Source organism: Leptinotarsa decemlineata, unplaced genomic scaffold (assembly GCF_025532065.1).
Source record: "Leptinotarsa decemlineata unplaced genomic scaffold, Ldec_3_MD MMD2_tig00026307_RagTag_RagTag, whole genome shotgun sequence".
Lineage (NCBI taxonomy): Eukaryota > Metazoa > Arthropoda > Insecta > Coleoptera > Chrysomelidae > Leptinotarsa > Leptinotarsa decemlineata.
This window is the reverse complement of record NW_027412681.1, coordinates 10,857,479-12,010,911: the sequence shown is the minus strand read 5'-3', so window position 1 is coordinate 12,010,911 and position 1,153,433 is coordinate 10,857,479. Positions and strand designations below refer to the sequence as shown.

Below are 1,153,433 nucleotides of genomic sequence, written 5' to 3'. Positions count from 1 at the left end.
CTCAGGTATCTTCAATTCCGAACAAGAAATACCTATAACAATTTTATATCATCTGGTACATAAATCGGTGGATGGAGTCAAATGAAAAATGTCCCCGACTGAAAGAAAAACTGAAATAATAATCACAATTATCTGGAGAGTAATGTTAACGAATGAAAAGTACGAGAAGAAACAATTTGAGAATCAGTATGTCAGTCAGGCGTTGTAATGTGATGGACAGTGAAGTGTTAACAAATTTTCTAGAGGGATACAAACCACTGGCGAGATTATCGAAGATTTTCAAATTCTAAAAAAAAATCTGTTTAAAATATGTTTAACGAGGTCTTACTTTTAAACGTGTGATTCCTAACACGGGTTGGAAGATAGCAAGTGGAAATCGATCGTCGAACCGCCTAGCTACCAACCGACCAAATTCCACAAAGCTTTGGCCGGAAGCAACATAGGGTCCAAATGTACACAGTTTTATTTATATTTTTAGTCTATTACCATTTTACACAACAATACTGATTACATCGTTCGAAAGAACGATAGTGGGAAAAAGTTTTTCATTTTTTGCAAAATTGTAATTATGTAGTGTACTGTATTACTTATCTTCTATGAAAATATATCCAGATCTTTGAAGAAATAGTTTAAATTTTATTCAAAACTAGAATCGTTGTCTAAATAAATAATATTTTCAGTATCATGGCTATAATACTCTGTAACAACCATTGGAATATGGCTCATTTACATATTATCATGGAGCAATTCCTGATAATTTTCTAAAAACGTTTGTTCGGAACAAGAAACATGTCCATAAAACAAAGTTCACAGAAGGTAAAATTGGAAAAATTTTCAGTTGGCGTATCCTGAAAAATTTATATCTACTAAGAGCGATGACAAATTTATTGCTTGTCGTTCTCTTCAGCTTGGTTAGAGGAATGATACTCTGAAATGCATTCAATTTTTAATTATGGAATATCATCAACTTTAGGTTGATGATGGCCACTACCTTGCACTGACGAGAGACCAAATAGCCCGAAACCGGTTTGCAAGTGTCCCGTTCCTATAATTGAAAATTGATTCCAGCAACAGCACGACAACTGTTCAAAGTACCTAGTTGAAGTTTGCAGTGTTAGAAAAATGAATGTTGACCTATATAGGCCGTAATTTTAGCTGATCCAACTATTGCTATCTCGGAAACGGAGACCTACAAGTTCAGTCAAATTAGACAAGAGTTTTCTATTTTGGGGAACTAGAATATATTTTTGGGAAAGAAAATTTTTGGCTTTCTACTACTCCATCTTGATACAAAAAACAAGGATGAGGGAATCGAAGGGGTTATATTTTTAGGAGTGATTAATTTTTGAAAAAGAAAGAAATAGAATATATTTGTTTCAGATCAAGAATATCAGTGATTATTTTTGAAATATTCGCCAATGATATAAATTAGGCAAAGAAACTTTCGAAATTGTTCCATGTTTACCATAATTTGATGTAAATGATTTTGTAATACGACGTTTGCAATACGACTTTATTGTTTTAAATAGGGACCGGTATTGTAATAATAGCTGGATTTGTTACCACAAGGACTACAAAAATCGATTGAAAAAACCAAAAGTGCAGAAAAAAAGTCACAGTTTTCAAGATGAAAATATTGGGAGTAGCTAGAAAAAACGACCTGTGACATGTAGAAGTGGAACCTCTAGCTTTGATTAAATTCAAAACAAGCACTGTTTCAGACGTCTTTGAGTTGTTGAAACGAACGTCGAGAAAAGTGTTTTAGTTCTTGTGTTTGGGAACAGTGTTTGTTTTGGACCTTTATAAATGTGTCAAATTTGATATGGTGAATTAATTTCTGAATGTAACGCAAATTTCATAGATTGGTTATTGATCACAATGTATTATATCATTAATTGATAGACACTTGAGATAGGATTTACATATCGAGCAGGAGAAAAATAAATTGATAGGTCTACTAACAAAATTATAGTACTTACTTAATGAAATTCTAGGATATGAAAAACTTAAAAAAACTGTACTATGCACTTATGCAATCTCAGGTTTCTTACAAAATTTTAGGTTGGGAAGGTGTAACAGGAAATATCATACATAATTTGAGTATCATACAAAAATCGATTCTGAGAATAATTTTGAAGTACATAAGAAATCCCAGTGACAAGCTATTTTGAGACACTAATGTTTTTGATACAAGACAAATATTTTGTCAATGAATTCTAACGTATATCCGTAAAAATAAAATCCAGTCAACACCCATCGACCACCGTTATGAAACTCGAATAAAAAATAAAAACATGAAAGTTCCAACCTGCGAAAAATAGCCGGTCAACGCTCAGCAGAATATCTTGCACCAAGAGTAAACAATGTACAGCCAGAAAACCTCAAATTTATCAAATGTTATACCTCTTTTAAATACCATGTAAAACAATGGATGAACACTACAGATACAAACATATTTAATGAGCTTGAAAACCTAAAGTTTCTACAATGAACAGTTACACTCCAAATCACCGAAATTCGACATATACCTAACTATGACAACCCACATACCAAAATAAGACACCAAAACCCTACCTTGACAATAATAACAAAAAAAAACAAGAAAAAACACAAAAAAAAATGAAAATAGTTCAATAGTACCTGTGGAAATATTTCAATATTCAATTATTGTTCTAATATAAATGATAATTATATGTATTACTGTTGTATCCTATACTATATAAATAATATCATCTATATCACACACAAGCTTTAAAGCTTCAGTTATGTCACAGGTCTACTTTCAAAGTTGGATAGCCTTTTTTTCTTTCTGTATTTTTCCATTTTTGGAAATAAAAAGTATTATCATTATTATTATTTTTTTCACCGTTGTGTGCGCTGGTCAGGCCCTATCCCCAGAAGCCCCGATACATTCGGGAGGGCGCGCCAGCATTATCAACCACACACCGTGGGGTAAGTGATCATTGGATCGGAGAATCACGTGCCCTAAGCTATCGCATTGAGCCCAGAATGACAGCCTTCTGCATCTGTGCGGCTAACATTTCTGCCCTAGTGCGGCAAGCCGGTATGATTATAAGATTCGAGAGTAGAGAGAGCATCATTCCACCAAGGACTGCAATAATCAGAACAACCATCTTGACAGAGTGATCTGGATAGAGCCTGCGGAGTTCAAAGGAAAATCTCGATATTTTATTCGTTTTTCCTCCTCTTTTCTGACGTTATTTGTCTCGCCAGGAACTGCAAACTCCACGACAAATATCGTTTTGCTCTGGTGTTCGAGAAGGACTACATCAGGCTTATTAGCTTGTATGAGCCTGAGGGTAGGGAACGATTAGTTCCAATAAATTCGGCACTTTTCGTTCCCCACAACGGATTCAATATCCCCCAGAGCGTAGGGGGATATTGATAATGATATTATCATTATTATTATTATTATTATTAACATTATCAGTTGAAACTCTAAAAGGCTGAACACGTGAACCCAAACCAGAAATATCACCGCCGGAATATTGAATTGAGGCACTTCTAAACCGGGACAGTTTCTTTTCGAGCACGCCTCTGAGGTGACGAATGTTCAGAAAAACCAGCAACACTGCACATGTACCGAACGTCCTGTCAATTCTCTCCAGGGCAATTACACAATGCTACCTGTCCCGTTCTGCCAATATATAAACATTGATAAATGGAATACTCAATCACCATCCTGGACGGTTAAGACTGAAAATATCATCCAAAAGGAAAGATATTTGATTTTAAAAACAATAATGAGACCACGTAATTTGATGTTGGTATAACTTTGATATTTTATTATTCTATTATTTTATTTTATTATTTTAAATGTTCATTTCGACAAAAAACAATAAGACAAGTGAAAATTGTTATGTTTTTTCTGAAATAACTAGGTTTAATCCGGTCTAGAAGAAAGAGATATTGAAATTCAATGTTAGTCAAAAAACTTTTTTTTTATTCTCTTTGTTTCAGTTACAACTGAACATCAAACTAAATATAATTATATACCGCGTAAAACAGAGAGTAAACAAATAATAGTCAATATAGATACTGAACATTCTCTCCCGCATTAATTGATTCTCGAATGAAAGAAATTACTTCAAATCTGATTATCCTCGGGAGAATTTTTTTTGAATCCATCAAGTATACAGAGTGTAGCTACAGTTCGCTTGAATGTTGTTCCAAAAGCTGTAACAACATCAACTAGTGTGATTTTTCCATCCTTCCCAGGGTGACGATTTATAATTCTTCCTTTCAGGCAAATGTTCCGCGGACTATTGGGGTCTTAAAATAGGATAATATCCCCTATTTTGACGTTTCTTCTCTGCTGATGCCATTTACCCCGTTTTGCTAGAGATGGTAGATATTCTTTAGCCCACCTTTGCCAGAATGAATCTGTGAACTTTTGTGCTGCCTTCCATTTGTTCAATAAACACAAATCCCTTTCATCGGTTTCAGCACAAAGTAACGCTGAATAATAAGTTCCAATCAAGAAATGATTTGGAGTTAGAGCCTCCATATCATCTGGATCATTGGGTATATGTGTAAGTGGTCTCGAGTTCAAAATATCTTCGACTTCTGTAAATACTGTCTTTGAAACATATTCCTGGGGATATCTTGTTGTAAGAACTTCCGACGACACATTTTCCTTGATGGATTTTATCAAAGTCTCCCATGATCCACCCATAAAAAGAGCTAATGGCGGGTTGAAAAACCACTTCACATTTTTCAGGGTACAAAATTCTTTTTTATTTTATTTTGGTCAAAAGATTCCAAACCTTTTTGGAGTTATCTGTCACTTCCTTTAAAATTGCCTCCATTGTCACTATAAATCTTGCGGAAAATCTCGTCTACTACCAAATTGTCTTAAAACATGAATGAAACCATCCGTGCTCAGGTCGTGTGCAATCTCTAAGTGAATTGCTCGTGTCACCATACAAGTGAATATCACACCATATCGCTTCTCGCGACTACTCTTGACCGAAACTAAAAGAGGTCGAAAATAATCAACTCCGGTTTTCATAAAAGGTCTCACTGTTCGTTCTACATGTTGGAAGGTATCCTATAATCGGAGGTTTCGGCAAGGATTTTATGTTCTTATAGGCCAGGCGTACTATATTTTTTTGAGGAAAAAATTCCTTACAAGGCAAACTCAACGGAAATGGGTTGGAAAGAGTCAGTAATATTGGGGCAAAAATTCAACAGCTGAATGTTTGCAGGGGCGGAGGGGTAGGGGTGAAAAGGGGTGAAAAACGGTTTTTCGCGGTTTGCGTCCGAAATAATTATTTTAGAGGAAAAAGTCAAATAGAAAAGTTGTAAATAATAAAAAAATCTTCAACTTTTGTGATAATACTTACTTTTTTCACATTACCTCAAAATTTTCGAGTAAAACGCGAAAAACCACTTTTTTCGTTTTTTATTTTTCATTTCACGAAAAAAAAGCGTATCACTATGAAAATTTGAGCAATTGTACTATTTTTAATCACATATGAGTCACAGATTTTTTTTTGCGATAAGTTAATTAGTTTCTGAGAAATTCGCGTTTTTCGAAAAAAAAAGCATTTTTTTCAAGTTAGTCAAAAAGGTTTTTTTTTGACCTAGACAACTTTTATACCACTCATTTTTTTCGTAATTACATCAGCTTTCAGATGAAAGAATAAAAATATACTATTTTAAGCAAAAAAAATCGTTTAAAATGCAAAAAACTGAAAAACTGTGCTTTTTTTCTTGATTTGTTTCATATTATGTAATTAAACGGTTTTTAAACTAAAATACAGTTGAAAAATTTTTATTATAGAATATTTAGGATGCTTTGAATTAATTATCAAGGTTTTATAGTGGCAAATTGAACAAATAAAGCTTCAAATAAAATGTTTATTCAACAAAGATGCAGGTAACCATACATTATACATAAGATAATGAGATAAAAAATTGTCTTAATTTAATTAATTCTCGCTCTTTTACTTTGCGGCCCTGATTGTTGATCTTGTTATTGTTCTTCTCCTTCTTCTTCTTCTTCTTCTTCTCCTTCGTCTTGTACATTTTTATCGAATTCTTCTTGAAGATCAAGTTGCTCAGCAAAAACATCATCCGTGTCGTCAATTAGGGTACTTTGCATCCCGATATTAGAACACTCAACATTAGGGAGTGTACATACATTAATAAGCACAATTTTTCAGTTTATATATATATATATATATATATATATATATATATATATATATATATATGATATAATACATAATTATTATATATAATATTATTATACATTCAATTCTATTAAATAAAAGATAATAAATTTTATGTAATATATCATAGTAAACTTTTACTTAAATAAGTTATTTTTTCACAAAACAAATTAACAGATTAACACTTGTTATTTTACGATGAAACACTCTATAAAACGCTCTGACTGAAAAGACGCTCACGTACTGATTTTAACGGTGTTCCGTTCGAAGCACAGCTGTTGCTCCAAAATTTGTAATTCAAACAATAAATACCCCCTCCCCTCTATGATGCTTTGATCTCTGAACATGAACTACAAAATTCAAATTAACATTTGTAGGTAAAGAAGAGCGAATTAATACCAACGACAGTTTAATCGTGTACATTAGGGAGTGTACATACATTAACAAGCACAATTTTTCAGTTTTTTGCATTTTAAACGATTTTCACACCGAACAGTGACTTTTTCGGGATGCATTGGACGCTCTTGGATCTCATGTCGATTGGTATAGTCCCGAATTCGACAAATTCGTTTGTTCACGTACCCATTCATCCAGAAATGGGCCTCGTCGCTGAAGATGTTTTTTCGACGAAAATTGGTGTCAGTTGCTAACTGCTCCAGAGCCCATTCAGCGAACACATTTTGTCTATGGTAGTTTATCTTCAGATCGTGGGCCACTTGAATTCTGTACGGGTGCTGGTCCAAGTCACCACGCAAAATTAGCCAAATGGTAGTCTGCAAAACACCGAGTTCTAATGAGCGACGCGAAATCGACTGCCTCAGATTCTCCTGCTCACTCTCATAGATAGTGGACTCAAATTCATCCACCACATTACGAATAGTCTTTTCGGTAGGATGATTATGGCGACCAACGGTACGTTGCCTGAACAGAACACTCATTTTGATAAAAAAAATATCATTTGCACGTGTTGTTGAATATTGTATCCGTCCATGGAGATTTCGCAAAACAGACTGAATAAATGGCAACTCATTTGACAGATTTAGATTCAACAAAATGTCCGTTATCAATTGTCAAATTTCGGAAATCCCTGTTGGAAGACCTATACTTCCTGGGGCATTAATTGAAGGTGTAACCTGCTGGAGAAATTATAGTCTTTCATCTCTCCGAATAATATTCAGACAATATTCACCCAGTTCGTCAAAATCTTGAGTACTTCTTCCATTATGTTTTTTGTTTCGACTTACATCAAATTCACTCCTGTAGCCCCCTCTGCATTATATCCTAGACAGATATCTAAAGGTGTTGAAGAAATCTGATCGGAACCATTCTTTCTGTTGACTTCTACTGAACACTCCGTATATTTTTATTATTTCCTGCAAGGTGGAATTGAGTTCAGCGTGTAGAGTTTTCTCTGGAACTGAAAAGTGGATTTTCCTAAAAATTTGAGGTAAATGACTTCGAAATTGGGGATTTTGATCAGAAACAGTTAATATTTTGTGTTGGTTTCTCTGGAAGAAAGGATGGAAACATTAAAAACTATCCTTTCGGTTCCTTATTAATTCTGATGTATCATTATTCATTATTAGTTGTTGCAGATTGTTCCTGATTAGGGATTTCCCAATTCTAGCAATGTTTTTGAAACATATCTTCTGTTAATCAAATCTTGTTTTGAATTCAAATATCAAAATTTATGATCAAACTTCATATTGAATACGCTATGGTTGTCATTTTGAGTACCGCATTGAGATCCAAGTGAATCAAATGAGGCCGAACTTGAAAACAAAAATTCCTTCTGAAAGCAGAGATAATTGGACAGGACTCGCAAAAGCGCTTAACGTCAAACCCGCATTAAAAGTACGCGTCACCACTATAAAATGATCGTGGTTTGTCAAATCCACGATGAACGTTCTCAACCAGATTCCGAGAATTCCTCCTCTTCGTTAATACCTCTACTTATTAGTCGATTTGATTCACTTTGATTTAATTAGTTTCCAGTTCCTTGAATGTACCGACATGGTGATGTCAAACAAATTACTTTCTGAGTGATGGTGAGTTTTCAAGCCACAACAATAAGGGAAATACTAAGAAAAATGGTAATATAGATATAAATGTAATAATTTTATCATCTTCATCACAAATTTCAATTTCTAGCCTGTTGTGATGTTTAGTGAAACTTTACACAATATTAACAATAGATAATAGTTAAAAAAAAACTAAAAAAACACGCCGTAATCGCAACACAAACTGAAATATAAAAAATAATTCGAAACTAATTTAAGATTGTGTTCAACATTGATAATAATTCCTATGGCTTGATGTAACTAATGACTTTTAATAAATCTAAAATCAGAATAAATCTATTCACAAAAAAATTAATTTTGTTGTAACAAAGCGTGGGGTCATAGGACTTATTATTGAATTAGTTTTGAATTATTTTTTAGTTTGTGTTACTATTAAAGCGTGTTTTTTTGTTTTTCAAACTATTATTTACTTTCTACTTTTTAGTTTGGCGTTTTATTTCAATCCCATTGGTTTTAACAAATATTTACGCATGCAGAGTCAGTGTGCTTGTCCACTTGCTCTCACACAGATACTATGTGAGGAAATTATTTATTCCTGATGGCGATCCTGATCAGGATGAGACAAACTCATTAAATTATTGTCTTGACACCAATTCTCGATAAGTGTACAAACTTTAAAATATATCTGTCCGTTTTAAGTTAGTCAAAACAAAGTCCAAAGGAGTCGGTTACAAACAAACAGAGTTGTAACAATTTGTGGTCTCTTGGCTATAAAAGCTTACTTGTTTGGTATTTAGGAAATCTAGCAGTACTATAACAATTAACAACTAATCAACTATTGAATTCAAATAAAATTTCAATCAAACCTGTAAAAACTTTCTGTAGAAACGGCTTTGAAGAAAAACTGACGATTGTTGCATCTCACTTCCGATTGGGGCTAGTTGTAACGGGCTGGGGGAAAATTATAATATTAGGAATTGCAAACCATTTATATATTTCATAAAGATACATTTGGCATAAAAAACTTCAGACATGCTCAAACAGATTTTAACTTTTAAGTTTCATTTTTGATCTAACAGAAAAATATTAAAAAATAAAAAAATAACAAACTTAGACTTTGAGTTTTATTCTAAGTCTAATAAAAAATAAAAAAAATCTTTCTTGAACATTAGGCTCAAAGCAATTTATAATAACAATATCTCATTTTCTTGAGTAATCAGCCTTTTGATTGAAATCAGTCTCCATCGGAATTACAATTGAGACACACAAATGAGATCCTATTTACTGTTGCACATTTTACATGTGCCTATATCTTGCACATTATGCATTGTATTCACTCCTCGCACTCAAATACAAAATTTTAGCCTCCAATAATCTAGCGGTACGGAGAAACAGTGGTGGAAAGGTAACTTTATTTTATGAACGATCCTTTTCCCCACGCGGCTGGCGCCCCAGTTTAAATAATTGAAAATCCTTCCTTATTGCACATCTACAACATAAAAGAAAAATAAATACAAAATTCCATTCAGCCTTCGAAAATAAAGCAGTACGATAAAACAGTGACGAAAATGTTATTTTCATATCCGCCCGCTAGGGGGGCTCCCTAGTTCACATATTCAAAAATCCTTCCTTATTGCACATATACAATATGAAACGAACCAACATACAAAATTTCAGCTTCAGAAAATATAGCAGCAATGAAAAACAGAGATGAAAAGGTATTTTTCACAAGTAAACGAACCCCTTTCAAGTTAAAGGGAGGCTTCAGGTGGAATATTTAAAAATCATTCCTTATTGCACATCTACAACATAAAATGAACATACATACGAAACTTCAACCTCCGAAAATATAGCAGTATGGAAAAACAGTGATGAAAAGGTCATTTTCATGGGTGAACGCGTCCCTTTCACACCCAAGGAGGGCTCCCCAGTTGGAATATCGAAAATCCTTCCTTATTGCACATCTTCAACATAAAAGAAACTTAAAAAAACAGTGATGAAAAGGTTATTTTCATAGGTAAACGCGCCCCTTTTACCGCCAAGGGGGGCTCACCAGTTAGAATATTAAAAAATCCTTCCTTATTGCACATATATAAAACATAAAAGAAATCTAAATATTAAATTTCAACCTTCGAAAATATAGCAGTACGGAAAAACAGTGGTGAAAAGGTGATTTTCGTAGGAAAACGCGCCCCTTTTACACCCAAGGAGGGCTCCCCAGTTGCAATATTTAAAAATCCTTTCTTATTGCACATCTTCAACATAAAAGGAACCTACAAACAAAACTTCAGCCTTCGAAAATATAGAAATACGGAAAAACAGTTATGAAAAGGTAATACTTTTCATAGGTAAACGCGCCCCGTCTACCCCCAAGAGAACGCGTCAGTTTGAATATTCAAAAATTCTTGCAACATGAAAAGAACCTAAATACAAATTTTCAGCCCCCGAAAATATAGCAGCATGGAAAAACAGTGATGAAAAGGTAATTTTCATAGGTAAACGCGTCCCTTTCACTCCCAAGAGGGGCGCTCCAGTTGGAATATTAAAAACTCCTCTGTTGTTGCACATCTACAACATAAAGGGAACCTACATACAAAATTTCAGCCTCCGAAAATACAGTATGGAAAAACAGTGATGAAAAGGTCACTTTCATGGGTGAACGCGTCCCTTTCACACCCAAGGAGGGCTCCCCAGTTGGAATATCGAAAATCCTTCCTTATTGCACATCTTCAACATAAAAGAAACTTAAAAAAACAGTGATGAAAAGGTTATTTTCATAGGTAAACGCGCCCCTTTTACCGCCAAAGGGGGTTCGCCAGTTAGAATATTAAAAAATTCTTCCTTATTGCACATATATAAAACATAAAATAAATCTAAATATTAAATTTCAACCTTCGACAATATAGCAGTACGGAAAAACTGTGGGAAAAGGTAATTTTCGTAGGTAAACGCGCCCCTTTTACACCCAAGGAGGGCTCCTCAGTTGCAATATTTAAAAATCCTTCCTTATTGCACATCTTCAACATAAAAGGAAGCTACAAACAAAACTTCAGCCTTCGAAAATATAGCAATACGGAAAAACAGTTATGAAAAGGTAATAATTTTCATAGGCAAACGCGCCCCTTCTACCCCCAAGAGAACGCGTCAGTTTGAATGTTCAAAAATTCTTCATTATTGCACATCTGCAACATGAAAGGAACCTAAATACAAATTTTCAGCTTCCGAAAATATAGCAGCATGGAAAAACTGTGATGAAAAGGTAATTTTCATAGGTAAACGCGTCCCTTTCACCCCCAAGAGGGGCGCTCCAGTTGGAATATTAAAAACTCCTCTCTTGTTGCACATCTACAACATAAAAGGAACCTACATACAAAATTTCAGCCTCCGAAAATATAGCAGCACGGAAAAACAGTGATGAAAAGGTCATATTCATAGGTAAACGCACCCCTTTTACCCCCAAGGGGGACGCCCCAGTTGTAATATTCAAAAATCCTTTATTGTTGCATATCTACAACATAAAAGGAATATACAAACAAAATTTCAGCCTTCGAAAATATAGCAGTACAGAAAAACAATGGTGAAAAGGTAATTTTCCTAGGTAAACGCGTCCCTTTTAAGCCCAAGGGAGGCGCCCCAGTTGTAATATTCAAAACAATATCTAGAACATGAAAGGAACCTACATACATAATTTCAGCCCCCGAAAATATAGAAGTACGGAGAAACGGTGATGAAAAGGCAATTTTCATATGTAAACGCTCCCCTTTCACCCCCAGGGGGAATGTCCTAGTTGAAATTGAAAATCTTTTTTAGTGCGCATCTCAGACCGGAGAAGCATCCATATACCAAATGTTAGCTTCCTAGGAGTTACCAGTACGGAGAAACAGAGATAAATGAGTGAGTGTTATGCTTTCTGCCTTCTATCTATGCGACTTTCGCATAGATAGAAGGCAGGTCGACGCAACAGTGTCTTGTAAGGACTATGTTAATGTTCTCGTTTCATTCATTTGCCTATGTAGTGAAGGTCTGAAAACGATTTGTTTGTTGAAGTTTGGCTTTGCAACAAAACGCCTTTATAAACCTCGTTTGTCATTCATATGCGTGGTTTGAGTCCTCTGTCAATCAATTGATAAACTTTTCGTCAGAGGAAATAGCCATGCGTACCCAGAATTAACCTCTAAGAACAGTGCAATAATGATAACATCAACGACAGGTCGAAACAGCTCTGTATGTTATTGCTTCACGAGTGCTCGAATTTGTGCTCTGAACTTTTTTTTTACCCCCAGACGCAGCTTCGACGAAGAATTAGGGTTAGAAAACTGGCCATAGGGCAAATATCGAGGAACCAATTTTCAGATATTCGAGATTAATGAAAATAAAATATGTGTCATAACTACCAGAATAGATTTGGAACTGTGGATTTTGTACGATAGAGCACAACATAAAAATGTATAGATATGTAGAAAAACATAAGTATTTCCAATATGATGCAGGTTCTGTGTCCCCAAAAGACCAGATTTTGTTTTTTTTTTTGTTGACTAGTGTTTTTGTTTCCGAAAGAATATACCAAAATATTCGTTTCCGTTTTCATTGAATCTGGTTCATCTTGCTCATGTTAGGGCTGGAAAGAATTTTAATGAAAACATTCTTCATTTTGTACGTCAGAATTCAAAATAAATCGATCACATGTCTTTCAAACCCTTATCTGAAATTGGATTTCCATTAAAAATGCTCCCAATTACAATATCCATTAAAACACACCAGACCGACTCATTAACGACAAATCGAAATAATTAATATGAGCTAATTGGTCTTATAATTCGTTTATTCGCCGCTAATCTTTCTCTCAAATCGACTAATAAGTCTCCAGATAAGGTCGTTCACGATAAATCGAATGCCGTGACTGGATATTGCCAATATAATTTGTCAATTATTTGTTCTAATACATTATTAAAGGTCTTTGTTCTCTTCACCTACCAAGAAGCGTTATTCGGGAAACTCAACATATAACAGTGAAATAGAATTTTATATTTTAGTATCTATCAATAAATAGTACGGTGAAATTTCTTTAAATTTTGAGAAAAAGTTTTTTTGTGAAATCACATATTGATTACTCCTTCATTTTTTAGAAGTAATAATAAAATAATAATAATAGGTAAATTTCTAAAGGGAGTCCCATGTAGGATAAATTTCACACTTCGGCAAAAAGTCATAATCAGGATCCAGACTGGACAAATCTCCAACCTTTCTTCGATATTCCAGACTATCAAGGTTACAAGTGATGTTCGCGTCTCCAATCAGGCGGATGACTTTTTCTGGAAAAAATCTAGCAGCTTCAGGGTATCCTGAGGGGCGAAGCTCCATTTATGAGAACAATACTCCAAAGAAGATCTGATCTGAGCTATATAAAGCATCAAATTTTGCTGAGGTGTGTAGAGTTTTCTGGTTCGGAACACTGTTCCAAGCTTTTGAGAAGCAGCCTTTGCAATTCCAGCGACATGATTGTGCCAAAACATACTGGTGTCCATTTCAACCCCAACAAACTTATCGAAGTTGAAAGCGGAATATCTGTCCTGCCATAATTATATCCAGTTCAGAGACATTCATATTTTTGGAGAAAACCGATGTTTGGATTTTTGTGGTATTGAATTGAACCTGGTTACTTTCACGCCAATTCGAAATCACTCATTAAGATATGAAACATCTTGCTGCCGGTGAAGATGTGCATCCGCAGCCGATGTCCTGAAATCCAAATGGAATGACGAGAAAAGTGTGCTGTCGTCAGCGAAGTAATACATTGAACTCTTGTTTTTTTAATAAGCGTTGATATACAATAAAAAGAGGGTTGAAGACAATATGGATCCCTTGGGAATACCAGCGTAGATAGTAGAAGTATTCGAGAGATATACATCGACGGCCACTTGCAGGGAACGTTCTTTCAAGAAGCTGGAGTGCCATGATCAAAAATGATCCGACAAGCCATAGCGTCGAAGTTCAGCCACTAAACCCTCATACCACACACGGTCAAAGGCCTCAGAAATATCAAGCGCAACAGCCCCCGAGTCTCTTTGTTTTTTTATTGTGTTATTTCGAATATGGGTGACATTGCCTGTTGATCTTTGTTTCCGAAAGCCATATAGATGATCACTCAAGATGTTGAAGGCTTCCAAATATTGAAGGATATGGTGGTCTATAGTTATTTGAAAGATTTCTCTTCAATTTTTGTGAATAGACTGACCTTGAGCAATCTTCCAACAAGAAGAAAAAATACCTACTGCAAAATAATGGTGCGAGTTCATTTGCTCACTTTTCAGGTACGATGACAGGTACTTCATCAGGACCAGATTCCTTGTTGACATTGAAGCTGCCTTACTAAACGTTGTCGAAAAGTAATTTTTGGCATTGTCGATTCTAGTGTGGTAATAGTGGGTGAAACCTTTCCCTGAAAATCGACTGTGGGACGCAAATTATTCAGTTAGTAGATTTTTTTCTATGGCAGTTGTGGCAATTGAACCATCCGATTACGTTAGTGGTGGAATTGTGGATTTTGTAATACCCACTTGGATCTTACCAATGCTAATTACCTGGCACCTACTTCATATAAGTAGGTGCCAGGTAATTGGCATTCCGCTGTTCGATCTTTTTCTCACATCGTGGTAGTTTTATGATACATCCACACTTTTTAATACATTCACACTTCCGACAGAACATAAAAAAATTTCATATGAAAGTTGTGACTGTATTAGCGAAACATAGAAAGAAAGCTCCTTAACTTTTTGAGAAGGTATTTCATGTGTATGTCCCATATCCTATTTCTATCTATCTATCTATACAAACCAACTTGGAATGGGCCTAGATTTGGTAATCCGCAGACATAAAATGACGATGTAGAATAAAAGCAAAATGTAGTATCTGATTACCTCATTAATGTTTGGTTAGTAGAATCGGGAACTCTGGCGTGAAGTGAGTCTGTTGAAGACACTTTCACCTCACCAGAAAAAAGGTTGTCTCTGGACGCGTGTTTCACTAAACCAGAAAGCATCATCAGTATGTGAATCAAACTCTTCAGACATTACCTGATGATCAGGAAACAACTCTTGCGTCATTTCCTGATGATGCTGATAACAAGATACCAATCGTTGACATTTTTGTAATAAGTTTTTTGTACTTTTAGTTATTTGTATCCCGAAAACGAATGATTTTTTGATAAACATTTTGAAGGAAAAAATTTCCAAAAGATCCACCACATATACTTAGTTTTTGTAATGTCTCAGCAACTTCACTTAGCGCTCTAGAAGCTTAGTAATATGCATCGATATAGAAAATTGTAAATATCTTGAAAAGGATCACCTCCAGCTTTGTTGGGAGAGTTTACATTTCATTCTTGGAAAAGGTGTGAGTTTTTTTATGAAAAGTACCAAAAGTTTACTGTCAAAAAAGTTAGGGCAATTTGAAATAATTAATGACAGCGTACGCAGCGTCCTCTAGATGTTGCATGAAAATTAATAAGAAATTATAATTTTCCACGTGAAGAAACCTCGAGTATAAAATTTCGTGCAAATAACTTGACTTTTGCAAAAGTTATTTTTGAAAAACGAACAAAAAAATTCAATTTCAACACCTTGTATCTCCGAAACGAGACATTCCTGGACATAAGCTGATAAAAACTTTTTTTTTTAAATTGTCTCAGATATATATTTCTGAATATTTTAACGTACTTATGGTACACTCTGTATATTGAGTGAATATGAAAACTGGCTCATCCATTTTCTAGTTTCTCAGTTTCTTAATGAGACACGTTTTGGTTAATATTTTCGAATATTGATGATATTTTCAACTCAAATACGTTAAATTCAGTACCTAAATAAAGTGTAACTCATTTTCCTAATTTCCTTGTGACCAAAAGCTCTTGAAATGAGATCTTGTAGGAAAAATGATTCTGCTGAATGTTGTACCTCATTCAGGATTTTTGAATTTTTTATTTGAAAAAAAATTCGTATTCGATACCCTGGTATATAATTTATATATGTGGGTTGTTGTTATAATGCAGTCCGATTTTTTCTTTATTTTCAATTTTTATCGACAGTTAAATTCGCACACACTTATTTTTAAGAAGTCGTCGATCCAGATGAATCTATAACGATGATTCGGATGTCTCGTTGCTTAGGAAAATATATCGTTAAGTAACGGTGTTGATCGAACGAACGATGTATTGATTATTTTCCCCGTATAGCATTTTCGTTCATAATTCATGGGAGCTCTTCAATGGAATGGAATAGAATGAATTTTCGAATACCGATAATTCGACTCTACTCAAAATACGAGTATTCGGAGATTTTCACACTATAGCGAACGGAAAATAGAATAGATATAATTCCTCTGACTGTTTATGTTATATAAAGTTATCTTGGGATTTTCTGCACAGCATATTCTTTGAATTCATAGAATTCATAGAAAAATCCTCTCCGAACGTCATTAAGCTGATATCACTACCCTCCTTTAAAATTAGCAGATCATCAGAATTTCATTGCACTGGAGCCTCTTCAAAATGATAATTCTAGTGATATTTTCACATTTGAAATATTATATTAATTGTAGCTCTTGTAGTCAAAAAAATTATTTTGTAGTAGAAGACGTTAGTAATGTAATATTGTCAGAAGACTTCAACAGAACTAAAAAGAGAGGTGAGACAAAAAAAATATCTACATATGCGACATAACTAAAATACATATGAAATACATATTTTTTACATATATTCTTTTCTTCTAAAGTGAGAAAGGAAGACAATACCGTCAAGGTTTGCAAGAACTTTTGACAAAATGGTCGACTGAGAAAGTCTCCTTCGATAGTACATAAAAGAATAAATAAAGTTTGAAAAACACGCTTTCAAAGAACATCGAACTGAAAAGTTGAAATTCAATTTATTGTGAAGAAAGCGACGGGCGCTTGATATAAAAAAAATGGCACAAGCGATGTTTTTTAAAAGCGTGTTATTCAGTTTTTTTAAAACTATATTTATTTATCATTTTTTAGTTTCGTATGCTATAAAAGCATGTTTTTTAGTCTTTTTGAACTATATTTATTTAATCTAAAATTTTGGATCAATCAGCCGTATATTGTTTGGAAAAATGACCATTAATATAAAGTGAGTTCGAATTATATTAAGAAGGTTACGTACAGCGACATCTGCCCGCGAATAGATCAAGCAATAATGTTGATAATTCTGGAGTTACAAACAAACAAACATACACTCATACAGGTGAAGCTAATAAAAGCGTGATAGTGATAAAAAGAAGTAACTTCCACAGTCATGAATTCTGTCTGCACTAATTGTATCCAAATTATTTTTTGAAAGAATCACACCTCGTTAGTCCTTAGCTCGGCCAAGTTTCTCAACTTCTGAGAGTTGTCTTTCGTATGGGGGCGACAGCTGATTAACGGAAAAACAGATTTTTTTGAATGTATTTTTTTAGAGTGAGTTTTTTCTCCGACTCACCTGGTACATCATATAACATTCACACCATTTTCAACGTCCAGAAAACGAGTTATTTCAGTCCCTAGTTCTCTTCAGGCACTAGATTCGAGCGGTTCATTTGACCTAATGCGTCGTGAACTTTTTATGTACCATTAATATATAATTATCCTCGGTAAATTTTAATTGAGATATGTGTTGAAGTTTCTAATGAGTTCGTGTGGTTTTGTCCCGTACGGTAATTTCGTAGATAGGAGGACGAAACGCACGACGAAAGGTCAAGTTTATGCTGACATGAAACCAATCGATTCTGATCGAATTTCGCAGACAACTTTTGGCAATTTGATGCTTTCTTTACGAATAAATCAGAAATCACTCTGGGGCGGGCTTCAATACGAAATTAGCTTCAGTTTTCAAAGTGTCAAACGATTGAAACTCCATCAAATTCCATAAATCATTTGAATAAATCAATTCAATAAATTCAACTGGGATGAGGGTGATAGAGGCTATCTTTTTTTTCTATAGAATATGTTGAAGTAAGTTTTTCTCAATTCAGTACTTATTTTTTTTCAAATTCGTATCAGTAACTTCGTTTCAGAATGAACTCAGTTTTAATGTTTGATTCAGCAACCGAAGATGACTTCCATCCTCCTGCTCTTTTAACTGCCACCCCGCATTTACTAACATTGTGACTACAGAACGATGAAAACATTGCCCTGTCTATAATTTCCAGTAATAATTCCAAGAGGTTGAACAAAGTAAAAGCATTCAATAGTTTGCTTCATTGAATATTTCACTGCCAGACGAGAACTGAGTTTTATTGAACAATTTGCTGGTTACAACGTTTACAGTAGATATTGTCGACTCCATTCTTTCCAAAAAGTTACTTAAACAAGCCATTTAACAGGTTTATCTTACTTCAAGTAACGGTAGAAGCATCATATGACATTGATATACTTTCGTGAACCAACTAATAATATCGCTCGCTTGAAAGAAATGATTTGGACGTGACACACAGAACGAGTAACAATTCAACCAAATTCATTAGAAACAATAAAGACAAAACTTCGGCGTTGAAAATATAGGGAGTATATAGGTTGACTTGTGATTCTTGTCCAAAATTTTATATTGTCTAAACGGGCAGAGTAATTTTTTTGAATGTGAAAACCTTTCACATTTGTAAACCATCTTTTGGTAGAGGGGCATGGGTTCAACCACAACTACGACATGTTACATTTGAAAGAGAAACGTTTGAAACTCAGTCTTTTGGAATGCTTGGAATCGATAGTCTCAAGAATTCTTAATGACCAAATATAGTTGAGAATTTACTTCTAGTTAATTTGACATTTCTTTCTTGATGTTTGAATTTTAAATTAGTTCATACCTAAAATCAGGAAATATTATTAATCATTAGATACAAGTTGATGTGATTCAAAATGTTATATTACATCAAATGCTGATTAGGTACAATTCACGTAGTATGATTATGCCTGAAGAAGTTATTATATAATGTGTAAGATATTCATTATAGATACACTCTGTATGTACATCGAGCGGTGGTATATTGTTTTTACGGGAATGTTTTTTTTGTATATATTTTTTATATTGACATTCCAGTCAGGGGAAATGGAATATGAAAAGTGAAACATCTTGTTTGATTATTCCAGAACAAATATTTATATTAATATTAGTTGTGAATATTCTGAGTTCCATCAAATTATTGAGTTCAGTATATTACAGTGGCGACGAGGAAATTAGTGGTGAATTCTGTCGGTGGTATGGCAGATAAAATAATGCAGTATACCGGTCACATTCAGGAGTTTTTACCTTCAGTGTCGGACTGGTCGATTTATAAAAAACGTTTGCAAAACTATTTTACGGCAAATTCGATCATTGAAGAGGATCGTAAACGTGCCATACTTTTGAGTCTTTTAAATGAAGAGGCTTATAAGTTATTGTATGATATGTGCATTCCTATGGAGCCCGAAAAAAAGTCCTATGCGGAAATATTAAAAATGATGGATGGACATTTTCAGTCAGTAGCATCGGTGTTTTCTTTTCGAGAAAAATTTTTCGAGTCAAGGAAAATTACAAACGAAACCCCAAGAGAATGGGCAGCCCGTTTGCGAAGTTTAGTGTCCAAATGTGAGTTCGGAGGTGCTGTGGAAATTGAAAACGCGTTAGTGAACCGTTTTGTAATAGGTTACGAAAACGGACATGTGAAAGATAGGTTGTTTGAAGAAAAAGCTACGGTGTCATTTTCATCGGTAGTGGAAATTGCTTGTTCAAAAAGTGCTAGTAAGCCATCTTGCTTTAGTGCTGTAAAGAAGGAACCGGAAATTTATTTCAAGGCAACGAAAAATTCCGCGCATGCTCGCCCTTCCACGTCTAAGTCAGCTGGGCCACAAACAGGTGAGGTCAACAGTTCCAGCGGAGGAAGAAAAAAAGTTCAAGCAGCAGGAGGGAGTAAACTTTCCAAATGTACTGTTTGCGGTCGTCGAAATCATGTATCAGATAAGTGTTTTTTTAGAGATTGCTATTGCCATTATTGCAATAAAAAGGGCCATCTAGCCCCATTGTGTCCAAATAAAAAATCTTTGAACAAATCATCGGCCGGGAATAATTTTTTAGAATCAGAAGAATTTTCTTTATTTAATGTCGATGGTAAAACTGATCCAGTACTGGTTGATTTATTCATAGATAATAAAAAATTTACTTTTAATTTAGATACAGGTGCTAGTTATAGCGTAATATCTGAAACATTTTATCAACAAAATTTCATCGGCAAATCCATTCAAAATACAGAAAAAGTATTTAGTCTGTATAATGGTCAGAAAATATTTCCTTTAGGTTTCATAACATGTGATATTACATATAAGGAAAAATTTGCCACTTTGAATTTTTTCATAATAAAAAATGGGGGTCCACCTTTACTGGGGCGCGATTTCTTTAATCTGTTTGATCTATCAGTTTATAATTTAGAAGGAGTAGACCTCCCCAAAGATTTAAATTTTTTATTGAATAAATATAATAATTTATTTTCACCGGGACTGGGTAATTTTAATAAAGGCAGAATTTCAATCAGATTGAAATCGGAATCTACACCTCCTAAATTTTTCAGAGCACGACCATTGCCATTTGCAATGCGAGAAAAAGTGGAGAAAGAACTAGAACGCTTATTGAGCTTGGGTGTTATACAACCGATTGATTTTTCGGAATGGGGAACACCCATTGTTCCTGTTTTGAAAAAAGACGGTTCTGTGCGTCTCTGTGGAGACTTTAAAGTCACTGTCAATCCGTTTATTGAGGTCGATTCTTACCCGTTACCCAAAATAGACGATTTATTTGTTCAGTTACAAGGTGGTGTGCATTTCACTAAACTTGATCTCTCTAATGCATACCAACAAGTTAGTTTGGATGAAAAATCCAGGGAACTCATGACAATTTCTACTCATAAAGGATTGTTCCGGTACAACCGTGCTCCTTTTGGAATAGCGAGTCTTCCGGCAAAATTCCAGAAAATTCTAGAAACACTTCTGCAAGGTCTTAGTGGTGTAGTTTGTTTTTTGGACGATATTTTAGTTACTGGAAAAGACAGACATGAACATTTATTTCATTTAGAATTAGTATTATCCAGACTCCAAGAAGCAGGATTAAAACTTGCTTTAGGCAAATGTCAGTTTTTTAAACCAAAAATTACCTATTTGGGCTATGATATTGATCAAGAAGGTTTACATACATCTGAAACAAAAATTTTTGCTATTCAGAATGCGCTAGGCCTACCGACCTAACCACATTAAGATCTTTCTTAGGTTTGATAAACTATTATGGCAAGTTTGTCAGAAGTTTGTCAACATTGTTGCATCCATTATATAATCTCTTAAAAGAAAGAACAAAATGGGAGTGGTCGGAGGACTGTGAATCTGCATTCATAAAAGTAAAAAATATTTTGTCTTCGGCACCAGTTTTGGTACATTATCAACAGGAACTACCCTTGCGCCTTATTACGGATGCAAGTGACTATGGAGTGGGAGCATTGATAACACATGTAATGTCTGATGGTGTTGAAAAAGTCATCGCGTATGCTTCAAGAACATTATTAGAAAGGGAAAAAAAATATTGTACCTTAGAAAAAGAAGCATTAGCGATAATTTTTGGATTATGTAAATTCCATAATTTCCTATGGGGAAGATTTTTTACCTTAGTTATAGACAACAAGCCATTGTCATATATTTTACATCCAAATAAAAGTATACCCCAGTTTGCAGCCAATAGACTGCGCAGGTGGGCACTTTTATTATCGGCTTATCAATATAATATAGAAGTAGTTCAGTCCGAGGAAAACAAGGCGGATGTTTTATCAAGACTTCCTCAAAGCATAGAAGAATCCTCTGTTGAGGAGGTAGAGTTAAATTACGTGACATATTTTTTGGGGAATGAACATTTTCAAATTGACTTTAAGATAGTTTCAGAAGCCACGGCCAAGGATGAAATTTTATCTTTAGTTATTAAAAAAATCAGAGAAGGTGGGATTTGGCAAAATTCAGATGAACGTTTGCGAAGTTATTACAAAATTCGAAACGACTTAAGCATTGAATCAAATTGTTTGTTGTGGAATAATCGTGTAATCATTCCAGCAAGTTTACAGGCAGATGTTTTAAGAAGTCTTCATTTATCCCATATGGGCATCATTAAAATGAAGAGCCTCGCTCGTTCATATTTTTGGTGGCCTGGCCTGGATCACAAAATTGAAGAAATTTGTAAATCTTGCGAAAGTTGCTTAATAAATAAAAAAGCTCCCGATAAAGCAAAATTACACCATTGGCCATTTCCTAACAAACCTTGGGACCTTTTCTTGGTAAACAATTCTTAATCATTTTAGATGCTTTTAGTAAATGGATCGAAGTTTTTCCTATGACTTCGATTACTTCGAAATTGACAATTGAAATATTAAGATCTTGTTTTGCCCGTTTTGGACTTCCTAACCAAATAGTAACTGATAATGGTACTACTTTTTGTTCGGTAGAATTTAAAAATTTTCTGTCGAAAAATCAAATTACGCATACCACGAGTCCTCCTTTTCATCCTTCCTCTAACGGAGCGGCGGAAAATGCCGTCAAAACAGTGAAAAATGCACTGAGAAATGCTTTCGGCAAAAATAGGAATATTTGCATTAACTTGGCATGGAACAATTTTTTATTCGATTATCGAACAACTCCGCATTGCACTACCCAAGAGAGTCCGGCGAAAATGTTATTAGGTCGTGATTTGCGAACTCGTTTTGATATCTTGTTACCGAAAGATCAAACAGAGATAAGAAATCGAGTGTCAGTGGCACAATATAATCAAAAAATGTATCATAATGGTAAGAGATTTTTGGTGTTCGAACCCGGGGAAGAAGTGACAGTGCGGGATTACCGAAAACAAAACTCGAGAGAGTGGATAAAAGCGGAAATTGTAAAGAAAATTGGCAAAACAATATATGTAGTACGAGTGCCAGATTTAGGTAATGTACAGTGGAGACGTCATTTAAACCAAATAAAAAAATTTCATTTTCGTTCGTCTTCAATAACAGAAAATATTAAAAATGAGGAACATAGTTCAAATGACGGACAACCAACTGTTTCTTTAAATAGTGACAATTTAGTTAGCAGTAGACCAAGACGATTAATTAAACCTCCAGATAGATTAACTTATCAATAAATTTTTTTTTTAATAATGAAATACAACTTTTTATTTTTTTTTAAGGGAGGAGATGTAAGATATTCATTATAGATACACTCTGTATGTACATCGAGCGGTGGTATATTGTTTTTACGGGAATGTTTTTTTTGTATATATTTTTTATATTGACATTCCAGTCAGGGGAAATGGAATATGAAAAGTGAAACATCTTGTTTGATTATTCCAGAACAAATATTTATATTAATATTAGTTGTGAATATTCTGAGTTCCATCAAATTATTGAGTTCAGTATATTACATAATGAAACATATGTTGCGGCTTTGTAAACTGTTCAATGAAAATTCATTTTTATCAGTATATGATAAATACCTATTAAAACATCTGTAATAGAATTGTGAACAGACGAAATACAGTAATCATAAAATGTGTTCAAAAATATAAATAGACCAATTGACGAAAAAATTAGGTATTTTGAAGGCGACCAACAAAAAACCTCATCGTTTTTGCGCCAAAGATTCATAGCATAAGGAACATTCTAAAAATCAGCAAATTTAGCAAGTCAATCGATTTTTTGGTCTTTCACGTATATCTGAAAAAATTAGATCAGATTTTCCAACATAATAATGAGCTTCGTCATGCTTCGTAAGCTTTCGTTAGCCTCCATTTAATTTTCTCTGCAACTCTTCCGTTTTCTATAATCCCGCACTTCACACAAATTTCACTCCTCACCAGTTATATACGGAACCAGCGATCCCATATGAGACTTTGAGTACTAGCAGAGGATAGACTGAACTTTCGTATTGACATGTCGAAAGATTTGTGGTAAAACTTGAGGTTCAGGCCCCAAACAAATCCATTGGATTTATGTGTTGATTGTCAGACCAATGATCACTTGTGGTGCAATTGCCTGGTGGCCGAAGGCTTTACAGAAAACTGCTCAAGCGAAGCTCTCTGGCTCACAGAGACAAACTAACAGAAACAGGTTTGTCTGCCAATCAGTTGTGCCATCAGTACCACACCGTCAGCGACCATGTAGATCCTTCCTAATCTACCTCCTCTCCACATTTTTCTGGGGAGAGAGGCCAGATGGACTGCATATAGACCTGTGCACATTACCAATTGCATAAATCAATTTAATGAAGAGTGCAACAGATTGTTGGTTGACACTGGAAGTCACAGCATTCTGGAAATTACTTCTGACTGTATGCCTCCAACTGTCAACTATGAGTCTTATAAATTACTGTTCCTGAGTAGAGAGAACCGGATCCTCCGGAAGAAGGATCAGATAGTTGTTGGTTCACAGACAGATCAAAAACACCTTCAGGTTCTGATGCAAATGTTTTCAGTCGCAGACCCAGGACAGAGATATCAACCTGCCTAGGAACCTATGCGACTGTATTTCAAGCAGATATTTATGCTATTGAATTATGTGCGGAGATATTGGAAGAATCCAACCTCATACACAAGTCAATGAAAATATTCTCGGACAGTCAAGCGGCTTTGGAAGCTCTTGGCTCCCACCGAGTAACGTCTAAATTGGTAGCAAAATGCCAAAAACGACTCACCCCGATAGGAAGACTTAACAGATTGTCTGTGGTCTGAATTCCTGGCCATGCTGGCCTGGAAGGCATTGAGGCTGCTGACTCCCTTGCAAAGGAGGGTGTGCAAGCAGCTTCATCGGACCAGAACCTGTCATTGGCATCGCTTTAGGCTTTGCCAAACAAAGATTGAACACCTGAATGGCAAGAAGATTTAGGGACTTCTGGCAGAATCTCACAGGATTGGCCCACTCCAAGGTGTTTATTCACTCTTCGAAGCTTGAAACCAAACAGTTGTTGGACTATAGTAGGGATGAACTACAATGTCTAACAGGCCTTCTCACAGTTCACTGTCATTTGAATCATCATATGCAGAGACTCGGGCTATCGGAAGACAGTGTGTGTCGCCTGTATTTGGAAAATGATGAAAAAGCAGAGCATATACTTTGTGCCTGCCCGCTGGGGACCGAGTCAGATTTTCAGAGTTTGACAGAATCGTACTTCCATCTGACTTGGAAGACCACTCACCATACAAACTAATCGGCTTCGTTAAGAAGCTAGGTTCATTTGGTCGAGTGTGAATATGTGTGAGCCACAATGAAACCTTGCAGGTTACGGCGGAGGGTCGAATAGACCCACTCACTCTGGACCTAACCTGACCTAGACTGAACTAAAATAACTGTATTCTCATTTGGGAGCCAACCTGTGAAAATTCAATGAAATATTAAAAGAAACAACGGGAATAAGTTGTCACGATCTTTCATATGACAGTTAATTTTCCAGGATTATTATTTTTAGATTGAATAGTTCAAAAACCAACAAGAGACCAATTCGAATAAATGCCGAAGTCGTCAAATCCCTGGAAACTTCATTCAGAAAATCCAGATATCCAATCAGATAATTGAAAATGTTATACATAATAAAATTATGCTGATTCCTGCTGCTGTCACCTTCTTTCTATCAAGATATAGAAATAAGGCGATAATTGCTTTCGGCTAGCTTTTTCAGGGCGGCAAGGGCGTAGGTCGTTACAAGGTGAAGGTTCTCAGAAATCCAATTTTTGACTGAGAATAAGCTTGATTTACCTTGATGTTACTTTGGACGCCATCTACAGTTTTTAAAGTGGTTTCAAACTCATTCTCAGACCCGTCTCTGTAGAAAGACTTTCTTGGGTGTCTGAAATCCCCAAAATGCAAATGATACAAATCAATTTGTTTTATTAGTTCAATTTGTTTGTTGGGATCACTTCATATGAAATAAAGTTTGCTACAATTTATTATGAAATACCAAAATTGAACACAGATGGGAACACTGTCCCTTTTTACATTTCAATACTTGAATAAAAATTACCGTATAGTTTCTTACCTAAGGATGAATGCATTCAAACCTGTTTTGTTTTAAGAATAATTTCCATAAAGACTAGTTTAACTCCTTTTATGATAAGGCCCAGTGATAAGAATGTGGTGGTAGCTCCCAGAGATCTCTAACGTGGACTTCAGGTCCGATGAAACTTATAGGTTTCCTTCCATTGTCATATGATTAAAAAAAACACAAAACTCCTCAAAAAAAAAAACTTTCTTGCTTTGTCTTCCACTTTTTTTATGCATACTAATCTTCCTGTATACCAAACCTGTATACCAATTTTTCTATGTATACTAATTTTTCTAATTATACTAATTTTTCTAATTATACTATTTTTTCTGGCAGAACTAAAAGAGACAGAAAGAGAAATGAAATTACCTCTTAAATGTGTCTAAAAAAAAAATATATATTTTTATATTTCTCTTGAAGCTAGTTGAGATTATTACTTAAATGAAAATAATGATATTAGATATTTACCTCTTGACTTATTAATATGGAATTCACTATCTTATAAGGTTTTCAGAATCTTTTAATTGTTAACCTCACATGAGTTCTCAGCGGCGCCAGGACAGAAAATGGCCAAGCACTTCCGTCCTCTCCAATTCCAAAATTCTAATTTCAATAAAAAACATTTCCTATTTTCTAAAGGTTACCAACAATTTGGAACATAAATCCCAAACGAAAATTCGCGCTTGCGCTATGACCCATATATTCCACTAAATGATCATCTGAGAATCCATGTTAATAAAACACAAACTAGACAAGTGTCTCTCAATTCTACCGCCTGATTTACTAAAAATGAAGAAGAAGAGAACAAAGCAGTGTCACTGTCATCGTTCTTTTCACATAACCAAAACAGGACTGGATTTATTTACAAATTAAATCAATAATAAAAGATACTTTTCGGTTGAACGCCACATCAGAGATCTCGGTGAGCTGTGAAAATAAAAGTATTATACATCGAGAAATCACAAATAACAATAACACAAATTTATATGGTTTACAAGTGATAATTGAATGGAAAAAGGTACACTTTATTCTTCTTTGATGAAGAAAGTAACGATTACACAATTGTAAACGTTACACTGCTTGATACTTTCCTGTCTAATACTAGGAAAAATATTGGACTACATCTGGCAGATACTTCTGCAAACTTCCTCACAGAAGAATATCTGTAGATATTATTAGACTGTTTCAGAAGTTTCGCCTATTTTAATGTCATGTGTTTCGATAAATATTAATTCTATCGTATCGTGGTATATAATGATAAATAGAGAATTTTGTAGTCTATACATTGATGCCGTTGATTTTTTTTAAATTTTAATTTTTTGTCCCTTTTCAGCTCATTACTATATGATGTCGTTAAACGATTTTTGGCCGAATCTTCTCTACGAATTCAAATTGAAACAAACGGCTGTCGAAATAGACAGAAAAATTAATCAGGCATTTAGCAACGGTGTTATTGAATGCACTGTTCGACGATGGTTTGCGAAATTTTGTTCCGGAGATTTCAGCCTCGAAGTCCAACGAAATGGTCGATCTACAGTAATCCAGGACCCTGGTGGAGACTGACCTATCACAAACTGTGCGTGGGATAGCGGAATAACAGGGTGGGTTTTTGATGGTTTAAAAGGTATTGGAAAGATCAAAAAGCTCAAAAAGTTGGTGTACCATGATTTGAACGATCGACAGAAATTGTTACGTCACGAGGTTTATTTTTCTTTGCTTTCCCGGAACCTGAACGATCCTTTTTGGATCGGATGGAAAGTAGATCCTCTGCGACAACAGGAGACGTTCAAAATAGTAGCTGGACACCAATAAGTCACCCAGGCAATTCTCAAAGGCGAAAACCTACCGAAAAATACCGTGGGGACTTTATAGTGGTGAGCGGCTGGTGTGAATCACTGTAACTTTTTGCAACCAGGCCAAAACATCACAGTCAGGAAATTGAAAAAATGCGCCAGCAGCAGCCGGCATTAGTCAAAAAAAGAGGTATGATTCTGCTCCAACACAACGTGCGACCGCATGTTTCACAAATCATCATTCGAAAATTAAACGAGTTCTGCCTCACCCACCATACTTTCCAGACCTCTCGCCAATCGACTATCATCTACTTCGATGCCTTTCACCAATCAGCACCAGGCCAAAACGACCATCTTCGACCTCATCGAATCCCGAGTACACAATTTTTATGCTGAAGTAGACTCATAAAAACGTACACAAACGGGACAACCAATATTATGAACGTCTTTTTGAACTTCACCTGTATTAAATTTATTCTCACTTTTATTTGTTTTATTTTGTTTTGTTTAGTTCTAACTCCTGTCTTAACTGAAAGTAATTTTCATAAAATTTGTATCATACAAGTTTTCATACAAAAATGAATCTCATGAAATACATTGAAAGGCCAAGAGTAGAGTGAACAAGTCAGTTGAGATTATTGTGGACAGATTTTGATATACTACATGGATCAATATGTCCCGAGACTAACCCAGAGATGGCGCTCTTAGTAAACCAGTAACCACGTCTTTCTAGAGTACTAACCTTTGCTTGAAACGTGTCGAAATTTTAAGTCGATCGGACCAGAAACAGCTGAGTTATCGAGGTTCGAGTAAAGTCGTTTTGTAGTTTGTTTAAAAAATGGAAAAAACCGAGTTTCGTGTTCTGATAAAACATTGTTTTTTAATGGGTAAAAACACCGTGCAAGCGAAAGAATGGATTGAAAAATGTTACCCGGACTCTTGTCCATCAAAAGCAACGATTTGTCGGTGGTTTGCCGAGTTTAAACGTGGTCGTACCGACACAAATGACGCAGAACGCTCGGGTAGACCTGTGGAAGCTGTTACACCGGAAAATGTGAGTGAAGTGACAAAAATTGTAATGAAAGATCGTAAAGTGAGATTGCTGAGATGACACAGATATCATATGGAAGTGTGTTTACTATCCTTCATGAAAAATTGAGCATGAAAAAGGTTTTTTCTAAGTGGGTGCCGCGATTGCTTTCGATGGAACAAAAACAGCAACGAGTCGATGATTCAGAAAGCTGTTTATCGCTATTTACTCGCAACAAAAAAGATTTCTTGCGTCGTTACGTGACCATGGACGAAACATGGATACATCACTACACTCCAGAGTCAAAGCGGCAGTCATCTGAGTGGCGCACAGCTGGCGAAAGCCGTCCGAAACGTCCGAAAACGCAGCAGTCAGCTGGCAAAGTGATGGCGTCAGTTTTTTGGGATGCGCATGGCGTGATTTTCATTGACTACCTCGAAAAAGGTAAATCGATCAACAGTGATTATTATATTGACTTACTGGTACGTTTGAAGGAGGAAATCGCAAAAAAACGACCGCACATGCAGAGAAAAAAAATCCTTTTTCACCAAGACAATGCACCTTGCCACAGGTCGATGAAAACAATGGCAAAATTAAACGAATTGGGCTTTGATCTGCTTCCCCACCCCCCATACTCACCAGATTTAGCCCCCAGTGACTACTGTTTCTTTGCTGATCTTAAAAAAATGCTCCAGGGAAAAAGATTTGGCTCAAATGAGGAGGTCATCGCTGAAACTGAAACTTATTTTGAAGCGAAAGATACATTTTTTTATAAACATGGTATTGAAAAAAAGCGTTGGAACCATTGTATCACCCTAAAAGGAGATTAGGTTGATGAATAAAAAAAAATTTTGTAAAAAAAATGTTGTTTTCATTGTTAGTCTCGGGACTTATTGATCCATGTGTTAGAGTACCTCACAGAATGCAAAATATTATTACATGGTGCATTTAATTTAAACCAGCATACTTAGGCTCTTTCAGGAAATAACCCAGTTTTTACTGAAACGCGAGAGATTGTACAAACAAGGCATGCAAACACTTGTCTTTAGGTATTTGTTATGCAACACAATCGCCTCATTCACCTCTGATCTGCAAACTATGTGGGAGTGTCCAACAACTAATACTTATAGTCCAATCATAGACGGTAAGATACGGCGATACTTTATACTTTTACCAAACAGCACCGATATGTGAAAAATTTTTGATTTTAGATCTACTTACCCTCTGATTCGGGGGTTGATATTACCCCGTGGTGGATGCCTCTCCTCCTCGGGGGTGAATAGTTGTTCTTCGAAAATGATTCCGGAAATTGGTAAATTAATTATTTCTAAGCAACTATTGTTCTTTGAAGGTTGATACTTTCCGACTTATTTGCGAAGAAATGAAAATTTTTTAAACCAATAAACCAACATTTACCAACAGTTTTTCGCGAATAACACAGAAAGTAGGTATTTCATTGAAAAAATTATTCTCAGCAAAAATGTAGTTTGGAATTAACGAGAAGAATGTTGAGTTCATGTTGCCTGGAGAACCAACACTAACAGAGATTGTTAAAGGTTGGTTGTCATTCTTGATATACCTAAAATGAAACTTTCGACATAAGGAAACCAGTGAATTTTTAAGAAAAACTCACAGGAACTGTTTTGAAGTGCTTGATAAAACATTTATATTTTCTTTTTTAAGAGGTCACTGATATAAAAACTGAAAGAGTCAATCCTATATTTTTCGGCGACAAAAAATGTGAAAAACTAGAAATAAATTATTATCACTTAATTCATGTAATTGTAATGTGCTCTAGGAAGTTAACAGATTTGAATCGATTATTTTTGACAAGAAAATTGAGCTACAGTGAGCATTTTTGTAGTTTTGTGAAAAATTCCCTTTCAGCAAAATAACTCAAAATAATTAGAGCATTGATAAACACACTATAAGCTATACTTTGCGTATCTTCGAAACTTTTTGAGTCATTTTGAAGAAAAGGCAATTTTATGCAAAATTACAAAAATGCTCTTTTCAATTCAAGCCCGATTTTTCTCAAAACTGAGTATATGACGAAAGTATGAAGTAACCCGATTGGTCTCAATATTAAAGCCTTTTTTTGAATGAAAGTAAAGATTTATTAGGTATTTGAAATTTTGGTGTCTGACGAAAAAAAACCTTCAACAAATTACATTTTTACTAGAAATTATTCAATACTCCTGACCGCTCTGGATTGAATGATTATGTACAGTCTATCTCGTCTTGTGTTCGCATATTTTTTGCTGGAAAAATCCTCACTTATTTGTTTTGTAGTGAATGTTCAAGAGGTAGCAAAAACGTATATGACTTTCTGGAACTTCAACTAGTGTTTCCTACTATGACTGATAACCAGTCCGTGCAAATCTTATTGTTAAATCATCTGAAAATAGAACTTTTAACGGGATGATCAACTGTTTTGCCAAACATGCGCCAGACTAACTGACTATTATAAGACAACAAGTATATCTGAGGCACCAGTCAATCTAATGATAACACCGATGATCTTCAAACATGACTCAACCTTTGACGGAAGCACCAAACTCCTACGAAGGTTCGAAATAACAGTAATTGTTCACTGTAGTTCTGGCTTTGAATCTGGTATTATTACGCATTGGTCAAAGACGAAACAGACTGGTTTAAATTTGACGATAGTCACTAAATATTCTAGCGATATCTTGAATTTATTGGAGGCTCTGAAGACAACCTACATTTCATTCTTCGAAAGTGAGAACATTGACAGATCAAGATCTTCAGGATGATGTGCAGATGCAGCTGAAAAAGCAAATGCGCCACTGGAATTAATCAAGTCGCCCCGTAGTGCCAATTATTTTTGTTGTTTCATTATTTCATAGTTTGTATTACTTTTTCTTTGTTATTTATGTAAATCTATTATAAATTCTGAACATAATGAATGATGAATTGAGAATGGAGATTGAAGAATGAAGAATGATGAATAATGAAAGAAGAATGTATGATGATCGACCAATGGCGTATGAGGAATTATAATGAATAATCAATAATGAATAATAGATAATGAATAATAAATGGTAAATAATGAACAATAATGAATGATGGATAATGAGTGATAAATAGTAAATAATAAATGACAAATAACAACCAATGAATTATGAATGTAACTGAATAATTTCAATCACAAAATCTTATCCCAAAATTTTTATATCTTTGGAAAATCTTATTGAATAACCTGCTACTAGCTTCAGCAAATCAATGTGTAGAACTTTCTTCTGAGCAATGTATAACTTTAATTGAAAGGGGTATATTTTTGGTATATTTTTTATTTGTATAACTGTTTTGAATCGATTTTGTATCTGCTTCATTTGTAGTTATTCGTGAAAACACCATAATCGATTTTGAGTATTGAGATTTCTGCTACTTGATTTCTTCATTATTTAGGGTTGATCACCAAGTGAAACAATATCATTTTCTTATTCATATCTCTTTCGAAGGCAACAGATAGTAAAAACTGATGAAAATCATTTTCAATAACTCACCTTGGAATCTGGAGTTCCCTAGGAATCCATATGTGGACCTTCATTGTTCACAATGTATTGCTCGACTAGCTATATGCAGATGATAGGTACACAATTGTATTCTAGTTTTTCACTAGTTGCAGTAAAGGATGCATATTCTCTTATAAATAGTGACTTGAAATCATTCGCACAAGCTGCGAATAATCATTCTCCCAAGAATAATCCAAGCAAGTTGAATATTGTTATATTCACATCGAGAAATGACAATAGAATTGTTAATAACATGGTCAATGAGATTAAGGATAAGGGGATAGGGATTTCAAACACTCAGGCAAAGTTGATATGGGTCTGTAATTACCGACATCAAAGTTGTCCCCTTTTTTATAAATTGGCGGAACTTTAGATAATTTCCATAGATCTGGGATGGTACTAGTTTTGATGCAGATATTTATTAATATTGTCAATGGTAGAGCGAAAATATGTTTATATCACAAAATACTGATGAATAAAATACTTTCTTTCCCTTTAATCCTCGAAGCAGTTTTGATATGCACTTTTTGGTATGCCCTTAAGCTGTCTCAGCGATTCGCTTTTGTAATATCTTCAATCGTCGCAAAAAGCCGTCCTTTCATGGGTCTTTTCAATCTAGGGAACAGGAAAAAGTCGCAGGAGGCCAAATCTGATGAACACGGTTGCTGATGCTTGATAACGGGGTTGTTTGAGTCCAAAAAATTACGAACATGCGATGACCAGTGAGCAGGGGCATTATCGTGATTCAAAAGCGATGAATTATTTTTACACAATACTTAACATTTTCTCCGCATTACTTCTCGCAAACTTCAAGATAATATTCCATATCAGCCAAAATATTATGAGGTAAAAACGCCTTATGTACTCGGTCGCGGTAATCGAAGAAAACAGCGAGATTTTCTACATTTGCTCGAACTTGGCATGCTTTTTTGGCTTTCATTGGAAAGAGACCAGAAGAGCCTGAGCAATGCTCATGCGACAGTTTTTTTGGTCAAAATTTAGCAAATTCGAAACAACCTTTGCTGTCACACGCTTCATGCCCGAAATTTTCGAAAAAATTGCATGACATGAGCCGACCGATATGTTGACATTCTCAGCAACTTCTCTAATCAGACCAGGAATAAAGCGTTCAAAAATGATAAAAAGTGAAAAAAAAAATTAGTAGAATGGAACCCATCACGAAAGGAGAGGAATATGACAAAAATGACACACAAAATAAATTACGGGCGATTCTGAGGTGGGAAAGAGGGAGGGGGTGAGTTTTTAAGGGTAAAAAATAGTTTATCTCGATTTCCGACAAAACTACAAGTCCTATGGAAAGCAAAGTTGTAGGTAATAAAACGATCTACAAACATTATTCACAATTTTTTCACATAACCCCAAATTGTATGTAAAGAATTCAAATAACCATGTTTTTATTTTTTATTTTTATCTTTTTGAAAAATAATGTTTCCACAAAATTTTGTGAAAACCTACCTTTTTATGTCTCGAATACACTGTACTTTATTCGATTCAAAATATTCATTTCTTCACCTTATTTTAAAATATCACGTTTTTTCGAAAAGTCGGTGTGCTTTTTGTTCGTAGAGATTTCAACGAACAACTTTTTGAAAAAAGCTGACGCGAGAATTTTCGATTGAAAATTAGGGTGCTTTTTTGAAATTGAGTCAAATGAGGTGAAAAAATAAATATTTCAAATCAAATAAATTACAGTGTATTTGGGACATGAAAAGGTAAGTTTTCACCAAATTTCGTGAATTTTTTTTTGAAAAAGATAAAAATACCAAACTTAAAACTTGCTTATTTGAATTTTTCACATAAATTTTGATGTTATGTGAAAAAATTGGAGATACAAAAGTTGTAGATCTTTTCATTACCTACAACTTGGCTATTCAACTTTTTCCCATAGGAAAAAGAGATAAACCATTTTTTACCCTCAAAAACTCATCCCCTCCCACTTCCCTAACTCAGATCGCCCGTAATTTATTTCCTTCCATTTTTATCATATTCCCCTCCTTTCTTAAAGAGTTTCATCCTACTGTTATTTTTTTCGGTTTCATAAATTATCGACCCTGGTTAAATAGTGATTCGACGATTCTAGATAACAATTTTCTTCACTTTCTCAATATCAGATTCAATAGACTCCAACTTCATCCTTTTAAAAATCTCAAACATCCATGCGGTCATATAGATACCAAATCACAAAGGTATGTACCGGCATACCCTCTCATTTCAAAATACTTAGCACAAATCAATTCAAATTAGAAGTGTGAAAATGCTTCATTGGAAATCGTGAAAATGGTTCAAAGTTAAGTGGAACAACAGAGATTCATCTCTGTTGTGGAGTAAGTGGAGTAATATTTTTTCAGTTTTTTTTTTTATGTTTGTAATGTTAATTATCGAAAATGAAATAAAAACGATTATTTCGGACCTATTCTAATTCCTTTTGACGTTTTTTTCTCAAACTGATTCAGCATAGGGCAGCATCCCAAATCATCGAGAAGAACGATGTAACTAGACCTGTAATGTTGATTCTTTCGTTATTCATATCTGCGGCAACAAATAAGTCTGAATACTCGATAGGAATCCTCATCTTCCCCCTTCCTTCCACAGACCATCTACCATAATACCGATGATGAACACCGACTGCTCAGTATTTACAGCGGAATCATAAAATAAGTACTCGCAAATTTCCGGATTCCTCAATTATTCTTATTTCTCTTAGACGGTGTTAATATATTCTTCCTGTGTTGGTTAGCGACAAGACAAATTTATCGATACACCGAGCTGAACTGAATGTAAAAGAACTCTGCACTCGCTGTAACGGAAGAATGTGCAGAAATAAATGGAAGTACCCAGGTGGTACGACGTCGGAAAGAACGACATACTGCTTTTCTTCTGGGATCTGGGATTCATTTACTCGCAGAATCGTACACCCGCTGACTCACGCTGACTTTCTTTATTCTGGGAACTGTCTATATTATTGATTGCCAGATAATCCGAGTTCAAATTTCAAATGGGTGAATAGAGACTATTTTTACATTAGAAAAATAATAACATCTAACAAGGGTCATCACGCCATTTCTCGAAGCACTTTTTCAATGAAGAATTTGAAACGTCTCAAGTCTATAATGAAGCAGAATACTGAAGTAGCTTACGAATAATATTTGCATTATAATCAAAAAAAATTTGTAACAAAAACAACATTTTCGTCAAAATCGCTCTCTTCCTGGCGAACTGTAGTGCCTTCGATAGATAATATTTATCTTGAAAAATTCAAATCATCATCAATTGTTTGATTTTTTCTCTCAGTAAATATTTTATCGATGAATGATCATTATTTAGACACATATATTTTTTCAATAGAATTCATTAAAATTTGTAGAAAGTGTAAGAAAATTGCGTCATCCATTATGTTTGGGTATTTAAATCGTGGCTTTATTACGAATAGCATAGTTATGATACTCCTGCATCATTATTTTTTTAAGCCCGGTATCGCCTGGTGAGATAACATCGCAACGGCTTAGGCAGAGTGAAGTTGCTTCCGGGTTAATATTTCGTTGCTGTGCCGCTGTTTCCGGTTTTAAGGATGAGAATATAAGGAAACTGCAGGATTGCGCTCCTAGGATCATACTACTCTGGGGGTGAAATAGCTCCCCAATCGGATCTCCGGGTGGTGGCTGATTCAAGGGCATAATCTTGCAGAAGTTATTCGAAAACCACTATTTCTGATAGTCAGCAGGGTCATCCTAACATCAGGCCACAGGGAAATAGCATGCTATGTGCATTTGCTAAGAGGCCCACTAGCAACTTCAAAATCGATATCTGCAACATCAGAGCACTCAACTCAAATATAAACTCAGTGCTCCAACATCTGCAATCAAATAGTCCTCATATTCTTGCACTCACAGAAACCAAAGTAAGTGCTTCAACAAACCCCGTCAATTTTCTACATCCCGACTATGATTTACACACCCGATTCAGGCATAACTTTGGAATATCCCTTTTTATCAGAAGCGATCTCTTCTGTCAACTAGAGGTAATGCTGGAACCCCGAAACTTTGATGTAATGTGGTTCTAAATAATATCACAGAATATCACCAAATTCATATGCTGCGTTTACCTACCTCCTACAATGTAGGGCACTATTCTCTTCTATTGCAAACATCATTGAATTTCTGCAAATTAATCATCCCAGAGCCAAAATTTCCATATTCGGTGACTTCAAAGTCCACAATATCGAATGACTCAAATTTTCAAATATCAACGACGAACGAGGTCGCGAAGCTGAGGCTTTTGCAATAAACATTGGACTTACTTATATTATAAATGAGCCCACCAGGATTCCTGGCCGTGATGGAGAATATGCGGATGAATGTTGAGGAACAATCTAAGCCCCGCAAAGTTTGGCATCTCAGATCAGCTGAATGGGAAGATCTTCAAGACCATTTCCAAAATTTCCTCTGGCTAGATATTTGTTTCAGCTCTAAAGATCCATTAACTTGTGCTTCTGAAGTTACAGAAGTTATTCTATCATCCATGAATGCATATATTCCTTTTCCAATGAAACGACCTTCTAACGGCAAACCTTGGTTCAACAAAAGTTACGAGCAAGCTGTCGCCTCCAAAAATCTCGCCTATCGGCAGTGTCTGAAAAATTCCAGTTCCGGAAACTGGTTTGTTAATGCTCGCAACAGCTTAAAATTGAGGATAAATGAAAGCAAAGAATTTCACAATCAGAGAATTAGGGACAAACTGCTTGCCAATCACAAAACTTTATAAAATCGACAATTCCACCACTAACACAAGCGGATGGTTTAATTGCACCAACAGCCATATAAAAAGTAAATATACTAGCTGAACGATTTGTGTCCCATTCCACAGTCGATTTTATGGGAACAGCATCTATTGAAGGGAATTTTGAAACAGCTCAATATCAACAAGGCGTCTGGCCCTGATGAAGTGCCAGTCATCGTACTTAAAAAGTGCGCAAATGAACTCGCACCAGTATTTTGCACACTTTCCAACCTGTCTTTTAAGAAAGGGGTTTTTTCTTCCTGTTGGAAGATTGCTCGCGCTCAGCCTATTTTCAAAAAGGGCAAGAAAAATCTTCCAAATAACTATAGACCAGTCGCTTTGCTATCAGTGATATCAAAATTCATGGAGAAAGTCGTAAACCACCATATCCTCAAATATTTGGAAGGCTTCAACATCTTGAGTGATCATCGATATGGCTTTTGGAACCAAAGATCAACAGGCGACCTTCTATCGTATGTCACCCATATTTGGAATAACGCAATCGAGAAACATGAAGAATAAAGAGCTTGATATTTCTGAGGCTTTTGATCGTGTGTGGCATGAGTGTTTACTAGTCATGACTGCAAGCCATCCATATATATCTCTCGAATACTTCCACCATCAACGCTGGTGTTCCCCAGGGATCCATATCTTCCCCAACCCTCTTTTTATTGTATGTCAACGACTCATTGGAAAAAAACAAGAATTCAATTTGGTGCTTTGCTGCCACTTGTCTAGTCATTCCATTTGAATTCCAGGACATCGCCTGCGGAAGCGCATCTTCACCGGCAGCAGGAAGTTGCATATCTTAATGAGGATCTAGAAGCATTTCCGAATTGAAGTGAAAGTAATCAGGTTCAATTTAATGCCACAAAACCCAGGCATCGGTTTTCTCCAAGAAGATAAATGTATCCGAACAGGATACAATAATGTCAGGTCAGACAATTTCGCTTTCTGCTTCGACAAGTTTGTTGGGGGTTGAAATGGACGCCAATATGTCTTGGCACAATCATGTCGCTGGAAATGCAAACGCTGCATCTCAAAGGCTTGGAACACTGTACTAAACCAGAAAACTGTACGCACCCCAGCAACGTTTGATGCTTTATAAAACTCGGATCAGACCTTCTTTGGAGTATTGTTCTCATGTATGGAGCTCTGCCCCCAAACATACCCTGAAGTTGCTGGATTCCATCCAGAAAAGAACCATCCGCGACCTTTCCCGGGAAGTGTTCAAGTGACTTGGCACATTTGATTACACCAAGAACGGTACATATCAGAAATACGCGACGGACAGTTGCTGCTTATCAACTCAGTACACCTCGAACTACACTGTTTAAGAACTCTTTCATTTAGAAAACGGCGTTTATGTGGAATAAACTTCCAAATGAATTTCATCTCCAGCGATTCAAATCCAATGTGAATCACTACTTTCGTAAGGTCCGAACATAAATTCTTGGATTCTCGTGTGTAATTTTTTTCAGTTGGTCCTCAAACTCTTTCATTTAGAAAACGGCGTTTATGTGGAATAAACTTCCAAATGAATTTCATCTCCAGCGATTCAAATCCAATGTGAATCACTACTTTCGTAAGGTCCGAACATAAATTCTTGGATTCTCGTGTGTAACTTTTTTCAGTTGGTCCTCAAACTGAGTGGAGTATTATCGGTATAGAAGAGTACGAGTAAAGTATATCTCATCAGTTCCAGGAAATTCCTCAACCAAGATCATGAATATTCACCCAAGACTCTGAATCAAGTATCTATGAAGTTCGGTAAGTAGTTCTTTTTCATTTCTTAGTCGAAATTTAACCCCTCACCACTTATCAAACGGTCAGATATCTTTTGGATCTTTCTGTTGCAATTTTGCATTTTAATTATTAACTTATTGATTTCATCATTTCTTTGAATCGATGTTCTGAGGGCTTCAGTTCACAATTTTAGTTGAAAATGTATACTCTTCAATTCACATTCTTCTTCTTGAAGTCAATCTGGAGAATTGAAGGGATATTTATTGTTACCGAGTTGGAGTTGAGGTTTCCGTAGGGAAGCGAGGGGGACGTTTTTACATGAGTAAGAAGTTACGCGCCTTTTTTAGCGGGATTTTGAACTCTTTGGTGGACATGATTGGACTCAGTTGTTTTCTTATAATGTCGTGAATCACAGAAAAATGATCAGTGACCCACCACGCGCCAAATTACTAGGTTGTATGCATGTGTCTCGATTTCAAATAAGTAAAAAATCTTTCACGAAATTTTACATTCCCGATGTCTATATTTTTTATCCTCTCAAAATTTTCAACCTTGAAGGTTCATAATATATCCACCTTTAATTTGCAATATTGTTTTTTTTCTACTATCGATATCCATTAATAGTGACTTCAATTTATTTCGTGCCAGGGGGCAGGTAGCTACAATTTTTTCGGGTAAGTTGTTACATGTCGATTTTCAATTATCGGAAATCATCGGCTTTATGTTGATGATAGACACTACCTTGCACTGACGAGTGGCCAAACAGCCCGAAACCGGTCTGCAAGTGTTCCAATAATTGAAAATCTATTGCGGCAGTTCCATCGCCCACAGCATATGCAATAATAACTTCAGTGAAGAATCCTGCACTGACACTTGTCGGATATAATTCAACGCCCTTCGTGGTATCAGCCAGGGGTGTAGTTGTTTTCTAATAGGTGTCAGTCCATTAACCTACAGTGTAGGGAGTTGAGACTGGCCTGAACGAATTGTTTTTTCAGATGATTTGATTTATAGCCAGTCTTGAAGTATGCCCACTGACTATATACGAAAAAATAATAAAAATGATTCAACATTGATAATTTTGTTCATTTCTCTAACGTAACATCGTGTCCCGAAGATATAACAACTAGCCCCAAATTGGGGGTAAGTTGTTACAATTGAAAAAATTACATAAATTTCAAAAACTTTTCAATCATATTTTATTAATAGGTGAATAGACGTACTTACTATAAAATCAATCATATGTATAAATTAAATGATAGCTATTATCATATTGACAATTATCTAACAATTGTAAGGACATGCCCCCCGCTCCCCTACAGTACGTATAAGCATCAATGGAACAATCTTCTCATCTTTACCAGTAATGTCTGCAAAAAGAATTATAAAATAATTGAATTCCTAACACCTCCCAGTTGTAAAAAAAAAGATCAACTAAGTTGAAATTTGACCCAAAACTAATTTTCAAATATTAAGAATTTAATTGTCTTTTTATGACAGTAGTTCTTTTTGGAAGAGTATCCTGATATAAAGATTCAAGTAGAATTGATTACTTCTTTGTTTGGCTATCTTTTTGGATCCAGATAGCTCAATTCTAATCAGATGAGATTTGTTAGATCTAGTTAATTTTCTTCATTGTATTGTATAAGAGCTCAATGAATTGATTTTTTGTTTTAATATCTAGTCCCCTTTTTTATGTGAATTCCTTGCTCGTGAAAGACGATCTTCTCCAAAACCTAGTCCGCTACCTACTGCTGAAGTTAGTGACCTCCAACATCGTATCACCTGTGAACCTACAGCTGCGGGAACCCCCAGTAGATCACCTGCCTAAGAGCACTGCTAGCAGCAGGAAAGCTGTTCCAAAGGAGTCCACTTCACTTATTAAGAGGGAGCGTGAGTCGAATTGGTCAGAATGAATCAATGCGGTCACAATAGTAGACCTTTCGTAAAGTCACAACTGTTGCGGAACGGCTAACATACTCATTTTTATTTTCTTAATTTTGCCTCACCCTGTACCCTCAAAACGACTTCATTATGATTGCGCCCTCTGTGGTGTGTTGGAGCGATGAAAAGGGACGAACAGTGTTGTTGTATTGTTTTTCTATGTGGTTGATTGTCCGCCATTCTCGACTGCCCATTTCAACTGTGAATTATTCTTTTTTTTTTGCTGATAATATTTATGTTTATCACACCGCATAATATCGTGCTTCTTGATACACGGATTAGCTTCGATTCCAAGAACTGGTACCAATCTCAGGACTCTGATGAGACAGCCGCAATCCACTCAAAGTAAGTCATCTTTGAGGGATTTATTTTAACAGTTCTTAAGTATCTTAACGGTATACAGTCCCTACTGTTCCTATTACCGTTCCGTTACAACAACTCTTACTTGATATGAGTGAAAATCATTTCAAACCATCTATTATATATTATTCGTTTTCAGTTCTGTTATTAATTATTAATTTTTTTAAATTTCATTTGGAATAAAGTGTTATTTGATGTCTTTCTATTTTCTTTTGGCATGTTTTTTTTCAGGCAGGTTCGGAGTTCCAGGCTTGTTTTGGAAATGTCTCAGTGAGTTCTTGGATGTCACACTTTGCTTTAAGTATTCATTATTATTCAATTCACTAAGGCAAGTGTCCCTCATCCACACTCAGAGCAGAGTTAATCTGAATCTTTTAGGCAATTCATCAATAGTAACACCACGAGACCAAGAATTTCATCGATAAATTTTCATTTCTCAACGAAAACTTTGTTCTTCAGCAATACCATGAGAACAAGTAGCATGATGATACTGATCTTGAGATTTCTGAATATCATGTATCATTTGCTGATATTCAAGAAGGACTTTAAATTGAAGAATTGTTATCTTGTTTTTGAAAGGTTATGTGAGTTAGTGGAGTATAGCAATTTTTATTTCGGTCTCTTGTATCTGGCCATTGTATTGAAGAGTTTTATTTGATCCCCATATTCATTTGAGTTGTCTCGTTGGAGCTAGGGTGTGGTTACTGTCACAATCATAGTATCGAATTGAAGCTTTGAATTTCTGTACAAGCAATCATGCGAAGTTTCGATATTGAGTAACAAATGAACTGAATATTTTTTTTTCAGATCAGTTTGGTTAAGACTGCCGACAAACGATAAATACCACAATTTCAAGAAAAAATTTATCCAAAACTACTTAATTCCAATGAAGGTTTGAAATGTTTATCAAGCAGTACCCTCAATTCAGGCAGACAGTGACGTCATCACCCCAGTCAAGTTGTGTTTCGGTTCGCCAGACAAGACAGACAGACCACCCAGTGAACCAGAATGCACCAAAGTGTCGTGGTGTCCTCAAACTGTCAGCCAGCTTGCCAGGTAATCAGAGCGCACGCTTCTGCATCTCAGAACATCGTGGCGGGAGATTTGAATTTTCTGTGGACATAAATAATTCAGGCAGACCGACAACCAGGATCAGGCGTATCCCTCAACGAAACAGACCACCCAGTCACGTGGCGCGCTTACGTCAGCCCATCTTTTCGCTCAAATCGAATGATGTGCTAAACTTGATCTTTAGTCTCGACACCACCGTTAGATATTGAAAGTAATTGTGAAGTGCTGATAGTGATGGCTTTGATCATTGCTTTTTGTCATCAAAACATTCGAGTTGTAATTATGATCCCTGTTCAGTTGTTAAAACATGAATTCAGTTCTTACATCATAACATTTTTCTGGGGTAATTTCAATACAAACAACTCTTTCTGTGTGAAAGCTATTTTTCGAGTTTTTTGGTCGTGGTTTGCTGGTCTTTATGCCTGGCGTTCCGTCCACTACTGCGGTAGACATTATCAAAGGCAATATAGCAACGGTCGCAATGCCCGAGTTGGTGCTTAAGTTGCTGTCCCCATTGTTTCTAACGCAGAAACTACAATCCTGGTATTTGACTCTGGTTTTATATTATTATTGGTGGGCGTAGCTTGGTTTCCCTCAATTGGATTTACCTGACCTTGTTTGTGAACCATTAAGGATAGGTAGCCAGATTTTATCAATGCTCATTGCCTCTTTTTTGGATTGAAATTATACCTGAGTTTTTGAATTGTTATGGCCTCTCTTGGATATTAATTTTCAGTTTTATCGTGTATTACTATATTTTTAGAATGAGATAGGTTAGGTTAGGTCCAAAGTGAGTGAGTCTATTCGACCCTCTACCGAAACCCACAAGGGTTTATTGAAGGTCACACCTATTCGCACTCGACCAAATAAACCCAGCTTGGAGTGTGGCAACCCTGGGAGATTCTGCCAGAAATTCATAAACTTTCTTGCCATTCAGGTGTTCAATCTTTGTTTGGCAAAGACTAAAGCAATGCCAATGACAGGTTCTGGTCCGATGAAGCTGCTTGCAGCACCCTCCTTTGCAAGGGAGTCAGCAGCCACATTGCATTCCAGGCCAGTATGGCCAGGAATCCAGACCAGAGACAATCTGTTGAGTCTTTTTATCGAGGAGAGTCGTTTTTGGCAATTCACGCTTAAATTTACCAATTTAGACGTTGCTCGATAGGAGCATAGAGCTTCCAACGTCGCTTAACTGTCCGAGAATATTTTTATTGACTTGTGTATGAGGTTGAATTCTTTCAGTATCTCCTCATATAATTCAATAGCGTAAATTTCCGCTTGAAATATAGTCGTATAGGTTCCTAGGCAGGTTGATATATCTCCCCTGGGTCTGCGAATGGAAACACCTGCACGTTATCGAATGCTGAAAAAGTATTTATTTTATAAAAGCGCGCGGTCAGAATAATTGTTAATTTAGGATGGCGAAACTCATGCAGAAACTCATTTAAAGAGCTGGAAATACTCACAGTTGCTGGTATGTATATAATATATGAGATGTGTCCCTACGTTTATAAAAATAGAGAAAAATGTGTAGATCATGTCCTTTCCGAAATACATCCAATCAGTACTCGTCAATAATCACCCTGTACAATGCATGGACAAATCGAAGTTCTCATAACAGACTCCGTCACTGCATTGAATAGAAGTGAGTTTTATCAGTTCATCTGCATACGTTTCTTTCCATTCTAATCGATAATGAAGTATCAATATCTCAGATACGCGTCACTACGCCTGAAAAGGTTATCCTAAATTTGATCTAATGAAGCGAACAATTTGAATGGGGAAAGCTGGATGATACCAAATAAAGTGTATAAAATGTTTGATAATATTTGCCGGGTCTTGTGATTTGAATGGGCATTGAATGGCAGTGGCGGTATGTCTTCAAACAGAATTGGTGAAGGTTACACTGTACAGTAATGATAATAATAATATATTCATTTAATTATGGTGACTGTTACATGGCATCCAGGTTAATCTGACAGTTAGATTGAAAACAAAAAGAACGTTTTGAAAACCAATAAAATAAAATGTTAATAACATAATTTCACAGCGATTCTGTTTCAATAACTGTGATCTAAAATACCATAGACCGGGAGCCCTTGACAGAAATTTTGACCCCATTTTTCACCATCTGCCATTTTTCAGGGGACATATTTGCAGCCACAAACAACATTTTTATGCGTTGAACAAATTTTCTGCCCATGTTACACATGCTTAAACATTAACTTAACATGCAAAAAAAAAGCTTCTTTGACTTGACCAACATTTTACCGTCTGTCATTCATGCAACCGGGAGTTGCATCAATGCCATGGTTATGCAATCAGGAAAAAAATAATTGGCGGACGGTTACATGATGTTCTGGCTAAAGCATGAATTTAGTATTTAACAAAAAAAATAGTTAACTAAAATCAATTTTTCGCCGTCTGCCAAGCACAGCGCAGACTGACAGTAGCATGAATTGAACGAATTTTCACCAGGCAAACGGTTTGCCGGTATATCAATAATTTATAGGTATTAGTTAATTAACAATTTTTTATAGTCTCTCTGAACCATTTTTTACCGTCTGCCCCTTGAATATAATGAAGTTCAACAATCAATATGTCATGCGACAACTATTGGCAGACAAATTGGCAATGTTTAAAGTGTAGGCAGACGAAAATACACTTGCAAAAAAATTATTAACTTTTACCGACATTTTTACCGTCTGCCTTTGTATTCTTATAATATATATAATTATCAAGTAGACTAATTGTCAATTGGCAGACGAATTGACCGTGTTTATACAACTGAAAAATATTTTTCAATTTGCAAAGAAAAAGTAATAACCTTGACCAATGTTTTACCGTCTGTTATTGTTTTCTTGCAATTTATAATTATTGAATAGACAAACTGTTAATTGGCAGACAAATAGACCGTGTGCAGACGAGAGTGATAGAAAATTTCTGATGAAACAAGTGTCAATGTTACTTCATATGAGATTTTTATCAATTTCAGTGGAGAACACCTTTAACACGACACAACTTCTATTACCATTTTTTTCAACAGTTGTTTTGATGAAGTGGAAATGAATAATGATAAATGTACAAGATTTAAAAATACATGGATTTTTCGTGAGACAAATGTAACTCTAGCTGCATATCTGACCAATTTTATGGAGAATTTTCAAGTTTTTTTGCTCTAAGTCGTTGATTTCTCTGTACCAGCCAAAGTTAGTTTTTTAGATGGCTTTATTGAACCATTATTATAGAATAAATTGCATCGGAACCAAAAGAATTCACAAGCCAAGCGGTGTGCCCATTTTTCCTGCGTCTATAATTGAATCCAGCAAGCAAGATAGTACAAAAATATGTTAAATATGACGGCTTGGAACATTCTCCAGCTATAAGATCAGTTACGGTGACATTTTCTCTAATTGTTTTTCGATTTAATTGTCTAACTTCATTTCTCAAAATCTAGCGGCTCCCAATACAACATTATTTGCTGATATACCATTCATATTGATCCGTACATTTGGTTTAGTTGGTTATTTCTATCTTATTTTTGAAATGCTTCAATAACTATTCCAGAATCTTGCTTGCGCAGACAATACCTCTGTTGACGTTTACATCATTGTATGATTCTACCAGAAAATTCTTGTACACATCTATTGCTAAATCGACGTAGCCAAACTACTTACAAGGAAACAATGGCAGACGGTGAAATGTCGGTAAAAGTTTATATTTTTTCTTGCTAATTAAAAAATAATTTTCAGTTGTATAAGCACGGTCTATTCGTCTGCCATTCATTTTTCACTATATTTTTTATACTGAAGTTTATATCTTACCTAGTTTTGTACGGTAAAAAATGGTTCAGAGACAGTGTAAAAAAAATGTTAATTGACTAATGCCTATAAATTATGAATACACCGGCTAACCGTCTGCTTTGTGAAAATTCATTCGTTTCATGCGACTGTCAGTCTACGCTGTGCTTGGCAGATGGTACAAAATTGATTTTAGTCAACCTTTTTTTTTGTTAAATAAAAAATTCATGCTTTAGCCAGAACACCATGTAATCTTCTGCCAATCATTTTTTATGGGTTGCGTAACCCGGCCTCCTGGTTGCATGAATGGCAGACAGTGTAATACCGGTCAAAGATGCTTTTTTTTGCAAACTAGAGTCAATGTTTAAGCATGTGTCACATGGGCAAAAAATTCGTTTAGCGCATAGTACTGTTGCTTGTGGCTATAAATATGTCCCCTGAAAAAAGCAGACGGGTAAAAATTGGAGTCAAAATTTCTGTCACGGGTTCCCGGTCTACCAAGGAATATCAAGTGCAATATCCATACAAATATTTCACCTATCCAATCCATTTCAATACTAATTGAAGTTATCAGGTTGTTTCAAAAGATTTGTTCGTTTTGATGTCATGGTTTTTTGTGACTACATAACACATATCTTAATGAATATTTATTCTACTGTGTCTTGATATATACTGATCTATAGATGGTTTTGTTCTCTATACATTGATGTTGTTCATTTGCTTCCAAATTTAAATTTTTTGCCACTTTTCAGCTCATTACTATCTCGAAAAGTGGGTGTACCACGATTAGAACGGAATTGTCACGTGTTGAGGTCTGCATCAAATGCGAAAATCCACCAAAAAAGACCACTGTTACTATGATTAGTGTGATTCACTGTCATGGTGTACCCCAAGGTACCGTCATCGGTCCACTACTATTTGTTCTTTACATCAATGATATTTTTCCTTAGATATGAAAGGAGAAGTGGTCAGTTTCGCCGATAATACTGCTGTAATTTTTCATGCTGAAAAATTGGGACAAACTCAAGGAAATTATAGAAAAAACATGAAAGCAATTAAGAACTGGTTTGACCACATCAGTTTTGAGAAAACTTTCTTCACCCCCTTCTCATACTACAAGAACTCTAAACCACAATATATCACCTTTAAGATCGATGAACACTTCGAAGTAAAAGAAACTGAATCGATTAAATATCTAGGTATTACAATAGACAATCATCTCAGATGGAATACACACACAATGAAACTATGTAATACACTGAGAAATATTTTGTATCGATACAAGTTTCAGCGAAAATTTTTCGATAATAAGCATCTTAAAATGATTTATTATGCGCTAGTTGAATCCAGAATCACATATGGTATAATTGGCTGAGGTAGGGCACTGAAAGAGCTTATTAAGAATCTAGAAGTGCATTCGTGAAAATTATGCTGAAAAAACTAAATCGATACTCTTCTGAAACCTTATATTCCGAATCCAAGGTATTTGATATAAGACAACATTTCATCAAAGCAACTTGCTTTGCATTGGAACATAAATCATACATTTTCAAACTAGAATACAGAATCCAGAAGTCGGAGAAGTGCTACAGTTGAAGAAGGGTCAGAGAAACATCTTCTACTTGGTGACCAAAAAGCATTTTCGAGACAAACCGTCCTATGAAGATGTCTGAAGAAGTCTTACTAGACTGAAGGAGACCAGATGCTCGACCAGAATCTCGTGGAGTTGGCGATCCCGAAATTAGCCTCTGGGTTCGACAGGCTGGACTGGAGGATTGTGAGAAGCATGTTGGAAACGATCTTCAGATCCAGCGGCATCCAGATTTTGGTGTGTAGTAACCATCTTCCACGACCGAGCATAAAGACTGTGGGGTGTTACTTCCATCGAACTTCACAGTGCAAATATGGAGAGTTCTGCAGGTATCGACACACGCCAAGGATGACATTTCGGGGCGAAACATCTAATTGTGAAGATAAATTAAGCGTTAGTTACTTAGTGTTGTATATGAATTAGTTGTGATAGTGAAATATTGTTAAAAATAAATTTGATTAAGACAGTTAATTCTTTAATTCGTTACATTACCTACGATACGAGATGGAAGACAGATCATTTTAGAACACTCATCCTTGTGTTTCCACTGAAGTGACGTGATCTCTGCGGCTTTTATATGAGCTTTTTGCTGAACGGGTTCCAACTCGGTGACAGAGTTATGGTCACCTCGTTCAGAGTCGAAAACAATACCGAGTTCATCAGCTTCTCGGGCATCTGCCCTGAGGAGAAAAGCTCCAATTCCTGCTCTCTCATGGTCACGGATCATGCAGAGAAGGGGATCCGAACTCTTGACGACAGGCTATATCCAGTACCATTCTGTCATGTAGACACTCCTCCCTGTTGTCGGGGGAAGTACAACCGTGGAACGGACGATTTGGGTTGCAAACTTCTATAGAGATGCAAAATTTTTTGGGTTTTCACATTGAGTTGATACCGCTCCTCCCGTATCCACTTTACTACTTTAAATGAGTATAGTAAGGCAAGTATATTTGTTGCAACAACTTTGTTTTTCCCCAAAGTTTGTGCTGATTCTTGCCGCGGAGAGAGTTCCTCACTGCTGTTACATCTTGTGAGTGGCGCTGTTCCACCCTCCGGCATCCAAATGATGTAGGATGCTTCCATCTACGAGCTGCACATCCTCTCCGTAGTCCCCGAATTGTCCTCTTTTGAGATGGACCGTTGTCTATCCAGAATTTCATACCGTGTACTTTTCCACCACCCTCAAGGACTGATAGAGATCCTTCTCTCCAAAGGTATGAAGTTGAAGATTATCCATATAAAACAAATGGGTGACCTTGTGCCTCCGGTTTCCGGGGATGGCACAGTTATACCCTCGAGTATTTCTGAGCGCAACGGATAATGGCAATAGTGAGATGCATAAGAGAAGGGGATTGAGGGAATCGCCCTGAAATACACCCCTTCTGAAAGTGACCCACCTTGTTTGGACTCTGGCTTGCCAGATGTTATTGTGAAGCGAGTTCGCCAGAGTGGCATCAGTTGTTCAATGCATCTAACTATTTTGTCATGTACCCAAAGCATGATGAGCTCATGCGATATTGCCTTACGGTAATCGAACCAGGGCTCACTACTTTCGTAGCAATGCATAAGGCTATCTCTTAGCTCATGTGTTAACTCAAAGCGTCCGTTTTCATTGCCAGGGTTTTCATTGGTAGGCAAATCATCATTATGGGCTCCACCATCTTGCCTATAACCCCGCCGAGCAGGTCGATTGTGGAGGCCCCTTCCTCGATAACTAGGAACCAAGTATTGGGTTCACCGGGTGGTTAGCCATGTGGACCCACGGCTTGCACCGGAGCGGAGGAAGAATAGTGTTCTCCTTTCCGGGTGCACATGGGCTGCCAGTCTGGTTTTGCACCAGTTGCTCGAGTAAGTGGTGGCGCAACTTACCAAAGACTAAGGGTGTTAGTGGCCATCCCTGCTTATTGAAAATAAAAATATATTATTAATGAAAATGCGGTTTTTTCTATTGGTTGGGAAAGGGATCAAAACTGGTCGTAGATAAACAATTTAGTTTTTATGCCAACGTTTCGGACTTTATTTAATCTATCATCAGGGTTCAAAAATTAGTTATCCATGTCAAAAAACATTTCAAATATACACATACACACACATATACACACATACACCACACACACATTAAAAATGTTTCTGTGGTGTATGTGTTTTCATTTGGTTAGTCCTCATTTTCGTTTGTACCTATGTTGTCTGACACATATTTTTTGAATGTTTTTTTTGATTTTTTTGACATGGATAACTAATGTTTGAGCCCTGCTGATGGATTTATTAAGGTCCCAAAACGTTGGCATAAAACTAAATTGTTTATCTACGAACAATTTTGATGATACCTTTCCCAACCAATAGAAAAAAACCGCATTTGAAAATATTTTGAATCACCAAACCAGGCAAAATTATTATCATTATCATCATTATTTTATCATTATTATAACTTTCTGCAACTGGGCCAAACCATCTCAGCAGAGTCGTATGGTGAGGACAAAATTACGAAATGTATCAAAAATCATTAATTTTTTTTAACATGGCTTCCTTCTAAAGATGACCCTAGATCCGCGGCTAAAATATTTGAAGGTTGAGTGAAAATATTTTCTTTCACTAGACGAGTCCTTCAAATTTTGGCCCAGATCCTTCGCCATATTTTGAATTATTGTCCATCTGTAATTATTTGTTGAGAAACCTTTTTGACAGTAATTTTCAGAAATATAGGCGAGTTGAAAAATAACTAATAGCGAGGAAACGAAATGAAATCGATTGAATTCTGTATATCCTACTCAATTATAATCATTCCCAGCCGTACCGCTATCGGATTAGATAACCTTGCGTCATCGTCTCCTTCCACTTATATATCAACCGATGTGACGCACACCAGCGTCAATGATCACTCTCGAACCAGCGAAACGACTTCCTCGTCCTCGTTTTTGGTCGATATCGGTAATTACAAAATAATCTAGATAGCATTGGACGGTGTTCTCAGATCATCTACTGTAAATGTGAAGCAACAAATAATATGAATGTGGCGGACACGCCTAGACACGATTCTATCGTGAAAGGATAACCGTCTTCTTCGGGAGGATCTCCTTGCAACACGATTTAACAATGGGTGGTGCTTAACAATGCCGTTATAAGTCCGCTCTCACTCCCCTAATCATGTTTGCGGTATCAAAATGGCAGCAGAAGTTTACTACGTAGCAGACAAATCCTTTGAGAAGTCAAAATGTTTTCAGATATATGCAGAATTTGACATTGACATTATAAATTTTAACAATCAATATCTAACAATCGTTTTATTCTGGTAGGTGATTTCAATTTTAACTTATTAGTCAACTTATTCTATACAAAAAACATCAAGACTATTTTCACAACCTATGGTATAAATCAAATATTAACTAAGCCTACTAGAAAGACACTAGATACACAATCATTAATAATGACTAATGACTAATAATGAATTTCAAATGTTCATTTAACCCCAAAAATTACTGACCACTCAATTATTTCTGTCAATTTCCTCTTTAGTCAATCTAACAAAGAAAGCTCAATAAGAAAATACAGAAATCTTTGTGATAATAATTTGAGTGTAATTAAGAATGAGCTTATTTCTTGTAATTGGTCTTCAAACTCTATAGATGTTAATTCACTTTATGAAGAATTTCTCGAAAAATATTCAAATATTGTTAATAGTATTTCACCCATACAAATAACTAAGTTCAAAAACATTATTCCTTGGTTTGACAATGAAGTTTCTATCACGGTGGGGGATGAAAATTTAAAAATAACCAGATGAGTAAATTTTAAAAAATTGAGAAACGATGTGGTTAACTCATTGAAAATAAAGAAAGTTCAGTATTATCATAACAAAATAGACAGATACAAGAATAATTCTCATTTGATGTGGGAAACCTTAAAAACCCTTGTTGATAGTAATGATCATACATTTCCTAACCTAATCTAATTTGAAGATGAAGGGGTAGTAAGTACTAGAAAAGGTGAACCTGACATGGCCGGAACTTTCAACCTATACTTTGTAAACAGCACCCAACGAATAGTCCAAGGTATTGAGAATTCTGAACCATGGTTCAATTTGGATAATAATTCATATTTGCCCTTCAGCACCTTCAGATTGATTACCTTAAGAGATTTGAATGATATAATTAGGTCATTAGATAATAAGTGTAGTATCCATGAAATCTTGAATTCTAAAATGTTAAAGCAAGTATTTGAAACAGCTGGTCATGCAATCCTCAATTCAATCAATACATCGCTCTAGAATGGTCAATTGCCCGAATTATTAAAAATAAGTACATACCATTATACCCATTCCTAAAGTTACAAACACTATAAAAGCAAGTGAATTTAGACCTATTAATACCTTACTGCTAATAGAGAAGGTTTTAGAAATAGCAGTATATAATCAATTATTAGAGTTTATTGACAAAAATCAAATCATGTTTATCAATCAATCTGGTTTTCGAAAAAAAATTCTTGTGAAACAGCACTACAGTTATCATTAACTAAATTTACTAATGAAACAGATAGAGGTAAATATGTTGTAGCTGTCTTTTTAGATTTCAAAAGGGCCTTTGAAACGATTGATAGAAGTATTTTGCTTCAGAAGCTGAGAAGATATGGGATTGAGGGGATGGTTTTTGAATGGATAAGTAATTATTTATCAAATAGGAAACAGAAAATACGTGTGAACGATCATTTCTCATCATATATAACAAATCACACAGGAGTACCACAAGGTAGTGTGCTTGGTCCCCTATTATTCATTTAGTATCTGAATAATATACAATTATTTACAGACTGTGAGTTCATCAACTTATTTGCAGATGATACCTTATTGGCCTGTACTGGAGTATATTTAGAAGAAACTGTTGGCAGAATTAATAAAGTTCTAGAGAATGTAGAAAAATATCTGAAAACCAATAAAATGAAACTTAACGTTAAAAAAACAAAAGCAATGATAATTACTACTGAATTCAAATATAATCAAATAAATACAAACAACATAAATATAAAAATTGAAGATGAACGTATAGAAATAGTAACACCAGTTAAGTATTTGAGATTTCAACTTGATAATTGCTTGTCGATGACCACTTCAAATATATTGAAAAAAAGATTGAAAAAAAATTATATTTTTTCTCAACAATCGCCAATAACTTATTAACAGATACAAAAATCATGGTATATAAATCAAAAGTCCGACCACATTTTGACTACTGTGCATCTATTTTATTCTCTTTCAATTTGAACAAAGTGCAACAAATACAAAAACCACAAAATCGAGGAATGAGAATAATTTTAAAATGTAAAAGGTATACACCAATTTCTACCATGCTATCTGCTCTACAATGGCTCTCAGTATCCAAAAGATTATTCTATTGTTTCATGGTTTTCATTTATGAAATATTAAATAAAATGACCCCACCATACTATCATTAATAACTTTCAATAAGGACATTCATCACCATTCCACTAGGCACAACTGTCACATTCATATAAATAAAACAAATTCAAGAAATAGTATGAGCAGTTTATTTTTTGAAGGTTTTGTCCAATTCAATGATTTACCTCACTGAATTAAATCTACTCGATCATTAAAGATTTTCAAGAGCGAACTGTTAAAATATATTCCTGATGGAAATTGAAAAATTCGTTTTTGTTCAGTTCAAATTATGTATGTATATAATTATTTATATAAATTTTGTTGATTATATTATATTTTGAGTTAGCTAACCTGTATATTAGGGAATACTAATTCAATAAATAAATTTAAAAAAAATTATAAATCCACTAGGTAGGTACTTTATTGGGATTGAAGAAAATCATTGTTGTACCATTTGCACTCAAAGGAGTAGATACTCATTCTCTGAGTATGGATTCAGAGGATTTCAGTGGAAACAACCTCGAAAAACTATTCACTATCGCAAACTTACCTCAACTAAGATGCTTCAAAATAATTCTAGAGTAATATCCAAGATATTCCAGTGATTCCCTTTACTTTGAAACTATTTGAACAAAAAAACTGAAAGTACTTACCCACTTACAAAAAAATAGGTATTTCGTCTCGTACTGTGAAAATAAACATAGTTTAAAAAAATAATAAACACGATGTTAAAAAAACATCGAACTAAAAAGTGAAAAAAAATTTTTTTTAAATAAGCTTAAAACAATAACGAACGAAAAATACTAATATTATTGTGGATATTTTCCGATTCCGGGGAGGGAGCCTGAATATCAGCAACCAAGCCCAAGGCAGCAGGCGCGCAAAGGAGGGTTACAAATAAGGCAGCAGGCGCGCGTGTTGATAAAAAAAATACTTTTTTCAAATAAAGAAATACATGTAAAATGAGTTCGAATTATATCAAGGATTTTCTGATTGATTCGGTCGTTACTTGATGAAGATCCATAGTAATTTTGAAAAAAATATAATCATAACATGTTTCGCTAGCACAGTAGCTTTCTCAAGTGTATAGAGAATTGCAACATCGCTTTGTAACGCGTATGCTCAAAACCTTTGATATGCTCGAAACATTTGCGATGGTGACGTCATGATATATTGTTAGTGGCGTACGCAACAGTGGCTATGTTACAGTGATATTTCATCAATTTTTGCAATAAGGTAATCAGTCACAGCTGACTTTCTCAACTTAAAAAAATTTAGGAAATTAAAAATGATGAATTCAAACTCTTCTGAACCATTAAGTTATCATGAAAAAGTATCTAGCCCACACTATTAATTTTTGAATATTCAATATCTGTGGAATTAGCATCTAGAATCAGGTATTTCAAATGTTCGTTCATAATCTTGAGCAACTCATTTGTGTAATCCAAAAGGTACAGGCATTGATCTGCAGGTTTTTATGCCAAACGTTTCGTCTACTACTGCGGTGGACATTATCGGAGGCGACCGTTAGTACATCGCCTTTGATAATGTGTACCGATGAAACGTCACGCATAAACACCTGCAGACCACGGCCAGAAAACTCGGAAAATAGCTTTCACACAGTTCTCTCCGGCCGTGAAAATTTACATTCTCTGATCATATCAGATTTAGTTTTTTCAGCCATCTGTGTTATAAAAACACATCTACAGAAGTTCTGATATCGAGGAGTCTATTCAGTTTCCACATCATTAATCACGTTCTTTTACCGTCATCAGCAATAATGTACATCATCAAACAACAGTTTCCAATTTAATTTCAGAAAATAAGACTGACGGCACCAGGTTACGAGTCCAACAGTGTTTTATAGAATGAACAATTGTTACACATTTCTAAAATAAACCATTGTTGGAACTGAATGGCTCTCTTCTGACTAGAATCCAGCAGCTTCAGGGTATGTTTGGGGGCAGAGCTCCATACATGAGAAAAATATTCCAAAGAGGTCTGATCTGAGCTTAATAAAGCTGAGGTGTGTACAGTTTTCTGGTTCAGAACAGTGTTCCAAGCTTTTGAGAAGAAGCCTTTGCAATTCCAGCGACACGATTGTGCCAAGACATATTGGTGTCCATTTTGACTCCCAACAAACTTATTGAAGCAGAAAGCGGAATTGTCTGACCCAACATTATTATATCTGATTCGTAGACATTTATCTTCATGGAGAAAACAGATGCCTGGGTTTTTGTGGCATTTAATTGAACCTGGTTACTCTCACCCTAATTCGAAATTACTTCTAGATCCTCATTAAGATATTCAACCTCCTGCTCCCAGTGAAGATATGCTTTCACAGCCGAAGTCCTGGGATCCAAATGTAATGACGAGATAAGTGTGCTGTCATCAGCAAAGCAATATATTGGATTCTGTTTTTTTTCCAATACGTCGTTGATATACAATAAAAAGAGGGTTGGAGACAATATGGATCCCTGGGGAACACCAGTGTTCATGGTGAAAGTATTCGAGAGATATCCATGGACAGCCACTTGCAGGGAACATTCTTGCACGCAGCTGAAGAGCCATACACAAAAATGATCCGACAAGCCATAGCATCGAAGTTTGGCCAGCAAACCCTCATGCCACACACGGTCGAAGGCCTCAGAAAAATCAAGCGCAATAGCTCCTGACTCTCCACGTTTTTCAATTGCGTTATTCCAAATATGGGTCATACGATAGAAGGTCGCTTGTGATCTTTGTTTCCGAAAGCCATATTGATGGTCGCTCAAGATGTTGAAGCCTTCCAAATATTTGAGGATATGGTGGTTTACAGAGTCATATGTGAAGAGAACAAAATCCAGCCTAGTAGGCCGTGGTCGAATGCAATCTGAAGTACCAAAAGCAAATATTGTCAGAGATATGTGTATTGGCTACGAGAACGAAAGTTACATCTCGAAGTCAATAGACATACCACTGATGATGTCCGTTGCAGTAACAGACAAAATGTTTGCACTTCAGGCGATGTCACAATTCAAAAATCGTTATTTCTCCAAGAAATATCTGATTTTCCTGTCACACACAGACCATATTTTATGCACTTCTTCTGAATGGCTATTCACTCGAAATGCGTTCTTATGAATTTCATTGAACACCCAATTCATCATAAAAAGTATAATGTTAGGAATGACTATAATTAACTCTGGAATGAGAAATATTCAAGAATGCAATTAATTGTCATTATTTCAGTACCATCTATGAGCACTGTAAAATGAAAAGATTATTCTGAACATCAGTTTCGTCAAGTTCAAATGAAAAGTTAATTTCATCGAATTATTGCTTCAAAGTGAAGTAAATCGAGCTGAATTACTTGGTTCAGACACTTAACTTAAAATGGCGATTCGAAAGCAAGAAAACTATTTCTTGATTCATTCAGGATATTAAATTTATCTCGAAATTCATTTATGTATAAATCTCATAAGCTAGGAAGTAAATTGTTCATAATATTTTTTAACAACAAATGTGGCTGTGTGTTAATGCTTATTGATAATGTTCATATTAATTAGTAAATCATATAAGTCTAAGGTATTTTTCGGGATGGTTGAACTTTTGGCGTACTGCGTCCATTTTCTGTTCCTTTTGTTGTGTACCGCAATTGTAGGCAAAACTCAATATATTAGGCGAGTTATTCATATCTATTTGAAGAATTAATGTAGAGATATCTCCCGATGTTCAGTAGATGAGGAGAATCACTATTTTGAAAACTTTTCGCAGAAAATAAATCATAGAACCGACCGATACAATCTATTGAAACGTATTCAAAAAACACTCCAATGTGAGATTTTCACTCACACAACCGCGACACGTGTTTTGTTGTAAAGCAAAACACGTGTAGCGATAACAGATACAAAATAAAGAAGATTTTTGCTGTTTTCCTTTTTCTTGATGTATATTGAATCATTTTTTTAGTTTTTAAGGGTAGAGTACATTTCCGCTTCAAGAATCTATAACATTGTCAACTACTTTTTTAATGGACAAAATATTAAACATCTGCACAATTTTATTAATAATTCGTTTATGAAAAATATATACAGCTGTATAGAAGAATTTTTAGATTTTTTCAGATTGGAAAATTTTTGGTGAAATGTGATATTCATCATTATATTTTTTTCTGTATCCTTCTTTATCCGTCCTTATCTGTCCGTACTCGTCCTTATCACCGATTTTCATTGAACACGTTGACACACTGATCAAAAAATAGATCTGCATATGCTGAATATGTACCACGTTAGGAAGAGTAACCCCACAAAGAACATGAAACGTTGTTCATAATTGATGTTTGTTTGAAGGTGATTGACAATGTTTCATGATGAATTTCATTAGTTCGGACTTCCATTGTCTAGTATTATATAAAATGATTTGAAACCCCTAAAAAAACAATGAAAAAAGATTAATTAAAAAAAAATGCTAAAAATAACAATTATATTAAGTGAAAAACCCTGTAATGAAATGACAGTGGAATAAAATACAAGTAAAAATAGAACAACTGAACAAAAATAAAAAAAAATCTAATTGAAAATGAAGAGATTCCAAGCCAAGTTACTTCACGACGTTTCAATTGTTAGTATCCACAATTATCCCAGTCATCACCCGAAGACGATTGTGAATACTAACAATCGAAACGTCGCGAAGTAACTTGGCTTGGAGTCTCTAAATTTTTTATTTTATTTTCTTATTTGTTTAATTGTTCTATTTTTACTTGTATTTTATTTCACTGTAATTCCATTTCGGGGTTTTTTTGCTTAATATAATTGTTATTTTTAGCTATTCTTTTTTAATTTTTATTTTTCATTGGTCCTTTCAGGGAATTAAAATAATTATATATAATACTAGGCAATGAAAGTACGACCTAATGAAGTTCATAATTGATGACAGAAAAGGCGAATGTGTGATATTTATTATATTTGAAAAAATGAAATGCGAATTTTGCTGATTTCATGAATTATTAACGTTTTTTTTTCTTCGCTTCCTTTCAATAGGTTTTCTCTCCAACCAATCTCAACAAGTCCACCCCTATCCCATCCTAATCTTACCTTATTCTACTACTTCTGTTAACTGAATTGAATAGTCCAAAAACATTATAATTCTTCGTTGGTGAACTTTTCAAGGACTTCAACAGCAAAGAGTGTCACATGTCATTCGATATATATTTCGCAAAATAACTGATCAAACTTCTTGAAGCAAACAACTCTGCTTGGTATCGGAAAAATTTCGTGCCGCCACAACTCTATATTACTTGTGATTAGTCGCTTCGATTAAAGTTATGAATAGACAATACGAGCATTCACTCGAGAAGCGAATAAGCATTAATAAGAAGGAGAAGAGCGTGTTCCTAGCAGCGGCGGTATAGCAGGGAGTGCAGAAGGTGGTATATATCCCACCAAGCTCACACCTCAAAGAACGAAGGCATGAAAATCACGAGCATAATATTCTCGTAGTATATTTATATTGAGTCGATTCTTGATTCACGAACACTAGTGTAATATTTCTTTATGTATGTAAAAACTACTATTCAAAGAAATCTGATTATTCTAGTAGCAATATTATTATCAGAATCAATGTTTCAAATATTAGATAATGCTATGATCAGAAATATATCTTTGCACCTGTTTGGGACCCGCCTGACTTGTCCATATTCTCCAAGTCTCCGAAAAACAGCCTAGTTTTTCACCTAATTTTTGTCATGGTAACCATTTCAACGATTTTGTTCTCTGTAGTAGTTCTTTCAGGTTATTTGTTGGTTTTGTCTTAGTCTTCTGAATGTAATTTATGTAATTTGAGTTGTCCATAAGTTGCTCACCTTTTGTGATCCAGTGCTGATTCGAAATTCACGAGTGTCTACAATACTGTAGATTATAGATTTTCATTGCACCCAGTATTTCTCAAACATGTATCCTTGTTCTCTGTTAATCCTGGCAAGACGAATATGTTCCAAAAAGAGGGTGGAAACGGATGAAATTCGAGATTTCTTCTTCGAACTCCGCAGACTCTATCCAGACAATTTTGTCAAGTTGTTGGTCTGATTATTGGTGAAATGATGCCGTCTCTACTCTCGAATTTCGAAATAATTTTGGCTTGCCATACTAGGCAGAAGGCTGTCATTCCTGGCCCACTGCGCTAGCCCAGGGCCAGGGCCAATGGTCACTTACCCCACGGTGTGTGGGAAATGGTATTCGGCACCGAAAGGTTCAGACTGCCATCTGTTCTTCCACCTAACCCGATACAGACTACTAAATGTCAAGTCAGAACAAACACAAAAAAGCATTGATTGCTTTTGAATGCACTTACGTTACGAGAAACATACACACTAAATTAATGAATCTCAGATCATGGTTAATAGAACTTAAAAATAAATACAAAGCTCACTATCTATCGAGAAATCTGATTTCGAAACGTCGATAACGAGAGTTCTTCCAACTCTACTGGTATTTTATTCACACATATATCAATGTGATGAGAGCCACATAGTAAACTTTTGATTATTTTATTCAACAACTGTCTATTTTGATGAATCTGTTGGAGATTACAGTATATTTTTGGTGAACTTGTGCTGATATAATAAAAAATCTCATATGTTGGTCAATCCGCAAACCCAGATTCTTAATTTTATTAGAAAATCTTAAAGAACTCCTTCCAATTTGAATTTTTGCATTATTTCTATCAAAAAAGATTCTAACAATTTTATTTGAATTCAGTATCAGCCAATGATTCATAAAAAATTGCTCAAAGATCATACAGATTAGAATTTAAAGCACTAATGGCTTGACAGTACTATCCAGATCTGAATGACAAATATTATTGTGTATCATTACCATAATAGTTCTGCATGCCTGATAGGAATGACTGAAGAGACTGAAGAGTAAGGGCTCCGATACTGACCCTTGTGGTTCTCCTTCATCTATTTTTAAATATTTAGAAACTTTTTCACCGCATAGTACTACCTGAGTTTATCTATGCTACGTAGCTGAGTCATGATGAAACGTTTACGTTTGTCAGCCTTTGAAAGTAGTCATGTCGAATCCCCTATGAGAATTAGGAACGTCATCTATTGCACTGACAGAATATTCAAATGCTGCCCATCAATAATATATATTCTCAAAGGCCATTTCGAATTTCTCTTAAAAATAAATGAAGCTAGTGAAAATGCAGAGCTGTGAAATGATCCCTTATACAACAATACGTAAAACATGAAATTTTAATTAAACTTCAAAAGATAGTGAAGCTTTTTAAAAAGCTAATATGGAATCATCTATTATATTATTACTCCGTATTGTACAAAAAAAAAATATTCGAATACGATTAATATGAATAACTGAATTCTACTCTAGCTTTTCTGCTCGATGAGTGAATAATAGAACCACGTTTTTCTATGAAAAATATAAAGAGATCGAAAAAGCCTTATTGGAATTTGATCCCCCTTCAAAGTTCATGGAAAGCTTACTTGCTGAGCATCAGTTTTTTTTTGAACTGACCCAAAAATATTTTTTCAATAAAGGCAAGTCATTAGAAAACTCCAAATGTGTTAGGAGTTCTACTATTTCCTTCTCACTAAATTTAAAAAGTAATACTTTTAGTTGGGATTAGTTTTTTGTGAACAGAAAAAGTGAGAAAAAGAAGAAAAAATAACTAGAATAAGAACTCTCCATAACGATTTGTAGATCATACAAAAGTTTCTTCCAAATAAAACGGGAAACTGTTTCTTTTACATGAACATTGATTATAGAAAAGAAAAAATCCTGTCGAAATAACTACTTTTATATGAAGAAAGAAAAATAAGAAAATATTTTTTCTCATTCAGTTTGTACTCCAAACATTCGTGAAGGAAATGAAATAGGTATCATTTATAGAAACACTACACAACGTAATATATAAGAGAGTATCGATATGAAATTACACGTTCATATGAAACACTTTCATGCTCAGTAGTATATTTCGTATTTTCGGATAAAGATACTTGTCTTATCAGCTCATCAGCGCAGCTTTGGATAACATTGAAAAAAAAAAGTATACATGTATTCATAAAATTACAACTTTATCTCACCGGAAGAAACAACTCTACTTTTGTCACGATGAAAGTAAGTGTACACACTCATACTATGGTTAATAAAATCTCAACCGTCAAAATTGCATTTGAATTTAAGAAAAAGGGTTATTTTCAAGATGAATTTTTTTTCGTGAAAAAAAACTCTTTGAACTTCTACTTGTCCAACAAATAATATGGGCAACTTCCGAAGAAAATCTACAAATGGATTCAGATGATAACTGAAAAAAGCTCTTTCAAAACAACTACTTTTACATAAACATTGAATTATGCAGTGCATTTCTTTAACGTCCCCCCTTTTTATGATAATGATAATGAAATTAATGCATGAATACTTTATTTTGAAGTTTGACAGATGAAACTTTCAGATGGCGACTGGGCGTCATCTAGGAAAAAAAAGGAAAGGGGGGTCTTGTGACATATCATTTCGAAGCTACTGAAGAATACTTCACAATCCTAGAATATGAAGTCAATATTTTCACCTACTACAATATGGCGGAACATTTAATCACTTCCAGAAGATTAACATATTAATATCAATATTTCTAGAAATATTATTTTTTATATGTCATATGGCAATTCCAACAACCCGATGAGGTTTGTTAAGTTACTTTTTGTTTATAAAAACGACAAAAAATGTCAGTACGATAATGAACATCATTGTTCAGTTAGTATATTCTCATTTAGTTTTCGGTTTCACTAGTAGAAAGGTACCACGTCAGCAATCTCTAAAATGGTCAATTCTCGTCCATTGGAAAAAAAAATGAAGCAATTTTTATTTACGGTGCGACGCGTAACGTTCACGAGACCGAAAGGATTTTCAATGAAAGTTTTCCGAATCGTCCTATCTGTAGAAAATATTTGAGGGAACTCATATCCAAATTCACAACTACCGGTAGTGTACATAACAAAAAGCCCCCAGATCATTCGTCCATTCCGGAAGAACAGCAAGTGCAATGTCAGATGGTAGTAAATTCTGAACACTACTTATTTCGTCGCGAATGTTTGTGAGGTGTCTCCTTCTACTGTGTAGAGACTTTTGAAGAGGAATAGGTATCATCCACATAAAATTAAAATGGTACACCAATTATTTGAAGATGACCCTGATCGAAGAACAGAATTTTGCGAAATCATGACGGAAACCATTGCAAGGCATCCTACCTATCTTCACAATATTTGTTCAAGTGACGAATGTACATTTTTTTAAACGGCATTGTCCACAGACAAAATTGCCGTTATTGGAGTGACACCGACCCTGGATATATTTTCCCTTCCGGGAAACACATACCCAATATCCAGAAAAAATTACCATTTGAACAGGAATATTGGAAAACCATAGTGTAGGGCATCTATTTATTGATCAAAATTCAACAGGGAAGCTGTATTTGATTATGCTGGAAACTACTGTTGACCCTCTCATCACTGAGATCGTCGAATCGAATCCTAATGAATTCGATAAGGATATTGTATCCCAATAAGACAGAGCACCACCACATCACTCCAGACAAATAAGAAACTATTTGGATACTACTTTTCGTGGTCGTTGGATTGGCAGTCGAGGTCCTACAGAATGGCCAGCTCGCTCGCCAGATTTGACACCTTTGGACTTTTTTATAGGGCTATTTGAAGCAAAAGGTTTACGAAACTGAACCTGCTTCAATATTGAATATACGGCAAAGAATAATAAATATTTGTAGAGATATTAACGTTACTGTGTTCGAAATTGTTCGGCGTGAAATATCAAATAGGCTGTTCATATGTCAAGAAGTTCAAGGCAACCATTTCGAGAATCTTCTGAATTGACCTCAAGCTTATTACCTCATATTATGTAGTTAATTGTCAATGTACTCAGGCAATTATTGAAAGTTTCACCATTTTGTAGTAGTTGAAGATATTGACATTATATTCTAGAGTAGTGAAGCATTTGTCAGGAGCTTCAAAAAGATGTGTCACAAGACCCCCTTTCCATTCAATTTTTTTTCCAGATGGCGCCTAGTCGCCATCTTAAAAGTTTCATCTGTCAATTCCGCTTCAAAATAAAGTATTCAAACATTAATTTTTTGAGTTGATCCGTTTCACTGTATGAAAATCACTTTTAATAATTTATATACCCCTACAATGTATGAAAAATTTTTGATGCAAAATGTCACTAATATTTCCAGCAGTGTACTTTCTGTGTAATTTAATGTTTACATGAAAGTAGTTGTTTCAAAAGGATTTTTCAATTTCGTACAATTTCATGTTTAAGTAAAACCAGTTATTTCGAATGGATTTCATTCCAGTTCGCATCTGAAAATAAATTCTATGTTTGATCTTCATGAAAAGTTTTTATAGTAGTTATTTCTGCTTCTTCTCTCTTTTTTGGAAGTTTCTCCATCTGATTGGTAATGAAGTATAAAGCAAAACACTTTTCGGTTGTTTCATTAGTAGTCTCATTCGAAGTGTTTTCCAAATTTGATGTAAAAAATTCTACACCGCCACTGAATCTAAGGGCAACTGAGAGTACGGAAGTGGTCTTACGTTGCCGTTCCAGGTGACCCGTGACATCTTGCGTGCACTTCGGACTCCTCGAGACTGCGATTGGAAGCCATCAATCGCTATTCACTAACTGTAACATTCTCGTTCGGAATTTTATCTATGAGTTTATTCTTCGTATGTTTTTTATCGGATCGTGTGAAATAATTCAACTTCAAGAACTAGTTATCTGAAGACAGTTGAGATACTACAAATTAGGTGATTTGAATCCAAAACTCAGTTGAAGTTGTGTTTTATCTCTTCTTCTCATATCGTCCAAAATTGACCAAAGTTTCTCAACTTAAATACCTTTACTGAAATTAGATTTCATTTACTATCAAATTCAAATCATCATCACCTTGGTTACGGTTCTATTTTCAGTGTCTGCTGCACAAAAAATTACAGATTTCAATGCCAGGATTGGAGGTAAAATGAATCTCGTAATTTTTTCGAAGAAAAATAGTACCTATTTTAACACGCTATTGATAGCTTCACCTGTATGTATGTATGTTTGTTTGTTTGCTTGTAACTCTCAAGGTCGGGATCTGTACTTGACAGAATTATCGACATTATTTCTTGATCTATTCGGGGGCAGATGGCGCTGTACGTAACCTCTTTGATATATCGACAGAATTGATTGATCTATTCGCGGGCAGATGGCGCTGTACGTAACCTTCTTGATATATCGACATTATTGCTTGATCTATTCGCGAGCAGATGGCGCTGTAAGTAACCTCCTTGATATAATCCGAACTCACTTTACATGTATTTCTTCATTTGAAAGAAGTATTTTTTTTATTAACACGCGCGCCTGATGCCTTAATTGTTACACTCCTTTGCGCGCCTACTGCCTTGGGCTTGGCAGCTGATTTTCAGGCTTCCTCTCCGAAATCGGAAAACATCAATGGTAATTTTTCTAAACAATATACGGCTGATTTATCCCAAAGTTTAGATAAAATAATTATATATAAATATTACTGAAGTTTTTTTCCCAACACCAAATCGTAATTTTTAACACTTCGACACGTGTTTCGATCACCAAGTGATCATCTTCAAAGAGGAAGATTAAAACTGAGAACTAGTGCGAGCTAATCCTATTTATGCTATAAAGGTAACTCATACAGGTAAACCATCCAGGCGTACCAACCATACAGGTATACCAACCTAAATTAATTTTACAATTTTGCCTTATCTATTATTTTACAATATATGTTTATATAAAACAATTTTCAGTTATATAAAATTTAATTTCACAATATTGCCTATCCAAATTTATTTTTGCAATGTGTCCTTATGTAGTAATCAGTAAACCCAACAACATTATTTTATTTTAACAAGCTATATACTATGCTTTTTGGTATAGGTCCGTCATCGTTATTCATACGACGGACGGAAAGTACATACATATATATATATATATATATATATATATATATATATATATATATATATATATATATAATAGATAAAATATTCATTTCACAAAATACAAATTTTTACATTCTATTACGAAACTCATCCACAGTTCAGAAATTTGATTTAAAATGAAAAAGGCCGTGGGACTTAATGGGTTAATAAGAAATCATGTGCATTAGCACAACATTCTATAGAAACAGAACATAAACCAAATTACACAAATATTAAAGTTTTACATACAGAAAAAAATATTTCCAAAGGCATTTTTCTTGAAATGGTTGAAATTAATAAGTCTTTTGATTGTATGAATAAGAAAACTGACATTGATAATCTCAGCAGCATATACAGTAACTTATGGAACTACATCAGAAACATAATAATAACAAAAATTACATCAATCAATAACTCTTTCTTTAGAGTCAAAAATTATAAAATCATCACACCCATTAAGAAATGACATTTATGTGAAGGTATGACATTTGTCAAACCCACAAAAAATCCTATAAATGTTCAACTTTTTTGTCAATTTATATGTTCAATTAATTGTTTTTCACTCATTTTCACTGTAAGTATCAATTGTAATGTTATTCAATGGCGAAAAAATTCATAACTCATTAAATTAAACGCCCTGAAGAAGCTTCCCAAAAGAAGCGAAAGTAGAGCAGAGTTTGATTTATATAATTAATTATTTATAATGATGTATATATATATATATATATATATATATATATATATATATATATATATATATATATATATATATAATAGATAAAATATTCATTTCACAAAATACAAATTTTTACATTCTATTACGATATATACAAATTCAGAAAAAGTTTTAGAAAATATTTCAGAATAAGATAAAAGCCTATAGAAATTAAATATGTATATTTACGATGGGTGCTTTTGTTACATGACTTTCAATACTCTATTTTGATTTCTCTTCGAGCAAAAGTTAATAATACACTGATTCACCATATTCGGTTCCATTAATGATTTTCAGACATTGCCATTATTTTTTCTTTGTTGTTTTTGCAAATTGTAGTTTTTTAATTTCGATTACCAATATGCTCAGACTAATACTACTACAACTCCTACTATGAAAAATCAATGACTTACAGTTTATTGAAATAGAGACGATAAAGGTATAAGAACAGAAGAATACGAATCGAAGTTATTTTTGAACAAATTGTACTTTTTATACTAATTCAGGCAACAATCAGGATTTGAAAAATACATAATTCCAAAAAAAACCAGTGACGTATACATTATCGATTATCTTCAACAGCGAACAGATCAACAAATCCATTAAGGAAGCAAATAATGAAATATAACCAAAGCTAATTTCATAAAATTATTTCGATTGTCGGATATACAATCGAGATGTACAAGAATCAAGCTGCTTTAGGTTCTTCAAGAAATATGCTAGCATGAGCTATTCGGGAAAGCTCTTCGAAAACATAAAAAACTATATTTCAAAATTCAACATAATTCACTAAGGAGAATAACTTGGGATAAATGGAAAAAATTGGGCAAATATAGACTAGAATGTGCCAGATAGGCAGGCATACTATGGTTGATATTATGCAATAACTTTTCAGGGTAAACTTTTCAGTTTGACCTCCATTACAATTTCCCCAGATCCTCTATTGACTGACGGTTCTGATAGCAGAAACTGCTCTATACGGCGTTTCTGACTTAGCTGTTCAGTTCGCTTTTGATAGCATGATCTATATCACCTGATGAATTGTTATATGAGTGCCATTTTTCGTGATACCTATTTATATTTTCACCCTGTATTCTTTTTTGGTGAAATAGTTGATAGGATTCCAGGTGATTCCACTAATGTTAAAATTGTTATTTGTCTCCCAGCTTGCAACAGAAAAATGTTTGAAGTTTCGGCTTGTAGAGTTTGATATTTCTAAGGTTTTCGACTATGTCTGGTATGAGGGGTTACTGATAAATTTTCGTTGTTATGGACTGGTAGATAGAATCATTAATTACTAGATTTTCAGCAATATATCCACGAATCAGACCGTAGTTGGTTGGTTGGTTAGAATGAGTGGTTCGTTCTACTCATTCAATCAACCGCTATTTGAACATTGGTTGGAACCCAACCGTGGTACCATCGTATGGTCCGACCCGTGCTAAAAGTAGCACGTTGAAAGGTAAGACCTAGTTTATCATCAGTTCGAACAAGTTTGGATTTCTACGGTTTATCGTTCGAACGTTGAAGATAACTGGTTGGTGAAAAAGCATATTTCCAACACATTTGTACACACAGGAATACTTAGGCTTCAATTATTACACTTGCATTTGGAAATAAAAACGTTTCAAATTTTAATACGTCTGAAACTGGATAGTGACAACTGGATTACCTTCAAACTGCTGCATACAAAACTACTATTTTTTCTGTTATCATTTTGAAGCCCACCTTCGCCATTTTCTCTACATATACCAAGAATCAGTGCGACATGATCTGGCATGTGGTCTGAATGTCACTTCCACATTTTTTTCTCTGAAGAAACCAGCAATTATCTGTGTTCTTTCACCAAAATATGTTAGAGTTACCCATTTCGTGATTTCTAATTGATTGATCTGCGGGTATGTTAATGTATAAGTGAATTTTTGTTTTCAGACTAACTTTTGGATTGTGTTTGCGTTGAAACCATTATTATTGCATATCTGTATAATTATTTCAATCATCCTAGCTAAATTGTTGGCAGACAAAGGTAGTGAGAATGCTTTATAAATATTTATATTTGAATTAGTTTTTTATTTAGGATTGTTACCTTCTATAGATCTATAAAATAATTAGAATATTAAATTTAAAAATAAATAGAAATGTAGAAAGGGCAAAATATTACTGCATTTGATGAATTAGCTTTTAAAAAAAAAAATTTGTCAGTAACTTGAATTTATGAATGTTGATGTTTTAAAGACTATCTATTTTCTTTATCCAACCTATTTAATTCAAAACATTATAATTTGTAGTAATAATTCGTCTTTTGATGTAAATCAGTTTCATTTTATTGTCATTGACACTGACAATATCAAATTGACCATAAGTTTGGCAATGAAGATGGATTAAGTCTTCGAAATGTCACAAGATGAGTACACAAATAGAAATTTGAACAACTGAATTTCGAGTTGGACCGCGCTCAAAGTTTTGCATTGTTTGACGTTTCGGCTTCGACTTTGAAGCTATTTTCAAGAAGAGGAAAAGTGTAACTGTACTGAGAGACACACTTTAGGGTTTTGATGTTGCCCAAGCTTCGACACTGACCCATGTTTCATCTAAATAAAAAATAGGCTTACCCAGTATTCTGGCTTCCTGCATTTCTTTTCAATGGTTTCTTCTCCATTCTGTTCGGGACCAGCAAAGTGACCAGTGCGAAAATAGAGCTGAACACAGCAAGCATAGAGCTAGTGACAAGACTTGGGGGCAAGAGAGATTGCAACCTCGTCCTCGAGTCATGTAGGTACAGTTCCAAGTGATTCTTGAAAATGGCTCTCAAAGCAGGAGTCGAAACAACTCGGACAACAGTAAATCAAATTACTGACCGCGGAAACCTATCTGAACACATTTAGATATATATTAGATATACTGCTGCAGTTTCTCTCATTTCTGGATAGACTACATGCAGTTGAGCCGTGTTGAAATTATTCGAGTCCAGGGCACTATACTATTTGGGTCGGATCTTTCCTTTACCGATGAAAGGTAATGCCTCGAAACCGGCATGTAGGTGATCTACTCGAATTATTCCAGCATGGTCCTGCTGCTGGATGCACGAGAAACATCTGCGAGACTAACCCCTAAGAGATATCTTGTATAAATTCAATATCCAGTGTGATATTTGCCGGGAAAGTAGTTGTTTTCCGTCAGGCATTTAGAAGTAGAAATATTTAGTTGCTTGAGAGATACGCTCTAGTATAGCTAAACACGTTTTTGTAAAACTTAGGTCTTTTTTGAATACGTTATGAATTTTTACTAAGTCCGATTCAATCTTCCTCGTGTCGAGGTGTTAAAAATAACGTTTTGGTATTCGGATATAGAACTCCAGTAATATTCACTATTACATCAAAGGTTCTGAAGAGTGCATCACAAGAATGAGAATTAATTAACAATTATAATAATAATAATAATATTTTATTTTCCACTCGACAATATACATTGTATGGCATTCGTCAGATAAACAGAAATCATTTTACCTAATAGAAAACATTGAGAAATGGATGAATATAAATTATTTTCATCTGTCAGTTCCGGACAAAAAGTAATCCACAGAATAAATACACTTCTTTACAAGCATATCTTTCAATCTATTTTTAAAAACATTCAAGGTAGGGGATTCGGTAATATAATTCGGTAACTTATTGAAGAGCTGTGGCCCTACAATATTAGGAGAATTACATCCTAATGTATATTTATTATATGGTATATATATATATATATATATATATATATATATATATATATATATATATATATATATATATATTATTCTTCTGACGCGTATTTACTTGGTGTTTGTTTTTAACAAGTTCAAAAGAGCATTTATTTGAATAAACATAAACGCAAAGTTCAAAGATAAACAAACTTGGTAGAGTTAATAACCTGAATTTTCTGAACAAATCCACACATGAACAGGTACTAGATACTTTTGCAATTGTTCTAATGATTCTTTTTTGTACCAAAAAAACTTTGAAAGCATATGCGGACCAGCCCCAGAAAATTATTCCATATCGTAGGCGGTTCTCTATTTGTGTATAATAAACAGAAATAAGGTGTTGCTCCTCTAGGACAGTACGTAGGTTCTTAGGCATATACACCAGTGTATTCAACTTATTAGAAACATATATGCAGTAATTTCTGAAATTCAGGGTTTCATCAAGATAAATTCCTAGGAATTCAACTGTCTCATCTTGCTTAATACAGCTGCCCTGAATACAAATGTTGAGTTGGGAGCATTTTTTTTGATAGTTGTGAAATCTGATGAATTTTGTTTAAGTGCTATTCAGAAATAATAAGTTCTCACTGAACCATCTGCTAGCATTATTCAGAATACTATTACATTTGAATTCAAGAGCATCATCTAATTTTTCAGATATCAAGAATGAAGTATCGTCGGCATAAATGGACATCGCGTCTGCAGAGATACACCCAATTTCATCCAGATATAATATAAAGAGTACAGGTCCCAATATGGACCCTTGCGGTACCCCATGTTCGACTTCTACTTGATTAGAATTAATATGACGCTCTACTGAATGGTCACGATAGAAAATACTGACATACTGCTTTCTGTTTTTAAAGTAAGTTTCTATCCAATTTGAAGGTCCTTCGCATATACCGTATTTGGGTAACTTAGCTAATAAGGATGAATGTTTAATAACGCAGTCGAATGCCCTGCTCAGATCGCAAAACACTCCAACCGGGCACTCGCCTGCCTCAATATATTTTACAATATCGTGATAAAATGAATTTATGACCGTGATTGTTAATTTATGGTTTATAAATCCATGTTAATTCTGATCCAGAATATTATTTACTTTCAAGAAAGCACTCAATCTATTCAAAAAGGCATATTCAAAGATTTTTGACAGGGACATAGGATCTGTAATTGGTCGGTAATTAGACATTTCATTACTGTCTTTGTTTTTATAGAGAGGTGTAACTTCACCAACCTTCAAACTGTCAGGGAATGTTCCTGAGAAAAATGAGAGATTGACCAAGAAGGTAATTGGTTTTATGATATATTCTAAAATTATTTTTAGGAGAAAACTGGGAACTCCATCGGAGCCTGAGGATTGTTTATTTTTCAGCTTACTTATAAGTAAATCAAATAATTCCTCTTCAGTATACGGACACAACAGAAACTTAGGGATGGTAATATTTTTCACGTCTACGTCTTTATTTGTTTGCTTAGTAAGATGTGGTAAACCATTTAAAATTTCTTGAGGAATAGTTTTGGAATAATTATTAAACTTATCAGCAATCACGTATGGATCCGTTACACAATCGTTATCAACTTTGATTTCTAAATTTTGTCTAACTTTATTTTTATTTGTGAGTTCAGAGACCACGTTCCAAGTAGTTTTACATACATTTTCATTATTATTTATTTTATTTTGATAATAGTTCTTCTTTGTTTGTTCAATCAATACTTTATGTCTTTTGTTAACTTCATGACATACCAATTTCAGTTCAGGATTAATAGAACTCAGATAATGCATGTTTTTGAGCCGTGAGCTAGAGTTTTTCACTTCTTGGTTAACCCATTTTTTTGTACTTTTACTAATGTGATGTTTTATTAGAGGACAATTAGAATTGAAGTGATAGATAAAAGATTGGTAAAATAAGTCAAAAGTTATATTCAGATCACTTTGAATATATAGTTCCAGTTCTCATTGCTCAGACTATTTTTGAAATTGTTTGTTTTCTTCATGCCGATGACATGCCGATCTCGTTAGATAATTCATTGAGTGCTACTTTCACATTACTAGGAATTTGGTCACCTTCATTTATAACTTCATTAAATTTCAATTCATCTCAATCTCCAACGCAATCCAAATTCACAACACTGATGCCAACCAAATAAGGTTATAATAAACATAACATTGATTGCGGAAATACGTTTATTGTCTTCAAATAAATTAAAGATTGCGTGATTCGATCTCAATTTTTATTGTGTTTGTTTACTCTATCGATAATTTATTGGTACAGCGGCTGACGTTCGCTTATATAACGTCATGAACGTAGCTGAGATAGGCACAGGGTGTTCCAGTTCCCATAATGCTAAGCTTCCTAGCAGGAAAAAGTAGAACGGCTTTGTTGTAGGTGTGTCATTTATTCAGTTTGTAAATGAATAAATGTATGTGTACTTTGTTGAATGTATAATAACGTGTAAGAATGAAGAAGAAGAACTTTATTTCCAGATAGACAAACCTAATATAAACATAATTAATGTACTTTATCTAAATATGATACATAGAAACCAAACTAATTAGTCTATTATAACCAAATAATAGAAAATCACGAAAAAAAAACTAAATCGCACATATTCTATATAGGATACACGTTTACATATTTACTTATATATTCATTCAAAACAAAGTCTTAGTTATTATTATATTTTAAATATAAATTAGCTTCAATTCAGTTTTTCGTTATGAATGTTACCAAGTCCCTTTTGAATAGACGAAGAGAAGAAGAGTTTTTATGTTAATTGGTAGTTTGTTGAAACTGTCCAGAACTTTGAAAAATAACGATTTCATACTGCTACGTGAATTTGTCCTTGGGATGTGAAAATTGGTGTTCGATCTAGTATCATGATGATGTCATTCTATTGCTGAGTAATATTATTCACATTCCATGATTTTGTAATTTTTGAAATTGATTCAATTTGTTCTGATTCAAGAGATATAAGCTAGTTCCGCAAATATCGTAATGAGATTTGATTATGCAATTATAGCACGTTATTTTGACATACATTGATAATACAGATGCCACTATAGAAAAAAATACAGTTTCTTTGATATTTTGCTTATTATATAGTCAGCATTATCTTTCAATGGAATTGTATTACCTACAATGAACCCTAGATAATTAATTTTACTCACTATTTCTACATCAGTTTCGTTAATTTAAATTTTGACTGTGTTTCTCCCAATTTTATTTTGTTTATACTTTGTTATAATGATCATCGCCTTAGTTTTAGTGATATTGAGTTTCAGTTTATTTATTCCAAAGTACAACTCAATATTTTCCAATGAATTATTCATCTTTTCAATAGCGACTTGCAAGGTTTTATCGTAGGTATATATTAATGTATCATCTGCAAATAAGTTAATCACATGATCACCATCTACGTAATTTATATCGTTTATGTGAATCGGAAATAGTAAAGGTCCAAATACAGTACCTCGTGGAACTCCAAAATCATTCAGTAACTCTTGTGAGTAGCACCTATTAATTTTTGTTATTTGACTCCGCGAACTGAGGTAACTTTTCATCCACTTCAAAACTACATCACCAATACCATAATGATTGAGCTTCTGAATTAATATATCTTTGTCTATTGTTTCGAATGCCCTCTTTAAATCCAAAAATGTACAAACAACGCAATTATCTTTATCAATTTTTTCTTTTCAATTTGTTGTTGTGAACTATAGGCGGCCTCACACGAATGTTCAGATAGAAGTATTGTCTCATACTTAGAGTATGAGACATCCATGTAACTCTTGGTTATACAAGGTATGTTCAGAAAATATCAGAAACCTTCGTATTTTGAACAGAAAAAAGTATTCATTCTTATGCATTGATGTTGTTGCCTTTGATATTATGCACTTTTGTTTGTGTTTCTTCCAATCCTCGACATACTTCTCAAACTGAACCTTTGGGATGGTCTTCAGGTCATTCAGCAATGGACTATATATGCCATCGATACTTGTGAAAGGACTGCCCTTCACCGTTATCTTTTTTTTTGGTGATTGAAAATTGTGACACAGAGCCAAGCCTGGTGAATATGGAGGCTGTGGGGCATCGTAACAGTATTATTTTTCTTCAATAATTCCCGAATGAGTAATGAAGGGGGACCGCAGGTGCATTATCGTGATGCAGAAGCCACGAATTCGTGCGTTTTTTCAGGACGCTTCAAGCAAATAACGTTGAACTTGTAGGAAGTACTTTTGACTAATTGATCTTATTGCAAACATTCATGATGTACTATCCCCTTAACTCGAAGAGCACATTGAACCAAACCTTATCGTTTGACTGCAATGGTCGAGCCTTTTCTGGTCTTGGCGAGACAATACATCCACTATTTGAAAAAGAGGTTTCGGCTTTCTTCTTCTACATATTTATACAAAAATTATTGAAAAACTTCAAAGTGAGGACGGAAATGGATGGTTTCAAAGCTCTTTGCAAAGATGTGTTGATCACGAAAAAACCATCGTGAAACAAATACTTCCAGATAAATATTAAATGAAACGAAAGGAAGAGCAGTTTCGAACTATTTTCATAGAATCATTGGATTATAATAAAATACATTTTTTTTCCCTTCGGATTTTAAACACACTCTATGAGAAATCTCGCCAAGTTCTTCGTCAAACTGACTATTCGAATGGTGTATATCCCACCGTCAAACATTAAAACCAATTTGCTCCAGTTTGTTTCACGATAAAACATCAAGAGTTAGTTATTGATTGTTGGATTATTCCTGTTCTCCATTTCAGTCAGACTCACAGTGAAAAACCGTTCCAATTTTATCAATTACCAGTAGAGCTCTGATCTGAGTATTTCGTGTTTTTCCAAATAATCTATATATCTGGTGATTACTTCATGCAGTTTCATCGTAGCTTCTTGTTCTTATAAGACCATTACCTACGAAATGTATGCAATTCCTGTAGCTTTTCCATCGATCTGGTCGATTTTCGAATTGATTTTCTTCAAACTTCTGACGCCGTTCACATACATTGAAAATTCATTCATACCAGATCATAATAAACAATTTTATTTGTCAATTTTTATATTTTTCAAAATGAAGTTAGAAGATTCAGAAAATGAAATCCCTCAAACTTCTGTTCGATTCAAATAAGCCTGCCTTTCTCTTCATAAGGTTTTCTGCTCTACAAAAAAAAACAAAGTTAGACGATCTCCAAGACAATTTTTCATCATGCTGTCTATCTTAAGAAGAAGAATACCATCAACAGTAATTATTATATAGCGTCATTGGAGCGTTTGAAGGCAGAAATTGCAAAGAAACGACTACATATGGCAAAAATGGGTCACACTGTACATATAATCATTACTTTGGCTTAGATTATGTAGAAAAAATAACTATAAATGAATGAAAGTTAATTTTATCACATAGTTGTGATATTTTGTCATTAAAATATACAAAAACAGTTTAATATTCGTCAAATGTGTAACAATTTTTTTCAATAAGTGCCTTTTTCAGTCTTGATTTAAAAATGTTAAGATTTGGTGATATCTTAATTGATTCTCCTAATTTATTAAACATTTTTGGTCCAAGATGAAGAAAAATTTTCTGATAAAGAGTTGTTCTATGAATATTGGGCATCAGTTTGTCTCTAGAACGAGTTGGATAATTATGTTGCTGGGAAGGTGTATTATGCTTGTTTCTATAAACGTATATACACAATTCATAAATAAAGTGATCAGCAACAGTTAGTATCTTGAGATTTTTAAAAGCATCTCTACATGATTCTCTCCAACGAATACCGGTAATGACTCTCATTGCATTTTTTTGCAAAATAAATATTTTTTCAGCAGCAGATTCGGTACCCCAATTCAAAATTCCATATCGCAAGTGGCAGTTAATGGTCGCATAGTATAAGCTCAGTAAAATCTCTTTACTTCAAAAATTAGCCATGAATCTCAGAGCATAGCAGTTTTTTCTCAATTTAATACAGAGGGTCTCAATATGAGAAATCCATGCGAGTTTGTAGTCCAAGGTGACGCCTAACATTTTTGTAGAAGTACAAGATTCAATTGGCAGATCCCCATGTTCATGGATAACAAAACTGACACGTTGCCCTCTATTTTCTAGATAGGATTTCAATAAATCTAGGGCAACTCCTCTTACACCATATCTTTCCAATTTCCCTAAAAGCAGGTCATGATTAACGCAATCGAAAGCTCTGGAGAAGTCTATGAACAATCCGCAAATATGGAATTTACCATCAAGTGCATTAACCACGTGCTCATTGAACTCATAAAGTGCTGTTTCTGTACTTTTGTTCTTTGTGAAACCGTGTTGGTTTTCTGAAAAAAAGTTATTAGTTGTGAAGAAAGAGAATAATTGATTTTTTAAAATTAGTTAAAAAATCTTGGAAATTCTTAAGAGTAAGCTAATTCCCCTGTAGTTTTTATAGAGGTTTCTATTCCCATTTTATAAATTGGTGTTACTTTTGCTAGTTTTAGACTATCCGGAAAAATTCCATTTTCAGTAGACAAGTTTATGATATACGTTATTGGGCTGCAAAGTTCATAAGAACATTTTTTCAATAAATTGTTTGATATCTCATCGTGACCACTTGCGTTTGAATGCTTTAAGCTCTTTATCAATTCCATAGTTTCGGGTTCCGTTAGTGGACGCAAAAACATTGATTTTTCGCATATTGAGATATTGCTATTCATGTAATCGAAGTCTACATTTTGCGGCTGTATGAAATTTGAGAACTCATTATTGAAGTTGTTAGCCATGTGTATGTTTGATACTTCAATACCATATTGTTGAATTTTAAATTTATTTACCACGTTTTCTTTTTTTTTATAGTATGTACTGTATGCCACATTGATTTGACTTTGTTGCTGGAAATAGACATTTTGTTATTTACGCACTGCTTATAACTGGTTTTTAGTTTTTCCCTAAACGTTAGGGTCACTCTCTTATATATCTCCGTATAATTATTATCAAATTATCTAGACAAGTAATTGATTAAAAAGTTACTCTGGTTGGTTCTTTGATAGTATATATCATGTTGAAACATGCCAGCTGATCACTGAAGAGATTGAGTTATCTGCTTTCAACTCCAGAATTTATGTCATAATCCCCGCCTAGTATTATGTTTTCATATTTGTCACTTAATAATGTCAGTAACCCGTATGAACAATTGAGAAAACATTTAAAGCTACCCGATGGAGGTCTATAAATACATTCAAAAACCTTTGTTTTCCAGATAACGGAATGCCGCATCAATCAATTTCTAACCTGCTTTCATCATTCTTGTAAATTGCTACACCACCATTTTCAGTAAAAACTCAGTTTTATAACATCAAGTTGCATATTGAACAATAGGTCACATTTGAGTTCATAGTCCGTTATTTAATCAACCTGTTGTAGAATTTTGTTGCCAAAACATTTGATATTTTGATGACATACAGTTAAATTTCTTTGATTCTTAGCTATTTCACCATCAGGATTGTCGAATTGATATATGTTTCGATCAAAAAAATCATCATTTATGGAACATTTATTGGAGCTACTTCTGATAGACGTGGGTGTAAAAAATTTTCATCTGGGTTTTCTATAAAAATTGTGTTTTTCAGATATTCTTGTAATTCATTGGCTAGAGAGTTATTCTGGTGTGAAAAGTAATTTACATCTACCGTGGTAGAAGGCATCTTTCCTCTTTCAGTTGTGTTGGTTATGTTGTTTAATCCCATCACATATTCCCAAATAGCTTTGATTATGTACCATTTACCTTTGGCTAATATTTTGTATCCATTCTGGTGGATACCAGAATGGATACTAAATGTTATTGCAATCTAGAATACACGTGTGAGGTAAGTTCATGTTTTGTAATCCTTTTTTCAACTGCAGATTTCTATGGTATATCGAATCTATATTTTCTCTTTTGTCATATCTGTACGGCTAAGTGATGATTACAGGATTTGTGTGCTGCACCTTTGGAACAAATTTCTTTAAAATATCGGTACTCGTTCTATCTGTCCACAAGACAACTACATCCTTATTTGATAAGTTCTCTGCGTGTTTTATTGCAGTCTCTATCAGAGTATCTGTAGTAATATTGGGTTTAAGTATTGCTTGTATTGAGTAATTACGTCTATTATGTGTTGTCATGAATTTGGCAATATCTTTTCCATTGTGTCCAGCTATAATAATGATTTCATTTGGTTCCATTTGGTTATGCATTTGTACTGAGAAGTCGAGACCATTCTTTGCATTTTTCATTGGAAACCGCGTTGGAATTGGTGAATTATCTAGGCCTACGCCACTGTTTCTGAGAATTAATAGTTTGTATACTGACGTTTTTTCTCTGTGGTATCTTACCTTTCGGCTTTTTTTGGAAGTTTTTCAATTGCATGTATTGTTCAGTTCCATTTCCACCTCAATGGCTTCCTGGGTGGAATTTTCAAATTCAATTTTTAATTTTTCGAAATGTTTACTTCTCAGCACTGCATCATCTGTTAAATCCTGAATTGTTGTCTCGAGTAAGCTAATTTCTTCCTTATGTTCCATATTTTTTCCTTCTCACAACAGATAACATGATTGTTATCTCTTTCTTCTTTCTTCTCTATTGAGACACGTTTTATGAAAAATTCCTAGACAATGTATATACATGTTGAATACGTTGAAGGTTTTTTGCAACATATAAAAGTACCACTATTATTGTTTTGCATGTTGCTCAGCCGAGCACCCGAACAGCAAGTTCTCCTTGATATAATTAGAACTCACTTGTATTGTAAATGTAAATACAACTGTATACAACAAAGCTATAATTCAATGGTTTGAAAGTAAACTACTGAATATCAATTTGGCCAAAACATTTTATATTACCTCTACATCTTATGCTAGCCATTTACCAAGTTCCAAATCACTAATTATAAAATATGATAATATAAATTTCAATATTTCTTTAGTGAATAAAATAAAGTATCTTGGTATATAAATATATGCCCATTTGAAATGGGATGCACATATTGACTATTTGGTGAAAAAATTATGTAGTGTTACATATAGATTGAAATCGTGACATCCTACCTATAGATATAGCCCAAATACTCATGCTATACTATACCTTGTTTGAAACTCATCTACAAAAATCCTAGAACAAATCCAAAAATTAACTCTGGAAATAATCACGAATAAAAAAAAGAACTTACCCCACAGAAGCGCTATATAAGGAAATATTGACTTTAGACATGAGGCAACTTTACTTCTTCAAAACTGTTAAAAGGCAACATAAAAATAAACATGTACTTAGAAAAATGGAACACCATTATGAAACTCGTCACAAAATGAATTCAAGCTGTGTATTAAAAACACAGAAAAATACTTCACAAAAGTGTTATAGTTACTTAACTCCACGGCTGTATAATCTTATTCCAGCACATATCAAAACTATCGTTAGTTAATATGTTCAAAAATAAGCTGGAAGCTTGGATCTCAGGTTTGCCTAGAGCACAGATACACCAATATATTGATGTGAAAAACACATATTACTATAATGTATAAATGTCTGTAAAAGATGTATGTGATTAGAGTTGTCTAATCTCCATGATTTGTTTGTTTGTTTCATTATTAAAAAATAGGGTGTTTGTTTGATTGATGTGTAAGTGATGTTCGATGTAATGTGCCTATTGCGATCGTTTCATTATATAACCTAAATGTTTTCATTTATATTAACTATATATAATTTTAATGTGAAATCTGTATACCTACAATTTTTCTAGTGCTTTTTTTGTTCATAACGAATGAAATTTTATCTTTATATTTCATTCATTATAATCTATTGTATATTAAAATGGTATAACCCACCCACAGGTTTATCTTTCTTTGGGAACCATATTTATTTGTCGTCAACTAAGATTATTGTGTATTTCTAATTGAATAGCAAATAAATACTATTATTATTATTTAAAAAAATGTATTCGATTTATTATGTAACGAGAATATATATCATAAATATATTTTTGGCTGAAGATATTCTCACGGATGATAATATAGCTGAAATCCTCTGCTGCACAATTTTGTCATGTTGGTCGATTGTAATTACACGTTTTAATTATCTCCAATTGCTCACGACAGTCGTGGCTTTTCCTAACAAAGCTATTGTCTTGGTACGTGACCCACTCAATCTAATTATGGTATCGAAATTAAAAGTGAACAAATTCGTATCGTAACAGTTTCGACTTTCAGAACTTTGATCTATCGCTCCAGTTACTCGTTTGTTTTTATTTGCGCCTTCAATTAATCAACGCCGCCTTATTATACCAATTGCACGAAATCGGATTTGATCGTGATCTTCCATGTATTGAGACATCAAGTCTTTAGGTTTTGGTAGTAATTTAATGGAATTGTACTCTATCAACTTACCAAGACAGGGACGGTTCAAAAATTTCAAATTGAAGTTCAAAAGGTGAAGGTAATCCAAAATCTTCACGGATGATGCCGATTGATTGAGTAGATTCTTTTCTGTAAGTAACTGCATGGACAAAGTATTTCTCTGAACAAAGCTATCATATTTTTAATCAACTCTTTGTGAAAATAAATATTCACTTCAGAATATGAAGATAATCCATGAATTTGTGATATACTGTTTGGAACCTTTTGTGTAGAGGAAGATAAAACTTTTTATCTTCCTCTTGAAGATGATCACTTGGTGATCGAAACACGTGTCGAGGTGTAAAAATAACGATTTGGTGTTGGAAAAAACTCCAGTAATATTCATAATCCATGGATATTGAAGATGAACGAGGGTTTCAAAAGCGGTCAGTTATGAAGGCAAGCTTCCACATCGACTGCCGTACGATATTCGTCTTCTGTTTTTCTCTGCAGCTTTCACTACTATGCAACTAGTTGTTTTTGTCTTTGGTTTTCATGAAAACAGCACAGCAGATTTATTGAACAAGTGTTACGTTGAGAATATCAGACATATACCTAGTTCGATCTATACCTAATGCGTCACTAGATCCAAGAAATGTTAAGCCAGTGAATATAAACTAAATTGAAAGAAGTATACTTTTAGGAGGAATTGATGTTTGAGAAAGGTTTTAGCTTTCTACTTTTCATCTTCATACAAGAAATCTGGGAAACTTCCAGTGAAAGGAAAAAGGCAACTAATTTCAAAATGCACTCTCCACAAAGATGTTTAGATCTTGCAAAGAAGTAACTTTGAGACACAAACTGAAAGAAAAGGCCCTCTTGAAACAACAAATTTCATATGAACATTGAATTACAAAAAAAACACTTTTTCCTTTTCATCAATAATGCAAATTTCTCATTCCAAAACATCGATGTCCGCTATTATAGATGAGATGACAATATTTCACGTAAGTATTAGGAATCACACGTTGAAAGATATCGTTGATCCTTAGCTCCCACAAGTTTCGACTTCTGAGGGTTGTCGTTTGTAGGGGTGCGACAGCTGGTTAACGGAAAAACAGATTTCAAACAGATTTTTTCTAAAGTAAAATTTACCTCTTTCATATACTATATTGTGTAGCAATCCTGTGAATGATATCTGATTTGTATAATTCTATGTTCATATACAAGTAGTTGTTTTTGAAGTTTTAAAATAATTCAATGTTTATATGACAAGAATTGAAAATTGAAAATTAGAGGATTTTAAGCCAAGTTACTTCATGACGTTTCGATTCAAGGCGGTTTTTTCTTCCACTTTTCATCTAAAAATTACTCATTTGCATGATTTACACACTTTGTAGAAAGTTCATTTCGAAATTGACTGCTTTCTCCCTTTTTTTGAAAATATTCCACAGTTTTTGTATAAAGATTGGGAAGTAGAAAGCCAAAACCTTTCTTTTCCAAAAATTAAAATAAACTCTTCTTCAATCAATTAATATTTATTTCCATTTATTTGTATTGGAATTGTCAATTGGTAAATAAAGTAGTAGATACATTAAAGTCAAATAAAAATTTACATAAAAAATAGGTTAAAATAAAATACACTAACACTAGAATTTATCTAAAGAAAGGTTGGTTGGGTAACAGGATTAATTTTTTCTTGAAAAAAACAACTGTTTTCTTGCCGACGTTTCGAATGTAATTAATTTCTTCTTCAATGCTCAAGAAGTAGTTTCTTAATGTTGATAATAATATTTCAAAAACCATCAGACATATTAGATACATTTAAAAAAAATTAAAAACATTGCAACAGACAAACTTCCGAGACAACACCAACACAAAACGACATGAAACAAACATTTGTTGTCTGTAGCAATTTTTTTTTTAGTTTTTTAATATGTAGCTAATATATATATGATAATTTTTAAAATAGTAATATTATCAACACGAAGAAATTACTTTGCAAGTCCTGAAGAAGAATTTAAATAATCCCGAAATGTCAGCAAGAGAACAATTTTTTTTTAAGAAAAAATTGATCTTTCTGTTTTATAAATACTTCGAAAACATTTCTGTGAGGAATGCAGTTTTATAATTTGTTTCTCCGAAAGGTTTCCGCAACTATTATAAAATACGAAATTGCTAGTTGGGTTGTATGTTCCTGAAGAATGGTATGATTCAGTAGAGAACTGCGATAAAAATTTTATTGTCGAGAGAGTTTCTCAAAGTATGATATTCGACTTTAAATCTTACCTACAGCCACACAGAAGTCAGCAGTTGTTAACAAGACGCCATTTACACTTTCCAAATGCAGGGTATTGTTGTACGGTGCTAAAAATCTTCAACACGTGTCTGTTGGATGCAACCATTCCACTGAATATTTGATGCCATATGTTTTATTGGAGGGTAAAGGTACTATTCCCGATTTAGAGAAAGTACCCCGAGCATATCATGAGAAGTTACCTCTGACATCATCATGCCATCAGTTAGAAAGTACGTCCCACCTATGCACTTACCATTTTATGATAGCATCAAACGAGGGGAAGATCAGAAAAGCGATTCCGAGTAGCAAGTAACTTCACACTCAAGTTTTGTTTCACTTCAAATGTATAGGAGATCATGTTAATATGTTTAATAAAGTTTCATTTGGAAATTAATGTAGTTTTTTTGTTTCTTGTCCTATTTTTCTACCATTTTGGTAGCAAAAAAGTGCTATGTGAGCAATTCCGACGAATTTATTAAAAAACTATAATGAATTTTGAGTTGAAAACAAATACAATGGATCACAAGTTCATTCATACTCTCATAAGAGTCTTCATTATTCATTAAAAATCATACTAACACCTCCTCGACGTTTTTCTCACTTTTCTCGAAATTATCTAATGTGAACATAGCAGATTCTTGCACCAAGCCCTTCAATTACAGTAAAGGAATTATTATAGGTCATCTCCTGGTCACTTTAGTTCTGTTGGTATGTGTAGTTATGATGTCTGGAAAGAGTAGTTTTGAATTTTTATATTCTATATCTGAGATAAATAATTCACCGAATTGAAAAAATGTAACGATCGTGATTGTGTATTACACATGTTCTCAATTTACTTCAGAATTGCGGGATGTCCTAGGTCCTTGAACGCGTCATCCAGCTGTCTGATTTCGGGGTCGTCCAGTTCTTGTTCCGGTATTCGTCCAGTTGGTCTCCTCTTAGCTCCTGCCGTTGGCTCGATTTGTCCGTTTCTCCTCAGTCGTCGGTTTCAGGGGTGGCCATCTTGAACGACTCAGTTGGCGTTTTCTTTTCGGTCTGGTCTAGCTCATCTGTGGAATTTTTCTTCGCCTCTGAAAAAATCATATTAGTGTCCCCACCCCTGGTGATTTTTCTCTTCCCACCCGTAATATAATTTAAGGTACTCGATATGGTGCTTCAAAGATGGGTCGACTGTTTCCGATGTCGATGGTGTGTTTCACTAGATTGGTAGCTTTCAAGTTTTTTCCCTCCATCTCAAAAATATCCTGGTATGTCTCTAGGAACGAGTGGAATCTTTCTTTTTCTTCAGTACGTAAATGTTGCAAATTATACGTAGGCACTCGCCCTTTTTCTGGTCGATCCACATTTTCCACAACTTTTGCATCTTCTAGCGCCAGAATGGGGGTATTCTTGCGAATAACCTGGGACATGGGAGTAGCTAATACTTCTAAAAAAAATCAATTGAGAACTGACGTTTTCATGTCAATTAGTGCTGTTTAATAAATATGGATTATTCTTTGATTCTCCCTAAAAATTGTCAGTACTGATGAAATGAATGTATCCGTTTCTTTTGGACACCTCGTCCTAATATGGTTCATTATAACATCAGTTAAAGTCTCAAACGACCTGCAGGAACCCAACGTATTCATATTTTTCTCCATAGCGATGCTCGCAATGTACATTCTCCGTTTTCACATGAAAATATTACCTATTCCGCGCATTTCTCGACCCGAAGGTCAACATTCTCGACTCCGTATCATGATAAAACCCTGAAACATATTTTGAAAGACTGAAGCCACTACGTGCCGGCAATCTATAATTTCATAGTGATTAGTCGACCTATTTTTATTTAATAGATGCAGCGTGTATCTACCACATCTAGTGCATGATACGTGCCAGATATTAATCATTGAAGGAAGGCTCGAAGTGGATTTCTTAAGGAGATCGTGATTTCCGAAATTCCTTTCGTTTGCGTGGCGAAGGTTGACTTCAATTCCGCATTTCATTTAATTACCAACGATAATTATGTTTGGCTTGATTACGGTTCTATTGAGAAAAATGGTGATTGAATGCCACAGTGTAATCAATATTCATAATTTTAAAGTTATACCTTCAACAACGTGAGATGTTATACAGAATGAAGTTCCTAACCGATGAACGTTTTACCCTCTGGTGATTGTAATGGTCTAATGATGACAATTTGGAAGTATCGATAGAAGGCTTACACAACCGTACTTTGATGTTCCGGACCCTAAGCCCCTGAAATAGGCTCCACACCGGAATGTGAATTTTAAAAATTCAGCCCAATAGTTCTGGGCAAAAAACCACGTTCAAAATTTTAATTTGTTCATCTGCATTTTTTTTTGTTTTTGGGAGCTGCCTGGTGATTTTCTGATAATGTCACATTTGAAGTATCCTCGTTAGAATCAAGAGGCGTCAAATTTGGAAACCATAGAGGCTATTCAATGATGTATTTTCTCCCATTCAGTGTCGTGGAGAATATATTCTACAGTATGATGTTTCAGTGGGTCCAATTTCATAATAAACTTATCCACAGCACCGGGAAGGGAAAAGAATGGTCTCTATTGTTACCAAATTTGTCGTACGTGGGTATGTCAAAACAATAGAATCTCTCTAGAACAACCAGAGCATTCAGCAGGTTTGCGTAAAAAAATTGTTCTCATGTGTATTCAAATCACTTCACAAATGCTTCAGAATGTGTGAGGAGCAATATTCTTATTATTGCTTGGACGCGGTTGACATCAATTTTAACATTCAATTCACTAACTAGTAAGTGTATAGCTACACAAATTCAAATTTTTCAATGTACTGGTTTTGATACTATCAGGTAAAATATTACATTTTGAAGACCATTGCCAAAACAACTTGAGAAGCTCCATAAAACCTTTCTTTGTTGTCCTACACTGAAATAATTTGGGATGAAATAATTTAGGATGATTCTTACCTTTCCTCAGAATACAAGTGGCAGCGGTGAAACACCTTCTGATTCTTCGTTAAGATCTAACATTTTTGTAGTTGGTTAAATGCGCATTAGCAGCTGATCTCCAGGCATCTGAATGAAAAGAAATATGCTGTCGTCAGCAAATGATATATTGGCCTTTTGAAATTTCTATATGATGTACAAAAGAAAAATGAATAGATACAATATAAATCTCTGGAGAATCTTATTCAGAAACAAGGTTATCGGTGAAGGTGTCCAAAAGGAAAGAATCAATGGTTACTTGCATGCAACGAATTTTAAAAAAGCTGGAAAGTCATGACCTGAAACGATCTGACAAGCCACAGTTCTTCGAAGTTCAATCAGTGAATTGTCATGTCGGACATAGAAAATAAGGGGTAACAAAATGAACTATGTATTTTTGAATGGATGACGTATGAAGGTCGCCTGTTGCATTTTTTTGGAGAAACCATATTTATGTTGGCTTGACCTATTAAATATATTAGTGTGAAGTTACCCACAACTTTTCATCCACAGTTTATGACGAAGGACAATCGAACAGGGTTTAGAATGAGATTTGCGAACAGTGTTGCCAGATTGCAAATTTTAAGCATTTCACCTGTATTTCGATGTTATCATTTTGAAAACACGATATATTATTGAAACATGTCGAATAAATAAGTCAGCATTCTACATAAACTCTTTATGTCGGCCAACTGTCCCTATACAAGCATTAATACCGAAAAAAATGTAAAATAAGAGTATAATATTATATAGCAATATAGCAAGAATTCATTTGTACAGAAACAGGTAGCGTATGGAAACTGGAAAATAGGGTTCTCGCGAAAAAAAAAGTTACGTATATTCGGAACTGAATTACTGATAAAAGTCAAATTTCTCACTTATCAAAAATAGTTCATCGATGCAAAAAAAAATAGTTGATGAGTAAGAAATTTGACTTTTATGAGTAATTCTGTTCCGAATATACGAAACTTTTTTTTTCGCACCGAAGGAACGTATGGTACGCAAATTTGTTTGAGCACTTCGATAGATATACTTCCGAAGAATATATTCTGAAACTTTTATCAACAAACTATTTTTGATAAGTGAGAAATTTGATTTTTATGAGTAATTCAGTTCCGAATATACGGAACTACTTTTTTGCACCGAAGGAACGTATGGTACGCAAATTTGTTTGAGCACGTCGTTAGATATACTTTCGAATAATATATTCTGAAATTTTCATCAACAAACAATTTTTGATAAGTGAGAAATTTGACTTTATTGAGTAATTCAGTTCCGAATATACGGAACTAGTTTTTTTCGCACCGAAAGAACGTATGGTACGCAAATCTGTTTCAGCACATCGATAGATATACTTTCGAAGAATATATTCTGAAATTTTCATCGACAAACTATTTTTGATGAGTGAGAAATTTGACTTTTTTCAGTAATTCAGTTCCGAATATACAGAACTCTTTTTTTCGCACCGAAGGAACGGATGGTACACAAATCTGTTTGAATACGTCGATAGATATACTTTCGAAGAATATATTCTGAAATTTTCATCAACAAACTATTTTTGATAAGTGAGTAATTTACTTTTTTGAATAATTCAGTTTCGAATGTACGGAACTAGTTTTTTCGCACCGAAGGAACGTATGGTACGCAAATCTGTTTCAGCACGTCGATAGATATACTTTCGAAGAATATATTCTGAAATTTTCATCGACAAACTATTCTTGATAAGTGAGAAATTTGACTTTTTTCAGTAATTCAGTTCCGAATATACGGAACTCTTTTTTTCGCACCGAAGGAACGGATGGTACACAAATCTGTTTGAATACGTCGATAGATATACTTTCGAAGAATATATTCTGAAATTTTCGTAAACAAACTATTTTTGATAAGTGAGAAATTTGATATTTCGTGGATGAGTCTTTCCTGGGTATTCGGTATTGTTCAACGCAGGATATTTCAAATGACATACTTTTTACAAGTCATAAAATTTTTACCGAGAACCCAATTTTCCAGTTCCCATACGCTACCTGTTTCTGTACAAATGAATTCTTGCTGAATAATATTATACTATTATTTTACATTTTTTTTTGGTATTAATGCTTGTATAGGGACAGTTGGCTGATATAAAGAGTTTATGTAGAATGCTGACTTATTTATTCGACATGTTTCAATAATATATCGTGTTTTCAAAATGATAACATCGAAATACAGGTGAAATGCTTAATATTTGCAATCTGGCAACACTGTTCGCAAATCTCATTCTATACCCTGTTCGATTGTCCATCGTCATAAACTGTGGATGAAAAGTTGTGGATAACTTCACACTAATTTGAAACATTCAAAATAGAAGGATGGGTTTCACCATTTTATAATAAATGTTGAACTTTTTTATGGACAAAACACAAGCACTACAGGTAAATTCTCAAGGCGCTCTAAGAGCGATGCCTATGTGATAGTTCATTCCAAATGAACGCAGTTTTCCAAATGAAAGAGTTTTTGAACAGTGAAGTTCGAGGTGTACTGAGTTGAACCTTATAAAAATAAGAGGCCACAGCCCCTTGCGTATTTCTGATATGTACCGCTCCTGGTGGAATCAAATGTGTTAAGTCACTTGAACACTTCCTGTGAAAATATCTATTGAAGAAAGACAAATCTCCAACTTTTCTTCATGTTCCAGACTATCAAGGTTGCAAGTGATGTTCACGTCTCCAATCAGGCTGGATGGTAACCAGCAGCGTCGGGGTAAGCTTAGGGGCGGAGCTCCATTTATGAGAACAACACTCCAAAGAAGGTCTGATCTGAGCTATATAAAGCATCAAATTTTGCTGAGGTGTGTACGGTTTTCTGGTTCGGAACAGAGTTCCAAGGTTTTTTAGAAGCAGCCTTTGCAATTTCAATGACATGATTGTGCCAAGACATATTGGTGTACATCTTAACCCACAACAAACTTATCGAAGCAGAAAGCGGAATTGTCTGTCCTGACATTATTATATCTGGTTCAGAGACATTTATTTTTTTGAAGAAAACCGATGTCTGGGTTTTGTGACATTGAATTGAACCTGGTTACTTTCACATCAATTCGAAATCACTTCCAGATATACAACCTCCTGCTGCCGGTGAAGATGTGCATCCGCAGCCGATGTCCCGGAATCTGAATGGAATGACGTGACACGTTTTTTGTCGTCAGCAAAGCAATATATTGGATTCTTGGCTTTTTCCAATAAGCCGTTGATATACAATAAAAAAAGGGTTGGAGACAACATGGATCCTTGAGAAATACCAGCGTTGATGGCAAAGTATTTGAGAGATATCCATCGACGGACACTTTCAGGAAGCTGGAGAGTCATAACTCAGAAAGTATCCGACAAGCCATAGCAACGAAGTTTGGCCAACAAACCCCCATGCCACACAGGGTCAAAGGCCTTAGATATATCAAGCGCAACAGTTCTTCATTCTCCATGATCCCCGATTGCGTTTTTCCAAATATGGGTGACATTCGATAGCAGGTCACCTGTTGATCTTTTTTTTCCGAAAGCCATATTGATGATCGCTCAAGATGTTGAAGCCTTCCAAATATATAAGGATGTGGTGGTTTGCCGACTTTCGAATAACAGAAATGAATCATATATCATATATTTTTGAAATATGTTGATAGGTATTTCAACACTACCAAAAGCTTTGTCGATGTTGAGATATTTCATGATTTGTTCAATTCTAAATTCACCTACATAGAGTAATTTTCGTCATTTTTGGTTCCAGTCATTCACTGAAAATCAACTGTGAAATGCTTATATTGCAATTAAAGTATTTGCTCAGTAATAATAGATTGCAGAATTGGTTAAAAGATGGCATAGGGCATGCATGCCTTCAGAAGCGCCTTTCTTGACAATACTCAGTTACTGATTACTTTTCAATAAATTCATTATAATCCCTCAGGAAAATTCTCATCAATTCATTGGTATAAACTGGCTAGAGAAAAGGAGAACCAGTGTCCTTCTAGAATCTGGATTCCCAACTCATAATACGACTCAAATAAGTCAAAACCAGCAAAAGTCATGGTATACTAAATACCGAATTTGGAACTTTGAGTGTGATGACAAATCACTACATTGAGTTGAAAATTGTTAACATTCAGGAGATGAAAAACACTGATGAGAAAGTAGAAAGCTGGAAAGCAATTTTCCCAAAAAATTAATCTCTTCTAGAAATATTCCTTTGTCAACCCAAGTGGCAAAAGCAGAATCGTCGGTGACACAAAGTTGCAATGTTATGAAAGAAAGGAATGCTTCGTTTTGTAAAACAATGCCGATGAGGTGATAAGACAAGTGTCTTGTCCCGAAACTGCGGAATATGATTGAATTCCATGTGAGTTTAATATTATATTGATGTTTTTACATATATCACATTGTATAGCGTTGTTTTGAATAATATCAGTTACAGTTCCGTTTTGAGAGTACTAATTGAATGAAAAAAAAATATTTTCTTATGATTCAATATTCAATAGTTTTTATCCATTTTGTATCTGAAAGAAACTTCTTTACATGATCTACATAAAAATGCCCACGATATTTTCATATACACTAGTTCAGTCTCTGGGTGAAACAGTTTTATAAAGAAACACTAGAGAGCTGCCAGCTTGTTTCCCAAGAAAGTTGAATTAGCTTCTCTGGTAGTTTTCAGAATCACGATCGATGTGTAGTGCTCCAGTTGCGGAATCTGTACACATCCAGTATATCCGTTTGATTTATGTGACCACCAGAGTCAGTCGGATGATAATAAGCGAGAGTAGAGCGCGCCCGATATCCAAAACGAATTTTTATTTCTTAGCGACTACACACTACACGGTGATCAAACGAATTCAAGAAACAAATACGGTTGAAGAATGAAACTCTGCTCTATCATTAAGATAGAGGTTCAAGAAATGTAGACATGCAAATAGTTTATTACACAAAAAAAAAGATTTTTGCTTTTGCTTATACAGGGTGTCCCTGGACTTCCTCTTTTCCTCTCGGGAATGTATAGATGGGGTCAAAATATCACCAGTACTTCATATAACTTTTTTTCCTAAAATCCTTCGTTACCGAGTAACGGGCCCTCGAAGTTACAAAATGAAAAATGTTTTTCTTTGATAACTTTCCAAGTGAATATTCAAAATCATCCAAATTTTGGTAATTGACTAAAGAAATGAATTCCGTCGATGAGCTTTCATGCAGGAGTCAGTTGTTTTGCTACAAAGTCAGGAACGGACTACCCCCGATGGTCCACATCCCAAAACTTTGAAATGACAGATATTTTTCAATATTTTTCAACATTATTAATTAATTAACCAAGTGACCTTAATTAAAATATTAATTAAGGTTACTTGGACAATTTTATGAATAAAAGTACTCGTGTGGAAAGTCGATCGGAGCAACGAGTCTTGATAAAAATGTAGTTTCACTCGACGACATCAAACCCGCTCGTCCACCATTATTTGAAATGAATAATTATCAAAGCAGAAATAATAATGATAACGTTAATTCAACAACATTTATCCTGAGATGTCTACCATTATTCGAAAATATTAGTTTTTAAGGAAAATGGAAATGATAGGTAAAATGTTCATAACGAATTTTTATAATGCAAACACGTTTAACTAACGAAACTCAAGAACCTCAAGAGCAAACAGAAATGAAAAATCCGCTACAGAAACTGCTTGATATGACCACCTTCTCTCTCTATACATTTTCTTAGTCTGCGAAGACACCCTCTCTGTACTTGAAATAGCATTCCAGGTTCGTTTCGTATGGCTTCATAATGTAATGTTATTCTATTCAACAATGCATCTCTTGTGTGAATAGGTGTAGCGTAAACAAGGCTTTTTAGATGCCCCCACAGAAAGAAATCCAATGGATTTAAATCCGGAGACCGCGATGGCCATGAATATGGCCCACCTCTACCAATCCATCTATTGTGGAAAATATGGTTCAGATGGTCACGCACAATCAAACTAAAATGAGGAGGAGCGCCATCATGCATAAACCACATATCTCTTCGGGTTTGCAATGGAACATGTTCCAAAAGTCCATTCAAATCGTTCTGAATGAACTCCAAATAACGTTCTCCATTCAATCGGTCCTGTAGAACGAATGGTCCTATAAGATGGTTTCCTATGATACCAGCCCAAACATTCACGTTGAATTTCCGTTGGTGTTTGGTTTGCAATATCCCATGGGGATTTTCTTCGGCCCATATATGGAGATTATGAGAGTTGATAACTCCATCTCTACTGAAACCTGCTTCATCAGTGAATAAAACTCGATTAATAAAAGTCATATCCTCTCTTTGCCTATCCATGAACCAATTGGCATATTCCAGTCGTGCTGGAAAATCTTGAGGTGTCATGGCATGTACCTTCTGGATGTGAAATGGGTGGAGCAGTTGTTCCCTAATTATTCTATGAATAGTGGACTTGGATGTATGGAACTGTTCTGATAGATTTCTGATGCTCATTGAAGGATCATCAGCGACGGCTTCCAAAATATTTTCCTCCAATACAACGGTACGTACAGTCCTAGGAGCGCCCTCACCACCTCGTTTTGGCAAAACTGTACCTACAATAATATCGAAATGAAACAACGTGCTCGAATTAATTATCAATTATTACATACCTGTCTCCCTCAAGCTGCGATCGACACGCTCGAATGTTTCTCTTGACGGTACCGTTCGATTGGGAAAATGCTCGGAATACAGACGACGAGCTTCTGCAGCATTACAAAATGCTCGTCCATAAAATACATGCATATCTGCATATTCATTGAATGTAAACTGTTCGGCCATATCAAAAAAATTCAAAATATCCTATAGAATATTGACAATACAATGATAGTCATATGACAACGCACCACTCAACAAAACAAAATCGTATTCCAGTTTCTCATTTTTTATCAAAACTTTCTAAAAGGTTTTTTTGTCAACATCCGTGAAAGAAATGGAACATAATTATTCCCTGGATATTTTTCACCTGATCATGTGCAGCCGTTTTTGTAGTTTATTCGTTTGCTTTTTATTAGTATAGTAAATATTTTTTCCGATGTGCGTTTTTTCAGCTAAATTTAGATTCGTGTTAAAGAATTTCTCCCATAAAATTATAATTATCAGTGAAACTCCTCAACAGTTTAGCTGTGAAGAAGAATTTGAAACATTCGAATGTTGAGTTTCATGAGATTCAGATAACTGATCAACACGAAACGTGATTATTCCACACCTATTATGTACATACAAAATATGGAATGAATTCGATATTTCATAGTAGAGTAGCTTGTTAGTTTAAAAACACTACGAATCTACAGAACTTGATATTTCTTTTGAAAAAATATCTGCTATCACAATTGTGACTTAAACTTCCATATAGGTACTGTACTTTTTGTTTACGACTTCATTTTAGCATACTTTGTATTATTCCTGTTATAAATGTTGTTGAATTAACGTTATCATTATTATTTCTGCTTTGATAATTATTCATTTCAAATAATGGTGTACGAGCGGGTTTGATGTCGTCGAGTAGAACTACATTTTTATCAAGACTCGTTGCTCCGATCGACTTTCCACACGAGTACTTTTATTCATAAAATTGTCCAAGTAACCTTATTTTGTTGAAAAATATCTGTCATTTCAAAGTTTTGGGGTGTGGACCATCGGGTGTAGTCCGTTCCTGACTTTGTAGCAAAACAACTGACTCCTGCATGAAAGCTCATCGACGGAATTCATTTGTTTAGTCAATTACCAAAATTTGGATGATTTTGAATATTCACTTGAAAAGTTATCAAAGAAAAACATTTTTCATTTTGTAACTTCGAGGGCCCGTAACTTGGTTACGAAGACTTTTAGGAAAAAAAGTTATATGAAGTACTGGTGATATTTTGACCCCATCTATACATTCCCGAGAGGAAAAGAGGAAGTCCAGGGACACCCTGTATATTGGTTTAAAAATGGTGGAAGTCCTACTGCTCATGTAAAATTGAAACTTTCATTAAATCCTAGTATTTCGAATTCGAAATACTAGGATATAAAAATGCTTGGTAAATAATAGCTCACTTCTCACCTTAGGTATATTATATACTATTTTATTGCACTTCTATAACATGAAACGAACCCACATACAAAATTTCAGCCTCCAAAAATATAGCAGTACGGAGAAATAGTGTTCAAAAGTAATTTTCATATGTGAACGAGCCCCTTGTATGTTCAGGGGGAGCTCCTTGTTGGAATTTTCCAAAATCCTTCCTTATTGCACATCTACAACGTAAAGCGAACCTACATCGGTCGGTCGGTAGCCAAGCGGTTCGGCATGGGTGATTTGTTCACTCACTCGAATTGACTGCCGTGTTGGTCGGTGGTTCAAGCCCTAGTCTGAACGATCGATCTTCACTTGCTATCGTCCAACCCGTGTTAGGAATCACACGTTAAAAGGTAAGACCTCGTTAATCCTTAGCTCGCACAAGTTTCGACTTCTGAGGGTTGTCGTTCGTAGGGGTGTGACAGCTGGTTAACGGAAAACCAGATTTTAAACAGATTTCAAACAGATTTTTAAACATACAAACGTATTCCAAAAACACTTTATTGTGAGATTTTCACTAAATTGTTTTACAAAAACGCAACACGTGTTTCGCCATACAATGGCTTCATCTGGCGTGTCTTTCAACTAATTCTACACATTCAATACTAAATATATATAACTAACGTTATCGCATCTTGAATATGGGTAGACCAGATCCATGGCTTGCTTTTATAAGGTTATAAGGTAGATATTGTAAGCTCCATTCTTTCCAAAAAACGACAAAAAAATAAAGTGTTTTTGGAATACGTTAGTTATGGATTTTCATCAAGTATCGGCCGATTCCATCATATATCTAAACATACAAAATTTCAGCCTCCAAAAATATAGCAGTACGGAGAAACAGTGTTCAAAAGGTAATTTTCATATGTGAACGAGCCCCTCCAGGGGGAGCCCCTTTTTGGAATATTCCAAAATCCTTTCTTATTGCACATCTACAACGTAAAGCGAACCTACATACAAAATTTCAGCCTCCAAAAATATAGCGGTACGCAGGGACGCGCCGTCCATATGGGCAAGGTCGTGCGGCGCACGACGGCGCCAAGGCGTTAAAGGCGCCCTTTGAGTTGGCAAAATTGAATAAATATTCAATCCAAAACTAAGGATTTTTTGAAACTTTACAAAAAATCAACATAAAAAATGTTTCTACCAATACCGATGGTGAAATTTTATTACTCACCAATGCTGACCGGTGGTGAAATTTGAAATTAATGCTATTTAAACTACCTACTTACTTGTCTTCTCTAGAAGTGTAGGCGCCGCGCATTCCCGGCAAGAGTTTTCTTGTTTAAACTTGTAAAACGTTATCGGAAAGGCGAAGTGGGGAAGAAAGGCTTCAGTGAGATGCTGGTAGATGCCAAAGAATTGGCAACTGCCTTGGACGTAGATGCGAAATTCAAAAGTGCAGAAACCTTACGGCCACGAAGAATAAAAAAACAATTTTCCTATGAAAGTGAAGATCAGCCAATTGAAAACCAAGAATTAAAATTCAAAGTCAACTGTTTTTTTGGAATGCTCGATATTACTCTTTCATCTGTAAATGAGAGATTTGAGCTGTTATACTCCCATGCCGATGTTTTCAAATTTTTGTGGAATACTGAGGATTTTGGCAAGTTTTCTGATGAAGATCAATTTAATTTTTGTAAAAAACTTGGAGAAGCGTTAACTGATAAAAATCGAAACGAGAGAGATATAGACGGAACGGAACTTTTAACCGAATTACAATTTCTACAAATTTGCGACGGAAAGGTAACATCTGTAGTAGAAACACTTAATTACATTGCAAAAAATATCACTCATTCCCAAACATTACTATTGCGTTACGTATATTATTAACTATACCGATTTCTGTAGCTTCAGCCGAGAGATCATTTTCTAAACTTAAACTAATTAAGAATTACTTAAGATCTAGAATGGGTCAGGAGCGGCTAGAAAATCTTGCTATTATTTCTATAGAATCTGAGTTGTTAAAGGAGCTGAATATTGAAAATCTAATTAATGAATTTGCCTAAGGTAAAGCAAGAAAAGTTCAATTTCTATAAAAATTTCCGTTGGTTTTCATCATAATAAGTGTATTTGTTTAAAAAATAATCGCAATCTAAATATGTTTTATTTGATCTTCAGTTTTTTAATAATTTTAAGTAATGTTTTATAACTTTAACATAGTTTTTATTCTGTTCTGTTTTGTTGTGCAATATAGCCAATATAGTGTGTAATATATTATTTTTTATAAGTGTACTGTGACTTATTGTTTTCTTCAAAAAAATCTAGGTAGATGTAGAAAAAAATTCATAGTTTTCCACGCTGAAATGGAAAGGAGTGATTGATTATAATATTTCTACCCTGGTAATTTTGATAAAGGCGCTTATCAATATTTCGCACGACGGCGCCGAAGTTACTTGGCGCGTCCCTGGCGGTACGGTGAAACAGTGAAAATGCACATTTTCGACGATGATTGATATCGATATGCGGTTTTCACCATTAAGTTTGTCATACAATTGGATCCTCAGACACAGTCATCACTTTTCATCTGTCTAGTTTCAAAACAGGAGTTTCCTTTTAAAAATATCTAATTTGGCCCACTCTGTCCATACAAATATTTTTGTGCAACATTGAAATATTGACGAAATATCGATTTTCAAACCACAAATATTTGCTATGATTTTTTTCCCTATTACTGATTCTTCTTTTTTGCTTCACTTCATTCCAATTCACTATATGTAGTACCTATCCCAATTTATATTGAATTCACAGTAATTAAATAAGATAAAGCTAGAGTATTGTTAACGATCTGATATTTGGGAGTTACACGTGAATAAATGAAATGAATTAATAAATTATGTGATTCCCTAAAACGACGATTTAAATCTAATGCAACAACTCCCAACTCGTAATGCACATTTTTAAGCAGCACAAGCCGTCTTTGGATTTTCAAGATGAACTTAATCAAGATGAAACTCAACACTGTGGCGCAAAAACTCTGAAAAAACTTCAAGCTTGAATAGGATTTTTATTACTAACATCGATCAGTCATGAAAGTGAAGCAAAAGAGTTGACGAATAATCTTAGAACTGAAAGGCCATAATTGAACCCGGCGGAATTCTCCGATAACATTTTTTTTTGTGAAAATCTAATTTACTCGTACTCCCACGACCCCCAGCAACGCTGCATTCAACCGATTAATCTTAATATCCAAGTGGAAACCATTAAGCACATGCAATTAATAATTTCATTGAATTACTAAATTAATGATTTCATGCTATTAATCTCGAATAGCTTTGAAATTCGTACGCTCTCGATAAATCGAATCCACTCATGAAATATGAACACTTTCATTAGCAGAAAATAGAAAAGACACGCCACCAAGCACGATTTCGAGATTAGATTCTGAGAAGAATATACAGGACGAGGAATGAATAGGGTTTCACGTCAACTTCACAACAGATAGGGGAAGGTACGGTAAATCCGGGTATATAACGTTTGATGGCTTTTGGAAACTTTGATTATGGGCGCATCTATATACAGGGTGTTCCTTAAACACATGCTAATATTTAAGGAGGTAATTCTTAGACCCATTTTAAGAAAAAAACTTCTTATGGACTTATGTCCTAAACGCCTTAACTTTTGAGATACAGGGTGGCAAAGTTTTCAAAAATAATCAGTTTTTTAATAATAACTGAGATAATTTTGTAGACATCTTTGGCATATTTGGTACATATGTTCCATGCCTCAAGGCGCATTTTCTGATGTACACAAATTTGTATTTTTTCAAACAGTGGCATCCCTACGGGTTTCGCATTGAATATTTTTGGGGAAAAAGTACTACGCCAATGCTTTCTTTTCAAAATAAAATCATTTTTGAAATCCTCATTTATTTTTGAGAAAATTTGATATCCTAGTATTTCTTTGTCCGACGCATGATTTTCACTCAAAAAAATAAAAATCGACAGAAAGCAAATTAAGAAATTAGATCAATTCTAAAATGAATGAGAATCTGAAAATTGCTTCATAACGCATTAACAATTCCCTAATAATATTTGAAAACATAATCTGCAAAAAAATAAATTTTTCACAAAAACGAGTTTTATTTTATTTTGTGATAGTAAGTCTAAACGAATAGCACAAATTTGTTAATTAGTAATAATACCAAAACTGATTATAAAAATTGTTGGAAGTGGCCACCTGCACTTAGTATGCATGCTTCCACCCTTCTACGCATGGAATTACGCACCCGTTCAAATATTCCCGGCGTATTTCGTATAGTTTCACACGAGGCAACTATTCGCTCTCTTAAATCTTCTAAAGTATTAACGGGAGTTTTATACACAAGAGTTTTAAGGTGACCCCATAAAAAAAATCTAAACTGTTGAGATCGGGGGATCTTGCTGGCCATTGCTGAGGTTCTCCGCGACCTATCCAACGATTAGGATAAACTATATTTAAATGGTTTCGGACAATTACACTGAAATGAGCAGGGGCGCCATCGTGCATCGTGCAGGAATCGAATATGGTACATTCGATTCCTTAACGCAAGTGGCACATCTTCCAATAAACCAGGTAAGTTTCTTCGAGAAAGTGTAAATAAAAACGACCATCAAGGCGTCCTGGTAGAAAATATGGGCCTATTGGATGATCACCTATAATTCCTGCCCATACATTAACCGAAAATTGGTGTTGGAAATGGGTTTCGGTTATTGCATGGGGATTTTCTTCAGCCCACACATGATTGTTATGGAAATTTTGAATGGCATTCCGAGAAAAATTTGCTTCGTCTGTGAACAAAATTTGTGTCTCAAACTGCGGATTTAGTGCAATACTTTGTAGATACCACTGACTGAAGTTCACACGCTGTGGAAAATCTCTGGGGAGTAATGCCTGCACTCTTGAAATATGGTATGGGTATAACAAAAAATCAACCAAAATACACCAAACAATTTGATGACAAATATCCAGAGTTCTAGCGATCTTCCTCGTACTCGTCTCAGGATGTTCCTCAATTTCTTGCAGCACCGCTTCCTCAATTTCAGGAGTTCTTACTACACGAGGTCTACCTTCTGGAGTCCCTTTCTTGAAACTACCAGTTTCCCCAAGTCGACGATGAATATTTGAAAAGGTTCGGCTATCTGGTAAGGCACGATTAGGATATCTTTCCTGATAAATGCGCCTGGTTTCTGTTGCATTACCATCGGCAAGGCCATATACGTAATGCATTTGCGCCATTTCCGCATTCGTATAATTTACCATATTTACTGATATTCAGAAAAACAGCGGACTACCAAAATAACTTCAATAACACTTCAAAATCAATCAAAACGCGCTGTGACAGTTTTTAACACCAACACCTTACTTTAAACCAACATCAATATTAGCTACTGACGTTTGTACATACAGAGAATTCGTTTTTTATTGCTATGGTGGGTACGCTGTTTTTTCTGCTTTCAATCTTTAAAAGAAATCACATATCGACAAACTCCATTTTTCCAAGAGGTGCAGTAAATAAATTCTGCTACACGTCATTTATTCCAGGATAACTAAATTTATGTTTTCAAAAATCATTAAGCGGTACTGCGTTATGACGTAATTTTAATTGAGAACAGTGCATCTGACAACAAACAAATACCTTTTAGATCCTCAATTATTTTTCAACACATCTGATCTCTTAGTTTGCTTTCAGTCGATGCACGATACCGCATCAGATTTTTAAGGAATTTATCCTTAAGTAAAGCGATTTTTAATTATTTGAGCGAAAACCATGCGTCGGACAAAGAAAACCCATCAAATCAAATGTGCTCAAAAATGTATGGAGATTTTAAAAATAATTTTTAATTCAAGATAAAGCAGTGGCGTAGTATTTTTTTCGCCAAAAATATACATTTCAAAACTCGCCACTGGCAGAGAAAATTAAGAAAATTGTACATCAGAAAATGCGCCTTGAGGCATGGAACATATGTACCAAATATGTCAAAGATGTCTACAAAATTATCTCAGTTATTATTAAAAAACTGATTATTTTTGAAAACTTTGCCACCCTGTATCTCAAAAGTTAAGGCGTTTAGGACATACGTCCATAGGACGTTTTTTCCTTAAAATGGGTCTAAGAATTACCTCCTTAAATATTAGCATGTATTTAAGGAACACCCTGTATAAAATTATAATGTCTTAAGTGTTGAAGTTTTTCTTTCAATAATTTCTGAGCCGGTTCCACCACAGCAGGAAATGTTTTTATAGCACAAAAGCGAAATCTGAGGTGCACTTCTGAGGCACTTTTTAATGAGTACGGCGTTTTAACTTTAACATCAGTTTATATTTTTGAACTATGTATGTATGTGTTCAAAAATAAATCAAAATTTACAACACATCTAAACTTCACCAACATGATACTAGAACCAAGAACCATTTTCACTTGCCATTAGCTAGATTCAAAGTAACATCATGTGGACCAGAATACATAGGTCCAAAGATATATAATCACCTTCCAGATTATTTAAAAGCCTTGAATAGTTTTTCTCTGTTCAAAAAATCATTAAAAAAATATTTATTAGAAAAATGTTTTCATGCTTCACAGGAAGTCTTTGATACTGCGTAGTCATCTTAGTTTTAGAGCATGAGCCTGTCTTCCTCTTTTCTTTTCTTTTTTTTTATTTGTATTGTATTGACACTTCCTACACAATTTTATTGTCCTACTGGAAATGAAGAATTATTATTATTATTATTATTCACTGCTGATGATAATTCTCTTCTCACATCCCATAATATCGAGGCCATAAGCTTTCCATTCGATTGTTGTGCTTTCGGGTGCTTTGGACGAGGTTCAACAGTTACTCTCCACTCAGATGACGATCTTTTTGATTCCGGAGTGAAGTGATGAATCCATGTTTCATCCATTGTCACATATCAACGCAAAAATTCCGGTTTGTTATGTTTAAACATGGCCAAACACTGCTGAAAACCATCATATTTTTTGTCAACAGTGAGCTCGCGGAAACCCACTTTGAACAGAGCTTTCTCGTAGTCAAATGCTCATGCAATGTGAAGCCAACACGTTCTTTTGATATCTGTACAATGTCAGCTAACTCACGCAACTTCACTTTTCGATCATTCAAAACGATTGTGTGAATTTTTTCTAGTGTTACAATCTAATTTGGACGTTCACTGCATTCTGCATCGTCGGTGTCTCTACGACCACCTTTGAAGTCAGCAAACTAAAGTTTAATTGTTGTTTTTGATGCAGCGGAGTCCTTATAACACTTTTCAAGTCATTGCTTGGCTTGAACGGTATTGTTTTCATCAAATAGCAGTATAAATTTGAAACACGAAATTATTTTTGATCCATTGTTTCGAAAATAACGAAAGTAGTGTCACTCTTAGCAAAATAACTCACACACTCATGAGTAGAATACCTATAATGCAATTTCAACAGCTTCCTTTTGAAGGTTAGTACTATCTGCAATAAGACTAGCGCCATCTATGAGTTAGGATAGAAACTTTTCAGCCTATGTATATCCATCAAAACTTAGAAATAATCCAATTTTTGTTGTCATATTAGCCAAGAAAGAAGTTCAAGAGGTGTATTTGACAGATGCCATTGTGTAGAAACAGCGGAAACAGATAGAAACTTGAACAAGAATCATTTCCAATTATGTTTATTTTTATGAAATGATGCCGCTATATGGACATTTGATTTTTAGCCAATCAATACAACTGAATTGTTTAAATAAGTTGATCAGTTAGTGTGAAATGAGGTAATTATTCTTAGAAATACCTACAACATAATAACCGGCACAAAAATTAACACGAGAATGCAGATACCAGCTATAACATATACAATAAAAATATGAGCAAACAGATGTGCTGATTGGCAACATCAATAATTCCATAATTTGACAAGCTTGGGAATGTCGCTAATAGCTGATACGTCCGTGTTGGTAGTACCTACCTACATGCTTTATTTTTAATTCTTGTTCCTCTAACCATAACCACCTCAATCAAGACGCTTCGTTTGAAACTCAACTTTGTTCATCCAACCGGAGAAGAAAAGTGTAAAGATTTGTTTATCTATGAATTGCTCGGGAAATAAGTGGGAGAACGAATTGGTAATGAACTTGGATGAGCTACAAGCACGCCGAGACCGTGAATATTTAAGTGCAGAAAATTGTTTCGAAATCGTACCCGATAGTTATTGGCGCCATTAGGTGAAAAAAGGACGATGATTCAATAACTGTGGGAGAGTATTTGAAAGATTATATGTAAGGTCAGTTGACACAACAGGTTCAGAGGAATAGGTACTCGTAGGGTGGGCCAATGAAAACAAAACCTATTTAACCATTGAATTTTGTTTCGTGAAAAAACTATATCAATGATGTTTTCTCTTTCCAATGCTTCATACTATTTTTAAATTTGATGTAGTGCGTATCAAGAAATCATGTTATAAGTTAATCGGTAAGTCAACATTGAGAAAAATTATAAAACCAGAACCAAAAAAACGAAGCATTCCTGATCCAACACCAGGCAGTAGAAGCGATGACATCTCTTACGAAAACTTCATCTATAAAATTATAACAGAAGAATATCTACGAATATTAACGATAAACAGGATCTCAAGTGCAGTAATATCAAAGCCAAGATTCGATATCGACCACCGAACGAGATTCGTTCTTTATCTTTCACTGAAAAGTAACTTCGATTTTCTTTGATACTTGTGATCGATTCCATAGAGAGCGTCTTCGTTAGGAAATATATCAACACCTTTTCTTAATCAGCACTTTATTCGTGGTTCAATCTAGCACCACTGATAAGATTTATGGAAGGTTGATACTTCGTTTTTGGTTCAACAAGTTTTCAAGCTGGTATCTTTTTGCTTCCATGCAGAAGCATAGTTTGTGTTCAGTCATTTTGAACGTGAATCATTTAGAGATTTGAATTTTCTGGAGTGAAAACTATTTAAAATTGATCTGAAATATTTTGAACTCTTTCTCGTTTCCGGTTATAGTTGAAATTGACAACTTTCTCTGAAATGGAACACCCTGTATCATTATAGTCATTTGGAACGCCATGTAGCGGCGGGTGTTAGAATATCCCTGCCGAGTAAGATGTCACCTATGGAGGTAAGGGTTCTTCTAAATGACTCCACATCTTGAGAAGTGTGTATATGTGCCAAAAAAATGTATGACAACTCTCAGCACTTTAACGAAACCTCTAAGATATCGGACACTCTCCCACCGAGATAATCCTTTCAGGGTAATACGGGGCTGTGCCTAGATGGAGTTTTTTTCCCTAGCTACTCGGATCCTCCATGAACCATGAAGTCACCAAGGAATCCGACCCTGAGTCTACAGAGGAGATAGAGGTCTCAACTAAACTTCCTATAACATTAGAATAAGACCAAGAGCTTCTCAGTAGTCAAACTTTTGATCCTGTTAACAAGATAGGCGAACTTATCGCCTCCTCTGGATCTGTCTTTCATCAAATTATTGAGCAACAGAAACATAACTTGAGAGAGAAAACAAATTTCCCCAGAGCAAGTCAACAAACTTATGCTCAAATGATTCATCCAATCTCGAGAAAAAAATAAGATACTCAGCTTCGTTACTTGATCGAGTTTGAATAGATGTGATCCACAAGCATCTGTGGTGGGTTACAGTGGGAAAGATCAAAAGTATAATTTTTTGCTAATTACAAAATATTTATCAACCAAATAATTCTCTCAAACTTAATGTTAAGATCATCATTAATTGGATCTCCGTGCCAAAAACTTTTCACATATTTGCATCAAATTTTGGTAAAGGAAACAATTTTGCTGTAATACTTCACACTTGACAGAGAAATGAAAAATTCAAAACCGACCAAAGACAAAGTATTATTGATACAAAACAAGATAGTTGTTTCGACCCACCACGAATGTACCGCTAGACTCAACAGTACTTTAAGGACAAGCCTGACTAATACTGTAATTGAAACTGGTATGAAAGACAGAGAATGAATCTCATTCGACAGTAGATTTCAAAGCTTGATTCTATAACAGACCGCTTCGAAAAGCCTCTTTTATCACCAATATTCGTAAATTGATTTATTTGTCGATATCATAGATGGCGTCTACGTAAGGAAATGCCAGCGCCTCTAGTTAGTTTATCTATGTTCATAGAAATTTTTACAATTTGTAAAATCTAAGTTACAATTAAAATGATCGAAAATTAAAAATGAGTTCAAGAATAAATACTGCCATGGAAATGTGGCTACACCTAGTTGAAATTATCGATATACATTTTTAGAACATATTAACAATGGGCACACAATTAAATTTACTTCTAGATTGACAAGTGATAAAGAACCACTTATCAGGAATGTTGTAAAGAAATCATTACATGAATGGAATAACTACAGGGTAGGAATTGGCAACTGCCTTTCAGAAAACCACTACCTCATTGGCTAATACCATAATGAATTTAGCATTATTTCTCACATATATTTGTACAAAATTCCTCACAGAAAAATTTCGTGTAGATTCTTCTTATTGCCAGTAGCATGACCACATAGAAACTAATGAAGTGCATTCTGCCTACTTTTCCTCAAACAGTCATTGAGGAAACAGGTCTGTGATCACAGGACAATGAGAACCAACTGCAAAAAATTTCTCTGAGGAAACTAGCATTAATGTATGCCGGATATAATCCAATTTCCATCTACATGCATCTGCAAAATCTACAATTCAGAATGCAAATATACGTTTTCAAAAATTAAGAATAAAACTTCCTTTGTTTTTATACCACTTTTATTTGTAACAAATGTTACTTCAGTTTCGTCCTATAGGGACATATTTGTTTGAAAATATCATAGGACAAAAATTAGATACAAATACAAGTGGTATAAAAACAAAGGAAGTTTTATTTTTCACTTTTCATGATGATCTCCTACCACCTTGTTACACATCTATCAATTTATTGGAAGTATATGTTTGTCTCCTCATAGAAGGACTGTTTTAATTTCTGTTTGGTATAATATGTAACTTAAAGGACTTTTCATAATGAACTGGGTAGAAATACACTAATAAGTCTTGGCCTATGAGTTCACAAGGCCTAAACTACAAGACTTTTTCTTACTCATAAAGGATAGGAATTATCTTAATGTCAATATAGTAATGCAAGCAAAAACTCTCTAGTTGCGAAATTAAATGAAAAATAAGTATTTCTAAACAACAGTAAAATAGCCCCATTTATATTTGACAACTAATCATTGAGTTATAACTTATAATCCAATGTGTTCCTGAAATGTATGCTGTGGTGGAGCCTCTGAATTACCTACTGACCCCAACTTAAGACTTATAGCTAGTTTTGAGTACTTTCTTTTTCATGTCTAACACTGTTCATCATAAATATAGTTTCCCATTCATGTAACCATAAAAATAACATGTTTCTGATGCACTGGCACTTTTTTTCAGTAACCAATTCCTTATTGTGTTTGAACCCTCTCAAATATTTTCAATCTATAAACAGCAGAATATTGGTGTCTGCTGAATTTGAAATTTTCCTTCACTGAAATATTAGTGAAACATTGACACGTCATAATATTCATATGAATGGAACTGATCGATACTTGATGAAAATCCATATCATATACTTACTAATACAGATTACTGTATTACCTCATCAGTACTGCTTGAGAAAACTATCGTATAAGAAAATATGTGTAAACCTTTTACAATGAAAATTATAGCAAACTGTAATACTGAGTTATAATTTGCACTATTCAAAACAGATAGTCTTATTTTTTTTTCAACATGCTCAAGTTGATAATAGTGATAGTATTATGTTATACTTTAGCGAGGGACAACATAAAAACTGAATACACTATTACAGTAGTTACCATGCAATATAAGAAAATTATCCTGTTAAAAATGATATTGAAGTGGAAAATATAAAAATACAGTCGAGCTCAGAGCCATAACAATAATAATATAATTGGAAGTAGACAGTGGACATGAGAAACTGATAGATAAGATGGAATAAGTGGAACAAACTATATAGAGTGCTAAAGTATACCTAGAATTCAAATCTATTGAGAAATGTCCTGTTCTTCAAGTCACATCATAGAATATATGGCAAATATGTATATCAGACAATAGTAGTTGATGACAAAGCACAAAAACAAGTTATTCGTCATTCAACATCTGACAACATTTTTGCATTGGTGTCATCATTGGTGCTAAGCTGAACCACGAATGCATCGTTGGACTCACACGAACCATGCAATCGATAAAAGACTCAATTCATGAATATAATAAATGAGGCATTGGAAAGTCAAGCTTCAATATTGACCACCGATTGAGATTCCTCCTCTGTCTCTCCCTGCATTGTCATCGCCTCTGAAACACTGCAATACAGATGAGTCCTATATAACAAACTGAAGCAGTTTTGTGTCATGGGTACATTATTTAGAACTTTAGTTTCATCTAGTTGTTTCGCAATGAAAGCTATAGATACAGAAAGTTTTGTCTCATTCGGTGGTCAATGTCGAAGCTTGGTTTCACAATGAACTCCCTCTGGGACTTACAGTTCATATGCATAGACTGAGCCTTCTGTCAATCCCACAAGCAAAATAACTGTATGAACCAATTGTATATTGCCTATGCTACTCAATCAATATGTAATGGACTCATTTTAATATCTACAATTGAACCATTTGATGCATTCACTTATTTTGATTTTAATAACTTCGAACCCTTAGGTTTCAATTTGGCATCTATAATTCGCTTCTTCCGATTCTCTTCTTCCGCTTGTAACTTGGCATGTCGTTCTACAGCAAAATCTATTTCTCCAGAAAGTGATATTATTTGGTCCCGCAATTCACGTTGGTGCTCCATCCTCTTTTTTTGCCTCACACCATAGGGTGTTATTCGTCCATCCTTAAATGAATAATCAGGTCTATTCACCAACTCATTATGGCTTTGTGGATTCATCGGAAGTCCTCGCTCTTTTCTCCATTTCTGAATGAGAGGTAATACAGTGGTAGTTTTTATACACCTCACCTGCATGAAAGAAATACCTATAATAATGATATGTTCATTTATTACTTGCAAGACAGCAGTCTCAGAACAACTTACTGGTGTTCAACATGGTACATAGCCTTTGCGAAATCATTATAGTTGATAAATAGTATCCAGTATAATTTCCAATAAAACTTCAATTCCTATCAGGTTACTTTAAATTAATCGAAAATAACACTTCGGAAATATGAGGTTATATCACAGCATATGCCAGTATACTTTATACTTTGGTTATGTTCTATTTTTCTCATAGACGGTACAACTTATGGTATGGACTCAACTGTAGTAGGAGGCCGAATGACGACTGCATCGTTAGAAAAGGATGGAATACTCCATATTACTTTGCCCTCGCAGTCTCTCTATTAATCTATATACAAAGGTATACAGCTGTGGGTATACTCCTTAAGTTATCGATTGGAAAAGAGACGGGTCCGCCGGTCCATTTCGTGATCCATATGTTGAAAAGTCTATGACTTCTTTCGCTCTGCGCCACAGGAAGTAGAGGCACAGAACAAGTAGAAGTCAGAATACATATTCTATGTTGGGTAACACCCTCAGAGTAATCAGCCAAAAGGGAAGGAGAGCTGGACTCCAAGCCTGAATAACACGAAGATGACCTTCCGCCACCCTCAGAGTAATTTGATACTCTGAGGTAACATCTCTGATATAGCTTTTACGACAAAAAATATTCAACAAAAAGAACTAGTTAGGGACTGAAACAGTGAAATTAATTTCTGTAATAGTTGTAAATCACGAAATAACTTAATTTCGAAGACGGACAGGCCGTTTCCATAATAAATTAAACTGAGGAAAGTATCTACCAGAAAGCACCAGGGATATATTATGTTTTTGATAGATCTCAAAATCGTGTATTTCAATTTGGAGTTTTGAGAATATTATAAAATTGTATTTGTGATTTCAAACAATTTTCACGACTGAGTTAATTTTGTTGATGAAATCTAAATATGAGATCTATTCGCCTGAATAGGAGTAGTATAGTAAAAGTACTATAGCTTCGACATCGCTTCACCATAAAAATTTCAACTTATTGGTGAATGAGATATATTGAAATTTAATAAAGCAACAATTTACAGCAGAAAAAATTATATTGTATACGCAAACGTCGTTTTCATCCGAAAATTGGGGATGAAATGATAAGTAATGCAAATAATTACATAAATCATCTCATTTACATGAACCCACCATGAAATTCTTTCAAGTAACGATTAGACACGTTGAAAGGATAGCTCAATTCTTCATGTGTTCTTATTTCCACAGCAAATCATAGATATATATTATTGAACAAATTGAGTTTGAATGTAATCAAAATGTCTTTTACGGCAATTGGATGTTTGAGGATGCGTCGCAATTATGCTCCAGAAACTAGTTCATCTAGTTCCAATGGAGAGAAGAAGGCAACTTTAAAAATCATAATCGTAAATACCGAAAACTTGAATCACACATTATTGATTATGGGAATGTATTTCATCGTTATTCAGATAAAGAATTCAAAAGTCATTTCAGGTACATGATTTTTTATCACATATTACACTGTAAATTTCAAAATATCTAATTGCAAAGTTAGATTATACCCTGAATTTGTGCTACACTCAAATTTATTTCATTATGCTCTGTTTCTGTTCTGTTTAAAATCTGTTTTTTCGTCAATCAGCTGTCGTCCACTTCGGTTGTGAGCTTGCCGTGAGCGAAAATAATGACGTCATGAATGACGTTTTCGAAGGGACCACAATGACTGCGGTCATTATGTGGAACGGTTATAGTAGCATTTTGATCCTTGTGAGCCCTTAGTGGAACGCACAAACAGTAAATCGACAATTGTGAGACCCGACGTCAATATTCTTGCATATAAATGCAGAATATACTTACTATGTTTATTCCCGAAAATAGTTCTGTGTAAAATGATATTGAAATAATTTATTGCCTTATACAGTGACCGCCATATTTTTTAATCATTCTCAAAAATAATATTCTTCATAAAAGTTTCGTTTATGGATAGTTTTTTTTATAAACATCAAAGTAATTTTCTTCATTTTTATAGTATACGAGGAAGTCGAAAAACATAAATTACATTCAAGAATGGAGTACGGTTTTATTTGAAGATGTCAAAAGTTTTAACGAAAACATATTATTTGCAGATACAAATCTCACTCTGATTTGCATCTGGAGCTACATACATTGGGAAAAAAATTGGATGGTGTAGATATTGTTATCAACTGGATTTTCTACAACAATTCGTTGAAATTATTAGTTTTTTAAAAATCTCTTTAAATAGCTCTATTGAATATATTATGAAATTTGTTATTTTCTTGGTACAAAGTGAAGACAACATAAACAAAATATCTTTCACGAAATTTCACTGTAGTCAAATCGACCAATATTTTTTTCAGGCAAATCGAGAATCAAAACCATTTCCATATAATGCATGCATGCTTTCTCTAGGTATTCGATCAGAAACAGGTATTCATATAAACTAATATTCAAATCTATAAACAGTTTCGGATATTCATTTGGAATTGTTAAGCCTATAGAGAAATATTGGAAAAATGCATTATTGTTTTTTTAATACGCAAAAATTGAACTGATTATTGCTATTAAGTGACAAATGCTCCTAATAGTCTTGGTATAATTTCAAGAAAAATATATGTATGAATTTGAAAACCTAGAAAGTTTATTTCTTATCTAAAAAAATTTTTAAGAGAAATGTTTTGAAGAATATGTTTATGTCTAACGGTTCCCCTTGTGAACGAAGGATTTTACCCTCAGAATATTTGACGGGAAGTTTGTATGGTGTATTGTCTAATAAGTGACAACTTCTTGATGATTTACTCAGCAAACACACTTGTTACATTTACGTAAATATGACATAAAATTAACGGAACATGTTTATGTAATACATTTATGTAAATACTTCATTACATTTCTGAAATACTTTCACCCTATATTTATATAAATAATTTATGTGAATATGTCATAGCTGATACGTAAAAACTCAATATTGTATATTAGGTTTCACTTAACTCCTAGTAAAGTTGTTACTTCAATATTACATTCGCTGTTTTTTTTCAGGTTGTAACATCCAGACGCACTTGACTGTTTGACAGATGAGAATCTCTCTGAGTTTTCGAGTTATGTGTTGGTATATGTGGAGTTCTGTGGGAGAGGCTAGAGTTTTTAAGACATTCTCATCACGTGATACGTTGAGATTTGTGTTTTTGTTGATGAGTATTTTTTACAAAGAAAAAACTCTGGAGGCAGAATTTGATCTGGAAGTTTTGGTTTTCGAAGAATGCTTTTTCCAGTTAATGATTCCGAATTTTTTTGCGAGCGAGTGTTATATTTGTTTATATTTACTCACTGAAATTATATAAAATATATGTAAAATAATGACATTAATGTTACATAAAAATCAGGTTGTAATTGTGGCGGACTTTTCGCCAGTTATATAACACATATTATCAGTTATGTAACATTCATGTCAATTTTACATTATTGTGTTTGCTGGGTACATTCTTCTTAAAAGGAAGAAATTGATGAAAAATTAAATCATAATGGAAATCACAGATATGTTCATGATTTGGTGGCACATTTTTGAAACTAGATCAGTGAAAAAGAAAATATACAATACACGAGTACTTGTTATGCACTGTTTGGAACCTTTGATGTAGTGATGAATAAATATTACTGGAGACCTATCCAAACCAAACCAGAAAAATCAGTAGTCGCCCATTATGTTTTGCAACAAAACTATTTAATTGAGATTAGTTACACAAGTTAACAACAACAGGCATTTTGATGCCTATGAGACCGTAGAAATAAGTCAACATATCAATATGAATAACGATGGTGGACCAATACTTAATAGTTTACTATGTAGCTTGTTGAAATAATATTTTCAGTTATCAGATTTATCCGACTTGTAGATAAGGCAACATTGTTGAATTATTTGTAAGACAATTAAGACGCAGGTATCTAGTAGAGGTATCTATGGTATAAATAAGGACAACATTGTATGTAGATTTAGTTTATTCTTCCTCTTGAAGACGATCAGTTGGTGATTGAAACACGTGTCGAGATGTTAAAAATAACGATTTGGTATTGGGTTACAACTCCAGTAATATTCAATACACGAGTAATGAATGAGGCCATCATCCCCTTACCAACAGTAGAACAAAAGATGATTTTGGATACTGAAAATCAAAACGTCGTGAAGTAGCTTGACTCCTTCTATTCTTTTCAGTTTTTTCGATTCCCATCATATTTTCTCCTGATTTTCAATATGTGGTCAATTTAAAAAAAATCATTGTATCACAATAATTAGATATTTAATTTCCTTTCAAATTAGCTTACCTACTTACATTATACATTTGAATTTCATATCTGTTGGCCATTTTTTCTGATTCGTTCGAATATTTCAGTCCTGGTATTTTCAATATTTCATCCTCCTCCTTCTCATAATTTTCGAATCTAAAAAATCCCTAATATAAATATTTTCTCCTGAAAATAGTTGTATTTAATCTACACATGAAAAATAACATTTTTATACATCAAAAGTGGGTTTCAATCCTCGGACTCTCGTTGGGATTGTCTACACTGCTTGGCGTGCCCTTAAGCTAACCCGTTGAAGTTTTCCGGTGATTCGTCGAAGCAATGCACGTCTTAATACGGTATTTTTGCGAATGTACCCGGAGTCTGGAGTTCCCACGCTGCCCAGGTTAGAACACGTGCATGGCAGCCTTCTATAATCGAGAATGTGAAAAATGATGGTTATTGCTGAATGACTACGCTACACATATCATAGCAGGAAAGTTGCTCAGAACGGTGAGATGATCATTAACATATCGGATCTTAGATGTGCATGACGATAGTTTTATTTTCTAATCATAATCAAGATCGAAAAGATAAGTTTACCGTGGGTGTTTTTTACATAATGCAGGTAGGAAGCGACGTATCGCCTCCTCATAGGCAGGATATCTGAAGGGTCTGTTTCACACCAAACTCTTGAGCCTAAAAGGTGATTCACCCAAACCAGAGGCAAAAAAAAATGCATGATTGAATCTTATCTATCGTCATGTATAGCTAAAAAACAGAACGTAGGAATCTTGCACCTTGAACATCTGAAAACCTCATTGCAGACCAATCAAATTCCTTCAATACGTCAATATAGTTGCCGTAGAGATTTCCAGATGATGGTTCAAAGGTTCAACTCATCCAGAGCTGCACATTCCGGTCTGAATGGCTACATATTAGGTTTGTTCTGGTTCTGACATCCGAAACTGTTTGGAAACTGCGCAAGACATGATGCGTACAAAGAATCTCAAACAGTCCGAAATATTCTCGGACACTTGGTTAAACCAGAACTCATTTTGAGGAGACTACTGTGCCACCTATCGTATATATGAAGAGATGAAGACGAGAAAATACTGTTGATCATGTCCATTTTGTTATGTAGCGTATCCTTTTCCCTGTAGTCAGTTCAAACGTTACCTAACCTCAATTATCAATCATTCAAGCCAAATGAAAAACATCCTCGAAAATTGCCCAAACAACTTTCGACATAAATGCCCATAAGCAACGGGAACAGTTTTCAACAGTTCAATTTCGAGAGCAAGTACGATTCGGGACGGTTCAAGACAGTTTAGGATCATTTCGCAGTCGAAACCAGTACAGAGGATTCATCAATCCGAACTTATCCTTTTTGAACCAGAACGCTCTATATCAATTTCTCATGTTCCTGATAACCTAGAACCTGAATATAGTAGAACCAGAACAAACCTATTATTTGAGAAGTTCAGAAGAGTGTTTCCTGGCTGATGGGTGAGGGTGGCTACCTGAAATGTGTCTCATTCCAAGCTACACATTTGGGTTGCTCAGACTGGCAACTGATCAATCTTCACTAAAATGAGAAAAAATTTACCATGGTACAAGCAATTCAGGCACTAGTAGGTAGGTAGGTCTAAAGTGAGTGGGTCTATTCGACCCTCCACCGCCCCCATAAGGGTTTATTGTGGCTCACACCTATTCACACTCGGCCAAATAAACCCAGCTTCTTAACGAAGCCGATTAGTTTGTATGGTGAGTGGTCTTTCAGGTCAGATGGTGAGAGTACGGATCTGCCGAACTCAAAGAACCTGATTCGGTCCCCAGCGGGGCAGGCACAAAGTATATGATCTGCAGTTTCATCATTTTCCAGACAGAGGCATCACACACTGTCTTCCGACAGTCCAAGTCTCTGCATGTGATGATTCAAATGACAGTGACCTGTAAGAAGGCCTGTTAGACATCGTAGTTCATCCCTACTGTAGTCCAACAAATGTTTGGAATCAAGCTTCGAAGGGTGAATACACGCCTTGGAGTGAGCAAATCCTGGAAGATTCTGCCAGAAGTCCATAACTCTTCTTGTCATCCAGGTGTTAAGTGTTCGTTTGGCAAAGCACAAAGCGATGCCAATGACAGGTTCTGGTCCAATGAAGCAGCTTGCAGCACCCTCCTTTGCAAGATAGTCAGCAGCTTTATTGCCTGGCCATACTGGCTGGAATCCAGCCAAAGACAATCTGTTTAGTCTTCCTATCGAGGAGAATCTTTTTTGTCAGTTTGCTACCAATATAAACGTTGCTCGGTGGAAGCCAAGAGCTTTCAACGCCGCTTGACTGTCCGAGAATATTTTTATTGACTTGTGAGTGAGGTTGGATTTATCCAATCTCTCCGCACACAATTCAATAGCGTAAATTTCCGCTTGAAATACAGTCGCATAAGTTCCAAGGCAGATAGATAACTCTGTCTTGGGTATGCGACTGAAAACACCTGCACCGGAACCGGAAGGTGTTTTTGATCCATCTGTGAACCAACAACTATCTGCTCTTAATATTTCCTTCTCCCGCAGGATCCAGTCCTCTCTACTCAGGCACTAGCAACAGAGCACATACACTGCTTGCACCGTCGCGGACCCGATCAGGTTTTCAGCATTTGGCAGAGGCCAATTCTTACCAGCTAGATCATAAACCAAATGAAGTTATCGGCTTCGTCAAGAAACTGCATACCTATATTTCATCGAATTCGATTACCTATGTGTGAGCCACAATAAACCTCGCGGGTTGCATTTGAGGATCGAAACGACTCACTTTAAAACTATTTCAGAATATTTGTGACTTTGAGCATGACAAATTCAAAAGTCATATTCTTTTTCAGCGGTATCACAAACTATAACTGAATAATTTTTTTCTGTAGTATACGTTGAAGAAACGTTTGATTTTTGTGTTGAAAATGATGGATGGCATCAAAAAGACGTTCCAAAATAAGTTTCTTGTGAAAACGTTAAAATAACCTAATTTGTATTTACGCCCCAGTAAGGACATGCGAATATGATGGGAATATTGAGTTTAGTGAACAGCATCAAGTTATCATTTGAAAGCCAAAACCTTTCTTTCTCAAAAACTAATCTCTCAAATAACTTACGTCACCACTCCGCACATTTATATATTTACATTTTCTTATGGGAAGTTCCGATGGACTTAATCTGAAAAATCAACTCCACTGCGCCATAACCTATCATCTACGTATTTCGAAGAACACTAAACAACCTAGACCACAGACCACAGACCTTTACCTGACAGATAAATGCGAAAAATTCTTCTTTTCCGGAGAATGAGGGAGGTACCTATACCTATATCATTAACTTTAATCAAGAAATATTTGTTGTATTTTTATGATTATTATTATTTGTATAAAATTTCTTGAATAGAAATAATACCTACGTAGATATTTTATCAGCTCACAGGAGATGGTGTCATAAAATGTGTAAAATGATCTCATGAAACAGTGTTTTTTAGAATGATTTCGTGTTGACGATTAACGTATCCATTCAAATAAAAAATACATTAATCACAAAAATCACGGTTGACGGCCCGACGCGTTACTTTTGTCGAAATCATCTTCGTTCAATTCATGAATCATTTTCATTTTGTAACGGTAGAATTTGTGTCGATGAAGAATTCTGAAAACGGTTATTACTCACAAGTTAGTTGAAGACTACTTATTTTCCATCAAAACAACGTGACTGGAAACTGCAACATTAATTGATGTTTTCGTTATTGACTATTTCAAAACGGTCACGTTGTCAGTCAATAACGTTACCAGTTTCCACAAATTCCTACAATTCTAATATACAGGGTGTAACATAAGTACGTTAAAATATTCAAGTGACGTATATTTCTGTGTCCGGAAATGTTTCGTTTCAGAGATACAGGGTATTGAAATTAATTTTTTTCTTCGTTTTTTAAAAATAACTTCTTAATTCAAAAAACAAGTTATTTGCGCGAAATTTGTTACCCAGGGCTTTTTCGACGTGGGAAATCATAATTGCCCTAACTTTTTTGACAGTAAACTTTTAGTACTTTTCATGAAGAAAACCTAATTCCCACACCTTTTCCAAGTAAAAAAGATAAAAGTTTTCAACAACGATGGAGGTTTTCGAGATATTTACAATTTTCTATATCGATGCATATTACTTAGCTCCTAGGACGCCAAGTGAAGTTGTTGAGAACATCACAAAAACCAAGTAGGGGAAAGTCGTGTAAGTTGACGAAGTGGATAAGATGACGAACGGCTAGTAATTTATTCAAACGTAACAATATAGGTTTTCTGTATGGTGCCGCCATCTCGCCAGCATTAGGGGAATTAAGTTAGGAACGCAACCCTGCAACGCTGCGGAACACTTTGCTGGAGATGGCACTGAACAGTTAAATTTGAAGAACTTGTTCGAACTGTTGCAGTTCTTATCGAAAACCTGTTCTTTTTAACTGTTCATGTTCACCTATTCTTAAATGACGTCTCATCTTGCGTCATGGTCACTTTTTAGCGTTCGGTTCCGAGTGGTTCCGAATTTCCGTACGTTCCCTCCATTCGTCTTGTTGTTCTAGAGTTTTATTTCAGTAACAGGCTGAATTTTGATGTAAAATAAATGAAAAATTAAGCCCTATTTGGATTTTTTTTCAATCATAGAGAAACAACTGCAACTAGCAACATGTGAAATTTGCAAGCAGGTTATTTCCGTCAAATCTTCCGTGACTAATTTAAAGCGTCATATGCTTAGAAAACACCCCACGGTGAAAATTCTACCCACTAGATAAACAGTGAAAACTCACGTCGAGGAGAATTCACAGAGACAGGAACCTACGATTTTGCAACAGGTAGGTATTTAACTAATTCGTTTTGCATGTTCAAAATTTTATGGAAAACATTTATGACTTGTCAGTGCTCAGTGCAGTCGAGAGCACAGGTCACAGAGCGGTCCCGTCATCCAGTTCCAGCACCAACCTGCGCAAGCGTCTTTGGAATAGCCACTCACCGTCTGAACAAGTTCAGTTTAATGAAAAGAACAGGATTACTGAACAGTTGACTGATACCTGTTCCGAAAAACCAGTTCGGTTCTTTTGGGCCCATCTCTACAGTTTGCAGCTACAGTTGAAATGAGTGTACCTCGCATATCTGCTCTAACATAACCATTTTGTTAAATAAGCAACCAATTGTTGAAGATATGTTGACATTTGATTGTGCTCAATTAGTAGTAATGAATGTATTTCATAGCATGTCACTACAATTATTATCGATATCATGTTTGTCGTGGAAATATGCTCTCCGGCTTCAAACATAACCTCAACGGGTAAGATGGTGGTAAGATGACGAACTTCGTCATCTTACCCGCACTCACCCACAAGGTCGTCATCTTACCCATGCACAAAGTTTCGCACGGTTCATTTAATTTTACAGAATGCCAAAAAAATATACAAAGAGGTGTGAAAGGCGGTTCTGGAGCGAAGTGAGTTTGATTGCAGCGTTGGAGGCAGGTGATGAATCTTGCAATAGTGCTGCGTCACGCTACGATATCCCCGAGGCAACTTTAAGACGCTATATAAAGAAACATCGAGAAGGAGCAGCACTTCCAGAACATGGTGTCTCTTGCCAACTATATAACAGATATCGACAGAAGAGCTTTCGGGCTTACAAAAGCTCAGCTCGGGAGACTAGCATTTGACTATGCAGAGCAGAACAACATTTCACATCGGTTTAATAAATCATAAAAAATGGCAGGCAAAGACTGGATAAAGTTTTTTCAGATGAAACCAATCAGAACTCCCGAGCCTACATCGATAGGACGTCTTATGTGTTTCAACAAAATTGCTGTTGAGAAATTTTTTCACATTCTTCGAGAAGTTCGAGATAAATACAATTTTGAGGCGAGTCGTATCTACAACGCAGACGAAAGTGGTTTATCTTCTGTGCCTACCAAACTTCCGAAGATTCAAGTCCTACCGGGGCTCGACGTGTTGCAAGAATAGTGACTGCAGAGCGAGGCAAGAATACAACTGTAGTATGCGCCGCAAACGCACTTGGACATTATGTCCATCCTTTTTTTTATTTTCGGAAGAATACGAATGAAAGACGAGTTGCTGTTTGGAGCACCACCAGGGTCCAGAGGAAGTGCTCACAAAAACGGTTGGATGTGTACGGATATATTTCTGAAATACCTGAAACACTTCAAAACTCATACAAACCCCACACCTGAACATCCAGTGCTTCTGTTGGTTGACAATCATTCTTTCCACATTTCATTGCAATGTATCAACTATTGTCGAGAAAACGGAATAGTAATGATACGATTTCCGCCGCACACTACACACCGATTACAGCCTTCAGATGAGTCTTTTTTTGGGCCTTTGAAAACATATTTTTCTCGAGATTGCGATTCCTTTGTTGTCAGTAACCATGGTCAAACAATCACTGGTAAAAATATTTGTAGAATTTTTAATAACTCATATCTGAAGGCTGCAACGGTTGGAAATGCGGTTAATGGTTACAGAAAGTGCGGGATTGAACCATTCGATCCCTTCATTTTTAGCGATGAAGAATATGCCGCAGCTAAAACAACAGAGAAGGAGAATTATCTACAAGAAAATAATTTGAGATCTGTTTCAGATGAAAACGAAAAACGGCAAATCCGACAAGCAGCTAGTGAATCACTAGATGATTCAGATGAAAATGATTTGGAGAGATCTGTTTCAGATAAAAAAAAACTATAAGATTTGACAATTAGATATGGAATCATTAAATGATTCAGCGAATGAAGAGCTGCCTCTTGCACATTTCGTAAACACAGTTGTTAATTATTCTTCTTTTCCTTCACTACAGCAAAAAGTAGTCTTGAACACTTACAAAACGCCAAATGAAAATGAACCTTTCTGCACAACCGCAACATTGGCCATATCCAAAGTTAAGAAGTCAATTTTTCAAAAAAATTCTTGTTCAAGCCGAATCCAAACCGAAACCATAACTTCATCCGAAATGTTTGACGCTACCACGAGTCCAAGTGGAATCCAGAACCACGCCTCATCTGGAAACTTAACTGAAAGTTTCGTCACAGAAACCGATAAAGAGAAGGGAAAAAAAGTTGTGTCACTCTTGGACATACGGCCTTTCCCAAAATATGAACGACCAGATAACAGAAAAGGTAGAAAAATAACTGCCAGTATTATCACTAGCACGCCTATGAGAAGAGAGTTGGAGGAGAAATTAGAAAATGAAAGGCAGAAGGAAGATGCAAAACGAGTGAAAAAACAAAAAAATGTTAAAAATCAGAAACAAGAAACAAAAAAAAACATAAAATCCAAGTATAAAAACCAAAATGAAAACGAAAAAATTATATTATATCCTGCTTGCGATGAACGCTTCGGAAATCCACCTACAGAAGACTGGATTCAGTGTTCGCAATGCTTGAGATGGGGGCATGAATCTTGTATCGATTATTTCGGTGTACAAGCATTTATGTGCGACTTATGCTAATATACTTCAACTTACCCGCATATGTGCGTCATCTTAGTCCACCTTCAGGTAAGATGACGAATTTCTCAAGTACATAATTTTTTATTTTTGTAAACAAAACATTTATGTTTTTTTGATACGATTACATATGTTCTTGTATGTTACATGTTTATTATCGCATATAAATAAACAATTTTGAAAATAATTCAAATGTCAAGCTGAAATTATTTTTTTCTGTTAACGTCGTCAACTTATCCGACCCTCCCCTATGTGGTGGATCTCGCCATAATAAGCAACTTTTTTCTATAAAATGTTAATCGAAAAATCATTCGATTTCGAGATACAAATTGCTGAAATTGTTTTTAGTTTTTGCAATTTCAGTTATTTGTATCTCGAAAGGAAAAAGTTGTTTATTTTGACGAGATTCACCACACACTTAGTTTTTGTAATGTTCTCAGCAACTTCACTTAGCGCCCTAGGAGCTAAGCAATATGCATCGATATAGAAAATTGTTTATATCTCGAAAACCATCACCTCCAGCGTTGTTGAGGAATTGTACCTGTTATACTTGGAATAGGTGTGGGAATTAGGTCTTTTCATGGAAAGTACCGAAAGTCTACTATAAAAAAAGTTACGGCAATTCGAAATAAATAATGAGCACACGCAGCAGCGCCCTCTAGATATTAGATGAAAATAATTACGAAATTATGGTTTCCCACCTCAAAAAATCTCAGTTACCAAATTTCGTGTAAGTAACTTATTTTTGCACAAGTTTTTGGTTTAAAAAATGAAAAAAAAATTAAATTTCAACGTCCTGTATCTCCGAAAGGAAGCATTTCCAGACAAAAGATTATATTGACTTTTTTTTTTCTAAAAATTGTCTCAGAAATATGCCACTTGTATATTTTAACGCACCTGTATATTTATATCTTACTCTTCTGCTCGGATGATTGTCGTTGAAAACATGAGCACTATTTTAATCCGTTCTTGTAGTAAAATACTCTTATTATAATGCCGACAGCTGACAACCACTATTTTAGAATAATTTTGACATGAATATCAACAATTTCTGCGGTAACTAGGTGATGAAATTTTGATATTATACCATGTACTTGAACAAGACAATCGTCCTTCTGACGAATCTCAGTTGAAAGGATACGGGAAAAAATTTACAACCTGGTGAAAATGAAAATGAAGATGACTATGACTTGAACAAGAAAATTTCTACCGTGAGAACATTGAATAAAATAGGACTTGCCGATTATTTACATATGCCCTCTATTTCATAATTCAAAAACCTCTTCACTTGCAGGTTCAATTTATCATATTCCTGTAATACAGCAGTCAGTCTCTGCGGAAGATTTTTTATACAAACATACATTGTTGTGACACCGCATCGCATGTTCCTAGAATAATAATTGATATATATCCATAAATTATAGCGTTTTGATGAATGAACCAATTATTAATTTTGACAAATAATTATGTAAAATAGTCTCGTACTTTTTACATCCGAACGTGTAATAATTCCAAACGATGTAAAGGTAAAACAACTTCACTTCTTTGTTTTGTTGCATTCATTTTTCTTCTGATACACATCAGTGCTCGAGGAATTTTACGGTTTCAATCTCCTTCATTCGAATCAGTGGTGGGACACATGAAAGTTGCAGGTTTCTGGAAATCCACGATAAACTAAGGACCGTCGATTATTCATAGCATTTATTTTAGTGAGAAACTAGATATTTATTTCTCGAAAAACTATTGTCAATCAGTATAATTTTGATAAGGAAAATTTAATATTTATTTAGGAAAACCAGTGTTTTGCTAAAGAAAGTTAGTAACTAATGCTGGGTTAGTTATTGTTACTACAACATTGGCTGGGTTAGTTGTCTTTCCATCGGGTATGTGCCACATGTACCTACAAAGTCGTAGGTTCACATGAGTGACAAGGTTAAGGTGTTTCCAACTGCAGATAGAGCTTATGACTAGCTGAAATCAATTTTGTTTGTTTGGGCTTAGGTGATAACCATTGGAAGAACGATATATTTTCCGGCTAGGAAAATGAGGGTCTCTGGAAGAGAGATCAACTGGCAAGCGCGGGTAAAGTACTTCGGCCTTCTAATAGACCGTAGGTTCACCTAGAACCCATACAATATATCCGTTAAAACAAGGATCGAGGGCCGCGTAGCTAGTCTGTACCCTCTGATCAGCAGAAGATCTAAAATGAACCCAAAAAATCAAAATTAACATCTACAACACGATGTTCAAGCCTGTCATCATGTATGCTTCAGGCGTCTGGGGATAAGCGGCGAAATCTAATATCTCCATTCTGGAGGTATTGCAAAACAAGCTAATAAGGATGATTGTGAATGCTCTTTGGTTCGTGCGGAATGAAGCCATCCGCAGAGATTTGCAGCTGCCTTTCATTCGGCAGTCCATTCAGTCGAGGAATCAGCGAGTTTTTGATTGCGCAGAAACTCACTATAATCCGTTCGTTGGGGAGGCTATAGATTTTGCTGTAGACGGTCCCTTCCGATTTAGAAAGCCCCGACACTCTGTCGAATGAGGCCCCCATGTCCTCCGTTGATAGATGAACAATTTTTTCATCCATCTCACCCAAGCCAGGTAGGGGTACGACATGAAGGGTGGCACTGATATCTGAGGACATTCATGTCGCCATCCCACCATCAGTTATGGCCCATTTGTCCCTCTGACAAACACCAGTTGAAACGGTAAGGGAGTCAGGCTCCAACCTGACCAAAACCAAGATGACTTTCCACTGTTTGTTCGGGATGCACCGTCTGAAATGGCCTTTCGGAATTGACGGGGAACTAGTACTATGTAACTGGTCTATCGATGGTGGTCCCGACCAAATTTAAATAATTTCTTCTATTCATATGTAGCAAGTTACTTGCGACGAATCTTCCAAATGGAAGGCGTTGAACAGGTGCCTGATGGTTTCACTTCAGCTTTGTGCGAATTAATTACCGAGTTTTATCTATGTCTAGTAGATAATTGTTAATTATGCTTAGATTATCATAATCATATAATTTTTTGTTCATATCATTATATTTTGTTAATTAGGATCATTTCGTGAAAAATCCTTTTGGACATATTTTTTTTATGAATGTAAAACTTTTGCTTGATCAAATTAAATTGTATGTCTTGTTTCAATAGAATATTGGATAATATTCTCAATTTAAAATAGTTACACGTTGTATACGATCATTAAATGAGCATTTATGAAATAGACATTTTTTCAATGATAATGTCACTCTTGTTATATTAAGCTTTGAACATGACATTACTAATATCAGATATCTGAAGATTATAACACTTTTACTGTCAATGCTCCAATTTTGTAAAAAAAATTATTCAATAATTTTCAATTTTCAATTGTGAAACTCAGATTACTTTTAAATATTGTTCAATTCCTTGAAGTTATTTTCTATTGTATTTGATTTCAGCGTTCCTGACGAAGTCTCTATTCAGAGGCGAAAGCTTGGCGATTTGTAAAATAGAGTAAGTTTATTTTTTGAACGTGTCTGACTGAAAGTCAGTGCAATTAGTTGTTTCATGGCAGTTCCCTCGAAGAGAGGGTTCCGCCTCTGGTTTGGTAAGGACAGTTATATGTTATTATGATTGGTTTCATCTCAAGAAAGCTCCCTACTGCGAGGTCTTTTCGCTACTTGACAAGAGTTGATCGGTCTCGAACCTTTTGACCTTTCAATTTCACTTTTTAATTTTTAACTTGTTTTGTTTGATTACGCTCAGTGGTATAGGTCAGGTTTATATTGACAAGAAAACGGATGAACGATGTGGTATGGGGATAGCATTGAAAAAATTAAAAATTGTCAGCTGAATCTTGTTTTTTTTTGTTTATAAAATGCTTCTCAATATTCCATAACGTTCGAATAATGGTATTCATGTTATTTCTGATTGTTATGAAATTGAAATGGATACCCATCGACGAAGGCGTAGAAGGGACCCAAATGGTGTTGGGTAGAATCCTAAAAAGTTTAAATTCGAAACAAAATTTCGCATGTTCTTGTACACTAAACTTAGTAACGCTAGTTGCACACCAATTTTGGACGGCCGATTTTATACCGGTCGTCCAAATTCCAATAGTGAACCACATGTGGGTACGGGACCTGGCACACACGCCGACCGGTGATCGGCGACGATCACCGGTAAGCATGTGTGCAAGGTGCCGTTGCCACAAGTTGATTCACTATTGGAATTTGGACGACCGGTATAAAATCGGCCGTCCACAATCGGTGTGTGTGCAATCAGCCTAATGTGTCGTGCCAACTCCAAAATTCACGTCCAACATTTGTTGAAAAATAAAATAAAATTAATGTTCAACTGATTTGGATCAAACTTTGGTTGAATATTTCATAGTTTATAGATTATGAATACAGCAATGAATAGAGCAATTTACTTACAAATCAAAGGGGCAAATATATGGAAAGTTATTGTTGTTAAAAAATTTAGAAAAACCTGTAAATTTGGGTCTACGCGATCATTTTCGCGGGAAACAGCTATACAAAATGTATTGAAATGTTCAGTTGATCGCTTTTAAAAAAATATTTAATTTCAATTGTAGAAGATTATAATTTGTTTTAATTGTCAAGTGTTTTTGTAACTCCATATCCCAATGAATATTCATATACTGAACGATAGAGAATTTTGTACACTATACTAGTACATTGATGCTGTTTATTTTTTTCCAAATTTTGATTTTTTGCCTCTTTTCATCTCATAATCTTTTTTTTTCTCGAATTCAATTTTGAACCAAAGCGCTGCCAAAACAGCCCGAAAAATCAAACAGGCATTTGGCAATGACGTTCATGTTTTTTTTTCGTTAACCAGCTATCGCACCCTTACGAACGATAACCCTCAGAAATCGAAACTTGTGCGAACTAAGGACTAACGAGGTCTTACCTTTTAACATGTGATTCCTAACAAGGGATGAACGATTGTAAGTGAAAATCGAGCGTTCAGCCTGAGGCTTGAACCATCGATTCACACATCGACCGATTGACTGAGTGAATAAAGCACCCACCTCGAACCGCCGGGCTACCGACCGACCGCACTGTTCGACGTTGGTTTGTGAATTTTCGTTCCGAAAATTTTAGTATCGAAGATTAGCCGCAAAGATGAGCCTCAACGTAATAATAGACCCAAAAGATCCAGGACGAGGATTTGAGGACTCGGAAGAACTGGGCGTCAGCTCCCATGGGGATCGAATCGTTACGTGTGATGAAAACTGGATCCTCTACGACAACAGCAGGCGTTCAGGAAATCAAACGAATTGAGCATCGAAGTTTTACCTCACCCACTATACTACCCAGACCTCTCGCCATACTTTCAAGCACTTCGATAACTTTTTCACCGGTAGAACATTTGCCAATCAGGACCAGGTAAAAACGGCATTCGTCGACTTCAACGAGTTCAGAGCACACAATTTTTATGCTGACTTTATCCAACTTTATTTATGTTTGCTTTTCCGTATAGGTGTCCACATCCAAAGAAGTGGATATTTCTGAATTCTTTTTAAATTGCCATTGGATCAGGTGGGATATCATATAGAAGAGGATGAAGTTCTGAGTTCATGAGTATGGATATGGTACAATAATAAATTAAACCAAGCGACAGAAAAACAATGGCACTTCCAGTATTTATAAAATATTTTAGCGCCATCACAATTCCTAATATTTGACACTGTCCCATCCGTTTCTTTTTTTTTTCTCATTAAAATATTATTGATTTTCGTTTAGATTGGTTTGACTTTTATGATTCTGAGAAACAGATAATATGTACCATTGTCAATTTTTTCTATAGCCGGTCCAACAATTCTCATTTTTTCTATCCTTTTGTCATATTCATCTCACTTCAATACAATAACGGAATGATTTGAAATGTAAATGAAATCAATCATCTTACGGTCGTACATTTCCTTTCATTCATTCAACATGAATTCATCTTTGGAGTATATGTGCAGAATATAATTATAATTGAAATCAAATCAGTCAGTTGAGTGCGACAAGGAGAAAACATATGTTAGAAAAGAGTTTTTAAAGACTTCTTTACTACGATTATCTAGTTGAATTGAAATGGAAACGTTTTCAAGAAAGAAAGGTTTTGACTTTCTACTTAAACTATAATTTTTCGCCATTTCAGCTTGCCTAAAAAACCTTCCCAAAATTCGTCATCAACTCTTGGACTAATATGTCATCTGCTCTTAGGGATAACTCACAATAACCATTTTTATCCTTTACTTTTTACGAGACATGATGACTTATTTACGAAGAGATTTTGAGCAATACAGCATCAATCCTTATCCAATTAAGAACCTTAAATACATTGTGCATTTAATAAAGATCAATATGGCCCTATGCAGCATGTCACTTGAATGAATATTTTTGAAGATATTACAGATTAAAAATGCAGGTACATAACGGTTGCGGCTGTACCGGTCGAAGGCCGGTATACCGGTATGGAGAAACAGTGATAAAAAATAGTTTTGTTTTATGGACACGCCTTCCCCCCCCCTCCCGGCTGGCGCTCCTGTTGAAATATTTGAAAATATTTTCTTATTGCACATCTACAACATAAAACGAAACTTCATATAAATTTTCAGTCTCTGAAAATATACCAGTAAAGAGAAACAGTGATGAAAAAATGATTTTGTTTTATGGACGCTCCTTTTGTCCCCGCGGCCGGCTCTCCAGTTGGAATATTCAAAAATCCTTTCTTATTGCACGCATCTACAATATAAAACGAACCAACATACAACATTTTAGTCTCTGTCTCTGTGTCGAAGTTTCAGTCTCGGAGAAACAGTGATAAAAAAGTAATTTTCATATGTAAGTATAGTAAAAAATGTAAAATTCAGATATTCTTTCAAAATATAGAGCGGATTGATACATGAAGGTTGATTTTTGTTTACAGCAGAGTCAATACAATATCTAGAAATTAAGCTTCAGAAAAAACTTTTCAGACCTAACTAGTACCTGCGTTGTATATTGATTTCACATAAAAAATTCAAAATACTGCCACTAGTGACTTTCTGTGGTTAAACTGAAAATGGACAACTTTTCCGACGCCACTGGTAAATGAAACCAAAAATAGCGATCGTCTGTAAAATACCAGTGGATGGTGTTATGTTTTGAGTAATCAAGCTGAATCCTCACGAATGTAAGTGTCCGAGTCTCCGTTGCTAACTTATTGAAGTAGTGTATACGCGGCGTACGTAGAATCGTTGACAACGTTGCCGCTAATAAGTTTAAATCCTAGATATGTATTCCTAATAATACTGATACTCGAAGCACCGATTCAAGAGACAATAATCTATCAGTTCTAAACAAACTAAGCTATTTGTATATGTCAAAATGTACATGTGAAAGGTACTCTGTAAGTATATTTTTCGATTCAACATTCAAGCGATGATACTAAAATATGCTCAATATATATTCAGGCCGTTTTTTTAGCGGCAACCACTGTTGCTGATTCAGAAACGGCAAGACCTTCAAGGTCGATGAAATTGGACAAGAGTTTCGTATTTTGGGAAATTAAAATAATCTCTTCTCAGATTGAAAATATCAGTGGTTGTTTTTGAAATATTCGCCAAAAACTTCGTTTGTTGAATTTAGTTTTATGACTCTACCACCTTCGTTTCAAATGACAAAGAAGCAGTAAAACATTCACTGTTTTGAATTTGTAATGATCTGATATAAACCAATTTGCAATGCAACGTTTCGTTCATTAAATTTCATCATCAACTTTATTTTTTAAATATTGACCTCTGGTTTATTCATCAATTTCTGTAGCCACTGTAATAACAAATTCAGTTATATAATACAATACATGTCCGTATTTAAAATATAAGGTTGATGATAAAACATATTGAACGAAATGTCGCATCGCAGATTGGTTTATATCAGATTATAACAAATATGAAACCGTATTGAAAGTTTCTGTGATTTTTTTATGCCGGCACAACCAAAAAACGAAATTCAACAATTTTAGTTTTTGCCGAATATTTCAAAAACAATCAGTGATTTTTGATCTGAGAAAATATTAATCCAGTTTCCCAAAAAAGAAAACTTTTGTCCAATTTAATCGACCTTATAGATCTTACTGTTTCCAAATTACGGCCTGTATAAATTACTGAGAGAGGATTTAGTTATATTCGTTGTATAAACGTGAGAAATCGCGAAGATTTTTTTTCTTTTTCGAACTTACTTATGTGTCTAGGCCTATGTTTTCCTATATTCTTGTCATATGTATGCAGTGATATAATCCTGTTAATGAAAGTTAAACGCTTGCCACAAGACAGAACTTTAAAATTCGCATCCTGACTTTCATTCAAACACATTCAGTAATCATTTGTTTTTCTCTTCTTCGAGTGTCTGGAGTTGATTTTTCTTGAAATTTTTTCTTTATCTTTTCCCCTTCTGTCTTTCCTTTTGTCATTTGGCAACGGCGTACCGTTCAGAAGTGTATATTTACCATTTTTATGTTTTAGGTTATCTTCTCGAAAATAGTATTCCACAAGTTGTTAGTTATGAGAAATTTAAGTTCATTGGTAAAAATTTAAAAAGAGGTGAGTCAAAATTATTCAATTGCATTTCAAAATTTTCCAGAATATATTAAAAACATAAACTTTAAAGAAACCGTTGTAAGAAGTAAACAATTCATTAGTACACAAAGGCGCGGTTAGCCGGCAAAGTGATCTCACTGAATCTGCCTGTTACGGGGGTGTTACGTGAAATACTTGGTTCAGGTATTCCGCGAGTAAGTTGAAGAGTTTGAAGTTTCGAAACAGGTGATTACCCACATGTAAATGCTATTACCAAACGTAAACCAATTGACAATGTTCTCAATTTCATACTTATTAATTTAAATCTATCATTGAAAACCAGTTATGTCAATTCTACGACTGAAGGTAGACCAGATGGTCTTCCTTCGGTATTGGATACCAATAATGTGGTCACTACGACAACGCTTCAAGTTGAAAAAACATTGCTCCATTTTCTAATAATTCGCGAATAATTCCTAAATTGAGCCTTTTTATAAGTGTTATTGAAGACTGGCATTTGTTGAAAGTTTTGAACGTTTTGAACTCTTCAATATATATACCCTATTTCTTGAATTGTACCAATGAGGGTAGTCACGAAAATTCTTACCGCGAGAGGGAACTGAGGTCAGTTATCGTGGTTATTCGATATATATATATACGTATGGAATCAATGAATTGTTTGATTCTCTGTTTGATTCTTTGGGATTTTTTAAAAATCTTCAAATTTAATTCCACTCGTTTCATGTCAATGCAATTTTCTAATTTTTGTAGTTTTCGAATTATAATTTTTAGGTGATCAAGTAGGTAATCTCTAAACCAATTGAGGAAAAAAGCTTTCATACCTTGTTTATTGGAATCGTTGAGATGAGCATAAATGGATATGTGAATACCTACTTCAGATATTCTGAATCCTTTGAAAAGAAAATTTTCCAATTGTTGAATAACATTTCCTTTCTATAACAATTATGGAAAAACCACAATGAAGTATTCTGTTCAACGTCTTGTGAGAAAGGTTTTATAAGTGTTAAGAAAATTTTTAGTTTTTATTTCCGTTTTATCTCCTGTTGACAAAATTTCACTTTTTATAGGACTAGTTGAGATGAAAAAATTTCGAATATTTCTAACCCTTGGAAAGTGTCAAGAATTTTCCTACTTTTGACTGAAAAGGAATATAAATCTGAAATCGATATCTCATTTTTTCGAAAGATATGGTAAGTCAAACTTTTGCACTTAGCAGTTGGACGAACAGATGGACAGACAGACAAAAACTTTGGTGAATTACGATTTGTTTTTTTTTTTCGATTCTTAACAATTTCTCAAAAGCAACCATTGGTCTGTCTCTTCAAATAAGAAAGTTGAAATCCTACTATGAGAACCGCAGTATACTATTTCTCTAGGTCGTGGTACAAAAGCACAACCAATATCTATCAAAATCGAATCCATACTATTGAAGTTTCCAATTCAATAAATGGTATGTGTTATATTGCAAAATCATTTCGTTGGAGGCAATTTTCGAAATAATATTAATTTAGTGTCACATATCTGCACACGCATCTCTGCGTAAAAATCCTGACTAGTTTCTCATAAAAACTGATACAGAAACGGATATAATGTATGTTTTAGACAGAACTTCAGATGAAAACTTCACAGAATAAATAATTAACTGACTACGTAATCGGCTATACCGCTAAGACTTAAAAGATAATTGTATTATGAACGTCTAAGATGTCTATGGAACGTCTTTGGATTGTTGTTCAATTTGACAGGAACAATGACGCATTCTGCCGAAATAATAAAGTCATTTATGACACAGACAGTAAATTCCAAACAGTAATATTATGTAGTTCTAATAGAGAAGATGGCAATGCCTCCATATAAACAGGTCTCGTGAATGAATATAGAGTGGTGAATTTCTGCCAAAATATTCTAATTCATCCTTCCAGGACAGTGTTCATCATGGACTGTATAGACGTAGAAAGGTATTTATGAATAGTAGTACCACAAGACCTCAAAACTCAATCGATAAATTTTGAAAACGATGTTACCTAGCAGTACCATGAGAGCAAACAGCATGATAAAACCACCAGTCCGTAGAACGAGCGATTTTATCTATTTTTGGTTGTTTGATTGGTATTGCACAAAAATACCAAAGTTTGAGGTAAAAAAACATTTATCTGAGATATAATAGCCGATCTAATTAACGCGGCTAGAAGCATTACCAATACGTCGCGTATTCTTTTCGATTTCATTGAAATCCCGAATGATATTTTCTTTTGAATTTGAAATGTCTTATTATACAAACAAGTTTCGATCTTGAGATTTCTGGATATTATATATAAATTGTAGGTATTCAAAGAAGACTTTTGATTGAATGATTATTGTATTATTTTCGTAAGGTTGTGTGAATCAGTGAAGTGTGACAATTCATTTTTCATTTCGTTCTCTTGTATCTGTTCATTTTATTGGCGAGCTTAATTTGATTCACATATCCATTTGAGTCTTTTCAGTAGAGTTAGGATCTATTTACTGTCATAATCATAGTATCGGGTTTAAATATTTATTCACAATTATATTTGAATAATTGACTTCATTGGTTCAATTTGATTAGGACAGTGACAGTGATTAAAATTGTGAAAATGATACGCAATTAGGCCCCGAGAGTAGTATGATTCAAGAATAACTACACCTAGATATTAATTTCATGACTGTCATTTTCATCGTTATTGGGAAATAGTACATTATCCACCTAGGGAGAAAAGTACGGTATTCTCGCCCGCGAAATTTTGTCACCCGAGCCGAAGGCGAATGCCGTACTTTTCACCCGTATACGATCTTTTTCGCACTGCGGGATAAAAAGTTCGATTCTTTCGTTGATTTAACGTTTTTTTTATGCACAGATTGAAAATTTAACTGTCGTAACGTATTTCAAGTTGTCATAGACAGATAAACAATTCGTCGCTAGATTACCGAGAGTAAAATAAGTTTTGAGCATGCGCGTTAATGTTATCTAAGGGGAGAGAACGAGGCACGTTTGCCCCGCATAAAGGAGATGAAAATCGAACTTTTCATCCCGCAGTGAAAAAAAAACGTTTTACCGCTGTAAAACTTTGTTTTGGTGGCCTAGGCTTCAATTGATCATTTCCTTCAAATCGATGATACAGTAGAAATTCACTTTAAACCTAACCTCACTTAAACCCTTATAATACATCTTATCTTCAGTGTATTTTTTCCCACGGACTTTTACATGTAACCTCAAAATAATTTTTTATATTTTTTGCTTAATTAATTATTGTAGTCTTGTTAGAGGGACGAACATAAAATATTCCAAATATCTAGAGTGGAAAATCAACGTTAATTAGGTCTTCATTATTTAATTTTCTGGCCAGACTAACTTCGTACCGTCTTCGAAGCAATAATTGGTATTAACTAAGTTACGTTAACTTATTTCATTAGTTCCGACTTCAATTGTTTAATATGATATAAATTGATATGAAATCTGTGAAAGAATCTGTAAAAAATAAAAAGATTAGCTGAAGAATAACAATTTTATTAAGGAAAAAGCCGAAATTACAATGAAATAACATACAAGCAACAACCAAAAAAATTAAAAAAAAATTAACTAATAACACGAGCTGAAAATTAAAAAAAATGATAACAAGAAATGAAAATAAAATATTATGAAAATTAAAAATTAAAAGATTCCAAACCAAGTTACTTCACAACGTTTCGATTGTTAGTATCCACAATCGTCTTCGGATGATAACTGGACTTTTTCTCCGAGATCTGACTATTTATAGGTCATTCGAGTGCTTTCACCTATCCCCTCTTTCCTCTCTCCGCTTCATTGGTTTTAGCGGGAGCTGACCGTTCGACGGGAGTTGGTCGTGTTTCGATTTAGAGGTTTCCATATGTTACGTATCTCTACGCTAGCTTGGCTAAACGCGTTGTTGGACAACATATTATGCGTTATCTTTGAATTTTCTCCTAAACCAGTGTTCCTCCTTGTGGATTATTTCAGCTTGAGCCCACTTGATGTTATGTTGATGAGTCCAAACTTGCTCTGCTATTCCGGATTTGCTGGTTTCTTGATTAGTTTGATTAGTTAGCAGTTGATTGGGTGTCAAAAAAAGTAGAAGATATATCTTACAGATACATACTACGTGAAGATTTTGAATAATCATTATCTACCTAGTCATCAGTAGATTTTAACTTTCAGACAGTAGTGCAGTAGCTCGAAAGTCGAACTAAGAGATCTACTGCAAAAAAGTATATTTGGCAGCACTGAGCATCTGTAGTGGATTGATTTGCAATATTCTGCACATTATTCAATGTGTAAATAACATTATTTTACGACTTTCTTTCAGATATTAAATTTGTTTTTCAAGATACCAAACTCTTTAAATTTGTTTATTTTATTTTAAGAAACCTTTATATATCAAGCAGTCCTGAATAATCATTTTTGATAATATTTCACAGTGCTCTCAGTGCTCAAAGAGCTACTTCGTAGCGAATTTTTAGACAATCAATACAAAAATTATGTAATGTTACTCTAGTAACATATGCTATGTATATGCTCGAATTTTGTATTTATATCTCTTCAGTCTTGTTGTCAGTCTATTTGCAATCCCTTTTTGCCTTATCTTTGATATGGGACTCACAAAATTACATAAATCATTAACATCAATAAAAAAGACCATTGACCCATTGTTGTTGTATTCAATGGGTCAATGAATATAAAGGTTTACAACTTACAAAAACATTCTTAACTAGCCAAACCGTCTATAACGATCTTAATATATTCAAAACCTCATTATATTTTTTTGTACTTTCAGATTGCACCCAGAAATGGACGAAGATGAAGATCCCGATGCTAAAAGAACTAAAAAATATAAAATAATCCTACTGGGACTTGCTGTTCATGCCCTTTTACTTTTCGCAGTATTCGATGTATACTTTGCCAGCCCTCTGGACCGCGGTATGACCCCGATAAGAAGCACTTCTTCCCCTCCAGCGAAAAGACTGGTTCTGATCGTCGCAGATGGTCTTCGTGCAGAAGCGATTTTCGGGGAAGACATGCGATACAGAGCGCCTTACCTGAACAGTATATTGAAGGACAAGGGGTCCTGGGGAGTAGTCCACACCAGAGTACCAACCGAATCCCGACCTGGTCACGTTGCTATGCTGGCCGGGATCTACGAAGACCCCAGCGCCATTTTGAAGGGGTGGAAGTCTAATCCAGTCTACTTCGATTCTGTGATCAACCAAAGTACCAACACCTGGGCTTGGGGAAGTCCAGATATTCTTAATATATTCAACAAGGATAAGTCTCAAAGAATACACCTCCATTCATACGATTCAGATATGGAAGATTTCGGCAAAAGCGATACGGGTGCTCTGGATACTTGGGTGTTTCAAAGAGTAAACCACTTCCTCAAAAATGAAGTTAAGAGGTGTGTTTTGAATTGTACCACATACTTCAGCAGAGGAAATTTATTCTTCCTTCATTTGCTTGGGATCGACACAGCTGGACATGGATACAAACCACACTCTATGGAATACAAAAACAATATAAAGCTTGTGGATGAAAATATAGAAAAACTAGTAGCTCTAGTGGAATCCGTTTTTATAGACAAAGCAACTGCTTATGTTTTCACCTCGGACCATGGAATGACTGACTGGGGTTCCCACGGGGCAGGTTCACCCCACGAAACCGAGGCCCCAATCATTGCTTGGGGAGCTGGTCTCAGAGAAAACAATGAACGACAAGATATCAATCAAACAGACATTGCTCCTTTATTAGCGTCTTTGATAGGCATCAATATCCCAACCAACTCGCTTGGTTTTCTTCCTACTGGTTATTTATATGTCGGTATACGAGATATGTCTGAAATGGTCCTGTCAAATACTTTACAGTTATTCGAAATCTTCAAGGTCAAATCAATGAAGATTAAAACGAGTGCCTTGGTGTTCAAACCTTTCAAAGATATATCAGAAAGAAATTTGACAAGAAAAATGACTGCTTTGAAAAATTTGTTCAAAACCGAAGAATTCTTTGACCTAATAGACGAATGTAAAGAATTTCAAAGTTTTTTGGTTGAAGGAGTGAACTACTATCACAGCTATTACCACTATCCCGTGTTGATTAGTGTCAGTTTAGGCTTTATGGTATGGATAGCGTTTCTAACTACAACTGTTCTAACTTTTGGAAAAAAACACATCTACCGTAAACAGAACAATACCTTATCTGGAGTATTGGTGGTGTTGGTTATTTATTTATGTTACATCAGCAAGTTTTCTTTGACGTACTATTTGTATTTCACTTTTCCCTTTATAATGTATTCCTTATCGTTCAAAAATTTTGAATTCTCTGACATTTCTTCAAAGATTTCAATATCAAACTTGATCAATATCATAGTTTACGTTGCTGGCATTGAACTGCTAGTATACGGTTTTTTCGACAGGTTTGCATTCACTGTCATCATGATTATTTTGGCCATTTGGGTTTTAATTCCAGTAAGTTTGAGAGTGAAGCCGTCTAAGCTTGAAAAAATGATGTGGGTGATATGCTGCACTGTGCTTGCTTTTTTTCCAACACTTCCTGTGATGAAAACGACCTTCAATGTGCCAATGTATATTCTTGGATACTTAGGGTGGGTTGCTATTTTCACTAGAATGTACCTCAAGGAGTTCAAGGTGTACCAGAGAATGGAAGGTCTTACAGTTGACTATAAAGTATTACTAATTCAATTTGTGTCCCTTCAAGCAGCAGCTTTCTACATTATTCTGCTAGAGTATGACTGGATTTCCCCAGATTCCTTCCTGAAATATTTGTCGTGGATTTTACTCATATTGCCAATAATTATTATACCATTGAGTAGTAAATTTATCATCCTCAGACTAATAGCCACCTTCTTTGGATTCGCACCGTTCTATTTGCTAGTTTCTCCAAATTATGAAGTTTTGTTCTCCGTGTTCTATGTGGCTTTACTATGTATTTGGTTGATAATAGAAACAAAGCCCTTGCACTATGGGGATTCTTATAATCTCATTTACTATTCTAAGTTTGAGGACTATAAAGGCAAGAACAAAATTACCTCAGACATGTTCAGAAGAGCATTTTTCTTCACAGTTTTCATCTTCTTAGGTTTCTTTGGAACAGGAAACATCGCAAGTTTGAACTCTTTTGATCCGATGTGGGTCAGAGCCTTTTTGACGGTGTTCAGTCCCTTCACAATGATGGGCTTGATTCTGTTGAAGTTCATGGTGCCATTTATTTTTTCGTGTAGTATTTTCAGAGCTATAAACTCGGTTGGTAAGGAGAATGTTTTGAATGTCTTTTGTATTATCCTAATTTTTTCTGATCTCATGGTGGTGCAGTTTTTGTATTTGATTACTAACGAAGGTTCTTGGTTGGATATTGGAACCAGTTTGTCTCATTTCATCATAATGGAGGGGTTCGTTACAATTTTGTTGTTATTGTATGGAGTAGCTCATTGGCTGACAAGTATCAGTTACAAAATTTGAAAAATAAGGAAGAAAAACTGATCAATTGGTTCATAATACATACTTGCTACGTAGTTCCTTTTCTAACAATCCAGTTTTCTGGTATAGTTCTTAAAATGTTGACCGTTTATATTTTATGTTATAGAATTATTGCATGAGAACATTTAGTTGAAATGGTTGATTTATATGTTTGTTGTTAGGTATTACTTTATTTATTCAATTATTTTCATTTGCTTATTAGTTCATTTGTAAATATTAGAAATAATATCTTGGTATATTGATACTAGTTGTATTAAAATAAACTTTTAAATCGAAAGGGTTATTTCTTTTAGAAGAGATACGTTTTTGGACACAAAAACTTCCTATATGAAGATGGATAAGTACCAGCCAAAACGCTTTTTTCACAAAAAAAATCATTCCTAAATTCATTTCTCAATCGTTTTTGACATTTGCTGATTCTTTGAATATTCTATACCTAATAATGAACTTGGTTCACAAGCAGGATCAGGAGGATCATACAAGATCATATTATTGCTGAATTGGATTCAAATGGAAAAAATTAATATTTCAAAAAATATTGCATACATCCATATTTATCCTCAAATTCAAATAAAACCCTACAAATTATTATTCACAATGATATGTTCACTTGTTTCTCCTAAAAATTATATATTTGAATTGTACATCACATCAAAACGCTTTCTGGAAGGTTAGTTTCACAAATCTGCAAATTGCTTGCGGCAAAGTCATTATTTGCCGTATAGCCCAAGCGACTTAAACAAAAAAGGACTGATTTCCACTATAATTATTGGGTACCATAGAAAATGATACGAATAATGTCTTCAAATAGTTTTCATTTCAAACATTGGAAACATTGTTGAATATTTGAAAACATGTTTGGATTTAACAGAAAACACGTTTTTTAAATATTGCTTCGGCACCTTTGTAGATGACCTTACCAAAATTTCAGGGTTTGTAGAATTTTTTAGGACGATTATTTTGCAGATCGGATCTTGGCCAGATATAAACAATTGAAAATAAAAAATGGCAGAAATTTGAAATATTTCTCAGTTCGCCAAAATCACCCTACCAAAAAATGTGTACATGAAAGCATGGAATTTTTTTGCGAGATGATGCGAATGTTCGTAGAAAATGGGCCAAATGTATCGTGAAAATTAAGTTCTGAACCCTTCCCCGGGGGTGATTGGTACCATCAGTGGCTGGTACTAGTCGAACTGATGAAACCACCGCATAGCGAAACGTTCGTTATAAGTTACATATTTAGTATCTAACTTTTATTTCATCTGAACCGATATCCATTGACACAGTTCAGGCACTTCTACTCATGGAATATTTTATTCTATTTAGTGAATGAAAAATATTGGAAAACTATGAAATAGACACTTTTTATATATTTTGCTCAACTGAAATTGGTTATTTTGATTTAATTGGGCCTCTTTACTTATGAAATATATGTTTCTACCTACTTCAGTAAATAGAAAATATTAGAAAATTATATGGAATAAACTCCTAACTATAATTTTCTATACAGTGCATTTCCTTTAAAACGAGCCACCCTGAATAACTTTTGGTACAATGATTTGCATAGTATACAGGGGGATACATTTTGACATGTTCACATTTGATGTTACTTCCCCTATCGCACCCCCGGGGCATGTCACCAATTTTGTTCAAATGGATCATGCTATATTGTTTCGCATTATCAGGTGCTTCATGATGAGCAGATTTCAACAAAGTATAAAACATATGGTCTGAAGCTTATGGTTCGGGAGCTACAAATTATTTGAGTTGAAAACGAGCCACTGTGAATAACTTTTGGAGCAATGATTTTCAGGAAAATAAAAAAAAACACCTCAACAATAGTATTCACATTTGATCTAACTTTCCCTATTGCACCCCCAGAGCATGTCACCATCTTTTTCAATGGATCAATTGTTTTGCATAATCAGATGTTCCATAATGAACGAATTTCAACAAAGTAGGAGACATTATGGTCTGAAGCTCATAGTTTTTAAGATAAAAATTATTCGAGTTGAAAATGAGCCACCCTGAATGAATTTCTGTTACCTAGGTTTTATAGGCGTTTTTGTGAAGTATACTTTAAAAAAGTCTTATTTTGCCTGGTTGAGTTTGAATTCGATATTCTCTTCATTTTGCATTCGTCTCATTCTACAATAACGATTACCTACCAGTAATCCGGTCAATCTAGACATTGGAAGGTATATAAATTTACAACAAGCTGCAAACCCGTGTAATTGTTCAAAACATAGTTAAAAATAAGATTTTAAAATTTCGAATGATTGCGATGTCTGGAAAAAAATTTATTCGAGGTCAAAGGTCAAAAATCTCGACAAAAATTGGTTTTTCGCGATTTTCAGGAAAACGGTAAGTTTTATCATGAAATAACTTCAGATAAAAATTGCAGATAATGAAATTCTCTACAAAAAATATATCAATACTCTTTTTTCTTAGAGCCACCGTTTCTGAGATACGACGAGTCAAAAATTTGTACTCGTCATTATATGCACACGTTTCCACGCCACCTATGAGGTAGTGTACTACCTCATAGTAGTGTACGTTTTTTTAACGTGGTTTCCCCAGTAGGCCTATTCCACATGTCTGTTGTGATTATGTCAAATTGAAAACTTGCATGATAAAATATGTTAGGAAGGGTTGGAAATCATAAAAGCGATTGAAATTAAAAAGAAAGTAAAAATGAATTCATCTGAGTCTTTACCTTCAAATACTTCTTCTTGTTGTTCTTCTTCTTGGTCTTCTTCTTCTTGATCTTCTTCTTCTTCTTGATGTTCATCCTAGGTGTAGGTGAACTGCGTCAAGAGTGATGTATCGCATGTTTCCCCGTTGGTATCAAATGAATCTTCCACTATTGGTGATTCAGCATTAGAACATGACTGGCCGTGACAATGTGTACATGCCAGAGAACACAACAGTCCAACTTTTTTACAACCACATTTAGCGCTGCATCCCTTTTTACAGTTGCAAAAAATTGTGTTCAGCAGTTTTTCCGGCGCAGGTGGGAGTAAAGTCTAAATAGGTTCTAATGCATTATCGACCAACTTCCAACCCCAGTCTTTTGGGTCTAGCTGATAACCAAGCCACACTTGAACTTAGTAATATATCCGGAAAAGATGTTGATGAGCAGCAACTGAGGTTGGAGGAAGACAAGCTAATTGCACCTGTTTCTTATTTTTAGTGTTTTTTATGAAACATGCATATCGATACTTATCTAAGCAGATGTTTTTTTTCGGAGCTTTGTACATAGAAAGAAGAAACTGAATCCCGTTGGTGATAATTTCTTGCGTGTAAAAATAGTACATGATTATGACTGTTTGCAAAAGTAGATAAACTTTTTGACGAATATATTTCGGTTTGACTCTGAGCTTTTCCTAGCTTTAGAAAGAAAATAGTTTTTTCAGGTGGAGTTCGAGCAGTAAGAAGTACAAGTAAATCTACATCTTCACCAACAACAATAGTTGTATGTGTCAAATTAAATTGCCCAATAGCTGTTTCAATAATCAGTACGTCGGCATCGTTATTAGCCTGTTTAACCAATATATTTTCGCCAATAAACGTATCCTTCAACATTGAAATGCATCGAGATTTGTTGTGAGTATTTGCAAGAAATTTCTGTTGACTGGTAGGAACTGTCATAAGTTCATCAAATAGACTATCGGAAGATGAAGATGTTGCCAAAGTTCAACGACGTTGTTCTGCAGCTTCAATATTTCGCGTGCAATCATCATAGCCATCAAATACGAACGTAATTTTGGCACCAAAATGTCTACGTATATACTGAACGTATTTATCTAAAATAATGCTGAATGTTTCTTCACTATCGCACACAACACGATGTAGTAAGTATCCACCGTCAATGATGTATGTCGTATTAGTATTGTTAATTTCAATATTGACCTGTTGGAAACAACACTTCTGTGTTTTACGCATCCCGAGGTCATCAAACAACGATGAAGGGTAGGGAGCCAATTCATATTGAAAATATTTCTCAATTTCATCTTGAAATGCTGCAGTAATACTCATGCGCTGGAACAATAATACAGGGTCAACAGGTACTTTTTCTTCGTGAATTTTTATAGTACTACTCATCGCTAAAAGAGGAACAACTTTGTCCGCGCGTTTAAATTCATCATTGAATGTTAGTCCTGTTATTTTCGCCATAGAGGAAAGTCCAACTTCTCGAGCTTTATAACGGTTTATTTTATCAGCATCAACGACACCACTTGCATTAGATATAATTTTACCTCTGAAAAAGGGTCATGTATTGAGAACCACTCTAAAAGTTTTCGGATGTCCTCAGCATCTTTTTTTTACTCTTGAGTCAGTCGCATCAACATGCTGCTCGATCGTATCCTTCCTAACATTAGCGATATCTTCTAATTTTTCACACACTGTATTCATTGCATGCATACTATAAACCCATTTACTTATAACACTCTCTTTCGTACTTCTCCCTCGAGCAATACCTCCATCGGTCTTCATAGTCTGACAGTAAAAAACCTTCACTAAATTTTTCGTACACTTCGGGATCTATCAAATTTTGTAATTGTTGCATATCCTGCAAGTAAAGGTGTGCAGACTTAGCATAAAGAAAATGTCAAGATTTACACTTATGTATACCAATAAAAAAATATTTTTACTTAAATTACAACTTCAGAGATGTATATACGTAGCATACTTATGCATATAATGACGATTACAACTTTCAAAACTTTTTGACTCGTCGTATCTCAGAAACGGTGGCTCTAAGAAAAAAGTACTGATACATTTTTTGTAGAGAATTTGATGATCTACAATTTTTATCTGAGGTTTTTTTATGATAATCGCGTAATTCCTGAAAATCGCGAAAAACCAATTTTTTTCCAGATTTTTGACCTTTGACCTCGAATAAATTTTTTTCCCAGGCATCGCAATCATTTGGAATTTTAAAATCTTATTTTTAACTATGTTTAGAACAATTACACGCATTTGCAGCTTGTTGTAAATTTATGTCCCTTCACTCTTATTTTTTAGTCTAATTTGACCGGACTACAGGTGAAGTTACAATTGGTGTTTCTGTTTTTATGAATTCTTGAGAAGCAATGGTTTATACTCTTCGAAGACGGGTGAGTTTGAACTACCAGAATGGAAATAGTGATAGAGCTGCTGCCTATATGTTCAGTGATAATCATCCAGAAATGAAAGTGCGTCACAAATACGTTTCGGAATTATCCAGCAAATTCAAGGAAACTGGATCTGTTACCAATAAAAAGCATAACTGTTCAGGAGTTGTCAAAGATGAACCTGCTATTTGTTTATGGCAGTTTTAGGGCACGTTGGACTAATGGAAAACTGTTACTAAGTTATCACGGTCGTAAAAATCATTTTAGGATCCTTCATAAGTACAAATTTCATCCATATAAGATTAGGCTAGTTCATGAATTGAACGAAGATGATTTCGGTGGACGTATCGAATTTTGTGAAAGTCTCACTCCACGGATTAACTTGCATCAGAAATTCTTGTTTGAATGGAGAGGTGAATCGGCAAAATTGTCAGTATTGGAGTGATACGAACCCTCATTTATATCGTCAAGTTCATACCCAACGACCACAAAAACTGAATGTTTGGGAAGGAATTTTAGGTGACCATATCATAGGACCTTTTTTTATCGACGATAATTTGACTAGTGATAAATATTTGGATATGTTGGAGAATCGAATAATACGGTGCATCAATAGGGCAATTGAGAATGATATAAATTAATTCGAAAACAAAATAGTTTTTCAGCAGGATGGTGCACCTCCTCATTTTGCAGCTCCAGTATGACAATTTTTGGATGATCATTGTCCTGGTCGCTGAATTGGCAGAAGAGGTCTTACAGAATGGCCACCAAGGTATCCGGATCTCACTCCTGTATATTTCTTTCTATGGGTTGAAGTCTGAAGTGTATCATTTGGAATCAACAACAATAGAAGATTTGAGAGAGAATATCATGAGGCATTGCAGGTAAATAACTCCCGAGATTCTCAACCATGTGAGGGCGGCAATGGAAACTCGTTTGTACCATTGTATTGGAGTTGGTGGAAAAGTGTATGAACATCTACTATAGAATTTTTTTTTCTCATTGTCCAGTCATTAGATTTTGATTCAATGATTATTTAAAAATCTTTTTTTTTGATTTATTGCCTCCATTCGTCTCTAGAACGAATAATTGTTTACCTGTTTTTTAGTTTTCCTGCAAATCATTGTTTCAAAAGTTATCCCCCGCTAAACTTCTGAACAAAACATAGTATCAAAGCCGGACAAAATTTACGTCGAAAGGTTTAATTTCCGGTACTTTTTTAAACAAAAAATGACAATAGTGTTGCACCACTCGTCGCCAGGAAGGCGCTTTCATTTGTTTTCCAAATTGAAAGTGGTGGGTCTTGACATAACTCGTTTGATAGGTATTTCAATTATCTATCCAACATTTATTAATTTTTGTAAATCGTATCAGTCTTTCCTGAAAAATTAGCAGTTATATTCTAGTTTCACAGTGTTTTGTCACCATACTGGAGTAATTTCGTTACTAGCACCTCTTATTCCAATCATGAGCTCTGAAGTAGAGTGCGGTTGTGTAACATAAACTTTAGATTTCATCAATCCTCACAAATATCTGAGAGTTTCATATCAGGTAATGTAGCTGGTCGCTCTTGTGGACCACATTCACTTGTTCACCTGCTGAAACCTAATATTATTCGAAAACTCAGTCAAGTTTGTCAATTTGCCAAACCGGTAGGCAGGTAAACGTTTTGAAAGAGCTCACTGGATCGCTTGATATGACGCCTCTAGACGTTTTTGAAGGATACGTAACATCTGAAGTGTACGATAGACAATTGCAATTCATTTCAGAAGTCGTACATAGAATAAGAGGTGCTTGCAACGATAATACACCTGGAACATTTCATATTGTGGGAAAAATTGTGAAGAGACCACTTATTTGTCATTTATTGAATGATAAATATTTTGAATATCCATTGGAATGGCTTTAATAGATTTTCACTTGATTCGTCGGACAAACCTGGAATATGAGATATAACAATAGTTGTCAGTTGCATTGGGTTCAATATGTCAATGTCTACGAAATGTTTCTGATGTGCGTTTTTATCCTAGAACAATTTCAAAAATTGTTATTTTCTGTAAACTGTCCTAGCCCCATACAAGCACTCAAATATAATTTTTTTACCAATATATAGTGTGTTGATAAGATTTATAGTTGAGTTGATTTTAAGGAACATTCATATAAAAAATTTTATAAATTTTTTGATGATCACATCAAGACAACAAAGTACGTTATGTACTTCTCTTTCCGACCTGCATTTTTTCGTGGGTGTTCAAAGAATTCATCATCATCTATATTATGGTCTCAGATACAGGAATCGCTCCTTCTAACATAACTTTCATTATATCATCAAGAAAACCTTCTTTTTTTCAAAATAATGAACTACATGGAATAAAACAAAATTCTTCACCAACAGTGCCGTTTCCGCGTTCATAAAATTAGCAAAAACCGATGCTCTCAGATGCCTTTCATTCCAATCCAAGATTCCACACATTTAAATACTCACTAGCACTACAAGCGTTAATAAAGTGTTAGTCGTGAACAAAATTTTTCAGCTTCTGAACGAACATCGAACAAATTAGAATAAGCCGTATGCTCGTGTGGGAAGAAGATGAAGAAAGAAGCAAGAAAGAAGGAGAATTACCTACATCACGATTCCGTCGCATAAAAAAATGGTACAACTGTTTGAGGTGTGAATATGGTTAAATGTTCAGGCATTGAAGAGGTTGCCAAAGAAACCCGTGTTCGGTCCACAGTGAAAATAACAGAGAAAATTCTTGGACGAAGCACTCAAAAAATAATAAGCAAACAGCAGACTGCAAATCTATTAATCTAGAAGTTCGGGTTGAAACTCTTCTGGTGTTTTCAGTTGTTTGACGTTTCGGCTTCGAGTTTGGAGACATTTTCAAGAAGCTATTACTACACTGAGGTTCAAATCTGCCTACTTCTCAGGGTTTTGTGACTTAACGACTACTCTCCAAGTTTGGTTGCTGGTCTTCGTAAGGGTCTCAATATGCCTACTCCTAAGCATCACTGTGGGGCCATAGTCTGGTATTTTCGTCCCAGGACGAGTGGGGGGGCGTACCGGTAGTGGGGGCAAGGGTGGAGTTGATAGTGGTAACGTAGAAGTGATCTTTACTGATGTTTTTATTGATGTATTGTATTATTAGGGCACTGAGGGACTGCATACCACATATACACTTCCAAAAAGTATTTCAAAGTCTGTCATCGTATCTTGAAATTGTACTTAAAGCTAAGAAATTATTCTGAAAAAAAAAAACAAAAAATGATGGGTGTGTAATACGATCAGGAAACTTCTATCTCGTTATTGAAAGTTTCGAAGAGCGGTCGGAGGTATCAGTGCTAGCAAATACAGTAAACCAGTGCAGTTGAAGTGAAGTAATAGTCAATTACGCTAACGTTTTCAAGTTGTATTTTTGAATCATGGAATAAAACTTTTAATTTATAATTGTACCACTTATTGAAAAATCTACAAACCGAATTATCCTTTATGCAATATACTGCCATTATAATAGAAAGCCTCTTTCACCATCAAAATGAGAAGATATTCATTGAGAAACGGTTGATCTCTTTATAGGAGATATTGATGTAAAGTATACAGGTTTCTCATAATTCAGCATAAATATTGAATGAGCAAATGCAGAACTTATTGCAACTGATCGATGTATGGTATGTATATGGTCTGTTTTTGTGATACTGATAAATAAAGCATTGTTTTTTGTGAAAAGTACTTTGAATGTACTTAATGGGGTGAACTGCAATGTTTGCCCTTTCTACACGTGTATAGAGATCTCAATCATGATTTTTATATATTTTTTAGATTGAGGAAGATGAAAATGCCCATAAACTCTAATTTCCTTCATAATCATGATCATGTTGTTCAAAAATTTTCTTTCAGACACAACCTTCTATAAACGTTTCAAAATATTGTGCATTTTGAATATTTCTATTTGAAACCGATCTTCACAGAATCTGCTGTATCTCAGTAGCTACATTATTAGTCAGAATTCGTTCAATGAACATGTTTCTGTTTAGATCTGTCTGTTTAAAATCTGTTTTTCCGTTATTTAGCTGTCACCCCAATATGAACGACAACTCTCAGAAGTTGAGAAACTTGTGCGAACTGAGGACTAACGAGGTCTTACTTTTCAACGTGTGATTCCTAACAATGAACATGTTGATTTTATATATTGTTTTCCTCAAATTTCTTCCAAGTATGTGACCATTGTACCATGTGACCCATTGTACTTCTTTCACAGGAGTTGTCCTCCTAGGTCATTGTCCACCCTGTCCTTTTCAAGAAGATGAACAGGTCATTAGGAGACATCTCTGTTACATTGACAGGTGTAGGCCAAGACTCGCCGAACACACACTCTCTTTGGCAATTATCACGGTGGCCTCCGCGAAGGTTTTGGAAGGTGAAGCGATATTACTGACGTTGCGCAGCTCATTCAACCTTCTTGGGGTTCCCTTCGTGAGGGCGCTTTCCTACAGGGACAGCCAGTTCCTTGCCTTTATTCAAGGCGGAGTTCTTGGCGCCCACCGCAGGAATGCCCTTGCTGTTGGAGGTGATCTCCTATGTCCAGCCTCATTCCAAGCGGTTGATTGGGGTGGACATTTCTGTTCATCCCCAGCCACCACCTTAGATTGAGGTGAGCACTTCTGTCCAGCCTCGGGATTGGTTTTTGTTGTTTTTGTTTTTGTGTTGTTTCATTCATGTGTGTTCCCACGAGTAGCAAGGAAAGAGTTGGTCACCTCTGGCAGAGCCCTGCACTACCAAAGGTAGGCTGATTACAATGAGGTTTCGCCCAGTTCCCCAAGGGGGTCGTTCGTGACCGCATATCACCCTGCGGCCATTCAGCTGTCGGCACGATTCCTTACACCTTAGCTTGGGTAGGCTGGTCCACGGTGGCATGTTTTGCAAAGGCTTTTGGGGGTTTCAGTTTCCCTCACCCTACTTATTTCTGCCACTGACCAGGAGTCCGACGACCCCGTCCGTAAGGCCACATTGGCTTCCCAGGCAGGACCTCCAGTCCTCTTGCCGTTCCCCTGGGGACGCGCCCGATAGGTAGCCCAACCCACGAGAATTACATCAGATATCATTCATTGTGTAGGAATCCTGGGAAGGATTCCTACACAATATACAACATGAATGGTGACATTTCACTTACATGGAACACTGTCATCCTCACTGGTAGTCATCGATGTTTCGCCATAAGACACTTGCCTTAGCGCTTCCTAGTACCAATTTGTATAATATTATAATATTGTGTGGTATTTTCTTATAATCGTGAGGGGAAATGTCATCGCCATTTCTCGAATTACAACTTTTAATTGAAATTTCAACTATGAACTCAATATTTCGACTTTGATCTCGAAATTTCGAGATTGAAGTCAAAATTTTCAATTTGAACTAGTTATTATGGATTTGAAATCGAAATTTCGAGATTGAAGTCCAAATTTTGAGTTTGAAGTCGTAAATTCAGAATTAAAATCGAGTTAAAAGTAGTAATTTCGAGTTTGAAGTCGAAATTACGAAACTGAAGTCAAAATTTCGTGTTTTAAAGTTGTAATTTCTCTTCTGCGCTTCCGTGAGAAGGAAGGTGGTTCTTTTTATTTTCTATTTGAATTGGTAAACAATCCCAGATTCGGGAAATTTATAAATTTTTGGCAACACTGCTAGAAGGGAGTAAGCATGCATCGCACCTCGCACGCCTGGCAGGTGTTGCTCTTGTCAGATTTGGCGATAATTTGAAATACTAACTCGGAAATGTGCACTCAGTGCTGTTTCTTGAATTAATTTCGCATTCTAAGGTACACGATTCTCGATACAATGCTCTTTCGAATCCGATTTATTCAGGTGAACCGTTAGCGAATGTGACTGTAGCTCTTCGATTAATTTTGTTAATTCCTGTTGTGAACATTCTAACATTTTCGATGATATCGCATTCACATTCGAGGAAAGAATTTCATTTCAAATTCTGACAAAAAAAAATAGTACCTATTATAGGTTTCGTTCGTCAAAATGCCACCCATTAAAAAAGTATTTTAGCGACATCTAGTAGTTGTCACCACTAAATTTATCTCATATTTAGAAATGGTAGAGCAACACTGGTATTTGAATACTTTTTGTGAAGTTGCCAATCCTGACTTGTCATTTCTTACCTACAAAACTGACGTTAGATGAGGTCTGCAAACTTTTGTTGCTGTAGTCGTAATTATTTATACTACATGTTCACTAAATATATTTGCTACAATAATACATTATTATAGCAAAGCTATATTGAAGAAATTTGAGATATTTCAACATACTTTTTTTTCATAAATTATTTATCAGAACAATGTGCTTAGATATCGTTTTCGGGGTTACTTTGAACGCGTTTAATATAAATGAAGCACCCTCAGAATATGTTGGAGATATAAAACTAGATGAATTTTATTTGGTTCAGTTTAAAGTGAAAGCTCTAGACCATCACTATATATGAAAAGTTATTTTCATTGATGATTTAGAAAACCAAAATGTTGAAATTGCATTTTTAGGAATGTCGCTTAAAGTGAATTATAAATTTTTGTGGCCTCAAGTACCCGATGAGGAAGTTATACCCATCTCTAACTTATTAACAGCTCTGCCAGTCCCCCAGATAGACAGAATAGGGGCCTTTTTGTTATGTGCAAATCATCTTCGCCCATATCTGAAAAGTTTGCAATAGATAGTTTAGATTCATTGTTTTCTAGGTACCTCCGTTTTTTTAAAAAGTACAATTATTGCCAAAAATTAGTTTAGTTACGTTTATATTAGGTATATTTTGAAGGAATACTGCTATTTTTCATGTTACAATGAGTGCATTATACTGTTTGTGAATAATAAAATACTTTAATTTATGTAAATTGTGTGTTTCTAGTTTGTGTGTTTCTAGTTTTGATATGTTCAAAGAAACCTTATATGAGAGGTTACATTGAAATCATATGGTTTCATTATAGGCGTTCAAAGAAACCCCGACTGTGGGGTTACTTTGAACACCCATAAATTGAACACCCATAAAATGTTATTGATAATTTTGAAATCTCATTTTTCATTCGCTGCCTTACGAGAGATATATAGATTTAAAACAAAAAACCGTTCAAAGTAACCCCGTTTTACGGTACCTATTTCCGGAGTTCCGAGAATACCTAAATTACTGTAGAACACTTTCACTATTTCTGGTTTCGAAAACTATAAAAAAGCTACAAATCAACGTATAGGTTGAAAAAAACCTGAAATACTTTTTCTATCGATTACATCCGTTGTTGTTAGGTGCGTTGAAGGGCACAACAGGGCTAAAGGTGATCGTATTGCCGACTCTTTAGCCAAGAAAGCGGCTGGACTAAGAATTTTAGGACCCAGTGACACTTACAACAATTGCGGAACTAGCCAAATGTTACACCCATGCTCAATCTCTAAACAGATGGGATGGAATCAAAGAATGCAATCTTACCAGGATTACCCTGGGCGACCCTGAGAAGCTGGTGACGAAGAAATATCTGGCATAACCAGGAAAAACCTAACGCTCAACAGTAGGATTTTTGACTGGCCACTGTCAACTAAGGCCCATATTATGGGGTTAGTGGACACACCTCTACGCAGGATGTAGTGTGAACAGAAAGATTAAACTGTCAGACATCTCTTATGCGAGTGTCCGGAGTTATCGTCAATAAGAGTGTGTGTTCGGCGAGTCTTGGCCTACACCTGCCTATGAAAAGGAGATGTCGCCTAGTGACCTGTCCACCTTCCTGGAAAGGACAGGATGACCTAGGAGGACAACTCCTCGGGAGGATGTACAATGGGTCACATGTGGCCTAAGTGCTGTGGACCCACACTCACCCTCCCTACTCTACCGATACAGATACAGATACAGAACATCCGTTTCCGCGAGACTTGTGAAAGCGAATGATTAACGAGGTCTCACTTTTGAAGGAGCGACGTTTACCACAAATTAGTTCACCCAATTGACGTACTCTCTCAGAGCATATCTCACAAATCCCCTCAGTCATTTCTCAGAACAGGTGTCAACTCTATATTCAGAATAGATATAGTTGATTCATGGGTGAAACAGCTGACCAGTAGGCTTGTGACTAGGTAATTACCGAATATATTTTTTGTTTTTCAGTACAGACTTCAAAATTACATTATTGATTAATTTATTCTGAAAGAGAACTATGATATTGTCAATTGCATAAGTAACCTTAAAGTTCCAACCGAAGAATATTTCGATAAACTTTTATGGTACCTACATGTTACAAGTTTATGTTAACTTTTTGCATAGCATTGTTTTACTGGATTCAATGCGTTTTCAATTCGAATAAATAACTTCGGAAGATTAAAAAAATTCAATCTTTAAAATATTTATTTTTTCTAAAAATTGTGTTTATTTCTGATAAGTAAATTTTAATCGCTTAACTGTGGGTGATAATAAATGTTTATTATAGTTGACAAATAAAATACCAGTGGTTTCATCAAAGTACAATTGTGATGATATGCACATGATGTTTTGACACACATGTTGTGGTCAAAATGGAAACTTCAGATAAAAGTCCAATAACCAATCTATTTGTCTGTGATTCGAAATTTTCGGCACCAATTTTCTTCAGTGTGTCGTCGATCTACCAGTGAAGCGTTCGGTTACAACATTTTTTCAGTGAGTATGGATAATTCCATAAAAAAAACTGCAAATCAACTGCATAAACAGTTTACTTAGATACCTACTCGTACTGTCTATGCTAGATCTGGTTTAATTTTCAATAAACAACAATGATATTTCAGGAACGATTAGAAAATTTGAGAAAAAAGAATAATGAAAGTTCTGTAGGAATGAAGATTCAAAGAAAATGAATTCATTTACCCATGTTTTTTGTCTGAAAACTGTATCGAGGAGAGATAAATACGTATAAGAAATGAAGAAAAGAGAATTGAAACTTTCTGTGTTTTTTACCACTTTTATTGTATACATTAATGTAGTAACGTTAGTTAAAAATAAAAGTGGTAAAAACATAGAAAGTTCTGTGGGTGATCTACTCTATTGATTTCAGCGTTGTCCTGCTGACAGATAAACGAGAAACATCTGCGAGACTTACCTCTGAGAGATATCTTGCTTAAATGTCTATCGTATATATTTCAATTGTGGTATTAGCCGGGGAAGTAGTTGTTTCCGGCAGGCATTCACCAGGACCTACGGTGTAGGTAGTTAGGGGAGATGAATATTTCGTGATTTTATTTGGAAATATTTATTTTCTTAAATTCACCTATTTACCATATGAGCTGACGGTATATCTGTTTAAAATCAGTTTTTCCGGTAACCAGTTGTCGCACTCCTACGAACGACAACCCTCAGAAGTCGAAACTTGTGCGAGCTAGGGATTAACGAGTTCTTACCTTTTTTACGTGTGATTCCTAACACGAGTTGGACGATAGCAAATGAAAATCGATCGTTCAGCCTAGGGCTTGAACCACCGACCAACATGGTGGTCAGTTCCAGTGGGTGAACAAAGCACCCACGTCGAATCGACCGGCTATCGACCGACCGTGGACATATTTTCAATATTTCATATGTCAAAAATACAGACGCAAAATAGCTTACGTTTTATATGGTTTTCCTAAAACTTATGAATCCTTATGTTTCATTAATTATTTTATCGTAACTTTTTATGAGATCTTGAAACAACTTGTGTTTTTATAAATGTAATGTTTGTATCACACTCCAAACAAAATGAATTTTTTTCTTTTGTAACTAAAGCTTTGTATGGAATAGTCATATACAAAGACTAATGGATTGAAGGAATTAGTTTCGCCATCTCTTATTCAGTAGCAGTAGCTTAAACTACGAATAATGCAGAATACTGTGAGACTATTTCATATTCTAAACTGAATAGTTTTCAGAATCGAAGTTGTTTTTCAAAATCTTATTGTATGTCTGTCTGTTCGTCTATTTATGTGACTGAACAATATTTGAGCTATTCATAAAAATTGTATTGGATTGCTTCTATAAACATATCCATAATATAACAACATCAGATATAAAGATATAGTCTATATATATGACTAATATCATTACTATTCACTACTGATGAAAAAATCCGTGTAGGTTTATGAATAATGCCCATGCCATACAAAGAAACTGCCGACGTTTGATAACTATTTAGTTTTTATGCCATTCGAATTGAACACGGGAGATTGCTCGACTAATTAATTCAATAATCATGTAACGCTCATGAATAGTTCGATAACATTTTTAAATTTTGTTTCTCATACTGTTTTAGTACTACTTCGTTGGGTAATAAGTTATTTTAAAATGCCTTCCCTTTACTTCTGTGACTATTTTGATATCTGTAAACTAACAGGAAAGTATCTTTTTCTCATATTTCTTACTTTTTGTCACGAGATGTCTGGAGCTTAACGTTCTTTTCTTTCGAAAGTGGCCCGAATTTGGTTGTTTTTTATATCAAGAAATTAATTTTTTCAACTTTAAAAAAATTCTTAAAAATTAAGATCTTTGTTCAAAGAAAATCTTGATACTGATTTGTATAGAAATGATTCGGCTTGTCATAGGTCATAGTGCCTTATGGTTAACATAAATCTAACACTTGTCTGAACTTTTGATATACTCCAAATAATTTCAGATTATTTATCGACCTTCAACCTTCTTATATATCAATATTCATTTGTTTATTCATTCAATACATACAGCAGACCCGAAAGTCCATTACAGATGTATATGTTACGGGCAACGTGATTAACTGGGCATTATTAATAAGGACCGGCCATTATCAATAATTCCCGACGGCCCGTGGAACATGTAATAAGTCAGTGTTTGAGAAAGCTTGAATTTATCACTTGGACCGGGCAGTATGAATAATTCTCTACTTGCAGCCGGGCACTGAAATGGACTGGTACACGGCAAACCTAGTCATTTCCAATTTCGAAGTAGGTGTAAAATCAGTCTTGCAATCATAATTTGACGGTTTAACGGAGATTGTAAGTGATGATAACTTTGGGGCAATGTTAAAAAATGGTGATTCCGGTGAAGGTCAAAACGTTATTATGGACAGAGCGGATGATGCCGTAAACGAAGACAGCGATAACATAGATGAAAACTCAGCCGGTGTTACTGTCTCTATTTCTGTTAAGATTGAACCTGAACCCCGTTCCAAACTGGAAAAACAATCTGACGATATTCAACCAGAAAATCAGCAACCTACTGTGGACATAATAAATGAAAACCCTCGACCAGACGATCAACAGCCTTCTGAACTGGATCAACATTCTGCCGATAGTCTACCAGAAAATCAGCAACCCACTGTGAATGTGGACATAATAAATGAAAACCCGCGAGCAGCCGATCCTTCAGCCAATATGAGCAATGGAAAGGAAAATTCTGATAATAAAAACGCTGCATCTTTACTCAACGCAAAATCAAATGAAATTAGGAAGGCTCGTAAAGCTGCTTGAGAATCACCTGATAAGCAAGCCGAAAAAATGCAAAATTTTCTATTGCAGAAATAGGCCAAAGCCTTCGCGTAAGGATACCGGATTTAGACCGAGCCAAGACGGATACTCGTAATATACTATTAATATATCTGTCGAAAAAGAAAAACTTTACAAACTTGGAACTAAACACGGTATTTTGAACCGACTGTACTCCAGAAATGAGTTTACTGTGTGTAAAGAAAAGTTCATTTTGATCGACGATGTTCCAAAAGTTGGTATTACTCTTCGAGAATGTGCTCGAAAAGACTCTCATTTTGATGGACAAAGGCTTCCAGCATTGTAACTGTAGTGGTCACTGTAATTCAAAACGTTGTAAATGCAAGAAATCAAATATTCTTTGCAATTCCAAATGTCACAAACGCTCATCTTGCAAGAATGAATAATTCTAAACTCAATAACTTTCTTGCGCGGTCCTTAATTATTAGATATTTCTGTTGATTTTTCTCAGTTTACTAATTTTTGAACTATTGTTCTTAAGTTATATTTTTAGCAAAATAAAAGTAGGGAACTATTGATGTTATTACATTTTCAACTATTTATTTTTTAACTACTATGCTCAATAGTTTATTTTCTGTTAACTTTTCATGAACATTTTGTAACTTTTTTTTCATTTTATTAACAAATTACAGTTCACCTTTTTTATTACTTTGCCCATGCTGTTTTAATTACATTGCCCAACTGAGTCGGGCATTATGAATACAGACCGGCCATTATTAATAGTGCACACATACACATACAATTAGAATTATGATCAATTATACATATAGTAAAATCAATTTTGAATGAAACAGAGAATCTGTTTTTTGAATTGTTGGAACGTTAGAAAAAATATATCTACACTGGAAACATTATTAACACTTCTATAGCAGTTATGGGAAAATGAAAATCATGCAGTGTATTTGAAACGGGGATATGAAATGTGTCACAGATTCTACATGAAATACGAAGTACACTGAATAGCATTTGAGACAATAGAGGCGAGCAATGTATTTGTCCATGTATTATTTTATATGCAAAACACTTATCTCGGCTCTACCTGAATTTTTTCGGAGATATCATCATAACCTCTCTCGGAATAAGCACCATGTTTTTTGAAATATGCATATTTCAAAAAGTGTTTTGAAAATTTTCTGAACTAGATATATGTTTCATATGGGACGGATTCCAAACGACACTGCAGTACTCTAATTTACTCCTGATAAGTGTTAAGTGGTTTTCAAAAAATGAAAGGTCTTAAATTCCGTTGCGTATCAAGAAACCAAAACTTCTCATTGAATATTACTGGGGTTTTTCCGACACCAAACCGTTATTTTAACATCTCGACACGTGTTTCGATCACCAAGTGATCATCTTCAAGAGGAAGATCAAACTGACTTCAGTTAGTTTGAATTAACTTCAGTTTGATTTTCCTCTTGAAGATGGTAACTTGGTAATCGAAACACGTGTCGAGGTGTTAAAATAACGGTTTGGTGTTGGGATAAAACTCCGGAACCAAAGATTCTGAACAGTGCGTCTCATTGAAGTTGGACTTCCATTGTCTAATACAATATGAATTAATTTGATAACCCTGACAAAAATCAAAAAGATTAACCAAAAATAACAATTTCATCAAACAAATTACAAATAAATTACATACAACAACAACCAAACAAATAAAAATTGAAATATTAATTAAAGCTGAAATATTTTTAAAAAATTAAGAATATTATTACCAAAAAAAAAGAAAAATAAAAATTAAAAGATTTCAAACCAAGTTATGTCACAACGTTTCGATTGTTAATATCCACAATCGTCTTCGGGTGATAACTGGACTTATTCCTCCGAGATCTGACTATTTATAGGTCATTCGAGTGCTTTCACGTATCCCCTCTTCCTTCTTTGGTTTTGGCAGGAGATGAACGTTTGGCGGGAGTTGGTCGTTTTTCGCTTGATTAGAGATTTCCATATGTTACGTATCTCTACGCTAACTTGACTAAATGCGTTGTTGGACAACATATACGCGGCCCCTTTGAATTTTCTCCTAAACCAGTGTTCCTCTTTGTGGATGATTTCAACTTGAGCCCACTTGATGTGTTGATGAGTCCAAACATGCTCTGCTGCTGGTTTCTCCTCGCTGTGTGTGTTTCTTGTGCTCAGCAATGCGAACTTTCAAAGGCCTCTTAGTTTCACCGATGTATAATTTTCCGCACTCGCAGGGTATCCGGTAAATGCAATTATTGTACTTCCTCTGATATAGGGAAGTACAAGTACTGGTTGTGGCGGCTTCTCTTTCTTGTGGAGTTTTTGCTGTCTTCTAACTAAGGCCTGTTCTACCATCACTTTGGAGTAACCATTCCGTTGAAGGTCATTTTTGATGATGCCTAGTTCCTCTTCGAGACCTTCCTTTGTATTTCAGAGCCCAAAAGCACGGTCCAGTAGAGTCTTGATGATTCCTCTCTTAGTCGATTGATAGTGGTTGGATTTCTGGTTCAGATACTGTCCTGTGTGAGTAGGCTTTCGATATACAGATGTTCCCCATTTAGTGTCGGCCCTCTTCACCAATACGTATAAGAAAGGCAATTCGTTGTGGATTTCCTTCTCCGGATTATAGGAAAGGATAAGACGGATTGGGTCCAAGTGTAACATCAGGACTTGCTTCAGATCTGGGAATACTATTCGTAGCAGCCTCACGAAAACCAGGCCACCAAACGCAGACTGCGATTCCAAGAATTGCATTTACCGGAAACCCTGCGAGTGCGGAGAATCATACATCGGTGAAACTAAGAGGCCTCTGAAAGTTCGCATTGCTGAGCACAAGAAACACACACAGCGAGGAGAAACCAGCAAATCCGGAATAGCAGAGCATGTTTGGACTCATCAACACAACATCAAGTGGGCTCAAGCTGAAATTATCCACGAATAAGAATACTGGTTTAGGAGAAAATTCATAGAAGCCACGTATATGTTGTCCAACAACGCATTAAGTCAAGCTAGCGTAGAGATACGTAACATATGGAAACCTCTAATCAAGCGAAAACGACCAACTCCCGCCAAACGTTCATCTCCTGCCAAAACCAAAGAGAGAATAGGGGATAGGTGAAAGCACTCGGTTGTTGTTGTTCTATGTAATTTATTTGTAATTTCAGTTTTTTGTTTCATAAAATTGTTATTTTCGGTTAATCTTTTTGATTTTTTTCAGGGTTATCAAATCAATTTATATTATATTAGACAATGGAAGTCCGAACTGATGAAATACACTTAGTACATAGTTGAATTTTACCGGTGGGATTTTACGTATGAATGTAATTATTTTACATTTATTTGTGTTTAAGTACAATTTATTACGAATACACCAAGTCAAAGAATTTAAGTCCTCCTGCAATGTGAAACAGTCTACCTCATCTTGGATTTCACGATATATTTCCATGTCATCTGCAGATAGTAATTGATGAGAAGTGATGTCATGGGCTATGCCACTTATAAATAGTATGAATAATAACGTTCCAAGATTAGACCCTTGTGGGACACTCGAATTCGCTCCAAAGCAAGAGGATTTTATATCATCACATTTAACATAACTACGTCGCGTCGGTCGGATAAATATAATTTCAGGAGCAACTGAGTATTAGATGATATGCCAAAATTGGACAGTTTCTTTAGCAGCTATTAATGTGATAGGTACTCTGTCAAACACCTTGCTGAAGTCCGTGTAGATGACGTCAACTTGACGCTCATTATCAAGTACTTCAGAGACAAATTGAGTTAAAACACAAATATTAGTTGCAGTACTTCTGGAGCCTTGATGAAGCCATGTTGAAAAATTGACAGTGAAGAACGGGCATGGTTATAAATCATATCTGATGATATAATTTCCAGAAATTTGGAAAAAACTGATATTAATGTAATTGGCCTGTAATTTCCAACATTTGTTACCTTTCCAGACTTGAATACAGGGCAAACTTTTGATAATTTCCATATTTTAGGGAAATGGCGATTTTTCACAATGGAGTTATATTGATTCAACTGTTTTTTGCTGGAATTGATTTTATATCTACAATTTGCTTAGAATTGTTTTATCCTTAATGAAAGATCCGTTTGCAACAATTGTTTCGTTCTTATCTCTAGAAATCATCATATTTATAATGAATACCACTGAAGTCAAAATAACAACAATAATAATAAAAATATAACTCTTACAGAAAATGGTGACACCAGGTGCATAACTAATAGCTGTTGCTTTTTATAGAAATGAAAATAGGCATAATCGGAGCAGGACCTGCCGGTCTTGAAGCATTAAGACTGAGCCTGAAAGATGGGCATACTTGCGAAGCATTCGAGAAAACTGAAAATATCGGAGGGATCTGGAACTATACTGACAAAACAGGCAAGGACGAGTATGGATTGCAAATCCAGTCTTCCATGTATCAAGGCTTGAAGTAATTGATTTTAGTTTCAATATTAATACACCATGATTCAATGCCCACATATGCAGTGCTAACAGGAATTTCAATTATATCAACTAAACTGTTCTTCAATAGTTTTTGAAATATTATGTACATTTTTCAATGATTTTTTTTGAATCAGAAAACTACAGAAAATTAATATTTTTGTAAAGACATGAATTGACAGAACATTTTTGAAAAAAATATTACGCCATTAAATTTGATTCTAATATACTGCGTGTTTATTAAACATGTGGCAAAAATTCAAGAGACTATTCCTTGGACTAATCTGAGGATATTTTGTCCTTTGATGATTTTTGATAGGGCGCTTTGTTTCGATGATACGGAGCGTAAAAGAATTTCGACAATAACAATTTATTGCCAAAAATTACATGTAATGTTTCTTAATCTTCAAGAACTGTAGGAAATGAATATCCCCCGCTCGATGCAAGAATCCAATCTTCTCATCGACTCCCTAACCCTCTCAAAAACACCAGGATCATTTCTGATTGCGTGTTACCCAGCAAATTGAATGTCAAAGGACAACATATCCTTAGAATAGTCCAAGGAATAGTCCCTTAATTTTTTGCCGCATGTTTAATCACCATCCTGTATAAAAGTGGAGAGATTTTGCGAGAATGAATAATTGTTATATCATTATAGAAACAAAGTCGCAAATTCCTATTAGTTACACAATTTTACACTTATCAACGCCTCTGGCCCGATTTTCATAAATTTCAATTGAATTTTCCTACTCGAAATACCTATCAGAATAACTATCAAAACATCTGAAATATGAGAAAAAAAATTGATTTGACAAACTGACGACGTTCGTTTTACAAATAACACTTCATTGTGAAATCCTTACTGAATAGTTAACAAAATGAAAACAGGTATTTCGCGCCTGGGGAAGTTATTATATAGTGAAACACCTGTTGCGGTTTTGTGAACTTTTCAGTGAAAATTTCACAAAGTGTTGGGTTTGTTATGGATTTTCATGACTGGAATGTATAGCCTCTGGACACCAGGGACATCTCAGAATACCTAATCCGGTATCCATGCAAGTGTTCAATGAATGTGAACAACTTTTTTCCCCATACTCGTGAGAATTTAATTATTGATCAGGTATTTTCGAGCGACTTCTCCGACTGTGAATGATATAGTAGTAGAAGACAACCTATTACACAGTAAGAATCGTGTTTTATGAGCTAATTAGCTATGGATGAGATCTTAGTTATACTTACTTTTAAATGGTTTCAAAAATTGATTGTAGCATTCAAACTTCCTTACAGTGTTTTCAAACACTTGCAAGTTATAGATATATTTGTGTCCAGGATCCTTGGTAATGTCTTTGAAGAATTGTTTTGATATGAGTGGAATGCTCTTCTTAGTAAATGTTTTATTGTCAATAAGAAACCTAAAATCCATGAATTAAACAATAACATAGAATAGGGGCGAAAAATGCGTGAAAAAGTTAGTGATGCCCTTTCAAGTAGGCCGACAAAAGCTCATCTTAACCAAACCCACTTTCAAAAACACAAGTCGAAGGGAAGTGATAGTCTCAACATTAGGGACACCACCATATACTGAAAAGCCTATGAGGCAGCTCTAGAAACTTGTTCGAACCGTATGGCAACCTAGTACTTGAACAGACCAGTTTAAAAAAAAATTAAACCAGTTTTTCATTAAATATTGACGAAATATCGGTTTCATGGTATATTTGAGGTAACTTTCACGATCAACCAAATTGAAAAAAAAATTTTTACTTTACTGTATGACAAAAATATCATTCGAACTGGAGTAGATATATGAACAACTGGTAAATGATATGATAAATTAATGAAAGAGCTGATGTATTTGAGGACTTCACCTTATCAAAGTGAAATATTCTGATTCCATCCTAAAAATACACCACTTGATTTTCAGTAAAAGTAATGGATACTTGAAAATTATATTTTCAGGACAAATTTGCCGAAGGAACTTATGCAGTATGAAGATTTTCCATACAAAAAGCCGAAGCATTCTTACATATCTTATCCAGAGGTTATGCAATATATGAATGATTTTGCAACAACATTCAACTTACTACCTCATATCAAGGTAATTCCAACCTTGACAATAACTACATAAATTTCACATTTTAATTTCTAGAAGCGTTTCGCTTCTCCTACCGTTAGCGAAAAGCGTCTAGAAATTAAAATGTTTGTGAAAATTGTGTAATTATTTTCATGGATGTTCTCTCTCTCTCTATGATGATGGCTTTTGCTACCGTTGAGGTGCATTAAGCCATTTCATGGATGTTACTAATTTTCATCAAGTAACAGATCAGTCCATTCATGATTTCAAGGTAATTGAAAGCTTGAGTAGTAAATATTTAAAAAAAAAATACAACCAAATGAAATAAAAATGGAAATGATTATTTCAAATTTTGAAATGGATACAGCAAGCTACCTTTGAAAGATTTGCATATGCCATAGTGAATATTCTTGTAGACCTATAAAAGAAAACGAATATATAGTGATTCATTGAGGAAGGGCTCAGGCAGCGTTGTTTTTCGTGAAAGCTTGCAAAGTAGCTCCTTCCCCCCATTATATTAAGGATAACATCGTCATATTTTCTCGAATTCACAAAAGACAATGATAAATTTCACACCTTGAATCACTCCCCCTCTTAGTAAACACGTATGAAAATCCATTCGATAGTTTTTGAGTTCATCAGGTTTATTATTTTGAGATTCATACCAAAGAAAGTAAAAATTTCGAATTGGCTTTCCTGGAAACAAGGATTCACTAAGAACGTTCCTTTTTTTCCAAGGTCATAGCGAGTTCGGATATTCACCGTTCGGTATCAATAGGGTTTTGTCATAAAATAATATTCTGTGATCTTCTCAATGTTTTTCAGTTTCTCAATTATGTCGAAAGAGTGAGCTATCTTCCGAATGGAAAATGGAGCTTGGAAATAAAGGAACTCAAAACTCAAGAGAAAGAGCAAAGAGAATTCGATGCTGTATTCGTGTGCATTGGAAATGTTTCTTCGCTTTCCATTCCCCACATTCCTGGAAAAGATAATTTCAATGGATCTATTATACATAGTCACGATTATAGAAAACCTGATTCTTATAAAAACAAGAGAGCTTTGGTTATCGGTTCTGGATCATCTGGAAAAGACGTTACGAAATTCGTGGCTAACGTAGCAGAAAAAGTTTGTTATAATTCCAGAAGCTGGGAGATATTTTTTCACTGACAATAATAATTCTTTGACAAATTGATCAAGCTTCGTTTCACAGTCATTTCACTTCTACTCAACTTGATATGAACTGGGTCACTAGTCACTAGATTTAGCGACTTTCAAACATCAAAAAAAGAGTTTCAACAAATTTCAGTCACACATTTATTCAAATATTCATTCTGCAGAACAAAGATAGTTAATTCTTCGAGAACGCAAGATTTCTCATGATGCATAATGAGTTCTCTTGAAAAACAATTTTTTCTTTTTATAATAAATCATTCCACAAAAAAGACTTCATGAAGCTTCTTACCCAAATATCAACGATATATTTCAAAAATATTATCATATTTAAAAAATGTTTATAGGTGATATTATCTCACAGAAGTCCATTGGATTCGTCATTCAAATTACCTCCTGGTGTGGTAACAAAACCAGTAGTAATGGAATTCAAGGAAACTAGTGTTCTTTTTGCTGACGGTTCCGAAGAAGATATTGATGCAGTGGTATTTTGTACAGGTATCTACCTACTCTTATGATTTTTTACAGAAAATATCATATCATATTCACTTCGCGTTCAGCTTCATAGATATTTTCCTTTTGTTTCTTCAGATATAAACTTCCATAAATGTTTTTGCTAGGTTCACGAATGAATATTGGCAAAAGAGGTGGTTATGGTACTGTTGGTAAACCAGTAATTCTTATCATTCTGCCGTCATGTCCGGTTTCAGCCCTCATGTTTTTCAATATGGTCAATATCTGGCCAGCGTCAATGCTACCTTCTCCTCCCTTTTAATATTTTCTTGATGTTGGTTCTAGACTCTCAAACTTCTAGTCCGCCTATCTTGCTGCTAAGCATGATCTAGATGAATCTTCACTAAGAACTTTCCTTGGTCAGAACATGCTGCGTTCATTCCTTCATTATGTTATTGCATATGTTCTGTATTTCTGTAACTGAATCTTCGGCATAGCCCAGTACTCTATGCTCATTATGGTCCAGAAGACGTAGTAACATATAAGTTACAAAGTTTCATAATAGTCGGAACGTTTGATATCACCAGTTCCATTCAAGCACGATCTACGAGCCCAGAGTGTGTTCTTTCTAACCGTGACCAAGTCATGAGAGCCTATGTTCTAATATATGTTGTTGTGGTGGAAACAAACCGTGTTCTGTGGAAAACCCTTGCTACCCGTAACATATATACTAATCTTCCTCTGAGCATGAAGTATATCCATCAGCAGCTTATCGCGTCGATTTCTCCAAGGACTTGAATCGAATGTGCTTCAATATTCACTGAATCAACTTTCGTATTCTTATAATATTATTTCACCTATTCCGTTATCTGACATGGAGTTATTTCATACAGATGAAGAGATCTGAACCCAATGATGTATCTGTCAACTAGTTATTTCAATGTTTCCGATAACAACGATATGGCATTGTCCTTGATAAAAAACTCACCTTGAACGTCCCCTTAGAAAATATTTTCTGATTGTTTCGGCCGTTACTTGATGAAGATCCATAGTAATTTCAAAAACTATACCTCCAATTTGATCTCCACAAACTTCATTTGAAAAACATATCACAACAAGCTCTCTGGCTTACAGAGACAGGCTTGTCTGGCCATCAGTGGTGCCATCAGTACTACACCATCAGCGGCCATGAAGATCCTTCTAGATCTACCTCCTCTCCTCATTTTTCTGGAGAAAGAGGCTAGATGGACTGCATATAGACTTGCGCAAATTGCCAATTGCACAAACCAATTCAATGCAGAGTGCAACAGACTGTTGGTTGATACTGGAAGTCACAGCATTCTGGAAATGACCTCTGACTTTATGCCTCCAGTCAACTACGAACTGCTTTATGAAGTACTGTTCTCGAGTAGAGAGGACTGCTGATTCTGAAACTCCTTCCAGTTCTGGTGCAGGTGTTTTCAGTCGCAGACCCAGGACAGAGATATCAACCTGCCTAGGAATCTATGCGACTGTATTTCAAGCGGAAATGTACTCTATTGAATTGTGCGCGGAGAGATTGGAAGAATCCAACCTCATACACGAGTCAATGAAAATATTCTCGGACAATCAAGCGACGTTGAAAGCTAAATTAATCTAAATTAGTAGCAAATTGCCAATAACGACTCTCCTCGATAGGAAGACTTAACAGATTGTCTCTGGTCTGGAATCGTGGCCATACTGGCCTGGAAGGCAATGAGACAGCTGATTCTCTTGCAAAGTTTGATACCAAATAGTTGTTGGACAACAGTAGGGATGAACTATCATGTCTAACAGGCCTTCTTACAGGTCACTGTCATTTGAGTTATCATATGCGGAGACTCGGACTGTCGGAAGACAATGCATGTCGCCTCTGTTTGGAAAATCATAAAACAGCAGAGTACATACTGGGGACCAAATCAGGTTTTTAGAGTTCGGTAGAGCCGATCACCATCTGATCTGAACGACCATTCACCATACAAACTAATCGGCTTCGTTAAGAAGCTGGGTTTATTTATCTGATCAGGTACATCTTTTTGGTTTGGTTTTCACTACTCCATCTTCATGATAAATAATTAGGAAAATCACAAGCTTTTTTCCAAAAACAAACTAATCTCTCCTAAAAATATACCCCTCCAAATTGAATTTTTTTTCAATACTTAGTTAATTTATGTACAGGCAAAATTTTTTCTGACATTTCTGATCAAATTATTGACTTTCTCAATATTGTTTTGTAATTCAGTTATATTTTTTAGGTTATCTAATTGATTTTCCATGTTTATCTCCGTCGTGTGGAATAGAAGTAGATAATAAATGGGTGAAGTATTTATACAAAGACATTATAAATGTAGAACATCCAACTATGGCAATAACTGGAATGTTATTTCCTATTTTCAGATTTCCTCTTTATGGAATTCAGGTAATTTTATTTAACTGAATTCAATAAGAAAAATGTTTATGATACTTTTATTGTTTATCTCCGTTCAGAAGTAACAACCCTGAATTATTTTTTTTTCTACTTTTGTATCGTGAAGTCAACTGAAAGATAGAAAAAGGAAAAAAAAATTTTGGAAAGTTTAGCACTTGAAAACAAACTTAGAATGATTTGAAACTCAATTACTTTCAAGCCGCACTAATTTGCATTAACGATTTTGATGTACTAACAATTGGTAAAATACGGGATATGTAAGTGTAAAGTAAACCCGTGTTAAAGTCCTGCTGACGTCAGATTTCTTCATTTTTTCAAACCACCTAGTTTTCAAACTATTTGAAAGTATTTTTGAGTTATTTCTCAGGTTGCTTTTCCAAAAAAAATAATGATATTATATTTGAAATATTCTGAGATATTCTGCTGCAGTTGTTTATTTTGTTCGTTGCCTCTTTTTTTTCGGCTTAGGGCTTCATTCACCAGTTAACAGTGTCAAAACTATTACTACTTCATTGTAGTTGAAACACCTCCAGGCTCAAACGAAAGTGTCGTATATGCATCAATGAAACCAGTCGAGTATAAAAAGGTTCATGATTTGACATGTCTTTCACTGATGAGGACCATGCTCCGAAATTGGTCTTGAATAACGTCAAAAATATAATTTGAAGTTCCTAAACACTAATAAAGTATCGATACATTTTTTGTAGATAATTTCATGATCCACAATTTTTGTCTGAAGTATTTTAATGATAAAAATTACCGTTTTGCTGAAAATCGCGAAAAACTAATTTTTTTACCTTTGACCTTGAATAAAATTTTTCCATACAGGGGAGAAATGGAGAACTTTTTGAATTCTATTTTTGGAGGTATTTTATATAATCTTACTGATTTTCAGCTTGGTGAGAATTTAGGTAGCTTCGAATGTCTACATTGACCGGACTATATGTGCTGCACTTTGTTTTCATGTTATATTTTATTTATTCGTTTATAAACCAATTAAAATTCACTTCATTTCTTTCATTCTCCAACATCAGAGTGAAATTATAACTCATTACGAAACATAAGTAATCCTCTCGCAGACAAACTAAATAGTACATTTTGTAACTGGACATCATTTGCAAGAGGTCTTGCTGGACGAAGCCTCTGCAGAAATTTTCTTTGAGAGGAAACTTTCACAAATATCTATGGGATATAATCCAGTGTCCGTTGTGGTATTATTTAGGAAAGAAGTCACTTTTTGACAGATTACTGGATACGATCGTTGAGAAAAGTGAATGTTAAGAATTTCAGTTCAAAATATTTTTCAATGTCTCGTACGTGTTGATAATAATCACTTGAAGTTCTTTGGTATTGTGTGATTATCGAAACGAACTCTATCATTATGTGGAGTTTCTGGAAGTTTGTTTTTCTGTGAATTCATTTATCACTTACCCTGTGAATTCACATACTGAAGAAATTTATGTCTGACATGACTGAATTAATAATACATTAAATACAGTGTGTCCGCAAAGTATGGAATAAATTCGATATATTCAAAATCAAAGGTCGTTTCACAAAAACCTGAAATACGTCGATTTTTAATTTTAATATTCTATATTTAACAACAAAATTTCATCATACAGGGTGATCCATATTAATGTGATGACGTCATCGGTAATTTTTTAAATGCAACACCCTGTATTTGGTATCAGTTTTAGATAATCAGTAACAAGCTGATTCCGAAAAGTTATGGTACTTGAGTCTAACGGACAGAATTTGAAAGATGTGCGCTTAGAAAATAAATTTTATTGATATCTAATAAAAGTAGAAATTAATTAATTATTTTTTACTTTTTTCTAATTATTAATTTAACAATGGGACAGTAATCCAGTAATAAATACATGACTATTTTGAATGTTCGAACTGTAGTCCTTGCTGTAGTTGACAGTAACTGTGCTAACAAGTATTTCTTATTAATTTCAAAAAACTAGGCGGCTAGTTTTTGTTGTTATTGTGAAATGTCATTATTTCGATTGACGTTCAGTAACTGTTAAATAGGAGAGTAGTTGTTGTATTAATTCATGAATTTTCTGTAGTATTGCTTCGAATTAATTTAAAGAAGTAATGAATTTAAGTGTAAAGCAAAGAATTGAAATAATTATGATGATTGGCTATGGAGACAGACCGCGAACTCAGATGGAAGTGTGTAACTTATTCAATGAAAAATATCCAGAAAGACGCATAACGCAGTCAGCAGTAAGTAAGGTTGAAAAGAAATTTCGAGAAACTGGTACAGTTGAAAATGCACGCAAATCAGGTCGTCCTTCTGTAAAGGATGATACAAAACTAGATGTTCTACTTGCTTTTGAAATAGATGTGCACACTTCTGTTCGTATGGTTAGTCGTGATTTCGATGTCAGTAAAACAACTGTACACAAAGTATTAAAATTGGAAAAATGGCATCCCTTTAAATTGAATTTAATTTAAATTAAACGAGAATGATCCATATAGAAGAATATAATTTTGTGAAGCCATGATGGATAACTGTCATCGAGACCGTCTCCTCGTAAAAAATATATTTTTTTCTGATGAAGCCACTTTTATATTAAATGGTGGGGTCAACCGTCAGAATTGTAGGTACTGGGCCAAAAAAAAACCCACTGGATGCGTGAGCATCATACACAATACCCGCAAAAGGTATATGTATGGGCTGGCATAATAAGAAACAAGATTATCGCACTTTTTCGACGGTACTTTAGACGGGCCAACATACCTTCAGTTTTTAAGGGGATATCTTGTATCTACTTTAATTAATTTATTTCCCAGTAGAATTCATCCTGGTAGTTTTGATGAAAGTTTATGGTTTCAACAGGATGGTGCGCCTTCACATTATGCGGCAGATGTTCGAAGGTATCTCGACCAAATGTTTACGAACCGATGGATTGGTAGAAGTGGACATATTGAATGGCCAGCGAGGTCGCCAGACTTGAATCCGTTGAATTACTTTATGTGTGGTAATCTGAAGAATGTTGTTTATAAAACAAACCCAGCAAATATTCAAAAGTTGAAAGAGATAATTCGAACAGAAATAAACAATACTTCTCAAGAAACCATGAACAAGGTTCAACAAGAATTTATTCAACGTTCAGGTTATTATCATATACAGCAAGGACTACAGTTCGAACATTTGAAATAAAGTTATGTATTTATTACTGGATTACTTTCCCATTGTTATATTAATCATTAGAAAAAAATACAAAATAATCAATTAATTTATACTTTTATTAGATATCAATAAAATTCATTTTCTAAGCGCACATCTTTCAAATTCTGTCCGTTAGACCCCAAGTATCATACCTTTTCGGAATCAGCTCGTTATGGATTATCTAAAACTGACACCAAATATAGGGTGTTGCATTTAAAAAATTATCGATGACGTCATTACATTAATATGGATCTCCTTGTATGATGAAATTCTGTTGTGAAATATAGAATATTAAAATTAAAAATCGAAGTGTTTCAGGTTTTTGTAAAACGACCCTTGATTTTGGAAATATCGAATATATTCCATACCTTGCGGACAGACTGTATGTTATGAAACATTTCAGGTAAGATTTTTCCTATCGTATTTGAAAGAAAATTTTTCAACAACTAAAGAAGACATGATGAAAGACATCACGAACCATGTAAAGACGATTGACAAACCCAACCTTCGTGCTCACGAAATGACTCTGGATCGAATCGATAAGTACTTTGATGACCTTGCCGAGAGCGGAAAAATCCAGAAACTCAAACCAGTATTCATCAAGCTTTTCAAACACATATGGAAGGACAGGCAGGATCAAAGAAACCTTTCTTATGATCTAGTCAATGATGAGGAATTTGTCGAAAGGAGCAACTAATATAAATTATAATTGAATAAAGATAAATCTCGATGTAATAATTTTCATTCCAAAACATACTCAACTTCCTCACTGTTCATAATTCCATATGAACAGTTTTTCATATCCTGTTAGGGTGTCATAATCAGGCAATTGATACTAAAGGTAGAAACTTGAAATATCACAAGATTTGCTTCATAATCACTCCATTTTTAAGAAAGTTTGCATTTTGTTTTGAGAAGATTTGTTTTGACTCGATGTCAATTTTATTTCTTTCTCATTCCAGGCGAGATTTTTCCTGGCACACTTGAAAAAAAAACCACAATAACCAAAAAGAAAATGATGGAAGATATTATCAACCAGATGAAAACGGTTGATAAACCTAATCGTCAAGCCCCGCAATGATACTGGGTCGGCTGACTGAGTATTTTGATGACTTGGCAGAAAGCGTCAGCATTGATGAAATCAAACCAGTTTCATCCAACTGTACAAGCATATACATACGAAAATCGCAGAAAACCGAAGAGATTTTTCTTACAAATTAATCAACTCGGGGCACCAGCCCCACTTGGAATATTTCGAATATTTTCGGAGACTGAGCTCTTTTGTATGTTAATTCGCTTCGCATTGTAGATGTGCAATTTTCTCATCCTGAAAAGCACTTTTGAAGGACCCCGCTTAATAAAAAATTAAAAGGCAAATGGCGAGAGCTAATGAAGCTCAGGATTGATATAGCTGCTGGTTTGAAAACTCATTGTTTTTGTTGAATTAATGGTTTTAATTTAACCAAGTGGTGGAACATCAACAATTCAACACGACAGCATTAATTCTCAATTTCTCATACAGAATTTATAGGGAAATATGTAATGATGTCAATGTTTTTGACGAAAATTGACCGAACTTGTGTCACCACCTGGAAAAGGGAGAAATGAGCTTTCAATTGTTTTCAAAAAAAAAGAAAAGGTAAAATCAATCAAATCTCTAGAAAAAAAGGTGAAAAAACTAAATATTGCTCGTACTGAATACCTGCATAATGTTTAAGATCACCAGGATGAACCAGGCAATCATTTTGGACTCCCGTCGGAATGATAAAAAAAATGTTCAGTTTCTTGTACTATAAAACAATATAAAAACTCGAAAAATAAATCCATTGCCCCGAGGGTGTTGTCACAAGATAGAAAATATTAGGAGGAGTACAATAATAATAATAATAATAATAATAATAATAATAATAATAATAATAAGTATCAGCACAAACTTCGACAGATCTGGTCATCGGAGCTGTCGGGGAAGAACAAAGTTGCTGCAACAAATATGCTTGCCGTTCCAATCTTACTCTACTCGTTTGGAGTAGTGAAGTGGACTCGGGAGGAGCTGTATCAACTCTACGTAAGGACCCGAAAAATGATGCATCTCTATAGGAGTTTGCATCCCAAATCGTCCGTTCCACGGTTGTACTTCCCCCGACAACAGGGAGGTCGTGGACTTTTGAGTTTGGAGTGTCTACATGACAGAATGGTACTGGATACAGCCTGTAAAGTCGTCAGGAGTTCGGATCCCCTTCTCTGCATGGTCCATGACCATGAGAGAGCAGGAATTGGAGCATTTCTCCTTAGGGCAGCTGCTCGAGCAGCTGATGAACTCGATATAGTTTTCGACTCTGAACGAGGTGACTACAACTCTGTCACCGAGTTGGAACCCGTTCAGCAAAAAGCTCAGATAAAAGCCACAGAGATCACCTTACTTCTGCAGAGGCACAGGGATAAGCCAATGCATGGGGTCTTCTTCAATAATATTGAAGACCTTGGCTTATCAAAGCGCCTGACGTTCGCTTTTCGCATGTCGAGTGGGCTGAAGTCGGAAACTGAGGGGTTCATCATGGCTTGCCAGGATGGTGTCTATAGAGGTTCCTGACACAAGGTGCAGGGCCTGCCGCGAGGCGCCCGAGACCCTAATGCACTTGCTATCAGCATGTCCAGCATATGCGGTCTCGGCCTATATCCATCGACATAACGCGGCCCTAAGAGTGCTATATTACCATCTACGGCACTCTTACGGTATTGACGAGACACCGGTGTTGCCCTACGCTCCGGGGGATATTGAATCCGTTGTGGGGAACGAGAAGTGCCGAATTTATTGGAACTATTCGTTCCCCACCCTCAGGCTCATACAAGCTAATAAGCCTGATGTAGTCCTTCTCGACCACCAGACCAAAACGATATTTGTCGTGGAGTTTTCAGCTTCTGGCGAGACGAATATCGTCAGAAAAGAGGAGGAAAAACGGATAAAATATCGAGATTTTCTCTTCGAACTCCGCAGACTCTATCCAGATCACTCTGTCAAGACGGTCGTTTTGATTGTTGGAGTCCTTGGTGGAATGATGTCTTCTCTACTCTCGAATCTCAAAATCATACCGGCTTGCCGCACTAAGGCAGAAATTTTAGCCGCACAGATACAAAAGGCTGTCATTCTTGGCTCACTGCATTTGCTCAGGGCACATGATTCTCGTACCCAATGATCACTTACCCCACGGTGTGGGGAGTGGTCATTGGTTGATTATGCTGGCGCGCCCTCCCGAATGTATCGGGGCTTCGGGGGATAGGGCCTGACCAGCGCACACTACGTTGAAAAGAAAAAAAAATAATAATAATAGCCTTTATCACCCAACAACTAAAAACCATTTACAGGGTTAACTAAGTATGTTAAAAAAAGTAATATAGATGCTTATAACTGATAAGTTACAATTTTAGAAAATGAAAAACCAAAATATAATAAAATAAAATAAAATAAAAAAACAATACCAGAAAATAAAAAATTCCTCATGAAAAACTGAGATGCAGTTCCAACAATATCTATATTATAGGGAAACGAAATTTATATCACACAGATTTGAAATTAATTGAAATTATTGCAAATGCTGAAGATAGGTGACTTGAGGTACAAATTGGTTCTGGCCAGTCGGCTGTAAAAAGTTTTTGCACTTCTAGTTCTAAAATGAGACACACAGAAATTCATAAGAGATAACACCTCCATAGCGGTCACATTGTTGTGCAGTATTTTATATAGAAAAATTATTCCAGCAGGTTTTCTGCGTAATTCAAGACTTTCAATATTAAATGTTATGGTGAGAGATTCATATGGAATACTTCTATCAGGATAAATGCCATATGATTTGAAGTAAATAAAGTTTAGAAAACGGCGTTGAACGTTTTCAATTATTGTATTATAGCAATTGTAGAATGGCGACCATAGAGCCATATTTTAATTTCGACTTTACTCAGGGTACATAAAGAGTAATTAAAGCAGATATGTTTGTAAAACTCTCAATGCTTCAATTACTTTCGATCTAATGTGGTTGGAAAAAGACAAAGTTTGATCAAAATATACCAAGATCTTTAATTGAGTTACTACGTGACTGTGAAATTGTTTCTACTCGATAATTGTACTCGATGACTGACATTTTCCACACCACTTTACATTTGGATGCAATAACAGATAGTTTTTCAACTTCACACCAAGTCTGTATATTTTCTAACTGTCGTTGCAATGTATTACAATCTTCGATAGTTTCGACAGGTGAATATACTTTCAAATCATCTGCAAAAAATAACTCATTACAGTCGACATAATTACTAAGATCATAAATAAATAATAAGAATAGGAGTGGTCCGAGATTTGACCCCTGAGGTAACCCAGATGAAGGATTGTAATAAAAAAATCATTGGCGTTGAAGTAAGTAGGATTTAATGAAAAGTACTGCTGAATTATAGAAACCAAATTGGTGGAGTTTTTGTAAAAGGACCAAGTGATCAAGTCGATCAAATTCTTTAGCAAGACAGAAATAATGATCAAAATTCTCATTGTATCAATGTGTATCCCCGCCCTATAATGATGGTTGGAAAAAGTTATTCATTTCCTCTTATCATAGAAACTCAAAAAATGAGGGTGCTGTTACAAGAACCGGATAAGTAGGTCAAAGTTTTTCTATGCCTTCGAAAAACATGAATTAGCGATTTGGAATAGTGTGTTAATGACTTTTGAAAAAATTCAAGTGCTGCTTGCAAATATTGTAAACGTTATAAATAAATCAACTGACAAAAAGTTGATGTTTGGCTTTTTGCAATTATGTCAAAAACTATTTGACATTTCCCAGATTCATGAAGGGATTCAAAGAGTGGAAAGTTTTCCAAAAATAAAGTTAACCTTCCAGAAAATACGTCCTGAAACGGGTACTCTGGCATGCGCGAAACACGCCAATTTTGGGCCTTCAATGAAAAAATATTATTTAACTCATTAACTATCAAAATCAGGAAGAAAAAAAATCAGGCAGCTATTAGATAATTGAGTGAACAATAATCCGTGGGCCAAAACTTTTTATCGTGATTTCACAGTTGATTATGCATTAATTAGTTAACATTTTTTTCTACTCAAACAGAAACATTGCAAGTGCGATAATCGTTAAATAACAAATCTCAGATTTTTTTGGAGCTGTTTTTGAAAAGTTTCAGAAGAAATAAAATTGGTTTGTATTCAAATTTTCATAGGTAGAGATCAAAAGTAATTAACTTAATTACCATCATAATGCAAGGTAAAGATTCATGTTATATATTCCAGCTACGATACAACATTCATGTAGATGCATACATAAACATTAACATAGCTTGCAGAAAGTTTTAGTCATCTCCTGATGATGCTAACTTGGTTTATGAAACGCGCTTCGAGGTACAGAATTTTTGTTCTGGTGTGAAAAAAATGTTTCCAATAGATTCATTTCACATCAGAGGTTACAGAGCCGTTTTATCTACAGTGGAATGGCAATATCTTTCACTGTAGAGTCTAGCGGTCCTACTATCCTGGTTTGATCTGTATTTCACTGATGAAGAGTAATATTGCGATAGTGGTCTGTAGGTGATAACTTGACTGCTTCCTACAAGGTCCGTAGGTACTGTTCAGATGTTTGTCGAATAAAATTCAATGTTAGTCGTGGTATTAACCAGGGAAGTAGTCATGACCGGTAGGCATTTGTCTAATCCTACTGTGTGAAAGAAATGCTGAGATTCGTGAATATTTTTTTTCGTTAGCTTATATCGGTCGGTAGCCGGGCGGTTCGACGTGGGTGCTTTGTTCACTTAGTTAATTTTCACTTGCTATCGTCAAATCCGTGTTAGGAATCTCACGTTGAAAGGTAAGAACTTGTTAGTTCCTAGCTCGCACAAGTTTCGACTTCTGAGAGTTATCGTTCATTGGGTGCGATAGCTGGTTAACGGAAAAAACAAATCAGTCATCGCAGACTGATTTGATGTCTATTACTCATTATACTCAATTTGTTTTTATTATTGGTAGATTTATTTCAATGCGTGAAATTTCATAAAGTGACAAACAAATATTTGTGTTTTCTATGTATTAGGAATTTACCATTTATGAGGTCATCTGAGGTTAACTTCAAGTGGTGGTCTGATTTAGTATCGCAAGAGATTGATTTTGGTATGTTACGTGGGTCGCTGAAAATGTTCGTGTAAGAAAATGCAATTCATGGTGGAATAATTTTGAAATTTGGTTCATTAATGTATTAAAGGGGCAATCACACAAAATATCCTTGATATGTTTTTGTAAAAATCATTCGAAATTCTGCACAATTCATTTTCAGTTGTACTGTGTTGAGTGTTACTTTTCTAGAAAATAGAAATATAGTTCATGAAATAATAATGATACGACTGATATGAATATCTAACTTGTCAAAATATTCTTGATTGTTTATTGAAATCATTCATTTGTCGTTTCACGATTATCAAGTTCTACTTCGTAAAAAAGGAGAGTTTCTTCCATGAATGTAATGTGATTTCATTCGTTAAGTGTGGATTTGATACCGTTATTTTCCATCATATATATAAAAACAATTATCATTGGGCCTTGATCATCATTTGGGGATTTATCAGAAATTGAGTGTTTCGGATAGAGAATACAAGCGATCAGGTTCATTATTTCACTGAAATATATGCTATTTTGCAATGCGCAGTGACATCAATACTGATCTAGGAATGTAGTGAGGAACTGAGAAAGCTGACAAACAGAAATATATTGACTGGGTGCTAGAACTCTCAGATATAATGGGCAACTCCATATAAAGGCTCTGAATCAGGTACCAGACTGGAAATTGGTACACAGGAAACAAAGAGTACTGGGAGAATACAACTGGAGGCACACATAGGGAACGTCCAAAAAGGGAACCGAAGAACTACAACAACAAAGCAGGGATCAGCTCAGAACAATTGCAGGGCTCCTTACTGGATAGAGACCATTGAGAGGTTAGGTTAGGTTAGGTCCAACCCGCAAGGTTTTATTGTGGCTCACACCTATTTACACTTGACCAAATAAACCCAGCTTCTTAACGAAGCCGATTAGTTTGTATGGTGAGTGGTATTTCAGGTTAGATGGTAATAGTGAGTACGGCCCTACCGTACTCTAAAAAACTAATTCTTTCCCCAGCTGGCAGGCACACAGTATGTGATCTGCTGTTTCATCATTTCCCAAACAGAGGCGACACACACTGTCTTCCGATAGGCCGAGTCTCTGCATATGATGATTCAAATGACAGTGACCTGTAAGAAGGCCTGTTAGATATCATAGTTCATCCCTACTGTAGTCCAACAACTGTTTGGTATCAAGCTTCGAAGGGTGAATAAACGCTTCAGAGTAAGCCAATCCTGGAAGATTCTGCCAAAGTCCATAAATCTTCTTGCCATCCAGGTGTTCAAATTTTGTCTGGCAAAGCCTTAAACGATGCCAATGACAGGTTCCGGTCCAATGAAGCTGCTTGCAGCACCCTCCTTTGTAAGGGAGATGAAAAGAAAATGCAAAGTGCATGGCACCGGCCTCTTCTGAACATTATAACTGATAAACTTATGAAATCAACAAGTGTATACGATAAAGCCCGCCTGAAAGCAGTAACGATCAAGGAATCGGGTGCTTGGCTGAATGCTTTACCTGTTGCATCTCTTGGAACATTATTAGACGATGAATCTTTCAGAATAGCAGTTGGACTTAGGATGGGTCCATCTATTTCTGTTCCTCATACTTGTGTCTGCCGTAGTATAGTTGAAGAGAAAGATACACATGGTTTGAGTTGTAGGAGGAGTGCAGGGCGTACATCTCGACATCACCGAGTGAACGACATATTGAAAAGAGCTATGTTGTCAGCTGATGTTCCTGCAATTCTGGAACCCTTAGGTACCAGTCGAGATGATGGTAAACGACCAGATGGTATGTCTCTCGTACCATGGAAATATGGTAAACTTGTGGTCTGTACCTATCGACTGTACCTATTGCCAAACACGCACCAAACTAACTGACTGTTATAAGGAAACAAGTATAGCTGTCTAATAATAACACTGAAAAATACTTTCAATAACCTTAGAATTAGGCTTGACATTTCCCATACATGTAACTGTCAACGGGAAATGAAGATTTATGATTATTATTATTATTAACCTGAAAAATTAACCTCACTACGCCTCGCCTACAACTTACCTATTATGTAGCGAACGTGACCAGTGACGTACGAGACCTGGGGGTAGGCAGATTGGGATATCAGTGTAGTAACTTCTTGAAAATGACCTTTCAAGAGAAAATCCCCCCTAATGGTCCCTTTTCATTTCAAATGTAATTTTCATCTCTCGTTAGTTGTATCTGTGATCAAATTCGAAACGCAGACGTTTTTCGAGAACGCTCATTTGAATGAGGGGAAATTCGAAAATTTCTATTTATCTTGAATCAAATGAACATTTTCGACCACCCAGGTATTTGTATGAATATGGAATCTATTGCTGTTAAAGTACGACACTTGGATTTACAAAATAATTCCATTTTGAAAGATTGAGGTAATAAACAAATTTCTGAGATAAAACGCATTAACTGAGCACGTTACACTGTCACTGTAACTCATTGAATAGAAGTATGCATAACAATGTTCTTTAAGCTATTCTGTCAATATTTATTCAAAAATTCTTAATACTTTCATTCAAACCGAAAAAACCCTTAGCAACACAATTCCAAATTTTATCCAGTGTTTTTTTTTATTTTATTCTACATAATGAGAATTGCTATAATAGGAGCCGGGCCAGCAGGTCTGGATGCTTTGAGAGTCTGTTTGGCCAGTGGACATTCATGTGAGGTATTCGAGAAAGCTGGTAAAATCGGAGGCACATGGAACTATACGAAAAGAACAGGCAAAGATGAATTCGGATTGCCAATCCATTCCTCTATGTACGAAGGATTAAGGTGAGAGGTTTCATATTATTTTCATTAAAAACAAACTCTGAATGAACGAAGGTAAACGAAATATTCGTTGAATTATACTTCCGATAATGAAATTCAGTACCATAAAAAAATAAGTTTCAACCCAATAAACCATTTTATACACGAAATTCTACTTCAAAACATTCATTATGGTATTGAACCAAACATCATTCACAGGAATGCTGTATAAGAAAGAAATACTATTTTACTTACATCAAATAAAAACTAAATAGGAAATAGTATATTGTACAAGTTAGAAATATGTCATTTTCTCACGCATTGTACACTGAACTTTTTCTACGGTTGCGTTGTTTTCAAGTATTGAAAATTAAAATACATATATAATAATACTTGTATATCCCTAACCCATTTTTATATTTTATTTAAAATAGTAATTAACAGTTATATTTGGACAATTTTGTAAAGTAATTCCTGGTAGGTCGTAATGTTTCGGTAATTGAAATATTAGCTGCCGTCGAAGTTGAAGTTGATGGGGAAACGTACTGAGATTCCACATCATTATTGTGTTCAGGTTCTAATGGCGCTGGAGGCTGAATGGATTCTACTATACTTTTTGAAATTTTCATTTTGTTAGCTATGGAGTTGTCGATATAAGATTCAGCAACATTGCTGGATTTCCAACCCCCATGGCGCTTTAAAGTTAAAAGATCTGCCTCTGCATTAACTAAAATAGTCGCAGATGACCTTCGGAAATAGTGGCCAGTATATAATTCAGAGTTCGGTAATTGTAAAAATTTCGCTATTACTTTCACCATGGTGCTAAATTTATTCATCCCCACAGGCTGTTTCGTACATTTGATATTTTTATAATTTAAAAAAAACGTGTTTCACTTGCGCATGGTCGAAGCTTCACATATTTCTTTATAAATTTGGTAGAATTCCCCTGTGACTGTGAAATTTCTAGGAACCTTGGTTTTAGTATCGGATAATTCCATTAAAAGGGCCGAATTAAGATCTTCCATGTCATCAATTTTTAATATTCGAAGTTCATCACAACGGCATGCCCCTGTAAGCAATAGCTGAAGCAACAATTTGAAAATGTTCAATTCATACCTTTATAAGCAAATACTTTTCATCAGGTGCATCTTTAAAAAATTGTTCCATTTTTTCAGAATGTTTTTGACTGTTTTGGAGCATATTTTCCAGATATACGTTTTACAAATGGACGTAGTTTTACGTATTTTGATATATCAACACAGTTTTTAATAATTGAGGTACTCCTCAGCATCGAGTACTGAAACCATAATGTTGATGATTTCAATCTTCTTGACAACCCTTCAAAATAAACTAACAAGGTATTTTCCGAACAAGAATTTACCTTGCTTTCATTTTCCAGTCCATAAAGTTTCTATAAGCGATTTCATGTATTTCTATATTGCTTTCTGAACAATTCCTGGAGGTGTATTTTCCAACTCTAAATCTTCGTATTCCATTATATTCAATATATAATAAATCTGAACTGTTTATACTATAACAATCAACAATAAAACTATTTTCGTTGGGTAAGTTGACAGCAATAATTATGTAGTGCTTCGGTTTTGTTGTTATGGAAACGCCGACAATGGGCTACTTGAATATTCCACGCGAATCGTCGGCGTAACGTTATCAACATGGAGAACGTATCATATCAATCTGCCACGTAACAATTCATGACTTGGGTTATCGTGATAACAGTGAGAACTTATTTGTCACTGTAATGGCGGACACGTTTTGAACGTACGAAAGCGATGAGAGAAGTGGCAAATTGTATGGCATTCGTAGAAAAAAAGTGTTTTTGAATAATGTTTTTATAAAAGTAGTAGTTTCGAAAGTATTTTATCTTTCGTGTAGTTCAATAAATATATGAAAGTAGTTGTTTGGAGAGGGCTTTTTCTTCCAGTTCATGCCTGACAGTAACTTCTATGTATAATCTACAAATCTTTGTGGAGAGTTTATTCTGAAGTCGATTGCTTCCCTCCTTCCTTTGGAAGTTTCCCACATTCTTTGTATAAATATGCTGAAGTTGAGAGCCAAAACTTGTCTTACCCAAAAATTTATCTCCCCTAAAGAAGTACTCTTTTCCATTTGAAGTATCTTACGTAATGATTATCCCTATCCCCTTTTTCATACCTTTTATTATTGCTGATTCATTATAAAAGTGTTGAGTAGGTACACTTGTGGCTCTTCTATAGACCGGTTGCATAGTTTCCACATAGGCTGAAAAGTCCCAGGCCTAAGAAAAAAAAAACCGTTTTTATTTGTTCAAAATGGGCTTCATCCGTTAACGTAATGTACATCAAGAGTCGCTCTAACATTTCAATACCACTTTTGTACAACGATTTATATTTTGCCTCAAAATAAGCCTCAACCGCGGCAATGGAAGTAATCACGGGTCTGACCCCTCTGGATCTGTTCGTTAAGGAGGTTGCGTTAATGGCCATGTTACGATTGCACACGGCTGGTGTAAACCTAGAAGTAGGAATGGGTCAATTGAGGCTGGGCCTGTGGCGGGAAGCGCTTACTGCGCAACCTCTGCTGCAGGCAACAAGTGATGCAATTGAACCCAGGTTTGTGTTTAATAAACCCTACAAAATACAAATTAAGCAGAACACAGAGTCAGATGCTACAAATGCAATACGGATTTATACAGATGGCTCAAAAACCAAAGAAGGTTCAGGATGTGGAGTGTACTCCAGATCACTAAGCCTAAGGATCAAATGGGGAATGGGAAGAAATACCAGCGTGGTACAAACAGAACTGGCTGGTATCACAATCGCCACAAAAGAAATAACCAAGAAAAGAATTTCGGGCAAAAACATAACAATCTGCACTGATAGCAGACAAGCACTATTAGCCTTGAACAGACACCGTGTTACTTCAGGGCTAGCACTAGAGTGCCACCAAGATTTAGCCAAAGCCTCGGTAGATAATAACATTATCCTGAGGTGGATTAAAGGGCACGAAAGGAGTAAAGGTAATCGCATTGCCGACTCTTTAGCCAAGGAAGCGGCTGGACTAAGAATTTTAGGACCAAGTGGCACCCACGGCCTGATGACTTCGACAATTGCGGAACTAGTCAAATGTTACACCCATGCTCAATCTTTAAAGAGATGGGATGAAATCAAAGGATGTAATCTTGCCAGGATCACCTTGGGCGACCCTGGGAAGCTGGCGCCGAAGAAATATCTGGCGATGACCAGGAAAAATCTACGCCTTACAGTAGGATTTCTGACTGGCCACTGTCAGCTAAGGAAACACCTACATAATATGGGGCTAGTGGACACACCTCTATGCAGGATGTGTGAACAGGAAGATGAGACTGTCAGGCATGTCCTGTGTGAGTGCCCGGAGTTATCATCAATAAGAGAGTGTGTGTTCGGCGAGTCTTGGCCTACACCTGCCGATATAAAGGAGATGTCTCCCAGCGACCTGTCCACCTTCCTGGAAAGGACAGGATGGACGACGACCTAGGAGGACAACTCCTTGGGAGGATGTACAATGGGTCACATGTGGCCTAAGTGCGTGGGCTTACACTCACCCTCCCTACTCTACAGATACAGAAGCCTCAATTTTAGCGATAATATCTTCATTAGAGCGAAATTCCTTAGCGATGAGCATTTTTTCGAGGTCTACGAACAGACATTAGTCGCTGGGAGCCAAATCTGGTAAATATCTGTAGCGATTCGAAGCCCATTTCATGTAATCTCACCATCGTTTTCATTGATTTGTGACACTGTGCCATTGTCTTGATAAAGCAGCACTTTGTTTTTCTTCAAAAAGAATCGTTTCAAATGCTTCAATAACGCTATATGATATTCTCTGTTGATGGTATTTTCCTTCTCAGGATGGTTGATGAATATTACACCAAGCACATCCCAAATAGCGAGGTCATAACCTTTCCAGACGATTGTTGGTCTTTCGGGCGAGGTTCATTAGCTGTTCTCCACTCAGATGACGATCGTTTTGATTCGGTTTGGATCCATGTTTCATCCATTGTCACATATCGACGTGAAATTTCGATTTTTTATGTTTAAACATGGCTAAACACTGCTTAGAATCATCAAGACGTTCTTGTGTTTAGTCAACAGTAAGCTCGTGCGACACCCACTTTGAACAGAGCTTTCTCATAGTAAAATGCTCACGCAATATAAAACCAACACGTTCTTCTACTATCTCTACAATGTCAGCTGATTCAGACAATTTTACTTTTCGATGATTCAAAACGATTTTGTGTTTTCTGGCGTTACTGCCTCATTTGGACGTCCACTGCGTTCTGCATCATCGGTGGCTCTACGACAACGTTTGAAGTCAGCAAACCAACGTTTCATTGTTGTTTCTAATGAGGCGGAGCCCTTATTAGACTAGCGCCATCCATGTATTAGGCCCAAGACTTTTCAGCCCATGTAGCATTCTGTAACCGATCTTGAATGCTATACTCGACAGGAGAAAGGGTTTAACGTTCATTTTTGCTATTTTTGTATCAACGTCTGATCCACCCATGTCTTCAAAGTCCACCGAAAATGCTGCAGCATGAGTTCATTGCATTCCCGTTCTCCAATCTTTTTCATGACACCCTCGTGCCTGGTGCCTCATATTGGCATAGAACATAGCAATGTGAGGCTGCCTCTGTTCCTTTGTAGCTCTACAAGCAATCTACATTCATTACAAGATGCTACTATTTTTGACAATGAGAAAGTAGTGGACTTTGTAGTCTCTATACAAGAGAGTCGATCTGTTTAGAGATTTCCAAATAATAATCAGAATGTGTCTTTTTCATGGATCTTTGACCAAAAGAAAGCAATGATCAAAGTATTTTTCGCTATTGAACCTAACTAGATTTGCCGTTAGTGAACAAAGTAAACAGAATTCTGTTACATGGTTGGAACACATTAAGAAGAGGGATCACATGAAAACGATAAAAAGTGGCATAACATTCCTATGGCTGTGCAAGGGTAAAACATTGCATTTTTTTAACGATAGAAGAACACCAAACCGTTATTTTACCACCTCGGCACGTGTTTCGATCACCAAGTGATCATCTTCAAGAGGAAGATTAAACTTAAACTTAGTTTTAGTTTAACACCTCGGCACATGTTTCGATCACTTGGTGATCGCCATGCCAAGATAATTTCGTTTCTCAATATTCGTTTCTCAATATTTGTTGATGTGGTACTCCCTTTCCGAAAGTGGGAATGATTGAACTCAATTTGAAAACGAGAATTATAGCACAAAACCTTAAAATGTCGATACTTTTCCATTTTTCAACAAAAACTTTGTTATTTAGCAATACCAAATAGACAACCTATTATCTGAGAAAGATTTAAGGTTAATTGGTATTCATAAATATCAATTCCTGAAATATTCTCAGCTGAATGCATCACTATAATATGAGAACAAAATATCAATTCTCAAATTGAATCAATTTTATTACCTTAATAACAAGAAATTTTGACAAGAACCTCTGTTAAAAAATACAGTCAATAAAGACACAATGTTCTAATATATGAACAGAGTACGTGGATGAATAACTTCCTATTTCTCAACATATGAATTTCATTGTTAAAATTTGTTCCTTGACATGAGACTGCAGAGCTGGCACCTAAGCCACCCGACTCACTTCACGCGGTTGGATGCATATACGTCACATAGTTTTTTGCTATATACCTGACACAAAAAGTTTCTATGACACTTCAATGCTGTATTTCTTCTGATCGAATGAATTGGTTAACGAAATCAAGGGAGCAGTAGATAAGTTATTTTCAGGGAGGCACCATCGATAAGAATGCAGTAGTTTTTAGGTCAAAAGTTGTCCTTCCTATAAACTAACTTCCCTTGTGTTGAGAATGTTGCTAAAAGTATTTCAATGGTTACTTTGCCTAACTATACTTACTATACTTATATGTTTCGATAAGCGGGGCGGTTTCGTTTTCGTGACACAGAATACTTTAATTGGCGTGACCTATCAAAAAAGTTATTGAGGAAATTTACTATTATTGAAACAAACAAGTAATATCAATGTTGTTTTCGTAACAGTATTTGGGAATCTCATGATTTTTTGAGGTTGAATGACACAATGATTCAAAATAATTATCTTGTTATTTATTTATTAATTTTAATGAACTTCACAGATAATTTGTCTATAACTTGATGAAATACAGAATAATGCCTTCAGAATGTCTCTTTGAAATTGAAGGGTTATAGTTGGCATACTTGTTGGAAAATGAATCCAGATTCTTGACTACCATCAATTAGGTTATGTCGCATCTTGCGAAAATGTCTCTAAAAGGTTATCTTCTCTCTGGACACCTCTCGTGATACAAATTGCTTCTTCTACATTTATCCTGATTTGTATAAAACAGACAATCATATCCCATTTTTATGCACTTCATTGCGAATGTGTTTGAAAATTGAACAAAAACCACAAATTGAAAAGCGACTTTTCTGCTTAAATAAAAATTTTACAGCTACCAGTAAAAATTTGCATTCTGTTTCATCGCCGCATCGTCCAAAGCTTACTTAATCAAAATGTTCGTTTCAAAGTATGCGTTCAAAGTTCTGCATTTCAAAGATGACAGGGTGTCTCATCAAAAAAATGTTCTTTCATTAATAAATATTGATATCTCATTCGAAAAAATAAGTTATTAACATCATTGAATTCATCGTAAAAAATTGTTTTGGAATTATTTTCATAGAAATAGGAATTTTTTGACAGAAAAAAAGTAGTAACGACTACATCCATCAATTTACTACTCATTTACACCAGGGGCTGCCCTCAAGGTGGGGTACTATCTCCCCATCTGTGGTCGCTCCTGGTGGATAGTCTGCTTGATGTCCTCGACAGAAGAAGAAGAGTTGATCTGCAAGCTTCTGCAGATGATCTTGTCATCCTGACAAGGTCCACGTCGGGAAGGGTAGCTTGTAATATCCTCCAAAGCGCGTTGGACGGTGTTCACAGTTGGTGCCTGAGGGAGCAGATGTCTGTCAACCCCAGCAAAACTGTATTAATCTCCTTCATCAAGAGAAGAAGATTGGACGATCTAACGCCACTTTCCCACAATGGTGTGGTCATTCCATTTGGAACGGAGGTGAAATATTTTGGCATTGTCCTTGATAAGAGACTCACCTGGAACGCTCATTTGAAAAAAGTTTTACACAAAGCCAGGCTGTCTCTATGGACATGTCGAAGGATTTGTGGTGAAACTTGGGGTTTAGGTCCCAAACAAATCCATTGGATTTATGTGATGATTGTCAGACAAATGATCACTAATGGTGCAATTGCTTAGTGGCCGAAGGCTTCAAAGAAAACGGCCCAAGCGAAGCTCTCTGGCTTACAGAGACTGGCTTGCCTGGCTATCAGTGATGCCATCAGTACCATACCATCAGCGGCCATGTAGATCCTTCTAGATATACCTCCTCTCCACATTTTTCTGGAGGCCAGATGGACTACATACAAACTTGTGCACATTGCCAATTGCACAAATGAATTCAATGCTGAGTGCAACTGACTGTTGGTTGACATTGGAAGTCACAGAATTCTGGAAATGACCTCTGACTTCATGCCTCCAACTGTCAACTACGAACTGCCTTATAAAGTACTATTTCTGAGTAGAGAGCACTGGAACCTCCGGGAGAAGAAAATATTGAGAGCAGATAGTTGTTGGTTCACAGATGGATCAAAAACACCTTCCGGTTCTAGTGCAGGTGTTTCCAGTTGCAAATCCAGGACAGAGTTATCTACCTGCCGAGGAACTTATGCGATTGTATTTCAAGGGGAAATTTACGCAAGTCAAAAAATATTCTCGGACAGTCAAGCGACGTCGGAAGCTCTTGGCTCCTACCGAGCAACGTCTAAATTGGTAGCAAACTGCCAAAAACAACTCTCCTCGATAGGAAGACTTAACAGATTGTCTCTGATCTGGATTCCTGGCCATACTGGCCTGGAAGGCAATGAAACTGCTGACTCTCTTGCAAAGGAGAGTGCTGCAAGCGGCTTCTTTGGACCAGAACCTGTCATTGGCATCGCTTTGGGCTTTGTCAAACAAAGATTGAACACCTGGATGGCAAGAAGATTTATGGACTTCTGGCAGAATCTTCCAGGATTGGCTCACTCCAAGGCGTTTATTCACCCTGCTAAGCTTGATTCCAAACAGTTGTTGCACTACAGTTGGGATGAAATATGATGTCTAACAGGCCTTCTTACAGGTCACTGTCATTTGAATCATCACATGTAGAGACTTGGACTGTCGGAAGACAGTGTGTGTCGCCTCTGACTGGAAAATGATGGAACAGCAGAGCATATACTTTGTGCCTGCCCCGCTGGGGACCGAATCAGGTTCTTTGAGTTCGGCAGATACATTCTCTCACCAACTGACCTGAAAGACCACTCACCATACAAACTAATCGGCTTCGTTAAGAAGCTGGGTTTATTTGGCCGAGTGTAAGTAGGTGTGAACTACAATAAACCCTTATGGGTTGCGGTGGAGGATCGAATAGACCAACTCACTTTAGACCTATCTACCTATTATTGGAAACTTTAGGTTAACATCCTCAATTTCAACTATCGATTTCATCAGATATTTCAATAAAACACGTGTTTATCCCGAGAACAGATTTTTGCTGTAACCAAATAAAATATTTTTGCAGGACAAATTTACCCAAAGAACTGATGGAATTCGCAGGTTTCCCATACAAAGAACCTGATCACTCCTTTATATCACATGAAGATGTATTTAAGTATATATCGGACTACGCTGAAGCCTTCAATTTACTGCCATTCATCAAGGTAAGTTGAAAACTAGGTAAATATGAGATGTCGGAGGTACACAAGTACATTTACGTCTGACTCTCATTTAATGCACTATTTCCTCAGTTTTTACACGAAAAATTTTGAATCAGTTTGTGAAAGCTTCATTCATATAGAAATAAATGGAAATTTGGATATTTTATATATTAGTATGAAAATTGAAAGGGGTATATGTTTTAAAAATATAATTTTTTGTGAAAAATGGTTTGGTTTTCTATTTATTCATCCTTATACAGACATTTTGGGAAACTCCCATTTTTTTCATAAAGATGGGGAGGTTGAAAGCCAAATCTCCCCTTTCACAATATGAAAATGTTATCATATGGTAGCATAAATAAAAAATCAAGAGAATTCTTAGAAGACATTGTTCAAGAACATGATGGTGAACTTTTTTTTTCGAATTCATTTTTTGTATTTATTCAAATCGCTCATCCATACAGTTTATTGAGGTGTCCAGAATGGCGATATGAAATGTTACCCGAGATTTCTCTTCAGCATCTGCCTTGTCTTTTCTTTCCAATCGCTTCAGCTGTTTCAATGAGGCTGAAATACTAAGATTATTTACAATTTTATCATCTACCAACATCTTCATTTCGATAATTTCCAAAAAGTTTTGCAGATCTATTTAGGAGCAGAGAATAGATCAAATCCCCTTTTCACAAGTTAGGTACATTTTATACCACATCAAAGAAATGCAACAAACGAGAAGGTTTCGATTTATTTGGCAAATCCTTCAGCTTCGACTCATCAATGTGGTATTTTAACAATATCCATGCTGTTGTATCAACACTTGTTTCAACATAGAGAGCAATATAGTAATTATTTTGAGAAAGAAAGTTTTTGGCTTTCTACTACTCCATCTGATACAAAAAAAGGAATGAGAGAATCTTTCAAAGAAAGGAAGGAAGTAATCAATTTGAAACTCTATACATGAATGTGTAGATCATGCAAAGAAGTAACTTTCAGACACAAACTGAAAGAAAGTCCTCCTGAAACAGCTACTTTCATATAAACATTGAATTACACGAAAGAAAATAATTCTTTCGAAACAAATACTTCTATATGAACACTGAATTATACAGAAGATACTTTTCTCTACTCAGTTTGTATTTCAAACATTTATTGTGGAATAAGAATCAGATATCATTCACATGAGTTCTACTTTGAATGAATGGTAATAAATTGTACTCACATGGAACACTGTCACCCTTACTGGTATACACCGATGATTCGCCTTAAGACACTTGCCCTAAGGCTCTTCAGTACCAAATTGGATAACATTATAGAAAATACGTGACATTCAAAATCGTAATTCATGAATGAAGTGTGTGTATTTTGAAATGACGATTGTGATGAGGCACATCTCTGTATCTGTATCTGTAGAGTAGGGAGGGTGAGTATAGGCCCACAGCACTTAGGCCACATGTGACCCATTGTATATCCTCCCGAGGAGTTGTCCTCCTAGGTCATCGTCCATCTTGTCCTTTCCAGGAAGGTGGACAGGTCACTGGCAGACATCTTTATATCAGCAGGTATAGGTCAGGAGTCACCGAACACACTCTCTTATTGACGATAACTCCGAACACTCGCATAGGATATGGCTGATAGTTTCATCTTCATCTTCCATAAGCCCTATTTTATGGAGGTGTTTTCTTAGTTGACAGTGGCCAGTTAGATATCCTACTGTTAAGCGTAGATTTTTCCTGGTCATCGCCAAATAGTTCTTCGGCGCAAGTTCCCCAGGGTCGCCCAAGGTGATCCTGACAAGATTGCATCCTTTGATTCTATTCCATTTCTTTAGGAATTGAGCATGGGTATGACGTTTGGCTAGTTCCGCAATTGTCGAAGTCATCAGGCCGTAGGTACCACTGGATCCTAAAATTCTTAGTCCAGCCGCTTCCTTGGCTTAGGAGTCGGCAATGCGATTACCTTTACTCCTGTCGTGCCCTTTAACCCACCTCAGGTTGATGTTATTATCTACCGAAGTTTTAGCTAAATCTTGGTGGCACTCTAGTACTAGCCCTAAGGTAACACGTTGTCTGCTCAAGGCTACTAAGGCTTTTCTGCTATCAGCGCAAATTGTTGTTTTTGCCAGAAATTAATTTCCTGGTTATTTCTTTTGTGGCAACTGAGACACCAGCCTGTTCTGTTTGAACCACGCTGGTATTTTTCCCATTCCCACACTCCACATTCTGATCCTTCTTTGGTTTTTGAGCTGTCTGTATATACGGAGATTGCATTTGTGTTCTGTTCGATTTGTATTTTGTAGGGTTTATCAAATACAAACCTGGGTTCAATTGTATCACTGGTTGCCTGCAGCAGAGGTTGCGCAGTAAGCGCTTATCGCCATAAGCTTATCCTCAATTGACCCATCCCAACTTCAAAATTTACAACTGCAGTGCGCAATTGTAACATGGCCATTAATGCAACCTCCTTAAGGTACAGGTCCAGAGGGGTCAGACCAGTAATTAATTCCATTGCCGCGAATGGTGTTGTTCTCATGGCTCCTGTGATGTTTGAACAAGCCAATAGCTGTATTTGATATAATTTTTGGACGGCCGTTGCTTGTAGAGCTTTCGGTCTCCATGCAATGGCTCCATGCAATGGCCCCGGTTGGTCACCCCGGTGAAAGACCCCATGCGCTTTCCATTTTCCTCCGACATTGCTCATAAGCCGCATATGCTCTTTTTACTCTACTCAGTAGGTGAGAGTTCCATGTTAGCTTCCTATCAAGGATAGTACCAAAGTATTTCACCTCTTTAGAGAAGTTCAGTTCGCTTTTGAAGATTTCGAGAGGTTTCAAGCCCAATAAACTTCTTTTCCTGGTGAAAAGGAACATCTCAGTCTTCTTGGGATTGATCGACAGTGAGTGTTCTTTACACCATGTTTCTATTAATTTGAGCCTATCCTGCGCTCTATCTCACAGTGTGTTCACAGATTTGCCGGTCTGCAAGATAACCATGTCATCTGCATATGCAATTGTGTAGAATCCATTATTGTTGAGGTGGTTAATTAGGGTATCCAGAACTATATATTATGGAATCGGCCGATACTTGATGAAAATCCATAACTAACGTATTCCAAAAACACTTTATTGTGAGATTTTCACTAAATTGTTTTACAAAAACGCAACACGTGTTTCGCCATACAATGGCTTCATCTGGCGTGTCTTTCAACACGCCAGATGAAGCCATTGTATGGCGAAACACGTGTTGCGTTTTTGTAAAACAATTTAGTGAAAATCTCACAATAAAGTGTTTTTGGAATACGTTATCCAGAACTATGTTCCAGAGAAGTGGTGATAAGACCCCTCCCTGTGGACATCCCCTCATGACCAGTCCTCTCACTGTGATGTCTTATTGCTATACTAGAGAGCATCTTGAGTATCCATTTTCCTGCTACCAGAGGTACAATCCTGGAGTGTAGTTGCTGTTCAATTGTTGGAAAGGTTGTTTTATCAAACGCTCCCTCGATATCTATGAATATACCCAGGGTAGATTCTTTGTTGTCCAATGATCTTTCGATTCTGCCAACCACATGGTGAATGGCCGAATCAGTAGACTTTCCCGGCGTATGATTTGGTCGAAGTGGGCTGTGAACTAGTACTTCATCTCTTATGTACCGCTCACATAGCCTCTCCATAGTTTTTAAAAAGAACGATGTGAGACTTCCTAGTTTGGGTATAAATACTACTCGTACTTCTCTTCACTTCTGGGAATATTCCCCAGAGCTAGAGAGGCTCTGAATATTCCAACCAGGTGCGGCATAAGAATATCCAATCCACATTGTGATGAGGCACAAGGCAGAGGTTTAAATCGGGCGAGATAATTCGCTTGATGCAGAAAATGAAAAAAAATGTTGCGCGTACACAGACCTACTAAGTTCAAATTCGCAGAAATCATGATTACATTTCAAAAAATTCACATTTTTCACCAAGTCGCTTCTAATCTTTCACATAACTGTAGTCACTCCTACCTCCAATCTTCTGATACCAATCTTTCATGTTTTTGATTACTTTCAGCTGAAATTGAGTTCCTATTTCCACAACTTCCTGAACGTTTTAAAGGTTTGATATCGATACTTTATGGAAAGAATATTTTCAAAATGCCTGGCAAAAATATGACCAATATGACCATAAAAATCTGAGTCAGAGCTTCACAGCAGTTTATTCATCAAGATTTCCTTTTTTTTTCAGTTTTATCATAACGTAGAACGAATTGTCCCTCTTCCTTATGAAAAATGGAACATAAAAATAAGAAACCTAAAAAGTCAAGAAGAACTATATAGAGAATTTGACGCAGTAGTAGTATGTGTAGGAACCTTTTCAGTTCCTTCCATCCCAAAATTGAAAGGTCTCGATACATTCCAGGGCTCAGTAATTCATAGTCACATCTACAGAAATACTGATCCGTTTATACACAAGAAGGTTTTGATCATTGGTTCCGGACCATCCGGAGTAGATATTGGCAAGCGTATAGCCGCAGTAGCTGATAAAGTAGACTCACCAATTCAATTTTTGCCTGAAGTTTGTTGATTTCTGTTTGTTTTCAGGCAATTTTATCTCACAGAAGTAAGCAGGAATCAGTACTGAAAAAGCTTTCTGAGAATTTGAAAATCAAACCAGAAATTGAGGAATTTCGAAATAATAGTGTGATATTCAAGGACGGTTCAGAAGAAGAATTAGATGCTGTTGTATTATGTACAGGTGAATAAATACTATCAACATTTCATTACTGAAACACTAAAAATTTTGGTAAATATAGTAAGGAAGCATTTACGCATTGAAACGCTTATTGGTTTCATTCAAGAAAACAAAACACTAATAATGTAATAGAATGTGTGCAAAAACAGTCCGATTTACTAGCTCTACGTAATCAAGTGACTGGCTGAGTAATTGATTTCTTTTGTAGAAGTCCGATTTCTGTTACAAAAGGTCAGAGATTCTCCATTATGGTATAGTGGAATGATTAGGAGGACATGATTGATGTACAAGACAGAATTGTACTTGCCAAATTTCAACAATGCCTCTTGATCAAACGTTTCGATTCCAGATAACCCATCCTCAAGCTGTCAATTTTTTACTTTGTATAACCTCACAGGAAGGTCGTTCACAATTCGAACTGACAATTTTTCTTTTCAATTTTCGTAATGTCGAACACTAGATATATTGAATTATTTTTCAATTATCAGTTTTGTGAAATTCAGCTCACAACAACAAAAGCTTACTTATTTGAGTCCAAAAAAAGATGTGTAGATCATGCAAAGAAGTAACTTTCAGGCATAAACTGGAAGAAAAAGCCCTTCCGAAACAGCTATTTTCAAATAAACATTGAATCACATGAAAGAAAAAATATGTTTGGTACAACTACTTTATTATAAAAAAAAGACTTCTCCTATTCAGAACTTCAAATATTCATTATGAAACTGAAACAGATATCATTCACAGGATTGCTACAGAATATAGTAAATAATGAAAGAGGTGAAATTTCACTTACATGGAATGAAAGTGGAATGTAATGCCCTCAATGGAGGGCATTGATGTTCCGGAATGAGACATGTGTCTTATTGCCTCTTCCCCACCAATCTGTTTCTTCATTGGAAAGAACAAAGTAGTCGTTCGATTGATGACCTATTTATTTTGTGGAAATTTATAATGAAATATAGAATAAACAAAATAACTTTCATCTAATTTTTACTAATTTATTATTTGTTACGACCGGTTTCGATTTATTAGACCGATACACCGATTCATATTGAATATACAGGGTGTGACTAAATAAGTGTAAAACATTCAAAGAGGTGATTCGTCATCGAAAGAAAGATAAGATCTTTCATATAAAGAAATTTCATTGGAGCATCCCTTGTTAAGATACAGCCCCTTAAAGGGGGTACATAAAATTTGTATAACAATTTTTTTCACAAGCACTGAAAAAGTTACAATATTGAAATTAACCTGACGTTTTGTACTACCAAAAAGACACTTAGTCAGAAATTTATTTGGTTTACCCCATGGTTGTAAAGGGTGGAGAACGTAACCCCTAAAATTTATTTCCAATGTAACTTTTTGTCTTATTATTTGTTTACCATTTAAAAATTTATAGCCTGTTTCATTCTAAACAAAAAATGTCTCTTGGGTTTTTTACCCAAAATAATTGCAGTAATTGAGAAACCTACAACCCCTGCCCAAACATCAGTAGCGTAGCTACTGAAGGGCTACGCGGGGCAGTGCCCCGGGGCCCTCAAATTCAGGTGGCTCTCGACCTTACCAGAAAATCTCAATCAAACTCAACTTTCGAAAATTTCTCCCATTTTCAAAATAAATATGACAGGTGGCAACACGACTTTAATCATGGCAACTCAGTTACTTGATACATTAATAGCTCAATTAAATACACGATTCACTGGAATGAGTGCTGTCTGTCAAACATTCTATTTTCTAACACAAACATTTTTATTACATGTTGATGAAGCAACTTTATTACAAAAGTGTGACTAATTCCAAAGAAAATATTCAGATATAATAGGCCCTAGCTTTTCACTTCAATTTGTTAATATTCACCACCTACTTGTACCTCAATTAACTCAACTGTTCACCAATTATGTAAGGAAATAATAAGTAAATATGGAGTGCTAGAATGCGGAAGTATCTAACGGAAGTATTTACAGCAATGTTATTATTCTTTACAATTCCTGTTACTTCTGCAGCAGCTGAAACGTCATTCAGCAAACTCAAAATAATAAAAAATTATTTAAGAAATAGTATGGGCCAAACTCGACTCCGACATTCATCGCTAATAGCAATTGAGAACAAAACCGTATCAAGTCTGGATTTAACCGAAGTAATTGATACTTTTGCGAAAACTGAAGCTAGGAGAAGATTGTAATTATAATAGCTATTTAGTCAGGTGATAGGTCCGATCTTTATATAATAATAATAATAAACCCTTGAATCTTTTCTATTCCGTTTTATTGTCCGATACCTACTCCAGTTATTGAAATAATTGTAATTTATGTTGTGAGTGTTCAATATTTTTATTACCTGCCCTGCAACGCATGAAAAAGAGGTGATGATGAAGTAGCTTAGCATGTTTAATGATTTTACTTCATAAAACTTTACCAGTTTTGATAGCAGTGGGGCCCCATTTTTCAATTTTCCCCAGGGCTCTATGCTACCTAGCTATGTCACTGCCAAACATGCATCTTTTGAGGGTATTGCATGTGTTTTGCTCTCATCCAGTAAGGATTTTCCGTTGTCCAGTAGCGGCAGTTTTGCCGATTAGTATGATCGTTAAGAGACAAAGTACACTCATCAGAAAACATAACGTCTTCTAATTGGATGATATTGTTATCCAACATGTCCATCATTTGCTCAAAAAGATGAGTTCTTTTATCAAAATCGTCTTCTATGAGCTCCTGAGAAGGTATCATCTTATAGGGATGTCTTTTATTTTCTTTTAATATGTTTACTATCGATGTATGGCTAAAATTGAATGTAGCGGATGCTACATTCAATTTAGATTCACAAGGTTGACATCTAATTTGAGTTCATCACTGATTGCATTGGCAGCTGCTTTTTTATCTTCCCCACATGACTAAACTTGCGAAACTGCTTCTCTATTTCACTTATTGTTCCTTGAGATATGGGCGGTAAATTAGGAAATTTCTCATGAAATAGGTGAGCTACTTCCTGTTGTGTTCGGGTGTTATATCCGTAACCAATCATTAGTAAAACTGTTATTTTAGGTATGCATTTCCGTTAATCTAACCATTTGTCAGACTTGAAGTTAAGGAACTTCAACCTTCAATTGAAATACTGACAAGTAATGTTGTAACATACAAAAGCAGTTGACAAGGCATTTCAAACTAACGTGACCACGGAAATTTTTTTCAGATTTTTAAAGGATACCATCTAAAAAGAACATTGCTATGAAGAAAAGAGAATTGAAACTTATGATTTCCTACTACGTAGCAACGGCTACATCCATCAATTCATTAACCTTGCTATGGTTTTTGCTTACTTTCTTATTATCAGTAGGAACTTCAACAAGTTTTGAGTTTATTGCAATAAGTTTTGAGCGTATTTTATCGAATTTTGGTAACCACATGATTTTAATTTATTTTATCTTAATTGTTGCAATTGAGTTGAAGCTATAGCATTTTTGAATAGAGAATGAAGAGACCTTTCAAAAGATATATCACAAGCCTAAATTTCCAATTTCAAAATTTGGGTGTTGTACCAGTAATACTTTTTGAGACTTTTTTTATATAGAATTGTTTTTAAATCTTCTTTTCAAATTTCCAGACTGTCTATCCAGTTTTCCTAAAAATACTTAATAAAATTGATACATCAATCACTCTTTATTACGATAGCTTCCATAACCCGACTTTTTTGTTTCAGGTTATCTTTATACTTACCCTTTCCTTTCGCCAGAATGTGGAATAGAAGTAGAGGAAAACTGGGTGAAATATTTATACAAACATATAATAAATATTGAACATCCCACAATGGCATTCCTTGGAATACCCTTTCGGATATTTCCATTTGCCATATTTGGATTACAGGTAAGGTAGTGCTCGTCTGGTATATTTGTTGAAAATATAAATGAAGGTGAAATCTGTCTATTCTCTCTTTACTATTGAGATTGCTTAGTCCCTTCAACAATATCAGGAGATTGAGAAGGAATATTTATGTGTGCTTCAAGCAATATTATTTGAGAAATGAAATTTTTTGAAAATAACACTGACAAAAAGAAACTTGCATGAGATATTTAAACCCTTATGACATGGTATTCTGTCACATATAAAGACATTTTCTCATAAATTTTGACAAAACAAAGATCTCCTTTCCAAGGATCTCCTTCAAGTCAATTTTGAGTTTGTCTTATTTGTGGGCATTGTTATATTTCAACAAAAATTCATTGCTGAAGGCTTAAATTTAGTAGGTACCCTAGATAAAATTTCTTCGAAGAATCCAATTCTGATGTCGGTTTAGTTTGGGAAAACCGAGGAATTTTTGTTTGAGAGACATCCCTCTCATTCATTCTCATTCAGAAAACAAGAAGCCTTCAGCACTCACGTCACACTATGAGACTTCCAGTTTTCGGGATAGTAAACTACAAAGTTAGTAATTGTTTTTCCTCTTTCTGCAGAAGTGTACCTTCTGCATATTTATCATTTCCTCTCCTCCAGAAAGTATCAAAGTATTCAGTCATAGTGTAAAATTTCACGAGATATCCAAATTTACCACTTAGCAGTCGATAACACTATTCATTATTGTGTTGGAACTGACGAAACGTCGGAAGAAGGAAATTTTGACTCTTTTTGAATATTTGCAAAGGTACAGACTGAGGGAATTTCCAGATGAAACCCTAAAGGTCATATGTTATTTATCTAAATACGAAGTACAACTTTTTTTCCAAGGTGAGGCTTTCGACCCCATTTGTCCCCTTTCCCAGAATCTTTCAGCCTCATCGTCACATCGGATACATATATTCCTCTTCTGATCAGCACACCCTTCCAAAATAGGATAATTTTGAGAATGATCAACAATTCTTTATATTTTTGCTCCTTCATTACATAAAATTTATGAAGACTTTCGGTGCGGTGAGAAAAACTTTTTCGTTCTTTGTAGCTTTGGCATTAATACGGCCACATCAGCCTCCCTGTTGCCATATTAACGTCAGTGAAAGTAGAGACCTTTGCAGGCTTCCGTAGAAGGAAATGCGCGACGGGGGCTAATGTTGGTCATAGGATAGGCGTCAACAAGCTATTATCGTATCTAAAAATGAGAAATGAAAATAAATCATTTGAGTTTACCAATATTTTTTCCATTATTTGAACTCTTATATTTGGAAAACTTCAATTATCATCAGGTTATGGCTTTCTGAGAACTTGAGCAAATCGTAAGCCGTCAGAATTTGGTTGTCAAAGGGTCGCTCTTCTACCCTTTCTCTTCAATGTTCCACCATCTCTATCACTTTGAGACTTTCCATTACTTGTAGCTTAGTAAGTTTGTACAAATTTCACACCAAACTCCTTTTCATGTTTGCTGAGGTTGAGAAAAACCTTTACTTTAATTTTAGCTTGAATAGCCATCTATTACATTTTCTATTTCATTGACATTGGAAAAAGTATTTTTCACGTGAGCCACAGTCTGAAATTTTCATCTATACATAGAAACAGTAGGTTGCTTTAGAGACCGACAGCTCAGTTATAGTTCATGCTGAAGTCTATAGTAACACAATCACTTTGCCAAGCAAAACATTTTCTTTTATTGTTTAGGAATAATCTCTCTGGCTACAAGATATATAATCGTAGGAAATTGTGCCAGACAATCGAAATAGCGCCAGAAAAAATTGTTGACTATTTTTTTAAATTTTCGAAGATGCAGACTGAGATTCCCATATTGTAATTTTAAGCAAACCAGAACGACTACAAATTTAGACTAGCATTTCAGTTCAATTTGTCGATTTGCATGGCCTCAATTAATCATCTTCCTGAAAGTAGTCATTCTTATCATTAAAAGGTACTGAGTTGTCTTATGGCTGAAGATTGGATTGTCGTCGTCAGATAATGTTCTGCAAGTTTTCCACGTTCGTATGCTTTTCACAGACTCCTAACATCTGTTATTGACATCATATCACACATCACGAAAGACTCAAATATCTGGATCTCAATTTGAAATTTTGATCGATTTGGTAGATGCATTATTCATGTGTACCAGCATTTCTTGCAAACGCACACAATTCAGATCAAAGGAAGCATAAAGTTGAACGTCTTATCTCAAGAATCTCATTATTATTCTTGTAAGATTGGTAAAGTTAAGGCAAGTTGCATTAAACCATAAGCTCAGAAACACCATTTCCAATGCTGATACAAACCTTTGTATCCAGCAGAACTTTCCTTGACTGCAGTTATATTGTGCAGTAATATCGTGTGGTAGCTTCCAACACGTTGGAATATCGAGAAAAATCGAAAGTGGTACGGTTTTGAGCTTTGAATATAAAAAGGTTTCGCTCACATTAAAAATATGGATGCTTCATGTACCTATAGACAAGTTCAGATAAATCAGATGAAAGCATTTGATATCTTTCAGTCTTTGAGTGGTGTGGCAAAGTTTCCTTTTCCAGTTTCCATTTTGCAATGGCAATTCAACTTTCAACTTGCAGCTTCTTTCTGAATAGCAGGATTCGATGATGAACATCAGGAAACACCATTACTACTCTGACTTGAACACTTCAGATAATGTTTACTTTTTTTTAGTTGGTTTATCATCCATTTCAGTTTATTATATCTGTTTTGGTGCACTAGCTGAAAAATATGTATCTCTATCTCAAAAATGAAACTTACGCCTGGACTTGATTGTCAGACAGAAAGTTTGCAGATTTGGGCTACTGTGAAACCATATTTTTGAATACGTTACGTTGATGACACGTTCATTGTATGGCATCAAAGTGTAAAGCAACTAAAGGATTTCCTTGCATCTGTATCTGTAGAGTAGGGAGGGGGAGTGTAAGCCCACAGTACTTAGGCCACATGTGACCCATTGTACATGCTCCCATGGAGTTGTCCTCCTAGGTCAGAGAGATTGTTGTGTCAGCGGATAATGGCAGAGGGCCGAAAACCACAAACACATCACTCATGTAACTACTAATATATAAAAATGCTGGATATTAATAGATTCATGTTAATTAAACTGGTGAATTGGACAATTTTTCGTGTATATTTTGGTTATGAAATGCAGTTGGACATCTGAAATCTATTATGTTCCTCTACGTCGTACATATCAATCATTTCTTCATGTACCTGTGTATCTTTATATGTTAAGAAATGATAATTTTATGGATCGCAACCAATTCATTTATGAAACATTTCAGGTGAAATTTTTTCTTGCCCTATTAGAAGGAAAAAGCAATACAACCAGGGATGAAATGATGAAAGACGTACTGAAAAATGTGGAGAGTGTTCGAAAACCTACGAATCGTTATGCTCATGAGTTGACTCTGGACCAAGTTGTTGAATATCTCGATGACTTAACAGAAACAGCGGGAATCGAAAAAGTCAGACCAGTCCTCAACAAACTTTTCAAGCACATACAAACAGAAAGAGTTGGTCAAATAGATAGTTCATATAAATTAGTTGACGATGAAAACTTTGTAGAAATTTACTAATAAATTTTTTAATATTATGTCTCACATCTAGTTTTATTAGATAGTTTTTCTAGTACACATTCATAAATCAGGTTTCAATTATGTACTTGCAAACTAACCTGACTTTGCACAGATAGTATAACATACTCGTATAGGCCTACATTTTTTTCTGTTGTAGTATCAAATCAGCTTGTTCATGAGAGAAAAATTGATGAAGAAATAATAACTTTCACCCAAAAAAAAATTCACAGTTGTTTTGATAGAAAAAACAAAATGCTAGGTGAACAAATAGAACATTCATTTTATTTTTCTTGTAGATCTGGTATTTATGAAAATACGTCCCCTCATACTCTCAATATACCTACCTGTATAAAAAAGCCATATTCAATATTTTGTAAAAACATTTTGACAGTGTGTGGGAGCTATAAAGCCTAATGTATAACAAGGAACCTACTCAGATTTCTATAAAGTATGAAAATAAATGAAATAATGTATGAGACTAAATAAATAGAAGATTACGAACAACTACATCACAATGCGCATGCGTTCTTTCAGTGATCTGTTGAGTTATTAAGTTAAATTAAATCCTTCATCGTGTTATTAACATCAATGGACGAATTGCTAGTAAGTGTTTAACACATAAAGCTACACAAATTTATCTTCTATAAATTACTTCACAAAGCATTTTATCAACGAATTGCTGTCCATTTTTATATTGTGCTATATTCATTCACAAATATTACCTACTCAAACGCCACAGAGCACTAACATAACCAAAAATAAATTCACTGCCAGGAAAAAAGTTCGACATGTAACGTGTAGCGTTGGCGCTGTTGCCAAGTTAGGTAAATTTACGATAATTTATGAAATCAAATTGACTGTTTCAATTGGCAAGACAAAGTTAATTTGTTATGTTGCATTTGTTAGGTTTGAATCAAGATATAAATGGGCAGTTCAAAAAATAAGGTGAATTTTCAAATTTCGCGGACTACGTACATTCAATTAACGATTTTTTTATGTTGTACACTCGTCTCGTTTTTGCGTCAAGTTTTCTTGTGATATACTGTTTGGAACCTTTGGTGTAGTAATGAATATTACTGGAGTTTTTTCCCAACACCAAATCGTTATTTTTACACCTCGACACGTGTTTCGATCACCAAGTGATCATCTTCAAGAGGAAGATAAAACTCATCTTATCTTATCTTATCTTATCTTATCTTCCTCTTGAAGATGATCACTTGGTGATCGAAACACGTGTGGGAAAAAACTCCAGTAATATTCAAGTTTTCTGTAAATTCTGGAATTGAGTGAAAAATCACCTGAAATGTTGACAGTGGCATATGGTAATTGTACTCTGAGTCAGAAAAATGTTACATGTACAGGCTTTTCACAGAAGATCGAGAAGATATGAATAACGATTTAGATTAGATTGTCGGGGAGCTGGCCCCTGGCCTGATTCACTGCGATCTTTTCAGATCTATTGTGATGCTCATTGTCTAGCTTGATCTCTTTGATGAGACTCCATAGCCTTGACACTGACTCCTTCATATAGCTGGTCAGCCGCTGGTTTCTCTTTCCCGCGTCTTGTGTGTCTCAGCCTTGGTATCGCATCGCATTTACAGATCACCTGCAGTGCGGTTTCTTCCTCATCTTGACAGAAACTGCATTGAGTTTCATCTGTCAGACCCATGTTGCACATGTTTCCTGAGTCAGCTATGCCCCGTTAGTAGACCCACCACTACGCTTACAACCTTACGGTTGTGGTTGAGCAGGTCTTCCGTGTATTTGGGCGACGGTTTCCCTATGAACTTTTTCGCCTGCCTCATTCCCGGGAGCTTATTACACCAATCTATTGATTCGGCTTGCATAAATGAGTTTATGGGTATCTTTATACATGCTTTTGCTACCCCGCAGAAGGGTTCTTGACCGATCAACTTTGGATGCGCCTTCACGGGCTAGAACCTCGTCCTCCTCATTGCCCTTGTGACCCTCATGGCCGGGTACCCAAGCTAGAGTGAACCTATTTTGGGTACTTAGCTCTTTGAGTCTCTCAGACAGCTTCCCACCAGTCTTTAGAATACTTCTCTGTTTAAAATTTGTTTTTCCGTCAACCAGCTGTCGCACCCCACCCCTACGAACGACAACCCTCAGAAGTCGAAACTTGTGCGAGCTAAGGATTAACGAGGTCTTACCTTTTACACGGGTTGGACGATAGCAAGTGAAGATCGATCGTTCAGACTAGGGCTTGAACCACCGACCAGTCAATCCGAGTGAGTGAAAAAAGCACACACGCCGAACCGCTTGGCTAACGACCGACCGACTCTGTATCTGTAGAGTAGGGAGGGTGAGTGTAAGCCCACAGCACTTAGGCCACATGTGACCCATTGTACATGCTGCTGTGGAGTTGTCCTCCTAGGTCATCGTTTATCCTGTCCCCTCCAGGAAGGTGAACAGGTCAAGACTCGCCGAACACACACTCTCTTATTGACGATAACTCCGGGCACTCGCACAGGACATGCCTGACAGTCTCATCTTCCTGTTCACACATCCTGCATAGAGGTGTGTCCACTAGCCTCATATTATGGAGGTGTTTCCTTAGTTGACAGTGGACAGTCAGAAATCCTACTATTAGACGTAGATTTTTCCTGGTCATAACCAGATATTTTTTCGGCGCCAGCTTCCCAGGGTGGCCCAAAGTGATTCTGGCAAGATTACATCCTTTGATTCCATTCCATCTCTTTAAGGATTGACCATGAGTGTAACATTTGACTAGTTCTGCAATTGTCGAAGTCATCAGGCCGTAGGTGCCACCAAAATTCTTAGTCCAGCCGCTTCCTTGGCTAAAGAGTCGGCAATGCGATTACCTTTAGTCCTGTCATGCTCTTTAACCCACTTCAGGATAATGTTTTCATCTACCGAGGCTTTGGCTAAATCTTGGTGACACTTTAGTACTAGCCCTGAGGTTATACGTTGTCTGTTCAAGGCTGATAGGGCTTGTCTGCTGTCAGTGCAGATTGTTATGTTTTTGCCAGAAATTCCTTTCTTGGTTATTTCTTTTGTGGCGATTGAGATACCAGCCAGTTCTGTTTGGACCACGCTGGTATTTCTTCCCATTCCCCACTTAATTCTTAGGCTTAGTGATCTGGAGTACACTCCACAACCTGAGTCTTCTTTAGTTTTTGAGACGGCTGTATAAATCTGTATTGCATTTGTATCATTCTACTCTATGTTCTGCTTAATTTGTATTTTGTAGGGTTTATTAAACACAAACCTGGGTTCAATTGCATCGCTTGTTGCCTGCAGCAGAGGTTGCGCAGTAATCGCTTCCTGCCATAGGCCCAGCCTCAATTGACCCATTCCTACTTCAAACTTTACACCAGCCGTGCGCAATCGTACCATGGACATTGACGCAACCTCCTTAACGTACAGATCCAGAGGGGTCAGACCCGTGATAAATTCCATTGCCGCGGTTGGTGTTGTTCTCATGGCTCCTGTGATGTTTAAACAAGCCAGTCGCTTTTGGATGACCGTTGCTTGTAGAACTTTCGGTCCCCATGCAATGGCTCCATACGTTAACATAGGTCTTATTATTGCAGTGTAGATTCAGGTGATCCATGCGCGTCCCACTATCCTCCGGCATTGCTCATAAGCCTCATATGCTCTTTTTGCTCTACTCTGTAGATGAGAGTTCCATGTTAGCTTCCTGTACGAGGATAGTACTCCCTGTGGACATCCCCTCATGACCAATTTTTTCAATGTGATGTCTTCTACATCAATACTTATTGCTCTACTAGATAGCATCTTGGTTATCCATCCTCCCACTACCAGGGGTACATTCCTGGAGTGTAGTTGCTGGGTGATTGTTGGAAAGGTTGTTTTATCAAACTCTTCCTCGATATCTATGAATATACCCAGGGTGGATTCTTTGTTGTCCAATGATCTGTCGATTCTGCCAACCACATGATGAAGGGCCGAATCAGCAGGCCTTCCTGGAGTATATGCATGCTGATTTGGATTAAGTGGGTTGTGAACTAGTACTTCATCTCTTATGTGCCGCTCACATAGCCTCTCCATGATTTTTGAGAAAAACGATGTGAGACTAATTGGTTGGAATGCTTTTGGTAGGGTGTAGTCCATCCTACCTGGTTTGGGATAAATACTACTCTTACTTCTTTTCACTTACTGGGAATATGCCTCAGAGCTAGAGAGGCTCTGAATATTCCAACCAGGTGCGGCATTAGAGTGTCCAGTCCTCACTTAAGTAGGGCTGGTCTCATACCATCAGGTCCTAGTGACTTGAAGGGGGAAAAGTCCGATATAGCCCATCTTATTTTGTCCTCATCAATTACTGCACTAGCAGATTGCCAGTCGTATTGTGAGAGTGTTGTTGGTACATCCGTCCAGTTCGTCGTTCCAGGAAAGACAGAACCTGGGAAGTGAGTTTCCATAAGAATCTCAGCACTCTCCTGAAGGTTGGCGGCTTTGTCGCCATTTTCCTTCGTCAGGATGCCGATACTCTTATGGTGGTCATTTGAGAGTGCCTTCTTGAGAATACTTAAAATGAGCTTAGCGCCTTAATTGCCGCCTGGCTGTCGGAGAAAATGGCAATGGTTTTATTTGTAACCTTCTGCCTGTTTGTATAGTATAATGCAACTGTATAGGAGAAATAGTGTTCGATGGCCGCTACTTCTTCCTGGAACACAGTTGCATTATGTCCGAGGCTGAGTGCGATTCTCATCTTTACTCTGCCTCCGTATATACCCGCTCCCACTCCTTATTGGATCTTTGAGCCATCTGTATACCAAGTTTCCTCCTCTTTTACCGGTGGGCCGTTTTGCCAGTCCTCTCTACTTGGTATGATGATTTTGAAATCTTTTTGAAGGTTTTACTGCGAAACTGTGTTATCCACGGGCATTCGTGGTATTGGATCTGCCTTCAGTTCATTGTACAGTTTCTAGTATTCTGCACCTTGTGACTGGCTGATTGGGGTTTGCCCCCGCATTAGCATGTGTGTCACCAGTCGAGCTTCTCTTTGTGTGTAGATGTGCGATGGTGGACCCCGTCCCAGTAGGACCCCAAGTGCTGCAGTTGGGGTCGTTGTCATGGCTCCCGCGACACTTAGGAAGGATGATGCTCGCCCCAGCACATCAACAACCGAGGAAAATAATGAGAAAGGGAAGAAAATTGTTATGGGCAATCGTCGAATCACTATTTGAGAAGTGGCTGAGGATGTCGACATATCGGTTGGCTCATGCCATGCATTTTCTTCGTAAATTTTGGACATGAACCGTGTGGCAGTGAAGTTCGTTTCAAAATTGCATCGTCGCATGAGCATCGCTCAGGAATTGTCCAATTACGTCAACGACGAACCAGATTTGTTTAAAAGGGTAATAACTGTTGACGTATCATCGGTATATGGTTATGACATGGAGTTTATGAAGGCTTCATTGTTGGTTTTGAATTCACAACCTGGTGGAAGTTTTATCAGATGCACTCCTTCCAGAACCATAACTTTCGTACTGGAACAATGTGTAGATATCTTCGTGGCCTGTGGAAATATTCCTATGTAATGGGCTTCTGACATTTCCAGAATCAGTGTTGCATTCATCGAAACTGGAACGTGTTCACATTTTGCTTCTTCATCTGTTATTTCCAACATCTGGGTAACACAGTCAGGGGATCTGCCAGTATCTTGGAGGAAATTTTCTTCGCAAAGGTAATCCAGGCCAATTCGTTCACAAGGTGAATTTAGGTATTGGTAGAGGTAGGGACTGACTGTTAGGTAAGGAGTTGGTGGAATGATTATTGTCGAATTTTGTGTAGGAATGGGAAATAAGTGGAAGTAGGTGAATGTATCAGGGAATATTAAGGGAACATGAAGAATGAATACGATTTTATGATCCGTGTAGTAGGCATCTATTTTGGTGACGTCGTAGTATTTATGAATGTCGTCTTCCTGGTTATAGAGTAACTGGTTTTCTGAGTGGTAGGTGAGCAGTGTCCTTACGATCCAACTCAAATCTTCGCTTTTGAGGACGCTGTTATGGACTGTATTGATCCTTGCCAGGGATACTGCCATTTCTAAGTCATTCAGTGTTTGTAAAATAACTTGAAGTATCAGGTTGATTTGATCCAATACGTTTCTGGTTTCCAGATAGTGATTGAAGTCAAAAACGAGTCTATTGAGATCGGTTTCAATTCTCTTGACTTCTATTGAGATGGTATCTTGATTATGTGTTAATAGAGAGATGGTTTCATTGTAGCTTTCCATTATTCTTGTGTTTAAACTGATGTGTTGGTTCACATGACTTATTATATTCCTTTGGTTGTTTTCTAGGGAAGCAATAGCATTCTCATATTTCCTTGCATCTTCTTGGTCCAAGTTTCCAGAAATTGCTTTGATCACACTTCCTAAGCCATCTATGAGTCCTCTTTTGGGTCTACTGAGAGGATAAAGAGTCTGTAGCTTTTCCTTGGCAGTTTTCAGTTGGTACTTCAGTCCTTGATCGAAATTTTGCAAGTTGAAGAAATAAGGGTCACTTAGTCCGTTACGAATTGCTGTGGAGACGGCATCATATTGGGATTCTATAGCGAATATCTCTTCGTGGATGGGTTGAAGATCATAGTAGTGGATGAAGTCGTGGGTACTAGTCTTGATCTTTGCTTGTCCCATCTTGAGGGGAAGTAGTCCTGGATTTGTCTTGAGGTTCTGGATTTCGATCTCCTGTCCTCTCGTCAGATGAAGACTGTAAAGGGACGAAGAATTTAGTAATCTTATTAGGCAAATGTCTTATATTTTTCTTATGGACGTTTGCATTTTCTGTCTCGACAGTTACTGTTTGGTCTTTTTGGATGGATTTTGGGAGGAAGGGTGGTAGCAGTTTGTTTCTTTTCACTGTTTTTCTTGTGTACACCTTGGTGCAGGGTTTGTAGGTAATAGGAGTTTCTCTTTTCTTGTTTCTCTTCTCTATGATATTTGTTTTCTGTTTCTGTAAATCTTCGTTGATTTTCCTATATATTTCCTTCGTTTTTTCCCTGTGTTGTTGGACGTAGTTGTTAATCAAGGCTCGTCTTATGTCGATATCGAATGGGTCTTGACTATTGAGATGTCCGTTCAGAATATCCATAGGTTTCTGTCTTGTTGCTGAATGGATAGAGTTGTTGTATCCTAAGATGGCATAGAGCATCTGTTCTTTGATGTCTCTTTTCTTATGCGTATCTCTCAATATTCTCAAGTGCTCGATCAATGTGGAATGGAATCTTTCGACTATCCCGTTTGACTGAGGGTTTTCTGGAGTGGTATAGTGAATGTTGACTTTATGTGTGTCAACAAATTCTTGGATCAGTCCATTTTTGAATTCCGTTCCATTATCAGTGACGATCATATGTGGTATTCCATGATGGTTGATGAATACTAAGAGAGCATTGAGAGTGTTGATAGCATTACATCCCTCTATTGGATATGCCTGGCCATATTTTGAAAATGCATCCACAATCGTCAGGAATTTTTGTCCAGCAGCTTGAAAGGTATCCATGTGTATTATTTCAAGAGGCTTCGTTGGGGTAGGTGTCAGCATGAACTTTGGCTTCTCTGGTCTTCGATCATACTTGTTGATTTGACAAGTTTCGCATAAGTTGATAGCTTCTTCGATATCCTTTTTTATATTGGGCCAATAATACAATCTTTTGATCCGAGTTTCCGTTTCGGTGATTCCTCTATGGTTTGTTTTTCCTTCATGATGCTGCTTGATTATTTCTTTTTGTCTAGCTGAGCAACTGACATCTTCCAAAAGGCGGTTGCATTTTATGAGATCGAAAGAGGAATTCTTGAATGTCTCTCTCAAGATTCTGCACATGCTAGGGTAGAGTTCTTCATCTTCGAACATCAAAGCGTATTTCTTTCCCGGGCTGATATATTCTTTGAAAAAGTTAAAAACATTTTCGTCCATATTGTCGTTTCCCAATTGAGCATGGTATCTTCTTTTATTCGGGAATATTTCTTCTATCACCGTTCTTGCTGGGTTATAGCTTACTCGTTTGAAGATGACTTGGTTATTGAAGACATTGAGAGGTTTCTCTGATATTGGTATTTCTAATATTGGACTTTCTCTGGCTGTATGGTTGGTGATGCCACTAGTATCTTCGTCTGGGGTAATTTCCGGGTTCAGGTTCACGCATTCCTTGTCTCCTTCGGTTGGGGCTTCATTCTGAATTTCTTGTTCTTGCGGTATGGGGTCCTTATCTTCAGGAAAATGTTGATGAATGCAATCTTTAAACAGATCGTTGATGATGTCATCTGCAGACTCAGGAACTTCTGATGGAGGATGGTTGAATAGAGATGCCTTGTCGTCGTCGTAGTTTGCTTCATGGAGCTCCTTTGTATGTATCTCTATTCTGGAGAGCGCATCGGCGTTGGTATTGCTTGTGCCTTTTTTGTAGACCACTTCGTAGTCATACTCTTCTAGCTTCAGGCGCCATCGGACCAGTTTTGAGTTTGGATCCTTCAAGGAGAAGAGCCACTGGAGAGGACGGTGATCTGACAGAATTTTGAATTTTCTGCCGAAAAGATACGGTCGGAAATATTTGGTGGCCCAAACTATTGCTAGCATTTCCTTTTCGATGGTAGAGTACTTCATTTCAGTTTCGTTCAGGGTCCTGGATGCATAAGCTATTGGCTTGTCTTTTCCTATGGGTCCTTGGGACAGAACGGCTCCTATGGCGAAATTGCTGGCATCTGTGGTCAGATTAAAGGGCTTTGTGAAGTCCGGATACTGTAGTAGTGGTTCATTGGTAAGCAGGTTTTTACAAGTTTGAACACATTTTAGGAATTCTGGCGTATGCTCTATATGGGCATCTTTCTTGAGACAGGAGGTTAACGGTTTGGTAGTCTTGGCGAAGTCCTTGATGAACTTCCTGTAGTACCCTAGGAGTCCTAGGAATCCTCTGATTTCTTTGACAGTTCGAGGTACAGGATAATCCATGATTGCTTTGACTTTTGCTGGGTTTGGTTTTATCCCATTTGGAGTGACGATGTGTCCTAGAAAGCCGACTTCTTTTTTCAGGAATTCGCACTTGTCTACTTGTATTTTGAAACCAGTTTCTCGTAGACGTTGGAAAACTTTTGTGAGGTTGACCATATGCTCCTGCAGAGATGTAGAGAAGATGATTATGTCATCCATATAAACCAAGCAGATAGTCCCTTGTAGACCCTTTAGGACATTGTCCATAACCCTTTGAAAGGTCGCTGGAGCATTTTTCAGTCCAAACGGCATACGCAGGTACTCATAGTGTCCGTTTTCGACGTTGAATGCGGTCTTAGGGATGTCCTCCTCTGCCATCTCTATTTGGTGAAATCCGCTTGCCAAATCCAGGGTAGTGAAATATTGACACCTTCCCAGTTTGTCGAGGATGTCAGAAATGTTCGGAATAGGGTAGCGGTCGTCGATTGTCTTCTCGTTGACTTTGCGGAAATCCACAACGATACGCCATTTTGCTTTTCCAGAGGCGTCCAGTTTTTTTGGAACGACCCAAATTGGTGAGGACCAGGGAGATTGGCTAGGTCTGATGATTCCTTGGTCCAATAACGAAGTTATTTGCTTCTTGACTTCTTCCTTGTGTACATACGGATATCGGTATGATTTTGTGTAGACTGGGATTTCGTCTCTGGTTTTTATATGGTGTTTGACCTGATTGGTGAATGTGAGTGAGGAATCTGGATGGTGAAAAATATCAGCATATCTTCTGCATAATTTTCTGATATGCATCTCCTCTTCTGGATTCAGGTGGTCTGTTCTGATTAGATCATCCATGTTGTTGATTGGGTCTCTGTTTCCTGATGGGATTATGTCAGCAGAATAGATATGATGCTCTTGAAGATTTATTGGGCTGCTGCGTACTGGTTCGGCTAGAACGATTTGGAGTTTATCTGGACTGAAGTTGACAATTTCCGTCCAGGCTAGATAATCACGGGCATCAGTGAGAGCTTCACGGATGTAAGCGCCTTGCAGTTTCTGTCTTGGTATCATGATAGTTCCATTCTTCTCCTTCACCGGTAGTCGTACTTGGGTCACGCTGTCTGGCTCCAATTGAATAGAGTAGAACTGGGTCTTATTGGTTTCGTAGTACTGGATTGGGAGAGAGGAGTATTCGGTTAAAAGGGAGGATTCAGGAAAATTCAGTTCAGCTTTGAGAAATTTCAGGTTGTCGAGTCCAATGAGGCCATCAAAAGTTTTGTGGAATTTGAAGAGGTAGAATTTCAGAATGCCGTTTGAGTTAAACTCAGGAAATATGGGGATTTCTGCACTGTAATCTTGAGAATAGTTTTGGAAAATGGAAGTGACGACGAAGGGATCTTTTTTGATGCAATCCTTGTAATATTGGAAAGCTAATTCAGGATTGAGAAAGGATTTTGTTGATCCGGTGTCAATGAGGAGTTTGAGGGGAGGATTTGCAATGGTTATATAAGGAAGTTCTCTCTTATCGTCGAATGTATGCAGTTCCACTATGTTTCTTGGTTTTGTCCTGGATCCAATGGAAAATTTACATCTGGTTCCTGTTGGTCTTCTTGAACCTGGAATTCTTCAGTCGGTTCTTGATTGGGATAAGAGCAGGTTTCTTCAATGTAATAGGGGTTTGCTTCGTATGCAAAGTCTTCGTCATGTTGCTCAATGTTGAACATGGGAGCTGGATTGAAATTTGGTCTTGCCTGAGGTTGGGTTCTCATGCTCCTCGTTGGTGCTCCATAAGTATTTCTGGTACTGATGCTCATTGGTGTTGGTTCTTGTCCGTTCTGCCTATTTGGTTGGTTCTGTCCAAAACGTGGTGGTTGGACTGAAGGCCACATCTGTCTCTGTTGAGTATTTGGTTGCCAATGTGGTCTGAAGGTCGGTTGTTGAAATGGTGGTTGGAGTCCCATGTCCTGATGAGGTTGTTGTTGTCCGGGTCGTTGAAAGTGTTGCATGGGTTGGTACATCCGCTGTGGTATTGATTGCTGGGCATATTGGTGATTTGCAGTTTTTTGCTGGGTCTGGACAGGTTTCTTGGGGACTTGTGAGGGTCCAAACGTCCTTTGTAGATAACGGATATTGTTTTCTTCTTGGATGTACTGCATTGCTGTTGCCAAGTCTATTGGTTTCATTGCTCTTATGGTGGATCCCATGGGCTCTCGTAGTCCGGCTAGGAATGTTGTTAGAGCTTGTTGTTGGAAAAAGCTTTTCTTGCTGATCTTTATTGTTTCATCGGCGGTGTGTAATTCGATATAGTTTGATATTGTGTTTAAAAGCCCCATGACTTTTTCGTAGAAACGTTGTGGTGTTTCGTTCTGGTCTTGTCGCAGGTTTACCAAATCTCTTGTTAAGGAATTTTCATTCCGTTGGTCGGCGAAGTTTTGTATTAGAGTTCCTTTGATGCTGTTCCAATCACTACATCCATAAACTGAGATGACGTCTTTGGCTCTGCCTCGTAGCTTGTTGAGTAGTCCTTGTATCAATATATGGTTCTGAAAACAGCCGGGGTCTTCAGTATTCCAATATTCGTTCAGAATCATTGTTGATACGTTGATGAACTGGTATAATTCATTTGGGCTTCCATCGTATTCGGGTACAATCCAAAAATTCTTCAGGTCAAATTGTTTTGCCATGTTGATGGGATTTAAAGGTTGGTCAATTGTTTGAGGAATAATGGATGGGCGAGAATTGGTACTTGAAGGTGAATTTGGTAAAACTAAGGTAGGGGGACGTAAAATAGTATTTGCAATTGATGAAGTTGAGTTCATTTATGCTTACAGGATGACGATGATGGCTCGTTGCATATTCTGTCACCAAAAACTTATTTCTATGTAGATATTCCTTGACGGACGATAGTGAAGAGGTATTCTTGTCTACGGCCGGAATTCTTCCTGGAGTACTTGCTTCTCGGTGGAACTTGGTTCGGGAGAATAGTGGATAAACGTGTGAGAACGACGAGGATCTTCTAAGGACTCTTCCACTATCCTAGCGACTGCGCCAATTATATTTCTCGTTCACACAAAAGGGTTTTTAAAAACTTTTTATTTGAACAGAGTAACAACTAATAACTATGAAATATAAGTACTGGCTATTACAAATCAATTGAACCTATTTATACATAAATTATTGCCGACTTTGCAGATATCAGCAAAATAATTGATGTCGTCTTCGGGTCATCGAACAATATCCTGCTGATGTAAGAGGTTATCGAACTGTAACTCGCTGCACAAGTGTTTTCCAACTCAGTTGAACTTCGCCTTTTGTTATATCAGCAACTGGCTCTGTAATTTATTCAAATATTTGTATGTAACTACAGCTGGGAAACAATAAAGACTATTATTATTATTATTATCAAATCTGAGTGAGACTACTTCAAAGGGGACAAAATAGAAATTGATGAATAAATGAATAATACTATTTGAAATAAATGAAAATTCACCTTATTTTTTAACAGAGTAGTATAGAGATATAATTTCTGTTTTTTTTTTATCACACAATCATATTATTTCAATAAACACATGATATTTCCTCGGTTCGCGATATGATAAGATAATTTTTCCACTTTGCAATCTCAGTTCGTTTTTACATTTCATCCAGGGATGAGAATAGCAATTATAGGAGCTGGTGCAGCTGGTCTCACAGCTCTAAGACATAGTTTAGACCATGGACATTCCTGTGACGTATTCGAAAAGACTGGAAGTATTGGAGGTACTTGGAACTACACTGATAAAACAGGCAAAGATGAATTTGGATTACCAATTCACTCATCTATGTATGAAGGCTTGAGGTAGGTACAAAATAAACAATTCAAGTTCTTCTAAAAAGTACTTTATTTCTATATTATCAACGATATGTTGTAGCATTTCGATCAAGTAATGGAGTGGAACTATAAATTATGTAATACATCACCTACTTTTTCATTTGCAAAAGTTCGAAAACCAACAAAAACGGATTGACGAAAATTATGAAAAATTCATTAGAAGTTCTCAAAAAGTAATTTGCAAGGATTCTGGTTATATGTACAGTCAACGCACAAAAAACAATAGTGGTGAAAAACTTTCTTTTAGCCAGTCAGTTGTCATATCATATGTCAGAATTATAATAAAAATAATATCCTCAAATTCCATAATTGATTAATCAAATATAGATATCGGTAGAAAATATACTTAATGCAGCCTCTAGACAGACTAACATATGGCCCGGATAATATACCTTGCCAACTTGTCAAAAAATATATCAATATTATGAAGTATTCTCTAATCATTGTCTTCAACGCCATGTTGAATACGCCACGTGATACTTTCCACTCTAGAGGAGTGGAAACCACTCCACTCTAGAGGAGTGGAAAGTATCACGAAAGTATCAGAATTCAGGAAAGAAAAAGGAAATCTCTAACTCTAACCGATTGCACTCATCTTTGTATTCTCCAAACTTTTTGAGATTTATGTAACGAATTCGATATCAGAATTTCTACATGGCTTAATGGAAATGAGAGAAGCTGTATCGAATCTCAGCATCTTTACTCAATTCATATCCAACTATTTGGATGATAGATGTCAAGTTGATGCAATCTATACAAATTTTAGTAAGGCATTCGATAGAGTTTTTCATCAACAATTAACAAAAATACAAAATCTAAGATCGTATTTGAATAATCATAGTCTATATGTCGAGTATGAAGGTATTTTTCGCACAGTCGGGGATTCCCCAAAGATCTAATTTGAGGCTGCTGTTATTTTAACCTTTCATAGATGATACATGCGATTTGATACAATCAACCAAGCTGATTTTTGCCGATGATTTGAAGCTTTTCAGAGAAATACGTGATTTATCCGATTGTATGTTGCTCCAGAAGGAATAGAACTCACTTCAAAAGTGGTGTAATGGAAAAAAACTCTTTCTTGATGTTGAAAAATGTAAAATTATGACTGATGCTCAAATATCAAATCCGTACCAGTTCTGAATCAATTTAGAAATAAGTTGTATAGATTACTTCCTAATTGAGTATCAAAATGTTCACTGATACTTCCAATTTATCTAGAAATAGTTACCTTCTCTATTATTGTATACTTCTTCTAATGGGCCTTAGCCTATTTGATGTATTATTGAAATGAAGTGTCACATACCTACCATTGACTCTAAGTAATCCTACAGAAAATTATATGCTCTCAAGTACAAATTGTGAGTCAGAGTTTTTGAATATATCGCGTTAAGATAGATGTGACCAGGAATTTTATTATTCTAGTCAAGATATTATGAATGACTCGATAGAAAATCACCGGAGTCAAATTCGCGTATGTTTTCAAAACTATATGAAGCAATCAATGATGAAACTCACAGTATGAATATTTGAAAAACCTCAGATACAATTTTATATATCTGTTTGGTGAAAAGTTGATGTTGAGTGACTAGAAGTACAAAATCACGTCAATACCATATATTTTCTTTATATGTAATAACCAACACAAGACTAAAGGGGCTTGATTGGTAGGTAATAATGATTTGACGAAATTTCCATAAGAAAAATTGATTTCAATATGCGTATGACGTATCCGATGGAGGAAAACATTCGTAAATATATTATAGACAAAGATGTGATCTGCCATTTCTGAATGGCTAGTTTCTTTTAACTGGTTGGTCAAAACATATTCATTTTATGTTTCACGTTCACAGTTCAGTAATATTAAAGTTGTTTCATCAAAGTATAAAGGGAGACTAAATGTATTCCAATAGTACTGAACGCGTAGTTCAATCTACGACTCACACTTCGAAGCAGAAGCATGGTCCTGCTCACATTGTTGGAATAAGATACTACTTCTATGTTTTTTAAGATGTTGGATTCCATTCATCATTAATATAAGCGCTCTTCCACACGAAGAGCTTCACTTTCCTCGCTCCCGAGAGATAGGAAGGCTCTTAGCGTCAAAACGCAACGAGTCCAATGGAGCTTTCATACGAAGAGCGGAAACCGCCACGTGAGAGCTCTCCTGCACCTAGATCCGAGGAACCACGTCTTCTCCTTAAAATGCAAAAGGATGAGTGGAGGCTTCCAAACGAGGAGTGAAAACGGCTCTCCCTAGTTGACACTTCACACTATTTATAATGGGAGATTACGATGTGGAGCTGTTAATCAGTACCGTCTGCAATCAACCCGGTCTTTGGGATGAAAGTCTCGACATTTATGAGGACCAAAATAAAGTCGTAAAAAGTTGGATGGGATTTTGCAAGGTACTCAACGTATATTTCGCAACTTTATCCATCCCATTCTTGATCGTTGACGTTTCTGTCGTCAAGGTTTGTGTTGACTGTGAGAACGTATATGGCGACAGCTCGTGACTGCCCACAAGGAGCCAGGAACTAAAAAGGCTCCCGGTATGGATCGCCGGTAGGTAGGACTGATAAACGCTTCCGTATCTCAATTAAACGTCTCTCATTGAAATTAATCATTTTTAATGAACCGAAGACAAACGTACAGACTGCTTTAGAAATCTGATATCAACAAAATATTTGTTACTTCTGTTTTCGCTTTCAATATTGATGTTTTCCCAACTGACTACGTAGCTCTTTGTTGCTCTAGCTCGTAAGCCTTTCAACTGGGCGTCTTCCTCTGTCTAGCGCCACCACTGTCAAGAGAACCCCAACTCCTTCGAACTCACCACCCCCTCCAATCGTACCGCCGACGCTTAACGTCGATCACACGAAGGAACGAACCAGCAGGGGCAGAAGACCCAACTCAATTCAAGTCAAATTATAATTCCTGTATATACAAAATTAAATTAACTTTTTCTAATTATTACTACTATATGATAAATATTACATTTCCTAAACCAAAGAGGAAACAAACACAAAAATAATAACGAAAATTCAGATCTTTTTACATTAAGTCCAAAAAACATAAATTATTAATTTTTCATTATTCATCAATTATTGGATTCAGTTTGTTAATTACAATGTATCCCAGAAAACCTATACATTTGACGTCCACAACGCCGTACAGTGTGCCTTGGACATGTTCTGTCCAGATTGGGAAGGCGAGCTGGTAGCTTGCCTCTCATCCGTCACATTCATCCCTCACCACACTCTCTACTCATTCGTTTGCAACTAGTATCCATTCATGTTTCTTTCCATTCGTGTCCCTCATTTGCATTAGGTACTTCCTTTTCTCGTTCCAGCCGTTCTTTCCAATTTCGCCACCCAACTTTATCTCCGTCCATACATATCTCACTCACATGCTCTGCCATTTCAGGCACCCCCCATCCACATGGACAGGGTACCTCCGGACCCAAGTTGAACCTGGCCAGGTAACCCGGAAAATTACCGTGCCCCGTGAACTGGACTGCCTTCCTCGACAGGTTCAATGATTCAGACCCGACTGCTCTACAGAATCTGGAAAGCAGTCGCCCAGTCATACCGTTTTCCCATTCTCTCTGGCATTCTTCCGTGATACTTTCCTTAATCCTCTTCCACTCTTCTCCCTTACTACTCATTCGCCTAACTTCCCATAAATATTTCATTGCCTTCATTCATCCCTTTATTGGCCTCAAGGCGCGCTTTTTCATTACCAGGATTCCCATCATAGTGCCCCTTCCGCCAGACGACTTCGGTCCATGCTCCCCTATATTCCTTTCCTCAATCTATCGCTGAATCAGAGCTACTTTTTTATTCTCCACTCGTACTGTCTTCATCAGTTCCACCGCTATAGCAGAGTCACTGCTATGCTCCAGATTCCAATCGCTCGTTCTATAGCGACCAGTTCTGCTTCATTCACACTTCTCTCACACCGGCGTCCACGTACACTTCAGTCATTCCCTCATACGGCATTTCTTTCTCCAGCAACAACCCTTGCATCCAGGGGAGTATCTTGTCTCCTCTTTCACTCTGTCACCAATCGTCCTTTCACCGTACCGTTCATTTTCCATAGTATCTAGCACTGACTTCAATATGAAGTGGGGCTATACCTGACATCTCGCTTAGTGCAGCCGTCGGCGCCGTCCTATATTCCACACATGAGACGATCAAAAAGGGCCTCTGTGCTGCGCTCAGCTGTCTCCTGACTCTACTGTCGTGGACTATACTCCGCCACACTTGCACCCCGTCCACCTTCTCAGTTTTCCTGCTAATAATCCTAGTTTTCTCCTAACATCCTTGTCTATGAACAGTAATCCAGAGTCCACCGCAATTCCCAGGTATCTCACATTCGTTTTTGCATCAATCTATCTCACTGTGAACAGCTGAAATATTCATCCGTATGAAAAGATTGATGCAGAAAATAGGTTTAAACAACGTAGTTCAATCAAATTCTTCAACTCTGTAGCCCCTTGCTTATTCTAACCATTTATAAATTGATGGTAATTCATAAATCAGTTTCAGTCCAACATGGATTGGGTTCTTAGACTGAATAATATTTCCTATGGTTTTCACCTCTTCAACCGGTAATCTGATAATACATAGAAAGAAATATTCCTTTACCAGTTCAATTTTCCGTTTTGGAAAAGGACATTCACGCCGGAAATAACCTGACATTTTACGAGTTTTCTGAAAAAAAAAACTGTTTTTTGCAGCACAAATCTACCCAAGGAGCTGATGCAATTTGAAGACTTTCCTCACAAAAAACCTGAACATTCTTATATATCACAACCCGAAGTGCTGAACTATATTAATGAGTATGCTGAGGCTTTCAATTTACTGCAATTCATTAAGGTAAGTGATTTTTTCATTCAAAACAAAAATTGTGGATTTATATTCTACTCGCCCTCTATTTCAAAGTTGATCCTTTAACGGAGGTTGATTTTATCCTGCGGGTGGAGGACACCCCTTCTCCAGGGGAGGTTATTGGATTGAAAAGTACGGGAATGGATAGATCGACTAATTCGAAACAACTCCTGTTTTTTTAATGCCAATATTTTTCGATTTATTCTCAAGTGAAAGTGTAAATTTTTCAACCAATAAACCCTCGGGTTACAGACGGCTTTCAAGAAATAACTCAAGATGATATAACATAAAAAAAAAGGGAGAAACTTTCAATACTGTTTGATATTCGTTGTAGCCAATTTACAATGCGACGTTTCGTTCATTAGATGTCGTCATCAACTTTAATTTTTTGAATGCGGACCTCTAGTTTTATTTTTTTCGATTTATGTAGCCACAAATTGAATCAATGAAAAAACTAGAGGTCAGTGTTCAAAAATCTAAAATTTATGATAAAATCTAATGAACGAAACGTTATATTGCAATTTGGTTAATATCATGATAAAACAAATAAATATGGAACACCTTTTTTTCATATGGGGACGTAGAGCCAATAAAATTAAAATAGACTATTCTAGTATTTGTTTCAAAAACAACTACTGATATTCTTCACCTGAAAAGAGATATTATTCTGATTCTCCGAAGTTGGAAACTTTTTCCAATTCAACCGACCTTGTAGGTCTTACCGTTTTCGCGAGAGCAATAGACGAATCATTTAAAATAAACAGAGTACACAGTAATAACCTGAAAATTTCTATAGCTTGAATTCACCAATCAAATCAAATAGATTTACTCACTGTAATAATTATATTCTATCAACTAGGTTCATGATACAATATTATAAATGACTAAACATTTCTCTTTTTTTTTAGTTTTATCATCACGTGGAGAAGGTTATACCTTCTAACGATAAAAGGTGGAATCTTGAACTAACCGATCTCAAAACTCGGGAAAACATAAAAAATGAATACGATGCTGTTTTTGTGTGTGTTGGTAACTATTCTGTACCTTCTGTTCCCCAACTGGAAGGAATAACTAGCTTTCAAGGATCTGTTATCCATAGTCACGATTACAGGAATCCGAAATCATACAAGAACAAAACAGTTTTGATCATTGGATCTGGACCATCAGGAATAGATATTGCCAAACTTGTATCTTCTGTGGCAGATAAGGTAATATTTTTTTTTAATGTGGCCATATAACACATGTATGAGGTGACCATTTATAAAGTGACCTCCCTACATTTTTTTATTATGATCGATTTGAACTCGGTATTACTGATCTTCCACTAGATAATTTGAATCTAATCATATTTTTCCAAATGTTTTCCTCATTCTTTCGTTATTGGTGAAAACAAACATCATAACCTAGGGTGAAATTCAAAGTTCAAAAGGCCTTTGTCAATGCTGCTCTTTATGATACTGTTTAGAACTTTCGTACGTGGTCTCATAATTTCCCTAGACTTTATTCTAAATTAATCTCATGAAAAATTTTTGAGGTGCAAGTCTTTAGAATCGTATAGTTGATTATTTTTATTGAATCCTATAAAGGGCACTTCTTGCACCACTCCTTCACCATATCAACAGTGTAATTTTTGTCATATGTATATCATGAGATACTAATTGTATCAACTGCTACATTACCACTTGCATTATTTGAAATTTTCCATCAGTCACGTAATATTCCGTCAAAAAGTATTGAAAATTCCCAGTAGACCATTATTCTTTGACAACTGTTCTACACTTGAGGACATATTCTGCCATTTCGTTTCAACTACACGTTTCAACCGAGAAATAATATCAAATTCTTGATATTTTTCAATTTTTTTCGTCTCATTTGTTGTCTATAAATACGATTCTTCAAAAATAAGTCTGAAATTTCACATTTTTCTCTTTTGCAGAATGGCCGATATCATAACCTTCAAAATATTTAGAGTATGTTGAAATTTGGACTATTCAAATTTTGACTGAGCCTCGTTTTTTAGTTGAAAGTAAGGCTTTCTTCCAGATGTGGTGGACACCCTAAAATGTCTCCTAAAATGGTCACCCTTGGCAGAATCATGTCGCTGGACTTGCGAAGGCTGCTTCTCAAAAGCTTGGAACAGTTCCGAACCAGAAAACTGTCACACCTCAGCAACTTTTGATGCTTTATAAAGTTCAGACCTTCTCTGGAGTATTTTTCTCATGTATGGATCTCCGCCCCTAAGCACACTCTGACGCTGCTGGATTCCATCCAGAAAAGAGTCATACATCTGATTGGAGACGCGAACATCACTTGCAACCTTGATAGTCTGGAACATTGAAGAAAGATTGAAGATTTGTCTCTCTTCTATAGATAATTTCACGGGAAGTGTTCAAGTGGCACATTTGATTCAACCAAGAGCGGTACATATCAGAAATACGCGATGGACTGTGTCTGTTCATCGTTATATGTTCCAACTTAATACATTTCGAACTTCACTGTTCAAGAACTCTTCCATTTGGAGAACTGCATTTACGTGGAATAAACTTCCTGAGAACGATTACCAAATGTATTTAATCTCCAGCGATTCAAATCCAATGTGAATCACTACTTTCACACAGGCACCGCTATGAGAGCGGTGCCGGTGTGCGGTGTAGTGCTTGTGTTTTGTATCTAAAAACAAATCGAGAAGCCACCTCAGTCACATTTTTAATTCTGAGTTTGATCAAAGATAAAAATGATAAATGATCTTTCTCATTCCTAGATCTCGGTGCATTTCAGGAAGATGTTTGCGTTGTCTCTTTCCTACTGAGGACAAGGAGTATAGTTTTGGTATTTTCTGTAACAAAACTTGTAGTGTAGTGGAATCGTCAAAAAAATTCTTTACTTCCTACTTGTCCTCAATTTTCTGATAAACAATTTTTGGTGCTTCGTACTCAGGTGATTCTATAAAACCTGTAATAACCTTTTGATATTGTTCAAGTGACAGAGATTGTTGCACCTTGGTGTTTCTCAATCTGTTTATGAAGATTTGTAATCCGATTTGTTCAGGTAATTCTTTGAGGACTTGGGGATGAACAAGGTGGATGAGATAAGGCGAAAACGTCAGCTGTGGAATCGACAGAAGGCTGAATCCACGAATATCGAATATGAACGTGGCTTCTGTTTAGGACCAGCCGATGGAACTGATAGCTCATAAAAACTGATATAGATATATATCTCATGAAAACTGCTCATCATAGATTGAAAGCTTCCGAACTGAATTTTCTGTGGTCTCACCTGGACAGTACATTTCATCTCCTGATTGAAATATCCCAACCAAAGTTGAAAACGTCCCAACATTATACTTTTTTTCACTGCTGTCAGCAAATGTTCCTAGCTGAAGAAATAATTGAGTTTGTTCGTTTTTGAAAATATGTTTATTTATCATGAAAACCATAGATTATAAACATTTATAAAACTTTTCAGACAATATTATCTCATAGAAGTGAGTTGCATCCGTCTTGGAAGATATCCAAAGAAATTGCTATAAAACCTGAAGTACGACAGTTTAAGCCAAGAAGTGTAATATTTCATGATGGATCAGAGGAAGAAATCGATGATGTTATATTTTGTACAGGTAATACGATGTGATAAGGAAAGTTGTTTCAATTATTGTATAGGAACACACTAAGAATAAAAAAAGTTAATAATTTGAAGTTTCTAAGCAAGTCTACCAATCCCAAGAAAGTAGTGGACTGAAGTAAGACTTTCATCAGCCTATATGTTGAGAAAACGATGACCCTTTTAGCTTGTTCTCTGTATTCGCTTGTATCGTAAAGTTCGAAAGTTCAGAATTTGTGATTTTTTCAGAACAAGCAGAAACAATTTCAAACATGTTTCGAATAGAGTTCTCAATTCAGTTTGTGTTATTCACAAACTGAAGCAAAAAGTATCCAGTAGATGAAGTTGTGACATAATAAGCGACCAGAAGAAGTAGCTGAAGAATAATTTCTCTCACAAAGATAAGCTTGTTTATCTGATGTTTTCAGAAGATCAATAAATAGGTCCGTTCCTAAGTTATTTTAAACCTTAGGGGTTTTGATCAAATTCCAAATTTTTTTATAGGTTCAAGAAGTGCTTCAACGAGTTTCTTTGTTAGCAATATTCGACAAATATAATTAGAGTAGTGACTAATTTGTTTAGTAATCTTTAGTTAAATTATTTTTCAAAAAAAAGTAGTACAAATTAGGAAATTATGAAACTACAACGAAAATCATTTGGCGTTCCGGGGCAACTTATTGACTCCAGTAACGCATTTACTTTTTCAGCTGCAGGAAAACCCTGAAAAACCTGCAGCACCACATCTAAATTGAAAATAAAATTGAAACAGGTCATTCATCAACATATTAAGCACCTAATAAAAAACTTTGAACAGAAAATCTGAAAACTATTCGATGTTCCATTTTCAAATAACATCTAGTTCTCCGTTTGATTTTTTTGTCATATTATTGGGTTATCCATGAATTGATTTCTGCTGTTGTCCAGTTTCTCACATTCGAATTCAATATAAAAAGCTGTCGCCGTACCTGTGTTGCATTACCTTCAATTGATGTCTCTGTTAACAGCCCTATATTGTTCAGGAGTTTTCTAAATGAATAATCTGCTTGAAATCTGTTTGAGCTGAGCGTTAATGAGGTCTTACCTTTCATCATGGTATAATTACTTATAATCACTTATAACGTTATTAGTAATTTCCCAAATGCCCTTTGATACCTCTCTCTAGGTACCACACCTACCAATGCAACTTTTAGTATTTGGAGAGATGACATCAAATACCTAGGTTAGTTTATAACTTGCTCAGAAGATGACATAGTGTGTCGAAACTGCTATTAGCGTGTTAGTGTTTTGTGAATTGTGAAGTATTATTTTCACCCTACTCATTCCATTTTTATTGGTTCTTATACTTTTCATGATGGTTTGTTTTTTTATAATTTTGCGATTTTACGATTCTACCATTTGTATGATGTTATGACCTTGCCTGGCAGAACGTTTTCCGTATACGAAGCCAGGCCCAAAAAAGACCCTTTCAAAATGTCTCCCTTCATACATTGTTCGGTATCATTTCGAAATTCACTCTACGTCAATCACCATGAGAAACAACTCTATGAATGAACAAAAGAAGAAGAGTACTTGTTAAAGTCAATTTGTATACATAACAGTAACAGGAACAGAAATGATCAAAATGAATAATATGGAATTTGTATAGGTGTCAGCATTCCGATTATGATATACTGTACTAAATCATCTGAAGTAACAATTCGTTCCGGCCAGTGTTCACTTACCTACACAGTAGGTTCAGGTTCTGACAGTTATCAGAAAACAACTACTCCCCTGGCAATACTACGAAGAGAGTTGGATTATATCCGACAGGTGCAGAGCTCTTCACGAAAGAAATTCCTGCATATGCTTCTGACGATACAACTGCCTGAATCGATTTTCAATTATTGAAACAGCCACCTTTGCAGACAGGTTTCGGGCTATTTGGCATCTCGTCAGTGCAAGGTAGTGTCCTACATGGATGATTTCTCATAAATAAAAATACCTTGCGCTGACGAGGGGCCAAATATCCAGAAATCGGTCTGCAAGTCTGCCCGTTCCAATAATAGAAAATCAATTCCGGCAGTTGTATCGCCAAAAGCATATACAGAAATTACTTCTGTGAAGAATCCTGCACTGACACCTGCCGGGTATAATCCAACGCCCTTCGTGATATTGGCCAGGGGAGTAGTTGTTTTCTGATAGGTGTCATTCCATAAGCCTACTGTGTAAGCAAGTGAAAACTGGCCTGATTGAATTGTTCCTTCAGATGATTTGATTTGGAGCCGGACTTAAGTATACCCAATTACTACAGGTGAAGAATACTACTGTAGACTGCTCAGAAGTATCACAGATCTAAAAAAATAGAAAATAGAAATTTTAAATAATCGGTATGTTACAATCTACGATTTGAAACTGGCAAAAAGTGGTTTCTTCGTTCTTGAGATCCACTGTTTGGAACCTTTAGTGAAGTAATGAATATTACTGGAGTTTAATCCCAACACCCAACCATTATTTTTAACACCTCGACACGTGTTTCAGTCACCTAGTCACCTAGTGTTGGGATTAAACTCCAATAATATTCGAGTTTCTTTGTGTTCAGATTATTTCGCAAACAGTGGAAAAATGGGATGTTACAATTATGAGCACGATAAAAGGTGCATGAGTGAGTAGTGCCGTTATTATTCTGAGGCGATCCCTCAATTATTTCGTTCTCGAGTGTATTCTTCCAGTACTCTTTATGTCTTCATTAACCCATACCCTTAATTATATTTGGTCTCGACAAACAAATTTTGGTGCCCTCTGGTTCAGAGTCGATCATTTAAAAAGCCAGTGTGAAGCGTTTTCGAAATTATTTTTGTAACTAGGTTGGCGCAACTGACCTCTATTCTCACACGGTATCGTACAAAGACTTTGTCTTGAATTTTGCATTGCAAATGGATTTTTGTGTGCCGAAGCTCTGTAAATGTTTCATAAAACTAACGGTGAATTTGCTTCATCAAAAACACGTGCGTATGTGTGGTGCATTCGGAAGCGGTCAGGATGTGGTAAAAGATTTGCCTCGCTCTAGAAGGCCATCGACAGCCTCAACTCAACTCATTATTGCCCAAGTAGAGGAAATGGTAACTGAATATCGTCGTTTAAGTTTGATAGAGATAGACGGTGATATTTCTACGTCTCTTGAATCAGTTCGTACTGTTGTAAATCATGCACAAAAGAAAATAACGCCGGCCGCCACTGGTAGCCCTAAACCAATCGTGACGTAGCTAAGAGCGCGCGAATGTACGATGTTCCGTGCCGTTCTAGAAGCAGCGAGAACAATGTTACCGATTTCTATGGAACTTTGGAGTAATTTCTACTGCATTCGATTACGATATATAAACCTAGCCTCGAGCATATCGACACAGTCAAGTGGAAGTTACAGTGCGGTACGCGAAGTGATCTAGTAAGACCATAGGCATTCAAATAATAAGTGAAATGAAGTTAGGTTTGATTATTCAGTGTAGTCAATTATAATTCAACACACGTAGCAGTACCATTTTGAATGATTTTTTAGATTAGATGAAAAGTGTTGCAGCTCGACTGGTGTCAAAAACTCAATCGCGTAAAGGTCGCTGGCATGTTAGAACGAGTCGATTCGGACCTCACATGTATAACATTGAAACTGGTATTGAGACATGGTTTCACGAATTTGTTATGCAAATCAGTCAACAAGCTTCGGAATGACGCCTTCTAACTGAGCCGAAACCGAGAAAAGCTCGTCAATGTCGATCAAAAGTGGAGGTGATGTTGACATTTTTTGTTATAAGCGCGATGTTGGTTACTCGAGTTCTTGCCCAAAGCTGAGGCAGTAAATAAATAATATTATCTGAACGTAATACGGTGTCTGAAAGAACAAATCGGTCGAATAAGACAGGAATTGTGTTGGGAAAACTAATGAATTTAGCAGCATGCTAATGCACCATCTGACACGGTTATCATTTTGATTGGTTATGAACTCAACAAACCCTGTCGAACAGTCACCGTATTCACCTGATATGGCTCCGGCCGCTTTTTCTCCAAGACTCAAGTTACCACTTTTTCAGTTGATAGAAATGAAAGAGAATTCGCAGCTAGTAGATACTGAAGTCGATTAAAAAAAATACGTTCAAAAATGTTTTGATGATTGTGTTATTCATTGGCGTGTGTATTATTCCAAAAGAGATCTACTTTGGATCAAAAATTCATATTTCGCGTTTCATTGACCAATTCCCGGTATTTTTTTGACATGAAACCACTGATGAAAATAAGAATCCTCAACGAAACGTCGGTATCAAAATTGTTGACACAGCATAATATTTATTCATCCGACTGCTTTCGGAAATATCATTTCAACAATTCTGGACGTGAAAATTCTTCAGTCCTTTTTTTTACAGGTTATAAATACTCTTATCCTTTCCTGTCACCAGAATGTGGAATTGAAGTCGAGAACAATTGGGTGAAATACTTATACAAACATGTTATAAATATCGAACATCCCACGATGGCATTCATTGGTGTACCTTTCCGAATATTTCCTTTTCCAATATTTGGAATACAGGTGAGATCATTATTTCATGCGATACAAATATTTAGAGTTCTCCAACAGACCTCCTTTAAAAAAAAACGTTGAATAAAAAAGTTGCAGGATGTAAAAAAATCTACAATTTTTGTATAAACCATTTTCCAAATCAACAATCATTCACATCACCAAATCAACAAAAAAAAATTGGAAAACTTTTTTCAACGATATTATGTAGATATTCATCTTTTTCACTTCTAAATAAACTGTATTTCCTTCAATCGATAATTCAATATGATATTTTATTTTTTGAGAAAGAAAGTTTTTGGCCTTCTAATTCTCCATCTTAATTCAAAAAATACTATTATACGAATACTATTATATGAACGCTGAATCATGCACTTTTTTGTCATGGAAAGTGACATTTTTAATTTTTGTCAAGAGTATTAAGAGATTGAAGGGGTTATATTTTTTCTAAGATGATGTTTACAAAGTAGCGTGTTGAAAATATTTTCCAAACTAGTATTAAAAGTATTTTCAACACCATTTTTTTCGATCGAATAGCAATAAACAAAACATAATTATCCAAATTTCATGGAAGTTTCATTATGAACAATAGATATAGATGCAATCAAATTCTGTTACAAATGTATCAATGCATCAATTACATTATTAATATTATTTATAAACATTATTTTGAATGATGCAACTAATTTTCCCTTATTTTCAGTATTTTAATATCAATATAAGTCACAAAAATGATTTGAAGCTTTATAACTCACATTTAATTATATGGGAGCACTTTCGACAGCTGGTCGTGCTGTCATCATATAGGCTCTACTCAAACAGTTTGGTGGAATTCGAGTTTGTATTCGAAACCAAATCAAGATTTTTGTTACTGTTTCTGAAAGCGAAACTAGTCATAAACGAGTACGTTTGTGTAAATCCGCATTAAAATACTCATATGCAGAAAAAAAAAATTTTTATGAATCAACAGAGACACCTACTTCCTCCATATGGTGAAAAGAACTGATACTACTATACTGATACACTTCAGAAAGAAACGGATAATTGAAAAACGTGATTTAATATCATTTTTAATTAAACTATTCCAATTTTTTGTTATTTACGTTTTCCAGATGACGTCTTTAAAAATGTAGAAGGTTATGTTACTTATTCAAACGAAGTAATTGCAAATAACATTCAATTTGAATGAAAATATAAAAATTGATTTCAGTGATATTCATAAAATTTCAACTATACGCTATTTACATTTGACCAAATAAACATTTTCTATTAAAAAAACATTATAACCATGAAAACACAAATGTTATTCCTCAAAAAATTGAATTGAACATTTCATTAACATTCATCAGGGTACCTAATCAAAATCACACTCAATCATCCATCAGTTCCTGTCTCCACCGCTTACTTTTTTGTTTAAGAAATCGATCGCAATAAACATAATATTCATTCAAAACCATCCAAACAAGTATGAAGACTATAACTTTTTGCCTGTTCAGACGATATGAGGTAACAGGTAACAGGCAAAAACATGTTTCAGATTAAATATTGCTAAAACATCCTATTTAGGAATTGCACCGCTGTTGAGGTTTGCTATATTCTCTGTTGACTGAGGTTCCTTTCATCATCTTGGTTACATCTTCCTCCATTTTTTCCTATTCGTCGCCATTCCTCCTAAATTTCCAACTCAGGTCCTTTCCAGGTCTCCTTTCACCTCTTTTGGCCCGCAGGATCTAGGTCTAGCCTTGCTTGATGAAACTACGGATTTGTAGTTTCATCGTGCTGGTTGAAATACGAAAATTTATCAATAAACTTTCGAGGTATTGTGGTATCACTTTCGATAATCATTTTCAAATGGATATTTGCATAATTTATTTTAGGTTAGGTTTTTTCTCTCCTACTTGGATGGCAACATATCAATAACGAAAGAGGAAATGATGGAAGAAGTAATGGAATATATGAAGAGGAAGCAGCAACTTGGAATACCCCTCCATCAGACCCATCTCCTAGGTCTTTTTCAGGGCGAATATATGGAAGATATAGCGGACACTGCCAAAATAAAGAGAGTTCCTCCAGTTTATGTCAAGATGTATAAGCACGTACATTCCAGTGGACGACGAAAGGGTGATATTTATAAGATCATCAGTGATGATGACTTTATACAAATAACTGTATAATTTTTGAAATACATTCAGGACCGGTTTCATTGTTTTTTTTTACTTCTAATAGGAGAGGAGCGACATACTTAAAAATCGTGATCTATAATTATAAATGATAAGTCATTGTTACTTTTGAAAATGTTGTCAAACAGAACGCTCAGATAAGGAACATATCGAATACATTTTCAATGAAAGGAGTTTCCGTTATTGTCGCAGGTTACATAACATAATCTTTCTATAAGATAAAGCTCCAAAGAAAAAATCGAATGAAAAGAAATCCTGTTAACGGGTAGGCCATTCTAACCAACTACTGCTGCTCCTACCAATCCACATGTCTGGGTATCTCTGATCCAACCAATATCTTACAGCCTAAAACTGTAGGGGCACATCATATTGTGGGAAATTAACCAGATTGTTGAATTCTTCTTGATTGTTGTTCATAATTTTTTGAATCTTTTGACTTTCCTGTTAGATTTTCCTCCAGATATATGGTACCAACAATAAGATTCTCCAATATTCCTGACGAAACTTCATTTACTCAGGATTTTGAGTATTACCTTCTCGAAAAAAATGTCAGAAGGCTATCTATTTATATGCATCCCCTCTGAATAACCACCAGTATGCTTGTCAAACTTGAACATCGACGAATTTAGCCTAGAAGGAACCGTTGATACCGATACCGTTGTAGGAATATTCTACAAAGAAGTTTCATGGGAATATCTCAAAACAACAGTGGAAGAAGATTTCAAACAGTCATTGACTGATCAGACAGTCGTTCACTCACAATAAATGTATAAAAAACCATATTTTTTTCATTTACCTCGTACAGTGAAAACTTACCTGAATGTTTCGAAATGAGTTCTACACCAAGTACAAATAGTATGATTTCAGTTAAAAATCTACTGATAGTGTCAAGTATATTGGTATATATGTCGACTGTAATTCGAAATATGAACTCATTTCATCGCTTGACCAGAAAATTCTGTTTCCTGTTATAACGATTCACATATCTAAGGGATTTATTCGATATCAAACACCTCTGAAAATGTTTACCTTTCTTTAGTCGAAAGCCACCTCGATTATGGGATTATTGCTTGTGATCAATTATTGATTGCGATTATTGCTTGCTTGATGTGCGGAATTACCCGCACATCAAAATATTTGTTCCCTTCATTAGTCAAAAGCCACCTCAATTATGGCATTATTGCTAGAGTCATCCACATTCGTTGGAAGGAGATATTTCGAATAATTGCAAAAAAAAAGTGTGTAACACTGGTAGATTGAGTAACTTTCATGTATGAGTAACTTTTCATTAATTTCGATGTTACGCAGTAAAAAACACTTTGTGATTAGGTGAAAATGAATCATTTTTTTATAGATTTTTCACACAAACGGTTAGACGTGCAAACTCTCTTTAACTTTTCTGTTTTGTTCTCATTGATTTGAAAAGTGACAGTTTAGGTGCTTCATTGTCAAATAGAAACGAATTGTCACAGCAAATGAAATGGACATCAAATAAATCTAGTTTGACAAAATATGTATCTGTATGAGTACCTAGTAAAATGGGAATTCCATAATTATCACTAGTGCAACGTCTTAATGGTATACAATTTATTTCATATCCTTCTTCCATGAAAATGTAATCGCATTGAGGTCATCTGGCCTAGTTCTAAGAAAAAAAAACATCAACTTGAGTTAGAATTGTCTAGAGAATTCAGAAAATATCATTTGGCAACACTGCCACTTCTTCAATCTACACCACCTTTGATTTCATCGTGTAGACGCGTGTAATTCCTAGTTGCCTACGTTTCAAAAAGGCATTCCTAATATTTGATTTCTTATACTTGTATTTACTCCGTCCTGCCTTACGCAGTAACTTGGACCATACTCTGTATGAAAACAGATCCATTATTTCAAAATGTCTGGATCATTCAGTTGTACTTATTTCAAAATGCATGTTTCGTTTATACACGCCTGATATTGTTGGTTGCATATCCTATAGCAAATATTCAATACAAATATACCATTCGCCACAGTTTTCCGGTACGGGATTCCCATGCTATTGTTCTAAAGTAGTATTGTCATGAATATTTCTGGACATTGCATCATCTGATTGGCTTTGGAAACTCATGCTTACTCATTTCTAACAAAAGGAAATAATCAATTGTGGAGCAATTCGGAATGAATTTAAAACTGTGCAATTTGTGATATCACTGCATATAATGAAACAAAGTCGCTTTTCGCTATCTATGCCTATGTTTGTTTAGATCGTTAAGTACGAAACGAATTCCAATGCGGGTTTTTTATTAGATGGAGTGATTCAAGATGAAGGTTTATATGTATATACAAGTTGTTGCCCGCGGCTTCGCCCGCATATAATTTGGTTTGCCACCATTTTAAACAAATAATTACAATATTTTTTATTAACCCAAATCTTCAGGATTCCAACTTCAAAACTGGCTAAATTTAATACAATATTTGAACCCCTATTTTTCCCCCTTGGGGGTGGAAATTCCTAATTCCCTCTCTTGATTCTTATTTACGCTATACAAAGAACCCACCTGCATATTTCAAGATTCTAGGTTCAGTAGCTTCGGCTGTACGTTAATATATGAGCGGCCAACAGATAGTAATTTTTATTTTTACTTTGAAAATATAGTAACTAAAAAAATATGCCAACTGCACCAAGTATTGAATAGCTTCGAGAATCCAATTTTGTTAGCTATAAAGAAATTTGTAAACTAACACAACCGTCAACGACGTCTGGTCTATCAATCCGGTAGTGAAAAAGGAAATATTAGACTTGCTTAGGTAGGTATGGTTTGTTTGTCACAGAATTACTTCCAATTCAATGAAATTTTTTTTCATCCTGCAAAGGGAAACCCCAGATATGTGGATGATATTCTGGTATGTTTCACAAGAACGAACAGACAGTTGACTAAGTTTTTGAATTTTTCTATCACATTCACTATGGAGATGGAGAAGGACGACTCTATTATATATTTTTCGAACTTGACAATAACGAAAGTTAACAACAAACATGATTTTTCAATTTATTGTACCTAAACCAGCACATAAGAATATTATCATTCATAATTCGTCCACCCACTCGTATCAGCACAAAGTAGCAGCATTCAACAGTATGATCCACAGACTGATGAATGTGCCCTTGTTAGAGGAGAATTTCAATAAAGAACTGAACATAATGAAACAAATAGCCTGGTCTATGCTTTGGGGGAAAGTGACGGAAACTGCCTCCTTGCATCTAGGATTTACAAAGAGAAGTTTTCCGAAAAAACACAACCGGATAGAAGGGCCTTGCAGGCTCTATAAACACGATTTGAATGGACTGGTAATGTCAATCACTAGAAGTTCGAACGTGTCTGCCCTGTAATAAATGAAGAGAATGCATTTCAAATTGTTCTTCACCTTGTTGAAAATCCCCGTGTGAGTACCCATGCCTGAGCAAGGAATTAGGATTTTCTCGAACCAGCGTGTCTCGAATGTGATACAAGTAAGCAAATTTCATCTTTATCACATGCAATTGATGCAATAGTTGAGAGAAAGAGATTTTGAAAAACATGTATAATTTTGCCGAGGGGGGTTAGAATACATCAATCAGGAAAATGATTTTTTCAATTTCGTGTTATTTTCTGATGAAGTGACTTCACATAAAAATGTAACTGTGAATCAAAATCAAATCAAATCACTCTATTCATCCTGTAGAACTCACAAAGTTATAGGATAGGTCAAATAGCATTTGTACATATACATAAAATAATACTTAGAGTAAAATTAAAACAAACATATTTGAAAGATTGTCATATGCATACAAAAAATATCGACTTCATTCAACTCCAGCTTCATTAAATAAATGTGATTGATAAATAAAATTACGGAAGATTGAGGAATTCATCTATATTATGAAAATTATGTTCTAATGAAAACCTTTTAAGGATGGTTTTGAAAACCTGAATTCTATCGGTAGTTTTCAATGAGTCGGGCAGTTTGTTATAAAGTTTTAGCCCCAAGTAAGAAGGTGAGTTAGCGGTTATATTATATTTGACAGTATTTATGTAAAAATCATTGCACTTTCTTGTATTTACATTATGGTGAGATGAAATGCAACCATATTTCGACCTATTGGTGTGAATGAATACACACATTTCAAAAATGAAAATATCAGGAAGTTCTCTGATTACCGCCTGCTAAAATCCGTATAATTTTTTTTTTTGGACATTAAATACATTTGGAGCCAATGAAGAGCTTCCCCAAAGACAAATGTCATATCTGATTCAAGATTCTATATGTGCATAGCAATAATTTACTAACTGTTCAGTGGTTAATATTGGCTTAAGATTTCAGACAATTATCTAGCGTGAGTCCCAAAAATGTACATTCATTGGATAACGAAAGTGTGTTTTCATTCTCATTAATTTTAATTTCTAGATTTGAACAAATTTTTTGCCTGTGATGAAACCGTACTGATAAGTTTTTCGAGAATTGAAATGAAGTGAGTTGGCGGCACACCATGAAAACAAAAGATTTGACACCGTTGTACAATTTTCTTTCAAAATTGTGTCGTGTTTGTCCGAAATTAGAAGTGATGTTTCATCTGCATACATAACGCACGTATTCTCAGCAACCGCGGTTCTAACATCATTACAATATAATATAAATAATAGCGGTCCCAACACTGATCCTTGAGGTACTCCAATGGTCAAAATGTATTTTGATGACTATTTTCAGATGTATGATTCACCGAAACAAATTGACTCCTGTTTCTGGTGAAAGACTCTATCCAGTCAAGGGCATTTCCTCTTGTTCCATATGAATATAGGTTATTTAATAATATCATGTGGTCGACGCAGTCAAATGCCCTACTGAGATCACAAAATATTCCAGCAGGGAATTCACCAGCCTCGATGTACTTCAAGATTTTTGAATAAAAAGCTGTCACAGCGGTAATAGTGGACATATTGGATCGAAAACCATGTTGAATAGAAGAGATAATGTTATGCCTCTCAATGAAATGTAGTAAACGATGTAGGTATGCATATTGGAATATTTTTGAGAAACTAGATGGAACAGTGATGGGCCTATAGTTCTCTAAAAGATATGGATCCAATTTTTTGTGGACAGGTACAACTTTTCCGATCTTCAATTTTTCGGGAAACACTCCTGTACTAACTGATAGATTAACTAAGTGAGTCAAAGGATAAATAATGTATTACAAACTTTTTCTGATCAAGATCATTGGGATTTCATCGGGTCCAGAAGAACTTTTATTCTTAAGTTTATTCGTTAGGAGAGATAACAGCTCATAACAGCTCAAGAAATATAGAGTTATAAACATTAGTAAGATGATTGATGTGATTATTGGATGGGTTATTATTTTTAATTTCCCCAATTATCTTCTTAGGGGTAGTGATGGAAAAATCATTAAAAAAGCAGGATATTCTCTAAGGATCATTCACAACCTCACTTTCATGTATTGAGGAAATATTTTAGGCATCTAGTTGCCTATGAGAGCATAGAAATAATTAAACACAATGATATTATGAATAACGATGACGGACCTATACCAAAGAGCATACTATATAGCTTGTTAAAATCAAATAAAATAATGTTGTTGGGTTTACTGATTACTACAAAATGACACATTGCAAAAATAAATTTGGATAGGCAATATTGTGAAATTAATTTTTATATAGCTGAAAATTGTTTTATATAAACATGTATTGTGAAATAATAGATAAGGCAAAATTGTAAAATTAATTTAGGTTGATATACCTGTATGGTTGGTACGCCTGGATGGTTTACCTGTATGGGTTACCTTTGTAGAATAAATAGGATTAGCTCGCACTAGTTCTTAGTTTCAATCTTTCTCTTTGAAGATGATCACTTGGTGATCGAAACACGTGTCGAGGTGTTGAAAATAACGATTTGGTGTTGGGAAAAAACTCCAGTAATATTCATTACTACACCAAAGGTTCCCAACAGTGCATCATAAGTAAATTCTGGATAAGTATTTTTAGAGTAAAGGTATTTTTCAAATGTTTGCTAGATGTTCTCACTTCATTAGAGACCCAGTTACTTTTTGGATTGTAAACGCGACATTTCTTCAACGGCAAAAACTGATTAAAATAAAAGATATATAAATGGTAGAACTTGTCGAAGGATTCATTGATAGAGAGTTTCTCAAAAACAATATGCAAGGTTTCATCTTGGAGAGCTGACAGAAAATCTGTTTGTTTATTTGAATTGTACGATCTTTTAAAACATCTTTTTTGAGATTGAGCTGGTTTTTCAATCAGATTAGTTTCAAGGAGTATAATTCTATGATTTGAGACATAATTATCCAAAACACATATAATGGGTTCTGGAATATTAGTGAAAATGAGGTCAATGATACTGAAGGAGTTATCACTTAATCGGGTAGGCCACTCCACCTTCGAACTGACTCCAAAACTAGATAACAAATTCATAAAAGTCCTTAAAAAGATGAGAGTTACGTGAGTGATCAGAAGAATCCAGGTTGATATCCCCGGCAAGAACTATATCAACATTTGGTTTATAAAATTTCTCCAATATATTTATGCAATTCTCTGAGAATGTTTTATATAAACCATCGGGTGACCTATAACAGGAGAACACTAGTAAAAGTCTATTATTTATAGGGTTTCTCCAGGAGACACATATTATTTCAATATCCTTTTCAACACAAAACTGATTTGAATTTATATTATCGCAGATTAAGTCGTGTCTGTAGTATACAGCAACACCCCCTTTTTCAAATTTCTGCCTACAGAAAAAACTACCTAAATTGAATCCGCTAATCTTTTTTGATAAAATTGACTCAGCATTAGCATGAGTTTCGTTAAAGCATAAAAATTTAAAATTACTATTGTTCAGTATATCAGATTCTAACACATTTATAGTTTCATTGTTCAGGCATCTAACATTCAGTGAAAAAATGCCAGGAGAATATATCACTTTGGTGGACAGTTCACTGGATTCTGTTTCCGAAAAAACTTACTTATGCAAGACCCTTCTGGCCAAAGCTTAGGTGTCATTGCTCTTCGAAAATTCCTGTCGTGAATAGTTACTTTGAAGGAGCCGTAAGCCTCTGGATATTTGGCGTTGATTTTTTCTATTTTCACCTCGGGGAATGACGGTTCCAAAAATTTATGGAGATCGGTAGCACTGGTAGCTTTATTTATTCGGGAAACATGCAGATTTACGAATTTGGGAACGCCCTTAACTTCACTATCCTGATTGTTTCCAACTATGCATTTTCTCCGTGGACGTCTGCGGGAGACTTACTGCCAATTCTCTGAGGTGGCTATGTCATTCATGCCAACGGTCTCGTTAGTTCGGATTGGTTCAGTTATTTTCTCTGGGATAGAATCCTCATTTGATTTGCTAGTTGAGGGTTGTCCCAAAGATATAATTTCATTACATTTATTTTGGGTTTCAATCCTCAAGAGCTCAGCTGATACATTATTTACGTTTATTTGGGAATTCCCACTGTTTCCAACCTTATCTGGTGTGCCGATCTTCGGTGCTGTTTCTTTATTCGGTTTGTTTAGTATCGTTTTTTTCTGGTCCAAATTATCTTTTTTATTCGTCAATCTTTTTTGAGGAGATAGTAGCACCTCCGAATTCGTCGGATTGTTTTTTTGAAAGATTCCAATTGATTTGTTAAAATTTCGATCTTATCATACATCCCGCGAATCAATGAGTCTCTCTGTTTCATAATGTATGAGAATATCACATTTTCAGTTTGTTTATTGATATTACTCACGATATCCATGGCTTCAAAAAATTCGTTGTCACTCTCAACGTCATCTTTGTTACTGCAACAAATAACATAAGTTTCATCCTCTGAAACTTTCACTTTCGCACTATGTCTTGCGGAACTTGAGTGGAAAACACTGTCACACTTTATGCATTTCAGTCCAGTTAATGTTTTCGATTTACATTGCTTACAAAGGAAAGCATCTGAAACGTGACCATTCTCTATCGCCATCTTGCTACAGCTATCGGCATAACATGCGTTATTATGCAACGGAAAATCTCCATTTTGTTTGTTGTCTGAACCATCAAAAGCTGTGGTTACTAAATGTTTGGGGTGAAATTCTCGGAAAAGAGTTATTGGTCCGTATTTTTTGGATGGGGATTATGTAATTAAATATTAATTTTGGGTTGGTCTGTGATAGTCGGGAAGAATGTAATATATTTTGTTCTGTCGATATTTAAGCTAAGTAGATTGAAATCCAACCATATTTTGATTTTTTGCAAATTTGTTTCTGTTTTTGTGTGGACTTCTTCCTAACTTCCCAAAGCTGTATCATCAGCATAGCAGATCAATTGACTTTCCAGATTACGTATTCTGGAGATACTATTCAAATATATCAAAAACAATACTCGCCCGAGTACAGTTCCTTGGGGAACTCCTATCTTGACTGTAGACTCAGAACTCAATTATTTTTCAATTTCAGTTCTTTGTGTTCTATTTGACAGATAATCTTTGAAGAGGTCTGGAGTCAATGCACGAACATCATAGTCTTGCATTTCATCAATTAATCGACTATGAGAAACCGTGTCGAGGGTCTAGAAATATTGCTAAGCATTTATCTGATTTATCCAATGCCCCAACGACTGATTTGAGTCAATACGGCATCCTCAGTACTGCAGTTTTTAATAAAACCGAATTGATTTTGAGTGAGAACTTGTTTCTTTTCGAAAAATGCTACTAAGCGGTTCTTTACAGCTTATTGATAACAGATGTGGGCCTGTAGTTGAAGAGTTTACTTCGGTCTCCTGCTCTGAATATAGGGGTGATAATTGACTCTTTCCACTGTGTTGAGATTTTGGCAGTTGAAAGACAGGTATTCAGTATCTGGGTCAAAGGTGATAGTATACAAATATGACAAAGTTTTATTAGTTTGCTGTCAATATCATCAGGTCCTGCAGTACAGTTATTTTTCAAATTTGAGAGTAGAGTTATTTTGAACTAACACGCCATTTTCATTTGAAAAGTATGTACATGAAATTTGTGGGGTGGTTTTATTTCCTGTTATATTCTTAATTATATTCCCCAATTTTTTTTATAATTGACACTGGCATCATTCAGTTTATTTTTATAAAAGTCGTTTTCAGTTTTCCTTATCAATGCATTAAGTTTATTCCTATATTTTCAAAACTGAAATTTGACGTTTCTTCAATAAACAGAAAAAATGTTTTCTGGGTAGTGTCCTTTTAATTTTTTTCATTTGAAAGTACCAAAAATAATAAGTTTTCATGTACAATTTGTCAGACTTTGATATCTTGTTACGTCTGCCCTGTATGTACTACATTTTTTTAGGAACATTTGCGAGAACTTTGAAATTCCTCAATCATCTTTGACTGGCAACCTTGATAGAGATTTATCTGTACTATCTATACTAATATTAGAATGTGAAAGTTTGTGAGGAAAGATAAATGTATGTATGTTTGTGGCTCTTTTACGCCTGAACGACTAAACGGATTCAGATGAAACTTCATGTAAATACTGCTTACACATCAGCATAACATAAAGGCTACAATTTACAAAGATTTTTTACAAGTCCGCGATAGCATTCATCTACCTCTTATGTGGTAGCCACTATATGCAAAGTACTGAGCTATAAAAACAATTAAATTGGATGATTTTTTTTCATGGCACATTCCAGAATATCTGTCAAATTTGAATTGAAGGGGTTATATTTTTAGGAGTGATTAATTTTTTTTTTATCAGATGGAGTAGTAGAAAGCCAAAAACTTTCTTTCCCAAAAAAATATGTCGAATTCTTATAAAATTTAATAGAATTCTCGTTTTAAGTTTTCGAAATAGATAAACTCTGTCTTTCATACTGAGTAATTTGCACGAATCATTCAAAAGTTATCACGATAAGATAAACTTGACCCAACGGAGCCATTATGTGTCGCGTCTTCCGTAAGACATCGTGAAACGATGCGCGTTGGTAAAGGGGCGATTTGAGCAATGAAGCGCCATCGCCAAGAACGCGACCAGAACACGAGCAGACGCGTAAGGGTAGACATCGTTGACGGTTTTGTTAGTTTTGAGAAATTTTTTTCTAGGTAACATAATTCAATTCTTGAAGCTATTCATTATTCAGTTCAGTCGGCATATTTTTTCATTTACTGTATTTTTAAGGAAAAATATAAATTAATAGCAGTTGTCCGCTGTTATATTTACGTACACCCGAAGCTACTGAACCCAGAATCTTGAAATATGCAGGTAGGTTCTTTGTATAGCGTAAATAAGAATTAAAAAAGGGAATCAGGAATTTCCACCCCAAGGGGGAACAATAGAGCTTCAAAGACTGTATTGAATTTCGTCAGTTTTGAAGTTGGAAACCTGAAGTTTTGGGTTAATAAAAAATACTGTAACTATTTGTTTGAAATGGTCTGTCAATGTGACAAACCAAATTCTACGCGGTCGAAGTCGCGGACAACAACCATAGTTGATTATATCAGCGTTTTACACAACGCTTTCAAAAAAAAATGTGTAATAGTCAATCATGCTATTTCCGGATTATTAAGAAAACAGGCAATGTATCATTGTTAATGAGTGTTTCATGTGAAATTCCCAAAGATATGTTATCCAAAATAATAACCTATTGACATTCCAACACCACATTCAACACTGATTAGATTTTGCTGGGTCAATTAATTCAAAATAATTTAAATTGAAGGATATAGCCGTAATTCTTCGTGGTAGGAGAACATCATGAAAAATGAGAATTAAAACTTACTAAGTTTTTTTACCACTTTGTTGTATTCGTTTGAAAATGTCCTTGTAGAACGAATCGCAGTAACGTTTGTTAGAAATACAAGTGATATAAAATTATAGAAAGTTTTAGTTCTAATTTTTCATCGAAATGATCTGCTATATGGTATTTCGCATCATTTCTAATCCTGAAAATTTCAAATGGAACTCATCTCACCCTTAACTTCAACAGTGACCTGCATATACTGGACTCACGCTTTATCCTTTCTTGGGGTTGGAAAGTTATCTTTTATAATTTGAATAGCAAGAGTTTTCAGTGAAAAACTTGAAGTGAAACCTCTGACAGGGCTTTCATAAACTTTTATAATGATAACGTTTTCAAATAACACGAAGACAACTATATCAAAATAAATACCATAAAATTGTGATATGAAATCAGTGGATAGTGAATCTACACTTGAACCCACCAGGCATTGATTTCAATCTTTCAGAACATTCGTGATGGAAACATCTCTCAACAGCGTCCATGAATCAGCAAACTTATCCGATAAACCATATCGATGAACTTCATACAGATCTTTAATTGAATGTAATTTCACATCTACATATTTGCTATGATGACGAACTTCATATTTTTCTATTAAACGTACCGCATTCTATTTATCTAGATGGATATTTCCGAAGAGCTGTAATAACCATTTCGCTTCTTTTACTTCTTCACAAGCAGCTATATATACTCAATTTCAGTCGTAGATGAGGCTACCACTGATTGACAATGACTCACTCCTCACTAGAACAATCAGCATCAGTACATAGATCGTTTTAAATCTTATGTGTCTGATCCAAACGATATTGCCAGATACTCAGTTCCTGAATACTCGTTTGACAAAATTGCTTCCAACAGGGACTTCCGATTTTTGACAATTGGTAACGGACATCTTGTTGAAGCTACATCTGCCAAATTAGTTGTCATTTATTCAGTCTGTTTTACCAAATCATCATGCTAATAATCGTCCTACCAAGAGGACTATTCACAATGTTGTTGATGAATTTGAGTCCACTGGTTCAGTAAACGAATCGATCAACATCCGTACGTCCGCAAAACGCAAGATCTGCCAAAAACGCAACGTTTTCGGAGATTTTGAATTAATCGAGGTAGGTCCGCTTCTGTTCAATATATACACAGCTGTATTGACTGTTTCTGCCCACAGCTCCTCTGGAAGATCCTTAGCATGTAGCATGGTTCTGGCAGATTCCACTATTGTGCGATTTCCACGTTCTGCGCCTCCATTTTGCTCTTGTGTATATGGCATAGCAATCCTATGATAAATACCAGCTTTGCCCAACAATTCTTTCACGTCATGGTTATTAAATTCCAGTCCACCATCAGTAAAAAGTTCCTGTACAGTTCTTGGCCCATAGTTCTGGATTCTGCTAGAAAAATTTCTATCTTGAACTTCACTTCGGACTTTTCCTTCAAAAAATAGACTGCTCTGTATTTGGAATCATAATAACGGGCACCTCCAAGAGACTTTACGGGCATTGGACCACATATATCAGCATGTATCACTTGACCTACTTTCTGCGGTCTTTCACTACGTTTTTTGAAGCTCAGTCTATGTTGTTTACCAAACATACAAGCTTCACAGAATTCACTGTCGACTTCTACATGAATTCCACGTTTATTTTGAAACTTCTGAACATATTTCTAGTTTTGGTGGCCCAGACGGTCATGCCACAATTGGAGTTGATCATTAACAGATATGTTAGCTTGTGCCTCAACTTCAGGTAAAACAACACGCATATTCATATAGTAAAGACAATTTTGTCTTTCTGCAAATGCCACTTTGGCATTATTTTTAAATATGGTGCAACCATATTTGTTGAAAGATGAAGTCATCCCCTTATCGAGCGCAGAAGAAATAGAAAACAAATTTCTTCCCACCTCTGGTACAAACCAAACGTCTGTTAGGTAATTTTGAGACCACTCTACATTAACACACATTTCAACATCGATATCCCCCTTTCCTATAGCCTTACCGTTACCAACTAATTGAGGGACAGATTGAGGGACTGAAAAGTGTTCAAACGAAGAAAACTATTCCTTATGCATTGTCATGTGCTGAGTTGCTCCAGAATAAGGTGCCGCCAGATGAAAAAAAAAAACAAATAGCGTAAATATTTTTAATGAAAATAACGGAATTACATTCAAGTTTTCACGCAAATTAACTAAAACTAAGACCTAATATTTCAATTTAAATCTTAGTTGCCATGGAAATGATATTACAGTTTGACACTTGTGAAAGATTTAAGTGTACTATTGTCAACAATATTCACCTTATAGTTCTTCAAATTATTTTGTGTCATGGCTGCAAGATTGAGCGTAAGAGAGAAAATTGAAATTGTACGCCTTTCGGGAGATGACGTTAGAAGTGCTAGAGAGGTTTGTAGAGTATTTAATGAGAGACATCCAGATCGTCGTATTAGCTGCGGTACGGTAAATAAAATAAATAAAATATTCAATGAAACTGGTGCAGTATCAAAAATGATGTTGAAAAGTAATCCTGTACAAAGACGAAACAGAAATGACAGGAATGATCAAATCATTTTAAATTATTTCGGAAATAATCCTAATGCCAGTATAAGGAATGCCAGTATAAGGAATGCCACTTTAGATTAGAATATTCCACGAGAAACTATTCGGAGATGTCTCAAGGCGAAGAATATTAAACCTTTCAAATTTCCTAAAAAATATTTTATATACCGACGAAGCCACTTTCACTACAAATGGAGTAGTGTCAGCACAGAATTGTCGCTATTGGGCAGCGGATAATCCTAACTGGGTAATAAACTGTAAAAGCCAGTATTCCCAAAAAATCAACGTCTGGTGTGGGATATTGAACGAACGAATTATTGGTCCTTTCTTTTTTGAGGAAATCATTAATGCGCAGAGGTTTCTACAATTTTTAAACACAAAGTTTTGGGATGCTATTCACGAGCTGCCAATCAATGAACGATCAAATTCAATTGTCCAGTTAGATGGGTGTGCAGTTCATTATGCCAGAGCTGTGAGGCAATGGCTTAACGAACATTTTCCAAACCGATGGATAGGCCGTGGTAGTCTGTTTAAAGAGTGGCCACCCAGATCTCCAGACCTCACAGTTTTGGACTTTTTTCTCTGGGGACTTCTCACACAAAAGGTCTACAAAAACCGCTCAAGAGATAGAAATGAACTTTGTGCAAGAATTCGACAGGTATGTGCAGATATTAGCCCTCAAGAACTGAGGAACGTAATCAGAAACATTCGTAAGCGCTACGACACATGTATCGAAATACGTGGTGGATTAGTAGAGGCTACTAGAATATGAGTTAGAATTAATTGTTGCACTGAATCGAAATATTTCAATAATTAGTTATTAGTTACGTTTATTGAAATTTTTTGCTTCATTGTTAGTTGCATTGTGTTAATGTAATTCCGTTATTTTCATTAAACATATTTACACTATTTATTTTTTTTTTCATCTGGTGGCACTTTATTGTTGAAATCATAAAAAAATGATATATTGTGACTGCTAGCTGTGTGAGTTTTCGAATTTTTGAGTTGTCATAACTTTGTTAATAATGAATATTTTTTTCATGATATTTTGGTCACACCTATTTAGAGGCACTCTGAATCCAGTGGCGTAGTGATTTTTTCAATAAAAAAATCGCTAATAAAAAATCCCGATTTTCGACTAAGAATAAATATCGTAGTATGCCCTGAAACTTTAATAAACATTTCAAATTTTGTCCCAAGGTAGACCTTTTAGTACTTGACATTTAAAAAAATATATTAAAATCGATTTACAACTTCAAATATTAGGGGGTGTTTCCATTAAAAATGGGTCACACTGTATATATATATATATATATATATATATATATATATATATATATATATATATATATATATATATATATATATGAATGACGCAACTAATTTTTCTTTACTTTCAGTATTTTAATATTGAATGTGAGTAACAAAAAGGAGTTGAAGCTTTATCTAGGCACTACTCAAGTGAGCAGTGCCTAGGCCTAGATGATGACAGTACGACCAGCTGTCGAAAGCGCTCGCAGATAATTGAACAGAAGTCATATTCGTGTTTATTGCAATCAAGCTGCTGGAAAATAATTCCATGAAAATCAAAATACAAATTGATCACTCCCATATTGATTTCGGTAGACAGCTGTTTTAGCCTAATGGGCATCATCAGTACCGGGCAGGCGATCCTCGATTGAAGACAAAATTTGATTCTGTCATCTTCATTTTCTTCAGGTTGGAAATTTTTCCCTTACCCTTTCAACTGCCTTTCATCACGAGGACGAGTGGTTCATAACTAAAGGTGTTTGGTGACGACATAAAGATCAGTGACCTCTATGCCACTCTGGCCTTGTGTAACCCTTCCATGATGAACAAACTGTTCATTTTAACAGACGTCGTGGGGCCTTCACTCAACCGAGCTACGGGGCCTTCTGTATCGGGAGGGGTCGTCTATAGTGTAATCTACAGCTTCCTTAATTATCATGAGTTTCCGCTGACTCGAAAACTCTCTGATTCCTCGACTGGATGGACTGCCGTATAGTTAACAGCTTCAAATGTCTGCGGATGGCTTCATTCCGCACGATCCATGGAGCATTCACCAGCATCCTAAGAAGTTTGTTTTGCAATCTTTCCAAAATGGAAAGATTTGACGGAGCGGTTTGTCCCAGGCGCCTGAAGCATACATGATGACAGGCTTGAACATCGTATTGTATAGAAGAATCTTATTTTTAAGATTGAGCTTTGAGTTTCTGTTAATCAGAGGATAGAGTTTTGCTATTATCGACTGCACTTTGCTCTTGATATGATCAATGTGATTTGCCCAGGTGAGTTGGCGATCTACCCACAGACCTAGGTACTTAACTCGCGTTTGCCATTCGATCTCCCTGCCTGAAATCGTGACTTACAATTAACTTTATCGTGATCACAAATGTTGTGAGGTATAATATCATTCTCCATCTCACTTCCCTCTTGGACTATGACATAGTACAACAGACGGAGCTGTAACCCTAGTAGGAACATCCATCAACTGGCAAAGATTCATTGTATTCAGTATTGAGTAAAACTTTCCTACACAACTATTTTCATTATCCCATAAATTTAAATTAAAATCCCCCATGCATACAATTTCATCTACCGTTGGTCCTGCAGCCAAGCTTGCCTCAAATTCATTTAAAAATGCATTTGTATTCTGTTCATGAGGTTTATAAATTACACCAACAGCCTTTTCTTCAACAATAGTTCTCATCCAACGCCCACTGTCAATTACCTCAAAACGTAGTTTGTTACTAATATACCTGTAAATCCCTTTCCGTACAATCTCTATCCACTCTATGTTAATTACTCCTTTAATGTTCTAATCTGAAGAATTGTCCAAGACTATTTGTTTCACATATTGTAAAGACGTCAAAAGTGATCTTGCATTACAAAAACCTATATTTGGAAAGTACAACTTATTTGTTCCCAACTTTTCATGTTTGTTTGCAATAAAAATATTTCATGTTGAAATATATGAAACATGCAATAACTAAGCCAGGTAGTATGATGTTTATATCGACGGAATAATAACCAAACCCCAAAGATTTCATCAGTGCTCATCATAACTTTAATATTTATTAACGTTGAATGACAAGAATCACTATCCAAAATTATATTTTCATCATTATTTACCGGTGAGCACATCAAGTGAATCCTTACTAGATTTAGTAACTTTCCATACATCAAATTATATCTAGTTTGACTGACCCAAAAAATCTAATCAGTGTTAAATGAAGTGCTGTGAGGTCAAAAGGTTTTTGATTTGGATTACATATCAGTAGGAATTTTGCCATCAACATACTTCGACAATGATTTATTGTCTGTTTTAGAAATAGTTACGGAAACGCATCTTTTGATGAGGGTCAAAGAACTGAAAAAGTGAAATAAATAAGATTAATATTTTCATGTCACTTAATACGAACATTTCGTGTGGAATGTAGAGAAGAAGTTGTTGCTTTTGATATTCACGAATAATTATTATCAGATGTAAATCATTTAAAAAAATTGTCACCTGAAACGCATTTGCTGTTCAGCTTTGGTGAGAAAATATCATTGTTGAGGCACCTTTTTTGTGAAAAATTATTATATTCACTGTTATTTCGTGTTATGAAAATTTTTTATTTATTCCAATGAAAAATTTGTTAGTTACAATTAAATTTTCACACTTCAATATATGAATATTAACGAAATGAATAAAAATAACCATGCATGCAGTGAAAAAAGGAAAGAAATAAATTAATTTTTTTCACAATATGATACCTTTCTTTAAAGAGCTGTGTTTTCGGGTTTTGCTCCGTGTTCTGTGTTTTTTATCTCCATAAGGATTATTTTCACAACGTTTCAAGATCACACAGAAAACCCAAGATACACCGGTTATAACAACCACAATACCATATTTTGAGGAAACAACGGAAACAAAAGCAGCAGAAGTCTCCGCCAACGCAACATAACAATATCATTCGTACCAGAACGGACAATGAGGTTCATGCTCCGTAATCCAAAGGATGAGATACCACAGGAGTCCCAAGGAGTTTACGAAGTACCATGTCAACAGTCCAAGACCTACATCGGCCACACCAACAGGCGAATCAACATACGCAAAGATGAACAGAAACTAGCAGTGAAGGGAGATGTCACCACGTTCTCTCCCAACACGTATTGTCGACAGGACACAACTTCAATTTCGAGAACACAAAAATACTAGCAAACAATGAAAACTTCTACTTTCGAACAATCATAGAGGCTATTGAAATTTAAAAACGACCTAGTAGTATGAACAAGAGGGATGATGCGCAAAGAATACCAACAACATGGAGATCTGTTTTATCTCTTCACAAAATAAAAAATACCGTTCAATCCCAGAAGCAAACCTCAGCACATGACAATACGGGTAGAATAACAGAGGTAGGAGGGGCAGCTCAGGTAATAGGGCCAAAACAGGTAGTCGAGCAAACACAGGTAGTGGCAGCAACCCAGGAAAATGGGAGCATTCATCCCTTTAAATCAAGACACAAAGGTCGAGTGAATTAGTCTAGTTATTTTTTCTTAACAGTGGAAATAATAATTATTTTCTTATTAAAAATAATAAATCAACATAATTATTTTATACAAAAATGAATAATCAATGAACGAATGCAATGTTAATGAAAGATAACAATAAACATGATTTTTCAATCTATCCTGAACCACCGTATACAGATATCATCATTCATAATTCGTCCACCCGTATCAGCACAAAGTGCAGCATTCAACAGTCTGATCCACAGACTGATGAATGTTCCCTTTTCAGATGCAAATGTCGATAAAGAAATGAACATAATTAAACATATAAAACATATACTGTTGGGGAATTTGAATTATACTTTTCAATTTTGAGATGATATCGAAATGTATTTTACATAGTCTATGTTAGTCATCATTGTGCTTGTTTCGTCCTGTTTGTCAATTGAAACTTAATGACAGTGTTTTTGACTTATCCTATCTATTGTTAACAATAGTTGAAAGGATTAATAAATATATTATTTATTTATTTATTTATAATAAGTAGCCGTCAACAATGATTACGATAGCAGTCTAATAAATTCTCTATCATCAAAAAAAGATATATAGTTTAAAAAACTAAAAAACACGCTATTAGTTTTTTAAACTATATTTATTTTTCATTTTTTAGTTTCGTGTGCTATACAAGCGTGTTTTTTAAAACTATATTTATTTTATCTAAACTTTGGGAACAATCAGCCGCATATTGTTTAGAAAAATGACCATTGATATTTTCCTATTCCGGAGCGGTAGCCCAAAAATCAGCTACCAAGCCCAAGGCAGCAGGCGCGCAAAGGAGGGTTACAAATGAGGCAGCGCGCGTGTTAATAAAAATAAAACTTTTTTCAAATGAAGAAATACATGTAAAGTGAGTTAGAATTATATCAGGGAGGTTACGTTCAGCGCCATCTGCCCGCGAATAGATCAAGCAATAATGTCGATTATTCTGTCAAATACAGATCCCGAGCTTAAGAGTTACAAACATACATACATACAGGTGAAGCTAATAACAAAGCTTGTTAAGAAAATTTATACAGTCAAGCTTTGAAGGAAGTTCACCCAATTAGAAAGAGATGAGGATGAAAGTTAAAGAACCTTTACCTACTCAGGCCAACCCACTAAGAATATTTCAAATTTTCTGCACGACAAAGGTGTAAATATTGCTTTCAAAACCAACAACTCAGGCATGCACATTAAAAATAACAAAGATACAAGTTCAGTTTCAGAAAAATCGGGAGTGTATGAATTATTATGTGGGTCATGTCCAATGTTTTGTATAGGTCAAACTGTAAGAATGTTCAAATTCTGCATAAATGGACACATAAATAGTTTTATAGAATGAAAAAATGAACTCCACATATGCCACTCATTTAACCACAGAGTAACATGAGTTCAACCATGAATACAGGCCCTTCCATTTCCAAAAAAAAGATTTGATACTTAACCTGTTGGAGAGTATGGGAATAAACAAATTCAAAAACACTCAATATCTTATGAACGATCTGTTTATTTCCAGGTGAAAAAAGTTGAGTATGATTACGGTACTTTCGAAAATTTAATTTATTCTTATAGTTGTGATGCACAGTTTGGAACCTTCGGTGTAGTAATGAATATAAATGGAGTTTTGTTCTCAACACCAAATCGTTATTTTAACACCTCGACACATGTTTCGATCGCCAAATGATCATCTTCAGGAGGAATATCAAACTGTTTGATCTTTCTCTATATTACAAGGAAAGGAAAACAACAAAAGCTAACAACCTTCAATAAAGACAGTCGAAACTATTGGTTAGCTTTCACCAAGAAAAGCTGAACGACTCTTCAGCTTGAACGAAAATGGTTGGACATCTCTTACTAGATTTTCAACTAGCAATGCACTCGAGACAGTAGCACCTTTGTAAAATGGCAGATCATGCAATTAGAGTTACCGCTCTGTTGTGCAAAAAGTTTCTTTGAAAAACAACGCTAATGGCTTGCGATGTCGAGGAACTGCCCTCCAAAAACTTGGATTTCGTTAGAAATCCCAGCACTCCGAAGCTCAAATAGATAAGGGTTATTTACAAAACGTACAGGCACGGATTCTTGAAGTGGTGAACTTTGTTGGTTGACTACTTTCCATCAGGGTAGCCTACCGTAAAAGGTTCCCTTCCTCTTTGGATCCGCGTTGATTAGGAGGCTGGATGATCTTGCCATCCAAATAATAAATATTGGTACCTACAATATTTTTGAAGTTCTCTTTAACAATTTAACAAAAATAAACGAACTGAAAGCAAATATACTTCAAGATAAATCGAGTTCAGCGTTGTCGACATTTCCCAAAGTTGTGATAACCGATTGGAAAAACCCATGTAGTTCAACTTTGTAATCACATTGATAGAAATGGATGATTTTCTAAAGTTCATCTCAAGTGGTACTTATAAAGTTCATGTTACGACTAATGATAAACAAACACCGACAAAATATCTTTTTTTTAATGTTCTAGTGCAGGGGTTCCCAACCTTTTTGCACCTGTGTACCACTTGACTTTTTGACTTCTTTTTTAATCAAATTCCTGAGAAAACTTCATATTTATTGGTTAGATATTTGTTTATTTATAAACTGAAGGAGGAATAAAAAGATTAAAATGGTATTGATTTAAAGTTTTATTTATTACCCATGGATCTAAAAAAAGTCAGCAAAAAATTATTCATCATACAAAACATACTTTTATAGTCTTTAGTGCGAAACTTGTTCTTTGCCTGTGATTAAAATATCAACATTAGGAGTAATGGAACTTATGTTCACTCTTAAGTTCTCTTCAACGCTTATTCCGCTTCTATATTTATTTTTTATGTACTCCACTCTCACACAAGTAACTCGTAACAAATGGCATCAAAAATAGCAGAGCTTGCCGGAAGAGCAAAGAGTACTGGGTTTTACATCCGATCCAGAAATTAGTTAAAGATTTCTCTTTGAAATAACCTGTCATGGAACTATCTTCTGTAAGGCCGATAAAACTATTTTTTAGTTCCAATTAATTTGGTGAGGTTCCCGAAAAAGGATTTTTGATCCAGCCCACTTTTGAATAATCTTCAGAGAAATACTTCTTAAAGCTTTTTTGAAGGCCTTTCAAGTGAACAATGATATCTGTCACCACATCTGGCATTGGAGATATTTCATTTTCTTTAAAAAGTGATGATAGAGTGGGGAATGCAGATAAATTCTCCTGCTATATTTGGGAACAAAACAGGACCAACTTTCTCTTGAAGGAGTTTATTTTGTCACTGGCTGTGGAGGCTGTTGTGTTTGGTCCCTGAAGTCCCAAGTTCAGTTTGTTGAGTTTGTCAAAAATGTCGGCTAGGTAAGCTAATCTTGACAACCATTCTTCATTAGCAAAACATTTTTTCATAGCATGATTTTATTCTCTCAAAAACATGAAAACTTCTGATCTCAGTTTGAAGAGACGGTTCACACATCAAGGAGAATAATCATGTGTTCAGAGCCCTAGCCTTTATGAAGTTAATAACTTTCACATCATCTGATAGAACGGAGTTAAGATTTTCCGGCATACCTTTAGCTAATGCTTCTCGATGGGTGACACAATGCGTACTTTTGCATTCAGGAGCAACTCCATTCTTTTTTGCTGCTAGCCCTGTCAATTTTCCTGACATAGCTTTTGCCCCATCTGTACACAAGCCAATACACTTGGACCAGGGAATGCCTACTTTGAGCACATATTCATCAATTACCCTAAAAATGAGTTCCGCTGTGGTATTTGATCCAAGTGGTTTGCAGAAAAAAACTCTTCTATCACCTCTTCATTATAATGAAATCGCACGAAAACAAGTAGCTGCACCATGTTGGAAATATCAGTGTTTTCGTCTACTTGAAGTGCAAAATAAGTGCATTCTTGGAGTTTTAAAGCCAGTTGTTCTTCAATATTCTTCTTCAATTCGTCTTTTTAATGTGTTATTTGACAGTGGTATTTTTTTAATTTCTTTGGCTGCCTTTTCTCCTAATATGGCTTGAACCATATTCACAGCGGCCGGCAGTAAAAGCGTCTCTCTTATTTTGTGAGGCTTTCCATCTTTTGCAATTCTTGAACTAGCAAGGTATGACGCCTTTATCAAGTTAGTATCAGTATTGACAAACTTCGTCAAACATTGGGTTTCTTTCTTTAAAAAATTAGATTTTCTTTTAAAAAATCCAGTGGGCTTACTGATCAAATGAGGGTGCTTAGCATTTTGGTGTCGCATCAGTAAAGAAGGCTTCATGGATTGGTTCGTAAGTGTTTCAAGACATACAACACATTGAGGAATAGGAATGTCACTAGTTTCAGTCCCTGGCTTCACTATAAAAACGTACTGTAAGTAGCTTTCATCGTATTTACGATTGGCCGGTAATTAGGTTTTTAAGCACAATCCTTTGAAGTAGAAGAGGACGTCAGAAATCGTTTCATAGTTCGGTTTTTTATATGAAATCAGATTCAATAATTACAACACCCTGTAATGCCAAGTGGAAGTAAAAGACAATCCTTTTAAAGACCCACGGGTAAAAAATGAAACACCCTTTGTAAAGTATTGTTTTATTACCTAAGAATTATAAATTCCAATGTGATAGAAAAACAAAGATGTCGGGTCGTTCACTAGGTTATGAGTCATGTTTGCTATTAACAGCATGTTTCTCACATCACTCACGCGTACCACTGGTGGTATGCGTACCACCGGTTGGGAACCCCTGTTCTAGTGCTTTTTTTTAAATGGGGTAACAATTTGTTTTACGATTTCTTTCTTTTCCACCTCTGATCAAAATTTTTCTTCTTTGTATTTTGAAAAAGATAGCAGCAATTTTTCTATTACCAAGAGTGGTCTGTGGAAATCAGATTTTGTAAAGGAAATATATAGAGGTCAGTTATGTTAATAATAATTAGTGTCTTAATGTCTCGTACATTATCGTAAAAATCGAAAGCGATACATAAATGTGTTCCTACAATCTAGAAATTAAAATTAATATTAGAAATCACTCATGATTGATGACGTCATTATTGTTGTATCATTGTTAATCATTCAGCAAAATAAAACTACCAAATATATCGATGAAAAAAATATGAACATTTTTCTGATTTTTGTTTGCAGACTATTGGCTATGAGTACTTACTAGTAGAAAAATATATACAAATAATTATTACAATATGAGTAATAAGTTGAGTTTGTTCGGCTGATCAGTTTGCCTGTAAAAAATACCAAGTCTGCCAACTGAAAAAAAATCTGTTTACTACCTATAGGGTTAAAATGTCGTGCCTCACTCCATGGGAATTTACTTAACACAACCTAATATGACTTAACTAACTAACTAACTAACTAACTAACTAACTAACTAACTAACTTCAAAAATATTTTTGTGATACTATATTAAGTGCTTTCTAATAGAAATACCAATATAAATAAAAAAATCCCAAAAATTTTGTTTCCAAAATGAAAAAGGACATTTTACACAAATAAATAAACATAAAACCAAACATATCTTGGGAAATCTATGAATAAGATGTGCACTTGAGATTGATTGATAGTTTATGTTTTGCCATATTAGGTACGGAAATGCATTTAAAGAATCGTATCTGATAAATTTCTCTATATCACGAACAATAGCTGTTGACATTTTGGGAAAAACGTCTGATAATACCACTCACGTATCATGTGATAAAATTTTCCCCCACTCTTCTGTGTTCATTTCCATTTTGTTTCTACTTCAACTGAGAAATGTATATAATAGTAATCATATTTTTACAAAAAAAAAATAATATTAAAAAAAATTAGGCTATTATTCAACCCACATCTGATAATGACTTCAACTAATTGGCCTAAACCACAAGTACCACGACACGCATATTATTCGTGAACAAAACCTCAAACGGAGAATAAACATAACATGTGCCAATAGTCTATGAAATATTTTTACCCGTTATGCCCCTTGAGAACGCTGCTAACGAACCATTAAAATAGGGATTTGCAACAAATAACATCCAAAGAAGCGGCCGACGGTTTTTCTCAAATTGCGTTACATATAGTATTAATATGCATTGGACTGGGGGTATTAATATAAAGTTCCCAATGATATATTCTGTACGATGCAAAAATAATTGAAACATCGTGAAAACTAATCTTGTTTCAATATTTTATTTTGAGAAGGACAATTTATATTGGAAATAATTTTTTATTTAGAATTGTTACTTCCTAATAATAAATACAAATGTAGATAGGGCAAAAAATTACTGCATTTGATAAATAATTTTTTCGAAAACTAGATTTAATAAAATTTTGCAAATGAAAATAAATATGTATCATCTGGTGACGCTTTGAAGATTATTCATTTTCTTTATCCAACCTATTTAAATCAAAACATTTCTGATAATATCCAAAAAAGTAAATATGTTTCTGGTGTGACTTCAATTCAGTTGAATATCTCACAATTCATTGGATTATTTTTACGATATTTAAGAAATACCAGTTAACTCAACTGACTTCGAGGACTGATTCAGTATGAATCTGTAACACCTCAGAAGTTCGATTTAATACTCGCTTTCTCATATATGACAAAAGGTTTCAATGAATTAAATATGTCGTAGGGAAATCGGTTTTTTAGGTGTGCCAAATAAAAAATCACCGGTGAAACTACTAAACTTCAAGAACGTTTCTCCTTTTTACGGTCAATTGTAATAGAATCATTAGCAATACTGTTAACAATGATACATCATAGTCTTGGTATAGATCAAAAAACGGATATTTTTATCTCTTATTACCTCTCTCTTCATGAACCTATTGTATCTCGACTTTTTTCAATGAGTTAAAAATTAATTTGTATTCTTCGACAAAGTTTCATACCTCTCTTTCATGGAACCATTTTCTACAATTCTTTCTCTCTTCGCAAATCCTTCACCACATGGGTTGCCCTACTTTTTGGGCGCGTCCCCAGCTGGCGGATAGGGGAACGGCCAGGGGACTGTAAGCCCTGTCCGAAAAGCCAATGCGGTCTTACGGACGGAGTTGCTGCTAATATTTAGGAGATGTCTCCTAGTGACCTGTTCACCTCCTTGGAAAGGACAGGATGGACGATGACCTGGACGATGACCTAGAAGGACAACTCCTCGGGAGGATGTACAATGGGTCACATGTGGCCTAAGTGCTGTGAGTCTATACTCACCCTAACTACTCTACAGATACCAGGCCAGATCCTTCACCAAACTTTTTCGTCCCCTTATCCAATATTGGCAAACCACATAGACGTAGTGAAAGAGCTTGGAACAAAACTTTTTGTATTTGGGAAAGAAAGTTTTTGGCTATCTACTACTCCATCTTGATACAAAAAATGTGGGAGTCTTTCAAAGAAAGAAAGGAAGTAATCAATTTCAAAATAACTACATCTACACACGGATGTTTATATCATGCAAAGAAGTAACCTTCAGACACAAACTTCGAAAGTGTCTGATGATTCCTCTTCCATATTCTCCGTTTCCCTCATTTAAATCAATAATGAATTTATTAACATCATTGATATGGAAGTGAGCAATTTCCATATAGTCTTTTTCAACAAATATTACTTTTTAATCCTTTTCTGCCAGTCTTCTTCGGTAATATTAGATACTTCCTCTTTAACTAGCTCTATCACCTTCTTGTCAAATTTAGGAAAATTATTTTTACACCTGATGCTCTGTTTGAATTTTCCCCAAAGCAACTCGATGGAATTGAAAACACACAAATAGGGGGAAGTCTCAATATGGTGTGTCCATACTTTTCAGCAATACTCTCAAGGGCATATACTTTTTCAAATGTTTTTGTCTGTAAAACTTCAAGTAGTTGCTTTTTGGTATAGTTATCTTCAAAATACAAATTGTTATCCATAAAAATATTTTGTATTTCATCTTTCCTCGAATTTTTATTCGGTACTTTGATGAGCTGTCGCGAATGATAGAAAGCGTTGTCAAGTACTATTACACTATTCGCATCCAAATTTGGGATCAATGTGTTTTCAAACCATTCCTCAAAAATATTAGCTTTCATGTTCTGATGATAGTCAACATTGCAGTCCTCAAGATTTTTTCCACATAATTTAAAAGAATTCGGAACCCATCCTTTACTTCTTCCGAAATACACAATGATTAGTTGCGATCCTTTGTTTTCAGGTATGTTAGGCGTACACATTCCCGAACCATCAGTCAACCATTTCGTAACTGTGTCGTGAGTCGTATTTTTTTAATGATTTTATTAGATGAACATCTAAAGGTTTTGGTGATCCCGCTTCAAATCGCATCTTATGTTCATAAGGTTTGTTTTTGACTATTTTACGTACAGTCGAGAAAGCAATTTCGGTCAAATCTGATGTTGCTTTTAATAGTTTTTTTTTCCCTCGAAACCAAACTTGATATGTAGATTCTTATATACATTGAAACATACTCTCTGTGTTTCAATATTCAAACGCATCCAAATCTTATTGACTGGTATCTCTTTTTCACATTGTTCACCAGCTCTTTTGGAATCACTACACAGGAAAAAGTCTGCGGTTGTTATCACACTCGTTGTTACTACTAGTACTTGTCCAAGAACGCCACATTTTGAACAGATAACAAACATTTTAAGTAATCATAACTTCATCGAATTTCAACTCTCAAATCTCGATCATTTCCTGAACTGAACATTGATAACACGACGGCTAGCATTCTACTCGTCACCGTAACGTGACTTTGAAGTTAATTTTATGACTCTCCAGCCAATCATAAAACTCAGTTAGTGAAAATCATCCAATACGAACCGCTAATTCTTCAGTCCACGTGGATTAGTTGGCAGCGGCTTTATTTATCTGTATTGTTTTTTTTTTGGTCTTTGAGAGCGCCAAAACTTTAAGTATGCACAATACCGGTTAGTTCGACTACCGGTTTTTATACAAATATGAACTGACATTGATATCTCTAACTACTTCTCTAGAAAACATACGTGCCTTGTACCGTTTACGGAAACCTACTTCATCCAATAACTCAAAAGATAAGGTCACGACATAACTGGATACATAACTCGATTGACGTGCTATTGATAGTGAAACAGCAGAAGTTTGAGTTTGACAGATGAAGAAGACACCAAGAATTTCCTCGAATTGTTTCAGATATGGAGGAAAGTTGCAATGAATAGAAGCGATTGAAAGGTTACGATGTTCACATTTTCCAACATGACAACCATGTGAATGGCGATAACTACTCGAATGTTTTTGTTGAAGATATGTGATAGATGACTATATTTGAACAAACAATATTGACAATCATTCATAGTCAGATAACAAACATTTATGTGAAAATACTCAACTTTCGGTTCAAACTGTGGTGAAATCGCAAATACATAAAAATATTTCGATTTCAGATTATTCATTGTTTTCCAATTTCTAAAACCTATGTTTGTCGGTCGTTATCAGGAATTAGATTGCGAATATTATGTCTGGAATCATATAAATCGTTATTTATTATGTCGAAACCGAAACATTCATGAAAACATTCTTTAAGTACTGGCTACTAAACCCCTAGGATGGTCCTCACTTGGAATCCTATCGTAGGTCCGTATTGTTTAGTATATTTCAGGTGTTAGGCAAGTCGAACCACAACGAATTACTATACTATATGATTTACTACTGAGTCCAATATTTTTTATAATACTTATGAACGAGATAATCAAGAAATTTACGGCGAGGAGTGAAAAATTAATGTAGGATACAGAAACCTGCAAAGAGTAGAAATATATGAAAGAGTATTTACAGACGATATAGTGATAGTGAAGGAAAATTACAAAATAATATGGAATGAAGTATTAATGGATTACGAAATGACGAAGAAAAAAAACAAAACACAGGTAATGACAAAAGGCGAAAGTGGAAAAGAGATGCGAATAAGGAACAAGAATGGAACAAGTAACATCGTACAAATATATTGGAGTTATATTAGATGAGAAAGATACATATATTAACAACAGGATCGAGAAAACATTGAAACTTTATTACGCCATGAATAAAACATTCATTAACAGAAAAGAGATAACACGTAAAACAAAACTGAAATTATTCAAATCCAAATCCAAGTATTGTGGAATTGGCCGCGGTGGTAGTGCGTCCGACTCACGATCGGAAGGTCGTGTGTTCGATTCCCGCCTCGACCAGATATTTTTCTCGAGAGAATTTATCTGGTTGAAGCTGGAATGATTCTGCAAACGTGTTAGGAATCACACGTTAAAAGGTAAGACCTCGTTAGTCTTTAGCTCGCACAAGTTTCTCAACTTCTGAGAGTTGCCGTTCGTATGGGGGCGGCAGCTGATTAACGGAAAAACAGATTTTAAACAGATTTTTTAAACAGATATACCGGCCAGTGTTAACACAGTACTGTGAATCATGGATACTCACAGAACAGCAAAAGAGTAGAATCCAAGCTCTTGAAATGAAATACTTTAGACGACTGAAAGTAATTACGAAGATCGATAGAATAAGAAATGTTGACGCACGAAAAGAATAAGGATGATATTGAAACCTTTGGTGTGAAAGTTGAATAACTTTTTTCGAGATCAATTGCCCTAACACCAAACTGATATTTTTGCACTCGACGCGCGTTTCGTCAACAAAGTTAGCATCCTCAGGAGAAGAAAATTGAATCTCCTGAGGATGCTAACTTTGTTGGCGAAACGCGCGTCAAGTGCAAAAATATCAGTTTGGTGTTAGTGCAATTGATCATAAAAAGGTAATTCATAAGAAAAGAACTCGAAGTACAGCCAATACAAGAATTTGTAGAAGAAAGACAACTGAACTGGTGGGGACATTTGTATCGAATGAAAGAGACAAAACTAACCAGAAATCTTTGGGAACTATGAGAATGATCAGAATAGTACTTACTTAAGTATTCCGGAGAGGTGCATATGATATGCTCTAGGTTCAGGTACCTTCAGATTCCAAACGGAAAAACAACAAATAACCCAACTAATACGGCGCAGAGAGTTGAAGTATAACCATCAGGCACCTGTGCAACGTCTTCGATTTGGAAGATTCGCCGCAAGTTATTTCCCACTATGAAAAGCAGAAAGTTCATAATTATCCAGTTTGATCTTCCTCTTGAAGATGATCTTAGTGGTCGAAACACATGTCGATGTTTAAAATAACGGTTTGGTATTGGGAAAAAACTTCAGTAATATTCATTACTATACCAAAGGTTCCAAATAGTGCATCACAATTATCTGTATCTGTATCTGTAGTGTAGGGAGTGTAAGTACACATCACTTAGGCCGCATGCGACCCATTGTACATCCTCCCGAGGAGTTGTCCTCCTAGGTCATCGGTCCATCCTTTCCAGGAAGGTGGACAGGTCAGTGGGAGACATCTTTATATCGGCAGGTGTAGGCCAAGACTCACCGAACACACTCTCTTATTGATAACTCCGGGCACTCGCATAGGGCATGCCTGACAGTTTCATCTATCGCCAGATATTTCTTCGGCGCCAGCTTCCCAAGTTCGCCCAAGGTGATACACCTTAGATTTCATATTCCCTAAAAAAAACATCTACGTTTCAGCAAAACGAGAATTCTCTTCGTTGTGACATGCTGTTTCGAAAGTAGTCGAAACCGGCCTGAACAAATTGTTCTTTTAGATGATTTTAATAATCATTTTTTTGTGTTCAAACTACGTCGAATAGTCGTGTGGAATATGTCTAATGTTTCACATAGTTTTTATTAATATTAACGTGTCTCGGCATTTGATGGCCACTGACACGGGATCTGAGATACATTTACATAATAATGAAAAAAAAATCAGATTAAATGAAACAGTCAACAGTCCTTGAGGAACTGTATCACGACACTGAGCTGGTTGGGTGATGACGTCATCGGTAATTTTTTATAAATACAACACCCTGTATTTGGTATCAGTTTTAGATAATCCGTAACAAGCTGATTCCGAAAAGGTATGATACTTGGGGTCTAACGGACAGAATTTGAAAGGTGTGCGCTTAGAAAATAAATTTTATTGATATCTAATAAAAGTAGAAATCAACTTATTACTTTATATTTTCTTCTAATGATTGATTTTACGAAGTTAAAGTAATCCAGTAATAAATGCATGACTTTATTTTAAATGTTCGAACTGTAGTCCTTGCTGTATTTGACAGTAACCTAAACGTTGAATAAATTCTTGTCGAACCTTGTTTATGGTTTCTTGAAAAATATTGTTTATTTCTGTACGAATTCTCTCTTTTGATTTTTGAATATTTGCTGGTTTCGTTTTATAAACAACATTTTTCAGATGGCCCCACATAAAGTAATCCAACGGATTTAAGTCTGGCGACCTTGCTGGCCATTCAATATGTACACGTCTACAAATCCATCGGCTCGTAAACATTTGGTCGAGATACCTTCGAACATCTGCATCAAAACTTCCAGGATTAATTCTACTGGGGAATAAATTAATTAAAGTAGGTACAAAATATCCCCTTAAAAACTGAAGGTATGTTGGCCCGTCCTAAATTACCGTCGAAAAAGTAGGTTCCGATGAACCTGTTTCTTACAATACCAGCCCATACATTTACCTTTTGCGAGTATTGTGTATGATGCTCACGCATCCAGTATGGGTTTTCTTTGGCCCAGTACCTTCAATTCTGACGGTTGATCCCACCATTTAATGTAAAAGTGGCTTCATCAGAAAAAATTATATTTTTTATGAGGAGACGGTCTCGGTGACAGTTATTCATCATGGCTTCACAAAATTCTATTCTTCTATCTGGATCATCCTCGTTTAATTCCTGTAGAAGTTCCATTTTAAAGGGATGCCATTTTTCCAATTTTAATACTTTGTGTACAGTTGTTTTACTGACATCGAAATCACGACTAACCTTATGAACAGAAGTGTGCACATCTTCAAAAGCAAGTAGAGCATCTAGTTTTGTACCATTATTTACAGAAGGACGAGCTGATTTGCGTGCATTTCCAACTGTACCAGTTTCTCAAAATTTCTTTTCAATCTTACTTACCGCTGATTGCGTTATGCATCTTTCTGGATATTTTTCATTAAATAAGTTACACACTTCTACCTGAGTTCGCGATCTGTCTCCATAGCCAATCATTATAAGTATTTCAATTCTTTGCTTTACTCTTAAATTCATTACTACTTCAAATTGATTCGAAGCAATACTACAGAAAATTCACGAATTAATTCAACAACTACTGGTCTTTTCGACAGTTACTGAACGTCAATCGAAATAATGACATTCAACAATAATCAGAAAAAAATATAAAATAATTGATTTCTACTTTTATTAGATACCAATAAAATTTAATTTCTAAGCGCACATCTTTCAAATTCTGTCCGTTAGACCCCAAGTATCATCCCTTTTCGGAATCAGCTGGTTACGGATTATGTAAAACTGACACCAAATACAGGGTGTTGTATTTATGAAAAATTACCGATGACGTCATCACATTAATATGGATCTTCCTGCATGATGAAATTTTATTGTAAAATGTAGAATAATAAAATTAAAAATTGACGTGTTTCAGGTTTTTGTAAAATGACCTTTGGTTATCGAACTATCGAATTTATTCCATACTTTGCGGACAAACTGTATATACTTTGTTTTAGCATTTACTTTTATACATTTCTATATTCCATTATTTTCAATATTTATGTCATATATACTCTGTAATACTAGCATTTTCTGTAACTGGGTACTCCTGTTGGAAATAAATCGCTTTTTTTATTTTTTTTTTTTAGTTCTTTAAGGAATTTCGAATAATGTTACATAATATAAGACAATGGAAGTCCGAACTAATGAAATTCATCATGAAATATTGTCAATCACCTTCGAACAAACAAAGAAAAATGTTTCTTATTGAAGTATTCTGTTTTTATGGTATTATAATTAATGTGGAAATAGTATCTGGGTACTTTCCAGATATTGAAAAATAACGATTTGGTTAAAAACTTTGAATAACCCGATTCCAAAATTTTTAAACCATAATTAATTTATATTCGTAAGAACTCATCTCCAGAACGAGTTACGTTAAGAATTAAAACACAGAATATGAACTTGCCATTAAGGAATACCCTGTATGTATGTGGACTATTACTCATTTCAACTGAAAATCTTTTTATCGATACTTCCGAACATATTATTACCTCACAGAAACAGAAACAGGATTTTTTGCAATAGAAAGCCATCTGGGTGAATGCCAGTAGTGTGTAGAAATCCCGAGTAGTACAGTTCCAGCAGTCGTCCGGTGAACGTACTCGACAAAATTAGATTTGATCCTTAGGCATTGGTTCGCTAATAATTGTTCCTCATTATGTATATTCATCTACAAGACCTAGAGGAAAGAGATTGCATCAGAAATATAAGTGAGTAATTGAAGAATCGTTGCAGTATTAGACTCCCTTAAACATTTTCGCATGTCATATGGTCCTTCGAGCCGGATGAGTCATTATCAACACATTCCACTAATATTTTCAAATTTCTTCGTAATAAAATTCTTCAAGATTATTATCTCAGGATGCTTGACCGCTTGACCGCAACTGTGCCATCGTTCCATATTTAGAATCGTGGGTGCAGCTCAACGTGCAATTGTGCTTCATGCACTGCTAACACATCTGATATTAATTGGTGGCGGATTTGCCTGACTTAAAATAATTTTCAGTTCGAAGGCGCGAATTCTGGGCATTTCACTGAAAAATAAATTACTGTCTACTCTGCTCGATAGGAATAGTTATTGTTTTCATAATTGAGCCATACAGACTGAAATCTATTATAATAAAATCAAGCAACAAAATTTTTACATAATAATTTTACCAAATTGATGAAGAGGGTGTCTAACCTGGATCTTCATCGGTGGATATTTTTAAAAGTATCATTAGAAAAATTATGAAAATTTGATAGAGTGGGATCACTTACAGTAGCAGTATGAAATGATTCAAATAGTTAAAAGTACGGGAGACCGGGATTGGAAGTCACATTTTTTGTTTTTTGAATTTTTAGTGCCCTTTTTCATAAATTATCAATGATATTTTTATATCAATAGATAGTGTTTTAATACTCTTTTGAAAAGAAATATCATTTTTTCTCCAACATCATTCATAGAGGAAATATAAAAATTCTTAATGGAAAAAAAAGTGTGACTTTCAACCCCGGGCCGGGGTTGGTTGTTACAGTACCTGGGGTAGGTAGTCACATAGGTAATTGAGAGGTATAAAAAACATTCAAATGAATATTTTCATTGAAAGAGGAATAATATACGTAATTATTCACATTCAAGAAGAGAAAAAAGTGTCTCATTCGTATGAAAAAACATATTTGCTCCAACTTCCATCTGGTAACTTCAATACCAATGCTTGTGAACAATGCTTGTGAATAATGCTTGTGAACTAAAAATACCCATTCTAGCGAAATTATATCTAGTCAGTCAAAAATTCGGTGAATATTCAAATTCATAATTATGGCAAGTGTGATCTAGCAAATGTGACGCTGTTTTTCGAATATTCTTGGGAGACAAACCGAAATAAATACTTGGAGCCATATAGGTAATTATGTATTTTTCTAATTCTTTCTTCTATTTGTCGGTGAAGATTTACATATACCTTTGATTGAAACAATGTTTGGTTACAGTATTGATAACATCGTGTTGCTTATCTCTTCGACAGTGTATTTTTCACAAAACTGTGTTAGACTATGACAATAATTAATCCCAAAATCACTTCTCTTGCAGCACACAGCATCACTGCGTGAAATACTAGTCGATTAGACTTTCTCATAGGATGCGATGACATTTCTATGATTTTTTTATAAAACAATCAAAATTGTATGTAGCAGAAGCTACGGAAACGGATAGTGATATCACGAACCACAGATGTCTCATGGAAAATACATAAAATAATTAGGATCTTCGACGGAAAATTAAAGTATACCCATGAGACTCGATACAAATACACAAACATTTACTTTTGCCCTCCGAAAAAAACAAATGTACGTAACTCCGTCACACAGTATGAGCGTGAACTAAAGTGACGTTAAAACGGAGGAATTGCTGTCGCGATCCTTCGATTTTCTTCGATAAACTCGTTCAGTTTTCCAATATGGCCGCTGTGACAACCAACCTGTGAGACAAACATACCCGATCTCTCCTACTTTTAGTTATGCAAGTAGTTGGTTCAAACTTTGTCATCATAATGTAACTTCCTATATTTTGTTTATTGCTTCCTGCTTCAACAGTAATTGTACATTTATTTTCAATTTCAACCCTGAATAGTTTCCAAAATTTGTCCCAAAATGTGATAACTCTGCTTTGGTTGTTACCAATTAGCCAGATGATTTGGTTAAATTCAGGAAATCATAATACAGGGTCTTTCACGACGAGCGTTCGTTAAGAATATATGGAGAACGATTCAAAATAAAAACTTTTTTTGTGGTAGTGGGTTTTACAAAGTGGCCTTCTCAACTAAAATATTTTCAACTTCCGGTCTCTTTCCGTTATACTGGAAGTTGAGGGCAACTTCCTTATTTCAAATGGAACACCCTGTATTTTATTAAATTTTTGAATTTCTCAGCACACTTCAGGACCACTTTGTATAATAATGCCTATACCTTTTGTTAGTTTTCGAGATATTAATTTTTTTTTGAAAAATTTGACAGTTACAGCACCACTCCGAAAAAATCATAGACAGTAACAGTTGAAAATGTGACATTTCACAGAATCACACCTTAAGCATCAAGTCATGAACAAGTCCATCGAATTTTCGAAAATAATTTACAGGGTGGTCAAAATTTCCACCTAAAACATAACAACGAGAAAACTGATGAAACACGATTTTTTCAAATGGAAACCAAACACTATTCTATCATTTTTGGATACAGCGAAAAAAAAGATATCAAATTCATGAAGAATATCCTATACCTAAAATACACCACTGGCAATATATATCCGATTTTGGGAAATATTTGAAATGTAAATCATTCAATGCAATACCAATCCAAGAAAGCTTTGAAAACAAATGAACTAATATTAACTATGTCGTTGGTAAAAGGTAACTCAACGTGAAAATGGGTGGATTGAAATGAAATACTATCAGAGAGATGAATTATATCTTTGTTTATTGATGTCGGATACAGTAATTTTATTTTATTTATATTTTTTAAGGTTACATTTTACTTCAATTTTATAATTTGAGTTAATTTCTTCAAATTCAGATAATATTGTGGTTCATTTCAACACATTGCCGTTTTGTTCTAAACAAAAATATATTCTTTTTTGCATACCACTTTGTAGTTTTCTGTATGAAGTCAGGAATCAAATTATTGAAAGCTCTCAGAACCATTCGTTTCATGTTTTCTTTATCACTCACAGGATCCGCATAAACACTTTCTTTGATATATCCTCAGATGAAGAAGTCCAGTGGCGTCAGGTCTGGAGAGCGAGGAGGAAATTTAAATGGCCCATTGTAGCAAAGCCACTGATCTTCGAATATCCCATTCAACAACCCAGCAACGGTATCAGTACTATGTGAAGGGGCTCCATCCATCTGATACCATAACTTGAAACGGTATTGTTCAGAAACATGTCTTATATATTCACCAACTACATTCCTAATTATATGCGAATATCTATCGCTATTCAAATTATCTTCATAAAGATATAAACGTAAAATTCGGTCTTCCTTTATAGCGTAAAAACATTAAAACTCCATGAATCCTGGAAGTTGCGCTGGCGAACGAGCTTTGTATCTTATATCTGTATACTCTTTATCCATCGTACAAATTCAAAATCAGAAACTCTCCATTCTCTCATGATTCTGGAATGTCCCTTCCTTATTCAAAGGATAAACATTGAACATTCTAACCCGATTTCCTGTATGTTCTCCCTACAATTTACAAAGTCGCAAAGTCATGCTATTTTTGTCATTTGTAACTCAAGAACGGCTAGACCGATTATCATATATGATGGAAATTAATAACCCATTCGAGAAACACTTTATTGTGAGACTTTTTCTATACCTTACGCTCCGTACGCTCACAATTGTACGGGCATTATTCATATGTGCTAAAAGGGTCAAAATAACATTCGACTCGGTTGAAAACCAGCCACTATGATTGTACGTGTTCCAGTTACAACGCCTAAGCCGCATTTGGCGTGATTTTTTCTTTCAGTTGGTGCCAGCATAGTTTTTACGTGGGTGTTGCAGACATTTCCAGCAGAAGAATGTTTCCTGGCAGTAAGTATATCAATTACATCAACTACATATGATGTTTTGAATGACTATTTCAATGAACTGAAAGATGAAAGCATGTTTCAATGTGTTGCTATCAGTATCTGGGTCAATTTGTTTTTTTAGGGTTAGATTTTTCGACATATTTGTATGCCATCACAATTGTGTACTCCAGGAGTGTACTTCTACAAGTGTATCGATTTCAATTAAAACTTTCAAGTATATTTGAAAAGAACACTGAATCGCATTACGTTCATTTTTCTTTTTTTAGATAAAATTCGAAAAATCGACATTTCCAAATTAGAAAATGATCCCGAAAAATCTATAATTTATTGGATGAGATAGGATCTGATCTAGAAATCGATTCAGATGGAGATGAAGAGTGGGAAGCAACTGAACATGAACAAACTTAACGAGCAGAAGGAATGGATGTGGAACAGGAGGAACAATCTTTGGATGAGGATCAAGAATACGATTATGGCAAAAATCTCAATTCCTCTCAAAATCTTTTCCAGATGATGAAATAGAAGAAGATTACACTGTTAACATTTTATCGTCCATGGGGTATTTGGAAAAATATTTGCCAGAAGAATTTTATGAAATTGGGGCTTTCAGCACCGCTCTTTACTATTTACAACACAATAGAGAACTGAAGCCAATAGTCACCCCCGAAGAAATAAAAATATTCCTTGGAATGCATGCATTGATGGGTTGCATCAAATTTTTAAGGTTGCACATGTACTGGAGTACTAAGTTCAAATTTTCAATGATTGCTAATGCTATGACAAGGAAAATGTTCTATTTGCTAAGGATTCATTTCCATGTTGTCGATTCATTGGGTTTCACAGAGGAACAAAGGAAGAAAAATAAATTATGGAAAGTACAGCCAATGGTCGATTTTGTCAGAAATCGGTGTCGGAAAATAACAAGTTGGGACAAAAATTGTTTCTCAATCGATGAGTAAATGATTCCATTCACAGGAAGATGCAGTGTACGATTTTATGTGAAAAATAAACCTAGACCTGTTGGTCTAAAGAATTTTGTTATGACCACTTCCGACGGGATAGTATTGGATTTTGAAATTTACCGAGGGAAAACCACACCTTTTCCGAACAAGACATTGGGGTTGGGGCCTGCTGTTGTTTTGCGATTGGTAGAAATATTACCAAAAGGTAGTTCTGTGTTTTTTGATCGCTATTTCACTACCATTCCACTACTGGAAGCGTTGTCAGATGATTAGATGGAGCAGGTACACTCAACTCAAACCGATTCAAAGGACACAAATTTACACCAGACAAATGTGAAGAAGTATCACGAAGTGATAAAAAAATAAATATCTGTAACAAAATGAAAGACAATAAGACTGTTCTAATGGCTTCAACTGCTTTTGACGTCGGAACAGAGCTTCAGGTGCAGAGATGGGATGGAAAGTTGAAAAAACATGTCAATGTTTCCTGTCCTACGGTAGTATGCGACTACAATAAAAAAATGGGAGAAGTTGATTTGTGTGATCAAATGATAGAATGTTATCGCACATTTTTCAAAACAAGCAAATGGACACTAAAAACCATATTGCATTTATTTGATCTTTCTATAGTCAATAGCTGCATGGAATACAGGGCAGATTGCGAAAGCAAGCGAAAAAATGCAAAGGAAGTAATGGACCTCCTCACTTTCAGATTGAATATTGCTGAATATTTGTTGTGTGGGACAAGAAAGCGATCAGCGGTGAAAAATATTGATGAGAATTTCCAGGAACAAACTGCATCGGCAAATAAACCTGCTCCTATGCCAACAAATGACAAACGGTTCGACAGTTTCGACCACTGGCCTATCAATAACTCTCTGAAAGCACCTTGGACATGCAGACTAGAGAGTTGTGATAGCCGCTCAAGGATGCGATGTCAAAAGTGCAATGTATACCTCTGCCTTAACAATAAGCAGAATTGTTTTTTGATTTTTCATAACAAATGCAAATAAATACTTATTTTTCCATTGTTCATTTTTTTTTCAGTCAGAGTTGAATTTGTATTTCACTCCCAGGAAATACAATTGTGACGGTCCTGAAATTTACATGAATAGATCCTGAAAAATTCTGAAAAAAAATCAGAAGGTTTTTGATGTCACTTTGAGCCACACCTGCTAGATACGGTTCAAATTATTTCTTTTCACATACTCTCGGAAGTGTAAGGGCTATGCCATTTTATAAAAACACGTGTTTTGCTTTACAATAGCTTCTTCAGGCGTTATAGACACGCCGACTTACTTCATGAATACGATATTGAAAATGTTTTGGTTGGTTTCCGGAGTTTGCCGTGGTCTAGTTTGATTACCTTCTCCAAACGTTTCAACTGCAACTGCGGCAGTCACATTCAGTGGCGTGGTTGAAGTACTCTTCTTGACGTATCAACTGAAACAGTTACGTCAACTGTTCTTCGATGTTCCAGACTACCAAGGTTTCAAGTGATGTTCGCGTCTCGAATCAGGCGGATGGAATCCAGCAGCTTCAGGATATGCTTAGGTGTGGAGATTCATAAATGGGAGCAATACTCCAAAAAAAGTCTGATCTGATCTTTATAAAGCGTGAAAAAGAGCTGTGGTGTGTACAGTTTTCTGTATTGTACTCAAAAGTTTGTGAGTTATTGTGCTAAGAGTGACACTACTATTTTTATTTTCAAAACAATGGATTAACAGCAATTTCGTGTTTTAATTTTACACTGCTTTTCATGGGAAAAAATACCTTTCAAGCAGAGGAATGATTCTGAAAGTGTTATAAAGACTCCGCTCCATCAAAAACAACAATGAAGAACGCAGTGGACGTCCAAATGAGGCGGTAACACCAGAAAACATGAAAAAAATCCACAAAATTGTTTTGAATGATCAAAAAGTGAAGTTGCGTGAGTAAGCTGAAATCATAAAGGTATCAAAAAAACCTGTTCGCTTTATATTGCATAAGAATTTGACTATGAGAAAGCTCTGTTCAAAGTGGGTGCCGCGAGAACTCACTGTTGACTACAAACTAGAACGTCTTGATGATTCTGAGCAGTATTTGGCCATGTTTAAACATAACAAGCCGGAATTTTTGCGTCGATATGCGACAATGGATGAAGCGTGAATCAATCACTTTACTCCGGAATCAAAACTATCGTCATATGGGTGGAGAGCAACTGGTCCAAAGCGCACGAAAGCACAACAATCGGCTGGAAAGTTTATGGCCTCGGTGTTTTGGGATGTGCGTGGTGTAATATTCAACGACTATCTTAAAAAAGGAAATCATCAGTGAATATTATATAGCGTTATTGGAGCGTTTGAAGGCCGAAATTGCGGAATAACGACCCCATTTGAAGAAAAAGAAAGTGGTGCTTCATCGAGAAAATGAAGAGTGTCGCAAATTGAAGAAAACGATGGCAAAATTGCATAAAATTGGCTTCGAATTGCTCATGCATATACAATATTCGCCAGATTTGGCTTCCAGCGACTACTTGCTGTTCGCAGACCGCAAAAAATGTTCACCGGTAAGAAATTTCACTCGAATGAAGTGGTTATTGCTGAAACTGAGGTCTTTTCTGAGGCAATAAATAAATCATTCTACAAAAGTGATATTAAAATGTTAGAGCGGCGCTGGAATTATTATGTGGCTCTTGATTAATGAAAACAATTTTGAACGAAAAATATGCGGTTTTTTTCTAAGGCTCAGGACTTTTCAGCCCAGGTGTTAGAATAATAATAATAATAATGTTTATTCATATTCAAATCACAAAAAGAAATAACTAAAGTAATACATACAGTTGAATAAACATTGTAGAAACCACAGAAGCATCAGATGTTGCTTGTATGTGGTGAAAGGGAGATCCAGAGAAAAAAAAATGAATATATGATAAATATCAAAGTATGAGAATGAATTATATATAAAGGGTATTTGCATATGAAAATGAAATTAAAAATGCAGTAGATAATATAAAATCACAAATATAAGTATAAATATAAAAAGTTGTCAGTTTTGACATATAATATTATTTGAATATAAAATCATACAAACATAAAACTAAATTGACAGTTAAGTATAAAATCACAATTGTAAAATACGCATACTAGTAATAATATATAAAAACGTGTTGAAATCGATATGGATGTTGTTGAAAATGGATGTGATATATATTTACAAAACGATAGCGCCCATATATACACATATATACATACATATATGAGCACATATGAATTACAGAATTGTAAGTGGACTAATATAGCAAAGTATAGTATAGTACGTATGATTTTTTTCCATCTACTCAAATAGACGTAGAAGTTCAAGTCTCTGACTTTGAAAAATATGCTCTTTCAGTTAATTTTTGAAGCGATTGATATTTGAGATAGATTTTATATTTTCAGGAATTCGGTTATAGAGTTTAGGCGCAAAGTAAGTAAATTATCTTTGTGTAACGACCCTGACCATTAGGGGTGTAGTATACTGATCTCTTTGGCGGGTGTGATACTGATGTGAAGGAAGCGATGCCGTATGTCTTTTTGTATGATATTTAGTGCTAGAGCATAAAAAATACAACTGTCGTATGTCTAACAGACGAGTTTCGATGTATAATTCATCAGAGCGATACCTACCATTTTTAGAGAATATTAATTTAAGAAAACGCCTTTGCATAATTTCAATTTGAGAAATATGACTATTCAATGCTCCTCCCCAAACTACTATTCCATAGCGGATATGACTTTCCACAAGAGAGTAGCATAAAGTTTTGAGATATTTTAGAGGTAGGAGTTCTTTGAGATTCCTAAATTTGAATAGAATGGTCCTCAATTTATTGACGCTATATTTAATATGGTGGTCCCATTTCAAATTGGTGTCTAGGATTATTCCTAGGTATTTTATTTTCTTTTCAGGAAAGATGTAGAAAGGAGTATCAGTTTTTATTGTTAATTGGTCTAACGGTAGTGCTCCAGCTGCATCACAACAGAATGGTAGGTAATGCGTTTTGTCAATATTCACCGTCAGTAGTTTCATATCCAGCCAATATTGTATATGGGAGAATTCTGATTCAACTATTATTTTCAAGGAATTCCAGTTATCTGCTTTGTGAAAGATAGCGTTGTCATCTGCGAATCCGACTATGTTTCCGTTGCCTGATGCGAAAATTCCGTTAATATATATATTAAATAGTATTGGTCCCAGCACGGAACCTTGAGGTACTCCACAGTCGATCACCTTATCACTGCTCAATATATCATCGATTCTTACTGCTTGGCTCCTTCCTGTTGAATGACTTTCAAATAATTTCAATGAGTTACCCCGTATTCCGATATCTTCTAAAGACTGAAGTATGGCTTCATCAAGCGTTTTCATGAGCGTTGAAGCGTTTTTTTTTCACTCGTACACTGTTTAGTGTAGACCTCACAATGAAGTGTCACTTCAATAACTCCTGTTAGTATTGTACAGTTCACAAAACTGCAAACAACAGCAATACCTGATTTACTAATAATAGCATTTTCGAGCGTTTTCCTACTAACTCCTATTGATTGTTGCAGTACTTTGTTTATTGCACACAAAATCGTATTATTTTTCGGAATTTCGGAAATCACGATATCTTTAAGGAATCCACTTCGAGCCTTCCTAAAATGATTAATATCTGGCACGTATCATGCACTAGATGTGGTAGATACACGCTGCATCTATTAAATAAAAATAGGTCGACTAATCACTATGAAATTATAGATTGCCGGCACGTAGTGGCTTCAGTCTTTCAAAATATGTTTCAGGGTTTTATCATGATACGGAGTCGAGAATGTTGATTGACCTTCGGGTCGAAAAATGCGCCGAATAGGTAATATTTTCATGTGAAAATGGAGAATGTACATTGCGAGCATCGCTATGGAGAAAAATATGAATACGTTGGGTTTCTGCAGGTCGTTTAAAACTTAAACTAATATAATAATGAACTATATTAGGACGAGGTGTCCAAAAGAAACGGATACATTCATTTCATCATTACTGACAATGTTTAGAGAATTAAAGAATAATCCATATTTATGAAACAGCACTAATTGACACGAAAACGTCAGTTCTCAACTGACTTTTTTCAATTAAGTGAATTATTTATCTCAGCTATTTTTTTAAGGACAAAACACAAGCACTACAGAAAAAACTTTAGGGCGGTCTCAGAGCGGTGCCTGTGCCGATGTAGCGATTCACATTGGATTTGAATCGCTGGAGATTAAATCCATTTGGAAAAACGTTCTCAGGAAGTTTATTCCACAGTTCCACGCAGTTCTCCAGTTGAAAGAGTTCTTAAACAGGGAAGTTTGAGGTGTACTGAGTTGAACCTCAAAACGATGAGCAGCCACTCTCCGCCGCGTTTCCGATATGTACCGCTCTTGGTGGAATCGAATGTGCTCAGACACTTGAACATTTCCCTGTCTGGTAAAAAACACAGAGCAGAACTCGTTTTCTTCTAATTATAACACACCCCAGATTTTTAATTTATGTATTCCGATACTCTCGCTACCTCAATTGAAAATTCGGTTTTGAATTATTATTCACCATTCACCATATGATTTGAAGTGCGCTGTTAAGGAAAACAACTGAAGATTTTTGTATGGATAGACTCTATTATAGTTTGAAAGAGTTTCATATTGATAACTTTAAATTTTTTGTTAGTATATATGCCTGTCGAAACAGGCTTTTTTAACGAGTATATACATCCATTGACATGTTTTATGAAGTCATTTATAAACTTCAACTCAATATGATACTTCATATATTCAATAGTTTTTATGGTAGGAATATGTATATTATTGTAAACTATCCCCTGAAAAAAATAACGCCGGCCGAAGCTGGTCTTCGTCAATCGACTTCATCGACGTCAATGACTTGGCCAAGGTCGCGTTCAACTCGATCGATCTAGGGGTCTCGTACCTTCGAAAGACTTTCTTGTCGGCTTCCAAGGACTTTCATTACGATATATAAACATTACCAACAGGCAGATCAGGGAAGTCTATTTGAAAGTGCGGTACGAAGTGATCTAATGAGGTAATAGACATTCAAATATCAATTGAATAGAACTGGCTGAACTTGATGAAAATCCATATCAAAACTCATTAATACAGTTCAGTTCATTATATGGGTTTATTGTATGAGAAATACTTGTCGCGGTATTTGCAAAATCGTTCATAATGAAAATCATTCGAAAAACTGTGTAAATGAGACTTAAATATTAGTCTGAAGTTTCAGTTAATGTGTTTTTGTTGTATTGTCAGTGTAGCAGCGAAATAAAGTTGAGTTTAATTGTACAGTGATTATTGTCAAACCCACAGGGACTATGCAATATTATATTCACTATTTTTCTTCTTAGCTTTGTCAATGGGTTCAACTTTTCAGAAAATAAAGCATATTTATCATTATCATTATTTTTTTCACCGAAGAGGTTATATCGGTTGTGTCTTGTTCCCAGCGTCACTAACCAATGACTACTTCTGACACCGTGAAATAAGCAATGGTCCGTGAATGACAGTTCTGCATTTTTCCAATCAAAATTTTCGCCTTATCCCGGCAAGCTTGTATAATCTCGACAGAGTGGTCTAGATAGCATATGCGGAGTTTCAAGACGAAATTACGGTATTTCATTTAGTTTTTCTCATCTTTTTGTGACATTTTTACAGTGACGGGATATTAATTATCAAATACGGTATGCTGCAGTTGATACAATTGAATATAATTCATGAATGTTGCAACAGCACTGAATGAATCACTTGTTACCGGAGTATATTAAACTATTCAGTTGCGAATAACCTAATTATGGACTGATTTCATGTTATTCATTGTGTGGAACGGAAACATTATATTATCTTACAACCCATCTTCTGCTATTTTCATTATAGGTGTAAGTGCTCATGCAGCCTTCTGGGAAAAACTATTACTCGTATAGTGCAACTATTTCACGACGAATGTTATATATGAATTTCATTAGTTCAGACTTCCATTGTCTGATATTATATTAAATGATTTGAAAAATGAATAGCTGAAATTAACAATTATATTAAGCAAAAAAACCTGAAATGAAATAATAGTGAAATAAAATTCAAGTAAAAATGAAACAATTGAACAAAAAATAAAAGTTAAGAGAATCCAAGCCAAGTTACCTCACAATGTTTCGATTGTTAGTATCCACAATCGTCTTCGGGTGATGACTGGACTAATTTCTGCGAGGTATGACTATTTATGGGTAATTCGAGTACTTTCACTTATCTCCGTTTTCCGTTTCACCAGTTTAGTGGGAGATGACCGTTTGGCCAGAGTTGACCATTTTTCTCTTGATTATGGGTTTCCATATGTTGCGTATCTCTACGCTAGCTTGGCTGAGTACATTGTTGGACAACATGTATGCGGCTTCTTTGAATTTCCTCCTAAACCAATGTTCCTCTCTGTGTAAGATGTCAGCTTGGGACCACTCGATGTTATGATGATGGGTCCAAACATGCTCTGCTATTCCTGATTTGCTGGTTTCCTGTCGCTGTGTGTGTTTCTTGTGCTCGACAATGCGAACATTCGATGGCCTCTCAGTTTCACCGATATAGGATTTTCTGCACTCACAGGGTATCCGGTAAATGCAATTCTTGGAATCGCAGTCTGCGTTTGGTGGCCTGGTTTTCGTGAGGCTGCTACGGATAGTGTTTCCGGATCTGAAGCAGGTTCTGATGTTGTACTTGGTTCCAATTCTTTTTATCCTTTCCAATAATCCTCTGATGTAGGTAAGTACAAGCTCTGGTTGTGACGGCTTCTCTTCCTTGCGAGGCTTCTGCTGTGTTTCAGCCAAAGTCTGTTTCACCAACGCTTTGGAGTAGCCATTCCGTTGAAGATCATTTTTGATGATGTGTAGTTCCTTTTCGAGACCTCCTTTCGTATTACATAACCCGAAAGCAGGTTCTAATAGAGTCTTGATGATTCCTCTTTTAGTCGATTGATGGTGGTTGGATTCGTGGTTTAGATACTATCCCATATGCGTGGGTTTTCGGTGACTGATGTTTCCCACTTAGTGTTACCAATACGTCTAAGAATGACAATTCGTTGTGGACTTCCGTCTCCATTGTGGAAGTGATGAAAGGTCTTACGCTGTTGATGTGTTACAGGAAAGCGTCTAGTTCAGTATTTTCATGGTTACATATCGAGTAGGTGTCGTCAACGTATCTCAACCAGACACGAGGTTTCTTGCGGGGTTTTTCAATGGCCATAGTTCTAGATTACTCCATATATATGTTGGCTATGACTGGTGAAAGAGGCGATCCCATTGGCAGTCCCTCATCTTGTGTAAATAATTCGTCCTTCAGTAGGAAATAACAGTTTCGAACACAGCATCCTTGTAATTCCATAATTACTTCTATAAGTAAATTCGTTCTATCTTCCAGGTCCCCATCATCGGATAGCTTTCTCTGTATGATTTGGAGTGCTTCTTCGACCAGAACGTTGGTGTAAAGGCTTTCCACATCGAATTCTTTCCACGTCGACTGATCTTTCTGGAATCTTGGCTTGGAATTTCTTTTTACTTTTCATTTTTTGTTCAATCGTTCTATTTTCACTTGTATTTTATTTCACTATTATTTCATTTCAGGTTTTTTTGCTTAATGTAATTGTTATTTTCAACTATTCATTTTTATTTCGTCTTTTTCATTAGTTCTTTCTGGGATTTCAAATCATTTTATATAATATCAGACAATGGAGGTCCGAACTAATGAAATTCAGCATGAAACATTGTCAGTTACCTTCAAATATTTCAAAATATTTCAAATTTTGAAAGTGGAAACTAAACATATTCGATCATTGAAAACATCTCAGGAAACAGGAAATTGTATCATTACTATGAAAATTGTAGTTATTGAAATTGAAGATTTCTTAGAAATTCGTGATTCGAAAAAATTCAAAGTTCTATCATTTGGGAAAGAGAAATGATGGATTTCTACTCCTCCATCTTTATCCAGAAAAATATGAGAATCTCACAAAGAGAAGAAGGAAGCAATTATTATTATTTCAAAATAAAATATTCACAAAGATGTGTGCACCATAACTCTCAAAAACGAACTGAAAGAAAAAACCCTTTCGAAACAACTACATTGAACATTGAATTACACGGAAGAAAAAATACATTCGAAACAACTGCTTTTATAAAATCATCTAGAGGAACAATTCGTTCTTACTTTTATATGAACAAGAAACGCTCTTTCCTATTCAGTTTGTACTCAAAATATTCGTTATGTAATTGAAGCAGATATTATTCACTGGATTGCTACACAATATAATATATGAAAGAGATAAAATTTCACTTACATGTAACACTGTTTTCCTCAATGGCATACATCCGATGTTTCGGAATAAGACACTATCCTTAGTGCCTCTTCAGCTCCAATCTGAAAAACATTACGAGATGAGGCACACAATTCATTCATAAAATTTCGTCTTTATGTCACGAATGGGTTTATTCTACTCATGTCATCGATAACAGTACGTAATGACATTCATTAGTGCATTTGATTCAATCCCAGCCACAGGATATTGTTCAAATTGAAAGGAGGTGGTGTTTCCGGTTTTGAAGCAAGTTCTGTTGTACTTGGACTCAATTCTTCTTATCGTTTCCGACAATCCTCTAAATTGGGAAAGGGCAAGCACTGGTTATGACGGCTTCTTTTCCTTGCGAGGCTTTTTCTGACTTTCAGCCAAAGTCTGTTCCACCATCATTTTAGCCAGGCGGTTCGACGTGGGTGCTTTGTTTACTTTCTCAATCGACCGATGTGTGAGTCGATGGTTCAAGCCGCAGGCTGAACGATCAATTTTCACTTTCAGAACTCATATTTTTTTATGAGAAATGAAGGCAAAATGCATAATAAGAGTGTTACTCACAAGTTGAATAAACCTCTACATGATTTTCATTCAAACACAATAACATTTAAATAGAAAAATAAATATTTTTAAAATGCATTACTTTTTGAGAACGTTTCTGGGTTTCTACTTCTCCATCATCAAACAAAAAAGCGTATTTCAATGGTATTCAAAATATTGCTGGTGAAGAAGTAAAAACGAATGTCTTGTCCCGACACTTCAAATCACGCCAAAATTTTTTTTCAAGTGAGTGAAATTTTACATCAATATGTTTTTCATATATTACGTTCTGTGAATGAAATATTTTTCAATTCCGTTACGAATGTTTGGAGAAGTAGGTTAGGTTGGGTCAAAAGTGAATAGGTCTAGTCTACCCTCCACCGCAACCCGCAAGGGTTTATTGTTGTTCACGTCTATTCAAACTCGACCAAATAAACCCAACTTACGAAGCCGACTAGTTTATATGGTGAGTGACCTTTCAGGTCAAATGGTGAGAGTGTGGTTTCACCAAACTCTGAAAACCTGATTCGGTCCGCAGCGGGGCAGGCACAAAGTATATATTGTACTGTTCCATCACTTTCCAAACAGAAACGACACACACTGTCTTACGACAGTCCAAGTCTCTGCATATGATTATTCAGACGGCAGTGACCTGTGAGATGGCCTGTTCATCCTACTGTAGTCCAACAACTGCTTGATTCCAAGCTTCAAAGGGCGAATGAACGCCTTGGAGTGAGCTAATCCTGGTACATTTTGCCAGAAATTTTTTAGCCATCCAGGTGTTCAATGTTTGTTTGGAAAAACCTAAGGCGTGCAAATGACAGGTTCTGGTCTGGTGAAGCTGCTTGCAGCACCCTCCTTTGCAAAAGAGTCAGTGGCCTCATTATCTTTCGGACCAGGAATCGAGACCAGAGACAATTTGTTAAGTTTTATTATTGAAGAGAGTCGTCTTGACAGTTAGCCACCAATGTAGACGTTGTTCAGTAGGAGCCAAGAGCTTCCAACGTCGCTTGCCAGTCCGAGAAAGTTTTTAATGACTTGTGTGTGAGGTCCGCTTGAAATAGAGTAGCAAAGGTACCTAGACAGGTTGATATCTCTGTCCTGGATCTGCAACTGAAAACACCAGCACCAGAGCCTGAAGGTGTCTTTGATCCATCTGTAAACCAACAACTATCTGCCCTTAATATTTCCTTCTCCCGGAGGATCCAAACCTCTCTGCTCGGGAAAAGTACTGTATAAGGCAGTTCTTAGTTGAAGTTGGAGGCATAATGTCAGAGGTCATTCCCAGAATGCTGTGACATCGTGTCAACCAGCAGTCTAGTGTACTCTGCATTAGATTGATTTGTGCAATTGGCTATGCACAAGTCTATATGCAGTCCATCTAGCATATAAACTTATCGGTTTCTTGATGAATTCGACAAGTTTATAAGGTGAGATCAGATTATTCTACCAAACTTTGAAAACCTGATTCGGTCCGCAGCAAGGCAGACACAAAGTGTATGTTTTGGTGTTTCATCATTTTCCAAACAGAGGCGACTTACTGTCTTCCGACAGTCCAACTCTCTGCATATGATGATTCAGATGACAGTGACCGGTGAGAAGGCTTGTTGAAAATCGTAGTTCATTTCTATCATAGTCCAACTACTGTTCGGTTTCAAGCTTCAAATGGTTAATGAACGCCTTGGAGTGAGCCAATCCTGGAAAATTTTGCCAAAAGTATTTGAATCTTCTTGCCATCCAGGTGTTCAATGTTTGTCTAGCAAAACCTAAAGCGGTGCCAATGGCAGATTCTGGTCCGATGAAGCTGCTTGCAGCACCCTCCTTCACAAGGGAGTCACCAGCCTCATTACTTTCCAGACCAGTGTGGCCAGAAATCTGGACAAGAGACAATTTGTTGAGTTTTCCTATTGAGGAGAGTCGTTTCTGGCAATTTGCTACCAATTTAAACGTTGTTCAGAAGGAGACATGAGCTTCCGACGCCGCTTGCCTGTCCAAGAAAGTTTTTATTGACTTGTGTGTCAGGTTGTATTCAACCAATCTCTCCGCACACAATTCAAGAGCATTGATTTCCGCTTGAAATACAGTTCCATAGATCCCTAGGCAGGTTGATGTCTCTGTCCTAGGTCTGCAACTGAAAACACCTGCACCAGAGCGTGAAGGTGTTTTTGATCCATCTGTGAACCATCAACTATCTGCTCTCAATAATTCCGTCTCCCGGAGAATCCAGTCCTCTCTATTCAGGAATAGTACTGCATAAGGCAGTTCGTAGTTGACAGTAGGAGGCATAATGTCAGAGATCATTCCCAGAATGCTGTGACATCCAGTGTCAACCAGCAGTCTAGTGTACTTTGCATTAGATAGATTTGTACAATTGGCGATGTGCATAAGCCTATATGCAGTCCATCTAGCCTATGGTGAGTGATCTTTCAGGTCAGATGACTCTATCAAACTCTAAAAACCTGATTCATTCCGCAATGGGACAGGCACAAAGTATATGTTCTACTGTTTCATTATTTTCCAAACAGAGGCGACATGCTGTCTTCCGACAGTCCGAGTCTCTGCATATGATGATTCAGAAGACAGTGACATGTGAGAAGGCCTGTTAGACATCGTAGTCCAACTGTAATTCAGAAAATATTCGGTATCAAGCTTCAAAGGTTGAATGAACACCTTGGAGTGAGCCAATCCTGGAAGATTTTGCCAGGTCTTCAAATCTTCTTGCCATCCAGGTGTTCAATGTTTGTTTGGCAAAACCTAAAACGATGCCAATGACAGGGTCTGGTCTGATGAAGCTGCTTGCATCATCCTCTTTTGCAACGGAGTCAGCAGCCTTATTGCCTTCCAGACCAGTGTCACTAGGAATCTAGACCAAGGAAATGTGTTAAGTTTTCCTATTGAGGACAGTCGTGTTGACAATTTGCTACCAATTTAGACGTTGTTCGGTAGGAGCCAAGAGCTTCCAACGCCGCTTGACTGTCCGAGAAAGTTTTTATTGACTTGTGTGTGAGGTGGGATTCTACTAATCGATCCGAACACAGTTCATTCAATATCATAGATTTTCGCTTGGAATACAGTGGCATAGGTCCCTAGGCAGGTAGATATGTATGTTCAGGGTCTGCAACTGAAAACACCAGTACCAGAGCCTGAAGGTGTTTTTGATCCATCTGTGGACCAACAACTATCTGCTCTCAATAATTCCTTCTCCCGGGGGATCCAGTCCTAGCTATTTGGGAAAGTACTGTATAAGGCAGTTCGTATTTGACAGTTGAAGGCATAATGTCAGAGGTCATTCCCACGTCTACATACAGTCCATCTAGCCTAACTGAATTGGAAAAAGTGATTTCTGTGTAATTCATTGCTTACGTTTGAAAGTAGTTGTTTCTTCCAGTATTTGAAAGAAACGTCTAAAGTCAATTTATTTCTTCATTTCTTCGAAAGTTCATCACGTTGTTTGTTTCTTGATGGAGGCGCAATAACATTCCTTTCCATTTGATTAATTTGATTTCCGGAAAGTGGAAATCAAAATATGTCATTCGAAAAATAGTGCGATACTTCCCAGTTTTTTTTTTCATTTTTTATAGACCACCTTATAACTACTTTTTCTGTATTTCAAACTTCAAAGAGTGAACTGTCGATTAGACGGTATTGCAAAAAAACATTATCGGACTTTATATTGTCGGTTATCTCCTAATGAATAAAAAAAAACAAAGAGTTTATCGCGGCTAGAAGTGACAGTATAGCACGTTATATGGTGGAAATCCCGACACAGATCAGCTGGAAAATACATGTACTTCTCTATGAGTTGATCGCAGCGCACTCCTGTCACATGATGGCGTTAGTGCGGGGAAAACCAAAGCAGAATTTCGCAATTCGCCAATTAGAGCTGGATATAAATATAGGATGCACTTTCTGCCCGACATAAGAAAATACAAAAGCAAATTGATAACATTCGCGGTAAACACATCGGAATTGTCGGATACGAGTTTCATCTCTTCCATCTAATAGTGCAAGTCAAGTTCAAAGCCTCTTTAGAAGGAGAGTGAATAAAGTTCGCAAGGACTTCCTCGTTTGTTTTTTACAACTTTCATTTTTTGCGTGGAAATGCGTGTCGCTGTGATTGGAGCCGGGGCTGCCGGTTTGGCTTCTGCCAGACATTGCAAAAGCAAAGGGTTTTCCTGTGATGTTTTTGAATTACGTCCTGAGCTCGGAGGTACTTGGGTGTATACGGATGATGTTGGAACTGACGAATATGGATTTCCTGTATATTCGGCTATGTACAAGGGGTTGAGGTAGGTTTTCAAATGAGAAATTTGAAAAGTTTCCAGACATAACTCTGAGACAATACACCGATTTTTTGTCAAAATTTCATATTTATTTAGGGTATCAGGAATCATTTACATTTTTTCAAAGTTTGTCCACATTCAATACACATTTTGTTGAATTTTCTAGAAACTTCATGAAAATGTTCCTTGATTTCTTCCAAAATGTTTGGAAATTCTATTGGTGTCGAAATTTTCTCGCTTTTCTTTCCCAAATGCTCCTCTCTAAGGCTCTTATGAACTGCATTCAGAAGATAATTCAGTTTTAAAAAACCCCAATTAAAATTTAGTGCAACTTCAGGAAATTTGAATTGAATTTAATTTTTTTTTTAATTTTGGGGGAAAATAATAACTTTTGAGGAAAATTATTTGATTTCCTCCCAAATTTGTGTTTTAATCCTCCAGTGTAGGAGTAACGTTAAAAATACAATTTTTTTTGTGAATGTCCCATTCAACGTATTATAAAAGTTCCTTTTGAATCCCTTAAGGTTTTTTTTTCCATTCAACACATTATAAAAGATTCTTTTGAATCTTTTAAAGTTTTTTTTCAGTGAAATTATATTCAGGATTTGTGGATTTTTTTTGTAAAATCATTGTGAATATTTGATGGATATTGAAAAACTTGAATCAAAAAAATTTTATAGAAGACTGCAACAAAATTTGAGAAAATTAAGAGAATATTTCAACAAAATTTAGATAAGAAAATATTTTGGCTAAACTTGAAAAATTAGTTGACAATATTTCAATAAATCATATGAATTTTGACCCCTGAAAAACTTTGGAAAAATATAATTGACATTTTCCTGTGCAGAAAATGTGGCGACGTTTGAACATTTTATTTTTATATTTCGTCAAAATCCTATTTAAATTTTGTTGTGATTTGATTGAAATATTGTAGAAATCTTTCAGTGAGGTTTCATTTAAAATTTGTTCAGGGTGAGCCATTGAAAATAAATCGAAATTCTCATAATGGGCGTTGTGCACATAAAGATAAATCTTGCAAACACGTCCATCTCCTCGACATGGTGTGATCCAGTCTTTGAATCTCAGGGGTAAAGTGGTATCTCGTTTGAAAGGTCATCGATTTGAAATTTCAATATTGTCCACCTACTTCCTCAAATACAATGAATGTTATAATTCAATATAAAAAAGTTGTTTTCCTGTGGAATTCTGAAATTTTTTCTAAGCACAGCCGTAAATAAAATGTTTAACAAACATTCGACGCTTCCGTCTAATTGAGACAAGTCACTTTATAATGCAAGGAACATTGTGAAAACAAAGGATTTCGATGTGAAACATCTATAGCCGCACGTTAAACCAATTGTTGGCATGGCGACGCATGGCGTGGCGATGGGTCGCCATGCGCAAGCGACTGTGCGATTATCTACCTACTCTTTCGGTGTTACGCTATCTTCCTCGCCACACTGAGCTCAGATGCCTATAGTGTATGCAATTGTTTTTTCTCAGTATATATAACCTTTGATTTACTGAATGAATAATTTTTAAAAATGATTAAAAATGAAATATGTCTGACAGAGATAATTTAGAAAGTGAGAGTGAGCAGCCTCCTGCAAAGAAAGCAAAATCACATTACGACACACTATCAAGTCATCAGTAAGTTGATTATATTTTTATATTTTATAATATATGATGGAATTGGCCGATACTTGATGAAATTCCATAAGTATCATATTCAAAAAACACTTTATCATGAGGTTTTCACTAAACAATTTTACAAAAACGCAACACGTGTTTCGCCATACAATGGCTTCTTCGGGCGTGTGTTTATTAACTATATTCTACATATTCAATTCTTAATATACCTAATTTTACAATTTGAAGTTTCAAATACCTGATTTATACCTAAGTTTGTAATGAATTAAATTACCTGAGCTTATGTCCCAATTTGCACATTTGAAAAATTATTTAGTAATGGGGAGTTATTCAATTCTAATTGATCATTCAGTGAATCACCTGAATTCCTGAATCTATTGATTTCTCAATATTCTGAAAGATTGAGTTTCAAACTCTTCTCTTCTAAATGCAACACGTTATTCATGATGGCACTCATGTCCTTCTGCTAAAAGGTGGTTTGCAAATGTGGAATTGGTCTTTCTATTAACAAAACTACTTCTATGATCTTTAATTCTTTGGGGAAATGCTCTCCCTGTTTGGCCAATATAAAGTTTTGTGCAAGTCACAAGTCAGCTTATATACTCCTTATACGGGCAATATTATTGGTTGCCAGTTTTTTTAAGAAAGAATACTTAAACGTAGCTTACAGAACGAATAAGAGTCTGAGTAAATTTATTAAAAAGACAAAACTTCGGTGTCGGATAAATCAGGAGTATATAAGTTGACTTGTAACTTTTGACAAAACTGTGGTTGGCCAAACAGGGAGAACATTTTCCCAAAGAATTGAAGAGAATAGAAGTAGTTCTGTTAATAGAAAGACGAATTCCACATTTGCAAACCACCTTTTAGCAGAAGGATATGAGTTCAATCATGAATACGACATGTGCCATTCACAAGAGAAGAGTCTGAAACTCAATCTTCTAGAATGTTCAGAAATCAATAGATTCAGGAATTCGGGTAATGGGGAATGTTCCTCCTGACGAAAATCAAGTAGTTTCCATAAATGAGCTCTTGAACAACGCATTTTAAACTTATAATTTCAACCTTTTCCTTTAAAAAATTATTTAAATACTTTAAAAAGAGGAATGAAATAATGCATTCAACATTTAAAGGGATTCGTTTCTATTTTACTATTTGGCAACATCGGTTATAGCTAATGAAGGACAATGAATATGTTACCTGTATGAGACAAACAAAGATGACATATTTCAGAGGCGTGCTGTACTGTTTACTTATGTTCCGAGTTCCGAGACATTCTGTGACATATGACATTTTGTGCACCTTACCTATCTTCCTCTATATAAATAAATAACAAAACAACTGTTGTTTATGTGGGTTGTGGAGGTGGTATTGAACTATAATTTATATTTTGCCTCAATTGTTGATTTATAAAGATATTTTTCCTTTTTTAAAGTAGAATATCTGGGTACATATAAATTATTTCAACTTGATAAGGGCGCTGTTGCCATTATGTGAATCAGAAACAAATCCCTTCAAAAATTAAAACCCAACATTTGAAACATCAATTTGAATACTTTTCGAAGTGAATTTGAAAAACTCATGAATTAAACTCAACTTTATTTTGTTCAAACTTGCATTTGCTGTAATATCCCAAATTGAAGAACATTCCCCATTTAGTGAATGATCAATTAGAATGGAATAACTCCCCATTAATAATTCTTTACAAACTTAGGTAAAAATCTGGTACTTCAAGTTGTAAAAATGGGTATATTTAGCATTAAATATGTAGAATATTATAAGTAAAGACACGCCCAAAGAAGGCGTTGTATGGCGAAACACGTTTTGCGTTTTTGTGAAACTGTGTAGTGAAAATCTCACAATTAAGTGTTTTTTGAATACGTTTATATTTTATAATTAAACTGTGCATTTATCTCAACATTAAACCCGCGTATATTTGGTATGTCTCAAGGGTCAGTGAATGTAAAATCTATTCTCTTGTTGGATTAAAATTAATACCATTTTCATAGCATATATTATTTTTAAATTCATTATCGATTAATTTTAATTTGATTCTTACGAAAATGTATGCACTTGAACACTTGCTTGAAGAATGAATTGTATAAATACTGACAAAATTGTATTTAAAAATTAGCTTATAGCGAGTAGCGCACGAATTGTTTTTCCTATTTGTAATTAACAGGAACATCAAAAAATTAATCAATCAACTGATTTTCAAATGATGGTAGAATTTATATTGAAACATTTATAATATATTGTAATATATTGCAATATTCTTGATTTTACTAGTATACTCATATCAAAGCCACACTGAAATTTCTCATGTGTATTTCAATTACATACATTTTATAAATATTTCACTACCCAACAGTCATTACAGGGGTCACAAACTATTATAATTGATGTTTCACATCTGTGACAAATTTCAGTTACTTAAACTTGGAAGTATATGAACAAAGTTAGTTCAAACAAATAAGGGTTAGGCTATGTACTAGGAGAGAAAGTTAAGGTTTTATAGAATTTTTCACGATGACTTTTGTGACAGCGAAAGATATGATATTTTAAAAAATGGAGTTTGTGAAGATCGAATGGTTAAGGTGTAGTTTATGGAAATTACTACGGATCTTCATCATGTGTATATTTCTAATTATTTCTCACAAACTCGTTCAAAATTTTCATCGAAAGTAGAAAATTCTAATGATATTTCGAATTTTTCACAACATTGTTTGGGAAAATGGCAAAATTCTGACGAAATTTTATATAATTTCGACAGGATATCCAAGTTTCATGAAACAGTCAAGCAGCACTTCGGACTCCCCCTCACCCCAGTTGAATCTTCAAACGATTAAAATGAAAGTGATGAAGGTGATATATTGTTTTAGTTTCGCAAGTTTGTTTTCAAATTGATACCTTTTTCATTACTGATATTGGGAGTGATTTCAAGGAACAAGAAATATTTAAATAAATAGTGATATTCAGGACTGTGTCATTATTTTTATTTTGCTTAGCATGAACATATTAATGTTGTTCTATCTCCTAGAATTGTGTTGTGTTTTGAGTTGACAAGTTCAAAAAATACGTTTGATTGTAAATAAGCTTATAATTTATTTGCCAGGATTTCTTTTACCATAATGATTTTAGCCAATATAAATAAACGAAAACACTCTGTTTTATACATTTCCGGAAAAATTTTGTGATATAAATGATTGCAAAAAATAAATTTGTTTATTTTGACATATAAATAACATAGTAGTACTTTCTCCTTCATACGATAACAAATTTCCAAAAGAGTTAACTAGATAACATATTATTTGAAGTGAAAAACTTTTTGGCTTAAAAAGGAATAAACTGTTTACAAAAATATGTAGTTCATATATAGAAGTTACTTTAGATACAAACGGAAGAAAAAAATAGCTTTTGTTAGAATATACAGAACATACTCCTGCTAGGAGGACTTATCAATAATAATAACTCATTTATTTGAAGGTGATTGACAATGTTTCATGATGAATTTCACTAGTTCGGACTTCCATTGTCTAATATATAAAATGATTTGAAATCCCTGAAACAATTAAAAAAGAAGAATTGAAAATTATTAGCTGAAAATAACAATTATATTAAGCAAAAATAACCTGAAATGAAATGATAGTGAGATAAAATGCAAGTCAAAATCGAACAATTGAAGAAAAATAAAGAAATAAAAATGTAAATAAAAATAATAAAAAAGTTAAGAGATTCCAAGCCACGTTAGTTCACGACGTTTCGATTGTTAGTATCTACAATCGTCTTCGGATGATGACTGGACTGATTCCTACGAGAGACGACTATTTATGGGTCGTTCGAGTACTTTCACTTATCCCCACTTTCCATTTTTTCCGCTTCACTGTTTCAGTGGGAGCTGACCGTTTGGCGGGAGTTGGCCATTTTTCGCTTGATGATGGGTTTCCATATGTTGCGTATCTCTACGCTAGCTTGGCTGAATACGTTGTTGGACAGCATGTATACGGCTTCCTTGAATTTTCTCCTAAACCAATGTTCCTCTCTGTGTATGATCTTGGGACCACTCGATATTGTGTTGATGTTTTGTTTGTTCAATTGTTCGATTTCGACTTGTATTTTATCTCACTATCATCTCATTTCAGGTTATTTTTGCTTAATATAATTGTTATTTTCAGCTATTCATTTTTAATTCTTCTTTTTTAATTTTTTCAGGGATTTCAAATCATTTTAGGTATATATTAGATTAGACAATGGAAGTCCGAACTAGTGAAATTCAATAATAACTCAATTGGAAGCAAAGATCACTTCATTCGTCTAATTTTTTCCATAGAATCGAATTGTATTATCAAATTTATTCTATGTTGTTGGTAAGTCAGAGAAAAAAAGTTACTATTTTCGCAATAAAATTGTTAATAACTTTATAATTAATTCACAGTACTTGGGTCTGGTTACTCAAAAAATGATAACTAGGGAGTTTCATAATATGAAAAAACACCACACAGTGTTTACAATTCATGTTTCCGATTCTTTGATTAGCATTCAGTTTCTCCCAAAACCGTATGTGTCTGTTCAGCGATAAGAATAAGTTTGCTCCTAAGAGTGATGAGATATTCCTATGGATATTTTAATTCGTTTTCGAGTCAACAACTCATTATCACTGGCGATATGAGCCATTTCCAAAAAAGTATTTTTAACAGAATATATTTTCATGTTTTATCGGATTCTCTTCTGTTCATCTCTGAAAAATCGTTTTCATGTAGGTTGGTTGAATCAACTTTTCAAATATTGTAAAAAAACTTCCGGAATGTAACTTGTCATCTGATGAAAACACATCAATCAAGTATTGTTATTTTGGGTTTTTTAAGAACAAAACACAAGGCGCTCTTAGAGCGGTGCCTGTGTGAAAGTAGTGATTCACATTGGATTTGAATCTCTGGGGATTGAATCCATTTGGAAAAACGTTCTCAGAAAGTTTATTTCTCATAAACGCATTTCTCGGAGTTGAAGAGTTCTCAAACGGTTATCAAACGAGTGAGAGAGTTCTCAAACGGAGAAGTTTGGGGTGTACTAAGTTGAACCTCAACACGATGAGCAGCCACAGTCCGTCGCGTATTTTTGATATGTACCGCTCTTTGTGGAATCAAATATGCCAAGTCACTTGAACACTTCCCGTGAAAGTATCTATAGAAGAGAGACAAATCTCCAACCTTTCCTCGATGTTCCAGACTATCAAGGTTGCAAGTGATGTTCGAGTCTCCAATCAGTTGGATGGCTCTTTCCTGGATGGAATCCAGCAGCTTCAGGGTATGTTTGGGGGCAGAGCTACATACATGAGAAAAATACTCCAAAGAAGGTCTGATCTGAGCTTTATAAAGAATCAAAAGTTGCTGAGGTGTGTAGAGTTTTCTGGTTCGGAACAGTGTTCCAAGCTTTTGAGAAGCAGTCTTTGCAATTCCAGCGACACAATTCTGTCCATTTTAACCCCCAACAAACTTATCGAAGCAAAACGCGAAATTGTCTGACCTGACAATATTGTATCCGGTTCGGAGACATTTATCTTTTTGCAGAAAACCGATGCCTGGATTTGAGTGGCATTGAATTGAACCTGGTTACTGTCACCCCAATTCGAAATTACTTCTAGATCCTCATTAAGATTTGCGATCTCCCGCTGCCAATGTAGATGTGCATCCGCAACCGATGTCCTGGAATCCAAATGTAATGACGAGACAAGTGTGCTATCTTCAACAAAGCAATATATTGGATTCTTAGTTTTTCCCAATAAAAAGAGGGGTTGGAGACAAAATGGATTCCTGAGAACACCAGCGTTGATGAGGGAACTATTCGAGAGATATCCATTGATGGTCACTTGCAGGGAATGTCCTTTCAGGAAGCTGAAAGCCATAATATCAAAGGCATTAGAAATATCAAGCGTAACAGCTCTTGACTCTCCATGTTTCTAGATTGCGTTATGCCAAATATGGGTGACATACGATAAAAGGTCGCCTGTTAATCTTTGTTTCCGAAAGTCATATTGATGATTGCTTAAGATGTTGAAGCCTTGCAAATATTTGAGTATGGTAGTTTACAGCTTTCTTCATGATTTTCGATATCACTGATAGCAAAGCGACTGTTTTGTAGTTATTTGGAAGATTATTCTTGTCCTTTTCAGGAATAGGCTTCTTGTTGGACAAAAAGGAGAGAGCCCTTTCTTGTAAGATTAGAAAGTCTGCAAAATACTGGTGCGAGTCCATTTGCTCACTTTTTAAGTACGATGACGGGCACTTTATCAGAACCAGACGCCTTGTTGATATTGAGCTGTTTCAAAATTCGCCTGACTAGACACTGTCGAAAAGTAATTTCCAGCATTTTGGATTCTAGTATGGAAATGGTGGTGCCTATCCCAGAAAATCGTCTGTGGAGTGGGACCCAAATTGTTCAGCTAGTAGATCTGCTTTTTCTATGGCTGTTGTTGCAATTAAACCATCCGCTTGTGTTAGTGGTGGAATTGTGGATTTTGTAAAGTTCCGATTTACAGCTTCATCTACCAACCAGAAGGATCTAGACCCGTTGCGATTGGCAAGTAATTCATCCCTAATTCTCGGATTGTGAAGTTCGTTGCTTTCATTTATCCTAAGTTTGCAGCGTTGCGAGCATTAACAAACCTAGTTCGGTTTCCGACACTGAGATTTTTGCGCCACTACCATTAGACGAGATTTCTGAAGGCGACAGCTTGCTTGCAATTTTTGTTGAACCAAGATTTGCCGAGAAAGTCGTTTTATTGAGAAAGGAATATATGCATCCGTGGATGATAGAATAACTTCCGTGACATCAGAAGCACAAGTTGATGGATCTTTACAGCTGAAACAAACATCTAGCCAGAAGAAATTTCGGAAATGGTCTTGAAGATCCTCCCATTCAGCAGATCTATAATGCCAAACTTTGCGCGGCTTAGATTGTTCCCGAAAATTTATCGGTAATTCACTCAACACTGAAATGAGTTTGTGGTCAGAAGATAACAATGGAGACCTTACCGTGACTGTGTAAATTTCTGGATTGGTTATTAGGTATTCAGTAATTCAATAATTCAATAACACACTTGTACATAAAATATTTCAAATAATATATATAAGAATTATCTCACGGTATGTATGGGTTACATCTAGGTATGAAAAATACCTGTATTATGCTTTCCCATCTATTCAGCAGGATTATAAATCATGTAGGTACATCTTAAATACATAAAATGGATATGCTTAATAAATACAATGAGTGAAATCGGAGGGCAGTAACAATTCTAAGGATTTAATGAGTTGTTGGCCGGAGAGCTAGGAAGAGCTGTATTTCAAATTTAAAATATATTGATAGGTGAATGATAATAATGGTGAACAGTATTCATTTTACTAACGGGTTGGGTTTTTTTGTATATAACTTTTCAAGGCAGTTTTGAATTTTCTTATACCATTTATAGTTTTCAGGGAGAAGGTTGAAAACTTTTGGGCCATAATAAAAGAGACTTCTTTGGGAATGGGTTTTCCTGAAAAGTGGAGTTTGCAATGTTGTGATCATACTTGACCTTTTTATATAATTTTCATTTTTTTTGAATTTACCGATATTTAATTAGATCCAGATAATGCTTCTGTAAATATATAGAGAATTTATATTCATTATTGGTGTATTGTTGTAGAGTAACATGGTTGAAAATGGTTTTTCTTTTTTGAAAATAATTTTTAGTAAAGAATTTTGAGCAATTTTTAGAGAGTCGAGAATATTATTAAAAGCGCTGCCCCATGCTGTAATGCAGTAACTTAGGAAAGATTCAGCTAAACTGTAATATAGAGTTATTAGCCTATTTTTGGATACGATGTCCCTCAGATTGTAAAATTTATTCATTAGCAATCGCATTCTTTTGATCAAGTGATTAACATGTTCGTCCCACCTCATGTGTTGGTTGAGAAAAACTCCTAAGTATTTAATCGATGACGTCTTTGTTATTTCGAGTCATTGGCACTGTAGACTTGAGCAATCTGGTTTATGAATTTTAATTGTTTCTTTGTTGGGTTGATCGTTACATCTAAGGGAAAAGGTAATAAATTTTGTTTTTTGTATATTAATACTCAATTTGTTATTATTTAACCATAATCCAATTTTCCTCAAATCTTGCTCAGCTGTGCAAATAGTGTCATTCCAGGTTATTAGGTATATATCCAGAAAACTAGCATATTCTTCATCATGGTCAGGAATCCTGGTTGGCTCATTTATAATTTGAGTAAGTCCGCTGCTTATTGCAAAAGCCTCAGCTTCGCCACCTTGTTCTCACATTTTTGTATGATTATCCGATAGACAAAGTACATAAAATTCAAAAATTTCGGTGTGTAATACCAAAACTCAACACTCAACAATTTAGAGATGAGATCACCAATAGAACGTAGTTTACCGGATACTCTGTGTCTCCAAAAATCTGTTAAAAATCTGTTTTTTCGTATACCTAGGTCAAAACATACAACATTTGAAAAATAGACTCAAGCGACATGTGAATGATTGTTCAGAGGTAAACAAAGGAAATCAAATAAAACAGCCTCGAGTACCCACCATACAGAGACAAGAGTTTAATATAAGAGAGATTGGGAGTCTGTGAATTGTCTTGTGGATCATGTTCGATTTTTCACATAGGTCAAACTGGGAGTACATTGGAAGTGGGCATTAAAGAAGACAGAAACGGTTTTCAGAATGGAAAAGTTAGTTCAACGTATGCTTCTTACCTCCTTACAGAGGGACATGAGTTCAATAATGAGTTGAAAACTTTTCATTTTCAATAAAAGTTTTGAAACTTGACGTTTAAAACCTAATAAACGATCAAGTTAAGTTAAATATCTCTCCGTTACTCCACATGTTCTCAACAAAGTCATGGTTTGTCGCCCTGGAATAATTGAATGTAATATTTATCTATTTATTGCCTTGTTTTCCACATGATTCCCACTATTAAATGAGTATTATCCCCCTTTTTAACCAGAATTTACCTGCTTCCACTAGTAAATATATTGATTGTATTGGCATAGATTGGAATTTATTATCGGATCGGAACGTATATCAAAGTAATGTTTCAAGAATATAAAATGTTTCAATATAAAAGTATTTCATAAAATATTGCTTGAGACAGTTTTTGTATAGCGAAACATGTGTCGCGGTTTTGTGAACCTTTTACAGTAAAAATAAAAATTTAGTTTATTAGTGAGTTTTAATATGGATTTTCATCAATGTATCGGCCAGTTTCATTCAGTTAATTGAACTTTCCCGGACTGAACACAACTTCATTCAAACCTCAAACAAAATTATCAGGCTATCATTGTATTTTGAATGACTAACATTATCGAGATATATAAAAAAAATAGAAATGAGTGCATCAATAGTTCACAAACAAGCCATAATTTGGTAATTTTAGATTAGACCAACCGTATGTAAAAATGATAGTATCAATCATTATTTTTGAATCCTACTATCTTTTGTTTTCAAATAATGGCACCCATTTCACAATCCCATTGATAGTATATTTTTGTTTGCACAGAAAAAACCAACGGAATTCAAACCAATGTATGATCATTCTAATTTATTGAGGAGATATTTAGTCTAGAATGTTGGATAAACAAATAAAAATCCTGAAAAACAATTATTTAAATTGAAATGTTCACTGAGAAGAGATTACGGACAAGAAAACTTTGAACTATTGCACCATCACACCGTTACGTTGCATACAGTGAGCAGCATATGTAACGGATAATAAATTGATGGATGTAGCCGTTACTACGTGGTAGGAAATCATAATGAAAAGAGAAATGAAAATTTCTATGTTTTTTACCACTTTTATTTGTAACTCACGTTATTGCAGTTTCGTCCTATACGGACATTTTCAAACTTATACAATAAACTAACAATGATTCATTACATTCGCTATTATATACCACCCCTGCAGGTACTAATAAGAATAGAAGTACTTGACTTGATTGAGAACCTGAATTTACAGTTCACAATGCGGATATACCAATTTAAAAACCGGAGAGTGAATTAAATCGATTTGATTATTTAACAGGTTGCACCCGCAATGTTTATGCTTGTGAATTTCCAAGGATTCTAAATAATTGAGTTTGCAATCCTTCCTTGTATAAGTTTGAAAATGTCCGTATAGGACGAAACTGCAGTAACGTTAGTTACAAATAAAAGTGATAATAAACATAAAAATTTTCATTTCTCTTTTCGTCGTAACGGATAAATTCATTTTCTACGTTATTAGCCATTTTCAAGAAAAACCCTGAAACAAGTGGAATTATGTATTCGAAGAAACACTCTGTGACATAAAAAATCCTCCCTCCTTCACCCCGTCAACGTGAAAGCAACCCCCTCAATTTTTTTAAATTCAAAAGGGGGTCAAGTGATATCTCATTTTGAAGGGTATTCAATTTTCTGTACAGCCATATCTTTATTTTTGATTTCATGCATGCGTTATAATGAAACAATAAAATTCAATGTGTTGAAGTATCACGTAGGTATTCCATTGAATCCGTGAGCTGTACAATATGCCATTCACCTTCAATTTTTTTGTATGTTTTTACCAACCGTTGTTTCTCAGCCGTGACAGTTGAGTAAAAGATTGTATGTTTTCTGTGAACTTGCTGAAGAGAAACAGGTTTGCAGTTGTTGTTCAGTATTACTTTCAGACAATAGGCTAAAAGTTCTAGCAATGTCTCATTTGACTGAACGTCAAAGAGTAGAAGTGTTAATACTACTAGGATGTGGGGACAAAACTAGAACCCAGAAGAATTTAAGTGAAATATTCAATAATAAATATCCTGATCATCATATTTCTCAATCTACCGGTAGTAGAATAGAAACGAAATTTCCGAGAATTTGGGACTATCAAAGATATTTCAAAACCAGTCAGTAGTGTATTGATTGACGATGAGAAGAAATTGGATATTTAGTAGACATCGGTGAGAATCCATATAAACCTACCCGACAACTTGCAGAACTGAGTTTTGCGAAATAATGGAAGCCAGGAAGCGGGATCCTTTGAAAAATATATTGTTTTTCGGCGAGTCAACTTTTTTAAATGGAACCGTCAACAGACAGAACTGTCGATATTGGGTCCGAGAAAATCCCATTGGATGATAGAGGCCCACACTCAATATCCCAGAAAAGTAAATGTTTGAGCAGGGGTTATAAATAATCGCATAATTAGACCATATTTTCTCAACGAAACATTAACCGGTGACCGTTACTTGGAGTTTTTGACTAATTTTTTAGCTCTAACACTGAAAAGACTTTTCCATATAATGGAGGGTATCTGGTATCAGCAAGATGGTGCTCCACACCACATTTTGCAGCTGACGTTCGTGCATATCTGAATGAAGTTTTTCCCAACAAATGGATTGGTAGACGAGGTGTCATTGAGTGGCCAGCCCGTTCTCCCAACATGACACCGCTTGAATACTTTTTGTGGGGTTTTCTAAAATCCAAATTATACGTCAATAGGCCAAACAATATTCAAATTTTGCTGATCAGAATTAGAGAAGAAATAGAACGTATCACTCCCGAAACCATTCAAGATGTTGTTGGTAACTTTCAGCAACTCCTTTATCATTATCAAGAAACAAATGACTGGCAGTTTGAACATTTGATCTGAAGACTTCCATTAGTTATACATTGATTGCTACCGCTTCAATAAATGATTTACATAACACAATTTATTCAATTGTTTTTTTTTGACGTATGCACGAAATTAAAAAAATGAAGATATGGCTGTACATAAAATTGAATACCCTTCAAAATGAGTTATCACTTGGTCCCCTTTTGCATTTAAAAAAATTGGGGGGGAGGCTGTCACGTTGGGGAGGGGGGATTTTTTATGTCACAAAGTGTCTTTTCGAATACATAATTTGACGTGTTTCAGGGTTTTTCTTGAAAATGGCTAATAACGTAGAAAATTAATTTATCCGTTACATATGGTGCTTACTGTATAAGTATGAATCTACCTTCCTTGTCTTCGTTCAAATAGTTATTTTTATTACTGACACTGTCATATCATTCCTTGACATGAACTATGAGAGCAATATACCGTATGATAATTTGAAAATTAGCAATCAAGATCAAGTCTACATTAATAAAAAATATGTAGTACTTATTAGTTCTACGGATATCTTGAATAATTGAAAAATAGCGATAAATGATGAAATCTTGTTTCGCATAATATGATATAATTCAATAAAAATAATAGTACGCATGGACTAAAAACAATTACAGGGTGAGTTAACAAGATTTCTTGGGTCCATTGCTATCAGTGAAAACAATTTTTCGAATTGCCCAATTTTTTTTCGCAGTCATATTTATAAATACTATCTTTTGAAATTATTTTCTCGCATACTGGGTGATTCAGCCGAGTATGGCCAACCAAAGTTATATTTTTTTAAATAGAAAACCCAGCATATGAATACGTCATTAGATTCCATATTTGTTTAAGCCCTCTAAGGAATTTTTGTTTTCAAATTTCCATTGCGGCATTACCAAGTTATTCCAGAAAAACCTATTTTGCAGACAATAATTTTTTAATTCACCACCCGCATGTCTACAGCAATTAGGTGGCCTTTTTCAGGAAAATTTAATCACTATGAAAATTTCTGGAATCTCAACTTTTGGAAACAATATATAGGATGCTTGCGGTAAAAACGGTCAAGTTTCATTTATTTTCAAACAGACTAATTCAACTTTTTCAAATGAAACTTTTTCATTCGTATGACATGTTTATGTGAGGTATGCCATACAAAAAAACTGATATTCTACAAATTATACCCAGTTTTAATTATTGTTGTAACCACAAAAAAATCCATTTATTTACTTTCACTTTTTCAAAATGAACAATAATACCTAAATTTTTTTTAATAAAAGAATACAGAAGATGTTGAAAATGGCGACCATTTTCTGCAACACATAATGTCAGTCGTTTTTCAAACGAATTCTCTACACGTTTCAGCTAGCTTCGTCAGAAAATAACACCAAATCAAAAAAATAATTTTCCTTATTGATCTTTTGTAAGTCCCATCGGCAAAATTTAACACGTTTTTCAAAATATCTCTCTCTTAACTCTTGCATCAATTGCATGTGATGAGAATACAATTTTCTTGCTTGTATCATTCGAGACACGCTGGTTAAAGCAAATCCTAATTCCCTGCTCAAGTCTCGGGTACTCACATGGGGATTCTCAACAAAGTGAAAAGCAATTTGAAATGTATTCTCTTCATTTGTTACAGGGCAGACACGTACGAACTTCTCGTGATTGATATAAGCAGTTCTTTTAAATCTTGTTTTTAGAGCCTGAAATGCCCTTCCATCTGGTTGTCTTCTTTCGGGATACTCCTCTTTGTAAATCCTAGATGCAAGGAGGCAGTTTCCGTCACTTGTTTCCAAATCATAGACCATTTGCACCATATCTTCCAATACATAATTCACAATGAAAATGATTCAACCTACACGCGAAATAAACTCCAACATATGGAGTTATTGACAAATTCCGAAATTCATTTTTTGATGTGTCATGGCTAACAGACTTTTCAAAGAAAAAAGCAGTATAAGTATTCTTTAGGTTTTTTACGCATTTCTTACCGTTGAAACCGCCAATAACTATCACCAAATGGTATGAAAAATGCTAATGTACTGGCGATTAGTTTGAATATTCGAAAAACAAATTTGAGCAAGTGAACGTAAAAAAATATATTTTTTGTGGTTACAACAATTGCTAAAACTTGCTATAATTCGTAAAATATTATTTTTTCTTATAGTATACCTCTTATAAAAAATGAAGTGAAATGTTGAAATATTTCATACAAATGAAAAAATACAAGGTGTTCCATTTGAAAAAGGTGAAAATGAATAAAACTCGTCCTGTTTTACCGAGAACCTTTTATATAGTTTCCGAAAGTTAAGATTCCAGAACTTATCCTAGATAGGTTGACTAACTTTTCTTAAAAAAAATCCACTTAATTGCTGTAGACATGTGGGTGGTGAATTAAAAAAATATTGTCTGTAAAATAGTTTTTTCTGGAATAACTTGTCAATGCCGCAATGCAAATTCGAAAACAATAATTCCTTAGAGAGATTAAAAAAAAATGGAATCGAATAACGTATTCACATACTGGGTATTCCATTTAAAAAATATAACTTTGGTTGACCACGCTCGGCTGAATCACCCAGTATGCGACAAAATAATTTTGAAAGATAGTCTTCATCGATATGACTGCATCTTCCGATATAGGGTGCATCCAATATTCAGAGAAATCACACGTTAAAAGGTAAGACCTCCTTAGTCCTTAGCTCGCACAAGTTTCGACTTCTGAGGGTTGTCGTTCGTAGGGTGCGATAGCTGGTTAACGGGAAAACAGATTTAGACAGATTTTTTAAACAACTAGATTTGCCAAGCTGTACTAGAAGAGGACAAACGTAGAGTCCTCCTAGTTCAACAGAATTCGCACCCATAAATATAACTAAAGTTCGGGTTGAATCAATTCAATACAAATTTCCATTGCAAATCGTTGGTCACATAGTAATTATCTAATTGGAATCGAATATGTAATCACCTCAAACAAAAAATCATGAAATTTAGTTCGTAGTAACACTATGTTATGATTCCGAGCAATGGGCAGATTATTTGCAATGAATATATTGAGCCATCGACATGAGACAGTCACTTGGAGCATGTCATAAAAGTCAAGTCAATTATCGAGTACTAGAACAGGAAAACTAGATATTGTTAGGATGCATTGTTGAATATATTGCCACCAGACATGAGTAAATTAACGATTTTGATTTCTTTCTAGGACTAACCTCCCAAAAGAAGTTATGGGATTTATGGACTTTCCAGTGCCAAAAGAAAAAAGGTCATATCTTCCCCGGCAAGAAATTTTGGACTTTCTGAATCAATATGCTGATGAATTCGGCTTGAGACCACTAATGAAGGTGAGAGGATAGATGAACTTTGTAGCATATCAAATGAAATATGAAATATTCAAATCGGAAACCGTAGTCGTCTTTTCAATCGATTTTACTTTCAATAAAGGTATAGTTCAAGTAAACCATACAGTGCAACCTACCTTACAAAAGCCCCCCTTTAATAATATAGTTAGGGAGCTACCTAATTTCTTTATTCAATAATAATTTCTGAAAATAAAAAATATATAATGATATATGGTCCAGTATGGTGCAGCCAAGTGTGAGGATGGGCAACGTAGTTATCAAAAGATAGAAATACAAATGCAAAGAGCCACCACAAACGTGCGGTTGGCTCCTTCTGGTGGCTCTGTGCATTTGTATTTCTATCTTTTAATAACCAAGTGTTGCCCATCCTTACACCTGGCAGTACCATATACACGTGTTTCGGCCAAAAGCCCAAAACACGTGTATATGGTTTGCCACTTTCTTGAGTGCTATGTCCGATTATTAACTTCTGTTTCTATATGAAGACACCCAATAACTTTCATATTTTCATATAATTTTTATATATATATATATATATATATATATATATATATATATATATATATATATATATATATATATATATATAATCGAACGCTTTAAAAACACTTCACTAACTTTATTCAAAAGCTTCTGATAATCCCTCTTCCGTATTATCTGTTTCACTATCACTGTCGTCATTTAAATCAATAATGAATTCATTTCCACCATTAATATGGAAGTGAAAACACAAAAATAGGGGGAAAGTCTCAGTATCGTGTGTGTCCATACTTTTCAGCAATACTCTCAAGGGCATACACTTTTTCAAATGTTTTTGTCTGTAAAACTTCAAGTGGTTGGTTTTTGATAAAGTATTCTTCAAAATTCAAATTTCATCTTTCCTTGAATTTTTATTCGGTACTCTGATGAGCTGTCGCGAATGATAGAAAGCGTTGTCACGAACTATTACCCTATTCGCATCCAAATTTGGGATCAATGTGTTTTCAAACGATTCCTCAAAAATATTAGCTTCCATGTTCTTATTATAGTCAACATTACAGTACTCAAGTTTTTTTCTACATAATTTCAAAGAATTCAGAACACATCCTTTACTTTCTCCGCAATGCACAATGATTAGTCGCGATCCTTTGTTTGCAGGCATGTTAGGCGTACACATTCTCGAATCATCAGTTCACCCTTTCGTAACTGTGTCGAGAGTATCATACTAAGATTTGACCAAATAGAAAATTCACCGTTGTTCTTGTCTATATTTAGTTATTTGTTCTAAATATTTGTTACACAATTCGACTATTCTTCTGTTTTCCATAACTTCTTGACGTTTGTTTATTATTTTAAATCTAAATCCTAGTTTCTTTATCCAATTCTGAAGAGTTTTCTCATAGCAGCTCACGTTATGCCTGTTGCTATTCAATTTCTTCCTTATGATTTCCGTTGCAGGAATCTCCTTGCAGTCATATATTGTTTTTTCAATGATTTTATTAGATGAACATCTGAAGGTTTCGGTAATCCTGTATCACATTGCGTCTTGCGTTCATGAGGTTCATTTTTCACTATTTTACGTACAGTTGAGAAAGAAATTTCGGTCAAATCTGATGTTGCTTGTAATAGTTTGTTTCCCTTGAAACTAAACTTGAGATGTAGATTCTTATACACATTGAAACATACTCTCTATGTTTCAATATTCAAATGCATCCGAATCTTGTTCACTGGTATCTCATTTTCGCATTGTTCACCATTGCTATTGGAATCACTACACTGGAAAAAATCTGTGTTGTTATCACACCCGTTATTACTATTAGTACTTGTCCAAGAACGCCATATTTTAAATAGATAACAAAACTTGTAAGTAATTATAACTGCACACTCGAATTTCAACACTCAAATCGCGATCAGTTACTGAACTGAACACGACGGCGATAACCATCCCCACATTCCCCGATTTCTATTCGACACCGTAACATAACTTCAAATTTAATTTTATGACTCTTCAGACAATCATAAAACTCGGTTAGTAAAAATTATCCAATACGAACCGCCAATTTTTCAGTCCACGTGGACTAGTTCGCTGACGGTTCATTGCTATGTATTGGTTTTTTGGCCTTTGAGAGTGCCGCCAACTTTAGGAGTGCACAATATCGTTTACTTCGAATATACATAGCCCTTATCTACCATATCTACTTCATTTAGTGGTAGGTGCTTGACATACAGGTATAGGAGAAACAGTGGACCTAGAACCGAGTCGTGGTAACACCAAACTCAACCTTCTTTAGAAGGTTGACATTTGGGACTCATTGTTCTATTATCTGACATATTCAAGACCTACAGTACGTGGACTGTTCAAAAAATAAGGTGAGTGTGTGAATTTCTCGGGCTACTCCCATTGGATTAGCGATTTCTTAATGTTGGTACACTCAGCTGTTTATCATATTCATTCTGTTGGTGAGAGCCATAAAAGTTTAAACTGTTCCGCGTGTTTGGCGATTTTCTAGTATCGACAAAAAATGGATTAAAGAATGTGAACCAAATTTTGTGTGAAAATGGAATTGAGTGCTTAAAAACATTTGAAATGTTGACAGTAACATACGGTGATTGTACTCTGAGTCGGAAAAATGTTTAAAAGTGGTACAAGCTTTTCACAGAAGGTCGAGAAGATGTGAATGATGATGCAACCGATGCAAATGTTGAGAAAGTGAAGAAAATTGTTATGGAGAATCGTAGAATCACTATTAGTAAAGTGTGAGCGTTGGAGCGTGTGACAGCAAAGTTGTAGTCCGGGAGGTAGTGTCACTTTTATAAGTCATTTTATGCACAATGCAATTCACTCATTAAAGTTGTTTCCATATACCTGAATACTAAACCGACCGTCAGACTCTCCAATAGCGGTGGTAAAGTCGAAGGAAGCTGCGGAAGATGACCTGTAATTAAAAAAAAAAGATTTTATGCACTCCATAATTTTCACAGTTCATTATTCTCAAGGTATATTCAACTAAAAAAGTCGTCAGATCTTGATCTGCGGGTGGATTGTTCGTCAGTCACGCGTAGTAACGTAATCCTGAATTTCGAAAAAAAAAGTAATAGTATGCAGAATGAAATTTTTTAGTTGACAGTTTGTAGCATAAAAACTTCAAAAATAATCGTCAGACGTTATGGAAATAGTGCGAAAGCCGTCAGTCGAACAATCGAAGTGGATCTCAGCTCTTGGAAAGAATCAAGCGCGCGGCATCTTTTGCGGTCCAACTGACGAACTTTCCACCACGTTCATGTCTTCTGACGATTATATTTATTTTTTATACTCAAAAAACTATATCTGACGACTTTTTTAGTTGAATATACCTTGAGAATAATGAACTGTGAAAATAATGCAGTGCATAAAATCACTTTTTTTTAAATTACTGGTTATCTTCCACAGCTTCCTCCGACTCTACCCACTAAGGTCGCGCGATCTGACGCTCGGTTTGGTATTTCGTAACATAAAAAATACTTCATCGATTGAATTGCATTGAGCATAAAATGACTTATAAAAAAGTGACACTACCTCCCGGACTATATCTTGTTCGTAATTTTTTTGCCAAAAACAACACTGTGATCAAGCCTCAGCCCCGTATTCACTAGATTTAGCCTCCTGCGACTCTTTCATGTTCCCAAGATTGAAGAGACTCATGAAAAGACGGTGTTTTGCGACAATTGAGGAAATGAAAACCGAATCGATGATAAAGTTCAAGGACATTTCATTCCAAGAACATTTATTGAACATGGAAGCATATATGAGCTAGAAATTTAAGTAACACTATGTCGATGGCTTTAGATAAATCATAAAACAAAAAGAGCTTATTATTTCATTTATTTTTGATTTTCACAATCGGACTTCGAATTGGGAGACCTTCGACATTTAGAGAATCGATTTGAAAATTTCAAATCGATATTTCGATTGTTTCACGAGACAATCAGAGAACAGCCTGAATCGAAAAAAATATATTTTTTAAGTGAAATCAGAGCGAGTATAGCGTCTATTGAGAAAAATACGGATCATCCTGTGGATAAATCTTTTAATGTGAGTCGCAATGTCAAAAGACATTATAATTATTTCCAGTGCATTGGCAGAGAGGCTCTTTATTCACTATCGAAGTGTTGGAGATATACAAAATGAGTTAATTGGATGTCAATGATCAACTTTATTTTTGGGACAATGTTATGTTTTGCCTCGACTTGGCTTCCGTCCAAGCAGACGAATTCCACTTGATGATTAAGTTGAACACTTGTTTGTTGGTTTTCCGTGGTTATTTTACTCCTCATCATTTTGGTTTTGTTCGAATATTTGAGAATGTTCCTGTTTCTGAGAAATGTGTGTGTCAGTAGTACATAAGATTTGTACTATTTCCGATATTTATTCTTCATGGATATTGAAACACGGGGTTTTGATTGTTCTTAAGGTTATCACTATCAATTCTGTTAAAATCTGTTTTTTCGTTAACCAGCAGTTGCCCCTCCATGGACTACAAATCTCGAAAGTCGAAACTTGTTCGAGCTGAGGACTAACGAGGTCTTACTTTCTAGCGTGTGATTCCTAACACGGCTTGGACGATAGAAAGTGAAAATCGATCGTTCGGTCTTGCGGTTGGAATCACCGGTTCGCACAGCGGTCGATTGTCTGAGTGGAGCTGACCTACCCACGTCAACCCACCAGGCTACCGTCCATCCAATTACTATCCTAGTTTTGACGATAATATTCAGTATAGATTTTTTCATTCAGTTAAATATATCCATGAAAATAATTATAAAATATTTACAATAAATTCTATTCAGGACGCGTTTCGCTACATGTTAACTTCATCAGTGACTAGTTATTGATGAAGCGTCTCAAATAAAATTAATTGTAAACATTCTATATACATTATCATGGATAGTGCTATTAGTTTCCTCCAAATAGCGGGTCGGAGTATTAATAATTCAGTCAAGCAGACTATTTTGCGACTAACAACTCTTTTTCCTTTCTTGATTTCTAAGATGTCGACGTGGTCTTGCAAGAAAACATATATGATTAATAAGAAACATTCATTCAAGAGATGAAGTGATATAGACATCAGTTACATATATAAAAATGAAATATAAGCATGAAATCTTCAAGCATTAAGATAATAATGATAAAAGAACACCACATTTCAAAAAAAAAGTTATCTTTATATAAGACAGTGGAATTAGCTGGCAAGATCCTATATGTACATGGATTATTATATATCCCCATAAAGACACTATCTAGACGCGTAACATCAAAGTTTCCAATTATGCAAAACAATGATAAATAAATAGAATCGATTTTTGCATATATCCATTGTTTGATCAATACAGTATAGATAATAATCACTTTGAATGAAAAGTAGCAATCAGAGAATTTAGCTTTCAAATACTGACAATCAACTTCGACTTAACACCCTTTATGGAGTGGTAAAGAATAGAACGAATCTATCAATTACCAGCAAAAAAATTTTTCCATTTGACACAATCGAAACGACCCATCGAATGTCAACACAACTCGTATTTTCTGCGATAACTCCACGTACTTGGATGTAAGAAAAAATAATAGTATTGGCAACACAATTTTCGAAGTATGTATTGGTGACTATTACACCATATTGCGGTAAGTCAGATATAACACAGTTGATCTGAAATACAACAATGTTCCTCACAAAGCTTTCCCTCCCTATATCAAAGGTGAAACTGACAAAATTGGCCGAATTCTCAAAAAACAGGACATGAAAACGATAAACAATCAAATTTTCACATTCCTCCGTTCCCCCAGGGTCCAAATTGTCAATGAATCCCATGCTCCGATTTCGATAGAACATATGTAGGCCAGACCAAAAGACGTTTGACGAGTAGGATATACGAACACCATCTTGATCGTCGTGAAGTAACTTGGCTTGATATCTTTTAATTTTTATTTCCGTTCAATTGTTCAATTTTTTGCCTAATTTTTATTTTACTGTAATTCAACTGAAAATTCAACTTTGGTTGAAGTTTCGTCGTATAAGGACATTTTCAAACTACTACAATATTGCAATAGTTTGAAAAAGGCATTATAGGACAAAACTGCAGTAATAACATCAGTTACGAAAAAAAGTGGTAAAAAACATAGAAAGTTTTGTTTCTCATTTTTCATGATGATCCCCTTCCAAGAAGTAACGGCTACATCCAATAATTTATTGATTTTATTTCCAGTTCTGTTATTTTCAGCATTTCATTCATCTTTATTCTGATTTTTTGTCTTCGGATATCAAATCTGTTAATACCTTTTTAGACAAAGGAGGTTCGAACCTGTAACATTTTAAAAATATAACTTGAAAATATCGTCTTCAAGATGGAAAAAATGTATTCAAGTTGGGAAGTTTGTAAATCGACACGTTATATTTATTTAATATTCGTGGTGATGCGTTTGAGAAAGAGAGAAGAAACATTTTCAATTTTTAGACAAACAACAGTGCACACCACGGCTGATGACAAGTGATCGCGCAGGTATAGACTCGCCCAACGAAATTACTATTGGATTACGATAAGCCCCTTGCCGGCCAGTGTCGTACCTATTATTGGTTTCAATAAGGGTAGCAAATGGAACATGCCTTCTTCGTAATTTCTTTTCATATTTTATTTAGTATTATAAGTAGTAGTACAGTTCATTGTGACTTATCTCAGTGACTTATCTCAGTCACTATCTGACTACAAATTTTCTTCATATTCACTGCTGCTTGTGCTCGTGCTGCTATCGTCATTTGAATTTATTATCACTGAATTCATGTATGTTTGAACGTCTGTGAATGTTTCATTTTGCCAATATTTCCGCTCTATATATCAACTACAACGCTTTTGCCGTTCCTCGAGAGTGATTTGATCGAACTCGTGCTTCGCCAGTTTTCTCATATCTTCCAGAAGTTACATTCTTTTGGAACACGTTGTTTTTAACAGTAGCCCAAATGAGTTCAATGGGGTTCAAATCCGGATGGTAGGGTGTAAGTCGCAAAATGTTATGTCCGTGTTCAAGCAGAGCATGTTAGGAAAGAACATGCTCTGCTTTTTTCGTGCAGCCACTTCACCATGTTAGCCTTCCTAGAATTTTTTTTGAGAGCTAGATTATTTTGAATATCGGTCATGACTACCGAATTCACAAGTAAATTTGGAATCAACCTTTCTCATAACGATGTACCATCCATCATCTTCAGAATCCATTTCTGAATGATAATCCTCTGATGCTGTACCCATGTCATCTCCTGCAAGGACAATAATGAGTCTTGGTCCCTCTTGGCTACGAAAATAATTGACTTTTGGTAGATACTTGATTCTCAATGATCTAATGTCCATTTTCTCTGTTGAAATGTTTATTATATTTTCAGTCCTTCTCCATTTAAAACCTATTTTCTTTAAAATTCTACGAAGAGATGTTTCGGAAGCCACAATTTCCGTTAAATTTGTTCCGTAATACGACACCCTTCCATCTTATGGAAGTCAATAATCTGTGTAATATTGGAATATCAGTTATTGGTGTTCTTTTACTAGGTGGCTTCTTTCTTGGGGTGGAAAATTGTACTTCTCCGTTATTTGCAGAAATTAATTGCTGCCCTTCTCTAACCACTCTTTCAATAGTTGTTATTGAAATACCTAATACAAAATAAAGACTTGTGTGAAAATATTTTTTGAATTTATTTAATGTTACCTGTAGCGAGAGATGTTTTATTTCTCACATTTGATAACGTATCCGACTCACATTGAACATTTTAAAAATTATTTAACGTGCCTGACTCTTGATGACTGGTTTTTTGTTAGGCGATAACATTTTTTAAGAAACAACACAAATCGATCAGACAATGCCAAACGCCAACAGCTGCAATAGCTATAGTGGAGATTACATGAAAATGAGGGGTGTGCTCGCCATCACGTTTGGCGCTTGCTGTACATATAATTGTCCCATAAATTCGAATTTACCTGATTAGGTATGACAAGAACAATAAAACAATACCAGCGAGAGTATTCAATTTCCAGAATGGAAATTAAGTCAATCACTTTTATAACTCATTAAAGTGTGATCTCAATAACCTTGTGATAAATTATTTCGAGAGCTACGCGTAGATTCTTTAGTTCATTGATGGAATATATGGAAGTAAACAAAGCATATCTGCAATAACCTCTGTCAAGAATTCGCAGCTTCAATGCAACTGATGCACTCAATGTGTCCATGAGATATCTATACGTGGGCAGATGTTAAAACAACCTTGGGAAAATATTACTGATTCTTCACGATTTGAATGAATTCCACCAGTGGCTCGGTGTTTACATTAACAAACTATACCGTATTCAGATTCAGAATATGATAATTTCAACTATCGTTTTTCAACGGGTCAATTGAAGTCAATGAAATAATAATCAAAGACAGGTTGATGCAGTTATTTGGTGGAAATGTTGGTTACTCATCCTTTTGATAGGAACACAGGAATACTTTATTTGATTACATCAAGTATCATTCTCATATATAATTCTCATATATAAAAAGATATGTACAATAACAGGAAATAGAAAGAGTATAGTTCAAGTTAACGGTATAGTGCAACCTTACTTCCAACAGCTCCCCTTTGATAATATAGTTAGGAAGCTAACTAATTTCGTATATATATATATATATATATATATATATATATATATATATATATATATATATATAATAAAAATATTTATAATAAAATACATGAGGAATATTTCGTTTATATAGATGAGTAGGAAAGTAGGGAATCAAATAACAGGGTGATGATTGAAAATACTTGTGAATACTACTTACTCATATATATATATATATATATATATATATATATATATATATATATATATATATATATATATATATATATATATGAAATCTAGAAAGGTTAATGCAGTCAAGCTGCATTAACCTTTCTCTTTGATCATTTTCATATTGATTTCAATTCAAAAGCCACCGGTAGACAGCTGTTTCAGCGTATTGGGCATCATCAGTACCGGGCAGGCGGTCCTCGATTGAAGACAAAATGAGAAAAACCAAGTAAGTACTTGATAAAAATAGCTGCGTGAACTCAGGCGGTCCTCAATTGAAGACAAAATGAGAAAAACCAAGAAAGTACTCGATAAAAATAGCATCCGAATCTTATTCACTAGTATCTCTTTTTCGCATTGTTTACCATCGCTATTGAAATCACTACACTGGAAAAAGTCTGCGTTGTTATCACAGTCGTTGTTACTATTAGTAACTGTCCAAGGTAACAAAAATTTTAAGCAATTATAACTGCACTAATATCGAATTTCAACACTCGCGATCGCGATCAGTTCCTGAACTGAACACGACGGCGATAACCATCTCCACATTCCCCGATTTTTATTCGTCACCGTAACATGACTGCAAATTTTATTTCATAACTCTTCTGCCAATAATAAAACTCGGTTAGTAAAAATTATCCAATACGAACCGCCAAGTCTGCAGTCCACGTGGACTAGTTCGCTGCCGGTTCATTTCTATGTACTAGTTTTTTGGCCTTTGAGAGTGCCGCCAACTTTAAGAGTGCACAATATCGTTTACTTCGACTATACCTAGGTATTTCTCATTCAAACCAAGATTTTTCACTTGCCGATGAAGTAAGTTTGTTGGGATTGTGATTCGATCATTTTTTATTGAAGTACAGCAAGTTTGAAGTGGGTTGGTTGCAGAGCATTTCTAGTGTTGTAAATAATGATATAATCACTCGAATCTTGGGGGTTTGTATTGGATAATTTTTACTAACCGGGTTTTATGATTGGTTGAAGAGTCATAAAATTAAATTTGAAGTCATGCTATGGTGACGAATAGAAATCGGGGAATACGGCGATGGTTATCGCCGTCGTGTCATCGATGTTCAGTTCAGGAACTGATCGCGATTTGAGTGTTGAAATTCGAGATTGGTGTAGTTATATTTACTTAAAATGTTTGTTATCTGTTTAAAATTTGACGTCCTTGGACAAGTACTAATAGCAATAACGAGTGTGATAACAACGCAGACTTATTCCAGTGTAGTGATTCCAATAGCCATGGTGAACAATGCGAAAAAGAGATACCAGTGAATACGAATCAGATGCATTTGAATATTGAAACACAGAGAGTATGTTTCAATGTAGGTATATTAGAATCTACATCTCAAGTTTGGTTTCGAGGGAAACAAACTATTATAAGCAACATCAAATTTGACCAAAACTCCTTTCATAACTGTAGGTACGTAAAGTAGTCAAAAACAAACCTTATGAACGCAAGACGCGATGTGATACAGAATTACCAAAACCTTTAGATGTTGGTATGACACTCACGACACAATTACGAAAGGGTGGGCTGATGGTTTGAGAATGTATATTACAGATATAGATGATTATCTCAATCTGTTTTACTGGTATAGGTAGGTAATTGGGCAAGTTTTTCGAATTTGTCGATTTTATTCACTTGACTATCGATAAAATTAATGATTGACATCATTTTGCAATTTTCCATAAACCGTCTTATACGGACATGATACATAATAATTCTTTGATACCAGAAGCGGTGTAAGCCGTGGATGGTGCGGGCCACCACACGAACGCCTCGCGTTCCAAAGCCAAAAATAAAATTATAAAAACTAGGAAAAATTCAAAACTATAAGTATGCCTGTTTTTTTTATAATTAATACATTACGAAATTCACAACCTAAAGATATTCCACTCTTCGGCGCACCAAAGCATATGAATGAAAAATTCGTGAATATATTTCGTTCCCTTTTAAACTATTTTATATTACAAAATTAATTAACTGAAAAATTCTCATCGTTGTTGTTTCTGATCATTCATTTTTATTCACGTTTTTATTCACACGTTAAAAGGTAAGACCTCATTAGTCCTTAGCTCGCACAAGTTTCTCAACTTCTGAGAGTTGTCGTTCGTATGCGGGCTGATTAACGAAAAAACAGATTTTATTCAGTCTCGTAGCATTACTTGGCGTTAAGCTGCTATGGTGGGAAATCTCCAAGCGGAGACCTCGGGACTTCCTCTTACTAGAAAGCCAATCAAAGTATCGCATGGAGATGCAGTCTCGCTTCAAGTTCCTATATTATAGTTTCCAAAAGTATTTGATGTGAGAATAAATAATAGTGCTAGATAGTTTTAAAACGAAACCACTGATTGAAACGAAAATTCGATATTGTTAAGAGTATGTACAATAACATTTTTACTTTGAGTTAATGCTGCAACCAGAACAGTCTGCAAATGACCAACTCCTCGGCAACTTACAGCAGACGTGACGTGTTTGGGCTTATTTTAGAGATCTCAATGTCAGTGACTTCGTCTGGGGTTTTACTACGGCAACCTAAACAATATGTTTCTTTATTATTTTTGAGTCGGGATTTTTTATTTTCAATTTGTTGTTTAATATTCCAAAACGGTATGAGAGTAAACATTTTGGTGGGTTTTTCTTAATGAGTAGACAATTTTTTTTTAATTTTATAAACCCTTGCGCTGCCACTGCTTGACATATAGCTGAATACTTCCAAATTCTCAATTCAGTTAGATGAGTCCACTTTACCAACCAACGAAGCATTGTTGTTGTCATACGTGAGGTTTATTAAAAATTAAAAAATATATCAAGAACTAATATTTGCCAGAAATTTAGAGACGATACAAAAGGATAAATCATAGATTTATCCTACCTTTATTTTTTCTCTCATTCTCTTATTTGTGAAAACATTCCCACCAGAGTATCCATCGTATACGAAATATTTTGAATTTCATTAGTTCGGACTTCCATTGTCTGAAATTAGATAAAATGATTTGAAATCCCTGAAAAAATCTGTGAAAAAAACGTATATGACTACTAAGAAACATTCATACAAGAGATGAAGTGATATAGACATCAGTTACATATATAAAAATGAAATATAAGCATGAAATCTTCAAGCATTAAGATATTAATGATAAAAGAACACCACATTTCAAAAAAAGTTATCTTTATATAAGACAGTGGAATTAGCTGGCAAGATCCTATATCTACATGGATTATTATATATCCCCATAAAGACACTATCTAGACGCGTAACATCAAAGTTTCCAATTATGCAAAACAATGATAAATAAATAGAATCGATTTTTGCATATATCCATTGTTTGATCAATACAGTATAGATAATTAATCACTTTGAATGAAAAGTAGCAATCAGAGAATTTAGCTTTCAAATACTGACAATCAACTTCGACTTAACACCCTTTATGGAGTGGTAAAGAATAGAACGAATCTATCAATTCAAGTTCCTATATTATATTTTCCAAAAGTATTTGATGTGAGAATAAATAATAGTGCTAGATAGTTTTAAAACGAAAGCACTGATTGAAACGAAAATTCGATATTGTTAAGAGTATGTACAATAACATTTTTACTTTGAGTTAATGCTGCAACCAGAACAGTCTGAAAATGACCAACTCCTCGGCAACTTACGGCAGACGTGACGTGTTTGGGCTTATTTTAGAGATCTCAATGTCAGTGACTTCGTCTGGGGTTTTACTACGGCAACCTAAACAATATGTTTCTTTATTATTTTTGAGTCGGGATTTTTTATTTTCAATTTGTTGTTTAATATTCCAAAACGGTATGAGAGTAAACATTTTGGTGGGTTTTTCTTAATGAGTAGACAATTTTTTTAAATTTTATAAACCCTTGCGCTGCCACTGCTTGACATATAGCTGAATACTTCCAAATTCTAAATTCAGTTAGATGAGTCCACTTTACCAACCAAAGAAGCATTGTTGTTGTCATACGTGAGGTTTATTAAAAATTAAAAAATATATCAAGAACTAATATTTGCCAGAAATTTAGAGACGATACAAAAGGATAAATCATAGATTTATCCTACCTTTATTTTTTCTCTCATTCTCTTATTTGTGAAAACATTCCCACCAGAGTATCCATCGTATACGAAATATTTTGAATTTCATTAGTTCGGACTTCCATTGTCTGAAATTAGATAAAATGATTTGAAATCCCTGAAAAAATCTGTGAAAAAAACGTATATGACTACTAAGAAACATTCATACAAGAGATGAAGTGATATAGACATCAGTTACATATATAAAAATGAAATATAAGCATGAAATCTTCAAGCATTAAGATATTAATGATAAAAGAACACCACATTTTAAAAAAAGTTATCTTTATATAAGACAGTGGAATTAGCTGGCAAGATCCTATATCTACATGGATTATTATATATCCCCATAAAGACACTATCTAGACGCGTAACATCAAAGTTTCCAATTATGCAAAACAATGATAAATAAATAGAATCGATTTTTGCATATATCCATTGTTTGATCAATACAGTATAGATAATAATCACTTTAAATGAAAAGTAGCAATCAGAGAATTTAGCTTTCAAATACTGACAATCAACTTCGACTTGACACCCTTTATGGAGTGGTAAAGAATAGAACGAATCTATCAATTCAAGTTCCTATATTATATTTTCCAAAAGTATTTGATGTGAGAATAAATAATAGTGCTAGATAGTTTTAAAACGAAAGCACTGATTGAAACGAAAATTCGATATTGTTAAGAGTATGTACAATAACATTTTTACTTTGAGTTAATGCTGCAACCAGAACAGTCTGCAAATGACCAACTCCTCGGCAACTTACAGCAGACGTGACGTGTTTGGGCTTATTTTAGAGGTCTCAATGTCAGTGACTTCGTCTGGGGTTTTACTACGGCAACCTAAACAATATGTTTCTTTATTATTTTTGAGTCGGGATTTTTTATTTTCAATTTGTTGTTTAATATTCCAAAACGGTATGAGAGTAAACATTTTGGTGGGTTTTTCTTAATGAGTAGACAATTTTTTTAAATTTTATAAACCCTTGCGCTGCCACTGCTAGACATATAGCTGAATACTTCCAAATTCTCAATTCAGTTAGATGAGTCCACTTTACCAACCATCGAAGCATTGTTGTTGTCATACGTGAGGTTTATTAAAAATTTAAAAATATATCAAGAACTAATATTTGCCAGAAATTTAGAGACGATACAAAAGGATAAATCATAGATTTATCCTACCTTTATTTTTTCTCTCATTCTCTCATTTGTGAAAACATTCCCACCAGAGTATCCATCGTATACGAAATATTTTGAATTTCATTAGTTCGGACTTCCATTGTCTGAAATTAAATAAAATGATTTGAAATCCCTGAAAAAATCTGTGAAAAATTAAAAAGATTAGCTGAAAAATAACAATTATATTAAGCAAAAAAACTGAAATTACAATAATATTAAATGTGAGCAACAACCAAAAAATCAAAAAAGTGAACTATTAACAAGAAATGATCAAATTGAATAGTTTCATAACTTCTCATATAAACGGAAACTACATAACAAAAACGCAGTTGTCCAGGTTATTACCGTGCATGATTCACCAGACTCATGTTGCCAAGCAATTCACTCAATGAACTTGTTCTATTTCTAGTTCAACTCCATGGTCACGGACATCAGTCCGCTAGAAAATGATCGTTGGCAAGTGACCTACGTCAACAAACCAACCAAGGAAATAATTGTTGATAAGTATGACGCTGTCATGATTTGTAATGGCCACTACAATGATCCTGTTATACCAAAAATAGAAGGGCAAGACAAGTTCACCGGAAAAATAGAGCACAGTTGCACTTACAGATGTCCAGAACCATACGAGGGAAAGAGAGTTTTGGTCGTTGGTGCTGGACCATCTGGGTTGGATGTAACACTTCACATGGCGAGAGTGGCTGAAACTGTGAGTAAATTATTCTATCTTGAGAACACCAAATTTTATCGATTGATGTGAATTTTGAAAATGTAAATTATTCAAAATCGTAATTAATGAATGAAGTGTGTGTATTTTCTATAATGTTATCCAATTTGGTACTGAAGAGCCTTAGGGCAAGTGTCTTAAGGCGAAACATCGGTGTATACCAGTGAGGGTGACAGTGTTCTATGTGAGTACAATTTATTACCATTCATTCAAAGTAGAACTCATGTGAATGATATTCTTATGAGATTCTTATTCCACAACAAATGTTTCAAATACAAGCAGAGTAGAGAAAAGTATCTTCTGTATAATTCAGTGTTCATATAGAAGTATTTGTTTCGAAAGAATTATTTTCTTTCGTGTAATTTAATGTTTATATGAAAGTAGCTGTTTCAGGAGGACTTTCTTTCAGTTTGTGTCTGAAAGTTACTTCTTTGAATGATCTACACATTCATGTATAGAGTTTCAAGTTGATTACTTCCTTCCTTTCTTTGGAAGATTCTCTCATCCCTTTTTTTGTACCAGATGGAGTAGTAGAAAGCCAAAAACTTTCTTTCCCAAAAAAAAAAAAAAAAAAAAAAAAAACAAAAAGTAAATTATCTGTTTTCCAATGTCTCTGTGCTTGATTATTACTATCAAGTTCATCTGTGACTACTGCATCATGTAACAAATTTTCAACCAATAAGTAATTAAATATTCGAAATGTTGCCGGCAGAACATTTTGAAAACATGTTTGTTTATACTTGCGTGAAATTATGAGCAGGGCACGATTCTGAAGTCAAAACGCGGCGATCACTTTTCATTCGAAAATGTGGTCCTTCAAAGATCAACAGAAGGTCATATTCTACCTTCTTTTTTGCACCACAAAATGATTGTAACTGACATGATTTTATTCGTCCCTCTTTTCAGCACAAATTCATGATGAAAAATATATATTTTGTCAGAACTGTTTTCTGACACTTTAGGAATTAGACGTCGAAAGGTAAAACCTCATTAGTCCTTAGCTCACACAAATTTCGACTTTTGAGAGTTGTCGTTCGTAGGGGGCGACAACTAGTTAAGGGAAAATCAGATTTTAACAGTTTATTGTGGAACTGACGACTGCTTCGTTAAAATATTACAAATTCGAAAGGAATATAAATTAATTCAATTGTTTTTCGATACCATATTCTAACAAGAAGGAGGAATTTAGGAAATAAGTCAACTGTCGCTCATACTCCAATTTATGGGCCAAGTGAGTACTCATGATTAGAAAATGTATATTTTCTCCTCCGATCGAATTAAGAGATATGTATCAATCATAGAAGTGACATTTTTAATGGCTAGGCATTAAAAATAACTTTTTCTGTTGCATAAGCACCGGACCAAAAAATTATTTATTGACCAAACAAATAACAAAACAAAATTACAGTAAGTTTATTTTCGTGAAAAATATAAGTGAAGGAATATACTTCCAAAGAGAACGACAAAATTCAGAAGTTAATTATAATTTCAACTCGTAACATCAATAATCAAATCAAAACACATAACATAGCACAGAACAAGACCAACCCAACACAGAACATAATAAAAATGTAAGTATATAAAGTTCTATGATGATTATGGTTGCTGCAGTTTCGTAAGAATGTATCATCTTTCCCTCCTACCGATTTCCTCGAGTCTTTGAAATCCTCTAGATACTCGTTAGGACAACAAGAGGATTGTTCTGAATTCTTGGGGTTCTTGTTGAATACTCTTCGTGGGCAAAACAATAGCAGAATCAATACTCCTGACCGCTCTGGATTGAATGATTCCATACAGTTATCTCGTCTTGTGTTTGTAAATCTTTTGCTGGAAAAATCCTTACTTGTTTACTTTGTAGTAAATGTTCAAGAGATAACGAAAACGTATGTGAATTTCTGGAACTTTATCCAGCAAGTCCTAATATGACTAATAACCCGTCCGTGCAAAGCTGATTGATAAATCATCTGAAAATGGAATTTTTAACAGGTGATGATTGACTGTATTGCCAAACATGCGCCAAAATTACTGACTGTTGTCAGGAAATAAGTATAGCTGAGGCACCTGTCAATCTAATAATAACATTGATGCTCTTCAAACAAGACAACCTCTGGCGGAAGCACCAAACTCTTTCGAAGGTTCGAAATAGATGAACACTTCGATCTAGCAGACCACTATTATCTATAATATTCATGCAGTCATTGTTCACTGTGGTTCTGGCGTTGAATTTGGTCATTATTACGCCTTGGTCAAAGACGAAACGGACTGGTTTAAGTTTGAGAATAATCCTGTCACGAAGTGTTCTGGCAATGTATTGAATTTATTGGAGCCTCTGGAGACACTACATTTTTGTTTTATGAGAGAGGATATCGGCAGATCAAGATCTTCAGATGATATGGTGCTGCAGGTTTCCGGGTTTTCCTGCAGCTGAAAAAACAAATGCGCCACTGGAATCAATGAAGTCGCCCCGGAGCGCCAATTAATTTTTATTGTTGTTTTATAATTTCACAAATAAAGACTAATTTCATTATGGTTGCTGTGGATATTTATATATAATAATGTACTAAGAATTTCCCAACATTACTCCAATGGCTTGAAAATCCGTTTTGCCTTTTGTAATCATGTGTACTTATCTTCAATTTCATTTCGTTTGAATATTACTGGAGTTTTTTCCCAACACCAAATCGTTATTTTTAACACCTCAACATGTGTTTCAATTACCAAGTGATCATCTTCAAAGAGGAAGATTAAAAGATTAAAATATTCATTACTACACCAAAGGTTCCAAACAGTGCATCATAAGTTCATTTCGTTTTCTTAAAAAACTACAAAGAATCGGAGAAAAAATTATATATTTCACACAGCAGGAAAACAGTTTCACTGCTCTGGGTACTAGCCGCGGCACCAGATCTGATACTCTGTCTAGTTGAATAAATAACTGTTTTAGACGATTCAATATGGATGATACATGATATGACGTTGAAAATCGATTGAATTAATGTGAACCTCATTCGAATATTTAAGCTATGTAGTCTCACCAACGTAAATGTTCAACCTTAAATATGTCACTTGCACATTAAATTATTAGAAAACAGCTTCGAAATCTTCTGCCGGCAACATTACGACAATTTCATAGGATGTAAAAAATTGCAAAATTCAATGAAGTCACACATTATACTTTTTGTTATATTATCTAGCAGTGAAATGGAAATATTAAAAATGTATATATTTCATACCTATTAACAGAACGAGGTTAACTTTTATTCATTTCAAAAACAATACATTGTTGCTTACTTCATACAATTTCTTGTTATTGGCACCTTCCAAAGCTATCTTTGGCAAATGTTCTAAATGTATTGCTATCTATATATATTAGCATTGAATGAACAATTTATTGTTAGATTCTCATTGAACCCTCTGTACAGTCGGAACAAGGGAAGATGTCACATGCATAATCGATAAAATATGAGATGAAACACTTTTATGAACTTGCAATCCAACACTGGACAGCGCGGTTTCGACCCGACAAGGTATCATCAGCGCTAGGCTGAAGTTTAAGAAAAAGAACCATCCTAGAAACAAAGACGATCACATCCTCCCCTATGTAGACGCATCTATCGGATTGACAAAACTCAATCAGAACTCAATCATGGATTCATTTTTTTTAACCATCTATGGGTTTGACAAACATGAGAAGAATTGGTAAGACACTAATTGATCGTGATTTCGGAAAATATTTTCAAAAGAATTGTTATTCCAAAAATCTGGTCGAAAAGACTTCGGCTACATGAAAACAAAAGCTCCGCAAGGAAGAGAAGCTGTCAAAACCCATGCTAGACATTTTTTACATCTCATAGCACTAACGAAGACGATACGAAGAATTGGGTCTGAGTACATCAGAATCTGCTTCAGATTCATAGCAGCCTCACAAGAACCAAGTCACCAAATACGGAAAAAACTCAAAGAATCGCATCGTGAGTGTGACGAATTCTCTAAGGATCAAATCAAGAGTCCGTATGATATACACACGAAGAACACCAAACGAGGAGAAACCAGCAGGGAATAGTAGAACATATTTGGACACACCAACATAACATCAAGTCCTCCGAAAATCAAATCATACACAGGAAAGAACATTGGTTGTAAATGAATTTGAAGAAACTGCGTACCTGTTGAACAACGACACATTCATCCAAGTTGGTTTGGAGATCCGCAACGAATGGAAATTATTATTATCTTTCACAACCAATTCATCCAAATTTTTCGGTTTTGGTATTCTTAAGACTTCTGTATCTGTATCTGTAGAGAAGGGAGGGTGAGTGTAAGCCCACATCTCTTACGCCACATTTGACCCATTATACATCCTCCCGAGGAGTTTTCCTCCTAGGTCATTGTCCATCCTGTCTTTCCAAGAAGGTGGACAGGTCAATGGGAGACATCTCATTTATATCGGTAGCTGTAGGCCAAGACTCGCCGAACACACACTCTCTTATTGACGATAACTCCGAGCACTCGCATAGGACATGCCTGACAGTCTCATCTTCCTGTTCATAAATCGTACATAAAGATGTCTCCACTAGCCCCATATTATGGAGGTGTTTCCTTAATTAATAGTGGCCGATCAGAAATCCTACTGTTAAGCGTAGATTTTTCCTGGTCATAGCCAGATATTTCTTCGGCACCAGCTTCTCAGGTCGCCACTCTAGTACTAGCCCTGAGGTAACACGGTGTCTATTCAAGGCTAATGGGGCTTGTCTGTTGTCAATGCAGATTGTTATGTTTTTGCCTGAAATTCCTTTCCTGGTTATTTCTTTTGTAGCGATTGAGATACCAGCCAGTCCTCTTTGGACCACGCTGATATTTTTCCCATTCCCCACTTAATCCTTAGGTTTAGTGATCTGGAGTACCCTCCACATCCTGAGCCTTCTTTGGATTTTGAGCCATCTGATTCTCAATACTTTTATCATTTCGTGTTTTTTTTAGATTTCACATCCCATAATACTTTTTTAGACGAAATGGAAGTTGCAACAAGAACCAATGAACATTCCCAACAACAATTGAACAAATGTCGAGATTACACATCCGAATGACTGAGAAAATCAATTATCTTCTTTTAGGTTGCCTTCAGTCATCATTCAGAAGAAGCTAGGAATAGCCCATTTCCAAAAAACGTCCAACAAAAACCAGACATTAAGCGCATCATAAGCAGTGATGAAGTTGAATTCGTTGACGACACTTGTTGTGGTTTCGACGTCATAATATTTTGTACGGGATACAACTACAGCTTTCCATTTCTCAATGAATCTTGTGGGATAAGAATAGATGACAATTACATACAACCACTGTATAAACACATGATCAATATTTGCAAACCAACAATGTGTTTCATTGGTGTTCCGTTCAACGTATGCACTTTCATGATGTTTGACCTACAGGTAAGTTCCTCACCAGTTACATTATTTGAACCGTGATTGAAAAGGTGTTGAGACAGATACAATAAATTCAAGCATTCTACTTAATGAAGAATGGTTGCAACTTGTTTTATTCGCGTAAAATTGGTTGTAGGTATTTCAGGGGTTTCATGACACGGAACATTGCTATTTGTCATTTAACATTAAGAAGAAGACATGTAATTACTGTACTGTACTTCAAAATTATATGAAAAATTACTGCCGCTTAAATTTTAATCATTTGACTTGGTTCCAATTTAGCTTGACTTAATCTATATGGCGATAGTTTTTTTTTCTAATCGTTCCGCTTTCAAAAATGGATTTATATAAAAAAAATTCATAAAGTTGTTCAAACATTCGATTTAATGAGAAATGACCATTTTGTTTTGCAGATTTAAATTCCTCAGGCAATATATTCCATTACATTTAAAAATGAAATTTGAAACTTCTAGTTTATATTTAGGAACCATATCGCATAAGGATTTCATTTGGAGCGTATGTATTTTTTCTGATGGTAACTCTGTATACTTGTCGGCTGTCATGTATAGATGATGTTATTTGTCGTTTGGGAATCGATACATTGTATTTATTCTCTCGTTCAAATCAATAAAGATTTTTTGCAGGCATGGATTTTTTCTAAATGGGGTACCTACTCCGTGTATTTGTCATTAGTGCCAGTTGTCATATGGAGTTGAAGTTTATACTGTCCATTTGTGAAATTCATTTGCGGTATTCATTTTCTATCAGAGGAGACAACGGGGTGATCAGTCATCGATTTACACTATTGACAAATTACTAGAATAGCCAACTCATAAAAGTACATACGCTTCAAATTTTGATTATTAATCAAATTTTCAAAGCGAAATTAGTATAGAAAAAACTATAAGAATACGTCACATTCTATCAGAACCAAATGAAATAACTGAAATTTGCGAGACAGTAATTTTTCATGTGAATTCAGAGTTAAAACTGTATTTTCCTATCGAATGACTTCAAATTTTATCGCGTTAACATTATGGAAAGATTGTTTGCCATCCAAGTGTTCAGTCTTTGTTTGGCAAAGCCTAAAGTGATCCCAATTACAGGTTCTGGTTCGATGAAGCTGCTTGCAGCACCCTCCTTTGCAAGGAGGTCAGCAGCCTCATTGCCTTCCAGGCCAATATGGCCAGAAATCCAGACCAGAGACAATCCGTTAAGTCTTCCTATCGAAGAGAGTCGTTTTTGTCAATCTGCTACCAATTTAGACGTTGCTCGGTAGGAGCCAAGAGCTTCCAACGCCGCTTGACTGTCCGAGAATATTGTATTATAGTTACAACACAAAAATGTAGAATGTTTATATGAAACTATTTGTTTCGAGAGGGCTTTTCCTTCCAGTACGTACCTATGTATCTGAAAGTAACTTGTTTGCATAATCTAGGTTAGGTTAGGTTAGGTCCAAAGTGAGTGGGTCTATTCGACCCTCCACCGCAAATCGCAAGGGTTTATTGTGGCTCACACCTATTCACACTCGGCCAAATAAACCCAGCTTCTTAACGGAGCCGATTAGTTAGTATGGTGAGTGGTATTTCAGGTCAGACGGTAAGAGTACGGCTCTACCTAACTCTAAAGACCTGATTCGGTCCCCAGCGGAGCAGGCACAAAGTATATGCTCTTTTAATGAGGTGGTCGGATAATCACGTTGCAAGATTCCCACCTTGATACCCAGGACGACCTTTCTATATAAGGGTTTTTGCACGTCAGCTACACCTGACGATGCCTTAGATTCAGCCGTGCAGGACTTTTTCGCCTCTGGTTTTCAAGTGAATCATCACTTGAGCTCAAACGTTTGCTAACCTGCTCATGGGGAGTTTGTTCTCCCACCTGAGACAGATCCTGCATACGCCGCTCAAGAATTTGGTGCAAGGAGGTTTTATAAGGTACCCCGCTCTTGAGGAGACGACTCGGTCGTTTCCTGGCTGCACCACCAAAGCTTTTTTTTTGAGGTTCCGTTGTTGGATCAGGAGTTAGGGAGTTGAGAAGCTCTCGCTCCTGAACTAAATTTACAGGGAGATCAGTTGGAGTCGTAAAGTCGACATCCATCTCCTCTGTAGACTAGCTCCTGAACTAAATTTACAGGGAGGCCCGTTGGAGTCGTGTACTCGACGAGTCGTAGACTCGCTCCTGAACTAAATTTATAGGGAGGTCAGTTGAAGTCGTAAACTCGACATCCATCTCCTCTGTAGAGGAAATGGGGCAGCGGAGCTACGTGGAAGCAGGCATCCGATGACCGGTTTGCTCAACCCCCACATGCACAGTGGTTCAGGCAGTGAAAGATGAACATGAAATGAAATCCATAACTTCTCTTTTCTCCAACACTCCCTTCTGAAAATAAACCCCTTTCAATTTATTATACGAGGTTCTTATGGTAGAGATTGAATCAAATAAGCGTATGGATGTCATTACGTACTGTCACTGTGACATGATTATATTCAACTCATCCGTGACAAAAAGTCGTGATATTATGAAAGAATTGAGGGCATCATCTTGTGATATTATTCAGATTGGTGCTGAAGAGGCAATAAGATAGGTCCGCCATTGAGGATGACGGTGTTCCATGTAAGTGAAATATGGCTTTCATTCACCATATCGTGTAGCGTTCATATGAATGATATCTGAACCAATTCCATAACGAATGTTTGGAGTACAAACTGAATAAGAAAAAGTGGTTTTCCACATTTTTTTATAGAGATGGAGAAGTAGGAAGCATTAACCTTCCTTTTCCATAAACTAATCTCTCCTGAAAACATACATCTTTTAATAACTAGAACCAACCGTAATTGTACTCAGAATGCCTAACAAGTTCACCACATTACAAGAACAACCACCATCAAGAACCACCTTAATAGAGAAACCCAGCTCTTAAAGCGTACAATCAAATTTGAAGCAATAGAATATTATCATTTATTATCCAACAATTTCAGGCCCACTATTTCTCCAAGGTCCTCGATGGCTCGCTACGTTTGCCCTCCACGGAAGAGATGGAAATTGAAACGAAAAAAGATATGGATGCACGATGGGCCAAAGGCTATACAAAAAGACAGGCTCATATGATGGGGGACATCCAAGAAGCGTATTATGAAGAACTCTCAGAAGGGGCAGAAACATTTACTATTGCACCTGTTTATGTCAAACTGAGAAATCTAAGCGTGGAAAACTTGTATAAAAACCTACTCAACTTCAGGGAAGATGAGTACCAAATTCTTGATGATGACAATTATATTAAAGTGGCATAAGATTTAATGACCAGTATTCTCCGGTTATACTTCACCAAGTGTGCAGTTGCTAGAATGTTATTCAGGAAACTTTGATTCCATATTATATTTCCATAATGACAGTATTGATAGACGACTTTTGGGTGTTTTTAAGTGAGTATATTTGCGATGTCTAGTAACACAACAGAAAAAAAGACTATATACTCACGTACGATTTTCGCATTCTTTCAACCACATGCTTGTCTAGACAAGAACCAGAGATAAAAAGACTGGCCTTGAATGAAATATGTTTGATAGAAAACAAGAACAGATTTATTGTTTTTATTCTGATATCTATTTTATTATTGTTTTATATTTTTTGAACAATTTATAACTGAATATGCGCATTCTTTAGATTATTTATTATATGTTAAGACTCGCATGTATTATTACTATTAGTTATTGTACCTATTGTACAAAATATATAGGAGTGTTTCTTTCATGCAATAAAGTTACCAAAGTTCAATACTATGTTTTCCTACTACCTACTAGAGTAACAGTACAAATTTTTGGAGTTACGTCGCATGCCAACGGCGATCTTCGACTTCTCAATAAGCTAAAAATAAAGTTTTTTGTAAATCCATCTGAAATGGAAATTTTGACGTACCAAAAATTTTTCCAAACATATTTGATACATATAAACCTAGCTACCTTTACAATTGACGATAATCGAATTCAAGAGTTACTATGAACCTAAGATTTGGCCGACGGTGAATTATTGAGTATGGTCGTTTTTGTGGTTTCCGCTAGTTTTCAAAATTTTGCGTATTAAAGTATTGAAGTAAAAACTCGGCTAAACCATTTTACTCTACAGAACTTAAATCTCTAATTAAATTTCAGTGTTGAAATCTGTGGTTTACTCGCCTACAAAGTATGTCAACAAATTAGGTCAGAATAGAAATCTTCCAGATAATTTTTTGATGTGATCCCTTTTTCAATGTTCAGATGATATTTAAAAAAGTTACTACTCAGATGCCCTTTTGAAATGTCTAAACAAACTACCAGCCATTATTGAGGTTAAAAATGATGATTACAACACAAGGGGGCAGCAAAATCATGACATGAAAATTCACGGCGCATGCCAAAACTACCTGCCACGATTCGATCATGCATGCTGTTATTTATTACCAAAAAGTGGGGATACTAGGACTACTGGTTCTTTCAGCATTTTACTTGTGGTCCTGCGAAAATTCATTCGCTTTCTCTGTTCGATAAAAATATTTAGAGCAAAAGACAGCGAATGACCTCTGGTGGAAATGATTCAATCTGGATTGAAGTTAGCGAAAACAAAACTCACCTATTGACATCATATACAGATTGGTCAATAGTGAGACAGGAATTGAGTTTCATTTTTCAATCGTACCTTTTGTTCCTATATTTTGATTTCCCTTTCATTAATTTGAAAGGCACAGTTTTCTTTTACGTCTATTACTGTAGAGCGTGACTTTGACACAATTTCAAGAGATTTTTCATTCCTTTCCTTGTTATCAGAACAATTATTTTTTAATAAAATTATGTAGACCATTAGACATTTCAGCAGCACCTAGTTTACAACAATTTCTAAAACAAAAGCCCATCCCCCCACGCACCAGTATGTAGATATATCTTATTCCAATTTTCAAAGAAAGGATCTATCAGTTGTCAATATTCAAGTATTGGATGCTTTCTGAAGGTCTTATTTATTGTTGATTAAGAAGTGAAAATTTAAAATAATTTTTCTGTTATTATTTTTAATTTATCATAACCGAAGTTGACTATATCATTATTGATAAATAATTATGGTAGTATTCGTAAGATAACCATAGTGGCCCTACCGTTTGGGGGTAGTTAGTTATTCGAATTCAATACCAAATCGAATTCAAATTATAGGTTAGGTTATTCAAATTATAGGCTTTCTTCAAAATATAGGGTAAGATACCTGGCAACACTGCAAGTAGCCCGAAAGAAAAGAAGAAGACGCAGTTAGAAAGTATTTTGAACATAACCACCATTTAGCTCATGCTGTTTGAGAATTTTAAAGTAGATATTCATTAAAGAAAGTTGTGAGTGTTGATCGAAATGGAGTATACAGTGGGAAGTTTGGCTGATCTTATATCAGGAACGAATACACCTGATAAGCCAAAAGTGGTCAAGAAGCAATTTATAAAGAATGAAAAAGTTGATAGTACTAATGGAATCGATAAGAAACCTAAATTGAAAGATGCTGTTAAGAAAAAAAAATCTGAAACAGGTAATTCAGTCGAGTATGAGCTTGTCAAAAAGACCAAAAAATTGAAAAAACGGAAAGCTGATGATTTGCCCGACTCCACAGATGATGTTAAAATTATTAAAAAAAAGAAACGTCGCGTTGATTCAGCTGACAGTGAGAATGAGAGAAGTAGTGAAAATTACCAAAATCTGGAGCAATGTGATTTACCAGACTCCACTGGTGTTAAGAAAACTAAAAAGAAGAAAAGCAAACTCAACAAAAACTCAGATATAGCTGACAGTGACGATATGAAAAGTAGTGAAAACTTGCAAAATGCAAAAAGACGTGTTGAGAAAGCAATTGAGAAAAAGAAAAAAGTTTATAGTGAGGAAGACACTGCTAGAACCATATTTGTAGGCAATGTGCCTATTAAAACAGGCAAGAAGGTATTGAAGGAGCATTTCCGGAAATATGGGCCGATTGAAAGTCTTAGGTTCAGAGGAATTCCTGTGGCCGATCCAAAAACTGCAAAGAAAGTTGCCGCCATCAAAAAAGAATTCCACCCTGACAGAAATTCTATCTTATGCTACATCAGGTAGGTAGGTCTAAAGTAAGTGGGTCTATTAGAACCTCCAATGCAACAGCTAATTTAATTCACTGCATGGTAAATATTTGTGGGACAGGACCAAGTAAATTTTTTCTTTTTTTTTATACCCCAAGTAGGAAAGTTGCTATCGTTCACCCACATATTGTTAAATTCTCTTTTATTGATTTCAAGAAAAGATAATAAAATCTTCTGGTAGATACTAAAATCATAAAATAAGTAAGTAATTCAATAATAATAATGACACTTTCTGTAGGTTTGCCAATCAAGAAGATGCTATCAAAGCTGAAGCTGAAAACGGTGCTTTACTTCAAGGGCATCATCTGAGAGTGCACTCTTGCAATTCCGAGCAAAAACCAGATGAAACAAAGGCAATATTTGTTGGAAATTTACCTTTCAGTAAGTGAATATCTTTTAACCGTATTTTCCTTCTAAGTACTATATTCTGCACACTCAAACAAACTATTTCTAGAAGCACTCATCAGTTGAAAAATAATAATTTTCTACTTCTCCGTCATAACATAAAAAATTTTAGAGAGAAGAAAAGAGAAAATAAATAGATACATCAGCAGCCCGTGGGTTGGGCTACTTTTCGGGCGCGTCCCCAGGTGGCGGATAGGGAAATGACCAGGGGACTGGAGGCCATGTCTGGGAAGCCAATGTGGCCTTACGGACGGGTCGCCGGACTCCTGGTCAGTGGCAGAAATAAGTAGGGTGAGGAGAACTAAAACTCCCCCAAAGGCTTTGCAAAACATGTCACCATGGACCAGCCTACCCAAGTTAAGGTGCAAGGAATTATACCGACAGCTGAATGGCTACAGGCTGATATGCGGTCACGAACGATCCCCTTTGGGAACTGGGTGAAACCTCATTGTAATTAGCCTACCTCTGGTAGTGCAGGGCTCTGTCAGAGGTGACCAACTCTTCCCTTGCTACTCGTGGGAACACACATGAATGAAACAAAACAACAAAAACCAATCCCGAGGCTGAACAGAAGTGCTCACCTCAATCTAAGGTGGTGGCTGGGGATGAACAGAACTGTCCACCCCAATCTACCGCTTGGAATGAGGCTGGACATAGCAGATCTTCTCCAACAGCAATGGCACTTCTTGCTGCGGGCACCAAGAGCTCCGCCTTGAATAAAGGCAAGGAACCGGCTGCCCTTGCAGGAAAGCTCCCTCACTTATGCACCTCCACGGAGGGAACCCCAAGAAGGTTGAAGAAGCTGCCCAATGACAGTAATATCGCTGCACCTTCCAAAACCTTCGCGGAGGCCACCGCGAGACACCTCAAGTTTGCCAAAAAGAGTGTGTGTTTGGCGAGTCTTGGCCTACACCTGGCCTTCAATAAAGAGATGTCTCCTAGTGGCTTGTTCATCTTCCCGAAAAGGACAGGATGGACGATGACCTAGGAGGACAACTCCTCGGGAGGATGTACGATGGGTAACATGTGGTCTAAGTGCTGTGAGTCTACACTCACCCTCCCTACTCTACAGATACCAGATACAGAGATACATCAGCAGAAGCCCTTTACAAATATGTGTGAGACGACTCTGATGAAGTGACTACTCTAAGGAAAACGTTCACCAGTAACCAAATGAAAAAAAATTCATTTTAAAAAAGTACCTTATTCATTATGGAAAAAATTCAGATATCATTCACAATATCGTGTATGAAAGAAGTAATATTTCACTTACATGGAGATATAGATGGAGAAGTAGAAAGCCAAAATCTTTCTTTCACAACAACATTCTACTTTATTATACACTCTTTAAGACTAATCAAGCTGAGTTTTCAATGATGTAATTAAAAAAATCGAATTGGTAAATTAACGACCAAATAACTATATACTTATACTACATCAGTAATGAACAAATTAGAAAAATCGGGAAAGCATGAGAAATCTTATTTACTAATCACATATTCTTCAATATACCAGTGATGGCTTTTCTATTCGTTATATATTAGACTTCAAGTGTGATCTTAGTAACATTGAACTTGATAAGGGTCACATAGAGAGCCGTAACAACACTAAGTTCCTAGGGGTGTTCATTGATAATAATTTGAAATTTGAAGAGCATGCAATGAACTTAAATAAAAAATTAGCCTCTGGTTGTTTTGCTGTAAAAATGGTATTGCAGGAACTGAGATAAGGTTCCCCTTTTTGGGGATTATGCAATAATGATGTCATGCAAAGCATCTTGGTTACACAAAAAAGAGTAATTAAATACATCTCTAAAGCAGAGGCATGTGATCCATGCAAAGGACTTTTTGTCTTGCATAAGCTACTATTATTGCCATATTCATTGCAGAAACAGTTTGTCTGATTAAAAAACATCTGAATGAATTCAATACGGCTAAACACTATTCTACATGCAAGCAAAACAGTATTAACTTACCCAGACCGCTCTCTACTTTAGTGAAGATTTTAAAACAGATTTAAAAACTTCTTGCTGTGTAGTCGTCTGTATTATAATTTGGAAGAATTTTATGCGAATACCTTTTAATTAAATTATTTTTTTATTGGTAAGGATTTCAAACTCAATTCTCCTCTATACAAATGTGCCAGAACCCTTAGTTTTACTTGTTTTCTTGTTTAATATATGTTGACTAATTGTAGCTTTTAGTATCTTGTGTTTTTATTTATACGAGTACTTTGTTTACAAGAATTACATGTTCTTTATGACAATAAAGTATTGGTTGATTGATTGATAGGTGATAGCTTCGTCTCCAGATTGGAGTAGCGGTTAATAGCCACTTTATCCTAGTCCTCTATACATCATGCACAGAATATTCTTTCAGATACAGACTGGAAGAAAAACGCTATTAGAAACAAAGACACAACTACTTTCAAATATATGAACACAATCATAGGGACACCAGTTTTTCTCATTTAGCTTGTACTCTAAACATTCATAATGAAATTGGAACATATATTGTACACAGGAACACTAGATAACATAATATATGAAAGAGAATTGATATAAAATTTAATTTACAAGGGAAACTTACACTCTTCCGGTGTTCTCTGAACTTTCAGGTGAAAATTCTATTCTTCAACTCCACATCAGTATCTCTTTTATAACTTTGAAAGACAATTAACTAAAAACTTAAATATAACATTGCATTTCGTTTCGGATTGGCTTTTTCTTCCAGTTTGTATCTGAAAGGATATACAGTGGATGATATACACATTTTGGTATGGAGTTCTTAGGCATGTGATTGATTTTCTTTCACTTTCTTTAGCCACTATCTACATAACGTGGAGAATTGGAAAACTAAAAAGTTTTTATTCAAAAATTAACCTTTCTCAAAACTGTATTCCCGTTTTGAATTGAATGAATTTTCTGTGACTGGGACCAAATGAATGTAACATGAGCTGTTTAACGTTTATTGTTGATATTTCAGGAATATTCATTTCGGTGGCAGCTTCTGCCAGATATTAAAATTCGTTTTTCACCATTTTTATTAATTACAGTTGGAAACAAAAAAGAGAGATATCAATTTCTAAGTCGTATTTAGGTTCGCCATTACAACGATTCACATACAATTGAAAATAGTTCTACATATATACTTATTGATAGTGCACTCCCCCATATCTTTTCAATTCGCAACTTTGTGACTGCTAATAGTAACAATGTAATTAAAATACAAACAAGTTTTTGTAAAAAACACTACCAGTATTGCTTCGTGATGATTAATTTTATTGAAGGATTGGTATTCAATTATAATCAATATCTCGGTGGTCATTACTTGAACTTACTTTATTCTCAATATTGCCTCCAATATAACTAGTCAGAAATAATATTGTGACTTTAATGCAGAAGATTCATGGATATTTGAAAACTTTTATTTGTAAGGAAGGTAGTCTTAAAAAAATATTTTTCATCAATTCAATCTGTTTCAGATGCCGAAGAGGAGGAGTTGTGGAAATTATTTGAGACATGCGGTCCTATATCTCATGTTCGAATAGTCAGAGATTCCAGGACAGGAATGGGCAAAGGATTTGCTTATATCAATTTCAAAGATTCCGACTCAGTTCAGTTAGCATTGGAAATGGAAAATGTTATGCTAAAAAACAGAGAACTCAGAATAGCACTTTCGAATCTTGATACCGCCAAGAAAAATAGAAAAAGGAACAAAAGTAAATCGGTAAGTAAACACATTGGACTCTCATAAATCTTTCTCTGTCTTTAGGTGAAAACCGTTTGACAATATGTTTGGTAGTTTTTGAGTTTATCGTGTTTAGGCAAACAGACAATACTAGACAGAGAACTTTGTTGAACATTATGTTTCTCATAAATTAGCATAATAGTATATTAATGATGTACTTAAAAATAGGTCTGCACGAATGTCTCATAGGCCCTTTTTTGAAGCACGAAAATAGAATTTAATTATGTTTGGGAACTTACCCCCCACAAACAAACTCCATAATGCAGGTGTGATTCACTAAGGGCGAAGTAGGCATTCCTCGCTGAATGATATCCAACCGAGTTGGATGTAGATCTTATGACAAAGCAGCCTAACGATAGCTTATTATTTGGCTGATATGCAATCCAAAGTTCAATTCGGTGTCAACGTTAAATAAGAACTTATTCTCATATTTATATTCAATGATTTGCTCATCAAGAAATATTTGATCTAAATGGCATTTGAAATAAATTGAATTTGTTTTTTACATACTAAAAGACAATAGGTTTGCATTACACCATTGCTTCACTTTTCCCAAGTCATTTTCAATATTTGTTCGTAATGCATCAAGATTAATTATAGTTATCGAATATAATATCAATTTATTCTCAAAATTTCTTGAACGATCCAGAATATTTCAGAGTGACTATGGACACATTATTCTGAGCTGACCAGTTTCAACCCCCATGTCTATATTACCAAACTTTTTGTCTGCTACTGCGGCAGTTATTTTCAATGTGTAACCACTATGACGGGTTTGAACTCTGAATTTAAAGCGGAAGATACTTTCTGATAGGAATATTTATTTCCTAAACGAACCCCCATTGTAGAAATGCTAGGCTTATATAGAGGGAAACAAAAAATACCTTGATCTTTATATTTATCAGTTTTGATAGGGAAAACTATAGCCAAAACTCAAAATTAGAGCAGCTGCTGTCACCATTTGAAATTTAGAAATGGAGAATGATACTTACTAGAGAACTATCTTAGATGTTGCCTGCAGAAGTAATCGCCCTCCAAATGTTTGGCTTAGCTTCTCCTATCAAAAAGGCACTGTTTTAGAATAGAAAACTTTTTCACTTAAGTCCTTCCAGGTGCTTTGTCGGGATATGCCATTGATACCTCTTATATGAACTTTTCCTAGGGAGTGTCCTTATTTATGTGAGATATGAATATACTCTATGTTTCCCTTTTTCCCCTGTTTCTCCTACCAGTATAATTACCGGCAATAATACGCCGTATTCAAAGTTAATAAGTATAATAAAAAAATATAAGGAATGCAAAAGTTACAAATATGATGAAAACAACAAAATAAACAAAAAAAAAACAAAAAAACAAACCATCAAAAGGAACACATTAACCTAGTCAGACCATAAGAGAATGTTCAACCGGCATACAATTGAATATTCATAAACATGCCCTTTATTCGGCAACTCTATATGAGACAAGCTATTTTAATAAATGTTCACCCACAGTATTTCAATAAAAGTATATGGTTAGCCACCAGACGAAAGAACACTAAAACTTTCTTACCAATAGCTCTCTTTCTTCGTTTAACTGAAGATAGAGGCTAATCCTTTTATGTTTTACTGAATTTAACACAAAACACCTAACCAGAACTTCATTCGGTTGAACTGGCAACCAAAAAGGAAAGAAAACCCGGGTTGTTCCCCAATCTCCCAAAAGTAACTCGAATATCACACTATTCGAATAACTCGCGATTGACCTCTCGATTGCCCCTTTCTTTCTAATACTTTATTAGTTTTCCGACTTTATCTCCCCACAAAAAAAAAATCTCAAGTAATTTTTCTCAATTCGACCTTTCGACGACTCAAAACCACCGACGGACACCTCTCGACTTCCCAAAATTAAAACCCTCTAATTATTTGCACTCAAATCGACCTTTCGACGACCCAAAACCACCGGCGGACACCTCTCGACTTCCCAAAATACCCACTCTACCGCGTTCCATTTCCCGCGACGCATTTTTCCGTAAGTCAGCGGATATTTCCCTTTTTAAAATTAAATGGCAAGTTACGGCCCATACATCCAATCAGAAAATTCAATTCTATCACTTAGGTCTTTCGGTTGCTTCGTGATTCGTTAAGTATTTCAGCCATCTCTAATTTGTGTTTTGCATCCCGTTCTCAGCTTATCACTGACTTTTCAGAAGACCCAACTGTGTTTCATAAACAAAGTGTCTTCAGCTATCAATAATAATGAGTTTTTTTGTCTGGCCCTTACAAAGTAACTATGAATAAACAAACCCACTATATCTTGTGGTTAAGAAATATGCCTTTAGCACGTTCAAATTATAAATACATCCATTCAGTAAGATATCGTTTTTTTTTGTAAATCTTCCAACATTTCACGATTCCCCATGAACTTCAATTTTTCCTATAGGGCGTCTTCTCATAAGGCGAACTGTTACAAATGGTATATGCATTGACCGTGAGGACGAAGGTAGTCAAAGTTTTATCAGTGACTATCTGGGGAGCTCCTTGTTCAATCATGTTTTACACTTGTAGGGGTGGTGGTGGGGTGTCCATGTGAATGATCACTCCTGATTGGTCTACACTTGTACTAGGTTGTTCTGACAGGTATGCTGATGTGGAATGTCAATCAGAGGTGTGTTCTAATTCATTTCTGGCATTGAGTACTGGATATACCTTATTTTTTCAATTTTTTTTAACATCTATACTTTCTTGTTGCATGACAGGTCTAAATACTCAGATTGATCTTTCTTTCACTACATTCAAAATCTAATTTTTGAGATATCTACTCAGACATAACTTCTTCTGGATATTCTTGAATCAGACAATCTCCCGTTTTTTTACGTATCAATATCAAATCATATATTGTTGGTTTGTTTTTGCTTAAAACTGACAAAGTATCTAACCTATATTTACAAGCCACTATTTACAAATGTCATTTTGTTTATTTCCCTAGATCCTACATGTTAGGGAAGATAACATAACATTTTTAGTACTTTTTGATAATGAAAGCAATAATGTTGTCATAACTCGTCATCAAGAAGATGCTTTCAACTTTATCTTCCTAATTGGAAAGTCTTGTGATACCTTATTTCATAAATCTTTCAATTCTCTCAAATCTGGTTTAATCTTTTGAATTGAAATAGCCATTCAATGATGGAATCAGTTCACAAATTGATTTCTTATGTTATAGAATGTTTTTGAGGTAGTTTCATTGCAGTAATCTCTCATTATATCTATGAGTTCTGAAAAGGACTGCGGATACATAATTCACATTTTTGCTTACAAAAAATCTGAGGTGTCATTCAGGTGATCCAATGGACCACTTTTGCCTATCCATCTGATTGTCATCCACCCACTTTTGAACTAGCCTGTTATAAGTAGGCTACAATATAATACCATTTGAAAACCAATTTGGATTTGCCTGAACTATTTCATCAAATATAGACCTGATACTATTCTGCAGCATACACAGGTCTAATTGTTTTTTTTTTGTCATATTGTTATATTTTATTTTCGCTAGTGTCGGCTAGTCGTGTGTATTTGTATGTGTAAATAAAACTGTTTTTAGTGGGAATAAAAAAAGTGTATAAACATCAAACTTATATCAATGTGTAGAGGAAAGTGTAAACTCCACATTTAGAATGCAGTCATTAACCTACAATGATTGGATAAGAAGAAAATTTTGATCTATGTGTGCAAATAAACTGAAATCGGATTGTTGAAAAAGTGGAGATATCCTTAAAAACCATTTTATGATAACAGATAAGTTGGGGAACAAAGAAGAAAAAAATAGTGTGGAAAAAAACAAAACAAAAAAAACGAAATTGCACATAGATAAAAAACTTTGGCTTCTGGCAATAATTTGAATACAGTGGTGTACAATATCGTTTTTACTAAGGTTAAAGATGCGAAGAAATTGTCAAACCTGTAAAGAGGAAATGCATGAGAAGGACAAACTGGTAACCTGTGACAGCTGTCATACAACAATGCACGCCAATGAAAACTGTACAAAACTAGGTCCTTCAGAGTACCGAGCCGTTATACTGCAAAATAGATCTCTGAATTTTTTTTGCTATGAATGTAGAGGTACATTTAAAAAAATACCTCTGCTTCTCAGACAAATAGAAGATTTCAGAAATGAAGTTAATATTATGAAGCAAGAAATAACTGAACTGAAAAACAAAAATGTGTCAATGGAAGCGGAATTATTGAAATTAAAGAACGGAGATGAAAAAATGGAAATGGAAGAATTTATCAATGAGATGGAAGAAAGAAGAAAAAGAGCGAATAATGTAATGATCATCAATGTAAATGAGTCGAATGCTGAAAACAATCCATAGGCTTGAGGATGAAAAAAACACTGTTAAACAACTACTACAGAATATAGATAGTAATATAGAGAATTTTAGAGTTATGAGGGTTGGAAAATATGATGGAAGAAAAAGCCGTCCTATCAAAGTTATATTGGATTCAAATGAATCGGTAATAAATATACTGAAAAATAGTAGAAAATTAACAGAAAAGGTACCTTCAGTGAAAATATTTAGCGACCAAACGCCTAGGCAGAGAAATTACTATAAAGAATTAAAATCAAAACTTGAATCAGTAATGAGTGCTGGTGATACTTCGAAATGCATAAGATATATAAGAGGAATGCCAAAAATTGTAAATAAATATTATGACAAAAAAGATTCAAAAAACTAAACTACTCATATATTAGTCATCATAACAAACTTGAATATAATTCAGATATAGTTTACTTAAATATTGAAAGTTAATTAGCTCATAAACTTCAACTCTTAGCTGAGATATCCTACTACAATCCATCATTTATATTGCTCAGTGAATCAAGAACTACAGTAGAAATGAATAATCATGAACTAGATATAAAAAATTACTCCTTAATCAGATGCGACTCAGATTCTAGACATACAGGGGGTGTTACTATCTTTGTAAGAAAAGAAATTCAATATACAGTATATAAAACATTTGTCCATAACCGTAATTACTGGTGTAAATTTATCACAACCACATATGCTGGTACAAAATGGGTAATTGGTTGTTTGTATCATTTTCCAAACGAAAGTCATGCAACTTTTTTGGAGCATTTGGAAAATATATGTGAAGAAATATTCTGTAACAACTGTCGTACAATCTTGGTTGGAGACTTTAATTTGAATTTCTTTTCAGGTGACTTTTATACAAACAAAATCAAGGATATATTTAATACATACGGCATAACTCAAGAGGTAAAAACGTTCACCAGAGTGACGAATACAAGTAAAACACTAATTGATTATGTACTAACGAATTTCGAAAATAGTCAAGTGAATGTACTAGACGAACCAAAAATTACTGATCATGCTGTAATATCAATCAAATGTTTCTATTCTGAAAAAATTAATTTTAGCAACAAATGTATGAAAACTGTAAGACGATTAACTGATAAAAATCTCGATGATATCAATTTAAACTTGATTAACTGCACTTTTCTGCTAAATAGTATCAATATAGATGATATTTTCATTAATATAAAAAAACACTTCAACCAAGTTGTAAATGAGATAGCTCCCTTAAAAACAATTACTCATTATGAAAATGAATTACCCTAGTACGACAACGAAGTCAGAAAACTAAGTAGAGATAGAGACATGGCATATAAATGTTTTAAACTGAATTCAAGTGATGTGAATTGGGAAAATTTTAAGCTTAAACGAAATGCTGTTGTAAATATCATTAAAAAAAAAGAAAGATCACTTTTACTTCAACCAAATTGATAGAAATGTACATAATCCACGTTTAATGTGGAAAACGTTGAAAAACTTAATAAATCCGAAAAAAACCACAATTACTATTTTAATGGTGTATACTTTGAACGGAATGGACGAAATATATTGATAAAAGACAGTAATGACATAGCAGATTGTTTTAATAAATACTTTCTAAGTAGTATCAACGATATTATCCAAAGTATTGAAGAGTGTGAGTTAGTTTGCTATATTGAAAATTATGAAGATAGCTTTAGTGCCTTCGAACTAATAGACCTAAGACAGCTGAAAATAGTAATATCGGAAATTGATGCTAATAAAGGTTCACCTATTGATGAAATGTATAGTAAAATTATAAAAAACAGTTTTCAGGTAATTGGTCATGTATGGTGTTATTTTATAAATACATCATTAGAAAAAGGTATGGTTCCTACAGAATTGAAGATTAGTACTGTTACTCCAACTGAAAAAGTGACTAATACAAATAAATGTAGTGAATTCCGCCCTATCAACACTTTACCTTGTGCTGAAAAACTGTTAGAGCTAGTAGTTTATAAACAACTGTTGCAATATTGTAATGAAAAGAGTATACTTTTTATGAATCAATCTGGTTTTAGATCCAATCATTCATGTGAGTCAGCCATTCAGTTAACTGTTAATGAATGGAAAAGTAGTATGAGTAAAAATATGTTCACTGTGGTTGTGTTTTTGGATTTGAGGCGAGTATTTGAAACCATTAACCATAATATACTCCTAAAAAAACTGAAACTCTACGGCATAAGGGGAAAAGTACTTGAATGGATTAACAACTATTTAACAGGTAGATAACAACAAACAAAAGTTGGTAATTCATTGTCAGCTCCATTGGAAGTGCAACATGGAGTTCCACAAGGAAGCATTTTGGGTCCGCTATTGTTTCTTCTATATATAAATAACATAAAGCATTACAATGAATGTGACTATATACACTTGTTCGCAGATGACACGTTAATATCAGTAACTGATAGAGATTTGAATAATGCCGTACAAAAGATGAATAATTCTTTAAATAGAATAACAGAATACCTCAAAATGAATAAATTGAAACTGAATGTAGACAAAACAAAGGGGATGATAATTGCCACACCATTTAAATACAGACAATTTGATATAAATGAAATTCACATCAAAATAGAAAATAATACAATTGAATTAGTTCAAGAGTTTAAATATTTAGGGTTTATGCTTGACAACCACTTAACGTTGAATGATCATTTCAATTATATTCAGAAAAAAATACTCAAAAAACTATATTTTTTTTCGAGGGTATCTCAGCATTTGAGTATGAGCTCAAGAATTACCGTATATAATACAATTATCAAACCTCACTTCGAATATTGCCCGACCTTATTGTATGGTTTTGACCTCAATAAAATGAGATCACTACAAAAACTTCAAAATCGTGCAATGAGAATCACTTTGAGATGTAACAGATATACACCAATATCATTGATGTTGGGAACATTACAATGGCTGTCAATAGAAAATAGACTTATTTATTTAACTATGAGTTATATCTTCAAAATGTTGCATAATCTTCTTCCATCATATTTTCACAAATATATAACTATAAATACGCAAGTTCACCAGCATGATACGAGAAGTAAACATAACTTACATGTGACTAGGCAAACAAAAGCTTACAATATTAAAACTTTGGTGTTCAAGGGATTCATTGCTTACAACAGTTTGCCAGATGATATAAAGAAATCAGAAACTCTGCAACAGTTTAAAATAAAAATGATAAACCATTTACAGCAAAAGTAAAATCGTTGTATATCTATCAGGATTAATAATTTTTAGTTTCAATACGAGTATTAATATATGTATCTTCTTACGGGATATGAGTGTATAGTGGGTAGTGGGATAGCATAACTTATTGGTTTCATATGTATGTTTGTATATGATTATTGTGGTATTTGGCTGTACGTGAATGGTATCAATATATGTATTTTCTTTCGGGCTATAAGTGTATATTGGGATAGCATTCTTATTGGTTCATATGTAGAATTGTATATGATTATTATGGTATTTGGCTATACTTGAATGGTTTTCTTTTAGCAAAACAATGGAAAATATAACTCGAAATGTAAATACATAGTGTGTACGTTTAAATTTAAAACAAAACAAATATATTAATACTATCGAAGGAGCTGCTAATTACTATATATAAGATTATACTTTGTGAATGTAGATTATGATTACCTATTTCAAATAAAGATTATTATTATTTATGTTGTGCCCTTCTCGAAAAATATGTGGGATCACGTCATACATTTTAAAAATTTATTGGGATGAACTGGTGTGACTAGAATGAAATTTTTATTGAAATTATTGCCTTTATCATTTGTTAGAAAATTCTTACAAAGAATATAAAACTGTTTACTCAGGGATGACTAGTTCGAACAAGCATTGATTCAAATGAGATTGGCTTGTTTGTGAAACTGTATTTCAAAGGGTGAACACTTTCACCATCTGTGTCACATAACTATTCTGGGTTCGTTGTCCATGGTCTGCAGACGTTTCGTCTACTACTATTTAATTAAATGACCTGATGTGCAATTTAGAGCAGGTAGTCAGGTTTTACTTATTTCAATTCCCTTTTCCGTTCCATTGAAATTGTATGTGTTTATGAATTTTTATTGCTTCCCGATACACTCTTGGTGTAAAAATCTGCAGACTGTGTCCATCTAACTCACAAATAACTAAGACACGGTAAAGTAATTCTTTATTGAATTAGTACTTTGATTTACGTCATTTTTTAGGTAACCAAACCAGGGACACTAGCCAAAAAACCTTTCAACAAAAACAAACAATTTATCAAAAAAGAAAATCAATACAAAGAAATATCTGGAGGAGATGACAAATCCAATCAACAAAGTATAGAAAAGTCCGGATTCCAGGGTAAATTCTCCGATAAGAAGAAGGTAGTTTTTCATTTGAAATATTCAAAATTAGAAATTAATAATTGATTGATTTTTCAGAAATACAAAGTTAACAAGGGAGCTCTGGAAAAGAAAAAGAAGATGAAGAAAATAGCACCTCATGCAAAATGATTGTGTTTACAAAGTAATTCATGTTGGAATTTTACTATTCACCTATCAACATTGTAAATATTTGAAATTTGTTAAATTACATGAATACATTTTATAAATCTGAAAAACCAGTGAATAAAATGTAGACATCAAATTTCATAGGGAAAAAGTTATTTGGCTTTTTACTTTTCTACCATTAAACAAATTCTTTATCTGTACTGTCATGTCATGATAAGAGCATATTTTTCTCTTCCGGTGACAAAGTTGTTTTGTTATGAAATAAATGACTGTGAAAATATATCAGAAACAGATCAATGACGCTAGAATAAAAAAGTCCAATAATGTTGCACGTGACAGTTGGAAAATAGTCAATGAAAATAGTAATAGAGATAATAAGAAACCATTTCCTGACATACATAACCAGAATGGAGAACCTATTAGAGATGAACTGGACAAATGTAATTATATTAACAATTATTTTACTAACCTCGCAAAAATTAGCTTAAGTTCCAATAAAAACAAAAAAATGAACATTACCCCTGTTAACTTTTTTCTGACGCCTGTAACGCCAGGTGAATTGAGAACAATTTTAATGAAAACTACCTCAAAGACAGCTTCAGGAATTGATGACATTAATGGAAGAGTTTTGAGATCAGCTGTGGATTTAATCTATGAACCGCTGGCATATCTCATAAACGAGTCATTTTCTAGTGGTATCTTTCCAAACCTGAAACAATCAAAATGTATACCAATATTTAAAAATAAAGGTTCCGAACATGATGCTGCAAACTATTGGGCTATTTGTGTCCAAAGTCAAATTTCCAAAGCGTTTGAAGCTGCCTACTCTGTCCGGCTGATCTCCTACCTTGAACATTACAAAATCATCTCCAATAACCAAAACGGATTCAGGAAAGCTAAATCAACTTCAACGGCTATTGAACAAGCTCTGGATTTTATCTATGAACAGCTTAATAACAAGAAGAATGTGCTAGGTATATTCTATGATTTAACTCGTGCATTTGATATGGTTAACCACAGCTTACTTTTTCGTAAATTATACTACATAGGAATTTGTGGTATACCACATGATTGGATAGTATCATATTTGACAAATCGATCTCAAGTGACAGTAATAAATAATAGCAAATCTGACTGTAAGAGTGCTGAGTTAGGAGTGCCCCAGGGGTCTATATTGGGACCAACTCTTTTTATAATATTTTCAAATGACATCTACGATACCTGTACCACACCAAATAGAATGATACTTTATGCTGATGACACAAATATACTCTTAGCCCATAAAACCTTGGGAAGTCTGGTAAACTTGGGTAATTATGCATGTGATGAATTCAGTAAATACTGTAGCGACAATGACCTTGTCTGCAATATAAAGAAAACTATGTTTATCAATTTTTTACCTAAGAACGGTACTTCGAATCCAGATCTATTGAACAACATCAATATGTGTGGTGAAACTCTGGAATACTGCCAGGTGGCTAGATTTTTAGGAATACTCCTGGATCAAAGGCTAACATGGGAGGAACATATCGACAGTTTATGTGTAAAGGTTGGCAGTGCAAACTATGCAATTCGAAATCTGCGAGACACTGTCTCTACAGAGGTTATAAAACTCATGTATCATGGACTGGTACAATCAAGAATACAGTATGGATTGATCTTCTGGGGTAACTCTGCATATACTGACCGCATTTTTAAGGTTCAGAAAAGAGTCATTCGCTGAATGGACAAGTCTCATCCACTGGACTCTTGTAAACCACTGTTTAAAAAATTCAACATCCTACCATTGCCGTGCTTATACATATTACAGCTAGTGTTATTTATCTATGATAATAAACACCTATATCCAAAAAACTCTGATATACATAATTACGCTACTCGGGGTGAACATACTTTATACCACCCCTACTCTCGCTTGAGTGTGAGTCAAAATTCCCCAAAATACTTGGGTATTAAATGTTTAAATAAAATAACAACTTTTATAGGGATCAATAAAAGTAGAACTGTAATGAGGAATGAACTATATGATTTCTTGATGGATAACTGCTTCTACAGTATGGATGAATTTCTTGCTTTTAGTGCTTAGATAAATGACTTAGTTTATTTTATACATGTAGTTTTCTCTTTTAAGTTTGTTCAAGATCGAACATTTTTGTTTTGCTTTTAACGTTTTACTTTTGACTAGTCCAATAAGTTTTCTCACGTATTTAGTCTTGTAATTATGTATGTGTGAAAATTTTAGTGATGAATAAAACTATTTCTATTTGTCTTGTACTGTTAACCAAAACGGTATAGGACAATTGTCTTCTCTCCCGAAGCTTCAAGCAACCTATTGAGGATTGTTATTGTTTCATGTAAGCAAAATTTTATATCAGTACTCTTCAAATATCACATTGTGTAGCTTTCCTATATATGATACTGTTTCAATTTCATAACGAATATTTCTAATACAATATTGAGAGAAAGTGATTTTCGTGTAATTCAATGTTCATATGAAAGTAGTTGTCTTTATCTACCTATGTACAAAAAGTGCCACTTAGTCTACTCTTTTGAGTTTATGAAAATTTACTTCAACTGGCTGTAGAAAACTTAAATTATTGACAAAAGTAATTACAATAAAATTTTTGACAATAGAAACAAAATGAAAGAATAATTAAACATAAACAAAATGAAATTGATTTTATATTGAATACACAAAAATGGCTAAAACATAAGATCGTTTCATAACAAATTAACACAATAATCTGTTTAAAAATGCACATGACTCAATGATACATTATAAAATATCACAAATACAACTTTGGGAAAGAAGTATCCAGCAAAAATCTGTGAACGAAGGAATTGTCAAAGCAAAACTAAAATTGAATAAGTACATGGGCTAAAGAAAAATTTTTACCGGAAATAATAAAATAAAATTTACCTACTACAATGACTAGTAAAGATTTCTAAGATTTTGAAAAAGCCTGAACATTTTTGTTTTCTTATATGAAAAATGTTTCACAGAAATGAATTATTATGAGTATTATAAAGATAGTTTCCAACTACAATATTATTTTGCCACTGATTTTTCCTTTGGTGTCATCGGAATCAACAGCCATGGTCGTTAGCATCATAGTTTCATCATTATTTGTTTTGGCATCTTTTCAAACAGGTTTCCTGCAAATGATATTTGCGTCTCCTAATGAAATATATATCTTATTGATAGGGTGGTTTATTGCTTTCAACAAAAATTTTATTCATCTTTTGAAGAAAAATTACAATGAAATGTTTTCACAATTCAACACAAAAAGTTATCAAGGAACAAAGATTATTTTTTTGAGTCTGTGTATGTTTCGGGTGAGTTATATTAATTTCATAAAAATTTATATGAAACAGGTGAAATCCTTAATCATTATCGGTATCTCAATGAAAACGTTTAGTGATTCAGGACTTTATAATTTCATATGATTTTATTCAGTTTTTCTTGTACAGCCTGTGGAAAAGAGGTTGCTCTAGACTTTGCACATTCTATACAGTATGTACCATCGAAATAGAGACTACAAATAGCATCTTTGCAAACAGGTTTCCTGCAAATGATACAATGTGAACCGAGTATTATGATTTTGCCTTGTTTTGGAGTAGTGAATGGATCTTCTATGACATATGCATCTTCTAATAAAATATAGTTTTTGACTTGAGGTGGGTTGCTTCCGAAATATTCATATCTTTCTCTGAAAATACAAGCAGAGCACTGGAAATAGTTAATTTCTTCCTTTGCTTTTTTGGCTTGTGATTCATCAGTTGATACTTTTGCTTCTTCAGTAGGTACGTTAATATTTATTTTGGTTTCATTAACATGCTCAGTCTCGTCCACAACTTCCATCATAGCTGGTACCTAAAACAGTAAAATGATTAACTTCAAACATTTTAAAAAATTCCTATAGCAAAAATGACTTGAATAATATACAGCGCTTACTATAAAGTTACTAGAGATCTTAAAGAAAATGCCATTCTTCTTAAAATTTGACACTATTTCAGGCCTCGTATTCGTCCTACTTTTGTAATTTCTAGTAGTAGTCCTATTTTTTCACGAAAAACTGAGTCACCAAAAAAAAAGTTGACACCTAACAAAACATTCGTCCTAAAAACAATGCATACTTATACATATCATTATTATGTACCTGTATTAATTTGCAAGGCATTGATCATCGCTAATTTTATATATATATATATATATATATATATATATATATATATATATATATATATATATATATATATATATATATATATATGGTAAAATGGATTAACAGGGTCTCTCAGTCAAAAAATCAAACTCTGCTTTACTTTGCCAAGCTTTCGCTTCAGATGGGAAGCTTCTTCAGGGCCTATAATTTAATGATTTTTGAATATTTTTTTTTTGAATAACATTACAAATCATACTTACAGTAAAAATGAGTGAAAAACAATAAATTGAAGATATAAATTGACGTAAAAGTTAACATGTATACGATTTTTTTTTGTGGGTTTGACAAATGTCATACCTTCACATAAATGTCATTTTTCAATGGGTATGATGATTTGATAATTTTTTACTGTAATGAAAGAGTTATTGATTGATACATCTTTCATTATTATTATGTTTTTGATGTAGTTCTAGTAAATTACTATATATACTGCTGAGATTATCAATGTCAGTTTTCTTATTCATACAATCAGAAGACTTATTAATTTCCACCATTTCAAGAAAAAGGCGTTTGGAAATATTTTTTTCTGTGTGTAAAACTTTGATATTAGAGTAATTTGGTTTATGACCTGTTTCTATAGAGTGTTGTGCTAATGCACATGATTTTTTATTGAGCTTTATATCACTTTTATGTGAAGTTACTCTATCATTAAGAATTCTAGATGTTGTTCCAATATAATTCAAGTTACAATTATTACAAGGAATGTTATAAATCACATTTGACTTTTTTGTTGTATCAGTTTTATCTTTCAATTTAGTATTCAAATTCTTTATAGTTTTAATATATTTTTGGCATATTTTGATATTTTGTTCATTATGAAAAAGTTTTATGATATTTGAAGATAAATTTCCAAGGTTAGGTATAGATTTATAAGAAATATTGATAGGTGAACTATCATTACATACATTTCTGTTAATTACATCAGAATTTGTATTACTGCCAGTATTGAAAATTATTTTATTAAGAAGTTTTCTGGGATAAGAATTATCGATCAATATGTCTCTAAGAAGTCTGAGATTTTTTTGCTTGAGGGAAGGGTGTACTAATTTTTCTATTCTTTTTTTCAAACAGAGTATTAAATTAATTTTAACTGATTTTTTGTGAAAGGAATAGTAATTGATATATCTTCCTGAATTAGTAGGTTTGACATACCAATCTGTAATCAAGGAATTATCAGTTTTACGAATAACTCTTGTATCTAGAAAAGGAAGGGTCTGATTATTTTCTATTTCGATAGTGAATTGTAACTTCTTATCATATCTATTGACAACATCAAGAATTTCATTAGATTTGTCATAAGGTATTGCACCAATGACATCGTCAACATATTTCTTTAAAAAAGGAATTTTAAAACTCAATTTGGGAAGTATGTTTTCAAAAAGATCGTCCATTACGTATTGAGCTATAATAGGAGAAATAGTAGCTCCCATTGGTGTACCAAGAATTTGTTTATAGTATTTACCTTCGAAAGAGAAATAACTTGAGTTGAAGATGAAACCAATTATTTCAATTAATTTTTTTTGGTTTATTGAACATTTTTTATTTATATCATTCCATCTTTTGATAATACTTTTCTCTACTAGATTCATAGGTATATTGCTAAAAAGTGAAATCACATCAAGGCTGATCAGAATATAACCAGGAGGTAGTGATTTTTCATTTATGAAATTGGAAAAATCGAAAGAATCCTTAATATAGAATTCATTTTCATAATTATAAGCATCAGTTAGAATTTTAGTGACCATTTGAGCAATTTTGCTATTTGGAGCATCAATGGAGGAAATAATGGGTCTCAGTTTCGAATCAGGTTTATGTATTTTGTTGCGCGACGTTTTAACCGGATGTAGTATCATGAAAAACGGTCGCTTAAACCGGAGTCGCAGTAAACGGTATATTTTCTCAATAACTAAATATGAAACTAAACTTGAGTAATCATTACCGTCGCTGTAAACAGATAGTCGTTATAAGCGGAGTCGTTATATATGAATTCTACTGTATTTTAAAAAAATCGGAACTTTTTCTTCATGGAAGTGAAAATAAAACTAGATTTGAATTAAATTTAACAAATTCATCAGGTCATTAATGAAAATACAAAAAATATATTTCTATAATCAATTGCTGGCAAACATTATGTATAAGTTTGTTTTGCTTTCATATAAAACTAGAAAATAAATATTTCCAAATAAAATTTCGAAATATTTATCTCTCCCAACTACCTACCTGCCGAAAAACAACTACTTCCCCGGGTAATAACACGCTAGATATTGAATTATGCAAGACATCTCACAGAGGTTAGTCTTACAGATATTTCTCGTTCACCCAGCATATTGACCATATTGAACATATTCGAGTAGATCACCTACATACCAATTTCTAGGTATTATCTCTCATCAGCGAGACTGGCCTCTGTGACGTATCTTGTATAAATGTCTGCCGGATATAATTCAATTTCCATCGTGGTATTAGCCGGGGAAGTAGTTGTTTTCCGGCAGGCAGTTACCAGAACCTGCGTCGAAGGTAGTTGTGAGAGATGAATATTTCGGGACTTCATTTTGAAATAATTATTTTTTAGTACCCATGCATCTCTCCTCCAATGGCATTTGGCATTGTGTCAGTGAATTTAAGTACACACTAGTAGTGACAGAATTATTAATGATTAATGGTTAAATTCTGAAAAAAATATCTTTAATGGTTGAATTATCGTGTTGATTATCACAGCTCAATGTTAAACAAGCAAATGCAAAAATGAGAGGAACATGGACGAATAAAAGTATGGCTTTATTATTTACCTCCAACTTTTCTAACAAAACCCACTAAGCAAACCCAACAATAAATAAATCATCAGCTCTTTTGCATATTAATTTTTTCTTTAGGAGCTTCCAAAGGCCACCAATGAGGCTTCTGAACAGATGCTATACCATTTCCCACTGTGATATTTCCAAACTCCAGTGCAGAGCTAACCCTGAGCAGTGCCAATCCCAGGTTTCCTTCAACCCCTCTCAGTTTTCCAATGTTCTTAGTTTGGTGAATTATAATACTATCCACTGGTAACTTAGTTGGTACACTTTTAAAATACAGGGGCATCAATCGTTTACGCACAACTCCTGTATGGTGTGTCCTAGCAGTAAGTTCTTGCCCGATATAACAACCTTTGTGAAAACTAATGCCGTGAAGGTAGTCACAATTGCATTCAAGTGGAAAGCAATTATCTGAAGGTAGATCATTTATTCCTTCTCCTATTCCCAAGGAGTACCTAAGAAGTTTGTAGTTTTCGTGAGAATGAGGTGACTCAACCGCTCCTACTAATTCGGTTATTTGCTGCTTCACATCAGTTCCTTCTTTTGATATTATGCGAGATCCTAACTCAATCACCCTAGGATCTTTATATATTGATAAATTTTTATATATTGTGGTGCTAGTTGATGTCTCAGGCATGGTACCTTTCAACGTATCGCAGGGCACCACGATTCCATCCAATTTGGTATGACTAGCATTTTCATCATGTTCAGTTCTTATGCTGTTATTACTAAAGAGAACGTGTACGTGAAGTTCATCTTTCATACTAACAATGTCTATTTTTCTACGCACCCTATACATTTTCAAATGTTTCGCAAGTTGGTCTAGGGCTCCATTATCACACTCTACCAAGAATGTATCAATTTCCTTAGTTCTATAGATTATGGTGTCTTGAATAACGCGTCCTTTGGTGTTGAGAAACATCGTGTACATAGAACCCCCAAGACTTTGGCTGAGATGGTTTATATCATTGGTTATTAGACCTTGGAGGAATTCCTTGACTTCATTTCCTGCGACTCGAAGCAGCGACCTGTGTTTCAGAGGCTCGAGGATGTTTCTTGTTGTTTTGATATTGGAGTACAACCTTATATTCAAAATTTTTGACAAACCTAACATTTTGTGGCTTCGAAGGAAAATATAAAATACCGGTTTCCTCAAGATTACTCACATTATACGTTCAATTCCTTTCTTTTCTTTGAATTAGTCTAGTACTATTGAATCGGAAACCATTATGTCATTTTTGTATGTTGCCTGTTTTGATTTTGAGTTCAAAATTTTGACAGTTTTGACTGTGAGTTGATCTGACAATTTGGAATGTTCAGAGACACAAAACTCACAGAACCAAAACTCAGAGATAGTTCAGAATTCAATTTGTAGCGAAGAGGGTCACATCAAACGGTAAATGTGTGATATATTATGTTGAACACATGTTTATTTTTGGGATTACTATCTTTTGAGTTATTTAAATATCAATTCTGGAGATATTATATTCTGGACTAAATTTTACTTTATGGGATACTCACGGATTTTCGCAATTTTTTCTGGGATGATACTACATGATGGTAGGAATTCAGAATTCAAAGTTTGTATGACGTCAAATTTTACCCTTTTTTAGAGCAATAAACGATTGCAATTTACATATTTTCTTATTTAACACAACTTTTTCCATATCATCGCACCTTTTTCTATTCCTTTTTAATCACTTATTGGCAAGTTTTCTGAAGTTGTAATGAAATTCCATTATTTGTCAGGTGCACACAAATCACTTTTTATAAATTGCATTAAGTTTCACTATTCAAAAATACGTTCCTTTTAGAATTAGGAGGTCAGGTTAGATGTTGAGGGAAAATAGTTTTTACAAAAGTAAATATTCGAAAATACGTTCTTTTTAGAGTTTGGAGGTCAGGTTAGATGTTGAAGATACATAGTTTTTTAAAATTCTGAAGTAAGGTTAGACTGAGTTAGGTTAGGTTAAGTTAGCATGTGACAAATTATGGAATTTCAATCTAATTTCAAGAAACTTGGCTATAAGTGAAAGAAAAGGGATAGAAAAAAGTGCGATGATATGAAACAAGATGTGTTGAATAAAAAATATGTGAATTGCAATCGTTTATTGCTTAAAAAAATGGTAAAATATGACATCACACAAACTTTGGCAGGCTTTATCTCGAAAACTAATTGAGTCCGACAGAAAATAAAAAGTGTTCTCAATTCCTACCATCACCTAGTATCATCACAGAAAAAATCGCGAAAATCCGTGAGTATCCCATAAAGTAAAATTTTCCCATATTTTGTTTCGATTATTATAGTTGAATATCTATTGAATAGATAAAATAAAATTCTTTCGCAAATATTGAACACCGGAAACCAAAATGATTTACGAATCGACAGTTGTGAAAGGACTTTGTTTCATAGGACGTCGTATCTGAAAGTTGGAAGTGGAACTTTTCTATAAGTTCCTCATATAGATTCACAAATCAGCACAGGAAATGCATGTTATTATTGAATTTCAATAAAGAAAATCAAAATAAAAGCTGTTAACCAATGCACATTAAATATATTCAATTAATTTCTTGTTATTTTGAAATGTTCAGATTTCCACTGAAATTTTTTGAAAAAACTAGGGTCTCTGGGTCAAATCTAACCAAAGAACCCAGCTTTTTACTATACTAGAAGCTCTCAAACAACTCCAGTGTGGACCATTACCGATAGGTTCGTGTAATATTTCTTGTGGAATTATGTAAAATAAATTACATTTGCTAACGGGAGGTGCAAGAAACCACAACAATTTGTGAAAAAAAAAATGACAAGATCTTGGTTTTTGTTTTACCTTCTGACTTAGATTTAATATTTCCGATAGATGTCGAATTCAGACAATGAACTAACTATAACTCAACAACATAAATCTTTACTGTTTACTGCTTTTAGTTGGATTACTCGTTGGTAGATGTCAGGATGAATATCAATCTAACCGAAAATTGAATTGCTCTTTGGTTGTATACATTTTATTGAAATTCATATATGACCTGTGTGAATATATTAAACCAATATGGGTATTTCAATGGAAACGTTCATTTTTTCATCTTTCCTACAATTTCATTATCTTAATCATTGTTTGGTTTAATGAATCAAAACATGAAATCTTTGGTATTTCCTTGAAACTGCCTTGAAAATGATTTTAAATTGTTATGATGTTCTCAACTTTGGTAAGATCTTGATGGACTTTTTTTCTTGAATTTTCAAATGTGGAAAGAAAAATATGTGTACCTAAAGCCCGTTGCTGACATACCTAAAGTTGCAATAGTTTGAGGCTTTTTGTGTGGAAAACGTTGGAAGCATGCTTGAAAATAAAAATCGAAGGTTCCTATAGTGATTATTTTTCATTACCTATGAGAAATCGTTCTTATGTTTCGCTTCCATTGGCCAATCTGTACATAAATACACTTTGTCCCCCATAGCCCACTCTTTTAGAATGTAATTCCGAAAATTTTAGGAACGTTGGCGTATTTACGAAATACCCTCAAATTGACCAAACTTGAATTTATTAATCTCGTAGGCATGTTGTTTCACGAAGATAATACAAATTAAAATAATTTCTAAATGCTTAACAAAAAAGACTTAACAAAAACTAGGTAATAAAAAAACGGTTGAAATCATGTACCTATTATATAGGTTAGGTCCAAAGTTAGTGGGTCTATTATCTTTCATAGGTATAAGGGAAAGTAATGATTAAAGCGGCTACTTTCTCGATGAAACTCATACAACATTTCTTTGTTAAAATGCATGGTTATAATTTTTTATTTAGTATGAAAAGTTTTTCGGTTTCTTCAAAATTATTTCGTACGAAGGTTTTTTTTGGATGCTGAATCCGATTTCGAAAATGATATTTATCTATATTGACCACTATTATAATATTCATGCAGTCATTGTTCACTGTGGTCCTGCCGTTGCATTTGGTCATTATTATGCCTTAGTCAAAGACGAAACGGACTGGTTTAAGTTTGCGATAGTCGTGTCACGAAGTGTTATGGCGACGTATTAAATTCATTGAAGCCTCTGGAGACACCCTACATTTTGTTTCATGAAAGAGAGGACATTGGCAAAGCAAGATCTTCAAATGATGTGGTGCTGCAGGTTTTTCCGGGTTTTCCTGCAGCTGAAAAAGCAAATGCGCCACTGGAATCAATGAAGTCGCCCCGGAGCGCCAATTAATTTTTATTGTTATTTTTATATTATACTTCTAATTAAATAAAATTTTTATATTTACCCTTAATATAGTTTTTGTGAAAAATTTACCTTATTACCACCGTAAAATAGCAGACATACGAGAAGAATAAGCTTTACTTTAATCAATTTAAAAAAAATCTGCATATAAAACCAATGTTTCATGAAAAGCAGGACGTACACCTACATAAAATTTTAATACTGGAAATTTTTAAAAATTATTTTTTCTGCACCCAAATAAAGGATATAATAATATTTTCATTTTTCAAGATTTCTTCCATTTTTGATAATTTTAGAAAAACAGTACGTTGAAAAAATTTGTAAGTAAGATTTTTCATTTTTCAAATTCCTTTTGTTTTGTATTTTCCAATTATTTCTTAATCTCTAATCTAATTTCACTTGAAGCTTGTGACATTTGAAACATAACTGGAAAAAAAATTATAAGGAATATGGTATATGTTCGTTTTTCTAGCCCGCGGTTTTTGAAATAGTCACTCAAAACACCAGGAGAAGGGACAAAGTGTCTTAATAATTATGTTCTCACATATAGTCAGTGGGCATACTTGAAGACTGGCTATAAATCAAATCATCTAAAGAACAATTCGTGAAAAGTTTTCTTTCCACATACGAGGAACGGGGCAAATTTCGGATATGCGGTTGGTTACCTCGTTCACAGGCAGATGGGGCGATGAAAAACCTGTTTCTTGTCGTCTGCTTCAGCTTAGATTAAAGAATGATACTATGAAGGAATTCGATTTTAAATGATCGGAAATCATCGACTTTAGGGTGATGATAGACACTACCTTGCATATCGCCAACAGCATACGCAGGAATAGCTTCAGTGAAGAATCCTGCACAGACACCTGTCGGATATAATCCAACGCCCTTCGTAGTATTAGCCAGGGGAGTAGTTGTTTTCTGATAGGTGTCAGTCCATTAACCTACAGTGTAGGAAGTTAAGACTGGCCTGAAGGAATTGTTCTTTAGATGATTTGAAAATTATGTTGCCAAATTTTGAACAATTCACCCAGCTTCTATCCCAAATATTTGTTAATTCGCGCAAACAATGTACAAAAACTACAAACATTGAAACAATTGTGAAAGGCAATGAAAAAAATGGTGGCATTTCTTATCTTTGTCGGTAGCCAAATGAATTTAACAATATTGCATTAATTTCTAGTTCAATTTTATAATATTGTTAACAGACTCAAGTGTCATTCGGTTTCGAATTCTCGAACAGTGAAAGAAATTTTTTCAATCACTCATTTTCTTCAAAATATTGAGATTTGAAAATAGTCTACGATTTGACCTTGAATTATGAATATTTAGGAAAACATGACAAAAAAATATTACCCTTTCAATTTGACAATTTTTTCAATTATTAATAACAATACAATCGTCCTCAGTTAGGAAGTATTATGAGTAATAATTAGAAAAAATTAAATTACAAATATTTTTCTGTTAAAAAAGAAACTGTTTAGAATCTGTTTTTCCATTAATCAGCTGTCGCCCCCATACGAACAACAACTCTCAGAAGTGGAGAAACTTGTGCGAGCTAAGGACTGACGAGGTCTTACCTTCTGACGTGTGATTTCTAACACGGTTGCAGAATCATCCCCGGTTCAACCAGATAAATTCTCTCGAGAAAAATATCTGGTCGAAACGGGAATCGAACCCACGTCCTTCCGATTGTGAGTCGGGCGCACTACCACTGATAATAACCATTACCTAAACAATCCCAGCCTAAGCAATGGCAGCGGATACTTTTATTTTGACAACTGACATCCCCCTTGTGTGAAAAATTGAAAGTATTAAATCTGTGAAAATCTGTTTTTTTTTCAACCAGCTGTTACCCCTATGAACAAAAACTCTCCGAAGTCTAAATTTGTGCGAGCTAACAATTACCGAGGTTTTGCCTTTCAACTTGCGGTTCCTATCACTGAGAGAAGTAGATAGATATCCATTTATTCAGCAGAAATTGCCAGTTTATAACATGGAGACATGTGTTCATAACCAGTATGTAGCTTGCTGGAAAAATAAAATTTCGAGGGAATTGAACATCGGAAAAATAGAAATTGCAATTGAATAAAGATCACAACGGGTCATAGTGAAAATAATATAACATTTTACAAGTTTTTGTTGCCGGAAGTGAGTTCCTGAAAGACGGTTTTTCAACTTTTGACTCCGAAAGTAGACCGGAATTTTGAATACGTCCAACATTTTTTTTTTTTAAAATTCAGCGCCATCCGAAAATAGGAAATTTTATCCAAACCAGGAATTGGAGGAAAAATCGATAAATTATGTTTTCGCCAAAGCAATCATCGGTATAACTTGTCAAATAAAAAAACTTGTAGTCCGCTCTAATGTCCTCAGGATATCACTCCTAAAAGTTTCAATACAATTACCTGCATGAATCCGTGAATGAGGATAATGACAATAGGTACATATATAGTTTCAAATGAATAACGAAAAGTACTCATTTGTATTTCACTCACAATTAATTTGAAACAATTTTGAAACAAACAATCTCATTAATTAAAAAATCCACATTTCACCACATCCATTTATCCCCCCGAAATCCTTGACCTTTCTTCGATTTTTTATGCTGTTCTATCTCCATACCAGCCCCAGTGAGAGGGTTACGCTGCATATTCGAGCTAGATATAGGGGTATGTTTTTCATTGGAATTATTTTTATTGCAACCCGATTCTCTAGGAGTCTCCGGCTCCTTGGGAGTCTCCAGCTCCTTGAGGGTCTCCGGCTCTTTGCCGCCTAATTCATCGACTGGTTTTTCTGGATCGTCACTTTTCTCAAGATTCTCCAAGTCCAGTTTTTCCGATCTCGTGTCTCCGCGATCCAACTCCTCCGATGTAGTGCATCGGCCGTACTCGAAGCACTCGTTTTCTCGAGGCTGGGTTCTTCTTCTAATTTTGAGCGGACAGGAACCGTTCACTGAGAACATTTGAGTGCCATCGGTGACTTCTTCGTTCAAGCAGAATATATCGCTGGCGTTGCGCATTTTGGTGGTTCAAAATGAAGTGTTGAATCAAATGTCACTCTGGCAGATTGAAAAATATTGGTTCGTCAAGTTTTGTTATTTTTGAGACATCATAGTGACGTCCAGGAAACTAGGAGAATCTCAGATCACTACAATTGCATTAGAAACGTGTTTTGAGCGCTTCTCGCACTTTTTGTTTACTTCGTTTATACTACAGGGTGCTTTGTAATACCATGTTGATGTTGAATAGGTGACAGAATTAATTTGATTTTGTTTATCATCAATACATTTTCAGAGTCGAAAAGTACATACCTAGGACATAATTGGAACATTGAACTGAAGTTCAACTGATCTCACGGCCCGAAGTTGATTACATTCGAACGTTACTTATTCGGGCTGGATAGCCGTGGTCCAATGCAAAGATTTACTCCGAACGTTTCGTCTTTAACTATACGACGGTCATTTTCAGTGTGGGAACGGTAGCAGTGCGTTGCAACCAACTTGTTGGTGGACTTGTTGATGAGACCCTGTGTAGTGTGCCACCGATATTTATAGAAAGTTTTTAATACACCGAACTGTTACTTGGTTGAAATCAATAACACTATTAATAATAATAAATGAATTTATTTACAGAAGAAATAACATGTTACAATACAGAAAAAAAAAATACAAATTTGTCAATAGAATACAAGAGCGGAGAGAGTTTAATTTTCCTCTTGCACCTTACAGTATTTAAAAAAATGGAAAAGATGAAAAACGAAAAAAACAAAGGACATAAATTGTAATTCTGAGACTTTCCCAACTAAATCACTATTATTGGATCACAATAAGCCCCTTGCCGGCCAGTGTCGTACCTATATTAGGGTAGCAAATGAAACATGACTTCTTTGTAATTTCTTTTCATATTTTATTTAGTATTATAGGTAGTAGTACAGTTCATTGAAATGTTATATGATGATACACTCTTGATGACTTGTTTTTTGTTAGGCGATGACAAATTTTCAGAAACAACACAAATCATTCAAACAATGCCAAACGCTAACAGCATTGGAGTACAAGTAATGATACGCCTCCGTACAGAGCATTTGTATGTCTTTCAAGAGCTGTAGTGGGGGTTACACTGAGAATGAGTTTGTGCGCCTGGGAGCGGGCTCGCCATCACGTTTGGCGCTTGCTGTAGAAATTTTTTAGCTATTGCCTATAAGATATTTGCGTATTATTGCTTGTTCAGAGGATGTTCTTCCAGGCGGTACCTGAAACTGGAACTGCTGTCTTGTTCAGAACGCGACGCGTCTACCTGAAAAAAGAAATTGATATAAAAAACCGAGCTGTAAATGTATTTATTTTTTAATATTTATAAAAGATATAGTTTTCTTTCTTTCCACGACCGCCACTCATCTCGTATCAACACAAACCACAAGATTCGACTAGAGACACTTTCAACATTTTCGCAATGAACAGAACGGTACAACTATGATGAAAAACCTATTCATAAAACACTATAGTTTGAGATTTTCACTAAACAATTGTACAAATGACTTGTTCGAGCCTGTCTTCAGTAACTAAATTCTATATATTCATTGATTTATATTCAAATTTTACAATTTAAAGCACCTAAATTCCAAGTATCTGAGTTTTACCTAGCTAATTAATGTTTTATGTGTATCTGAGTTTGTAATTAATGAAATGACCTGAGCTTATGTCCCGAATTGTCTCAAAATGACACCAAATTATATCTAGTGTAGTTTCAATTCTCTGGGGGGTGGCACTTGTCCCTGTGCTCCCTAGATCCGCCACTGCATAATCACCAGTTTACCTAAGAATGCTACTATGTTGTGAAACATGTGCTTGAGATGAATGTATATATTGTGAAAATTTGTATTCATCATAATGAATAGTATCAATAGAGAGAGAGAGAGAGAGAGAGAGAGAGAGAGAGAGATTGTCGGGTTTGATCAGGCATTGACGGAGAGCTGAATACCATCGACCAAAGAAGGCTCAGGAAGCGGAGTTTACTCCAGGTCAAAGGGCATGACAGGAGCAAAGGTAATCGCATTGCCGACTCTTTAGCCAAGGACGCGGCTGGGCTAAGAATTTTAGGACCCACTGACTTCGACAATTGCGGAACTAGCCAAACGTCACACCCATGCTCAATCTCTAAAGAGATGGGATGGAATCAAAGGATGCAGTCTTGCCAGAATCATCCTGGACGATCCTAGGAAGCTGGCGCCGAAGACATATCTGGCGGTGACCAGTAAAACCCTATGCTTAACAGTAGGATTTCTGACTGGCCACTGTTAACTAAGGAAACACCTCCATATTATGGGGCTAGTGGTACACCTCTACGCAGGATGTGTAAGCAGGAAGATGAAACTGTCAGGCATGCAGAGATGGGTTCTGAAAATTATGTATGGCGAAAAGCTGACATTTTTTTCTGACGCACTCTATAATGAATCTCAATGTAGAGATGTGAGACAAATATTTGTTAACAAAATTTTACTTTAGGTCAAAGCTAATAAAATTCAACTCACCCCTCATGAACATTCTCACAATACCAGAAGAGCTGATGCAATTTTCTTTCCCAGAAAAGAAAAATGTATAGGTCAACGAAGTGCAAATTACCTTGTGTCAAGAATATATAGTTTGTTACCAAATGAGCTAGAGAATATATCTTTTGATAAGTTATTCAAAAAGAAAATAAAAAAGTGGATTGTCAGTAATGGACCAATACTCAATACAATTTTCAAGCAAAAACTATAAAGAGAAAAAAAACTGAATTACACATATTACAACTGATTACAAGTATCTGTGTCTATGTATATGTCGTGTTATCCAGTATTGAACGACGTTACCCCGAAAATGTAAAATTAACCGGATTGTGACTTAAATACAGGGATATTCAAATTCGTTTCTGTACATGGGGATCTCGTAAACGATAAGAGATAGAGTGTCGGTTAAATTATGGCAGAGCTGCGTATTTTAGAGACCTATTCAGATTTTCTCCATTGCTCTGAGCGTTTTCTACAATGAACTTCGAATACGACGTAATCCATCTTGAGTTTATTCAGGTTGGGGCCTGGCTCCCTTCCACTTTTAACTGGTGTTTGTCAGAAAGACAAACGGGTCATGACTGGTGTTTGATGGTGGCATGAAAGTCCTCAGACATCCATACCGCCCTTCGCGTTATACCCCTACCTGGCTGGGGTGAGATGGATGAAGATCTTATTCATCTGTTAACGGAGGACATAGGGACCTCATTCGACAGAGTGTCGGGGCCTTCTATATCGGGAGGGGTCGTCTACAGCGTAATTTATAGCTTCCCTGACTAAAGGATTTTCGTGAGTTTCAGCGTAATCTAAAACTCGCCGGTTCCTCGACTGGATGGATTGCTGAATGGAAGGCAGCTTCAAATCTCTGCGGATGGCTTCATTCCGCACGAACCACGGAGCATTCACAATCATCCGTAGAATTTTATTTTGTAGAGTCTCCAAGATGGCTCCAAGTCGGAGCCGCTTGTCCCCAAACGCATGAAGCATACATGATGACAGACTTGAACATCATGTTATAGATCATGATTTTATTCTTTAGGCTCAACTCAGATTTTCTATTTATCAAAGGGTACAGGCTTGCCACCCGACCCTGGATCTTTGCCTTCACGCTTAACAGGTGCGGGTTCCAGGTGAGCCTACGGTCTATAAGAAGACCTAGGTACTTGACCCGCGCTTGCCAATCAATCTCCCTTCCAGAGATTCCTACTTTTATGGCCGGAGAAGCTATCGTTCTTCCCATGGTTATTGCCTGAGTTTTTTCCGGGTTCACTCGGATCTTCCACTCGAGGTACCAGCGCTCGAGGTCGCCCAATGCACGTTGCATATAGACGATCCCGAGCTCCCGACCCATGGAAGATGAGAGGAGAGCCGTGTCATCGGCGTAGAGAGATACCTTCACATGCTCAGACCTCGGAAGGTCGCTGGTGTAAAGGGAATAGAGCGTGGGAGAGAGCACGCCCCCTGTGGCACTCCAGCGAGGATCTCTCTGTTGCCAGACAGAGAGCCCTCTACTCTAACCTGAAATGTTCTGTCTTTCAGGAAAGACCCAATCCACCGGATCAGGCCCCGAGGCAGGTCGAACGCGATTAATTTGTGAAGAAGGCCTTCATGCCAAACGCGGTCGAAGGCCTTCGAAATGTCTAGTAGGACTAGATGAACTTTTTTGTTCCTATTTAGTTCCGCGATGGTATTTTCGACCAGTCTCAGAGCCTGCAACTCAGTGGAATGTTCTCTCCTGAAGCCGAATTGCTCATCAGGCAGAACATTTTGGTCCTCAACTTCTTCGTTGAGCCTTTGAAGTACGACTCTTTCAGCCAGCTTAGCCGCCGACGAGAGCAGACTAATCGGGAGATAATTCTGCGGGAAAAGCCGGTTCTGCCCCTGTTTTGGGAGCGTGACGACGACCGCATGTTTCCACGTTCTGGGGAAGTATCTTAGAGCCAGAGAGCTGTTGATGATGTTCAGTAGGCTCTCGACGCAGTTTTCCGGGAGCTTCTTCAATAACTTGTTTGTTATTGAGTCAACCCCCGGGGCTTTCTTGGCTTTTGCAGCCTTGATGTAGCCCTTTGAACTTCGAATAAGAAAACCTTTTATGATTATCTGAAACATATCTACAACAAAAATATATTATATGTGTTTTGATGAGCAGAAAAAAAATGGTAGCAATAATAACATCCGAAACGAACACTATAATTATAATGAAAATTGAAATGAAGTAAGTAATTTATATACACAAAAAAATTAATTGTGCAATAAATGTTCCAATTGGAGTCCTTCCATTTCGAGACAAATAATGGAACAATAAGATGGTCTGCAAGATCACCAGATCTTACTATTTTGGACTATTTTCTATGGGGGACATTGAAAAATAGGATTTACGCTGGCAGAGAGATAGAAAACGTGAAAGACTCGAGATTGAGGATTTATAATGATTTCGCAACAATACAGCAAATAAGTGTATTAAGGGCTATAAATAATATGAAAAACCGAGTTTAAAAATGCCCCGAAATGGAAGGACTCCAATTCAAACATTTATTGCGCCAATAATTTTTTTGGGTACCTATATAAATTACTTCATTTCAATTTTCATTACAATTATAGTGTTCGTTTCGGTTGTTATTATTGCTATCATTTCTTTTTCTACTCATTAAAACACATATGATGTAATTTTGATGTAGATATGTTTCAAATAATCATAAAAGGTTTTTTTATCCGAAGTTCATTGTAGAAAACGCTCAGAGCATTGTAAAAAATATGAATAGGTACCTAAAAATGAAAAAAAAAAACTCTCGGAAAACTCTACGATACATAGGGAGACGTGAAAGTTGCTATTATGTTTTAATTCAACTCAGTCAACCAATTTCCAGGGCCGTAATTTAAAAGGGAATAATTCACACAATCATAATCGAATACTACCGAAACATCCCGAAATATAAAATTGAATTTGATTCCTCAATATGAAGTGAACGTCTATGATCCAAAAACTACAACAAAAAATACAGGTCCATATTCAAAAATTCAAAGATGGGGGTGGCCCAAGTCAGATGACACCCTGTATAAAAGATTCATGGATATATTCTGAGAGCCCACATCCCACATCAAGTGCCAATAGCAAAATGTGGACAGATTTTCAATATGTCTGCGAATGAACAAGATATAGGTGAAAAAATAATTTGGGATTTTTTGGTTTTTCCTGTATATCTCCAGAACCAAAAGAACTATATTCGATTTCTTTAATTTCTTTACATAATTAAATAGGTCTTTGAAATACACAACTTTGCCACAATTTAACCGACACTCTATCTCTTATCGTTTACGAGATCCCCAAGTACATAACCGAATTTGAATAGCCCTGTATAACTGATTTGGGAAAAAACTTTAGAATTAGAATGTGATTAATAGTATTGTAGTTGTTTTGATAAAAAGATACTTAGATGTTGGATATTACATTTTTTATCGATTATGTCAATTGTACTCTTATATTAAATTTATTTTGTTACTGCCTTCATATACACATATACAACAAGTAGCTGTGCAGCTACTTCTGTGTTTTTTCCGTGTTTATTCACCATCCTAATATTTAATGTGTTACTGTGTTTTATTATATATTTATATGTTGTTTACTGTGAATGAACCTTATCATTATTATTATGTCTTATGCGAGTGTCTGGAGTTATCGTCAATAAAATAGTGTGTGTTCGGCGAGTCTTGGCCTACTCCTGCCGGTATAAAAATGAAGAAGATGTCTCCCAGTGACCTGTCCACCTTCCTGGAAAGGACGGGATGGACGATGACAACTCCTCGGTGGGGGCAACTCCTCCATGGGTTACATGTGGCTTAAGTGCTGTGGGCCTACACTCACCCTCCCTACTCTACAGTACCATCGACGAAGAGCTTTCCTATCAAAATTGTTCCGATATTTATAAATCATTATAGCTTCATTGTTTTGACGCGTGTACTAGTGACTGGTGGTGTGGAGCACGTCTGTTTTTTCAAATTCTATCGTGGCCTTCTTGTAGCGCTTGCTCAGCGACTGCGAATGTTTCAAACTGTCCAAAACGGCAAGATCCTCAAGCGGGTTTTTACACTCCTTAGAGTGGTACTGACGTACCTACAACGACTCGCATGATCAGTGAACCCAGTATACATAGGTATGGATTGGAAAAAAAGGTTTTCATGACCTTGGTGTTTCTCGAAAATTCTTCCTATTCTGTTAGTAACCTTGTGCATATTAGTCAAGTAAGCTGAGCCAAGAATGGATGCCTGGGTGCGTGCTAGCTTATTGGATTTCTTTGGCCTAGATGGTCTAATAATATCTTGTATTTTGTTTCTTTCAGCTTCAAAGTGCACTGGTTCACTGGCTCGTTGAGTGAGATACTTGAGAACAGCTGTCTTCTGACCGTGATGATGACTAGACCTGAATATCTACGCTCCAGGTCTAATCATCATAAATAGCAATAACAATCTACATATCGTATCATTATCGAGTCTGCCAACAAGGAGGTCGCAACGCAATGCTGCCAACCACCGCTGAAGATGCCCATCGAGTTACGGACAAACGTTCGTAGTTAACCTCTCCATTGGATTACGGCTAACGAGCCCGGATATTATTTTTTCAGTAATATGAAAGAAAACTATTAAAAATTATTTTGAAAAAGTGGTTCCTTGAAGTTTAGTGAAAAAAAATTCAGAAAACAATTTGCTAAAATTATTACATTCAACAGGAATCAGATTTGTAAAAGTGAATAGTATATGCAATGCATTTGTTTATAACAATTTTTCAAACAATATGAGTTGAAAATTCAAAAAATATAGTTGTGTGTGAGATATCGTCGAAATGTTTTATTCGTTTGAGAGACCTGTTGACGCCATTATGAGCAAAAAAAAAACATCGTTCAAATTTTTGCTACGGATTCTCTGGGCGGAGTGTACCGGAAACGTCCAATTTTCCATGACTCTAGCGTCTAAATCAGGCTGAATTTGACCGATGGCATGGGTTATGTTGGCCATGAGGACCGCTGTGGTTTGTAGCTTATTCGCATACACCTGAGATGCGACTCAAGAAAACCCCACAAGAAAAAGTCTAACGGGGTCAAATCGCACCATCTCGGTGGCCAGTTCACATCACCTCCACGTGAGATATGTTTGAGATGTGAGATGTGTGAGATCTGTTGAAACCACATGTCGTTGGTGTCCAGATCATCCAATTCAGACTACAGCAAGTTGGTAATCATTGACCTATAGTGCTCGCCGTTGACAGTGATGGCCTGGCCAACATCGTTCTCGAAGAAATATGGACCGATGACGCCGCCAGCCCAAAATTCACACCAGTGACTTTTTTGGGATGTATTGGACGCTCTTGGATCTCATGTGGATTGGTATCGTTCCAAATTCGACAATTTTGTTTGTTCACACGGTAAATATTCGTTTTGAGGGCTCCCGGTGATTTAGAAAACATTTTTGAGTGTACTCAAGTATTTTGATGCGTAGATTACGAATCCGTAAGAATAAAGCGGCGCTCTCCCTTATTCACAAAGTTACGGCCCTTCAAAGTTCAGAAAAGGGCAACTCTTCAGCCTTCTCACAAAATACTGTGTTGAACAAGACATAGAAATTTGTGGTATTTCTCGCAACTTGAGTATAGGAAAAACTATAATACTGTGTTACTATCGTTCTCCATCGGAAGATTTGAAAGTTTTTTAAACACCATTCAAAACGTTTTAGATGAAATTTTCAAATCAGATGTGAATATATCTTTATGTGGTGATTTCAACGCAGATTGTTCTGATAGGTTCAGTCCAGCATCTAACAAAATCTGAGATGTTTCAGAATGTTATAATCTGAAATATACAGTATCGTGGCCTACACGAGTTACCACTACTAGTGCCATTACAACTGATCAAATATTCACTAACTTATATGAGGAAACAACATGTTGTGTCATATTGTGTCATTACAATTGATCGAATATTCACTAACTTATATAAGGAAACATGTTGTGTTATATTGGTAATGATATATCCGATCACATTCTAGTATTTTGCGATATGGAGTTGAGCGAAATGTCAAAATCAACAAAAACAGAATAGAGAAGGCGTTTTACGAATGATAGTATAAATCAATTCAAAATAAACATCGGCAATGAAAATTGGGTTGAAATTTTGAATAAAACTGATATTAATCTTGCGTTTCAGGCATTTTGTCAACATTCTCGTATTATTTTGAAACAAATTTTCCAAAATTACCTATTCATTCAAAAAATCAGAATAAAAAAGAAATAGATCACACATGAAATAAAACAATCTAGTCAAAATTCAAAAGACCTTCTCAACCTACATTAATTTTGTCCTGAACTGAAAAACATCTATAAAGTCAGAAAGAAGAGTCACGATAATTTGATAACTAAAACAAAAAAGGAATATTTTCAAAATAAAATAAAGAATTCAGACAATCCTTCGAGATCTGCATGGCAACTAGTGTCAGAGCTATCTAATAAATCGAAGGATATTAAATCAGACATAACTATAAACGATAATAACACCATTGTTGACGATTCGAAAGACGTCGCTTAACCGTTCAATAAATTCTATACAGATGCGCCTGAAAAGGTATTGAGCAATATAGTCTCCTGTGACAAGGACTTCAATCATTTTCTGCGTAACGTTACGACTCTTCCAAATTTTTTTTTTCTCATGCCATATCAGGACCTAGAACTATTTCAATTGCTTAAATCACAATTGAAAAATAAATTTTTTTCGGGATCGAAACACCTATACACACCTGTGTATAAAAAGACCTGTCTTCAGAGCCTTGAAAATTACAGACCAGTCACAGTACCTTCAATTTTTTCCAAAGTATTCGAGTATTGTTTTTTAGATAGATTGTCATTTTGTCATGAATATAATATGATTTCGAGAAACCAACATGGATATTTGAACAAAAAATCTACGAAAACTGCGGTGTTTTTTTATTATCAAAAAATAATAGAATATATTGAGGCAGAAGAATGCCCTGTTGGTATCTATTGTGTATCAATCACGACATACTACTGGAAAAGCTGTATAAGTATGGTATAAGAGGTTTGTTTGAAGGTAATTGACAATGTTTCATGATGAATTTCACTAGTTCGGACTTCCATTGTCTAATATATAAAATGAATTGAAATCCCAGAGACACCTAAAAGAGAAGAATTGAAAAATGAATAGCTGAAAAAAACTGGGTAAAAACCTGAAATGAAATAACAGTGAAATAAAATACAAGTAAAAATAGAACAATTGAACAAAAATTAAATAAAAACAACGAAATGAAAAAAGAAAATAAAAATACAAAGTTAAGAGATTCCAAGCCACGTTAGTTCACGACGTTTCGATTGTTGGTATCTACAATCATCTTCGGGTGATGACTGGACTGATTGCTCCGAGAGATGACTATTTATGGATCGTTCGAGTACTTACACTCATCCCCGCTTTCGATTTTTCGCTTCACTGGTTTGGTGGGAGATGACCGTTTGGCGGGAGTTGGCCTATTTTCGCTTGATGATGGGATTCCATACATTGCGTATCTGTACGCTAGCTTGGCTGAATACGTTGTTGACAACATGTATGCGGCTTCCTTGAATTTTCTCCTAAACCAATGTTCCTCTCTGTGTATGATCTCAGCTTGGGACCACTTGATGTTGTGTTGATGGGTCCAAACATGGTCTGCTATTCCTGATTTGCTGGTTTCCCCTCGCTGTGTGTGTTTCTTGTGCTCGGCAATGCGAACATTCAATGGCCTCCTAGTTTCACCAATATATGATTTTCCTCACTCACAGGGTATCCGGTAAATGCAATTATTGGAATCGCAGTCCGCGTTTGGTGGCCTGGTTTTCGTGAGGCTGCTACGGATAGTGTTACCGGATCTGAAGCAGGTTCTAATGTTGTACTTGGAACCACTTCTTCTTATCCTCTCCGATAATCCTCTGATGTAGCGAAGTGCAAGCACGAGTTGTGAGGCAGCCTGCACTGGTTGTTTCGCTTGATGATGGAAACCCACCATCAAGCGAAAAATGGCCAACTCCCGCCAAACGGTCATCTCCCACTAAACCAGTGAAGCGAAAAATGGAAAGCGGGGATAAGTGAAAGTACTCGAAAGATACATAAATAGTCATCTCTCGGAGGAATCAGTTCAGTCATCACCCGAAGACGATTGTAGATACCAACAATCGAAACGTCGTGAACTAACGTGGCGTGGCTTGGAATCTCTTAACTTTGTATTTTTATTTTCTTTTTTCATTTCTTTATTTTCATTTAATTTTGGTTCAATTGTTCTATTTTTACTTGTATTTTATTTCACTGTTATTTCATATCAGGTGTTTACTCAATATAATTTTTATTTTCAGCTATTCATTTTTCAATTCTTCTCTTTTAGGTGTCTCAAATGTGAAAAACTGCATGACAAAACAATCATTCAAATATAATTTAAAATCGTTTTTGACAGAACAGTGTCTTTATAAACTGGATGAATATTTGTCGTGGCAATCTGCAGTGAAATCAGTTTTGAGTATTAGTATTATTGTATTTTAAATGTAAACAACTGACTTTTTCCATATGGTTTGTAACTGTCGTAAGGAAATAAATGACTATTGTTATTATTATTATTACAAGATAAACTATTCAAGAACACAGACATTTATTCACTAGGTCACCTTTACACCATATTTCTCCTTAATTGACATTTTTCAATTCAACAATCAACATTTTTCTTATAAAAAACTTAATTAAAAAACGAATGCTTCTTCCGGTGACATTCTTCTATTTCTAGGTTAGTTACTAGTGACATTTCAGAAAAAAGCGGTTGGTATTTGCCGCCGCCTACTATTTCAAATAGTCATCTTATCTTAATACACCACCAAAAACCAATTAACGATCTTAAGAATGATGGCAAAAACATTTGATACTTCAGGAATATTGACAGCATCAGTCGTACCAACTATGCCATTAACCTCAAAAACGTAAATAATAATAATAATAATTAATATACTAGGTGACCTAGTGAATAGATACTTGTGTTTTTAAATAGTTTATCTTGTAAAAAGGAAGGCTGAAAAGTTGATCTTTTCTAAACTTTGAAGGGCCGTAACTTTGTAAATAAGGGAAAGCGCCGCTTTATTCTTTCGGATTCGTAATCTACGCATCAAAATACCTAAGTACACACAAACATTTTTTCAAAATCGCCGGGTGCCCTCAAAACGAATATTTACCCTAATTTACATGTTTCTAGACGAAAACAGATATCTCAAATAGTTTTTGAGATTCTTGCTAAAAACGAACCAAAATAAATTGTGTTGTTTTCAATTTTTACCGGTCCTTCTTCAAACGTTTGATAACGTTTTCAATACAAATTCAAGGACGTCATGATAGATAAAACCTTGTAGGTGAGGTTTCGAATTTGTCTTAAAAGTGTCTATTGTAGTCCGGAGGATAGTTTCATACCAGTTAGTTTTTTACTCAATTGAGTCACAAGTGAATCCGCTCATGAAGAATATGGGAATTTCAAAGCATTTGAAAGGAATTGCTGATTTGAAACACTCCAAACGCATGTATAAGAATCTCATTACCTTACACATTTCCAAATTGGGAAAACTCCTTTTCTTCATCAAGAATTTCCTCAACATGTGGCAACAACAGGGCTGTTGAGTTTCCACCCCTAATGCAAACACTCAACCAGTCCAGCTCGCCAGCCTAGCAATGCCTGGCGTTATTGTCCAAACAACGAACTCATCAATCAAATATACTACCAACCCACACTCCCAAATAATTTACAACCCCTTATAATACCGAATGACAAAGAGGGTTAGTCTCGTTAAAAAGCAGAAACAAGTATTATACGGAGGTGGAAATAATTCCTATGTGAAAGTATTTTTCTAAATTGACTGGGAAAGTAATAAAAATATGGGTAGATCTTCTCAGAAGAGAGATATTCACTTAACTGAGGTATCAAAATCAAACGTGAATTTTGATTCATTTACATGTTGTAGACTTTCATATATCTTTATCGTTCTAAATAATAAATCTCAAACAATGGGTAGCGAAAAAAGGATTTTAGAAAGAAACAGTGTGCCTATAGTTAATCTTAGACTTCAATTTTGACCATTAAAAGTTTGAAATATTAAAGAAATTTTGGTGTTCTTTTTTCGCTACCCCCAGTATATTCATTTGACCTACATTACACACTTCAAATGTTTGGAGAACGTAAAATAATAAATAATTTATTCCAGCTTTCCAAGTTATATATTTTATATTCGGCGACGTTTCTTATTTTTTGGTCTCCATAATTTAATGATGGGCTATACGTATCAACATATCCAATCCACAGTAGGATAATACAACCAGTCGGTCTTACCACGTGATCTGCCCGAGTTGCCGGGGACATTCAGCCGCTCTTAGGATGAGATTCTCATTCAACGCGTTCAGTGCTGTAGTATCGAAGGATTCGACGGTCCACGGGCATCGGATTAGTTATAATAAAAGGTCGGTAATTGATATTGTGTTTAGTTTCGGACGATAACCGGTCGATTCGACGTGGGTGCTTTGTTCACTCACTCAAGTCGATCGTCGTGTTGGTCGCTGGTTCAAGCCTCAGGCTGAACGATCGATTTTCCGTGTTAGGAATCACACGTTAAAATGTAAGACCTCAATGAATTGATGGATGTAGCCGTTACTACGTGGTAGGAGATCACAATGAAAAGAGAATGAACATTTCTTTGTTTTTATTTTATTTTTATTTTATAGTTTATTGTATAAGTTTGAGAATGTCCATATAGGACGAAACTGCAGTAACGTTAGTTACAAATAAAAGTGGTAAAAACATAGAAATGTTCATTTCTCTTTTCGGTAAGACCTCGTTAGTCCTTAGCTCGCACAAGTTTCGACTTCTGAGGGTTGTCGTTCGTAGGGGTGTGACAGCTGGTTAACGGAAAAACAGATTTTCAAACAGTTTATTCACTGTTGTTATTATTGTTTTTAGTTTCCGTACTTGGTTATCGTTGTTTGTTTTATTATTAAGTGATAAGAGAATGGGAGATGTAAAAAAGACATTATTAAAGAAGTCAGGAAATGTTTGCTGCTTCAATGATTGCAAAAATAAGGGTTACAATTGTAGTGAGAAATTTCTCGAAAATCCCGAAAGATCCCGAAAGGTGAGTAAGTACTTAATAAGTTGTTCAATCTGTATGATTTTTATTTCAGGATAAAAATATGGCTGGAAGCTTGCTGCAGACCTGATTTGTTTAACAATATAGAAACACTTACGAAAGCATTTATCGTATATGTGGCAGTCATTTTGAAAATGATGTGATAATATATTGCCATAGGAAAAAACTACGACAGAATGCTGTACCAACGATATTTACCTGGACATCAAAGTCAAGTACTGATAAAGGAATGATAATTTCGTCTATAGTGATTATGTTATTAAACAATATTAAACAATAACTTTTGCTGATTTGCCATTTTCAATTTCAGGAACCACACCATTATTAGATTTGGCCATCCCTTCTACTTCGATATCATCCCCAAAATCTTGTTTTTTGTTATTTCACATCAGTACTTATTTGCAACACATTATATTATATGTATCAACATTATAGAAAAAAATTATTCAAGACAGCTAGAAAGAAAATGAAATAAATAGAAAATACACATTTAAAACTATGGTGAACATTTATATAAATGGTCAACGGCCGGATTTTTTGCTCGAGCTCGCCGGACGGCGATAACAACACATGTGTGGACCGCATGTTTCAAGGGTTGGGCTCTTGAAGAGCTGGTGAAATCGCCGTATGGAATAAGTAACTTACTACTAAATCTTTTTTTATTAAAATTTAAGGATATTTCTTTAAATTACGTTTCTATATGGGTGCACGTCTATGGTAAAAGGACGAAATCGGCTACGCACTTCATTTCGAGGTCTTGTTCCGGGAACTTTGTGAATTTATGAATGAAACTAGTGGGAGTTGACTTACTGGTTGATTATTGCCCGATGTATAAATGAGTTAATGCTTGCCCATTATCCAAAAAGAAAAAATTTTTCGCATCTGTTTTTTTTAAAGGCTATTGGATTGAATGGTTTACAAGTCTTTCGGAATATCAGCGTATAGGACTGGACAAAGGTAGATACATTAATTCTTATTTTTTTGTGTATTGATTTTAGGGATAGCAGTGAACCATATAATATTGATATTTTCTATCGAACAAATGCGTATAGAGTTTGAATCTGCTAGATATGCTCCGCAATTTTTTTCTTACATAATCGGAGAGATAGTTCCATTTAAGATAATTGTCTATTATTATCCCTAAATATTTTATGTGAGTGACTGAAGTTATTTGAATATGCCCATTTTTGAATAATAGCGTTTTGTAGGTGGAGAGTGTGTTACTGTAGCAGGAACATGACATTAAGAAAGTTTTAGTGAAGTTATTTATTAGGAGTGTGTGTTCAAAATAGTTCATTACATTGACAAAATCCTCTTCAGCTTTAAATTTCAGATCTTGCCACGTTGTGCCCCCGTAGATGACGGCAGTATCTCAGCAAAGCTTGTGATACTACCTTGACACGGAATCTTGAGAAGATCGTTGATATATATAATGAATAGACTCGGTCCCAATACCGTAACTTGGGGAACACCGCATTCAATTATCTTTCCTGAACTCACTGTTTCATCAATAACTACGCACTGTGTTCTATTGGTGAGGTAGCTTCTCATCAGTTCTAATGGAATCCCCCGAATACCCAAGTTTTCCAATGTGATTAGAAGTTTTTCGTGGCTCACCGTATCAAACGCTTTTGCCAGGTCAACGAAGATGCAAAGACAGGGTTTTTTACAATCCAATGAATTACAAATCTGATTTGTAAGACTTGTCATTGCATCATCAGTCGACCTGGATTCTTTGAATCCGAACTGTCCGTCAGACAGGATATTATATTGTTTAAAATAGTTGTTAAGTCGGGCTTTTATTAATTTTTCAAACATTTTGGCTGCACTGTTAATTATTGATATCGGTCTGAAGTTGTTTACATTTGTTTTACCGCCAGATTTGTAGACTGGTTTGATCAATGCATTAATTAGGCAGTTCGGGAATATGCTATAATTGAATGCTCTGCTTATTATATGTGAAAGTGGTTTTGATACTAGGTCTGCATACTCTTTAAGAATTTCAGCTTCCTATTATTATTACCGTAGTTCGCGCTAGTCAGACCCTATCCCCCGAATCCCCGATACATTCTGGAGGGCGCGCCAGCATTATCAACCAATGACCACTTCCCACACCGTGGGGTAAATGATCATTGGGTCCGAGAATACTGTGCCCTGAGTGAGCCAAGAATGACAGTCTTTTGCATCTGTCCGGCTAAAATGTCTGCCTTAGTGCGGCAAGCCGGTATTATTTTAAGATTCGAGAGTAGAGAGGGTATCATTACACCAAGAACTCCAATAATCAGAACAACCATCTTGACAAAGTGGTCTGGATAGAGTCTGCGGAGTTCGAAGAGAAAACTTCGATATTTTATCCGTTTTTCCTTCTCTTTTCGGACGATATTCGTCTCGCCTGGAGCTGAAAACTCCACGACAAATATCGTCTCACTCTGGTCGCAAGAAGGACTACATCAGGCTTATTAACTTGTATGAGCTTGAGGGTGGGGAACGAGTAGTTCCAATAAATTCGGCACTTCTTGTTCCCCACAACGGATTCAATATCCACCGGAGCGTGTTGCAACACCGGTGTCTCGTCAATACCGTAAGAGTACCATAGATGGTAATATAGCGTTATATCGATGGATATTTGGCTGAGACTGCATATGCTAGACATGCTGATAGCAAGTGAATCAGGGTCTCGGGAGCCTCGCGGCAAGCCCTGCACCATGTGTCAGGAACCTCTATACCGATCACGCGACTGAGGTACACTAAGGTGTTGAAGACACCATCCTGGCAAGCCATGATGAACCCCTCAGTTTCCGACTTCAGCCCACTCGACCTGAGAAAAGCGAAGGTCAGGTGCTTTGATAAGCCAAGGTCTCCAATGTTATTGAAGAAGACCCCATGCATTGGCTTATTCTTGTGTTTCCGCAGAAGTGAGGTGATCTCTGCGGCTTTTATATGAGCCTATTGCTGAACGGATTCCAACTCGGTGACAGAGTTGTGATCATCCCGTTCAGAAATCTAAATCGTATACATCAGGTGCTTGGGCAGCTGGGCAGGCTTGGGCAGGCTATATCTACTACTATTCTGTCATGTAGATACTCCAAACTCAAAAGTCCACGGCCCTTCTGTTGTCGAGGAAAGTACAATCGTGGAACGGACGACTTGGGGTGCAAACTCCTATAGTGATACCTCTTTTTTCGGGTCTCTACGTCGAGTTGATACAGCTCTTCCTGAGTCCACTTCACTACTCCAAACGTGTAGAGTAGGATTGGAACGGCAAGCATATTTGTTACAACAACTTTGTTCTTCCCCGACAGTTCCGACAGTGCCGATACTTGTCGCGGAGAGAGTTCTTCACTGCTATTACTTCTTGTGAGTGGCGTTGTTCCACCCCGAGGTGGATCATTGCACATTTGTCTATCCCGAATTTCATACCGATAGCATGCATGTACTGTTCCACCACCCTCAAGGACTGATGAAGATCCTTCTCTTCAGAGGCATAAAGTTTAAGATCGTCCGTATGAAACAAATGGGTGAATTTGTGCCTTATTATCATTATTATTGATTTAGATTTTTATTTTCCTGTAATCTCGTACTATCGGGTCTTTGACTTAGGATCACAATCGATGGTCGTTTGGTTTTCGGCAGATCTTTGACACAGTCAAGTGGAAGTTACAGTGCGGTTCGCGAAGCGATTTAGTAAGGCGATAAACATTCTTATAATAGTTGAAGTTTTAGTTGAAGTGTTTATTGTATTTAAAATGAAATGAAGTTGAGTTTGGTTATTCGGTGTAGTCAATTATTGATCAACCCACGAGAAAAAACGTAACAATACTAATATTTTTACCTTTGAGTTGCTGTTTATTTCGCAGATTTTTTTCAGTTAGAAATGTACTGAATTGAACTTTCAATTGGCTTTCTTCAGTATTTCCGAGAAAGTAAAAATCTTTAGTATCTCTGTAGTAAATCGAGATGGACAAGAGTGTTTTGAGTTTTTGGCATAAAGTAGTACAAGAAGGGGCTTCGCTCTTTTTGAGTAATCGGAAATTACCACATTGTTTCTTTTCTCAGAGTTTTTCAACTTCTCTACTTCTTCCCTTAATTCTTGATTTTCTTTTTCTAAACTCACACCTCAACTTTTCAATTCTTCCAAATTCAGTTGTGGTCTGACCTCACTTGCTTCTATAATTTCGTCTAATAGTCGTTGTAAGGTAACATTTGATTCAGTAATTTTATGTTTAATTATTCATCTGGAATCATCTTTATTTGTTATCTTGATAAAAGCCCAACTATAGACTTTTTGCCTCAGTTTATTTGAAGGAAATTATGGATTTTTGTTGGGATTTGTTCAAACTAAATAATTTTTTCAGTGTTTACATACCATTTCAATCGGGATATTTTGAAAAGTGATCCATTTCAACAAAGTTGCACTAAACCAGATCACACAAACTACTAAAAATGATACTTTCTTTCATTTTGTCCGGCATTTTTTTCAAAAGTTAGGAAGAGAGAGACTTTTTACGTAAAATGTTGATCTCGCATTTGTCTTTGTGATCAGGAATAGTTCAATTCTATTCGATTTTTATTTCATAAAAAATGGGGCTCTTTACATCTTATTAATTCATTATACCTATCCCGGTGATAAATTATGATTTGATAGATATAAAAAACTCATTTGTCTGAACATTGTCACCCAAGTACCTACCATTTACTTGTAGATTTGAGGACATTAAAATTAATATGAAATAGTAATGTATCACCATTAATGATCACCGCCGGAAGACAAAAGAGTGAATAATACAAGTATCACTTCCGGCCGTACATATGATCCGTCACGTGCCATATCCATTACCAATAGGTCACGTGTCAAATGGACGTTATTGAAAACTGCGTGTTTTTGATAGTGTTTCGAACAAATGAACATTTATTTTCTCCTGTTAGAATAGATTCTCTCAACATTCATGAATCACTCACCTGGTTTTGCGCATGGTAACCTTTTGTCTAATGATTTTTATAAAAACACGTAAATATTTCGGGAACAGAATGTCACATATTTAATCATATTTCCCAGTATAAGTCAGTGAAGTTACGTTACGTATATTACTTTAGGGGATAGAAAACTATCATACGTTGCCACTAATTTCAGCAGGAGATTTCAATGTTAATTTCGTGTCCGAAGATGGACAACTCTTAGTAAGGCGATAGATAAGTGGAACCACCTATTGGTTTGACACCCAAGTCAACTTGCCAAGTTTTTATGTCTGGTTGGTGGTTCAACCAATCAACCAAAAACTGCGGCAGCAGAAATTTGGGAAGCTATCCGGGAATGCCATCGGAAAACGAATCCACATCTTTCTCGAAATGATATGAAATCTAAAAAAGTTAATGCAGTTCAAGCTGCTGGAAAATAATTCCATAAACCAAGTCAACTTGCCAAGTTTTGTCAGTGTTGGTTGTTTGACCAATCAACCAAGGACTGCGGTAGCAGAAATTTGGGAAGCTATCCTGGAAAGCCATCGGAAAACGAATCCACATAATTCTAGAAATGACATGAAATCGAAAAAAGTTAATGCAGTTCAAGCTGCTGGAAAATAATTCCATAAAAATCAAAAGATAAATAGATAAGTACTATTCTGATCACTCCCACATTGATTTCAATTTAAGAGCCACCGGTAGACAGCTGTTTCAGCCTATTGGGCATCGTGAGTACCGGGCAGGCGGCCCTTGATTGAAGACAAAATGTGAATAACCATGAAAAGTACTCAATAGAAATAACTACATGAACTCAAGCGAGACATTAGTGGAACCACTTATTATTGTGACACCCAAGTCAACTTGCCAAGTTTTGTCAGTGTTGGTTGTTCGACCAATCAACCAAGAACTGCGGTAGCAGAAATTTGGGAAGCTATCCTGGAAAGCCATCGGAAAACGAATCCACATGTTTCTAGAAATGACATGAAATCGAAAAAAGTTAATGCAGTAAAGCTGTTGGAAAATAATTCCATGAAAATAAAAAAATAAATAGATAAGTACTATTCTGATCACTCCCACATTGATTTCAATTTGAAATCCACTGGTAGACAGCTGTTTCAGCCTATTGGGCATCGACAGAAACCGTGATATCACGTATATTTCAATTTAGGAGCCACCGGTAGAGCCATATATTTATAAATATGGATGGATCTACAGAAGTTTTACTTCAGTCGTGTGGTCTAAAGCTTGTTTTTTTTCAATTCAATATGATACCCAAATTAATACCAACTTTCATAAAAAATTAGATACATTCTCAGAATTTTACTGTATATGGATCGATTCACAAACTTTTCATTCTTTGATTAAAATTATCGTATTGAATTTATTTTCAATGGAAATGATCAGATGGAAAAAATGTATCCAAAACGTAATAGTTATAATAGTATTCATACCATACTATTTATTTCAATTATTAAAAGTGAATTTTCCAATTTTTATAGCTGGAATTGCACGGATAACCTTTTTTGATACTTCTTTAAAACGACCCTTGACATATTTAAGGTTGTTTCGGAAGTTTTGTCCGTTTTAATGTGATATTTTTTGTAGCTCCATATCTTAATGAATATTTATTCTACTGGGTTATAGTATATAGGTACTGATCGATAGAGAATTTTGTACTCTATACATTGATGCTGTTCGTTTTTTTCTAAACTTTATTTTTTTGCCTCTTTTCAACTTATTACTATGAAGTCGTTAAGCGATTTTCGGCCAATTTTCCTCTACGAATTCAAATTGAACCAAAGTGCTACCGAAATCCTATTCCTGATGAAAGTCACACTAATTCACAGATACGTTTTTGATTTGTTGCCAAATACTTTCGAAATTCTGAAAGAATAGACAACAATGACAGGAAAGACTAAAAAAAGAAGTGAAAATCCATAAATTTCATCCTTATAGATCCTTCAAGAGCTCTTTGAATGTATTTCTGATACTAGAATACATTTTCATAAAAATATAGCTCACTTAGTTAATTCGTTGCATCCCTAATATTCAAGCATTGTTAAAAAACGAAATAGTTGCTAATGAAGTGATGATAAGCGTATATATGTTTCGAGATGAAATTATGTTTTTCTGCAAACACCCTAATTGTTCCTCCTGTTTCTAGATGCCAAAGGTAATTTAGATTCACAAGTGGATCTCTCACATTTTCTGCTGGATGGTGATTCACCTAAATATTTAGTACAAGAAAGATTTCTGCTTTGGTAAAACGGAAGCAATTGAATGGCCTCCGATGTCACCGGATTTAACTTCCATAGACTTCTTTACTCGAGAGCATTTCAAATCCGTTATTTATGAAACTCCTGCAGTTTACATTATACGATAATTGTTCAGGGCACAACAAATAACATTTCGAACAGTTTGTAAAATAGCGAGTAAATAGACCAATTGCATTTCATTTTTGCAATGTCACAAATTGATAATGATAATTTTCTTCTAATAAAAATCCCTTAACCACTGTTCTCAGTGCAGGCACATTATAATTTTTTAAATAATTTTAAAAAGTAATTTTCGAAAATCACTTGTCAAAAATAATAAAAAAGGATATTATTGGAAATATGCGAAAAATGTTTTCAAAATATTGTGCCACTTGATCCCCTCCACTTTTTTAGACATGTACCCCTCACAAGAGATTGAACAGCAATGACTCTCATTTGAAAAGCCCGCGCGAAGGAATTGCTAAAATAATTTTTGTAGCTAGGTTGGCCAAACTGTTCTCTAAAATCACGCGGATTTTGAGCACCATCCGTCATTTAGTTTGCCTACAGTAGGTATTTGTTAATTAACCTCAAACGTGTTTTGCGATTTTTACTATACATAGAATTATCAGAATCTGTCTTAAATTTTGCATTGCAAATGGAATTTCGTGTGACGAAGTGCTGAAAATGTTACTGTGAATCGACTTTATTGAAAATACGTAGGTAGAAGTGGAACCGTGTATTTAATAGCGGTTGAGATGTGGTGGAAGATTTGCTTCGCTCTGTCGGCAATCAACATTTTCAACTGAACTTTACAGTTTTTTTCATTAGTGCAGAGTTGTGCACTCAGAATTATTGCCAGAAGATGAGACAGTAAATAAAAAATATTATTTAAGCGTTATGTGGTGCTTGAGAAACACAATCGTCGAAATAAACCAAATACTACATGGGCTAAAAGTCTGGGGCCGACTGGCGCTAGTCTCATTGCATAAACCGCTTTTTCAGTTCAAAAGAAAGCTGTTGGAAGAATGACACCTTTGTTATTTTCGAAACAATGGATTAAAAATAATTTCGTGTTTAACGAAAGTCATTTTTTGTGGAGGAAAAATCAGTTTTTTATCGACCTTTTTTGGGTATTTGTTACCTTCCACAATCTGAAAAATATAAAAATTATAACGGAGAACCTAGAAGGGCAAACTTTTTAGTTTACCCCGATCAGTTACTGCGTAAAAATCATAGTATTTTTCACAAAGAAAAATCTTCTATTCATCAGTAACTTCTATCAACAAGAATTTGGCATGACTATGGGTTCCTCTTTATCTCCCATCTTAAGTAACATATATGGAGTATTTTGAAGAATCATATGTTGAAACTTATCAGAATGGTCCCAAAGTTTGGTGGAGATACGTTGATGATATTTTTGCTGTTTGGAATAGAAACCATGATGGCCTGAATGCTTTTTTGAATTATATCAATGAGCGGGAGCCGACAATAAAGTTCACAATAGAGATTGCACAAGATGGTCGACTCCCTTTCCTTGATGTAATGTTGGAGAAGTCATCAGATCAATTTGATACAAATGTTCATCTTCATTATACATCGAATCATCATGCGAGTGTTAAAAAAGGGGTAATAAATTGCCTTTACAAAATAGTTGAAACGATATGCAATTCAACTGAAAATCTCAATAGAGAAATATCATTAATTGGATCTGTTTTGAAAGATAACGCTTATCCAGATTCGTTCATTAATTCAACGATGAATGCAATTGAAAATAAAGAGTCAATTAAAAACCAAACGAACATACAAACAGCTTCACAAATTCAACAATATCCAACTCAACATCCACCGACACCTTTCACAACTAACATTATACCTTACATTCCAAGACTATCTGAAAAAATAAGACGAATCGGAAATAGGTATGATGTTAGAACTACTTTCAAATACACTGAGATCTATACTCACACATACAAAACCCAACAACACTGAAGAAAAAACAAAAAATTGTATTTATGAAATACCTTGTTCTTGTGGTAAAAGTTACATTGGTGAAACCTCGAGACTATTGAAAGTGCGTCAGAATGAACAACGAGAATACATAAAAAATAGACAATTGACAGGATCAAAATTGTCAGAACACATTTTAAAATCAGATGGTGAACATCGAGTGGAATGGAATAGGACAAGAATGATTACCAATGAACCTCATTCTAAGAGACGTAAGCTGAAAGAATCAGGGTATATTCTCATGTCTGGAGAGAATTGTATTTCGAATAGCTTCTTAGAAATAGACCGTACTTGGCTACCCATCTTGAAAAAAAATTGGATAGTGGCGAAATGGCAACAGACTGATATCGGAGAGTACCTTGTATTACATCGAATGTTTCAGTTGTCAATCAACAACATTTTCATATTTCAAAACTCCTTTGACATCTGTCGAAGAAGTAAATAAATAAACAATCAAAAAGGAATAACTGCGAATATATAGAATTTTTTTTGTCCATTTCTGAAGACGGAGGCAGATTTTGGCCTCCGAAACATAAAAGATAAGTATTGCATTATTCCTTAACAATTTTTTTGATAGACAAAATTGTTGAATACGACAAGTTATTGATAAATAGAAGATTTTTCTTTGTGAAAAATACTTTGATTTTTACGCAGTAACTTATCGGGGTAAACTAAAAAGTTTGCTCTTCTACACTTGTATTAATTTCTCCATTATAATTTTTGGTAAATTTTCGTTTTGAGGGCACCCAGCGATTTTGAAAAAATGTTTGAGTGTACTTACGTATTTTGTTGCGTAGATTACGAATCCGAAAGAAAAAAGCGGCGCTCTCCCTTATTTAAAAAGTTACGGCCCTTCAAAGTTCAGAAAAGGACAACTTTTCAGCCTTCTTTTTCACAAAATAAACTATTCAAAAACACAAGCGTTTATTCACTAGGTCACCTTTACACCTTAATCCTCCTTCTTTACAGTTCAATAATCAACATTTTTCCAATAAAAATGTTAAAATGTTAAATGTTTCGTTTTTAAGGTTAATGGCATGGTTGGTACGACTGATGCAGTCATTATTCCTGAAGTAATTCAAATGTTTTTTAACTTCATTCTTTAGATCGTGAATTGGTTTTTGGTGGTGTATTACGAATTTGAAATAGTAGGCGGCGGCAAATACCAACCGTTTTTTCTGAAATGTCACTAGTAACTAACCTAGAAATAGAAGAATGTCACCAGGAGAAGCATTCGTTTTTAAATTAAGTTTTTTATAAGAAAGATGTTGATTATTGAAGTGAAAAGTGTCAAAGAATGATGAATAAGGTGTAAAGGTGACCTAGTGAATAAATGCTTGAGTTTTTAAACAGTTTTTTTTGTGAAAAAGAAGGCTGAAAAGTTTCCCTTTTCTGAACTTTGTAAATAAGGGAGAGCACCGCTTTTTTCTTTTGGATTCGTAATCTACGCATCAAACTACGTAAGTACACTAAAAATTTTTTTTAAAACCGCCGGGTGCCCTCAAAACGAAAATTTATTTTTTTTAAATAAGCTTAAAACAATAACGAACAAAAAATACTAGTATTATTGTGAAAAAAGCGACGAGTGCTTGATTTACAAAAAATATGGTACAAAGCGCCCACGCTTTTTTCACAATAATACTAGTATTTTTCGTTCGTTATTGTTTTAAGTTTATTTTCAGCTTTTTAGTTTCGTATGCTATAAAAGCGTGTTTTTTAGTCTTTTTAAACTACATTTATTTTATCTAAACTTTGGGATCAATCAGCCGTATATTGTTTAGAAAAATGACCATCGATATTTTCCGATTCCGGAGAGGGAGCTTGAAAATCATCTACCAAGCCCAAGGAAAGCAGCAGGCGCGCAAAGGAGGGTTACAAATAAGGCAACAGGCGCGTGTGTTAATAAAAAATACTTTTTTCAAATGAAGAAATACATGTAAAGTGAGTTCGAAATATATCAAGGAGGTTACGTACAGCGCCATCTGCACGTGAATAGATAATAATAATAATGTTTATTAAAAAAAAATTATAAAAAGATGAAAGATGAACATATAACAAGCACAGAAATAAACGTGAGAAGTCACTGAAGCTCATAGAGCTTGTGCGTGACATTTATTGAGTTTACAAATCTATACAAAATTCAATTTGAAATTATAGAAAAATACAATTTAAAATTTAATTTTTTTTCTGAATGATTGCGGTTATGATGAACTGAATGAGTACAGTTAAAGTAGTTTCTGAATAAATATTGGAATATAACTGCCTGAGTGCTGAAATTATCAAAATCGGTTTAGTGATGTTTGTTTTTATCGGGAAATATGTCAGAATTAGGGAAAATTAAAAACTCGGTTGGATAGTGTCAATTTCGGGAAGTTTTTATGAAAATGTTAAATTCAGTTCCTTTTTTTTTTATAATTCATACAAATAAATATTTGGTCTGATGTATGTTACTCGTAGGTTAGCGTAGCAGTGTTTTAAGTCTACGAGATCGTTGAAAACTTTTCTATCTGTACACTTCAACCACTTTTTCACATGGAGTTTGTAGGATGTATACGATTTAATCTTTTTTATATCAAGATCAAGCAATAATGTCGAAAATTCTGTCAAAGACAGATCCCGAGCATTCAAACGAGAATAAATATGGAATGAAAAGGAGAGCTACAAACAAAAAAACATACATAGGTACATGCAGGTGAAGCTAATAAAAGCGTGTTAATTATTAATTGAAAAAAAATAATTAAAAAAAAAGATATTGACGATGGAAAACTTTCATATCGACACCCCATGTATAAAAATATTAGAATGAGTGAGATCAAAGTTTGTTATTATTCACACCCCAGAGAAATATTTATTCACTTGACATCTGTTGTGTACTGGAATGAAAATTTTTGGTACCACAGATATCTTGGTGCAACATTGAAGATAAATCAGATCCATTAGATTCACTTATCACTACCAAACTAACTGTAGAGAGAGATCTGTAACGGTTAGAATTCATGGTTAACAATTTCTCAAATTGAAAATTTACATACTGATGTGCGTGTATGATTAGTACGAACAGGCACATTTACTCAAATGATTAACATACTCAGCTGAAGGTAATTATTGACACAAATTAAACAATAACTGAATATGCAGCTTCATCATGACTATACCTAGACTTATTTTGGAGTATTTGTATTGATATAAATGGAAAACGTATCTGTGAAACACGATTAAAACTAAAACCAGGAAGTAACAGCCCTATATTATTCGAAAGCACTCATAACTATTGATTGGAAAATAAAAAATTAGAAAGTGTTGGTTTCACAAAGGACTAATTATTATAGATAACTGCTAATTCAAAATTTAAAAAACTAAAATCGAGACCGAAATTTAACATCCATAATAGTTCCAAAACATGCGCGCCGACAAGTGTGTTGCAGTTCTAGTGTTTGGGAATAGTACTTGTTTTGGAATCATTCAACGCCAGAGGTTCCATTTCTACCTTTCATTCATAGTAGTGATAAGGACCATGGCATTACAATGAAATAAAATACAAGCAACAACCAAAAAATAAAAAAATTGAACTATCAACACGAGATGAAAATTAAAAAATTATTAACAGGAAATGAATATTGAAAATTAAAAGATTCCAAACCAAGTTACTTCACGACGTTTCGATTGTTAGTATCCACAATCGTCTTCGGGTAACTGGACTTAATCTTCAGAGATCTCACTATTTATAGGTCATTCGAGTGCTTTCACCTATCCCCTCTTCCCCCTCTCCGCTTCATCGGTTTTAGCGGAAGCTGATCGTTTGGCGGAAGTTGGTAGTGTTCCGCTTGATTAGAGGTTTCCATATGTTGCGTATCTCTACGGTAGCTTGACTAAATGCGTTGTTAGACAACATAAATGCGGCTTCTTTGAATTTTCTCCTCTACCAGTGTTCCTCCTTGTGCATGAATTCAGCTTGAGACCACTTGATGTTATGTTGCTATTCCTGATTTGCTGGTTTCTCCTCACTGTGTACATTGCTCGGCAATGCGAACTTTCAATAGCCTCTTAGATTCACCGATGTATGATTCTCCGCACTCGCAGGATATCCGGTAAATGCAATTCTTGGAATCGCAGTCTGCATTTGGTGGCCTGGTTTTCGTGAGGCTGCTACGGATAGTGTTCCCAGATCTGAATCAGGTTCTGATGTTATACTTGGACACAATCCTTTTCATTCTTTCCGACAATCCTCTACTGGTATGTACTTTCAGTTTTTTGCTTAATATAATTGTTATTTTTCAACTAACCTTTTTAATTTTTTTCACAGATTCTTTCAAGGATTTCAAATCAATTTATATCATATTAGACAATGGAAGTCCGAACTAATGAAGTGCACCATGAAACATTGTCAACCACCTTCAAACAAAGGACCATAGTATTCCGCAGAGAAGGGTTTTAAGGCCATTACACAACACAACAAAGTTTTTGTTTCGGGGTTGAAATTAGATGATTTTAATGTATTTCCACGTGTTAAAACCGAAAGTGACCATAAAAATAATATATTAGCTCTTGTTTTCAAGATATAGTATCATTATATTATATATATTATGTATATTGAGTTTTCAACAAATGAAATATTTCATCACCAACAGTTGGTACACATGTTTGTTTACATAACACCCCTCTCATCAGCTGTTCTTAAGTAGTAAACATAACCTATGTGAGTTTGTCAATTGTACGCACGTGGTTGCTATTGAAATTATCGTGTGAAGTTGATTTTTAAATTAATTTAAGTGCTGATGCTGAAATGCTCAACGACAGCGATCTTACAATGAATCGGATGGACTTAATTGAAATTTGGTGGTACAAACTTCTTTTATTTGTCAAAACACTAAGAATAATGTTTTTTTATTAATTTTGTACTTAAAATATTCTAAAAGAAACATAACAATATTGTTTTATGTACTTTCACTTTTCACTCTTTAAGATTAAGTACTGTGTATCTCAAAAACCAGAGCTAATAAAAATTTTTCATTGTTATTTTCGTTTTTATCACCCCAAAATTAGTAGAAATTGACTAATTTAGTGTAGGAAACATTCAAAAAATATTTTTTTGTTGTGTTGTGTTATTATTGTATCAAGCGTTGATTACATTTTACAGTTTTCTGTCCAATTCGATTGTTCACCAAAGATACTCTAAGTTATGTTCTTCCATCTGATTTCAATCGAGGTCAATTTTTTCTTTGTTCAAATCCAAATTATTGTTGTGACAATGAAATATTATTGTGACAATGAAAAATTGAACGAGTAGAAACTAATATTATTTTCCTATTTCAAGTTCACATTACTTATAAAAAATGAGATATTACTTGTAACCGACTGACAACTTTCGAAACATATTTGCGACATTGAGTTCAAGGTATGTTACAAAATAATTCATTCCTGAATGTATATATGTATGGATTATCCTTACGAACCCCAGCTAAGTTTATCAACTGCTCGGGAAGGTGTATTAAAGAGAGAGACGATGTTCTCCAGATGTCATTTTTATAAACATGCCGAGAGAGGTAGAACCTTCACATAGTTTTTTGCAATAGTGCAAAGTTTTAACTTGATATAGGGTCTTTCATTAAGCGCTTTCTATCTTTACATTCGAGTAGAACAAAGTATGTGTGGACTTCAATGAAATTTTTCATTCGTTAGAAAGAACTGTTGATGCCATTATGTGTGGAATATAACATCGTTCAAATGTCCCCCACAGCTCCTCTGGGTAGAGCGCATCCGAAATATCCAATTTTCCATGACTGTGGCACATAAATCAGGCTGAGTTTGACCGATGACATTGGTTATGTTGGGTTTGAGGACTGCTGTATTTTGTGGCTCATTCACATACACCTACGACTTAAGAAAACCACACAAGAAAAAGTCTAAAGGGGTCAAATCGTACCATCTCGGTGGCCAGTTTACATCACTTCGACTTTGCCTTCAAATCGCTCGTGCAGAATATCTAATGTTGCATGAGCTGTGTGGCACGTAACTTCTTTCTGTTGAAACCATATGCCGTTGGTGTCCAGATCATCTAATTCAGGACAAAAAAAGTTGGTTATCATCGACCTGTAGTGCTATCCGCTGACAGTGATTGCTTGGCCAACGTCGTTCTTAAAGAAATATGTACCAGTGATGCCGCCAGTCCAATATTCACACCAAACAATGACTTTTTCGAAATGCATCAGACACTCTTGAATCTCATGTCGATTCTGTTTGTTCACGACCCATTCATCCAGAAATGGGCCTCATCGTGCTGAAGATGATGTTTCGATATAAATTAGGGTCAGTTGCCAACTGCTCCAGAGCCCATTCAGCGAACACACGTCATTGTCTATGGTACTTTACCTTCAGTTCCTGGATCAGTTAAATTCCCTACGAATGCAGGTACAAGTCATGACGCAAAATTTGCCAAGTTGTGGTCTGTGAAAGGCCGAATTCTTGTGAGCGACGCGAAATCGACTGCGATTATCCTGCACGCTCTCACAGACAGCGGCGATGTTTTCGGCAGAATTTCCATTTCGTCGCTGTACAGGTGTTGGCCGATCGTTTTCTGAACCAGTGGATTCATCCACCACATTGCGAATAGTCCTCTCGGTAGGACAATTATGGCCACCGTGAAATGAGCGGAGCGCACGGTATGTTGCCCGAACAGAACACCCATTTTGATGAAACAAATTTATTATATGCACGTGTTGTTGACTGCTATATCCGTTCATGGTGCTTTGGCAAAACATGAAAACTAATTTGACAGATGTAGCGTTAACAAGATGACCGTTTCAATAGTCAAAGTTCGGAAGTCCCTGTTGGAAGACCCTATATATTAGACGGCCATTTTAAATATTGTCGTTGATGTTACCATTCTAGAGTAGGTGACTAGAAGGAGTTGCCAATTTGGAAACACTTTCAAATCCAACATTGGCAATAATACAAACATTGCCAAAATTTTTGGACCCCCTTATGTTTGTCTAAATGAAACACTATTATCATGAGTCAGGAAGTGTATTACAAAGTACATTCAATTTGGTTATGTAACCAATGCAAATTGGCTGAATTTAATTTAAACAGAATAATTTAATGAAATGAATAAAAACACTTTTGTCTAATTACCACTGGTAGATTTTATTTATAAGACCGATTTCGGGTTTGACCCCATTATCTAATTACCACTGGTAGATTTTATTTATAGGACAGGTTTCGAGTTTGACCCCATTATTAAGTAGGTATTGTACTTGATAATGGGGTCAAACCCGAAACCGCTCGTATAAATAAAATCTACCAGTGGTAATTAGACAAAATACTTTTTATTCATTTCATTAAAGTGATCATGAATTACCATAAAATAAACAAGTCATCAATCACACATATTAACCGAACAAGAAAAAAAAAATGGAAAATAGTGCATAATAAAATGACTTTCAGAATCTGGTCGTAGTAAGGTGTTAACTCGCATGTGCATGGAAACAATAAGGGCATTAATGGTATCCATAGGGATGTTGTTTCATTCTTCTTGGGCTGCGGGTGTGAGTTCTGGGAGGGTGCTAGGAGGATTAATTCTGTTTGAGATTGCTCGTTTAACGAAATACCACATGTGTTCAATGGGGTTCATGTCTGGTGAATTTGTTGGATATTGCTGGTAATCCTTGAATATTCTCAATCTCTGGTGCATTTTGTACTCTTCTCGTGCGATGGGTCCTCTCCAATTTCATTACGGAGAGGATAAATAATGGGTTCAATAATGTTTTGAACATATCTATCCCCTGTCATAGTATCTGGAATGGAAATAAGCTGCGTAGGACGATCATGCATTATGCCTCCCCAAAACATTACGGATCCTCCTTGGTATGGAATGACTTCTCTAGCAAAAGATAGTCTTTTTTGTTTGTCGACTATCACTAACTTAACCAAATCTGGTTTCGTCCGAAAAAAGGACATTCCGCCACTGAGCTATAAGCCAGTCTCTGTGTTCCTGTGCCCACTGTAGACGAACGGCTATGTGTCTAGGAAGTAGCCTGGGTACTCAATGACCTCCTGGATTGCAAATTGGCTCTAACAAGTCTCTACCGTATTGTGGTACTGGAAATTAATCGACCAAACGGTCTTATTCGTCGATTCCGTCGTAATATCGTGCTAGTTACCCTAGGACGCCCAGTTCCACGTCTCCAGTCAACGCTGTTAGTTTCCTGGTACAAATGCACTATTCTGATAACATGCAAAGCCACTATTCTTGCTCTATGGAACACTGAAATTCTATTGCCAGACATAGTTGCAAAGAAGAACTCAACAATCACTTAAACACGCTAAATCGAAATGAAGCACTTTTTAAACATCGGTGACTAAAATTAGAGGAAATTGTTTTTGTAAACATGTTTGCGTGCCTAGCACAGGTCAAAGAAATATAGATGAAATGTACAAAAAACCAGCCATGATAAATATTTTGTTTAACAATTCACGAGGGGGGTCCAAGAATTTTGACGATGTGTCTATTATACGCCTGGGTATTTTCAATATATTGCTCCAGATTATTGAGAAGTTATGATACAAGGCAGAAATACAAAACCGTGGTGATGCAATTGATGCTATTTTATTGTGTTTTTCATTGATTTTCACCTCTTTGTTCAACGGTATATTAGTTATGTTCACTATTCAGAAAAAAATTCAGAGCAATAAGTCGTTGAGATGTCATATTCGTAACGTATATTAAGAGTCATTGATGTTGTCTGTATGAATTTACTAAAAAAAAAGAAAATAGAACATTTCTCTGAAAGAGCAATGAAATTAGACTTCTCCATAATAACTTATCAATTAAACACTTTATTGTGAGGTTTTCACGAACAGTTTTACAAAAACGAAACATGTGTTTCGCCATATAACCTGTTGCGTTTTTGTAAAACTATTTAGTGCAAATCTCACAATAAAGTGTTTTTTTAATATGTTATTATGGACAAGTCAAATTCCATTGCTCTTTTAGAGACATTTTTCTATTCTTTGGGCGTATCCTTACTTGAGACACGCCCGAAGAAGCCATTGTATGGCGAAACACATGTTGCATTTTTGTAAAACTGTTTGGTGAAAATCTCACAATAATTTTTTTTTTAATAAGTATAAGTATTTTTATTAAGTATCGGGCAATTCCATCATATTTCTCCACAATATTATCAAGATGGAGTTCTAGTAAAAGCAAGTTTCGACGTACTTTTGTTAGGGAGGTTTTTTTCAAATGACAATTTATCCTATTGAGAGATCAATCGGGTCATTTTATATTATTCACAATTCACAGTGATAAAATGCAAAATTAATCGTGCTGACCAATTCTTCCACAAATGTTATAGAATTAGAAAAATTATAGAAAATGTTTGTGGTGAAAATTGACTCAAAGATGGAAGCGTCTCTGAAGAAGCTAGCCATGCGGGCTAACGAAAAGTCAGGAAGAAATCCATAAAACGACTACTTTCAAGCCCGTCAGAAGATACTGATATAGTAAACCATGCCCACGAAAGCCTAGCAACTTCCATAATTATATTATATCTTGAAAATGTGCTAGGTGGTGAAACTGAAATACCATGAACCTTCTCGTCGAACAAACAACTTTATCTGATGGATTTATTAAGTATTCTTCATAATGTTTTGAACATATCGTCTTTATCACAAGCAAACACACCGTGAAGATAAAAATGCTTGTGCAAACAATCTAGTGAACCTTGAATGTTGGTAATTCAAATAAAGGATTCTAAACTAATTATAAACCTTATTCAAAAGATGTTCTTTGTGTTATATATCACATCACATCATAATAAAATCTATTCCCGTGATGTATTTCTAAATAATATGACAATATTTCTCTTGGTCTAGCTTGAAATGATTTTTGAATCAGCATATCATCTCATATTTTTTATGTTTATGATAAGTCTTTCCTGAATAGATCGTGTCTGATGGTCGATGTGAAATATTAGGTCGTTTCAAAGTTTTGTCTGATGCTATGATTCTACTTTAAACTGTAATATCTCAATGAATATACTTTAATAGAAATTAGTGCCATTTGAACCAGTGCACTTTTGCCAACATAGCACAAGTCGAATAATGTCAGTAAACTGTAATAATTCCTGGTTTGACTCATCGTTTTCATATTATCCAAATAGCCAATATTTGAGACCAAAGTATCTGAATTCAACGGAATGGCGGAATATGACATTTCGCTGCATCTGTGCTTGAGTTTGTAACCAGAAACTTTCCAAATCGGTGCATAGGGAAAAGGGGAACAGCCAAAAGACACGCCAGACCACATGATCTTAGCCCGACTTCCTTCCATGAGGTTTTTCAGAATCTATAGTCCTGGTAATATCTGTGTCCTTAAAAACTGAATCAGGCAAGAAATGCAGGCCTAACACCTGCTGTTCTACAAAATGCAGATCATATCGTGATTGAATAGATCGTTGTCTGATGGTTGATGTAAAATATTAGGTTGTTTCACAGTTTGGTCTTTTTTTATGAGTCTATTTTAAACTAATATATTAAAGAAGAAAGTAATACAATACAATACAATATAATACAATTCGGCAGTGATAGTGATATGGATATTATATAGTTATTGTGATTCTTATATAATGATTATTGAATAAAGACATTATTTATCTCCTTAACTATATTATTAAAGGGGAGCTGTTGGAAAGTAGTTTGCACTATATCGTTTATTTGAACTATACCTCTAGTTGTAAAGATTTTTCAAAACTTATCAAATCTTAATCTTGCTGTGTTTGTACATATTTGAAGTGTGTGCTTCGTAATTTGAAGTCTTTTTAAACTAATAGGCGAATTCACACTATTAATACAAAACAGCGAAATGACTTACATGTGCCATTTTCAAAGACTATTCTTTTATATAGGTCACTCCTTGTGACTGGGCAAAGATTGTACAATAAACTTCCGGCCGTGATTAAATCATGTGTAATACTGAAATCATTGAAACAATGTCTTAGGAAGCATCTGTTGGAAGATGGATTTTACTCCCTGGAAGAGTTTTAGTTTGAATTCCTAATAATTAATCTACTTTTTTCCTTTTTTTGACAAATTCTTTACAAGTTTCTGCATGTCATGAAGAAAATAAAGAGTCATTATTATTACTATTATTTCATTTTCTCCGAAGCCCCGATACATTCGGGAGGGAGCGCCAGCATTATCAACCAATGACTACTTCCCACACCGTGGGGTAAGTGATCATTGGGTCTGAGAATCATGTGCCCTGAGCAAGCGCAGTGAGCCAAGAATGACAGCGTTCTGCATCTGTGCGGCTGAGATTTCTGCCTTAGTGCGGCAAGCCGGTATGCTTTTAAGATTCGAGAGTAGAGAGGACATCATTCCACTAAGAACTCCAATAATCAGGACAACCATCTTGACTGAGTGATCTGGATAGAGTCTGCGGAGTTCGAAGAGAAAATCTAGATATTTTATCCGTTTCTCTTCCTCTTTTCTGACGATATTCGTCTCGCCAGGAGCTGAAAACTCCACGACAAATATCGTTTTGCTCTGGTGGTCGAGAAGGACCACAACAGGCTTATTAGCTTGCATGAGCCTGAGGGTGGGGAACGAATAGTTCCAATAAATTCGGCAGTTCTCGTTCCCCACAACGGATTCAATATCCCCCGGAGCGTAGGGCAACACCGGTGTCTCGTCAATACCGTAAGAGTGCCGTAGATGGTAATATAGCACTCTTAGGGCCGCGTTATGTCGATGGATATAGGCCAAGACCGCATATGCTGGACATGCTGATAGCAAGTGCATTAAAGTCTCGGGCGCCTCGCAGCAGGCCCTGCACCTTGTGTCATGAACCTTTATACCCATCACGCGACTAAGGTAGACTGAGGTGTTGAAGACACCATCCTGGCAAGCCATGATGAACCCCTCAGTTTCCGACTTCAGCCTACTCGACCTGAGGAAAGCGAAAGTCAGGCGCTTTGATAAGCCAATTATTATTATTATTCCAAGGAAAACGTTTCAAAACGCATTCGTAAACCAGAGAAGTCTAGTGTTGCTCAACATCCATTAGAGAATGGTCACAGAATAAATGAGACATTCTTGAAATTGTTGAGACTAGTTCATTTCAACAGAATTTCAGACACTTTTTGGATGAAAATGTAGATTGCAATCTACGGTAGTGAGATATACCAGGTTCATTAGATGAATTTTCATTTTGCTCAAAAAATATTCAACTATTCATCAATGTCTTGTGCCTGCGTCTTTTCCAATTCTGAAAGCAGTTCTGATATGCTCTTTTTGGTATGTCCTTGAGCTCTCTCAGCGATTCGGTTTTTATCTCCTCAATCGTCGCAAAAAGCCGTCCTTCCATGGGTCTCTTCAAACTTGCGAACAATATAAAGTCGCAGGGACCCAAATCTGGTGAACACGGTGGCTGAGGCCTGATTACGGTGTTGTTCACGGCCAAAAAATCACGACCAAACAATGACCAGTGAGCAGGTGCATTACCGTGATGAAGAAACCATGAATTGTTTTTTCACAATACCAGACGATTTATTCGTATTACTTCTCGCAAGTGGCGGATAACTTGATGATAATACTCCTCGTTTCTTACTTCATCTGGCAAGAACCCCTGATGCACTACGCCATGGTAATCGAAGAAAACAGTTAGCATAACCTTGACATTTGATCGGATTTGGCGTGATTTTTTTTGGTCTTAACTCTCCTGGGCTCTTCCATGGGGAGGATTGGACTTTGGCTTCGATGTTTTAACCATAAACCCATGATTTATTACCAGTTATGACCCTTTTGAACAAATCTGATCACGGTTGACAGCATTCAACAGTTCCTGAGTGATGCTCATACAACGGGTTTTTGATCAAAATTCAGCAATTTCGGAACAAAATTCGTTGCCACACGCTTCAGGCTTGATTTTTCCGAAAAAATAGCATGATATGAACTAACCGATATGCCGAGATAGTGATTCGCCGATTCTACATAACATTTGCATTGATTGTTGATTGTTGTTATTGATTTCCTAGATTCTATACTTCTGAAAAAATTTCAGTATGAACATTCAACATGTTTTCTCTTCCTCTTCTTTTTCACCTTTCCCTTCTTTTTTAGTTTTTTTTTCATTTTTCTCAAGTTTAGTTTACTTTTCTTCAAGGCTACAATTGAGATCAACAGTACCCTTTTGGTACATGTTGTTTCTAGCGTCATTTGTAGTTGTTTTATTAGTTTTCTAGATTGAATAATTATTGTATTTATATGCAATAAGGAATTACAAATAAATATTATTAATATTACTATATTTTTCTATAGCAGAAAGTCGCCAAACACGCAAAACACTTCTGACTTTCATACCTCTCATCAACGAACTTAACATGCCTAATAGCTGAAACTGTGAACATATGTTCGAGACAAGGGTATCAACATAAAAAAGTTGAAAAATCGCTAATCGAATGTACTTAGCTCACAAAATTTGAACATTTGCCTCATTTTGTTGAACTGACCTCGTTATAAAAGGTTTTAACTTATTTGGCAAAGAAACGTTTCGGCTTTCCACTTCTCCATCTTTTCAAAATGAACTGTTTGCAAAGTTGTAGTTTTTCACATTTTGTATGAAGATGCAGAAGAAGAAAGCCAAAACTTTTGTTTCCCAGGAAACAGGTTTTGACCCTTTCCTAAAAATATACCTCTTTCGAGTTGTTACTTAGTTGTGAGAATAAACTTGATTAGCCAAAGTATTTTCATGAGATTATACGAAGAATGATAATTTTAAAAATGTTTGGAACTTCGGCATCCTGCAGTTTAAAAGTTATTAGAACACTCAGGAAATATATTATAATATTATTATGTTATCAAGAAACACCATGTATAGTCACAGCTCCCAAAATTAATAGTATTTTTTCTCCTTCGAGGTCAACAAATATACAGGTAGCACAAAACTTTTTCGAAAAAGAATTTCTAGTTTCAACTAGTCTCTCAAATGTTTTGGAGGATTTCTAATATTTCTTATCCAATATTTATTGATTAGTAAAGAAATACATAGGAATCAGATGTCTGTTAGGTATTTGAAAAGGTATCAAAGCCTCCATTTTAGAATCTTCATTTTTAGAAGACAAATTTCCGGATTAATTAAAAATTGCAGTGATTATTTCACTCAAGAAATTCAAATATAGAATGGGACAAATGTTAATTGGAAGTGCTTGTTCAAGACATAAATGAAATTTTCACATATAGTCAGTGGGCATACTTAAAGACTGGCTATAAATCAAATTAGTCCATTAACCTACTGTGTAGGGAGTTGAGACTGGCCTGAACGAATTGTTCTTAGATATAATTTGATAAATAAAATATTTATTAACAGAAATGTGTTACTTGTACTCATTTCTACCTTCCAGATCTTCCAATACACTTCCAATTTCTCGAAATTATGAAAAAAACCTCTCAAGGGGTGGGTAGATTAAGATTCAAACACTGTGATGAGTGATTGTAGGGAGTTGTATAATTTCCAACGATAAAAAAAATAGGACAACAGAATAAATCGAGCTCTAGCTCTCTAAGTTAACGTTATTCAAACAAATAGCCAGGGATAACCGATATCATTATATCAAGTAAGAAGTCCCCTTGAGGTATCGATACCGAAAGTTTACAAAAGTAAGTATATAATAGGAGGACAAGGTATATGTGGTAGAAGAAAAACTTGATTTAGTTTTAGCCAAGTACAGTATGGATAACGATACAGCTCACTTGTGATGGTTATTGTGTTTTCCACCCTGGGTACAGCTTCGTAGGAGAATGTTGCCTTGTCAAGAGTGATAGCGTAGAAGGTAGGCCTAGGCGTTCGAACGAAGCATCCAAAATACTCGCCGCGTAATCACTTCGACTGAAAGTCCAAATTGGGGAGAGATTGGGCTCCTAGGTAAACTTATTTTCCAACAAATGATCCAGGCTTGGGTGATGAATACTACCCCGGGCTATCTTCAACTAGATATTCGACCCTTATCTTCAATGGTAAGTAAAACCAAGCAGAATTGAACCGTTACGTAAAGGCAAAGTGACGTAAAGGTTGGTAGTTGATAAGCCCACTTAATGTAAAATAGCAAGTAGAAAAAAAGGCCCTAAAAAGAACATATACATGAAAAGTTTGACCGGGTTCATCCAAATTTGAATGTTATACATGCCAAGGCTAATAAAACCTACCTGATGGTGGCCTTGAGTAGTAATTATTCAATGTGAATTTAGCAAACTCGTGTAATTCGGGAAAAAAATCTTCTAGAAATGTCAGAGGACCTTCCTTTGATTAACTTTTCCGCAATAATTACAAGAATTTCAAAGAAAAATACGCAAACAAGCGACACATTTCTTTCCAATCCTTCTAGAACACCGAAAAAACGATCATTCTCTTCAACTCTCTTTTTTTTCATATTTAACAAAAAAAACCGCTTGTTTTCAATTTTTTCATTAGTGTCGTTCTTTATATTTTAGGTTGGGAATCCTGATATTTATAATAAAGTGATCTGATAGTTCTAATAAACCTTTAGATGACAAGCAGAAGTGAGGTTATGTTATTTTGTTATGAATTCAAAATGTTAAGAACAATTAGTATTGAAAGAAAAAGGTTATAAAATTCGTAATTAATAGATCTTTCTGTTTTAGGCATGGAAATATCAGCTTATCCCTGCTCTAAATATACATATTTTATAAAAAGACAATTATTTATTTACATAAACATTAAGCAATTTATGAATAAACTGAAATAATCAGTGGAAGTTGCCACACTATACAACTTGTGCGTGATAAAATAAGACAATATTCAAATCCATTGATAAGAGTATAAAATTTGAACTCAAACACATAAAAATCCAAATTCAAATTGAAAATTGAAATTATTTAAACTTTCACTCAAAGAGTTGACAATGGCTATTATATCTAGATACATGAAGACTGAATTCATTTAACAGTTTCTTGAATCTAAAAGGACAATTGTTATTATATCTGGTAGTTTTTCGGCCAAAAAGATACAGCTTTTTTGACATACTGTTTTACTAATTAAATGTGTATTTATCTAATCAGAAAATACACAAATGAATGAAAAAGAACTCAATTTCAACATCATATTAACCCCTTTTTTTATTTAACAAAAATTTCGTACTCATTCAATACCATTAAGTATTTTAATTTTTGATCATCACAATAAAATTGAAATCGCAAAGAAACCATTAACCTGCATATTTTGGCCTACGAAATTAAACCAATCAATGCAGCATTCCTCTGTACATTGAAAGTGTAAGTGAAAAAAGTAAACATTTCCACTCACGAAACTCAATTTGTTCCCTAAACAAAAAATATAAATAGACAAATATTTATGTTGAATAACACAAATACAAATAAATTAAACAAATCATAGTTTGTGGCACATATTTGACTTTTTCCAACGTTTATTACCGAAGTTTGCCGTGCAAATTTACCGAACGATTAAAACAGAGTAAATTCCTTTCATAGTACGAGTTCTTGAACAAATTCAAACAAAAACTACAAGTGTATATGTATCAATAAGATTGGTTAACATCTAACACAAATAAGGGGGACTACAAAGTCCAACTTTGTACAGAGGTAGGTGAGTCTTTGTGTGCTTGACTTATTGATTTTTACACCGAGTCGCCAATTATCCTCCAATTGTTTGTTGTTTCGTTGATGTCTTATTTTGAAAAGACGACGAATTCGTTACAGATACAGTGTCGATTTTAACGAATTTTTCTTTGGTTTAAAATTAAAAATCATTTGAAGATATTGACAGATTGTACTTCTTTTAAAATTCTTGTTTACTACTTGTATTATCATCTCAATTTGCCATTATCATCATGAATCACTTCAATTTGGTCACTTGATATACAAACAAATGTATTATCATTTTAATTCACCAATAGCATAACAAATCACTTGAAGATATGTGTGATAACCAACAAGAAATAAACCTTTTAAAATTCCTTGCATGCTACCTAAAAAGACAGAAGTCTTAACTTCCGGTAAAAATTTTTATTTGGCTCCTTAATATAAGAAATTGATTATAATTTTAATTCGCCATCACCATTATGAACTATTTAAAGGTATTTGTAATAATTGACAAAATATAATTCTATTGAAATTCCTTACTTGTTACTTAAAAAAATGGAAGTGTTAACTTCCCCTTTAATACTTGTGATGCACTGTTTGGAACCTTTGGTCTAGTAATGACTGTAAATGGAGTTTTTTCCCAACACAAAACCGTTATTTTAACACCTCGACACTTGTTTCGATGACCAAGTGATCATCTTCAAGAGGAAGATCAAACTCTTGAAGATCATCACTTGGTGATTGAAACACGTGTCAAGGTTTCAAAATAACGGTTTGGTGTTGGGAAAAAACTCCAGCAATATTCATTAACCCTGCAATATAGAAACAAATGTATAATCAACATTACCACTTCACGATATGTACAATAATTGCCAAAAAATAAATCCATTTAAATTTATTTTATGCTACCTGAAAAGGCTGAAGTATTAACTTTTTTCGGCCTCTTAATATAAAAACAAATGTATTATTATTTCAATGTGTCTAATATTTGGGAAAATAAATGAAATAATACGTAGGGCTTCGCAGACTCCTAGATACGTTTGCAGTTCGTCCTTGCATTTCATCTCATTTCTAGTAAATTCATTGATCGTACTATGTAATATGTAAAACGATCAAGAACAATATTCTCATCACGTCCACATTAAAACCTCGTTACTCGGCAGAGTAAACAATTTGGTTTCTTAGAAACTTCTTAACTCAGTTCTCATGGACTCGGTATTCGATAAATCAATATTGGAACTACGATAATGAATAAAATTTCGGTTCGTAAAATCCTCCAGTTTGTAGAGTGACGTAATGTAATGCATTTTGTCGTAACCTTTGATCGAGAGTGTGCCAAGATAAATAGTAGGTCGAAGGAAACATATACCTTATCCCTTATCCCTTTTCTACTAACATCCAGAATGTTCAAAGTAATCATGAGTAATCATGAAAAGAAGTTTTTCTTTAATGTATTTCCAATTTCCATATATTTCCTTCATTGCGTTACTATACTATAACAATTTTCAATTGAAGGTGATTCATTAGCAGCGTCGCACTTGAAGTGACCAACGGATAATCCTCTTACCATCTGCAGAGGCGTACCAAAGTAATATTTTTATTTATTTAAACATATAGGTGATTACGTGAAAATTGTTATAGTAGGTGGCGTAACCTGGTGTCAATGGTAAAACTGATTACAATAAATTGATGGATGTAGCCGTTACTACGTGGTAGGAGATCATAATGAATTATTGTATTAGTTTGAGAATGTCCATATAGGACGAAACTGCAGTAACGTTAGTTACAATTAAAAGTGGTAAAAAACATAGAAATTTTCATTTCTCTTTTCAAAACTGATTACATTTTCTTATTATGTCTAATACAGTACTTCAAAAAAACAGAAAAATTTACAAAATAATTATTATAATCCTTTTATATTGAAAGCGAACTACAAAGCAAAGAAATAATTACCTATGTATGCTTATGAAGTTTCCGAATCCATTGACTCGTCCGAAGAGGAATCCCCAGTCACACTTGAATATATTATTATTTGGTCGAAAACAGTGTCTACCATCCCGTCCAATCTCCACATTTTCTCTTCTTCCTTGATCACATGGGCTACAGCATTCGCTCAATCTTCTTTCCATATCCGTTCCATTGCGAGTTCTAATAAATGTTGGACATCAGAAATTGTATATGTCACGTTTTCACGAGCTACGTAACCCTTAATTTGAGCCCAGATTAATTCTATCGGGTTTAACTTGCAATGGTAAGAAGGAAACCTCAAAATGGTGATGCCTTCAGCACGAGCTATTGTATCCACCACATGCTGGCGATATCTGTCACGATGCTGTTTAATGACACTCATAAGCTCGGCCTTAACCATGTCCTCGGAAAATGGAATTCCTTTTTGTCCTAACCAACTCTGCATGTCTGCTTTTCTGGTGGTCATAGTTGGCAGCTGTATTACCGAATTTGGCTCGACTCGTGAAAGAAGGGATTCAAACCATCCCTCAAAACGTTGGGCGTTCATGTCTTCGTGATAATCCTCCGTTTTTTTTGGATGAAAAAATTAGTGCACTATCGTCTAAAAAGCCACTCTCGCTACCTATATGGGCGACAATTAGTCGTTGCTCTTTACCCGTTGGTCCGCGTAACCCTGTTGATAAATCGTCCACAAATGCTTGACGATAACTAGTAAGTAGTTAGTAGTATCATGCTAGATCTTAGATACTGTGTGACCAGCATTCACCCACGTTTCGTCCAGGTAATAAACCTTTTTGTGAGCCGAACGCATTTCTCTAATAGTGCGAAGATATCTCCGTCGCCATGAGACTATATCTTATCTTTCTATTAAGACAGATTTACGGGATCGTTTGGCATATATAAATTATTTTGAATCTTCTTTTATTATTTTCCTTAACTTCTCTTTGCTCATTTTTGGAATGAGATCATTATCCATTACCTTTGTCCTAATAGATTCGAGGGTTGGCGCTTTATTCTCAAAAAAGAAAGAATGAATGGTATAGCGTACAAAATTTTTCTGGTACTCGTCCAATTTAATTTTTTTTCTACCACGACGATGTACTTTTGGAGCTTGCACAATCCCAGTCACCTTTTTCTCACGTACAATGCGTTCAATTGTCGACACGGATATTCCCGTTAAAAATGAACACTGGGCTACAGCTTCCACTGAATTTTCGTACACTCTACAGACAATCTGTTTTTCTTCTAACGACATAAACTTCCGCTTTATTTGTACATTCCTTGGACCTGCTACGGCATCCATCTCAATACTATAAAAATAATAAAATTCAATCATATTATTCAGCTATTTGTCAGTTGTTTACTTACCCCAAAGACTATTTTAAAGATGTATATTGAAAAACACCTTATTGTGAGATTTTCACTAGACCAGAATAACAAATCCGCAACACGTGTTTCGCTGCACAGTAGCTCAAGCGTGTTTACAAGCAATCTGGATTCTACATACATTGTAATTTATATATAGGTACTTTGTGAAATATTACTATCTATCTAGAAACTAATAATATTCTAGGAACTAATTAATGACAGTTATACCTGAATTTAACGAACATTTATACCTGAGTTTAATGACTAGGTCTACTAATTATCTCACAATAAAGTGTGAATGTGATGAAAATCTATGGCAATGTATTTTGAAAAACAAGTATCGGGAAAATGGGCGCGCCATTTTCCACGCGGCTGTCGCCCCAGTTGGAATATTTAAAAATCCTTTCTTATTGCACATCTACAACATAAAACGAATCTACATATAAAATTTCAGCCTCCGAAAATATAGCGGTACGGAGAAACGGTGATGAAAAGGCAACTTTATTTTATGAACGCGCCTTTTCCCCCGCGGCTGGCTCTCCCGTTGGAATATTTAAAAATCCTGTCTTAGTGCGTATCTAAGACCCAAGAAGCACCTATACAGGGTGTTTCAAATTCGATCCTCACCATTGGGATCTCGGAAACTATGAGATATACGAAGATGGTTAAATTAGGGCAAAGTTGCGCATTCATCTGAATAATAATATGATAAGAAATAATTTTTTTCAATATCTCAAATTTTTCGAAAAACTTATGATACATCTTTGAAAAGGTGGTTCATTTCGAAACAGTAAGAATCCAATGTAGCAACCATAAGAAAAAAAAAAGTTGATGATGGTCGCCGGAAGACGAAACGTCAGGTAGTAAATCTGAAAACACCATTATTTAGCAGGGAAAAGTGGTAATGTGGAAGTGCAATTTATTTCAGAATCCTTCGAAAGTTGAAGCCAGAAAAAAATAAAAACCATTTTCCGAAATTTCTGTTTTTCCGCATATCTCCGGATATACTCGGAATCTCAGAACTTTCCCAATGTGATATTATTATTCAGGTAAATGCGCAACTTTGCCCTAATTTAACCATTTTCGTAACTCTCATAGTTTCCGAGATCTCAATGGTGAGGATCGAATTTGAAACACCCTGTATACCAAATGTTAGCTTTCTAGGACTCATTAGTACGCAAACAGATACTTATGAGTGTTTAATGAGTTTTGCATTATACGAGTATGTATAGATGAAGCAAAGTAATAATTTCTCTCCATCAAATTAGTCAAAAAATAAATTGATGGAAAAAAAAACTGTTCGATTGAAGTTTTTTCACAAAAAAACTGTGTTCTGATAACGGACAAAGACCGCTTTCCTAAACGTTACTCATTGCAAAATGTGGGGGTGTTTCATGTCAAATAATCTCATTTATAAATTGAAATAAAAATGATATATTTCCGGGTACCCCTTGAAAATTTTCGGTAACGCAAAAATTTCATTTATTCGATACATTTATATCACACTGTACATTCCAGATTATCTACATTTATATTCTATAGAGCAGATAAACATATGGATTACCTGGGATTCTCCCCAAATCGCAAAATCCCTGTGGCGAATCCAAAAACTCATTCATTCGCATTCATCTGATGTTGAGTGAAAAGTTTCAAATCCCTCATATCCTGCATATTGCCAGATAAATAAATTAAGCAGTACCCCGCGGTACCGCTTTTTCAAGGGCTGATCTTCATGGCAAACTGGATTAACGTACGTAACAGATTTGGTTCTTTCATTCGAAAAGAAATGCTTGGATTCTGCTGTAGAGCCACAAAAAATATACAATTCGACTTCAGAGTTAGGAAAACGTATAGTTAAAATATTTTTCGATATTATAGAAATTTCTAGAAGGAATCAGGATACACTATTGCCCTCAATAAAAAGGATATTGAACAAAATTTTAAATAAAACAATGAATCCGTTGAAGTAATCAAAATATGGACTTTTCCTTGTCATTATATTTACATGGCATTGACTTCTGTTTTGAATTGGATCAGTATAAATATAAACACTAATCACTGTGATTCGTTAATCAACAAGATTGACAGACAATTTTTCAAATGGTATTTCTGACCAATTTTTGGAAAAATCGTTTGGAAAAAACAAACCCCTTCTTTTTTACTGAACTATTTTTTCGCCAATTACTTTGAGTGAAATTACAAATCGAATGACTGAGCCTTGTGGGACACCAAATTTGGGTATAAAGGGGGAGGATATGGCGTCGATGACTTCTAGGTTGTGATTTCTAGTTCGTAGGTTGTATTTTTGTTGACTCAGGTAGCCCGCCTCTCTTGTTGATGTGTTGCTTTTGGCCGAAGTGTTATTGCCTGTTAATGACGTATCTATTCCCGCCGTATACCTGTTAGCGGGTTGTTATTGGTTATCATAATAATACTTGACCTATTGATGAGTGACCTGTCGTCTCTAAGAGTCGTAACATTAAATTGCGCTGTTGCCACTTTAGCATCTTTGAATATATACGTCATTAACAGATAATAACACTTCAGCAAATAGCAACAAATCAACAAGAGATGCGGACTACCTGAGTCAACAAAAATACAACATACGAACTAGAAATCACCAGTCATCAAGATGAATAAACCTCTGAAGAAGCCAGCCACTCGTGCTGGCGAAACGTTACCGACATCCATCTTGGTTTCGGACAGGTTGGATCCTGGCTCCCTTAACTTTTGACTGATGTACTTATGATGCATTGTTTGAAACCTTTGGTGTAGTAATGAATATTACTGGAGTTTTTTCCCAACACCAAATCGTTATTTTTAACACCTCGACACGTGTTTCGACCAAGTGATCATCTTCAAAGAGGAAGATTAAAACTTTTAACGATTTGGTGTTGGGAAAAAACTCCAGTAATATTCATTTTTGACTGATGGTTGTCAGCGGGACAAATGGGTCATGACTGATGTTGGGATGGCGACATAAATGTCCTGAAAACAGACCTTCTATATCGGGAGGGGTCGTCTACAGTATAATTCATAGCTTCCCTGACTAATGGAAATTCATGAGTTTCCGCGCAATCAAAAACTCGCTGATTCCTCGACTGAATGGACTGCCGAATAGAAGGTAGCTGCAAATCTCTGCGGATGGCTTCATTCCGCACGAACCAAGGAGCATTCACAATCATCCTCATTAACTTATTTTGCAATCTCTCCAGAATGGAGATATCATACGTAGCCGCTTATCCCCAGACGCCTGAAGCATACATGATGACAGGCTTCAACATCGTATTGTAGATGGTAATTTTGTTTTTGGGGCTCATTTTGGATTTCCTGTTGATCAGAAAGTACAGACTAACTATCCGACCCTCGATTTTTGTTTTAACGCACATGATGTGCGGGTTCCAAGTGAGCCAACGGTCTATTAGAAGACCGAGGTACTTTATCCGCGCTTGCCAGTAGATCTCCCTCCCAGAGATTCTCACTTTTCTGGCCGGAGAAGATTTCAATATTCCCATGGCCTGAGTCTTGTCCGGGTTCACTCGGATCTTCCAATCGAGGTACCAGCTACCAATCGAGGCACTCCGGCGAGGATCTCTCTGTTGTCAGACAGAGAGCCCTCTACTCTAACCTGAAATGTTCTCTTTCAGGAAGGACCCAATCCACCGCCTCGGACTAGGCCCCGAGGCAGGTCAAACGCCATTAATTTGTGCAGAAGACCTTCGTGCCATACACGGTCGAAGGCATTCGAGATGTCTAACAGTACAATGTGCACTTTTTTATTATTGTTCAACTCATGGATGGCGAAACATTAGGATGCAGTTTCAAACTACAACGGCCTTCAAACTCGAATGAAGCCGCAAAAGCCTTAACCAATTTATGCAGACTTTTCCATGGAATATAGCCAGCTCGTGAACCGACTTCATAATTTAATGTGAAAGGAGTAAAGCAAAAATACAGGGAATAAGTGAGGTATGCACCTAAAGTCAAAAATAGACCTAGAGTTGCTCTTCGAAAAAGCACATAGTGACGTGTATTAGGGATTATCTGAGTAGGATTTGAATATTGGGAAGTATTCATTATTTTCAAAAGAGTAAAATATAATTCCAATTAAACAACTCCGTCTGTATACCCGATTCATCAAAAACATTTTCCAATTCTTCTTTACAGTCTCTCCACGATAAGATCAAATACCCTATAAAGACCTACCAGCAGACTTAACTAGAGCTCGCGAGCTAAGAGAGTGCAGTTTGTCTTCATAACATTCGGCAAATAGAAATCTAGATTTTAATGTTACTTATGACCATCGGTAAGCGGCTTACAGATGATATATCCCAAGTTCTAAGATACTGTTTCCGCCGTAATGGCTCCTCCACTTCTTAGTTGTTGTTTGACTTTCCTATTAGGCACGAGCGCGGCATTCAGACACACCAGCAGCGACTATTCTTCGTCGGATCGATATCCTAATTACTGACTCTCGAATTATTGCTCGGCCTTTTAATAAGTAATTACCTACAGATGTATAATGGTGTTCGAGATAGTGTGTGTGTGTGTGTATGGGAGGATTGGCATTGGAGTTATCCTTTTGCCACAGAGTGTTGGATATATGTAGTCAGTCATATAATTATTTTACTTTTTATCACAAACCTAATCAATGCATCACAGATCAACTTGTTTTCCCTTTTTCCCTTGCTAAAAGGCTTGTAATGTTTACCGGGAGTTGGATATTGAGAGATGTAAGTGTGGACAGTAGGTTTTGTGTTTCTTGAACATGGTTTTTACATGCAAAAAATAAATGGTTCAAATCCGCTACAGAGTTATCGTCACATGTACATAACCTAGTGTTGTGTGCGCCTATTCTAAATAAATGTGCTGGAAAACTTCCGTGATTGAGTTTGAGCCGTGTTATTGTGACGGCATAAAACCTTGGTACTGTATATAATTCAATATGTGGAATTGACATGGGAAGAATGGGGTGAATCAGAGTATAATGATTATTAGATTTGATAGTATAGTTATGCCAATTATCTCGCCATTTGTCCTTATGATTTTTTTTAACTTAGCTATTAGGTCTAGAGAGGTATATATATTTTCTTTTTCACTTAATTGGGTAGCTTCTTTAGCTGCGCGATCGACCAACTCATTGCCCAGTATTCCCGCATGACCTTTCACCCAAATGAATCTAACTCTACCTGAAGAAGAAATGATAGTATGTATGTGTCTTCTGATGTTGCAAAGCAATACATTGTCATATTTTTTCATGATTGGATGACTGATAGAATCTAGTGCCGATTTGGAATCTGACAAGATAATTGATTCGCTCACCCTGTTGCTCGTTATCCATAGTAATGCCCTCTCTATCGCGTAAATCTCAGCTGTATAAATAGATGCATCATTAGATATTCGGACTTTGTGAGCCATTTTGGTGGATGAAACGTAAAAAGCACATCCAGTACCTAGCTCAGTCTTGGAGCCATCAGTATATATAATTTCTACATTAGGCTTATAGCCACTCAGCAAGGTTTTGATGAGGTTATTATTTACACTAGGAGTTTCCGAATATTGGGGAATTAAGACAATGGGCTTGAGCACTATTTCTTGTAAGTTAAGATGATACATAGGAAACTTATCGGTTGTTGGCAAGGCTCCGATTGACTTCATGTCTATAAAGGCCTCTGCAAGAGGTGGACTATTTTTTATTCTCCAGTAGTAATTTGTTAAATTCTCTACAGATAGACTACAGATCTTGTCTGTGAACCCATCTGATGAGAATCTCATTTTTTTCACTAACATCTTGCATGCCAAGAATTGTCTTCTTATATATAGAGGTGGCTCTTGTGCCTCCGCCAGAATTGCAGAGTGTTCGAGATAGTTGAATTATATAATTGCTTCGATATGAGTCAATTTACGACCACTGGGTCATATTCGGAAAATATTGGTCATATGAGAGTCTATAAATATATCAAAACAGATCTGAGAAATAATATTCGTAATGAGATTATCAAAGAAATGATTTATATATTGTGATTACATGGTCGTCACCTTTGATGTCATATACAGGGTGACAAATTGAAAACTTACAATGGCTATATCCGAGCAACCAACAACTGAAACAGTTTCCATAATAGGAAGGGGGAGACAAATTGTTTTCATCTACCCCCTCACCCTCAACCACCCCAACTTCATAGTCTTTATTGGCAACCCTCTACTTGTGATAGCTTATCTTAAAACTCTTAAGAAATGCTCTTCAGTGATACCCTACAAAGCTACAAAGTTTTTGGTTTGTTGAATAAAACACTATTTATTTACATTAAAATTTCATTTTCCGTTTCTATTTAAGAACTGTACAAAATTATTTCCATTCTTTTCAACACAACAATAGAGTCAATTTTCAAACTGTTGACGTTGATTGACAAATGTTTCTCTGGAAATAGCTCGGCATTCTTGGATTATTCTTTCTTTTAGTTGCTCCATTGAGTCAGGTTGCGTCTTAAAAATAACAGATTTTAGGTGGCTCCAGAGGAACACATTAAGAGGAGACAGGTCCGGGAATCTGGGAGGCCTTTCAGAAGGACCCCTTTTTCCAATCCGTTGATTAGCATAACTATTATCTAACCATTGTCTAACTGGAACTACATGATGAAGAGGTGTTCCATCCCGTTGAAAATGTAATTGATTTTCTTCTGAAGATAAATTGCCGTGTATGTCTCTCTGATTCTCTTATTCATGAACTATCGGAGGTTCGATAGCTCTTTCAAGCATGTGAGTATACATTTCGCAATTTAAATTTTCTTCTATAAAAAATGGACCAATAATTGTATCTCCCAACATACCAGCTCTAACATCAACTTTTTCGGGGTATGCCCTTCTCTAAATAGTCGAGGGTTCTCGTCACTCAAGTCACGACAGTTTTGTTTATTTGCTTGCCCATTCAAAGAGTGCACTCGTCACTTAAGCAAATATTTTTGATCAGCCTATATTCTGTGATAATTTTATAGCTGTCATAATTTCACAAAATTCAATTCTTCTATCGGGGCCAAGTTCTTGAAGGATTTGCATTTTATATAATAATAATAATTTTTATTCATATGTGTTATATGGTAAGTAGGACAATCTCACCAGTATCAGATTACCAAGAAAACGACTTCCAAGACTTTGAATCAGCAGAACCTAATACTTTTGTTATTTCGAATCGTCTCCTGCTGACACCGCTGTCTTTACACTATAAATGGACCCTTCGAGGTCAATTAAGCGTCCAGTATTAATTTAGAATCTGTTCCATATTCATTGTAGTTTTTGTACCTATTTGTCTTTGTAACGACATTTTTTATGATTTGTTCAAGTAAAGTCTTTATTTGAAAATAAAGTGTTTTTAAAAATATTCATATTCAAAAGAGTGAATATAACATACATATGGATGAAATTTATGTAATTCAAGTACTTTACTTACAGATTTACGGAATAATCTCGTTGCTGTAGCTGCCTGACGAGCAAACTGTCCGAGTACCTACTTCAATTTGCGTTGCTTTGTCCAGTAATCTTGGTCGATCCCATTTTTACTTGTGACAGAATCAGTTTCTTGAAATCTTGCTACTACTTGGCGAATGTACACGGGAATTTCATTTCTTTCCGGGTTCCTCCTGTTAAATACTTTAATTGTAATATATAAGTAGAATTTGAAACCTCTGACATGAAATGAATCTATCAAAAATACTTTTTTTTCAGCAGAACAAAAATGCTGTCTCTCGACGCGTTTGGCTAACCAAGTTAGCATCATCAGAAAATGACTAAAGGTACTTCTTACAACTATTTTAATGTGAAAGCTGGTTTCCGCCGGTTTTCCGGTGATGTGTTTGTTGTATACAATGAGTTTTGAATAGAAGGGGTTATATTTTTAGGAGTGATTAATTTTTTGGGAAAGGAAGTTTTTGGCTTTCTACTACTCCATCTGATACAAAAAAAGGGATGAGAGAATCTTCCAAAGAAAGGAAGGAAGTAATCAATTTGAAACTCTATACATGAATGTGTAGATCATGCAAAGAAGTAACTTTCAGTCACAAACTGAAAGAAAGTCCTCCTGAAACAGCTACTTTCATATAAACATTGAATTACAAGAAAGAAAATAATTCTTTCGAAACAAATACTTCTATATGAACACTGAATTATACAGAAGATACTTTTCTCTACTCAGTTTGTATTTCAAACATTTGTTGTGGAATAAGAATCAGATATCATTCACATGAGTTCTACTTTAAATGAATGGTAATAAATTGTACTCACATAGAACTGGTATACACCGATGTTTCGCCTTAAGACACTTGCCCAGATGGAGTAGTAGAAAGCCAAAAACTTTCTTTCCCAAAAAATTAATCACTCCTAAAAATATAACCCCTTCAATTCAAATGAGATTTCTCTTGGCTGGGATTAAATCTAATAGGTGAATGAATGTCATTACGATGTCATCGATGACATAAGCAGATCAAGCTTATTCCGTGACATTCAAAATCGTAATTCATGAATGAAGTGTGTGTATTTTCTATAATGTTATCCAATTTGGTACTGAAGAGCCTTAGGGCAAGTGTCTTAAGGCGAAACATCGGTGTATACCAGTGAGGGTGACAGTGTTCTATGTGAGTACAATTTATTACCATTCATTCAAAGTAGAACTCATGTGAATGATATTCTTATGAGATTCTTATTCCACAACAAATGTTTCAAATACAAGCAGAGTAGAGAAAAGTATCTTCTGTATAATTCAGTGTTCATATAGAAGTATTTGTTTCGAAAGAATTATTTTCTTTCGTGTAATTCAATGTTTATATGAAAGTAGCTGTTTCAGGAGGACTTTCTTTCAGTTTGTGACTGAAAGTTACTTCTTTGCATGATCTACACATTCATGTATAGAGTTTCAAATTGATTACTTCCTTCCTTTCTTTGGAAGATTCTCTCATCCCTTTTTTTGTATCAGATGGAGTAGTAGAAAATGTCCTTATAGGACGAAACTTCAGTAACAAATGAAAGTGTTAAAAAGAATAGAAATTTTCAATTCTCATTTCTTCATTATGATTTCCTACCACTTAGTAACGGCTACATTGATAGAAATGAAGAATTAGCAATACATTCATTTAAAAAAGCTATATAATAACCAAGAGAACATTTCTATTTTTCGGTCCAAAATTTTACAATGCAATACCGGTACATGTTAAAAAGAATTTCAAAACTGAAATAAAGAACTATATCCTGAAAAACTTTCTATAAAATACAATGATAGTAAATACATCCACCATTGCTGGTATCCCATTGATTAAAATTAATGTACGCACATAAAATACACATGTGTTTGAAGCTATGCTTCACACTAGAGTCAGTTACCTCCCTTATTTTTTCTTGTAAATTTTTGCCCGCCAAAATTTTTAGCGTAGTTTGCGTACAGTACTGATAGTTTTTCGAGCCCTGGATACAACACACACTCGCCAAGAGCATATGCAGGAATAAATTCAGTGAAGAATCCTGCACCAACACCTGTCGCATATAATTCAACGCTCTTCGTGGTATTAGCCAGGGGAGTAGTTGTTTTCTGATAGGTGTCAGTCCATTAACCTGCAATGTTGTGAGACTGGCCTGAACGAATTGTTCTTTCAGATGATTGGGTTTTGCTCACTGTTTTCTTCGATTACCGTGGCGTAGTGCATCAGGAGTTTTTGTCACATGGTCGTACGGTCAATAAGGAGTAATATCAAGTTATGCCCCGCTTGCGAGAAGAGATATGAAGGAAATGTCCGATATTGTGGAGAAACAATTCATGGCTTTTGCATTACGATAATGCACCAATACACTCTTCATTGCTTGTGCGTACTTTTTTGGCCAATTGTTCAATTCTGATCCTAGCAAGCTGCGATTTATTCATTAGCAGTGAATTTGTTTTCTCTGCAAATACACTTTTTGAAGCTTCAGTAGACGATAAAAACCGAATACGAATTCTACCAAAAAAACATGTTTGAGAATGTATCTGCTGTTAGGTATTTAAATTTGTACACCCCATTTCGCCAATAGTTATTCAAGTCTCAAAATAATTGTTTTGCAATAAGTGTTACATGTTCAAAACACAAATTTTAAGCCAAAACTGAAGGTTATATTTTCTCAGATACAATGTGGCGTCACCATAACCAAAATATTAATGTTTCGCCGTTGTTTTGATTTATTCATACATGCGTTTTGTATGTAATGAGCCTTTTACTGACGTACGAAAAATCACTCACTAGCAGCGCTAGTAGTTCGGTAGGGACAAACACTGCCTAATCCTCATATATAAACATATGGTAAAGTACAATTAAAAAAGAATGTTTTTAACAGAAGAAGATGTTCCTGGAGCTAAACTAAAATTTGCAACTGTAAAGGATAACAATGTTGTAACAATAAAACGTTGGATTGCATGCCGTAATTTAAAAGTAACTGGAAAAAAAGTGAATTATTAAACACGTTAGTATACAGACTCTAGTAAAAGAGTAGCGGTAAATTCAAACTGTAATAAAAGAAATTCAAAATAATTATGAATTTCAGATTTACTTCGGAGTGAAATATAAATAAAATATAGATGTTAATGAAATAAATTTAATTAAATATAATAAATGAATATAATTTAACCTTCCATTACTCGCGCCTAATTATTGTACTTAGTAACTCGCGCACGGTCCAGCAGACCGGCTAGTAAATTATGATATTTCTGAGTGTAATTGATAAGTTGAGAAAAATTCAATAACTATCATATGATTTTGGGGCAGAATAAAAGATACTTCAAAGACTTTTTTACAAAAGGAATATATTAAGCACAAAAACAGAAGTGAAAAGTTTCACTGTACTTGAAAGAAAAAATCAACCTGAATTTTCATAACATACATTACACATTGGTCTAATATGTTCTAAACACAAATATTTTGAACAGTTATGACAGAGGTATTTGGTTTTTCTGTTTTTCTTCCAATTACAGTCAGCACAGTGGCCCACGGTTCCCGGGGTTCTTACTTGAGCTTCGGCTGCAGATGGTAAATCACACTTCTCGTAATCTGCTTCTTATGGTCTTTGGCAAATTGGCAGAAACTGCTCTTTCTTTTTGATAGTCGTAGAGGAGGGCCATAGAAAGATTTAGAAGAAATTCCTTTCTGAGTGTTTTTGAATCGGGATGGTTTTCATTATAAACAACGAACGCATTTATACCAGTTACATATAGCATGCTGTAAAAGGGGACCATTGGCCATCTTCTGGTGCCACGAGCAAAATCGTATTGAGCACACAATTTATCCACCATGTCTACCCCTCCTTTGGTGTGATTATAACTCATAATAATTTCTGGCTTATTCGTACGGCAATCAATGTCATCTCCAAAATGCATTGTTGAAATAAGTAAGCACATTTTTATTTTCTTTGGAACGAATGAAACCAGTGTTGTATTATGAGAGAAGCCAAACATTGATGAACCGCTAGGTCGGCCAGTCTTTTGTACAAATTCTAACGGAACTTGACTTTTTTTTTTTCGTATTGTCCCTACGAGGGTTAGTTTATTTGCTTTCAGACCTTCTGCAAGTTCCATACTGGTGAACCAGTTAGCTGTTGTAACGTTTCTGTTGGTACCATTGATATGTTGAGAAAGCCTTTCCACTACTGATTTAGCAGTGATATCTGTTCCAAAGGGGCCCTCTGGCTGCTTACCCACATAAACTTCCATATGGCTGGTATAGTACATAAAAGAATCAGAAAGTGCAAACATTTTTATGCCATACTTATTTGGCTTGCTTGGTATATATTGTCTGAAGTTACATTTACCTCCAAACGCTTCAAGCTTTTCGTCTATGGTTACGTGCTCAGAAGTGTTTTACATGTGAATAGTTTATGTTTGTCCCTAATACTAGTGCTGCCTCTCGTGACACGTTCGCTGTACTATTCTCAGGAAAAAGGCTCATTGAATCCCCTACAAGTATTATCCTAATATTTAGTTTCCTGAAACAGGTTTTATTCGAAGTGTAGCATCTTAAGTAAGTAGTTCACTACATTAAGTATAACTCTTTTGGGGCTCAAATGTGCAAAATAAAGATGTAAACGAATTTCAGAAGAAAGTGCTGATTTTTTTCAGTTTTTTTCCAGATGTTGCTGGGCACGGATGAAGAGAAATTGTGCATTTTGGGTTCCAAATACTAACAGATTATTCATAAAAAATATCAAAAATTTATAAATATCGAAACTTTTCAAGTAATTCCCCCTTTCTTGAATAGACTGCAAGTAGGTGTGACTTTTTGCGTGAATTCACAAATAATTAACCCTCCCAGTAACACAACCAGAGAGCATTCAGCAGGATAATTGTTTGAGTAGGGGGTAAATCAAGCAATAAAATCCAGTATCTGCCATGGTTAATTGAGGTTTTTCAACATCTCAAGTCTTCTGCCATAAAAATGTTGAAACAATTGAATTTAATCCGTTCGTTATCACTCTCATTGTACATCACCTTCCATTGTTCAGTACAAAGCACGGACGTCACGGAAAATACAAGAACAAAACAAAGCCTGATCCTCATATTTCAACAAAATCTGAGATAAAACACCGTCAGTTTTCCAAGAGCAAACAGGCCGTGATTCATTTCATTGTTCACAAGATATATTTGTCGAAAAGTCGAGATTCTACTTCATATCGAGGTGCTGTTCAAATGATAAAAAGATAATTTTCATACGTAATTTATTGTTCTTGAATAAACACCGTTTACTTGCCGCTGCTGTTTCTTACTTTCCTGTTGTGTTGGAATATAATTCAGTCATTTAAATTAATGATATTTATTTTTCGAATCGAAACGCTTTTCTCCGGTTTGCAGACTCTGCAGAAGGACTTTTCAGAGTATAAGAACCGCCAACAGAGTTAAAAAAATACTTGAATGCTATATTTGGTACATATCAGTGAATGAGACAAATATTTTGACCTCTTAGGAAAATATTCCAAACAATGACCACGTTATTAGCTAATACCGAGACGAATAAAGTGCACCGACCATAACTTGTAATCCCTAGAATTCAGAGAAATTAAAAATCACAACACCGATTAAATGCAAATCCGTAGTAAATAATTCAGTAAATTTCCCATTTCATAATAAAATATTACTTCTGTAAAATCATGTTACAATCATTTTATTGTAACATATTTTTTCTTGTTGCGTTCCATAATATTCATCGAAACCTACCTTCCACCAACCCCCGTTCTTCAATAACATAGTTAGGGAGCAATTTCGTTATTCAATAATCATAAATGATTGTCGTCATTTAAATCAATAATGATTTTATTTCTAGCATTAATATGGAAGTTTCCAAACTCCATATATTATTTTTCAACTAAAATAACTTTTTTAATCTTCGGTAATATTAGATACTCCTTCTTTAACTAGCTCTAATAACTCCTTATCACATTTTGGAAAATTATTTTTACGCCTGATGCCTTGTTTCAATTTTTCCCAAAATCAACTTGATGGGATTGAAAACACAAAAATAGGGGGGAAGTCTCAGTATGGTGTGTCCATACTTTTCAGAAATACTCTCAAGTGAGTACACTTTTTCAAATGTTTTTGTCTGTAAAGCTTCAAGTAGTTGGTTTTTGGTGGTAAAGTTATCTTCAAAATACAAATTATTATCCATTAAAAAACTTTGTATTTCATCTTGTCTCCAATTTTTATTCGGTACTTTGATGAGTTGTCGCGAATGATAGGAAGCGTCGTTAAAAACTGTTACACTATTCGCATCCAAATTCGAAATCAATGTGTTTTCAAACCATTCCTCAAAAATATTAGCTTCCATGTTCTTACGATTGCAGTCCTCAAGATTTTTTCGGAACCTTTGTTTGCAGGAATGTTAGGCGTACATATTCTCGAACCATCAGTCCACCCTTTCGTAACTGTATCGTGAGTGTCATACCAAGTTTCGTCCAAATAGAAAATTTGCCGTTATTCTTGTCTATATTTAGTTATTTGTTCTGAGTATTTGTTGCCCAATTCCACTATTCTTCTGCTTTCCATAACTTCTTGACGTTTGTTTATTATTTTGAATCTAAATCCCAGTTTCTTTATCCAATTCTGAAGAGTTTTGTCACAGCAGCTCACGTTATGGCCGGAAGTATTCAATTTCTTCCTTATGATTTCAGTCGTATATTGTTTTTTTTAATGATTTTATTAGATGAACATCTAAAGGTTTTGGTAATCACGCATCAAATCGTGTCTTGCGTTCATAAGGTTTGTTTTTGACTATTTTACGTACAGTTGAGAAAGAAATTTCGGTCAAATCTGATATTGATTGTAATAGTTTTTTTCCTTCGAAACCAAACTTGATATGTAGATTCTTATATACATTGAGGCATACTCTCTGTGTTTCAATATTCAAATGCATCCGAATCTTATTCACTGGCATCTCTTTTTAGCATTGTTCACCAGCGCTACACAGGAAAGAGTGTGCGTTGTTATCACACTCGTTATTACTATTAGTATTTGTCCAAGGACGCCACATTTTAAACAAATAACAAAAATTTTAAGTAATTATAACTTCACCAATATCGAATTTCAACATTTCAATATCGCGATCAGTTCCTGCACTGAACATTGATGACACAACGGCGGTACTCATCGCTACATTCTGTTGGTCACCATAACATGACTTCAAATTTAATTTTATGACTCTTCAGCTAATCATAAAACTCGGTTAGTAAAAATTATCCAATACGAACCGCCAATTCTTCAGTCCACGTGGACTAATTCGTTGCGGCATAATTCCTTTGTATTGGTTTCTTTGACCTTTGACTTCGACGACACCTTTAAGATTACTATATCGGTTACTTCGACTATACCTATGTAAACCTGATTTATAATTACGTGGAAGATATAAAAATCTGAGTATATAATGTAATTAACTTGTAGTATTGCCAATTATTACGAAAAAGCTACCGTGACAGCGAAACATATCGTTTGTTTGAAGGTGATTGACAATGTTTCGTGATGAATTTCACTAGTTCGGACTTCCATTGTCTACTATATAAAATGATTTTTTTTACATGTTTCAGGGATTTCAAATCATTTTATATAGTAGACAATGGAAGTCTGAACTAGTGAGAAACATATCGTGATATATTTTTTGAAAATAAAGTTTGTGAAGATTAAGTCGTAAGGTGTAGTTTATGAAATTACTATGAATTTTCATCAAGTAACGGCGAATCAATCAGAAATTTCCAGAGAGCGTTGATAGCACACTAAGCTTTTGAGAACTTATGTATTCAATCTCATAGTTATCTGGATTATTGTTTAGTTCTTCCTGCCAAAGACTCTGTCATATATTATACTAATTTGACATTCCGTGTCGTCATTCATGACCGAAGTACTCATTTTTGATTGAAAACACCACAAACCCCTCGAATCCTCCTTTGTGTTCCGCTGTATTATGTCCCGATGATTTTTCGAGTGCAATGAAGCATTCGAGCATTTTATTGAGTGAATGGTATGATTACAAAACAGTTGTATGCCTGTCTGAACTTTAGCCACGGGGCATTGCCACTCATCCGTACAACCACCAGAGTATGTTTTCAACCACCTATTCATGGGCGAGCTTTGGACGTTTACGTGGTGGAGGTGCATATTCTAGGGGTGGTGTATTGACGATGGAAGTAAGACGGGAGATGAACGATTTGAATGAATTGGAAATGGTTTGAAAGTTTTGAATACGGAATTGAGTTTGTTGCAGATATTTAGTAAAGATGCTGAATTGTGTGAGAAAATACTTCAAAATGTTGTGTTGAGTACTGAGTTTTTGTAGAATTATCAACCCTTATATTGAAATTATGAACAATTGTGTAAATGTCATATAGTGCGAGTCTCTAACATGGAACAAATTCACTAAATCAAAGGTGTTGTTTCTTTCGGAAATATGCTCGGACACATCGATTAGTATTTTGAATTGCCTTTATTTTAATGCAAAAAAAGTATACAGTGTGTCTCAAATATGAGATATGACGTCATCAATTTTTTTTTAAATGACAACCCTGTTTTTTTAATGACTTTTATTAAAGGGTTCAACAAGTTGCACAAGTCTGCCAAATTTCAATTTTTTTACTCCTTGTTCTTTGAAAGATATTTAACAAACATTATCTAATTCATAAAATGATTTCAATTCAATAGTCTTTCTTTAACGAATGTTCAAAATGTTTTCCATTTACTAACTGACAATACCTTAAACGTAACTGAAACTTGTTTTGAACATTACTTCGCCGGAAATTAGCCTACACTCCTGTCTTATTCGTTCTTTTGAATCCTCAATATTAGCCGGTTTGGTCTTAAAAAAATTTGCTCTACAAGTAACCCCATAAGAAAAGGTCCAAAGGTGTTAAATCCGGAGACCTAGGTGGCCATTCATAGGGTCCTCTTCTGCCAATCCATCTGCCTGGAAATACATCATTCAGGTACTCAAGGACAGGTTTTGCAAAATGAGGAGGCGCTCCGTCCTGTTGAAACCAGATGTTTCTATTCGGGACGTCAACTTCTATAGGAAAAGGGAACAAAATAGCTAAATTCGGAACTAGGTTCTCCTGCAAGAATTCTAAATTTCTTGCTCCAGTAAGATTTTCTTGGAAGAAAATCGGTCCTATAACTCGATCACCAACAATCCCTGCCCAAACATTGACTTTTTCTGGATGTTGAGTGTGACCTTCGCTCATCTTGTGTGTTTGTGCCCTGTCTGTCCAATAACGACAATTTTGACGATTCAACATAAACGTTGATTCGTCAGAAAATAGAACGTTTTCTTTTTGTACAACATTCCTGTCTAATAGATCCATCATTTGTTCGCAAAACTGGAGTCTTCTATCTGAATCATCTCCGGTGAGTTTCTGGAGGATTGTTATTTTATATGGATGACATTTTTCAGCTTTAAGAACTCTTGCCACTGAAGACTGGCTAATTTCGAGTTCCCTAGCTATCTGCCCAGTGTGGACATGGGGATTTTCGTCGACAGAGAGAAGAACATTTATTTTGACCTCTTCTCTTAGCGCACTCCGACGATAATTATTTGTTTTTCTTAAATGCTCATTTTCCCGGAACTGTTTTTCGATCTTGCTTACGGTACTTCGCGATATGGGTGGTAATTCAGGATACTTCTCTCTGAATAAATGGGTAACTTCATTTTGTGTTCTTGTCCTATCTCCGTAGCCAATCATCATTAGAATTTCAATCTTATGTGTTTCATTTGAGTACGGCATTTTACTAATGGCGAACAACAAACTGTGACACGGCTAACATTTTTTGTGCACAAATATGATTGGAATGCGATACTATCTCCTTACTTTTTTTTGATAACTTTTTTATGGCAATGTCACTGTCAGGTATCCCTGTCATTCTAAGCATTTATTGAGGGAAGATTATTGAATTGAATTCATTTTTTGAATTAGATACTGTTTGTTAAATATCTTTTAAAGGACAAGGAGTAAAAAATTGAAATTTGGCAGGCTTTGTTGAACCCTTTAATGAAAGTCATTAAAAAAAGAGGGTTGAGACACACTGTATAATTTTTTTGTATGAAAATAAGGGCACTTTGAAATACTAATCGACATGTCCGAGCATATTTCCGAAAGAAACAACACTTTTGATTTAGTGAATTTGTTCCGTGTTAGAGACTCGCACTTTATATTCAAATATCAAGAAAACGTATTCAGGAAAACTTTATCATAACTCAATTTTGTATCATCATTATAAACCAAAAGTAAAACTTCAGTTACGGACAACGTTAAAAAAAGGCACGATGTTAATAGCAATAGTAAGTAGTATTGTCTCTCTACTTTTTGATTTTTTATTTTCAGTTATAAAATTTTCAACAAAAAATTTGATATCGGTCCATGATCTGCGACTGAGTATGTCATCATGCTCCTCTTTGATTTTCGTACACTTATCCGTTCCTGGTACGATTCCATTTTTAATATCTACCTTGAATTTGTTCAATAATACTTCTTTTTTCGAATCACTCCACGGAACTCTACCTAAAGCTGCTTCTCTCTTCGAACTTTCAGCTTTAACATTTTTAGGTTTTTGTTTATTTTTTCCATATAATGGTTTAGATGTTAATTCTTCTTCCACTTCGTTCATAGTAATGCGACCTGAATCCTCAATACCACCACTTGGAACTTCCTCATCGCATCTATCATCACCTTCGTCGTTATCTTTTTGATCAGGAGGATCTTCTTCTATAGGTGGTAAATCTAGGAGAATAACAGATTTTGTTATGTCATTGATATACAGGGTAGGCCAATCTCGATCGATTGCATACTATAAGTATATATATACAGAACGAAAGTAATATATTTTGTAACAAATGCAGCTTTCTATAAGTACTGTTCAGAAAAATACCACATTTAATAATGATGTTTTTGAAGTTGAAAAATGGAAAATTGATATAGATGTAAAAAACAGCGAGAGTCAACTATAAGATATGCTGAAAGAATGTAAATGATATTTATTTTTTCACTACTAACCTGAGAAATTGCTATTATTTACTCCATTCCCCTAACAAGAATTGATATTTCTCACCCTTGGTAAATAATGATAATTAAAAATACACCTAGGTAAATAATGAGAACAATTCTATAATTTTAAAGATATTCACAGGAACTTTTGTTAACTCAATTATCAACTAGAAGTAGGAAATTGAACAATGGAAATATGCTTGGAAATTATTTGAAATTATAATTAATTGTACAATTGTGACAAATCATGTGTATTCCAGCATTTCCTGTATTAATGGAACTGACATTTGGACCAGGTAAATTCACTTCTGTGTTACAAACAATCATCGTATTTTGAACGCATTCATTACCTTTTTCCACTAAATTATCTTCAACATGGACGTTTTCTGAGACAGCATCTTGACTTGCAGAAGAAGTTATATTTGAAGCTTCGTTGGGTAAATTACATTTTTGCACTAATTCGGCAATTCTCTTCTTATCAGCTATTGATTCCTCAATATATCCTTCAGCCACTGCAGCCGACTTCCACCCACCGTTTCAGGCTCAGTAAGTCTCCTCCGTTTTCTGCGAGAAGTGTTGCCGAGCTACGTCTTAGAGAATGACCAGTATAACACTAAGAATTTTCTAATTTGAGATAATTTCCCACGACATATAGTACTTTACTAATAATATTGTGCCCAATATTTTGTTTAATATGTTTACCTTCACGGTATAAAATAAATGGTTTTGTAATGTCAGTTGGCCTATTAGCTAAGTATTTTTTGATAACATTAACTCATTGTAGCTCAACAACAACAAACTTCCTTGATGTTCTGTTCTTTGAATTAAGAATATTTATTATGATAATATCATCGCAAACATCTAAATCGTCTAGGAGCATATTGCATAATTCATCTGTTCTGCAGGCACCGGCAACAACAATTACCATAACAGCCTAAATATCATTCTATTAAAAAATTAAACACAATCTAATAATAAAAAAGTATACCTTTTTTGATAAATATTCGTCATCAGGAGCTTCAACTATAAATTTGTCAATTTTTTCCTCTGTAAATACTTTTGATTTCTTAGATTCATAATTACTGTTGTTTCGTTTTAAAAATGCTACAAGCTTGAAAAACTTTGAAATGTCAATATTTTCTTTTATTGCAAGTGTCGATTTTAGCATGGAATAATTTGCCCGCAATGTCGATACCTTCTTGCCTTCAGATTTCTTTTTGAAATACGCTAATAAAACATTTTCTGTTACTTTAGCAACTTTCCTTTCTTCACACCATGTTTTCAGTTGGTTATATGCATTCATGTACAGTCTCTTTGATTTTTCTGGCAATAAATCACTACTTGTACTAGCTGCCACCACTCTTACTTCCGGCGGGGTACACATCATCTCTAAATCATCGTCACTTGAATTTTCACCCATTTTTCAATTAATTATATTGACGTTTCAATTATATAGATCTTTTAACTTCTTCAAAATGACATCTGAATTTGAATTAAAACCGCATTTGGCAAACTGACAGCAATAATAATCATTGTATAGTGTTTGGTCGACATGGAAACGCCGGCAAACGTTTTCATGGCCTAAGTAGATGTTGCGCGCTTATCATCGACATCGCGTATTCAACGTGGAAACTGTACCTTTTCAATTTGACATGCAACAATTCATAGCTGCCTAGGGTTATCATATAACCAAGGAAATTTTTTTCTCACTATAATGCAGAATTGAGAAATTCTAAGTTCTGAACATACCGAAGCGATGAGAGAAGTGGAACATTGAAATATATCAAAAATGCAATGAGATATTTCCTAGATTCATATTAAAATTTGACACATGCCAAATTTTCACATAAATAAAGCCAGTCTGATTAGAAACACGCTCCACTCTACTTGATATTCCGATATATTCAACAAATTGTTAGAAAATTACTAATGCCAAAATTAAAATTGTTAATATATCAATATTAGTAGTGAAAAAAATTCTATATATATCTCGGCTGAGAAAGCTATTATTTCCCTCGCACATTATATCCCTCAGCGCTACGAGCCTCAGTATATAAAAATGCTCGGTGAATAATAGCTCACTTCTCACCTTGGTATATAATATACTATTTCGTTCTCTAGATAATAATAATAATAATAATAATCTATTCACGTAGGAAAGAAGAATACTGAACAATGTAGTGAGAAGACACAGATGAATAAATGAGTACTCACGATAAGTGTTTTTCACACTTGTTTCGAGAAAGTACAATGCAATAAAACTTATAAATAATAAACATACTGACTGACAATTGCGGAAATATGAAAAAATCCAATGAGTATCAGACTTGTCTAAATCTAAAAATAAGTATTTACGAATCATTCGCACACACGCATATAAATGTGTAATAGATTAATACAATGGTTGATGCGTGTTAGTGGTATGATATTGTTTGTAAGACATTTAAATGACACAAATGTTATAAGCGGTGTGTTGGAAATTATGATAAATAAATAAGGTAAAATGGACAATCCTGATGTACTTATATTATAATATGAGGTTCTTTCGGAAAGTAATAACAATTTTGTTTTTTCACAAATTTTTACATTGATAAAAACTTTATTTCAACTATTTTTTTTGTCAACAAAATCAGAAATCATTTGTCTTGGCTGTCTGAATATAAATTGCCTCAATGACTTTTTGAAGTGGTGAAATATATTAATGAATTGATTCAAACCGAGAATTTTACGCGGTTGTGGTATTAGTGATCTTGGTAAGGAAAATTGCAAGTCTAGAGCAAGTATTTTGAATTTTCTGTACTCAATCTCTATGAGGTTAGTAAATAATTTGTAGGCATCAGAGAAATGTGTAGAAATGTGACTGTTTTCGCCAATTCCATTTTAATGTTTTCATTCAGTTGGTATGTCACGTGATACAAATAAAAACATATTTTTATGATTTGATTTTACACGATCAATAAATGATTATGAAGGGTTTTACTTTTATTATTTATGATCTATAGTCTATTTTGTTCACACTACATAAATATACTGTCTGGATCCAAATTTATATAGTTTTTCGCTGTGCATTGATTTTCGATGACATTACTTACCTTATAGGTCCATAGAGAACATAATTGGTTCAAGGACACTACCGTGAGGGCGGTTAGGTTAGGTTAGGCCCAAAGTGAGTGGACCGCAACTCGCAAGGGTTTATTGTGGCTCTTACTTATTCACACTCGACCAAATGAACTCAGCTTCTTAACGAAGCCGATTAGTTTGTACGGTGAGTGGTCTTTCAGGTCAGATGGTAATGATACGGCTCCGCCGAACTCTTAAAACCTGATTCGGTCCCCAGCGGTCCCCAAAGTATATACTCTCCTGTTTCATCGTTAGTGAAGTAGTCGGATAGTCAAGGTGCAAGATTCCCACCTTGATACCCGCGACAACCTTCCCATATGAGGGTTTTTGCACGTCAGCTACATCTGACGATGTCTTAGATTCAACCGTGCAGGGCTTTTTCGCCTCTGGTTTTGGTGAATCATAACTTGAGTGCAAACGTTTCCTGACCTGCTCATGCGGGGTTTGTTACTCCACCTGAGACAGATTCTGCGTATGTCGCTCAAGAATTTAGTGCAAGGCGGTTTTATAAGGTACCCCGCTCTTGGAGAGACGACTCAGTCGTTTCCTGGCTGCACTACCAAACCTTTTTTTTAGGTTCAGTTATTGAATCAAGAGTTAGGAAGTTGAGAAGGTCTCGCTCCTGAACTAAATTTACAGGGATGTCAGTTGGAGTCGTAAACTCGACATCCATCTCCTCTGTAGACTCGGTCCTGAACAAAATTTACATGCAAGTCAGTTGGAGTTGTAAACTCGACATCCATCGCCTCTGTAGACTCGCTCCTGAAATAAATTTGCACGGTGGTCAGTTGGAGGCGTAAGCTCGACATCCATCTCCTCTATAGCGCTGAGTATATGATTTTGTGGCAGAAATACAAGGAGCAATTAATGAAGAAAGAGTAGAAACAGAATCAATGAATGAAGAAGAAGTGAAGGAAGACACAGTAGAGGAAAAACAATTAGATATAAACGAGCCAAAAAAAATCCATGAAAGACAAGTTAGCCCTCGAAGACAGCAAACCGCTGAGACACAGGTTACCCCTGAGAAACAGATTACCCCTGCAAACTTGATGCCTGTTACAACTGCTTAAAAAGTTATTATCAAAAAAAAAGTACAAAATGTGGAAAAGCTGCCGTTGTAACTAGCACTCCATACAAAGAGGAATCAGAGGCAGCATAGAAAAAAGAAATTCACCTTCAAATTCGGACGTCAAAAAAAATTAATGATTCGAAACCAAGTCAGCAGGAAAAATTGAATATACCCAAAAGAAAAAGAAACAGTCAGTTGCTAAAGAAACAGCAAACGAACGCAAGTTGCTATTCAGGATTCAGATGACCAGTAGGTAGCAAACTTTAAAGAAGATGCCAAATGGGCTCATGTTGAATGTTCTAATTGTGAAAGAAATCCGTATTTTTGTTACTTTTGCATTTCTAAATGATTTGTTGTATGTTCTTTCTAGGTGAGAATTTTTTTTCGTTCATAAGGGACGAAACTTTTCATTAGATATACTTTTTGCATTTTCATAAATGAATGTTTATCAAAAAAAAAACAAAATAATTTCACTTATTTCCATATTTTATATATTGAATTAGGTACCCCATATTGCGAACATATGTACTCCCTATTAGGATATCATATGCCCCTAATATGGGGTAGTGCACTTTTTTTAAATTCTGCATATTTTTATCTGATTTTTTTAAAAATACGTTTCTTCTTATTAAATTCTTGATAGTATCCAACGAAACATGGAATATTGAAATAATGCTTAAAACTACCGCCGTTTTTTTATTATGGTATTTTGAAAAAAACTACCCCATATTAGGAGACTTTCCTCTACTGATACTTCTGAATAAAAAAAATGTATTCATTAAACCACCCCACTATCCCTGAAAGTATCCCCCATATAGACAACTTCAACGTTTCAAGATTTTACGCCACTACCATTACACGAATGAAAATGAACCATGGTAAGTTGCCTGCACATCTTGCAAAAATAGGCATTGATGTGATGTGCTCATGCAACAATTTTTCTTTAGCGTATATAAATCACATCCTCTTCACATTTACCAACTTTGAACTGTGCCGGACGGATTTCTTAAATAATTTGCTTTCCTCGAATGTTCCGTTTCCAACCAATATAACAGTCCTTTTAGCTACACTCAAACTCTGGTTTGATGCCGGGGGGGGGGGGGCGGTTGAAATGAAAATATAACCCCATTATTTATAGGACTTTGAAGTTAAAAAGCTTTCAAAATTGGTGTATTTTATTAAGCCAAAACCAATACCGATGTGAATTTCTATTCCTTTAGACATTAACTAATCCGAACTGAAATCTGTCAATAAATGATCTTGTCACCACATCGAGTATTTAGTTAAATATGTATACATGAACTGTAACTATTGAGCAAACATAAACATTTACTTGTAAAAATAACAATATTTGTGCTACTTCGTCGAGGAAGAGAGCAGCGCGATGTTGACAGGTGGGTTGTAGGTCTAACAAATTTAATCTTAAATTCAAATTTGAACAGATCAAACGGTGTACGCGCGACGGGCCAATATTTAGTTATTTGCCCGAGCACACAACTTGTTGACTGCGTAAATACCGAAGCCATTGTTTCCTTTTTTATTTTCATACGAACCTCACCAGGAGCGAATTAATTCGACACTCTCGATTGATGAGACGAACTTTGCGATACGTTTGCGTGTGGTAAATATGGGGGCGAACCTGAAAAGGACGACGTTAGACGGTGATTTTTTCTGAAAATTCGTATAAGACTCGATGTGTGCTTTCGTTTCGCTGCATTACGCCGATGACACGGCTCTCCTCTCATCTTCCATGGGTCGGGAGCTCGGGATCGTCTATATGCAACGTGCATTGGGCGACCTCGAGCGCTGGTACCTCGAGTGGAAGATCCGAGTGAATCCGGATAAAACTCAGGCAATAACCATGGGAAGAACGATAGCTTCTCCGGCCATGAAAGTGAGAATCTCTGGAAGGGAGATTGATTGGCAAACGCGGGTCAAGTACCTAGGTCTTATTATAGACCGTAGGCTCACCTGGAACCCGCACCTGTTAAGCGTGAAGGCAAAGATCCAGGGTCGGGTGGCAAGCCTGTACCCTTTGATCAATAGAAGATCTAAGCTGAGCCTAAAGAACAAAATCACGATCTATAACATGATGTTCAAGTCTGTCATCATGTATGCTTCAGGCGTTTGGGGACAAGCGGCTCCGACAAATATCTCCATCTTGGAGACTTTACAAAATAAAATTTTACGGATGATTGTGAATGCTCCGTGGTTCGTGCGGAATGAAGCCATCCGCAGAGATTTGAAGCTGCCTTCCATTCAGCAGTCCATTCAGTCGAGGAATCGGCGAGTTTTAGATTATGCTGAAACTCACGAAAATCCTTTAGTCAGGGAAGCTATAGATTACGCTGTAGACGACCCCTCCCGATATAGAAGGCCCCGACACTCTGTCGTATGAGGCCCCTATGTCCTCCGTTAACAGATGAATAATATCTTCATCTATCTCACCCCAGCCAGGTAGGGGTATAACGCGAAGGGCGGTATGGATGTCTAAGGACTTTCATGCCACCATCAAACATCAGTTGTGACCCATTTGTCTCTCTGACAAACTTCAGTTAAAAGGGGAAGGAGGCCAGGCTTCAACCTGAATAAAGTCAAGATGGTTAACGTCGTTTCGCTGCATACTGACCATGATTATAGACTCTACGAGACCTGAAATGTGTACGATTTCAAGCTTAGAATTGAAATTTCAAACTCGTGATTTCGTTTTGAAATTCAACTCGATATTCTAATTTCACTTTAACAAGTGCAACTTTCAACTATGAATTTTTATTTTGAACCCAGAATTCCGATTTCAAAGTCAAAATATCGATTATAGACTCGAAATTGAGATTGTAACTTTTTTATTTCTAATTTTCATCCTAGAATCCCTAATATAAACTCAAAATTCCGATTTTGAACTCAGAATTTTGAATTTGACCCAAAATCCTAATTTTGACTACAGAATTCCAATATTTACTTAGAATCCTGATAATGAACCCAGAATCCTATTTTAAAACTAAGAAGTTTGATTTCAAACTAGACATACCGATTTCAAACTCTGAATTCCGATTTTGAATCCGAAATTTTGATTTCAACTCAAAAGTTTAGTTTCGATCTTCAGAATTCCAAGTGAAATTTGGAATTCCAATTTCAAACTTAAAATTCTAATTTCAAATTCATACAGTGTCATTCCCAAAGTATGCACCATATGGGAAACAAAAAGTTATTCATGATAAAAGTTTGTGTATTCCCTAAAACTAAACATGCACTAATAAAATACAGTAAAACACACGTATTATACGAGGAGCCTTCAAATATTTGATTTTGAGACAAGAGTAAACTACTCTCATTTTGAAAAATCTCAGAAAATGTTATTTGGAAAATTTGTTCAGCATTGAAAACTACATCTAGATTTGAAGTCATGGCCGTCTCAGTGAATTTTTATTTTTTTACCCATTTTTTTAAATGGGGAGGGACTACGAAAAAAAATTTGCTAAAACGATAAATAGACATCATCCTGTATACGACAGTTCATTTTAGAAGCCTGTAATATTACGAATTACACAATATGGTGTTAACCACGGTCAATTTATTTGAAGAGTGAAATGATTTTCAAAGTTTACAATTTTTTAGAATTTCGAATTCAACTCAAAATTTTAACTTCAATTGAATCATATTGACTTCAATATCTTTATTCCTATTCTGAACCCGAGTTTCTTATTCAACATTCAGAATTACTATTGAAGAGTCGAAGTTTCGATTTCTATCACAGGGTTTCTACTCTGAACTAAAATTTTATCTTCGATTATGGAGTTCAGCTTTAAATTCAGAAATCCGACCTTAAATTAGAAAAATCTCAATTCAAACTCGAAATTTTGATTCTAAACTCAGGATTCGGACTTGGAATTCCAAATTAACCGACGAAATACCGGTTTCAACATCATATTTTTAATTTCAACATGGAATTTCGATATTGAACACGATATTCCGATATTGAAATAAAAATGTCTATTTTGAACTAGAGATTTCGATTGAAACCCAGAATCAATCTCAAAATTCCGATTGTTACTACAGGGTGTCTTTTCATACTAAAAACTCCAAATTTGAACACGGAATTCTAATTTGAAACTCAGGAAGGCCACATATTTCTATCATTTATTTTTTGAAAATTTTGACTTTGAAACCCGAAATTAAAGTTGAAATTTCGAGTTTAAACTTGTAATTTCGAGTTTTAAGTCGAAAATTTCGAGATTGAAGTCAAAATTTTGTTTTTAATGTCGTCTATGGAATCGACAGAGAACAATCTTCAAATATTAAGGATAAACGAGGCTGGCCAAGGAGCTTCGAAATCAACTGCCGAAAGACAGTACAAATGTCTTCCACTGCAGCTTTCTCTGCAATGTAGCTAGCTGTAAACTAGAGCCAAAACACAACAATTCATATTTTAGTCGAAATTTTGAGATTGAAGTCAATATTTTGAGATCAAAGTCGAAATTTTTAGTTTTCAAATCAGAATTTCCTAGAAAAAAATAATAAAAATATGTAGCCCTTTTGCACTTTTATTTTCAATCAAGACATTTCTCATTTAAACCTTGCATTTCTATTTTGAACTCATAATTTTGGCTATGAGTTACCTTTTTGAAATCAGAATTTCAATTCATATAGAACAAAATTCCAATTTCGATTGCAGAATTGAAGTTTCAACTTGGAAATGCGAAATAGATTCGGAATCCTAATTTGAAGATTTCATTCAGACTCGGAATACAAACTTCAAGATCGAAATTTCGATTTTAAACACTTCTATGAAGAAGCCGGCATCTTTCACTGTTGTTTTTTTTATATACGTATGGTATAGTTCAAGCGAACGATATAGTGCAACCTACCTTCCAACAGCTCTCCTATACTAATATAATTAGGGAGCTAACTAATTTCGTTATTCAATAATCTATTTTCATTATTCTCCGGTAGCTTGACTGTGTTAACCTTTTTCGATTTCATATAATTTCTAGAAACATGTGGATTCGTTTTCCGATGTCTTTCCAGATTAGCTTCCCAAATTTCTGCTACCGCAGTTGTCGGTTGATTGGTTAAACCACCAACACTGACATAAAACTTTCGTTGTGCGGTGAGTGGGAAAGTAGAGATTCAAATAACACGGTGATAATTGAAAATACTTCTGAATACTTCTTACTCATATATATTGTTATAAAAAAAGTAAATAACAACAATGGATGGAGATATTCACAGCATCTCAGAGAAATTCAGATAAAGAAGTACAGCGAGGTCACACTGTACATGTATTGAAATCCACAGACTTCACATGAAACAAGTACGAAAGAGTGGGAAATTCAAATTTCAAATTTTTTTTATCAAATTTCATTAATTTTCAAAAAACAGACAAGCGATAGAGGTTGTAAATTAATATCAGGTGAAAAAAAGTGATAGTTGTTAAATAAAATTGTTAGAGACATAATAAACTTATTGTAAATATTTAGAAATGATGAAAAATTTGAATATTATCGTTGTTAACCATTTCTTCAGATACGGACATCAAGTGATGCTTTTGAAGAATTTTTATATTCAGACATAAGTGAGGTTAACCATTTCTGTACATAATTGTTAAGTGAAGATGTATTTAAATTTAGGAATAAACAGCAAAATCGTAGAAAAGATAGTTTTTGTGATATTGAAGTTGAAAATTTGAAGTTATGAAAATCGAGATTTTGTAACTAAGGACAGTGAGAGATTTTCAACTTTTTTTATCAACAAGAGGATTCTTCTCAAGGCAACGAAGGGGAACGCCACGCAAAATTTTTGTCTCCAGAAATCAAATAAGATTTTAACAGAAAAGTTAGAAAATTATATATTATTGTATTGAATAATAATAATTAAATGCAAGTCTAGTAAAAACCAACCTGATAAGCCAGATTCAGCCCAAATCCAGTGATTGAAACATTCACAGCAGATTGAAGAGGAATCTAAAGGTTAGGAAACTCACACTATACAAAACGTTGGAGGAAACCAGGTATTTACCTGGTTTCCTCCACCTTTAAGAGCCACTGGTAGACAGCTGAAACAGCTGTCTACCGGTGGCTCTTAAATTGAAATCAATATGGGAATGATCAAAAAGTACTTATCTATTTATTTTTTGATTTTCATGGAATTATTTTCCAGCATATTGACTGCATTAACCTTTCTAGATTTCATATCATTTCTAGAAACATGTGGATTAGTTTTCCGATGGCATTTCAGGTTAGCTTCCCAAATTTCTGCTTGGCAAGTTGGCAAGTTGACTTGCCAAGTTTTTATGTCAGTGTTGGTGGTTTGACCAAGTGAGAAAACTAAAACCGAATCGCAGCTCAAGGACATACCAAAAATTGCATATCAGAACTGCTCCGAGGATTGGAAAAAACGCAAGAAAAAGTGTATTATATCTGAGGGGTACTACTTTGAAGGGGCCAAAATAGAATTTGATGAATACATAAATGTTTTTGACAGAAATGGAAATTCACCTTATTTTTGAACAGAACAGCGTATACCACCTTGCAATATTCAAATTTCAAAAATTATGAATATACTCAAATTCAATAAACCAAAATAAAGATTCATCCATTATATTCCAAGTATCTGAATTGAACAATACCGAATAAAATGTCACACGATCACAAACCAGATTATAAATAACTGAATGTAAATCTGCAACCTCAAATATATCTAGATTACAAATACCCGACATGATACCAACTCAATAATAGAAATACACAAAGGAAAGACACAACATATTAGCGAAATTGGACAGGAAGTAACTTTGTATGGAAGAAGGTATACTGAAATGAATTGTTGGCAAACCATTCTTAATGTCCTTTGTGCAGTAGAAATCTAGCGAATTGGTGTAAGCCCCATGTCAAATCGTTAAGAAGGTAGTTCGAATTGATGAATAATCGTCGAATGAATTGTGTGTGGATTCTGTTGCTCGTTTTTATAGAGGGCTATGTGTATTTCGAAGGGGGGTGCTTTAACTTCGAGAAGACAATTATTATAAATCATTTGAATAACATATATGCCCCTTTTCACTCAGCGTTTCTAGAAAATATACGGACCTTTTTTTAAGTTGATATCATTACTGACACCACTGAAACGGTAAGACTTTTGAGGTTAGTTAACTTTTTACATATTTGGACCCCCTTTAGAAAGGGGGGGAAAATTGAAGAAAATGTTATTCAAGAAACACTTCATGTGAGATTTTCACTAAATATTGTTTAGTGAAAATCTGGCAATAAAGTGTTTCTAGAATTCGTTATGGGTTTTCATCAAGTATTGGCCGATTCCACCACATATCTGAAGGGAAAATTAAAAATATTGCAAATTCCGAAAATATTCCATTGAGATAGTTATGAAATAACAAAGTGGATATTGAATTAAAAGATTCCTCAAAGACGCTAGTCTCGTAGATGTTTCACGTTCATCCGGGAGCATGACCATGCTGTAATTATTCAAGTAGATCACGTGCAGACCGCGGTTTCGAGGTATTACCTTTTGTCAGTAATTTCATTTTGAAGTGTTATTGAGAGATGAAACTTTCAAGATGGCGACTGGGCACCAACTGGGAAAAAAATTAATTGCAAAGGGGGGTCTTGTGATACATCTTTTTGAAGCTCCTGACAAATGATTTATAACCCTAGAATATAATGTCAATATATTCAACTACTACAAAATGGCGAAACTTTTAATAATTGCCCGGATACATTGACATTTCACTACATGATATGAGGTAATAAGCTTGAGGTCAGTTCAGATGATGCTCGAAATGCCGTGAACTTCTTGACATATGATCCTATCCTATATCCTATATTTCACGCCGAACATTTTCGAACACAGTAACGTCAATATCTCTACAAATATTTATTATTCTCTGCCGTGTATCCAATATTGAAGCAGGTTCAGTTTCGTACACCTTTTGCTTCAAATTGACCCACAAAAAAAGTCCAAAGATGTCAAATCTGGCGAGCGGGCTGGCCGTTATATAGGACCTCGACGGCCAATCCGACGACCGGGAAAAGTAGTATCCAAATAGTTTCTTACTTGTCTGGAGTAATGTGGTGGTGCTCCATCTTGTTAGAATATAATATTCATATCGAATTCATGAGGATTCGCTTCGAATCCTCATGAATTCGATATGAGTTCCTCTGTTAAATTTTCATCAATAAATAGAGATCCTACAATATGGTTTTCCAATATTCTTATCCAAGCAGTAATTTTTTCTGAATAATGGGTATGTGTTTCCCGGAAAACGTGAGGGTTGATGTCACTCCAATAATGACAAGATGGCGCCCAGCCGCCATCTTGAAAGTTTAATTTGTCAATTCCACTTCAAAATAAAGTATTCGTGCATTAATTTCATTATCCCAAATTTTAATTTTGTGAGTTGACCCGTTCAAAAAATTAAAGGGGAGGGGATATTAAAGAAATGCAGTGTATATGAAACCTGCATCTGAGAGAAATATTGTTAACTGGTAACAAATCCATCTCGTGAACAAAGCCCCAAACGGGAAACAAATATCCCATATACCAAAACTCTGACAGAAATCAAAAGTGAAAACTATCGAGGAGAGATACATACGTATGAGAAAATAAATATTTCGAAATAAATTTCAAAATATTAATCTCTTTCAACTACCTACAAAATAGGTAGTTGGAGAGGATCTTTCCTGTACTAACAAGAGGTAATACCTCAAAACCGCGGTCTGCTTGATCTACTTGAATAATTACAGCATGGTCCTTCTACTGGATGATCGAAAACCATCTGCGAAACTAGCGTCTGTGAGGAATCTTGCATAAATATGTGTCGAATATCCAGCGTGGTATTAGCCGGGGAAGTAGTTGTTTTTCGACAGACATTTACCACACCTTACTGTGTAGGTAGTTGGGAGAGATCAATATTTCGAAATTCATTTCGAAATATTTATTTCCGTTCACAGATGTATCTCTCCTCGATAGTTTTCACTTTTGACTTTTGTCTGTGTGGTTATGGTCTGGTATGAACCAGTTTCGTATGCGATTTTCCATCATCAATTTTTTTCCATATTAACATCTGGTTTTTCTGGCTTTTTCATCAATTTTAGTAGCTACACTATCGTTAAAAATTGAGCATGAATCACTATACGCACTATACGCAGTTTTTTGTTCGGAAATGTATCAGAGTCATCAGGACATACAATTTCACGTCAGATATGTCTCAATTTTGTTTTTTTTTCGGAAATGTATCAGAGTCATCAGGACATACAATTTCACGTCAGAGATGACCAATTCTCTTCGTATCTAATACTTGAACTCAACTCAAACATATCTTGAAAGTTTTCAGGTAGATGTGAATATCCTAACTTTTTTCTTAGTGTTTGTAAATGTTGTTTTATTAACCAATTGTCACCTTAAATTCAGCCATTCCAGAGCACGTGCATTCTTCACGTTTCTTTTTTAAAAATTAATAATTATAATGATGATGAATCGACGTTATTTATTCCAGGATAGAAATGTAACAAAGAAAATGGGATAAGAGGTTTTGGCTTTTTACTTCCCCCACTTCATACAAAAAATTATGGAATCTCACAGAGAAAAAAAGAACGCAATCAAATTAAAAAAATGTATCTCTGTACAAAGATGTATAGATCATGCTAAAAAATGACTTTTAGACACAAACTGAAATAAAAAGCCCTCTAGAAACAGCATTAAGAATAATTGCATGAATTATAATATCATGTATTTGCCATCTTTATATATGTATTATTGTTTATTGGAAATTTATAAAAATAACCAATTCTATGAAACACCCTCCCACAACCATAGGAGGTGTGGGAGATGTGGCCACTCATTGAAAATACTGCGTTTGACAAAAAACTGAACTCAGGGTCGATGGTAGGATAGACGTTTATGGAAAATGCAAGGCAGGATTTTTCCGAAAATTCCACATCTAACATTTTTTCAACTGTTCTATCGATTTAAAATATTTTCAGCATTGCGGCGTTGCCATTTACATCAAAAAGTCATAGCAACTTTATTTTTTTCAATATAACACCCCGTATATTGAAACATTTTTTGAATCCCTCTTTCATTATAATAATTTTTGGTGATAATGTCCTATACCTACCTCTATCGATTTTCGAGATAAAAAATAATTTGTGCTAAATATGGTGCAAAACAGCCCTAATTGAACTTGAGTACATTAGTAACCTCAATTCATAAAAAAGTTAATATTTTGATGATAGGTTGTACAAACTCGAAATATTTAATTGACACCGAGAAATCGACTCCATATCATACAGGGCGTGCTGAAATTACTATTATTTCTATTATGCATAAAAGTGATCAAAAGTTTCTCGTGTATATTACTCGATAAATTGAAAGATAATGAAAAATGCTTCAATATGATATATCATGTCCCTATACCTATATCATAAAGTTTTCTTAATAGAGTCACTACTTCTGGAAATATTATTTTTTTAAGAATTTGGTTTAAGGTAGCAGTGGAATTATCAATTATAACAGTATGGTTACTTTTATAAGTAACTAGTACTATGTTGCTGATGTTCCAATGTTTTGACAGAATCAGAATCAACGAATTCAGGCGTGCGCAGCGTTATAGAACAGTGCTTTAAAAAAGTATTCTTCAGCGCCATCTAGTGGCGAGTTACAGAAAAATTGATAGTCTAAAAACCTTCTTTATGAAAAATTACTCATACATGTCAAGTTTCATGACGATCGGTTGAGCAATGTAGAAGTTTATCACTTACCAACCAACCAACCAACCAACCAACAAACATCCATTTTTATATATACATAGTTTCATCACGATCGGTTGAGCAATGTGGAAGTTTATCACTTACCAACCAACCAACCAACCAACCAACAAACATCCATTTTTATATATACATAGTTTCATCACGATCGGTTGAGCAATGTAGAAGTTTATCACTTACCAACCAACCAACCAACCAACAAACATCCATTTTTATATATTAGATTTACAAATAGTCATCGACGGTGTTTCAGAATATCTTCCAAAATGAATGCAAATATCGATTGTTCAAACGGAGTTCTTATGAAATTATTTATTACACATAATCAAAGTGATCAAATCATTGTCAGAACTTGTAGAAAACTTAACCAACTGTAAGCTGAGTTAACACCAATGAACGAGAAGAAGTTTGTGTAAGGTTACAAAATAATTTCTTTAACTATGGCTCAAAGTTTCCAAGGAACAACTGTATCAAAAAACATTCATTTCTAGGTAAAAAGTGAGATTTTTCTGGGCTATAAACATGTGGAAGTACAGAAAATAACATCATTAGGATATATGATCAAAAATAATAAAATTGTAGACAAAATATAACATTTTCACAATAAATGATGGAAATGTTGTTTATTACATTCTACACATCTCAAAATATTTTTTTGTACGCGACTTGTGGTTGCTTTTTGAATTTCATGAGGATCCAGATCTTCAATACACCGCACTAGTTGCTGAGCAGTTCTTCTTTGGTAGGCACTGGAGTACTGTACACCCTTTCTTTCAGAACACCCAATGAAAAAAATCAAGTGGCGTGAGATCGGGCGATTTCGGTGGCCAATCCCATGGCCCTAAAAACATAAATCAACAATCGTCAACCATTTCGTAAAGTTTCCCGGAAACTTCCTGGGTGGAATGAGCTGACGCTCTGTTCAGTTGAAACCACGAATTCCTATATTCCTCTAAAGACATATTTTCGAGTAAATCAGTAACAGTCGTCGTTAATATTTGGAGATATCTCTCTACATTTAGCGAGTCTTCATTAATGAAAAAGCTTATTTTATTGTTCTTCAAAATACAAAAAACATTCAGGTAAAGTTTTTCTTGGAAACCCATTTCTTTTGTCACATGACGATTATGATCATCCCAAATATGTTTATTCCTTCTATTAAAAATGCCATGCCTCGTGAATTTTGATTCGTCGCTCCAAATTATTTTTGACAAAAATTCCTGATCTTTCTGTATATGTTTTAAAATGGATTCGCAAAAATGCACTCTACGTTCAAAATCTTCGGCTTTGATAGCTTGATCTTTGGTGAATTTATACGGATGCATTTCGTGATTTTTCAAAATTCGTTGTACTGAAGCATGTGATACACCTAAAGCTTTTACTGCACTGCAAATGAAAGCTTCTGGATATGCATAAAAATATGCCAAAACATTAACAGTATTGTCCTCATTCAAAGTAACAGGTTTTGGTAATGTTGAAGGGGCTTTTAATTTTGAGCCATAGTTAAGGAAATAATTTTGTAATCTCACAAACTTCCTCTCGTTCATTGGTGTTAATTCGGGATATCTACATTTGGTTGAATCTTCTGCAAGTTCTGGCAATAATTTTATCACACTGGCCGTGTGTAATAAATCATTTCATAAGAACTTTGTTTGAATAATCTATATTTGCATTCATTTTAAAAACCGTCGACGACTATTTGTAAATTACTTATAAAAGTAATCAAACTGTTATAAGCTTGATAATTCCACTGCTACCTAGAACCAAATTCTTAAAAAAATAATGTTTCCAGAAGAAGTGACTTCATTAAGAAAACTTTAAGATTTAGTTATAGGTACATGATATATCATCTTGAAGCATTTTCCATCATATTTCGATTTATCGAGTAATATACAGGGGGTTTAATTTGAAAAAATGAACTTTTGACCACTTTTATGCATAATGGTAATAATAGTAATTTTAGCATGCCCTGTATGGTATGGAGTCAATTTCTTGGTGTCAATTGAATATTTTGAGTTTGTCCAAACTATCGTCATAATATTAAATTTTCATGAATTGAGAGTACTGTTGTACTTAAGTTCAATTAGTTCAATGTTTTGGACCGTATTTACCAGAATTTATATTTTATCTTACAAACAACAAGAAAATATTATAATAGATGAGCGATTCCAAAAATGTGTTCTATTTGAAAAAATGAAGTTGCTAGAACGTTTTGATGGAAGTGGCAACGCCGCAATGCTGAAAATACGAGTATTTTAGATCGAATTTTGGAATTGGCCGCGGAGGTAGTGCGCCCGACTCACGATCGAAAGACCGTGGGTTTCCCGCCTCGTCCAGATATTTTTCTCGAGAGAATTTATCTGGTTGAAGCTGGAATGATTCTGCAACCGTGTTAGGAATCACACGTTGAAAGGTAAGACCTCGCTAGTCCTTAGCTCGCACAAGTTTCTCAACTTCTGAGAGTTGTCGTTCGTATGGGGGCGAACTGATTAACGGAAAAACATATTTTAAACAAATTTAAACAGATATAACAGGTAAGGAAAGGTAAGATGTGAAATTTTCAGAAAAATTCTGAGTTGCATTTTCCGGAAACGTCTAACCTACCACCGACGGTGAGTCACGCTGTATAATGAAAAGCCGTTAAATATAAGAAGTTTCAATTTGAATCAATTCAAAATCAGAATGAAATAATGTTTCAAATCTAGTATTTACAAAATAACTTTTGGTATTATTATTATAACATATACGAAGAGAATGTTGGTTATTAACATATTTTCTATATTGACGATTCAATTTTTGTTGTAGTTTTACATTACATTACAGATACCTGCGTGACTTCCAAGTGTCTGATTAAATTCAAAAGGGGAAGAACAGCAAATCGACGTTCTGGCAGCTGTTGTGAATAATCCGCAACAAACAACGAAAACGGTAGCGTATCTACGACCACTGTGAAAAAATATCTCAAAAAACACAGATTCCACTCATATAAATTGAAAATTCTGCATCAATTAACAGAAGACGACCCGAATAGAAGACTGCAGTTTTGTGAGGTCATGTCTGACCGTATAACCCAAAATCCTGGTTATTTGTTTAAGTGATGAAAGTACGTTTTTTCTATATGAAACAGTAAATAGACAGAATGTGCGTTATTGGTCAGACATAGATCCACACGTTTTTTGAGAGGGTCATAGTCAAACTGCAGGGAAAATCAACGTATGAGCTGGTATTTTGAGTAACCATATAGGTCCAATACTCATGCCAGAAAATGTAACTGGGCATCTGCATTTGAATGTGCTTCAAAATCAGATCCATCGCAGTATTCAAGAAGTAGTTGGGACAAACCCAAATGAATTCACCATGGATGTTACCTTTCAACAAGATAGTGCATAACTACAGACCTGTCTGAGAATGGCTTAACGAGAATTTTCCGGGACGGTGATAGGCCCACGTGGTCCCATTGAATAGCCAGCTAGATCACCTGATATGACACCTATGAAGTTTTTCTGTGGAAGTACATAAAATGTAAGGTATTCGTCAGGCAGCCATAGTCACTCCAGCAACTTATGGACCGAATAAGAGTTATGTTACAGTATTACCTCGAAAACATTTAATAACGTTCGGCATGAATTCCAAAACCGAATTTTTTTCTGTTAAGAAGTGAACGGCGAACATTTCAAGCACTTGTTGAAATAGTTGAAATTGTTACTCGAAATTTTTTTGCAATTGAAAGTTATTTATTTTATTTGTATCATATTTGAAGCAAATTCCAAACGCTTGTTAGTTTGAAACGGCTTGGCCGATTTTCACCAACACAGCGGAGTTGGATATAGATTCGGAAGGCCTTCCCCAACTAGCAATTTCGTATTTTATAATAGTTGCGGAAACGTTTCGGAGAAACAAATTATAAAACTACATTTCTCCCATAAATGTTTTCAATGCATTTATAAAACTCCTATAGATAGGAAATTGGCACCGTTTTATAAAACATTATAGTTATTATCAATATTTTGTAAGGCCTTTTACAAACACTACAAAACAGTATTATAAACATTTTGGCGTTACTATAAAATTTGTCTAACACTCTTAAAAAGTAGTTTTGTAAAGACTTCCCTTACTGCACTTTTGCAACATATTTAAGCGATACCTATAAAATAATCAGAAGACAGTTTCATTAGAGATTTTTAGTAGTTTTAAGTAGGCGTTATAAAATATAATACAGTCGAAAACGATAACAATAAAATAAAAAACCGTTAAAAATGTTTTCTTGAAGACGCAAGAAGTAATTTTGTATTGGACACTAGGAAAATATAATTGATATGTCACCAACTGAAAACTAAGGAATAGAAAGGTTGAAGCCATTTTAAAATTTCACTTTTGCACTCATAAAACTGTTAAAGACATTGTTGTGTTTCGAATATTGATATTTTTACTGCAAATGGAATTTTATTGACAAATATGTAGCCTATTATTAGCAAAATTTAAGCGCGCCACTCATTTATAAATATTTTCGGTAAACTTATTAATTATACAAAAATTGACTCTCACGAGGTCTCACTCTGTCGAGGTATTAATTTTCTAGTCGCAAACTCAACTGACTTTATTCTAAATAATATAATGTTATAATATTTATGTATTTTTCAGCTGTAAATATCACTATATGTGAGGTATTTCATATTTTCAACTCATCTAATTTCAGTATCCCGGATCGCTATCATTTAAAATGGCGTGTCGTTCTATAAAATAAATTGGTATCAGTAGCGAGCATTTCAACGTATTTTAGCTACTATGTTACCCTATAAAACTGTGAAGAAACACTTAGTTCTGGGAGTGACCGTATTGCGGCAGAGTCGGACTACTTTTGAAGATGTTGGTTTCTACAAAAGTGCTTGTATGAATGAAGGATTTCTCACATACAGTTTGGATAAATATTATCTGTCGAGATGTTTTGGCTAAAAAGTTTTCTTTCATCGATTATAAAGGCTGAACGACGAGTTTTAATCATTATAATAACCTTTTCCTGTTTTTCGCAAAAGAATTTTTCAAAGCTGTGATTAGGAATCGATGTCAGCTGGTTGTTCTTAAAAGCTGCATTTTATTCTTGGTGGCAGCAAATATATATTAACAAAAGCAATTCAATTTTAACAGTTATATTAGTGTTTTTGAATTGTTGTGAATATACCATACTATGAAGTAGTTGGAAAATTATCATTGAAGTGACAATATAGTAATGAAAATAAAATAGTGTCTGAAAGCATTCTAATAAAATAATTTCATTAAAGCTACAGGAAACAGTTATAAAATAAGCTTGAAATAGTTTTATAACTATCATAAAAATCTCGCATGAAAGTGTTATAAAACTGCTACATAACAATTTACTTTTATAGGAAAATAAGTTTTATAAGTTAGTTTTAAAAACGTTTCTGTGATAATTTCCTGACTATATTATAATGGTTTTTTAATTTTATTTCATAAACGTTTCTATGACAAATTAATAAAACATTTTTATTGCCTACAACTGTATTGTGTTCACCGATCATCTAATACAATCAATTAGCATTTTGGAAGCAATTATAAAATATTGATAAAATAAAACTGTTGCAACACCATGGAATTATAAAACAACTTCGCTGGTTGGGTAGGTCACGTGACCATAATAATTTTTATGCCAAAACATAGTAAAAAGTTGTACCATTTCACCTGAATTTTACCCGACCTCTGTATATTAAAAGCATTCCACTTGCGCTCACAAAATGGCAAATAATATATCACCCCAGTCATCCGGTAAGGAAATATATAAAAACCTACTCCATTATTTACCAAACATTGACTTTTGCTCCCTCTTCATTCGACTACGCCAACATTTACTGAAATAATTTATTTAGCAGGAAAATGTATAACTGTCGGTAAATATTTCCACACCAAACTCGAGCATACTTTTGTTTTGTATACTCTCCAAATAGCGGCTCGTACAATTTTCCTTCTTCACGTACCACATCCAAAGATTTCGGTGTACATTGTACATATTTAATCTAATGAGGTAGGATGGTCTGCTGGAGTATTTGCTTTATTATTTGACACTCTTTCATGGTAGTTTTACAGGTAAAGTTTGAATGAGATGAAGTCGGACCGTAGTCGGTTTATTTAGTTCATACAATCAACCACTTATATGAACGTTGTTTGGATTTCAACTGTGAGATTTACAATTTTCACTGCGTATCTTCCTAACCGCGCTAGAAATCGCACGTTGAAAGATGAGACCTTGTAAATCTTCAGCTCACTTAAGTTTCGACTTCTGAAATTTTTGGTTCATGAAAGGCGACAGCTGGTTATTGGAAAACACATTTCAAGAAATTATTTGAAAGAATTTTGTTCATTGAATTGTTAATCTCAAATTTTTTTCAGGTCCAGAATTATGTGAAGATGAGCACACCATGAAAGTGAAAGGGGATGTGATTGTAGATACTCCACTTTTCAGAAAGACCAAGTTCATAGTTCTTGAATACGAACCAAAATACACTACTTAACTGATTAGTTCAAATAAAAGAAAATGAATAACCCGAATACAAGACGATGAAAAAGTCTGGTATTTACAAAATTAACTATGATGGTTGCAATACAAAGTATGTTGGTCAAACTAGGCAAACTGTAAGAGCTAGCTAACACAAAAGCGTAGAGGTTAGCCTACGGCTATCTTTTACCCCTCCTGCTTTATGATAGAATTAACATTTTCGAGTGATAAAATATTGGCGTATTATTCAATTTTCTTCATGCAGATATAGTTTAGAAGAAAGAATGTGATAAATACATCTCAAACTGCAGAAGAGCTAAGGAAAACACTACATTACTCCATCTGTTCAGCAAACTTGATTTCAAATGATGTTGAACTGAACTTCATATGAAGATGAATTCAGGAAAGAAATTATTTTGTTCAAGTATCATATTTAGATGTAGGTAACATTATTTGGAATATTGAAATTATTGAACCTAGTATTGATATTACGGATATCAGAACGACGTACTTTAAGCTTAACTAATTACATAGGTATTTTGTTTTTAATGATATAATGCAACCTACCTTTCAACAGCTACCCTTCAATAATATAGTTAGGGAGCTAACTGATTTCGTTATTCAATAATCATTATCACAATACTTATATATCATATGTATAATATATATATATATATATATATATATATATACACATATATATATATATATATATATATATATATATACATATATATACATACATATATATATATATATATATATATATATATATATATATATATATATATATATAAATATTTCGTTTGAATAGATGAGTGGGAAAGTAGGGATTAAAATAACAGGGTGATAATTGAAAATACTTTTGAATACCTTCTACTTACTCACATAAATATATACAATCGATCGCTTCAAAAACACTTTACTAACTTTCTTCGAAAGCTTCTGATAGTTCCTCTTCCATATTCTCTGTTTCACTATCAATGTCGTTATTCAAATCAATAACGAATTTATTTCCACCAATAATATGGAAGTATCCAATCTCCATATAGTCTTTTTTTCAACTAAAAGTACTTTATTTGATTCAGTCTTCTTCGGTAATATTAGATATCTCTTCTTTAATTAACTCTATTACCTTCCTATCAAATTTTGGAAAATTATTTTTACGCCTGATGCTTCATTTCAATTCTTCCCAAATCAACTCGATGGAATTGAAAACACAAAAATAGTGGGGAAGTCTCAGTATGGTGTGTCCATACTTTTCAGCAATACTCTCAAGGGCATACACTTTTTCAAATGTTTTTGTCTGTAAAACTTCAAGTAGTTGCTTTTTGGTATAGTTATCTTCAAAATACAAATTGTTATCCATTAAAAAACTTTGTATTTCATCTTTCCTCGAATTTTTATTCGGTACTTTGATGAGCTGTCGCGAATGATAGGAAGCGTTGTCAAGAACTATTACACTATTCGTATCCAAATTTGGGATCAATGTGTTTTCAAACCATTCCTCGAAAATATTAGCTTCCATGTTCTTATGACAGTCAACATTGCAGTCCTCAAGATTTTTTCCACATAATTTCAAAGAATTCGGAACCCATCCTTTACTTCCTCCGCAATGCACAATGATTAGTCGCCATCCTTTGTTTGCAGGCATTTTAGTCGTAAACATTCTCGAACCATTAGTTCACCCTTTTGTAACTGTCATACCAAAATTCGTCCAAATAGGAAATTTGCCGTTGTTCTTGTCTATATTTAGTTATTTGTTCTAACTATTTGTTATGCAATTCCACTATTTTTCTGACTGACATTTGTTTATTATTTTAAATCTAAATCCTAGTTTCTTTATTCAATTCTGAATAGTTTTGTCACAGCAGCTCACGTTACGGCTGAAAGTATTCAATTTATTCCTTATGATTTCAGTTTTGTAACATTCGTATATTGTTTTTTCAGTGATTTTATTAGATGAACAACTAACGGTTTTGGTAATCCTGTATCACATCGCGTCTTACGTTCATAAGGTTTGTTATTGACTATTTTACGTACAGTTGAGAAAAGAATTTCGGTCAAATCTGATGTTGCTTGTAATAGTGTGTTTCCCTCGAAACCAAACTTGATAAGTAGATTCTTATATACATTGAAACGTACTCTTTGTTTCAATATTCAAATACATCCGAATCTTATTCACTGGTATCTCTTTTTCGCATTGTTCACCATCGCTATTGCAATCACTACACTGGAAAAAGTATGCGTTGTTATCACACTCGTTATTACTATTAGTACTTGTCCAAAACGCCACATTTTGAACAGATATAAAAAATTTCAAGTATTTATAACTGTACCAATATCGAATTTCAACACTCAAATCGCGATTAGTTCCTGAACTGAACACGACAGCGATAACCATCCCCGCTTTCTATTCGTCACCATAACATGACTTAAAATTTAATTTTCTCTTTCGCCAATCATAAAAGTCGGTTAGGGACCTTTGAGAGTGCCGCCAACTTTAAGTGTGCACAATACCGTTTACTTCGACTATACCTACATTGTGAGAAAACGTGACACACACAAAAAAAACAACTCTCAATATTTTTTTTGCTAACTTGTGATTATCCATATTCAAAATTTACCTGATGTCCAAGAACTCAGACTATAATTGTTTTTCAAATTCTCATTAATTAATTTTTCTCGATATCTAAAGAACCAAATCAGATATTTTCAATTTGTTTCACTAATACAGTGTTTCAGTATACAATATTTCATAAGAATAACAAGTAAAAACTGGCCACCCTGTAAACAATTTCAATGGCCTGAGGGAATTATAAAAATTCCAAAATTCCGCATGATCTTGAATTGCCAAAAAATCCCATACGAATAAATATCCCGTCGTAGAAATGAAAACAGTGTTTACACAACAATCATTCAACAGTAAATCAGCGTTAGCCAAAGCAAGCCGGACTTAACAATGGTCCATTTGCCATGGCTGTTATTGCTGTTAGCAACAATGCGACCCCTGTCGCTGTTACAAACACCGAACATCCCAAATCACAAATAAATTGGCATCGGAAACGCTGTTAGAATTGCCAAAGTCAACATTCGTGAATGGAAAAACCGGACAAAGTTAAAAAGGCAGGGAAGGCCAGGTGTCAAAGATACAAAGCAGCGTGAAATCTCACCCCACGCCCCCCGAATTTCGCTGATGTATCATTATATAAATCGTCTGGCTCATGACGCGAATGAGATGTATGTGGATTGAATGCCCACTTTAGGGCTTCCTAATGTGTGATGAAGTCGAAGTGGAAAAGAATGTAAACTCTCCGAAAACTATGTAGAAGTGTTTGAAGAATATTGGGAATAAAGAAAACAGCACTTAAACGACAAAAAACAAAAAGGTGAACCTTCAAACGAACTTTTGTCTAACGTTGGGCAGTGGCGTAACTATACCGCACGAGGCCCGTGGCAAAGTTACTGGATGGGCCCCCTCCCCCCAATATAAGGAAGCAGAACCAACAATTAGCATATTTTTTTATTTTATAATACTTATTTATACACTTTCACTTGTAATTGTACAATAATAAATCACTACCTTAAGTAGGTACACATAAACTTTACAATTATACTTAGGTACTTGATTTTCTAATAATTCACTTTAAATTAAAATTACCTAATTTAAAGTACAGTCAGTATCTAATTGATATGGGCACACAGAGTCGTCAAAATTATTTGAAAAACAAAAGAGCAATTTGATATACGCAGTCCGAATCAACATATTTTTGTTAAGCACACGAGGTTTTCAAAATATAAAATGTTAATAATTATTAAAATTCCTTCCTTCGGACTTCCTGTTCAGCAAAAGTGGTAATGACATCATCAAAGTTCAAATTTCGGGCCATAGAATTTTCGAGGGATAGAATAGCCAAGTTGCTTGAGTCTTGTCCCATAGAATTTCTTAAATAAGTTTTAATCAATTTCAGTTTTGGAAATGATCGCTTGGCACTGGCCGTAGTCGCAGGAATGGTGACAAATAATAGAAATGCAGTGAACACTTCAGGAAAGCTTGAAGATATAAAATGATTTTTTATTAATAATAAGTCAGCCAGTTCTCTTATAGAAGATGATGATGTTTCTATTCCGTGTCTAAAAGCGAATCGAAAACTGAGAATTTCCTTGGAAAACGAGATGGATAATCTTCTTTATATAGATGCACAAATGCTGAAGCATTTTCCAATAAATCAGTATCGTTAAAATTTTTCAAAGTGGCAGGTTGCAAGACACTGAAATTGGAAACAATTTCATTCATTCCAAGGAAACGCGATTTCAGTTGTTTAATGATTATGTCTAATTCACGATAAAATATATTCACTTTAAACAAGCTTCCAGGATCTTGGAGACGTTCATCCTCACAAATTTCATCAAAATGACGTTTCACTTTTTTCTGTCGAGTTTCAGGAAATTCAGGGTTTATAGACCATTTCACTGCAATACTATTTGCTTCCGTTTTTAAATCTTCAAATTCATGTGGATACTTTCCAAGTTGTTCTAGACAGACTAGCAAACGCTTTGAAGCATTTGGAAGATCGATGACTTTAGACTGAAGTGCTTTAGAAGCCGCGTCTATAGTTTGTAAGACTTTGCAATGGAAAACCAACAACATAATAACATTGTAGTTTTCTATCTTCTTCTTCAGCAAGACAGCTTCATTTCTCTCATCTGTTTTGGAATTTAATAAAATATTTGTAAGCGCTTTTTGAACATCAACAAACTGAACTTGTAAAGCAAACATGACATTAAAGCGTCCTGCCCATCAAGTTGAATTCATTGTTTCTATTGTTACTGAATTTGATGATACCCCGGTCTCTCTTTTGTCAGATATAAAACTAGATAATATATTCCATCGTTCAATACTATGGCCAAAAAAATAAAAAAATTGTTGCACAGTTTCCAACAATGTTTGTATTTCTATGACCTCTTTTACTGCATCATTTACCACCAAATTTAAATTATGAGCAGCACAATGGACATACCCCGCATTTGGTTCTATATCTCTTATGAGTTTTTGAACTACGCCATAAGTGCCCGCCTTACAGCAGGAATTCCCCGAACACCCGCAGTAATACCAACACGCGTGGCAAGTATTTTATTATCTATACGATACGTTCTAAAACTGGGTTACAACTTTTTTTTACAAAAGCCTTGAATTTTTAATACATTTTTTTACTTGTATATGTTGATTAGGTAACAAAAATAAATCAAAGACAAAACTTTTTTTTACTAAACATATATTATAAATAATAGATGTTGGGAGTTGGGATTCTCCTCTGACCGGGGGCTCCTTCCGGCTGGGGGACCGTGGCATTTTGCCGACTTGCCACACTGCAGTTACCCACTGACGTTGGGGTAACTTTTCTTCATCTAGAAAAATTAATTCAATATACATTAAACTTTGTGATGAACTAGAAGTTGGGAAATTGATATTGCAACTGAAATCAAAGCTCCTAGGCTTGGCAATATTGATATATAGGCGGGATATATAGAACTATAGACCCATATCGCTTTTCTCAAATATTCAAAAATTCAGTGAAAAAAACATAAAAGGCCTGTAATTTTATTTCTGATAGGTAACATGGGTTTATGGACGGGAGGTCAACGAATGATCCCATTATAAAATTATTACGCCATAGATATGACTGAGTCTGCTATTCATTGATATTGTCAAGGCATTTGACATAGTAAGCCATTCAAACCTTTTATCAACACTCGGAAATATTGAATATAGGGAGAATACCACATCAACGAATGGAGAGTTACTCAAATAACAGGAGGCAAGAGGTCGCGAAAGGTAATGTAATTAGAACAATTTTGTTTATTTCATGTAACAATTAGCTGTTCAACTCACCATCTTTTTCTTCGAAGAAAATTACAAATTCAATTGTTTACTTTCATATTTCATTCTTATCAACTAGGAATACATTTATTCACATTTATTCTCCTAAGACAAAATTATCAGTTTGAGGAAAATTCACACATAAGCTCTGCCTTCCTGTACACTATTTAATGGTTATCTATTATACTGTTTACAAAAATAAATATGTGTGATATGGCCTTTGCTTTTTTTTCGAAAGAAATATTATTATCATTATTGTTAGATGTTCTAATACCACTTGTGATGAAAAATGATGGTTAACTTCATTGTCGAAAATAGCTACATTTCTGAGGCAACACAATATTTCAGATGTTTCGAATTTTGAATTACATTCAGTACAGATTCAAATCATATCAATTTGAATTGGTAGCAAAGATGATATGACAAACATATGATAGAAGTGACGTATTCAAAAACACACTTCAATAAGAGATTTCCACTTGAAAGTTTACAAAACCGTGATAATATGTTTGCATATATTTGATACTATATATAATAAACGAAGACTGGAATTGCTAAAAGATCTGAGTGGCATGTTTTTCGTTTTAGGCTAACCAATCTAAGTTATCTTGCCAATATCCTGTTTTTTTTTTCAATTCCTGCGGTCAACGGACTAAGGTCATTCTTGCCCCCCAAATATGATCTGCAGTCCTCGTGGTTCTGGTTAACTTTTAGTGTAAAAGCTTCATGAAGCAAGAGCCGAATCGATTCCTCTACGAAACCCTTCATCACTTGGGAGAATCGATTACAGCTTGAGAAATGGTTCTGATACAGATTATGTGAAACATGTTCTTCCTTACGAATTAGTAGACAGTTGTCCTGAATATCTTGAGAAGAAAACTGAATTAGATAATTTAGGAAACATTAGCTACATGAATAGCATTTTATAAGTGTTGTTCATGACGCAGAATTACAAGAACGAGGTTTAAATGATGAACGAGAACAAAAATGTTTCCTACTTATTCACCAAACACAAACACCTGTTCATGTTCACGCAGCTGCAGTTTCGTAAGAATGTATAATCTTTCCCACCAACCTATATCCTGGAGTATTTGAAGTCCACTAGATACTCGTTAGAACAAAAACAAGAGGATTGCTAGGAATTCTTGGGGTTCTTGTTGAATACTCTTCGTGAGCAAAAAATAGCAGAATCAATACTCCTGACAGCTCTGGATTGAATGATTCCGTACAGTCTATCTCGTCTTGTGTTTGTAGATCTTTTACTGGAAAAATCCTCACTTGTTTACTTTGTAGTAAATGTTCAAGAGGTAGCTAAAAACATATGTGGTTTTCTGGAACTTCAACAACCGTTTCCTAATATGATTGATAACCAGTCCGTGCTAAGCTTATTGTTGAATCATCTGAAAATGGAACTTTTAACGGTTGATGATCAACTGTATTGCCAAATATGCTCCAAACTAACTGACTTATTATAAGAAAACAAGTATTGCTGAGGCACCAGTCAATCTAATAATAACACTGATGATCTTCAAACATGACTCAACCTCTGAGGGAAGCACCAAACTCTTACTAAATAGATGAACACTTCAATCTAGCAGACCGCTATTATAATATTCATGCAGTCATTGTTCACTGTGGTTCTGGCGTTGAATCTGGTCATTGGTCAAAGACGAAACGGCCTGGTTTAACTTTGACGATTGTCGTGTTACTAAGTGTTCTGGCGGTGTCTTGCAGATCAAGATATTCAGATGATGTGGTGCTGCAGGTTCTTCCGGGTTTTCCTGCAGCTGAAAAAGCAAAAGCGCCACTGGAATCAATGGAGTCGCCCCGGAGCGCCAATTGATTTTTGTTCTTTCATAATTTCATGATTGGAATTACTTTCTTTTCTATTTCTGAGAAGGTTGTAGAATCTTCTGTAAATTCCTGAAATATTACATTTTTGGCACTTGGCACCATTGGCAATTCCAGTCTTGAAATATCCAGGATGGCACAGTAACATAAAATTTTGACAAACCATTCGTTGAGTGCATGACAACGTGAAAATTTCAAAATAGATTGTTCATGGTTCGCACAGGCACCGCTCTAAGAGCGCCTCAAGGATTTTCCTGTAGTGCTTGTCCTTAAAAAAAGGTGTACCTATCAACTAATCAAAAGCATGTCAAAAATATTGTTTGCGAATTATTTGTTTGAATACTAATTGCAAAATAAATATTGAAAACTCACAAATGAAAAAATTGAATTCTACAAACTTTATACATGATTAGTGAAAAGTGTTTTCTAAATTTTTCCGATTAACGGTCTCGGTTTTGTTTGAAAATATTATTTTTTTAATATACTCAAAACTTTCTAAAAAACTTTCAGGTGTCATGGATTCATGGATTTTTATCAAGTATCCACCATATATATGAAACTTACCCAATTACAGTAGTTCACATTCTCAAGATTTCATCACGATAAAAGCAAGTGAATAATCTGATTTTGAATTTTATACAGGGCCGTACTGGGAAACAATATAAATAGAGCGCCCAGTACGGAAATAGAAGTTAATGCGTTGGATACAACAGGAACAAGAACCAGAGCACTAGCTCGGGTATTGCGACCGTAACCACATCGCTTTTGAAAATGTCTACCGCAGCAGTAGATGAAACGTCAGACATAAAAACCTGCAGATCAAAGCCGGAAAACCCGTGAAATAGCCTTCATACAAAAAGAAGGATATTGCATTCACTTTGGATCCAACAACAACAAAAGATTCGAAATAGGTAATACAACTAACAATTTATTTGTTTGAGTTAAAACAACGATAAAAATAAAAATTGATTGGCGCTCCGGGGCGACTTCAGTGATTCCAGTGGCGCATCAGTTTGGTGTTAGGGTAATTGATCTCTAGAAAAAGATTCAATGGTTACGTTTAAGTTTCCTGCTTATTTGTTCAGTTCCGATTCTAAGTTATAGAGGGAGCTGAAAATCGTTGCCAGCTGACAGCATTGCCGTCAACTACAAGTGCGACCTCTACAGGTGGGAACAACGAACTACAAAAGCATCTTCAACCAATACCATTGCCGTGAAGCGTCTATAGAGTAAGTGGTTTGTGAGCTGTATTTATGTAAAGTTTTATCTAAATCCGTTCAGTTGTTCAGGCATGAAGGAGCCACAAACATACATACATACATCCATCCTCACAAACTTTCACATTTATTTACAATTTACAATTAATTTTTTCTACTCCCTCCAACGTGTTTGACAGCAGGTAGGTTTGACATCATGGCTCATTTAGAATACACCTGTATTCTGAATTGATGGCGGCCACTTTCGTTAGAAATTAAAAGAAAAGATGAGTTATGTAACATTTACACTGATAAATATAATCTCATGAATACATTCTGTTGTTCAAAAAGCAAAATCATTTCTTTGTAAAATCGAAATAAAAATCATATTTTCAGTTTGTTATATCCGTGAATCAACAACCTCTTATTTCAATCATAATCAGACATCACATCGGTAATCGCCAGAGTAACTCAGTGGTAACGTATATGTGTATACTTCATATACTTTTCCTATAACCAAAGTTCAAATCCCCCTGCTGTAAGGTTTTTATGTAAATGATATAATTATATATTCGTATTATTTATCGGAGAATAATGATAGAATGTACTCATAAAAATAGTGTTGGAAATATTTGTATTCCCACTGTTTCAAATTTTCAACACAACGGAATAAGACAGTCTTCCTCCCACATTGACAGCGGAATATCATTAAATAATTGTTATAATGTACTATAAATGTACTTAATCATAACAATGTACTTAATAAAATAATTTTTAGGAAATATTGTTTTATCAATTTTCAAATCATTTAATTGAATTCTGACTGATTGAGTGAGTTTATTATTCAAAGCCATAATCTGAAACAAATATACTGTACTATTCCTTTCTACGGTCGGTCGTAGAAAAAGTATAGTACGCACCTCGAGGATGAGGCCAATTACGTCCACTCGCGAATTATGGTTCTCGGCTAACGCCTCGTGCTTACAATTTTTTGCTTGTAGGCTTCTTATCCTACTTGGTAGGTAATATACTATTTCAGATATATTGCCAGAAATGTCCTCTCTGAAAATAAAATGAAATTGTCCAACAACATTTCTGAAAATGTGTTTTAAGTTTAAATTTGACTGGCTACTTGTCGATGGATCACTCTGTATAACACAACTTGAGGCATTCCAACGAACCTCATAATTTTTGTAACAAACAGCTCCATAAAACGATTCCATAAAGCCCCCCACAAAAATTACGAAAACGATATAGGTTGGTCGCTTTTCTCAAAATTGAAGAATCAACTCGTTTTCCAGTTAGTGGGGAGGCGTTAATGATTTAAGTTGGTTGACGTTCGTCCTCTAATTGAGACTTCGCGTTCAAGTTATAATTAAGTAAATGTTTCAGTTTGCCTTTCTCATCACTCTACAGGATATACGCTCACCAACGAACAAAGTGTTGAAACGAAGAATATTTTTTCCACTGAGTCCACCAATGACTACTTATAACCTGTACTTTAACCGTAAATTGCATTTCAAATGTTTTTTGAAAAATATAGTTTCTTCTGTTTGTTTTTATAAAATAATTAATTGTCATGGGTTAAATCCCGAGTGCACCGAGTTTAATCAATTTATGTAAATCTACAGTTTCCAGAATTTTGCTTGAGAGTATGAAAATTTACCAACATTTTGGTAATTTTTGAATATTTGAAGGTGCACCAAGTCTTATCGATTGAAATGTCTGTAAATCTACAGATTCCGAAATTTTGCTAAGTAAATGACTTGAGGACTGTTTGGCAGTTCACATTGTTTACATGTTATTTATTGATGAGTTTCTACGGTTTCAATACTCGTATACAACAAAAATATTTTTTTTCACAACGAATAAACTGTAGACACTTCATACTTCACAGTAAAAAAATTTTACATCGTAATTGTAAATTTCAACCTCAAATTAATGTTTATAAAGTATCAAATACTGAAAAATTTGAATTTCAACAGTTCGGACTTCCATTGTCTACTATATAAAATGATTTGAAATCCCTGAAACAAGTAAAAAAGAATAATTAAAAAAGAATAGCTGAAAATAACAATTATATTAAGCAACAATAAACCAGAAATGAAATGATAGTGAAATAACCTACAAGTAAAAATATAATAATTGAATAAATAAAAATTAAAGGAATGAAAAAAGAAAATAATAAAAAAGTGTAGAGATTCCAAGTCACGTTAGTTCACGACGTTTCGATTGTTGGTATCTACAATCATCTTCAGGTGATGACTGGACTGATTCCTCCGAGAGATGACTATTTATAGGTCGTTGAAATACTTTCACTTTCTCTGCTTTCCATTTTCCGCTTCACTGATTCCGTGAGAGATGACCGTTTTGGCGGGAGTTGGTCATTTTTCGTTTGATGATGGGTTTCCATATATTTCGTATTTCTACGCTGGCCTGGCTGAATACGTTGTTGGACAACATGTATGCGGCTTCCTTAAATTTTCTCCTAAACCAATGTTCCTCTCTGTGCAAGATCTCAGCTTGGGACCACTCGATGTTGTGTTGTAAGGGTCCAAACATGGTCTGCTATTCCTGATTTGGTGGTTTCTCCTCGCTGTGTGTGCTTCTTGTGCTCGGCAATGCGAACATTCAATGTCCTCTTAGTTTCACCAATATAGGATTTTCCGCACTCACAGGGTATCCGGTAAATGCAATTCTTGGAATCGCAATCCGCGTTTGGGGGCCTGGTTTTCGTGAGGCTGCTACGGATAGTGTTACCGGATCTGAAACAGGTTCTGATGTTGTACTTGGAACCAATTCTTCTTATCCTCTCCGATAATCCTCTGATGTAGGGAAATGCAAGCACTGGTTGTGACGGTTTTTTTCCTTGTGAGGCTCCTGCTGTCTTTTAGCCAAAGTCTTTTCTACCATCGCTTTGGAGTATTCATTCCGCTGAAGATCATTTTTGATGATGTCTAGTTCCTTCTCGAGACCTTCCTTTGTATTACAGAGCCCAAAAGCACGGTCTAATAGAGTCTTGATGATTCCTCTTTTTGTCGATTGATGGTGGTTGGATTCGTGGTTCAGATACTGTCCCGTATGAGTGGGTTTTCGGTATACAGATGTTTCCCACTTAGTGTCGGTCCTCTTCACCAAAACGTCTAAGAATGGCAATTCGTTGTGAATTTCCTTCTCCATTGTGAAAGTGATGGAAGGTCTCACGCTGTTGATGTGTTTCAGGAAGGCGTCTAGTTCAGTATTCCCATGGTTCCATATTATGAAGGTGACGTCAACATATCTCAACCAGACTCGAGGTTTCTTGTGGGCTTCTTGAATGGCCAGAGTTTCAAACCACTCCATATATATGTTGGCTATGACTGGTGAAAGTGGCGATCCCATTGGCAGTCCCTCATCTTGTGTAAAGAATTCGTCCTTCAGTTGGAAATAACAGTTTCGTACACAGCATCCTAGTAATTCCATAATTACTTCTATAGGTAGATTCGTTCTCTCTTTCAGGTTCCCGTCTTCGGATAGCTTTCTCTGTATGATTTGGAGTACTTCTTCGACCGGAACGTTGGTGTAAAGGCTTTCCACGTCGAAACTAATTAGTTTATTTTCCTGTGTAACCTCAATTGACCCTAGTAGTTCGACAAAATGCCTTGAATTCTTCACAAAAGACGATGTTTTTCCTTGTAATGGTTGTATTAAGGGAAGTAAAAATCTAGACAAGTTGTCCAACAACGTATTCAGCCAGGCCAGATGATGGAAACCCATCATCAAACGAAAAATGACCAACTCCCGCCAAAACGGTCATCTCTCACGGAATCAGTGAAGCGGAAAATGGAAAGCAGAGAAAGTGAAAGTATTTCAACGACCTATAAATAGTCATCTCTCGGAGGAATCAGTCCAGTCATCACCCGAAGACGATTGTAGATACCAACAATCGAAACGTCGTGAACTAACGTGACTTGGAATCTCTACACTTTTTTATTATTTTCTTTTTTCATTCCTTTAATTTTTATTCATTCAATTATTATATTTTTACTTGTAGGTTATTTCACTATCATTTCATTTCAGGTTTATTGTTGCTTAATATAATTGTTACTTTCAGCTATTCTTTTTTAATTATTCTTTTTTACTTGTTTCAGGGATTTCAAATCATTTTATATAGTAGACAATGGAAGTCCGAACTAGTGAAATTCATCACGAAACATTGTCAATCACCTTCAAACAAATGAAAAGTTTGAATTGCCAAAAAATCCCAGTTGGAAAATGGCATATAAAATATATTTTTACGGGAAAATCAATAAGTGCTGATGAATTTTAAGAAAATTACCCCAAATGGTATTATAATAATCGTATTATTCACTATTAGCGAATAATAGTAATTCTTCATTAAAAGGTAAGGTTTTTTTGGAAGTGGTTGACAATTTTCCTTGATGGATTTCATTAGTTTGGACTTCCATTGTCTAATGATTCTACTATGATTTGAAATATATGAAGAAACAAATAAAATTTAAGTGAATAGCTATTATATCAATTATAGTAAGCAATAAAACCTGAAATGTAAATACGAATAAAATGATTAAGATACAAAATGAAAATGACTACAGAGTAGAAAGAAATTAAAAATTAACAAAAATTAAAATAGGTAAAAAATCAAAAATAAACTGAAAAGGTTTTTAAACCAAGTTACTTCACGACGTTTCATTTGTTAGTATACACAATCGTCTTGGGGTGATGACTGGACTATTTCTCCGTGAGATGACTCGAGCGCTTTCACTTATCCCCTCGTCCCACTCTCCGCTTCACCGGTTTAGCAGGAGTTGACCATTTTCCGCTTGAGAACAGGTTTCCATATGTTGCGTATATCTACGCTAGCTTGGCTGAATGCGTTGTTGGACAAGATATATGCAGCTTCTTTGAACTTCCCCTTAAACCAATGTTTCTCCTATGAATGATCTGAGCTTGGGAACGCTCGATCTTATGTTGATGAGTCGCTGTGTGTTTTTCTTGTGCTCGGCAACGTGGACTCTCACACTCGAATAATAGTTAGGTAAGGTTAGGTCCAAAGTGAGTGGGTCTATTCGACCCTCCACCGCAACCCGCGAGGGTTTATTGTTGCTCACACCCATTTACACTAGACCAAATAAAACCAGCTTCTAAACGAAGCCGATTAGTTTGTATGGTGAGTAGTCTTTCAGGTCGGATGATAAGAGTACGGCTCTGCCGAACTCTAAATACCTGATTCGGCCTCAGCGGGGCAGACACAAAGTATATGCTCTGCTGTTTCATCATTTTCCAAACATAGACGACACACACAGTCTTCCGACAGTCTGATTCTCTGCGTATGATGGCTCAAACGACAGTGACCCGTAAGAAGGCCTGTTATACATCGAGGTTCATCCCCCCTTCTTGCCATCCACGTGTTCAATGTTTGTTTGGCAAAGCCTGAAGCCATGCCAATGACAGGTTCTAGTCTGATGAAGCTGCTTGCAGCACCCTCCTTTTCAAGGGAGTTAGCAGCCTCATTGCCTTCCAGCCAGTATGGCCAGAAATCCAGACCAGAGACAATCTGCTATCTTTCAATCGAGGAGAGTCGTTTTTGGCAATTTGCTACCAATCTCTCCGCACACAATTCAATACAGTTGCAAATTAGAATCTAATTAGACAATGGAAGTCCGAACTAATGAGAAAGTTAGGTTGTTAAAGCAATAACATCATCGTTCAATTTTAAGACTTATCGTATGCAAAAATTAATGAAGGATGCGCATTTTTTTGTCATCCCAACTGTAAAGATTCCTCCTTCTGAAAGGTGGCATCCATAATTACATTGAAACGATTATAAAACGTATGTATTTTGGTTTCAGTGCCAAGTTAGACCTCGAATCCAAATCAATTTCAAATTATCACAATATTAACATCATCAGGTCAAGGGTATGAAACCGCGGAGACAATAACTAGTTTACAATTAAAGTTGAAATAGGTCCCCATCCCCGATCAATATCGGCTTTATGTCGATTACAGCAGAAACTAGTATCACGGCTCATGATTGGCGTGTTGGAATTATAATATGTAAATATTCATTAGACACGATTCAAGGTACACTAATTCTGCGTGTTTGCTGGCGCTGGCCAACAGTCAGATTGTGAGAGAGGGAGACAGACTGCGAGGTACTTAATTACGTAATACATTACCATCAGCTCATACACACAGACGTACGGTGTTTGACAAAGCACAATACATGACAATAATCTCTGACAAATTGCGGCAACCCAATTCGGATTTGCCAGGGTTGTCGCTGTGAAACTACAGTGACAAGCGGCACTGCGGATTGGATTTGGACATGGTTTTGAGATATGTTGAATGTAGCTGTGGAACGCATTGCTGACATCATTCTAAAACAAATGACAAGTGATGGGAATATACAAATGAATTTTGTTAATGGACCATTCGAATGCATTTTCAAATTTTCTACTTTTAGGTTTCGTGTTTTATGTTGGGATTCCATGTCAGAAATAACAATCGCTAAATTAAAGTTTTATGTTTTAAGGTGGAATCAATTATAAAATTGAAAATTACTGGAGGTTTTTCCCAACATCAAATCGTTATTTTTAACACCTCGACACGTATTTCGATCACCAAGAGATCATTTTCAAGAGGAAGATTAAACTGGAAACTTTTCTAAGCTCACGCTATTTATGCTATACAGGTATACCATACAGGTATACCACACCTAAATTAATTCTACAATTTGCCTTATCTATTATTTCTGTTTAATGTTTATAAATGTTATAGCTATATATAAAACAATTTTCAGCTATATAAAGAATTAATGTAAATTTTACTGTATAGCATGAATAGCGTTAGTTCAAGGAAGTCTCCAGTTTATTCTTCCTCTCGAAGATAATCACTTGGTGATCGAAACACGTGTCGAGGTGTTAAAAATAACGATTCCCTCTCTCCGCTTAATTGGTTTTAGCGGGAGATGACCGTTTTGAGGGAGTTAGTAGTTTTTAGCTCGATCAGAGGTTTCCACATGTTACGTATCTCTACGCTAGCTTGACTAAATGCGTTGTTGAACAACATATACGCGGCTTCTTTGAATTTTCTCCTAAACCAGTGTTCTTCCTTGTGGATGATTTCAGCTTCAGCCCACTTGATGTTATGTTGATGAGCTTCTTTGAATTTTCTCCTAAACCAGTGTTCTTCCTTGTGGATGATTTCAGCTTGAGCCCACTTGATGTTATGTTGATGATTTGCTGGTTTCTCCTCGCTGTGTGTGTTTCTCGTGCTTGGCAATGCGAACTTTCAATGCCCTCTTAGTTTCACCGATGTATGATTCTCCGCACTCGCAGGGTATCCGGTAAATGCAAATCTTGGAATCGCAGTCCACGTTTGGTGGCCTGGATTTTGTGAGGCTGTTAAGGATAGTGTTCTAAAGCAGGTCCTGATATTAAACTTGGACCCAATCCTTCTTACCCTTTCCGATAATCCTCTGATGTAGGGAAGTACAAGTACTGGTTGTGCCTAGTTGCTTTTCAAGACCTTCCTTCGTATTACAGAGCCCGAAAGCACGATCTAGTAGAGTCTTGATTATTCCTCTCTTAGTCGATTGATGGTGGTTGGATTTCTGGTTCAGAAACTGTCCTGTGTGAGTGGGTTTTCGATATACAGATGTTTCCCATTTAGTGTCGGTCCTCTTCACCAATACGTCTAAGAAAGGCAATTCGTTGTGGTATATTGGTTATTATTTCTCTACTGAAACACTGCACCTACAAAGAAAAAAACATACTGAAGATGAGGAATACACTTTTAGGACTAAAAGATCAATGCCAAAGCGGATTATAAGTTTATCGGGTTATCGAGATTGGGTAATCAGCCAGTTACTGTTACAATTAATACAATAAAAGATTAGAAAAGTATGATCATAAATGAACTAGGTACTCAGTGTGAAAAACAAATGTTTGCATTCCATCATAACAAATTATGAATTCTATAAAAATAACATAAAATATTAGTCTTGCATATACCTATTAGCAAAAAAACATTTGCAACTGCCATCAGAAACTATAGATATCTTGCCTACAATAAATGAACTTTCAGCGAAAAGATGCATATCACAGAGCTATCAGTTCGAAAGGCTTACAAACAAATGATTGGTGATGAAAACTTCTTGGAGTTTGTCAAAATTAAATGACCTAAGCACGATAAAAAAAAATCTTAAACCAAACAACTAATGAAAGGACGCTTAAACATTTTTCTAAATCTATACTTATATAAATGCGAAAGTCACTGACTTAACACTCACCCATTCATGTATTTAGGTGCTTGGGTTCATTGGTATTTGGGTGCTTTTCAGGTCTCAGATGATCACTGAGGAAGGATTTTGAAATATTCCGACTGGGGCGCCCCGTGAGGGTAAAAGGGGCGCGTTTATATATGAAAATTATCTTGTCATCATTCATCAATATTTATTTTTTCATCTTATTTCGACTTGATATAAAAAAATCACCCTGATTTTCAATCGAAAATTCTCGCGTCAAAAATTCGGTGTGCTTTTTGTTCGTTGAAATCTCAACTTTCTGATGGTGTAAAAAAACATTACTATAGTAAATGTTCTCAGGAAATACAAAAAATAAAAAAAAACTCAAATTCGATTTTTTTAAATGCATTGTGTACAGTTTCATACAAAAATATAATTGCTGCAATTTTATTCAGTTAAAAAGTTTATTTGTTAAATTCTAATTGCATTCACTTCATTCATAAAATATAAATATACTTCATTCTGATTACGTTATTATTCCTAATATTTTTTAAAACGTTAATCTAGTTATTTATAAATACCTTATCTTGAATTTTAAACAATTATCCATTAGTTTTTGTCTCTCTGACGGCATTTCTTCATCGTTAGATTCGACAAACCTTTCCAATTTTAATTGGTCTTCGACATCTTCAAGACCATCACCTTCTTTGTCTCCACTATTATCTCCAGTCTGCATTGGTTCTTCATCCACAATTTCATCTGAATCATTAACTTCCTCGTAGGTTTTTTCTTCCATATTCGAGCAATTTCCAGAATCATGACAATTTGAGCAAAAATTTGTGCATTTTAAACCATGTTTTCGACAGCCACATTTTAAACTGTTACATCCAGTTTCACAGCTGCAGCAAAGGGTTTTGAGCAATACTTTCGGAATTAAGTCTTTTTCTGTAAATTTGGGCATATAGCCACGTTGATGTTGCTTCCAGCCTGTAACAATGTTGTTTTGCTGCTCCTTCTGTGGGTTGAACGTTCGCCTAAATGAGAGATGATTCAATTTTGGCCAATTGATATTTTTGAAATCCTTATTGATACAGTGTTACTTTTTCATTTTCACATTTATACATAGATTTGATTAATTGTAATCCATTTTTTTTATATTTCCTTTACTTGCATCTCCTAGCTCCTTCCCCACTTTTCTATGAAATACCTTTCAATGTGCTAAAATTTTCCGTAGGTCACTCAGGTATTTGAATTATTTTAAAACAGCAATAAATAGGCATCTATAGATATTATTCAAAGAAGATTCTACAACCTTCTCAAAATATTGTAGATGTCTTATTAAATACTAACTTTAATAACTTATTTTTTTGTTAATTATAGTAGTATATTATATTTCGATTTGCAATTTTTTCGTTCATCAATGTAACATGGAATCTAATGTTTTTTGGGTAATTAAAGTGTAAATTTTAATAAATAGCTCAAAATTGAACATGATGATAAAAAAAAATTCGAATTCGAGTTTTTTTCGATTTTTTGCATTTTCAGAGAACATTTACTATAGTAATGTATATTTTTTCAGACCCCCAGAAAGTGGAGATTTCAACGAACAAAAAGTGCACCGACTTCTAGAAAAAAGCTGATATTTCGACTCGAGAATTTTCGATTGAAAATTAGGGTGCTTTTTTGATATTAAGTCAAAATAAGATGAAAATATAAATATTTTAAATCAAATAAATCACTGTATTTGGGACATAAAATGGTAAGTTTTCACCAAATTTCGTTAAAAAAATTTTTTTGAAACATAAATATCAAAAATTTGGTTATTTGAATTTCTCACATAAATTTTGAGATTATGTGGAAAAATTGTATTCAAAAAGTATCTTTTTATTACCTACAACTTTGCCATTTACCTTTTTTTCATAGGACTTGAAGTTTTGCCGAAAATCGAGATAACCCATTTTTTACTCTCAAAAACTCACCCCCTTCCATTTCTCAAACTCAGATCGCCGTAATTTACTCTTTCTTCCATTTTTATCATATCTTCCTCGTTTTCTAATGGATTTCATCCTACTATTATTATTTTTAATTTTTTACCACTTTTGGAGGCTCAAGCCCTGGTCTATAAGGTCTTATCTGGTCTAATGGTCGACATTAGAGTTGCAGTAGTGAGACAAGAGGTTCATTTTCACGTAGAAAAGTGTCCCTCTGAAAACCAAGTTGACAAGTTCCACGATTGTTTATAGTTTCAATACCAAATGACTCATTCAAAGGGTGGCACAATTTAACCGGAACGTATTGTATATTGCCTCTATTTTTTTAATACTTACCTGTCTCATCAGAGTGACATTTTTGAGGTGTTGCATCTGCACTTGAAAATATTTACAAATATTCCGAAACCCTGCATCGAATAAAAATTTTATTTTGTAAATTCCCAGCTCATTATTATCCCATCGTTCTTCTCAACTGAAAACCAAGTCAGGAAACATGTCTTTACAAATGCGGCATAATGGCTTTGGGTCACTTCTACATGCCGTTTATATTTTCTGACAATAATGTCGTTTATTCTTTCTAGATTCGCCGTAAAAATTGTAAAGTCAATATCTAAACATAACACCTACAACCTACATGCTCTCTTCTACAAAAAGAACACGAGAAGCAAATAGAGGACAATTTTGAAAATTATGTGCTCACAGGAAGTGTCTTTTGTTATCTTTTCAATATTTTTCAGTATTGTGACATGGGGAGAATGTCGAATGTATACACAAATAAATTTTACGGATATTACCTGCAGTTAACGAAATATCAATAGGAATATACAAGGGATGTATGATAGTGAGATATTATCGAAAGTAATACTACAAGACCTAAAAATGTTATCGAGAAATTTCAATTTTTTGAGAAAACAGTAACGAACGTTACCGAGACTTCGAGATTCAACTTTAGTCCTCGCAGTCAACACATATACCAATAATGGTGTTTGCAGCAGTAGTGAACGAAACGTTTGGTGTAGTTCCAACACCTCCCCATTATTAATATAGTTAGGGAGCTAACTAATTTCGTTATTCAATAATAATTTCTGATTATATAAGAATCACAATAACTATATAATATATTTATATATATATATATATATATATATATATATATATATATATATATATATATATATATATATATATATATATATATATTGTTATAATATATTTATAGCCATGATGATATATTTTATTGTAATTTTATAGAGTAATTGTAATCTCTTAGCTTTATTCTTTTTCTTAGCTCCAGCTCAGTCGGTTTGCAGATCATATAACTCTCTGGCCCAAGGTAGAGTTCTTGGAAAGGTTTTTAGAATAATTGTATCTTTATTTTTTTTTAAGAGAATTTAATAAACAAATTGAAATGTAAAAAAACTGAATACTGGTAAAGATACAACCTTATGTTCTACCCTAATCTGCGACGAAATACCTTATGCTAATGAATAATCAGTCAAAAATATACAAATATAATTTAGAATTTCTCTGTAACTATTCTGTGGTCTTAATTCCACTTTACCGGAAAGTTACACACGTAAATTTTGTGTTTATTTGATATTTCGTGATAAATATAGTTACAAAGAATTCTTTTGCCAAATATGACTGAATTTGCATCTGATCAATAATTTATCAATATTATGTCCTCTGGAATGAAATTATATCATTTATAATCAAATGTTAATGCAAATAATAGTCTACTGCGCACAGGAAAGTTCCTATTGAAGAAGTGGCGAAATATGTGATTGTGAACTTAGAATTTGTTCAGAATTGTTTTCTCAGTGAAGTTGGTTATTCGTTGGATTTGAAACAAGGTTTCTAAATACCTTTACTGGACCTGCTTCAACAATATGGGTCCTTGGATGCTGAATTTAGGATCTCCAGAAATACTAATTCTCAGGTAAGTTTCCACTATGTTGTTGTGAAATTAGTATTTGTATCTCAAATATACTGCTTGCAACAGGTTTGTTTTAATTTTTCTATTTAATTTCAGATTTTATTGGCTCTTACAAATTTTGCGTGTCGTACCTCTTGAAATCTTTTTTCAACTCCTTTTATTGATTCACCATAGCAACCTAACACTCACTTCTTTACCATGACAATGAATTTGAAATTTGCCAAATTCCCCACTTTGATTAATTTACACTTCTTATATTAATGAATTATACTAATATTTATACAATCATAATAATAATTACCAATTTTGATAACCTTACTTTATATTAGGTTTTTAGTTTTTATAATTTCAATTTTAAAATTGTTACTTCTTGAATTGTTGACACCTACTTTTCATTACACTCTTCTCATTGGTCATTTATAAGTTGCAACATATTCATGTACTGAGTGTTTTATTTACTGGTTAGATAGGCAACTTTAAAATCATTTTTGACAATCTTTGTTTTATAAATTTCTAATTTTAATTTTGTTTATTTCTAATCTATTCCAGCAGAATGTAACTGATGATTAATGGTTTCATGAATATTGAGCTGTTTGGAACTATTTTGAAACAAACTCTTACTGAAATGGTTCATAATTGAAGTCTTATGCACTATACCATTGCTAAGAAAATAAAAATAAGATATTACAAACCAAGGTGAAGTATCTAGCCTATATTGTTCATAAATATTCAGAATGAAATTTCTGATTTACTCAAACTTTCAACATCAAACTTCTCATAACAATATATATTGCGCGGTGCAGTGCGGTGCAGCCATGTGTAAAGATGGGCAACACTTGGTTGTCTAAGCAGGAAACAACACATATGCACGGAGTCAACAACAGGAGCCAACCGCACATTTGTGGTTCTAGTTAGAAGACCTAGAATTCCCAGGCTACATTGTGTTGTGTCCACGTAGGCAGCTATAGCTGCCTACGTGGACACAACACTCCAAAAGTGGGGCAAACCGCGGACACGTGTTTTTGGCTATTGGCCTCATCAGCGCGGTGCAGCCAAGTGTAAAGATGGGCAACACTTGTTTGCCGAAAGCAGGAAACAACAACACATACACACGGAGTCAACAACAGAAGCCAACCGCACATTTGTGGTTCCAGTTAGAAGACCTAGAATTCCCAGGCTACATCTAACATGACCACGTTTCATGTTTCATTTTTGATTTTTATATCATACCCACTCGATAAAATCTCTCTTTGTATTTATATCCTGGACCCGGATGTCACGCAGGTAGCTATAGCTGTCTACGTGGTCATGTTAGATGTACCCTGGGAATTCTAGGTCTTCTAACTGGCTGCACCGCGCTGATGAGGCTAAAAGCCAGAAACATGTGTCTGCGGTTATATATATATATATATATATATATATATATATATATATATATATATATATAAATGTATGTATGTATGTATGTATGTACTTTTTCAATTCTTTATTTGAAATTTTTTTTTATAACACATTGGATATTTGACTGGTTTCCTTGCTTAAAATTATTGATAACTTTTCAAAATGTAAATAATGTTGAAGTGATGTTGTTCTTCTTATTTGATGGTGATATATGGTATATATATATATATATATATATATATATATATATATATATATATATATATATATATATATATCTATCTCAGCAATTCAAGCAATTCTTTTTCTCCGGTTATTACGACTAAACAAATTGACATGGCCTTGTATATATAACCTCTTTATATGTCTTCTGTAGTACAGAGCTCAATAATTGTTGTATTTCACTCGAAGTCTTGTTAGACATAATTTTTTTTGCTTATTACTATCAAAATTTTTTGAGCGTGTATATAATTCTTTCCGTATGTTTTATTTCTGAAAATTAGGTACTTTACTGATAGTCTTGTCAAAAAATTATTTTTTACCTTGCCTTATGAAGCCATACAAATTGATTCGAATCAGTATATACAGGGTGTTCATTAAACATGCGGCAAAAATTTGAGGGACTATTCCTTGGACTATTCTAAGGATACTTTATGCTTTGATGATTTTCGATAGGGCGTTTTGTTCCGAAGATACGGAGCGAAAAGGTTTTTCGACAATAACAATTCATTACCGAAAATTACATATAATGTTTCTTAATCTACAAGAACTGTCCGCTTGGATGCAAGAATCCAATCTTCTCCTCGTCAACTCCCGAACTCTTTCAAAAACACCAGGATCGTTTCTTCTATCATGGCCAACACATGCTCTTCTACCGTTCTTACTGTTATTGGACTTCCTGGTCCTCCATTTCGTATCAATGCTCCTGTTTCACGAAGTCGTTGATGTATACTTTGGAAGGTTTTTCTTTTAGGCACATTACGATTAGGAAATCGTTCACTGTACAACCGCTCAGCTTCCAATGAATTGCCATCAGCCATCAGTCCATAAATGAAATGCATGTCAGCCATCTCCGCGTAACTATAGCCATTCATGATAGATGACTTCATTAACAAGACTTTAAATATTAAACACAGACAGACAAAGTCAATCAGTTTCAACCTATTGGACACATTCAAATGATCACTTACGAAATATACCTACTATTCAAATTGAATGTCTGCAGCCGTTTGTAGTAATTAGAATGTTGTTGATAGGTACCAACGGAAATGTAAGATTTTTTATTACTTGGTGGGTGCAGTGTAGTACGCTTTACTTTTATTTAGGCTACGTCAATAATTTTATAATTACCAAAATTGTTATTGTCGAAATTTTTTTTCGTCCCGTATATTCGAAACAAAGCGCCCTATCAAAAATCATCAAAGGACAAAATATCCTTAGAATAGTACTTTAATTTTTTGCCGCATGTTCAATAAACATTCTGTATAAATACCTATACAAAAATCGACTTGTCTGTTGTTGAAAAGTGTAATTTTCTGGCACCAAATGTAATTTAGTTATCTAAGGTTCACTACATTTTTGTAAAAAATCATCTTCAAGGCAGTAAAAATTAGTATGAAACAATAAATTAAAAAAGTAAAAACATGTGTATGAAACTTTTTGTTTGACAAAAGTGTAACTTTCACATAAATATAATTTTTCAATATTACAAACCTCAATAACTGTTGACACTCGAACTATTTCCGGTTAGATTGAAAAATGGCATACTTATATCGATTTTGTGAGAAAAAGATACTCTGCTTATCCTGCTACCACTCTTTTCATTGAATTTAGCATAATGATGACCTCGTTTGGAATGTTTCCATTACTTTTGAAACGAAAACAATTTTTTAAATTGAAGTTAAATTTCGAAGTGGAACCATTTGATATTCTGAAGTGATAAATAATTCACCAATTTCTAACTTTCCTCGAACCTCTATACATCAAGTTCCCTGTTTCTGATTTTCACGTTCTCCGTACCATTTTTAGGAAACTACCATATTTACATTTTACATAATTAATTTTGTTTCAAGCTACGAGACGTTTTATAAGTTTCCATTTTAAAGTTGTTCTCATCCGTGCCAAAGGGTTGAGATGACGCTGAATAAACAAGAAGACGAATCTCGAGCGCTTCCTTAATTAATAAACTTCTACTAATGAAAGAAATAATTAATTTCTGCCTACCACTGTACTCCAGCCATTTTCCAGGGAATCTTCTTCCAACTTTTCCCCCTTCGCTGCTGCGAATATTTCAAAGGGTTTATGTAGATGTGATAGGTGGCTTCTAGAAACAAAATGTGTTAGGACAGCCAATCGATATGCTGCTAAAAATCTGGAAAACCGAAAATGTTATTCTGATATAGTCGTATTTACTGGTCTTGAGTGATACCATTATATTAAAAAAATAATTGGAAAAATGTAATGAAATATCTAGGTCCATATCGAAGTAATTTTTCGTGTTTGTTGGCCATGGTCTGCAGGTTTTTATGGCTAACGTTTCGTCGGTTCGACTGCGGTAGACATCAAAGAAGATCAGGCAACGAACGAACTGCTGTAGTTGTCCTCACAGCAAATACTGCATTTTAGGAATTTATCTCCAATTTTATTCTATCTATGGCAGATTAATGTGCACTTTAACATAGGTAGCCAGATTTCATTTGTGTTAGTTTCTTCTTTCTTCCTATCGAAATTGTCTCTGTGTTCATGAAATTTTATAGCTTTCCTTTAAATACCTGTAGAGTAATTCCGAGTAATTTTGAAGTTGAAAAACAGATAAAACATATTTGATGATGACAATGATAATAATAAACGACTTCATTCATTGCTACAAATGAAAAAGTGGTGTATCACTTTGCAGTGTTCAAATCATTCATAACACTAGAAATTATGTGATATTTTCTATCAATGAAGATTCATGGAAATTCTGAAAAGTTTTATCAGTTGATAAACGGAAAGAATTAACTTCACTAATTTCAAATATGTTTTTTCATTAAGGCAATGATCTGTTTGTGAAATGAAAAACATTCCATAAAACAACTTCTTCGCAGTATTGTGTTCCCAAGATGAAATGTCTGTAATACGTTCTTTCAATATTCTGGACATTTGACCAACATACGCTTTTTACAATGAAAATGAGGAAATGAATACCTAATCGTCGTCAAATGCAATCTGCGAGAAGGAAGGTTATATCTCTAAATATCAGCGATAACTGACTGGCGAGCTTCGTGTTCACTCGTATTTATAATTAAAGAGGATGGTGGGGTCGATGGTGGGGATTGTGGGCGATGACGGTTGCGTCTATGGTAATGCTCACTCCTGATGAGTCTGCACTTTTTCTGGGTCGTTCTGATTGGTCCTCTCCATCACTTGGTTGTTCTTATTGGTCCACGTTGTTAATAGGTATTCTGCTGGTAGGATGTCGATCAGATTCTACCACGTTCTGTTGATCTGTAAACCTTCTCTGTTTGTTTTGGAATTGTCTGGACACTTATAGATCTCAATGGCCTCCCTATGAATTCGTGTATGGTAATGCGTTGAACTAGAGAGGACACTAGTTTCTTCGTATTGTATTACGTAGTCTGTTTCTACTAGTACATGTTCTGCAATTACCGTCTCATCTAGTTGCATTAGGTTGTGTTCTGTTTATCTGGTGTTTATGCTGCTTTTGGTAGTTCCAATGTGAATTGAGCTATAGCAACAGGGAATTTTGTTGTCATTGTCTTCAGTTGTGTAGTTGAATAGTTGGCCTCAAAGTTGTGACATTTGAACAGTTCTACATGAAAGTCTGTGACTTTGTTAAAATGATGCAATTAGACCGTGCCTTCTGTGCACCTGGATCACGATCGAAGTAGAAATATTTCTTCTTCTGAAATGTAAAGCACGTTAGATTTCATGCGCTGTAAATCCATTGGCATGAAATCTTGCATATTGGCCTTATTTGGCAACTGGGTTCATAATAAGGCCAGTATTAATTTAGTCAATCAAGTTGAGGAATTTAAACGAAAATTATTCAGTGATATATAATAATTAGTAAAAACAATAGGAATATTGAAAATCCATCAATTTATTTGATAATATTTTATTATGTAACAGACTTTCAACATCTTTATTTTTTTCACATAGTCCTACGCACTCTTCGTAGACATAGGTGCCGCACATATGACATCTCATGTCTGCAATTCTTTCTTCATTACACATAAAGCAGAACCAGGATTTCTTTGTTTTGCTCTCTATTCCATTTTTTTCTTTGCTTGTTTTTGTCTACAAGATCCTTTTTGATTGTTACTTTCCTTTTCTTGTCTTCATAACACTTTTTTATTTTCACTCTCTTTCGGAGTTCTATTTATTTTTTCTTCTTTTGCTACGTCATTTTCTGCCGAAGACTCTACATTTAAATTTTGTTCTTTGTTGCTTTGTAAATCACTGTCTTGTTTTTCATCTTCCGTCATCACCGTCGGTCAAAGTTTCCGGATCACAAAATTCCTCGTCAATTTCATCGCTTGACGAATCACTCGTGTATGCTCCAGATGAGTCGCTGTCACTCTCTAATAACTCAGACTTTTTTACTTTACTGATACCACTAGGACCAGCAACTGGCTCAGTTACCACTGGCTATTTTTACCAACATCGACTTCAACCAACCTGGTGTTAAAATGTCCCCAAACCTAGCCCTTGTAACGGCTTGTTCATTCGGATGATTTACCCAAAAATTTAAAACCTGTTCGTCCCAAAACGATTCGAAGCTTCTGAAGACAGATGTGTCTAGCGGCTGCTTGGTAAGCAAAACGAAGTGATTTCACATTGTTCTGCAGCTCCAACAATATGAATGTCTGAGTGAGAGGAAGCTTCACCAAAGATTAATAAAATTGGCCCCGGACTTTTAAATTCAGAAAAGTGCTCAAACCATTTTATGAAAGCACCTGTTGTCATACTGCCCCTTTTTGTCAATAAAATCTTGGACCTTATACCTTTAAAGACGATAATCGGAGGAATACATTGTCCTAAATCATGAGCTACTAGGTTTACCCGCTTCGCTCTTTTCTGAGCCATCACAGTTTATTGATGACGAAGTGTCAACTGGCACTCTTTTTCGTCCATATTATATATCTGGCTCGGCTTGTCTTGAACATTTTTTTCAATCAAAGTAGTTCTGAGTTTCTTAAAGTAATCATCTTCCACTTCATGATCAATTTTTTGGGCTACATCGCACAATCGTCCTATCCTTCTGAGTAATTTTCTTTCTCACCCATCAGATAAAATCGGATGATGTCCAAGCTTCTTTTTAATGCTTCCACTTTTCCAAATGGTTGCGTTAGGTACGTCTGGGATTATTGTACACATTCGCGGCTCCATGTGGAGGCATACCATTCCTTCCAGCATTCATGGCATCTACTAGTTGTTCTTTTGTCCAATGGGCTCGTTTTTTATTGGGCATGGAGCTGAAAATAATACTCACTTATTTTATAGAAGGGGCAGTTTCCTAATAAGGCTATTCAAGTGGAAATATGCTGGAAATATGTAACATTAACCAATATATTACCTGTGGGTTGGGCTACCTATCGGGCGCGTCCCCAGATGAAGGATAGGGGAACGGCCAGGGGACTGGGGGCCCTGTCCGGGAAGCCAATATGTGGCCTTTCGGACGATATCGCCGGCCTCCTGGTCAGTGGCAGAAATGAGTAGGGTGAGGGGAACTAAAGCTCTCCAAAAGCCTCTGCGAAACATGCCACCGTGGACCAGTCTACCCAAGCTAAGGTGTGAGGAATCGTGCCGACAGCTTAATGGCCGCAGGGTGATATGCGGTTACGAACGATCCCCTTGGAGAAGCGGGCGAAACCTCGTTGTAAACAGCCTTCCTCTGGTAATGCGGGGCTCTGCCAGTGGCAGACTACTCGTGGGAACACACATATATGAAACAAACCGAACAGACAGAATAAAAACCAATCCCGAGGCTGGACAGAAGTGCTCACCTTATTCTATGGCGGTGGCTGGGGATGAACAGAAATGTCCACCCCAATCTACCCGCAGATCACCTCGTGATGTAATACAAAGGCGGCGCATTTGTGGCGCCGAGGCCAAAAGGATAAAGAGAGCGAAAGAGGCAGGAGTGGCAGCAACTATAAGTGCACCCTTCTCCTCCCCCACTCCACCTCCAACAGCAAGGGTACTCCATGCGGCGGGCGCCAAGATCTCCGCCTTGAATAAAGGCAAAGAACCGGCTGCCCCTGCAGGAAAGTTCCCTCACTTGAGCACCTCCACCATGGGAACCCCAGGAAGGTTGAAGAAGCCGCGCAACGACAGTAATGTCGCTGCACCTTCCAAATCCTTCGCGGAGGCCGCCGTGGGATACCTCAAGATTGCCAAAGAGGGTGTGTGTTCGGCGAGTCTTGGCCTACACCTGCCGATATAAAGGAGATGTTTCCTAGTGACCTACCCACCTTCCTGGAAAGGGCAGAATGGACGATGACCAGGAGGACAACTCCTCGGGAGGACGTACAATGGGTCGCATGTGGCCTGAGTGATGTGTGCTTACACTCACCCTCCCTACTACATACATACATACAACTAATATATTAGGAATTGGTCTTATTATGAGACTGGTCTTATTTGGCGTCGGTACCTTATAATAGAAGAGTATTGGTCGAGAAATTAAATAAAATATAAAAAATGGGAAATAATTTTTTTTGTCTTTTACCACTTTTTTTTCTAACTATCGTTACTGCAGTTTCGTCCTAGATGAACATTTTCAATCTAACACTGTAACGATAGTTACAAATAAAAGGACACAGAGAGTTTCATTTCTCATTTTTTATGATGACCTCCTACCACGTAGTAACGGCTACATCAATCAATTTATTAAATAAAGTACTTTCTGATCATATCTCTTCGGCATATATCCTCTGCGAACATCTTACGTCTCGCATTTTTGCTTTCCATACGCCTATACACATATAATATACCTGTAATAATGAATACATTGTTTGCTCTAGTCGATGTCAATGTTTGTCCTGTCTGACATATTGCGAATGGCGAAAGGTAATTTCCTGTTCGCTTTTGCTCTTCTATTTCGATATTGCGTTCGCCCCCATCCATTATTATATTAGATTTTATGGCATGTCGAAGAAAATGTATAGGCCAGGATGACAAAAAATCTTATTCTATTTTCGCTTCAGATTTCACTCGGATATGGAGGAGGTATTTGAAATAAATCCTTGTTATACGGATATGAACAAAGCTTGGGAATCATTTCACAAAAAATAAGAAAGTAATTCACTCGTAGATACGAAATGAAAAATTTCAAATCTGAATATTTTTTTTCTCACTTTTTGAATAAGTTAACGAATAATCATTTCCTTAAAAATCATAACTGGCATTTATCAACCAACAAAAAAATTATTAATAATTCGATTGTTTATTGAATTGATTGTTTCAAATCAATCGAAATGATAGAAATTGCAATTTTTCACAAATTTTTTTTTTGCATTTTCATTATACTTAATTTGTTAAGAAACAAACTAATATAACTTCAATACTACTAGAGGTACGATAATGGACATTAACTTAACTTTTCTCACATTTTTGTGCATACAGTGAAATCGAAAGTTCATCCCAAAAGATAGTCCCTAATAAAAAACATATCAATTGTATGAATGTTTTCATGAACTGTTCGTGTCGAACGCAAAATTTTGTATCCGTCAAAATTTTTCCAAAAAGTGCTGATGAGGAGAAGAATACAAATGTTTTCTATCGAAATATTGAAGTTCACCAGTAATTTGATAACTTTCGTTGCAAAACAGTAGATCTGACAATACTGAACACGGCGCTTCTCTCATTCGATATCTTCTTCATCTGAAGTGGATAATTTCGCAATAATCCGCATTCTAATTGCATTCGGACTCGCGAAATTGTAAATATCACTGTGGTGGACATTGCTGACTTTGCATCTATCATGACATAGAAATTATTCATGCTCGTAGAATCACAAATGTCATAACTTCAATTGTCTTTGCACTCACCATAACCATCTCATAACCTATTGAACAGAATATCGTCAAATTTTTTGATCTTTCATTCGTTTCATTATCATTACCGTCCCGTCCCCTTCTATTTTGTCCCGTCCCGTCCAGTTCCGTCCTTTCCTGTCCCCCCTTCCCCCATTCCCCCCTTTTCCTCCCTTCCCTCATTCCCCCTTTCCTCCCCTTCCCTCCCCCCTTCCCTCCCCTTCCCTTCCCTTCCCTTCCCTTCCCAATATGTTATTTACGTTCGTTCCTTTCCCTTCCGTTCCATCCTAATCCATTTTAGACTATTTAATTGTTATTCTTTCTTCTTCATTTCTTTCTTGGCAAGGTGAGTTGCTGCTGCAACTGTTGCTTGTGCTGCGACCGCTCCTGCTGACGATCACCTTCTTCACCAGACCGGGTGTTGTTTGATCGTTCCCTGACGTTGACTTTCTCTAGCGCCTCAGAAAAAGACCAAGGCAGAAATGTTGTATATTAACGTTGGTTGTTTTAGGGTTGTGGATGCCAGCAGGTTTAGCATTGGAAGTCATTTTTCTAAGGAAAGTAACCGAATGATTCGCCCGGAGCGCCTGGATAGTTGAAGTCGGTTCTGCGTGTACTAATTGTTGATTATTAAGAGCACATAGCGCCAAACTTTTCAACGCATATGAAATACACACTGCACACACACTTTACCGGCCTATATTTAATTCAGGAATTGACTTTTTGTTTTTCCTTTAACTTTTTGTCTTAAATATTCATTTCACTTTCCACACTGTTTACAAATTTTTGAAAATATAAGGTAACTCTCACAAATTTGTCATGAAACATTCAACAAAAATGACTGATTTTGAAAATGCGCTGATACTTTTTAATAAATTATTTAAAATGTAGCTCCGAAAATCAGATGAGAACGAAGTTAATAGTCGCAGTAATTGAGCAGTCTAGCAAGAACAAATGAAGGTCATTATATTCGCAGGAACTACTTAACAAGCTTCAAAGCTTTCAATTTCGAAAAAACTTTAGGGTAGTCAATTAATTTTGAATATGTTTATGCTTATTCGTCCCAACACTATTCTACAGATCATTTGTCGCGTAGTAACAGTATCTCACTTCATATATCTCAATTTCCTGTTTCCTGTACATACACCGTCTCACTCTGGCTCACCTTGTACACCGACTTACATTGGAAACCAGTATGGACTAAGTAAACACGCATGAACATGCATAGCTTTATGGTCCCATGATTTTATCAGGCCACTCTCTGATTGGTTGTTTACACAAGAGGGAGGTCCATCGGCAAACCCTAGTTCTGTTCCGGGGGGGGTCTGCGATATGATAGCGGTGTTGCCGGGTGGCGCGGTTTTTACCGTTTCATGGGAAATTTGTGAACAGCTTCATATAATTGATGTACTTTGATATATTAGAACTTCATGAGTAGAATGGAGAGATTAGAGACAGTACATAAAATGTTTTTCATTTTCAAATATTGAATGTCAAGAAAAGTTTTAATTTTGTTGGATTTGGCGAAAACATGATGAAAATCGATATTAGAAGAGATTGATTAGGAAAAAAGCTTTCTGGCTTTCTACTGCGTTATTCTACAAAAAATTTGAAAAACTTCCAAAAAAGGAAGGAAGATTAGGTAAAAACTGTTTAGAAAGACATGTAGATTATGAATGAAAGTTTTTATTAGTTTCTTTCAGTCCGTATCTATCATTTTCTTTCTTTCTGTTTTGAAGTTATTGATTTCTAGATCCTAAATAGATTACATGTTATGTTCGCTTTCAAATGCAACGTTGAGACAAAACGTCCAGAAATAGTTGTTCATTGAAAAAATGATACAGTGAACATTATAAGCCCTAAATCTCATGCAATTGTAGGGTTTTTCTTACAACTTTTAGTTTAGAAACATTTTATTTCGTTATTGATTCTTATTTTTGTATTTGTATTTTTATTTTTACTTATCATTTTCGTATCTCATCGCATGTCATTGAAATGCTCTCTTCTCTCGAAATGAAAGTTTATTGCCGAACAACAGATGAATATTTAGAACGACATACACCACTTGGGATGTTTCGAGTAGGTTCTCATTGTTAACACTTTTATGAATCAAGACAAGGGCCCAAGTAGTTGACCCTTCTCGACTATATTTATGACCCCGACCATTGTCAGTGAGAAAGTTACTTCGAACATATTTTTTAGCCGATGCATTCACTTAGTCGATTCAGGGTTTTCGGCCGGGAACTAATCCTTATTCTGGGCAGGGCTGTCCCTGTTCATATTTCACTGCCTGAACCACTGTGCATGCTGTTTTTGTCGAGTGCATTGGCTTGGGATGTGGGGGTTGAGCAGACCGGCCATCGGATGCCTGCTTCCACGTAGCCGCACTGGATACGGGGATGACAGAATCACTTGTGGTTCTGTTATTCCCTAACTGAATGGCATCCCAACGATGGCTTGATCCTAAGGTGTGTGTATCCATGCCAAGAGGATGAATGACACTGAGCCCATCAGCTGTTTCTACGCAACCTTCGAGATATCAGGCGCCCTCTCGTCGTAGCATCGCCTTCTCACGGTAATGCGGGGCTCTGCCGTGATTGATCTTCTTTCCCTAGCTACTCGGGGGACTTTTATGGACAGAGTGAACTTAAAAATTCTTTCTGGCGCTGAGTCTATAGAGGAGATGTATGTCGAGTTCGGCAGAGTCGTACTCTTACCATCTGACCTGAAAGACCACTCACCATACAAATTAATCGGATTCGTTAAGCAGCTGGGTTTATTTGGTCGAGTGTGAATAGGTGGGAGCCAAAATAAAACCTGCGGGTTGCGGTGGGGGGTTGAATAAACCCACTCACTTTGGACCTAACCTAACCTAACCTGATCTTTATTCTGATTTTTCTCGCCACGAGGTTACACTGTTTTTTTTTGTCGTTTTGTTGGTATTATTAGTAAATTTCATTATTTGTGAACGCTGTGTTCGCCTGATCAATGATTCACCTATCACCAGTCCCGACACAATGTTGTTTAATATGTAATGATAGACATTAACAGTCGCATACAATACCATAAAATGGAATTGGATGAAAGCTGTATAGACACTGCAAAAGTACTGTAGGTGCCTACATAGCTTCTTATAGTAAATCACGTTCAATTATTTATATTATAAAGAGTTATGCTGCTCTAAAGATATGTAGGGGATACAAGTTTTTTCAGATACGGACTGAAAGAAACTGACATAAACGTTCATGCATGATTCACATATCTTTCTAAACATTTTGTACCTATTCTTCCTTCCTTTTTTGAAAGTTTTCCACATTTTTTGTAGAATAGGGTTTTCGTGGAAAAAGTTAGAATAGTTAATTTGGATATTCAATAAAAAGATCAATTTCTTGCGTAATATGAACATATATTATGAAGAAAATCGACCAGTCATTTATAATTGGATGAAACATAAAAACAAAGGCTGATTATTGTTAATGGTGATATTGAAAATGGGTTTGTTCCATACGTTTGTTTGATGTTTAAATATCAAACAAAAATTGGTGATTATCACAGTCAGATGAAATATTGAAAATATAAAGAATGGCTTCAGAAGAATCATATTCCGGAAGAGTGTTTTCGTGAAAGGCAATGCACCCTACAATAATAAAGAAAGCGGAAAGTCCCATCTTTTGAAGTAACAAGGTAATAAAAAAAGTGCTGGGAAAACATAATACTCCGATGCAATGTTGGAAGTGGACTTATACTTATATAGTCTTATTATACCGAATAAACCAATTTTTAAGATATACTCAGCGATAAAATACTCAGCGAAAATTACATTTGGAGACTGTCACCTCATCTCCTGGATTTAATTCTAATAAAACTTCTTTGAGCCTTTCTGAAGAAACATGCTGCTCAATAAATGTCGGTTTTATCCTTGAAATAGTACAGCTATATGCAAACGAATTCCTGTGGAATTTCTATGGTCGTGAATGGTAGGTAATAGCGTTACTGACACATAACAACTATCAGTTGTTGTTATCATTTTTAGGTAGTGAAAACTTTGAAATTATACTGAAAATCTTCAAGATTCCGATCAAACGCTAAATTGAATCGATCTATACATATCTAAACTAAAATATCCCTCTGTACTTAAAAATAGGAATCAAACCACGAATCCTTTCAACCCTGTATATTTATGATGCGTTTATGTAAACACGACCAAATTGATGGGGTTGTATCTATGGACCGTGACATCGAACATTGATTATGCTGGTTTTGAATCAAGGGTTACTGGCCAGAGACTTGCAGCTCTAATATATGGCAACGCTGTAAGAGTGCAGCATCCGTTTGTTCTTTAGTAGGGGAATAATATGCCGTCTAAATTATTCTGTAATTTCATTTGGGTTTATCCTGGTTCATGAATTATTTTGATATGGATGCATATTTGATTGTCTTTTGTTATACCTACATCGTATTTGAATTTTAAAGTTTGTAAAAAATGATACAGAAGATGCCAGAAATTGCAATTGATGAACTAGAAAACTTGAATAAACCTACATTGATTTTATATTGGTAAATGTGTCTCAATTTTATATTTTATTAAACCACTTATTTTTATTGCTTTGAGACGTTTTTATGTATGATCTGTATATAATCTGTAATCCGTTTATAAGTTGAGTCTCTTATTTGTATAATCGAAAATTCGCGTGGACAAACTGTTCCTAATACCTGACTTGTTTTGTATTATGTGAGAAATTGTAATAAGAACCTATTACAAATAATTAACCACCAATACTATCAATTATATTGAGTCCTTTTACATGCTTTCATGCACTTAGTTACATCAATAACTAATATTAATTTATCTTATAAATATATTTTTTTTAAAACTTTTTGGCTTTCTACTACTCCATCTTGATACAAAATATACAAGGATGAGGAAATCTTCCAAGGACTTTTATTCCACAACGAATGTTTGAAATACAAACTGAGTAGAGAAAAGTATCTTCTGTATAATTCAGTGTTCATATAGAAGTATTTTCTTTCGTGTAATTCAATGTTTATATGAAAGTAGCTGTTTCAGGAGGACTTTCTTTCAGTTCAAGTCTGAAAGTTACTTCTTTGCATGATCTATACACATCCATGTATAAAGTTACTTATTTTAAAATTGATTACTTCCTTCCTTTTCTTGAAGATTCCCTCATCTTTTTTTTGTATCAAGATGGAGTAGTAGAAAGCCAAAAACTTTCTTTCCCAAAAATTAATCACTCCTAAAAATATAACCCCTTCAATTCATATTTTTCTAACTAATACCTACTGACTTGTTCTATATTACGTTAGACATATCTAAAGAACTAATAAACTATTATTATTATTATTTTTATTATTATTATTCAAGTTTTCACAATGTAGAATTTATTGATTTTAATGATATTCTGAATAAAATCTAAAATAAGCATTTTTTATTGTACAATTATCATCTCCAAACATATCGTTCAGTCAAAATGTTTCATAGTACTTTTAGGTATGCGCTAGAGATACCAATAGAGTAATAGAGGTATACGTAATTCTTGACGGATTCATGTGTTTTTGTCATTCATATACTTACAGATTAAGTCGTAGATCGAGAACGATGGGGCTTGCAGATATATTGATATATTTTGCCATTTATAAATTAAGTAATCAATAATCAAATATGTATTCATACTTCAAATCTTTCTCTATTATATTAACCGAAAAAAGTAACATAAGTATAGGTAATTATTTCACCATTGATTTTTAAATTCGGGATGTTACAATTTACTCCGCGTGTTCACAGTTAGATGTAACATCTATTGGGGTAAATATAGGGATGACAATTAAAACGAGAACATAATATCTTTCAACCGTATATTTTTCATTTGTCAGTAACAAAAATATTTTTTTTCAATATAAAAGGTATAATTTTTATCAAGTTTTACTGAAACTTCAACTTCTTAACTAATCACTACCTAATGTTGACAAATGTTAATGTTATTTTGTTACATAAATCAACTTGGCAGTTTGAAATCATACATTATATACCTACCTTCCACTATCTGATCAACCGTCTTTTTCATTTTCATTAAGTTCAGTCTTCATATGAGTTACAGTTACAAAAAAAAAATAGTTGTCTCCTATTACATCCCACAATTTATACATTCAACCCAATAGCCTTTATTTAAATTACTATAGGTTCAAAAGTTCACTATATATACAAACTAGACAATAAAACTTTTCAGATTCAGATTCAGAATTTCGTGGATTCACCTTTTTCTTTCCCTTTCCCCTTTCCTTTCACTTTTACTTCAACATTATCTTTTTGTTTGAACATGCAATGTTTCTTGGTGCATTTAATTAGTTCGGACTCCCATTGTCTAGTATGATATACATTGATTCAAAAACCCTAAAGAATCTGCGAGTGCGGAGAATCATATACATCGGTGAAACTAAGAGGCCATTGAAAGTTCGCAGTGACGAGCACAAGAAACACACAGCGAGGAGAAACTAGCAAATCAGGAATAGTAGAGCACGTTTGGACTCATCAAAATAACATCAAGTGGGCTCAAGCTGAAATCCACAAGGAGGAACAGTGGTATAGGTGAAAATTCAAAGAAGCCACATATACGTTGTCCAACATACTTGTTGACGCATTTAGCGTAAAAATACGCAACATATATGGAAACCTCTAATCAAGCAGAACACGACCAACTCCCGCCAAACGGCCAGTTTCCGCTAAAATCGATGAAGCGGAGAGAGGGAAGAGCACTCGAGTGCGACCTATAGATAGTCAGATCATAGTCCAGTTATCACCCGAAGATGATTGTGGATACTAACAATCGAAACGTCATGAATTAACCTGGTTTGGAATCTTTCAACTTGTAATTTTCATTTCTTCTTAATAATTTTTTCGTATTAATATTTCATTTTTTTTGGGTTGTTAATTGTATTTCATTTCTTTGTAATTTCAGTTTTTTTACTTAATATAATTGTTATTTTTTTTAGCTAACCTTTTTATTTTTTTACAGATTCTTTCGAAGATTTCAAATCAATTCATATCATACTGAACAATGGAAGTCCGAACTAATGAAATTATCTTTTTCCTATATTTTCTTCATTCGTAAGGCTTCCTTTTCAGGAGTATCGATTAAAACAGTAGACTTCCTTTCGCGTTTGCTAACTTTATTTGTTTTCCGCGGTGGCGCTTTTGGTGAAGGTCTAATTTTTAATGGCCAAAAAGTTTTTTGTACTCCTGATTTTGTATATACACATGAACAACTCTGAGATCGCTCATTTGCTGTTTCGATATGACGTATACCTAATTTATGTGGTGCTAATATCTATTTCAAGAGCAGAATGTAATATTTTTGGATTTTCTAGACATATGACGGTGCAAAGTCACTATCTTGGAAAATATCAACATTCAAAGACCTTATTCCTACCAAAAGCCTTAAACCTATTCATAGTATTTGCAGGATTTAAGGCGAGCGACGCTGACTACTTTACTACAATTGGGATATCATATAGGTTGTTATCGTTTTTCTTGGATTATTATGCATCCATGATGTTTGTGCTTGCTCTGTGTGCGTAGTTTATAAACGAACCGTAGACTCCTGCATCCAAGGGTTGCGCAAATCATGAGAGCAGTGAGGAGGAAACGATAACACTATAGCATTATTTCCTTTGGATTTTTCGACACATTTTTGCTTATTTCATTATACGTAATCGGAATATGAGGATACTAAGTCGATCCAACTTGGAAAAATTTATCTATCTTGAAAATAATTTAAGTGACATTCTGAAATTTATAAAATTCCTACTGAGTGTGAAACATCAGTGGAGTTCTCAACAAACAGGCAAACTAATAAACTGGAGTTTGTCTGAAGGTGATTGACAATGTTTCATGATGAATTTCGCTAGTTCGGATTTCCATTGTCTAATATATAAAATGATTTGAAATCCCTGAAACAACCAAAAAAGAAGAATTAAAAATAAATAGCTGTAAATAACAATTATATTAAGCAAAAAAACCTGAAATGAAATAATAGTGAAATCAATTTTTTTTTCAAATTTATTTATTCCATGTTAATATACAATTTGTTGTATGACATACATAATTAATAAATTTCAATTATCTTGAATGAGTAACTTTCACCTAGACATTGAAATGCCTGTATTGTGATCTGTTACTCACCAAGATAAGAGCTCCGTAAGTACATTTTATAAAATAATAAAAACATATGATAATATTATAATAATCCATGGTAATACGATCAGTGAGAAAGAGAAAAAAATAAAAGAAACATTTTTTTTAACTCTGAGGAAACAAAAACAAAAAAAATACAATATACAAATGGTATAGGAACTGCTATTCAATGTGTAAAATTCTTTTTTTATTCCTTTTTTTTTTCTTTAGTATATATGTCAAATTTTTGAGGGTTTTCGATTATGAATTGTTTGAGCTTTTGTTTGAATTTATTAATTCCTAAATGTTATCCTCAATAGTTTTGTGTCGGTTAAAGAAATGATTTGGACATTAGCTGAAGCAGTTTTTTTGATATAAACGATCAGCCTGTCATTTTGATTTATTTTAGACTCATTATAATAAATAGCAAAATTCTGTAAATTAAATTTACTCACCTCTTCTACTTTCCATGTTTCTGATAGAACAATTACGTCCAATTTATCCAAATCTTCTTGTAAATAAAGAAGTAGCCCATCAAAATTTTTTCTTATACTCCGAATGTTAAAATGAACAATTCCTATATCACCAACTCGTCTGATTTTATCTCCACAAAAGTAATCATGTAAGTCATCATAAACATTTGTTTTTGTTTCCTCATCGTTATCCAATCTATTAAGTACTTCCAGCATATGTAAGTAAATAAGCTAATATATGTACAAATTTTAACATACACCCAAACTCCAATATTTCAATGTAAATCTAAGAAAACATTATATATAATCATATAAACAGAGACGTAAACATGAATATGGAATAATATATCATCATTATATCAGTTTATTGAAATCTTCAGTCTTGACAATAATTATTTTAACCCCAGTATTAGCATAAATATTTCCTGAATCTGTCCATACATTATTTATACCATATTTTTCGATAGCTCTGGCTAAAAGTTTCACTCTTAAACTCGTCAGGTCCTCTCTTATTACTATTCCAGTTCCCTTAAGCATTTTTTTATTGCTGTAAACTTTCTTTTTGGTTTAATGATTATTTGCTTTAATGAAAACACCTCTAGTTTTATGCTCTTCTTTCCTTCACACTCTGTAACATATCTCTATATCTTGGTCCACTAAATTGATGCCCATTTTGGAATTGATCAAGCGTATAACTTCTTCCTTGGTTCTTTCATTCGACTTTTCTCTAAAGTTGAATATTCTTAAGTTACATCGTCTTGTATTCTGGTCTATGTAATCAAATCTTTTTTCTATGGAAGATTGATCGGATGTTATTTTCGCTACTGTATCTTCAAGTTGTTTCGTTCTCAGATTATATTCGGTTTTCATGTTAGAGAGTTCACACTGTACACCAGTAATTGTTTCTTCGAGTAGTGAAATAAAATACAAGTTGAATAAAACAATTGAACGAAAATTAAAAAAAGAAATACAAACTGAAAATGAAGATAAAAATTAAAAGTTAAGAGATTTCAAGGCAAGTTAGTCGACTAACTTTTATTTTTATCTTTATTTTCAGTTTGTATTTCTTTTTCTTTAATTTTTGTTCAATTGTTTTATTTTACTTGTATTTTATTTCACTATTATTTCATTTCAGTTTTTTTTTGCTTAATATATTTGTTATTTACAGCTATTTATTTTTTATTCTTCTTTTTTAGTTTTTTCTGGGATTTCAAATCATTTTATATATTAGACAATGGAAGTCCGAACTAGCGAAATTAATAAACTGGAGATTCTTTTTTTCGGTCCATGTATGAAATGAAACCGATAAGGCTTTCTCGAAGACGTACTGTCGAATTAAAAATCTGTAAACGTGATCTTGCAAGCTTAGAAAGTGACAATTTTTTTTGTTTCTCGCTTATTCTCAAATAACATCGAATAAAATAAATTAAAACGAAATTGACGAATTTCGGTAAATTTCGAATACTTTTTGGGAAAGAAAGTTTTTGGCTTTCTTCTACTCCATCTTGATACAAAAAACAAGGATGAGGGAATCTTCCAAGGAAAGGAAGAAAGTAATCAATTTTAAAATAAGTAACTCTATACATGGATGTGTAGATCATGCAAAGAAGTAACTTTCAGACACAAACAGAAAGAAAGTTCTCCTGAAACAGCTACTTTCATATAAACATTGAATTACACGAAAGAAAAAATTTTTTTATATGAAAGTAGGTGTTTCAGGGGGACTTTTTTTCAGTTTGTGTCTGAAAGTTACTTCTTTGCATGATCTACTTATTTTAAAATTGATTACTTCCTTCCTTTCCTTGGAAGATTCCCTCATCCTTGTTTTTTTGTATCAAGATGGAGTAGTAGAAAGCCAAAAACTTTCTTTCTCAAAAATTAATCACTCCTAAAAATATAACCCCTTCAATTAATTTCGAATATCTTCTGAATTTCCTGAATTTGGAATTTTTTAAATTTTGAATAAAATTTTGAACAATTTTTTCCTAATTCAACCGGCTCTGGATTTCTTTGGTAACCTCATATACAATCTGACCTTGCGCCAAGAATAGTTCTGTTCTTCAAATATTTATAGTCGAAGGTTCTTTTGGAGAGATTAATGAACTTTGCAAAGAAAAATATAGATACTGTATGATACTTGAGACTTGAATGCAAATATGTGTATGTAAACTGTCAAAATTTGCAAACAATATAAAAAAATTGAATATAGCAGATGGGAGTTACCCCAAGATTTTGGTGATGTATTTATTATTTCATGTTTTCAACCAGAAAACTGTACACAACTCAGCAACTTTTGATGCTTTATAAAGCTCAGATTAGACCCTCTTTGAGATATTGTTCTCATGTACGGAGATCCGCCCCTGAGCATATCTTGAAGCTGCTGGAGTTCATACAGAAAAGAGCCATCCGCCTGATTGGAGAAGCGAACATCACTTGCAACCTTGACAGTCCCAACTTCGAACCGTACCGACCGGATTTCTTAAATGATTTGCTTTCCTCGAATGTTCCGTTTCCGATTATTTCGAAATTTCTTTGGCAAAATAAACTCCGGATGCCAGGGGGGTTGATTAAAAAAAACTAGATAGTCTGGAACATCGAAGAGACGGTGGTTGGGGATTTGTCTCTCTCCTAAAGATACTTTCACGGGAAGTGTCCATGTGACTTGGTACATTTGTTTCCACCAAGAGCGGTAAGTACATAGGTACCTATCGGAAATATGCGACGGACTGGCTGCTCATCGTTTTGAGGTTCAACTCAGTAGGTACACCTCGAATTTCGCTATTCAATAACTCTTTCATTTAGAGCACTGTATTTATGTGGAATAAACTTCCTGAGGACGTTTTTCCAAATGGATTTAATATCCAGCGATTCAAATCCAATGTGAATCGCTACTTTCGCACAGGTACCGCTCTTAGAGCGCCTTAATGATTTTCCTATAGTGCTTGTGTTCAGTATTTCCTTTGCTGATTACAATTTTTTCTCCCACTTCCGTGGGAGATCTATTTCTAGGCAGATTCATAATGAAAAATTATGTAGAATTCAGATGGATGGTAGGTAGTTCAAGATCGATCTCAACAGTTTGCGGGATTTAAAAAATACTACTACTAACACTAATGAGAAAATCTTTGTAACCCCATTTCAAAGTATTCAAATGATATTTCAACAAAAAGTTAGTCACATCTCTATGGAAAAAGTTGATTTACATGATACCTCACTTATTTCAGGAATTGTTGATGTGGTTGCTAACAGGAAACCACCATGACATATACGATGGATCAGCTTGAATATTTTTCCTTGTCATATTTTCGACTGTGTTATTGCACATTTAGAGGGTGAGCCCTGGTTTTTCATGATTCATATAAAGATATCTACTTGGAGCGAATATTTCTTTTTGAATGAACTTCCCATAGAAATTCATTCATTGAAAATTCTCTATGAGCCTAAACAAACTATGAAAGATTATTTTTTACTCATGCTTCCCAATCGATAAGTTGTAGTTTTGCTCTTTTGAGAGTGTGTAAACGTGCAGCATAATACAGAATACGAAAATGTAGTTTTCTGTTACGTATGGTGGAACTTTCTACTCGTGGACCTTCAAGACACCACATATTTATTCAATAACAAATAAATAGGTTTCACAAACCACAACGGAAACGATTTGATCTTCACAAACTTTCATTTCAAAAATATCACAAGTTTCGCTATCACTATAGATGTTTCGTAGTGAATGACATCGATCAAATCGTGTAGTTTGTGAAATTGCTATTGATCTTATCAAGTAACGGCCAAGTCAACCACAAAATTGAATAGGTGATTGTATGAAGACCGTTACAACATCGCCTTTGAAAATGTCTACCGCAGCAGTAGACGAAACGTCAGGCAGACCACGGCCGGAAAACCCGGAAAATAGCCTTCATACAGTTATCTCCGGCCCTGAAAGATCACATTCTTTGAATAGGTTATTTTTTGTTAAACAAAAAACTTGTCCTGTAGCAAGAATCTTTGGAAGTAATACCTGTATCAATTGGAAAAAAATAATTTTATTGTCAGTTATTTCATAGTTATTCGACACAAAACACATTTTTATGTAATATTATTATTATGTATATTATTATCAATAGTTTGTTGAAGGCAGGCATAAGTTTTTTTTTGAAATGTTCAAAGTACATGCGTTTATAGTTTATATAGTTTTTATAGTTTACATAGTTTATATTTGTGTATCGTTTCTGTTAGTTTCGCATTCCTCAGTTTTACTGAATTGTTTTGCTAGGCATAGTCGTAATATCATGAAATATATTTTTCTGTATCACAATGTTATTCATTGTTGCAATATTTCATAAAACTCACTCAAGTCTCATGTATAATTATTTGAACTTAGAATTTTGTAACACTAATATTTTATACTGCGATACATCTGGTAGATGATTTAAACTTCAGTTTTGAGATTGGAAGTTTTGTTAGTTTTTCGAAACTACTTCATTTTACAGCGTTGGGAATATGAAATATCCAGTTTTGTTTCATTCTTGTGCATGTTTTTCGAATCCTTTCCGCAAGAAGGGAACCAATCTAACATTATACTAGTTCAACAACAAATGCTCCTCTAAATAAACGAACAGACGAGATGAATATTCCTAAAAATCAATACTCGAAAATAACTACAATGACCATAATCAACTACGATTCTAAAACTGAAGTGACTGATGGAAAATGAAATATGTATCTGCTATTAGAAAATCACTTTACTATATTTGGACAAAAATTAAGTATATACGCAGCTTTTCCTTTTCATAATTCACATTTCAAAACTCCTTTCACATATGACGAAGAAATTCACAAATAAAAATAATCAGCAAAGACTTAAATTTTGTCCATTTCTGAAGACAGAGGCAGATTTTGGTCTCCGAAACGTGGAAGGTTTTTGTGCAGACTTTGTCATGGCACAACTACAAAATATATGCATTAAGAAGTTGTCATTTTCATTGCCTTTTTTCAAAAGATATGTTGAGGATATTGATACTTCCATTCCAAAAAATAAACAAACTGAAATATCAGACACTTTTCATAGTTTTCATTCAAAACTAAAATTTACTGTAGAAATGGAAAAAACAATTCGTTAGCATTTTTAGATACCAGAATAATCAAAGATGCAAACCGAATTTTAAAGGTAGACTGGTATCATAAACCAACATTTTCTGAGAGATTTTTTAATTATTTTCGAAACATACTTTTCAAAGTAAAATCAACATTATAAGGAATTTGAAATCAAGAGCAATTGCCATTTCCAATTCTGTTTTCCATAACAAAAATCTTCAATTAATTGTGAATTACCTAGTAAAAAATAATTTTCCTAGAGCCCTCATTAGAAAAATAATTAAAAATAGTTATTTATGTATCAAGGGAATTAGGAGGGCCTTAATTACCGATGGCAAAGTTTACGTCCCGAGGGCCTCTGGCCCGAGGGACAGCAATTGCCTGAGGTTATTAAGGCTCATTAATTCCCGTGGTACATAGATAATTTTATTTCTGACCGATTTCAATAAAATTTTGTTCATTTTTGAAACGGAAAAATGTACCAATTCATTACCTTCCCGGTATATTTGAATCAGGTACCGTTGATTATAGTAGAGTTTTCTTGTTGCTAGGTTGTTGCTATGTTACTTGTTTATAAACAGAACTTTGTTATCAAGCTATGTGTTTGCGGTGAAAACGTGTTTTCTACCCCAAATATAATGGAGGATATTTTGAAAAAAGCTGAACAAGCAAGAGAATCATTAATTCCATCGAAAAGTGAAGCCGTATACCAAAAAGAATACAAGATATATCTGGACTGGCTGACACGGAAAAATGTTATGCCAAAAGATGTCACTGAAACTGTATTTCTGGCATATTTTCAAGAACTGGTAAGGAATTTTCTATGTTTTTCGGTAGATTTGGTAGTAATTGTGTTTATTCGTTTCAGTCAGAAACGTATAGTCCGAATTCTTTATGGACTAAATGGTCAATGCTAAAATCGATGGTGACTATACATGAGAAACGAGATATCACCAAGTTCAATGAACTACAGGCTTTTTTGAAACGGAAGAGTAAGAGTTATAAGCCGAAAGAGTCTGCTGTTTTATCTCCTAAAGATGTTATCAGATTCCTAAAGGACGCTCCTAATGATATTCATTTATTGCATAAGGTAATTTTTTTCTTATTTTCCTTTTTGTGTGTATTTATTTCCTTTTTTTTGTTATAGGTTGTTTTGAATATGGGTTATTTTGGAGGATGCAGAAGTCAGGAATTTTTGAATATGAAGATATCGAATATAGAGGACCGGGATTCCGTTATGGTAGTGAACGTACCGGAAAGTAAAACTGGTGTATCGAAGAAATTCACAGTTGTGGATGAAAAAGAGTTCTCCGCTTTGCCTTTATTAAGACTTTATATGTCTTTGCGTCCTAAAGGTATTGAACGATTTTTTTTGAGCTTCCGACAAAATAAATGTACATCTCAGCCAATTGGAAAAAACATGTTTGGGAAAATCCCCAGCAAAATCGCAATGTATTTAGGATTGCCAAACTCATCTTCCTATACGGGACATTGCCTTCGTCGCACTTCTGCTACTGCTCTAGCCAATGCAGGAGCAACTATGACTAACTTAAAAAGACACGGAGATTGGAAAAGTTCCACGGTGGCGGAGGGGTATTTGGAGGATAGCATCGAATTGAGAAATAAAACGGCGCGTATGTTGTCTACTTTGTCATCAGAAGAGGCAGGTACCTCGACTGTAGTGAACAGAAGCTCCAGCCATACAAAAGAAGAAATTGTTTCCAGTGGCGGAAGTAATTTTCAGGGAACATTTCAAAATTGTACATTTATTATTTGTAATGACGTGAATAAATAAAATATGGTTCAGTTTTCATTTCTATTTATTTTTACTTGTGAAAGGTAGAGGGAATTATAAAATCTATAATGTCCCAAGGGAGTTATGACCCTCTTTATTGATAGCATAACTATGACGATATAAGCTTATAATATCCCGGTCAGAAATAAAAGAAGTTTCTCCTCCCAAAATACAGGGGTGAAACCCAAATATCACAAAATTCCATTTGTCGAAAATTTATTTGTTAAACTTGGAATGCTACTCAGTACCGAAAAAATAAAAGTGGCTTTTTCAAATGAAAATAGAGTTGGAAAGCATTTTTTCTCGAAACAGAAAACTAAAACACCACAAGAAATACAATCTTGTTTGTAAATTGAAGTATGGAAGCTGTCACAAATGCTATGTTGGTCAAACCGGATGGTATCTTAAAACACGAGTTTCAGTTTCATTGATTAAAAAACAGACACCACCATCAGAATCACAGATAAAGCCATTCGTTTGTTTCATGTCGTTTTGTGTTGGTGTTGTCTCGAAAATTTGTTGTTGCAATGTGTTTTTTTTTATTTTTATTTTTCAAATAGGTATCTAATATGTCTGATGATTTTTAAAATAGTATTATCATCAACACGAAAAAATTACTTTTCGGTGAGTAATTTAAATAAGAACTCATTATTTCTTGTGAAATTGAAACGATAATGATCGTATAAGTTTTGTTACAGAGCCCTGAAGGAGAATTTAATTAAATTCGAAACGTCGACAAGAATTCAATTGTTTTTTAAAGAAAAAATTGATCCTGTTACCCAACCAACCCCTTTTTCAGAAAAATTATTGGATCACTACACTAGTTAACCAAAAAACTTTAATACATCACAATACATTATTGTTACGTCCGAAGATGCGATTGTATAGCAAAACACGTGTCGAGGTTTTGTGAACTTCCAAATGGAAATCTCACACTGAAGTGTATTTTTTGAATAAGTTATTATGGATTCATCAAGTATTGGTCAAGTCTATCATTTTTTTAAGATATTTATTTTCTGCTGGATTTTGTTTAATTGCTATACAAATAGTCTGTATCAAGAAATTCGTTTTATTTGCAGTCAATGACATATTTACCTGCATAGGTGCTTTTCATTTGAGATACCTCAATAGATATTTGCCAGCAAGAACTTTGTTTCTCCGTGCTTTGGTCCATTCCGAATTTAACGTTTACTCCTAGACAAGTATTCCCATCATGTAAATTTGGATTCGAGAAAAGAAACCACGCGGCACTTCGTTCAAGACGAAATTTTCCGATTCGAATTAAAATTTCATTTATCTTCCGTCGTATCGCAATAATAACCTTTCATGAGGGCTTTGTCACCATCTACTAGTCGGTGGAGTAATGAACGAGGGCTGCCAGGGCGTACGAACAACTCCGAGAACTGGATCTTTTAAACAAATATAGAGGGTAAGTTCCCTCACGAATGTGCTAATGCCGGTGGTCATGAAAACTAAAGAGACACTATTTATTACTTTTTGTTGGTACTTCCTGGATGCAGTTTGAAGAAAGGAAAATTGCTGATTCAAGAAATGAAGAAACTTTTATAAATGAAACAAAATTATGACAAGAAAAACAATTCTTTTGGTCTCATTTATGGAGTGGTCGTGAAACGAAACCTAACGGAAAATTTAAACGAAAGAAAAAAGTTTAAAAAAGCTGTCCCCGATTACAGCGATTGGTGAAAGTAACTGCAATAATTTTTTTGGAAGTTTCAGCACCAACCTCTTCATTCAAACGAAATTTCTTACCAGTGACCATATTTTTGAGGCGAACAGCCGCTAGTCGCTGGGAGCCAAATCTGGCGAATATGGGAGCATTTTGAAGCCTATTTCATGCAATTTTGCCATCGTTTTCATTGATTTGTCACACTGCATAGTTTTGATGAAGCAGCACTTCCTTTGTCTTCAAATGGGGTCGTTGTTCCGCAATTTCGGCCTTCAGGCGCTCCAATAATGGTATATAATATTCACTGTTGATGGTATTTCCCTTCTCAAGATCGTCGATGAATATTACACCACGCAAATCCCAAAATACCGGGACCAACACCTTTCCAGCCGATTGTTGTGCTTTCGGGCACTTCGGACGAAGTTCACCAGTTGCTCTCCACTCAGATGACGATCGTTTTGATTCCAGAGTGGAGTGACGGATTCATGTTTCATTCATTGTTACATATCGAGGCGAAAAACTCGGTTTGTTACATTGGAATATGGCCAAACACTGATCAGAATCATCAAGACGTTCTTGGTCAACAGTGAGCTGACCCGCCACCACTTTGAACAGATATTTCTTACAAATGCTCATGCAATACAAAGCCAACACGTTCTTATGATATCTTTACAATGTCAGCAAACTCACGCAACTTCTCTTCTCGATCATTCAAAACGATTATGTGGATTTTTTATGTTTCCTGGTGTTACTGCCTCATTCGGACGTCCATTGATTACTGCATCATCGGTGTCTCTACGACAACGTTTAAAGTCAGAAAACCAACGTTTCATTGTTGTTTCTGATGGAGCGAGGTCCTCATAACACTTTTCAAACCATTGCTTCGTTTGAACGGTATTTTTTCCATCAAGAAATAGTGTAAAATCAAAACACGAAATTGTTTTATATCTATTGTTTTGAAAATAATGAAAGTAGTGTCACTTTTAGCACAATAGCTCGCAAACCTATGACTAAAATCTAGAATATCATCAAATTTCAATATCTTTCTCTCAAAGATTAGCCCCATCTATGTGTTAGGCCCGAAAATTTTCAGCCTATATAGTAGTCTCCGACCAATATAACCTTCGCCAATCAGAACCAGGCAAAAACGTCCTTCGCCGACTTCATCGAATCCCGAGCACGGGATTATTCGACTTGTGTTACGTTGCCAAAAGTGCACTGATTCAAATGGTGCATATTTTGATTGAGTTGAATAAGTATTCAATGAGATATTACAATCCAAAGTAGTCAATCCAAAGTAGACTCATAAAAACAAAACTATCGAAACAATCTAATATCAACGTATTTCTTTTCGTTCTGCACTTGAACGAGTATATTATTATTTTTGAAGAGACACCTGGTATGTTTCTCTGCTCTAGAAATTTATAATTCCATATTGTAGATACCCTTGACCTGCAACGTTTACATTGTTTTCACCTTAAGAGAAACAGCATACCGCGCAGACAACAAAAGGGTACCTATCACCTACTTGGCTCATCCGAACCGTCTGCCTCTAGACGTACTAATGACCAAACCAAACAGACATGCACGAGAAAAGAGTCTTATTTGCGAATAATGTTTAATTCAGTCCACATCTGACAAATATTGAAATAATCACATCACAAATCCGTTTTTAAATGCAACCGTTATTAAAAATTCGCCTCAAGCCCGCCGGCATGTTGATCGAGTAAAGTTTATATTATGAATTTTACTGCTCTTTCATAACTGCGGGCCGGGATTTTTTAAAAACTCTGTACACATTGCTTAATACATTGTTGACTTTTAGTTTTGAGCCGATATAACCGAAATTAAATATAAAGTAAATTTGCACAGTTTAATTTTCGCGATTCTGTAGACTTCGCCGAAATTAGTAAATCTAATTAGTGGAATACGTAACGATGATGATGGTCGTATGTGCTGGAAAACCCACTTCGGGGAATAATATTTCTTCGTAACCAGATGGGATGATATTTTCTGAAGTATGTGCTACTCGGAAGTTGAATGTCGTAATAATGAGGTTTACACACGATATACAATATCACTAAGCCGAAAATAGAGCCCAAAAACGAAGCATTAGTGACTCAACCGTCTATTATCAATGATAAACGAGGTTTCCTAACTATATTCATCCTCTATTCATCACTGCAAGGAAACTAAACGAGACCAGAGCCTAAAAACAGAGCATTTTTTATCCAATACCCGACAACGTTATTTCGACCTGCCATAGTTATCATTAGTGGTGATAGGGTAAACCAGGTATCGTTATAGGACAAGTGTAAATAGTAAACGACCTCTCCTTACGAAGAACGCCATGTATAAGATCGATAGAAGATTCAATCCTCAAATATCTAATATAAACCAAGCTCTCCAAGGTGATTAGTTGTTTCGACATTGACTGCTGAACGAGATTTTCCTCTGCCTTCCACTGCAGCTTTCACTGCAAGGCAACTAGTTGTATCCAGAGCCCTAAGACAAACCATTCGTGATTGAATGAATATACTAACAGAGTACATTAGTGATAGGCTGGTGATCCACAGAGAGATATTTCGGTCCTCCAAAGATCTCATCAGTGGTGCTAAGCTTACCCATGAATGCATTGCTGCGACCTCAATAGAAGACAAATCTCTTTCGACGGAAAACGTCGAAGCCCGGCCTTTAACTTCGGGGGCCTTGTTCATTTTTGATACTAGTTTTTTTTTCGCACCTAATTACCTCTATTATTCGTATTGTAGATGATCTTGAAGTTAATGCCTCGGGGGAGATGTTCAGCTCGTAACAATACGTCTATTAGATGCATATGTATACATAACTTAAGGTGGAATAACGGCACTCACAATAGTTAATGATATTAAAAAACCTCCTGCGTGACAAGTATTAGCACAAACTCCGAAAATGTTACAAATATGCTCGCAGTTCCATTATCACTCCACTCTTTCGGAGTAGTGAAATATACTGGGAAGAAGCTCTATCAACTTGACGCGGAAAATAAAAAAAGTCCTTCTATTGTTATACATTCTCCGACAACTGAAAGGGCAACCCTTACTTTTATCTTCCTCAGGTTAACTGACCGACACTGGAAACAGTTGTATTCTACAAAATACAACATTCTCAGACTTGATGATGACTTACTCTAAAGTTCAATAGGAATGGTCATCGGCTAATGACTGCACTCCCTTTGAATTACTGAGATGAAAAACCAATAGCAATATCTCATTTAGGATTGAAGGGCCACCAATAACTCCTTCCCTGACTCTGTGAAGGGCTTTGATCTTGATACCAATGAACTGTCCAACTCAATAATCCCGGATGGAGTTCGAAAAACCTTTGTGGATTCGAACAACTTTGCTGCTTCAAGTCCAGTCCATGATGCAAAAATATACCAAGAACCCACCGTCACCTAGTCAAAGTTTAAAGCTCATGGCTGGAAGTGAAATAGAAAATTCGGGAGATTGATTTTTCGGGAGCGTACCGGATTGTTATTACTCTCAAAATCCGACGGTCCGACAAACCTGGTGATCAAAACTGACGGGAAAGAACAAAGTTGCTGCTACATCTCGTCGCTCCAAACTTAGTATACTTCTTTCAACAACAGTACTGGTTCTGAATTCAGCCTATGAAGTTGTTAGCAGTCAAAGTGCATGGCCTTAGCCAGCAGTGATAATGTATTGAATGGTCGATACTTTTGAGGACGATTCAGATTTAGAATTTGGTCTACGTTTATCCCTTTACGTTCAAGGCCAATACTCCCTGAGGACAGCGCATTGCTATCCTTACTAAAATTGTTTCCTACATGGTGGTGATGGATACCAATCTACTTCTAATCATGCAGTTTGTGTTGTCGGTAGCGGTTTGAAGGACTAACAGAAAATAATAATTGCTCTTAATCATATTATATTTCTTCGGTGATCCATTTTTTCCTGTAAAGTCATTTCTGTTGAAATTACTACCCTCTACCATACTGGCCTCGATAATTGGTTCATTAATTGACGACACGTCCTTGATGTATAAGGTCTTTCAACAGGGACTTCCGAACTGACAATTAATAACGGCCAGCTTTTTGAAGCTACACCTGTCAAGTAAGTTGTCATTTATTCAGTCTGCTTTGTAAAATCACCATGGATGGATATAACATTCAACAACACGTCAAATAATAAAATTGTTTTTCATCAAAATGGGTGTTCTGTTCAGGCATCGTATAAAGAACTTCACTCATTTTACAGTCACCATAATCGTCTTACCCAGAGGACTATTCGCAGGACGGTGGATAAATCCACTGGTTCAGGTACCGATCGACTAACACACCCGTACGTCGATGAAATGCAAGATTTGCCGAAAACATTGCCTCTGTCTGTGAGACTGTGCAGGAGAATCCGAGGCAGTCGATTTCGCGTGACTTGGGCCTGTACCCGTGCAAAATTAAACTGACCCAGGATCTGACAGTAAACGACTATAGGCAATGACTGTTTGCTGAATGTGTGTTCGCTGAATGGGCACTGGAGCAGTTGGCAACTGACACTTATTTTCATCGAAAAATCATCTTTAGCCAAGGGGGTCATTTCTGGGTAAATGAGTACGTGAACAAACAAAATTGTCGAATTTGGGACGACATCAATCCACATGAGATCCAAGAGTGTCCAATGCATCTTGAAAAAGTCACTGTTTGGTGTGGTGATTGTACTGGCGGCGTCATCGCTCCATATTTCTGTGAGACAGGCGTTGACCAACGATTATGATCATACAGGATTGCTTACTTTTGAGATTTTGTTAGACACGTCACGTGATCTCGTGACGTAACAGTGGTGACTCTGGATTGATTCGGTACTGCACTTTTAAATTAAAATAAACAAATTTCATGTAAATCCCTTATTAGAATGTTATTTTTATATAGGATTAAATACTTAGTATGAATGGATTAATACCTACTAAGTAAAAACTTTTCTTTTGTGGATGATAGGGCGAGCTATTTTGCCCTCTTCAAAAGTAAGAGGTTTCATCAGTTTTTTATTATTTTCATGAAATCTTAATATATTATAATACTACATTAGAGCAAAAAGGAACTACTTTATCCACCAAATATATTTGATATAATTTTTTTTGCATGAATGTAGAAAAATGAATTTGAAGACTATTACTTTATTTAACTTTCGATTTTTTTTCTATTAACAGAATTGTTTAATTTTTTTCTTTTAAGTGACCTATTTTCGTCGGCTTTTAAGTTATTATATTTCATTCTGATAATCGTTCTCAGTTTGCAAAATTCAATAATAATATTTGCAATTCTTTTTAAAAGAGTTTTTACAACTCCTGGCCCTTTTCTAAATCCAATTAAATGATATTTTTCCAAAAGTTTGTTCCACTTTTTAATTTTTTATAACCAATTATCTGTCGGTTTAATAAGAACTCCCAATAAAAGTTGCTGGACCCAAGAAGGTATATTATAATTATGATCTTCTGCTTTTATTTTAGTATAATCGCCCAAACCAGGTAGATCATTTTTATGCTTTTTAGCAAAGTATCCGGCAATATATTCTAAAGAGTCCTCTGTTATTACTGGAATATTTGTATTTGAAGTTGAAAGAATGTAGAATGAAAGAAGTAGAAATATCAGAACTACTAGATGAAAATGAGCTACTGCAATTTGATCCTATTGTCTGCTCTAAAATCGTGTCTGCGTTAATTCAATTTCATTTGTGCCACGGCATCTAGTTTGAGAAAATTCATTTTTGAGAGTGAATTTATCCCCTCTTCTGCAGCAACGAATCCATTTTTTTGCAAAGTTGTGGAAACCATATCCTTAGCAATAGGAAACGAGTGAAATATTACATCAGTAACACCACTTTTCTTTAAAGTCAACTGATTGCTTTTGCAAGTTGACAATGCCAAATACGACCAGGCAAGGTTATTACAAGTTTATTTAATGGTTAGACAATTATCGCTATTATTTACAAAAATGTGAATATTTCCAATGTTTACCCAATTTAATTAAAAATGTTAAAAAAAACAAAAAAAGTTCCACAATGGCAAAAACCAAACCTCAAAACTGAAAAAAATAACAGAGATTTATATGGCGTCTACTCGTTACACCAGTTTGAAAAATGTCCAAAATCATAAAAAAATACGAATCTCTCAATAACAAACTCAATGTTTCTGAAACATAATTGGTATAGTTAAATAAAAATTAAATCAAAATAAACAAAAACAAAAACAATGTAATACTGTCCGAAAATAATCCTCAAAAAATGTTAAAATAACACACAGTCTTATGTCAGCTACTAAAAGTGTCACCAGTGTTACGTCATTTCTGCTCGGCGCTTGTTTAACGTGGCGATATATGTAATATGTCCATAATCGTTGGGCGTTGACCACGTCATCAGCTAGCACTATAGGCCTATGATTACCAAGAGCGATTTGAGAGCATGGTCATTTCACGTGGAGGTGATGTGAACTGGCCATTGAGATCGTGCGATTTGGCCTTATTAGACTTTTTCTTGTGGAGTTCTTAAGTCGCAGGTGTATGTGAATAAGCCACGAACCACAGCGGTCCTCAAAGCCAACATAACCCATGACATCTGTCAAATTCAGCCTGATTTACGCGCCAGAGTCATGGGAAACTGGACGTTTCGGATGCACTCCATGGCGGACATTTGAACGATGTCAAAATCCACACATATTGGCATCAATAGGTCTTTCAAAAAAATTTAAAAAATTCGATTATATCTCACACACTCATTTTGTTTTATTCAAACCTAGAGATAGGAAGCACCAAATGTAAGACTTTGTATCTATTAACACGTTTTTTATGTGTTCAGTTCAAATAACATTGGTCTGAAAGTTTAAAATTCGAAGCTATTTCTTCGCACTATATGTTCGTTATACCTCTTCGAATTCTGAAGAGTCATCCTTGAAGCAACCTAATTGAGAACTGAATATAGTATCGAAATCCTTATCGAAGGACAATTTAACCACGTCGAAACAACTGTATAAAATAATCAATCCTTCTTAAAACTCAACACCCTATACCTGACGTTCACCTTCGAAAATCGAACAAAGAAATCGATATATTGTGACATGATTTTCAAATTTTTATTACACAATGTCAGTGAAACGAGAGCAAAGAATATTCCGCTAATGCATAGCGTTCGTTTTAAAATTCTCTCTCTACCGTCCCACCCGTCTTTCTCTATCTTTCTCTCTCGCGCGGTATGGCAGAAAAAGGTGAACGACGAGGACGGAAAATGGGATCGCGGGGGAAATTCGAAATCCTCCTCGCGAGTGAAATGTGTTTGCTTTTCTGTCCTATGTACACATCCTTTGTCCGGACTCACCGATATCGTATTTACTAGACATCTGCTCTCTCTTTACTCTCTGGTGTATGTCGGCAATGGACCAGGAATGATGGACTGTGATGGGGAAATGTTGGATGGGAGGATTTTTTTTGTGATCCGGCGTTTTGAACATTCATTTACGAAACACAAAATATCTTTAATTATTTGAGAAAAGACGAGGATATTATTTTCTGTCGACTAGTATGAACAAGCAGATCATGAATGTCAAAATCATCAGCGACAGATCTGTGCCACAAAGTGACGGATCAGAACCATTAAAACGACAAGTAAAACAATATTTGTAATCATTTTCGCATTTTTACCCACAACCATACGATAAGTTTATTGAATTATTTATTGCAAATTTCTCAAATATTTTTGGAAAGGTCCTTCAGATTATGGAGAATATCGAACAGATCCATGACCAATCAAATCCATATTCAGGGTGACAATTTGAGAACGTACCACGCTCTATATTTTGGCTCCAACAGAATAAATTTCAATTGAATTACATCAACTCTCTCGCGGGATCTAAAATCTTGAATTGAAAGGGGTTTTGACTGATGGCTCATTTCAAATGTCATTTGGCTACCTTTTCAAACAAACCATATACTTGACCTTTCTTGTTAGCAGTTCGCGAAAAATCGAGTGAAAACTATAAATACTTTGTGATATTATTTTAATGAACAGAAATGAAAGAACGTGAAGTCTTTTTTTCCTGATTGATTCGGCCGTTACTTCACGAAGATCCATAGCAATTTCAAAAACTACACCTCATGATTTGATCTTTACAAACTTTATTTAAAAAATATATCACATGTTTCGCTAGCACAGAAGCTTTGTTAAGTGATATTTGAATACTTCAAGTTGTTCTTACATTAATATTTATATACTACAGGTAACCATAATTGAGACAACCTCCAAAAACCTCCAAAACCTCTACCTAAGGTACCTGTTGAATTATGATCATATCAATAATAATTTTTTTCCCGGTTTTCAGGAAAACAAGTTCAATAATGGTGATCTATTCAAATCTAGTTGGTCATTTATTAGAATGTTTGAATTTTCAAGTTTATTAATGTCCGTTGCTTCCAAATGATTCAGTTTCAAACCTTCATTTTCTATGTGCTCTTCGTTAAATGTATGATTATCTTCTAGAAGATGATTCGAATATGTTGAATTTGTTTTCTTATTTACAAAGCTCGTATGATGTTCCTGGATTCGATTCTTAAATGTTCTACCAGTTTGACCAATATATACCTTAGGACACATTTTAATTGATATACTCCTGATTTCTCGAATTTGGATGTTATGTCTTTATTATTTTTAACTAACTTTCCCAAGTATTACTTGTTGATAGTGTGGGGCTCCACCACAGTACTTTCTTCCAGTTAGACAGTGACTAAATGATAGATTTTCTGGCAGATGGATTAGTCGAAGAGGAGCAATAGAATGATCACCCGACTTATCTTCTCTAAATTTCTTCCTATGGGGACATTTAAAGTCGATTATATACAAAATACAGCCTCGAGATTCGGAAGATTTGAAAAGAAGAATGATAGCTGCTAACGAATAATATTGGTTTCATAATATTTTTTTTCGGGAAGTGTGAACATGAAGCCACTTTTTCCGTTAGTTGTCCAAAATACGCTATAGCTCTATAATTTTGATTATCTACCTTATCAATAGGAAAAACGTCTCGAATCGCTTTTGCGTAGACTTTCTTGGTAAGTATTTTGTTTATTAATTCGGCTGTAAACCCATTGTTAACCACAATTTGCTTGATTATATTGAGTTCTTAATAATTAAAATTATCTATCGAAAGAGTAACATTGACTAATCTGTGAATCATGCTATTATAAGCTAATTATAAGGATGGATAGAATCGTAATGTATACTAATATCCGTATAGGGCGGTTTGTGATAAATTGAAAAATCATGTTTGTTGTTCCTTCTACTAACTGTTAAGTCCAAGAAATTGATTGAGTTGTCTGCTTCTATTTCAATAGTGAATTTAATGTTTTCATGAATTTTGTTAATATCCCTATGAAAAGTATTCAATTGCCTCTTAGGACCTGTAAAATATACCAAAACGTCACCCACATATCTATGCCAATACAAGAAATTCTTATTCAAAGGATGTTTCAAGATGAACTTCTCTAGATCATCCATGAAAATTTCTGCAAGTAAGGGGCTTAATGGATTTCCCATAATTAAACCTTTTGAGGAGGAATAAATATTGTTGTTAAATTGAAAATAATTTTGTTTGAGATATAACGACACAAGGTCAATTATTTCTCGTTTGATGACTGGGTTCACTCTATTTTTATCTAATAATTCTATTACTGAAGTAATAGTATCATCAGGTGGTATGCTGGGAAATAGATTCTGCACATCAAAGGATAATAATTTTGCGTTGTCTGGTAGAGGTATGTTCTCTTTTTTATTGATTAAGTCATATGAATTCCGTAGACTGAATTTTGGTTGGAAGTTACAATGGTTCAAGATGATATTGATAAGCCTTTCTGATAATAATTTCACTGATGGTGCAGTGACACTGGAAACCACAATAATAAAGAAGCATGATATTCTATTGAAAATTATTATAAGAAACGATGTAATTTACCTGAAGTAGTACCTGTACAGCAGTCACGATTGACAAGTTTTTTAAAGAGTTGTTCGAAGATGAAGAAATGAACGCTAATCATTAATTTTATCTTTCTATAATTTTGCCACATTCCGCAAGTTGAATACAATCCACATAGCGTAAAAAAGCCAAGGTGATGATTATGATATGTTTGGTAAAGCATTTTTTATTTATCATTGCCGAGACCATTTCTGCTTGTCAAAATTACGTTATTGTAGAATCACTTTTGCCAGTCAGAGGTTGTGCGTTTACTACATGGATTAAACCAATAGTATTTACACTTCAACAAAGAAATGCAATTATTCTTATTTATGGATAATGTAGAAGCTGGACAAGAAGAATGGTAACAATGTTCGACAAAAATTACTCAGTTCGATGGAACTGGTTCCGTTGCTTTCAAACAAAGGAAAGAAGCAACCAATTTCAGAAAAGTAATTTTATAAGTACAAAAATTTGTAGATCACGCAAAAAATGAACCTCAATCACAAACTGGAAGAAAAAGCTTTCTCGAAACAGTTACTATCATATAAACATTGAATTACACGAAAGAAAAATATTTTCAAACAAATACTTTTATATGAATACTGAATTTTACAAAAAACACTTCTTTCTATTCAGTTTGTATTCCAAACATTCGTTATGGAATTGAATCAGATATCTTTCACAGGATTTCCAGACAATATAATAAATAAAAGAGGTGAAATTTCACTTACATGGAACACTGTCATCAGATATTTCGCAGTATGACATTTGCCTTATGAGCTTTTCAGTACCAAATCTGGATAACATTATAAGAAAAATACACAATTCATTCGTATAAAGTGAAAATTCTTGATTAGATTTATGACAACGATTTCGACCGATGAAATGAGTTTTGTATAACTGATGGGTATACTTTTTTCTCAATGGACCTGTGAACAACAAAACTGTTCTGGGTTCTGGTGAGCTCTGCTCAAATATGTTTGAAGAAATAATAGACCCCTCAATAACAACTAGGTTATAGAATTAAATTATTGCGGCTGGTAACATGGTTTTGCAAGATGAACTTATTGATAGTGTGAAGCTCCACCACACTATTTTCTTCCAGTTAGACAGTGACTGAATAATAGATTTTCTGATCCGACTCTAGATTTCTTCCTATGGGAACATTTAAAGTCGATTATATACAAAACTCAGCCTCAAGATTTGGAAAATTTGAAAAGAAGAATGATGGCTGCTAACGAATAATATTGGTTTCATAATTTTTTTTGGGAAGTGTGAAGGTATATTGTTATTGATGCTGAAACCCAGTGAATAATTTTAAAGGTATTTAATAATTACGTTAAAGGTTGGGCGTTGACCAACGTACGACATTCGAGTATTTTGGATCATCAGCAAGAAAAGTTGAACTAAAGAAAAGAGAATTGAAACTTTCTGTTTTTTACCAATTTTATTCGTAACTAACATTACTGCAGTAACGTTATACATACTTATACATTAAACTAACAACGATTGATTACATTAGCCCTTATATAACACCACTATAGGTAATAATAGACGTACTTAGCTTGTTACTAGCTTATTACCTACAGTGTTATATAAGGGCTAATGTAATCAATCAATGTTAGTTTAATATATAAGTTTGAAAATGTCCTTATAGGATGAAACTGCAGTAACATTAGTTACAAATGAAAGTGGTAAGAAACAAAAACAGTTTCAATTCTCTTTTCTTCATTATGATTTCGTACCACACATCAATTTAAAGTTAAACTGCAAAATATTTCATTATTCACTTCAATCGGTTGTAATCATGTTTCTAATGCAGCTTATAACCTCAGAAATGTCATTCCGAAGAGCTGTCAAGTGGTAGTGGCTATATGGCCATAGGTTCGGCGCAACCAAAAATTCTGCCCAAGGCAAGCGATCACGTTTGCCGTTTCTTTCCCTTTATCAAGGACACTTCATTAAGTATTTCATCAGTTCGGACTCCCATTGTCTAATATAATATAAATTGATTTGAAATCCCTGAAAAAAATTTAATAAATTAAAAAAGATTAAACGAAAATAACAATTTTATTAAACACAAAACTGTGATTACAAAGAAATAACATACAAGCAACAACCAAGAAAATAAAAAATTGAAATATTAATGAAACCTGAAAATTAAAAAAAAAACCGAAGATGGGGACCTGAAAGATACAACAAACTTACCGATACAAGTAATCATGGAATTACTAGGATACTGTGTACGAAACTGCTACTTCCAACTGAAGGACGAATTCTTTACGCAAGATGAGGAACTGCCAATGGGATCGCCACTTTCACCGGTTATTGCCAATATATATATATATATATATATATATATATATATATATATATATATATATATGGAGGGGTTTGAAATTCTGGCCATTGAAGAAGCCCCGAGTCTGGTTGAGATACGTAGACGGCACCTTCATAATATGGAATCATGGGAATGCAGAACTAGATACTTTCCTGCAGCACATCAACAACGTAAGTCCTTTACTTTCATCACTTTCACAGTGGGAATGGAAGTCCACAACGAATTGCCATTTTCAAACGTATTGATGAAGAGGACCGACACTAAATGGGAAACATCTGTATATCGAAAACCCACTCACACAGGACAGTATCTGAACCAGAAATTCAACCACCATCAATCGACTAAGAGAATCATCAAGACCCTGCGAGTGCGGAGAATCATACATCGGTGAAACTAAGAGGCAATTGAAAGTTCGCATTGCTGAGCACAAGAAACACACACAGCGAGGAGAAACCAGCAAATCCGGAACTCATCAACACAACATCAAGTGGGATCAAGTTGAAATCATCTACAAAGAGGAACACTGGTTTAGGAGAAAATCCAAAGAAGCCGCGTATATGTTGTCCAACAACGCAATTAATTAAGCTAGCATAGAGATACGTAACGTGTTGAAACCTCTAATCAAGAGAAAAACGACTAACTCCCGCCAAACGGTCATCTCCCGCTAATACCAATGGAACGGAGAGAGGAAAGAGGGGATAGGTGAAAGCACTCGAATGACCTATAAATAGTCAGATCTCGGAGGAATAAGTCCAGTTATCACCCGAAGACGATTGTGGATACTAACAATCGAAACGTCGCGACATAACTTGTTTTGGAATCTTTAAAATTTTGATTTTTCATTTTTGATTTTTCATTTTTGTTAATAATATATTTTTTTTAATTTTCAGCTTTTATTAATATTTCTCTTTTTAATTTTGTACTATTAGTGGGCAATTTAACGTGTTTACTTTGTTGGTGAGAGGCATAAAAATTAAAAGTGTTTTGCGATGATTTTCTGCTATCAAAAAAAGTGGATCAAAGAATTGGCATCAACTTTTATGTAAACTATAGAATGAAGTGCTTAAAAACACTAAAACAGTTGACGGTGGCATACGGTGATTGTACTCTGAGTCAGAAGGATGTTTACACGTGGTTTAAGCTTTTAACCAAAGGTCAAAAAGATTTGAATGATGACACTCTTCCTGGACGCCCCATCACATCAATAACCCATAAAAATGTTGAGAAACTGAAGAAAATTGTTATGAAAGAATCCTCGAATTATTAGAGAAGTTGCTGAAAATGTCAGCATATCGTTTGGCTTAAGCCATCCAATTTTTTCGTAAATTTTCGTTCCGAAATTGCTAAATTTTGACCGAAAAAACAATTGCATGAGCATCGCTCACGAATTGTTGAATGACGTTCAAAACGTCGTAACTGGTGACGAATCGTGGATATATGGTTATGACATCAAAACCAAAGTCCAATAGTCCCAATGGAAGAGCCCAGGAGAAGTAAGACCAAAAAGGTACACCAAGTTGGATTAAATGTCAAGTTTTTGCTCAATGTTAAGCGCCGCTCGCGAGAAGCAATACGAAGAAAACATATACAGTGCCTTCATTTTAAAACTTCCCACCCCTAGTACTTAGCAGGGAGAGTTGCCGTAGGCAAAAAACACGTTGATTTAGATATCGAGGGGGAAGTTTAAAATCGGTGCCAGTGGTATTTTAGATTTAACCCCCTTACCCCTAGCTACCCCCACTAAATAATTTTGAACGGCACCCTCTATCTTGTAACACATCATCTTAAAGATCTTAAAAATCCTCACTCAACCCCGTTTAGAAAACTGAAATTGATTGATCCGTTCTCGTAAAATAGGGCAAAAAGAAAATCAATTATAATAAAAAATAAAATAATAGCTATTGAAATTAAATAAATGTACCTCACTTCATTAGGTGTTCAAAAATGTTCACCATTGGTAGTTTAGCTGAAAGTGAGATAAGGGCACACAGTTGCTTCTTGGCGTCAGTTACAATTAAATGGTGAAAACATTTATCAGAATTAGTTATTCCTGATTTTAAACTGTTTGTCAAGTGGTGTCAGTTGCACTGATAGTAAAACAAATCGTAATTCTGTACACTTTACAAGAAAGAATTGAAATTAGTTTTATTTATGGTGCTGAAGATAGGTGTGCTCGTAGGACAGTCCGGGTTTTTAATGAAAGGCATGCAGGCCAAAATGTGACTCTAGCTAGACTTTGTTCAAAAATTTTAAGAGAACGGTTCTGTGTGTAACGAAGCAGTAAAGCAGCCGAGAGTTCTTACGGAAGCCGCACAGATTGAGATTTTAGGCCAATTCGCCGTTGAGCCTACTACTTCAATTTCGAAAGTCGCTAAGTTAGTAAATATTTCAGTCGGTTCTATACATAAAGTTTCAAAACTGAACAAGTTATTTCCTTACAATATGAGTATTCTTCAACAACTCAGTGAGGATGACCATGATAGGAGAATTGAATTTTGTGAAATAGTGACTGCGAGAATTCAAAATGACACGAATTCAATAAAAAATATTTGCTTCAGTGATGAATCAACTTTTTTCTTAATGGCTTTGTAAATAAGCATAACTGTAGATACTGGGATAATGAAAATCCACATTTGTTTCGAGAGGATCATACGCAATATACACAAAAAATAGACGTCTGGGCTGGAATTCTGGTAAACGAAATAATTGGCCCTATTTTTATTGAAGAAAATTTAACTGGTCAGTTGAATTTAAACTTATTGAAAAATGTAATCGATCCACTCATAACACAGTCCTTAGAACGCCAAGTTGATGAAGAAGACAACCCGCTCTTGGATAAATAAAATTTACGGTTTCAACAGAACGGCGCACCGCCACACTACGCATTGCATGTCTGACAGTGGCTCGATCAACGGTATCCTGACAAATGGATTGGCAGAAGAGGCGCTCTGGAATGGCCGGCGAGATCTCCGGATTTAACGCCATTGGATTTCTTTCTCTGGGTTTATTTGAAGACAATGGTATCCAAAACTCCCCCGCAGGACATTCAGGATCCAAGACACAGGATTACTGACACATGCAGACAAATTAATAACGAAACATTTACAAAAGTCCGACGGAATTCAAGAATAGATTGTACTTTTGCTTTTAACCACCAATGGTGAATATTTTGAACACCTAATGAAGTAAGGTACATTTATTTAATTGCGATAGCTATTATTTTATTTTTTATTATAATTGAATTTCTTTTTGCCCTATTTTACGAGAACGGATCAACCAATTTCAGTTTAATAAACGGGGTTGAGTGAGGATTTTGAAGATCTTTGAAATGATGTGTTACAAAATAGAGGGTGCCATTTAAAATATTAAGTGGGGATAGCTAGGGGTAAGAGAGTTAAACCTAAAATACGACTGGCACCGGTTTTAAACTTCCCCCTCGATATCTAAATTGACGTGTTTTTTGCCTACTGCAAATTCTCTCTGCTAAACGAAGAAGGCACTGTATACATACACACACACATACATACACACGCACTTATAGTCATATACATATTTATGTGATAGAATCGGCCGATACTTGATGAAAATCCATAACGTATTCATGAAACACTTTATTGTAAGATTCTCACTAAATAGTATATATAGTATAGACACGCCTGAAGAAGCAATTGTATAGCGAAGCACGTGTTGCGTTTTTGTAAAACTGTTTAGTGAAAATCTCACAATGAAGTCGTGCCATAGTTGAACCCCAGAAATAACAGATAACAGAAATAGAGAATGCGTTTCAATAAGAGAAATCAGCTTCGAAAAATTCATCCAAGTTATAGAGGGGATGAAACCTTGACATAAGTCCTGATTTTTCTATGATTCTCTATTTCCTTGATTCGTGATGGAAGGTAGTTGTATATTCTCAAGCCGTTATATGAAAGAGTCCTTTAAAAGACTACTTTTGGGTATACGCAGCGTAAAAGTCAAATGGTGGAAAGATCAAGTATATTGTAAGATGATGATGACCTTTCATATAAATCACGGTGCATATGTACCGAGCAAGATGTTTTCGAAATGAGGATCTGGTGAGGATCTAGTGAATTCTAAAATATTCTTTACACGAATCTCGGTTCTCAGTCCTTCAGAGGACCCTTATAGCCCTTTTTTGCACAATCTAGATCATCTTCATTTAACTTGCATGCATGCAAAAAGCAACTGGAAAACCTATATGTGATTCAATTGATGCATGGTCAGCAGATTTTACAGCTGCAAAACCTACTTCTTTATCCACGATCCTAATGGCAGAGTATCCAAAGATAATTTTTAGATATTTTTTTAACATTTTCAATGAATTTCAAGCAATCACAATATGAAGACCTGAGAATTGTATGCAAGGAGACTTGATAATATTAGTTGAATCAAGCATTACCGTCTACAATTCACATCTAAAGATTAACAAATTAATTTGTGGATATTGGGTACGAGAAAATCATTGTCAAACCAGGTTTTCATTATCTCAAGATCATGTTGTATGTCAGTGCGTAAAGAAGCGCAATCAATATTGTGCTAGAATATAGTGGTATAATTTGTTAAAGACGTGATCTTCTCAGAAATATTCGAATTGGAAATATAGTTGACATATAATGAATATAAAATAGGGCCCCTGGGACATGGCGCACCTCGTAGTTCCGATCCCTGAATATTGGTCAGTCATTACCAACGTGTAGCGATTATCCACGTAGAACATAAACTACCGCAAACTAAGTGTGCCCAGCAGAGTTTATTTATTCACAAAAATAGAACGCATTTATGATTCAACAACAGACAGCGTTGTTTAGACCCGTCTTAGGTCTTACCAGTGGTGCTAGGCTGCACCACAAATGCATGAGATCGATCCCATGGATAGCCTCTTCGTAAGGGAAGATGCCATCGCTCTTACTTAGGCATCTACTTAAGGTAGATGAGTCCAGAAATGCGTTTGTGGTTCAGCCTAGCACCACTGGTGAGACCAATGGCGGGTCGAAACAGCGCTGTCTCTTATTGAATCTTGAATGCGTTGGGATTGGGCTCCAGTTTACAACTAGTTGCCTCGCGGTGAAAGCTGCAGTGAACGAATCTTGGGCTTGGGTTTGCAACTGACCGTCTTGAGGAGCCTCATTTATCTTTGATATTCGAGAAGACCTCTTCGTGAAGGATGACATCGCTCTCATTCGAAATTAAGACTTGAACTTGAAATTTCGATTTCAGTCTCGAAATTTCGACTTTGATCTGGAAATTTCGACTTCAATCTCAAAATTTCAAATCATCTAAAGACCATTTCGTTCAGGACATTCTCAACTCCCTACACTGTAGGTTAATAGACTGACACCTATCAGAAAACAACTACTCCCCTGGATTATATCTGACAGTTGTCATTGCAGGATTCATCACTGAATTTAATGCTGCATGTTCTGTCTGCGATACAACTGCCGCAGTAGATTTTCAATTATTGGAACACGCTTGCAAACCGGTTTCGGGCGATTTGGCCACTCGTCAGTGCAAGGTAATGTCTATCATTAACATAAAGTCGATGATTTCCGATAATTGAAAATCGAATTCCTTCAGAGTATCATTCCTCGAACTAGGCTGAAGCTGACAACAAACAACAGGTTTCTCATCGCCCCATCTGCCTGTGAACGAGGTAACCAACCGCATATCCGAAATGTGACCAATTCCTCGTATAAGGAAAGAAAACTATTCACATATAGTCAGTGAATATAAATCAGTGGCTATAAATCAGTGGCTATAAATCAAATCATCCAAAGAACGATTCGTTCAGGCCAGTCTCAACTCTCTGCTCTGCGTAGGTTGGACTGACACCCATCAGAAAACAACTACTCCCCTAGCTAATACGAAGAAGGGCGTTGAATTATATCCGACAGGTCTGGTGTCAGTGCAGGATTCTTCACTAATTTCGACCTAAAACTCAAAGTTTCGAAATTTAAATCGGAATTTTCAAGAAACAAATAATAATGACATGTGGCGGATCTGTGCTTCCGTGAAAAAACCCCTCAAGTCGGTAGATTTTGTCTAATTGGAATATTGAGACCTGAGTTTATATTACAATGTGAGTTCAGAAATATTAGTTCAGTAATCATCAGAATGTCATCTACAAAAACCTTTATCAATCAATTTCATTTCCGAAAGGACAAAATAACAAATAATCCATTTAATCCTGCATATCGACGGTTGCAAACAATAATACCGAGATTCAAAATATACCCAAAACATATTCCTGTCCTCTTTAGTCGAAACTTAAGCATGAATGACGTTTGTAGTGTACTACGTGTCTTCCAAATGGTATAGTTACTTTGATAGAGTGGCCACCCTGACAGTTGCTACAATGCACGCCACTCTTAATCTAGTACACTCTGTCATCGCCACGGACTCTCGATACACTGTCGAATAACAAGAATAATTGCGGTCCAGGAAAATCCCGTAAACGAAAATTCATGAAAGTGACAGTCGAAAAAATGCCCATAATGCGATTGTGATGGGTGTCTATTGCAAGTTAACCCACGTCTTCGGCTCGCTGAAATATATAGTTGTGGTATACGGGGTAGATCTTTTTTTTTTGTTTTGTACTCGTACCTACGTACAATATTTTATTCAATTCTATTGTAAAATAATATTTCATACAATCAATCAATTGTCGATTTATACTAATTTTCAACACGTTCATTCCCTAAAAAAATTATTTTTTTGTTTATTTCATTGTGAAAAAGTGTCTGTTCAATATGTTCAAAAATTGCACTCTCATAATCACCCTCATATGGAAAATTTTTCTCTTGAAAGCGGCAGAATTTTTTTTCAAGAGGCCATTTTTAACAATGAATGAAAATTTAGTCAAGAGTTCACAACAGTTATACATAACAGAGTAATTATCCCTTGAAAAGTTTTATTGAGAACATCGATTGATTAAGATATTTCATTCACCTAAAATTTACCCTTTTTTCAATCTTTGGCAATAGTTTTCTATAAAAATAAAACATGTGTTACAACTACTGCTCGTATTGTGACTTCTGAAGATGTGATTGCCTAACAAAACACGTATCGCAGAGGCATAAACCCTGAAGAGGCATAAACCAATAGCAGGGCCCCTGCATACCATCCAACCAACTCATATTATGTACAAAAAGCAATCAATAAACATTATTAAATCAATCAGTGGTTGGCAGGGCCGTAGCGAAAAGAAATACCAGGGGAGGGGAGAAAATCCAAATATTCCCAATCCCACCAGCAAAATTTACCAACTTTCGGAAAAATGAAATCCAAGGGATTTACTAGTATAATATAATAATTTTCTTACTTAGCTATCTAAAGATTGGCTGAATGCTTATGCCCGTTAGGGTATGCACAAACAAAAATAAATTTTGGTACTTATGAAAATAATAATGGGAATTATTCTACTTTGGACCAAGGTCTTTGTTCTTCCACCATATCCATCATGTATAGGAATATTCAATACAAATGAAAAGAAACACAACAAATATTGTGCTTATTTTTTTCTAATATTACTATCTTCACGGCCCGAAATTTCCCAACTTTTCCAAGTCGAAAAAACAGCAAAAAGTGGGAATTTTATAAAATTGTCACTTCAAAATTTGTGGATTGTTCAGGACTGTTCTCTTACTTGGTAGAAACTGAACTTTTTTGATGTTTTCAAACAACTCAGAATTCTGGTTCTTTCCCTTTTCTTATCACCTCTCCCTTTCTTTTCTCTCATTTTTATTTTTTTATTTTTTTAAAAATTTGTTTACTATTCTTTTTTTCTATCTTAACGGCCCAAAATTTCGCAACTTTCTCCCAACTTCTTCCCAAGTCGAAAAAGCAGGGGGGGAGGCTCCCCCACATCCCCTCCCATGGCGACGGCCCTGAGTGGTGGGTTTTTAAGTCCCACCGAAGAGATTTTTGCATTTATCAACAACTCAATGTTCAAATTATTGAAAATTGAATAAAATTACATAAAATATAAATATTTCTGAATGTTTCTTTCAGGTTGCTCTTTATAATGAAATGCGATGTTGAAATATTTCTGTTATGAGTCATAGAAAAATTATAGTATTCTACTCTCGCAATCAGCTCACTTCGATAAACTTTATCCCCACGAATAATGTCCTTATTATTGACCTTTGACTTTGAAGCCAATTTTCAAGAAGTAGAAAAGTGTGCCTGTACTGGGAGATACATTTGAGGGTTTTGATGTTCTGGTCTGGAACAGACTATTCCTTTGACTATTCTAAGGATATTTTGTCCTTTGATGATTTTTGATAAGACGCTTTGCATCGAAGATACGGAGCGAAAAAGAATTTCGACAATAAACATTTATTACCAAAAATTATAAGTAATGTTTCTTAATCTACAAGAACTGTTGAAAATCACTACCCCCGCTCGGATGCAAAAATCCAATCTTCTCCTCATCGACTCCCGAAATCTTTCAAAACAACCAGAAAAATTTCTATGGCGTTACAACCAGCAATTATCCGACTTCTCAAATCTTCCACATCTTTCACTGGAGTAGTATAAACTAATGACTTTAGGTGGCCCCATGAAAAATAATCCAAGTGCTTTAAATCCGGTGATCAAGCAGGTCATAAGTGAGGTCCATTTCGACCAATCCAGCAATCTCCGTAGGTCACTGTTGAAAACCAATGTTGCTTATGCACACTCGTGCATATAATATAATGATTATCAAATGGCTGTAAATAGTGAAAACTTTCATGTACACAGTACGTGTTTTAGAAATGAATTTTCTACTGATTTTTTAGTCAATCTACTTTTTCTCTGACAAAAAATCATTGGTAATTCATAAAAATAACTTGGGAACACTAGCCGTGTTAGTATGGCTCGACTTCATGCTTCACAAACAGAAGATAAAAAGTCAAAACATGTTTTAATTCTGTGGCTATACAAAATTTTCCGAGTCGGCTAGTATAATATACAGGGTGTCCCTGGACTTCCTCTTTTCCTCTCGGGAATTTATAGATGGGGTCAAAATATCACCAGTACTTCATATAACTTTTTTTCCTAAAAGTCTTCGTAACCAAGTTACGGGCCCTCGAAGTTACAAAATGAAAAATGTTTTTCTTTGATAACTTTTCAAGTAAATATTCAAAATCATCCAAATTTTGGTAATTGACTGAACAAATGAATTCCTTCGATGAGCTTTCATGCAGGAGTCAGTTGTTTTGCTACAAAGTCAGGAACGGACTACCCCCGATGGTCCACACCCCAAAACTTTGAAATGACAGATATTTTTCAATATTTTTCAACAAATTAAGGTTACTTGGACAATTTTATGAATAAAAGTACTCGTGTGGAAAGTCGATCGGAGCAACGAGTCTTGATGAAAATGTAGTTCTACTCGACGACATCAAACCCGCTCGTCCACCATTATTTGAAATGAATAATTATCAAAGCAGAAATAATAATGATAACGTTAATTCAACAACATTTATAACAGGAATAATACAAAGTATGCTAAAATGAAGTCGTAAACAAAAAGTACAGTACCTATATGGAAGTTTAAGTCACAATTGTGATAGCAGATATTTTTTCAAAAGAAATATCAAGTTCTGTAGATTCGTGGTGTTTTTAAACTAACAAGCTACTCTACTATGAAATATTGAATTCATTCCATATTTTGTATGTACATAATACGTGTGGAATTATCACGTTTCGTGTTGATCAGTTATCTGAATCTCATGAAACTCAACATTCGAATGTTTCAAATTCTTCTTCACAGCCAAACTGTTGAGGAGTTTCACTGATAATTATAATTTTATGGGAGAAATTCTTTAACACGAATCTAAATTTAGCTGAAAAAACGCACATCGGAAAAAATATTTACTATACTAATAAAAAGCAAACGAATGAACTACAAAAACGGCTGCACATGATCAGGTGAAAAATATCCAGGGAATAATTATGTTCCATTTCTTTCACAGATGTTGACAAAAAAACCTTTTAGAAAGTTTTGATAAAAAATGAGAAACTGGAATGCGATTTTGTTTTGTTGAGTGGTGCGTTGTCATATGACTATCATTGTATTGTCAATATTCTATAGGATATTTTGAATTTTTTTGATATGGCCGAACTGTTTACATTAAATGAATATGCAGATATGCATGTATTTTATGGACGAGCATTTTGTAATGCTGCAGAAGCTCGTCGTCTGTATTCCGAGCATTTTCCCAATCGAACGGTACCGTCAAGAGAAACATTCGAGCGTGTCGATCGCAGCTTGAGGAAGACAGGTATGTAATAATTGATAATTAATTTGAGCACGTTGTTTTAATTCGATATTATTGTAGGTACAGTTTTGCCAAAACGAGGTGGTGAGGGCGCTCCTAGGACTGTACGTACCGTTGTATTGGAGGAAAATATTTTGGAAGCCGTCACTGATGATCCTTCAATGAGCATCAGAAATCTATCAGAACAGTTCCATACATCCAAGTCCACTATTCATAGAAAAATTAGGGAACAACTGCTCCACCCATTTCACATCCAGAAGGTACATGCCATGACACCTCAAGATTTTCCAGCACGACTGGAATATGCCAATTGGTTCATGGATAGGCAAAGAGTGGATATGACTTTTATTAATCGAGTTTTATTCACTGATGAAGCAGGTTTCAGTAGAGATGGGGTTATCAACTCTCATAATCTCCATATATGGGCCGAAGAAAATCCCCATGGGATATTGCAAACCAAACACCAACGGAAATTCAACGTGAATGTTTGGGCTGGTATCATAGGAAACCATCTTATAGGACCATTCGTTCTACAGGACCGATTGAATGGAGAACGTTATTTGGAGTTCATTCAGAACGATTTGAATGGACTTTTGGAACATGTTCCATTGCAAACCCGAAGAGATATGTGGTTTATGCATGATGGCGCTCCGCCTCATTTTAGTTTAATTGTGCGTGACCATCTGAACCATATTTTCCACAATAGATGGATTGGTAGAGGTGAGCCATATTCATGGCCATCGTGGTCTCCGGATTTAAATCCATTGGATTTCTTTCTGTGGGGGCATCTAAAAAGCCTTGTTTACGCTACACCTATTCACACAAGAGATGCATTGTCGAATAGAATAACATTACATTGTGAAGCCATACGAAACGACCCTGGAATGCTATTTCAAGTACAGAGAGGGTGTCTTCGCAGACTAAGAAAATGTATAGAGAGAGAAGGTGGTCATATCGAGCAGTTTCTGTAGCGGATTTTTCATTTCTGTTTGCTCTTGAGGCTCTTGAGTTTCGTTAGTTAAACGTGTTTGCATTATAAAAATTCGTTATGAACATTTTACCTATCATTTCCATTTTCCTTAAAAACTAATATTTTCGAATAATGGTAGACATCTCAGGATAAATGTTGTTGAATTAACGTTATCATTATTATTTCTGCTTTGATAATTATTCATTTCAAATAATGGTGGACGAGCGGGTTTGATGTCGTCGAGTGAAACTACATTTTTATCAAGACTCGTTGCTCCGATCGACTTTCCACACGAGTACTTTTATTCATAAAATTGTCCAAGTAACCTTAATTTGTTGAAAAATATTGAAAAATATCTGTCATTTCAAAGTTTTGGGGTGTGGACCATCGGGGGTAGTCCGTTCCTGACTTTGTAGCAAAACAACTGACTCCTGCATGAAAGCTCATCGAAGGAATTCATTTGTTTAGTCAATTACCAAAATTTGGATGATTTTGAATATTCACTTGAAAAGTTATCAAAGAAAAACATTTTTCATTTTGTAACTTCGAGGGCCCGTAACTTGGTTACGAAGACTTTTAGGAAAAAAAGTTATATGAAGTACTGGTGATATTTTGACCCCATCTATACATTCCCGAGAGGAAAAGAGGAAGTCCAGGGACACCCTGTATATGCTTCGTTGACTAGCCTGATATTTTGCAACTCCCAGTACATCAATGATCTAATTCGAAATGAAAAATGAATATCGAGCGTAATGTTTGTTGGCAGAACTCTCATGGCTCTTTTTATTGCCCTGTCTTAAGAAGGGGTGAATTTTTTCACTTTCACTTCACGATATTGTAATATTCAAAGTTTTCGTCGAAGGAAGTCTGTATTTGTTTCGATATTAATAAAGTTCTCGAGAGAAGTGATAATACGCGTAGCCCATCTTTATTTGAAAAGTTTTATTAAATTCTAAAAAATGAATGATTAAATTCAAATTAGATTAGTGAATGTGAAATAAACTACGAGTTGTGCTGATTTAATACAGTTGAATCATAGTGTAGCGCTAGTTTATCTCCTAATGGAATAACAGAAAGCTGAATTTTTTGTTCGGCGTTCATTTGGAGTTATTCAAAAGAAACTTTTTCAATGTGTTCGGAATGTCATTCACTTTAAAAGTAGACATTCAAATCACAATATTAATTTTTTTCAAATAATTCTTTATCGCAAGATTTTCTGAAAAACTGATGTTTTGTTTTCTCTAAAATTAGTGCTCAATAAAACGGTATTTAGTTCATAACAATTGAAATGTTTTGGGAATTGTCAAAGCTACGTCAGTCACATACCGTTCACTTCATAGGTCTATTTTTTCCTTTGAATTATTTCGGTGGTGATCATTGCCACAGTAATGAATCAACTTCTACCTTGACTTTTGATTCACTTCTTGGATAAAGTTGAATTCTGAGTACCGAATGATTCATCTTTATGAAGATGACTGAAGATAAATAATATCATCTGATTGAACTCTAAATCAATTTGAAACCTGAAATATACCCTTACAAATTTTTTGGAGAAAAATAACATTCTCTCGGGTAGTCAACACGAGTTTAGAAAGGGGTTATCAATCCAAACTGCAACACTGAGGTCACCTAGTGTATACATAGCAGTCTTGATAATGGTGAATATGTGGTATATTTTTTTATTTAACGCGGGCTTTTGATACGCTGAACCCAAACAAACTCGAAAGACAACTGGAACAGTTAGGATTGCGGGGCCCTATTGAGGACTGGATAATTTTCTATGTAACGGAAAGGCAATTATTTGTGAAAATTGGAAATGATCTCTCTAGCTAATATAATGTAGGTATTGGAACCCCTCAGGGGAGCATCTTAAGACCACTCTTATTTCTGTTGTACATAAATGACCTACCTGACTTCATTGAAGGGAGAAAGGTGTTTATGTACGCAGACAACACGACAGACAATAATACCAATTCTATGAATGGTGTACGAGAAACCATCTTGTGGTGAACCTACAAAAAACTATGTTTATTCATTTCAGTAGTGCACGTAGTAATGAATCAAACCTGGTCAATTTGAATATAAATAAAAATCAACATGAAATATCAAGCTCAATATACATCTCGATAATAACATTACGTGGATCGAATGAATAGATGTAATGAACCCGAATAAAGCTGCGTTGCCTCCCTAACACTAAAAAAATCTTTTCATGAATCATTTCTCCTGAAAGTATATCACTCCATAGTCTATATACTCGACCTTATTCAACATAATCAGTTGGGGCCTTACAACTGAGTGGACTAGAGTCTTCGTTCTCCAAGAACGCATAATAAAAATTATATATAATAAGAAACATTTTGACATGCTAATATTTAAGGAGGTAATTCTTAGACCCATTTTAAGGAAAAAACGTCCTGAACGCCTTAACTTTTGAGATACAGGGTGCAAAGTTTTCAAAAATAATCAGTTTTTTAATAATAACTGAGATAATGTTGTAGACATCTTTGGCATATTTGGTACATATGTTTCATGCCTCAAGGCGCATTTTCTGATGTACATAAATTTGTATTTTTTCAAACAGTGGCATCCCTACGGGTTTCGCATTGAATATTTTTGGGGAAAAAGTACTACGCCAATGCTTTCTTTTGAAAATAAAATCATTTTTGAAATCCTCATTTATTTTTGAGAAAATTTGATCTCTTGGTATTTCTTTGTCCGACGCATGATTTTCACTAAAAAAAATAAAAATCGACAGAAAACAAATTAAGAAATTAGATCAATTTTAAAATGAATGAGAATCTGAAAATTGCTTCATAACACATTACCAATTCCCTAATAAACATAATCTGCAAAAAAATAAATTTTTCACAAAAACGAGTTTTATTTTATTTTGTGACAGTAAGTCTAAACGAATAGCACAAATTTGTTAATTAGTAATAATACCAAAACTGATTATAAAAATTGTTGGAAGTGGCCAACTGCACTTAGTATGCATGCTTCCGCCCTTCTACGCATGGAATTACGCACCCGTTCAAATATTTCCGGCATATTTCATATAGTTTCACACGAGGCAACTATTCGCTCTCTTAAATCTTCTAAAGTATTAACGGGAGTTTTATACACAAGAGTTTTAAGGTGACCCCATAAAAAAATCTAAACTGTCGAGATCGGGGGATCTTGCTGGCCATTGCTGAGGTCCTCCGCGACCTATCCAACGATTAGGATAAACTGTATTTGAATGGTTTCGGACAATTACACTGAAATGAGCAGGGGCGCCATCGTGCATGTACCATATTCGATTCCTTAACGCAAGTGGCACATCTTCCAATAACCCAGGTAAGTCTTCTTCGAGAAAGTGTAAATAAGAACGACCATCATGGCGTCCTGGTAGAAAAAATGGGCCTATTAGATGATCACCTATAATTCCTGCCCATACATTAACCGAAAATTGGTGTTGGAAATGGGTTTCGGTTATTGCATGGGGATTTTCTTCAGCCCATACATGATTGTTATGGAAATTTTGAATGGCATTCCGAGAAAAATTTGCTTCGTCTGTGAACAAAATGTGTTTCTCAAACTGCGGATTTAGTGCAATACTTTGTAGATACCACTGACTGAAGTTCACACGCTGTGGAAAATCTCTGGGGAGTAATGCCTGCACTCTTGAAATATGGTATGGGTATAACAAAAAATCAACCAAAATACGCCAAACAATTCGATGACAAATATCCAGAGTTCTAGCGATCTTCCTCGTACTCGTCTCAGGATGTTCCTCAATTTCTTGCAGCACCGCTTCCTCAATTTCAAGAGTTCTTACTACACAAGGTCTACCTTCCGGAGTCCCTTTCTTGAAACTACCAGTTTCCCCAAGTTGACGATGAATATTTGAAAAGGTTCGGCTATCTGGTAAGGCACGATTAGGATATCTTTCCTGATAAATGCGCCTGACTTCTGTTGCATTACCATCGGCAAGGCCATATACAATGCATTTGCGCCTTTTCCGCATTCGTATAGTTTACCATATTTACTGATATTCAGAAAAACAGCAGACTACCAAAATAACTTCAATAACACTTCAAAATCAATCAAAACGCGCTGTGACAGTTTTTAACACCCACACCTTACTTTAAACCAACATCAATATTAGCTACTGACGTTTGTACATACAGAGAATTCGTTTTTTATTGCTATGGTGGGTACGCTGTTTTTTATGCTTTTAATCTTTAAAAAAATCACATATCGACAAACTCCATATTTCCAAGAGGCGCAGTAAATAAATTCTGCTACACGTCATTTATTCTAGGATAACTAAATTTATGTTTTCAAAAATTATTAAGCGGTGCTGCGTTATGACGTAATTTTAATTGAGAACAGTGCATCTGACAATAAACAATTACCTTTTAGATCCTCAATTATTTTGCAACAAATCTGATCTCTTAGTTTGCTTTCAGTCGATGCACGCTACCGCATCAGATTTTTAAGGAATTTATCCTTAAGTAAAGCGATTTTTAATTTTTTGAGCGAAAACCATGCGTCGGACAAAGAAAACCCAACAAATCAAATGTGCTCAAAAATGTATGGAGATTTCAAAAATAATTTTTAATTCAAGATAAAGCAGTGGCGTAGTATTTTTTTGGCCAAAAATATACATTTCAAAACTCGTACGTACGTCACTGGCAGAGAAAATTAAGAAAATTGTACATCAGGAAATGCGCCTTGAGGCATGGAACATATGTACCAAATATACCAAAGATGTCTACAAAATTATCTCAGTTATTATTAAAAAACTGATTATTTTTGAAAACTTTGCCAACCTGTATCTCAAAAGTTAAGGTGTTTAGGACATACGTCCATAGGACGTTTTTTTCTCAAAATGGGTCTAAGAATTACCTCCTTAAATATTAGCATGTGTTCACGGAACACCCTGTATATACATAGTAATAAAAATTGCTATGCTAAATATGGTAAAAATAGGTATGAAACAAGAAACAAACATAACCTTAGCATCAAAAAATTCAACCACACATATTTTACAAAATCATCATAACATAATGAACTCACATTATACAATTATAATATATCAAATAATGTAGAAGAATTATCGTACTCTCTCTTCAAAAAAAACAAATAAAAAATGCTGACAATGAATGCTTTCTACAAACCTTGAAGAATTTGTGAACTATTTCAAAAGTACCTATTTTATTACTTGTATATAAGTATGTACAGTATGAATATTGTACTTTCAAAATAATCTATTGAATTTCTATTTTTTTTAAATTGTTTGTGCTACTAAGTGTAATATGACTTGCCATATCCAAGCACAGCTTGGCTACAAATAGTTAATAAAGAATCTGAATCTGAAACCAATGATAACTTGAGAATGCATATCAAAAATGAAAAAGACAAGAGTTTGGTATCAGATAGATCAAAACAGTATTTATTTTCTTGTGGTTTATTTCCAATGTTTTGTATAACATAAACTGGAATAACATCTAAAGCAGGCATAGCAGAACATAGAATCAGTTTCCAGGTGTTGAATTATGAATTTCCTGAAGGAAGATTTTAAACTTGGTCGAAATGAATGAGTACAAAAATTCCCAATATCTAATGAACAATCAAACTGAGTTGAAAAGCTCCCCAATAATGTTCTTACTAGATAGCCATACTTTGTCATCCAAGAATTATCAATATGTTCAGGTATACTTAAAACTAAATTAGAAATAAATATCCGATCGGACCATATTTTATAGTAGTGATACACGTGACGCGGTTTTGTAAACCTTTTATAGTGAAAATTCAATAATGTCTAATGAATAAGTTTGATCTCGTTGAAGCTCTCCCATTTGCAAGTCGACAAGCGTCACAGCGTGACGTGGCTTTAGAAAACAGATTCTTTGAAAATATTAAGAACTAAGCAATATTTGGAGCAAATTTATCATAACGTAGGTATTCAAAAAACACACTTCAATGTGAGATTTTCAATTGAAAGTTACGAAACTACGACACGTGTTTCGCTATATGATAGCATGTGTTTTTTGAATAGATTCTTTGAAAGTTGCACCACACTCGATTATTTCCTCAACTCAACTCAAATATAAACTCAATGCACCAACATCTTCAATCAAATAGTCCTCATATTCTTGCACACACAGAAACCTAAGTCAGTGCTTCAACAAACCCCGTCAATTTTCTATATCCCGGCTATGATTTCCACTCTCGATTCAGACGTAACTTTGGAATATCTTTTTTCATCTGGAGCGATCTCTCTTGTCAACTAGTGGAAATGCAGGAACCCTGAAATTGATATTATGTGGTTCAAAATAATATCACAGAAGATCACCAACTTCATATGCTGCGTTTATTGATCACCTAGCGATTCGCAATTTAGGGAACTATTCTCTTCACTTACAAACACCATTGAGTTTCATGAAAATCAATCAGTGCCCAAATTTTCATATTCAGTGACTATAATGTCCACAATATCTTATGGCTCAAAATTTCAAATAATAATGAATGTCGCAAAGCTGAGGCTTTTGCAATAAGCAGCGGGCTTACTCAGGTTTTAAATGAGCCAACACGGATACCTGACCGTGATGGAGAATATGCTAGTCTTCTGGATCTATACCCAACAACCAATCCAGAAATGTACACAGTCACCATAAGATCTCCATTGGGTCTTCTGACCACAAACTTATTTTAGTGTTGAGTGAATTAACGATAAATGTTGGTGAACAATCTAAGCCGAACAAAGTTTAGCATTACAGGTCAGCTGAATGGGAGAATCTTCAAGACCATTTTCGAAATTTCCTCTGGCTAGATGTTTGTTTCAGCTCTAAAAATCCATCAACTAGTGCTTTTGAAGTCACGGAAGTTATCCTATCATCCATGGATGCATATATTCCGCTCGCTCGCAACAGCTACAAACTTAGGATGTACGAAAGCAAATAACTTCACAATCAGAGAATTAGGGATAAACTGATTGCCAATTCCAACGGGTCTATATCCTTCTGGTCGGTAGCTAAAGCTGTCAGTCTGAACTTTACAAAATCCACAATTCCACCACTAACACAAGCGGAGGGTTCAATTGTAACAACAAGCTAAACAATTTGCGTCTCACTTCACAGTCGATCTTCTGGGGAAGGCACCTACCACTATTCCCACACCAGAATTCACAAGGTCGGAAATTACTTCTCGACAGAGAGCGTCTATTCAGGCGAATTTTGAAACAGCTCAGTATCAAAAAGGCGTTTGGGCCTGATTAAGTGCCCGTTTTCGTACTCGTAAAGTGCGCAAATGATCTCGCACCAGTATTTTACAGACTTTCAAACCTCTCTTATAAGGAAGGGGTTTTTCCTTCTTCTTGGAAGATTGCTTGGGTTCGGCCTATTCCCAAAAAAGGCGAAAAAAATACAAATAATTGTAAACCAGTTTCTCTGCTATCAGTTATATCAAAAATCATGGAGAAAATCATAAAACACCATATCCAATACTTGGAAGGCTTCATCATCTTGAGCGATCATCAATATGGCTTTCCGAAAAAGGCGATCTTTCATCGTATGTCACCCATATTTGGAATAACGCAATCGAAAAAAATGGAGAATTAAGAGCTGTTGCACTTGATATTCCTTAGGCCTTTGACCATGTGTGGCATGAGGTTTGCTGGCCAAACTTCGATGCTATAACTTGTCGGATCATTTTTGTATATGGCTCTTAAGCTTCCTGAAAGAACATTCCCTGCAAGTGGCCGTCGATGGATATCTCTCGGATACTTTCTCCATCAACGTTGGTGATCCCCAGGGATCCATATTGTCTTCAACTCTCTATTTATTGTATATCAACGACTTATTTGACAAAAAAACAACAACCCAATATATTGCTTTGCTGATGACAGCGCACTTGTCTCGTCATTCCATTTGGATTCCAAGGCATCGGCTATGGAGGCACATCTTCACTGGCAGCAGGAGGTTGCATTTATTAATGAGGATCTAGAAGTGATTTCGAATTGGGGTGAAAGTAATCGGGTTCAATTCAATGCCACAAAAACCCAAGCATCGGTTTTCTCCAAGAAGATGAATGTCTCCGAACCGGATATAAGGTCAGTAATTCCGCTTTCTGCTTTGATAAATTTGTTGGGGATTAGAATGGACACCAATATATCTTGGCACTATCATGTCGCTGAAATTGCAAAAGCCCGTTCCCAAAAGCTTGGAACACTGTCCCGAACCAGAAAACTGTACACACCTCAGCAACTTTTGATGCTTTATAATACTCATATCAGACCTTCTTCGGAGTATTGTTCTCATGTATGGAGCGCCGCCCCTAAGCATAACCTGAAGGGTTGGAGAGTTGTCTCTCTTCTATAGATACTTTCACGGGAAGTGTCAAGTGACTTCCACCAAGAGCGGTACATATCAGAAATACGCAACGGACTGTGGCTGCTCATCGATTTGAGGTTCAACTCAGTAGATCTTGAACTTCACTGTTTGAGAAATGTTTCATCTGGAGAACTGCGTTTTTGTGGGATAAACTTCCTTAGAATGTTTTTCAAAATGGATTTGATCTCCAGCGATTCAAATCCGATGTGAATCGCTACTTTCCCACAGGTATCACTCGGAGAGCGCCTTAAGGATTTTCCTGTAGTGCTTGTGTTTTGTCATCAAAAAACTTCATGCCATTTACGTCTTAACATTTCAGGAGAAACAGTCAATTACTATTTTTCATTAAATGGTGTCCACAAATTTAATTTTTCGAAATCAGTTACAGTATTGATGCAGACCAGAGGAAAAACATTATTCCTCTGTTTCTTCCATCTTTGTCTTGATGGTATACAGTTTTAGTGGGTAAGAGGGTTATTAGTGATTATTGTGTCTCTTTGTATTCCTTTGTATTCCCTTGTATTCTAAGAATCTGAGTAACAGAGTGTTCACTAAGAGAATTTTTGGTTCATACATAAAGCTTTTTCCTAAAATATTGTAAACATGTTGTCGTCACCTCATAAGCGACAAACCTTTCGATGTTAAACCTCGTGCTAGCCAAGGATTAACGGCCTAGGTGGATAGTTTTCAATGTCCACTCAGTCTCATATTCTTCTGCCCACTTTCAGGATTTCATTTCATGGCCCCTTTCAACACTGTTTTACGTCCCAAATCTTTTAACGGATGTTTAATTGATTCAGTTTAAAATATAATAGTATTCTTTCGGTCGTTTAAAACTCGGTTATTGATTTTAAAATGTAGCCCAACCACCTGTAAAACGTAAACAAATATTATTTTTAACCTGCGGACCTTTGTTTGCAGGCGAATGCTATACTAGTTTTACGTTAATCTGACTGTCAAACATTGGCATGGACAATATTTACGGAGGGAACTCACAGATACTCGGAATCTTTGCTGCAATCGTTTAACTAAGTAATAAATAAAATGATATTTATATGGTGAAATTATTTAAAATTATGAATTGATTATTCACTCAACGAAACCAGGAACAGGATTTGCACAGAAACATTATCGAGTGAACAGACAAGGTTGTGAATACCCAATTTTCAACATAATAGAGTCAGAGTCAGAAATGCTTCATTGTCATAAAAGTTTTGGTTCTGTTGACAAAGCAGACTTAAGAACTTAAACAACCTGAAACAGTAGAATGAAGATCAAGAACTAACACTGTGTGTAGCAGGTTAACCCTCTGATTGAAAGGGGAAGATTATTGAAATATTTTTAGCTGTTATAAAGAATCAAGTTTTTAATTTGTGCTGTTGACGGGATAGAAAGAGGAATATTGAATGTGAGACTAGTAGCATAACTTTGAGTTGAATTTCAGATATCTCTGTGCCTTTTGTGTTTATGGAATGAAGAGGCAATAGATTCTTAAGATGTGATAAGTTAAAAAAGGGATTTACAGGGATTTTGGACTCGTGCTCTGGTCATGAATTTCACTGTTTTTTTAATTGTGAATACTTGACTCATTAAGTTTTGACAGCTGCTCCCCCAGAAACAAATTCGGTACCGCCAATGGGATTCGCAAAGTGCAAAGTATGCTTTTCCGGTTGATTGATAGTCCAAATAGAGATAGACCTCATCGCATAACAATTTCAGGATAATATTTTTGCATAGTATACTAATATGGCTTCTGAATTTCAATTTGTTGTATATGTTGAGACCTGAAAATGTGTTCTATAGTTTTTGATCGATGATATGTTCTTCAAGAAATATATGATCCAGATTACTTTTTGAAATTAATGAACACAGTTTGTTGGAGATTTTCTTCGCTATTCTTTCTCTAGGTCAGTAAGGTATCACGGACCACATGACACCGAAGTACATCTTTAACACAAACTTCACGGCCAAAATCATAAACCGTGAAGAGTGGAAGACCATTAGTCATCCCGAAAACATGTTTGGAAAAAACACCTGGTATACAGATGGATTGAAGATCAAACATGGAGCTGCAATATACCGAGCGGATAGAAATTTAAACTACAGTTATCCGCTAGATCTATACACATCCGTCTTTCAGGTGGAAGTGTACGCTATCTTGCAGTGTGCAAGGCTTATTAAACTGAATCCTCAAAGAAATGAGCGGATCAATATTTTTACACATAGCAAGCGCACTAGGGGCTCTGACAAACCCGAAGGTGACATCATCAGTAGCTATCATTTTATAGGGATGCATTTTATTTTCTTTTAATATGTTTACTATCAATGTATGGCTAACATTCAATTTAGTGGATGCTTGTCTACTTGATGTATGTGGGTTTTCCTCAAACTCAAGCATCACATCAAATTTGAGTTAATCACTCATTGCATTGGCAGCTGATTTTTATCTGCCCCACTTGACTAAGCTCGCGAAACTGCTTTTCTACTTTCCTTATTGTTCCTTGAGATATGGGCGGTGAATTAGTAAATTTCTCACGAAATAGGCGAGCTACTTCCTGTTGTGTTCAGGTATTATCTCCGTAACCGTAACATTTGTAAAACTGTTATTTTATGCATTTCCGTTAATCCAACCATTTGTCAGACTTGAAGTTAACGAACTTTAAACTAATATCAAAATAATGATAACTAATGTTGTAACATACAAAGTTGGCAAGGCGTTTTAGACTAACGTTGCCAAGGAAATTATTTACAGTTTTTTAAAATATACCATCTTAAAAGAACTTTGCTATGGTTTTTGCTTAGTTTTTTATTATTAATACCTCAACATGAAATACGCAATAAGTTTTGAGTGTATTTTATTGAATTTCGGTAACCTTTCAAACGATATATCACAAACCTATACTTCTCATTTAAAAAATTGGAGGTTATACCTTTTATTCGACAGGGGTTGAAGGTAGGGGTAGCATTTTTCCGTTGAAATATGGCAAATTATAATTTGAATTTGACGTGTTTCGGGATTTTATTAAAATATGTACCGTTTCCGTAATAATGAATTTATTCCATTTGGCTTTTACACACTGTAAACAACTAATGAAAGGTTTATTCTTTATTATTATTAAGTTTTTTCCATTTGTATTCGTCACCTTAATTCATACTTTTATTGACGATTTGAATATTTCAACTTCTGCAACTTCTGTTACAATGTATGCGGATGACCCATCAATAATAGTACCTAATGAGGAGTTTCAATGCTGGAAAGCAATTGTTATAAAGTATTCAAAAATCTAAATGAATATCCTCTATCTAAATGTGAATGGATCTGCATCAATCAGATTTTACCATCAGCAAAGCATATGTGACGTAATCAGGTCTAGAGTAAACGATATACCTCTGAGTAGAATCGGCAAAATAACATTTTTAGCTAATCAATCCTATTTCGTACCAACTATATAGAACAAGTTCTGAATGTTGATCAATTGTTGACATTTTACTTTGCTCAGGTTGATTCCAGACTATGGTACGAAAGTCGTTGATATACAATAAAAAGAGGGTTGGGGCAATATGGATTCTTGGAGAACACCAGCGTTGATGCTAAAAGTATTCAAGTGATATACATCGACGGCCACTTGCAGGAAACGCTTTTTCAGGAAGCTGGAAAGTCACACACAAAAATGATCCGACAAGCCATAGCATCGAAGTTTGGACACACACGGCCGACAGCTTTAGAAATATCAAAAGCAACATTCTTGACTCTCCATGTTTCTCGATTGCGTTATTCCAAATATGGGTGACATACTATAGAAGGTCGCCTGTTGATCTTTGTTTCCGAAAGCCATACTGACGATCGCTCAAGATGTTGAAGCCTTCCAAATGTTTATGGAAAAGGTAGTTAACGACTTTCTCAATGATTTTTGATATAACTGATAGCAAAGCGACTGGTTTATAGTCATTTGGAAGGTTTTTCTTGCCCTTTTTGGGAATAGGCTGAACGCGAGAAATCTTCCAACAAGAAGGAAAAACCCAGTAAATTGATGGATGTAGCCATTACTTCGTGGTAGGAAATCATAATGAAAAAAAGAGAATTGAAACTTTCTATGTTTTTACCAGTTTTATTTGTAACTAACGTTACTGCAGTTTCGTCCTATAAGGACATTTTCAAACTTATACATTAAACTAACAATGATTTATTACGTTAGCCCTTATATACCACCCCTATAGGTAATAATACCTGAATTTACAATCTGCAATGGCATACATTAACATCAGGGCCAGGACAAAAACACCAGCAGCGGAGAAGGCGATAATGAAGGCACGAGTGATCTGGCTAAAAGAAGAGTGCAGGACACTGTTCTCAAAAAGGAGTATTCTGCAATATTATTTGAAGGTATTACACTCTGAACATACTCATAAGCTACACTGGTTAGGCCTACAATTAGTGATTTCATATACCGTAAGTACCAAACCCAGCTCAAAAAACTTAGGGCACTAATACAGAAACAACATATCATACACAGCGAATCAGTCGAACCAGATATCCCGTTCAGCGAAAGAATCATTAACTTGACCAAAGTAGAGTTTAATAAAGAGGAAATTTCAAAAATGTCCAAAAAGCTGAAATATACACAAACAATAATTAATAAAAACATTTTGGATACGTTGTTAACAGATACAGCTATTGCAATGGAATAGACAGATAATAGAGATATAGGGGCATACAAGATCAATGAAGTAATTCAAAACCTTCTATTCTCATCATCAAACGGTAGAGAAACAGGCATAATAAAAACTATACAACAAAAAATAAGAAAAAATGATCTTGGTTTCACGAAAGCTAATAAATCGAATGCCATCGTAATCCTTGAACGTGAAATATATGTTCAGAAAATTTAATCAGTCATTCAAAATGAAAACCTTACTGTCATCCAGAAAGACCCAGCAAAAAATAGTCAAAATGAACTGACAAATTTCCTTTCAGATACTTATATCATTTTCACGGAATCAGAGAAATGGTGAATCACCAACATGAACCCCTCTTGCACTAAATTATATGGCCTGATAAAAACTCATAAAGAGGATAACCACATAAGACCGGTATATAGTTTCGTATATAAATAGTCCGGTAAGAGAACTAGGAATACGTCTTAACAATTTTTTCAAAAATATTACCAATTTCGTCCCACCTCACAGCATTGAAAATTCACTGAGTTTAGTAGAAAACATAAGGAACCAAACCACGCCACATAATTCAATTGTAGTTTCATTCGATGCGAAGAGTATGTTCTCCAACATTCCGTACAAAGAGTGTAAGCCCCTCATTTTAGACATATTAGATCAAGCCGAAGTAGACCATATCACTTCCTTTGAAGTTTTAACATCTTTCGATGTGTGCCTAAATCAGAGCTACATACAGTTCAACAACAAATTTTATAAACAGGATTCAGGTTTATTAATGGGCTCACCCCTTAGTCCACTTTTAGCAGATATATTTATGAACAGCTTGGAGACCACTATAGTAAATTCCGACCTGTGCGGAAAACATACTTATTTTTGGTGCAGATATGTAAACAATATTCTCGTCTGTTCCAGAGGTACTACACGACAGCTGAACCAATTTATGACATTAATGAATAATTTCAATAGCAACATTCAGTTCACACTCGAAACAGAGATAGAGAAACAGATAAATTTCTTAGACCTGACCATTACACACAATCAGAATAAATTTGAGTTCAATATTTTCAGAAAACCTAGGTATACAGCAATTCTTTCCAGCCAGACAGTCATAAATTAGCAGCCTACAATTCGATTGTTGCACAGAGCATTCTCACTGCCTTTGTCTGCTAACAATCTAGCTAGAGAAATTGATATAATTACACAGATAGGTTAGAATAATGGTTTCAACGCAGCTACTATCCAGAAGTTAGTCAGAAAGCAAAGCCGTAAATTCACTTACAGATTAATATATCCTCAGGTCAAACAACCAGAAATCAAGAAATGAGAAACTCTAACATATTTTGGAAAAAGATGGAAAGAGATAATTGCGGGTTTCTTCAAAAAAAACAATGTGGAAGTAGCATTCAGACCACATGCCAGGTTATCTGATTTCCTTTTCAATGCCAAAGATAAGGTGGACAAGTTGGAGAAATCTGGAGTTTATAAGTTCAAGTGTTCGGAGTGTAAAAGTGTTTATGTGGGACAATGTGGTCGAAATTTCCAAAAACGATATGCTGAACATAAAAGGTCCTTCAGACTAGGAAAAAATGATTCGGCGTTTTCAAACCATTCTTTGGCATACATCCGCATTGTAAATTGTAAATTCAGGTACTCAATCAAGCCAATACCTGTATTATTACCTATAGGGGTGGTATATAGGGGCTAATATAATAAATTATTGTTAGTTTAATGTATACGTTTGAAAATGTCCTTATAGGACGAAACTGCAATAACGTTAGTAACAAATGAAAGTGGTAAAAAACTTAGAAAGTTTCAAGGAAAAATCTAAAAAATTTTTCATGCAAGTGTTAGGCACACAAATTTTGCTCACAAATACATGGAACAGAGTTTTAAAAAATTGAAGCACAGAATAAACGCATTTATTCCGGATTTCTCAACACACCCATAATGGAAGATAAGGATATATTCGAGTTCCTGGAAAATTTCACAAGGTAAGTAATAACTGAGACACGTCCCATCGTGACCATAAACAAGTCGAGATGTTTACACAAGATGGCGGTGTTCCTGTTATCTATATGCAACGATAAGGCCAGGTATGCGGTTTGCTCAATAAATTACAGCATCTCTGGCTCTCTCGCCTGGCGTGGTGTTTGCTTCACACACATTGCATGTGCTTGCCGGGGATGAGGCGGGTTGATTGGGGCATCTTCGTTACCCATAAAGGGGTTGGAGAGTGTATTAATTTATTATCTGAAGAATGAAATCATGAAACAAAATATGGGAGCCGCAAAACACTTTTATTTATTTCTGTCCAGTAAATTAACTTAAACTTTACTTTTTCGCGCCCGGTAACTTGAACATTACGGTATTTGATACTGCAATGTGTTGACCGGCAACACTTTTTATTTTTGAAAGAAAAGACGTTTCGAATTTCGACTTTTGACCAGTTCTCACTGAAATATGATGATTAGAAATTCCACTAGGTCTGTACAAAATGTACAAGCTGTGTACACTATTTTTTCCATATTCATGAGAATTAATATAATAGTAATAGCTTTATACCATTATTTGAAAAGTAGCTACCATATTGTAGGTTATAGCCAACTATAAAAATATGTAATCTCTAATATTTAAAAACATTAAAAAAACATCTACGACTATACATACTCGTACACTCAATATTCAATCAACCCTAGAATACATGGACAATTGAAGAGATAAGGTCAATGCAAAAATTTTGCAGTCTCTGTTCATTCGATTAGTGATTTTTTACGTTTTCACACTCGTCTCGAAGTTTTTTTTAAATTGAATAGAAAGGGAGGTCTTGTGACATCATTTTTAAGCTCCTGCCGAATACTTTACAATCCTAGAATATAAAGTCAATATCTTCACCTACTACAAAATGGCGGAACGTTTAATAATTTCCAGAAGACATACACATTAATATTGATATTTCTAGAAATATTTCTTTTTATCTGCCATATGGCAATTCCAACAACCCGATAAAATTTGTTGTTGAGTTATTTTTTGTTTATAGAAACGACAAAAAATGTCAATGAACATCATTGTTCAGTTAGAATACATATTCTCATTTAGTTTTCGGTTTTATTAGTAGCAAGGTACCACGTCAATTATCTCTAAAATGGTGGTCCATTGGAAGAAAAATTTGAAGCGATTTCTATTTACGGTGCGACGCGTAACTTTCACGAGACCGAAAGGATTTTTAATGAACGTTTTCCAAATCGTAGAAAATCTGTAGAAAATATTTGAGGGAACTTGTACCGGTAGTGTACATTACAAAAAGCCCCCAGGTCCTTATTCCGTCGCGAATGTTTGTGAGGTGTCTTCTTCTATTGTGTGGAGACTTTTAAAGAGAAATAGGTATCCTTCATACAAAATTAAAATGGTACACCAATTAACTGAAGATGCCCCTGATCGAAGAACAGAATTCTGCGAATTCATGACGGAAACCATTGCAAAGCATCCTACCTATCTCCACAATATTTGTTTCAGTGACGAATGTATATTTTTTTGTTTGTTCACAGACAAAATTTCCGTTATTGGTGTTACACTAACCCTCACGTTTTCAGGAAAACACATACCCAATATTCAGAAAAAATTAACTTTTGGGCAGGAATATTGGGAAACCATATTGTATGATCTCTATTTATTGATCAAAATTTAACAGGGGAACTGTATTTGAATATGCTGGAAACTACTGTTGATCCTCTGATCACTGAAATCGTCGAAGCGAATCCTAATGAATTTGATATGGATATTGTATTGCAACAAGATGGAGCACCACCACATTACTCCAGACAAGTACGAAACTATTTGGCTACTACTTTTCCCGGTCGTTGAATTGGCCGTCAGAATGGCCAGACCGCGCGCCAGATGTGACACCATTGGACTTTTTTTATGGGGCTTTTCGAAGCAAATGGTGTACAAAACTGAATCTGCTTCAATACTGGATATACGGCAGAGAATAATATATATTTGTAGAGATATTGACGTTACTGTGTTTGAAAATGTTCGGCGTGAAATATCGGATAAGTTTTGTCCATATGTCAAGAAGTTCAAAGCAACCATTTCGAGCATCTTCTGAACTGACCTCATGTCAATGTATTCAGGCAATCATTAAAAAATTCTGCTATTTTGTAGTAGTTGAAAATATTGTCATTATATTCTAGGGTTGTGAAGCATTTGTCAGGAGCTTCAAAAAGATGTGTCACAAGACCCCCCTTTCCATTAAATTTTTTTCTCATCTGTCAATTCCACTTCAAAACAAAGTATTCGTGCATTAATTTCATTAACCCTAATTTCAATTTCTTGAGTTGACCCATTAAAAAAATAAAGGGGGGCATTAAAGAAAAGTACTATATATGAGTTAGTTGCAAGTATAGAGAGTATAATCAATTATAAAGAACTTTGTTGTAATAAGGAAAAGGAACCAACGGGGACAACAGGAATTGGTTTTCCTTTTATGCCTTCTAGGTGCACCACGAAATCAGAAGAATAAATAAATATACCATTGTCTAAATTTTATCTATTGGAAATTCATCGATATATAAATGTTTTCACTTGAATTTTGAAATTTTTGTGATTTTTTATTTCTATAAGGTTGGGTGGGATAAGGTTGAACAATTTTGAACCGAAATACATAAATGATTTTTTGAAAGAGTGAACTTGAAGGTTACTGTTGAGAGTCGATCTGGTCATCCTTGTTTTTTTCACAGTGAATTTTTTATGCTCACTATACATTGGTAGTAATGATTGATAAATAAAAAGTGTTTTTATATTGAGTAGGTTGGTATCTTCATAGAGTAATAGTGTGGAGAATATAGTTTTTTAGTATGTTCTTAATCAAGATGTTTTGTGTTATCTGTAAAGAGTGTAATCTGGTAATGAAAGCACCACCCCATGCGACTATGCAGCATCTGATGATTGATTCAGCGAGACTATTGTACAAAATAATCAGGTTTTTTTTGATAGAGTATCTTTCAGGATATAAAATTTGTGACTTAATGCTCCTATCTTTTTGTCACAGTTGTTCACAGTTTCAGCTGTTTATCATGTTTAGTTTGTTGGTAAGAGGCATAAAAGTTAGAAGTGGTTTGTGTGTTCGGCGATTTTCTGCAATCGAAAAAGTATTTGTATCAAATTTTATGTAAAAAATGAAATTGAGTGCTCAAAAACACTTGAAATGTTGACAGTGGCATATGGTGATTGTACTCTGAGTCATAAAAAAGTTTATAAATTGTACAAGCTTAGAGATGTTGCTGAGGATATCGACATATCGTTTGGCTCAAATCACGCAATAATTTTGAAAATTTTGGGCATGAATCGTGTGACAGCGAAGCTCAGGAAGTGTTGAATGACGTCAACGGCAATCTAGATTTGTTAAAGAGGGTCATAATTGGTGACGAATCATGTGTACATCATTATGGAATCAAATGCAAAATCCAATAGTCCTAATACGAGAACCCGTGAGGGCCAAGACCAAAAACAGCACGCCAAGTTCTATATATGTCAAGGTTTCGCTTACTGTTTCCTTCGATTGCCGTAGCGTAGTGCATGACGTATTATCTTGATATTGTAGAAGAACAATTCATGGCTTTTGCATCACGAAAATGCAACTGCACACTCGCCATTGCGTGTTCGTAATTTTTTGGCCAAAAACAACATCGTAATCATGTTCAAGCCATCGCATTCTCCAGATTTGACCCCTGCGACTTTTTCCTGTTCTCAAGATTGAAGAGACCAATGAAAGGATGGTGTTTTACAACGATTGAGGAGATAAAAACTGAATCGCTAAGAGAGCTCAAGGACATACCAGAAAGTGCATATTAGGCCTGCTACGAGGATTGGAGAAAAGTCTGGCACACGTATGTTATATCGAAGCAGGAATACTTCGACGGGAACAATGTTGATTATAATTTTTTGGGAAAAATGAAAATTCACTTTATTTTGAAGAGATAGCGTCAAAAATAGACTCCAAATTACATTTCTCCAACTATGTAGCTTGACTGAAATCGATAACTTTTATTTTATCTTAGCCTGAATCTATTAACACAGTATTAACACTTCAACTTGTGGAATAAACTTTTTTACGGACTTTAGTAAATGAAAAATATTGGAAAACTATGGAATAGACTTTCTGTTATACATTTATTGGCATATATGTCGAGTACCACTCTGTACTCGACATATATACTCGACCGTGATTATAAAAAACTATTGTTTTTATGGAACAGCCCGACTTTGAGCCAATATGTGATTTCTGGCACAGTTTCAAAATAAAATCCTTCAGAATAAGATATATTTTCTGATTAACCATACTATATATTTATAAAATTATTACAATGTGTTGAAACAACGATAAAAATAAAATAAATACAACAATAAAAATTAATTGGCGCTCCGGGGCGACACACACTGTCTCCCGACAGTCCGAATCTCTGCATATGATGATTCAAATGACCGTGACCTCTAGGAAGACCTGTTAGACATCGTAGTCAATCCCTACTGTAGTCCAACAACTATTTGGTATCAAACTTCGATGGTGAATAAATGCCTTGGAGTGAGTCAATTCTAAAAGATTATGCCTGAAGCCTATAAATTTTCTTGCCATCCATTCATTCCTTGTTTGGCAAAGTTTAAAGCGATACCAATGACAGGTTCTGGTCTGATGAAGCTGCTTGCAGCACCCTCTTTTGCAGTCAGCAGCGTCATTGCCTTCCAGGCCAGTATGGCCAGGAATCCAGACCAGAGACAATCTGTTAAGTCTTTCCATCGAGGAGAGTCGTTTTTGACAATTTGATACCAATTTAGACGTTGCTTGGTAGGAGCCAAGAGCTTCCAACGCTGCTTGACTGTCCGGGAATATTTTTATTGACTTGTGTATGAGGTTGGATTTTTCCAATCTCTCCGCACACACTTCAATAGCATAAATTTCCACTTGAAATACAGTCGCATAGCTTCCTAGTCAGGTTGATATCTTTGTCCTGGGTCTGCGACTGAAAACACCTGAACCAGAACCGGTAGATGTTTTTGATCCATCTGTGAACCAACAACTATCTGCTCTCAATAAAAAAGAAAAAAAAATTGGAAAGATGGAAAGGAAAATATCACGAGCAACATATGTAGGATTAAATGAAAGTGAGGGTTGGAGAAGAACTTATCACAACACAACAAAAAAATATTTTTTGAATGTTTCCTACACTAAATTAGTCAATTTCTACTAATTTTGGGGTGATAAAAACGAAAATAACAATGAAAAATTTTTATTAGCTCTGGTTTTTGAGATACACAGTACTTAATCTTAAAGAGTAGTTATACTATACGTGAAAAGTGAAAGTACATAAAACAATATTGTTATGCTTCTTTTAGAATATTTTAAGTACAAAATTAATAAAAAAAAAACATTATTCTTAGTGTTTTGACAAATAAAAGAAGTTTGTACCACCAAATTTCAATTAAGTCCATCCGATTCATTGTAAGATCGCTGTCGTTCAGCTTGTCTTTTATAAAACACTTCTGGAGCATCCCTACACACAGACCAGCAGTAGTCTGCAAGCATTGCTTCATTCCAACGGCCCTGATATCTCTGTTCCATTAAGGCAATGTCTTGATGGAATCTTTCTCCATGTTCGTCACTCACAGCTCCACAGTTTTGAGGGAAGAAATTAAGATGAGAGTGAAGAAAATGAATTTTTAAGGACATGTTGCATCCAAGTTGGTGGTAAGCTTGAAGAAGCTCTTTAACCAATGCTGTGAAGTTATCATCTCTTTTGTTACCTAAAAACCCATGTACAACCCCCTTAAAGGCTTCCCAGGCTCTTTTTTCATTTCCTGTTAAAATCATGTCAAAAGCAGGATCATTTACGATTTCACGGATTTGAGGCCCAATAAAGATCCCTTCCTTGACTTCAGCATGAGATTTTCTATCCCGACTGTCCCACAGACACAAAAAACAACAGTACTTGGTGAACCCTAATTGCATTCCTAGGAGTATAGCAATGACTTTCAGGTCACCACAGATGTGCCACTTGTGTTGTTCATATTTGATTGATTGGAGAAGTGTTTTCTTATTTATATACGTTTCCTTCATGTGAACTGCATGACCTAAAGGAATAGAGGGTAGCTGATTTCCATTATGCAGAAGTACAGCTTTTAAGCTTAGTTTTGAAGAGTCTATAAACAGTCTCCATTCAGATGGAGTGTGATACAAATTCAAGCAATCCATCAAACCATTAGCATCAGAACAAACTACGAGGTTTTCTTTTTTCTCAAAAAAAGGAAGCAAATCTTTTTGACGCTGTCTGTACTGAGATATTTTCACATCATGTTTTAGAAGATTCCACTGTTGTAGTCTTGACCCTAACAGCTCAGCCTTTTCCTTAGACAAGCGAAGATCTCTTATAAGGTCACTCAACTCTGCTTGACTAATTCTGTGCGGATCACTAGACCTATCGCTTACCTCAAAATCAGGGTCATAGGATGTAGAAGGATGGGTTGCTCCTTCTAAACAGTCTTCATCACCTTCCTCTAAAATTTCATAGTTTTGGGGTGGAGAAGGGACTGGCAAATTGTCTGAGTGTGGTACAGGCCGAAGAGCAGATGGGAGATTAGGGTATTTAACCGTTCCTCTTTTCTTCATAGATAAACCTTGCTTAATGGGAGGAGTTAAGCAGAAATAACAGTCGTCTGTATGAGTGGTAGGCTCACGCCAAACCATAGGTACTGCAAAAGCCATTGCCCGGTTTTTATTTTTCAGCCACTCTCGCAATATGACGGAACAAGAATTACAACATATATGAGGAGCCCATGATTTATCTTGGTCCCCAACTTTCACACCAAAATAATGTTCATAGGCTGTCTTAACGATAGGTGTCATTTTACGTTTCTGAGCCTTAAATGTTATTTCACCACATATATAGCAAAAGCTATCGACAGAATTCACACACTTTCGAGGTATTTCAGATCAGCACTTAAATTAATTTAAAAATCAACTTCACACGATAATTTCAATAGCAACCACGTGCGTACAATTGACAAACTCACATAGGTTATGTTTACTACTTAAGAACAGCTGATGAGAGGGGTGTTTTGTAAACAAACATGTGTACCAACTGTTGGTGATGAAATATTTCATTTGTTGAAAACTCAATATACATATATAAATATATATAATATAATGATACTATATCTTGAAAACAAGAGCTAATATGTAATTTTTATGGTCACTTTCGGTTTTAACACGTGGAAATACATTAAAATCATCTAATTTCAACCCCGAAACAAAAACTTTGTTGTGTTGTGAATGGTTCTGAAGACTCATATAAGATGGATAGAGGATGCTTATATATTGGAGAATAACAACATAGCCAAAATAAGTGAGTAGAGAATCAATTGAAAAAATAAGACTACAAATATATGGTTGAAACGGTACAAAAGAATGTATAAAGAATAAATATTTTGAATTGGATAGATAAGGAAATATATAGAAAGGACAAGAGGTAGTTCATTAAAGAAGACAAAGAAAGACAAAGGAAGTACCTAAAAGGTAGTTTACAACTGCTTTATGCCCAAGGTCACTGATGCCATCTGAATAAATGTAGCGAGGTCGATAGCTGGGTAGCTTTAAATATCGAAAATGAACTGTATAATAGGCTAAAAATATATATGCAATATGCATAATTATAATAATGATTACTGAAACATATTACACTTTATTTACATCGACTAGGGTGTTGCAGCACACCACTTCCCACTGCTTCACGGAATCATTGTTTCGCTTCGTCACGAAACACGAGCAACAATAACATCGAGCAATAACGTGTAATAAAGACTTCTAAGCAGCCGGGTGACGAATACCTCAATAGGGACAGACGTATGCACACGCGCCCCCTCGAGCGGCTATTTCCACCCCCGCCACAGCACACCACGTCAATCAACTCGGCTTAATTTAATGTATTGACCGGTCGTTTAATAATTCAGAGGCTGTTTGCCAGGTCTTCTTCCACCTCCGCATGGAAATTACTTTACGCAATTTGTTAATTGTGTGGGAAATAAAAAATCGAGCTCATTTCTTCCGCCCGATTTGTCTTGTTTGTGTGTGGTGCTCGAGATAATTAAAAATTGTATACATTCACCTGAAATATCCGGAAAAAGATTTTTTTTTTGTCAGGCGCTTATAACCAGGAAGCGTGCTGTGGAGACCGACTCATAGCGTGAATATTAAAAATATTTCATCAGAGGTGCTATCCTTTTTGAAAAAAATATTCAAGCTACACTTTATTGTGAGATTTTCACTGATCAGTTCACAAAACCGCAACACGTGTTTCGCTATACAATAGCTTCCTCAGGCATGTTCATACTGACTGAATTCCTAATCAGTGTTTTGTATAATGTAACAATTTGAATCATTTGACCTTTTACCTACCCAATGTTTGATAACTCCACCACAGTTTACATAAACTGATTGAAAGTTTAAATAGTATGAAAAATACTCCTCCAGCTTGGATATTCGATATTCCACCCCCTGCAACACAGAACTCCTCATATTCCGGGCGATTTCTCCAACTTTAATCACATCTGTACCGATGCTTATAAAACAGAAGATGGCATGGGAGCACCTGTCATCAGTAAACATGACAGTAAATGTTACAAACTACCTTGCATCACCAGCATCTACACTTGAGAGGTTTATTCCTTCGCACATGCAATTATACAGTGCTTTTCTTTAATGTCCCCCCCCCCTCCTTTTGAACGGGTCAACTCAAAAAATTGAAATTTGGGTAAATGAAATTAATGTATGAATACTCTATTCTGAAGTGAAATTGACAGAAGAAACTTTCAAGATGGCGACTGAGCGCCATCTGGAAAAAAAATTGAATGGAAAGGGGGGCCTTGTGACATATATTTTTGAAGCTCCTGACAAATGCTTCACAACGTCAATATCTTCAACTACTACAAAATGGCGGAATACATTGACATTTAACTACATAATATGACGTAATAAGCTTGAGGTCAGTTCAGAAGATGCTCGAAATGGTTGCCTTGCACTTCTTGACAGCCTATCCGATATTTCACGCCGAACATTTTCGAACACAATAACGTCAATATCTCTACAAGTATTCATTATTATCTGCCTTATATCCAGTATTGAAGCAGGTTTAGTTTCGTTAACCTTTTGCTTCAAAAAGCCCCATAAAAAAAGTCCAAAGATGTCAAATCTGGCGAGCGGGCTGGCCACTCTGTAGAACCTCGACGGCCAATTCAACGACCGAGAAAAGTAATATGCAAATAGTTTCTTACTTGTCTGGAGTAATGTGGCGGTGCCCCATCTTTTTGGAATACAATATCAATATCGAATTCATTAGGATTCACTTCGACGATTTCAGTGATGAGAGGGTCAACAGCAGTTTCCAGTATATTCAAATACAGTTCCCCTGTTAAATTTTGATAAATAAATATAGGTCTTACAATATGGTTTCCCAATATTCATGCCCATTCGTTAATTTTTGTGGATATTGGGTATGTGTTTCCCGGAAAACGTGAGGGTTGGTGTCACTCCAATATTAATAATAATAATAATAAGGTTTATTCACAGTAAACAACATATAATTACATAAGAAAGTTCTTTTAAAAAATACAGTAACTCATTAAATTAGGGTAAGTGGTGAATAAACACGGAAAAAAACACAGAAGTAGCTGCAAAAGCTACTTGTTGTATATGTGTATATGAAGGCAGTAACAAAATAAGTTTAATATAAGAGTACAATGGACATAATCGATAAAAAAATGTAATATCTAACACCTAAGTATCTTTGTATCAAAACAACTACGATACTATTAATCACATTTTAATTCTAAGGTTTTTTTCTCAAATCAGTTATATATTTAAGTCACAATCCAGTTAATTTTACATTTTCGGGGTAACGTCGTTTAATACTGGATAACACGACATATAGACAGATACTTGTAATCAGTTATAATAGGTGTAATTCAGTTTTTTTTTTTCTCTATAGTTTTTGCTTGAAAATTGTATTGATTATGGATCTATTACTGACAATCCACTTTTTATTTTCTTTTTTAATAGCTTATCAACATATATATTCTTTAGCTCATTTGGTAACAAACTATATATTCTTGGAGCAAGGTAATTTGCACTTCGTTGACCTATACATTTTCCACTTGTGGGAAAGAAAATTGCATCAGCTCTTCTGGTATTGTAAGAATGTTCATGAGGGGTGAGTTCAATTTTATTAGGTTTGACATGAAGTAAAATTTTATTAACAAATATTTGTCTCACATCTCTACATTGAGATTCATTATAGAGTGCGTCAGAAGAAAATGTCAGCTTTTTGCCAAACATAATTTTCAGAACCCATCTCTGCAAAACCTGTACTTGGTTCAAGAAGCAATCATTGATCACGCCCCCGCCCAAAATCCCATAGGATGGTAAGGACTCTATCAAGGAATCTATCTATCTCTATCAATAACGCTATCAATTCGCAGAATTCTGTTCTTCAGTTAATTGGTGTACCATTTTAATTTTCTATGGATGACACAGTAGAAGGAGACACCTAACAAACATTAGTAGTTGTTTACAGCTGATTCTCGGCCTCCCCCCACCACTATGACGTATTAATTGCTTTTTTTATTGGTTGTTGTTTGGTGAAGTTTTTTTGTTGTGCAGTGAAGTCAAGGCGTTGTGACCTTGAAGTGTCTGGTGCATGGATCGTTCAGATTTTTTTTTCATATGAGATTTTGTGTGTTTATGTGTGTGTGTGTCTGTGTGTGTGTAGGAGAATGCACGGTACAGGGTTTCATCATGTGCTTGTTTGTCTATGTACAAACATACGTCTGCATACTTCGAAGATCCTCCAAGTAATAAATGCTCCATCGGTGTTAGGGCACCAAGTTAGTAGTGGAGTGACGTCACAGCAATAACCGTTCAACGGCTAGAGAGCGACATGTTCACTCCACGACGTGTGGCAGAGTAATGCGTATTCATCGGTCTGCCCTCACCTCTCCCGAAGCGATGAAGGTTCGCTCTAGCCCCGCTATCGATGGTGACACAACGGCAGCCGAGGACCGTTTGCCTAGCGTCTACCCTCTCCGAGACCGCAACGACCACTGCTTGCTCGTACCGGCAACTGTTATCGCATCAAGTTGGGAGATGGGCTTGGCTGTGACGTCAGGCATCTCTAGTGGATAGCAACTAGCAATGTGAATCTTTCACGGTTTCATGGTGGGGGTGACTCACACTGTTTAATATAAAAGAAATGCCTGGCACACTATGAAATCAGTAGACGAATATATCTGCAGCAGTTAGCAATTGGTAGAGTGTTATTCAGTTCGTAATAGAAGGAAGACGGTGAGTGTATTTGTCTGTTGGAAATTGTTTATATTTTCATATATATTTTCATCATGTCCGTTTCAAAAGTAGACTTGAATAAAATTAATAATTTGATTGTACAGGAGGTTGAAATACTAGAGCAAAAGGCCTTATCATCATTGCCAATTGATGAAGTGTACATAATTAAAAATATGTCAACTTATTCTACACGATTTGGTAAATCAATTTTATTAACTTTGCAAGATGTGAGCAATGATAAATTATTTAAAACATGGCTACCAAAACGTATTTCGTTGCAATTCAGTGATGACGATATATCTTGTATCAACTCATCAGGTGGTAAATATACGATGATGTATTTAGGACAGAGCCAACAAAGTTTTGCTGGCATGAAAACGCGATCTCTAGTCAAATTCAATATGATTGAATAATAGTAATAATTTATAGTGAATTTCTTTAGGTCATAGCTTACAAAGTTTTTTTTGGTGTGAAAACGATAACTCTAGTCAAATTCAATATGATTGAATAATAATAGTAATTATAATGAATTTCTTATTGTTTTATTAATATTCATATATTAGATGATAATTATATGGAAATATAAACATTACTAACTTAGTTGAATACACTCACTTTGTAACTACAAGTAAAATGGGAATGTGAGTATTATATCACTGAAAAATTGGAGGTTGCTTATTGTTTTTTTTTGTTCGATTTCAGTTCCACCATTTAAAGATGTGGATGCAGTACGCAAGTCAAGATTGGGTCGATATTGTAGATCTCAAATCATCGGTTCAACATTTGTCGTCTAAATTGAAGGTGTTGGGTGATGGAGCCGAACATGCAAGCGTTTATGATATGAGTGTATGCTATGATGAAAAACAAATCGAATTATGCCTTCGTGATGCTGAGAACTATTGGAGTGGTGCAGAAGTTTGCAACAAATTTTTGGATAATGAATTGGAATTGTGGCAACTTTGTGAGGTTATGATTGAACTGAACCTAAGAAGATTCCTGTATAGCCTCCAACCATACTTGCCAGAATGGATTATTCATCACTTTGAATTGAATGATGAAAATCGAGAGGAAATTGAAGATGGTCGCGAAAATGATGATTATGAGGAAGAAGTTATTTTAGATAGTCTGTATGTTCCTGTGAATCATAAATAATGTCAAATAAAAAACTTTGTATTATTTTCATGTTTTATTTATTTAAATCTGATGAAATACAATAGAAAATGATTACAAAACAATAAATATGATATAAAATACAATACATGATATAAGTCAGTTACAAATAAAAAAAAAAGATCAGAAAACAGTACATGATAGAGTGAAAAAAAAGTGTCAATATCTGCTATGAACTGAACCATCCAATGCATTGTATGTTAAAACTGTATCATGCAAAATTAATGCATATACTTTAGTGTTGTCTGGAAACTTGGTCTTCCTCGTCTCAAACTCAATCTTTATATCAATAGTTGATGATTTTGTTGCATTCGGTTGATGGGAGCAATCGATGACGAATAGTGGATTCTCTCTAAATTGTCCAATGTCCATCAGAGGTTCACTCATATCTTTATCATAATAACTTCGCTGGAAACTCTCAAAAGCATAATAAGCAGGAGCATCAAGTTTTTTATCGAAATTCAAATTCCAACGCTCATATGGATAAACTTCAGAATTCAAGTATACTCGAATACTATTGATATCAGCAGTTGTGAATTTTGTAATATCTTGTGTTCTATCTTCAGATGTGGTAGTACTTTGGAATGCGATGATGACAAAACGAGGAGTTTCCAATGCGTTAGTTGTTTTGATGGCCCATATGTCTGAAGAAGTCCCACGTAATGATGGTAGTTCATAGAGGTCCCACATACGATACGCCAACTTGATTTTGGCATTCAGACCGCTTTTGTTTATTCTACTCAAAAGTTTGAGCTTGTGTTTATCATCTGGTACAATATGCCTTATTTTCCATTCGATTTTATTTATTTCCAAATCAGCATCAACCTCACCTATATATGAGTTTTTGAATGATCGAGCGATAATCAAAATCAATTCCTGTTTGGCATTCAAGATACTTTTGTTGTAATCTTCAGCAAAACCCATCAAATATTTCAGTGGTAGTTTTCCACTAAAAACATGACTGTTTGTATCCAAGATATCTTGCTTCAATTGTGAAAGTCCCCAACCAGATGTCAATAATGTGTTAGCATGAGATTGTCCAAACGATATCATGGTTTTCATTGTAGATGTTATCCCAGGTTTTCTAACAACAGCCACTTGTTCACCTCCCATTTCATAACGAATTTCGTCAAAGAGAAATGCAATTGCATTATTCGAGAGATAGCATGTTTTCGCTACATCTTTGGGGGTGAATTTACCTTCTATGTAAATGAAGCTCTCGGCAATATCTAGTATAACATCTTGATTATTGATTGCAATTCTGATTTCATCCGAATTCCTGAATAGCGGTGATCCATAGGGCTTATATGTGTGCTCATGTAAACTTATGAGAGAATGATCGAGCACTGGTTCATTGAATATATTCAACTTTTCATTGTTTGTTTCGAGCACCATTGTTATTTTCTCACTTTCAATCCAATCGATTTCAAAAATTTAAGATCACTCACAGACAGAGCGTTATGTGCTAACTGTTTAGCATACACTTGTGGAATGAGCTTCTTTTTATGCACACCTTTCTTTTTGATAGTGCAACTCGTTTGGGATTGTTCAATGCGATTTTGTCTATTATAAATGAAACCCATAACAACAGTTATTCGATTTTCTTCAATTCCAAAATAATGAAAATCTCTTCTTCACTTCCAAAATCGATAAGGTTATTTTTTTCATCCAAAATACGCACTGTAATGTTGTGAATCAATTGACGACCTTCTGGACTGACAGGCATATATATAATACTGTGTGGTTCTTTAGTGAGATTGTAGCCAGGTTCAACATCAATATCGAATGAGAAAAGAATGTGGGATTCTTCACCATTTATATATGAACCAGATATTATATTGCAATCTAAGCGGATAAGTCTCACAGTTGTAATGTTTATTGGTAATGATGATTCATGTATCTGATTTGGTGGAAATATTTCATGAGCGAACCCCATCATTTCTGCTATTGAATTTGGATGTGTCAGATCAATTTCATATTTGGATCGCATTTCACATTTGAATGTATTATTATTGGCGTGTAGATAGAAAATATCATCTGCAACGACATCATTTGGTTTTTTATCATGAAACAATCTGAACATGATATGTTTCTGTATGACGGCATTGATCTCTTCTATTTCATAAGCACCACATGGAATTTCAATTGTCAACTTTTGGGGTATCGATGAGTTGTCATTACTGATTCTAAAACTAACTAAGTTATTAGCTTCAGTTATATTATTGATTGTATTGCACCCATAGAATCCCAAAAGTCCTAATCCATAACGACTGTTCCTATCCAATTCAATTGGTGGAAAAAAATCCGCACTCAAGACACTTGTCCCGACAGCTTGTAGCTCGAACTTTCGTGACATGACTGATGAATATTTTGAAACACATTTCAATTTATTATTGTACACAGCAACAGCACATTTGAGACAATTTACACTTTTTGGAAGGTGTTGTATTGTAATAAGTATCATTTTTATTGATACCAATATTCACATCCTCTATATTACAAATACAACACATAGATTTCCGAGGTATAGGACCGTCATTAACATCCGATTCTGAATTTTGATCGTGGTGGTGGTGCTCATAACAATATCTATGTTTCATTATATCGATGTCATCTTGCAGATGCTTAGGCAACTTTTCCCAAACATATGCAATCTCATGTGCAACACATGCAAGTATCACTTCCTTAGGCATATTTGCAAGCATCACTTTATCCATTTTTTTCAAGGTACCATATTTTGAAAACATTCTAAGTGAAAACCCCATTCCCTTGATAGCCTCCCGATCCAGTTTTGGTGTTGAATCCATTTTTATTTGGAAAATTATTTAGAGAGAAACTGCAAGCACAAGTGACCACAGAGAACTGTATTAAATTTCTGTTGTCGATCATAGTTATATTTGATTTTTACATTCGAACATTTTCGAAAGAATCGAGTCAATTCCAATGGTGGGGGTAGATCTCCAAAACTATCGAAATATGTGACTTCTTTCCCACATTTTTTATATGCCACCCAATGTGTTCCTGGTCCACTTATTCCATCTAAATTAACAATAGCTGTCTCGTTTTGTTTTGGACCTGAAGATGGTAATCTATCACGCATAAAAACACCACGAAAATGTGGAATTTTCATTTTTTGTGCATAATAACTGAGATCGAGATCAGTAAGAGGCCTCTGAGGTAGGGGTTCAATTAGTTTTTTGTTTTGTTTGTGGCTTTGTATGGTTTTAAATATAGTCCTAAACCTTTACGGTATGGTTTGAGATATATTCCACTTCCGCGTTTGCCTAATGCTACAGCCTCCATGGTTTTATTGTGACGATTGGCTTCCATTAAAGCCGCTCTGCTGGCTTTTGCCGAATTCACGGCCTTGGTAATACCAGCAGCGGCTCCCGCCAAACTTCCTAGTGCGGATAGTCCAGCAAAAATTGGTATCAATGGTAAAAGTCCACCGATCTTGGGAACAGGAATTATGCGTGGTGTGCGGATTTTCTTCTTTCCACCGGCAGCTTTAAGGTATTTACGTGCCGCCTGCAATGCCACAGTGATAGCTTTTTTGCTATTATTCGTCACAAATTGATTCCCACCAGCTTTCTTCAATACATTTCGCACTTTATGGACTATCCCAGCACCAAATGCAACTTTTTTAATTTTATTTTTCTTCGTTTGTTTCCTCTTACATTTTTTCTTATTGGTACTACAACCCATGCCCATATGTCTTTTCGCTTTCATAATGTTGGTGACAAGTAATGCAGCTGCTCTTTCCCCAATACTCGCGTCCTTCGATTTAACCCTATCCCAAGCGCTGTATTCAAGTTCTTTGTCGGCTAAATGTCTTGCTGCAAGATCGGATGGATGCTTAGAATATTGAATATCGTGTTTTTTTGCATTCAATATCTAATTTATTGATTCCAGGGTCGTTACGAGCTAAACGTTGTTTCAATTTTGTACCCGGTCCACAGTATTGATAACCTCCGGGTAGATGTAATTCGAAAGGAAGTTTGTTTATTAAATCATTAACAAAACCACAACCTCTTTTAATTTTACGATCACTTTCAATACGTCCGTATCGTTTGATGGTACACATTGAAATGAATAAGCTAATAACATTTATATAGTCTCCAACCACGGCACGATGCGCATTGTAAAACAGAAAGAAAAGTTTGCTGTAGATAATCTAGATGAGAAATTTGGTTGTGGATTGAATGGACAAAGGGTATTCAGACATGGTCCACTACTTCCATCATCAGTTCGAGGACTCATTATAGGACCTTCAAATTGTGGAAAGACGAATGCAATGATATCACTATTAACACATCCACAAGGACTGAGATTTAGAAATGTGTATCTCTATTCGAAATCACTCAATCAACCTAAATATCAGTACTTGCGAAGTGTTTTGGAACCTATAAAAGGATTAGGTTTTTATACATTCAGCAATAATGCAGAAATAGTGGAACCCTCCGACGCTAAGCCTAATTCTGTTTTCATTTTCGATGATGTGATATGTGAAAAGCAAGATATTATTAGATCATATTTCTGTATGGGACGTCATAAGGATGTTGATTGTTTTTATCTAGCACAGACATATTCACGGGTACCCAAACAGTTAGTGCGTGACAATACCAATTTCATTATAATGTTCAAACAAGATGAGACGAATTTACATCACATTTATTCAGATCATGTTTCACCCGATGTAACATTCAAACAATTCCAATTGATGTGTGTTAAATGCTGGGAGGACCAATATGGATTTCTAGTCATTGATAAGGATAGAAAAATAGATGAAGGTAGATATCGCAAAGGATTCGATAGTTTTATATACCCATGATCTTGTTTTTGGAACTTATTCGATCACTGAATATTGTAGTGGTCACTTCACCAACGAATTAAGCTTTGATTCAAAAAAAAGGGCATTATGAATACAAAAAAAGATCCTGAAAATAAAAACAATGAAATAAATTTGAAACGTCAACTAGTAGAGACAACAGAAGCTGTCAGGCAGAAATTCAACTCTATCAAGAATGATAATATTGAAAATCGTACGACACTTGAAAGATTGTATGAGCCCATAATGAAACCATTGAATGTTTTATCATCAAACGCTACTTCTAAATCACCAGTGTTATCACCAAATCATGGAACTGTTCAATCTACTTCAAATTATCCCATGAGTACTCCAATAGGAAGAAAACAATCTTTTGGTAGTGTATCATCTGTGAATAGTGACACGAGCACACTTCAAGACGATATGAGAACAACTCTATTCGAAACACCATCATCGTCCCACATCGATTCCTCGGATCCTGACATCTCACCTGTTATGAATGAAAGTGGTGAAGATGTTTTGATGAAACATTTGAATAATATAAAATCTAGAAATCCAGCATATGATGGAACATTTGGCGTACGTATGGATCCAATTACACAAAAGCTGAAAATGGGAAGTCTAGTGGTGAATTTCAAAGATGGAAACATTTCATTTTGGGATGCTAATAAAGTGAAAAAATATGAATGCGCAGGTAGTCCAGAATTGTATGATATGATTTTTTTGAAAAATCCACAAGATGTTGATAATGAAGAAACTCGTCAAGTATATTCCAAAATATTGAAAATAACGAATGCTCCATATAAACAATATCATCTGAAGAATGGTTTTAAAAATACAAATTCTAAAAAATTTCGTGAAGTTATCAAACCTCTATTAGACTCACGACAATATCCAATAAGAAGTAGAAGTAAAATTGGTGGAGCACTCAAACGAGTGAAAATGGAGAAAATATATAATTCTAAACCTGTGAATTATGTGTACTGGAATTCACCGAAAGAGTTAGTTGCTCGCCTACGACTATTGGTAGCTTCAAAGTCAGCCGGACATACCGGACATGATAATGAAATAATTTCAATAATTGAAGAATTACGTGAAGAAGGTATAATATATTAACATATTCACATGTAATGATCACTGTCACATCATCATTCAATGCAGTAACATTATCACCTTTTCTCTTTAATCATATTGAAATAGAATGACTAATGAAATAAGTGATGTCAAACGACAAGTTGTTAATGAATTACATAAACCTGCAAGACGTAATTTTCGTAGAAGAATAACCACCATCAAAGGTTTTGCAGATCTATGGCAAATAGATTTAGCTGAACTGCAACCTTATGCAAAAAGTAATGAAGGATACCGATATATACTTGTAGTGATAGATTGTTACTCCAAATATCTGTGGACTGTAGCAGTTAAAGATAAAACAGGTAGTACAGTAACTAATGCAATGAAACATGTACTGAAAGAAGCCAAATACTCCCCCAAACACATACAAAGCGATCAAGGGAAAGAATTTTTCAATAAAAGCTTCTCATCTCTCATGCGAGAATATAATATCAATCATTATTCAACATTTAGCACAAAGAAGGCAGCTATAGCAGAAAGAGTGATTCGTACAATAAAGGCATGGCTCTACAAGGAATTTTCGATGAGAGGTCACCACAAATGGCTTGATATTCTTCCAATTATAACTAGTAGATATAATAATAAAGTTCATCGTACAATAGGTATGGCACCCATCAATGTTGATTCAACAACAAAATTAAAATTCAAGGGTATCAATGGAATTGGAGGAAGACAAAGTAAACCCAAATTCCAATTAAATGATATTGTACGTATAAGTAAATACAAACATATTTTTGAAAAGTCTTACACTGCGAATTTTACCACGGAGCTATTCAAGATTGTTAAAATTAATAAAACCATCCCAACGACTTATAATCTTGAAGATATGAATGAACAGCCGATTAGAGGATGTTTTTACGAAGAAGAGTTATTACGAACCGAGAATCCTGACGTATATCTGATTGAGAAGGTGTTGAAGAGAAGAAAAAATAAAGTATATGTAAAGTGGTTAGGCCTTCCTAGCGAACAAAATTCTTGGATTGATGAATCAAATATGGTTTAAATGTATATAATAGTGACTTTTATGAATAAAGTAATATTAAAGTTCATTATTGTTTTCATTTCAATTATAAGTATGTGAACTGAAAAATATTGCAGCGGTAAACATTGCCCCAGCCATTCGCAATGTTCTGTGTATACCAAACCAAATTAATTGTATACTCCATTCCCGCTTATATTTTTCAACTCACGATATTGAAAACACATTATCATTCCCAAAACTAATCGCCGTCACTTTGAAATGCAGTATCCAACTCTTTTTGCCAATTATCTCTCACTGATAATGCTGTCTCATAAAGCTTAGTCGACTCCTCAAGCTCAGCCTGAGCTTGCATTCTCGAACGTTGATGGAATTGCTTATCTTTACCAATTTTTGAACGGAGTTCATCAGCATCTTTAGACATTCTAGCCAATTCAACCTTCGCTAATGCAATCTTGGCATCTAATGCTTCAAGAGTTTCATTATTAGCATTAATAGCTCGCTCACTCTTTTCAAGTTCAGCAATAGTCATCTGTGCCTTTACAAGACGGCATTTTGCTTTCCTTTTCATTTCCCCAAACCGATGGAGGGGACTGAAAGAAGATAGCGGTTCAGCTTTCAAATCACTCTTCATTTCTTTAGGAGTACCTTTTGGCTTCCTCTTCGATCTGTCACTTTTCGTTGCGGGTTTTTTCTGTCGCACAACACTTTTGGATTCTTTCTTTTCTTTAAAGTCAGTGACAATCGATGAAGATGCCTTAGTAACCTTCCTCTTGATTGTTCTAGATTTCTTATCAACACCAAGAGGAAGGGTAGATGAAGAGTGTTTGAGTGATGATAATTGCGAAACGATCGGATTTTCAATAATAATTTGCTCATTTGGTTCTGGCACATCTGCAAAGTTAACGAAGTCGTTAATATCAAAATCATTTATCGAATCTTGACTCGATAAATGTAATACTGGAATATTTTCAAAATCAGTCTGATCGATATCAACAAGTGGTGAACCATCTTCAGCAATCAATAGCGGCATAGAGCTCATGATTATTAAGGTCTGAGGAATGATATGTGATAGCAATAGAATGTGGATAGGAAAGGTGATGATGTTACTGAGACCTCACCATTTATAGAAGAAAATAAACTAGCGCATGCGCTCTTTCATCAACTGGCACATGCGCTCTCTCACTAAACTATTCACGCATGTAACAATCTTTGTCATTTAAGAGGAAAACTTTGTGTTGCATGCATGTATTTTTAAATGTTAGAAAATAATACAAATAAATTCAAAATATATATATATATATATTAATAATAGAGGACAATAACGATAATAAAAAATGAAAAATGTTAATATGTCTCTGTGGATGTGGAACGTTCTTTGACTCTATTCCTCAATAGTTGTTGCTCGTGCGTCAAACACCAACATTGAAAAAAATGGATTCTCCTATTGGGGTAGAGTTGACCAACCTTCTCACACAGATCCCAAGTACTTCTACATGCATTGCATACATGATTCCAACAATTCATGGAATATGTATCACAACGCAAACAACGTTGCAGTGGAGTTGGAACGGCAGCACAGGTACCACAAATATTTCTACAGATACCTATATTGTTAAATATTATAGGTTCGGAACACTTCAGACACTGTAACTGTTGTTGACGATAATCCGATTTTGTTCGCTTCGGTGGATGAGAAGGAGGCGATAGTTGAATCCGCAACACGCAATCACTACACATACCAGTACATGGATTGATTGAATCCTTAGGTCTACTTATTTGACAAAAGTAGCACACAATAGCCCCTGCAATCATCATTGGGTAGACACACACTTTTGGTTTTTCATTCCACTCTTTTGGAAACGGCATTTTACTAATTCGATTAGAAATATTAAGAGATGACTAACAGAAACTCTGAATGCTCTCTCCTATACCTACGATCTCTATTTATACAAATCAACATCATGTGGAAGTATAGTGGGATAACTTCTCCTACTATTCCACTCTAAACGAGTCAAGTGGGAGTCGCATCACCTCCTATATAAGTTGACTTGCAAACCTAGAGTTCATTCATTCACTCTCTACAACTGTGAGCAAACAACAACAAGATGAATTCTGCAAAAATAAATGCTGCATTAAATAGAATAGCTGCTGTTGATGAAAACAATTGGATAGACGAATCAGATGATGAGGATGTCAATGTTCCGCTAGAGGAAGTAATAGTTGAAGCAGAAGATGTTGGAGTCGATGAAGATGAGATAGACGAAGTTGAAAACGAGGCCAACCAAAGCGACGAAGATGATGACGTGATGGAGTTTGAGAGGGTCATGGATGAAGAAGGAGATGATGAAGGGATAGAAGCTGACACAACTGAAGGTGATGGTGCTATGAGGATCGGTATGCGAACACTCAATGTCAGTGAGACACTGGAAGATCCCTTGGATTTGTATTGTGCATTGGATGCATACGTATTGATCAGCACAATAGATGGAGAGAACAAAAAACTATGTTGGTGCTGCTTTCGGTTTTATTCGCATAGAAACAATAATGGAGGGTGGTATGCCCATGTCAACACCCACAACACTGTCTCAATTATGGAAATGGGACAGAATTGGTGTGAAGCTTGCGAGAGGCCACTAACAAACTTCACCCGAGTATCTACATGTATTATATGTAATAATGTCCAACCTGTGGCACAATAACCGTGGACCTACTGGTCAAAAAAAACAACAGCCCTTTTCAGGGCTACATTATTCACACAAACAGTAGTTAGTTGTATTAGTATTCATAGATTATGTGACAAATGAATACTTTGACTAATAAAAGTCTAAGTTGGAAATTTGTTAGTCTTTGAATATCTATACATTATATGACAAATAAATTACTATTTGTTAGTCTTTGAATATCTATACATTATATGACAAATAAATTACTACTTTGACTGAAAAGTCGAAATTTGGAATTTGATAGTCATTGAATATCTATGCATATGATGAGTACTACTTTAAATGAAAGTTGAAGTTGGCATTTGTCAATCATTCATATGCATATAATGATGAATACTTTCACATACATATATTTCGTTTGAGATTATAATGTTAACATAATGTTAACAATGGTATGAATCTGTTTCTGTTTGAAAGTATAATGGTAGCTCTGAAAAGAGCTATTTTTTTTATTGTTTCAGTCTTTAATTGTAGCCCTGAAAAGGGCTGTTATTTTTTTATTAATCCATGCAATGATATGGACTAACGCTCCTCATCATCAGAAACAATAATTATGGTATCGTCATCTGAATCAGATGATATACTAATGATATCATCCTCATAGTAGTCATCTGAATCAGATGATATACTCATGATGTCGTCGTCGTCATAATCAGCTGAATCAGATGATATACTAATCACATCATCCGCATTATTATCGTCAACAGCATCTATGTCGTCCTGAATACCTTGTTCCACTCGTTCTGCGAAATCATCAGGAAGATCATAGATTCGCTGCAGAAATTGAGCGAAGGTTGTACTCAAATGATCAGACGTTGAATCTATTTCATGTACTTGGATGGGTCCTGTACTCGACATTGTGGAAGAATGATATAGAACTGGGATTGTTGCTATATTTATATTGGAAGAAATGAAATGGAGGGGGTGAAATGTAGAACAGTGTTTGAGATTCGAAAACATCAAGAATGAAACTCTGAGCGATTATTAGGAGAAATTCTAGTGATTATTATGGAAAAAAAAACTAATAAGAGGGAGAGGAAGGGAGGAAGACACTGCCCCAGCCTCGCAGTGCCTCGTGTACACCAACCAAAAAGTGTGTACTCCGTGGAAGGAAAGGAAAGGAAATGATGGACGAGTAGATGATTATATGTCATCATCGGAATTGAGGACATCATCATCGATTAGGATTGGGGATGGCGGAGGACTATCCTCGATGAGGATAGGGGATGGTGGAGGACGTCTAACGTCAAGCTCGTCATCAGCATCATCACCAGAGTCGTCGTCGTCATCATCATCGTCGTCGCTACTCATTGGGACAATGTCATCATAAGCAGGGTCCCACCATCCGTCAGGATCTGGATATTCCGAGTCATCCAAGTGTCCTTCGTCACTGCCAGTTACATGTTGAACTTGCATCCTGATGTCGTGATCCCGGTATTCGTATGGCGGACTGTGGGGTTCCGTGGTGGAAGAGACTACCTGTACCTGGCTGTTATCCCAGTAATTGAAGTTGTACCCCTGATCCGGGCAGCTATAGGGTTCGGAGGTTGAATCGGGTTCCATCTCGATGCTAGCTGATCAACTGAATGTTTCATCAGATGATTTCTACTTTTATACTTTCGAGAGGGAGTGGGAGAGGAGTGGAACATTGAGTAGGGGTAAATTGTAGTGTGACATAAGACATATTCAATGAGTAGGGGTAAATTGCAAAGTGACATAAAACATATTCAATGAAAGAGATACTTGAATGGATAAAATACAAATGAAATATACTTGTCGATTTCACTATGAAACATGTCTATTTTTTATTTTTTAAATTTTCTTCACATGAAATTATTTACAAGTGATTAGAGGACACAAAAATTGATGTGAGGTATTTGTCTAGAAGAACTTGGAATTGAAATAAAAAAAATAATAATAATAAGAGGAAGTGAAGAAAAATGCTCCAACCATCGCATTGTTCAATGTGTACCAAACCAAAAAACAGTGTACACCCTTTATTTCACTTCCTTTTCCTTTATTCAATATAAACTTAACAAATATAAACTTAAAACTACCATAATTAAATACTCCTAACTAACCTAAAACTAATCTTACATTTACACTTCATCTACAAAAAGAGTGTCCATAACTGTCACTATTTTTTTGTACAGCTTTATCGAAGAGGTCTCTGCTTTACACCTTTCCTGCAGAGATGCATAATTCCGATCTATTTCGGCCATTTCCTTTTGGATTTCCCTCCGTCGGTTATCCATTTCAGCCATTTGTCGCTTCATGGTAACCAACGCGGCCTCGCTAGATCGGGCAGCTCGTTCTGCTTTCTTGCATCTCTGCAGAAAAACACTCATCTTTTCACTAACCTCTCCGATAGGCTGTGGCACCAACACCTCAGGATCCGCCGGTGTCGCTGGCAGCGGTGGTAGTCGCGTCACCAACGGCGACAATATCACCAACTCCGGAGAAGGACTCCTCGGAATTTCCACTGCTGCTGGTGCTGCTGCTGGTGTGGAGGCCCTCTTACGAGAGGTCGAAAAACTACCTGCATAAGGATTAGTCCTATTGCAAGTAGCTCGGTACTTTGAAATAGGACCAACCTTTGCTGCAGGTCGTTGGCAAACCTTCTTCACAGCCCTGACTTCCTCCTCCTCCTCGAATAAGTCAGGGCTAGAAGATCTGCACCTAACTCGCGAACGCGAAGTGGTTGGCTGGTCAACCGTCACCGCTCTCGAAGATGCTGCCTCCTCCTGGTCAGCGGACACCGGCAGAATAGACGCCACAGCATTATTCACCTCCTGTGTATTGGTTGCCATTCTGAAAAAGAAGAAATAATACAAAGTTAGTTGATATAAAAAATAACATTCCTAATTTACTTACTCAAATATCAAGTTGGTCGTTGGAACGTACTGCCTTGTTGTGGAGTGGACTGCTCTCGATGAGATGACTTCTCGAACTGAATGTTGTGGAGTGCTCTCCGGAGGGTATCGACTTCGATGCGTGAGCGGTGGGAAAATGGTGGGAGCGCACATGCGCGATGAGGGTAGGGGTGTACATGCGCAAATGTTGGGAGTCGGGGGGCGGGGCTTAGGGGAGGGGAGGGGCGGGGCTTCGGAAAGGGGGCGGGGCTTCGGAAAGGGGCGGGGTATCCGAAAAGTTGGTGGCGACGGGGGGGGGGGGGCGTGGCCCTAACGGGCCCCGCCCACTGCCTGGGCTCCGCCCAGGTGGGTGGGGCCTCCGGCCCCAGGTAGGCGGGACATCTGGAGAGACATCTACGCCCTCTTCGCACGCGCGTTCGTAACATAATATGCAACCGAACACCTAACCTAACGTATTAACGTATTAACGTAACCTAACCTAGTACGCTAACCTACCGCTATGCAACCGAACACCTAACCTATCGTATGTATTAACGTAACCTAACCTAGTACGCTAACCTACCGCTATGCAACCGAACACCTAACCTAACCTAACCTAACCTAACCTAACCTAACCTAACCTACAGTAACTATTAACCTAACCTAACGAGGGAATACTAACCTAACACCTAACCTAACGTAAGTATGCAGCTAACCTAACGTAGCTATTAACCTAACCTAACGAGGGAATACATTCACCATGTTGGTTCCATTAATACATCATCAGTTGGTTTTGGTTTTGGTTGTATTATTCTATGATTTGGATTAATGTTCAGTCCTGGATATCCCAGTCCACCTGATGATGATGGCCTGACTTTATAGTTTCTCTCCAAAACTTCTTTATGGTTTTTCTCCAATACTTCAACTCTCTGTTCCAGTACATCATACTTTTTCATTGTAGTCCCTGTTATGTTTGACATAGCATCAAATTTTTTATTTGTAGACGCTGTTATGTCAGACATTTTTATGTCTACATCACTTGTAAGTTTGTCAAATTTACGAGTGAAAGTTATCCGAGCCTCTGCAATTTTATCGTCAAATGCTTGCCGGGCGTCCCGAGCAATATTGCCTATTGTGGATTGTATTGCAGCTTGTAGGGCTAGAAGTATAACTTCCTTTGCTCCATTAATTTCCCCCTCAAGATATGATACAGTTACACAATCACTCTTGTCAATTGGTTCACTTGTATTTTTCAATATTTTCCTTTGCATGTCATAATGACCATCTTTTGTTAATTTAAAACCATTCCCAGGAGGACCTCGAATGACATTACCACCCCATTTTCTTTTTCTACCAAACTTATCGATTGTTTTAGACATTGTGCACTCTACGATGATTCTCTTCAAACTGATATTTCTGTCATTTACATTATACTATATATTGCAGTAATTGATTAGGGAAATAGAAATAATACAAATAAAATTTTAATCATTTTATATTCATTACAGTAATACATATACATACATACATAATACATTAATATCACATTACTTCTATCATATATTATTAATTATAAATGGCTACATAGATATCAATATTGAATTTTCCGGTTTTGAAGATATTGAATGATATTTCAATCATTGATCTCGGCAGATAATAAATTAATCAATTGATCCAATGGAGTCTCCTGAGATTGTGATTGTTGAATAATATTACTTATCCAACGAATGTTCTCATTTGGATCGTTTTCATAAAATTCAATATCATTATGACCCCAAGGAAGAGTGTGGGTAGTATTCGGAATGATAAATCGTTTATCATCGTGATATGATAATGCAACTTTATTTTTTAATTCAGTATACATATCATGTAACACGCTTCTAAATGAATTCATCTTTCTGAATATTATACCACCTTGTTCGACGATTTTTTGATAATCTTCGCATGTCAATTCATTCTTTATTACAGATCGTTTAACCCCTTTGGCTTTCTTAAATTCACCATCAACAGATTTCACATAATATGCTTTAGCACCTGTACCATAAAAACTCATGATTGGATCATTTGGAAATTCATCTTTGAAGTTACCCAAGACTGAACTTGTTACTGGAATATTGAATTGGTTAACTATACTGTAATTGGATGTATCAAATCTACTTATGTTAGTTTTTATGAATTCATAAAAATTTTCTGTGTTTACTTTAAGAATGAGCGAGTCGGTATCTGTGTAAAGTAAAGAGACATTTTCATCAAAGTGTTGTTTGATGCATCCATAGAAAAAGTCATACATGACTGTTTTAGATAATTCTAATATGGAAAATCCCAAATATAATGGTTTATCGTAATGAACCTTCACTCTACCCAATTGAATGGCAACGAAATTATCAGTGAAAATTGAACAATTTTTGAAATTTGGTTTGGCTATGAGAGTGCTGGCACCTATATTTTTCTTTATATTTTCCCAATGTGTAACGAGTCTAACATCAATTCGATTATCTACATTCTCCATTGTCTTTCCATACACCGCATTATTCATTAGTTTATAGAAATCTTTAACAGATTTGTTGTTAGACCTATTACGCATTTCAGTATTAAGATCTATATAGGGTTTCATCCAGCATGATTGTTTGAATTTCAATACTCTATGTGTATTCATTACAATCAATCCATTTTTGACAGCTTGCTGTAGATTCCTATAATGAACAATATATTTTCTTTTATCATTCAAATTTGGAATTAATTTGGGAATTTTCGATTGTGTACGAGGTGGTATTATTTTTTCGACTAAAAATGGAAGGTCAGAATGTTTATCATGCAACTCTTGTGGATAATGAATGTCCACTTCAAATACATACCCATACGGACTATCAGTACTCACATCCATCACATCGAGATTAAGAATTTCATTTGGTGTCAACCATGTAAATTCACTTGTTGGTAGAGGTTGTGACATACTGTGACCGTATAGATTTGTTGCATCTAAATATGTAATGAATGTGGAAGGTTCGTTGGGATTATAATTGGGTAAAAATCTATTATTTGCTATATGTTTCCTCTCGCTACATTGACTAATTCCACCTCGTATACCTTTTTGAAAAAAGTGAATCATATCAATGTCAGTTAGTAATTCCAATTCAACATTAGTGAACTTCAACATGGCATCCCATGATAATCCAGGTGCAGTGTAATATTGTGCCGGATCTAAGTTATATACCTCTAAACTTGTGGTGCGGAAGTTTTCAAAAATATCACATAGTAGCAATACATCCGACTTCAAATACAAATCAGAGTATTCCCCCAAATTCTGACACTCGAATAAATTCCAAACTTTTCTAGCCCTATCATAATCAGTTTCCGATATATGTTCACAATTGAGTGTGTCATAAAACTGATTTTTTGTCGGAAGTAATGGATAATTCAATTTGTCAATGTCATCAACAAAACTATATGGAAATACACCTTTCTGTCTCATCAAATTGAATTTCTCAATTTGTGGGAAATGTTTGTGCATCTCCAAACATTGATCGGAGGTCAAGTTTGCACCCAACTTCTCCAACGAATTAGTCATAAATTTATAACTATCGATAAATCTCATTTTGAGATAATTCTTCCTAACCACACCATCTTTATCGGTATAGCTGTGTGTAAAGAGATGCTTCGTGAAAGATATATATTTCTCTTTAGTTTGCGGGATAACATCAACTTTCTCTTTATTCCTATACAATTCTTTTATGAATAAATGACAATCATAACCACTTAAATTATGAAAAATGATAGGTATGAAGTTTGGTATTTTGAAATTTAAATTACATTTCGAGTGAGCGGCATGTGATCTTTTCTTTCCTGTGACATGACAATGATCTCTTACTTTGACGTCACCATCAGTAAATGCTTTATTACATATACCACAAGTTCTGGCTGCAACAAACTGTTCTTCTTCTTCGACAGTTTGTGTATCCATTGGTTTAGGGTTTCTGAGATGATTTTCATGTATCTCTTTCAAATCATCTTCAATGCTACTCACAAATTTCTGAGCTGCATCTACACCCCTATATGTAACAAATTTTGTCAAATCATCATTATATGAACACTTTATCAAATAAGCAAATGAATATGGGGCATGTTTGAATGTTTTAATCGTGTATGAACTTCCAGGATTTGGCTCATTCACATGAATCGGTTTAAGCACTGATTCAAAATCAGCATACACTACAAATGGCACCCTCATTTGCCTCTCAAAGTTTTCAAACATTAGTTTATTTTCCGCAACCATTCTACCATATTTATTGATCTTTAAATTAGTAGTTGGTGTTGTGGTACTAATGTGATTACAATCATACATATTATGACGTAAAAGCAATCTCTCATCAGAAAAATATATCAAACATCCGTCACAAAAATATTTTTTCTGTCTATGAGCTGATAGTTGATTAGAAACTAATCTTGAAAGATCTTTGATCCAACAATAGTGACCATTACCGGAGTCATCAGTTATAAACAACAAATTGACATGTCTCCGGAGTCTTCTCTGTGAGTATCGCAATGGACCAATCACTTCATACTTCATTTTACCCTTCTCAAATGTACTCTCTAAACCGTAAACATTAATTGAAATATCATTCCTATCTTCGAATATTTCGATACTCTTATTATTAACTTTAACCGGAAAATCCATACCTGTGACATCTAAAACAGTGGAAAAATGTGGATATGACGTAAGTTCGGACACTCGACTATCTGCAGGATATAATGCTGATGTTATAGCCCAAGCAAAACAATATTGATCTTCATTACGAACATTCACAACAGCTTTCTTCCATTGAATACATTGAGGCAGCTTCACATATGAACGTCCTTCCAGTGGACTGTATTTATTAATGTTGACCTCGAGAAACAATATTTTTTCACAAGTCCAACCTGAATTATAAAAAAAAAAATATTACTATTCAATCTTATTGAAATTTTTAAAAAATAAATACCTGAGTCACGATCCTGGAACTCAGTCGTTTGAGCCACAATTACATCACGGAATCCATCAAAAACAGCATTCAAATCTGAAGATTGGTCCACTATTTTATTTTGGGAATTAAATGACTTCGTGTCCCTCGAATCATCAGTCTGAAGAATATAATTCCCAAAAACTTCCATATTCACCTTGATGCTTTTATGGATCCTGATGGCTGATTCCAGTAATTCAATGACCTTCTGCCTAATCTTATTGAAAAATGACATGTAGTCACTGGTTACAATCGAACTCTCCACCCTGTATGTAGCAATGCGGCAATTGAATGCATTCGTTATAATTTGAACACCGTCAGACAATTGAACACATGCATTATTTTTATGACTCATGGTTCTTCGGTGAGAATTCACTTGGCTCATAGGAATTGTCACATTACAACAATTGCACGTATACATAGGTGTTGCATTATCCACTCTCACCCGTTTCACTGCAGGCCCTCCTTGGCAACTCTGGAGCTGATGCCGACGAAGATTATCACTACGAGTGAAAGATTTACCACAGTCACAGGAATACATTTTATATAATAGTTCTCACTAACTCACTTGATGTAAACTGACATAGCCAACACTCGTACGCTTCTTAAATACACTCTGATAGGACCCGTCAAGACGTCATAGCCAACCCCACTTCTCAACTACATGCGCCAAGATTACCTCCCAACTGAATGCGATAACAGATGTCGATATACGAGCAAGCAGTGGTCGTTGCGGTCTCGGAGAGGATAGACGCTAGGCAAACGGTCCTCGGCTGCCGTTGTGTCACCATCGATAGCGGGGCTAGAGCGAACCTTCATCGCTTCGGGAGAGGTGAGGGCAGACCGATGAATACGCATTACTCTGCCACACGTCGTGGAGTGAACATGTCGCTCTCTAGCCGTTGAACGGTTATTGCTGTGACGTCACTCCACTACTAACTTGGTGCCCTAACACCGATGGAGCATTTATTACTTGGAGGATCTTCGAAGTATGCAGACGTATGTTTGTACATAGACAAACAAGCACATGATGAAACCCTGTACCGTGCATTCTCCTACACACACACAGACACACACACACATAAACACACAAAATCTCATATGAAAAAAAAATCTGAACGATCCATGCACCAGACACTTCAAGGTCACAACGCCTTGACTTCACTGCACAACAAAAAAACTTCACCAAACAACAACCAATAAAAAAAGCAATTAATACGTCATAGTGGTGGGGGGAGGCCGAGAATCAGCTGTAAACAACTACTAACATTCGCAACGGAATAAGTAGACTGTTCAGGATTTACTATCCCACCAATTATTTCCCCTTGCTGTTCTTCCTGAATGGACGGATGACCTGGGGGCTTTTTGTTATGTATACTACCGGTAGTTGTGAATGTGGATACAAGTTCCCTCAAATATTTTCTACAGATAGGACGATTCGGAAAACGTTCATTGAAAATCTTTTCGTTTCAATTTTTTCTTCCAATGGACGAGAATTGACCACTTTAGAGATTGTTAACGTGGTACCTTTCTACTAGTAAAACCGAAAACTAAATGAGAATATTCTAAGTGAACAATGATGTTCATTGTCGTACTGACATTTTTTGTTGTTTTTATAAACAAAAATAACTTAACAAACGTCACCGGGTTGTTGGAATTGCCATATGGCAAATAAAAAGGACTATTTCTAGAAATATCGATATTAATGTGTTTGTCTTCAGGAAATTATTAAATATTCCGCCCTATTGTAGTAGGTGAAGATAGTGACTTCATTCTAGAGCTGTGAAGTATTCATCAGGAGCTTCAAAATGACGAGACCACCTTTTCCATTTAATTTTTTTCTCAGATGCCGCCCAGTCGCCATCTTAAAAGTTTCATCTGTCAATTTCACTTCAGAATAAAGTATTCATGCATTAATTTCATTATCGCAAATTTCAATTTTTTGAGTTGACACGATTAAAAAATAAAAGGGGGTGGGACTTTAAAGAAATGCACTGTACATTATAGGTATAGATAGATAGATAGATTTATTGAAATTTTCGAATTGAACATATAAAAACTTGAGTCAGTAAAATATAAATATATTACTGTGAAATATAACAAAAGGGTATCACAGGTTTGTCTATATAAACATTGAAATACAGGGCGTTCCAACGAAAACGTAACCTCCCCTGTAAGTCAGAATTGGACATGTAACCGAAAATTTCGAAGAACACGTTGATCTTTATTTCTAGGGGGACTTATTTTGATATGAAAATCAAAAATCTTTATAACCAATCATACGTCAGGCATAGAGGAGAAGAGTGATCAACGATACAAATTGCGGGGAGTAGACTGTATATTTGAAGAAGGATTTGTTTTAACGACCATTATGCGGGAAATAGTTTCATGGAACCCTAAAAAGAAAGAGTTATTTCGTTTTCTGGATCATAATGGATATAATGATCCAGAACTGCTTCAAATTAGCATGGATCGGATTAGGAAAATCACAAAGATATTTATTGGACAATGTTCATCCAGAGATAGCATGTAGTGAATAGGTCTGTATAATAGAGAGCTAGAGACAATGCAACAAAGAGACAAGAAAAGCTCATTATTTTGTTCGAATGTGAGACACTGGATAACAGAAGAAAAACAATGTGTGAGCCATCCATGATATACCTTGAAAAAAATGACAAACTACAGGGAACAAGATTATTAGTATTCAGAAGAAGTGTTCGTTTTGAATTTATTTTGAATATTTCTTAGGACCCGTTGTCTGATCTGATAAATCTAATCATATGTAAAAATGTCCACCTCGTGCAAATATGCACGTCTCATTTGAACAATGCCAGGAGTATTGCTTATAGTTTTACAAAAAACTTTGATGCGATATCTCAACTTCTGGTATGGATTGGTTGTGTGTTGCTGTGATCCTTAGTTTTAAAACGACCTCACAAAAATGATAGAAGTTCGAAAGTCTAGTTAAAGTGCGTTGGTGCATAAACCACAGTCAATTTCTAAGGCCAGTTCAAAATGATCTACCAAAATATACCCATTTTAAATATTAATTACTAAATGCTTTGAAGCGTTCATTGTAGACCCTTAGTTATAAGCCGTGACATCAAAAAAGAGCCCTTGCAGACTAGCTGTTTAAAACAGTGAATATACCAACTTGAGAACCTGTTTTCAAATTGTCATCTGTCAATATTGTTTCATATTTGTAATTTCACCTGATAAGTCTTCAATAACTAATATGAGATAGTGGTTGTGGGTGATTTAAAAATCACAAGTTCAATTTTGAATGGTATTTACCTAAAAATTCAATGAATCAAATACAAGTTTCCAGTAGCTAAATATTTTTATTGATGGTAATTCACTGACCCATTATTTGATGATTATCAATAACACTATCCTTGATACTAATTATACAATTTTCACAATGGGGCTTCAATAAAAAGCTAATTGCTTTTATTTTCTTCAATAGTATTGTTGTAAATCATGCCCTAAAGAAAATAACGCCGGCTGCCACTGGTTGCCAAAAACCAATCGTGACGTAGCTAAGAGCGCGCGAATGTACGATGTTTGCTGCCGTTCTAGATGTAACGAGAATAATGCTACCGATTTCGATAGAATTCCGGCGAAATTTCTACTGCATTCGATTACGGTATATAAATGCTAGCCACGAGCATATCGACAGTCAAGTGGAAGTAACAGTGCAGTACGCGAAGTGATCTAGTAAGGCGATAGACATTCGAATAATAGTTGAAGTTTCAGTTGAAATGTTTGTTGTATTTGAAGTGAAATAAAGTCAAGTTTTATTATTCAGGGTAGTCAATTATTGGTCAACCCACGGGGAAAAACGTAACAGTGTTGACATTAATATTATTGTGTAAGCCGCCTAAGGCATCTGCAATCATGAAGGAAGTTACTTGGACAAGGAATAAATCAAGGGGAAAATGATCACGAAGTTCATCTCCGTATTTTAAATTTTACATATGAGAATGTTGTTGAATAAAGAATTTTATTACACTCAAAACAGTAGAAGCTGCCATTTTTATTCTATTCCCGAAATAGGTTTTTAGTCAATCAGATGCCGCCGCCAAATGAAAGAAACCCTTCAAAAGTCTAATCTTGTGCTAGCTGAAAATTCACAGAATGAAAAAAGTGGGTTTCACTACGATTTTTGCGAAATGTTCAAATATCACCACTTCTGTGTTGAAATACGAGAATACGTCGCTATCAGAAGTACCTACATGAATGCGAATTACGTCGTCTTGATCTCCCATGCGAAATTGAGAATTACAATACAGGATAACAAAGTCACTGAGGCAACAAATTATACCTATTCGACTGAATAGAGTTCTGTGAAACAGTTGAAACTCGAGGTGTTTGCCAGGGATCCCCGGTGACTAGACTGAATTAATTACACTGTTTCGGATGGCCAATGGGGAACGTCTCCACGTACCTTCTCTAACATCCTGACATACGTCCCTGATAGTATGTATTCATCCATGTCATGTAATCTGCTCAGAAATTCAATTTGTCTCACTCACTTCTTTTATGAACCATACTGTGTAGCAATCCTGTAAATATCTGAACCAATTCCGTAACTAATGTTTGGAGTACAAACTGAATAGAAAAAAGTGGTTTTTGTAGAATGTACATATAAAAATAGTTTTTTCGAAAGTATTTTTTCTTTCGTGAATGTTTTGATGAAAGTAATTGTTTGCGGAGGTCATTTCCTAATTGTGTCTGAAAGTTATTTCTTTTCATGATCTACACATCTTTGTTGAAAGTTTTCATTGAAATCTATTGCTTTCTTCTTCATTAATTTTTTGAAATAAAATACACACGACATCAAAAGTATCGGACCTCCATTAATAATCTACTTGCTGTATGTTTATTGCGTTTTTGTTGATAGGTAAAAAAGTTGAATTTCTGGTAAACAAATAGGACACAAATATTGACGGATAAAAAATTGCTGATGTATCACATTTTGCCACATTTTTGAATATTGGACAGTTTTACTGAATATTAGGCACTGTAAATTGATACTTCTGTCGGGCATGTAATTTTTTATGTTGAAAAGACAGGAATCGTTGCTTTGGATGATGCTGTCACCATACGAAATGATAGCCCTATCAGGCTAGCAAAGCGAATCCAGCAAAATTGCAAAAAAAGTAAATCAATTTGCTGCTAATTAGTTGCCAAAACAACGATTTTGTTGCTCGTGCTGATCCTTGGAAATCGCAAATAATGCTATCAAGGTAGCAAGGTAACTCAATAAATTATATACTTTCCCTTTGATCTTTACAGAATATTTAGTTGCCAAACCTCATTCTTGCTACCTTGAAACTGCTTTTCTTTGGAATGAAAAGTATTTCAAATTTATTGCTCATCAGGAGGGTACTCAAATACACCTTGAGTATCAGCAACAAAATAAGTGAAACCGATCGGCCGATTTTAAATTTTTTTTTCTCTTACCTCGATCTTGCTATCTTGGCACTGGTTTTCCTGAGAATGAAAAGCGTTTCCCATTTGTTGCTCATTAGGAGGGTACTCAAATACACTCCGTGAATCAGCAACAAAATATTTGGCCTTGATCGGCCGATTTTTAATATTTTTTAAATTCTCCCTGTTCTTTCCATCTTGAAACCGGTATTTTCTGGAATACGGAGTATTATGAATTTGCTGTTCACTAGAAGGGGACTCAAATACACCTCGGGTATCAGCAACAAAATAGTTGAAACCGATCGGCATATTTTTAATCATTTTTTTTCCATTTTCCTCATTCTTTCTACCTTGAAACTGCTTTTCTTTAGAATGAAAAGTGTTTCAAATTTGTTGCTTATCAGGAGTATACTCAAATACACCTTGAGTATCAGCAAGAGAATAGTTGAAACCGATCGGCCGATTTTTCATTCTTTTTTCATTTTCCTTGTTCTTGCTATCTTGAAACTGGTTTTCCTTAGAATAAAAAGTGTTTCAAATTTGTTGCTCACCAGGAGTATACTCAAATACACCTTGAGTATCAGCAACAAAGTAGTTGAAACCAATCTGCCGAATTTCATTTATTTTTTTCATTTTCCTCGTTTTTACTATGTTGAAACTGGTTTTCCTTAGAATCAAAAGTGTTTCAAATTTGTTGCTCGCCAGGAGTATACTCAAATACACCTTGAGTATCAGCAACAAAATAGGTGAAACCGATCGGTCGATTTTTATTTTTTTTTTTAATTTTCCTCGTTCTCACCATTTTGAAACTGATTTTTCTTGGAATCAAAAGTGTTCCAAATTTGTTACTCACCAGGAGTATACTCAAATACAGCTTGAGTATCACCAACAAAATAGTTGAAACCGATCGGCCGATTTTAATTTTTTTTTTAATTTTCCTCGTTCTTGCTATCTTGAAACTGGTTGAACTGGATAGTGAAACTGGTGAAACTGGATAGTAAGAACGAGAAAAATAAAAATAAAATAAAAAATCGGCCGATCGGTTTCAACTATTTTGTTGCTGATACTCAAGGTGTATTTGAGTATACTCCTGATGAGCAAAAAATTTCAAACACTTTTTATATTCTAAGAAAAACCAGTTTCAAGATCGCAAGAATGAGGAAAATGAAAAAAAAATTAAAATCGGCCGATCGGTTTCAACTATTTTGTTGCTGATAATCAAGATGTATTTGAAACACTTTTTGTTCTAAGAAAAACCAGTTTCAATATAGCAGGAACGTGGAAAATGGAAAAAAAAATTAAAATCGGCCAATTCAAAATTTTTAAAAATCTGCAGATCGGTTTCAACTACTTTGTTGCTGATACTCAAGATGTATTTGAATAAACTCCTAGTGAGAAACAAATTTAAAACACTTTTCATTTCAAAGAAAAGCAGTTTCAAGGTAGGAAGAGTGAGGAAAATGAAAAAAAAAAAAAAAATCGGCCGATCGGTTTCAACTATTTTGTTGCTAATACTCAAGGTATATTTGTGTACCCTCCTGACGAGCAACAAATTTGGAACACTTTTCATTCCAAAGAAAAGCAGTTTCAAGGTAGCAAGGATGAGGAAAATGAAAAAAAATTAAAAATCGGTCGATCGGTTTCAACTATTTTGTTGCTGTTACTCAAGGTGTATCCAAGTTTACTTTTGGTGAGCAACAAATTCAGAACATCTTTAATTCCAGGAAAAAACAATTTCAAGATAGCAAGATCATAAAAAATAAAAAAAAATATTTGAAAATTTTTCGCTGTATCCAAGGTTTAGCAACTAAATATTCTGTAAAGATCAAAGGGAAAGTATATAGTTTATTGAGTTACCTTGCTACCTTGATATCACAATAGCATTATTTGCGATTTCTAGGGATCGGCACAAGCAACAAAATCATTGTGTTGGCAACTAATCAGTAACTAATTAGCTACAAATTGATGTATTTTTCTGCAATTTTGCTGGATTCGCCTTGCTAGTCTGATAGGGTTTGAAATGATGAACATTCCAAGATCAATTCTAGTTCTATTATGCGAATAGTTCATAGATATCAGCAATTTGGAACAGTGAAAAGAAGACCAAGTAGTAGTCAATTTGAATTCTGTGGTATGAGGAAGAATTAAAATATGCATGAAATGCTTGAAGCAACTGATGTATCAGTTGATAAGTATTAATATCATATCCGTCTAAAAAGCTTTCCAATCAATACTTTATACGTAACCATTATTTCAAACTTTGAAACGAGTATAGTGAGCTATCCTTGAAAAATAGACATATGCCATTGCGGATTGAAGAATAACAATATGTAGTGATTGATCTGTTCTGGTTCATGTGAAAGGAACCCGCCGGCGTTTCTGATGAATGTTCGCAGCATCACCGCCTTGAATTATCATGGATTACATCGTTTTCACACAAAAAATTAGTGAATTTCACACAAGAACCTTTCCCTTGAATCACTTTGTCGATTCGTGAAAACTGTGTGAGAATCCGTTTGGTAGTTCTCGATTTTATCGAGTTCCGATAGACAAACAGACACCGTGGGTGACTTTCATACCTATTGCTATATTCATCAATAGATAGAGACTACGTATCTAACAGCACCCTTTACACAAACAACACTCAGCAGGATTTTATCCCACTTCCAGATTCATTAATAACTGTTGACGAATAAGGTTTTCAATTAGTAGATTGATGGAAATATTAATTCAGGTAAAAATAATTCTAACGGTAATAAGTATTAATCAACAAATGTTTCTCAAATCAATTTTCCATTTTCTTTATCTGCACAATTCCGACTGGACTATAATCGGCAAAGTTTCCTATTATCATAGATTTCTGTGTCGAAGAGACCATGTCTGCACTTTCAGAATCTGAACTCGACGGTGCATTCGGTTCTTTTGAAACCCCACTTTAAAGCTTCCAGAATTCAATTTAACTTAGTTACAGAATTCTATGGATTCCAAAGAGAATATATCGTTCACATTTTCCACTGATTTCCATTATAAGTTTTTCTTTTCAACACAATGTACCAGACAGCGTGTTATCAGCTTCAGAAAACTGTGACACTTTTATCGTTTTGACAAACTAACAAAGATCCCCGGTAGGAATCGGATCTTTATTCTTCAAAAATACGCAATTCGAATTATGGAAAGTATTGATATGAGAACCAATTTTCGTCAATACTTTATTTGGTGTATTAACAGTTTACAGTATATATACAGGGTGTAAGATGAGTACGTTAAAATATTCAAGTGACGTATTCCTGAGACAATTTTGAAAAAAAGTCTATTTGAACTTGTATCCGAAAATGCTTCGTTTCGGAGATACGGGGTGTTTATACTGCGTATAGAGTTTGATGAAAATAACTAAAATTGCAAAAAACTCATGACAAAAACCTACCATGTTTTGAAAAATTTCAACAATCTGTATTTCGAAAACGAATCATTCTTCGTTAAACATTTTATGGGAAAAAGTTGTTTATTTTGACGAAATCCACCACATACTTAGTTTTTGTAATGTTCTCAGCAACTTCACTTTAATAATATGTAATATGCATCGATATAGAAAATTGTAAATATCTCGAAAACGATTACCTCCAGCGTTGTTGGGGAAGTGTACCTTTTTTACTTGGAAAAGGTGTGGGAATTAGGTTTTCTCATGAAAATTTTCAAAAGTTTACTGTCAAAAAAGTTAGGGCAATTTGAAATAAATGACAGCGTACGCAGCGCCCTCTAGATGTTACATGAAAATTAATACGAAATTATGATTTTCCACGTCAATAAAACCCCGGGTACCGAATTTTGTGCAAATAACTTATTTTTTGCGAAAGTTATTTTCAAAAAGCGAACAAAAAAGTTCAATTTCAACACCCCGTATCTCCGAAACGAAGCATTTTCGGACACAAGTTCATACAGACTTTTTTTCCTAAAATTGTCTCAGGAATACGTCACTTGAATATTTTAACGTACTTATGTTATACCCTGTATACTGGAAGCTTGCACTTATATGTATAAGAATAAAAATAAGTTTGCAATAGGTAACAATCATTGCTATAACACCCGTCATAGAAATCTCTTGCAGCCTGATTTTCATCGCACATCTCTGTATCAAAGAAATGTTTATTGTATTGGTTGTAAGCTCTATAATATTCTTGATGATCATATAAACTCATCCCCCAATGTTCATATTTTCAAATCGAAACTGAAAAAGTTCCTACTTCGTAAGTGTTGTTATTCTATAGACGATTTCTTTTTATGATAACAATTTTTCATTTTTAAACTATATAATTGATGTTTTTATATATACATGTATACGAAAATTTGTATTGTTGACATGTCCTTGTTCAATGTAACGATGTAACTGAAATATTGACGTTTTCAATCATTTATGTAACCTTTGTGCATTCAAATGATGAAATAAAGGAAACTTATTATTATTATTATCGTAGTGTGTGCTGATCAGGCCCTATCCCCCGAAGCCCCGATACATTCGCGCCAGCATTATCAACCAATAACAACTTCCCACACCGTGGGGTAAGTGATCATTGGGTCCGAGAATCATGTGGCCTGAGCAAGCGCAGTGAGCCAAGAATGACAGCCTTCTGCATCTGTGCGGCTAAGATTTCTGTCTTAGTGCGGCAAGCCGGTATGATTTTAAGATTCGAGAGTAGAGAGGATATGATTCTACCAAGGACTCCAATGATCAGAACAACCATCTTGAAAGAGTGATCTGGATAGAGTCTGCGGAGTTGGAAGAGAAAAATCTCGATGTTTCATCCATTTTTCCTACTCTTTTCTAACGATATTTGTCTCGCCAGGAGCTGAAAACTCCACGACAAATATCGTTTTGCTCTGGTGGTCGAGAAGGACCACATCAGGCTTATTAGCTTGTACGAGCCTCAGGGTGGGAAACGAATAGTTCCAATAAATTCGGCACTTCTCGTTCCCCACAACGGATTTAATATCCCCCGAGCGTAGTGCAACACCGGTGTCTCGTCGATACCGTAAGAGTGCCGTAGATGGTAATTCAGCAGTCTTAGGGCCGCGTTATGTCGATGGATATAGGCCGAGACCGCATATGCTGGACATTCTGATAGCAAATGCATTATGGTCTCGAGCGCCTCGCGGCAGGCCCTGCACCTTGTGTCAGGAACCTCTATACCCATCACGCGGCTGCGTTAGACTAAGGTACTGAAGACATCATCCTGGCAAGGCATGATGAACCCCTCAGTTTCCGACTCAAGCCCACTCGACCTGAGAAAAGCGAATGTCAGGCGCTCTGATAAGCCAAGGTCTCCAATGTTATTGAAGAAGACACCATGCATTGGCTTATCCTTGTGTTTCCGCAGAAGTAAGGTGATCTCTGCGGCTTTTATCTGAGCTTTTTGCTGAACAGGTTCCAACTCGGTGACAGAGTTGTGGTCACCTCGTTCAGTGTTGAAAACTATACCGAGTTCATCAGCTGCTCGGGAAGCTGCCCTAAAGAGAAATACTCCAATTCCTGCTCTTTCATGGTCACGGACCATGCAGAGAAGGGGATCCAAACTCCTGACGACTTTACAGGCTGTATCCAGCACCATTCTGTCATGTAGACACTCCAAACTCAAAAGTCCACGGCCTCCCTGTTGTCGGGGGAAGTACAACCGTGGAACGGACGATTTGGGATGCAAACTCCTATAGAGATGCATCATTTTTCGGGTCTTTACGTCGAATTGATACAGCTCCTCCCGAGTCCTTTTCACTACTCCAAACGAATAGAGTAATATTGGAACGGCAAGCATATTTGTTGCAGCAACTTTGTACTTCCCCGACAGTTCCGATGACCAGATCTGTCGAAGTTTGTGCTGATATTTGCCGTGGAGAGTTTTTCACTGCTGTTTCCTCTTGTGAGTGGCGTTGTTCCACCCCGAGGTTAGTATACTCTCTCCGGCATCCAGATGGAGTAATATAATTCCATCTACGAGCTGCACATCCTCTCCGTAGTCCCCGCATCGTCCATTTTTGAAATGGACCATTGCACATTTGTCTATCCCGAATTTCATACCGATAGCATGCGTGTACTCTTCCACCACCCTCAAGGACTGATGGAGATCCTTCTCTCCAGAGGCATAAAGTTTAAGATCATCCATATAAAACAGATGGGTGACCTTGTGCCTCCGGTTTCCGGGGGTGCCACAGTACCCTCGAGTGTTTCTGAGCGCAACGGATAATGGCAATAGTGAGATGCAGAATAGAAGGGGACTGAGGGAATCACCCTGAAATACACCCCTTCTGAAAGTGACCCATCCTGTTTGGACTCTTGCTTGACCAGATGTTATGGTGAAGCGAGTTCGCCAAAGTGGTATCAGTTGTTCAATGCATCTCACTATGTTGTCGAGTACCGCAAAGCATCTGACCAAATGCAAGATGAGCTCATGCGAAATTGTATCAAATGCCTTACGGTAATCGATCCAGGCCATAGAGAGGTTACGCTTATATTGTATCGAGTCCTGCGTTATACATCTATCGATGAGCAGGTTCTCTTTACATCCAGCGACTCCTCTCTTCGACCCTCTCTGCTCATATATCCGTTCGAACACTCGGTCAACTGCGGTGAGTATTCGTGTGTATAAGATGCTTGTAAACAACTTATAACACGAATTCAAGCATGTTATCGGTCTGTAATTCTTAGGAATCGACAAATCTCCGCTTTTGGGGATGAGAACGGTCCGCCCCTCGACAAACCAATCCGGAATCGGCTGCTCTCCGTCCAGCCATAAGTTGAAAACTCTGGGCCAGATGGCGGTGGGTACTTGGTAGTTTTTTCCACCAATAAATGTTCAGCCCATCTGGGCCTGGAGCAGCAAAGTTCTTGGAACCAACAAGGGCTCTTCGAACGTCATCCGGGGTTATCGGGTTGCGCAGTTCATTGAGCTCAGGCTGTCGAAGCTCTCTGTTGAAAGCTTCAAACTGCGCTAGGGCTGGAGTGTCTAAGTTGAGTGGCTGCGGGTGTTCATAGATATCCTTCCAGAAGGATTCCACCTGATCAGCAGTCGGCGGATTATCCACAACACGTGGAGGCTCTTGGAATAAGCGAGAAGGTTTCTCGCGGAACCTAAGATTTTCCGCGATACTTCTCGCTCGCCTCACTAGTGACTTCTTAGCAGCCACTAGCATTCGTATCCTATCAAGGCAATGTTGTTTGGTGGTCAACAGCACGCCTTGGCTTAGAGTGTGATGGATACGTCGTAAATTGGCGGCTATTCGCCGCACTGCGGGCGTGAAAGGCCTGTTGGCCGCCCTGTAGTCTATCACACATTGGATACGAGACGCGTGTTGTCTCGCCGACGTGATCTTAGCCTCCATCTTCTGTACACGCCGTTCAATCTTCCGAACCGCAAGACCGGGATTCCGACCTTCCGATTCGGAAAGCGATTGGACGACACTATACACGGCGGTGTTGATTTGCCAGATGTCAGCCTCTTCTGTTAGAACACTATGAACCTCCGCATCCAAACAAGCCAGTTCTCGTGACTTCAGGTGCCTAATTCTGTGGAGCGCCCTGCGTGTTCTGATTGTCGTCTCCATTGGTGGTATGGTGCGAGTCTCCTCTCCAGCCGTGCCAACGGGTGGTAGAACTGTCACTTCTTCCACTTCGTTAGCAGGCTGGAAAGGAGCTAAATAGCCCTGGCGCCGAAGATAAGATACGTAATCCCTAAGGTTTTGGGCGGAAAAGGCGGCATGCTCCTGATGTGTTTCACACCATAGAGCATGCAATCTGGCCGTGTACCCTCTTCGCGCAGGCTCACTACTCTCGTAGTAATGCATAAGGCAATCTCTTAGCTCATGCGTCCACTCAAAACGTCCGTTTTCATTGCCAGGGTTGTCATCAGTAGGCAAATCATCGTTGTGGGCCCCACCACCTTGCCTCTGACCCCTCCGAGCGGGTCGATTGTGGGGGCACCTTCCTTAATTATTGGGAACCAAGTGTTGGGTCCACCGGGTAGTTAGCCCTGTGAACCCACAGCCGGCACCGGAGGGAAGTTAGCTCAGAAACCGTATGGACAGTTCTTGAAAGAAACCTTTTACACACATATCACATACAGCGGATTCAAACTCTACTGCCTTGGATTTTTCACCTAAGATTAATTTTTTGCAGGTGGTTGATTCATACGACGGCACAAAATAATATTTTTTTACCAAATATTTTATTTACGGACGAAGCAAATTTTTGATGCTATTATGAACTTTCACAATGACCATTTCATGCCGTCGTAAATAATCCCCACGTTAATAGAGAAAGTTATTTTTAGCAACAATTTTCGCTGAACGTTCGGATAGGAGTGACTGGTGTCTACCTAATTGGCTCATTTTTTCTACCAGCCGGTAATTGTAAGTCGCAACATGTGGTTCATGCATGACGGGGCTCCAGCTCATCTCAGTGGTTTTGCTCGTCAGCATCTCGACATCATCTACCCTAATCGGTGGATTGGGGACCACAGAAGGGCAGCCTCTGGTAACCCTGAACCTAATGGCCTCGCCTTTAAGGGTCTTAGTTGAAGTTCTGTTTACCAGCTCGACATAGATCCAGCCAGTTATGGTCGATTGTACACCTTTCCTAGCCAGAGATGATCCTTTAGATTTTGGTAGTGCATTGTCAAATGCTCCTTGAATATCCAGAAATACAGCAACCGCAATCTCCTTGTTGTCGAAGGATAAGGAGATTTTCTCTACAAGGTTGTTCAATGCTAAAACTGTCGATTTGCCGGTTTGATAAGCATACTGGTGGTTATTCAGGGAGGATGCAAATAATGTCACCTTCCTGATATGTCCGTCCTTTCAACAGGAAGGATGTAAGGTTAATTTGTCGTACCGATTTAGGGTGTGGGTCTTTCCAACCTACTTTAGGTATATATAACAAATTTGCTGGGTGGTATTTAGTTCCACGCCAGACTAGCTCTATACAATTTTATGACAATAGGTAAAAGTATTTTGAAGGAGAGCTGGAAATATATCGTCCTCTCCAGGAGATTTGAAGTACTACTTCAGGTAAATTATTTTCTTTCTAATGATAATTTTCAACGAAATATCGTGCTTTTTTATTATTTTGTTGGGTATTATAAGTAACAACAAGAGGTTCATCTAGTTTAATTGAAAACTAGCTTACAAAATGTCCCCTTGAAAAAAGTTTTACATATTTTCGCATATTTTAAAGTTGTACGTTTTCAAATTGACACACTGTATAATATAAAATCCAACTGATCGCTGTCTATACCGAAATGGAAGATATTTGAGAAAAACTCCTATGAGGGAGTCTCTATTAACTACTTGATATTTAGAATTCTTGTCTGTTCGTCTGTGCGCGATAATCTCAAAAACGGCCAACCGATTTGGTTTTCACTATTAGGTATATTGTTTGAAAAAATCTGTTTTTCCGGTAACCAGCTGTAGTAAGCTCCACTTATCATTTAGTGTTTGAGTTATTTCAGTTGGTTCATAAATAAAAACGTTCTCTATTTACAGAATCACGTAATATAGTTCTCTCGGTCCTTATGAAATTGTATCGACTCGACGATGCGTCTTCGGTGCGGCTCGCAGGATAAGCTCCTGCTGGAGTCTGAGAGACACGCGCCGGTGTTTTCCAAATCCACGTGCCTCGAAATAGAGCCCTTTTGTGCGGACGTGATTCCGCCGTTGTTAAATCAAATCCCTTTGTAATGTTCTTAATTGAAATCGTATTCTCTCACATTCGCAAGGACGAGGGCTTTTTAAGCTCGACGATCGCTTGTTTTCGGTTAGACAGGATATGCAAGAGCGGATACATTTTTCAGAAAAGTTGTATTAGAAAATTCTAGAATTTGATCCATTTCATGGTCACGAAAGCGGCAAAGTTTCATGTATCATGGTCATCTGATTACGAAATAATAACATATTTATGATCTCAGCTGAATGGAAAATGAACTATAAGTACGAGAGATTTTCCAACCAGTTTTTCAATATCGTTTTTCTACAATTTGGGTTAGTCAATGGATTTGTTATACAATATATACGGTAAGTGGATTTTTATTTATACATGCGTCATTTATTTGTGTGTCCGATATAAGTCGACAAAGTAATGGAAAGGAAGCGACGTGGCTACTGCTACGTGGCTATGTGGCTACTACCCAAAATAATTCAAACTATTAACAAATAAAAAATTCCATGATGAAACTTTTCACGAAATTAGAACTTTGCTGTATATCAGTAACTGCTAGGGTATGTAATAATACATTGGGTCATTAAGACATATATTGAGGTCATGTTACTGAATTTTTACAGACAAAATCGGTTTATAAGCAATTTACTGAATTGATTTCGATGGGGCCCTGCTGCTAGACGAATGTGATGCATCTGCGAGCATTTTTTCAGTGAAGAAACTTACGTAAATGTCTGTTGAATATAAATTAGTGTACATCATGGAATTAGTTGAAGAAGTAGCTATTTTTCAGTCAGTAATCGTACAGGCACTGCTCTAAGAACGTCTTAAGAATTTTCCTGTAGTGCTTGTGTTTTGTCCTTGAAAAAAAGTGTAGGAACAATAAAATTTTATTTCGAATTATTTATTCATTTTACTGGTCGACACAGTAGACTGATATTGATTCCTGATCTAGAAACGACGTCTAGAAAACGATCACACATTTTTTTTCTAAACTCATCGAGTGCCTTTCATCCATTATCATGTGATACTCTTCGCTAATAATTCACATCGCACATCCGAAGCCCCAAACAAACGAATCCCGAATTTCCTCGATTTTCACGGTCCACGCAACCCAATAAACGAATCCTCAAGCGAATATACAGCTCATTAAAATAAATTAAATATGGGCACGTTTCTACTAATCTCAATGGCCAACAAAAACTTTTCAATTATCGGATCTCCCTATTCCCGAGCCCGTCGGAGTCGGCGAGGTAACTCTCCCATAAAAATCAAAACATTGGCGCAACGCTCGGCTTCAGGAAGAGCACGGGAGTTGTCCTCGGGGAGGCCTTCGAGTGCATGGAGTTTTATTCGAACGAAGGGGGATGCTAAATTGAAAACGGAGAATGGAGCGGTTCAGACGTGGAGGATGACAACAAAGTTTATCTCCTTCTTAGGTGGTGATTTTCCAAGGAACAGCTATTTATGATATCAGTGTTAAAAGTAAGGTTTTATTTTGTGAGTGAAAAAGTTTTCATGATAAAATAGATAACTTTAATGTTCCTATAAAAACACATTTTAACATCTCTTGTCAGTCAACTATTTTCATGTTATCACATTTGCTGTGAAATGGCCGTGTCAGGTGACGCCGAATCACCTGGTTACCAACAAATAGTATTGTTTTCAGCTCACGCGTTTTATTTAAAGTCACATTCGAAGTTCTTGCTGGTGTTTGATGTCTTGCATAATAAAGAACAACAGTGAGGAATTGTATGTTCCTGACGATATTGAAGAGGCTGCAAAAAGAGCTTCGATTCATTCATTCAGCTTCGAAATTCATTCATGTGTCAAGCAGAGTAGACATATATTCGAGAGCTCCTATTCCAAATTTCAAATATTAGATTGTGAAGAGAGAATTCAGACTCAAAAAAAAGTGCAAGTTATGTTATAAGTTTTATTTCCTACCTGTGACAAAAAGTTCTACCCACTGAAAAAAAACTCATTAACACGCGAGTAAGGTGAAGAATTAAAAGCAGCTGTGAACACTGCAATGAGAAAACTATGGACAGACGAAATATTCATAAAAAGCATCACTGATACAGTGGCAAATTGTGTTTTGCTGAACGTAAACAAAAATTTGCTGGAATACGAACGGAGATTATTAAAGGTAGAAAATTGTATGGAAAACCAAAACAAACAACACGAATCCGTAATAGCAAAAATGGAATCATCATTCACCAACTTACAGGGTGAATACGATAAACTTGCCAGAGAAGTTGATCAATATGATTAACAATCAAGAAAGAAGAACATTCGTGTCTTCGACATAAGAGAAGAAGCTCACGAAAACACTAAACAAAAAGTGAGTGATACAATTAATCAAGCAATGGAAATAAATCTAACTGATGAGGATATTTAAACATGCTATAGAATTGGAAAAATGAGTGATGGAAAAAACAGAATATAATAGGGAAGGCATTGAAACTATAAATAATCTAGATAAAGTAAACATACTGAATGATTTCTTTACTAACATAGGCAAAGAAATGGCAGAAAACATAAATAAGGATGATCAACTGAAACCCAATGAATTAATAGAAAAACAATATATTTCATCTTCAATTTATCTGAGACCTGTCACAGAAAATGAAATCATTGAACACATATCTAACTTAAAAAATAAAACTTCAGCTGGTCCTGACGGCCTGACCGTGAATACAATCAAATTAATACATATGCACATCATTTCACCACTGACATACATCTATAATATATCCTTTTAAAAAGGGGTGATATCAAAGCAATGGAAGGAAAGTAATATAACACCTGTCTTCAAATCTGAAAATAGAAAAGATCCTAGTAAGTATCGACCAATTTCAGTTATAAATAATTTAGCAAAAATTTTTCAAAAATGTTTGAAATCTAGACTTATGGAGTTTTTTGAGACAAATCAAATAATATCAAACAGGCAATTTGGTTTCAGAAATAATCTAAGCACACAATATGCCATAATTGATCTTACAAAAGGGATTGTTGACTGCTTAGATAAGCCAGAGAGATGTTTATGTATATTTCTCGACTTAGCAAAAGCTTTTGATAGAGTAGCTCACGAAATATTAATAGAAAGACTAAATGAGGCAGGCATTCGCGGTCCAGCATTGAACATTTTAGAAAACTATTTAAATCACAGATATCAGAGAGTAAAAATTCATATTTGCAGCACACCACTTGAAATAACAACAGGTGCACCTCAAGGAACAGTTCTAGGCCCAATTCTTTTCCTTGTTTATATCAACTCGATAGCAAAAATTAAAGATTTCTAAAGACATCTTGTTTCATACGCTGATGATAGGGCAATTTTGTTTACTGATAATAACTGGGATAATCTATTCAATAAAGCTGAAAAGGATCTTATAAAAATTACACAATGGGTAAATTATAGCAAGTTGTCTCTGAATACGTCTGAAAGTAAATTAATAACATTTTCTACAAATGTCGGCATTCAACCAAACAGAAATTATATTATGCTTCATAAGAAAACATGCACTCAACCAAATTGCAACTGTCCATCTATTCAAAAATCCAGAGAAATAAAATATCTTGGCGTAATTGTCGATCAACACCTTAAATGGAACGCGCACACTAAATATGTAAACAATAAAGGTAGGCAAATAATTCGAAAATTTTACGTACTTAGGTACATTTTAGACAATCGTAACCTAAAACTTATATGTACATCTTTAATTGAACCATTATTCAGATACTGTATAGTAATATAGGGAGGATCATATAATAATGCATTACAAAATTTGAAAACTACTCAGAACTGTATACTAAAAATAGGTTTCAGAAAAACAAACGTTTCTCCACTAATAAGCTTTACGATGACCTAGACATCTTTGACATTGACAAACTACATATGCACCAATGCTTGCTATATATGCATGAAAATACAAAACCAACTATAAATCCCAATAAAACGATTCCAAGCCGATTCATTACGAAACTATCAATTGATATACCATTATTTAGAAAAAGTCACTCCCAAAATAGCCTTTTTTACATAGGTCCGAAACTATATAACAAACTGCCACTTCAAATTAAAAAAATATATAAACTCAGTTCTTTTAAACACCAAATAAAACAAATGATTAATGAAAATAAAATATACCTATAAATGAAAAAAAAATAAAAAAAAATGCATGAATAAAAAAAATAAAAACACAAAAATATATGAATAAATGAAATATAAATGAAGGGAAAAAAATGAAAAAGCGCTCCTCAAGTTTACTCATTTCTACTCAATTTTTTTATACAATGTTTTAGAAAAACAAAAAAAACACTATCCTCTATGCACAATCAATTTGCACCTCTCCCAACATTGAAATATTAAAAATAATATATTTTTCCTCCTACAGAAATATGCACTACAAGAATTTATGCTTAAGTAATTTCTGTACAGGATTATATTATATTATTATATTATCTGTAACAACAATACCAATTGTAAAAATGACAATTATGGAATGAATGAATAAAGTTTTGATTTGATTTGATTTGATTTGATTGAATTGTTACCAAAAAAATCGGCGCAGCAATACGATATCGCATATTCTAATATTCTTAGCTGGTGTAGACTTGAAAACATCGAAGGAAATTTCAGCGAAACCCTCTTCTTAGCCTATCCAGAAGAGAAATAAAAAATTTGAACCCCTTAACTTGGTGGAACAGGTTTTCAATGATAAAGTCGAGTGCGTTCGTTAAAAATGGTGTTAATACAAGCAAATATTTCAAGGTAATAGCATTCTCAAAGTGGAAAAATTAAAGTTATAGGCCCAAAAAATCAAAAACTCCTACGTTTGAAAAAGTCCAGAGGTTCATAAATGAGGCGCCAGATGAAAAATATTTCATGATAAAAGTTGCTACTGTTTTCGGAATATATGGAGCCTGCCGGCGTGAAGAGCTGTGCCATTTATTAATAGTAGACTTTAAATCAATGGATGAATAATTGATTGTTCAAATTCCAAATACAAAAACTAAAATAAGTAGGTCGTTTCTTTGCATTGTTGGATGAAACATTGACTATTTCAATAAATACATTACATTACGCCCTTCTGTTATCAATCATCAACGTTTTTTTTTTCTGAAATACTCAAATTATAAATGCAGTGCCAACGCAGTTGGGGAAATGCCCTCTACCATTGTTGAGTTTCTGAACCTCCCGGAACCAAAGGAATATACAGGTCAGAATCAGGAGTAAATATAATGGATATTAAAAGAAGCATGGAAGTCTACAACAGTAGCTGAGGGTTACATCGATCAATCTATTTTTTATAAAAAGGCTGTTGCTGAAAGAATAATCCCAACAGCTAGCTTCAGCGTTACAGCATCGTCCTTTTCACTTAAAGAATTAAATGTTAATGCCTATGAAATTGTCAACTCAGCTAGTTCAAATATTATTATATTTGGTAATAAGGTATTATTATCAGCAGTTGTTCTAATTGTACTTTTAGTATTTAGTGTTCATAAATAATAATAATAATGTAATTAATGTATACAATACCTTTGTAAAACATTTACAAAGGTATTGTACAAACATTCATAATAAAACTTCCTTGAAAATTGAATAATTATGTTTCGTTTATTGCTAAACAAACGTAAACAAAAATATGTTTAACACGCTACTTAGTGAACTACATCTTTAAATACTCTTGACAACCATTAAAAATGTCACTTTCAATGACAGTTGTAAAAAAAGAACAACCGTTAAGGACTAGATTACAGGAACGTACTGGGCCATTCTTATTTTTAGCAGAAAGATTGTTTCAGATAGGTGAACTCAATTTATAATCACCTGCTGAAAGTTGTTTTATGCCAGATTGAATATATCATTCTATTCCTTGAAAAACACAAAGAAATACAAGAATTCATTGAAAAACGTACACAAATACAGCTCGCTTTCATTTCAGCCTCACATGTTGATAAGTCTCTCAAAATGCTTCGCTTCCTAAAAAAATGCACCTCAGATTTCACTGACATCAAATGTTTAAAAATTATGTACTGCTCTCTAGTAAAATCTCACCTTGAATAGGTATCTCTATATGGAACCCATCATATACAAGTCAGATCCATATATTAGAACAAGTTCAGAGAAAATTCCTAAGATTGCTCGCGTTTGAATCCAGAATTACTCCTGAGAACTACATACATAACTATCCTCAACTACATTTTCTCATAAACCTTGAAACACTCCGTATCAGAAGGGATACTAAAGACCTTGAAATCATTATTAATGGAATTGTTCATTGTTCCTCATTGCTATACAAGATCGGACTTTCAGCCTCTCCTATATTTACTAGAAATACAACATTTTTTCAACCACACTGTAGAACAAATCAGTGCATTCATTGCTTTCTACCAGAAACTTTAAGAGCGGCAAATAAAACGGACCTCGATTTCTTTACTTCTGCATCAGAGTCTCAGTTTCAGAGGCAAACGTATACGGTCGGTAGCCGCTAGGTTCGACGTGGGTGCTTTGTTCACTCACTCAAATCGACCGCCGTGTTGGTCATTGGTTCAAGCCCCAAGCTGAACGATCGATTTTCACTTACTATCGTACAACCTGTGTTAGGAATCACACGTTGAAAGGTAAGACCTCGTTAATCCTTAGCTCGCACAAGTTTAGACTTCTGAGGGTTGTCGTTCGTAGGGGTGCGACAGCTGGTTAACGAAAAAACAGATTTTAAACAGATTTGAACAGCTTTTTCAAATGAAATCTCGAAATATTGATCTCTCCCAACGTGCCTATACTATATGTTCTGGTAAATACCTGCCATGAACAACTACTTTCCCGACTGATACCACGCCGGACATTGAATTGTATCCGACAGACATTCATGTAAGATATCTCTCAGAGGATAATCTTACAGATGCTTCTTGTTCATCCAACAGCAGAACCATGCTGAAATCAATCAAGTAAATCACCTACAAATCACCCATCATAAATGTATCTCAGATATAATTCAATGTCCAGCGTAGTATTAGCCGGAAAAGTAATTATTTTTCGGCGAGAACCTACGGTTTAGGTAGGAGGAGATGAATGTTTCGAGATTCTAATTCGAAATATTTAATTTCCTATAAGCTGGGCAGTAGTATTTCTCATATTAATAGGGGAGCCCAAGCGGGGATTTCGGGATTTACTGAAGCGCGGCAGATAAATATACAGGGCGATACTTTGTACCCGGTTAAGTAGCTCCACCAAATATGAGCCCCATATATAAGGCCGCCTGTGAGGGATAAAGGATCAGATTAGTAAAAAAAATTGATCATCAGAAATTCTCGAGCGCGTCAGATTAAGGTAGGGTGAGTTAAATACCTGCTAAAAAGTGTATATTCCAGTAATCTGACAATTTGAGAGTGACGTAAAGAAAGGGGAGGGCAGCAAAGTTGTAAAAAATAACGTCATTTCGACTTTCTCGAGCGTAGCTAATTTTGAAATAATTTTGAAGGAAATAATTCAAGGATAACGAAAAATATATAATCTGACGATTTCTGCAAGCCGAAATAACAAAAAATTCGTCGATAAAGCTTAATGCGTGCAGCTGTGTGATACCTATATTTCCCTCTCCGAGTTTCTATTCCTCTATTCTCTATTCACTTTTTCTCTATCTATTACTCTCTCACTCCGTCCCCACTCTGAATTCTGTTGCCATGACGCCATCACAGCTGATCACAGAGACTCGTTTGTGATGAAGATGAAGATGAAGATGATGATTAATTAATCAAATAATTGATGGATGTAGCCGTTACTACGTGGTAGGAAATCATAATGAAGAAAAGAGAAATTAAATTTTCTATGTTTTTTACCACTTTTATTTGTAACTAACGTTACTGCAGTTTTTTCGAACTTATACAATTTTCGAACTTAATACAATAAATATAGGAAATAAGTTTACAAAGTAAGAAAATGTCCTTATAAGGACGAAACTCAGTAACGTTAGTAACAAAATAATGGTAAAAAACATATAAAGTTCCATTTCTCTTTTCTTCATTAATCAATCAATTGATTATAAAAAATCAAATTTTTTTGAGCATATTTATTCAATTATTTCTTATAAATACAAGTATTCTATTTAAAAAACCTACAGTTATTTATTTGCAAGCTATTTTCTGAGCTTTTCAATTGATTGAGTTCAATTAATAAAAAAAACTGAAAAATTTTTTTGGTCACGATTAGGCGAATTCCTCTATATAATCGTCAGATTATGAGACAGCACGTCTACAATATGAAGATGAACAATAATATATCTTATCTGACGCGCTTGAGTATTTCAAAATGACGATTTTTTTTGCACTTTAATAATGGCCACGAGTTTGCGTCAGATCGAAATCGTCAGATTATTGAATGAGAGCTTTTTTTGTTACACTTAACACTCCCTAGAAAATCTGACGCGCTCGATTAATTTTTTTTCTTTTCACTTTTAACCCTTAAATACAAGCCACCCACATCATGCAAACGATCAGATTAACATACCAACATTATTAAAAATACGTAGGACATTGATGCTATCAATAATCTGACGCGCTCAGTATAAATCCATAAATATATATTTAAAAATCTATAGCCGAATTCCCCATCGATAAAAGTTTATATTATATAAATTTTTTTTCTTTTTATCATCTAAGCTGTGCAACCAATATTGTCTCTATGACGCTCAAGTAAATCCCCATTTTCATCGTGGGCTCCCCTGCTACATAACACGTGAATCTAAAATATAATGTAATCAGATTTAATATTTATGTTGACTCGGTTCAAAATATTCACAACTATGGCGACACCATAGAATTTAGGACCTCGTTCGTAAGATTATTCATGGTTGTGTAAAAATATATCAATAGCTAGAGATTAAATCCAGTTGAAAATGGGTATCTGGGAACTTTTATTTCAATAAATCCAATGAATGGAAGTTTTTAGATGAAAAAATCTTAAAAAGGAAGTTGAGATTGCATGAGCTGAATCGTAAAATTATAAGCAGAATTCGAAAGCGAAGTTGATTTATCCCTGTTTTATGAACATATCAATAAAAGTATGTTAGCGAGAGAGAAATCTAAAAATTTTTTTATGAAACTTTGGTGATCTCTTTTTTAATTAGTAGGAAGCATTACACTTCCGTATGTTTACACTTGTTTATGAATATTCAAGTCATCATTTGACATAAGACACCCTGAGAATTTATCGAGAGCAAATCATTTATAAAAAAAAAGAGACCCTGATACAGAAAGGAGAGTACTTTTTAACCATAACACTTCAGTGTAGGTCTGTAGGATCATTTCCTTGTATTTGGGTGACATCAGGTAATATATTTTGTGTTGGATTTTCTCCAGGTTCACTGATTTTGACGTTTGTATTTTTTTGTATTAGGTGTTGAATGTTTGGCCAAAAATTCCATCATCATCTCTTATTATTTATTTATTTGTTTCATACACTAGTCTACAGGATGAACCCAATTACAGAATAGGGAAAACAGTAGCATTTACAAATATTAACACATTCATTTCAGTTAGCAAAGAAATGTCTTTTGAATCGTATAATCGGGCAGTTGAATATATCTAGGATATGACTAACAAATAGGTATCGCGCATTGTACAAATTGGACATTTTTTCATTATGATTTGTACGCGGAATGTTGAGGGACACATTGTAGATAACCGTCTGGTGAAAGAAGGAATTGAACATATGTACCAATGTGAGAGCAGACGTGATATTGTAATCCTTGAATAAAAAAGAAATGAATAATATTTACGCCTCACCTCGAGACTGCAAAAATTGTGAATTTCAAGCAATTCCGTAGGAAACGTGCCTTCAAGTTTAAAAGACATGATTAGGAAGCGCCTCTGTAGGGTTTTTAGCTATTTATATGAACCTGAAGCAGGGACTCCACACAACAGATGAAAATTCCAGGCAAGATCAAACTAAAATAAAGTTTAATCAATTTAATTTTTCGGAAACTTTTCGTAATTCCAACTAAGAATCATATTTCGATTAGCAGCTGTCACAAGTTACTAAATTCATACATTTATTAGCAAGCTGAGGAATAATCAAAAGTTAATTGAAAGAGATAGGGAGTGAGTGTGTAACACCTAGACTCAGTGAGTAATGATTAGGACGTGTCCAGAATTTGATTGTTGATGAACGTACATTTTATGTCAAATTGGATTGTTAGTAAGACATTACATTTGGATATTGTTGAGAGATCCGATTATTCTTCCGACACCATGTAGCAACACGATTTAAATTAGGGCAGACGTTCGCAATCATTAGAACATGTTATATTGTGATGTGAGTTTCAAGACATCTGCGTATAAAAGAAAATTGACATCAATGTCAGCTCCGATATCATTAATGAACATATTGAACAGTAGGGGTCCTAAGTTTGATCCTTGTGGTACACCAGATGTAGCTACATATTGGCCAGACTTGAGGCCAATGAGCTGGACGTACTGCTTACGGTTGTAAAAATACGATTTGAAGAGAGTAAGTCAAAAGCTTGTTAAGCAGGATACTAGGGTCAAGTCTGTCGAATGCCCAGAAAGTATTATTTTTTCAGAACTGTATCATGCCACATCAATTCTTCTCATTGCTTTTTTTATCAGATGTGATGTTGATGAAGCTAATATAGGAATTATAGGGTCTTCCATAGGTGTCCCTGAAATTTGCCTATAAAAAATTGAGTCATAAGTGAAATAACCAGATTTCCGAACCTATTACTCAACTTTCCATGTAAAGATATGAGAATCCTTGTCGCAGTATTTTGTATTTCCTCAATAACCTGTCCTACAGGAAAATTACAATTATTTATTTGGTTGTACTTTAACACAGAAACAAATCTTGATTCGTTACCCTTCTCACCCTTTTTTCTCATCCAAAAGATTTCCAGTTACAAGCCCACAGTAACCGAGCGTTTAATATTGAATAAGTCTTTTCATCCCTTTGGAATATGGGGAAAGCCGCTCGCCCTGGGGGTGCAATCAAACTTAAGCTGACAATTGTGTGTTCATTACACTGCCCGGGGCGTAAATCTGGCCAATACAAATTATATCCATCGGATGATCACCCCGTTTATGAGTTTGCCGCCCCTCGGTTGCATGCCACCCCCGTGAATGCAGTCGTCTACCACCAGCGTTTAGCAGAATTCCGCCGAGTGTAGGGCTTATCCTGTTCGAGTCCTGACAGTTGCTGCAGGATTTGAATAATTATTGTTTTGTATCGGGTGTTTTATTGAATTTGTCGGTATTTTTATTATGGGGGATGTCGTCGTTTATGATGAATGTTGATAAGGGCGTTTGTTTTCGGTTCGTATGCTACTTCAGCTACAAATTTGAATGTTTCGATTTGGAAGGTATTGGTTGTTACTGCAAATTTATTATTTTTTTCACATATAGTCAGCGGGCATACTTGAAGATTGGCTATAAATCCAATCCTCTGAAATTTAAAGAACAATTTGTTCAGGCCAGTCTCAACTCCCTACCCTAACTATCAGAAAACAACTACTTCCCTGGCTGAAGAATACTGCACTGACACCTGCCTGATATAATCCAACGCCCTTCGTGGTATCAGCCAGGGGAGTAGTTGCTTTCTAATAGGTGTCAGTCCATTAACCTACAGTGGAAGTAGATTAAATTCTTCTTCAGGGCTCGAAAAGTAGTTTTTTCGTGTTGATAATATTACTATTTGAAAACCATCAGACATAATAGATACATATTGTTAAAAAAATAAATAAAAAACATTGCGAAACAACCAAAAATTCCGAGACAACAACAACACAATACGACATGAAACAAACGTTTGTTCCATGTTTGGTGTTGTCTCGGAAACGACATGAATGAAACGTTTATTTCATGTTCGGTGTTGTCTATGAAATTTTGTTTGTTTTGTAATGTTTTTTATTTATTTTTTAAAATGTATCTAATATGTCTAATGGTTTTTGAAAGAAGAAGAATTGAATTAAATTCGAAACGTTGACAAGAAAACAATCGTTTTTATAAAGGAAAACTTGATCCTGTTATCCAACCACCCTTTTAGTCAGTTGTTCGTATTTAAAGTAAAACTAAAAGATATATTTATCAGGAAAATGTGCAGTTTATGCAATTTATGCGAGTATTTGTCTTTCAAAGATTTATAGAGGCATAATCTGTTTTGTGAATTGTTGTGTAATGTTTGACACTTTTTTATTACTTTTCAAATGTGTCCAAAAATAATTAAACCTTATTTTAGAAATAATAAATTTGGGATTTCGGTTGCCGAATTATTTACCCAACGGTATTGTTACGTTTTCCCTGTGGGATTGACAATAATTGACTACACTGTAGAGTTCAACTCAACTTTTTCACTGCTACACTGATAATACAACACAAACACTTTAACTGAAACTTCAGACTAATACTTAAATGTTTATGCCTGTATTAGAATCCTCCGTACTCTAATATCTTCAATAGACTTGTCATAGTATGCCTGTTGGTAGTATTTTCGTTGAAATCAGGAAGTATACTGGAAGCCGAAGTAAGTTTCTGTTCAGATCTCGAGCGACGCGACATATAGTTGCTTCGAGAATATAAGAAGTTGGTTTGAGCGTGGCCTTGACAATGTTTCATGACGCATTTCAGCGGCGTTCGCACTTAATTGTCTAATATGATATTCAAACATTATTTGAAATTTTTGAAAGTTTAAAATTTAAAAGGGACCTGTCGAAAAAACAGTCACCAGTCATAACCCGAAGAAGACTGTAGAGTGCTAATTCCAATAGATACGTAGTGAGTAACATGGGTTTAAATCGATTCATTTTCATTTTCCGTCTTGTTAATTGTTCAATTTTCAGTTTTTGCTTCTATTTCATTTCATTTTATTTTCAGTTTTTTGCCTAATATAATTGTTATTTTTTCAGCTGATCTTTTTAATTTTATTGATTTTCAAGGACTCAAATCATTATTAACCATGTTAGTTTTGATGAAAGTTCAAACTAATGAAAATGAGAATTTTGGGTGACGTGTAAGGTGCTTTTTTTTGATACTCCGTCTGATCAACAAACAAATATGCTTCGCCGTTGTTGCTATCCTGAATGTTAATCAAATACCACCTTTTGAAGACAGATATGTCACAGTTTTTTATTTTCAAAAGATGAAGAGAATGAGAAAGAGATGGTTCTTCTTCTATTTTGGTGGTGTGTCTGAACCTCATAGAATTCAAAGCGATCGAAGTAAGTTTTCGGATCTGCCTAACATGCATCTCAGTTTTTTGTCTGTTGGTTTTGATACGATATGGCGATCCTACCGTCCCGCCATATCTTAGTTTCGACTTCTAGGGGTTGTCGTTCGTGGTTAACTGGAAACGGAACTGGCTGACGGAAAAACAGATTCAACAGATTTTTTTCCAACAGGCCAATAGATATAAGATCATCCAATTTCAAAATGAATGCGCCGATATTAAAATATTGATTGAATATACATTCAAAATAATGGTACCTCAGAGTGCTCGTTCATCATGCTACGGGAGAGTAGGTTGGGGAGGGGCATATGAAAACACCTTGAAAACAGAAACGAATAATAAAATTAGTTCACCAAAAAAATATTCGCATTTCTTCTGGAATTTTATTTAAACAATTTCGATATCTCAATATAAGAAATATTTTTTATAAAACTGCGCTTACTCAAATTGTCAAAAATAACCTTATGGAAAAAGAAACTATGCACACTAACCAGAGGCGGTTCAAAATATATGCGAATATTGTACCTACTACCCAAAATCCAAATAATAGGAGGGGAGCCCACGATGCAAAATGGGGATTAACTCGAGCGTCATAGAGACATATTAGGTTGCAAAGCTTAGATGATAAGAAGAAAAAAATGTTACATAATATATACCTTTTCATCGGTGGGGCAAGCGGCTATAGGTTTTCAAATATGTAAAAAAATACTGGTGCATGGGCATACTCGAGCGCGTCAGATATTGATAGCATCAATGTCTTACGTATTTTTAATAATGTTCGTATGTTAATCTGATCGTTTGCATAATGCGGGTGGTTGAACGTAAGGGTTCAAAGTGAAAAAAAAAATTAATCGAGCGCGTCAGATTTTCTGAGTGGGTGTTGAGTGCAATAAAAAAAAGCTCTCATTCAATAATCTGACGATTTCGATCTGACGCAAACTCGCTGCCATCATTATAATGTGGAAAAAAATTCGCCATTTTGAAATACTCAAGCGCATCAGATTGAGATATATATTGTTCATCTTTATATTCTAGACGTGCTGTCTCATAAGCTGACGATTATCTAGAGGGATTCGCCTAATCTGACAAAAAAATATTTTTTTCAGTTTTTTCAATCATTGAACTTAATCAATTGAAAAGCTTAGGAAATAGCATGCAAATGAATAAGTGTATGTTTTTTAAATAGAATACTCGTATTTATAAGACAATAATTGAAAAAATATGCTCAAAAAAATTTATTTTTTTGTAATCAATTGATTAATCAATCATCATCTTCATCTTCATCACGAACGAGTCTCTGTGATCAGATGTGATGGCGTCATTGCAACAGAATTCAAAGTGGGGACGGAGTGAGAGAGTAATAGACAGAAAAAAAGAGAAAAAGGAATGGAAACGCGGAGAGGGAAATATAGGTATCACACAGCTGCACGCATTAAACTTCATCGACGAATTTTTGTTATTTCCAGTTACGGAAATCGTCAGATTATATATTTTTCGTTATCCTTGAATTATTTCCTTCAGAATAAAAAAAATTAGCTACGCTCGAGAATGTCGAAGTGACGTTATTTTTTTACAACTTTGCTGCCTTTTCCTTTCTTTACGTCAGTCTCAAATTGTCAGATTACTGGAATATACACTTTTTAGCATGTAATCAACTCACCCTACCTTAATCTGACGCGCTCAAAAATATATTGATCTACCGCGCTTTAGTTAATCCTGAAATCCAAGCTTGGGCTCCGCTATCATAACTATAGGTACCTAAACGTAACTTCTTATATGTGGGTCTAAAACTATATAATAATATTCCGGAGTCAGATATAAATCTATTGGAAATATATTTTCAACTTATTTACTTTAGAATTGTTTAGGGAAATAGAAAGAAAATAGAAAAACTAGAAAAAAAAGACTAGAATAGGAAGAAAAGAGGTGAACACAACAATTGTATTTGCAATCAAGCTTAATGTTTCATGTGTATCTATATGTTATTTGGTTGTGATCTAAAATATAATGTAATCACTTGAATATTTTTGTTGTATATTTATTCAATATTTTTTTTGCAGGGACAAAACATAAGCACTACAGGAAAATTCTTAAGATGCTCTCACAGCGTGTGTGTAAAAGTATATTGAATCGCTAGAGATTAAATCCATTTGGAAAAACGTTCTCAGGAAGTTTATTCCACATAAATCCAAATGAACGCAGTTCTTCAGATGAAAAAGTTCTTAAATAGTGAAGTTCGAGGTGTACTGAGTTGAACCTCGAAACGATAAGCAGCCACATTCCGTCGCGTATTTCTGATACGTACCGGTCTTGGTGGAATCATATCAATCAAAAGTATGTATAGAAGAGAGACAAATCTCCAACTTTTCTCCAGTCAGGCGGGTGGCTCTTTTCTGGATTCTGGATGGAATCCAGCAACTTCAAGGTATGTTTGGGAGCAGAGCTCCATATACAGGGTGTTCATTTGAAAACTTCCCACCACGGATTTATCGAAAACTACTGATTGAAAGAAAAAACGCCGAGACACGTCAGAAGATACATCAAAGGGGACAACTTTTTAACCAATAACTACTTCACCCCCTTTCACCCTCTGCACCCCAGGATCATTTCCTTGAAAATTTTAAATGACAAGGGGTATCGAGTGATAGCTTGTTTGAAAAGTCTTCCGAAGTCCTTCATTTTGACGTTTATTTTTTTCAAATCGGTCGATTCGTTTTCCAGAAAATTAGAAAAATCTGCATTAATTTTTATTTGTTCCGATAGAAAACAAAAACACACGAAAATATCACTTTTCATTTCAATTACATTTAAGGTTTGCCAAATCCACAATTCGTTTATAATTCAAAACGAAAACTACCAACATAAACAGCAGTTCGAATGATTAGACGTGGCAATAACCAAATACCAATCCCAATTTTTTCCGTGTTTTTTTCATCAACACAGATATCCTAGGCGAACTGTTTTTATTGTTTACATGTGTAGTTATTCTCAGTTGCTAGGTGAAAGAAGGAATTGAATTTCCTGTCAGTTACCTCTGTCACAGTTTTCAGATCGTGAAAAGTAAATCATTGAATCAGAATCTATTTCGAAAATGGTTTACACACTAGCCGAAAGAGTGGAAATTATTCTGATTTATGGTGCCCAAAATCAATGTGCTCGGCAAACTGCCGTCACGTTTAATGCCAGACATCCAGATAAGTTAACTTCGCATAGGTATGTTTTGGACCTAGTTACTAAATTTACTCAAACTGGATCGGTTGCAAATAAAAAACGTGATAATAGAAGAGTTTTGGATGAAGCCGCTCAAATTGAAGTTTTAGGTCATTTTGGAATAAATCCTAATACTTCGTTACGCAAAATTGCTGCTGCGACTCATATTTCATTAGGCTCTGTACACACAGTTACTAAACTTCATAAATTTCATCCATTCAAAATGAAAATATTGCAAGAGTTAACCGAAGATGATTTTGATAGGCGAGTGGAGTTTTGTGAAATAATGACTGCAGCGATTAATGATAATACCATTCGTGTGAAGAATGTCTGCTTCACTGATGAATGCACATTTTATCTAAATGGATTTGTTAATAAGCATAACTGTAGGTATTGGAGCAATGAAAATCCGCATGCTTTTGTGGAAGGGCACACCCAGTACCCTCAAAAAATTAATGTATGGGCAGGCATTTTAGGAAACAAAGTGCTTGGGCCATTGTTCATTGATAGAAATTTAAATGGAGACATTTATTTGGATATGTTGGAAACTACTATCAATCCGCTTATCACTGAAACCATTGAAAACCAAATCGAAGAGGATGGAAACCCTACACTTGATGAGGCTCAGATATATTTCCAGCAAGACGGTGCTCCTCCTCACTATGTTCTTCCGGTTCGACAATGGCTAGACAACGAGTTTCCCGATAAATGGATAGGGCGAAGAGGGCCTATAGAATGGCCTGCTAGGTCCCCGGATTTGACGCCATTAGACTTTTTTCTATGGGGCCATTTGAAGTCCATTGTGTTCACTCCCCAACCTGCAAATTTGAATGAACTTCGTCAACGCATTATCGACAGCTGCCATGATATCCAACAACATGTATTTGAAAATGTCCGTCAGGAATTTGAACATCGCCTATATCATTGTTTGGCCACCAACGGGCAACATTTTGAACAATTATTGAAATAAAATGTAATATTTTTGTATGTATTGTTTCGAAAATTCCCAAATTAAGATCAATAATATTTTTCTAATTTTCTGGAAAACGATTCGACCGATTTGAAAAAAATAAACGTCATAATGAAGGATTTCGGAAGACTTTTCAAACAAGCTATCACTCGATACCCCTTGTCATTTAAAATTTTCAAGGAAATTATCCTGGGGTGCAGAGGGTGAAAGGGGGTGAAGTAGTTATTGGTTAAAAAGTTGTCCCCTTTGATGTATCTTCTGACGTGTCTCGGCGTTTTTTCTTTCAATCAGTAGTTTTCGATAAATCCGTGGTGGGAAGTTTTCAAATGAACACCCTGTATGAGAACAATACTCCAGAGATGGTCAAATCTTAGCTTTATAAAGCATCAAAAGTTGCTAAGGTGTGTACAATTCTTTGGTTTGGAACAGCGTTCCAAGCTTTTGAGGAGCAGCCTTTGCAATTCCAGCGACATGATTGTGCCAAGACATATTGGAGTCCATTTTAACCCCCAACAAACTTATCAAAGCAGAAAACGGAATTGTCTGACCTGATATTGTTATCTCCGGTTCGGAGACATTCATCTTCTTGGAGAAAACCGATGCCTGGGTTTTTGTGGCTTTGAATTGAACCTGGTTAGTTTCACCCCAAATTGAAATCAGTTCTAGATCCTCATTAAGATATGCAACCTCCTGCTGCCGGTGAAGATGTGCCTCCGTAGCCGATGTCCTGGAATCCAAATGGAATGACGAGACAAATTCAGCAAAGCAATATATTGTATCTTTGGATTTTTCCAATGAGTCATTTATATACGATACAAAGGTGGTTGGAGACAATATGGATGCCTGGGAACACCAGCGTTGAGAGATATCCATCGACGTCCACTTGCAGGGAACTTCTTTCAGGAAGCTGAAGAGCCATACACAGAAATGATCCGACAAGCCATAACCATGTATGAGTAATGTCTATATTTTTCGAAAATAAATATCTATCTATCTATCTATAAGGAAAATACATAATTAGTAATATGAGACATGCTACGTGGTACATTATGTAGAGAAGTTCATTCTTTTCTATTCCAGGAACTGAAAAAAAAATGATTTTTTGTCATCAGAAAATCCTTTACAGTTCAGAGTTCCCAACTTAGTGACATACTTATCCTTCCATAGGCGGTAAAGATTTTCGTTTATTTTTCAAAAAATCCAATATTCTGGACTATTGAGATCATTTCAAATTATTTGTATGTTTTTAATATCATTTCGGCAGAATCCCTCAATTTCGCTTGTTTCTTTTACTACAGTAACAGTTCTTGCACAACAAGTAATTTTTCAAATTTATTATGAAACCATAATTTTTCGGAAAAATAAAAATGCATTAATAATTTCTAGCAAACACAGATAACATCGAATATTATATGACATTACCGTTAAGTTGATTTCCGCCCACAATTTAACTAGAGTCAGCTTGTTTATCACGATTTTCTTGACAACCTCCCCATATGGCGCTCATGAAAAATACACGAAAACGCATTGAAAGCGGTAATGACTCTCGTATTCAGGGTCGGTTCGAAGTAGAACATTTGGGAGGTCTTACATGAGCACCTGTTATGACTAACCATAATGTGTGTAAAAGATATCTGAAATTAATTCCAGCCATAAAACTTTTTTATATAATCTATGGAAAGTAAAGGGTGAAATGTATGTTCTTGTAAGATCGTAAGATCTAGAACTTTCCAGTATAGTGTGAACCCCGTGTTTTCTCATCAGATATCTCCGGACAAATTGACCACATATCTACATTTATGGTGCCACTCCAGCTTCCATATTATATTTTTGCTTGTATTTGAATCCTAAATTCTCTAATATCTTGTATAGACTTGTCATACTAAAATCTGCTATTTATTTTCGTTCAACTTCAGGAAATATACTCTGTCCGAAGTAACTTGTTGTTCAGATCTCGATTCCACATTTAGTTGCTTCTGATGAATATAAGAATTTTGGTTTGAATGTGGTTGACAATGTTTCATGGTGCATTTCATTAGTTCGCACTTATATTGTCTAATATGATATAAAATTATTTGAAATCCCTGAAAGAATAAAATTTAAAAGATTACCTGAAAAAACAAAAATCAGTCACCAGTCATAACCCGAAGAAGACTGTGGATGCTAACAATCGAAACGTCGTGAAGTAACTTGGGTTTAAATCATTCAATTTTCATTTTCATTTCTTGTTAATTGTTCAATTTTCAGTTTTTGCTTCTATTTCATTTCATTTTATTTTCAGTTTTTTTGCCTAATATAATTGTTATTTTTTCAGCTGATCTTTTTAATTTTATTGATTCTTTCAAGGACTTCAAATCATTTTATATCATATTAGACCATGGAAGTTCAAACTAATGAAATGAGAATTTTGGGTGACGTCAATTTTGACTTTTTTTTGAACTCCGTCTGATCAACAAACAAATATGCTTCGCCGTTGTTGCTATCCTGAATGTTAATCAAATACCACCTTTTGAAGACAGATATGTCACAGTTTTTTATTTTCAAAAGATGAAGAGAATGAGAAAGAGATGGTTCTTCTTCTATTTTGGTGGTGTGTCTGAACCTCATAGAATTCAAAGCGATCGAAGTAAGTTTTCGGATCTGCCTAACATGCATCTCAGTTTTTTGTCTGTTGGTTTTGATACGATATGGCGATCCTACCGTCCCGCCATATCTTAGTTTCGACTTCTAGGGGTTGTCGTTCGTGGTTAACTGGAAACGGAACTGGCTGACGGAAAAACAGATTCAACAGATTTTTTTCCAACAGGCCAATAGATATAAGATCATCCAATTTCAAAATGAATGCGCCGATATTAAAATATTGATTGAATATACATTCAAAATAATGGTACCTCAGAGTGCTCGTTCATCATGCTACGGGAGAGTAGGTTGGGGAGGGGCATATGAAAACACCTTGAAAACAGAAACGAATAATAAAATTAGTTCACCAAAAAAATATTCGCATTTCTTCTGGAATTTTATTTAAACAATTTCGATATCTCAATATAAGAAATATTTTTTATAAAACTGCGCTTACTCAAATTGTCAAAAATAACCTTATGGAAAAAGAAACTATGCACACTAACCAGAGGCGGTTCAAAATATATGCGAATATTGTACCTACTACCCAAAATCCAAATAATAGGAGGGGAGCCCACGATGCAAAATGGGGATTAACTCGAGCGTCATAGAGACATATTAGGTTGCAAAGCTTAGATGATAAGAAGAAAAAAATGTTACATAATATATACCTTTTCATCGGTGGGGCAAGCGGCTATAGGTTTTCAAATATGTAAAAAAATACTGGTGCATGGGCATACTCGAGCGCGTCAGATATTGATAGCATCAATGTCTTACGTATTTTTAATAATGTTCGTATGTTAATCTGATCGTTTGCATAATGCGGGTGGTTGAACGTAAGGGTTCAAAGTGAAAAAAAAAATTAATCGAGCGCGTCAGATTTTCTGAGTGGGTGTTGAGTGCAATAAAAAAAAGCTCTCATTCAATAATCTGACGATTTCGATCTGACGCAAACTCGCTGCCATCATTATAATGTGGAAAAAAATTCGCCATTTTGAAATACTCAAGCGCATCAGATTGAGATATATATTGTTCATCTTTATATTCTAGACGTGCTGTCTCATAAGCTGACGATTATCTAGAGGGATTCGCCTAATCTGACAAAAAAATATTTTTTTCAGTTTTTTCAATCATTGAACTTAATCAATTGAAAAGCTTAGGAAATAGCATGCAAATGAATAAGTGTATGTTTTTTAAATAGAATACTCGTATTTATAAGACAATAATTGAAAAAATATGCTCAAAAAAATTTATTTTTTTGTAATCAATTGATTAATCAATCATCATCTTCATCTTCATCACGAACGAGTCTCTGTGATCAGATGTGATGGCGTCATTGCAACAGAATTCAAAGTGGGGACGGAGTGAGAGAGTAATAGACAGAAAAAAAGAGAAAAAGGAATGGAAACGCGGAGAGGGAAATATAGGTATCACACAGCTGCACGCATTAAACTTCATCGACGAATTTTTGTTATTTCCAGTTACGGAAATCGTCAGATTATATATTTTTCGTTATCCTTGAATTATTTCCTTCAGAATAAAAAAAATTAGCTACGCTCGAGAATGTCGAAGTGACGTTATTTTTTTACAACTTTGCTGCCTTTTCCTTTCTTTACGTCAGTCTCAAATTGTCAGATTACTGGAATATACACTTTTTAGCATGTAATCAACTCACCCTACCTTAATCTGACGCGCTCAAAAATATATTGATCTACCGCGCTTTAGTTAATCCTGAAATCCAAGCTTGGGCTCCGCTATCATAACTATAGGTACCTAAACGTAACTTCTTATATGTGGGTCTAAAACTATATAATAATATTCCGGAGTCAGATATAAATCTATTGGAAATATATTTTCAACTTATTTACTTTAGAATTGTTTAGGGAAATAGAAAGAAAATAGAAAAACTAGAAAAAAAAGACTAGAATAGGAAGAAAAGAGGTGAACACAACAATTGTATTTGCAATCAAGCTTAATGTTTCATGTGTATCTATATGTTATTTGGTTGTGATCTAAAATATAATGTAATCACTTGAATATTTTTGTTGTATATTTATTCAATATTTTTTTTGCAGGGACAAAACATAAGCACTACAGGAAAATTCTTAAGATGCTCTCACAGCGTGTGTGTAAAAGTATATTGAATCGCTAGAGATTAAATCCATTTGGAAAAACGTTCTCAGGAAGTTTATTCCACATAAATCCAAATGAACGCAGTTCTTCAGATGAAAAAGTTCTTAAATAGTGAAGTTCGAGGTGTACTGAGTTGAACCTCGAAACGATAAGCAGCCACATTCCGTCGCGTATTTCTGATACGTACCGGTCTTGGTGGAATCATATCAATCAAAAGTATGTATAGAAGAGAGACAAATCTCCAACTTTTCTCCAGTCAGGCGGGTGGCTCTTTTCTGGATTCTGGATGGAATCCAGCAACTTCAAGGTATGTTTGGGAGCAGAGCTCCATATACAGGGTGTTCATTTGAAAACTTCCCACCACGGATTTATCGAAAACTACTGATTGAAAGAAAAAACGCCGAGACACGTCAGAAGATACATCAAAGGGGACAACTTTTTAACCAATAACTACTTCACCCCCTTTCACCCTCTGCACCCCAGGATCATTTCCTTGAAAATTTTAAATGACAAGGGGTATCGAGTGATAGCTTGTTTGAAAAGTCTTCCGAAGTCCTTCATTTTGACGTTTATTTTTTTCAAATCGGTCGATTCGTTTTCCAGAAAATTAGAAAAATCTGCATTAATTTTTATTTGTTCCGATAGAAAACAAAAACACACGAAAATATCACTTTTCATTTCAATTACATTTAAGGTTTGCCAAATCCACAATTCGTTTATAATTCAAAACGAAAACTACCAACATAAACAGCAGTTCGAATGATTAGACGTGGCAATAACCAAATACCAATCCCAATTTTTTCCGTGTTTTTTTCATCAACACAGATATCCTAGGCGAACTGTTTTTATTGTTTACATGTGTAGTTATTCTCAGTTGCTAGGTGAAAGAAGGAATTGAATTTCCTGTCAGTTACCTCTGTCACAGTTTTCAGATCGTGAAAAGTAAATCATTGAATCAGAATCTATTTCGAAAATGGTTTACACACTAGCCGAAAGAGTGGAAATTATTCTGATTTATGGTGCCCAAAATCAATGTGCTCGGCAAACTGCCGTCACGTTTAATGCCAGACATCCAGATAAGTTAACTTCGCATAGGTATGTTTTGGACCTAGTTACTAAATTTACTCAAACTGGATCGGTTGCAAATAAAAAACGTGATAATAGAAGAGTTTTGGATGAAGCCGCTCAAATTGAAGTTTTAGGTCATTTTGGAATAAATCCTAATACTTCGTTACGCAAAATTGCTGCTGCGACTCATATTTCATTAGGCTCTGTACACACAGTTACTAAACTTCATAAATTTCATCCATTCAAAATGAAAATATTGCAAGAGTTAACCGAAGATGATTTTGATAGGCGAGTGGAGTTTTGTGAAATAATGACTGCAGCGATTAATGATAATACCATTCGTGTGAAGAATGTCTGCTTCACTGATGAATGCACATTTTATCTAAATGGATTTGTTAATAAGCATAACTGTAGGTATTGGAGCAATGAAAATCCGCATGCTTTTGTGGAAGGGCACACCCAGTACCCTCAAAAAATTAATGTATGGGCAGGCATTTTAGGAAACAAAGTGCTTGGGCCATTGTTCATTGATAGAAATTTAAATGGAGACATTTATTTGGATATGTTGGAAACTACTATCAATCCGCTTATCACTGAAACCATTGAAAACCAAATCGAAGAGGATGGAAACCCTACACTTGATGAGGCTCAGATATATTTCCAGCAAGACGGTGCTCCTCCTCACTATGTTCTTCCGGTTCGACAATGGCTAGACAACGAGTTTCCCGATAAATGGATAGGGCGAAGAGGGCCTATAGAATGGCCTGCTAGGTCCCCGGATTTGACGCCATTAGACTTTTTTCTATGGGGCCATTTGAAGTCCATTGTGTTCACTCCCCAACCTGCAAATTTGAATGAACTTCGTCAACGCATTATCGACAGCTGCCATGATATCCAACAACATGTATTTGAAAATGTCCGTCAGGAATTTGAACATCGCCTATATCATTGTTTGGCCACCAACGGGCAACATTTTGAACAATTATTGAAATAAAATGTAATATTTTTGTATGTATTGTTTCGAAAATTCCCAAATTAAGATCAATAATATTTTTCTAATTTTCTGGAAAACGATTCGACCGATTTGAAAAAAATAAACGTCATAATGAAGGATTTCGGAAGACTTTTCAAACAAGCTATCACTCGATACCCCTTGTCATTTAAAATTTTCAAGGAAATTATCCTGGGGTGCAGAGGGTGAAAGGGGGTGAAGTAGTTATTGGTTAAAAAGTTGTCCCCTTTGATGTATCTTCTGACGTGTCTCGGCGTTTTTTCTTTCAATCAGTAGTTTTCGATAAATCCGTGGTGGGAAGTTTTCAAATGAACACCCTGTATGAGAACAATACTCCAGAGATGGTCAAATCTTAGCTTTATAAAGCATCAAAAGTTGCTAAGGTGTGTACAATTCTTTGGTTTGGAACAGCGTTCCAAGCTTTTGAGGAGCAGCCTTTGCAATTCCAGCGACATGATTGTGCCAAGACATATTGGAGTCCATTTTAACCCCCAACAAACTTATCAAAGCAGAAAACGGAATTGTCTGACCTGATATTGTTATCTCCGGTTCGGAGACATTCATCTTCTTGGAGAAAACCGATGCCTGGGTTTTTGTGGCTTTGAATTGAACCTGGTTAGTTTCACCCCAAATTGAAATCAGTTCTAGATCCTCATTAAGATATGCAACCTCCTGCTGCCGGTGAAGATGTGCCTCCGTAGCCGATGTCCTGGAATCCAAATGGAATGACGAGACAAATTCAGCAAAGCAATATATTGTATCTTTGGATTTTTCCAATGAGTCATTTATATACGATACAAAGGTGGTTGGAGACAATATGGATGCCTGGGAACACCAGCGTTGAGAGATATCCATCGACGTCCACTTGCAGGGAACTTCTTTCAGGAAGCTGAAGAGCCATACACAGAAATGATCCGACAAGCCATAACCATGTATGAGTAATGTCTATATTTTTCGAAAATAAATATCTATCTATCTATCTATAAGGAAAATACATAATTAGTAATATGAGACATGCTACGTGGTACATTATGTAGAGAAGTTCATTCTTTTCTATTCCAGGAACTGAAAAAAAAATGATTTTTTGTCATCAGAAAATCCTTTACAGTTCAGAGTTCCCAACTTAGTGACATACTTATCCTTCCATAGGCGGTAAAGATTTTCGTTTATTTTTCAAAAAATCCAATATTCTGGACTATTGAGATCATTTCAAATTATTTGTATGTTTTTAATATCATTTCGGCAGAATCCCTCAATTTCGCTTGTTTCTTTTACTACAGTAACAGTTCTTGCACAACAAGTAATTTTTCAAATTTATTATGAAACCATAATTTTTCGGAAAAATAAAAATGCATTAATAATTTCTAGCAAACACAGATAACATCGAATATTATATGACATTACCGTTAAGTTGATTTCCGCCCACAATTTAACTAGAGTCAGCTTGTTTATCACGATTTTCTTGACAACCTCCCCATATGGCGCTCATGAAAAATACACGAAAACGCATTGAAAGCGGTAATGACTCTCGTATTCAGGGTCGGTTCGAAGTAGAACATTTGGGAGGTCTTACATGAGCACCTGTTATGACTAACCATAATGTGTGTAAAAGATATCTGAAATTAATTCCAGCCATAAAACTTTTTTATATAATCTATGGAAAGTAAAGGGTGAAATGTATGTTCTTGTAAGATCGTAAGATCTAGAACTTTCCAGTATAGTGTGAACCCCGTGTTTTCTCATCAGATATCTCCGGACAAATTGACCACATATCTACATTTATGGTGCCACTCCAGCTTCCATATTATATTTTTGCTTGTATTTGAATCCTAAATTCTCTAATATCTTGTATAGACTTGTCATACTAAAATCTGCTATTTATTTTCGTTCAACTTCAGGAAATATACTCTGTCCGAAGTAACTTGTTGTTCAGATCTCGATTCCACATTTAGTTGCTTCTGATGAATATAAGAATTTTGGTTTGAATGTGGTTGACAATGTTTCATGGTGCATTTCATTAGTTCGCACTTATATTGTCTAATATGATATAAAATTATTTGAAATCCCTGAAAGAATAAAATTTAAAAGATTACCTGAAAAAACAAAAATCAGTCACCAGTCATAACCCGAAGAAGACTGTGGATGCTAACAATCGAAACGTCGTGAAGTAACTTGGGTTTAAATCATTCAATTTTCATTTTCATTTCTTGTTAATTGTTCAATTTTCAGTTTTTGCTTCTATTTCATTTCATTTTATTTTCAGTTTTTTTGCCTAATATAATTGTTATTTTTTCAGCTGATCTTTTTAATTTTATTGATTCTTTCAAGGACTTCAAATCATTTTATATCATATTAGACCATGGAAGTTCAAACTAATGAAATGAGAATTTTGGGTGACGTCAATTTTGACTTTTTTTTGAACTCCGTCTGATCAACAAACAAATATGCTTCGCCGTTGTTGCTATCCTGAATGTTAATCAAATACCACCTTTTGAAGACAGATATGTCACAGTTTTTTATTTTCAAAAGATGAAGAGAATGAGAAAGAGATGGTTCTTCTTCTATTTTGGTGGTGTGTCTGAACCTCATAGAATTCAAAGCGATCGAAGTAAGTTTTCGGATCTGCCTAACATGCATCTCAGTTTTTTGTCTGTTGGTTTTGATACGATATGGCGATCCTACCGTCCCGCCATATCTTAGTTTCGACTTCTAGGGGTTGTCGTTCGTGGTTAACTGGAAACGGAACTGGCTGACGGAAAAACAGATTCAACAGATTTTTTTCCAACAGGCCAATAGATATAAGATCATCCAATTTCAAAATGAATGCGCCGATATTAAAATATTGATTGAATATACATTCAAAATAATGGTACCTCAGAGTGCTCGTTCATCATGCTACGGGAGAGTAGGTTGGGGAGGGGCATATGAAAACACCTTGAAAACAGAAACGAATAATAAAATTAGTTCACCAAAAAAATATTCGCATTTCTTCTGGAATTTTATTTAAACAATTTCGATATCTCAATATAAGAAATATTTTTTATAAAACTGCGCTTACTCAAATTGTCAAAAATAACCTTATGGAAAAAGAAACTATGCACACTAACCAGAGGCGGTTCAAAATATATGCGAATATTGTACCTACTACCCAAAATCCAAATAATAGGAGGGGAGCCCACGATGCAAAATGGGGATTAACTCGAGCGTCATAGAGACATATTAGGTTGCAAAGCTTAGATGATAAGAAGAAAAAAATGTTACATAATATATACCTTTTCATCGGTGGGGCAAGCGGCTATAGGTTTTCAAATATGTAAAAAAATACTGGTGCATGGGCATACTCGAGCGCGTCAGATATTGATAGCATCAATGTCTTACGTATTTTTAATAATGTTCGTATGTTAATCTGATCGTTTGCATAATGCGGGTGGTTGAACGTAAGGGTTCAAAGTGAAAAAAAAAATTAATCGAGCGCGTCAGATTTTCTGAGTGGGTGTTGAGTGCAATAAAAAAAAGCTCTCATTCAATAATCTGACGATTTCGATCTGACGCAAACTCGCTGCCATCATTATAATGTGGAAAAAAATTCGCCATTTTGAAATACTCAAGCGCATCAGATTGAGATATATATTGTTCATCTTTATATTCTAGACGTGCTGTCTCATAAGCTGACGATTATCTAGAGGGATTCGCCTAATCTGACAAAAAAATATTTTTTTCAGTTTTTTCAATCATTGAACTTAATCAATTGAAAAGCTTAGGAAATAGCATGCAAATGAATAAGTGTATGTTTTTTAAATAGAATACTCGTATTTATAAGACAATAATTGAAAAAATATGCTCAAAAAAATTTATTTTTTTGTAATCAATTGATTAATCAATCATCATCTTCATCTTCATCACGAACGAGTCTCTGTGATCAGATGTGATGGCGTCATTGCAACAGAATTCAAAGTGGGGACGGAGTGAGAGAGTAATAGACAGAAAAAAAGAGAAAAAGGAATGGAAACGCGGAGAGGGAAATATAGGTATCACACAGCTGCACGCATTAAACTTCATCGACGAATTTTTGTTATTTCCAGTTACGGAAATCGTCAGATTATATATTTTTCGTTATCCTTGAATTATTTCCTTCAGAATAAAAAAAATTAGCTACGCTCGAGAATGTCGAAGTGACGTTATTTTTTTACAACTTTGCTGCCTTTTCCTTTCTTTACGTCAGTCTCAAATTGTCAGATTACTGGAATATACACTTTTTAGCATGTAATCAACTCACCCTACCTTAATCTGACGCGCTCAAAAATATATTGATCTACCGCGCTTTAGTTAATCCTGAAATCCAAGCTTGGGCTCCGCTATCATAACTATAGGTACCTAAACGTAACTTCTTATATGTGGGTCTAAAACTATATAATAATATTCCGGAGTCAGATATAAATCTATTGGAAATATATTTTCAACTTATTTACTTTAGAATTGTTTAGGGAAATAGAAAGAAAATAGAAAAACTAGAAAAAAAAGACTAGAATAGGAAGAAAAGAGGTGAACACAACAATTGTATTTGCAATCAAGCTTAATGTTTCATGTGTATCTATATGTTATTTGGTTGTGATCTAAAATATAATGTAATCACTTGAATATTTTTGTTGTATATTTATTCAATATTTTTTTTGCAGGGACAAAACATAAGCACTACAGGAAAATTCTTAAGATGCTCTCACAGCGTGTGTGTAAAAGTATATTGAATCGCTAGAGATTAAATCCATTTGGAAAAACGTTCTCAGGAAGTTTATTCCACATAAATCCAAATGAACGCAGTTCTTCAGATGAAAAAGTTCTTAAATAGTGAAGTTCGAGGTGTACTGAGTTGAACCTCGAAACGATAAGCAGCCACATTCCGTCGCGTATTTCTGATACGTACCGGTCTTGGTGGAATCATATCAATCAAAAGTATGTATAGAAGAGAGACAAATCTCCAACTTTTCTCCAGTCAGGCGGGTGGCTCTTTTCTGGATTCTGGATGGAATCCAGCAACTTCAAGGTATGTTTGGGAGCAGAGCTCCATATACAGGGTGTTCATTTGAAAACTTCCCACCACGGATTTATCGAAAACTACTGATTGAAAGAAAAAACGCCGAGACACGTCAGAAGATACATCAAAGGGGACAACTTTTTAACCAATAACTACTTCACCCCCTTTCACCCTCTGCACCCCAGGATCATTTCCTTGAAAATTTTAAATGACAAGGGGTATCGAGTGATAGCTTGTTTGAAAAGTCTTCCGAAGTCCTTCATTTTGACGTTTATTTTTTTCAAATCGGTCGATTCGTTTTCCAGAAAATTAGAAAAATCTGCATTAATTTTTATTTGTTCCGATAGAAAACAAAAACACACGAAAATATCACTTTTCATTTCAATTACATTTAAGGTTTGCCAAATCCACAATTCGTTTATAATTCAAAACGAAAACTACCAACATAAACAGCAGTTCGAATGATTAGACGTGGCAATAACCAAATACCAATCCCAATTTTTTCCGTGTTTTTTTCATCAACACAGATATCCTAGGCGAACTGTTTTTATTGTTTACATGTGTAGTTATTCTCAGTTGCTAGGTGAAAGAAGGAATTGAATTTCCTGTCAGTTACCTCTGTCACAGTTTTCAGATCGTGAAAAGTAAATCATTGAATCAGAATCTATTTCGAAAATGGTTTACACACTAGCCGAAAGAGTGGAAATTATTCTGATTTATGGTGCCCAAAATCAATGTGCTCGGCAAACTGCCGTCACGTTTAATGCCAGACATCCAGATAAGTTAACTTCGCATAGGTATGTTTTGGACCTAGTTACTAAATTTACTCAAACTGGATCGGTTGCAAATAAAAAACGTGATAATAGAAGAGTTTTGGATGAAGCCGCTCAAATTGAAGTTTTAGGTCATTTTGGAATAAATCCTAATACTTCGTTACGCAAAATTGCTGCTGCGACTCATATTTCATTAGGCTCTGTACACACAGTTACTAAACTTCATAAATTTCATCCATTCAAAATGAAAATATTGCAAGAGTTAACCGAAGATGATTTTGATAGGCGAGTGGAGTTTTGTGAAATAATGACTGCAGCGATTAATGATAATACCATTCGTGTGAAGAATGTCTGCTTCACTGATGAATGCACATTTTATCTAAATGGATTTGTTAATAAGCATAACTGTAGGTATTGGAGCAATGAAAATCCGCATGCTTTTGTGGAAGGGCACACCCAGTACCCTCAAAAAATTAATGTATGGGCAGGCATTTTAGGAAACAAAGTGCTTGGGCCATTGTTCATTGATAGAAATTTAAATGGAGACATTTATTTGGATATGTTGGAAACTACTATCAATCCGCTTATCACTGAAACCATTGAAAACCAAATCGAAGAGGATGGAAACCCTACACTTGATGAGGCTCAGATATATTTCCAGCAAGACGGTGCTCCTCCTCACTATGTTCTTCCGGTTCGACAATGGCTAGACAACGAGTTTCCCGATAAATGGATAGGGCGAAGAGGGCCTATAGAATGGCCTGCTAGGTCCCCGGATTTGACGCCATTAGACTTTTTTCTATGGGGCCATTTGAAGTCCATTGTGTTCACTCCCCAACCTGCAAATTTGAATGAACTTCGTCAACGCATTATCGACAGCTGCCATGATATCCAACAACATGTATTTGAAAATGTCCGTCAGGAATTTGAACATCGCCTATATCATTGTTTGGCCACCAACGGGCAACATTTTGAACAATTATTGAAATAAAATGTAATATTTTTGTATGTATTGTTTCGAAAATTCCCAAATTAAGATCAATAATATTTTTCTAATTTTCTGGAAAACGATTCGACCGATTTGAAAAAAATAAACGTCATAATGAAGGATTTCGGAAGACTTTTCAAACAAGCTATCACTCGATACCCCTTGTCATTTAAAATTTTCAAGGAAATTATCCTGGGGTGCAGAGGGTGAAAGGGGGTGAAGTAGTTATTGGTTAAAAAGTTGTCCCCTTTGATGTATCTTCTGACGTGTCTCGGCGTTTTTTCTTTCAATCAGTAGTTTTCGATAAATCCGTGGTGGGAAGTTTTCAAATGAACACCCTGTATGAGAACAATACTCCAGAGATGGTCAAATCTTAGCTTTATAAAGCATCAAAAGTTGCTAAGGTGTGTACAATTCTTTGGTTTGGAACAGCGTTCCAAGCTTTTGAGGAGCAGCCTTTGCAATTCCAGCGACATGATTGTGCCAAGACATATTGGAGTCCATTTTAACCCCCAACAAACTTATCAAAGCAGAAAACGGAATTGTCTGACCTGATATTGTTATCTCCGGTTCGGAGACATTCATCTTCTTGGAGAAAACCGATGCCTGGGTTTTTGTGGCTTTGAATTGAACCTGGTTAGTTTCACCCCAAATTGAAATCAGTTCTAGATCCTCATTAAGATATGCAACCTCCTGCTGCCGGTGAAGATGTGCCTCCGTAGCCGATGTCCTGGAATCCAAATGGAATGACGAGACAAATTCAGCAAAGCAATATATTGTATCTTTGGATTTTTCCAATGAGTCATTTATATACGATACAAAGGTGGTTGGAGACAATATGGATGCCTGGGAACACCAGCGTTGAGAGATATCCATCGACGTCCACTTGCAGGGAACTTCTTTCAGGAAGCTGAAGAGCCATACACAGAAATGATCCGACAAGCCATAACCATGTATGAGTAATGTCTATATTTTTCGAAAATAAATATCTATCTATCTATCTATAAGGAAAATACATAATTAGTAATATGAGACATGCTACGTGGTACATTATGTAGAGAAGTTCATTCTTTTCTATTCCAGGAACTGAAAAAAAAATGATTTTTTGTCATCAGAAAATCCTTTACAGTTCAGAGTTCCCAACTTAGTGACATACTTATCCTTCCATAGGCGGTAAAGATTTTCGTTTATTTTTCAAAAAATCCAATATTCTGGACTATTGAGATCATTTCAAATTATTTGTATGTTTTTAATATCATTTCGGCAGAATCCCTCAATTTCGCTTGTTTCTTTTACTACAGTAACAGTTCTTGCACAACAAGTAATTTTTCAAATTTATTATGAAACCATAATTTTTCGGAAAAATAAAAATGCATTAATAATTTCTAGCAAACACAGATAACATCGAATATTATATGACATTACCGTTAAGTTGATTTCCGCCCACAATTTAACTAGAGTCAGCTTGTTTATCACGATTTTCTTGACAACCTCCCCATATGGCGCTCATGAAAAATACACGAAAACGCATTGAAAGCGGTAATGACTCTCGTATTCAGGGTCGGTTCGAAGTAGAACATTTGGGAGGTCTTACATGAGCACCTGTTATGACTAACCATAATGTGTGTAAAAGATATCTGAAATTAATTCCAGCCATAAAACTTTTTTATATAATCTATGGAAAGTAAAGGGTGAAATGTATGTTCTTGTAAGATCGTAAGATCTAGAACTTTCCAGTATAGTGTGAACCCCGTGTTTTCTCATCAGATATCTCCGGACAAATTGACCACATATCTACATTTATGGTGCCACTCCAGCTTCCATATTATATTTTTGCTTGTATTTGAATCCTAAATTCTCTAATATCTTGTATAGACTTGTCATACTAAAATCTGCTATTTATTTTCGTTCAACTTCAGGAAATATACTCTGTCCGAAGTAACTTGTTGTTCAGATCTCGATTCCACATTTAGTTGCTTCTGATGAATATAAGAATTTTGGTTTGAATGTGGTTGACAATGTTTCATGGTGCATTTCATTAGTTCGCACTTATATTGTCTAATATGATATAAAATTATTTGAAATCCCTGAAAGAATAAAATTTAAAAGATTACCTGAAAAAACAAAAATCAGTCACCAGTCATAACCCGAAGAAGACTGTGGATGCTAACAATCGAAACGTCGTGAAGTAACTTGGGTTTAAATCATTCAATTTTCATTTTCATTTCTTGTTAATTGTTCAATTTTCAGTTTTTGCTTCTATTTCATTTCATTTTATTTTCAGTTTTTTTGCCTAATATAATTGTTATTTTTTCAGCTGATCTTTTTAATTTTATTGATTCTTTCAAGGACTTCAAATCATTTTATATCATATTAGACCATGGAAGTTCAAACTAATGAAATGAGAATTTTGGGTGACGTCAATTTTGACTTTTTTTTGAACTCCGTCTGATCAACAAACAAATATGCTTCGCCGTTGTTGCTATCCTGAATGTTAATCAAATACCACCTTTTGAAGACAGATATGTCACAGTTTTTTATTTTCAAAAGATGAAGAGAATGAGAAAGAGATGGTTCTTCTTCTATTTTGGTGGTGTGTCTGAACCTCATAGAATTCAAAGCGATCGAAGTAAGTTTTCGGATCTGCCTAACATGCATCTCAGTTTTTTGTCTGTTGGTTTTGATACGATATGGCGATCCTACCGTCCCGCCATATCTTAGTTTCGACTTCTAGGGGTTGTCGTTCGTGGTTAACTGGAAACGGAACTGGCTGACGGAAAAACAGATTCAACAGATTTTTTTCCAACAGGCCAATAGATATAAGATCATCCAATTTCAAAATGAATGCGCCGATATTAAAATATTGATTGAATATACATTCAAAATAATGGTACCTCAGAGTGCTCGTTCATCATGCTACGGGAGAGTAGGTTGGGGAGGGGCATATGAAAACACCTTGAAAACAGAAACGAATAATAAAATTAGTTCACCAAAAAAATATTCGCATTTCTTCTGGAATTTTATTTAAACAATTTCGATATCTCAATATAAGAAATATTTTTTATAAAACTGCGCTTACTCAAATTGTCAAAAATAACCTTATGGAAAAAGAAACTATGCACACTAACCAGAGGCGGTTCAAAATATATGCGAATATTGTACCTACTACCCAAAATCCAAATAATAGGAGGGGAGCCCACGATGCAAAATGGGGATTAACTCGAGCGTCATAGAGACATATTAGGTTGCAAAGCTTAGATGATAAGAAGAAAAAAATGTTACATAATATATACCTTTTCATCGGTGGGGCAAGCGGCTATAGGTTTTCAAATATGTAAAAAAATACTGGTGCATGGGCATACTCGAGCGCGTCAGATATTGATAGCATCAATGTCTTACGTATTTTTAATAATGTTCGTATGTTAATCTGATCGTTTGCATAATGCGGGTGGTTGAACGTAAGGGTTCAAAGTGAAAAAAAAAATTAATCGAGCGCGTCAGATTTTCTGAGTGGGTGTTGAGTGCAATAAAAAAAAGCTCTCATTCAATAATCTGACGATTTCGATCTGACGCAAACTCGCTGCCATCATTATAATGTGGAAAAAAATTCGCCATTTTGAAATACTCAAGCGCATCAGATTGAGATATATATTGTTCATCTTTATATTCTAGACGTGCTGTCTCATAAGCTGACGATTATCTAGAGGGATTCGCCTAATCTGACAAAAAAATATTTTTTTCAGTTTTTTCAATCATTGAACTTAATCAATTGAAAAGCTTAGGAAATAGCATGCAAATGAATAAGTGTATGTTTTTTAAATAGAATACTCGTATTTATAAGACAATAATTGAAAAAATATGCTCAAAAAAATTTATTTTTTTGTAATCAATTGATTAATCAATCATCATCTTCATCTTCATCACGAACGAGTCTCTGTGATCAGATGTGATGGCGTCATTGCAACAGAATTCAAAGTGGGGACGGAGTGAGAGAGTAATAGACAGAAAAAAAGAGAAAAAGGAATGGAAACGCGGAGAGGGAAATATAGGTATCACACAGCTGCACGCATTAAACTTCATCGACGAATTTTTGTTATTTCCAGTTACGGAAATCGTCAGATTATATATTTTTCGTTATCCTTGAATTATTTCCTTCAGAATAAAAAAAATTAGCTACGCTCGAGAATGTCGAAGTGACGTTATTTTTTTACAACTTTGCTGCCTTTTCCTTTCTTTACGTCAGTCTCAAATTGTCAGATTACTGGAATATACACTTTTTAGCATGTAATCAACTCACCCTACCTTAATCTGACGCGCTCAAAAATATATTGATCTACCGCGCTTTAGTTAATCCTGAAATCCAAGCTTGGGCTCCGCTATCATAACTATAGGTACCTAAACGTAACTTCTTATATGTGGGTCTAAAACTATATAATAATATTCCGGAGTCAGATATAAATCTATTGGAAATATATTTTCAACTTATTTACTTTAGAATTGTTTAGGGAAATAGAAAGAAAATAGAAAAACTAGAAAAAAAAGACTAGAATAGGAAGAAAAGAGGTGAACACAACAATTGTATTTGCAATCAAGCTTAATGTTTCATGTGTATCTATATGTTATTTGGTTGTGATCTAAAATATAATGTAATCACTTGAATATTTTTGTTGTATATTTATTCAATATTTTTTTTGCAGGGACAAAACATAAGCACTACAGGAAAATTCTTAAGATGCTCTCACAGCGTGTGTGTAAAAGTATATTGAATCGCTAGAGATTAAATCCATTTGGAAAAACGTTCTCAGGAAGTTTATTCCACATAAATCCAAATGAACGCAGTTCTTCAGATGAAAAAGTTCTTAAATAGTGAAGTTCGAGGTGTACTGAGTTGAACCTCGAAACGATAAGCAGCCACATTCCGTCGCGTATTTCTGATACGTACCGGTCTTGGTGGAATCATATCAATCAAAAGTATGTATAGAAGAGAGACAAATCTCCAACTTTTCTCCAGTCAGGCGGGTGGCTCTTTTCTGGATTCTGGATGGAATCCAGCAACTTCAAGGTATGTTTGGGAGCAGAGCTCCATATACAGGGTGTTCATTTGAAAACTTCCCACCACGGATTTATCGAAAACTACTGATTGAAAGAAAAAACGCCGAGACACGTCAGAAGATACATCAAAGGGGACAACTTTTTAACCAATAACTACTTCACCCCCTTTCACCCTCTGCACCCCAGGATCATTTCCTTGAAAATTTTAAATGACAAGGGGTATCGAGTGATAGCTTGTTTGAAAAGTCTTCCGAAGTCCTTCATTTTGACGTTTATTTTTTTCAAATCGGTCGATTCGTTTTCCAGAAAATTAGAAAAATCTGCATTAATTTTTATTTGTTCCGATAGAAAACAAAAACACACGAAAATATCACTTTTCATTTCAATTACATTTAAGGTTTGCCAAATCCACAATTCGTTTATAATTCAAAACGAAAACTACCAACATAAACAGCAGTTCGAATGATTAGACGTGGCAATAACCAAATACCAATCCCAATTTTTTCCGTGTTTTTTTCATCAACACAGATATCCTAGGCGAACTGTTTTTATTGTTTACATGTGTAGTTATTCTCAGTTGCTAGGTGAAAGAAGGAATTGAATTTCCTGTCAGTTACCTCTGTCACAGTTTTCAGATCGTGAAAAGTAAATCATTGAATCAGAATCTATTTCGAAAATGGTTTACACACTAGCCGAAAGAGTGGAAATTATTCTGATTTATGGTGCCCAAAATCAATGTGCTCGGCAAACTGCCGTCACGTTTAATGCCAGACATCCAGATAAGTTAACTTCGCATAGGTATGTTTTGGACCTAGTTACTAAATTTACTCAAACTGGATCGGTTGCAAATAAAAAACGTGATAATAGAAGAGTTTTGGATGAAGCCGCTCAAATTGAAGTTTTAGGTCATTTTGGAATAAATCCTAATACTTCGTTACGCAAAATTGCTGCTGCGACTCATATTTCATTAGGCTCTGTACACACAGTTACTAAACTTCATAAATTTCATCCATTCAAAATGAAAATATTGCAAGAGTTAACCGAAGATGATTTTGATAGGCGAGTGGAGTTTTGTGAAATAATGACTGCAGCGATTAATGATAATACCATTCGTGTGAAGAATGTCTGCTTCACTGATGAATGCACATTTTATCTAAATGGATTTGTTAATAAGCATAACTGTAGGTATTGGAGCAATGAAAATCCGCATGCTTTTGTGGAAGGGCACACCCAGTACCCTCAAAAAATTAATGTATGGGCAGGCATTTTAGGAAACAAAGTGCTTGGGCCATTGTTCATTGATAGAAATTTAAATGGAGACATTTATTTGGATATGTTGGAAACTACTATCAATCCGCTTATCACTGAAACCATTGAAAACCAAATCGAAGAGGATGGAAACCCTACACTTGATGAGGCTCAGATATATTTCCAGCAAGACGGTGCTCCTCCTCACTATGTTCTTCCGGTTCGACAATGGCTAGACAACGAGTTTCCCGATAAATGGATAGGGCGAAGAGGGCCTATAGAATGGCCTGCTAGGTCCCCGGATTTGACGCCATTAGACTTTTTTCTATGGGGCCATTTGAAGTCCATTGTGTTCACTCCCCAACCTGCAAATTTGAATGAACTTCGTCAACGCATTATCGACAGCTGCCATGATATCCAACAACATGTATTTGAAAATGTCCGTCAGGAATTTGAACATCGCCTATATCATTGTTTGGCCACCAACGGGCAACATTTTGAACAATTATTGAAATAAAATGTAATATTTTTGTATGTATTGTTTCGAAAATTCCCAAATTAAGATCAATAATATTTTTCTAATTTTCTGGAAAACGATTCGACCGATTTGAAAAAAATAAACGTCATAATGAAGGATTTCGGAAGACTTTTCAAACAAGCTATCACTCGATACCCCTTGTCATTTAAAATTTTCAAGGAAATTATCCTGGGGTGCAGAGGGTGAAAGGGGGTGAAGTAGTTATTGGTTAAAAAGTTGTCCCCTTTGATGTATCTTCTGACGTGTCTCGGCGTTTTTTCTTTCAATCAGTAGTTTTCGATAAATCCGTGGTGGGAAGTTTTCAAATGAACACCCTGTATGAGAACAATACTCCAGAGATGGTCAAATCTTAGCTTTATAAAGCATCAAAAGTTGCTAAGGTGTGTACAATTCTTTGGTTTGGAACAGCGTTCCAAGCTTTTGAGGAGCAGCCTTTGCAATTCCAGCGACATGATTGTGCCAAGACATATTGGAGTCCATTTTAACCCCCAACAAACTTATCAAAGCAGAAAACGGAATTGTCTGACCTGATATTGTTATCTCCGGTTCGGAGACATTCATCTTCTTGGAGAAAACCGATGCCTGGGTTTTTGTGGCTTTGAATTGAACCTGGTTAGTTTCACCCCAAATTGAAATCAGTTCTAGATCCTCATTAAGATATGCAACCTCCTGCTGCCGGTGAAGATGTGCCTCCGTAGCCGATGTCCTGGAATCCAAATGGAATGACGAGACAAATTCAGCAAAGCAATATATTGTATCTTTGGATTTTTCCAATGAGTCATTTATATACGATACAAAGGTGGTTGGAGACAATATGGATGCCTGGGAACACCAGCGTTGAGAGATATCCATCGACGTCCACTTGCAGGGAACTTCTTTCAGGAAGCTGAAGAGCCATACACAGAAATGATCCGACAAGCCATAACCATGTATGAGTAATGTCTATATTTTTCGAAAATAAATATCTATCTATCTATCTATAAGGAAAATACATAATTAGTAATATGAGACATGCTACGTGGTACATTATGTAGAGAAGTTCATTCTTTTCTATTCCAGGAACTGAAAAAAAAATGATTTTTTGTCATCAGAAAATCCTTTACAGTTCAGAGTTCCCAACTTAGTGACATACTTATCCTTCCATAGGCGGTAAAGATTTTCGTTTATTTTTCAAAAAATCCAATATTCTGGACTATTGAGATCATTTCAAATTATTTGTATGTTTTTAATATCATTTCGGCAGAATCCCTCAATTTCGCTTGTTTCTTTTACTACAGTAACAGTTCTTGCACAACAAGTAATTTTTCAAATTTATTATGAAACCATAATTTTTCGGAAAAATAAAAATGCATTAATAATTTCTAGCAAACACAGATAACATCGAATATTATATGACATTACCGTTAAGTTGATTTCCGCCCACAATTTAACTAGAGTCAGCTTGTTTATCACGATTTTCTTGACAACCTCCCCATATGGCGCTCATGAAAAATACACGAAAACGCATTGAAAGCGGTAATGACTCTCGTATTCAGGGTCGGTTCGAAGTAGAACATTTGGGAGGTCTTACATGAGCACCTGTTATGACTAACCATAATGTGTGTAAAAGATATCTGAAATTAATTCCAGCCATAAAACTTTTTTATATAATCTATGGAAAGTAAAGGGTGAAATGTATGTTCTTGTAAGATCGTAAGATCTAGAACTTTCCAGTATAGTGTGAACCCCGTGTTTTCTCATCAGATATCTCCGGACAAATTGACCACATATCTACATTTATGGTGCCACTCCAGCTTCCATATTATATTTTTGCTTGTATTTGAATCCTAAATTCTCTAATATCTTGTATAGACTTGTCATACTAAAATCTGCTATTTATTTTCGTTCAACTTCAGGAAATATACTCTGTCCGAAGTAACTTGTTGTTCAGATCTCGATTCCACATTTAGTTGCTTCTGATGAATATAAGAATTTTGGTTTGAATGTGGTTGACAATGTTTCATGGTGCATTTCATTAGTTCGCACTTATATTGTCTAATATGATATAAAATTATTTGAAATCCCTGAAAGAATAAAATTTAAAAGATTACCTGAAAAAACAAAAATCAGTCACCAGTCATAACCCGAAGAAGACTGTGGATGCTAACAATCGAAACGTCGTGAAGTAACTTGGGTTTAAATCATTCAATTTTCATTTTCATTTCTTGTTAATTGTTCAATTTTCAGTTTTTGCTTCTATTTCATTTCATTTTATTTTCAGTTTTTTTGCCTAATATAATTGTTATTTTTTCAGCTGATCTTTTTAATTTTATTGATTCTTTCAAGGACTTCAAATCATTTTATATCATATTAGACCATGGAAGTTCAAACTAATGAAATGAGAATTTTGGGTGACGTCAATTTTGACTTTTTTTTGAACTCCGTCTGATCAACAAACAAATATGCTTCGCCGTTGTTGCTATCCTGAATGTTAATCAAATACCACCTTTTGAAGACAGATATGTCACAGTTTTTTATTTTCAAAAGATGAAGAGAATGAGAAAGAGATGGTTCTTCTTCTATTTTGGTGGTGTGTCTGAACCTCATAGAATTCAAAGCGATCGAAGTAAGTTTTCGGATCTGCCTAACATGCATCTCAGTTTTTTGTCTGTTGGTTTTGATACGATATGGCGATCCTACCGTCCCGCCATATCTTAGTTTCGACTTCTAGGGGTTGTCGTTCGTGGTTAACTGGAAACGGAACTGGCTGACGGAAAAACAGATTCAACAGATTTTTTTCCAACAGGCCAATAGATATAAGATCATCCAATTTCAAAATGAATGCGCCGATATTAAAATATTGATTGAATATACATTCAAAATAATGGTACCTCAGAGTGCTCGTTCATCATGCTACGGGAGAGTAGGTTGGGGAGGGGCATATGAAAACACCTTGAAAACAGAAACGAATAATAAAATTAGTTCACCAAAAAAATATTCGCATTTCTTCTGGAATTTTATTTAAACAATTTCGATATCTCAATATAAGAAATATTTTTTATAAAACTGCGCTTACTCAAATTGTCAAAAATAACCTTATGGAAAAAGAAACTATGCACACTAACCAGAGGCGGTTCAAAATATATGCGAATATTGTACCTACTACCCAAAATCCAAATAATAGGAGGGGAGCCCACGATGCAAAATGGGGATTAACTCGAGCGTCATAGAGACATATTAGGTTGCAAAGCTTAGATGATAAGAAGAAAAAAATGTTACATAATATATACCTTTTCATCGGTGGGGCAAGCGGCTATAGGTTTTCAAATATGTAAAAAAATACTGGTGCATGGGCATACTCGAGCGCGTCAGATATTGATAGCATCAATGTCTTACGTATTTTTAATAATGTTCGTATGTTAATCTGATCGTTTGCATAATGCGGGTGGTTGAACGTAAGGGTTCAAAGTGAAAAAAAAAATTAATCGAGCGCGTCAGATTTTCTGAGTGGGTGTTGAGTGCAATAAAAAAAAGCTCTCATTCAATAATCTGACGATTTCGATCTGACGCAAACTCGCTGCCATCATTATAATGTGGAAAAAAATTCGCCATTTTGAAATACTCAAGCGCATCAGATTGAGATATATATTGTTCATCTTTATATTCTAGACGTGCTGTCTCATAAGCTGACGATTATCTAGAGGGATTCGCCTAATCTGACAAAAAAATATTTTTTTCAGTTTTTTCAATCATTGAACTTAATCAATTGAAAAGCTTAGGAAATAGCATGCAAATGAATAAGTGTATGTTTTTTAAATAGAATACTCGTATTTATAAGACAATAATTGAAAAAATATGCTCAAAAAAATTTATTTTTTTGTAATCAATTGATTAATCAATCATCATCTTCATCTTCATCACGAACGAGTCTCTGTGATCAGATGTGATGGCGTCATTGCAACAGAATTCAAAGTGGGGACGGAGTGAGAGAGTAATAGACAGAAAAAAAGAGAAAAAGGAATGGAAACGCGGAGAGGGAAATATAGGTATCACACAGCTGCACGCATTAAACTTCATCGACGAATTTTTGTTATTTCCAGTTACGGAAATCGTCAGATTATATATTTTTCGTTATCCTTGAATTATTTCCTTCAGAATAAAAAAAATTAGCTACGCTCGAGAATGTCGAAGTGACGTTATTTTTTTACAACTTTGCTGCCTTTTCCTTTCTTTACGTCAGTCTCAAATTGTCAGATTACTGGAATATACACTTTTTAGCATGTAATCAACTCACCCTACCTTAATCTGACGCGCTCAAAAATATATTGATCTACCGCGCTTTAGTTAATCCTGAAATCCAAGCTTGGGCTCCGCTATCATAACTATAGGTACCTAAACGTAACTTCTTATATGTGGGTCTAAAACTATATAATAATATTCCGGAGTCAGATATAAATCTATTGGAAATATATTTTCAACTTATTTACTTTAGAATTGTTTAGGGAAATAGAAAGAAAATAGAAAAACTAGAAAAAAAAGACTAGAATAGGAAGAAAAGAGGTGAACACAACAATTGTATTTGCAATCAAGCTTAATGTTTCATGTGTATCTATATGTTATTTGGTTGTGATCTAAAATATAATGTAATCACTTGAATATTTTTGTTGTATATTTATTCAATATTTTTTTTGCAGGGACAAAACATAAGCACTACAGGAAAATTCTTAAGATGCTCTCACAGCGTGTGTGTAAAAGTATATTGAATCGCTAGAGATTAAATCCATTTGGAAAAACGTTCTCAGGAAGTTTATTCCACATAAATCCAAATGAACGCAGTTCTTCAGATGAAAAAGTTCTTAAATAGTGAAGTTCGAGGTGTACTGAGTTGAACCTCGAAACGATAAGCAGCCACATTCCGTCGCGTATTTCTGATACGTACCGGTCTTGGTGGAATCATATCAATCAAAAGTATGTATAGAAGAGAGACAAATCTCCAACTTTTCTCCAGTCAGGCGGGTGGCTCTTTTCTGGATTCTGGATGGAATCCAGCAACTTCAAGGTATGTTTGGGAGCAGAGCTCCATATACAGGGTGTTCATTTGAAAACTTCCCACCACGGATTTATCGAAAACTACTGATTGAAAGAAAAAACGCCGAGACACGTCAGAAGATACATCAAAGGGGACAACTTTTTAACCAATAACTACTTCACCCCCTTTCACCCTCTGCACCCCAGGATCATTTCCTTGAAAATTTTAAATGACAAGGGGTATCGAGTGATAGCTTGTTTGAAAAGTCTTCCGAAGTCCTTCATTTTGACGTTTATTTTTTTCAAATCGGTCGATTCGTTTTCCAGAAAATTAGAAAAATCTGCATTAATTTTTATTTGTTCCGATAGAAAACAAAAACACACGAAAATATCACTTTTCATTTCAATTACATTTAAGGTTTGCCAAATCCACAATTCGTTTATAATTCAAAACGAAAACTACCAACATAAACAGCAGTTCGAATGATTAGACGTGGCAATAACCAAATACCAATCCCAATTTTTTCCGTGTTTTTTTCATCAACACAGATATCCTAGGCGAACTGTTTTTATTGTTTACATGTGTAGTTATTCTCAGTTGCTAGGTGAAAGAAGGAATTGAATTTCCTGTCAGTTACCTCTGTCACAGTTTTCAGATCGTGAAAAGTAAATCATTGAATCAGAATCTATTTCGAAAATGGTTTACACACTAGCCGAAAGAGTGGAAATTATTCTGATTTATGGTGCCCAAAATCAATGTGCTCGGCAAACTGCCGTCACGTTTAATGCCAGACATCCAGATAAGTTAACTTCGCATAGGTATGTTTTGGACCTAGTTACTAAATTTACTCAAACTGGATCGGTTGCAAATAAAAAACGTGATAATAGAAGAGTTTTGGATGAAGCCGCTCAAATTGAAGTTTTAGGTCATTTTGGAATAAATCCTAATACTTCGTTACGCAAAATTGCTGCTGCGACTCATATTTCATTAGGCTCTGTACACACAGTTACTAAACTTCATAAATTTCATCCATTCAAAATGAAAATATTGCAAGAGTTAACCGAAGATGATTTTGATAGGCGAGTGGAGTTTTGTGAAATAATGACTGCAGCGATTAATGATAATACCATTCGTGTGAAGAATGTCTGCTTCACTGATGAATGCACATTTTATCTAAATGGATTTGTTAATAAGCATAACTGTAGGTATTGGAGCAATGAAAATCCGCATGCTTTTGTGGAAGGGCACACCCAGTACCCTCAAAAAATTAATGTATGGGCAGGCATTTTAGGAAACAAAGTGCTTGGGCCATTGTTCATTGATAGAAATTTAAATGGAGACATTTATTTGGATATGTTGGAAACTACTATCAATCCGCTTATCACTGAAACCATTGAAAACCAAATCGAAGAGGATGGAAACCCTACACTTGATGAGGCTCAGATATATTTCCAGCAAGACGGTGCTCCTCCTCACTATGTTCTTCCGGTTCGACAATGGCTAGACAACGAGTTTCCCGATAAATGGATAGGGCGAAGAGGGCCTATAGAATGGCCTGCTAGGTCCCCGGATTTGACGCCATTAGACTTTTTTCTATGGGGCCATTTGAAGTCCATTGTGTTCACTCCCCAACCTGCAAATTTGAATGAACTTCGTCAACGCATTATCGACAGCTGCCATGATATCCAACAACATGTATTTGAAAATGTCCGTCAGGAATTTGAACATCGCCTATATCATTGTTTGGCCACCAACGGGCAACATTTTGAACAATTATTGAAATAAAATGTAATATTTTTGTATGTATTGTTTCGAAAATTCCCAAATTAAGATCAATAATATTTTTCTAATTTTCTGGAAAACGATTCGACCGATTTGAAAAAAATAAACGTCATAATGAAGGATTTCGGAAGACTTTTCAAACAAGCTATCACTCGATACCCCTTGTCATTTAAAATTTTCAAGGAAATTATCCTGGGGTGCAGAGGGTGAAAGGGGGTGAAGTAGTTATTGGTTAAAAAGTTGTCCCCTTTGATGTATCTTCTGACGTGTCTCGGCGTTTTTTCTTTCAATCAGTAGTTTTCGATAAATCCGTGGTGGGAAGTTTTCAAATGAACACCCTGTATGAGAACAATACTCCAGAGATGGTCAAATCTTAGCTTTATAAAGCATCAAAAGTTGCTAAGGTGTGTACAATTCTTTGGTTTGGAACAGCGTTCCAAGCTTTTGAGGAGCAGCCTTTGCAATTCCAGCGACATGATTGTGCCAAGACATATTGGAGTCCATTTTAACCCCCAACAAACTTATCAAAGCAGAAAACGGAATTGTCTGACCTGATATTGTTATCTCCGGTTCGGAGACATTCATCTTCTTGGAGAAAACCGATGCCTGGGTTTTTGTGGCTTTGAATTGAACCTGGTTAGTTTCACCCCAAATTGAAATCAGTTCTAGATCCTCATTAAGATATGCAACCTCCTGCTGCCGGTGAAGATGTGCCTCCGTAGCCGATGTCCTGGAATCCAAATGGAATGACGAGACAAATTCAGCAAAGCAATATATTGTATCTTTGGATTTTTCCAATGAGTCATTTATATACGATACAAAGGTGGTTGGAGACAATATGGATGCCTGGGAACACCAGCGTTGAGAGATATCCATCGACGTCCACTTGCAGGGAACTTCTTTCAGGAAGCTGAAGAGCCATACACAGAAATGATCCGACAAGCCATAACCATGTATGAGTAATGTCTATATTTTTCGAAAATAAATATCTATCTATCTATCTATAAGGAAAATACATAATTAGTAATATGAGACATGCTACGTGGTACATTATGTAGAGAAGTTCATTCTTTTCTATTCCAGGAACTGAAAAAAAAATGATTTTTTGTCATCAGAAAATCCTTTACAGTTCAGAGTTCCCAACTTAGTGACATACTTATCCTTCCATAGGCGGTAAAGATTTTCGTTTATTTTTCAAAAAATCCAATATTCTGGACTATTGATGTTTTTAATATCATTTCGGCAGAATTCAAACTACAGTAGTTCTTGCACAACAAGTATGTTTTTAATATCATTTCGGATAACAGATATGACATTACCGTTAAGTTGATTTCAATTTAACTAGAGTCAGCTTGTTTATGATTTTCTTTCCCCATACTACACGAAAACAGTAATGACTCTCGTAACGAAGTAGAACATTTGGGAGGTCTTGAGCACTAACCATAATGTGTGTAAAAGATATCTAATTTTTCAAATTATTAGGGTGAAATGTTCTTGTAAGATCGTAAGATCTAGAATTTAGTGTCGGATAACAAATTGACCACAAACATTTATGCCACTCCATTATATTAATTTTTGCTATTTGAATCCAAATTCTCACTTGTATAGACTTGTCATACTAAAATAATTTTCGTTCAATCAGGAAAATATCCGAAGTAACTTGTTGTTATGATTCCACATTTAGTTGCTTCGTTGACAATGTTTCATTGATTTCATTAGTTCGCCCATCCCTGAAAGAATAAAATTTAAAAATTACCTAACTAGAGTAACCCGAAGAAGACTTGATGCTAACAATCGAAATCGTGAAGTAACTTGGGATTTTCTTGAGTTTTTGCTTCTATTTCATTTCATTTTATTTTCAGTTTTTTTGCCTAATATAATTGTTATTTTTTCAGCTGATCATATTCTTTCAAGGACTTCAAATCATTTTATATCATATTAGCATGGAAGTTCAAACTAATGAAATGAATTTTGGGTGACGTCAATGACTTTTTTTTGAACTCCGTCTGAATAATCCTGAATGTTAATCAAATACCATTGATAAAGCAAAAGATGAAGAGAATAATGACCTCATAGAATTCAAAGCGATCGAAGTAAGTTTTCGGATCTTCATGGGTCGATACGATATGGCGATCCTACCGTCCCGCCATATCTTAGTTTCGACTTCTAGGGGTTGTCGTTCGTGGTTAACTGGAAACGGAACTGGCTGACGGAAAAACAGATTCAACAGATTTTTTTGCCAATAGATATAAGATCATCCAATTTCAAAATGAATGCGCCGATATTAAAATATTGATTGAATATACATTCAAAATAATGGTACCTCAGAGTGCTCGTTCATCATGCTACGGGAGAGTAGGTTGGGGAGGGGCATATGAAAACACCTTGAAAACAGAAACGAATAATAAAATTAGTTCACCAAAAAAATATTCGCATTTCTTCTGGAATTTTATTTAAACAATTTCGATATCTCAATATAAGAAATATTTTTTATAAAACTCGCTTACTCAAATGTCAAAAATAACCTTATGGAAAAAGAAACTATGCACACTAACCAGAGGCGGTTCAAAATATATGCGAATATTGTACCTACTACCCAAAATCCAAATAATAGGAGGGGAGCCCACGATGCAAAATGGGGATTAACTGCGTCATAGAGTAGGTTGCAAAGCTTAGATGATAAGAAGGTTACATAATATATACCTTTTCATCGGTGGGGCAAGCGGCTATAGGATAAAAAAAATACTGGTGCATGGGCATACTCGAGCGCGTCAGATATTGATAGCATCAATGTCTTACATGTTCGTATGTTAATCTGATCGTTTGCATAATGCGGGTGGTTGAACGTAAGGGTTCAAAGTGAAAAAAAAAATTAATCGAGCGCGTCAGATTTTCTGAGTGGGTGTTGAGTGCAATAAAAAAAAGCTCTCATTCAATAATCTGACGATTTCGATCTGACGCAAACTCGCTGCCATCATTATAATGTGGAAAAAAATTCGCCATTTTGAAATACTCAAGCGCATCAGATTGAGATATATATTGTTCATCTTTATATTCTAGACGTGCTGTCTCATAAGCTGACGATTATCTAGAGGGATTCGCCTAATCTGACAAAAAAATATTTTTTTCAGTTTTTTCAATCATTGAACTTAATCAATTGAAAAGCTTAGGAAATAGCATGCAAATGAATAAGTGTATGTTTTTTAAATAGAATACTCGTATTTATAAGACAATAATTGAAAAAATATGCTCAAAAAAATTTATTTTTTTGTAATCAATTGATTAATCAATCATCATCTTCATCTTCATCACGAACGAGTCTCTGTGATCAGATGTGATGGCGTCATTGCAACAGAATTCAAAGTGGGGACGGAGTGAGAGAGTAATAGACAGAAAAAAAGAGAAAAAGGAATGGAAACGCGGAGAGGGAAATATAGGTATCACACAGCTGCACGCATTAAACTTCATCGACGAATTTTTGTTATTTCCAGTTACGGAAATCGTCAGATTATATATTTTTCGTTATCCTTGAATTATTTCCTTCAGAATAAAAAAAATTAGCTACGCTCGAGAATGTCGAAGTGACGTTATTTTTTTACAACTTTGCTGCCTTTTCCTTTCTTTACGTCAGTCTCAAATTGTCAGATTACTGGAATATACACTTTTTAGCATGTAATCAACTCACCCTACCTTAATCTGACGCGCTCAAAAATATATTGATCTACCGCGCTTTAGTTAATCCTGAAATCCAAGCTTGGGCTCCGCTATCATAACTATAGGTACCTAAACGTAACTTCTTATATGTGGGTCTAAAACTATATAATAATATTCCGGAGTCAGATATAAATCTATTGGAAATATATTTTCAACTTATTTACTTTAGAATTGTTTAGGGAAATAGAAAGAAAATAGAAAAACTAGAAAAAAAAGACTAGAATAGGAAGAAAAGAGGTGAACACAACAATTGTATTTGCAATCAAGCTTAATGTTTCATGTGTATCTATATGTTATTTGGTTGTGATCTAAAATATAATGTAATCACTTGAATATTTTTGTTGTATATTTATTCAATATTTTTTTTGCAGGGACAAAACATAAGCACTACAGGAAAATTCTTAAGATGCTCTCACAGCGTGTGTGTAAAAGTATATTGAATCGCTAGAGATTAAATCCATTTGGAAAAACGTTCTCAGGAAGTTTATTCCACATAAATCCAAATGAACGCAGTTCTTCAGATGAAAAAGTTCTTAAATAGTGAAGTTCGAGGTGTACTGAGTTGAACCTCGAAACGATAAGCAGCCACATTCCGTCGCGTATTTCTGATACGTACCGGTCTTGGTGGAATCATATCAATCAAAAGTATGTATAGAAGAGAGACAAATCTCCAACTTTTCTCCAGTCAGGCGGGTGGCTCTTTTCTGGATTCTGGATGGAATCCAGCAACTTCAAGGTATGTTTGGGAGCAGAGCTCCATATACAGGGTGTTCATTTGAAAACTTCCCACCACGGATTTATCGAAAACTACTGATTGAAAGAAAAAACGCCGAGACACGTCAGAAGATACATCAAAGGGGACAACTTTTTAACCAATAACTACTTCACCCCCTTTCACCCTCTGCACCCCAGGATCATTTCCTTGAAAATTTTAAATGACAAGGGGTATCGAGTGATAGCTTGTTTGAAAAGTCTTCCGAAGTCCTTCATTTTGACGTTTATTTTTTTCAAATCGGTCGATTCGTTTTCCAGAAAATTAGAAAAATCTGCATTAATTTTTATTTGTTCCGATAGAAAACAAAAACACACGAAAATATCACTTTTCATTTCAATTACATTTAAGGTTTGCCAAATCCACAATTCGTTTATAATTCAAAACGAAAACTACCAACATAAACAGCAGTTCGAATGATTAGACGTGGCAATAACCAAATACCAATCCCAATTTTTTCCGTGTTTTTTTCATCAACACAGATATCCTAGGCGAACTGTTTTTATTGTTTACATGTGTAGTTATTCTCAGTTGCTAGGTGAAAGAAGGAATTGAATTTCCTGTCAGTTACCTCTGTCACAGTTTTCAGATCGTGAAAAGTAAATCATTGAATCAGAATCTATTTCGAAAATGGTTTACACACTAGCCGAAAGAGTGGAAATTATTCTGATTTATGGTGCCCAAAATCAATGTGCTCGGCAAACTGCCGTCACGTTTAATGCCAGACATCCAGATAAGTTAACTTCGCATAGGTATGTTTTGGACCTAGTTACTAAATTTACTCAAACTGGATCGGTTGCAAATAAAAAACGTGATAATAGAAGAGTTTTGGATGAAGCCGCTCAAATTGAAGTTTTAGGTCATTTTGGAATAAATCCTAATACTTCGTTACGCAAAATTGCTGCTGCGACTCATATTTCATTAGGCTCTGTACACACAGTTACTAAACTTCATAAATTTCATCCATTCAAAATGAAAATATTGCAAGAGTTAACCGAAGATGATTTTGATAGGCGAGTGGAGTTTTGTGAAATAATGACTGCAGCGATTAATGATAATACCATTCGTGTGAAGAATGTCTGCTTCACTGATGAATGCACATTTTATCTAAATGGATTTGTTAATAAGCATAACTGTAGGTATTGGAGCAATGAAAATCCGCATGCTTTTGTGGAAGGGCACACCCAGTACCCTCAAAAAATTAATGTATGGGCAGGCATTTTAGGAAACAAAGTGCTTGGGCCATTGTTCATTGATAGAAATTTAAATGGAGACATTTATTTGGATATGTTGGAAACTACTATCAATCCGCTTATCACTGAAACCATTGAAAACCAAATCGAAGAGGATGGAAACCCTACACTTGATGAGGCTCAGATATATTTCCAGCAAGACGGTGCTCCTCCTCACTATGTTCTTCCGGTTCGACAATGGCTAGACAACGAGTTTCCCGATAAATGGATAGGGCGAAGAGGGCCTATAGAATGGCCTGCTAGGTCCCCGGATTTGACGCCATTAGACTTTTTTCTATGGGGCCATTTGAAGTCCATTGTGTTCACTCCCCAACCTGCAAATTTGAATGAACTTCGTCAACGCATTATCGACAGCTGCCATGATATCCAACAACATGTATTTGAAAATGTCCGTCAGGAATTTGAACATCGCCTATATCATTGTTTGGCCACCAACGGGCAACATTTTGAACAATTATTGAAATAAAATGTAATATTTTTGTATGTATTGTTTCGAAAATTCCCAAATTAAGATCAATAATATTTTTCTAATTTTCTGGAAAACGATTCGACCGATTTGAAAAAAATAAACGTCATAATGAAGGATTTCGGAAGACTTTTCAAACAAGCTATCACTCGATACCCCTTGTCATTTAAAATTTTCAAGGAAATTATCCTGGGGTGCAGAGGGTGAAAGGGGGTGAAGTAGTTATTGGTTAAAAAGTTGTCCCCTTTGATGTATCTTCTGACGTGTCTCGGCGTTTTTTTCTTTCAATCAGTAGTTTTCGATAAATCCGTGGTGGGAAGTTTTCAAATGAACACCCTGTATGAGAACAATACTCCAGAGATGGTCAAATCTTAGCTTTATAAAGCATCAAAAGTTGCTAAGGTGTGTACAATTCTTTGGTTTGGAACAGCGTTCCAAGCTTTTGAGGAGCAGCCTTTGCAATTCCAGCGACATGATTGTGCCAAGACATATTGGAGTCCATTTTAACCCCCAACAAACTTATCAAAGCAGAAAACGGAATTGTCTGACCTGATATTGTTATCTCCGGTTCGGAGACATTCATCTTCTTGGAGAAAACCGATGCCTGGGTTTTTGTGGCTTTGAATTGAACCTGGTTAGTTTCACCCCAAATTGAAATCAGTTCTAGATCCTCATTAAGATATGCAACCTCCTGCTGCCGGTGAAGATGTGCCTCCGTAGCCGATGTCCTGGAATCCAAATGGAATGACGAGACAAATTCAGCAAAGCAATATATTGTATCTTTGGATTTTTCCAATGAGTCATTTATATACGATACAAAGGTGGTTGGAGACAATATGGATGCCTGGGAACACCAGCGTTGAGAGATATCCATCGACGTCCACTTGCAGGGAACTTCTTTCAGGAAGCTGAAGAGCCATACACAGAAATGATCCGACAAGCCATAACCATGTATGAGTAATGTCTATATTTTTCGAAAATAAATATCTATCTATCTATCTATAAGGAAAATACATAATTAGTAATATGAGACATGCTACGTGGTACATTATGTAGAGAAGTTCATTCTTTTCTATTCCAGGAACTGAAAAAAAAATGATTTTTTGTCATCAGAAAATCCTTTACAGTTCAGAGTTCCCAACTTAGTGACATACTTATCCTTCCATAGGCGGTAAAGATTTTCGTTTATTTTTCAAAAAATCCAATATTCTGGACTATTGAGATCATTTCAAATTATTTGTATGTTTTTAATATCATTTCGGCAGAATCCCTCAATTTCGCTTGTTTCTTTTACTACAGTAACAGTTCTTGCACAACAAGTAATTTTTCAAATTTATTATGAAACCATAATTTTTCGGAAAAATAAAAATGCATTAATAATTTCTAGCAAACACAGATAACATCGAATATTATATGACATTACCGTTAAGTTGATTTCCGCCCACAATTTAACTAGAGTCAGCTTGTTTATCACGATTTTCTTGACAACCTCCCCATATGGCGCTCATGAAAAATACACGAAAACGCATTGAAAGCGGTAATGACTCTCGTATTCAGGGTCGGTTCGAAGTAGAACATTTGGGAGGTCTTACATGAGCACCTGTTATGACTAACCATAATGTGTGTAAAAGATATCTGAAATTAATTCCAGCCATAAAACTTTTTTATATAATCTATGGAAAGTAAAGGGTGAAATGTATGTTCTTGTAAGATCGTAAGATCTAGAACTTTCCAGTATAGTGTGAACCCCGTGTTTTCTCATCAGATATCTCCGGACAAATTGACCACATATCTACATTTATGGTGCCACTCCAGCTTCCATATTATATTTTTGCTTGTATTTGAATCCTAAATTCTCTAATATCTTGTATAGACTTGTCATACTAAAATCTGCTATTTATTTTCGTTCAACTTCAGGAAATATACTCTGTCCGAAGTAACTTGTTGTTCAGATCTCGATTCCACATTTAGTTGCTTCTGATGAATATAAGAATTTTGGTTTGAATGTGGTTGACAATGTTTCATGGTGCATTTCATTAGTTCGCACTTATATTGTCTAATATGATATAAAATTATTTGAAATCCCTGAAAGAATAAAATTTAAAAGATTACCTGAAAAAACAAAAATCAGTCACCAGTCATAACCCGAAGAAGACTGTGGATGCTAACAATCGAAACGTCGTGAAGTAACTTGGGTTTAAATCATTCAATTTTCATTTTCATTTCTTGTTAATTGTTCAATTTTCAGTTTTTGCTTCTATTTCATTTCATTTTATTTTCAGTTTTTTTGCCTAATATAATTGTTATTTTTTCAGCTGATCTTTTTAATTTTATTGATTCTTTCAAGGACTTCAAATCATTTTATATCATATTAGACCATGGAAGTTCAAACTAATGAAATGAGAATTTTGGGTGACGTCAATTTTGACTTTTTTTTGAACTCCGTCTTGAGTTTAACCACATTTTTCAATTCAATTCCAGTAGCTTGAATTACCTACTGGAGGATTTGCCCAAAAAGTCCACCTTTGTTTTTCATTCAGGAAAGTAGTCGAACATATTCAAATAACACTTAAGCGATGCTTTAGCATATTGAACAAACACACAAAATTCGTACTTCTACACTGAACCCATACAATCTTCACTTTCAGTATTGACACCTACTCATTTAGAAATCCTACGCAAAATGAATCAAATCATCTAAAGGAACAATTCGTCCTCAAGTATGCCACTGACTATATGTGATAAGCAAAATGAATCCAATTTAGTAAATGAAGAATCTTAACTCTTTTCTATTTTCTCCGCTTCTATTCTTAGCAACTTTTCAAATAATTTTGAGGTCCTGTAGTTTGTACCTTCTATTTTGAATATCGGTACTCGTATTTCCAGTCTTGTTGTTAAAAGATACAGTTTCATCGGTTTAACATTAAAAAATAAAAAACAGTATGCACAACATTTATCTATGAACAAATGAGATTTCAGAAGTTTCAAACTTTGAAAATGGAGACTCTGTTTAGTGATGACGACAAAAGACGATAAAAACATTTCTCTATTAGTGGCTTTTAATTTGTTTTTTCATTATTGTATTGAATGACGTTATTATTGCTTCAGTACCTTACTTTACTTGAGCTTCCGCTGCTGTCGATTTTAATTTATGTGTGTATTACTTCCATTACCTGTTGAATTCGTTCTCAATTTTTTGTGGTGGTTCTGCTTCCCCTATATTGCTAGCATTTTTCGGTACTTCAGAGTACGAATTCAATAGAGCCATGATATTTTCTCCATTTGATAGTATTTTAAAATCTGCTGCTCTAATTTCAATTGCAGATGTATTGTTTTCTTCACGTAATGATTTAAATATCTTAAACAATAATTTTTTATCCTAATGGCTATATGTAACTTTTATTCTTTATTACTCATTGTAACTTAATATATTTGTCACGTCTCTTTCGTCATTCTAATTTTGTAACTAATTATTTGTATGATGTCCATCCAAGCTGTTCTAGGATTCTGTTCCTCTCATTTTTGATTATTTTCACTCCCTTACTTCTATTTTATCTTTGAATTTCTCAAGTACTGGTTAATTCAACGTGAATGTATGGTGTATATATTATTTCTTTTGTTCAATATATGTTACTTTTAATTGTAATGGGTATATTTTCAAGAGAAAATACTTTGAGAGAAAGGTTTGAGAAAGAAAGGTTATGGCTTTCTACTTCTCAATCTTCGTACAAAAAAAGTGGGGATCTTCCGAAGAAAGGAAGAAAGCAATTGATTTCAAACTTTCAGGCACAAACTGAAAGAAGAAGTTTTTTTGAAACAACTACTTGCATACAAATATTGAATTACAAGAAATCTGTCTGTCTGTTCAAAAATCTGTTTTTCCGTTAATCAGCTGTCGCCCCCCATACGAACGACAACTCTCAGAAGTTGAGAAACTTGTGCGAGCTAAGGACTAACGAGGTCTTACCTTTTAACGTGTGATTCCTAACACGGTTGCAGAATCATCCCAGCTTCAACCAGATAAATTCTCTCGAAAAAAATATCTAGTCGAGGCAGGAATCGAACCCACGGTCTTCCGATCGTGAGTCGGGCGCACTACCACCGCGGCCAAAGAAAATATACTTTCGAAATAACTACTCTTATATAAACATTGAATATTATAAAAACACCTTTTTTTATTGAATTTGTATTCCAAACATTCGTTATGAAACTGAATCAGATATCATTCACAGGATTTCTACACAATATATTATATGAATGAGGTGAAGTTTCACTTACATGGAACACTGCCATCCTCACAGGTGGACATTCAATGTTTCGGAATAAGACACTTGCCTTATTACCTCTTTGGCACGAATCTTGATGACATTGCAAGATGAAGCACTCAATTTATTCATGAAATCAGGACTTTATGTCTGTCGCGTCTTCGAATACTTAAAAAATAATAAAAATGAAAACAAGAGTGGACTGTAAGAATTGTGGCATAAAGCGAACTCACCGAATTCCCAGCACAAATCCCTGCTTCTGAAAGGGCCCTTTCTTGGAGTGTTCTTTCTTCAGCTTCACTGGATTGTACAACAAAACGGGAAGTTAAAATGAGTTACCAAACAGTCGAAGATGACACAGAGTCTAGAGCACACACGGTGAAATAAGTAATTAGCAAAAATAATAGCGATTCACGTAGCGTACTTAGCATGAGATCGTAGGTAGGTCTCTATTCATATGGTTTAGATAGATAAGCATACTTCAATTGAGTTTTGAGCATGCGCCCTTAGAAGTCGCTCCATGCCAACAATAATAATAGTAATAAAAACAGAAAATTACAAATAAAGACGCAACAATGTCACAAATGAGTTGAATTCACTCATGTCATCGATGGCAGTACGTAATGACATTCATTCGCCTATTTGATTCAATCCCAGCCATAGGAATTTTATTTAAAGTAAATAGGGCATATTTTTAGGTGATAATTTTTGGGAATGAAAGGTTTTAGCTCCCTACTTCTACATCTTCATACAAAAAATGTGGGAATTTTCCAAAGAAAGTGTAATTCATTGTTCAATTAAAAGTAGTTGTTTCTAAAGTATTTTTTTCATTCGTGTATTTCAATGCTTATAAGGAACTAGTTGTTTCGAGAGAATTTTTTCTTTCATTTCGTGTCTAAAAGTTACCTCTTTGCATGATGTACACATCTTTGTGAAGAGTTTATTTTGAAATCAATTGCTTTCTTTCTTCCTTTAGAAGATTACCACATCAGTTAGTTGTTTCGTTAATGTAATCTTCATTCAGAGAAAGAAAGAAACAAATTCAAAAAAATTAATGAAAACTCTTCACAAAGATTTTAACGTCAAGCACGAGAATTCTTTCATATAGGAATTGCTTTAATGAAATTAATGAAAACACTGTTGTCGAATTTCCACTGGTTACTTTATTTTTACGACCGGTTTCAAGTTGTATCCCATTATCAAGTATAAAAACTAACTAATACATTTGAAATCTAAAAACGTGGTTATATAGGGAGTTTGTAAGTAAGCTGGATGGGGAGGTAATTGAATGAACAGTGGTGTCAACTATAAAAAATTATCGCTAACACTATAGTTGGCACCCCTGTTCATTTGATTACCTCCCCATCCAGCTTACCTACAAACTCCCTATATAACCACGTTTTTAGATTTAAAAGTTTTTATACATGAAAATGGGATAAAACACGAAACCGATCGTAAAAATTAAATAACTACTGGAAATTAAACGAAAGTGTTTTCAATAATTTCATTAAAGTAATCATGAATTTTCACAAAATTAACAAGTCATCAATTACACAAAATATAGGAATTGAACAAAAATCTATCCAAAGACTACTTTTCAAAATGAACATGGAATTACACAGAAATCACTTTTTTCCTTTCTCAATAATACTATGTCTTCTCATTCAAATCGAGCAAAAAAAAACAAAAAAAGGAAACTTCATGATTATTTTCAATGTAAAAGGGGGAATTGGGATACCGACCCTGTATCAATTCCACCCTCTATCAAAAAGCTTAGGAAACACGATATTTTTATCAAATTATATGATTAATTATTCAGTGATTTTCACGTAATACTCAGGGGTTAAATACTCCAAATGATGTAAGTCATGCAACAGCTCGAATACACTCTGTCATGCGAAATTCATTACGGCGTAACCCTTTGAAAAGGTGTTCGAAAAACTAGGCATTATGTACTATCAGGAACTGTCTTGTAACATTTTTCTGACATGGTAACAGTAATGAATTGAGTAACCAATAATGAGAGGGTCCGTCGAATCGAGACGGAACAAATTTTAAATGATTTTTCATGACACAAATATGCAGGTTCCTTGTGGCGGTCTTTCGAAATTATTTTCAAATATAGATCTCCTGAAAAATGTAATGTGGCATATTGATTTTTTTTTCAAATAGAAAAATGTGTTTTCCATTCCATTTTTGAATTCTATAATAAATTTTAAGAGGACTTGAAGATTATATATATACCCGAAAGAAGGCGATTCCAATTTTTTGTAATCTGTCATGGAAAAACCTTATTTCACAGGTAATGAGTCTCCTCTTGATATTTTTTTCTATTCAACTCGATATAACATGATTTCATATAAGGTACCATATACCTAATTTTGAACGTTCTGGAGTTATTGATGCATTTTATGAAAATGCTACATATAATTGGAAAATAAATAACATCGAAATGTATAGGATTCATCACTTCCTAACCAAGCATAAAAGAGGTTTTGGACTATTGATTTCGATACAACAACTTACTCAATTTTCTACAGAATGTTAATAATCATCGTCTCTTTTTTATAATTTCGGACAAAAATAACTTTGTTATTTCGAGTAGAACACCCTGTACACCCTAAACAATATAAAATTCAATTGTCTTTATTTCAGTTTTATTCAACTCGATGTGTAATATCATTTTTGACTCAATTGTTTTTTAATTTTGTTCTAATACGCATTCGATAACTTATCTTCATACACCATATATTATTCCGTTAGGTAGAATTTGTTATTAATTATTAGGGTTTCAACATTGTTCACCAAAAAGTTGAAATATTTATATTTGATAGGCGCTAATCTGTCATTGATTTGTTGTGTATTTAAAAACGATATGTTTAAAATATGTTTTTTCGTTAACCAGCTCTCGTATCCCTATGAACAGCAACCCTCAGAAGTCGAAACCTGTGAGAGCAAAGGACTAACGAGGTCTTACCTTTTAACGTGTGATTCCTGACACGGGTTGGACGATAGCAAGTGAATATCGATCGTTCAACCTGCGGCTTGAAGCACCGACTCACACCTCGGTCGATTGAGAGAGTAAACAAAGCACTCACGACGAACCGCCCGGCTACCGACTGCATGAATCCATTCGATGTATTTCATTTTCGACTTTAGTAATATGGTAAACGATATAAATGTATACTCTATCCATCCAAGCAAGGAAATGCTCCAAAACATTAAGATGCGTAGTGCACTTGATCTCCCAGACAAGACAGAGTCGCAGTGAAGAACGACCAGAATTATTTTTTTTAATAATATTCTAGGTATAGAGAAAATATTAAAAGTTTAGCTGATGAAGAAAACAAAAACAATTTTGTGTGTATTTAACATTGAGTGAACTACAAAAAAATTGGGTAATTTTTAACTTTGAAATACCGTATATGTACACACCACATATGTTGAAACGTAACTGAGAACTCCGACAATGTATAATGTTTTCCTCCAGCCGATTGCAGTTAAATCTGATTGGCTAGCGTGAGGAGGTTTATTTATTTTACCCAACAGATGCAAATGTGCATGGTGATCATGCTTTGATCAAGCATCTATCGTTGTTTGGGTTACTTTGTTTACTGAATGGACAGAGTTTACACACAAGTAGCCACAAAAGTGCATTTTAAAAAGTATATCCAATTCAAGGACTCTTTAATTAAAAATGGGGCTACTTCACTGCGACATCCCTGTACAACTTATCGCTGCTAGCATTTTTGGATAGAGCTCCTGGCTCAGCCGACTTCAAGTTTTAATATTTCGGAGCGCTCTCTCTCTGCAAACAGACCGTCGATATTAGAATATTTCAATCTCGTCAGATTTCATCCCCTGCTCGCCATGTCTTGGTTTCCGCATCCACCGTCGACTTCCAATTTCGACTGCATCCTCGTACAGTATTGTAATATCGTAAGTTTTATCTATTCATTACTCTTTCAAATCCGTCGCTATAGGCAATATATTTTCGGTATGGTAAAAAGTGATGCCGGTTGACTACGAAGTGTTGTGGAATTGATCAAAAATCATCCGGTCCTGATTATATTTTGCAGCACTTTTTTCAATCGTCATCGTACTTTAAAATACGCAAATAAACTCGCACCAGTATTTTGCAGACTTCTCAACCTGTCTTACAAAAAAGGGGTTTTTCCTTCTTGTTCGTTCGCGTTCACCCTATTCTATTCCCAAAAAAGGCAAGAAAAATCTTTCAAATAACTATAGACCATTCGCTCTGCTATCATGGAGAAAGTCGTGAACCATTACATCCATGAATATTTGGAAGGTTTCAACATCTTGAGCGATCATCAATATGGCTTTCGGAAACAAAGATCAACAGGCGAACTTATATCGTATGTCACCTATATTTGAAATAACACAATCGAGAAACATGGAGAATCAACAGCTGTTGCGTTTGATATTTTAGGGCCTTTGACTGTGTGTGGCACGAGGGTTTGCTGACCAAACTTTGATGCTATGGTGTGTCAGATTATTTCTGACTATGGCTCCTCAGCTTCCTGAAAGAACGTTCCCTGCAAGTGCCGTCGATGGATATCTTTCGAATACTTTCACCATCAACGCTGGTGTTCCCCAGGGATCTTTATTGACTCCAACCTCCTTTTTATTGTATATCAATGATTTATTAGACAATATCAAGAATCCGATATATTGCTTTGCTGACGACATCACACTTTTCTCGTCATTCCATTTGAATTCCAGGACATCCGCTCCGGATGAACATCTTCACCGGCAGCAGGAGGTCGCATATCTCAATGAGGATCTAGAACTGATTTTGAATCGGGGTGAAAGTAACCAGGTTCAATCCAATGTCACAAAAACCCAGGCATCGGTTTTCTCCAAGAAGATAAATGGATATAATAATGTCAGGTCAGACAATTCCGATTTCTGCTTTGATGAGTTTGTTTGGGGTTAAAATGGACACTAATATGTCTTGGCACAATCATGTTGCTGGAATCGCAAAGGTTGCCTCTCAAAAGCTTGGAACACTGTTCTGAACCAGAAAACTATACACATCTCAGCAACTTTTGATGCTTTATAAAGCTCAGATCAGACCTCCTTTGGAGTATTGTTCTCATGTATGGAGCTTTGTCCCCAAACATACCCTGAAGTTCCTGAATTCTATCCAGAAAAGAGCCATCCGCCTGATTGGAGACGGAAACATCACGTGCAACCTTGATAGCCTGAAACATCGAAGAAACAAGGATTTCTTCATGTTCTCTAAAGGGAACAGAAACCGGAAGTAATGAATTTTTATGATCTCTTTGATATATTCATAAATAGCTTCCCAGGGAGTTTTCTCGTAAACTGAGTATATCAATTACGCCATTCTATTCATACACATGCTTATACAGGGTGTCAATATCATTCTTTCAATAAACAATATGAAGAGTCGAGAAAGCAGATCAATTTTATTATCAAGGGGGACATTTTCAAAGATTATTCGTAGAGTTCGTGGTTCAAACCCCTAAGAGGGGTAGATTTTACCCTTAGAATTTTAAATGGGAAGGGGGTTCAACTGGCACATCATTCTGATTGGCGTTCAATTCTGCTTCCAATGGTACCCTGACTTATTATTTTTTTCATTAGCATTTTCTGAAAAAAAAACGTTCTAAACTGACAGAAGTAGTTATTACGCCTAGAGGCACGGTTTGACCAGAACTGGTAAGAATATTAGGTGGTACCGTTCCAACTCTTTATTAGGGATAACATTAGACATCAGCTTCAATTAATTTTCATCAAAAAGTAGTCTAATAGTTAAACGTAGATGGTAGTAAAGTTGTGTTTAGTAAATGCTGAATTTTTAATTCTCATCGCAGAAAGTGTACAGACAGCCGTCCTTTTTTGCTAATGCTTCCGGAAAAAATGTCTGTTTTCAGGCAAAAAATTGGTTCGCAAAGTTGAAAGATGTGGTAGTATTATGCATACAGTTGTACCTGTTGGACTGTTTTGTAATTACTTTTATAAGTGTATAAAAGTGTAAAAAAATTGGTTACATTCTTCAAGACAGAACTGAAATGATTGTAATTTATGGAGAAGTTGGAAAGTGCGCACGAACGGTGGCATGTCTGTTTAAATGTCACTGGTATGTGACCTACATTACCTAAGAAAATAGGTGTTTAAGGAGGGATTTGTCTTCCATTTTGTGTCTGAAAGTTACTTCCTTGCATGATCTACACATCTTTGTATAGAGTTAATGTTTGAAATTAATTGCTTCCTTCTTTTTTTGAAAAAAGTCTGACATTTTTGGTATCAAGCTAGAGAAGTAGAAGGCCAAAAAGTGTCTTCCTTAAAAAAACGATATATTCCTTGTAATTCACATCTACTTTCAAGCATAAATATGGTGTTATTGGGTCCAAAAATCATTAGCCCAGTTTTTTACGATAGTACTTCAACAAGTGATCGTTATCTGAAATTTCTTACAACCATATTGAAATTTTTTTTATAATCTCTAATGACTGCCAAATAGTGCTTTTCTTTGAATAATAGTTTCATTGCTACTAAAGAAGCAGTTCGTTGGCTTCCCCGTTCTCCGGACATCACATTTATGGATTTTTACATTTGGAAATTTTGAAGAACGAGGTGTATAAAAATAGCTACGAAAGTATCGACTAAGTGTTCCCAGATATGTATTGTGCAAGGAGATGATACATTCGAAAATTTAATTCATAGTTTTCAATAATTTAAACAATAAATATTGCAACCGATATGCATTATTTTGTTTCAGTTGTAAATTTCATGGCAAACTAGACAAAAAGTAAAAAAGGAGCATGAATCGTTAGCATCAAGTTAATTATCAAAAAAACACTACTAGTAAGTGATCTGATTTAATCGAACTTGTATCATCAATAACAAAGAAGTTGACAATAATTCTGACTTGAGTTTGATCACATTTTATATACCAAACATTGATGAAGGAAATCGATAACATAGGTCTGCAAAAGAAACTTAAAAAAAATTGTTTTGATTTCGTTAACTGATCTTCATGTAGTTTTTTGCGCTGATTTCAAAAATGACATTTGTTTTTATCTATCACGAAAGGTTTGCCTACAAAATGCAGATGGAATAATTGAAAAAGTACAAAAAAACGAGGAATTGTGGATTTATTTTTATTATTTTAACATGAAGTAAAAGCAAAAAAAACAATGTTACATAGCTGAACTGAGCAAAATAGTGATACACAAGTGTTTGCAAAGTGATTATAAGTCTTTGTGAAAACGTTTACTTTTTCCGTCAAAGCTTCTTTTGGTACTTTTTCGGCTGTGTTCTAGTGAATTTTACCTTTTAAACATCCAACAGTACTCTGCCAACATGTTAACATTTCACCGACCTTGGTATCTGCATTCCATTTCTTGATGGAACCGTTCTCGTTGTTCCTCGCTTACAGCCCCTAGATTTTCGGGAAAGTAGTCCAGATGTTTGTGAAGGAAATGGACTTTGACACTCATGTTGCAGCCCAACATTTTGTAGTTTAGTATCAATTCAGCAACCAAAGTTTTGTAGTTTGGGTCTTTTTTATTTCCAAGAAAGCCTGTTATAACAATTTTAGATGAATTCCAGGCATTTTTTTCTTTTATTTCCATTTTAGTGAAAAAGCTTTCATCTTTTGAAAGTTTTCTTATGTCAGGCCCAACGAAGACTCCTTCTTTTAGTTCAGCATCGGATAGACCAGGAAACTTTTCAGAAAGATACTTGAAACAATCTCCTTTGTCTGTTTCATTAGCCACAATTTGATATGGAGTGGTGGAAGTAAGATTTTTTAGGATCCACTAAACTTTGTTTCTCAACATTTTAAGGAATAAGACCCTTTCTTATTGGCCACACCTGCCACGGCTATCTCATTCACATAGGAAACATGGAAACTTAGTGTAACCACTTTGTAACCACTATACAGGCAATATAATACAGAAACATCGAACCCATACCGAACCTAACAACCCATTTAATAAAAAAAATTCAGGTGAAATTTGTGACTTATCTATAGGTGATAAAAATTTTTTACTATTTTTTTTCGTAATCTGCACAAAAAATACTGTTAAAATCACTAGTTAAATATCCCACAATTTTTTCGTCGCAGACCTGTGTAATAAAAAATGGCACACAGAGTGTGCCATTTTTTAAACAATGTTAATGAAATCATTCATAAGAATTTGTCTGAACGGTCGTTCAATATGACCAAACTACTGCAAACATTTGACACCTTAGGTGCAGTTTAATGATCACAATCCAAAAAAGTGCATGGGATCTGCCAACATTTGGAGCGTTGCGGAATCCCACACCAGCTAGGGAATTCACAATACTCAAAAAATCAAAAGATGCAGAATCTGCAAGAAAACTTTCTATGTGGATGACGACAAAAATAATAAAGTGGAGTGGAGTGGAGTGGAGTGGAGAATGAATTCAGTGTAGTGTGCAGCACCCAAAAAAGAAGCAGATCGAATATCTTGAAGACGCATTTGTTAAAAGAAAAATGCAAAAACCGGTCGATTTTTATTTCACGGGAGATATTTTTCTGTCACATTCTCCACTGTCATAACTACTTCTCACCCGTGGTGACCATCACCATTCGAATGTGAATAGGAAGTGACACATCATTCGTAACATCACTTTGTAACTTTTCATTTCGGCGTCCCCCTTTGGGAAAAAACAACTGTTTCGTATTTTAAATCATGATACATTCATTTATTTATTTTATTCATTTATTTATTTATTCAACGGCAAAGCCAATTTACAAAAACATATTCAACAAAGTGTGAGGAACTACAAAGTATTTTTGAATGCTCATGTCTGATGTCTACATTACAATTTACAATTTTACAAAACATTTGGCGAAGTGTAAAATACAAAATAGTAATGAATCCTTATGTCTAGTGACTACATTACTAAAGTTGAAACAATTCTAGTACTTACAAGAAAAAGGATGTAACAAATCTGGTACTTACAAAGGTAAGGTAAAGAAAAGCTTCTAAAACGCTGTAGCCTTTTCAATTGACTTTCAAAGACCTGAAGTGATATATTAAACAGATCAATGTTATCATGATATTGATTTTCCAGCTTCAGAATACGAGGAATCCGATTGTTCAAAGCATAATTGGTATGAAAAAAATGTATATGGAAAATGTTTGATATGGAAAGTTATCTTTTTGTTTGATATGGAAAGTTATTAGTTGAAGTAGTTCTGGGCAGTTTATTAATTTGAAGAGGAAACTCAAGTTCATAGACCTCTCCTATTTTCCAATAATTTTATATTTTATATTGGTTGAGAGTTGACTGTACTCATATTCATTTTGTTGGATACCAAAGTGATAACAATTCCTTAAGAATTTCTTTTGAACATTCTCAATCAAATCGATATTTACATTAAGGTATGGGTCCCATATAACCGAGCAATATTCAAGAATGGATCTTACGAAAGCACAATATAAAATCTTTTTTGTTTTAATTGAAAAATCAGTAGAAATTCTCAAGACAAAACCCAGCATTTTGAGACTTTTTGGCACAATTTTTGATACTTGAAGATTAAAATTAATTTCGCTATCAAATTTAACTCCCACATCGCGAATAAATGTTTCTCTTTTAAGAGCTATATTACTCAATGTATATTCAAAGATTATTGGACTTCTAATTTTAGCGAACGTAATGATTTGACACTTATCAATGTTTACCTCTAACAAATTATTTCTACACCACATGGAAAAGGCTTAGAGCTCTTTTTGAACTAATTGAGCATCTTCTCGGCAAGTAATTGCTTGATAAAGTTTGAGATCAGCAAACATAAGAAATTCTGAATATTTGAAAACAAACTCTATGTCCGATACAAAATAGTTGAACACCAGTGGCCCATATGGGATGCCTGCGGTACGCCTGATGGAACCTGAATGGGCGTAGATGTATCTCCGTATTTTACAGCTAGAGTTCTACCAGTTGAGAAGCTATCGTTTACTCGCAAAACATTCCCGCCTATACCAGGCGCTTGAATTTCAGATATAAGTAGGACGTGGTTGACTCTATCAAAGGCTTTGATAGAAAGAAAAAATACATCTAGGTAATGAGTACCTTTAACATAAAAAATGGAGGTACAAGGTACAAAACTGGAGGTACCTCATCCTATCGCTTATCAATAGGTAAAATAGCCGTTCTCTTCTCCCAACAATAAATATGATCTCTAATCCGCCGAGTATCCTTCAAACAAAAAACGGAATAAGCGGTTTATTATATTGGCGGTATGGCGTTCAATAACTGAACAAAAGAATGTGCTTCTCTTTCAGAACGCTCGACTCACCCTCGCGATATTCACTTGTTATTCGCGTCAGAGCACGCTATGTTTTTATCAATGGCAGATGATCAAGTGTTTTTGTGCCAACATCTTATATCGAGAATATGGATAAGGGTCAAAATGAGGTTTATACGAGGTGTACTCGATCTCTGAATTGAATTCTACAAGAATGAAATTATGTTTCGGTCCAAACTTCAGAAAAATGAAATGTTGATTAGAATTTTTTGGAAAATGGTAGATACTGCAATTTTTTTTTCTTTCAATCGTGATAATTCGGTATATCTGTCTAGAAGGAACTAAGATTCACGACTCATATCATCCTCCATCCTTCTTGATACTGCCTCGTTACTCAGTCACTCATAGCTGAGATATAATAATAATAATGATATTCGTTTTTATTGACTGAAATACAAATTACATAAATATACAGAAAATATAGAGAAATGTCGGTCAAAAGGCAGCGTTCAAGTCTAGCCGGCAGTTCTTCGCCATAATATGTGCCTCAGTAGTGGACGAAACATTCCTTCCATACAACTACGATCTGCTAACCCGGATTTTGTTGCCTCTAATCGTGACTCCGGTCGTGAAAGTCTTTGTTCTAGTCAGTTCCTGCAAATTATTCAATGTTTCGTTTCGGTTCGTCAAATTACACTTTATCGTGAGATTTTCACTGAACAGTTTACGAAACCACGTTTTATTGTACTTATTGTTTGTTCTTGCATAATCCAGATACATTTTTGAAAAGTCAAATAACAGGTTCTGAAGGAAACATTTTGGATTTCTGAGAGGTTCATAATTCACAATAGCTCAGTTTTTTCCCAACATCAAACCGTTATTTTAACACCTTGACACGTGTTTCGATCACCAAGTGACCATCTTCAAGAGGAAAATCAAACTAAACATACTTACAAAGTTATCCTTATTTATACCATAGATACCTCTTTTAGGTACCTCCGTCCTATGTGTCTTAAATTGATTTCACAATATGGCCTTATCTACTAGTCTGAAATTAATTTTACAATGTGTCCTTATTTTAACAAGCTATATAGTATACTATTAGGTATTGGTGCACCGTCGTTATTCATAATACATATACACTACTACATAATATACACTCTCATGGGCATCTAGATGGCTGTTGTTGTTAACTTTTCTAACTAATCTTAATGAACTGAAGTCTATGCAAAATATGATGGGCGACCGCTAATTTTTTAGGTCTTCCATATTTTGAGTGTTCTAAGTGTTTCTTATATCTTATTTTAATAGATCTTTTTGTCTGTTTGTCTGTTAGGTTAATAATGAACAAAATCTTGACATTTAAAAACGACGAAAATCAAGATAAATACAGGGTGTTCCTTAAACACATGCTAATATTTAAGGAGGTAATTCTTAGACCCATTTTAAGGAAAAATTGTCCTATGGACGTATGTCCTAAACGCCTTAACTTTTGAGATACAGGGTGGCAAAGTTTTCAAAAATAATCAGTTTTTTAATAATAACTGAGATAATTTTGTAGACATCTTTGGCATATTTGGTACATATGTTCCATGCCTCAAGGCGCATTTTCTGATGTACAATTTTCTTAATTTTCTCTGCCAGTGGCGTACGTACGTTTTTTGAAATGTATATTTTTGGCGAAAAAAATACTACGCCACTGCTTTATCTTGAATTAAAAATCATTTTTGAAATCTCCATACATTTTTGAGCACATTTGATTTGCTGGGTTTTCTTTGTCCGACGCATGGTTTTCGCTCAAAAAATTAAAAATCGCTTTACTTAAGGATAAATTCCTTAAAAATCTGATGCGGTATCGTGCATCGACTGAAAGCAAACTAAGAGATTAGATTTGTTGCAAAATAATTGAGGATCTAAAAGGTATTTGTTTGTTGTCAGATGCACTGTTCTCAATTAAAATTACGTCATAACGCAGCACCGCTTAATAATTTTTGAAAACATAAATTTAGTTATCCTGGAATAAATGACGTGGAGCAGAATTTATTTACTGCACCTCTTGGAAATATGGAGTTTGTCGATGTGTGATTTCTTTTAAAGATTAAAAGCAGAAAAAACAGCGTACCCACCATAGCAATAAAAAACGAATTCTCTGTATGTACAAACGTCAGTAGCTAATATTGATGTTGGTTTAAAGTAAGGTGTTGGTGTTAAAAACTGTCACAGCCCGTTTTGATTGATTTTGAAGTGTTATTGAAGTTATTTTGGTAGTCCGCTGTTTTTCTGAATATCAGTAAATATGGTAAATTATACGAATGCGGAAATGGCGCAAATGCATTACGTATATGGCCTTGCCGATGGTAATGCAACAGAAGCCAGGCGCATTTATCAGGAAAGATATCCTAATCGTGCCTTACCAGATAGCCGAACCTTTTCAAATATTCATCGTCGACATGGGGAAACTGGTAGTTTCAAGAAAGGGACTCCGGAAGGTAGACCTCGTGTAGTAAGAACTCCTAAAATTGAGGAAGCGGTGCTGCAAGAAATTGAGGAACATCCTGAGACGAGTACGAGGAAGATCGCTAGAACTCTGGATATTTGTCATCAAATTGTTTGGCGTATTTTGGTTGATTTTATGTTATACCCATACCATATTTCAAGAGTGCAGGCATTACTCCCCAGAGATTTTCCACAGCGTGTGAACTTCAGTCAGTGGTATCTACAAAGTATTGCACTAAATCCGCAGTTTGAGACACAAATTTTGTTCACAGACGAAGCAAATTTTTCTCGGAATGCCATTCAAAATTTCCATAACAATCATGTGTGAGCTGAAGAAAATCCCCATGCAATAACCGAAACCCATTTCCAACACCAATTTTCGGTTAATGTATGGGCAGGAATTATAGGTGATCATCTAATAGGCCCATTTTTTCTACCAGGACGCCTTGATGGTCGTTCTTATTTACACTTTCTCGAAGAAGACTCACCTGGGTTATTGGAAGATGTGCCACTTGCGTTAAGGAATCATGGTACATGCACGATGGCGCCCCTGCTCATTTCAGTGTAATTTATTTTTTTGCAGATTATGTTTTCAAATATTATTAGGGAATTGGTAATGCGTTATGAAGCAATTTTCAGATTCTCATTCATTTTAGAATTGATCTAATTTCTTAATTTGCTTTCTGTCGATTTTTATTTTTTTGAGTGAAAATCATGCGTCGGACAAAGAAATACCAGGAGATCAAATTTTCTCAAAAATAAATGAGGATTTTAAAAATGATTTTATTTTGAAAAGAAAGCATTGGCGTAGTACTTTTTCCCCAAAAATATCCAATGCGAAACCCGTAGGGATGCCACTGTTTGAAAAAATACAAATTTGTGTACATCAGAAAATGCGCCTTGAGGCATGGAACATATGTACCAAATATGCCAAAGATGTCTACAAAATTATCTCAGTAATTATTAAAAAACTGATTATTTTTGAAAACTTTGCCACCCTGTATCTCCAAAGTTAAGGCGTTTAGGACATACGTCCATAGGAAGTTTTTTTCTTAAAATGGGTCTAAGAATTACCTCCTTGAATATTAACATGTGTTTAAGGAACACCCTGTATATCTCAGTTCCAAAACACCAATACACGAAGAACTCTGGAAAGATTTTCAAGGAACTAGGTATGAAGGTGGTTTTTAAAACAAGTCATACACTACAGAGCCTTTCAGAAAATCCAAAAGACAAAGTCGAGAATTCGAATACAAAATATTACGACAGACAAATGATCTATTAAAATAAGATATAACGAACACTTAGCACACTTAAAATATGAAAAACCTGAAAAATCAGCAGTCGCCCATCATAATTTTCATCAAAACCATTCCATAGACTCAAGTTCATTAAGATTAGTTAGACAAGTTGACAAAAACAGGCATCTAAATGCCTATGAGAGTGTAGAAATAAATAAAGATAATATTATGAATAACGATGGTGGACCAATACCGAGTAGTATACTATATAGCTTGTTTGAAATCTGTTTTTGAAATCTGTTTTTCCGTTAATCAGCTATCGCCCCCATACGAACGACAACTCTCAGAAGTTGAGAAACTTGTGCGAGCTAAGGAATAACGAGGTCTTATCTTTTAACGTGTGATTCCTTACACGGTTGCAGAATCATCCCAACTTCAACCAGATAACTTCTCTCGAGAAAAATATCTGGTCGAGGCAGGAATCGAACCCGCGGTCAATTCCAGATTTACCTGTTTATTACATGAGAACACATTGTAAAATAATTCAAGACCACAATATTGTGAAAGTAATTCAAGACACTTAAGACACAAGAGGTAGGTATCTATGGTTTAAATTAGGATAACGTTGTGAGTATGTTTAGTTTGATCTTCCTCTTGAAGATGATCACTTGGTGATCCAAACACGTGTCGAGGTGTTAAAATAACGGTTTGGTGTTGGGTTGAAACTCCAGTAATATTCACAATAGCTCATGTTAGGATCAGTTTTCATCTAACCTTATGACTTGAATTGTATTCGACTTCTCAAAATATCCGAAGTTAAATAGTAAAGACATGATTCATCCGAACAAACACCATAATCTGTGACCGTATTTATGTGAATACACAAGAATCAATTTATTTTTAGTCCTAGGTCAAGGCTAACCTGTGATTTTTTAAATTACATTTCAAATCAAGGAAGAAGATCTAAACTCTTTGTTGCTATTGGAAGCAGACCTATTTTCACAAAAAAATGTGAACTGTTCTGAGACAGCGTGATATATTTTATATGGCAATCATCACAAAAAAAGCTGTCATCGTCAAGATTTATGTCACACTATTGAATACGACGATGGTATCAATGTCCTTGTGTTTTTCTAAAATTTTGAATCGTTTTCTGATAATGGCCTCTCTCGTTCTCATTTGACCACTCTGTGTAATAAATTATTGTAACAAGACACATGTTTACAGTTGTGTATTTCAAATCTCAGTTACTTGATTGTTCACCCAATATATGTCGAGACACGGAATGAAGTTCCCCAGAATAATTTCAGGTGATCATTCTTGGATTCATGGATCCAATCAAAACTCCGGCAATTTTGACGTAATTCAATCATCATCGAGAGAGATCCCGATCGAAGTGAAAAATCGCATCATTCACGATTCTGACAAAAATAACCATCTACCAGTGCAAATTCGATTTCAGTTTGCAATACATATCTCCAGTGGCGGATCTTTGCAAGATTTAGAACTTTGAATTGAAAGGGGTATATTTTTAGGAGAGATTGATTTTTGGTAAAGAGATGTTTTGGATTTCCGCTTCTCCGCTTTATACAAAAAAATGTGGGAATCTTCCATAGAAAGGAAAGAAGCATTCAATTTCAAAAAATTAATGTCATGCAAAGATGCGTAGATTATGCAAAGAAGTAACTATCAGACACAATCTGAAAGAAACGCCCTCTCAACACCTACTTCTATATAAACATTGAACTACACGAAAGAAGAATACTTTCGAAACAAATACTTTTATATAGATACTGAATTATACAAAAAACACTTTCCTCTATTCATTTTGTATTCCGAACATTCGTTATGGAATTGAATCAGATATCATTCACAGGATTCCTACACAATATAGTAAATGAAAGAGGTAAAATTTCACTTATATGAAACATTATCATCCTTACTGGTGGACATCCGATGTTTAGGCTTGAGACACTTGCCTTATCGCTTCTTCAGCAGCAAATCTGGATAACATTATGAGATGAAGCATAACGAATGTTAGGAATACGAACAGAACAGGGAAAAATGTTTTTTGTATAGTTCACTGTTCATAAAAAATTATTTTTCTTTTATGTTTAAATGAAAGTAGCTGTTTGTCTGAAAGTTACTTCTTTGTAAATCCTCGTATAGAGTTAATTTTTTTCAACTGATTGCTTCCTTCCTGTCTTTGGATGATTCCACATTTCTTTTGTATGAAGATGGAGAAGTACTAAGCTGAAACCTTCATTTGGAACTTGTATCAAAGAAGTATTGCTGGTGGCTAATCAAGCAATTTAATTAGTTTCAAGCGACTCTGATACTTGATACAATTTCTCACAATCCAGCCGAATCCATAATATGCTGCGTTTACAGTACGATTAATGTAAAAAAATATTCCCAGTCTTTTATTTCGTCAGTACGCTGCAGTCGTCGATTGAATATTTATATAAAAAATTGTTATTTTTTTTAATAATGTTATTGCTTTATATTTGGATATATTTACTGTCAGCCTAATTTTAATACATTACTCATGAAATTTGATTTGCAGATTCACGAAACCATTTAAAAAGTGACGGAAGTATATGATTTAAAATCATCGGCAAATATGAGTCTCTTAGATTTGAGAGATATACACAGACCATATAATAATAACGATAATAATAAATGGTCTTTATTTTTATCTTGGTGGAGTATACATGTATATTAAGAATAATAGTAGGCCCAAATTAGATCCTTGTGGTATACTGCTAGTTGCTATATATAGGCACTTCTGATTAGTAACCACTTTTTATATTCTACAATGTTTATGTTGGATAAGATATAATTCAAGATTATTGAAAAAATATATCTTCGAAAGTATTGTGTACACCACATCCACATAAAACATATCGCCTAATTAGACGCACAAAAATTGAAAAAATATCGATACGATATTGTATGTTTCGTCGAACAAGAATTAGTAAATAAATGTTGATAGATTGAAAAAATATGTTTTGTTTACATGTGAATGGGTGTACACTATATTTTTCCGAATAATTTGGCTGCTACGTTCAAGAAAGATATTGGTCTATAATTATTATCAGTACTTTTTTTTGTATTTGCTTTGTGTATAGGACACACCTTGGGCATTTTACAAATATCGGAGAATTTGGCAGATATTGAATTGAATAAAGTTTTCAAATGATGAACTTGAACCCCTATTCATTTTTGAATAGAAATGAAAAGTGATAAAGGATGATAATCTATTACTTAGGTAGCACTTTTTTGTATTGTTTTGGAAGCTCTAAGCAACCGTTTTCAAAATCTTCTAGGATTTATAATATATTTTCCAGAGAAAAATGCTGTAGTCTGTTTTGCGTGAAGTTAAGCTTTTCTTTTTTGATCAAAACTTTTACAGGCTGTATTGATGTAAGGGAGCTGGAATAAAATTTTATAGAAATTCTGTTAATCTTAGAACACCTAACGAAGAAATTGGAAAATAAAATGATCGCAGGTTCGGCTGAAAACTGTTGAAAAAAAATTCACTCTAAAATAAAAAAAATACTAATAAGATATATTTGAATACCCCTCAATGCAGCGAATCTAATTTTTCTATTTTGACGTCATGGTTTTGACTACCCTATATAGTCATGTTGTTAGTGCGAGTGAATTATTTTTCGAATAAAATAATATTCTAATCAGTTATTTGACCATTGATTTTCAACTCACAGTGAAAACAACTGATTTTATTCGATTTAGGTAATCGTGTTAGAAAGTCGTGTTTTCCAGAACAGTTCAGTCAAAAAATAGTTATTCATTATAATTCCGAGTTCTCTCTGACTCCACCGGAGTTAGTAGAAGCAGCGAAAGTAGCGTCAAAAAAATTATTGCCAGCCAAATCGCGGAAAATTTATGAAACCGCATATTCAAGATTCATGGAATGGAAGATGAAAAAGACATGCAGTTCTTTTTCGGAGACGGTATTATTGGCTTATTTTTCGGAACTGGCACAACAATAAAAACAATGTGGTCGAATTATTTAGTAATTAAAAGTATGTTACAATCCAAAAATAATGTAGACATTTCAAAATATTTCAAACTAATTACATTTCTGAAATAAAATGGGAAAAGTTACACGCCCAAGAAAGCTGCGATATTTACGAGTACACATATTAGTAACTTTTTAAATAATGCTCCCGATGAAGTTAATTTAATGGCCAAGGTTGTTGTATTTGGAAGTGCAGAAGCTTGTCGAATTTGTGAAATCACCCAGGTAACATTAGATGATATTGAAGATTCGGGAACGTTATTAATTGAGAAACTCAAGCAAACAAAGAATGATGTAAACAGGAGATTTGTAGTTACTGAAGAATATTTTGAATTTTACCGAATGTGGGCAGCAGCAGCAAAGGATCGCCGCCTCTTTTATGCATATCGCAATGGAAAATGTATCAATCAGGTTGTGGGTAGCAATCAGTTTTATAAGGTAACTGAAGCAGTGGCTAATTTTCTTCAACTTGAAAATGCCAATTCATATACAGGTCATTAATTTCGAAGATCGTCTGCTACACTTTTAGTTGAATCTGGGGGAGACTTGATGACACTAAAGAAACATGGTGGTTGGAAGTCATCAACGGTCGCTGAAGGGTATGTTGATGAATCGGTAGCACACAGGACTGAAATAGCTAATAAAATGTTTAGAACGTTTGGTAGTGCTGAAATAACACCCGCACCCGATTTGCGACCAGGTACATCAACGGCGGTTGTGTCCATGGCAGAAAAAAATATAATTTCAACACAAGAAAATTCGACCGAATAGTTCAAGGAACATATCATTTATGCAATGCACATTTAATAATTCCCAAATATTAATAACTCCTGAAAATATAACCCCTTCAATTCTAATAATTGTACTTTTGATATAAAGGAAATGTAACTTTTGTACAAGAACATATTCTAAAATTGAATTTCTACCTTTACTTATGGGTATATGATTAACGGAAAAACAGATTTTTTTAAAACAGATATCATATTCGTGAAAAAATTACTCACTTTTTTCCGGGGAAAAAAGTAATTTCATAAAAAGTGACATTTTGTTCCCTGTCATCAGTGATAAAATGTCAAAATTTTTTCCCGTCACAGAAAAAAATGTTGTATTCCTCTCAATGTTCAAACAAAACGAAATCTTTTTTGTGCTTTCATTCACCGTTTCATTGAAACATAAGTAATAAATTAAATGTTTGGATGAAAAAATCCTGTTCACCTGTAAATAAAGCTTTTTCAGACAGCTACTGAAGTTCGTTGATATTCAATTGTAATTTTCTCGCCTCGAATTGAGAAACGTAATCATTCCGGTTCGTTAGATTCTGAAAAATTAAAAACTTTTTACATTCCATTAGCAATTTCAACAGACTAAATACTCTGTTACTTTTTAAATCACGCCAATCAGCCAAAACGACTAATTTTTTCAGGATGATTCTGTTTTAATTGTCTCCCAACTTAAATTATATTTTATTGGACTTTTCATTTTGTGATTTGTGGGCAGATTAATTGATTCATTCAAAAGGGGCATAAAATACACTGAATATACATAAACCGAAGTTTTGTTGAGGAACTTTTGATTATCGTTTAGGGAAAAAAGTATTGGATCAAAATCACAGATCTGACACAAAATTATTGAAATTGTTTTAAAAAGTTGAATACAATACATTTGATATGAATGAAGGTGAAAATAATGCCTCGAAGGCGAGAAGTAATCGCGAGTATATGTGTTTCTATCGAGCTCCGGCTGAAGCTGTTTAATTGGAATTCCAAAAAAAAAAATTAGAAATGTTGGTGACATGAATATTGCTTTTCTTCCGTAACAACTATAGCTTTCTAGGGTGAACGGAAATCTTCTTAAACAACCCATCCCTACATATGCTTCACCCACACATCGTATTGTGTCTTTAGAATGTGTTATCCGATAACGTAGTTTTTTTACAATTTATGTGAAATAATCATAAATGAGGTGAATTTTTATGATTATATTGACATCACTTCACTGATTATCTCCAATATTTTAAATGAATTTATTATTTGGTTTTCTACATTATTAACGCATTTACATTGAAATAATAATTTATAAAATTGGTATTATAATAATTGTAAGATATTTGTAAGATATTCATTATAGATACACTCTGTATGTACATCGAGCGGTGGTATATTGTTTTTACGGGAATGTTAAACTACTTTTTTTTGTATATATTTTTTATATTGACATTCCAGTCAGTGGGAAATAGAATTTGAAAAGTGAAACATCTTGTTTGATTATTCCAGAACAGATATTTATATTAATACTAGTGGTGAATATTCTGAGTTCCATCAAATTATTGAGTTCAGTATATTACAGTGGCGACGAGGAAATTAGTGGTGAATTCTGTCGGTGGTATGGCAGATAAAATAATGCAGTATACCGGTCACATTCAGGAGTTTTTACCTTCAGTGTCGGACTGGTCGATTTATAAAAAACGTTTGCAAAACTATTTTACGGCAAATTCGATCATTGAAGAGGATCGTAAACGTGCCATACTTTTGAGTCTTTTAAATGAAGAGGCTTATAAGTTATTGTATGATATGTGCATTCCTATGGAGCCCGAAAAAAAGTCCTATGCGGAAATATTAAAAATGATGGATGGACATTTTCAGTCAGTAGCATCGGTGTTTTCTTTTCGAGAAAAATTTTTCGAGTCAAGGAAAATTACAAACGAAACCCCAAGAGAATGGGCAGCCCGTTTGCGAAGTTTAGTGTCCAAATGTGAGTTCGGAGGTGCTGTGGAAATTGAAAACGCGTTAGTGAACCGTTTTGTAATAGGTTACGAAAACGGACATGTGAAAGATAGGTTGTTTGAAGAAAAAGCTACGGTGTCATTTTCATCGGTAGTGGAAATTGCTTGTTCAAAAAGTGCTAGTAAGCCATCTTGCTTTAGTGCTGTAAAGAAGGAACCGGAAATTTATTTCAAGGCAACGAAAAATTCCGCGCATGCTTGCCCTTCCACGTCTAAGTCAGCTGGGCCACAAACAGGTGAGGTCAACAGTTCCAGCGGAGGAAGAAAAAAAGTTCAAGCAGCAGGAGGGAGTAAACTTTCCAAATGTACTGTTTGCGGCCGTCGAAATCATGTATCAGATAAGTGTTTTTTTAGAGATTGCCATTGCCATTATTGCAATAAAAAGGGCCATCTAGCCCCATTGTGTCCAAATAAAAAGTCTTTAAACAAATCATCGGCCGGGAATAATTTTTTAGAATCAGAAAAATTTTCTTTATTTAATGTCGATGGTAAAACTGATCCAGTACTGGTTGATTTATTCATAGATAATAAAAAATTTACTTTTAATTTAGATACAGGTGCTAGTTATAGCGTAATATCTGAAACATTTTATCAACAAAATTTCATCGGCAAATCCATTCAAAATACAGAAAAAGTATTTAGTCTGTATAATGGTCAAAAAATATTTCCTTTAGGTTTCATAACATGTAATATTACATATAAGGAAAAATTTGCCACTTTGAATTTTTTCATAATAAAAAATGGGGGTCCACCTTTACTGGGGCGCGATTTCTTTAATCTGTTTAATCTATCAGTTTATAATTTAGAAGGAGTAGACCTCCCCAAAGATTTAAATTTTTTATTGAATAAATATAATAATTTATTTTCACCGGGACTGGGTAATTTTAAAAAAGGCAGAATTTCAATCAGATTGAAATCGGAATCTACACCTCCTAAATTTTTCAGAGCACGACCATTGCCATTTGCAATGCGAGAAAAAGTGGAGAAAGAACTAGAACGCTTATTGAGCTTGGGTGTTATACAACCGATTGATTTTTCGGAATGGGGAACACCCATTGTTCCTGTTTTGAAAAAAGGCGGTTCTGTGCGTCTCTGTGGAGACTTTAAAGTCACTGTTAATCCGTTTATTGAGGTCGATTCTTACCCGTTACCCAAAATAGACGATTTATTTGTTCAGTTACAAGGTGGTGTGCATTTCACTAAACTTGATCTCTCTAATGCATACCAACAAGTTAGTTTGGATGAAAAATCCAGGGAACTCATGACAATTTCTACTCATAAAGGATTGTTCCGGTACAACCGTGCTCCTTTTGGAATAGCGAGTCTTCCGGCAAAATTCCAGAAAATTCTAGAAACACTTCTGCAAGGTCTTAGTGGTGTAGTTTGTTTTTTGGACGATATTTTAGTTACTGGAAAAGACAGACATGAACATTTATTTCATTTAGAATTAGTATTATCCAGACTCCAAGAAGCAGGATTAAAACTTGCTTTAGGCAAATGTCAGTTTTTTAAACCAAAAATTACCTATTTGGGCTATGATATTGATCAAGAAGGTTTACATACATCTGAAACAAAAATTTTTGCTATTCAGAATGCGCCTAGGCCTACCGACCTAACCACATTAAGATCTTTCTTAGGTTTGATAAACTATTATGGCAAGTTTGTCAGAAGTTTGTCAACATTGTTGCATCCATTATATAATCTCTTAAAAGAAAGAACAAAATGGGAGTGGTCGGAGGACTGTGAATCTGCATTCATAAAAGTAAAAAATATTTTGTCTTCGGCACCAGTTTTGGTACATTATCAACAGGAACTACCCTTGCGCCTTATTACGGATGCAAGTGACTATGGGGTGGGAGCATTGATAACACATGTAATGTCTGATGGTGTTGAAAAAGTCATCGCGTATGCTTCAAGAACATTATTAGAAAGGAAAAAAAAATATTGTACCTTAGAAAAAGAAGCATTAGCGATAATTTTTGGATTATGTAAATTCCATAATTTCCTATGGGGAAGATTTTTTACCTTAGTTATAGACAACAAGCCATTGTCATATATTTTACATCCAAATAAAAGTATACCCCAGTTTGCAGCCAATAGACTGCGCAGGTGGGCACTTTTATTATCGGCTTATCAATATAATATAGAAGTAGTTCAGTCCGAGGAAAACAAGGCGGATGTTTTATCAAGACTTCCTCAAAGCATAGAAGAATCCTCTGTTGAGGAGGTAGAGTTAAATTACGTGACATATTTTTTGGGGAATGAACATTTTCAAATTGACTTTAAGATAGTTTCAGAAGCCACGGCCAAGGATGAAATTTTATCTTTAGTTATTAAAAAAATCAGAGAAGGTGGGATTTGGCAAAATTCAGATGAACGTTTGCGAAGTTATTACAAAATTCGAAACGACTTAAGCATTGAATCAAATTGTTTGTTGTGGAATAATCGTGTAATCATTCCAGCAAGTTTACAGGCAGATGTTTTAAGAAGTCTTCATTTATCCCATATGGGCATCATTAAAATGAAGAGCCTCGCTCGTTCATATTTTTGGTGGCCTGGCCTGGATCACAAAATTGAAGAAATTTGTAAATCTTGCGAAAGTTGCTTAATAAATAAAAAATCTCCCGATAAAGCAAAATTACACCATTGGCCATTTCCTAACAAACCTTGGTCTAGGATCCATCTAGATTTTATGGGACCTTTTCTTGGTAAACAATTCTTAATCATTTTAGATGCTTTTAGTAAATGGATCGAAGTTTTTCCTATGACTTCGATTACTTCGAAATTGACAATTGAAATATTAAGATCTTGTTTTGCCCGTTTTGGACTTCCTAACCAAATAGTAACTGATAATGGTACTACTTTTTGTTCGGTAGAATTTAAAAATTTTCTGTCGAAAAATCAAATTACGCATACCACGAGTCCTCCTTTTCATCCTTCTTCTAACGGAGCGGCGGAAAATGCCGTCAAAACAGTGAAAAATGCACTGAGAAATGCTTTCGGCAAAAATAGGAATATTTGCATTAACTTGGCATTGAACAATTTTTCATTCGATTATCGAACAACTCCGCATTGCACTACCCAAGAGAGTCCGGCGAAAATGTTATTAGGTCGTGATTTGCGAACTCGTTTTGATATCTTGTTACCGAAAGATCAAACAGAGATAAGAAATCGAGTGTCAGTGGCACAATATAATCAAAAAATGTATCATAATGGTAAGAGATTTTTGGTGTTCGAACCCGGGGAAGAAGTAGTGACAGTGCGGGATTACCGAAAACAAAACTCGAGAGAGTGGATAAAAGCGGAAATTGTAAAGAAAATTGGCAAAACAATATATGTAGTACGAGTGCCAGATTTAGGTAATGTACAGTGGAGACGTCATTTAAACCAAATAAAAAAATTTCATTTTCGTTCGTCTTCAATAACAGAAAATATTAAAAATGAGGAACATAGTTCAAATGACGGACAACCAACTGTTTCTTTAAATAGTGACAATTTAGTTAGCAGTAGACCAAGACGATTAATTAAACCTCCAGATAGATTAACTTATCAATAAATTTTTTTTAATAATAATGAAATACAACTTTTTATTTTTTTTTTTAAGGGAGGAGATGTAAGATATTTGTAAGATATTCATTATAGATACACTCTGTATGTACATCGAGCGGTGGTATATTGTTTTTACGGGAATGTTAAACTACTTTTTTTTGTATATATTTTTTATATTGACATTCCAGTCAGTGGGAAATAGAATTTGAAAAGTGAAACATCTTGTTTGATTATTCCAGAACAGATATTTATATTAATACTAGTGGTGAATATTCTGAGTTCCATCAAATTATTGAGTTCAGTATATTACAATAATAATAATAGATTTTATTGCTCCAGACTACAAAAAAGAATTATGAAATAGAATACAAACTTATATGGTAATCCGGCAAAAGGCAGAGTTCGGTCTTGACGGTAAGGTGAGTTATCGAAAAGACGCGCTCTTCCACTCAACCTGGAAACAAATAATTTTTCAAAGGCTTTCCCAGATCATACAGGGAAACTGAAAATTTTATATAAGATACAGAATATATATTTAGTAAAGATTATAATTACCACAAAGAAAAATACAATATATCAGACCGCACAAACTGATCTATAATCTCAAAAACTACACCTCACGATTTGATCCCCACAAAAGTTCGTAGAGATCAAATCGTGAGATGTAGTTTTTGAAATTAATATGGATCTTCATCAAGTAACGGCCGAATCAATCAGATAATCTATGATCAATTTGTCAGATGCAATAAAAGTGGTGATTGATTTTTTAAATACAAATGGAGAAAGATTTCTCATTTCTATAGGTATACAATTATATACCTTGACCATATTGTAGAAAAAAAGCCACGTATCTGAGACAGCCAAGACAACAAGTTGGACAAAATTGATCTGGCATTAATATAGCAAAATTTTGTTGACATTCTGTATTATATTTAGTTAACCATAATATATATAAGTACAAAAAAGAAAAGTTACAAGTAGATCAAACTTAATAACTAGAAAATGTATGTATTTCAAAGTCAAGGATGACAACAATAAATAAATCAGCCTACTTACTTATCAATTCTTTTTCTGACTGCGTGTAATTCTGCTTTCACCACTGGTAGTTTTGTTCGGACAAAAAGTAATCTTCCTCTGTTTTAGATTTCCTTCATCTTTCCCGTTTGAAGTTGCGTCACTAGGTACAGAATAATTGCTAGTTTCTTCTTCTTTTTTCCCCTGCCTCCTGCACAACCAGTGGGCAGTGTAAGATACACTTCCGATGATAAGTTCGTGATTTCTGATGGTGGCTTCAAGATTCTGTTCCCTTGCTCTTTTCAGATGAAATTTCAAAACAGACTGCTGTTCTCTATCTTCAGGACATGAATCATTTGCGAAATCAAGAATGAAATAATTCATGGACACAACACTCAAAAAAAAAACATTCTTGATTTGTATCATACACACTCGATAAAATCTCTATCTGTATTTATATCCTGGACCCGGATGTCACGCAGGTAGCTATAGCTGCCTACGTGGTCATGTTAGATGTAGCCTAGGAATTCTAGGTCTTCTAACTGGAACCACAAATGTGCGGTTGGCTTCTGTTGTTGACTCCGTGCGTATGTGTTGTTTCCTGCTTTCGGCAAACAAGTGTTGCCCATCTTTACACTTGGCTGCACCGCGCTGATGAGGCCAATAGCCAGAAACACGTGTCCGCGGTTTGCCCCTATTTTTTGAGTGTTGTGTCCATGAATTATTTCATTCTTGATTTGTATCATACACACTCGATAAAATCTCTATATATATATATATATATATATATATATATATATATATATATATATATATATATATATATATATATATATATATATATATATAGGGTGTCCCTGGACTTCCTCTTTTCCTCTCGGGAATGTATAGATGGGGTCAAAATATCACCAGTACTTCATATAACTTTTTTTCCTAAAATCCTTCGTTACCAAGTAACGGGCCCTCGAAGTTACAAAATGAAAAATGTTTTTCTTTGATAACTTTTCAAGTGAATATTCAAAATCATCCAAATTTTGGTAATTGACTAAACAAATGAATTCCTTCGACGAGCTTTCATGCAGGAGTCAGTTGTTTTGCTACAAAGTCAGGAACGGACTACCCCCGATGGTCCACACCCCAAAACTTTGAAATGACAGATATTTTTCAATATTTTTCAACAAATTAAGGTTACTTGGACAATTTTATGAATAAAAGTACTCGTGTGGAAAGTCGATCGGAGCAACGAGTCTTGATAAAAATGTAGTTTCACTCGACGACATCAAACCCGCTCGTCCACCATTATTTGAAATGAATAATTATCAAAGCAGAAATAATAATGATAACGTTAATTCAACAACATTTATCCTGAGATGTCTACCATTATTCGAAAATATTAGTTTTTAAGGAAAATGGAAATGATAGGTAAAATGTTCATAACGAATTTTTATAATGCAAACACGTTTAACTAACGAAACTCAAGAGCCTCAAGAGCAAACAGAAATGAAAAATCCGCTACAGAAACTGCTCGATATGACCACCTTCTCTCTCTATACATTTTCTTAGTCTGCGAAGACACCCTCTCTGTACTTGAAATAGCATTCCAGGGTCGTTTCGTATGGCTTCACAATGTAATGTTATTCTATTCAACAATGCATCTCTTGTGTGAATAGGTGTAGCGTAAACAAGGCTTTTTAGTTGCCCCCACAGAAAGAAATCCAATGGATTTAAATCCGGAGACCGCGATGGCCATGAATATGGCCCACCTCTACCAATCCATCTATTGTTGAAAATATAGTTCAGATGGTCACGCACAATCAAACTAAAATGAGGAGGAGCGCCATCATGCATAAACCACATATCTCTTCGGGTTTGCAATGGAACATGTTCCAAAAGTCCATTCAAATCGTTCTGAATGAACTCCAACTAACGTTCTCCATTCAATCGGTCCTGTAGAACGAATGGTCCTATAAGATGGTTTCCTATGATACCAGCCCAAACATTCACGTTGAATTTCCGTTGGTGTTTGGTTTGCAATATCCCATGGGGATTTTCTTCGGCCCATATATGGAGATTATGAGAGTTGATAACTCCATCTCTACTGAAACCTGCTTCATCAGTGAATAAAACTCGATTAATAAAAGTCATATCCTCTCTTTGCCTATCCATGAACCAATTGGCATATTCCAGTCGTGCTGGAAAATCTTGAGGTGTCATGGCATATACCTTCTGGATGTGAAATGGGTGGAGCAGTTGTTCCCTAATTATTCTATGAAAAGTGGACTTGGATGTATGGAACTGTTCTGATAGATTTCTGATGCTCATTGAAGGATCATCAGCGACGGCTTCCAAAATATTTTCCTCCAATACAACGGTACGTACAGTCCTAGGAGCGCCCTCACCACCTCGTTTTGGCAAAACTGTACCTACAATAATATCGAAATGAAACAACGTGCTCAAATTAATTATCAATTATTACATACCTGTCTCCCTCAAGCTGCGATCGACACGCTCGAATGTTTCTCTTGACGGTACCGTTCGATTGGGAAAATGCTCGGAATACAGACGACGAGCTTCTGCAGCATTACAAAATGCTCGTCCATAAAATACATGCATATCTGCATATTCATTGAATGTAAACTGTTCGGCCATATCAAAAAAATTCAAAATATCCTATAGAATATTGACAATACAATGATAGTAATATGACAACGCACCACTCAACAAAACAAAATCGCATTCCAGTTTCTCATTTTTTATCAAAACTTTCTAAAAGGTTTTTTTGTCAACACCTGTGAAAGAAATGGAACATAATTATTCCCTGGTTATTTTTCACCTGATCATGTGCAGCCGTTTTTGTAGTTCATTCGTTTGCTTTTTATTAGTATAGTAAATATTTTTTCCGATGTGCGTTTTTTCAGCTAAATTTAGATTCGTGTTAAAGAATTTCTCCCATAAAATTATAATTATCAGTGAAACTCCTCAACAGTTTAGCTGTGAAGAAGAATTTGAAACATTCGAATGTTGACTTTCATGAGATTCAGATAACTGATCAACACGAAACGTGATTATTCCACACGTATTATGTACATACAAAATATGGAATGAATTCGATATTTCATAGTAGAGTAGCTTGTTAGTTTAAAAACACCACGAATCTACAGAACTTGATATTTCTTTTGAAAAAATATCTGCTATCACAATTGTGACTTAAACTTCCATATAGGTACCGTACTTTTTGTTTACGACTTCATTTTAGCATACTTTGTATTATTCCTGTTATGAATGTTGTTGAATTAACGTTATCATTATTATTTCTGCTTTGATAATTATTCATTTCAAATAATGGTGGACAAGCGGGTTTGATGTCGTCGAGTAGAACTACATTTTTATCAAGACTCGTTGCTCCGATCGACTTTCCACACGAGTACTTTTATTCATAAAATTGTCCAAGTAACCTTATTTTGTTGAAAAATATTGAAAAATATCTGTCATTTCAAAGTTTTGGGGTGTGGACCATCGGGGGTAGTCCGTTCCTGACTTTGTAGCAAAACAACTGACTCCTGCATGAAAGCTCATCGACGGAATTCATTTGTTTAGTCAATTACCAAAATTTGGATGATTTTGAATATTCACTTGAAAAGTTATCAAAGAAAAACATTTTTCTTTTTGTAACTTCGAGGGCCCGTAACTTGGTTACGAAGACTTTTAGGAAAAAAAGTTATATGAAGTACTGGTGATATTTTGACCCCATCTATACATTCCCGAAAGGAAAAGAGGAAGTCCAGGGACACCCTGTATACAGGCTAATTCACGGTGGATGGCACATTAGACGTTTCTGGTGAACGAGACAACGGATCAGTTTGAAAATTCAATGGAGGGCATATTCGAACATTCTCTAGCCAACTAAAATATTTTCGACAATGCAGTGTTGCCGCTTCTATTAGAAAGCAGTAGCAACTTTGATTTTTCAAATGGAACACTCTGTATATAATATTATTTTTGGAATCTCCAACAATTGCCCGACAACTTTTCTCGATATTTCCCTATACCTATCTGTTACCGTTTTCGAAATAAAAATTAATTTCAATTTTTTTCTTCGAAAATCATGACTTCTAAAAATGCCGATATCTTTTAGTTAAGAAGTACTATGATATCGAAATTTGGTTTGAAGTTAGGTGATACTTGGACACTTCCCACACGTCAGCCTAATCTCCGTTACTTCAATACAGGGTGGTAAAAAAATACAGTTTTTTCGTTTGCTTGAAAAGTTGCTGAAATTTGATTATTTCAAATGGAACACCCTGTATATTATTGAAAATTCGGAAAGCTGCTGAAATTTGCTTTCTTTCTATGTATATCATACCTATACCTAACTAGTCAAGTTTCGGACTTATGAACATTTATTTGTGAAAATGTCCCTTCAGAATGGTTTTTCCATTCGGTATTTGGTAAGCAGGCCATGATTACTATTTGACAGTAGCGATGTGACATTCTCCTAATAATATCGACATTTTCGTCACTTCAGAAGTTGCAAATACCTTCAAAACGATGGAACAAAACTATTCAAACGAAGTTCTTATGAATTTGTTTATTATTTTTGGACAGTGTGACAAAATTATCAGCAGAACATGTAGAAAGTTCAATGAAATGTATCCGAATCTACCGCCAATGAACCTCAAGAAATTTATACGAATTCAGAACAATTTCAATATGTTTGGATAAACTTTAAAAAAGCACCAAGAAACTTGAAATTGGAAATATTGATATGAATAATTATAAAAAAGTAAAACAATCATGTGGAATATTTCAAAATATGTTCGAATCGCTGGCCGTTCACTTCCAAGCACTTTAAAATGCGGGTGTTGACTGCTTTCGTGGTGGCAGATCTGATTTCATTGGGATCCAAATCTTCAAATGTTTGGACAATCCTTTCTAACAATTCATCTTTCGAACGCACGGGTATTTTGTAAACTTTTTCTTTAAACATTCCCCACAAATAAAAATCTAATGGATTAAGATCGGATGGATAAGATGGATCCAGTTCTGCGCTCACTTCTCTTGTGCAATGTGCAGGAGCTCCGTCTAGTTGGTACCAACAGTTTCGATAATCTTCGAGTGGCAGATGATCCACGAAACTGTCTACAGTATTCTCCAAAATATTCAGGTAGCTTCTGGATGTTAATGACTCCTCGTATATCACGTACCTCAATTTGTTGTCCATCAACATGCAGAAGACATTAAAACTGAATTTTTCTTGAAATCCGGCTTCTTTTGTGACGTGAGGATTTTCACTGGACCAATAATGACGATTTTTTCTATTGAAAATCCCTTCTCTCGAAAATTTCGATTCATCAGTCCAAATAATTTTATTTTAAAAAAGTGGATCTTCTTGAATGCGTGTCAACAACATTTCACAAAATTCTACTCTCTGTTGAGGATCTTGAGGCTTCATTGCTTGAATTTTGGTGAATTTATAATCATGCATTTTATGTCTTCGCAAGATTCTTTGAACCGATGAATATTTTATACCCAAATCTTCTTCAGCACTTCTTATCGATGACTCGGGAAATGCGTGAAAATATGCTAAGACATTAATCTGGTTGTCTTCGAAAGTTACGGGTCGAGGCAAGTTTCTTGGTGCTTTTAAAGTTGATCCAAATGCATTGAAATTGTTCTGAATTCGTATAAATTTCTTGAGGTTCATTGGCGGTAGATTCGGATACATTTCATCAAACTTTCTACATGTTCTGCTGATAATTTTGTCACACTGTCCAAAAATAATAAACAAATTCATAAGAACTTCGTTTGAATAGTTTTGTTCCATCGTTTTGAAGGTATTTGCAACTTCTGAAGTGACGAAAATGTCGATATTATTAGGAGAATGTCACAACGCTACTGTCAAATAGTAATCATGGCCTGCTTACCAAATACCGAATGGAAAAACCATTCTGAAGGGACATTTTCACAAATAAATGTTCATAAGTCCGAAACTTGACTAGTTAGGTATAGGTATGATATACATAGAAAGAAAGCAAATTTTAGCAGCTTTCCGAATTTTCAATAATATACAGGGTGTTCCATTTGAAATAATCAAATTTCAGCAACTTTTCAAGCAAACGAAAAAACTGTATTTTTTTACCACCCTGTATTGAAGTAACGGAGATTAGGCTGACGTGTGGGAAGTGTCCAAGTATCACCTAACTCCAAACCAAATTTCGATATCATAGTACTTCTTAACTAAAAGATATCGGCATTTTTAGAAGTCATGATTTTCGAAGAAAAAAATTGAAATTAATTTTTATTTCGAAAACGATAACAGATAGGTATAGGGAAATATCAAGAAAAGTTGTCGGGCAATTGTTGGAGATTCCAAAAATAATATTATATACAGAGTGTTCCATTTGAAAAATCAAAGTTGCTACTGCTTTCTAATAGAAGCGGAAACACCGCATTGTCGAAAATATTTTAGTTGGCTAGAGAATGTCCGAATATGCCCTCCATTAAATTTTCAAAGTGATCCGTTGTCTGGTTCACCAGAAACGTCTAATGTGCCATCCACCGTGAATCAGCCTGTATATATATATACAAATCAAAAATGTAACGAATAGTGGACTTGACATTCCAAAAAGGGGTGCAAACCGCGGTCACGTGTTTCTGGCTATTGGCCTCATCAGCGCGGTGCAGCCAAGTGTAAAGATGGGCAACACTTGTTTGCCGAAAGCAGGAAACAACAACACATACGCACGGAGTCAACAACAGAAGCCAACCGCGCATTTGTGGTTCCAGTTAGAAGACCTAGAATTCCCAGGCTACATCTAACATGACCACGTAGGCAGCTATAGCTACCTGCGTGACATCCGGGTCCAGTGTATAAATACAGAGAGAGATTTTATCGAGTGTGTATGATACAAATAAAAAATGTAACAAATAGTGGATTTAACCCTCCAAAAAAGAGGGCAAACCGCGGACACGTGTTTCTGGCTATTGGCCTCATCAGCGCGGTGCAGCCAAGTGTAAAGATGGGCAACACTTGTATACTATACATAAACCATACAGGTATACCACCCTAAATTAATTTTACAATTTGCCTTATCTATTATTTTACAATATGTCCTTATGTAGTGTTTAAATATTATAGTTATATATAAAACAATTTTCAGCTATATACGTAAAATTATTTAGGATGGTATACCTGTATGGGTGGTATACCTGTATAGCATAAATAGCGTTAGCTTAGGAAAGTTTCCAGTTCAATCTTCCTCTTGAAGATGATCACTTGGTGATCGAAACATGTGTCGAGTTGTTAAAAATAACGATTTGGTGTTGGGAAAAAAAACTCCAGTAATACTCATAAGTTGGACAATATTATATTAACAATGTAATAGTTCTAATATTTATTGTTGTGAATATAATTTTCTTTTCTACAGTTACGTAATTTGGCAATTTGACTAGTACATAGGGTTAAGTTATGCGGATGTTGAACATATGTAATTGTCGAAGTAAGTATACTGAAAGATATAAAATTCTCTGGTGACAATAGATTCAGCCAAGTATATTTATTTTATCTAGTATGTTCCTAAGTTGAAAAACTTTGTGTGTGTGAGTTTGTCTAACCACTGAATGTTCAATAAAATCATTCCATCCAAGACACTTATCTACAATTACACCTAAATATTTTATGTTATCGGTTTTATCGATAGTGAGGCATTTACACTGAGGAATATTTGGGCAGAATGCTTTATGTACTCAGGGAGTAAGTATGTTCATTTGGCTGACCTATTTTCGTTGATGCAAACGTTATATATTTAGTTTCTTCCACATTGACATTAAAAGATAAATTTTCGTTCCGGTTTTGGCCAGATGTTCATTCCATGTTTTTCCGACAAAATTGATAGCTATGTTATCAGAAAATGTTGTTACAAACCCAGTACAATTCGTAATGTTGAGAATGTTAGTGATACGCCAAAGAGAAAGAATAGGAGCCAGAACCGTTTTCTTGAGGTACACTTCTAGTTATTGGTGATGAAATACTGATGATGAAATGGTGTTGCTCATTTTTACCCATAGAGATCCATTGGTTGATTAGTGGTAATTTAGTGGACTAAAAATATCCTGTGGCTTGGAAAATGATATGGTTTTCAAAATGCTAAAATTGTTTTGACGAAATGAATATAAAAGACAATTTATTTTACAGTCATTTCGATTATATCATTGGTTTCGAAGATACTGGCAAAAAAAAAGAAGCCGGCAAAAGTATCAACCACTTTATTGGTAAGAGATATATTTGCAAATTGAAAGCAACCATTAGCTTACTACTTTTATGATACTACCGGTCCTGGTAAAAATTTAAAGGAAGTAATTATCTCAGATATGGGATCTAATAACATCCAATTGAAAAATATCTTGAATATTTCTCACGATAATCCATTTTTTAAGTAAGTGATCAGGCTGAGTTTGACCGATAGCATGGGTTATGTTGGCTTTCAGGACCACTGTGTATGATTCATTTTTATACATCTGCGACTTGAAAAACGCAACAAAAGATGACCATGCCCTCAAATCGCTCGTGCAGAATATCCAATGTGGCACGTAGGGCCGTTCTATTGGACACCATGTCGTTGGTGTCCAAATCATCCAATTCAGGCCAAAATAAGTTGGTAATCCTCGATCTATAGTGCTCACCGCTGACAGTGATGGCCTAGTCACCGTCATTCTCAAAGAAATATGTATAGATGACGCTACCAGCTCAAAATCCACACCAAACAGTGATTTCTGGATATATTGCACACTCTTGGATCTCATGTGGATTGGTATCGTCCTAAAGTAGACAATTTTGGTCGTTCAGGTACCAATTCAACCAGAAATGGACCTCATCGATGAAGATGACTTTTCGATGAAAATTAGGGTCACTTGCCAACTGCTCCAGAGTCCATTCAGCGAATTCACGTCGTTTTCTATGGTCGTTCACCTTCAGTTCCTGGGTCAGTTGAATTTTGTACGGGTGCAGGACCAAGTCAAGATACATTCTTTGCCAAGTTGTGGCCTGAGAAAGGCCAAGTTTTTGTGATCGACGCGAAATCGACTGCGACATATTGATGATGATGATGATTTGGCAAAACAGACTGAATAAATTACAACCAATTTGACAGATGTAGCTTCAACGAGACAGCCGTCATCAATTGTTCAAACTTTGGAAGACTCTATAAAAACACAGTTATACATTTCTCTTGACTTGAAAAGAGGTAATTTCGTGACCATAATTGCCATTAGTTTTTCAAGAGAAAGTGGAGGATGCAGTGTTCGAATGAACTAGCACTACCGTAACAAGATTTCTTTCATCACACCCCGTCGAATAAGTTCATAATGATTTACAAGCTAAACTGATATTTTTCCTTAATGGCACAATTTCAAAGTGCATGACCCATAAGGTAATTCTCGGCAAGCACGTATATGTCATTAAAAATTCAACACTCAAGATTGATTTTATATCAGACATGCCATGGACAAGAATCACGTGACCGAGGTGGAAAGATGGCCGCGTGATTCATGACATCGCTTTGGCCGATCAAATATAGCCGCACACGACTTTTCCATATGCCGCCTTGATATCCTCATTTTACAGGGCGTTTTGGGAGTACGTGGATTCGGTGTTTTATATTTTTGAATTCCTCATCCAAAAATGAGACAACATGCTATTATGATAATCCGCGACGACGAACATTGAAACAATTATACAGATTTTTAAGTTACATGTTAGGTCTATGTGAAAAAATTTCAACTTTAAAAATAGTTAAGGTTGAGTTACTCATATTTTGATTGCATACAGGTCAGCGAGCAATCATAGATCTGCGTGGCAAAGCTTTCGACAGGTTAGTCACGAGCTTGTTAGAAAAACTGGAACATCGAGAAGAGTGTTGTTGGATTTGTTCAGAAACTATCTAACAGGTAAAAAACAACAAGTAAATGAAAATAGAGTTGTGAGTTCGAAGGTACATTTGAATTCTTCTCTAAAAATTGAGTCGTCAAGGACGTATTGTTTCATTTACTGGTGACACGCTCGGTGATTTAATATGCAGCAGATTCATGGGGTGAAGTTGTGAAAATTGAACAGCAAGATCTGCAAAAAATAACATGGTTTTGGAGTAAATTTATTGACTGTGAATGTGGAGAGAACAAATTTATCACCGTTTCCATCTTATAAATCATATTTACCCATTTACAGAACAATAAGTTTGGATAGTCTCGATGTAGAACTCACAACATATGTGAAGTATCTAGGGATTTTCTTAGACTCCTTTTTGAAATGAAATATTCATTTTGCAAATCCGAAATGAAAATACGATCAGTTTCCTATTGTTGATAAATAAAAGGTCAGAATCTTGCTCTGGACAAAAGCTGAAGATTTTCAGTGTTACGATCTTCGTTCGGGTTGAAGGCCGTCGTGGTTTGGATCTGCATCCTAAAGTTTTGCCAGCCACTCGTGCTAGCGCAGAGTAGCAAACTTTGAAAAAAATACATGTGTTCGAAAGAAAATCCTCATTTATATGGACGTTCAAACAGCAAATAAAACATGAACACGGACAATATAAATATCATCTGCGTATATGACAACTGACACTGTTTCTGATTTTCTGTTTCTGTTAAAATTTGTTATCACGTTAACCAGGTCTTACCTTTTGACTAACAAAGACGAGGACTAACGAGGCCTTACTTTCTTACCTTACCAAAAATAGCAGAGTATATGCATAAAATTTATTTACACAGAAGTATGTTCACAACTATAAACGCTAAATGAGAAATCGTTTTTTGTCTCATCAGTGGTGTTAGGCTGAACCACGAATGCATTGTTGGACTCAACTGTCTTTGAAGGACAAGATGAGTAAGCATGGTCATCTTAGAAATATCTATCAGGAAACGCAGAGTTGATGAAAAATCCTCACTTATTTTACTTTGTAGTAAATGTTCAAGAGGAAGCAAAAATGTATGTGATTTTCTGGAACTTCAACTAGCGTTTCCTACTATGACTGATAAACCAATCCGTGCGAAGCTTATTGTTAAATCACCTGAAAATGTAACTTTTAACGGGTGATGATCAACTATATTGCAAAACACGTGCCAAACTAACTGACTATTATAAGAAAACAAGTATAGCTGAGTCACCAGTCAATAATAACACTGATGATCTTCAAACATGACTCAACCTCTGACGGAAGCACCAAACTCTTATGAAGGTTCGAAATAGAAAAACACTTCAATCTAGTAGACCACTATTATAATCTTCAACCAGTCATTATTCACTTTGGTTCTGGCGTTGAATCTGGTCATTAATACGCATTGGTCAAAGACGAAATGGATTGGTTTGACGATAGTCGTGTCACTTAGAGCTCTGGCGATGTCTTGAATTTATTGGAGCCTCTGGAGACAACCTACATTTTATTTTTTGAAAGAGAGGACATTGGCAGATCTTCAGATGATGTGGTACTGCAGATTTTTCCGGGTTTTCCTGCAACTGAAAAAGCAAATTCGCCAAAGAAATCAATGAAGTCGCCCCGGAGCGCCAATTTATTTGTGTTGTTTCATAATTTCATGAATTGTATTACTTTCATCTTCAATATATCCAAATTTGGTTTTATTTATCAACGATAAATATCAAATCAGAAAAGATGACAACAGGTTTTTCATTACACGAAACACTCATTAACGTTTCTTCCGCCTTGAACAACTCAACTGTGAATTTTTATGTTTGTTGATTTAACTCTGTTTGAACTGTAATAGCCGTCTTATTTGCGTTTCACCATCTTCGAAATAATAATCGAATGGGCATTTGAAAAATTCTCCTTTGGCGGTATCATAAAGTTATATTTTCTCGAAGAAATGAATGTTGTTAGTATTTCCGAGAGTTTCTCCGGGTGTCATAATTTGAAACGTCATAACTAGAATTCCTGTGTAACCAATTGTAGTATGGAATGAGTTTTTACTAAAATAGTCTAAAATACAGGGTATTTCTCAACATCATTTTCCTGATTAGGAAAGTTATTTTCAGAAAAAACTTCATATGAATCTATCATTGTCTGTGCATCAACATAATTTTCCATTGTTTTCAGTGGCGTTCGTGCAGGAATTGTATTGAGCCATTTCAAAGGGTTAAATGATACTCTCACCGAGAAAAAAACTTAATTTTGTTGCATTATTCTGACATATATCGCTCTGGTGAATTCAAGAAGCCTAAGTCAATCGGACGCTTCTATAAAAAAGAGATATATCCCCAAACTTTCCTTCGAAGTTCCAGGCTGTCAAGATTGCTTTTGATGTTTGAGTCTCTAATCAGATGGAAAAAATTTCAATTGATAGTATCTGAAATCCTCAAGTTATGCTCAGAGTTGAAGCAATTCTTCGACAAATTCTAGTAAATTCGCAGGACGCTTTTTTATTTAATGTCAAACTTTGTTTCTGGGTGGTGTTCCGTACCAAAGAAGGTATATAGCAATATAAGTTGCTGACCTGTGTATAACTTTATAGATGGAGATGTGTTCAAAGTTTCTGAATATGTTTTGTCAGATTTATGATCAAGCCAAGACATATTGGTATCTAATTTGACATTCAACAAATTATTAGACGCATCCATAGAAATTGTGAGTCTTGTTTTGACCTTCAATAGCTTCCTCAACCAGAGAGAACGTAATTTAGGTTGCTCATAAATTGTTCCTCCACTTTCTAGTACCTTACATTAGAATAAGACATGATGAACTGTCTCTGTCTCTGTATTGCATCAACTGCAGCTAAGGTTCTCTGTTCCCAAGTTTCTTTTCGACGCATTTTGTCACCTGGTCCGATATTATAGATTTTATACCTTCACAGTTCGTTCAGGAACAATATATAGTGCATTACATTCAAAACGAGCTACCCTGAATAGCTTTTGGTACAATGATTTTCAGAGAAAATAAAAAAACACGTCAACAATAGTATACAGGGTGACACATTTTGACATATTCCAATTTTTTTAAATGGATCACCCTATATTGTTTTGCATCATCAGATGCTCCATGATGAGCAGATCTCAACAAAGTATAGAACATATCGTCTGAAGCTTATGGTTCAGGAGCTACAAATTATATGAGTTGAAAACGAGCCACCCTGAATAACTTTTGAAACAATGATTTGCAGGAGAAATAAAAAAACCGGTCAACAATTACACAGGAGGCCACATATTCGTTCTAGAAACAAATATAGAAGCAATGAATCTAATTCTTGAATCAAAATCCGATGACTGGACAATGGGAAGAAAACCATTTTCTATAGTAAAAGTTCAAAAACGTTTCCACCAACTTCCATACAATGGTACAAACGAGCTCCCATTGCCGCCCTCACATGGTTGAGAATCTCGGGAGTTATTTATCTGTAATGCCTCATGATATTCTCTCTCAAATCTTCAGTTGTAATGAATGTGGCGCTAGTGACCTTCAAAGATTTCAGTACTCACAGAAGAAATATTCATTCCATATTTCACTGTGATTTATGTAATAAGTTTTATGGGCGCAACTCACATCTATGGAAACATGTGAATAGGGTTCATAAAGGACATCCTAATACAGGGTGTTTCAGAATTCGACGGACAAACTTATACCACGTCATTCCTCTTGCAAAATGATGAAAAATGAGGTAGGACATGTGTGTCCGGAAATGAGCCGTTTCAGAAATACAGGGCGTTGAAGTTGCAAAATAAAAAGACCCTTTTCGTCGTAGCTCCCGGACTAAAAGGAATAAATTAATGAAACTCAGCAAATCGATTACGAGCTAGAATGTGCTTCCTCCAGTGGTATGTTTGCTTCAGTATCAGTAGCCAGTGGCGTTCCAGCGGGGTAATAGCTTATATTTCCCCCCTTATTTTTTACGCCACTGACTTTATATCCACAACCGTCTTTTTTTTGAATTCCTTGATCAATTTTACGTAAAAACCAAATGAACATTCACTATGAAAAAACCAGTAGTTTTCGAGAAAAATTGAGTTGAACTGATAGGTGCATTCTCATATGGGAATATTAATAATCGAGTAAAATAATCGAAATTCCAAAACCGAAATTATTTGAACTCTTTCATCATTCTACCATTCATTGTGTGCTTGAAAAATTATTCACTTCGGCAACATATTGCGGATTTTCAACCATTTTACCAACTTTTTTTGCAGATATGTTGTGAGCCCGCAGACCTACTGAATGGCTTTACCTCGAGATTTATTTTTTAATAAAATGTTCCATCCAAACGATTTTCAAAGACAATTACGAATAGTTGGCAAAACTGAACTCAGAATGTTTTATCGAATTATCTTCTCTCACTGGGTAAAAATCCAAGTTTTATCGATTAACCAAAATACCATTACTTGTTTCAACCTTAGCCATCTACAATGTTTCCTGGGCATATATATTATAGTTTTGTTAGATAACTGTACCGATATTCTCGAGTTCTTCAGCCACTGGTTGAATAGTTACAGAATACATTCACGTGACTTATAACAATCTTTGATCCACCTAAGCAATGAGGATTACTTTATTCACTGACAACAATAAATTTGTTAGGGGGCTGTGGAAATGAAATGAGATTCGTATGACACTTCCAAGTTAACGTAGCTGTCAGAAAGTATTTGATTGTGTATTTCGTATAATAAAAATGAATTTTACATTCGAAGAGTTAGCGGACATGCACCTTATTTATGGAAAATCGGGACGAAATGGAAGGTTGGCACAAAGAATGTATCGTGAAAATTTTCCTGGAAGAAATAGGAATTTTTTTAATTACCAGAAGGAATGCAGGTATACAGAGAACTGTAAGAAATTATATCACAGAAGAGGAGATATTGAACTATGCTGCTGAACATCCGTCTGAAAGTAGTAGATCTATAGCTAGAGTGCTGCATGTGTCTTCATCATCTGTTTGGAGGACTTTGCATGAACAGCAGTTATACCCATATCGACTGAGAAAAGTTCAGGCACTGAAACCAGAGGACTATCCAGATCGAATTGAATTTTCTCGATGGTTTTTAAGTATGTGGAGAAATAATCCGGAATTTATCAAGCAAGTGTTATACACTGATGAGGCAAAATTCACAAGGGAAGGTATTTTCAATTCTCGCAATAGCCATATTTGGGCCGAGGAAAATCCTTTTGCTATTCATCCTCATGGCCATCAAACAAAATTTTCATTGAATGTTTGGGCAGGAATAGTAGAAAACCGTTTAGTTGGTCCTTATCTTTTACCAGATAATTTGAATGGGGACAATTATAGCACTTTCTTGGGAGAAGTATTGCCTGAATTGTTAGAAGATGTTCGTCTGAATATCCGGAATGGAATGTGGTTTCAGCACGACGGTGCTTCTGTTCATTTTTCGTTAGCTGCTAGAGAGTATCTAAATCGGAAATTCGGTGACAATTGGATTGGTCGAGGTGGACCCCACAAATGGCCTGCCAGATCACCAGATTTGAATCCTGTTGACTATTTTCTTTGGGGTCATTTGAAGTCTCTGGTTTATGAAACAGAACCAAAAAGCCAAGAAGAATTAGTCGCCCGCATTCAAGCTGCATCGATAACGATTGCCGAAAATTTAGAATCATTTGAAAAAGTGCGATTTTCTATGTTGCGCCGTTGCAGATCGTGTATAAGTGTTGACGGAAAAAATTTCGAACAATTACCCTATTGATTATTCATCAGATGTTCTCATTATTATTCAAAAGCACATTTGAATTTTCAATGTAAATTTCAAAAAGAAATTCGTGTTTATGACTCACTGTTCTAGAATTTCAACAGTATTGTTTCTTATCACATTATCTAAAATATGTGTAGAGAAGGTATATTTTGAACATGATATTTCTACTCAAAGATGAATTATGAGTACCGACATCTAACTAAGAGTTATGTAATTAGCTGTAAATAGACAACTTCCATTTCTTCATTTATTTAAAAAACTTCATTTACTGACTAGAGTTAGCGAAGATCTTATCAGATGGTTATTCAAATAAATTGACTTCTTCCAAATACATTTCTTTTTTTCAAGCGTATAATTAGAGTCTACTGGTAAAATTTTGTTTTTCGGCTTCATCTGTGAAAATTTGAAAACACTGTATACTTTGAGAATGTTTTTCATTTTCTTATTAATGAATATTCTTCAAGATATTTACGATTCTACAAAGAGAAGTGTGATTTCACGAATGGGAAAGACAGGATAATTGTGAACAAAAAATAATTTTCCCAAAATCCAGAATAATGGTGTTATTTTGGGATTATTGGAGCCTAACTCAGTCGAGATTCCGAATGATCGCAAATTTTATTTGGGGTCACTTTTTTTCAGATCACAAAGTCACTCGAAGATCTGAGAACAATGAAAACATTTCAACAATGAAATCTATATTGACAAGCACGAAAATAAGCCTCAAGAGTTATGATTTGTCATTACAATATGCTAAACATAACAAAAATTGGTACGATGATAGAAAACCCACAATAATTACCATCACTTGCGAGCGCTAAATTAATGGTAAAATCATAAAAGAGTTCAAATAATTTTGGTTTTGGAATTTCGATTATTTTAATCGATTATTCCCATATAAGAATGCACGTATCAGTTCAACTTAATTTTTCTCGAAAACTACTGGTTTTTTCATAGTGAATGTTAATTTGGTTTTTACGTAAAATTGATCAAGGAATTCAAAAAAAGACGGTTGTGGATATAAAGTCAGTGGCGTAAAAAATAAGGGGGGAAATATAAGCTATTACCCCGCTGGAACGCCACTGGCTACTGATACTGAAGCAAACATACCACTGGAGGAAGCACATTCTAGCTCGTAATCGATTTGCTGAGTTTCATTAATTTATTCCTTTTAGTCCGGGAGCTACGACAAAAAGGGTCTTTTTATTTTGCAACTTCAACGCCCTGTATTTCTGAAACGGCTCATTTCCGGACACACATGTCCTACCTCATTTTTCATCATTTTGCAAGAGGAATGACGTGGTATAAGTTTGTCCGTCGAATTCTGAAACACCCTGTATAACATGCCTGCTTTGTTATAAAACATCTGAACAGAAAAGTTCCGATGCTCAATCTGTTGAAAAAGAGTTCTTACCCCAGTTATCTGAATGTGATATTCAGACTCTTGACCATATTGTAGCTCAAGAACAGAATAGTACTATAAGTGATCAGGATTACAATTTCCATAACCGACAGTCAGATGCAGAGGATGCGCTGATTATCAAACAAGAACTTTTCCAAATAAATGAAGAACCACTCTTGGCTCCGAAAGAAATTGATTCATCTCATGATCACCCATAACAAATTATACACCTCCAGTAAATGAGGGCGATTATAAGTGTCCAAAATGTTCCAAAGCTTTTCATAAAGAAGTATTACTCAAGAAACACAAAAAGAACTGTAGACCAAAGATGCTAAAAGATCTCCTTACACGTTGTAAAACGTGTTCTAGAATATTCAAAGATAGACAAAGTTTAACCAAACATTTAGTCAACTATCATTCAGAATACACCTGTGAGATTTGTAATGAAAAAGTACAGAGTAAGTGCGAAATTAAATCTCATATTAGATTCAGGCATCCTGGTGGTGATTTGTTTTGTAAAATATGTCAAAACATCAACATGTTGTTGATTCTATCTCATACACTTTACACTTCAAATGACCCCATAGAAAAAAATCTACGGTAGTGAGATCCAAAAACCTTGGTGGCCATTCTGTAGGACCTCTTCTGCCAATCCAGCAACCAGGAAAATGATCATTCAAAAATTGTCGCACTGGAGCTGCCTGATGAGGAGGTGCACCATCTTGCCGAAAAACTATTTTGTTTTCGAATAAATTTATATCTTCCTCAGTTGCCCTATTGATGCACGGCATCATTCGATTCTTCAACATATCCAAATATTTATCACTAGTATTCCTGCCCAAACATTTAATTTTTGAGGTCGTTGGATATGAACTACAATATCGACAATTTTACCAATTCACCTCTCCATTCAAACTAAACGTGCATTCATCCGAAAAATGAATTTTATACAAGAAATTCTGATACGAGGTGATCCGTTTAGTGAGACTTTCACAAAACTTGATACATCTATCGAAATCATCTTCGTTCAATTCATGAACTAATCTAATTTTATTTGGGTGGAATTTGTTCTTATAATAAGGGAGCCCAAACTGGGATTTCGGGATTTACTAAAGCGCGGCAGATTAATATACAGGGGGATACCTTGTACCCGGTTAAGTACCTCCACCAAATATGAGCCCCATATATAAGGCCGCCCGTGAAGGATAAAGGATCAGATAAGTAAAAAAAAATGATCATCAGAAATTCTCGAGCGCATCAGATGATTGAGGTAGGGTGAGTTAATTACATGCTGAAAAGTGTATATTCCAGTAATCTGACAATTTGAAAGTGACGTAAAGAAAGGGGAGGCCAGCAAAGTTGTAACAAAATAACGTCATTTCGACATTCTCGAGCGTAGCTATTTTTTTTTTCATTTTGAAGGAATTAATTCAAGGATAACGAAAAATATATAATCTGACGATTTCCGCAAGCCGAAATAACAAAAATTAGTCGATAAAGTTTAATGCGTGAAGCTGTATGATACCTATATTTCCCTCTCCAAATTTCTATTCCTCTTCCACTTCTTATCTATCTATTACTCTCTCACTCCGTCCCCACTCTGAATTCTGTTGTCATGACGCCATCACACCTGATCACAGTGACTCGTTCGTAATGGAGGTGATGATTAATTGATCAATTGATTATAAAAAATCAAAATTTTTTGAGCATTTAAAAAAAATTATTTTCTTATAAATACAAGTAGTCTACTTAAAAAACATACAATCCCTTTAGATAATCTTCAGATTATGAGACAGCACGTCTAGAATATAAAGATGAACCATATATATTCAAATCTGACGCGCTAGAGTATTTCAAAATGGCGAATTTTTTTGCACATTTTAATAATGGCCGCGAGTCTGCGTCAGATCGAAATCGTCAGATTATTGAATGAGAGCTTTTTTTGTTGCACTTACGACTTCGTTAGAAAATCTGACGCGCTCGATTAATTTTTTTTTCTTTTCACCTTCAACCCTTACGTACAACTACCCGCATCATGCAAACGATCAGATTAACATACGAACATTATTAAAAATAGGTAGGACATTGATAATATCAATATCTGACGCGCTCGAGTATGTCCATGCAACAGTATTTTTTTACATATTTGAAAATCTATAGCCGCTTCCCCCACCAATGAAAAGTTATACAAGGTGTAACTGAATAAGTGTAAATCATTTGAGGAGGTGATTCCTCATATAAAGAAACTCCATTGGAGCATCCCCTGTTAAGATACAGCCCCTTAAAGGGGTTCATAAAATGTGTATAACAATTTTTTCACAAGCACTGAAAAAGTTATAATATAGAAATTAACCTGACGTTTTGTACTACCAAAAAGACACTTAGCCACTAATTTGGTTGTAAGGGGTAGAAAACGCAACCCCTAAAATTTATTTCCATTGTAACTGTTTGTCTTATTATTTGTTTACCATTCAAAAATTTATTTTCGATAGCTTGTCTCATTATAAACAAAAAATGTCTCTAGGGTTTTTTGCCCAAAATAAACCAGTTCGCAGCAAAAAATTATTTTACGAACAACTACAGAGCTACATCGTCATAAATGCGAACTGGATTTATTGTTATTTTGTAGTTAGTACTTGCATCTGTAGCACCTGTAAGTGGATTCATGGTTAAATTATAGACCAAACTGAACAAGTTTGACAATGATACAAGATACTTATCACGCGTGTTCTGTTAAAAACAGTGTTGCCAAAAAGATACTAGCAAAATAATCACTCAGTAGAATTGTATCCTGCTGAAAACCAAAGATGACATGGTTCACTATTTTCTATAGTCTCAATATTAACTGACCTATACAGTTTGGCTCGTTTTAACTGGAATGTACTGTATAATGGACGCTATAATACACGTTTATAAATGAATTCAATAAAAAACACATTGTATTTATGATTTGTAAGTATAATTCTGGTTGAAAAAACAAAAATTTCCGTCGAAAGATCTCCATCTCCATTGTAATAAATTAAATTGACGAATGTTATCACTTCCGAATAATTCTGTTCAACATTTATTCGTGAGTATCTATTCACGTGAGTAAATATTAACTCCAGAGGTGAAATGCATTGTTCGGTTAGCTAGATATGAAATATTGAAAGTTAAATAAAAATATTTGACTCAAAAAACATTTACAATTAATTATTTAGATACATATGTACAGATGATTTAAATTGTGTTTACTGACAAAATAAAGTGTTTGAACCGCACACAACAGAACAATGTAGCTCGCGTATTTTATGTGAAAATTATTTTCGAACTGTTTTGACTTATCAGAAAATATTAGGACCATCGCGTAAGTTTGGTACTTTTTTATGTCTATATGAAATGTTATTGAAAAAAGAATATTTTTAAGGAGTTCAGGTTGAAAGAACTAAACATTTTCCATCAATCAGAAATTGGAAAATTTCCGGAGGAAGAAGGAAATAATTGGTGAGTAAATTGAATCACAAATTTTATTTGGCAGTTGGAAATAAAAGTACCAATTTTAGTTGAGCAAAATATATTAAAAATAATAATTAGGGGTCCATTCTACGGTTTTCCAATATTGTTCGTTTACTAAAGTTGATAAAAAATATTCTACAAGTAAAGCGCCTGAACTGTAGATCCAGATGAAATGAAAATTACTAATTTTAGGCAAGTTAACTATAATAAAAATCGTATGTACCCATATGTATAGCCGTGGATGTTTTTTCCTAATAAATATTAAAGACGAGAGCGCACAGTACTCTTTTTCTAATTGGCTATGACTTTGAATGATGACAGTTACTTCTATAATAATTGTATATGGTTATCACTTTAATCTTGGTAGTAGTAGTATCAATATAGCAAAAATTGTATACATACTTGTACAGATTTGAATGAAAGTAGCAAAAAAAATCAAGTCGTTAAAATGAAATCTACAGATTTTTTGAATTTCTTTCCCATTTGAAGGGCGGTTTGATATCAAGGACCAAGGACACCGATGGCCGTCAATTTAAATGGTTGGAAAAAATATAGTTGTGGCATGAAAAGGAGTTTGGAATAATTGCCTACAAAAATAGTTTGAAGAGGAAGACTGAATTCCGATATATAAAATGAAGAGAAGAGGTTTCGTAATACCTGATAATATTCCCATAATATCATTAGAGACTCTGCCCTTATTTCTGAACAAGAAAAACATGATTCAGTGTTTCTGAAGCCTTTGATAGCACATTGTACACTTGCTTTTTATTTAAATTTTCCAACAATGAAAAATTTATCGATCCAGATATTAAGGATATGTATATATATATATATATATATATATATATATATATATATATATATATATATATATATATATATATATATATATATATATATATATATATATATATATATCAAGGATATAAGGAGACGCAGAAGATAATTTCACGCTAATGTTTATTACCTATATAATAGTATTTTTTTATGTGTTACAGAAAAAATGTTATTTGTTGAAAAGAGAAAATACTATTCCCGGATTATTCATTTATTATACCAAATCATCTGAAGGAGCACTGTGGGTTAATGGACTGACACCTATCAGAAAACAACTACTTCCATGGCTAATACCACGAAGGACGTTGGATTATATCCGACAAATGTCTGTGCCGGATTCTTCACTGAAGTTATTCCTGCATATGCAGTTGGCGATACAGCTGCCGCAATATATTTTCAATTATTGGAACACACTTGCAGACCGGTTTCGGGCTGTTTGGCCACTCGTCAGTGCAAGGTAGTGTCTATCATCAACATAAAGTCATCTATCATCAACAAATTGTTCCGTCAGATCTGTTTTTCCGTTAATCAGCTGTCGCCCCCATACGAACGACAACTCCCAGAAGTTGAGAAACTTGTGCGAGCTAAGGACAAACGAGGTCTTACCTTTCAACGTGTGATTTCTAACACGGTTGCAGAATCATTCCAGCTTCAACCAGATAAATTCTCTCGAGAAAAATATCTGGTTGAAGCGGGAATCGAACCCACGGTCTTCCGATCATGAGTCGGGCGTACTACCACCGCGGCCAATTCCACATTTATATTTATTTGATTTATAGCCAGTCTTCAAGTTTGTCCACTCACTATATGTGATTATTTGGATATGCGGTTAGTTACCTCGTTGACAAGCATATGGGGCGATGACATACCTATTATTTGTTGTCCACTTCAGCCTATTTCGAGAAATGATACTCTGAACTAATTCAATTGGATTTTCAATTATCGGAAATCATCGACTTTATGTTGATGATAGACACTACCTTGCACAGACAAGTGGCCAAACAGTCCGCAACCGGTCTGCAAGTGTGTTCCAAATCCATTGCGGCAGTTGTATCGCCAACAACGTATGCAGGAATAACTTCAGTGGAGAAATAACGTATTCAAAAAACACTTTATTGTGAGATTTTGACTAAACGATTTTACGAAAACGCATCACGTGTTTTGCCATACAATGGCTTCTTCGGGCGACCAACACGGCGGTCGATTTAAATGAGTGAACAAAGCACCCACGTCGAACCGACCGGCTACCGTCTACATATTCAATGCTACATATATCTTATTCTACAATTTGAAGCACCTTAATTTCAAGTACATGATTTTTATCGAATGAGTTAAATTAGCTGAGCTCATGTCCCAGTTTCCACATTTGAAAAAATATTTAATAACGGGGATCTATTCAATTCTAATCGATCATTCAGTTAATCACCTGATTGATTTCTAAAGATTCTAGAAAATTGAGTTTCAAACTCTTCCCTTCTAAATGTAACAAACACATCGTATTCATGATTGAGCTCAATGAAAATGTGGAATTGGTCTTTCTAGTCACAAAACTATTTCTATGGTATTTAATTATTTGGTAAAATGTTCTCCCTGTTTGGCAATATACAGTTTTGGGCAAGAGCCACAAGTCAGCTCATATATTTCTGATCTATCCGACACTGAAGTTTTGTATTTATTGTTTTTAATAAATTTACTTAGACTATATTCGTTCTGTAAGCTACGTTTACACATTCTTTCTTCAAAAAACGGACAATAATATTGGTTGGTTCACCTATATATGACAATGTCCTATAACTGACATTATCGCATCTTAAATTTGGGTAGACCTTGACCATAGCTTGCTTTCGTAGTTTTCTGAAAAGAATGGAGTCTATAATATCTACCTTATAACCGTTGTTGACCGCGATTTGTTTGATCAAACTCTGTTCCCTCTGAAAATTACTCTCAGACAGTGGAATATTCAATAGTCTATGAAGCATACCATTGAATGCAGCAACTTTATGCCGGCAAGGGTGTGTGGAGGAATTTGTATGATAATGTCCGTGTAAGATGGTTTGGGGAAAATGTAAAATTCATGGTTATTGTTATTTTTCGTAATGGTTAAGTCAAGGTAATTTATTGATTAATTTACCTCCCTCTCAGTGGTTGATTTTATTGACGGGTGTATGGAACTGACATATTCAACGAACATGCCTAATTGCCTATATGTAAAGATTTCATTATTCACTGGTGATTAAGGCACTTCGCAATGCTTGAAGAAACATATGCATTATGAATATTTTATACAATAGTGGTGGACAAACTTTAATTTCTATTTGAATTGATTCATTACATTGTAACTTCATTTCACGTTTCATTGCCTAATATAATTGATATTTTCAGCTATTCATTTTAATTTAATTTGTTCTTCCAGATATTTTGAATTATTTTAAAATCATATTATACCTACCATGGAAGTCCGAACTAGTAAAGTTCATATATTGTGTATACATATTGAAATTTTATTATTTATTGAACCTTATTGAAGAGTATTGTTTTCATCGTCGTATAATTTGTATGGATGATGTTTTCATCTATAACATATTTTTTATGACAAAAAAAATTAATAAACGAATTGAATTGACATTGCTAGGTTTCTCATGACAGAATTTTCTTTGAAATTTACCCCACCCGCTCACAATCTTATAATATTCTGGAAATCGTACTAGGATTGATGTCAAAATATTCTAGAAGATTGAGTTTCAAACTCTTCTTTTCTAAATGTAACACATCATATTCATGACTGTACTCATGTCCTTCTGCTAAATGGTGGTTTGCAAATGTGGTATTGGTCTTTCTATTTACAAAACTACTTCTATGCTCTTCAATTCTTTCGGAAAATATTCTCCCTGTTTGGCCAATATACAGTTTTGGGCAAGAGCCGCAAATCGGCTCATATACTCCTGATCTGGCCAATATACAGTTTTGGGCAAGAGCCGCAAGTCAGCTCATATACTCCTGATCTATCCGATATTGACGTTTTGTCTTTATTGTTTTTAATAAATTTACTTAGACTAATATTCGTACTGTAAGCTACGTTTACACATCCTTTCTTCAAAAAACGGGCAATATTATTGGTTGGTTCACCCAAATATGACAATGTCCTATAACTGACGTTATCGCATTTTGAATTTGGGTAGACCTGGTCCATGGCTTGCTTTTGTAGTTTTTTGGAAAAAATGGAGTCTACAATATCTATACAAGTATCATCATCATACAAAATCAAAATAGTACATCAATTAACTGAAGATGACCCTGATTGAAGAACAGAATTCTGCGAAATCATGACGGAAACCATTGCAATATTTGTTTTAGTGACGAATCATTTTTTTAAACGGCAATGTTCACAGACAAAATTGCCGTTATTGGAGTGACACCAAACCACACGTTTTCCGTGAAACACATACCAAATATCCAGAAAAAATTAACGTTTGGGCAGGAATATTGGGAAACAATATTGTAGGACCTCCATTTATTGATCAAAATTCAACAGGGGAACTGTATTTGAATATGCTGGAAAATACTGTTGACCCTCTCATCACTGAAATTGTCAAAGTGAATCTTAATGAATTTGACATGGATATTGCATTCCAACAAAATGGAGCACCACCACATTACTCCAGACAAGTAAGAAACTATTTGTATACTACTTTTCCCGGTCGTTGGATTGGCCGTCGACGTCCTACAGAATAGCAAGCTCGCTCGCTAGATTTGACACCTTTGGACTTTTTTTATGGGGCTATTTGAAACAAAAGGTGTTCAAAACTGAATTTGCTTCAATATCGGATATACTGCAAAGAATAATAAATATTTGTAGAAATATTGACGTTACTGTGTTCGAAAATGTTCGGCGTGAAATATCGGATAGGCTGTTCATATGTCAAGAAGTTCATGGCAACTATTTCGAGCATCTTCTGAACTGACCTCAAGCTTATTACTTCATATTATGTAGTTAAATATCAATGTATTCAGACAATTATTAAAAGTTCCGCCATTTTGTAGTAGTTGAAGTTATTGACATTATATTGTAGGGTTGTGAAGCATTTCTCAGGAGCTTCAAAAAGATGTGTCACAAGACCCCCCTTTCCGTTCAATTTTTTTTCCATATGGCGCCAAGTTGCCATCTTGAAAGTTTCATCTGTCAATTTCCTCATCCCAAATTTCAATTCTATGAGTTGACCCGTTCAAAAAATAAAAGGGGGGACATTAAAGAAATGCACTGTATATTATTTATCTAATCATGTAATAATAATAACCGTAAAATAAACCGTCATACATGCCAGAGTGTTTCTGTAAATGGACCATATATTAACAATAAGGGTAGATCATAAGGATTGATAAGAACAATGTCAGCCAAATTAATTTGGCTGAGATTATTTCTTATCTTCATGTTCACACAATGAAACAAAGAAACAATGCTATTACCAAATTTTTTTTCTTTAAAATTATTGCCAGTTCCTTCCACTATATTAAATAATGTTCCACCACTTTTTATATTCTCTACTAGGGATACTAATTTCCACATTATTAATTTCCAAATTCAAACTCACGTTAGTAAATGTGTCGATTCGTTAAAGACAGATTGGTAATTTGTATATTTCAGTGGTACTGAAGAAATCGATAACTGATAATTCAATTCAAAAATATTTATTTGAAAATATGACTATGACTGTATGAGATAAATTTTTCAAATGATGTTGACAAACAAATGATAATTTGAATTGGACCCCTCAACTAATCACTAGTTATGTAATGTTCATTGTTAAATGTTGCTCATATATAGCGATATGGACTTCCAAAATATAGATATTTCAATATGAAATCACCAACAATATTACTGTGGCGCCAACCATCATAAACGATTGCAAATGAAAACTGATATGAAAAGTGGTGATAATGGTTGTTTATTTGTACATCCAAATTTAAGATGATGCACATGATAACTCTGATGGAAACTAATTCATTTTCTGAAATACATAGATGTTTCAAAAAATACGTTTTTGAAAATTCTGTTTTTCTGGGTTGCCTTCATAAACTTAATCTGAGTGTCATGAGCTCACAACAAATCTTTCATAAACCTTTTTCAGCATTGTAGAGTTGAGAAACGTGCCCAAAATGAAATTCACTTTTATTATAAACGATTATAAACGCATTTTTATTTTATGATCGACAGTTCAAATTATCGATTAGCCATAATCGACAGTTCAAACTCGATTATTATCTTGAATCGATAGATGGAAAATGTCCATCATGTTTAAAAAATCTGTTTAAAATCTGTTTTTCCGTTAATCAGCTGTCGCCCCCATACGAACGACAACTCTCAGAAGTTGAGAAACTTGTGCGAGCTAAGGACTAACGAGGTCGTACCTTTTAACGTGTGATTCCTAACACGTACATATACAACTGTCAATTAGCTGTAATCTGAAGTTTAAACTGTATAGTCAAAAGTCTAGCGGTTCATATGGTCGATCATGTATAATGTTGAGGCGGATTTCCACCATACGGAAAAATTACACAAAAACTTTTTGTCGTGGACGACTGTTTTAACAACGAAATGTATCGTCGGCAGACGGAAAGATCAAAACGTTTCGGTATTTTGTCTGTGGTTTTGTAAACAGAGTTCGCTGTGTGTAAACTATTGGCGACAACAACAAACAACTATTCAGCTATAACATATCTGTAATTTTTGGAAAAGAAAGGTTTTTGCTTGCTACTTCTCCATCCTGATACAAAAAATGTGAAAATCTTCCAAAGAAAGGAAGAAAGCAATCAATTTCAAAAATTAACTGTAGATAGATGCGTAGATCATGCAAGAAGTAACTTTCCGACACGACCTGAAAGAAAAAGTCCTTCCGAAATAGCTATTTTCATATTAACATTGAAATACACGGAAGAAAAATATTTTCGAAAAAAAATACTTTTATATGAACGCTGAATTATATGAAATACCGTTTATATTCAAAATACTTACATGGAACACTGTCATCCTCACTGGTAGACACCCGGATGTGTCGTCGTAAGACATTTGCCTTTATTGGCCCTTTAGTACCAGATATGTATAATATTATTAAAAAACACTGAATTTGTTCATAAAATTACTACTTTTCGTAACGGAATGGGTGGAATCCACTCATGTCATCGATGACAGCACGTAAATAACATAAGTATTTATATATATATTTTTAGGAGAGAATTATTTTTGAGAAAGAAAGATTTTGGCTACATCTTGATACAATAAAATGTGGGAATCTTCCAAAGAAAGAGAGAAAGCAATTAATTTTAAACATTAACTCTATACAAAGATGTATGGATCATGCAAAGAACTAACTTTCAGACACAAATTCTCGAAACAGATGTTTTTATATAAACTTTGAATTACACGTAAAAAAATACTTTTGAAACAAAGTTATGGTTCCAGTACATTCGTTCTCAAACTCGTGATTGGACATTCTTGAAAAATGACGAAACGTTGCTCTCAGTCCAGTTCATTCACATGTCATCAAATATCAAATCTGCCATAATCTATTCGTCTTCTCAACAATGATCTCATCTAATGTGTTGGTTTTTTTTGTTTTGCTCCTTTCGCTCGAAAATGCGAAAAAAAAAAAATTGCAGCTCATTATAAAAACATAGTCTAGAGAGGGCATGATGGAAACTGTCCATGCATTGGAAATGATAGAAATTATTTCACAACCCAGACTAATTTTTGTCAGTTTGCTGGAATTCGAGTTCGGAATTTGTTTTCGAAACTGAACAAGTTGTTTGTTTCTGTTTTTGAAAACGAAACTAGTCGCAAGCGAGTCCGTTTAGTGGAAATCCGCCTTTATGTTTAAATTTTCAATAAGCTATAGAAAGTTCAAGCTGTTGATTATCTGTAATCGACAATTCAAAGTGACGATTATGTATGTTGGCAGTTTTAACTCTTGAGTAGTTGTAATCCAAAATCAAATGAAAATGTACTTTATTGTCGAAGATAAAATATCACAGTGTTATTTTAAAAAATATAAGTTATACACATTAAAAGAAATATTTGAACATTTGGTGATTTCAGAATTTTGGGATGTAAAATAGTCAGAAAGTAATAATGTATATGCTAGATATTGAAATAAATAATAATGATAATGAATATTCTTATGTAACACATAAATGTAAGTATAAGAATATAAAAACTATAAAGCTTAAACATATAAAAGTGAATGCATAGAAAATAAAAGTAAGTAACAACTTCGTAGACATTTTCAACTATACAGTTCAGAGCTGAATGTAAACATCAAACAAAAAATTAAAAAAGTCACATACCTAGTTTAAATAGCAGTAGGTATTGAAACATGATAATTAAAATTAATTGTTTATGTGATTAAAATTTCTCTCTGAATATAATTCGTCTAAAGAATAAAAGGCCTTTGAAATCAGGAGCTTTTTTACAGACTCACTCATTTTGATGAAAGATAGTGGTGTCATATGCGAACATGATACAGGTTGAATCAAAGGCACCCTAATATTTCACTACGTAAACCTGAGTCCACTTCTATTAATGGAATTACGGCTTTTAATGAAACAGAAGTGAAAATGTTCTTTAATAATTTGGAAATTTTATATACCAAAGACCACTTTGATGCCAATCAAATATACAATGTGAACGAGACAGGTATATCCAATGTCCACAGAAATGCAAGGATTTTGGCACCAAAAGGCCAGAAACAAGTCGGTATGGCAACAAGTGGTGAAAGAGGTATTGCAACGACAGTTGTCTGCGCTTGTAGTGCTTCAGGAAAGTATATTCCTTAATTTTTTATTTTTAAGAGGAAGCGTATGAATGCTCAGTTGCTACGTGGAGGCAATCCTGATATGATAGCAGCCGTAAGTGATTCAGATTGGGTCAACAAGAACTTATTTGTAGATTGGTTACACCACTTCATATCTTTTGCTAATCCAACAGTTGCAAATGAAGGTGATGGAAAGAAAAACAAGTATTATTGCCCAATTTGTGATGGAAAGTATGAAGATCCACCCAATGAAGACTGGATAAAATGCTACAAATGTAATTTATGGGCCCACAAAAACTGTACGAGTGGTGAAAGTACATCACGAGGCTTTGTTTGTGATTTCTGTTGTGATTAGACTATGTTCGTTATTACCCCACAGACCATTCGCAATTACCACACGTCTTGTGTGGTAATACCGGACTCCAGTGTTTTATTTTTGTATTAATAGTTTATTTTATATGGAACATTTATCTTCGTTGATTATGAGAACATAAGATTGATCAGTTATAGTTCACTTTTAGTAATAAATAGCATTCATAACCGTAACTGGTTTTGTTCAATTTCAGTTCCTCCTTAGGTGTTCACACCTAAGGAGGTGTGAACACCTACTCATACATGTGAACTTTCAAAGATAACTTTCTCAATTATGGATATCCATGACTGAACAGTTCATTAATTATAACAAAAAAGGTTTCATGTGTAATAGAATATTATTCTAATTGAATGAATCATTAAGTTAGTAAAAAAATGGTCAAATTATTAATCAACAACATAACAACACAACAAAACCAAGTTTTGAGTAAAAATGGAGAGGGTGGTATAGATCAGCTCTTTGATACTTTCCTTCGTAAACTTTTGAATTGCACAGTGTAGAACTATTGTATAATCTTATATTTCTGAGCAGAATGTGAATGTAGAAAAGAATATATGATATTTCATTAAAAAACAAATGCACGGGTACCGTGGAATATATGAGTCCAGTCGATATTTCAATGAATAATTTCAAAAATACATTGCTTAGATGTCTAGGGCTCTTATACAAAACATTTTACACTAACTTCCTCAAAATCAAACTTCAAATGGAAGTTCGGTGAGACAAACATTGAATATTATTGATAATTACAAAAATAAAATGAAGTCAAGACATCAACTCGACTCAGAAAAATCATGTGTCATTTCGAGACATGTTTTATTACCCTTCACAAAATAATTTTTTGTCTTATTAAAACAAGTAGGTACCTAAACTGACTTCGAATTAGATCTAGATACCAAGTAATTCTTGAACATTGATTTTAATTCCAACATCACAATAGTTTTTTGTTACAAATCACTTCACAAAACTATCTCAAAGACTATCAGCAACAAAAATGTATTTAATTACTGCACCAATAAAACTTTTAACTAAACACAAATATATTCAGCAGGTTTTGGTTTATTGCTCTCCATCATTGGAAAATTATAATTTTCAGAAAGAAAGTTCTCGAAAGTTATTGAAAGGAAAATATGTATTAAGTATCACACAAGATCTGTAGATTTGGACTCAGCTGAAAAAATTTAATGAGCAGTATCAGGATGAATTTTAGTATAGGCACTTTCATTGTTTGTAGGCTGACTGAAATCATTTTTAGCTGAAGTTGAAAGATGCTTAGGAGAGATTAGCTTTTGGAGAAAAAGCTTTGGGCTTTTACTTCATCTTTATACAAAAAATAGTGGAAATTGTATAAGAACTCTTTACGAAGATATGTAGATCGCATTCATACACGTTACTTTCGGATACAAACTGAAAGAAAAAGCCCTCCCATTGAAAGTTCTTGTGAACTTCGGGTGAGAAATTTCTTCCAGTTTTCAGGTTTTTCGAGAGTAACTTCCATGTTGTTGTTTTGTTCTTTCCCTTGAAAGTTTTCCTCATTTTTTTTTTGTATAAAACTGAAGGAGAGAAAGACAGAAGATATTTTTCATTTTAGCTTCTACTGTGAATCGGTAAAATTTCTGGACTACTGTAGGAAATATTTCTCATCAAATGTGTCCAAACACTGCAGTTTTTTTTTTTCAGTGACGGTACATTCTTTCAAAACCTTCTTTATTTTCTTTAAACTATTAGATACTGTGCTTCTCTCATCTCTCATACCTACTTTTTATAATATTTACTCCTTCATAGAACTGTAATCGAATTGCATCTATACATATATGAATATTTTGTCGCAACTGTACAGAACAGTAGATAACGACCATAATCTGGCCTTATCACTAACGTACCTTTCGGGTGACGCAATATAAAACGAGGCTGTTGGAAATAACATCCTCCAGACTAGGTAAAAATATTATTTATGAATTTATGAAATACCACACTTTGATGACATTTTACCGGGAAATTTCTCTGAACGTGACTCAAAACCATGAGATTAAATAAATTTCTATTCTGTCATGTTATTTAGGGCGTTATAAATTACGTTTTACATGAAAATTGAATCATTCATTAAAGAGGTCTTGTTTTCAAAACTTTCAAAGTAGGTAAACGAAAAAATTTATGAAAAAGATATTTTGAAAATTTATATATATCCGTAGTTTCGAGACTTAGTCAAAAATTTTATGTATAGAAGAAGAAAATCTGGCGATCGTTCAGTTTTCTGGAACCCTCAACTGGAAATAATAAATGAAAATCAGGTATTTTGAAAATTTATGTATATCCGTAGTTTCAAGACTTATTCAAAAATTTCAAATATAGAAGAAGAAAAACTGGCGACCGTTCAGTTTTCCCGAACCCTCAACTGGGAATAATAAATGAAAACAATATTAGTACTGAAAAAACATTTAAATTCCTATGCTGATGATACCAAGAAAGAAACTTCGAAAGTCGTATTTTGTCGTATGTTCAAAAGTCGTATGTTGGAACTATAATCTTCTTGATCAATATGTGTCCGACCGATATGGGAAAATGTGGTTTCAACTTTCAAACCGGTAATAGTACTAGATTCATAAAACAAAAACTAGTGCAGTTTTTCCAACTATAGTTCTACTGATCAATGACTGTGATGATGAGGTTACGATCGAAATGCTCGAGTAGTTTTCAATGCAAAAACATAGTTCTACTTCTGTAATAACTTACCTAGTTTTGTTTTTGAAGATTAAGAAAATGTAAATTGATGGATGTATCTGTTACTACGTCGTAGGAGACCATCATGAAAAACGAGAATTGAAAAATTCCTATGTGTTTATACCACTCGTATTTGTAACTAACGTTGCTGCAGCTTCTTCCTACAAGGACATTTTCAAACGAATACAATAATGTAAATACAATAATGTATACGTTTGAGAATGTCCTTGTAGGACATAACTGCAGTAACGTTAGTTATACAAATACAAGTGGTATAAAACATAGGAATTTTTCAAATCTCATTTTTTATTACAAAATTGTTTCCAAAATAAAACATTGATTAGTGTTGTCATTGGTTCTAGGAAATAGTATTCAAAATTCCTCCTAACAACACTTCATGAGGTTATCAGTATTTCATAACACCTGTGATGGTTTGATAGCCAAAACGTTAAAACTAATCGCGCATTAAATATATTTTAAATAAATTTATTGAATCATGATACTCCCCTTCAAACCTAAAAAACCTCAGTAGTGATTCCAATCTACAAAAACGGTGATAAAACAGAGGTCAAAAACTACTGGCCAATTTCATCAATCACAGGTTGTAATAAAATTTACAAAAACCTCATTAACTTCTACTGGACATGCAATTTCGGTTCGAAGAGGGAAAATCAATCCAGGATGCTATTCCAAAACTGACATCGGACACCTACGAAAACTGAACCATAATAGATAATAACTCGCAGTATTAACAGACATTGCTGAGGCCTTCGACACGGCCAGCAACACAATAATACTCTTTACCCTAGAAAAGAAAGGAATCATAGAAAAATATTGGAATAATGGAGTATGGCGTACCACAGGGAACAGTTCTAGGTCTGATTTTCTTCTCATTACATAAAGATGACCTATTTTCTGTAGATAGCTCTGAATAGTTATCAGTTTCGCAGATGATACTGCCATAATCTATGAAGGAAATAACGAAGGACAGATTCGACTATAAAGTTCTATCCATGAATTTCAAACCATTCTCTTACTTTCAAATCAAAATTACCGGTAGGATAGTGAGGAGTACCTCCGACTCCTTGAAGTGGTTCCGAAAAAATGTCTGAAGATAACATTGCAGAAGGAACCAAGGTATTCAAGTGACCCCTTACAAGAAGAATCAAAATAATTTGACATTAGTCAACTGTATTATAAAAATAATTAATGATATCAGATATATTGTTGACAGAAACAATCTTTACCAGACAGATATGATTTCAGATATGATAGTAGACAGATACATAAATTTACGTATCTAATCATAAAGAAACCAATCGGAAAATCAAGCTATGAATATTCAAGCCACAAAATATGCAATTCTCTCTCAGTTGATCTGAAAAACGGAAATAACATAAAAAACTGATAACTCTCAAACCCCTGAAAACTAATCCATAATCTGATATATCCAACTGGCTCGATATATTTGTAAATATTTCTTGTGAATACTAAATATTCCACTATCAAAAACATTGACCTACCTATCTACTTACAAAATCATATGTACCTATATACTTTCAACTAGTTTTAAAATTTTTAAATTTGAGCGTTACTTTTATACCATTTACCTCATAAACAAGCGTCAAGCTGCATTGTTGCACTATTTTTTTATTTATACATCAGATAAAATTTCTTTTACTGTTGAAGCGTGAATTACGAAATAAAATTCTACCTACTACTACTATTGATTGATTGAAAACCTGGAAGATATTTGGATAAGAGTATACCACATGATATTTATGCAGTTACTCAACAAAAAAGAAAAAGTTTTAAATAATGAAGCAATCATATGGCGAACCTTAGAAAACTGACTTTCTTGGTTAACATGTTACGATGACCATTCTTCATCATATCACAAAACGACCTCGCATAGTACTTGGCTTTGCATTCTGGCTTCTCGGGATCTTCAGGGCAAAAATCGTGGCAATGGGAAAATCCGGGCAGGTTGGGTTATAACAGTATCTCAAAGATCCCAATATCATGTACAGTTATCAGAACAGTGTGGAATATACTACCGTTGAGTAACATTTATACCAAGGACTTGACGCCTTCAAATTGAAGATGATTAGTGAGAGTGGATCTCGTACATCGTTATCCGATAGTTTGGAACCGTCACCAACCAGGAATGTAGGACTAGTAGAGGACCTGCCGAGCAGACATATCACAGCTCATACTTGGTTGTGAAGATATTGCACACCTCTCGACCTGGGGAAGCACCAATTAAAGAAATGTGTATGTGCTTAAGGCAAACAATTTTGACATCTGAAACTGTTCATGTAAAGCAAGCTGGAATATATTGAATGGGCAGTAATTGACGCTATAGTTTCATGCGGTTCACTAGGTGAGAGTGCATGCAATATTGAAATAAACCTGAAGTATTGGTCCCAACAAAATAAGTGGATCAATATTCCTACAGGCAGCTGAGCTGCTCTATGAACGTTAATGACCCAAGAGTGGAAATGCCTAGAAAATTCTAAGGAAGTGGTAGAAACGATTCTTAGAAATCACAACCAACCAGAAGGCTAATGAAAGTGCTAGATGGGAATTATTATCAACTTCAAATTAAAAACCAGTTAAGAGATTACCAAACTGTTTGGTGTAGAACCTTATTGAGAAATAGATCAACAGGAAAAGTACATCTAATAACACACATGAAAAATATTTACGAAGGGATCGCCTGCGAAAAAACGTAAGAGTTGCTTCTACAGAACTGGGATCGTCTCTGAATAATTACAATCCTACTCATGTAAACTGTCCGGTCCACACTTGAACAAAACAGACTTTAGTTGCAACAAAGGGACAGAGAAAACTTATCATGCTCCATGTGAATGTGACGCAATGAAGAATGGAAGGAAATCAATTTATAAACAACCCAAATTATCAAAGAATGTAAACTTTCTCGGCCGAAGATGACTGTATGGAACCTATTTTCGAGGTTTTTTGGCCGCGGTCTCTTGTGTTCAGAGAGATGGGTACCTATACTTCTTTTCGTGGTTCCACGAGAGGAATTACCAACTCGGACAAAACCGGCAAATCAGCTGTAGTCGTACATGCTCTCAACAAAGAAGGCACTCACATAATTTGATTTGACGGTTCAAAAACCAAAGAAGTCTCAGGATGTGGAGTGTACTCCAGATCACTAAGCCTAAGGATTGAGTGGGGGATGGTAAAAATACCAGCGTGGTTCAAACAGAACTGGCTGGTATCTCAATCACCACAAAAGAAATAACCAGAAAAGGAATTTCTGGCAAGAACATAACAATATGCACTGAGAGTAGACAAGCCCTATCAGCCTAGAAGAGAAAACGTGTTACCTCAGGGTTAGTACTAGAGTGCCACCAAGATTTAGCCAAAGCTTGGGTTGGTAATAACATTATCCTGAGGTGGGTTAAAGGGCACGACAGGAGTAAAAGTAATGGCATTGCCGACTCTTTATCCAGCAAGGAAGCGGCTAGGCTGAGAAATTCAAGATCCAGTGACACCTACGGCCTAATGACTTCGACAATTGCGGAACTAGCTAAACGTCACGCCCATGCTCAATCCCTAAAGAGATGTGATGGAATCAAAGGACGCAATCTTGCCAGGATCACCCTGGGCGACCCTGGGAAGCTAGCGCCGTAGAAATATCTGGCGATGACCAGGAAAAATCTACCCTTAACAGTAGGATTTCTGACTGGCTACTGTCAACTAAGGAAACACCTCCATAATATGGAACTAGTGGACACACCTCTATGCAGGATGTGCGAACAGGAAGATGAGACTGTCAGGCATGTTCTATGCGAGTGCCCGGAGTTATCGTCAATAAGAGAGTGTGTAAGGTAATCTGATTACCTGTCCACTATTGTACATAAACAAGGCAGGTAATCCAATTGAGAGCAACCAAGTCACGCCCATCAATAATAAGATGAAACCAGAGTGAAATAGTAGTTACTGCGTTAGGAACAAGGGGAACAACAACTCGAGCACCAACTCGAGTACTGTGACATCATCTGGTACCTCATCACCTTTAATAATGTCTACGTCGGACATATAAACCTGCAGACGATGGCCAAAAAACCCGGAAAATAGATTTCACTTAACTCAAATTATGTTCAAAATACTGTGAGAAGCATCCATCGAAGGTTCTGTTTGAAAAAAATCTGTTTAAAATCTGTTTTTCCATTTATCAACTGTCGCCCCCATACGAACGACAACTCTCTGAAGTTGAGAAACTTGTGCGAGCTAAGGACTAACGAGATCTTATCTTTTAACATGTGATTTCTATTACGGAAAGAGCAAAAGTACAGGAGCAATATGCTCATGATCCTGCAGTGTTTTCTAGTGTCGATTAGTACAAAACTTGTAAAATTAACATTCACACTCTTTTCAAGTTGATAAATCACGATATCATTTCAGATCATAGCAGATATAATCGCCCACCCACCAACAGTTCGTTTATCTCCAATCGTGAACAACTCAATTTATCGCTCGCGTTTCCTCAGTGGTATTAGGTCCATTTGTAGCCATATGTTGAAATCACACGACCGAGCCATAACCGAAAAGGGGCTATACGGGGACAGATTGAATCTTTATCTTGTAAAGGGTGGATTTACGCCCCTACTTCATTCACTACCAACAACTACTATTAGCCCTATTGTTACGATATTAGTCAAATTAACGTCGTTTAGTGTAAATGCCGCTTTGTTCGTTTTTCGTGGGTATTTCTGCAAGTCTGTTTCGGTGCAACTGTGTGAAACGATATAACGTTTTACGAGATAGGGTTCTGTGATTCGCATATAGTTGTACGGTCTCATTTATTTATCATCACCTGTTTGATTCATCACTGTTCTTGAATACCCTTTCGTACTGATAACAAATCTCATATCTTCAATATCACTTGAAGACCCATCTTTTCGAATTCTACAGAATTTCGATACTAGTATGAATTTTTGGAAAAGAAAGTTTTTGGTTTTCTACTACTCCATCTTGATACAAAAAAATTGTGTAAATCTTTCAAAGAAAGGAAGGAAAATAAGTAACTCTATACATGGATAGGTGAATGAATATCATTACGATGTCATCGATGACATCGAACTTATTCCGTTACATAAAAAATCGTATTTCGTGAATGTATTGTGTGTTTTTCCTTATAATGTAGCGCCTTTTGTCTCTAAAACAATATCCCAACTTTCATCATATTTCTTCAAACCCAGAGTATACAATGCAATACCAAGTGAACTGAAAATAATCAGAAAGAACTGAAAAATTGGATTTCTAACCTTCCTAGATCATTCACTTAACAACTGATTGATGTAAAGTATAATTTCTGAAATAATACAATAGGGCCAAAAGACTGTTCTTCAGAGGTCTTCGTTTTCATTGTAGACTAAGTTTTCTTCAATGAAAAAGTATCGATACTATAAATCTCAAATGCTTCATTTATTTATATGTATGTGTGTATATGTATGTGTATGTATGTATGTATGTATGTATGTATACTGTAATTAAACTTTCGTCAACACGTATATACCTTTCTCCTTTAGTATTTTTCATCATTCTTTTCTTTCATTGTGCTACGACAAGCATATGTTTTTGTGGATTATCACTCATATTTATTCATGTTATCCAGATTTGTACTGAAGAGCCTTAAGGCAAGTGTCTTACGGTGAAACATCAATGTCTACCAGTGAGGATGACAGTTTTCGATGTAAGTGCAATTTTTTACCATTCACTTAGTGTAGAACTGCTGTGAATGATATCTGATTTTATTCCATAACGAATGTTTGGAATACAAGCTGACTCGAGAAAAGTGTCTTCTGTATAATTCAGTGTTCATATACAAGAATTTGTTTAGAAAGAATTGTTCTTTCGTGTAATTCAATGTTTAAGTAGCTGTTTCAGGAGGGCTTTTTCTCCCAATTTATGTCTGAAAGTTACTTCTTTGCGTGATATACACATCCATGTATAGAGTTACTCATTTTAAAATTGATTACCTACTTCTTTCCTTTCTTTGGAAAATTTCCACTTTTTTGTATCAAGATGGAGTGGTAGAAAGCCAAAAACTTTATTTCCCAAAAATTAGTCACTCCTAAAAATATAACCCTTTGAATTTAGTACGAATTACACTGGATGTCCGAACAGTGCGTATCAATAATGGTACATCAATAGGTACATCAAACTATTTTATAATATAATTTTTTATAACAGTACGTAATGGACGATTCCAGTATCCCTATTCAGTGTTACCACTATAAAATTTTCGGGTCTAAATCGACTGACGTACAGATAAAATTTTTAATTATATAGATTTCTGGATGTTCCCGGATATTAAAGTTGATATGAACAAAAATAAAAAATCCTAGGGAATTTTAAGTTTGTACGTTGTTTAATAGTGGTAATCCTGTCATTTTACCGTCACGTGTCATTTACCATATGAAATTTTATTGTTGTATTCACTTATTGTTTATTGTATTCGGTAGAACAGGATCGTTCTGATAGAAAAAGTCTAACCATCTTTGGAGTTCTGCAGCTGAATGGTCTTCAATCAATAAATTGTCTTTCAATAGGGCACCTGAAACATCCTCTGGTAATAATAATGGTATGGAAAAAGATATCATACAACACCTACAGAATACACTATCAAAACGTAACTACTCGACAAACACAAACTGAACACTGAAATGCTATGTTTGTGACAACAGGTGAACGTATATAGGTGACAGGTTCCGAACAATTCAACAACCTAAAAAGTAAAATTCCCTAGGATTTTTTTTGTCCATATCAACTTAATACTTCGATTCATATATCCGGGAACGTCCAGGAATCTATTAAATTACAAATTATATCTGTTCCGACTTTGAATTATTCCAAAAAAGGCCTAGAAAATGTCAGTCGAACATTTTATAGTGGCAACACTGAATAGGGGTACTGGAATCGTCCATTGCAAAACTTTATATTACATAAATGTTCTTATATTAGCAAAAGCAGTATTTACAGGTATGAATAACCGTCTAGTTCTCCCTTCTGTTTCATCAGAAACTCATTCCTTATGTATTTTACTTTAGAAAATTATTTTGACAAAATGATATAAGTAGTTTTTACTGTCGATAATAATATGCCACATTGCGAATTGGTAAAATTTTCACACTCCAATGTGATCGTAAATGACAGAATTTGACTTGTTTGCCGATATTTTACAGAATTACAGAACGAATCTTTGGACATTTGTAGGTTATGGAAAACTTAGTTTATAGTATCACTTTATTCGCGAAGATCGTCAGAGTGAACAAAGAGGTGGTTTAGCCTTCTAGTGTGACAAATATTTACAGTGAAATATGATTACTTAGTAGTCACATTGTCTTTCATTAGGCTCTTCCTATCTTTAAGTTCAAATAAAACAAAGTTTTTGTGAGATATAATCGAAAAGTTTTATTCATTTGAAAGACATATTGACCACATTATGCATGGAAGATAACATCGTTCAATGTTGGCCACCGCTTCTCTGGGTGGAGCGCATCAGAAACGTCCAATTTTTCATGACTGTCGCATTAATCAGGCCGCATATCAGGGCCCTCCTATTTACTGGTTGCACCGCTGGTTTTCCCTCGTCCTTAAAAAAATTGTCAGTTTTGAGAAACACATATCTCACCTGGTGAAATTCTGCTATTTCACACTCAAACTCCTATATGTGGACAGATTATGTCTTACCAGTAATATTAGACTCATATTATGAGAATTTTTTATTTTATCTCGACTGTAGTATTGCTCCAAAATGTATTGGCCAGCGTTACTAGCAAAAAGAATAGTTAATTTCTAAAATATGTCTAAATAATGATAACACCTCCAAAATACAAATCATGAAATTATGAAACAACAACAATTAATTCGAGTGGCGCATTTGCTTTTTCAGTTACAGGAAAACCCGGAAAAACCTGCAGCATCACATCATCTGAAGATCTTGATCTGCCAGTGTAAACTATAAACCTTAATATTGAAACCAAAAACTTCAAAAAAATCATCTCGCGAAAGATATTTCACATGCATCAGAGTTTCATCAATTGTTTCCCCGATGTAGCCGTGAAAAGCAAGAATCAAACAGACATAATAATCAGGGAAAACGACAATTGATAACACAGTTATCATGGCTGACTTGACTCGATCCGGATAGGATAAGGCTAGGCGCGAATATTCTAGGAAATCTGTAACGCGATGGCAAACATTTGCTGTCTTCACAATCCTCTTTGTTGACAACAATTTCTATATTTGCGTTTCAATCGGTCTTAGAAACCATATTTCCTCTTCGCATTCGCATGCCATTTCTCGGAAGCCTGTTTTGTTTTATGGCCGCCATTGTTTGCTTTGTTGATTATATCATCGTTAGGAATCTTCAGTTTGACAATGAAGTGAATGAAATTTTTATTCTGTAGGATCTTTAATAGAATTTTAAAATATGTTTAAAACATGTTTTTCCGTTAACCAGCTATCGCACCTCTACGAACGACAACCCTCAGAAGTCTAAACTTGTGCGAGCTAAGAATTAACGACATCTTTCCTTTTAACGTGTGATTCCTAACACGGGTTGACGATAGCAAGTTAAATCGAGCGGTCAGCCTGTGGCTTGAATCATCGACTCACACATCGGCCAATTGACTGAGTGAACAAAGAACCCACGTCGAACCGAATTCATTTATATTTTTCAACAGTTTATTAATCTGTAATTAGTAAGTAATCACTAATTGTAATTAATCAGTAATATTAATCTGACATTAGACAGGGTATTTGCTAATTGCATACTAATAATTCAATTTTTTTTGGGGTCAATGGATATAAAATATCTGGAAATATATGGTGGTAGTACCCGTAGTTCGAATGTTATACATATGTTCATATAATATTTTTTTACTTAGATAATAGCATACATATTATTGAGAAATACCCAGTATACCCTCAAATGAAAGATTTGTATGCGGTCTTTCAGAAAGCGCTTCTTATATTTATATTTGAAATAAATAAAGTGTGTGTGTGGGATATCATCATTTTTATTCGTTTGAAATACCTATTGATGTGTGTTCCGCCCCGGCTTCTCTGGGTGAAGAGATACTCTAGCACATAAATCAGTTCCATGACTCTGACGCATAAATCAGCCTGAATTTGACCGATGACATGGGTCATGTTAACTTTCAGGACCGCTGCAGGTTATGTCTCATTCGCATATACCTGCGACTTAAAAAAACAAGAAATAGTCTCTAACGGGGTCAAACCGCCCGACCTCTGTGGCCAGTTTACATCCCCTCCACGTGAGATGATCATGCTCTCAAATCGCTCTTGCAGAATATCCAATGTGGCATGAGCTGTGTGGCAAGTAGCGCCGTCCTGTTGGAATCACATGTCGTTGGTGTCCAGATCATCCAATTCAGGCAAAAAGAAGTTGGTTTTCATCGACCTGTAGTCAAAGAAATATGGACCCTCGACGCCGACAGCTCAAAATCCACACCAAACGGTGACATTTTCGGGATGTATTGCACGCTCGTTGGTCGTTCACTCACCAATTCAACCAGAAATGGGTCTCATTGCTGAATAAGACTTTTTTTATGAAAATCAGGCTCAGTTGCCAACTGCACCGGAACCCATTCAGCGAACACACATTATTGTTTATAGTCGTTTACCTTCAGTTCCTAGTTCAGTTGAATTTTGCACGGGTGCAGGCCCAAGACACGACGCAAAATTTGCCAGGTTGTGGTCTGCGAAAGGCCGAGTTCTTGTAAGCGACACGAAAACGACTGCCGCGGATTCTCCTGCACACTCTGATAGGTCAAGTTAAATTAGGTTAGGTCCAAAGTAAGTGGGTATATTCGACCCTCCACCGCAACCCACAAGGGTTTTTCTGTGCTTCCTATTCACAGTCGACCAAATAAACTCAACTTCTTAACGAAACCGATTAGTTTGTATGGTAAGTGGTCTCTCAGGTCAAATGGTAAGAGTACGGTTCTGCCAAACTCTAAAAACTTGATTCGGTCTCCAGCGGGGCAGGCCCAAAGTATATGCTTTGCTGTTCCATCGTTAATGAGGTATTCGGATAGTCAAGGTGCAAGATTCCCACCTTGATACCCGTGACAACCTTCCCATATGAGGGTTTTTGAACGTCAGCTACACCTGACGATGCCTTAGATTCAACCGTGCAGGGCTTTTTCGCCACTGGTTTTTTTGAATCATCACTTGAGCGCAAATGTTTGCTATTTTCTAAACTATTTTCTGAACTATATTTCTATGGCATCCAAAGTATTGCTTTTGACTGGATAATGTATTTTGTGAGTAATCGTCAACAATATGTCAGTATAAAGACTAATGACGAACAGTCTAGAACGGCTGATGCAGTCTTGATATAAATATGGGAGTTTCCCAAGGCTCAGTACTTGGGCCTATTCTGTTCCTTTTTTATATCAACGAAATTGACACTTCATCTAAAGACACACAGTTTACGCGGATGATAGATCTATACTGATCTCGAATGAAGCAGATGACATTATTGCTGAGGAGTGTGAGCGATTATTGAGTAACATAACTTCATGGTGTAGCGCAAATTCACTTTTCTTTAGTACTGAGAAAACACATATTATGAGATATCACGTTCATAAAAATATTTCCAGTATAACAATTAGTGTTGGCAATTAAAAATTAAGTTACACGGAGATAGCAACATTTTTAGGCATCACAATTGATGATTGTGTAAACTGGAAATCTCACTGTAATAATCTGATTAGAAAGTTAAATTATCTTTGTTTTGTGTTTCGACAGCTCAGAGAAGTACTCACATGTGAACAATTACTCATGTTATATCATCCACCCTTTGGGGTGGATCCACGCTAGCACAAGATGTTTTCTCGGTAAAAAAAAAGATTCTGCGACTCATTGTACATAGTCATGTAGAAATATCTTTTCCCACTTCAGACTTTCAACAATAGTAAGTTTATTTGTGTATTTAATAATAGAAAAGACTTTACTTTGGATGTGAATATTCATAGCATTGATACCAGACAAAATAAAGACAAATTTTATATTCCATTTTATAAGTACAAGGTGACAGAAGACTTGGGACCAAAACTTTTTAATAATCTGCCACAAGAGATAAGGGGAACAAGGTGCCTGATAAAATTCAAATTTCTATTAAAAAGATTTTTAATCAACAAAAATCCCTACACGATACAGTAGTTCCTATTGAAGTAGCGCTGCAAACATTCTTATGCTTATGTAGATTATGTATATGTACCTATACCATATGTACCATATGTACCAATTTTCTATGTACCTGACGATTTCTATACGTGTTCAATCATGTCTAAAGAAAAATATAGATTATTATTACTATTATTATTATTAACCTGCTCATGGGGAGTTTGTTCCTCCACCTGGCTGCACCACCAACCATTTTTTTAGGTTCAGTTATTGGATCAGGAGTTGGAGAGTTGAGAAGCTCTCGCTCCTGATCTAAATTTACTGGGAGGTCAGTTGGAGTCGTAAACTCAACACCCATCTCCTCTGTAGACTCAGCGTCAGGAAGAATTTCCAAGTTCACTCTGTCCATAAAAGTCCCACGAGTAGCTAGGAAAAGAAGATCAATCACGGCAGATCCCCGCATTACCGTGACAAGGTGATGCTACGACGAGAGAGCACACGGAATCTCGAAAGGTTCCGTAGAAACTGCTGATAGGTTCAGTGCCATTCATCCTCTCGGCACGGATACACACACCTTAGGATTAAGTTATCGTTAGGATGCCATTCAGTTAGGGAATAACAGAACCACAAGTGATTCTATCATTCCCGTATCCAGCGGCGCTACGTGGAAACAGGCATCCGATGGCCGGTTTGCTCAACCCCCACATACCAAGCCAATTCACTCGATAAAAACAGCATGCACAGTGGTTCAGGCAGTGAAAGATGAACAACGACAGCCAACCCGCCTACAATCTGATAGACAATGGTGATGTTTTCTGCGGATCTTGTGTTGTTTCTGAAGAAATGTCATCGCCTAACAAAAAACCAGTCATCAAGAGTGTATCATTATATTACATTTTAATGAAGTGTACCTACTGCTGTACTACTATGATACTAAATAAAATATGAAAAGAAATTACAATTAAGTCGTGTTCCATTTGCTACCCTAATAAAAACTGGCCGGCAAAGGGCTTATCGTAATCCAATAGTAATTTAGTTGGGAGAGTCAACACCTGCGCAATTGCTGGCCATCACGTTTGGCGCTTACTATATTATTTGTGAACTCAGTCGTTTGAATTCATGTGCTTGGTATTGTATTTCATCTTTTCCTACAGAAGCCGAGCTGGATTATTTGAATCAATGCTGGTTTTGAAAAAACTGTACAATTTGTCATAGACGATAAATTTGAATAATTTCGCCATAGAGTTGTATTGTCTTTCACGTTGCCCAATCAGACATCTTTTTCGACACCATTCAGAACTTGAAATAACATCCTCTGGCGACAGCACTTCGTTTTTAAATGATCACTTTGGACATATTACTACAGCATTGTGTTTCACAAATCCATTAGCGAAATGAAAACTTACACGTATTAGGATGAATATTCATGTAGGTTTCAGGTTCCATTTGCATAATTTATTGCCCACATTCTGAAGTTGAATGGTGAACCAATGGCAGCAATTAATCACGTACGAGTAGAATTATTTCCAAATAGATTACTCCTGTATTACATGGAGTTATATGAAAATTTTGTGAAGAATTGATCAAGGACAAGGTAGGTACATCTCACTTCCGAATGAATTCAATTTTTTTAAAGGTCCATACAGTGTGGAGTTTTATTGGGGGCTCTTAATAAGCCACTTACGCGTACTGAAAATAACCTCTTATTCCGTATTATCGCGTATGGCGTATGAAAATTATTTTCACCTGCACCTTATCACCTTGGCAAAATTGCCAATGGGAGATTATTTCACTAAGCTTGGACGAATTCCTTTTTATCATTATTGTAATATATGAAAACACATTCACATGATCACTGCTAGCACCCACTCCACAGAGTTGAACAAGTTTTTTGATTTCAGTTCATTCATTTTCAATTAATCTAATTCATTGGCTTTAATGGATATGACTAATTACATACCAATTGCACTGATTTCGAATATAGCAAAAATAATTGAAAAAATCATGAGGAGGTGTCTTATGAAATTTACAAATAAATATTAACTAATCGCTGATGAACAATATGGATTTACGGAGGGAAGATCGACAGAAGATGCAATATATAAACCACAAATTTACGATTCTTTAGACAAAAAGATTCCAAAAGTGTGCATTTTTATCGATCTCTCTTAACCCTTTGATACAGTGAGTCACCCTAAACTTTTGGAAAAGCTGGAAAACATTGGTATTCACGGAAAGGCGTATGAACTCTTCAAAAGTTATTTGAATGATCGTGAACAGAGGGTCAAGATAGGTGATACAATGAGTAATCCGAAAACTGTGGGCTTTGGGATACCTCAAGGAACTATGCTAGGCCCTGTTCTTTCTTGTGAGTGGCGTTGTTTCACCCCGAGGTAAGTATTCGTCTCTCCGGCATCCAGATGGTGTAGGATGCTTCCATCTACGAGCTACACATTCTCTCCGTAGTCCCCGCATCGTCCTTTTTTGAGAGGGACCATTGCACGTTTGTCTATCCCGGATTTCATGCCGATAGCATATTTTTTATCATAATATTTTTCTCAGATACATATCGGAAAACAATTTGACAATTTTTTTAATTGATCTCCGAGAAAAAAAATCGATTTTCCACAGACCAGTTTAATACCTTCGTCGAAATCTAATCTAAAAGATGTAACATTTAAGTTGTTGAAGACAGTGACTTGTGACTTATCACATCATTTTTGTGCAATTTCAGAGCGTTCAGCAGCAAAAACCTCCAGTAGCAAAAAACTACTGGAGGTTTTCTTAGTTATAAGAATTATTATGATACTATATCCTAAGATATTACACAGCAAAAACACCTGTTTGAGAACGATATACAGTAAAAATCCTTTTTTTAACAATACTTAATTCATTTGTTCGTTTTATCATCACAGTTTTCGAACTTATCAGATATACAAAATGCGCTTCATTAATAGAATAATCCCTAACGAAAATAGCACAGTCATCATTTTTTGATACGGAACGTCTGAAATTGGAAATTATTTGAAAGACTTAGAAAACAAACATTTTCATTTTCAAATTGAAGCCACTGTTGGGCCACATAAAATATGTCCACTTACTCACCTTTATTATAAAAGAAAATATTCAGATCTGATACATTACATTGAATGTTTTGGTTCATAAGGTTTCTGGGTATAATGAAAATTGTACCTCTTAGGATTAGTTGGGTTTGTTGTTGAAGATTTCTGAAAACGTTTGTACTAGTAATTCCTGATGCTTGTGACAACTTAATCAAATACTGCTGATTTTCCATCAGGGCAACGTGACCCGGAACTTCAACATTAATTTATAAATAGTACATAAATGTGAGTCAAAATCATCTCGGAATTCCTGAAATTGTGAGTGTCCATTTGAAAGACGCAAGTTTCGACCCATTTATATATCTTCTGAGTTAGTCATCTTGTATTACATTTGGATATGGTAGACTTGTAAAGTGATGGAATGATAACCTTATTTATGCATTCTATTCAACTGTTTTTTTCATGAGGAAATCACTCGAGCTGAATTCCTATTTTTTTTTAAATAAATGAATATATCAAGAATGGTCCATATTTGGTATATGGTCCCTATATTGGAATTAGAAAATAGTCAGGATGTTCCGTTTGAAATAAGGAAGTTGGTATTAACTGGACTTTCAAAAAATACTTATATTTAAACACAGGCTTATAACGTCAACATTCAGAAATCCTTTTGATTCGACGATTTCACAGTAGGTAGGAATATATATATATATATATATATATATATATATATATATATATATATATATATATATTTAGAAAGAAACAAGTCAACATGTGGTTTTTTAATTCAACTTTTCAAATATATTCTTTTTTCAATTGTCTAGTGGTGGGACATACCGTAAAAAAGTGGCTTTCAAGGTTATAAAAACAACTCTAGAATCTCTCAAACAGGCGCTATATCCACTCTGCCAACAAGCTGTAAGACTTGTCTTATTTACTTGCTTCCAGGCTATCAATAATTTCGCTAATAGGTATGGCAAGTGTCGATATTCACACGAGCGAGTATTTGCATAAGGGATGAAGTCAAGGAAACAATACGTGTGTTTGTTACAAAAATTATTTATGTCAGCAATAATTCCATTACTCCTATATACAGGGTAAAGCATTATTGTGAGGACGTACAGTTACTCGCCTATAATGAGAAGTATGATAAAATGTTTCACATAAAAGTTATATGGTTTACTTTGTTGCTCATTTTAAAAATATTTTGGAATACACAGAGTGTTTCTTTGAAGCGGGGCAATACAAATCATCATCATTTTTTTCTCCCACTTATGGCTCCCCCTTGTGAATTTTTTCACCGTTGATTTGGGCAAAATGTTTTACATGAGGAGGTATTCCTTTTTTTTCGAAACTTTTGCGGCGTTGTCAAATTATTGCTGAAAGAAATTTTCGGAAAAATAGACCACGGTAAATGCCATCACAAAAACTTTATGAATAGAATTTAAACAGAAATATTTGAAACATGGAAATACCACGAGTGAGATGAAATGTAGATAGGGACTGAAACACATTTCTCAAAATAGAAGATTTCATACAGAGGCATTTCAATTAGAAAACCACACATTTGATTGTTTTATTTATATTATATATTTCATTGTGTTCCAATTACTGTGTCAGTTTCTTTTACTAGTATATAGGTATGTATTATCGTTTCCATTTATTTAAAAGTTTTACTTTTATTTACGTTGTATTTTACGTTGTGTAACCGAAATTGCCACTAACGATAGTTATACCTTGAACTCTTATATATCCTTTTTACTATCATTAATGTTCAATATGTGTTTTAATAAATTCTTGAAATTGTATTGTTCCTGTTATTCGAAACAAGTACTCTTGCACTTATCGTTATTTGTCTTTATTCAACTATTACTATTATTATTATGTCGTGTGAAACCTTTCAAATGAATGAATACAGTTATTATTGTATTATTATTGTCAACTTGACAAACTTCAAATATCAAAAACTTGTTTCAAATAAAACACTCGCACTGATATTCTACCATTTTGAAGAACTACTTTATTGCTACAATTTCTGTTTATATGACTCAGCCCCTAAAACTAATAGATTCTAGATTTGACAAACTGTACTTGTTATTTATTGTTAGTCTATTTTGAAGCACATCAATGACAGAGTTCAATTTCACGTAATTTCGTTAATGAAAAATCCTTGAGTATTATGATTTATTGTAATATATAATAATTTGATTCGATTGACTATCAACTATATCAGTTTTTGTACATTTTGATTGTTAATTTCAAGAAGACTAACAGGTTATCCTGCCCATCTGGCCATTCTGTCCATCTCGTGTCCATCTGACGGAACTCTTAATAACTGTATTAGCTATTAAAGAAGCAAGACAGTGACATGCATAAATGAAATACAACAAATCACCATTGATCAATAGTAAATATTTTGAGAGCAAACATTTACAAAAAGATCAATTCTATTTGTGTACAGAATTACTAGTATTTGTAATTGGCACTAGATCGAAAGCGGATTTCGTAGACAATTATCAACGATATATCAATTAATAATTTCAGATTAGACAGTTGAGGATCGTCTGAGCGATCGCTATGACCTAGGACAACGATTTAGGTAAACATTTGTCAATACTTGTGTCAGAGACTAAAATAATATACTTTATTGCCATCGACATGAGGTTGGTATTTGCAAATGACAGACTAATATTGACAAGTCGCTTTGTTTACCACTAGTCAAATCACACGGTATATAACGTTTTCGATTAAGGTGTGATTGTATACAGTGAATCGATGAATAGCATAGCTACTTTTCAGTCTTAAAACTTGTGTCAATCACACACGAGAACTGTGATTACACTTTTCGCGATACCCGATTTGGAACCAAATTGGAATGAACAGAGGACATTCGAATTGAATTTCTAATAATTAACGAAAGCACTACCACAAGACCTCAAAATTTCATCGACAAATTTCCTTTTCTTAACGAAAAGTTATTATTTAGCGAAACCGTGAGAGCAAATAGTATGATATAACCACGAGTTCATAGGACGAGTGAGTGGTTTCATCTATAGCTATTTGCTCAAAAATGGCAAAGTTTGAGTTTTGAAAGAAATTGCCATTAATCTGAGGAAAGTTTTAGGTCGAGTGGTATTTATAAAGATTATTTCCTGAAATATATTCCAGCTGAATGCATAGATATAAGAAAAAAGGACATTTATCTCAGAACGTTTTTAGGTCGAGTGGTATTCGTAAATATTGTAAGATATAAGAACAAAATATCAATTCTCAAGTTAATTAAATTTTGTTATCTGAATAACAGGAAGTTTCAGCAAAAACATTCGTTTGTTGAAAATATAATGTTCGAATATATGAACGTAAATGACTGAGCTCGTAGTTGTCGATGATAGCCGACCTACTTGACGCGACTAGGTGCACCACGAATACATCCCGTATTCTTTTCGATTTCATTGAAATTCAAAATAAGAAGAAAAGATTATTCTTGTCAGACGAATAAATTTCGGTTATGATTCTGAAATTTCTGGATATCAAGGAGTTTGAATTGAAGGAGAGTTGTTTTATTTGCGTGAAAATATATGAATCAGTGAAGTGTGGCAATTTATTTCTCATTTAGAACCCTTGCATATCAATTATCTCAGTAGATCAAAGAATGTAAAATTTCACGACTGGAGATGTGAAAGCTATTTTCTGGGATTTTGGCCCTAATCTGGAAGTTTTTATGTCCGACGTTTCGTCTACTACTGCGGTAGACATTATTGAAGGCGATGATGTAACGGTCGAAGGGTTGGAGTTGTTGTTCCAGTTAATCCAAACGGAGAAAGTACAATGCTGGTATTTGACTCTGGGTTAATATTATTATTGGTGTAAAATTGTAATATTGTTTGTGTAAAATTGAGGACAGGTAGCCAGATTTTATTAATGTACATTGCTTAGTTTCTACTGAAATTATCCCTGTGTTTTTTAATTTCTATTGCCGCCCTATATACTCTTGGATAGTAATTTTGAGTTTCATCTTGTGAATGCCTTCTTTGTTGAGGGCGTAATCAGCTACAGCTGATTTGCCGGTTTGTCCGAGACGACAATTTCTCTTGTATTCAGAGAGACGGATACGTATATATAATGGTATATATAATGAATATTTTCTTTATATAGGTGAGTGGGAAAGTAGGGATTCAAATAAAAGGGTGATAATTAAAAATACTTCTGAATACAACTTACTCACATATATATATACAATCGATCGCTTCGAAAACATTTCACTAACTTTCTTCGAAAGCTTCTGATAATTCCTCTTCCATATTCTCTGTTTCACTATCACTGTCGTCATTTAAATCAATAATCAATTTATTTCCACCATTAATATGGAAGTGTCCAATCTCCATATAGCCTTTTTCAACTAAAATAACTTTTCTGCCAGTCTTATATGTTTTTGTCTGTGAAACTTCAAGTGGGTTTTGGTATAATAATCTTGTTAATAGAAATTGTTAACCATAAAAAACTTTGTATTTCATCTTTCCTGGAATTTTTATTCAGTACTTTGATGAGTTGTCGCGAATGATAGGAAGCGTTGTCAAGAAGTATCACACTATTCGCATCCTAATTTGAGATCAACGTGTTTTCTAACCATTCCTCAAAAATATAGGCTTCCATGTTCTTATGATAGTCAACATTGCAGCAGTCCTCAAGTTTTTTTCCACATAATTTCAAAGAATTCGGAACCCATCCTTCACTTCCTCCGCAATGCACAATGATTAGTCGCATGTTAGGCATGTTAGGCGTACACATTCTCGAATCATCAGTCCCCCCTTTCGTAACTGTGTCGTGAGTGTCATACCAAGTTTCTTTCAATAGGAAATTTGCCGTTGTTCTTGTCTATATTTAGTTATTTGTTCTAAGTATTTGTGTTCGTTTATCATTTGAATCTAAATCCTAGTTTCTTTATCCAATTCTGAAGAGTTATGTCACAGCAGCTCACGTTATGGCCGGAAGTATTCAATTTCTTCCTTATGATTTCAATTGTAGGAATCTCATTGCTTTTGTAACAGTCGTATATTTTTTTTAATGATTTTATCAGATGAACATCTAAAGGTTTTGGTAATCCCGCATCAAATCGCGTCTTGCGTTCATAAGGTTTGTTTTTGACTATTTTACGTGGACTAATTCGTAGCGGCATCATTCCTTCGTATTGGTTTTTTTTGGCGTTTGAGTTCGCCGATAGCTTTAAGATTACTATATCGGTTACTTCGACTATACCAAGAATTGTTTTCAATTTTTGTCGTTACTGTCATTCCCATATGTAGCTTTCCATATCTTTGGAATGATAGTTCTCAGCCTGAGTAAACAAAATGATAAAAAAACATTACATGTCATGCCGATAAGAACTGAAAGAACACCTGATAAGGCATAAAAATTGGGGAAATGCGAGGCGGTTAGCGCTTATCATCAGATGAAAGTTTCTTTGAATATAGGTACATCAAAACTTGTGAAATAGTGAAATACTGTGATATATTGATATCTGATAGGACAGAAGTACAGATTCGCAATTTCAATCAAGGGGAGTTAGAATAAACGACACATGCACATAACTTTCAAATCCATAATTTACTATAGGAAAACTATTTTAAGGCTTTTTTAGGGGATTTTTGATAAGCCATTTTATTCGACCCTTTTCGTGTCATCTTCGACTTGATGAAATGATAAGAAGATTCATGTTCCCCAGAAACACGAATCTTCAAGCTTGTAAAAAACACGAAAAAGTTCATACAAAAAATCTGAAAACTTTCCGACACCTCTATATGGCTAACCCAAACCCAAACCCAAACCCAAACCCAAAATCCATTAAGAGAATGTGCCACCTATCGTAAATATGATATGGTTCACCTACTCATGAACTGGCCAAATACTTGACAACCCTACTGCAGCCGTTTATAGGAAATACAGTCATTTATATGGGACTCGGGACAATTTATCGAAAAAAGTAGAGATATGAAGTTAGGTCCTGGACACATAGATACTAGTGACCTTTGACGTGGTCTTCTTGTACACGATGGTTCCGATTAAGGACACGAACCTTTAGTAACACACGGGATATACCGGATTCCTTGTTGCTGCACTTCGGTCTAGATACATTGGAACCACGAATAGAAGTGAAAAGAAGTGAAAAACTTTGTTTTGATCTTTCCTCGGATTTGTATTCGTTACTTTTATGGGCTGTCGCGAATGATAGAAGGCTTTGTCAAGAACTATTACAGTATTCGCATCCAAATTTGGGATCAATCTGTTTTCAAACCATTTTTCGAAAATTTTAGCTTCCATGTTCGTATGATATTCGCGATACTTGTTTGCCGGCATGTTAGGCGTACACATTCTCGAACCATCAGTCCACCCTTCCATAACCGTGTCGTCCAAATAGAAAATTTGCCGTTGTTCTTGTCTCTATTTATAGTTATTTGTTCTAAGTATTTGTTACGCAATTCCACTATTCTTCTGCTTTCCATAACTGATTGACGTTTATTTATTATTTTAAATCTGAATCCTAGTTTATCCAATTCTGAAGAGTGTTGTCACAGCAGCTCACGTTTAATCGAAAGTATTCGATTTCTTCCTCATGATTTCAGTTGTAGGAATCTTATTGCTTTTGTAACATTCGTATATTGTTTTTTTTAATGATTTTATTTGATGAACATCTAAAGGTTTTGATAATCCTGTATCACATCGCGTCTTGCGTTCATAAGGTTTGTTCTTGACTATTTTACGTACAGCTGAGAAAGGTATTTCGGTGAAATCTGGTGTTGTTTCTAATAGTTTGTTTCCTTCGGAAGCAAACTTAAATGATATATATATATATATATATATATATATATATATATATATATATATATATATATATATATATATATATATATATATATATATATCCGAATCTTATCCGCTGGTATCTCTTTTTATCATCGCTACACTCGTTATTACTGTTAGGGCTTGTCCAAGGACGCCACATTTTAAACAGATAACATCTGGCCTTTGAGAGTGCCGTCAACTTTAAATGTTCACAATATCGTTTACTTCGACTATACACTTTTCTTTGAACCCAAGAGAAATTGTCGCCTCGGGCAAACCGACAAATCAGCTGAAGCCGAATATGTTGTCAACAAGGACGGCACTCTCTCCAAGCCAAAGATTTTGTCAACAAAGAAGGCACTCTTTCATTAGAAGATAGAGTAATACTCGATAAAACAAAAAATTACTACCCAGGAGTACATAGAGAGACAATAAAAATTCAAAAACAGGGGTAATTTCAATGTAATAGAAGAGGCAATGAACAATAATAAAATCTGGCTACCTGTCCTCAATTGTACACAAACAAGGCCGGTAATCCAATTATGAGAAATAAAGTCACGCACACCAATAATAATATAAAACCGGAGTTGAAAAACCAACATTGTAGTTTCTGCATTAGGAACAACAACTCGAGCACTAACTCGAGCACATCGACCGTTACCTCATCTCGTTTAATGATGTATACCGCAGTAGTAGACGAAACATAAATGATAAAAACCGGAAAATACCTTTCACACAGTTATCTCCGGTCGTGAAAGTTTACATTCTGAGATTTAGTTTGACTAATACAATAATCTAAAGCTTTTTCATGTAACGCACAAGACAGTTTGTTAAGTTTAGTGTTTAATCACCTTTCTTGATAGTTCACCACCTATTTGGTTTATTCAAATTTTATTTCGTTTTCTTTGTAATATTCTTTTATACTTGTTCTGCTTCCGTTATTGTAAATTGGTTTTATTATGCCATTTTTAAGAACTTCTGGAAAATAATCTGTATTGAATTATTACTGTATTACTGAATATGATAATTGTTTTACTATTTGTTTCGAACTCCCTTTTGAAATTTCAGCTCCTAGCAATTTTTTCAATTTTTGATTTTTCATTACTTCCATTGTATCTTTAAGATGCAGTGTTTTTTGAATACGTTATATTGGATTTTCATCAAGTATCGGTCAGTTCATTCATATTTTTGAATGATTGAATGATAAAATTTGACTCAATCAAACTTTTGTTGATTCACTGAAAAGTTGATCAATTTGATTGAAACAGTTTTTTGGTTCAATTTTTGTTGATCAACTAAAATCGTTCAAATAAACTTGACTCATGAGAGCGCGTCTTTAGAATTGTGTCGACTTGAAAGGAAAATGCCGAAAGACCAACGTATTTCTACCGTGTGCGGTTTTACTGCCCTATTCCTAATTGCTTTATTGTTCGGTTTTACGCGTATTATCTGCTTGAATTATGAACCATAAAACGTCTGCATAATCGTCGTAAAAATAATTAGAGGTCGATAATAAGTAAACAAAATTTAACTGTGGGGTGTATGCATTATTAACGAACTATGAATAATCGCTTGATAATTATTGTTTGTCAGGATATCTTGCATCAGCAAGATTTTTCAAGTTGAATATTGTATATGAGTAATAGGATCTTCAGATAGAACCAAAGAGGATACAAAAGAAACAAATGAAACAGGTTTTGAAAAAAAAACGTAAAAAAGTATATAATATGAAGATAAAAGAATTATGAATAGCAGAAAAATAATAAGAAAATAGAAAATAGTGTGGTCGTTACCAGAGATGGAATGGGGTGAATTTCAGAGAAGAAAAATTGTTTTTCATGTTTACAATCAAAACGTAGAACAGACAGCCAGATTTTATTAATTTTCATTGCCCCTTCTTTTTTCTTGAAATTATCCCTGTGTTCCCAAATCTAGTGAATACTTTGATTCACCAGATTTGGGACCCTGCAGCTTCTTCCTGTTCTCAAGATGTTTTGGGAAAAATGAAAATTCACCTAATTTTTTAACAGACCTCGAATACATTTTGGAACGTCGTGGGGGTAATTCTCAATGGTAGTGACGTCACAGTCATTTTTTGAAACTTCAATTTATCTTTCGAAATGAAAAAATTTGGCTGCGACTTCCTGGTGAATTAATCATTTTCTTATAAACAGGCCGTTTCTTTTATAATGTGATAACATTGCTACATTCTAAACCGTAACAGATACAAAGACGATTAAATGGGAAAAAAGTAACTGTCATCGGGGACAATGCAATGGTCGAAAAAAAATTTTCGAAGACTCCCGCCCTTCTCGAATTATACGGGGATAACAAAAAATGCTGTTATTCGTTTTTTCGAATGGAATTGTTATTTCGGAGAATATTAAAAAATGAAAAAAAAAATGTTATTGTATCGGAAGTGCACTATTACGATATGATAATGATATTCGATAAAACATTTCGTGTCAACATGGTCATTATTAATTTTTTTTTCAAATATGGACCTGTCTTTTTTATTACAGATATTGATACAGCAATAAATTCACCATCCAAGGGTATATCTGTTTCTGTTTAAAAAATCTATTTTTCCGTTAACCAGCTGTCGCACCCCTACGAATGACAACCCTCAGAAGTCGAAACTTTTGCGAGCTAAGGATTAACAAGGTCTTACCTTTTTACGTGTGATTCCTAACACGGCAAGTAAAAATCGATCGTTCAGACTAGGGCTTGAACCACCGACCAACACGGCAGTCAATTCGAGTAAGTGAAGAAATCACCCACGCCGAACCGCTTGGCTACCGACCGACCAAATCAATCAATCAATATCACTTTTAATATTTTTATAGCGTTTCATTTGAAATAACTACCATACTTAGTGACAACAATTTCAAATTACGGTCCTGTCGTTACTTCTTTCGATTTTTTCAAAATATAATTCAGACAACCCAATAAACTCAACAGATAAGTACCCTAATACAATGAAAATTCGTACTTTTTCGTTTTGGAAATGTTTGTATTAACGTAATCCTTCTTTCAAGGCTTGTTTCTCCCTAATCAATTATGAATCGTAATATTTTTATAATTCTCAATCCTGGAAGTATAACGAAAATATCAATTCTTGATCAAATTTCAACTGTTGTATGATTTGGTATGATCAAATAGCATTTCAATTCATTTACCATCGTAAACGGGTAGGGTTTGCTTGGTTTCTATGGCAGGAAAAATGAATGCGTTGTTGATATCTGTTGAGAACCGTCAGAACATATCAAAGATGTATTCAAATGATGAAAGGACTGATATGCTATTTAGGTATGCAAAATCAAATAGAAATCCTCTTTTGACAAGGAATATGTATGTTGGGCTATACCCAAATCCAAATGTTTAGACGATTAGAAAGAAATTTGAGGGACTATGGTGCATTTGACAGAAAAAAAAACAAGAAAATGTGTGGTTACTGGAAGTGTGACGAATAAAATAAATGTTATGGGTAAGCAAATATTACCACATGAAAATTTATTCAGTGAAAACATCTTTTTTTCAATTTACGATTGGCCAGTTACAAAAATTATGTTAATCAAGATTGTTCTTTACGGGAAATTGCCTACGGGGGATTTCTGTAAAATCCAGCCGAACTATTTCGAAAAAGAACAAATATGAATGGTACATGATACGCAAAGTCCATTACCTCAATGAAAGGATTACGGAAGGAGAGTACGATTTGCAAAGTGGTTAAGACGTAGAAATAGGGAAGTTGAAAATATTTGTAAAAAATAATATGGACGAACGAATCAAAATTCCCCAACAATAGTTGGTTTAACAGAAATATCTATTTTAGGTGAAATAATACAAATGAACATTTACATAGGGAAACCAATTTCCAAAAATGGTTCGGAATGAATGTTTGGTTGGGAATTGTGGGAACAAACATCTTAGCCCTTTCTTTTACGAATAGTGAATAATGAAATGTATCTTTATTTTCTATTCAATGAATTCGATGGCTACTTAGATGAATTATCACTGAATATACGCCATGAAATACAATATTTTCAACAGGATGGCGCTCCTCCCCTTAATACAGCAATAGTAAGGAAACATTAAAAATCAGTTTAAAATGTGTTTCAAAATATGTTTTTTGTTAATCAGCTGTCGCCCCCATACGAACGACAACTGTCAGAAGTTTAGAAACTTGAGCGAGCTAAGGACTAACGAGGTCTTACCTTACGTGTGATTCCTAACACGATGCAATATTCCCAAGAAAATGGATCAGAAACAATGGATCAATTAACTGGCCAGTTCGATCTCTAGATCTTACTCTTACTAGATTTTTGTGTCTGGGGATACATAAAGGATGAAGTTTTTTCAACACCAAATACAGATATCGACCATCTCAAACAAAACATAAGAGATGCATGTATTAGTATTACACCTATTATGCTAAAAAATTGCCACAGAAATTGTCTGGACCGACAACTTATGTGCATTCAACAAAAAGGTCGTCAATTTGAGCATTTAACGTAGATAGCCATGTAGCTATGATTTTCCGTATTGGTTTAATTTTTTCCAAAAGTTTATGATAAAACAAATAGTTTTTCTATTTGATTGTTGTCACTAATGATGTTGGTTATTTAAAATGGAACGCTATAAAAATATCAAATGTGATATATACCCTTGGATTGTGAATTTATCGCTTTATCAATATCTGTAATGAATAAGACAGGTCCATATTTCAAAAAAAAGTTGATGGTGGCCATGTTGACACGAAACGTTTATTGAATATTTATTATTACATCGTCATCGTCATTACATCGTCATAATACACTTCGTGAACAATAACATTTCCTTTTTCCATTTTCTGATATTTTCCGAAATAACAATTCCATTCGAAGAAAACGAAAAACGCATTTTTGGTGTTCCCCATATAATTCGCGAAGGCAGAGCGTCCCCGTAAATTTTCTTCAACCATTGTATTGTTCCCGATGACAGTTACCTTTTTTCCCATTTAATCGTCTTCGTATCTGTTACGGGCTAGAATATAGCAATGTTACCACATGATAAAAGAAACGGTCTGTATAGAACTAACAAATGATATTGATTTCATCTTTTTTATGGAAAGTGTAAAGGTCTATTCTCTACTTCCTTTCGTGTGACCTATATGTCACCCCTAGGCACGCCACTGGTAAGTCGTACGTATCGATCGCTTGCCCATCTATACACAACAAACATACATCTTCATCAATGTGAACAGACGATATGTCATTGTTTCCCTTGTCGTCGGATCAATCGTATACGCGGGTGGACCGGCCAACAAAGCCGCTTGGTCATTTAATCTGGTCAAGTTCGATATGGACACGAGCGGACGTTGGAACTATACAGGGTTGGTTGAAATGCGAATGAAAAATACTCCAGTCAACAGTGAATTCATTCAGCTATGTTCAACTCACATTTATGGCCATCCAATTGTAATCAATTAGGATCCACCACTTAGAAATCGCTGAATAAACTAACTCGTCTTTTTACTATTAAAGAATAAAATACAATTCATCTTCCATATCTTATGTTTTCATTCGTGCCATTCCTGTTGAAATCCGAGCCCAAAAACAAAGTATTTTTAATCAAACACCAGACAGCACAGTTTCGCCCCATCATAGGTATCATTGGTGGTGCTAGGCTAAACCTGGAACGGACACAACTATTCTCGAAGGACATCTAACGGTACGATAATTACATATATGGAGTCGACAGAAAACTCCACAGACATTAAAAATAAACGAGGCTCTCAAGGGTGGTCCGTTGCAAAACCAAGCTTTGACACCACTGATGGTGGTGTCAGTGATAATATAACATACGTTGAAAATGTATGTTATAAACTCCCTTGTATAATCAAAGTTTTTGTAGATGAACTATTTCTCAGCATATCTATGCAATTTTACTTTTCTTGATTGTGTAAGATTTCTGCTTTCCATCATGAATCCCAGCAATTCGTATTTGGTGATCTTGAACTCAACACAAATATCGATTATGAGTCGAGGTATTAATGGCAAAATATATATATATATATATATATATATATATATATATATATATATATATATATATATATATATATATATATACCGCAGTTGTCGGTTGATTGGTCAAACCACCAACACTGACATAAAAACTTGGCAAGTTGACTTGGGTGTCACACCAATAGGTGGTTCCACTTATGTTTCGCTTGCGTTTACGCAGCTATTTTTATCAAGTACTTTCTTGGTTTTTTCTCATTTTGTCTTCAATCGAGGACCGCCTGCCCGGTACTGACGATGCCCAATAGGCTGAAACAGCTGTATACCGGTGGCTCTTAAATTGAAATCAATATGGGAATGATCAAAGAGTACTTATCTATTTATTTTTTGATTTTCATGGAATTATTTTCCAGCAGCTTGACTGCATTAACCTTTCTAGATTATATATATATATATATATATATATATATATATATATATATATATATATATATATATTTTGATGTCAAGTAGGACTGCGATCGTGCCAAACGAGGCGTTTATGTTTTGTGTGATGTGTATTTGTAGTGAGTCTGTCGGTTAGTAGTCTTTCTAATAGTTTGCCTAGGCAGGTAAGGAGGCTTATCGGTCGGTAGGATTCGGAATTGGTGGGGTCTTTGCGAGGTTTGGGGATCGTTATGGTGTTGGCTTGTTTCCAGGGCATTGGGAAGTAGGCTAAGGTTACACATGCGTTTAGGATATCGCTGAGGTATGGTAGGATGGTATCTGATAGGTTCCTTAGGGTTCTGCGGTTTATTGAGTCTGGGTCGGGGGCTGTGTTTTTTCCGCATTGGATCGCTTTGAGGATGCCGTCCTCGCTGATAGGGGCTCGGAGGGGGTAGTTTGGATCAAGCGGGATTGGTCCTGGGTGTCTGCCTAGGTAATGTATGTTGTTTAATTGTTCGTTGTCGAAGTGTGCATTGGTAGGTACGTTGAATGTCGTTTTGAGGGATTTTCGGAAGGCTTCTGCTTTTTCTGATGGCTGGGTGTTCTTTGTTTTTGTCTTGTGAGTATTTAAAATCTGTTCCAGAATGCTGAGCTGTTCTTGTAGTCTAGTTTGCTTGTTTCTTCTCTCCATCTTTTCTGGGTGAAAAGGTTGCTGAGTAGGCGTATTCGTGCGTTTTGTCTGTTCCATTCTGTTTTGATCACGGGGTCCCTGGTTTGTATGTAGGTTCTGTATAGTTTTCGTTTGTTGCGGAATAGGTTTACAAGGCAAGGAGGTTGTGGGGTTTGGTCAAGTCGTCTAGTCTCTAGTCTCGGACAGTCAAGCGGCGTTGGAAGCTCTTGGCTCTCACCGATCAACGTCTAAATTGCTAGCGAATTGCCAAAAACGACTCTCCTTGATAGACAATAACAGATTGTTTCTGGTCTGGATTCCTGACCATTCTCGGAAGGCAGTGAGGTTGTTGACTTCTTTGCAAAAGAAGGTGCTGCAAGCAGCTTTATCGGACCAGAACCTGTCATTGGTATTGCTTTAAACTTTGCCAAACAAAGATTGAACACCTGAATAGCAAGAAGATTTATGGATTTCTGGCAGAATCCTCCAGGATTAGCTCACTTCAAGGCGTTTATTCACCCATCGAGGCCTGATACCAAACAGTACAATAGAGATGAACTACGATGTTCAACAGGCCTTCTTACAGGTCACTGTCATTTGAATCATCATATGCAGAAACTCGGACTATCGGAAGACAGTGTGTGTCGCCGCTGTTTAGAAAATGATGAAACAGCAGAGCACATACTTTGTACCTGCCCCGCTGACTTTGGCAGAGCCGTACTCTTACCATCTGACATGAAAGACCACTCACCAAACAAATTAATCAACTTCGTTAAAAAGCCGGGTTTATTTGGTCGAGTGTGAATAGGTGTGAGACACAATAAAACCTTGCAGGTTGCAGGGTAGAATAGACCCACTCACATTGGACCTAACCTAACCTAACCACTATGGTTCAGTAAACGATCGATCAACACCCGTACGTCGACGAAACGCAACATCTGCAGAAAACATCGCAGCTGTCTGTGATAGTGTGCAGGATAATCCAAAGCAGTCGGTTTTGCGTTGCTCACAAAAACTCGGCCTTTCGCAGACCACAACTTGGCGAATTTTGCGTCGTGAATTCGCCTATACCCATACAAAATTCAACAGACCCAGGAACTGAAGGTAAACAACCATATACAATGTGTGTTCGCTAAATGGACTCTGGAGCAGTTGGCAACAGACCCCGATTTTCATCAAAATCATCTGTTTGGTATGGATTTTTGGCTGGCGGTGTAATCGGTTCATATTTCTTTAAGAACGACGTTGGCCAGGTCATCATTGTCAACAGCAAGCACTATATAGGTTGATGATTACCAACTTGCTTTGCTCTGAATTGGATAATCCGGACACCAACGAAATGTGGTTTCAACAGGGCGGCAGTACATGCCACACAGTTCATGCCATATTGGATATACTGCACGATCGATTTGAGGGCATGGTCATATCACGTGAAGGTGATGTGAACTGGCCACCGAGATCATGCGATTTGACCCCGTTAGACTTTTTCTTGCCAACATAAAATTAAATTCAGCCTGATTTATGTGATAAAGTCATCGGAAATTGGACGTTTCGGACGGTCTCCACGCAGGGAAGCCATGGCGGACATTTGAACAATGTTATATTTCACACATAACAGCATCAATAGGTATTTCAAACGAATAAAAAATTACTTCGTTTTATTTGAATTTAAAGATAGGAAGCGCTTGAAAGACCCTATATCAGAGAAATAAAATTGGTTTTGCTGTATTTTTGGTTTAACAAAGAATGTGTGGCGCTGTAAAAAGAAAATAGACCCATTTTCCCACAGATCCGATATAATTTTTTTATGATTATGGGAAGAAAACCCAAAGTTGTTCTCATAAAAATTATTTTTGACTCCTTCTGTTAAAAAATATTTCCAGGGGCATTTATCCTTAATTATTTCCATGAAAATATATTCGGGCCTCTGTTATATTTCATCGTTCGTAGAACAAATCCATTTGTTAGTTAGATGACCTCATATGACTCTTTGATTTTAAATGTCTATTCAAGTACTATAACTCACTTCAACCATTTTGTATCGAAAGTCTTCGAATCGCTACGACGACTGTTAGTCGCAGGCAAACGATAAGGCAAGGCAGGCCGGAGTCCGATATCCTGCTGCGATTATTCCTTCTATCAGCACGGATTGGTGCCAGTATTGACGGAGCTTCTTGCGCGTGCGTTCTCGCTATCTTCCTCGTTTCCATTTCCACAGGCTTGTAGGGCTTCGTTAATTCATGAAATTGAATATTTTCTTTCGCTTCTTGGTCGTTGGTATTGGTGAAAGTGTGATCCACTTTTTATGGAGACATTCCCATTACTCTGTTGTTGAAAGTGAAATTCGAACCAATTCTGGACAATTCGTGAACTTGTAAAAATACTACATGTTTAGCGATGGAAATTGTTGGTTTGGCATTGGCCTAATATTATAAAGAAGATAATAAGATCCATCATATAGTGGTCAATATATATCAAAACACATACTTTATTCAGATTATTCATCCTCAGGTAATATTCATCGAATTGAATAAGGCTATTGATAGCATTTGATAGCAAAATTACGACATAAGTGAAACTTTTACGTAGGTACTCCGATAAACAACATTCCATATTGATGAAATCCATAACTTTCAGAGGGAAAAATGAAACCTCGACCTAGAGTTGCAATTTTCAGGATGGAAAGAAGGAAATGTCAATCATTGATAGCAAAAAAGTTGAGAAGAATCTATGTGAAGATGATCAACTGTCATATCAACATAGACCACGGATAAAATGCCCAATCAGCATCAAGATAATAGTGAAAATATAATATATTGAAGATCCATCTCCAGTGATTATTTTTCTTACTATTGTTGAGTCAACGGAATCCTCCAAATGAATTTGTTTTCTTTAATAACTTTATTCTGTAAACTTTTTGATGGTTTCAAAGTTGTATTCGAAGCAGTTCCCCATATACTAATTGAATACTGTGATTTTGAATGAATAACTGAGAAGTAAATTAGCTTCAAATGGAGAAATGTAAGTAGTTTCTTATTTTATGTAGAACTCAATGATAGGAGCTAGCTTTTTTCGAATGGTATCGGTTTGTATATTTCATGAAAAGGGAAAAGGAAAGGGAAATAAAAAAGAAAAGGGAAATGGAAAGGAAAAGGGACAGGGAATAGGGAAAGGAAAAAGGAAAGTGACAGGGAAATAGAAAGGTGAATCCATGAAATACAGAGACGAAGTAGAAGTAGTTAAGAAAATAGTTTTATATTCATATACTTGTTTTCGGAATATGAAGAGTTGTATTGTCTAGTTTGTAGTGAACTTTATAGTAATTCAAATAAAGGCCATTAGGTTGAATGTATATTTTCTAAGATGTGGGAATATGTCGGATGCCATCTGAGGAATCGACAAATGTCTTGATATACGAATATCACCACCGCTGTCTGGGGTAGGACTCGAATGCTTCGGTTTTGGGCTTTTGTTTCATCTCTTGCAGAAGATGAAAGTTCGATGATCGATGCCGATGGTTGGCTTTGCAACTCACAGTCTTTGGCGCTTCATTCATGTTTGATATTGAAAAATTGAGTCTTCTGTCAATTCAGCTATGTCGTCTTTATGAAGGGTTTTTATGTCATCGATGGGTCCTACATCTACTTGATAGTTCGTACTGGAACCTCTGGCGTAAAATGAATCTATTGAGAACACTTTCATAATGATCTCCTTGGGGCGCTAACTTCGATAGCGCCCCAAGGAGAGAGACCGTCGAGAGACCGTAATTTTTGGTTCTGGGTTTTGAAAAGTGTTTTCAAAATATACATCTACTGTGTATTGGAATCAATATTTGAATTAAATGCGAGAAATGATAAAATATTTCAGTGATCATCGATAAACAATGTGCGTAAATCATCCTACGATTATCGATAAAAAAGTCTGATGACGAAATAATGTTCGATACTCCAGTTGTGGATAGACATTGGAAAGGTGGGTCTGACGGCACATATATTTTTATCTCGAGTTTATTATTACAACAGCTATGACTGACTAAAATGCAGATAAGGAAAAACTGATAAAAAAGATCATCTTCGCCAGTGAATCATTTTATGTAATATAATTCTCGAATATATCAGAATAATTTTATGATCATTAGATATATTGTTACGGGCTTTTTCCTCGCTCAGGAATCTTCATATAAAGTATGAGAGTTTCATTAGTTGGTACTCAGAAGCAGATGCACTCCTCGTGCATCCAGGCACCACTTTCTACGCACATGATACATTCTTCGTAACAAGTGTCTCATGACAGTAAACGCATATTGTGGCTTTTTCTTCCTCTGACATTGTGGCTGCTTTTGCTGATGCACCTTTTTTCTTTTCCTCCAAGTTTCCCTTTTTTTCACTTATCCAACACACGAACTTTTCCCTGCTTACCCAAAAGTCTTCTTGGCTGATTTAGCTTTTACTGTTCTCAATTTCTCTTCTTGTTGGTCTTTGTAAGGTGAACTAGTGATTATTTAAGATCCTTCTGTAGTTCTGGATTTTGTTTTGGTGTTGCTTTTCTTCTAAGATGGTTTTGGAATTGGAGTTAATTTTGAAATAGGGACATAACTGCATGAAGGTTGTTCAGGCTCTAAACTCGCTTTTATGTCCTTTTTCTTTTGAGGTGGTCGAGGGATTGGACTGAAATTTGCAATATTAACATCACTGTACCACGGTTGATCTAGCTCTAGAATTGTTTTGGTGTTATTCTTGCTGTGAGGTGGTTTTGGGATTGGATCTGAATCTGAAACGGAAACAGAACTGCAGGTTGTTCTGTTGGCTCTGGTAGGACGTCAGGATGGCTCTGGATATCATCTTAAGGCGCCTCTGGATCAGGTAAGTTTGCCAAGTTTACGGAATTATCGAGGGATTGACATTTTCTGGGTTGGATTGCGTTTGGAGAATGTTTTCGGCTGCCTCAAAGTTGCTCTCTTGAAACACATCTGGATCATAGGAAATTTCCGTTTTTTCAAACCCCTTGTGAATATTTATTGGTGTGAATGCTTTAATTAGGGTGTTTTTGATAATAGGAGCCATGTCATATACAGTAATTCTAGAGCCAGGGTGGTTGGTGAGCCAGTTATCCATTTTTTTTGCCAGGTAGGTTTTGAATGATCCAAATACGCCTTCATCAAGAGGCTGTAGCCTATTCAACGTATGAGGAGGTGAAGTCGAAATGAATTTCTAGCCAGATTTATTGACTCGATGGACTTGTGGCTTAAATGGCCATCCAATATCAGTAGACTCGGAGACTCCTTCGTCATTTTAGTGTAGTCTTCAAAAATTTAATAGGTCGGTATCCATCCATCGTGATTTAGCAGGAAATCCTACTGTTCCAGAAAATGCACCATTCAGCAAAGTTGGATTAATTTTTATACGAGGGAAGACTACAAATGGTGGAATAAAGGTGCCCGTAGCACTGGCACATGCTAAGTTGTAATCTTTCTTCTTACTAATGAAGTTAATCTTCCCACTTGCTTCCTTCCTTATTCGGTTAAGATTTTTCCTGGCTTGTGGATGCAGGTAATTCCTGTCTCGTCACAGTTGAATATCTTATGCGGGGGAAAATTGTACTTATCCAATATCTCTTTTGAATTTTCAAAAAACTCACTAACTCTATGATTGGAGAATCCTGTTACTCCTGCTATACTTGTTGCTTCAGGTCTTGTGATAGAGAGGTTTCCTTGACGTTTTAAAAATAATATCAGTCAGTCCTTTCCAGCCAGCTTTTGATCTTTATTATATGGATGATTGATTTGGTTAGCTTCAGCAATTCGTCGAAGATCTGTAGTTGAGAGTCCATAAAATAGCTTTTCTAAGTTAATAATATTTTCACACAATTCCATTTCCATTTTTTCTGTAAACACGGGTTTGAACCTGTCTAGGTTTCTAACCGGATTGAGACCCTGACGCTTTAATCGTGAGTGTATGCTAGTTTTCGGAACTTTGAAGACCACACTAGCTTTTTTGATCGACATCTCTTTCTTCTGAACAGTTTCTAAGGCACGTTGCATAGCATATTCTGAGTATGACCCTTTTTGGGTCCTACGCACGTATTTACGGACAATTGTCAACCCGCAAAAAAATACAAATAACTTACTAACTACTTATTTATAAATGTTACTGTGGGACAAGCGAGTCATGACTACTGAGCTATGACTCACGTGCCCCATCGTGACATCGAAATAATCTTTAAAAATGAATCAAAGCAGAAACGGTACATTTGACAACGTTCTGAACCTCAGACGGTATTACTCAAACATGAGGTTATGTTACGTTCGTAATTTTTACCTCACTTCTGGTAGTTTCCAGTAAGTTTTCTATTCACACCATGCACTTGTTGCTAGATACGTAAACTGCACTGTTTCTGCCGACTATGGTGCCGGTTGTACGAATTGTCAAGAGACGCACTTGCCCCGTATGACTCACTTGCCCCACCCTCCCCTACTCATGTACGTATTTCGCTACGAGAAAGCTAAATAAAGTTTGTGGACATCAAATGGAAGGTGTAGTTTATCAAAATACCTATCGTTAACTATGCTTACCGGTTACTGCAAATTTTCAATATGAAGAACGTTATCTCGTCAAGAGAAGTAGAAACAAGACAAAATGAGGCAAGATAATCCCTTCGCTAGTGGAGGGAAAAGACATTCTTGTTAGAGAGAAGATTTTTCTCTTGATTATTCGAGACAGGGTGGGAAAAGGCATTTTTGTTCGTATTGTGCAAACAAGAGGCAACGCTAGCTTTACATAATATGCGTGTTTATTTGAACCATGATTTCGAGTTCACTATTTAAGAACTATCATTTGGAGAACTGTATTTATGTGGAATACACTTTTTTTCAAGATAAGACGCAAGCACTACAAGAAAATCCTTTACCCGCTCTCAGAGCAGTGCCTGTGCGAAAATAGCGATTCACATTGGATTTGAATCGCTGAAGATTGAATTAATTTGGAAAAACGTTCTCAGAAAGTTTATTTAAGATAAATGCAGTTCACCAGATGAAAGAGTTCTTAAACAGTGAAGTTCGAGGTGAACTGAGATTCACCTCAAAACGATGAGCAGCCACAGTCCGTCGGGTATTTCTGATATGAACCGCTCTTGGTGGAATCAAATGTGCCAAGTCACTTTCTGGATGGAATCCAGCAACTTCAGGGTATGTTTGGGGGCAGAGCTCCATACATGAGAACAATACTCCAAAGAGGGTCTGATCTGAGCTTTATAAAGCGTCAAAAGTTGTTGAGGTGTGTATAGTTTCCTGGTTGGGAACAGTGTTCCAAGCTTTTGAGAAGCAGCCTTTGCAATTCCAGCCAAATACAGAAATGATCCGACAAGTCATAGCATCGAAGTTTGACCAGCAAACCCTCGTGCCACACACGGTCAAAGGCCTTAGAAATATCAAGCGCAACAGCTATTGATTCTCCATGTTTCTCAATTTCGTTATTCTAAATATGGGTGACATACGATAGAAGTTCGCCTGTTTAATTTTATTTCCGAAAGCCATATTGATGATCGCTCAAGATGTTGTAGCCTTCTAAATATTTGAGGATATGGTGGTTTACAACTTTCTCCATGATTTTTGATATCACTGATAGCAAAACGACTGGTCTAGTTACTTTGAAGATTTTTCTTGTCCTGTTTAGGAATAGGCTGAACGCGAGCAATCTTCCGAAAAGAAGGAAAAACCCCTTTCTTGTAAGACAGGTTGAAAAGTCTGCAAAATACTGGTGCAAGTTCATTTACGCACTTCCTGAGAATGTTTTTCCAAATGGATTTAATCCCTAGCGATTCAAATCCATCGTGAATCACCACTTCCTCACAGGCATCGCTCATAGAGGGCGTTAAGGATTTGCCTGTAGTGCTTGTTTGCCCTTAAAAAAAGCCGCAAATGAGTGACTTCCTTGGTCACCCAACTTCAGTCCTTTAGATTTTTTCGTGAGGACACATGAAGCACGAAGTGTATCGCACTCTATCTGACTCCCGCGCGTATGAATAAAAGATGTACGACGAAAGTCCGAACCTGTAGGCATGACTGTATGGATGTCGAAAGACATTTTTTGTTATGGTCAGTTTTCAAGAAATATCCATTTTGCAATTTTCGAAAAAAGTTTTGGCTGTGGTTAGTTTCTTGACCTGTCTGAAGCCATTGTTTGAATCACAACCTTCGTATTCAAAAACATTTCTCTTCGGCGTACGTGCCACAGTAAAAAGTATTTCTTTAAAAAAAGATCATAGGCTGCTTTGAAATTTTTATCTCTATTGGAAAAACTATTACTTTATGCCAACATCGCCATGATCCACTAGAAAATCACACCATTTTCAAAAAAGAAATCAAATTTCTCGGCCTTTCAACGACATCATTCGTTTGATTATATCATTGCGAAGATGAACTATTTTGAATCAAGAAAATATAATATCATCTCAAAATCCACCACCTATTTGAAGGGAAAAATAAATTGTTTCAAATGGAGAGCAATATCAACTTGATCTGAACACAGTGTTTGTTTGAATTTAATAACTCAATTCGTTTATAACAAGAGTTTTGTGAATCTACATACAAGCATCGCGTACGCGCCAGTATGTGTTGGAAAGTGATGTTGGTGTGTTGCGATTTTGAGGAGGAATTGTTTTATGTGTCTGTAGGCAGTGCAATTTCTTTCCGATTATTTTGTATCTATCATAATGGAACAGAATTCACAAGACTGGGGTCTTGCACAGTTGAAAGATATTTTCATGGGTAAGTATTATAATTGGATAAAACTCCGCTATATCCGTAAGTACCGCGTTGTATACGTAGTACCGAAGAGAAAGTGCTAAACTTTGACGGCAACTCTTAATTTTGCCTTCATTTTGCGAAAGTTATACCAATACTCCGTAATTTTTCACACAAGCATTATTACATTTGCCGAGCTCTGCAAGTGTATATTAATTTAAACTGAAAAATCATCCACGTTGATTCAAATTTGCCAATCTCTTGTTTGGAACATAAATTTTATCTTGTTTCAAATAAGAGCATTTTCTCTAAATAAAATTTGATTTTCTCTTTGACCGAAATAATGTTTTATTGAAAGATAGAGGTATGTATAGTTTCGACAATAAATTATAATACAAAACATACCAAAATAGGCAACATTTAAATATTTGTTGAATTCCGAAACGTATTTGCTTTCTGTAATCACTTCAGAAATGTTTTCATGTTATTCATTGGGAACAAATTGAATATACCCTACTCAGCTTGAAATTATTTGATAGATTTCCTTTAGGAATGTAAGAAACAGGTAGAAATATTACCAAATTTACTAGAGATGAAATATAAATTTCCAAAAACGTGAAAACAGTGAATGCTGTTATTTAAATAGCGAATCATATTCCTTTAAGTATGTTTGTATGATCATGAGTTACATTTTTCTAATGAAACATTTCATATTTTTTATTGATCCTCTAATAATACTCACACGACACTTTGAATTCCTATAACGGTTACAAAATTATTATTTTGAAAGGCAATTTTTCTGTAGACTTCTGTCCACTTCAAAGGGATTTGAGGTACGTCTTTTCGATTGATTATTTATTTCTGATCAAATAATGTTTGAGCACCTTTTAATTTGCTAGGAATTTAAAAAGTGCTCAGACAAGTTTAAAATTTTGAGGGTTGTCATTCGCATGCGAACAACAATTGGGTTGGTTAACGGAATAAACCCACTTTCAAACAGTGTTTTATTGAAAAAAATTTTTTTTTTGATTAAGTGGCTGCTGTTTTCATATTTTTACCTTTCTATATATTTGAAATTGTGACTGAGATGATGATGTGCTGATTTCTTCTTTTGTTCCAGAATCCAAGTGATGTTCCGGCAATTGAGGATAAACAAAAGCAGAATGCAGAACTTGATCGACGATAGTGATTTTTTTAATGTTATTCACCAGAATGGCATCTAGTTTTAAAAACTTCATTTGTGTAAAATTACTAATAAATTAATTCATTTTTTTGTCCGAGTTGTAATGTTGTTTATAGGCTTCGATTTCATTGTATTTGTTAATTTGCAGTTTGTCAAGAATATGTCCCTTTTTTATATATGTTTTCTTATTGAATATTTATTTATGTTATTTGTATATCTGTATGATATCTCTAAAGTGTGCAGTTGGAATATGATATTTAAGCAAAGATTAGCAAAGAAAATTTAGTTCTCTATTACATTTTGTTTTTTACCACATGATTTTTCAGGATAATTATCATGATTTGCAATTGCTTCAAATAAACCAATCATAATATGTAATGTATTATTTAGTTTCTTTCCTTACCACTTATAGCTGTTCATATTACAGATGAGATACTTTGGATGCAAGTAACTAAATACATCCAAATGAGAGGGACAGTTTATAAACAGAAGCATAAGTTCATTTTTGATGAAGTAAATAAATGAGTTTATTTGATTCATACAAATAGAAGCGTTTCAATGAAAAATGTTTCTCTTCAAAGGAAAACAATTAATTTATCCTACGGAGATATTTAAATAATGTTCCAAGCAAACATATCATTCTTTCAAACCCCAAAACAGTTTTACTTCGAGATTAATTTTGCTCAGACTAAAGAATGCATACTTACTTCTCTTGAGCTAATGTGATTATTTCTATTGAAATGTATGCACAATCTTGGTGGAATATTTTTTTTTTACTTAAAAGAAGCGTTTATTCAGTCCATTTGAAATAATGATTCAAATTCAACTTGAGAGAATATGTTTCTCAGTTTAAAAAAATATTTCTTCATGAATATAGGAGAGCAAGATTTCTTTAAATCGAGATAATGTTCTTCACTTTGAGATTTTGGTAAATTTTCGTTATCTGGACACCCGGCGATTTTGAAAAAATGTTTGACTGTACTTACGTATTTTGATGCGTAGATTACGAATCCGAAAGAAAAAAGCGGCGCTCTCCCTTATTTAAAAAGTTACGGCCCTTCAAAGTTCAGAAAAGGGCAACTTTTCAGCCTTCTTTTTCACTAAATAAACTATTTAAAAACACAAGCATTTATTCACTAGGTCACCTTTACACCTTATTCCTCCTTCTTTAACACTTTTCACTTCAATAATCAACATTTTTCTTATAAAAATGTTAAAAAATGTACGGAGCTGCTTTTTGGTTACATATCACTGTATTTTACGTTTTTAAGGTTAATGATATGGTTGGTACGACTAATGCAGTCCATATTCCTGAAGTAATTCAAATGTTTTTTACCTTCCTTCTTTAGATCGTAAATTGGTTTTTGGTGGTGTATTACGAATTTGAAATAGTAGGCGACGGCAAATACCAACCGCTTTTTTCTGAAATGTCACTAGTAACTAACCTAAAAATAGAATAATGTCACCAGGAGAAGCATTCGTTTTTAAATTAAGTTTTTTATAAGAAAAATGTTGATTATTGAAGTGAAAAGTGTTAAAGAAGGAGGAATAAGGTATAAAGGTGACCTAGTGAATAAATGCTTGTGTTTTTAAATAGTTTATTTAGTGAAAAAGAAGGCTGAAAAGTTGCCCTTTTCTGAACTTTGAAGGGCCGTAACTTTTTAAATAAGGGAGAGCGCCGCTTTTTTCTTTCGGATTCGTAATCTACGCATCAAAATACGTAAGTACAGTCAATAATTTTTTCAAAATCGCCGGGTGTCCAGATAACGAAAATTTACCCTTCCACTTTTCGAAATACCTAAACTAATTGTTCTCTTCACTTGAAATTTTGATAGATGATCTATGTTGAATGGCAGATGTCATACAAAGAGAAATTTGTTCTTAGCTTGCGCGCCATCTATTAGATTGATATCAAACCATCACCCTTATACTATTATTAATCATGGTATCATAGGCTGAAAAGAGGAATAATTGAAAGACATGCTTAATTACGAGATCTGGACATTTATTGTGACAAAAAGTCAATATACAGACATCATACCTATACATTATCTATGCAATATTTACAAATTTTGGTTCATAGTTACAATTACATATAATTTTTCAAAATAACAGTACCAATATGTAAATTTCAAATATTTTCAATAAATACATATTTGAAACATCACAATGTCGATTAGAATTTACAGAAATCCAATTTACACTTTTTACATATTATATACAATAAAAATGAAACCCATCAGTTTCATTTGAAAGTAAAAAAATTATAAAACGAACAAATATGGCCGCAATAAATAGGTACCTAGTTGGTATTCAAAAGTACAGATCAAATATAATATTTGAGATTTCCATTTCTGAAATTAAAATTATGTTTTCAAAAGTAACTTATCTATGAATATATAAGGATAAAGGAAACAGGTCCCTAATATATCTGAATTCATTTACAAAAGTTTCTTTCATATTTTGAAAAAATAATAAACACAGTGAGGTTAATGACTTCGTCAAATTTTAAAGTGTTTAATCAGTTTAATATTTTCTAATGCAAGAAAATCAGAGTGCAGACAAAGTTGCTTCAAAGAGATAAATCATGTATGTACAAAAGTTATGCAGGTGTAGTAAATTTCATAAATTAATTTAGTAATCAAGTCGGTGAAATATCTACATTAATTCAATTCCATCGGCGAATAATATGAACATTATTTCTATATTTGTGAGTATAACGATATACTTTCATCAAAGAAATGATATTTTTTCAAATGGATTAGTAATGTTACTGCTGCAACAAATTGATTAGTTTGTATCTGATGAATGTTATGATTTTATAAAACCATATACTTTTAAAGGAAAAGTTACTGTTGGAGGTATGTTTTTTGCATCAGGATAGATCTCAGGTAGACTATTCAGAAAATTAAGTCATTCTGGGCCAAGAAAAATGTAATAATATAGTAAGGGTCTATAGCAGGATCTGAATATTATAGCAAGAGAAAGAACAGTCTTCTTAAACGTTGTGGTGAAGAGATACAGTTGTAGAGGCAGGATAAATATATGATTGAGCAAGAATTTACATCTAAAAAAAATTAAAAAACGCAGAGATAATCCTGATGTTGACCAGACGCATCTGTGGAAAAACATTGTGGTTGAAATCAGGCAAGATAATTGGTTAAACACAATGACGGTAGGATCCATGATCAAACATCTTTGGTCTACTGGCAGGTGAAACAAGCAACAGAACGATTGAAAACGTCTTGAATCCACCCCTTTTGTCATAACAGGGGCACAAAAGTAGGTCAACTCTCGTAGAAAAATTCACTTCCAATTTGAAAATCAAGCAAAATAAAAATTTCAAAACATGTTGGGAATAAAATCTCAGATATGTTCACGTGAGATACCACGTGACACCAAAGTACTATTGAAGGTAGGTTAGGTTACGTCCAAAGTAAGTGGGGCTATTCGCCCCTCCACCTGAACCCGCAAGGGTTTATTGTGGCTCATACCTATTTACACTCGACCAAAAACCCAGCTTCTGAACGAAGCTGATTAGTTTGTATGGTGAGTGGTCTTTCAGGTCAGATGGTAAGAGTACGGCTCTGCTCTGCTATTTCATCATTTTCCAAACAGAGGCGACACACACTGTCTTTCGACAGTCCAAGTCTCTGCATATGATGATTCAAATGACAGTGACCTGTAAGAAGACCTGTTAGACATCGCAGTTCATCCCTACTATAGTCCAACAACTGTTTGATATCAAGCTTCGAAGGGTGAATAAACTCTTTGGAGTGAGCCAATCCTGAAATATTCTGCCAGAAGTCCATAAATCTTCTTGCCATCTAGGTGTTCAATCTTTGGTGCCAATGACAGGTTCTGGTCCTATGAAGTTGCTTGCAGCACCCTCCTTTGTAAGAGAGTAGGCAGCATCATTGCCTTCCAGGCCAGTATGGCCAGGAATCCAGACCAGTATAGCCAAGAATCCAGACCAGAGACAATCTGTTAGGCACTGCCAGCGTATGCAGCTTATGGAACAAAACTTTCAGTGAGTTTTTTGCTGAATATAACCGTGAAACGAAAGTTTGTTTTTCATTTCTCATGTTTACCACTGATTTTAGCAGAAGATTTTAATGTTAATTCCGTGTCAAAAGATGGACAACTTCAGGTAAACATTCTAAAAGATAAATCAGAACTACCTACTGATGAATAATAACCAAAATGAGCCTACCACAAGACATTGAACAACAATCCATGCATTAGTTTCATCTAGATATCTTTCTAATTTTCATTCGAAAACATGTGTACTCATACCATATCTAAGCCTATTTTCTTGGTAATACAATCAACCACAGTAATTACTGATGTACCTGATAATTAAAATGATGATAATAAAAATAAAAAATCTATCCAAAAATGTTAATTAACCAATGAAAACCCATAGGTTATAAATTTAAATATTTGTAGAAAATTATTATATGTATATACATGTGTATATTATACGTATATATACTATATATATGTATATATACTAAGTGACATAGAAAGGTAAACATCCATTTATATTGAAAATATTTCAATAATTTTTCACTCACATACTTGACAAACAACTTGACAAACAAACAACTAATTTTTCAGAGGAATTGGATGATTGTGAAACCAGTGAAGTTCAGTAGTGTGTTGCAGATCCTCGATGTCTTATACACTCGTGAATACGTCTGGGCATTGCCCTGATGAGGTGGTCTATATCCTGATGGGGTAACTCATTCCATCCTTCTTCTAACTCATGTCTAAGTGCTGCCAAAGTCTGTGGGGACTGTTGTTAATTCAGCAGTCTGCGATCGATAAAAGATCGGCCGATCTAAGTGGCCATGGTAAGCGGTTAATATCATGCTGATCCATGAAGTCTACAGTTATTCTAGCCGCATGCGGTGTAGTGTTGTCATGTTGAAATATGGGGTTCTCGATGGTCTCAAGATATAGAAGAACATGAGGCTGCACTACTTCGTGAATGTAACGAAGAGGTGTCGTGTTGCATCTAATGAAGACTAAAGGTGTCCTGCTACCATATGCACTGGCACCCCAAACCATTGAACCAACAGTATGGTGAACATGCCTCTCCACATTCAACTGGGGATCTCGTCTTTCACCACGACGCCTTCTTACTCTTGCTCGCCCATCGTGCATACCCAAACAAAAGCGAGATTCATCGCTGAAAACTAAGCGGTTCCACTGTTGATTCAAATTTATTCTGTATATGCACCAGTGCAATCGGTTACGTCGATGCTCGAGAGTCAGTGGCAACACCCAATGGGGGTGATAAGAATAAAGTGCGAAACTTTCTATTCGCTGATATACTGCGCGTATTCCAACCGCTGATTCGCAATTGCCCTAGTAGAAATGAACCGATCCCTAAAAGTCTTAATCAGCGATCCTCACGCGCTGTTGTTTCCTTGCGACGACTGGTGCCCCTAGCTCTGTGTTCTTGGCCGTCTTGGCTCCAAGCCTGATAACATCTTAGAATAATAGTACGCAAAGATCGATTGATTCTTCTTGAAATTTCTCTAACTGAAAAACCTGCCTTACGTAAGTCAACAATTCGTCCTCTCTCAAAATCACTAAGTTGAGGAATACGACGAAATCTTCGCACTCGCACACAAATAAGAATGTAAATTGGAGGAATGGTAAATGCTCACACAAAAAAAACATTAGAAAACTGGCCAGAATAGCTTCCGATATGGCTAAAATTTTACTGGCTTTTTACTGGCCTCAACATAAATATACATGCAAAACATTATTGGAATATTTTCAATGTAAATGGATGTTTACCTTTCTTTATCAATTAACATATTGATTCATTAATGTTTGATCTATATCTACCATTTATTTATCCATTTAGTTACCCATTTATTTGCTCATTTATTCATCAATTTACCAATTTATCCATTTTTAACAAATATCCACCAAACTATTTCAACTATTATTTATGCTTGAGAATTTACATCTCGAGTTTTTGCGGCGTCAGATCATAGCCAACTAATAATAATTGCCATATTTCTTAAATGAAAAAAAATAGAAACGAAATTTAAGAAATGTCAGATAAGGTTAATGTAATACGTCAAATAATATCAACTGATAGAATTGAAAAAATATAATAGTTTTGATTCGATTATTCATTCTTTATATAATCTATAAAATTTACAGTATATCCTAACGTTCTTCCATTATTCAAAGGTCTACTTTGATATTGCACTTTTAGAAATTTTAGCAACTTTGTCTAGAATATCTACAAAAATACGCACCATCACTGATTTCATGTTTTGTTTTCAGGCTATAAACTACAAAAATTGATAAATTCTATGTACAATCTGACAGAGCGCGATTGATATTTTTGAAATGAAGGCCTGGTTATTGCATTTTTCGTTCAATTGTTTCACATGAAAATATACATATGTAAAAAGTAATTTTTCACTTACTCGCTTCATCAGTTTTTGATTTTTGTTCACGAATGGTCATCAAATTTATAGTCCAAACCGATTTCCAAGGGACATCGAAAACAAATTTCTATAGATACAAATCAAATAGTGAGTTTTTTTAAGATACCAAACCAGTTCCCTAACGGGTAAAACATGTAGAAAAGGTGTCTTTCAAAACATATCGGTTTTCCTGTCTGATATCATGACGGATATAAAACTATATTCAACTGGAGATTTCTCGCAGATCAAATATTTTAATTTGATTCAATGATCTTTTGAGAGGTTGGAATTGAGCTCGAGAACATCAGTAAAATTTTTATTTCAACTTGATATGTTGAATTTTTGGAGTAAAAATGAAAAAGTTCTCAAGAATAATGGAAATAGCTACAAGAAACACTGACTTTTCATTTTCTCAGGAAACATTGCAAAAACAGGTATTTTTTTGGAATTATAAACAAGTATTGCACAATTTCTTTCGAAACTGAATAAGGAATAACTCACTGCAGCATCATAAAATATATTTTTCTCGAAATACATTCCAAGTTTCAACCGTTTAGATACTCCGTCTATCAGATTAGGAAATTCAGCGGCGGCGTTTTATTTGATCTAGGAAATATGTAATTTTGAATAACAAAATTAAATAATAATTTTGAACGATAATCAGAAAATAAACTGATATTCCAATAGATAGACTCATATCAGTTCAAATTATGAACTTTTCAAATTTTAGGATTCCAAAGTACGAGATGTTCAGGTAGATGATATTTAGATTTGTTGGTACCTTTACGTTATTGATGAGTTTTGTATTATTCAAAATATGACGTAATGCCAAGGTCCAAAATTATTTTTATTACTTACCTCATTTCAGATAATGAACTTTTCAGTTTATGAGGTTGCAAATTACTACGAGATGATTAGTTGAATAGCATCTTTAGTCACAGATAATTTTTGAATAATTTACTTGAAATATGACGTAACAATAAAATTCAATTTAGATGATATATTTTTTGATCAAATTACATAATTTTTTCAACAGTGGCGCACACAAAATTTTGAGTTTGCAGAGAGTCTCAAAATTCAATTATTTAAGAAAAATGTTTTATCATGTTGAGTTCAAATCACAGCTATGCAAAAAATTCATCTTCATATATAATTTTGTTTTTATTGTCTGAAATTGAAAAGCTATATAATCATAGTTATATAAATTCCTTTATCTGAATAAATTACCGTTTTTTCACCATGAAAATGACGGCTTCACAGTGAATTCATCAACAAGGTGATGAAATGCAGAAAAACTACAATCAATAACAACCTTTCAGTGCGAATTCAGATTTTTTTCTAGAAATAATTATTATTCTGCTCTCGAAATTTGAGCTTTGATGAAATTTCGCACTATTTTTGAAACATCTACTTCAGGTATTCCGTAAATTAAACTTTTATAAAGATATATTTCTCTGTAATTTCTTTGAAATGTTGTTTGTCATTCCGGAATGGTAAACGCCGAATTATTTCACGGGTGAACTTGGGAAATTTTGAATCTATTACAATATTCTGAACTCAATCGTTGTTGTAAGACAATCTAAGGTGAGCACTCCAATTCAGGGTTCCACAAAAAAAAAACTGATGGAAATAGGTAAATTTCAAAGAAAATCAAGTACCTATTTGCTCTTTTTTCTTTCAGAAACCTATACCTACCTTAAGTACGTATAGATGACAAAATTAAAATTCGATGGAAATCACAACTTCCAAATTCCGAAGAATTTTAGAAAATTTTTAAAAACATCCCAAGATAACCCACAAATCGATTCTAAATTTAATGAAATTTTCCCACAGAAGTCCTTACTGAATGCCTATGAAATCTGATTCAATTTCGAAGTATTTTCAAGTAACTCAATTAGTTTCTGGGTGCATTCATAACAAAAAAAACAAACACAAATATTTTCTCTATACAGCATTAGTTAAGATTTAGACTGCTAATAATTTTATAATAATGTCAGTGTTGCTTGTAGTAGTATTTTTGATGTCGACATTAGACTGAAAATTTGTTTGATTCTCCATTTATTGTTCAAAACAAATTTCGACGATATTTCGCGAAATTAACTCAAAATAGCTTATAGAATTTGAAAAAATGAATCTGTCTTGAAAAAAGGTGACCAGCACTCCATTTCAAAAATTCATCTCGCCCGCCTAATAGAATATAATTATATACAAAAAAAAATATTCGAGAAAAGCCTTAAGCTAGAGGGTACTGTCACAACGACGTCGTCCCCGACGTGTGATACAGCGACGGACTGTTGTAATAATCATTCCCTATAGACGCGTGAGAATGTATAGAATTCGGCAAAGGGCTGAGAGTATTATACCCTGCATATTGCATGTCGTACATTTTGATATCGGACTTACTTTCCGTCGGCAGCAACCTTGTAATGGAAAAGGGATGATTCGAGGGCGTGTACCCCGTCGGCTCCTGCTTCAGGTGGTGCCCCATGGGAGCATGGTGTAGCATCGCCTGGTGCTCGCTAGACAAAGCCAGATGGTTGTTCCTGTTGATCATCGCCGAGAGCTCTTCGTGCGTCATCCCTTGATGATGATGGTGCTGTTGCATGTTGTGCAACTCATTCGCGTTCAACATGTTCATCTGATCAACATCCAACTTCCCGGGGTGGATACTGAGCATGTTCCCCAGGTTGTCGTTCACCTTGTCCAAGTGGTGAGCCTTGTCATCCCCGTGCTGCAGAGGGGTCTTTTTCCCCGAGCTGCTGCTGCTATCAACGCTGTGAGAAGGACTCTTGTGCGAGGAGCGAATCACCTCCTTCTTCTCATCTTTGAACCGCTTCTGGCGCCGAAGGTAGCAGCCGTTCTCAAACATGTTTCCAGACTCCGGGTGCAGACTCCAAAAGGAACCTTTTCCCGGCTTGTCCGGAGTGCGAGGAACTTTGATGAAGCAGTCATTGAAAGACAGCGAGTGTCTGATGGAATTCTGCCATCGCTGCTGGTTCTGCCTGTAGAACGGAAACAGATCCATTATGAACTGGTAGATCTCGCTCAGCGTTAGCATTTTTTGCGGGCTGTTTTGGATGGCCATCGTTATCAGGGAAATGTACGAGTAGGGCGGCTTAGCGTGGGTGTAGGACCTTCGGTAGGTTTTATCGGCTCTGGCCCTTTGCAGGGCGCTGTTTGGGGAGGTATCACCGCCCCCCAGGTCTCCCCTACCTATCGTGTAGTTGTTGATGTTCGACATGGTGGCGCCCATGCAAGCTGCGTTCATGTTTGATATCGGAGAGCCGATCGTGGTGTACCCCAGCTGCGAGGTGTCGTTCATAGTCTGGTCTATCCTCGGGGCCATCCTGTTCATGGGCATCGGACCCGACATGCCCGAGTTCAGCATGCTGGAGCCGAACATGGGAGTCTGCGGCGAGCAGTTCATCTGGGCCATCGCCATCGAATTCATGGAGTATGTCGGGGTCATGGGGGACATAGCATTCGTGCTCGTCGACATGGAGTTCACGTCGGGGTAGAGTTTCTGCGTCAACATATTGCACTTGGTATTATTGCACTGATAGTTTACACTCGCTCTGTTTGCAGAAGGGCGCACTGTGTATCAATTGATTCTAACTCGAGCCCTGGTTTTGTTTCATTGTTTACATCACGATCAAATTCACAAACAACTTAACACTTTAGGTATTCCAAAACCTACACTGATTGGAAAAACAAATACCTCTCGCTGCCTGTTTACTTAGATACTACAAGCTAGTCTGAAGTACCCAGAGCGCTGGATAGTCAAATACTGGACGAGGAGGGGGAAAAGTCGCCATAGCAACGGTTTGGCGAATCAGCAACTCCGATAGTCGTCGCCATGGTGACGGCAGTGAAAAAACGGGTATCCGATTGGCGTGGCGGTTATCTCCGTCAGAAAATGGTTTTGAGGGGTAGTGGGACACGCCCACCAGCAATACGCCACTGGGTGAGTGACGGATGAACTAATGATTTTCTCGAAAGGATGGGTCGCTTCTAGTACAAATTCTTGGCGATAAAAGTGTATTTTTCCGCTGGGGCGTATTGGAAATATAATATGTTGTTTTGTTGAAAGTGTTTTTGTGATTTTGGATAGAAATATTCCCTGAAGGTAAACTCAGTTTGATTTACTGTGTCCTGCTCGGATGATCGTTGCTAGAATCAGGAAATTCCCAAGTAGCAAAATGTTTTTGTCAAAAAAGTTTCGGAGAAATTTCCGCCTGGCAAAGTGTTCTGATAAAAAAATCCTCACAATAAATGTGAATCATTATTTTACGCTGAATATTTTTTGCTGAATCCGCGTTTTATCTTTGAGTGGGTAATAGGTTTTTTATTGCTTCGATTAAAGGACTTTATACCTTTTGTGTACTTGTGACCTAATAACCAGATTTCAATCTTGTAATTTGATATTCAGATACTTCGATAACAAAAAGTGTGTTCCACTTTTTAGGGTAACAACAAGATTAGGTACCTAGGTACAGTGAAAAAATGTTATGCAGTCGCGTCGAAATGTAGATATAAAAATGATACGAAAGTTTCGTAACTTGAAATATTCAATACTTATTCCTTAATTTTCAATGAAATTTCCGAATAGTTTTGATTCTTATGAAGCTGCAATTAAACTCCATTCATTATTTTAATCCAGTTCATTTCCCTTATAAATAACTGATAGATGAGTGGATATAACATTGAATTTATGTGATGGAATCGGCCGATTACTTGATGAAAATCCGTAACATATTCACACAACATACTTCATTGTTAGATTTTTAATAAACACTTTTACAAAAACGTAGGTAACACGTGTTTCGCTATACGATATATGTATATATATATATGGAAAAAGATAAAGAAACTAAACGTATCCTTTATTTGCTGCTTGATACCTTTGCAGTTTTTTCTAAATGAACCTAATAAAGGTTTATTGCTGGTATGAATGCCTGAGATAGAATTTCAGTTTGTATCAGGCCCCTAAATTTTTTTAATCATATACTTTATTTCGTCTGTTTAAAGTTGTGATTAGGTACCTACATAGTTATTGTGATAACTTTAATTTAATTTATAATTGGGCAGGTAAAAAAAACAACGTTTCCTTCAGATACTCAATTCACAATGTTTATTTTCATGAAGGTCGAAACAAGAGAAGACGTCTCACAACTTTTTATAAAAATATAAAATGTGTGTCGTGTTTTAGGTAGTAATAAGAACAAACTACAATCGGACAGTACATTTCCAATACATATACAGAATGATATGAATAATCTGACGATACACTGGTAAAAAATTTTCCACCGGTACCGGTGGCAATTTAATTACCGCCCATATTAGCGAGAAATTTCTTTCGTGTGTAATCTCACATTCCATGCGGAATATTATTTTGTAATTCTACCCCGAAGAAAAGTGTGGAATTTTTCAGTGTAATTTTTCATTTTGAGTGTACTTTTGTGTTGAAATAAAACTTTATAGGATAAATTTGCGATATAAATTTATATCGAGATATTACACTCTTCACAGAATTTTACAGTAGAATTTTACACTTTTATATAATTTCACAGTGGAATTCTATAGTCTGATAAAATTTTACATTGTAATTTTTCATTTACGGGTTATATTACCTTGGGATATTCCGTTGTAAGAAGGTCCGTATTCAGAGTAGTTTTGAATACACTATATATATATATATACCTATATATACCTCAATCGGATGTTGACTCTTGACTCTTAAGTGACCATTTTCCCTCATAATTTAGATAATTGAATGCACAAGACATATTACACATTGATATATAAAAAAAATATGTATATACAAAATAAGTTCATATACATTCTTGAAATGAAATTCTACAAAACATTTTTTTTCATTTTCAAAAAAGTCAAATAACACTACAAAATAAAAAAACCCTTCTTCAAATTAACACATTTTCTTTCTTGCTCATGGTAGTATTATCCTAAAAGAGAAATAAAATATCATCAAATGAATAGGTTTAGAAATCTAAAAACACAGTAAGTTGACGAACACACATTCCTAGAGAAAAACTACTACTAGTTTGAATTCAATATTAATATTTCTCAAAAATTTTTGATACATATTCAACCGTTTAAATAAAAAATTTGATTTTTCCAAATGTTTTCCAACATTTTCTGAAATATAGCAAATATAGTTATAATGATTTGGTATGAAGTGGTGATGAAGTGGTTTGTTCACCTCTTCAACAGAAACAAAAAGGTCCTAAAGTGTTTCTCGATTCCTTCAATTTCAACTTGCCTTCCATCCCAAAAATGTTTTCAAGTTCAATAATAAGAATCACAAATTTTCAAATTTTTCCAAAATTATGAAAGATGCGAATAAAACGTTCAGATATTTTTTAGGTGAATGAAATTACGATTTAACATTGTCCGATATTTGCAACCACCAATACGAAACTTTATTTCTCATCGAAATTCATTTTTAAAATGGATAGTGCATACGGCGTCACTGATAATTCACGCCACTGCTATCGAGTATATCTCCTTTTCTCAATACCATTCAGTAATTATCACAAACATTTTCAAATATATGTACTGTAATTATTTGAAAATCAGTTAAAATATGTTGTACTATTCCATACAGTATGAAATAATTCGCGATGTGAGGTTAGGATATACTTGTAATAAAAAACACTCTATAATGCATAACGAGAAAACTCAATGAATTCATCTGTTTATTGGACTAGTTATTGAAATTTTACAAGAAATGTACTCACCTTTACTTATTTTCACCAACAACAAAAATATTCTAATGCACACGTCAGACAAACCGATGCGCTTCTGTAGACAAGAATGAGCAATACAATAATCACTCACAAATACAAGCGTAATTTTACATTCGATAAAGAGATGGCGAAAATTTACATTTCACTAAGGGGGAATACCCATCGTCCAGTTAGTTCTTCTCTTCACATGAAATAATACGTTATGATTTCACACATATATTAGATGAATATTTAATTCTCAATGAAAAGTACATTGCCTACTGAAATTACGCTCGGGGATGTGAATTATTCAATAGAGAGAGTATATTTTCAATAAAACTGAAGTATTTTTTTTCGTTCGAAATGAAAATTCCGAGGTAAATTTCAATCATTTTTCCCGGTGTATATCACAGTTATAATTACTTACAATTCATACCTACAGTTAAACATGTTTTTTTTTCTTCTGTGGGAAATGAAAAATAAGAAATCTACTTTTTTTCATTTTGTTCTTCTGAAAGCTTCAAACTATGCTATTGGAAAAATGCATTTGTATATTAGTATCTACTTACCTATCAAATTATGCCAAAGCTAAATGGACAATTATTAAAATCACAGAAAAATACATTACTCCTATCCATAGTTACGGAAAAGTAAAGTAGGTACTGATCATTTTGAAAATTTATTATGAAAACTATGTTTGTTATCGAGAGGTTATATTGTGAGTGCATGAAGATAAATCGGTGAATTGAACTAAATTTTGATTCGTGATTTTGAAAAATGTATACCTACATCTTTGAACTTCAGGTACTGAAAAATCACAACTGGTTCAATGATGGAATAGTAAGCCAACAAGTTTTTTTTTCACCAAACACATAACGAAGCATAGATATCTACCTATAAATATAGATACAATCCACTTTCATTACACTTAGTTATTATTTTATTTAAAAGTTCACAGTTCATAAACTTAATTTTTTTCCTAATGGATTATTGAATTTTTCCATGACTGAAAAACAGCTCGTAAAAAGTCAGATTTCATATCACTATTTAATTTTTAGGGTGAAACTATTCGTTTTCTCTCCTCAAAAAAAATAGAATAGCAATAGAAAAATTTAATTACTAGGGCACATATTTTTTTCATAGTTAGTAGGTAATTAGGTATGATTGAACCATATTCAATTTCATGTACAATTATCATGGATTCAAAAATAAAAAAATATGATTCGTTTATTGCGAGCTGGAAAAATAAATTTGTTCACTTCATCAAATACTCATATCCAATATGTAAAATAGCGGCTAATTATCGGAAAATATATTGATGCGACTTTATACATTGAATAAAGAACATATCAAAATTGGAAAACTTCAATATCTCATCATATTACCATATTACTTGCATATCCCAAGAAAACCTGAAACCAACATCTATGGGATGAAGCCAAATATACCTACTAAAATGATTTATGAACGACAAAACCTTAGACTCTTTCAGTAACGTAAGCAATATTTCTATTGTAGCATATGTTGAGCTGAGGAGACTTTAAAATGAATCCCATACAGACATTTTCTACATATTACTTGACTTCAAGTTCTGCTTCACATTGAAGCACGACATTATTTTCTGTTATTTTTGACCCCGCAAGAGGTAGTCATAATTACCTCTAAATTTTCGAATGGATACTCGTAAAATATTGTCGTTAGAAATTCAAAATAACTCTTCAATTTTAGTTTGAAAAAAAATATTTGAAAATTTCAATTCTCCACGTGCTTAGGTATACTCATTACCTACTTAGCCGATTGGTTGTTGAAACTTGCAATATTAAAGAGTTATATAGGTATTACCTAAGATTTTACTTTTAAGATATTCACTAATCACTAAGAAATCAGTAATCGACAAATATGGCGACTGTGGAGGTAATTAAATGCTAAACTTTTCTCAATCCAATAGCGGGAATGTTAGTTTTTAACAACATGCAGTATCTGTTGAATTTGTTTTCCGTTTACCAACAGTCCTCCCCTACGAACGACAACTCTCAGAATTCGAAACTTGTGGAAGATAAGAAGTAACGAGTTCTTACCTTCCAATTTGCGATTCCTAGCACGAGATAATAATGATGATGCTGAAGGTCATTGGATGTTTCAACAAAATGATGCTCTCAATTCAGCGTGAGTATTTAGGTGAACAAACATTTTTCACAGCACTGATGGTTTGAAAGAGGCAGCATCGAATGGTCTGCACGATCACCAGATTTGTCGCCCCTTGATTTTTTTGTGTAGAAACCCCAAACGTAACACCCTATAATACTCACATTTCCCGTCTAATAATCAATTGATCTGCAGATGAAAACCAGAAGATTCTGACATTTTTGAAAACCCGTTAAAGTTCAGATATAACTAGAGTGAATTCACATAGACTACTGATAATTAATCATAATAATGTAAGTAAATATATAATTTCATTTACTTTTGCTAAAGATTAACTAGATTTGCAGTTTGTATTTCCACTAAAAACTGTTGAGGCATTTGTTCATGGAAATGAACATTATATTCTTCAACTTTCTTATCGATAACAGTTACATTAATTACAGGAATAATTAGTTAACAATTGAAATTTGAAATCAGTTGATATGTCCGCTCTGTTCATGTAGATATACCTATTTGATGATGTTCTTAGAAATAACGAACTTGATGAATTTTAAGACATTTATGAAACTCACAATTATAAATAATCTTAGCTAATTGATAATTGGTACTTGGCATGCTTTGTAGATTTACTATAGGTAATATCCACATCAACAGATCTGGGATTTCAACTGATTTCAAATTTCAATTGTTATCTGATAACCCCTGCAATGACTGTAACTTTTATCAATAGGATAGAGTTGAATATATAGTAATTTGTTTCTATCTTAATATCTCGAAAACATTCAATAAAAATGATTTATTCTATCTCGTAAGCTGAAGGATTTCTACAAATGATATTTCCATAATTTTTCCAGTGACGGCTCGTGCATTGGAGAACAGGGGAGGCTAAAGTCATAAAGACTATATACATGCAGAAAAGCCCACCGAAGGCGTGAAAATTTTTATGTTGTTGCACGCTTTGCTTAATACTTAATTTAGGGCATGAGTATGACAATGCGTAAAAAGTGCATGAGGAGCTATGCACTTAATTTTAGTTTTTAAACCATTTAAATGACCGGCCATGACCGCAACCCCATCATAGGTTTGCGCAATTAACTTTTGCCTAAAATTATAGGTGTCATACGTACGAATTAAAAAATTAAACAAATGGTCAGCTGTGCGCCCAGATGAAACATGAAAACCCATAAAACGTTCTAACACATTACCATCTTTGACATATCTAAAAACGATTGAAAGTTGTGATTTACAGGTAATATCGGTAGTTTCATCAATTTCCCATGCAAAAAAAAACACTTTCAATACCCTTGCTTATATTTTTCTTAATAATATATGCCACGCTGTCTATAAGCTCTTTTTGGATGGTTTTGGGGTGGCCGAAAAAACGCTACCGTTTAAAAAAGTGCCAAATTGTGAATCATATTTGCCCCATAACAGTAAAAGTTCCTTGTAATTGCCGCGATTAATCGAATCTTCAGTTTCATCGTGTCCGCGAAAAGCAAATTCTTGGAAACCCAAATAAATCGTAATATCGATAAGTCTTTTTAAATTCGACCGATTTTCCCTAACTTGATTATTAAAAAAAATTATGGCCTCTTTTTGAGCTGTATCTAAAGCTGTTGCTATATTTTCTTTGCTGAAGAATTTTAATTTACAAGAGGAAAATATATGCTCCTTAGATTTAAAATGTCTTTCTGTAGAACGAGGTAATTTTTTTTTAAAACGTTTAACCACGTTTGGTATTCGGTATGTACGGAAAATAAAACACAGGGCCAACAAAAAAGTTCTTCTCGTTTTTAACTGACATTAAATCCTCAATTTTGTCGATTATCTGACGGTTTAATTGAAATCAAGTTTGGTTAAGGCCTTCCCAGAGTTTAAATAATGTAAAATTTATTATCATAAGATAAAGACTTAAAATTATTTATCAGCAACCAATCAACTATATCGTCAGATTTTTTAATTTCTTCCTACTCATCCATAATAAATGAAAAAAAAAACTTACCGAAAAGTGAAAACCTGAAAACACCTTGAAATTGAAAGAAAACACTTTAAAAACACATTAAAAATATTACCAAAAAGCACTGCTATAATACAATACTGCCTGTTTTATACACAAATATTATCAAGAAACACTAAAACGATTTACCGAAATATTTTTCAGTCTCAGTCCGTCACGGCATCAGAATTGGCAATAATTTTTTTTAGATCGATTTAGGGAAAAAAAAGTTGACGGGTGATTATTAAACGAATGTAACTTACAACAAAATTTATTAAATGGTCAAAAATACTGAGTGCGCATATAAGCAAAACTAAAAAAAATATGGCTCTTCTTTGGCACCCCGAAAAAAAATCATAATACAAAAAAAATTGGAATCAGTACAAAGTATGGCCTCCACGCTGGTTTATTACGGCCTACATCTATCGTGCATCAACAAAATGGGATTGTCAATGTCTTGTTGAGGTACATTTGCCCATTCAGCGATTAAAAGCTCCCTCAATTGAAACGTTGTGTGAATGTTCCCCATATGCGGAGTAATTCTTTGTTGAAGCATGTCCCACACATGCTCGATGGGATTCAGGTCTGGTGATTGTGCTGGCCATGGCAATACATCAACTCCTTCGTTGGTGAGCCAGTCAGTCACTAGACGCGCGACATGTGGACGAGCATTATCGTGCATTAGGTGGAAGTTTTCACCAACAGCACCAGCAAACAGACGGACGATAGGTAGAAGAATGGTGTCGAGGTACTGTCGAGCTGTGAGGGAGCGATTTGGAAAAACGAGATCGGTTCTGCCGCCGATCATGATTCCGCCCCATAGCATTACTGTACCACCTCTGTATGTGTGGACTTTCTGGACGTTTCTCAAACGTTCATTATTTCCAGGTCGTCTCCACAGTCTTACTCGACGAGAATCTGGATTCGTCTGAAAACAAAACTGTGGCCCAATCATTTGCATCCCAGTTTTGATGTTCTTGACACCACTCTAATCTTCTACCGCGATTGCCTCTCGACAAAGGTGGACATCTAAGTGGCCTTCTGTTGTGGAGATCTGCTTCATGCAGTCGATTTCTGACAGTATCACGACCAATGGTTACCCGGTGCGTCTGCTGCAACACGTTAACCAACTCAGGTGCTGTGATTGTCGGTTGTCTTCTTGCGGTTAAGACCAGAATCGGTCTTGAACTGCAGTTGTAGCGCGTCCTCGCCCTGGATGTTGTTCGGCTGGACTGCCAGTTTCACGGAAACGCCGCCACAATCGACTGATAACACTTTGGGAGACCCCCAAACGAAGAGCTACATCATTTTGTCGCATGCCACCTTGAAGAAGCCCTACAGCTATATTCATCTCAGCCAATGGTAAGTGATGGCGTTCCATTTTAAAGCACAATATTTTCAGTCTAATTGCTGAGCAAGAACTGCAGTCAGTCAATGGCATGGGAGGTCGATACATAATTTGAAAGGTCTTTTGTCCCTCTATTACCTCCGTATTTTTTTCGAAATTGGTTCATTCGTTATTGAGAAATTAAATGTTGAACGTTTTACTTAAGAAAAAACAGAAAATTTGCTTTCGTTCTTTTTAATGAGGAAATCAACAACAAATAATATCAGTGGAAACAGAATCAACGGATAAATTGTTCAGAATGACCTCCACCTAGTTCCATACAATAATACAGTTTACTCTCGAAAGCGTTCCGTAGGTATATTATTCAGGATGTCCGGAGTCAGCAATTCTCTGTCGCACTTTCGACTTCAGGTGTCCACACAGAAAGAAATCCCTCTGTGAGAGGTCAGGTGATCTAGCTGGCCACTCCACTGGACCCCATCTGCCGATCTAACGCATTGGAAAACGTCCGTCCAATAACTCTCTCACCTGAACATCAAAATGTGGGGGTACACCACCCTGCTGGAATGTTATTTCATTTTCTACTAAATTTTCATCATTTTCTAAAATTTGTGTAATCATAGGATCTACATGTCTTGTAATAGATTTAAGTATGTGTCTCCACTGAGATTACCCTCAATGAAGAATGGTCCAATAATATGATTACCAAGACTGCCGGCCCAGAAATTCAATTTTTGTGGAGTTTGTGAATATGTTTCCACCACCAAATGAGGATTCACATCGCTCCAGTAACGAAAATTATGTCTATTCCCTTCCGTCTGAAAAACATGTATTGTTTGGGTTATTGGTCAATTTCTCGCTGAACACCTGACAAAACTGAAGTTGACGATTAGGATCATCTTCGTTTAATTCCTGAACTAGCCTTATTTTGAAAGGATGGAATTTTTAGGCTTTCAAAATCAGAAAAACACTAGTAGCTGATACACCAAACGCTCTAGCTACTTGTCTGATAGATTGTCGATTATCCATTTGTACATATCCTAAAACTGCAACTTCAACTCTGTCATTTCTGGCAGGACGGGATACTTCATGTTTTCTGTTGTGAGCAGAACTGAAATACGAAACTCATCTATCAACTGTTTAACGTATTGATGGCTAACGTTGTGGTCTGGATGATTCGTATTATGAATTCTTGCAGTCGCTTTAGCACATTCATTATTTCGTTGATAGGTTGCAACAATTTAACCTTATTCTTTCTTCAGTAGAATAAACCATGTTGACACAAAGTGAACAAGGATGACTGAATAATAATTCATGAAAAAATGACAGTGGCCAACTATCTATTTTTTGAATTGAAGGGGTTATATTTTTTTAGGATTGATTAATTTTTGGGAAAGAAAGTTTTTGGCTTTCTACTACTCCATCTTGATACAAAAAACAAGGAAGAGGGAATCTTCTAAGGAAAGGAAGGAAGTAATCAATTTGAAAATAAGTAACTCTATACATGGATGTGTAGATCATGCAAAGAAGTAACTTTCAGACACAAACTGAAAGAAAGTCCTCCTCCTGAAACAGCTACTTTCATATAAACATTGAATTACACGAAAGAAAAAAATTATTTCGAAACAAATACTTCTATATGAACACTGAATTATACAGTATTTCAAACTCAGTTTGTATTTCAAACATTCGTTGTATCAAGATGGAGTAGTAGAAAGCCAAAAACTTTCATTCCCAAAAATTAATCACTCCTAAAAATATAACCCCTTCAATTCAAATAAGATGCCTCTTGGCTGGGATTAAATTAAATAGGTGAATGAATGACATTACGATGTCATCGATGACATAAGCAGATCAAGCTTATTCCGTGACATTAAGATATCGTAATTCATGAATGAACTGTGTGTATTTTCTATAATGTTATCCAATTTGGCACTGAAGAGCCTTGTGGCAAGTGTCTTAAGGCGAAACATCGGTGTATACCAGTGAGGGTGACAGTATTCCATATGAGTGCAATTTATTACCATTCATTTAAAGTAGAAATCATGTGAATGATATCTGACTTTTATTCCACAACGAATGTTTGAAATACAAACTAAGTAGAGAAAAGTATCTTCTGTATAATTCAGTGTTCATATAGAAGTATTTGTTTCGAAAAAAATTTTTTCTTTCGTGTAATTCAATGTTTATTTAAAAGTAGCTGTTTCAGGAGGACTTTCTTTCAGTTTGTGTATGGAATAGTAGAAAGCCAAAAACTTTCTTTCCCAAAAATCTATTTTTTGTTCTGCGACAACTAGATTCAACAAAAACTACCAATGCAGAAAAAACTAACACTGTCGTCCATTTCAAAACGTTTTCTACTAATACAGTAAATTCTACAAACCTAGAAGACCTGCGACAGAGAATTGTTCGAGAATGCCGATTTCTGACTCCGGACATCTTCAATATTTAATGTGAGGAACGCTTTCGAAAGTAGACTGTATTATTGTATGAAACTAGATAGAGGTCATTTTGAACACTTTATCCGTTGATTGTGTTGCCATTGATATTATTACTTTTGTTGATTTTCTCATTAAAATGAACGACAGCGAATTTCCTGTTTTTTCTTAAACAATACATTCAACATTTAATTTCTCAATAAAGGGACAAAATACCTTCCAGATGATGTATCACTCGACCCCCCATGCCATGTGGGGTAGTTGCTGACCGCAGGGGGTGAAGTTTCGGGTATGATTTCCATATAAGAATTAGTCCCCCTAGAAATAAAAATTGACGTGTTCTTTGAAATTTTTGATTTTATTACACGTCCGTTTCTGACTTACAGGGGGATCAAGTTTTCGTTGGAACGCCCTGTATAAAGACTTCCAGATTTTTGAAGAATCAATATATTTTCATACATGGTGTTGTTTGGCAAGTTTTCTCGAATTTCAGATGGAGAACTGAAAAAAATATTCTTCCTTTTCTCAAAACATATATTTGACACTTTTTTACTATATTTTCAAAAACTACCAGGTATTTTGTTCAAAATCTACCTTTCAATTATGGATAAGAACCTCTACTGTTTGACGTGTTTCTGATTGAATTATCAGTTATGAAATGCAAATTTTCAATTACATCCTCTTTTCAAACATCATATACATGATGATATGTATAGAAAGGAAAAAACGTCATTTTATAAATGGTATTTATTTGGCTAACTCGCTCTATAATCACTCAGTGTGAGTTTGAGTGATATATTTTCCAATGACCAGACGTGTTACAAAAGTGCATTAGAGGGATGGTTTAGTCATCATTGTTAGACATTCAAAATTATTTTTAGAAAGATTAAATACAGTCACTGACCTCAGAGATAGCAGCCCTATTGGACAATCTTATGCAAATAACGAAATGCTCTTTGTAATTTAATCTAATTCGAATATTATGGTCATGAATATTGTCAATGATTTATGATGTTTATAAAAAATGTTTGAAAGCGATGATTCAGTTCTCGGTCAGAATTCCAAAAAAATGAGATTAACGTAGATATCACCTACATTTGTTTAACAAATCTTCATCTGGTACTGCTTGAAATTAATTTCAGAAGTTGCCGAATAGAACAAAACAGACTAGAATATTGTAATATTTTTGTCATAATCATACAGAAAAATAACCAAAAGCCTCAACATCTCAAATAACTGTTCAAAAAATGCATATACCTGAAAACATAGAAAATGAGGTTCTATAGAAGTCTCGTTTCGAGTATTCTGATTCTCTCATTTGGAGGGCGGGTCCTTGTGGAATAAACGGTTTCTTAAAATGACAAATGAGTATAACCTACGGCGATTTAAATTAAATATAAATCGCTACTTTCGCTCAGGCACCGCTCTCAGATCGTTTAAGGGATATAAAGGATTTTCGGCAGTATCTATGAAAAAATTGTTACGACAAATCTACAATATAAATTTGAGATGGAGTATCTAGTCCAAGAAGACAGTTAAGTTACTGGAGACACGAATGAATTGGAGGAATAATTGAAACAGATTTGGGGAGCAAATGTCCGAAGATGAATGACATCAGTGTGATCGAAAGATAATTGATAAATTTATATTTACTTATGGTGCACTGTTTGGAACCTTTGGTGTAGTAATGAATATTACTGGAGTTTTTTCCCCAACACCACCTCGACACGTGTTTCGATCACCAAGTGATCATCTTCAAAGAGGAAGATTAAAACTAAGGACTAGTGCGAGCTAATCCTATTTATGCTATAAAGGTAACTCATACAGGTAAACCATCCAGGCATACCAACCTAAATTAATTTTACAATTTTGCCTTATCTATTATTTTACAATATATGTTTATATAAAACAATGTTCAGCTATATAAAAATTAATTTCACAATATTGCCTATCCAAATTTATTTTTTTCAATGTGTCCTTATGTAGTAATCAGTAAACCCAACAACATTATTATATTTTATTTTAACAAGCTATATACTATGCTCTTTGCTATAGGTCCGTCATCGTTATTCATAATATTATTGTGTTTACTTATTTCTACACTCTCATAGGCATCTAGTTGCCTGTTGTTGTTAACTTGTCTAACTAATCTTAATGAACTGAAGTCTATGGAATGGTTTTGTTGCAAAATATGATGGGCGACTGCTGATTTTTCAGGTCTTCCATATTTTAAGTGTGCTATGTGTTTCTTATATCTTACTTTAATAGATCTTTTTGTCTGTCCATAATATTTTGTTTTGGACAGACAAAAAGATCTATCAAAGTAAGATATAAGGAACACATAGCACACTTAAAATATGGAAGACCTGAAAAATCAGCAGTGGCCCATCATATTTTGCAACAAAACCATTCCATAGACTTCAGTTCGTTAAGATTAGTTAGACAAGTTAACAACAACAGGCAACTAGATGCCTATGAGAGTGTAGAAATAGGTAAACACAATAATATTATGAATAACGATGACGGACCTATAGCAAAGAGCATACTATATAGCTTGTTAAAATAAAATAAAATAATGTTGTTGGGTTTACTGATTACTACATAAGGACACATTGAAAAAAATAAATTTGGATAGGCAATATTGTGAAATTAATTTTTATATAGCTGAACATTGTTTTATATAAACATATATTGTAAAATAATAGATAAGGCAAAATTGTAAAATTAATTTAGGTTGGTATGCCTGGATGGTTTACCTGTATGAGTTACCTTCATAGCATAAATAGGATTAGCTCCCACTAGTCCTTAGTTTTAATCTTCCTCTTTGAAGATGATCACTTGGTGATCGAAACACGTGTCGAGGTGTTAAAAATAACGATTTGGTGTTGGGAAAAAACTCCAGTAATATTTATATTCACTGATAATTTTAAAGCAAATACTGTTTTAGTCCAGGCAAGTTATGGATGAACACGAAAAATATTGCAATAATAGCTCTCACGTGTCTTTATTGTATCAGGAATTATTGCGTAATAACATACCTGAAATCAGACAAAGTCGGTTTACATAGCAGAAAAAAACTCCCAATTTGAAAGGAAGGTAAATTATTGTGAATACGGAAATGGATTGGGTACATTTTGATTTGAACTGAGTTGAGATTAAGGTACTTTTGCCAATTTTGGAATCTTAGGATCAATTTCTTGCGAGTCGAAAAATTCAAACCACGTTAATTGCCCCATCAATACCCGTCTATTTCTTCACGTTGCAAGCGACACTGTCAGTGTCAAAAATATATCATAAACATTATTTATTGACCGTACCAAGAAAACTATTGCTATGAATAAGCATATTTGCTTCAAAATTCGGAAAATGTAATGAGAAAAAATGTATATCCACTTGGTTGTTTATTTTTGCCTCACTGTTACTACTACTACCGACTACTAAACCTACTTTGTTAAGCTGAAAAAAACATAAAAAAGATGACACGCTCTATTTCATTTACATGTTAATGAATTAGGTTGATTCATTATTGTTATTATTATCTCCTAATTGTCAGCTATGGAACTATAAAGTTTTTTCACTGTGACATTGAAGAACAGTTTGGCAGTTATTTGCATAGCTGCGAAAATTGAACTTCGCCTTTTACTGTAACTTTATATACAGTGTCATCCCCAAAGTATGCACCATATTGGAAACTTATTTATTAGGCGTTTTTCGACAAAATGTTATTCATGATAAAAGTTTGTGCATCCCTTAAAACTAAAAATGCACTAACATAAAACACACGTAATACACGAGAAGCCTTCAAATATTTGATTTTGAGACAATAAGCGTAAAGTACTCTTATTTCGAAAAATCTCGGAAAATGTTATTCAAAAAAGTGGTTCAGTATTAAAAAATACATGTAGATTTGTAATCATGGCTATTTGAGCAGAGTTTAATTTTTTTACCATTTTTTTTAAATGGGGACTGCGAAAAAAAATTGCTAAAACGATAAATAGACAGCATCCTGTACACGGCGGTTTGTTTTAAAAGCCAATAATATTACAAATCACACAACTATGGTGTTAACCATAGTCAACTTTTTTGAAGAGTAAAATAATTTTCAAAGTTTTTGGTGCAAAGTTATTTTTATTTTCTGTTAACACAGAAAGTTACTCAAAATTATACTGAATTGTAACATGAACTTAATATTCAATAATATCAAATCACAAAACATCAAAATAAAATAGGTATTTCGGAACAAACTCATTGATTTTCTGGAGATTTTCTTGTCCAAAATAATTCTCCAAAATAATCTCCAGAAAATCAATGAGTTTGTTCCAAAATACCTATTCCATTTGGATGCTTTGTGATTTGAAATTATTGAATATTACTGTATAATTTTAGGTAATTTTAGGTGTCAACAAAAAACAAAAAAAATTGACCGTGGTCAATAACATAGTTGTGTTACATAGTTGTGTAACTTGTAATATTGTAGGCTTTCAAAATAAACCGTCGTATACAGAATGCTGTCTATTTATCGTTTTAGCAAATTTTTTTTCGTAGTCCCTACTAAAAAAAATTGGTAAAAAAATAAAACTCCACTTTGATGGCTATGACTTCAAATCTAGATGTATTTTTTAAGGCTGAGCTACTTTTTCAAATAACATTTCGCGGGATTTTTCAAAATAAGAGTACTTTACTCGAAAATCAAATATTTGAAGGCTCCTCGTATATTACGTATGATTCAATATATTTTGTTGGTGCATGTTTAGTTTTAGGAGATGCACAAACGTTTATCAAGAATAACTTTTTGTCGAAAAACCCTTAATAAATAAGTTTCCCATATGGTGCATACTTTGGGGATGACACTGTATGTAGTTAGAACTCAATATTGTGATTTTTTGTAGTAGTAGTAATAACGACGTTATTATTATTATTAAGTTTTTTGATGACAAACCTTCAAGCATTATCGGTGTTAGTTCTTATCACGCTCAGGTCTAAATTCATCAGTGAAATATCTGGGCATTAGAAAAATCAATTTCAACTGTCCCAGTTCTGTCATGAACTGTTGACATACCTTCCATTAATCGCCACGGCAACTCCGAAACAAATTCGTGGTTCCCAAACAACAACAACAACCATGGCCGAACAATTTGAGTACAAAAGGTGATTATTCCTCTCGATGAGCATTCCCAAATGCGACTTTAATTGCACCGTTTATATATTTGTGAATCGATACCACAGAAAACGTAACGATAGAGACTCGAATTATTTATTAAGTTGGTACATAATCAGCGAAGTAGTGTTTGACAAACAATAATATTTGCTTTTTATGCGAACATCACATCGACTCTGGATTAGGATTCCGACCATTTGAATATATCAACACTAACACAGAGAGAGAGTGAGATACCCCGGACCCACATTCACTGCCATGTTGACTCGTCTACCTTCTTCTTGGGGTTTCGTTATTGTTTGCAATTGTTTAGGCACACTTGATTTGTGTAATTATCAAACAGAGGCATTTGTACATACGATTGTGTGTCATTCGTGTTAGTTGGTGTTGATATACCTATACCTCTTGGATTGTGATGATAAATGCTGATTACCTGTTTAAATTTTTGTTGATTTAGTGTAGAATTTTTTTATGTAACGCTCGGATTGATTTGTAAAGGTTAAACTGGAAATATATAGTTACGTCAATAAATAGATCAAACTTCTGAAGTCATCGAGATGAGTTTTTTAAATTTTTGTTTTTCATATTGTTCAAAATCATCATCCTCAACCAAGCGATAAGAGTCGGCGTTATACAAGCATTTATTTCCAACTTAAATTAAAACGAAAGGAAAATGTCTGTATTTCAGTAACCTACAGTGCTTAAATAATATGTACGTCATTTATAATATAGGTAAGCCTCCTCACTTGTATGGACTACCAAAAATCCACAAGAAGGACGTTCCGCTCAGACCGATCATCAGCTCCAGAGATTCGGCTACACAAAACTTGTTTAGATTTTTACTCTCCATAATACAGCCAATACAAGGAAAAACACATCACACATCAAGTCCAACTAATCAGTTTCGACGTGGAAAGCTTTTGCACCAACGTTCCGGTCGAAGAAGCACTCCAAATCATACAGCTATCTGAAGACGGGGGCCTGGAAGAACGAATTTACCTACAGAAGTAATTATGGAATTACCAGGATGTTGTGTACGAAAGTGTTATTTCCTACTGAAAGACGAATTCTTTACACAAGATGAAAGACTGCCAATGGGATCGCCAATTTCACCAGTCATAGCCAGCACATATATGGAGAGATTCTAAACTCTGACCATTGAAGAAGCCCACAAGAAACCTCGTGTCTGGTTGAGATACGTTGACGACACCTTCATAATATGGAACCATGGGAATACTGAACTAGACGTCTTCCTGAAACACATCACTAGCGTAAGACCTTCCAACACTTTCACAATGGGGAAGGAAGCCCACAACGAATTTCCATTTTTAGACGTATCGGTGAAGAGGACCGACACTAAGTGGGAAACATCTGTATACCGAAAACCCACTCACACGGGACAATATCTGAACCACGAACCCAACCACCATCGATCGACTAAAAGAGGAATCATCAAGACTCTATTAGACCGTGCTTTCGGGCTCTGTAATACGAAGGAAGGTCTCGAGAAGGAACTAGACATCATCAAAAATGATCTTCAACAGAATGGCTACTCCAAAGAGATGGTGAAACAGACTTTGGTTAAAAGACAGCAGGAGCCTCGTAAGGAAGAGAAGCCGTCACAACCAGTGCTTGCACTTCTCTACATCAGAGGATTATCGGAAAGGATAAGAACAATTGGGTCGATGTACAACATCAGAACCTGCTTCATATCCGGAAACACTATCCGTAGCAGCCTTACGAAAACCAGGCTAACAAACGCGGACTGCGATTCCAAGAATTGCATTTACCGAATACCCTGTGAGTGCGGAAAATTCTATATAGGAGAAACTGAAAAGTCATTGAATGTTCGCATTGCTGAGCACAAGAAACGCACACAGCCATGGGAAACCAGCAAACCAGGAATAGCAGAGCATGTTTGGACCCATCAACATAACATCAAGTGGTCACAAACTGAGATCATAGACAGGAAAGAACATTGGTTTAGGAGTAAATTCAAAGAAGCCGCCTAATGTCCAACAATGTATTTAGCCAAGCTAGCGTAGAAATACGCAACATATGGAAACCCATAATCAAATGAAAAATGGCCAACTCCCGCCAAACGGTCACCTCCCACTAAACCGATGAACAAAACAAGAAAAGCTACTAACAATCGAAACGTCGTGAAGTGGCTAAGAATCTCTTAACTTTTTATTTTTATTTTTTGTTCAATTGTTCTTTTTTTACTTGTATTTTATTTCACTGTTATTTCATTTCAGGTTTTTCTGCTTAATATAATTGTTATTTGCAGCTATTTTTTTTTATTCTTTTTTTTTCATTAGTTCTTTCAGGGATTTCAAATCATTTTATATGATATCAGATAATGGAAGTCCGAACTAATGAAATTCATCATGAAACATTGCCAATCACCTTCAAACATAAAGAAGGTGTATTTATACAATGCTCATTGGAAACTATTTTTAATTGAAAAGGGTATATTTTTAGGAGATATACATTTTTTGAGAAAGAAAGGTTTTGGCTTTGTACTTCTTCATCTTCATACTAAAAAATCTTCCAAAGAAAGGAACGAAACAATCAATTTCAAAAAATTAATTCTATACAAAGATATGTAGATCATGCAACGAAATAATTTTCAGGCATAAAGTGGAAGAAAAGCTCTCTCGAAACAGCTACTTTCATACAAATATTGAATTACAAGAAATAAAAATACTTTCGAAGCAAATACTTTCATATGAACACTGAATTATACAAAAACACTTTTCTCCATTCAGTTTGTATTCCAAACATCCGTTATGGAATTGATTCAGATATCATTCACAGGATTCCTACACAATATGGTAAATAAAAGAACTAAAATTTCACTTGCATGGAACACTGTCATCCTCACTGGTAGACATCCGATGTTTCGCAGTAAGACAATTGCCTTCTCAGTTCGTCAGTATCAAATCAGGATAACATAAGAAAAAACATTCAATTCATCTGTTTAAAAAAAATCTGTATAAAATCTGTTTTTCCGTTAATCAGCTGTCGCCCCCATACGAACGACAACTCTCAGAAGTTGAGAAACTTGTGCGAGCTAAGGACTACCGAGGTCTTACCTTTCAACGTGTGATTCCTAACACGGTGCAGAATCATTCCAGCTTCAATCAGACAAATTCTCTCGAGAAAAATATCTGGTCGAGGGGGGCATCGAACCCACGGCCTTCCGATCGTGAGTCGGACGCACTACCACCGCGGCCAATTACAATGTCCTCAATGACAGTACGTAATGACATTCATTCGCTTATTTGATCAAATCCCAGCCAAAAGAGTCTTGTTTAAGTTGAAAGGGGTATATTTTTAGGGGAGGTTAATTTTTGGGATAGCTAGATACCCTATAATTTTTGTTGAGAACAAGGCAATCTTTCACGCGCTTCGATTCCAGACTAGAACCATCTTTATCGATGTAAAAAGAGTGAGTCGGCGCAACGTGAGTCTGTTGAGTCGAGTAATCGAAGCGATACGGTCTGTGGAGGATTTTAGTTGCACTGCGAAATAGTGATTGTGAATTCTAGTGATTGTGAAGGTAGTGTGCATTTGTTTGTGTTGTGCGTGTGCGATATCCATAATTGTTGTGTCGAGTTCCATAATTGTTACGATTTTGACATAATGTCACAAAAACGTAAAGTTTATAGTGAATGCAGAGTTTTTTCTGTCTAAATGGAATACTGCATACTTTTTAATAGAATGGAAAGGTTTCATTTGCAATCAAACGCAGTGGTTTCTCATAGTTTTTCTCCTAATTCATCAGAACCTACTCTATCGTAAATGTGAGCTCACACTTCTCTCTCTTGCCCCTACATTTATATACGGAACGTAACTCTCTCTCTCTATCTTCACCAACTTATACCTCCTTCTCGACTTCCGTTCGCCTCACCAGATCACACTTTTCGTAACGCTCTCGTCACGCATTCACCAGCTTACTCCGCAAGTCAAGCGCGCGTAAAGAAGTTTTACTTTAAAACTATAATAATGCAGTACTACAACAATGCTTCATGTGAAAAAAGTTTTGAAATTCATGAAATCTGTAAAAGTATGATGTTGAATTACCTATAGTAACTAGGCGACAGGAAAGGAAATTCATCGGAGGATAACAACTGGAGAAGTATAACAATACTAGATTTTATCTGAACATATTCCGTATCTCAGTCAAGCCGTACCGAAACAGGCCACATACACCGAGTGGCAAAAGGGTGGGCGCTCAGAAACAGATGAGGGTTGCAGTTCGTGATTTTTAGTCTAGTTTGCAGATTGTCCTGGCAACTGTGTCTGAGAGATACCGAGATACCGAAGACTAACTAGATTTTAATGGCCTTTGCGACTGCATTCGCGGATGATGTATCGGCCTCCTCTTTTATTCTCATGAATATGCAAGCGATTCCATTCGCCTCGCCGAGTACTTTTATAAGCGAGCATGAATGAGGTCCGAAGATAAAAGTTTTTCGTCTTTTCGAAGGGTATTTAACAATCTATAGTCGATGGTATCCGAGGCTGTTCTAGTTGAATTATATCATTGCTTCTACATGTGTCAATTTACGACCCAGTAAACAATGAATTCGCAAAATATTGATCATATTAGAGTTTTGGTGAGAAGTCTATAAATATATCAAAATAGTTTTGAGAAATAATTTCGTAATGAAACAATTTGAGGGTGACAATTTAAAAACTCACAATGGTTATATCCGAGCAACCAATTAAAATATAAGACACTGCTGAAAACAGCTGCCATAATAGAGAGACGGAAACAAATTTTCATCTATCCCCTCGCCCCCAGCCACCCCAACATCATAGTCTTTAATGGCAACCCCCTACTTGTGATACCTCATCTTAAAACTCTTAAGAAATGCTCTTCAGTGATAAAGTGACAAAGCTACATTCGACGTAGTAGTTTTTGGTTTAATAAATAAAACACTATTTATTTAAATTGAAATTTTATTTTCCCTTATTTATTTGAATGTACAAAATGATTTACATTCTTTTCGAAACAACTAAAGAGTCTATATTCAAACTATGAACGTACATTGGCAAATGTTTTTCTGGAAATAGCTGGCATTCTTGGATTATTTTTTCCTTCAGTTGCTCCATTGAGTCAGGTTCCCTCTTGAAAAAAAAAAACAACAAATATTTTAGGTGGCCCCAGAGGAACAAATCAAGAGGGGATAGATCCGGGTATCTTGGCGGCCTTTCAAAAGGAATCTTTTTCCAATCTATTGATTAGCATAATCATTATCTAATCATTGTCTAACTAAAACTACATAATGAAGAGTTGCCCCATCCTCTTGAAAATGTTATACATTTTCTCCTGAAGATAAATTGCCGTGTATGTCTCTCTGATTATCTTATTCATGAACTATCGGAGGTTCTATAGATCTTTTTAGAATTATTGCATCCCCCAATATACCAGCCCAAAACATCAAATTTTTCGGGGTATTGCGTATGCCCTTCTCTAAATAGTCGTCGGTTCTCGTCATTCCAGTAACGACAGTTTTGTTTATTTGCGTGCCCATTCAAAAAGTGCAGTCGTCGCTAAAGCAAATATTTTTGATGAGCCGATATTCTGCGATAATTATATAGCTATCATTCTTCTATCGGGGCCAAGGATAGCATTTTATATAGATGAAATTTATGTAGCTTGAATACTTTCCTTACAGATTTGCGGAATAATCCAGTTGCTGTAGCTGCCTGACGAGCAAACTTTCCGAGTACTTCAGTTTGCGTTGCTTCGTCCAATAATTAGTTCGGTCAAATTAGACCAAAAAATAAGAGTAAAGGTACCTAAATTCCCACGAAGCTGAAAATCAGTAAGATTGTTTAAAATATGATAAGAAATTAAATTTGAAAGTTCCCCATCTTTCCCCTGTATGGAAAAAATGTATTCAAGGTCAAAGGTCAAAAAAATTAGTTTTTGCGATTTTCAACAGAACTGTAAGTTTTATCATGAAAATACTTCAGACAAAAATTGTAGATCATGAAATTACGTATAAGCCACATATATACGCCACGCCACGTATAAACATCTTTGTAGTTGTAATATATGTTAAAATATTTTTCTATGGGTCATTGTAACTCACACTCATAATATAAAATATACATTAAGTTATAACTAGGTATAAGACTATCAAGTAAAATGTCTTCCTCCAACCTCAGTTGCTGCTCATCAACATCTTTCTCGGGTATATTACCAAGTTCAAGTATGGCTTGGTTATCAGCTAGACCCTATAGACTAGTGTTGGAAGTTGGTCAACAATTCATTAGAACCAGACCTAACCTCGCTTTCAACTGCTGGACACAATTTTTTGCAACTACAAAAAGGGGCGCAGTGCTAAATGTGATTGCAAAAAAGCCGGACTGTACACATTTTAGAGGCCGGTCGTGCTCTAATATTGAATCACCAACAGTGGAGGATCCGTTTGATTCCAACGAGGTGATAAAGGTGAAGTAGAGGATAAAGATGAAGTAGAACAAAAAGAACAACAACAAGAAGAACAAGACGAACAAGAACAAGAAAATCAAGAAGATGAACAAGAAAAATAATTGAAAGTTTCAACTCGAACGATTAAATTTCACTACTTTCCTTTAACTTAAATTGCTTTTACTTTTCAATCTCTGCTGATAACCATTATTTTGCAATAGTTTCAAATTAAACAGGATCACAACTGACCCGTGGAATAGGCCTAAGTACACTACCTCATAGGTGGCGTGGAATCGTGTGCATATTATGACGATTACAACTTTTACAACTTTTTGAATCGTTAATATCTCAAAAACGGTGACTCGTAAGAAAAAAGTATTGATAAATTTTTTTTGTAGATGATTTTATGATCTACAATTTTCAGTGTCTGAAGTATTTTTATGATAAAACTTACCATTTTGCTGAAAACTCACTTTGACTTTTGACCTTGAATCATTTTTTTTACATACAGGGGAAAGATGGGGTACTTCCAAATTTTATTTTTGATCATATTTCAAACAATCTTACTGATTTTCAACTTGGTGTGAATTTAGGTAGCTTCGAATGTCTAAATTGACCGGACTACATCTTGGTTGAGACTTTTTTTATTTGTGACAGTACCTGTTTCTTGAAATTTTGCTACTAGTTGGCGAATATGCACGTGACTTACATTTCTCTTCAGGTCATCTGGTTGAATACTTTAGTTGTTCCTAACAAACCCTAATTTTCTCTATCATAAATAACAATATTTTCCACAAGTTCCGTCGTTGAAGATGAAAATTATATTTTCTGTATACAAGATATAGAAATAAAAATCAAATGTATCAATAATAGGAGTATCGTTTCTCGCCTTGAAGTAAAATATACAATACAAAAATACCTCTCAAAAACGAATATTTGAAACACCCCTTTTTTGTTACTTTTACTTATCAACTGAGTCAAGTTTTTTCAAGTAGGTACAAGTAAACAAAAATATTACAGGCATGAAATATTTAAGAGTCTCAATATTGATGCTATAGGGTCATGATAATGTTTTTTTAAGCCAAAACTCACTGCATCGAATGTAGGTTTGTAGGGTGCCAGAATTTCTTAAGAGCTTTAAGATAAGGTATCACAAGTAGGGAGACCAAGTTAGTAAATTCCGACCTGGGTAAAAAACATATTCATTTTTTGTACAGATATGTAGACGATATTCTTGCCTGTTTCAGAGGTACTACACGACAGCTGAACCAATTTATGACATTCATGAACAATATCAATAGCAACATTCAGTTAACACTCGAAACAGAGATAGAGAAACAAATAAATTTCTTCAGAAAACCTAGCTATACAGACATCACCATCCCAAGCGATTCTTTCCATCCAGACAGTCATGAATTAGCAATTCATGCTGTGCAATTCAATGTTGCACAGAGCTTTCTCACTGCCTTTGTCTGCAGACAATCTAGCTAGGGAAATTGATACAATTACACAGATAGGTCATAACAACGGTTTCAACGCAGTTAGTCAGAAAACAAAGCCGGAAATTCACTTGCAGATTAATATATCCTCAGGTCAAACAACCAGAAATCAAGAAATGGGTAACGCTAACATATTTTGGGAAAAGAACAGAAATTATCGCAGGTTTCTTCAGAAAAAACGATGTGGAAGTAGCATTCAGACCACATGCTAGGTTATCTCATTTTCTTTCCAATGCCAAAGATAAGGTCGACAAGTTGGAAAAATCTGGAGTTTATAAGCTTAAGTGTCCGGAGTGTATAGTGTTTATGCGGAAGAATGCGGACGAAATTTCCAAAAACGGTATGCTAAACATGAAAGGTCCTTCAGACTGGATAAAAATGATTCGACGTTTTCAAACCATTCCTTGGCATGCAACCACAAGTCCGAATCTAAACGATACGGAAATTCTGCACTATGCAAGGAAGGGTTGCAAACTCAATTATTTAGAATCCTTGGAAATTCACAAGCATAAACATTGCGGGTGCAACCTGTTAAATGACCAACTGCAGTAACGTTAGTTACAAATAAAAGTTGTAAAAAACATAGACATTTTTGAATTTCAAGAATATAAAGTTGGGGTGGCTGGGGGCGAGGGGGTAAGTGAAAACAATTGAATCATTTTGTTCGCCTCTCCCTATTATGAAAGTTTTTTTTAGCAATTTCGTATATTTTATTTGGTTGCTCAGATGTAGCCACTGTAAGTTTTCAAACTGTCAACCTTTATACATTCATTTCGTGATTGAAATATTTGGTAAAACATTGAACTTCATAAATATCTCTCCTGTCAAATTATTTCATATAAGTTGATCAAAATTTGTATTTTCCTAATCAACGAATATCTGAATAAAAAACATAAAAAACTTAATATTTTTTATCATTATAACAATTCGAAAATTAACAAACATTTGGCGACTGAAGTTATCACTAATTCAAAATAACATTTTAAAGACATCATTTCAAGAATGTGGGAAAAACCAATTTTTTTATCGAAAATAATAGTTCAGTGACCTGAGTTATGTCCTTTTTGTAAAATTATCCAACTGAACCAACTTATTATTCCAATAATGAAATGAACTGTTGTAAACAAATTCCGAATAACAAACAAATAAGTGTAATAAACTCTAGAGAGAGAAAATAAAGTGAATCCAAACAACATACTCGTAAACAAATACATTATAAAGCGATGATGGAGTAAACATTACGCAGAGCTTCTGAATTCTCAAGGAAAGCGTCAGGTGTGTATCTATAAAAAAAGGTTCTAAAAGGTGGGTGATTCTTAATCAATTCACACGTTCGAGCTGCATCATCTCCATCAACAATGCTAGCTACTGTTCCCAGCATTATATGTTAGATGAATTCTCTGTGCATCGGCAAAATACAAGGTGGTCTACAGAAATATGTGTGAATCATTCCCACTCAAATTCTGTCCGGAACATGCCAATAACAAAATAATTTTTGATGAATCATTCAGTTGTTATATGTTAGCCTTTAAAGCAACTGTAAAAATCACATCTAAATAAGTTTTGAAAAATGTTTGTATACAACTGACATAATTTTTTATTGAAGTACAAAAATGTTCATGCTGAATTTTTCTGACCTGTCTTCGAAAAATATTTTAAGACTACGAACAACATAACACAATTCTACTCAAAAGAAAGCAAATTACAAATTAATTGCTATTATTATTGCATATTGAGACGGATTTCCACCAAACGGACAAAATCACAACAAAACAGCAACTGTGTCGACTTCGACCAAACCAAAACTTTAGTTGTCAAAATTTTGGAAAACTTTGTGTCACTGGCGACTGTTTTTGTCAACAACGAAATTTCCCGTCGGCAGGCGGGAAATTCAAAAGGTTTCGGTGTTTTGTCTTTGTTTTTGTAAACGGTCGGTGACAACAGCAAGCAACTATTCAGATATAACATATCTGTAATTGGTATTCTATTTGAAAATTTTTGGTCCCAGTAGATACATTACACAAGTTCTTACCAGTATTTTGGTTCCTTCACATCATATTCATAGTCCATATGTGCAGATTATGACCCGCGTCTGGCACACTCATCAGGTTTTTTGTTTCCTGTGTGTTCCAGTCTTAATATTGGGTTTATCAATACTTTCAACGCGGTCCGGCTATTTCCAAAATTATTGATTCGCTCATTTCGTTGGAAACTTGAATACAAGATTGCATGCGATTAACTGTCCATGGAGTATATTCCTGAACCCATCCCATGCTCTTTTTTGTCTTATCTATATTCTAGTTATTTTTGTCGAACATGTTATCGGGGTGAAAGGTCATCATTCACTCTTCACTTGTGTTAGGAATCACACGTTGAAAAGTAAGACCTCGTTAGTCCTTAGCTCGCACAAGTTTCTCAACTTCTGAGAGTTGTCGTTCGTATGGGGGCGACAGCTGACTAACGGAAAAACAGATTGATGCTGCTGTAGGAGTACCAAGTATCTTCTGGTCGTCCAGAATGCTGGACTGTGCAAAGCTCATTTTTATTGAAGACTTTTTCCCGCACCATAACAAAACCACTGTCACTCGACGCGCGTTTCGCCAAACAAGTTGCCTTCATCAGGAGATGAGTGAGTAACAATATTAGTTATACAATGAGTTTCCTAACTACAGTACAAAACTTCAGAGGGTGATTCGTTAAGGTAATTTTGAGAAAAAATTTCTTAAGAACACGTGAACAAAATATGATGTTGTTTAAAAAAACGGTATTTATCATGAATATCCATACACCGATTTGGTTGAAATTTACTACAGTTATTTGAGGTCCTAGCTACCCCCAACTAGATTGAAATTAAATTTCCATGTGCTGAAACATTTAGAATGCTAAATGCAAGATTATGTGAAACTGGGAGTTTTAATAAAAATGCAGGTGGTGGAAGACCAGAAACTGTAACAACGCCTGAACTAGAAGAAGCTATACTTGATGCGATTGAAGAAGATCCTTCAAATAGGACCAGGGAGATTGCACTGCACTGGAAGTCAGCCCAAAAACCATATGGTTCCTAAAAAGGAACCTCCTATACCCATATGACATACAGCGAGTCCAAGCTCTACAAGCTCACTCAAGATTAATGTGTTGCAGGTGACATGTGGTGACATGTGGTTTTTGCACGACGGGGCTCCAGCTCATTTAAGTGTTCCTGCTCATCAACATTTTGACATCACCTACCCTAATCGATGGATTGGACGTGCAGGACCCCAAAATTGGCCTGCTCGTAGTCCTGATATGAATCCTCAAGATTTCTATTTATAAAGTCATCTGAAGGCTCCTGTTTATAAAACTCCTATACTAGTTGTGAATGACTTGAGGGATGGAATAAGTGACAATTGCAATGTCATAAGGAATACTCCAGGTAACGGATGATTTTTTTAAGAGGTATAGGATTTGATTTTCAAAACAACTCAAAAAATTTGAAAAAATTCATGAAATCTTTATTGGAATCGATAGAACGATCAATATAATTTTATGTTTGAAAATGATTTCATGCAAATGTCCGCGGTTCCGCTTGAGATGGCCCATGCGCAAGGTCCAATTTTGGCACACTCTCTCTAACATATCGATCGGTAATTCACGGATAATTGCTTCAATATTGGCTTCCAGAGCGTCAGTCGTTGCTGGTTTATGACCCCACAAGAAATAATCCAAAGGCGTTGAATCACATTATTTAGGCGGCTAACGTGAGATAAACTGTTCACCGAAGGCGGCTCTTCATTGAGCCATTGTTTCGCGTGCCATGTGGCATGTGGCACCGTCTTGTTGAAACCACATGTCAGGCATGTCCAATTCTTCCATTTTGGGCAACAAAAAGTCGTCAATCATCACACGGTAGCGCTCGCCATTCACAGTAACGTTCCGGCCATTGTCGTCTTTGAAGAAGTACGGCCCGATGATGCCACCGACCCATAATCCACACCAAACAGTGACTTTTTTGGAATGCATCGGTAGTTTTTGTAATGCTTGTGGCTGGTCTTCACTCCAGATGCGACAATTTTGCTTGATTACGTACCCATTCAACCCATTCATCGCTGAACACAAGTTTTCGATATAAATGTGGATCTTTCTCCAACTTTGCCAGCGCCCATTCACCAAATGTTAGACGTTGTGGGAGGTCGTGTGGTTTCAATTCTTGCACCAGCTATGTCTTATAAGATTTCACACCCAAACCCTTTCGCAAAATGTTCCACGTAGTAGAGAAACAGAGGCCCAATTGCTACGATCGGCGGCGAATCGACATTTCACGGTCATCACGAACACTGGCGGATACAGCCGCAATATTTTCTTCGGTTCTCACTCTACGTATGCATATTGGTGATTTAATGTCTAATAATGTATACTGGGTTCGAAATTTAGTCACAGGCTTCTGAAAAGCTCCCTCAGTAGGCTGGCGAAACTGCCCATAAAGTGGAAGAAGTGCACGATGCACTTTCTTCACCGAGCATTAATTTTGATAATAAAATTCAATAATTTGCAAGCGATTCATGGTTAAATTATAGACCAAACTGAACAAGTTTGGCAATGACACAAGACACGATTCACGCGTGATCTGTCAACAACAGTGTTGCCAAAAAGATACCAGCAAAAAAATCACTCATTATATTTGAACCTGTCAGACAATCAATGACAAATCGATTGCAGACGTGTATTTTATCATTTCCTTTATGGTCAAAATTGTTCATTATTTACTTTTGGTTTTTATTTTATGTTGTCCATGGATAGTTTCCAGAAGTTGTATTTTTAGTTGCTTAAGCTGAAAAATAAAATAACTACAAAAAATTCATTGGCGTTCTTTTTCTTTCTCAATATTGTTGTCTATGGTGCGGATTGTGACGCCACTGGACCCGATAATTTCAATCTAGTTATGGCTAAATAGCCGCCATATCACTTTGAATAATTGTAGGAAATTTATGATCTAATATATAAAAATAGATGTTTGTTGGTTGGTTGGTTGGTAAGTGATAAACTTATACATCGCTCAACCGATCGTGATGAAACTTGACATGTATAAGTAATTTTTCATAGAGAAGGTTTTTAGGCTATCACTTTTTCTGTAACTCGCCACTAGATGGCGCTGTAGAACAATTTTTTAAAGCACTGTTTTATAACGCTGCGCACGCCTAAGTTCATTGATTCTGATTCTGGCAAAACATTGGAACAGCAGTCATACAGCAACATAGTACTGATTAGTATTACAACTACCAAATTCTATGCAGTCGAAGTCGCGGACAACAACTAGTATTTTATAAATGCCGTTTTTTTAACTTCAACGCCCTGTATCTCAGAATCGAAGCGACTCCGGACATATGTTCATAGAACTTTTTTATTTAAACGATCTTACGAATCACCCTCTGAAGTTTCGTACCCTAGTTAGGAAACACCCTGTATTTCTGATTGGTCTAGTGTTTGTGCATTGTGTGCACCTTCAGGTCTGACTGCATAAAACCAATTTGTCTTCTTCAATGTGTCCAATGAGATTGCTTGAAGGTGAAAGAGTACATATTGGTGAATGATGGTCCTAATAGAGAGTTATCATATTCGGAAATAATTAGGAGAATCTTTATTACTTCTCCAATCTGTAATGATTGTTTTTCATTATATTCTCACGCCACTCTGTAGATATGGACATTTCTAAATATAAAACGTCTACTTTAATAGTCCTTCAGACAAGAAGTGTGTGGGTTTCAAGATCGTATAGTAGTGACACTAGACTTCAATCAGTTTATAAGTGGAGATACTTATCAGTTTCCTTCCACTGAATCCGAAACGTCTGAATATAATGTTTGTGATTTTCAGATTGTTCTGGTGTTAATCACTATTTTTCATAAATAGTCGTTACATACTTGATCTGCAGCATTTAGAATGCTGCTTTTTAGCATGAGCAAAAACGTCATGGAAATTCTTTAAAAATGTATAGATGAAATATTCTGACTAATGTATTGAATGTATGAGGTATGTTCAATAAATAATGGGCACTTTCGTCTACATTAATGTTGTCGCCTTCAAAATGTCCCCAGCGTTTCTTCCGATCTTCGAAACACTTCTCAAACTCGATCTCTGGAAATAGGAACACGTCACACGGAATCACGTCTGGGGAATATGGAGGTTGAGACACTGTCACAGTATCGTTTCTGTAAAAAAATCACGAACAAGCAATGAAGTGTGGAATTCCTTGAATGAAAGTATTTGGTTATAACAAATGCAAGTGCTCGTATATTTGGATTGTTCACTAACATCCTACCAACAAATGTGGTTTGTAAAAAAACAAGGAATACCATAATAACTATAACAATAGTAAAAAAGTATTAAATAGAAAATACATTAGTATGAATTATAACAATAATAAAAAATAACCACTCGATGTGAATAAATATGTGCTCAAGAGAGACAAATTTTTCAGTTTTCATAGAAAATTTGAACTACACACATCGGAAAAGTCTAGGGATATTTTTATAATATACTAAATATCATAAAAATAAATGCATGAGGTCGTTTAATTTCGATTAAATTGGTACACTCGACCACCCTGTAGATTTCTATGGGTTGAACAAAGCCTGCAAAAACGGTAACTAATCTTTTATCAAGTTTTTTACAAACTGTAGGCTTTCGGCTAAAATGAATAATCTGAAAGTGTCGAGTTTGTACATTCTATGCAGTTCTTGCTCAGCAATTAAACTGGAAATATTGTGCTTTAACATGGAACGCCATCACTTACCATTGGCTGAGATGAATAGAGCTGTAGGGCTTCTTCAAGGTGGCATGCGACAAAATGATGTAGCTCTTCGTTTGGGGGTCTCCCAAAGTGTTATCAGTCGATTGTGGCGGTGTTTCCGTGAAACTGGCAGTCCAACCGAACAATATCCAGGGCGAGGACGCGCTACAACTGCAGTTCAAAACCGATTTTTGGTCTTAACCGCAAGAAGACAACCGACAATCACAGCACCTGAGTTGGTTAACGTGTTGCAGCAGACGCACCAGGTAACCATTGGTCGTGATACTGTCAGAAATTGACTGCATGAAGCAGATCTCCACAACAGAAGGCCACTTAGATGTCCACCTTTGTCGAGAGGCAATCGCGGTAGAAGATTAGAGTGGTGTCAAGAACATCAAAACTGGGATGCAAATGATTGGGCCACAGTTTTGTTTACAGACGAATCCAGATTTGGATTTCATCCAGATTCTCGTCGAGTAAGACTGTGGAGACGACCTGGAAATAATGAACGTTTGAGACACGTCGAGGAAGTCCACACATACAGAGGTGGTACAGTAATGCTATGGGGCGGAATCATGATCGGCGGCAGAACCGATCTCGTTTTTCCAAATCGCTCCCTCACAGCTCGACAGTACCTCGACACCATTCTTCTACCTATCGTCCGTTCGTTTGCTGGTGCTGTTGGTGAAAACTTCCACCTAATGCACGATAATGCTCGTCCACATGTCGCGCGTCTAGTGACTGACTGCTCACCAACGAAGGAGTTGATGTATTGCCATGGCCAGCACAATCACCGGACCTGAATCCCATCGAGCATGTGTGGGATATGTGGGATATACGAAGAATTACTCCACATATGGGGAACATTCACACAACGTTTCAATTGAGAGAGCTTTTAATCGCTGAATGGGCAAATGTACCTCAAAGACATTGAGAATCTCATTTTGTCGGTGCACGATAGATGTAGGGCCGTAATAAACCAGCGTGGAGGCCATACTTTGTACTGATTCCAATTTTTTTTGTATTATGATTTTTTTTCGGGGTGCCAAAGAAGAGCCATATTTTTTTTTAGTTTTGCTTATATGCGCACTCAGTATTTTTGACCATTTAATAAATTTTGTTGTAAGTTACATTCGTTTAATAATCACCCGTCAACTTTTTTTCCCTAAAGCGATCTAAAAAAATTATTGCCAAATTATGAACCAATGAAGAGACCAATGACTTTTATTTCTTCATCAATTTTATATTTCTCCATAAAAAAGTTGATGACTGGTTCATAGATTTTTTTCTGTGTCAACTTCAGCAGGTTTCGAATCTTACTGTTGGATCCAATATGAATGCAATATCCATCTTTCTGTCTATTACTATAATGCCCTTCTAACACTACCGTTGGAAGTTATACAGTTGACTTCCTCATAAACTTCGAATTTGTCAGATAACGGTGTGGCTATTAGGTGAAGAATGGTGTAATGTCTAGTGTTTCTCAGAAGTTGACCAAATGAACAAGATCCCAAGATATGAGGAAGGGTTTCAATCTCAGTACTATGTCTGCAATGGGTTCTGTCTTGGGATCTACCTGGTATTCCTCCTAGGTTCACTATACATTCTGTCATTTCAACAGTTCCTTCCTACTCAGATGTTGTCAAGCCCTATATCGAGTATTCATCTAAGAATTTATAAAGTTCCACACCTCTTCCGTTCATTTTCAAATTTTTCTATTAATTATATTCTCTTTCCCTACGGATATATCTCAACTTTCGTCCAGAATAGGTCCATTTATCGTTGTCAATAGCTATATTCAGTGTTTTCAAACATGCTTCAACTTCATCATCGAAGGATCTTATTTTGCCTAGTAGCACATTCTGTTGAAATATAAGTTTCTCAGTTATATTGAAGCTTTTTCCCATGATGCTCTAAAGAGACATAGTCCTTCCTTTTTTAGAGAGGAATAGAGCGTACTATCTGGAGTATCTGAAGGTAACGCCATCATTTACTTGAGAAAAGATTTCATTATTTTGTCGACATCTAAGAAGAATTTTGAGCCTAATTTTTGTAAGGGATTCGACTGAAATGATTATACCATATAGCCAGTGATGGCCATATTTTTATGAAAAATTTCAAATACTATCTTGAAATTTTTGATAACATTTAAGGAAAGGAGATGAGATGGGGTTTTCCAGGTTTGATTTCCATTTTTTGATGATTTTCCAGAAATCAATTACTATCTCATCTTGGCATATAACACCGATATTTAATTTTATCCTTTCTAGATATGGACTAGATAAAATACTAACCGTACATATCCGCAGTAGATAACCCTGACAGCTCGTCCATTATGAAATCTATAGCCAAATTAATTTAAGGTGGGTGATAGAGAAGTTTCCTGCATCACTCCTGTTCATTTGACGTTTCAACTTGGGTTGAAATTATCTCGTTGAAGATGTATCAAAATATTCCGCAATATTTCTGGTGAAGAGGATGATAGTATTGTTTTTTCAAGATGAGCATGACCAATGTTATCGTAGGCTTTACTGATGTCAAAAAATAACATTGTAATATCGTTTTTATTAATTTTCGTATCCTTAAAAAGTCCATTGAGAACAGAAATATTCATATGAGGTGGAACGGTAGCCCGGTGGGTTGACGTGGGTAGTTTGCTCTACTCACTCAATCCTCCACTGTGCGAACCGGTGGTTCAAACCGCAAGATCGGATGATCGATTTTCACATCCTATCCGTGTTAGGAATCACACGTTAAAAGGCAAGACCTCGTTTGTCCTTAGCTCGTACAAGTTTCGACTTTTGAGAGTTACCGTTTGGTGGGAGGTGACAGCTGGTTAACAGACATATTTTCAACACAGATCCTGGAAGACACGTGAATCCTCTATGATTTTCATTGAATGTGATGTATTTCCTGTATCTACTGTCAAAAACTTTTTTTACTATTCCAACCAGGATGGAACAGATTGAAATAGGTCTTCAGTTTGCATAAATTTATTTCGTCTGGTCTCTTCTTATTACAGCTAAACAAACTTTGTCAATGGCTTCCTTCAGAGATACTTCACCCATTCTAATTAGGTTGTCTTGCATTTATTTTGCATTATTATATAGTACCAATTTGTCTCGGAGCTTTTCATCTAGATCACTGAATCCACAATCTTGGGCAAGGGTTTCAATATCCATCAGAAATGAATCAAAATTTTTCATATCATTTTGTTGACTCGTATAGAACTGAAATCGTCAGAGTGTAGAATATTTTTTTGGGTGGCAATACTTTTTGATTACCACTATTACTTTTTCTATTATATCATTATTCTCCTCTTCTGTTAGTTCGAATGTATTAATTATACAGTGTGTAAAAGCCAAATGGAATAAATTCATTATTTAGGTTACTGTGCTTATTTAAAAAAATTCAGAAACACGTCAAATATTAATTATAAAAATGAATTTAAAATATACAGGAACACTCTAGATTCTCTCATTAATAAAAGTAAGGCAGACTATTATAAAAGAATGATCAATAAAAATAAGAATTGTCCGAAACACATGTGGAACTGTGTAAAAAAACTACAAAGGAAAGAATCAGTCAATAGGATTAAAGAAATACAGGTAGACAGTGAAACCCAAACAGATACTTTCATTATAGCAGAATCATTCAATAATTATTTCATCAGTGTGGGTGCAAACCTTGCTGATGAGATAACGAGAACAGATCAACAATTCCGCGCAAACATAGTTTCAAATACACTTTACTTGGGGCCAACGGATGAGGGCGAAATAAAACAGGTTGTAAAAGAACTGAAATCAAATAAGGCTCCAGGACTGGACCGAATAAGATCAGATACCATCAAGAAATGCATTGACCTCTTAATTTATCCTATTGAAAGAATCGTAAATTTGGTCTTGGAAACTGGTGTATTTCCAGAAATATTGAAAATCGCTGTAGTGAAACCTCTCTATAAGTCAGGAACTAAAAGTTCCCTTACAAATTATAGACCTATTTCAGTTATTTCGAATATTAGTAAAATAATAGAAACAATTATAAAAAAACGAATTTTCAGTTTTGTACAAAAGTACAATTTAATTTCTGATAATCAATTTGGTTTTATGGAGGGTAAATCAACACAAGATGCAATGGCCGATTTAATCAAAAAGATGTACGCAGCGGTAGACACTAAGGAACCGGCCATCTGTGTCTTCATTGACTTGGCAAAAGCCTTCGATACTGTGAGCCATCCAGATTTGATGAAGTCCCTCGAAAATATAGGATTCAGGGAAAAATCATGGGATTTAATAAATAGCTATTTGAATAATCGGCAACAATGTGTACAAATAGATAACACATTAAAGCTATTCGTTATGGAGTTCCATAGGGCACTGTTTTAGGACCTATTCTTTTCATAGTTTATATCAATGAGATGTTTAACCTACCCATTCCAGGAGATATAACTGGCTTTGCTGATGACACGGTTGTTTTTTTCAAAGATCAAGACTGGAACACTCTGAAAGAGAAAATCCAAAATGCACTACCAGTTTTATTCAAGTTCTTCAATAGTAAACTTCTGACAGTAAATGTTGGAAAAACAGTATACTTACCACTGACCAGTTATGAACCAAACTTACCCGATTTCGACCGAATTGAAGTTAGAATTGAAAACCAATCTATGCTTCTGATGGAAAACAGAACTGTTAAATATCTCGGTATCACAATAGATAGTCATTTGAGATGGGATGCTCACATCTGTAACATAATAAAAAAACTCCGATTCTTTTTGAGTAAATTCAAATATTTAAAAAAAATGTTTGATATACATCACCTACGCATCATGTATTATACACTTGTTCAAACAATCATCAATTATGGAATTATTGCTTGGGGTGGAGTAACTAACAACTACCTGAAAAATCTCGAAACACTACAGAAATGGCTCATAAAAATTATACTCGGTAAAAAACGTGACTATTCTAGTAATGATCTTTATAGGGAATCAGGGTTTCTTGATATACGCCAAACTTTTTTACTCACACTCTTAGTATACCAAAGAAAATATATTTCATCAAGCAAACACGTACATCATATTTACAACACTCGATATAAGAAAGAAGCCTTGAAAGTACCTAAGATGACTAAAACTATTGGACAGAGATGTTATGTTTTTCTTGCTCCCAAACTATTCAATAAAATTCCAACTGAAATTAAGAATCTCAATTCACTGACCCTATTTAAGCGGGAAGCCAAGAAATGGATCAATATGAAACCATGAAATGAGATACACTCTTTGATAGACCTCAAAAATGCAAATTGAAATGTATCCATGTTCTAAAATCGTATCTACTTGTCTATCATTTGTAAAATTATAAATTCCATCCAACATATCATATACTTCGCATTCTTCAATTTGACTTTCTTCAAAGTAAAAAGGCCACCCCTATTCGACCCCCTTCGAATGACAGGTACAACCCCAATTTTTTAAATGGGAAGTATATGTGATATATCGTTTGAAAAGTCTATTCATTCTCTATTCAAAAATAATATCGCTTTCAAGTTTGTTTTGCAACAATTAAGATAAAATAAATTAAAATCATGTGGTTACCGAAATTCGATAAAATACACTCAAAAACTAAAATGTAATGCAAAACGTAATGAAATGGGGAATACGAAAAAGAATCATGGATGTTAACGAAGTAGATGTTCAAAATATTCACCGCGAACGTCTTGGCATCCTTATCTCAAATAAAACTGTCTCCTAACATAATTCAGCATATCAGGTGTGACCGACCTAATCGCAAGCGATGTTCATTCTTTCAAGGTTTTGTTTTGTACACATAGCTCTTTACATATCCCCATGAAAATAAATCTAATGATGAAAAATCAGGTGATCGCGCTGGTCATTCACTCGATCCTCGTCTCCCTATCCACCGATTGGGAAATGTTGTATCGAGTTATTGCCGGACATTAACTTGGTAATGTGGTGGTGCTCCATCCTGCTGAAAACATATCATATTTACTGGAACTTGAGGGTTTCCTGGATCAGGATATGAATTCACTAAACTTGGAATGATATCATTTTGAAGTAGTGCCAAATAATTATCGCCCTCAATAAAAAAGAAATCAATGATATGGTTTCCTACAGTATCTGCCCAAACATTAACCTTTTGAGGGTATTGCGTGTGTTCTCCTCTCATCTAGTGAGGATTTTCCTTTGTCCAGTAGCGGCAATTTTGCCGATTAGCATGACCGTTACGAGACAAAGTACACTCATCAGAAAACATAACGTCTTCTAATTGGATGATTTTGTTATCCAACATATCCATAGTTTGCTCACAAAAATAAGTTCTTCTATCAAAATCGTCTTCCATGAGCTCCTGAATAGGTATCAGCTTATAGGGATGCATTTTATTTTCTTTCAATATGTTCACTATAGATGTATTGAATGTAGTGGATGCCTGCCTACTCGATGTATGTGGATTTTCCTCAAACTCAAACATCACATCTAATTTGAATTCATCATTCATTGCATTGGCAGCTGCTTTTTTTATCTGCCTCACATGACCGAGCTCGCGAAACTGCTTCTCTATTTTGCTTATTGTGCCTTGAGCTATGGGCGGTGAATTAGGAAATTTTTCATGAAATAAGTGAGCTACTTCCTGTTGTGTTCGGGTTTTATCTCCATAACCAATCATTTGTAAAACTGTTATTTTATGCATTTCCGTTAATCTAACCTAACCATTTGTCAGACTTGAAGTTAACGAACTTTAAACTCAAATTAAAATACTGACAACTAATGTTTTAACATACAAAACAAGTTGACAAGGCATTTTAAACTAACGTTGCCACGGAAATTATTTACAGTTTTTTAAAGGATACCATCTGGTGTATTTTATCGAATTTCGATAATCACGTGATTTATATTTATTTTATCTTAATTGTTGCAATAAACTTGAAAGCGATAACATTTTTGTATTAAAAAAATTGGGGGTTGTACCTGTCATTCGACGGGGTTTCGAGGTAGGGGTAGCATTTTTCCGTTGAAATATGTCAAATTATGATTTAAATTTGACATGTTTCGGGATTTTGTTAAAATATTTACCGTAACTGAAATAATGAATTTATTCAATTTGGCTTTTACACACTGTATAGTTTTATAGATGGTCTTATCGAATCGTCTCTTATTGGATTACTTATTGAGTGTAGATACTATATACTAGATATATGTTGAATGATTGTATGAATCGGTTTTAATTCTCACGGAGATTTCCCGATAATTTTTAAGGTTCGTGAGTATTGAAATTTAAAGCAACCATTTTTTCAATTCTATAGAAGTCAGGTTCTCTTCACTTTTTCATATCATCATGTATTATTTATCAATATTCAAAGAATCCGAAACATTTATATGATGATACTTTGCCAAAATTTTGTATTTTACGCCATGAAATGAATGAACTTTGACAATGAAGAATTTTCAAAAACGGCTATATCTACTATGAAAATAGATACTGACGTTATAATCTTCAGCTAATAATCTTTGGATAATTAATTGATTGAAAAAAGATCAGAATGATGTTTTGATCATGGATACAAACAAAATATCCTTCCCAGAGCTGATTCTATAGAGATTGATTTTTCAATTCAGTCATGTGCCCAGAAAGCGGTTTCAACTATTCCTTATATAGACTATTATATTTCATTATATTTGCTTCTTTCCACAGGTTTTTTCAATGTTCGTTAACCATTCAACTGAGGAGGACACATCAATCTACAAAATTAAAGTTAAATTATACATGACCGTTCGGATTCCTCGGATTCCCCTTTGGAAGTGACAATCAAACCGCCAGGGCGACGAAATATTAAGCCAGGTGTACGTCAATAAATGTAATACGGTAATTGGTCGATGACTTGACGGAATCGTCTGTTATCAGTCGATATCGCACTAGCTGTCGACGATCACTGGGATGAGTTAATCATTAGACGGTATTTTGAGGACGTTCCGAATGAAGGGGAAAATACCATATGCGTAGGTTGGATTCCGCTTGGTGAAAGTATTGCACAAAACAATAATTTCAAGAAAATTGATTTGCTTTAACATTTGACTCAATTTAGGGCTGAAGGTTGTATGAAACATATTGGTTTCTAGTTTGATTCATAACAAATTAATCAACTCAGATCCTGACATTTTAATGTTCGTTTTCGCCACATTCACCTACTTCGAGAAAAGTGATGCATGGGTTTCCGTGGTTTCGAATTCTAATTGTTCACTATCACCTCGAACCAGATTTTTTTTACAATTGCTCATTACGAACACTTATAGGACGCCATAGATGTGCGTTGGCAGCTTATGTTCCAGTAGATATTTATATGGAAAGTAGGAATCAGTGTGCTATCGTCAGTGAGGTAAAATATCGGTTTGAAGGTCTTTTTGAGTAGATCGTTGATGTGTAATAGAAAGAGAGCTAGAAACAATGTGAATCCCTGGAGAAACCAATATAAATAGAAGTTTCATTTCAATTTATTTTTGCCAATTATACATGTAAACCTTTCTTCATATGGAAATGAAGCCCAAAAATAAAACATTCTTGAATCAACGCCAACACCCATGTTACGACCCTTCAAGGTCAAATCAATATTTTACAATACAGTTGATTTTTGACAATCACTACAGTTAAATATTCCTAATTATTAAATCTAAGATCGCCCTTACACGGGCCATATTTTGCGGTCGGATCGACCACACAATTGCAGTCGCGTTCCACCGAACTCAAGCCGCCCATAAGAAATACTGTACTACACGTACACGGGCGTTCACAAAAGTCGAAACGGACGTCTGCAGTCAGTTGCTGTTGATCTCCGCCGAGATGTCATCGCGGCATCCGCCGTACACTAACCACAAACTTGCAGTCGTACCCAACCGCGTACACGGTGGTGTACTTTTTCTCATATTGGTCTCACAGCATTCAATTTTTGATGTCAGTTGCCTCAACTGCAAGTGCGGTTCATATGACCGCAAGTCGACCACAAAAATATGGTTGGGTCAACCGCGAAGTGCAGTCAACGTGACCACAATGTTGTGGTTGCCTCAACTGCAAATATGTGATCCGTGTATGGCCGGACTAAGTTGACAAAAGAATAATCTGTAGTGTACAATAACCGAATAATATTTGATATAGTTCACGATTATACTTACATAGAATTTCAGTTTCTCTTAAAAAAGAGTCTTTGTAATCAGCCAAACTGGCTAGAAAAGGAATATCCAGAATGAAAGAGATAGATATTACTACACAACGAATACGTAAAATTGAAATCTAGAAGATAACACTTCGACTCAGTAGGTACATTTATGTATTGCATCTAACAAGAAACCGAGAATCTGTCTCACTTGGTCATAACAAAGAAATTTAGGATGAAGTATGTCCACATGCAGTTCAAGCATTTATCAGTAAGAGATTTTCCAATTTTATGTAAGTGTTTTTGCATCATGATTTAAAAGGTAAATTAGACTTGAATTGAAGGAGTTATATTTTTAGGAGTATTAATTTTTGGGAAAGAAAGTTTTTGGCTTTCTACTACTCCATCTTGATACAAAAAAATGTGGGAATTTTCCAAAGAAAGGAACAAATTTATCAATTTGATAATAAGTAACTCTATACATGGATTTGTATCAAGATAGAGTAGTATAAAGTAAATTAGACTCTTTTGCTGATGGTTGAGAATTCCAGTTTGTCTGGGAGGCATAATGAAAGGATTTACAGGTTATACTTTGATAAATATAGGCAGCCTCAGCCTCCTGAATAAATCTCCACAGTAAAATATTAAAGTGATGTTTTTTGTTCAACAGATACTGAAAGCTAGTTCCAATAAGCAAAAGCATTCATAATTTACTGGATTTATTCAGTGAATGCCATTCTAATGAACTCGGAACACTAGTGTCACTTCGCCCTCTCCGACATGGCTACGCACGCCACTGTGAACTACCCTCATGTCTCATTCAGAAACAGTGACTAAGCTTATGTAAACATGAACGATAAGAGATAGATTCACAACACTTACGTCGAACTAAAAATAATACAACGTTAAATTAGCGAGGGGAAACTTTTTCTCCTCTTGGTCTCGAATAGAAAATTGAATCTGACAGAATTTGATTATAGGACGAGAGCGTTTGATGGGCCATATATTTTTTTGTATTTCGTGTAAATTCCGACTTCAAACTCAAAATACCCACTTCAAACTCAAAATACCCACTTCAAACTCAAAATTCTCACTTTAAACTCAAAATTTCGACTTTAATCTTAAAATTCCAGGTGAACTAGAAATTTCGAGGTCATATAGTCTTTCATTAAGCGCTCCAATCTTTGAATGTGGATAAAACAAAGTGTGATTGAGATATTATCGAAATTTTTTATTCATTTGAAAGAACTATTGATGCCATTGTACAGTGTATACCTTTAATGTTCCACCTTTTAATTTTTTGAACGGATCAACTCAAAAAATGGAAATTTAGGATAATTAATGCATGAATACTTTGAATTTCATTAGTTCCGACTTCCATTGTCTGATATTATATAAAATGATTTGAAATCCCTGAAATAACTAAAAAAAACAATTAAAAAATTAAAAAAGAAGAATAAAAAGGAATAGCTGAAAAACCAATTATATTAAGCAAAATATCTGAAATGAAATAATAGTGAAATAAAATACAAGTAAAAATGAAACAAATTGAACAAAAAATTAATAAAACAAAACTAAAAAGTTAAGAGATTCCAAGCCAAGTTAAGTCACGACATTTCGATTGTTAGTATCCACAATCGTCTTCGGGTGATGACTGGGGTGATGATTGGTTTTTCAGCTATTCTTCTTCTTTAATTTTTGAATTCTCCTTTTTTTAGTTATTTCAGGGATTTCAAATCATTTTATATAATATCAGACAATGGAAGTCCGAATTAATAAAATTCATCATGAAACATTTCAATCACCTTCAAACAAACCATGAATGCTTTATTTTGAAGTGAAATTGACAGATGAAACTTTCAAGATGGCGACTGGGCGCCATCTGGAAAAAAAATTAAATGGAAAAGGGGGTCTTGTGACATATCTTCTTGAAGCTCCTGACAAAAGCTTCACAACCCTAGAATATAATGTCAATATCTTCAACTACTACAAAATGGCGGAACTTCAAATAATTCCCTGAATAGATTGACATTTAACTACATAATATAAGTCTGGAGAGGATTATAAAACTTATGAAAGCTATTGGGCTATACTCAGTAGTTTCCAGCATATTCAAATACAGTTCACCTGTTGAATTTTGATCAATAATTAGAGGTCCTACAATATGGTTTCCCAATATTCCCAAACGTTAATTTTTTCTGGACATTGGTTATGTGTTTCCCGGAAAACGTGAGGGTTGGTGTCACTCCAATAACGGCAATTTTGTCTGTGGACAAAAAACAAATATTGTGCAGATAGGTAGGATGCCTTGCAATGGTTTTCGTCATGATTTCACAGAATTCTTTTCTTCGTTCAGGGTCATCTTCAGTTAATTGGTGTACCATTTCAATTTTGTATAAATGATACCTATTCCTCTTCAAAAGTCTCCACATAGTAGAAGGAGACACCTCACGAACATTCGCAACGGAATAAGTAGACTGTTCAGGATTTACTACCATCTCAGCAATTATTTGCACTTGCTATTCTTCCGGAATGGACTGATGACTTGGGGGCTTTTTGTTATGAACACTACCGGTGGTTGTGAATTTGGATACAAGTTCCCTCAAATATTTTCTACAGATAGGACGTTTCGGAAAACATTCATTGAAAATCCTTTCGATCTCGTGAAAGTTACGCGACGCACCGTAAATAAAAATCGCTTCAATTTTTTTTCCAATGGACGAGAATTGACCATTTTAGAGATTGTTGACGTGGTACCTTTCTACTAGTAAAACCGAAAACTAAATGAGAATATTCCATAACCGCACATACCGATACTCCTCAAAGATTCATTAACACAATCAATGACAAAATGGTTTAGACTTTCGCGGCTGAGGTTTTCAGTGTCACTGTTTTTCGAGTTTGAAAGCCGTGGATTTTTGGAATTTCTTCCTGACGTTTCGCTGGCGCGAGTGGCTATCTTCTTCAGAGGTTTAACCATCATGGCTTGCTGTTCGATGACTGATTTTCAGGCTTCGTAAAGCGTATTTATGCCTTGCCAGGTAATCAGTTGTATTGGAACATAAAAGGAACTGCAGACTAGACCAAGCAGACAAGTCAGCTGTGGCAGAACACGCGCTTAGTAAAGAAGACCACATAATTTTATTTGAAAACACAGAACTAATTGCCCCCAACCAGGGGTACTATAACCGACTGGTACGGGAGGCGATAGAGATCCACAAACACACGGAGAATTTCAACAGAATAGAAGAAGCGATGAACCTCAATCGAATATGGAACCCCATTTTAATGAATTCGAGAATAACGAACAGAATGGCAACAGGCAGCAAGATTGTGAATGTTCCAGGTTCAAGTACAGGTACAAGTGCAGGTACAAGTACAGGTACAAACTCAGGTATCAATACAACTGATTACCTGACAAGGCATAAATACGCTTTACGAAGCCTAAAAGTTAGTCATCGGACAGCAAGCCATGATGTTAAACCTCTGAAGAAGCTAGCCACTCGCGCCAGCGAAATGTCAGGAAGAACTTCCAAAAATCCACAGCTTTCAAACTCGAAAAACAGTGACACTGAACACAATCAATATTACTCCAATCGACCTAAGATTTCAAGAACTCCAAGGCCGATACGCCGCAAGAACAATGAACAGCACAACACCACAGCCATCAACACACCGACTACCCCCTGAACGCCGAGTGGAGTCCCCAGAAGGATACCGAGGAAGAAGTTCCCGTTTCCCTCAGCCAGACTCCTGGGAGCAATGGAAGCCTCGACGGAGCAGATCCAGGACTTCCTCGAGGAGTACCCACTGGCAATCAGATAGTGGACAGCACATAGCCTGCAATGAACTGAAGTATTACCCTACCACCACCGGCCTAACCTAACCTGAACCAGAAGACAAAATCGATCACCGCAATGGACCAGGACTACCCGGACTATTCGAACCAAAAGCTCAGATTAAGATGAATAAAACAAGATAGATAAGAATGATAACTTGTGAACTAACCTCAACCCTGAAGAGGCATGAGCCTATAACAGCCCACCCCCATCACAACCAATGTAACAAAAAACTAATGTAAACTAACTATAAATAAACGTCTTGGACTTGAACAATGAATTTGTTGTTCAGGCTAGCATTAGTGACAAGGCCTATGACGGGTCGAAACTGTCATAAATTGGCCATCCATTGATCATTCAATTCACAGGCGGAATTCTCGGGGTCAACTTCTATTACACTTCAGCAGATTCTTTGTCGATATTGCTTTATCTCTTCCACAAAAAATGTATTTATAAATCCAAAAAACAGTAAAAATCATTACTACCACTGTTCACAAATTTCAGAATCCATATTGATGCAAATAATGTACCTAGTTGTTGTTTTGTGTCAAAATTTCATTCATAGCTTTAACATTCGTTCTTTATTGTTGGGGTTTAAACCCTTTCATTAATGGAACCGGCACGGATCTTTATTGTTGGAGTCCTACCTTTTTATATTTCTCAGGTAGATGGCTTTACATTAACAATATTGCACTTTTAAGAAAAACACTACAAATTCTTCGAACCGCTAAAATGCATACTTTTTCATGAATAAACAGGCCCGTATTGAAGAATTCTCAAGTGAAAAATATGTTTAGTATGCACACCAATGCAACAAAAATATCGATGGAGAGAAATGTTTAATAAGTAATACTATGGAAAAATTATTTAAGAAAATTGTAGTCAAGAAAGGAGAATTGAAACTAAAATCTTATACATATTTGAATCTTTTAAATTCAAATTACGAATCAATCCTTAAATTACACAACTTTTCTCTGTTCTCTGTATCACAGCGAGTATTGCCAGGTCTGTTAGTACTAACCTTATATTTTAAATAACCTCATGAAAAGAAGTTCAATGACTTAAATCAGGTGGTCTGGTTAGACATTCCGCTGACTTTTTTGCATCCAATGTAGATCTGCATGAATTCATTTTTTTAACTAGTGAAGAATTTCTTTCCTATACAGTATTAACATTAGCAAACGCAATTTCCGAATGTATTTTTAATTCAAATTGGGGTAATTAATAATGTACGATATTTGGTGTAATTGTCACAAGGGATTTCAATAGTGGTGTAGGATGTTTTAATCAACTGGATCTTTCGTGATATTATTGTTCAAAAATGAAATTTTTGAAAATGTTAATTTTGTGTGAAAGATGTGAATCATAATTGAAACAATCCTTCAAAGAAGTGGAATATTGAAAACATATTTTTATTGGTTCTGAAAATTGTTACGTTCAGAAACGTAAGAAAGTTTCGTTTCGAATAACAATTGTAAACACCAGTTGTAATTGGTTCAGTGGCAGTGTGCAGAACCAATATCTGAAGGTGGCTTAATTTTACTACATTACATGACTGACGCGACTGTAAATATCTATGATGCTAGATTAGATTACATTGTCGGTGAGCTGGCCCCCGGCCTGCACAAAGCACATGCAGTGCGGTTTCTTCCTCTTCTTGACAGAACCTGCATTGGTTTTCTTCTGTCAGACCCATGTTTCCGAGTCGGCTATGCCCCGTTAGTAGACCCACCACTACCCTTACAACCTTACGGTTGACGTTTAGTAGGTCTTCCGTGAATCTGTGCGATGGTTTCTGCATTAACTCTTTCGCCTGCCTCATTCCTGGAAGCTTATTTCACCAATGAGTTTATAGATGTCTTTATACATGCATTCGCTACCCTTCAGAAGGGTTCTTGTTCATTCATATCCTTAGATAAGCCTTCGTGGGCTAGGCATCAGGCTCCCTATTGCCCTTGTGACCCTCATGTCCGGGTACCCAAGCTAGAGTGACCCTATTTTGGGTACTTAGCTCCTTGAGTGCGTTCAGACAGCTTTCTACCAGTCTTGAGAAGACATGAAATGAGCTGAGCGCCTTAATTGACGCCTGGCTGTCGGAGAAAATGGTAATGGTTTTTTTTATTTGTGACCTTCTGTTTATACCTCTATGATGCTAAGTAACTCTGAGAATCATATACATGTCTACCCAGAATATAATGCTGAAACACAGTTTCGATCACGAAAATACGAAAAATATTGAACGATAAGCATTTTTTGTGGAAAAATGAGAGTTTTTCTTGGATTTTTTTTCACCTATCACAATCTGAAAAAATATTAAATATGAATTGTAGAACTTCATACAGGAATAGAATGGGCAACATTTTCAGTTAACCCGATGAGTAACTGAGTAAATTCGAAGTGTTTTTCACACATACACAGAAGAAATACATAAGAAAGAACAAAAAATTGCATTAATAAGATACCTTATTTTTGTGGTAAAAGTTATATTGGCAGAACCTCTAGACCATTGAAAGTACGTGAAAATGAACATCGCTATCATATCAGCAATAGGTAATTAACAGGATCAAAATTGTCAGAACACATTTTGAAATCAGACAACGAACATCCAGTTGAATGGAACTAGACGAGAATGATTGCCAATGAACCCCACTCAAAAAATCAGAGTATATGCTTACATCTGGATAGGAATGTAACTCAAACAGCTCCTTAAAATGGATCGTACTTGATTACCAGTCTTGAAGAAAGACACGTATAGTGGCGAAATTGCAATATAATATTACAAGAGAATACCTTGTACCTACTACATCGAATGTTCCAGAAAATAACCAACTAATCAATAACATTGACATATTTCACATTTCAAAACTGAATTGACATCTATCGATGACGTTTTGAAAATAAAACGAACCAAAAATAAACTGCATGATTCATTAGATTCCTTTTCAGTTCTGAAAGCAAAATTATCAAAATAGGACTGATAAATAGAACATTTTTCTTTGTGAAAAATACTTTGAATTCAGATGATTATCAAGATGAACTGAAGAGATTTGCCTTTCCACAGCCTTTCAGATTGTGGAAGGTGGAAAAATCCAAAAAAGGGTCAATAAGAAACCAATAATGAAAAATGTCGTGGTGTTTTTTCTGGTAATTGCAGTAAAAATATCGTCATCGTGTCGTCGAAATATTGAATTCATAGCTGGTAGACTCCGGATCTGTATCCAAAACACTTCCATGGCCACTCATCGCGTAAAAGGTAGGTATAAAGTGGTAGTCAGATCTGTGGGTACCATTCGACGTAATACCTGAACACCGTATACTTACTCTTCATTACAATAAATGCGTGTGGTCCAGCTAAGAGGGTGTTTGAAGGTGAAGTCCTCTCAAGTTTGTCCACTGAATGTAGTCAAGTGCTACTCTTATTTCTATCGAGGAGGTACGGACCAGACACTTTTCATCGGTCACGTAGGATGATGAGTGGAAAAATATTAAAATTCGATACGAGACAGTGTCATACAATCATGCCCTTTTAAGCAAACCATTACGGAGTGAACGGAATAGTATTCGGATAATTTTTATGTACCCTAAAATTGAATTAGGAGAACACATTTCGCATTTTTCAACATGACAACTCACCAAAAATACTTCAATCTATCCAACTCACCATTGAACTCCATCAGAACACCACTAGTCAAAGATCACCACATATAGATTTTAAATAATGAAGCAAAAACGAAAATCATCCTCATAGGTTATTTTTATGCAGTTGAACATTTATTTACTCAAAAATACTCAGCGATGATAATAATAATAACATGCAGGACAAATGCAGAAGGCTGTCATTCTTGATTCACTGGGCTTGTTCAGTGTACATGCTTATCGAACCTAATGATCTCTTATTTTATGATATATGGAGTGGTCGTTGGTTGATAATGCTGGCACGCCTTCTGAATATATATCGGGGCTTCGGGGGATGGGGCCTGACCAGCGCAAAATGAGGTTGAAAATAACATGCCTAAATTCGTGTTAAAAGTTGTTTACGATCACCTTATACACACGAATACTCACTGCAGTTGACCGAGTGTTCGAACGGATATATGAGCAGAGAGGGTCGAAGAGAAGATTCGCTGGATGTAAAGAGAACCTGCTCATCGATAGATGTGTAATGCAGGACTCGATACAATATAAGCGTAACCTCTCTATGGCCTGGATCGATTACCGTAAGGCATTTGATACAATTTCGCATGAGCTCATCTTGCATTTGCTTAGTAGCCTTGCGGTGCCCGACAACATAGTGAGATGCATTGAACAACTGATACCACTCTGGCGTACTCGTTTCACTATAACATCTGGTCAAGCAAGAGTCCAAACAGGGTGGGTCACTTTCAGAAGGGGTGTATTTCAGGGTAATTCCCTCAGTCCCCTTCTCTTCTGGATCTCACTATTGCCATTATCCGTTGCGCTCAGAAATACTAGAGGGTATAACTGTGGCACCCCCGAAAACAGGAGGCACAAGGTTACCCATTTTTTTTATATGGATGATCTTAAACTTTATGCTTCTGGAGAGAAGGATATCCATCAGTCCTTGAGGGTGGTGGAAGGGTACACGCATGCTATCGGTATGAAATTTGGGATAGACAAATGTGCAATGGTCCATCTCAAAAGAGAACGATGCGGGGACTACGGAGAGGATGTGCAGCTCGTAGCTGGAAGCATCCTACACCATCTGGATGCCGGAGAGACGTATACTTACCTCGGGGTGGAACAACGCCACTCACAAGAGGTAACAGCAGAGAAGAACTCACTCCCCAGCAAGTATGAGCACAAGCTCTGACAGATCTGATCATCGAAACTGTTGGAGAAGAACAAAGTTGCTGCAATGATCTACTCGTTTGGAGTAGTGAAGTGGACTCGGGAGCTGTGTTAACTTGACGTGAAGATCTCTTCAGCCCTGTGGCAATGCAATAAGCCAACGCAAGGGGTCTTCTTAAAAAACATTGAAGACCTTGGCTTATCAAAGATCTTGATCTACGCTTTCTTCAGGTCGAGTGGGATGATGTCGGAAAATGAGGGGTACATTATGGTCTGTCAGGATGGTGTCTTCAACGTCTCAGTCTACCGCAGTCGCGTGATGGTTATAAAGATTCCTAACACAAGGTACACGACCTGCCGCGAGGCGTCTGAGACCTTAATGCACTTGCTGTCAGCATGTCCAGCTTATGCGGTCTCAGACTATATTCGTCGATATAACGCGGTCTTAAGAGAGCTTTATTACCACCTTTAGCACTAGAGAGTGGTAATTAGTTATTACCATCTACAGCACTGAAGAGAGGTCATTAGTTGATAATGCTAGCGTAGGGCCCGACCAGTGATACCTTACGTTTAATAATATTAATAATTGATTTAATATTACGATTCTGCCTTGTACTGAAGTCTTTAGCAGTGGGAACAAAACTCGCATCTGGAAATGAAATAGTCTTTTCCTGAGCAAGCCCAGCAAATAACCTAAATCAATCGAAGACATGGACTTGGCCTAAACGACCCCACATGTTATTCCTGTAACGAAGGATCTAGAGAAGGAGCTTCTTCGTTTTAGTCCCACCCCCACTGGACAAAGAACAGAGAATATTTTATATTAAAAACCGTTGGAGACATATATCGGTCTTCAACTTCTCAACTGTGGATTGATTACCCTTAAGTATGTTTATGCAATGATTGTGGAACTTCAAAAAAAATTTGTTGATAATGAATATCTCAAAAATGTCTAAGAAAGACTTCAGACGGTGGCCCAAGTAACTGGTAAGCGGTAAATAAAAGTTTTTTCACTGAATTGAACATATGAATTCACCAAACAGTTTTATGTTTGGCCTAATGTTAAAATCCTGATTATTAACAGATAATGAAACTATTGAAACTGAACTGAATCCAGTGCTTTGGCTCCAATTAACTTTATGAAAGATTCGTGCGATAAGAGATTATCGAGGGATTAACTAGGTGAAATGGCTTCATTATAAACATATGTCCGCTAATCTCATTCAAGTTTGGAGATAATATATTTTCAATATTACAGAAACTAACAGAAATAATAATACAGAGTGGATAATCGAATACGTACAGTAAGGCAGAACTGCAAGTTTGTAAGTTTTAATCTAAAACTATTACAAAACCTTCTACCTCTTTGAGGGTATCATCCTTTTCAAATGTGAATGGGGATCGACTGACACCTTATTGAAAAGACGTCCGATCCCCTATCCACTGCCGCTTTTTTTGGAAATCGATACACTCGTTTAGGAGATACTGAGCTTTGAAATGCCAACAATCCGAAAAGGCTGAAGTTGAATTAATCAATGCATATAAAACGATAGTATATTTTAAACCTTATGAGTTAGAAGATCGGTCAAATGGAAAAAATGTTGCATTAATAGAAACACTGTCAAGTGGTTCAAACAAATCTAGAATATCAGGGGCTGGTTATTGAGATATCATAAGAAAAGTAAATTGTGTCATTTTTTTCTCGCGTTATTTCAGAAATTATCAAAAAATGTTACAGTCATTTTTCATTCGATAGATTTCGAATCCAGATCCAGTGTGTCAGATACCCAACGGAGAAACAACAACTAACCCAGCTAATGTCGTGCAGAGAGTTGAAGTGAAACCATCAGGCACATGTGCAATGTCTTCTATTTGGAAGATTCGTCGCAAGTAACTTCTTATACGTGAACGACAGATGTCAAAACTCCTTTGACATCTGTCGAAGAAGTTAAGAAATAAATAATCAGCAAAAGAATAACTGCAAATATCTTTGAATTGTTTGTCCATTTCTGATAAATAGAACTTTTTTTTTGTGAAAAATACTTTGGTTTTACGCAATAACTTATCGGGGTAAACTAAAAAGTTTGCTCTTTCTGAACTTGTATAAAGTTCTCCATTATAATATTCATATTTTTCAGATTGTGAAAGGTGAATATACCCAAAAAAAGTTGATTGGTTATTCACATTTTGTCTTCAATCGAGGACAGCCTGCCCGATACTGACGATGCCCAATAGACTGAAACAGCTGTCTGCCGGCGGCTCTTATTTTGAAATCAATATGTCAATGATCAGAATAGTACATATCTACGTTTGTTTGAAGGTGATTGACAATGTTTCATGATAAATTTCACTAGTTCGGACTTCCATTGTCTAATATATAAAATGATTTCAAATCCCTGAAACAACTAAAAAAAGTAAGAATTAAAAATAAATAGCTGTAAATAACAATAACAATAACAGGCAAAAAAACTTGAAATGAAATAATAGTAAAATAAAATACAAGTGAAAATAAAACAATTGAACAAAAAATAAAAATAAAGAAATACAAAATGAAAATAAAGAAAAAATAAAAAGTTAAGAAATTTCAAGCCAAGTTAGTTCAAGACGTTCCACTTGTTAGTATCCACCAACAGTCGTCTTCGGTTGATGACTGGACTGATTCCTCCGAGAGATGACTATTTATGGGGCGTTCGAGTACTTTCACTTGTCCCCGCTCTATCACTTTTTCCGCTTCACTGGTTCAGTGGGAGATGATCGTTTGGCGGGAGTTGGCCATTTTTCGCTTGATGATGGGTTTCCATATGTTGCGTATTTCTACGCTGGCTTGGCTGAATACGTTCTTGGACAACATGTATGCGGCTTCCTTGTATGCGGTTTCTGCTAAACCAATGTTCCTCTCTGTATAAGATCTCAGCTTGAAACCACTCGATGTTGTGTTGATGGGTCCAAGCATGGTCTGCTATTACTGATTTGCTAGTTTCCGCTCGCTGTGTATGTTTCTTGTGCTCGGCAATGCGAACATTCAATGGCCTCTTAGTTTCACCAATATAGGATTTTCCGCACTCACAGGGTATCCGGTAAATGCAATTCTTGGAATCGCAGTCCGCGTTTGGTGGCCTGGTTTTCGTGAGGTTGCTACGGATAGTGTTACCGGATTTGAAACAGGTCTTGATGTTGTACTTGGAACCAATTCTGTTTATACTCTCCGATAATCCTCTGATGTGTGGATGTGCAAGCACTGGTTGTAACGGCTTCTCTTCCTTGCTAGGCTCCTGCTGTCTTTCAGCCAAAATCTTTTCTACCATCGCTTTGGAGTAGCCATTCCGTTACAGATCATCTTTGGTGATGTCTAGTTAGAGTCTTGATTATTCCTCTTTTAGTTGATTGATGGTGGTTGGATTCGTGGTTCAGATACTGTCCTGTGTGAGTGGGTTTCCGGTATACAGATGTTTCCCACTTAGTATCGGTAATCTTCACCAAAACGTCTAAGAGTTGATTGATGGTGGTTGGATTCGTGGGTATTTTTATCTTTATTTTCATTATGTATTTATTTATTTTTAGGTTTTGTTCAATTGTTTTATTTTTACTTGTATTTTATTTTACTATTATTTAATTTCAAACTTTTCTGCTTAATATAATTGTTATTCACAGATATTCATTTTTAATTCTTCCTTTACGGTACGGAGAAACAGTAATGAAGAGGTAATTTTCATATGTAAACGGTCCTCTTTAATCCCCTGGGAGCGCTCCATGTGGAATATTTGGAAATCCTTTCTAATTGCACATCTACAACATAAAACGAACCTACATACAAAATTTCAGCCTGCGAAAATATAGCGGTACGGAGAAAAGGTAATTTTCATATATTAATGTGCCACTTTTATCCCCACGGGAATGCAAATAATAATAATATATTTGTTTGCACCTAAATTACACATTATACATAATATTATATGTTACAATTATATAGATGATATAGATAAAAATATATAAGATAAGAATATATTAAAATTTAGTACTTATATCATAGTTCGTGTAAGTAACAGCATCAATAATTATATAACAATTTAATAATAATATAGTTACAAACATATAAAACATATATATACAATGTCATTATTAGGGCGCAAATTTAACAAAATACCAGATTTCGTGAAAAAAACTCTGTTAAAATCTACGTCTGGCTGAAAATGTCCTAATAGAAGATGTTTTTATTCTGTCGAAGATTTTATAGAAGACTAGTACATGGCCTACATCTGTTGTAAGTTTATATGCACTTTATATTTTTGTATAATAAGTATATTTCAGTATACTCATTTTATTTCTACAAATTTGTTATTGTCTATTCAGTATATTTTCAAGTGCATTTGTTTGTATGTATTTCTCAAGCACAATGAAAATAACGATATTATAATGTTTCATTCACAATGAATAAATTGACTGATTGATTCATTCATTCACTGATTCATTTCAATCGGTTTATAAATAAAGAAACTGAAAAAAATATCAAAATACAACTGTTAATTTTGCTGAAACTATTTATAGTTTGTGAAACGTTTTCTAATAAATCAAAGATGGACAAATACCAAACATTTTGGTGTTAGAAAAAATCTGGGAATGGGAAGACACAAATACTGAAATCTACGCGAAAGAAGTCGTGGGCAACAACAAATTTATAATGACAATGACAAGTTGGATATTTTTATATTCGATTTATTTTGAAAAGTTTTTTAATTTCAAGGGAGAAAAAGACCCTCCTACAATATTACATTTTTGGTATACGAAGTAAAACTAATTTTAATGGCAAATATTCATGTAATAATCCATTCACGGAATTGTCCTGAATATTGTTACCATCCTTAGTCTCTACTGAAAAGTTTTCTGCGGACCACCCAGAGAGCTGCGGAAGGTGTTAACGAAGACCTTCTTTTATGCTCGTCGTCCAAGACGGTGTCAATGAAAAAATATCTCCGTGCATTAACACGTTTTTATTATTCTCTCTGTCGCAACTTCACTAATTCATTTATTGCTTGGTAAAAGTTATCGAGATCGAAATCTGCCTGCGGGGGTTTTCTCTCTGCCGAGGACGTCGTTGATAGAGATGTTTGGGGCGATTTCCTCGAGGAGTCTGCTGCCAAAATTGTACCTCACTACGGGTATTTTCTGTTTCGTGAAAATACAAAAGTTTTCCAGTCATATTCGTCTTCAATCGTTTTATGGTGGGACATGCTCTGTAAAGATAGTGTTTTTTCATTTCAATAAAATAATAGTAAAAAAATTAAAAATAAGCTCTTAAATACTGAAACAAATAAACTAAGTTTCACTCAGTTCAGAGAAAAAATTTACAAGAAGGAATTATACCTAGCTACTTACTGAATATGGTAATCTGTTTAAAAAAAAAATCTGTTTTTCCGTTAACCAGCTGTCGCACCCCTACGAACGACAACCCTCAGAAGTCGAAACTTGTGCGAGCTAAGGATTAACGAGGTCTTACCTTTTAACGTGTGATTCCTAACACGGGTTGGACGATAGCAAGTGAAGATCGATCGTTCAGACTAGGGCTTGAACCACCGACCAACACGGCAGTCAATTCGAGTGAGTGAACAAAGCACCCATGCCGAACCGCTTGGCTATGTTTGTGTGAAAAAAAGGTTTTTGGCTTTCTTCTTCTCTATCTTTATACAAAAAATGGAAATCTTCCAAAAATAGTAAGATGGCAAATATTTTTTTATTCACCACTTTCTATTTTGTTCATTTCAAAGTAGTCTCCCTGAGATGTAATACACTTTTACCAACGTTGTTTCGAATCCTCGAAGTTGAGGGTGATATGCACTTTTTGGTATGTCCTTGAGCGATTCGGTTTGCATCTCCTCAATTATCGCTAAACATCGTCCTTTCATGGTTATCTTCAATCTAGGGAACAATACAAAGTCGCAAGGGGCAAAATCTGGCGAATACAGTGACTGAGTCATGATTACGATGTTATTTTTGACCAAAAAATTACGAGTGAGCAGATGCATAAACTGGTAAACACACAGTTTGCTGTCGGATTTTTTTTACTGTTTATAGGTAATTTGGGTCTGCTGAATCCATAAATGCCACCAGATTTGCTCCATCAAATCGTTTTCAGAAAATACGACAACAGATTATATTTCTAACATATAGGCTAATTAAACGTAGCAGCACTACATATGTAATGTAGTGCTGCTACCCATCAAATAAACGAAACACGAATAAAACGTGAGATATTTATTGTACAACAATATATTTACAAAAATCATCACACATATCTGCCAGAAAAACTTAACTTTTCATGTAACCTAACAGCATCCCAGCACAAATTTGTTATTCGGCGTCACCTGAAAACTTCCTTTTATATGATTTTCTTGCAAAGGCTTTAAAAGGACGGTCCCTTTAGAGACTCCAGCAGTAATCCGCCATCATATGAGTGTCCCATCTTCCCTGATACCTCTCTTCCATCGTTTTGATGTCTTGGTGGACGCGTTCCTCTTGTTCCTCACACGGTCTAAGTGGCTGTGGAGGTAATGAAATTCATTACTCATATGACAACCGTGTTTGTTAAAATTGTTCCACTAAATCTCGGTAGTTTTTCGATTTAGTGTTTCCAAGAAAATTTTCCACAACTTTCACAAAAGAGCACCATGCATTACACTCAATTTCAGTCATCGATTTTATAAAATACTAATCTTTTATAAGTTGTCGTATCTGAAGCCCATCAAATATTCCGGCTTTCAATTTTTCTTTACTAAGTGCAGGAAATTTGATGGACAAGTATTCAAAACAAAGAAGATTCGGAGGTAATATTATTTTCTCTCGGTCGACCAATGCTTCGTTAACTACGTTAGCTTCCCCTTGAACTAAAGCATCTTTAGAACGCCATTTTCTTCTACTCCTTAGCCCTGCAATCCCAAAGACACATGAAACAAGGATATTTTGTATAGCCACCTTGTTGTCCCAGGAGAAAGTTCACCATCGTGAAATCAACACAGTTTGCCCACTAATAATGGTCATATTTGATGGTTTTTAGCACCAGCGATATTGTTTTATATTCTTCTTTCAGTTTTGTAGAATGCCCAAATGGTATACTTCCATATTTGTTGCCCACACTTTAAACTTCGTTGGGAACTGTCGATAAAAAGTGATCTGGTGTATACTCCGATACACCCATTTTTTTTAACAGTCCTTTACAAAAACCATATCATCTTACTGATAAAACAAAGGCAAAAGATCTTTTTCTCTATTACGGTAGTATGTAATTTTGGTGTCTGGGTGAAGAAGTTTATTTTCCTTTAGTCTGCAGGCAAGCAACTCGGAAGAATCCTTTGGAAGGTTCAAATCTCTAATAAGATCGCTTAGTTCTTCCAGAGTGAAGCGCTCAGGACGTGTTGGATTCCCTTCAAAATCACTGTCGTCTTCCTCAACTCTATTAGTCTGTAGTTCGTCAGATAACGTTTCGAAATTATCCTCTGGTAACGTAGGTAGGCTGCTAAATATTGGAATGGCTATTTGCTCAAGCTGATGTGGAATTGGTCTTATGGCTGAATCCATATTAGGATATGTCCACGTATGTCGATTGTTACGATCAATGCCCTTGAAGAAGCTATTGTATAACGAAACACGTGTCGCGGTTTTTGTAAAACCCTTATAGTGAAAATCATAGAATAAACTCTATTGATTAGTTTTTCAATGCCCTTTATATTCACAAGACAGAAATGGCAATCGTCAAAATGATTTTTTGGTTCCCTCCACACCATTGGAACACCAAACTTCAAACATTTTCGTTGTCCTTTCGTCCACTGTCGCAAGTTTTCAAGAAAGTTTTGCACACTACATGTGGAGCCCAAGAGTTATCTTGATCTCCTAAATGAACACCAAAATAGGCTTGATATGCCCGTTTTTATAAAATCACAAACTGATTTTCTACATTCTTTTACAATGTACTCACCACATATGTAGCAAAAACGTTCGGGTTATTCACACAACAACGCCTGCTTGTAGAAGCCATGGATTTCAGTTGTCAAAAACAAACTCTTGCAACGAAACTCAAGTTCAGACTAAATTTTACAATGAAATGCAGTCGACTTTATAGGAATTTATTAAGGCCATTTCCGAGAAAATACTATTTACTTATCGGACAATAGGTAAGAAGCAATTAGCGCTAATTTCATGTTATGGGTATTTCCAATAAGTACACTTTAATTAGAAGTCATTAGTATGCATTTGTCTTAGAATTTGTTAAGTTTGTTCATAAACATATTGCAATTATAATGGTGGAATATACAGAAATGTAAGAATATTTAAGTATTTGATGAGTAGAGCTGATACAAAGAAGAGGTTTGTATTTTTGGAATCAGCACAGATGAATTAACCAAAATCAGTTGATTTTTTTTCGGCAGCAAGATAATTTTTTTTGTGGGCTGTGATAATCGTTATGCAAAGAACATACTTCTTATCGGCTGTACGAATTTTTGCAAGAACTCCTGACGCACAAGCCATGGTAATCAAAGAAAACAGTAAGCATAACTTTGACATTTGATCGAACTTAGCGTACTCTTTCTGGGCTTGTCTCTCGGGCTCTTCCATGGGAACGATTGGACTTTTATTTCGATGTCATAACCATATACCCATGATTCATCACCAGTTATGACCCCTTTGAGCAAATCTGGATCGCTGTTGAAATCATTCAACAATTCTTCGCCGATGCTTATACGACGGTTTTTTGGTCACTGCCACACGCTTCATCCCCAAAATTTCTGAAAAACTTGCATGGCATGAGCCAACCGATATGCCGATATCCTCAGCAACTTCTCTAATAGTGATTCCACGATTCTTCATAACAATTTTCTCCACTTTCTCAACATTTTCATCGGTTGTTGATGTGCTGGGGCGTCCAGGGCGAGTGTTGTCTTTCACATCTTCTCGACCTTCTGTGAAAAGCTTGTACAGCATGTGAACTTTTTTGTGACTCAGAGTACAATCACCGTATGCCACTGTCAACATTTCAAATGTTTTTGGGCACTTTATTCAATTTTTTACACAAAATTTAAGGCGAATTCTTTGACTTCCTCGAAGGCAGTCTTCCAAGTTTTGGAATGAGATACTGTCTCAGTAACTCATCAGAACATTTCTAGATATTACGACTTTTTGTCACGGACGAGGCAATTGTACTCATGTCACGTTAACAGTTCGTAAATACATTCATATGCTTATTTGATTTAATCCCAGCCACAGGAATATAGGAATGGGTTATATTTTCAGAAAGAATTAGTTTTCGAGAAAGAATTATTTTTGGCTTTCTACTTCTTTATACAGAAAAAGTAGAAAATTTCCAAAGGAATGAAGAAGGCAATCAAGTTCAACTATTCACAAAGAGGTATGGATCATGCATAGAAATTACTCTAAGATACAAACTTGAAGAAAAATCCCTCCAAATTTTTTGTAAAAAGATAAGTAGAAAGCCAAACTTTTTCTTTTCCAAACACTTTAGGTACTTGTTTAAATTCTGTGATACATAAAGTAAGATATGCTTCCATTCGAGACAGTATCAGGTACTGATGAAAAAATAAGCAAAAGACACAGTTTCAAAATGTCACGGTTAAGGGTGCTCCCTGTATGAAAATCTACGGTTAAATTCTGATAATTTATTGAAATTTGCTACGGCATAGTGTTGGATTGTTAATATTTCTGAATATAAAGAAGATACAGCCAAAAATTTAATGTATAAACTTTCAGTTTTTTCTATACATATCATGTGGTAACATTGATTTATTTAAAACCACAACGATTAAATGGAAAAAAGGTAACTATCGTGGGGAACAGTACAATGGCCAAAGAAAATTCAGAGAAACTTTAGTACTATAACGATGTGACAATTAATCTTTGATTAAACGTTTCGTGTCAACATGACCACCACCAACATTTTTTCAATACTAACATGTCTGTTTTATTACAAATATTGATAAAGAGATAAAATCACAATTCAATGGTATATCACACTCGATATTTTCAGAGCGTTTCATTTGAAATGAGTGGTACCATCAGTGATAACAATCAAAAAGAAAACTGATTTTTGGGGGAAAATAAAGCCAATGCAGAAAAATAAATCCACATGACAAACTATATTGAATGCTCGAATTGACGACCTTTTTGTTGAATGCATATACATTGTCTGTCAATATAGTTTTTGTGGTAATTTTTTTAGCATGATGGATGCAATGATATTCCATGCATGTGTTATTTTTTGTTTAAAAGCGGTCAATATCTGCACTAGGTGCCGAAAAAACTTTTTACTTTTTATATCCCCAGATAAAAAATATAAAGGAGTAATTTCTGCAGAACGAGCTGGCCAGGCAATCGGTCCATTGTTTTCAATTCATTTTGTTGGGAATATTGCATTTGAATGTTCTCTTACTATTGCTAAATCATGATGAGTGGCACCGTCTTGTTGAAAATATTGTATTTAGGTATAATGATTCAAGTAGCCATGGAATTCATTGGATAAAAAATGTAGATGCATTTCAGCATCCAAATACTCATCGTGAAAGAAAGAACCTACAGTGTTAATCACTGTTAATCATGCACAGTTGTTGGAGGTTTTGCAAGATATGAGATTCAGAGGAATCGCGCTGGATTTGATCAAGGCGTACTTGATAGACAGAGTGTAATATGTGGGTATTGGTAAATCTATAAGTGAAAAATCAAAGATGAAATATGGAGTCCCACCGGGTACCGTTCTAGGTCCCATACTTTTTATACTATATATTAATGGGGAATGTTCCTCAATTTGGGTTATTACAGCAAATGCAAGTTTGAACAAAATAAAGTTGAGTTTCATTCATGTGTTTTTCAAATTCACTTCGAAAAGTATTCAAATTGATGTTTCAAATGTTGGGTTTTGATTTTCAAAAGGATTTGTTTCTGATTCACATATTGGCAACAGCGGCTATATCAAGTTGAAATAATTTATACGTACCTATAGTCTATTTCAAAAGAGTGTAGAGTAATAAAATCTCATTAAGTATTCAAAAGCGCTACAGGGTGATCCGTCAATAAATTCTGTCACTTCCCTAGTCCGCATTGCAAAATTATGTCGTTTCATAAAGAGCAGGTAGGTATCACCCTGTTTTAAGGGATTTGTCCATTGTTATCGACGGATAAATACCGAGCCAGAGGCGCGCTAGTGGGATAATTGCCAAAAGAATATGCATTCATAAAAATTATATTAAAGGAAATAAAAATTTAATACAGCAGAACAGTGTTATTAAAAAAATATAAAATGTAACAATAAAATATATACGAACCGAAATCGGGAAATACTCACAAACACACACGAACGAACTTTACGTATTGAAACACTTGTGGGGACTTTAAATCAATTTATTCACAAAAACGACAAGAACTTTACTGGATACGTTATTACAATTTGACACTTGAACAATACTAAAACTGTGAACTTCCCTTAACGTTTAACAACACTCTATTTATACCCTAATTGAATGTTCTAGAGATTACTAGGTACAATTTTCGAGAACCTTCCGAGAAAATAATTATTCAGACTACCCTTAATTCTAAACCCTAACCTAAGCAAAAGTGTCACTGTCACTGATACACTGGTCTCTGTCCAGATTGCTTATTCCGCTACAGTATATTTACAATTCAATTAAATTATTCTACATCAGTATAGTCTTCATCCGAAGAACTGTCATCATTCCCTGGTGTTATAATTATAGGGTCAACCACCTGATCGACCAAGTTGTCCAGTTCCCACATTTTATCTTCCTCTTTTAAAACATGCTGGATTGCTTTTTGCCAGTTTTCTGATGTGATTTCCATAATGGCTTGATCAAACAATACCTTGACATCTTTCATTTTAAATGTGGTATTGTGCCTTGCAACATATCAGTAGTTGTTTACAGCTGATTCTCGGCCTCCCCCCACCACTATGACGTATTAATTGCTTTTTTTATTGGTTGTTGTTTGGTGAAGTTTTTTTGTTGTGCAGTGAAGTCAAGGCGTTGTGACCTTGAAGTGTCTGGTGCATGGATCGTTCAGATTTTTTTTTCATATGAGATTTTGTGTGTTTATGTGTGTGTGTAGGAGAATGCACGGTACAGGGTTTCATCATGTGCTTGTTTGTCTATGTACAAACATACGTCTGCATACTTCGAAGATCCTCCAAGTAATAAATGCTCCATCGGTGTTAGGGCACCAAGTTAGTAGTGGAGTGACGTCACAGCAATAACCGTTCAACGGCTAGAGAGCGACATGTTCACTCCACGACGTGTGGCAGAGTAATGCGTATTCATCGGTCTGCCCTCACCTCTCCTGAAGCGATGAAGGTTCGCTCTAGCCCCGCTATCCATGGTGACACAACGGCAGCCGAGGACTGTTTGCCTAGCGTCTACCCTCTCCGAGACCGCAACGACCACTGCTTGCTCGTATATCGACATCTGTTATCGCATTCAGTTGGGAGGTAATCTTGGCGCATGTAGTTGAGAAGTGGGGTTGGCTATGACGTCTTGACGGGTCCTATCAGAGTGTATTTAAGAAGCGTACGAGTGTTGGCTATGTCAGTTTACATCAAGTGAGTTAGTGAGAACTATTATATAAAATGTATTCCTGTGACTGTGGTAAATCTTTCACTCGTAGTGATAATCTTCGTCGGCATCAGCTCCAGAGTTGCCAAGGAGGGCCTGCAGTGAAACGGGTGAGAGTGGATAATGCAACACCTATGTATACGTGCAATTGTTGTAATGTGACAATTCCTATGAGCCAAGTGAATTCTCACCGAAGAACCATGAGTCATAAAAATAATGCATGTGTTCAATTGTCTGACGGTGTTCAAATTATAACGAATGCATTCAATTGCCGCATTGCTACATACAGGGTGGAGAGTTCGATTGTAACCAGTGACTACATGTCATTTTTCAATAAGATTAGGCAGAAGGTCATTGAATTACTGGAATCAGCCATCAGGATCCATAAAAGCATCAAGGTGAATATGGAAGTTTTTGGGAATTATATTCTTCAGACTGATGATTCGAGGGACACGAAGTCATTTAATTCCCAAAATAAAATAGTGGACCAATCTTCAGATTTGAATGCTGTTTTTGATGGATTCCGTGATGTAATTGTGGCTCAAACGACTGAGTTCCAGGATCGCGACTCAGGTATTTATTTTTTAAAAATTTCAATAAGATTGAATAGTAATATTTTTTTTTTTATAATTCAGGTTGGACTTGTGAAAAAATATTGTTTCTCGAGGTCAACATTAATAAATACAGTCCACTGGAAGGACGTTCATATGTGAAGCTGCCTCAATGTATTCAATGGAAGAAAGCTGTTGTGAATGTTCGTAATGAAGATCAATATTGTTTTGCTTGGGCTATAACATCAGCATTATATCCTGCAGATAGTCGAGTGTCCGAACTTACGTCATATCCACATTTTTCCACTGTTTTAGATGTCACAGGTATGGATTTTCCGGTTAAAGTTAATAATAAGAGTATCGAAATATTCGAAGATAGGAATGATATTTCAATTAATGTTTACGGTTTAGAGAGTACATTTGAGAAGGGTAAAATGAAGTATGAAGTGATTGGTCCATTGCGATACTCACAGAGAAGACTCCGGAGACATGTCAATTTGTTGTTTATAACTGATGACTCCGGTAATGGTCACTATTGTTGGATCAAAGATCTTTCAAGATTAGTTTCTAATCAACTATCAGCTCATAGACAGAAAAAATATTTTTGTGACGGATGTTTGATATATTTTTCTGATGAGAGATTGCTTTTACGTCATAATATGTATGATTGTAATCACATTAGTACCACAACACCAACTACTAATTTAAAGATCAATAAATATGGTAGAATGGTTGCGGAAAATAAACTAATGTTTGAAAACTTTGAGAGGCAAATGAGGGTGCCATTTGTAGTGTATGCTGATTTTGAATCAGTGCTTAAACCGATTCATGTGAATGAGCCAAATCCTGAAAGTTCATACACGATTAAAACATTCAAACATGCCCCATATTCATTTGCTTATTTGATAAAGTGTTCATATAATGATGATTTGTCAAAATTTGTTACATATAGGGGTGTAGATGCAGCTCAGAAATTTGTGAGTAGCATTGAAGATGATTTGAAAGAGATACATGAAAATCATCTCAGAAACCCTAAACCGATGGATACACAAACTGACGAAGAAGAAGAACAGTTTGCTGCAGCCAGAACTTGTGGTATATGTAATAAAGCATTTACTGATGGTGAAGTCAAAGTAAGAGATCATTGTCATGTCACAGGAAAGAAAAGATCACATGCCGCTCACTCGAAATGTAATTTAAATTTCAAAATACCAAACTTCATACCTATCATTTTTCATAATTTAAGTGGTTATGATTGTCATTTATTCATAAAAGAATTGTATAGGAATAAAGAGAAAGTTGATGTTATCCCGCAAACTAAAGAGAAATATATATCTTTCACGAAGCATCTCTTCACACACAGCTATACCGATAAAGATGGTGTGGTTAGGAAGAATTATCTCAAAATGAGATTTATCGATAGTTATAAATTTATGACTAATTCGTTGGAGAAGTTGGGTGCAAACTTGACCTCCGATCAATGTTTGGAGATGCACAAACATTTCCCACAAATTGAGAAATTCAATTTGATGAGACAGAAAGGTGTATTTCCATATAGTTTTGTTGATGACATTGACAAATTGAATTATCCATTACTTCCGACAAAAAATCAGTTTTATGACACACTCAATTGTGAACATATATCGGAAACTGATTATGATAGGGCTAGAAAAGTTTGGAATTTATTCGAGTGTCAGAATTTGGGGGAATACTCTGATTTGTATTTGAAGTCGGATGTATTGCTACTATGTGATATTTTTGAAAACTTCCGCACCACAAGTTTAGAGATATATAACTTAGATCCGGCACAATATTACACTGCACCTGGATTATCATGGGATGCCATGTTGAAGTTCACTAATGTTGAATTGGAATTACTAACTGACATTGATATGATTCACTTTTTTCAAAAAGGTATACGAGGTGGAATTAGTCAATGTAGCGAGAGGAAACATATAGCAAATAATAGATTTTTACCCAATTATAATCCCAACGAACCTTCCACATTCATTACATATTTAGATGCAACAAATCTATACGGTCACAGTATGTCACAACCTCTACCAACAAGTGAATTTACATGGTTGACACCAAATGAAATTCTTAATCTCGATGTGATGGATGTGAGTACTGATAGTCCGTATGGGTATGTATTTGAAGTGGACATTCATTATCCACAAGAGTTGCATGATAAACATTCTGACCTTCCATTTTTAGTCGAAAAAATAATACCACCTCGTACACAATCGAAAATTCCCAAATTAATTCCAAATTTGAATGATAAAAGAAAATATATTGTTCATTATAGGAATCTACAGCAAGCTGTCAAAAATGGATTGATTGTAATGAATACACATAGAGTATTGAAATTCAAACAATCATGCTGGATGAAACCCTATATAGATCTTAATACTGAAATGCGTAATAGGTCTAACAACAAATCTGTTAAAGATTTCTATAAACTAATGAATAATGCGGTGTATGGAAAGACAATGGAGAATGTAGATAATCGAATTGATGTTAGACTCGTTACACATTGGGAAAATATAAAGAAAAATATAGGTGCCAGCACTCTCATAGCCAAACCAAATTTCAAAAATTGTTCAATTTTCACTGATAATTTCGTTGCCATTCAATTGGGTAGAGTGAAGGTTCATTACGATAAACCATTATATTTGGGATTTTCCATATTAGAATTATCTAAAACAGTCATGTATGACTTTTTCTATGGATGCATCAAACAACACTTTGATGAAAATGTCTCTTTACTTTACACAGATACCGACTCGCTCATTCTTAAAGTAAACACAGAAAATTTTTATGAATTCATAAAAACTAACATAAGTAGATTTGATACATCCAATTACAGTATAGTTAACCAATTCAATATTCCAGTAACAAGTTCAGTCTTGGGTAACTTCAAAGATGAATTTCCAAATGATCCAATCATGAGTTTTTATGGTACAGGTGCTAAAGCATATTATGTGAAATCTGTTGATGGTGAATTTAAGAAAGCCAAAGGGGTTAAACGATCTGTAATAAAGAATGAATTGACATGCGAAGATTATCAAAAAATCGTCGAACAAGGTGGTATGATATTCAGAAAGATGAATTCATTTAGAAGCGTGTTACATGATATGTATACTGAATTAAAAAATAAAGTTGCATTATCATATCACGACGATAAACGATTTATCATTCCGAATACTACCCACACTCTTCCTTGGGGTCATAATGATATTGAATTTTATGAAAACGATCCAAATGAGAACATTCGTTGGATAAGTAATATTATTCAACAATCACAATCTCAGGAGACTCCATTGGATCAATTGATTAATTTATTATCTGCCGAGATCAATGATTGAAATATCATTCAATATCTTCAAAACCGGAAAATTCAATATTGATATTTATGTAGCCATTTATAATTAATAATATATGATAGAAGTAATGTGATATTAATGTATTATGTATGTATGTATATGTATTACTGTAATGAATATAAAATGATTAAAATTTTATTTGTATTATTTCTATTTCCCTAATCAATTACTGCAATATATAGTATAATGTAAATGACAGAAATATCAGTTTGAAGAGAATCATCGTAGAGTGCACAATGTCTAAAACAATCGATAAGTTTGGTAGAAAAAGAAAATGGGGTGGTAATGTCATTCGAGGTCCTCCTGGGAATGGTTTTAAATTAACAAAAGATGGTCATTATGACATGCAAAGGAAAATATTGAAAAATACAAGTGAACCAATTGACAAGAGTGATTGTGTAACTGTATCATATCTTGAGGGGGAAATTAATGGAGCAAAGGAAGTTATACTTCTAGCCCTACAAGCTGCAATACAATCCACAATAGGCAATATTGCTCGGGACGCCGGCAAGCATTTAACGATAAAATTGCAGAGGCTCGGATAACTTTCACTCGTAAATTTGACAAACTTACAAGTGATGTAGACATAAAAATGTCTGACATAACAGCGTCTACAAATAAAAAATTTGATGCTATGTCAAACATAACAGGGACTACAATGAAAAAGTATGATGTACTGGAACAGAGAGTTGAAGTATTGGAGAAAAACCATAAAGAAGTTTTGGAGAGAAACTATAAAGTCAGGCCATCATCATCAGGTGGACTGGGATATCCAGGACTGAACATTAATCCAAATCATAGAATAATACAACCAAAACCAAAACCAACTGATGATGTATTAATGGAACCAACATGGTGAATGTATTCCCTCGTTAGGTTAGGTTAATAGCTACGTTAGGTTAGCTGCATACTTACGTTAGGTTAGGTGTTAGGTTAGTATTCCCTCGTTAGGTTAGGTTAATAGTTACTGTAGGTTAGGTTAGGTTAGGTTAGGTTAGGTTAGGTTAGGTTAGGTGTTCGGTTGCATAGCGGTAGGTTAGCGTACTAGGTTAGGTTACGTTAATACATACGATAGGTTAGGTGTTCGGTTGCATAGCGGTAGGTTAGCGTACTAGGTTAGGTTACGTTAATACGTTAATACGTTAGGTTAGGTGTTCGGTTGCATATTATGTTACGAACGCGCGCGCGAAGAGGGCGTAGATGTCTCTCCAGATGTCCCGCCTACCTGGGGCCGGAGGCCCCACCCACCTGGGCGGAGCCCAGGCAGTGGGCGGGGCCCGTTAGGGCCACCCCCCCCCCCCCCCCCCCCCCCCCCCCCGTCGCCACCAACTTTTCGGATACCCCGCCCCTTTCCGAAGCCCCGCCCCTCCCCTCCCCGAAGCCCCGCCCCCCGACTCCCAACATTTGCGCATGTACACCCCTACCCTCATCGCGCATGTGCGCTCCCACCATTTTCCCACCGCTCACGCATCGAAGTCGATACCCTCCGGAGAGCACTCCACAACATTCAGTTCGAGAAGTCATCTCATCGAGAGCAGTCCACTCCACAACAAGGCAGTACGTTCCAACGACCAACTTGATATTTGAGTAAGTAAATTAGGAATGTTATTTTTTATATCAACTAACTTTGTATTATTTCTTCTTTTTCAGAATGGCAACCAATACACAGGAGGTGAATAATGCTGTGGCGTCTATTCTGCCGGTGTCCGCTGACCAGGAGGAGGCAGCATCTTCGAGAGCGGTGACGGTTGACCAGCCAACCACTTCGCGTTCGCGAGTTAGGTGCAGATCTTCTAGCCCTGACTTATTCGAGGAGGAGGAGGAAGTCAGGGCTGTGAAGAAGGTTTGCCAACGACCTGCAGCAAAGGTTGGTCCTATTTCAAAGTACCGAGCTACTTGCAATAGGACTAATCCTTATGCAGGTAGTTTTTCGACCTCTCGTAAGAGGGCCTCCACACCAGCAGCAGCACCAGCAGCAGTGGAAATTCCGAGGAGTCCTTCTCCGGAGTTGGTGATATTGTCGCCGTTGGTGACGCGACTACCACCGCTGCCAGCGACACCGGCGGATCCTGAGGTGTTGGTGCCACAGCCTATCGGAGAGGTTAGTGAAAAGATGAGTGTTTTTCTGCAGAGATGCAAGAAAGCAGAACGAGCTGCCCGATCTAGCGAGGCCGAGTTGGTTACCATGAAGCGACAAATGGCTGAAATGGATAACCGACGGAGGGAACTCCAAAAGGAAATGGCCGAAATAGATCGGAATTATGCATCTCTGCAGGAAAGGTGTAAAGCAAAGACCTCTTCGATAGAGCTGTACAAAAAAGTAGTGACAGTTATGGACACTCTTTTTGTAGATGAAGTGTAAATGTAAGATTAGTTTTAGGTTAGTTAGGAGTATTTAATTATGGTAGTTTTAAGTTTATATTTGTTAAGTTTATATTGAATAAAGGAAAAGGAAGTGAAATAAAGGGTGTACACTGTTTTTTGGTTTGGTACACATTGAACAATGCGATGGTTGGAGCATTTTTCTTCACTTCCTCTTATTATCATTATTATTTTTTTATTTCAATTCCAAGTTCTTCTAGACAAATACCTCACATCAATTTTTGTGTTCTCTAATCACTTGTAAATAATTTCATGTGAAGAAAATTTAAAAAATAAAAAAATAGACATGTTTCATAGTGAAATCGACAAGTATATTTCATTTGTATTTTATCCATTCAAGTATCTCTTTCATTGAATATGTCTTATGTCACTTTGCAATTTACCCCTACTCATTGAATATGTCTTATGTCACACTACAATTTACCCCTACTCAATGTTCCACTCCTCTCCCACTCCCTCTCGAAAGTATAAAAGTAGAAATCATCTGATGAAACATTCAGTTGATCAGCTAGCATCGAGATGGAACCCGATTCAACCTCCGAACCCTATAGCTGCCCGGATCAGGGGTACAACTTCAATTACTGGGATAACAGCCAGGTACAGGTTGTCTCTTCCACCACGGAACCCCACAGTCCGCCATACGAATACCGGGATCACGACATCAGGATGCAAGTTCAGCATGTCACTGGCAGTGACGAAGGACACTTGGATGACTCGGAATATCCAGATCCTGACGGATGGTGGGACCCTGCTTATGATGACATTGTCCCAATGAGTAGCGACGACGACGATGATGACGACGACGACTCTGGTGATGATGCTGATGACGAGCTTGACGTTAGACGTCCTCCACCATCCCCTATCCTCATCGAGGATAGTCCTCCGCCATCCCCAATCCTAATCGATGATGATGTCCTCAATTCCGATGATGACATATAATCATCTACTCGTCCATCATTTCCTTTCCTTTCCTTCCACGGAGTACACACTTTTTGGTTGGTGTACACGAGGCACTGCGAGGCTGGGGCAGTGTCTTCCTCCCTTCCTCTCCCTCTTATTAGTTTTTTTTCCATAATAATCACTAGAATTTCTCCTAATAATCGCTCAGAGTTTCATTCTTGATGTTTTCGAATCTCAAACACTGTTCTACATTTCACCCCCTCCATTTCATTTCTTCCAATATAAATATAGCAACAATCCCAGTTCTATATCATTCTTCCACAATGTCGAGTACAGGACCCATCCAAGTACATGAAATAGATTCAACGTCTGATCATTTGAGTACAACCTTCGCTCAATTTCTGCAGCGAATCTATGATCTTCCTGATGATTTCGCAGAACGAGTGGAACAAGGTATTCAGGACGACATAGATGCTGTTGACGATAATAATGCGGATGATGTGATTAGTATATCATCTGATTCAGCTGATTATGACGACGACGACATCATGAGTATATCATCTGATTCAGATGACTACTATGAGGATGATATCATTAGTATATCATCTGATTCAGATGACGATACCATAATTATTGTTTCTGATGATGAGGAGCGTTAGTCCATATCATTGCATGGATTAATAAAAAAATAACAGCCCTTTTCAGGGCTACAATTAAAGACTGAAACAATAAAAAAAATAGCTCTTTTCAGAGCTACCATTATACTTTCAAACAGAAACAGATTCATACCATTGTTAACATTATGTTAACATTATAATCTCAAACGAAATATATGTATGTGAAAGTATTCATCATTATATGCATATGAATGATTGACAAATGCCAACTTCAACTTTCATTTAAAGTAGTACTCATCATATGCATAGATATTCAATGACTATCAAATTCCAAATTTCGACTTTTCAGTCAAAGTAGTAATTTATTTGTCATATAATGTATAGATATTCAAAGACTAACAAATTTCCAACTTAGACTTTTATTAATCAAAGTATTCATTTGTCACATAATCTATGAATACTAATACAACTAACTACTGTTTGTGTGAATAATGTAGCCCTGAAAAGGGCTGTTGTTTTTTTTTTGACCAGTAGGTCCACGGTTATTGTGCCACAGGTTGGACATTATTACATATAATACATGTAGATACTCGGGTGAAGTTTGTTAGTGGCCTCTCGCAAGCTTCACACCAATTCTGTCCCATTTCCATAATTGAGACAGTGTTGTGGGTGTTGACATGGGCATACCACCCTCCATTATTGTTTCTATGCGAATAAAACCGAAAGCAGCACCAACATAGTTTTTTGTTCTCTCCATCTATTGTGCTGATCAATACGTATGCATCCAATGCACAATACAAATCCAAGGGATCTTCCAGTGTCTCACTGACATTGAGTGTTCGCATACCGATCCTCATAGCACCATCACCTTCAGTTGTGTCAGCTTCTATCCCTTCATCATCTCCTTCTTCATCCATGACCCTCTCAAACTCCATCACGTCATCATCTTCGTCGCTTTGGTTGGCCTCGTTTTCAACTTCGTCTATCTCATCTTCATCGACTCCAACATCTTCTGCTTCAACTATTACTTCCTCTAGCGGAACATTGACATCCTCATCATCTGATTCGTCTATCCAATTGTTTTCATCAACAGCAGCTATTCTATTTAATGCAGCATTTATTTTTGCAGAATTCATCTTGTTGTTGTTTGCTCACAGTTGTAGAGAGTGAATGAATGAACTCTAGGTTTGCAAGTCAACTTATATAGGAGGTGATGCGACTCCCACTTGACTCGTTTAGAGTGGAATAGTAGGAGAAGTTATCCCACTATACTTCCACATGATGTTGATTTGTATAAATAGAGATCGTAGGTATAGGAGAGAGCATTCAGAGTTTCTGTAAGTCATCTCTTTATATTTCTAATCGAATTAGTAAAATGCCGTTTCCAAAAGAGTGGAATGAAAAACCAAAAGTGTGTGTCTACCCAATGATGATTGCAGGGGCTATTGTGTGCTACTTTTGTCAAATAAGTAGACCTAAGGATTCAATCAATCCATGTACTGGTATGTGTAGTGATTGCGTGTTGCGGATTCAACTATCGCCTCCTTCTCATCCACCGAAGCGAACAAAATCGGATTATCGTCAACAACAGTTACAGTGTCTGAAGTGTTCCGAACCTATAATATTTAACAATATAGGTATCTGTAGAAATATTTGTGGTATCTGTGCTGCCGTTCCAACTCCACTGCAACGTTGTTTGCGTTGTGATACATATTCCATGAATTGTTGGAATCATGTATGCAATGCATGTAGAAGTACTTGGGATCTGTGTGAGAAGGTTGGTCAACTCTACCCCAATAGGAGAATCCATTTTTTTCAATGTTGGTGTTTGACGCACGAGCAACAACTATTGAGGAATAGAGTCAAAGAACGTTCCACATCCACAGAGACATATTAACATTTTTCATTTTTTATTATCGTTATTGTCCTCTATTATTAATAAATATATATATATTTTGAATTTATTTGTATTATTTTCTAACATTTAAAAATACATGCATGCAACACAAAGTTTTCCTCTTAAATGACAAAGATTGTTACATGCGTGAATAGTTTAGTGAGAGAGCGCATGTGCCAGTTGATGAAAGAGCGCATGCGCTAGTTTATTTTCTTCTATAAATGGTGAGGTCTCAGTAACATCATCACCTTTCCTATCCACATTCTATTGCTATCACATATCATTCCTCAGACCTTAATAATCATGAGCTCTATGCCGCTATTGATTGCTGAAGATGGTTCACCACTTGTTGATATCGATCAGACTGATTTTGAAAATATTCCAGTATTACATTTATCGAGTCAAGATTCGATAAATGATTTTGATATTAACGACTTCGTTAACTTTGCAGATGTGCCAGAACCAAATGAGCAAATTATTATTGAAAATCCGATCGTTTCGCAATTATCATCACTCAAACACTCTTCATCTACCCTTCCTCTTGGTGTTGATAAGAAATCTAGAACAATCAAGAGGAAGGTTACTAAGGCATCTTCATCGATTGTCACTGACTTTAAAGAAAAGAAAGAATCCAAAAGTGTTGTGCGACAGAAAAAACCCGCAACGAAAAGTGACAGATCGAAGAGGAAGCCAAAAGGTACTCCTAAAGAAATGAAGAGTGATTTGAAAGCTGAACCGCTATCTTCTTTCAGCCCCCTCCATCGGTTTGGGGAAATGAAAAGGAAAGCAAAATGCCGTCTTGTAAAGGCACAGATGACTATTGCTGAACTTGAAAAGAGTGAGCGAGCTATTAATGCTAATAATGAAACTCTTGAAGCATTAGATGCCAAGATTGCATTAGCGAAGGTTGAATTGGCTAGAATGTCTAAAGATGCTGATGAACTCCGTTCAAAAATTGGTAAAGATAAGCAATTCCATCAACGTTCGAGAATGCAAGCTCAGGCTGAGCTTGAGGAGTCGACTAAGCTTTATGAGACAGCATTATCAGTGAGAGATAATTGGCAAAAAGAGTTGGATACTGCATTTCAAAGTGACGGCGATTAGTTTTGGGAATGATAATGTGTTTTCAATATCGTGAGTTGAAAAATATAAGCGGGAATGGAGTATACAATTAATTTGGTTTGGTATACACAGAACATTGCGAATGGCTGGGGCAATGTTTACCGCTGCAATATTTTTCAGTTCACATACTTATAATTGAAATGAAAACAATAATGAACTTTAATATTACTTTATTCATAAAAGTCACTATTATATACATTTAAACCATATTTGATTCATCAATCCAAGAATTTTGTTCGCTAGGAAGGCCTAACCACTTTACATATACTTTATTTTTTCTTCTCTTCAACACCTTCTCAATCAGATATACGTCAGGATTCTCGGTTCGTAATAACTCTTCTTCGTAAAAACATCCTCTAATCGGCTGTTCATTCATATCTTCAAGATTATAAGTCGTTGGGATGGTTTTATTAATTTTAACAATCTTGAATAGCTCCGTGGTAAAATTCGCAGTGTAAGACTTTTCAAAAATATGTTTGTATTTACTTATACGTACAATATCATTTAATTGGAATTTGGGTTTACTTTGTCTTCCTCCAATTCCATTGATACCCTTGAATTTTAATTTTGTTGTTGAATCAACATTGATGGGTGCCATACCTATTGTACGATGAACTTTATTATTATATCTACTAGTTATAATTGGAAGAATATCAAGCCATTTGTGGTGACCTCTCATCGAAAATTCCTTGTAGAGCCATGCCTTTATTGTACGAATCACTCTTTCTGCTATAGCTGCCTTCTTTGTGCTAAATGTTGAATAATGATTGATATTATATTCTCGCATGAGAGATGAGAAGCTTTTATTGAAAAATTCTTTCCCTTGATCGCTTTGTATGTGTTTGGGGGAGTATTTGGCTTCTTTCAGTACATGTTTCATTGCATTAGTTACTGTACTACCTGTTTTATCTTTAACTGCTACAGTCCACAGATATTTGGAGTAACAATCTATCACTACAAGTATATATCGGTATCCTTCATTACTTTTTGCATAAGGTTGCAGTTCAGCTAAATCTATTTGCCATAGATCTGCAAAACCTTTGATGGTGGTTATTCTTCTACGAAAATTACGTCTTGCAGGTTTATGTAATTCATTAACAACTTGTCGTTTGACATCACTTATTTCATTAGTCATTCTATTTCAATATGATTAAAGAGAAAAGGTGATAATGTTACTGCATTGAATGATGATGTGACAGTGATCATTACATGTGAATATGTTAATATATTATACCTTCTTCACGTAATTCTTCAATTATTGAAATTATTTCATTATCATGTCCGGTATGTCCGGCTGACTTTGAAGCTACCAATAGTCGTAGGCGAGCAACTAACTCTTTCGGTGAATTCCAGTACACATAATTCACAGGTTTAGAATTATATATTTTCTCCATTTTCACTCGTTTGAGTGCTCCACCAATTTTACTTCTACTTCTTATTGGATATTGTCGTGAGTCTAATAGAGGTTTGATAACTTCACGAAATTTTTTAGAATTTGTATTTTTAAAACCATTCTTCAGATGATATTGTTTATATGGAGCATTCGTTATTTTCAATATTTTGGAATATACTTGACGAGTTTCTTCATTATCAACATCTTGTGGATTCTTCAAAAAAATCATATCATACAATTCTGGACTACCTGCGCATTCATATTTTTTCACTTTATTAGCATCCCAAAATGAAATGTTTCCATCTTTGAAATTTACCACTAGACTTCCCATTTTCAGCTTTTGTGTAATTGGATCCATACGTACGCCAAATGTTCCATCATATGCTGGATTTCTAGATTTTATATTATTCAAATGTTTCATCAAAACATCTTCACCACTTTCATTCATAACAGGTGAGATGTCAGGATCCGAGGAATCGATGTGGGACGATGATGGTGTTTCGAATAGAGTTGTTCTCATATCGTCTTGAAGTGTGCTCGTGTCACTATTCACAGATGATACACTACCAAAAGATTGTTTTCTTCCTATTGGAGTACTCATGGGATAATTTGAAGTAGATTGAACAGTTCCATGATTTGGTGATAACACTGGTGATTTAGAAGTAGCGTTTGATGATAAAACATTCAATGGTTTCATTATGGGCTCATACAATCTTTCAAGTGTCGTACGATTTTCAATATTATCATTCTTGATAGAGTTGAATTTCTGCCTGACAGCTTCTGTTGTCTCTACTAGTTGACGTTTCAAATTTATTTCATTGTTTTTATTTTCAGGATCTTTTTTTGTATTCATAATGCCCTTTTTTTGAATTAAAGCTTAATTCGTTGGTGAAGTGACCACTACAATATTCAGTGATCGAATAAGTTCCAAAAACAAGATCATGGGTATATAAAACTATCGAATCCTTTGCGATATCTACCTTCATCTATTTTTCTATCCTTATCAATGACTAGAAATCCATATTGGTCCTCCCAGCATTTAACACACATCAATTGGAATTGTTTGAATGTTACATCGGGTGAAACATGATCTGAATAAATGTGATGTAAATTCGTCTCATCTTGTTTGAACATTATAATGAAATTGGTATTGTCACGCACTAACTGTTTGGGTACCCGTGAATATGTCTGTGCTAGATAAAAACAATCAACATCCTTATGACGTCCCATACAGAAATATGATCTAATAATATCTTGCTTTTCACATATTACATCATCGAAAATGAAAACAGAATTAGGCTTAGCGTCGGAGGGTTCCACTATTTCTGCATTATTGCTGAATGTATAAAAACCTAATCCTTTTATAGGTTCCAAAACACTTCGCAAGTACTGATATTTAGGTTGATTGAGTGATTTCGAATAGAGATACACATTTCTAAATCTCAGTCCTTGTGGATGTGTTAATAGTGATATCATTGCATTCGTCTTTCCACAATTTGAAGGTCCTATAATGAGTCCTCGAACTGATGATGGAAGTAGTGGACCATGTCTGAATACCCTTTGTCCATTCAATCCACAACCAAATTTCTCATCTAGATTATCTACAGCAAACTTTTCTTTCTGTTTTACAATGCGCATCGTGCCGTGGTTGGAGACTATATAAATGTTATTAGCTTATTCATTTCAATGTGTACCATCAAACGATACGGACGTATTGAAAGTGATCGTAAAATTAAAAGAGGTTGTGGTTTTGTTAATGATTTAATAAACAAACTTCCTTTCGAATTACATCTACCGGAGGTTATCAATACTGTGGACCGGGTACAAAATTGAAACAACGTTTAGCTCGTAACGACCCTGGAATCAATAAATTAGATATTGAATGCAAAAAACACGATATTCAATATTCTAAGCATCCATCCGATCTTGCAGCAAGACATTTAGCCGACAAAGAACTTGAATACAGCGCTTGGGATAGGGTTAAATCGAAGGACGCGAGTATTGGGGAAAGAGCAGCTGCATTACTTGTCACCAACATTATGAAAGCGAAAAGACATATGGGCATGGGTTGTAGTACCAATAAGAAAAAATGTAAGAGGAAACAAACGAAGAAAAATAAAATTAAAAAAGTTGCATTTGGTGCTGGGATAGTCCATAAAGTGCGAAATGTATTGAAGAAAGCTGGTGGGAATCAATTTGTGACGAATAATAGCAAAAAAGCTATCACTGTGGCATTGCAGGCGGCACGTAAATACCTTAAAGCTGCCGGTGGAAAGAAGAAAATCCGCACACCACGCATAATTCCTGTTCCCAAGATCGGTGGACTTTTACCATTGATACCAATTTTTGCTGGACTATCCGCACTAGGAAGTTTGGCGGGAGCTGCTGCTGGTATTACCAAGGCCGTGAATTCGGCAAAAGCCAGCAGAGCGGCTTTAATGGAAGCCAATCGTCACAATAAAACCATGGAGGCTGTAGCATTAGGCAAACGCGGAAGTGGAATATATCTCAAACCATACCGTAAAGGTTTAGGACTATATTTAAAACCATACAAAGCCACAAACAAAACAAAAAACTAATTGAACCCCTACCTCAGAGGCCTCTTACTGATCTCGATCTCAGTTATTATGCACAAAAAATGAAAATTCCACATTTTCGTGGTGTTTTTATGCGTGATAGATTACCATCTTCAGGTCCAAAACAAAACGAGACAGCTATTGTTAATTTAGATGGAATAAGTGGACCAGGAACACATTGGGTGGCATATAAAAAATGTGGGAAAGAAGTCACATATTTCGATAGTTTTGGAGATCTACCCCCACCATTGGAATTGACTCGATTCTTTCGAAAATGTTCGAATGTAAAAATCAAATATAACTATGATCGACAACAGAAATTTAATACAGTTCTCTGTGGTCACTTGTGCTTGCAGTTTCTCTCTAAATAATTTTCCAAATAAAAATGGATTCAACACCAAAACTGGATCGGGAGGCTATCAAGGGAATGGGGTTTTCACTTAGAATGTTTTCAAAATATGGTACCTTGAAAAAAATGGATAAAGTGATGCTTGCAAATATGCCTAAGGAAGTGATACTTGCATGTGTTGCACATGAGATTGCATATGTTTGGGAAAAGTTGCCTAAGCATCTGCAAGATGACATCGATATAATGAAACATAGATATTGTTATGAGCACCACCACCACGATCAAAATTCAGAATCGGATGTTAATGACGGTCCTATACCTCGGAAATCTATGTGTTGTATTTGTAATATAGAGGATGTGAATATTGGTATCAATAAAAATGATACTTATTACAATACAACACCTTCCAAAAAGTGTAAATTGTCTCAAATGTGCTGTTGCTGTGTACAATAATAAATTGAAATGTGTTTCAAAATATTCATCAGTCATGTCACGAAAGTTCGAGCTACAAGCTGTCGGGACAAGTGTCTTGAGTGCGGATTTTTTTCCACCAATTGAATTGGATAGGAACAGTCGTTATGGATTAGGACTTTTGGGATTCTATGGATGCAATACAATCAATAATATAACTGAAGCTAATAACTTAGTTAGTTTTAGAATCAGTAATGACAACTCATCGATACCCCAAAAGTTGACAATTGAAATTCCATGTGGTGCTTATGAAATAGAAGAGATCAATGCCGTCATACAGAAACATATCATGTTCAGATTGTTTCATGATAAAAAACCAAATGATGTCGTTGCAGATGATATTTTCTATCTACACGCCAATAATAATACATTCAAATGTGAAATGCGATCCAAATATGAAATTGATCTGACACATCCAAATTCAATAGCAGAAATGATGGGGTTCGCTCATGAAATATTTCCACCAAATCAGATACATGAATCATCATTACCAATAAACATTACAACTGTGAGACTTATCCGCTTAGATTGCAATATAATATCTGGTTCATATATAAATGGTGAAGAATCCCACATTCTTTTCTCATTCGATATTGATGTTGAACCTGGCTACAATCTTACTAAAGAACCACACAGTATTATATATATGCCTGTCAGTCCAGAAGGTCGTCAATTGATTCACAACATTACAGTGCGTATTTTGGATGAAAAAAATAACCTTATCGATTTTGGAAGTGAAGAAGAGATTTTCATTATTTTGGAATTGAAGAAAATCGAATAACTGTTGTTATGGGTTTCATTTATAATAGACAAAATCGCATTGAACAATCCCAAACGAGTTGCACTATCAAAAAGAAAGGTGTGCATAAAAAGAAGCTCATTCCACAAGTGTATGCTAAACAGTTAGCACATAACGCTCTGTCTGTGAGTGATCTTAAATTTTTGAAATCGATTGGATTGAAAGTGAGAAAATAACAATGGTGCTCGAAACAAACAATGAAAAGTTGAATATATTCAATGAACCAGTGCTCGATCATTCTCTCATAAGTTTACATGAGCACACATATAAGCCCTATGGATCACCGCTATTCAGGAATTCGGATGAAATCAGAATTGCAATCAATAATCAAGATGTTATACTAGATATTGCCGAGAGCTTCATTTACATAGAAGGTAAATTCACCCCCAAAGATGTAGCGAAAACATGCTATCTCTCGAATAATGCAATTGCATTTCTCTTTGACGAAATTCGTTATGAAATGGGAGGTGAACAAGTGGCTGTTGTTAGAAAACCTGGGATAACATCTACAATGAAAACCATGATATCATTTGGACAATCTCATGCTAACACATTATTGACATCTGGTTGGGGACTTTCACAATTGAAGCAAGATATCTTGGATACAAACAGTCATGTTTTTAGTGGAAAACTACCACTGAAATATTTGATGGGTTTTGCTGAAGATTACAACAAAAGTATCTTGAATGCCAAACAGGAATTGATTTTGATTATCGCTCGATCATTCAAAAACTCATATATAGGTGAGGTTGATGCTGATTTGGAAATAAATAAAATCGAATGGAAAATAAGGCATATTGTACCAGATGATAAACACAAGCTCAAACTTTTGAGTAGAATAAACAAAAGCGGTCTGAATGCCAAAATCAAGTTGGCGTATCGTATGTGGGACCTCTATGAACTACCATCATTACGTGGGACTTCTTCAGACATATGGGCCATCAAAACAACTAACGCATTGGAAACTCCTCGTTTTGTCATCATCGCATTCCAAAGTACTACCACATCTGAAGATAGAACACAAGATATTACAAAATTCACAACTGCTGATATCAATAGTATTCGAGTATACTTGAATTCTGAAGTTTATCCATATGAGCGTTGGAATTTGAATTTCGATAAAAAACTTGATGCTCCTGCTTATTATGCTTTTGAGAGTTTCCAGCGAAGTTATTATGATAAAGATATGAGTGAACCTCTGATGGACATTGGACAATTTAGAGAGAATCCACTATTCGTCATCGATTGTTCCCATCAACCGAATGCAACAAAATCATCAACTATTGATATAAAGATTGAGTTTGAGACGAGGAAGACCAAGTTTCCAGACAACACTAAAGTATATGCATTAATTTTGCATGATACAGTTTTAACATACAATGCATTGGATGGTTCAGTTCATAGCAGATATTGACACTTTTTTTTCACTCTATCATGTACTGTTTTATGATCTTTTTTTTTTTTATTTGTAACTGACTTATATCATGTATTGTATTTTATATCATATTTATTGTTTTGTAATCATTTTCTATTGTATTTCATCAGATTTAAATAAATAAAACATGAAAATAATACAAAGTTTTTTATTTGACATTATTTATGATTCACAGGAACATACAGACTATCTAAAATAACTTCTTCCTCATAATCATCATTTTCGCGACCATCTTCAATTTCCTCTCGATTTTCATCATTCAATTCAAAGTGATGAATAATCCATTCTGGCAAGTATGGTTGGAGGCTATACAGGAATCTTCTTAGGTTCAGTTCAATCATAACCTCACAAAGTTGCCACAATTCCAATTCATTATCCAAAAATTTGTTGCAAACTTCTGCACCACTCCAATAGTTCTCAGCATCACGAAGGCATAATTCGATTTGTTTTTCATCATAGCATACACTCATATCATAAACGCTTGCATGTTCGGCTCCATCACCCAACACCTTCAATTTAGACGACAAATGTTGAACCGATGATTTGAGATCTACAATATCGACCCAATCTTGACTTGCGTACTGCATCCACATCTTTAAATGGTGGAACTGAAATCGAACAAAAAAAAAACAATAAGCAACCTCCAATTTTTCAGTGATATAATACTCACATTCCCATTTTACTTGTAGTTACAAAGTGAGTGTATTCAACTAAGTTAGTAATGTTTATATTTCCATATAATTATCATCTAATATATGAATATTAATAAAACAATAAGAAATTCATTATAATTACTATTATTATTCAATCATATTGAATTTGACTAGAGTTATCGTTTTCACACCAAAAAAAACTTTGTAAGCTATGACCTAAAGAAATTCACTATAAATTATTACTATTATTCAATCATATTGAATTTGACTAGAGATCGCGTTTTCATGCCAGCAAAACTTTGTTGGCTCTGTCCTAAATACATCATCGTATATTTACCACCTGATGAGTTGATACAAGATATATCGTCATCACTGAATTGCAACGAAATACGTTTTGGTAGCCATGTTTTAAATAATTTATCATTGCTCACATCTTGCAAAGTTAATAAAATTGATTTACCAAATCGTGTAGAATAAGTTGACATATTTTTAATTATGTACACTTCATCAATTGGCAATGATGATAAGGCCTTTTGCTCTAGTATTTCAACCTCCTGTACAATCAAATTATTAATTTTATTCAAGTCTACTTTTGAAACGGACATGATGAAAATATATATGAAAATATAAACAATTTCCAACAGACAAATACACTCACCGTCTTCCTTCTATTACGAACTGAATAACACTCTACCAATTGCTAACTGCTGCAGATATATTCGTCTACTGATTTCATAGTGTGCCAGGCATTTCTTTTATATTAAACAGTGTGAGTCACCCCCACCATGAAACCGTGAAAGATTCACATTGCTAGTTGCTATCCACTAGAGATGCCTGACGTCACAGCCAAGCCCATCTCCCAACTTGATGCGATAACAGTTGCCGGTACGAGCAAGCAGTGGTCGTTGCGGTCTCGGAGAGGGTAGACGCTAGGCAAACAGTCCTCGGCTGCCGTTGTGTCACCATGGATAGCGGGGCTAGAGCGAACCTTCATCGCTTCAGGAGAGGTGAGGGCAGACCGATGAATACGCATTACTCTGCCACACGTCGTGGAGTGAACATGTCGCTCTCTAGCCGTTGAACGGTTATTGCTGTGACGTCACTCCACTACTAACTTGGTGCCCTAACACCGATGGAGCATTTATTACTTGGAGGATCTTCGAAGTATGCAGACGTATGTTTGTACATAGACAAACAAGCACATGATGAAACCCTGTACCGTGCATTCTCCTACACACACACATAAACACACAAAATCTCATATGAAAAAAAAATCTGAACGATCCATGCACCAGACACTTCAAGGTCACAACGCCTTGACTTCACTGCACAACAAAAAAAACTTCACCAAACAACAACCAATAAAAAAAGCAATTAATACGTCATAGTGGTGGGGGGAGGCCGAGAATCAGCTGTAAACAACTACTCATATCCTTTAACTTGTGCCCATATAAGTTCTATAGGATTTAATTCGCAATGATATGGCGGTAGGCGCAGCACAGTTACTTTATACTTTTCTGCTACATCTTCTACGGCATATTTCATGAAGCGAGATTTATGTTGTTTTACTATGGCTAGTAGTTCCTTCTTTACTGAATTCGTCTCAAACTGAATACCTTTATTTGACAGCCAGTTAATAATTTCTTGCTTTCTCCAAGCTGAAGTTGGTACCTTCTCTAAGCTCCTTGAATGGTAGCTTGCATTATCCATAACCACGACCGAATCAGCTGAAAGAAATTTTAACATTTCCCCGAAGTAGTCTTCGAAGACATCCGAATTCATGTCCTCATGATAATCTCCCGTCCGGCACGACTCAAAGCTTAACAAACCTTCTTTTAAAAATCCGTCTTCGCTTCCAATGTGAGCAATTATAAGCCTCTTCCCTTTTCCCGAAGGCACTTTAATACCCGTCGAAAGGCCTTCTATGAAAGCTTGGCGAGAACTTGTTATATTTTTATCTTGCCACATTTTTTTGACTATATAACCTTCGTTTATCCACGTCTCATCAAGATAAAAAATTTTCTTTTGCTCTCTGCGGTACTGCTTTATAGTTGTCAAATATTTTCGTCTCCAGCAAACAATTTCATCACTTTCCAGTAATAGTGCCTTTCGATTGTGCTTTTCCCAGGCAAAATTCATACTTTTTAAAGTTTTCCATAAAAGTTTTCTGGATATCAAAGGAATATCGTTATCTTGGCTTATCTCGATAAATATTTTTTCAAGAGTGGGTATTTCCTTTTTAAAATAAAACGAATGAACTTTTCTTCGAATGTCACATTTGGTGTCTTCATCTAAGATTTTTATTGGTCTTCCTGATTTTCTCTTGCATGGACTTACCTGGCCTGATATCTTTCTTTCTCGCAATAATTTAAAAATCGTGGACTGTCCAATTCCAGTCATTCGGGCACATCGCTCAACACTTTCTTGCACAGACAAACTAGGGTGATCGTGTTTTATGCAATCATATACATTTAAAATTATAACTTTTTCGCAAACAGATAGCGGAGAATTTTTTACACTTCTTTTCTTTGGAGTAAATGTCCCCATTTTATAACTCTTTCACTATTTCTATATCACAATATCACTGTACGTTTAATTGGTGTAGTAACAATTACTATTATAACTCGAATGTTTAAGACACCATTACAATATATTTAAACCCTTTTTCTTAATTACCTGGGTTTAATAGGTATTGCATGATTGGTGGGCAGGGTCAAAAAGGGATTATTATAATGACATGGCACCTCGGAACTAAGTGTTAACCCTTTTTTGAGAAATCATGCTCAAGTATATGAACCCAAATTGCATATTAAATAAGTTTACAAGAACCACTAAAATTAATCTTAATCTTTTTTTAAGAAATTTTACTTACCTAAATACATGTAGGTACTTAGTTTTAGACCAAATTACTTCCCAAAAATGGCCTTTTATTATTATCTATGTCTGTAATTTTTAATTTACTTTAATTATTAAGTTTAATAATCCTAAGATTTGCCTACGCCCATGGACGACAACGAAATTCAGGCAAATTTTATGACACTTCATGATTTATTACTCTACACTCTTTTGAAATAGACTATAGATATTCTACTTTGAAAGGAAAATTATCTTCATAAATCAACAATTGAGGGAAAATATAAATTATAGTTCAATACCACCTCCACAAGCCACATAAACAACAGTTGTTCTGTTATTTATTTATATAGAGAAAGATAGGTTAGGTGCACGAAATGTCATATGGCACAAAATGACTCGGAACATAAGTAAACAGAACAGCACGCCTCTGAAATATGTCATCTTTGTTTGTCTCGTACAGGTAACAGATTCATTGTCCTTTATTGGCTATAACCGATGTTGCCAAATGGTGAAATAGAAACGAATCCCTTTAAATGTTGAATGCATTACTTCATTCCTCTTTTTTAAGTATTTAAATATTTTTTTAAAGAAAAAGGTTCAAATGATAAGTTAAAAATGCGTTGTTTTAGAACTTTTTTATGAAAACTAATTGATTTTCGTCAAGAGGAATATTCCCCATTCATTACTTACTTTCGATAGTCCTGATACAATTTCTACTTTTGCCGATGATACGGTTATCATCTATGAAGGCAATAACTGGAAAACTGAAAAATGAAAAAGCAGAACAGCATATGAAAAATATAGTTAAATACTTCAATCAGAGGATACTATCCACACATTATTAAAAAACATGGTTCTTACCTTCTGCACGTTATAGTAGTGGCCTCCCTAGCTATGATTTACAAGTCAACAATTGCTCTGGCGAAACAATTAATATACTGAGAACAAACAGCATCAAGTACCTTGGAGTAACGGTCGATTGTATAATAATGTAGTGGATATTACTGGAATTTTTTCCAACACCAAATCTTTTAAATCTTCCTCTTGAAGGTGATCACTTGGTGATAGAAACACGTGTCGAGGTGTTAAAATAACCGTTTGGTGTTGGGAAAAAACTCCAGTAATATTCATTACTACACCAAAGGTTCCAAACAGTGCATCACAAGTACAACTTCTTTAAATGATATCCAAGCCACCTGTTCCTTCTCATTCATTGTTACTTCGAAGTTTGAATGGTATATACCATATACTGTATATTCCTTACATTCAATTTCGTAAATGTAAGGACTGGGATGCAAAATATTATAGACAGACTAAAAGATATATCAAAATAAAGATATAAAGAACACTTAGCACACCTAAAATATGGAAGACCAGAAAAACCAGGAGTCGCCCATCATATTGCAACAAAACTATTCCATAGACTTCAAACTTCATTAAGATTAGTTAAGACAAGTTAACAACAACAAGCATCTAGACACATATGTGTTCAAAACAATGACAAAACAACTCATATTACGAAAAAATTGTAACACTTTCGAAGAATTCCTCAACTAGATCTTAAAGGATTTTTTAAAGCTTTTTGTTTTGAAATCTTTGTGACTGTTAATTATGTATTATTTGCTGTATACAGATATATGTAATACATTATGTGATGCACCAATTGATGTCTTTCACAATAATTTTGTCATAGTTGTCATAGTGTACCTTTAACCCACTTGTATCACTGTGTATAATCTTATTTTTTCTACACCCGTACTCTAACAATACACTTATATGACCATAATCCGTTTCATAATGATATCCATTATGATACAAATTTTCATAACGATACAGATTATCAAGCAATAGAAACCCATAATTTTTCAATCAAGAATCCTGTTCCTTTGTGTTAGGAATCACACGTTAAAAGGTAAGACCTCGTTAATCCTTAGCTCGCACAAATTTCGACTTCTGAGGGTTGTCGTTCGTAGGGGTGCGACAGCTGGTTAACGGAAAAACAGATTTTAAACAGATTTTTAAACAGATTTGTTTGTCCTAGATTCTAACCTAAGTAACTAATTGCTTTATTTGTCAAAATCAGTTTTCATATTACCTACCTATATTATCAAAATGTCTGAAAACAGCGATATAGAAGGAATACCATCGATTCCAATATTTTTAAAAGATCAGATTGATTACAGTTGTTATATTCAATATAAATATAATTAGAATCTTTATAGTTTTCATATATACATGATAATACCATTAAGTTTGTGTTTTTTTTAAAAAATATGAGTTAATTACTGTAAATGTGTTCAATACAAATATAATATTTATAGTTTTTCATTATTTATCGGGTTTAGAAAAAATAGCGTATGCAACTCTCATGTAATGGTTATTAATACACTCGCATATACCATACAAAACTCGCCTTCGGCTCGTTTCGTATCCCGGTTAATGCTCGTGTCTTAATAACCATCATTACATGATCGTTGCATAATATACTAATTTGAAATAAACTAGTATAATTATTATAATTATGTATCTGGTGATAGATGGATATAGCAAAATATTTCGATATATCGATAGAAATTTCTATGTGATATATAATCCTTGACTTTATAAAAACTGTGACAAGTCCAAACTTGGAATTCTTGAAATTTGGGAGTGACTATGACAACGCCTTACAGACATAGGTATATTTTGTTACCAAAAGTATTGATGGCGAAGTGTGAATTTGAATAGCCCTGGAGGCAAAGTAGAAAACGAAAACATTTAATTCACCAAAACGTCTGCAATATCTCCAGAGTTAAATCTACTCAAAGTTCAAACTTTTGAATAGTGTCAAAATACTATAAAAATTAAAACAATGTTTTTAGCATTGCATTTTTTTAGCATTTATGTTTCTATCTACCATCCCTCACAACCATATCACTGCGGGTGGTCCAATGTGCGACCAAAATGAGGGTAAATATTTAATATTTTTATTTCACCTGGTACTTGACGAACCCTCAAAAACAATGTTCAACTAGGCGGGTTGTTTGTTTTAGGACGCGGTGTTTTTTCTTTGAACCGCAAAACGGTCGGATTGGGTTCTTGCGGAAAAGAAGGATTTAACAGCTATAAGTGAGATTTGACATTTTTAGCGTGGCAGTAATAGGGGTAATGTTGCTAATATTAACGTTAAATAAAGGTGATGAGCTGAGTCGAAAAATTGTACTCTTCGAATTTGTTTTTCAGGTACACTAGTGGGCTTGACTTAACCTCTTCTTCAAAGCTGCCCTTATGGAAAATATCACAGGCCAACAAAAATGTTCGTGGACACTTTTTTTAACAAATTTAACTAAATCTTATGCATTTTTGTATCCTGGAACCTTACTTCATAGCATGTTTTTTACTACCTACCATTCTTTCGTAATATGATATCGATTTATTACTTAAGAAAAAATAGGGAAAATTTTATATGTATACATACAAATTCAGCAAATTATAGTTAATGAGTAAGTTAACAAAATGCCTGTTGTTATTAACTTGTCTAACTAATCTTAATCTTACTAATCTTAATCATTAAGATTCATTAGACAAATTAACAAACAACAACAGGCATCTAGATGCCTATGAGAGCATAGAAATATGTAAATATAATAATATGAATAATCTGAAAAAAAGGTTGGTTGGGAAACAGGATCAATTTTTTCTTAAAAAACAATTGTATTCTTGCCGAAGTTTCGAATTTAGGTAATTAAATTCTTCTTCGGGGCTCTGTAACAATGAATTTTCATAAATATTCCTTCCACAAAACTTACACGATTATTATCGTTTTACAGGAAATAATGAGTTCTTAATTAAATTACTCACCGAAAAGTAGTTTTTTCGTGTTGATGATAATACTATTTTAAAAACCTTCAGACATATTAGATACTTATTTAAAAAATAAAAAACATTGCAACAACAAATTTTCGAGACAACACCAACATTCTCTGAATCTGTGATTCTGATAAGGTGGTGTCTGTTTTTTATTCAATGACAGAAAGAATAAGAATGAAAAAAGTGTAAATTATTCAGGTATTTTACGTATCAAATCGAAATATGGAGTATTAAGGCTATCGACATCTCTTCTAGTATTAACACCATCGCATTTGAGGATATGTATCATTTCGCTCAAAGGTCTTTGTAATAAATATGGTTGAACATCTAGAATAGTTGGATGATCAAAATTGAAAATGTTTCCATATTCTTTTTCATGTTCAACAAGAGCTGTGTTTTTTTATATTAAGTTTCTTAGAGTCTCTCATGTGGTCTGAAACTCGTGTTTCAAGATACCGTCCGGTGTGACCAACATAACATTTGTGACAGCTTCCACGAAATGATACATATGATACATATCCTCAAATGCGATAGTGTGTAGAAGAGATGTCGATGGCCTTAATACTGCATATTTCAATTTGATATAATTATAATAATAATTTACACTTTTTTCATTATTTTTCTTTCTGCCATCGATTAAAAAACAGACACCACCTTATCAGAATCACAAATTAAGCAATTCGTTTGTTTCATGTCATTCAGTGTTGGTTTTGTCTCGAAAATTTGTTGTTGCAATGTTTTCTATTTTTATTTTTTTAAATACGTATCTGTCTTTTCGGTGAGTAATTTAATTGGTAACTCATTATTTCTTGTGAAATTGAAACGTTAATAATCGTATAAGTTTTGTGGAAGGTATATTTATGAAAATTCATTGTCACAGAGCCCTGAAGAAGAATTTAATCAAATTCGAAACGTTGGCAAAAATACAATTGTTTTTTTAAATAGATCCTGTTACCCAAACAACCCCTTTTTCAGAAAAATTATTGGATCACTAAACTAGTTAACTGATTATGAATATTGATCGTGGACCAATACCTATATAGCTTGATGAAATAATATTTCAGTTTCCAGAATTACCTGACTAGAAGATAAGGCATCTATGGTATGAATAAGGAAAACATTACAATATTGTATTTTTTTAGGACAAAACACAAGCACTACTAATATGTACCTCTCTTGGTGGAATCAAATGTGCCAAATCACTTAAACACCTCCCATGAAAGTATCTATTGGAGAGAGACAACTCTCCAACCTTTCTTCAATGTTCCAGGCTGTCAAGGTTGCACGTGATGTTCGCGTCACCAATCAGGCGGATGGCTGTTTTCTGGATGGAATTCAGCAACTTCAGGGTATGTTTGGGAGCAGAACTCCATACATGAGAACAATACTCCAAAGAAGGTCTGATCTGAGTTTTATAAAGCATCAAAAGTTGCTGAGGTGTGTACAGTTTTCTGGTTCGGAACAGTGTCTCAAGCTTTTGAGAAGCAACCTTTGCAATTCCAGCTCTATTCCTAACTCTAACATACAACCCAATTCGTCATACATACGTCTGTACGGAGATATCGCACAGTACCGTTGTCTAATCGGAGTGTGATCTCCAGTATCTATTTTATGTTCCACCCCCTTGGCGCAACCCAACTCGGTACCCATTTTCTCAAAACTTTCCTCAACTAACTGATTCAAGAGCTCCTTCTGATCTGGAGATGATAATTCCTTCGTTAAAATACCATGCAACCCGGACTGCTCAAACTCCCAACATCCTGAAGAGAAGGATGGAACGACTTCCATAAATTTCCAAAAATCAATGCCTAAAATACCCATATTCACCTCTGGTACGACTAGACAGTTGATGACCTTCACTTTACCCTGCAAGTCAATAGGCAGACTCACCATATCGATAGCCTTACATGAAGCTCCATTTGTCACCATGACCGAAAAGGATGGTTTGTTAGTGAAATTCATTATGCCCATTTGTTGCAGTTTTTTCCAACCCTGTCGGCCTATAACTGTGTGGGATGCACCCGAAACCAACAAACACACAAACTGAACTCCAAAAATATATACTTCTACATACGGTCTTGGATCTCCAGATACTTCACTTAAAAGGTAGTCTACTCTAGGTTTTTGAAAAGCGGTTTTAACCGTGTCCAGCCAAACTGGCCATGAAAGATCTACCGGGATTGGCCTGTAAAGCGACGTCCGGTAGCTTCGTCGCCATGATCGTTTCCCGAACACCTTGGGCACTGAGCTTTTATGACGCCATCTCGTCCGCAGCTAAAACAAAATCTCCTCATTCTACTTTTAGAACAGGTCGGGAACCGATGTCCTTCTTCTAGACAATTCCAACACTTACTTCGATGCTGTACAGCCATCAACCTCCTAGAAGGACCAGGGATACTAATACAACAATCACCCCGATAAGACAAGTCCGGCTCAAGTAAATTATCTCGTTGAGTGGGAGGAGGTTCACATCTACCCGCCATATCCCGATTCACCTCCAATTTCTTACAGAATTTCAATAATTCTTCAACGGTACTATATGAGGCAAAACCTAGATTATGAATAAAATAGAGGTGTATATTTTGCTGCAAAATGTTCAGCCTTTGATCTTCTGTAGGGGTCGTAGGTAGGCGTTAAAACAGGTTATCCAAAACAGCAAAATATATACCTAGATGCTCCTCTGGACCCTGCGTTCTACTTTTCTCTATTTTCTTCTGGCACTCCTCAAAGTTTGAGGAGTGCCAGAAGATGAAAGTACTACCAACTGTCGAAAGCGCTCGCAGATAATTAATAGAAGATATAAAGCTTCAAATCCTTTTTGTAGAATTTAATATTGAAATACTCAAAATAAAGGAAAATTAGTTGCATCAATCAAAAAATATATATGTAAGTTATGTAGTATTCTTGTTCATCTGTCCAGTAGCTGAGGTGCGTGAACTCGTACCCAAGCTTAAGTGTCGGTTGGGGTGGGTCCACGAGATTAATTTTATTAGATTTTTCTGAGTTGATATAAATGGGCGCCACTAGTTATCAATGAGCCAGTGTTAACTAGTAGACTTCCCAGAATGACTGGGTATGAACAGACAAATCGTAACGATACAAAGATGATTAACAATTATATTACAAAAATAGAGACAGGTTACGCGTATCGGTACAAATTACTAAATAATCAATTCACACAAAAGAAAGGAGTGCTTCTTAACATCTAATATATATATATATATATATATATATATATATATATATATATATATATATATATATATATATATATATATATATATATATATATATATATAATATATATATATATATATATATATATATACATATATATATATATATATATATATATATATATATATATATATATATTTACTCACAACAACAAAAAAAAGGCAAAACAAACTCAGTTAACGCGCCGCAGTGACGTCACGTTGTCGCTTACACGTTACCTTAGGAACAAAACACATAATACATTTTTTCTAAAAAGAACGTCGTTGAAATTATCTTCAAAATCCCTAATTTATTTATATTGTCCCTGCTTAAATTAACGGATCAAAGGGCTTAAATAAAATGGTATTGACTAATAATTCAATAGACCTGGAAGGCCATTGCAAAACTTGCAATTTGAATAAGTCAGCACTCCTAACAACTACAAGTTCTACGGTTTTCTCCGGAGCATTCAGACGGGAAATTGAGTTGAGAGCTACCGATTTCACTTGCCCACGACAGCAATATTGCATGTAGAAGCAAATGGCTACTTCATTAACTTCCACATCAAGTTCAATCAGGAATAGTGGCTCCCTCACTGGAACCTTATAAAATGCACAAAAAAAATAAAGTCACTCACCAGTTGCTCTTGAATACGTATTAAGTTACCTCTCGAGGGTCCTTACGTCCACAAAACCTCTCGTATCCAAAATAAGTAACAAAGAAAAAACCACAATTGCTTATACAGTATTTTATCTTATAGTGAATATTATTCGCGAAAAGCTCTTCCTAATATCGCTTTGAAATGCTTCTCTCCACGGATATTAGACTCTTCCCAGACAACGGTATTAAATCGGTGTGTGCGCAATTAGCCTAAGGCTAATTGCACACACCCACATGTGGGAACGGGACCTGGCACACACGCCGACCGGTGATCGTCGCCGGTAAAATACCGGTGAGCAGCCGTCCACCCGCTAAATGCACACACACCTATTTTGGACGGCCGATTTTATACCGGTCGTCCAAATTCCAATAGTGAACCACATGTGGGTACGGGACCTGGCACACACGCCGACCGGTGATCGGCGTCGATCACCGGTAGGTATGTGTGCAAGGTCCCGTTCCTACGTGTGGTTCACTATTGGAATTTGGACGACCGGTATGAAATCGGCCGATATTTTATTGGTAGCGGGTGCTTGCAGACTCACCGAATTTTTACCGGTCACCGTAATTAGCACGCACTACCAAAACTAAGTTAATACGTAGTAACTACAATTTCACCGAGCAGTCGAGACTGGAATGGTCGATAAAAAACCGGTGAGTATGCAAAAGTGTATTTAGTCACGTACGCCACTACTTCCCGGTACTGCCGGCGATACAGTGGCAGTGGGCTAATTGCACACACACCGATTGTGGACGGCTGATTTTATAATTTTATCCCGTACCTGTGGTTCACTATTGGAATTTGGACGACCGGTATAAAATCGGCCGTCCAAAATCGGTGTGTGCATTTAGCGTTATCGAACCAATTTAGTTTTTGAAGTTACGAGGTGGAGCATCCAAACCGTAACAACATGATTATACCAAAACATATTGGTGTCCATTTGAACCCCCAACAAACTTATCGAAGCAGAAAGCGAAATTGTCTGACCTGACATTATTATATCCCGTTCGGAGACATTTATCTTCTTGGAGAAAACCGATGCCTGGGTTTTTGTGGCATTTAATTGAACCTGGTTACTTTCACCCCAATTCGAAATCACTTCTAGATCCTCATTGAGATATGCAACCTCCTGCTGCCGGTGAAGATGTGCTCCCTAGCCGATGTCTTAGAATCCGAATGGAATGATAAGACATGTGTGCTGTCATCAGCAAAGCAATATAGTGCCTGTGCCAGAAATTTTTACAATGCCTATTGTTTATTTAATCGTAACTCACAATACATTCATGTAATATTTTATCGAAGCACTGCTTTTTAATTCAAATTCATTACCAAATCAGTAGAAAACTGCAACATCAATATTCTTGGTTGGAACTTTTCAAGAATCTCCAGATCAAATTTGTCTTCCAAAACTTTCTGATGTCATCAATTGTCTTCAAGCCTTTATTCTCATTTGTTCAATTATTAGCATTACTCAACAAGTTTGACGTTTGTCTAATTGAGTTTTCAAAAGAACGAACGATTGTCTGTTCATTTTCCGTCTGACTTTCCGCTCATGAAATACGAATGTAAATATTTAAAGTCGATAGTCGGTGATCTCTTCCACTCCATATTTTGATCGGAAATCTCTCTGTCTATAGACATTTCGTCGAAGTTTGCTCCAATATTTTTCATAAAATTGAGATTATAAAGGACTCGACATACCTCCTCTGTAAATATATTTAGTGTTTTATTTTTCATTGGATTATATTCGGGCACAATCGATTGAAATACTTTGTGTGATTGGATTTTTTCAGGCGGAAGAGCTCGATATGTACATATTATGTGAAAATGTAGAATAAAATATATCAGGATGAATTTATTTTGAGAACTTCTCTATCACACATATTTTTTTCATCAATAACACTTCATCCAAAAAATTTTTTAGGAAAACATGAAATTTGTTGCAATGGCATAATTATTCTTCCTAGGCTAGGGTTTCTTGTTTCGAACTGATTCTCTGATGCGTGGAAGCTCGTCTTGTTTACCTAATCGATTCAGTTTTTCGAAGGGATTATAAGAGAAGGGACCGAATATGAACTTTCTGAGTGCTGCGTGTCATACTATCGATTTTATCCGTAACTTATTTGTCCATTACCATGAAATCACTGGAGGAATGTACATGGTTTCTACCGTTCATTCTGATAATTTTCACTCTTCACAATCATAGAAAATAAAGATTTGTGATGAGTTACTGCGTAAATTCAAAGTATTTCTCACATAGAAAAATCTACACCCACGATACTATATTTTCTTTGTTATAGTATCTTTTTAGAAACATTTATAAAAAAGAGTCATCAGCTGCAGTAATTTTGTGACTTTGCTTAAAGCCTTTAACTCTGTAGATCATGTAATACTGCTGAAAAAACTCTATCGCTATGGCATCCGAAAAATTACTCATAAATGGTTCAAGAATTATCTCACGGGAAGAAGTCAGATTGTGAAAACCTCATCACCCTCATCAGAAAGCGAAATAAAAAATGGCGTCCCACAAGATTCAATAATGGGACCGATACTTTTCTTTTTATGCATAATCTATCGATATAGAAGGAACATTTTCCTTATTCGCCGATGATACCACAAAATGATACCTCACTTTATGTAATTTCCACGAGATTATAAGCTCAGGTGTAAATAATTAAAAACTGGTGCGACTCCAATCTGTTGTCATTTAATGTTTCCAAAACAAACTCAATATCATTTCGCCGTTTTATTGACAGCATACCAATAACAGTATAAAACAGAGAACGCATCAGACAAGATGATTAAAAACAGACGTAGTTCTAAATTTTTGTAGATAATAATTGACAATAAACTTAAATTTGCTGATCAAATTGTTACCCTCAATAAAAAGGTGTTTTGTAGTGAGAGTAACTTATAAGCCTACCGCTGAATCGGCTCATTTCTCATTCATTGACTTTTATTTAAGGTATGTAATTCCTTTCTGGGGAGGATGTTGCAAAACTCAATTGCAGACTGTTTTCATTATTCAGAAAAAAACTATAAGATTTTTGTGCAATTTCAGAAACCGAGACTTCTGCAAACATATGTTTGACAGTCTTTGGAATCTTTATTTCAGAAACATTTTGTTTAATCAACAAACGAAAACTGATATTTAGCAGGTACTTCGTCAAGCTAACGACCTAAGATTACCCATACAGAGTAAGAAAGAAAGGCTAGATGGACTGCATGCACATTGCCAATTGCACAAATCAATTCAATGCAGAGTGCAACAGACTATTGGTTGACATTGGAAGTCACAGCATTCTGGAAATGACCTCTGACTTTATGACTCCAACTGTCAACTACGAACTGCCTTATAAAGTACTATTCCCGAGTAGAGAGGACTGGATCCTGCGGGAGAAGGAAATATTAAGAACAGATAGTTGTTGATTCACAGATGGATCAAAAACACCTTCCGGTTCTGGTGCAGGTGTTTTCAGACCCAGAACAGAGTTATCTACCTGCCTAGGAACTTATGCGACTGTATTTCAAGCGGAAATTTACGCTATTGAATTGTGTGCGGAGAGATTGGATAAATCCAACCTTACTCACAAGTCAATAAAAATATTCTCGGACAGTCAAGCGGCGTTGGGAGCTCTTGGCTTCCACCGAGCAACGTCTAAATTGGTAGCAAACTGCCAAAAAAGACTCTCCTCGATAGGAAGACTAAACAGATTGTCTCTGGTCTGGATTCCTGGCCATACTGGCCTGGCATATACTTTGTGCCTGCCCCGCTGGGGACCGAATCAGGTTCTTTGAGTTCGGCAGATCCGTACTCTCACCATCTGACCTGAAAGACCACTCACCATACAAACTAATCGGCTTCGTTAAGAAGCTGGGTTTATTTGGCCGAGTGTGAATAGGTGTGAGCCACAATAAACCCTTATGGGTTGCGGTGGAGGGTTGAATAGACCCACGCACTTTAGACCTACCTACCTACCTACCCATACAGGCCTCCGTATGTTAATAATCGGACATAGCACTCAAGAAAATGGCAAACCATAAACACGTGTTTCGGGCTTTTGGCCCATTATCAGTATGGTGTAGCCAAGTGTAAGGATAGGCAACACTTGGTTATCAAATGAAAGAAATACATATGCATGGAGCCACCAGCAGGAGCCAGCCGCACATTTGTGGTTTCATTTAATAGATATTGAGTATTGCCATGAAAATGATAGCACAGTCTGCTATCGTAAGCGCTCGCATATAATAATTAGAAGTTAGTAAAGCTTCAAATCCTTTTTGTAAACAAGTACTAATATTAAAATTATTATTATGATGTATATGAGCATGTCTCTCATGATGGGGCAAGTACCCCGGAACCGTTCTATCGGTTGGTGGCATCGACCAAATGAAATTCATTTCTGCTTTTCATTGTGGGAAATAACTTACGACGAATCTTCCAGATGGCTGAAGGTTTTACTGCAACTCTCTGCGCGGCATTAGCTGGGTTAGTTGTTATTTTTCCGTTGGGTATCTACCACACGTATAGTCGAAATAATCTTTATTGTGAATACTTAAAGCTATCGGCGCCCTCAAAGGCCAAAAAAGCAATACAAAGAGATAAAGCCTCTGCCGACTAGTCCACGTGGACTGAAAACGGCGGTTCGTATTGGATGATTTTTTCTAATCGAGCTTTATGATTGGCTGAAAAGTCATAAAATTAAATTTTGTTATGTTACGGTGACAAATAGAATGCAAGCCGTCGTGTTTGTCAATGTTCAGTTCAAGAACTGATCGAGATTTGAGTGTTGAGATTCGATATATGGTGCAGTTATAATTACTTAAAATTTTCGTTATCTGTTTAAAATGTGGCGTCCTTGGACAAGTACTAATAGTAATAACGAGTGTGATAACAACGCAGACTTTTTCCTGTGTAGTGATTCCAATAGCGATGGTTAACAATGCGAATAGATTCGGATGCATTTGAAAATTGAAACACAGAGAGTATGTTTCAATGTATTTAAGAATCTACATCTCAAGTTTGGTTCTTTGAATGTATGTGGAAAAAACTTGAGGACTGCAATGTTGACTATATTTTTGAGGAATGATTTGAAAACACATTGATCCCAAATTTGGATACTAATAGTGTAATAGTTCTTGACAACGCTTCCTATCGTTCGCGACAGCTCATCAAAGTACCGAATAAAAATTCGAGGAAAGATGAGATACAAAGTTTTTAAATGGATAACAATTTGTATTTTGAAGATAACTATACCAAAAAACCAACTACTTGAAGTTTTACAGACAAAAACATTTGAAAAAGTTTATGCCCTTGAGAGTATTGCTGAAAAGTATGGACACACCTTATTGGGACGTCCCCCCTATTTTTGTGTTTTCAATCCCATTGAGTTGACTTGGGGAAAATTGAAACAAAGCATAAGGCGTAAAAATCATTTTCCAGAATTTGATAAGAAGGTAGAGGTAGAGCTAGTTAAAGAAGTATTTAATATTACCGAAGAAGACTGGCAGAAAAGGATTAAAAAAGAAATTTTAGTTGAAAAAGATTACATATGGAGATTGGACACTTCCATATTGATGGTGGAAATAAATTCATTATTGAAAAAAACTAATCATTACAGTTTATTGTATGATTTTCACTATAAGGATTTTACAAAAACCGCGACACATACAATAAAGTGTAGTGATTAGTTTTTTAATATAGATTTTCATCAAGTACCGGCCCGTTCTATTCAAAAATTCATTATTGATTTAAATATAGGTAGTTATTGTGATTCTTATAATTCTTATATAATCAGAAATGATTATTAAATAACAATATTAGAGGTGGAACGATGAAACTCTCAGGACTGATGTTCCTGTTTTGATGTTAAAACCAAAAAAAAATCTACTTCAATTATTACGGAAGATAGGGGAGTGTTTCCATGAGAAGTGAGACAAATTCGGATTTTTCAGGACTGAAATTTTTTCAGGAAAAAAGTGTATTCGTAGTAATTTGGTGGTCCTGATCATGAATCTAAAGGAATTTTGAGCCAATTTTGCCCCCTAATATGTTTTACCGTAAAAATGGGGTGTTCCATCGAGAGTGGCGGACAGTGTATATCACTTTGGCCCATTCAGGTGGTAGATGCATTTTGAGCATTTCCATCAGTCCAGAGAGTTTCATCGTTCTACCTCGAATATTACAGAAGATACGGGGGTGTTTCCATGAGAAGTGAGACACACTGTATAGTATATCGTTTTATTGAATTTTAAATCAAATTTTACCTACTCGAAGTTATTAAAGAAATGATTAATTTTTATCTGAGTCGATTAGCAGTATATTATGTGTTGTTCTTTTCTCTACGAATCTGACTTCTAGGCATTTCGTCGAAAACATTCTGCAAAACATACACTGAAAAATTCAAGTGATTTATTATTTCATTTGACAATATAAGACCTCTGATTCACGGATGTGCCGTGTTGTCAATTGTTTCATCTCGGCTAATTACTGTAGCCGGCTGTGGTGCTACACAAGAAAATTGCTCAGTGTTTGTCATACTCATATTTCGTTTTTTATCAAGATTATTCCAAATGTTTCGACAATGGCAGATATCCCACACTTAATTTGAATGAACCAAGGGAAATATTGGATTTGAAAAATGACAAGTGAACAGGGCTGTTCACAAGTGAACAGGGCTGTTCACTTGACAAGATCTTTTAGTGTACTCCACCCCCGAATCCTGAAAAACAATGAAAAACGTCGACTAATATTCAATAATAACTAGTAAAAAACCCCCAACGCGTGTCCCCCACGTGTGGGCACGCGGTCGCGACCATCCACTTCCTGCTTCGGCCGGAAGACCACCGTCACTTAATACTCCTCAAATAATTTCCATAATTGCGTTATTGTTTCCTAGGTTAGAGGGTAGCGAGGACGACAGGTACGATAATAACCCCCGCGCAAGGGTTATTGCCGGAGTTATTGGAACGATGCCGCCGCCACCACCGCAATTAAGGGTCGTCCCGGAAGTATTAGGTGTTCGGCGTCTTCTTTATTGGGGGAATTGCGGATGGATTCGGAATCGCGGAGGTCAATTAATTTGTGATCATTATTTCCCTTCATTAGTTCGAATAGCAGCCCTAAAAAGCGAGAAAGGAAAGGCAGAATCACAGAAAATTATGCTGGATAAACGTTCAGTTCGTCACATAAAACGCTTTTTCCGAAAGTGAAGTGGATGTGACGCTAGGGGTAAAAAAATTGACGTACGGAAAAAATATTTTTATCACAAACTCATTGGTCTCCACATAGGCCCCCCATTTCTTCAGAGGAGAACAACACACACACATTTTAAACTACTGCATGAATTATATCGACACCGAATGCGGTGGTATTCATAATACATACGGGGGCCACACTGAAAACGGTACTATTTTCGGCCCCTATGAAAAATTGAAAAACACTAACACTTAAAAATATACTGAGTATCAATGATTTGCGCAGTATATATTTTTCGTTAGTTCGGTCACTTTTAATGTACGGGAATCTAGGATGGGGTGGGGTCTATAGTACAACCGCTTGTGGTACTACAAAATTATCTTTAATTTAAATTTTCGTTTCCCATCGGCACAAATATTCCAATATTGTGATCTGATGAGTTTGAGATATCTTTATATTAAACAATTATTATTTTTTATATTTCACAACAGAAATAAGTTCGAAAATTATCAACATGGATATGAAACCCGACTCAAAGCGAGTAACCTAGATATACCGAAAATGAACAAAGCTATTGGACAAAGATCAATTATATACATTGGACCCAAATTATTCAATCTTGCTCCAGATCATATAAAAACGGAATATGTGTTTAAGTTATTCGAAATTTCAGTGATCAAATTGCTCAAAAATGAAAATATAACATTACTATAAACAAATTCTACTAAATTAATGTCTCAATTTTCATATATATTTTTCATCCCTTCCTAACATTTTGAATACTTTTAATTTAAGACGAGTTTGTATTTTATATTGTAACATGTTTTTATACGTTTACACATTTAAATTTTTACGTTTTATATGTTTTACATTATGTACACGTTTAGAGATTTTATACTTTTAGATTTTATATTCAATGTGTCTTTATTGTAGTATACTAAGAATGTTATTGACTACTTTTTAGGAAAAGATAATATGTTTTGTCCGAGTAACTGAAAATACATTATATCTTGACCATCTTCAAAGGAAAGAATTTCGATATTGATGTTTCGCAGAAAAGTTTTCCAAAAACTTAAGTGAATCATCGATACCTACGTTTCCTATGATAAAAATTCAATAATAAGATTCGTTTTGACAAACCTTTCCCTATATCTATATTAATCGCCCATTTTTTATATTGTATGCTTTTATAAATACATGTAATTTAGTGATTAATAAACTACTAATGAAACTACTATACTGTAAATAAATACATTTTTAAGGGAGACATTTTGTAGGCTATTTTTCAATTAAATCACATCTTTAACAGGAGTGGATACAACCTCTAAAATGGGTTGAGTAATACCTCATTTCGAAGGTCATCCAGCTCCCTTTTCAAAAATATCACATACTTGACCTTTTAGAGATATCGAGTGAAACCCTAGCAAGCATTTTCCTAAAAAAACATAAAAAAAAAATTGAGAAATAATATTGAAAAGAGAAGTGAAAATTTCTTTGTTTTTTACCACTTTTAATTGTTATAATTGAAAGTGGTAAAAAACATAGACATTTTCATTTCTCTTCTCATTATGATCTCCTACCACGTAGTAACGGCTAAATCCATCAATTCATAGAAATAATATTATTGAATATTGGAAAGATTCTCCATTATTTTTGAAAACAGTGATAACTAGAGGAAAGTTTATCAAGTTTGTATTCAATTTCGAACTAAGAAGTGAAACTAATTTGAAAAAATTACGCAAACGTTCAAACTGAGCAAGATTAAGTCACAAACAAACAAGATTATATTTCTACCTCGCACATTTTGAAGAATATCAGGTGTTTGTAGGTTATAGCACCTGGTAATTTCTTCCTGCAAATTATCCACAATAATGGGTGTGTCTTACAAACCTTTGATTTCAACTATCCCCATAGAAAAAAGTCCAGCCGAGTCAAATCGGGGTATATGGTTGGCCATTATGTAGAAACTTTCTTTCCAATCCATCGATCCATAGAGTTATTATCGAGAAATGGTACTATGCAATGAGATTTTTCCTATTCGTCGTACAAACCCATTAGTTCAATCCCCTCCTAAAGTGTATGAACCATTTTTATTAAAAGAGAAGATGATAAACGAAATGACAACTCGAGTTCATACATATTGCTATCAACAACTTAAGCAGAAACTAAGTGATGCGAGTTTAGGACCACTCAACCAAGAAATGTTCAATCGTGAATTATCTTTTCAGTTATTTTCATTAATATTATCCAATAGTGCTCAGTTTGAACCTTTCAAATGGTTGAATTGTGTGTTCGTGTTGCCCTAGTTTCGAACTGGAAAACATTTAAAAATATATTTTTCTCTGTCATTACCCCTGAAAACTTGAATTTTGATTTGCGATTTTTTTAATGTCTCAATATCAAATCAATTATTTAGGATGGCTCGTTCTAATTGGAACGGTCCGTATGTTGACGAAATGGAAACTAAACGAAAATGTCTTCGAAGATATTTTGGAACGAAGTTTTGATATTTATTGTACAAACAAGTTTGTGAAATTTTTCGATCATCAATTTTTCAATCATCAATCATTTGAAAGAAAGAGTTTTGATTCAACGATTTTTTTCTTAAACTATCTAGATGGACACATCGTAGATAGAGGCTACTTTTAAGGTAATGAAAACAACTCGAGAATATGAAAACACTTTGCCAACAAGCTCTTAAGACTTGTCTCATGTACTCCTATCCGGGCTATCAATAATTTCGCTATTATGGCAAGTGTTGATATTCTCACCAGCGAATGTTTGCGGAAGGGATGAAGTCAAGAAAACAAAGCGTGTAAATGTTATAAAAATATATTTGTATATCATCAAAAATCCCAGTACCTATATTATTACAGATTGTTCGAGAAACAGTTTTAATATCTATCAGAAACAAAATATTAACCGTTAATGTATAGGCAGGGGTGATATTAGATATGTGTTCTTCTGTTTTGAGAAATAATTATTCTTCCACAATCATTGGAGAATTTTCACTTTTGAAAATTCTTCGAATTGAAAAGCAAGTACACTTTAAAGACCAGACAATTAGTATTTAACTTTCGGCAAACGTTTATAAAATTTCAATATTTTTTTTTACCCAAATGAGAGTATATATTCACGAACTAATGTTCTGTGAATATAAAATTTTATATGAAAATTAAATTAAAAATTATATCCTGGAAAATGATTTGGAAATGTTTCAGAGTTGTTGAAAGGATTTTGGGATCTGTGTTATGCTGAAGCGTTTTTTTTTTGGACCAAGAGCTTATTTTATAAATTCAATATATTATTTACTTCTATAAAAATATGTCGAAATTTAATGACACGACACTTCTGAAATGAAAAATAAGTTCTCATAGGCTCCATATGGAGAAGAAAATCATGTTTATAATGGAATGTTTCCGGTTTGCGATGATTAATAAATTATTCTTATTTATTTCTGTTCGAAACTAATATTAGAAGAGGATATAGTAGATCAGTATTTTATAGAATGACCCCTCGATTGAATGGGGAGAAGTTAAATATCTTTTTAAAATATACCAAACTGAACGATCATGATGAAGTTGTTGCCAAAAAAAGGATAACTTATATCGGATGACTCTTCTGGTCCATATAAAAAATTAAAATTGGTGATTTTTTCGAAACAAAACGTCGACTCAGTAATCTGTAACCGCCTTCTTGTAAAGCTTGAAAGTGGGAGTGAGAAAGTGCATTTGTTTTTTAAAATTATCTCAAAGAATATCTCCGAAACTAAAGAGAATTTTCAAAATTTAAAACAATAATTTAAGTGTGCTCTAACTTTGTATCTCTCATGGTTTCCGATTTTCCCATGCTGACTGTTCTTACTTTGGACAAAGATTATAAGCCAATTTCCAATATATTCATAGGTAACTTATAAACAGATTGTAATGAGCTTTAAATGATAGGGATAAGTCAAATATTGAATCTTTTTCAATATCTACCATCAGTGAATTATTTTTCCAATATTTTAAAATTTTCTTGTTTGTTACTGTAATACCTTAGCCCTCAAATATTGACAGTCTTACAAAACGTTGTTAACGTTTGTTACAAACGAATATATCTAGATGAAATTCTGTTGTACATCCAATAAACAAAAACCTCTCAATTGGACTGCAACATATAAAATTTGCATAGTCTTAGAAAAAAAAATATTTTTCTTCATCAATAATACCGCGGTTTTGTAAACTGTCAAGTGGAAATTTCACATTATAGTTTTTTTTTGTATAAGTTATCATCGATTATGTATTTCAAATGAATCAAATCTACTATCTAACTTCGAAAGCCATCATTTAAAACCCTGTAACATCATGGAATGATAAATTTTAAATCATAGTTATAGGAACTTGTATCTTAAGTGAAGCTTTCAAAGTTCAATAGTAAAATTGAGTGGAAATAGAGTCACAAGGCAGATATAAAGGTATGACTGAATCGTTCATGTAAAAAAAAATAGGGTTTCAAATTCGACAAACATATGTACAATATAATAAGACATACTAACCCTGGTGAAATAAAACATGAAAGGTGTCTCAGTATCAAACTTTCAACAAAATTTTTCACCATCCACTAACACTTACAAAAAAGATCTCATGTATTGCTTGTATATCGATAGTAAAAATTGTTCGAAACAAAATGATTTGACAGGGACAAAAAGAGATTTTGCAACGTGTCATAAATATAACGCTGCAGTTATGGTAATGTAATATTATATTAAATTATGAAATGAATAACTATAATCTTAACTTAAATCGACAAGCACTTCACGAAGATATTTCCTTCAAAGAGAGAATGTTTTCATTTTGATATGGCTGCACAAAACATAATTTAAATTGTAAACGTAAGCCGATATTGTCGTTCGGAATGTGACATTCACATCCACAAACATTGCTTTTATATTGTGAGTAGTCCATTGCAAACTCTTCTAAACTAAAAATCAAAAATTAAATAATTCCAATTATTTCTATATTTACATCGATTGTAATAAAAATGAAAACGATTTTCAACATATTCTCTTACTACTCAGAAACCTCGTTTCGAAATTCAGAAAAATTGTTGAGATGATAATCAGTCAAACCTTCCTTAGCATTTAATATTTTTTACCTGCTAAATGTTAGAAGTGATATTTTACAAATAATATCGGTCTTAATTATTATATGATACTTGAAGCGTCCCTAAAATACAAGAAAATTGTCAACAAGACTTCTTAGGAAAACTTGTGATGTAGTAAATGAGGTTTGGATACAAATTGACTGTCATTTATTCACAGACACGTATTTTTCACAACTCACTTCTTTCATCAGATGTTTTCGTGAAAAATATCAAAGTAATTCAGAGGAGATTCCTGAAATGGGTGTAAATGGACTCTTAAAAAAATATGAACTTAACTAAAAACAAAGGAACACAACGAAGGAGTATTGTACACAACAATTTTCATTGATTTGTATATATCTTAACAAACCTTAAATTCTAGCATTGTTCAAATACTTCACCAAAAATATAATAAATATTAATCACAATAAACATTTTGGAAAATTCAGTGGAATTTTGTCTTCGATCACGTTTATCTGAATTACAAGAAGAATGAACAATGGAATTTCCCAATAAAATATAAAAGATGAATCCTCCACTGCCATACTTTCCCATGAATCAGATCATTACATTACAGTACCTACACTTGAGATAAATTCAGTAAGTGATTATTATTAGATAAATTATTCACATTATCGACTATTAAATTTGAAAATAACGAGCAAGAAGAGTAACATTAAAGCACTAAAAAGGCACACTACATGGAGCTTTACTCACGAATGGATGGATACTTATACTAGGTTTTGCTTTTCAAATGTCTCTAAGGGCCTGTACTTTGCGATTAGTGAATCAGAGTCGTTAAATTAATTGTGTTTTAATGTAACCATAGTTATCAAAAGTCCCTATTTTGTGACATTGATACCGTTACCTTGAACATTTTTATGGTTACATTGATAATCTTCTCAAAGTTGATGACCAATAAATACCATAATAGATTTTATGGAAGCATGATTACACATTTATAAACATGAATACTTTTGGTTCAGAATGAAAGATAACCAATGTTCAATTTAATTTATTCGGATCGTAAAATTCAGGCCCTCACACAGCAAATTTTTTATTCATTTCAGGATATGGATACTTTCCCGAAATGAGTCTATTTCACTACTATTATCAATAAAATTGACTATAGGAGTAATTATCTTAATAGTCTAAGTATCTAAATTGTCTGAAATATTCATAATTTGACTACAATTCCCTCACTCTGATGCAGAGGCTGGTGAAAAACTATTGAATCTTTCAGATTATCTCATTTCAATTTTGTAAGAGGCTATTTATCTAAAAAAAGTTTTGTTGCTACTATTTTCATGGTTTTTACATCTATTTCTTTTTCCCTTCTTCTATGTATTGAAAAGTCAGAGTGCTAACAATTAAGAACTAAGTATATGTACCGTTAAATAATTTGAAATAAAAAAGTTGTTGATCTCGCAGACAAATCATGATACATTTTAGATTGGTAATGTTGAAACATATCTTTAACTGTAACTGATTCAAATAGTTCTTGGGATTATTGAAAGTAATTGCAAGGCATGAACCACATATGCTAGTTTTTAAATAAGAACATTATTCATTCGATAATAATATCGAATTGGAGTAATTAAAACAAAAATGGGTTAACGTCGATTATTATCCACACCTTCCTCGTTGATGGAATGTTTAACTCGTCAGTTGTTTCGTGTCACAAAGCATTGTATTAAAGGACAAATAAACAAAATGATATTTCTGTAAATAGGTTGCAGTCCAAGAACCCAGAGTCAACCAATCTTCGTCATTTTGAAAAAAAATACATAGATGAAGCTGAGAATATATGAATATTGCTATACTAAAATTCCATAATAGTAGGCACTATTATGTCTCAGAAATATTATTGCATTAAAACGAAAACGTTGTCAGGTTGTGATTATATATGTTTCATCTATTTAAATCATAGACAGGCAGCTGTTATTTAAAGATTTAAAGAAGCTTCCTGCTAATGAAATGTATACAAGAGCATCAATGTTTATTGAATGAATGTAAAAAAGTGAAATACATTCTGCGACTGAAATTTATGAATGGCAACGTTGCGTACACAGAGATGTTTGTGGGTCGAAAAAAAGAACGGCAGAATAAATTAGCCGTGAGATAGAGAGATATGAATATCGGTCCATCAGCTGAGCGCGGTTAGGTTAACATTCATGAGGCTAACATTCGTTGAATAATACGTAGAGTAAATATTGATTTTTTTTCTTTGATCTGTTATTATAATTTAGTTATAAAGATTTCGGTATAAATATCTGTTATAAAAACTCTAAGATTGGAAACACCCTTTTCAATATAATAATGATATTTTTGTATAATACATACCCATGATAAACATAAAAGAGGAATACATAAAACACATTGTATACATTGAATCCATTCCTAAGAAGTTATAATGTAGTCGACGTCAAAATAGTAGGTACCTATATTTCTAGAAAAAGGATTAACGGTAAATAAAAAATAATTTTATATCAGGTGAATACCAAGGGATCTGTTTAAGGACTGAAACAAGAAAAATATCATTATAAATCAGTTGTGATGTGAACTGTGAGCAATTTGGAAAGTGAAAACAGGCAAAGCAAACGCAGACGTCCGAATGTATCTGAAGGAGAAAAAACTAGTATATACAATAAACATTGTGGGCTCTGTGAACGGAATGAAAATATGTTGCATAACAAAGTAGTTAATCTGTGTCATATAATCAATAATAAAGATTTTTTTCTACACCCGTACTCTAACAATACACTTATATGACCATAATCCGTTTCATAATGATATCCATTATGATACAGATTTTTCATAAAGATACAGATTATCAACCAATAGAAACCCATAATTTTTCAATCAAGAATCCTGTTCCTTTGTTTGTCCTAGATTTTAACCTAAGTAACTAATTGCTTTATTTGTCAAAATCAGTTTTCATATTACCTACCTATATTATCAAAATGTCTGAAAACAGCGATATAGAAGGAATACCATCGACTCCAATATTTTTAAAAGATCAGATTAATTATAGTTGTTATATTCAATATAAATATAATTAGAATCTTTATAGTTTTCATATATCCATGATAATACCATTAAGTTTGTGTTTTTTAAAAAAAATATGAGTTAATTACTGTAAATGTGTTCAATACAAATATAATATTTATAGTTTTTCATTATTTATCGGGTTTAGAAAAAATAGCGTATGCAACTCTCATGTAATGGTTATTAATACACTCGCATATACCATACAAAACTCGCCTTCGGCTCGTTTCGTATCCCGGTTAATGCTCGTGTCTTAATAACCATCATTACATGATCGTTGCATAATATACTATTCTCCTCTTATCAACTCCATCCACACACTGTATATATTTTTTATATAATCAATATAGTTTGATAATCATTTGTGCATATAGTTTATAAATATAAGCAATACACTTGACAACGTCACATTCATTTCTGAGAATTTAGTGCCTACTATTTTGAAATTGTAGCATAGCTTGAAAGCGATACCCTTTTACAGATTTCAATTTTTTTTTTATTTCAACATTATAAAGTCAGGTCACGTATGATAAAAATAGTTCACCTGCAATCTGTGAGCAATTCAACTAGCAAGTATGCATATATTCAAGTGCCTACATGCTCTATTAGCAAAATATTAGGTTTTATATAATAGTGGCTCTGCAGTTCTTAGAAGTTTGCAATTTATGCTAAATGCACTATAAACGGAATCCTGGTTACAATGAACAGCACTATAAAACGAGTATTGACCTATAATAATAGCCTATGGTATTCACCTATAAAAGGAAGTAATTTGGGTTAAATCTGTTAGCAAGGGTACTAGGACTATCCTCGTATATGGGCTTCATGTCAGGTTTAAAATATAGCATTTTAATGTTTTTACTCAAATGAAAAATATTTTCAGTGGCGAATAAAATGAAAATGATTTGCTGTGAGTTTTTGGCACAGCCAATTTACTAAAGTAAAGCATGTGTTTCGCTATAATATAACCTTGGAGATGACTAATACAATCAGTCATATCTGAAGAGGCTAATGTATAGCGAAACATGTGTTGTGTTTAGTAAAATCTAGCAAAAGTATTGTTTTCGATGCGACCTTGGACTGTATACATTCTCAATGTACATAGCCATGGAGTATTTACTATCGCAAACACTTATAAAAGTTATACCATGTCGAAAATATCGATTCATATGGTAGAAAAGAGAGCTACAGATCAGTCACGGGTCCGGATAAAGTGACCCTGGGTGCGCTTGGTTGGGAATACGAAGACGTGGTTACGATGCTAAGGCTGTCGATGGAAGCCGTTTTTTCCGTCATCAGAAATATCCGAATTGCTAATGTCGTTGCGACGCAGGAGATTAGACAGCTTTTTGTCCAACCTGTGGAAAGAGGTTATTCGATAACTTGTCAGGTTGAGGTTGAGGGTTTTAATCACGGTCACTAAATTAATTTTTCAATTCAATTACATTCTAGAAACAGTTGCTAGAAACCACATTTCCTATTCAAGATGTATTTGAGGAGTAGGATAAATAACAATTGATACTCACTGTAACACCTTCTTGTCAGACTCTTCCTTTTTGGCTCTTGTATCTTGAAGTTCTCTTCTCAACTCCAGGGCCTCTCTTTCTAATTCGAGAACTTGTCTCGCAGTTCCAGATCCTTCTTCATTAACAGATCCTTTGTTACCAACAGATTCTTCAGATCTGCAACGAGAGAATTTTGTGAGCTACTAAACTAGGTAAGGGAGCAACTTGGTTTCAGAATCAAATTAGTGTTGAACTATAACGAGATAAATACAATAATACTGATTATGCCAAAACTATATTTCGGGTTTTGCCAAATCACCATGGACGGATATAGCATTCAACAACACGTGCAAATGAAAAAATTGTCGTTTTCGCGTCGCTCACAAGAACTTGGCCTTTCGCAGACCATAACTTCGCGAATTTTACATCATGATTTAGGTCTGCACCTCTACAAAATTCAACTTACCCAGAAACTGAAGGTAACCGACCATAAACAACGACGTGTGTTCAATGAATGGGCGCTGGAACAGTTGACAAGTGACATTTTTGGATGAATGGGTACATGAACAAACAAAATTGTCGAATTTGCGACGATACCAATCCAAGAGCGTCCAATCCAGCCCGAAAAAGTCACTGTTTGGTGTGGATTTTGGGCTGGCGGAGTTAACGAAGAACGAAGTTGGCCAGGCCATCACTGTCAACGGCGAGCACTATAGGTCGATTATTACCAACTTCTTTAGGCCTGCCTGAATTGGATGATCTGGACACCAACGACATGTGGTTTCAACAGGACGGCGCATGTGTCACACAGCTCATGCCACATTCGATATTCTGCAAGAGTGATTTCAGGGCATTGTCATCTCACGTGAAGGACCATTCCCATATGAACCGGCCACCTGTGGTTTGACCCCTTTAGTTTTTCTTGTGGGGTTTTCTCAAGTCCTCTCTATCGGCGGCTCGTATCGCTGCGCTTGTAGAATAGTAAATAAGAAACTCGCGTTCCTTAGGACTTCAGCATGTTTTCTTCCTGTACGGTCTTGACGGAGGAATCGTCGAACCTCAGCCAGCAGCTGTAGGCGACGTGGAAGGCATCGGTTAAGGCTCTTGTTGACCTCTTTGCCGTCGTGGTACAAGACGGCGAATAGTCTGTACTTCTTCCTTCTCAAGACTGTGTTTTCTAGGATATCAGTTTCAAATCAATTTTCAAATTGACTCCAAAACCGAAGCCTTGATAATCTTCGTACAACCGTTGTGGCTGTAGTTTTCGACGATATAAGCTCCTCTAATCTGATCCTTGAAGATAGCTTTGCATGTTTCGGGAATGATTTCACTTAAGGATTGTTTCGATATTATTGTTGTGAATTCTAGGTCTTTGTAACTTCTGCCAGTTGCCAAAAATCTTAAAGTTGCTGTCAGCCTTTCATGTGGTGATATTTCTGTTCTCATACAAGTATTTTCTTTGATGATATGCGGTGTTACTAATTCCAATAAATAGGTATACGTTTCTATGTCCATTCTCACGTAGTTCCTCCAATCATTAGGTTCATCACGTAATTCACGCAGTAATGTAATATGGGAAAAGTGCTGCCTTTTTAGTAGCCACTTCCGCGACCACTTCGAACGCCTGGTACTTCTGAGACGTTTCAATCTTTCATTTTTCACAAGACAGCAAGCCAAAATTGACCAGAGTAGTACCTCCTCCATGATTATCACTGATTATAAAAAATACTACAAATAAAGCAAAATAGCCTGAGTTGAGGAAGAAAAAGCGTGGAGGCTGAGAACAAATGATGATTTTTCAACGGAGATACGGAGATAACTTCGCGGACAGTACTGTCCCCAGTTTATAAAATAACAAACTGAGCGAAATCCACAGATAACTCCACACCATGTGGACGCTCCAACAATTGCAACGTTTTCATTCCATCTTTAAACTGCGCCTGCATCTGGACCGGCCTTTAGATTTGATATAATCTGAAGAAAGGCTGAATATTCTCAGTAATATGATTTCCGGCAAGATGTATGCTCGACTTTAGTTGCCCCCAAGGATATAGCTTATCGGTATTTTGGAAAAATATGTTCTTCTGGTTACACATCCTTTATTTTTCGATCCCGTTACTTTCTACTCATCACTTGAATCTTTGTCCATAGCAGAGTTAATGGAAGGTTTTTCATCTTCAGTGTAACATTCAACCAACTCTATTGGCCACATCATTGAGTTCGTTCAACAGGAAACCTAGAAACTCTTCCGCATCTTACTGGCTACCCGCAATCCGCATTTTTATCCACACTCCTGTTTTCCGTCCTAATGTTGGGAGGAAAGCAGTCAAAGTGACTCACCAAACAACACATTCCAACTATAACCAGAGAATTGTTCAGCAAGGGCTTGCAAAATCGTGTAGGTGTAGCAATAATTGCTTTGATTAAGCAGCCCCTTTGGCTGCAAACTCGCCGTCCTGCCGTCGATTGTATATGTAGATAGAAATTTGTCTATCCTGTAGCAGTCAGGGTCCACGAACAGGTCAGACCTTATGAAGTGATTGAGGCACATAGGTAGATTGTCAATGAACTCATATTCGGCGGCTTGCTCGAAGTGACTTCAAAACTGTTGATGGGTGCATACGAAACATTGGAGTTGCCGGATTTGTACAGACTTTCCCACAATTTTGCGACATGGATGTGGTTCTATACTCCAAATTCGTTGGGAATTATTTCTTTTGGGGAGGTTGACCGCTCTGCTGCGGATCTTAAATTACTCTATCCATCGCCGGTTCTTGCACTGTCTACTGATACTCGTATTCACTGGCATGATTCTATGGCAAAAACACATGAAGATTGGCAGGCGATACCGGAGAAAGAACATCTCAATAGATAACGCTTGATTGGGTATAAGGATAGGACAGGACTGTATCATCACAGGGGGATGCTGGTGGTGCATCGTCGGGGAGATCAGTGTGCGGGTAGTTGTCGAATGGCAAAGATACTATGGGTTGTATCCCTGCAATATCTTTTTGGATTCTAACAGTTTCCCTTCTGTTTTATTCCAAAAAATGTTTAGAACTATGGTCTGATTTAGCCTTATCTCCTTTTTTATTCGGATCTGCTTCAATATCGACGATATTTCATCATATTTTGAGAAACTAGAGTATTATTTTTAGTTTCTTAGTAATTCAACAATTCCTACAACGAATCTCTTTCAGTTTTGTAGTATCCACCTCAAATTCGTTTAAAATACTTTCCTGATTTGGAGTTGTTTTCACCGATACCAAAAACATCTCATTTCATTTCGGAAATGAGGTAGAATTTCGTATTACTTTTCCACGAGAACTCCACCACACGAAAACTAATTCAACTCCAAAACAATCCGGACTGTATATGTGAGTAGCAATCGTGCTTCCGAAAGGAACGATAAATAATATATTTGAAGTCGTTAGAGTAAGTGCGGTATTTTCGTGTGGAGGAAATGGCCACCGCGACTTTCTGTTTGCACAAAACGCTCCGAGGGGAAAATGTGGCCCGCGATAAGACATGTTCGGGGCCGCTATCAGCGACCCACCGACCGACGGACGGAACGACGCTCGTATCGTCGGCGTCGGTTTACGAGCCTGCGACTAATTAATTATCGATAATGTAATACAGGGTGTGTTCGAAGTGATCTAGTACTGCAGTATTGGAGAAGTGTAGATACTAAAAAGTTTCAGTTTTGAACGGAAAAGTGATAAATGATGAAAATGAGAATTGTTTCTGCTATTTCTGGGGTTTGGTGTTACTATGTAACAAATAAAATACTTTCCCCAATCGATAATATAATAATATGTATATATATATATATATATATATATATATATATATATATATATATATATATATATATATATATATATATATTACAAAAAGGATGTGAACAACAACTGGGAGATAATGTACCTTTTCAATGCAGGAAAGCAACGGACATTATAAAAACCCTTCATAAGAAGTACATAAAAACAAAGCGGTATGTAGTACAGTCAGGGAAGTAGATATTTCGGAAACGAAATACACTACAGTTTCTTTTTTGAAACGGGTTGTATAACCACAAATTCACCAAGTTATTGACATGAGTTCCCTGCTGATCACGAATATCTAGTGTGACCAGTAAAGTCCGCATAATGAAGGATTTTTCATGAATAAAATTAGAGCAAAAATTGATGGCAAAGTCAAATTTTGAATAAAGCTAATAAAAAAGTCATATGGTGAGGATTTTAATGGTTACACTGTATAGTAATCCTTCGCCATTGGGTCGACATGTATGCCCAGATTTGAAAAATTATGCACTAGTTTCCCCATTGATTAGACCAATAAAGGAGAATCCAAATTGACCATTGGAAGCAGCTGGATCGAGAACCACCTCCAATGAGTAACATCAGCCATGAACAAAAAAAAAAGCTCTACATGGTGTACGAAGAGATAACACCATGATTCTACCTGCAAACAGGTATGCTACCGTTGCGATGGATTCTTATATCTACGAGCAGAAGATCGGAAACATACTTCAGAAGGGGCAAAAAACAAAGACTATACGAGATCCCACTGTCGATAGAAAGGAGGGTGATCAGACTTTAAAGAAACACTAACTCTTCTTTTTAGAAAATGAGAAGTCACCACTGACACTGCAACATAGCACGCCCCCTCGCATATTATGGAATACCCAAGATTCGAGAGTCCGAATTCAAGGCATTTTGTCGAATTACTAAAATCGAATAACGAAAAACAAGACCAATTAATTCGTGTCGACGCAGAAAGCCTGTATACCGACACTCCTGTCGAAGAAGAACTTAAAATTATACTATCCGAAGACGAGAACCTGAGAGGTTACAACGAGAGTAATCAAATAATTATCAGGATGCTGTGTCCGAAACTACTACTTCAAACTGGGAGACGAATTCTTCACGCAAGACGAACTGGTCTGTCGATTACCTACTTGCTAGTTGTATGACAGAGGATAATACTATCAATTTGGTTTATCTCTGAAAACACCATACAACTCAGTTCGTCACCTCCCTCAGAAGAAGCAGCGAATTAAATTATCAACAGATTTACTTGCAAAAAGATTACTTAAAATCGATCAAAAATAAGCAACCTTCAGCTGTTTCTGAAAAATTATCCATCAGAAACGTTGGTGCCACAGTTATTAGGTTAGTATCTGATGTACTGTTTTATACTATTAGACTGTTGGACCCGGTGCTGTGGTTTTGTAGCTGTATCCCAATAAATATTTATTCTACTGTGTCGTAGTATTTAATAATCGATAGAGAATTTTGTACTCTATACATTTATGCTGTTTATTTTTTTACAAATTTCAATGTTTGCTTCTTTTCAGCTTATCACTATTACTATATATTGTCGTTAGGCAATTTTCAGCCCAATTTTCCTCTATGATTTAAAATTGAACCAAAGCGCTGCCGTAACAGCCAAACAATTAACCAGGCATTTAGCAATGATAGTGTTGATGAACGCAAGATTTGAAATTGGTTTGCGAAATTTCGTTCCAGAGATTTTAGCCTCGAAGATGAGCCCCGAAGTCATCGCCCAACAGTAATTCACTGCTAGGTGAGAATCATCAAGGTGAGAACCTTGGTTGAGACTGACCCATCACAAATGGTGCGTAGGATGGAAAAAGAACTGGGCGTCAGTTCCTATGCGGTTTTTGATGGTTCGAAACGTATTGAAAAGGTCAAAAGCTCGACAAGTGGGCTTTCCACGATGTGAACGATCGAAAGAAATTGACAAGTTATCATGTCTATTCTTCTTTGATTTTGCGCAATCAAAACCATCCTTTTTGGATCGGATCATCACATGTTATGAAAAGTTAATTCCATATGATAACAGGAGACGTTCAAGTCAGTGGTCAGTCACTCAAGCTTTTCCCAAACGCGAAAACCTACCAAAAAAAACCGTGGTTACTGTATGGTAGTCAAAGGTTGGTGTAACACACTATAACTCTCTGCAACCGGACCAAACCATCACAGCAGAGTACTATTGTGAGGAAATCGACGAAATTACCGAAAACTGCTTCAGCAGCACTGGTCAATAGAAGAGGTCCAATCCTGCTCTACGACAACGCCCGTCCTCACGTTTCACAAATCATCGTCCGAAAATTAAACGAATTGAGCGTCAAAGCCTCATCCACCATACTCCTCAGACCTCTCGCCAACCAACTGCCATCTTTTCAAGCACTTCGATAACTTTCTCACCGGTGGAACCTTCGCCAATCAGGACCAGGCAAAAACGGCCTTCTTCGACTTCATCGAGTCCCGAGGACACAATTTTTATGCTAACGAAATTGATCGAGTTGTGTTACAACTCGATCAAAAGTGTACTGATTCAAATAGCTTGTATTTCGATCGAATTTTAATCGTTCACTGAAGTAGACCCATTGAGACGGACAAAACATTTGAAACAACCTAATATGTATTAATTAGATTGGATTCCTTCTAATCTTACACTTCAATGTATGGTAATTTTGCTAGTCGATTTGGGTTTCACTTCTTGATGATTCTTAACATCCGGTTCGGAGGACCATGTAACCAAAATGTCCATTCCTGATACGTTTTAACTGAGTTGCTTGTTGTTCGTATTTAGATTTTGATCAATTATAACAAATACTGTTAATTATTTGACAATATATCTATGTTTAATTATAATAAACTATGATCATGAATTCTGTAATTCTGGGCAGTGACACCAATAGTGCTCCAAAATGTACAACAATTTCTTGAAGATATTTTGTATGGAGGTAGGCGGACAACATTTCCAAAATTAATTTGATTAGTAAGGCAATTTTTCACCAATAATCCATTTCATTTTTGCATTTTTCAGATAACGTATTTTTGTCATTCAAAATCGAAGCAGCAATGGGTAAGCTACCGTTTGACATTCCTATTTCAAAAAAAAAGGGGAGGACTTCACCGCTTACAAACAAAACTTGACATGTTACTAGATTTTTGCAAAAAGTTCTTTCTCTGACCCTTATGCCTTGCGGAACATTTTCGATTGGTACTTCCTAACCTACTTTGTCATGCTGAAAAAAAGACAAAAATGATGACACACTATTTCATTCACATGTTGATCAAATAAGTCGATTCATCATTGTTATTATGATCTCCTAATTGTCAGCTATGGAACTATGGAGTTTTTTCACTGTGACCGCACTGTAACTTTCACTTGACTGACTTGATAGGCGAGTGGATTGCGCTTATATTTGGCAATCGAAGGCGCCATAATATTCCTCAAAATTCCATGGAAGCTATAGCATTATTCTCGAAGCAGCGCCACGTCTGGAACGGCAACGAACATCGAACATTCGCCCGCTCTTAACTACGTCACAATTGGTTTATAGCTACCAGTGGCGGCCGGCTTTATTTTCTTTAGGGTATGATTCACAACAATATAAATAATATACATATTGTTTGATCTACATGAATAATAACCATGTCGCTTTTTCGAAAGTTTTTAAAATTGGCGAATGACAATTTGGCATATAGAACTTGTTCATGGAAATAATAATTGAGCACGGTCAATTTACCAAATAATGAAAAAGTACTTCTTAAAGGCGACACAAATTGTCGCTATTATGAAATTTCAAAATAAATCATTAAAATATGACTGATACTATCTTCAAATGTACTAGAAAGAATTGCTATATAATTTGCTATAAAATACTTAATGGGCCAGATAAGTTTCACTTCCTGTGAGAAATGCCAACATCAGATCTGAACTACTGAACCTGCTAAAGAAGATGTGAATTATATATATATATATATATATATATATATATATATATATATATATATATACATATATATATATATATATATATATATATATATATACACATATATATATATATATATATATATATATATATATATATATATATACATATATACATATATACATATATATATATATATATATATATATATATATATATACACATATTACGGGTGATGCTAGGATAATCAACCCGGGTTGATTTTGTATTGCTCAAGCTTTTTGGGTAAAGTCCGAATAATAAGTAAAATAAATTTCAATTTAGGCTTCATCCAACTCTGGCTGGGTAATGTTAGGTGTGACGCCATTTTCAAGCTCGTAGCACAAAGTTTAGGTGCCGGCGCACTTATATAAGTTAGTTTTAGCAACTGTTTTAATTTAACTTTCAAATAGTACCAACTTTGGATTACAAAAAATTATGAATGGCTATATCGTAATACTGTTACCAATCATAAAGACTCACCTTTGACTAGTCAAAGTTAGTTTATTCAACTGCTCCTCTAATTTTGATATCCTATCATTATTCTTATTTTTCTCGGCCACAATGTGCATATGATTCTGAAACAAACAAAAATTTATGAGTGTAATCTAATATTTTCATCAACTTTATTTGAAGATGATATATGTTTCATGATGAATTTCATTAGTTCGGAATTCCATTGTCTGATATTATATAAAATGATTTGAAATCCCTGAAAGGACTAAAAAAGAAGTGAAATAGAATACAAGTAAAAATAGAACAATTGAACAAAATATAGTAGAACAGACTTTGGGTAAAAGACACCAGGAGCCTCGCAAGGATAAGAAGCCGTCACAACCAGTGCTTGCACTTCCCTACATCATAGGATAAGAAGAATTGGTTCCAAGTACAACATCAGAACCTGCTTCAGATCCGGAAACACTGTCCGTAGCAGCCTCACGAAAACCAGGCCACCGAACGCGGCCTGCGATTCCAAGAATTGCATTTACCTATATTGGTGAAACTGAGAAGCCATTGAATGTTCGCATTGTCGAGCACAAGAAACACACACGGTGAGGGGAAACCAGCAATCAGGAATAGCAGATCATGTTTGGACCCATCAACATAACATCGAGTTGTCCCAAGCTGAGATCATGCATAGACAGGAACATTGGTTTAGAGGGGGAAATTCAAAGAAGCCGCATACATGTTGTCTAATAACGTATACAGCGAAGCTAGCGTAGAGATACGCAACATATGGAAACCCATCATCAAGCAAAAAATGGCCATCTCCCGTCAAACGGTCATCTTCCACTAAACCAGTGAAGCGGAAAATGGAAAGCGGGGATAAGTGAAAGTAGTCGAATGACTTATAAAGAATCAGATCTCGGTGGAATAAGTCCAATTTTAACCTGAAGACGATTGTGGATACTAACAATCGAAACGTCATGAAGTAACTTGGCTTGGAATCTATTACCCTTTTTATTTTTATTTTCTGTTCAATTGTTCTGTTTTTACTTGTATTCTACTTCACTATTATTTCATTTCAGGTTTTTTTACTTAATATAATTGTTATCTTTCAGCTATTCATTTTTAATTTTTCTTTTTTAATTCTTTCATGGATTTCAAATCATTTTATATAATATAAGACAATGGAAGTCCGAACTAATGAAATTTTCATCAACTATTTCAATAATAAATATAATAACATGGAATAAGTGCCAACATTTTTTACCGACTTTACAAAAAAACTGTCAATTAAAAGATTTGTTTTCTGTCGTCCCCATAGATGACATCTTCATAGAAGAATACGATATGCTTTTTATTAGGGCAACTGTAAGTAAAAAAATGAAATTTTTAGTAAATAAAGGCCCATACAAGGTGATGCAAAACTGAAGCATGCTTGCATGAGAGCAAATGTAAAATGAAATTCTTGAAATACACGGTTCAGATTTATTCGTTAGTGCAGTGCCAGATTTAATAGATATGATTTGAACTTTGATACACTGCCCTGCTAATTAAAAAGGTCGAATCTAAATTTTTCATGATTTCGAGTACGGCTGGTTTATACGAAAAAAACATTTTAGGCGATATGTTATTCAAGCCCACCAGGAAAATATAACAAAGCCTTAGATCTGCGAAAGACAAAAAAATCCACTATCAGCTATGGAGATAAATCGTATACCTACCCATGCACCTGCGGAAAAGTTTATATCAGTACCACGAAAGGATCCATGGTTACAAAGCTGAATTAACATTGGAAAAACTGTAGATTAGGTCAAATAGACAAATCGACAGTAGCGGAATACGCGCTCAGTGAAAGAGATCACACGATACCTCAGTCAGTTTGTACGGGAAGCCATAGAAATCCATAAACATACGGAAAACTACAACAGAATACAGGAGGCGGTAACGCTTAACCGTATTTGGAATCCCATACTAAAAGATGCTACAGTGGCAACAGCGCAATGCAATGTTACGTCATTAACATGAATTAACACCTTGGCCAATAGCAACGCACCAACAAGAGAGGCGGACTACCTGAGTCAACATACATACAAGATTACCAAAACCTTCAGATGTTCATCTAATAAAATCATAGAAAAAAACAATACACGACTGTTACAAAAGCCATGAGATTCCTACAACTGAAATCATAAGGAAGAAGTTGAATACTTTCGGCCATAACGTGAGCTGCTGTGACAAAACTCTTCAGGATTGGATAAAGAAACTAGGATTTAGATTTAAAATAATAAACAAACGTCAAGCAGTTATGGAAAGCAGAAGAATAGTAGAATTGCGTAACAAATACTTAGAATAAATAACTAAATATAGACAAGAACAACGGCAAATTTTCTATTTGGACGAAACTTGGTATGACACTTACGACACAGTTACGAAAGGGTGGACTGATGGTTCGAGAATGTGTACGCCTAACATGCCTGCAAACAAAGGATTGCGACTAATGATTGTGCATCGCGGAGGAAGTAAAGGAGGGGTTCAGAATTCTTTGAAATTATGTGGAAAAAAAATTGAGAACTGCAATATTGACCATCATAAGAACATGGAAGCTCATGTTATTGAGGAATGGTTTGAAAATACATTGATCCAAAATTTGGATGCGAATAGTGTGAACCTTCTTGACAACGCTTCCTATCATTCGCGACAGCTCATCAAAGTACCGAATAAAAATTCGAGGAAAGATGAAACACAAAAGTTTTTTAATGGATTACTTTACCAAAAACCAACTACTTGAAGTTTTACAGACAAAAACATTTAAAAAAGTGTATGGTCTGGAGAGTATTGCTGAAAAGTATGGACACACCATACTGAGACTTTCCCCCTATTTTTGTGTTTTCAATCCCATCGAGTTGATATGGGGAAAATTGAAACAGAGCATCAGGCGTGAAAATAATTTTCCAAAATTTAATAAGAAGGTAATAGAGCTAGTTGAAGAAGAAGTATGTAATATTACCGAAGAAGACTGTCAGAAAAGTAATTTTAGTTGAAAAAGACTATATGGAGATTGGACACTTCCATATCAATGGTGGAAATAAATTCATTATTGATTTAAATGACGACAGTAATAGTGAAACAGAAAATATGGAAGAGAAATTATCAGAAGCTTTCGAAGAAAGTGAAGTGAAGAAATGGTTATTGAATAACAAAATTAGTTAGCTCCCTAACTATATTATTAAAGGGGAACTGTTGGAAGGTAGGTTGCACTATATCATTTACTTGAACTATACCTATTTGCGAATGCCCCTGCATCTCTTCTTGTGTTTGAGACGCCAAACTTCAGATTTTCAAAATGTAGTACGAACCCTGATAGCCAACTTGATGTGGCTAAACTATATCCATCCAACAAACAAAACAACCCAAAAAGGATAGATGCGTGATCAATGCATGATCACCACGCACATTTGCATCTATTTGGTAAAATAAACAAGCCTCCTCACGTTGGCCAATCACATTTGACTGCAATTCATTGTTACTAACGTTTTAACGCCTATGGTGTGTACATAAACGTATTTTGAAGTTTACAAATTTTGAAATGTCAAATACTGATACGGCTGAAGAAACAGCTGATTTGTGTCCCCACACTTCACTTAAAAAAATTCTTATACCCAGTCGTATATCATTTTAAAAAAAAATTGGTCTTAACTTATTGCGACTCTGTACAATCAGCCTTGTCTGGGAGATCACGTGCACTATGCATAATAATGTGGTGCTGTTGCTCAGATAAACAGAGTTTGACAACAGACCTTACCTGAGGAAGTAGGCGTTGTTAACAAACAAAAACAAGTCCGCTAATAGCTCGACCAGTGAAACGAAACAAAACTTCTCACGTTCCTATCATTTATCATCGAAGGAACCCGTGGTTGTTTCGAAAAAGTCGAAACAAACGACGGTCCGTCCAATGCCCGCCTCAGTCGCACCACACCGGTCAGAAATCCGATACGGCCACTTTTACGAGATGGCTGCGCAAATAGGCGGCGGGTCAGGGGGGAAAGGGGAGGCAAGAGAAGACAGGGCGACCTCCGCGCCCAACGCTAAGGCCAATTAACGACACACACACACAACCGTGGTGAAGATGGGACCGAGTGCTGTCTCTTGCCTTGAACCGAATATGTCGGCTCAGACAAAATATAAATGCATGAATTAGTATGAAGCTGTTTACTTTTTTAATTTGTTTGTTTTAGTACTAAGACTGCGTAATGAAAAATGAAAATCTTGCTTAAAAGGTGTGGGTGGCAAAGTGAATTCTTGTTGGTTAATCAAAATCAAAAATTCGCAGAGATTGACGACTGTTTGTCTTTTGTCAAATTTGGTACCGGAGCTAAACTATATCCATCCAACAAGCAAAGTAACCCAAACAAAGATAGATGCGTGATCAAGGCATGATCACCACGCAAATTTGCATCTATTAGGTACAATAAACAAACCTCTTTACGCTAGTCAATTCAGATTTAATTGTAATCAGCTGGCGGAATTCATTCAGGTATATTGCTACAGGGTCGGAGTGGTGAGTTACGTTTTTACTCCTGTGGTGTGTACATATACGGTATTTCAAAGTACTAAATATCTGAAATATAAGTATTGATACGGCTGAGGAAACTGCTAGTTTATGCCCCTACACTCTACCAAAAAAAATCCTATACCCAGCCGCATATTATAAAAAAATCGGTCGTTCCTTAGTACGACTCTGTACAAGCAGCCTTTTCTGGGAGATCACGTGCACTATGCTTGATGATGTTTGGGAGCATTCCATTATTTAGATGAACAGAGTTATACTGTTTATTGGTCAAAACGAGAATCAACAGAAAGGGAAGGTCATTGTTGTTTAAAAAGTCCGCTTGAAGGAATCATCTAAATTATATTTGAAGCTAGTTTGGCACAACTAAAGGTAATAAGGCGAAGTTGGAGCGCCATCCGTCATTCAATTTGTTTACAGTACCCAACTTGTTAATTAACCTCAAACATACACACATCGGAAAAGTCTAGGGATATTTTTTAAAATGGCAATAATTTTTTTTAGATCGCTTTAGGGAAAAAAAGTTGACGGGTAATTAATAAACGAATGTAACTTACAACAAAATTTATTAAATGGTCAAAAATACTGAGTGCGCATATAAGCAAAACTAAAAAAAAATATGGCTCTTCTTTGGCACCCCGAAAAAAAATCATAATACAAAAAAATTTGAATCAGTACAAAGTATGGCCTCCACGCTGGTTTATTACGGCCCTACATCTATCGTGCATCGACAAAATGAGATTGTCAATGTCTTGTTGAGGTACATTTGCCCATTCAGCGATTAAAAGCTCTCTCAATTGAAACGTTATGTGAATGTTCCCCATATGCGGAGTAATTCTTCGTTGAAGCATGTCCCAGACATGCTGGATGGGATTCAGGTTTGATTGTGCTGGCCATGGCAATACATCAACTCCTTCGTTGGTGAGCCAGTCAGTCACTAGACGCGCGACATGTGGACGAGCATTATCGTGCATTAGGTGGAAGTGTTCACCAACAGCACCAGCAAACGGACGGACGATAGGTAGAAGAATGGTGTCGAGGTACTGTCGAGCTGTGAGAGAGCGATTTAGAAAAACGAGATCGGTTCTGCCGCCGATCATGATTCCGCCCCATAGCATTACTATACCACCTCTGTATGTGTGGACTTCCTGGACGTGTCTCAAACGTTCATTATTTCCAGGTCGTCTCCACAGTCTTACTCGACGAGAATCTGGATGAAATCCAAATCTGGATTCGTCTGTAAACAAAACTGTGGCCCAATCATTTGCATCCCAGTTTTGATGTTCTTGACACCACTCTAATCTTCTACCCCGATTGCCTCTCGACAAAGGTGGACATCTAAGTGGCCTTCTGTTGTGGAGATCTGCTTCATGCAGTCGACTTCTGACAGTATCACGACCAATGGTTACCTGGTGCGTCTGCTGCAACACGTTAACCAACTCAGGTGCTGTGATTGTCGGTTGTCTTCTTGCGGTTAAGACAAAAAATCGGTCTTGAACTGCAGTTGTAGCGCGTCCTCGCCCTGGATGTTGTTCGGCTGGACTGCCAGTTTCACGGAAACGCCGCCACAATCGACTGATAACACTTTGGGAGACTCCCAAACGAAGAGCTACATCATTTTGTCGCATGCCACCTTGAAGAAGCCCTACAGCTCTATTCATCTCAGCCAATGGTAAGTGATGGCGTTCCATGTTAAAGCACAATATTTCCAGTTTAATTGCTGAGCAAGAACTGCATAGAATGTACAAAATCGACACTTTCAGATTATTCATTTTAGCCGAAAACCTACAATTTTTAAAAAACTTGATAAAAGATTAATTACCGTTTTTGCAGGCTTTGTTCAACCCATAGAAATCTACAGGGTGGTCGAGTGTACCAATTTAATCGAAATTAAACGACCTCATGCATTTATTTTTATGATATTTAGTATGTTATAAAAATATCCCTAGACTTTTCCGATGTGTGTATTTTGCGATTTTTACATTGTATATGTCTTGAATTTTTCATCGCGAATATTTCTTGTACCGAAGCGCTGAAAATGTTGCATAAGACTTACGGTGAATCGACTTTATTAAAAATAGGTTTACATGGCATTTGAAAGCGGCCGAGATGTGGTAGAAAACTTTCCTGGCTCTGGTTGGTCATCAACATCCTCAACTGAATGAACTCAAAATCGCTAAAGTAACGGAAACGGTGGCTGAAAATCGTCGTTAAGGTCCGACAGAAATAGCCGCTGAAATGTATATGTATATGTTTCACGTATCATTTTAAACATTTTTTAGACATGAAACTCGTTGCCTCTCGACTAGGGCCAAAGATCTGAAAGGTCGCTGAAGACATGTTAGAACGAGTCAATTCTGACCTCACATTCATAAAACGCATTGTAACTGGTGATGATGAGACATGGGTTCACGAATTTTATATGCAAACCGGATTGGCGCATTCCAAATGAGCCGAAACCGAAAAAAGCTCGTCAAAGTAGATCAAAAGTGAAGGTGAAAGTGCCAGAAGAAAACTCATGAATTTTGCACCACGATACCGCACTATCTCACAAGGCTGTCATTGTGAAAGAATTTCTAGTCAAAAACACAGCAAACCACATCGTACAGCCACCGTATTCACCTGATACGGCTTCGACCGATTTATTTTTCCAAAACTCAAACTATCACTTTGGGGCTATATTGTTTGTTCAATTACCTATCTATCTTATATTAAATAGGTTATTTCAAAAGTTTTGTGAGTTTTACGTTTATACCACAATCGTTATACACGTATTTCCACTATGATAAATATATTACAGTGGTTGCGTGAGCACTTGTGGCCTTATTTCAGTGCAGCCTCATTTCAAAAGTTTTGTCCGTTTTTCTGGGTCTACTTCAAACTATATATCTCACTAAATACTCATTCAATTTAATCGACATAAGCGCCTTTTGAATTAATGCATTTTTGCCATCGTAACAAGTCGACTAAAAGTCAGCATAAAAATCGATTATTCGGGATTCGATAAAGTTGACGAAGGCCGTTTTTTCCTGGTCCTGATTGACGAAGGTTCTACCGGTGAGAAAGTTATCGAAGTGTATGAAAAGATTGTAGTTGGTTGGCGAGAGGTCTGGGAAGTATGGTGGATGAGGCAGTACTTCGACACTCAGTTCGTTTAATTTTCGGACAGTGATTTGTGAAACGTGCTGACGAGAGTTGTCGTGGAGCAGGATCGAACCTTTTCTGTAGACCAGTTCCAGATGCTGCTGACGCAATTTTCAGTACATTTCTCACAACAGGACTCTGCTGTGATGGGTTGGCCAGGTTACAGAAAGTTATAGTGAATCACACCAGCCGCTGACCATCATACAGTAACCATGGTCTTTTTTGGTCGGTTTTTGTCTTTGGGAAATGCATGGGTGGCTTATCTGTCTCCAAACACTGTCCTGGAATGTTTCCTGTTGTCGTTGAGGATCCTCTTTTCAACACACGTGACGATCTGATCCAATGACCATTGTTTTGGTTGCGCAAAAACAAAAAAGAACAGACTTCGGAACGTGACAATTTCTGTCGATCGTGCTTTTCGAGCTTCTTGATCACTCCAATACATTTTAAACCATCAAAAACCCAATGGGAGCTCACACCCTGTTCTTCCGCCACCCTATCCACAGTTTGTAATGGGTCAGTCTCCACCACGGTCCTCAAATCCTCGTCCTAGATGACTGTAGATTGACCACTTCGATTGACCTTCGAGGCTGAAGTCTCCGGAACGACGCAAACCAACGTCGAACAATGCGTTCATTAACACTATCATTGTCAAATGCTTGGTTAATTTTTCAGTCTGTTTCGGCAGTGCTTTGATTCAATTTCAATTCGTACAGAAAAATTGGCCGAAATTGGCTTAACGACATCATATAAGCTGAAAAAAGGCAAAAAATGTATGCATCAATGTATCGATCAGTATATACCACGACATTGTAGAATAAATATTTATTGAGAAATGGTGTTACAAAAACATATGACATTAAAACGGACAAAACTTATGAAACAACCCAATAGATGTTCATCCAGTTGAACGAGTAGTTTCATATCAATTCAATGGGAAAGAAAGTTTTTAGCCCTCTACTTCTTCACCTGGATACAAAAAATGTGAGAATCTTCCAAAGAAAGGAAGGAATCAATTTAAAAAAATTAACTCTATCCAAAGATTTGTAGATCAAGCAAAGAAGTAACTTTCAGACAAACTGGAAGAAAAAGCCCTTCCGAAAATAATTTATCCTAAAAATATACCGTTTCAAATTAAACAAAATGCCTGTCTGTGATTAAATCAAACAATAATTCAATCAATATCCGTGACAAAAAGTCGTAATCATGAACGAATTGGCTGTTTTTTCTTATTATGTTATCTGTATTTGATACTGAAGAGCCAATAAGGCAAGTGTCTTACGGCGAAACATCGGATGTCTAGCAGTGGGAATGACAGTGTTCCATTTAAGTGAAATTTTACCTCTTTCTTTTGCTATATTGTGTAGAAATCCTGTGAATGATATTTGATTTGATTCCATACGAATGTTTGGAATACAAACGGTACAGAGAAAAAATTTTTCCTACAATTCAGCGTTCATATTGTCAAATATGGAAAATAATCATGAAATAATTCAAATTCATTTAAGCGAATACATGAATTTAAAGATGTTCCAACATCAACATCAATATTCTAAAACAAAAAACATTCAGTCTTCAGAATTCCATCTTTTAATATTTCAAGTTTATAGACATCAAAATTGAACGATCACAGGATATAGAAATATAAAACAATCTCCAAATACGCAAACTTTGCACAGATTGCATGCATTGCATTTTACCTTAGTACAGTAACCGGATCAAAGTTGCAATATCCGCGTATAAATCTTCATAAACATTGAGGGAGGTCAAGATCATAGACAGACAGTATTGAGAAATTCATTCAGTATTTATTGATCTGCAGAAAAGGTTCCAATGCACATCTTCTCTTCGATACTGCTGGGTAGCAGTATAATGTAAGCTTTTGGTGATTTATTGTATTTTTGATTAACATTTTAGTGTAAGTTTATTCCTGAAGTATTATCCCCGTTTCGTAACAACAAATATTTAATTGAGTTTTTAAATGAGTTCTTTCATTATTTGGATGAATGATGACTGGGTGAAACAGCGAATAAAATCCTCTCATTAATAAGCCAAGCGAGTACTGAGTTGCGACAATATAAAATATGTATTTGTTTCCAAAGTATTTTCCTTTCGTGTAATTCAATGTTTATATGAAAACAGGTGTTTCAAGAGGGCTTTCTTTTCCAGTTAGTGTCTGAAAGTTACTTCTTTGCATCATCTACACATCTTTGTGTATACAGTTAATTTTTTGAAATTAATTCCTTTCTTTCTTTGGAAGATTCCCAATTTTTTTTGTATCAAGATGGAGAAGTAGAAAGCCAATAACTTTCTTTCTCAAAAAAATCTCTCCTAATAATATACCCTTTCAATTTAATATTAATTCTAATTCTGATTTTGAATTCATATTATGAAAGTAAGAAATGTAGTGTGTTAAAATGTATGTAGTAGTGGATTTTGAAAGATTTGGAAATATCTATTGGGGAAAATTACTTCAGACTAAACGAAGGTTTATGAAAAAAAATAATAAATGCGCAAAAAATTGTAAAAAGTTCGTAAACTTAAGAGCGTTTGAGAATTTAGAATGACAGAGAGTGTTATACAAATCAAAAGTACACGTTTGACTACAGCGTAGTTCAACTCAACGTAGCTTGAATTACATTTTTTGAAAACTGTTTCATCGGGAGAACGGCATTTTCGGAAAATAAACTCTCCGAGACTGTTTTTCGAAACGAACACAATAAACGGCGATTCAAATCGAAAATGATTCGCAGTACAAGTACTGCTTTTAGAAATTGTTTTGCAATGCTTGTGCATCTCAATAAATAAGTAGTTATGAATGGTGTTGTGGATTAGAATATTGATTAAACAAATATATACATAAATAAAAATACATTCCTAGTGAATTCGTCGGCACAACTTTAGGGACACGCCATAAACGCTTTTAGACAAGCATGAACAGTTCATTCATGAGAAGATTGTAAAAGCCGAAAATATAAAACCTCATAACCAATTATCACTAAATATGCCGGCGGAAGGAAGGGTTAAATTCGTTTTTATAAATGTCACCCTCATATTCAAAACAGATAAACGTGGTTAATTGATGTTGCTGCAGAGGTTTGTGATCGATGTTTCAAATTAATATTTTAGATATCAGTGCACTGTGGCTTTTCAAAATATTTCACAATATACAGGGTACTCGGTACAAGCGAGGCTTAAACAAGTTAAGTTTCTTTAAAGGAACTGACATACTTTGCTTTCCATATTCAGATTCCGCCAGAAAAATATTTTCGAAAAATATAGGTAAGGGTATATACCAGGCGTTTCAGAAGTCACTTCAAAAATTAGGTGGAAAAAGAATGTATTCAACTGTCTGTATTTTCAATAAAAGCTTATTTGAAAAGGCATTATGAAGATATTTAATTTAATTGTTTTTATATTATATAGTACTTCTATTGACTTACCATATGTACATTGAGTACCGAAATGGCTAATAAATATTATTATTATTTCGAAAATATAGTTTCTCATTCGAAAACAGTATTTTTTTGTTTTTTTTTCGATAGAAAACAGAAATTTTTCATATTTGATTTCCCCATGAAAATTTCTTCCTGAAAATATGCAGGTGCATAAGCATAAGAACACAAAACACATTTCGAACACAAATTTGTTGAAGAAGTTATTCTTCTCAAGAGCAGATTTTGGTTGATCAGGTTTTTTCATTGACGAAGTCATTCAACATGGGATACTGATGAATTCAATGCTCCAAGAATTTTTTTTTCTCATTTTTTTTAGAAACTGATATTTTATAGATTTCACGTTGTAATTTTATAGGAAACTTGAATCCGAAATTTTTCGGTACTACCAATTCCGAATAAACCTAGTTATAGGTAGCGCATTTCTCTATGAGGGTTTTCAATTATTTTTTTGTGTTCAATAACAGTCTTTGCGTTATCAAGATTGAGTCACCTCAAAAAGCTGTAAATAATTAAATTTCTTCTTCTATTAGTTTTCGAAGTTTTTGCAGGAGAAGTTCAATGTTGAAAATAAAATATTTATTGAACTATTTTTGTTGCAACTTTATTATCGGTATTCACCAATAATGTCCCAAATTTTCAAGTTATTCAAAAAAAAAATCACATGTTGATAAAATATGGTGTGTACAATTTCAAAAAATCAAGAAAAAAACTGTTGTCGAAGTTTAAATCTTTTTTCTGTTTTTCCGTTAACCAGCTGTCGCACCACAACCCTCAGAAGTCCAAACTTGTGCGAGCTAAGGATTAACGAGGTCTTACTTTTTAACGTGTGATTACTAACACGGGTTGGACGATAGCAAGTGAAGATCGATCGTTCAGACTAAGGCTTGAACCACCGACCAACACGGCAGTCAATTCGAGTGAGTGAACAAAGCACCCACGCCGAACCGCTTGGCTACCAACCGAACTACCAACCAACCGAAGTAAAGAGCATTTTTCGAAGAAACCCCTATACAGGGTGTTTCAAATTCGATCCTCGTCATTGGAATCTCGGAAACTTTTGAGAGATACGAAGATGGTTAAATTGGGGAAAAGTTGCGCATTTACCTGACTAACAATATGCCGTTGAGAAAGTTCTGAAATTCCGAGTATATCCGGAGATATCCGAAAAAAACAGAAATTTCCAAAATGGTTTTTATTTTTTTCCGGCTTTATTTTTCGAAGGATTCGAAATTGAATTGCACTTTCACATTGCCACTTTCTCTCTGCTACATAATGGTGTTTTCATATTTGCTATCCGACGTTTCGTCTTCCGGTCACCATCGACAACTTCATTTTTTGGATACATTGGATTCTTTCTGTTTTGAACAGAACCAGATTTTACCTTTACAATGATGTATCATAAGTTATCATTCTTTTTAGAAAAATTGGAGATATTAAAAAAATAAATAAATCTTATCATAATAGGCTTTGACTTTCATGTTTTTAAATTTGACTTTCAATTTGTTACACTCAATGACATTTTGTTATTGTGCAAGTCATTGAATTTTTGGCGAAAAATGGCTTTCACGAATGAAGAAAAAAGAAATATAATACAAATGTATTACAAATACGATAGAAACATTGTTAGGACATCGGAAATGTATTTAAACTTGTATCCCGAAAGACGACGACCACATCGAACTATGTTCAAGTTATTGGATCAAAATCTCACCGAGTTTGGTTCGTTTGAAAAGCCAATGAAAAAATACGGAGACAGAATCAATAATCAAAATTTGATAAATGAGATGTGTATGAGGTAAATTAGATGTTGTGTCGTTTTCAATGAAAATAGAACTTTGAACAAATAACAATAATTAACTAAAATGTAAAGACAAAAGTAAATCACACCAAATGCTCAAAATGCTGGCCTTGTTCATGATAACACAACTGTGCCTTTCTTCGAATATTATTCACTGCACGATTAATTTCCCTTCTCCTCAATCTTCCGAACTCTCTAACAATGCTGTGTTGAAGGTCCTCAATATTTTGATATTTCCTCTGACCATAAACTCTATTTTTCAATGTACCCCATAAGAATGTATCCATAACACTTAAGTCTGGGGACCTTGCTGGCCACCTCACCGGCCCATTATTCCCTATATCACCAAACCTTTCAGTCAGGTAATTAGATACTCGTCTGGTAATGTGCAGTGGACACCATCATGTTGAAATCAGATGTTGTTATAGTTAGTTAGCCAAAGGTAGATAATCCAAATAGTCTTCGGAAATCGACATTAAAAACTGGTGATAGGTTTCTCCATTCAGAATTCTGTCAAATAAATGGGGACCCAAAATTCTATCTTTGTAAATTCCTGCACGCACGTTAATAGTAAATCGCACTTGAGGTCGAATTTCTCGGAACTGCCTGGGGTTGTTTAAGCTCCAAATGTGTTCGTTATTTCTGTTGAATTCTACAATTCGGAAAAGTGCTTTTATTTGTCCAAATTACATTTTCCAGAAAAACAGGAAAATCAGGCCTTCTCATTAGCCAATTACAAATGTCTAATCGCCTTTGGGGATCACCTGGATGCAATTTTTGAGATATGTGTATTTTGTAATATTTTGAACCGCTTTTTTTTTAGATGTCTCCAAGCACTTGTATGACAATTTTCATTTCGAAGGAAATTTGACGTGTAAATTTCTCCGGGTTCATGTTTACCTACAAATTATTAATTTTTATTGAAAAGGACACAATGTCTAACTCAGCTCATACATACATTTATCAAGTTTTCTTTAGTTTCCTGGTCCATTCTGTCTTCGTATTTTTTCCTCGGCTTTTCAAATTAACCAAACTCTGTGAGATTTTGATCCAATAACTTGAACATAATTCGATGTGGTTATCGGCTGTCGGGTTAAAAGTTTAAATATATTTCCGATGACCTAACACTGTTTCTATCGTATTTGTAATAAATTTGTATCATATCTAGTTTTTCTTCATTCGTGAAAATCATTTTTCGCCAAAAATTCAATGACTTGTACAATAAGAAAATGTCATTGAGTGTAACAAATTGAAACATGAAAGTCAAAGCCTATTGTGATAATATTTATTTTTTTAATGTCTCCAACTTTTCGAAAATAAATGATAACTTATGATACATCATTGAAAAGGTAAAATCTGGTTCTATTCAAAACAGAAAGAATCCAATGTAGCGCCCATATGGAAAAATAAAATTGGCGATGGTGGCCGGAAGACGAAAAGTCGGATAGCAAATCTGAAAACACCATTATGTAGCAGAGAAAAAGTGGCAATGTGAAAGTGCAATTCATTTTCGAATCCTTCGAAAAATAAAGCCAGAAAAATTTCGGTTTTTTCCGGATATCTCCCGATATACTCGGAATTTCAGAACTTTCCTAACGTGATATTATTATTCAGATAAATGCGCAACTTTATCCCAATTTAACCATTCTCGTATCTCTCATAGTTTCCCAGATCCCAATGGAGAGGATCGAATTTGAAACACCGTGAATACAAAACCAAAACTTCAACTTTTACTAGGTAATAACATTGCCAATGGCAAAAAGATCATCCAGTCTCTTGCAGAATAAGGCCATCGGAAAACCTCCATAAAGATACCTCTACGGAAAAAAATCCTCGAAAAAATCAGACTCAAATTGAATGCACAGAGTCCACATGCCAATATTGCTCGACAAATATAAACAGTGTACTTTATATTATGTACAAAGCACACAAGAGAGAGAAATATAAATTTGCACAGCGCTCTAGATCGGGTACGGGAGAGCCATCTACCGCACAGATTACACACTAATGTCGACATAATCCGGTACTATGTCATTACCGGAGCTCATCTCGATATATACAGCCCCGGAACCGTGAACGATGTTTACTTTTTCATTAATTTATTGTCGTTTTTTCCCGGTCGTATAACGACGTCGTAAAGACCGGATGAGAGTATATTTTTATATGACACTCGAGGCCGGTGTTGCGCGATTCAAGCGGTTGCTTCATTTGGAACGAAATCATTGTACGTGGTGGATCAGAAATCTTGAGCTTGTGATTCAGAACTAAGATGAAAGTGGTGTTTCCTTCCTGATGGATGGAAGACTGTTCGAGGTCAACCTATGCCCAAAAACAAGCAAAGTCTTACATGCAACTACAGACCAATTATTTCACTATCAGTGATATCGAAAATTCTAAAAAAACATATTGAAACAACTTGAGTGAACATCAGTATGGTTTACGGGAGTATACATCTACAAGTGACCTCCTTACATATACAGTGTGTAAAAGCCAAATGGAATAAATTCATTAACTATATATTTCGATTACGGTACATCTGTTTAAAATCTGTTTAAAATCTGTTTTTTTCCGTTAACCAGCTGTCGCACCCCTACGAACGACAACCCTCAGAAGTCGAAACTTGTGCGAGCTAAGGATTAACCAGGTCTTACCTTTTAACGTGTGATTCCTAACACGGGTTGGACGGTAGCAAGTGAAGATCGATCGTTCAGACTAGGGCTTGAACCACCGACCAACACGGCAGTCAATTCGAGTGAGTGAACAAAGCACACACGCCGAACCGCTTGGCTACCGACCGACCGACCGAACATAATCAGAGAATATCTTATGATCCGACAAGCCATAGCATCAAAGTTTGATGCTATGGCCACACACGGTCAAAGGGCTTAGAAATATCAAGCTCTTGATTCTCCATGTTTCTCGATTGCGTTATTGCAAATATAGGTGACATACGATAATAGAAGGTCACCTGCTGACCTTTGTTTCCGATGATAAAATTAAGATGCATTTTCTACATTTGGAAAAATACTATGTTTTTTTTCTGAGAGTTTTGTGTGGATCGCCAGGTTATCATTGAAGTACCAATGGGGAATATTCCTCAATTTGGGTTATTACAGCAAATGCTAGTTTGAACAAAATAAAGTTGAGTTTAATTCATGAGTTTTTCAAATTCACTTCGAGAAGTATTCAAATTGATGTTTCAAATGTTGGGTTTTAATTTTTAAAGGGATTTGTTTCTAATTCACATATTGGCAGCAGCGCCTACATCAAGTTGAAATAATTTATACGTACCTAGATATCCTACTTTAAAAAAGAAAAATTATCTTTATAAATCAACAATTAAGGCAAAATATAAATTATAGTTCAATACCACCTTCACAAGCCACATAAACAACAGTTGTCTTGTTATTTATTTATAGAGAGGAAGATAGGTTAGGTGCACAAAATGTCATGTCACAGAATGTCTCGGAACTCAGATCATAAGTAAACAGAACAGCACGACTCTGAAATATGTCATCTTTGTTTGTCTCATACAGGTAACAGATTCATTGTCCTTTATTAGCTATAACCGATGTTGCCAAATGGTGAAATAGAAACGAATCCCTTTAAATGTTGAATGCATTATTTCATTCCTCTTTTATAAGTATTTAAATATTTTTTAAAGAAAGAGGTTGAAAGGATAAGTTTAAAATGCGCTGTTTTAGAGCTTTTTTATGAAAACTACTTGATTTTCGTCAGGAGGAACATTCCTCATTATGGGTACATATGGTTTTTATTATGAGAAAAGTGATTTTTGTGTGGCAAACTTGTAGATAGACAACCCTACGAGCTACGTACTATTGGTCAAAGAGTGTCAACTTTCACAGCTGGAAATAACTGTGTCAAAGCTATTGCCCTAGTTTGCTGGTTGTTATGCCTGACCTTTCGTCCATGACTACGGTACACCTTAGAAAATGCGATGTGACAACGGACAAAAAGCTCTATTATGTTTGTACAATCCCTGATAATTTAATATTACATAAATGTGGAGAAAGAGGTCGTAGATGGCAATATAATACTTTTCAATACGCTCTGAAAGAATATAAATACACGGATTTCAACGTGAAGAATTATATTTTTCATTTACTGGATATTATTTCGAAAAATATTTTTTTATCTATTTAGAATAATTTCATTCATTCTATTTAATTGTAACTGAAGTTGTACCAAAGTATACGATATTTAATTCTTGATAGTTTTCGATTTTTTTTATCAGACTATTCACCTATAGATTATGCATTAAATATTTAGAAATAAAATCTATAGATGTAAGTTACCAGTGAATATTGCCCTGGAAATTTATATCTCAAATTCATATAAGATATTACATGTAAACATTACATTTCATACTGAAAATACAGTGAATGCATAAAACTACATATTTTATTAAATGATACCTTGTTTTTCAATTTGTTGGTATGTAATACTTCACATATGACTTGTAACATCAATATGTGATTTCTCAAAATTTGAAACATTCACAAATCATTCTGTGAATTTACGATATACTTTACGTAGGTCACCAATTGCCAACGTTTTGTTATGTGATTATGAAAGCATATTTTCTGCCCTGTGTGCTGTGTACGAGTATATTTTAGCGAATCTGAAGCCGCCCCTGACCAGTACGCTGGCCGAATCATGGAACAAACACGTGACCTCACCGCCAAAGAATGCAGTCGAAAATCGCCGGTAAAATTCTAGTACCGAACCGACTACAAAATTCTAGAAAGGACGTTACCGATATATGCACGTCTTCCCGACCCAAGAGGGCAGTTCAGAAAGTGAATCGAGCGACTAAACAATAAATAAAATAAAATAGCGGAAATAAATTAAGCGTTAGTTGCTAAGTGTTGTAATAAATAAATTAGTTTGTAATTAGTGAAATATTGTTGAAAATAAATGTGTTTAAGACAGTTACTTCTTTAGTATGTCACAATATACAAAGACAACAATACAAAACACTATTTTTACTTCAAACGTGAAAAATTCAAATTCGCTCGATCTACAACAAATATCAGTTCGATATATAATTCAATTCTGTACTCAAAGAATGTGCTCAGCCTTGCCTTTTCAATGTCGGTGGCGGTAGCTGTCATTTTTAGTGCCGCCGACCCTAAAAATAGAACCGTTATCATGGTGATTGATGATCATTTGAATTTGATAGGTGATACTTGGGTGGACAACTTTAGTAATTTTCGTCGTATTTTCGTCGTGCGAGGAAAAAATTTATAGTTTTTCGTGCATTGAATACGGGATTGAATATGAAATATAAAAAGTACAGAGTTTTTTCTACAGGGGACTTAATTTTCAAAACAGGTGAACTCTCACATCAACAGAAAAATCGGATGCCTCTCTCTATTTTACTTGTAACTCTCGATGTGAGACCACCAGATTTGAAAGTAAGGCCCCAGCAGATTTACATAACATAACCAATTTCAATAGTCAAATGTTATTTTTAACTAGCAACGCCATCTCTCGGCATTAATTCGAAATACAACTGAGACTCTTGTTTCCACCTTTAAAGGTTCTACCAAAGAACAGAGATCTACTCTCACATCAGTCTTTTATGGGGTTAGTAAACTTCATGTGGGATGGAAAATATTGAAAACTAAAATAAATGGGAATGACTTTTAATCGAAATTGTTTCAAGTATGTTTTAACTGTTGTAGATAAACGAAAGATTTTGCATAATGTTAAATGCATCCTCTAATTCATTAAAAAGTTGACATTCCTATACAAATCAGAAATGAAAACAAAAGTTTATAATATTCTTCTAGAACGTTTTATGTATAATGTAATGTATAATGTATAAATTCAGATTGGGTACAGTGCAATTATATAGTACAATATTTGTAAACAATAAATTTCCATTTCGAGTGGGGCGACATTACCTAAGCATGTGATATGCTTGTGCTGCTTTGTCAACCCACCTCGAAGTGGACTACACACTAGTTATGATTCGCCGAGCGAGAAATTAATAGTACCTAAATAATACATGTAAAATCACTTTTAATATAGATGGTGTACAACTAAGTACAATAATAAACTAATACTTATTCACTGAGATGTTAAAAAAAGAAAAAAAAAGTAAGAAAATAGAGAAAAATAATAAAATTACATAAAGAAATGGAGTTGAGAAAGAGAGAGAGAGAGTGAGGGAAATAGAGACTGGAGTCTTTCTTATGAATTGAGTGGGGAGATCAGATAATGCAAAATATATTTGGGTTTTCACGTATACAATTTCTTTTTTTACAATATTTTACAAGTTACTATTTCACTAATACCACACTAAAAAAATATTTGTTATCACCAAATGTTATCACCAAATGTTATCACCAAACAATTATGAGTATTGACATCTTCCATAATGAGAAAAAAAAAGATCATTAGAGAATCTGAATAGTTGTTAATACAGACTGAACTTAGAAAGTATATCCCAAAAAGTTGACCTTATCTAGTCGAAAAATTATTTTATTCATAAACTGTGTCTCAGACTATATAGAGAGTTTTTTTTGATAGTTTGAAAGATGTTCAAACGTTTCAACATGTTGAAATATTGATATCAATATTAGTTTTAAAAACATAATTTTTTTTTCATTTTTGAAAAAACTATGAGTACAGTTACTGATTAACAATTAGACTTTTTTTAGAATTATACTTTTATACATTTCACATTGACCGTTCTAGTTTTTCTGTGTATTTTTGTGATATTTTCTCACGTCTGTATAAAACTTTACTAGTGGTGTTTTTCTTTGAAAACACCATTGAGGCTAATCTCCAAAAAATTCAGTGTATTATCTTTATTTTTACGCCATTTTCTGCTATATTCTTGAAAATATGCATCTGATTTTCTTTTTAAATAAATATGTAGTTCCAATGTAAGAATTTTTAGGAAATTAATTAGATAAATTACTTCTAAGCAAGTGACTAATTGAACTGTAATCACAAGCTTCAGAAATATAGAAAATATATAAAAAATTAGGTCACTATAAGATGAAACCTGATCTCAAAAATCATGGAATAGGATATATGTATTCAACCAGCAGAAGTGAAAGCTGCAGAGACAGACTGAGGACTAATTTCGTTCGGCAGTTGATGTTAAAGCTTGACTTCTCAAAATTGAGTGGGCATACTTGGAGACTGGGTGTAAATGAAATTACCTAAAAGAACAGTTCGTTCAGGCCAGTCTCAAACAATAAACAACATGTTTGTCATCACCCCATCTGCCTGTGAACGAGGTAACCAACCGCTTATACGAAATTTGCCCAATTCCTCGAATAAGGAAGAAAACTTCCACAGATTAGGGGGGCATACTTGGAGACTGGCTGTAAATCAAATTACCTAAAAGAACAATTCGTTCCTGAAAGCAGGAACCTTTAAAAAAACGTTAAAATTACCTAAAAGAACAATTGTTTTTTTAGGTAATTTTAAAGCTTGACTTTTCGACAGACTGAAATAGTGGCCTTTGCTTACCATGGGTAAAATAGATTTGAGTTGTGCTATTAATCCAATAGATTGTTACTATTATGTATTATTACATAAAAACATTTTTTGTTCCATTATCATTTCTTATTACTTTTAAGTATGAAACATAAATGAACTAGATATTCTACTTGAAAATATGAATGAATGAATATGAATGGAAATAGTGACATCTACAATTTATAAAAGTATGTATTCCTTGTTCAAGTAATGAAAACTCACACAGTAGATTATACGATACGTTAGGTCAACAGTGAGTGGGTCAAAATCAACCCTCCACCGCAATAGTAGATTATACCAAGTGATCGAATAGTTTATTTGTAACTAATTAATTTCAGAAAATAAATATAAAAAGCAAAACAAAATTCAAGATAATGAGTATGCATTCAAAAATAATATTTACCATCTCTTTCGGCTGAAATACATGACAATTCTGCTGTTACAACACCAGCAACATTGTCTTCTGATACCCCTTGAAATAAAAACTGCAATGGAGGAATTCGGAAAGAAGTACCAGTTTAATGTCATCAAAAACTTCAAAAAGTAAAACATTTTACTGAGTTTTTCATAATATTCTATGTGCTAGAATGGTATATTCATGGTTCTGGTGTAATTATAAAAAAGTATTCATGAGATTTATTCATGTATATCAAGTTGACACAGTAGTTTGGAGTTGTACATTTCCTAATTTCCTTTACAGCATTGAAAGCTTTGATTAGTCCATAAATATCGCTCTACATAGTTGGCATTTTCCTTATCTGAATCATCATAAATAGTTTTATTGAAATAATAAATAGCATCTTGTGTAAATATTTGTTAAAACTGAATAGTCTATTGGCGATATTCAAAAAAAACATTGTTTTCCAAGTAACCCATTATCATGAGATTTTCCTATAACAGTTTACAAAACCACAATAAGTGATTTGCTATACAACAGCTTCCTCAAGTGTTTTCATATGTATAACGAAACACGTAGAGGTTTTGTAAGCTGTGAAAAGAATATCTCACAATAAAGTGTTACTTGATTAAGTTTGGGATTTTTATCAAGTATTGACCAAATCTATCACATTTTCATTCTGTACCTAATCACAAATATTCTCAAAAATAAATTACTAAAAATATTGTAAATGAAAAGCTTTTTTATCAATGAGTTCAATATAGAACTTACTTAATAAGTTGCCTCAGCAGATCACATATAAAACAATCAACATTTCATATATTTGTGAAGGGACCTATTTATTTCCTTTTTTAAAATCTTCTTTATTTAATAACAACAGGACTTCCTGTCACAATTACCTTAAAACTGGCATGGAACATTATAAAAAACAGCATGACAAACTACTAACTCACCAAACTCAATTGCTTCTCTTCAATCATATGTTTCACCCGAGCTATAAGCGCATCTTCTCTAACTCGAGCTGCATCTCTCACCTCCCTTATAACATCGGCTAGCTTGCCCGGTTCATAATCTCGATTATACTGCCTCATTTGCTGCTGCTTCATCATATTCAGCTCTATTCTCAACTCTGTCACTTCTCTAGACAATCTTCTGTTACTGTCCTTCAACAAATTAACTTGATGGGTGAGTTTATGTATAACTCTCTCGTCCAGCGAATTGGTGCTGGAGTCACTTTCGTTTGGCAAGCCCGGATCAGAGAAACGCCTTTTACCTGTATCTTCATTCTGTTCCATATTCACCAGAGGAAGACTGAGATACTCAGCTGCATCACCATTCATTTGAGGTACGGATAGGTTGTTCGGAGTGCTAAGATTGCCCACGAAATTCATATTTGGATTTGGGTAATTAGGTGGGTAGATGGGCAAGGACATGGTCTCGGAAGAGTTCGAGCAGTTTATGAAAGAGTAGTAGGTGGAAACATCTGGAATGCTGAGGTTATGGTATGGGTGAGAAGTGACAGGAAAATAGTTGCAGTTTGACATGGTATTCAAATCGAAATTGTTTGAAGGTAGTTTCTTCTCTCGATTCTTCTTACGTTTAACTACACTGGGAGGGTTTCCGTTAATCCCATTTGTTTCTGGGGACATTTTCTGAATATTGAGTTTTGAGAAACCTTATATATTTACTTCAGATAGGTTAATTATCATTAATGCGAAGATACTGTTTGAAGTGACAGAATTGTATTACATGTTAAATAACTCAGATAAGATGAACAAAATCATACTTATGGAAAAAAATTACTTTGTAAACATTATAAAAAGAGAAAGTGATAATAATATTTATTTTGTTTGATTGACATCTGACATGTGCCATGGAGAACTGTGAACTGTGCTGTATTCTGCGACCTCTGTAAGAAAAGACCGAACTATCGGAAAAAGTAAACATTATTATTAGACTGGATTCTGTCTTTTGAAAAATCGTTCATTTCCCGTATTGAAAAGCTAATCGATCTATATGAAAATACGTCATACGTCAAAAATAAATTTGCAGTTCTGGTGATTGTGACCAGTGTTTGTTTTGGGTCATATTTTCATATAGAATCTTTGGTAACGATCCGGACCATTTCAGTCAAACAGATAATTGTTTTCTATATAATTCATTAGAAACACTAATACAAACTATGAATATAGAATAAATCCAAGAAATTAGTCGACAGATAGCTGTTTCCAATATTAATTTATTGATGATCCGTGAATGTAGTCCTACACAACTATAGATATTCGGAACCCAGGGTTACTATATAGGGAGGGTTACGAAATGGAGTCCACTTTTGACGAGAGGGCATGAGTGACAGCAATATTGACGTTTCAAGTTTGAAATTCAGAATAAAATAATTCATTGTGAGTTAAGTTCATGGGTGGTTTATGAATTTTCCTTAATTTTCTTAGGTGAACATTTTTATCGATAATTATAAAACAAGTTTGATGCTGCCTTCTTGAGAACAAACTGTGAAAAATACCCTTTTCAATAACAATTTTTCCCCATATTTTGGAAGAACTAAAATGAAACTTGTTTTGTTCAAAATGTACCAAGTTCCTTTGCCAAAGAAGCGTTTAATATTATTTTGGTAGGTAATGACAAATAAAAGTTTCACAAGATATATATATATATATATATATATATATATATATATATATATATATATATATATATATATATATATATAATATAATATATATATATATATATATATATATATATATATATATATATATATATATATATATATATATATATATGTGCTTTACACAAAATTTTATTTTGGCTGCGTTCATTAGTCTTCAAGCGAAGAACATGAATGTCGCATTGTAACATTTGGCAGTTTAGCATGAAACTGACAGATGACAGTTCCTTAAGTTTATGTTTGAAATCTCCTTTCAAATTCCTGAGAAGCTGCTTTTGCTTTGCCAGTAATCTAATTGTTGTCAAGCCACATTATTAAACAATATTATTAAACATTATTATTCCATGATGCGGACAGTGTCGTGTCCCTGGATAAAATGTTATTTCTATTCACTGGTAGATGGCATGAACTACCAAAATTTCACTAACTAAACATTTTAATAAAAATGAATTCATCTTTCATGTTGATAATGTACTTACTTCTAGTAATGAACAATCCACTTACAGGGCAAGAGAACCACAATTTCGTCATTTTGAAAAATCCTTTTGACCACAAAACTCTCATTGTCAAGAAAAACATACCATCGAAATCAAATTAAATACTTCAAAATGCCACCATAGTCTATATACAAAGGAAATACAATTACATCTTTACTTCAATATATAAATTTGGTCATGAAGAGTACTAGAGCATACGTAGATTTTCAGCACATTATTTCAAAGAATGTTTTGTGATGGAAAAACATCATTACAAGGCAAGCGACATCTAGATACTGTAATTCGAACATCAAGCATAAGGAAAACACCAGTAACAGGTAACAGGGATGTATTTTTTCAATCTCTCGAATAAATGATGTGGTCTCCTAAGATATTTCCGACAGTGAGAGAAATTTCCTCTCTTTTTTTTCGAAATATTCAATTCAAAATAGCATACAATTTGAACTCGATTTGACCTTGAACTTCAATAACTTCCCCAAACGCTGACGCCTCTCATGGTTATCTTATGAACATTCAGAAAAAATATGACAACAATAATAAAATAATTGACTCCAGTAATCATGGACCATCACTAATAAATAAAATATTTCAGATTTCTATGGCTTGATCTTGATCAACAACAATAATATAAACAGTTGTCAAAAAGCATCTGATTGAGGAGGTAAAAACCGAATCACTGAGAGAGCTCAAGGACATACCAAAAAGTGCATATCAGAATTGCTTTGAAGATTGAAAAAACCCTGGCACAAATGTGTTCTATCTGACAGGGAAAAAAGCTGAGAGAACCTGACAAAAAATATATCAGTCAGACTCAGCAAGTCATTGAAATGCGTTTCAAAGAACACTCCTTGGAGAAGAGTTTTAATTTATAAAATAAAAATTATGAATAAAATATATTATTATTCTGAAATAAATAAAAACTGTCTAAGATTTTTGAGATCCGTAAAGGACACAAAATTTTTGGATACTTTGGAAGGCCTGAAAATAGCAAAATGTATCATGAGAACTATGAACAGTGACAAAGGTTCCATTCCAAGTGGTCCGATATTTACTTGCAAATGTATTGCTCTGTTGGAACTAGCGAGACTTTCACGAGAAAATTTACCGCGAATTTCTACACGAAATCATTGATATTTTGTGTCTGAAAGTGTAACTTGTTAGATACAAATAGATGTCCTGTTTAGAGTTGGAAATTGTTGTACTTCATCTTCTGAAGAAGGTTGGTTGGTGAAAATGGCTTTTATAAGAGTGTTGCAGTTCTGGTGTTTGACAACAGTGCTCGTTTGGAATCTATTCTATGACAGAGGTTGCAGTTCTACCTTCAATTACGGAATGTATGTTCGCATAACATTAAAAAAAATTAAAGTAATTGTTTCACTGTATGAGATGAAGTTCAATAAAAAAATTAAAGTGCATTATGTATCCTTGTAGTTTGAGTAATACTTAATGATGCTTGCAGTGTAATTTAATCAACTCTTTTGGTTGATAAAAACTTACTTCATGCTGAAATGAAAAATTAGTTGAACTATATATGAATTCAAATGTTTGATTATTTCCTGTCGAGATCTAAGCTACCATGATTAATAGCTTTTCACGTTCCAATATTGCAAACGACTTTTTCACAATTCCTTAATGACAAAAAACAAATTTTTTTGTTTTCCTCTTAAATGGCCAACCTGTATACTTGGAAGTTACCTCCAAATTCTACATTCGAAAGCTGTGTATTGTACCAAAAAAAAAGGAGATTCATAAAAAACACTTCCCAAACAAATACAATTTATTGCTGTCCAAATTCCCATCTTATTCCAATTTTATAAAATTCATGAACAATATTACCTTACTAATACACTAACATTTATCAATAACATTGAAATTATGTGACATTCATTTTGTAAAAATAATTATACAAGATTTTCACCAATATAGCACATTTGATTCGTATAAAAGTTAAAACTACACTTATCTAAATAAATGCAGATCATTTATTATTCATCTAATTTGCATAAATATGATTATAAGATTTGCAAAAATATCCATTTTTGAAAAATTGTGAAACTTTTGAGACATAACCCAGGAATTATGAACGACAACCTTGCAATTGAAATTGAAACTATTAAATAGTATGATATATGAAAAGGTATATGTATATATATTTTTATTATCTTCCATACTATACTTAGTAATTAGATTAGTATATGAATATGAGCCTTATCTAAATATGGCAGTTTTCTACATTTTCTCTGTTCATGATAAAAAACTACTGATAAAATATAAAAAGATATCGAAGTTGCACTAAGAAACATGACGTTTTGTGTACAGTTAAAAATCGAAAGCTCAATTAGTCAAATTTGAGCTGAAAAAACAAATTCTTATTCGTAACATTCACAAATCACCAAATTTCTTAAACTTCCACTAAAATATACTTTATTCTGATATACAACAATTCTAGGCCACATGTTAATATGCAAACCAATTTATCACTACTTTTAATAGCAGAAAGAGAGCTTGAAAATTCAAGATATGTTTAGTTGGCCTCTGAGGAAAAAAGTTTGTGGACTGCAATGCATTCCTTTTAAAATCTGAAACAGTGAATAGACATAACAGAGAAGAAACTGTTAAACATTCCCGAAGCTTACTCTGTGGTCTCAAAACATTTTTGCCCCAGAGATCATCAGGTTAATCAAAACTAAGTAAAATTAAAACGACAATAAAATATGATAAATGGCGTTTGAAGAATGAATATCAGTTGTTGCGAGTAAGATTGCCAGAGAATCAAGTGAGATCTGCGAATGAAACTAATGAAATAACTAGTATTTTTCAATACTTGGCGAATATACAGGGTGACAAACAAAAGTGCTTCCTCTTCCGTTTCAAATCTGAAAACCTTGGCTAGGTACTTTTGATCAGACTGTTTCTATTAGGATGTTTTTTCCTCAAAATTTTGTCAACATTGATAAATATTTTCAGATCATGGAACAAATTTTTGACAACTAGAAGCACTTTGGGTTTGTATTCATGAATTTATTTAATCAGCATTTTATGTGTCAAAAAAACTTAAAATAATTAAAATGAACTTGTGAAATTTTCATCTTTATGAGATAAAAACAATACAGCTTCTCCTGAGAAGCAATATTATCGGTCATATCCTCCCTTCTTGTTATTTGAATGGTCCTCATGCTGTCTTCATGGAAGCACATAAAATTCAAAAAATAGATTTGGCTAGAATTCAAAAATAATTCCAGTATACAGGTTGAAAGCCTTTTGAAAATGATGAAAACCATAGCGAAAAATGACTTTATGTTGCATTCTCATGTTCATTGAATTGAATTTTCACAATATTTGGAGTAAGAACCATGAAGTAAGAAGTTATATACAATACCCTATATACAGATTATTACCAATCATGAAAAAAGTAGATAATTCTAAAGAAAGTATTTGGTAAAAGTGAGCATTATAAAATTCATCAAGGTACTTAGTAAACAAAAAAATATATCTGAAACAGCATTCAAATGTCTTTTTATTATCCTTCTCATATACAAACATTCCAGGTACGAATCCTAATTCCAAAACATTTCAAATCTGTTTGTAGACTACCTGAACAGAAAATGACACACCAGCAATTCTCCATTAGTTTTCAACCATTCCATTCTCACTTTTTTAATAATATTATAACCCAATTCTTAAGAATATGAAAGGGAGGAAGTTCCTAGGACAGCTGGATTATGTGAAGGTATTCATAAAAACCATTCAATACATTTCAAATTCCATTGGATTTTTTCTTATTCTTCTGCTGTTATAACATACAGAAACTTTTTGAAATGTTCTTTTTATTTTTCGTGTTTCAAACGAAAACTGTACAAAACAAGTTTATATTTATTTTTGTAACAAAAACCCAGCTTTAGAAAACTTCATCGTGTGAAAGGTTGACATGTAAATACCTGAACTCTTAAAAGTAACCGGTGAGAAATGAATAACCTGTAATAGATTATTTCTCTAATAGCTAATATATTTTCACAAGGTAACTGACAATAACGAATTAATATTAAATTAAATTCTTTGCAGTGATTTTCAGAAACTTCTATCTGTTCGAAAATTATGATCAATAAAGAAATGTCTTGGCTTTCTACTTCTCCATCTTTACACAAATTCTCCATCTTTATACAAAAAAATATGGGAATTTTTCAAAGAATATACCACTTTCAGTTTATGATCAATAAGTTGTTCTCCTCTCTTGAGAATAGGAGAAAACAGCTTATTTAACAATAATAATAATGCAAATTACAGAATAAATCCATTGTATATTAAAAATTGAATAAGACGTTTTTAAATTCCATAATTTCTGTTAAATACTAGACGATCCCAGTGGCAAAGTAATACTAGGCCAGATCATGAATACAACGTTTTTATTGAGAAAGAACAATTCTTAGTAATACATGACAACTTCTCTTGGAAAAAAGTCATCTGTTAGGAAATTTGCAAACCCAAACTTTCTCGTTAACTGCCAAATGAGAAATCGCTTTCTCTTGTTCTCAACAACTTTCAATGCAATATATACTAAGAAGAAATGTAAAAATTTTTTTTATTTGTTGATTCTTTGAGAGATATTCATATTAACTGGCAGAAATCTGAACAGATATTTGGTAGTAAAACAATTTACGAAATGTGAGTTCAACTCACATGTTATATTTACCAAAGAAAAATTGTTTGATATGTGACCTTGTTTATTCATTATTCATTGGACATGTTGCATTTAATTTTTCAGAATGTGGGAGCTCAGGTATTGTGAAATCAAACTTTTAGGTAATTTGACATATACAACTATGGCTCAAGTAGTAGTATCTTGAGGTTTTATTAATATTGTGAAGCTGTGAAAAGGAAAAAACCTGGTTCAACAATGCATAAGTCAAGTGTGATTGTTAATATCAATGTAGTTAATTGAATTTCTCGAATGTGTTTAAAGTTAAGTAAAAACGCAGTAAAAGTTCAAATTGTATTTGAAAATATTTATTCATTCATGTCGAAGTCAGTTACAAACATTCGACTGCCACAATTTAGGAAAAACCCATTATGAAAGTTGTCAAATGCATAATCGTGGGATTAGCCAAAAATTGAGAGTTGATGATGAAAGGATTATTCCATTCTCGAGACATAGTGAAACACGTCAAAAATAATGGAATGATGACATGTGAAAAACATTTCTCCTTTTTTTTATAGTATTAGTCTTGAAGTGTTGTGTATTTTATTTAATACAGAGTTAGAATCCGTTGATTACATGATTTGTTGTATGAGTTTGAATGTTACAATGCAAATCAGTTTTCACCATCAATATTAAACAATTACTTGCATGTTTTTATATCATTTTATCATTGAAACCTCATCCCGGTTTTTTAGTTCAAGATGTGAATTGTTTAAAATGTAAAAGTCAACTGAAAATCAACAAGTAAAGGTGATGACATCTCCCGTTAAGAAAACGCCATTTATGGCATTATTCTCTTTCTAATTATTGTGAAACAGTTTTGGGACAAAATATAAACGTTACTTTTCTGTTATACTATATCATACTTCCGACACTTTTTCCCTTATCGTTAATATAAAGTGAATGTCCTGCTTTGATTGTACAACCGGGTGTAAAATAACAACCTGAATCAAGATACACCTACCCAAGCCTCACCATTGTTTACCCCCTTTCAAACAACAACTTTGACATTCTCAACAGTGACACTTTTCCCCTTAACAATAATAAGTGGTATTTCAAACTCTCGTGCAACTGTCTCTTTAGCCGCATGATCTAGCTAAATCGACGCTGTGTTTGCTTCCAGAGCTGTCAGAAGATCTTGTCCTTGGAGAAGGACGCTACCGACGGGCGCATTCACTTCGTAGTCCTGCTGATTGAGGTCCATAAGCGATGCCAAGGACGACGCTTCAGGTTCCAGTAAGCTGACGGAATTCTTGCGAAGGAGTTGTCGACGACTGTCATCATTGTCCAACAGGCTCTTCTTTTTTTCTTCGAAGCTGAAAGGGTCCAGAGAGGTCCCGAACACCAACAATGATCTGGTAGTAGCATCGTCCTGAAATGTTGAAAATTGTGTTTTAGTTTGTCATTCAACAGGCACCTGGTATAATTCCAAAGTAACCCGTTAGGTTCTAAATATCAATTGAAACCCTGTGAATGCCTAAGATATGCTTAAACTTTTGAAAAAAAGATGAGAATGTAACAGAAGGGTCCACGCAATATTTAATCATTTCTAAAGTGCCTTTGACACTATGGAGAGAAACAGAACAATTGAAGCATTAAAGAATCTCCAAATATCGGGAAAAGTGAAAAAACTAACAAAAATAACAAGGGCCAAAAAAGAGTGGAATTTCCTGTGGGTTGGGCTACCTATCGGGCGCGTCCCCAGGTGGCGGATTGGGGAACGGCCAGACTGGAGGCCCTGTCCGGGAAGGCAATGTGGCCTTACGGACGGGGTCGCCGGACTCCTGGTCAGTGGCAGAAATAAATAGTACGAGGAAAACTAAAACCCTCCAAAAGCCTTTGCAAAACATGCCACCGTGAACCAGCCTACCCAAGCTAAGGTGTAAAGAATCGTGCCGACAGCTGAATGGCCGCAGGGTGATATGCGGTCACGAACGATCCCCTTGGGGGACTGGGCGAAACCTCATTGTAATCAGCCTACCTCTGGTAATGCGGGGCTCTGCCAGAGGTGACCAACTCTTTCCTTGCTACGCGTGGGAACACACATGAATGAAACAACAGAAACAACAAAAACAGAAACTAATCCCGAGCTGGACAGAAGTGCTCACCTAAATCTAAGGCGGTGGTTGGGGATGAACAGAAATGTCCACCCCAATCTACCGCTAGGAATGAGGCTGGACATAGCAGATCACCTTCAACAGCAAAGATACTTCCTGCGGCGGGCGCCAAGAACTCCGCCTTGAATAAAGGCAAGGAACCGGCTGACCCTGCAGGAAAGCTCCCTCACTTGTGCACCTAGGAGGACAACTCCTCGGGAGGATGTGAAATGGGTCACATGTGGCCTAAGTGCTGTGAGTTTACACTCACTCTCCCTACTCTACAGATACCAGAGAAGAGTGGAATTTCAAGGAAAAATAACAAAAGATCAACGCGAATCAAGGATTAAAGCAAGGAGACCCTTTATTCTCAACACTGTTCTACCTAGTACTAGAGAACAGATACTAAAAACGAATATCTGTTTAAAAATCTGTTTTTCCGTTAACCAGCTGTCGCACCCCTACGAACGACAACCCTCAGAAGTCGAAGTTGTACGAGCTACGGATTAACGAGGTCTTACTTTTTAACGTGTGATTCCTAACACGGGTTGGACGATAGCAAGTGAAGATCATCGTTCAGACTAGGGCTTGAACCACCGACCAACACGTCAGTCAATTCGAGTGAGTGAACAAAGCACCCACGCCGAACCGCTTGACTACCCACCGACCGGTATGAAGCCAAGAAACATATTTCAACAACATCTAAATAATTGTGTTTGCAGGCAATATAGTAGTAAAAGGAGAAAACGAAAATCGGTATGATCAAGAAAATCAAATAACTATAGATGCTGAAGCAAAGAAATATGGACTACGCATATAAATAAAAGACAAAATATATGGAAGTGAAAAACAAGAAAACAAAAAGGAACATCTAAAAACTGACAATAATTGAATAGAACTGGCCGATACTTTATGAAAATCCATATTAGAACTCATTAATACAGTTTATTGTATGATTTTCACTATAGAGGGTTTTACAAAAACCGCGACCCGTGTTTCTATACAATAGCTTTCTCAAGCGTTAATAATTAACGCATTATAGTGAAAATCATACAATAAACTCTATTGATGAGTTTTAAAAACTGACAACTTCAAATTGAAAATTAAAGCTTTCAACTTGAGAGTAACTATGGGAAAAACTGAAAAACAATTTAAGAAAGAATTACCACAGAAAAGCAAGTAGAAATATGTTAAAAAGAAAAAACTCCAAACCAAAGGACAAAAATTAAGAAATACAAAATGTCAATATGGACAATCATAATATAGAAACAACCGTGGTGAATAGAGAAGAGGGACAATACTTAGGAAGAGTAAAAAATAATGAGAATAGTTCTAATACCTGATTCCACTCCAGGAGGTGAGAAAAGAAGAAAAAGTAATGAAAACATAACAAAGGAGATATGGTATGAAAATGTAGTTGGAGTAATCAAATTGCAGTGGTAAGAATGGATAGGAGACATTATGAATTCATCAACGGAGATATTTGGAAATGTAACAAGATGGACACCAATTCAACAAAGGTGTCGAGAATATACCACATCTTGGTAAATAAGGAACACATCACCCAATTTTAAATCACCCAAATTTCATCAATCATGGCAGCTAGATCACGAAGTGATCACAAAAATTTTTCCGAAAGGTTGTCTGTCATAAAGTCTCAAAAACACTATATGTTACTGTAGAAGATGAAAAAATCAAGTCCATTCAAATGAGAAAACGTAACTTTCAGATTGATAGCATTAACTTATATACTACTTCTGGCGAGAAATAAAATTTCTTCAGAACTTTTCAGTTTGCCAATTTCAAGGTGGAAATGGCCAAAATATTTATGCAACATATGCTTTGAGACTTAACATAAGAGACATGCAGACATAAAAAAGACTAGCTCAAGTTTCATGCCAGCCTTAACAAAAAATAAACATCCGTATCATTATTGAAATATTGCCACTTGATAAGCACTAATTCAACTGAGTTAGTCACAGGGTTTGATAGTAGTTTATTGGGTGATCTATTTCTACTGGTGAACAGAAAAAGTTCATTATAAGAATAATCTAATAAAAAATTTGAATTATGGTCCATTTTGTTGATCACTTGCAAAGAAGTATAATATTCATTGAGCTCAATTAATCACAATGTATAAAACTGTCTTGTGAATGATCCATACAATTTCTGAATATCAATATCAGACAAGATTTTGATAAATTATCATATTCCAATAACGAGTTCTGAATACGTTACTCAATTTCTGTAAAGACTAAAAGAAAACCCTAACTTATCATTTCTTTTTTCATTTTGCCAGAAATTTCATTATAACATTGAATCTACATTTATTTTCGCACCTGCAACCAAATATATGTGTTGTATATTTTATCATTTGAAAATAGATATACAAAAATCAGAAAACACATTTTAAAACTATCCCATAGATGGCGTCTTCGTAAGTGGAGAAATCCCGTGCTTACTTTCCCACATTTTTTTGAATTGGAGAAGTAGAAAGCACAAACCTTCTTCAGTTGAAAAAATATATTATCCAGTCAATTTTCCTCATTATCTCTGAACTTTGGAGGGCATAGAGTTGGTTTCATTTTCCAGGAAACAAAAAAGTTGTAAAACTCATTGCCCATGAAAATTACTGAAGTTTTTTCCCAACACCAAATCGCTAACGCTATTTATGCTATATAGATATACCCTACAGGTAAACCCTACAGGTATACCACCCTAAATTGATTTTACAATTTTGGATTTGGAAAAGGTAAATACACTTATTTGAATGAATGAATCAAAGACGTTTCCTGTACTAAAGTATACAATCCCCAAAACTCCTGCAAAGAGAAACGAAAGTCGAAAGCGCTTTGCAAGAATTTTTAAAAATACACACCCCAATACAAAAAACCTCTTCGATTCATCCTTTTACAATTTTGCCTTATCTACCACCCATACAGGTATATCATTGCCCATATTGATTTTTCACAACTTTTGGACAACGTTCCATGATACTTTTCGCAATGTTTTCTATTCAAAACTATGTTTGGGAATCATGTATCCCAATCTCTACTATTAGGTTGTTTCAAAGTTGTGTGCGTTCTTATGAGTCTACTTTAAAACTGTGATGTCTCAGTGAATACTTATTGAAATTAATCGAAATGAGCGCCATTTGAATCAGTGCACTTTTGCCAATGTAACACGAGTCGATAATTCCCGTCAGCATAAAAACTGGGTGTTTGGGATTCGATGAAGTGACGAAGGCCGTTTTTGCCTGGTCCTGAGGTGAGAAAGTTATCGAGGTGTTTGAAAAGATGGTAGTCGCCTGGTGAGAGCTCTGGAGAGTAAGGTGGGTGAGGCAGCGCCGGCTGCTGCTGACGCAATTTTCGCTACCTTTCGTCGATTTTCTGCTGTGATGGTTTGGCCCGGTTGCAGAAAGTTATAGTGAATCACACCAGCCGCTGACCACCATATAGTAACCATGGTATTTTTTGGTGAGCTTTTGCCATGATAGTCATCACCACTGTCCTGCACGTGTTCTGTTGTCGTAGAGTACCTATCCACTTTTCATCACACGTGACGATCCAACCAAAAAAAAAAGATCGTTTTGGTTACGTAATGAAGAACAGACCTTGAAACATGACAATTTCTGTCGATCGTTCAAATCGTGGGACACCCATTTTTAGAGTTTTTGACTTTTCCAATACGTTTTAAACCAACAAAAACCGCATGGGAGCTGACGCCCAGTTCTTCCGCCATCTCACGCACCGTTTATAATTGGTCAGTTTTCACTAGGGTCCTTGTCTTGGAATACTGAAGGTTGACTACTTAGGGGCCCATCTTCGAGGCTAAAATCTCCGGAACAAAATTTCGCAAACCAACGTCGAACATTGCGTTCATTAACACTATCATTGTCAACTTCCTGGTCTTCTTGATTCAATTTGAATTCGCAAAGAGAAATTGGCTGAAATTTGCTTCAACTACATCATATGGTAATAGGCTGAAAAGAGGCAGAAAATTAAACTTTGGAAAAAAATAAACAATATCAATGTGAAGTATATACCACGACACAGGGGAATATTTGTTAGGATATGGAGCTACAAAAAAATATGACATTGAAACGGACAAAACTTTTTGAACAACCTAATATTATTTGAAAACACACTGCCATCACATTCAGCTTTTTTCAGATCAGTTACTGAATAGTACAGTGAATCTACAACTATGTACCACATTCATCTGAGTTCTTCAAGTCATCTTTCATTTTGATGCAACATACTGTTGATTCTTCTCGTTTACTTTCTCCAACAAGGAATCCACAACTTTTTTCCTCTCTTCATAATTTCATTGTCTATCTTGTATTTTATTTTATTCCTTTTTTTTCAATATCCGAGTAACTGATCTCTGTTTTTGTTCCAACATTTTCTTCTTCGAACATTGTTTTTTCGTAAATTTTTCATAATATTTCATCTCTTGTAACTACTCGTTCAGCATGAATCTTTGAACATCACCATTGGAATATCCACTTTTGTCGCTATTCTAACTGTAAAGGCTATTGCAATTTGAGAAAGAAACTATCGGTGAATTGTGTAGAAAGGTTCAAAAACATCTTTGATGATACCATTTTTCATCCACACAGAATTGGGTGGTTTTTGTGAATGGCTGATTATACATACATTAAGAAATTGATCAATTGAAAGTAGGTATATTTTCCTTTTTGAACTGTCGTGAACTTGAACTTGATTTGAAAGTAAAAGTTTCAATTTGGAATAATTTAAATGAACAATGCAAAAAAAAAATTGATTAATAATAAGTGTAGCAATGAATTTGTTTATTCGATTAGATTTGAGTGAATTATCGGGTTAAGCGTAGCTAATATGATTTCGAAAAGTGTACTCGTATATAAGTATGTATTTGGTAGATGATATCGATAAAATTTTTTTGACAGTTTATTAAAGCGATATGTTTTATATAGATGAAATGACTGATAGATATTTTCACCAGAAACGACCTGTTAGATGATTATGAAATTATTATCTATCGTAAAATACATTTTTAAATTAAAATCTACTTGTTAATTCAGTATATTATATTATAAATCACCAAAAGAAAGTCAAGGAAATTATGTACTTTATAGATGTTCACTTGGAATCTTAAGATGAGTAATTAGATATTTTTCCCCAGTTTGTTTTATTTTATACATTGCTGTGCAGAGTTTACAGCAACATGTATTGCCGATTTACCAAATTGACATGCATAAAATTTATCAATAATGATCAAACATAGTTCTCTTTCTCTCTCTCTCTAGGTTTTTTTGGCTATGGCTAAATGCACCGTACGGATAGTTAATATTGTTCCTATTTTGCTCTGACGATAAATGATAATGAAGTTGGTACACTTCGAATTTTTATGAATACTCTCACAATGGCTTGAATGTCTTCAACTAATATTTCTCTGACTTTTGAACAATATTTTTTTCTAAAAGATAAGTGTTAATCGCAAATCATGCTAAGCAAATCCCAGATTTACCAATTAGAAAAGTCAATCAATCATTATTCAACTAAGAATGATGCTCCACTAACAATCCCGTGTTTGAAATACTTCAGATTCAAGGACACTGGTGTGATATATATCTGATTGTCATTATCTTTTTCTCAAAGGTATCTGTAACAAGTGATAAATTCAATTTCAAATCAACAATAAACTTATTCAAACCAAACAACCTGCTAGAATAAATAGCTATCTGTGGACTCAAAACCAGCTACTTTTCTTATTCTATTAGAAAGAAAATATATCTTGAATGTTTATTTTACTAATGAAAACTAAAGTACAAATTTTTGAGAAAAATCTATATACTCACATCATGACGAAATCTGCATATAGTTCAATTCCAGATGAAATAAAAAGATACTAATCCACGAATTCAAATAACAAATGAAATAAATTCTAGGAATTTCATAATTTGCACTGTTCATATTATTTGAGTACATAACAAGTTCATTTAAAAATTCATAATTCTCTGAAATCAATTTCTCTTTTTATTGTACTTCAATGTTTTTTCTAGTGATGTTTTTAAATGTCAAATATTTTCTATCTCTTTGTTACTGTTATCTCATGATATATAGTATAATCATCTTATTAACTAGTACCCTAAGATGTTTCATGGGATAATGAGACTGAATTGAATCTTATTTCTTTTGGGTATACATTTGTTAGAACCTGTTTTTATTCCCACTCAATCAATAAATAAGTTTTTGGAAAAAATTGAACCTAAATTTTTTTTCTCTTGGTAAGACATTTGTCTTTTGAAAAAGTGTTACATTCTTATTTTCAAAGTATTTATTCATTATGTGTGAGAACATTTTTTTCAATTGTTAACTATAAATTTAACGTAAATATAATAATAATAATAATAATATGGTATAATTTAAAAAATGTGTGTGCAGAAAGAGAGAGGGAGAGAAAGAGGGTGTATATGTTTATTGCCAATAAGAGGAATCAACATATTGTTAACAAATACGTACATGTAGGACTAGGTGTCAATGAATAAGTGTATTTTCATATATTCTAAATCTTATCTATATTTGGTGACTACGCAGTTTGATCTCGAATGATCCTGGAATATTTAAGAAACAAATGAAAGTTATAAGTTACTCAACTGAAAAGGTAACCAAATTCTATTGGACGATTGATTTAACTGACTGAAATGAATTGTCAGCCGACTGCTTGACAATATTTATAAAAAATTGGCCTAGTTATTCAATACTTATTTGCTTCTTATCTCTTGGGTCATTATTGTGGGTGGTAAACTGATTCGTTTTTTTGAAATGAAAATGTGTCTTTTTATGAAATTAATCAATGAAATACTTTTTTACTTCACTTTTTAGTTGCAACTCCAATTGGCACATTTTCAAATTACTTCAGATATATCTTTTGAGTATTTGCATTATTGGCGAATTTTGGCGCATCATTCAAGTTAATGTTTTTGAATGAATAATTTTCAAATTAAAAAAAGTGGGTTTTCTGGGCATGTTGAATTTTCTAATTGAAAAACAGCGATTATTAAACTAGTTTGAGCGGGTTCTGTAAAAAAATCGGTTCAGAAAACCACAGCCATACTATATATTTTCTCTAGACCGTCTATATTGACATATTATAGTCTGTGGCGTAGCTAGTTGGAAGTAATTAAAAATAATGATTTTATTCAAAATATGAAAACAGTAACTCCTCCTACAGAATACTTTATATCTGATCTTTTTCAGTTGCAAATTTAGAAATCAGATATTTAAAAACTACACGACTCTAGTTAAAACTATTTTTTCTTTTCGAAGTCACTACATGAATATAATTAGGAACTTACGTCATGTTACATTATTGTGTGTTGGTCATATTATTATTAATTATAAAAGTACTAGATGACACTTCTTTTACATAAAATTATGCAACTATCTGAATTATTCAGTATTCATTCTAATGTAGAAGTGTTTTCAGAATAGCCAGATTTATATTTTAAGAAGTTGAATTTGTTAAATTTACAGGAGATATTAACCCTTTGTGTTACAGCGATACAACCGTAACACCATCTTTCAAAAGATGAAATTTGCTTAGTCTTCTGAGGAAAAATTCAAGACTTTAAAATGTTTTACTAGCCAACGTCTATTTCATTTTTTCTGTTGAAATACCATTTTTACTTCATCTAACTCAATAGGAAGTAGTATTTTTCGAACTTCACCATCGAAGTGTACCTCTTATTACCTTACTCATTTTTTCACTCACTGGTAGAGAAAAATGAATTGCATATTATTCTGTGACTTTTTTGTAGTAAAACAGGTACCTACCCTTCAATATTAAAGTTTAAAAATATAACTTCTTATTGAGATTTTTGAAACAAAAGTCGACGTATGCTCAGTTTTCACCTATTCACATATATTTCATTTATTTTTTCAACGCCATCGTTACTTCATTCGTTTCTCACTATTTCAAGTTGTTTGACAATATTTTCAAAGATGACGTCATAGTACCACCACATTGAATTTGGAGAAAATGGCTTCTACGCCGCCATTTTCAATGGAAATGATCAGTTGTTTTATATCACTGAAGAGAGAAGTTTATATCCTATCAAATGATTTGAATAATGATATAGGATTCTAGTTGAAATTTGTGACTTGGGTATATTTTCGGTTAAACCGGTATATATTTCGAATTTATCACCCCACAAACAACTGAATGGCGCCGTGTACAATGAATTCCTTGTCACCCAGTATATACAATTTTTAGTTCATTTTGGAAAGACAACATATTTAAATACGACAAGTTACTGATACAGATATTATTTTCACAATAAATGAAACTTTGTCCTTTCTACATCTATATAAAGTTTTGCATTACAATTTTTTATTCTTTTCAGATTAGGAAATGTAAAAATGATATCCTTTATAAAATTTATTTTCGTTCAAAGATGATAATGTTTCAAGTGTAACCTGAGACATTGCTTTAACAATTTTTTTTTCAATTTACGCAATCAAATGTAACTCTGTGGTTTCACCATGAAATCACCTTCATTTTTAAAATCTCTTTTTGAAAACCCAAAATTTAAGATTGAATTCCCAAAACATATGTGAAGACTATTTAAAAATAAATACCTACATATTCTTAATAAAAACAAACGGATATGGAAAATTGAATTCCTTATATTTTCGTTTTCATTTCATAATATGCTAATTTTGATATAATGTTTACGAATCAGAATCGCAGATGACAATACTTTGTGGATATTTATGTAAATTAATTTTTTCACAAAGAATAAATGAATTCGTGTTAACAAAAGTTATCTGTGTCAACTTTCAAACAGGAATGAATTTTTGAATATCCTTTAGAAAAACACCATCAATTATTCGAAAACATCATCACTTATGTGGATGTTATTTTGAAACAGGATCATATTTTCTTCAATTTTCTAAAGTAATATATCCTCAAATTTTGAAAGTATTGAAGAAAGTGAATTGTCAGACAACTTATGTCAGTTCAACATAGTTTTTTAAAATGTAGAGCTCAGTTTCTAAATTTGTTCAATTGAAATAATATTATTAGTAAATGTCACAAAAATTCCTTCACAAAAACATGCTATTCAAAAGACAAACTTCAGGGTTGGATTTAAAATTGTTCATCGTTACCTACAAAATGCGTTTTTTTAATAGAAACAAATTCATTACTTTTACCGTCTCAATGAATAATGATATCAGTATTACTTAGGAGTTACTTTAAAAATCAAGTGAAAAAATATTAAACACAGTACTAGACATATTCAAGTTCACTTTTGATTACATTTCAAGGTAAGAGGAGGGATAGTGAGGCAGGAAGGAATAACTCAACAATAATCTAAAATTTTATTAACATATCGATGAATATGCTAGAATCGTAATAAATACACACTAGAATAATCTGAAAATAATAATCTTTATAAAAGATTACATATCACTGTACTTCTTTGCTGTAACAATAACAATAATGCAGAAATACTATATACAAATAAATCTACAACTATCACTATAACAGTTTTACGAATGTTCAAGTCTATGCTAAAATAGTTATTTGAATATTTCTTTGTGACTTTTATGTTTCAGTGTTTGGGCTTATGTGCAAATGCCCTAAATCCATACAAAACACCGATTTTCTCAACTATTTTGCATTTTCTGCTGGTTTTTTTGAACAAACATAAAGACTTTGAATTACGCTTGGACTCAAAAATGTTTTCACCTCAACAATGAAAAACACCACGTTTTCTTAATTTTCATTTTAAAAAAACCAGACAAGTAATTTTTCTCACTATTTATATAATCTGATACACTTTCTCTTTTTTACAATATTCATTTGAAGGAAAATAAAACAAATCCTGATATTCAGCACAACATTGCTTATATATATATATATATATATATATATATATATATATATATATATATATATATATATATATATATATATATATATATAGATTTAGTTTTTATTTACATAAACATTGTTCTAGATTATTCTCTAAAGACTTTAAAAACTTCATATTTTCAACATTCCAGTCTAATGAATTATATATATACAATGATATCACTGAGTATTTTTATTATCACAAATAAAAAGTGAGCATGAGTTTTAGAATGGGAAGTAAATATTTCCTAGATGATAACAATGGTTCAGCGACTGTTAACATGTTCTCCTTGAACAAAAATATTCATGGTGAGAGTTCTTTTAGATTAGTGACGAAAGACAAGGAATGTGAAACCTAGACAGAGAGAGCGTTTCGCTTCTAGACAATCACAGACAATAACAATGGTGCGCTGATGTTCTTCTACCTATGTCTTCCAACTGTTACAAAAAAGTGGCAGTTTCAAAGTAATCTATTTTCCCTGAACTTTATTGTACTTTGCGATACCTTAGATGTCTACATATTTATAGAAATTCGATAAAACTTCGATTACCTTAAATATATTTGCTCATAGATGCGACTAGAACTGCACACGGATAAAACTCGTTATTGGAATATTTCAGGAACATTTTCATAGTTTGGTGTAAAATATTCACACGGTCCAGGTTTATGAAACAATATCCTTGATCACTGTTCCGATGATGACTATGCAATAAGTGCAGGGAAACAATGAAGCCCAGTTTTTTAAGCATATTTTTAATTGACATCAATATTTGTAAGAATGCATTCACCTAAGGAGGTTTATGATCTTAAAGTGGTAACAGAAAAATTCAGATCATATTTCATCGATCTGTCAATGTCAATTTTCGTCCCTAGTTAAACTTAATCATTCAGAACATTTAATGCAATTATTAATCATGTTTCTTCAAGACAAACACATGTTGAAATTTTTGAAATCAAAAATGAAATGGGTGTTATAGATATAATATTGTAAATCTTAAATTCGAAGGCCTCGCTACATGTTTTGTGTAATAGATCAAGAAAAGTAACTCAAAATAATATTTTGTTTGTAATGAATATGACAATTTGACAATTATGCTGCTGAGAAGAAAACGTTGGTTGTTGCTATCCTATCAGTCATTATTTTTTTGCTGGTTGTTCTGACCAGTAATACTCTCTTATTGGCTTTCCTTTTCTCGCCAGAACTCATTTTACTTGTCAAAAAATTTTCTGATGTTTCTGAAGTCGCAGATGCAACGCACTGCCGACTTTTGAACATCATAGGAGAGTTTTTCTCCAACATCATCAATTCTCAATGTTATAACATTTCATCGTAATAGTGCTCCTGTAAACGTCAATGCTTTGTTTTCTGCTTATTCATGCGAATATCAATAAGAGGTTAGGGAGACAAGTCAGTTTTTTCGAGATAGATAAAGAGGTTGATGTGGAAGTAAAAAGCCAAACATAGATGCTCTGAAAACCCCTTGGAAGCATCAACATATTTTTGAGAACTGCATGCTTTAGACACATGTTCTCATGAGTGTCTCAAAAAAACAGTCGTTAGAAAAATCTGAACAGCTTCTGAACTGAACAAAACGTTCATAACGGGACTTTTCATAGATATCACCTTCATAAAATCTGGATTTCAAACACTGGAATTACCATTAATATGGCTGGGACGTTGAACATTTGCTTTGTGAATACCCCTAGAAATTTTCATCAAACCTGTACAATACTGAACAGAGGATTTTTGTCATATTCGATATCTGTCCTATTCATATCTGTCATCTTACATAGAATGATCTTATGAAGTAAAGCTGCAATTTCTGGATTCCTCACAGAACTGACGATTTACGATGCTAACTCATGTCTCTGTTATCATCCAATTAACCAAAAATTCATATTCTGAAGAATATTATGGTTCAAGCTTCTCCAATTATTAGATTTTTGTTTCCAGAAACGATATCCAAACACTACCGTGGATACGAAACTTTTATTGAATAATAAATATCTAAATCGATTCAAACAATACTTCTTTTACGATTCTGATTTAAGTCAATATGTTACTTCAGTTTGTATTTAACTGTAGACAACACAAGATTCTTTCTTTGCAGTATAAAATATGTTTGCCAACATACTACACAAAACATGTTGGATTCAAAAAAAGGCCGGAAAACTCTTCTGTAATCTTCCATTATTGTGATCGAGTTGAAGAACATTCCATGATTAGTTGGTTAGGGACGTTTTACTCCTTTCGTTTCAAATGCAGACTTTCGTTTCAAATGCAGACTTTCGAAAAATCAGAGATCTGACTGCATATAAATACCTTGCAACCCAAAGCAGTGTAAGATAACAAAGAACATCTATTTTCAACACTCTATGCATTTCGAGTAGTTTTCCTCTCTTGAATATAATTTGCATTCAAACGAAAAGACAACATTGACATATATATTGAAATATTGAAATTCAGTATGACAGAATATTATTCAATAATGGACCGAAAGAGACTTTTACGAAACATTCAAACTAGATGAACGTCATTATCGCAGCACAAACGATCGATTCGCTTCATCTTTTAGATTTAGTTGGGGCCAAACAGATGTACCCAGCCCTGATATCGAACCCGCTTACCAGAAGATTCATCAACACACTGTCGCTTGGTTGAGATATACAAGCGGCTTTCTCCGAACCGTTCTCTAATAACCAGTTACTTTTGGATTTTTGCCTGCCCCTGTTGTGGTTATTCGACATCAACTGATGTAGGAGTTCGGAAGACATTTTTTCCTTGGGTTCGCTTCGCGTTCTCTTGTTTGACTGGTTGTATGTACTTGAATTAGGTCTTTTGACACTCGGAGAACGCTCTAGTTTATTTAGCTGTGAGTTGGTGTTATTATTGATCCAGTTTTTGCGAGTAACTGCAATAAAAAAAGATATTAATTGTTTCACTACCTAAATGAACAAGTAATCTATTACTGGTGTGTCATTCCCATTTCATAAGTACCAGCTTTCGTTAGGATTTTTCTTTCATTTAGTTCAATGTTCATGTGAAAAAACTTGTTAGGGAAGGTTTTTTCTTTCAGTCTGTGACTGAAACGACTCTGAAAGAAACATGCAAGATCTTCTCATTTCTAATAAAGAGTTGATTTTGAACTTCATTGCTTTCTTCCTTTCTTCGAAAGTTTCCCATATTTTTGTATAAAGCTGGAGAGAAGTAGAAAGCAGCAAAGCTTTTCTTGTCAAAAAAAAATTTCGTGTCTTTAACTTAACAGATAAAATAATGAATAGAATCACACCTTTTTTACCTTTATGAGGACGTAATTGTATTGGTTCTCAAATTTCTACCAAGTCAAACGTAGCATATGAGACAAGTGATATTTTTATAGATATTGAGATAGGTGACATTGACTGTTTTTTAAACATGAATTGAATGAAAGAGAAAATTTACTTTCGATTCTTTTAATAGAAGGATTATAATTCAAAAATGAAAATGACCATTGTTTAGTCTATCAGAGAATCGAATGTTAAAGTGCTAAACCAGAAATTCTTGAATTTTGTGAGGTCTAGAGATAGTTCAGAGATAAGAAGGCAATGAAGTATTTGAAAGAAATTTCTCCAGAACACAATGGTCATCTCATTATTATTCAATCCAAAAGCATAATTTGCAAGGACCGGAAGATCTTTAGAATTTCTTGAACATATCAATACTATGTGAAAAAAATAACAGTTCACTTAGAGGTGAAGGCATCAAAAAACAACCTTCCTGGAGATATTGGTCACGGGGGTATTTGAAACGAGACTCCAATAATACCCAGGTCAAAGATCGCCATAAAGGCATAATGAAAACACTATGAAAAAGGACGAAGAGAGTTTGGGAACCCCGAATTTTCTGGAAAAAATATTAAAATATCCGTGAAAAGTCTTCGAAGCAAGCCGGTATCACAAACGAAATATGTTAGATTTTCATTATAGTACACGAAGGAAACTATATGAAGGTACACCAACCCATGCAACACATGGGTACCCAATGAATATTCAATGAAAGTCTTTATATTCATAATATTGATGCCCGAAAAATATTAATATGTACGTCTGCGAAATATCCATTTTTGTGTGTATCTTATGGATGTCTATAGAATCCACATCAACTGTTAGATATATCCGTAGGATATTCTGTGTTGTTTTTGAATTGATTGGATATTCTGAGTTTCGAATCAAGGAATACAGCCAGAATATTATGCCTACTTGAAAAATTTCGCACGACTTTAAAAAAATTATAGCTGGCAAAAAATGGGAAATTTACAAGTGACACTGAAATTATTTCACTCTCTTCCCACTTACATTTTGCGTTATAGATATCGTCCATGTCGTTTTCCTGCAATATTCCCCCTCCGTGATCGTTCATTTTGAGGTTGTGTTTGCTGGACAGCAGCTGTGCTAAACTGGAATTACTTTCCGGTTTTTCCACTTCTTCCTCAACAGTGCTCCACATGAGATCAGTCGTAAACATTAAGGGAAATTGTTCGGACATCGGAATCGGAGAAGGGGATTTTACTTTCAGTAGGATATCGTTGTTGCTATCAGGATCATCTTCCATGTGAATATTAGTGAACGCAGACATGTCGTCGTCTAAAAGAGAATCGCTCGGACTGTTGAGAGAGGGAAGACTGCAATCGGACTGCTGAAACAAAAACGTTTTAATAGCAAAAACGGCGGAAAGAGTACACGATGAAATTGAAATTTTTAAGAGGACTGACTCATTAGTATTTTACTCACGAATATTCGAAAATTAAATAGGAGATAGGTACAACAATGAAGTTACGACGTTCATTTCTGTAAAATAGTTGTGCTTGGTCTCAGTAGAGTGAGGGTCTAGTAACTGTCAAAACAGAACACAGAGTCAGATGCTACAAATGCAATACGCCTATATACAGACGGCTCAAAAACCAAAGAAGACTCAGGATGTGGAGTGTACTCCAGATTAAATGGAGAATGGGAAAAATACCAGCGTGGTTCAAACAGAACTGGCTGGTATCTCAATTGCCACAAAAGAAATGACCAGAAAAGAAATTTCTGACAAAAAACATAACAATCTGTACTGATAGCAGACAAGCCCCATTAGCCTTGAACAGACAACGTGTTACCTCAGGGCTAGTACTAGAGTGCCACCAAGATTTAGCCAAAGCCTCAGTAAATAAAAACATTATCCTGAGGTGGATTAAAGGGCACGACAGGTGTAAAGGTAATCGCATTGCCGACTCTTTAGCCAAGGAAGCGGCTGGATGACTGGTCATCACCCGAAGACGATTGTAGATACTAACAATCGAAACGTCGTGAACTAACGTGGCTTGGAATCTCTCAACTTTTTATTTTTATTTTCTTTTTCATTTCTTTATCTTTATTAATTTTTTGTCCAATTGTTCTATTTTTACTTGTATTTTATTTCACTATTATTTCATTTCATGTTTTTTTGCTTAATATAATTGTTTTTCAGCTTTTCATTTTTAATTATTCTTTTTTAGTTGTTTCAGGGATTTCAAATCATTTTATATAGTAGACAATGGAAGTCCGAACTAGTGAAATTCATCATGAAATATTGTCAATCACCTTCAAACAAACCTATGCAGATGTTAATTTCATGTCTATCAGTTTTATCAGTGTTGGAAAAAGGCTTTTCATCGCTGTAAAACTTTGTTTTCATTATTTTATCGGTTTGAAGGAAATACTCATTTGAAGTGTATCTTATTTCATGAGATAATGTTGATATTCATTTTTGTTGTCTAGTATATCCTAGACTGGTAGATTTTCTTTCATTAAAATTTTTCTAGAATAGTTTTGCGATATGTTTATTTCAGGTTCACTGTCATTTTGTAAATCTAGTGTTGGCTAGATTAGTTTATATTTTGTTTCCTTGAATATTTTTTACTAAAGTTATTATGCTCTTCATAAATGTAATGTATTGATATTTATATTGCTGAATGTAAAAGGACAAAATACATATGGAGGAGCATGCTGTAGGTATCGCCTCTACATTTAATGAGGAAATAAATACCACTAAATATAAATGTGACGACATTCTAAAAAAAATATCCTACATAATTTGGGATCAATATAAAAATTGATAGGGTATTTTTTAGGAGAAGTGAAAGCCAAAAATCTTTTTTCTCAAAAAATAAAAAAGATCCCGAATTAGTACATCGAATATCCCCGTATAACCAGTAATATTGAATGAAAAATCCGATCTGGGTCAGTTCATTTTCAACTTAACAAACGATTTGTAACATACAGTTGGCCAGGCACAGTAGTATTCAGTATTTTTTTTTAAATATGTTATTGTAACCGATATAGGAATACATATCCAGTCTTACATTAACATAATAGAAATTGCTAAACGATCAAAGTGATCTTATTGGAAAAGACAAGCTGTCAAGAAATCGTCTTATATCAATCAATCTTCCATGATTGATCATTCAGTAAAGTAAAGCTGGCTCCTACTGTCAAGATTTATTGAATATTTTTATAAAACTTACTGAAATTTCATGGCGAGTCTCAAATTATTCTTTTAAAAATAAATGATATCTGGAACTGCACAAAAAAACTGAATTTAATTGTTTCTACGTCGACATATTAATAGGCGACAATTTTGAAAGTTATTTAATTTTTCTACGATTATTTCTAATATTTTCTGCTTATAATACTACTCATCACAAGGCCTTTTAACTTGACAAAAAAACTAAAAAAAGAAAACAAATAAGTTTCTGCAAAACACCAGACAAAAGAAATGAATTGATGGATGTAGCCGTTACTACGTGGTAGGAAATCATAATGAAGAAAAGATAATTGAAACTTTCTATGTTTTTTACCACTTTTATTTGTAACTGACGTTACTGCAGTTTCGTCCTATAAGGACATCTTCAAACTTATACATTAATGTATACGTTTTTTGTTTAATGTTTAAGTTGGAAAATGTCCTTACAGGACGAAACTGCAGTAACTTTACTTACAAATAAAAGTGTTAAAAAACAAACAAACTTATACATTAATGTATAAGTTTGAAAATGTCCTTATAGGACGAAACTGCAGTAACGTTAGTTACAAATAAAAGTGGTAAAAAACATAGAAAGTTTCAATTCTTTCTTCTTCATTAAAATTAGAAATCTACAATTTTCAAGCAAAATGTTTCCTGAAATTAATGAAACTATATTGTTTTATTCGTTTTAAATAATATTCTAATTTTTAAACTTCAATAATCCCTTCACCTGAAGTATTCGATTTTCAGAAATAGAATACACTCACCTACATCAATTTTCCTTACATGAATATATCTTTTTGCAACAAACTTTTCATTTTGGGAAGCCTCATTTGAAATTTATAAGGATTTCTTTGTTTTGCTACTAAAAGTTACGAAATCGTTTTTGGAACAACTACTAACAACCGAAATAACAAAACTGCATTCAATTCAATTCTAACGTGAGTCGAGTGAATTGTTTATCGGTAGCAAATTCGAATGGCATTTGGACGATATTATCACATCTCCATCATAAAGTTTTAATCTTGCCAACAATTTGCGTTTACATGAATACATTCGTTTTGGATCTAAACAAACAAAATTTCTATTCAGTGATATCATTTTTATTATTATTACTTTATTACCTCTCACTATTTTCACTGTACAATGACTCAATAACGCAAATTTCTTTTTGGAGTCGTCTAGTTATACAGTTCCTAAATCAGCGTAACAATAACTTTTGTGTTTTGACTTTACGTCTAACTCTAGAAAAAATAGATTTTCTCTCTAATTGAAAAACCGCTCTCGTTCAGCCTTTAACCAAAGAGGTGAAGATATTCCCAAAAAAGTATAGATGAAAAAATAAAATAGTAAATCATCATATTCTTAAATGTTTGGAATACTTCAATTTCGAGCGATAACCAATATGGTTTTCGCAACAAAGATTAACAGTTGACCCCCTAGCCAGGGGTTGCTATAAACGACTTCTTGCTTTTCTCAAAAATCGTTTTTAGAAATGGTCGTTGAAAATTTTCTCCTCTCTCAAACATCTTCAACCTCAAACCATTTTTCCATCATCCACCCCCAACCACCTATTAATCTATATTGTCTTCAGTTAAGATGTTCTCAAGACACATAATTGATATGTAAGTGCATTTTTTTGTTGTCAGCAGATGTTTTTTCTTTTAATGAATTTGTATAATAATTGTGAATTTCAATTATATACCTATTACGATATCACACAAAAAGTAGTCAAAAATAGGATATCCCTTTGTTGTAATATTACTTGAAAATTTCTGCCATTCAGGACCTTTTGCCTAAGCCCCTATACATTCGTCTGACTGTTGAAAAAAGTAGTCTTTCTGGGAAAGAAGATTTTAAGAAGCAAAATCATGTTCATATAACAAGGTATAGCTTTTCAATAAACAGTATATTGTAAATGTTTCCCACATACGTTTATAAGTGAAATTTTATTTTCATTTCAAAAATCAGAAAGGACACACCCATCAGCCACAATTACTCTTTCTGTGTACCATTTAATAAATACGTACCTTGGAAAAATCATTAGGCGACAGCATCTGCGGGGACGTGTTCTGGAAATCTCGGTAGGTCAAGAACTGATCTGATGTAATTATCGGTCTTTCGGACAATATGGAACTGAAATTATTCTCCAGTAAGATATCGTCCAACATGTCCGAGATGAAAGGGTGGTCCTCCAATGGGACACACACGTCCCCAGCAACGGGGGCTAGGTGTGTCAGATCTTCTGGTTCGTCTTTCAACACTGAAACAAAAGAAAGGCAGCGTCATTTGTTAGTTCATCTTAGGCTGAAACCTCTCATTCACCTGACGGAGCTCCCGTCAAGTTGGAGGTAGGAGATGGAAAGTAAAAATAAGTAGTCTCCCAATATTTTTTCAAGAACATGATCCTAAAATAGTTACACATGGAGCCACGAAATATTGCACATGTGTCATTAATTTATGCACACGAACAGTCTATTGAAAAAACTATATGACGTTGCGAATGCTCCAAACAACCTAACCTGTCTTGTCTTTTTTTTTCACTGTACAAAAAATGATGCATATGTAAAACTATGTGCTTTGTTGCGTATTTTATTGAACACGCATGTGCAATTTTTCATTGTCCCCTTTGACATCATCAACGTTGCAATTGAATAATACTTGACAATTCTGAGTTGATGAATAAAATTTTGAAGTTTACCACTTATACTAGTAAAATTAGGAAAAAAGCATTAAGCAGAATTAAAATATTGCACACTTGAAATACGTGGATGTATTTTCCCACAAAAGTAAATAAAAAAAGTAAATGAGATTACTTTATCAATACGTATCAATGCATTAGTAATTCTTTGAGTTTATTTGAAAATTTCACACATTTTAGTGAATATACACCTATGAAATAAAGATACACATATGCCGAGTAAACAGATGTGTGCGTTATCATTAATTATATGTTCACAAGATAACAAAAACTGCAAGGACATCGTTCTGGAAAAGGTAGAAAAACCCACTACTAAATTCGCTTCAAGTGATAATAAACACTGGGTGTGGTTATTGATTAGACTTGACCGCAGTGTATAAAAAGGAAAGGAAGGCACCAAAGATAGGATCAACCAACGAGGCCATCGAGTGTCCATGCACTTACTTGTAGACAATTTGACTTATTTCTCCTGACTTGTTTGACAGATAATATAGTGAAGAAATTAATTCAACTTCATGTTGTTTATTCAAAAGTTCAACTTAACCAATTTAATTAAATTTTTTTTTTAATTTAATGAGTGAAGTTATGGAATATGCAGAGAAACTAGGAAAGCAATGAAGTGAAATATATATTGTTAGCCTGTAAAGTATACGAAAATGGCCAACAAAGCCTGCTCCCCAAAAAGCAAAATATATTAATGGTGGGATTCAATCTTGGAGATTCAGTAGTTAAAGTCATTACAAATAACGTGTTAAAATGGTTTCCATTTCAAACACTAGGAACATTGTTAAACATGGAGAACATGTTTGGTTTTTTCATCTCTTGAAAATGCTAACTTGGTTAGTGAAAGAGTATTGAAGTTCTGGTGATTGCGAAAAGTGTTGATTTTTGGATGTTCGGATATTACGAAGAAAAAAAAACAGTTTGTGAGCTGATGTTTCGGTCCCTTCATTGGTAGCGTTACTAAAGCTATTAGAGTTTATCAAGACGGCCATTTTCTGGGTATTGAATTTGAATTCAACCAAAATTTAGCCAAATATAAACAACTGAAAATTCAAAATGACAGAAAATTCACATATTTTCATTTTCGCCAAAATCGCACTTTCACGACTGAAATTTGGCATCAATGTCTTTTCTTGTCTTTTGCTTGCAAATGTGATTTTTTTTCGAATGTTCGCATATATTTTGGTTATATTAGCGAATTTTCTTTGCTGAAACCTAAGTTTTGCGACTTTTGAAAAGCAGCACCAATTTTTCAAATTTTCACCTCCGAAATGGTGAAAGACATGCTAGTATGAAAACGCCTAAATATATGCTCTCAGAACAATTTCTGGATTTCATAAACTACAACTCACGATTTGATCTGCACAAACTTTATTTTAAAAATATATCACATGTTTCGCTAACACCGTAGCTTTATCAACAGTGATTCAAATCACTGTTGAAAGTGATTCAAATCACTGTTGATAAAGCTACGGTGTTACCGTGAGTTGTAGTTTATGAAATTACTATGGATCTTCATCAAGTAACGGCCGAATCAATCAGAAAAAAAATTCTGGACTATGTCTGACACTCAGTTTCAGGTTCAATGCAACGCGTACTGTTTTTCCGCTTTGTTAGTGGTTTATTTATTCATTTTTTCAATATCTCAAGATTTACGGCTGATAAACTTGTGTTTTTCTCCGGTATTGCCGTTTGTTAAATTGGTCTTCTGATCGAAGGCCTTTTAATTGTGGTATGAGGTATTGTAACATTCTTCACAAATGTGCAACAACCTAGACGAGACGACTCTGGACATCATGGCTTGTTGCTGGAATTGGTTGTAACCGAATTCACTTCTTTGCATTGGCGACTGATTAGAAACCCATTTTACGGTAGCCGGTCGGGTTGACGTGGGTGCTTTACTCCACTCACTCAATCTACCGCTGTGTGAACCGGTGGTTCAAGCCGCGAGGCCGGACGATCGATTTTCACTGTCTACCGTCCAACCCTTGCTAGAAATCACACGTTAAAAGGTAATACCTCGTTAGTCCTTAGCTTGCACAAGTTACGACTTTTGAGAGTTGTAGTTCGTAGAGGAGGGGGGGAGGGCGGAATAACAGATTTCAATCAGATTTTTTAAACATTCTCAATATGCATGCAGAAAATACATATAGTCACTTTTTTCTTTAGTCAATTTGTGAAACTCCTTCCACTTTAAACTCATTTGGGTAAGAAGATGAATTATTAAAGTTACTTCAGGAATAGAAAAAATATTTTCAATTTGTCAATTTGACAGCGAAAATGGTTTATTCGTTAAGGAATAAATAATAAATTATGTAAAAGTATACCACCTCTACATCATGAATCCATTACCAAATAAAAACTGCCGTTCAATCAACTAACACGATTACGCAAATCAATTATAAAAAAAAGCTATACAGAATTTTCCCTGTTTTTAAAATTAATTAAAATTTCGTAAATGAATCAAGTTCATCAGTGTCAAGGTTGAACAACAGCAACCGCTAAGCGCAACCAAATCCTTATATGTATCCTAAAAATAGTTTCCGATATAAAGACATTCGAGTTATTTTAAAATTGTCTACCGTTAATTTCGACGGTCAGCGAGGTTACTACTGCAAAAAATGTTTCACGATCGTTAGTAGTTTTTGTTCCATCGAAATTTTAAACTGATAAGATGTCGTCTTTCTTCAGGTCAAAGGACTCGTGACAAAAAACTCTTGTATTTTAAATAATTATTACGTGCATTACAAATGTTTCATGATCGTTGAAAAATTTCACAATATTAAGGTGCGTATTCACCAAAAAAGGGAGCACGAGCGAGCATTCGTGTATGTTCGCTCGTGTTTGCTCGACATATTGATGTCTAGTCCACACCAGAGCGAATATCTTCAAGTTTGTAGTACCGCCTCCTTCTCGATCTTTTCTGAACGCGAAGAAGCATACGTTCGCTCGCTCGCTAGCCCGTATTCACCAGACGATTATTGATGCAGAATTATCGTTCACTCTTGTTCGCTCTTGTTCGCTCGTGCTCGCTTTTTTGGTGTAATGTAATATATTGGTATAATGTATTTTTAAACTTATACATTTAATGTACAAGTTTGAAAATGTCCTTATAGGACGAAACTGCAGTAACGTTAGTTACAAATGAAAGTGGTAAAAACATAGAAAGTTTCAATTCTCTCCGAATTGTTACAATGTGATTGTAACAAATCGGAACAAAAAACGATCTTGCTAGTGAGTACTAAAGCATGTATAATACCTTTAGTATTACAGCATTCAAAAATGTGAGCTATAAAATTTTTGCACCATTTCAATTTTTTCAATACATATTGTCATGTTGATTATTTTAACTAGATATTAGAGAAAACTGAATGAAAAAATGAATACAATGAAAACAGCAAAAAACGCAATCACTCTATATCTCTATAAGCTATATCTATGGCTTCCACGGCTGTCGTCAATGTTTTTGTTGGTTTCCAGGTCTTCGTGGTCTTTTTAGATTACAATCTCCAAACGTTTCAACTGAAATTCTCATTTCCGAGGAGTCTGCAGTCGCTGAACATGCATTGTCCGACGGGGAACACAAGATCCTTTTCGAAAATACCGAGAGGCTAGCAACGTCGAATCATTATTTAACAAGAATGTATTTGGAGGTCATAGAAACACACAAACACCAAGAGAACTTTAACAGAAAGGAAGAGAAAACTTATGTACCAAGGATCTGGCACACAGCATTGAAATGCGCCAAAACGAAGCCATCCAAAACGCGCGGGAAGTACGCGCGAACCCGCTATTACAGAAAGTGTGCGAAAAATCAGCACTATAAAATGACATGGCATAAATGAGGGTTTCAGTTTCAGTTAATACGCCAAGAAGAGTACTTCGACCACGCCACTGAAGATGGCTGTTGCAGTTGAAACGTTTGGAGATTGTAACCAAAGAAGACCACGGCAAAAATCGGAAACCAAGCAGAACATATAACTGAATGTATTTAGATTTTCTCATTTTGTGAAAAAAATGTATTTGTTTGGAAGTTTTCAGATACCATTTTATACTATGACCTTCAAAAAGTAGTGCGCTAAAGTCGGCATAGCGGACCCCTAATGTTTTATTTGAAGAGATAGACACTTGCTTTGAAGAAAGTGTTCAGGATCGAAACATAATTGTTGTTCAGTGTGGTCTGCCTATCATCGAAATTACTATTTTGAATACAATTGAATTTACATAATTCCACAACAGTTTCATTACGTATTCATCATTCTAACATTCTCAAATCATTTTTTGAATTGATTTTATCTACATTTCTTAAAACGCTTTCAGTGTGTTGTGAAATAAATATTTCCTACACAGCTTGATTACTTGCAAGTGTCAATCTGAAAGTTGTACATTTTACTATATTTAAAGCGACTTACACACGCACAATATCATTGCACAATATTAGAAGTTGTGCAATAAAATTGAACATTTGCTTCTCGTACTGATGAGTTGTGAATGAAATCCATTCATTTTGGAATGTGGACCTGTAAAATATTGTGCCGTCTGGGAGCAATGTTGTGCAATAATCGGCCAGTAAGTATCAATAAGTAGAGAACACATTTGATGACGGATGAACATTTGATTCTCTGATATATTTATTTATTCATAAATTAATTTATTCATCAATTTATATTTTGTCCCCTTCAGATAAACACCCTCGTGCCAGCGTTTCTTCCAATCCTCGAAGCAGGGCCGTAGCCAAATGAAAAACCAGGGGGGGAGGAAATCCAAATTTTCCCAACCCCACCAGCAAAATTTCCCAGCTTTCGAAGAAATGAAAGCCAAGGGATTAGTTACTACTATAATATATTAATTTTCTTACGCTATCCAAAGATTTAAAAAAAATCTGTTTAAAATCTGTTTTTCCGTTAACCAGCCTAAGAACGACAACCCTCATAAGTCGAAACTTGTGCGAGCTAAGGATTAACGAGGTCTTATCTTTTAACGTGTGATTCCTAACACGGGAATGCAGTTGCCCGTTAGGGTATGCACAAACAAAAATAAAATTTGGTGATTATAAAAATAATAATGGGAATTATTCTACTTTGGACCACCATGTATAGGACTATTCAATATAAACGAAAGGAAACAACACTTAAATAATATTGTGCTTATTGTTTTCTACTATTATTTTTTCTATCTTCACGGCCCGAAATTTCCCAACTTTTTCAAGTCGAAAAAATAGCGAAAAGTTGTGAATTTTTTAAAATTGTCACTTGAAAATTTGTGGACTGTTCAGGACTGCTTTCTTAGTTGGGAGAAATTAAAATTTTTTGAAGATTTCAAACAACTCAGAATTCTCTTCAAGTTATGCATGTTGGGAAATCCCAACCTTCTGCTGGTTCTTTCCCTTTTCTTATTACCTCTCCTTTTAATTTTCTCACTTTTATTTTTTTTTATTTTTATTCATTTTCTTAACTGCTTCGAAGCAGTTCTAATGTGCACTTTTTGGTATGTCCTTGGGCTCTTTCAGAGATTCGGTTTTTATCTTCTCAATCGTCGCGAAATGCAGTCCTTTCATGGGATCTGTTTCAGGCCAAAAAATACGAATAAGCAATGACAAGTGAGCAGGTGAATTATCGCGATGCAAAAGCCATAAATTGTTTTAGTATATAGGTATATAGACAGGGCGCGAAATATCAACATGGGAGGTGACCTGAACAAAATAGGGCGGCTTAATGAAGATCTTAGCTGCAAACAATGCACTGACCTATGCATAATCGAAATCAAGCCCAGAAGAGTAGAACAGACGTTCAACTATGAAGACCCGTGCAAACTAATATTCGGAACAAGGTTGTTGGAACACTTGTTATAAGAAGATGAGTGACGACCTAATGAGCTCATTAGGCTGCAAATCAATCAGACTTTTTTCGGAAGTTGCATACAACACAAATTGTAAGAGGTATACGTAGATATGTCAATATTGACTGCTTTTTCAATTTCTCCTCCGAGTGATTTCATTTCTATATTAGTTTAAAATTTCGTTTCAATCTACGTAGCAGGAGCTTTAAAATATTGAAATATGGAAAAAATTGGAAGGAGGTTCTTTTGCGTTTGGTTACCACGCACAGATAACTTCTTCGGAGATAGAATATTCATTCAAGTCATACCTTAATCTAGTCAGCTTTCAACATGGAAACATCTCTGATGAAGTTAGCTAGGCATGCTACCGAAACGTCAGGAAGAAATTCCATAATACGACGGACGTTAAACGCGACAAAAAATACGGACCTGAATGAAAGTATTTCTTTTGAATGAACAAATGTCCCAGTGAGTAAGGTAAATTGATGGAAAATATGATAGAACTTACCGGTACTTGGAAATCTTACACTGAATACGAAGAAATTGATGGGTTTGGATTAATATGACTTAGGAGAATTCTATTATGTCTTTTTCGAGGTGCATTGGAGTGTGTATATGTGTTTTGGTATTTTCGATTCGATTTTTTTTTAAGGGTAAAACACAAGCACTACAGTAAACTCCTTATGGCGCTCTCAGAGCGATGCCTGTGCGAAAGTAGCGATTCACGTTGGATTTGAATCGCTGAAGATTAAATCCATTTGGAAAAACGTTCTCAGGAAGTTTATTCCACATAAACGCAGTTCGCCAGATGAACGAGTTCTCAAAGAGTTAAATTCGCGGTGTACTGAGTTGAACCTCAAAACGATGAGCAGCCACAGTCCGTCGCGTATTTCTGATATGTACCGCTCTTGGTGGAATCAAATGTGCCAAGTCACTTGAACACTTTCCGTGAAAGTATCTATGGAAGAAAGACAAATCCTCAACCTTTCTTTGATGTTCCAGACTATCAAGGTTGCGAGTGATATTCGCGTCTCCAATCAGGTGTATGCCTCTTTTCTGGATGGAATCCAGCAGCTTCACAGTATGCTTAGGGGCGGAGCTCCATACATGAGAACGATACTCGAAAGAAGGTCTGATCTGAGCTTTATAAACCATCAACAGTTGCTGAGGTGTGTACAGTATTCTGGTTCAGAACAATGTTCCAAGCAGTCTTTGTAATTCCAGCGACATGATTGTGCCAAGACATATTGGTGTCCATTTTAAATTGGTGTCCATTTTAACTCCCAACAAACTTATTGAAGCAGAAAGCGGAATTGTCTGACCTCACATTATTATATCCGGTTCGGAGACATTTATCTTTTTTGAGAAAACCGATACCTGTCTTTTCGTGGCATTGAATTGAACCTGCTTACTTTCACCCGAATTCGAAACCACCTATAGATCTTCATTAAGATATGCAACCTCCTGCTACCGGTGAAGATGTGCCTCCGTAGCCTCCGTAGCCCGTAGCCGATGTCCTGGAATCCAAATGGAATGTCGAAACAAGTGTGCTGTTTTCAGCAAAGCAATATATTGGAGAAAAGAGAAATGAAACTTTCTATGTCTTTTACCTCTTTCATTTGTAACTAACGTTACTGCAGTTTCGTCCTAAAAGGACATTTTCAAACGTGTACAATAAATTAAGGACGAAATTACAGTAACGTTAGTTACAAATAAAAATGCTAAAAACATAGAAAGTTTCATTTCTTTTTCCATTATGATTTCCTACCACGTAGTGACGGCTACATGCATCAATTTATTGCAATATATTGGATTCTTGTTTTTTTGTGTGTTCTTCAAGCTACTTTATATATTTTTTCCTGCTCAAGACTAATAACGAAGGTCAATGAACTTTGTATAGAATAAGTTTACCAACTGATCTTCAGTGTTTCTATATAATTGCAGTTTATTTATTAATGTATTTTTGTTTATTTGTTATTCCTCATGAAAAATAAAAACAAATTGTTATTATCTGGATTGTAAAAATTATATTCATTTGAGCCACAATTCAATCTGTGACGCGAAGTTGAATAATAATAATTACATCGAATGCGATTCATCTCCAAAAAATAATTATTCGTATACTTCATTGAATACATCGTAGAACGTCGTAATTTTGCCAACAAACTAAAGATAGACCTTAATCTTCAATAAATTCGTAGTATATGTTGCAACAATCCACTTAACAGTCTTGACCCCTGGTGAACCATTTACTACGACTATGTTTTCATTGCGTTATATAATAGAACTTAATAAGGTTTGATTGTGCCTTATTTAGAACGCTTGACACGTCTCAATTCAACTGTTTGAATTGGTTCAAATTAGAACTAATTGGTCGATCCGCACGATACACAATAGTAATGGTGTTGTGCTTCTCTGTACCACACCCTGGTATGAAATCGACTTTCGATATTCAGAATTTAATATTTGGTAGCTTCGTAAACACGATTCAAGGTTTCAGTACTCGCTTGAACAAACCTCGAATAGTTAAGTCAAACAATTTTTATGGTCCTAAAAGCACTAAACGGTATGCAAACGAAATAATGGCTTACCCAGCTGTTATTTTCGATAATGAATGCTCTTAAATATAATCATCGAAAGGAAACTTTTCACCGTTCAGCAAATGCGTGAAGTGGGATTTTTTCGAGAATCTTGCCAAATATTTTCAAGAGTTCCAGAAAATAGAACTCATATTTCTTCCCACGACATAACAGGAGAGTCTGTGTTTCATTGAATTCTTCAATGTTGTTTTCTTTTCGGGCAAGACAAAAAAATGAAAAAAAATACTTTGTAAAACACCAATTGAAGATAAGGATACGCCTGCGATATTAAGATCACGAAACTTTTTGAACATTTTACACTGACGTATCAAAAAACACTTTATTGTGAGATTTTCACTAAACGATTTTACAAAAACGTAACACGTGTTTTGCTATACAATGGATTCTTCGAGCGTGTCTTAACTAACTAATTCTACACATAAAATGCTACATTTACCTTATTCTACAATTTGGAGTACCTAAATTTCCAGTACCTAATTTTTAACTACGTTTGTAATTAATTAAATTACCTGAGCTCATTTCCCAGTTTCCACATTTGAACAAATATTTAGTAACGGGGAGTTATTCAATTTCAATTGATCATTCAGTGAATTATACGAATTCTTGAATCTATTGATTTCTAAACATTCTAGAAGATTCTTCTAAATGTAATACATCGTATTCATGATTAAACTCTGCTGCTGAAGAGTGGTTTGTGAATGTGGAATTAGTCTTTCTAATTACAAAACTACATCTATGCTCTTTAATTCTTTGGGAACATGTTCTCCCTGTTTGGCCATATACAGTTTTGGACAAAAGCCACAAGTCAGCTTATATACTCCTGATCTATCCGACAACAAAGTTTTGTCTTTATTGTTTTAAATAAATTTACTTAGATCATTATTCGTTCTGTAAGCTACGTTTACGCATTCTTTCTTCAAAAAAGGGGCAATATTTTTGGTTGGTTCACCCAAATATGACAATGTCCTATAACTGACGTTATCGCATCTTGAATTTGAATAGACCAGGTTCATGGCTTGCTTTTGCAGTTTTTTGAAAGAGTGGAGTCTATAATATCTACCTTATAAACGTTATTAACCGCGATCTGTTTGATCAAACTCAGCGCTCTCTGGAAATCCCTATCAGACAGTGAAATATTGAATAATCTGTGAAGCATACTATTGAATGCAGCAACTTTATGCTGATAGGGTGTGTGGAGGAATTATGTATAATAATGTGCGTGTACGATGGTTCGTGGCAAATTGCAAATTCATGTTTATTGTTATTTTTCGTAATGGTTAAGTCAAGGTAATTTAATGAATTATTTACCTCCCTCTCAGTGGTGAATATTAATGACGGATGGATGGAATTGGCATATTCGATGAACTTGCCAATTGTATACCTGTACCAGTAAAACAAACTAAGATATCGTCTACGTATCTGTACCAGTACAAAAAACTGTTAGTTAATTGATTATTATGGATTTCATACTCTGTTATCCAGCAAGGGACTCAAAGGGTTCCCCATTATTAGTCCTTCACTGCATGAATAGAATTTTTCGTCAAACTGGAAATAATTTTGAGATAGACAAATAGTAAGTAAATCTAAAATTGTCTGTTTTATCAATGGATTTACGTGGTTTTTGTCTAAGAGACACTCAACTAGTCCAATTCTTTCTTTCAATTGGCGGAATACTGGGAATAAAATTTTGGACACATTCATTTCGCGTTACCAGGAAGAATTACGTTTTTAATATTATCCACTTCTTGATAAGAATTATTTATACTGAATTTCGGCTTGAAATTGATTTAGGTTTAAATAAATTTTATCAGGATTTCTAAGATATTTACGATAGGTGTCGTTACAAACGACACCAGTGAAATATACATATATAGGGTCTTCTAACAGGGATTTTCGACCTTTGACAATTGATAACGGCCATCTTGTTGAAGCCACATCTGTCAAATTAGTTGTCATTAATTCAGTTTATTTTACCAAATCACCATGGACGAATATAGCAATCAACAACACGTATAAGTAATAAAATTCTTTTATCAAAATGGGTGTTCTGTTTGGGCAACATAAGGTCGCCATAATCGTCCTACCGAGAGGACTGTAGTGCGACTGTAGTCGCAATGTAGTGGATAAATTTGAGTCCACTGGTTCAGTAAACGATCGACCAACACCCGCAAGATCTGCCGAAACATCGCCGCTGTCTGTGAGAGTGTGCAGTATCCAAGGCAGTCGAATTCGCGTCGCTCACAAGAACTCGGCCTTTCGTAGACCACAACTTGGCGAATTTTCTGTCGTGACTTGGGCACTGAGTCGGAATTCAGAACATCGTTGGTTAAGTTATTCCATGTTTCGCAAATACGATTCACCAAAAAATATTGTCTCTGCCTCGTTGCGATTTTTTCCTTTTTTAATTTGAGTGTGTGACCACGTAACCGCGAATCATTGTTGAAAACAAAAAGGCCACGGAGATCGTGCGATTTGACGTTAGACTTTTTTTTGTGGAGTTTTCTCAAGTCGCAGGTGTATGCGAATGAGCCACAAATCACATCAGTCCTCAAAGCCAACATAACCCATGCCATCAGTCAAATTCAGCCTGATTTATTCGCCAGAGTCATGCGCTCCACCCAGATAATCCGTGGCGGACATATTTCACACATAATGGCATTAATAGGTCTTTCAAACGATTAAAAAATTTCGATGATATCTCACACACGGTTTGTGTTATTTAAATTCAAACATAGAAAGCGCTTAATGAAATACCCTGTAGATGAAAAGTTCATTTTTAAGACAAACGCAAACTCCACTGATGCTCATTGAAAACAGCACATTGGAATTGATAATTTTTTTAGAGGTCGATGGTTTGATGAATGTATACTGAGTCCCCATAAATCTATTTTTAAATTCTTGTTTTGCATGAATTCCAGAAGTTTATATTTTCATCTTGTGACTATAAAAAGGTCCTATAGTTTTGGCACAACCATAAAATATCTTTGTCGTGTAGTTTTATTAATTTCAGGTGAAAAGCACATTCACAAGAATGGCAAAATTATCTATATATTATTTTCAAATGAACGAAAAAACATTAACAACATGGTTATGACATTGAAATACACACAAAACAACGTTTTTTTTGCGGTTCAATCCTCAATAAAATTTATGGTGATTTATTGCTCACTTTATTAACATAATTGAAGACTCGAGTACCTTAAGTAAACATTTACTCAGTAAGTCAATCGACTCGAATGGTTTTCAGCATTTCCTGTTGGCAGTGATTCAAATAAAAACATTTTCATCAATTTTTAGCCTGAAACACAACTGGTATAAATTTCGCTCCCGTATAACTGACCGGAAATTCGGAAATATTTTTTGGGTCTTACCCTTATTACGTCCCATCATAGGCAAAAATAAGAAAACAAATTACTCTATTGTGCTAAACTCGACAAATTTTTTACTGAGCTGTTGGCAAGCACTGTTCTGGTGAAATGGCAAAGGAAACAACACAAATGAGTTGTCAACAATCAAAATAGTCTTTTCAGAGATATACAAAAAAAATTAAAGTCACCCGAAGACGATTGTGGATACTAACAATCGAAAAGTCGTGAAGTAACTTGGCTTGAAATCTTTTTTTTTGTGATTATTTTTATTCTCTTTATTTCTTCTGTACTCTGGTCATTTTCATCTTATATCTTGATTATTTTATTCTTTTTATTTTATTCTCATTTCACGTTTTATTGGTTAATCTAAGTGATATTTCAGCTATTCATTCTAATTTTATTTGTTCTATCATAGATTTCGAATCATATTAGACAATGGACGTCCGAACTAGTAAAATTCAAATAAATTTTGATTTTGAATACCGTCTACAAGCAAACAAAATGTCAAACTGAAAATTTTACAGTAATTTCAATCAACTGGTAGAGATAGTAATTCTTCCCAGAATCTGATGAAATATATTTTTAAATATCGATGGACCTAAATACCAATATACATATTTCAAGTCTATACATGGGTAAGTACTTGCCTTTCACAAAAGGCTTTGAACCCTGCTGTATTTGAAATCTCTAGCCAAAATGTCGATTCGTTATATTACTGAAAATACTTCACCTAAAAAATCAAACCACCAAAAAGGCCCAGTTCAAATTTACATGATCATTGGTAACGTTTTCAAGTGTCAAACAAAATGTAAACGCAGATCGAAATGCTTGAACCGTATAGATTAGATAATGATGAGTCTTACCCAAAACGCAGCAATGTTCACTAGAAAATTGAATACTTTTGTTATTTTCAGTTTTGACTTCGAAAGCATATTTCAATATGTGTGAGTATTCAGTTTTCACGACCGAATAGCAGCTCAGCAATTCGAAAAACATTTTTCAATTTCTTACTATTCGCAACTTATCTGGTGAATGATTAAAATTCATAGTTATGTAAATTTTTTGCATTCGCAAACATATGGTTGTTATCCTATGAATAAGCAGAATACATATTAGACATAGACATGTAATAATACCTGTTGTAATCGGTATGGACACCATGAATATCTAGAATTTTGGAATGAAACGCTATCAGCAAATTACTGAAATTAGGGAGAATACATTTTCAGAAAATCGATTAGATTTTTTCAATTCACTCCTTAAAATCGCATCAACCGCATGGTTACTATCGATTTCGTAGACTATTCAAAAAATGAGGTGAATGTTCAGATTTCGCGGGCTAGTTACATTCAATTATGGATTTTTTTATGTTGGTATCACTCGTCTCGAACATATGTTCACAGTTTCAGCTGTTTGAAGTTTTTTGCGTGTTCGGCGATTTTCTGCTAAGAAAAAAGATCAAAGAATTTGCATAAAACTTTGTGTAAACAATGGAACTGAGTGCTCAAAAACACTTGAAATGTAGACATTGTATTCTGTGTCAGAAAAATGTTTACCAGTGGTACAAGGTTTTCACAGAAAGTTGAGAAGATGTGAATGACGACGCTCGCCCTGAATGCCCCAGCACATCAAGAACCGATGAAAATGTTGAGAAAGTGATGGAAATTGTTATGGAGAATCATCGAATCACTATTAGTGAAGTTGCTGAGGATATCGGCATATCAGTTGCCGACATCCCCAGCATGCCATGCAAATTTTGGGCATGAAGCATGGGCAGCTATGCTGGTTCCAAAATTGCTGGAATTGTTGGATGAAGTCAACGGCGATCCAGATTTACTTATAAGGGTCATAACTGATGATGAATCATGGGTATATGTATATGGTTAAGTCCAATCGTCCTCAAGGAAGAGCCCGGGAGAACAAGTCCAAAAAAGGCACGTTGAATTCGATCAAATGTTCGATCAAAAGTTTTGCTCACTGTTTTCTTCGATTACCGTGGCGTAGTGTATCAGGAGTTCTTGCCACATGGTCAATAAGGAGTATTATCGCGAAAGAATAGCACCTAAAGGCTGACTTTCGACCAAAAGAGGTCAGATGTCAATCTTGCTGAAGTGCCCATCAGTGAGTTGAGGACCGCTCGGAGAGCGGGGGTGGATGGAGTGGGGTAGTAGGTTCTCCTCGCTAAATAGCTGGGGGGGGGGAAGTTTCTACTCCAGGGCACTCAACCCGGGAGGGGGCATGGAGGAAGGAGTATTATCTTGAAGTTATGCGCCGCTTGCGAGAAGCAATACGAAGAAAACGTCTAGTATTGTGTACACTCTATTTAGACGAAACGAACTTTTCTGAGCTAACCTAGTATAAAGATTTCTAACTTATTGAAAAAATAAGGGTGTAAATGTGGCGTATACAACCAATTATACTTTGATAAGCATATTGAAAATAACAAAGGCAACAATTTGTTGCGATAGATCAGAAGTCTATAAATTGTCGTGTGGTTCATATCCGACTTTTCACATAGGCCAAAGCACGCCCAAAAAAACATACAGAGAGTTTCCAGAAGGAAAAATTTCACCAGATGACAATACTCAGTCCCTTCAGAATAATTACTGTGTAATACGCATTAATTTATTGATCTATTTTCAGCTATTTATACCTGTTCTACTAGTTTTACTCTTTGCAAGTAAGATAAATATAGAGTTGATCTCATTAGCTGATTTGAGTGTAGGTAATAGCTGAATTTAGGAGTAACCGCTTGGGAAATCTATTATATATAGCGTGCCGTGTCGTGATTTTGTAAATCTACCATTGTCAAAAAAAACAATAAATTGTATAAGAAAGTTAAAACATAGATTTTCATCAAGTATCGACCAGTTCCATTCAACGTATGCAGCTCGTTATACGTGAGTGGAAGTTTTACGTTGTCTATATCAAGAAATAAGTGAGAATTCATAATTAGCCTGATCTAAAAGAACGATAAAAGAAAACGAAAACACACGAAAGTCTTTCTTTGGTTTTAAAGGATTTATAAAATTTAATTTTTGTAGATGAAATATTCATTTGAAATGTGTATCAATCAACATAGTTTCTCAAATTATTCATTCAGATCAACAGCTTCTTTTTCTTTCTAAAAAAATCTTCCTTACAGATTAATTCCATTGCAAATTACAATCAACGTTTATTTCTTCAGAAAATTGTATTTAGTGCTTGACTTAACTGCACTAACGGCGGGTTGGCTGTCCTTGTTCATCTTCCATTGCCTGAACCACTGTGCATGCTGTTTTCGGCGAGTGCATTTGCTTGGGATGTCGGGGTTGAGCAAACCTGCCATCGGATGCCTGCTTCCACGTAGCCCCGCTGGATACGGAAATCACAGAATCACTTATGGTTCTGTTATTCCCTAACTGAATGGCACCCCAACAATGGCTTAATCCTAAGGTGTGAATGAATGAGGATGAATGGCACTGAGCCTATCAGCTGTCTTCGAGGTACCGGGCGCCATCTCGTCGTAGCATCGCCTTGTCACGGTAATGCGGGGCTCTGCCGTGATTGACTTTCTTTCCCTAGCTACTCGTGGGACCTTTATGGACAGAGTAAACTTAAAAAATTCTTTCTGACGCTAAGTCTATAGAGGAGATGGATGTCGAGCTTACGACTCTAACTGACCTCCCTCTAAACTTAGATCAGAAGCGAGTCTACAGAGGAGATGGATGTCGAGTTTACGACTCCAACTGATCTTCCTGTAAAATTTAATCCAGGCGCGAGTCTCCAGAGGAGATATGTCAAGTTTACGACTCTAACTGACCTCCCTCTAAATTTAGTTCAGGAGCGAGTCTACAGAGGAGATGGATGTCGAGTTTACGATTCCAACTGATCTCCCTGTAAATTTAGTTCAGGAGCGAGTCTACAGAGGAGATGGATGTCGAATTTACGACTCCAACTGACCTCCCTGTAAATTTAGTTCAGGAGCGAGTCTACAGAGGAGATGGATGTCGAGTTTTCGACTCCAACGGACCTCTCTGTGAATTTAGTTCAGGAGCGAGTCTACAGAGAAGATGGATGTCGAGTTAACGACTCCAACTGACCTCCCTGTGAATTTAGTTCAGGAGCGAGTCTACAGAGGAGATGGATGTCGAGTTCACGACTCCAACGGACGTCACTGTAAATTTAGTTCAGGAGCGAGTCTACAGAGGAGATGGATGTCGAGTTTACGACTCCAACTGATCTCCCTGTAAATTTAATTCAGGAGCGAGTCTCCAACGGAGATGGATGTTGAGTTTACGACTCCAACGGACCTCCCAGTAAATTTAGTTCAGGAGCGAGTCTACAGAGGAGGAGGATGTCGAGTTGACGACTCCAACGGACCTCTCTGTAAATTTAGTTCAGGGGCGAGTCTACAGAGAAGATGGATGTCGAGTTAACGACTCCAACTGACCTCACTGTAAATTTAGTTCAGGAGCGAGTCTACGGAGGAGATGGATGTCGAGTTTATAACTCCAATTTACGTCCCTGTAAATTTAGTTCAGGAGCGAGAGTTGCGGCGTACGCAGAATCTGTCTCAGATGGGGGGAACTAACTCCCCATGAGCAGGTTAGCAAACGTTTGCGCTCAAGTGAGGTTTCAACAAAACCAGAAGCGAAGAAGCCCTGCACGGCTGAATCTGAGGCACCGTCAGGTGTATTTGACGTGCAGAGCCAAACTCTTACCATCTGACCTGAAAGACCACTCACCATACAAACTAATCGGCTCCGTTAAGAAGCTGGGTTTGTTTGGCCGAGTGAGAATATGTGTGAGCCACAATAAACCCTTGCGGGTTGCGGTGGAGGGTCCCTAACCTAACCTTCTGCACTGACTATTTTTTTCATATTCGGATTTTTCTTCATGTTGTCAAAAAATTCATTGCAGCTTGTGGACGCAGAGGTAATAGTTACAATCAATTCAGCTTTTATTAATTGTGCAGAACATCTGTTTCGTGTGTCAGTCCACTTCAAGTTCATATGTGAAAAAATCTTTTCCACGAACGCATTTGATGGTGTGCTCAAGCAAAATGAGACAACCTTGAATAAATTTGGCAGCTTGGTGCTCTTTGGAAATATTTTTTTCCATTTACTCCCCACGCTCATCTCCTTTTCTGCTACAAGGACTTCAATGCAGTCTTTTACTGACGAAAATTCATCGTATAAATCGTCTAGGGTTACCCTATCATCAAGCTTGAATTCACTGCTTGAACTTTTTCTTTTGCCTTCATTTAATTTCTTCATTGCCTTTCCAAAAAAAAATCAGTAAAAACTGTCTTCTATTCTATTTTCGTATTTCTTGACTAACTTAACCATTATTTCATTTAACTCAGCTGCTTGCAGCCTCAAAAACACATTACTAATAAAATGGAAAACTATTGCGATGTCATAAGTTTCACACTCTTCTACTGTGCTTTCTTCATTTAAAAGCAACACTCTTTTAAGAGACTTGGGAATATCCTCCCCTTGACTGTAAGACGTCCCTGTAATACTGTACACTGTACACGCTGGTGCGGCGTGGCGTGGGCAGACAGACGATTCGTCAAATATTTTGTGTTTGAAATTATTTTTACCAAATAAATTTGTCCCTTCAGCAAAATACGGTACTTTTGCCGCCCCTTATCAAAGTTTACCGGGACGCGGGACAAAAGTATAAATTAAGGGACTGTCCCTTAAAATCCGAGACCTTTGGCAACCCTGACCCAGACGTAATCGTGTAATGATAACCTCTTCTTTGAAGACCATTTTATGTGACATTACTGATAACTTAATTTCTTTCACTTTAGAGTTTGATGTATTCCACGTTTTCTGTCTAGCGTCCAATATTTGAATTTGAGAATTTCAGAGACGAATTAAACGATAAATTTTTTACTATGAATGAACATACACATGCAGACGGGGAGAATCGTAAACGTGCTCCAAGGCAGTACTGCTATGGAAGTAACTTTTCGTGAAGATCTAAAACCATATCATTTTGTTTGTCAGGAGGATGAATTTTGTCCCAAAAACCAATGCAAAACCTTCAATGATCTAAGAAGAACTGTCGTCCCCCAAATTTTTTGAAAGAAATGAACGTAATATTGAAAAAAGCTTTGATTTTCCTATCCACTGCTGTTTCGTTTTTGAAAATAAGACCTCTAATGTAAAACAAATGGATTTCTGAAAAGATATGAAACATTTTTGTAAAAATTTAATTAGTTAGAGATTTTGAACAATGACTAAATGTTAGAGATAAATTCCTTCGTAACGTTTGCCTTTCAGCGAATACCAAAATAAACCTTGCCAAAAAATTCAGTTAGGCACACTCTTGCTTGTAAAATGTGGTGAAGTGTTTCCGGAAAGGGTGGAAATATTTGAACTTCATTTTGAACATAAAGAATGTGAAAATCGAATCAACGATTTGTTTCTAGAATGTTTTCGAACGTTTTGGGTTGTTCTTTCTCGGTTACTCTCGGTTATTCTGGACTGCTCTAGAAATTTGATTCTGAATACACCTTGTCATTTGGCAAGCTGAAGAGGAAATACTGTTTCGATTAAATTACCTGTCACTGGATAGGAAGGATGCGACGAAAGGGTGCCTACGAGTGGCTCTCTCGGTCTTCCGATTCGAGTCCTTTAGATTTTTTTGTAGGGACACATGAAAAACGAAGGCTACCGCACTCCTCCTGACTCATTGCAATACCTGAGAGGCCGAATCACGAATTACCAAAATACATATTATAATTATATATCTACCAATATATTAATAACTGAAGTGATCACTTTCTGACATGGTTGGAGTGATTTAAATCATGTTTTAAATCGCGACCCAAAGTGATATTTTTTTAATTTTTGTCATTTGTTTAAATAAAAAACACTACAAAATTAGGCTTCTTTTTTTATTTCGACGACAATTGAATTATTCAAAAGCTAATAAACTATAAACTAACGAACTTTAACTAATGATTTCCAAATTATGTTTCTTTTTTTTTATTTCGACAAGTGAATTAAAAAACTAATAAATCATAAATTATAGAATTTCAACTGATGATTTAAAAAAATGTATAGTAATTTTTACAAAAACATTCATATTTCAAAGTCGAATTGAAAGTGTAATGACAGTAATGACAATTTTCTGTTTTTACTCGCATTGATTTTCGTTGTGATATTTATATTCAAACCACACTTCAATCAATATCTAACTTTACTTTAAAAATATTAAGTTAAATTTTTTACTCATTTTTTTTATGTTCATTATTTTGAACAGTTCATATTTAATAAATATAAAAATGATAATCGCCTATTGTTTGATCGATTTCTCCAGGTTGCTATTATAAATATTCCTTGAATTTATTTTTTACAATTTTTTTTGCAAATGGCTCTGTATCTACTTTTTAAAATTGCAGTTTTTACCATAAAATGCTTCCATGTTGTAGCCTTCTTTCTTCCCAACATGAACATCTTTTTATCACCAGATCACTACCAAAATTAGATAGACACAACCATACAACAATAGTCACCAGCTATGAAAAAAAACACAATGAAATCAAAAATTAATCCACCCTGCTTCAAGTTCAGACTCTTTCCCGATGAAACGAGTCACATACACGCGGGTTTTTCGACAAGAATAAACCAATCCAAACCTAGCCAACATGAAACAGAAGGACAAAATTAAATTTATTTTGAATGATTTACTCAAATACATTTTGAAAATACCTATTGTATAGGTAGTTGGCTGTTTATTGTTATAAATTACCTGTTAAGATTTTAGAATCAATAAATTCAAGTTAATTTTTGTTGCGAAACAAAATAGATAATTCAAAGTTACAAAAAGTTATATAATAAAGAAAAAGTGATTAGAAAAATACATAATTAGTTTTTCCGTTATTCAAAAAATCACAAAAATTGTTTGTTTATTTCAACTAAAAAAATATTTTGTATACAAGAAAAAATCCTTATTTTTGCCAAACCTGCTTTCTGACACACATGACCCAATATCGAGCATCATCTTTCAACTAATAAATCATCAACAGCAACATTACATTTCGAAATCCAATTATACAGCCCAGATGTATCTGTTCTATATATTCCCGTTACGTAAAATGAATGGAAATCGCAATCTCTACACCAGCTGACGTATTTTCGCCAAATAGTTTGGCCGGTATCCAAAATACTATCATCGAGATGAGGCGATGGCCGATACGCGTTATGTAAACAAATAAACAAGTACTTCGATAATAAGGTGGACGGTAACGAGGGTATTATGCAAGTTTTATTGTAGCACCTTACGTAAACAAAATCAATCAGGATAATGATAGATGCGTGGATTGCAAGCAGATAATTGAAAATTGGAAAAGTTTTAAGAGTATTATGAAAATAAAACAATTGAATGGACCTGGTCGATAGTTGAAGAAAATCCACATCAAAACTCATTAATACGGTTTGTTATTTGCCGAAAGGAAATTATACCTGTTTCTGATTGAGGCGTTCTTCGAGTGATTTTTTTGGATTTTGAGAAAGGAAAATGATCACTAACCGTTTAAAAAATGCTATTGACTATTATTGAATTTATAGGCAAAATTCATGAATACGACAAGCTCATTTTTCAAATTCTGGAAGATGAAAACCCAAGAGAAAAAGAGAAAAGAAACAACTTACAGGTATCTGTGGTTTCTGCCCACAATATTCCACTATAAAACAAAAACAACTCTCCGAGTTGTCCTATAATGAACTCATTGTAGGATAGTTCAAGTGACACCTTCTGAAGTTATTATCAGGAATTAAAAAACCGACACTTATTCAATATAAACATTCTTACTGAATGAGGGTCACAATCTCTCTTATATTAGGAGTCTTTATTTTACATTTCACGATCTGGTCAACAATAAGGAACGAGAACCTACTCGCATTCCTCTATTTATCTCCGTTGGAGGTCTAGCTTTCAGGAAAATGACGAAAAAATTTTGAATTCCTTTAAGATATGTTAAAAACTTTCGATCCTTCACGGCACCGGGAACTTTCCCAGAAATTTAATTGTTTTAGGCTTTCTGAAGGAATTGTAATTGATTATTCTACATATTCAATGTAAAGCAAAGCATTAAATATATAGAATATAGTTAGTGAAGACACGCCCAAAGAAGCCATTGTATGGCGAAACACGTGTTGCGTTTTTGTAAAACTGTTTAGTGAAAATCTCACAATAAAGTGTTTTTTGAATACGTTAGTTATGGATTTTCATCGACCAATTCCATCATATACCTTGTACATTTCACAATATAATGTTTTAAAGTTCCCGAAGGATTAGAAATTTCATCAAAAAAGATTTTATATTTAGTCGACAATTGCATAACGTGAAAAATATATAATCAGAGTAATACTCTTATCTACGGTCAATACACAATATTTAGTTATTGTAGTTATATCTCTGACAGTATATTTCATAATAAAATGATAACGGATTGAACTCCTGCATTAAAAAGCATTAAAAAGATCAAGTCTCAAAAACGTTTTGAAGATACGTCGGATATTGATTAAAAGACTGGATAGTGAATATAATATTTTGTTTCTTTAGGAAAATAGTGAAAATGTTACCATTAGAAAGTACAGAAATTGAATTTGACTCTAATGAAAGGGAAATTGAACAAAATATCAGTGTAAGTATAAGTAATTACTCATTATGCCAACATATACCTTACATTATTATGAAATTACTAATTGATCTAGCCTTTGACAACAATTACATTTACAAATAACAGTAAATTCACTTCTCTGTGATTAGTAAATGAAAAAACCTTAACTTTTTCAATTATTTTTTTCATCAGGAGGTGTGACAGTTTGGAATTTGGTAATCCGTTAGCAAGATATATCACTTTAAAGAATGGAATACTTGTTGCTTTCGACTTTTTAGCTATTTTAGACTTTGTAGTTGTAATCCAAAGGTACCGTTTTTATTACTTGAATGGGCTCATTCCATTTTATTTCATTATTTGAAAGTTTATGTTTCAAATAGTACATCTGCAAAAAATCTGGAATTTCACTCTTTATCTTCCCCCTCAAATCAATAGTTGAATGTGGTCAAGCTTGACGTCACATCAGTTGACTTGGCGACAAGGGAGTGCTGGCGGCGATGGCAGCGATTCATAATCTCCAACTACAGGCCCGGTTGCCACCGCTTGAAGCTCGTTGCTTGTTGTGACGTCAAAATGTATCGCGGGCGATCTCACATTTTCAATTGCTCTTGCTTAGTTGTTAAATGACACAAAAACCGGAAAATTTTGTGGGATACTTGGGAGATGATTTACTTTTATAATATATAATTTTCAATTAAAATCTAAATCAGGCCTGAATGAGCCCATTATAATATTTCTAATCTAAAAAAAATCTCTTAACTTTCTTATTTACTCAAATCCAGTCTTCTCTCTATTTGTTCATAAGAACCTAGTCTCAACTGTCTATCATTTTCATAACCAACAAGAACAATAACAACAAAAAAATAAATAACTATACAGAGTATAGTTATTAATAGTAGCCAGGCGGTTCGACGTGGGTGCTTTGTTCACTCACTCGAATTGACTACCGTGTTGGTCGGTGGTTCAATCCCTAGTCTGAACGATCGATTTTCACTTGCTATCGTCCAACCCGTGTTAGGAATCACACGTTAAAAGGTAATACCTCGTTAATCCTTAGCTCGCACAAGTTTCGACTTGTGAGGGTTGTCGTTCATACGGGTGCGACAGCTGGTTAACGGAAAAACAGATTATGTGACACTTGTTTTCTAGCATTTTGGAACCATTTGTCAAGATATACAAGTTAGGAATAGCACTTTTCTCTCTCAAAATAATCAATATTTTGAATTTTCAAACGGTTGTTCAGTTTGTAAAATCAATACATAAAAGAAGTCACCCGCCTACACACCATGATCACCCGCCGACTGTCATGAACTCCATATACTAAGAAACTACACGATTTTCACTAATGGACGAAGTGATTCAAGAGAAAGGTTTATGTGTATAATTTATTAATATTTTGGTTGAAATATAATTATGTTATCTGTGAGAAGATATAGAGGGCTATCACAACATATCACAAATAATTGAAATGTTCCCGAACGTTCCAGATTATTACCGAATATTCCACATTTTAGAGGATGAAACTTCCAGCCTTATATTTTCAAAAAATGTGTTAGGCTTATCATGATAACATTTATTTTATTTTATTCTCGTAACAAGTGCGTTAAAAAACTCCTCACTAATGTTTCTCTATATTTTTATGATTATTCATTACTTATGACTAACTACTATATCACAAGGATTTACAGAACTGACAAAGGGTCATGATCTTTAGTGGAACTGATCTATCTTTGACTTCAAATAATTCCAATGAAAATATTTATAGAAAAAGAGAATAGCTCATTTTTTGACAGAATCCAACAACTTTTACTTAGGGCCATATGAACAATATTCCAAACATTGTTAATCTTAAAATAACACACAATATTTTTTAAATGTTACTTGATGATTAAGTCCATCTAAGCCAAAACTGATTTTGGATATCTATGTTGTTGTCAAAACTCTTTCAATAAAATGATCACAAAATAATTGGGGGCTTGAGGCATTATCCCATTCAACCTATCCGCTCATCAATACTATTTCAATACAGAATATCGGATTTAAAAATTCGAGAGTTACGTTTTTGGGTGTAACTGAATATTAATAATTTGATAAAATTTTGTTCATCGATACAATTCTTAAACAATTCTTATCGAGCATCAAAAAGTTGGTGATTCTCAAAATCAGTCATTCAAAAAATGAATGCTTGATAAAAATGATCAACTACACTGATTCAATTCTACATGCTCAAATTCTGTAGTTTCAATATTGTTCCTTCCTCGGAAAGTCTATTTTGTAACTTCTAATTTTTGAATGCGATAGCGTAATGTCTCAGTATTTCATTTTTCTGGCTTGACATAAAACTCTTGACTAAAACTGTCTTCTGTCAGTTTTGTGTATTACATCATTTCCATATTAATTGAAGATGAAAACTTGAATGTCAATAACTACATTTCAAGAACATTTTTTCAGTGTGCATAAAAACAAATATGAGATCTATTTCTATGTAACAGAATTTATCAAAATAAAAATTAGTATATTGCTCTATTGAAGTTGAACGTTTTGACAGAAAATGTATTTAATTGCCGTAAAATGATGGTGCTTGTTGTTCCAGCAAAAGTAAACCTTATATTTATTTCAGTTCAGTGTAAAATTTCCTTTTCGTAACTGATTGATATGTGAAACGCAAAGAATTACTAATTGCAACATTAATAAAAACAAATAATGAAAAAACACTTACTTGTAAGACGGGACTCCTGTCCCGTGAAAGCCAAGAATCCTTTGTTCATATCCTCCGTCCTCGGTCCAAAAATCTTGCTGGTAGCAGTCTGAGGTCTATTCGGACCTCCAGTCTCTATACTGTCGCCAAATAGTTTGGCAGTTGACGAAATCCGTTGTTTACTATCACCTCTACTTTCAGTCACTTCATTATTATTATTATTGTCGTTGTTCACAACCGACGATATCACTAAGTCCGATACAACGACAGATATAGGGCTAGAATGGCCCGAATTATTGTTTTCAGCTTTTACTGTCGAGTACTGAGACGACGAGTATATTTCATCTTGGCATTCCAAACCACTGAAAAGCAAATTTTCGGTTCCAGTTTGTAAAAGCGTTCGTCAACCGAACACTTTTCCAAAAAAGGGTAGCGCAAAACCGGAAAAGGGTAACGCAAAACCGGAAAAGGGAAGCGCAAAATCGAAAAAGGTAGCGCGAAACCTGTACACCAAGGAAAAGTCGAGCTTATATCGAAAAACCTCACAGACCTCAGTGTCTCGCGAACGTGTGTCGTCCAACAGAAATGCTCGTTCGAAACTGTGTATTTCGTAGGCTAGGTCTCGAGTATGCCGGCGGTTTGTGACAGCGACGACCACGTGATGATTTCAACGCACACCGAGATTATCGTAAACGAGTCTTACAAAGCCGCACGTGATCTTCACCTCGTATGATTTTACGTGAACGTGCGCGAAAAAGAATGGATAGAAGGAGCATTGGTTCAAGACGAGAAACGGTTTCATTGAAGGAGCAGAAGTTATGGAATCTTGTGCAAGCGATCTAGATATAGGACAGTGACATAAACTTTATTACAGAATCACAGTCTGATTCACAAATGCTGTTTCATCTAAAACCTAATCTCCAATACAAAAAATTATAATCGAGGAATCATTCGACATCTAATAACTTTATAGTTATTAATAACTGAGTAGAAAAAAATGGTTGAATTTCTTGCAAATATCTCTGAAACTATTGGAGATATCAGAAAAATGTTTTGGTCGGTTTCAGGGCTTTGCCGTGGTCTTCTTTGGATAAAATCTCCGAACGTTTCAACTGCAGCTGCGGAGTCATCTTCAGTGGCGTGGTCGAATTACTCTTCTTGACGACCATACCACTGAATATGACTGCCGCAGTTGCAGTTGAAATATCTGAAATATAATTAAATATCCTTCAATATCAAGTTGATCAAATCAGATATTCCGCCAAAAAAATTATCACAATTTTTTAATTGGTAACGTAATTGCTTTTGTTAGTTGATTTTTGCTAGTTGCGAGTAAATATGAAAATCATCACAAAATTAAAAATGTGAATAGAGAAATATTTTTTTTTCAAGTATTCCTATTAATATGAATGGTTGGTTTGAGTATATTTTTCATTCATAACAAATTGTTCATTTGATGACCAAATAAATGAATATTATTTTGTAATATAAAAGAACAATATAACTAGTGATTTTGAGAAAATGATCCCTTAATATTGATACATAGAAACCTAAAAAAATGTTTATCAATAAAAGCATTTATAGCAATAGAACAATTTTTAGAAACGATTTTTCAAATATTAATTTTTGTCAAGTATTAGATTTCCCAAAAAATGTTCTGGAAATTTTTCAAACAATAATTTTCTCAACAATAGGGGTTGAACTTGAAAAATGTATCGTTAATGTAGCTTTCAGCGATATATAAGAAACAAAATAATAAAAATGAAAACCGAAAATACAATGTTTTGGTTGCTTTATTTTCATTATTAAACATGACTGTTAATCAGTATAAAATTTTTTAAGAAGAATGGATCGTAGGTTTTTAATTTGAAAATTACTTGGCTCCTATAATAACCTGCAATTATTAAAAACTAATTAAAAAAAGCATTGTGAATTAAAAAATTAAGTACACCTTTTTTGCCGACAGAATATTATTAATTCATGTAACTAGATAATACCCAAATTTTTGCAAAAAATAAGTAACATTTGTAGGTAGGACAATTAACAAAATCAAGGTCGATAATATCAATATTGATTATTTTAATATTTTTGTTAGAAAATATGTCCCTATATTTCACAATGTGTTGAAACCATTTATCCCTTTCCTTTCAAAAATTCAAGTGAAAAGAATTTTTTGGCAACCTGTCTCAGTTCTAAACGATGTTTTGTAATCATTTCTAACTACTGTGAAGTTTCTTAGGTAACCTCGATGAATATTCCAATTACTTCGAGTCTGAATTGCATCACTTTCAGATGAGAATTGCTTCGAAAGTAGTTTCAGGTCATTCAAAAGTTGTCTCTTCAAATGAATTGATGTTAATCTCAAATTCAACCTCAATAATACGATTTTACGGTGTAAAATTAGGTAAAAAACTTGATATGTAGCAAACCTCAGGAAGCAAGTTACACTTTCTTTCAGATGAATATCATTTGGAAGAGATATTAGAACTAAGTGATTATATTTCATGAAAAACAAATAAAAAACATACTACATACATATATCGATGAAGGTAAATTCAAAATCAATAGTCCGGAGGTCGCTTGCTGTTTTTTGTTAATATGCAGCATAAATTTGTGAGATGATTTAAAACAAAGTTATTCTAGCATGACTAGCATGCGGTTCTTTTTTATTCCTATTAAATTTTTTCATAACTTATTAGTAAATATAGTAACTATATACATAAGTTATTTGAATTCAGTATCGACTGGCAGATTACAGGTTCAAATTTGGTAGGTTTCATTAAAAATTTCATTGATCGTATGTATACATTAGAATTGTTTTTTTTTGTCAATCTTGTAATCTTTCATCTTGTAATTCTGTGATTATTTCAAGAGATGATCAAGCAAGCAAAGCTGGCCTTTTGGAATCTCAATAATAAAAAAAAATTGATAATTTATTTCAGATTCATCAATTATACAATAGCATAATAATAAAATTTTTAATAAAATGAGTGGTAGTCGAAAATGAATGAATGTAACTGGAATTGAAATATATTATTATCCCCGTAGTGTGCGCTGGTCAGGCCCTATCCCCCGAAGCCCCGATACATTCGGAAGGGCGCGCCAGCATTATCAACCAATGACCACTCCCCACAACCGTGGGGTAAGTGATCATTGGGTCCGAGAATCATGTGCCCTGAGCAAGCGCAGTGAGTCAAGAATGACAGCCTTCTACATCTGTACGGTCAAGATTTCTGCCTTAGTGCGGCAAACCGGTATGATTTTAAGATTCGAGAGTAGAGAGGACATCATTCCACCAAGGACTCTAATAATCAAAAGAAACATCTTGACAGAGTGGTCTGGATAGAGTCTGCGGAGTTCGAAAAGAAAATCTCGATATTTCATCCGTTTTTCCTCATCTTTTCGGACGATATTCGTCTCGCCAGGAGCTGAAAACTCCATGACAAATATCCCAAGCGAATAGTTCCCCAATTCGGCACTTCTCGTTCCCCACAACGGATTCAATATCCCCCGGAGCGTAGGGCAATACCGGTGTCTCGTCAATACCGTAAGAGTGCCGTAGATGGTAATATAGCACTCTTAGGGCCGCGTTATGTCGATGGATATAGGCCGAGACCGCATATGCTGGACATGATGATAACAAGTGCATTAGGGTCTCGGGCGCCTCGCGGCAGGCCCTGCACCTTGTGTCAGGAACCTCTATACCCATCACGCGACTGCGGTAAACTAATGTGTTCAAGACACCATCCTGGCAAGCCATGATGAACCCCTCAGTTTCCGACTTCAGCCCACTCGACCTGAGGAAAGCGAACGTCAGGCGCTTTGATAAGCCAAGATCTTCAATATTATTGAAGAAGACCCCACGCATTGTGAGGTGATCTCTGCGGCTTTAATATGAGCTTTCTGCTGAACGGGTTCCAACTCGATGACAGAGTTGTGGTCACCTCGTTCAGTGTCGAAGAGTATACCGAGTTCATCAGCTGCTCGGGCAGCTGTCCTGAAGAGAAATGCTCCAATTCCTGCTCTCTCATAGTCACGGGCAATGCAGAGAAGGGGATCCGAACTCCTGAAGACTTTACAGGCTGTATCCAGTACCATTCTGTCATGTAGACACTCCAAACTCAAACGTCCACGGCCTCCCTGTTGTCAGGGGAAGTACAACCGTGGAACGGACGATTTGGGATGCAAACTCCTATAGAAATGCATCATTTTTCGGGTCTTCATTATTATTATTATTATACAGATAAATACTCTGAGGTTCACATCGAATACGAAAGAATACAGAATGAAGAATGCTGAAAAATCGAACACAAATTCAAAAAATTGGAAAATATGTAACAATTATAAGTTGTTTTTATTAGTACTTATTCCAGTTAGAAAAATGGGTTTTGTTGGAGTTAATTGATTGAAATAAACTTGGCTTACCGTTTCATATAGAATTTAACAGAAAATTGATTGCTATTTACTCAAATCAAAAACCAAAACAAGGAATGTTATTTTCAACTTCACTACAATAAAGAAGGTTCCCAATCATATTCAATAACAATATAAAAATTTAACCAATACTGCATGAACTTTTGTTGGTACTATTTTCATACTGTTCAATTTTGTACATTACTTTGATACATTATTTTTTAGTGTTATATGGATTTTTTTTTTCCAATCTGAACTTCTGATATCTCTGTGTGTATCCTATAGACTCGTTACCTTTAGGACGCTTCTAGGACGATGAAAAGAAAAAACTCATATGATAATCTGAAAATTTTCCTAATTTTGCGTTATAATTATAATTATAATAAAAATCAAATTCAAATTTACTATTCTCTGAATACATTCGCAAATATCCTCTTTTTGATATCAAACAGTATATTTTCATGAAAGCTATAATAATGATTTTACAATTTTGATTCATTTTGAGAAAAGGAATATTCCATAATCATTTATAAAAGTTGTAATTATCGGTTATCAACTGTGGTGAAATCATTTTCAATCAATCGCATGATAATTTTCAATTCACATTTGCATTCTTCACGAGAGTGATAAGTGATTATCATGTTATACACACATTCTTGACCTTTACCAGTTTCCAACACTACCTACCCCAAACTATTGTACTACCAAAAAACAAATCGCGTGATGTTTGATACGAAAGGATCATGAGGTCAATAAATTTTCAATCTGTACAATCTCTATTCGAATCACATAATTCGAGATAATATGAGGTTTTTGTAACTTTTCTTTCGTTGAAAACAGTTTATAACAAAAAAAATTCCTTTTGAAAGTTCAAAAATTTTTTAATAAAAACCTTATGATCAATAGACATTTATCTCATGTTTGTTTCAGAACTCTGAATTGACCTATGGTATATCTCAAAAAAACAACAGATATACCAAATTACAATTCTTGTAATAATCGAAATCAATTTTTTAGAGAAAACGATGTCATTTAAAATAACCTCATTAACTATATGTTGGATTTCAAAAATCACCCAAAAGTCCCACTTATTTTTCTAATTTGAACAAACTTCCGAAATTTCCACAGGTTCAACAGAAAAAGATTAAAATCACTGAGGCAGAAAAAAAATCTTGAAAGTTAAAAAAAAGTGTTTAAATTGAAAGGGGTAAATTTTTGGGTGATATTAATTTTTGGGAAAGGAAGGTTTTGCCTTTCTTCATCTTCATACAATTGCATGATCTACACATCTTCGTAAAGATTTTATTTTGAAATTAAATTGCATTCTTCCTTTCTGTGTAAGATTCACACATTTTTGTATAAAGATGGAAAAGTAGAAAGTCAAAACCTTGCTTTCCCAAAAATTAATCTCTCCTCGAAATATATCCCTTTCAATTTAAACAAGATTCCTATGGCTGGGGTTAAAGCTACTAAGTGAATGAATGTCATCACATACTGTCATTGATAACTTGAGTAGATTTAACTCATTCGTGACCTAAAATGCTAATTTAATGAATGAATTCAGTGATTCATCTTATAATTTTATTCAGGTTGGTGCTGAAGAGGCAAAAGGCAAGTGTCTTGTTCCGAAACATATACTCGTATGTCCGCCATTGAGAATGACAGTGTTCCATGTAAGTAAACTTCTATCTTCATATAATATATTGTGTAGCAATCCTGTGAATGATATCTGATTCAATTCCATAACGAATGTTTGGGGAACAAATTGAATAGGAAAAAGCGTTTTTGTTCAATTCAATATTCATATGAAAGTAGTTGTTTCGAGTGGGCTTTTTCGTCTAGTTTATGTCTGAAAGTTACTTATCAGCAAGGTCTTAAACTCAAAGAATATATTTTGAAATTGAATTGCTTTCTTCGGAAGATTTCCACCTTTCTTTTCATAAAAAAACTGTTCTTTCTTAAACCTTTGAGTTCGAATCAACAAGTTTATCTAATTTATTTCTGAGGTAAACACTGAACAGTATCTAAGGTGACCACAAAAAATTATAAAAACGATTGGCATTTAAATAACGATTCTACTGAAAATCAATATGAATTCCGATATTATGTCTCGTCTTGTTGCAATACATTCCTCAGAATTCTAGGTCACATGCAGGGACTATCTGTGTGTACAATATTTTCAAATTTCAGATACGTGTTTTTCATCAACCACTTATTGCTCATTTACGAACCATAACCAAAAGGTCTTACCTTTGACCGTGCGATTCCTAGCACACGGTACGCAGTAAACTTGTAACAAATTCAAGCATGTTATGTAATATGTTGGGATCGAAACATCTCATTTTTGGATATAAGAAAGGTCCACCTCTCGAGTGAATAATTTTGAAACTCTGAGGTGAGGCCAACTGGCGCCAATGCCAGGTAGTTTTTAAATTACCAATAATTATTCATCTCTTCAAAAACTGCAGCAGCAAAGTTCTTCAAAAACAGACTCTAGGATATCCAAGGAGGCAGTTTATTATCTCTAGGCTGTCGATGCATTCTATAGATAGTTTCGAACTGCACTATAGAATTGGAGTATTTGGTTTGAATACTTGCAATATCATAAATGACAGCAGCTCCTGGAGCGGCTACTATTTGTATCCTATCAAGCCAGTGCTGCTTGGTGCAGGTGGTCAGCACCCTGACTCGAAAAAGTAACTGGTATGCCTTTGCTTAAAAGCAATTTGCCGCACAGTAAACATTTGGATACAGAAAAAGTGAAGGGTCTATCGGTCAACCTGTAGTTCACACGGATAAATTCGAGACACTGGTTGTCTAGCCCACTGGGTCTCAGCCTCCATTTTCTGAATATACGCCATTCAAGCTTTCGAGTAGAAGAGGTAGAATTTCACCTTATCAGCCAGTATCTTCTGCAATAACATAATGGAGAGGGGAGCTTACAAAGTGGTTAATTGGCAGTGAGTGCCAAAAGTATTTGACAAAAGTGAGATAAACAAAATAAAACATTCTTTATTATGACCACATCGGTTTTCTCCGTTAAAAAAATTGATTATTTGAAGTTGAAAACATCGAATTGATGATGGAATTCATTCCTGTGTCGTGTGAAATGAAGATCAACCTAATGAATAAAACTGAATATCAAATAAGTTTATGCCGAACTCAGAAAAATGCCAGTGATAATACGACATAGAATTTTCATGAATAAGCCCATAACCTTGGATAATCCCCACCGCTGCTAGCAGCCCCAACGTAAGATAAGGTATCCCCATGCTCTATTGCCACCACAGCCATAATATTCCCGAGTGCATCGACTTCAATGTGACGTCGTCTATTCCTTTCCCTTTCTATGGCTGAATTTTTATAAACATCCATCAGCTGATTGGACCAAACTGAAGCGGGCGGTCGGGGCCGACATGCGCCCTTTGCTAAGCGAAATGGAGATCGATATGCCCTACAGAGAACAGAAGAGTCGAAACGTACAAGCTGTACAAGTGAATTCACTGCTTCATTAAATAATGAAGTGTTCTATTTAAAGCGAATTCCAGCCCCAAGGACATTTTGTTACTGACAGAATCGTTAATAAGCATCGGGGATGAGATAAGTAAGAAAGTTTTCCCTCAAGGGTGAGCTAAAAAGATTGCATCATAGTTATATTCTGCTCATCGTAATGAAGTAGAGATTAATAAAAGTAACTTGAACGGGAAACAAAGCTGTTTTTTGTGTGGATCACAGAAATAACTTAATAAAATAAAAGTTGAAGAATGCTTCAATGCCTCAAACAAATTTCTACACTTACACTTCAATATCAATTTCAAATTATTCTACCTGTTTACTATTGCTTGCTAACACTAGCATGAGTTATAGTGAAATGAATTCTATGATACACGAATCATTTTCAAACCCTTTCTCACGGACAGAACAATTAATTGGCACTCTAGAACACTCAATCGCTTCTCGGTCTTGTTTGGGTATCAATACTTTTATCATGTATTACTTTGTATTTGTTTCGGTATCTTTTACAATTGTTTGTTTGAAGAATTATACAACACTTTTCATTTAATTCACTAATAAAAATGGAAAGTAGTTGTTGTAGATGACTTTATTCCATTATGATTTGCAGCAAGTTGAGTGGGACCAAGGCGGTAGATAATATACTAATCATCAGGTTATTTCTGACGACTTACTTAAGTAGGTATCAATATCGGCTGTTATGTAAGCCTCCAAATGAGATGCTATCGATCTGAGAGGTTCAAGCTCAAGCGAGCTGAGTTCAAGTAAGTGAAATTGTCCCCCAGCTGCTCTAGAAATAGTTATGAATTTTTCACCTTCACCCGTGTGTAATATGAAAAGTAATCAATCAGTGTGCCTTCAAGATTCACTAGACAGCTAATATGAAAGCAGGAAATCTGTTTGGACACATCAAGATACTACGTCTCATCACCCTGGAATCCATATCGAAACTCAGACGATTCCGAGGTGGACATTGAAGTAATCATAAGTAGTCACCAAGCAGAGAAACGTTACAGCCGTAGAAACGAATTGTGATCGTAAACTGATCGATGAATGGACGGTAAGTGATGTAGCCAAAATTGTAGATCTTCCAAGTCTGTTGAAGCATGTCCAACAGACAGAAGTACATGCTACATAGACACGATCAAGAGTGTCTCAAAAGAGTTATTCGTAGCATGAAGATTAATTTTTCATCAGATACTCAAGAAGCAATAAAAACTATATTGAGTCATTCTCTTTTGAATCTAAACTGACTTAGGACTGAACACCTCCCTGACCACAACCATCAAAGACAGATCAAATAACCTTGGTGTGGGTCCAGGTCGTCACAAATAATTATTGAAGCTGTTCTTTTCGCTACTGAGGGAGCCAAGACATTTTTCTGGACATAGTGCCAATAGAGTTTACAGAGAATATTTTTGAATCTCGGGAGAAAAAACCTTGCACCTGTACAATTTGCAAATCGAACATTCTGGCCAGTATGTCTGCAGTCTAGGTGAGTCACTGACCGCCCCATATTTCCTGACAGTGGTCAATATGAGCGACAGTGATTTCTTTGAGGTACACAATCCTGAGACACCACTTGGTCCTTATCCCAAAAAGTTTGAAATAATCCAAGGTTACCAGTTGATTGTGGACACAGAATGGACCGAATGGTCCAAATGTAGTACTTGTGGTAAAGTCGGAAGAAAAAACAAACTGGGGTACTGCACGGTTTATTCCAAAGAAAAACACAAATTAACGTTGGCGTCAAATTCAACTAATGAGACAGATAACGCGCAAAAAATAACGAATGTGGACTTGGAATTGTTCGACGTGTTCCAATTCGGAATCCCTTGCGTTTCACACATATTACCAAAATCTATCAAAGAACTACCTCAAGTTAAATCCAGGCGAAACGAGATAATGGTTGGATACTGCAAGACGAAATGTCAAGCGAATAAAATATTCGAAGTGGTGGATAAGGATGGAAAAGTGATTGAAAAAGTCAACAACTCGGCTGGGATTTATTCCATAGCGCAACCTTTTCCCCCTTTAGAACCGACAGTTGAACGTCAAACAATCTACGGTGTGAAAGGCAAAACAATCGTTTTGACATGCCCGGGAAATTTGAACACGGACGCCCCGATACAGTGGCAGATAGGAAACAAAAACCTTATTCCGGAAATTGTGTCCGAGGAATCTAAAGGTAGGATCTTCATCAGCATAACGGATAGAATCCACATAAAAAATTCCAGAATTTCCGATTCGAACGTCTACAGCTGTTGGCAACTGAAGGAACTTGCTGGAACTGTTCGCTTAATAGTGGAAAAGAAAACTGAACTCACTTTTAGTCATCATATGATGCTATTCGCTACTGTTATCATTTTATCTGTTTTCCTTCATGTGTTTGTAAAGGCTTTTATTGGAAGAAAATATGCCAAAACTACATAAGACTGACTAGTTCTATCTAGTTCGATTGGAGCTATTTTGTCAATTTTTCGTGTAATATAGTAATTATATGACATATAAAATGAGGATATTTTTTGGATTTATTCTGTTTGTATCCCTAATCGTGCAATAAATAAATAAATGAATATTTTCATTCCTTGGGTAAGTTGTTTACTGGGAAAGAACATTTCTGATTGAGTCACGGAATGTATGTCTAAGTCTACGTCATATGTAGGAAAAATTCTGATAATGGAAACTTGAAAAAACTAAGATAGTACTGGAATAAGAGAGAAGACAAACAAAATTGAAAATGATAATTAGCCTGTCGCCAAAAAAAAAACAGAACAGCTTATAGGATAGAAAAGAAAAGACCTGAGGCCGGTAACCCTCTACTGCTAGTTGAAATATCATCACCTCTTTAAACTGGGCCGATTGGACACTGAGGATGATTGCTGTTATATCAGTGAAACCGTAACTACAGAACACTTGCTCTGACATGTGGAAGTCCTGATTGATTGGCCTTGTAATTTCATTGAACAAGAAACTTCCCTTATGAAACAGACTGGAGCTCGAATAGATTGGAGTTATAAAGAAAAGATATGTCTTCGAGATTTTATAATTTGACCATAATGTTAAATTTGATGTAAAAAGGAATTGCCTAGAAAGAACTGAGCTAGATAGATTTCTTGAAACAAATAGTTGAAAAGTTCCATCAGGCTCTAGGTTGGGGTCGATTTTCTCTTATTATTGAAATTAATTATCTATATGAAGTTGCAAATTTAATTTGAAAATGAAATGATATACGTGAATAGGAAATAAAAAAATCATCGAAGCATAATGTTTGTTTTCATTCAGAAGTTTTCCTTATGTTTCCCTTTATTATTATCTATATATAACTTATTGAAGGATGCCACCAACGCATGAATTTTCAAAAATTTAACTGGCCGATACTTACTGAATATACATAACAAAACTCACTAATGAGATTCATTTTGATTTTCGCTACAAAACCATGACCCGTGTTTCGATATAAAATGTCTTTCTCAACAAAACCCTGCTGGAGAAAATTATGTTTAGCGCACCACGCGTCGAAGTTTTGTAAAACTTTCATAGTAAAAAAACTAAAAAAGTTCTTTAAAAGCGTGTTTTTTAGTTTTTTTTTAAACTATGTTATATGTTATAAAAGCGTGTTTTTTACTCTTTTTAAACTATATTTATTTTATCTAAACTTTGGAATCAATCAGCCGTATATTGTTTAGAAAAATGACTATTGATATTTTCCGATTCCGGAGAGGGAGCCTGAAAATCGAAAATCAGCTACCAAGCTCAAGAAAGGCAGCAGGCGCGCAAAGGAGGGTTACAAATAAGGCAGTAGGCGAGCGTGTTAATAAAAAAAACCTTTTTTCAGATAAAGAAATACATGTAAAGAAAGTTCGAATTATATCACAGCGCCATCTGTCCGCGATAACGTCGATAATTCTGTCAAAAAAGAATGCTCGGGATTCAAATGGGAATAAATATGAAATGAAAAGGAAAGTTACAAACAAACAAACATACATACATACATGTGACGCTAATATAAGCGTGATGAAAAAAAATAAATGAGGCAATAATTTTCATTCTTCATTTCGCCGCTGCATGGTGCCAGCCGAATAGCAACTACTACATTGCTAAATTCCGAAAAAAATACTTAGTGAAGCCCAACCAATTTCAAATAAAAGGGGATGGCACAATGGAAGGTGTTTTAACTTTCAATTTAGTGAAGACTAGAATTTATATATTCAGATTAGAAGTAGGAATCAACAATAACGTCCGATACAAGTGTATTTTTACTGCTCTTCATCTCTTGCTATTGATTGTCTTTATGTTTAATCCCTTCAACGCGTTGCTCGAGTTTGTTTTCAAAAATACGATATCAATTGAATGTGGTTGTGATCAATGCTTTCCAATGAACGATCGTGTGATTTGAGTCATCAGCAGTTAATTTGAGTTTCATGAAAGGAAACACGGCCCCAGCATTACCTTAGTCAAACAATGCGATTTCTCAAAAGTTCGAATTATATCACAGCGCCATCTGCCCGCGAGTAGATCAAGCAATAACGTCGATAATTCTGTCAAAAAAAGAATGCTCGGGATTCAAATGGGAATAAATATAAGAATTTATATATTCAGATTAGAAGTAGGAATCAACAATAACGTCCGATACAAGTGTATTTTTACTGCTCTTCATCTCTTGCTATTGATTGTCTTTATGTTTAATCCCTTCAACGCGTTGCTCGAGTTTGTTTTCAAAAATACGATATCAATTGAATATGGTTGTGATCAATGCTTTCCTTCCATTATTTGAATAGCAAAATTTCCTGTATCTTAGATTCGTACCATATGTCCACTTCAAACCTATACCAAGTCCCAAACCCGAAATCGAAAACAATTCTATATATTCTCCACTGATAATTCCGGAACTTTGAACTGCCACCCAAAGAATACATTTCAGTAATTGATGTTTATGTAATTCCATTGCACGACAAGATATGAGGAAAACATTTGACGAGCGGGCGTTTCAAAAATATACCGGCGCTCAGCTATTTTCGTGCAAATGAAAAGTGGTAAATAAACCGGCTAATGACGCAAATTTCAATGCAGCATCAATCCGAAGTTATATAAGCCAGTCGAACGAATTTCTCAAAATATATTCCTTGAGTTCAAGGTTACGGGCACGCAGTCGAAAACAATAATGATAAAGTTACCACATCATTTTATCCTAATTATCTGGAGCTATGTAATAAACAACTGTTGAAAAACAATGGTCTAAGTAATAGGCCACAACGAAAATATATCTCATCTGTAAATATATTTTGATTTCTGTCAACAACAACGGCTACAACCACAGCCGACTTCAGTCACTAGCCGGAAGCTCTTGTCTCCTACCGAGTAACGTCTAAATTGGTATCAAATTGCCAAAAAAGACTCTCCTCAATAGGAAAACTTAACATATTGTCTCTGGTCTAGATTACTGGCCTGGAAAGCAATGAGGCTGCTAAGTCCCTTGCTAAGGAGGGTGTTGCAAGCAGCTTCATCGGACCAGAACGTGTCATTGGCATCGCTTTAGGCTTTGCCAAACAAAGATTGAACACCTGGATGGCAAGAAAATGTATGGACTTATGGCAGAATCTTCCAGGATTGGCTTACTCCAAGACGTTTATTCACCTTTCGAAGCTTGATACCAAACAGTTGTTGGACTACAGTAGGGTTGAACTACGGTGTCTAACAGGCCTTCTTACAGGTCACTGTCATTTGAATCATCATATGCAGAGGCTTGGACTGTCGGAAGACAGTGTGTGTCGCCTATGTTTGGAATGAATATACTTTGTGCCTGCCCCGCTGAAGACAGGTTCTTAGAGTTCGGCAGCTCTTATCATCCGACTGGGTTTATTTGGTCGAGTGTATATAGGTGTGAGCCACAATAAACCCTTTCGGGTTATGTTGGAGGGTCGAATCGACCCACTCACTTTGGACCTAACTTAACCTCAGTCACTAGCTGTGGTGAATGAGAAACGGCAACGATGTCAGAGATCCTATGTTTCAGAAGTTAGGTTAATATCAATGAGAAATTGAATATATTTTCTGTAGTTTCACACCTTCGTTATTGATATTCTATGAGTCCAAAATTATTGTTTATTCAAATATTTGAATTTTGATTGAAATTGTTAATGAAGTTCTTTAGAACAGCAATAATTTGGAATGTAAGGTAATGAATCATTTGGTATTCATTCAGAGTTTTATAGAAAACTTGGACTTTGTTGGGATATTGAATGTGAATTGATTATCACCATTGAGAGGTATGCTATCGTTTTTTTATTCACCAGGATATGAGAAATAAATGAATCTGCAATACCTCGAAAAATTTGGACTTCGTCTTTTGATTTGGTGGTGTGTGTGTGATTCATTATAGTGAATATGTTATTAGAAAACGTTCAAAATGATTTCGCAACCTACACCTAACGTTACCATCTCTACAAACAAAAAGTTCATGAAGATCAAATCGTTAGGTGTAGTTTGTGTAATTACTATGGATCCTCATCAAGTAACGACTGAGTTAATCAGGAAAAAAAATTTCAAAATGACTCGTCGAAATCGAAGAAGTTCATAAATTTTGTGTACATATAGAGCGAGCCCGGCCCTTAGCACGGGATGAAATTATTGGAAAAATGTTTTTTTTCTGAGACTAGAAATGAAATATTTTCCCCAATTTTCAGATAAAAAAAGATAAGATAGTATTGAATGACTAGTACATACGAACATAATCAATCGTACTACATATCACAAAGTCTGAATGCCGATGCCGGGGATCATAATCTATTCCAACAACTTGAGGTGATTCTACGTTGTGTAAGATTGCACAATAATTCATAGAATCACGCTAGTAGTCTGGTTCATCAAAGTCATTTCGTATAATTTTCGTTCGATTTCATAAAAAATTATGATTGAGATGTCATTGTATTCCCTAATTAAAATTATTTAAAATTCCCCGGGACAGTAACATTAATTAATTGAAAGAGTTTTGCGAAACTATTGCATATATTCAAAATTTGAAAAAATATAATTGGAAAGCAAAGCATTTTCTAAAACATTTATCACCATCCAATACTGTGTGGAAGCATAAATATTTAGTTTTATTCGAGCGGTAAAAAAATCCAGTGAATATAAGTATAATGACGAATAAAACATAAAAGAGTTGAATAAACAATGAACCTCGGGCAAAAATTTTTTTCGAACTTGTTTTCTTAATTATGCTTTTACTGATCAGCAATTCAACTCAATTCAAGATTTATATAAAAACCTTGATAACTTTTAAATTCTGTTTTTTTCAAATATTCCGATTGTTTTCTTTTTCTAGTGATGAAAGGAACATTTTGTTTTCAATTTTTCATTTCCATTGTTTGAAAAAATGTTCATGAAATAATTGAAATTTTAGGGGGGGGGAGAAATATTTAGGAAAATTTCTCCTCTACAAGAACTTTTTTAATTGAATGAAAGTCAATTTTTGTGGAAGAAAAAAGTTTTTTATCGACCTTCCTTCCACCTTCCACATTCTGTAGAAGGTTAAAATACCCAAAGAAGGTCTATAAAAAACTTATTTTAGTTCCGGAGATATTTGCAAAACGAATTCCTTTTTTCCATTGAGCTGAATTGTCTATAACTTTCGAACTATTTGTTAGCACAACTTGGCTCGAATCCTGAATTACCCTGTGTGAAATTACGAATCGAATGACATAATTATCGATGAAGCTGAAATTGAATTATGTAAAATAGCACTTGTGAACTAGACTATAGACGCCAGGGCCAATGAACGATCGAGTGATTTGAGTCATCAGCAGTTAATTTGAGTTTCGTGAAAGGAAACACGGCCCCAGCATTACCTTACTCAAACAATGCGATTTCTCTAATATTCATCACTAAATATATTTTGATGCAAACGTACCATTGATGTATACGATTACAGTGATTAATAAATATTTGACTATCGTTTACAAGTTATATTATGAAATTATATTTTTTTTCCAGTGGGGCGGTAGTATCTTTTAATCGTTTGTGACTCTTGATGTCCTTGTATATTGTATAAGTTTGAAAATGTCCTTATAGGACGAAACTGCAGTCACGTTAGTTACAAATAAAAGTGGTAAAAAACAAAGAAAGTTCAATTTCTCTTTTCTTCATTATGATTTTCTACCACGTAGTAACGGCTACATCCATCAATTAATTGATTAATTAATCATCACCTTCATCTTCATCACAAACGACTCTCTGTGATAAGCTGCGATGGCGTCATGGCAAAAGAATTCAGAGTGGGGACGGAGTGAAAGAGTAATAGATAGAGAAAAAGTGAATAGAGAATAGAGGAATAGAAACTCGGAGAGGGAAATATAGGTATCACACAGCTGCACGCATTAAACTTTATCGACGAATTTTTGTTATTTCGGCTTGCGGAAATCGTCAGATTATATATTTTTCGTTATCCTTGAATTATTTCCTTCAAAATAAAAAAAATTAGCTACGCTTGAGAATGTCGAAATGACGTTATTTTTTTACAACTTTGCTGCCCTCCCCTTTCTTTACGTCACTCTCAAATTGTCAGATTACTGGAATATACACTTTTTAGCAGGTAATTAACTCACCCTACCTTAATCTGACGCGCTCAAGAATTTCTGATGATCAATTGTTTTTTACTAATCTGATCCTTTAACCCTCACAGGCGGCCTTATATATTTGGTGGAGGTACTTAACGGGTACAAGGTATCCCCCAGTAAATCCCGAAATCCCTGCTTGGGCTCCCCTATTAATAGCTTTGACTTGCGATTTTCCAACTTCCTCATTGATCGTTTTGTTCAAGTGGTCATTGATTTGCTTAGTCCAACACTTCATCATCATATTTTGCTGGCAATACGAACTTTTATATATTAACGAAGATCTGAAAAAATTGTTAGTTCGTGGTGTCAGCAATAAAAAGAATAAAATGCTAAGAAAATAAAATCGGAAGGATCCAAGCAAATGTGAAACTGGATATTAATATATCTTTGCTTTCTGGAACTGCAAAAACAATTTCTCAGAGACTTGGGATACTATCGAGCCATAAAACTCTGCAACCTCAGCAATTTCCGTTTCTCTTCATCAAATTCAAACTACATCACTCTCTGTATATTACTGTATATTACTCATAAGCAACACTTGACGCTGCCATTTTCTACTGAAAAAGATATATTCGCTAAACTGTAGACCAAAACATCTATTGATTTCTCTGAGAGCGGTATTTATTAGTGATATAAGACAGGGATCATCAAGGATCTTCCTGCAGTGCGTGTACATTTTCTATAAATTCAAACGCATTCAGCATACCGGATAACTTGTTCAAAAAGTTCATATATCTGAGAAATGCCAGCTTACATTTACGCATCAGCAAACAAATTCAAACAAAGATCGACCCTCAGTTCCTCATTTGTACACTAACTCTGAATCATGTTTGAAGGGATTTGCATCAATCCTGAGTTTATCTGTCATCTTCATAAGAAACTTCAGAGTGCTTCGAAGATCTAATTGTGCTCATAACTCCAGAGACCCAGCAATAAATATACTACTGTCATGCAGATAAAGGACCATTTCAAGAATTCATCAGACAAGTACACTTATTTCGGCTCCATTGGTTGGAGCAAACAATTCTTCAGTGACTAAAGGTAAAAATTACCCTTGAATTATAACCACACTACTGAAGTTTGGATCCTCTCATGAAGACAACAACAACAAGAACCTTTTTTTGAATCTGAATTGAATATTATGGTTTATTAATTGTATGTACAAACAGGGTATTGGAGCTATTATTCCTAAGGGAAACCACAATATCATCATCTATTGGACATTTTGCCGGAAGGTCATCGTTACCAATTCCCAACAAACCACGATATAAAATTGAAACCCCGACTTTACCTCGACGTACCACCGAGACCATTGAAAAAAAAGGATCAGACCGCATCTTAACCTCTCCCAACACGACGATCAAAACTGAAAACTCATCACTGAAACTACGCAGAGCGTCGCGAAAATCGTCCCCTTCCAGTTACACCGCCTCTCACAGACTGAGGATATGGATAGAAGTGGAAAAACTCTAACGAAAGAGAAACTCGATTACGAAGGGTTGTAGTAGCGCGACTGTAGGGGGAGGGCCCGAAAGGGAAATTAAAAGCCGGATAATACGGCACTCGATCGCTAATTGCTATCGTGAGAAGGAGAGAGAATCTTCCCATTTGTGATGTGGTCGTAATGTGGTCGAATGGTCTATAAAAAGGAGGTTGTCTTAGTCTTGGATCGATAAGAGCTAGAAACGCAGTTTTCTTTTGGTAATAAGGTGGTAGAAAAATATTAAATTTTTTTGTGTACCAGAAAGTACCAGATATTTCCATACATCTTCTTGGATGGAGTGGTCGAGAAAAAATTACCAAGAACACTGGGTGGTTATGTTACACTATTCGTGATAGCACTAATTAACATCCTAGAAAAACCAAAGACGTCGTTCGATGATGATTCTATTTAGCGTTCTGTGGAATTTCTTAATATAAGGGTACACTGCTATGAAAAATCATAGTATAGGGCTGAAATTTTTCAATACCAGCACTGTATGACTCATTAGTTCATGGCTTCAACTCTCGTTAACAACTTCTTTCATCTTTTCCATTTTTGGTGTGTTATTTCCAATCCTTCATCATTAGATGTTCCTGATTGCTCTGTTTGTTTTTTTTTCTCCTTACTCTTTCTTTTATAGTACCATATTTGGAAGAAATTTTATAGACATCCTTTGGATGCTCCCAACCAGCTTGATCTCAATACATAGGAAGCTTTGGATTTTCTGTGTAATGCAGGGTTCCTAGATCATCGTTGATTTTTATTCTACTATGGAAAAAAAAATTCGAGAACATCATTTTATTTACAATTCCTACGATTTTGATTTCTTTATCTTTATCTGCTCATTTCAGTCTCATTTGAGGATGTTTTTGTTTTGATGTTCCCTTCCTCTGTTTGTCTTGACTTTCATATATTTATAATTCTAAATCAGCAGTTTTTTGCAGTGACTTCTGATTTACCAATGATTCTTTCTAATCCTATCTTTTTTTTCTATATAAACTAAAGAAGAACTGGCTTTATGGCTTTTCCTTATGAATGAGCTAATCAAGTTTTCTTCCAGAATTTCTTTATTTTTCGTTTCTTTCAGTATCATTTCACGTAGTTTAACTTTCTTGGTATTGCTGAATGTTTCATGGTTTCTTAATTTTTTTAAAATTTAGCTAAAGATTTGCTGCTTTTTTGCACAGAAATGTCAAACAGAAAACATACTATCAAAAATCTCAATAAGAGTTCTTATTGACTGTTATTGTGTTTTACGTTATTCAAAACATTCACCGAGTTATTACCGTTGAAAATGAAAACGTATCCCTCTTAAGAGCGGATAGATATTATTTTAGCGATTAGTGTGTGTTAATAGAATTGCTTTCGAGGGTGTATGCCCGACTTTTCGGAAAAAAACAAGAATCCAACATATTGCTTTGCTGACGACAGCATACTTGTTTGGTAATTCCATTTGGATTCCAAGTCATCGGCTGCGGATGCACATCTTCACCGGCAGCATGAGGTTGCATATCTTAATGAGGATCTAAAAGTGATTTCGAATTGGGGGGAAAGTAACCAGGTTCAATTCAATGCTACAACAACCCAGGCATCGGTTTTCTCCAAAAAGATAAATGTCTCCGAACCGGATATAATAATGTCAGGACAGACAATTCCGCTTTTTGCTTCGATACGTTTTTTGGGGGTTAAAATGAACACCAACATGTCTTGGCACAATCATGTCGCTGGAATTGCAAAAGCAGTTTCTCAAAAGCTCAGAACATTGTTCCGAATCAAAAAACTGTACACACCTCAGCATTTTTTGATGCTATATAAAGCTCAGATCAGACCCACTTTGGAGTATTGTTCTCATTCATGGAACTCCGCCCCAAAGCATACCCTGAAGCTGGTGGATTCCATCCAAAGAAGAGCCATCCGCCTGATTGGAGACGTGAACATCACTTGCAACCTTGATAGTCTGGAACATCGAAGAAAGGTTGGAGATTTGTCTCTCTTCTATAAATACTTTCACGGAAAGGGGTCAAGTGACTTGGCACATTTGATTCCAGCAAGAACGGCACATATCAGAAATACGCGACGGACTATTGCTTCTCATCGTTTTGAGGTTCAACTCAGCACATCATGAACTTCACCCCTTCCACATGAACTATGTGAGTTTGGTGAAGTGATATTTATCATTGGCCCCAATATGTAAGTATAGACAAAATTTTCTTGCAGTATAATGAGGGGACATGTAACAATCAAGTGGTTGGCATTATTGGAGTTGGAACATCTTACTAACAAATACATGGAACATGCAGTTCGACATACGTCCACTATGATTATGGCGAATAGTAATATGACAATAGACCAAAACCAACGACAAGTAGGATGAAAATCGGCAGCTGTGGCGACAGGTTACGTTCAAGAATATTTTAACATTATTGGGGTAACCATTGATTTTAGAAAATGTTAGAGGCATTCATTTGAATTGTTTTTCCTATAATTAAAAAACCAACTATTACTATTTCAAACTATACCATCAACTGTTCTTGTTACAGTCACTTCAAAAAATTAGGATTGTTGGTTGTTGATGTTGCCTATCATGACAACTTTAAAATATTAGCGTTTTTCACGTTAAACCAACAAAATAGAAAACCATTAGAAAAAATATATGTATTCAAGTCTCAGCTTTACACGCGCAGCGTGTTTTCCACTAACACGACTATAAATATCACTTAAGAGAAATAATTGGAAAATTTATTCGCGCGCCTGAGAAAGCATCGTATTCGAAAAGAATTATGTCCTGCGATATTGTTTCGCGATGAGGGGAATAAACTCATAAAATATTTGCGGAAGCGCTTATCAGACGGAGAATCACGTTTATTTACAACCCAATTGCTTTGAAAAGTATTTTTGAGAAATCAAAAATAAAATGCGTAGGAGAAGAAAATTCATCAGGTGATCAGATCAAAAATTCATAATAATAATGTATTTCTCCTTCTTTTCACAGAAGTGATATATTTATCAACTATGGTGATATATTTATTAACCAAAATTATATCAGACATATCCATGGTATACAAACTCAAACTTTGTGCCTTTATTTATCTAGAAGAGAACGAATTGAATCACTCAAATTTGATTTTCGAAATGAATAGTGAACAACGTAACTATTTAATTAGGCATTCAAAAAACCCAAGTATTTCGAATATTAAATCAAATATTGGTAAATAATCGATTTATTTTAGTGATTTTGAATTAAAAAATGATTTACCAAATTTATAAAAAATGACTGCAAAATAAAATAAGAAAATATATTTGGTTTTCACATATTATATAATTATACGTATAGTACATATATTTCATACATTTTTATTTGAGCGAATCAATTAAAATTCCTTTTGAGGTTTTCTATATTTATCTTTTCTCCCTAATATGAACGAAAACTATGTTCTCTAGGAAATGAATTATTATTATTATTAGGAAACTGTCATACCAGATAACAAAGAAAGCACAATTTGTAAAAATATACTGCATGAAAGTAAAACAAAACGGATAGAAATCTGGTCTTTTAGTCATACGAAACATAAATATGGAGACAATATGATTTGGCACAATTATTTCACTGGAATAGCAAAGCTAATTAACTTATCAGAAATTCAACTAGAGTTGTATATACTTCATCAACATTATTTTTGTACTTCGATATTATTTTTACTACGCTCCAATTTTCGGCTTCAGGTCTTATATAAATCAAACGAATTATTCATCCTCCGTACTCGAATCAATTCTGCTTTTATAATATCTTGTCATAAACTCACAAACACTCTATCGTTTCACGAAATTTCATTTTTAACCTATTTATTGTTCTTTGAACTATTTCTTTCATTACATTTATCTTCACCTGGTTATTATAAAATTTTCACAATCATATTATAAATTGGTGTACGACATACGATGAAAGTTTTTCTATATGGATGATCTCCAAAAAAATACATTGATCTGATATTTCGATGAAGATTTTTTGTGAATATCGATAAATAATTATTTTTGATTATTATTATCAGAGAGGACTACGGAATGAGTGACATCTAGGTTTGGTACTGCTGTAATATTTTTTATGGAGATGTAAAATTCAGCTTTCCAAAATGACTAGCATATCTGAAATGTTCTATTGAGTGAGGCAGTATTATGATCATGTCTGAGAAAATGTACCCATGAACAGCTTTCTCCAAAGTTCGAAACTGTCAGAGAAAAACGGAGAAGTATGTGCAGAATCAGTAAATCAATGAACAAGCCTATGTATGTATGCTGTGAGTACTGTGTGTGTGTACTGTTTCAACTATATATCAAATACGTTATATTTGTATTAGCAATTATCTAACCCTAACCTATTGGATTTTACATACCAAAGGTAAAAATTTGAGAAGACTGGAAAACTGAGTTATTTCACTTCCTCAGATGCCTATAGGTTCACCCAGTTCGTCATGATAAAATGTTCATTATAACACTAGGTTCTGAGGTTCATGATGGATAGTATTATTATTTTTTATCAAGTAACGGATCAGAGTATTCACAACTTCTTTCAAATAAGGTATTAATATTATTTCCACCAATAGTGCTTTCACAATTTATTTTGAGAGAATTTGTCTTAAAATAAAAAAACGCTGTTAAAACTTCAATACACTGTTTTGCATCACCCTCTTGCGGCAATGGTCCTTTCAAATAACTTTTAAGGTCAACAATTCGTCCTGGTTGCCTGATATCTACGAAAATATGAAAAAATATTTAGAAATTCCAGTAATCGTGATGTGGAAATATCGTGTACTCCAACAGTGAATTTTCCACTAATTCAGGATAATAACCATTTGCGATACGTCTGCATTCTACACTATACAAGAAACTAATGACGGAGGTAAATTCGGTGTACACTGTTGATGGTGCCCTTCAAACGAGGTCGATTTCGTGATGTTTTCGTCATTCATGATCTTTCGCTTTGAACTTTCCGCTTTGTCTGCTTCAGAGTAACTGATTCGTTCACGAAACGTTGTCCTAGGTCTAAACAAAACATTCTAAATTCGAACGAAAGGTTATTAATACTTTATATCATGATGGCAATACCGAAAATAACCAGATTAGGAAGAGAATTGAAATGGTAGTGTACCGTGAGTTATGTTTACAAATGGTGGCGAGTTATGTTTACAAATGGTGGCTACAGAAAGTGAATAGCCAATTTCAAAAACGGATTTTTAGACAAAATAATTCCAATGAATAACGAAAGCAAAAGTACTATTTCAAAAAACGATTATTTTATAAAAGACGACAAAACAAATAGTAGGGAGCCCACGATGCAAAATGGGGATTTACTCGAGCGTCATAGAGACATATTGGGTTGCAAAGCTTAGACCAGATATTTTTCTCGAGATAATTTATCTGGTTGAAGCTAAGATGATTCTGCAACCACGTTAGGAATCACATGTTAAAAGGTAAGACCTCGTTAGTCCTTAGCTCGCACAAGTTTCTCAACTTCTGAGAGTTGTCGTTCGTATGGGGGCGACAGCTGATTAACGAAAAAAACAGAACAGATTTAAACAGATTGGTCACCGAAATACTGGCTTTCGAACAGCACAAAAGCAACGTAGCCCACGATAATATTCTGACTCTGTCGACATCCGACGTGACAGATTTCATCAAGTGGGTGTTTGTCTCTAAGATGATTGCGTTGTACTGATTCAAGTGAGACATCTCGTCTAATTGAAAGATAATTGAAGAGGCTCATTAAAGAGCCCGTCTGAAGTCTCGGCTAATTCGGTAATCCGGTGTCAGGTGGTTCAATCAAGCCCCTTCCTGTTTTAACGGAACATCACATACAACGTAGTCGACGAGACGTGAATCATAAGTTTGGCTGGGTGCACGTAATGCAACGGATATAAGGGGTCAAAATTACTGATAAGACACAAGTTGTTGAAATAAAAAATCCAGATCTTTTTTCATTCAAGTTACTTCAGGAGTGTTCCAGGGATCTCGCTTGGATCCTTTCCTGGTTAATTTCATTTACGTTTTTGGTCATACCTTCCAATACTTCAACTGTTTGTTTTTTGCCAAAGATCTTAGCATGTATCTTGAGTTCGAAAGTATATCTGACTGCAAAAAACTCCCATCACTGCATCAGTTTTTCTAGGTCTAGATTTTCTATTATATACTGATATCATATTGATACGGGTTTGTCTAGGCTCACAATTAATCGAAATCTTGTCAATAAATTGGCTCACTTATCACATTCAATTAGATAGTGATTGTAGAAAATTGCCAAGTCATGTTCATTATCAATTTTAGTAATGGTCAAATGTAGACAATTTATAGTTTTTTTTTAGCATCAACTGCTAGGTTAATAGCCGCGTACTTGCTATTTGTTTTTCGAATTTCATCTATTACATTTGAGGCTTTCAAAAATGCTATCAGGTTGCTCAACGTTTGTCACATAGAATTTCTTTCATTACCCCAGTTATGTTATGTTGTCTCTTGGTTTACTCATATTCTGGACATTCTACAAGTATATGTTGTACTGTTAGTACTGTTTGGCATGTAATACATAGAGGTTTTGTTGTTCTCTTAGGAGCAAGAAAAGGTGTGTCATTTTTGTATGGACGTGTGAGAACCACTTGTTCTTTTCTGGTAAATTTCAATGGTGAAATTCGCTTATTCACACTTGGTTTTGAGTATTTCAGTTTCGCGTCAGTTCCATTCCAAAGAGTCTGCTAGTCAGATTCTTTGGATTATAATTCTTCAGATCTTCTAAGCGAAGTGCTACATCTTCATGATAGTTGGAGTTAGCAATCATTCTAGCTGCCTTATCCACATCTTCGTTGTTTTTTATGGCACAATGACTAGGCACCAACATAAAGCTGAGAGTTCTACCGCTTTCTTTCATAATATGAATTCTGGCAAGAATAATTCTTACAAGGAGGTAAAGAGTATTGAGTTATTCACCTCCATCACAGTTGTGAATTTAATCCGATCTTTCTTCATTCAAGTCACTTCAGGAGTGCTCCAAGGATCTCGCTTGGATCCTTTCCTAATTAATTTATTTATGGTATTGGTCATACCTTCCAATACTTCAACTGTTTGTTTTTTGCCAAATATCTCAGCATCTATTTGATTTTCAGAGAACTGTTAACTAATTTTCATCAAACAAATTACTGTCAGCAACGGTTACGAGGTGGATATTATCAACTCAATTGTGTCAACCTCCGAACCAGGTTTATCCAGTTTCAAAGAATGATAGTAAACAATATGTGACTCTAACTCACTTTGGTGATTCTACTAATAATATCGCTAGTTTTCAAAAAAACAAATTCTTTTGGAGAAAATCCGAAAGGATTTTCTCCAAAAGAACAAAAGAACATGAATGAAAAGACCAATTCAACATTTGCAAACCGCAATCATAAACGAGGATGAGAAATACACATTTGGATGAAAATATTCAATACCCAACTTTTTGGAATGCTTAAGAATCAATAGATTTAATAATTCGAGGTTATTGCTCAATTATCAAATAGATTTGAATTATTCTCCTTTATTTAATTCAGTTTGCAATGAGAAAATTGGTAGTAAGGATATATTTGTTATTCGTCAAACAGAAGCCAGATCACAAGGATTGACAACTATTTATCGACTCCTATATTAAATGAATTTGTTGTGCCACAAGGAAGTGTCTTAGGACCTCTCTTGTTTCTGATATATATTAATGATATGAGCTCTGCTCATAACTGTGATTTCATAAATTTATTTGCTGATGGTACACTACTTTGCGTTACCAATAATAATCTAAATGAAGCAATTTATAAAATAAATATATCATTGGAAACTATGACAACCTACTTGAATATAAATAAATTGAAACTCAATTCTGCTAAAACTAAGGCTATGATTCTAACTACTCCCTTCAAGTATGCTAACCTTGACATATCTAAATACCACATTAATATTGAGAACACAGAAATTGAAATCTTTACTGAATTCAAATAAATATATATCTTGGTTTTATGCTTGATAACAATCTCACTTTCAATAAACATTTTTATATACTTATAAAAAGATTTGTAAAAAATTATTTTTTTCAGTGGTATATCAACTAGTCTCTCAGCTTTCTCTAACATTAATTACTGTATATAATACAATCATAAAGCCACACTTTGATTATTGTGCAAGTTTGCTCTATTCATTAGATCAAAATAAAATATCAGCTTTACAGAATGCACAGAATAGAGGTATACGTATAATATTAAAATGCAACCGTTATACAAATATATCATTAATGCTGGATCAGCTTCAATGGCTCTCCGTGAGAGATAGATATTATCTAAATACAATGATTTTTATTTTAAAAATTTTAAACAATCATCTCCCTACCTATTTTAATGACTTCATTGTTTTCAACTCTGATATTCATAGATATTCTATAAGAAATAATGCAAATTTTTATTTATCTAGATGCAATCTGTCAAGTACTATGAAATCCATGTTCTATAGGGGTTTGAACGATTTCAATAAATTACCGAATGATATTAAAAAAGCTCAGACTGTTAAGGAATTAAAAAAACAACGCCTTATCAGATTCATACAAATTGTGAAATGAATTTGATACCTATTTTATATTGTTTTGTCTTTAGATAAATTTATATGTAACTACCTGTATACTTATTTTTATTTGTATTTTTTAATATTGGTCTTGTCAGAAAGTTAATAATAATTTTTTTTAATATTACTACATGTAATTTTGTATGTAAATTATGTTTTCCTATTTTCAATAAGCTGTTATTATTATTATTACAAATTGTGAACTGAATTTGATACCAATTTTATATTTTATATTTTCTTGTCTTTAGATAAATTTGTATGTAACTACCTGTATACTTATTTTTATTTGTATCTTTTAATATTGGTCTTGTCAGAAAGTCAATGTAAATTTTTTTTCTTAATATTTCTACATGTAATTTTTGTATGTAAATTAGGTTTCCTATTTCAATAAAACCATTATTATTATAATATATCCAATTAAGGTATATCTTGGAAATAGGTGAAATAAGGTCTCAGGTAATGAGTTGTTCCTAGAAAGGTAAATTTTTATGTAAATATTTCATCAGGTAGCAATAGTCATTAAGATTCAAATGACTATGAAAGCATGACACAGAAGAATTTCTTTAGTCAGTATTGTGACGCCTGAAGATACTATAGCATAGCGAAACACGTGTCGCAATTTTGTAAACTGTCAAGTGAAAATCTCACATGAAAATGTTTTTCTGAATATGTTATAATGGATTTTCATCAAGTGTTGGTCAGTTCTATCATAGTTTTTATAAACAAAAGTACATTCCGTCAAACCACAAACTGAGCTGGCGTAGTCATATGTGACGTACTGTACATCGGATTGCGAAAATATTGTTCAACGTATTCCGTTCACCATTAGTTAAAAATTTATATCAGAGTAGAAAGCAACTAGTTATAATAAAGTCAAAAACCAAAAACAACAATTAATTTTGAACGATTACAAAAGTAATAGCTTATTATTTATTGATTTTTTAAAATTTATGAATACAATTGATAAAAGGCGCTAGAATTGGTTTCTGTGTAGATTTTTCTCCTATGTGGGAAATGTTTGAGTAAAATTGAAAAATCATTCGAAATCGCAACCGCTAATAACTTAATAATCGTAGAACCTTTTGGATTTCAGAATAGCTAGGCTACAAAGGTGTGTAGATCATGCAAAGAAGTAACTTTTTTTGGAAGATTCCCACATTTTTGTATAGAGATGAAGGAGCAGAAACCCAAAACCATTTCCAAAAATGAATCCCTCCTAAAAATATATCCCCTTCAATTCGATCTAGCTATTGTTTTCAATATCAAGTTGTGTAGGTATACACTGTTTTTCAAATTATAAAAATGCATGCTTCACCTTTTCTCCCAGGACTAATTTGTAAGTGGCACACGGTGTGCATTTCACAGGATTTCCAACATTCGTGCAAGGTTGGCTAAAAAGCCCTTCAGTGTACTGTTTCACAACAAAATATAATGTGATACGTGAGCCGTAGCACACGCTGCGAGAGAAAAGAAAACGACATTCGATAATCGCTGCATCATCACTTACCCTATCAAATAACGTTCAAGGGAGGAAGCGGGGCAACGTGTTAGGCTTTCGATGAAAACGCAATTCAAGACACGCGTGTCTATCGTTAGTTTCGATAAAAGAGGCTTTTGGATTGATGGAAATCTGTAGCATCCACGTATACGAGTATTTGTTTCTAGGGTGTGTGTCATGGTTATGGTTAGCTGACCTCCGGAATGAAAGAGACGTGATTCTCATTTCAAATTGTTGCACAATACATTCTCTCTCACACGCAGATACATTAAATGCAGGTATGCAGGATAACCAAGTTATCTCCTCTTCGAATAGGATGTTTGGTTTTTTACTGCGGCTAAGTAGAGATTTCCAAAACATTGAATGAATGAATGAACGGGATTATTGGATAGAAAATATCGTATATATATATATATATATATATATATATATATATATATATATATATATATATATATATATATATATATATATACAATATTTGAAGGGTACTATTTCAAACGACACATAGGTAGTGATTACATTTGAAGATATTCTATATCTAATTGCAGAGAAATATAATTGCATTATAAATGTTTACATTTACATTCATGTAAAGTATGTACAAATTTTGCCACGGCGGCTAGTATCACACTGGATGAAACAAATGTATATAGTTATTTCAAGGCATACAGTGATACAGAAGCCAAACAGTTTGGAAATGTATATATGCCTTCAGATTCACTTTTACAAAGTATCATTCATCTAGAGACAGAATTTCCTTATCATTTTTATAATTTATGTGCCACTGATTGCATAGGCACCAGCTCAAAACAATGTTTTCAAAAATCAACATTTCTCACCCTTTTGATAATTTTCCTTAGGGTTATTTATTTTCTCTTTTCACAAGGGTGAGAATATTGAAAACAAATTTAAAAAAAAATCATTCTGAAAAACCTTTAGAATAGATTATAGCATAAGTGCTTGACCTAAATTGTATAATCTCGCCTTGTTTATAAACAAATTAAAAAACTCTCAATATCTTAAGAACGATCAAACTGAATTAAATAATTCACCATTATTGAATCTGCTTATTTTCAGGGAAAAATAGTTAGGTATATTTACGGTACTTTCGAAAAATTTATTGATATAGTTAATGAATTCATACCTGACCGTTTCAGGTTATAGTATAAAATGGTTGCAATTTGGAATGAACTTTTAGTTTACGCTTGAGGAAGCTATTGTATAGCGAAACACGTGTCGCGGTTTTTGTAAAACCCTTATAGTGAAAATCATACAATAAACTGTATTTATTGATTTTAATATGGATTTTAATCAGGTATCGGCCAATTCTATTCAATTAATTTTCCTTTGGATTATTTATTTTCTCTTTTCACAACGGTAAGAATTAATTATACTTTGCAATTTGACAATAAAAATTTGACAAAAAAAATTAAAAAAGGCAAAAATTCAATAGCCTTCAGAATCTGTCTGTTTAAAAATCTGTTTGAAATCTGTTTTTCCGCTAATCAGCTGTCGCCCCCATACGAACGACAACTCTCAGAAGTTGAGAAACTAACTGAATCCTCTAAAAGTTGGAAAAAACGCTGGCACAAGTAAGGGGGACTACTTTGAAGTGATCAAAATAGAAATTGATGAATAAATAAATATTATAAATAAACAAATATATATGAAAAATCAAAATTTTACTTTTTTTAGAGACCTTGTTGTAGCTTTTATGTCGTCCGGTAACCGGTTGAATTGATTTAAGCCTCTATCAATAGCATTGCTGATCTGTAGGTAGATCTAAAGTGAGTGAGTCTATTCGACCCTCCAACGCAAGCCATAAGGTTTATTGTGGCTAACACCTATTCACACTCGGCCAAATAAACCAAGCTTCTTAACGAAGCCGATAAGTTTGTATGGTGAGTGGTCTTTCAGGTCAGATGGTCAGAGTACGGATCTGCCGAACTGAAAGAACCTGATTCGGTTCCTAGCGGGGCAGGCACAAAGTATATGCTCTGCAGTTTCATCATTTTTCAGACAGAGGCGACACACACTGTCTTCCGACAGTCCAAGTCTCTGCATGTGATGATTCAAATGACAGTGACCTGTAAGAAGGCCTGTTAGACATCGTAGTTCATCACTACTGTAGTCCAATAACTGTTTGGAATCAAGCTTCGGAGGGTGAATAAACGCCTTGGGAGTGAGCCAATCCTGGAAGATTCTGCCAGAAGTCCATAACTCTTCTTGCCATCCAGGTGTTCAGTGTTTGTTTAGCAAAGTCCAAAGCGATGCCAATGACAGGTTCTGGTCTAATGAATGAATGAATGAAGCCGCTTGCATCACCCTCCTTTGCAAGAGAGTCAGCAGCTTCATTGCCTTCCAGGCCAGTATGGCCAGGAACTCAGGAATTCCTATCGAGAAGAGTCTTTTTTGGCAGTTTGCTACCAATTTAGACGTTGCTCGGTGAGAGCCAAGAGCTCCCAACGCCGCTTGACTGTCCGGGAATATTTTTATTGACTTGTGAGTGAGGTTGGACACAATTCAATAGCGTAAATTTCCGCTTGAAATACATTCGCATAAGTTCCTAGGCAGGAAGATATCTCTGTCCTCGGTCTGCGACTGAAAACACCTGCACCACAACCGGAAGGTGTTTTTGATCCATCTGTGAACCAACAACTATCTGCTTTTAAAATTTCCTTCTCCCGCAGGATCCAGTCCTCTCTACTCGGGAATAGTACTTTATAAGGCAGTTCGTAGTTGACAGTTGGAGGTATAAAGTCAGAGGTCATTTCCAGAATGCTGTTACTTCCAATGTCACCAACAGTCTGTTGCACTCTGCATTGAATTGATTTGTGCAATTGGCATCTAGCCTCTTTTTCCAGAAAAATGTGGAGAGGAGGTAGATCTAGAAGGATCTCCATGGCCGCTGACAGTGTGGTACTGATGGCACCACTGATAGCCAGACAAGCCTGTCTCTGTAAGCCAGAGAGCTTCGCTTGGGCCGTTTTCTGTAAAGCTTTTGGTCACCAAGCAATTGCATCATAAGTGATCATTGGTTTGACAATCATCACATAAATCCAATGGATTTGTTTGGGACCTAAACCCCAAGTTTTACCACAAATCCTTCGACATTCCATAAAGACAGCCTGGCTTTGTGTAAAACTTTTTCCAAATGAACGTTCCAGGTGAGTCTTTTATCAAGGACAATGCCAAGATATTTCACCTCCGTTCCACCATTGAGGGAAAGTGCTGATCTGGACAATCAATTTATATGATGGGATTGGCCGATACTTGATAAAAATCCATAACTACGTATTTAAAAAACACTTTATTGTGAGATTTTCACTAAACGATTTTACAAAAACGCAACACGTGTTTCGCCATACATCGTCTTTACTAGTGAAGACACGCCCGAAGAAGCCACTGTATGGCGAAACACGTGTTGCGTTTTTGTAAAACTGTTTAGTGAAAATCTCACAATAAAGTATTTTTTGAATACAATCAATCTATTTTGAACTGATAGCAACTGCGAAGAATCAAGCATAACTGCTATACTATAGGTCGGTAGCCGGTCGGTTCGACGTGGGTGCTTTGTTCACTCACTCAATCGTCCGCCGTCTTGGTCGGTGGTTCAAGCCGCAGGCTGAACGATGGATTTTCACTTGCTATCGTCCAACCGGTGTTAGGAATCACGCGTTAAAAGGTGAGATCTCGTTAGTCGTTAGCTTGCACAATTTTCGACTTCTGAGGGTTGTCGTTCGTACGGGTGCGACAGCTGGTTAACGGAAAAACATATTTTAAACATTGTTTTCATTATACCGATTACATTTCCAAATCACTCTCATACCAGGATTTTGTACTTTTTGTAACGTTCATATTTGGTTTTGATTCAAATCATATAACAATGAGCTGGAAAAAAACAAATTGAGGTTGTATAATAGTATTATCTATCATGGCATTGCTGAAATGCTCTCCACTCACTACTGCTTCATTAGAATTGAATTGGGGCACGGAATGATATAGTAAACGCCATATTATAGTCAAGTGGCCAATATAGAACGTTTTCAATGGTTTTCAAAACTTCCATATTTCAGAAAAACTACACCTTGAAAGGGGTACAGACTAATCTCTTCCACTCAACAATTTCAGCTTTGTGTCTCTGAATTCACGTAGAATATTTTTGTACATCATATTTCTTGATAACTTAATTGAGGGAAAAGTTATATGTAAAGATTTGTTGTCTAAAATAATTTTTTCTGTTACCCAGTTAAATCCCAGATACCACACAACCTTTCATTGTGATAACTATAAAACAAATATCCTATGAAGGTCACCGGTTGTAGTAATGTGTCAAAACTATGCCTAAACTCTGACATTTTTTTGTTCAAAGAAGATATACACATGTCAGTTTTATTCCTGAATACATACGAGTAAAACATATCCAGTCTACTAGAAACCTAGTGTAATTTCTAATATTCATTCACGATTTTTAGAATACAATATCAATCAAAATGATAACATGAATAGAATTTACTATTTATATTAATAATTTTTTCAATGTATCATGTACATTTTTTCTAGTTTGTGTTTGTCCATTGGAAATAAATGACTACCTATCTGTCCATCTATCTATGAAATAATTTTCGTTATCATTTTTGTTGTCTGCTGATTGGATTTAGAACTACCTTTTCCATAATCAAACAGAAGTTTTGAGTTGTGACCTAATAAGTCAAATTTATAGTGTTATTCAGCAAATTTGAATTACTATCATACTTTAAGATACCTTTCATGAACGAAAGATTTTTCAGCGGCTAATGAATGATAATACTTATGTTCGATGATATCTTACCAAGAACTTTTTTTCAATATTATTCGTGACATCTATACATCATAACTGAATAAACAAAATCTTTTCGGTTCAGACAACTATTGAACAACATAAAATAATATTTCAAAATATACTGTTCGAAATAAAACTTCTCTCAATGTCCAACAAAGACAGTCATTTTGAACAGAGTGATTGAACAGATTATTGTGATATGTACTTTGAATTAGTCAGTCGGTCAGAATGTTTAAACTTTTAATCGTCAAGTATTTAAGTCACAATTGAGAATAACCGTTGGGAAAATTTACGAATTTTGGGTTTACACGACGAAATATAGCAAAAACAACGAGCGAATTTTGGGAATTGAAGCGAACTGTTTCGAAAAAATGAACAAGCGACCGTAAAAAACGATTACTTCAGAATATAACAGTGCCGCTCCGATGAGATTTCGAATAATTTATGTATTCTGTTTGAGTAACTCTCACTATACAACGTGTTTGTCTGAGAAGAAAATAATGGATGTTTTATCAGCAAACACACCAATTATATTTTCCCATCATCCTAAACACAAACAACTCTCGTTTTCGCAATTTGTCTCTACAAACAAGCTAATCAACTAATAACAGTTGTTGGCAACGGTTGCCTAAATAACTATTATTACAGTTGACACTTTCATGTCGATAAAAATATGCAAGATGAGTTTTCATTAATTGATTAGAGATTTCAGGACAACCCATCTTCAAAGTCGGGTTCTGCCGACGGACGGTCAAAGTTCGATAAACCAGAAAGCTAATACTAATCTCCAAGAAGTTAGATTGCTTGACAAGCCTGCAAGTACGAGTAGTTAATCAGAAGCATTTGGGGCACCATCGATTTCGACGACGACACAGCCACCAGCTTATAGACGGGTTGAAACATGGATGTAAAAGCAAGATTGACCTAGTGATTTACCTCATCAGATGAAATCGGCGTTCAGAAACATTCTAAGGTTATGCTGCTGAGTTGGTCGTTTCCATATCGAATTTGTGATAATTCTTCAATAACTACCAACACACGCATAAAATGTATCGCCAACCAGTTCCATCAAGTAACATAAAATTACGATATTTTTGTTTATGAAACAATTCCACAATCTGAATTAATGCAATGTGCTTCAAAAATTGTTTTGTGATCCAAATAATTCTGGATAATTCGTTGCAACTCCACACGTGGCAACGCTGTTGAAGGAATGCCTGTGTGATTATAGGTTGTTCACTTAGACAAGGAAAGATATATGGACTCGTAACAACCAACAGCATGCTGAGGCAAATCTGCACCAAACGCTAAACGCCAGTGGCGTATCTATGAGAAGGGTTCAATACATAATCCTTCCATAATCTATATATCAAAGCAGTATGGACTGAATTATTTTATCGCCTCATCATATGGAGTCTTGAGTAAAAGTAATAAATAAATAAAAGACTTCCGGTGTATTGTTATAGGTATTTCACCTATAAACGATGAGATTGGAACCTTTGGTGTAAAAGTTGAAACTACTTCTAGATATTAATTACCCTAACACCAAAACTGATATATTTGCACTTGACGCGCGTTGCGCTAACTAGCATCTTCAGAAGAAAATTGATACTGTTAGCGAAACGTGCGTCGAGTGGAAACATCAGTTTTGGTGTTAGGGTCTAGAAAAAGTATTTGTATTTCACTTGACACATTAATTGAATTTTAAGACTTATATTTATTACACTTTCAGATTAATTCACACTTTATACCAATTATTATAAATAACCTGAGGTGTATTGAAGTTTCAACTTTGAATATTGTAACTTCATAAAGCATTATAAATTAATTCAAAATATTAACAATCAAACTCGTAATAAGTAAACATATTTATTATATTGTTATATACATACATACATCCAAAATTGTACAATATAGCCCTACTGCCCTTTAAATAAAATCATTTTAGTGAAATAGTTTCGAATAGCATCTTTTGCTTCACTCTGCTTTTTCATTATGAAGTGTATCCTTATATTCAAATATTTTTCAATAATTGATTTTATTAAAAAGTAGACATGATTGACTTCATTGTCTAAGATGTGGTTATTCAGACATTGAAACATATCAACCGAAAGACATTGTCTCAATATAGTATTGGTTAATTTTTTAACATTATTTCCTTTTGGCAAATCTTCGTGGTTGTGTCTTATAAGTTTTTCACTAATCTGGCAAATTTTAATAACATCAGATGAGGGATATATTAATCCGCCTTCAGTTTTTTGGGAAATAAGGGAATTAAGAAAATTCGCTTTGTTACCTATTAAGCCAGTAACACATGATTCACATTTAATTTTCATCAACAAATGTTTAGTAACAAAACCAGCTATATAGGTTACAATTTCTTCTGAGCAATGAGATAAAACATTGGTGTTCATGATATAACTATGTTCAGAAAAAATTGTTTCTAGTGATTGAGCTTCTTTTTCGGTTTCTAATAAATTGTCTTCCGTTATAATTGGTATTGAACTATTTATTTGCTCCTCAGGAGTTTTATTGGTTGTACTTGAAACCGATAGAATAGAAATTTGTTCTAAAGGTAGACAATTACCTATGCCCCCACTTCTCACTTCCGTTCTTATAAGGAGACGTTTATATGCAGCCATAAATTGACGGGCGGTTGGATTATTGTTCCAACCCCCTCTAGAACGAATTGAAGAAAAAAAGAGTTCTATATGGTCTTGACTTATTTTATAGAGAGGCAAATAAATCAAAAGTTCTTTATGCCATACTATGTCATCAAACAGATCCACTGCACTTTTGAGATCTAAAAGAAAGCCAATAAAGCCAGTTTTTCTAGGTGAATTTATTATTTTTTCATTATTGGGAAATTTTAAAGCACAAATATATTCATTGAATTCCGCAATAAAAGCCAAAACTTCAACGATTTTGCTTGGGCACAAAGCTTTTTTATAGCCAGGTGCTTGCACAGTTCTCGAGTTTAAAATATCAAAAGCGGTGTTGATATATTTAATAAAACGTACTGTGCCTTCACAACCTTCAAAATCTTTTAATTTTAGTGTTTTGTTGCAAAACTCTAAGGCGTCAGCAACCGATTTGCTGAGCAATTGCACAGCTAGACGAACCTTCATCTTTTGTTTGAAAAATGATACATGAGAATTTCGTAATTTATTCCCTAAATGAAGTCCTTCGCTTTCCTGCAATAGATGTAATCGACGAATATATTCCCAGTTAATTAAATCACCTTTATCATCCTTAAAAATTTTTAGTTCACCGAAAGCATTCCGTACCAATTTAAGCATATGACATGGATCATAGAATATATAAATTTTTCTGTCGAGGAATGTAAAGAATGGTTTCATACGTAACGGATCTGTTTGACAACCTAATAAATGGCACATTGCAATATTTGCAGCAGTTCCATCAAAAGTTAATGAAACAATTTTTATACCAGTTTCTTCTAAAAGTGTCAAGCACTGTGTAATAATGGAGCATTTCTGTTGTCCTTTTAAACCGTCAGTTAAAAAGTATCCAACTGGGATTTTCCAAGTACCATTTATATTAACCACCATGATTACAAATGCCTCTTTTGCGATATGATTGGTGTCATCATCCAAGTCTACCCCAAAATCAACATATCCAAGAAACTTTTTACCATCCCACTCCAAATGCTGTCTTATTGCTATTTCATCCATTATTAAAGAACATAAAATAGTTTTTTTGGCACTATTTCTGGCATACAATTTCAGGCAATTAATTGATTCGGTAGTAAACCCTGGTTCAGCATTAATTTTTTGGTACCACTTGCCAATTGTGCTACGATGAGGAAGGCAAGTATCAAAAGTTTTTCGTATGTAATCATATGCATTCGGAGAATAAAAGTTAATAGTCAAAGCAAATTTTCTCAATTCTTCACTATATTTACCTTTTTTGCCAATTTTTCGCATTAGGAGTTCTTTATTAAATGTGCTTATATTTGCTAAAATATTAGACTGTTCTTTTGTGATTAAACACTTTGTTTCCAATAAACGAATCACTTGCTTCAATGAAACTATTTTCCTTTTGCTTCTTGTCAATGATTGCTTTAATCGTTTGATTTTGACAGATTTCTCCTTCAATTTCCTTTTTGCGATTTGTAAGCTTCGCTTTAGTTTCTTTTTGCGGGGTGTATCTGTTTGCAGTTGAGCACTTGTTGATGGATAAGGTTCTGGTGTTTGGGGTCTAATTCGTTTCCTGTTTTTCTGGAAAATAAAAATTTGTTTAGTACACAACTCTCTTTATGGTAAGGTACTCTTAAATACTTTCAATCTGCTGAACAAAAAATGCATATTCTTTAATCTCTATTTAGCTGAAAGACATTGTCGACTGGCCTCTAAATAGAGAGTATCAATAAGGTTTGAAATATTAAGGTTATCAAATTGTTTTTGCAGTATACCTGTCTTGACTGAAGACTTGTAGGTCGTTCTGGGAAAATAGTGGGTACAGCTTCATTCAACAATTTCGTTTTTTCCTCAGTTCTATAAAAATAACAGGTTTCAAAATGTTTTGAGCAAATACGATCGTTTTTTGATGGGGACCAGTTTGAAATCTTCATATTAGCTACCCAAATGGCCCGTCTATCTTCATTTCTAGGAAATCTGAAAAATGAAATAGTATTTAATAATAATCTATAAAATTTTCTTGTAATATGAGTAATGTATTGCACAGATCATTTTCAATGACATAGAAAAGAAATATTTAATTTGTCTAGGGTCCACAATGTAGTCATTCATTTTTTTCAATCAAAAATGTATTTTCAAAATAATATATAAAATTTGGAATATTATTCCAAATTTTCACCCGATCTGACCCTGCTATAAATGCACGCCTATGCAAAAAAATGGAACTTTCAAGGTGAATCTGAAGTCTATCATAAAATTATGAATGAAAATTCACAAAGTAAGCACTGAAATCTTCTTTAACCATAGATTATCCACCACTGAGTTACATACTTGAAAATCTAGACATTTGCATACATAGTTTTCACATAATATCCATGTTTGGCCCACTGTTCCTAAATGTACTGATGTTTTCTCACCTGTGAAATGATATACCGGTTTCCTTTTTCTCGCTATTACTACTACAATTGTAAGATGAGCACTTCACCATGTTTATACAGTATTCACCCACAAAATAGTTCAAAATACACTCAATAATTGCACAAAATTGAACAAGCACCAAGATCAATGTTTAGCACCAACAATATGGCGGCCACTCGGAAATAGGTCACAAACTCGATTCGTACGCAGAGGTTGGCGTTATGTATCCCCTCTTTTACCTAATCTAAGGTTGTTCACGTTAAGAGAAAGACGTCACAAGATGACAAGTTACGGCGTTGCCAACTTGTGCACTATTTCATACTTTCAAAGTTTTTTGAACTGTTATGTTTTATTGCCATTATCCTTACTTACTTTTAGTATTTGTTGGGACTATTTCGACAATGCTTTAGGCATATTGAATATAGGTAGGTCTTATCAAAAGGAATGATTAGTTCTGAAAAGAAAAGAAAGACTGACAGTTTTCGAGTTTTTTTCGATTCGGCAACGTCTGAAATTTTACTATCAGTTGAGCAACTTACAAAATGAAATGTTATTAGTTTCATTGCTGTTGAACGCATTTCAGTGGGAATTTTAACGTTGTTATGTTGGATATAAAAAATTACCAAAAATGACCTCATTCTCTTCTTAACGTGAACAGCCTATATTCTTTACTGTTTACAAACTCCACCAGTTCATTTTAACATTGTTGCTCGTGTGTGATATTTATTGAAATAGTGGTTTTCTAGCTGTTCATTTGGATATTAATATAAAGAATCATAATAAGTAATAATTGTGTTTGGTTTGTAAACAATCCAATTGTTATCCATGATAATAATTAAATAATTTTCACAAAGCTTTTTTTAATTCTAGACCCGTTTCGCTAACATCGTAGCTTCATCGATGTTATTAAATTTCATCAGGTAACGGGTCAGTCCATTCATAACCAATTATTCTAACTGAAATTTGATCTTTCACATAATTGGGTATCAACACAACAAAGTTTGTTGCTCATTGGCGTCAAAGTGGGTATCAAATTTGCTATGAACAATCATTTGTATGACGAAAGCCCCATAGGTATGAAAGATCTATAACCGCAGGTAAAACCGATTGGTGGTGTGGTGATGGGTCACCAAGCGCAACCGACTGTGCGATTCTCTTCCCACTCGCCACTGTGAGCTCGGATACAGTATAGGTATAGGTATAACCTCTGTTTTACTAAATAAATATATTTTAAAAATAATTAAAAATCGAATATGTTTTTCAGTAGTAAGTTACAAAGTGAAAGTGAGCAGTCTCTTGCAAAGAAAGCACAAGCACACTATGATGCACTATCAAGTCATCATAAGTCAATTATATTTTTATATTTTATAATTAAAGTGGGCATTTATCTTTGCTAAGCACGCGTATATTTGGTATTTCTCAAGCATCAGTAAATGTAACATCTACTTTTGATAGATTGAAATTTACACAATTTTCATAGATTATAATATATTTAAATTATTAATTAATTTCAATTTTATTTTAATGAAAAATAATGAACTGAACCGACTGTTTGAAAAAGACACTTCTAGAAAAAACCTTTATCTGAAGAGATACTAATGCAGTTCTTGATATATTTCCAATTTGAATTTAATTTTTTTCAGAAATTTTGACTTCAGTATTGCGGATGTCAACCCATACCCTTCCAACTCTCTGGATTCTTTACCTACAGGCAGGAATTTCTATGATATATACATGAAGATATATAGAAGTGACTCGACTTAAACCCGTCTAACTTCCTTACATGCCAATGTCACATACGAGAGAGCTTTCGAGATATTTCAGGACGATAACTTCCTTATTGCCAGAGCAAAGGATAATACACCCACACGAACTCGACCCAGAAGTCCTATATCCTGCGACTGAATTACTGTTTCAGGCAACCTTGAAACAACCCGAATTGGAAATCGAATGAGGGATAAGGTTTCATTTTCTGGTTATAGACAGTTATTCGGAAGCTTATTAAGATTGTCTTTTCAACCTTTTTTTTGGAATACAGAACATGTCAGAATTACGGTCTTTGATATGCAGATTATTATTTTTTGATTTATCATCGTTGTTTCAAGTATTCCTATACCAAAATGTTATTGTTTTATTTTTTACATTGATTATTTAATTTGCGAACGAAATGTTTGAATACGACATGTTACTGACTAACAAGACTATGTAGTGGTTTATATTACGCAGTAATTTTTCGGGGGGAACTGTTCACTTTGCCCTTCATTTTTCAGCAGATTTTTTTAAGGACAAAACACAAGCACTACAAAAAATCCTTAAGGCGCTCTTAGAGCGGTGGAACTCCGTTCTCCAGATGAAGAAGTTCTTAAACAATGAAGTTCGAGGTATACTGAGTTGAACCTCAAAACGATGAGCAGTCACAGTTCGTCTCTTATTTCTGATACATACCGCTCTTGGTGGAATCAAATGTGCCAAATGACCTGAACACTTCCCTTAAAGGTATCTATAGAAGAGAGACAAATCTCCAACCTTTCTTCGATGTTTCAGGTTAACAAAGTTGCACGTGATATTCGCGTCTCCAATCAGGCGGATGGTTCTTTTCTGGATGGAATCCAGCAACTTCAGGGTATGTTTGTGGGCAGACCTCCATACATGACAGCAATACTCCAAAGAAGGTCTGATCTGAGCTTTATAAAGCATCAAAAAGGACTGAGGTGTGTAGGTACAGTTTACTAGTTCGGAACAGTGTTTCAAGCTTTTTAGAAGCATCCTTTGCAATTCCGCGACATGGCTGTGCCAAGACATATTGGTGTCCATTTTAAACCCCAACAAACTTATCGAAGCATAAAGCGGAATTGTCTGACCTGACATTACTATATCCGGTTCGGTGACATTTATTTCCTTGGAGAAAACCGATGCCTGTTTGGTTACTTCACCCCAATTCGAAATCACTTCTAGATCCTCATTAAGATATGCAACTTCCTGCTGCGGTGAAGATGTGCCTCCGTAGTCGATGTCCTGGAATCCAGTTGAAATGATTGCTTCTGTATTGATTTAACTTCGTTTATTTTTTCAAATTGTGGAATTTTGAACACTCAGTATCAGTATTTCAAACAATAGCAAGTACACTCTTCATATTCATTTTGAAAATCAAATAATGTCAATAATTGAATAAAACTTATGACACAGTATTTGGCAATATTTCATTTTATATTGTTACAACGTACCTACTTTTTCAGATTATTATTAAAAAAATTGACGCTAAGACTTTTCTGACGATGTTATCACGATACTCAACCAGGTCCCTCCAACTTTATGATCTGATTCCTGAATGTAGGCATGGAGTTTTATCCCAACACCAAACCGTTATTTTAACACCTCGACACGTGTTTCGATCACCAAGTGATCATCTTCAAGAGAAAGATTAAACTATTAATTAAATCTTCAAGAGCAGTTTTTAGTACATCACGTGACAATCTGCTCGAAGTTATTTTGATGTGTGTCATATTGATGTGAAATCGCTAATGACTCATTAAATCAGGTATGGTTCCTTATGTCGTATTCACGTTTACTTTGATAATTATGATAATTCTATGGTATTAAGGTAATTCAAATGTCTGCCTTATCAATTGTCGATGGTAGATTTTATGTCTATCATGGTTATAACGAGGTACCAATTCCGAAAATTTCTGAAAAAAAAAACGAATATTTCTTTGCAGTCATAGACGGAATTTGAACTCCCGCCTGGTGAGGCCGGTGGACCAATCGAAATTATTTAATCCTCGCGATCCTGATCAGGATAATGGGATCGAGTCCAAAGAAGTCGGTTACAAACAAACATACAAGTGAAGCTAATAAAAGCGTGTTTGTTAATTGAAAAGAGTCTTTCCAAAAATGACTAAAATAGCTATTAACTATTGAATGATTTTTTTTGGTCTGCTCTGTTCAAAACAGACACCCTTCGACCTTTGCGTTTTTAAAAAAATTGTGATGTGGCCATGTTGGCTTCAAAAGTTTGATTCACGTTCGCTGTGGAGTTCTTTCAATAAGAAAAATAGGTGCATCCAACAGCTCGTCTGACAGTGTGAGGTCCGCACATTCCACCCTTATGTAAAACAAATATTGACATGGGCAGTTCTCTGAAACTACTTATAGACGCTACAGAGGAATCCATTAGATGTGACAACGATTTCGAAAATAAAAAAGATCCAGGTAGAACGTTTTCGGCACGGGCGACAGTGTATTTTTATTTTCGACTATTTTTAGTCTCCCACAATGTTGCTGACATTGAGATTATTTTTGTGAAATATTTATATTATTGACACGAGCGAGTGCCAATCAACTTTTTGGCTCAACCGTGTTTACATTGTGTTTTTAAAGGATTTGAGTGATCAGCCTCTACTGGGATTGACGTTTTCAATCGCATTTGTATGATGATATAATAACGATTTTTAATTTAATTGCCAGAAACCATCAACTTTCATATAGAAAAGTTACAAAAACTGATGAAAATATTCAGTAAAACATTTTTCTTCACCCGTTTTATAATAATACACTTATTTGCCCATAATCCGTTTCATAATGAGATCCATTATGATAAAGATTCTTCATAACGATACAGATTTTTAATCAATAGAAACCCATAACTTTTCAATCAAGCCTGCTGTGCATTTGAGGTCTGTCACAGATTCCTATATGATTGTTTCATTGTCAAAATCAGTAGGTGTTAAATTTTCATAGAATATAGGTAAACTTCGATAATTATATTATCAATATTTGAATAGAACTGGCCGATACTTGATGAAAATCCATATTGAAACTAAATAATAACTACAATTTATTGTAGGGTTTTACAAAAACCACGACACGTGTTTCGCTATACAATAGCTTCCTCAAGCGCATACAAGCTGTAACTGAATAAATGTAAAACATTTAAGGAGGTGATTCCTCATCGAAAAAAAAAAAGGATCTTTCATATAAATACATTTCATTTGATCATCCCTTGTTAAGATACAGCCCCTTAAAGGTGGTACATAAAATTTGTATAACATTTTTTTCACAGACACTAAAAAAGTTACAATATTGAAATTAACCTGACGTTTTGTACTACCAAAAAGACACTTAACCTGAAATTTATTTGGTTTACCCCATGGTTGTAAGGGGTGAAAAACGCAACCCCTAAAATTTATTTCCAATGTAACTTTTTGTCTTATTAGTTGTTTACCATTAAAAATTTTATTTCCGATAGCCTGTTTCATTCTAAACAAAAAATGTCTGTAGGGTTTTTTGCCCAAAATAAACCAGTTCGCAGCAAAACATTATTTTACGAACAACTACAGAGATACATCGTCATAAATGCGAAAATACAAAACTAATCTATCTAGTAGGTCGCTATTAGCGATAGTGACTTAATTGTCACTATCGCTGATATGACGCTGTCAGTTTGTGAATTTTCGAAATTGAATTAATACTAATTGTGTGTTGTTGTTCTGTTCTTAATTTGTTACTTTATTAATTCACTTGTTATTAAAATGGCATACACAAATGAGGAAATGGCTGATATGCATTACGTTTACGGTCTGTCGCAGGGAAATGGGTTAGAAGCTTCTGAAAGATATGCTGAATTGTATCCTCAACGGCAGCATCCTTCACATAGAATATTTGATCGACTTCATCAACGATTACGAGAATATGGTTGATTCGACAAAAGAACGCAGGATTGTGGTCGCCATCGAGAAGTACGAATACCACAGCTTGAGGAAGCAGTACTTAATTTGATTGAAAAACAACCTACTACCAGTACTAAAAAGATTGCTTTCCAGCTAAATGTTGATCATATGACGGTATTTCGAATTTTAAAGGAACAACTCTTATACCCTTACCATCTGCAACGAGTACAGGCACTGTCACCGCGAGACTTTCCGAACCGTCTTGAATTTTGCAATTGGATGCTGGAAATGATTAGAAGAAATTGAGACATTCTGAAGACGATAGAATTCACAGACGAATGTAGTTTCTCTCGGGACAAGATTATTAATTTTCATAATTACCACATATAGGCTGATGAAAACCCTCACGCTATTGTCGAAACTAACCATCAAGAACAGTTTTCTCTTAACGTGTGGCTCGAAGTTATTGGGGATGATTTAATTGGGCCTCATTTTCTACCTCCTCGATTAAATGGTGAGGCATACGTTCAATTTTTAAGAGAAGTGCATCCAGTACTGCTGGAGGAAGTTCCTTTGGGCGTAAGAAGGGATATGTTTTTTATGCATGATGGGGCTCCCGCCCATTTTAGTCAAGTAGCACGTCAGCATTTAACTGAAACATATGCAAATCAGTGGATAAGTCGAGAAGGACCACAGAACTGGCTCGCTCGATCCCCGAATCTCAATCCTCTCGATTTCTATAATTGGGGCCATTTACAGCATTTGGCTTATCGTCCTCCTGTTCGCGATGTAGAGGCCTTAAGAAACCGCATCATCGATGCGTGTAGGGTAATCAGCGAGACTCCAGGAGTATTTGAGCGACATATTGAACATTTACTATGATTTCTACATGTTGTGTGTTTTGTTATTAAAAAACTAGTTTTGTTTATTACCCTTTAATCGTTTAATGCAGGTACTAACTACAAAATAACAATAAATCCAGTTCGATGTATCTCTGTAGTTGTTCGTAAAATAATTTTCTGCTGCGAACTGGTTTATTTTGGGCAAAAAACCCAAGAGATATTTTTTGTTTAGAATGAAACAGGCTATCGGAAATATATTTTTAAATGGTAAATAAATAATAAGACAAAAAGTTACATTGGAAATAAATTTTAGGGGTTGCGTTTTCCACCCCTTACAACCATGGGGTAAACCAAATTAATTACTGGCTAAGTGTTTTTTTGGTAGTACAAAACGTCAGGTTAATTTCAATATTGTAACTTTTTCAGTGCTTGTGAAAAAAATTGTTATACAAATTTTATGTCCCCCTTTAAGGGGATGTATCTTAACAAGGGATGTTCCAATGAAGATGAAATGAAAGATCCTATCTTTTTTTCGATGAGGAATCACCTCCTTGAATGTTTTACACTTATTCAGTTACACCTGTATAACAGTTGTATCATGCATATGAGATGAATTCAATTCAATTTTTTTTTTCATAAACTGTTAACTCTCTGAAATATTTTCAACCGAGTGTGAAACCGGGATGGGTAATGTCGGTATTATTCAGACATGTATGTACCTAGTAATACAAGACTAAAAACAGCTGCCAAACATTCAACATTCAACGAAACATATCAATAACCACCGTCGTCGATAAACAACTTTCAAGGGACCAGTTAAAGAACGTCCATGAATCTCAAATTACAGTCGGAATTCGTCGCTTTATTATTCTGATCGAGTCAAATGTTCGACGTTACGAAACATTGGCTACGGTACCAAAACACAGGAGGGATCTTTGGACTAACCTCAAAGTCTTTGCCATTTCGAGCTTGATATTCAAGGCTGGTAATAACTTTGCATTCAACAAGTAACCCAATAGATTTCACAACAGACCAGAAAAATATCGAAATAAGTAATAAGGATACATACAGGTCGTTCCAACGAAAACTTGACCCTCCCTGTAAGTCAGAAACGAAAGTGTAATCGAATATTTCAAAGAACACGTGAATTTTTATTTCTAGGGGGACTATTTCTGATATGGAAATCATATCCGAAATTCCACCCCCTGCGGTCAGAAACTACCCTACTTTTTTCAATAGCATGGGGGGTCGAGTGATACATCAGTCGAAAGGTCTTTTATTCCTCTATCACCTCTGTAATTTTTTTCAAAATTGGTTCATTCGTTATTGAGAAATTGAATGTTGAACGTTTTATTTAAGAAAAAATTATATCAATGGCAACACAATCAACGGATAAAATGTTCAAAATGACCTCCATCTAGTTCCATACAATAAAACAGTCTATTTTCGAAAGCGTTCCTTACATTATTGAAGATGTCCGGAGTCAGAAATCGACATTCCCGAATAATTCTCTGTTAGTAAAAGTTTTGAAATGGATGAAACTTTTAGTTTTTTCCGCACTGGTAGTTTTTGTTGAATCTAGTTGTCGTAGAACAATAGGTAGATAGTTGGCCACTGTCATTTTTTCACGAATTATTATTCAGTCATCCTTGTTCACTGTGTTTCAACATGGTTTATTCTACTGAAGAAAGAATAGAAATTGTTGCAACATATTATCGAAATAATGAATGTGCTGAAGCTGCTGCAAGAATTTATAATACGAATCATCCACACCACAACGTTAAACTGTTAATGGAAAAGTTTCGAACTTCAGAGTCTGTTCACAAAAGAAAATATGAAGTATCCCGTCCTGTCAGAAATGACGGAGTTGAAGTTGCAGTTTCAAGACATGTACAAATGGATAATCGATAATCTATCAGACAAGTAGTTAGAGCGTCTGGTGTATCAGCTACTAGTGTTTTTCGGATTTTGAAAGCCTACAAATTCCATCCTAGTTCAGGAATTGAAGATGATCCTGATCGTCGACTTCAGTTTTGTGAGGTGTTCAACGAGAAATTGACCAATAACCCAAACCCATTATACAATACATGTTTTTCAGACGAAAGTTTTTTCATGTTGAAATGAATAGACATAATTGTCGTTACTGGAACGATGTGGATCTTCATTTGGTGATGGAAACACATTCACAAACTCCACAAAAAATGAATGTAAGAGCCGGCATTCTTGGTAATCATGTTGTTAGACCATTGTTCTTTGAAGGTAATCTCAATGGATACACGTACTTAAATCTATTACAAGACTGTATAGATCCTATGATTACACAAATTTTAGAAAATGATGGCAATTTAGTAGAAAATGAAATAACATTCCAGCAGGATAGTGCACCTCCACATTTTGATGTTCGGATGAGTCAGTTTTTGGACGAACATTTTTCAATGCGTTGGATTGGCGGAAGGGGTCCAGTGAAGTGGCCAGCTAGATCACCTGATCTCACACCGATGGACTTCTTTCTGTGGGGACACCTGAATTCAAAAGAGTTCTCTACTAAGCCCACAAATCTAGATGACCTGCGACAGAGAATTGTTTGGAAATGCCGATTGTTGACTTCGGACATCTTAAATACTGTACGGAACGCTTTCGAGAGTAGACTGTATTATTGTATGGAACTAGTTGGAGGTCATTTTGAACAATTTATTCGTTGATTTTGTTTCCACTAATATTATTTATTGATTTCCTCATTAAAATGAACGACAGCGATTTTTTTCTTTTTTCTTAAATAAAAAGTTCAACATTTAATTTTTCAATAACAAATGAACCAATTTCGAAAAAAAAAATACAGAGGCAATAGAGGGACAAAATACTTTTCGAATGATGTATCACTCGACCCCCCACGCCATTGAAAAAATGAGGGGGTAGTTGCTTACGGCAGGGGGGTGAAGTTTCGGAAATGATTTTCATATTAGAATTAGTCCCCCTAGAAATGAAAATTGACGTGTTCTCTGAAATTTTCGATTACATGTCCGTTTCTGACTAACAAAGGAGGTTAAGTTTTCATTGGAACGCCCTTGAAAACGAAACGAGATCGATTCCTTAGAGTAAAATTGAAACCTTGAATCTTGAAAATGTGATTATAGGTCGAGTGACACCTCGTTTGAAAGATCATCTATATATTTTCATTGGCTCTCCCTGTATAATGATACAATCAGTTTGGTATGCACACGAATATGAATGAATATCAATGGTATTCTAGATTATCTTCAAGCATTTTATTCGATGAATACTACTTGGGCTGAAAAGTCTCGCACCTAACACAAAGATGGCGCCAGTTTTATTGCATTCACCGCTTTTTCATTTAATACTAACATTCAAAAGAAAGCTGTTGAAATTTCATGATATTCTACTCATCAGTTTGTGAGTTATTGTGCTAAAAGTAACACTACTTTTGTTATATTCAAAGCAATGGATTAAAAACAGTTTCACGTTTTCATTTAACACTGCTTCTTGATGGGAAAAAATACCGTTCAAGCGAAGCAATGGCTTCAAAAGTGTTATAAGGACTCCGTTCCATCAGAAACAACAATTGAATGTTGGTTTGCTGACTCCAAACGTGGTCGTAGAGACACCGATGATGCAGAACGCAGTGGGTGTCCAAATGAGGCAGTAACACTAGAAAACATTAAAAAAAATCCACAAAATCGTTTTGAATAATCGAAAAGTGAAGTTGAGTGAGTTAGCTGACAGTGAAAGTATCGAAAGAACGTGTTAGCTTTATATTGCATGAGCATTTGACTGTAAGAAAGATCTGTTCAAGTGGTGGCGCGTCAGCTCACTATTGACCAAAAACAAGAACGTCTTGATGATTCTGAGCAGTGTTTGGCCATGTTCAAACCTAACTAACCAGAATTTTTGCGTCAATATGTGACAATGGATGGAACATGGATCCATCACTTCACTCCGGAATCAAAACGATCAGCATCTGAAAGGAAAGCAACTGGTCAACTTCGTACAAAGCAACCGATAGCACAACAATCGACTGGAAGGGTTATGGATATTTTGGGATGTGCGTGGATATTATATAGCGGTATTGGAGCGTTTGAAGGCCGAAACTGCAAAGAAACGGCCGCATATGGCAAAGAAAGAAATGTTGTTTCATCAAGAGGACACATCGTATCACAAGTCAATCAAAACAATGGCAAAACTACATAAATTGAACTTCGAATTGCACCCACACCCACCGTATTCGCCAGATTTGTCTCTCAGCGACTACTGGCTATTTGCAGACCCCAAAAAAATGCTCACCGGTAAGAAATTTCGCTCGAATGTAAAGATTATTGTTGAAACTGAGGCCCATTTTGAGGCAAAAGATAAATAGTTCTACAAAAGTGGTACTGAAATGTCAGAGTGGCACTGGAATGATTGTATGGAGATTACATTGATGAATAAAGTTAATTCTTGAACAAAAAAAAACGCGTTTTCTTTCTTAGGCTCGGGTCTTTTCAGCTCAGGTGTTATATATGAATTCACGTAATTCTTGCCGGAAAATTTTCCACAGTAAAAATATTTCGCCAGTTTGCCGCACCTACATATATAAAAATGGCTTACATGTCAAAAAACATGAAACGAGTTGAAGACAAACAATAACCACCACCAATATTGTACTAGAAACGCTACTAATTTAATAACAATAACTGAAAAATATCCGCATTTGTAAAATCGCCAACTTATCTGGGATAAAAATATATAATAAACTCCCTGATCTGTAGGACTCTCAAATTCAAAAAATCACTGAAGATTCATTAATGACTGAAGCTTATTATACGTTACATGAATATTTCAATGATTGAGTTTTGTTGATATTTCTGTGTAAACAATCATATTCTTTAATTTTATACTTTTACATTTTTATTCATATATTTTATTTTATATCACGATGATTACTAATAAAGGGTCTATGTCTATGTTTATATGTATATAATGTATATTTATATGTTTGTATGTACACGTATTCATTATTATTCTCATTCTTTAAATCTACACAGTTCACAGTTCAAATTGTATACTTCCTTTTTGATTACATTCACTTCGGAAAATTATTATATCAAGTATAAATTGACATGTTCGATACCATATAGTTGATTTATGAACAAATATATTCCTTTCTTTCTATAGAAATGTCCTGACAGAAGTAAAAAATGAAATGGAAATGTCAGCCAAACTGAAGTGGTCATACTCCAATGTTTGGAAATTAAATGAATGATACAGTCAAACAGGAGAATGCACTTTTCGCAATATTATTTAAAATGATATTGCAATATAAAACTGGGAAAATCAATAAAGAAGATCAGGACAAATTAGCTTATGCTGACAACCTAGTTATATTAACAAAGTCAATGGATATAAGAAAACAAGTAAGTTTTGAAGGAGAAAAATAGTACTTGAAACAAAAGAAAGGAAACAAAAAAATAATGAAAATTGGTGAGACAAAACAATGAATTCAGTAGTAGATGAAATCAAGGGATACTCAATGCGCTGAACAATATGAACTCTGAGTGAGAATATAGAGCTACAGGCAATATAAATTGTTGAATGTGGTGAGAAGTTGAGAAAATTAATATGAAGAACTATATTGAAGTAGATGAAAAAAGTAGAAGAGTACAGCAGGTATAAATGGGAAGAAGATATATGCAAGAAAAGTCATATACATACATTCATACTAAATCTATTATGAAGCTACTCGTTTGAGGAACGGAACTATATTTTGTTAAAAAATATCTAAAAAGGCATTCAAGTACTGAATGTAATGTTGTTGAAAGTTCATTGAGATTTTGAAATAGCTTGTAAATAACATCAAATATGTTTGTGATTTGTGAAAAAAAAGTATAATCTAGGAGCTGTGGAACAAAGTGGTGACAGATGAGTTGAAACTCTTTAGAGTGAATGAAGTATTTGTTTGAAAACACAAAAGACAGTCTTGTTTCAACTGAAATGAGGTTTCATTCAAAAGAGAAAAACGATTGACTACACCTTCCAATACTAACAAATGATTTGAATATTCGATAAAATTCATTATTTTTTTTATACATGATACGATCCTACATTTCGTGGAATGCCCTGTAGACTTCATGTTGTCTTCAAAAGCAGCGAATGTCCATTAAACGAGCTGTGACGATTCCATTAGCTAAATGTATTTATCTTATCAGCTATTATTAGAACGAACTAAACTGAAAATTGTGCGAATTCATTCCATTGATGTTCATGATCAATTAGGTAAGACATACTTATTATCGAAATGCTTGTTTATTAACGCGATGGTTTTAGCGATATAATGATCCTTATCTAGGTATCATAGTACGAAAAAATTGTTGATGATGGCTATATACTCCATGTTTTTTTATATCTGTACCACGTGGTAACTTACATATTATTTTTAATTTCACTGCATGGGTGATGGATACCTGTGAAATCTAATACCGACTTTCAACGTTTGTTGACAATATTTTGTGGTACATTTCATTGGTTGGGACTTCCATTGTCGGATATGATATAAATTGATTTGAAATGTCTGAAAGAATCTATAAAAAATTAAAAAGATTAGCTGAAAAATAACAATTATATTAAAAAAATTAAATTACAATGAAATAAAATACAAGGAACAATAAAAAAATAGAACTATTAACTCGAAATTAAAATTAAAAATTATTAACAATAAATGAAAATTGAAAGATTTCAAGTCAAGTTACTTCACGACGTTTCGATTGTTAGTACCCACGATCGTCTTCGGGTGATAAATGGATTTATTCCTCCGATATCTGACTATTTATAGATCATTCGAGTGCAATTATCTATACCCTCTTCCCTCTCACCGCTTCATCAGTTTTAGCTGGAGCTGACCGTTTGGTGGGAGTTTGTCGTATTCTGCTTGATTATAGGTTTCCATATATTGCGCATCTCTACGGTAGCTTGGCTAAAGGCGCTGTCGAACAACATATTATATGCGACTTATTTGAATTTTCTCCTAAACCAGTGTTCCTCTTTATGGATGATTTCAGCTTGAGACCATTTGATGTTATGTTGATGAGTCCAAACATGCTCTGCTGGTTTCCCCCCGCTGTGTGTTTCTTGTGCTCGGCAATACGAACTTTCAATGGCTTTTTAGTTTCACCGATATATGATTATCCGCACTCGCAGGGTATATCTGGCCACCAAACACGGACTGCGATTATAAGAATTGCATATACCGGATACCCTGTGAGTGTGAAAAATCCTACATCGGTGAAACAAAGAAGGCCTTGAACGTTCGCATTGCCGAGCACAAGAAAATCAACATGAAAATCGTGATACTTTTCAAAACGAAGTCCTATTTTTTCACTTTTTGAGTCTACTGTTGATTCTTATTTTTTTTATGAACAATTGAAAGTAATAATGAATGAAAAAATTAAATTAAGGTATTATTTTTTTTTTCGAATAATCCGATTCATTTTCTTATCACGGAATACTGAATATAAGTTTTCACTCCCATAGTTTAAGAAATCCTTATAAACAAATGCGATGTTGATAATTTTTTTTCACGGAAATTCAACCATTGGATTTTTTTTCAATTTCGCAAAGACGCAATTGTTAATTAATAATTAATAGTAAATATTGTTATTAAGGAATATTTTTTTAAAAGCATTATTGATATTGCTCTTTCATTTCATATTTTTGGCATTTCTGTCCATTTAACGAACAAAGTAATTTTCGCGCAATATATTTTATTTAATAGTAAAAAAAATCCAAAAATAACTATGTATGTCTTTCTTGTAAACAATCATTTCAACTAGTTTTCATAGAAAAAATTTAAAAAAAACAGAGAAACTTCCATGATTATTTTTATATTTTTTTTGTACCGTTGAAAAAAATTGTAAGGCAAAGAATCATTTTTTATAATAGTTTCAAGAATATTACAATTGATTTTTTTTTTGAAAACTGGACCTTGATATCAAAATATATTATTAATTAACACAAATGTGTTACTGAGCAATAAGAACAAATGATTTTTTTTCTTGAAAAATTATTTTTTTGTCGAATGATTCAATTTGCGACAAAAATCAGTAACTTGTGAACATGGCAATCATTTATGAATCCGAACAATTTTAATTTTTACACTTTTTTCATGCCTGAAATTGTTCATGATAAAAATTCGAGAATCAATATATTATTAATAATTTCAACAGGTTCTTTTGCAAAGTCTTTGAACAAAAAACCTGAGCAGGTAAAAAATCGAGGACTTTGGTTGAAATATTCTTGTGGTTTTTATATAAACTTCCAAATTTTAAAAATTCATTTATATAACTGAATGGTAACTGATGTATTTCATTATTTGATATTTATATTTCATGAATCAAACATATATATATATTTTTGGAAAAGGGATCGTCACTACTAGTTTTTAGTTCTATTTTCGTCCATTCCTCTGGTGTTGGGACTTTTGTGTGGGAAATTTTTTCTTTTTAAGGATATTTTTTTCATATCCCCGATATTTGCAATAGTTTTTGAGATAATTGCAAAAACCTATACTAGATTTCAACTTTTTACTTATTTGTTTCTAGAAATCATTCAGAATCAAATGACGTCCTCGACAGTTCAATCAAAATTTTCGGCAAAGATGGACAGATATTCGCTAAAAAGGAACTTGTTGCTTAGACTTATAGTTGTTATATTTTATATAAGGAAATTAGCAATTTAGATGATAAGAAATATTAAATTTAAATAAGGTATTTATTGTGGCAAAAACAGAAATTACATGACAAATTACACCAGGGCTGAAGCCTTCAAAAATGATAAAATGTGAAAAAAAAACAATAGCAGGATGAAACCCATCAGAAAAGGAGGGAAATCTGATAAAAATGAAAGGAAAAGTAAATAACGGGCGATCTGAGTTCGGGAAGTGGAAGTGAGTTTTTAAGAAAAAAATGGTGTACCTCGATTTCCGGCAAAACTACAAGTCCTATGGAAAAAAATTAAATGTCAAAGTTGTAGTTAATAAAAAGATCTACAACTTTTGTATTTACAATTTTTTCACATAACCTGAAAATTTTTTGTGAAAAATTCAAATAACCAAGTTTTTGGTTTTTTATTTTTATCTTTTTCAAAAAAAAACTACGAAATTTGGTGAAAACATACCTTTTTATGTCCCAAATACACTGTAATTTATTTGATTTAAAATATTTATTTTTTCACCTTATTTTGACTTAATATCAAAAAAGCAATCTAATTTTCAATCGAAAATTCTCGCGTCAAAATATCAGCTTTTTCCAAAAAGTCGGTGTGCTTTTTGTTCGTTAAAATCTCTACTTTCTGATGGTGTAAAAAAATATACATTACTAAAGTAAATGTTCTCAGAAAATGCAATAAATGGAAAAATACTCGAATTCGAATTTTTTAAAATCATGTACAATTTGGAGCTATTTATTGAAATTTACACTTTAATTACACAAAAAACGTTCCATGTTACATTGATAAACGAAAAAAAATTGCAAATCAAAAAAAAAATCGAATTCGAGTTTTTTTTATTTTTTGCATTTTCTGAGAACATTTACCATAGTAATGTATATTTTTGTACACCATCAGAAAGTAGAGATTTCAACGAACAAAAAGTACATCGACTTTGTCGATGCGAGAATTTTCGATTGGAAATTAGGGTGCTTTTTTGATATTAAGTTAAAATAAAGTGAAAAAAATAATATTTTAAATCAAATCAATTACAGTGTAGTTGAGACATAAAGAGGTAAGTTTTGAAAAAGATGAAAATAAAAAATCAAAAACCTGGTTAGGTATTTGAATTTTTACACGAATTTTGAGGTTATCACAAAAAATTGTGAATACAAAATTTGTAGATATTTTTATTAACGAAATAAACCATTTTTTACCCTTAAAAACTCACCCCCTCCCACTTCACGAACTCAGATCGCCCATAATGGGTTTCATTCTACTGTTATTTCCTTCGGTTTAAAAAATTATCGACCCTGGTCTAAATTCAGATTTATGTTGCGCGTGATTATAATATAGAGAACTAGGAGCCCGTTTCTTAATCTAGATCTAGGCGATTCAATTCCAACTACGTCTGCACAAATAATACTTTTTCTTGTACTCGTCAATAAAAAAATAATAAATTCCCGAACGACTATTCCGAAAAGTTCTTTCGAAAAACACCGGCACTACTAACTAACATTGATTCCAATAAATACGAAAGAGGGAATCGAATTACTCCCAATATAAGCTCAACTTTCCCTTTCACCGAACGAAATTCCATATAAATACCGCAAAACTTCCATAAAACCCGCCGAAAAGTTTCGCCGGCAATAAAATGCTGATGACGCCGATATGATCAAAGTTCGAAACGGGCGCGGAATGAAAGAAACGAACGGTCGATGAAAGAAAAAGGCGGACGCTATTCCCGTCCAATTTCATCAAGATGCTGAAAGCGTTAAATTTCGGACGTCCTCTGGGTCGCACAGACAGCTTTATTAAACAGAATAGCATCGTCAATGTGTCAGTACCGTAACGTAATCAAATTTGGGACTGGCAGTAGCTGAAAACATTACGTTCCAGAATATTAAATTGAAATTCACAGGCAGCGTTGGGACACCTATAGGAGGCCAAACGACTTCATACTAGGAAATTTGAAACCATAATACAAGCTCGTTTTTTTTCACATCCGGTTTTACTTTGAGAGGGAATATTTCATGTCAATTCTATCAGGAAGGGTTCAACATTAACGATTCGGTTTACAACAGACAAATTGAACAGGAAATTCATATATAATACCTGAAATGCCTCTCGGGACTTTCTATTGAAAAAATCAAATTTTTTTTACATCCCTTTCTCAGTTGCAGTCGCGGATACGTTGAAACTATCAACCTTGCACTTTCCTCTAGAAGCGCAACCTCTTCTCATCCCAAACCAAGTGAAACCACTCACCGCTACTATTTTGTGCAATGATAAAGACACGTAGACCGGAGTCTACTAACAGCTGACCTGAACTGGCCTAGAGTAAGAGGGGACCACCACACTAGTGTCAAATGTAACAACTCACATGTTCCCAAGGGAACAAAGTTGCGTCTCAGCGTTTTTATTCAGTTGTTCTTACATGGATTGTTTGTAACTTTTGACTGCAAGGTGTGGTAACTTGCATGCATATCTCTCGGATATAATGTTCACCGTGGAATTAGTCGGGGAAGTAGTTGTTTTCCGTCAGGCATTTACCAGATCCTACTGTGTAGAAACTTGGGAGATGAATGTTTCGAAATTTCATTTCGAAATATTTATTTTATTATACAGGGTCCTGCAATAGTGGCGCGGTGTTCCATATCTCTATATAGGAAGCAGATAGGAATCTAATTTTCTATAATATTACCTTATTGCTCGAGCTCGACAAATTAAAAATATTGGCGGTCACACAGGGTGTTCGATTTTTTCTGGGCGGATCCCAACTGTGTCTTTTTAAATGGCAACCTATATTTTTTATCGCTTTTTCGGTTTCTTCATAGAAAATAAAATAAACTTTATGTATATCTGCACTTCGAAAATATTGATGGTTTTCGAGATATCTAGCATGACAGGTTTTTTTTTCCAATATTCGTCACTCAGAATATTTGAAATTATAAAGTGGTGCCAAGTCCAGTTGAAATTTTTTTTTGGTCGAATATTCTACATTGGTAACTCTCTCAAACGATATATCTGAAATCGACCTGTGTTATACAGGGTATGAAAAACCGCTTGCCAAATATTGTAAATGAAAATTTGCAAAATCTTCCTTATATTAAACGGAACACCCTGTATATTATTGATCCATAAGAAGCGCCAACGAAACCTCTACAAATTTCATTAAGTATTCCCTATGGCTAAGTTCAATAGTTTTTCTTAAATGAGCATTTCTTTCGAAAAATGGTCATTTTTTCAAAGCGAAATCCATTTGACGATTGATAAGAATATACAAAAAATACCCTTTCCTTAAAATATCGCCCATTCCTAAAATTACCTGTTGCTAGATAAACAAGTTGCGAATTACACCACAAAATGGACGTTCTTGAATAGTTACAATAATTTCAAAAATCTCGGAATTTGTGCCATATTCTTTCGGTCTAAAACAACCTTTCAGCGAATGAAATATTTATTGGAAATCAAGTAGTCTGGCAAATGACAGAACAAAATATTTGGCTGCAAATGAATATTGAAATTTTTAGTCAATCGTGAAGTTGAACTGTCGGTGTAATTTCATCAGAATGTTGTTATCAAAAAGTGATTTGATTGATATGATTTTCATATTAGGTGAATCAGACAGGAATTGTTTATTGGCAAGTAGAATTTATTCTCAACGGTATCCAGATAGAAGGCATCCAGATGAAAGATCTTTCCGAAAGGTCTTGGGACGATTCGTTGAAACTGGATCTATTAATTATTCCAAACATGAGCGCATCAAGCCAGCTACTAATGAAGATAATGAATTGCAAGTTCTTCTTGCTGTTGAAGAAGATCCTAGTAGGAGTCAACGACAAATTGGGGAAATAGTGGATATAAGTGAGAGATCAGTGCAACGAGTATTGAAGAAACATCGCTTGCATCCATACCACGTTCAGTTACATCAAGAACTACTGTATGCTGATTTCGAGAAAAGAGTGAGATTTTGCAATTGGGCCATGAACAAAATTCGTCGAAACGAATATTTTTTCAATAATATTTTATGGTCGGATGAATCGACATTCCATAAAAATGGATTTGTAAATCGACATAATTACCATTATTATGCGACAGAAAATCCTCACTTATTGAGACAGGTGGATTATCAACATAGGTGGTCGATAAATGTCTGGGGAGGCATCATTGGAGAATATGTAATTGGTCCATACTTTTTTGAGGGACATATGAATGGTGCAATGTATCTCAATTTCTTACGAAATGATTTACCAGGTTTGTTAGATGATATTCCTCTTGACCTCCGCAATAGAATGTGGTTACAACATGATGGTGCACCTGCTCACTATTCGGCAGAAGTGAGAGATCATCTAAATGAAGTATTTCCCAATAAATGGATAGGACGGAATGGGCCTGTACGGTGGCCCGCTAGATCACCAGATTTGACGAAACTAGATTTTTTCTTATGGGGATACATAAAAAATATGGTTTACGTTGAGCCACCAACTTCTCCCGAAAATATGCGACTTAGAATAACGAATGCTTTTCGCAGCATTACACCAGCTGTCTTGCGCAGGGTAGAACAGTCTTTCAAACATAGACTTCAGCTCTGCATTCAAGAAAATGGAAGACATGTTGAACATATTTTATAAAAGTTTCATTATCAACCTTAATTAAACTCTCCCTTTTGTAGTTTTGTAATTTGCCAGTTGACAAATTTGAATATCTAGAACTCAAGCTCTGAATGAATATAATAACATGAAAAAATAGTTATTTATAATGTTTCTTTCTTTTAACTTGTTTGGTTTGATATTGCACGATTTATGAGTGAAATTCTGCATCCAATGAAAAAATAATTTTCCATTTAGCAAAAAGTGATAGGTACATACATTTATTTCGTTAAAAAATATTTGTTTGGACACCTTCTAATGTACAAAATTGAAACAAGATATCTTTCGTATATTTTTATCAGTCGTCAAATGGATTTCGCTTTGAAAAAATGACCATTTTTCGAAAGAAATGCTCATTTAAGAAAAACTATTGAACTTAGCCATAGGGAATACTTAATGAAATTTATAGAGGTTTCGTTGGCGCTTCTTATGGATCAATAATACACAGGGTGTTCCATTTAATCTAAGGAAGATTTTGCAAATTTTCATTTACAATATTTGGCAAGCGGTTTTTCATACCCTGTATATCACAGGTCGATTTCAGATATATCGTTTGAGAGAGTTACCAATGTAGAATATTCGACCAAAAAAAAATTTCAACTGGACTTGGCACCACTTTATAATTTCAAATATTCTGAGTGACGAATATTGGAAAAAAAAAACCTGTCATGCTAGATATCTCGAAAACCGTCAATATTTTCGAAGTGCAGATATACATAAAGTTTATTTTATTTTCTATGAAGAAACCGAAAAAGCGATAAAAAATATAGGTTGCCATTTAAAAAGACACAGTTGGGATCCGCCCAGAAAAAATCGAACACCCTGTGTGACCGCCAATATTTTTATTTTGTCGAGCTCGAGCAATAAGGTAATATTATAAAAAATTAGATTCCTATCTGCTTCCTATATAGAGATATGGAACACCGCGCCACTGTTGCAGGACCCTGTATAAATGTATCTCTCCTCGGTATGTCACCAGACATATTTGACTTCAGTCACATTACTTTAACGTGATTTCTCAAATTCTTGCAGTCTTTTGTTGGGAGATCTAGGGCTATCACAAAAGAGACAGTGAATGATCGGAAGACTGAAATATTTCGAAAATGTTTCAGATCAATGACTAATTCACTATTATTTTTTCATAGATATTTTCTCCATTTTGATTACAACACCTGAAGATTAATTAATTTTTGATTTCTTCGTAATATATTTTCAAACAGCTGATATATACTATATTTATTTGAAAATTCAATGTGGAAGTACTGATAACAAACCATATTTATCTTCCACATTGCAACAATGGATAGAAGAGATTTGTGAAAATATATTGATTAAGAACATTAGTACAGTGCCACCATTTTTATTCGGTTTTCAAGGCCGCCGATTTCTGGAATGTTTTTCTGGCATTTCTCGGAACATCTTGAGTTTTTCTCTCCGATGACTGGGTATTACGATTACGTAAAGCGTATTTATGTTGATTCGGGTACAGCTTGTCAAATCTAGGAAGAGAAATCTTTCTCTTTCTCACTCTCACTGTCTTCTAATGAACGCAGATCTAGTGAGTGAAATTCAGAAAGCTCTTCCTATATTTGACAGGCTGTAGTCTGTGGTGTTATTATCTGTACCTGGATTAGGTAAATTGTCAATAACGTTTGTTGATCCTGCCGTCATGATGTTGGTTATTCTTGAACTTCTTAGAATGGGATTCTATATTCGGTTGAGGTTCGCAGTTTTTTTCTTTCTGTTATTCGTGTATTTGTGGATCTCTATTGCCTCCCGTACCAGTCGGATATGGGGAGTTTCGAGTTTTCAAACAGAATCCTGTGGTTTTCTTCACTGGATGCGTGTTCCGCCACAGCCGACTTGTTCGTTTGGCCAAGTCTACTTTCTTTCATGCTGCTTTTCAGCCTTGTTCCTATATATCTTTTGGTGGTTCCGATGTATACCTTCCCACAAGTGCACGGTATGCGACAGACCCCTGCTGCCCTGCTTTTGTCTTTAGTCGACTTAATGCTTGGATGTAGCTTCTTGGTGGGTTTGAAAACACTGTCAATGTTGTGTTCCCCCATGAGTTTTCCAATTATGTCTGTGACCCTGAGGATATATGGCAAACACGTATGTGCAAGGTCACTTGACCTTGAGATCGAATCGATACAGTGTATCCGAGATCAACAAAGCCATGAAAGTGAAGAGCTCCACGGTTCAAAACGGGGAGGAGCCTCAGATGGTTGTACATGCCTATCTATCATATATCAATAGGGTCACAGACAGAATTGGAAAACACAACATTAAAACGGTTTTCAAAATCACCAAGAAGATACAATAAAGGCTCGGTTCGACTAAAGACATAAGGGATCCACTATCAGCAGCAGGGGTTTATCGCGTAGCGTGCACTTGTGGAAAGATATACTGCGGAACCACCAAAAGATCCATGGAAACAAGACTGAAGGAACTGCAGACTAGACCAAACGGACATGTCGGCTGTAGCAGAAAACGCACCCAGTGAAGAAAATCGCAGAATTCTGTTTGAAAACACGAAATTCATTGCTCCCAAACAGATCCACAAACACACTGATAATGTCGACAGAAAAGAAGAAGTTGTGAACCTCGAACGAAAATGGAATCCCATTCTAATAGGTTCAAGAATAACCAACATCATGTCGGCAGGATCAACGAACGTTATTGACAATTTACCTAATCTAGGTACAGGTGTCAGTGTCGAAAATAGTAACACTGAAAGCCTCAACCATTTTGTCAACATCTCCATAAATATCCATTCCATAAATATATTTCACAAATGTTTCCTTGACTGTTCTAAAATGTCCGTACATTTTTTTTTTGGAAACGAATGTTGTTATCATCGTTTAGGCCTCTTTTTGATAGAATTGACAATATTTCCAAATGTATCCCTCCCAAAAATAAACGGATATGAAAGTCTCAACGACTGTCTATGCCAAACTACCTATAAAATAAAGTTCGAAAGTTGTATCCGCAATTAAGATGAAATATAATTTCGATGAAACAGGCAATCACTTTTTCCGTCCCAATTCGGTACAAATGTTCAATTAATAACTTACCGTTATGGTTCAAGTCCCAAGTTGTCTTCAGATGTTTCTGAAAAATTTGCCCCTAACAATGAAAAACGTTGCAATATTCATTTCCAATATTTCCTTTTTGGATTTTTCTGATAAAGGAAGGCATAAAAATCGAAATAACACCTAAATTTTCAACAGTTCAACAAAAAAATTTTAATATGAATAAAATATAATTTCCTGAAATCGCAGCTGAATTTGTTTTCAGAGTGATTACTCAATAAAACATTTGAAAAACAAGGGTAATTGTTACATTATTTTGTATAGAGGGCATAATAAAAAAAAGCAAGTACTATACCTTTATGGAATTTATGCCACTGTATTTCAAGTGCAAATTTACGCTATTGGATTGTGTGCGGAGAGATTGGTAGAATCCAACCTCATACCCAAGTCAATAAAAATATTCTCGTACAGTCAAGCGACGTTGAAAGCTCTAAATTGGTAGCAAATTGCCAAAAAGGACTCTCCTCGATAAGAAGACTTAACAGATTGTCTCTGGTCTGGATTTCTGGCCATACTGGCCTGGAAGGCAATGAGGCCGCTGACTCCTTTGCAAAGGAGGGTGCTGCAAGCAGCTTCATCGGACCAGAACCTGTCATTGGCATCGCTTTAGGCTTTGCCAAACAAATATTGAACACCTGGATGTCAAGAAGATTTATGGACTTCTGGCAGAATCTTCCAGGATTGGCTCACTCCAAGGCGTTCATTCATCCTTCGAAGCTTGATACCAAACAGTTGTTGTGGGATGAACTACGATATCTTACAGGCCTTCTTACAGGTCACTGTCATTTGAATCATCATAGGCAGAGACTCGGACTATCGGAAGACAGTGTGTGTCGCCTCTGTTTGGAAAATGATGAAACAGCAGAGCACATACTTTGTGCCTGTCCCGCTGGGGACTGAACCTGGTTTTTAGAGTTCGGCTGAGCCGTACTCTTACCATCAGACCTGAAAGACCACTCACCATACACCATCGGCTTCGTTAAGAAGCTGGGTTTATTTGGTCGACAATAAACACAATGAACCCTTGCGAGTTGCGGTGGAGGGTCGAATAAACCCACTCACTTTGGACCTAACCTAACCTAACTATACCTTTACTCAATGTTGAAATAACTGACTATGAGAAAATAATGTGATTCTTTGAATTTCCCATAAGCGATGAGTAGGTATACATTTTTAATTCTGAAGGTGGAGATCAAGTGTTTTTTTCTAATTCTTAAAATTTGAAAGTGTACTCCTATAAGATGTTCTGCCTTCTACGAAATAAAGGAATGTTTCTTTTATAATGCCCTAATGAAAACAAAAAATAAATTAGTTGGGATTAGGTTTTTTTTAAGTTTTTTATTTGATAGTGCACGATTGGGAGAAACTTTTTTGTTTTCTTCAGTCTAGCCATATCGAAATTGATCAAATTGTTAAAATGTTGCATGAAAAAACATCAAAAACAGCTACATTTAGAAAGTTCATTAACAATGCAAGAACCAATTCAATATAATATAGTTGAAGCTCTGTCAATCTCAGTTTACATACGCATTACGTGATTGTGCTTGAATAATTTGGTCCGAGATGTATTTATTCATTCTGTTCTTGTTCGAAATCACTACTCTGAATCATTAATTTCAATGTGCATATGAGCTACAAGACCGTCAAAAAAATTGAATCTGAGTGGCAGTGAAAAAAAAATAATGAAAAATTGAAGATTCAATTGATATTTTTATTGGCAACCGTGAACATCAACTGAACGTCTGTTTCGTAGGAACACGGGAAGTATTTTTTTGTTGATTCGAACCTCAATGAAAAGAAGATGAAATTATGACGTTACAAGTTTATCTACTACACTAGATTTAGATAGCCAGTAAATCTAAAATATTTAAAGTATGATGGAATTTGGAATATACACAATAGTTGGACAGCAACATCAAAGCTAAGTAAAAATGCAAATGAATTCTTGTTTGAAGTTCCAAAATACTGGTTACATGATAGAAATGTGAAAAAAACCTTAAAATTGAGGTCGAAAAGCTGGTTCAAGGTAGTAGATCCATCATAATGATTTCTTGTTTGAAATGTTCATCAAGACCAATATTTTCAACGAGTAAACATTTGAATATCTCTTCCAATTTTGCCATAACAGGACCTAAGATAAGAATTTTAAACGAAAGTCTATACAGTGTGGAAAAGCCAAATGGAATAAATTCATTATTTCGGTTACGGTACATATTTTAACAAAATCCAGAAACACGTCAAATTTAAATTATAATTTGTCATACTTCAAGGGAAAAATTCTACCCCTACCTTCAACCCCCGTCGAATGACAGGTACAACACCCAATTTTTTAAATGGGAAGTATTATAGGCTTGTGATATATCGTTTGAAAGGTATCTTTATTCTCTTTTCAAAAATGTTTTCGCTTTCAACTTCATTGCAACAATTGAGATAAAATAAATTAAAATCACGTGGTTAACAAAATTCGATAAAATACACTCAAAACTTATTGTAATATACTCAAAACTTATTTCATGTTGAGGTATTGTTAATAAGAAAGTAAGCAAAAACCATAGCAATGTTGAATATTACTGGAGTTTTTTCCTAACACCAAATCGTTATTTTCAACACCTCGACACGTGTTTCGATCAGCAAGCGATCATCTTCAAGAGTTTGATCTTCCTCTTTGAAGATGATCACTTCGTGATCGAAACACGTGTTGAGGTGTTGAAAATAACGATTTGGTGTTGGGAAAAAACTCCAGTAATATTCATTACTACACCAAAGGTTCCAAACAGTGCATCATAAGTACATAGCAATGTTCTTTTTAGGTGGTATCCTTTAGAAAAATGTAAATAATTTCCGTGGCAATATTAATTTAAAACACCTTATCAACTTGTTTTGTGTGTTACAACATTAGTTGTCGGTATTTTAATTCAAGTGTGAAGTTCGTTAACTTCAAGTCTGGCAAATGGTGTTAGATAAACGGAAATGCATAAAATAACAGTTTTACAAATGAATGGTTACAGAGATAAAACCCGAACACAACAGGAAGTAGCTCGCCTATTTCATGAGAAAAATCCTAATTTACATTTTGAACATCTACTTCGTTAACATCCATAGTTCTTTTTCGTATTCTACATTTCATTACGTTTTGCATTACATTTTAGTTTTTAATTTTTAGTTTTATCGAATTTCGGTAACCACATGATTTTAATTTATTTTAACCTAATTGTTGCAATAAACTTGAAAACGATAACATTTTTGAATAGAGAATGAAGAGACCTTTCAAACGATATATCATAAACATATACTTCCCATATAAAAAGTTGGGGTTGTACCTATCATTCGAAGGGGGTTGACGGTAGGGGTGGCATTTGTACGTAGAAGAATGTCAAATTATAATTTAAATTTGACGTGTTTCGGGATTTTGTTAAAATATGTACCGTAATCGAAATAATGAATTTATTCCATTTGGCTTTCAACACACTGTATAATACAAATTTTACATAACGGAAATTTCTATTGAAATTTTTGAGAAAATAAAAGTAGAAAATAGCATTTCAAAAGAAAAACTAAATTTTTTTGGAAAAAATTTTTTGGCTTCTTACTTCTTTATTATTATAAAAAAATATCTGGGAAACTTTTCTGTTGTTCAGTAGCAGAGCTATGATTTATTCTACGCCAGAAGTTCCGGTTCTATCTTTCAATTGAACGACTCTAACGATTCTAAAGAAATTTCGGTTAAATCAGAAGAGATATTGGTGTCATCGTTGAAAATATCGGACTCGATGAAGTATAACTTTTTTCCAAATATCACATTTCTAATCTAACAAGCGATTGAACGGCGAAACCATTTCTCTTCCATCCGATACATCTAGAAGCTATATCCTTAACAGATGATAGCACGGCTATTAGCCCAAAGAAAAATGTTCTAGTACATAGGTTAATGCTAAAAGCCACCATATATTTCAAATCAGAAGCCGCTAACAAACTCTTTCAGTGACAACATAATCATCTTTCCGCTATAAAAAAAAGGAAGTATCTCTTACTCGTCGTTTACCAGGACTCGAATATTAAAGTCCATCACGAACGAGGGTTGTAAAACCAAGATTTTTCTTCGACCACGAGTAATTCCTTTTTTACGTCGTCGTCTAATGGGAGAACGTTCTCGAACAGTCCATGTATATTCAAGACTGTTTCAACTTTATACACACCGCCGTCAGGCCATGTCGTAAAAGTGGACGAAAAAGTGATTGCCTGTTTTCTTCGACAGAAATTATGCACGTACCCAGAGGAAACCGAATAAAGCTACGAAATTAAATGTAGGGTGCGGATGTGTACGACAAAGACTTTATTTTGTGCTGGAACTCCCAGAAGAGAGTTGATGTGGGAAAAGCTGGATGAATGGAGTTTTTTGCCGGTATGTAATGAAGTTCGAAAATGACACTGTTTACTCTTATAGGTGAATAATCTACAATGCTTGAAAAATAATTTGCTGTTTTCGATATAATAATAGTTACTTTTTAACAATTCCCAGAAAATTGTTTGCTGGCCAAAAATTATTTGAAACAAATACGTGCAGACAAAATTTTGTGATACATTAAAAGTGTGATTATGAAATGCAAAGTATACAGTAATAACAGGAACTTTTCATGAATAGCACGATTATAAATTTGACTTCATCGTTCTTCATTCTTCAAGATGAAAAATAACCAAAAAATATGTAGGTGCGTGATTCCCATTATCTGTTAATCTAGATTCTAGATGTATGCATGAGGTAGTTTTGGTTTTTTGCCACCTTTTTGTAAATTGCTTCACCACTGCAAAATTAGAATCACAGCAATCTACATAAAACTTGTTAATTTTAATACTTCATTCCATAATCATCTCCTCCATATCAAATGTATGTTTTTTACAAAAATGATGTTATCAAAATTTAGTCACATGTTTGTTTTCAACCCTTCATCTGTTTAAAAATCTGTTTAAAATCTGTTTTTCCGTTAATCAGCTGTCGCCTCCATACGAACGACAACTCTCAGAAGTTGAGAAACTTGTGCGAGCTAAGGACTAACGAGGTCTTACCTTTTAACGTGTGATTCTCAACACATGAAATAACTAATTTTGAAATGATAATTTCTTTTTAGAAGTTCTAATCGAGACTAATAAGTACAAAGTGTATTCGTATGTCATCAGTAAAGACTGCATTAATTGGAAAAATAATGTATATTCAACTTTCAGAAAAATGTATCTAATTTTATTAAAAAATTGTACTATTGTCAACTGAACTAGTTTATTAATATTGATGGGTGCTAGTTAGACAAAAACTACCATTTCAAAGTATAGATCAAAGTATAGATATTTCTTGAAGTTAACTTGAAGTTACCTATTTTGTTTTTCTAGTAGAGCTTACATTCAATATGGCCCAAACTAACAAGTTTTATGTAGGTTGCGTTGAATTTTCAACATTGATTGAATTTACAAAAAAATGTAAAGAAAACATAAATATCTTATGAAGTTACAATTTTGCACGTGAGTTAAAATTGCCATCAGAAACAATTTTTATTATAACTTTCTTTCCTTCTAAATTTTAGGTAATAAATTTTAATGAAGAAAGGTTGGTCGGTAACAGGATCACTTTTTTTCTTAAAAAATCAAAGGAAAAAAACGACATGAAACAAACAAATTCGTATGTTTCATATCATTTTGTGTTGGTGTTGTCTCGGAAATTTGGTTGTTGCAATGTTGTTTTTTTTTCATATGTTTGATGGTTTTTTAAATAGTAATATTATCAACACGAAGAACAACTTTTCGAGCCCTGAAGAAGAATTTAATTAAATTCAAAACGTCGACAAGAAAAAATTGATCCTGTTACATAACCAAACTCTCTTCAGAAAAATTATTGGACCACTAAACTAGTTAACTGAATAAATTTAAAATTTGAAGCGTATCACATTATTTCTTGTTCATTTTTCATCTCGATCGAAGCAGATTAGATGTCTTAAGTCTCATTGACTCAAATGAAAAGTGAATGCAAGTATGCAATTTTCTTGTAACTCTCAAATGAATTCGAAATTTCTGTTTTTAATTAGATACATCATAAATATTTCAAGCTTCGATTCTTTTTTGATTACAGTTACTTTTATTTGGTATCATAAACTTTTTCAATCCTAGTATTCCTTATGACATTTCCTAAAATTTCAAACACTTTTTCTGTATAACCTAAAACGAAAACGAAACTACATTCACAACTACCTGTACTTGCCCCCATCAATGGAATTTTTTTAGACCGCGGAAAAGAGAAGAAATATTGGAAAAAATCGTATCTTTTAAGTACATTTTGACCCCAATATTCATAGGAAAAAATAAGTCTTGATACAACCTCTAAAACAGACCCTGGTATATATTTATACTACAAAGATTTTTTCAGAATATAAATTATAAACAGCAACAACTTCTTCCTTCAATACCAGCTAATTTCATTAATTAGTATGGGTTATGATCTTTTGGAACGATTACTATCATAACAATTTCAGAATAATTGAATTTTAACTCATGAACCTTCACTCAACTAAATCGAATGGTAGTTCAAAAATACTTTGTCTGCACCAATAACCGCACCCTATTTTCGATTTCGACATGCGAAAACTTCGAAAAAAAACTCACCTGATGACGTAGTTGACGCATACCACGCTTTGCGGTTTCTGCATCTTATCGTGGATCAAAGTGGCTTGAGTGACGACCCACACGTACCCTCCAGTTTTGGCCAAGAAACGGTATCGACCCGTTTCGCACTGGCCCTTGGAGAACACTGAAAAATAAATCAAAGGATAAGTGAGCGATAAATGTTGGAAAAAAGCTGGCAAATCTCACATTTCGGTTGCGATCAAAAGGACACGGAAGGGAAATAAATAATCCTTAGGGGGTGTTATGAAGTGAAAGGAGAAATCAACTTTTTAGGAATTTTCATAAAAAATACAGCAATAATACTGAGAGTTGAATTCATACAGATGAAGACAATATAATAATGTAGTTCCTTATTACATGTAAATACAATAATTATTCAATTATTATTCATTCATGAACTCGGAAGGAGAATAGGCCAAGCAACGAAAGATCACCGTTCTACCTTTTTTGATAGAAAGAATTAGTATTGCTATTCAACGTGGCAATGCTGCTTCAGTACTTGGAACTATTCCTCCTTCACATAATTTTGATGAGATCATGCATTGCCCTAATTTCAGTACGGAACTGAAACCTCTTCGAAACAAGCCGAGATATGTGAATATTCATCAGTCTCCTATCAAGGTTAATTTACAAGTGATTGATCCACCTTCTTCTTTTTCAGTGCGGTCAGTGGACTCAGGTCATTCTTGCCCCCCAAATATAAGTTGCAGTCCTCGTAGAACTGGTTCCCTTTCAGTGAAAGAGCTTCATGAAGCAAGAACCGAATCGATTCCTCTACGAAACGCTTCTTCACTTGGAAGGATCGATCGCAGCTTGAGAAATGGTTCTTATGGAAATTCTGTGAAACATGTTCTTCCTTGTGAATCAGTAGATAGTTGTCCTGAAAATCTAGAGAAGAAAATTGGATTGGATAATTTAGGAAACACTTGCTACATGAATAGCATTTTACAAGTGTTGTTCATGACGAAGAATTTCAAGAACGAAGTTTTAATGATGAACGAGAACGGGAATGTTTACTACTTATTCATCAAACTCAAACACCTGTTCATGCAGATGCAGTTTCGTAAGAAGGTATCATCTTTCCCTCCAACCGATTTCCTGGAGTCTTTGAAGTCCACTAGATACTCGTTAGGACAACAAGAGGATTGTTCCGAATTCTTGGGGTTCTTGTTGAATACTCTTCGTGAGCAAAACAATAGCAAAATCAATACTCCTGACCGCTCTCGACTGGATGATTCTGTACAGCCCATCTCGTCTTGTGTTTGTAAATCTTTTGCTGGAAAAATCCTCACGTGTTTACTTTGTGGTAAATGTTCAAGAAGTACCGAAAACTTATGTGAAGTTCTGGAACTTCATCTAGCTTTTCCTAATATGACTAATAACCAGTCCGTGCAAAGCTTATTGTTAAATCATCTGAAAATGGATGTTCTGGCGATGCATTGAATTTATTGGAGCCTCTAGAGACACCCTACATTTTGTTTTATAAGATGTTTTGAAGATCAAGATCTTCAGATGATGTGGTGCTGCAGGTTTTTCCGGATTTTCCTGCAGGTGAAAAAGCAAATGCGCCACTGGAATCAATGAAGTCGCCCCGGGGCGCCTATTAATTTTTATTGTTGTTTGCATTTTATTTTTATCGTTGTTTTAATAAAATGTTCATCTATAAAACTAATTGAAAAAAACTACAAGTGAGGCTAAAAACATGTGCGGGAAGGGTACTGTTGATCTTAGTTACTAGAGAAGAAACAAAAAAAAAGAGAAAAAAGAAAGGAGGAAAGAGAGAGAGAAAACATGTTGAATGTTCATACTGACAATTTTTCAGAAGTATAAAATCTATGAAATCAATGACTTTTTGTAACAGCACTTAAATAAGGAAACTTTACCAACTGTATATTTTTGTGGAATATTATTATACAAACTATATATGTTATAACTGAAGGATCGTCGATATAGAGTGGTTCGATGGGGTGGAGGGGAAAGTAACCCTTTAAACCTCAAATTTAAAGTATGTATGTACATCGCTGAAAAATCTTATTTTTCATAGTTAACCATTTGGTTTTCCTAAGTTTATAAATAATTCTGTCATATTCTGACATATTTAGACGGTATTTTTCGTATCAAGTTTCACTTATCTGTAATTCCATTCCAGCGAATCTAAAGAGTCTAAATATGGCATTATTTAAAAAAAATCATGTGGATCAATAAAGTTAACGCTAATGACTTATGTTAATGTTGTATGTTTTTTCTTTTTTTTTTCTGAGTAACTTGTACATGTAACTTGTATTCTAAGTAATTTGTATATATGAAATGTCCGGTGGACTGGCCAGAGAAAGCTATTATGTAATTACTCTTCTACCGCTTGAGGTTAATAACAGAGATATCATGCACTGTAGTACATGATACCAAAGGATCTCCGGCGATCTCCCAAATGTATATCTACCCTGTTACTAATTGTATTGTATATGTGGGAAATAAAGACCTATTATTATTATTATTATTATTATATTTCCTAATACCATATACATACCTAAGACATTATTTTTGAACTCTTTCAATTCTACAAATGTCTTTTTTATCCAGGCATAAACCGTACACGACATCACAATATGCAAAATGACTCAACACAAGTGCATTAGTTAATTTTATTCTCAAACTTATTGATAATAAGTGACGATGAGGATAAAGCATTTTCAAACTTATGTAACTTCTCTGAACACATTCTGTGACATGGTTTGTAAACCTTGTCCATTCACGTCCATACCTAAATTTTTTGCCACGTTCCTGGGGCATATTACTGTATCACCTATAACAATATTGATATATCTTTCCACCAAGCTACGATTAGTACCAAAAACAAGCAGATTTGTTTTGTCTGAATTGATTTTGAGGTTATGAGCTTCAGATGCTGAAATAGGACGAGCTAGATCTTCATTCAATTTTCGATTAGCAGTAGCAACGTCATTAGGGTTAAATGATAGATATGGTCATCCGCATACATAATATGTGAATTACAATGTCTTAAAACAGAAACTAGATAAAAAATGTATACGCAAAATAATAAGGGTCCAAGTATAGATCCCTGAGGCACTCCAAATTTAATGAATTCATTGCTTGATTTTTCCTTCGAAGTTTCTACAAACTGTGAACGATCTAGATAGTGTTGAAGAACGCACTGTTCGACGTTGGTTTGCGGAATTTCATTCCGGAGATTTTAGCCTCGAAGGTGAGCCCCGGAGTGGTCGACCTACAGTAATCCAGGACAAGGATTTGGGGCCCTGGTGGGCACTGACCCATCACAAACGGTGCGTGGGATTGAGGAATAAATGGACGTCACTCCCATACGGTTTTTGGTGGTTAAAACGTATTGGGAAGGTCAAAGAGCTCGGAAAGTGGGTGTCCCACGATTTGAACGATCGACAGAAATTGTCACGTTTCGAGATCTGTTTTTCTTTGCTTTTGCGCAACCAAAACGATCCTCTTTGGGTCGGATCGTCATGTGCCGTAGTGTCAAATCGTAGTGAACGACTTTGTCGTTACTTGATACGATCAGGGATCTAAACCAAACCTGGAATTCCGACATAAAATAACAAACAATCAGCAATTGTTTCAGGAAGTCAGGTTTTGCTCAAGTGTTGGGATTCACATGTTAAAAGGTAAAACCTCGTAAACAAACATACATACGTATACCAAATATAAAATGTTTGTACTTATATGTGTCAATGAGCCGTTATTATTATATACATACGTGTCGAAACGATTACTAAGTAAAAAAATACAGTACAGAGGAACCAAATTCTTGGCATGAGCCAGAATCGGCAGTTTCTTTTTACCTCATAACAGAAAACTTGTCCGTGACTCACATTTCAGGAATCGGATCAAAATTCTAGAATACCAGTAACAAATGTGGGACAGGTTGCCGCCATGACTCGAATCAAAACTATTTTTTACGCTTTCCAAGAAATCGCGAACAAGCTAACAACAAATATTTATATTTCCTGTCTACCGACTAACTGATACGTGATATTCTACACATTTTACGATTGTCACAGCTTACTAAAACTGTCAAAAACGTTTCACAGAAATTGTTATGTCTGAAACGGTTAAAGCGATAAATCGTACGTTATTCGTGGGGGTCATTCTTCATCAAACGCGATGAAAATCGTAAAGAAATACCTATACGAAATCATAAAAAAGTTCGTGAGTGCTTATTGCGAATTCTGGGTATATAAAATAAAAACCGCCATGACGCGTTTATTTTCAGTTTCCCAGTATGAAATATAAAAAATGTGGAATCCACCAACACCGTAAATTTCGAAGAGTAAGTCAAATATGTTGTTGATTGAATCATTCGGATCGAAACTTTGTATATAAATGTACTGAAAATCAGAAAGGGAAACCTCGAGAGAAACGAATTAAGGCAATGAATGAAGAATTGAATCTAATAAAATATTTTACATGATAAAATGCTTTGATTTGTATGAAGAACGAATGAAACGAATATAAAGAAAATAAAATCTAATCTAGCGGAAAAATGCCCATTTTTGACATTGAATGTTTTTTTCAGTTTTTTCCTTTTTAATTTTCCTGGAAAATATATTGCACAGGTTTTTTTTAAAATTTCAAGCATATTATACATTAGGCTTTCTACTACTACATCTTGATACAAATAAATGTGGGAATCTTTCAAATCTGTTGAAAATCTGAAAATCTGTTTTTCCGTTAATCAGCTGTCGCTACAACGCTGAACGACAACTCTCAGAAGTTGAGAAACTTGTACGAGCTAAGGAGTAACGAGGTCTTACCTTTTAATGTGTGATTCCTAACACGGTTGCAGAATCATCCCAGCTTCAACCAGATAAATTCTCTCGAGAAAAATATCTGGTCGAGGCAGGAATCGAAACCACGGTCTTCCGATCGTGAGTCGGGCGCACAACCACCGCGGCCAATTCCACAACACAAGAAAAGAAGAAAGCGTTCAATTTGAAAATAAGTAAATCTATACATGGATGTGTAGATCATGCAAAGAAGTAACTTTCAGACACAAACTGGAATAAACAGCCCTCCTGAAACAGCTACTTTCATATAAACATTGAATTACACGAAAGAAGAATTCTTTCGAAACAAATATTTTTTTATTAACACTGAATTATACAAAAAACACTCTTCTTTACCCAGTTTGTATTCCAAACATTCATTATGGAACTAAATCAGATATCATTCAGAGGATTTCTACACAATATACTAAATGAAAGGTAAAAATTTCACTTATATGCAACGCTGTCATCCTCCCTGGTAGACATCGATTTTTCGCCGTAAAAGACTTGCCTTAGGGCTCTTCAGTACCAATCTGAATAACATTATAAAAAAAAAACTCACAATTCATTCATGAATTACGATTTTTATGTCACGGAATAAGTTTCATCTACTTATGTTATCGATGACATCTTAATGACATTCATTCACTTATTTGATTAAATCCCAGCCAAAAGGAATCTTGTTTAAATTGAAAGGGTTATATTTTTTGGAGAGACTAATTAAATTCTGAAATGTCACAAATTTCCACCATTTGTTAATTATTCGTTCATGATCTGTTCTGTGATATATCAGTCAATTTTTATTCAATATTATAGTGCATGGATTCAATTACCATTTTTATACAACAAGAAATTGTACACAAAGTACAATTTATATCCTTCACTATAGTCTATTTCAAAAGAGTGTAGAGTAATAAATCATGAAGTGTCATAAAATTTGCCTGAATTTCGTTGTCGTCCATGGGCGTAGGCAAATCTTAGGATTATTAAACTTAATAATTAAAGTAAATTAAAAATTACAGACATAGATAATAATAAAAGGCCATTTTTGGGAAGTAATTTGGTCTAAAACTAAGTACCTACATGTATTTAGGTAAGTAAAATTTCTTAAAAAAAGATTAAGATTAATTTTAGTGGTTCTTGTAAACTTATTTAATATGCAATTTGGGTTCATATACTTGAGCATAATTTCTCAAAAAAGGGTTAACACTTAGTTCCGAGGTGCCATGTCATTATAATAATCCCTTTTTGACCCTGCCCACCAATCATGCAATACCCATTAAACCCAGGTAATTAAGAAAAAGGGTTTAAATATATTGTAATGGTGTCTTAAACATTCGAGTTTTAATAGTAATTGTTACTACACCAATTAAACGTACAGTGATATTGTGATATAGAAATAGTGAAAAAGTTATAAAATGGGGACATTTACTCCAAAGAAAAGAAGTGTAAAAAATTCTCCGCTATCTGTTTGCGAAAAAGTTATAATTTTAAATGTATATGATTGCATAAAACACGATCACCCTAGTTTGTCTGTGCAAGAAAGTGTTGAGCGATGTGCCCGAATGACTGGAATTGGACAGTCCACGATTTTTAAATTATTGCGAGAAAGAAAGATATCAGGCCAGGTAAGTCCATGCAAGAGAAAATCAGGAAGACCAATAAAAATCTTAGATGAAGACACCAAATGTGACATTCGAAGAAAAGTTCATTCGTTTTATTTTAAAAAGGAAATACCCACTCTTGAAAAAATATTTATCGAGATAAGCCAAGATAACGATATTCCTTTGATATCCAGAAAACTTTTATGGAAAACTTTAAAAAGTATGAATTTTGCCTGGGAAAAGCACAATCGAAAGGCACTATTACTGGAAAGTGATGAAATTGTTTGCTGGAGATGAAAATATTTGACAACTATAAAGCAGTACCGCAGAGAGCAAAAGAAAATTTTTTATCTTGATGAGACGTGGATAAACGAAGGTTATATAGTCAAAAAAATGTGGCAAGATAAAAATATAACAAGTTCTCGCCAAGCTTTCATAGAAGGCCTTTCGACGGGTATTAAAGTGCCTTCGGGAAAAGGGAAGAGGCTTATAATTGCTCACATTGGAAGCGAAGACGGATTTTTAAAAGAAGGTTTGTTAAGCTTTGAGTCGTGCCGGACGGGAGATTATCATGAGGACATGAATTCGGATGTCTTCGAAGACTACTTCGGGGAAATGTTAAAATTTCTTTCAGCTGATTCGGTCGTGGTTATGGATAATGCAAGCTACCATTCAAGGCGCTTAGAGAAGGTACCAACTTCAGCTTGGAGAAAGCAAGAAATTATTAACTGGCTGTCAAATAAAGGTATTCAGTTTGAGACGAATTCAGTAAAGAAGGAACTACTAGCCATAGTAAAACAACATAAATCTCGCTTCATGAAATATGCCGTAGAAGATGTAGCAGAAAAGTATAAAGTAACTGTGCTGCGCCTACCGCCATATCATTGCGAATTAAATCCTATAGAACTTATATGGGCACAAGTTAAAGGATATGTTGCAAGGCACAATACCACATTTAAAATGAAAGATGTCAAGGTATTGTTTGATCAAGCCATTATGGAAATCACATCAGAAAACTGGCAAAAAGCAATCCAGCATGTTTTAAAAGAGGAAGGTAAAATGTGGGAACTGGACAACTTGGTCGATCAGGTGGTTGACCCTATAATTATAACACCAGGGGATGATGACAGTTCTTCGGATGAAGACTATACTGATGTAGAATAATTTAATTGAATTGTAAATATACTGTAGCGGGATAAGCAATCTGGACAGAGACCAGTGTATCAGTGACAGTGACACTTTTGCTTAGGTTAGGGTTTAGAATTAAGGGTAGTCTGAATAATTATTTTCTCGGAAGGTTCTCGAAAATTGTACCTAGTAATCTCTAGAACATTCAATTAGGGTATAAATAGAGTGTTGTTAAACGTTAAGGGAAGTTCACAGTTTTAGTATTGTTCAAGTGTCAAATTGTAATAACGTATCCAGTAAAGTTCTTGTCGTTTTTGTGAATAAATTGATTTAAAGTCCCCACAAGTGTTTCAATACGTAAAGTTCGTTCGTGTGTGTTTGTGAGTATTTCCCGATTTCGCTTCGTATATATTTTATTGTTACATTTTATATTTTTTTAATAACACTGTTCTGCTGTATTAAATTTATATTTCCTTTAATATAATTTTTATGAATGCATATTCTTTTGGCAATTATCCCACTAGCGCGCCTCTGGCTCAGTATTTATCCGTCGATAACAATGGACAAATCCATTAAAACAGGGTGATACCTACCTGCTCTTTATGAAACGACATAATTTTGCAATGCGGACTAGGGAAGTGACAGAATTTATTGACGGATCACCCTGTAGCGCTTTTGAATACTTAATGAGATTTTATTACTCTACACTCTTTTGAAATAGACTATAGAGAATTATAATTATAGAGTTCATATTTCTACAAATTTAAAAAAATAATCTACCATATTGATCTAAACGTAAAATTCAAATAATGGATGACTTTTGATTCCAAAATAGAAATTTTTGATGTGCTCCTTATGAAAACAAAAAAAGTACCAAGTTTGAGACGATTCGGCGAGATACGTTTTCGAAATTGATAATTTTTTTCCACGTTCATGATATGCATGTTCAATTTTTTGTTCTTCCTGTGAAATAGTCAATTTTGACTCAAGTCCTTTACTCTGCTGACCCGAGATATATCTCGTCACATTTTTATCTTATTAACACTGGCTTGTTTTGGAGCGACTCCGACGTAAAGAAATTGGAAAACTTCACAAATCCGAAAACAGATTCATACTCTCTCGATAGAGAATGGAAATCGTGTCCAATGAAAGAAGATATAAATCCAATTACTGTGCCTTAATCAATCATCCGCCCTGCCTAGGATTTTCTTGCCGGAAAAATATCCGAATGAGACCGAATAACAAATAATATTCTTCACGAAATGGACTTTATTTATTCGGAAGATGTGCAGGGAAGGTTATGGGATGATAAAGTTGTAGCAGAACAATCATACTTCGTCGTGAGTAAACTATATATCTATTTCCTACATACATCAAATAACGATGTGTAAGTTGCAGAAATAGTAAGGGTTAGATTTGAAAGGGAACATTTGAGGCAAAATCCGAACCTATTTTAAATTCAAAGAAGAATTTGAATTCTTACAATCTGGTTTAAGTGCAGAATGCAATCTAACATACGAGTATCGAAACAGGTTGATTTTTATTTAAAAGAGTTACCATTCTGCGCATAAAGTCAAATCCTGGAAGCAGGATTTTCATTTTTTGTCAGGTGATATCTCATTCTAGAGCTTAACAAATCTTGAAATCGAAGGCTTTTTTTATCTTCATCAATGTAAAAACATGAAAAATAGAGGTAGCGAGTTGATGTCACGTTTAGCGTTACGTTTAGCAAGACATATGAACCAATTAATTTATACAGTAAGACGCAATGAATGCCTCTTTTTCATATAACAAATTATTCATATATAATTCGTACAAGTATTCAATTCATATCCTTTGTACTCTTCCGAAAATTAATCCTTTTTTCTGTTTCATTTTTTGTATGAAGCGGCGTTTGGTTGGGAAAAATCCTAGTCATAATTAGTATCTAAATTCATAAAACTCGTACAAGACCTTTTGGTAAATTTCCACCCACATGGTTTAATTTTTAATAGATATATCATATGACTTCCTAAAATTGTTGCATGGTCTACAATTATTACAAAAAGTACTCATAGTCTAATCAACAAGTTCAAAAACATGAAAAATAGAGATACAGGTCCTAAAAATATGAGCGATAGTTCATTCGATTCCAAATCACCTCTGGAAAAATGTTTTTGAAGGATTTTGTTGGAGGTGAAAAATTGCAATTGTTATTAACAAAATAAGATTGAAAAAAATGGTATTTAGTTTTTCGTTAATAACTCAAAAAATATTGATTTATTAACAATTTTGAAAAAAGCTCGTTAAAGAGGAGGAAATTTCCGATAAAAAAGTCCCGACTCCCGAAACTCTATCTCCATTATTTATAATTTTGATTTGACGTTGAAAATAGGGTTCCGCGCGGCTGTTACGGCATAAGCGCGCTGCCCCTAAAGAGAGTTTATTAAAAGAAATAGTTTTTTATAACATAAAATGTCATTTTATAAGTTTGAAAAAATCTAGTATCTTCTCAACACTTGAATGAATCGAGTCCCCTGGAAAAAAAAGTTTTATCGCCATTTTTCAAAAAGTTATTCAATTGTTAACTGACAAATTTTTTCCCAATCTCCGTTGGCATAAATAATGAGATAAAAGGTATAAATGATTGGCCTATAAATTTTAAATTTCGTGGAGCCCTTTTGATTTATATATTCCATACGATCCTGCGATAAAAGTTCATAAAAATTTATTCATTTGTTAATTATGATTTTTTATAACTATTGCAAAATGAAATATTTAAAAATTGTTGATATAATTATTTATGGCAGTTATTAACATAGGATATGATTTTTTTACGTAATTTGTTTATTAAACTGTTTTAATCAAATAGAGAAACTCAATATTTTTGAAAAATTTTTTTGCTATTTTGTTGTCTAGAGATAATTATGATTAAAAAAATCTCAATTTTAATTTTCAATTGTTTTAAATCATTTTTTTATATTTCGATTGTTCAAATAATTAGTTAAGGAATAATTTTGCTTTTGAGAATTATAATTTACACTTTTGAATAGTTTGGCGAAATTTTTTTTTTCATTTATTATTTAATAATAAATAAAAAACTTGTATGGCACTTTTTTTTATATAGCTTTTTATAATTTTTTTTCTGCTTCAGAAAAAAAATATAACGTTGGTCAATATTTGTTTATAACAAATTGATAAACTAATAAACAATTAAATGATAAATAATTTTTTTCCAAACTATTTAAAAGTGTAAATTATGATTTTAAAAAGCAAAATTATTTCTTAACTAATTATTTAAACAATCGAAATATAAAAAAATCGATTTTAAACAATTAAAAATTAAGAATCATAATTATCTCTAGACAAGATAGCAAAAAAAATTTCAAAAATATTGAATTTCTCTATTTCTTTAAAACAATTCAGTAAACAAATTACGTAAAAAATTCATATCCTATGTTAATAACTGCCATTGTTTAATGTGAAAACAGACAGCTAAATATCAATTGAAAAAAAATTATCAACAATTTTCAGATATTTTATTTCACAATAGTTATAAAAAATCATATTTACCAAATTAATAAATTTTTATGAACTTTTATCGCAGGATTGTATGGAGTATATATATCAAAAGGGCTCCACGAAGTTTAAAATTTATAAGCCAATTATTTATACCTTTTATCCCATCATTTATGCCAACGGAGATTGGGAAAAAATTTGTTAGTTGACAATGGAATAACTTTTTGAAAAATGGTGATGAAACTTTTTTCTACGGGAATCGATTCATTCAAGTGTTAAGAAGATACTAGATTTTTTTCAAATTTTTAAAATGGCATTTTATGTTATAAAAAAAATTATTTCTATTGATAACCTCTCTTTAGCGGCAGTGCGCTTATGCCGTAACAGCCGCACGGAACCCTATTTTCAACGTCAAATCAAAATTATAAATAATGGAGATAGAGTTTCGGGAGTCGGGACTTTTTTATCGGAAATTTCCTCCTCTTTGACGAGCTTTTTCGAAATTGCTCAAATATTAATATTTTTTTTTAGTCATTAACGAAAAACTAAATACCATTTTTTTCAATATTATTTTGTTAATAACAATTGCAATTTTTCACCTGCAACAAAATCCTTCAAAAACATTTTTCCAGAGGTGATTTGGAATCGAATGAACTATCGCTCATATTTTTAGGATCTGTATCTCTATTTTTCATGTTTTTGAACTTGTTGATTAGACTATGAGTACTTTTTGTAATAATTGAAGTCCATGCAAAATTTTTAGGGAGTCATATGATATATCTATTGAAAATTAAACCATGTGGGTGGAAATTTACCAAAAGGACTTGTACGAGTTTTATAAATTCAGATACTAATTATGACTAGGATTTTTCCCAACCAAACGCTGCGCCGTACCAAAAATGAAACAGAAAATAGGATAAATTTTCGGAAGAGGATATGAATTGAATTCTTGTATGAATTATATATGATTAATTTGTTATATCAAAAAGAGGCATTCATTGCGTCTTACTGTATAAATTAATTGGTTCATATGTCTTGCTAAACGTAACGCTAAACGTGACATCAACTCGCTACCCTAGATTCATATAAAGATGTTGAATTACTCATAAATCTTACACTATATCTTATTAAATAGTGACATTTATCACCATGCCGTACATTTAGGGCGGTGCAGATATCTGAAACAGAAAATTGAATTTTTCGCTGTGGAGTGACTCAAAAATTACTGTGTGGCATTGTTACACTATTTTGATATTTTATGAATTGAAAAATAATGGAACTGAAGAAAAATATTCTAATTAGAAATACGAATACAAAATACGAACGTTATATATAACTATTTTGAAAATCAGAGGAGAAAATGTGTTTCATTTGTGACAAACCAGGAGATTTTATACATGATAACATTCAATTTTATATATTTTTTAAATTAATCAATGTGATTCGAAATACGTATACAAAATAGTTGCGTCAAGGTTGAGATATGGCATATGTATATGAGTATATGGGGTAACTCTACACTAGCTTCAGATGTGTTTATTGTACAGAAAAGAAATATTCGTATTGTAACGAATTAAAGAATCAACTGACTTAAACAAATTTATTTTAACAATACTTCACTATCACAACTAATTTATTTACACCACTCAGTAACTAACGCTTAATTTATCTTCACCGTTTGTTAACCGCTCGATTCGCTTTCTTGGTACAGACTACTCTTCGGAACGAAGAGCGACGTTTTTATATCGTCAACGAACGTTCCGAATCCCTCTGCGGATTTTGGGACCCATCCGGAGTTTTCGCGGTATTTCGCGATGCGTCATGCGTTTGCTGACTGGGACATCGGTCAGGGCCGGCTTCAGATTCATTACAGTATAGTAGCAGGAGTTCCTAGTACATTTTCTTGTAGGGATATATTTCGAAAATTTTGAACCTGCTGAAGAATTATTTGATTGAGAATTGTTTTTATAATTTGCAAGAAATTTACGATTCGTAATATGTAAGTATTTTATTTTAATTTTGTTGTTGTTGTTTTAATAACAACGGTGTTGCTCACACTGTGAATTTTGTGGCATGGCTTTATGTGTACTTTGACGATTCTAATACATGTTATCTGTGTCTAATGGAAAATAAATATTATTATTACCTATCATACGAACGTTATGTAATAACCAGTTCGTTAGAAAATTCGAGAATATTCTGTCACTTTCATTCGCACATTACTTTCAGGCATCTCGTCTAATTTCATTATTGAATATAATAGAATATAATTTTTCAATTTCTCAAATAAACTTTACTTCTCATTTTCTCTGTCATTTATTGAAGTTTTCCAAACACAATGTAATTCAGATAAAAAATGTTTACGAAATGTTTACCGACATTAAACGCACATTATTATACTTATTATAATGATTCATTTAGAAAAAAAAAATTCGCAAAGAAAAACTCCGGAAAATTCAAAAGCTGATTCGAACTATTTTTAAAAACTAGTGTTTTGAGTTACATAAAAAAATACATAACAAACTATTTTCTGCCATATTTTGATCTGATATTCAATGGATGCTCCATCTGAAATTAACGACTTAAATTTTTTTTTGTAATGATAATTTGAAAACGCCGTACTACTTTAAATGATCTTCGAAGGTCATCAAAACCGCAAGAAGTGTCAACTACCCCTTAAAATGCCTACCTCGACGAAGTAGTTTTTTTTATTACTCTTCCATATTTAAAGAAAAGAATTAGTTTTTTTTTAAACTCTTGAATTTCAAAAAATCGAAATGGGTTCAAGACTTCATATGCGATGGAATTGGCAGATACTTGATAAAAATCTATAAGTTATTCAAGGAACACTTTATTGTGACATTTCCACTCAAAAAGCGCAACACGTTTTGTAGTTTCATAAAATGTCTAGCGGACAGCCATATATGACCTCTTGGTAAATTACTCCCACTTAAACGATGTGCCCCCTAGCCATATTCGGCGCTACAAATATTCCTTGAAGGTGTCCCCTTTGACTATAAAATTGACCTGTTTTTTGATTCCTCATATTATTTACTGGAAGGAAGATATTGAGGCTGAGAATTTTTCAAATTGACACCCTGTATTATATACCTATTTTATATTAAAAATATTTCAATGTGCTAGTTAGTTAATATGTATCTCACAATTTCGACTAGTTCGATTTTTTCTTACAGAGTGATTATTATCCTTATTTACTCTCTGTATAAATTTTTAAATATTCTCAAAATATAGGGTCTATCAACAGCGAGCACTATACAGGCCGTTTCTTTTATCATGTGGTAACATCGCTATATTCTAAACCGTAACAGATACGAAGAAAATGGACGAAGAAAATTTACGGGTACTCTCGCCATTAGTTATACGGGAAAAACCAAAAATTCTGTTTTTCTTTTTTTTCGAATGGAATTGTTATTTCGGAGAATACCAAAAAATGGAAAACGAAAATGTTATTGTATTCGAAGTGTACTATGACGATGTAATAATAAATATTCAATAAATCGTTTCGTGTCAACATGGCCACCATCAACTTTTTTTTCAAATACGGACCTGTCTTTTTCATTACAGATATTGATAAAGCGGTAAATTCACAATCCAAGGGTATATCACATTTGATATTTTTATGGCGTTTCATTTGAAATAACCACCATCATCAGTGACAACAATCAAACAGAAAAAAAAAATTGGGAAAAATGAAACCAATACGGAAAATCAAAGCTACACGTCAATCTACATTAAATACTCGAATTGACGACCTCTTTGTTGAATGCACTAAGTTGTCGGTCCAGACAATTTATGTGGCAATTTTCTGGCATAATAGGTGTAATACTAATACATTCATCTCTTATTTTTTGTTTGAGATAGTCGATATCTGTACTTGGTGTTGAAAAAACTTTATCCTTTATCCTTTATCTATCCCCAGACAAAAAAATCTAAAGGAGTAAGACCTGGGAATTGAACTGGCCAGTTCATTGATTAATTGTTTCCAATCCATTTTCTTGGGAATATTGCATCAAAATGTTCCCTTACTATTGCTGCATTATGGGGAGGAGCGCCGTCCATCGAATTCATTGAATCCTTTTTTGGAAATTGGTTTTCCTATGTAAATGTTCATATGTATTATTCCACCTATAATGGATATTTCTGTTAAACCCACATTGTTGGTGAATTTTCATTCGTCCGTCCATAATATTTTTTTTTACATATATTTCCAACTTCCCTATGTCTACGTCTTAACCACTTCGCAAATCGTACTATCCTTCCGTAATCCCTTTCATTGAGGTGATGAACTTTGCGTATCCTGTAGCATTCATATTTGTTCTTTTTCAAAATAGTTCGGGTGGAATTTTCAGAAATCCCCATTTCGTGGGCAATTTCTCGTAAAGAACAATCTTGATTAGCATAATTTTTGTAACCGGCCAATCCCAAATTAAAAAAAAAAAGATGTTTTCACTGTGTAAATTGTTATGTGGTAATATTTGCTTACCCATAACATTTATTTCATTCCTCACACTTCCAGTAACCACAGATTTTTTTGTTTTCTTTTTGTAAAATGCACCATAGTCCCTTAAATTTCTTCCTTATCATCTAAACATTTGGATGTTCGGAATACGATGATTAGGGTATAGCTCGACATACATATTCCTTGCCAAAAGAGGATTTCTATTTGATTTTTCATAACTAAATAGCATATCAGTCCTTTCATCATTTCAATACATCTTTGATATTTGAATAGAAGGGATTATATTTTTAGGAGTGATTAATCTTTGATATGTTCATAAACGTCTGAGAGTTCTCAACAGATATATCAACAATGCATTCATTTTTACTGCCACAGAAACCAAGGAAAGCCTACGCGTTTAAGATGGTAAAAAACAGTGTATACAATTTCAAATCAAAAATGCATGTTTTGCAATGAAGTTACTGAAAATAATTCAATTTTCGTTATTCGTACTGAATTTTTGTTACATCCCGTTTTTACAAAATATTTTCCTGTGCAGAACCTCGCCGTCAAACGATCCACAACTAAGTCTTCAGCAGGATTTTATGAAGGCACGCTTAGGTTCATCGCATGCATCAGAGGAGAATCTCTTCAGTAGTTCCAGACCTCGTCGCAATTGGGTAGAGTGACAATCTCTTCCAATAAATCGGCAATGACTTTCCCAGAACAAAGGGCCATTTTCGGGGTATTCGCTACGACGGAAAAGGACGAGATTTGCAGCTGAATTTCACAACATGTGATCCAGTGTCAGCAGTAATACAGGCTGAAATGAAACAGTTCCGCAATTTTACGAGCGATAATTTGGAACGTATTATTTTCAGCCAATGGTAAGACACGATTCGTTATCCTGCATAATTTCAATTATGTAAGCTACGTTGGGCTCACATTGATGTCGATGAATGGCGTAGTTGTTTCAATGTTCAATCAATTTATTTAATACTGCTAATATCGCTATTTTTCAAACGATAAGATTTGAAGAAAAAGCATAATAATCTATCTTCATTACTTGGATAGAATAAGATTTTAATTTCAATTTTCAATTAATTGAGATGCTTGGTTATAGAAATATAGTAATGATCAAACGCTTATCTTCATCTTTAACTTTTCCAGCATTTTTTCTATCAGTTTGCAGTGTGAACAATTTAATGGATACAATTCTTCTTGGGACTTTTTCAACTCAACCAGATTTTATTTTTGAGGAGGAAGTAAAACTGGGGACTAAAAATTCCAGAAAGCTTGCGACCGCCCACTTGTGAAAGTAAATTCAAAGAATGCGTAAAATATATATCAATCCATGAGTTTTCACGAACAATAAGAGGTTCAGTTTGAGTGAAAATCATGAAATACAATTTTCCACCTCTAAAATTCACCACACTTCATCCTTCGTATCTTCGATCAACTATGAATCATTTTTTCCGTAATGAACAATCACATTTTTGAATTTCGTTAAACGATCTAAGTAACTGTAGAGCAGCAGCATCAGAAGTGGGTGACAAACGAGCAAGATTAACTTTACCTGCAGACACGGACTTTTAAAATATATCCTATCGGATGGCGTCCATGGTTTCGAGTCTACTGAACGTCCCCTGTTGGTACAATGCTTTGGATACAAGCTCTCCAGCTTCAATAATATCTCCATTCGTGCTCTGCTCATCCAAAAAGACATCCAACGCATGCTTCATTTCTCCGGAAGATGTTTTCAGAACACTGCACAGCTTCACTTTCTCATGGCCAAATATGGCAGATGTAGCATCACACCCGGTGAAAGCATGGCTGATGAGGATGTATTGTGGATTGAATTTCTATGATGCTGTTTAGTAGCATACATCATTTGCACCACCTCTCCCAGGCTTCAGGAAGAATAAATTCTTGAACTGCTGCCCAAGCCCTGTCAGGAGCACAAGGAGATCAACATCCTCCCCAACCAGCACCACAGCATCATATTTCTGGGCCTTGGCTATGGCGGTTTCCACTATGAGTCTGTTAGCATCCTCATGTGCCTGATTGATTTGAATTCCACAATCCTCGAACTATGTTTTGAGTATGTATGTATCATTCCTCGTCAGTTATCAATAAGGGGGTGGGTGGAGAGGGGGGGTTTGGTGATGGGGGGGGGTCTGGAGAATCTTATAGGACCAAAATATAATTCGAAAATACAACCAATGAATGCATGGGTCGCAATAATACACACATAAGAAGGCGATATTTGGCTTTTTTACAATTCTGAGAAAAATGGTCCATCTTTGAGATGCTGTAGCTCGCTTCCTATTGGTTGTAGAAGAAAAAATCATATATGAAATTTGTAGGGAATTTAATGCTCTACAACTTTGTATAAGGACTGTTTTTTGTTAGAATCATTTCTTTTCGAGATATTGCGAAACCGAAAAATTTCGAGGTTTTTCGGCTACCAAAAGTTGTGCCGAGCCCAGATTTAGTAACATTTTTTATATTTCACTCTATATATCCATTAAAACGAAATAAAAAAATAAAATCTCCGACCCCACCTTTTTTAAAGTGAAATCCTCTGGGAACTGGACTAAAAAGTATTTCTTTTTTGGTGGGCTCACCAAAATAGGCCAATGTTTTTATGACGGTTCCCCTCGTTTCTTTAGGTTAGACCTGGTTCATACGAGTAGTTTGTTTCTGTATATTTACATAAATTTCCACTGGACGAATACAGATTTCAGTACCACCAAAACGACCTACAATTTCCTTTATTATAATTGAAAAAAATTTTCAAGTGAAACTACATCGAACATGAATTCTTACATCATTGTCTCAAGAGTCAGAATGGATTTGATTCAACTTTGATCTAACTTGTAAAACTGAAATTAATCAGTTACTTATCAACCGGAGGGGTGAAACCCCAACGAAAGCTACTAATTTGGCAAAACAACTCTAGAAATTGGGCCGTAAGAAATACAGATATTTAGATAATTCGGTGTAATCATGTAAAGTCTTGGGCCGACGGTAGCGAATCTGAATTTAAATTAACCAGAACAGCGCTATTTCACGCAGACGAGGCATAAAATAGGTGATTCGTATTCGTTATCGCTAATTGGGATCGCTACAAGGTGTAAGCCGTGAAATTTTAGCTGAAAAATCAATGAAAACATATTCATCTATTCCCTTTCACAGTTAACAGTAAAAACCGCCCGTTTGTAGTGATGTTTACTGTAGAAGTGCTAACACTTGGCCATGCACTCTTGCTGTTCACAATGGTATGCAACGAAGAATGTTTCTAAAGTATATTCGTTTGTTCCACCAGCAGGATGACCATTCTACCGAAGATCTTTTCTGCTATGGCCTAGCTCCTTTGGCTAGAAGACAAGAGTCCCGCAAGTAAGAAAGACCACCATCCCTTATCCCTTCCTTACGTCAGAGAATTGTCGGAGAGCATGATAAGAATTGGGTTTAAATACAATTCAATAACACCATCAGTAGTAGCTTTACCAGAAGTGAGTGCGGCAAATCTTACATTGGTGAAACAAAGAGGCCGTTGAGGGACAGTATTGATGACGACAAGAAAAATAAACAGCGACGAGAAACTAACAAATCGGGAATTGCGCAGCATGTTTGGATTTATTAACGTGAAATCTTGCACGCCGAAGCTGAGATCATCTATGAGAAGGCCCTCTGATTTAAAAGAAATTTCATATTGTTGACCAGCGACTTATTCAGCCCGGCTATTGTGGAGATAGGCAAAATATGGAAACCTCCAATTAAACGGAAGAACAGTTTAGGGTACACGAACCTGAAAATCAAGAAGAGATGGGAGAAGGTAGATGTAAGCTCCCAAATGACCTATAAATAGTCTCAAGTATCAGGAATAAGCCGGTTATCCCCCGAAGACATTTGTGTTCATTTTTCTTTTCTACTTTTGACATTATATATGTTTCAACTAACTCATCCTAATATTTCACTCCAGCAATTTTTAGTATTTTCAACAATTTTAACATTTCACCAAAAAACATTATTTACCTTTTTCAAACAAACATCCTACAAGGATTATGTTTTGTGGGAAAAATAAAGAAAACGTTATTATTATCAGTCAGTCTTTAAATCACAACGTTATGCAGTCTTCGATATGGTTACTTATTGATAATCAACAAATCAACATAACACCCCTTATTTAAGAAAAAATATTAATTGCACCTTGAAAATACTTAAAATAGGTGAGGTGTTTATTTGAATAGGTGTAGATTCTTCTTTTGGATATTATTAATGGTTTTTCAAAAATATTAAACATAAAATTACCTATTTAAGTTGTTACCTAACATCACAATAGGTACCTAATATTTATGTAATAAACAAAGTAAATCACAAAGTAAGTCACGACATGATTAGGCACGTGGACGCGGCAAAATGTCTTCATCGTATGTATGAAATTCAATATAACCGATCATAACCGATCACAGCGCGAGAACTCCCGAATGCAGTTTTGGTTTCGGTCGTAGTTTCGGCAGGTTCGCCGCCGAAACCGAAACTCGTTTTTTTGCCGAAACACAACCAAAACCGAACTTTCGGTCGAACACTGGGGAAAACACAATAGATCCTTTTTCATAACGAATCGAATCCACTCTGGAGTGTTTTCCGGGGACTTGGAAGAAATGGCTAAATCACACGATTCCCAAGTAGCAGAAGATAAGATTTTCAATCCATCAAATGTGAGAGTCCAGACTGACACCAATACATATTTTACTTGATTGTCTAATTCAAAGAAAGTGCAGGGAAAAATGTGAAGCGTATGTTCCTATAAGATAGTTCAATCTCCTTTCGGGTGTGTTTCAACAGAACTGACAGCGGTTACTCATCAGCTATCGATGGACAGGTACAAATTGATCAAGTACCTACATGAATCAAAATCTGATCAAGAAAATAAATATTTCGAAATGAAATTTCAAAACATTCATCCCTCCCGACGCGACGTTCCTACACCGTAGGATCTGGTAAATAACTGCCTGAAAACAACTATTTCCCCGGCTAATAACGAGAACTTTGAATTAGAGCTAATAGACCATTATGCAAATTTTCTCACTGATGAAATTACTGCAGAAGTTTCTCATTTTTCCAGCAAGGAGACCTTGCTGAAATCAATCGACAATAAAGATTTTTCAACTAGTAGTACCTCCACTTCGACAAGAACAAAGCTCAAAACTGGAAAGAAGCACCCTATGTAGCAACAATCTAACAGGTGCACTCTATTAAGGCTCGCTTCTTTCTCTCTGTTTTCTAGTAATTTGGTTTTTTTGGTTCAATGCAAGGAAACGCACTTCGCCGCCTAAATTAATGTTTCCACACGTTTCGAAAGTTCACGCTGGCCAGACCCATTCAGTGTGTAAGCAGCTTCTTTGAACAGTGTTTCGTCTTTCAGATGATACAATAGAGCCTCCTTATTGTTTTCGGGATCGTCAGAGAATTTTTCACGGGAAGTTGGCCCAATCATATGATATCCAGTAAACACAATAATTCTGAAACTCGTTTTTTGACGTTTGGTTGGTTATTTTTGTGAGGCAGTTACGGATTGTACTTAGATCCAATTCTTTTCATCTTCTCCAACAGGCAACAGGCGACACAGTATTTGGTGTTGCAGAAATTGAAATGCACCATCAATTGAGATCTTATTTTGAGATTGTCAGGGACCGTGTACCTGTATATGAACCAGGCTCTAATGCTGTAGTTAGATCCAATTATTTTTATCCTCTCCACCAGGATTAAGGGATAATACCAGTTGTAAGACGCGTCTTGATGCGACACCGTTGTTGGTAGAGACGTTATTAGGTGTTGAAGAGATTGAAATGAATGATCAATTGAGGTATAATTGATTCCTCTCTAAGTACATTGATACCGGTTGAATTGATAAATCAAATAATATCCCATATGAGTAGACAGATACGTCTTTCCTCACTTGTCGGTCCTTCTCATTGTCATAGCCAGGAATAACAATCAATTCATTTTGAAGTTACTTCTTCAACGTGAATTCTATGCTGTCTCATAACACTGAAGTGTTCAGTACTGTATATCCACGGTTCCATAAAATGAAAGAATCATCAACATATCTAAACAAATTCTGAAATTTTTCAATGGCCACCATTTCGAAGCATTCCATGTATATAATTGTTTTGACCAACAATTTACAGTTCATCGTGTAAAAAATAGCCCCTCACCTGAAAACTGTAATTCCATATACGAAGTTCTAGTGAATACATGGTTCCCAGATCATCCTTTTAGATAGCTTCCTCCGCCCAGTAATTCGAAGTCTCCACGAAAGAGGGAGCTTTACCTTTAATTGCAAGTGAATTGTGAATGACAAAAACTCTCTGGAGTCGATGACTGGTCTGAGAGGAATTGTTGAGGGTAAGAAGATCGCTTTCTTTTCTTTTCTCGCCGATTATTCGTTTCCATTGCATAGTGTACCATTCAACAAAGGAAAAAGGAAAACAAAGCAAAAATTGTTTCCATTGGGTGGGAATATTTCACAGATATAAATGTGAAGAGTTAACGTACTTCCAGAAAGCCCACTTGAAGTTTTTTCTTTCAACTTACTAAGACAAAAAGTATAGCTGAGGTACCAGTCAATCTAATAGTAACACTGATGATCTTCAAACATGACTCCTCTGACAGAAGCACCAAACTCTTACGAAGGTTCGACCTAGATGAACACTTCAATCTAGCAGTCATTGTCCACTGTGGTTCTGCCGTTGAATCTGGTCATTATACGCAATGGTCAAAAACGAAACGGACTGGTTTAAGTTTGACGATAGTCGTTTCACTAAATATTCTGGCAATATCTTGAATTTATTGGAGCCTCTGGATACACCCTAGATTTTAATCTATGAAAGAGAGGACATTGGCAGATCAAAATCTTCAGATGTGGTGCTGCAGGTTTTTCCGGGTTTTCCTGCAGCTAAAAAAGCAAATGCGCCACTGGAATTAATCAAGTCGTTCCGGAGCGCCAATTAATTTTTGTCGCTGTTGTTTCATAATTTCATAAATTGTATCAATTTCAACAAAACAAATATAGCGCTCGTATTTTTCCAAGTAAATAAAGTTATGAAGGTACTCCCATCCAGATAATGATGTATGATGTTTTAAGGACAAAAACAAAAGCACTGCAGGAAAGTCCTTAAGGCTCTCCAAGAGCGGTGTCTGTGCGAAAGATGTGTTTCCCGCAGGATTTTTCATCTAGCGATATCGATTTTCATTACAAACTACATTCCAGATCATAATGATTCAGAACTTTATTCATTCTAGATAATGATCAAAAAGTAAACACCAGAAGATAACACGAATAAAAATCTCATAATACAAATGGTATTGTTGGCCACCTGTCGTAATCCTCCTAGGTGAAAATTAATTGATTTTATACATGAAAATGATTTTCTTATCCAAAAAATTTAAAATATACATAGTATAGAATTAGAATAATACATAATTATAACTAGTAAAAAATGAAGTCCGCCGCCCCACCGCGTTTAACTGCAAAACCGGAGAACTTTTATCGAAAACTCTTTGAGATGTAACCTATTGATTATTATTATATAGTTTATTCAAAAAACGCCAAGCTAAAACATATTCTTGTATATCTATATATCTCTTGTAAATATATCTACCTACCTATCAACTCATTACCAATGCTCACATTGAAAAAATATTCAATAAAGAATATTCAAGACTTTTTGGTCATTGGTAAATTTTGTGAATTTTTAAATTTATTGATTTCTGAGCATTATGAAAGAATTGAGTTTTAAACATTTTTCTTTAAAATATAATACGGCATAGTCGTTCGCAACATACTCCTAATCTATCTAATTAGGTATATTTCTGTTAGTATGATCAATGATCACGCTTAAGGAAGCTATTATATGTGAAACAAGTGTTGCCATTTTGTAAACTGTTCAGGGAAAATCTCACAATAAAGTATTACTTGATCACGATACGGATTTTCATCAAGTATCGGCCCAGGTCCATAAAAAAACAACAAATTTAACTTTCTGTAACTTCGTCAATGAAATTCAACTCGAAACAAGTCCTATATAAAATCGATATCAGCCCCTTTCTTATTCTACCATATAGCAAATAATCGTACACAAAAATCTTTTCAACAAAAAAATACGACCACTCGTATGCAAATATTCTCATAAAAACCCAACGATAAAAAGTTCGCCTACTTAGAATATTGGATCTGCAGAGACAGAAACGAATAAAACAAATCTGAAGGAGATATAAGCTGCGAAAGCTTTGGTCCTTTGAGAAGTAATGAAAATGGAATATTTAATGAAAATATACTAAATATAAGCAATATATGCAGGAATATCTTGTTATGTACTTTATATATTACTCATTAAAAAATTGAAGTCAGTTCATATACCAAGTGTATTCAACAATATTACTAGAGTTTTTCCCAACACCAAACCGTTATTTTAACACATCGACACGTGTTTCGATCACCAAGTGATCATCTTCAGGAGGAAGATCGAACTAAACTGTTTGGTTTGACCTTTCTCTTGAAGATGATCACTTAAAATAAAGGTTTGGTATTGAGAAAAAACTCCAGTAATATTCATTACCACAACAAGTGAAAAAACACAGAAAACTAAATATAACATCAATATTTTTTTGTCTCTATGTGGGTTTCACCCACAATCGTATTCCAAAGTCGAAAAACGCCAATGCAATAAGAAAACAGAATGTCAATAGAGACCACCTTAGATAGTCATCGAAACTCCTAACGAATTCATAAATAATTACTATTAGATATTGTTCAAGTATATGAAAAATAGAATGGTAACCTAGGCTCCGAGTCCCAGCTATCACCGATTTTCCACGTGTATATTTTCATTCAATAAAAAACCATGTGTTCGGAGAGCTTGACTGTAAAACTGGCCGAACCAAATTCTGCGCTTTTTTGGTAATTTTAAATAAGATATAGAGCAGAAATATCTTTTTGATATCTTCATTGGATATATTTTTGACTATGTTGGAAATCGAAACGCCATATAAATTTATTTTGAAATAAAAATACCCCGCTGACCATGCCATACAAAAAAACTGCCGACGTCCAGTAACTATTTCGAATTGACTTCGTATATACTATACTGCTAGCTTAACAGGTCAAGTACCAAAAATCACTTGTAACATGTATACCTGAAATGATCACCTAAATATTCTATTCAATCGGGGAGCAAAATATTATTCAAAAGGATAACGAAGAAGTCTCAAATTAGGACAAATAATTGCGAATACAAAATTTTTAAAAAGAGAAGATTTTTCATTTGGTCCTACAAGAACCTGCCCCTGCTGACCATACCGTACCGTATGAGACCTCCGTCTCAGGAAATGGTAGGTCGAGAACCTACCCGGGTCCGACACCTCGAACGTCTGCCTTGCTGCCCAAAAGGCTAGACTCGGATACTAGAGCCTATTAGGTGAACTGCAGATCTCGACACCATGTACGTTCGGAACACTCCCCGTGTCCCAAAAAAGGGGCTCATGCACTCACGAATGGACTTACGAGACTCGTTCCCTCTACCCGCTAGCGAAGCCCTAGCCTCTAAGAGGGCAACGCTGATAGAGGTGAAAACTCGCTAGCCAGAGCCGCGAGCAGACATCCACCTCTCCCTAGTACTCATGCTAGGAAAGTTCCATTTCCAACGTGTTATTAGTACCCGATGAGGGCTCTTGCGAGCATCTCTACCACAAATGAAGACTCGCGCCTCTAACCCGTGTAGGTGCGGGATTAGGTGATCTACCAACAGATTTTAGGTATACGGCGACTGGTCTGCACCGTACACCCTTGTGTTCACCCCGTAGGGCAGTGTTTCTCAAAGTGTGCGCCGTGGCGCCCTGGGGCGCCGTGGAACCTTTACTGGGCGCCGTGGGCCACATGTGAGTCTCAAGGTACAACGTTTTACAATATAAATAACTGATTGTAAAGGTAATACGTCGGTACCTATTAATAAAAATCCTCTGATAATATGATAATATCGGTAATTGCAAAATGCAATTCGTTCAGACACCCACCAACCTACTTTTATTAATTAAATATATAGCTAGTGTAAGTCTTTACGTTCTGGCGCCGCGATAACCTTAAAAAACAGAAGGGAGCCGTGAATTCGAAAAGTTTCGGGCAACGTAATCATTTTTTTCAGTTAAAAAACTAATTTTACTGGTTCATAATTTAGATTATTCAATTTGAATATAGTTGAAATAAAAACACGATCGCAGATAATAGAATTATCGGCATAAAAACGGTAGATAACATTCACAAAGATAACAATTAATCAGTTTTCGAGTTTAGTGGATCTATCGAGATCTGTCAGTTTGCAGAAAGTGTCAGAAAGATGAAATGGTTTGTCGTAATTCTTTTTTTTTATTGTTGCGTTGCTGTATCATCTCCGAATTTCCGCGATTGGCCACCTCTATTGAGTGACCTTTCAAAGGTAACAACAATAAAGAAAATAGTTTAAAAATCTGCAAAATCATTATTAGGAACTACTCACGAAAATAGATGAAAATGAACAAGGATATTCAAATTTGGAAACTACATTTTTTTCTATATTATGAACATCCTACTTTGTTCAATATTTTTCTAAACAACAAGGATTTTTTTAAATGTGTTCATATTGTTATTTCGACTTATTTCATGTTCATCATTGAGTACTTGAATCATTACAAACTGATCCGCTTCAGCTCCTGTTCGAAATTATTATATTAGAAATTATCGACGAACAAACTCCATCACAACTAAGATTTCAAGACAGCGCTGTTTCAACCCGCCATAGTCTTATCAGTAGTGCTAGGATCAACCTCAAATGCATTGCCTTTCAGTGATACCGCAGTGAAAAACAGGACGAATCCCGTGCAGATGTCGATGTCGAAGCTGGGCTTTGCATCGTACCCCCTTCCGGAGCCTCATTTATCCTTGATATTAATGGATTGAATTTTATGTCGATTCTATAGATGTTGTCTTCGTAAGGGAAGATGTCATCGCTTTTGCTTCCTCAGAAACTATCTTGTAGGAGGATTTTTTTAAAAGCGTGAAAGACCGTCGCTAAACAGACCCTTTGTCGTTTGTTACCGAGTTCTGGACAAGAGTGACTATGAATATTTCCTTTGCCAACAAAGCAATAACTAACTATTACTTTGCATCAAGCGAACCAAGCTTGGGTTAGCCTGTTATCTTGAATCTACTATATGTATGTATATAGGCCCCCCTCGACTATCTGTCAATACAACCGCCTATCGCTATACATGAAATTAATCTCATCCTTCATTAAAATTGATCTCATTTTTCAGTTTCTTTGCCTTACTACTATTTTAACTTTCTACGTGTGTGTTTCTTGGTATATTTTTCAGCATTCTTTGTTTATTATCAACCCATTTTCTGTTCCTGTACAATTGTTTATGGTATTTTAACAACTGCTTTAGGTTCCATAAGAGGTTATCTCTCCCAAATAATTAAATGACTGAATAGCAATTTGAAGTATCACAATAAAAAACCAGTTCAATCATGAGCTGTGATATCAGTTAGGTTAGATTTACAGAAGCAAAAGATCTGGGAGTGCTTTTTGATTCAAAATTGGGATATAAAATATGCAGCGATGTTTTGTTATTATTGCTTGGGAAATGAATATTATTATTTGTCCTAGTCGAGGAATTGATCTATCAGTCTAGATCGAACGGTTTGAGTTGCAGTTTGCTCTATTGATTATAATTTCATCATGAAACACTTAACCTAACGTATTTTAATATAGGACTAGAAATGAAATGATCTTTTTCAGATCAATGGCTCTTGGAATGGATATAAAAAAGCAAACATGTTCTTCAACCTTTCGTGTTTAACCTACAATATAACATGTGCTGACAAAGAATGTATCATAACTATGATTCGCAATTACCAAGAAGAACCAGGAAATGCTAGCTATGCCATACAACTAACTAACAATGGTTCATTCGTAATGAATAACTATCACGAATTCTACTTTAATATTAGCCAGTATTCAGATTATAATTCTTTAATTGTGTGGAAGGTTGGACCTGTTTCGGGTAAGTGCAACATTTTTTAATGAAAATATTTTTCAATGCATCTCAAAACTATAGGTAGTAGATTATTCGAAGAATTTTAATTAGAAAAGTTTGTTTGGAAATAATTATCAGATCCAGTCCTTATTGTTTTGCAAATATTTGAAAATTTTGAAAGACCTGTTTTATATCACCATGGTTCATCTTTTAATATAATATTTTTTCTTTGTTTCAATGGAATGAACTCGTTATGTTGGCAAGCAATAAATACATCATGCGATATTGTTATAATTTTTCTTAAGATATACTAACATTCACAATCTATATATTGGTGATTTATCCGATAGACTTAATAATAGACTTATAACTCAAATAAGTTAGATGACTTGTTTAGTGTTTGTCTTGAAAGTTAGATATCCGTTTCAGTTTTGGCAGTGCAATATTATTTGGATTGTGTATTGAACACGTTGATTGATACTTCTCTTTGTAAGCAATACTTGAACAATAATGTTACGTTTTTCCCCGTGAGTTCACCAATAATTGACTACACTGAATAATCAAACTTAACTTTATTTCACTTGAAATACAACAAACTCTTCAACTAAAATTTCAACTATTATTTGAATGTCTATCGCCTTACTAGATCACTTCGCGTACCGCACTGTAACGTCAACTTGACTGTCTCGATATGCCCGCCGCCAGCAATTAAATATCGTAATCGAACATAGTACAATTTCTACCGAAGTTCCATCGACATCGGTAGCATGATTCTCGCTGCTTCTTGAGCGGCAGGGAACATTGGGCACTCTTAGCTATGTCACGTTTGGTTTATGGTTACCCAGTGGCGGCCGGCGTTATTTCCTTTCGGGAATGATTTACAACAATAACAATGTTCTGAACACACACTAAAAATTACTAAAAAGTAATTCTTTCAGACGTTCTCTAAGTAAACCCACAGTATGTTCAGAAAATGTTCCAATTCCTTCGCGAATGAAGAGAAAATATCGTTTTTTTTAACGGAAAGGATATGTTCATTGTCATTTTTATATAAATACATAGACACATATTCTGTAGTCAATGCAAAATTGTTTTGTTCAATGGCGGCCCTAAGGTGTTGCGATCGAAATCATGAACCATACACATAAATATTTACTGTTTCCAGAAATGTATCTCTTGCAGCCGAGAATTGTTGCTACAATTTTTTCGAGCACATTAAATAAAATAAACCAACAACATTCGCTTTTTTTTAGTGCTTTGGGTAACCGTACGGGTAAAAAGTGTTATTAATGAAAAACAGTTTTGTTTGAGTACAAAAATATAGGTGAGACAGTGACAGACCAAGAAAGTAACTTTAAAATGAACATTTTTTATCGTAATATTAACATAATTGATATTCAAAAAGCTACCAGATTTCAACAAATCTTTGTCATTTCTATACAACATCAAGGAAATTCATAGGAAAACTGAATTGAAAAAAAACCTAGAGTTGCAAAACACTTTGATCAATGGTTACAAATGTAATCTACCTGGCTTTGAACTGGTTGAAAAACTTTTCAGTATGAAGTCATTATTACCGATAGTAAAACTGTTCTTTAACTTATCAACATAAAAGGTTGGCAAGATATATTTCCGAATGTATAGAAAGCATTCGGTCTTCTATAACTGATGCTGAAAGAGAATGCATTTTCAGTAAATTTAAACTGTTGGAACTTGTTTGAATTCCACTATGTGCCAGGAAAGAGCGTCACATTCAACAATTTTGTCCACCAAAAATAGAATTGTCCAAGGGCTGAAATAATGAAAAATGACAGATCAAATATGAATGATGTGCTAATTTAAGATTCATAACTTGAACGAGGTATTCACTTGCGATATAGCATAATTGAATCAGGTAGTGAAGTCGCAAATAATAAATCGTTAGTATGGCAACTCGAACTAATGCTTTTACTACTTGTAACTTTAGTACTTGATGCGATGATACTATGTCCCAGGTGAATATCGCTAATGTAAATATTGCATTGCATAGTGCAAGTACTACCAAATGAAACTTATTCAATGTCGTTTCTCATATGTCAGCCCTCCACCCCATTAAATAAAAAAAATTTAAAGAATAAAGCATACAAATTTCCCAATCATGCATTTTTGTTCTTCCTGCTCAAATCATGTGAAATGTGTAGCAAAAAGTGTGATTTTGAAAGCTTGTGAGTTGTGTGGAAAGATTTTATAAATGTTGATTTTACGTAATGATATTGTTTAAAAAATTAAAATGATTTGTGAACTCTTTAAAAATCCAATGTTTGTTGAAGTTTTCAATCACAATTTGTTACTGACACAAAATGTTACTCTTCACTTCATCTGGTTGGGTCTCCTACCTTCACAGTGAGAGACCCAAACAGAAGATCTCACTCCACCTGGAAAATAATGTAAGCCCGCCGTTGGTCTTGTAGAGCTATGAGCTATTGAAACGTCAGCTCGACCTGAAGAAAGTCCCCGAAAATATACACCACATCTTAACCTCAAGTCAACCAGTGCCCAATACAATATCAGAAGTTGATCACTGTTCAATACTTGCCTCAGAATTCTAATTTGATATGATATACATTTTTTTTATCAACAACTCATAATGATCTGTCATTGTGAATATTGATCAATGAAGACATCCAGGTCTTTCCGATTATTGTGAAACTGCACTCAAGACCTATTGGTTTCTTGAAAAACTTCATATTTCATTTTCAAGATCGAATTTGAACTACATGAGACAATAATAGATGTATCATCTGCATCTGAACCAACTGTGACCATCATCAATGTAGCATCTGTATAAATGGTTATCGATAAAATTGTGGCCGCTTAATCCACTTCATCAACATACAAGAGCTATACATTGGGGCCTAGGATTGACCCTTGTGGATTCCTTAGATTTATGTTGATATTATCACAGGCATATCCATTTATTTCTATATATTGTTGTCTAAAATTGAGCTAATCAGTTATCTCGTGTATTATACATCATATACCATATCTGAAAAGTGTATATGTGAGAATGGTATGATTAACACAGTCGAATGCCCTGCTAAGATTACAGAATATTACCACAGGATTTTTTGTTTGGGAATATGTATTGACTTGCTGCGAAAATTGTATGACTGTCACAATATAACAATAGTGGGAAAGAAAGTTCTTGGCTTTCTACTACTCCATCTTGATACAAAAAAAAAGAAGGATGAGGGAGTCTTCCAAAGAAAGGAAGGAAGTAACTTTATACATGGATGTGTAGATCATGCAAAGAAGTAACTTTCAGACACAAACTGAAAGAAAGTCCTCCTGAAACAGCTACTTTCATATAAACATTGAATTATACGAAAGAAAAAATTCTTTCGAAACAAATACTTCTATATGAACACTGAATTATACAGAAGATACTTTTCTCTACTCAGTTTCCCAAAAATTAATCACTCCTAAAAAATGTAACCCCTTCAATTCATAACAATAGTTTCTTAAAAAATGAGTACTCGAAAACAGGTAATATACATATGGTAATGATCTTTCCTATTTTCGGTGAGTTTTGAAATACGCCAGTGACAAAAGATAAATTCACCAAATGAAGCAACGGCCTCATTAATACCTAATTCTTCAATACAAACATATGTGCATCATCAGAAACCTGAAGTTTTAGTTGAACAAAATTACAAAATTCTTTCTCTCTGTACAAAGAAGAGTCTCTTGGAGTTTAGCTCATAAAATTTTGATAATCCATAACCTTATTACTCAACTGACTTTATTTATATATTTTTTTTATTTCTATCTTTAGAAGAATCCATGAAACAATAATTGAACGAATTAGCAACTACTGTCTCACTTGGTTATTAAATTTTTCTGTATGTTTAAACATTACTTGTTTGTTACATCAGATACAATTTCCCAAATTATCTTGGAACGATTGCCTGATTTGATAATTCTATTTGGAAAAATTTTTTTTTGCTGATATTATCAAAATGGTTTTGTTAAAGACTCCCACATATGGAAGATTGTTTTTTAACCTGTAAAGATCTTTCAGTTTCTGACTTATGGTTTAAATACATTCTGGATTATGAAAAATAGCAGATGTTAATGTTTCCTTTCATTTCAAGACTTTCAAAATTACGGTTTGTTTACCTCTACGTTCTGCAATAATTTTAATTGAGCACAATGAATACTAAGAAGATTTAGTTTTTGAAAAAAAAATGAAAAATCATTAATTTCCTCTTTTTCAAACAACAGAGTTCAATAGCATGAAATTAAAATTTTGAGTCAGTTCAAATTAATTGAAATGAATTTTTTTTCCAGATTATCTATTTGTCCTGATGAAGGATCAGAACAAGGATATGAACACAGAAATAGATAAGACGATTTTGAAGTATAATATCAAGAACACTGATATAAAGAAAATTGATCACTCTCAATGTGGATCAGGAAATAAGATTACATTTTCCCCAATTCTGCTTGTACTTTCAGTACATATCATAACGTTGTTTGTATCAAGAATTTGTACTTAAAATTGTTATAGTTGTTTGTGTTGAGCATTGAAAAATGTATGTGAACTATGAGAAATGACAAGCTAAAAGATGTTACTAGATGATTCAATAATTGCAGTTGAGCTTTTTCAATAGTAATCATGAAATTGTACAGTGTATCCAATACTGTTTGGAACCGCTTTTGATTTGATCTCACGGAGTTTCACTTCTGCTGATAATAAATATCATTTTGTAATTGTAGAAGTTGTTATGAATACTCTGCTGACCCATTACTAGATGAAAATTATCAACACTATCCATGATAATATTTATAGAATTTTCACAATAAATTTTATTCAAGACGCATTTCTCTACACAGTAGCTTCTTAGTTACTAGTACACCAAACCATTCTACAATGTATAAGTTCTAGGTTGTTGAGAAAATTCATAGATAAGATCAAAAACAATTTTAGATTTGAAGCAATATTAACTTGTTAAATGTTTCCGGGTTGCACATCATACATGACTTCGTCCATTGCCGCATCGCCTATGATAATGTCTGCTACAGTAGCAGATGAAACTTCAGGTATAAAAATCTACAGACCTGGGTTAATAAACCCGAGAACATTGGACAATCTGTTTGCCACTGGCAGTGAAAGCCTACACACAATAATAAATTGTATTTAATATTCTTATTATGGCAAGTACGTAAATGTGTGTTTTAGCCCTAGTGTGCAGAATTTAGGTTAACAATTCATATAAACATTGAATTATACAAAAAATAGTTTTTCCAATGTGATACTTCATGAGCAGATTCGTGATTTGCACAGGTTGTCAATTCTATGGTGTTGCATCGAAGAAGAGAAGGATGAAGATGCTTACAATGCCATAGCTCTATTGTTCGAATGTCAGAATTCGTGCAGTGAATTGTTTGAAGATAAAGAGCACTCTTTTTGAAGTAATTTGAAAATCAGTTCTTATGGCTTTTCAAACTCGCATATCGTTTTAATGATGAACTATCAATTATCTCCACTGACAAGAAACTTGTTCATTTCAGAATAACTAAATTGTTGCTATTCTAAACCACAAATGCCTTGTGTGAATCACTAATGCATTGCTGGACACAATTGTCCTCAACAGCCATTCGTGCAAAACAGCGTTGTCTGGTGTTAAATCACGAATGCTTTATTTTTGAGCACTGCTTTCAACTTGATGCCTTGCAGTGAAAGAGAGATGACGAATGTCGTTCGGCGACACATATGTAATAAAGGGAGAAAAATGAATTTGTTGGGAGGCCATGGAAATTAACAAATCAATTAAAAACCAGAAACATATACCCCTAAACGAGCAACTCGATTTATGTAGGTCTCCTCACCCAACTACCTGTCTCTCAAATATCTGTCCTTGCAGCATACCTGGAAAGTCTGATATAAACGATATTTCAAACTAACTTCAGATTTCAGTTTTATACTTGATAATGGGGTCAAACCCGAAACCGGTCATATAAATAAAATCTACCAGTGGTATTTAGACAAAAGTGTTTTTTATTCATTTCATTTAAGTGATAATCAATTACCATAAAGTAAACAAGTCATCAATCACACATATTAAATTGAAAAGGAAATATTTTTAGGAGGGATCAGTTTTTGGGAAATCATTTTTTGGCATTTTATTTCTCATCAATAAACAAAAAATTTGGGTAACTTCCAAAAAAATTACTGAATTAAAAACTATAAATGAAGGTATCTAGTGCATCTACAGAACTGGAACCAAACTGGAACAAAAAGACCCTTTCAAAACAACTACTTTCATATGAACACTGAATTACACGAAAGGAAAAAATCCTCTTGAAACAACTACTTTTATATGAATATTGAACTTTTAAAAAATATTTTTTTTCTATTCAGATTGTACTGCAAACATTAGTTATGGAGTTGAAACACATATCATTCATACGTACGCGACAAAATGTGATATATGAAATAGTATTGATATAAAGTGTGTCACTTACATAGATCGATGTCATCCTCAATGGTATACTTTGAAGATTCAGGACAAAACAATTATCTTATAACCCCATCAACACGATTTTAGATAACACTACAAGACGAAGCACTTATTTCTTTCGTAGTATTGCCAATTTGTCAATGAAGAAACATTTTTTAATCTTATCTGGATGACAATACTTATACACATTCATAATATTAGATATTCACAGTGATGGAAAATTCATTTGAATTCAAAAAGAAATATTTTTCGGAGAGATATTTTTTCGGGAAAACTGTGGGAATCTTGCAATGAAAGGAAGGAAAAAATTAACTACAATAAAAACCTTTTATAAAGATAAGTAGTGTATACACAGTCGTTAGTTCAGCAACTTGTATGCAATTGACTGCTGTTGAGGCAGTGCTCCCTGCGCAGCACCGTGCTTGCTGCGCAGTTACCGGTAGTCACGCCCCGCGCCTAAAAATTTGTTCTTCTCTATTTAAATGAAATTCCTATGGCTGCGATTATGAATGTAATGGATAAAAACACTTTTGTCTAATTTTCACCACTTGATTTTATTCATACGACCGGTTTCGGGTTTATCCCACTATTGAGTATAAAATTAAAATGTGAAATTTGAAAACTCGGTTATATCGGGAGTTTTTAGATGAGATAGAAGTACAGGTAGTTATCCGAACCAGGGTGCTAACTATAAAAGTCAACACTGAAGATAATAGGGGTTGTTAAACTCATAAATTCAAAAGTGAAGACCTACACAAATCGATTTGCTTGTTTAGGGGTGTATATTCCATGTTTTTAAATGATTTGTTAATTTCCATGGCTTCCAACAATTTTTATTTTTTCCCTTTATCACATAAGTGTAGGATTTTGAGGTTATCTTTACTCATCTTGTGTTTTGATTCTTGAAAATGTTCATACATTGTAGATTTTTTGTCCAAAAAGACGTGTTCACAGACCCTAACGTCAAAATTTCTATCGGTTTGGCCTGTACATACTGCAGACCATTTGCCACACTCGATTCTATATATACCTGATATTTTTATTCAATCTCGTTTGGGTTTTGCATTACACAGAGTTCTGCCTAAATTATTATTACTTATGAAAGCTGTTGTTATTTTGTATTTAGAAAAGAAATTTTGAATATTTTCTGAAAGTTTACCTGAGTAGTTGATGCTACTATACTTGCATATATTGTGTTCTCTGCAGTTTGGGTATAAATTACTTGTAACTGGAACCTGATTGTTTACTGCAATTTGCTTAATTATTTTCAGTTCATCTTGGAAATTCTTTTCAGGTAAAGGGATCGCGAAAGCTCTGTGTACCATTGACCTACCTAAACGCGGATAACTTATGTGAGAGTGGACTGAAAGAGACAAAGGGAATTGTAAAGTCTGTGAATGTGTTTTTCCGGTAGATATTGAATTGAAAACCATTATTGACTCTTGAAATATTCAAATTTAATTGATTTGAGCTCCTTGTTTTGTTCGATTTCTACTGTGAATTTTATTTTGTTATGCAGACTATTGAGAAAGTTCAAAAATTGATTAATTTGTCTGTTTGAACTATCAAAACCAACCAGTACGTCATCAACATATCTGAACCAAAACACAATATGTTTCTGAGAACGAGGGTTATTAAGGAGACGGGTATTTTCTAGTGTGTCTATGAAAATATTTGCCAAAATGGGACTCAAAGATGAGCCCATAGGGAGAGCTGAGTTTTAGATATATTTGGTATAGTGAACATGGTATAGTGGAACTGGGTCATTTGTTTTTCTCTATTTTTTTTCTCATACTGGCAGATGACTCTATATATGTTAACGATTCTCCAACTACATTTCTGAACCTTGCATTTCTATCGATAACAATAAAGGTGCCCTCTAGTTTTTGGCATACTCATGGGGATCTTCTGAGCTGATTGATAGATTGATTAGATGCCATTTTTTTCAATTGAAATTGAATTTCAAATTAAAAATTTCAAGCCAAATTTTTTGGTAGTGAAAAACTACATCGTCATCAAAAAGAGTCTCAAGGTACTTACGACACTTATATGCAGAATGAATAGAATCGCTGTCCATGGCATGGTGGTAGTCGAATACCGACTTCCCCAGGAGATCCTCTTGATCATATCCTAATATCTGCGACATCCTAAAAAAAAAACACATATTGATTTTGTTAAGTGTTGGAGGTAATAACTTATTTACAATTAGATAATAGTATACTATATAAAATCGCTAGAAGTTCAAACGACCCCAGCAAGAAAAGGGATGGATGTGTGGTCACAGCTGTTAGTTAAAAAGTAAACTCTTTTCTCATTCGCACAAGAACTTCACTAGAAACAATATTTGTGAAACTGAATCTCATGGGACACATTTTATTAACATCGTTAACATTCATTTCAACTAAATCTCTTAGCAGAGTTCAAATATACTCTTCTTTCTTTCAGATAATAACGTCAATTCGATATAAAGAATAATGTATTAGCAAATATAACCATGTTGGAAATATCACCTACAACCTTGCAATAATATTTTGAAAGAAGACCAACCAAAGTTAATGTTTAGCAAATTTAAAGTGAAAGTGAATGAAGATTAAACTCTTTCAGCTGAAATTAATGACAGATAACCATTTTGCACTATCTGTGGACTTGATAGATAGAATTAGAACCTCCAGAGTGAAATGAAGCCATTAAAAACACCAGTTCTAGTCATCTCAGACACGCGAAACGCGAGAGAATTTTTTTTTTCTGGTGGGAGAAAAGTGTTTTAAAATACTTAAAAATACTTTCCGTGGAATTTGAAATATCAAAATTTAATAAATACTACGGTGAAAAAAAAGATAACTAGAATGATTTCACAAAAGTTAAACATTTTTATGAATTTTTTCTGAAATACTGGATTTTTTACATCTAAATTCACGAATACAAAAAAAAACATTGGTAATGCTCAAAACTATTCATGCTATGATCGAACCTTTTTGTGAAATTTTATTTGAATTTATAGATACATTCATTAGAAAGCCAATACATATCAGAAAATGACAAAGTTTTGAAACTAAAAGAATTTTTTAAGACAAAAACAATTTACAATATTATGTAAGCAAAGCAAGGAGTGAACTGAAATTTGAAATTTCATTAAGGATTGTTAAGACGAGTTTCTAAACTTACTGACATCAAATTATTGCGGAAAGAATTGTAGATAATTTACTTCAGTATATGATAATAGCTCTATGAAAAAATTGAGACAGTATATACAAATTAGGCAAATTGTCCATAGAAAATTTATCGCCGTTCTTGAATAGTGGTGCGAATAGAAATTTTCAAGATATTGAAAAAAATTAGGTTTGAAAAAATATAATAGTTTTGAGGCTACAGGAATAGAACAATAGATGTTGCGGAAATTATATTCAATTGAGTTTTAAATATGTAACCTTGAAGGTGGCTATTCAATGCAAGTGGCTATTCAATGCCTGATTTTACCTATCAATAGTTTCAAACTAAAAAAAAACGAATACATATTTCAAAACTTTCTAAAAATATGTAACTTACGACTCATCATCAGCATGCGTAAATTTCATGTCCAAGCTATGTTTTGTGAGAAAAGTTTGATGTGGTAATGGCGTCTCAATATTAGAAGGGTGCGGAATGGGCTGGCCAACGGCAATGAAGCAGCCCTGCATTAGTGATATCGATTGGTTATCTTCCTTCATGGCACTCGATTTGGATTTAACAACATGGCCAGTACACTTTATTACCTGAAATATAATTATATTTATAACTAATGATGCTCTCTTCATGTCAAGGATGTATGAAAACTCAAACAGGAGCCTTTCATTGTGTGAATCACAGAATACTGCTGCAAAAGATCACATTTTATGATTTCAAAAATGTAACAACAGTAACTTCGACGTGTTGGGTTCTATTTTTTTAGTCTATTCAATGAAGAGTTAGGTTTTTGGAGAGGAATGGAAATATTTTTGACTAACATTTTTCCAGCAATTACAATGAGAATTGTAAAAATGATTTTAACATCGAACATTTAGATGGATTGGATGGAAGCATTTCAAGTAAGAATAAATTTCACAAACTGCACCTAATGATTTGATCTTCACAAACTTCATTTTCAAAAAATTTCATGGCATGTTTCGCAATCGAAAAAATAAGAATAAATTAGTGAATACTCTTTTGTTCAATACGGAAATAAACAAGGTAATTTCATCATTTCCTAAATTGTTTTCTGAAAAATCTAAGTTGAATGTTACATATTTGAATATTTATTCAAGTTGACATATTCCACGCCCTAAGATGGTACTCTATATTCTTGTATCAGTCCTATCAAAACAAGTCAACTAGCAACATCGGTTATGGAGGCTGATCAAATTTTGCTTATTAGTAGTGATTATTAAGTTACAGTGAATAAACATTCGAAAAAGTTAAAGTATCGTACTTCAAGAATTGATGAAATTTTTTCAAAATTTAGTAAGGGTCAACGTTTTTCAAATATCGACCTTAGAAATGCATATAATCAAATTGAATTATGTGGAACTTGGAACACCCATCAAGGTGATGTATATGAAGTTAATCGAATGTCAATTGAGCAATTAATACAGGGTCTAGACAAAGTGGTACATTTTTTTTAAGGTATAGTTGTAACTAAAGGTTTCAGTATACGTTAAAATAAACTAAAAAAAGTGAGAGTAAGGTTGAAGATATATTGGAAGCTGAGAAGCCAACTAACATGAACAAATTACGTAGTTTCATTGGATTTGTAAATTATTAACTTAGCAAAAATTCTTCATACTTTTTTCAAGTATCGAAAAAAAATAATTTGTTCAATTGGACAGCTCCCAGTGACAGTAATTTTCGAAAACTAAAGGAAATTATTTCTTCAAACACAACTGAAGTTTTCAAAATCATTTCAAAAAAAAGGACGTAATCCTTTTCTCCCAATCAAATTTGAAAGTAATGTGATAATATACAAAAACTACACAACATTTCTGGGACTCTATATTGATGAAAATCTTAGTTGGAATAAACATATTTGAGGAACTTCGAAAAAAAAAGTTACTGATTAACGGTACTTCTTATAGAATCTCACATTGAACATATATTATAGTTTCATATATTCTCAAATGAAATATTTAATTACCATATAGGGATCTTCAAATAACGCAATTCCTAAATCATTAAAAAAAATCCAGAATAAACTCATCAAATGTATTCATAAACTTCCACACTTAGAACCAACTGAAAATTTATATAAACTGAGGTTATTCAATTCGGATTCACTTTATCAATTGGAAATTTGTTCCTTTATTTACCTCATCATTATAAATGAAAAATACAGCAGTTCAAAATTGACTGAAAATCATTTCATTCATAATTATTACACGAGAATATTTCAGAATTACATTCAAGCAGACAAAAAACGGAAATTGGGAAACGTTGCATCTTGCATAGTGGTGTAATAATTTATAATGAGCTGCCAGTTAAGTTAAAAACATGAAATTTATTCTAAAATTCCAAGTACTTTAAAAAAATATTTTTTACATGAATAGTATTTTCCATTTGACAATTTATCTTTAAACATGTATATTTTTATACACATTTTGAGTTTAAATTTCCCTTATTATGAAAAGCCAATGTTTCTTTGGGAAGTTGAAAATTTTAGTGGATGTTGATCCAAAATATCCAATAATTGTCACAAGTGATTCCAGTAAAGAAGGTATATCTGAAGGACCGCCCATTATAGACAAAAACTTTTTTACAAGCTTGCTGAAATCATTTAGCTATCTCAATGAAACCACACTTTAATATTTTTCCAATTATTTCAAGAAACACATTTAGAATGTGGAGTAAATAAAGCTGAGAAACAATTATTTATCATAATTATCATAAATTATCATAAATTGTTCATTCGACTACAAAATGTTTCAACATAGCGAAATGAAACGTAGAGAGTAAATAGTTGATGTTTTTGAAAAGGTTTGTGGAATTTTCTTTAAGGTCCTTGAACATTTCAGAAGTTAGGAATTTCAACTAACTTTAGGATTCAACATTCTTTATGGTGCAATGGTATAAGCTAGTACCGCAATTATTTTTGTATCTGCGAAACATGAAAATTAGCCAAGTATTTTGGTAACTCAAGTAACACTTCGATATGAAATATTCACTGAGCCTTTACAAAACTGAAACACATGTTTCGCTATACAGTGCATTCCATTTAATACGAGCCACTCTGAATAACTTCTGGTACAATGATTTTCAGGAGAAATAAAAAAACACGTCAATAATAGTATACAGGGGGGCACATTTTGAAATATTCGTTCTAGAGACAAATATGGAAGCAATAAATCAGAAAAAGAGATTTTTTATTAATTCTTGTATCAAAATCTGATGACTGGATAATGAGAAAAAAAATGTCTATAGTAAAGTTCAAAAACGTTTCCACCAACTTCCATACAATGGTACAAATGAGCTTCCATTGCCGCCCTCACATAGTTGAGAATCTCGGTAGTTATTTCTTTGCAATGCCTCATGATATTCTCTCTCAAATCTTCTAATATTGTTGATTCTCTCTCATACACTATAGACTTCAAATGACCCAATAGAAATAAATCTACAGGAGTGAGATCCGGAGACCTTGGTGGCCATTCTGTAGGACCTCTTCTGCCAATCTAGCGACCAGGAAAACGATCATCCTGCTGAAGAACTATTTCGTTTTCGAATTAATTTATATCCTTCTCAATGGGGAATGTTCCTCAATTTGGGTTATTACATCAAATGCAAGTTTGAACAAAATAAAGTTGAGTTTAATTTATGAGCTTTTCAAATTCACTTCGAAAAGTATTCAAATTGATGTTTCAAATGTTGAGTTTTAATTTTTAAAGGGATTTCTGTCTAATTCACATATTGGCAACAGCGCCTATATCAAGTTGAAATAATTTATACGTACCTAGATATTCTACTTTAAAAAATGAAAATTATCTTTACAAATCAACAATTAAGGCAAAATATAAATTATAGTTCAATACCTCCTCCACAAGCCACATAAACAACAGTTGTTTTGTTATTTATTTATATAAAGGAAGATATGTTAGGTTCACAACAATGTCATCTGTTACAGAATGTCTCGGAACTCGGAACATAAGTAAACAGAATAGTACGCCTCTGAAATATGTCATCTTTGTTTGTCTCATACAGGTAACAGATTCATTGTCCTTTGTTAGCTATAACCGATGTTGCCAAATGGTGAAATAGAAACGAATCCCTGTAAATGTTGAATGCATTATTTCATTCCTCTTTTTTTAAGTATTAAAATAATTTTTTGAAGAAAAAGGTTGAAATGATGAGTTTAAAATGTGTGTTTTAGAGCTCTTTTATGAAAACTACTTGATTTTTGTCAGGAGGAAGACTCCCCACTGCTGTATTGATGCACGGTATTATTTGATTCTCCAAAATATCCAAATATTCATCACTAGTCAAATTATCATTGGTAAAAAATGATCCTATGATGTGGTCACCTAAAATTCCTACTCAAACATTCAGTTTTTGAGGTTGTTGAGTATGAACTTGATGGTATAAGAGGATTCGTATCACTCCAATATCGACAATTTTGCCGATTCATCTCACCATTCAAACTAAACGTACATTCATCCGAAAAACAAATTTTATACAAGAAATTCTGATGCAAGTTGATCCGTTCAGTGAGACTTTCACAAAACGTCTAAAGAAATCATCTTCGTTCAATTCATAAACTAGTCTAATCCATATATGGATGAAATTTGTACTTAAGAAAGATCCTGAAAACATTTGTAGGACCGATTCCTGATTTCCGAGATAACTCAGAAAGAGATTGCAAATTTTCCATTAGTTCAACGTGCCCAAAAACTGCACTTACATATAGCTTCATCTTTGACAACTTCTGAACGGTTATATTTTTTATTGTTAACAGATCCAGTTTCCATAAATTTGTTCAATAATAGCGAAACGTATTTTTTGTGTCGTACATTTCTTCCTGGATGATTATCATTTAACATACGGGCAGCAGCTCTAGCACTATTTTCATTCTGGTAGTACAAACTCACTATTTCAATCCGTTCTCGAAGTGTATAAACTATTGCTTCTCAAGAATTCACAAAAACAGAAACACCAATTGTAACTTCGCCTGGGTAGATAATAGTTATTGTAGAATGAGACAAATACAAAATGAAGAGCATATTGAATTCAAACTTAACTAGGCAAAATAACACTTCTTTGAAGTATACTTCACAAAAATATCTATGAAACCAAGGTAACAGATTGAACAGAAGTTCATTCAGGGTAGTTCATATTCAACTCAAATAATTTTTAGCTTCCAAACTATAAGCTTCAGACCATAATGTATTCTACTTTTGATGCACTGTTTGAAACCTTTGGTGTAGTGGTGAATATTACTGAAGTTTTTTCCCAACACCAAACCGTTATTTTAACACCTCGACACGTGTTTCGATCACCAATTGATCATCTTCAAGATGAAGATCAAACTGTTTGATCTTCGTATCGTATCGTATTGAAATCTATTCATCATGGAACATCTGATAATGCAAAACAATTGATCCATAAAAAAAGGGGGACTTGCTCTGGGTGAGCGATAGGGAAAGTTAAATCAAATATGAATATGTCAAAATTTGCTCACTGTATACTATTGTTGAGGTGTTTTTTTATTTTTCCTGAAAATCATTATTCCGAAAGTTATTCAGGGTGGCTTGTTTTCAACTCAAATGATTTGTAGCTCTCGAACAATGAGCTTCAGACTATATGTCTTATATTTTGTTAAAATCTGCTCATCATGGAGCATCTGATAATGCGAAACAATATAGGGTGATCCATTTGAAAAAATTGGTGACATGCTCAGGGGGTGTGATAGGGTAAGTAACACCAAATGTAAATATGTCAAAATGTGTCCCCCTGTGTACTATGGTTAACGTGTAATGAATATTACTGGAGTAAGAGGTAGATCAAACAGTTTGATCTTCCTCTTGAAGATGATCACTTGGTGACTGAAACACGTGTCGAGGTGTTGAAATAACGGGTTGGTGTTAGGAAAAAATTCCAGTGATATTCGTGTTCTACTTTGTTGAAATCTGTTCATTATGGAAGATCTGATATTGCAAAACAATGGATCCATTAAAAAAATTCTGACATACTCTGGGCGAGCGATAGGGAAAGTTAGATCAAATGTGAATATGTCAAAATATGCCCCCCTGTATACTATTGTTGAGGTGTTTTAAATGTAACGCACTGTATAATAGCTTCCTCGAGCGTGTTCATACTATATGAACATATCTGAGAATGTGATTGTATCGTGAAGTATTACTTGAAGATAATTTTTAAATAATAAATATAGCCTTCTTTGATAATTCATCCATTATTTCATTACTCAACTCATTCTACCTTATAGATAAAATTGGTTATTTATTATTTGTTCATGTGTTTTGAAAAAAATACTCACTTTATATATGGCCGATTTGAGGTTGACGGATCTGCCTTTACTGGTTAGGGTACACTTGAGACGCATGAAAATTGACTTTGAGCAGTCACTTTCATCTTGAGACTTTCCAGAGATAATTTCTCGAATCTCATCATGATCGCATGGGTGACTGTATTCGAAAACATTTTGGCCCATCAGGTCGATCTGGAAAATGTTCGATTTGTAAAATAAGAAAAATCAAGAACAATTATATATGATAGTTATAAAATAAAATATATGAGGACATAGGAAAGCACTGATGCCGTTTGCTGGTACATAGTTCAAGATAACAGGAAGAAGAATTTAATTAACTATATTGTGAGAGACTTGGCTGACCAATTATGTTTTGCCGAAAAAAATACTTCTATTTATTCAAGATCGGACATTCACTTAAAACAAAGTATGAGAGTATAAACACATTCACTAATATTAATATGAAATATGATAAATGCGTTTGTTACAATTGAAACAATGAGTAAGAGAATGAAAATCAAAAAATCATTGAAAAACATTTTTTCAGTATTACTAAGAAACCAAATTTACAAAAGTTCAATTGAAAATGTTTTCATTGATTTATAGATGCCATAAGAAGTTGAATGTGCATCTGAAATGATGGTGATATGTATAATATACTTATTTCCTTTGTAAATACATGAATCACTTCGCAGACGAGATATAATCACGATATTCTGCATGCCTTTGAAAAACCATTGGGCAATTTACAATTTTTTTTTGTATGTTGAGAGAAAAGTTCAACTATCTGTGTCTTAGACTTGAAAATATACATTTTTTTTTCAAATTAACTACACTTTCATAAAGAGGACTCATAATCGATAATAACAACTTTGATCATTCACTATAAAAAATTACCTGTCCTGTTTGAAAAAAATCGACACATATAACACAAAATATACAATATTGTATTTTCACTCAATCAAGGTAAACCTTTTTAAATACATTTATGTACTGAAGAAATGATATATTACTACATATGTAAAACAAAATACACAATGATTTCAGTAACTCTAAAACAAAATATTCAAGAAACACTGAGCTAGAGTCTGTTGTTCACTGCTAGAGCAGACATATTGGCATTGCATATTTAAAGCCATACCGGCGAAATACAGACTAATTACTTTTATTATATCTACTTTCTTCTCCCTCTTTTCGAATGATATTTGGTTGATCTGGTGCTAAAACTCCGAATATCGTCTTCAAGAGGTTGCCTCTGAATAAAAAGCCGGAGACCTAGATGGAAGACCAGAGACCAAGACTAATATTCAATTTTTAATTTTGACCAGCAGTTAACCAGCAGTTTGGAGTAGTAATAGATGCAGTGGGGTGAGACCACGATGAATCAAATCCAACCACTCAATCTGTGCATTTGTTTATAGATTTCGTTATTGCTGATGTTATCGAAGGATCCCCGAGAATAATTTTATTCCAAATTTCCCCAAGGATTGGCGATTGAGCAATGCGAGATTCCCTAGTAAGATCAGAACAGTCAGCAACTTTGTTCTTTCTCAATAATCACGAATGTCCCGAGCTGTGTTAATGTTTGATGTGGAGAGATTCCTTCAGAGATGTCTTGTGAGAGGTCCTATTCCATTCGAAGATAAAGAGATTCCCTCTAAGAATTACACACTTTCCCCATATTTTGCATCGTCATCTTTTGAGATATACTCTACTTGTTTATACCAACAGTTAATGACTCATTCAAATATTCATTGAGAAAAAGCTTTTCGGAGATAATGTCAAGTGTGTTTAACATCGAATTGTTAATATTTTAGTATAACCGATGGTCGTCACTGGAAAAAGCTATATATTAAAAGGCAAGACCTCGTTAATCCTTAGCTCGCACAAGTTTCGACTTCTGAGGGTTGTCGTTCGTAGCGGAGCGACAGCTGGTTAACGGAAAAACAGATTTTAAACAGAACAGACAGATATTAAGTCATAGGAAATGTCAATATTATTCTTCCCCTTCTTCTTTCATATCTCTCTAATTATTTTTGAATAAATAAATTGTTCATGTTTGGGATAAAAATGATAGATATAACCTGCTATCTTTTCCGTCAGAAAATTTATCAAACTATAATCTGATATTAATATTATCTTAGAAAATATTTTACAAAGTATAGATTGAATATTTCATCTGTCTGTATAATGCGCATTGGATGTATAATTCATGATGATTGAATTTGATAACTTCAACTCAACTTAAATAAATTGATCAAGAACAAAAGCATTCTATATCAGGCGACATTCAATGACTTGAAATAATTTTCCAACTCTTCGGAAAATAAAATACCGCACTGCAATTCGGTTCTTCTTCAAAATCAATGAAGGAATAAAAAAATCCACCTACCTGGGAAAGTCCCAAATAATCGCTGACATTCTCAGACAAATAAACGAAGTCCCCTTCGGCAGACAAAACCACAATGAAACCATCAAGCGATTTCAGGAATATCGATCCGTCAGTTCCGGTCTCTTCGTCCGGTACTTTTAGTTCTGGAACTAAATGATAAGATAATGAAAATCTAAGAAACAATAATAAATTTCATAGTCATAATAATCGAGAAATGATTCAATAGGCCGCAATAGCAGAGATGAATATAAACTCATTTCTTATTGTAGAATTATATCTAATTTAATCCAGAAGTTACTTTAAGCGATACCGACGATGTTTTCCAAAGAATTCATAGATAATGAAAATATTTCTATTGAAAATGACCTATACACTTCACAATTGTTTTTTGTTGATATAGGTGAAAACATACTCTAGGTAACTTTTTAAACTTTAACTTCAAGTGAAGTATTATCTATCGGCCACTTCAGATATCATTATTACTGTATGACTAGCGTCAACCAATATGAATATGAGTAATACAACTAGCAATGTAGGTACAATGACGAAGGAAAAATAAATGAACATAATATTGTAATGAATTTGAAGCCGGCCCTGACCGATATCTCAGCCAGCGAATAAACATGACATCACCGCGAAAGAAGCAGTCTGACTCGCCGGGAAAATACTAGGCGAGTGCAGAAACCACTAGATAAATCTAGAACGATCTTTACCGATATAAAAGGCCGGCTTCCCGTTCAGAGAGAGTTGAATTCAGAAAGCGAATCGAGCGGTAAACAAATAATTCGAACAGTGAAGATAAATTAAGCGTTAGTTGCTAAGTGTTGAATATGAATTATGAAAAATATATATATGAATGAAAAATAAATTTGTTCAAGACAGTAAATTCTTTAATTCGTTACAATATTTCAATTGAAAGGTGTATATTTTTAGGAGAGATAAAAAAAATGGGAATCTCCCAAGGAAAGGAAGGAAGCAATCAGTTTCGATTACTTATTACTTATTTTCAAATTGATTACTTCCTTCCTTTCTTTGGAAGATTCCCACTTTTTTTGTATTAACACAGAGATGCAGAAAGCCAAAACTTTTCTTTCTCGAATATAATATATTCCATACAAATAAAGAAAAAAGGGGGTATGGATCGAAAACACCTCACAGATGCGATGCATTTCCTTCCTTCCATGAAGGAGAATATACGCATTTCTATTCACAAGGAATTTTGGTGAAATTGGTGACACTTATGAACCGCATTCGTACCATTGCCTGTAGGTTAGGTTAGGTCAGAAGTGAGTGGGTCTCTTCGACCCCCCACCGCAACCCGCAAGAGCTTATTGTGGCTCACACCTATTCAAACTCTGACAAATAAACCCAGCTTCTTAACGAAGCCGAGTAATGTATTTGGTGAGTGATCTTTCAGGTCAGATGGCAAGAGTGTGGCTCAGCCAAACTCTGAAATTCTGATTCGGTCCGGAGCGGGGCAGGCACAAAGTATGTGCTCTGCTATTTCATCATATTTTCCAAACGGAGGCGACACACACTGTCTTCAGACAGTGACCTTTGAGGAGGCTTGATAGACATTGTAGTTCATACCTACTGTAGTCCAAGCCAACTGTTTGGTTTCAAGCTTCAAAAGGTGTATGAACACCTTGGAGTGAGCCAATCCAGGAAGATTTTGCCAGAAGTCCTTAGATCTTCATACCATCCAGGTGTTCAATGTTTGTTTGGCAAAACCTAAAGCGATGCCGATGACAGGTTCAGGTCTAATAAAGCTGCTTACAGCACTCTCCTCTGCAAGGGAGTCAACAGCCTCTTTGCTTTCCAGGCCAGTATGGCCAGGAATCCAGACCAGAGACAATTTGTTAAGTCTTCCTATTGAGAACAGTCGTTTTTGTCAATTTTCCACCAATTTTGACGTTGCTCGGTAGGATCTAAGAGCTTCCAACGCCTCTTGACTGTCCGAGAATATCTTTTTCCTTTCCCGAATATAATATATTCCATACAAATGAAGGAAAAACAGGTATGGATCGGAACCAACTCAAAGATGCGACTTATTTCCTTCCTTTTCATCTCTATTCACAAGGAATTTTAGAGAAATTGGTGACACGTGTGAACCGTATTCGTACCATTGCCTGTATATGAGTGTCAACAGTATGTCGAGTAACAGAAGCATTCATCAAGAGGACCAAACAGTGGACCTAGCACCTCTTAAAAGATAAATCTGCCGCGGGAGTGGTCCCAGGCTGATCTAGAAAGAGTTGAAATAATGAAAGAAAGACCTTTGGCTTTACTACATGATAATAACGGGAGCAATGAAAACCACTCCAACACTCTTGAATCTTCCTTCTCCACATCTTGTAATAATGAGGAAAGCGAGACCAATTCAGTTACATGGGATCGGCAAAACAAAGATTTCGGAATATGTGGAGGAACGAATATAACACCGAAATACATGTTAGATACAGATTTCACAGTTGAAGACTTGAACTGCGGAGAGTGGAGAATGAACGGATATCCCGAGAACTTGCTCGGCAGAAACAATTGGTATGCAGACGTGTCGAAAATCAAACACAGGAAAAGAGCTGGAGTTTACTGTGCGGTTAGAAATCTTCATTTCAGTTACTTACTTGATCATAAGCCTTTCAGGCTGAAGTGTATGCAATATTGCAAAGCGTAAATAACATTAATTTGAGCCCTCAATGAAATGAGCGCATTAGTCAGGCTGCACTTAAAGCACTGATGAATCCAAAAGTGGCATCAAGAAGGGTCAGGGAATAAGGGCAAGAACTGAGAATACTGGTGCATAAGAATGGATAGACTATAAAAAGGATGTCCGGACCATCAGGTATCGCAGGCAACGAGAAGTGTCAGATACGAATCATTAATCCTATAGATATATAGGCAGCTAGTCATACGAGTATTTTATGTCAGTAACTAGATCACAGGAGGCAAACAATTTATGTATAACCCAAATTATTTCCAGAAGAATGTGACATACATCTAGCAAGGGATTTTTACAAACTGGTTCAGGAAACAAGATTGTTGGAATGAGTATCATAAAAAAGATAGGAAAAAACGCAATAAGCCCATGAGGCTGCAGTGTTTTCCAGAGATTTGGGAGAAATGGACAATGGATTCAGATAGTGTATAGAGATTGTAACTCAAATGTTTCACAGTGTTTGCTGCGTAATTATTCAAGTATAAACGTTGGTGTTATTGAAGTAGTTTTGTATCTGTATCTGTAGAGTAAGGAGGGTGAGTGTAGGCCCACAGCACTTAGGCCACATGTGAGCCATTGTACATCCTCCCGTGGAGCTTTCCTCCTAGGTCATCGTCCATCCTGTCTTTTCCAGGAAGGTGGAAAGGTCACTAGAATATCGGCAGGAGTAGGCTAAGACTCGCCGAAATCACACTCTCTTATTGACGATAACTCCGACACTCGCATAGGACATGCCTGACAGTTACATCTTCCTGGTCACACATCGTGCATAGAGGTGTGTCCACTAGCCCCATATTATGGAGGTGTTTCCTTAGTTGACAGTGGCCAGTCAGAAATCCTACTGCTAAGCGTAGCTTTTTCCTGTTCATCACCAGATATTTCTTCGACGCCAGCTTCCCAAGGTCGCCCAGGGTGATACTGGGATGATTGCATCCTTTGATTTCATCCCATCTCTTTAGGGATTGTTCCGCAAGTTCCGCAATTGTAGAAGTCATCAGGCCGTAGGTGCCACTGAGTCCTAAAATTCTTAGTCCAGCCGCTTCCTTGGGTAAAGAGTCGGTAATGCGATAACCTTTACTCCTGCCGTGTCCTTCAACCCACCTCAGGATAATGTTATTATCTACCGAGGCTTTGGCTAAATTTTGGTGGCACTCTAGTACTAGCCCTGACGTAACACGTTGTCTGTTCAAGGCTAATAGGGATTGTCTACTATCAGTGCAGATTGTTATGTTTATGCCAAAAATTCCTTTCCTGATTATTTCTTTTGTGGCGATTGAGATACCAACCAGTTCTGTTTAAAACACGCTGGTATTTTTTCCCATTCCCCACTTAATCCTTAGACTTAGTGATCTGGAGTACACTCCACATCCTGAGCCTTCTTTGTTTTTTGAGCCCTCTATATGTATGCGTATTGCATTTGTAGCATCTGACTCTGTGTTCGGTTTTATTTGTAGGGTGTATTAAACATAAACCTGGGTTCAATTGAAGTAGTTTCTAAATCTATCTGTTGGAGAAAAAATCTTCAAATATAAATATATGACCGTTTAATTTACTCACAATACAATATTGTGACGCCCGAAGATGCACACGTGTCGCGGTTTTGTAAAATTCCAAGTGAAAATCTCCTATTAAAGTGTGTTTTTTGAATACATCTTCAGGTATATCACTGAAATTCGAAGGAAATGTATTGATCAAGGTTTCGTGCTTTTTTTTTCTTTCTTTGCAGAACATGTTGGGTGTTCATCTCCATTCAGTTTTCAGTTGTTTCCCTCAAAAAATACAACATTGATTGATAATCTCAGTTGACCAGTTCTCGAGAACAACAACATTGATTGATAATCTCAGTTGAGCAGTTCTCTATGTTATTGGAAGAGATAAGGCCCATAACGCATTGATCATAGTTCACATTATGTGTACTTTGATGTAGATTTTATTTACCAACGATACTGGTCACAAACTTGGAGTTGTTCATACTCAAATATCTCGACCAGGGCTCCTCTTGCGCTTTTTCGATGCCGTTCAACTTTTCGTCAATATTAGTTCAGGTAGTGATGATTTACAATTATTAGAAAAAAAATAAGAGACAGGCACCAAGCCGAATATTAAATATAGTTTGAATTACTTGGCAAGATGAAGGCATAATTTTGTGCTCCAAAGCTCCAATATCTCAATAAAAGGATTCGAAATATGTATTCAACCGTCACACCATCAAAAATTTATTCGGTTATACATGTTGCTTAGAATTTATTTCATATAAAAAAATGTTTGCAGATGTGAATGACTCCAATTTGAGAAATTCTGTTATCAGTATGAAGTTTTTCTGAGAATTTAATTGATCAAATAAACTAATTTTAGATCCAATCTCATGGAATTAATGTGCTAGTGAAATTTAATATTGATTATCATCAAGTGCCCATCTATCTATGTAAATTTTGATTTTATGGGTTCTTTCAACAATCAACACCTTTCTAATGGTGTGATGTATGAATATCACGAAATATCATTCCGACGTTTTTACTGTTTCGTAAACAAACCGCAGACTTTATTAATTTAGTCTGACGAACCCAGTTGCGGAAATTGTGTAAACTTTCATCAACTGTTCCTCGGTACTTTATTTGCAATATACTCGTATAAAGAAGTGTTTATTAGCAGAATATTTTTCGAAATAAGTTATTCTTAACCGCAAGAAATACTGAAATAATACCGATATTCCAAATTTCACAACCTCCATTCTCGTTTGATATATAATAAAAATGTATGAGAGTAAAATGGTAGAAGAATAGAAGAAAATGATAAAATTCCGACTCTGTAGTCATAATTTTACCAATTTAGTTGTTGGCTCTCCTTCAAAAAATCTTCTATGTCTGCAGAAAACCGGAAAAATCCAAAAATAAAATTACTACTTCGTGGGATAACGCCGGTTTCAACTAGTACAGGCTGGATCCGCGTCCGCACCTCTAAATCCGAGTCCGCCCATCGATATCTACATAATAAACAGTGGATTCGAAAACTAAGATTATTCGGTGATACCACATCTTCATCGGCACAAGACGCAAAAAACTTAAAACTAATATTATTCAATGTACTGTGATCACATCTTTCATTACTTCGTCGGAGAAGGAGGCTTTCAAATGGTGCATGACGTATCCCCCATCCGCACACCTATAAATGCACCCCTAAATCCGCGACAGCACATCTTCATCAGCAGAAGACGCAAAAGAACCCAAAACTAATAGTATTGAATATACTTTTATTACATTTTTTATTACTTCATCGGATACGGCCGGTTTCAAACGATACAGGGTGGATCCGCGTCCGCACCTCTATATCTGCACCTCTTTATGCGCGACAGCGCATTTTTATCTGCAAAAAACGCAGAAGAATCCAAAACTGAAATTGTTAAATGTACTGTGATTTAATCTTTTATTATATACTTCGTCGGATATGGCCGTTTTCAAACGGTACATGGAGAATCCACATCCGCATCTCAATATCCGAATATCTATATCCGCACATCTATTTTCGCATCTACGCATTTATATCTACAGAAGAAGCAGAGGAATATAAAACTGAAAATATTAAGTTCTATGATTACTTAGTCAGATAAGCCAACTTCCAGACGGTATAAGGTGAATCCGCGTCTGCATTTAGGTGCGGGCCCGTATGCGGATGAGACCCGAGGATCATTATTCGCATCCGGACAGTCTGAATGGCTTTATTGACATGCTAACATTGTGATGTTTACAGGCTTGCAACTAGATGCAGGCGCAACAGTCGCTTTACATAAACAGATAACAGGAATACTGTCTACACATTGGTTGAAACAAAATATTCTAGATGTAACACAAGACGCCGCTGTTTCGACCCGTCATAGGTCTTAAAAGATAAACCTGAGTATAAGTAAGCAATGAGCTTTTATGAGATCGAGAGAAAACTAAGAAGAATATCAACGATAAACGAAGCTTGCAAAGGCGGTTATGGTCAAAGAGAGCGTCTTCATAAAGAAATCTGTCAATGCTTACTTAAACAGTTTATAATAACGGATTTTTCTCAGCAGAAAATGATCGTTTTTGTTGGGCAATATTTTTATTTAAAAGGAAATACTTTTGGAACAGGCTAGTTTTTTTCAGTGTTCATGTAAAAGTAGTTCTTTCGAAAACGTTTTTTTTTTCATATGAAATATAATTCTGTATATGATCTATACATCCTCGTTACGAGTTTTTATTGTAGTTATTGTATTGTAGTTATTGTATTGTATTGTATTGTATTTTATTGTATTCATTGCTCTGGAAGTTTCCCACATTTTTGTTTAACGACGGAGAAGTAAAAAGTCAAAAAGTTTTTCCCAGTATTTTATGTGTAATGTGTATGTTTCTTTTCCTTATTTGTAGTGTCGTTTTAATTTCATAAACATTGTACTAAGAAACAGTAACATTCCTAATAAACTTGAAATTAATGACTACTTATGTTGCCTTATTTTTACATCGGACTGCATTTCTGTTTTCCTTTGATCTGCTCATGTGAGGCGGCTGTTACACCCAAATAATCAGGAATTGTTTAACTCATTCAAATTTCGATGCCGCTAGTTTACATACAAAATACGACAACTACTCCCATCAACGGTAAATATGTCAGTCAACCGAGGTCTGTCTTCTGTTCATTTACAAATCATATCAAGCTCCTGTCAACTTTTGGGAACATGATCTTTTGAGGAAATCGAAACTTGTGTGAAAGTTTGATTTTTTCATTGCATGATACAGGGTGATTACTACATAAAAATATTTTATTGGGGAGATGAAACGGAGCATTCATTACCAGAAATACATAATTGTTTCGAAGTAAATATACACGGTTGAAGAAATATGTTTTAAGTCTCTCAAATAATACAAAATTGCAGGTGCAGATCATTTTTTCAAAGTTGTTTTTACAGAAACAAAAGTATATATAGGTCAGGAAAACACATATAGGGAGGAGGTTTCCGTTTAACAGTTCAGAGAAAATGTTCTTTCTGTTCCTTCTGAGTTCTCATCTTACTTCCCCATAAATCAAGCTGTTAAATAATTTTCGACAATGGGTAGTGTGATAATGTGTGATAATAAAAGAGCATTTGAGACCATTGATAGGTCTATACTACTAGCCAAATTGAATATATATGGAATTGAGGGCAAAGTGTATAATTGGTTATCAAATTACTTGACCAACAGAAAACAACGGGTAAGAGTTAAAGACATGTTCTCTTGTGAAATTGACAATTACGTTGGAGTTCCCCAGGGTAGTGTTCTGGGACCCCTTCTATTCATACTATATTTAAACGACATGCCATTGTTTGTCGACTGTGAATTTATGAACTTTTTTGCTGATGATACTCTATTGGCATGTAGCGATGTGAACCTTACGATGGCTATACAAAAAATGAATAATACTCTAGCAAGTGTCAACAAGTATTTAAAAATTAATAAACTCAAGCTGAATGTGATGAAAACTAAAGCGATGATAATCACCACCAAGTTTAAATACAGCCAAATAGACTCTAAAACTATTAATCTCAACATTGATGATGACAAAATTGAAATAGTGAATTCAACTAAATATCTGGGATTCCAGATAGATAACACTCTATCGTTTGATGAACATTTTGAGTATATTCATAAAAAAATTTCAAAGAAATCATTCTTTTTTTCTAGAATTGCCAATAATCTTTCAACGGAGTCAAGTATCACAGTTTACAAGTCAATTGTTCAGCCACACTTCGACTATTGTTCCTCTATCCTATATCTATTCAATCAGAATAAATTGTCTCAACTCCAAAAACTTCAGAATCGTGGTATGAGAATCATTTTGAAGTGCCGTAGAGATACTCCTATCACTATTATGCTCAATGTTTTAAATTGGCAATCCATTTCCCAAAGACTGCTATACTTCACAATGATCTTCGTATACAAAATATTGAACAATTTAGGACCATCTTATTTTAATCAGTATATTGTATTTCATCACGATATTCACCACCACTTCACTCGAAATAATAATAACTTATATATTAACAGAACAAAAAACAAAAATACTATGAACTCATTGTTTTTCAAGGGTTTTGATCGGTTCAACAAACTACCTAATGCAATTAAAAATAGCCCATCTCTGAACATGTTCAAAAATGAACTGAAGAAATTTGTTTTAAATGAACAAATATGATATGTATTATGTCTTTGTTACCTGTAGCTGTAATTTGTATAATTCCATTCATCTAATGTTCGTTATATATTTCAAATAATTATGTAATTTATCTTTCTACATGTTGCATTGAAATTTTTCGAATGTATAATGTTGCTGTTTTTGTAGTAATGTCTTCAAAAATATTTTATTGAACTTATGTTTGTCATACATTTAAGTCATTTCTAGATGTAACACATACCTTTTTTTTCATTTCTACCATTCTAGTTGATTTGTATATTATTAGGATATCCTATTTAAATAAAGATCTATCTATCTATGTATATTTTGACAATGAATAGTTTATAATATAATGAGTTGACTGAATGTTTTGTAATACAGGGTGAACAAAAATCAATTCCATTTACAGAATGCGAAGTTATTATCAATGAAATTGAACTCAACTCACCTCATATCTCATGAACATATCTTTTTGTACAAAAAACTCAGGGAAAAAATATCAAATCGCACAACAGATAATAATCTGATAAAAATAAAGTCAGTATAAAATATGTCACTGGAAATATAATTTTCAGACACTTTGTGAAATCCACAATATTCCTAGATAAAATAGTTTAAATTACGACAGCCTTAAGTGAAACTTATCAGTCAAATTGACTTATCCCCACGATCGGTATTACGCTAAAAGCAGAAAAATACTACCCGTTCGAAGTATAGTTACATAATAAACCGGAAAGATATCATAATGCATGAGTCCCATGAAATAAATTATGTTTGGTGAATCATTTAGTGAAGATTATCCCTACAGCAGGGATAATCTTTACTGCAGCAGGGGTAATCATTACTGCAGCAGGAATAATCTTTATTCATACTCACACTCAATATACTCAGAGAAAAATGTGTAAATAATAAAAATCAATGGCAGAATCGTGGAACCTCATTTGTTTGAAGCTACACCAGAGTTGGTCTAGCCTCTATATGGTATGGGAGAGTGTGTATGACAGAGCCAGTTTTGAAAAACCTCAAGAAAAGTTAACGTAAGGTGATGGTTATTGAATAAAATTGCTTTTTGTAAATAATTACTTTAATAGTCATGGTTATCCAATCAAAATAAAATGAGATACCATGACAGAAATTAGTAATATGGCAACTTGAAGAAACAAGGGAAATCGGCTCTTTCAAAGCAACATGTGTATGAAAAAGCTGGGCATGTGCTATGAAAGAGCCGGGTTCCTCTTTACAAAAATAACAGTCTTTAATCAAATAAAAATCACTTAATAAACTATTCATCTGTTATATAAATCTTATCAAACTTTAAAATTGCTCATTTCTGTGAAAATCAGTTATTCATCAGTTTTAAATCACAATCCACTCGTTCATAACTATTCAATTTCTTGTTTTGAAAGGCCCGTAAACCGCAATATTCAGAGGTTGGAGTCTATGGCTACAATGAGGTGGAAATATCAGCAGAGGTAACTTGTCCAATTTGTTTTGACCCTTTTTCAGCGATGATTTTAGGAGGAGCTGAAACAGTGCTGCATCCTGGAGCCGGCTCTTTTAAAGCCTCCACAAGTGGCTCTTCAAAACATTTTGTCATTTAAGTTGTAACCTCAAAATACAGCTATTTCGCGTAAACATTATGACATCAATATTATCGTAAAATAATGCTAAATATATGCAAAACAATACAACATATCAATTCTATAAACTCCTTTTTACACAAAATTTGATGTAAATTCTTTCATCCATTTTTTTCGATAGCAGAAAATCGTGGAACACGCAAATCACTTCTATCTTCTGTCTCTCACCAACAAACTAAATAGCTGAAACTGTGAACATATGTACGAGACACCCCATTTTTTGAACACACCTCAAATGTTGTAAGTATCAAACACCTTTTGATACCTTTTGGAATTGGCCGCGGTGGTAGTGCGCCCAACTCACGATCGGAAAGCCGTGGGTTCGATTCCCGCCTCGATCAGGTATTTTTCTCGAGAGAATTTATCTGGTTGGAGCTGGGATGATTCTGCAACCGTGTTAGGAATCACACGTTTAAAGGTAAGACCTCGTTAGTCCTTAGCTCGCACAAGTTTCTCAACTTCTGAGAGTTGTCGTTCGTATTGGGGGGACAGCCGATTAACGGAAAAACATATTTTAAACAGATTTTTTTTAAACAATGATAGGTTACGTTTTCAGATAGCGACATATTAGGGGATAATTGCGATAGTGAGGGACTTGTTGGATTCCTACATACAATTTTGTCTTTTCATTCACTGATGTTAACTTTTATTTGAGTGTGCTATGGAATATTTCAAACTGTAAATAGGATGTCTCTAATAACACTCGTAAAAAAGTTGTTTCACAATGTATACTTTTTGAAATATAAGGGCAAAAAGGTTTTCTCTGAATATCAATAAGATATAATAGAGAAAATAATAATACGGGGGCTACAATTTGACATAGCAAATTGTCAAAAACGACTCTCCTCGGTAGGAAGACTTAACAAATATTCTCTGGTCTGGATTCCTGGCCATACTGGCCTGAAACGCAATGAGGCTGCATACTCCCTTGCAAAGGAGGATTGGCTCACTCCAAGGCGTTCGTTCATTCACCCTTCGAAGCTTGATACCAAACAGTTGTTGAACTTCAGTAGGGATGAACTACGATGTCTAACAGGTCTTCTTACAGGTCATTTGAATCATCATATGCAGAGACTCGGACTGTCGGAAGGCAGTGTGTTTCGCCTCTGTTTGGAAAATGATGAAACAGCATAATAGGGGAGCCCAAGCGGGGATTTCGGGATTTACTGAAGCGCGGCAGGATTAATATACAGAGGGATACCTTGTACCAGGTTAAGTACCTCCACCAGATATGAGTTCCATATATAAGGCCGCCTGTGAGGGATAAAGGATCAGATTAGTAAAAAAAATTGATCATCAGAAATTCTCGAGCGTGTCAAATTAAGGTAGGGTGAGTTAATTACATGCTAAAAAGTGTATATTCCAGTAATCTGACAATTTGAGAGTGACGTAAAGAAAGGGGAGGGCAGCAAAGTTGTATAAAAATGACGTCATTTCGACATTCTCGAGCGTAGCTAATTTTTTTCATTTTGAAGGAAATAATTCAAGGATAACGAAAAATATATAATCTGACGATTTCCGCAAGCCGAAATAACAAAAATTCGTCGATAAAGTTTAATGCGTGCAGCTGTGTGATACCTATATTTACCTCTCCGAGTTTCTATTCCTCTATTCTCTATTCACTTTTTCTCTATCTATTACTCTCTCACTCCGTCCCCACTCTGAATTCTGTTGCCATGACGCCATCACAGCTGATCGCAGAGACTTGTTCGTGATGAAGATGATGATTAATTAATCAATTAATTGATGGATGGAACTTTCTATGTTTTTTACCACTTTTAATTGTAACTAACGTTACGGCAGTTTCGTCCTATGACATTTTCAAACTTATACAATACATAAGGACATTTTCAATCGTATTCAATATATACGTTTGAAAATGTCCTTAAAGGACGAAACTGCGGTAACGTTAGTTACAAATAAAATTGGTAAAAAACATAGGCAGTTTCATTTCTCTTTTCTTCATTAATTAATCAAGTGATTATGAAAAATGAAAATTTTTTTGAGGATTTTTTTAAATTATTTTCTTATAAATACAAGTATTCTACTTAAAAAACATACACTTATTTATTTGCAAACCATTTCCTGAGCTTTTCAATTGTTTAAGTTCAATGAATTAAAAAAAATTAAAAAATATTGTTTTTGCCAGATTAAGCGAATCCCTCAAGATAATGATAAGATTATGAGACATCACGTCTAAAACATAAAGATGAACCCTATATATCTTAATCTGACGCGCTTGATTATTTCAAAATGGCAAATTTTTTTGCACATTATAATAATAGCCGCGAGTTTGCGTCAGATCGAAATCGTCAGATTATTGAATGAGAGCTTTTTTTTTGTTGCACTTAAGACCCCATTAGAAAATTTGACGCGCTCGATTATTTTTCTTTCTTTTCAATTTTAACCCTTACATACAACCACCCACATCATGCAAACAATCAGATTAACATACCAACATTATTAAAAATACGTAGGACATTGATGCTATCAATATCTGACGCGCTCGAGTATGTCCGTGCAACAGTATTTTTTTACATATTTAAAAATCTATAGCCGCTTCCCCCACCGATGAAAAGGTATATATTATGTAACATTTTTTTCTTCTTATTATCTAAGCTCTGCAACCTAATATGTCTCAATGACGCTCGAGTAAATCCCCATTTTGCATCGTGGGCTCCCCTGCTAGCAGAGCACATACTTTGTGCCTGCCCTGCTGGGGACAGAATAAGGTTTTTAGAGTTCAGCAGAGCCGTAATCTTACTATCTGATCCGAAAGATCACTCATCATACAAACTAATCGGCTTCGTTATGAAGCTGAGTTTGTTTGGTCGAATGTGAATAGGTATGAGCCACAATAAACCCTTGCGGGTTGCGTATTATTTGTAGGTATCTGAAGGAGTATAATACTGAAAGTTGTTTTTTCCGTCGTAGTTCACGACTTTGACGGAAATACTTTCTAAACAGTCGTGTGATTCCTCATCATTCAAAATATGCGATAAATCACGTTTCAGTTGACTAATCATTTTTTCGCAACTGGGTTTCAAACACTACGATAACATGAAACACTAGTAATTGATACTTCTAAATATACGTTTTGGTTTATCTAATAGGTAAATCTCTAAATTATGGCTATTTATCGAACGTCAATGTCTCGTAATTATATACTTCAAGTTTTTAATAACCATTTTGAAACGAAAACAACACATCTGGAAAATACATTCTGACAGTATTCCAGAAGTCATACCCGTATATTCTCAAATGAAAGTGCATCACAATATTTTTTTTATTATAGTTCACAATGATTGTGGTTTATGACGAAAACTACTAAATTTGTTTTTACACGAATTATTGTATTAATAATATCGAGAAAAAATGTATTACTCGTGAAAAAAATTACTTGACCGAATAAATGGTTCAAAAATTACACTGATTCTATAAAAAGAGAAACTTTTCAAATGAATAAAATTTTTCAATGATTTCAATAAACTGAATCTAAATTTGGCGGAGACTTAGATGTTCTTCAGGGATCTAACTTGGTCACTCTCCTTTCCGACATTTATTAAAAACTTATGTAATACACAATTTTTGTTATCATTTTTCCTTTCGAATATATCAATAATAATTATCAATAGATTAATTCTACGCCAAAACTTCCAATTCTACCTTTTGAGCATAGGATACAAACGTGAACTGTTACAAAATGTAGGTGAATATACAAATATTACGGGCTACGTACTGTTATGAATCATACCCTGAAGAAAATAACGCCGGCCGCTACTGGTAGCCATAAACCAATTGTGACGTGGATAAGAGCACGCCCAGTCGACCGACTTTTCGCTAATGTTCGATATTCGCTGCCGTTCTAGCTGTGGCGAGAATAATGCCAACGGATTCCATGGAATTCCGATGAATTTTCTACGGCCTTTGATTGCCGAATATAAACACGATCCACTCGCCTATCGAGACAGTCAAGTGGAAGTGACAGTGCGGTACGCGGAGCGATCTAGTAAGGCGGTAGACATTTGAATAATAGTTGAAGTCTACGTTAAAGTGTTTTGTTGTATTAAAAGTGAAATGAAGTTAAGTTTTATTATTATACAGTGTAGGTAGTTAATTATTGGTAAACCTCCGGGGTTCATTAAAACCAGTCCAAACTTTACTTCCACCTGCGCTGGAAAAACTGCTGAACACAATTTTTTGCAACTGCAGTGCTAAAGGTGGACTGTTTTGTTCTTTGACATGTACACATTGTCAAGGCCGATCGTGCTCTAATATTGAATCACCAACGGTGGAGGTTCCGTTTGATTCCAATGAGGCGACATGCGATAAATCGCTATTAACGCAGTTCACATGTACTCAGGATGAAGATGAAGAACAAGAAAAAAAAGAACAATACGAACAAAAACAAGAAAATCAAGAAGAAGAACAAGAAGAAGAATTTGAAAGTTACGACTACTTTTTTTAACTTAAATTGCTTTTATCTTTTCAATAACTGCTAATATCCATTACTTTGCAATAGTTTCAAATTAAACAGGATCACAACTGACCAGTGGAATAGGCCTACCGGGTGGTGTGGAAACGTGTGCATATTATGACGATTACAACTTTTACAACTTTTTGAATCGTTATATCTCAAAAACGGTGGCTCGCAGGAAAAAAGTATTAATACATTATTGTAGATAATTTTATGATCTACAATTTTTGTCTGAAGCATCTTACTGATTTTCAGCTTGATGAGAATTTAGGTAGCTTCGAATGTCTAAATTGACCGGACTATGCTTCAAGGATTGGAAAAAATGTTGGCACAAGTATATTATATCTGAGGGGGTCTACTTTGAAGGGAACAAAATTGAAATTGATGGTTTAATGAATGAGGCCCATTTCTGGGCCTCATCGCTGGGCATACAAAGTTGTCGAATTTGGGACGATACCAATCCATATGAGATCCAAGAGCGTCCAATACATCCCGAAAAAGTCACTGTTTGGTATGGCTGGCGACTTCATCGATCAATTTTTCTTTGAGAACGACGTTGGCCAGGTCATCACTGTCGACAGCGAGCTCTATAGGTCGATAATTACCAACTTCTTTTGGCCTGAATTGGATGACATGGACACCAACGACACGTGGTTGCAACAGAACGGGTTGCAACAGAACGGCTCTACATGACACACAGGTCATGGCACATTGGATAATCTGCACGAGCGATTTGAAGGTATGGTCATCACGTTCGACTTTTTTTTGGAGTTTTCTCAAGTCGCAGGTGTATGCGAATAAGCCACAAACCTCAGCGGTCCTCAAAGCCAACATATCCCATGCCATCGGTCAAATTCAGTCTGATTTATGCGTCAGAGTCATGGAAAGTTGGACAGCGCTTAATGAAAAACTATATTCCGTACTAAACATTTTGGTACCTCACCAACAGCTGGCTCAGCTGTTGGTTCTAAGGTAATTAATGTCAATGGTAAACGGTTACGTTAAATACTGAAATTTCAAAGCCAAATTTTGAAAATTATTTAAAATATATGATTTTCAAAGTGTTAGTTGTATTTTAAATTATTTTGAATACTTTGATCCACACAGTGCCTATATATGCTTTTCAGAATGGTCTTCATCCCAATTAGGTCACAATGACTTTATCTGGGAGAGAAATACTAAAGGCATAGATCCAACAAAATCTGAGAAGCAGAAAGATGAAATTCTCGTTATATTTGAAAACAATCTCAACCACAACAGAATGTTCAACTTGACCTAGATCTTCTCTTGTTTCGCCACGACCGAGTTGAGGCACATTTTTTCAAGTTGACATTGCGGATTTAGTATTTTTTATGCTGCCGTTTGCAGAAACGATAATATGTGACAATAACTCACTCACCTAAGTTTACCATATCTCTAACCTTGAGATAAGAAATCGCCAGTCTCATGATGGAAGCCTTGTCCAGCGGAGAGATCTGTTCGGCGGCGAGGGGAAGGGCGTTCGCCAGATCAGAGAATATTTCCGTTTCTCTGGAACGACGGGATCGAGCGGCATCTCGAGATTTTTCTTTGCGCTTCTCATGATTCCTGGAACAATGAACATACGTAAGATATCAGAAAAAAAATTCTTTATTGTTCAATACGTATATTGATTGAATGTCTGAAGAAAAATAACGGAACTATTACTCTACCACCAGGCTTCAATAATTACAGTAATTATTCAATATTTTTTGAAAGTACAAGCTAGTGAAACTGTATTAATGAATATTGCACAGAACACCAATGGTTAAACATTGTTATATGTAGAAATAGAATTAATGACAAGCGTAAATATAATGTAAAATCGTTGAATTCGTTCTGTGTCATGGAAATGAGAAAAAAATTGCAATCTGTCGTAGGATCAATTGTTGTCACCATAGTTGTTACTGGTTATATATTGCTTAAAAATATCTAAATATGTGTATATAAGAACACTTTCCAAAATACGAATCATGAAATTATAAAACAACAACAAAAATTAATTGGCGCTCCGGGGCGTTTATATTGATTCCAGTGGCGCATTTTCTTTTTCAGCTGCAGGAAAACCCGGAAAAACCTGCCGCACCACATCATCTGAAGATCTTGATCTGCCAATGTCCTCTCTCTCATAAAACAAAATGTAGGGTATCTCCAGAGTCGTGTCACTTAGTGACACGACTATCGTCAAACTTAAACCAGTCCGATTCGTCTTTGACCAAGACGTAATAATGACCAGATTCAACGCCAAAACCACAGTGAACAATGACTGCATGAAGGTTATAATAGTGGTCTGCTAGATTGAAGTGATCATCTATTTCAAACTTATATACGAGTTTGGTACTTCCGTCAGAGGTTGGGTCATGTTTGAAGATCATCAGTGTATTTAGATTGACTGGTGCCTCAGATATACTTGTTTCCTTATAACAGTCAGTTAGTTCGGCGCATGTTTGGCAATACAGTCGATCATCACCTGTTAAAAAGTTACATTTTCAGATGATTTAATAATAAGCTTTGCACGTACTGGTTATTAGTCATATTGAGAAATGCTAGATGAAGTTCCAGAAATTCACATACGTTTTTGCTACCTCTTGAACATTTACTACAAAATAAACAAGTGAGGATGTTTCCAGCAAAATATTTAGAAACACACGTCGAGATAGACTGTACGAAATCATTCAATCCAGAGCGGCAAGGAGTATTAATTCTGTTATTGTTTTGCTCACGAAGAGTATTCAACAAGAACCCCAAGAATTCAGAACAATCCTCTTGTTGTCCTAACTAGTATCTAGTGGACTTAAAAGACTCCAGGAAATGGGTTGGACGGAAAGATGCTACATTCTTACATTGATTATTCAAATTGTAAAGCAGAATTGTTGTTAATACCGCAAAATTTGTAATGGATATCTCCTGAATAGTTTCACCATCAATATATTGCTTTGCTGAGGATATCACACTTGTCTCGTTATTCCATTTGGATTCCAGGACATCGGCTATGGAGGCACATCTTCACGGACAGCAGGGGGTTGCATATCTTAATCAGGACCTAGAAGTGATTTTGAATTGGAGTGAAAGTAAACAGGTTCAATTCAAAGCCAAAAAAACTCAGGCATCCGTTTTCTCCAAGAAGATAAATGTCTCCGAACCGGATATAATGATGTCAGGTCAGACAATTCCGCTTTCTGCTTCGATAAGTTTGTTGGGAGGTTAAAATGGGCACCAATATGTCTTGGCACAATCATGTGGCTGAAATTGCAAAGGCTGCTTCTCAAAAGCTTGGAACACTGTTCCGAAACAGAAAACCGTTCACACCTCATTAACTTTTGATGCTTTGTAAAGCTCAGATTAGACCTTCTTTGGAGTATTGTTCTCATGTATGGAGCTCTGCCCCCAAACATACCCTGAAGTTGTTGAATTCCACCCCGAAAAGAGCCATCTGCCTGCAACCTTGGTAGCCTGGAACATTGGACAAAGGCTGGAGATTTGTCTCTCTTCTATAGATACTTTCTCGGGAAGTGTTCAAGTGATTTGGCACATTTTATTCCACCAAAAGCGGTGCATATCAGAAATACGCGACGGACCGTGACTATTCATTTCAGTACACCTCGAACTTCACTGTTTAAGAACTCTTTTATCTGGAAAACTGCATTTATGTGGAATAAACTCCCTGAGAACATTTTTCCAAATGGATTTAATCTCCAGCAATTCAAATCCAATGTAAATCGCTATTTTCGCACAGGCGTCTCTCTGAGAGCGCCTTAAGACTTTTTCTGTAGTGCTTGTGGTTTGTCCGTAAAAAAAAACATTACAAGATGAAACACTCAATTCATAATACGACTATATGCCACGGATGAGGTAAACCTACTCATGTCACAATAAAACTACGTAATAACGCTTATTTGATTTAATCCCAGCCACAGGAATCTTGTTAGGATGAATTTTTCAGATATCTGTTCAAAAAAATCTGTTCAAAATCTGTTTTTCCGTTAATCAGCTGCCGCCCCCATATGAACGACAACTTTCAGAAGTTGAGAAACTTGTGCGAGCTAAGGACTAACGAGGTCTTACCTTTTAACGTGTGATTCCTAACACATGATATCCTACAATGATATACTAGATATACTATGTGAAATTGCCTATTACAGGTGAGATGTCAAACCACAAGATCAAGATCACACTCACAAAACATATCTGCTTATAAACGGCTGTTAGAAATCAACCGCTAAAAACAAGATGTAATGTTTCATATGGTTTTTGACTTTATTTTTTCTGAAGACTGACAGCACAAACATTATCGAAGAAAGTGAATAGATAGAAAGTGTGAATTAAATAATTGCCATTGTGAATTATTAGATTTATAGAATTCAATTACATTGACAGTTACATATAAGACAAACCTCGCCTATGCGGAATGCTCTATTCATTTACCTCTTGTCAAGCGAAAATAGCAAAAATTGTTAAATGGTAAATGAGTATCTGTGTCTGTAGAGAGGAGTTGTCCTCCTAGGTCATCGTCCATTCTGTCCTTTCCAGGTAAGTGGACAGGTCACTAGGAGACATCTCATTTATATCGGCAGGTGTAGGCCAAGACTTGCCGAACACACTCTCTTATTGACGATAACTCCGGACACTCGCATAGAACATGCCCGACAGTTTCATCTTCATCTTCATAGTGTGTCCACTAGCCCTATATTATGGAGGTGTTTCCTTAGTTGACAGTAGCCAGTCAGAAATCCTACTGTTAAGCGTAGATTTTTCCTGGTGATCTTGGCAAGATTGCATCCTTCAATTCCATCCCATCTCTTTAGAGATTGAGCATGGGTGTGTCGACGTCATCAGGCCGTAGGTGTCACTGGGTCCTAAAATTCTTAGTCTAGCCGCTTCCTAAAGAGCTAAAGAGTCGGCAATGCGATAACCTTTACGCCTGCCGTGTCCTTCAACCCACCTCAGGATAATGTTATTATCTACCAAGGCTTTGGCTAAATCTTGGTGGCACTCTAGTACTAGGCCTGAGGTAAAACATTATCTGTTCAAGGCTATTAGGGCTTGTCTAGTATCAGTGCAGATTGTTTTGTTATTTTTGCCAGAAATTAATTTACTGGTTATTTCTTTTGTGGCGATTGAGATACCAGCCAGTTCTGTTAGAACCACGCTGGTATTTTTTTCTGTTCCCCACTTAATCCTTAGGCTTAGTGATCTGGAGTACACTCCACATCCTGATCCTTCTTTGGGTTTTAAGCCGTCTGTATATATGCTTATTGCATTTATAGCATCTGACTCTGTGCTCTGTTTTATTTGTTTGTAGGGTTTATTAAACACAAACCTGGGATCAATTGCATGAGTAAGCAGAACCTTGAATTTTCATAACAAATCAGTGGTAAGGGCAAACAACACTTAACAATTATAATAACACAATATTGTGCAACTATGTGACTAGATAAGAGTACATACGAGTATATTATTCATCACAGAATATCAATGTGGACGATTTGAAAATGATTAAAATATAGGTAATTATTACATAATTGATACCGGTAATACTCACAATTGTTTTTGAAACATTTGCCGGCATCTAACACTAAACCTTTTTTGGTACTTCAACTGTCAAGTAGTGAACGACAAAATCGACGAGAATCTCATTCATGACTTCCTCCTCAAACAAATGATTTTCGTGAACATGTGATTGAACAAACCTCGTGCTTGGACAAATTCCAGCAAAATGAAAGAGCATATGACGACACTCAATTGATTCATAAAATTACGAATATATGTCACGAATGAGTTAAATCTATATGGAGATGGAGAAGTAGAAAGTCAAAACCTTTCTTTTCCAAAAATTAACCTCTTCTAAAAATATACCCCTTTCAATTCAAACTGCCGGGGCCAGGGTAAAATCAAATGAGTGTTATTACGTACCGTCGTCGATGACGTGAGTAAATTCAACTCATTCACAACATAAAGTCCTAATTTTACGAATGAATTGAGTGATTCACTTTGTAATGTCATCCAGATTGGTGTTGAAGAGACAATAAGGCAGGCAGGCATATACTATATGGTATAGCAATCCTGTGAATGATATCTGATTTAATTCCATAACGAATATTTGAAGTACAAACTGAATATGAAATAATGTTTTTTGAAAAATTCAATGTTTACATTAAAGTAGTTGTTACGAGAGGGCAGGGCCGTCGTCATGGGGGGATGGGGGGAGTCTCCCTCCCTGCTTTTTCGACTCGGGAAAAAGTTGGGAAATTTTGGGCCGTGAAGATAGAAAAAAATAATAGTAAAAAAATGAATGAAAATTAAAAAAATAAAAATGAGAGAAAAGAAAGGGAAAGGTAATAAGAAAGGAAAAGAACCAGGAGAGGGTTGGGATTTCCCAACATGCATAACTTGAAGATCCCATACCTTGAAATTCTGAGTTGTTTGAAAACTTCAAAAAAGTTCAATTTCTCCCAAGTAAAAGAACAGTCCTGAACAGTCCACAAATTTTGAAGTGACAATTTTACAAAATTCCCAACTTTACGATGTTTTTTTCGGCTAGGAAATATCGGGAAATTTCGAGCCGAAAAGATAGAAAACAATAAGCACGATATTATTTAAGTGTTGTTTCCTTTCATTTGTATTGAATATTCCTATACATGGTGGATATGGTGGAATACAAAGGACCTTGGTCCAAAGTAGAATAATTCCCATTATTATTTTTATAATTGAAAAAATTTATTTTTGTTTGTGCATACCCTAACGGGCATAACCATTCAGCCAATCTTTGGATAGCTAAGTAAGAAAATTAATATATTATAGTAGTAACTAATCCCTTGGCTTTTATTTTTTTGAAAATTGGGAAATTTTGCTGGTGGGGGTTGGGAAAATTTCGATTCCCCCCCCTCTATTTTTTCTTTTCGCTACGGCCCTGTGAGAGGGTTTTTTCTTCCAGTTTGTATCTGAAAGTTATTTCTTTGCATGAACTACAAATATTTGTAGAGTTTGCCATATATTTTGGAATTGAAATGTTTTATTTCTCGTCAGTTTAAAAAAAATCTGTTTAAAATCTGTTTTTCCGTTAACCAGCTGTCGTACCCCTACGAACGACAACCCTCAGAAGTCGAAACTTGTGCGAGTTAACGATTAACGAAGTCTTACCTTTCAACGTGTGATTCCAAACACGGGAATCACACGTTGAAAAGTGGACATTCTGGTTTCTTTTTCGGCAAAATCTCATGAGTTGCTACAGAAGATGAAGAAAACCAATTTTATCGACTTTCAACCAGCCCGGTTTTCTGATTTTTTCTGAAATGTAGAATTTTCGAATAGTTATTCTGTATTTTTATGACACCATGCGGCACCTTGTATCAATTCAGAGCCATAAATACAATCACAATATGATAATTTTGACTATAAAAGGTGTGTCATAATGTTTCAGTTTCATTCTAGATGACATTTGGTGCAAAATATCGTTAGAGCTTCTACAAAGAAAATTTATAATATGTTTATAAAGTCGAAGGTGAGAGTCGAGTCGTTGCAATACAAAGTATTGCCACAGTATATAATACCCAAGTAGTTTCACTCTTGTCGGAAACTATGATCTTTCTGTCCCACAGTTTTATTTCTAGAACTACTGCGCATCCATAAATTATCTGCCACGAGTGGATTTGTCAGCGTTTAACATTTCATTTCATGCTCAACAAGTGAATAATAGATATAAACTGCTCGACAGTAAAACAAATTTCATGGGAAATTAAATGGGTATTTTGTAGTGATTTAGAATATTATGAAACGCTTTGAATTTTTTATTCAAAGCGCTCAACGCTTTGTTTCGAAATAATTTTATATTCGTGTAATTCAATGTTTATATGAAAGTAGCTATTTCGAAAGGACTTTTCCTCCGGTGGCACCAAAAAATGATCGACCACTTCGAACAGTGGTGCAACAAGTGGCGTATCAAAATTAATCCCACCAAAACTCAAACCATCTTATTCCGACATCCTCACACCACTACCCGCCCTAAACTTAATTCCGATAACTTGCACCTCAGACTCTTAGGAGAAAACCTCATACTCCAGGACTCGATGTCCTACTTGGGGGTCACTTTCACGAGGACCCAACTGGAAGGTCGACCTGAGAGAAACTCTGGAAGAGTCCGGAAGAGAGCAAACCTGCTAAAAGCACTGAGAGGCAAGCTCGGAAGGTGCGACAGTAAAACTCTCCTACATACTTATAAATCTTTCATGATATACTGTACGCTTCCCCCGAGACTATCCCACCGTATCCTAACTACCGAGAGAAGAATCCTACGCAACATCCACAACCTCCCCATCCCAAAACCTATATAACCTAATAAACACTACACCAATCAACCTACGATTTCAGGAACTTCAGGGACGATACGCGACTAGAACGATGAGCAGTAGCAACACCGATGCTATCAACTCGCTGACCACACCGTGGACTCCTCGTGAAGGACCCAGAAGGATTCCTAGGAAGAAGCTCCCGTTTCCTCCAGCCAGACTCCTGGGAACAATGAAAGATCCACCGGAGCAGATCCAGGATATCCTAGAGCTAGGGGAATACCCACTTGGAATCAGATAGCGGGCAGCTGCGTCCTGAAAGGAGCTGAAATCTGAAGCCACGACCCCCGGCCTTACAACCCGTACCATAAAAACCCCAACGACCACTGCAACTGACCCGGACCACTCTAACGGAACAAACAAAAACAAAAGGAACACATGACACTAAAACAACAATACACTAGACATCATCACACAAGACACCACATATACAACCCACTAACCCTGAAGAGGCATAAGCCTTTAGCAGGGCCCCACACAACACAATACACATTCACAACATTTTGTAATTATTCTTGAAAATCATGCAATAAACATTTTTAACTTGACTTCCAGTTTGTGTCTGAAATTTACTTCTTTTACTTCTACGCAGCTTTGTATAGAGTTACCTCTTTGGTTGTTTCCTTCCTTTCTTTGGAAGATTCACACATTTTTTTGTATAAAGATGGAGAAGTAGAAACCCTAAAGCTTTCTTTCCCAAAAATTAATCCTCCTAAAAAATATACCCCTTTCAATTTGAACATATAGAAGATAGCGATAAATATAATTTTATTCTGAAACAAATACATTTTTATTCAATATAATAACCGATTTCCTAGCGTGAAAAAAATATCCGTATTAAGGATAATTACTCCAAGGGTGAGCCAAATTGTACAAATTTATTAAATAATGGAAAGGAAAAAGTCAGACCACCGCTATGTTGGAATGTTATTCTCTGGTACGAGTTAGGCACTTTTAATATACGAGATAAAAAATACTCACAAAATGTCTTCGATATCACCACTTTCGACGAACTGGCAAACATTATAGCAACCATTAGAGTAATAACTGTAGCACTGCTGATAATCATAGTTATCGCTTGTCTGGCAAGGCAATCCCAATTTAGCCAGTAATCCATTGGGCCTTATCCTTGAAATGGATGTTCTATCAAGGGTTGGAACACTTTCATTAATAATGCCCTCCACTGTAGTCATGGTAGCACTATTAACCCCACTACTGTTAGTATTCAAAACATCTGCTGATAAAGGAAATTCGACGAGACTGGACAAAAAATAATCGCCTTGAACTATCGCGTGGCTTGGATCGCCCTGCGCGAAAAAACCTTGCTCGCCCTGTACGTGGAAATTCATGGCACCATCTGTTGGCAACATCGGGAGAAAATGATCAAGGTTGAGTTTCATCTCGACAGGGAATTAAAAAATCGTGCAACCGTTCTTTAGTCGTTTGTTTTTCGAATCCACATCAAACCTTTTCTCTCGTCTCGATCGAGTATAGGAACTAAATCAAAAACACTTCGAGATTGCTTCTATTAGATGTAGAATTGTCTTTGAAGGGTCTTATCTAATCAATGAGTCGATTTCGACAACTCAAAAAATCCCAGTTCAATTAATTAGATCTGAACGAAAAATAATGACTGCTGTTAAATGGCTGAGATTTTCTTTGTGAGTAGATGAAAGCAAACCGTTTCCAAATTTTAGAGAAAATCTATCTTATCAGTTGCTTCTTCACTCGAGTCTAAATAAGTTTCTAGGTTTGTTCATATCGACACCCGAGTCAATATTTGGATCTGTGTAAGGTTTATCTGTATGCTTCGGAATAAAGTCGTACTCAAAAGTTTGCATCTACTCTTTGAAAATATTTTTCAAGATATTAGACAGAGAAAATCCATAATTTTTGAAATTTTGTTAAAATAACAAGAACGTAGGTCGAGCTACTTCATTCTGTACTGTATTGTTATGCACGAAAATATTTGCTTAATACATATTCTAATCCCACAATTAAAAAGTTACAAAAGTAATACGATAAAGTGATCAGAAAAATACAGAATCAGTTTTTTATAATTCATTAAAAAAATAAAAAAACTGATCTGTTTCCTTTCTTTTATGCATCAAGGAAAATAATCTTTTATTGAAATAATGCATTCCCTTGAAGCCGTTAAAACGGCTAAACCGCATTTCTTGGAACTAAAAAAAATTTATTACTCGAAACACAATACTTCGGGGTTTTTTCCTAAATTTCAAATAAGGTCATCAGAACCATCACTTCTCAAATGCACCTCTAAATTGGTTTCGAATTATTTAGTGGCATGCCCCCATAATTGAACTCGTGAAACATTCTATTCGATTCGGAAATATATACACTAACGTCATATTCGTAATGTGGGAAACGCATTTGTTAATTCGTCGCGCTTATCAGCTATTCCGTAATGTATCATTCAATATTTGCTTAGTGGTATATTTTACGTCTAAACAATTAATATTAATGTATGATATGTAAAAAATGTATATCACACTTTTCACCCATCTCGTGTCAATACTCAGATAATCTGTATTCGGAGGATAGTTGCCTGCTGGTAAATGACCACTGCTTGCTTTTAATAATTGTCCACGAAGAAACTGGGGAAACTTAGACAGTACAAATATTCCAAATAACGCATCCTTACAAGCACACTTTTGATAACTTTAAACATCAAGCGTGGCTTGGCAGTTGTCACCATAAATGCTTGCTTTTCTAGAGTTATTTTGTACATGTAAGCTCCCAATTGGTTTCACCATTCGTTAAATTTGACAAATGTCGGCGATCCTCTCGTGCGATTTCTTCTTTATCTGAAGTGGATCACATCGAAATATTGCTTCTATTACGACATAACAATTATTCATGCGCGCACAATCACAAATGTCATAACCACAATTGTCTTTGCGCGCACCAGGACAACTGCCATAACCTAGCAAAAGAACATCATCAATTTGTTCATTTTTTTTTCTATTAGTTTTAGTTATTATGCTACTTGGAGTGTAGATAAATCCAAGAAATGAAAATTAATGAAAATCGGTCCAGCCGTTATTGAATGTAGGTTAGGTTAAGTCTAAAGTGAGTGGGTCTATTCGACCCTCCACCGCAACCCGCAAGGGTTTATTGTGGCTCACACATATTCACAGTCGACTAAATGAACCCAGCTTCTTAACGAAGCCGATTAATTTGTATGGTGAGTGGTCTTTTAGGTCAGATGGTGAGAGTACGGCTCTGCCGAACTCTAAAAACTTGATTCGGTCCCCAACGGGATAGGCACAAAGTGTATGCTCTGCTGTTGCATCATTTTCCAAATACAGGTGACACACACTGTCTTCCGACAGTCCGAGTTTCTGCATATTATGATTCAAATGACAGTGACCTGTAAGGAGGCCTGTTAGACATCGTAGTTCATCTCTACTGTAGTCCAACAACTGTTTGGTATCAAGCTTCGAAGAGCGAATAAACGCCTTGGAGAGAGCCAATCGTGGAAGATTCTGCCAGAAGTCCATAAATCTTCTTGCCATTCAGGTGTTCAATATTTGTTTGGCAAAGCCTAAAGCGATGCCAGTGGCAGGTTCTGGTCCGATTGAGGTGCTTGCAGCACCCTCCTTTGCAAGGGAGTCCCCAGCCTCATTGCCTTCCAGGTCAGTATGGCCAGGAATCCAGACCAGAGACAATCTGTTAAGTCTTCCCATTGAGAAGAGTCGTTTTTGGCAATATTCTACCAATTAAGACGTTGCTCGGTAGGAGCCAAGAGCTTCCAACGCCGCTTGACTGCCCGAGAATATTTTTATAGACTTGAGTATGAGGTTGGATTCTTCTAATCTCGCCGCCCACAATTCAATAGCGTATATTTCCGCTTGAAATATAGTCGCATAGGTTCCTAGGCAGGTTGATATTTCTGTCCTGGGTCTGCGACTAAAAATACCTGCACCAGAACTATGTAACTATTTTCTTTTATATATAAGAATTTAGATTCATGTATTGACTATTGCTCCCATAACCCCAAAAAACGATTGTTCCTCCCCAATTTTCATCTGCATTATATTTCTCATTTATGGAATTTTGTTGTTCGTCTTAATAGGATGTTTATTTGTGTTTGACCATGACAATTCTAGTTTTACTCGCTGTTGTTCATCTTTGTATCCTTTGTATTGTTTTTCACTTCTCAATTGCTACAAACAGCACCATTAATCCTAATTTTGTTAATTTCTACTAGATGAGTTACGAAATGAAAATATAAAAAAAATTATACTGAGTGTTAAACGTACAAGTTTAACAACGCTAATTTATCAAGTAAACAAATTATTATGAACTGAAATGAGTTAACAATAAGTAAAATATTAATAATACCTATACAAACAATATGGTAAAAATGAAGAAAAAAAACTATTTCAATTATGTACACATTCGTCTTCGTGTCACAATTTCGATACAAATTTTCCTCGACTTCAACAAAATATTAATAATTCTATTCAAATTAATCTGTGAATATTGTTGTTCCTTACTGACTTATTCAACTTATTTTATTTCTATGACAAATCCGGTATCGCAATGGTTTTTCCTTTAAAAATATTCAATACTATTATCTCCATTATTTCTGTGGAACGAATGTAATAAATACCGTATAAATATCGAACGCGTTTGATGTCGCCATTCTACATTCTTCAGTCCTAGATAACCATAATAACCGCAACCGATCGAAACCATTCCATCAGAGTCCTATTGTGACAAAATCTACAAAATTTACCGAAATTTTCGACAGCATAGCACCTTATCTACTAGTCTTAATTCAACAATGTGTCCTTATGAAATAGTCAGGTAAATCTAATAATTAAAATATTATTTTAACGAGCTACATAGTATAGTATTAGGTATTGGTCCACCATCGTTATTCAAAATATTATTATGTTTACTTATTTCTACACTCTCATAGGCATCTAGACGCCTGTTGTTTTTAACTTGTCTAACTAATCCTAATGAACTAAAGTCTATAAAGTGGTTTTACAAAATATGATGGGCGACTGCTGATTTTTTTGGTCTTCCATATTTCAGGTGTGCTAAGTGTTCCTTATATCTAATTTTGATAGATCTCTTTGTCTGTCCATAATATTTTGCATCGCAGTCCTTACATTTAATTTCGTAAATTCCAGACTTTTCCGAATTATCGACTTTGTCTTTTGGATTTCCTAAAAGGCTCTGTAGTGTATGACTTATTTAAAAATATGAGAGTTGAGTAGTTATCAAAATAAAAAATCGTGACTCAATAAAAACTATAAAAGATCTAGATATATCAGTGATACACACTATATGAGAAAATCGTAACAGGTTTGAAAAACTATTCAATTCCTAATTACCTATTTTATCCTCAGTAAAAATTCTTATAAATTCAATAGATATTCCACGAATTTGGTAATACGATACTTTGAAGTAATATATGATAATTTCTTCCTGGTTACAGACAAATCGATACGAGAATCGAGAAGTAAACAAGCATTATTCATATGTTGTGTAATATTTTGCAACGTTGTAGTTTTTGCTTCTCGTTTTTTAATGTTTAGAAAACTATTATATTACATATCTCTCCTTTTTTTTAAATCTTGCATCCCAAAAGTGAATTACAACCATGTTTTGTTTATTGAATGTAAACAAACGAAATTTATAAGGTTCGAACATCAAGCTCACAGACAATGCAGTTATTTATGAAAATGCAAACTGCATGCAAAATGCAATTGAATAAGGCAAGACGTGAAAATTACAAATTGATATTCCCTCATTTCTGTTCAAGTGTCAATTAGTTTAAGGAGTTCAAAATAATAGTTACCAGAAACATTACACATCATATGTTCCAAAAGTAACTAGAAATTTTCTTTTTTCTCTAATGTTTTTTTTTCACTCTAAAGCTCACTTGATTTCAAATACGTTCGTGAGTACCATAGCTCGTCAATCTTTAAAGACTACCTATATTTGTCGACGATATTATAAACTTTAAAAATATTCGAAAAAATTCATCGAATACTTTTTAATAAATTTTTACTTCCATGAGCACAAATGTTTAATAGTTAAGGAGTTTTTTATAGTAATAATATAATTAATCATGGATAATAAGCAATGGAAATCTACTGGTTATGAACTACATGTATATTATCAATCACGAATGTACTGCTTGTAACAGAGGATATACAGGGTGTCCCTGGACTTCCTCTTTTCCTCTCGGGAATGTATAGATGGGGTCAAAATATCACCAGTACTTCATATAACTTTTTTTCCTAAAATCCTTCGTTACCAAGTAACGGGCCCTCGAAGTTACAAAATGAAAAATGTTTTTCTTTGATAACTTTTCAAGTGAATATTCAAAATCATCCAAATTTTGGTAATTGACTAAACAAATGAATTTCTTCGATGAGCTTTCTTGCAGGAGACAGTTGTTTTGCTACAAAGTCAGGAACGGACTACCCCCGATGGTCCACACCCCAAAACTTTGAAATGACAGATATTTTTCAATATTTTTCAACAAATTAAGGTTACTTGGACAATTTTATGAATAAAAGTACTCGTGTGGAAAGTCGATCGGAGCAACGAGTCTTGATAAAAATGTAGTTTCACTCGACGACATCAAACCCGCTCGTCCACCATTATTTGAAATGAATAATTATCAAAGCAGAAATAATAATGATAACGTTAATTCAACAACATTTATCCTTAGATGTCTACCATTATTCGAAAATATTAGTTTTTAAGGAAAATGGAAATGATAGGTAAAATGTTCATAACGAATTTTTATAATGCAAACACGTTTAACTAACGAAACTCAAGAGCCTCAAGAGCAAACAGAAATGAAAAATCCGCTACAGAAACTGCTCGATATGACCACCTTCTCTCTCTATACATTTTCTTAGTCTGCGAAGACACCCTCTCTGTACTTGAAATAGCATTCCAGGGTCGTTTCGTATGGCTTCACAATGTAATGTTGTTCTATTCAACAATGCATCTCTTGTGTGAATAGGTGTAGCGTAAACAAGGCTTTTTAGATGCCCCCACAGAAAGAAATCCAATGGATTTAAATCCGGAGACCGCGATGGCCATGAATATGGCCCACCTCTACCAATCCATCTATTGTGGAAAATATGGTTCAGATGGTCACGCACAATCAAAGTAAAATGAGGAGGAGCGCCATCATGCATAAACCACATATCTCTTCGGGTTTGCAATGGAACATGTTCCAAAAGTCCATTCAAATCGTTCTGAATGAACTCCAAATAACGTTCTCCATTCAATCGGTCCTGTAGAACGAATGGTCCTATAAGATGGTTTCCTATGATACCAGCCCAAACATTCACGTTGAATTTCCGTTGGTGTTTGGTTTGCAATATCCCATGGGGATTTTCTTCGGCCCATATATGGAGATTATGAGAGTTGATAACTCCATCTCTACTGAAACCTGCTTCATCAGTGAATAAAACTCGATTAATAAAAGTCATATCCTCTCTTTGCCTATCCATGAACCAATTGGCATATTCCAGTCGTGCTGGAAAATCTTGAGGTGTCATGGCATGTACCTTCTGGATGTGAAATGGGTGGAGCAGTTGTTCCCTAATTATTCTATGAATAGTGGACTTGGATGTATGGAACTGTTCTGATAGATTTCTGATGCTCATTGAAGGATCATCAGCGACGGCTTCCAAAATATTTTCCTCCAATACAACGGTACGTACAGTCCTAGGAGCGCCCTCACCACCTCATTTTGGCAAAACTGTACGTACAATAATATCGAAATAAAACAACGTGCTCAAATTAATTATCAATTATTACATACCTGTCTCCCTCAAGCTGCGATCGACACGCTCGAATGTTTCTCTTGACGGTACCGTTCGATTGGGAAAATGCTCGGAATACAGACGACGAGCTTCTGCAGCATTACAAAATGCTCGTCCATAAAATACATGCATATCTGCATATTCATTGAATGTAAACTGTTCGGCCATATCAAAAAAATTCAAAATATCCTATAGAATATTGACAATACAATGATAGTCATATGACAACGCACCACTCAACAAAACAAAATCGCATTCCAGTTTCTCATTTTTTATCAAAACTTTCTAAAAGGTTTTTTTGTCAACATCTGTGAAAGAAATTGAACATAATTATTCCCTGGATATTTTTCACCTGATCATGTGCAGCCGTTTTTGTAGTTCATTCGTTTGCTTTTTATTAGTATAGTAAATATTTTTTCCGATGTGCGTTTTTTCAGCTAAATTTAGATTGGTGTTAAAGAATTTCTCCCATAAAATTATAATTATCAGTGAAACTCCTCAACAGTTTAGCTGTGAAGAAGAATTTGAAACATTCGAATGTTGAGTTTCATGAGATTCAGATAACTGATCAACACGAAACGTGATTATTCCACACGTATTATGTACATACAAAATATGGAATGAATTCGATATTTCATAGTAGAGTAGCTTGTTAGTTTAAAAACACCACGAATCTACAGAACTTGATATTTCTTTTGAAAAAATATCTGCCATCACAATTGTGACTTAAACTTCCATATAGGTACTGTACTTTTTGTTTACGACTTCATTTTAGCATACATTGTATTATTCCTGTTATAAATGTTGTTGAATTAACGTTATCATTATTATTTCTGCTTTGATAATTATTCATTTCAAATAATGGTGGACGAGCGGGTTTGATGTCGTCGAGTAGAACTACATTTTTATCAAGACTCGTTGCTCCGATCGACTTTCCACACGAGTACTTTTATTCATAAAATTGTCCAAAGAAACCTTATTTTGTTGAAAAATATTGAAAAATATCTGTCATTTCAAAGTTTTGGGGTGTGGACCATCGGGGGTAGTCCGTTCCTGACTTTGTAGCAAAACAACTGACTCCTGCATGAAAGCTCATCGACGGAATTCATTTGTTTAGTCAATTACCAAAATTTGGATTTGAAAAGTTATCAAAGAAAAACATTTTTCATTTTGTAACTTCGAGGGCCCGTAACTTGGTTACGAAGACTTTTAGGAAAAAAAGTTATATGAAGTACTGGTGATATTTTGACCCCATCTATACATTCCCGAGAGGAAAAGAGGAAGTCCAGGGACACCCTGTATATGTGTACACATGAAAAGAGTGAATAGTATGAGATAACTTGGTCCTTTTTTCAATTCTTTCAACACAATTTGTTTTTTTTTGTTTTAACAATGAATATACAACAACAGATACTAAGCTTGAACACATAACAAACGCCAGATTCGACATTTTAGAATTAAAGTATAAATGCGTGGCAATATATAGACAACTAGCGACCCACCCCGGCTCCGCACGAGTACAATGCTGATACTGAATATAAATTCACACGCCGGAAATTTAAGGGCGGGGAGAAAAAGTGATGAAAAGGTAACTTCATTTTATAAACGCGCCTTTTCCCTCGCGGCTGGCGCCCCAGTTGGAATTTTCAAAACTCATTTTTATTGCAATATAAAACAAACCTACATTGAAAATTTAAGCCTTCAAAAATATGGCGATACGAGGAAACAGTGATGAAAAGATAATTTTAATATGTGAACGGGCCCCTCATATCTCCAGGGAGACTCCCCAGTTGGAATATTCTTTCTTATTGCACATTTACAACATGAAACGAACCTACACACGAAATTTCAGCCTCCAAAATTATAGCCGTACAGAGAAACAGTGATGAAAAAGTATTTTCCATATGTAAACGCTCCCCTTTTATTCCCAGGGGGCGCTTCGGTTGGAATATTAAAAAATCCTTTCTTATTGCACATCTACAATATAAAACAAACCTACATAGAAAATGTCAGTCTCCGAAAATATAGCGGTACGGAGAAACAATGATGAAAAGGTAACTTCATTTTATGAACGCGCCTTTTCCCCATGACTGGCACCTCAGTTGAAATATTAAAAAAAAAATTATTGCACATCTATAACTTGAAACTAACCTACATACAAAATGTCTGCCTCCGAAAAGCGGTACGGAGAAACAGAGATGAATGATTGAGAGTTAAGTGAGTGACTCTAATGACATATAATTTGAAACTCAGAAAAAAAGTATTGGACTATTGATTGATGAGCACCACAAAACCATACAAAATTGAGAAACCAGTAAGGTGGAAGTAGCGGAGATATTTGAACCCACCAACAACAAGAACACCAAATGAACCGAAGTCGATGTCATCCATAGGAAGGAATAATGATTGCAAAGTTCTGCGAAACCGACAACACACTGTACACGTTGGTCTCAAATCTGCTGATATTCCTAAACCTATAAACACTCAACAACAAAGAAGTGAAAAACCTTTTGCAATACGGACGCATTTATGCCACAATAATTTTACTTGTATTGTAATAATGATTTCATTGGTTTAGAGAAGTCAAACAGGTAAGCAAACGCATGGAAAAAAATATTCATTTGTGGATTCAAAAACAAACGACGATAGAATGGGATCAATTCCTCAAGTCTAGTCTTACCAGTTATTATTGACCACTGGGTTCTCTTTGAATCACTCAATAACACTACTTTGTAGTTGAATTCCAATTCTGACACACAACAAGTATATATGCAATATGACTGAAAATTGCTGCCAGTATCGAAATGAATACCTGTATACGCTCACGATAATTCGCTATTATCGACATTCCTTTAGTTTCGCTGTGCGAATATCACAATTAAAGGTGCATTCGTAGGTGATTCCCAATGACATCCAATTATCGGTGTAAGGAAGTCGACACGACACGCAAATTAAAATGACGCTGAAAACTTTTACAACTGCGGTGGTTGATAAGCAAGCAACACTAATTTGCTTGCTTATGGACACGTACGCTCTGAAGCTGGTAGCCTGAATGTTGTTTAGGGTACGAACACATAGGAGTTGAAATGAGCGCTGGTGGTCTGGATAGTTGCTTACTCCGTTGCCGCCACATATCAATCTCTTATTATAAGTAACGTACCGGCACACAGTGGATCCTAGCAGATTATCTAGATGAGCGCCGTGAGCCTAAAGAGTTGTCAACCTCATTCTCAACCCAGCTCTAAGCTAGATGAATTAGATTAGTGTTACGGAAGCTGGCCGGGTTCACTAAGCACTTTGCAGATCTATTGTGATCTATTACCTGGGCTGAAAAGTGTTGGGCCCGATACATAGAAGTTATTAGGTACAGTTAGTACTAACCTTCAAAAGAAAGCTGTTGAAATTTAATGATATTATACTCATAAGTTTGTGAGTTATTGTGCTAAGTGTGACACTACTTTTGTTATTTTCGAAACAATGGGTTATAAACAATCTCGTGTTTTAATTTTTCACTGCTTCTTGGTGGGAAAAATACCGTTCAAACTAACCGTTGCTTTGCTGACTTCAAACGTTGTCGAAGAGACACCAATGATGCAGAATGCAGTGGACGTCCAAATGAGGCAGTACCACCAGCATACATAAAAAAATTCACAAAATCGTTTCGAATGATCGAAAAGTGAAGTTGCGTGAGTTAGCTGACATTGTAAAGATATCAAAAAAACGTGTTGGCTTTATATTGCATGAACATTTGACTATGAGGAATCTCTGTTTAAACTGGGTGCCGCGCGAGCTCACTGTTGACCAAAAACTAGAACGTCTTGATGATTCTGAGCAGTGTTTAGCCACGTTAAAACCGGAATTTTTGCGTAGATATGTGACAATGGATGAAACATGGATCCATCCACTCCGGAATCAAAACGATCGTCAATCTGAGTGGAGACCAACTGGTAAACGTCATCCAAAGCGCCCGAAAGCACAACAAACGGCTGGATAGGTTATGGCCTCGGTATTTTGGGATGTGCGTGGTCTAATATTCATGAACTATCTTGAGAAGGAAAATACATCAACAGTGATTATTATATAGCGTTATTGGAGCGTTTAACGGCCGAAATTGCAAAGAAACGACAATGACAAAATTACATGAGTTGAACTTCGAATTACTCCCACATCCACCGTATTCGCCAGATTTGGCTCCCACCGACTACTGGTTGTTCTTACCGGTAAGAAATTTCGCTCGAATGAAGAGGTTCTTGCTGAAACTGAGGCCTACTTTGAGACAAAAGATAAATCGTTCTACAAAAGTGGTATTGAAATGTTAGAGCGGCGCTGGATGACGTTGATAAATGAAGCCAATTTTGAACAAAAAAAAAAAACGCGTTTTTTTCTTAGGCCCAGGACTTTTCAGCCTATATCTTATTTGGTTATCAAAGCTAGTCATCTAGCTTGATCTCTTGGATGAGACTCCATAACCTTCATATTGGCTTCTTAATATAGCGTGAGTCTTAGTCGTGCTAACGCTTCGCATTCACAGAACACTTGCAGTGAGGTTTCTTGTTCCTCCTGGCAGAATCTGCATCGAGTTTCTTCTGCTAGGTATAGTCGAAGTAACCGATATAGTAATTCTTAAAGCTATCGACGAAGTCAAAGGCCAAAAAAACCAATACAAAGAATTAATGCCGCTACGACTTAGTCCACGTGGACTGAAGAATTGGCGGTTCGTATTGGATAATTTTTACTAACCGAGTTTTATGATTGGCTGAAGAGTCGTAAAATTAAATTTGAAGTCATGTTACGGTGACCAATAGAATGTGAGGAGGGTTAGAAGAGTCGTGTTGTCAATGTTCAGTTCAGGAACTGATCGCGATTTGAGTGTTGAAATTCGATATTGGTGAAGTTATAATTACTTAAAATGTTTTACTTTTTTATAATTATTCATATCAATATTTCCAATTTCAAGTTTCTTGGTGCTTTTAAAGTTGATCCAAATGCATTGAAATTGTTCTGAATTCGTATAAATTTCTTGAGGTTCATTGGCGGTAGATTCGGATACATTTCATTGAACTTTCTACATGTTCTGCTGATAATTTTGTCACACTGTCCAAAAATAATAAACAAATTCATAAGAACTTCGTTTGAATAGTTTTGTTCCATCGTTTTGAAGGTATTTGCAACTTCTGAAGTGACGAAAATGTCGATATTATTAGGAGAATGTCACAACGCTACTGTCAAATAGTAAGCATGGCCTGCTTACCAAATACCGAATGGAAATACCATTCTGAAGGGACATTTTCACAAATAAATGTTCATAAGTCCGAAACTTGACTAGTTAGGTATAGGTATGATATACATAGAAAGAAAGCAAATTTCAGCAGCTTTTCGAATTTTCAATAATATACAGGGTGTTCCATTTAAAATAATCAAATTTCAGCAACTTTTTCAAGCAAACGAAAAAACTGTATTTTTTTACCACCCTGTATTGAAGTAACGGAGATTAGGCTGACGTGTGGGAAGTGTCCAAGTATCACCTAACTCCAAATCAAATTTCGATATCATAGTACTTCTTAACTAAAAGATATCGGCATTTTTAGAAGTCATGATTTTCGAAGAAAAAAATTGAAATTAATTTTCATTTCGAAAACGGTAACATATAGGTATAGGGATATATCAAGAAAAGTTGTCGGGCAATTGTTGGAGATTCCAAAAATAATATTATATACAGAATGTTCCATTTGAAAAATCAAAGTTGCTACTGCTTTCTAATAGAAGCGGCAACACCGCATTGTCGAAATTATTTTAGTTGGCTAGAGAATGTCCGAATATGCCCTCCATTAAATTTTCAAAGTGATCCGTTGTCTGGTTCACCAGAAACGTCTAATGTGCCATCCACCGTGAATCAGCCTGTATATATACATACATACATTTATCCATCCTCACAAACTTCTCATTTATAATATCAGAATAGATATAAAACAACCTAAATTATAAGCGCGACAAATTAACAAAGGCGTGTTTGCCAAATTGGGAAAATGACGTCAATATTCACTCAAGTTTAGCCAATGAATGAATAATTCAAACGAATGTACTTGATCATGACAATGTAACAGACGTAATGTTTTTGATAACACATAATTTGACATTAAGAAAAAAACTACATTGTGCGAAAACATCATTCGAAAACCAATTGTTAAATTGGTCATCACTTTAAGATGCTGATAAAAATTGTCCCTATCGGTTGTAGGAATTTCCTATACGAAGTTTTGAAAATAAAGGAAAATTTTACACTTTTCATTCAATAAAAAGAGAATACGCCTCTGATACCACTAAGCTTCCCGAGATACGTGTAGCTTAAAAAAATGATGTGATCTGGTATTATTACTTGTTTATACAGGGTCCTGCAACAGTGGCGCGGTGTTTCATATCTCTATTTAGGAAACAGATAGAAATCTAAATTTCCATAATATTACCTTATTACTCGAGCTCGACAAAATAAAAATATTGGCGGTCATACAGGGTGTTCAATTTTTTCTGGGCGGATCCCAACTGTGTTTTTTCAAATGACAACATATATTTTTATCGTTTTTTCGGTTTCTACATGAAAATAAAAGACACTTTATGTTATGTTACAGTGGTAACTCTCAAAATTTGCAGAATCTTCCTTATTTAAAATGGAACACCCTGTATATTATTGATCCATAAGGAGCGTCAACAAAACCTCTACTAATTTCATTAAGTATTCCCTATGGCTAGGTTCAATAGTTTTTCTTAAAAAAGCATGGTCGTTCTTCCTATTTCTACGCCATAAACTCGATGAAAGACTTTTTTCAATAAGATGAGAATGTACGAAAGATATCTTGTTTCAATTTTGTACATTATAGCGTGTCCTATAGTTTTTCTTATTTTTTATTTATTTTTTTTAGAGCAATTTCTTCATTTGATGCATAGTTTTTGTCCAAGCCTTTCCTTAAAATATCGCCCCATGCCTAAAATTACCTGTTGCTAGATAAATAAGTTTTGAATTACACCGCAAAATGTACGTTCTTGAATAATTACAATAATTTCAATAATCTCGAAGTTTGTGCCATATTTTTTCGGTCTAAAACAACCTTCAGCGAATAAAATGAAATTAAACGATTTGTTGAAACTGGATGTATCAATTATTCTAAACATGAGCGCATCAATCCAGCTACTAATGAAGATAATGAATGGCAAGTTCCTCTTGCCGTTGAAGAAGATCCTAGTAGGAGTCAACGACAAATTGGTGAAATAGTGGATATAAGTGAGAGATCAGTGCAACGAGTTTCGAAGAAACATTGCTTTCATCCATCTCATACTACTGTATACCGATTTTGAGAAAAGAGTGAGATTTTACAATTGGGCCATGGGAAAAATTCGTCGAAACGAATATTTTTTCAATAACATTTTATGGTCGGATGAATCGACATTCCATAAAAATGGATTTATGAATCGACATAATTACCATTATTATTCGACAGAAAATCCCCACTTATGAAGTATTTCCCAATAAATGTATAGGACGGAATGGGCCTGTACGGTGGCCCGCTAGATTACCAGATTTAACAAAACTGGATTTTTTCTTATGAGGATACATACAAAATATGGTTTACGTCGAGCCACCTAGCCAGCAGCTTCTTCCGAAAATATGTGACTTAGAATAACGAATGCTTTTGGCAGCATTACACCAGCTGTCTTGCACAGGATAGAACAGTCTTTCAAACATAGACTTCAGCTCTGCATTCAAAAAAATGGAAGACATGTCGAACATATTTTATAAAAGTGTCATTATCAACCTTCATTAAACTCTTTCTTTTTTAGTTTTGTAGTTTATCAGTTGACAAATTTAAATATCTAGAAGTTAAGCCCTGAATAATTCATGAATATACACCATAACATGAATAAAAAAATTAGTAATATTCACAATATTTTTTCATTTAATCTTGTTTGGTTTGATATTGCACGATTTATGGGAAAAATTCTGTATCCAATGAAAAAAATAATTTTCCATTTAGAAAAATATGATAGGTACAAACATATTTCGTAAAAAAATATTTGTTTGGACACGCTATAATGTTCAAAATTGAAACAAGATATCTTTCGTACGTTCTTATCAGTCGTCAAATGGATTACGCTTTGAAAAAGAACGAACATTTTTCGAAAAAAAAAAATGCTTTTTTAAGAAAAACTATTGAACCTAGCCATAGGGAATACTCAATGAAATTTGTAAGGTTTCGTTGACGCTCCTTATGGATCAATAATATATAGGGTGTTCCATTTGAAATAAGAAAAATTCTGCAAATTTTTATTTACAATATGTGCCAAGCGGTTTTTCATACCCTGTATATCACAGGTCGACTTCAGATATATCGTTTGAGACAGTTACCACTGTAGAAAATTTGATAAAAAAAATACAATTGGACTTAGCACAATTTTATAATTTCAAATATTCTGAGTGACGAATATTGGAAGAAAAAAAACCTGTCATGCTAGATATCTCGAAAACCGTCAATATTTTCGAAGTGAAGATATACATAAAGTGTCTTCTATTTTCTATGCAGAAACCGAAAAAGCAATAAAAAATATAGGTTGCTATTTAAAAAAACAAAGTTGGGATCCGCCCAGAAAAAATTTAACACCCTGTGTGACCGCCAATATTTTAATTTTGTCTAGCTCGTGCAATGAGGTGATATAATAGAAATTTAGATTCCTATCTGTTTCCTAAATTGAGATGTGGAACACCGCGCCACTGTTGCAGGACCCTGTATAGTTACATATATAAGAAACTGATCAACTCTTGATTGTAGTGACATGAATTCGGGTATTGTGAAAAAGTTATTTCACCATTCTACGCCAGAGACCCAACTTTACTCTTTCATTTTTATATTATATTTATATATTATATTCGTACTATTAAAAGTAGTTAAATCTTATTGTCAATAAACTTGTTCTGAGGTCAACGATAAACTATAAGGGTCTGCATCATTCAACCCACATGATTTCCAATGAAAATTTCAGGAGGGTTAATTTAGTTAAATGACTTTAACCAGCATCCACTTACTCCGTATAATAAGTGGCATTGTTTGATAACACCAGTTTACATATAAGAAGCGAAAAAATATTGCACATCCACCCTAAAGCCAACAGGTTTATAAAATTGTAAGAAGTTGTATTGCCTGCTGTAAAATGCTTTAATTTTACGATTCAACTATTTGTTCACATCTATTCAGTAAATATAACAATTGTTGCACTGTATTTGTACGATATGTCTCAAAACGTGTTTCAAGTGTTTCGAGTAAATACAGGTTGTCCGAGAATGATACGGCCGAAGTAATATTTAAAGCTAATCTATGAAAATAAAACTTTAGAGTTATTTATTCATGTCAACATCACGCAGGATACTCAGGCGCATCCGATAGATCAGCCTACAGGCTAACCCCTTGTAGATTGTTTATTCGTTTCCAAAACACGAGAAAGGCAACTCCACAACCGACCCGTACAAAGAAGTCAGAAGCACAACCGATCCGTTCAAACAGGTCAGAGGAAGATAGGGTTGAGGCAAAAGAATCAAAAAATATCCTAATACCTACATTCTTTTGAGAGTAGATAACCCGAAAATATGGATGCCAACACCCAAAACCTGAGAGATTTTTTTTTTAATTATATATACTTTATTGTCCAAAGAAAAATCTTGTTGACAAAGTTAGTGAATAGGTATAAAAGAATACATAAATGTCCTATGAATATAAAAATACAGATAAAATATAATGTAAATTAAAGTATAGAAACACTGAATAAAAAACCACAAACAATGGTTGAAACATGCATACACATAAATCATGCTAAGTTAAAAATGATCGGTATAGAACTCAGTCAAACTGTAATAGGGTCTACTACTCAAAATTTCTTCAACCATTTTTCTGTACTGATTGGTATCAATATTTATCTCTTTAGTGTAACTCGGCAGATGGTTATACATCTTCACACCATTGTAAGGAGTCCAGAGACCAGAGAGTTGCAAGGGTTATAGGTGATTTTAAATTTTTTTGCACGCTCTGACGAGTTGTATAGTGATGGGTGGTAACCTCAAGTTTCACAAGATGTTTTTTAATTAAACACACTGTCTCCAGAATAAAAAGAGCTACAAACGTCAAAATTGTTTTATCTATAAACTGTTGCCTGCATGAGTCACGAGGTTTAGCTTTGCACAAGTATCGTATAGAGCTCTCTTCTGTAATACAAATACAGACTACAGCAAATTAAGGCTACACACACCCCAGAAAGGTATACCGTACCTTAAGTGAGACTCTAGCAAAGCGTGATATGCTGTTTTTGTATGAAGTATGAAGTCCCAGTTCTCTAGCAATAACTCTCACTGCATAACAGCCGGTGAAAATTTTACTTTTCATTTTTCTGATGTGAGCGTCAAATTGCAGTCCACCGTCTATATACAGTCCCAGAAATTTAGTACACTCTCTGTTCTCAATGATACTGCTCGCTACAGATAAATTCTGAAGTGAACATTTGAAAGTCATAATATTTGTTTTAGAAATAATAAGGGAGGGTAGATTGGAATCACACCAAGACTTGATTTTTTGAGCTATTGTATATCTATACCTTTACTATGCCACAATATAGTGGTGTCGTCAGCGAAAAGAGGGAATGTTCCAGATATACTTATGTTCATCAAATCGTTAATATACAACAGGAACAATATGGGACCGAGAACCGATCCCTGTGGTACACCAGTATTTATTTCAATACTGTTTGAACATTTAATCTTGGATATCTTCGATTGAGTCGGCCGATACTTGATGAAAATCCATAACGTATTCAAAAAACACAAAATGTTTCTTAATTGACAATCTTTATCAGCGAGCCTATGTAGTTCCTCCCCATGCTGCCAACAGAGGGATAATGGCAAAATTGGCAGTTCTACCTCTCCCACTGGCGCAGCTGGACAGGAGACAATAAGGACAATCGCTACACAAAACTGGGCCCCTAAGGCCAACACAACTGACTAAAGTAGGCACAGAGGTTCGTGATATTCTCAGAAGAGGATGTCATCTGGCTAATTAACACCGCCTGGGTGACATTATCAAGTCGGCGATATAGCACGTGTCTCGTATAAATATTGTGTTACATATACAAACAGCCTTGCCTTGGCAGGATTCAAATGCTAGTCGCTGCTTGAATAATCACCTATGGCGAGAAATTCTTCGCATGTTGAGGATGATTGGTTGACCGGTGCTCAGGTCGAATTCTTCTAGAATGACATTCATGAGCATCTTCTACCACTCAACCTATACACACCAGCTCTTGCTCAGTTCGAAGCTTTATCTAGAGAGCTTCAACAAGCTAAACTGAACCAAAGAAGTTAGAAGGGCCATTATGAATTCAAAAAACTTTGCGGTTCCAGGCCCAAAGGAGATTGAAAAAACCAGACAGAACACACCGTCATCTGATCCAAATTTTCAATTGATGGACAGATAGAGAACAGCAGATTCCGGATCGGTTAGTCGAGGGATCGCTGTTATTCTTATAAAGGAAGATTTGAAGATCCCACGGAACTACAGACCTTCACCCAGTCAACCCAATATTAGAATCAATAAATGAGCAAAAAAAAAGACCCAGTAAAGGTGTCGCAAGCTGCAAAGGAAACCTATTATTCGATAGATGTATAATAAACTCTCTAAGGCATGGTTGGTTGAAAGAGCAAGGTCTGCTCTGCGATTTCTCCGTAGCATGGTCAGAAATTGAATCCTGCCATTTGATAGGAGGTTATATTTTATATATATATATATATATATATATATATATATATATATATATATATATATATATATATTTTCTTTGTATTTTGTTCCTATCAATAAAATCAATTATTATTATTATGGATCAATTACCACATCATGTATATGATTATGACATGTATATGACATTGCCATAGGGTAAGTTTGTAGATTTTATAAAATGTTGTATAATGTAGGATGGTTCACGTTTTTGTAAATTCCATCCAAAGGCCTTGTTCTCAATTAATTTACTAACATTAGAAAGACTTCTAAACCGCATATAAAAATCGAAATGATTCAGGAATATTCTAGCTAACGCTGAATCATTAAAAAGTTGAAGAGATAATAAAAACTGACACGTCTGCATGTCAACAAAAAAGAATACTCGTATCTATACTTGTTTGATTCTCAGACGGCCACGATAACGAGGATTTCTTAATGTTTTTGGTTATCAATTTTAGACAACCCGACACCCGAATACGTTTGTTATATTTTCAACGAATCGGATAACCTGATATAACCGGTCATTACAAACTCTCTACACCGCAAGAAAGTTGCACGTGGATGACACACAAAACATCAAAATTGAGTCGAATCTTTCTTTATAGCACACTGAATTTTATCAACACACTGATACTGAAAAGAAAGTTTTCATTCAATTTATTCCAAATTCAAATAACACTTTATTATGAGATGTTGACTATACAGTTTACAAAACCGCAAACAAACGCAACACGTGTTTCGCTATACAATAGCTTTATCGATCGTGTTCATACTACTGAAGACGCAAACGCGCGTTGAGAACAGTATTACATTTCTGGTGATTGGGAAAAGTGATTGTTTTGGATTTATTCTACGCCAGAAGGGTCTCTTTTACCACTTAAAAAATAAAAAGATATATATGGGAGGTTTTTGCTTTCTACTTCTCCATCTTTATACAGAAAATGTGGAAAGGACGAAAGCAATTAATTTCAAAATAAACAGTTTGAATCTGAAAATTACTTCTTTGCATGAACTACACATCTTTGTTAAGAGTTTTGAAATCAATTGCTTTCTTTCTACGGAAGATTCTCACATTTTTTTGTATAAAAATGGAGAAGTAGAAAGTCAAAAACTTTATTTACCGAAAAATAATCTCTCCTGAAAATATACCTCTTTCAATTTAATGAATACTCGTCATAAAGTGTTACATAAATTCTTATCATGGATTTGTTACTTGATATCGGCCAACTCCAACACACAAACTATCAAATGCTTTTTGAAATGTTATGAATGTCTCCCACCTGAAATCATCCCACCTTCAAATAGAGTTAATCAACCCAAAAAACTTTTTCAAAAATAACACTGAATACTCTTATTTTTTCGTTTATTATTTGCTGAGCCACTCTGTAAAGCAATAATCAAAAGTAACATAATATTTCTACTAGCTCACGTCTCATTATTTTTATCAAAAATCTATAACGTACAATATTGAATGCTTGTTATGTAATTGTAGATATATATTCATTTCAAATTTGTATTGCACACTGCACTCGATGTATTTTACGATTCAAATTTTTATTTTGAGTCAGTCGACTGGGTTCGTTATCAGTCTTGAGAGATTATTTCAAAGTTCGATAAAGTTCGAATGAGTATCATCGCCGATAATCTAATGAAATGGTCAAGTATGTTATATCTCACTCAACATATAACAAGTATATTCCTCTGATATATTTAAGCGAAATTCACGGAATCTCGGTTAGGTGACAGCACAAGCTGGGCGATATTGTTGACAATTAGCTAGAATTAAAGTGTAGCAAATCGATTACTAATACAATTTACAAACATATGTAAAACTTTTCACAGCTTTTGTTTACGGATATTGTGAAAACATTTGCTTAAACATTAACCGCAAACTTTTTTTGGCATTGAGGCAAATTTGCAAGTATAGAGGATAGATAGAGGTTCCATTTTATGCCCAGGGTTATCAGGGCGACCATGGATGGGGTATAATATCATTTGACTTGATGCCTCTACCAAAGATCTTTTTTTCACAGTTTCAACCCAGCAGACCACATGAAACCAATAAAAGATTCATACATTTCTTTCCTGATGTGCATGAGGTTCGTTGAACACTGTGGATGAAGGTGGAGATAACAATGATGCTGACCAGGCAAGCCTCCTAAAACATGAGGGTTCAAACCAGACGTTATGTATTGGCTTTACACCATGGTAATTCAAAGATGAAACCGCTATCAACAAATTAAAGTAGGGTGGAAAGCCTTGCACGTTTGGGAATAACGCGAGCAATGAAAACCACTATAATTTAAGGTCTCAACGAAACGAGCATATCAATATGTATATATGACAAAAATTGGCCGATACTTGATGTAAATCCATAAGTGACGTATTCAAAAAACACTTTATTGTGAGATTTTCACTAAACAGTATATTGCCCAAACGAAGAGAACATTTTCCCAAAGAACTAATAACATAGAAGTCGTTTTGTGAATAGAAAAACCCATTACACATTTACAAACCACCTTTCAGCAGAAGGACATTCAGAAGAGAAAAGTTTGAAACCTAATCTTCTAGATTCTAGAATGATTAAAAATCAACAGATTCAAGAATTCGAGTAATTTACTGAATAAACAAATAGAATTAAATAACTGCTACATAAGCTCAGGTTATTTAAATCATTACGAACTCATGTACACATAAAATATTAAATGGCCAGGAAAAACCCAGGTACTTGAAGTGTAGGTACTTCAAATTGTAAAATTGGGTATATAAAGCATTGCATTTGTAGAACATAGTTAAGACACGCCCGAAGAAGCCATTGTATGGCAAAACACGTGTTGCGTTTTTGAAAACCCAATAATGTGTTTTTTGAATACGTTGGTCTGGGTATGCCGTGAAAAACTGAGGAAACTAGTGGACAGGAATAGATTAACTATATACTGGGTGAGAAAACGCTCAGGTACCTTATCCCATCATCAAGAATTTTTTTTTTGAAAAAGTTGGCTAAGGAAATGTCAATACTGGACTATACTCTTCCAAAAATTTTGACGAATATCCTCGTTGTAAAAAACACATATTGTTTCTTCACGCAATAAGTGGGTGTGACAGAAAAGGGGAAAAACGTTTGTAAAAACACTCGGAAAAATTTCGAATTTGGATCAAATTGCTGCAGCATTTGAAGAGGAAAACTGACCGGTTCAATCATTGTTTGAGAATGGAGTGCGAACCTTGTTGACAATCTATGATGCTCCAGAATCTGAGGACTGTATCGATCGTCTTCGCTATGGACAGCTCGTCATGTCAAAAAAACTCATCAAACCTGTGCAGTTATCAAATCTTCTACCAATGAGTACAGCAGCTTACCAACATTTCAAACGTGTTCAAAAGTTCAGACTTGGTTAGGACATGATTTAGAACCCCAGCATTGGAGATGGATAATGCATGATGAATTTGGAATAAAGAACATAACTTTTATCTAATTTCTGCTAAGTTTATTATTTGTCACATATTTGTAACATTTTTGTTATAAATAATAAATTGAGTAGAAATTAGGCAAAAGTTATTTTCTTTATTCTATATTCAATATGAATTTCTACAAAATAAATGGGTCATCAATCGAACAAGCGTGATGAATTCCTGGAACAATGAATCCACCAGCTCCCAAAGATTTGCTCACAAAATATTCTGCAACTGCAAGAATGGTTGTGGTTCGCGTTGTGGATGCAGGAAAACAGGGTTGCAGTCCTCTTTAGCTTGCGGCCAGTATGATGGGCAAGCTTGTTTTAATGCTTCACCTCAGAGTGATATCAATGAAAATGGTGCTTTTGATCACGAAACCCTGGAAGAACTGGAAACAAATGTCGTTGAAGAAGATGAAGAAAAAGAAAAAAAAAATTGTACAGAATTCAATCCTCTTCAATATTCATGATAAGTGAAACTAGCATGAAACCCATAGGAAACGAGATACTTGCAATAAATGTGTGAAGAATCAATTTTTGACCTTTGACCTTGGAATATCTGTAGTCGAAGACACCCTACGATAAGTAGGGTTTGAGACAAGTTTGCGGGTGTCGAAAATGAGGTTTATACTAGTTAATAGCTGACTATCTCTCGTTCCGAAGTGAAACCCCTAATATTACTGGTGTATTTTGGTAAGATGAAGAGCATACAGTACACAGAAAATAAGCATGAGCAGATTGATTTATCATGAGCAAATCATTATAATATAATTAAACGAAGTGAAATGTTTCTTCTTATCCTATTTGACAGAACATTCAAACAAATACCTGCCACTATAACTCAATGCCATTATAATTGAACAATCACGTACAATTGTTTTCGTTGAACCAATCTCCCGGACCGCTATTTCATAATAATAGTATCCGCGAATATCCGATTCGACGATAGAAATTGGCAATTGACCTTCCCAACCGCCAGCGTAGGACTGGATATGAAGCACTCGGGTTCTTGGGTGGCTCTCCACAAGTGTGGGATAAGGGTAAATGGAATACTATTGAATAATAATTAATTCAATGAATTCAATAAATACAACAAATGAAGAATTTCTAAAAATATGTACAGTGTGTCCGTCTGGAATCGTCCCCTAGAAATGGGAAATTTTTCAACGTGTTAGACAATTTTACGCTTTAAAAAACTTCTGTATCACCTCAAATATAGATAACAGAATCAAATTCGAAAAAACCTTTCATCATACTGGAAGAACCAGAAATTGATAATTAATGCAAGAGTAAACTACCCTTAAATTTTCAAATATAGAAAAACTGTATCTGGGAAAGTTGTATATAATGAATACGAATATGAATGTACGAATATGAATACATGTCCTAAAACAATAATTGGTAATTACTATTATGAGTCACTCGCAATTTCATGAGAAAAAATATAGATAGACGACGCGAAAAGTTGTCCTATAGTATTTTGTTTTTACGAGACAATGGACCAGCACATAAACCGCATGTTTCTATGCAAAAAATTCGTGATTTAGAGTTCCTCAACTGAATCTAACAGGTCGTAAATTTTATTTCAACTGAGAGGTGACACAAATTGTATAGACCTGGTTTGTAAAGCAAGATAACATTTTTTGGAGAACTAGAGACGATGCAAGTTGTAATAAATGTATCATTCCATTCAGAGAAGAGTATGTTGAATTATAAAAAAGCTCAACTAGCAAATGTAAGCTTGCATAGCTTATGCATCCTCGTAAGACGTCATCTAGGGATCGGCTGGCAAACGCCATATGGCTGTATGGCCTCGGCTATACGGCCACCATTCACAGCGGTAAAAATACCGCTCCAGAACCAGACTTGGTGAACTGCTGAGTGCTGAAAAACCTTCCCGATGCCGCCCTTCCTTTCCTCAAACACATCCTTAATGCTTGTCTAATACACGCCTACTTCCCAAACGCCTGGAAACAGGCAAATACAATCCTAATTCCAAAACCTCACAAGAATCTCACCAAACCTGATTCCTACAGACCTATCAACCTGCTTAGTTGTCTGGGCAAACTGCTGGAACGACTAATGACCAACCGACTGAATTACTTCATTCTAGAACATAACATCATACCTCCCCACTAGCATGGTTTCAGACCTGAACATTCCACTCAGAACGCACTAGTCGAATTACACACCTACATCTCCTAAAATATCAACTTCCAAATTCGTCTTCCACACCACTCCATTAGGCTAGTAGCATCCTACCTATCTAACCGACCAATCCGCGTTAAAGTTGGTGACGCCTTATCCTCCCCCTTTTCTACCAAATCCGGTGTTCCTCAGGGATCAGTCCTCGCTCCCTCCTTATTTCTAATTCACGCTTACGACGTCCCCACGACCCAGAAAATCCTCCAGTATGCCGATGACTACTCTTCCGCTCCAACACCCGCAGCTTGCAAATTCAAGCACAAAACATGGTCGATCACTTCGAGCAGTGGTACAACAAGTGGCGTATCAATCCCACCAAAACCCAAACCATTCTATTCCGACATCCTCACACCCATACCCGCCCTAAACTAAGTCCTGATAACTTGAACCTCAGGCTCTTAGGAGAAAACCTCATACTCCAAGATTCGGTGTCCTACTTGGGGGTCACCTTCACGAGGACCCTCAACTGGGAGATCGATATACTGTACGCTTCCCCCGAGACTATCTCACCGTATCCTAACTACCGAGAGAAGAATCCTACGCAACATTCACAACCTCCCTTAGCGATACCCATCTCAAAACTTATATAATCTAGTAAACACTACACATATCAACCTACGATTTCAGGAACTTCATGGACGACAATGGAAGATCCGCCAGAGCAGATCCAGGATATCCTAGAGAAATACCCACTGGAAATCAGATAGCGGACAGCTACGTCCCAAAAGGAGCTGAAATCGGAATCAATTTACCTCCGGCCTGATAACCCGTACCCACATTCCAATGACCACTGCAACTGACCCGGACCACTCTAACGGATCAATGGAAAAACAAGAAAAACAACAGGAACACGACATGACAAAATAAAACAGCACTATACTAGACATCATTACACAAGACAACACACACACACAATCCACTAACCCTGAAGAGGTATAGGCCTATAGTAGGGCCCCACACAAAACACACTTTCACAATACTTTGTAATTTATCCTAAATAGTACGGGAGCTAGCAACGTTTGGAAAAAAAGAATTTTAGAACAGTTGGTTTTTTGATATGCTGGCTTTCTTGCTCTTTCGGTTAGAGTCCGAGCTATCTGGCTGGCAGTAGTGGTTGCGTTTATTAATGCGCATCTTACCTGCACAGGTAAAAATCCTTAACTTCAAAAGAATTTTATCAAGCGTAATTTTTAATTTTTTGCCTTTAGATAGATCCACCAGACATCAATTTTTTATTGCCAGGCATTTTTATTGTTGTTAATTATGTGCCATACGCGATTTTGTATTTTTTTTTTCAATTCAAAGTATTTTGGAATGTCTATAATTTTTATATTATGTTCTTTAAACATAAAATAATCTAAAATTAATTTTGCCAGACGTTAATGTTAAGTACTAAATATAAATAAAAAAGTAATGAAAAGTATTGCGGTATAATTGGGGAATTGGCCGCGGTGGTAGTGCGCCCGACTCACGATCGGAAGGCCGTGGGCCTCGACCAGATATTTTTCTCGATAGGATTTATCTGGTTGAAGCTGGAATGATTCTGCAACCGTGTTAGGAATCACACGTTAAAAGGTAAGACCTCAATAGTCCTCAGCTCGCACAAGTTTCTTAACTTCTGAGAGATAATGCTTGTGGTTAGAGAGAGAAAGTTTAAAGTGGCTTAAAGAGATATAGAAAGAGACGGCAGCGTATCGGTTAGTGTATAATAGAAAATTTTAAGAATGAGACAGGAAATAATTGCAAAAATACTTTACTTACACTTGTTCATGTAAATACTAGTTGGAATGAAAAAATTTCAACATAAAAATGAAAATATAATTAAAATAAGCATAAATTGAAAAGAATGGAATAAAAACTATATCAAGGAAAGTTCAAAAACTATATTTTTCAATTAAAAAAGTACCGAATATTACACGTGAATTACAAATATATAATGCAAAGTTTCAGATTTTTTTTAATTAAAATATCTTCAGTCTATAATAGTGTCACAAAAAAAGGAGGCATCTTCATAATCATCATCATCTTCCCTCTCACTATCAGAATTATTTATATCATCGTCTTGGAAATTATCATTGTCTTCCAATATTCCATCATCTCTAACAAAAACATAAAAATTCCTGTAATTGTTTTAGTTCGTTATATAATATTTCAGTTTTTATTGATTAATGTTCTATTCAATACTTACTTTGAATAATAACATCTGCAACTATGAAAGGTAATTGCTCTCCCACAAAACAAATCTGTGTTTGAAATCTGTTTTTTTTTCGTTAATCAGGTGTCGCCCCCATACGAATGACAACTCTCAGAAGTTGAGAAATTTGTGCGAGCTAAGGACTAACGAGGTCTTACTTTTTAACGTGTGATTTCTAACACGGTTGCAGAATCATCCCAGCTTCAACCAGATAAATTCTCTCGAGAAAAATATCTGGTAGAGGCGGGAATCGAACCCACGGCCTTCCGATCGTGAGTCGGGCGCACTACCACCGCAGCCAATTCCACAACAAACCAGACAAAATCATATTTATCATCGGATATTTTGTCATGGATTAAAATCGAAGCACTCACCTCACTTACGATTTCACTGTTTGTTTCCCGCAACAGTTTCACTAACATTTGCTGGAGTATTTAGTGGCAAAGTATGTGAAGTAGATTTACTGATACTATCTATTTCAGTCGGTGGATCACGGTATTTTGCCATTAAAACTGTAAAACTTCTGTAACATTGTCTGTGATATCCATCTGTTTCATTTATTTCAGTAGCCAACTCGATGTCACTGTACTTTAATTTTTATTTTAAACGTATATTCAAAACTTCCTGGCATTTCTTCAGTTTATCAACCACGTAAAGTATGATTTTATCTTTATGTCCTTTATAGAGAACACATTTCATTTTATCACTGGCCATTATAAAAAAATTAATAAATAAAACATCACAAATAACGAAAACACAAAACAAACTTGTGACTTTAGACTGACGCCATGTTGTCCATTTGCCGATGCGCTGCCGTCGCTTTCTATCTGTCTTGCCCTTCAAACTGTCTCTCTCTAACCACAAGCATTATACCGCAATACTTTTCATTACTTTTTTATTTATATTTAATACTTAACAATCGAATTAACGTCTGGCAAATTAATTTTAGATTATTTTATATTTAAAGAACATAATAAAAAAATTACAGACTTTCCAAAATACTTTGAATTTTTTATTAAAAAAAAAACAAAAAATCGCGTATGACACATAATTAACAACAATAAAAATGCCTTTCAATAAAAAAATTGATGTCTGGTGGATCTATCTAAAGGCAAAAAATTAAAAATTACGCTTTAAAAATTCTTTAAGTTAAGGATTTTTACCTGTGCGGGTAAGATGCGCATTAATAAACGCAACCACTACCGCCAGCCAGGTAGCCCGGACTCTAACCGAAAGAGCAAGAAAGACAGCATATGAAAAAACCAACTGTTCTGAAATTCTTTCTCGAAAACGTTGCTAGCTCTTATACTAAAAGCATTTTTGATTCGACTTGGCTATACGGCCAGTCCAACACTGCCAACCGCAAAAATTGTTCGCAGACACGGATGAATGATGTTAATAAACGCGAGAAGTAATTGGGGCAAAATTTTACAACGTCGTCGCTATCATGTTTTCGCAACGTGGGCGCGCAAAAACGAGTTCTTATCATGAGAATCGATGTTAAAAAATGTTGGCACAGAAAGATGGATACGATAATCACGAGCTTTCCAGGAATGGGATCTGGGTTACATAATTTAAATAGCGAGAGATCGGAGGTCTTATCGAATTAATTTTACGATACGTGCGATTCCAAACGTAGTTTTTTTTTCGTGGAATGTTTTCGAATTAATTTTAGTAACCATCAATAATAAACAAAATATCAATCCATACCGAGAATCTTCAAATATGATCCCTGAAAGATGTGTTCTTCAAAAGTCCCCGGAGTTGAATGTGGCTGAAGTTAGCTTTAGATTTAAATCCGATTCTTTCGATTTTACAGTTGACCAGATGAATAATGCTCATAATGATAGTTTCTCGAAATACGTCTACTTCACAATGAATTTTGTAGGTAGAAATGCATGATGATATCACGCATATTGGAATTAAGATCAAAGATTACACTAAAAAGGCGAGTCACTACCCGTAACAGGTATACTTTCAAAAAAGAGTTTCGCAAACCGTTTCGGGATATACTTGGATTTAAAACACAAAATAATGCAAAATGACAGCTTCAGTGAAAATTGAGAGGTAATCAGGCTGCCTAAACCTGGAAAGGGTGGTCTCACCCCTATTGCCACAAGTAATGACGATTTCTACTGATAATATAATTGATATCTCTCCACCAAACACATGACGAGATTGGCAGAAATTTCATTTGTCAAATGAAGAAAAAAAATTCTGTATAGATGGCACATGGAGATTTATGATAGTTAATAGACTGAAAGGAGGTTCAACCCCTAATATAAAATTTCTGCCCAGGTCAATTTCTGACGAGAAAATCGAAATCCACGAAAATCTATCATAAGAACATATAGGAATCAACACTAAAATCATGAAAATAAATACCATTGAAATAATAAGAGGGTGGTCTCGCCCTTATTTTGTCAATATACATAAATTTCTTTTTGTCAAAAACTAAACGAGATCGGGAAAATTTTCTGTACTCAAATGATTCAGTATAACCCTCTCGATAAAATGCATATAGGGATTCATAGCAAAGATCAGGCCATAAGGGCAAGTCGGCACCCCCACAGAAATATATTTGAAAAAGTGTTCGGCAAGAACCTGTTGAGATCGACTAGAATCGGAAACAGAAAAGTAGTGAGAATGAGCCTTACTAAAATATGAAATAGTCACTACTCAGGCTTAAGCAAATTAAAAAGGGTAAACTCACCCCTATTTTCACCGATACTTAACGCCTCTCCACCAAAAACCTGACGAGATCGGTGAAAAAAATATGTCAAGTGAGGAACAATAATACTCTGAATAGATTCCATATGGAGATTTATGAAAGTTAATAGACTACATGGGGGATTCAGCCCCTAATATTGAAATTGTGCCTGAGGCAGTTTCTCGCGAGAATATGTAGATCAATAAAAATTTACAATAAGAACATATGGAAAACATACGCAGTATCATAAAAATAAAAATCATCTACATTATTTATTAGGACTAGGGTGGTCCCGCCCTCATTATGTCAATATATATTAATTTTCGTTTGTTTAAAATTGAATGAGATCCGAAAAATTTCCAGTACTCAAATGATTCAGTATAACCCTCTCGATGAAATTCATATAGGAATTCATAACAAAGATCAGGCCATAAGGGCAAGTCGGCACCTCCACAGAAATATATTTGAAAATATAGAGGCGTAAAGTATCGGAGAAAATAGGGGTGAGTTTACCCTTTTTAATTTGCTTGAGCCTGAGTAGTGACTATTTGATATTTTAGTAAGGCTCATTCTCACTACTTTTCTGTTTCCGATTCTAGTCGATCTCAACAGGTTCTTGCCGAACACTTTTTCAAATAAATTTCTGTGGGGGTGCCGACTTGCCCTTATGGCCTGATCTTTGCTATGAATCCCTATATGCATTTCATCGAGAGTGTTATACTGAATCATTTGAGTACAAAAAAATTTTCCGATCTCGTTCAGTTTTTGACAAAAAGAAATTTATGTATATTGACAAAATAAGGGCGAGACCACCCTCTTATTATTTCAATGGTATTTATTTTCATGATATTAGTGTTGATTCCTATATGTTCTTATAATAGATTTTCATGGATTTCGATTTTCTCGTCAGAAATTGACCTGGGCAGAAATTTTATATTAGGGGTTGAACCTCCTTTCAGTCTATTAACTATCATAAATCTCCATGTGCCATCTATACAGAATTTCTTTTTTCATCATTTGACAAATAAAATTTCTGCCAATCTCGTCATGTTTTTGGTGGAGAGATATCAATTATATTATCAGTAGAAATCGTCATTACTTGTGGCAATAGGGGTGAGACCACCCTTTCCAGGTTTAGGCAGCCTGATTACCTCTCAATTTTCACTGAAGCTGTCATTTTGCATTATTTTGTGTTTTAAATCCAAGTATATCTCGAAACGGTTTGCGAAACTCTTTTTTGAAAGTATACCTGTTACGGGTAGTGACTCGCCCTTTTAGTGTAATCTTTGATGTGAATTCCAATATGCGTGATATCATCATGCATTTCTACCTACAAAATTCATTGTGAAGTAGACATATTTCGAGAAACTATCATTTTGAGCATTATTCATTTGGTCAACTGTAAAATCGAAAGAATCCGATTTAAATCTAAAGCTAACTTCAGCCACATGGAGTTTATTCATTTCTTCTAGGAAAAACCGACAATAACTGGCAAATGAACTCTGTCTCTTGTATGCAGCATTCAAGTATAAAAATATGATATTGCAATAGTCTAAGAGATCGAGACAAAAAACTGGTGAGAGAGGAAGCGATGTCAAGGATTTGGTAATAACTCCTTTTCCTTCATTTTCGAGAGTTACGATAGTCCACCATAGTGTATAGTCGAAGTAACCGATATAGTAATCTTAAAGGTGTCGGCGAAGACAAAGGCCAAAAAACCAATACAAAGAAATTATGCCGCAACGAATTAGTCCACGAGGACTGAAGAATTGGAGGTTCATATTAGATAATTGATATTGGTGAAGTTATAACTACTTAAAATTTCTGTTATTTGTTTAAAATGTGGCGTCCTTGGACAAGTACTAATAGTAATAACGAGTGTGATAACAACGCACACTTTTCCTGTGTAGTGATTCCAATAGCGCTGGTGAACAATGCGAAAAAGAGATACCAGTGAATAAGATTCTGATGCATTTGAATATTGAAACACAGAGAGTATGTTTTAATGTATATAAGAATCTACATATCAAGTTTGGTTTCGAGGGAAAAAAACTATTACAAGCAACATCAGATTTGACGGAAATTTCTTTCACAACTGTACGTAAAATAGTCAAAAACAAACCTTATGAACGAAAGACGCGATTTGATGCGGGATTACCAAAACCTTTAGATGTTCATCTAATAAAATCATTTAAAAAACAATATACGACTGTTAGGAAAGGAATGAGATTCCTACAATTGAAATCATAAGGAAGAAATTGAATACTTCCGGCCATAACGTGAGCTGCTGTGACAAAACTCTTCAGAATTGGATAAAGAAACTAGGATTTAGATTTAAAATAATAAACAAACGTCAAGCAGTCATGGAAAGCAGAAGAATAGTGAAATTGCGTAACAAATACTTAGAACAAATAACTATATAAAGACAAGAACAACGGCAAATTTTCTATTTGGACGAAACTTGGTATGACACTCACGACACAGTTACGAAAGGGTGGACTGATGATTCGAGAATGTGCTGCCTAACATGCCTGCAAATAAAGGATCGCGACTAATCATTGTGCATTGCGGAAGAAGTTAAGGAAGGGTCCCGAATTCTTAGAAATTATGTGGAAAGAAACTTGAGGACTGCAATGTTGACTATCATAAGAACTTGGAAGCTAAAATTTTCGAGGAATGGTTTGAAAACACATTGATCCCAAATTTGGATGCGAATAGTGTAATAGTTCTTGACAACGCTTCCTATCATTCTTGACAGCTCATCAAAGTACCAAATGAAAATTCGAGGAAAGATGAAATACAAAGTTTTTCAATGGATAACAATTTGTATTCTGAAGATAACTATACCAAAAACCAACTACTTGAAGTTTTACATTTGAAAAAGTGTATGCCCTTGAGAGTATTGCTGAAAAGTATGGACACATCATACTGAGACTTCCCCCCTATTTTTGTGTTTTCAATCCCATCAAGTTGATTTGGGGAAAATTGAAGCAAAGCATCATGCGTAAAAATAACTTTCCAAAATTTGATAAGAAAGTGATAGAGCTAGTTAAAAAAGAAGTATCTAATATTACGGAAGAAGACTGACAGAAAAGGATTAAAAAAGTTATTTTAGTTGAGTATTTAGTCTAGGCACTTCTTTGAGGTGTAAGTGCGAGTAAGTAGTATTCAGAAGTATTTTGAATCATCACTCTGTTATTTGAATCCTTACTTTCCCACTATATAAACGAGATATTTATATATATATATATATATATATATATATATATATATATATATATATATATATATATATATATATATATATATATATATATATATATATATATATATATATATATATATATATGTGTGTAATATAGTTATTGTGATTCTCATTTAATCAGAAATGATTATTGAATAATAAAATTAGTTAGCTCCCTAACTATTTTATTAAAGGGGAACTGTGGGAAGGTAGGGGGCACTATATCTTTTACTTGAACAACACCTTATTTTTTACACCTCTGTACGCTATCTGTTCAAAAAATAATATGAATTTTCATTTTTCTCAAAAATTATTCACTTATTCATCAATTTCTATTTTGTCCCCTTCAAAGTAGTCCCCCTCAGAAATAATACACTTGTGACGCCGACCTTTCATAGGTCTCTTCAAATCTGGGAGGCAAATCTGGTAAATACGGTGGCTGAGGAATGATTACGGTGTTGTTTTCGGACAAAAAATTACGAACAAGTAACGACGAGTGAGCAGATGCATTACCGTAACTCAAAAGCCATTAATTGTTTTTCCACAATACTCCTTATTGATCGTACGATCACGTGGCAAGAACAACGGCACTACGCTACGATATTCGAAGAAAACAGTGAGCAAAACTTCGACATTTGATCGAACTTGGCGTGCTTTTTTGGCTTTGGCTTTCCTGCACTCTTCCATTTGGGACCATTGGACATTGGTTTGGATGTTATAACCATAAACCCATGATTCGTCACCAAGTATGACCTTTTCGAACAAATCTGGATCGCAGTCATTCAACAATTTTGGAACGAACTTCGCTGCCGCAAGACTCTTGTCCAAAATTTCCGAAAAAATTGCATGTCATTAGCCAACCAATCTGCCCACATCCTTAGCCACTTCTCTAATAGTGATTCGACGATTTTGCATAACAATTTTCTTCTATTTCTCATAATTTTCATCGATTGTTGATGTGCTGGAGCGACCTTCTGTGAAAAACTTATACGAGGGTTGCCTTTTATATTTCGGGATTAGAAAACAAAAACAAACATTAATCATCGAAAATCACTTTATTGTTTTTCATAATATTCCCCATGCAGATCTATACACTTCTGCAAGCGTTTGAACCAATTGTCGAAGCATTTTTGCCATTCTAATTGAGGTATCTCCAAAACATGCATTCTGAATGCAGCAACCGCTTCTTCAGGTGTCGAAAAACGTTGACCTCTCAGTTTGTATTTTACGTGCGGGAATAAAAAGAAGTCATTCGATGCCAAGTCAGGACTATACGGCGGATGACTCATCAAATCATCAACAATGCAGTTGTTTGAGCCTATGTGTGAGAGCGCGCATTGTCGTGGTTGGTTTTCCTGATTTCTTGGAAGACAACTGGCAAACAAATGGTTGTGTACCACTCAGAATTGACTGTTCTGCGTTGTTCTAGAGATACGGTTGCGACATGTCTAGTTTTTTCGAAAAAAAAACGATGACCATTTGCTTGGAAGTGCTTCGTACGCGAACAACTTTTGTTGGATTTTCGAAACAACTGATTTTGGACGACCTTCACGAAATTCGTCTTGTAGTGAACTACGATCACGATTGAATTCATCATACCATCGATAAACACTGGTCCTTGATGGAGCTTCACCGCCAAAAATTGAATTAAGTTCATCCATGCACTGTTGCTGAATTAATCCACGTCGAAAGTTGTACAAAATAATCGCACGAAAACGTTCACGATTTAATTCCATTTTTGGGCCGAGATGAATCTTTAAAGTTACTGTAAACAACACGCGCGTATGTCAAAACGTTCTGAGTACGTATAAGCTCAAAAATGTCCAACTTTACGATAGAGCTGTCAGTTGCCAGATTGCAACACTAGGGTTGCCAAATCCAGAAACATAAAAGGCAACCTAGCGTACCAATTGTCAACATTTTTCAGACTCTGAGTACAATTTACTGAAAATACTTTGAATCATAGCAGAAAATCGCAGATCACGCTAACCACTTCTAACTCATGCCTCTCACCAACAACTCAACATGCTAAACAGCTGAAACTGTGCTCATTTGTTCGAGACGAGTGTACGAACATAAAAAAAAAGAAAACATCGCTAATCGAATGTACTTAGCCCGCGAAATTTGAACTATTATCAGACAATCGAATTCTCTCTTGATACGTAATCAAATGTTCATATTTTTTTGTACTAGAAAGTCGGATATTTTGAAATGATTTTGTGTATCACTTTCTCATTTTTTCTGGTGACAAATTTGAAACAATCTCCGGATGGATAATTCACATTGAACCAATACTCTTCAGAATATTTTTTAATTATGGAACCATCTCTGGACTGGTTGCAAAATAATAGTAATATAAATTCAAATCAATGCAGTACCTAAATACGAAGTATACAATGACTAGTTATATAAAAAGTTTTATTTCTTTTCCCTAGTAAAATAAAGTCATCAGTGGAAGACATTCTCGTGATTGGTCTGGCGCCGCAGTATTCAATGTCAGGGTCATAAAATAATACTCTTCCAGTAGAACAGAGATACTTATCATTGCGACTACCTGTTGCTTATGTAAACATCTGAACTTGCCTTGGTATTGTAGAAACACTACCTCTCGAATATTAACCTCGACAGACTATGAAACATCTATACCTATTTCAAAATTCTTCGGATCCATCCGCCTAAAGCATATTTAAAGTAGCCGTGTTGAGAAAAAATCAAGAGGTGGATTATTTCGTGGAGTGTTGCAATCAAATAGGATTATATTTCGAATTTATTAAAAATAAACATTAACATTAACACCCTTTATGAATATACGGTATTCATACAGGGTGGCCTACGAATGTATAGACAGTTAACATCTTGAAAACACTGTTAGGAATAATGATATCTGAAAAATGTGTACGACATCGTAATCATATTTAAAGTCTGGTATGAAGGTCATATTTAACCCTGCGTCCGACACGTGGACTTTTTTAACATTTGTAGACACGTGGGGTGATTTTTCTGTTAAAATTAACATTTTCTTGAATTTCAACATAGTTGTTTTGAAAATTCTATACTGTAACATATCTTTTTGCAAAAAAAGTATCTTTGATTTACCAAAACGAGCAATAAATCGTTATATTCCGTCTTTACCAAAACAATGACTTTTTTTAATGTAAAAAATATAGGTTTACTCGAAGAAGTCTTGTGCACATAAAACGACTAAATAAATATCAAATTGCAGGTTCAAACAGATAATGAAACATCATAAAATAGAAATTGAAAATAATATATTAACGAAAAGCATAAAAAAAATTACAGGTCATCAACATTTGCCATTTCTACGCAAGATTTGCAGTACATTTCCGCACGGTCCAGACATATGAATTTATTGCATTTGTCACAAATGTTTTTTGTATTTCGATAAGGGGCACGATGGCAATCTTGACACCTTCCTTGTCCATTTTGTTTAAGTCTTTTGGATGAAGGTTCTATAGTTTCGCCTCTGATCTTCGAAATCTGGATAGTTACTAAAGATACTTATGATGCACTGTTTGGAACCTATGGTGTAGTAATGAATATTACTGGAGTTTTTCCCAACACCAAATCGTTATTTTTAACACCTCGACACGTGTTTCGATTAAAACAGAAAAACAGTTTTAATCTTCCTCTTTGAAGATGATCACTTGGTGATCGAAATACGTGTCGAGGTGTTAAAAATAACAATTTGGTGTTGGGAAAAACTCCGGTAATATTCATTAGTTACTAAAAATGCTAACATTATCGCTCGTTTCATCACCATCAGATTCGTCAATTTCATCATCACTTCCTATTTCATCCCATAAAGACTGAGGACGGGCCATTTCTAGCTCATAATCACCTTTTTTTTATCGAATAATCTAAAAAACTACTCGATTTAGTTTTCTTTGAATGCCCACGATTTTGGACCATATAGAGATACGTGGGGTTTCGTGCACCCCAGTTGCTTTATAACAGGTCTGATTCAAACATACGTCAAACGAAGACTGATTTGAGATGTGAATATGAGAGTGGAGGCTATATGCGGAAGTTACTGAATATATTCGACGCTGGGGCGCCAATTTCGAAAACTTATATGGAATTTTCTAGACTGGGGTATGTCACACCCCACGTGTCGGTCGCAGGGTTAAATCACTCCATGACAGTGATACAATCCATTATCAAAGGAAAAGTCTACATAAGACAAGAATAATATTTGTGAACTCTTAATAATGGCATTAATAATCACTATTGTTCTATTACAGGGTAAAATAGTTGAGGATAAGCCCTTAAGGATACATATTCCGCTATCTGCTTCGATAAATTTGTTGGGGGTTAACATGGACACCAATATGTCTTGGCACAATCATGTCGCTGGAATTGCAAAGGCTGCTTCTCAATAGCTTGGAACACTGTTCTGAATAAGAAAACTGTACACACCTCAGTAACTTTTGATGCTTTATAAAACTCAGATCAGAACTTCTTTGGAGTATTGTTCTCATGTATGAAGCTCTGCCTCCAAACATACCCTGAAGTTGCTGGATTCCATCCAGAAAAGAACCATCCGCCTGATTGGAGACGCGAACATCACGTGTAACCTTGATAGCCTGGAACATCGAAGAAAAGTCGGAGATTGTTCTCTCTTCTATAGGTACTTTCACGTGTTCAAGTGACTTGGCACATTTGATTCCACCAAGAGCGGTACATATCAGAAATACGCGACGAACTGTGGCTGCTCATCGTTTTTAGGTTTAAATCTTTACACCTCGAACTTCACTATTTAAGAACTCTTTCATTTGGAGAACTAAATTTATGTGGAGATTCAAATCCAATGTGAATCGCTACTATCGCCTTGAAAGAGCCTTAAGGATTTTCCTGTAGTGCTTATGTTTTGACCTTGAAAAATATATAGCCTATTCCATTTTTCTATGAGATATTCGGATTCAACATTTTTTTTCAGTATGAATACTTGAAACATTTTTCTCACACCAAAGCAAAAATATTATATGTCGACGCGTGTTTCGCGACTAGACTTGAGAGTCTTAGTCATCTCAATGGTGCTAATTTGGTTTTTGACCGCAACCCGCAAGGGTTTATTGTGGCTCACACATATTCACACTCGGCCAAACAAACCCAGCTTCTTAACGAAGCCGATTAGTTTGTATGGTGAGTGGTCTTTCAGGTCAGATGGTAAGAGTACGGCTCTGCCGAACTCTAAGAACCTGATTCGGTCCTCAGCGGGGCAGTCACAAAGTATATGCTCTGCTGTTTCATCATATTCCAAACAGAGGCGACACACACTGTCTTCCGACAGTTCAAGCCTCTGCATATGATGATTCAAATGACAGTGACCTGTAAGAAGGCCTGTTAGACATCGTAGTTCATTCCTACAGTAGTCCAACATCTGTTTGGTATCAAGCCTCGAAGGGTGAATAAACGCCTTGGAGTGAGCCAATCCTGAAACATTCTGCCAGAAGTCCATAAATCTTCTTGCCATCCAGGTGTTCAGTTTGTTTGGCAAAGCCTAAAGCGATGCCAATGACAGGTTCTGGTCCGATGAAACTGCTTGCAGCACACTCCTTTGCAAGGAAGTCAGCAGCTTCGTTGCCTTCCAGGCCAGTATGGCCAGGAATCCAGATCAAAGACAATCTGTTAAGTCTTCCCATCGAGGAGAGTCGTTTTTTGTCAATTTTCTACAAATTGCACATTGCCAATTGCACAAGTCTGTGTGCAGTCCATCTGTTTTAATCTGTTTTAAAATCTGTTTTTCCGTTAACCAGCTGCCGCACCTCTACGAACGACAACCCTCAGAACTCGAAACTTGTGCGAACCAAGGATTAACGAGGTCTTACCTTTCAACATGTGATTCCTCTCTCTCCAGAAAAATGTGGAGAGGAGGTAGATCTATAAGGATCTCCCATGTCCACTGACGGTGTGGTACTGATGGCACCACTGATAGCCTGTCTCTGTAAGCCAAAGAGCTTCGCTTGTGCCGTTTTCTGTTAAGCCTTCAAGTGATCATTGGTCTAACAATCATCACATAAATTTGTTTGGGACCTAAACCCCAAGTTTTACCACAAATCCTTCGACATGTCCATAGAGACAGTAAAACTTTTTCCAAGTGTGCGTTCCAGGTGAGTCTTTTATCAAGGATAATGCCATGTAAGTTAGTTCCATTCGATTTTTTTATTGTTACTGTCCATGTATTGGAAAGCCAAAACTTATGTATGTTGCTATTTTGATGTTAATTCTTGATTTTCAAGTGATTTGCAAAATATTTTGTCAACTATAACTTTTTCTCGAGTGAATATGAGAGGTTCAGAACGAAGTTCAAATAAATATTGTAGAATCTCCTCAATTTTCAGGTGATCTATATTGATTCATGAAAAATGAGAAATAAAACTTTTATTCGTAACTAATGGTGTTACTGCAGTTTCGTCTTACACGGATATATTCTTTGAAAATGTTTATAAAATCGTTTGAATAACTAAAGTTTTCCATAAAGTTTCAATTATGCCATTGAATTAATGTAGAAGAGGAACAGAACAGGACCAAGAATCGATCCTTGCATGACTCCAAAAGATATCCTCTTAGTAGTGCTCCGTTGAATTTCATTGGAACAATTGAAAAACTAGAAACTACCTCAAATAATTTTATATTACCATTGAATTTCTGGTGATCTATATTGAATCATGAAAAATGAGAAATAAAAATTTTCTAGGTTTTTTTACCAATTTTATTCGTAACGAATGTTGTTACTGCTATTTCGTATTATAAGGACAATTTCAAACAATTTTCGTCCTTATAGGACGAAACTGTAGTAACATTAGTTATTGGAATATTTGAAAAAGGATGAATTCATGAAAGATATCAATACTAGTATTTCTAGTATGAAGGGTGCTTTAATCAAAGCGTTTACAGAAGTCATCAAAGAATTGTGGTCAGAAGATTCATTTGATAAGGTAGTAAATACAGCCTCTTTAAAAAATCAGATTCAAACTTTTGCTCCTCGATTCATGGCTAATTCCCAACAACACGCCCAGTAGTTTCTTCGTTAACTTTTAGAAGGTTTACATGAAGACGTTAATATAATTGATGAGAAACCTAAACCAATTTTAATGAAGATTGACGAAAAATGAAGCGACAGCGGAAATGCACAAGAGTCATGGCTCACATATTTGAGGATGCATAAATCTAAGATTGTAGATAATTTCGTTGGTCAATTGAAATCCACGATAAAATGCACACACTCTGGACACTCATCAGTAACATTTGATCCTTTCTGGGATTTGTCTCTCTCCATACCACAAAGAACCGACCAATTGAGTTTGTGGCAATACTTGGATTCGTTTACAAGAGAAGAAACTTTGGATGGAAATGAAAAACCGACTTGTTCGAAATGCATGGAAAGGAGAAAATGCACAAAGTCCCTATCAATCCACAAGTAACCCCATATTTTAGTAATATATTTTAAAAGATTCTCTCCAACGGAAAGTAGAGGCAAATTGAATGATGTCATCGAATTTCCTCTAGAAGGATTGGATATGGACAATTTTGCAGCAGAAAATGTGGCTACTTGGTATTATAATCTATATGCACTTTTAAATCACAGTGGGACTACTAACAGAGGACATTATACAGCATACTGCAGACACCCGTATACTGGCGCGTGGCACAAATACAACGATTCACACATGTCACCAATTTCACTAAAATCGCTTGTTAGTGAAGAAGCATACGCCCTCTTTTATGTAAAGGATGGAACAAAATCGCACTTTTGAGATAACCGAGGAAAAATAAAAGTAGTAAAAAAAAACAAAGTTTTATTTCTCACTTTTAATGATGATCTCCTACCACCTAGTACGGCTACACCCATCAATTTATGTATTTTTATTCATTTTCTGATTCATTTTTCAGATTGTGGGCGGTTGGTAACCCAAAAAACTCCTGCACAAAAAATTGTATATTTCAAAGAATATATGAAATATTGACCCTACAATTTCCGAAGGAGCGACTTTTCTTTTCAGTGGAGGCGAACTGAAATTTTGCGAAATTGCACATGTTATAAGAAAATATAACAATGATAAAAAAGTTACAGAAACACATACCAACAAAAAAGTTTGATATTCAAAATTTATAAATACAAATTGGAGAGTTTATATTTTTGGGAGAGAATAATTTTTGGGAAAGAAAGTTTTTGGCCTTCTACTTCTCCATCTTTATACAAAAAATGTGGGAATCTTCTAAAGAAATGAAGGAACATTAAATTACATGAAATAAAAATACTTTCGAAACTTTATCTACGAATATCTACTTTTATATAATTACAAGTTAAAATATAGTTTTCATCTCAATCGTAGTACTGGAAGTAGAATAGTGGAAAAATTCAAATTGAAAGATTATATTACTTATGAAAAATTCTTGTAATGTAATTCTTGACACGTTTTTTGTAATTTGTATATCATTTATACAGTGCTTCTCTTTAATGTCCCCCCCCTTTCATACTTAGAACGGGTCAACTCAAAAAATTTAAATTTGGGATAATAATAATAATAATAATTCATTTATTTCGCTTGTTTACATTACATTACATTACATAACAGTGGATAATTCTATCAGTACAATAACAAGGAAAACGTCATAAAAATCTGTGTTTTTCATATACATATGTTCAAACTCAAGGATTTATGTAAATATTTTTGAAAAATTGAGATAAAAAGATGACAAATATATGTATACACATAAAAGTAGCGAAATACTACAGCAGTAAAATTGATGGTCATGGTTATAATTAAAAAGTTTAAAATAATGGTAATGTCAAATAGTGACAAGAACGTTAAAGACAAAAAAAAAAACCTAACCTAAAATTCCTCAAGGGTGTAGCAATTTTCTTCTGAGAGCAGCTTTCAGTCTTAATTCAAAAATATTGACATTTGGCGCATTCTTTACCGAATCATCAAGCTTATTGTAAAATTTTGGCCCAAGAAAAAAGGTGGCTTTTTTGGTATATGGTGGTTCGATGCATATGGGGTATTAATAAGTTTTTAGAGCGGGTAGGGTATTTATGCTGATTAGATATAAAATTGTGACCATTCTTGTACATGTATATGCATAATAATTCATAAATACCCGCAACGGTGAGTATTTTAAGTTCTTTGAAAATGTTTCTACACGATTGCCTCCATCCTATACGAGCAATAGTTCTAATGACATATTACTGTAGTATAAAAACCCTCAATGCAGACGATCCAGTGCCCAGGTTCAGTATTCCATATCATATATGACAGTGTATTGATCCATAGTACAGATTCAACAAAACTTGTTTACTGCAATGGTTTGACATAAATCTTAGCGTATAGCAATTTCTGCGGAGTTTGTCGTTCTCATAAATGCTAAAATTGCCATGAGCAGAATTCAGCGAGAATTTCATTAATGATGTTTTCGTGATGTTCAGTGATAGTTGATTTTTTTTTGCCCATGTTACTACCTGCTCATAGACATTCTCTGTTTTCTCTGCAAGTGCTATTGCATTGCTCTCCTTGATGAGGAAGTTGGTGTCGTCTGCATAAGCAATCACATGTATTTCCGTGAGACTATTCATGAACTGCAACAAGTCATTCGCATATATAATAAACAGTAAGGGGCCAAGAATTGAGCCTTGTGGAACACCCTGTTCAATGGTTGCTGACTGACTTACAGTTTTCCGAATCACTACTTTTTGGGTCCTGCCATGCAAATAAGATTAATTTCAATGCGGTTCCCCTCACGCCATATCGTTCCATTTTCTGAAGTAGAAGTATGTGATTTACATTATCGAAGGCTCTGGAGAAGTCAATAAATAAACCACAGATACTTAGTTTGCCATCAAGAGCATTTATGACATGTTCGTGGAATTCATACAGTGCCGTTTCAGTACTTTTGTTCTGGGTGAAACCATGCTGATTTGGTGAAAATTGTTCATTAGCATAAAAAAATGATAGTAATTGTTTTTTAATATGCAGCTCGAAAATCTTTGAAATGCTTGGAAGCAAGCTTATTCCTCTATAATTATCATAAAGATCAGTATCTCCTTTTTTAAATATTGGTATAACGAGTGCAGCTTTCAATTTTTCGGGAAAAGTTCCTCGATCCATCGACATATTCAAGATGTATGCCAAAGGTTCACATACCTGAAAAACACATTTTTTCAAAAGTAATGTAATTAATGCATGAATACTTTACTTTGAATTGAAATTGACATATTAAACTTTCAAGAAGGCGACTGGGCTCCATCTGGGAAAAAAAATTAAATGGAAAGGGAGGGTCTTGTGATACATATTTTTGAAGCTCTTGACAAATGCTTCACAACTCTAGAATATAATGTCAATATCTTCAAGTACTACAAAATGGCGGAACTTTAAATAATCGCTTGAATACATTGACATGTAACTACATAATATGAGGTAATTATCCTGAGATCAGTTCAGAAGATGCTCGAAATGGTTGCTTTGAACTTCTTGATGCATGAACAGCCTATCCGATAATTCACGCTGAGCATTTTCGAAGACAGTAACGTCAATATCTCTACAAATATTTATTATTCTGTGCCGTATATCCCATATTGAAGCAGGTTCAGTTTCGTACACCTTTTGCTTCAAGTAGTCCCATAAAAAAAGTCCAAATGTGTCAAATCTTGCGAGCGGGCTGGCCATTCTATAGGACCTCGACGGCCAATCCAACGACCGGGAAAAGTGTTATCCAAATAGTTTCTTACTTGTCTGGAGTGGTGTGGTGATGCTCCATCTTGTTGGAATACAATATCCATATGGAATTCATTAGGATTTGTTTCGACGATTTCAGTGATGAGAGGGTCAGCAGTAGTTTCCAGCATATTCAAATACAGTTTCCCTGTTAAATTTTGATCAATAAATAGAGGTCCTACAATATGGTTTCCCAATATTCCTGCCCAAACATTAAATTTTTTCTGGATATTGGGTATGTGTTTCCCAGAAAACGTGAGGGTTGGTGTCACTCCAATAACGTTTGAAAAAATTTACATTCGTCACTAAAACAAATATTGTGGAGATATGTAGGATGCCTTGCAATGGTTTCCGTCTTGATTTCGCATAATTATGTTCTTCGTTTATTGAAAATCCTTTCGGTCTCGTGAAAGTTACGCGTTGCACTGTAAATAAAAATTGCTTCAATTTTTTTCTTCCAATGGACGAGAATTGACCATTTTAGAGATTGTTGACGTAGTACCTTTCTACTAGTAAAACCCGATAACTAAATGAGAATATTCTAACTGAGCAATGATGTTTATTGTCGTACTGACATTTTTTGTCGTTTCTATAAACAAAAAATAACTTAACAACCCTTATCGGGTTGTTGGAATTGCCATATGTCAGATAAAAAAGGATATTTCTAGAAATATCGATATTAATGTGTTTGTCACTCAATGTTTTTCCCAGATGGCGCCCAGTCGCCATCTTGAAAGCTTCATCTGTCAATTTCACTTCAAAATAAAGTATTCATGCATTAATTTCATTATCGCAAATTTCAATTTTTTGAGTTGGCCCGTTCAAAAAATGAAAGGGGAGGATATTAAAGAAATGCACTGGATAATCTCTCTTTTGGTTGAAGAATTCAAAAAACACAGATGTCGTTGTCCCCCATATCACAGAAAAAACTGTGGTAAAAACCGAAACAACCTTCGAATATCTATAAATAAAAAAAAGTATAATGTCTACAACGGGTCCATTTGCTTCTTGGAAGAGCGTTTAGGAAACGCGTTTACGTCAGATCGTACTCCAATTATATTCACTTGACTTCAATTGTTTAATAAACAAAAGATAAAAGCGGCCTATGAGTTATGGCTGAAGCGTTCAAGATTTTTAAAATAAATAATCGAGTCTGGGTATTTTCTAAGTGTTTCTTGGTGAGAAAATAGTATGTTTTACTAGTTACGATAATAACACAATATGATATAACTGGCCGTTTTCAAAAAACACACTTTCAATTGTAAGTTTACAAAACCGCGACACGAGTCGCGAAGTTTCGATAATAACATGTTTGTAAGTGACGGAGCAGTTTTCCGACAGAAACAAAAACATGCCATATTTTAGTCATGGTGTGATTACAAAAGATAGAAGAATTAGATTCATTTTCGATAAAATATCCAGAAACTCAAAAATAAAAAAGTATCCGCGGCATGAATCAAACGTACTGTCTACCAACGTATATAATTTTGAAGCGTTTTTTTAAAGGATAAAACACAAGCACTACAGAAAAACTTTCTGTAGTTCTGTAGTGATTGCCTGTGCGAAAGTAGTGATTCACATTGGATTTGAATTGCTGAAGATTAAATCAATTCACTCTGAAATATAATTGGTACAGAGTGAACCATATTTTTAAAGGAATACTCTTGTTATCAAACTATATAGATGAAAACTGATGGCTGTGTCTGAGGGTCAAGTTTTATGACAAACTTAATGGTGAGAACCGCATAACGATATACACTGTGTCCGTAAAGTATGGAACAAATTAATTTTTAGCTAAACAGGTCATTTTGAGAAATAATCCTGAAACACGTCGATTTTTGATGTTAATTTACCGTATTTAAAAATTATAATCTAATATACAGGGTGAATTACGTTCGAGTAATGACGTCACCGTCATTTTTTTTTAAATGGAACACCCCCATTTTGTCTCAATTTTCGGATCACTCTAGCTGAGCTGATTCCAAAAATGTATCACATGTTGATTCCAATTGGTACAGGGTGGACAAAAATACAGTAGTTGTGTGTGTGCTAATAAAGTAACGCGTAACATTCTTTATTAGGTAAATTAACAATATTATCAAAAATACTTATTGTTTAGCGAACAGAATATGCTGGAATACATGACTTTATATTAAATGTTCCAACTGCAGCCCTTGCTGTATTTGACAGTAACCCAAACGGTGTACAAATTCTTGTTGAACCTTGTGTATGGTTCACTTGTACATCTTCAATATTTGCTGGTTTTGTTTTATAAATAACATTCTTCAGATGGCCTCACAGAAAATAATCCAAAGGATTTAAATCTGGTGACCTCGTTGGCCATTCAGTGGGTCCACGTCTACCAATCCACCTGTTCGGAAAAATTTCATCTACGTACCTTTTAACGTCTACAGCATAATGTGGAGGTGCACCATCCTGTTGAAACCATAAACTTTCATCAAAACCTCCAGGATTACGTCTGCTGGGAAATAAATTACGTAAAGTAGGTACGAGATACCCCCTTGAAAACTCAAGGTATTTTGCTCCGTTTAAATTACCTTCGATAAAGTAGGGTCCAATGATTCGATTTCGTACAATTCCAGCCCATACATTTAACTTTTGAGGGTATTGGGTATGATGCTCACGCATCCAGTGGGGGTTTTCTTTTGCCCAGTATCTACAATTCTGACGGTTAACGTCACCATTTAACGTGAAAATGGACTCATCAGAAAAAATAATGTTTTGTATCAAGAGAGGGTCTCGGTGACATTTATTCATCATTTCTTCGCAAAATTGGAGTCGTTTATCGGGATCATCTTCGTTTAATTCTTGCACAAGTTTGATTTTATAAGGATGCCATTTTTCAAGCTTCAATAGTTTGTGTACCGTTGTTTTGCCAACACCGATTTCGCGACTAACTTTACGAACAGAAATGTGCGCATCTTCTTCAAAACTCAGTAAAACATCTAATGCTGTATCAGCATTTGCAGGGGGACGACCTGATTTGCGTACATTTGCAACCGTACCAGTTTCTCGAAATTTCGTTTCCAGCTTACTGACTGTTGAACGCGTTATAGGTCTTTCTGGATATTTATCATTAAACAAATTGCACACTTCCATCTGAGTTCGCGATCTGTCTCCATACCCAATCATCATAAGTATTTCAATTCTTTGTTTTACACTTAACTCCATTTCTACTTCCAATTAAATCTAAGCAATCATTCGAATATTCACGAATACCAAAAATATTGTAGTACTGAACTGTCACTAAACATCAATAAATTACTAAACAAATAATGATATTTCACAAAAAACTAGACGACTATGTTTTTTATAAATGTAGATAAGAAATAATTTCTTTCATATTCTGTCTGCTAGACCACAAGTACCAAACATGTTTGGAAACAGCTCATTTTTATTACTCTAAACATGTAGCAAACTACGGGGTGTTACATTTGAACCAATTGCCGCTAGACAATAAGTATTTTTGATAATATTGTTAATTTACCTAATAAAGAATGTTACGCGTTACTTTATTAGCACACACACAACTACTGTATTTTTGTCCACCCTGTACCAATTGGAATCAACATGTGATACATTTTTGGAATCAGCTCAGCTAGGGTAATCCGAAAATTGAGACAAAATGGGGGTGTTCCATTTAAAAAAAATGACGGTGACGTCATTACTCGAACGTAATTCACCCTGTATATTAGATTATAATTTTAAAATACAGTAAATTAACATAAAAAATCGACGTGTTTCAGGATTATTTCTTAAAATGACCTGTTTAGCTAAAAATGAATTTGTTCCATACTTTACGGACACAGTGTATGATTACCCTGAATATTCCTGCATATTTCAATAGAGCTTAAAATTACCTTTCCAAAACTGTAGCTTGATGTTTTCCTAGAGTCCTCTTTGAAATACATTTAGGTTAGGCTTTTAGGTTTTTTTCATGTAGACTTTAAAACGAACACTTTATCAAGTATGCTTTGGACGATGCAGCGATAAAACAGAATGCATATCTTTACTGGTAGCCGTCAAGTTTTGATTTAAGCAGTGAACACGCTCTTCGATTAGTGTGAAGTATGAGAATTATGAATAATGGGGTATGATAGTCGGTTTTATTTATTTATTTATTTACTTCATACACTATTCTACAGGATGAACCCAATTACAGAATAGGGAGTAACAGTGGCATTTACAAATATGTACTTACATAATATAATTTGTGAATCTATATAAAAAATAAAAATAAAAACAGAACTGTCAGTTAGCTAAGAAATGTCTTTTGATTTGTATAATCTGCCAGTTGAATATATCTAGGACATGACTAACAGAATTAGAGGTATCGCACATTGTATAAATTGGAGATTTTTTCATTATATTTGTACGCGGAGTGTTGAGATAAAATGTGACACTATTCCTAGATGACCATCTAGAAACCCAAAAATTCAACATATGTAACAATTGAGAGCAGGTAATGTTTATGACCTTGAATAGAAAGATAAATGAATAATATTTACGCCTTACCTCGAGACTACAAAAATTGTGACTTTCACGCAATTCATAATAGGGTATTCCTACAGTAGGATACGTGCCTTCAAGTTTAAAAGACATATGTTTTAGGAAGCGCCTCTGTAGGGCTTCTAGTTGATTTATATGAACCTGATAGTAGGGACTCCACACGACAGATGTGTATTCCAGCCTAGATCGAATAAAAGTGAAATAAGTAATTTCAATGTTGAAGCTTTTTCGAAGTCTTTTGTATTTCTAACTAAGAATCCATACATGCGATAAGCTGCTGTTAGAGTAGTGTCAATATATTTATTGAAAGAGAGGGATGAATCAAAAGTAACACCTAGATCAGTGTGTCAGGACGCTCCAGAACTTGATTGTTTATGGCATAGTTGAGTAAATTAAAGTTCGTTTTTAGTGAGTAAGACATTACATTACATTTGGTTATGTTGAGAGATTATTATTCCGATACCATGTAGCAACGTGATTTAAATTCAGGGCGAGACGTTCGCAATCATTAGAACATGTTACATTGTGATATAGTTTCAAGTCATCTGCGAATAAAAGGAAATTGACATCAATCTCAGCTCCGATATCATTAATGAATATATTGAACAGTAGGGGTCCTAGATTTGATCCTTGTGGTACACCAGATGTGGCTATATATTCGATAGCCTTAGGCCATTGAGTTGGACGTACTGCTTACGGTTGTAAAAATACTATTTGAAGAGGGTAATTAATTCATTGGATAACCCAAAAATCGAAAGCTTATTGAGCATGATACTATGGTCGGGTCTGTCGAACGCTTTAGAAAAATCAGTGTAGATGACATCAGTTGAGAATGACAATCAATACCCTCTGCAATACATTGAGTGACTGTTATAATATTCGTGGTGGTTGAACGTCCTTTCATGAAACCGTGTTGATTGGGGCTAATAATGTTTTTGACATGACAATAGATTCACTTCTCAAGAAGCATCTCAAACACTTTACAAAAGTTGCATATGATAGAGATTGGGCTGTAATTTTTCATCTCACTTTTATCTCCTTTTTTAAAATTCTATACAAATCGGGGAAACAGAAGCAGCAAGCAATTTGTATCACGAGAAGTATCCAGAGAGAAGACATTTTCACAAAATTGACACAAAAACTAATTGACGGTGGTCAATTTGAAAAGAAAAGGCCAAAATTATATGGATCGAATAGGGATAAGGAGTTGGAACAAATAGTCGTTTTAGGAGCTGTTGAAAATAATCCCAAAACGTCAACGCGAAATTTGAAAAAACTTAACGTCAGGGGGATTTTGAAAAAATACAATTTCAAGTCATGCAGGACCGGAAAAGTTCATCAACCCAGACCAAGCGGTTTCTGGAAAGTTGTAACCAAGCTTTGGTGGAAAACGAGAATTTTGATATCGCTAATAACGCGAACTTATTACCATAAGTGAAGGGAATATTTCACGCAAGGATCAAAAGAATACAATTCGAAAAGTCAAGAATTCTATTAAGAGAAAAAGAGACGTTTTTAATGAAGGATAGATGTATTTTGTTGGTATTAATTTCATACTTGATTGGATTATTTTCGGTTCGATCAAAAAATATCGCACAGAGAGAGCGAATAACATTTGACGTAGGAATAAAACCAGTGCCAACAAAACACATACTGAATTCATTAATATTTGGTGGATATCGACAACACGAACATATGAATATGTTACTAAGCCACCTGGAAGATAAAAAATTAGTTTTCGTGGTAAACGTATCGGAATCAAATCCCACAGAAACAATTTTTAGCACTGTTTGGATTTTGAATAATGTTTACAAGGTAAAAGTATTGCAAATTGAGAATTTCATAGAAATTGTTTGCAAGTAATCAACAGTTTCTTAACTGGTAGAACTCTGTCTGTAAAATACGGAGATACAATATATACGCCAATTCAGGTTCCATCAGGGGTACCGCAGATATCCCGTATAGGCCCACTGCTGTTCAACTTGTTTGTATCGGACATAGAGTTTGTTTTCAAATATTCTGAATTTCTTATGTTTGCTGATGATCTTAAACTTTATCAAGCAATTACTTGCCGGGAAGATGCGGAATTAGTTCAAAAAGATCTCGAAGCCTTTTCCATGTGATGTAGAAATAATTTATAAGAGGTAAACATTGATAAGTGTCAAATCATTACGTTAGCTAAAATTAGAAGTCCAATAATCTTTGAATATACATTGACTAATATAGCTCTTAAAAGAGAAACATTTATTCGCGATCTGGGGAGTTAAATTTGATAGCGAAATTAATTTTAATCTTCAATTATCAGAAATTGTGGCAAAAATTCTCAAAATGCTGAGTTTTGTGATGAGAATTTCTACTGATTTTTCAATTAAAACAAAAATAATTTTATATTGTGCTTTCGTAAGATCCATTCTTGAATAGTGTTCGATTATATGGGACCCATACTATAATGTGAATATCAATTTGATCGAGAATGTTCAACAGAAATTCTAAAGGAATTGTGCTTTTCACTTTGGTATTCAACTAAATGAATATGAGTACAGTCGACTCTTAACCAAGTTAAATATAAAATCATTGGAAGATAGGAGAATTTCTATGAATTCGAGTTTCATTTCAAACAAAAAGATACGAGAAATCCTGACATTTTTCATAGAAATTTTTTCCATACCAATTATGCTTTGAACAGTCCTCATATTCTGAAGCTGAGAAATCAATATCATAATAATTTAGATCTATTTAATGTATCACTTCAAGTCTTCAAAAATCAATTGAAAGGGCTACAGCATTTTCCTTACCATTTACCTTACCATTTTCTTTATAAGTGCCAGATTTGTTACATCTTTTCTCTTGTAAGTACCAGAATTGTTTCATCTTTTAGTAATGTAGTCACTAGACATAAGGATTTATTAACATTTTGTATTTCACACTTCGCTAAATGTTTGTAAATTGTAAATTGTAATGTAGACACCAGACATGAGCATTCAAAAATACTTTATAGTTCCTCACACTTTGTTAAATATGTTATTGTAAATTGGCTTTACCTTTGAATAAATAAATAAATAAATAAATTTCAATTTTTATCCATAACAAATATGACTACTTCAAATTAGTATGGATAAGATATATTTTGGAATAATAATAAACCTAAATACCCAAATAAACATGCTAAGCTCTGGTCAAAATGTCACTTCGTCTTATCTCTGAAATAACAACAATATAAAGTTGTAACAAATGTAAATGAGAATGGAGTTTCGGTAGTTATAATGTGTCAGAGGAAAACATCCAATACAAGGTCTCATTTGTCTTCCTTCCAATATACATTAGAAGTATTAACTTCGAAAACTAACACGCGGTTTATTGACCTCGAAGACCAGATTCCAATGTAAATGACTCAGGGGACATGTCTTTCATAATCCAAACACCCGGTACAGGAAATAATCCCACGAGGGTCTATTCAACCCGCAGTGTTGACCTGAAATATCGGATTGCGCGATCCAACAATCTTCTTCGACTGTTTGCGATAACAGACAATCTTGTCGGAACCTCAATGTGGTTTCTTGAACACGACGTTAATTTGTCTTTGTTAGTTGGAAGTTAAATAACACCAATAGTCCAGTCAATGAGTGCTCAAAAGAGAGGTGTAGAATGCATAAAATACGCTAGAATTTTTGACTTCAAAGCTCGAAGGTTTATTGTGGCTCCCATCTATTCAATCACGACAAAATAAATCCAGCTTTTTAATGAAGCACATAATTTCATTTGGTGAGTGATCTTCCGGGTCAGCTGGCAAGAATGGGTCTGCCAATCGCAGAGTTGCCAACCATAGCGTAATTCCGCTACTGTAGCGGAATTTACCCGACGGTAGCGGCGTAGCGGATTTGAACATAAAGTAGCGGAATTTTCCACAAATAATTATTTTTGAAAAAAAAATAGAAGAGGCAGTGGACAGCACTCGAAACTGACAGCTGACAGTCAATACGTTATAGTCTTAGGAACATTATGAAAGAGAAGAATATTTTTGGATATTTTCATTCATATCATAAACTATATAACCTCCAATATCTTGAAACTAAATTTGAAACGACTTTCTCGAGTATTATATATTATATATAACAAATTACAGTGGAAATGGAAGATAGTTCATCTGATTGTAACTCGAGCGGAAGAGCTACCGCAGTTGAAATTGACGGGAACTGGACATTCAAAAAAATACAAAAAGTCTCGAAAACAAACTTTTTCTCAACATTGGTTGTCTGATTCTAACTTGAAATGATGGATTAGACCTGTGACGAATGATCGTTCAAGAGCTAAGTGAGACTATACGTACGTGAACAAATTGATATTTTCAAGCTAAGAAATATTTGGTAGAAACGACAGCTTTCAAAAATTAACTGCTGTAAATTTAGAAAATTAGGTACCATCTACCGAGTTGCGCGGTTGAAAATTAGCATGATCCTGACATTAGTGTGACTGTTCAATTTTGTGGTATCTGAACGGTACATAAACTACAAACTGTAAGTTCTGTGGTATTCAATTTTGGATAGCGACTTTATAGTTCACTTAAAACCTTATTCGATCCAAGACGAAGCAAGCATAGAGTGTGTGCTCTGCTACCACGGTCTGAATTTCATTGTGAAGAATAATCCACTCTAAGATTGACAGACCATGGTATATATTCCTCAATCTAGTGATGACTTTATCGGTGGTCAATGTGCGAATACCTTCGTCAGGATGGTAAGCGCTCTTGAAGTTGACGGCACTATCAAAGGCCAAAAAAAACCAATAACGGCAGCGAACTAGTCTACGTGGACTGTAGACTTGGCGGTTCGTATTGGATAATTTCTACTAACCGAGTTTTGTGATTGGCTGAAGAGTCACAAAATTAAATTTGAAGTCATGTTACGGTGACGAATAGAAATCAGGGAATATGAGGATGGTTATCGCCTTCGTGTTCAGTTCTGAAACTGATCGAGATTTGAGTGTTGAAATTTGATATTGGTGCAGTTATTGGTGCAGTTTTTTTGAAAACTAATAAAAGAACATAGGAGTAGTGTGAATGTGAAGATCATTTCCACATTTGCAAACCATTTTTTGGCAGAGGGGCACGAGTTCAATTATAAATATGTCGTATCACATTCAGAATAGGTTTGAAATTCAATCTTTGAAATGCTTGGAAATTAATAGAGTTGAGAATCCACAAAATTTACGAAATGATCGAATAGAATTGAAATCAGTGTGAAACGCCTGAGGAATCCATTGTATAGTGTAACACGTGTTGCGTTTTTTTAAACTGTTCTTTGAAACCCTTACAATCAAGTGTTACAACAATAAGGTGTGACAACAAAAGGGACAACCATTTTTCTCAATAAACAGAAAAATCCGAAACAGTAATAGAAACGATTTATATTAGTTTTTTGGATCTCCTGAAAAGTAGCATTTTTCGACTAACGACATTTTGCTTTTACAGCGTCGAGTATAGTCAACCATCTCCGAAACAGTGGACTGGACTAGATGAAAATGTAAGCTGATTAAATTTATTATAACATTGTTTCTGAACATATTTTTCTAATTTTCAACGGTTGTCAAAATGTACCTTACGTAAAAAACTGTATCTCATTGTTTGTCAAACATTTGCTTCTAGTGCCTTTTACGATCATTTCTCATGAATATTGTTCAACATTAAATTTACATCAATTTTATTTATACATTCCCACCTCATACTCCTAATACCGAAGCCTCTACAAAATAATTATTTACTGGACTACATTGAAAAACGAGAAACTAAGCTACTAGACTCCACAACACACTTTGTTTGAAATGATTAATAAGCGGGAGTCGTTGAACCGAGAGTTTCGAAATAAGTTCGATCGACGTGTGTGCCAAGGTTTCTTTTCGGTTCTAATTTCTCATTTACAGAAATTGAGGAGCGGGTCCGTTTAGCCGGTCCGCCGGCTACAATCAGCTGATTGCTTTGGCGACAACTCTAGTTGATGTTTTAGTTTAGAACTTGGTTAGAATTTCTCGTTTCCCTGCAATTTTTCTACGTTTTGTAGTATCCCTTCGCAACGGCGTATCTCTCCCGGAAATTTTAAAAGATATATAAATACATTCTGCAAATATCAAAGTTTATAATTATGAAAATAACTCAAAATGATGTGGTAAACACTGAAACAGTTGGCATATGAGACCTTTGCACAACTTCTAACTTATTATTTTGAAATATCTTTCCCATCAAGAAAGGTATCGACTGGACCATTGAGGAAAAAATCTAATTCAAAAATAGCGCTCTTTGCGACTTTCATAGTCGCATAATAACGGCCTTGGACAAAAAAAATATGTGCTAGGATTGTTCATTGATTTTTCGCGTGCGTTTGATTGTGTTAATCACAGCCTCTTGCTGGAAAAACTCTTGAGATATGGGGTGAGAGGAGTGCCACTCAATTTATTGACCTCCTATCTTAAAAATAGGAGACAAATAGTGAAAATTGGGGACAATTTTGTTCTGAAAAACACATTGCTGATGGTGTGCCTCAGGGATCCATTTTGGGACCTTTTCTGTATTTAGTATTTGCAAACGATCTATTAGTGTATCTAAATGGAAATTCTGCCACTCACTGTATATGTTACGCTGATGACACGAATATACTGGTTATTGAAGATGACCTAAACGCTGTTATAAATATAGATGAAAGCATTTTCAGTAGAGTTATCACTTGGTGTGAAAAAAACAATTTGATAATGAATGAAACAAAAACTAGTATGTTGCAATTCATGGTACGACGACAACACCATGAGGTGAGTCTATAATAATAATAATAATCTTTATTCAATCCTTACAGATCACATACAGCATGATATAGGATACGTCACAAATAAAAAAAAAACGTGTGATGATAGACAAATTTACAATCAACAATATTAAAATATCACAATTTAATAGATTTGTTCACATATACATGAAAAAATGTATAACATTTATATTCATACATATGAGCAAATACATTTTCATTTGGCATCAAGAAATTCTTTGATACTGTAGTAACATTTGTCTTGCAAATATACTTTCAATTTTGATTTGAAGAAATGTTTATTCCGTTGCTCTCTCAGGTTTGCGGGAAGATGATTGAAAAACTTTATACCTCTATATGAGGGGTTCTTTCATAGAATGATGAGCTGTGTGCAGAAATTCTGATGAGGTCTCCGTTTCTAATTGGGTAACCATGGCAATGAGAAACTGTTTGATAAATCTCAACATGTTGCATAAATAACATTATACATTTGAAAACATAAATACATGGAACTGTTAAAATTTTATATTTTTAAAAATATGGTCGACACGATTCAACTGGTTTTAGATTGAAAATGAGTCGAATAATTCTTTTTTGGGAAACAAATATTCTGTTTGAGTTACTGGAGTATCCCCAGATATTGATATTATAAGATATGTTGCAGTAGATTAGAGCATAATATACATTGATTAGTTGATTGGTATTGAACATATTTTTTAATTGCAATATAGCATAGTAACCTGCGTTAAATTTTTTGCTTATGGCATCAATATTATTTTCCCAACTCATTCCACTATCTATATAAGTTCCAAGGAATTTCGTAACTTCAGAAAGCTGAATAGTGCTATTTTTGACAATCACTTGAATATTAGTTACAGATCTCCACCTAGAATAGAAATGCATACAGACTGTTTTCTCTGCATTCACTATCAAAACATTTCTTTCACACCAATTCATGAATTCTCCTGCTAAATTATTTAGTTTTTTTTGTAAGTCTTCAGGACTATCTGCACCAATGGCCAATGTAGTATCATCTGCATAGAGAACTACTGAATTTGAACTGATATAGTCAGGAAGATCGTTTATGAATAACAAAAAAATAATCGACCCCAAGATCGATCCCTGAGGAACTCCCAGGTCCATCTCATAATATTCAGATGTATGCTCTCCGATTTTAACTGATATTTTCCTGAAGCGCATGTATGGCATCAGCCATGACAAGAAATTTCCACGAAAACCAAAGGATTATAATTTACTTTCGATTATCTCCAGGTCAATAATGTCGAATGCCTGCGATAAGTTGAAGAAAAGTGTTCCCACTTATTTCATTTTATCTAGTGAATCGTATATATATTTGAAAAAATTGTACGAAGCACTTTCGGTCAACTTACCTTGACAGAAACCATGCTGATATTTCGACAGTATTCTGAATTTCGATAAAAATGAGTACATTTTATTATAAACACATCTTTCAAATACCTTTTCGATAATGGTGGGAATTGTTATGGGTCGAAAATTACACATACTGGAGGGATCACCTTTTTTGAAAATATTTTGAGAAAATCGGGGAAAACCCGGATTGTATGGAGTAATTTATAATGTGTGCTAATTGTTTGGCGATATATTGAGCAAATTTTTTAATGACCTTCGTTGAGATGTCGCATCCATGATGTCACAATCTAATACAGGGGAGAAATAAAATGTTTCATTCTGTACATACCAGAATACGGAATTACAATTGGATCCCATTACAACAACTAAATTGTTAGGAGTTACCTTTGATAACAACTTGCAATGGAAGCCACAAGTAGATAATTTGTGTAAAAAGCTCAGAAATTCCTGTTATTCTCTCAGGTATCTCCCCACTCACTGCAGTCAAGAGATTCTACTTACGCTTCATTATGCGAATTTTAATTCTCACCTCAGGTATGGAATACTGAACTGGGGCACAAGCTCCTCTGTGGATCGAGTGTTCATGATACAGAAGTATGCAGTAAGGATCATTGCTAAGTTAGGATTTAGGGAGTCCTGTAGGGGAGCATTTCAGAAGTTAAAAATATTAACAGTTGCAGGAATATACATACTTGAGGCATGTACATATGTATACCGCAATAAAAACAAATAGGCTGCCAACAGACCATCACACATACCCATTTGACACGAAATGGCCAATTACTTCTACTCAGTCAACATCGAACTGCTCTCTACCAAAAAAGTTTTGACTATCAGGGATGCAAACTGTGTACCAAACTTCCCGACGACATTAAATTTTCAGGAAATGTCCAAAGTTAGGCAACTCTTATTGTCAAAAAACTGCTACACTGTTGAGGAGTTTCAACCGTAACATTATTTCCATGTAAGGTGTATGGTTCATTTGATATACCACCTTTTTTATTTATACAAACATAGAATTAGGAACATTAATATATTTTATATTTATACTTTATATTATTTTTAGTAATTGTTTGTGACGTGGATGTCCTATACACATCCAGAGATATTTAATTATTCTACTCATTTCATATGTATATACATTTTCTTATATCATTTCTCTACTTGAATTTACTGACGTTTTTTGCTTTTTTATTTGCTTTATCACAATGTTGATGTGCAAACTAATTTGTGAAAATAAAGAAATTATTATAATTATTATAAAGAACAGACATATAAAAACATATGAAGTTTGAAAAACATGGTACCATTATAATTATAAAAAATGAAATTGCTCAAGCGTTCAATGAATATTTTGTTATGGTCTGGATCACAACCTACACAGACCCTTGGAAAAATTTAGAGCAATCACTTCAAACGGGTTGAGAGAAATTATTAATTCTTCAAATAATGAACACAGTAATCATGTAAAATACCTTAAATAAGTCTTTTTAACGACTGGTTATGCTAAACTTAATGTTATTCATACATCTTTACAAACCGAAAAAATCCTCATGAACTTAAAACCAGTACTGTGATTCCATCCAAAAAATAAATAACAAAAAAAGCTGATGTATTTAGACCCATTGATACACTACCACCATTAGAAAAGATAGTAGAAATTTCTGTCTATAACCAATTATTGGAATTTACCAACGGCAGTCAAAGCTTATTAGAAAGACAATCAGGGTTCAGAAAAAACATTCCAGCACTTCAGATGTCAAATTAATAATAAACTAGATCCAAACCGAATGTTGTTGCTATGTTTCTCGATTTGAAATGGGCATTCGAGACAGTAAATAGAAATAGTTATCTTACAAACTTCAAGAGATATGGCTGAGCCTGTCAGGTCTATAATTTGTTGAATAATAATCATTATTTGCAAAATAGAAAACAGAGAGTAAGAGTCAATAACACATTTTCAGGTGAAATGACTATTAACAAGGGTGTTCCAGTGTTTAAGGTCCAGTGCTTTTAATAATTTACCTAAATGATATCAATTGATTTGTGAATGGATGGTCCGTTACTTATTTAAAATTAATAGCAATATTGTTATCATGTATAGTGTTATCAATTTATTTGTGGTCAGTGAATTTATAAATATTTTCGCAGATTATACATTATTAGCATATAGCATACATTACATTTAGATAGAGCTATCCACAAAATAAATTCCATCTTGGCTAGATTTGACAGGTATCTTGAGATCAATAAATTAAAATTGAATATGACCAAAACCAAAGCCATGATAATCATAAGCAAATTTGGAGACATCAAAATTATGTTGAATAACTCTAGACATAAAAATTGATAAATTTTACTAATCACCTGATCTCACACCGATGGACTTCTTTCCGAGGGAACATCTGAAGTCTAAAATGTACTCTACTAAGTCTACAAATCTAGAAGACCTGCGACAGAGAATTGCTCGAGAATGCCGATTGTTGATTACGGACATCTTCAATAATGTAAGGAACGCTTTCGAAAGTAGACTGTATTATTGTATGGAACTAGATGGTTATTTTATACACTTTATCCGTTGATTGTTGCCATTGATATTACTTTCGTTGATTTCATCAATAAAATGAGCGACAGCGAATTTTCTGTTTTTTTTTTAATAAAACGTTCAACATTCAATTTCTCAATAATAGGGGAGGTAGTTGCTGACCGCAGTAATAAACATTGAAGGGTTCTTTGAAATTTTCGATTATATGTCCGTTTCTGACTTACAAGGGGGGGTCAAATTTTCGTTGAAACGCCTTGTATAAAACGCAATTTGATTCGTAAACTGCTTCAGGCCACCACCGCAACAAGGTAAGCTACTTCGAAGGGAGATTCTTTAAAAAACTGACCCTTTGATATGTTACCACTCACAAAGCTAAATATCTCAGGAAGCCCAGTATTTCACGCAAAAAAACAATCTGCAGAAATCGAAGTAAATAATAATATTAATATGAGAAATATTTTTTTGATTACATAACGATTGAATTTTAAATAACTCCAAATTCAACACATTATGATCTTGATTGAGTTGTTACCATTCTGCCAAAAGGTGGTTTGCAAATGTTAAATACTACTTCTATTTCATTTCATTCTTTTGGAGACAGTTTTCCCCGTTTGACCAATATAAACCACAAGTACTAAGGGAAAGTATCAAGATACCATTAAAAATATAACTGTAAAAGACATTCAGCTATGTCACTGATAACTACGTAACTTTTTACTTTGCGCCTTTTTGTAGAAAAAATAACTCATGCATATTCCAAATTATGGTATTTGGTTTCAAAGCGAATTTGAGCAATTCATTAAAAAAAATAACAGAAATTGAACAAATGCACACAAAAATTAGAAAACTTTACTTCAACCTCAATTACGCATTACTTCAACCTCAATGAATCCGAACAACATTAATTCACAGTAGATACTCAAAATCGATGTATACCAGTGAGGATGACAGTGTTCCATGTAAGTACAATTCATTACCATTCATTTTAAGTAGAACTCCTGTGAATGATATTTGAATTTCATTCTATAACGAATGGTTGGAATACAAACTGAGTACAGAAAAGTATCTTCTGTATAATTCAGTGTTCATGTAAAAGTATTTATGTCGAAAGAATTTTTTTCTTTCATGTAATTCAATGTTTATACGAAAGTAGCTGTTTCAGGAGGGCTTTCTTCCAGTTTGTGTCTGAAAGTTGCTTCTTTGCATGATCTACACATCCATGTATATAATTACTTATTTTCAAATTGATTACTTCCTTCCTTTCTTTGGAAGATTCCCACTTTTTTGTATCAAGATAGAGTAGTAGAAAGCCAAAAAAGTTATTTCCCAAAAATACTCAAAATTTTCTCCATTAACCGCCATACATGGAAATAAATTATATAACTGGGAGTTATTTGAGAAAAATCGTTGACAAAACTCTTCTAAGAAACCTGGCCAGGTGGTATATAATTAACTTCCAATACTGTACCTATATATGAAATATTTCATTCAAATACTGACGAAATGACGCAAAATCTGTAGGAGCTGTGTCATATTGAAATATTAGGCGATCTTCAAGATATCCGTTATCGGTTTCTATTTGGTTATTTCAAAAGATTTGTCTTTTTTGATGTTTTTTGTTTTGTAGCTCCATATCTCAATAAATATTTACATAACATACCAGAAAATTTACCAGGCATTTATTTGGCAATGATAATGTTAATGAACGTGTTTGATATTGGTTTGCAAAATTTCATTCCGAAGATTTCATCCTCGAAGTGGTCGACCGATAGTAACCCAGGTCAAGGATTTTAGGACCCTGGTGGAGATTGATCCATCACAAACAGTGCGGTTTATGATGGTTTGAAACGTATTGGAAAGGTCAAAAAGCTCGAAAAGCGGGTGCCCTACGATTCGAACGATCGACAGAAATTGTCACGTTACGAGGTCTGTTTTTTGCTTTTGCGCAACCAAAACGATCCTGTTTTGGATTGAATCGTCACGTGTGATGAAAATTGGATCCTCTACAACAGGAGACGTTCAGTACAGTGATTGGGCACCGATGAGCCACCCAGGCACTTCATATTTTATATGGTACTGATAACTACACGAAATTGTAAGAGACGATCAAATCCGTCTTCGTTAAGTTGCTGTATTAGCTTGATTTTTTATAGATGGTATCTGTCTATAAAATTTGGTACATCAAATTCAGATAATTCCAACAGTTCTCATATAGATACAGAGAGTTGGATCTGCGACAATATGACCCCTTTGGATTAAAAACCGACATGTGTCGACAAATGTGTCTTGAAATTATTCGATATGTTTTGTTTTTGACACCGCAACCTATCTATCTGGTAACACAAACAGAGAAATCTCTATGAAATTATTGTCTGGGAGATGAAAGTAATTACAAGGTCACTCACTTGACATCATCCATTTAGAAGGCATCTGAACAAAGTAGGGCTGTAGACTTTCAATAATACAGTAACACTTCGTCATGTTTTATGCTGTTGTGTTGCGATGGATTACAGAAGACAGGAAATTTATGGACTACCCTCAGGGTTTCATTGTGTTCATTTCATCATTTTCTTCTATAATTACTGCGTGAACTCTTTGCGTGAACTTTGTTTCCCTCGCATGAGCAGGACATCATTCATGCAAAAAAATATAACTAAAATTGTCATCGTGTCTAGACTCTAGATAGAATCATTTAAAAAAACGCTGCATTCGTTCCTGCGTTCATAAAAACCGCAACTTCCTATATTTTAATGCGGAATTTGAATGAAGGTCGATAATATATGGTGGACACGATTTCACTTTCATTTAAAATTCTGATCGACTGTATTAGATTGTACTTAGAGCTCGATTTTATTTGTCGGGTGACGGATGATGCGTATACAATTACGTCTGTCCGCGTGTGATCAAGGCTACGAAACAATCACGTTGGCCGAAGTTTCGAGAAACAGATCACCACACTGGGACTATTCCTGTGATTTTGCATCACCAACCCCAATATAAAGATTTTGAAAAAAAAAACAAATTATTAAAAACGATTTTTATCTCGTTTATCATCACAGTATCACTGTTAGCTCGACTTTTTTTGTTATTGTTATTAAATTATTGCTATTCCCAGGTTAAGTTCAAAAACATCCTTGGCTGATACTACGCTTATTCACGCTTATTCACCTATATATATATATATATATATATATATATATATATATATATATATATATATATATATATATATATATATATATATATATATATATATATATATATATATATAGTTGAAGGACAGTCTTTGCTGATTAGTTAAGAACAAAACTTGGGAATTTCTTTGGGTGAACAGCAGAACGGAAGTGTACTCTTATAACACAAGTTATTCCAATATTTCGATAAAATTTATTATCATCTTCAGGGAAAAGCTACAAATGTTTTATGGTGATAATACAATAAAATGTTTTATGGTGATAAAAAAATAAAAAAAACTTTTTCATATTGTATTATCACCATAAAACATTTGTAGCTTTTCCCTGAAGATGATAATAAATTTTATCGAAATATTGGAATAACTTGTGTTATAAGAGTACACTTCCGTTCTGCTGTTCACCCAAAGAAATTCCCAAGTTTTGTATATATATATATATATATATATATATATATATATATATAATAAATATTTCGTTTATGTAGATTTGAAGTAGGGATTCAAATAACAGGGTGATAAATGAAAATACTTCTGAATACTACTTACTCACATATATATATATACAATTGATCGCTTCTAAAACACTTCACCAACTTTTTTAGAAAGCTTGTGATAATTCCTCTTCCATATTCTTTGTTTCACTATCACTGTCGTCATTTAAATCAATAATGAATTTATTTCCACCATTGATATGGAAGTGTCCAATCTCCATATAGTCTTTTTCAAAAATTACTTTTTTAATCCTTTTCTGCCAGTTTTCTTCGGTAATATTAGATACTTCTTCTTTAATTAGCTCTATTACCTTCTTATCAAATTTAAAAAAATTATTTTTTGCTTTGCTTCAATGTTCCCCAAATCAACTCGAATTGAATTGAAAACACAAAAATAGGGGGGAAGTCTCAGTATGATGTGTCCATACTTTTCAGCAATACTCTCAAGGGCATACACTTTTTCAAATGTAAAACTTCAAGTAGTTGGTTTTTGGTATAGTTATCTTCAGAATACAAATTGTTATCCATTGAAAAACTTTGTATTTCATCTTCCTCGAATTTTCATTTGGTACTTTGATGAGCTGTCGCAAATGATAGGAAGCGTTGTCAAAAACTATTACACTATTCGCATCCAAATTTGGGATCAATGTGTTTTCAAAGCATTCCTCGAAAATGTTAGCTTCCATGTTCTTATGATAGTCAACATTGCAGTTATCAAATTTTTTTCCACATAATTTTGAAGAATTCGGAATCTCTCCTTTACTTCCTCCGCAATGCACAATTAGTCGCGATCCTTCGTTTGCAGGCATGTTAGGCATACACATTCTCGAACCATTAGTCCACCCTGTCGCAACTATGTCGTAAGTGTCCAAATAGAAAATTTGCCGTTGTTCTTGTCTATATTTAGTATTTGTAACGCAATTCTACTATTCTTCTGCTTTCCATAACTGTTTGACGTTTGTTTATTACTTTAAATCTTAATCCTAGTTTCTTTATCCAATTCACAGCAGCAGTTTTGTCACAGCAGCTCACGTTATGGCCGGAAGTATTCAATTTCTTCCTTATGATTTCAGTTGTAGGAGTCTCATTGCTTTGTAACAGTTGTATATTGTTTTTTTATGATTTTATTAGATGAACATCTGAAGGTTTTGGTAATCCTGTATCACATCGCGTCTTGGGTTCATAAGGTTTGTTTTCGACTGTTTTACGTACAGTTGCGAAAGGAATTCTGTCAAATTTGATGTTGCTTGTAATGATTTGTTCCCCCGAAACCAAACTTGAGATATAGATTCTTATATACATCAAAACATACTCTCTCTGCTTCAATATTCAAATGCATCCGAATCTTATTCACTGGTATCTCTTTTTCGCATTGTTTACGATCAGTATTGGAATCACTGAAAAAAGTGTGCGTTGTTATCACACTCGTTATTACTATTGGTATACTTGTCCAAGGACGCCACATTTTAAACAGATAACAAAAATTCTAAGTACTTATAACTGCACCAATAACGAATCTCAACACTCAAATCGCGTTCATTTCCTGAACTGAAAACGATAACCATCCCCGCATTCCCCGATTTCTATTCATCACCGTAACATGACTTCAAATTTAATTTTATGACTCTTCAGCCAATCATAAAACTCAGTTAGTAAAAATTATCCAATACGAACCGCCAAGTCTACAGTCCATGTGGACTACTTCACTGTCGGTTTATTTCTATGTATTGGTTTTTTGGCCTTTGAGAGTGCCGCCAACTTTGAATATGCACAATATCGTTAACTTCGACTATACTTTTTATGGTGAATAAAGATGTATCATTATTATTATAACATACAAACTCTGTGCAAAAAATACCAAAAGTATTTTAGTATTCTTTTTAATTGATGGTGTTTCATAATGACATATTATTATCTGAGAAGTTTATTTTTGGATCCATTTTGAGAAAAAACTTCTCATATGTCCAACTTCCATCATACGTTCTAAAGGTTTTAAATTTGGAACTACTGCTAAAGTTTAAAGAAAAAATAAATCTTTTTTATATGACCCTAGATATTTTTGTAAAAGGAACTTTGCATATTCTTTACATCGACATTGTCTGCTAAAAAAACCAAATATATAGTTCTTGCCAGTGGCGTCCGTTCAATCTTCCTCTTGAAGATGACCACTTGGTGATCGAAACACGTGTCGAGTTGTTAAAATAACGGTTTGGTGTTGGGGTAAAACTCCAGTTATATTCATTACTACACCAATGGTTCTAAACAGTGCATCACAAATACGGGTTAACGGCACACCGATTCATAAAGCATTATAGTTTCTTGTGAAACTATTGATGGTCCTCTGCATTCGTGAATTTGTACGGAGACGGTAGTGTGAAGAGATACATCATCTTTTGAGACTTGAAAACACAACATGCGCGTTCTATGGACCAAGTCAAATTTTAGAAAGCTCTCCCTACAGTTGACTGTTCTTCGATTCCTCACCTCACTGCGTGTGACTGCGATCAACTCCGTTAATGTAACTTCGCGAGTAATGCAGAGGAAGCTTTACAAACAGTCCCGACATTATCCAAACAGTAGCTACATGAGACAATGAGAAAAATAGTAGATGTATGCGCATATCTGCGTAGGGTGAACATTTGATTCAATTTTTTTGCCATCAGATTAATGTTGTGTTGGCATTCCAAAATGGGTTTAGATTAATTTCATTCCTTAATTTTACAATTTGAAAATAATTCTCTAAAATAAGTGATTGTTTTTCGTCGAATGAAAAAAAGTGAAAAAACAGATTTGATAGGACAGGAATTGGGATTTCATTAGTAATTTTCATTTTTAAAAAAGTGCACACAATGTAACAATATGCCACTGCCACGATTTTTTTTATTTCAACTTTTCAGTTTCGTAAGGTCAGTCAATGTAACTCAGGAGTAAAAATATTCCTTCTGGTTAATCGAAGATAACCACATGTGGTAAATCATCCGGTAAAAAGACGCCATATCAGTCTTATACGGAATGGATTATTTCATTATTCGGTCGACAGCATCCGGTTCCGTATTTCCCTCATCTAGGTGCTCCCGATAGGAATCGCCAACGAAAAGTTGAAGATAAACGTGTAGACAAAACTGTTAGGGCACGTGTGGGAAGGTATACATCGGAACCACCAAAAGTTCCATGGGAACACGGCTGAAGGAGCGTGAAAGAAACTACAGACTAGGCCAAACGGACAAGTCAGCTGTGGTAGAACACGCGCTCAGTGAAGGAAACCACAGGATTCTGTTTTGAAACACGGGATTCATTGCCCCCGACCAGGAAAAGCATAGCCGACTGGTACGGCAGGCAATAAAAATCCACACGGATAGTTTCAACAGAAAAGAAGGAGCTGTGAACCTCAATCAAATATGGAATTCCATAGCCGAAAACCATAGCCAACTGGTACGGCAGGCAACAGAAATCCACACGAATAGTTTCAAAATCCACACGAATAGTTTCAACAGAAAAGAAGGAGCTGTGAACCTCAATCAAATATGGAATCCCATTCTAAGGAGTTCAAAAATAGCAAACAGTATGACGGCAGGTAGAAACAGGTCCAGTATGACGCCAGGTAGAAACAGGTCCAATATGACGCCAAGTAGAAACAGGTCAACGAATTTACCAAATCCAGGTATAGTCCAGTTCCCAGAGACCAAAAAAGGGGTTCTCCTTACAAAAGGTGGGGTAGAAGATTTTATTTTTGTATTTCTTTTTAATGGGTATAAAGAGTAAAATATAAAAAATGTGACTAAATCTGGGCTCGGCACAACTTTTGGTAGCCGAAAACTCTAGAAATTTTCGGATTTTTCGCAATATCTCGAAAAGGAGTGGTTCTAGCGAAAAACAGTCCCTATTCAAAGTCGTAGAGTATTAAGTTCCCTACCAATTTCATAATGTTTTTTCTTCTACGACCAATAAGGAGCGAGCTACAGCATTTCAAGGCTGGACCATTTTTCTCAAGTACAGGAATTATCACACCAGACTACCTGAATCAACATAAACACGATTTACTGAGGAGTCAAAACACTATCTGAGGAGTCAACACAAATACGCGTGTGACAATTGCGGAACTAGCTAAATGTTACACCCATGTTCAATTCCTAAAGAGAGGGGATGGAATCGAAGAATGCAATCTTGCCAGGATCACCCTGAGCGACCCTGGGAAGCTGGCGCAGAAGAAATATCTGGCGATGACCAGGAAAAATCTACGCTCAACAGTAGGATTTGTGACTGGCCACTGTCAACTAAGGAAACACCTCCACCTCCACCTAATATAGGGCTAGTGGACCACACCTCTATGCAGGATGTGTGAACAAGAAGATGAGACTGTCGAGCATATCCTATGCGAGTGTCCAGAGTTACCGTCAATAAGAGAGTGTGTGTTCTTCGAGTTTTGGCCTACACCTGCCGATATAAAGGAGGTGTATCTAAGTGACCTGTCTGGACGATGACCTAGGAGGACAACTCCTCAGGAGGATGTACAATGGGTCACATGTGGCCTAAGTGCTGTCGGCTTACACTCACCCTCCCTACTCTACAGATACAGATACGCAGACGTAATATCCAGTCATCGTAAATATTAACTCAGGATGTATAAACCTCTAAGAAAGCTAGCCAATCGCGTCAGCGAAACGTCACAGAAAAGTTCCAAAAATCCACGGCTTTCAAACCCGGAAAATAGTGACACTTATAAACCTGTAGGTTACAAAAATTATACTATGATAACTTCTGTAACAAGCGCTTGAATTAGTGCTTCAAATTCTCGACCGGAAATGTAATGAAGATGTCTTTCATGTCATTTTCGAAACATACATACTACAGAACTGATGACAGATTATTATTTTATGTTTGAAATCGCTTTAGATCAGACTGCCTATTTTACTTCGACCACTACAGATTTATTGCGTCTCAATTCTATGGATAGATGCCTTTTCGAAAGTTTCAGATGAGATCATCATTGAGTGATTCCCAGCTGCATTCATCTAAGGGTTTATTCATCAACGTGGTAAAATCGTTCCAGTTTTGAGAAGACACACGAATGCTCTTTCACTCTCTAACTCTTCAAGGGTTTCGTTTACAATTGGTTTTAATTCACTACTAAATAATTCTAAAAATAGTTATTTACAAATATTTTGTTAACATTGTGAGAACTAAAAGGACAGCCCCAGAAAAGCATGATCATGTATACATGACGGTGTTGTACAAAGAAAATTAAAATTGTCCAAACTAACAATCACTTGAAGCGCAACTGAAAATATGGTCAGAGTCATGTTCAACCCTTTGAAATGTCTCGTTAACAACAATAAAATATTGGGCTGCAGATTTGAAACGAAGTGCCAACGTTACTATCCCACCGGTCGGCCAAATGAGGTGATCACGCCAGGCATGGTGAAGAAAAACCACAAAATAAGCCCAAGAAGGAAAAGTTTTATTTGCTAGCAAGCACATCGCGTCAGTTCATTTGAGATGTGCTCTGAATGATTTTCATTAATTATCTTCAAAAATAAAGAACATCGGAAGCAGGTATTACACTTTGAGTGATGAAATCAAGAAAAACGTCATTTTGTTACAATCAAGATCAAAATTTCAAATTACTTCTTGAAGAAAATGATACAATGACAACAACGACAGCTGAAAAATAAGTATCAAGTATCCCATATACTTTCACTGCAGAAAAGCTCCAATCCATTTTTCGCAAAAACTTCATTATAAATTCGGAAGCACTTTAAAATCAGCAAAACTTCTGGTTCTAACGAGCCAATTCAATTCCATTGAACCAGCATATGCGTTTTACAAAAATGCAAAAAATTCAAAGCAAATCAACTCGTCCTTTATAAAATGATATCAGTATAGTTAAGGCAGCGATAAAAACAATTCTGGGATGATCAAACAAAGGCCAATAAGTTAACTATCAAATAATTAAAGCATATTAACATAATATCATTCATCTTTGGAATAATGCAATGGAAAATCAACTATGAGGTCCAAGATTTTATATTTCAAGACATTTTATAGGATCTGGCATGATGGTTTACTAACCAAACTGCATTGACATAGCTTGTCCAGTGGTTTTTCAGCCTTCTCAAAGACCGTTCTTTACAAGTACCAACTATGTTATACCTACATCAACAATCAAAAATCTTATATATGTTTGGCTGACGATACACTTTCTTTTTTCAGTTCAACCAAGGCAAATCTTCCACAACATGACAGGAACCTAGAAGAAATTTTTACTCAAGAGAAGAGTAATTAACTATAATTTACTAATAACAAAATCTTGTGGTCAGTTTTCACAGAATTTCCAGTATTTCTGTCCATTAATTTTCAGAGAATGTTTGTTTGTTTGACACAAGCACTGACAAAACAAGTTAGTGCTCTTGCTTTCAAGAGTTGGCATTAGCAATCTTAAATTGTACACGATGACTGTCACACGAAGTTTTACAATGGGGTAGACTTGGCAAATTCGGGAAATAGCATGTTAGCACACTAGCAACTTCAAAATCGATTTCTGCAACATCAGAGGACTTAACTCAAATATAAACTCAGTGCACCAACATCTGCAAACAAATAGTCCTCATATTCTTACATTTACAGAAACCAAAGTCAGTGCTTCAACAAACCCCGTCAATTTTCTATATCTCAGACATGATTTTCAATTCAGATTCAGACGTAACTTTGGAATATCTCTTTTTATCAGAAGCGATCTCACATGTCAACGAGAGGTAATGCTGGAACCCCAAAACTTTAATGTTATGTGGTTCAAAATAATATCACAGAAAATCACTAAATTCATATGATACGTTTATCAACCACCAAGCGATATACAATATAGGGCACTATTCTCTTCACTTGCAAACACAATTGACTTTCTGCAAATTAATCATCCCAGTGCCGAAATTTCCATATTCGGTGACTTCAATGTCCACAATATGGAATGGATCAAATTTTCAAGTATCAACGACGAACATGGTCGCGAAGTTGAGGCTTTTGCAATAAGCAGCGGACTTACTCAGATTATAAATGAGCCAACCATGATTCCTGACCATGATAGAGAATATGCTAGTCTTCTGGGTGTATATCTAACAACCAATCCAGAAATGTACACAGTCACCGTAAGGTCTCCATTGGGATCTTCTGATTACAAACTCATTTCGGTGTTGAGTGAATTACCGCTAAATGTTGGGGAACAATCTAAGCCGCGCAAAGTTTGGCATTACAGTTCTCCTGGGTGGGAGGATCTTCCAAGACTATTTCCTAAACTTCACTTGGCTTCTGAAGTCACAGAAGTTATTCTACCATCTATGGTTGCGTATATTCCTTTTTCAATAAGACGAACTTCTAACGGCAAATCTTGGTTTAACAAAATTGCGAGCAAGCTGTCGCCTTCAGAAATCTCGTCTATTGGTAGTGGCGCAAAAATCCCAGCGCCAAAAACCCAACTAAGTTTGTTAATGCTCGCAACAGCAGCAAACTTAGGATAAATGAAAGCAAAGAGCTTCACAATCAGAGAATTAGGGTTAAACTGCTCGCCAATCCCAACGGGTCAAGATCGTTCTGGTCGGTAGTTAAAGCTGTTGATCAAAACTTCATAAAATACACAATTCCACCACCAACACAAGCGGATGGTTCAATTGCAACAACAGTCATAGAAAAAGCAAATCTACTAGCTGAATAATTTGCGTCCCACTCCACAGTCGGTTTTCTGGAAAAAGCACCACCTACTATTCCCACACTCGAATCCACAATGCCAGAAATTACTTTTTGACAACGTCTAGTCAGGCGAATTTTAAAACAGATCAATATCAACCAGGCGTCTGGTCCTAATGAAATGCCCTTCATCGTACGTAAATGAACTCGCACCAGTGTTTTGCAGAATTTTTTCAACCTGTCTCATAAGAAAGAGGTGTTTTCTTCTTGATGGAAGATTGCTCGCGTTCAGCTTATTCCCAAAAAGGGCAAGACAAATCTTCCAAGTAACTATAGACTAATCGCTGATCAAAAATTATAGAGAAAGCCATAAACCACCACAACATCTTGAGCGATCATTAATATAGCTTTGGGAAACAAAGATCAACAGGCGACCTTCTATCGTATGTCACCCATATTTGGAATAACGCAATCGCTCCAACTCTCTTTCTAGGTATATCTACGACTTATTGCAAAAAACCAAGAATCCAATATATTGGTTTGCTGACGACATCACCCTTGTTTCGTCATTCCATTTGGATTCCAGGACATCTGCGGCAGATACACGTCTTCACCGGCAGCTGTTGAATATCTTAGAGAGGATTTAGAAGTAATTTCAAACTGGGGTGAAAGTAACCAGATTCAATTCAACGTCACATACACCCTGGTATCGATTTTCTCCAAAAAGATAAATGTCTCCGAACCGGATATAATAATGTCAGGTCAGACAATTCCATCTTCTGCTTCGATAAGTTTGTTGGGGGTAGAAATTGACACCAATATGTCTTGGCACAATCATGTAGCTGGACTTGCAAGAGCCGCTTCTCAAAAGCTTGGAATACTGTTCCGATCCAGAAAACTGTACACACTTCAGCAACTGTTAATGCATTATGAAGCTCAGATTAGTCCTTTGGAGTATTGTTCACATGTATGGAGTTCCGCCCCTCTGGATTCCATCCAGAAAAGAGCCATCCGCCTGATTGAAGACGCAAACATTACTTGCAACCTTGATAGTTTGGAAAGGTTGGACATTTGTCTCTCTTCCATAGATACTTTCACGGGAAGTGTTCAAGTGACTTGGCACATTTGATTCCTCCAAGAGCGGTACGTATCAGAAATACGCGACGGACTGTGGCTGCTCATCGTTTTGGGGTTTAACTCAGTACACCTCGAACTTCACTATTCAAGAACTCTTTCATTTGGAGAGCTGCCTTCATGTGGAATAAACTTCCTGAGAACGGTTTTCCAAATGGATTGAATCTCCAGCGATTCAAATCCAATGTGAATCACAAATTTTGCACAGGCACCGCTTTCAGAGCGACTTAAGGATTTTCCTGTAATGATTGTGTTTTGCTCTTAAAAAATCATTTCTTATCACAGTTCCAACTAGTTTTCCAAGGATATATTATTCAACATAAAGTAATATCAGCCCATTTAGAAGTTACTATCATCAGATATTTGTTGCTAGTCCGAAGACAACGGTCTAGTGGTTGAAAAATATTGAGAAATATCTGTCATTTCAAAGTTTTGGAGTGTGGACCATCGGGGTAGGCCGTTCCTGACTTTGCAGCACAACTGACTCCTGCATGAAAGCTCATCAAAGCAATTCATTTGTTTAGTCAATCACTTGAAATTCACTTGAAAAGTTATCGAAGAAAAACATTTTTCATTTTGTAACTTTGAGGGCCGGTAACTTGGTAACGAAGGATTTTAGGAACAAAAGTTATATGAAGTACTGATCTCATCTACGCATTTCCGAGAAGAAAAGGGAAAGTCCAGGGACACCCTGTATTTTAGATTCAATTAGGTTAATCTCACAATAATAATATCGTGAAACTACCCCAGTAAATGGTAAATTTTCGAAATCAAAAGCATGTAAAGTGGGAAAATATTGTATTCGTTTTTATTGAGCTTTCACTTACATGTATTATCTTTCACTGATATTAAAGCAGCATTATTGTATTGAATGAAGTTGTGATAATGTGCAAAAATATTGACTCTCAAAATGAACTACTCAAAATGAATATAGAGACATGTCCTTAAAATGCAATAAGTAAAAAAATATGTATTATTTTGTCAAGCATTTATATTTATAAAAAAGTTTATAGGTGCCTTTATTAAATATAACTTACATTGTTTTCAAAATGCTGTTTGGTAATACGATTAAAAAGAAATACAAAATGAGTGTCAAAAACAAATAAAATTTATTTCAGATAAAAATTTAAAAAAATGTACAATAAAAGAGTACGTCCACCCCTGGCTTTAAGAAGTTCGGCACAACGACAAAGCATGTTTTCCACCAAATTTCTAATTATTTGTTGTGTAAATCGTAAATCGAGCATCTGCAACTTGGTTCAGATTTCGGAAGGGTTGATGATCCTTCAAACGTATTTCCAGTTCATCCCAGAGCTGCTCAATGGGATTTAAATCCGGACTATTAGCTGGCCATCTTATGACATTAATATTGTGCTCCTGTAGGAAATTTCTAACGACCCTGGCTACGTGTGGTTTGGCATTATCTTGTTGTAAAATGAACCCAGCGCCCAAATTTTGGGCAAACGGGACGACATGAGGTTCCAATATCTCCTCTATGTAACGGACAGCCCTCTTCCCGAAATACCACAAGGTCCCTGTGTCCTGTCAAAGTTATACCAGCCCATACCATTATCGATCCACCTCCAAATGGAACAATTTCTTGCACACAGTCATCCAAATAGCGTTCACCTGGACGTCTCCATACCCGAACACGTCCGTCATTGTTGAATAACATGAATTTTTTTCATCTGTGAACATTACATGCTCTTGACAAAAGTTTCTACGATTTCCTCGATGAGCTGATGGAGTCAATCTAGGAGCTCTAGCAGGTCGTCTTGCATGGAGTTGTACTCCGTGAAGTCGGTTTCGTATCGTTTGGTTCGAAATTCGCGTTCCCGTAGCTTCTATAAGGCGACTTTGAAGTGTTCTATCAGAATCTGCGGGTTGTTGGCCTTTGTCGATTGGGATAAGGGGCTCTTTTTACTATGCCGTAAATTTGGTATTTATTAAGCATTTGGGCTACACGACGCCTTGAATACCCTACTTCGATCAATGCCACTGCTCTAAAAGCTTAAAGTACAAAAACAAGTATACACCAGAAGTTTTTATAATGAAATAATACATATTTTTTTACTTATTGGTTTTTAAGGATGTCTCTATATTCATTTTGAGTAGTTTATTTCAGTGTAATACGTTCTTCCTACAAGGTTTCTAAACGTATGACAATAACCATAAAATATTATGGAAAAATGAATATGTAAACAGGGAAGATCTCTTATACATTACTCCGTTCCCCATTAAAATTAAATACTCACATTTTTTTGATATATACCCATGCATAATCTTCGTACCCCAAATTCAAAGGCTGATAACCAAAAACACTCATGTCCATTTTTACGAAAGAACAAAATCGGAAGTCAATCAACAAAACAGGCGGCTGTGACAAACCATAAACAACAAGAGACTGATGAAACTAGAAAATCGAGAGGGACATTCCAAGTAAATTTAGAACAGACCTTTGATAAAGAAAACAAACACATTTGTACTAATTGTTGTTTAATGTCTGAAGCAGGATTGCGATAGGCATAGGCATATTCCAAATGAGGGCCCACAAATCGGTACTTAAAAAATGCGTCGAAATTTCACGTCTAGCAACAGCTTCGTGTAATCCGATTCCCCGATAAACCGTTGAAGAATTCCACTATTCATAAGTGGCTAGACAGGACAGGTAATTTATTTAATTTCTTAATACTCCGCAGATGAGGTGCGTCACATAACATTCAAAGACACAATGGCAAGGTTCAACGTGTGACTTTTGTTGAAGAACGTATATTGAGAACCCCATTAATCATTTGGTCGACTCTGAAAGAACTTTTCTTCCTTTGAGATAACATCGCTGAATGAAAAAAAATGAAGATAGATAAAACCGGATTCAAGATCAAGACCACCCTTTCAAAAATTGATGTTTGATAATGAATCTATTGAATAAGTAATGCAATGTCACTATTAAAGTTCGTGACGTTTTTCATACAGTGTCATCCCCGAAGTATACACCTTATGGGAAACTTATTTATTAAAGGTTTTTCGACAAAAAAGTCATTCCTGATAAATGTTTGCGTTCCCTAAAACTAAACATGCACCAACAATATACAGTAAAACATACGTAATATACGAGGGGCCTTCAAATATTTGATTTTGAGACAGGAGTAAAGTACTCTTATTTTGAAAAATCTCAGGGAATGTTACTTGAAAAAGTTGTTCAGCATTAAAAAATACATCTAGATTTGAAGTCATGGTCATCTAAGTGAAGTTTCTTTTTTTTAACCATTTTTTTAAATGGTTAAAAACGATAAATAGGCAGCATCTTGTATACAACGATTCATTTTAAAAGGCTGTAATATTACAAATTACACAACTATGACCAAGGTCATAGGTTTTGGCTCAAATTTCTTACTCTTCAAAAAAATTGACCGTGGTTAACACCATAGTTGTGTAATTTGTAATATCACAGGCTTTCAAAATAAACCGTAGTATACAGGATGCTGTCTATTTATCGTTTCAGCATTTTTTTTGTAGTCCCCATTTTGAAAAAATGGGTAAAAAAATAAAACTTCACTTGGATGGCCATGACTTTGAATCGGGATGTATTTTTTAATGCTGAACAACTTTTTAAAATAACATTTCCGAAAATGTTTCAAAATAAGAGTACTTTACTCTTGTCTCAAAATCAAATATTTGAAGGCTCCTCGTATATTACGTATGTTTTACTGTATTTTATTGGTGCATGTTTAGTTTTAGGGAATGCACAAACTTTTATCAAAAATAACTTTTTGTCGAAAAACCCTTAATAAATAAGTTTCCTATATGGTGCATACTTTGGGGATAAAACACACTCACATGGAATTTACTTGTTCACAAATTAACTGTCACGCTCTGTGTCACCAAATAATTGACTTTTACTTATAAGTTTATTTTTGATTCTTTGAGTCACATTATTAAAATTTCAGATTCAGCAAAAAAATACAGCTCAGTGTTACGAATTGTAAATGATTTCATATTTTTTCCAAAAAAAATACAACTGAAAAACAATTAAAATGGAATTACCAGTTGAGTATTTTTTTAAATAATTTAATGAAAAAACGAGTGAAAAACTAGTTATAAATGACACAAATACTGTTGAAAAGTATCCCCTCCCCAAAAGAAGAGATAATTTTTTATACGAAAACATATAAACACGCTCTCGGTATGGAAAATCATGGTTTCCAATTATTTTCTACTAGTTGTTGCCCGCGTAGAATTTGGTTTGTCACATTAAATTTCGTGACAGACCAATTTAAACAAACTCATATTTCTACTTCAAAAATACAGTAACTTAAAAAATATACCAGCTGCACTAAGTAATGAATAGCTTCGAGAATCGAATTATGTTACCTATAAAGAAATTCGCAAAACTAACACAACCGTCAACGTCGCGTTCTCGGTAATAGCGCTTCATTGCTTAGATCGCCTCTCTACCTCCGCGTAGCGTCTCCCGTCGTCTTACAGTAGAGCCGACGCGCAAAGACTCACGTCAAGTTAATCTTATCATAACTTTTGAACGAGTCGCCCAAATTACTTAGTGTAAAAGACAAAGTTTACCTATATTAAAAACTTAAAACGACAATTGTATCAATTTTTATAAGAATTTGACAGGTATTCTAAAATGGGCATTGTAAAAAAATTATCCAATTCAATTGTATTTTTGGCTCAGTATTTTCTATATAGTAGCTCCCATATAAGAGATAGATGTATGCTATCGCGGACTTTTATTTAGTACCATTTAAGATAAACAATCTTATGATACATTATCTTCATATAAAGGAGCGTATTCACCAAAAAAGCGAGCACGAGCGAACAAGAGCGAACAAGAGTGAACGAGCATTCTGCATCAATAATCAATAATGAGCGAACACGAGCAAATATCCACGAATGCTCGCAAAAAAGCGAGCACGAGCATGCTCGCTCATGCTCGCTTTTTTGGTGAATACGCACTCTCAGACATATTTATAGCAGGGGAGCCCACGATGCAAAATGGGGATTTACTCGAGCGTCATAGAGACCTATTTTGCAAAGTTAAGATGATAAGAAGAAAAAAATGTTATATAATATATACCTTTTCATCGGTGGGGAAAGCTGCTATAGATTATTAAATATGTAAAAAAAAACTGTTGCATGGACATACTCGAGCGCGTCAGATATTGATACCATCAATGTCCTACATATTTTTAATAATGTTGGTATGTTAATTAATCGAACGCGTCAGATTTTCTAAGGGGGTGTTAAGTGCACTAAAAAAAAGCTCTCATACAATAATCTGACGATTTCGATCTGACGCAAACTCGCGGCCATTATAATGTGCAAAAAAAATCGTCATTTTGAAATACTCAAGCAGTCAGATTGAGATATATATGGTTCATCTTTATGTTTTGGAGGTGCTGTCTCATAATCTGACGATTATCTAAAAGGATTCGCCTAATCTGACAAAAAAATATTTTTAATTTTTTTTTTTTAATCATTGAACTTAATTATTTGAAAAGCTCAGCTTATTTTTAAAAAATGCTCAAAAAAATCTAATTTTTATAATCAATTGATTAATCAATGGAGAAAAGAGAAATGAAACTTTTTATGTTTTTTTACCACTTTTATTTGTAACTAACGTTACTGCAGTTACTTATACATAATATAAGTTTGAAACTGTCCTTATAGGACGAAACGGCAGTAACGTTAGTTACAAATAAAAGAGGTAAAAAACATAGAAAGTTTCAGTTCTCTTTTCTTCATTATGATTTCCTACCACGTAGTAACGGCTACATCCATCAATTAATTGATTAATGAATCATCATCTTCATCTTCATCTTCATCACGAACGAGTCCCTGTGATCAGCTGTGATGGCGTCATGGCAACAGAATTCAGAGTGGGAACGGAGTGAGAGAGTAATAGATAGAGAAAAAGTGAATAGAGAATAGAGGAATAGAAACTTGGAGAGGAAAATATAGGTATCACACAGTTGAACGCATTAAACTTTATCGACGAATTTTCGTTATTTCGGCTTGCGGAAATCGTCAGATTATATATTTTTCAATATTCTTGAATTATTTTCTTCAAAATAAAAAAAATTAGCTACGCTCGGGAATGTCGAGATGATGTTTTTTTACAACTTTGCTGCCCTCCCCTTTCTTTACGTCACTCTCAAATTGTTAGATTACTGGAATATACACTTTTTAGCATGTAATTAACTCACCCTACCTTAATCTGACGCGTTCGAGAATTTCTGATGATCAATGTTTTTTAATAATCTGACCCTTTATCCTTCACGAGCGGCCTTATATATGGGGCTCATATTTGGTGGAGGTACTTAACCGAGTACAAGGTATCCCCCTGTATATTGATCTGCCGCGCTTCTGTAAATCCCGAAATCCCCGCTTGGGCTCCCCTATTATACCGCGCACACACTGCTCGCGTGCGCGTTCATCAATAATCAATAATGAGCGAACACGAGCAAACATACACGAATGCTCGCTCATGCTCGCTCGTGCTCGCTTTTTTGGTGAATACGCATCTTCAGACATATTTACCGCGCACGCACTGCTCGCACAAAGTATGGGTCAACTTCGACTACGAACTTGAAGATATTCGCTCTGGTGTGGACGAGACATCAATATGTCGAGCAAACACAAGCGAACATGAGCGAACACGAGCAAACATACACGAGCATTCTGCATCAATAATCAATAATAAGCGGACACGAGCAAACATACACGAATGCTCGCTAATGCTCGCTCGTGCTCGCTTTTTTGGTGAATACGCACCTTTAGACATATTTACCGCGCACGTCCTGCTTGCACAAAGTAGATGGATCAACTACGACTACGAACTTGCAGATATTCGCTCTGGTGTGGACGAGACATCAATATGTCGAGCAAACTCGAGCGAACACGAGCAAACATACACGAATGCTCGCTCGTGTTCGCTTTTTTGGTGAATACGCACCTTAACTCCAACGGTAAAGGCAGCGCACGCCAAGACAGCTCTCAGGGAGCAAGAACTTTCAAGACTGGCTTAATACTTATCGTTATACTATATGATCATATTTTTCGGATTGTGGAAGGTGAAAATACCCAAAAAAAATGTTAATAAAAAACTGATTTTTCTCCACAAAAAATCGCTTTCGTTCATTATGACCAAAATTACACAAAACCTTTGTAAATACTAGTCTATATTTTATTCTGATGTATAAGCTGTATATAAGTTTCATCTAAATCCGTTCAGTCGTTTAGGCGTTAACATACATACATACATTTGTCCATCCTCACAAACTATCACATTTATAATATCAGTATAGATAGTATAGATAGTATAGATATAGATTTCAAGTAATCCTTGGGAATTTACTTGCTTTAGAATATGTTCTTATATGTTTAAAAAATCTGTTTAAAATCTGTTAATTTCCGTTAATCAGCTATCGCCCCCATACGAACAACTCTCAGAAGTTGAGAAACTTGTGCGAGCTAAGGACTAACGAAGCCTTACCCTTTAACGTGTGATTCCTAACACGGTTGCAGAATCATTCCAGCTTCAACCAGATAAATTATCTCGAGAAAAATATCTGGTCGAGGCGAGAATCAAACCCACGGCCCACCGATCGTGGTTCGGGCACACTACCACCGCGGCCAATTCAACAATAATATGAATATAATCACGAAATATAAAACGTATACTTTGTAACGAAAAACAAAAATAAAAACATGGTTCGAAAACTAAAAATGAGTGTCCTCCAGCAGAAGTTTGTGCTGTAGTGAAGAAATTGATATCTTCCAAAAGTTCAATTAACAAAATAAGAGCAGATTGAAAGTTATGGGTACAAATCCCACTGACGGATGGTAGTTTTTTATTTTTTTACCATGCAATTTTCGAACTAATTGAAACTAGATAAAATAACAATAACAGAGAATATTTTTCAATGATTTTTTCCGTTTTTTCTTGTTATTGAATTTAATGATATTATTCTTATTCGGAATAACCTTTCAATATTATTTTGATATGAATCTTATTTTGAATAAGGCCGGCATCTCTTGCTCGTTGAATAACATACTATTTTTCTATTTCGATTGGCCTTCTCTAGATATTTTCAGCTTTGACAATCTGAAAAAATATGAAAATTGTAATGGAGAACTTTATAGAGGAATAGAAATGGCAATCTTTTTAGTTCAGCTCGATAAGTTAATGTGTAAATTCAAAGTATATTCCACGAAGAACTGGTCTACATATAGTTATCCATTATAATATCCTCCATAGAAAATAAACTTTTGAACAATACTATTTTTATTTGTGTTGAAAGTCTATTTTTTCTGGCAATTTACCGGGCAATATTTAATTTATGAATTGCCCTGAAAAATTGAACAAAAAAGCAAGATTTTCAAAGATTGCCTACAGTCTTAATAAATGAGTGCTCCACTCATTAATTGAAAATTAAAATGTTTATTCAGAATAATTGAAATATCAACAAATAAAATTCATAGTTTGATATATTCAGTAATTTCCAGTTAATTCCATAAATATTTGTGCAAATATAAAATGTAATAGATACTTATTCTAAATAACATCAGACATGATAATTAAAGGACAGTTGTTGAAACTGCTAACATGCTGGTATGTAATATACACTTTTACTTCATCTCCAACTTTTTCTTGCATTAATAAGACTGGAATTTCACTTATACCTACCTAAGTGAAATTTTATATAAAAAGCCCCCCTCTCAACTTTTGAACCGGACAATATATCAAAGTTAGACAAAATGTACTTTACAAAGCCTTATTTTCAGTACTTATTGATAAAAAAGATAATGGTCGTCACCATGAGGGCGCTACGAACTTTTTTTAAATGGAAAGTGATACCTCATTTGTTGGGTATTTGAATTTCCTATCCAACACAGTTTTATTTTTAGGAACTGGATCAGCCATTTCTGGGTAATGATCAGTTTTATATTAGGTTTATAGAATCTGCTAACAAACTATAAATACCATTCTTTCAATACAAAATTTATTGAAAACCTACTCCAGTTCATTCCAGTAAATGTTCATCATTCACTTCCCGACAATAATGAAGTCTGCTTACAAATTCCTGTCATACATTATGAAACGTTCCCATGGTAATTTTGTTGCAAGCACCTCTTTCCTATCCACAAACATCTAGAGGTGTCATATCAGGTAATTTCGTGGGCCATATTAGGGAACACATTTGCCCATCTACCGGTTTGGACAAGTGGCAAACCCTTCGACAAACCCAAACATGTTTTCAACTGATGTTACGTTTCAGCAAGATAAAGTAGTACTTCCTCATTACAACAGGTTGGTTCGAAATAGGCTGTATAACAAATGAACAAATCTATGGATAGGTAAACATGGCTACTTAAAATGGCGAGCTAGATCACCTAAAAGTATTAAGTATACGTTGCACTACCGAAATCTATTTCTGAGCTCTTGGATAGAATGGTAGGTGCTCCTGACGAAATTACCCCAGAAACATTTTATAATATGAAAAATGATATCATTTCTAAACAGTCTTCATTATTGTCAGGAAGTGAATGATGAACAGTTGAGGAGATAAAGTGAAGTTTGTTTTGATTACATTTTATCTTGAAATTATGATATTTGTTTCAGATTCTCAAAATGAATATAAAACTACAAATTACTCAGAAACAGTTGATTCGATTTCAAAAAATAAAACAGTGTTAGAGAATTGAAATACACATCAGATGAATGTTGAGCTGTTTCACTATTAATCTTGAATAACTAACAAAAATATTCTAAATTTTATGCAGTTTTATGAGATGAAGAATACTTCTACATTTGCAACATATTTTTCTACAAAAATTCATAGAGAAAAGCATATAATCCTCAAAATCTCGCTCAAAATAGAGTAATTGATTTTTATTGAATTACTGTAAGCTACTTTTTCTATTGGGATGAAAAAAAACCTCATAGAAAAGAATTTCGTGACTATTTGAGTGAATTTTATCATTTGTATGACACTTTCAATAACAAGCAAAATCTTCATCATTGGTTTTGATATTTCAAACAATTCATGTAGCTTTGTTATTTCTACATTCACCATATATGTGAGAACTGAATAGATAATCCGTGTATAAGTGTCAAAATTTGGTATTTTTTGGAAAATATTTTTTTAGGAAGCCTTTCTTGAAAATATTTGTGAATAATTCAATTGAACAATGAGTTGCTTTGCTGTTGTTTTGTTTACTTATGATCGTTATACTATTTCTGATATATTCAGTTATCCATCCATTCAAAATACTTACTCAAGTTATACGAACTCAATTGAAATTGTCATACTTTCTTGAATGATATATATAGAGAGGCAACCAATAATACTGCCTGATTTTTGAAGAAAGAATGCGTAAACGTAGCTTAGAGAACGAATAATAGTCTAAGTAAATTTATTGAAAACAATAAAGACAAAACTTTGGTGTTGGATAGATCAGGAGTATATAAGCTGACTTGTGGCTCTTGCCCAAAACTATATATTGGCCAAACAGGGAGAAAATTTTCCCAAAGATTTGAAGAGCATAGAAGTAGTTTTGTAAATAGAAAAACTAATTCCACATTTGCAAACCACCTTTTAGCAGAAGGACATGAGGTCAATCTTGAATACGACGTGTTACATTTAGAAGAGAAGAGTTTGAAACTCAATCTTCTAGAATGTTTAGAAATCGAAAGATTCAGGAATTCGAGTAATTTGCTGAATGATCAATTAAGGTTGAATAACTCCCCCATAAGCTCAGGTACATTACAGGTCATTACAAACTTAGGTAAAAATCAGGTGCTTGAAATGTAGGTACTTCAAATTGTAAAATTGGGTATATCAAGCATTGAATATGTATACACACATTTATATTGTTTGGTGAAGCTACTTGAAATGTATTTTAAAATTAAATGAGCATAGATTCAGTAGATCAGGAAATGCCTGAGAAGGGACTATTTAATCTTAAGTCTCAAATTATCCTAATAGAAGTAGATGTCATTTTTCATCAAAACGATGGGCATTTTCATCGAGAAATTACCTGAAGTAACTGTTTGATACAAAATTCATCAACCAGTTGGAGAATCATAAACACAAATACTTTGAAATTTTATAATCGTATTGTTTATTGAACCGATAGTTCAATTAGCTAGGCATCGTGTAAGCATTCTAGCTTAGAAAGTAGGTTAGAAATCAAAACAACAAGTCCAACCTCAAAAGAATCCACCATTATGGAGACAGTACAACGCAAACTATCCAAGAATTGTGTAATACTTCATGGTCCCTAATGATGTTCTAAAACTTATCCAACCCCTATTATCAAATTGAACGATTGTAGCCAAAAATCATAGAATAAAATTGAACTGACCTGCGTTTTTCTTTAGGTGCTTTTGGCTTCATATCCATTCCAAACTGTGGTGTGTATTTCTTAGTCACTGCTAAGGAAATACACTAAATGCACATTTAAACAGAAAAAAACACGAAATTAAGTTCAAACTACACAAACAATGATTATAGAAGTCACATTCAACTATGACGTTTTGATAGTACAATATTACAGAACTGACATTACTGATTACTGTCAGTATAAAAAAACTGACCACTATATTTACCGATTGGAACGTTGCCATATTTAATCTGCAGTTCATAAAATTGTGTAGATTTATCTCCAGATGAGAAAATTATCAGTTACTTCGAAGTTGGCCTTAAATGTTCGAGATGTTTGAATGATATATTCAAAATTATCTCACTATTTTTTACTTATTGGATAGGCTCGCCGGTTTTCTAATTAGGTACCATCATTGTCTCACGTAAACAAAATTCAGGTAATAAAGTCATTAAGGATCATCTGTCATTACCGAGTGGTTGTATATGTGAAGGTACATTGTTAATTAATTCAGTTCATTGTATTTATTTGAAAATGTCTCCATAGGACAAAACTGCAGTAACGTTAGTTACAAATACACGTAGTATAAAATATAAGAAGTTTTATTTCCCATTTATTGATGATCTCATACCACGTAGTAACGGCTACATCCATCAATTTATTTAATTTTAAATTCAAAATTGGAACATAAGCACGGACCCATGGAGTATTTATGACTTTGTTGTTGCCTCTTTATCTCTAGAAATGCCGAAAAAGCACATAGAGACAGGAGCCGTCTCTCATGTTTGTGTTGAACATTAGAACATCTGTCAATAGAATTTGACTGCTGATAATCAAGGTTGAAAGAAGGAAAAATGTAAAAATCACAATCTGTTGCGAAAAATATATCGTTTTTAGAAAGGTCCTAAATTTGTGGATGTTCAAATTTCAACAAAGGAAATCGAGCTAGACGATTTGGCAACCCTGCGGTTGAAGGCGATAAAGCCTTTATTGTATATAAGGAATTGACCATGTTCACATAAAAATGGTTTCGGTCAGTTTCAGTCATTTCATTATTGGCTATACTGATATTTGACATACAATCAGTGCTGCCGTTAAGGTACTATTGTACCGCATTCGGTACTATTCCATGATTTTGATACGAAGGTACTACCCTGATCAATATGTAGACTATTCGGTACTATTTACTATAATCCCAATTTTTTTACATTTTCACGTTGACTCCCATCGAGTACAATAAAAAATAACAACAATATGTGTGGCAACAATGCAATTCCGTGATTCAAGTTCCAGATCAGCAAATACCGTACTTGTGTCAAAATTGCGAGCTATCATCATAACTCTGCATTATTTAATCCTGTGTTCTGTGTTGTGTCTGTGAACTGTGGTTCTGTCATCTGTCAGTCAGTCAGCAGAACAGCAGTTTTAACTTTTAACCTCACACCTCACCTTTGAGAAATTGGTTTTATTGTTTTGTCAAAATAAATAGGAATATGGACAGGTAAAAATAAAATTGACTAGAAATTAACTTGAAATATGTATCCCTTTGTTTATTATTAGGTACCTGATAGCATTGGCTCGAAACACTCCAAATTCAAAAGAAGAAAATGGAAATATTCCAATTCTTGAGTTTGAAAATCAAAGATCTGGAAAATAATTCTGGGGATAGAGAAGTATAATTCCATAAAAAGAAGTATAAAAGAACTTATAAGTTTAATTTCAAATGGGATGATGTGAGTAAAAATAAAAAACGTGTATTTAGAAGATTAATATATTACTACTTTCAAGGAGTTCTCAGAGTGGTTGACAAATAAAGTAAACCATACTGCAAATCATGCAATCTCATTTTAGAGGGAAGTAAGAGTCACATTGTTCGTCACAGCAAGACTAGAAAGCATATAGCCAAGATGAGTTTTTTGAAAAGATCCCAAAATATTCAAGTTGTAATGGAAAACCTTCCTTCAACAAAGCTGGGTACATCTGTGCAAGAAAGTGAACTGAAGTTATGCATGTTTTTATCAGAGCATAATCTTCCGCGTTGTTCATTTGAAAGATTTTATGATTGTTTTTATTTATTTTTGTGATGAAGGTACAAATAAAAGATTTTCAGTTCCAGAATATTTTTTTGCCTTTCATTTTCACTATCACACAGAAACAGAACTTTGTGGAACCGTGTCAGAAATTTCAAATATTCGGAAGAGGAAAATTATCAAATATATTTCTTCCGATTTGAAAATCATATCCACAGGAATTCTCGAATGTAGCTACTTGAAAACGTATTTAGTATTGTTCATTCTATTGTGACAGAAACCTAATTAAAACAAAACACATTTGCAATCGTGAAAGAGCAATTTGCAGAAGGAAAAAGAAACATTTTTATCAAATGTTCTAATTATGATCTTTCTCTTAAGGAACATTTCTTAGTTTCGTTTGGCAATACTGGCATTTGGTCTGAAATGACTTATGCGCATGTGCCATATCTAGTCTTGCGCGGTACATTTTGGGTACTATTTTCTTGTAAATTTCGATACTTTTTGAATTGACGTTGCGGCAGCACTGCATACAATATAAAAAAGAAGAAGACATGTAATTACAATGATTGGAATTGAAAAACCTGAAATTTCACTTCTTGAAGATCTGTGAAATTTCAATTTACTATTCTCCATGCTGTTACTATAATACAATACTGACAGTGCCAACTATCAATGAATTTATTGTGTTGAATTGAAGTGCATGCTATGCACAAGATAAGGTTGACAGTGAAATTCAAAATTAGGTATTTACAAATCTTCTTCCCAAAATTGTACGTGAAATGTCAGTGTCGCCAATTTTGAAAACGCTGAAACGCTTACGAGCTATGAAATTTATATTGTACTTAACCACGGAATTCAGGCACAAGTTATAGAAAATTGACCAAACAAAGAAGTTCCTTCTTCTGACAATTCCTAAATTGTTTCAGAATTAGATGCCAGCGCTATGGTGGCATAAATGAGAACCATAAACGAATACATGAGATTATAACAGATTCAGAAGGATAATTGCAAGTTTACAGCTGAGTATAATCAAATACATAGCAGTACGTGAGAAGGAATGAAAATTTCAGATGTGTGTATGAAAGGGGAGGAAGTGATAAATGCTGACCATATAATATTATATAGAAAAACTGAGGAATCCAAAAATTCTATTAGGCTTGTAACTGTGTGCCTACAAACAAGTGCATTGAATTCGGAGCCTCATAATATATATTGCACATCTGACGACAGGGAGAGTTAGCATAATTAAAAGATTATTTCTCATTACTTTTTTATTATTACTTCACTTTATCATTTTGGTATACTCTGCAATGAACAAAAAATTAGAATTGGATGATTTCGCAATATTCACACCGAAAAACTGGTATATTGTTAGAAGGGTTTATTTTTTATATTTGCCGATCTTCTGATAGGTTGCATTTTTCCAGCCATAGAATTACCGTGCGATCATTCCTTTATCTTCCTCTTTCCTTTTTGACTCAATTTTGAGATGCCCATTGACTACAGTGCACAGGAGTATAACCCTAAATGAATTATACACTTAATATTCGAATGTTCTTGACTACGAACTCTTGGGATCACCATTTTCCCCGAGTTTGACTTTCGAATTAACTAGCCTAGATGTCGCCCACTACTTTAAAAAGAAAAACTGGATTTTGTACTTTCTCGCGCACCTCTCTTCCTCTGTTTGTGCTCTACTTGTGACGGAAGGTTCAGCGCTGATCAATTCTTTCTTAAGAAATTTGATTATCTCGACCTACCATAGTAATCGAAATGGTATGTATTTGATATTTCTTTATTCCTATTTAGGAAAACATTTGAAATCGATTTACCAGCAACATAAAAATAATTGAGGTTAAAGCACACGTGTTCTTTCAACTTCAGAAAACCAGTTGTAAAACAATCACTGGTGGTTAAATCAGTCTTTTTAATCATTTATGAACAATTTGAATAAAATGAAGGTTGATTTATCAGCATTATTTGATGCCAGCTTAGGAGCCTTAACCGTACCTATTATCGTCAGTGAAAAATTAATGGCATTTTTCACTTTGGACTGTTGATAATGTTCTATATTAATAATTTTTTATAATGCCTTTTTAAGTTTCTTCAGTGCTATTCTCACAAATATCCACTTTAGATTTTGAATCAGATAGTAATACTTTCATATCTTGTTTGTATCATTAAGTTCAGCTTGTGATTTATCCATCTGCATGGCTATAAGGGAACACGGAAATCGTTCTTTTGATCAGTTATCACTTCAGAACCTTGTTAAAGGTTATATATTGCGCTGTCGATAAAGTATAGTTTTTAAAAGTAAAATGCTACAAAATCTTGATTCAAACATGGTGGTGGTTATATTTTTTCTATATATGAAGTAAGGTAGTTCAGAATATAAACCACTACATATAAACAACAAAGAGTTATAAATGTGGTGTTTTTTAGACTGTCATTTCCTGATGACTCCGAAAAAGTTGGCACATCACATCTACAATCAAGACTCGTTTTCGAATGAACAGTTCATTTTTTGTTTATAGACATCCACAAAAGAAGTCAATCCAGAAAAACCTGGACAAGACATTGCTCCAATCCACCACATTAGGATAACTTTAACTTCACGTAATGTTCGCTCCTTGGAGAAAGTTTGTTCTGATCTCATCGATGCAGCCAAAAAGCAAAAGCTGAAAGTAAAGGGACCAGTACGTATGCCCACCAAGATTTTGCGCATCACTACACGTAAAACACCTTGTGGAGAAGGTTCAAAAACTTGGGACAGATTCCAGATGCGTATCCACAAGAGAGTCATAGACTTGCATTCACCATCTGAAATCGTGAAGCAGATAACTTCCATCAACATTGAACCTGGTGTAGAAGTTGAAGTTACCATTGCAGATGCCTAAATGTTGAGTAACTTTTAAGCATTAAAGGTTATTTTTAATATGTTGCTTTTTTTTTCATTCAAGATCTTAGTAGATCTGGGGAATTGAAATAATCATTATGAAGTAACTGGCAAATGTTGAGCAATTTTGTTGGAAAGAACGTTATTTTCTTGACTTTTTATTACAGACAAGTAAAAAAACAATAGCCAATAAGTGAATTGCATTTCATATAGCGTAAAAATATATACAATATGAAAATTATTTACAAGTACAAAATATACATAATTCATAAATGAAGAGACTCAATACTTTTGAATACCACTACTTCTTGTGTTAATTATTAATGAAACTAATTTGAATTGCTTTGGAGTTGGTCCTTGATATTGGCCACAATAACAAATAGATGAAAAATTGAAGCAATAACATTTTGAAATATTTTTGAGAAAAAAAGTTTTTGGCTTTCTACTACTCCATCTTGATCCAAAAAAAATGTGGGAATCTTCCAAAGAAAGGAAGTAATCAATTTGAAAATAAGTAAACTCTATACAAGCACATGTAGATCATGCAAAGAATAACTTTCAGACACAAACTGGAAGAAAGCCGTCCTGAAACAGCTACTTTCATATAAACATTGAATTATACGAAAGAAAAAATTCTTTCGAAACAAATACTTTTATATGAACACTGTGTGTTCTGTATAATTCAGTGTTCATATAAAAGTATTTGTTATGAAAGATTTTTTTCTTTCGTGTTATTCAATGTTCATATGAAAGTAGCTGTTTCAGGAGGGCTTTCTTCCAGTTTGTGTCTGAAAGTTACTTCTTTGCATGATCTACATGTCCGTGTACAGAGTTACTTATTTTCTTATTGATTATTTCCTTCCTTTCTTTGGAAGATTCTCACATTTTTTTTGTATCAAGATGGAGTAGAAGAAAGCCAAGAACTTTCTTTCCCAAAAATTAATCACTCCAAAAAAATGTAATCCCTTCAATTCAAATTTTGAGATACTTTATAATAAATCAACCATTTCCATTTTTTTTTGAGAACCCACAACCATGAAACAAAGAATATTTTACGTGTGCTTATTGTACAATTAAAATTGTCAATAATAAATGCTTGTTCTGGATATTGTTGATATTTGATGAGCTGTAACACAATTCAAATATTTTTATCCTATATTAGAGAACAGCATGGATTCATCCAGACTATATTAACACTAACTAGTCTATTAATTATATAGAATTGTAGGCTTTAATGGCTGGTGTCAATGTTTTGATTGGCTATTGAGTTTTGCAGGGGTCCTTTTTAGTTATAATCTCCAAACTTTTCAACTGCGGCAGTCATCTTCAGTGGCGTGGTTGAAGTACTATTCTTGACGTGTCAACTGAAACTATTTCATAACACTATTTTTTGTCAAAAACAACACCGCAATAATACCTCGGCCATCGTATTCATCTGATTTGTCCCCCTGCGACTTTTTCCTGTTCCGAAGATACTCATGAAAGGACGGCGTTTTGCGATGGTTGGCGACATAAAAAACCAAATCACTAAGTCTACTCAAGGACATACCAATAGCTGGCACAAGTGTGTTATATCTGAGAAAGACTACTTTGAAGGGAACAATGATGAATAAGTAAATATTTTTTGATAATAATTAAAATTCACCTCAATTTTCAATAAACTGATGGATGTAGGTAGCCGTTACTACGTGGTAGGAAATCATAATGAAGAAAAGAGGATTGAAACTTTCTATATTTTTTACCACTTTTATTTGTAACTAACGTTACTGCAGTTTTGTCCTATAAGGACTTTTTCAAACTTATACATTTAACTTTAATGTATATTAAAATTTAATGTATAAATGTAGAAAGTTTCAATTCTCTTTTCTTCACTTCAATTTTTGAACAGATCTAGTATAGACTGACCATTTGAGACAATGATCTACTGGGTTAACCAAACATTTCTGTTTGTACAGTTAATAGTAACTTTATCGGACAACACTGTTACATTGATGTGCTCCAGGTGGTTTTTCTATTAATGACAACTAACTTATTTATTCGACCCACAGAGAAATTTTCCTACAAGTAAATATTATTTTTTTTGGGCACTCCTGCAATGACAGTTTTAATGCCAAAGGTAACATATTTGTGACTTGCTGTTAGATTTCGGAAAGGTAAGTGGTAAACCAGTCCAGTCCCCTTGTACTCCATATCTCTCAAGTTCATTCGCAATCAAAGGCTTTGGTGAAGTTAATAAAAAATCCCAAAGCAACCACTAACTTATAAAGTGTATCTACAACATGAACAATTTTCATATTGGAGTATCGAAGAAGCCATGCTGGAAGTCTGAAAACAGTTTATTAGATGTAAAAAAAGCCACTAATTGTTTATAAACAGTAGCTTCAAATAATTTAGAATGGCTACATAAAATGATAATTCTTCGATGAATTTCCAATACATTTTCATCTCCTTCTTTCTACAGTGATAAACTTAGGTAGTTATGCAGCTGCAGTTTCGTAAGAATGTATCTTCTTTCCCTCCAACCGATTTCCTGGAGTCTTTGAAGTCCACTAGATACTCGTTAGGACAACAAGAGGATTGTTCCGAATTCTTGGGGTTCTTGTTGAATACTCTTCATGAGCAAAACAATAGCAAAATCAATACTCCTGACCGCTCTAGACTGAATGATTCTGCACAGCCCATCTCGTCTTGTGTTTGTAAATCTTTTGCTGGAAAAATCCTCACTTGTTTACTTTGTGGTATATGTTCAAGAGGTAGTGAAAAGTGATGTGAATTTCTGGAACTTCATCTAGCGTTTCCTAATATGACTAATAACCAGTCCGTGCGAAGTTTATTGTTGAATCATCTGAAAATGGAATTTTTAACAGGTGATGATCGACTGTATTATCAAACTAACTGACTGTTATAAGGAAACAAGTATATCTGAGGCACCAGTCAATCTAATAATAACACTGATGATCTTCAAATAAGACTCAACCTCTGACAGAAGCAAGAAACTCTTTCGAAAGTTTGAAATAGATGAACATTTCAATCTAGCAGACCACTATTATAATATTCATGCAGTCATTGTTCACTGTGGTTCTGGCGTTGAATTTTGTCATTATTACGCCTTGGTCAAAGACGAAACGGACTGGTTTAAGTTTGACGATAGTCGTGTCACGAAGTGTTTTGTCGATGTATTGGAGCCTCTGGAGACACCCTTCATTTTGTTTTATGAGAGAGAGGACATTTGCAGATCAAGATCTTCAGATAATGTGGTGCTGCAGGTTTTTCCTGCAGCTGAAAAAGCAAATGCGCCACTGGAATCAATGAAGTCGCCCCGGAGCGCCAATTAATTTTTGATGTTTTTATTTTTATCGTTGTGACCGATTGAAATATACCTATCTTGTAGAAATGATAAAATTAATTATTTAACAGGTTCACTGGTGACAGAGTCGATGCGCTCAAATAGAATTTTTGATGTTTCATCATGGTCTTTATTGTTTGTATATTATAGACACTTATGGAAGTTTTAGATCACTATAATTTTTTCTCATGATTACCATTCTTATACTTTACATTTTATACTCAATGTTTATTCCTTCTTTTTCAATATTGATTATATTGTTGGAACATTTACATATTTGGGAAAAATTAAATTAAGTTTCGGCAACACCGCTGTGGGTTTGGAATACAGTTGAAGGTTACTATTTTAAAGTCGATCACTGAACAGAGTGTGAAACGGAAAATTATAGAGAAGGTACGCGCCGATGATTTTTCATATTAGAAATTGTTATGGTGATCAAAGACGTTTCTTTAAACTGCTTCTCCTAATACACCTTGATCCTCTCCTTGTTTGCAACAGTATTTTTTCCTTGAGCAGTTGGAACCAAAATAACCAAGACGAGTTCAATAATTCACCACCGAGTTATTCGATGTATTCTTTGTTTATCATGTCCATTACGGAACATAATTCCAAACACAATCTTTTAGGAAACTAGAATATGCAAACCTAGTCAATATTTTTACTTGAATGTAATTCAATTTTATGCTGAATCACCTGTCACCTAAGTTTTTGTTACCACCAATCCAGCTCGAAGGACCAAAATATCGTTCTGTTATAATGGATATGATAAACTCAGACACAGAATATACCGATTACCAACTCAGTAATGATTAAATAAACTTATGATTGAGACAACTTTTTAATTCCAACTGCTTAAGGAAAGAATACTGTTGCAAACTAGGATAGGATTAAGGAGTATGAGAAGCAATTCAAAGGAAGGTTTCTAACACCATAAAATTCCCAATTTCCAATACGCCAATACATCGGCGCGTATCTTATCTATAATTTTTGGTTTCACACTCCATTCAGTGATAACTCTTTGAAGTATTTACTAACATTCAACCGCGTTGATCTCTATTCCCAACCAACAGCGGTGTTGCCGAAACTTTGTTTAATTCTTCTCAAAGAGGTAAATGCCCGGAACATGTTTTTTTCAATCCATTCAAATATTCTTTTCTTAGATTCCAAAGTTGAAGTTTTTAAAACAACTGAATTGAATGTTGAATACCATTTGTATTTGCAACTAATGTTAGTTACAAATACATTGGAAGTTTTATTTCTAATTTTTCATGATCTCCTATCACCTAGGAACAGCTACATTCATTAATTTAATGAACTTTATTGATTTCAAAGACCTCACACACGCACTCATATGAAAATACCTACAAGTAGGTACAAAGGTATTGTATTTCCATCATATAGAGTCTGTTATGATAGAAATATAATTACAATCCAAAACAAGCACTTTTAACAAACACCAGAACTGAAATCCTTTTCGCAAAGCGCGTTTCAAGAACAAGTTGGCGTCTTCATCTCCTTCAAACAAATATTTTTTCCATAGTTCCTCAATATCTGATATTTCTGAAGATACTCCTTATATTATAAAAACATTTACATATAAATTATAGGATCAAGATATTGAATGGGCAAATTTTTCATCATTTAATGTTTATTTTTCCCAAAAAACATTTTTTTACAATTTTCTATTAAGCAATGAAAAATGAATATTTTTCGCGAAATAATCACGAGAATTAAAACTTTCTATATTTTTATACCTTATAGGATGAAACTGCAGAAACGTTAGTTACAAATACAAGTGGTATAAAAACACAGTAAGTTTTAATTCTCATTTTTCATGATGATTTCCTATCACATAGTAACAGCCTACATCCATCAATTCATTAAATGGTTTTCTCAATTCAATTTTTTTTAAATTTATGTTCAAAAGTATATGAACTTCTCAACGTTTCAAGGTTAAACAGTAATGGTTAAAGGATTTTGGATCCAGAAATCCCTTAATTTTATAAAAATTTGAATTTGGTTAACGGTACTCCAGATTGAAATTACATTTTAATGTTTTGTTATGAAGAATTTTGAGTGGTTTGATAATACATGCTTTAGATGTTCCCCCAAATCAAGTATGTAATTTTGAGTAGAAATTAAATAAAAAATATGACAAAAAAAATCATTAACCAATTATTGATAAACTGATATATTCAATGACAAATACGAAATGAATGTATCAATTATTTAATAAATTTGTACCACCCTAAAATATTGTATTTTGTTACATTTCCAAATTAAATTCACTTAGAAAACAGGATCCAAGAGTCACAGGAAGATAGTTTATTTCTAAAAAAATCACACCGTTTTCCTTATAACCCAAAAAGCTTCCTAGGATAAATAGCAAAAAGGAAACAAAAACAAACTGATAATAAAAATTGTATTTTTGAATGTATACAATTTGAATTATTATTACAATCTAATACTACAGCAGCATAGACAATTTGATGATGATAAAGCTTCCTAAGAGGTGAGCTCATAGGTCAGTGAATTTTTGTAACATACAAACATTTAAAAATGTTTTCGAAGTTTGAATTATAATAATACCCGATATATGAAAATATAGATATATTTCATTTTGTTCCATTTTCCGAAATAGACTATGAAATGTACAAAAAAAAGTTAAATATTCTGATCTTTTCAAACTAAAAATAGATAAATCTTTAAAATCTAACACAATATACACACATATACATGCAACACAAAATGATAACAGAGTCACAACTCTTAGAACTATTGACATAAAAAAGTGTGCTAGATTTTAAGAATTATACTCTGAACAATGGGGAAACTCAGGTTAAGAAATGATACAAGATGTAAAACTTTTATTTATAAATAATCATCATTTGTTAAGTTTTCCAACAAGTAGAATCAATAAAATGCAGAAAGATAAAAAACGGGAAATAAAACAATTTGAATTTTGTACTCGAACAAACATTTTTTCAAAATTGTTGTTCTATGAAGTTCTCTTACAAACTACAATAATTATTTTTAGTTCACGTTGATATCAGCTGAAAAAAAAAATTAATAAATTCATTCCAGTATAAATCTCCTCAATTATAAATATTGATATTGATTGATAATAAGTATGACCAGGTGGTCAGGTATTGCAGAATGTTCCAGATCAAGAATCATAAAGATTAATGTTTTCTTTTAATTGATCAACTTTTCTATTGCTTTTTATCAAATAGCCACATTCTTGATAAATTCGACACTGAAACATGAACCTTTTTATAATTCAACATGTCTTGTACCTATGAACATAGTGTTTCAAAAGGCTCAACTTAGTCCCTAATTTTATAAACAAACTCAAGGCATTTTTAAATAAACACTGAGTGTTAACAACGGTTCCACTTTTTCAAATACCACTAAAATTGAAATTTAGCTTATTCATGATATGTATGGTTTTTTGAATCTTGAATACTCTCACAGCCTCATTACTTCTTCAACAAAAAATAATGTATAGCATGCACAAAAATAAAAATTGGCTACATTAAAATTTTGTGTCTTTTGTTAATATCCATAAACCTAGCAGTTCTGGCACAACTTTTTGGAAATGATGTAGTTTTTGATATTGGGTGCTGAAAAATTTTATCAATTGAACTATTCTTATCACAATGTTTTCATTTCAATTTCTAATTTCTTCTTCACTTCCAATAGACATGGGGATAGTGTTTTGATAAAATATACCCAAACATTTTTTATAGTAAAGTTTATTTTCAAAGGCAAAAGACATTGTTGATACTAATTATTTCTGAATAGACTTTAATTGTAACACATTTTCTAATAGCAATTGTTTAATGTCTGGAAAGGAATTCAGTTTCTATCATCAAAAATTAGACTTACCGACTTTACAGTAGTTTTGATAAAATCTTTCTTTTGGGTGAGATCAAAATCTGGATAGTGGTCATAGACTCGTTGGCAAACAGTCTTCATGGTTATTTCTTCCAGATTTGCACCTTCCAATATACTCTTAATGAAAGTTTTGATTTCATCATCCTGAAAATAATACACAATTTTCAAAATGGATCCTGAAATACAAAAACAAGCTTCTTACTGTGGGCGGTTGACTACTTTTCGCCTTCTTAACTAGAGGTTCATCTTCAGACGAACTGGCCTCCTCTTTGTGTTCGCTCTCTTCTTCATCAGAACTTTCTGCCTTTGCCTTCGACTTTCTACCTCGAGATGGAGTCTTCTTTGCTGGCGCCGAAGCTCTGCCTTTCCGTGCTGGTGTTGCTTTTGCTTTAGATTTGTTGTTGGCTTTGACAGGACTCTTTTTACGTTTTGACTTTGGCTCATCCTGAAATATTCAATTAGGGAACAAAACAATAACAGTATTGGTGCTATACAACAAAAACTTACATCTGATTCATCGGAAGATGCTATGCTTGGATCACTCACTTCTTCTTCTTCCGATGACTTTTTTTTCTGGGCTCCTCTCTTACGTTTGGTGCGAGATTTTTTTTCACTACCGTCGGATAAGTTAGGTTTGAATTCTTCATCACTGGAACTATCTTCTTTGAGGTTTGGTCTCTTACCTAAAAAGAACATTATAGTGTATCTCTCCCACAAGTAATTACTTATAATAGGCCAAACTGACCATGAAATGATTATGAAGAAAAAAAACGAGAGCAACGGTAACATGAATTGATCCACATGTCTAAGTATCAAAAACATTGTCAATGAAAATTCTACCAATCTGAGACATTGAGTTCGAGTGATTCCATATGCCCGTTTTGCTAAGATTTAAGAGGTACATTCCGAAAAAGTTGATGAGTAACTAAGGAAAATTTATGAAGATAGCATATTTTATAGAATATAAATTATTCATCATTAAAATATCATACACATATAACACATACATTACTGGTACAACATTTATTAGACTTGTCAACACAAACAGAATAAAAAAGCAGCTTACACATTCCGGTCTCTGAAAATTCTTTAACATTGTAAAAGATATTTTCCAAGAGAATGTCCATTAAAGCTTTTTTTAATTTATTGTAGTTTTCAATATTTCCTAGTAACCTAGTTGCTTTGTTTTAACATACTACTCAGTTTTAAGATTAGATAATCTGCGTGATCTCGCCGAGTTTACTTCTGATCATTCAATAATTCTAGATACTTATATTGATTCACCTGCTCTATAGATCTGTGATCTATTTTTATTAGTGAACAAAGATCATTAGGAATATTCTGTTGTTGATAATTCATGAAAACAGTTTCATTAACATCAACAAGTAGACGGTTATTTGTGCACCATTGTGAAAATTCACCGGCAGTTTCATTTGCAGCTTGAACAGAAAGAAGTTCATTTTATGCTACTATTTGATAGGTATCATCAGCATATATTATTGAGTTTTGTGGGAATACACATGAATTTTCAGTATTACTCATAAATATTATAAAGAGAAGCGGAGCCAATGTTGAGCCTTGTGGAACTCCTAATGAGACAGAAGCTGGTTGTGAATGTTCAAAATATTCAAAGACAAAAGCAATATTGAAGTCTCTAATCTGGTTAACTCCCTATGTAGGATTCAATATTTAAACTGTTTTATCACCTGTCGATTGTAATATAAGAAATCAAGGTTTACAGAATATTCAAAAAATATCAATTGAAAATCCATTCCAAAGTCTATTAATACAATTTAGTGACAGTGTATACATATTAAGTACATTGACAAACTACTACAACTTGAAAAAACTACAAAAAAAACAAGAACTTCAGATGTTGCAACTCACATACAACTTCAAGACAAAGAGCATTTCAGTTTGATTATTTGTAAACCATCACCATTAAGCACTTTTCAGTTATAATTTCTTGCAGATCTGTGCAAGTGGACTAAGCTACAAAGGGATAGTTTGAAAACATATCATGTGAATATTGTAACACAAATGCAGGTTAAATTTCAAGCAGTCAGTTAGTGTAAGGGTACCTGATCCTGGTCTATCATTAGCTAAACTGTCACCACAGAAGCGCACAACCTAGTACATGCTGTAAAAAAATATATCAATACCTTTATCTCGACGAGCTCTGGAGGAGTGCTTTTCGTCACTAGAATAGTCATCATGTGAAGAATACCCTGCAGATAAATGTATATATGTTATCAAAGGTTCTGAATACTGGTAATATCCCAACATCAAGTTGTTACCCAATAATACCTAATTAAATAAGTTTATATTCATTTCCAAACTACATATGAACGAATAAGCCTTATAGATTTAAAATATTGTGAAACACGCTGAATGCTATTATAACATAGGGCGTTAGAATATTCACGTCCATGAAATATTAACTGATTCTCTCTCTAGTGATTTTAGTCAATTCTACAATGTTCTACAGAGTTTTCATGGTCTTATGATAAGGTGAAGTTAGAGTCGAGAGTAAGGAAATCTAAGCACCGACATATAAGAAAACTGGAGATAACCAAACAAAAAAGCAACGAAAGCCAAAACTAAACGGTAAAGTTTAGTTCGGGAACTTTTAGAAAATGACTAGACTATTTTGAAGCATTATTTTTGTTTTTTGCTGAGAAAAAGATCTCAATTTGTTTTATTATAGTTTTGTTTCTATTGTTTATTACTTCAAAAAATTAAAACTCCTAAGTAAACCTACCTAAAAGTAAGAACTAAAAATATCTAAAAACTTTTTTTAAGACTAACTTAGTTCAATCTCATGGAATTACACAGTAATTATTATTATTATTTCAGCTTAATATTGATACAAAGATAGCAGTACTTTCATTTCTATGGTTTGTTGATTATTTATAAAGTGTGTACTGTTAAGTAAAACTACCTAAAATCAAAATAATGTTAATACAAATGTCAAGACTGTTATGAAGGCTGAGATAGGTTCTTTCTCACAGTATAACATTTTTTTTATTTACCAAGTATTTAATACTTAAAAATAATGATTGTGCCATCATTGGTTTCTAAGAGATTTGTTCGGAATATTAATAAATTATTTCTTATGAATTTGTGTATTTCTTATGTATTGTGTGTATTCTTTCTTTCAACAGTAATTTCCCCCAATTCGTTGCTGAAACCCATGACTGCCTTCACACTGGTTACAAAATCTTATTTTTTGTGTTACTGTAGCAAATCTAAATTTTAAATCTGTTCCAACAGAACATTTGATAATTTTATTCCTCAGAGAATGGGTGTATAAGTATTAATCCAAATTAAAACCATGCATGAAGTAGACATGTTTCTAATATTAAATAACAATTAAGAATTAAGATAAATGTTATCTTATGAAATATTTACATATTCTGTAATAAAAGGTATGAGAGTCATGAACTATTAAAAACACATTAAATGGTGCTTCTTAATCAGAGTATCTGAGCACTAGTTTGCATACACTTTTACCCTCTATAAAACATTTGTAGATTCAGAATTCACTTTCATTATTCAATTCATCAATTCAATAAATAGTTCGTAAGAAACAAATGTTCAGTATTACTGAAACCAAAAAGTCAAATCAATGTTACCATTATAAAAAACTGAAACTGACCTCTATTGTTGGCTTTCACTGCTGCACTTCTTTTAGGTCTTCCACCGTCCACTGGTTTTCCAGAATCTTTTGGTTCTACCAAAAAATCGACAATTCTCTGAGCAATTTCATCTCTGACACCAGATTTGGGCAAATCTAACATCTCACACATGCTTTTCAACTGTTTTACTTCAAATTTGCCAGCAAATGCAACTTTCTTTTCATACTCTTCACTATCTTTTTTGAAATCAAAACCATTAAACTTCCTGATATTCTTTTTGATCAGTGTATTTTTGCCAATGACTTTGAAGAGAAGTCGATGAAGGAATTTCAAATCGTCATTTTTAAACCGAGATATTGACGCATCGACACGTGGGATATCTCCAAGAGGTGTTCCAGTGCCTTCAACAAATTCCACCTTAGCCTGAAAAAATATAAGAAATGACTATGTATTTTTCAATTATTGCTATTTTTTCAAACTTCGCTAATGATGAGTCAATGATAAAAAAATACTAGTCTAAATTTGGTGCTCCAACTTTCGGTAATAAAATCTCCTAAGACGACACCTTTTTCTGACTCTGCCACTTCCATTTTTTCCACACAAAGCTCAATTTTCTCAAAATCGTATGTTCTCAAACAAACTGCATCATAATGGTTCACGATACTACATGACACTTTGACTATTAGCAATATTACAAAATTCAACTAAAATGGATGGATGGAAAAGATAAGAAAAGCCACTTTTTCATCAATTAAAATAGTCTTCTGTAATAGAGAACACACATATACGTCTCAGTTTTAAACATTTTTGATTTTAACAAATATATTAACTCCAATAAAGCTTGTTTTTGACCCAATGAAGCTATAAAAACTGGTTGGAAGTACAAATAAAAGGGCCTTTTAGTTAACAAAACTAAGTAAAGGATGCATTCTGAAGATTGGTTTATTTAATCTCGATGATCCGCAGGTAGCAATTAAAAAAATCATTATTGAGGATCACATTAATTATTTGAGAGAATAAAAAATACATGTATGTGTTCTCTATTTGATTTCTTGTTTGTAGTTTGTGTAGTGTGTTTCATTTAAAAGAAGACTGAATTAAAAAGAATAAACAAATACTTTCCTAGGGGCAAAACTGAGTAAAATTTTTGCAGTATAATTTTCATTTTTCGATAGTTAACGATATTATGATTCCAAAAAGGTTGTTTTAGTGAACTCATTTTTGTTATTTCTGTGTAAACTTTGAAAATGGGGTGATATTTCAAGAGTGTTTATTACTGAAAGTGAATTCCCATAATAGTCAAATGGACAAAAAAAGAAAAAACTATAAAAATCCTTTTAAAAACTAGCGCTACCAGAATGAAAATCAATCATTTTGTAATTTACAAGCATACCCCCTCCTTAGGTTCGGCATTAAATTCTTCATTGAATCTCTGTACACCTTTCCGTTCTCTCTTGCCAGATTTTTCAAGAGGTTGATCAAGTAAAGGTACCTCTTTATCTCCATCTTTATCATCCTTTTCACTTTCTCCATCTTCCCTCTCGCTATTGTCTTCACTTTTTGACTCTCCTTTTGCCTTCTTTTCCTTCTCTTTCTTGGTTTTCTCACTGCCTTTCTTATTTTTCTCGTCCTTATCTTTCTTACTTTTATCTTCCTTCTCTCCGCCATCTACTTCCTCACTTTCTACATCGTCTTCCTCCTCGTCCTCATCATCTTCACTATCACCTTTCTCCTTTTTATCAGAGTTGGCCTTATCTACTTTTTCAGGCGACTTTTCCGAACTTTTATCCTCCTCCTCTATTTCTTCTTTAGATTTTTCCTCCTCATCCTTACTTTCCAAATTGTTTTCAGTGGGTGCATCAGAAGCTTTAGCAGCTTTGATGTCGTTCACATCATGGGAATCTTGAGAAGAATCATCGGTGTTGTTATCTGTTCCACTCTTCTCGTTGGACTGTAAAATAATTTAGAAAATCAGTTGGCACATTTTGAAGAATAACTGCTATTTCTACAGCACTTTCGTTTCCCGCTTTTTCAAATATCAACACCGCCATATTGAATTGATAAAACAAACATGTTTGTGCCGCATTCGGCGTTGAAATATTGGTACATTTACGATGAAACTTTTTCGAATATACTTTTCTTTAAGAGCATTTCCTACTGGTACTACAAAAAAATGTATAATCACCTCAGATATCACACTTTTTGAGGAATCACCTTCACTAGACATTGCAACTGTCAACATATATCATAAACGCATAAATGGCATAAACTGCTAAACTAAAACCGCGTCTAATCATCTAGAAAAGTCATAGAACGATGGAAAAGAACAGATCATCAATTGGACGTTTTTTATTCTGATTGAAGTTTGACGTTTTGAAAATAAGATATGTGCCCTCCCTTTTTGTAGCCAAAAACATCCATCACTACATTATTATAATGAACAATCATTATTTTAAGATATATCGAGTGATATTGAAAATATATTGAAAGATAACTATAAAAATTAGCTACAAATATTTGAAGAGTCACAAATGTCGATAATATAATTTTTTCCATATTTCTGATAGTTACATCTGTAAATTCAAGGTAGTAATTGTAAAAAACAGTAAAAACTCGAATAGATCTTATAACACATCTATATCTGTACTATTGGCAAATATAAACAATTTCTCTTTTAAAGGTTATTAATTCCCCAACAAAAAATCACAAAAATTTTTGAGAATTTTAGAACAGGACTGAAATTTGAGCAATGAAAATGGGTCATTTCTCAAATGTTTTTGACCTTCTATAAAATTTCAAAACAAACGAAATTCTTTGGTACTGCTGACAGAAACAAATAATACTTAAGTTTATACTCCAAAGAATAAAGTGAAAAATTCATCAATGCAACTTTTTGTAGATGAAATTTTATTACCTACTTAATGACTGATAATATCAACCACTCCAGGAACAAATTCATCAAAATAGACCATATCTATTTTGATAGACAGAATTGGAACCTCTAACCCAAAATAAAAAAAAACACTGTTCCCATAACAAAACAAATATACTGTCTCTAGACGCGTGATTCACTAACGAAGTTAGCATTATCTAGATCAATAGATCAATATATATTTATATATCAACACCAATCCGTTATTTTAACACCTCGACACGAGACCGGAACACGTGCCGAATAACAGTAATACCTGTTATGTGCCTAATATTTACATAGTTTCTATTTTTGATTATTATGTAAAATGATGAAAAACGAGCTAAAGTATTCGATTTCTTAACTTTCAAAAGGATATAAAAATATCCCAGCCAGAAGAATTGAATGTAGCTTAAAAAGTATTTTTTTGATATGGTCACTCAGAAAACAGTCCATTGTATGAACTGCCAAACATTCTTATTCTCATTCTCATTCATGAAACGCAGTCCGTCAAATAGAGAAAACACATGTAATTTTAATTTTTCGAGTTAATTGATAGTCCTCAGAAACTATAAACAGTAAAATAAATGCCTCTCAACTCCTAAAAGATAGTATGCAATTTTAACTGCCTAGCTAGTATTTCATTGTTATCTTATGAACTTTTAGAAATAACCCGATTACAATCATATTTTATTATCAATAATAATAGACAAATTACATCAAATTTCCACCTCCTGACTCAACAATAACAAAAACAAACTCCTGAAACGCATCGTGGACTTTAGTTTTGACATCTGAAATGATGTCTGCATTAAAAACTGGGACTGATGGAACTAACAATATATTCGTCCACCAGATGCCTCTGAGGGTACGTTATTCGCATAGATATGTTTTTCGGTAGGTTTGAAAGTTCTGCATTTTCAGTGTTATATAAAAAAAAGTAGGTTTTATTTTCAATTCAAATCAATTTTCAGGGATTCATTGGGGGTATTTATTTGTTTAAATCAAAATATTTCAAATCTGACACATATGTGTGTCCCTGACTGGCTAAGGTTGAATTTCACTCGTGTTCGTTTTTTTTTGTTTATATTACCTAATCTGATCTGTCAATACTGTCATAAGATATTCGCTTCCTTTTTTCTCGATCGAAATACATCAAGTAAAGTTAGCGAATAACTTTTAGCGACAATGACTATGCGAGTGCTAACAAAACACAGATAATGAACTAATATCTGATTCGTAATATATATGTTATGTCAGCAAGCATAATGAAAGGACTGATCCGTTACTTTTTAAAATATAATAACACTATCCATGACAATAATTAAACAATTTTCTCAAACATTTTTTATTTTTTAAAGTGTTTCGCTGTACGCGTCCAAGCATGAAAATAAATTGTTTAATTATCATCATCAATCAAGCTAGCGTGTTCGAGTGTTCGGCTAATGTAGTTGTAGTTTGTTAATCACTGTGTAATTTACCGAACACGCTTGCTTGACATAACCTAAATCGTAAATTTGGTATAGTTGATGGTTAGAGTCAAATTAGTTCCATCGGTTAAGGAAGCTGTAGGTTTTTCGTTTCATTACCAGAACATTGAACCATGACTAATTTTTATTACTTAGATTTGTCTTTGTTAGTACTTTTCACTAATTCAAAATTATGTATTTTGCAATAACCTATTTTTTTATTTTCAGAAAGTTTGAAAAGGATTATGATGAAGAAGTGATTCCTGTATACTTTAAGAAAAACATTATTGAAGCTGTAAACGAATTATTTGGGGAAGTCGGTTCAACAGTTTCTATTGACGTACTGAAGTTTAATCATATAGATAAACGAGGAATTCTGCGAGTACCAAATTCGCAGTACGTTAAGTTGAGAAGTAGCTTGACTCTTTCTGCCCGACACGAGACTAATATCTGTCGTTATATCATTCATAAAGCTTCTCCTTCACTACTAGCACTCCAAGCTGATAGCCGAGAATATCGACACTGAAAATAAAATGTCTCATTGTCGAAAAGTAGGTCCAAACAACAAAGATATTCTTATATTTGCAACTAAAGAAGATCATCAGGTTCCTAGCAAAGTTAAACTTCCTGATCCAGATCCTCAACCTGGTTTAATTTTACCAAATGGAGATATTAATTGGAATTGCCCGTGTCTAGGAGGAATGGCTACGGGACCGTGCGGTGTTGAATTTCGAAATGCTTTCAGCTGTTTTCACTATTCTGAAGCTGAGCCAAAAGGTAAATTTTAAGTATGTTACAAAAACAAAACATTTCACTGCTTTATGGTCAGAAGTGGCTAACTAGAAATTGAGCTAGGAAAAAAAAAACTTGGACAGCCTCATTCTCTTGCTACATGCTACTTTTTTTGAAAGCAGTGGTTTGATACTTACTATGATGCTGGTAAACAAGCGTCATCAATTCGTGATACAACGTCACAGTTCCATTCATGTTTAGTGAAAGGGTTAAAATTCGTTACTGAATATTCCATTACATTTTTGTTTGAATCATTTGATATTCTGCCAGAACATTTCTAAGAAACTTTTTCTAGTTATATTTTTAAAGCTGTCGCTGCCTCTGATCATAATTTGTCACCATAAATGACTGATTAACAGTAATCACTTCAGATACTTGAATTGTCATACCCAATTGTGAATTGGGTATGGTATTCACTGTCACTCGTTTTTCTATAATTACATCTGACTTCCAGCAGTTAGTGAAATACTGTAAGCTACATATGTTTGCAACAACTTTCTACCTAACCTTCCAGTTTTGTCCAAAAATGTATGCTCTGGCAAAAATACACAATCATAGGTGAACTGAGGAAAACTCACTACTTTTAAACCAACCGTAAAGTAAAACATTATAGGGTCGCCCTGCAACTTATCCCTCTTCCGTCTTCATATCTATTACTAATGTTTCTGAGGATCCAAATATATGTCATTGTAAAAAGAACCATAAAAAATATTCTTCTCTAAAGAGCATCTGGACACAATCACTAAATATGCTTTGAAATTCTCTTGTCCTTTCGTAGACCAAAGATGCTGACAGCGTGTGAGCTTTGCTTTTCACACAAATGGCATGCACACCCCTCAAGCAAACATCACATCAGAAAACTGCAGTTAGTAGTCTGTTCAAGTACAGCTACCGGGCCGAGTCATGGCCGGTGCACATTTTGAGGGAGGGGCTTCTCACTGGCCATGACTCAGTCTGGCAGCTGAACATTACCTCAAAAATAGTTAGGTATAATATCAGCAACAGATCACTAAGATATATAGTATCTTGATGTATTTGAAAAAAAATGCAATCTATCCTGAACAATCAGCATGCACAAATTTTAGTAAATTTCAATCATGTTGATTTGTTTTATATCATGTTTTTACCTAATTTTTGGATTATGTAGTCAAAATTATTTCAAATATCTTAGTCTATTCTTTGTATATCAAAAAAACAACAAATGCCTTATTATTATCTATCTGATTACAAATATTTATTTGTAGGTAGTGACTGTTACGATCTCTTCAAGGGGATGCAAACCTGTATGCAGCGTTATCCAACCTTGTATAATAAAGACCTAGGAGATGATGACGAGCTGAATGGGATGAGTCAAGTGGAGACCAATGCCAAAGATGAGAAAAATGAACCTCAATCAGCTGCATCTTCAAAATAATATGAAATTAGTTATTTATTAGTAATTTTTCTGTAGGTGAAAATGTTTTTCAGTTGTATCTCTATTGTATGTTTTGAAAATTAGGTGATGAAGACAGTATGGGTGAAATAAATTGATCACATGAAATTCTAGCCGTATTTAATCATAATAATTAATGATTGTTATTATTATGTTACTCTTTCAGAAGAATTGGTCAACTCGAGCCAATAAATCCAATTTTAGTCAAGAAGGAACTTCATTGACGTTTTAACTATTTTCCAATCTTTAACTGACAACTTTTGTTTGAAAAACAAATGAACACAAATAAACCAACATAAAGATAAATAATTAGTAAATATCCGTTTTAACTATTTTCCAATCCTTAACTGACAACTTTTGTTTAAAAAAACAAATGAACACAAATAAACCAACAGAAAGATAAATAATTAGTAAATATTCACATTCTCTCCCAACCGCTAGAATATTTAGTTGTTCTCTGGCTCAAATTTATATATCTTCGTTACTAGTCATTGAATTCGATGTTGACGTTTTAACATCAACTACCCGTATTCTCTCGTCAGGTCCACGATATATGCCCGTTATTCTGCCCAACTTCCAATTATATCTGGGGGCTTGATCATCAACTAATATGACGATATCATTTCATGATATTGGTTTATTATCATTTGTCCATTTTCTTCATCTTGATGAGATAGGTAGGTACTCTAGTCCAGCAATTCCAGAAGGAATCTGATAACATGCGAACTATTTTCCATTCTATCCTCAGATTGTCAGCACTTGGATTCAATGGTAATAAGTCACCATCACCACTGGAAGAACCAATCAAGAAGTTGTTCGGAGTGACTGCATTGGTAGAGTCAGACGATTTTCTCGTCAAAGGACGAGAGTTGATGATCTTTTCCGTTTCAGCAAAAAAAGTGCAGTGTTTCTTCTCTTAG

General features: G+C 34.9%; 19 protein-coding genes and 4 long non-coding RNA genes across 41 annotated transcripts; 15 read left to right on the top strand and 8 right to left on the bottom strand.

Annotated features, from left to right (window-relative positions):
* Positions 1–105,451: 105,451 nt before the first annotated feature.
* On the bottom strand, positions 105,452–106,807 carry mRpL52 (mitochondrial ribosomal protein L52). The gene is made up of 2 exons (XM_023168934.2): positions 106,620–106,807; positions 105,452–106,561 (listed from the first exon to the last, which is right to left on the bottom strand). Exons 1-2 carry the CDS (start codon positions 106,654–106,656, stop codon positions 106,212–106,214), a joined length of 387 nt encoding a protein of 128 aa, XP_023024702.1. The 5' UTR covers positions 106,657–106,807; the 3' UTR covers positions 105,452–106,211.
* A 20,068-nt stretch (positions 106,808–126,875) lies between these two features.
* On the top strand, positions 126,876–134,800 carry LOC111512780 (Phosphatidylinositol glycan anchor biosynthesis class N). 2 transcript variants are annotated; one of them, XM_023168933.2, is made up of 2 exons: positions 126,876–127,005; positions 131,814–134,800. In XM_023168933.2, exon 2 carries the CDS (start codon positions 131,827–131,829, stop codon positions 134,503–134,505), a length of 2,679 nt encoding a protein of 892 aa, XP_023024701.2. In that variant the 5' UTR covers positions 126,876–127,005; positions 131,814–131,826; the 3' UTR covers positions 134,506–134,800. The 2 variants fall into 2 exon arrangements, with proteins under 2 accessions (XP_023024701.2, XP_023024700.2); XM_023168932.2 differs by lacking the exon at positions 126,876–127,005 and adding an exon at positions 128,771–128,960.
* A 13,369-nt stretch (positions 134,801–148,169) lies between these two features.
* LOC111516121 (senecionine N-oxygenase-like) lies at positions 148,170–165,644 on the top strand. 3 transcript variants are annotated; one of them, XM_074181016.1, is made up of 7 exons: positions 148,170–148,318; positions 155,390–155,579; positions 157,547–157,685; positions 158,487–158,786; positions 159,179–159,329; positions 161,558–161,721; positions 165,318–165,644. In XM_074181016.1, the coding sequence occupies exons 2-7, from the start codon at positions 155,392–155,394 to the stop codon at positions 165,609–165,611; spliced, it is 1,236 nt and encodes a 411-aa protein (XP_074037117.1). In that variant the 5' UTR covers positions 148,170–148,318; positions 155,390–155,391; the 3' UTR covers positions 165,612–165,644. The 3 variants fall into 3 exon arrangements, with proteins under 3 accessions (XP_074037117.1, XP_074037119.1, XP_074037118.1); XM_074181018.1 differs by having other exon boundaries at positions 165,233–165,350; XM_074181017.1 differs by having other exon boundaries at positions 148,193–148,318; positions 155,343–155,579.
* Positions 165,645–173,504: 7,860 nt separating this feature from the next.
* On the top strand, positions 173,505–222,900 carry LOC111513812 (uncharacterized). The gene is made up of 13 exons (XM_074181107.1): positions 173,505–173,867; positions 182,529–182,667; positions 186,884–187,183; positions 187,240–187,393; positions 191,087–191,250; positions 194,565–194,854; positions 195,483–195,682; positions 207,440–207,629; positions 212,404–212,542; positions 213,463–213,762; positions 216,020–216,170; positions 220,546–220,709; positions 222,575–222,900. Exons 1-13 carry the CDS (start codon positions 173,680–173,682, stop codon positions 222,869–222,871), a joined length of 2,676 nt encoding a protein of 891 aa, XP_074037208.1. The 5' UTR covers positions 173,505–173,679; the 3' UTR covers positions 222,872–222,900.
* A 50,902-nt stretch (positions 222,901–273,802) lies between these two features.
* On the top strand, positions 273,803–314,872 carry LOC111507616 (senecionine N-oxygenase). The gene is made up of 5 exons (XM_074180982.1): positions 273,803–274,182; positions 290,685–290,823; positions 305,352–305,651; positions 310,784–311,101; positions 314,077–314,872. Exons 1-5 carry the CDS (start codon positions 273,995–273,997, stop codon positions 314,386–314,388), a joined length of 1,257 nt encoding a protein of 418 aa, XP_074037083.1. The 5' UTR covers positions 273,803–273,994; the 3' UTR covers positions 314,389–314,872.
* Positions 274,190–278,997, top strand: LOC141485053 (uncharacterized). Its single transcript, XR_012466985.1, has 2 exons — positions 274,190–275,826; positions 278,600–278,997. It is a non-coding gene; the product is annotated as an uncharacterized lncRNA (long non-coding RNA).
* A 1,486-nt stretch (positions 314,873–316,358) lies between the features above and the next one.
* LOC111507617 (uncharacterized) lies at positions 316,359–330,399 on the top strand. Its single transcript, XM_023162960.2, has 5 exons — positions 316,359–317,189; positions 317,455–317,597; positions 321,105–321,349; positions 329,957–330,118; positions 330,176–330,399. The coding sequence occupies exons 1-5, from the start codon at positions 316,465–316,467 to the stop codon at positions 330,245–330,247; spliced, it is 1,347 nt and encodes a 448-aa protein (XP_023018728.2). The 5' UTR covers positions 316,359–316,464; the 3' UTR covers positions 330,248–330,399.
* A 3,055-nt stretch (positions 330,400–333,454) lies between these two features.
* Positions 333,455–338,574, bottom strand: LOC111507618 (putative transferase CAF17 homolog, mitochondrial). Of its 2 annotated transcripts, XM_074180983.1 has the most exons (3): positions 337,260–338,574; positions 334,200–334,364; positions 333,455–334,118 (listed from the first exon to the last, which is right to left on the bottom strand). In XM_074180983.1, exon 1 carries the CDS (start codon positions 338,380–338,382, stop codon positions 337,312–337,314), a length of 1,071 nt encoding a protein of 356 aa, XP_074037084.1. In that variant the 5' UTR covers positions 338,383–338,574; the 3' UTR covers positions 333,455–334,118; positions 334,200–334,364; positions 337,260–337,311. The 2 variants fall into 2 exon arrangements, with proteins under 2 accessions (XP_074037084.1, XP_023018729.2); XM_023162961.2 differs by lacking the exon at positions 334,200–334,364.
* Positions 338,575–339,093: 519 nt separating this feature from the next.
* Positions 339,094–358,676, top strand: LOC141485052 (uncharacterized). The gene is made up of 3 exons (XR_012466984.1): positions 339,094–339,523; positions 358,045–358,216; positions 358,266–358,676. It is a non-coding gene; the product is annotated as an uncharacterized lncRNA (long non-coding RNA).
* On the bottom strand, positions 343,954–344,616 carry LOC141485051 (uncharacterized). Its single transcript, XM_074180984.1, has one exon. The coding sequence runs from the start codon at positions 344,507–344,509 to the stop codon at positions 344,042–344,044; it is 468 nt and encodes a 155-aa protein (XP_074037085.1). The 5' UTR covers positions 344,510–344,616; the 3' UTR covers positions 343,954–344,041.
* Positions 358,677–438,742: 80,066 nt separating the features above from the next.
* LOC141485054 (uncharacterized) lies at positions 438,743–448,675 on the bottom strand. Of its 2 annotated transcripts, XM_074180986.1 has the most exons (3): positions 448,426–448,675; positions 443,786–444,078; positions 438,743–443,724 (listed from the first exon to the last, which is right to left on the bottom strand). In XM_074180986.1, the coding sequence occupies exon 3, from the start codon at positions 440,078–440,080 to the stop codon at positions 439,127–439,129; it is 954 nt and encodes a 317-aa protein (XP_074037087.1). In that variant the 5' UTR covers positions 440,081–443,724; positions 443,786–444,078; positions 448,426–448,675; the 3' UTR covers positions 438,743–439,126. The 2 variants fall into 2 exon arrangements, with proteins under 2 accessions (XP_074037087.1, XP_074037086.1); XM_074180985.1 differs by having other exon boundaries at positions 438,743–444,078.
* A 211,119-nt stretch (positions 448,676–659,794) lies between these two features.
* LOC141485045 (uncharacterized) lies at positions 659,795–710,380 on the top strand. Its single transcript, XR_012466982.1, has 3 exons — positions 659,795–659,997; positions 660,058–660,134; positions 709,942–710,380. It is a non-coding gene; the product is annotated as an uncharacterized lncRNA (long non-coding RNA).
* On the bottom strand, positions 679,306–858,411 carry LOC111510225 (uncharacterized). Of its 7 annotated transcripts, XR_012466981.1 has the most exons (5): positions 857,502–858,406; positions 835,700–835,794; positions 827,446–827,601; positions 755,632–755,749; positions 755,428–755,510 (listed from the first exon to the last, which is right to left on the bottom strand). XR_012466981.1 is itself a non-coding variant. In XM_074180963.1 (4 exons), the coding sequence occupies exons 1-4, from the start codon at positions 858,195–858,197 to the stop codon at positions 679,482–679,484; spliced, it is 978 nt and encodes a 325-aa protein (XP_074037064.1). In that variant the 5' UTR covers positions 858,198–858,406; the 3' UTR covers positions 679,306–679,481. The 7 variants fall into 7 exon arrangements, 6 of the variants coding, with proteins under 6 accessions (XP_074037064.1, XP_074037065.1, XP_074037063.1 ...); XM_074180963.1 differs by lacking the exons at positions 755,428–755,510; positions 755,632–755,749 and adding an exon at positions 679,306–679,512; XM_074180964.1 differs by lacking the exons at positions 755,428–755,510; positions 755,632–755,749 and adding an exon at positions 741,390–741,432.
* On the bottom strand, positions 711,989–720,232 carry fkh (fork head box protein). The gene has a single exon (XM_023166692.2). It carries the CDS (start codon positions 719,995–719,997, stop codon positions 718,714–718,716), a length of 1,284 nt encoding a protein of 427 aa, XP_023022460.1. The 5' UTR covers positions 719,998–720,232; the 3' UTR covers positions 711,989–718,713.
* Positions 786,542–787,735, top strand: LOC141485048 (uncharacterized). The gene is made up of 2 exons (XM_074180969.1): positions 786,542–786,960; positions 787,024–787,735. Exons 1-2 carry the CDS (start codon positions 786,542–786,544, stop codon positions 787,733–787,735), a joined length of 1,131 nt encoding a protein of 376 aa, XP_074037070.1.
* Positions 858,412–861,490: 3,079 nt separating the features above from the next.
* LOC111508655 (hypoxia-inducible factor 1-alpha) lies at positions 861,491–1,130,292 on the bottom strand. Of its 4 annotated transcripts, none has more exons than XM_074180950.1 (12): positions 1,130,082–1,130,292; positions 1,039,803–1,039,990; positions 1,023,400–1,023,548; positions 1,021,017–1,021,199; positions 1,015,073–1,015,278; positions 1,013,567–1,013,673; positions 977,419–977,563; positions 909,802–910,142; positions 884,981–885,213; positions 880,763–881,102; positions 879,056–879,339; positions 861,491–865,799 (listed from the first exon to the last, which is right to left on the bottom strand). In XM_074180950.1, exons 1-12 carry the CDS (start codon positions 1,130,117–1,130,119, stop codon positions 865,524–865,526), a joined length of 2,490 nt encoding a protein of 829 aa, XP_074037051.1. In that variant the 5' UTR covers positions 1,130,120–1,130,292; the 3' UTR covers positions 861,491–865,523. The 4 variants fall into 4 exon arrangements, with proteins under 4 accessions (XP_074037051.1, XP_074037050.1, XP_074037049.1 ...); XM_074180949.1 differs by lacking the exon at positions 1,130,082–1,130,292 and adding an exon at positions 1,120,952–1,121,043; XM_074180948.1 differs by lacking the exon at positions 1,130,082–1,130,292 and adding an exon at positions 1,047,748–1,048,266 and having other exon boundaries at positions 880,763–881,099.
* LOC141485043 (uncharacterized) lies at positions 919,116–920,213 on the top strand. Its single transcript, XM_074180951.1, has one exon. It carries the CDS (start codon positions 919,243–919,245, stop codon positions 920,137–920,139), a length of 897 nt encoding a protein of 298 aa, XP_074037052.1. The 5' UTR covers positions 919,116–919,242; the 3' UTR covers positions 920,140–920,213.
* On the top strand, positions 1,003,284–1,009,885 carry LOC111508656 (uncharacterized). 2 transcript variants are annotated; one of them, XM_023164236.2, is made up of 3 exons: positions 1,003,284–1,003,353; positions 1,004,786–1,005,050; positions 1,009,353–1,009,885. In XM_023164236.2, the coding sequence occupies exons 1-3, from the start codon at positions 1,003,351–1,003,353 to the stop codon at positions 1,009,559–1,009,561; spliced, it is 477 nt and encodes a 158-aa protein (XP_023020004.2). In that variant the 5' UTR covers positions 1,003,284–1,003,350; the 3' UTR covers positions 1,009,562–1,009,885. The 2 variants fall into 2 exon arrangements, with proteins under 2 accessions (XP_023020004.2, XP_023020002.1); XM_023164234.2 differs by having other exon boundaries at positions 1,003,303–1,003,444.
* Positions 1,130,293–1,131,466: 1,174 nt separating the features above from the next.
* LOC141485042 (uncharacterized) lies at positions 1,131,467–1,132,211 on the top strand. Of its 2 annotated transcripts, XR_012466980.1 has the most exons (3): positions 1,131,489–1,131,600; positions 1,131,660–1,131,832; positions 1,131,888–1,132,211. It is a non-coding gene; the product is annotated as an uncharacterized lncRNA (long non-coding RNA). The 2 variants fall into 2 exon arrangements; XR_012466979.1 differs by having other exon boundaries at positions 1,131,467–1,131,600; positions 1,131,660–1,132,211.
* Positions 1,132,212–1,133,747: 1,536 nt separating this feature from the next.
* Positions 1,133,748–1,135,069, top strand: RpS20 (Ribosomal protein S20). Its single transcript, XM_074180946.1, has 2 exons — positions 1,133,748–1,133,908; positions 1,134,667–1,135,069. Exons 1-2 carry the CDS (start codon positions 1,133,906–1,133,908, stop codon positions 1,135,027–1,135,029), a joined length of 366 nt encoding a protein of 121 aa, XP_074037047.1. The 5' UTR covers positions 1,133,748–1,133,905; the 3' UTR covers positions 1,135,030–1,135,069.
* A 6,157-nt stretch (positions 1,135,070–1,141,226) lies between these two features.
* Positions 1,141,227–1,148,252, bottom strand: Dek (protein). 2 transcript variants are annotated; one of them, XM_023161127.2, is made up of 8 exons: positions 1,148,095–1,148,252; positions 1,147,303–1,147,860; positions 1,145,930–1,146,332; positions 1,144,434–1,144,499; positions 1,142,779–1,142,954; positions 1,142,474–1,142,716; positions 1,142,263–1,142,415; positions 1,141,227–1,141,427 (listed from the first exon to the last, which is right to left on the bottom strand). In XM_023161127.2, exons 1-8 carry the CDS (start codon positions 1,148,149–1,148,151, stop codon positions 1,141,413–1,141,415), a joined length of 1,671 nt encoding a protein of 556 aa, XP_023016895.2. In that variant the 5' UTR covers positions 1,148,152–1,148,252; the 3' UTR covers positions 1,141,227–1,141,412. The 2 variants fall into 2 exon arrangements, with proteins under 2 accessions (XP_023016895.2, XP_023016896.2); XM_023161128.2 differs by lacking the exon at positions 1,144,434–1,144,499.
* Positions 1,148,253–1,149,930: 1,678 nt separating this feature from the next.
* On the top strand, positions 1,149,931–1,150,815 carry LOC141485040 (ribonuclease P protein subunit p14-like). 2 transcript variants are annotated; one of them, XR_012466978.1, is made up of 2 exons: positions 1,149,931–1,150,388; positions 1,150,518–1,150,659. XR_012466978.1 is itself a non-coding variant. In XM_074180945.1 (2 exons), the coding sequence occupies exons 1-2, from the start codon at positions 1,150,424–1,150,426 to the stop codon at positions 1,150,813–1,150,815; spliced, it is 330 nt and encodes a 109-aa protein (XP_074037046.1). In that variant the 5' UTR covers positions 1,149,989–1,150,423. The 2 variants fall into 2 exon arrangements, 1 of the variants encoding a protein (XP_074037046.1); XM_074180945.1 differs by having other exon boundaries at positions 1,149,989–1,150,455; positions 1,150,518–1,150,815.
* A 7-nt stretch (positions 1,150,816–1,150,822) lies between these two features.
* On the top strand, positions 1,150,823–1,152,621 carry LOC111506133 (mitochondrial intermembrane space import and assembly protein 40-B). Its single transcript, XM_023161129.2, has 2 exons — positions 1,150,823–1,151,066; positions 1,152,326–1,152,621. The coding sequence occupies exons 1-2, from the start codon at positions 1,150,823–1,150,825 to the stop codon at positions 1,152,493–1,152,495; spliced, it is 414 nt and encodes a 137-aa protein (XP_023016897.2). The 3' UTR covers positions 1,152,496–1,152,621.
* Positions 1,152,622–1,153,433: the final 812 nt, after the last annotated feature.

Excerpts from the sequence above, each read along its gene's own strand:
- mRpL52 (XM_023168934.2), bottom strand. The coding sequence starts at position 106,656 with ATGATTTCGCAAAGGCTATGTACCATGTTGAACACCA. Across the intron at positions 106,562-106,619 it reads ATGTACCATGTTGAACACCA|GTATTTCTTTCATGCAGGTG; the intron begins GTAAGTTGTTCT and ends TCATTATTATAG.
- LOC111512780 (XM_023168932.2), top strand. The coding sequence starts at position 128,938 with ATGGACTGTATAGACGTAGAAAG. Across the intron at positions 128,961-131,813 it reads GACTGTATAGACGTAGAAAG|ATTGCACCCAGAAATGGACG; the intron begins GTATTTATGAAT and ends TTGTACTTTCAG.
- LOC111516121 (XM_074181016.1), top strand. The coding sequence starts at position 155,392 with ATGAAAATAGGCATAATCGGAGCAGGACCTGCCGGTCTTGAAGCATTA. Across the intron at positions 155,580-157,546 it reads TCCATGTATCAAGGCTTGAA|GACAAATTTGCCGAAGGAAC; the intron begins GTAATTGATTTT and ends TTATATTTTCAG. Across the intron at positions 158,787-159,178 it reads TGGCTAACGTAGCAGAAAAA|GTGATATTATCTCACAGAAG; the intron begins GTTTGTTATAAT and ends AAATGTTTATAG.
- LOC111513812 (XM_074181107.1), top strand. The coding sequence starts at position 173,680 with ATGAGAATTGCTATAATAGGAGCCGGGCCAGCAGGTCTGGATGCTTTG. Across the intron at positions 182,668-186,883 it reads ATTTACTGCCATTCATCAAG|TTTTATCATAACGTAGAACG; the intron begins GTAAGTTGAAAA and ends TTTTTTTTTCAG. Across the intron at positions 187,184-187,239 it reads TAGCCGCAGTAGCTGATAAA|GCAATTTTATCTCACAGAAG; the intron begins GTAGACTCACCA and ends GTTTGTTTTCAG.
- LOC111507616 (XM_074180982.1), top strand. The coding sequence starts at position 273,995 with ATGCGTGTCGCTGTGATTGGAGCCGGGGCTGCCGGTTTGGCTTCTGCC. Across the intron at positions 274,183-290,684 it reads GCTATGTACAAGGGGTTGAG|GACTAACCTCCCAAAAGAAG; the intron begins GTAGGTTTTCAA and ends ATTTCTTTCTAG. Across the intron at positions 311,102-314,076 it reads TCATGATGTTTGACCTACAG|GCCCACTATTTCTCCAAGGT; the intron begins GTAAGTTCCTCA and ends CAACAATTTCAG.
- LOC111507617 (XM_023162960.2), top strand. The coding sequence starts at position 316,465 with ATGGAGTATACAGTGGGAAGTTTGGCTGATCTTATATCAGGAACGAAT. Across the intron at positions 317,598-321,104 it reads TGTTGGAAATTTACCTTTCA|ATGCCGAAGAGGAGGAGTTG; the intron begins GTAAGTGAATAT and ends AATCTGTTTCAG. Across the intron at positions 330,119-330,175 it reads AATTCTCCGATAAGAAGAAG|AAATACAAAGTTAACAAGGG; the intron begins GTAGTTTTTCAT and ends TTGATTTTTCAG.
- LOC111507618 (XM_074180983.1), bottom strand. The coding sequence starts at position 338,382 with ATGTTAGGTTTGTCAAAAATTTTGAATATAAGGTTGTACTCCAATATC.
- LOC141485051 (XM_074180984.1), bottom strand. The coding sequence starts at position 344,509 with ATGCGCAACGCCAGCGATATATTCTGCTTGAACGAAGAAGTCACCGAT.
- LOC141485054 (XM_074180985.1), bottom strand. The coding sequence starts at position 440,080 with ATGATGGGTTTCCATCATCTGGCCTGGCTGAATACGTTGTTGGACAAC.
- fkh (XM_023166692.2), bottom strand. The coding sequence starts at position 719,997 with ATGTTGACGCAGAAACTCTACCCCGACGTGAACTCCATGTCGACGAGC.
- LOC141485048 (XM_074180969.1), top strand. The coding sequence starts at position 786,542 with ATGTTACGAACGCGCGCGCGAAGAGGGCGTAGATGTCTCTCCAGATGT. Across the intron at positions 786,961-787,023 it reads ACGACCAACTTGATATTTGA|AATGGCAACCAATACACAGG; the intron begins GTAAGTAAATTA and ends CTTCTTTTTCAG.
- LOC111510225 (XM_074180960.1), bottom strand. The coding sequence starts at position 858,197 with ATGTCCCCAGAAACAAATGGGATTAACGGAAACCCTCCCAGTGTAGTT. Across the intron at positions 827,602-835,699 it reads CTAACTTTGACTAGTCAAAG|ATCTGAAGAATCTGTTGGTA; the intron begins GTGAGTCTTTAT and ends CTCTCGTTGCAG. Across the intron at positions 774,051-827,445 it reads TCTGACAAGAAGGTGTTACA|AGCATGTCCCACCATAAAAC; the intron begins GTGAGTATCAAT and ends CTATCTTTACAG.
- LOC141485043 (XM_074180951.1), top strand. The coding sequence starts at position 919,243 with ATGAGCGACAGTGATTTCTTTGAGGTACACAATCCTGAGACACCACTT.
- LOC111508656 (XM_023164234.2), top strand. The coding sequence starts at position 1,003,346 with ATGAAATGGTTTGTCGTAATTCTTTTTTTTTATTGTTGCGTTGCTGTA. Across the intron at positions 1,003,445-1,004,785 it reads TATTGAGTGACCTTTCAAAG|ATCAATGGCTCTTGGAATGG; the intron begins GTAACAACAATA and ends GATCTTTTTCAG. Across the intron at positions 1,005,051-1,009,352 it reads GAAGGTTGGACCTGTTTCGG|ATTATCTATTTGTCCTGATG; the intron begins GTAAGTGCAACA and ends TTTTTTTTCCAG.
- LOC111508655 (XM_074180947.1), bottom strand. The coding sequence starts at position 1,048,166 with ATGAAACTCAACCTTGATCATTTTCTCCCGATGTTGCCAACAGATGGT. Across the intron at positions 1,023,549-1,039,802 it reads TAGAGATATGGTAAACTTAG|TTCCAGAACTAAAAGTACCG; the intron begins GTGAGTGAGTTA and ends CTTATCATTTAG. Across the intron at positions 1,015,279-1,021,016 it reads TCAAATCGGCCATATATAAA|GTAATAAAGTGTACTGGCCA; the intron begins GTGAGTATTTTT and ends ATTATATTTCAG.
- Dek (XM_023161127.2), bottom strand. The coding sequence starts at position 1,148,151 with ATGTTGACAGTTGCAATGTCTAGTGAAGGTGATTCCTCAAAAAGTGTG. Across the intron at positions 1,147,861-1,148,094 it reads CAAAAAGTGTGATATCTGAG|TCCAACGAGAAGAGTGGAAC; the intron begins GTGATTATACAT and ends ATTATTTTACAG. Across the intron at positions 1,142,955-1,144,433 it reads CAGAGCTCGTCGAGATAAAG|GTAAGAGACCAAACCTCAAA; the intron begins GTATTGATATAT and ends TGTTCTTTTTAG.
- LOC141485040 (XM_074180945.1), top strand. The coding sequence starts at position 1,150,424 with ATGACTAATTTTTATTACTTAGATTTGTCTTT. Across the intron at positions 1,150,456-1,150,517 it reads TATTACTTAGATTTGTCTTT|AAAGTTTGAAAAGGATTATG; the intron begins GTTAGTACTTTT and ends TTTTATTTTCAG.
- LOC111506133 (XM_023161129.2), top strand. The coding sequence starts at position 1,150,823 with ATGTCTCATTGTCGAAAAGTAGGTCCAAACAACAAAGATATTCTTATA. Across the intron at positions 1,151,067-1,152,325 it reads TTCTGAAGCTGAGCCAAAAG|GTAGTGACTGTTACGATCTC; the intron begins GTAAATTTTAAG and ends ATTTATTTGTAG.